This window comes from Galleria mellonella, unplaced genomic scaffold, assembly GCF_026898425.1.
Source record: "Galleria mellonella isolate WM207_F2 unplaced genomic scaffold, CSIRO_AGI_GalMel_v1 utg312, whole genome shotgun sequence".
Taxonomy (NCBI): domain Eukaryota; kingdom Metazoa; phylum Arthropoda; class Insecta; order Lepidoptera; family Pyralidae; genus Galleria; species Galleria mellonella.
In genome coordinates, this window is record NW_026442074.1 from 6,337,484 (window position 1) to 7,385,787 (window position 1,048,304).

The 1,048,304-nt window shown below is 30.8% G+C and overlaps 20 protein-coding genes across 37 annotated transcripts; 12 read left to right on the forward strand and 8 right to left on the reverse strand.

Annotated features, from left to right (window-relative positions):
* Positions 1 to 3,312: 3,312 nt before the first annotated feature.
* LOC113514985 (uncharacterized) lies at positions 3,313 to 44,967 on the forward strand. Of its 2 annotated transcripts, XM_026899091.3 has the most exons (3): positions 3,318 to 4,683; positions 40,233 to 40,366; positions 41,578 to 44,967. In XM_026899091.3, the coding sequence occupies exons 1-3, from the start codon at positions 3,490 to 3,492 to the stop codon at positions 41,579 to 41,581; spliced, it is 1,332 nt and encodes a 443-aa protein (XP_026754892.1). In that variant the 5' UTR covers positions 3,318 to 3,489; the 3' UTR covers positions 41,582 to 44,967. The 2 variants fall into 2 exon arrangements, with proteins under 2 accessions (XP_026754893.1, XP_026754892.1); XM_026899092.3 differs by lacking the exon at positions 41,578 to 44,967 and having other exon boundaries at positions 3,313 to 4,683; positions 40,233 to 40,370.
* Positions 44,968 to 52,917: 7,950 nt separating this feature from the next.
* LOC113515198 (uncharacterized) lies at positions 52,918 to 108,206 on the forward strand. Its single transcript, XM_052896081.1, has 8 exons — positions 52,918 to 53,278; positions 95,036 to 95,111; positions 99,633 to 99,848; positions 100,455 to 101,872; positions 102,292 to 103,119; positions 103,920 to 104,129; positions 104,591 to 104,751; positions 105,657 to 108,206. The coding sequence occupies exons 3-8, from the start codon at positions 99,633 to 99,635 to the stop codon at positions 105,890 to 105,892; spliced, it is 3,069 nt and encodes a 1,022-aa protein (XP_052752041.1). The 5' UTR covers positions 52,918 to 53,278; positions 95,036 to 95,111; the 3' UTR covers positions 105,893 to 108,206.
* Positions 108,207 to 111,175: 2,969 nt separating this feature from the next.
* On the reverse strand, positions 111,176 to 214,671 carry LOC113515099 (nuclear speckle splicing regulatory protein 1). Of its 3 annotated transcripts, none has more exons than XM_026899246.3 (9): positions 214,367 to 214,671; positions 192,241 to 192,269; positions 171,476 to 171,520; positions 153,055 to 153,097; positions 138,225 to 138,421; positions 136,525 to 136,706; positions 125,931 to 126,190; positions 124,531 to 124,758; positions 111,176 to 113,859 (listed from the first exon to the last, which is right to left on the reverse strand). In XM_026899246.3, the coding sequence occupies exons 5-9, from the start codon at positions 138,387 to 138,389 to the stop codon at positions 112,715 to 112,717; spliced, it is 1,980 nt and encodes a 659-aa protein (XP_026755047.2). In that variant the 5' UTR covers positions 138,390 to 138,421; positions 153,055 to 153,097; positions 171,476 to 171,520; positions 192,241 to 192,269; positions 214,367 to 214,671; the 3' UTR covers positions 111,176 to 112,714. The 3 variants fall into 3 exon arrangements, with proteins under 3 accessions (XP_026755047.2, XP_031764321.2, XP_031764322.2); XM_031908461.2 differs by having other exon boundaries at positions 125,916 to 126,190; XM_031908462.2 differs by lacking the exon at positions 171,476 to 171,520 and having other exon boundaries at positions 125,916 to 126,190.
* A 13,402-nt stretch (positions 214,672 to 228,073) lies between these two features.
* LOC113515138 (RILP-like protein homolog) lies at positions 228,074 to 259,930 on the reverse strand. Of its 5 annotated transcripts, none has more exons than XM_031908565.2 (9): positions 259,524 to 259,930; positions 247,652 to 247,769; positions 245,412 to 245,551; positions 235,314 to 235,388; positions 234,318 to 234,416; positions 232,109 to 232,290; positions 231,660 to 231,782; positions 229,293 to 229,386; positions 228,074 to 228,211 (listed from the first exon to the last, which is right to left on the reverse strand). In XM_031908565.2, the coding sequence occupies exons 1-8, from the start codon at positions 259,821 to 259,823 to the stop codon at positions 229,320 to 229,322; spliced, it is 1,104 nt and encodes a 367-aa protein (XP_031764425.1). In that variant the 5' UTR covers positions 259,824 to 259,930; the 3' UTR covers positions 228,074 to 228,211; positions 229,293 to 229,319. The 5 variants fall into 5 exon arrangements, with proteins under 5 accessions (XP_031764425.1, XP_026755094.1, XP_026755093.1 ...); XM_026899293.3 differs by having other exon boundaries at positions 231,660 to 231,785; XM_026899292.3 differs by lacking the exon at positions 229,293 to 229,386.
* A 3,494-nt stretch (positions 259,931 to 263,424) lies between these two features.
* Positions 263,425 to 311,537, forward strand: LOC113515197 (rabphilin-3A). Its single transcript, XM_052896052.1, is given in 10 exon segments — positions 263,425 to 263,605; positions 278,476 to 278,621; positions 282,132 to 282,276; positions 288,616 to 288,784; positions 291,224 to 291,352; positions 307,434 to 307,788; positions 308,181 to 308,325; positions 308,850 to 308,995; positions 308,998 to 309,082; positions 309,860 to 311,537. Coding segments are annotated over 10 exon segments (1,686 nt in total). The 5' UTR covers positions 263,425 to 263,537; the 3' UTR covers positions 310,158 to 311,537.
* A 2,251-nt stretch (positions 311,538 to 313,788) lies between these two features.
* Positions 313,789 to 319,616, forward strand: LOC113515039 (SH3 domain-containing protein Dlish). The gene is made up of 7 exons (XM_026899167.3): positions 313,789 to 313,975; positions 314,553 to 314,746; positions 315,252 to 315,439; positions 315,866 to 316,032; positions 316,364 to 316,462; positions 317,087 to 317,244; positions 317,429 to 319,616. Exons 1-7 carry the CDS (start codon positions 313,927 to 313,929, stop codon positions 317,591 to 317,593), a joined length of 1,020 nt encoding a protein of 339 aa, XP_026754968.1. The 5' UTR covers positions 313,789 to 313,926; the 3' UTR covers positions 317,594 to 319,616.
* A 220-nt stretch (positions 319,617 to 319,836) lies between these two features.
* Positions 319,837 to 322,769, reverse strand: LOC113515082 (28S ribosomal protein S15, mitochondrial). Its single transcript, XM_026899221.3, has 5 exons — positions 322,474 to 322,769; positions 321,788 to 321,921; positions 320,801 to 320,874; positions 320,453 to 320,574; positions 319,837 to 320,197 (listed from the first exon to the last, which is right to left on the reverse strand). Exons 1-5 carry the CDS (start codon positions 322,659 to 322,661, stop codon positions 319,888 to 319,890), a joined length of 828 nt encoding a protein of 275 aa, XP_026755022.1. The 5' UTR covers positions 322,662 to 322,769; the 3' UTR covers positions 319,837 to 319,887.
* A 1,031-nt stretch (positions 322,770 to 323,800) lies between these two features.
* On the reverse strand, positions 323,801 to 347,430 carry LOC113514981 (vacuole membrane protein 1). Its single transcript, XM_052895804.1, has 10 exons — positions 347,291 to 347,430; positions 346,409 to 346,719; positions 337,819 to 337,919; positions 336,564 to 336,677; positions 335,359 to 335,458; positions 333,119 to 333,300; positions 332,527 to 332,727; positions 331,702 to 331,926; positions 330,867 to 331,171; positions 323,801 to 330,250 (listed from the first exon to the last, which is right to left on the reverse strand). The coding sequence occupies exons 2-9, from the start codon at positions 346,595 to 346,597 to the stop codon at positions 330,904 to 330,906; spliced, it is 1,380 nt and encodes a 459-aa protein (XP_052751764.1). The 5' UTR covers positions 346,598 to 346,719; positions 347,291 to 347,430; the 3' UTR covers positions 323,801 to 330,250; positions 330,867 to 330,903.
* Positions 347,431 to 348,424: 994 nt separating this feature from the next.
* Positions 348,425 to 358,804, forward strand: LOC113515092 (DNA cross-link repair 1A protein). Of its 7 annotated transcripts, XM_052896003.1 has the most exons (14): positions 348,427 to 348,506; positions 348,617 to 348,731; positions 349,453 to 349,624; positions 350,346 to 350,426; positions 350,827 to 352,060; positions 352,473 to 352,613; positions 353,473 to 353,584; positions 354,132 to 354,275; positions 355,550 to 355,695; positions 356,096 to 356,262; positions 356,715 to 356,835; positions 357,481 to 357,596; positions 357,679 to 357,793; positions 358,694 to 358,804. In XM_052896003.1, exons 3-13 carry the CDS (start codon positions 349,535 to 349,537, stop codon positions 357,784 to 357,786), a joined length of 2,460 nt encoding a protein of 819 aa, XP_052751963.1. In that variant the 5' UTR covers positions 348,427 to 348,506; positions 348,617 to 348,731; positions 349,453 to 349,534; the 3' UTR covers positions 357,787 to 357,793; positions 358,694 to 358,804. The 7 variants fall into 7 exon arrangements, with proteins under 7 accessions (XP_052751964.1, XP_026755034.2, XP_052751963.1 ...); XM_026899233.3 differs by having other exon boundaries at positions 348,426 to 348,731; positions 349,527 to 349,624; XM_031908569.2 differs by having other exon boundaries at positions 348,427 to 348,783.
* Positions 358,805 to 360,041: 1,237 nt separating this feature from the next.
* LOC113515196 (N-acetylglucosamine-6-sulfatase-like) lies at positions 360,042 to 369,844 on the reverse strand. Of its 2 annotated transcripts, none has more exons than XM_026899356.3 (10): positions 369,651 to 369,844; positions 367,534 to 367,788; positions 367,379 to 367,438; positions 365,957 to 366,157; positions 365,127 to 365,279; positions 364,545 to 364,712; positions 363,700 to 363,901; positions 362,705 to 363,012; positions 361,474 to 361,590; positions 360,042 to 360,253 (listed from the first exon to the last, which is right to left on the reverse strand). In XM_026899356.3, the coding sequence occupies exons 2-10, from the start codon at positions 367,642 to 367,644 to the stop codon at positions 360,074 to 360,076; spliced, it is 1,500 nt and encodes a 499-aa protein (XP_026755157.2). In that variant the 5' UTR covers positions 367,645 to 367,788; positions 369,651 to 369,844; the 3' UTR covers positions 360,042 to 360,073. The 2 variants fall into 2 exon arrangements, with proteins under 2 accessions (XP_026755157.2, XP_052751968.1); XM_052896008.1 differs by having other exon boundaries at positions 361,462 to 361,590.
* Positions 369,845 to 370,413: 569 nt separating this feature from the next.
* On the reverse strand, positions 370,414 to 373,886 carry LOC113515195 (trypsin, alkaline C-like). Its single transcript, XM_026899355.3, has 4 exons — positions 372,875 to 373,886; positions 372,356 to 372,557; positions 371,212 to 371,467; positions 370,414 to 370,736 (listed from the first exon to the last, which is right to left on the reverse strand). The coding sequence occupies exons 1-4, from the start codon at positions 372,927 to 372,929 to the stop codon at positions 370,428 to 370,430; spliced, it is 822 nt and encodes a 273-aa protein (XP_026755156.3). The 5' UTR covers positions 372,930 to 373,886; the 3' UTR covers positions 370,414 to 370,427.
* A 1,681-nt stretch (positions 373,887 to 375,567) lies between these two features.
* LOC113514960 (iron-sulfur cluster co-chaperone protein HscB) lies at positions 375,568 to 378,295 on the reverse strand. The gene is made up of 3 exons (XM_026899057.3): positions 377,884 to 378,295; positions 377,471 to 377,556; positions 375,568 to 377,137 (listed from the first exon to the last, which is right to left on the reverse strand). Exons 1-3 carry the CDS (start codon positions 378,156 to 378,158, stop codon positions 376,836 to 376,838), a joined length of 663 nt encoding a protein of 220 aa, XP_026754858.1. The 5' UTR covers positions 378,159 to 378,295; the 3' UTR covers positions 375,568 to 376,835.
* An 803-nt stretch (positions 378,296 to 379,098) lies between these two features.
* LOC113514959 (transcription initiation protein SPT3 homolog) lies at positions 379,099 to 380,314 on the forward strand. The gene has a single exon (XM_026899056.3). The coding sequence runs from the start codon at positions 379,319 to 379,321 to the stop codon at positions 380,261 to 380,263; it is 945 nt and encodes a 314-aa protein (XP_026754857.1). The 5' UTR covers positions 379,099 to 379,318; the 3' UTR covers positions 380,264 to 380,314.
* Positions 380,315 to 396,900: 16,586 nt separating this feature from the next.
* LOC113510927 (TWiK family of potassium channels protein 9-like) lies at positions 396,901 to 799,912 on the forward strand. Of its 3 annotated transcripts, XM_052895843.1 has the most exons (9): positions 396,901 to 397,195; positions 456,851 to 456,889; positions 486,198 to 486,228; positions 581,507 to 581,560; positions 655,797 to 655,838; positions 735,633 to 735,658; positions 788,113 to 788,152; positions 797,426 to 798,223; positions 798,573 to 799,912. In XM_052895843.1, exons 8-9 carry the CDS (start codon positions 797,494 to 797,496, stop codon positions 799,379 to 799,381), a joined length of 1,539 nt encoding a protein of 512 aa, XP_052751803.1. In that variant the 5' UTR covers positions 396,901 to 397,195; positions 456,851 to 456,889; positions 486,198 to 486,228; positions 581,507 to 581,560; positions 655,797 to 655,838; positions 735,633 to 735,658; positions 788,113 to 788,152; positions 797,426 to 797,493; the 3' UTR covers positions 799,382 to 799,912. The 3 variants fall into 3 exon arrangements, with proteins under 3 accessions (XP_052751803.1, XP_052751802.1, XP_052751804.1); XM_052895842.1 differs by lacking the exon at positions 486,198 to 486,228; XM_052895844.1 differs by lacking the exons at positions 486,198 to 486,228; positions 655,797 to 655,838.
* Positions 403,653 to 408,611, forward strand: LOC128200925 (uncharacterized). Its single transcript, XM_052895891.1, has one exon. It carries the CDS (start codon positions 403,653 to 403,655, stop codon positions 408,609 to 408,611), a length of 4,959 nt encoding a protein of 1,652 aa, XP_052751851.1.
* Positions 778,177 to 783,376, forward strand: LOC113522552 (uncharacterized). Its single transcript, XM_052895892.1, has 3 exons — positions 778,177 to 780,235; positions 780,365 to 781,426; positions 781,518 to 783,376. Exons 1-3 carry the CDS (start codon positions 778,177 to 778,179, stop codon positions 783,374 to 783,376), a joined length of 4,980 nt encoding a protein of 1,659 aa, XP_052751852.1.
* A 4,028-nt stretch (positions 799,913 to 803,940) lies between the features above and the next one.
* On the forward strand, positions 803,941 to 811,003 carry LOC113510565 (alpha-tocopherol transfer protein-like). Its single transcript, XM_026894018.3, has 6 exons — positions 803,941 to 804,694; positions 806,815 to 806,968; positions 807,957 to 808,068; positions 808,720 to 808,854; positions 809,692 to 809,905; positions 810,442 to 811,003. The coding sequence occupies exons 1-6, from the start codon at positions 804,481 to 804,483 to the stop codon at positions 810,594 to 810,596; spliced, it is 984 nt and encodes a 327-aa protein (XP_026749819.2). The 5' UTR covers positions 803,941 to 804,480; the 3' UTR covers positions 810,597 to 811,003.
* A 6,543-nt stretch (positions 811,004 to 817,546) lies between these two features.
* On the reverse strand, positions 817,547 to 826,690 carry LOC113513888 (uncharacterized). The gene is made up of 7 exons (XM_052895966.1): positions 826,573 to 826,690; positions 822,636 to 822,811; positions 820,721 to 820,874; positions 819,908 to 820,028; positions 819,374 to 819,505; positions 818,400 to 818,613; positions 817,547 to 817,918 (listed from the first exon to the last, which is right to left on the reverse strand). The coding sequence occupies exons 2-7, from the start codon at positions 822,805 to 822,807 to the stop codon at positions 817,764 to 817,766; spliced, it is 948 nt and encodes a 315-aa protein (XP_052751926.1). The 5' UTR covers positions 822,808 to 822,811; positions 826,573 to 826,690; the 3' UTR covers positions 817,547 to 817,763.
* A 50,985-nt stretch (positions 826,691 to 877,675) lies between these two features.
* Positions 877,676 to 902,126, forward strand: LOC113513782 (alpha-tocopherol transfer protein-like). Of its 2 annotated transcripts, none has more exons than XM_031908517.2 (7): positions 877,676 to 878,038; positions 891,540 to 891,702; positions 893,586 to 893,748; positions 894,694 to 894,808; positions 898,877 to 899,008; positions 899,919 to 900,132; positions 901,510 to 902,126. In XM_031908517.2, the coding sequence occupies exons 2-7, from the start codon at positions 891,540 to 891,542 to the stop codon at positions 901,656 to 901,658; spliced, it is 936 nt and encodes a 311-aa protein (XP_031764377.1). In that variant the 5' UTR covers positions 877,676 to 878,038; the 3' UTR covers positions 901,659 to 902,126. The 2 variants fall into 2 exon arrangements, with proteins under 2 accessions (XP_031764377.1, XP_031764376.1); XM_031908516.2 differs by lacking the exon at positions 877,676 to 878,038 and adding an exon at positions 882,910 to 883,002.
* Positions 902,127 to 966,930: 64,804 nt separating this feature from the next.
* Positions 966,931 to 988,018, forward strand: LOC113513252 (very-long-chain 3-oxoacyl-CoA reductase-A). Its single transcript, XM_052895965.1, has 6 exons — positions 966,931 to 967,296; positions 978,551 to 978,597; positions 979,936 to 980,011; positions 980,959 to 981,127; positions 986,111 to 986,279; positions 986,859 to 988,018. The coding sequence occupies exons 1-6, from the start codon at positions 967,143 to 967,145 to the stop codon at positions 987,186 to 987,188; spliced, it is 945 nt and encodes a 314-aa protein (XP_052751925.1). The 5' UTR covers positions 966,931 to 967,142; the 3' UTR covers positions 987,189 to 988,018.
* Positions 988,019 to 1,048,304: the final 60,286 nt, after the last annotated feature.

Sequence of the window (1,048,304 nt, forward strand, 5' to 3'; positions counted from 1 at the left end):
ACATTTGACCAATTTTATAATTATATACCATAACCCGGTACGATTCCGTACGATTTTATCGTCACGATATAACAGGAAAGCTAAATGTATTATTTCTTTTAATTTTCTGAAAGTATAATATATATGTATATAGGGGGAAGGGATTGTTAGTAATGGAGACTGAGAATCCCATTGCTAGCAATATACCCAACCAGGTCGATCCCCTCGCGGTTCCCCCTGGAAACTCATGGTTAATTCCTGATGAATTCATCATGATGGGCTAACTGGCCTGTTTTCATTCTCATCTATCACCCTTCACTGGTGCTCCGCCAGCGTATCCCGTTAGCGCAGGCGGGGTTACCATACCGTTTTTACCCATCAAAAAAAAAATGTACATATATAGAAATTGAAATTAGTTTCTGTACAATTGCATACATTTTGGTCTTCAATAATATCGTGACAGGAAAATAGTGCTTTATCGTGACATGCTAAGGTAAGTTATCATAGCGACATCATCAGGCATATTTGAATCTAATTTGATGGTTGGTCAGCCTATTGCCCTCTTTTGGGTTTAGGTAGTTGTTCACCTAAGATTATGTTGATAATTAAGAAATAACAAAATTTTTATTTTTTCTGTTAAATGCAAATTTCACACGATTGACTAGTTATCGATTAAGATACGTGGGATATGGTAATAACTTTGTCTTTGGTCGTGCTAGCAATGTCCTGGTTGTCAGAATTTGTCTGTGAGTCCTTATGTATTCAGATAGTTATATTACACGTATTTCTAAGTATCTTTTATTATTCTTACGTAACAATATATAGGTCGATTGTAATGTGAACTTGTTTTGCATTATAAATTATCGTTAATTGTTACCTTAGTTACTATATAATGAAATTTGAAACCAAACATTACATAGTAGGCTGTTGGTGTAATTGATATGTGTCAATTGTATTTTAAAGGTATCAAGTAATAACGATATCTCTAGATGGCATCTATTATTAAAGCATAAATACGTTTGATGTAGTTAGCTAATCTAGAGGATATTTTTTTATTTATTTTATTTTAGTATGTATGTATGTATATCCGCTGCGGTGACATCATAACTGGGGACTGAAGCGTGCTAATTCTGACAAGATTAGCACGGATTGGCTTCCCTCGAGACTGCGGACCCTTTCCGTGGGTGTCGTAAGAGGCGACTAAGGGAGGGCGAGGAATGGGTAGCAGCGTTCCTCGTAAAACATCTCCAAAGTCTAACTGCGGTTGCCAATCCGCCTGCCAAGCATGGCAACTACTAGTAAAACATTCCTAGGGAAGGCTTATGTTCAGCAATGGACAGCTGATATGATGATGTTTGATCAATTATTCCTAGTACATTCGCATTCTGACACTGCTCAGAGATTGACTGGGAGAGAATGCTTTCAGCATAAAGTCCGCGTCGTATATACATGTACTAATGAATAAATAAATAAAAAAAAAATATACCATTTGGAACTTGAAACTAATTCTAAATACAATGAGGCCTATAAATTCACTAAATTTATCTCTTAATATTTTTATATGATAGTTGCATTTAACTACTGTTTTATGGACTATCACAAACTAAATTTATAATAATTTTGACTATTAGAAATTTAATTTATCTTAGTCCTTAGAATAAAGATTTCGCTGTGGTATAAAATAGAAATTTTAATTTTAGTGAATAAAGATTTCGCTAATGTATATATATCATTCGATCGGTCCGTTAGGACAAATTGAAATGGTTAATTTTATGTACAGAATATATTGTTATGCCAGATATTACCAGACGGAGACTTTGTACAAATGTTGAATGTCCCATTCGTGTTTCTACCGTGAAGCAGTTGTGTTTGCATCGATCTCAATGATATATATATACAAACTGGTGGTCAACCTGATGGAAAGTGGTAACTGTCGCTTACAGATATTAATACATTGTTATGCACATAATTTCTCTCATGCGCTGCAAATTCTGAGTACTAAGATGTTTTGTCTAAGTACCTTTTAATTTTACTGCCATATCTCACTCTTCATCGAACAAACAGCCATGAAAGCATAGATCCTTGGCTGTAAAAACACGAGAGATACCCAAACAGATTTGTCTGAAGTATCCCACAGTTTAGTTTTATGTTTTGTTTGTCGTGACTGTAAAATATTTTGTATAGTACCGTTTCTGTATATGTGTAATGTTAAATTTTCTTTAGATTTGTACCAATTTTAAAATTCTTATCAGAATATAATACGAAGGATTTCGTTCCGTTTCTGAGGTAATTGCAGAAATCCTTTCTGAATGAAACGTATTGTTGTGGAATTTTTATATATATAAGGCTTGATATGATTCAATGGATTTCGTTATTATTTTACAAAAGGAGAATTATATAATTTATGACTTTTTGTGTTACTGTAAAATACGAGTAGGTACGCGATTACGTAGAAACATGAATTTGCATATTTAAGAATGCAAAAACTACAATAAAAAGTGTCTGGACGAATTCCGAATGTCACAATTTGTAAATAGTTTTGTTTAATTTAAACACGTTGTTTTTTCTTTGTATTCGTATACTATACAGCAAATATATTTTAATGACACATGCATTTTTACATTGATAATAAGTAAAAAATTAGATAGGTTTTATGTAAATATTAAGCATAAATAAATACACTTTATTACATTACTGAAGTTTTTAATTTATTATCGACCTCTGGCAGACAGTGGTAGCCACGTTGTTAGTAAGGTCTTGGATTTGATTTCAGTTCGCGCAAATTTAGAAAATGACTTTTAGAAATTGGTTTATGTTGTTTTTTTTTGGTTGTTACCCCCCAGATGTGCGTTGGCTGAGTTTTCATAACACAGGTTCTAGTTTATAGTACAGGCGTCTGGAGTGATGGTGTGCAATATTATATATACCTACTTTTTATATTTTTATATTACTGAAAATCCTTATCACAGATGGATTCTAGATACTTGGAAATGGTCTGATTTGTACAATGTTAACTTAGTATGAAAACCAATATAGTGTACGATATCGATTAACGCCGTCACGGTAATTAAGTATGCTTAGGCACGTAATGAATTTCTAATGAAAATAATTATTTCCCATCGGTCAATCGACCTTCAGATTTCACTGCAGGACCTACACTGACATTCCGTCACGTTGGTGACGCGTCGGCTAAGAGAAATGCGGCCGAATTCGCGACGACTCATTTGACACAATGCCGGTTCATCGGCACTATCCATCTACCTACCCATACTCGCCGTAAAGGTGTCTTCACAGGTGCGTAAGCGCAGGTATAGCAACCGCACCCCGCGTCCGCTCTGTTCGCTGCCCCCCTTCCCCGCTTTGGCTCTCATCCGCCATCTTGAATTCCGCTCACTCAGACCCGCGCCTGTCTCGCGGCCACCGCACGTACCTTACGAGTGAATTAACGCCAACTAACTAAATAGTGTATTAATGTGATTTAGTGACATGTTGTGATAGTGTAGTGACGAAATGGAGTCGACTCCGATTTGTAGGTGCCGTGTCCTATATTTAGGCTCCGCAGTGCCTCAGCAGAGTAAGGACGGCCTGCAAGGCATTCAGGAACCTTTGCGTGAGTTGTATCCGGAAAAGGGAGCGACCACCGGCGGGATAGATTCGTGGCTGTCCGTCTGGTCGAACGGCATCTTGTTGGAGAATGTCGATGAGAGTGGGTCTAGAGTGGCGAGGTTTTTTCCGATATCGAGTTTACATTATTGTGCGGCTGTTCGACGGGTGACCGTAGAGGGTGCACCGAGGTTTTTACCCCTGGATTCACCGTTCGCTCGAGCGCCTGCTCCGCGACGTCCTCCTTTATTTGCGGCGGTTTTACGTCGTACGCAAGGCATAAAGGTATTGGAATGTCACGCCTTCATCTGTCGTCGTGAGGCAGCCGCCAACGCACTAGTCCGATGTTGTTTTCATGCGTATGCTGATAGTTCGTATGCCAAACGTTTGGAGGCGGAGCGAGCACCGCCGCAATTACCTCCTGAACATGAAGAAGAGCTCGAAGTTTTTGATGGAGATGAAAATCATAAAGTGTGGGTTGGAGAGGTCGAACGTGACGATACGAGTGACGACATTCCGCACCCGACGCGAGCACCGCGACCTCGACAGATCACACGACCTGCGTCTGTGCCTCCGCCCCCTCCTCCGCCTGAGGAACCTAAAAAGAAGTCGACTACAAAGAAAACAAAGAAAAAATCGTCTGCATCGGCGGATGAATTATATGCCACAATGCCTGGGCCGGCGCCAGTAATGAATGGAAGGTCATTAGGACGCGCGCCTCCAGCGTGGGCGGCTGCACATCCCATGGTATTGGTGGCACATCCAGCAGCCACACTGCCGCATGCACGACCGGCTACGTTAGGACATAGAGGACGTGTGCCGGCGGCTTTAGCACCGGGTCCTTATATGGCCGGTCCTCCTCCTCCAGGGAGAGGACGTTTACAATATGCTACTGTCGATCCTCGGCGTTCAAAACCACCACAACCGGCTATGAAAGCTGCCCAGAGCATGACAGGACTAGAGGCAGTAGATGATGCAGGCGGTATATATAGAAAAAAAGGACATTTGAATGAGCGAGCATTTTCATACAGCATAAGACAAGAACATAGGAGTCGGTCTCACGGATCTCTCGCCAACTTGAAGTTTGCTGCTCCACCTGAGGTGAGAATATCTACTTAATAGTTTAATTTATGTATATAAACAGGGTGCCAATGACCACTACAGGAATTTTGGATTGCAGAATGATTTCCTACTTATTAGGTAATTGTTATTTCATCACTCATAAACTGGTTATGAATGAAAGTTTTGGATACGGTTAGATTGATCATATCTTTGTTAGGATATTTTTTCTACCATTAATGAGTGTTAAACTCCGATATTTTATAATTTTATAATAAGGACGAGCAAATAGAAATTTTATTAAAGCTAGTATTTTTTTATGAGATGAAAATGCAATGTTAACTCCGTGTTTGCTATGCTATATTCTGATTGGTTACCAATGAAGGATAGGTGAGAATGAAGACAGGTAAATTAGCCTATTGTGACGAATTTTCTAGGTATTAACAACGATGGTGTTTTTGACTTATATTGCTTGCATATGGCGTTAAATCCCATTATTAATAATCCTCCCTTGAACTAAGGTGAGTGAACTTTGTATCTAATGTGGCCTTAATTATACTTACATATTTTAAATAATGATGTTAGTTAGTAGGCGGGTGAAAGAGAAATAAATTTCTTAATTGTCACCCTAGAACTATGTACTCGTACATTATAGATTAAGCTAACGTGACAAAGTGAACGTAGTAGAAAAGTTATCACTATTATCGAGAGTTATTCTGTCATATAATATATGAAAGCTTGTATAATGTAAGAACTATGTATTTAACTGTATTTTACTTCGTTGATATCTCTCGTGTTACAAATTTTATAATTTTTCTACGAGTATATTTCTATATAATATGCATATCAGTAGGTACACGTGGTCAAAAAAAATTTGCATCGTTAAAAGGAAGTTTTCTATGAATGAAACTAAATAATTGTCCAAAGAAATATGGGTCAAAAATATAAAAAAAAAAACATTCAGTCTCCTAATGTGCATTCAACTGTTATGAGGCTCAAAATTTATTGACGTTTATGTCAAGATTAACATTTTGGGAAAATCGTCTCTAAGAGTAGTATTCAATACATAATTTAAGATTGTGTTCCACAAAGAAAAATCGACTTCAATTGTGGCAAAACTAGTTATTTTGTTTTAAAAACTAAACTATTTTGATAACCTTTTTATGAGACCAATCTGTAAGTATATATTTTCAGATAAAAAATGTTCTGAATCGGTTTACAACTGACGGAATTTGAGGTAACAAAACGATTTTATCAGTTACTCCTGAAGGCACTGCAAATGATTATAAATAATATAAATTTAAAGATATTTAATAGGTTTATCCATTAGAATACACGGTCACATTTATGTTAACCGGTTTCGATTCTGGATTATAACACCAGAGTATTTTTGCTATATTGTTTTAAACATATATTTTTTATAAAGTTTATATAAAACGTTTAACGTAGATAATATTCGTTTTTTGATTTGGAAATGTTATTTACTCCGTTTTGAATTCAAGCATATTTTGTTACTAAGCATTTGATATTTAATACCGAAAATTACTTGCATTTCTTTTTTAAGTTTATTATAAATTTGCAATTAAAATTATTGGGCTACCTATATCTTAGAAATATATATTTAAAAAAAATATGTACATTACTTTCCTAAATAAATATTTTAAAATACATACACTGTACGTATACGTCTACATAGAGTGTCAAGTTTTTCCATAATATTCCACGATAGCGATACCTAAGTCGTACAAAGTATGTGTTTTTTGTACATACTCATTATTATTTAGTAACTAATTCTTTAGATAAACAGTGTTTGGAGTGTTTGGCGTCACAAGTTGAATACCAGTTATAGCATGGCATGATACAAATATTATTGATAATTTAAAATGCTATGCTATTTATAAATATTTAATGCTGTGTCTAGTTTTAAAATTAAAACTTGTTTTAACAAGTATTTACCTGTATAAATTAGGTGAACCACATTATAGGCATGTTATGATGTAGAATTGTTAAGAACAAAAGGCGGGGTTAGATCAAGTGAGCGAATACTCCAGTAGGACGAGATATAATTGAAAACACTCTAAGATAGTGCATGTTCCTTAGAATCTGAAACTATTATAATCTAGGCTAATTAATTGTTTATTTGAAATAGGTATATTGTCAAGTGGCCCCGGCGTAGAATGGGCCACTCTTTTCCTTCCCGTAGATATTGTAAGAGGTAACTAAGCGAACTTAACAGTCGAGAGGTGGGTAGCAACGTCTCTCCTTAAATATAACCAAAATTTTACTGCGGTTGCCAACTCGCCTGCCAAGCGTGGCAACTACTGGCAACCCCAAAATAGGGGGAGGTCTATGTTCAGCAGTGGTCAGTTAACGGTTGTTATGATGATGATATAGCATAAAGAAAAAAACCTAATTGATGGATATTGCCAGAAAGGTCATTAAACTGAAGTGATAATAGGCCAGCCACTTAGTCAGTCTAAGTAGTCTAAGTCTAATCTATAATTAATGGTGAAGATAGGTTGTCAAAAGACGACCTCGTAGTAAACCAACAAGTACAGTATAGTAGTTCACAGTTAGTTGGTTGTCACTAATTTAAACGACAATCTCAGTTATGTTTCAAGGGGTCGATTGATTTAGGAGGCTTGGAATGTGCAGCCTATAAAGGAGGACTTTGTTCAGCAGTGAAAAATTAAATGCTAAAATGATAACATTGATAACAGACTGAAAACATTCTACTCGACTACAATGTTCTAAATTATATTAAAAACTAATAAGTGTTAACTACAGAATGGTTAACGACTTATTTGATGGAAAGTAGTAACTGTCACCTACGGGCATAAATAGTACCATAAATATACCCATACTATATACCTCATGCGTTATTATTCCTGTAAACTAAGATATAATATCTTTGTACCCCGTAATTTAATTGTCATATCCTATCCTTCAAACTGCACATACGAGTATGCATTACAGCTGTTTCATGGTAAAAAAACGAGTGGGACAGACATACACATTAATTATACCCACAGGAAAAAATACTTCTTTTATGTATTTTGCTTTCTTTTTGTATATGCATTCTTTTATCTCCTTTTACTGTGTATGCCTATCAATGTCTGTTGTTAGTTGTGTGCTGTAAGTCATGCAAATAAGTTATATATCTATCTATTTACCCATGCATACGACTTTAAACGTATGTCCTATTTGGTATAATTTTAGTTTCAAAATAATCGATTTTTTCTCCAAGACATGGGATAATTTCGCGTTATTTCCTTTTCTAACAAGGCTGTTAATTTTCATAATCATCCTTTCTATATTCGTCGTCGCGGTTCGAGTGAGAGCAGATATTATAAGTGTTACGCTGTTTTATATGGAAATATGTTATACAACTGTTAGCTAGTTTATTATAATATATACGTGTGTTTTATCTCTGATTTATGCCATTTATGTCGGATAATATCAGAGTTTTTGTATTTTAAAGTCTATAATATAGATTGATATTGTATATTGTACATCCTATTTAATATTTTATTACTGGATCCCAAAATCTTTGAATATTTGAAAACGAGTGTTACCTATCATTAAATTACAGGAATCTAACTGACGATATTTTGTTAAGGTTTATATTCCTGAGAAATGAGAATGTCAAAAAGGTGGCGTCCATTTATGAAGGAAAATGAATGGATGTCACAGAATACACTGTGCCGCTATATATATTACGCTATATATATACGCTATATATCAGTGCAGTAAAATTTTAATAAATTAGTCTATACCTATATTACTATAGATTTATTTAGCTCTGTATATCATTATTATTTTAAATATTTTACAAGAACAAATAGGGCCTATTCACCCGAAATATTTTAAGTAGGTACGTAACCTTATTAAATGAATGATTGTTATGAACACCTTAACCTCATCTCGAGTCGTTATGGCCAGTAAGTAATTTTAAAAACATTAAATAATTATGCATGAGCTCATCATGATTACGTGATCGTTAAGCAAAAAATGCTAAACCAACAGGTACTGCGCTTTACTCGGGTATAAGGAGATGGATAATAAACAAAGATTATGTTCACTACATAGTTACGAGTATAACGTAATTTATTAATTGTATATAAATAAAAATGAATTGCTAAATATTTTTGCTAAGTGCAAAACTCAACAGTGGCAGGACCAATACGGTTTAAGCTTTTTTTTTCAATTATTCGTCGAAGCTCGAATAAAATTGTTATTAAGAGAAAAATTGGAAAAAGTGCCCGGAAAAATGTAAAAATCCCAATTTTCTTTTTTACATACAAATTGGTCCCATATCTGTTGCGTCATAGTATAAAAAAAGATTAATATAAAACATATGTTTTATTATACACAATTTTTTGCATATCCCACTGATCGATTCCTTAAAAAAATACTCAAACACATTCTTGACTAAAAGAACGTAATTGGATTTCTCGGAATATCTAGTAAAAAAAAAATACTAGTAATAACTCCTTTTTTTGACATCTAATAATAACATAGCCCTTTTGAGTCTGGTAAAAAGATAGCTTTAATAATTGTATTGTTATATGCTGGCTAATTATGGTTTTAAATAATATATCGTCGCTTTTTGAACAATTAGGGATTTTTAAACTTTAAAAATAGAAGGCTTTTTTTATAACGAAGCGATTATTTTCTCATTGAACTGTGGGATTACTTCTGAAATAAATTCCAATAAATCTATATTAAAATTGAGACGTTTCGCACCCTCTAATTGCAATATTACTAACATAATGGTTTCATATTGTTCTGATAGATGCATATTAGTGTAACTTGTTAATGCAAACTATTGCAAACCGATTCCAATTATAACCTAATTTCTAGTTTCATAAGTACAATATAAAAATGTCATTGATGATAGATTGGATTGATATTAGATTCAAGAGTCGACCTGCAGGTCTACAGTCAAGTTGATACAACGTAATAATAAATTTATTATATGAATTCGAGTCCTATAATTGTGTATACTTTAGATCCTTAAATAAGCTACTCTTTAATCAATTATTGAGTCTACGTTTATACATTAATTAATGACATATCAAATTTATTTCATGTTACACTTCTTTATTGTGTTATTGTTGTAATTAAGCTAAATTGATATCTATCTTTTGTCGGCACAATATTGTAGCACGAGACACACGTTGATCTCTTTTACATTGCATGCAAAAGAGATCAACGCGTTCACCCTTCTTTTTAGACAAACTTACTTTGATCACGTATCTTGCAATTTTATATTTGTATTTCGTGGGTTTTTTTTTAATGGATGATAATATGATGATTGGTAAATGATGAGTGGTAAGCCCGCCTGCGTATGTATTTTGTGGTAACCATGTGGTCACAACATCAGCCACCCCTTCCTTTTCCGTTAGTGTCATAAGAGACAACTGAGAGAATTTAAAGAGATGCACAGCAATGCCCCTCTTAGAACATTACCAAAAGTCTAATTGTGTTTGCCAACCCGCCTGTCAAGCATGGCAACTATTGGCAAAACCTCTCTTATGTTCAGCAGCGAACCATAAATAGCTGATATGAAAAACTATCTACTGGTAATTGATAGGCACTGGCGTTGTTTAAAGCAATCGTACAACGTAATACAATTATTATTGGCAACTAAAAATTGATCGAGAAGTGATCGCACTGTGGTTACGAATTTTTTATTTATAGGTTTAGCATGTGGATCTGTTTATTAAAGAAGTGAAAGAGAGAGTTCAAAACATTAAACATCGCTGTCTTGTTCTGTCCACTGTACATAGTAACGAGAATTATTTATCTATATTTAGATTCAACCGCTAACTACATCCTTTATCACTTATATTTGGTTGATTGGAAGTAACCTCTTTTATAATTCAGAAGTAAACCGACCCTTGTTTACAACATTATTGCTTTATTGTATTTAGTGCAAAAGAGAGTATAATAAATATGTCAGCCTGTTGTCTGGTAGGTCGGAATAGGTGAGTTTTAATGTAAGAAAGGTACAGACGATTTAAGGGATTTATTGAATGAATGCGCTTTGCGAATATAAATTGATTCATTGAGAATCCTTACTAATATCATAAATGTGAAAGTGAGTTTGAATGAATGTGTGAGTACACTTTATTTGTATTATACAATATAAGGAATAAGCGAGATAATAAATGTTATGATGCAAGTTTGTTTGTTACCTTATAGCGATTTAACGACTTAATCAATTACTATGAAATTTGGTATACAAGGACTATATGGGAAAGAAAAGGATACGGGTTACTTTTTACTCCGGTTAATAAACATATTCCGGTCGCGCCAATGAAAAGTCGCCGGTAAAAGCTTGTATTATATAATTGACAAAACGAAAAAACTGAGTAGAGGTTTACGGCATTTAATATTTTTATATATTATGTCATATCTATGGTACATATTACTATAATATTTTTGAATAACACTAACTATTGACTATGGCTTTCAATATGAAAATTTCGGATGTAAATTTGTCCACTGAAACACAATATATATAACTTATGTATAATTTAGTCTTAAATTTTAAACAAAGAGATATTGTATTAAATTTTCCCTATTGTCTGGTTCTATGGTAAATTGTGCATGAATACACAATTTTTAAGATTTCAAATGCTTAAAATGTTTAAATCACCGCGGTTCTATTTTTAAATTAACATAGCAATTAGTTTACGGCAGTAAGCTTCTACTAGTAAACAATGAATAATTATAAGTTTTATTATTTTGCTAAAAAGTGAAAAGATCTTTTTGATAAAACATGAAAATATGAGAAAAGTATCATAGAATTATTATATGGTAAGATCTTAGGATGTAATTCATTCATCTGTTAAATTCAAACACGTACTACCGTTTATGGGCGACCAAATATTTTTAAAACCTTTCATAATTATTTCATCTGTATTAATGCCTTTACAATTATAATTGTTTGTTAATCGACTGAATTGTTATGAAAATACATATACATACTATTTGAGATAGAGATAATCTTTTATATTTTATATATCTAGTTATATGTAATATATGTTAAATTCGCTTTTTATACCTTATTTTATTTGATCAATAAAGTTATTTAAATAAATAAAACAAGTTGGTATATTATATTTAATTATTATTGCGAACACAAGAGTCACTAGGCCTGCTTTTTGTAACTCCCAAGTCACAGTTACACTGCACTAGTTTACTTAGAATGATTCAACCTCGTGTGACCGACGCATTGTCATCTACACTATTCAATTTAATCCATTTTGCTATTGCGAAATCATCTCTATCACCTTGAATTAAGGAACTAAATCACAGTAAAGAGTAATATGGTGTAAGTTCCCTCCCACGGTAAGTGGCCGCTTGCCGACAACGGTCAATGGTTCTTTAAGTTGCTACATAGCAAAGAAGATTTAATTCAATAAAAAGCATGTGTTTTTTATTTTATTTTTGTTATACAGCGCCTAATATAAGCAGAGCTATGGAAGTGTATATTATTTTTTGTCTTAAGGAATACGGTTTCCTTAAATGTCAGGATCATAGCGTTTCGCTAATGGAACAAGAAGCGCTTTGGTGATATTATAGTTTCTTTCGTAAGAGAGGTTTTGCCAGGAGTTGCCATGTTACCGAGTGTGGCAACTACTAAAGGCGGGTTGGCAATCGCACTTAGACTTTGGTGGTGTTTTAAGAAGAACGCTGCTGGCAATCCTTCGACCAATGAGTTCCCTTATTAGTCTCTTACGAGATTTCTCTTATGAATAACAATATAGACTACTATTTATGTTGGTCAATTAGTTTAAGTATAGTTTTTAAATATATTTTTCTTTATATACTACCTCAATTTATTTTTTGTCTCTATGTAAACCCGTGAGTTGAATAAGTAAATTTTTAGTAGTAATAGTTAAAGAGCCTCCCATGCTAACACGGCGCGCCCAGAAACTACGTTAGTATAGAAAGCTAGAATTTTTACACGATTACCACGCAGACAAATTCACAGGCTAGACTAGTGACGTAATAAATTGTTCGTGTATTCACTTGGCACTGTCCCCCGGCAAATATTACTTTCGCTCGACACATCATAATCATCATACGATACGTTAATTAATCACCGCTGTTCACTTCTCACGGCCGGACCAACGGACCGTGAAGTTTCCATCTTATTGACTACTTTCATTCGAAACAACTGTTTGATGTTAATAGCCTAGCTGTATCTGTTAACAGTTGAAGTAGGTATTTCATATTTACCTATTACATATATACATAGGTATCTATGATTTAAAACGAGGTAACATTTTTTTATTGTCTTTAAAAGGAAACATAATACAGTGGATTTGGAATCGAACGCAACGTTCGAATTATAACCTGTACAATCGCAAAATTTAAAATCTCAACCGTAAAGCAGTTGTATTTGCATGGCTGTGTTTCGGTTTGAAGGGTGGGATATGGCGTAAATTTACAGGGTATAGAGGAATAACACCTGAGTCCTCAGGGATGGCAACGCATGGGGGTATCATGGGCGAAACAGTATACTCTGTTATGTTCATGGTACTGCTTATGTCTATAGGCAACGGTTACCATTTTTCATCAGGTGGGCCATCAGCTTGTTTGCCATTCTAAGTTGTATAAAAAATAATTTTATAGGTTTGTGTTTTTTACAAAATGACAAAAATCATGATAAATTATTATTACATCGATTAAAAAAAGTAATAAAACCACTCGCCTATTTAAAAATTTTACTTCTATTATCTTTAATTATAAAATAATCATTAAAAAGCACGACTTTCGATTCTAGCGGCATCTAGTATTTCATGTCTAATTTAGAAATACCTATATATAAAAAAATTTTGGAATGGCAAATAAGCTAGCGGCTTACCTGATGGAAAATGGGAACTGTCGCATACAAATATAAACAGTAAAGTGGATATATGATACTGTTCATATTTATATTATATATACATATCTACGCATCCGTATACGTTACCATTCCTAAGGCTTAGTCCTTATTAAGGTACCTTATAAAGGTAACGATGTCTCCGTACCTTATAATTTCGCTGCAGTAACCTGCCCTTTTAAACGAGACACCGTGATGTAAGCACAGCTGCTTAGCGGCAGATACATAAATTAATTAATAGGTATCTCTTGATCTTAGATAGTTAAATATATTTTATCCAACACAGTCATTGGGTTTTTTGTATAATTAATTTATTCAAGAGCCATTTATATCTCACACTATAAAATACTGGATTTTTAAGCATTTTATTGTCCTATAAATAATAGTGTTATAGTATTTTTAACCGACTTTAAATAAGAATGAGGTCCTCAATTTAGCTGTATTTTTTATGTTTATTATTTCAGACCTCTGTCATTTATGAAGAGATTTGGAAAATTGTTTTTTTTTTATAATAATGGATGTATTTTCAGATTGGTTCTATATAAATGTTCTTAAAATTGGTTTAATAGTTTAGTTTTTTAGATGAAAATAACTGGTTCTGCCGCAATTGAAGTTTATGTTTTATTATTTTATATGATGATGATGATACTATTATATAGTATGTATCAATATTGTGTCCACGACGTTTGACGACGTCGAGTGTAACGAAACACGTCGACTTCACAAGGACGAACATCTTTTGTGCGCAAACGCATACAACATACACAATGGCATCGAGTCGTGCGGTGTTGAAAATTAGTTCACGGTTCATTAATATAAAAATATTCTTGTCTCAGATTGTTGCTTCTGCACTAATTAAATCATTCATTGAGATCGATTCTGTAGCACTATTCTCTAAACTCATATAAAAACTTAATATGGCATCTAGAAATAGTTAACTGATATTCTTACGAAATACGAAGCAGTAGGCAAAAATTGGTTGTAGATATAATGTAATTTTAATAAGTTTAGTAGTAAAACTGTGAAATAATCGTATACTAAACGTAATAACTTGACCTGACCATGAATACGGAACGATTTTAACAACGTGGGTCGTAACACAGATTTAGAGTATAAAGTACTATCTAGTCATAATTAATTTTAATTATTAAATTACTTCATTCAGATGTTTGTTTCATAACTAAATGTAGTAAATAAATAAATTCGACTGAAATAATAAAATGCGCTATATATGTATTCCCAAATTAAATAGAGATAAGTGCATAAAAAAGTTTGTATGGGTTGTAAGGGCAGTAAATAACTGATAGGCACACCTACTTAAATACTTTTTTGTAAATATAATATAGGTATTATATATAGACAACATTTAGACCAATACGAATGGGTATATTTCTGAATACAAATGTTTGTATTGATCGAATTCATAACCATTGGAAGTTGAGGCGGTATATTGAACCTCTGCGCCACAAAATAAATAGTTGATTTTTATTTTGACAAAATTGTATAGAACCAACACGTCAATAAACCTTTTCGAGTCAGAACTGGTGAGATATAATAAAAAATATACATTCTAATTAACAACCTTTTTCTATTTTTAAGTTGGATGAGAAAAACTAATCTTTCACCCTCAACTTGATAATCTTAGCTTCTCGTAACAGCTAACTACAGACTTATTAACTCGCTAACAAGCTATTGTTTTTCTTCTTCGTTTCAGTCGACTTGTTGCATCCAATACGAATAATTTACCGGACAACCCCGCTCACTATTTGCGTCAATTATAAACAAAACACGGTTTGTTATTGTGATACGCTTGTAGTTATCATTAAATTGAGAAATTGTATAAACAAAAATGTTCAGAATTGTAATCTTAGATGGAGTAGTCAGAGGTATTTATTGATTGTCGCATTTTCGTGACTATAACATACAAAATACCTACATCACTCACTCACATTCCACACACAAATTAATTAGATTTTTTTAATGAAGATAATGGAATGGTACAATAAGGGTTAATAATCCCAATAAATAATCTCTTGCGAGGCACCAGTGAGAGATGATAGGTAGTAGTGAGGAATGAAGCCAGGTCAGTTAGCCTAGCGTGACGAGTTCAATAAGAATTAATCACCATGATTTTCAAAGGGAACTACGTGGAGGTTAACATGATATATTGCTATACCTATATTGTTAGCAATGGGATTGCTAGCTCCCTTACTATCAATCCATTTTTTCTCGGTTTAGTTAGGTTTGGTAACATTTAAATAGTTTTGGTAATGGCCAGATATGAACTTCAGATCTTTTGGGGTCTATTGGTAGAGGTCACAAAGGATGGTAAACCATGTTTACTAGTATAGTATTATATTATCTGTGCTTATATGTTAGTCAGACAATCTCTTGCCACAAAATTGTAATTCTTATTTAAACTCGAATTTATATTAAAATATTAATTTATTGGGATAATAAAATTTATTGAACTCGATAGTAAAACTATTATACATTTTGAAATTAGTACATAGTGAAATTTTAGTACCGCGGACAACCTAGGGATGAATAAAATCGAGGGGATTTTACAGTCAATTCTGTTTTACTAATAGAATTAAATCGTATAACTAGAGAGAATAAGGATATTTATTGAAGCCACTTACGTGGTAACTTGACCATGACCGTCTGCTCACGTTTATTTGGTGTTTACGTAAAATGTAATATTTATGCCAATAATATTATAGTGCAAGTACATAAAGTGGCATATTAGACTAATAGTCAAATTTTTGATATTTCAGGTTACATTATTGTATATTACTTATATATAATAAAATATAAAGAAATTCGAGGATTTCTTTGTTTTTCTTTTTAAACAATGTATGTCCTATAATTACTCGTTTATGATGTAACTTTTTATAGATGAAAAATTTTTAAAATTGGTTGAACAGCTTTTGAGTTTATTTATTATGAATAAACAAACATACAAAAAATTATTTTTTTGTTCTCTCTATAATATTATTGTTAGTAATTATAGATAGTAAATAGTAAAATCTATCACTGTATATGCTACATTGATGCACATTAATGAAATATATAATTTTTGAATAGCGTAGAAATTGCCCAGCAAATTTTCTTCGTTTTTAATTCGATACAATTTATACCTACCACAGTGCTGGTCATACAGATTTCAGGATAAACTAGTTTTGAGCAACATTCTAAAATAGACACGCGTGGCGTCGTCCTAAGAATGATCCTGTTTAGTTACAGACCTCGATATATTAAAAAAATATATCCGAAAGAAAGACAGAAAAATAATTTATTTATTTTTCTGAATTTAAATCACAAAATACTATGGTATATTATCGTCTAGATGTATTTAGTTCTTATGGGTTTTTTGAATTATTTGCTACTTGTCTGTTTCCGCACTTTTGCCCGTACGAGTAGTAGTAGTATATTAGTAATTTAGTTATTCTATATGTTAATTTAGAATATAGTTTGTAGACTAAATTTCGTTGGCTGGTGTTTCTTTTCGAAAATAGTCGACACAGTCAAATTAATAACGGGGCTGCGTAGATCCATCTCATCTCAGAATTATCTGGTACCCACCTTAGAATGCAAGTTAGAAATTTTTTACGCCTTTTTTAAGAGTCTAGTCTCATCTTTCCTAAAAATATGATACAATTATGGACTATTGTAATATAACAGGTAATGTATAAAATAATTAGTCAAGAATCTTTAATATATAATACATACAAACGTGCAGAATTAAATCTATAATCTATACATACTTATAAATAAAAATGAATCGTTAAATGAGTTGCGAAGTGTTAAACTGAAGAACGGTTGGTGAGTCAGTGAAGTCCGAGTAAGGTTTCTTAAGATAAGTAAAAAGTGGAAAATAGCTCAGGAACGTAAAAATTTTTCTTTTTTTCTATGGAGTCTGTTTATAATATTTGACAGAACGACGTCTGTCGGGTCAGTTTGTAATCGAATAAAATGGTAGTATGAATCAGGTTTTAAGGTCAGCACGTTATTCTTTAAACAGACGTCGACCCGCCATTTATTGACATGGTCCAGAAAACAAAAGCCGTAACATATATTTTTTGATCAATTAACGATTGCGGCCTGTTGACAACGGTCCCACGCGATCATTCTAGCGGATTTACCGATACGATAGGCGGTTGTTCGATAGACGGTAAGTAGCGAGTAGCCGATATACGGTTATGAATGGCGATGAATAATAACTAAGTAGATGTATAAAAAAAAATTATATAATTTGAAAATAGAATTAATAAACAAGTAATTTTTTTTTCATTTAAAAACTTGAATTGAAAACTATATCACTGAACCAATTTTGATGAAAATTCTATGGGATCAACCTGAAAGTATATAATATCATCCTGTCAGATAATAATTTCCAAATTGGTTTATAAATAACGGAGGTAACGACAAATAAAACAACCTAATTGAAAACTCCCGCTTTTTTTTTAATCAGTTACAAACCAATAAATACAATGCTTCGTAAAAACTAAATAATGCCATTAATCATTACGAAATATTCATGATCGACGAGATATTTCGTAGTCTAACGTTTAGATTGCAGCATTGAGTATTCAAATAAATAGCTCCGTAATATATATATATAAAATATCTTTGTGAACTTGCTTATTAAAAGTAATATTATAAAAAGGAAAGATTTAATTAGTTTGTAATGGACAAATTCAAAACTCTCTCTTATTTAACAGATTTTAAAAATTCTCTCAATTATAGAAATCTATATAATCAGCGAGTATCATGGGCGATATTTTATTTTAAAACAATATTCTAATCTACCCGTGCGAATTGGGGGTAGGTCACTAGTAAGAAATATAAGAGAATTCTGTTCATAACTATGATCTCTGGATAAGTCTTGTGTAGGAATATAAGTTAGACTTGATGGTCAGTACCTGTTACGCCGGTAGTACTAGTTTCATACAAGTGCAGTGTAGATTGCTTAATGTATACAGTGATGATGTTATGCTATTTCATTGTACTATCTGTATATAATAAGTTATTTCAAAATAAATATTACAAAAATATTTAAACATAGGTAAAACCCTGCTCCCTAAATAGGCAAATCCTGTACTTTAGGATAAGCAGTGCTCTTCCATATATATATATATATATATATATATATATATATATATATATATATATATATATATATATATATATATATATATATATATACACACATACACACATAAACAGTAAAAGTTAAGGTACTAAAACAATAATTGTTTTATAATTGTTTCAATTTGTCAAAATAATTTTCTGTAGGTGAATCTTGACTAATTTGTCAGTGTAATGGATGAATTATTGTAAAATGGCAGTCATAATCTAAGATACTATTAATAATAAATTTTCAGTTTCATCATATGTCTTACTTAATAGCCAATAACTAACAATTCTTTTGTATATTTAGTAAGTTGTTTAGTTTATATCATTTAAAGACAGTTTTAGTATACTGCCATCCCTCTCCATCCCTTAGTCGTAAGATGCGACAAAAGGAAGGTAAGGGATGGGCGGCAGCGTTCCTCTTTAAACATCTTCAGTCTAACTGCGATTGCCAATGACTTATGCCGCGACCATATGGCTCAAAAAATAATATAGTTAGTTGTATATCATAAACAAATATATATTTATACATACGTAATATAACATCATTATATTATTATATACAGCTGTTAACGGCAAATATTTTTGCCGTTAACTGTCCACAGCTGAACATAGACCTCCCCCATAAAAGGGGATTTTGCCAGTAGTTGTCACGCTTGGCAAACTAAGTTAATCTTTTAATTTATCATCTCGACCATTATGTTCCCTTAATCGCGTCTTACGACATTCTCAGGATAGGAAGGCGTGGCCAGTTCTAAGCCGGCATCACACGGCAGTAATGTTACATACTACCTTATTATATAATAGGTATATAGGTAATAATATATATAGGTAATAATAATATATAGGTAAAGTCATTTATAATCTTTATGTAACTCATATACCTTATTTATATACTTACCATACCCATACTTTGTTTACGCGATACATTTTGAAGGTTGTTACATTGTGTTTTCATTGAAATTGGTCACCTACTTAACAGATTCGCCACGAGTTTAATGAAATGTATTCAAAGTGTTTTGCCTAGTAAAGTCTTGTAAGTTTTATTGTTCGTTTGTGAATTTCGTACTGCGTGTATTGGCCAACTATGTACCAATGTTACTGTGATGTTTGTGGGTACATCACTAATGTGGAATATAATTGTAAATGTGTATCTATCTCTCAACCAGGATTGTTAGTCTGTTGCCAACATTAAACGTATAGCGTGATAAACTGTGTATATTTAAACAATATCCCTAAACAGTATAGTTACATTCAGTAATTAGTAGGTAAAAATGTAGTACCTACAATTTTGTTTTTATAATTTTGTGGAATAAATCAAACAATACAAACTTATTGACGTTATCGTAAATGTAGTATCATCGTATGAATAAATTTCTATACAACTCAGAGTAATTTAATAAGTTAGGTGTTTTTGAATTTATTTTATTAAAAGTTCCAATGCAACAATATATAGGTGAATACAATATTATAAAAATATTAACTAAGCATACTATAGCTTCACTAATATAATAAATGTGAAAGCGAGTTTGTTTATTGTTACCTTTTAGTGGCTTAATGGCTTAAGCAATCGTTATGAAATTTTGGTACCTCTACCATCACGATAGTATTTGGGATGGAGAAAAACATAGGCTATTTCTTATTTTGATTAATGAACATATCCCATGTCATATGACTAAAATGATGGATAAAAGTTAGTAATATTTTAAGGGTGAAAGTATATTTGTTACGTTTTAGCGCCTTAATGGCTTAACCAATCACTATAAAATTTGGTAAATATATGCGTAGGTACTATATGGGATGGAAAAGAATATAGGTTCCTTTTTATTTAAATCAGTGAACATTTCCCGATCACGCGAAGTCGCCGGTAAAATTATAATTACATACGCATGACTCATTTTACTCAGTTTTTTAACGTACTCAACGAACGTACATTAACTTACAATAGATATGTATATTAAACACTTGTAGTTCACTTGAACTAGTTTTTCACCGAGAATCAATGAAGTTACGTAACGTTTTTATTAATCCTACTGAGAATAGCAAACAAGGTAACGGCCCACCTGATGGAAAGTGGTGTTGTCGCGTACATACTACCTACACATGAGTAACACCATGAAAGAGTGGGAGACCATTGTTATTAACAGGGATTAGCAGGCCCTTTACTTGCAAATTATCCTATTTTTTTAATGGATGAAAATAGAATTGTAATCTTGCTTGCGCTGTCGGTATATGCATCATGGGCACCAGTGAAGGATGATAGGTGAGGATGAAAACAGGTCAGTTAGCACATTGTGACGAATTCCTAAGAATCAATGAGAATGATTTCCACTGGGAAGGGGAGAGCAACGAGGTTCGGTAAACAATGTTAGACCCGATTATTAACAATTCTTTTTTTCTGAATATAATATATAATATATAAGACAGTAATTGTCTTATATGTATTAATTTTGTTAAATTGGACCTAATTTTACAAGTTAAACAAACTCTAAGTTCGTACAAACATATCTGCTACATAATTGTATACACATATTAATCGATCATTGTTTTTTTTTTAAAGATACTACTACTACTACTCTCATAGCCTAAAGCCTAGATGGTCGCGTACAACTCGGTTTCAGAGATGTTTTCTCTCACGAACGCTATGGAGTGAGCTCCCTGCCGTGGTTTTCCCAAGAGACTACAGCATGGGGTTTTTTCAGGGTCGGCAACGCGCGTAATACCCCTGGTATTGCAGGCGTTCCTAGGCTACAGTAACCGTTTACCATTAGGTGGGCCGTACGCTTGTTTGTCACCTCAGTGTTATAAAAAAATAAAATGGCAACTTCCCCCGCGCCAACGGTATACGCCAGCGGGGCACCAGTAAGGGATAATAGATTAAAATAAAATCGATCATTGTTATGATGATTGACAAATGAATTTCGTTACCATCGGAAACAATAAATTTAGACCTTGGGGCGCAGGAATAAAAGCTGATTAATTATTATCATCTTCGCTGGTTTTGCATATTGTAAGTAGACGCGGTACCTACGCAATGCAAATGTCACGCAAGTGGCACGCTCGATTGGAATGCGGGTTACGAACGAACCCGCTGCGTACCGAATACTATAGCTACTTATCGATCCACCATCGACGTAAAGAATATTGTATCTTAATACAACAATCATAAAGATTAATTCGTTATGTCATCAACTTATATTAGTAGGTTGTAGAGCATGGTGTTGCAAAAGAAATCATCGACATTTGGTACTTCACGTTGATGTGTTGTCTAATTAGCTGTAAATTAATGTTTTTAGATAGCAGTTATCAACTAATTGGTATAAAAATATCTAAGTTATTTCCTTACAGTTTATAACCGATAGAGGTAAAATTTGATTGCATATTTTAACGCGGCGTGAGGTTTACGAAACAATAATAAGCAACAATAATCATTCGAGTTAATGATTTGTAAACATGACTGTTAGATTCAAGATATTAAATAGTTAATAGCAGGTATGTTGTATGGCAAAATGTTAAAAAATGGAATATATTAATTATAAATTGGCTTCGTGTGTAACTACGGGGCAAGCAGAAGCAATAGTTCATCACTTGTTTTTATATCTAACTTGTGTTGTGACAACTATAACTGCTTATAGATTCAAGATTCAAGATATATTTATTTGTAAAACATGCGTATAAATACATGCAGATGTTGACAATATAATAACGTTCGACATGTTTAGCCTGTACGGCATACAAAAATATGTGGTTACACAGATAGTTCACATTATACATCAAGTCCATTTTATACCATTAATCGTCATCACATTACAATTTTCAAATACATTTAAATAAATAATAATTGTCAGTCAAAATTAAAAGAACGATGTCACAATGATGTTAATAAATATAAATAAATATTCGTTTTGTCAGATTTTATCATTAAAGAATTCACATACATTGTAATAACACAATAGAACACTCACCAGAGGGAGACTTTGTACAAAAGTCGATTGCTTGGATACCTCTGTCCCATTCGTGGTTCAACCATGAAGCAGCTGTTTGCATGGCTGTGTTTCGGTTTGAAGGGTGGTATATGGCGTGAATTTACTGGGTACAGAGGAAAAACACCTGAGTCGTCAGGAATGGCAACGCATGGGGGGTATCATGGGCGAAACAGTATACTCTGTTATGTCCATGGTACTGCTCATGTCTATAGGCGACGGTTACTACTTTCCATCAGGTGGGCCGTCAACTTGTTTGCCATTCTAATTGTATAAAAAAAACACAAGGCAAAGTAAGATTTTGTTTATATTCGCAATATTAATTCATGAGCTGGCATTAAAATATGTAATTTAATTTTTCTAAAAAAAAAAAGAATAGTCTTGATTTGTTGAAAAAATGCGTATAAGATCAACATGAGTGTAGTAAATACTGTCAAGTGAAAAATAATCGTTCTTAATAGGTAAATTTGGAGTTTTTAGAATATTTTTTTTAAACATTAATAGGTTTTCTTAATTGCTTGTATTTTATTTGTGTGATTTTGTTTAATTTTTTTTTTTTTGCAATTGTAGGAGCAAAATTTTAAATTCGAAATATTAATGATAGGTTCAGAGAATAGAAGAATAGGTTTCATTGCAAACATTTCACTCGTAGATATATCTTCATAGAATATCCACGGAGCTAATAATATTTAGTTATTTTTCCGGAATTCCCTCACATAGTAGTCTCAACCTGAGTAATTGAGTCATTGGGCGTGAATCCATCAACTCTATCTGTGAGGTGATTGCTTTGTTTTGTAGAGTAAATACACATACATATTCATTCTTAGTGTCTTCCAATTGCATTATTAAAGCTGAATATTTTAACCATTGCATAGCCGAACGGTACTTTTAAACAGAATAGGAAACAGGCTTACGGCGCGGCGCACCTAATAAAATTGGTAATCGTTGTCTATGACATTAACAATATCGTAGACAACAGGGAGGTTTTATAGTAGACAGTATTCATAATATGTTATCGCTTATATAATATTTTAATTTATTTTAATAGTATTATATAATTATGTTAGTCAAGTCATACAAAATTTAGTTTCTTTTTGTGTTTATTTTGTTTTCATATTTATGTATAATATCTGTAGAATTATTTTTAATTTTACTATTTGACTAGATATTACGCTATGATAAACATAACATCTGTAATCCTACATATTTATAACGACAACATAATTATAGATAATGATTTTAATGTATTACCTAAAGTTTCATATGGCCTTCTAGAATAGAAATTGAATGGAAATTAATTCAGCCTTCATTTGGACGCGCATAAATGCTTTCGAGAAGCGTTCGTACCTCTTTAGGATTAGTAACTATCAATTTATCATTAAGAAGGAAGTGATGTTAGTATGTGTATTGTTATTGACAAGGTCAATATATTTCGAAACAAATAAGCAGTTAAATATTTTTATTCAATGATAAAAAAACTAAAATTGTAAGTTCAGTCAGAGTTATTTAAATATTCTAGATATAGATTATTAAATTATACAATATACTAGTATTTTTTTAAAACATATTTAACTTAGTGTTTTGTTGCCATATTACTTATTATATAATGTTATTAGCTAAAATTAGGACAAAAACCTAGTAAATATATAAATAAAAATAAAATTAATTATTTTAATGTAAAAAGTACGTCGTATATACGTATATTTATTATAGGATCAAGTGATCTAATGTACAACTGATTGATACTTTGTAGTTTTTATGTCTAATATTTATATAAGTGTAAATTTAGAACAAAGAACAATATCATAATAAGGCACAGGATACTTTTAATTTTATCTACACTCATTATTATCTTTATTGTTTTAAAAATTATGTATTATGTTGGTTTTTTACCGTTTTATTCAATATCTGTTTTTTAAGTAGGTGTATTCCTATATACTCTTGAATTGTTTAAATTTCTATAGTTAGATTACGTTACAAATAATTTCAATTTACTGCTGTAATGTCTTTAGTACATATTTACATTACATATTTTATATTTATGTTTCCTGTTACAATTAGTAAGTACTGAGTACAAATTACAAATATGTAACCATATTAAAAACATATCGGATCATACCAACATACTTTATTAATACTACATTGAAATTTAAAAATATTTATTTTAGACGATCATTGACAACTGGAGAAAAACATTGATACATTAAAATTGTGACAGAACTTCGAAAATTGCCGTCCACTGTGCGATTACTAAAGTATTTTGAACGATTGAGAAATATTTCTTGTTACAAGTGGCGCGGCAACATACTGTGAGAACTATTTATTATATTGAACATTTTAACATTTGACGTGAACATGACGCAGAATTAATAATTGTTAATATATTTGTTACTCCCTACACCTTGAAAGACCAATGAATTGTTATCATTAGTTAAGTGCTATAAAAATATAAATAGTATCTACTATTGATAGATGTAATATTAATATGAAGTCAAGAAGTCTAGTCATAAGATTCATGAAACTTGCTCTGAGAAACATATCGTCGTATAGGCGAATTGTATACGACGATATATTTCTTAGAATTCTATAGACGAAGTCGAATAAACTTTCATTCTAAACCAATCATATGACAGCGTAGTTTGTATGAAAACTTTAAAACATATTTTGAGATATACGGTATGTATATCAGAGCCAATTTATATGTGAATTATTATTTCCAAATTTAAAGTTTTGCATCTTTTTTTTACAATATTTGTCGTATTGTTGTTTATTCAAAATCATAAAAACGCTATTTAGCTTTCTTAGAAATACAATGTTCAGTTTTGATTGCGATGACCTAGCGACCTTTTCGTACTATTGCAGTTTACACTTAGGGGTCACTGATGATATGTGTTGTATGTATCTATCAATCTATCGATAATGCTAGTGTATTTGTGGTTTGCCATATACTTTAAAAATGTATAAATTGTTTCAAATATTATTGTTTGTGTAGTTGTAGTCTACATTCATGTTTAAAATAAAAAAAAAGGTCATAAAAAGACAAAAATTAAATACAGTCTACAAATTCTAATTATATGTAGGTAACAACAACATCAACAAACCAGTTTCACTTCTTTGTTCTTCGTTTATTTTTTAATATTATATACTAGCTATGCCCCTTGGCTTTAATCAGTAAGTACATAAAGTTTCCTATTTGCTAAGTCGGGATATAACTTACCCGTATATCAAATTTCATTAAAATCCCAGTTTTTGCGTGATGAATGTATTTTATTTTTTATTAGGTAAAAAAACAATATTTTTTCGATCAACGATATAATAATGTCAGTAGAGGGGAAATGTCAACGTGGTATTTTTTTTTGTTTATTTCAGTAAATCTTTGTTTACGTTAAATATTTAAATTTAGATTAATATTGTGCCAATGTATTTCCATGGATTGAAATAGAAAAATGGCGTGAAATTTCGTTGCATCGAATAAGTTTAGTGAGGAAACCGATTTGTATTATTACAATAAATGAAACTGTTATTGTAGCTACTTAGAATTGCAGACCGAAACAAAAATATTTACCATGACAATTCTTGATACCTCGCATATTTAGTAAACAATTTTGGTACTTAGTTTTATTGAAATCAAAGTACATAAAACAAATATAAAAGTAAATTTATATTTTAAGATTATTATTTATATATATTATTTTTCTGTTTTATTTTATACCATTTTATATAAAAAAGCCAGCTGTCTTTGCTCACGTGAATGAGGATAAAAAGTATTCTATGTTAATTTTAATCGAAAGAGTCCTGTACTTTCTATTTTCTTTTGTATTTCTGTACTAAACATTCAAGTATATTCTGTCATTTAATCGCTTCAAGTAATAAATATCTAAATACTCAATATGAACTACTACTATTACACATGTGAAGGCATCGCCCTCTAGTGTCAAGTGTTTTTAGGCTGCTTTTATTGTACGTGAAGGCCTCTGACGTGGCTTATTGGACGTCGGATGTACGCGCCTTCCGAAGCACGAAATAAGTAACAATCGTGTTTAAATAAGCCAAACATGAATTTCAATATTTAGAGGTTCATATTACTGAACTGGGTTTTATTTTGCGGAAGTCTATATTCACTGATTATTACATTAGAAATATTTTGTTTAATTAACATTAGTATGAATATGGTTGCCAACACTCGAAAATTGGCCACCATTATTACCACCAGGAGTTCCACAATCCTCTATAACAGCCATCAATCTACTATCGACTACAATTTTATTCAAGCACGTTTAGCAACACGTGTTTCACCTCTAAACGAGGTATCTTCAGGCAAATTATTGTTTATTGAGTGTCGTGGAACTTCGTAATGTGAATTAAAAGAATTCAAATCAAATATTCAATTCAGGGGTTTAGGTTGGTATTTCATCTTGGAATTACGGATTGCAGTCAAGCGATGTAAGTAACATAAAAACAGAATTCTAAATGTTTCCAAGTAATTATACGGAATATTCGTATTGGCGTAAAACTGACATATTAATCACACATTGCGTGGCATTTAATCACACTGCAATATTTTAACCAATTTCGCATTGCAAATTTTGTAGAAGGTTATTCTTGTTTTTACTTTCAAATGGAATTTGCTCGTTGGTATTGCTATATATAATTGATAGTGAAAGTGAGACAAATTATTTATTAGGAGACTAAGAGAGTAGATAAATGACAAAATATTTATTCCATTGGAGAAACTATCATGATTAATTCCTGATGAGAGACTGGCCTGTTTTGATCTTCAGATAAATGTCATGCAGGATTCCATTTTTTTAAGTATTTTATTGGTTGCTAATCTTTACAAGCAATTTTATCCACGTGACCACGGTATATTGATTGATCGTAGTAAAAAATAATAAATTTCTTCCTTTATCTCAAATCTATATTAAATTTCATGACGTTTGCTTATGCCGTTAAGACGTCAAGAGTCAAATTAAATTAAATTATTTTTAAAGAAGTAAGGATGTATTATTATATATTCAAAGTTAATAATTTGTAGTCGTAATTAGGTATATTGTTTTAATTTAAATTTATTTGACAAGTTACATATAAAGAGTTTTGAATAAATTTTGATAAAGTTTTGATAATAGTATTTTAAAAGAACAGAAATAGAGTTTCTTGTCGGTTTTTCAATTAAAAATGCTTACTGAATTGGACAGTAGGATAAAAATCTGTAATTGTGATTATATAAATCATTTTGATGATCCGGTTAAAATTATAAACTGCGCCGACACCAAATAGCGGAACAAATGCAAGGCAATAACGATTTTGTTTTGAAATGATCGGATATATAAAGGTTACGACAGGACAGTTCCATGTTTAAGTAATTATTCTGAAACATGTCTCTATTTTCGTTATAATTCTTCTTGTTTTTATCTAGTGTATTATTTATTTTAAAATATCTCTAAACAGCATAATATTAATTTGTTAGGTAATAATTATGAACACGTTTTATGATCATTAAGTTTTGTGTCAGCGATTAGATAAATTACTTTCCAATGAATGCATAATGCGTCAAATATTATGTTGTATTACATATTGGACGCATTCGAATTTGCGTTGAGGAGGTCATAATCATAATATTTATGTTCCGACAGCTATAAATTACTCTTTCTTCGTTATATTGAATGAATTTATAATACAGCGCAAAGTATTAAACGAAAATATACAGTTAAGCACATTTATTTATTTCTGTGTGATTTTATTTGCTGTAGGTATGTATTTTTTTTATGGTGACAGAATACCTACAATTAAAAATATTTGTGGAGTTTTACAACTTTATTAATATACTAGCTCTCTACCATCTCTTTGTCTGTAGAGGTATTGTGATAATAAGGCTATAATCTTACTTAGGTAATGAGCTATCAAATATAAAAAGAATATTTTAAATCCATTTGGTAGTTCCCAAGATCAGTGCGTTAAGCAAACAACCTACTTCGTTTTATAATATTATTACAGATTAAACTCACATTGTATCTCGCTATCTTGCGAAAACCATTGTGACTATTCGTTAAAAGTTTTCATTAATTTGAAGACTAACAGTATATTAATTAACACTTTTATAAATAATTTGTAAATGAGCTAGATATTTTCTAGTATAATAATATAGGTAGATGTTTATAGTGGGTACATTTACGTTGTATATAATAGGTATCCATACCAGCGCTGATGACTACTAAACGTTACTTCGTCAAGCTAATTTGATTAATGAAGATTGTGTAAGGTATAAACAGTGTTTGTGGTACGGCGTAACTGGTCTTCGCGTGGGAAAGAAATGCTCATACTCGTGACGTGGCCTATAAAATGGTACCTACATTTTATAAAGTGACTTTATAGTGTATATAAATTACTATGTTACAACTAACGTTCGTACTAACTCACAAGTTATTGTTATGATTCTAAGAATTAAAAATACTAAACTGTCCTTAAAATTAAATTACTAAATACATTTGAAATTGAATCCTTTGAACTATAATGTCAAAAACTGTAATAAAAGTTATATAATAAGGAATAAGAATTAATTAAATTTGGTTACATATGGGATACATTGATAATTCTATAATATTAAGGTCGTAGTCGACGGAGCATGCTCTGATTTAAAACCTTTGAATGCTGGTATCCCGCAAAGCTGTGTACTATCTCCGACTCTGTTTCTTCTGCATATCAATGATATGTTACAGATCAGTAATATTCATTGCTATGCAGACGACAGTACAGGAGATGCATTATACACCGGTCATGCAAAGATCTCGCGGGCACATACCGATGAGTGCCGGAATAGACTTGTGTCTGAAATCGAAACTTCACCCCATCAAGTTTCGATCTGGGGTGAACAAAATTTTGTCCAATTTAACCCTAAAAAGACACAAGTCTGCGCGTTTACCGCAAAAAAGACGCCGTTTGTCGTATCTCCTCACTTTCAGGGCACTTCCAATGTGTTGTGGGTGATCATGGGCGGCGGTAGTCATTTACCATCAGGTGAGCTGCATGCTCGTTTGCCCCCTGTGTTGTAAAAAAAATGTTTGTATTATTTTTGATGTAAAACGTATTATCTAATAGTAAAAAAAGTATACTTTGTAAGTAAGGATATCAAGTCGTTTAGGAGCGATTTATTATTTACGAACATACAAACTACTGTACTATATAAATATTGTATGCCCGTAGCGGGTAGACTGTGTTACTATAGTGTGTGATATATAAAATATTCATTCATTCATTCATTACAAATTCTCTTCTGTTTAAAATTTTACATACTTATATACGTTATTCTACTAATTGTATAATATGTAATATTTTAATATATTTGATTTCCTACATAATAAAAATGTAAGTATTTCAAAATTTATATCTTTCGATGTGATTGATGGGCTACTTAGTACATATAATTTTTTTTAATAATATGTTTATTAGAAACACATCAATGGCTTATAAAACTTACATATATGTTGTAAAATAATATAAAATGAATTTTATAATTTGGGCAAATTATAAGGATTAGATTATACTAAGGCCACAAACATTGCCTCGAACGGATTTGCAATTATGCGATATCTATGTGCCACTAATGAGTTTCTTTTATGAGTAAATTAGTTGGTTTATCTATCGGTTAGATATTTCTATGACACAAATATAATAGTTTGTAATGTAGGTAAATTACTTATAAGGGTACTTTAAATTTACAATATGTTGAATCTGAGTATGATAGTAAAGTTGTTGCACTATTTGTAAAATCCATAACTAAATGGGAATTCCTACGTTTAATACAATGGACTAGCATTTAAAAATTTGGGTTATAATAATTCTGATATTTTAATCAGGTTTCGTTTTCATAAGTTTTCATCTATCTATCTATTCATGTAAGTCTAACATTATCTTCTTAGATGATAAACAATTAAATAGCAATAGGTGGAATATGTAATATTCTTAATTTAATGTAATAGTAGATACAAATTAGTTTAATATTAGATACCTAAATATCATGCTCTGCCAATAAATTATCAAGTGAACGAAGTCCAATTTTTAAATAAACTTATCAAGCATTTTTTAAACTAACATTTTTAATTAGTATTTAATTTCAAATTATATATACCTTTACTAACAATTGTTTTAATTTAATCTTAAATCAGAATCTTTAAAAAAATTGGGTACGCCAGTATAGGAATTTGTGCCACAAATAAGTTATTAATTTATTCTATAGATTGCCACACAGGTGGCCAGTTCACAATGAGATAAAAAAATTCGTATGTAGGTATTTTTCATTGCCGTTTCCCAGTATTGAAGCACTGGGTGTCACTATCGAATGTCAATCGGTCAGTGATCTCGGTTTTGGCGGGAGAAACTCGCCTAGCAACTTTTTTGTGTATTTTACTTTCTCGCGCAGACATTTTGGGAGGCAGCAGCCGCTGTGGTCGTTTTGAGAATAAAACCAATGAAATACCTAATTGAAAACAAGAAACGACTTAGAAAAAATTCTAAACAGTTCTTCAAAGTAGCATTGTATTTCGCTTTTGTATTTCTATTGTTTCCTTTTCTTTGTATGGGTAGGTAGTTGTTGCTGGTTTCGAAAAGATTTGCAGTGCTGGGTTTCTTCGTAGTTGAATGGCAGATTTGGACTTGTGATTGGTAACAGTTGAATATATATTAATTTTTGTACTTTTATTTTATCATATGAGTTGTTGTTAATGATATTTCATCTTTTTCTTTCGCTAAAAACTTAATTACGACTATTTATTTTAAAAAATAGTTAAATTGGTTTGTCTATTCTTATCACTATGCTTACCAAGGAAGTAGTATTGAAGGAGCAGTTCAAGAGTTGTAGGGATATTTTCACTTTTCGATTATACTTGTGAACTATGGTGTAAGTAAAGGTTGATTAGATCAACCTCTACTATATTGCTAGCAATATGGTTGCTAGTTCTGATTACCAGCATAGTAGACTCATTTGTTTCTCCAATAATAGAAAAAAACTAATAGAGTTAAATGTTGGATAGGTACTTGCATTTGTCCCTTTTAAACCTTGACAGTTTATCGATTAATTAAAAATATTTAGCGATGGATTGTAGACAATTATTTTTGGCGTGCAACAATCACTCTTATACAGAAGACCTAAGATATAAATAGACTATTAAATAGCTAATCCCAGCTGATAGCGTGAAAGCTGTAACCTTGAACGGTGTGTCGCGTTTCGAGGCGTGAATGGGCAACGACAGCCGACCTACAAACGTCACTATCGAACTGTATTTGATATTTTTGTAGCGGTATCGACTTATTGGTTAGGGTAAGGCTAACACATTTATTTCATTATAATGCTAAAATAATTGTTTTTAACATTCTTTTGCTTAATGCTGTCATATCTTTAAAGAGAAGGTAAATATTAAAAGAAAGAATAAACTGGCTCTCAAATGGAATGCGACCCCGTAGCCTTTATTAATTGAAAGTAGATCAATGGTGTAGTACAGAAGTATATTATAAAGAAACCCTATAGGGGTGGGTTAAAGAATTGTCAGTAGCGGAGATTAGTAGCCCCATTGCTAGCAATATGCCTACCCTAACAGGTCGATTTTCACGTGATTCACCCTGAATGCCCTGGAAATCAAATATGGTTAATTCTTTTCGAATTCATCACTATGGGCTAATTGTTCTTTCATCACTATCTATCATTCTTCAGTTCTACCCCGCCAGCGTACACCGATAGATTAGGCGGGGTTACCATTCCATTTTCATCCATTTAAAAAACCCTATAGGGGTTTCCGTAAAGGAGAGATTCTCGAGTGGCGACACCACTTACGCTAACGCCGTCTTCCTCATTAGTAGCGGACTCATTGTCACTAATGTTTGTTGATTTGTTAAATCAGTTATTTTGGTTCTTCGAGGATTTTTATTACTATTTTAAGATTCTCTTATATATTATTCATTAGAACAATCACTACGGTGTTGTGAAGCCTTATTCTTTGTTTATATACTTATACTAAGTTTGATTGTTATCGTTTGCCGTCTTAATGGCTCAGCTAATTACCGTAGTGTTTTTAATTATAGTTATATGGACGAAGACGCTAGGACAGTTCATTAAGTACTCTTGAATAAACATAGAAGTCCATGAATAACCTTATAGAAGTTCCCATGCCTATATGGAAAGGAAAATCGGAACCCTCATAAATCTTCTGTGACAGACAGACGAAGGTTACGTGTTCTGTTCGTCTGTCTATCACTGGCGATTTTTTTAGTAATATATAGACGTAGAAACTTGAAATATGGCATGTCATGTTGATTTGTACATATCGCAATACTTGGTAACTTGGAAACATGAGCACTTTCTTGTACTTAGGTGTTTAATAATTTAAGATTTATTTTCACAAATAAAACCGACTTCAATTGTAGCAAAACCAGGTATTTGAATTTAAATAACTAGACTACTGAATCGATTTCGATAAAGTTTCTGTGAGATCAAGTAAGTTAAAGTCCTTTCAGATAAAAAATAATTTTCTAAGTCGATGAAAATGACATCTGATGGAGTTATGAAGTAACGGACATAAAAAAAAATACAACCGAATTGACAATCTCTTTTTTGATGTCGGTTTAAAATAAGAGAACGATATACGTTATGGTTGGAAATTCACACAATTTAATTAAATATTCATTTGCTTTAGATAGATAGATAGATAGATAATTTATTTGCATTACTTACAGCACACAAATTACAACATATACTAATATACATAAAAAGCGAGATAACATAAATGATTAAAAAAAAATTACTAGTTTTTATTTGCGACTTCATTAGCGTGACCGGGATATGTTTACTGAACGGGACAAAAAGTAGTCTATATCCTTCTGAATGCTATATATTACATTTATATCATATTTCATAGGAATTGTTTAAGCTGTTAGGGCTATAAGGTAACAAACAAATTCACTTTCATTTGTATTTTATTAGTAAGGATTGTTAAATTTAGGTATTTGTATTGTTAAATATGAAGACATGCTCTGTTAAAATTTTAAGTGTGTTTGTATATTGTTTCCTTAAATTTATTTTGTGTTGTTGTTTGTGTCTAGCTGTGAGATGTGATGGTGTAGTAACTAAAGTGATAGAGGAATCTCGATGAGTACGAACTTAGAACTGAAACTCTAATAATATTATTACAAAATTTAAGACACATTAACATATTACAAATCATAGATATTATGTTTTTTTGTCTAGTAATTATTTGGATGTGGTAACATGTCATTCTAATTAATGATTACATATTTATATACATATCAGTTTATATAATTTACGTAATTAAATATCTCGCTGGTGAAACTATAATCCTGTCACTTCAATATCGGTATTAGATCGATTAACAACAGTATACATAAAGTTTATGATGTAATGTTTGAGTTTTTAAACTTACACGTCGACTACGTAGAACCTAAATTCTACGTTTAATGTATAAAGTTTACTGCTAAAAGGATTAACCCCTTATGTAGTAAAAATAGCAGAAGTATTTTATAGCATAGGGTATAAAAGAACATAGACACTCGTATAAATACAAAGATGCGTCTTATTTCTGAAAGAATTTTTTACCTAAAAGTAACGGATTTAATTTGTAAGTGTAAATCTGTTATTTTTGGATCAATACTTTTTTATAACTATTTGATATTTGTGGATATGGTGTTATGTCGATAAAAATCATTTTGTAACTCTATATAGTGATACAGAGTTACAAATCGTGTGGGTAATATTAGTATTTCATGGTCGTCAGCTTTCGTCACATATTTGCCGCCACCCTTGAGATAGGAATGAGGAATGTGATTTATTAGAATCTATGAATGGTTAATATTATGGATGAGAGTGGCTAAATAAATCTTTTTGGTCCCATGTTCAAGTGCTATATATCAAGTAATTGTGTTAATCTGACATAGAATGGCAAACAAGCTCACGGCTCACCTGATGGAAGGTAGTCGCTTATAGGTATAAATAGGACCACGAACATTACAAAACAGACTGTGATTCATACGAGTATTATATCCTTCAAGCGTTACTATTCTTGAGGAATCCTGAATCTGTATCCTGTAATTTCACTGCTATATCCTACTATGTAAATCAAGACACATCCTTGCAAGCACAATAGTGTAGCAACGGAAACAAAAGTGAGGCAAGAGATATGCAAGTATACGAGGTTTGTCCGGAAAGTACGTATAAAAGTTTTTTAAAAATTTTATTTTACAATTATTCAGGTAAATCAATTTTATCCCCTTCAAAGTACTCCCCCTGTGACATAATGCACTTGTGCCAACGCCGTTTCCACTGTGAGAAGGCTCCTTGAAAGTCCTCTGGTTGTAGGTTTCTCAGCTGCCCCGTCGTAGCTTTTTTTATCTCATTTATGTCCCCCAAATGCCGCCCCCGAAGTACCAATTTGGTTTTTGGGAACAAGAAGAAGTCACACGGGGCCAAATCCGGCGAATAGGGGGGGTGTTCGGTCACCGTAATGGAATTTTTACTCAAAAACTCACGGACAACAAGAGAGGTGTGGGCAGGGGCATTGTCGTGGTGAAGAATCCAACGCCCCTCTCGCGCCAATTCTGGACGAACTCGTGCCACACGAGCTTTGTGAGCACATCGACGTAGAATTTTCCATCAACTGTCTGGCCTGGAGGGACGAATTCTTGATGGACAATCCCCCGAACATCGAAAAAAACAATCAACATTGTCTCGGCCCTCTCTGAATCTTTTTAGCCACTTGTGGACGGTTGGTTCCTTCACAGCATCATCCCCATAAACTGTTCTGAGATCGGCAAAAATTTCACGGCCATTCTTGCCGATATGATTACGACGCGCTGCTCTTCAACGGAAGCGGGCTCCATGCCGACGGGGTTTCGTTAAGAGATAACTTCACAGATGGCGTGACAAGCCATCGCACCGCACGGCGGTCAGACCAGAACTGAAGCATTGTTAGGGACAGAAGGAAGGGGTCATGCGCTTACCTGGCCTCCCCACTCCTCCTTCTCGCATTCCAGAACACTTTTATCCGAACTTTCCGGACAGTCCTCGTATAAAGACTCCCTTTGTTCTTGTTTGACTGACCATATTGTACCGACCCCAAATAATATGCCGTAAGGAGAGAAAGGTGACGATAATGTGATCGACTATTGATCAATTTTTCAGTATGAGCAAACATTTATACAGGCTCGCCTTTGCAGCGGTAGAAAATTATTTTTATTTTTTCCAATAAACCAGTGTAGGAAGTTTTTAATTAACTAGAACTTTTATTTCCTGCGAAACACCCGTATATACCCTATCCAAAAAGTGGCATGTTGACATTTATTATTTTCAAAAGTGAATGTAGTTCCGAAAGTTGGGCAATATTTTAATGGTTTCCCTTTAGCATTCAACAGTTTCATAATTACTGTATTCTTCATTCATGATTTTTTACTTTAAATAAAAAATTGTAAATAAAAAATATTTGGAATTTGAAGCACCTAAATAATAACATTTAATATCCAGTTTATATAATAATTAGTAATACAGTAACATGTAATAACAAAATCAATCTGTCCATTTATTATAGAGTATATACTCGTAATATTTATATAGTTTGAAAATAGAATACGTCAATGCTCGCAGTGATTTCCAAATAAAATCATTTATAAATAGTTTTTTATTTTTAATTTATAAGGGCTTTTACCCTCTTCAGTCCTATCTCAACTGGCCTGTATTTTAGTTTTCTTTTTATGTTTATGTTATATGACAGTTTTATGGATATCCTGGATAAACAGGATTTGTTACTAGCGAATCCTGTTTGTGGAATGAGTTTGTGAAATTCTTTTGAAATTGCGCTGTAAGAAATTAAACGGTTTCTTCATTTTGTTCATAAATTATTATGTTCGCATATAATTTTGCAATATCAGTATTTTATTAGTAGTACTCATTAAAACAAGTTATCTATTAAACCTATTGGTGTTATGCATAATGATAAGTATGTAACTGATGTTCAAACAGACAATGTTTGCATAGCCGGTAGAAAGTATGACATTGGTACAAACACACTAACTCATTGGTGCTTGTCTTGATTCAATTTCACACACATACTCATAAATATATGCTAATAGTTCAAACATACTTTTTAGTTGCTCTATCTGTCTATACCTATAAGATGGTGGAGGGAAAACGGAAAATAAGGACAGCGAATGAGGTTAAGGGAAAGGTCATGATAAATTATGCAATCAATCTTTATTGATATTATAAATATGAATTCTCTTAGTTACCACTTGGTGCCTTGACTACTCAATGGCAGAAACAATTATGTAATATGGAGGTATTTGAAATAAAGAAACACATAAGATAATATTGAAGCGGTAGTTCAATTGGTAAAATGCTGGCCCCAGCATGAGGTCGAAAGTGCGCGTTCAAGTCCTGTCCGTTTCCAAATTTTTCAATCTCTTAGTAATTTTTGAAATTTAATTTTCATATTTTAATAATATTTCCATACTAGCTATCCATTCTGGCTTCGAATGGGTACTAGAGTATACACGCTAACATTTTTGCATAAGCTTGTTGCGTTAAGTATGAATTAGATGGCAATAGTAAGCTGTCCTTAAAATATAGACATATGTCATCGCGGACTTTTTTGTAAACCTATAAAAGAAAAAAATCTGACCTTACATTGTTTTGTTATATTTTAAACGGATTAGGCAGCATTTTCGATAAAAGCTCTCAATCGACTTGATTTCTTCCTACATCTTCCACAATCATCGTAATATACTTCATCAAATTAACATAAAACAATATTAAACTATACGTAAAAAACTTTTCTTTTGAATCACTCTATCTATTAATGAAAAACGCATTAAAATCCGTTGCGTAGTTTAAAAAATCTATGTGTACAGATGGTGGGAAGCGACTTTGTTTTATATTATGTAGAGATAGGCATACATTTTTTTAAATATAAATAAGCTACTTTATATTCCGGTTAATAATATGTATAAATAATTTACTCCGATCACACGGACGAAGCCGCGGGTAAAAACTAGTACTTAAATTAAATACGAGATTTGTTGTGAAATGTCATCGGATCTTCGAGTTGTGTGATCGTGTGGTCATCGCGTGGGAATCTTCACTTGTTTGCTATTCTGTTGCCATCGTCCGTTGTAAATTGAGATTTGATTACGATGGCTGTAATGTTTGATTGTTCATTTAATGTTTGATAATAATACTTTGTCTATAAAAGATACAGACTGCAAGTATATTTGACTCAGGGTTTCATAATAGGGTTCATGACATTTTCAGATTTGAATGCCTCTAGAGTAGATTTACCTTTGTGTGCTTGCTTTGGGCTGTCTGTATTAATTATACCTATTATTAATCATATGGTTCTGTTCTATATCATATCTATTTTATATGTGGGCAAGGTTCTTGTATTATATAGCCAGTTATTGCTATGTAATGGTAATTTGACATAATCATTAGATACGCTTGCTCTACCTCATCTACTTTCTAACAAAATATCTACTATTAGATTTTAATTCTTTAAATGTACCAGTATTAATAAAAAACATTCTGAGAATAATTAAAAAAATGTCTAATATTAATCGATGAGTGTGTATGGAATGACATTGAAATGAGGCCTATTTTGGAGAAGATCAAGGTGACATTCAGATTTGTGTCATAAAAATAACTTCTAATGAGATCGTTCGTATTTGGAAGTACGCTTTTAAATGATTACTATTTGTTTCTCCAGTGTTAAATAATTTCAGACATAATGTACATTGTTTTTTAAATAAATAACTAATAAAAAACGACATACTCATATCATTTAAGCAAAAAAAAAATTCTAATTGAAAGTAATAGTACCAAAATCAAGATATCATTGAGTTTATATCATAATATGTATATCAAGTAAAACGTGATTATTATCTCTAGTTTATAGTTTTAGAGAATGATTTATGAAATGGGTACAGGAAATGCCTTCCCTGACTCACGAAGTAACTTTCATTTCATTAGACATTAGGTAGGTATTAGGTACAGTGTTGCATTACACAGCATGAAGTAAGCATTTCAAAGAATTTTTATGTTTTTTAACATAAGTAAGTATATTTTAACAAGCAAACAAGGATATTTTGTAAGCAAGCCGAAAGTTCCTTTATTATATCACAAAATTGTAGACAAAATAATAAACCTGTTTGTCTCATCTAGGATTACAGATCTCTTTATTTTAGTACTTAATAACTATAAAGTTATTTTTTTAATTTACCCGTTTTTGGACATTCAGTTTTTATTACGTCGAATTTAAATTGTATTTGTGGGTAGGTCATTAGACTATACTGTCATAAGTTAGGACACATAATGAGTACATATTAAAAACGAGTGCAGATACTATGGAGTTTTTTTTTAATGGATAATAATGGAATGGTAACCCCGTTTGCGCTAACGGTATACGCTAGTGGGACACCAATGATGGATGATAGGTCAGAATGAAAAGGCAGGTCAATTAGCCTATCGTGATGAATACACCTGGAATTCAGCATGATAGTTTCCAGGAGAAGCACATGGAGGTCTAAATGATAGGGCATATTGCTAGCAGTGGGATTGGTTGTATTAGTAAGAATCCCTTTCCAGCCTTCCTTATACCATGACCGGTTTGGTTAAATCCACCCATAATTAATTCTTTATCTTTGAACCTACTCTATTATGTACTGTTTACTAACTGGTTACTACGATTATCTACGCTTGAATGTTATCATGCCAATTAGTAAATGTGATGATGGATTTTTTCAAATCAATGAGGAAACGAATTATCACTGCGGTTTATAGTATTCGCGTTACCCTCTTGCGTCGTGGCAAGTTGCGTAAGTATTACGTGCTTAGACTTGTAAAACGTAATCAACGCATTTATGCGTTTAGCGATTGGCAATTTTACGTGCGACTCGTTTCATGATATCTATAACTGAGACAAGTCGACATGCGAGTGGTACGCATGCGTGTACCAAGAAAAATGCATGCCACACAAAATTGGATCACGTAGATTGATAAATATTTCAATCGTTTTGTAGGTATTTACAGTCCTATAAAACGTATATCATATAACCAGTGGGAATATTTTGTAGTTATTGACGATCATAGCTGTTTTTTTAGAATTTTTCCGCTACGTATTTCTGTGATATTTTATGAGACGTAGTAACGTGAGATTTATCCATGATATTTTATTATAAAATCCAAGATAATGAACATACATATTAGTATATGGATTTATATGAAGAAAAATCTGAACTCTGACAGATAGTCTGAGAGTTATATCGACATTTTATATTATAAAAAGGAAAAATAATATTATTTTTTGTAATGAATAAATCAAAAAATATTTAACTGATTTTTTTTATCTATCTATAGGGAGTTGCATTATCAGCGACTAATGTGGGATATATATTTGACGTAAAAAAGGGAAGCCTGCAAAAATTGCAAAGCCGGGGCGGATCGCTCGTTTATAATATCAGTATTGAATTAACAAAACTAATTTTATTAGTTGTTCGAAGTATTCATGTTTATTTATAATATTTTCCAGGTGGAGTCAGGTCGCGAGGAACTGAAGAAAGAGCGAGAGATCATGCAGCTGGTAGCCGGTTTACAGCTAGGTCCCGACGAGGTGGAGCGGCGGGAAGTACCACCGCACTTGCTCAGGGCGAGGCATGCACCCAGGTAATTATTGTATTTTTATACTTCTTGGAATGGCAAATAAGCTGATGGCAAATACGTTATGGAAAGTGGTGATTCGTGATAGACGAAAATTTCACTATGGACACAATCACCATGAGCGTCACAGAATATACGGTGATTTCTATTTTACTTATGCATTGTTATTCCTGAGAATTTTACTGCCAAATCTCACCTTTTCAAACAGAGATTTTTTGCGTGTTCTTCTCAGCAGATAACATTCCGAACTCAGCAGTAGAATTATAAAAATGACGATCTAAAAGAGATCGTAAACGAGTCTTTTTGAATAAAGATGATTTATATATTATTCAGAAATAAAGTAGAATAGAGGAACCCTCTAGAGTCTAGATGACTTATGCACAATGTCCCTGGTGTAATTTTGTAATAACTATATTGTTATTTTGTTTTCTAAATAAATTAAAATAGGTACTTCATTATCACCATTATATATATAAATTATTCTTTAACCATTAAAATAATAAATATTTATTACAATATAGTGAGGGTCAATGACCTATAAGGCCCTTTCCGGGACATCCTTGCCATTAGTTAATTTTAAAGTAACGCGTTTTTTTACGCGTAATTTAAAATTTATTTTCGGAACATGACGCAGTACGGTTACAGGTAAATAGTATCTGTATGTCTTTATTATTATCGTCAATGTAAGTGCAATGTGTAAGGTGCATAAAGATTACAATGAGGGTAGACGAAGGAAGTTGTAGTTTTTGTTGTAAGATTGTGTATAGCACTCGATTAATCTATAATGATATGACAGTTATATCTTTTCTTCCATACATTGATAAACACGTCTAGCCAAAAATGAATTACTTTCTGAAAATTATAGCCGATGTTACTTGGGATACCTCTAAGGATACCCCATACGTCCAACTCAGTTTTGGCAATCATGGTGGAATAAGGAAACCCATATACATACATACATGAATTTTGAATTATTACACTTTTCAATGTGCAGTTGTATAAAAATCTAATAAGCCATTTAGTCTACAAATTGTACCAAAGATACCTACACAAGTACATACTTACATGTATCTGGAAAAAATTACTTAACGATATTTTCTTTTCTTCAGTAATTTGTTAAAAATCCTATGAAATTAGTAAACGGCGTCCATGTAAAATTGTGTTTATAATGTCTATTAAAAATTTATATATTTATAATGTTTTTTTTTAATTTACAGATAACACTACGCCATGGCAGCCGCGGTGCCATCTCTCGGATGAATATAACCACGCTGTGCGCTTGCGCCACTGAAAAGCTCAAATACCCCAATCTGAATAGAAATTACGAATATAATACCAACCAAATATTTTTGTGCTGCTGTTCCAAACTTTACGTCTGGACAATAAGGTTCAAATGCATTGTTATAGATGCATAAATGATCATACATTCGATCGTAAAATCGAATTGTCTTTATCTTAGTAACGATTAGTCACGAACATATTACGGTCTATATATAGTTCTAGGTTTATTCGTTTCAGTGTCCGAATTCTAGTGCGTGTTACAATTGCAAATCGATTTAAACGTGATCGAACTTTGTGCTAATGTAACAAGGTTCGATTTGATAAAATCTTAAAGGAATCCTAATCGCTACGCCTACTAGAATTCGGGCCTAGATATTATATTTTCAAGAGGTGTACATAAGTTTAATTTACGTTTTTCACGCTTATTTCTACATCATTAAGCTAGTTTCTACAACAATCATTAGAAAAAAGATATTTGATATTTATTAGATGCCTTGGTAGAAATTTTGTATTCTTTTATTTTTTGCGCTAAGTTACCCATTTACATCGCCAATTCTGAACCCATTTTGATATTTTTTTTGCAATAGAGAGCAAGTGTTTACTTTTGTATTGATCCCATATTAATTTTGTGACGGTTAAAGTTGCCATTTTTCATTGCTAAGCAACACTTATTTGTAGTCACACATTTTTTTTTCTAATTTTAAATGTCTTCAGAATTACCAAATATGTCAAAAAACAGTGATTTCAATTATGACAAAATACAGTCGAAATATCTGTGTTTTACTACGATTGCAGTAACTGTTTTTTTTTTGTGGAGCAAAAAGCACTCATGTGTGATAATTTCGACAAAGATTACGTGTGTACATCAATTATTATGTTTCGCTGAGATTTATTCGTTGCGAAAGACTCGCTTAAAGTATCTACAATAATTGAGTGATTCTTTAGAAGATAAAAAGTATGCATTTCAGTAATTTGGATTAATATATTTAGTGCCTAATTTGTGATTAAACACTTATATAAATTATTAATGAAAAATAAGCGTATAAAGGTGGAAGATAAATGAGATCATGAATTTAACCGAATTGTCTATATATAATTATAATATTATTAGTGTGATTCAAAGAATCTATGTTCCTGTATATATAATCTGTTTCAACGGAAATTAAAGAAAAAAAATGCCCTCTAAATGAAATTAGTAATATAAAGTAATACTCAATCAATTAGTTGATTCTTTTTATTTATACTACAATTGGACATCAGCATCTTATAATTGGGTTAATTATTCGTTTGTTTATATTAAGTTCTATTAAAAGAGACCACAGGTATTGCGTGTTTTCATTCGAGGTAAAACAATAAGTAAATTGTATTTTTTAAGTTTAAAATATTGTTCTCTAAAGTGTTATTCTACCCATTCATGACCTCTTTGAATTTAATTTCTTAAATCTATACCTACAAATTTATATTTATAAGTACAGAAGCGAAGGGTATTGTAAAATAGATAGATTGAAGTAGAGGTAACGATGAAATCACATTAATTAGAAAATTAGCTGTCCGCCCTTCTTTCGTACGCGTGTCTAAGGAAGAAAATGAGACCAAATCTTTTACAGTTACTTTCTTCTGTCCCACTCATACATTTTTTTATGACTTTTTCACGATCTTTTAAAACATTTTTTTTATTATTTCGTATGATTTTTTTTTATTTACATTCACACAAACCTTGTCTTGACAATTACAAACACAACAAAAAAGGACTAGGTTAATAAGTAAAGTCATTCTAAAGTGCTGCAAATGATTTATATTTATATAGATTAAAACCTCTTATTCATAAAACGTCAAACTTTTTATAAACTTATTTGATCTGTTTTGATTGTCTTTTTCTTTAGCACAAATTTCTTAATTTGAAAGACCTTAATAGCATAAATAGGTTTGTAGGACGTTTTAGTTTTTATAAATAATGAGGTTTAATTTTCATAGAAACCTATCGTAATATTAATTAGTGGTCGCGCTCACTACTATGAATACGACCACTAGGATTTCACTAGGTATTCCTACTCAAAACGAAATATTAGTTCAAAACGAAAGCAAATATTTGTAAGTTTTTCTATTTTTCTGAGAATTTCAGCATTAATAAAGATATAAGCGTAAGTCTATAGTACTGCAATCCTTATATTCTGTATGTAACGCACACACACATACATATAATATGGGATCGATAAGGAAGAGCTATTCTCTATCTCTAAAACTGAAATTTTACTTTGATATTACAACGAACTTATTACTGTGAAGTCTAGTACAAAATAAATTTTCGTTAATCCGTAATATAACAATTTGATTAAACTATTAAATTAAAATTTCAGTTTCAGAGACTAGTTCATAATTATTACTTATTGAAATTACAGAATAACTTTTTTGTTTCGGCTATGGGAATATTTTGTTGTGTTAAGTAGTCATCTAACAACTTCATCCACTTCAAAAAATCCTTTTTTCACTAAATGTCTCCATTTTTTATATTGATAGATTAATACTTTCATTCCTAGTTCGTATAACATATCTACTCGTCCTAGTATTTTTGTATTTGCTTGCTTGTTGATATTTTAACAAGCAACGTAGATAGATAATAAATTTTGTTGTTTAATTGCATTCGTTATGTCGTAACACGTTTTCAACGTTTATTTTATTACTCGTAAGTTGATACAGTAGAATCTCGATTATCCGATTCAAATAAAACCAGGCGTATTCCGTATAATCGAAAAGTCGGATATTCGATTTCAAAGTCAAATCAAACAATAAATTTAAAAAATTTTTATGTAGAAAGTTTTATATACATTATTAGACAATACGATATAATTACGACCTATAAAGATAATGGATTACATAATAACTATTTACTCAATTGATACATAATACCATTTCTAAATTGGTATAAGGTATAAGGTAAAAAATTAGAGCCGTAAAAAAATTCTAGATAATCGAATATTCGAATAATCGATGTTCAAATAATCAAGACTCTTACTGTATTTCAATGAGGACTGTATTTACGATTATTTAACTTTTTAGAACTAATATTATCATGTAAATAGTCTTAATAAAGAGTAATAACTACAGAAGAAGTGTATTTTATCATGAAAATAATGTAGGCTGTACGTGCCATTAATGTTATCTTGTTTTTACTATTATTTAATTATTGAGAGTAATCGCAGTTATGCAAATGTATTATATTAATGTATTACCGTATGTATATAGAGATATAAATTGCGAGGTTTCAACGAGTAGACAACGATGTATCCAATTTTTATATTACTTCAATAAATGTAGTTTTTAATTAATTAACAATGCTTTTTCATTTCTTTCATTTCATATTCCAATTAATCTAATGGTATAACTATAATCATAATTTATTTAGTGATTATTTTATTAGCAAATTTTAATTTATATGTCTTTCAACTTGCAATTCCCAAATCAAATTGTATCAAGATCTTTTAAGTCCAACATTTGTTATTTAAAAGTTCAGTATTTAAATATGAAAACAAAATATTTGCCAGTTCAGTTGCGTAAATATATCAAGAATAGCAATGTAGGTCTCTCAATGTTTATCACAGTGAATCGTTAGTTAAACATTTCAAGTTATACTTATAAATAATTCTGATAAAGCCTCATTAAAGTATTCATTCCTACATTTATTTATATTTTATTATACACACTAATATACATAAAAAGTATGACAAAGGTAAGCAAATATAAAACGGCGTTGGAATACTTTCTTCGTCATTGGAATTATCTAATATTGACTATGTTTCATACATAAGTACTCTCCATGACAGATGTGATACCGAATGTGTCAATCCATAAAGATCCTAAATTTACCATTCATAAAATCAAGAAGTGTTGTAATTTGAACTAGATGTTTCTGGTATATCTATAAGCTGATACATAAATCACCATTCCTTTTTAAAAGTGTTTGGTGTTGTGGGTGGTCATAGGCGGTGGTAGTCACTTACCATCAGGTAAGCTGCATGCTCGTTTGCCCCCTGTGTTGTAAAAAAAAATCACTGCAAAAAATTACACACACAGATTAGACTTAGATATAAAAAAAAGAATAGCATAATGTTATGCACTTGGCTGAAGCTTGTGCATACCTTCAAGACCGGTTTTATAAGATAAACTAAATGTAAAATAATAATAGTAATTATGACGAGGGAAATTGGGAATTTTGTATATAATAAAAATTATCGAAACAAACGTTTTGAGAATATAAAATAAAAATTTGAAAATAAAAATTATCATATTGTATTAGCTATTAACTGTTCACTGCTGAACATAGGCCTCCCTCATAAGGAGGGGTTTGCTAGTACTTGTCACATTTGGTAAGAGGGTTGGCAATCGCGGTTAGACTTTGATGACGTTTTAAGATGGTTACTGCTGCTTTTTTGCTGCATTCCTTGACCATCAAATTCCCTTAGTCGCCTCTTATGATACCCACAGAAAAGGAAGGAGTATGAGGGGTAATAATAATAAAGAAAATATATTTGTAAGTTCCAATTATACACATATAAAACCTTACATAGAAAAACAAAGAAATCATAGTTTCCACAACAAAATAAAAAAAAAAGTTTATATACATATATGAGTGTAAGTTGTATTGGATATTGTATAGAGAACTCAAAAATAGCCTGAAACAGAGTCCTGAGAAATGGAAGAACTTTTGTGTTGCAAATGTCAATCAGAATTTCATATTCTGATTTATTATTATATAACATTATATCTATCTACTATGCACACTTTACCACTGATGTGGCAAATAAGCATACCATAGGCCCATCTGATGGTATGCAGTTACTGTAGCCATATATATTGTGTATTATATTTTTTATTAAGCTATTTTTATTAAATTAGTAACATTGTAAAATTATATAAAAAATATTTTATTACAAAAATATAATTAAGTTAATTCCATGTACAGTTTGGTTTGAAAAATTTAAAAATGGTACAGCGCCATCTTTTGGTATTAGTAGCGTTTAATCAATACAAATGTTCGCGTTAAAAAGCAGTAGATAAGTTGCGAGCTAAAGTTGTATAAAATTCAACTAATATCTTTACAGATGTCTTTAGTTATATTGAAATAACTTATAATCCAAACATAATACAGTAAATTTTATTCATTTGAGCTACCAACGATAATGAACTATAGGTACAACAACATTTAATTCACTAGTAGAGAAGAAATAATTTTGGTTAAGTTTATTTACCGAACCATGTAAAACGTCATTTTCTTTATTTTTCTTACTAAGAAAATGAATTAAAATATATTACAGTTATACTAGTTTTTTTTAATTATTTAACTACAGTTATACTAGTTATGTTTATGACTTAATCCGTGTCGCAATCGACAAATGTCGAAATTAACTTATGTTTTGATTATTATACATATAATTTGAAATTAAAATTAATGCCGTTTAGAGAATATTTATAAATTAGAATTTTGGACCCGCCTTTGCTAATGGTAAATATACAATGGTAAAGAATGAAATATTATGGCGAAAACGAGTGGAAAGCCCAATGTGATTAATTCGTTCGACCAGGAGACCCGCAAGAAGATCCAACTGATAGGGTGTAATTTTTTTTTGTACAAAAGACCACCTATTTGCTATGATGGGATAACAAATAGTAATTAATATTAAAAAATTTTTTTTTCTTATACGGTTTTATTCTCCAATCTATCAATCTACTTTATCTTTTTTATATCTATAAATATATATAATTCAATCTAATTTATACATTATATCAGCAGTTAACTATCCACTGCTGAACATAGGCTTCCTCCATGAGGTTTTGCCAGTAGTTAGGCTTTGGTGAACTTTAAAGAAGAACACTGCTCCCCATATCTCGACCATTAAATTACTTTAGTCGCTTTTTACTATATCCCACAGGAAAGAAAGAGATGACCCATTCTATATCGGGACCACACGGCAACCTACTCTATGCATACTACTTAATCTGTAAAAAGTATAGATTTTTTTTTATGGGTGAAAATGGTAACCCCGCCTGCGCTAACGGGATACGCTGGCGGGGCACCAGTGAAGGGTGATCGATGAGAATGAAAAAAGGCCAGTTAGCCCATCATGATGAATTCATCAGGAATTAACCATGATAGTTTTCAGGGGGAACCGCGAGGAGGTCGACCTGGTTGGTTATATTGCTAGCAATGGGATTCTTAGAGAAAGTTTAGATTAGGTACCGTAGAAGTTATCAATAATAACACTCATGTAATGTAAATAGTTAATTTTAAATTATTAATATATTATTATTATTGTCTTACAAAACAATAATAAAATATTACGCATAAACTAATAATCAAGGAATGTTTAATACATGAATTATAAAACCTATATATAAAGCAATGCTCATAATCAATTAAAATAATATGTATTTAAAAATCTAGTAAATAATTAGAAAAAAGAAATATATCACCTATTGCTTTAAGAATAAAGTATAAATTAATATGTATATTGTACGATTTTACCTGTATCATTATTAATAATAAAATATTCCTGTTCCAAGTTAGAATATAACCTATCCGTGTAACAGATTTCATTCAAATCCTTTCAGTTGTTTTTGTGTGAAAGAATAATAAACATCTATCTATACAAATATCCTCGTAAACCTTTCGCGTTTATAATAGGAACTACTGTGAAAATATAATATATATTTTCACACATATATATATAGGTAAAAGAATATGAATTAAAAATACACTTAGATTGCATATACTGCCCTATACATTATAATTTACGTTCCAGAGGTAATAAATCTTTATAGAAATTCATCCCTGCATCTTATTTCAAGTGAACTCTATAGTTTATGGGAAAGAAATTCTTTATGCAATAACTGTCAGAAAACTATTAATATTAGTAATTTAATATTAAAAAATGAGCATGTGTAGTGCTACATTTCCCGCAATTATGACAGTCGACAAATGCCTCTGATTTCCCTATTAGGGATTAATGGTGAGAGCATATTAATTTATTCATAACTAGCTTTTACATGCGACTTTGTCCGTGTGATTGTGAAATCACAATGTGAACATATGTTCACTGACTGGATTGTAATGTGTGATTAGTATATAAAGTACCCTGTGTCCTTCTCTATTTTATGAAAAAGTTATAAGTTAAAGTGCCAAGAGGTAACAAATAAACAAATAAAGTTTTTTTCTCATTTTTTTTTATAACATTAGTACAGATACTAGTATAATATTATATTATCTGTGGTAAAGATAAAAAGGAAATATTAAATTCAGTTTTAATAAAATTATTACGAAAATACTGAAGTTAATTCTTTTGATTAATCATGAAACTTGGTTACGGTTCCAGTTGGCAAAAACATTGAATACCTATAATATAAATATATAATATAATATATATAATAAAATATATATATAATATAAAGTGAATTCGATAAGTGCTTATTGAATGAACACTACGCACTTAAGCAAGACCTAAAAAATAAATATTAACTGCCATGCAAGAAAGTATGTTGACAGTTACATTGAATACGTACGGTAGTTATGATGTAATTTGGTAATACACCTGAGTTTTTGGCTTAAATTTTGGTGATCATTACATTATTATAAATCCGGTTAGTAGGAGATGGTGAACGGTCGCTTCCTATGTCCTTTCGTGGGTTTGTATTGTTATTTGTACTCGCTCCGTGGTATTTTTTAGAGTTCCGTACTACAACAGTATAAAGGAACCTTTACGGCGCAACTTTGTCTGCCTGTTACAGTGCTTTATCACAGCAACAAATGTTATCATAACTACAAATAAACAACAAAAGATCGAGATTGACTTTCTTGAGTTTGATCTTTTAATTTTCTCATGAATCGATTTTAGATCTTCCGTTTCAAATCGATTTAAATGAGCAACATTTTTGTTCTGTCGATTTTTTTAACCAAAAAATGAGATTAGTGAAGCATAAGCTTCAGGTACGCTTATGTAACCTAAGTCTGAACGTTTGTGAGTATCTACATAGGTAATCTAAGTAGTCTACATAATGATTAACGTCAGGCATAAGCTATAAATCTTAAACATTAAATGAGATACGGTCGATCTAGTTAGAAATTTAATCGACATTGCTATCGGTGGTCGAAGCATATCTGTTATTAGTGAGCAGTGAGTAATGAGTGCATAACGGTTCGTGTACAAATATTGCCTTAATGCGTATAGACCGGTATTATCTTTAATACCTATTTGCGAAGACATCTTATATTTTTATTAGTCACTGAGCTTAGGAGTTAAGCGGTAATCTGATTCTAAGTAGTTACCGTAACTTACTTCATATAACACAATAGAGAAATATGGATTATTTTTCGCTGTCTTGAAGAAACTTTTTCACTTTTTTATTGAAGAAACTCGAGTCTTCTCGAAACTCTACTCGAAGTAGTCATAAATTTTTTCAAATCTGCGCTGTGTGTGATCCTGTTTCTCATTTATTTGTTAATGGGGAGTAGTGATAGATATTCTTTATTGTTTCCTCTAAAAGATTACAATAATAAACTTATTATAAATACAAACAGTTATAAGAAATAATCACAGTGATAGATATGTCGATTGGGTCTATTTTGGTAATTGAATATTTTGGTACTTACTTAAAAAAAGAATTGGATCCTAATTCGAGTCTGAGGACTCGGACAAATACTCAAATAGTCGTATAATATAATGTATTCGAGTACTTTTTCAAATTAGATTAGATTTTCTATTAATTTTTGAACCTTATATATGTAACTACTTATACAAGCATTCGTATTTGCATTAGATATTGAAGTACTTTATTAGACTCGAGTATTTTCAATTGACTTCAAAAAGAAGGAGGTTTTCATATGGTTGTATCTTTTTATGTTTGTTACCACATATCTAACTTCGTCAGTTTTACACCAACTTGGATTTTTTTATCTGATAGGATGTACATAGATTGGTTCCCAAGAAAATTTATTAAAATTGGTTCAGTAGTTTAGTTTTTAAATCAAAATAACTGGTTTTCTCATAATTGTAGTAGGTATTTTATGGGGCACAATATTTAATTATTGAAAGAGAGAGAGAGAGATAGAAGTTAAAAAGTAACAGTTTATCTTGGTTGGACATGTGATATAGAGGGATGAAGATAATGTAACAATGTTTAACAGCAGAGGAAAATCTAAAAACATATTGCGTAAGAAATGATATGACTGAAAAGGGAGTGAATGCTGAAATGACTGTAAATCGAGATGAATAGAACATAAAGAAGTTGCAAGAAGAGCAACAGCGTTGTTGTTTATTTAAAATTACAAATATAGACAAATTTATCAAAATCTTCAAAATATATATTAAAAATGTAATGACGCAATGATTTCTTATTATGTATTTCGAGCTCATTTTGTGTCGACTTATATAAGTAACAATATTTTCACAAGTGAAACTTATAATGAATAAATGAAGTCCACGACTTGCTATGAAAACCAATTAAGTAACTAATTAGACTCGCTAATCCTAGTACATTGTTACAATTGAAATGGTTTAAAGCGAAAGTATGAATCCTTGTCTACTTCTCTAAATTCCCTCCTGGTTTACAGTGTGAAAGTGACTGGACTACAGTGTCTCTAGTGTTAGTTTGATTTATGTTACTGCTACGTTAGCGTTTACGTTGACAATTTTATTGAAAACTTTTGTTCAGTTACTAGTATCAGTGGCCCCATTGCTAGTAATATACCTTGTTAGGTCGACCTCCTTGTGGTTTCCCCTGGAAATCATCGTGATTTATTTATTGTTAGAAACTACCTAGACCTGTTTCATTCTCACTTATCATCTCTCACTGGTGCCCCGCCAGTGTATACCGATAGCGCAGGCGGGGTTACTATTCCATTGTCATCCATTTAAAAAAAAAAACTACTAGTATCAAAACCAAAACTTCTATACAATTTTAATGATATATAAATCTTTGTACGACTCACACTAGCTATTCAGAACATAATCGGTCCTAATTTGACTTAATATTATTATTTTATCTGGCTTATATTTCGGCCAATATATTTCTAGGTATCCTACCAGTGGACTGTGAATTAAGAGAGATTTTTTTAGCTGTTAAAAAGACACCCACTTTTATTATTTTATTCTAGCGTTAATTGTGATAACTATATTATCTTCATAACAGCTTTAAGATTAATTAATTTCCTAGACTTCCAGCATGAAGGTCCCATTTATGAAATGAGCTGTATCGATGTTATAAATATGAAAGTTACAACAATACAGCAAATTTTTTTGAAAGTTGTAGGTAATCACATAATTTCAGATCGCCAATCTAGACGTTTTTAAAAAGGATAAGAAAAACATAGAATTTGGGCAAGACAAAGTTAGAGGATCAGCTAATAGGTAATTTCTAAAATAAGTGGGCATCTAACCAAAAACAAAAAATGTCCAAGCCCAACTAACCTAATCTAAACAATGCAATGGGTTTAGAATGATCAATACTGATTTAGTATTACAACTCTGCATTTTTACTAATCTGATCCGATAATATATGAATTATACTTAATGATTATTTTATTATAGAAAGACCAAGATGCTGAAGTTGAACAAATTTTTAAAAATGAATAAATGTGTTTTTAAATAAGAAATGGAGGATATGTCAAACACATACACCTATATATGTGTTCTAAATAATTCATTTCAAATTAAGTCTCGTAAATTAAGCAACGTAAACCATGAATGTACCATTATTTATTTTTATTTAAATGCAAACATTCACTTAAAATTTAAATATATTTCTAAACAAATATAGATACAAATCGTAGAATATTAAAGAATAGTGAGATTGACGTATGCCTATGTAAACTAATTTGTAATTTATGACTCAACGTTCTGAAGAATAGACATGCACCACTCACACATTCATTAGAAATGGTATTTGGCGCCTAAATTAAGTACAAAATTCAAAAGTGAAAGTCTTTACTCCTATAGTTTAACTTTAGTTCTTATCTTAAATATTTTTAAATACCTAACAATTACTATCTACTACCTGATAATAATTATGATAATTATTAAAGATTTTCCGTACAGGTGAAAGTTTAAGTTGTGTAGGTAATGTATGCACGTATTGCATGAGTATCTAAGTAATTGAAAATAAATTAAAAAAATAGAAATATTTTCTTTTCGTATTGTTTATCAATACTATTGGAAGATATTGAAATTAAAATGTGAAATGAAGTAGATAACTTGCATTATAGTGCGATGCGTATATGCAGCAAGATCAACTTGAAGCAGTTGACCACCGTCCGGCGTGTTCACAGCACGCATCCGACGCGACACACTTCCGAACGAACATTACCGCATGTCACTGGCATGTGAGAACAAACCAATTAAATTTTAAAATTACCAATTAGACGTCTAAAATTTGTCTATGGCTTCTAAGCGCGTAATTCAAATTTGGAAAGGAAGAATTTAAAGTGATGTGTTCTTTAGTTGAGTGATTTTATTGTTCGTGTCCTTTCGAATTGCTTTATTAAAAATTGTTTTAAAACGAGTTTCGGTTTATTGTTCATTAACTGCTGATTTACAAATATATTAATTTTCGGATTTCCAACAACGTGGCCTAATTTCGGATGTTATTATGGTAAGTGTTAAATTTAATGGCTTTATTTTGATGTTGTTATGAAAAATAACTCAATCGCTTATATTTTGAACAACAGATATCTTTTCTACATTTTAAGTTTTTTTTTTTTTTTTTATAAAACAAAACCTTTCCAAAACAATATATTCACTAGTAGTACGATATCTAAGAGACGATCTTCCAGTACATTCTCTATTAAAACTATTAACAGGTTGAATAATTCGATACTTCTCGAGTATCTTTCCGAAATTCAATTTTAATTGAGTCGAAAGGGTAAATATTTCATAATTTTGAATTCAAAGGTTATATTTAACTTTTATATTTAACTTTGACTAAATAGATAATCGAGTAAGTACATATACCCTTTGTTTTTTTTAACCACATTTGTTATTGCCTAGCCTGAAGAAACCTTATTTTCCTCTTTTTAAAATTCCCGTGACGTAATTACTGGAAAAAAAATTGTGGGAAGCTATATTCCATATTTGAATATACGCGTGATGTACTCGTAAGTGTGAAATAGCACAGACAGTATGTAGGTATTTCGGTCCTAGGGTAAGTATAAGGATATTTTTTTGTGGTTGCGATTGGTGAAACTCGCATTTTATATTTATTATTTATATTTATACTAGCTCCGTATCTGTATTTTCAGTGTACATTTATCCAATTCATTTTTAAAAAATCGATAAACAATGTTTAACCGCTAATATTACATAGTAGATTTTGTACCTGTGAAGTTGGTCTGGAAGGCTCAAAATATTTTGTCATTTTCGAATCAAGTTTTTGGATCAGTAGAGCAATCCCTTAAATGGATGCTAATAATTTCGATTTCACTCTGTATTGTAGAGATACGGTAATAAATTTAAAATGAGTAAAGATAGAATTGCGGCCGTATCTTTGCGTGTTATTACGATGATGAGAGATGTAATCTAGTTACTGGTGTGACTGTGGATGTACAGTTATGAGCTTTTTGCTTCGAGCACGCGCACACCGGTACAGCTCATACGATCGTTTCTCTATAACTGATTATAATGTCATGGCCTTAGATTATATAGAGAGAGCATCGAGTTTCAAAAACATGTCAACGGTCAGCTTAATTGACATTTTGCTGACAAAATTAGTCACATTTTTTTAAATCAACACAAATTTTGCCATTTTGTAATTAAATTAAAAAAAATTCAGATAAAATCGATTTTTTAAATTTTTATTCTGCCAGTAGTTGCCACGCTTAACAGGCGAGTTGGCTTTTAGAGATGTTTTAAGAGGGACGCTGCTACCCATACCTCGTCCTCCCTTAGTTGCCTCTTATGATACCCACGGGAAAGGAAGGGGTGGCTCATTCTATGCCGGGGCACACACTATTTCCTATGATATTATATATATAAATAACTACTCGTATTGGTTACAAATAGATATATATGTATTCTTAAAATGGCGGCCATTTTCAATGATTTTAAAACGAAAACATATTATAAGTGTATATTCTTGGATATAAATCTAAGTAATCAGTAAACATAAGCTAAATTCGATATGAACTGATTCGATATGAACATTACAAATGCATTGTTTATCTTGTTCTTTCAAATATATGCATAAGAATTTTGTATCGTTTTCTTCCATACATATAATTTCTCCCATGTACTGAGTAGTAAATGTACATTAAAATAAACTTATTCTCGTACACATGGATAAAAAAGTTGACTTGTTTTTGATGAAGCATTAGTATGGAGATACTCTATCTGTATAATCGAAGGTCGTGGTCGCATACAACTACTGTTATTATATGCTAATACTTTTCATAAATGAAAATATATAGACGGTATAATAATTCTGTTATTTTCATCACAACTACTTAATATTAGTAGTATGCGTTGGCGTAGTTAAAATTTTTTTGTAGAGGGCGTAGGCTCATTAACAAATTCGCATATGTACTCACAGACATGTTTTTATGCATAGCTGAAAACTCTGCTTCAATCCTAGTGTGGGCATAATTAGAAGTGGACACAGCCCACCCTCTTCTTTATACGCCTTTATACGCCTATGGTAGTTACGTAAAATTTACTTATAAATGCATGATTTGACATTCTAAACCCATTTTAATCTAATGTATCTATGAAACATGTCAGCATTCAACGATGCGTGTGTATGTTCATGATTGAGGTTACTTTTTTCGGAGCAAAATGTGGCTGTTAATTCACTGGATGGGAGGTATGTTCTTTAATTTTATCTACTTAACATGTTTCGAAATCATACAATTAGAAATTTTAAAATGATATAATAGGTAATTATATAGGCAGGCTGTGATGAATCAAAATCTAATATATGACCCCTTTTTATATAAAACGTATAAAACCGTGATATAAACCACAAACTAGTTATGGTATTATAATCCGCAGGTCAAAAATATGTAATTTTATATAGATACAGCTCTACCGGTTTTTATTATATATAACAACAGTTGTAACAATTTGTTTAATTGTTATAATGTAAAATTATGTTCCTAGTTTAGGAATATTTTTTTGTCCAAGGTTGTAATGAATAACAATTAGTTAAATTATATTAGGTATAACAAAAAGTTTTTGAAAGCAGCAACACACATTTTCTTGATAATTTTATAGACATTTTACCTGTTTCTGGATTTCACTTTGTTTTTTATCGATTTTTTTTCAAATAGCTAGATCAAAGAAGACAAAAAAAGCTTATTTGTTTCATTATTATTTATGACATATTATTATAAATAAACAAATGAGAAAGTGAGTTTGTTATTTTTTGGTATCTTAACAACTAAACCAATCGTCAGGAAATTTGGTATACTCGTGTTAGTATAAAATATCTCGTTCATACGGACACAGGTGGTACAGATATACATAGCTATAAATATTTCATTATTCAAATAATGAGAGAACATATTCATAATTCTTATATTAATGTAGAATGTAAAATCAATATAGAATATAATATTATAAATGCGAAAGTTTGTATAAATATTTGCTATGTGATGTGATGCAAATATTTTTACACATAGTTTTTGATAGAATTCATACGGACAAAGTTGCGAGTTACAGCTAATAGATGATAAAGATTTGTGAACAATATGTTGCTTCGTTTAAAAAAAATTACTAGATTAATGAAACTTGTCTATTGCAAAATAAATTACGTAGATATCGTATAATATCGATACTAATATTATAAAAAGATTTTTTAGTGTGTTCGATTATAAAAAACAAACTCAGATATATCTGAACCATTTTAAAAATTATTTTACCCATAGGAAGCTCTATTATCAACAAGTAACACAGGCTTATATAGCCTGTGTTACTTGTTTTATTTTCGAAAATTATGTTTACTGGCGCGAAGACGAGCCGGATTTCTAATATACAATAAAGACCGTCGAATAGGAAGGCTTTTGAAATCCTACGAGAAGGTACAAAGCTGTATGTATATAAAGTTTCTTGTGTTCTAAAGGTGTAACCTACCGGTGTACCAGTGCCGCATTTAGCCGCAGGGTCCCTTTTTTACGTATAAAATAGATTATTATATTTCAAAATTTAATCTCAGAATTACAAATTTATTTTCTATTATTTAAAATGTTTAAATAATTTTACCGGGTATACAGTATTTAAAAATTGCCGTATATAATTATCCTTTATTTTGGTTTTAATAATACTTCTAAACCAATCCCTAGTCATGGCGACAGTATTACTAGTAATCAAATTTCAGCACACATTAGTAGAAAATTAAGTTCCCAATTTTATATTTAGGTACCTAATTTCCCCATTCTGCTCATTTGTGGCAAGAGACCATTTGTGGTGGGGATCTTTTTTGTAGTGGCGCATAGGCTATAACCTATGAAGCCTATGTTTAAACGCGGTGCTACGGTGTACTAAATATCATTCAAATCTTTTCAGTACTTTTTACGTGAAAGAGTACCAAACATCCATATATGTATAGATACATATAGCGTCACAAACTTTCGCATTTATAATAGTAGTAGGATATTCATTATATATTTTACTGCATACGTTATTTATATTTTTCCTTATACTTGACATTGATTGCCAAAAGTGATTAAGACGTTAATAAAACGTTGACACGACAACCGTGAGGTCGGCAAAATGATGCTTTCAATGTATACGACCATAGATAATATAATATTATTAATATGACTAACAACATACGTCTATTCGTCAAAAAGCCGTAAAAAGGACACCTAATAACCAATAAATTTTACGACCGTATAATTTATGTTTCTGTCATTGAAACGTCTTAATATTTGCGAAAAGTTTCTAAATTAGTTCATTTAATTATAATGAATTCATCTAATTAATAAGAGATTTATTTGAGGAAAATAAATTAATTTATGTATGAATGTTGATGACTAGCTCATCTCTGTCACGTCGCGCGGCAAATCTCGGCGAAATGTGTGTAATTCCGAAAGTTAACCATTCACCGTACGTAAGGAGAAAATTGTTCACTACATTTTTACGTAGGAAATTAAAACAGATCCGTTTTGTTCAGTTATACCCGCTTATTTACATGGGGTATATTTTGCATAGAATTCCATAGGTGAACTCTGACCGACTGTTTCCTATGGACAAACTCGATTTCTATTTTAGTGAAGTTACACAGTTCTACAGAGATAATAATTTCCTTCTACTTTTTTGCTACTAGGATGCTAGAAACTTTTACTTCTAAAACTTTCAGATTTCATTTAGGATATCCACAAGTTTTTTAATTATTTTGAGAGATGTACTTGAAGATGTTCATGTATCCACTCAAAATAGTTTAAAAGTAATATTTGATAAGTACTTAAAGCAAATTTTTAGAAAATTTTATTTTTGATATCAGTAGGCATCAATATAGATGCAAGGGGGGAAGGGATTGTTAGTAATAGAAACTAGAGGTCCCATTATTACTTTTCTTTCTAGAAAACACCGTGATCAGGATAGATCAACTACTATGATTTCATTCATACCTACATATGTATCTTTGCTTACTGATTCCTCGCCAGTGTATACTGACAACGCGAGCGAGATTTATTTTTAAATTTACATCTTGTAAGAAAAACTATTAGATGCAATCTTTTTCTTTGAATTTGTATTTAATAATAAAAATATAAATAAATATATAATAAAAAATAAATTTTCGTGGAAAATAGCTAGTATTTAATTAGCCATTTCTCGCGGTTTTGCCCGAGTGATTAATGTACAAAATGAGGGTGGGTAAAATATAGCAATATTTGTATATTGTAGTTACAATATTTATACCATTACCAGTTCTATTTTTTTCAAGATAATTTTCGAATCTGGTAGTTATAAATTATGATTTAAAACCCAAAACAATGTCAATATAGGTATTATCATTCGAAAGGCTAAATTTAGTGTGCTAAATTATTCCATAGTATCGTAGTTTTATTATTACCTATCTAATATTTATGTCTATACTTGAACTTGGCATATGACAATGACACCTTAAATCTTTAAAATGTTATACGTATTTCTGTTCATCCGTCGACTTTAAAAAGTAGGAGCTTATGTGTATGCAATATAATTGCCAATTTTGAGTTTGATGATTTTGTAGGTACTTGATTCCATAGTAATCTCAAAATTGAAATAAGTTGCATTATATCCTTTTTTTAAATCTTTTGTTTTTCTATACATAGTGAGAGAGTAGTAAGTAATATTTGTTATAACTATTATAATAAATGTAAAATATTACCTATAGTATTGCACATACTAATATTTTTTTGACTGGTAGTAAAAAAAGAAATTAATTTATGATCATGACATTTAAATTTATCAATTTTGTTGCCTTAGACTGCTCTAAGGTAGACATATATTAGATTCCTGTATTTATAAAGATCATTAAGAACTCTAATACTCTATAATGAGACTTAAAAAACTTATGAGAACAAATATATCGTATATTTGTGAATCACGCCCTAGTCGTACATGAAAGTATTACATACTTTCATGTACGACTGGCCCTGTCTAATAATAACATAAAGGTACCTATTCTCTAACGTAAAATAAAAATCATGGAATAATTACAAATTCTTGGATTTAATAAAATCCATAAAATATAAAAAAGAAAGATGTCACAGAATTATTGGAACGAGCATAGTAAAAAAAATATAATAATTTTTTTAATTTTTAAAAAAATATATTAATTTTTTTAATTTTTAAAAAAATATATTAATTTTTTATTTTTTTTTTATTTTTAAAACTTCTTATAAATAGATAATTATAATTTATAATGGTGATTAGAAATTATATGTTAGTAGTATGTTAGATAGTGTTAAACTTTTAATTAATTAACTTTCTTATCGTTTAAGTATTTTATTTCACTTCGTTAATATATTTTATCATTGCCCAATAATACAATATTGGGTATATATCATATGTACAAAAATATACATGTATTATTCATTCCAATGGTGTACAGATAACTTCTGTCTATGGCAAAATGATGTCTAGTGCTCATTAAATGCGAACACACTTTCCCACTATGACTTGTAGTTTTAACAAACAAATATTTGACACTCATCTTTTCATCAGTGCTGGGTCAATGGATATTAACAGATTAAAAAGTATTATTTGATATTCATTTTTTTTTATAGATAGGTAAGTTTCAGTGAAAGCGTCTGCTGAATAATAACTATACTATTAAAGTAGTATTAGTACCTTGTGGATGATATTAAAGATATTTTTAATACGAATTTTCAGTTGTTTTTTTTTATTATTTTATTAATAACAAAACAAATAGAAATGAGTGAAACAGTAAAATATTTTTTCTATAAACATTAATACAACAAAATAATATGTCACATAAGGATTAAAAATATAAGTAATATAATAGTAGGTAATAGCAAATAATAATTATAATAGACAAATGTATTGAAATTAATTTTGTAATTATAAAATTATATCCCACTACTATTATACATGCGAAAGATTATGAGAATGGATGGATGTTTGTAAATATTTTACGCAATAAATGTTGAACAGATTCGAGTAAAATTTTGTATATGAATAAATTATATTCTGAGAACATAAGATACTTTATTATGTGGGGGAAATCACGGAATGTAACTAGTAACTTATATTTTACTTTTCTAGGTTACCTTTGATCTATTTTCATTCGTATTTTTAGATCATGTAATTAAAAATTTGTTTCACTTTTTAAACATTCAGTTAACGTTGTAAGCATAATCTCTGTTGTAAATCTATCAAGTACTGGTAATTCGAAATGTAACATCCTCAAACACGCGATGACCCACATATATAGGTACATTTTTTAATGATTTCCTAAACGCCTTACCTCCACTAACGTGTACTAGGTTAGTGTGTATCAAATTCTTTATAGCAGGTCCGTAACAATCACCGTTAAATTGATTATTGAAATTCATTTGCTGTGACGAATAAGAAAGATGATCTTATAGTATTAGTGCGAACATATAAGGTAAAAATAAATATGTCCATGACTCTAACCATATTTGTAAGCATTATTTTAAATTTTCGTCCTATATTTATATTAGTATTTTGAATGCTCGTTTGAAACTGTTTTAAATAGAAATTTGCAAATTTCTGCGATATTTATACTTATAACTTATGGTGTCAATTATCTTTATTTCAACGTAATGCCAAGAACTTTAGATATAAAATAATATTTTTAGATTTTTTTGATATTAATGAATTATAATCATAAAAAATGCTCTAATTATGAATGCTATTAATTAAGTATCAAAGTTAATTGGTTTATAGTGGCCATATAGCTAAATGATCGTTGTAATTGTAAGACGCCATGATATTCTTTTTCATGGTGCAAGTCACGTAACTGTCGCTTTTTAGCGGGAGTTCGGTCAAGGTAAGGAGTGTTAGGTTTAACTCGCGTGGTTAAATATGACGAAGCGGAAGTTTTATTGTTATTTTCTTTTGTGTCAGTAATCTAAATAAAAAGTCAGTATCAGCGAAAGTGGAGGTCGGAGGTCGTTTTAATAAGAATGTTGTTTGAAAAATAAGACGCCATTTATATAGGTATTGTTCATTTTTAGATTGCGATACATATTGTTGATCGGTTGCCTTTCGAATGTCTTAAGAATGAGGTCGTTATCAATAAGTTTGTCAGGTTTTTGTGAAGAAGTGAAAAGTTCTACGGAAAAGTCAGTGCTTTTCGCCATTCCAAAATATAACATATATCTCATATAACTCGTATGATCGTCATGCCCAGATACAAATGTATATGTACTATATTAATAAGTTTATAAAAATGATTTCTAATAAAAAGTATTTACTAAAAATTTCATAACAACCCAAAAATAGTAAAAAATTGCAAAACTATGCGGGCAGTGTGCGCACAATAAGAACTGAAAACAGGATGTTTGTTTCTACTAATAAATAATAAATATGCTTATCTATACAAACTAACTTATAAGCTTACATTTAAAATACCCACATATCTGAATACATATTATATATATATATATATATATATATATATATATATATATATATATATATATATATATATATATATATATATATATATATATATATATATATATACATAATACGTACATGTTCATATATATATAAATATAATAATATAAGTTGTATAGAGTTTCATAGTTTAGCTGTGTGAATGAAGATATGAATTTAAATAGATGAGGTCTACCTTCGATATTTTAATGTTGAAGTTTTTAGTTAGTTATTCTTAGTGTATTGTATTGATAACATAATATTGTACTAGCTTTTACTATACTTAGCTGTAATAGACAGAAGTTTGTCATCATGTTTGTAATCTAGATAATATTAGAATCCTATTATTATCTAGATGCCAAAAAAATTATCACGTTTTTGTTAAAAATATATATGTATGAACACTGTAATTATTCTTGCAAAATATATTTTTGTTGGCGTGTTGTTTCTTTACTATTATAGTTTCATCTAATCGGATAAAAAGAAAATAGGCACGTTACGGAGTTTTAGTTCTGAGATTGCTAGAGTGAATGCGCGTTTTAACGAATTTAATTATCCATATTTTGACTCTGTGTTTATATTTTGCCATACTCGTAATGTATTTACTTGTTTTACTGTTCCTTATTGTAGTTGTTACTTAATTAACATATCTATGTAGATACATATTATTAGGCGTATTATCATAGATAAAAATACATCATGTTGTAGGGCCTAATGTGGCTGTTTTGTTATTTTAGGCAAAAATAAATATTTCCATTTTTAGAATGAATGTACGATTTGTTTTTCGAATATCACTCGATCGAATAGCCCTTTGCTCCCCTGGCTCCCCTTAGATCCGATTCTAATGTATATTATGTAGAATGTAGATTATGTAGAATATAATTCTTATTAATATTATAAATGTGAAAGTGAGTTTGTTTCTACCTCTACTGCTACCTGTTGGCCATTTATGGCTTGAGCAATCATCATGAAATGTAGTATATATGTATATTTATAGTAGTACAAAGAAATGGATTTAGGCTGCTTTTTATATTGGTTAATCAATATTTTCCGGTTGTCATAATAAATATATTATGAAGCCGGGGATAAACTACTTAACTGAATGAATTACGGGAAATAACCAATTATACACCTATATAATTTTAATGTCCACTACTACTTATAAGTAGTCATATGTTTTTACTTTTTCATTAAAGACAACAAGCTTGTATATGAACATAGACCTATAGGCCAATAAATGTAGTTGTTATCGTTTTATGATAGTCGAATTTGGAATTAATCTATAATGAGAAGAACTAACACAAATTAGTAAGGCAATAAAAGGTTTATTGTGTAATGAATTAATTATATTATGTTATATAAGACTGAGTGACAGACTGGAACAAATATATATAATACGTATAGTTAGTAGCTAGTACCATTCTCAAATACGTTCAGATCATGCCATTAGATCATGAAGCGTTTAAAATATAATCTGTAATATTCTAATCTATAAATTAAAGCATAAGTAGGCGATAACGTCTCCTTGTGGGCGTTGCAGGCCTAAAGGAGGGCGGTAAGAGATCTAGAAAAAAAATGGGGGCGTTGTGTAGAGGCTTAAGGGGTGATTTGTAATTTGAAATAGTAGTGATTTTTAAGTAGCTAGAAAAATAAGGGCGCTAAAAATAATTTATTCTCGAAGTGGGCAGTAGATAAAATAAGTTTGGGAACCCCTGGCATAAGTGGATTTATCTACATATGAGAAAACTATTTTGAATTTAAAAAAATAGACCTCGCAATATTATTTATGATTGACGCAGAAATAAGCGTCAGCTGTAGTGGTATTTTAACTAGTTCAATTATTATGTAATAGAAACATAGTTGAAGAGAAGCTGGGTTTCATCGGAGTTTCAATGGAAAACGTAGCTATCACTTTCGCTTTTATCCTTCTATATTCACTTTTAGCACTTTATAACCAAATTTATGAAAATTACTTACGGCTTACGAGTGTACACGAAAAGCCTTGGTTATAGTACATTGCATAATACAATAAAACATTCCTTTTTACTGAAACCCTTTTGAAATACACCTTGTTATTACAAAACGTTGGCACTTTGTAGTGTGGTAAACTCATACATATATTAGATTTTATAGAGCTAATGTAAATATAATAATAGTCTAAATAGAGAACTAACATTTGACTATCGTAAAATTAAATATATAGTCCTTATACAAGATAATAAATAATGTTTATATTAGTTGTACTATACCAGTATTATTATTATTATATTACGTCTTCATTTACATTAGCCGTTAACTGTCCACTGTTGAACACAGGCCTCCCCCATAATGGCGGTTTTGCCACTATTATATTTATTATATAGGTATTAAATTTACTCATCCCAAAATAATGCTGTGCATATACATACTATAGATATATTCTTCGTATAATTATCAATGGTTGTCTATAAGGAACAAAACCACTGTTGTCAAAGTAGGCGCCATTTGTTCCGCTGTCTTGGAAAAAATATTCACTATCTATTTGTCATATGTCATATTTTGCTCTCACTTTCTTCTATTATTCTATATTACATATGAGAATGACGAGTGTGCATGGCAATAGTTGTTCATGCACTGAATTTTCATTTAATGTTAGACATAGACACCTATATAAATATACATTGTAAATAAACTGGCTTTAAAAAAAGTAATTCAATTGAGTTTCTTGCCAGTTCTTCTCAATTGGATCTATATACCGAACTGGACGGTAGGGAAAATATAAAATTATAATGTAAAAATTTGACGTTCATAAGCGGCTAAAATGTCCTACATGAATAAATGATTTTTGAATTTGAATTTGAATTTGAGTATATAATCGATATTGCCCTATTCTGACATACTTATGATTTTAAGAGTTAGCTACCTTTACAATAATTTGTAATTAACTTAATTAGAAAACTAACTTTAATTTTATTAAAATTAGTACGAAATCAACATTAAGATGGTTCAATTTTAAAAAATACAATCGACAGAGAATCTTTTTCTTATTAAAGTCGGTTGATAGAGTAACAGCAAAAAATACGTAAAGTAAAGAGTACACGCGACGAATGCAACAGATAGTGGTACGCTATCTTTACTTTATCTGTCTGCTTATATATCATGTCCAGACTTTCTAGAGCGGCTGGAAATTAATACTTTCCGCCAGATCTCCTCAGCCGGAATATTGCACGCCGATATACATTATTGTGAAACTATCTGAACGTAATGCAAGGAAACTAAATGTACATTAGTAATGAAGACCTTGGTAGTAGCGGTATAACATATTACCTTCCAATGATCGCAGATTCGATCCTTGCACGATACAAACATTTGCATTCATGAGCATGTAAATTTGTATTTTTTTTTGATGGGTGAAAATAGTATGGTAACCCCGCCTGGGCTAACGGGATACGCTGGCGGAGCACCAGTGAAGGGTGATAGATGAGAATGAAAACAGGCCAGTTAGCTCATTATGATGAATTCATCAGGAATTAACCTGATAGTTTCCAGGGAGAACCGCGAGGAGGTCGACCTGATTGGGTATATTGCTAGCAATAGGATTCTCAGTCTCCATTACTAATAATCCCTTTCCCCTCTGTATATTTGTATTAATCAAAGTGTTCTCTATATATAACATGTACGAAAAAAATGTAGCCTTATTTAGAATATATAGCTTACAATTGGGTCTAGATGATTTTGTATAAAATATGTCCAGAGATATTAATTTATTTATATATAAATACATGCATAGACTCTGAAGCAGTAAATTTTATTGTAACATGATCACTAGTATAGAATATCTCAAGATTAGCAGTATATACTTACTAATAATACCCAATACATCATATATATATATAGTTAGCGTACCACTATCTACCTACGTATTTTATGGATATAAAATGTGTAATAAATAGTCAGCTGTTGGATTCAAATGTGTTCGGTGAAAACTGTATGGTAACTCTACCTGCGCGATCGATACCTACTCGTATATGCTGTCGGAGCACTAGTGAGAGATGATATGTGAGGATGAAAGCAGGTCAGTTTCCCCATCATTACAAATTCGACAAGAATTAACCACCATGGTTTTCAGAGGAAACCGCGTGGAGGTCGTACCTGATAGGGTATATTACTAACAATGTTAATAGACTCCATTACTAAGAATCCCTTTTCCCCAATTTGGCGATATTAAGAGTACATTCGTTATTAAGAGTCTGTCTGAGATTACGACATGTGGGAAGGGATCTGGAGGCGGATTATTAGGTGGAGATATCAGTCCCCATTATTCGTAGTTACACTATCTTCACGCGGTACATCTTGGACACTCGTTGTTAAGTTCCATTAAATTGATTACAATGACACAACTAATCTGATTTCATCTTCACCAATCATAAGCCACTGGTATATCGTTAGCGCAGGCGGTGTTACCAAATCGATTCAAAATTTAATTTTTTAAAAGGTGAAAATGATTTGGTAACACTTTATGAGTTTTCCATCGACTGAAATTATAGTTATGATTCTATATATAATCTGTAATTAAGTAAAAAAATTGGAAACCAATACAACTTTTAGTATAAACTATATATCAGATAAATAAAATTTAGGATTGTCAAAAAATATTTAACCGATGGTGAAGAAACGTTCTTGGGTGGCGACCCAGTACAAACAAATGTAGAGGTGTATGTTTAGCAGTAGTCAATTAACGACTGAAATGATGATGATGAAATCGTATTTTATATACCTAGTATGCGTATATAAGAGATTTTTTTATAATCGAATATCTATCTACAAAACGAACAATTTTACTTTTCACTATTGCATTATTCATACAAAATCTTGGCGTATGCTTTTTAATATTACAATCATATTCACGCATTAAGTAAGTAACCATGTTTTATGGTTTATAAGAGATGAGAATCTTAAAGTTAATAAAGTAACAATGTTGTAACATACAAATAAAACACGGATAGATTTATATAGATTAGAAGGAGTCTCTCTTTTTTGTATTTTACTCCATATTTGTATGTATGTAAGTAGGACATGCCTAAAACCGATTTCTTTGGTAGTAGGTATGTTTTTAAACTTGTAACAAATGATTTATTAACTTTAAAGAAATCTTTTAATAGGACATTAATAAAAACGTTTATAAATATTTCGATTATTCCGCCCAAGACTTTGGATTGTGTAAATCATCTAGATAAGTGGCATACGAATTTGTTGTTAGATATTTGTTAAGAGGTATATAGGGACAGAATATCCATAAAATCATTAAGCAGCAAGGATCGAGTAGCTGGATAGTAAAATTTATTATTTAATATAGAATTTTCAAATGCAAGGTTACGGATTTACATTATTTTCAAACATCCAGAAAGATGACACAGCAACCTCATTGATTAAAAGGAAGATACCTACAACTGTATATTGGAGGTTGAAAAAGTTTATATTTGAGTTGGGTATATATATTATTTAATCGTTAATGGTCTGAGTAGCAGATGAGTGCGTAGCCATGTCTACGTAACACACATAATCATAAATTATGGATTTTGTTCATATTGGAAATTTTAGTTGGCTGTAAATATATAAGTAATATTTTATGCTAATGGTGACGATCGTTATAGTGGAACTTTAAAGTTTAAAATAGTTCTACTAGTTTATAGATGTAATTACTACTACTATTACGGTTTCACTGCAGTTATTATATTAGTATTTTTTTAATAACGGTACTATATACGAGAACGTCGTTTTTAGTGTAGCAACTATATTTATTAGAAAGCTGCGAGTTTTTAACTTGATCAATTAATAAACAATTTTCTCTAATTTTTATATATCTTCTATTGGAAGGTGTAATAAAAAATCCATAAAAAATTTTGAATCTAAATATCTGTTTGGTTTTACACTATTGAGCTTCCAGATATGGGATTTAGATAATTACTCTAAATATTTTAAACTAATTTTGGAAATTTATTAGCAGTAGCCTGCGGCTTCGTACGCGCGATTATTTTATTTTAGATCTTTCTTAATTACCCTTATATTAGGTACTTATTATAGAAAATTCCGTTTCTGTCTTCGTCTGTCACTGGATTACTTGCAAACTCTAATCTCAGGAATTTGTAATCGGCATCTTAAAAAATAAATTAGTATCATCATTGTTATTCACTTAATTAAATTATCTTGTTATACGTAGTTACATCACACTATTAAAATTGTGTACGAACTTTACATTAATAAACGCTGTATTAAAGTGAACACCAATGTGGATTGGTCAAGTAGATATAGGTTTCAGTGATGAAATTACACAATATATTATATTTTATTTAATATAATATATTATGTAACTACACGTTTTTTTATATCTAACTACAGAAGAATTGGTAATATAAAGGTTATTACGCGGTAGGTACGTAATAAAGGGAAACGTCATACATATTTCATTTATGTTATACAGCAACAAATATATTTTACTCACATCACATCATTGGCATTGTATTTTCAAATTTATACATAGTCAGCTGGGCAAGAATCCAAGTGATTTCATGTGGCTAACACATTTTATATGAGTTAAACGTACTAGTTAAGATATCTTTTTGAAAGTTGGTACATGTTGTTGAATTTACAATAGAATTTTACATTGCATTTTTATAAATAGATACTTAACTGAAATACAATATTTAAACTAAATATTATTATTTTTCAATTTAAATAAATAGTAAATAAACTATTCTATTTATCAAGTTGGAGCGAATAATGCATATTTATAAAATTTCATTAAAAGCAGTTAAGTGATTTCGAACATTAGCATCAATCAATATCAAGACACGGGATATTTATATATTAAGATTATATAATAATGCAGACTTGTAAAAATACCTTGTTTTCTTGGTTACCATCATTGAGATTTACTTAGTACGAGGAAATGATTAGTAAGACATGTTCCTTTAGATATAAAGGTATATAATTATAATTAACAGACAAATTTATAAGCTACAAGAAAGTAGACAACATTATTCAGTAAAATTTATAAAAAAAGGGATTTTTAAGAAAGTAGTAGTAGGCTTTATTTTGCATATTTGAGATTGGAAACTGTGACTCGTTTACGTAAAGTAATGTACATGAATAGATATTAACAAACGTAACATATTAAAATACCAAAATAAATTATTTTTATTGTTTTCAGTTGACTCTGGCTTATTTATTCGGCCACTTAAATACAAGAATTCGATTATATAATCCGATGAAATGGAATTAAAAATTCAAAATCGATTTTTATTACAAAACTGATTTCCACGGAAATTCTTAGAAAGTTATAATCAATAATGTATGCGAGTTCATTTGAGGCTAATGACTAGAATTTGAGAAAAGGTCTCAGGAAGAACTTGTCTTACATTAAATTATAGTTAAATATTATAATGTAGGGTACATTATAAAGTAGTATTATTTAACTATATACTAACAATGCTATCTATAATGAATAGAGTCATCCATTCTTGGATGAATAATTTAGGTTTTTTAAATCGATGAAAATAGAATGATTCGTCTTCTTGTCACAATAGTTTAGATAATAGTAAGTCTACTAATTAACATGTACGGGCCCAATGGAGGATGAAATAGTGAGAAAGAAGTCATGTTAGTTGGCCAATGGTGGCAAACAAAGAAGAATTATGATTTTTAAAATTCGAGAATTTACAGTTTGACTCACAATAGTTAATATTAAAAAAATGCCACGATAATTTCTAGAGAATCGCGTCATGACCGATCTGTCAGTCTCGTTCTTCAATATTAGGTATAGACTAATGATATCTTGATGAAGTTAGCTTTCATAAGCTATTAAAAGCTTATATATGAACTTCCTGGTAATTATGAATATTTTAGTACTTAAATTGACTTCTACAGTTGACTATATACGAGTACGTGCCTAATGTATATCTAAATAGCGTTGGTGTACTGTGACTCTCTCCATGCAGTTTCTCGAAACTCTTGTTTGCTCGTTCGTGCCACTTAGCGTACTTGTTAGAATTAATATATGTATTATATTGAACGAGGAGCAGAATTGTTGGATATACGAGTCTGTTTATTGATATCGTTAACGAGCAATTATAAGTTTAGACGTTTAGTTAATATTATAAATATAATAAGCTTATATGCTCATTTTATTTTTATTATTCTTATTTATATTATAAAATAGATTCAGCTGATGATCGCTAAAAATTTGTAGATTAAATACTAAGTTAAGTTTCATATACACCTATTGATTTTATCAACTATTTACATTGATTGATTAAAGGAACTGTGCAGCGGAATTATGAGGAATAAAGTTTCAATTCGTGATGCACCTATATTCTATATGTAAACATATTTTTTTTTCATAATGGAAAATATGCTTAGTTAATGAAAAGAGGTAATTGCAAAAAATCTAATAGCACAAAAAGTAAAAATACAATGTAATATATAGTAGTAGATATATATAACTGTCGTTAGTAGACATTAATGACAGAATGCATACGTATAATCTAAAAACACACATACTCATAGCAACTATTTCCAAAATAATAATAATATGAAATACAGACATTACATTTCATTATTGCGCGCGGTCGCTAACTGACCTCACGAAACGAAACAACTTGTCAAAGCACGTGTTATGGATAAATGGGAAAATGCATGTATAACTGTAATCATAGATATCCAGTTATTGTATTGTATTAGTACTGTAAATACTAAAGTTATTGTTAAGTGTGTATTATAAAGCGTAATCGTGTTCCTTATGGTAATCTATGGGGGCGGCCTATGTCCAGCAGTGGACGGATAATAGTTGAAATGCTGATGATAATGATTATAAAGCGCAAGTAAACTCTTAGATATGTATAAGTTTGGATTAGAATCGTGAAATCGTCTCCCTATATACAAAGTAAAATGTCGAAAGCATGTTCGCTCACGCTAATTTTCAAGTTCAATCAACTGGCTTTAATGAAATTTTGTAAATATGTACTTTTAACTCTAACTTACTGTCACAATATTGTATTCATGGTTTAATAATACTATATTCCAATAACATAATACAGTACTTACAGTCACAGTAATGTAATATGATTCGACAGTATTGTATTTATCCCGATAAGAAAAATTGGATACGGTATTTGGTGGTAAGGAACAAAAGAACGTTCGAGCAGGTTAGATAACCTTCAAGAAAAGAGCATATTCTTTTTTAAAAGACCGGCAGCACACTTGCAACGTGACTGATCATGGGCGGCAGTGGTCACTTATCATCAGGTAAGTCGCATAGAGCATGCGTTTTGCCCCCTGTGTTATAAAAAAAAAGATAGTATATTTTATAAAATATTTTTTGTTGCTTGTTAATAGAACTCTTACGTCGATAACGTAATGGAGTAAGAATACTATGTATCACCGCTTCTTTTAATGTCTAGAAAGTTGTGTGAGCCTACTAAGGGTTTTTTGTAAAATATTTTAGTTTAAAAGAGAAATGTTTAGCTAAAGATGACTCTTTTATCTACGTTGTTTATTTTTAATTATTACATTTTTTTCACTGTTAACTTAGATTTAATTTAAAAAAAAATAAAGTATAAAATTTATATATATTATAATTATCAATTTCTATAAAGGTTCATTTTGAACATGAAGGAGAATTTGAAACAAAATCCTAAGCCAAGATATTTGGTAAAAGTAGGCTAATGCCCTTTTCTTTTGGACATATTAATGCCGATTAGTGGGGCATTAATGGGTTGTCATGGGAAGATTATTATATAATTGTTTATTAGAGGGAGACTTTATACAAACCTCTGTCTCACTCGTGTTTCTGTTGTGAAGCAGTTGTGCTTGCATGGTTGTCTTTCGGTTTGAAGTATGGGATATGACAGAGAAATTACAGGGTATAAGTGCATAATCTTCAGAAATGGCAACCATGGGTGTATTCTCTGATGCCCATAGTGCTGTTTATATTTAAAGGAGACAGTTATCGTTTTCCATCAGGTGGATCGTTAGTTTATTCGCCATTCTAAGTATTTAAAAAAACTGTATATTAGATGATAAAAATAATAATTTTACAGTATCAAACTTCTAATGTACGTAGCGGTAAACTCACGTCCTGATATTACATACGAAGTGAGTTATTTAAGCTTATGCAAACACGTTAAATTTGTTCTCGAAAGATGAAGTTTCGGTCAATTGTTTTATCTACTAATTATTTTTGGATAAAAAAAATATGATTACGACTATCATATTTAATGGATAGTCAGAGGCATTTGTCTGTTGAAACTGTTGCTGTTATCACAATATCTAAACATATTAATATATTGTTGTGAATATTAGAACACAAATTAAAATTTTCGCTAATTGTGAACCGAGTTTGATAATTATTTTTTTAATCTGAATGATTTATTTTCATGTTATTTCTAGTGGCTTTCTTTTCATCTTTCTAATTTATATCTTATAATTTTTTTTGTTAATCCTGCCCGCAACTTTTTAAATTTCGTTTTAGATTTAGATATTTAAAAAATATCTAATTTCTAACCTACGCAAATTCGATACAATCTTTCAACGGTCGTTTTACTCTCTTAGGTGTTGATTTTTCAATTTTCATAGAACACTATAATATTGTCTCTGTTTTCAAAATCATCTTTGTTTGTAGTGAATAGTGACCCACAAAGTTCAGATCGTTATGAAAAGTCGAGGACAATCGCTGTTTCTGTTCTGTGGCCTGTTTTAAGTATTATAACTTGAAGTGGTTTACCTACATTTTAAAATAAAAATCTTTTGTCATCTTGTGCAATTGTTTGTGAAGCAAAAGCTTAAGTGACTGTCTCGAATAGTGAAAAAGTTGAATAAATATAAAGATAATATATTCATATTCACAAATATTAACCTCGTATTTATCCAGTATCTATGTCAACAAATAATAGCAAAAGATTTTTTTCAGTAGAGACAATAACTCTTTTTGTCTTGCAGATAGATATATGATATATATGGTCATAAAGAAATAAGAAAACTGTTTTAAATGACTTCAAAAGAGAGATTCTTCAATTATAACTTTTTTATGATTAACATGACAGTAAAACCTTTACTAGACTTATACTAATTTGTCACGATTATGGTTTTTGTAGTTTCTACATTAATAAACTAATAAATAGTTTAAGTACAAATTTATTTCACAAAAAAATTATCTCATATTACTATTACTTATGTACATCGTCTTCTGGTGTCAAGAGTTTTTAAAATGCCTTTATTATATGACGTTATACGTTATTTGTTTTGTAATATAATATATGTAATATAATATATGTTCTTCCGTCCCTGCGGGTGTCGTAAGAGGTAACTAAGGAAACTTATGGTCGAGAGATAGGCAGCAGCGACCCTCTTAAAACATCTCTAAGAGCCTAACTGTGGTTGCCAACTCACCTGCCAAACGTGGCAACTACTTGCAAAACTCCCCTTATGGGGAAGACCTGTTCGGCAGTGGAGCGGTAACGACCGAAATAATAATATACAAAGGCTCCTGACGTCGCTTACTGGACGATGACTTTACATACATTTTGAAATATATAGCAAGTAACAATCATTTTTAAATTATCAAATATGAATTTGAAAATTTAGTGGTTTAGATTTGACCAAATATTGTTCAACTGAGCGGTCACCGGTGTATAGACAAATTATGAAGATGTTAATAAAATTGTAAACATTTTTGGATGATTTATCCGAATTTATTAATTATTAGCTATAATCCGCGGCATTATTCGCGTCAATCAGTAAACAAAGTATCCTAAACGTTTAGTTGGGATTATAACCTATCCTTGTATCAAATTTTGAAATCCATTTAGTAGTTTTTACGAGAAAGAGTAATAAAAATTCATTTATCCATCCTTCTTTACCTAGTTTCACATTTACAATATTATAATAGTATGTACAATATACACTTAATGTTTTGTACATAATTAATCCGCTATTAAGTTACTTATTATGTAGAGGCTATGTATTGAGAAAAGCTTAATTAATAGTGAGAAATTAATTATAGCTCATTTAGTACCTATTAATTGGTGATAGAATAAAAAAGTGATTAAAACCTAGACCGAATGAAACCAAATCTAAATTAACCTATATTTAAATAACGATCGAAGGTTAAATTATCAATTAGATGTATGTTAACCTTTGGTGTACAATTACAAGAGGCTGTTTGTTGTTTTCAAGAGAATAGGTTAATACTTATCAAAGTAAAAGTTATATCATTGAAGGCTAATTGCACATATCTGGATTATACAAATAAGCACTATAAACAAGCGATGGTTTAAAGTTTTTTATAAACTTTTCTTTAGAAGAAGAATTAAAAATATATTTAGGTAAAAATTATTAATATTATTACTACTACTACTAAAACCTGCTTTAATGTAATTTAATAAATTTACTAAAATAAAAAAAAAAATATTCAAGTGTAATTATATTATACTTATCAACTATTATTTGCCATGTGGTCTTGGCATAGAATAGGCTCCCCTTCCTTTTCCATGGGTGTCATATCGTGTGTTCAAAATGAATCTTTATAGACATACACATTTTATTTTTTTATAAAAAAAAATTGCAAATAAATGAATAGTAACAAAAATATAAAATATCGCGTCAACAGGTCGTATTTGCAATTAAAATTAATACAATTAATAAATAATAACATAAATAATAAACCAGTATGATTATAGATACCAGGGATGGACAGCAGCGTCCCTCTTAAAACTTCAACAAAAGCTTAACTGCGGTTAGCAAGCCACCAGCTAAGCGTGGCAATGGCAATTATTGGCAAAACTCCCATATAGAAGAGGCCTATGTTCAGCAGTGGACGGTTAAAGACAGATATGATGATCTACCTACATGTAATGTTAGATAAAGTCTCGAGAATTTCGTGGTATGGCATATACATGCTGGAGTATTTTAGGAATTGTTATTGATTACATTATTAGAAAATAATATTGTAACCAGATAAAGCTTTTTATCAAATATCTTATTTCTTTTATTTAATTGTTAAAAAGATAATGAAAAGCAACAATTCCAATCGATATGCGTCACTCTGAGCAGTAGTTAACATATATAAAACATTATAGATAATATATTTCGTTGAATACCGTATAAAATAAGAATTTATAGGGCCGAGAAGATGCGATAAAATTTACATTTGTGGTAATCGATAGTTACGTAGATACTTATTATTTAATATTTTAAAAGCGAGAGTCACAGCCGGTTTCGAAATTTAACATGTTAATTGGACTGTTAAAATATCGGGATTAGACGGAAAAGCTAATTCAAATCACCGTTAATATTTTCTTGACGAAAAACTGATGTATTTAGATGATACCATTAACATTTTTTATTAATTAAATTTCAATAAATTATGACTGTAATAGTTTAATTGAATATATGTGTTTATAATAATTTTGATTATTTTACGCATAATTATTATCTATATATAATTTCACCAAAGGGAAACTTTTTACCTTTGAGATATTTTTATCTTACTCTCGTTTCTGCCTCCAAAGTTATACATGGTATATATGTTTGTATGGTTATGTTTTGATTTTGATTGTCAGCAACTTTTTATCAAGTAGACTGTAGTATTATATTAATTCTCTTTTTGATCATAAATATAATCATTTTTGAACCAAGCAAAATAAATAAGTTTAGCTAACGGCTAATAATTTAACGACAATAGATTCAAGGGATGAAAGAAGGGTGTTGATTGTGATATTTAAAAATAATTTTATTGATTCATAGGCAATAATATATTATTTTATTTGTGTATTTACTAAAGAATCACAGAATAATAAAGTATTTAAATTTATAACAATTATATCTAAAATATAATGTAAACGTTTCTATACATATTTTATATATTTCTATATAAGTGTTTTGTCCTTTTGAGGATAAAGCAATAAACTAAGTTGTAACTATTTTTTACGTTCTTTCTTTTTCCTCCTAACTTTACTAATTTATTTTTGTTGTTTTGTGTGTGCTGGAGAGACAAATTATATTATCTACCTTAAATTACATTTTCTTAAATTTAAATAATTAAATTTTATCATCTTCATAACATATACTACTAACTATCAATTAATTATTTATAATAAAACTATAGTATGTATGTAGTTGTTTTGTATCTATGTAGATAAAACGGTATAATAACACTGTATTTTCGAAATTATTACTCTTGCTTTGAAACACCTGCACGTACATTTTATGTCTCTCAATTTAGAAAATACGTACACAGTATGTTATTACATAGCGATATTTTTGTTAATAGTTATTAATTTTAGTTTCTTTGGTCAGTGGATGCTAATTAGGCGTGGCTGCAGTTGTTTGAAGTTTTATACCAGTGGTAAGTAGATATTTTATTTTCTAATTCTTAACATGTGTCGGTCAGTCAGCCCACCCATAATTATGTAGTCTAGTTCTAGTTTTATTTTGGTACGGTTTCTTTGTACGATTATTTTTTAATCAAATACAACAAGGAGGACAAAACCCTGTGGCTGTGTATATGTGTGCGTATGTGACTTTCTTCTATACTATTTAATATACATATAATTTAAATAATATTATTTAGAGGTATATAATAGGGCTAAGTAATGACAGAAATATCTACAAAGTTTAGTGTTGCATATTTTTTCCTACCCTATCTGTCAGTTACTCTAAAAGCAAATGGTGAAACTACTACTAATTTATGGACACTTCTGTTCATTTATAACTGTATATTGGAAGGCTCGCGTGCGACATGCCAGTAAAATGCAAAATTGTAGAAACAATGTGATCAAGTGAGTGGGTCAATGTTACGCTGTTAATATTACTCTCACTAAGGGATTACTAACTGTAATTAGATAAAATATTTTTTTATACTACAATGATGATAAACAACTATATGGCCCGTCAGATAGGCTGGTTACCATGACTGCTAGTAAGTATAGCGTAATACTATTTGTTGATTGCAATATTAGAGTGCAACATGGGCATTGCCTACTCTTATGGAATCTTGTTACGCCCTTTTTGAAACACACCATGCTGTACTCTTTAGGGTAAACCTTTTTTTATTTTATTTTCTGACTTCTCAATAAAATTATATGTAAATGTTTAAGCAAGTAGACATATGCCAGTATTGTAACTTTCTCTCTGTGATCTTTCTTATCTTGTAATGTATCTTTGAATACAATCGAATACAAAACGGAAAAACAAGATTTATTATACTAATTTGTTTAACGTTACGCAGTGCACTAATTTTGTAGATAAGTACCTTTATATTTATAGCCAAAAGAGAAAATATTTTTAAAAAGAGAAGGCTTTTTTGAAAAATACTATTAAAAAATAGTGACTAAAAATACTATTAAGAAATACGGCCATCAACGTAAATGCAGCGAAATTTATAAGAGAATAATTTAAATAATACAAATTCTTAAAATGTTTTCCTACATTTATTTAATATTAATATAAGATTTTCTCCTATCCTCATCAATAATGTTCTTCATATTATTAATTAGCTTTTAACACATTAATAAAGTAAAATGTTAATTTGTTGCGATTTATTAGCAAAATAAAAGAGATCAATGTCATGATAACCTATAATAATTAGCATATCAATTATTAAAAATACAAATTAGCAATGTTGTAAATTATTTTCTTATTTTGTTTACAAATAAATATCGCCGATATATTATAGGAGTATTTTAAATCTTAATTTTGGGGTAAAATATGTAATCACTTTCACTATATAATTAGTAACGTCGATGATGTATGCATTATCAATAAAACACTTTTTTCGTGATCTATTCGAATATTAGTTACAGGTTTGTGTATAGCAGGTTTTTTAATTAACTGTATTTAATGTTATCTGACGCCATGTTTATGTAATATAAGTTTAGGCCGAGTTTTTTATTTTTTGTTTATGGTTTATTTATAAAGTATTTATTACTGTATACTAAATAGGTATTTATTGATTATCATAAAATAAAAATGATTTCAATAGTTACATTATCTTACTTATAGTATAAATATAAAGTTTTGTAAAAATGTTTGGATGTTTAGACGGTTGTATGTTTGTTACTCAGTAACGCTTAAACGTCTGAATGGATTTAAGTGAAATTTGGTGCACGGGTAGCTCATATCCTACTTGAATACATAGGATACTTGGTGTATTGATTCTTGTTGGCAAAACTATAATAAACCACTAGTATACAATAGGACTGTAATAGAAGTAATACTGAATACTATTGATGGCAACAATAATTATCGAAATAATTCTGATGAACATGAGAATTGTCAAAGGTATCATATAACATATACACAAAAATTCATAATTTATCCTGTACTCTAAAAATAAATAAGCGTAAACATAGGAAAGAGTTTTAGGTTACAACTTTAACTTCAGTACAACATGGGGTTCTTCAAAAGGTAAAGAGGTTTCTTCAGGGTCGGCAACGCGCGCGTAATATCTCTGGTATTGCAGGCTACGGTAACCGCTTACTATACTTATGCTTGTTTGAATTATAAAAAAATTATAAGTACTTTTTCAGTACTTAAGCCTTTATTTCTACCTAGTTTGAGGAATTAAGCATGACATTGAACAGTTTATAAACAAGAGGAAGAATGAAATTCCGGTGATAAGTAGTTACTTTGTCAAGTCGGTTAAAAGTTATAGAAAACATATGAGGTTACCGTTTAGTTTTGGTATATGAGCAATTGAGCATATCATGAGTAAGAATGATTGGCATGTTTTATAGAAAGTTTCAAATATGGGTGCGAACAGATTTAGTTGAGAGGAAGATTAAAGAAAAGACTGATGGATAAGCCATATGGGAGTTCAATATGTTTAGGGTGTAACATCCTAATCTTTAGGAGGAAATAAGATAAAAAGAGGGCAGCTAAAAAGGAAGTCCAGAGGATGAAGACTACCATTGCGCTGGCTTTGACTTTATGGTAACTACCACTGTTTAATACACTGCAATATATGGGTACTCTACTCGTGGTAATCTCCTTATATTATCTATTAGTTTTTATCCGAGACTTCGTCTGCATGTTCGTGATAGTTCATTGACCGCGAAAAAAAATTTCATTGGTACCTTGCAGTTGTAAACTATAATATAATGTTTAAACTAATAGTGGCGTTTACAGTAATGAAGCAGTTGCCCTGACTGAAATAGGTCAAGACTCATCATCATCATGGAAGTTTCAGAATACATGAGCTTTTATTCTTAAAATTATTGTTATATGTATAAAATTTCTTTTTTAGCCAGTATAAATACTTTTTCTTTTTTTTATAAGCACGAGTCATATGATATAATATACTAATATATCCTTTTATTTCAATAATGTTGCGCAAGGTTGATATAACTTGCTGATGAAATAGCTAGCAACCAGTAGTATATGTAGATTTTACTAATAAATCATAAATAATTTGTTTTATTACTGAAAAATTTTTTAATATTAATGTAATATTTTTAATAATTCTTTATTTTTTCCTTGTATACAATAATAAAAAAGTATAATAAATTAAATAATTTATATGATATCAGTGTTGCTAATCAATTTGTATGTTTATAAACTGATTAATTACTATTGAATTGTTAGAAGAATGTGAACACAATATTTTTGTCAAAAGCGAATAGTTTTTGATGATTCCTTCTTAATTTAATTCTAACGGGATTTTGCACAATAATTTTGTCATATTAAAATCGGGTTTGTTTTAAAAAAAAAAAAACATTAAATGTTTTAAATTAAAGAAACTGAGATATTGAGGCCATGGGACTAATAAACCTGAATAACTAACTGGCCATCAATAACGTAGGGGATAAGTAGATAATGATTTGATGCGACTTTCATTGCCAGGTATTAACTATGAAATGCAACCAGTTCTGTGTAATCGTTCTCGATCATCTGTAGCCTTTTACACGCTTGTATGCTCCATTAAATATCAATTGATGATCTATTATTAAAAGTGACTAAATAAACATTTTAAAGCACAACATGTCAACATACTTCGACCTTAATTTTCCTTTAATTCTAAAGGGTAATTGCCATAAGTATACAGCTTACAATTACAAACTCATAAATATGAGTTACCAGTTAAAACTTAATATAAAATATTATTTAGGGTATCATAAATAGATGGTAAAAACTGAGTACCTACAATTTCCTCGTATTATCTATTACTTTCTACCTATTTGTCCGGTTTTACAGGAAGAGGTAGAAGAATTTTTCATTGAGAGATATTTTTTAATTATATCGAAAGTGTTAATTAATCTCTCTTAGACTAAGAGAAATTCATTTTGTACCACGGAAATCTTAAAACAGGTATCGGTTATGACTATATTTCACGAAAATATATGAAGTGTTTTCATTATATGCTTCTAGGTGCAGCTATATTTTTGTATCTTGAATATCAGTACAGTGTACTAAGAAGGTTCTAATATACAATTCAAAATTATGACAAGACATTTTGTAACAATTTATTTATAATAAACAAAGAATTTTTTGTCTGTTTATACTACTGGTATAGATATGTGTTTTGTGAATTTATTAAACCAGCTCGATAACTTAAAGATCCGTTAGGATAATATAGGTTCAGTTATTGAGGCAAATCTGCAGTCAGTAAATCTGGATAAATCTAGGTTTATAGGTTGACCCATACTGGTTTAACCATTAACTAACGTTTTATACCAAGATTGCACACTAGGATGTTAATGCTAATATTGTAAGAATTACATTTTAACCAGTTTGTTGTAATGTAACATACTCTTATGTATTATACTTGCACGTGTTACAATAAAAGACAGATCTAAAAAGTACGTGTTTTGGAGCGATTTCGAAAGGAAGAAGGTATTCGTCCTATATAAATTTTATTACATTTAAAGCTGTAGGTTGTTCTTTGCAAACATAATTCTGCTTGTTACGGAATAAAATCTACACATACGACACGATTTCTTATTCTAAATTCAAATATTATAAATAACTTATTGACCAAATAAGAATATGATACAAAATGTGGACTTAATAGACAGTCATCAAAATTAATATAATAAATAATTGTATTTAATATCTCATCGTTCATCGGTATTTTATTAGTTTTAAATTAGGATAGATAAATGTTTAGACAATAATTATTCTAAGTAGCTACTTGTATTTCACTTATTAATAGCAATGCATAATTTTGATGAAATGATGTTAAGGTTAAAGTGAGTGAACACATTTATTATGTTGTATATGGAATTGCAAAGCTGTAAAACAAATGCATAAAGAAATTAAATGAGTATTTTAAGCTATTTTTTACAATTCTGAAAAAATACATATATATTCGTGAACATACATATATAGCAGTGTAACATATTAATAAATATTTAGAAATGGTAATGCGCATGTAGTGTCAGTAAGTGAGTGAGTATGGGTATTTTATGTATCAGTAATAATTTTATGAACAACAATTTCAATTCTTTCAGATATACCATGTCTAGCCATAGCTATAACAGTGATATGAACATACTTTAATCTTAAATTTATTAAGTGATTTATTCTGAAACTTAGTAAATCGAAGAAGTGTAGTGATTAATGTTTTCAGACGGGTATTCAATGAAGTGGTAGCCTAACTAGATAAGATTACGAGCCCAGTAGCTAATTATAGCGTAAAAGGCATAAGTTTAAATCCTAGAAAATTTTTCAATGACTCAATAATATTGAAATATTATTTTCGTATTTTATAAATATAATATATTCCGATAACAATTTGCGATTAGCCTACTGTCAAATGTCTTATTATAAACTAACTGTAGGCTGTGGCTTTACACGCGTGGTATCGTGCTAACTCTCATTCATCCTCGCACTTAAGATGAAATATAAAAAAAAAATTTGATACTTAAGTTCTAAATTTCAGTTTTCTAGATTTAGTAGTTTTGGCTGTTCATTTATAGTCAGACAGGACAAATTATTTTATAAGTATATACCAATGTAATATACCAAAATAATATTTATCTGTAAAAGTTTGTCTCAGAAACCAGTTTTAGGTATATCTAAAACGGTGAGATCATGGTATAAGTAGACAGCAGAGTGGATGTTTAATTTAATTTCAGAACGGCCTTGTTATGAATTCAAACTGGTTGTTTCCTTTCTAGATTTCCTTAATATGGATTCAAAATGTGACAGATTGATTTACACACAATGGATAAGTGAAATATGAGACCTGTTTATTATTTTTAGTAATCACGATTTGGTTTCTATGTATGAACATTTGTTTAAACCATGTTTCTTGGTATCCATATACAAAATACGCATAAATATGCATCGTTATATATGTTTTAATAAATATACTAAATCTTTATGGAAAGATTTGTATGAATGAAATTTTGATATATACATAGTCGGTTTCGTGAATTAATAATTATTTATAATTTTTTTTCTATTATATTTTATTAGATATAACATCGTCGACATTATTCGATATATAAATTAACGTTTTGATATTATGCTAATAACATGACAATAAATAAAATATTATGTATGAAATTTGGCATATGTATAGGAATTTAAACCAATTTGCATGGTGGAGTATCCGAAACCAGCATAATAAAATGATGTGTGCAGAAAAGTGGTCATGACAGTGAAAGCGCGGGGAACCTCGTCACGATCTTAGCCGAGAAAACTTGTAAATATTAAGTTGATAGTACCTAACTTGTTTATGCCTAGGACAGTTTGTTTTGTACGTACATTGCAAGTTTGATGAAGTAATAAAATCGTAGAGAGTTCATTGGTCATATAAGTGAATATATTATATATCTAGATAAACATGTATTCAAGCTTTTCCTTCACAAACTATGGCATTTTGCCATTTACACGATCTTGATGGAAATTTGTAATGTGAAGAATATAAATTAGAATTTAAATAGCATTTAATTTATACTTTATTATATAGTTGTACCTGTAAGTTATTTTTCTACGAGTCTTTGTAATTTTGGAATTAACTAAATTGATCGACAATAAAATTAGAGTTTATGCCTTTTATATACACAATTGTACATATTTTGATCAAACTTTTGTTCATTTGTTATCTTTTTTAAGTACTAAACTAAAAGTCTATGGTTAATAAATATATCTCAAATTAGTTTTACCAAGAAACTGTAGACCAAAGGAACAATTATTACAAGCATTTATATTAACCATGTAAGTTACTGAATTCATGTTCAGATACATTCAGGTTCATATCGTATCATGAAGTACAGGTAAATAGTAATTATATATCTACTTGAGTTTATTATTGCCAACTTTTCAATAAGTGTAAACAACACGATAATTTAAAATTAACTAACTAAATCAAATTAAAATAAACGAAAACTGTATTGAATTACACCCAACAAATATTAGTAGTATAATGAAAAGATCAATGATATGTTTGCACGCGTTTGACATTTTAAAATAAATTTATGCATTTAGTGCACTTTTGGTGAGATAACGGTAGCTCTAAAACATATCTTGTATGTCTTATTTTAGATATATATAATCTTTACTAAATATTTATTATTGATCTTTGAAAATAAGAAAAAGGCCAGTCTTCTAAATACGAGTTTCACTAACAAAAATAATCTGACTCATGGTTGTAAATATATAAACACCTTAATCTGAGATCTGAGTTCAATTAATTTATATGACAAAGACATTATAATAAAAGTAAAAGTTGATGCTATATGTTGATATGTACAATGACACTGCTAAAGAGTATTTGAATTAATAGATTAAATATTTAATTATCATTCAAGTATTTATATCCTTTTCAAATGGGTGAGAGACTCCTAAGTTGGTGAGACATCAGATATCTATCTATATGAACATATATTTTAATATATAAATATTCCGTGTCTCGATTTTCGTTCATGCTAATTCTGTAAAGCTGCTCAACCAATTTTAATGAAATTTCGTAAATATGCATTATTTGCTTCAACTGGAGAGAGAGCGTAATTTTATTAAAATAATAAAAAAAAAATGATGATCGTAGTAGATTGCGGTAGACGACAAAACAATATTTGCCGGATTAGCTAGTATATTATGTAGAATGGATTATTTTGATGATAATTATGATAATCCAACTTTTATTTTTTGTAATCTGTTTTATTTGAGTTAGTCTATACTGTCATTGTATAAAAATAATTATTATATTTATACCTTAAAACAATAAGTTTTTTAAGTTAAGTTAAAGAGATTGATTTTTCTATTGATTATATAACTTATTATTGTTGTTTTTATTCCATAATGCACCTTTTTCTACATTCTAATAGAAAAGCAGTAGTTATTGGGTAAATTAAAATTTAACTCCCTTTTTCATAAAATGTCAAATGACTTATAAACCTATTTTAGCTATTGAAGTGTCTTGTCTTTTCTTGTACACAAATTTTTCATTTTTAAAGACAGTGAAAAAACATTATAATAGTAAAAATAGATTTATAGGATATATATATAGGATATTTTAGTTTTTATGAATAATGAGTCAAGTTTATTTGGCTATTTTTAAGCATAATTATAAGCGTTAATGCATACTGTAATAATATAAAGAGGAAAGATTTAATTGTTTATGTGTTTGTAATAAATAAACTCATAAACTATTTAACAGATTTCAAAAATTATTTCACCGATAGAAAGCTTCATTCTCAGTGAATAATAAATATATTATTTACCAAAATCTGTCTACCTGGGCTGAATAACTAATATAAAATATTGTACTAATTACAGAAAATATAAATTAATTACGCCTGTCACAGTTTTCCTTTTATTCGTTTGACATTGTACTTAGTGAAGTAGGGTAGACGTAACTGTAAGTGGCGGGCCGTATCAGGGTTGCTGTAGCAAGGTAGCGGTGCTTCTCCGTTATAATGTTACCAATAAATGCAATCTTGTGATTGAATTCCATGCAAAATTGTCCTCTCATTACAATTGAAAAAACTATTGCAATTTGCGAGCTGTAAAATATGTTTTAACGATACGTTTTATATCAGTGAATTGTCTGATTGTTTGTTTACGTAATATTTTTAACGTTTATTGTTCGAGAGATCGTTGTATTACGGTTTTAGCATATATATTTTGTTTGTTTATATTATTTTATTGTTACATTTATAGTCATGTTTTTGTGTAGCTTTGTGTTTTATCATTTACATGCTTGCAAACGATAACGCTATTTATTTAGCGCAATATGTAGATCTTGTTTTTTTTCTTTAAATGCTTAGAAAATGGAATGGCAACACCTGTGCTACTATTGTGCGCTGGCAATGCACTAGTTTTGATTAATAGATAAGGATAGCGTCAAGTTGGTTAGCCCATCGTGACGAATTCACGATGGTTTCCAAGCGGCGTACGTTTACTGTCTGGCAGTCGGCCTGAGTAGCTAAATACTTATCTTTGAGCTCAGATGTTACTGTATCTGTGGAATTATTATTTTATTTCTAGCAATATACACTTGGCAGTAATAAGTTGAGACAGAGGTCTTTGAAATATTTAGATTTCTGTTTTCTGTCGATAAAATATTTTCTACTCTATTTTGTATCTCTTATTTCTTTTTCTACGGATTTATAATATAATACACCTATTCAGACGAGAGAATATTATACTAAGTGATTGAAATATTTGCAGCAATATTTTAACATCTAAAAATTTGATATTTTCTTCATCAATTGTAAATACCATAACTCGCTTGTTGGTCGGTATTATGCTAAACCGTTCTTTTGCGAATCCAACCTCCGAAATAGCTGTATTTATGTAGGTATATCAATTATGAGAAAAATATATGCCTACAATTGTAATGTGGTGCGTTAGTCAGAGGTATTTTGTGGACAGTAAAATTGCCGTTATAGTGAATGTAAAACATGACTTGGTCACGTGCTATGAGCATAATTCCAAATCAACGCGACTGAAGCTTCTTTTCGATTACTATTTGAGATTGTTCGAAAATGTAACAACAGTTTTTTATTTTATGCTGGATAGAACCAACATTAATTATCAGTACCGCTGGATAGTTGGATATAGTCTCAACTAGAAAGAAATTGTATGTTAGCCTAGGAAGAATCATCGGGTTTCGTTATTAACCAGTTGACTGGTAACGAATTTTTGTGAATTAAAGTATAAATAAATAATTAATATATTTTTATTAAATAGGATAGAAAATAAACATGGCGATAGTTACTGCTTTCCGTCAGAAAGGTCGATAGCCTGTTTGCCATTCTAAGTTGCATAAAAATACGTTAATAACTGCAAATTCTTAGTTGAGTAGTGGGACATTCCAGTCCCATTGCTAGCAATATACCCTGTTAGATCGACCTCCATGTGGTTCCCCCTGGAAACCATCGTGCTGGATTCTGTATGTATTCATCACGATGGGCTAACTGACCTGCTTTTCCATTCTCGCCTATCATCCCTCACTGGTGCCACGTCAGCGTATACCGTTAGCGCAGGCAGGGTTACCATTCCATTATCATCTATTAAAAAAAAAGTACTGAAACAGCTCTATCATCTCGAAGAAAAGAGAACCACAATTAAAATATGACGATCTTTAAGCATACTTAATAAAGTATATTCTGAGTGATCGATTGATTATTATTTACATATAAATAGGATCTGTGTGTTATTAACATAAACAGTTGCATGCTTATATCACATGCTGTACAAATTCGAAGTTTCTAAACAAAGTAGTTATATGCTATGTATTTATAGATCAAAATATTTACATATATGATTTAAAAGAGAAGAATCTATACATGCAATTATAGATAATTGCAGAAGAAACAGTAGAACTATTTCTCCTGTACGTCTACATAATAAACATATTTCACAATTAATAAATCATTGGATTACCACATCTACTTCATATTTTATATGTTTTCCCATTTCTCTTTTTAAGCTGTTATCGCTAAGACGAAACTGGTTTCCGATAATTGGAATCAGACGGTGAAAATAAAGTAGATACTATCATAATTTCCCAACTGATGATATATAGCAGTGTTCATAGAGTCAATTAGTCACATTAATATGAGTGCTACCGAAACTGTATTCATTGAATTAATAACGACCATTAGACCTTTTAATTATTTATATCGCTCTTATTACAAAATAACATTTAAAACACCGTTTATCTAAACTGCGTGAATCTAAAATGTCGTATTTAACAAAACTCTAAGTAATTAAATATTGTTTAGTTAGTGTAATAACGTTTATTTGTATTTTGCACTCGTATGCTAAAATCTATAGATTATTTTAATAAGATTTATTAGTTTAAACATCTTTTATTTTTAATAACAGACTTTCTATTGCTTAGACATAAATAAATGTTAGACACGCTTTTGCAGTACGACGTTTAAATATGTATTAAATACCTGTTTATCACAAGTTTAACATTTTTGCGGTAAGAAGTTACATGTTTTCAATTTTACTCACCTTAAGTCTTTATTGAAACAAAGGTCAAGATGTTTTCTTCAAGAAGCGACATAATTTGACATCATTACTAATAGTCATTTTGATCTTTGCCTTTATTAAATATGTACAAATTTATTTGTAATTCTTTTCCTGTAGAGATAAAATATAAATTAGTTATTGACAAAAACTGTGTAATGGTCGGAAGAGAGAAATTAATCATCATGATTTTTATTAATGAATATATTGCGAGAAATTGCATTAAGCAGAATCAAGAATATTAAAATTATTTGTATTTTCTAATTAAAGATTATACACGGAATATTATTTAAGATAACACTAGTATATCATATAATATATAGTCTGACAGGGTAAGTGGCCTATAGAATGTATTGACCTACCTTGCAATAACTAATTTACCTAAAATTACATACGAATTACTCGTATTTAGCAAGTATATGCTTTCGCAAACACCTACTTACAAAATGAAAATATGACCATTCTCTAGTAATGACGATTAAGTGCGGGGTTTTCGGTCATCGAACTTATTACGTAAACAAATGTAGTATAACTAAAGGCAGTACAAATATACGCATACCGCAACGCGTAGGTTTTGAACAAAGATTATATTCCGCTATTCACTTTACTTTGTTTGTGGTCGAACTTCAGTAAGTTTGCTATGGTGTTAACAAAAATTATGTTCAAAATTGTTTGACTTTAATCTATTATTAATTTTTATGTTTGGTAATAATATTTTTTATGTAAATAAACATCTGAATTAGTTCTTAGCCGTAATTGAAAGCGAATGTATCTTTGATGTAATCTTCGATGATAATGCAATATGATCTACTCGTATATTTGTTTGGAAATTTATGTACTAATTAAGAAAAGTTAGTAGGAAAAACAGCTTAGTATTTAGTACTAAAAGTTATTTATAAATATGAAATAACACTAATAATATGGAGACAGTAATTGTTCGCACATACTATATTTTAAATATATTTAGAAGCATGTATTTAAAGAAATTTAAAATAGCATTTATATTTTACTTCTTGTGAAGCGCGGCTATGTACAAGTGAATTAGAGTAAAGCTTGTCCATATATATTAATCCAGGCTATGGTTCGTGTATGTACCAAATTTTGTTTAAGTTTGTCGCGTCTTTTAAGTGTGACTTATAAACATCTATATATTTAGCTAGCTTTTATATTTATAATAATTATACAAGTATTTAATAGAATATAAAATTATTTTTTTATGATCCAATGTAAATTTTTAAACTTCATTTAACTATTTTTTAGATAGATGAATCTTGTTTTATCAAGTTTTTATTAAAATTTTTATAAAAAACATATTTTTATAGCAAATCAGTTAAGTAATAATAGATTGTAGTATTATATTATATGTGACAATCTATATCTATATGACTATTCATTGCATGACTATGGAAATGGATTTATATGGAAAATTTTAAATTGTAATGTTGAGCCCATCTGGGCAGATTGCCTTGGAATGTATTACTGTTGAAAGACTCACATATGTCAAAATAGTATAAATTGTCTCCTTATAAGATAAAATTGTTTAGCAATTCAAGTTTCTAGTGAATATATTAACATTAACGGCTTTTATGTATGGAGAAATGCCATTTCGTTTTATACGCCTATTGCATCAGATTAAGTCACAATTTATTGAAACATACTTAACATAATAATGTCTCGTTTTTTTTATTAAAGATAATTTAAAATTACTTTTAGAACAGTTACAATTAAATTAAGCAAATTTCCAAATTAAGCAAAAAATAAAAAATATGATTTGTTATATAATTATGGGTAAAGATTTATATACGTTGCATGTATACGTATATATGTTGAATGTATATGTTGTATATATGTATTATATGTATAATGGTCGATCCATTAATAAGTGCACCTATCTTGATATTAAATTTATGTTTTATATGAAGATCGGTCTTAATCTGCAAATGTTATAATTCTGTGACTGAATTAATATAATTCCGTTTTACAATATAAAAGCTTAAAAATATTTTTTCTTTTACTTTTAGTTTCCGTAAGTTTAAGCATGACATTTGAAGCAAGAGAATTTACGTGAGGTTTCAGATCTGATTTTTTAGATTAGATCGTGAGAATTTTACGAAATATATTTATATTTACCCTATATTTTCTAGTTGGTTTTCCATACACATTACCTAAACTAAAAACTATTTAATTTGATTAAAAATGAAGATATCATTGAATGTATATTTATTATCATTAAAAACTAGTAATTAACTCAATATTTATTACATTAAATAAAATCGTTATTATTTTTAATTATCTGGCATTTTTCGGCAAATCGCAAGGTTTTGAATTTATTTGTAAAGTGTACAAATTCTTCATCGACTTTTTATTATTAACTTTTAAACGATTTGGAGTATTTTTGTAAACATCATGTATATTTACGATCTAGGTATACAGTCTTAGAACTGTACTTTCAACACTTCACAAGCGCATTTGCATAAACAAAGGGTATTCACCAACGACTATTATATTTGCGTTTAGTGATAACTGGGGAGAGTAACTATTATTTCAGACCATCATATATTTAGTGATATATCAGGGATTTTTTAATAATTTGACATATGAGTGAGATCGTCAATTCAACTGTATTTTTTATATGAATATATAATATATTATCAATATATATATATATATATATATATATATATATATATATATATATATATATATATATATATATATATATATATATATATATATATATATATATATATATATACATATTATTCGTATAGTTATACCATAATTGGCTGGTGTAAAAAACCTGACAATTATAGAAATATATAATAGAAAATTTGACGAGCTTCGAACAGTGGTTAAATCGTCTAGCCAGCATATTACTTCTACATGTAATGTTACGCTTTTGTCTCTCTAGTTCACAATCATCTCTCAGTTCTTCTGTCAACATATGTTCGAGATATTTAAATTTACTATTTTTAAAGTATTCCCATATAAATTAGTTTTCGGCAAGATTTCATATTATTATAGACTTAATATATTTATCAAGAGAGAACAGGAAAGACAAGAGTTGTTAACAATCGCTTTCAGTAACCGAGTTATATTCATACCGTTCATAGATGGTAATAAGACAAAGTTAATTAATAAACTGATCGTATCGTGCTGCCATTATGGAACTGGCTACAACATAATATTTTCCTAATGTAATGTACTTATTTGTTTACTGTATTTTAATGTATTTAGTCGATACAAATAGTAATGTTAGTGTTTTGTAGTTCAGTTAAAGTTTACCACCTCATTATTTTGTGTATAATAACATTGTTACCAAAAATTGCGAAAGAAATACTCAATATGACAATATTTGTGCGTAAAATATGTTGTAAATAGCAGGATGCAGTAATAAAACATATATGCATTTATGATATAAAATAATATGTTTAGTGAAAAAATACAAGATACATTTTATATAAAATCTGACATAGAACATACTTAAAAATAATACATTGTTCTAAAAAACCTCAGTGTCAACAGCCAGTATTAAAACTCCAACAAAATACATATTAATGATATAAACGTAAAAGTGAGTTTCTTCCCTTCTGGTTGCTTAACTGTTCAACCAATCGTCATGAAATGTTATTGTTAATGCTACTATTATTTATTCTAAACAATCAATATATCCTAGATACGCGAACGAAACTAGATAACATGTCGAAGGTGTGAAAAAACTCACATTCCAGTGTGTTGCTGTGGCGGCTTTGGGACGCTGGAATTCCTTGTACTCTCACGCTACGATTTGTCATACCTGTTCATGCTGTCTTGGTAATTGCTAGACTTTCGCAATGCGGAATTGCTTACTTTTTTCTATTTTAATTCACTTCTTCAGTCTGTGTCTCGCGCTAGTGTTATTAGGAATAACAAAACTGTATACTTGTGTGTAGGTGATGTCCAATTAATAAGATTTTTTAAATTGGTAGTCAAGGATTTCTCTAATGAGCAGCAGCTATTTTTCTATTTAAAACATTTTTATGTGTTGTTTTTTACAAAATTTATTTCAATATTTCAACACATTTGACTATTTGACATATTAATGCCTTATTTGGTTGAATGCACATTATTCTCATTAGATAAAGCTTTTTAATTTCTGATCGTGCATCTTTCACTTCTGTATATCAAGGTAGGTGGTTTCGTACGGATGAAAACATAGATATAGCCTAAAGTTTACAAATGTTCTGACTTATTCAGCAGTGTATAGAAAAAATTATATTATGATCTAGAAACAGAAAAAAGTATTCATTACCTTTCTTAATATGAAGACTATCATGGGCGAAACAGTATACTCTGTTATGTCTGTGGCATTATTCATGTCTATAAGTGACGGTTACCACTTACCATCAGGTAGGCCGTCGGCTTGTTTGCCATTTTAAGTTGCACAAAAAATATAGAAGTGATCTAGACTTAGTAAAAAGTATTTTTAAAATACTTGAAAAAATTAAAGAAACTGGTTTTGTATGAACAGAGACAAAGTAGTTTAGTTTACTTCTTAAGATGTCGTGACGTTATAGATACAAGTTTTTGTCTTAAAAAGTTTAAACTAGAATCCACAACGGCGAATGAATAACATTAAGTAACGAATATTACATAATGCCCGGAAAATAGATGATTCGGTAAAATGTTCTGCTCAAATGCCATGAAAATTAATGTACGTTTCTTCTTTTTTCACTACCGGTAGCAAAAATTTTAGATTTTAAACTTTCTACGTAATGAAAATAAATAAAAAAATATTATAATTAAACCAGGATTTTTTCTACATTTTTATTCACTTTTATACAAATAATATTAATTGGTTTTAACTTATCTACCTCGAGAAAAAGCACTTTATATAAATCATAATAGGAATAGCTTAGTGTAAATCGCCTATTTAAATGTACTAGTCTGTAAATATTATGTCCTCTGTGCGCGACGTCTATTAAACGGAAGGGTATACAAAGCAAATTTTATTATTATTAGTGATAAGATGGGCTTTTAATAACTCTAGTGTTTATAAATTTCGTATGTAAAAATGTAATGCTTTCCATAGTAAAGTAGTAGAATTAAATCATGCAGAGCCAACAAAGACTAGCCAATATTTACGAGCTTTGCTTTATGCTTATGTTTTTACACACATACTTGAATCTAAAAGGTCACGTACAGTGCGGTTTCATTGGAATTTTCTCCCGCGAACACTTAGGCTGTGGTATGAGATCCCTGCCGAGGTTGTTCCTAGAGACTACAGTATGGGGTTTTTCAAAAAGGGCATATTAAGGTTTCCTTAGTTTTGGTAACGTGTATAGTGATTGTTTACGATTAGACGGGCTGTATGCTTGTTTGCTAATTTTGTGGTATAAAAAAACCTGCAAATGATATTATTCTCCTCGGTAAATATGTTACTAAGTAGGAAATTATTTGTCTTTTGAAAATGAAACTTTTAAAAAAGCCGCTGTATAACGAAAACATAAAATTAAAACTGACATTTTTCTTATCTGTTACGGTGTCTCTAAGCTGCAATTTTTTTTTACAACACAGGGGGACAAACGAGCATACGGCTCACCTCATGGTAAGTGACTACCGTCATCCAAGATCACCCACAACACTAACGGCATTGCAGGTGTGCTGCTGGCCTCTTAAAAGGGAATATGCTCTTTTCTTGAAGGTTATGTTGTCATATCGGTTCGGAAATACTGCTGCTGGAAGTTGATTCCAATTCATTAATTTTTTTTAAAGTTAACGTTTTAAAGTTGATTTATAATCTATTCTATTTATTGATATATTTGCAAATAGATTAATTTCTTACCTTGTTTTTATAAATTTAACTTTTCCAGTACTTATAGAAGCTTCGACAGTTAATTATTACTTTTAAGTTTTTGTTACTACTATTTTTACTGCATTATCAAATGATATTTTCGCTGTATGTAAACAAATAAAGAAGGAACAATTAAATGTAAATGTCGGATGGTATAATGTTTATTTTTATCTTCTTACAATTTACAATAATTTTAGCTTGGTAAATTGAATTCACCACTTTCGCTTACGTCGTTTATAACCTTCATTTGCATAGTTAAATAAACATTTAATAGTTTTATCGGCGATTAAAAGCAGAATTATCTCAGCGAGCCTCAGTGAACTATGGTTGTGAGACTTGTATTTAGTTTAATCTTTGAATTAACTACGTTTGGGTCGTTGGCTACGTAGCCGTATTGCGCAATAAACGTTTATCTAGTTCATGCCGTTAGTTTCATTTCATATGTACTTCTTAAGAATGAAATTTTTATATAAGATTTAATAGTATATATGTATATAATTGTATCCTAAATTTTATAACTTAAATGGTCTTTAATTTAGAACAAACAACGACGCTGACTTAATTTTCACTGCTACATCAGTGTTAATTCTCATATTGTACAGAAATACTTGTAGATACTCGTATAAAATTTATATTTAATGAAAAGGAAATAAGGTATTTAACCGTAAAATAACTTTGTAATTAGTTACAACACTTTTTACTGGATTTTTAAATAATTTGATTTAGTTAAAAATTAGATCATCATACAGTAAAATAGACGAAAGGAAGTATGTAAGAATTTAACTTTTTTTTACTATATTTTTATCCTAAAAATTATTTGTAATAACTTGCGTTTTATGGAATAACGACATAGTATTACTTTAATAGGTTAGCAATAAACTAGCCGATATCGTTTTCTTATACTTCGATCATTACAGGACATGGGACAACATTTGAAAATCCTGATACTTGACCACAATTGCCATGATCCAGAGATAGCAATATGTTATATCTTGATACTTATACCACTAAGTTTAGACTTTAATATATAAATTATTTACTTTTATTGAACAGAAGTTTGATTTGATATAACATATATTTTCTTGATAGTACTTTATTGGTATGGAAGGCTCAAATTCTTGTTTTTGAATGAAACGTTTAGAAAAGTTTCTTGACAGGGTTCTGATGGTTTCAAACGTATATTTTTATTCACAATCTGTATTTTTCAAACAACAGAATACATTAATACTGTTAAAATAAAATATCAGTGTTATGAAATTTTTTTAAGGACTAGACTACTTAAACCCTTTGTTAAGAACCTACCATTATTTATTACAACATTTTGGAACCGAACGAAACACGAATTAGAGGTTAAAAAAAATAAATGTCAAAATAATAAATAATTATAAATGTTATCGTTTTGGATTTTTATAGTAAGGTTTATGACGAATGAAACGTCAAATTGCCTGCATCTACAAGGCCCATTTCGGTATGAATTTGTTTTATTCTATGTATGAAATTGAAGTAAGAAATTTTGAAATTTCTTTTAATGGTAGATTTGCCGTTTATTGGAATAATTAGATTTGTTAACTTTACCATCACCGCTAAATTTCAACTTACAGTCACGACCGATGGGATCTTTTTGAGCTCATCTCTAAGCCACGACGCTTTTTATATTTATGATAATAAATAACAATAATTATATGTACACGATTTTACCTTCGAAGGTCTAGTCAAAAGTGAAACATACAACTATTATTGTCTAAATTTCGTATAATTATGAGTGGTGCGATAGTGCGGGTTTATAGATGGGAAAAATAATAACACATAATTTTTTTTATCAAATTATCTAAAGCTGAATTTAACTTTTTATATTAATCACGAAGTGATTGAATTAGTAAAATTAAAATGAATTTCGAATATGGTCCTTGGTGAAAGTTGTTAAATTTTTGTTAGTTACATCATTTAATTGTTTCATTAACCAATATTTTAAAATTATCAAATTTTTTTCAGGTGTTCGGGATAACGGGCGAAAGTGTGTCAAAATGCTAATAACTTTTGGGCCTAGGGCCCATAAACACGTGGAGAAGTAAGTTGAAAAATCCTATACTTTTTTACACTTATTTGTACCTATACATAGGTATAACTATTTATAAATTATACATGAATATTTTTACAATTTTTATATAATTTAAAACGGAAAACAGACAGTCTACTCGATTCTGAGACTTAGGATGTGATGTATTCGTACCCTGCTTAATGGCAAAAAGTCATGTCTAATAGAGGTATCTGGATTGTTTTTATTTATTTATCAAACGTATCTTAATATTTATATAAAAATCTCCGTAAATACATATCATCATCATCACTAATTATTTAAATTTTATAAATGTTTGTCTTAATTTGAAAAAGGATAGTTTTTATCATATGGACCCGGCAGGTAGCAGAAATGGAGTAAAAGCTAGTAAACTTGTGAAATAAGATTTATATACTCTAATACAATGATTTGTAGAGGACATTTAAAATTTGTGGCTATATTTATCTAGAAATTTAATTTTGTATATATTATGTAGGTGAAAGTTCAGTTGTATCAAATTGATAAACAACGATTCTAATGACTTCATAATTATTTAATGTAATTATTTAACGCCGCATACTGATGATGCTTATCGAATATTTATAAAATAAGTTACATAATATTTATTAAAAAAAATATTTACATTAAATATATTTTTTAGATCAGTTATATATTTTGTCTTATTATTTTAAGTTTTAATTAGTAAATAGTAGTAAACAGTAGTTTTAAAAAGTTTTAGTTAAATAACATTTACAGATTTCAAGCGATTTTTTTTAATATTATTTCAAAATTGAATTGCCTTTTTCAAGATGTTCTACTAGCTTGTATATATGTATATATTGTATACATATATACCTGATTACGTGAACGAAGTCGCGGGCAAAAGCTAGTAGGTCTATAAACACGAATTTACCTAAGATATCTACACTATGTACCCGTGCGAAGCCCGAACCGGTTGCTAGTAATAATATTATGAAAATACTGTAATAACGCTAGGAAGACATCTCATATATTTCGAATTAACCTGAGCTATTAATTCTCTCTGCTTACTTTATAAGAGATTTGATGTGAAGATAGATAAGTAAATAAGTATTTAAATTAAATTTTTATGTTTCTATTGTCTGTGTTGTTATTAGTTTTTAAAAGGCACGACTGATAATATTTTTTACAATAGATTTGAATAATTCCCAACCTGTGCTCGAGAAACAAGTATATACATATATTACCCACACAATTATTTGTTCCGCCTCAGGAATCGAACCGGAACCTATTCTTCTTGATATGTAAATTACTCCTCAGCTAACATAAATAATTGACTAAGTAACATTGTTTTATGTTTGAGTTAACGAGTATTTTAGTAAATAGGTAGATATGTATTCTTCTTTACATAATTAAGGTCACAAGTACGAGGAAAAATTTAAATACTCGTATTCTCTGTCTTTATGTAATAGGCGACAGAATGTATTGTACTAATTTTTACTTCTTTTAACATTAAAACCTGTGTAATAGAATAAAAGGGGATTATTTTCAATGTAAATTAGATAAATATACTTATTGCAATTTGAAAGTTATTATAGAATAAATAATAATTGAAGAAAAATACATCCAATAAATAAATAAATAACTAAATGTTAAATTTTGTGAAAATATTAGATGTTTATTATTCTATTCCAGTTAAATGGCTAGACGGAATTAAATTTAGTATACAGACAGTGGTCTGTCCATGTACCAAATTTGATTCAAATGGTAGTATATATACTTTTGTCCTAGATCATAGATTTTTAATAAAAGAAAAAAAAAAGAAATAGTTAAACATTGGTCTGAGTAATAACTTCAACTATTCGTAGTTCATTTTCAAGGCACTATACCTAATATATTTTTGCGTATTATCGATGTAACAGCCACTATTGGGATTTCTACACCTTAATTAGCACAATAGAAATCATATAAGTTGGCAAGTAATTGGATTACTGAATATTACACAAACATCAATTGGTACGGATAATTCGATACAGTTGCGTGTTCTATATGCAAGTGATGATTACTTAATTATTAAGCAGCTGAGCTAATATCATTAAAATTACTACACCAATTCAAATTTTATAAAATACCGTCATGAGAATGAACTATTGCTTAATACTTCAATTATATGTAAAAAAATGAATAGAAAAAAAACATTACATTTTCTACGACTGCCTAAATATAAGTATGCATTTGCCCATATTATACAAATTATCTTTTTTTGCGGATTGGTGTATATTATAAATGAAAAAGTTTTTGTAGTTTCTTGGACATCTGATATTTAATCGATTGAACGTAACTGAATGAATTTTTGTACTCATATGAACCATATTTTTGATTAACACATAGGATATTGTTATGGATGCAGACAAATCCGCAGTTTATATGTAGATAATTTTATTATATTTACGATGGTGTATTAAGTTTCCGACATCAGTACACATGAATGTACATATGTATGTACTATTTATAAACGGTCACGGATTTGTGCACAGTGCGGTAATAAGTATACGAGAATCGAGGCATTTGCAAGGATCCGTAGCCACAGCTTTTTTGCTTACTAGCACCGTTGCGTGTTATCGTCATGAATATGACGCGTAACCAATAACCATTGCCTGTTGTTAGTCGTTTATGTGGATGATTTGTTGTCTACCATTAAAAAGAAGTATAATTTAACATTTATTTAATAAGGAGCAGGTACCTCGAGTTTTATAAATTAATGAAAACTGCAAAGTAACAATCTGATGTAAAGTTGCATCGGTCATCTAGAGACATTAAAAACACAAGGGATATCATAAATTGTATTGTATCTAACACTCATATTTAAAGCGTTGAAAATACAGGTTCTGTTCTATTTATGCACTGTTCTGTTTTCGTTTTTCGTTTCGTTAAGCTAAGATAATTGCTGCCTTTTGTTTTAGTGATAGGCTCTATTTTACTATTTTGTCGGATACTTATCATCTATTACTACTTTATGAGAGTATATGTGTTTTAAAAAAATTGTCCTTCAATATATTTGGATAATTCTAATACTTTATGTATTAATTATTTTAAGTAGTCAGCACTAATTATAATAATTACTAATATAATGTACAAGGTGAATACTTCAAACGTAATATAAAATATAATTAAATGTACAAAATATTTTTTGCACAGCGATTTCACTTGAATATAATTATTCCGCTAGCTGCAGCACATTTCAACTACTCATACCTTTTTACTTTTTATAATCAGTTGAGCAAAAAATATAGTGTGTCATCTTTTAGCACCTTTACTTATTTAGATCTATGAGAGTAAACTAATACTTTCTAACGTATATAAGGATTTTTTTTTTAATTTATATATTCTCACAAAAGTTAATAATGTTTATATCAATATATTGAGAATTCATATTAAAATTAACTTGAATACTATTTGTTTTTTTGATATTCAGAATAAATATAGAATTAATATATTTCTCATGTCAAAAGATATTCACGGTTAACCGTGGTTAATGTATGATTTCATTCAAATTTAACTCCCATAATTAATTCACATTTACGAATAATCTACTCGTTTTTATGTATATTTTCATAATATAATAATAAATATGAATTTTGTTGGAATCTTACGGCTATATTCTTAAAAGTTAAGTAACATCATGCGTTAATTAAAGGTTTATTTAATAGATACGTAATATAATTGTGTAATTATAGAAGGTCTATTTGATTGATGGATTAGTAGAGAATTCTATGTTATGAGATGTTTGAAATTCCCTAATCTTTAAAATGATACTCATATAATGCTGTTTAATATATATAACAGGTAGTGGATAAGTATATTAATTTCCACATTTATGAAACGAGTATAGAACGGTTATATTTCGTTGGATTTTTCCCAGTAGTTAATACTCCTGCTTGACTATCTTGGTTAACAGCAATGATTATGTGTACATGTTAACACTATCTAGGTATATATGACGACCTCTATGACGCAGTGGTAAGCATGTTGCATTACGTAAATGAAGTTCCGAGGTCGATTCTCGCTCAGGCAAACTTAGGAAACTTTTTAAAGTTGGTTCGGGTTTGGATGTTCTAGGTGTGTCTTAGTTTGAGAACCAGGCAATTGATGTGATTATGTGGCACTTATTATTACTGTACTGTATTATTACTAGCTTTTATCCGCGACTTTATTCTCGCGACCGGGAATATTCAATGACAGGGATAAAAAATAAACACTTTCTCCTTTCGGGTTTTTAAGGGTGACTGGAAATCCTTTTGGGATAAGTCCGCCTGTGTACATTTTTGCTATAACCTAATATCTATATTAATGAATTTACAAAAGCATATAAATGAAAAAAAAATAGTCTATATTTTTCCCATCCCATATTATATATCAGATTTCATAATAATTAACTAATTATTTTGAAATCTGATATAGCCTAGTAATTAGCCGTTAAAATGCTAAGAGCTGATAAACATATATAATATTAGTAAGGATTATTATCTAATGAGTTTATATTCGTATTTCTAGATGGTGACATGCGATAACGATAGCACGGCGTGTGGCGGGTTCCACCTGGGCGCACGCGACGATGAGCCGCGTCGCTCCCGCGCGCCTAGCGTCTCCTCACTGTCCCTCTATAAGCAGAAGATCGACGCGCTTTTCGACGACAGCCGGTCGGTTGTCAGTCTACCGCATTATGGGCTTCATTTGACAGCGGAAGAGTTGGGAAGGAGAGATAGTAAGGTAATAATTGAACTCGTATTTATTTTGGAGTAGTTTTTATCTGTGACTTCGTCCACATGACTGGTATATGTTAATTGATTGGAAAGAAAAATAGCTTATATCCTTTTATCTTTTGCATGTTTATGTAGTAATTTTCATGTTGATTGGTTGAGCCGTTAAAGCGCTTAGGGTAACAAACAAAGTAATTTTTTTGCGTGCTGAGCTTGCAAGGTACTTTTAAAATTGATTTACATTACATGATTCTAATCATGTAATGGATTAATTTTAAAAGTGTTGGATCAAGCACAAGTTACTATTATTTCCGTAGAAAAAAAAATACGGTTGATAGGATTAGATAGGCAGAATAATTTCAGACATAAATGTCTTGTCTTTTTTTTACAGTATTATAACTGTAGTTATTGAAACATTATATTTTTATATGACAAAAGAGTACCACGGTTAACGAGTACGTATAGTCTATAATATAATCTCTTAATATTTATATTATCGTTTGTTGTATATCAGGTGAATTTTTTAAATACTATATAGATGAATCGCACCATTTACCATTTAGACTTAATTACTTTTATTATTATGATAAACAAAAGTATTTTATGTGTATTACAGGTCAGTTCAACACATGAAAGTAAAGCGACGATTTATGAAGATGATGACGATTACTGTCAGAATAAAATCAACAAAATCAACAACACGGTGCAAGAACGTATAGAGAGGATGTTTGCAGAAATGGCGGGGGAGTCCAGGCAGTCCACTGAGAATATTGGAGTCCATATATTTAGTGTCCATTACCTTGGCTCGACCCCCCTCCAAAGTAAAGTCACCAGCCTGGCGGGACTCCAAACTCCACTGAAAGATTTGTACTTTGCGTACAGAAGAAATTTTCGACAAAAAAGTACTTTAACAGGCCGATTGGAAATATCTAAAAGTGGCCTCAAAGTTAGATACAAAGGTGAAAAGGGCGATTTAGAACAATTGAATCCCTTTCCAACAATAGCCGTTTGGTCAGCCGTAAAATTTGTTGTTCAGCCTTCAGAAACGGATAACTGTGAACTGAGTTACGCATTCTTACCATTAATAACAGATCCTGATAATATTGATAAACCTGCCTTATTTAAAACGTTAGATTTATCTGACAAAAAATACATCCTCTCCCACAACGAAAATTCACATTCACCACTTTTCGCTGTTGTGATGAGGAAAATCGGCGTCGCTAAGCAACTGGAGTGTCATGGGTTTGTATGTCAAACGACGGAAGACGCTATCGTAATAGCGGCTACCCTATACAAGTCCCTGATGTCACACATGAGTCGGCAGGGCCACAATGATAAAAAGAAATTAAAGAATCGAAATGGAGTAAGCTGCATGAGTGTAGCGAGTAGTTTATCACCGAACGACATCCCTGTCAGACCACCTCGCAAAAAACGAAGTACGTCATCGCTAAGTGGAGACAGTGATAGGGCAGACGGGTTCTCTGCTAGTGAATCTTTTAACGAGAAACCTAAATTAGAGAGGATTAAGAAAATATCAACGGAAAGTATGCCCCATCTTCCACCACCTTCATCTGTCCCTCCTATAGAAACGAAACGAATTACGGTTGAAGAAGTAAAAGCTAAATTAGATTCCATAAAACATAACGATACCAGCGGTAGCGATACTCAGGGGTCAAAAAAATCTGTGGGGAAACGGTCTCTGAATCCTAATATCAGTAAAATTCAAAATCTTCATAAAGCTCAAAATAGTAATGGATCTTCAATCCGAAGTAAGGTTTCAGAGAAAATAGAACTTTTTAGAGAATTAGAAAGACGGAAAAATATTCAAAGACCACCGACTGTGCCTCCCCCTGTGCCTTCTAAGCCTCCTTTAGAGACACCGCCAGACCCGCCAAAAGAACCACTGAGAAGAAGTCAGAGCGGAAGAAAATCACTAAATGAATCTGGTGACATATTAACTAAAGTAGCTATACCACGATCTGGGAGTTTTCTCAATGCTGGAGGACTCACCAGGTACAAGTCAATTGGTCATAGGTATGTCTCATTGTCATTTTAAATCGCTATGTATTATACAGTATTATGTAGTGTGTTCCTAGTAATTTCACATATACGCATGAACGACGTTATTTCCTTTCTAACTACAGTCCGGACACTGACATCTCGTTTATAATTTGCTTTGATTACTCCTTTGATCTACTTGCTTTAACAAACTATATATCTTACTAACGGGAGATGAATAAAATGCGCGTTTAGTGGAGTGTTTCGCCAACTTGCATGTTGATAATTGTGTTAATGCAACCGCATCCGCTACATTCTTTTGATCTGGTATTAACACCTATGTTATTTTCTAATCAGTCATTGGCATTATGAATCTAGACAACATAAATATAACTTCGTCAATTAAATATATTACTAAATATTATATAATATCTATACCCTTATATACTTTTCAGGAATAATGGAAAAAAGGGAGGTGGCTCACCTTTAGGGTTCAACGAACTTTTCAATGAATTTAAAGTTCAGGAGAACTTGCATTCGATGGATGAAATTCTTAATGCCATAATAGACGCAGAAGGAATGTCCTTCAACGATTTAAAACCAATATACAAAGAGTTTCTTTTGAAGTTAGCTGTAACACTGACAAAAGATGAAATATTCCAGCATAGTAAAGCTATCATGAAGAAACAAAAGAAAAAAATTTTACGAAGAAATAGTTTATTCCAAAATAAAAGAAGGAAAATGTTTAAAGGAGCCAATGGTTTACGAATGGTATTCCGTATGCCATTTGGGAAAGATATGAGAAAAAAAGAAAAACAGCAGTCACCTCTTGATTCATTAGGTTACGAAATTGCTAATACTAAAGAGCCCATCTCAGAAAGCTCGGTGTCTACTTCTAGTTATGACTTGAGGCAGTTTCGGCCCAAGGAATCGGTTTTGCCGCCACCAAAGAGACAAGCTATAAGACAACGTACGTCTAAGCGATCTGAAAAAATGGTTCATGTATCCAAACGAAATGGAAAAGTTTCAAGGCCAGGAGAGAGAACTTCCACATCTGAGGATTCTGATTTTTTAACATTAAGCAATCGCCTAGGATGCCAAAATCGAAACAGTTCAAGCGGCTATGTGTCATGTTCCGAATGTGAATCGGAAAGTTGTGTAGACCGCTGTTATTGTTCGTTAAAAGGTGATTGTCAAGATAAATGCTACTGCTCAGCTGCAGATATTAAAAGAGAACCTTCAAAATCTAAACTATTAAGTAAAAGTTGTAAGGATTGCTTAAGGTATGTATTTTTAGAGAATTTGTGACAAATTAACATAAAAATCTAAGTAGGTGTTTTCAATTATTTTATTTTATTTATTTATATTTAACTAGAGTGAGATAACATGTAAATTAGAGGAAATTAAATCAGTAAATTAAATAATAAAAGAAAATAAGTACTAATTTTCATGTTTTATATACTACATAAATGCTGCAAAACTACATAATGTTCATTAAATTACCAAAATTTCTATACTTTCGTTCATCTTCTTCTATATTTCATTTAGCTCTATTAGAAGCGCATCTCTGTGAAGTGACTGTTGCTTTAATTACATTACATGCATGGAATTGTCGCCATTACCGTTAAAGGAATTCGTACCTTGTTTGTTGTTATTTATGGTTCATTATAAATAATATGTGTTGGCTGTAGAAATGAAATGTGTACGGTACCAATCAGAGCATGACGCGTCCGCAGCTTGCGACGCCTTATGAGTAACTGAACCGAATTATAATTATTTACTGTTGAATATGAATTTGTAATTTCATAAGGATATCTCCTTGTTTTTTATTTTAAAATTATTACAGTTTCTGAAACTGTAAAATATCACATTATTTTATATATAGATATAAAATAATGTGATATTTTACAGTTTATATTAATTGATTAAAAAATTGCTTAAATGTAGTAAAGTATATTTTTTTTTACTAAAAAACATTATCTTATTAAAAAACATAAAAACTGAAAGTAGTTCAATTTTGAGAAATTAAATATGAAGTCTTATAACAGGAATTATGAATAAGTTATGTTCTCTTCTTTTTCAGGGAGATGTACGATGGAGACCTTAGCTATTGTTCATGCGATTCTGAGAGTTGTGCGGATAGTAACAAGTGCTACTGCGTAGGTCCGAGGCGCACTGTAATGCAGAGTTCACAAAGTCTAGAGTATCTGCGTAGCCCATCGCAGAAGACATACTCTGATAGGTTGAAACGCGCATTTGACGATTATGACGGAACTAAGGGTAGCCGAAATAGGTAATTTTTTTTATTCTGTAGTCCTATATATTAATAATACACATTAATTAAAATACACTGTATCGTTATATTTATTCATCTTGCTTATTTCCTATATTATAAAAGGCAAATAAAGTATACTAATTCATTCGTTCATACACTGTAGTGGTAAAATTTTTGCAAGATGCGTAACAGCATAATGAAATAAATGCTTAGTTCCTATTAAAAATTTCTTTACTTGCATTTCTTCAAAGCTTATCCAGCTAATTAATATTATTTTTTTCCGAACATTCCTTGCTATTGTCATATAATTAATATCACACTTATATATATATAATTGGCCAACTAGTTGATGGCCCATCTAATGGAAAGTGGTAACCGTGACCTATAGACATGAACAGCACTATATATATTCATGTAAGCGAAGCTGTGAGTTACAATTAGTTTTATTCATGAGTCATTAGTTGAATTTGACCTTTCAGATCTAGCGGTGGTATGTCGCGCGCGCGGCGTGAGAGTCGCGAAGGGCGCGAAGAGCGAACTCGGCGCGCGCGCAGCTCCGACAGCCTGGCGCTCGACTACGAGCTGCTGCTGCAGAACAAGGCACGCGACACGCGCAGCCGCAACATGCAGCGGCTCACCGGTACGCTCTATTCACTACGAGCCATTGTCAAGACGCAACACAAGCTCGGAGATCTGAACAGAGACAGTCCTCTGCTTCTTTTTTGAGTTTTGCCTCCAATAGATACAACATCGATGATTTCATCAGTATATACAATTAAATCAAACACTTGGCACTCGAGTTAGTAATGATGCTTATCAACGATCATTTGGAGGCGTAACTCAGTTATCCAGTTATTATTAATGCTAGCTAATTTGAAAAAAAAAAGAACAATGAAGAATCGAACTTGGGACCTCAGTTACATTATCATCATCATTTCAGCCAATATCTGTCCATTGCTGGACATAGGCCTTCCCCACAAGGAATGGTCCTGAATCACCTGCATCTACTGACTCCCTGCATTGTATTTGAGATCGTCACTCCATCTAATAGGGGGGTCGTCCTACACTGTGTTTGCCCGTACAGTTGACCTCAGTTACATGCAGGATGAAATCTTAATCATTAGCTTCCTTTTAAGGAACACTTCTATTAGTGAAACTTAACATATTGCTCAAAGAAACATAGCCACTGGCTACTGTGCGTTACTAAAAACTTTGGGCCCACTGACTTGACATATTCTCATTTATTTACCAGTATCATGTCAACGTAAACTAGCACAGGAGTGAATGGGTTTCTTAAAAAAGGTTACCTATATTAGTTTTTTTTAGAGTTACAACACGCACGTGTTACCACGTACCATCAGACGGATTGTGAGCTCGTTTACTATCTTTGTAGTGTAAAAAAACTTTCATATCACTAATCTTTAATAAATTATTTATTTGTTTAGGTATATCAACAATACACATACAACATTGACACATATTAAATTTACAATAAAATACAATTATAGATACGCGCATAATCTAAATTTATGTTCTTTTGCTTAGTGAGGAGCACAGGCGCCGGCTCCCACGACGCCCTGAGCGTGAAGAAGTCCGCCGAGATGGCAGCCCTGTTCGCGGACGTGCGCCTGTCGCAGCGGACGGACGTGCGCTCGCTGGCGGCGGGCGCGCGCCGCCGGCCGTTGCCCCCGCCGCCGGCGCCGCCGCTCGCCAGGATGTTCGACCACCGCCCGCTCAGCAGGAACGCTAGTCTCGAAGATACCTTGGGGTATCTACCTTGATAACGCATAGGTGAGCTTTTAACTCTCTCACACACTATCTTACCACAAAAAAAGTTAAAATTGTTTTAGACAGGTGTTCAATACCTGTTTACATGTCCTACTCCAAAAGCTTGTTTATGTCTAAACACCAAAACGTATTATTAAAAATAAAATTTAATATATAAAGTAATAAATTTTATTACAATAATTTATAGTGATTTTAACACATACAATTACAAATAAACGTTATTATTATTACATCCACTAAACAATATTTAATACAGAGTTTTGTTAAACTCTGTTCAAATAAACAGTGTTTTAATTTTTTTTGTGGTAAGACCATAAACGGATTTCGTATGATTGAAATAAGAAAAGTGATAGCGATTCATGTGTATAACGCAATGTAGGTAATTTTCATTGTTTTATGTATGTGATTCATTAGAACACGATAAGAGAAAAGTCCGTCGTCTACGCATACCCTTAAGTTTACTATTCTAAAAGCAATAAAAGTTATAACATGTCATCGAAACAAATTTGTATTGGTATGTATCTATGAAATTATGTTGAATATGTTTTGAATTAAAATTTACTCATATGAGTTTAGTCCAGACACCTACTTTTTTATAAAACAGTAAACATTAGGTTTGTGACGAGCTTAAAAACCTAATGTTAATTCGTAACATAATTATGCGCTTTATTCAAAAAAGTGAAGACCACTATTTTCATCTTACCTATTTACTTGTATTTTTATTTGTCATTTTATAGAATTACCCTTCAGTACACTATAAAGATTGCATATGAATTCATTGCAATTAATATTGGATGCATTAAGTTCCATTCAAAATATCTTTTGGATATTTATGTAAATTTATAAGTATAATCTTCAATATTTTTTCATTTTTATTGGAGCTTTACCGCTGTTATCAAATCGAACAAAAAAAATCAATTAAATACCATTAAAGCGTATGGTATATTAGTTCAATAACAATAAATACAATTGGAATACTCATAGAAAATGACCAATAAACAATACATTACATTTTTTTATAACTTCACATACATACATACATTATTAATATCGTAGTATGTTTGGTTATAGACGTATACCACCTTATTAATAAAAAATAAGGATTTTAAGTATATCGATTATTTGTAAGTAGATATAAACTATGTATGTAGTTATTTATTGACGAAAATAACATTTATTATACATAGGTGCAATATATTGAGTCACATACCTATAGTTACTTCTAGTTTATTTTTACTTTACTCAGATTAATACTTGTTAGCGCATTTAATACTATGAAACGATGTTTTATTTAAAATGTGTTATTAATTTATGACCTAAATAATTAATTTTAATAAATTGTTTAATTTTGTAAATTTAATTCTAAAATATTAGGTATTTGTGGCGGCGTTTTATTTTATTGTAGGCTTGTATTTTGCGTATTATTAGTAACAGCAGTACCAAAAGTATTTTACTAATTTTCTGTAATATAGCGAGTCTGAAATGTACGCTTCAATGTAGCGTTAAATTTGGACCGAGCTCTACATGTAAAAAAGTGCTTAAATTATATTAATATATTAAATATATTAGACAATTAGTTTGATAATTATATGTTTATATAATAATTAATTATTTTACCGTTTATTGTTGTTTTTTTGGCGGTATATGTTACGTAGATAAGTATGTACGTACTTTTTATCGTACGCCTTATAAAATTAAATAGCAAAGAATCACTTATGCGTTTTTAAATAAGGTAAGGCACCAATATCACCAACATCTTCAAGTGACTTGTTTAAATTTCTTATTACTAATATTCTTTTATAAATCAATTTATACCCAAGATTTAGTAACAAGAAGAATTCATTGTTTAATTAAATAATAATTGTGACAAAATAGGACTTACATTTGCTACAACTATGTAGCAAATGTTGTACAAAAACTATTTTGTACAACATAATACAATTAAAATAATTGAAGTAACAGAAAGGTGATAAATTTTGTATTATATTTTTTAACAATTATTAATTCAAATATTTTTACAAAAATAGTAATAACTAAAACAAAATGGTATGAATTATATTTCTTAATGCTTGGTATTTGGAAGTGAAATTGGTGCTTTGTTCAAACATCGTTTCATAGTTACAACTATTATTTTAGCTAAGCAACTAATAATAAGCCTAGCGTATACTTTGCATTTCATTGATCTTACACTGAACTGTGCAATTATTGTGTGCAATATTTACATAATTACTAACATCCTAATGTTAGTTGATTAGCCAAGTGCAATATTATATCTGTTGTAAATATACCTCTATTTTTATTTGACAAATAAATCCTTTTAATAAAAGTTGTTTATTGAATTATTTTATGATTAATGTCTATACAAATATACCTAATAAAGCGGAACAGTATTTGTTTGATAGTCAGAATCAGCTTTTAGTTGGCCTTGAAAAATTTTGGTGCGTTTGATAGCTCATTTTTTGAGGAATAGTTATTAGTGAAGATCACAGGTGAAGCCGAGGGGTACAGCTAGTTTAATATAAATGCTAGCTTAATCCAAGAGTGATAGATACTCAGTAGGGAAAAGTCTGACTGCGGTTCGGGGATCTCAAAATTAAATTCCAGTTTAAATCTCATTCATCAATTATAAATAACAGTTACTTGTTTCGTGCTTCAGAGTAAAGCTGTCATCCGGTAAGCTATGCCAGAAACCTTCGAGCATAATGAAATTTTTGAAACCAGAGAGTAAAACTTTTGCATGGTACTTTCCTTTTAAAATAATAAAAAAATTATATAGTTTGATGGATGAATGAAAGAATGGGTATCTTACTTTTCACGAAAAAATTACTGAACGGATGTGAATCAAATTTGATAAACAGGTAGGTTACATTCTAAGCTTTCACGCGGACGAAGTCGCGGGTTACAGCTAGTATAATATATAATCACCTGAAAAATGCCTTTAGCTCTTGTACCTATGTAACTATGACCTATAGACTTGAATAGCACCACGAACATAGCAGAATACTCTGTGATATTTCTGGCATCCCTCATGCGTTCTGCTGCGATTCCTGAGGACTAAGATCTTAGACGTTTATAGATAGCTAATAATAACGTGTTACATTTGACCTTTAAGTATGTAAGAGAGAATTATCCAATTTTTTCGTATAAAAATGATACTTTCCGCGAAGAACGTATGAGAAGAAAATACCTGTCATTTTTGTGAAAGTGGGCTTAAACTTATTTTTATACAAAACTTATAACATATAAGAATTTTATAGCATTGATAAATTTAAAATATTACTCTAGATTTCATTTTTAACTAAGTTTTAATAGCTTATATTTTAATAGTCTATATTTAAATGTCAAAATTGTTCTATCAGTTTATCTCACTATCCGACTATCCCACTATATAGCTCGGTATGCTTTGTTTCAATAGAAATTAATGAAAATGTAAATAAATGAATAATGAACCCAATTATAAAGACAGTCTGCTAAAGTCTAATACTAGTACAAATAAAAATCGGTTATTTCATTGAATGCTTCGAGTTTATAGTAATTTCATTTACAGAATATTTATAGAGAAGATAATTTCAATAAAACTTTGTTTTATTTGTAATTATCTTCTCTTTTATATTTTATTGAAACAAATTCCAAGTCTAATAAATGTTAAGTAGTATATGAAAATAATAGGTCTAGTAGCTCGAATACGATAGTCCCACATATCAAAATGTAAGGAGGAGTTTAGCGATTTATTATGTATTATAATTATTTATATTTGTTTATTATCATTGACGAAACAGTATATTCTGTTATCTCCATGATAATTTTCATCTATAGGCACCGGTTACCACTTTCCATCAGCTTGTTTACCATTCTAAGTTGCATAAAAAATAAAAGGTTTTATTTTTTACCTAAATGTAATTATCAACTTACCTTTTTCAAACAGGACGTTATGGAGTAATTCTAAGCTAATTACAAAACTTATAAACATTTCAAGTCTAAGTTATTCGAATATGTGCACCTAGCACATGTAGGGCGCACAGTCAGGTATGTCAGGACGCAGTATTGCTACATATTTTTACCTAATAAGACTATTTTAGATTCCGTTGGTTCTTTAGCAAAAACTTGGCACGAATGCAGCTATGATTGAAATTGGAAATGATGTAATCCGTTGCTTATGTCCTTTTACTGCGTAACCATATTTAACTATAACTATCTTTAATGCGCTATTAAAATCAAGGAGAAAAATACGTGTGATGTATTTCAATAAAACTTAATGACAAGGTAATAAATTTTTGTCAAAATTATCATAGAAACATTGTTTAAATAAAATTAGTTAGATATATCGAAACATTTAGCAATAGATTTGTTATTGGTATTACTATTTAATTGGACATTAGCAGTCTGTCTTATGGCCGAGTTAAGTATTTGTTTGTTTATATTATCATTAATTAATGTAAAAATTATTATGTATACCTATTTGAAAACATTTACTATTGTAACTTTTTTTTTTGGCGTCTCAAGTTATATTCATTGATATTTTAATGTTCGAAGCAATGAGATTTACGAGCATTGACGTATTTAATGTTATTTTTAGGGGACCTGGCTCCTTATAAAAGGTAAATATACTTTTTGGTATGTTTTTTCTATAACCACCAAGGTAAGCACCAGACAATTCTAGGACGGCCACGGCTACCCCTCCCCCCTTAACACGCCTAATATTACGAGTATCATGTCTGTGTGATAAAAATCCACAAAATAAACAAGATAGAAATTCACATATTTCAGATTTAGAACACCATCAATGTTCGCTAGGCATGGGAAAAAATTGCTTAAGTACATCTTGTATGAGTAAGTATAAACATTCACATAGTTCAGTACCAGGCATGTCCCACGGTGTCATCGTCTTCTTAATTGCTCTGTACATTTGTTGACTTAAAAAAATTGATTTCATTAAGGTTTTATCTAGATTACTACAGACTATGGGTTCATGGACAGACAAAAATCTATTGTATATGCATATAATAAAATAAATTATTAATAATTAATTTAATTATTAATTCATTAATTGTAGAATAGGTCGTATAAAAAATTATAACAAAAACTTTTGTATATATATCGAATTCCAAAGTTTCAATGATATTTATTGACACAAAAAAGAAATATTTTGAAATATAGTTCGATAGCGCATTAAAATCATTGTATTAATTAATAAATACATGTATTTCATATAAAATCCTAAGAGTTTACTTATTTACTTTAATATGAAATTAATATGTTTTGAAATGAAAACAAAATTTCGTAAATATTTAATTATTTTATTTCTATATTACAAATATCGACAGTACATCGTATGAATTCAAATGAATTGATGTCACTGGTGCTACATAATTTAATATCTATTTCTAGTACAATTAGTTATAAAAAAAATAGGTACAACAAATATATTATTATTAGTTATATATTTTATAATCTCGTTGTAATATTTTCTCAAAGTAACATGTAAATAAAGGGAACACAACAGGAAGTTAGAACAGCCACTTTGTACGTGTCATAATACGATTCATTAGTTCAAGTTGCCAAAAAAACTGCAAGTACCTTTCATTTTGCATCTTCAGCGTGGGATGTCTATTAAACTCGGGCGGGTAATTTGAAATGTTTATGGGTCTATACACTGCGACTCTTTTAACTTCTAAGGAGACCGCACCTACGTAAAACAAAGTTAATATTGGTTGTCAAAATCTTTGTACAAATCCAAAGAACATAATTAATAATTAATTTCGTTGTGATAAACATTCATTAAAACATAGACTAGCAACAAGTAGTTACAATGGTTTATTAAATTGAATTGAAATTAGGTAAGTATTGTGTAAAAAAATACACTTGTTTTGTTACAATTTGGATACTTGGAACATTATTCGTTACTTTATTTGAATTAATATGAAATTTTTATTTCTATTTAATAAAGAAAGAAAATATTTTGGTAATTATTTTCAAATAATATTTAGTTTTAGATTTATTTTTATTCGCAATTTATCCAATTATTCACACAATAGAAGTAAGACAAATTTATGATCTTCCCATATAATATATATAGGTACATTTGTTATAATTTATTTAAATGTAAATTTAAGAGCATATTTTTATTTATTATCAACAATCGCATTTCGAAAATATATAAAAATAACAATGAATACGTACATCTAATCAAAATTAATCATATGTTCTACAAATATAACATTTGTGAAGGTACTGTTTGGGATATAATTTATATTTACAATAATAATATTCAGATACTTAATAACGGCTCAATTGAGTATTTATAGTATAAATACATTTAATTGCTATCGGATAGGCACTTACAATGTTATAAATGACTATAATATCTAATACTGAATACACGTTTGTGTATTCTAATGTCGTCACGTCAAATATAATACACGAAGTATAATGTAATAAACTCTGTCATTCTGTGCAGTTTTATATTTTCAGATTTGCGTATAAATCAGTCAGCATGTTTATTTCGATCTTACCTACATAGACTGGTAATTTTAAATAAGTTTTCAATCCTGTCTGTCAAAGAAGAAACAATAAAGAACAAATGTAACGTGTAACACTATAATATACTTTTTTTTCTATATTTTTTACTAAATGTGTAATGTTTTATTATTCAAATTATTAAGTGTTTGATTTAAAAAATAAAACTGAACTGTTTACGCTATATAAGGATCGACTGCATTTTATGATATACTGCAGGTATTACAAACTTATTTCATTTAAGAAATTCGTCTTTAATATCCAGCTAGGTTGGTTAAAACTCTATTATGGCATTTTATTCAATAAGGTCTGACTGTACCGAGGCGACCTCTAGGAATAGGCTCCGCGTAACTGTGTCGGAATTTAGCAGGTTGCCTGTCTGCTAGTTCGCGGAAGTCCCGGTAGTCTCTGTCATAATATCTATCTCTATCCCCTTCCGCGTACGACTGACGCTGGTCATCAAGTAATCGTGAACGACTGAAAGCTCTCTGCCTGTCATTCCAATTCCTCCTCCTGTCCTCTATAACAGGCTCAATAATTTCATCTTCATCTATACGCCGATCTAATTCTTTTCTCTCTCTGTATCTATCGAAATCATCCCTATGAGGTTTAGGCTCAATCCTATTAAGGTAATCCTCCGTGCCGTACTCGTATCGTTTCAAATCATCACGTTTCCTCCCAACCCGTGGAAGCCTCTCTATTTCCCTGTGAGCCAAATCTCTTGTATCTAGGTCACGAATCCTGTCCGAATCCTTGCGTCTTTCTGGCTCCCTATGAGAACGCTCTATATCTCTATGAGAACGTTCAGGTTCTCTCCGGGAGCTCAGTTCTCTGTGACGCTCCTGTCGCTCGTCTCTTCTTTCTTCCTCCGGGGAAGAAGTAGAGCGACTATTCCTTTCTAACATACTTCTTCTAATGGCCATATGTTGTTCAAGTTCTCTGTTAAATCTTTCTCTTTCCAAATTCATGAATTTCTCCTTTGCGACGTTGAATCGATCTTTGGGGGAGGCTTCAGCTAATTTCAAGCTTCCTTCACTAGCTCCTCTTTGAAGTTTTCCAAATCGACGGTCCTCAACTCTATCTATGCTTCTGTTGGACGGTTTAGTGTCTGCAATGTACCTCCTTCTATAACTTGGTGTATCGTCATTAAATTTATCCGTTTTGTCTTTGTTGATACGTTCAAGGGATTCATGGCGATTGTTGACACGTTCAAGGGATTCATGGCGGAATCTACGTTCGAATGTTGCTTGATCACGGAAGGGGGCTAGCTGGTCACGAAATTGTTCATTGTAGTCATCGTTGTAGACAGGCGCCCTATCGTAGCTATGGGGGGATAGGGCTCGGCGTCCTGGAGAAGTACGTCTAGGTGAAACCGCGCGACGAGGTGGAGATGCTTCAAACGCTTCATGCATCATATAGGCTGTGCTCTCAGCCCAGTCTTCCTCTGCAATTAAAAAAAAAACATATTAATACAATGTATGTATTTGAACCATACCGATTTGTTTATTGAGGTTATTGCTTATATGGAAAATATTTTATTATAGCATTTTGTGCTCTGTTAGCCCAGTTTAGCATCGTAATTTTATGCATGGCACTTCGCAAACATTCCTTTCGACTTGACCTATTGTCACTAAAACAACTTTACTCTTTTACACGAATAACGGGATTCTATCTCATCTCTGAAACGCCTTTTGGTAAACTTGTTTCTAAATACAAATTGACACAGTAAAGAACCTGTCTCGCTCCCACGTGCTGCCACTTGATTTTATCTACAGAGATCATGCTAAAAGCGCGCGTTTTTAATTGTATGGGATTTAGGTAAGGCGTACATGAAGTTTCGTTTTATTGTTGTGGCGTGTTGATCTAGTTCCCTTTGAACACTATAGTAGTGATAACAATAAAATTTATTGCGTTTCTGCTTTCTTCTACTCGCATTTTTGTTTCTAGTTTCTAATATCTACTGTGAGTGCATTTTAACTGATAGTATCAAGCGCTAAAACATTTGTATTTGGGAAAGAGAGATTTTACGGCGCTTATTAAATTTATAACTATTTATTAATATTCTTTAGCTTATTAATTTATATTTTAATTATAGAAGTTTACTTTCCAAAAATGCTTAATATTCGTATTACCAATTAGATTGCAGTTTTTAATCGACTTCAATAAGAAGGAGATTTTCAATTCGGTTGTATTTTTTCTGTCTGTTATCTCATAACTCCGTCAGTTCTAAACTGATTTGGAAAATTATTTTTTTAGCTGAAAGAATATACTTACAGATTGGTTCCACATAAATTTTATTAAAATCGGTTTAATATTTAACTTTTAGATCAAAATATCTGGTTTTGTCACAATTGAAGTCGGGTTTTTTTTTGTGGGTATCTTTAATTATTTACGTTAATACATTTTGATAAAACATTTTTTCTTCGAATAAGTGTTGGCCATACAAATTTTGTCAGTACTCTTGTGCAATATAATTTTAAATTATAATTCGTTTCATATATTCTTGGTTTTCTTTATTATATGCATATAAATGCGCACCCCATCTATTTAATCACAAAAGAATAGTGTAGGTATTCCTCACTACCTTCTCAATTATAACAAAAAAAATGGTATCAAGATAAATGCAGACTTTACTAGTTCATGTTAGGTAACGTTCGATTGTGATTGTAATACATAGATAATTTTCTACTTATCATTTCATCACAAATGTTTGCAAATAACCAATACTAATGTATTATCATGGTCATTTTGTCACTATTCGTGTTGCTAAACCAGAATATATTCTCACCAAACTCAACAACACTTCAACATTTGTTATTCTTTACAGGTATTTAACAGATTTATTAAACAATTTAAATGAGGCGAAGTAGATGTATATGAATAATATCTTTTTAGTATGCATAGTAAGTTAATGAAAGGCAGTATCCTAATATTCTTATCTTTATAATGTCAAAAATATAAAAATAGAGTTAGTTTGTTTAGTATGTCAACGACTTTACGAATAATCATAAAAATTGGCGTAGTACTTATTTGGCATAAGACAATGACTAGTCTACTAATACTTAGTTATTTAATAACACTTGAAAACTTTTATTGGCATGCTACAATTAGATGCCATAAACAAACAGAAAATAAATACGTATCTACCTAACCACTTACAAAGTGTATTTAGCAAATTGACAGGTACTTGACAAAATATTTATCATAGTCATTTTGTATTAAACCAGAATATATTACAAAACTCAACAACACTTCAACTATAAAATTATAAAATTTAAATTTTTAAATATCTTTTTAGTATGCATAGTAAGTTAATGAAAGGCTTTTCCTAATATTTTATCTTTATAATGTCAAAAATATAAAAATAGAGTTATATAGTATGTTAAGGACTTTACGAATAATCATAAAAATTGGCGTAGTACTTATTTCATAAGACAATGACGACTAATACTTAGTTATTTAATAACACTTGAAAACTTTTATTGGCATGCTACAATTATGCCATCAAGAAAATAAATCGATGTAACCACTTACAAAGTATTTAATTGGTGACAAAATATTTTGATTAAATTATAAAATGTATTCATTTTTAAATATACTTTTATATATATATATATATGTATTTAAGCACGTCACCTATTCGGTCGACGATTAATGCAATCCCAACTAACACTTTAAATTATTCAAGTTCGATGTATTAGTATAATTGGTGTTTTGAATGTGTTAAAAAGACAGAAAACATGTTGCTGAAGTGGTAATATCATTACACAATAGATCGTTACAATCGTAATGCATTCAATGTTCTGTAACCATTGAGACTCATGGCATGAAGGTGAACTTATGCTCTTGAACTATTTGAGAGCACTAAGGCAAAATAAATACATTTATAAATAAAAAGATTTTGTATCACGTATTTATGGTAACCTTATGTTTTTTAAGTTAAACATAACAAAAACGAATGATTCTGTTATCTAGTGTTGTAAAATACCTAAACAAAACATATTAAACTTACGATTGTTATATTTGAAATTAAATTAAATGTAATGCTTGTAATATTTTTTTGTTCATGAGAACTACGATAATAAGCATCCTATATGATATGGATCTGTGTGTTTTATTACAAAAAATATTAATAATAATGGATTGTATAATAAAATTATTTGTAAAAAATATTCATTTGTTTTCTTCTATTGACAAAAAAATATGTAATAAATTGAATATAAAATCACATCAGTATCAAAAAAGGTTAATTCTAGCATGGTTTAACACTATGCACAAAATTTTATACAGAATTCGTGATTGAGTAACAAATATAGATGTTCATCAACTTTTGTTTGGTATATAATTTTAAAACAATCAGTGTCATTCAATATCTTTTTATCACATCAGGAACGGAGGGTTCGAGTCGTGTTCTCTAAATTGTACTGTACAGTAATAACAACCTAACTTCCTACATGTTTTTTATCATACAAAACACTTCTTCATTCATCTTCATCAATATAGCTTAATTACTAGTTGATACCATGTTTCTCACAAAGTGTTTTATTTTTTTGCTACGAAGTCATTGCCGGGTCTTACGAACGATATTCTGTATAAAAATCTTTTTGAAGTGCCGACACAGTCTTACAACGTGTTATATTAATGCGAGAATGAATGTGTTGGTTACATTTAAATTTAATGTTTAATACCGTATTTCTATTACCAAACACATGTATTAGCATGTTTAAATTTCATTTTTAAGAGATTTTTTTTGATACTTAGAAAAGCAATCGACGGATAGTGATAGATACCACAGATATATATATTATGATGCTCGTTATGCATTGCCATTCTTGAGGATTATGGCTATTATGCCTCCATACCTTATAATTTCACATTTATAATTTCATGCAGACCAAATAAATTACCTTACCTATTAGGAATGGCTGCATAAAGTCGCCATGTGTATCACAGTGACGTTTACAGTACTGATGTGTATATCAATTTTATGTTGTATAAAAATATATCAGAAACTGTTTGTTGCAAACTCCTTAGTTCTTTTATAAATTTTATTTTTATACTTTTTTGTTTTTACAATTATCACATTGCTTTTTGTCGCTGTCGTAGTCTGTCTTCTGTAGTTTTTTTTATTATAGTTATTTCCCATCAATCTCATCGTTTTAATTACACTAAATACATCAACATACAGTCCAAAATATAACCCATACTGTTATTGGGGCATAGAATAAATAAAAATTATAATTAGATTAAGTTCCGAATAGATGAAACACAGTGCACGTTATGTAGTGCGTCATTAGTAAATAATTTGCAACAGATTCTTTGCTAATCGTTAGTTGAATAAAGAGTATTGTTAGTTGATTTGGTTTTAAGATTTTATTTTAGATATAAATTAATTTGAATTTAGTAATAGGGTTTTATGAAGTGTTAATTATATTTGTTGTAACATTTGGACTGGTATCATTTTCTTCAATACGAATTTACAGCACAAAAAAAAAACATAAGTCTATGTGAGATTTTGTCGAGATTGTAATGAGATTGAAAGTATCTTAAATGTAAAATTGAGCATTACTCGACCTGCAATTATTAAACTAATTATATAACATCTTGTTATATGTGTATGTTAATAATAGAAAAAACCATGAAAAATTTAAAATATGCAATCATGCATATATCAAACAATTTCCATAAAAAAAAAATAGTAAAAAATATTAAACGTACGTAGACACGAATGCATTAATTATATGAGTTTAAATTATGGTGTCAATTATATTTTACTTCAAGTTTCTGAGATGATTTTTCCAAGAGATTATCACATGGTATGAGATTATTTTGAATTTTAAAATAAAGTATGTACTGATTTTTTTGTTATGGACGCCATATTGTTTTTTACGTGATATTATTATACATAACACACAAAGCTTGCGATAATACGATTTCAAGACTTTTGTTTTAATTATTTAATAATTAGTAATTAGTTTGTGTCCATTAATTGGAATTAAAAAAGTTTTTATGCAAAATATAATTGTTATGAAAACTTTGATTTATTAAGTTGTTAAATTTTTTTATACTTATAAGGAAAAAGGAATTGTTAGTTATAGAAATTAATGACCCCATTATTAGTAATATATCCTTTTAGTCGATCTTTGCTTGCTGCGACACGGTGCTTTCTGGAATCGTGGTTTATTCTGGGTGTATTCGTCGCAATGTCATTATCACATTATACTGGACTGGTTAACCTACTATCATTTTCACCTATTATTCCTCACTGGTGCTCCGCCAGCTTATACTGATAGTGCAAGTGCGGTTACCATTCCATTATCATGCATTAAAAAATATATTTATTAGCAAATTCCGATAAAAATGTAATAAACATAAATTACAATTTTACGTATTAAATTTATTGTTTCACGTTCGGATCTCTTTTATTTATCTGCATAATAAATATGGAAATTCTTAAATTTCGTGCTTCGACTCAAGGCTGGCAGAGTCGTTAGCGGTCTTCAATTATAAGAAACATGTTTTGTACCACTTACCACATCGGCGTCGTGAGTATCTAATCAATTTAGTATGTTCAGAGTAACATTATATTCGTTTGTACTTGGAATATTTTATTTTACGTACATTTGAATTCCATTTTAGTATTAAGTATAAACCTGATAAGTTGTTATTAAATGAGTAATTTATTTTATTCTTATCTTGTTATTTATTGTAATTAGATAAACTAAACTTGTTATGTAATGTAACATGCGTTCAATAAAAAGGAAAGTTCTCTTCGTATGAGAAACGTGAATGAATTCGATTGGAATACGAAAGTTCACATTATGCGCTATTTCCGCTATTTAGTAAGCAAGATATCGGTGATATTTTGAATAGATTTAGCTTTAAACTATAAACTTTGAACTGTAAATTAACTACTATGTTATTACAGAGTAGTTAAAAGCTTGTTAACTAACTTTAGGACGTACCTGCGTACTACAAGCGTCCTACAAGTATACCTATATATATATATATATATATATATATACATGGATACATATTTTAAATTTTGATTTACTGTTATATTTATAGTACGATAACATAATATGAATATACCGTTTCACTACTCTGGCTCATCTCGTGACTTATGGAATAAAGCACTAGTACAAGAGACGAGAAATTCGAAACGAAATTTGTACTATAATTATATTAATTTTTAAAAACAATTTAAAATTTTTATTATTTTACAATGATTATTTAAAAAAGTATTCTATTATCAAACTAAAACCTTAATTATGCTATACTATTCTTATAATGTGTTTACTATTCTGAAAATTTAGATTTTAATTGAAAAATTTTATTTAAAATATTTGAAATAAAAATTGACTTAATAAAACAAGTTTTTATTCAGGTGATATCTGTCTGTGTAAAAGTCTGCATCTATAAGTAAGTATTTACAGTAGGTATGTAGATATGTACAGACCTACTTAAATATACACTTCAGTATGGTAACCGGTAAGTAACACCTACCTTTTCTGTGTATGCAAATATTTTGTATTAGGTTGTCGGTAGAGATTGTTTAAAGCGATAAGTCCGTCTTTTGTATTGTACATTCTGATACAATGTTCTTTTCTATTTATTTTTTGCACATTAAACTAGTTTTATTAGTAGGTATTTAATAAAGCAATATTATGATGTTTACTAATCAGAGATGCTACGGTAGTAGTTCGGATCCTGGTATTGGATTCTTTTGTAATCAACAACTAAATATATTTGGTAAAATGAGGACAAGTAGAGTTGGAAATGTATTTTACTATATGCAGTTTGGAATTTCAATACTCATATACTGTCAAAGAAGCTTATGTTTTTGATTAAAAAATACACTACTTATTTTTTTAAATAAAAATATCGATAAGTAAACACTAAATTAGTATTTAACAAAATTTTTTTGCAATATTTTGTAGCTTATTTTTAAGAGTGTTTAACATTCGTGTTTGCCTTCTTAGTTGGCACAAGTGCATTATGTCACAGGGGGAGTACTTTGAAGGGGATATAATTGATTTACCTGAATAATTGTAAAATAAAATTTTTAAAAAACTTTTATACGTACTTTCCGGACAAACCTCGTATACTGTCAAAGAAGCTTATGTTTTTGATTAAAAATACACTACTTATTTTTTTAAATAAAAATATCGATGAAGTATTTATTTTTTTCGCTTAAAGTGTTTAACATTCGTGTTTGTTAGCAGGGAAATTTTTATGCAATCATTCTGAAATATCGAAAATTGTTAAATTATTTTTGAAAATTAACAAAAAATTGCGACGTTGCCATAATTCGGTAAGCTAAAATTATGAACGCCCTAAATTAATTTATCTAAATTTATAAATGTAGAAGTAATTAGATAAATAAAAATGTAAAATTAGACATGTTTATGACTATAATCCCTAAGTTTCCAGAGTGGTTAGAAGCATAATGTCGAATGAAGTTGTTTTGGTGAACTTAAAGACTGTCAACGTTTTATGAGCGAACATATTAAAGTCGTAAAAAGTAACTAAGGGAGCTAATGGTGGAGAGATGAGCAGCAGTGCCTCTTTTAAAACATCACCAAAAATCAAACTGCGGTTGCCAACCCGCCTGCCAAGCGTTGCATCTACTGGCAAAACCCGTATGAGGGAGGCCTGTGTTCAGTTGACAGTTAACGGCTGATAGAATTGGGAGTCTAAGATGCGACTCTATAGCTTACAAATATAAAATTAATTATAATAATATTATATACATAAATTAAATTATATTTTAATAATTCAAATTGAAATATATTTTATTTCATAATAACATTTATATTTTTTAACATACAATGACGATAATTATGCCCAACAATGATGTAAACTTGGATCGAATGATCACGAATAGTGACGCAATCTTTAGTAGAAGCCGGATTTTTATTTATTTAAGAAATCTTTTAATTCTTCACTATGAAATAAAATAAATTAATATGCTCATAATGGTAATACCTGATCAGCAGGTCTTCCCTTGAATCCAATATCGATATCGATTCAATCTATTGCCAATGACAACTATACTGCACTCATGAAATAACAGTTAGGAATAAGGTGAAAATTAGAATTGATTTGCATTGAAAATTTGCACTAATATCCATCTGTCAGAACAATATGGAACCATTATGTTGCCAGTATTACAATTCGATAGTCCGAAACGTTTATTAATACGAATATCGATCTATTGGAATTTATTTTAAGAGTAACCCCACAGGTAGTCAGAGCTTTTTACAAACCGTACCGTTGTAGTAAACGTAATATTCGATTTAAGCCCATATTTCAACGTGGCAAGAGGCGATATTACCGCCATTATTGGATAACATTTAAATTGTTAACGATGTTTTCTATTATCAGAGAATTATTGGGAAATTTAAATTGTCACAATTTTTGGTGTCGCCCATATTCGAATTAAAGATTTGAAGTAGAATATCGCTAGTCATGACGCCGTTATCTATTAACAAAGGTAATAGTTAAAGATTTTAATAGATATATATTAATACATTGATCATTTTAATTTATAATAAATAAATAAATGTATAAGATATGTTATGACATAGTTTAGCGAAGCGATAGCGATAAGAGCAAAATGGCTAAATAAAAATAAGAGAATTACTATTGCGATGGTCTATCTGTTTATATCTCGGCATTATACGCACTATTTAATGTCTTATTCTCAGTTTTTAAAGACTAGGCAATCAAATACCAATGGCCTTTGTCCACGTATCTTATTTTGTGCAATTTGATAATTCATCTCATGCACGATCATGGAGACTGAATAAATGTTGAGCACATAAACACAGAAACTTTAGCACAACAGTGAGCATTTCTGAATTTAGATTTTTTGGCAATGCAAATGTTTGTATTTTTTCTAAATTCCAACAATAATTCACTCAATGTTGTTACGTTTTGTGATTTTATTAAACAGTAGAGGTTTATACAACTTAAATACTTTTTATCAATCAATCGATTGCTTTATTTGCTGAATAAAAGTGTTACAAAGATTGTACGAGTGATAAATAGTATTCACTTTATATTCTGCCCTGTATCGGCGTGCAATTTATTTTAACAATAAGTAGGAAGTAACGTAGTAACTATTGGCAAAACTCCCTCATTAAAGGGATGATGATGAACGTAGCACAATAACATTAATCAATATTTATAAATGTACCCACATTATTCTTCTTTCTTTAACAATATATAACTATTTTTCTGTTCAATACAACCTACGTAGATAATAACATACATCTTTAGCATTTTAACGAGAATAACATGGAATCAATTTTTAAAAATACCTATAATTTAAATAACAAGCTATGATGATGGCATCAACATAATGTACAGGAAATATTGTCTTTTTTGTATAGTCACGATTTGATTGGTACGATTATAGCTATTCTGGGATTGTGTTTTAAGAATGTTTTTTGATGATTTAATCATAAAGAATAGTAAAGTAAGACAATTTGATATATCAAATTTTAATTTACTTCTCTGTTTATATTTTTCTTTTTATTTTTATTTTATATAACAGAACAAATATTAAGTACTATAATTTATTTTATCCTTGTGCTTGCTTATACTTTTTTGACGTATTCTAGTGCTTGATTCAAATTTGCAACTTTATATTGTTATAATTTTTTAAATATTTCTGACCATGATTAGTAATTTTAAATTATACCTAATCTATTATTCTGTATTCTACTGTATTTACAGTTACTGTAATAGGCAGTTTAATAAACGAAAAACAATTATACGAATATAGGTCTCAATCGGATAAATACGAGAGAGGAGGTATAGATACCAAAATTTGTCGGGATAAATCTGGCTGGTACAGTAAAAAGCAATAAGCTACTATCATGAGAGTTATTTGCTATTATAAATGAAGTTCATCTTACAAGAATCATAATAGAATTTGCTCTGCATAAAGAGTTTAATAGACCTTTTGCGTTGAACACTCTAGTACATTTATATCGGCGAGATTTTAAATACGATATCTTTGAATGCAATACCTTGAAAGCGAGTTCGGCTCACATTTGCCAGATTTAATTATATGTTATATTAGCTAAGAAAAACACGAACGTTACCTCAGAAGTTCACAACGCCTATTATGTTTATATCTTCCCCCATTAAACAATTTGCCACCAAAACAATAGATCTCAAACTGCGCAAGAGTATATTGTAGCTAGTTGGTTTCACAAACTACTGCAATTTAGCTAATTGAGTAGAGTCACAAAGTCATTACCGCTTTTGAATACTGGCTGATGTTTGAATCACGCTAATGAGATCATTATTTTGTAGTTAATACAAGTTAATAATGTAAAAAAGAACTGTCAGCACTTTTAACATTTCAATACTTCTAAAAGTATAATTATATTTTTTATATAAACGTCTTTGTACCTATAATGGGTATGTGTAGTTAAAGATTAATTAGGAATTTTACGTACACTATTAATTTTTAATTTTTTATAATAATATAAATTGTTATGCGAGTTGGTTAAATATCAATTTGGAGACTTTATTTCCATCTTTCTTTTATAAATATAATTAAAAATTGTGTATTATGTCATACATAATTATGAAAATCGGTTTAAAACTGCAAATTTTTTAACATTTAACAATTATTTATTAGAGATTTTACACTTTTATAAAGAAGAGGGTTTCTTAGCAGTTGTCTTTTAAGTAGGAAGCAAAAAATAAAAAAATAAAACTTGAAAAAAAAATCGTATAGGATCAACATGAGACTTGGGAATAAGAAGCAGGATTTTGTACTGAAAAATGGTGGTTTCAATCGTTACTAAATTTATATGGGTCATAAACATAATCAGTATGTAATCATCGAAATCAAAGAAATCGAAATCGAAAAAAAAAGCGTAATATGTACACAAAACTAATTAGTCGAATTAGCTTTTACCCACAAATTCATCTATGTATATGATATATATTATGACTTTCTTCATTTTTAATTGGTTAAGACTTTAAGGCACTAAGAAGTAACAAACAAACAAAATCACTCTCTCATTAATTATTTTAGTAAGGATTGAAAACCTTTTTCAAATGAGTTGATAAATGTTAATACTACACTTACCGCTTGTACTATGGTTGTCATGCTGCCTCGCGTAGTCATTTCTCTCAGGTGATGGTGCCAAGTCGCTGCCAATACCCGAACTTCCCCCGGATGACTCTAGCTTGCGTCTTGCATTCACCCCCACTATGTTTTGGTTGAGACAACGTCGTGTATCGATATTGCTCAAATTACCCTTCTGTCGATGAACAGTGTCGTAATCTCTGGGTGGCAGTAATATTGGACTTTTGCCTGGAAAATACCAATATTATTAGTTCGATATATGTATATCGACTTCTTATGCTAAATAGCTGAAAGCATATATCAGCACCTATCATAACATTGATATGTAAAGAAATACATATTTGTGAGTAGATTATATTTGCTAATATAATATTTTATTTATGCAATACAAAAGCCACATAAATTGTTTATTTATAAATATATTTTTATAGAAATATGTAAAATACTTCTTTTAAAATGCATACATTTTAATGTTCTCTTTCACTAGGAACATTAAATTTTTTAGCAACTGTCAAATGTAAAATATAGGCATGGACAGAGTATATACTTTTTATGTTACATTAGTAATAGAATTTTTAGAATTAAAAAAAACAGCTTTTTTCTTTTTTTTGGCATTTGTGCGTTGTAACATGGTGTGAATAACAACTGATATTTTGACAATTTTTACTATAAAATATGGTGAGTAAAATATAATATTTATTTATCTATTGAATCTCTGTAATACTATAAAGTTTTAATTACTTAACATCTGCATTATGCTATAACGCATTACTTAAAGCATAGTCAATGACAAATAGAAATTCTATGATTTTTATATTAGGTACAGGAAACAGAAAACAAAGAAACATCTACTTGATGGAAAATAGTAAACTTTGCTATACACATGAATACTGTGGTTATCATAGAATCCTATGGAAACCTAGTTTTAAATATACTATATTCTAAAATTTTGAGTTTTAAGCGATCTACTCTAGTATTTAAAAAGGAATAAATTCAGAGTTAATTTAAGTGTATAGGAAAGTGTTTTTTTTCTTTTGTAGATAAAATGTAGAACAATATGACTCTTTTGTAAAATCTTATTATTAATTTTAAATCTAAGATTAAAATAATTATGCTCACAACTTTGTTGATATTTCTTATATAGTTTTATTTAATAATAGAGAGAGATATTAAATGAGAATTAGTGACACTAAAAATATGCAGGTAGGCCTCTCAAAATATTTTTTTGCAGGTCTAGCAAGATGCGAAGCGCATGTCGCATACTAATAAAGTGTATGTATTTAATATATATTACTTATATACATACCCATAAAGCGGACATTGTGCACATACATACATAATTGCGTGGAAGCGAACACCTAGCTAAATATGAAAAATGGACTGACCTATTCCTTTTTTACCTGTTGACAGTTTTTGCTTAAGTTCTGCAGCGAGACTATCGTATAGGTTGGCCACACATCGTTCTTCATTGCTCCCAGAGTCTGATTCTCTTGACACTTCACTTCCTAGTGATGAATCTGGTGGTTTCTTTGTAGCAGGCAGAGCACCTCTCATCTGTAGTTTGCGTTCGATGTCGGCGAACTTCTTTTGGTTTTCCGGCCGCTCAATAAGGGCTTGGAGATGGGAGTACAGCATTTTTGCTGTGTTGTCGGAGTCACATCTGTGGAGAAGTAGTTTAATATTAGCACAGAGAATATTACTTATGAATACAAACGGAGGCTTTAAGAGAAATTGCTGCAATTTATTGAAATAGTGAGTTATGTCATAGAGTTAATTAATATTACACTCAATCAAAAAATATAAACATTTTGAATAATCCTAGTTCTTTGCGGTATAAAGCACGTATAGCAAGCAATATATATTTAGCAATATATTTTATTATATTAGAACCTACTTTTACATTTTCTTACACGTGAGAGAATATTTATAGTTTGTGTTTTTGGCTCTATGTTAGCTTCAGAGCATTTTTCTTGTAATACTAAAAAAAATCGAATTTAATTCCTTTTTCCTATAATCTAATATGTGTATCTATTTAGCAATATAATTTTACATATACCTATAGCTATAATAATAACATTAAATTACCTATTGACCTACATGTAACGATATACTTATACTTTTATTAATTTTTATTTCTAAATTTATGAAACGCCTCACTCAATGTCACGCTTGTGCTATGAGTAGATATATATAACGTCAATTATGTTTATGCAAGTACTTATTATTATAAAGAGTACATCGCATTCGTGACATGTCACGGCATGCCATAGGTACTGAATGTCAGTGAGTGGTTACAACTAAGTACCTAATGTCAAAAGTGTACAATTAGGTAGTGGTTTTGCTGTTGGCTGGCCTCCCATGTCTAACTTACCATTCGCATTTTATGTTACTAATGGGCACTCTTTATTAGTAAGCTGCCTTCTGTAATTATATAGCGATTTTTAAGAACGAGGACTATCGGTCACATTACTAACAATATATTTTGTCGTATGCACATCTACGCGGTCTCGTAGACACCATTGTAATTTCGTTGTAAAACTAACATATTATTAAACAGACTATTAGTAATGAGACCTAACAGCTCTATAGCAGGGGAAAGCCTATTTTGCCAGGGTGATCTCAACGTAATTGTGGTATTCATTACAATGGACTAACTGACTTGCCTTTTTATTCTCACCTATCATTCCACACTGGTGCCCCGCCAGCGTAAACCGTTGGCGCAGGCGGGATTGCCATTTTATTATCATTCAAAAAGAAATATCGCCCATAGTAGATGGAAAGGATTGTTAGTAATGAGAATCTAACAGTCCTATTGCTAAAAATATACCCTATCAGGTTGACCTTCACGCGGTTCTCCCTAGAAATCACCGTAGTTAATTGTCGTTGAATTCACCATGATGGTTCAATTGACCGGCTTTCGTCCTCACCTCATTGGTGCTCCACCAGAGTATACCGATAGCGCAAGCTGGGGTTTTTTTTATACAACTTAGAATGGCAAACAAGTTGACGGCTCACCTGATGGAAAGTGGTAACCGTCGCCTATAGACATGAGCAGTACCATGGACATAACATGGTATACTGTTTCGCCCATAATACCTCCCATGCGTTGCCATTACTGAGGACTCAGGTGTTATTCCTCTGTACCCTGTAAATTCACGCTATAAACCCACCCTTCAAACCGAAACACAGCCATGCAAACACAACTGCTTTACGGTTAAAACACGAATGGGACAGAGGTACTCAAGCAAACGACTTTTGTACAAAGTCTCCCTCTGGTTATTTCATTAATAATTTTCAGTAATAATTACTCATAATGAAATGTTTGTCCTATTATTTATATAACCTATGATTAGCTACTTAGGCTACTTACAAGACAAACTGTGTGGGCGAGACGGCCGTCACCTCTCTATGACATATGGTACTATGTTATACGAAATACTCTTGTACAAGAGAGTACATGGATATTTTTGCAATACCAGTGAGGTGACAGCATTAACATTATAAAGGTAAATCGTTTTTGACGCGTATGTCGTAAGAGAGACTTCAAGCGATTGAGCATGAACTATTGAGCATGTACGCTCAGCTCAGCTGAGTTAAACGCCCATGGATATATTTGGGCCCTTGCTATTAACATAAAATGCCATTAACGTGACGTTATAACGTTATGTAACAGTTGTGTATCTTAACGTTACTATAAGCACGAGTTACATTGTTATGTTAATAAGTGCTCCACTTATTGTTTGAACTTGTTTTCGTTTCATAAGCCTCTTAATGATATTTGAGTTGCAATGCCATAAGTGCTTTATTTAAATTTGTTGCCGCCCACATTGGAATTTATAATGCAGAGCGTCTGCATTATCAAACGTTATTAGGAATACTAATAATCTTTTTATAAGGATTTAGTTGGATGTGTGCTTTTAAAAAAATACATATTGTTGAATATGCAATGGTGCTCCGTTTTATTTTGCATATATTATAACTTAACTATTCGATTTAAATTACATAATTTAATAAATCAAAGAAACGATTCATTTATATGTATAATTTAAGATTTCCGCAAAAAAAGCTTAAGAGTAATTTATTTGTATTAAAAAAAAGTATTAAAATTGTTACAAAGAGCTTCTTGACATGCACACACAAAAAATACAAGAAAATTATGGCAAGGACCTTCAGAACTAAAATTGTAAAAGCGGGCATACTTATATATCAAACACCACATCAAGATCCTGTAATAATAATATACATTTTCTTGCCTTGAGTTTTAACAATTAGGATATGTATTAATCTCTGGTTATGTTGTTTTTTTTTTAAATACAATATAGTTCACGTTATTCACTGATAATGTAACAATTCTACAAGTAAAAGAATTTTCAAAATCGGTCAAGTATTTTTTGAGAATATATATATACATATATATATATATATATATATATATATATATATATATATATATATATATATATATATATATATATATATATATATATATATATATATATATATATATAAAAACTAAAAAAATCCTCATTATAATATTAATTTAGGATAAATTGAGTAAATACTCTTATTAAAGATAATTATTATACATATATAAATAGAGTGTTACATTTAAATCTAGAGTTAAGATTTTAAAACTTATTCTTCTTAAACGTACACCAAAATTTTTAGTGTTTTAAAATCAAATAAACAGACAGACTCTACGGCGTTTATAATAGATACTAATAAACTTTATTGACTTTTTAAGCAACTGCTAATAGCCAATGACACTTAGCGCGAAGTGCCATTTTACTATTATAGTCAATTATGAACAGTTACTGCGACTCGTAGTGATCAATTGACTTAAATAGCTTTAATGACATGATCGAAATGTCAATTACATACATTTAATACTGTTAAGAGCTGCTGTGAAGGAAATTGCACAGTATTGGAATGGCATTTAGCAAGGAATTATGGCATGTGACTTAATCCTCTATCATTATGTATGTCAAAGTGAACAAGCTTTGTCGCACCATGTAGCAAGAAATTGAGTGGGCTCACTTAAATATGCAAACATGAAGTATTGTTCGAAAATAATATTATCTAAGTAGATATTTCTATACAGGATGAAATCAAAGTAGTAAGCATCCTGAAGGAAGTGTGCTATAGGTAGTATGCAGTAAATATGTAGATAATTCTAAGACTATCGTTCTACTAGTGAAACTGAACATTTTCTTTAACGAAACATAGGTCGAAAAATGACAAAAAATTTTGAGTCTCAGATATTTAAATGACGAGTTTAGCTATTGACTCACTGAGGAAGACTCAAATTTGTTGCTTTTTTTCTTAATTTGTCATTTATAAAGTTTCTGTTTATCTATGTTCTGCATCTGCAATGAGAAAGTAGTCTGTATTGATCTCCATCTCAAACACTATGTATATGAAATATCATGATGAGTAGTTAATTTTACACTCCTAATTGTCGACGTTCTGACGTGGATTGCACTACGTTGTGGTCACGACAGGACCACGACATGGTGCAAATCCATCAATGTTTCATCACGTTAAGTTCCGATAGTGTATTTAAAACATGAGTACTTCAAGCGCTAATAATTAATAACCAAATGAACAAACATACTTTTACATTTATATTATTAGTTAGGATTAGTTAAAAAAGACAGTATAATAGGTATATAGTTGATGCACTTTACTCTTTACGGAACAAACAAGGATCACTACATATCGATAAAGAGTAGAGACGATCACAAGAATGCTGACATTTTAAAGTCAAGGCTGTTTCGACGATACTTGTGCCTGGACGGGCGAACATGACGTGTACTCATATTTATTCACTTCTTATTAATAATACTAACCACTAATCAAACATCGAAAGCCAAAATATGATAATATATTATGTTCACATATATGGTTACTTAAAATACAATATACTGCATGATATACCGAATTAAAATTATATTCGGTAGGTTTCTGATATTATAAAGTAATAGTTACAATTAAATTCATAATTTGTTAATAATTTGGTGAGACACCATCAAGCAACAAATACCATTTTCTTAGAAAAATCTCTTCTAAATACCAATACGTTTCTGAGTACATATTAGTGTATTTTAAAAATGCAATAAGTTAATTAGGCGTGTGGTTCAGACATAGAATGGGCTACCCCATTCTTTCATATGAGTATCGTAAGAGGTATCTAAGAAACTTAATGAGCAAGGGGTGAGCAACAGCGTCTCTCTTGAAACTTCATCAAAGCTTAACAGCGATTGCCAACCCGTCTGCCAAGCGTGGCAGCTACTGGCAAAACTCACAGAAGAGGGCGACCTATATTTATCAGTGGTCAGTTAACGGCTGATTTTTTATCCCGGTAACGAGGATTTTTTATTCATCGTCTTCCTGTCCTTATTTCAATTATTTGAGGTCGGAGTAATATTTATCTTACATTTATTTTAATTTGCAGTCATTTGAACAGTATCTCTTCTCTTTCTGACTAAATCATCTTTCTCACAGTCCAGCCATCTCTTTTTAGATCTTTCTCTACTCTTAAAGCCATCTACATTCATACATACATGTCCATATCAAGTCAAAAGGTTATTATTTTTAATAGTCAATATAAATAAACAAACTTACGTTTAACTTTATTCAGCTAATATAATGTAATTTGTGCTTAATTAGTTGCGGATTCTGTTTATATGTTCCTAAACAAAGAAAGTTTCAACAATATTATTTATTTACCAAATAACAATTTATTTAAAAACGAGCAACAGGCATTAACAAAGGCGGACAACAAACCCGGAAATCTAATCGTAACTTTAGTTTGAAATACGATCCTAAACAAAATAATAAGAAAAGACGTCAAAACTACCAACATTTTTAATTCTCACTTCACGGTTTGTTAACAGCCTATTCAATAGATTTTTTAACACCCAAACGTGTTTCATTGTTACGGACAAAGTATTTTTTTCTTTGACAGGTGACAATATTGGTGAAAGTTGCTGATTTTTTGTCTATGCGTTTATTTCATTGCTATATTTAAATAACTGTCAAAAATACCACGAAACATTTAACATGTAATGAACAAATAATACGTATCGTACGTGGTCAGAGTCGTTGCAGTGAAAGGATTGTAAAAACACTGTTACGTTGTCGGCAAGCGATGAATGATTAATTTAGAGTGTAGTTGAGTAAGTACTAAGTAGAACATGCGTTTTCCCGTTTCTATTATCATCTATCTATAGATTGATCACCTTTGAACTAATAATCTGAGAAAAGATAATATTAAAGTTTAGAAAGTAAACGTCGTCGAAGTACTTGAAACTAAAGAACTTAATTTGTGTGATTTCTAGATAGTCGCGATTTATTATTATTTTTTCTGTCGCAAATATTAATTAGAAAATAATTTCATTAACTTACTGTCATAGAAAAATATCGTCAATAATTTTACTGTCGATAATTTATAAATATGAATAGTATACATATATTAAGAGCGTCCATTACTTTAGTGTAGTAACGTCGCAATTATCTATCAATTTTCAAAATCAATTGAAGAATTTTCAATGTTCTCAATTGATTATTAAAAAAGTACAAATTTAACGTTTAAGTTATCGTTCTGAATCTTAAATCGTTATAATCGATCTTAATAATTAAGATAAAAAGATACAATAATAGTACTCTGATGGTATAATATAAACAACCCAGAAAGCCTACCATGAATAGTTTTTCAAAATTTCGAAACCAAACGAGTCACGAATTTAATGTTAAAATCATGTAATAAATGCAGTTTAAAAAGATTAAAATATTTGTCTTTTAAACTTTTTAGGTAGGATTTAAGACGAATGAAACGTTAAGTTCCATTTACGCATGATTTCCGTATAAAATAAAGTATAACATTAGGTCCGAAACTTCAAAATTTATTTCATGGTAAATAGCATATTCTAAGGATAATTTAAACACAATTACGTTATAATTCAAATAATTTTATGCTTGAATACTACACTAGGCAGGTAAATTGTAATTGTAAATTATATAAACATATTTATGTGTAATTATTATTATATTGGTATGTAGTAATTTCAAATGTACAGTAATAATGTACTTTCAAGTAAATCCTGCATTAAACTACCAGGCTCCATAACGGGTAAGTGCTATCATAAACTTGCTAATGTAGATGGTTACCGGATCTAACTTTAATCCAGGTTATTGCTTCTATTGCGATAAGTCTCATTACATTTTTAAATTGATAAAGTATATTAGATACCTATGATTTTATTTTATAATGTAGAAAATAATATTTTATTTTATATCACGCATATTTTTATGCAACTTCTAAAAGAACGAAGTTCTCAATTTGCCTATTGTTTTTTTTTTTTTGTGAATAAGTTATAATAATATGTCATCTATTCTGGATCGATTTTTAAAATTCTTTTTACAATCGATATGGTTTACTGTCATATTAATTTCATTTTAATTTTATGACGATTGAAGTTGATGATATTTTTTGCTAAGGTAAATCTTGTATACCTAAATTAAAATATTATTATATATTATTTAATCTAATATATCTCGTCGATCATCAATATGTGTTATATGTTCACGATTGATTAAGTTATTTTACCGTGCAAAATGTAGGTACTAGGTACATCCACACATACTGTAGCCCCATACCAGTCCGATCGGCATGGTGTTGAAAACGAGTACTTCTCTATAATAGTCCTTGTCACAAATTCCTCACAAGTTGCACACAGATGTCGCTAACCGTGACCTCGGCGGATGCTGGGTGCATAAACGTGAAATGCCATTGTAGGGTTGCCAACTTTCTTCTATTAATAATGACTAGCTATTACTCGCGGCTTCATTCGTACCATTATTTACAACGTCCGCGTTGATGAATTGGAATTAAGGTAATAGAAATCCTTCTGTACACCAGATAAATAAATACGAGAATACAAAATTTTATGAAAATTTTATTGACTAAGTATTTAGAATTTCAATTTACTATAGCTATTATCTACTATATAATGTTCAGTATAGTCCTTACGTACTCAAAGTAAAATGGCTTTATAAAGATGTACCTAAGGTTTGTAGTTTTTGCCATTTTAAGTATTTTCTTTTGTTTACACAAATTAGTATATACTACCAACACAGACATTTCATAAGTGACAAAAAAGTATAAATTCGTAAAACATAAACAATCAGATGATGTTATTTATATTAACGATTTATATAAATGAGAGGATATCGATTGTAATAGGGAAAGTCTAATATCAGTTGCGACATGCCGTAAAGATGCTTTAGCCTACAGCTGTATAGAAGTTGCGACATGTATTCAAATGCTTTAAATGTCAGGTGAAGATGGTAAACCCTTTGTTTTGTAGTTTTGCAAATATAACTAAAATCTAGTAAATATTTAAAGTATGTGCTGTATTTATATATTTTATCAAAGGATTCCATTTATAAAATCGTCGTGGTAATAAAAATAAATAATGGAAATTAAATTAAATTAAATTTAGAATATTTAAATGCAATTAACAAAGTATCATATTTTATATTTTACGTTATTATTAATTCTGATAAAATTGGCAAGAAATATTGTGTTTTTTTATTCGTATAATTATATTTTTTAATAAATTATATCATATAGTACCTACAGTATATATGTCAATCATCAATAATCTCTAATGTTATATAAAAAAAAATATAATTTCCTTAATTCCTAGTGGAAACGTAAATCCTTATTCTAATTTCAATTTACGAGCGTATCCTAGAATTGGAAAAAATCAATAAAATTTTGAAATATTACGTACGCATCCATTATAGGTAATTGTTAGTCGCCTACTATAGATGTGTTTCGTAAATAATATGCAACAGGTTCGTATACAGTACTAGTAATCTAAGACAATTAAAAAATCTATGTTAACATGTACATATTAATTAAATAAACGCAGAAGTGGATTCACCTTTGCATTTATTTAAATAACAAGAAATAGGATAATCTATTTAACTGAACCTGATTCGAATAAGAATCGACAGACACAAAGGTGGTTTGAAATTTGAAGGATATAATTTTTTACCATTTAATTTTGTAAAAAACGTAGTGGAGACAATTGTTGGTAAACCTGAATAAGTAAATATAATATAAAAAACAAACAATTTTTGTTCTGTAAACAAAAATAACAGTTTCAGCTATCTTAAAATTAATGTGAGATGAATAGTCCCATATTAATTTGGTCACACATGAAAAGGTCATTCTCATTTACATCCCTCACTGGTGCCCTGCCAGTGTATACCGTTAGCGCCAGCAGGGTTACCATTTCATTATCATCCATTAAAAAAAATCCTATTAAATATAAAAAAACCTATCATAATATGGTGAAGAGTAGTTAAGCTAATCGTCGCATATATTGTTTAAGTGCAATAAAGAATATATATATATATATATATATATATATATATATATATATATATATATATATATATATATATATATATATATATATATATATATATATATATATATATACGAACTAAATTCACAATTTGAATAAAACTGATAAAACAGTGTAATGGTTAAAATAGGTTTGTAGGAGGTTTTAGTAATTATAAATAAGGGGTTTAGAATCTCCTTTTTTAAGTAGGTTCTTAAAAACAAGGTAGTATCATCTAGTTTTAAATATTATAATTGTTCAAGTATGATCGTGATGATCAATATTATGTAGTAAGGTCCACAATTAATTTGACATTTACAATGAACAAAGGTCGAAAGAGCAAAATGTCAGATATGTCTCTTTAAATATTTTTCTAGCACTTGGTCTCTAATCAAATGTGATGGACGCTTCTATGATTACAAAATATATCCGTGCTAAATTTTTAGGTGTTATTTTATGATTTTCTCACAATGGGATAACTTAAATGAATGCAAACTTAAAAGTTTAAATAAAATTGTATTTATATTGGGTATCTAGTATATATATTTAAGTAGTTTTATTTAGTTTAACAAATTGTAATAAAATTTTGCATAACGTAACATATAAATATTCGAATGAAGACACGTGCATGCACGCGCACACACACACACACACACACACACACACACACACACACACGCGCACACACACACACACACACACACACACACACACACACACACACGCACACACACACACACACACACACACACACACACACACACACACACACAGCGCACATATGCACGTACTCAGTCTACTATTATTTTACAGTTTACTATAATTTATTCAATAACAATTTATAGACTTAGCATTAAAGTTATCTGTGAAACCGATCTTATATTGTGAACCTACTATTTTGAGTCGTAAAATATTATCTGAAACATCTTCTCCTTGACCCAGTGTGTTAGTAAATAGGTGCATAATCGTGACACTCTGTGGAACCTTGAAAATATGGGAGAACTGATACACAATCAATTAATACTTCAACTTTAGTGTGAAATTGAAGACCTTGTGTTTACAAAGAAACTAGTTTTCTCGTATAAACAATATTAGCAGACATTACAACCTGCATATTATACAGGATGGTTATATAACGATAAGGACACACACACAACAGAGTAGATACAATAATGTAAATAGTAATAAAAAAATGTGATAGTATTATTTAGGACATTTAGAATCTTCTATCAAGTCGGTCATCAGGAGATGTACAAAAGTCTTCTGCTTAGGTACTTTAGTCTCACATGTGTATTTGCCGTGCAATAGCTGCAGAGCTTGCATAGCTCTGTTTCAATTTAAAGAGTGCGGTATGGCAGAGAAATAACAGTATATAGAGGAATAACATCTTAGTTCTTAGGTAATATATAAGGGACATCAAAAGCACCACAATGTATTATGTACATGGTGCTACTCATGTCAAAAGGCGATAATTTCCCCTTTTTGTCTGCCTTTATACAATCCCGTGTTGTATAAAATCGTATTTTTTTAAAAAGTAACTTTAATCCGATATAATACAATACAATTTGCAACTGACCTGTACGCGTGCACATGAACAGGACAGCCTGTTAGCGGATTGTACAGCAATAAGACACAGGCCACCACGTCGTCCTGTACCACCGCGCTGGTAATACTGCCATGGGGTATGAAATGCTTGATCGTTTGCTGCTTGCCTTTTGCTGTCACGTTCTGAATTATCTTCAAACCTTTGTGGGAGAGCTGGTGAGAATAATACACTGTTCTAAACAAATGAACGCTACAAAGTCATAAACACTACTGGATATAAAATATAACACTATCTAATTCTAAGCAGAGCTTGTATTATGGTAACTAGACAACTGATGATGATCATGATGATCTGAAATCATCATCATATGATATTATTATCAACTGCTGACCATTACTGTTCACTGCTGAACATTGGCCTCTTCCTATTGGAGGGAGAGGGCGGTTGTCAGTTGTTGCCACGCTTGGCAGGCGGGTTGGCAACCGGTTAGGCTTAGGTGATATTTTAAGAGGGACGCTGCTGCCCATCCCTGCACCATTAAATTCCTTTAGTCGTATCTTACGATACCTACGAGAAAGGAAGGGATGGCCCATTCTATGCCGAGATCACACGGCGATAACAGATAGACATTCTTAAATACTTGTTTTTGTAGTATACATATATTATACATAGAAAACAGAACAAAATCAATAGATGTGAATACAAATGTTTGTACTACGAGTATGTAGAGATCGACCGACCATCGGAAGATAGTGCTGTATGTTAAAAAATCACCACTGATGTCGTCAAAAAATTCAACTGTAAAATTTAGCAATATACTCGTAGCTAGATTAGGCATTGCTTGTAATAAAAGAGAGATGCGATAGACATATTTATTAAATTATTCTAAACTCAGAAAGTTGTAAGTGTTCCAGTATTATCATTTAAAATTCTTGAACTTTCTATAATTTTTTTTGTATATCGGGTTTTTTTTTAATTCATTTAATAAATACTGTCTTTTGAAAATAACTTGCGTGCAAAAAGCAGTTGCAATTTACTTCAGTGTTATAATTTAATTATGAAATTAACACCGTCTTGCTGCCAGTTTTGTTTGTGTTGTGCAACAATTCTGTTAGTGTAGTATTACATGATGCTACTGTATAAATCATTTAGAACATCATAAATTACTTTCACAAACATTTCCCCATATGTAATTTATGACTGAACAAATTGGCATGCGGTAATCCCAGATGAGATAGTTGGAGACATTTTTGTGGAGTTAAAATTGCTTTATGTCGTAGATAATAATGATAAATGAATCTTGTATAGCACTTTATACTACTGAGGTTTTATATATTTCGAAATATATTTTTGTAGATAAGTTTTTTATATCTTATTTTTTAATGAATAGTTTTTTGTAAAGTTGTCTTTACAAAAAACTATTCATTAAAAAATAATAATATGGCCATATAATTACATAATACGAAGGTAAACCTTTGTGGATGCTATAGTGTATTCTGTAATAAGGGACTAATTAATGCACTTTTAACTTTGTGGATCACATTGTTTGTTATTTCAAATTGCATAAAAAATATCGAATCTAAGCATTAAAATAAGCTGGCAGAGTACGGTTAACCGTTGAGAGTAGGACATTCTCTTTTTAGTTGCTCGCATTCATGGACTTGAATTATAGTCCTTGTGTTTTTTTAGGATAATGTGGTCACATATCGTGTTATAATAAGAAGTCTTACCTGTAAAGTGACTTTGAAAGGTTCCAAATCTCTCGCCCTTTCCTCAAGGATCTTTATTGCAGGTATCGCGAACTCTTCACCTCTGAGTCCACGCGACTCCTGCGCGCCGAGGAACCACACATAGTACGACGCTTTTTTAATATCTTTCTTTAATCGTAACGCCATTTTGTTGAGGGCCTTATGTCATTGTTAAGTACCTGAAACAAGATTGATTATGAATTATTATATTTTCACTTTCCATTATTTTATAGTTAAATATAAATCAATAATAAAAATATACACATTGTAAATAAGGAAAATAGGCACAAATTTTTTACGCTTGAAAAGTGCTTGTGTTTATGCTCCTAATACTGATCTTACGGAAGTCGATGGACCATTTCATGTTTATTTACCACAAAGAAAAATAAAAATTTTCTAAAAAAGTGAACAATCGGAATATTGGACTGTTAATTTTTAATGATCTATAGACCTATCTATTTATTTTATTTATTTATATTCGACAACTATGTAAGATCCAAAAAACCTACGACCAAATTCGTCATTTTGATTAAATCCTAACCTATTATTGAAACCCTAGTTCATGAATTAGACTATTCCTGTGTTTACAGAATATGCCAAGGACATGTCGAATTATTACAAAAAAAAAAGCTATGTCCTAAAACACTAGACAATAATATGCGTCGTCGGTCACAAGAATAGACTATTAAACTGTTAAGTAATCTTTGCGGTTAGCTCACATTGTAATAATAAGGCCAATGACACTAAAGGATAATAAACATGCATCCAAAACGATTTACCTACTAACATTGGCCAAAATAACACAGTTATATAACATGACTGCATGCTAATCATTCTTATCACGTATCTACTTGGTACTATGTAAGGGATACACCTACCATGCAAATAGATATATCCATTATCCTACTTAATATTATATAATGTGGATCTTTCTAAATTTGTGTGGACATTTAGATGTGTATAAGTTAATCAAGTTCGACTGGATAAATTTGAATGAAATTTGGTATACACATGAGCTATTAACTTGCATTACTACAGGTGCATTTTAATCAAATTTACGCATGTAAAATTATACTATAATAAAATCGTGAAGTTAAAACAATATCAGACTTGAGAGGCTTGAAGTAGGTAAGTTCATAAGTAACTTATGAAACCTAAATCAGTAATTTTTAAAACTGATCTCTATTTGTCTATTTGTTACCTCATCACGACAAAATGGTTGAACATATATTTATTAAATTATTTACCAACTTATATTTGATTGTATACACTAATAATACATAAAACATATGACAGAGGTAAACAAATGTACAAAGGCGATCTCAACTCTAAAAGAGTTCTTATCTAGCATACCCGAACTGGAAAGATGCATCAAGTTCAGCGGGTAGCGTGGTATACTCTGTACAATATTGTGTCAATTTTCAAACAAAAAGAACTAGAAAAACATAAGTTTATAGATAACTAAGTAATTAAGTATTATGAAATTTTAAAAACTGCTTTACTGATATTGTACACAGTCAGTACTGAATACAACTCCAGTGGCGCAATAGGTTAGCGCATGGTACCTATAAAACTGAATACTGAGATAGAACCTGTATGATATGGAATTTCTATTAGTAGAGATCTCTGATAATTAGATGGTCATCTTTATGAAAATAATGTAATATATATGATATAGTATTATTAATTAATCTTCATTTCATAAGCACGTGTTAGATATTTTTTTTTAAATTATATTAATTTTCTTAAACATCTTGTGTTAAAATGTGTACCTACATTTATTAATTAATAAAAAATTGCCTTTTTTTAATACACGCGACACACTATTACTGCTCGTGCATCCTCTTCATTTGTACCTCTATTTCTATATCTAGGTTGTGGAGTGAGGTCCTGTCTTTTGTTTTGCTCTTACAATGTAATACAGGACATTAAATGTCCTATAAAAAAACGTACAGACATTTAAAAGGCCGGTAGTGCACATGCAATTTATTTCGTGTTGCAGATGTTCATGTGCTATGGTAGCAGCTTTCTATAAGGTGGATCGTCTGCATGTTTGCCTCCCTAACAATAAAATATTAGAAATTTGAACTATCTAGTTAATTTTATTTAACATATGTAATAATTTGTACCATCATTGTTATAAATATTTAGTATACTTAATAGATATGCACCTACATAATAAAAAGTGTTCGGTAAATTCATGTCACATAAAATGACCAGACTTGAGAATCGCAGACGAGTTTTTGTTGTATACAATATTGCTACTACGCATATGACATGAATATAATACCTACCTGTACTATTATTATATATGTTGTAATAAATGGACGTTAATCTGAATATTTATTATCTATCGATATTATTTTAAATTTTATACAAAAGGAATAAGAGCTATTCTACCCTGTACTCTGTACGAAATTATGTATTCAAAAACGCCCATACTTGATTCCATTGTGACATATTAATTTGATTCATAGTTACAAATTCGTATGTCGTTCAATATTAAAATTCCGCTGTGGGATCTGGTCACTTAACAAATTGCCTTATATTTATAGGCTCACGCAACACATTACGAAATAAGGGCAGTGTACACAACACGGGCATTTGTATATTATGAATTTTCTCACGTGCATACGATTGCGGCACTAAAGAACCTTGAAATATATTTTAATTGTTTAACAAAATTTTGTTAATATTTAGATCACTTTTGATTTCACAAGTCACCTCGACGGTTTATTACAAAGTGTATCTCACGAAGATAATGACGATGATAAGATGATGTCATTAGTTAAATAAATAACCTCTGTTAGAATAGATTATATACTCGCTGTATTAAAATTATAAAAAAAATATAAATATGCATGTAAATACACTAGGTAAGCGTTTAAATTATATCGATTCTATGCCACATTGTTTGAAAATAAAGGATTTATTGCCGACTGTTGAAAATTCTTTCATACGATATTTACGAGCAGTTACTACATCGACAGAATATATTTTTACAGAAAAAAAAATCCATATTGGATCGGTTTATAACTAAAAGAATTATGGTACGGAGGTAACAATCTAAAAAAAATACAGTCGAATTGAGAATTTCCTTGTTTTTGAAATCGATGGAAAAGAATTAACTAAATCTAAGTTACAAAAAATACTGAAAAATAGAAAATTCCTCTTATAAATAAAGATAATAATGTTTATGTTCTATAGTATCAATCGATTTTAATGTAAATACGAAGATTTTAGAGTTCAAAATGAGTGAATAGAACCGAGCTGTGCACTAAAAAAGACTGTTCTAATGACCCCAATAGCGGAACTAATTTGTGCTGGAGGTAGAAACACTGTTTTTAGGTTCACTGTAACTTCAATTTTCGTATTTTCGTAATAAACAACCATCCTCAACGTAAAATGATTTGTGCTGTTGCGGTAAAATGGCTCGTCATTGCCATTACGTCCAGATTACTCGAGGTTTAAAAATATCAAACGCCAAAAATGATTGATGCTGTAAAATTATTATCTAATTTTAGTTGTACCAATAATAATAGTTCTAATATATTTCCATTTTTCTTGACTCGATGATATATGGTCGCAAGTAATCTACCAGCGTTAAATTTGAAATCGTTAAATTTTACTGAAATTATCAATCCTGTTCCAATCCAGTTTAACTAACAATAGCTCGAAGAATCGATAACCGATGAAGAAGAAAGTTTCTTGAGTGACGACTCCGTACAGGCGAACGTAGGATGCCCCTCCCCCCTAAATGAACGACGACCTCAAATGAATAGCAGGGAGTAAGTGGATGCAGGTGGCTCGGGGCCATTTTTTATAGAAGTCTATGGGGGAGGGCTTTGTTCAGAACTGAAAAGTTAACGTCTGATATACCTAATAATGATGAAGATGAAAATAGGCAATCAAACAAATAATCTTTTTAATATGTTTAACGTAAAATATGTACAACAAAGAATTTACAATACATTACAATTCACATTTTGTATATATATATTTAATGACAAATAAATGAAATGAAATATCTGCTCGGAATTCATTTTCCGTTTAGAGCAGAGAGTGGGGGTTGGATCATGAATTAAATTTCTTCCATTTTATTTATGTACAAAGATATAAGAATACCATTGATTGTCTTGTATTGTATGTATAATACAGTAGTTTTATAAAATATTATTTTCACAACATGTAATATGATCATCGTCAAAGAAAATTAATAATTAAAAATAAATATGTTAATATAATGTCGTATTTTCGGATAACAGTTCATTCGGACATATCCAGTTATGGGAGGGAAGGATTATTATTCATAATGAGGTCACCGACCCATTACTAGCAATATACTTCGTCAAGCCTACCTTCATTTTATACCACTAAGGTGGCAAACAAGCATACGGCCCACCTGATTACTATAGCCTATGAACATAGGCTACGGTAACCACTTACCATCAGGTGGACCTGCAATACCAGAGGTATTACGCGTGCGTTGCCGACACTAATGTGATCTTTATACCATCATGTACCATAATGATGATTCTAGTGAATTAATCACCATAGGTTGACTGATCTGATTTCATCCTTATCTACCATCACTTATAGGTACCTCACCAACATATGTTGGGATTAATATTTCGTTTTCATCATAAAAAATGAGCATATATAATTAATTTGGAATCATAACTATTGTTCGAAATTAAGAACTGCAAAGGAAATTAGTTTCCAATTATACTGTGCTTAGTTACTAACATTTTCTAAAGTATTTAAAGTAATTACGTGCTCTTTTTGCGCTTTGACCGAACCGCTACGGTTGCTATTTTAATGTTTTTGTTCGTGTCTGCGATGACCGCTCGCCCCGAGACATGAGGAAGTACCGTTATGAATTTTAGTTTATCAGTTGTGCCGTAGTTATCTGTATATGAGTTTAGAACGGTTCTTAATTCATTATAATATTTAGGACACTGCTATATACAAGCAGCAAGGTGATTAGTTTGTATAATGAATTTATGATGCGTATCTTAATATAATTACTTGTTTACTAATTAATATATCTTCAAAATATCATTATAGCTCTTAATATATTATAGTTATGTAGGTAACGTTATTAAACTAAATTCGAAACATATGGTGGGTTGTTCTCCGAGATATTCGTTGGCAAGTTTCTCTAATATATCTTCTATTGAGGACCACGCAATGGATCTGATTGCGTGACTATTATTATATTGTAATTGAACAAACCTATTGTAGAACCTTTCCACTTGATAGAACAATTACTTTAAATATGTTTCAGAAATCAGTGGATGCAGGAAACTTAGAAATTTTTTATGGCAGGGTGAAATCTATATTCAGCAGCGGGCAATTAATGGTGGAAAAGTTGACAATGATACATGTATGTTGAATTAAAAAAACATAAGAATTCATTTATATTATGTAGGTATGGTGCATAGCTCTAAAAGTGTAACCTTAGTCTCCAAGACATGATATGGATATAAATGAATGTCGTAACTGCATAGGTATTTTGCGTGCCAATTTTTTCACAAAACAGACTACTTGAACTGTAGTCAAAATTTAACAAAGTTTTTGTATGAAATAAATAAATAAATAATAGTATTATTATTATTTGTGTAGACCCGGAATATTTTCTCTTTCTTTCGATGTAAAGTCCGAAAAAGTCTACATATTTTATTCTGGTCATAGTAAAACCATCAAAATTGCATGCAAAATGTTCTTCTGCGCAGGCACAGCTGAAAAGGCAAACACAGATGAAAAAATGGCGAGCAATTTATATACAGATTGAGGTACTTGCATTGCCTTTTTTCATATTATTAATATTTATCCCCTAACATTTTTCTAGTTAATCAAAAGGCATTCCAACATCTACGCACATTATTAAAAACTTATTATATGCAAATATTGTGCATATGACAATGTGTCATTGTGTATGTTCTTGCGTTGCTATTTTGGCTTTGTGTAATGTGGGAACTAGCAATTAGTTTTTGTATGTTGTCATCAAAATGTACGTACGATTGACAATCGCATGTACATACTTCCTATAAAAGGTTTTCTTAATAATTTTAACACCCACTGAATATATCTGTGTAGGTATATAAGTTACGAATATTAACTGATGGCTGTAATTTTCTATTATTATAAATATGAAAGTTGATGCAAATTATGAATTTAAAACAAATCAAAAGTTGATTTAACCCAACGGATTTGTATAACATTTCAGGCGAAGTAATACTAATAATAAATAAATATTGTATCGGGTAAAATTACATAATTATACAGCATCTAGTTTACATCTAGTTTCGAACTAAAAAAGCTTATAAAGGATAATTGATAGAAATGATTAACACATGTTATTAATAAAAAATCTAGACTAATACTATATACTATAATATATAAGTATGACTGTTTATACTTATGAATTACAAATGGTAAGGTAAGACAGTGTAAACCGTTATAATATCAAAGTCACCAATTTATTAATTACAACTCCATTTTAGTTTATTATATTTTACTGAGTACAGTGTTATTTAGAGGAAGTGCACATCACTGATTAATTGAGTTATTGTTATTATTTTTTATGATAGACTAACAAAACAAGCGACGATCTACATTTTTACGGATTACAGATTAAAAGTGGTAACAGTCGCTTATAAACATCAACAGCATTCGTTACCACTTCTGAGTATCATAGGTATATTTATTAATACCAAATTATAAAAGAATTTCTAAAATGACGATAAATATTTAAATCACTTAAAATATTTGCATAGATATTATCTTATAGTCATCGTCATAAACAAATTTCTATTCATTATGGCCTAGTAAATATTTTTGATATTTTTGGGTCTCAACTTGATAAAACCAATATTAGAATTTCGCACTTGAGGCAACTCAACGACTTGACCTAAATTCATTCTCTTGACTTTTTAAGACTTCAAGGTGCCAATCTCCGCGAAAATATTAAATCCATTCTCTACAATACACATACAGTATACATTATTATATTATATTGAAATTGTCAGCATCTGAATTATCTATCAATTTACAAAACAAATTGAAGAATTTTCAATATTCCTGAACGATTATTTAAAAAATAACGAATTAAAACTTTAATCATAAAACATTATACATATTATTATTAAACATTTTACTTCAAAATTTGTTTTCAAAATTTTGATATACTTTATTAACATTAAAATAAAAAAAAATCAGTGATAGATTATTTAGAATCTTACAGAGTTAACATTAAGGTTTTAGTTAAAGATAAAAACTTTTTTTTTAATAAGAATTAGAAATAATTTAAACTTTGCTACATTTAGGTATGATGCTCATAAGATGTCTATTATATCATTTGTACTTTACTTAATTAAACAAAATCGATAAAAGTTTTGTTACGTCAGAGCCCTCTGTCTCTATTATTGTGTAATTATCTGACAATCGCCAAAGTGCCAATTCTGTACTTTCACTATAACGATCAAAACAAAAGGATCGCAGTAAGAATGACGGAACCATGACGGAATGTAATTATTTTCTTTTTAATTTGTTCCTTCCTCATTCTACTCTTTTTTTTTATTTAAACTGTGTCATTCTATAGTTATATTCTAGTTTATTTTTTATATTTTTTAAAATTTTTAATTAATATGCGTAGGACTACAAAAACTATATTACGTAATGTTAAAGTCTATTTTGTAATAGATACTCAAATTAATTAAATTAATCTATTTAAAGTCCATAAATTGACACATAATTTTTAAATATATTGATTTAGTAATGGTCAGAAAATACTTTTTGAGAGCTTCTAAAAGGCAGGAAATAAAAAATATAATCAATACATATAATAAAATCGTAACTGGTCGCTGTCTGCACATGGAAAATATATAAGAAAAACTATTATACTATAAAACACCCCCGTTTTATATTATTGCCACGTATCGCTTATGACACCAACGGGAAAGGAAGGGGTAATAATAATTAATAATAATATATAAAAAAAACTAACAACTCTGTAACTATTTCGATTGGAAGTAATATATACTCATAAAGGTGCCACGAGCGATCCATTTCTCAACTGACAACATAATTATGATTGCATTCATCGTCCCGTAATTTGTGCCAACAATGTGAAGTTCATGAATAGTTCATAATAAATAATAATCTGTGGGTAACGAAATAAATGCTTGTCTGCTATCGAGGGCACCCGGTCGAATCACACACACTGTGATTGCAGGCCTCCGAGTATTCGTTGAGATATTACACATAACCAGCTTCCTTAGAGAAAATTGCTTCATGTCAGGAATATGTTAATATTTATACACATATAGTCCGCAGTAACAATGTTTTAGATATGAGAAAATTATTGTCCTTTTATTTGTAATAAAAAATATGTTACGAAATTATTTCTTACTGATAAATACCTATATACTTGCATACAAGCGTGTTTTATCACCATGCCATAATCTTTATATATAAAAATTCCATGTCACGATGTTCGTTCATGTTATTCTTCGAAACTGCTAAACCGAATTCAATTAAGTTTTGTAAATAAATATTAATGAGTGTTTTCAGATGGTTTTCTAGCATAATACAAAATTATTTTTTTTGTAATAAAAAAAAGGGTTCCTAGTTTATCTGTTTTTTTTTTGTTTTCTGTCTGTATTGATACATTTATTAAATATGAACCGAATAAACCTAATAACATAATTAAATTCATATGTTAAATAATTATATTTGTATATTGCCAAAGGTCTAAATATCATCCACTCTACACTTCATTTAAAACATAATAGTGTGTAGCAACTTAATATAATTTTAATGAATCGGTTTCATTAATGTGACTATAAATTAGAGTATCTACGCAACATACGTAATTATAACACAATATTATTACTTAAAGATGTAACAATAATTGAGTAACAGATATAAATCTATAGAGTCATTTGCAATGAGATGAAGACTATCATAAAATAAATACTATCATAATATAAATAGATATCATTTAAGATATCGGTAAAAAACAATCTATATTCTGCCCTATATTGATATACGAGTTTTTCCAGGGACTTCAGTCATATGCTCGGGATATATTGATTGAAGAGGATAAAAAATAGCCTTATATCCTTCTTTATCTATCCTAAATACTGTCCCGTTTCGTTCATAAAAATTTCAAACCTCTCATATATATTTACCATATATTTTTAAGATTTGTACTAACACGAAATTGATTGTGATTCGATTAAAAAAAAGTATTATTATAAATCCATATTAGCTCTTTTTTTGTGCTAATTAATCAATTTAAAAGACAGTTAGAAAACATTAATAATTAAAATAGGATTGTAGGATATTTTTGTTTTTATGAATCCAAATTTCATGAAGAGTGGTTGAAGTATTACGGTGATGCCTTAATACTATTACTACTATTATAGTTACTAGATGTAACTATAAGATATTTATAATGTACTAACGCCTTGACCAGTCATTGCATGGTTTTTTTAAAATAAAATACAGCTTTTGTTACTCACTGATAATGTAGCTTTCCAACGATAAAAGAATTTCTAATAAAGTATTTTTTGACAAACAATAAATCAAATATTTTCTTTAAATAAATCACTTCTAGTAAGTATTTTCTTCCTTAAGATAAAAGTAATTACAAAAACAATCGTATACTAGATGGTATCTAGATAATTGCATGCCTTGTATTATATATCTAAATTCCATCTTGACGTACCTACGATATAGCGTCACATAGCCGACACCATTATTATTAAAGAAGCAATTACCACGATGCCCTCGACCATGACGACTGTATTACCAGGGCACCATAAATCGTGCGGTGTGTTATTGCACACGGCATTATTAGGTTCACAACACAATTGTGGACTTAGGCGGTAACGCAAAATTATGCAAATTTTTAGTTACGTTATTTTGTATTGCAACATTTTCATAAATTTAGTTTTTTTTTTAAAGTATTATAATAATTATTTTCGTTGGAGTAAAAGTATAATGTACTTGTTATTTATTTTTATATCTAGGATGTCAAAAGTCGCAGTTAAAGGAATAACCCGAATTTAAATAGTGCAGGAGAATTGTCGCCATAAATCTTTGTACTATCATATTCAATTCTTACAGGACAGACTCATGCCTAGTAGTGGAATCATAATAAACTGTTGTTATGGTTTAAGGATTTACTAATAGGTGTCTGTAATACTTATAAAAAAGCTGAACTCTCAAAGTGAAAATCTTCCTTTCAATTCTGTAAATAATATAAAATTTCCATTACCACTACGTACTCGTGATTAATTTAATTTCGTAGAACTCAAGTTGTTTTAGAAAGGGAATAAAAAAACCAAATACTCAATATATTGAAAGTACTAAATCGTGACCCCTATGTGCTTCACTACCACCTACCGTTAAGCCACCTATCACCCGTAAACAGTTGTCCCGATAATATCGTACTGTAACTAACATCGTGGTAATTAAATCAAGGTTGTGCGCTGTTACATAACCGCAAAGTGTGACGGTAACGGTAGGTTCGTCTGAAGCAACATAGCTAACGGTTTTGCTAGCTCAGGTCGCCACAGATTTGACGATTGACCATTACTTCAGAAATTTATCTCGTTGTGAATTGCTTGTGAATTTTACTGTACGCACTAAGTGAACTTCAAGAGTCAGATGTGAACAGCTGATATTTAAACTAAGATTTAAGATTACTGAGTAAATAAACAATAGTTCATACTGTATTACTCAAATATACTGCTCATGTTTATAGGCGACGGTTACCACTTATCATCAGGTGGACCGTTAGCTTGTTTGCTATTATAAGTTGCATAAAAAATGTCTTTGAAGATGTTTAGTCCAGAGATTCGAAAGAGGTAAGAAAAGAGAGAGCATTTCATGTAATTCGTCAATAATAAAACTGCATTGCTCCGTACATTGTTTCGTACCCATCTCACCATTGTGTTACATACGAATTTGATCGTATTAGGATTCACGCAAAGCGGTTCTTTTAACCACTCAGGTCACAAGTTGGTATTATTTAAAAATACCGTAGTAGGCAGGCTTAATGTTTAAAAGATGTTGAAAAAATGCCAATTTATTTCTTATTAACATATGAAGCTCGGATGACACTATCAGTATTACTGCTACGACTTGATTTCACCTGAATTACTATTCTAAGTTTCTTATGGATATGAAATTGAGTGTATATATGTGTAATAAGAAAACGTAAACTTCTGTAATGTTACGACATTTATATATAGATATTTTGCAACACATACGTTTTTATGAGGCAAATGAGTGTATGCAGACAGCATATCTCGGACGTTTAAGATGGTGCATTGTATAGTTTTGATAACAGACGTTTACTTAAAGCACACGTGTTACCCGTCTAATTTCATATACAACAAAATAAATTTAAATATTTCTGAATGTTAATTACAATTTAAGATTACGCTTTACAAGAGAGTTGGTTTTATACATGAAAAAATAATTTTGAACTAATACCAGAATTACAGGTCGGTACAGAATTAGGTATATATCACGTAATACGCACAAAATGTACAGTCGAGTTAAGAATCTCCACCTTGATAAAAACATTAACTCATACTTATAAAGGACGTGAATGGAAGACTCATATTTAAACTGACAATGGCAACATCCTATGATGTATGGTAATGCATTTTTTGTGACACCATTCCTAACCTTGATGCCTTGTTATTGTATGATCCTTTTGTTATTTTTTTAGCTTTATATCCTGTCTGGGCTGTACGTAATCGACATGGCTATTTCAAATAACCTGTACATGTGTGTAGATTTATCTGTGTAATAGTATTTCAGATTAAGGATTGAATAATTGTGTACGACAAGGTGTAAAAACGTTGGGGAGTGCGGTAGAGTGGTAACATCATGTTATTATTCATTATCATCATTTCAGCCGTTAACTGTCCACTGTTGAACATAGGCCTCCCCCTATTGGGGGGTTTTACCAGTATTTACCACGTTTGGGAAGCGGGTTGGCAACCGCAATTTGGTTTGGCTTTGGTGGTGTTTAAAGAGGGACGTTGCTGCCCATCCCTCGACTATTAAGTTTCCTTAGTTACTTTTTACGACACCTACGGGAAAGGAAGGGGTAACCCATTCTATGCTGGGACTACATGGCTATTATTACTAGAATATAAAATATTCATATTTGAATATATCTTACTATGTTTGGGAGAAGTCGAAGTGGTTTAAATTCGCACTATCTGCCGCTTCGTATCTTGTAAAGTAAATAACCCTTACTAACATTAAAAAAGTGGAAGTAGTAATGATGAAAAAGTATGTAATAGATAAACTATTACGTATATCTGTTACAAAAACATTTAGATAATTATAAATCCTTACTAATATTATTTATGTGAAAGTGAGTATCATTGTTTGTTCGATACCTCTTAGCATCTAAACCAATCACTGTGATATTTAATACATGTATGGAATGGAGAAGGCTATAGACTACTTTTTACCCCAAACATGCAGACGAAGTTGTGGCTAAAAATTAGTAAGATTATATTTGAGACAATATATATTGATTCAATATTCATTTTCAATCAACTTTAAAAAGACGCAAGTTCAAAATCGTATGTTATATTTTTTATGTTTGTTACCTCATCACATAGTTAATGAAAATAACTAGTTTTGCCACAATTGAAGAAATTTTTATTTTGTGGGATCAATTTTAATTATTTCATAGTAAATCGCAAAAATTTTATACATAATATCATTTAACTCTATCTATTCTAGATATTTTTAGAATATTCATAAGGTATCAATTTTTTAATTAAATTTGATATTTAACAATTCAATTCTTGATTTCAAGTTTGCAGTGAGTTTATTAGAATTACTTTTTATAATTCCGCTATCATAACAAAATAATTTTAATCAACTAACCAGGGATATTAACTTCCGCATATTACGCCTATTCAGTGAAAAGAACGTCTGACTTAAAGATTACAGATTGGATATGCTTGTGTTAATTTACAAAAAAAGACCTCTCCCTACTTAGTTTTAATATGACCAGTGATTGATGACTTATTTAATTATTAAAATTGACCTTTGCTAATTTAATATTTTCGTCATCAACCGACTTGAAAGGTAGAAGTATCATAATTCTTAATTTTTATACAACTTCAGAATTGGTAATGGTAATTTTATTCAACTTCTCAACGTAATGTAACCTTCACCAATTCCGATATTGATGATTTATTTTTAATACGCGTTAGTGGTAGTGCTAATATTGTCATTTTGTCAAAATCGAACCTGATTTTTTGTTAAATCATAATCTATTCAAACAACTCCTACACATCACATTCAATGATCATTATGAAACATGTACATACTAAGGTGTTAATGTGTAAAACATTAAATTCATCTGAGATAATATATACTTAAAAGGTACTTAACCAAGATGCCATGAATGTTTATGACCAGTGGTTATAATGATGATTACTAGCAAACAGGTGGGCATTAAAAAACTGCGGCATTTTGTGAGTTCAAGGTTCTTAGATTCTCGTTTTGTTTTTAAAAGAAAATTGCTATTATAAATATGTTTTTATTATTTTATCACCATATATGCTATAAAAAGTAGGATATTCTTAGCTATGATCAGATAGATTATTTAAATCCAATTTCCTACAAACCTGTTCTGCCATTCTTAAAAAAATTCTCCTTCTATTAATACTGCAAATGTAAAAATGTGCATGAAAAGATTAACGGGTGTTTACACTGGATTTGAATAGAATTTAATGCACAGACAGATAATCCGATCTAGATTAACACATACATATAAATATTTTTTTTTATATAAGTAAACTTAAAAGTAAAGCATTTATGAATAGTATTTTTTTATAAATCTACTGTACAATTCATAATACAATTTCAGTTGAGAAGAACAGGCATAAATCTCAGCTCATGCAAATAAATAAATAATAATATTTTATTTTCAGGCACGCGCGGGCATGCCCGCATTATATAACTTTGTTTTGCAACTAGAAATGATAAACAAGCTAGCGGTCTACTTGATGAAAAGTGGTTATCGTCGCCTATACTATCGTATTATATTATCTGTGCTTATACACAGGAATAGCACTATGGCACTGCGACGCCTTTACATGGTTAGCATTCTTGGAGAATATGGTGTTATGCCTTCATGCCCTGTAATTTCACTGCCATATCCCATTCTTCAAACCGAAATATACAAATGTGACTACAGTTATGTTACAATTGGCAAAAACACGAGTAGGTTAAAGGTATACAAACAACTTTTATTCATCTTGCATCCACTATAGATAATAACCCTGCTTGCATTACAAACATTTTTATACGTAAATGTTAAATGAAAGTGGGAAATGTTCCGGGAAACGGTAATTATTGTGAAGTGATGTTGCGTTCTAAGTAACCTTATAGTGAAGTTTTTACATCTGTTAATTTCCTTATTAGAAAATGACAATGAACATTTCTAAATATGGTGTCTAGTGATTACAATGTACACATTCTTGTTAAACAAGTGTTATTAAACAAAGAATAAAATATTTGATGATCATTAATTCATTTTATTTGAAGTAGCGATCAACAAATTTATTAGCATATACTGTACACAGTGTAGATACTTAATCTGAATAAAAAAATATACTTAAATAGGCGATTACATACATATTGTTTTTATAATTTAAACAAAGCTTATATAATTTATTATTAAGCTTATTAACTATAAGTTTTATATAAGGATTATACCAAGCAATATTATAATAACTTTTGACTTATTGTTTCTCACCTTTGCAACTGTCTTGTATCTGTTTTCAATAGAACTGTACGATCTGAAAAAAAAAAAAGATAAAATAATATTAGCAATTAATCTTTTAATAGTAATCTAATAAATACGTAGTAAGAATAATGGGGAAATCCAAACATTGATAACTTTACTTTTTACAGAATAAAATCGACAACATCTTGTTATTTTGTATAAGGAGAATTGTTTGTCTTCAAAATAACAGAATACCAGTTAAATATTCACTACGCAATCATGCATACACAATCGGTTAAACAGATTTCAATAAGATTAAGTAAGATTGATCAACAGCTGATAAATAGTCATATAAAATAGATTAACATAATATATCTAAGATACTTTATCCCGGAAATATTTTCCCATGGACAAGAACTGACGACCATGGAATTTTAATCCTTCTTTTATATCGTTATAATAACAATTAGATTTACGTGGATTATGTCTCGGCTCGAATAGTAAATAAAATTTAATCCAGTAGTGAGTGGACCTTGCTGCGTCTGGGTAAACATAATATGTAAATAGATTAGTATACCTTAAGCGACGTCCAACGGTTAGATCATCTAATACGTATTCAGTGTAGTGCATTAACTGACAGTGTGACCATATTAAAATGATATAATCTTATCTTTCTTACCTTGACTAAAAATCTGTCAAGCTTTGGCAAAGTTTTACTTACTTATAATTCCAAAACGTTGCTAACTTATTTTATCATGATAAACAAGAAAAATATGTTTATTTCTATCATATATTTCACAGATTGCTAAAACACAAAAGATAATGTTTTCTGGTGTATAAGTATGTCTGTTTGTGGAGCCTAAACATCTTAATGAATTTTAAAAAATGATTGTTATTATATGAACACGGTAACATTAAAATATAAACCTCAAAATTGTAAAAACTTCAGAAATGAAATAAAAAAATACTATCCTTTTTAACCGTCTTAAAAAAATGGAGATAGAAAAATACTCTAAAGAGTTAAGTCAATAAATTGCTTCCTGTTTATTATTATATGCAAATAATTATAAAAAATAATCACAGTGAGAATATTATGGGCAACCTTTTTGTTAAAAGCAATTTCTTCCAGGTAACCTTTGGATAGAGAAGAGTAATTATAAACAGTTTGATCGGAGGCATAATTATGACGAAATTCTATATAATAATGATCATGAGCATATTTTTTTTAATTATTTTTGTGTCATAAAAATATCGGCATTTTTATAATAAAAGTGGCATATTTCTAGCCTAAGTGGGACATATCACGTAATGTTAAGATGGCCACACTGTCAGTTAGTGAAGTGGACATTGGATGATCTAAAAGGCCCTTAAATTAGAATTCCCTTATCTTCACGCTAAGAGCAGAAACAGGTAACGTTATCGCCGGGTCGTTGATCCCAGATAAGCAAAGCTATTAGCATAAAAAACTACTGTTTAGTTTTTTATGTACGTCGTTATGTGCACTTAACTCTTGATTTTTAATCACGTTAACTATTTTCATTTTAACTTAGATTTGTATTGAGTTTTGGTAATAGGTGTACTTTAAGTTAAATAAGAGAATAGATACTTTATACAATTTTTATCATTTATTTTTCCTCTCAAAATGGCATTATTTTTAAAGATGTTTTCGATTTGAGTAAAAGGAGGTATTTAATTTGATTCTTTTTTATGTATGTTACCTTAGAACTCAGTCGAATTTGCAAAATTCTTTTACTTATTTCAAATAATAAATTTTTTGATTAGTCTTAGTGAAATTCTATCAAAAGTTATTCAGTAGTTTGGTTTTTTAATTCAAAAGAATTGGTTTTGTCATTACTGATGCCTATGTTTTTTTTTTCTTTGTGTAATAAAATCTACTTTTGGTAATATTTTAAGAAAGATGCTGCTGCCTATCTCTTGACCAATAAGTTCCCTTAGTCGCCTCTTACGACACCCATGGGGAAAGAACGGGTGACTCATTCTATGCCACACGTTATAATACCAAATTATAGACAGTAATAATAATAAAGTTAAAAGTAATCGTTAGAAAACATAAGCTTTCTAATTTATATATATATCACTCACTCCCTCCATTCGCTTATACCCTTTACAGGCCCTTTTCTCTTTATGTAGTAACTAAAAAAACTACTAAACCTTTATTACATTTGCAATGAATCATAACAATGAAAAAATCACATAATTCGAAAGAAAAAATCGCGGTCATAGATACGAATCGTGACGTCGCGATATAGCAGAGTCTCTAAACTCCGTTTCATCATTTTTATTTACTTTTTTTATTTATAAAAAGTTATTATTACGACTTAAGGTATTATTGAAAGTTATGTAAGAAAACGTTTCAAATGAAAACGCCTACATCAAATATTACAATAACAATATTTTTAAAACTTTCTAAGATAACGTACGAGCACCGTACTTATTATTTTGTTTATTTTTCAATGGTGTGTAATGGCGTGTTAGATTATGTCCGAAATAAAGTACTATAGGCCGTTATTCTTATTATTTGTTTTATTAAAGTAACGTTACTTTTTACTTGGAATGTAACGTCACCATTACGTGTGATTACACATCATAAATGGATGCTAATAAAAAATTGTAAAGACGACAAAATGAGTTTGGTTTTATACGATTCGTTCATGAAACAATAATTATATTGGGTTCTTTATTTTAAAGACGTGATAGAGCTGCATGATAAAAAGTTATTATGTAAACCAATTGGTATTAGTAACAGAGTTATTGATATACCTTTTTTTCAAGATTGGTGATTTAAAAATGGATACAAAATAATATAAGACAATATTATATATTAAAGAATACATCAGATTACAGTTTTTAAAATAAAATGAAATAACAAAAGCAAGATCAAAACTATAAAAAAAGTTTCTCAAAGTTCAGAAAAGCGCGTGAATATTTCCAACAATGGTAGAATATATAAGTACGAACAACACAAAATAATTCACATTAATAGTGAACGCAATAATTAAGATTATAAGGTCTAATGTAATTATCTGTATGTCGAAATGTTATCTCCACACTGAAGATAATAATGAAATAGGCAGTTAAAACGAATGTACACCATTTTTATTATAGCTGCCCAGACCCACGCGGCTATTAGTGCGATGTTGTGAAATTCACACAAACTAGTCACATTGTAAGGATAGCATACAAATTGAGTGGAACAAAAACAAATTCGTAGTAGGATTGAAGTGCCAGCAGTGGAAATTTGCGGCCCTATTGCTAGCAATATACCCTAATAGGTCCAAAGCCATTGTCTCCACTGGAAACCATTTTATATCAGTAACGTGCATGCATTTAAAAAACCTGCCGAGTATTTTATGAAATTTTATCTTAAGTCTAAGTTCTACAGTTTAGGTTTAATTGTATAATAAATAGAAGTCTGTGATATTTAAAAGTTTTATTTTTAATATTTCGATAACTTCTACAATGTTCTACGCGGTGTTGTAAGTCATTTTTGATTGTATATCTGCTATCATATTAACTATAGCAAAATAGTTCGTTTTAAATTAAAGCTCGTTAAAGTCGTTTTTTTCAACCGACTAGAAGAACCGACAAAGGTTCTCAATTCGATTGTATTTTTTTATGATTGTTTTATTAAACTGATTTGGATTTTTTTTAAAAGGATATACCTATTTACAGATTAATCCCATAGAAATTTTATCAAAATCGGTTCGATAATTTAGTTCCGGCGATTTTGTCACAATTGAAGATGGCTTTTTTTGTAAGACATAATTCTTAATTATTCTTAGTAAAAATATATTATTCAAAAGTCCAAGTAAATTACCTTTAATTTTGTATTACGTAACGTTGTAATATTTTAATAAGGAATTTTATAACGAAATAAAATAACAATAGCATACCTACTGACCGTACACCAAACAATTATTATATGCACGTCGTACACGCAAGAGTGTAGGTATCATGTTTGCAACTGGTCCAAGGTTCGGTTCTCGTGGCACGCACAAATAACTCCGTGCATTCCTTATCATTTCAGTCATTATGATACAATTCGAGGTGCTTACGACTAAAATCATACGTTAGGAGACCCTACAATTGTTGTATTTAAGGGTACTGGTAATTTTAAGTTATTGCCGTCTGTAATAATAGATATAACACAAATGTATTGTGTATATATGCAGTAATAAAACGTACAAAAGTTCTTATTTTAATTTTTTTATTACAATAGAACTCTAGTATGCTCAGAAACGTGGGCATTTTTTTATAATACAGGTTCAAATGAGCATACAGCTCTCCTAATAGTAAGTGACTATCGCCGCCCATGATCACCCGCAACACCAAAGATACTGCAGGTATGCTGCCGGCCTTTTAAAAAGGAATGTGCTCATTTCTTCATGACGTCGTATCCGTTGGAAATTATCTATTATAAATGACAAATCTGCAGTGAAGTTAGTAAATATCTGCAGATTTCCTAAGCTAAAATTTGGCACTTTATAGGAAAGCAAAAAAAAGAACTGAAAAAAAGTCAAATTCTGTTTCTATTGTATTTTTGTAACAATCAGTTTTTATATATAACTGTTTAAATTCGAGATGTCTGATTAGTTCAGCTGATCTGCACTACTCTTATCATTCGAATCGGTCAAAACGTAAATATCGCTGACTATCATATCAGCAATTACAGTCCTAGGTAAATATATTTATTTATTTCTTGCTCTAAAACTTTAAAAATATATGGAATTTTTTGTGACCCCATTTTTTTATTTTTTATATATGTAATGACCTCGGTAGATGTAGTGTTTTTATTACAGTAAACGTTTGTTTGAATTATATATATTTAAATATGTAAAACTGAATACTTAATATTTTTATTTTTGACAAGTTGTTATTTCCTTCGCGACAATTAATTTTTTTCTAGGTAACATGTAATATGTGTGCATGTAATTTTATAAAATAATGCATATAACTTTATTATAATTTTAATAAAATTTTGTACCCAAACCATGTTATTCTAAATTCATGTTTATTAGACAATTTACCTTCATTAATATATACAAATGCCGAAATGCCGTGTGGTCCCGGCATAGAACGTGCCATCCGTGGGTGTCGTAAGAGGCGACTAAGGCAATTTTATGATCAAGGGATCGACAGTAGCCTCCCTCTTAAAACATCACCAAAAGCCTAACTGCGATTTCCAACCTGCCTACCAAGCATGACAACTACTAGCAAAACACTCATTATGAAGATCTATGTTCAACAGTGGACAGTTAACGGCAGATATGACGACGACGAATATATGCAAAGCTGTGATAGATAAATAAATATTACAAATGTGATGGTTGTGTAAAAGTTTGGCTTTTGCACATTAACACACTGAAATCTTTTTACTTTAATGCATGGAAAAAGCTGTGGTGTTCAGCTGATATTATAAATATCTAAGCGGCTTTGTTTGTTATTTCTTGTCACCTTGGCTGCTCAATTAGTCGTTAATACTAGATACACGTAGTATTTGGCATACAGAAGGGCATAATATGTTACACAATCATCAATATGTCCCAGTCACGTACGATCACGGGCAAAAACTACACTATTATGTATAATAACAGTTAAGTGGATACAAGTTTTTTATAAAATTTATATTTCTAATGAAAATGCTGCCAACGTTAACATTTTAACACGTAACAAATTTATTTTTCATGCCTTTTATGGCTGCTATAATTGGACAAAAAGTGCATAATCACTAAACCAGCTTATCTAATTCAAGGTCTAAGTGTGCACTTCCTGCGTATAAATCTAGCTCTAAACGAGTCTAGACCGGTCTAGATCCAGCTATTGGTGTAGGAACGAGGAGCCACTTACATAAGGGAATAGTTTTTCCTATGTAATCGTTATTATAGGGCTTTAACATTTTGAATTTAATCTTTCGCATTGCATGGTTTATGGTTTATGAGAGATGGGTATTAACTATTTGTATTTATATTCTCTATTCTCTCATCTATTGATAACCACAGTGAATACAACCTGGTCAAAACAGCGAAACAACCCAAGTAAATTGTTCGTAAGAAGTAGTGAGAATTATCTCCCTTTTATTAGAGATTTACCCGTAAGATTTTAAATAATTAAATATATTTCATACGTTTTTGCCTCATTTGTTATATTAAAATAAAATATATAAGATGAATTCACCCTGACGTTCGTGCGGCTTTCATAAAAACAAAATATAGTTTCTTACTCGGTGATAATATAGATTTTTATAGGTAAGAATTTAAAAAAGCGATTAAGTATTTTTATAATTGATAAAATTATAAATAAAAAATCTTTCTTTATAAAATATTATAAAGAAAGATTTTTTACTTTAAAACTAATAAGTTTAGCCAAAAATTAACATAAATTTTTTATTGATCTCTTTTTACATTCTATTTCTTTTTCAATTCATTGTATTTATAAATTTTATTTTAAATAGACCCCTCTTTATCTTGATTATATTTAATTAAGTTTATATAAATGAGTATTCATTTTGTAATTTTGTGAGAAGTACATATTCATCCTTTCTGAATTTCACCACTATAAATAAATGAATGATGAAAACGATATTTTTAGATGGTAATGATGCGGTTAGCGCTGTACTGATAATCATCATGTTTAAAGACTATATCCCCCTTTTGCCCGCTTATTAGTAGGTAACCCACTTGATGATCGATTTGATAGGCTAATAAAAACATTACAATTAGGAATGAACTTAATCGTAACCACAAAGGTGACAGTAGTATAGCTAGTCTGCTTGGAAGTGATTGCCGTAGCTTAGAGTTCTGTATTTTCAAATATGATACACTCATACTAATAATAATCAAAAGGAAAACACAACTTTATGAGTAATAGCGGTTGCTAAACTGATTGTTCACGTGGTCAGTTTACAGTTAAAAAATAATTTGTGGACGAGACTCGAAAGAAAGTTTTATAGCTTAAGGCCAAATATTCGAAGTAATTAATCTGAATGTAATGTACGTAAGATTTCACTATAATCAACTAGTTATCAAGTTCGTTGACCCACGATTAAATATTATAGAACTTAATGTACATGCACTTGACAGGTTACAATTTAGTAGAAATTATAATTAGATTTCGTTTACTGAATTTCTTTTGGCACCCGAATATAATAACATATTATTTGCGCCCACTAATAAATATCTAAATTTAAATTGGTAGGTGCAAATTTTATGCTAGAAATCATAAAAAAATTAAGGATAAAACTATTTTTGTCCAAAAGCTTTAGTAATCCGATAGGTATATTTTAAACATTAACCTACCATTATTTTACTAAAAAATAGTAAAAGGGTATTTTATTAAAATAAGACTGGATGTTTGTTACTCAAAAAATTGTTCAAAATAAACCATTCATAGATGTATTAATATGTTAGATGTAAATAATTAAATCTATTAAAGTCATTAAAATTGAATTTAACGGAAATAGTATGAGGCTCAAGATTCTATGGTACTCCACGAACGATGTTATCAGTAATTTTTAGCTTCTAGAATCTTATTTATAGTAATAAGTATATACATTGTTGATCGTCGTTTCCAAAACTATTTTTGTACGGTTATTACAAAATACACACAAAACAATCAAAAGAATTTCAACATCGTAATTGTAATAAAATATAGAAAAAACAGCGTGGCAAACCGCAAAAAGTGATGGCGGAACATGCTCGGGCGCAGGTAACGTGCAAGAGGCGCGCGCAGGACCGCTGTCATCGACCGCGCCCGTTACTTTGCACCGAGGTGTTGACATAGAGTAATGGCTGCAAATGGATGATGCCATAGATGGGTCCATCGACACCTCACATAATATTAATAATTCTAATTACAGAGTCGAAAATTAAAAACTTAGCCGGAGCCGAAATACTTTATTAGGTTTATAATTATTTATTTTCTATAATAGTAATAATTTTATATATAATAATGTAATTACTTGTATTATATTTATAAAAATTTGTAAAAATATTTGTTACTCAACAATACTTAAATCTATGAACAGATTTGAATGAAAATTAGTACACGGATAGGTTATATCTAAGGTTATAGTTATATCCTAATTTGAAACAGGAGGATATTTTACTTATGTACATGATGGAATTCTAATTATTAAGAAATTATTAATATAATTACTAAAATATACTAAAGAAATTGAAGGTTTTGCTGGAAAAGGGATAAGGTCGATATACAAGGGATAACACGGCGCGTTCAACTATCAAGTAAAAGTATTTCGATACCGTCTATAAACCTAATCAATGATTGCAAAATCCTTTTTAATTAGCTATTTGTTTATTTTATGTACCGTTATAAGGATATATTGTGTGTACAAGACTGTTTACTAGTTGTGGGAAAAGAAAAAAAGATTATATATTTATGCGAGAACAACTGACATTCCTGTCCTCAATTGTCCTCATAACATGTTGCCATAATGTCACAAAAAACGGCAATGAAACATTTGCAAACAAGTGTCTAAACCTCTGAGGTCGTCGCTCCATGCAACGAGCTGTTCTATATTGCCTGCACGGTCATTGGCAACCAAACCTTTTATGGAAATGAATGATTTAATAAATCGCTTTTACCCGATTATATAAATATACATTTTACATAATTGTTTATATAATTTATGCGATTTTTCCACGATACCTTTTATAATCTTCGTACACGAAACCATATAAAAGCAAAACACATATTGCCTATTGATGGACCACAACATTTTCAGAAGGAGTAAAACTTTTGTAATTAAAAAAGATTTTAAAAGAATATTGATTCTGAAACTCCATTCTCTATCTCTATCTTTAAAATTAAACAATTTCTATCTGATCTTACAGGAAATTCATTACACTAAGTATTATAGACAAAAATTATAATTCATTTAAGTCAGGTCTATTGTAAATTTAGGTCTTGATGGTAAGCAATACAATGCCTTTGTTAAATAAGCAATTTAAAATATTACGTTTACGTTATCAAATAAGTTTAATTACAGGTTAATGGAACAGCTATACCAATTTGGAATATTTGTTTAATGTTCACACAGAATATATATATAATAATATTTCTGATTACTTGCTATTAGGTAAAGAAAAAAGAAGAAATTTGGAAAAAACATCTGTTACGTAATTTTGTAAGCAATAAAAGTTTTTACGTAGACAACAGGATAATATTAAAATATACATAAAAGCTAACGTTAAATTAGATCTAACAAACAGTAAACATGTTTCAGAGCAAATGCATAACTAAACACGTATCCCGTTAGAGGTCCTTACTTACAGTGGACACTTACAGGTATGTGGGTAGATGTTCCGTTAACTTAGAACCTTCATTACAATATAATTATTGGTTACCATTGGTTAACCACAGGTATCTTATCTAGCAATAGGGACATGGCTTGCAACGATCCATTAATCCTTATTAATATTATAAATGTGAAAGTGGGTTTGTTTGATTTTTACCTCTTGGCACTTTAACGGCATAACCGATCGCTATGAAATTTGTTTTACGCATATTGTGTGAGCTTAAGAAGAATATAGGCTATTATTTATTTCGGTCAGTGAATATAATTCAATCTGGGTGGCGAAATCGTGGGTAAAACTAAGTATGATCTACTTCAATCGTAAATTATACTGCCAATTAGGTTTACATGGTTATTATAGTATTCATATAAAAAAAAATTGTAGTGTCTGTATTAATATAATAAGCAATAATTTCATTCTTTTTAATATATTTACTAAAACTTATATTTTTAAACGACTTCAAAAAGAAGGAGTTTTTTAATTCAGTTGTGTGGTTTTTTTTAATGATTGTTATCTCATAACTGTGCCAGTTATGAACCAATTTGGAAAATTCTATTGTTTTTCTTATATGCTTACAGATTAATTGCATAAATATTTAACAAAATCAGTTCAGTAGTTTAGTTTTTAAACCAAATAACTGGTTTTGATATAATTGAAGTCGCTTTCTTTGTGGAACACAAGTTAATTATTATCCGACTTAAAACAATGTGATTCAATTGATTTCTTTTTTTTTTTTGGTATATTATTTATTTTTAATTACAATGGGAAATTAGACTAATTTTGTTAGAAATCATTTATTGTAAAAAAAAAGGAACGAATATATACAATTTTATATATTTTGTAAACTAAGAGGTAAAACTTTAATATGTCCTAGATTAAAAAGACATCATTTGTGACCAACGTGCATAGTGGAACTCTGAGATGGAACTATTCTACCGTGGAACAGGCACAGCCGTACCTGTAGGTATTATTAAATTCAATAAACAATTAAATATCCATCTACAATTAAACTACTCTTTGACCTAGAATACTCGTGGTGCCAGTCATGTACAGAATACGTGAATCAATTTGAATAGTTTTTATCATCATTAACGCAACAACGCGCCGCTACTCGAACGAGCGGTTTGATCTTTCGATATGCCACTGCGGTTGATTCAGGAATGTAATTTTTTATACAACCGGTGTTGGCAAAAAAGTTGACCGTCTATGCACCTGATGAAAATTATTAATTGTAATCTGCAGACAAGAATAGCATTATGCATGACACAGAATGCACTGTAATGTAATCAATAATAGGGTAATGTACCCTTCATAGACTAACCTTATTTTATAGATAAAAATGGAATGTTTACGCAGAAATATTGTAGTGGCTATTTTAATAATATTAACAATCGTGTAACTTAAAAATTAGTCGAATTTTCTTGACCAAATTATACATAAGTTAAACCGGTAGATATTACACTAAAATATCATGTATATTTACGAAACTTTAAAATTAAACTTTCAAAATTGCAGTGGCCACTTACCATTAGGCGCCAGTTTGTTTAATTGTCATATTTATTGAATAAAAAAAATATAGATAAAAAATAACATAATATAATTTTATAATCTGTAATATGTTTAAGTTTAAATTATTGGCATATTTAAAATTATTCCTCAGAGAGTGCTACTTCCATAAAATTACGTCGCACATCAGTCATGTCTTTGTACATTGCATTCTGGGATGGGCGCCAGATAATTTTGTAATAAGTATGTCTTACTTGGTCCGGGCTAAATATTTATGATTATTGGTACTAATATATATAATATATGCATTAGTTACCACCCCTTCCTTTCCCGTGGATGTCGTAAGAGGCGATTAGGGAATTTAATGGACGAGGGCAGCAGCGTCCCTCTTAAATCTACACCAAAGCCTAACGGTTGCTAATTTGCCTGTTAAGCATGGCAACTGCTGATAAAACTCCTCTTATAGGGTTAGTTTTTTAGTGGTTTGTTTGTTGGAGGAATATTGGAATAAAAAGCATAAAGAAAATGATGGTAAAAGAACGGTGTTTATTGTAGAAGTGAACAGAAAAAAATATTAGAATCGTAACAAAAGAATAAGGTGAAACGTAAAACAGATAACGGTGTCCAATTCAATGGGAAAGTAATTAAATTCATTAGATTCGCCGATGACATAGTAGCAATAGCAGAAACACGTAATTAAATTTTATGGAAAAAATTTTTAAGGAAATGTCACTCAAAATTAACACAAATAAAACCAAAATACTCAGTACTTCTAAAAAGCCAATTGAACTGCAAACCCAAAGTCAAATTAAGATAAATAATATACCTATCCAAAATGTTAGTAACTTTAAGTATTTGGGAAGTATAATCACAGAAGACGCTAGGTGCACATTGGATATTAAAACTAGAATAACGGTCGCAAAACAGGCCTATGACAAGAAAAAACATATATTTACATCAAAAATATCCAAAATAATCCTTAAGAAATTTATAAAAACTTATATTTGGAGCATAGCATTATATGGGTGTGAAACATGGACAATGACGCAGAAGGAAAGAAAGATGCTTGAGGCTTTCGAAATGTGGACATGGAGGAGAATGGAAAGGATAAGCTAGACAGAAAAACTAACGAACGAGGAAGTCCTAAAAAACGTAAACGAGAAGAGAACATTGATTAAAATAATAAAGAATAGAAGAGGCAAAATGCTGGGCCACCTTATACGACATGACGATTTTTTTAAGAGCATAATAGAAGGAAAGAGAGAGGGCAAAAGAGGAAGAGGAAGACCGAGGATTAACTACATGGGACAGATAAAGGAAACACTAGGCGTCATGTCGTATAGGGAGATAAAGGATATGGCCTGGGATAGAGCTGGCTGGAGGAAGATGCATGAATTAGTTGCACCGACAAGAGGAAACTCTTAAATGAAAATGAAAAACAAAAGAATAAAATTTGTTAAATTTGAATAATACAACCTATTAATCTCTTTAGAAAATATAAAAACATATTTTTTCGAACATTTATTTTCGGTTGATTTGCGAACGATCGAAAACATGGCTGATATAATAATATGATGAATACATGCATTAGTTAATGATTTAATATTATATAGTGGTTTAATATTTTTATCCAGATGAGTACAGACAGACAGACATACACATGAATATAAAAGTTACGTGCGAAGATTAAATCCAGGACTAAGATGAATTAGTGTGTTTAACTGCCAAGGTCATCATTATCATTCTTGATCTTGATGTCCAATTATGAACGTAGAACCTTCACGGATTAATTATAATTGTTTAAACATACAAAATGTAGGCGGATGATCCATCAATTAACTTTCAATCAATTTATAAGTCAAATTAGAAAATGATTGAAAGGCGTAACCATTGTGACTTCAAGGCATGTCTTCATTACATCATCCTACAAATCACTTTTCATCTCAACGTTTACAACTCTATTTCGTAGTTGTGAAGGTTGAAAATTGACATAAACAGGTTTACTCGATAATATCTATCTCGTCAAATTACCTTTACTTATTGATTTATGTAACAATATATGTTCTAATTGAAGGTTTTCACATGTCACTCATCCTAATGATAAATACCAATGCGTGTTGACGATACCAAATACGAGTGTTACCAAATATGATTTAATAAAATTTTATTAAAGGTAGTGCTTAATAAAACTTTATTAAAGGTAGTTCTGTCTTTAACTATTACTATTTAAATAAGTGTTATATAAATTACTATTAAGATAACATAATTTATAGTGGAATTTTTATAAGATTCTGTAAAATTACAGATCATAGTTTCGTAGTTTATATAGTTATTAGCCTATCATCATAATTTTATTTACATTTCAAGGTAAAATTCGGTGTAAATGTATCGTGTTCCGGACTTGATTTCTTACTGGGATGGTATTAATTCTAACATTTAATAATATCTTATTTCTTTTTTATAAATTATACATACCTGACATATTAGATATATTAATTGTTATATTAATTTGGTTATTTCACACTAGTTTCATACTGTGCAATCAATTAAAGGATGGTTGTAAATTAATGAAAACATATGAATTTATTGGAAAATATACACCAAAATATCAATTTTTAACTTGCCAACATTGATTAATTATTTTGTTTAGTAAATACTATTTCATCAATGATTACTATTTTTAGTGTTTGTTAAATATAAATAATTTGAATTGTTAAATAATATGTGAAAGAAATATATACAAAAATAGTTATGTCCATGGTACTGCTCATGTCTATAGGCGACGGTTACCACTTTCTATCAGGTGGGCCGTCAGCTTGTTTGCCATTCTAAGTTGTAAAAAAAAAAAAAAGTTATTTCTTTTCATTTTGTTCTACAAAAATACATCAAAATCAATTTTAAAAGTCATTTTATTAGTAAAATAAAGGTGGAATCAGTTTGAAAAGAATATTATTCAATTTAATTTGTTTGATAACTTTAACAATTTTTTTTTTTATTTAAATGTGTAGGATACAAAACAGGTCTAATTGTTTCGAACTATTTGGTTCTTTGTTTCTACCTTTATTCCTCTGTGTAGAACAACAACGACAACTTTCCGCTAACTGTAACAGATTCAAAGTTAACGGAAAGAATATAACAAATTGAAAACCTATCGATAATTTTTATTAATAGTACTTAACAACTTTCTCCAAGGAGTATAAAAGATGAGGAAATAATTTATATACTACTAACGTTCCACACCAGCTTCACACGGGAAGATTGATAGAAAGATAAATTACAATTTTAAATTAGTATTTTTCTTAGAACAATAAAAGATAATAATATTAAGCATAAGGCTATTTACTCACACCGTGGCATTTTTCTTACTTTTAACATTTTTATTTCCGTCGTAACTTCTAAGCAAAAGATCAGATTCGAATAATTTAAAGAGGAATTTACATGTACACAACCAACCTTGATTATGAAATTAAATAGTTTCATTTTAAGAAATATATACCTATCCAACTATATAGTTGCATAAGTATCATGATACGAATGCCATTATCTTTCGATTCTAGCGTTATGATTAACTATTTTGAAAATATTTTCTTATAATTATATTTGTTATGACTTTGTGACTTAAACATATTGTATAACCCCGGGAACTTTTTTGTAATTTTCGCAGCACACGCCATATACCTATAGTTAACGACTTTTATACCTTGGGTTATATTATTGCTATTTTATTAGAGCTAAATTGATTCCAATGAGATGAACCATATATGTATTAGATTTATATGTGGGGTTACAGTTACCCCTTTGTTTATAAAAACGTCAAACCTCTCATTAACGTATTTTAGCTATTAAAGTATTTTGTCTCTTTGTTTTGCACTAAATTCTCAATTTGAAAGTGACAAAGCACTGCAATAGTGAACTGTTTTATTTGCTTGAGGTTTTATTTTTTATGAATAAGGTTGATTGTCTTTAAATATTCGTAGTATAAAACAAGGTCACTGTCTTCATCTATCTATTTCTCTCTTTACTTCTGTGGAACGAATTTTAATAGGAATTACACTGGTATTTAAATGTTTCTTTGGGAGGTTTGTATAGGTTAGGTTACAATTTAGCAAGGCGCTAGCCCTTACTAAGTAATCATAAAATTTAGCTTATATGTAATATTAGAGGTGAAGAAAAATACTTTTTATCCGGGTCAATCAATATATCCTGATGTCATCGATTAAGTCGTTAAAAAATTTGTAATTAATATATTTTAATGTAAACATCAATAAATTAGGTGCATTTTTGTTATAACCTAATATTTATACTATTAGTGATATATTATTATTATTGATTTATTTTATATACAAATATATATAAATAAATAAATTAAAATCACAGTAGGTAATTACGAAATAAAAACACAGTCTATGGACTCTTACAAGAAAATATCTAGTCGCATATTCATATGTGACTGGCATGCAAATCTTGTTGCAATAATTTTGCAAACCAATTAAAAAGTGGAATTTATTTAGCGGAAATCGGTTAATATTGCATTAGACTAGAATTTAAATTTATAGAGCAGGACTTTACTGTCGCATTACCATATTATTATATTGCGGCCTTTTTAATGGCGAACATGAATTAAATAATCATAAAAGCGTTGCCTGAGTAAACAGGTTCTAAAGATTTCTAAACGGGTTTGCTAATTTGTTCATTTGTTTATTGTTTTTCAACTATTTTTTACTTAGAATGAAGGAGACTACCATTATCATGAAATAAATAGGGTATGTATTCCTTACTGACATAATTTATAAAGTAAGTTTATTTGTTTGTCATCTCTTAGTACTTTAACGGCTTAATCATTCATCATAGAATTTTATATAATATTTATCTTTGTCAATAGATTTATCCCGGTCTCGCAGATGAAATCTCATCTAGAAAAATATACCAGATTGAACTGAACATGGCTGCCTGATTGAGATCTTAATATATAAAAACCTTATGTTACGATGTTTGTTCATACTAATCTACGAAACCGCTCAGACGATATTAATGAAAATTTTGTTAATCTGTGGTGTTTGGTCCAACTTGAGAGATATATACCTAATAGTTTTATCTTCATTCGTATTGTCATATCAACGTTAACTGTCCACTACTGAACATACGCCTTCCCCATAAAGGGAGGGTTTTTATTGATTTATTTATTTATTCATTAGTACAAATATGTGTATATGGCGGACTTAATGCTAAAAGCATTCTCTCCCAGTCAACCATAGGGCAGTGTCAGAATACTCGAATGCGGTACTAGTAATTATTGATATACATATATAAACTAATAAATATATATGAATAACAAATATACATACATATGTGTATGATATATACTATATTTACATACTATTATACACGAAGTTTGCCAGTAGTTACCACGCTGCTAAACGTAGTAACGACGGTGGTATTTGGTGATGTTTTAAGAAAGACGCTACTACCCATCTCTCTACCATTAAGTTCCCTTATTCACCTCTTACGACACCAACGGGGAAGGAAGGGGTGGTTTATTCTATGCAAAGACCACACGGCAAATTTTATCCTGATAAAAAAAATGGACCCGGTGAATGGCGATAGGAAACATAACAACGTTTACCAGGTCAGCTAATAAATAAAATATTCTAATCTCATGCATAACACTTCGATACCAGAATAATGTGGGTCGCAAAAAACTGTAAAACTATTTCCATGCGCATATAATTTAATATTTATCAATGGGTTAATGTTAATTTGGTATTAGAATTAACCGTTATAATAATATACTGGTTGAATAGTTTAACGGTTTAACCGTTAAGTTATTTTGTATGCAACTAGTAACTTATTTTACAATCCCTTTAGTTTATATATTACAGTTATTATCAATTGTTTTATATCTATCTAGGTATGTTTATTATTTATTGTAATGCGTAGGTAAGTGATTTAGCAGTCATATAAAATTTCAATAATTCAATTCGTTCAGCCGCTTGATTCAGAAACAAACATTTGACACTAAATGTTACACTAATCATAATGGCGACAATTGACAATTGCCTGCGACTATCATATTTAGATTTAACTAGACATATGCCAATAAAGCATTTACTATACAAGATGATTCTATCGTCGGACACACCCAATTTGCACAAGATTGGGCAACGAGAAATCGGAATTTATGGAACACTTGACGTGTAACTCTGATTTGCTAGCAAGTATGCGTATGAGTCAACTAGGAGCAGCTTATCCAGAGCCAGGGAACTATTTATTTATTTTATTTAACTCTTTATTGCACCATAAATAAAAATATACAATGACAAGTGAATAATTCAAATGAAATACAGTAACATAAATACAGATTGAAATATACACATAAAGGTACAAAAGGCGGTCTTATCGCTAGGGCAATCTCTTACAGACAACCTTTAGTTAAGGGAGAACAGATAGAAAAGGGCAGGTGGCGCAAGAGTGAATCAACAATTTTCGTGCATAAAATACAAAAACATGTAATGCACAAAAATATCAAATACATATAATTTATTAAACTACTTACTATAACAATATATATACATACATACATACACATACACATACATATATATATATACATACATATACACATATAACATACATACAAAATACATAAACATACACATATAAATACATACATAGCACACACAAGGAAATATGACAAATCTAGTCCAAAAATTACATATATACTACTATAAACATCTTAAACCGCAGGATATTGCAAAAGTACACATAGAATCTATAAAATGATGATAAAAAGGAAGGGAAAGCACAAAAGATCTCCATGGGTCGACGTGCAAGGGCTTAGCTGACTCCATATGCGAATAAAAGATAAGATCACATTTAAAATTACGAAGAGTTGTGTGTATCTTTATTTTCTATTTTCTATCTGTCTACTAAATTTTAATCAAATCCATTGAACCTTACCCGTACAGATTGAATAACAAATATTTTTAATTTCTTATGAACTTTTACATTCATTGTACTCATATTAGAAGGATAGTTAATACGAGAGACATAACAAAGTAAGAGCACAAAGAACAAAAAGGGTAAAATCAATTATTCATGAACAAAACGATAATAGAGGGAATATCTTTGTACAAGTAGGCAGGCGTATTGAAGGCAAACTGCCTCTCTTTTCCGATTAATGACATCAGAAGCCGCCTTGAAAACGAATGTTTGCCGAGTTTAGATCAAATGTATATATATCCAAAAATGTGTATTTATATATGACGTGTTTACAAAAATAAAATAAATAATATTATTTATTTTGAATATTTTTTTTGAATAAATTATTATTATACAAAAAACATAAATATGATATATAAATGTTTGTTAACCGTTGGCACTGTTTTGCGATAAATAAGCCTAAGTATTAGATTAATATCAACATCATGAAATATTTTTTTACTATAAAGATATGAAAATTATCAAATCAATAATGAATAATGTTATAAAACGAATATTTTTAAAAGTAAAGAACATTTTTATTGATTTTTTTATATAGATATTTTAATTATTTATCTATTACTTTATTTATTGAGTTGTCAACAATGAATAAATAAATGAGTTGATTTTCTTACCTAAAACTTTTGGTACAGTAAAGATGTCCCAGATCTTTTTAGACTCTGTAACAAAGAAGAAATATACGTTATTATAATTATTATAATATTAAGCATAAGTAAGTGCGAGGTGGAATATTTTTGAATTGAGAACTTGATTATGCTTTGTAACAAGCAATTTTTTGCTTTGCACGCTGACAGGTCGCGAGCAGAAATTAATATTAATTCATACATATATTGACGCCAGCAAGTGCATAAAGTACCACTTTAACCGACATTGAGTTATATACATATATCATTGAATTAAATTTTGTTTCTGCATCGAATGGTTTATTTAATAAATTAACTAAAGCATTAGGTGGCAATTTAGACAATTCACAAAATGACCAACATAATTGTTTGCACTCAACAACTTTTGGTTATTTTCTATTTTTTTAAATTTTCTGAATTCACACAGGTAGATTGATTTTTCAAAAATAATATATAGCATAGATCGATCGCGGATATTGTAATTTTCCATAAGTGAAAGATTTTTAAAATTCGTTCAATAATTCTTGAGTTTGTCCATTACAAACCAACAATCAAATCTTTTTGTTAAAAGTAAAAAGATGTCACATTAATTATTTTAACTTAATAAACATTTACTATTTTAATTTTGCTTTTTTGTTTCCTTTCATTTTTATGCTCTACTGTAAAAGTCACTAAATAGCGCTTAATTCATTCTACCTTTCCAGCGTAAATATATACACAGTATCACTAGTGTTTCTCTAGAGATTCGTCCTTGTTTTAACACAAATACCTCAGATACGCGGTCATAAGCAAATTTGCATTTGTTGGGTTGTTTGACCTCGGGCCGTGTCGAGTTGTAGGAACGCGGAGAGAAAACAGGCGTATACAATATATGTATAGTGGATCCGTTTAATTACATTTACTAGGTTTCACTTACTGTTTGTGCAAATAACAACATTGTGGAAATTTATGTGCGCCCACAATTCACTGGAGAAACCATCATCATATCTCAGGATTACTAGGTGACACGTTGTCTACGACGTTCATTAATTGTGCAAAAAGACCATGTTCTAGTACCTTTACATTAACTGTGTTTAAATTATCTATATTAAAAGATGTTTTAGTATATAGCAAAAATTTATATTGCACTGAGCAAGTTTTTATTTTTTATTTAATCACGAACACACGTATTTTACGAGAAATTTTTTTAAAAAGATTTTCTTTAGAAAATAATAAATTATTGATATATATTATTTTTCAAAATATATAATAATGATTTGTTCTTTTTTTTAAAGAATAGAATAAGTCTTGACCTAACTTAATTTGAAATTTTGACAGTGTGGTCGGTTTCAATAGAGCTCGTGAAGTAGAACAAGGTGCCGCCATTTATTAAATCTGTTATCTATGTTGTTACTGTAAAAGATGTTTTATGACATGTTAATTTTAATTAAAATTAAAATTAATGAATAACTAACCATGTTTTAACGGAATTATTATAGAAAATCTCGCCAAATGAATTTATTAACATATCGAAACATTCAATTAATTAATCAATTTTTTATTTGTACTGCTATTGGAGGACATCAGCGGACTATCTATGATCGTAATCAGTTATGTTTGTTTATGTTTTCATTACATAAGTTATATTTAAATAGACTATAGAAACAACCATTAATGCAAGTAAATGTAGTATACATATTTTATATATCCTTAGTATATGTCACTGTTAAAGCTCGTGTACTAGTAAATCTTTACATTTTATTAAAAAAGATCATTTTCAAAAGATCAGGTTGTTACCAAACTAAACTTAGCCTATCTTTCTTATCACGTGTACTAGCACCACGCACTAAACTGGTACCATATATATGTATAAAGCTATATAGCTTTCTAGAATATTATTAAATTGTAAAATTAAGTTATTGTTGTTACATATTTTTAAATAAATAAATACCAATTCGAGTCATCTATTCACGCATAATACGAGTATATTTGAATTCTAGAATTTACAACTGTCTTTTGATTGATATTGGCGTCAATAAATTACTCGATGTCAACTTATATTACTCACTATTTGATACTAGTTAGCAGAGAGAGAGATTCTAGTCGACTTCGCATGTTTAAGACGTTAATTGGACAGATACACGAATGTACTACAGATCTTTAGATCTGTGATCTGTAGATAACGCTTCTAACTAAGAGATTTCTGTATTTATATACTAGTATATGTATCTGCGACTTCGTCAGAATGCTCTAGACATATGTATTAACAAGAAAAAAGTTATAGTTATGCAATAGTAATAAGTATTTTGCATAAATAGATTTTGCTCAGAAAAAAGAAAGGCACTACAATCGTAACAAAATTATTATTGTATAATAATCTCACTACCTTTATTTTAAAACGGTTACGCGAATAACGTCATGGACACGGTTAATTTAATTATAATCCTTACTAATATTTTAACCTTTTTATTTATAAAAACGTCAAATTTCTCATAAACCTATTTAGCTATTGAATACTTTTTTCTTTCTTTTACAATAAATTCCAACTTGAAAGAAAGTGACAAAACAGTGTAGTGCAGTTAGAGTATATTTGCAGTAGGTTTTAGTTTTAAGGATAAAGGTAAATGCGAAAATGAGTTTGTTTGTTACATTTTGATACTTTATAATAGACTAATTTTTATCCTGGTCAATGAATCTTGGAATCTGGTTCTATGAGCAATGTCTACAGAAAGTCTTAGTCTAAAATTTTAGATAAGGACTAGATTAAAATATAATTAAATACTTTGGCTTTTCAGGTACGCTCATAATTCCCAAAATCCAAAGTCCATGAAGAGAAATTAAATAGTTTTTTAACTCATTAACGCCACTTTTAGTATTTATTTAATAAATTAATGTATCCTGTCCTCTAATGCATTTTAGGAGCAAAGGTTTTTCATCGGCCAACAATGGTAAAAAACGAAGTAGTGTGTGGAATGCGACCGGTCAGTCGGCTGCCTCACCTTGAGTGGAGGGCGACCACTCGCACACTATACCGCAAACCACTGCACCAAACAATGGGCACCACGGACCATAGACTATCTATGCAGTGAAGCTATTAATTTATGTTGCAATTATAATATGTTGATTTAAACCTTTTTATAACATACCGATAATAAAAAGACTCATGGAAATCAGGTCAAAAATCTTGAAAAAATCCGTATTTAATGTACTTACATGTGTACTTAAATTTTATGATTTTACTACATAATAAGAAATAGCATAAAGTCTCAAGCAACTTCAATCATGATAAAATATGGAACCAACATTGGAGTAAATGAAGTCCAATCCGAAGTATCATTCTCTGCCTTTAAAATTGAAATTTCAATTTGATGTTAAAGGAAAATAATTACTCTAAGGACCTATAAACTAACCTCCTTATTTATAAAAACCAAAACCTCATACAAACCTATTTCAACTATTACACTGTTTTCTCACTTTCATTCAAACTAAGAATTTAACACAAAAGAAACAGACAAAACAGTTCCTTAGCTAAAATAGGTATATGAGAGGTTTTTATGAATAAGGGGATTAGTTTTTATGGATAAGGGGGTTTTTAGTAGTAATACGTCTTAACTACATTACGTTTAATTATCCGTTTTAAATTTATTCTCATTACTCAAAATTAATATCTAGTTGCTTATATTATTCATACGTATAGTAAAAAATATAAGCGAATTCAAAAACTCCTTTTTGAAGTCTAAAATAAATAATAAGATTAAAAATTAATTCTTGTGTAGACGAGGACATTTTGTATGCTATTTTTTTTTTGTAAATTTTGCATGCTTGTACTCAAATGTAAGGCTTACACTACACTTACAACAATTAACAACACAACAATTAACTAATAGTTGTCAGAACTCCAAAACTCGTATAGCCTTTCTCGATACAAACAGTGTAATCGAAATTATTAGCATTTTCTGAAGGGAGCGCTTTTCTTATTTTTTTTTTTACTGTTATAGGGTCCCGCGATTGATCACGATCTCGTCTGATGGAAAATGTTCTAACAATGAAATTTAATATATTCTCAAAGGAAAGAGCGACAAAAAAATTTTGAACTTCCCTAACGACATGGCGCGTCAAATTGTTAAATTAGTATAAGAGATTTTTTATTTTTTTTATGGATGTTAATGGAATGGTAAGCCCATCTGCGTTAACGGTATACACTGGCAGGGCACCAGTGAGAAATGAAATGGAAGCTGCAAGTTAGCCCATCGTAATGGATTCACCTGGAATTCAGCACGATGATTTTTCGGGGGGACCACGTGGAGGTAGGCTAACAGGGTATATTGCTAGCAATGAGACTGGTAGACTGCATTACTAACAAACCCGTCTCTCTCCAGTATGGGAGACCAAAACGTTTTACTTATTAGCTGTACGATTTCTATTTTACCCTGTATATACGCAAATACCGTTCCAGTCCTGTAACTTGTCAGTAACCTATAAAAGGAAAGTACGTGCTTGCTATTCAATTTAGTAAGGTGAGAAAATGTATGGGCTATCGACAGTTGGTGGTAAGTATCCAAGTACTAAATGTCGGTACAGGCATTCCGTTCTCGGTGACTATTATTTGCCAACCTTGCTTGCTTTCGCCAAGGTGGAGAGGTCAAGCCTCAAGCAAATGTATGTAGACCTCATTTCACTAGTTAATGCTTACTTTGTATTAGATTTGTTAGTGAACAACTTATTATTAAGAAGTAGAATGGTAGCGTACTTATGAATGAATTGATATTATTTGAGAATATTTTTATTTGATACCAAACATATTTGTGTTTCCAAATCGACTAATTAGTTGCAAAATTTCTGTTTCTATTAATACACCCTACAATTCAACTATTGATTTCAGTAAAGACATCGCGAATTCTGAACCGATTTTGATAATACTTTTTGTAATCAATAGGGTTTACTCTTGTCGTTTATAGGGTTTAATACTGAAGACAGGATTTCGTAACACTAAATAAGAAAATGCATTTATATATATATATATATATATATATATATATATATATATATATATATATATATATATATATATATATATATATATATATATATATGCATGCAATATGAAATATATATCAGAAGCTAAATGTACTTTTTGTAAATTTTACCCAACATCTTCACTTAATCTATGTGTTAGACATAAAGCAAAATAAAATCGCAATATCGTAAGTCGATATTACATTGTTGCGTAACCGCTTACATCGATTTTCCGGAAGAATCGGATCGTAATTGACTCGATACTAATACCGCAAGTCGGCCAAGTGCCTGACAAATCGGACAATGCTTTGGTTCCTTGTAGGTCGCCAACCCAACTCTAGGTTCAGACTGTTGAAATTTAATAACAAAGCATTATTGTGCAAAGAATTCTCAAACAGTCACGTTGCGATCCGAGTGAAAATTTTGATAACGTCACGTTATTTATAGATATTGGCTATAAATGAAAAAATAACACTTGACATATTACATTATACTATCTAGTCCCAAACTAAGCAGACTTTATACTATGGGTATTAGACAACTGATAGAAATATTTAAAAACTTTTATTAGAATTAGAATTATTTACATTCATTTTCATTAAAATGTTCAGTAATTAAGTCACGAAAATTCTAGTAAATTCACTCTCATTTACAAAATTATACCTATCTTACTAATACAATAAAATTATAACTAGATGATGTCTTTATATGGAAGATATTTAAGCAAAATTAATATGAGAGGTCTTAATACATCATATAATATAGCAATAGAAACTATAACAATATTTTTGAGTTTATCCGTCTGTGCTGTCTATATGTTTGTTCAGGTGTAACAGTTGTAGTCCTGAAGGTTTAATTTAAAAAGTGATATATGTTTTATCTTAACACATCATCTATACATTATGCTATGTCTGCAATATTAAATTGTTTACATTTGTTCCAGCAAAACAAAGTGTATAAAATTTACACTAATGTAAGACTAATAAAAAAACTAGTTTTTTTGAATTAAATTGACCAGTAGACTCAGTTCTGCTGCATATGCAATTTTGGCAATTAACAACAGTTGTAGTCATAATGTCTGAAGGTAAAGCAGCCGATTAACTATATTTGTTTTACAAAAGAGAGCCATACGTTCTATTTATGGTATGGGTTCAAGAGAGTCATTACGTCAGTGCTTTAAAGACTCAAATATCCTCACAGTTACTTCACAATACATTTATGAAAATATTATGTGATAGCTTATTTTACCTAAATGCCGTCTGCACAAAATCAGTAATTCATTCTATGGTAATTGCATAAGATTTTATAATATGACAGAGAGCAATTCAAATCTTATATTTCAAATAGACGAAGTTTTATCTATTACAGGATAACACATCATATCAAGTAAATAATTAGTTTATTAGCATACAACGTTATAATTTTATTTTCTCATTCAATTATTTTTCCTGCTACTGAAATCCACGCATACGAAAAATTTACAACAATAAAGATGTTGTTTCATATAAAAAAAAAATGCTATAAAATGTTCAAGACAATTTGACCATAAATTTTTAATTTTTAATTATGAAGCATGACAATAATAGCTAAAGTTAAAAAGTAAAATTCAAACTGTCAGTTCGCACCTTTCAGTTTGTAACCGTCCTATATAATAGTTGTTATTTATCTATAAAAATTACCTATAATAAAATATACAGTTCATCTATATTTCACAGAGTTCATTGTTTAATTTATCCAACATTTATCAAGGGACCTATATGGAAGCAAACCCTATATATTGTGGAAATAATTATAAGTATAGAGACATTATTCTGTGACATTCATGTCTATAGGTGATAGTTGCCATTTTCCTTCACGTGGGTCGTTAACTTGATTGCTACTTTAAAAAATATACGAGAACCATCTCTATTTCTAAATAACACTAAAGATATTTGAGATAAAAATAATATTTTCTTCCATATTTGTTCATACGAAATAGTCATATAAAACGATAAACATCTACCATCTGGTAGAGTGTAAAAGTTTTTATCAAACATTTTATCAACAACAAGAGGTCACAATATTCACGACCGCGCCTTAAACCAAACACTCCATATTTGGATAATATGATCAGTAACCTAGAAAACTTTTGTTAATCTTATTCTACTAATATCTTATTCTATGAATGTGAAAGTTTATAAAGACGTTTAGATATTTTCCCTCTTATTCATAAAAACTAAAACTTTCTACAGGGGGAAAGGGATTGTTAGTAATGGAGACTGAGAATCCCATTGCTAGCAATATACCCAACCAGGTCGACCTCCTCGCGGTTCGCCCTGGATCTATCATGGTTAATTCCTGATGAATTCATCATGATGGTCTAACTGGCCTGCTTTCATTCTCATCTATCTTCACATTACATTCTCGTGTATGAAATGGATTTATGACAAAAATATTCAAATGATTCTACATTCTGACAGTGTAATATGCTCTCATAGATGTAGATGATGTAAATAAATCAATTTAAATTAAAATTAAGTACAACAGTAGTGATATAAAAAAAATCTCAATGTTCCAAAAGATACCTCTTGGCGTAGGTACTATGCTTAATCTATGTTTTTAGCAGCACGTTTCCTCATTTAAATTCTATATCTAAATGCAACATAAATGCCACATCTGTAAATATATAATATTACACAATACACAGTATTAAGTTTATTTATTATAGAAGTAATAAATTTCAAGACCTTCCACAAAGCGAACGCTAATCTGAGAAGAGTCAACGTAGCATGAATCCACATAAAAAGCAACAAAGAACGTATTAAAATACCGAAGGCACGAGGCACGCGATCAGGAATCGAAGCCGTAATATTAAGGTGCCGGACACACCTACCTGTTTCGAAAAAAAAAGGGTATCCCGAAATACATGTAATGAGAAAAGTGTTAATATTTTTTTTTTTAGTGTAATTAAATATTTTATTTTCGATTGACTTTAAAATGAATTAGTGAATTGATTTTGAAATTCCGTTTTTTACAACCGATAATATTTATTTGTTAGTTGATCCATATTAATTTTGTAATAAATAAAGTATTTTTGCGTAGTAGAATCTACAAGTTATATATATAAATTGCTAATTTATATCTCCGGCAAGTCTAATGATTCTTCTTTTTTAGTATTTCAGCCGTTAACTGACCACTGCTGGACATAAGCCTTCCCCATAAGATTCTTGTTTTTAAATTGCAATATTTTATCTTAATATCGTGATAATTCTTTTATGTCAAACTCACGGTATCTTCTACTAATTTTGTCCTGATTCATTTTTTTTGTGGAACAAAATTTTTAATTTTCTCTGTTGTTTATTACATATTTAAAATATCTTTAATTTTTTATATCAACACAACCTTTGCTATCATAATATTGTCTGTTATGATAATTTTATTAATTCCTCATTATAATTTAAAACTTTATAACTATAAAATTTGATCCATATATAATACATTTCCTGTACACATCTGTACCCACCTGTACCAAAACATTATGGGCCAAACGAGTTTGGACTACACGCTTGGGTGGAATATTTTAGATACGAGATAACATATATAAGGTGATTATATATTATAAAAACGTTACATGAAAATCAAATTTATAAGTCTGCAGTCATTTAGGGCTTACTCATGTCGTGTTAGCACTGGTATCTAGATTAAGCACATGTACAAACAAAAATGACCTGTTTTATGCATATATAAAAGTTATTATGGAATGTAGGTATGTTACTAAATGGTCTGACCACCAAGTAGTTATTTCCTAAACAGAAACTGTCTAGCGAACGTATTATGATTATGAAATAGATAATTACACTAATATTACAGTATACAAGCGTTAGGTCATTTAATTCAGTATTTTACATAAGAGATGCACGCTTTTGTACGTAACTAGAACGTAATTTAATAATACTATTGTTTAACTGTCGGTCGTTTATTTTAGAATTACTATATTAGAAACTATTACTATTGTAGTCAGATTTAGGCTTCACAAAGTTTGAAAAGTAGTTATGTACGAGTACTTTGCATTTTTTTAACGTCTCGAAACTATCTTGCAAGATTGGCAAGCGGTGCCATCTCCATTAAGTATTGTCAATATTTAATAGTATTTATTTTTATAATTCGCAACTTTCGTACAAAATTATTCACATAATTAATAACTTATTAACAGATTTTAATTTTATATACTAGTGTCTAAAAACACATTAAGTAGGTTAAAGTGGATATATGTAAAATATAATAACAATAATAATAAAAGACACACTTAAAAAGCAAAATTTATAAAAAGACTAATATTTTATTTGTGTTTTATGATTAATATTGTACGCTGATTAATACTCTGGAGCAATAATCATTAAGAAATATTGAAAACTTTTTTTTCAATTGACAGTTATTGCAAACATTGCCACACTTCGGTAAGAATGTTCTTAATGCACGAAAAAGAGCGAGATGGCAAATCACGAGCCTCATTGTTTTTAACTCAGGCGATAGTTTTAACTGGTTAACGGTTAAAATGTATAGGTCAGTTTACTTGATTGAGTAAATTTATTTATAAATGAAATATTCTCTAATGAAACTAAACCTTATATTAATAATTAGAGGACCCGCTTGGGCTTCGCACGTTTTTTTTAAACATAGTAAAGTTCATGTTACTCTCTAATAATGAAGCTTTCTATTGATGAACGAATTCATTTTTAAAAACAATTAAATGCCCGTATTTTTTTAATTTATCCATTACAAACAAAAATCAAAACTTTCCTCTTTGTTATATTAGTATAGATATTGAGGTATAAATTGCGTACCTACTTAAAAAGCTATATGATACAAATGAAACATTATGTACTGTTTTCTTTCATTTCTTTCTAGCACACACCGTACCAGAATTGGAATAATGGATCAACTACACTATTACCACAATATTTGTCTGTTCGTAGCAGACATTGTTATGGTAAGCAGTTTGGCATATTTTTATTTTTAGTAATCGCCAGTACTGTCCTTTGTTTAACATAATCTTCTATATAAAACCTTACATATTGTTCATCTTTTTACAATTAATAATATTTTGCCCTAGATAATTAGTTTTTAAAAAAGATGCATTTTCCATTTCACATGTCTTATTGTTTTGCTTATACAAGAATATTGAATAATATCTATTGTATAATTAGATTTAAAACATAAATTTAAATGTATCTAATTTTTAATTAAAAATAATAATAAATTTTATTTATATTTTATTCTGCATAAAAACAATAAAATATAATATGACATAATAATATAGCATTAAAACAGATGCAATATTAATATATTTCAAAATTAGTTCAAAATTGACAATAATGGTCATTTAAATTGCTTACAAAACAGATCAGTTAAATTGAGAATCTCCTTAATTTTGCATACAGCTAATTAAACAAGAAAATAACCAACAAAATCGATGATATTATTAACTCAAGAATTTTATGAATAAAATACTGTATATACATGTGAAAGTGTTCAAGTATACATAATACATACAGACAGACAAATCGATTGTTTTCACCGCATCGCGTGAATGTTAATAGTAAAAGTGAATCAAGTAGAGTGTGGTTGCTGCATATCAAATGGACCAAACATCGTACTTTAGAAAATAATACTAAAATGTATTAGTGAAAACATTTGTTACATATAGTAAATGTTAATTAGACGATACCTGTACATAGTAGATATAGAAACACTGATATAAGAGCTCTCAACAAAAGCAATAGAAGCGAAAACTAGAATTTTTTTAGTATTTGTTTGGCTATATGTTTGTTCTGGCATCATAGAAAAACTGCTACGCCGTCTGCCGGATATGATTTTCAGTCACTTCTCTAGCTTGAACATAAAATTTGGTGTATTTTATCTTAATACACCGTTTAGAGCACTTATTAATACGTACTTCTAAAACTCACACTTACGAGTTTGCGGGTAAAAGCCAGTGAATACTAAAAATAATATACGATAAATTTTTCTATAAAAAATATCTAATACATGAAAATAAATATTTAATATTTAATATTGGATTAAAATAATAAATTTGATCCAAAGTAAACAGCAGGGTTCCGTATAAAATGCTATTCTCTGTCTCTTAACTAAAATTTCAATTTCACTTTAATATTATATCGAAATCATTATTTCAAGGACTAATAAATAAGAAGGTAATGCGGGCCACCAGTTCCATTGCCAGTAATATACCCTGTCAGGTCGACCTCCACGTGGTCCTCCCTGGAAAATATCGTGTTAAATTCCTGTATTGGATTGAATGTATTTATCACGATAGGCTATCTGACCTGCCATTTCATTCTCACCTATCATCCCTCAGTGATACTTCGCCAGCGTAAACCGTTAGCACAAGCGTTGTTAACTATTCCATTATAATCCATTAAAAAATCCTACTAAAGTTATAAATGTGGAAGTCTGTAAAGATGTTCAGATGTATGTTACTTAATCAGTTTTTTAGAACTGAATTTGAATTTGAATGAAGTTTGTTGTATTGATAGACCTTTTCCAGAATTAATATATAGAGGCTTTCTATTATTATTTTAATGAGCAAACGCACGGAATAAAGATAATTTTATATAAATAGGCATATAAACAAGTTTAAGGAGTTTTGTAATCTAATTATGTGTTAAGTATAAAATTAACCATTAAAAGTTAAATGTAAGTAAAATGCAATAATAAATAAGTAGGTATTAAATGCTTAAGCATGAGAGTAGCGACTTCTAAAATTTTAACGCCTAATCACGCAACATTGCGAAGTAATCAGTTAATATCATGATGCAAAAGAAATAGAAATTATAGGCATATTGCTCAATTAATGTGTAATAAATTATACAATACGTAAACATTCATTACACAATTTTGCATACGTCAGTTAAAATTTTACAACTGGTTAAACATCACGCTTCTAATGAATATATAACTCATAGATCATAAACATATAGATAGAGTTTAGGCCTTGAAATATTATGACAAATATGGGCTATTTTTTTAAATGATATAGGTATTTTTTATTTTATTTTTTATGCTACTTAGAATGGCATACAAGCTGACGGCCCACCTTACGGAAAGTTGTAACCGTCATCTATAGACATGAGCAGTACCATGGACATAACAGAGTATACTGTTTCGCTATGATACTCTCTATACGTTGCCATTCCTGAGGATTCAGATGTTATTCCTCTGTACCATGTAAATTCACCCTTATTACTATACTTTTAAAAATATTGCTATAACAAGTAAATTCTATTTCATTAATTATGTTAGGCCAGAACCACACAATAATGTAAAGGTAAATAAACACAGTTCGAGATTGATCTAGACTGAAACGGACGGGGAACCAAAATTAAGTGGAAACAAAAAATCTAGACTAAAATCAGACTGAGAACGAACCAATACCGGCATTATAGTAGAAAAAAAACCAGTATACACAGGTTCTTTGTCGAATAAATCCAACTGAAGCAGTTTAAAATATATTATAATTTTGTATTTTATGACTCATCGCATAAATAATTTTGTTTATTTATCCTTTTCGACTTCCAGACAGAGTGGAAAACAACGCATCAGCCAAAAGGTTGGTTTATGTTTTTTCGAGATGTTTTTCACAACTGATACTCCATCTAGAGATAGATAATGTAAAACAAAACTTTATTATTTTATATTCACTATACAAATAATAATGGACGTATTCTTTCTGTCTTTATTCTTCATTGTACACAAACATAGTGATAAGGACATTTAATTTTAAACGTAAAGTGCAAAGGAGAGGTTATCTCTCATAGGAAGTTTCTTTCAGCAAATCTTTTCATGTGAAATAAATTGTTGTAAAATTGTCTTCAAATACAAACTTTCACGTTAATAATCTATGTTTCTGTAACATGAGAAAAATTACTAGTACTCACCTAATTTTTTGTTTTGCCTTGGTTCTAATCATTATGCAAATAAGATTTTAATTTAAACAAACAATCATAAAGGCATACATTTTGTGTGAACTATCAAACACAATTTCAGTTGAGGTAAATAATAGATAGATAGATATAGACTCTTTCTTGTTTCCTCCAAAACATCACAACAGTAAATTTATTCTAGATATAAACAATAATTATCCGCGTTATGCAAATATGTGTATGTAAATGTCTACATTTTGCTAAATCTCCAATCGTATAACAATTTTTTTAGATTTCGTTAAATATTATCTTTTATTAATATTTCTTTTATTAATATTTTTAGTTCTATTTTAATAATATGGCAATTATCATCACCATTTTGGCCTATCATGTAGTAGAACGCACACTAGGATGTAATATCGTCATAGTCGTAGAATACTGACGGATCTGACGAAAATTACATATAAAGATCCGTCAGTATTCTACGACTATGACGATATGGTGTAGTATCTACTTACAATATTTGTTTATTATCATTACATCAATATTCCAGCCATTTATTGTCTTTAAGGAAGGATAATGTTTATAATGGGGAGTGGTAACCCCAATAATAGTAATATAAATCGTTAGATCGACCTCCACGCTGTTTCCCTGGAAATCTTTGTGTAAACTCGTCATGATGGGTCAACTGACCTAATTTGATTTCTCACTGCTATCTATGGCTATTAACGCCATTCATTGTCAATTTAAGATTATTAAAATCCTATTGCCGTACTTACTCTTAAAACAATGGCATTCATTGACTGCCATAAACATTTTATATCATCGATTCATATAGAATTCTATATTAGGACCTCCAATTGTGTAATCCTAACTTTTAAGATAATGGAACACCCAAAAAAATTTCTTTCGTTTTATAATGATTACAAATCAAAGACACTTTAATTTAAATAAGAACAGTATTTTTTTTTAAAGTACTACCTTACTACTTACCTTGAAAATACCACCATCCTACTTACATATTAACATAAGTTCTTCACACCACATATTTTGCGCTACTTCAAAATAATATTTGTACTTAACTGTGATATTATTTAAAATCCAAAAAATCATAATTTCGCGGAATCCTGGTAGCTTTTTTATAAAACTTGTAGAAACTACATTGTAAAAACTACAATGATAGGCAAGTTTCTTTGCTTGAATGAAGTTCTGAGTTCGAATTAAGTCGGACCAATTTCAAAATTAGATCAAATTATCTTATTGTTCAAAATTTCACAAGTATATATTCAAAATTTCATAAGTATATTTCACAATTATATTATTTGGGGCACACAGTCAGTCACATCATGACCAAGAAGGGTCCCGGATGATCCCGAAACTAGACGATTATTCTACTAATACCTGTAGGTAAATTACAACGGGTATTCCTAAGGATTATCTTGACTTAAGAATTAGACAATAGATGTAATTGTGTGACACTTATCACTATAGTTATATTATGTTTTATTATATATATAACAGATATGTCTGCCGTGCACAGAATGGGTCATCCCTTCCTTTCCCGTGGGTGTCATAAGAGGCGACTAAGGGAATTTAATGATCGAGAGATGGGCAGCCGTACCTATTAACACATCCTCAAAATATTACTGCGGTTGTCAACGTGCCTGCCAAGCGTGGTAGCTACTGGTAAAAGCTTCCTTATGGGGGAGGCCTATATTCAGCAAAGGACAGTGAACGGCTGATATAACGATGATGATAATATGGCAGATATAGTGCTTTATGACATTTTTAAACAGTCATATATAATGCTTTTGCGGTACTGTTTTGTAGTTTGTATTACAATGTTTAGTAGATAACGGATTATCCAATAGATTAGTTGACAGATTTAGTATATTTGTTAGTAAAGATTTTTATCTGTTTGGATTGATGTAAGCACAAAATTAGTCATGTCGTGAATACCTCTCTTTCCATCATTGAAGTCATCCTCCTAATACTGGTATCATAAATTTCAAAGCTTGTAAAGATATTGGGTGTCCGTTACTTTTCTTTTAGTATATATATATCCTTAATATATAAAATTATGAACAGTAAGCGGGATCAGATAGCAAAAAAAGGCAATGACTTGCAATACCGTGATACTAAGTAATACTTAAACATCTATACTGTTCAGAAATATCTATAGCGTTCAGTGGGTTTATTTTTTTTAATGGATGATAATGGAATGGTAACCCCGCCTGCGCTAACGGTATACGCTGGCGGGGCACCAGTGATAGATGATAGGTGAGGATGAAAGGGCAGGTCAGTTAGCCCATCGTGATGAATACACTTTGAATTCAGCACGATGGTTTCCAAGGGAGACCACGAGGAGGTCGACCTGTTAGGGTATATTATTAGCAATAGAACTGATAATCCGCATTACTAACAATCCCTTCTCCCCCTACGTTCAGTGGGTTAGACGTAATTATTCGATCAGTTGTCGTTTCTGTGTTCATTTTACAATATATGTATGTCTAGCCTATAGCAATTTAATGTAGATAGATGGATAGATGATATATCTATGTCTATCTAATATCTACTTTGGTATATCATCAATTTAATCTCAGGCAGAGAAAATCGTGTGCCAACGGCCGCTATACCACTTATTTCTTGATTTGTCCACTTTCATAAATTCGTTTCATGTATATATGCCAGATCTATGGCATACAATTTAAATTATAAATAAATATTACAAAAAATATTAATATTGTTTTATTATTTTTACGTATGTTTACTCATCATCATCGTAACTCAACATTATTTAATTTAATTTAACATTATTTGCCTTTCTAAACTGCATAAAAAAATCTATAGAGTATATATTTAAGTTTTTGATGATTGAACCTACACAGTACACGAAATTCATAGAGATAAAACTGTTCAATAAAAATAAAATATTCGAATTAAGATTAAAGCTTATAACCAGTACGAGTTACTTAATACTATGAAGTGATAAAGAAATAAATGTTCTATCTAATTACAGTAAACAACAAGTGTAATACCAGGGGAGCAAAAGAATGTATTGCGGCTGAAGGAAAATAGGCTCAAATTCTGATAAAGGGCAGAGTTGTTGATCAACGGGCTCGATTTCTTGTATCATCGAGATCCGTGTCAGAGGTCTGCGGCAATCCAAGCTATCTTCTGGGGCTGTCTAAGATAACTGAACTATAAAATGTGACATTTTCATAAGAAGAACATAGAGATCGTCAATAATGGGATCTCTAGTCGACATTGATAGCAATATACCACTATACGGCTCGCCATCGACAGGGAGTTCATCCTCATGTCCTACAGCCTCAATGGTCGCGTACTGCGCGGTTTCAGAGGTGTTTCCTCCCACGAATACTCAGGTTGTGGAATGAGCTCCCTGTCCAGGTTTTCCCAAGAGACTACAGCATGGAGCTCTTCAAAGGGGGGGTAAAGAGGTTTCTTCAGGGTCGGCAACGCACGCAGAATACATCTGGTATTGCAGGTGTTCATAGGCTACGGTAACCACTTACCATCGGGTGGGCCGTATGCTTGTTTGCCACCTCAGTGGTATAAAAAAAAACTCAGTTTCTTTTGGAAACCATCGTGATTAATTCTAAATAAATTCGTCGTGATTGCTGGATAGATCTGATAAAATTATCATCATTTCATCGTCTACTGGTATTCAATCATTATACACTATTAGCATAGGTGAGTGTACCACTCCATCTTCATCTTTATTTATAAAAAACGTCATATTTTTACACATATCACTAACCAGCACTAACCTAACCCAACCACAAGGCCAAGTCTTCAGGCATACTAATTAAATAGAAGACCAGTAGGTTCCAAGTAAATACGAGTATGTCTTGACGTTCATCCGTTGGAACGTTGTCCGCCCACGCCAGTGCGTGATTAGTTTTGCAAGTGTCCGCTGATCAATGAACTAATTACACAAGGTCCACTGAGAAATGGTTAACGAGATTTGATAAGGGTCAATAATGAACGGCAACATTCTTGGCCATGGTGACCATGTTTTGCAACGTTTGCATGATTTATGATGGCGAAGCGGTAATTTGAAATATTTTTTATGTAGGATTTTTTTTTTGTATTGTATAGTACAGAGTAATCATTAAAGGTTTTATATGGAAAAATAAAGTATTTAGATTTCTATTGTATACTTAAATGAAAAACTATAAAATTCTTTATGCGATTGTCTTCCGGTCTATACATATGAACACGATTATCTTAAGAATTCTTGCAAAAAACCAGATACATTTCATGGATGAGCAGTTTAAAAGAAAGATTATACATCTTTCTTTTAATACACTTAAATTTGCTTGTAATAAACGATGATAACGACAAAATTAATAATGTGAAATAAATATTAATTTTTTACATTATTGATATCATCGTAAATTCATAAACTATAAAGCTTTTTTATTCGATACCAGCTTTGTACTCGTTATTTCCTTTGTACGCGTGGATTTTAGAAGTAGAAGTAGTAAAAGAGAGCACTTCTACATGACGTAACAAAATCAAATAAGAACCAAATTTTAGGTTAGATATTCATAAACATAATAATAAAAATCATATCTTATTTCGTGCCGTAGTTTTTGCGTGATGTCAGATTAAACATACAGACAGATAGATAAAATTTCTAAAAATTATATTATGGTATATTTTAGGCATCTAGTAATTTTATTAAGGCCCTTCATATTATTTTTTCTTAAATATCTTACATGTACAGACATCGTGTAGTTACAATTTTATTATATAAATAAGATTATATATGACATCTAATAAGCTAAATAGAACGAAATACCAAATTTTATAGAACCAGTTAAATCCAAATCAGTTTCAAATCACCGAATAATAAAAATAGTTTAGTGCCGTACAAGTTTTACGATATACATCTCTCTAATAATTATGGTGTCTGTAATGGTCTCAAAGAGTTTAATTGCCGTATAGGTTATGCTCTTCATAAGATTAAGCCTCACGTAGTCACGGTGTTATACTATGAGAGATATATTCTCAAAGGTGTTATAAAAAGTTATGGCCCCAGATTAACAGACAAGTACAGAAAAACAGCGATAATTTTATGGTTATTGGATTAAAAACACGTTGCTAGGATAATATCAATGCCAAACACATGAATTTGTCCATGAATAAGTCCAATCCATGTCATTAAAGTCTTACGAGCATATAATATATATAATGCGTTGAAAAACTCAATTTTTATTTACAGAAAATAATGATAGATATTATACTAAAGAGATATCGTCTGTTAATTATTAGAGAATAATTAAAAACATAAAAAGACTTTATTTAAATTTAAATAAAGTCCGGTAAAAATAAAATTTTGATAGTTCTACTGAACTTTGCATATATCTAGATGGCGAAATATGAAAAATTTAATATTTGGAAATATAGAAACATGTCTTTTGTCTTATTGTACATAATTTGTTGTTAATATAGAGTAGTAAAAAAACTATGCGCACATTCGCTGGGTAGCATAAGAAAAGAATTTTAAAGACAAAACATGGCCTTGATTGCTACACTTAATTGATAAAATCGTATATTAACACAATTTATGGACATAAACGATAATTACGCAGTAAAATTTACTCTATAGGAGGTAATTAACTTTCTTTGCACGCAAGCTCGTTTGTAACTACCTTCTTCAACATAGGAATGAAAATGATAGTTGAAATTTGCAACTTGATGGTTAATTTAATAAAAGTGATAGTTATTATTTTACTGCCCGGCTATTTTTGATGATTTACGATGATTAAATATTTGAAATTTATTATATTCAGAATATAAAATATTTCATAAGGTTTACGTCAAAGGTAAATAAAAAAAGGCATTTATAAATAAAATGAATCACTAAAAAACTTTCACCAGCAGATTAATATTCATACTCAACAAGTGATACGTTGCCGTGAGTAGCAAGAAGTTTATGGATTACTCGGTCTTTCTATAAGACGGTATAGAAATCAAATAGTTACATAGGTACTATGTACTTTTACGTATCTTCTTAGTAATAGAGTTAAATTAAAAATATATATTTAGAAGTAGGTACTTTCAAGGTGTTTACGATTTTGATAAAAGTAATTTTTAGTATGTATGTATTTTAAGTAATGGCATAATTAAACGGAAATTAATTACTCATTAAGTAGGGATTTACACGTATGCCAAATACCATATAAGAAATTACTAGGTAGTGATTTTCAATTAAATATATACAATGTGATATTGTATCTTGCAATGTTAATGTCTTCCTAACAAGAAAGTAAATAAAAAAAAAACATACATAAATTTTGACATATTATTTTATGTTTAGGCTATATAGACCATGCTCTTTCCCTGTTAAATTTGGAGGAATTTTAAAACAAAAACATCAAAATATATTATTTTATTATGCCAAAACTGGCAGCAAAATTTTACGCGCGCGCGTGCATTGTCCAAATGGAAAGCGCAGGTAGTCACCATGCTAGTGGACAACTATTTCGCATTACGTGCGTCAACAGTGTGAATTTACTGAAGGCAGCTTTCTCGAATGTTTATATTTCACACGTTTTCAAACTATGTAAACGTATACCGTATGAAGCGAAGTGATATAATAAATAATTGCTGTGGGAACTATAGTGTTGTGAACTTACATACTCGTGAAAAAATAATTCTTGTAAAAATATTATTAGGTGGTGTATTTTAATTAAAATAAATATTTATAACATAAATATTTATAAGTAATTACTTAATAAAATATAAGTGTACATATTTTTTCGGTAGTTTTAATTCTTTAAAATATCTTGACCTGAATAGTACTAAATACAGGTCGTTGATGCTATTACAAAAGCATAAAATGTAATCACTATTCCAATGAGAGATTTTACAATAATTATTTTATTTTATATTTCTTTATAGACAAATCTCCACGCAGAGTAGTGTATCAAAAATGTTTAAGTAACAATATTTCATTTTGTGCAGACTTACAGATGCTGTTAAGAAAATGATAAATTACCATATTAATTATTACTATCGTGATCATATTTATTAATATTATATATAGTTAGTATTACTTCAATAGTCTCATTATAAAATTATTAAACTCTCAAACAAAAACATAAGTTAAAATAACAACCTTGCCCTAAAGACACAGTTATAACAAATATAACATACAAATTGAAAACGTAATTATTTTTAATAATGTTTAAACTCATTGCATCATCGAATATTTCAAGAAAATGTTAAGTAATATATAAATGAAGCCCGTGTTAATAAGTTAACTAATGGCAAGAAGAAATTACATGTAAAGATGTTACATAAATTCACAAATATTTTAGCAAGCGAATAGTCCAAAAATAATAAAAATAAATGAAAGGGTGAGTATCTATAAGGTAAATCAGTATACTCGTATTGGATCAAATATAAAAAAAATGCATTTATTGATTTACAAAGAATTATTCAAATAAAATTTTATGTCCATTTATACACGCTACTTTTTGCGGTGAGGGAAAGGTAGTTTATTTACTATATGCCATTCATTAACTAAATATATGCAATAAATATAAATAATTGGCTATGATTGCTCGATTTGTGAAGGGTTTCCATACGATATTGCATATATAAAAGGGCTAGAAATTGCCCATAATTTTATATGTTGTATAAAATCGATTTCAAGCCTATCATATTCTCGCAATACGGTAGCTAACATCTTAGCTATGTTTAAGGTTACGAAGTATCTATTAAGTAAAACTAGTGTTACTTAAATATTGTGTCACACACTTATTCGAGGTTCAGGCTACTTCTTATTTTATCGGTATAACTTACATAAGATTCCGGCAATGATGATGAGAGATCTGAAAAAAATAAAAAAATATATATAATTAAAACAAATAGAAGTACTGAATTAACATGTCATGATTAACATGTTAAAATTACTGCATAATAGCTGTTACCTACTCATGTATACATATATATGTGTCTTATACGTAATAATTACTAATAATATAAAGGCGAAAGTGACTTAGTCTGTTTCACTTTCACAACAAAACAGTTCTAGAAATTTCCATCAAAATTTGCATATGTATGGATTATACGCAGCGTGATAATGCTGAAAACAGTATTCTTTTTTTTTTCAATAAAAGAACAATAAGTAAACCTATTTGCAAATTTTAAGAAAACTAGAATACCAAAGTAATACTTTAAAAAATATTATTCAAATTTACTATTTCCCAATTATGTTACGAACTCGTGACATGACAAATTAACATATTTGTTACCGTATGACGTATACTAGTTATACTATTTTTTATATCATTTGCCGTCATACAAATGAAATGTATGAATATTCTCGTACTCGTAGTTAGTAATAACACAAAATTACATTATTATCATTGATAAAAAAAGATATATAAGGCTGTGTTTCGGTTTGAAGGGTGGAATATGGCGTGAATTTACTGGGTACACAGGAATAACACCTGAGTCCTCAGGAATGGCAGCGCATGGGGGGGTATCATGGGCGAAACAGTATTCTGTTATGTCCATGATACTGCTCATGTCTATAGACGACAGTTACCACTTTACATCAAGTGGGCCGTCAGCTTGTTTGCCATTCTAAGTTGTATAAAAAAAATTCTATTAATTATGTCATTGCAAAATTGTCTTATTTCTTATCACCAATCTTTTTCAATTAATCTTTACTCCCCTAAAAAATACACCCAAAATTTAAAACTCAATATTGAATTATCCATAAACGTTTATACAAATAGTATCATCGCACCCCTTAAGTATACTGACTGAATATCTTTATTTTTACATATATTGAGTAACTATTTATTGCATGGACTATAAGAAATGAAATAACCTATTTCTTACTAATATAATAAAATTGTAACTAGAGCGGTTTTGATATGACTAATAGATGCCAAAACAACCATTTTTAGAAAATTTGTCTGTCTGTAAATTTGTTTCGGGATCACTCAAAAACTACTGCTCTAAAATGAATTCGGATTTCACAATTATATTCCTGAAGTGTAATTTAAAATTTGATGGTTGATGTTGCATCCAGAAGTTGTTTATTTAATTGATTTTCCTACTTCTGAAATGTACGCATACGAAATAGTGAACTAAAAAAAGTTCTCTATATAGTCGTATCGTTGTACTAAACGTCAATTCCTATTTGTTTCACTAGATTTTTTATCTATTGTAAATACTGTTTGTTTAAAAAATAAATTACATTCATTACAAAATTATTATGGAGCCAATATCATAATATTATGTTGGTTATATACTGTTAGAGAATCTTAAATATCGGACGTAAATACCGCGTACTGAAAATGGAAAATTAAATACAGTACCTACAGTTTTGAACCTTTATCCATTTTATTATCGGAAAACAATGGATAATAGGTTACTAAAACCAACAATCATGGGAAAGGGGCACTGTAACCTCAAGCTTGAGTGGAAAAAAGTATGCTTCCACATGAAGTTGCGAGTCAAGCAGACTCATCCCACGGTGAAAGTCGAGCGCCTTTTACGTACACACTCGTAATGCTTGAGGCAATGGATACGCTCGATTAAATAAGCAACTTGAAAATCTTGGCATTAAAATACAATTCCTCATAGAATGCGGTACTTTAGATTTCATTTTCGTAACTTACTGCAATTAATTACAAAAACAAGTGAAATCACTGTAAGAATTATAATACATTACTGTTACGAATACACTGGTGCTCTTCATCCAACTTTAAAAATGCAATTTTCATTCTCAATTTGACTACATATATATATATATACTATTTATATGGAACAAAGTAACTAAATTTTGTTAAAATATTACAGAAACTCCAGATAAATGGTCACTAAAGAGAATACGTGAAAACAACTCCGACTCGATGGATTTATCAGTTTAGAGTTTAGATCTAGGGTTACCTTTCGCCTTTATCGTCAGATTAGCTTAATGGTACTACTATTTGTTACCGATTTTATATAAGTATGCCAAATTTCGACAAAATCGAATGCCAGCAAACGGTTAATAAATAAATTGCAAATTTTGAACGGAAATACTTACGTACTAAAGAAGTTAAATAAACAAAACAGAACAAAAAAACTCACATATAACTGCCTAATTATAAATAAGTACCCATCTTAGAGTGTGAACAAACTTTAAATTTTTGTCTGTACCTATTTGTGGAAACATCCAAATGTTCGTTTAGTAATGTTTGTTCACACAATCTAATCTAATTGTAAGGCTGTTGCCATTTAACCTAAATACTAAGTACTTATGTAAAATTAATCATTGTACTAAATAACTAATTGTTTTGATCAGCGTCTTTATCAACTCAATTCTTATTCTGACAATTTAATTTATAAGCAATACAATAAATCTAAATCACACTCAAAAATTCTGAACGTCTTTATTAAATCAAAATTAATGCCACACTACATTGTTTGATTAAAATAACAAAATAAATGTTATTTTAAATGAAAGTTATCTATTTAATAGAACAACGTAACTTACATCTATTTATCGTTGTTTCTTTTTTTCTTTTAATCGTGTACCCCAATACTTACGGAATCCGTAAAGATCTGATTATAATTTATTTATACGATGCGAAACGTTACGGATTGCAAGATATGGTAGGGTAAATTATATTAATATTAAACAAGAATTACCCAATTATAATATAAATATAATTGCGTAATTTTTGTTTAATAGTTTTTTATAAATATATATAATAATACCACTTTAATGACATATTTTGAAAAAGAGAGTTTCTTTTTCTCTTTAATTCTTTTTGACGTAATTATATGGAATGTAGCCCAGAGGTCTGGAGAGTCTTGTATGATTCTTTTTTAATTGTTAATGTTTACTTTTCGAATAGTCATGTGTTAACTTTGTTATAATTGACGTTACTTATTATTGTAAAAGTTATTATTTTATTATTATGATTTTGTAGGCCATTCGCTACGAGTGTAAACTTTTAAAATAAATTATATTTTTGTCGTTCCAATGGAAATAAGATAGCGAATCGCGTGGTTATGACGTGCGTTTGTAATCAAATTCCAGCAACACAGCAATATTTGCAAATTTATTTGAAATTGCTGCAATGTTAGAACACACATTAATTGGATACCGTTCATGTATCAAGGTCGACGACATTGGGAAATTTATGAACTTGTTTAGAAGTAATACGTACCCCGTGTACCGGTACATTGGGCAACTAAACACCCTAATTTTCGGTTTCCTACTGACGCTATTCTTAGTTTGTTAAGATATTTGAACATGAATTTGATATACAGATGGACCGTGCCATAAATTAACATATTTATGTATTTTTTTTTTAATTCACACTGGTAAAGCTTATTATTATATCAATTAGGGAATTATTATCCCACTAAATTAAATTTGTTTTTAGATCATAGAAAATTGGAGGCGAGACAGCGTCCATTTATTAATTAGTAAAGAATGTAAAAAGAAAACTGACAAGTGAATAAAAACTAGACTGATTTTTTTTTGTATCACTAAGGTGATAAACAAGCTTACAGACTACCTGAGCAGTTACCATAGCCTATGAACGCATGCTGTAATACCAGGGACATTACGCGCGCATTGCCTTCTTTAGCCTTTTTTTTAAGACCTCCATGTTGTAATCTCTAGGCTTTCGGAGAAATTTCGACTTTAAAATAGAACATACAATTTATAACCGCCATATTTATTTTAGACTTAATAACTGTTTACCTATCTCTACCTAGGTGAAATACGTTACTTTTATTCCCGTGGGAATCTAGAGAAATCCTTATATTAAATATCTACGTACCTAAAACCTTATATTTTAAATTCCATGGTTTTAATATCATTAGTTGCTATGCATTGATAGATCACCCAGTGAACTCGTTTCAATAAAATTTCAATTAATTGACATCTCGGGCCATCTATAAAGCATTTAATTTTTTTATAATGTATTTAATATTTGGAAATTTAAGGTCGACAGTAAACATACATATTGGTATTAACAAGAGCTACTTTCTTTCTTTAATCGAATATTAAATGCCAATGGAAAGTTATATTTAGGTTAATTTTACCACTCGAGGTATGCGCAATAATACCTTTTTGGTTATAACTTGTCTCATTTTCCTTTTAAAAGAGCGATGTAAAAATTTTAATGTGATTCAATGAATCTGTCTCTGAATTATTGATTACATATTTTAAGGGACTTCCAAAACTATGATGTTCTCAATTCGTTCATATTTTTTATACCTATGTTACGCGTCTGCCAATTTAGAATTTAATTTCGGCCGACTTTAAAAAGAGGAGATTTGTTTCAATTGTGTTGTATTTTTTTTATGTTTGATACCTCAGAACTCTATCATTTATAAACAGATTTAGAAAGTTAAAAAAATATATATTCCAAATTGTTTCTAAGGAAATTTTATAAATTTTGGTTCAGTGGTTGGGTTTTTAAATCAAAATAACAGATTATGCAAATACTTAACCAAATTTTTTTTAAACAAAATCTATTTTTGATATTTTTTGGGAATCGATAAGATTTAAAAAATGTGTTTTTTTTTAAATGGAATTGCTCTTAAAAAAATCATTTTTACAAAATTACCTACTATATAAGACGACTAGCAATCTAGCCCGGCATCGCAAGGGTAGTTAGAATTTTCAAAAACAATATATGGGCTTTGATCTTCACTGATAATACAGTTTTCTATAGGTGGAAATATTTTTAAATGTATTTAAGTAGTTTTAGAATTTATACATTACAAAGAAACAAACATTAAAATTTTTCCTTTTCATAATATTACTATAGATATAGATAATTACGTACTAAGAAAAGATGTAAAAACATAAAGAATAAATAGACCTTGAACCACTCAAAAGCAGTAGCGTGAAGATAACGCGACAACTGCCACAAACGGTAAACCTGCCAACTGAACCAAAGATAGGATCTAGCGTTCTAGACACACATTTGTACAAATTGTCTAGTTATTCTTGTTTTGTAGTATGTGGAGCGAGACTCACAATGCTGATCTTTGACATTAGTGGTCTGTAAAGAATAAAAATCTATTTGCTGTAACTTGTACGAACAGCAATATGAAGCAGCAGGAAAATATAAAAATTGCCGAAACTACAAAATAACATTCAGTAATGTACAAACCTAGAAGCAATTTTACATGAACAACATATAATAGCGAGTCGATCATGCTTACTTTATTTGCATTACTAATACACTATGTTATCAGAGCGATAAAGAGGTATTTCCGTATTTTCACGACAATAAATCCTTGAAGAAGGTTAAATATTGTCTTTGTAGTAAGTAATTTTAAAACTTTACTAAGTATGTGCGTATAATATAAAAAAAATTGTAACATTAGCGCCAAAGATGGAAATGAGGATCTTGTGTTGGATAGCTTATTTGGATATATGGATGAAGGATTCCGGATGAAATATATGGACATATGTCTACCGAATAGGTGCTAAAAATGACAAAGTTTAAAGTACTTATCATCAATAGGTTTTTATGAATAAACGAGAGGAAAGAATTCTGTTTCAATTCATTTATTTACCGTTGCATTGTTTCTGTCTGTTCCAATAAGAGATATATGTGATATGTATTTATGTCTTAAGAATAAAGATATCTTTCAATCAGAGAAATTTGTGCGCTCTTTGTCTACATTACTGCCTTTAATTTTACTGAAATAACTAATAAAGTAGAATAAAGTGCAGTAAATAACTAAATAAGACTTTCAATTATATTTTTTTCTAGACAAAATAAAGGAAATTCTAATAATTCAACTATTTAAATGTGTGTTAAAGGAGTAAATATATAATATGTCATCATTATTTATCATCCTTTTTATTCAGGATGTCGAAAGAGAAAATTAAGAAAACAAAGCACACGCCTGCACAATATTTCATTACTATTATAAATGTGAATATTTGTTAATCTAAATGTTTGTCACAAAAACTAATAAACCAATTTTAATAAAGTTTGGTACTTGGATTAATTATATATAATAGCGTATAACATAGAATGCTTTATGTACTTCTTTATGCGGGCTAATGTCCTTTTCATATACGATGATACACGTGACAAACAGGAGAACGGTAATGAACTGTATAAAAAAAACGTGATAAATATAGATCAAAATCCTTATTAATTTATTTCTTCAATTTATTACTTCTTAACACCTTAATAGCTCAATCAATTACTATGAAATTTGGTACACACGTAGATAATAAATAAGACGAAGAAAGACATAGGCTTCTTTTGACATATCGCGGTCACGCGGAGGAAATTGCATGTAAAAGTGAATAAGATAATAAAAATCAATATGGATCAAAAGTCATGCAATAACATGACTTGCGATCCATGTTTATTTTAATAAATACAAACAAATTTTTGACATCTCATACATTGGACTGTCAAAGTCTTTTAGAACACCATCAATTTCTGCAGACCTACTATTCATTAAAAAGGTAGAGTGACATCATCTTTTCCAATTTTATTCAGCACCTTATGGTGTTGGTCATACACAAACTGACCACTGACTAAGCAAAGGTGTTCTAATTGCGAGCTATGGGTCATTGGACCCGATAGAACACCATAAATGGTTACCAGGACGGCGGAAATCACTGTCAATCGACACGAATTCAGTTAGAAACAGTTAGCTTTAGCTGTTTATAATTTACCCGATTACAAGGTTATGTGTATGGTGTGATACTCGTATATTTAGATATGTGTTAATTATACATATTACCCCAAAAACTGAATAGGTTTAAATTTAGGTACTGTTGGATTTTTTGTGACCCAAATGACAAAATTATATCAAATTTTGTCATTGTCGACCATGGTGATATAGCAGTTTAACATATTACTTCATGTTCACGAGTTTGATAAAAATATTTGTGTTAATAAGTAGATATTATCTAGAAAAAAATTGTATAGGAAAGAGAAAAATGGAATATTTTACATTTTTTTTTGACAATCTTTTTGTTTTCTTTATAAGAACCTCGTAACGAATATTTGTAAATAACAGCGGAATTGTTTCACCTGTCTTCGAAATTTGCACTTAATAACACATGTAACGATTTTTATTTTTATTTATATAGATAAATTTGTTGAAATGAACTTACGCTCACTATTATGGGTCTATAGGTTTCCATTTGCGCCCCGGATGTAGTACATCGTTCAATATTCCATGTGCGTGCACGCATCCGGCGTCGTGAAGCGAAAACTGTTACACACAGAGATGACACTTCTCATACTAATACTTAACGCTATCTTATTGATTTTAATTTATCCAATAAAAGCAGCAAGCAATATGAAAAATTTGTTTATAATTGCCTTAGTCGCTATCCTGAGATAAAAAAATAGGTTTACATTATTTTTTTTAATATTATTACTATTTGTTGTAAAAAGCTGACATTACATCTTGCTGGTTACTCTGTTTGAGTTATAGATTATTTCATTTACTCTTCTAATATAGTTAATTGTTTGTTATAGTAATATTTATGTATTTATTTATGTATGTATATTTTTATTTATTTAAAATATTTTATGTATATTTATATTAGTCTAACTATATTTTTATAATATTATATATTAAGTAATAATATATATTAAGTATTAATTTTTATATTCCTATTAATTATTAAAGTATTAATTTATTATTCCAAAAATGCACCATCTACTTATTTCTCGGTTTGCCCAATGATTGATTGGTAGAGAACACCGTCCGGTGTTAAGTCCGCCATATGTACACAGTTTCACTGTGCATTAAAGTTTAAATAAATAAAAAAATATTCTATAAAATATATTTTTTTATCTTAGAAAGTATTACACAATATTTTTTATCTCAATGTTATGACATTCCACAAAATACCTACAACCAACCATTTTTTTAATTAAATACATATTAAGCTCCAAAAATAGCCACGTTATGTACATGAACTTTATATTATGGCATACTTTTAACAATTATCTAATTGTAAAGGGCTTTTTCAAATGATATTACATCATAGTTAATCAACTGATTGAACGATACGTCAGTCACCATACAGTCGGTAACTTTCCAACGCAACGGTGCGGTGTATCAATATAGTAATAAATACTTATGCTTAATCAACGAGAAAGCTCGTGATAGATCGACTTCGGATAACATAGAATAAATTATGTAATAAGCTATATTATGAACTTGTTGTATTCCGAGCTTTATTTTCAATGTGATAAATGTCGTGTACTTCCGAGTTGGAAGTGGTGAATAATCACACGAATAGACTTGTAAATTAAAATGATTTATCGCGTTAACAGTTGAAGTGACGAACGAGTACGTTATATGTAATATTATTTTGTTTGCAGTTAATATATTATTATTTGTTTATAACATTTTATTGTACAGTAAAGTCTTACTTATCCCATAAAAGGGATTTCTTCCAGTCAACCTTTGTTTATCTGATAGAAATATAACATTATTTGTAGCTTGTCGTACTGATGGATGTAAACGGTTGATCGTAAATAAATGTTAGTAATATTCTACTCTGCATATCTTCTCGTGTATAGGGTTCCGTATTTGAGAAAGGAAAAACAAAGTCTTCAAAAGAGTGTTTGTGTCCATCAAATTGTATAACTACAAATCGATATTAGCCAATTCAACTAACTTTATTTATTTATTTACTTCAGATCCATGTCGTGTTAGTACAAGATTTAGAAAACTGTGCTAGTAAAAGGCAATGTTGATTAATTCGTATATCTCAAGCCACTTCCAGCCTGCATGGATCTGTAACAGTGCATAGCGTTCCAATACTTCTGGAGTGGACAGTCTCGTATCTCTGTACTTGACCTTTGGGATACTTTTAGCGCGCTTCCTCGAATTATTCGCTACAATAATGCTATTATTTTTCACATTATGGGTTGAGCTAAGCCTAATGACAATAAGCCTAATGAAATAAAAACATTTACTTTCAGAACGTCTATATTTAAAATTTAGATTTTGATCAAATCATTTTGATCAATTTATGACCATAAAGACTTGAAAAATTCAACTTTCTAGTTAAAGTTAACAAAGAGTTATAACCCTTCCAACACGTATTCATGTCTCGACTACTGTATGACTCATAATCAAATAACTATGGTACTTCCGGTTACACATTGTCTTATATGGTGTAAAGAAAGGAAAACATAGATAAGCCAATAATTTTAATTTAAATACGTTTAAAAAAACTTACAACGATTCAATTGAGTCATTTCTATTATTTTTAACTAATATTAGATTTATTTTGGCTACTAAGAAGATATTGAATATAAACAGAATACCTATAGCGTAAGTACTCTAAAAAAATATTTATTTATTTATATTTTATTGTACACAAAAATTACATTGTTATAATTTAATTAAGTAATATTATTTATTTAGCTTAACTTTGTAAGAGTTCTCTTCTAGGAAACTCTGAGTGGAAAGAAGCATTAATTACTAGCGAAAAGTAAGCATACAATAAGAAGAAAAAACAATTGTTCCTACTAAGAAATTTTATTCATACATGTAATGAACATACATGTGCGTTCAAATATTTCGGAAAATATTTTTCATCGTTTCCTTCTTCTAAACAACGCAATACATGTTGATAAGGGTTTTATTGTTATTTAAATATTCTTACGTAAACCTTGTATCCTAATTAAACTAATCAAGGAAATCAATAGTAAACTGCACTCGTGCGAAGCCAGGGCGGTTTACTAGTTTACAGTAAATTACTCTGTAACAAATGTCGGTAACAAACTTGTTAATTTAATTTACTAACCTCATTACGTTATAATTTCACAGGCATATTTATCGGCGTCCAACAAGGCATTGTCGTTCGTTAATATAATTTGTTACGATGCAGTTGCGTAACTGTGGACCAGTGGCAGGCCCACTCACGGAAATGAGTAGTGAATTCGAGTCGTGATCTTGTAAAATGATCTATGAAACAGATTATAGATCATTCGCATTGCTAATCATAAAGAATGCTTTAGCAATCATATAACGTGTAATGGAAAATCGAAATTCAATGCGAGTTTTTGCAAAACAGAACAAATTTCTTCAAATTTCGTCTTTCTCTCTTTTTTCATACTGTTGTATGACCTATTTAGTGAGAAAGGTTTAAAATATATAAGATATTTATTTTAGGTAAAATGATACAAAAGATACTTATAAAATATGTGTAAAATTTTAAATTTAATAATATGTAATAATTCTATTCCATTGAGACAATATGGGTCAAAGATCTTCGAATTTTTATTAATTTAATCATTTTACGCGTTACCTTTGTTTTATCATTCTCGAATATTCGTAAAATCTAGAAATGTACTATGAGTTCACATGTAAATTATAACGTTATATAGTATGACAATGTCCGATCTGCGATAAATGTAACGAGATAGATAGATACTATCTGTGAATTACTTCCTTTAGATGGAAGAGGTGATAGCAACTTTCTACTACATTATCGAACATTTCTGTACAAATATATTTTTGATTCTTCTTAAAGTGGTAAACACAGCTTTGTCGATGCTGATGTATCCATATAAATAGACAGCTTTGGAAAATTTACACATAACGAAACATAACAAAAAGAAGACAAATTCGATTGTTACAACATATCATATATCAATGAACGACGAGATGTTTTGTAGACGCTTTAAATTGGAAATGTTTTAATTCAGAATCCTAATTAGTGTGCGCAAATAAATTTAGTTTCAAGCAATTATGTGCTTCATATAGAAAAACAATTTTGGTTTCACAAAATTGATATAAAACTAACATGGGAGTAAACCATAACGATTGAAAAAAACCTAAATGTATTCAAAATTGGCGATACGAAAAAATAAATGAATTGAGAACCTCCATCTGGAAATCGCTAAAATATGTCTCTCTCTCTTTCTTTCTTTATTTAATCAACACAAATGCCAGATTTATATGTTTGATTCCAGCGGTTGAACTAGACATAGCTACAAGAACCAACCCTATTAAAATGTCCTGCAAATAAAAAAAATAAATCAATCTATCCGTTTGCGTGCTTATACATAGTAGCCGCAAACACACAAAGGCTTCTGTTACACCCCTCTTTTTTGCCTTGTGAAGTTGCCAAGTAATAAAAATAATTTTACAAATGAAGTAGGTGTCAATGACCTATGAAATATGCCTTTATCTGCAATAGAGTATAAATGGCTGAGACACAAAAATGTGCCTCTCTTATTTCGCGGAGTTTTCAAATACTTTAAATTTATTACATTTACACTTTAAATTTACAAAGTATTTCTAAAGTGCTATACGTAAAGCAATTTTTGAGTTTTGACATCTTTGGAACGAGAAAGTTTGTAATAATAGATGGACGTTTAGATTAAAGATGGATGTTTATTTTTCTTTCCCCTAAAAACTACTAACAACTTTATATACTGAGTCATGTAAACAAAGTCGCGGTATCCAGCTAGTAAAATATAACTCTTAAATAAAACAAAGAAAGTAAAGTTTTAAAATAATCCTTGCATGATTGCGTGTGGTTTACCTATTTTATGTCCCTACTTATAAACAAAATCGAAGGCGACAACGCAAAACGACCAGTTTTTATTTATGTCTATGATAATATCCAGTTTCCCAGTATAAGAAAGAGAAAGGTATAGACTGTGTGAGGGAACGAATAAAGTGAGATATGTTCATGTCGGATAGAAACACAACATTGAATTTAAAAATATTTTATGGTTGGGTATTGACCCGTACGACTATCAGTAAGCGTTGATTGTATTTTATTTGAGTATTAAATACGTAAAACGTATTTTAAGTGCATTCATTTTAAACTGATTTAATCAAGAATTCGACTTTTTTATGTGTTTGTATGTGTCATGCAATATTCTCACCAAATCACGGGATAAAAACGCGCCTTGGTGTTACAAGCACCCATATGATACATTAACCGTTTACTATCAGACAGGCCGTATGCTTGTTGGTTAGCAAAAATAGTATGATAAAATCTGAATAAATTTTAAAAGTAATCTTAAAAGATAGCTGACATTTTAGTTTAATCAGATTAGACTTAATTGAGATTAAATTTAGAAACATTATTGCATATTAATATTGCCTTTTATTCGAATGCAATAAATTTTCAAGGTAAAAATTTTAAATTCAAACACCCCTAATATCCATAAATAGCACCAATAATAAAAGTAATCGTGCGCTGTAAAAAGGTCACGATACGGTTTAGTAATTTCTAAAATTAGGTTTTAAATTCATCTATTTTTTTTGTCACGATAACGGCACGAAATCAGGAGTGATTTTCGCATTCCTTTTTTCAATAAAAGTATTTATTTCGATCCGAAACATAGACGTAATTCTTTTATATTATTAAAGTAGTGGTAATCGCCTATAGACATGAGCAGTACTATGGACATAACACAGTATACTGTTTCGCTCATGATACACTCCATGCACTGCCATGCGTTCTTGAGGACTCAGGTGTTATTCCTTTGTACCCTGTAAATTTGCTAACACAACTGCTTCACGGTAGAAATACGAATAGGACAGAGGTGCCTAAGTAAACGATTTTTGTACAAAGTCTTCCTCTGGTAAAATTATAAATTATATTTATGTCTATACATATATATAGATACTTTCAATTTCTATTGTTTATTAAAAGATCAATGTCAGTAATTTTCGAAAGTCAATTCTAAGAATTCGTCGCACTTATATATCGATGAGTCGGTTCATCAAACATAAATATAAGTAGGTACACACTGCTTAGTAAACAATTCTAAGTATTATTATTTATTATAATACTAGTTTTATCCGCGACTTCGCCGGCGTGACCGACATATGTTTACTAGCCGAGATAAAAAATAGCCTATATCCTTCCCCCATACATGTAGTACGTGTATACCAAACTTCATAGTGATTGATTAATCCGTTGAAGCGCTATAAGGTAACGAACAAACAAACTTTCACATTTATAATATTAGTAAGAATTTATAACTGGATTTAAATAGGTAAGTACACTAAACATTTTAAAACTATGATCCGTTCATAGAAATAAAAATTTACGTATAAATCAATGATGTACTTATATTATGTTGTCGCCATTGAAAAATGTTCCATTTCGAATGGTGTTGTGAGATCACAAACTGCACTAATTAATTAAATATTTTTAATAATTTTATAGTACATTAATCCTCAATCTATTTCAAGACCATATGACCAATTCAAAAGGGAGGTAAAGAGGTTTCTTCAGGGCTGGCAACGTACGCGTAATACCTCTGGTATTGCAGGTGTTCATGGGCTACGGTAACCACTTACCATCAGATGGGCCGTATGCTTGTTTGCCACCTCAGTGGTATATAAAAAAAACAGTCAACGTCAATCAGTTCAGTCAAGTCACTCACGATTTTCTTTAGCATAAGATATCAACATATCCTAATGGTGGGTGGTAAAAATATTATATGTATTTTATGTAGAAATTTATAAAAAACCAGTTTATTCTGAAAGTATCAATGACATGACCGTTTATAGTTACGTGTAAATATATAAAAGAAAAAAAATATGCACATTTGAAACAGATAACGTCGAAAAACGTCGCATTATCGTCGAGATTATCGTAAGTTATATTTTCGGCGAAACTCGAAAGTGTATTTTGTACAGCCATTTCGCGTACAAACAATTTAACTTTCCGACTTTCTTTCTCACGTTAGCGGTTGCTTATACGAGAATCTTCATTGCTTGAAATATTATCAAAGGATGACAGTCCTAATCTTTTATTAAACTACTTTAATAAATAGATTTAAATAAGTACTTTTTTTATACTACTATGGTTGCAAATAAGTATACTAATCAGGACGGGAAACGGGGTTACCGTAACCTATGGATGCTTGTAACACCAGGGGGCCTACGATGAAATGAAATTCCGAAGTTTCTGACTCGATTTCGTGTTTTTGTTCACACCTAAATGGGGCCAGTAAATGGAGCTTAACATTTTGTTCGTCATAAATCTTACCATAAAAGTTCCAAGGAATAATATTTTCATATTTTTAATGTTTTTAAACGGTAAGTATTATGTAATTTTAACATTAAATTTGTGTTTCGTTCGGCTACGAAATTTCGGAAGACATTTCATGCTAGGCCCTCAGGGATATCAAGCGCGCGTTACCGACCCCTAAGAAACTTTATTACGCCTTTTTTAAGTAGATTTAGCTCTGTAAAATAATAGTACCACCATAAAGGTTCTTTGTAAATACTAGATATTTAATAATACTAAATAAGTCACATAAATCAGAGGGCCTACCATGAAGTGTTTTCCGAAATTTCGGAGCCGAACGAAATACAAATTTAATGTTAAAATTACATAATATATGCCGTTTGGAAATATTAAAAATGTTAAAATATCGTTCCTTTGAAATTTTATGATAGGATGTATGACGAATGAAATGTTAAATTCTATTTATTGATCCGATTTTGGTATAAACAAAAACACGAAATTGAGTCCGAAATTTCGGAATTTCGTTTCATGGTAGACCCGTTGTATTTAGTGCGAAGTTCCTTTCTAATTTCAAAAGGATAAATTCTTTTGTGAACGTTTCTTTTGTGTGTGTGTGTGTGAAGATTGTGGAACTTCTGATAGTAAAGGTGGTGGCCAATCTTCAAGTGTTGGCAGTCACACACATACTAATGGCAGTGGAATTAAACAAAATAATTCTATACAAATAACCAGTACTATTGTGATGTTTACAAATGTGGTGTTTTACACGTCTATAGGTGAGTGTTATCACCTTTGACGGTCAGCGCCTTTCCATAAGGTGAGCCTTGAACATGTATAAAAAAAACCATAGTTCATTGACGCTATTGAACTAACCCACTCGGTCGTTAGTTTTGCATGCACTTAATAATTTTAATTCAGTGCTGCCAGTCGTGATTAGTAAAACACGCAGCTAATTGATCTAAAGTGATCAACTAAGTTGTTTGCCAATTCAATATTTTTTGTAGTCGACTGAAAAATGTGAAATCAGGTGAGCGCAGTCAGGTGATCGGCTCACGTCGATTTTTTAATGACAAGGTTTTGTGTGTACTGTATATATATATATATATATATATATATATATATATATATATATATATATATATATATATATATATATATATATATATATATATATATATATTACTTGAGTTTGCGCTTGATCATATCTCACCTGATGGTAAAAAATTTACTCACCTGATGATAAGATCTAGGACATTAAAAAAATATAACTTATGCGAAATATATAAAATTTATGCCAGGTTGTCTGTAAGAGATTGCTTTTAGCGATAAGGCCGCCTTTTGTATATGCACATTCTGTATAAATACTCCTTGTATACATCTCTATTGTGCGCAATAAAGAGTTTATTATTATTATTATTATAACAGGCCTTCTCACAGTCTGGTGACACAAAGTATCCTAACGTGAGGTTCAGGTAATCGGTGTACTCATGTGACATACAAAACATGTAAGTACGTTATAAAAGTCAGTTATATTATGTATAAAAAAAATAAATCAGTTATTAAAAACTTTTAATCATGGCTCCCGATAGTGTTAAAACACTTAGGACCAAAAATTACTTTTCAGGAATATTTGCAATCAAATTAGGATATCTTAATATTTTAATCTATATTCTATAATATATGTATTTAGTTTATGTTTACCCGAGGGAGACTTTGTACAAAAGTCGTTTGCTTGGGCACCTCTATCCCATTCGTGTTTCTACCGTGAAGCAGTTGTTTGCATGGCTGTGTTTCAGTTTGAAGGGTGGGATATGACAGTGAGTTTACAGGGTACAAATAAATAACACCTGAGTTCCCAGGAATGGCAAGGCGTAGGGTGTATCATGGACGAAACAGTATACTGTGTTATGTCCATGGTACTACTCATGTCTATAGGCGACGGTTACCACTTATCATCAGATGGGCCGTCATCAACTTGTTTACCATTCTGTTGCATAAAAAAAGTGTATATCAAACATTCAAATTCACTCAGTCGTTAAAAAGTATATAATCGAGTAACAAATACCCAAACATCTATATTAACTTTCACATCTTTCCCATCACGCTCGCCATCTTTATCAATACAATGCTAAATTATTTATAATTCGCTTTTTGCATAACAATAATAGTGGCATAGGATCACACCTGAGGAGTTTTTAATATCACTAATTTCACGCGTCATACGTATATATATATAATTTATTTAATCATTGTCGGAAATAATACCTTTATCTATTAACTAGTTGTATACCGCGACTTCGCCTGTGGTCGGATCGTGATGTTGAATAGCCTATAACCTTCCTCAAGAAGAAATGAGCAAAAATTCAAACGCAATAAGCCTTTTTTTAAATCTGACTGGTATTTCTGAAGATTAGCACGACCAAACAAGCAATCTCTTCTATTTTATTATTCGAATAAAATTATTACAGATGTAATAAAATATAATATAATATTCGTCGAAGATAGTACTATTTAAGAATAGAAAAAATTGCCAAATTGATCCAGACCTATTTGGCATTTTTTTTTATATTCTTGATAGTCTGAATAGTTTTTAGAGAAAAAATAGAATTTGGATAGAATAACGATTGTCGAATAAATATATATTTATTCAAAAATAGTATATAAATATTAAGTTCCGACTAATCAGTACTATATAATGTGACCTAGATTTTCAATGAGGAAAAGTTTTTAATATCCATGAAAATAGTGTAATGTGGACAAAACCGCAAAATTTGTTTATAGTACGATATATATTTCGTCACGCTGTCGTTGATGTCTTTTGTTTGATGGATGTTTGGTTTCTAGATTGTAGGCATAAAATTAGGATTTTGGATCAAAAATTTGAGATACAAGTAATTTTAATGCACGTACTTATAAATGAATGTATTATGCTCATAGAATTTTGTATATTCCCCCTCGACCAAGTTCTCGACGAAGGAATAACTACATCCTTCGCATCACAAGTTTGTCTGGAAGAGATCGTTTTCGCGATAAGGCCGCCCATTGTTTTCTTTGTGGGATCTTTTATCTGTTAATTTTGTTTCCCTTAAGCATTCTTTGTGTATATGTATAAGTATGTATACTATTATGTATTTTAGAGGAAATAATAAAGAGTATTTATTGTCAGTAATATCTATACATGTTATTTGTTAGTTTTTATCCGTGACTTTATCTCAAATACTACGTATATACCAAAATTCATAACGATTGGTCGAGCCATTAAAGCGTCAAGAGATAACGAACAAATAAAAAATTCACTTTTACGTTTATAATATAAAGGAGTAAGTATATCAAGGTACGAATGTTTTTTTATAACAATGGATAAACGAGCATGGGGCTCGCCTGATGGTAAGTAACTACCGCTGCCCATGAGCACCTGCATCACCGGAGAAATTGCAGATATGCTGCCGGCCTTTTAAAAAGGATGCTATATTCTCGAAGGTTACGATGTCGTATTGATTCGGAAATACTGCTACTGGAAGTTGGTTCCAAAGCGTGGCTGGGCGGGGAAGAAAGTCACCATTCATTCATATCATCCTTTAACTGTCTACTGCTGAACGTAAGCCTCCTCCTTGCGGGGTTTTATCAGTAATTGCCATGTTTGGCAGGCGGATTGCCAATCGCAGTCAGATTTTAGACATGTTTTAAGAGGGACGCTGCTGTCCATCCCTCGCCCTCCCTTAGTCGTCTCTTACGACACCCACGGGAAAGGAAGAGGTGGCCTCTTTTATGCCAAGACCATACAGGAAATGGAAGAACGTACCTTGATTTATTTCTATCAAAGTCAAAAACATATTTGAATTTTTTTAATAGTGAGATCACTAAGATCATAAAAATTTAAATATGTTATAAAATATTTAGTTAGCAAAAGTATTACATTTATAATACTTTTAAATACCAATTGATCGTTATCTTTGATAACATTGAAGTGTCAGATGCAATGTTGCATTGTTTGTCAACACAAACAAAACGAGAACAATTAGCATTTATATATTTTGTTGTGACATTTTTGTAGTTTTGTTATACAACACTGAAGGTTTGTTTACAAACAATATTTACATTTGAGATTGAAGATAACTATGTAATATAGACTTCTTTACAAAGAATATTCTTAGCATTAGTAAAACTTGTTCTTGCGATAAATATAAATGTCAAAATACATATGTATGTTTGTTATGTTTTTAAGTTTAATTTGCGGAACTCATTTCGACTCGGGAATTAACGGTACACGACAAAAGACGAGTTACACTGGCATATTTTATTAATTCATCTCATCTAAACTCATTACCTACGACTATTGGCTAATATATTGCCATTTTGTTTCTTTTCCTTATTTTTGCTAATAGGCTAGTTAATTTTTTAATTTTATTTAATTTTATTTAACCTATTTAATTTTTTTCGAATTATATCAATATGATATTTATGTAAATAGACTGCAGTCTCCACTAAACCACCATAAAAGCACTTTTATTTATATATTACCTACTCGTTTATAAAATTCACCAACTAATTGTCATTAATCGTCAAAATCATAAAACCAAGACACATTAAATTTTGTAGTTGTTAATTACATAAATAAATATTAATGTACTATTGCTACACATGATTATCTCTAACACAGAAAGGGAGGTCATTAGTCTATTCGTATTATCAAAGCTGATGGCAGTTTAGTATGGTTTCATTCATAGTTTTCCTCTCTTTCATTACTTCACGTTTTTTCTCAGTTGCTTTATACAATAGTGTTAATACGCAATATTTTTACTTCTTTACTGATGAAAGAATTCTTGATTTACACCTTAATACTTAATAGAAGAATCCGTGAAAGAATAAATCTTAGAGCAATGGGAATTACTAGCAATATACAGTATATTGCTCGTAATTCTCGTTGCTCTGAGATTTATTTTTATACTTAGATTGCTGCCTAACCTTAACATGGCTCCCTCTGGAAACCATCGTTGTTATTTTTGATGAATTCCTCACGACAGATATACTAAACTGACTTTATTATCTCCTATCATTCTTTACTACTCCAGGCTCTGTTAGCAAATATCTATAGCGCAAGCGTAATGCTATTCCATTATGATTCGCCAACAAACATAAGTCTCTCTAATAAATTGTATACTTTGATTTAAAAATATTGAAAACAGCAGGAAGAATGTTTAAAAAGTCTAAATTATTATACAAGCACTTGTGGCATAATTTAATTTATTTCAAACGATTATAAATAACTTTAACAAAGGAAAAATGTCGAGCTCGTTGCCCAAGAGCGTTGACCAAGCGTCGAGCATGCTCCAACTGTGAAATCGTATTAAGTGAATGTCATTTTAGCAATGTGATTTGCAGGGTTCAATAGAACTTCAATGGCTTGTTGACAATAATGTAGGTAATTGTATGTTTTATTTGGGTAATTTCGAATTTAACCCATACTTAATATTACTAACGTGAAAGTGACATTGCTTGTTACTTCTTGACGCCTTAATAGTTCGACTAATCGCCAGAAATTATATAGTACACATGTACTTCCTTATTCCAACAAAAGTCAAACCCCTCATAAACCTACTTTAGCTATTGAAGTGTTTTTGTCCTTTTGTGCTAATTTCTCAATTTCAAAGACAATGACAAAGCATTCTAATTGTTAAAAAAGGTTTGTAGGATGTTTTAGTTTTTATAAATAAGAGGGTAGTATTTAGTATGGAAAAGGACAGAATATGTTACAGCGAGTTAGCAAATTATACTTGTATATGAGTATACCGTTTTAAAAAAGGAACGTACACCAATCTTGAGCAAATTAGTAACAGTTAATGAAAGCAACACGATAATAAACACTTTCGATTGAAAAATCGTTAAAAAGATAATAAAATCAGTTTATTAAAAATAAACTCATCTATTATTTTGATTGAAAATATTGATTACTTTTAGTGATGTCACAATAAAAAGTTAACTTTACAAAAATTAGAACTGGATTCGATTCTCGGATGTTCAGAATCTAGTTTCTATTAACACAGTACATTGAAACAAACATTAGTACAATCTATCTTTACGCGTAGATCTTGTATCTTGAGACTCCATTATCAGACCTTAATTACTGTCTGCAAACTAGTTATCTAAACCAATTTATGGAATTAAAACACGGTGCATTTGCGTTAATTACAGAAGAAATCCTGTAACCATCTCTTATAAGATCAGCTATTAGACATTATATTACTTTGTGAATCTCAGTCTAATAACAGACTAAACATATACTATGGCAGTAATGAATAATAGAAGAAAAAAACCACAAATACTGAGATAAGGACAAGGTCATCACGATTATTACTGCAAGTGAATAATTAGCTTCATTTAAAGTCGGACACATTATTTGGATTACGTATTACTGATATCATACATAGACTTTATTTTAAAAATAAATAAAAATAACATCCAGTAAAAGTATTTTAATTCGAGAGATTATAACATTTGGAATTTTCAACGCGTATGTTTGGAGTTCATATCTGTTTTATAGTCTCGTTTGTTTTATTTTTATGCAACTTGGATGGCAGATAAGCTGACAGATCTAATAGAAAGTAGTAACCATCCTCTCTAGACGTAAACAACATTATTCATGTCAAAAACCATGTGACCCTCCTTTTCAGTTCATAGAAAATGCATATAATATGTGCAAAATGGCCAAAATAGGTATTGTTTTCTTTCAGTGAATGTTCAAAATGAACTTTGAAGAGAAGTTATGGTATTACAGGAGTTTGGGATCAATGCAAAGTATACAGTGTAAATCCTAAGTATAGACCAAATAATAAGGGCAACCGATGATGATAAGAACCTATTTAGATGACAGTTTTATCTGGCTCTCTTCCCTGTCCTTTTATCTTATCTGTCTCTGCATTACGAGCTTTATGGACATGATTGCATCCTAAAACTATTGATAAGAGAGCTTTGATAAATATTATGGTAATGTTCATATATATTCCTATACAAAATTATTAGGAAATGGTAATCCTGGTAACATACAAGTTGTATGATATTTTTATGAATAAAAAGGGGATAATGGTTGGATTACTTTGGCGGAACCAATAAAGGATGATGATAGACAATGAGGATGAAGTAAGGTCAATTGGCCTATCGTGATGATTTTATCAGGAATTAACGCACATGGAATTGACCTAATAGAGTATATTGCTAACAAATATGACCCACCGAGATTTCAATTAGGTATTATAAAAACCATTTTACTATATTAAAGTCAGTTACAAAATGTTCTAACGTAAAATTACTTATTAAAAAGATAGGTATAACGTACTCATTAAAAAAATAGATACTTGTAGTGGTGACTATTTCTTACAATGGTAAAAAAAATACGGCCAGTTTAAGGGTAGGTAGATGATATCTCACCCCGTCCGATACCTGCAAAATTCTACGAAAATACTACTTCCTGAGAAATTACCTTACACCTGAATGTAGTTGGGTATAGCATTTATATACTGCAGTTTCTTTATAGATTCTTAATGCCTTTTGCATGTTGTTATCTTCGTATATTGAAAACCGGTATTATATTTGTTCCGATGGAATCGAATCTAGGAACGCAACTCTCCTTTGCTAACGCAACTCGCGTTACTTCCGCGAATTCTTGTTTTTGCGGTAATATAATATGCATATTAGCAGTAGGTATATTTTAGTGACTTTCTATTTGACTGTGTCATAACAAAATATTCAAAGGCTCAGTTCATCGGAATGCTGACAGTTATTAACGTTCTTGTTATTGAAGACAAAGTTTTCAATTCATTCGTTTTACAACATTCAATTCACAGACGTTCAACTACGAATGCGGTGGCCGGTGCAACTATTTAGCTAAAATCTTCAATCGTTAATAGAAGATCCCCTAACAAAATAAGAATACAAAATTCACTAACCACTTACCTTATTAATCCGTGTCGTGACTACAACACAAAACAATCCCGGAATTTAACAAATTTTACCAAGAATGATAACCACTTTATTTGACCTGTAATAAAACTTTCATAACACTGTCCTTGTGTTAAAAAACTTCTTGAGCTTTTATAGCTCACGTTCTTAAAAGTATCAATTTAGTTTTTTCGATCTCACACTATGTTCAATGTAACACCAATTAGCAATGATTACTTTTGATTTATTTTTTTAACTACAGCAATATACGTTCGCACAACGTCGCAGTTCGCGGTTCACTGAAGGAAGAGAAGTGAAGAGACACGTCACTCGCTGCGCCCGCGCAGAGCTCACCTTTGGTATGGAGAATGTCGATTGATAGATCTTGATCAGTTTAAGAAAATTACGATCATCTTCTTACTTTATTGTAAAACAACTTGTAAAAAAATCGATATTTCAAATTTGTTTAAAAAAAAAATTTTAATATCGAATATACCTTAACTTTCATTCCAAAAAACTAAAACAGGTGACTTACTTTTATTTACAAAAAAAAAACTAGAATAAAATTTTGTATGTTTCAAGTTTAAAATTTTTTCAAACACTTTCATTCCTCTTTTTGACTTTGAACTAAACTTTTGAAAATTATTTGCTACTCCTTCTCCTCTAAGTAAGAGCTTACTATGTGAATTTAATTTTTATAATTTTACTAGTCTATAAAGTATATATGTCAACCAGTGACGTTAAAGAGATGAGAATAATAAACAATAACCCATCACATTATACAAGTATAATTAAAAAATATGGTCTGAAATCAGTCAATCAAAAACCTCTGTTTAAAACCCCGAACGTTCAATATTTAATTTAACGGAAGTTTTGACGTTACATATTGATTAAATAAATAGATTAGATAGATATTATCCGGAAGTGAAGACGCATTACTACGCGTCAAACCTTGTGCCTTAAATATATGTAATATTTGTTTATTTAATTTTTTATAGTTTACTTATTTATTTTTATAATTTTATAGCACGGACATACATATATCCGTGTTATAAAATTTTACAACATGTTATACTAATATAACATTTATTTAGTCAATTAGTTGATCCGTTCCATCTTTTTTATTAATAATTTTATTAAAAAATACTAATGTTTTTTATTTACATTTCATTGTTTTTTTAATAAAGTTAATCTAGAGAGCCACAGGCGAAGAACTTAGTGTATGCTAATACAAATCCATTACTATAATTGTGGTAATGTTTAATTTCATTAAAAATAAAATAAATACCTACTGTAAGTTTTTAATATTCTACCATCAATTTATTATCATTATATTATAGAAATATAAACATTCTAATTTAATGTTTATTATTTCATTATATACATTATTATAAGACTACTAGCTTAGATAGTTAGCTTAAAATAATTAGATAATTTTTGGTCAAAAAAAAAATATTACACCAACAGTCTTCCAATGTATAAAAAACTTATAATTATTATCATTATAACGATAGAAGGTATCAAGTATCAAGGCAATGCGATCCGCACATAAACCGCCGACATCCCGTGGAGCGGCCTCGATATTCGGCCGGCAGTCACATAGCACCTCTCTACGCTCCATCTAACCAACTCGACACAGCTCACAAGAGCATTGCCAGATTCAATAGTTTATCGTAATTCTGGGTAACATTTTTCTTCTAGAGAGTTGCAGAAATGTTCAAAGAAAAAAATTAACATAGATAATTTTAGGTATTTTAATGTTTGAAATAAATGTTTGCATTTGTAACCTAAAGTGCAATTCCGTTAAAATTCGACTTTTTATGTAAAAAGATGGCAAACGAATAAGCGAGTTGGCCGATGGTAATATCGTAGCCTGTAGATTATAGCAACAATAAAGGAGGAGTTTAAAAAATTTATTAATTCTTTTTTTTAAATATCACCATGTCGAAGTTGTAGATTTTTCCCGTCGTCCATCATCATCATCATTTCAGCCATTATCTGTCCACTGCTGGATATAGGCCTCCCCCATAGACTGCCATAAGGAACGATCCCGTCGGCCATACTAGTAGTTAATTACTTGGTAGTACAAAATCTATTCTAAGGAATCATTTTGGGGAAAAATTATGAAATTGCAATTGGCAGCCCTGGCTTACAAGTAAAATTGTTCACGAGACGGTTATCCACAAAAAATATTATATACGAGTATCAATAATTAAAGGTGCCCTAGAAATTTACAAGTAAGGCATTATTCAAAATTAAATAGCAATTTATCTAACACTGTCCGCTTTAAAGCAATGAAGCACTCTCGTTTTGTACTTACAGATAAATCATTAATTTGTTATGGGCTAGCTTGAAACGCTCGAGGGGATATTTTACATCCTCTAAAGAAGAACAATTAGCTTTTAATGGAACTTTCGTACTTTTGTGTTCTAATTAAACGTAATACTTCTGTCTACAAAGCAAGGGACGTCTGTCTAAACGCACCTTTTAGTGTTTGCAGAAATCTGTCATAAAACACTCGTCGCGCTGGAGGTGTCAGACGCGTATTTTAGGACCCCGTCTGGTTAAAACCCTAATTTGCGTCATAGTCTCTTCCTCATAGAGCCGGAGTCATAGGTTTCCTTCTGCTTTCTACCGCAGCACAAGTGGCAATAGCTAACATAAACAAATCCTATACCTCATTTGCAAATACTTAACTTTTCCTCCACCTCCCAGGAGCATATTGTAAGGTCTACAGCACTCCTGGAGCTTCGACGTTGTGATGTTTGTACTAAAAGATTAATTAACTAATTACAATAAGTTTTTTTTTTAATTGATAAAGACAAGTATGAAGTCACGTCAGTTGCCTCGTTGTAGGAAAATCACCAGCAACAAAATTAACCACTATGGTTTCATAGGGATTAGCATGTAGGTTGACCTGAAAGAATTTTGATGCACAGTTGCAATCCATAAATATATTTCACCAGAGGGAGACTTTGTACAAAAGTCGTTTGCTTGGGTACCTCTGTCCCATTCGTGTTTTAACCGTGTTTCGGTTTGAAGGGATATGGCGTGAATTTACAGGATACAGAGGAATAACACCTGAGTCTTCAGGAATGGCAACGCATGGGGGGTATCATGGGCGAAACAGTATAGTCTGTTATGTGCATGGTACTGCTCATGTCTATAGGCGACGGTTACCACATTCCATCAGGTGGGCCATCAGCTTGTATGCCATTCTAAGTTGTATAAAAAGAAATATACAACTACTGAAACAAATTCCCTCATTCAAATCGTAGCAAATAGTGCAGTTTGAGAGAAGCTTCTTCTTGCGACGAACGATATAGGCTGTTATACTGTTAATCCCATTTATGGTACAAAACAAACACCGTTAGAACGTTATTTCAAAATGTATTCCATAATATATCTTTACGCCGAGTGAAGAAATCTACTCTCTTCTTTATATCTAATCCGTAGTAAAGGATAATTGCAGCCTCTTGTTTAATTTTCTAATGTACGCAGAGACTTGATTTCTCAGAGTATACAATTTATCTAATCATGCTGCCTGTCTAAGTACCTCTGTAAGTAAACGTTAACAATAAAAAAAGAATCATACAAAACAGTCCAGACCTCTGAGCTACATTCCCTATACTTACGCCAAAAATTATAAAAGAACCTTATCTGGGTTCCCTCAAGATACTGTTCAAATCGGAAAACTGACTTGTACAACTGTAACTGCATTGAACAAGTACAGACATACATATGATTTGTTCATTTCGTATAAGTTACATACATACAGAGAATTGCTTAATTGTTGATATTGGAAAACGCTTCTAGAATTTAATGTAAACATTCTTAAGAACATCCGATATTCTTTTAACGATATTGTATCTTAGATATTGATAAATTAACACGATATGTAATTTATATCCAATTGAAAAATAAAACTATGATACTAATTGTTGTGCTGTACACATAATTAATTTACGTAATTAAAAATATATTAAAACAAACATAAAATGTTTTTAGGTCAATATTTTTAAGCTTCCTTCTTCCGTTCTGCATTGTATATATAGATTTCCGTAAAAAGCCTTGATGAAAGTTAAGGTTAACATTAGCTAATTATATATATATGTATATGTGTATATATATATATATATATATATATATATATATATATATATATATATATATATATATATATATATATATATATATATATATATTCGAGGGGAGGGTGGGATTGTTAGTAATAAAGATGCTTTTTTCTGTTGTAACCTTGTTATTGCACCCCATACCTTCCAAACAATTGCAATTAATTCTATGTAACCTTTTTATTAATGGATGAAAATGGAATGGTAACCCCGGTTGCGCTATCGGTAGACGCTGGCAGGGCACCAGTAAAGTGAAGTGTGGATGATCAGTCCACACCAGGCCAGTTGGTTCATAATAAGACCAATTGAACAAGAATTAACCACTATGGTTTCCAGGGGGATTCGTGTGGAGGTCGACTTGATAGGGTGTATTGCTAGCAATGAGGTCGTTAAATCTCATTACTAACAATTCCTTTTCTCCCTCCAAGTGACCTAACAGTTGTTCCGTCATCGTATACCGATAGCATACACGGTGGGTACCATTCATTTTTATTTGCAGCATTAGGTTAGCAATTTCTTAGTTGCAGCATTAGGTTAGCGGTTCAATTTATACAAATACGCTAAACCTTTATTATTAACCGCAAATCGTTAATTTAAAATTAATTTGAACATGAACTCTAAAACAGGGTATATTTGATTTGACAACAGTAATATTAGAAATTTTCAATTTCGCGAAACGAGCCTCTAACAGGAAGGCCTGTTAATACGTATATCAATAATAATACATTAATCAAACTTTTTAAATTTCACGATAAAAGTTGCATATTTTTACGTTATTTCTCACGATCGTAAAAAATCAATTTTCACTGCTTATTGGGTACGATAAATGGAATTTTATCTAGCTATTTAAAACTAATATTTTAGCTATTTAGTGAAAAGCTATCACTTCAGTATTTGTTCGTGTTGCTGGCAATTTGCCCAGCCGGCCTTTTCCATGTATTTGTATGTTTATATCCTTTTCTTTTATACATTCTTTTCCATATATTTCTTTTTCAACCGAGTTAAAAAAGAAGGAGGTTCTCAATTCGGCTGTATTTTTTCATAACTCCATTAGATCTAAACCTATTTGGAAAATTCTTTTTTCATCTGAAAGAATATACTTACGGATTGATCCCATAAAAATTTTATCAAAACCGGTTTAAAAAAAATAACTGGGCGTATCATGGGCGAAACAGTATACTCTGTTATGTTCATGGTACTGCTCATGTCTCTAGGCGACGGTTATCACTTTCCATCAGATGGGCCGTCAGCTTGTTTGCCATTCTAAGTTGTATAAAAAAAAAACTGGGTTTGTCACAATTGAAGTAATTTCTTTTTATGGGACATAATCTTTATTTTTCACTTTTCCTCAATCGACTCAAATATATTTTTTTATTATTATCCAGATATAACTTCATAAAAAAAACAACGTTTTTCGTTCGAACCGACAACAGTAATTCCTATAGATTGCAGAATGAATTGTTAAAATAGGTCCAATACACCCGTATTGTATATGTAGAGAGACTTCTTCTTTTTAAAGTCGCGTATAATGTGCTTGTGAAATTTCCTTTTACAAATAAACTTACCGGTTTTAAATGAACCACCACCCCAGCTATTATTTTTATCTTGACAAAAGAGAATACACATGTGACAATGATAAATAACTGTCCACCGAATCTGTCATGTTGTGTGTGGGACGAATTTTTTACGATCCAAAGAAAGTTCCCATATGTGGGTCGCAACCTGCGATGAACTTGACCAGAACCGGTCCTGTGCACTGATCATTCTTAATACTATAGGCTGGCAATACACAAGTGGTAGTGTTAAAGCTAAACCAAGAACCTGAACATTGTAATACTCGGATCCAGTTTCATGTTCAATAAATAATTATAATTAATGTTTATAATATATAAACATATTAAATATTACTTTATATTTCTTCAATTCAATAATGCATCGCCTACTTATTTTTCTGTTTGCCCAATGATTGACTGGTAGAGACCACTTTCCGAAGATAAGTCCGCCAAATGTACATAGAATTTCACTGTGCATTAAAGTATAAATAAATAATTATTTATATTATTAAATAATTATCCAATTAAAATTGGCAGATAAATGTTAGCCAAAAAATAGACGGTATCGGGTATCTTCATTGTAAAATTTAATGTAGTAATATACAAACATCGTGGTTAATAATTGTTGAATTTGTCACAATAGGCCAATTGATCTGCTTCATCCTATCACCCTTCACTAATGCATCGCCAGTTTCACTCATTAAAAATAATCATAATACCTCTTATGTATTACAGTTTGTGAAGACTAAGGTACCACACCTCCGTATACCCAATAATTTCACTGGCACATATGACCCTTACTTTCAAATCAAATAACAGCCATACAAGCACGCTTCTTGACGAAAGAACATTACGTAATAAATACATAGGCAACTACTATTTTTATTGATGATTGGTCGTGTTTTTAAACGACCATGCCATGTACATACGGTCAAAGTTATACATTTAGGAATTAACTACTTCCAATTTATAAATCGAGATAACATCGAAGCTTAGAATTGAAAACGAAACCGGTTTCGTATTTACAACTTGTTTCTTTTATTATAATTATCATATGTAAATTAACGAACACAAAAATACTTTGAGAATTATATCGATCAATATCAGGTATCTAATTAAAAATAGTTTTTTTTTCATAACACAAGGAACAAACGAGCATTTGGCTCATGGGTTTGCTTAATTGCAAATTTGTCAAATATAGTTAAGAATCTCCGTGCATCTAAGTATATAAGCAGATTTCATTTATTACTTATTAAGTTTAAAAAAGTCCTGGCATTTGCTTACATTATTAACTTGAGCAGACGAGTTTTTTAGTCTGTAGAGGCCAAAATTTCCTATTATAGCACGCGAATTTACATGGGCCTCGGCTATCCCGTTAATCATCTGCCAATACTTTGTACTTATTTTGGCATTATGCACAATAAATCAAGATTGTGTTCCCCGAAAATTCGTCTTCAAATGTGGAAAAACCCGTTATTTTGATTTTAAAAATTGAATTACTGATGCGATTTAGATCTACTTTTATAGATTTAATATTTATATCGTGTGCTATATGGCACAAGCCCCAATAAATAATAAAAAAATATATAATAATAATATTCTATGACCAATCAATTTACAACTGACGGAATTATATATATATATATATATATATATATATATATATATATATATAAAACAAAAATACAACATAAAAGAAAAATACAAGCGAATGGAAACTTTCCTCTTTTTTTGAAGTAGGATGAAGAAATAAGTTTTTAAAAAAATCCCCTTCTTCTCATGAAAATTTTATTTAAGACATGTTTTAGTTGTAACAACGTGTAACAATATGACGGACGATATTAAATCCTATACAAGACAAGATGGAATGATCTTAAATAAAACAAATGTTCTTAATATAAACAGATATATAATTACTTTGACACCGTCAACTTATACAATAGGTAGGTACCAATAATAATTGTCTTTACAACATCCATTAAAACTATGGGAAAAACAAAACCTTCAAGGTAAAATAGTAAAAACATAAATAGTATCCATACAATTATAATCGAATATATCGATCATGAACATTACATAAATTGTGATGTTAGTGTTCCCAAAAACCCAATGAATTTAAATTCGTGTTTGTGGTACATTTTTAATGGTAAGAATAAATTAGTAAAATATATTGAATATTAAAGATATTATAGGAAAATTATATATAATTATAAACTATATTATTATATATTAAATGAGTATATACGGCAGTTGCTTAATTAACTTTTGTTGTTGTTGTAAACATGATAATTATATTTCCATATATTTTTATAAATGTAACATAATTATCTGTTTTATAATATATGTATCAACCAAACGTTTACTAATTTATTCTTCAAATTTCACTAATGGATTAGTAGATCCTAAATCTAGTACCAGTTGTACTGTGACTAGAGATTGAAGATTAAATGACAGTCTAATCGTCAATAACTAAAATTGAAAATGTGAAAACAAAATTAAATTACCACATAAAATATCGAGCAAAATAACAAGTTACTTTTTAGGTTTAATGATTTTATATATTTTAAATTATAAACAACAATATCAAAATTGCATTTCAAAGATACGAATTTTAATTTTATGTAATTAATTTATGTCAATAATGGAATGATTTTCGTGGACACCGAGACATTTTCAATAATCAATTTTAATAAAAACACAAAATGCATTAGTTACTTAAGTAAATACTGAATTGATTTACAGAATGTGACTCATGTTTAGTATTATAAGATATAACAAAAATCATCTTTCATATACAGGTATACATAACTCACTTATTATTCTATTGATTTCGAACAGCCTTACATTATGTCACACGTCGGCTTATTGTTATTAAACCACTGCAATACACATATGGTATTCTGAACTATAAAAAAATCCTCTCATTAAAACTTAACTATATTCAGATATATATAAAAAAAAATACTAAAAAGAACACACAAATGTGGATAAAATATGTACTTCCATTGAAAAAAAAAAAAAAAACAAATATGAAATCATTGACATTAAATCCGTTTTCTTAATTTTCGTCATATTACCGATCTAGAAAACATTTCTAGCCTATGGGTTCTAATATCTTCATGGAAAAAGTTCTATTTCATTTATCTAGTCTACTCTATGCTAGTGTCTAAAAGTCGTAGTATTAAAAAGTATCTATCGATAGTGTAAGGAAGTGTTGTTCATAATTGATTTTGTTGAACTTTATTGTCGAGTGCTAAAACTGAATTTCTAATAAAATAAATACTTTGATTAACATCACCTACACAACATTAGGCTATTTATTTTTTGGTAACTTAAATACTTTTATAATTATTGAAATAAAATAAAAATGTAACTTCATAATGTTAGGCCATAAGGTTCAATCATTTAACATGGTGTGTATATAAATTTTGAATGAGTGTGTACTTAGTTCGAGTACAAAAACACGATTATATTTCGAGAAAAGTTGTAAGAAAATGTGAAAAATTCGATGATAGAAGATATGTTTTTTTTTTATTGGTCCAATTATAAAACAAAACAAAGCGCAAATTAACGAGACATAAATCGCAAATTAAGAGACAAAATTATTAGACGATGGCACTCACGCTTTCGAAATACACAAATCGAATCATAATCGCTGTTGTGTGATCTATTTAAAATTAGCAAATTTTTAAAGGCATACGGTCTTTTCTATTTTAGTAAACCAAATTGCAAATTTACAGATAGGAAAGGAGATATACAGTATACAGTTATACAGAGATCACTCTATAATTAAACACGCTAATATCACCAAAAACGTTATATGTGCGGAATCTGGCAAGATTTTTTTAATTATTAGACACATAAGCTACTAAATAGATCACACAACGCTAGCATACGAATATGCGTTACATTTAAGGAATGTAAAAGCCGATATCACCACTTTGGAGGCATAATAATAAATCCGTCCAATTAAAGTCGCTTTCCTTTGACTCGAAAGTGGCAAAATAGCCCTACGGCCGCATCGCCATCGTATATTGACAACCGGTTTCTGTCAGTTGATTGCTTGATAATGTTATTTTGATTTTGCTATGGTCATGTCGCTCTGCTAAGTGCAGAACAAATTAGATGTTAACTGCTTGTAATTATTTTACGCAATATGTTTATCACTAATATATTGGTTTTTCTTGTTACAAAGTGAACGTAATTATTTAAAGTAACATGATATATATTTATTTACATATCGTAATTTGTAAAAAATATATATATATATAATCAAGCATATATGTAAATATAAAAAAAAACCAACAAGTGTCAAATTAGTACTATCATTGGGTTTCATTTTGGTACTATCCATTATGAATAACACTGTATAATGAATAACATGTATTAAAAATACATTTTTATTTAAATGAACTGGTGACTTGTGGTACGTGTTCTTTAGATTTCCATTCCAGGCACCAATTTCCCACAATTTTGTAGTATCTAGGGTATTATTTTAAGTGTTTCATTGTACTGAAAAAATTGTGAGATAAATAAATAAATATTATTGTTATTATTTACTTCCAAACTCCTCAACTATTACGATTATTATTATGAATGATAGGCTAAATAAGAATCCATTGTATTTTTATTGAAGCAGATACTATTACATTAATAAATGATTCGCATTAAAATAAAAAGTTATAAACTAAGCAGAAACCAGTCGACTAAATTAATAAGTCAATATAATACAACGGAAATGCGGCCAAAAATTATACTCTTACAAAATAACATCTCCATAATGCAACATTATATAACTCACATGTAATGTCACATACACAGCCGTAAAATGTCAGTCGCGTCATACATTCACGATTAGTACATTCAATTTCCGTAAAGATGAATAATTATATAATAATTACATACAATTATAGTTTTAACATTACATAATCCCATAACATAGTCAAATTATTTTTATAATTGCTACATGTACAAAAATCGCGAAGTCAATAGACAAATAAAAATTTACAAAAAATTAAAACTTTCGCATAGGTCTAAATTAGCTAAACATACCCAAGAAACTATGAACCTATGCATACAGATTCTATAATAATGGAGATGAAGTCGGATGTTCTTGACTTTTGATGCTAACTGTACTATTTATTTGTTACATATATACAGTTGCCATATATTTAATATATGCTCCAGTTTTACTTCTAAATAATGCAAATATAAATGTATAATATTATTATGATATTCTTAAATATTTCACAGAAAATGAATGTATTAAATTGGGTCAATATAAATACAGAATAAATACAGGTATTGACATCGTGAATAAAATATCATTCTTACACCCACACTAGAATGAAGTATAGTCATATATAAATTAAACTGCACACAATATAAATAACATCACAATATAAACTAGAATTAAGAGCCAGTTTTGTTCATATCTATCAAGTATAAAACAAATGTGAAACTTTATCAATTAATCCTAAAATTGCGCTTACACGAACAATGTTATTACGCAATTCTTGGCAATGGCAACACTAAGCAATTTAGCTCGATGCTATTATGTAGCAACTTGATAAAAATATCGCCTAACTGAGCTATATGCATCAACTAAATAAACCTCAATAAACAATTATTGCTTAAAAATGTCCGTGTAAATGCTACTTTAATCATACAAAGTATAACAGAAGGGATATAACAAAAAAAAGATATTGGCAATATTTAAGGAACTGAACAATTGTGTCCAAGTTTAATACTAAACTAATAGCATGACCGTGCGTGTCTACGAAATACTTAAAAATTGTAATCGTTCGTTCTGATAAAAGTATCACTAAGTTGCTATACCCTTTCCGACTAACCCTGTATACATATATATATGATTTAATAAAATTGGAAGAGCAGTTAAAAATCTATTTTATTATATTATGTGCAATTTATTTCAGTAACCGTACGAATAGGAAATTGACATGTTTTAGAAATGTACGCACTACTAGATAGACCAAGAAGTTCGAATGGACTACAGTTGTTAAGAGGTTCCATTCTAGGTCTTTCCGCTTTATACTTATCAAAGATTATTGAAGTATGCCACTGTCATACTTAATAACAATTGTTTACAACTGAATAGACACTCGTTAATATTTGCGAGGCATATTCTTATTTATTCATGAAGCAAACACAGCTTAAATCTCCCTTTAAAAACATCAATAGCACCCCCTCTTTGCTAAAGGAAATCGTGTGATGTTTCATTACTGTTAGATAATACATAATTAATAACATTCTTCAATATTCTACAACGCTAAAATTGTATACAAATTATGTGTACTATAATTAAGAAATCTTAGTGTATAATATGAAGGTGGTCATATGAATATGGTCATATGAAGATGATTTAAAAACTAACCTTTGAAGTTAAATTTTCGTTATTAAACTATGATTTCCTACTTACAGCACCACTGCACACAATCTAGCTTAATTATAAAACAGACTTTAAAATAATGTTTTATGTAAAATATTAACAATGAAAAACCATTAAACTCGACGAGAGACAAAGGCGTTACATTCTCAGCATCGTAAAAGGACATCATTATACAAAATACCGAGTGCCTACATCATAACCAAAGATATTTTGTGTGAGAAAAGCGTTTACGAATATTTACTTAACAACATTATTCTATCTAGTATATGATATCATTATAATGATATATTAACTCACATCTCTCTCTCTCTTTCAAATCAGTTGTGATCTAAATGTCTCAGCCAAAGGCCAAGCATCAATTTCAATACGTGGACAAAACAGTCGTACATTTCCCTCTCGTTCATATTGTTATTTTCATCCGAATATGTCAAATTCCTAGACGATACAATCTTTAAAAATAGACTGTTCAGTACCCTACTAACTAAGGACTTCTTAGCTTCACTCTCTTCCTCTAAACAAATTCGACAGTCACACTTTTTACTTAGATCTACCAAAGTGGAAGCATTCGTATCTAAACGTTCATATTTGGCCTCACTGCTATCGCCGACTTGTGTTGTCGATACCATGGACACGACCTGTCGGTTACATTCCACCGCGGCTTGTAAAGATATTGCTCTATCCAATTTTCTATTCCCACTAGTCTTTATATCATTTGAACTGTTTTCTCGATACATGTGTCGAGACATCGATTCAGTTCCACACTCTGTCGACCAGCGACGCGATTTTCTATAATCAAGACGTAAAATATTTTCGCAGCTATCGAAATGACAAGAGTTCCGCTTCATAAAAACCTTCCGTTTCAAACCATCATCTGCTGTATTGCTTCCTTGATGTGACAGTTTGCTAGCTATACTAATTCTCCTTGGACCGTATCTCTTATCGTCTTCCCGGTCACTATCGCTCGTTTTGTTGTTGGCGCTTTCTGATGATTTTCTTCTGTAGAACGGCTTCGTCACTTCAATCTCACCAGTATCCTGCTGCTCACATTCTTCAATTTTATTTAATACCACAAGATCATCAAAAGAATCATTCAAAGAATAGATTTCCCGCAACTTCTTTATTTGCGAGCCCATACTACTGTGTCCCGTATCGATTTCTCTATAACTAGATCTCAGTACTGATAAAGCGAGACTACGGGCGAAGAACGCGCTATCAATATCAGAAAATGCCCTCCTGCTTTTCATTACATACTGAGAAGCTGGGACATTTCCGAATCTCTTATAGTGTTCTATGCGACTCGGGCTATCCGAATATACGGTCCACGAGGACGCTAAACTGCTCCCTGACCAATCTGAGCTAATAGTCTGCAGATAGTCGATTATATCTATACCACCATCGAGGGATAGAGATCTCTTTAATAGTATATCGTGCACGAACCTGTCTCTCCTTGAAGTAATAAGAAGTTCATCATTCTCTTCGTTTTTACCTAGCCATGTATCCCACTCTTTGTTGTCGAGATCAGTATTGAGTAACTCCTGTCTCAGGTCGAGTTTCGACTGCGGATTCCTGGTGTCCCAGTAGCGCATGTATTTCTGTGTGTTGGTGTACGTGCTGTGGATGGTGGATGTGTTGGTGGGTTCCGAGTGTCTACGCGGGGGCGGTGGGGGCGCCACCGGCCGCGGACATCTTGCTGGCAAGCGAGGATAGCGAGCGCCGGGGGAACGATCCCACGGTGATATCAGACTCAGCAAAGAGCTTGCGAAAACTGTAAACAGGCATTACATTTTTATATTGAAAACTATTATACGATAAGGAGCGATTTCTTAGTAACGTAATTTCAAGAATATAAGTACCATTTAGACGTGGGTTGAAACGTCAACAATGAAATTGAATATAGTACTATTTACCTGAAATAGCATCACTTAGGTATCGAAAATAAATGTTATTACTTATAAGGAATTTAAGACATATTTATTGTTATCTATAATTGCAATAAGTGTGATTATTAATCTCTTGTGATAATCTACTGGCATCTAGTCAATGTAAAAATAAATTTAATCTATAAATGGTGAACTACAAGAACAAAAATAATGACCAAAATATAATCAAAATACGAAAAATGTCGAAAATAGATTATACTTAATTAAGAATTGGCAAAAATATTTACATGCAATATTAGAGAACTAAAGGGCCCAAACCTTTTAATCCACATCCTTTATATCCATTTTCGACAAATTTTCGTTAGTTGATGTTAAAATAAAATAAAAGTTGCTTCAACTACTGCAAATAACATACCCGAGAATAAAAATCAAGTAAACATTACCTTTATTATGATTAATAATAAGAATTGTTCCAAAAAATGTTTAAATCCTTGCCCTTTTCTGACAAAAACTATTCGAATTAATATAATTTTCACATTCTTTTTTTGTATACTAAGTTGATAATTACGTCAACGACATTTTTCTCACAGCATATTTGCTATTGAATAATTCAATTGTTAACTGAACATCACCATTACAGAATACTATTGTACTGACTGACGCACATTTTAAGTACTTCTTAAAATCAATTTAGAAGCTGTACCCACCAAAGTTTAAAAACGCCTTTATACGCGAACATAATAGGAATTGTTTTGTACAACCCGCTGCTGTAAATGTACTAGTCCGTTAATATTACGCCTTTAGAGCGAGAGGCGTTTTATATACGGCGGGTTATGCAAAGCAAATTCTATTATGAAATATATAAAGTGCACTTTTGAACCCCTTGGGTATGACAGTTTTTTTTTATATTTTATATTAATAGTAAAGGCGTAGACATTAGGTATGTTATGTGTAGTAGCGACGTACCAGAGGACGAGCCAGCGAAGGGCCGGCTCAGTACCAGGGGCCGAAAGAGATCCGAGACGGCGGACTCCCACGCGACCGCAGCGCCAACTGGAACCTGCACGGGACAGGTGGGAGAGGCGGGACGAGCCGGGCGGGGGGACACAGGGACAGATGCAAAATTAAAAATACAATACATACACCCTATATTCGAGAACAAAAATGTGGAAAAAATATACGATATAAATAATATAGGTGCTCATTCCAAAGTATAATCGAAACAAATTTTTGTTTTTATAAAAAAAATACACCAGTGAAAATAAAAAAAAAGTAATAAAAAATGCACATAACATAGATGATTAAAAATGTTAATTACAGTTGATTTGTGTCAATGATATTATTATCTTGAAATAATATTTTGTCAAAATGATGATTTGTGCTATGAAATAAAAAATAATATGTTTTTTTTTAATAATACATATGAAAGGAATGGGAAAGGGGTATTCAAGTGGTCAAGCGGGTAAGCGACCGTGTATTGTTGGAACTCCATGCAAAATCGTGCTCCTTGGCTAGTATTTAAGATGTTGTGTTTTACATGTGATCTCTTTCGGCCCTGGTCTCATTTTCCGTAATAAAACAAACCTAAAAAGACATAAAAAAATTGAAAGAGTAACTAAATAATTTTTATATTAAAAATAACTTTAAATGTCATGCGTATTTTTATGACCCCAAATCTAAATAAAATAAAATGAGAAAAATGTACCAGAACCAAATAAAGCATAGTGTAATGTGATGACCGGCCACCAAGGAAAAAAATAACAACACCAGTGATATAAAAAAAAAATATAAATAACCGTTCTGAATTAAAATATAATAATAAGTCATATTTTAATTCGATCGGAGAAGCAAGACAAGGCCAGAATGAAGTTACCAAAGATCGATAGTTACCAAAAATTCGAAGCTCCGTATTTATATAATCCTTACCAATACCACAGATAACAAAGAATACCCAGAAGGAAAGCTCTTTTGATGTGCCGACAAAGGTGTAAGGGTTGCCATAAAAGAGTTAAATAAATAAAAAAAATATATATTTTATCATAGTTTAATTTTTTTATATCGAGTCAATCAAAAACTATACTCATATATATAATAATTTTGTCATGTGTTTTCCGCGATCTATGAATAATATTATAATATTGCAGTGAACACACCACTCAACATCGTCAAATTTCGTTGAGCAAATGAACATCATGCAAAATGGTAATAAATTACATGCATATAGAATAATAAAAATAAAAAAGAAACTTAAGATACTAATACTGTGCAATGTGTTAATCTACATACGAACATGCTGTATTTTGAAATTGTTAATATTATTAGTATTAAACTACTTAAATACTATGAAACAGTTATTAACCAATCTACATTAGAACTTATAAGAAGAACAATGATAATTCTACTATCATAGATGCTCGTTTTGATAATAAAATTCAAGAACAATTGATAAATTTCAATTAATGTAACTATAGTGGGTTTCAATATTGAAAATTTAAACAAACTTAATCGACCTGAACGACCGCAAAACAGTTTACTGATGTCCAATAGTGATGAACAAATCAAAGACTGTGTTACTAATATCATTCATAAGGTGTATATTTATTACTTATACTTTATTGTACACACTAATAACACATACAGAAGTGGAACGGAGCATTAATATCAGCAGGTAAAGATATTTATACGACAATCAGAACAAAACTTGATTGCTGTTTCATTAATTCTATTGAAAGAAACTATAGATGAAATCCATCAAATATAATAAACATTCCATTGAAATTATAATGAAATAATTCTGGAATTCGGGTGATGTTTTTTTATTTATAATTGAAATGGATTTGCGTTAGATATCACCTCACCCGATGGTAATGAATAATGTAAATGGAAAGATAAGTAATGATAAGAATTAACATTGAACGCGATTATCTCAAAAGACATACGAACATTGAATCAATGGTTTCAAAATGATACGACGTATTACGGTTCCTTAATGATATTATTGACCACTTGCTCCAATTTTCCCATATTGTGAAATTTAATTTTGTAACACGATCAAAATAAGAACTGACTTGTCGCCATATTGTGGCGATTATTAGTTGCGAAAATAAGTAATTGTACGACTTAATCAACAAATAAATTCTATAATAATATTTAGTTATGATCCGTAAAAAAAAAAAACTAATTTTACTTGCAAATTAATATGAATACAAAGAGTGCTTGTCAAAACAGTTGACATTTCAGGACATTAACATTCTAATTTTGATCGCATTGTATTATGAACTGCGTATGTGTGAGTGAGTTAAGCTAGTGAAGCAAATGTGTGCGTGTACTTACAACTTCCTGATGCCCCCGTTCCTTTTCCAAGGGGCGTCGTCAGGTTCAGCAGGCAGGGGACCCTGTACTGGGGCCTCTTCTTCCTCCGCCGCTATCGTACTCATAGACGGCGATGTGTCTGAACTGCTGTATCAACAATATTATAATATTTTTATATCTTCAAAAACATCAACACTTTACAACTTCTATAGGATTTCATTAAAAAAACTCAATAAATGTGACGTCATGTTTTGTTAATATCTGTCAATTAATTTTATTATCCATTGTAAACAGTAAATATAAAATTGTATTAAAAATGTAAGTCATATATGCATTCTCTCACTCCAGATTTTTTAATCTATTCACTGCACTGCAAGTTTCACAACGATTGCCAACTAATAATTTATTATTAATTAAATAATAATAATAAATCAATTGTAAGAAATAGATTTATTAAACATATTATCTACCTGTCTGGTTGCGGTTCAACTTGTAACGCCTGCAGTTGCTCTTCGGCTCTATTGAGCTTCAATTTCAATTCATTCCTCTCGTGTAGGATGGCACGCAGCTCGCGCACACTGAACGTGGGCTTGGAAGACTGGTCCTCATCATCGTACCCGTCTGGAGTCGCCGCGCCGCATGCGGCACATTTCTATAATATATGTACTTTGTTATATTAAAATATTAAAAAAAATATATAATAAAAAAATACTTGTAGAAACTAGATAAAATGACTATATTCCATGCAAATAATAAGGCAGTATAAAAGTAAGCAAGTAATGTGATCCATCTGAGATCTGAGTGCCGCCAACACAGCATTTTGTACTTCTGTGTTAGATCATCATCTCGATATTTCATTGGCATCAACCTGACTGCAATCCTTTCAGATAAAAAAAAAGAATTTTCCAAATCGGTTTATAACTGACGGAGTTTTATGAGGTAACAAACATAAAAAAGCCACCGAAATGAGAACCTCCTCCTGTTTTGATATCGGTTTGAAAAAAGAATATAGTTTTGAACATTATACTAAAAACTACGCTAGCATACTAAACTGTCATGACATTTCGGCGAGTTCATTGTATGAGATTATTTCCGAACATGTTAATGCTAGTAAACTATGTAAATTATGCATATTACGCTCTCAAATGGTTTCCAACATTGTGTCAGAAACCACATTACTAGTACTACAACTAAGCTGTTTCACTGTATGAAATTATTTTTGATACATTGTGCCGTGTGCAGAAACGCCCGTTCCGCATTTCATTCGCATAGCTGCATGTGACAGCAGGCTTATTAGTATTGTTGGTATGAAATACCATAAAAAAGGCATAATACAACACGATATGTAATTAAACTATTGTTTTCAGAAAAAAAAGTATGTGGCATGCACATTGAAATGTACCTGTTTAATAATACATCTCACCCTTTAGATAAGAAAACGATATCGATTTATAATAGATTTTGTGTACAAAAAAAGCAACAATTTCCATGGTGGCACACCAGTTATTTTGATTTAAAAACCAAACTACTAATGACGGAATTCCAATGTAACACAGATAAAAATAAAATATAAACCTGAACCATGAAAAAACTAAACAAACAGGAAAAAACCTTTTGAAGTCAGTTCAAAATTAGCAAAATAAGTTTTTATAAGAAAATCATTCCTTTTCCTTTAAATATAAAAAAATGTTAATTTCGAATTCACATCATATTAATTCAAAATAGACTTGTTTAAGCACTTTTAAATCGTCAATAAATATTATTTTGAGTTACGTCGATATTTTACTAAGGGTTAGTTTTAAAAAATTAAGGACTTCACTCCTAGCGCCTACGGTCTTTATAAATTTTCTACTATTCGTGATGGTAACGGAATAAAAATACACCGTATGACCACATTTTTTCATCTTCAGGAGAAAAGACTCCCTAAAATACTCGTACTGAGTCAGAACGAGTACACCAATACTAGAGGAGGAAAACTTGAAATCAAATCTCATAACAAGGCGCTTAGCAAGCGTGGCAATATGTTTAATAACCTTCCATTATGGGGGCCATACTCACAAGTAGGACGATAATGGGTTGTTTTGCTCAACAATAATGATGATAATAAAAACGTCGACATTACTTAGACACTGACCCGAATCTACTTCGAATTTTTGCTCAAAGCAAATAAAGATTTAGTTGGCTGAAATTTACAATAAATAGAATGGAGCAACAGCGTCATGTAAAGTATTAATAGTACTAATAGATTTTCCTGCAATATGCCTGCAATGACCTTAACTAGTCACGAACACGTTAAGAGGTAATAAGTCCATTCATTCTGAAAATTGGTCAATGTAAAACATACATTTAAAACTAAAATATATTTATAAGAAATAAAAGTATATTATTATATTGTTTCTGCCTACCCTAATGAGAGACAGACGTGAAAGATTATGTATGTATGTATGTATGTAAAAATATATTTATACATTAGTAACTGACCAGGCAAATGTAGTTTTGCATTTAACCGCCAATTATCCTATTCATATCGGGATACAAACCAATCTCATAAGAGGAAATAATATACATTTACTAAATTTCATTTGAACCAGTTGAACGGTTTAGAAAATTAGCATGAACGAATGTCGTGACACAGAATTTTTATACATTAAGGTTATTATTAGTCTGATAGATACCTACCTTGTTTTGTGCATCAGCCTGCTGGAGCGCGGCGATATCCCGTTGTTGCGATTGAACTATGGCTGTCAGTTCAGAGCGCTCCTCGCAAACTAAACGCATCTGCAAATGATCGAAAATTCATTTCATAATGTTATTTATCAAGCAGAGAATTGTTAGAACAACTACGGCTTAATTGTTCTCTGTTTTAAAAGGTCGTAAACATCGGGTATTTGATGATCCATTATATATTGGTAAGTAAATTATAAAGTTTGTGATAGTCATTTTATCCATTGATACATTATGTTGTATATTTTATATTCGAAAAAAAAACAGCTGTGTTTCTTGCCCGTTCTTTTCAGTTGAAATTGCATTCCGAACTGGGCGGTAAATAAATAAAATTCAATTCAATCATTTATTGCTATTTCATGCTGTAACAATTTAGGTCTTAAGTTATTAAAAGAATCAACATGAACCCTGGAAGGGCACAGCAATCACAATAATAACGATTTAAAACTGCTTACTTAGATTACTTTCATCATCAGCATCATTTTAGCCATTATCTGCCCACTGCTGGACATAGGCCTAAGGTTACTTTAATAAAAAATATTTACTACTATTATTATTTTATATATAGTTTATCTCGGCTTAAAACCGGTTTTACAGGTATGCACGGGCCTAAGCCTAAATGTGTGCTATTCTTTTTGTATAAACATAATCTGTTTATTATTATTATTAATATCATCAACATAAAAGAGGTAACAACTTAAAAATATTTGTAACAAAGTTTTTTTTTTTACGAGTCTTTACGTGTAGACAGATACCAGTAACTTTTGTGCAAAATTTTATATTCTTAAATCCACTCGCAAATTTATGCGTTATCAATAATTTAGTTTAACTTTTATTAACTGAAAGAAGCGGCATTATTTCGTCCATATAAAATTATTATCATCATACTTGTGTATCTATAGGTAATTATTTTTTTGTTATTATTATTTGTTTATATAGTAGAAAAATTACCTGATTCTGTAACTGTTTGTGCTTCCGCCGTAGGTCGCGGCTCACTTGCGCCAACTTTTCCACTTGATTGGACAACTGCAATGTATCCAAAATAGCCATATTAAACACTAAATCAAAGCCACTATTTGATTAAATTCCTTTTTATCGTATTATAAAAAACACTAAAGTACAACAGAACGTTCGTATTGTCCATAACTGAAAGTTATCTGATAAGTTCATAGTGTCATAAATAGGGCATATTTAGCTATTGAGCGTTTAAACATCAAGCGATTCCAGCAGTGATAAATTTCCAGGCGAGTGTTTTTCAACTTGGCTTTAATTATGAAAATAATTATTGTCATTAAACTAAGTTTTAAAAAGCATTTCACGTTTGAATAATTTATTAAAAAAAAAGATATTCAACAAATATTTTTCTAAAACTTTCAAACGATGAGAGTAAAATTTGATACAAAAAAAGTATATATATTTTTCTCTGATGTTTCTATCGCTAAGCAGTAGTGCTTGCATGGCCGTATTTCAGATTAAAAGATGAAATATGGCATAAAATTACTGAATGCTAAGTTATTATTGAAACTTCTTTGCAGCCATAATGTAAATTTAAGTCTCGTCTTGTATCTATACGTATTATATATATTGTTGCTCTTAAGAATATTATTTTTCACTGTGACCCTCTTCTACAGATATAACGCTTCAGTACAGATGTCAAAGCGTATTCTGTAGTATGATACGATTATATTTCAGTTTCAATTAGTTGTGTGGCAGCACGTTTGTCATTTCAGGTCTGAAAAAGTTGTCAAGGGATTTTTGACTAAATTCCCAGCTCAGCTTAAGCTACTGCAGCATATAATGTACTGCAATAACACGGACATTATGCCACTTATATTCAAGTGATAAAATTACACTGTCAATCTATGACATTAACGAATTTAGATACAACAATACTACTGAACAAATAAACCCAGTAGCTAGATCTAGTAGCTGGATCGATGTAAACGGAGCATGTTCGATAATATAATTTACAACGAGTTTATGGATAAGGATATTATCTTCTATCAAGACACCAGATAAGACTTCGTTGGGGTTTGGCAAAGTAAATATTTTTAAAATACTGTTATTTTCGGATTTTTAAGTATTTGTTTTGATGTTGATATTGCTAGAACAAAAGACCGTGCCAGTATAATAAAGATTAAATATTTAATGTGTTTATGTGCAAATGGCAAATAAAGCATATGACTTAAATACATTCAAATGTTAAATCGTCATAATATTACTTCTATGCGTGTTTTAGAAAAAAAAAAAAAAAACAGGTAGCGTATTTATTTATTTACTCTTAAGCAGTTTCTTAGTTATATGTATTTACATAGATATACACGCAGAAGGAGTAAATATTTTAACTATACCATTTATCATTTATATATTGCGCTGTTGGTTGTCCTATCAGTATAAATAAATATATTTTTCATTCATTTCCGTTACGCAATATAATCAATAACATAAATTTGGAATATGAACAAGACAAAATATATTTCCTGGGCCTGACAACCAAAGTATATTTTTAATTGTACAATTTTCCAGATTGCTGGTGAGAAGTAGCAATCTGGAAAATTGCCATATTATATAGGGCAGCACGTCGGAGCCATAAAGCATTCTGAATAGCGAGCCAGCCCGGTCTGCCGCCCCAGGGAACACTATTACCCACACAAATAAGTCTATGTAATATGTAAAGATAGTGGTGCTAAATAGGAATAGCTTAGCCATACAGAGGTGACACAAAAACCTTAATATTCTGTGCCACAAAAGATATAAATATAATAAAATGGCAATAAATATCATATAATATAATCATACAGCGATATGTAGTCTCAAACTAAGCAGTCGATGAGTGATAGAAATAATTAAAAAAAATTAAATACGTTTGTCTCTCTATTGAAAAAATAATAATTTGTGAAGATACAGCATAGAAATAAAAATACGCATAAACATATGTATAAGACATATAAGTAAATTTAGAATTTCCTTTTCAAGTCGCTTCAAAATAATATTTCGCAGATTAGGCAGAAGGCGGCGCAAGACTGAAGGGTTTTATAGGTTCGAGGTCGAATATTCTGATTGAAACTAGGTCAAAGAATAAAATAAACATCTCGATTACTTTAGGGCGAAATATCTTTTCTCATTCACTGATTAACGTAATAAATTTAATTAGTCTTTCAAATTTCAACCAACCATATCCTATGTATAAGTTCAAATAATTTCAAAATAAAGCAAACCTGAGAAATTCGGCTTACTAATAGCTTTATGTACATAAGTGTGAGAGAATAAACTTCAAAGGATTCGTTTTTTTCTGCTAATCTAATTAAATAGAAGGTAGATATTTCAATATTTTCTATGTATGTTTATGTCTTTTTTATATAACTCGAAATAGCGAACAAAGTGACAGCTTACCTAATGTAAAATGTCAAACATTGCCTATAACATGACATCACAAAATATACTGTGATATCTTCCGCACTCTAAATGCATTACCATTACTGACAACTAGATTATTATAACTTTATATACAATTTGTTATTTTAGTCAAGAATTGGAAGTCGATTGTAATTTATTATGATAAATATAATCAAAACATATCGAGTGAATGCACAGAAGCATCCATAAATGCTACAATTCGTTGTACTTGCAGATATATTCAAAACATATCCTCCCTACAAATTCGGTATGCAAACAGCCCCTGGAATAGCAAATTGAACAGTGCCATCTGATCCCAAACTAAGTAATGTTTATGGATAAATGTATTTTACATTGTTTATTATATAGGGTAATGATATAAAATATACTATGTTATTTTTTACGAATAATGAACCATTTGTCTATTTATGGTTGCAAAACTACTAATGGCTAAAATTTTCTTATAAACAACGCGTATAATAAAAAAATTAATAGGTAAAATTAAATGAGTAAAATATATTATTCTATATGTTTGTATGTTAATTTATTTTAAAATGTATTAATGTTGTTATTTATCAAAATATTTATTTCATTTACAAATAGATTTTGCTTCACCAATGCACTGATATTTTCTCTTTTAGTTTAGTGTAACGGTTAACTGGTAGAGAATGCCATCAGATGTTAAGTCAACCCTGTAGACATATTTTAATGTGTGCAAAAGTATAAAAAAATGAATAAAATTAAAGAATTTTATATATTTTTTTAGGAAATTTAGTTTACCAAAGTTAAACTAAACCAATTTTCATATCAAATTAAACTCAACCAATTTGCATGCATTAGAGCTACGACCGAAACTCTGTTAGGTTTTACATAACAGAATAATACAAAGAGATACTACAAATAATTTAATTTATTTTCGGGCGCAATCAGATAGCTGGGGAATTTTCCGAGATATCCGAGACGAAGCCTTATAACATTACATACCTAAGAAACGATGTATATAATAATGGTACATGATGAATGAGATGAATTATATGATCGATGATAAATACAAAGGACAGCTTTAGGTAGGATAGACCTACTAATAATATAAATTTAAAGGTATTTAGGTGAATATTTTTATGTTTGGTACCCAGTCACTTTAATAAAGAATAATATAAGCTGACAAGTAGACTTCCATCGTCACATAATTAACATGAAACCAATAAGGAAGTAAACTTTATCATATGAAAAATAATTATCAAATTCGTTTTAAAATAGGTAACATACAAACATAAAATACAGACGAATAGAAAACGCTTCCCTTTTGGGAGTCGCACTGAAGACTCGACATTTTAACCTCGTATCTATCGTGTATGTTTTTTCATATCTTTTTATAAATTTTCAAACGTATTATTCTGTGTTCGTAATTCCATCAGATCTACTCTATTACTTAACAAAACATAAGAAATTAACGTTATTTATGAAAGATATATTAATTAGACTATATTTTATTATTCAAATAAACTATCTACATATGTAATTTTAAACAACATACCTATCTTATGACGCAATAAGGAATGAGCTAACATCGAAATTGTGACTAAAATTAACGAAACACATCATGAAACCTGTGGTTGTATTGTCTATCTAATTAGTAAAAATTACTTGCTTAATTTTAGACATTAAGAAAATATAGTGTTACTTGCACGAATAATCGTGTAATAATTGTCGTACTCCAACCATACATTTAAAATGTAACACACGCGAAGTCGCGTTATTATCCGGTCACGTAGACAAAGTCACGGGTAAAATTAATGTTATTATAAATATGAAAATAAAATCTATACTAATATTTTATTTTTAAGACACAAGTTACAAGTTTATTTGTTTATTTTAATGCGCTAATATCTAAAATGACGATTTGTATTTTTTTTCTATTTGATAGCTCATTTCTTGAGAAAGGTTATAGGTTATTTAACTTCTCGATAAGACCATGGATAAAGCCGTAGAATACAGCTGGTTTTATGTATACGTAGTATTTGGAATCGAGAAGGACGTATGCCAATTTTTAATCTGGTTATTTATTTATTGGTCACGTGGATAGAGACGTGACCTCGACTATTAATATAATTTGAAGCAAATTGATAATTTTTTTACTGATATTTTGCGGAAGTCTCTATCACTATTTAGTGGATTAGAACTATTTTGTTTAATACACCATTAGCATGCGTGCGACTGTAACCTTCGAGTGTTAACAGAATCTTCTAAACTAATAATTATTAAAAACTGCAAACAAATGTGATGACCTATTGTGGAATCACAATTAGGAGGCAAGGGAGACTCTATAAGTACACTAACTCATTAGAGGCACACAATACTCGGGTACAAGTCCATAATTAGGAGAAATATCTCTAAAATAGGCCTGAACGTTAGTTAAGTATGAAAACATGTGACAGTAGGTACTATATCAAAGATACTAGTACACACATTGATACGATACGTTCATAATCTTCTAATGATATGATAATCGATTCATACGTACAAAACGTTAATCGTAATATTGATAATAATAATCAGACTATTTTTATAAATTTTCTTTACTTATATTTGCTTTAAATTCCACAAAATTTAAAAACTAACGCAATATATGAAGTACTATACTGACAATGACTGCAACATTTAACTAATACCTCTATACCGATTATCAATTTCTACATTACAGTTAGGTCGATTCTGAGGCCCCACTTCTCTAAACCTACGTTTAAAGCTAAAATTTCAATTTGTTATCACTGCGAAATTTTTAACCAATAACAACTAACTTTCTAATAGATTTAAGTTAAAATTATTATAAATTTAGTTTATGATGTGGTCTATAAAATAGTAATTTCACAAAACTATCAAATGAAAATAGTAGACTAAGAGACAGGTTTGGATATTCGAAATCGACCTCAGTGGACGCCATGGAGCCCACGATCTAATTAATTCATGTGTGTAGACAATGATTCCACTTTTCATCATGTGGGCCATCTGTTCATCGTTTAAAGTTGCATAAAAAAAGCATGTACTCTCAAACACTTGACATCGTATAACACTGATTATATAATTACATATAGTAATATAATCATTACATATCTATATTGTTAGTTATTCTGTTAAAATTACATCATTTTTTACAGCTTCTAAACATATTAGTAACCAAATATTTAGGTAATAACATATACAAATACAACTAATTTATTATGCCAATCTGAACCCCAAACAAACTAATCCTTTGGGATTCGAAGTCATCAAACTAGGTCAACTTAATGGCCTAAGGTGTTTTATTGTTTAAGTGCAAAATGGTATACTTTCAACCTAATTGCTCAAGACATAAAGAGGCTATAAACTTAAAGGTCAGCAGTGTTTATCACGTGGGGGACTAGCAAAAAGGTCGTAAAACTATCTCATTGGTGTATCATATAGGTTCTTATATGCAAATAGTTTCTATTAGACAGGTGATTATGACTTTTTAGATGCAGGTGGCTCAGGACTAGTTTATGAGAAAATATATGAGGAGAGCTATTCATAGTGAACTAGTTACCCATCCAGGGTGAGTAAGATGGTTGAATTGCAATGATTATCATGATGACTTTAAGCTTATGAGTAGCTTCCGCATATTTTAAGATAACGAAAAATGATACGTCATGTACAATAACGATCATTAATTGTGCTTCTACACTACGAAATATGGAATGCTTAATGTATAAATCCTTACATAGAAGTATTTTGTTTACATACATTGCCTATAACTGAATAATTCTATTTCCATATTATTTTTAAAATTAAAAAATAAAAACAGTTATATTTAATTATGTATTAAAAAAGTTAAATTGCATTACATATCTATTTCTTGCTTTGAAATTATGAAAATGGATAAGTAATACCTATGGTATAGCAGTAATTTTCTTTATTATAACAAGCCTTAATATTGGACCAATGTAATAATGCAGGTCAAGAGCCAACTTTAGACACAGATCTGTCTGCAAGTAACTGCAAATCAATAGAGTTAGTAAAGCCTCGACTACAATATTTTTATTACACTGCCAAAATAGAAATGTTATTATCGTGTTTTTTTCAACATCTCTATAATTTCAATTTCGCCCTGTAGTAGTAATATCAGATTCTGTATAGCAACGTTATAAAACATGTTTTAAAAGTAAACATAAATTGTAATATTATTATAATTATGGAACTAATATTTTAAGATTTATGTGATTTTAAATCACTTTAATAAATAACGTCTAAAGACAGATACTAGCTATTCCATATATACTTGCACATAAGAAATGAAGATTGTAACCCAGGTGACGTCAGCGACTCTAAAAATACATCATCCTTTAGTCACTTTAGGATCGATTACGTATTTATAGGTATGACATTGCATATGTCAACTTGTCACCTGTGAAATAAGCTAAAAGTAACTAGATTACATACGAGTACATTACATGTAGATAACATGTTTTTAATCTAAGACTTGTCCCAAGTAACTAATCTATCAACGTACTACCTAAACCACTTGAGTTAGAAATTTGATTTTTTATACAGGTTCTGTTTACCAAAATTTCCATGGAAATGAGAAATGACGAGCATATCGCACTTGAAACCATGATTACAAATAATTTGTAGAATTTTTATATAAGTTAATAGACACTAATGTCAATTTACTCGCGTTTAAAGAATGTACTCATATTTATAGTACAAATCTCTGTAGTTTAATACTGTCAATTTATTTTACTTTCGCTGTCATTACTTTACCGAGTTACATGATGTAGGTGGGTACGTATAATCACGGCACTACAAAAGGGGGTCAAATCAGGTGTAGAGTTAGAGAATTGAGTGGTCGTCTAGACGACTCGACTTAATCACATTCTATCAATGTGAATGGATATAAATGGACGTAGTAATTAACATTTTTTTCCACAAAAAAAAAATTACATTCGTGAGAAAATTGAAATGAGACCAATAGGTGTAAATAAATAAAAAAAGACATCAAGTAAGTTGCGTGTGTATCATGTATACACAAAACACAGGCAAATAAAGAATTTTTTGAAGCCTGTTGATACAATATAACAAATAATTACTATATAGATTAAAAAAATCGATAAATCGGTGTCATTCCGTATTTTTTTTTCGATTCCATATTTCAGAAAGTAAAACCGAAACCTTTAAGAACAGACGAACAATAAATTAAAGGATCAGTTAGACATTTCTTTTTTTAAATTGCTTTATACTCGTTCCAAGAATTAACCGCACGGCTTAATTATGAACTTCTCTTTATAAAAAAGTATTCAGTACAAAGTTTTAAGTAGAAATTCATACAAAACACGATAATGAATAAAATAAATTCGATATTCTGTTCTCTATTATTGAATTAAAAAGAAAGTGACTAAATACGTTATTGTTATTGTGTCAACAGGTGAAAAACAAACACCTTACGTCGAGTGACATCGAGTGACCTTAAATACATGTGCTCTTATCTGATTAGTCATCACTTCAACACTATTATTACGTTGTTGATATATTTTTTTTTATTCTATATACATAGATATACATAAGACGCGTGCAATATACATTGTAATAATCTTTATATTGAGCAATCCACCTATTAACGATTATTCGGGTAAATACTAACCCAGATGGAAGTGTTTGTATTAGTTGAGTGTGTTGATTGAACATTAGACTATAATCACGAAGTAACACAAAATTGAATTCAATTGAATTAATGAACTTTTTCTATAAGTAAAATTATAAAGACACTAATAAAGTTGAGATGACAAGTCATTTTCAAATATACTACTGTTCATAACGCACTTGTTTCTAAGCAGTGCCCATCCAAAGTACGTCCGCATTGTATCATATTTTGTAAAATATCTGTACACGCATTCATAATTACTACTACACATAATACTATATTATAATTATCACGTGTTCCCGTAATAGAATGGGTCATTCCTTTTTATCCCGTGGGAGTCGTAAGAGGCGACTAAGAGAACTTAATAGTCGAGGGATACGCAGCAGTGGACAGTTAACGGTTGATATAATAATAATAAGTTCGTAAATATATCTGGGTTTATACATAATCAGATTTAAATGCCTGGCCTAAATAAAATGGAATTAGTAGATCATAATTATTATCTAAATTAAATATTAAATTTAAATAAATGTTTTATCATAATTCACGCGGGTCAAACCAATATTATTAATAGGCTTCTATTGTCACTGCTACAAAGTTACTTAAACATTTAGTACTTATTTTCGTTAGCGTAGTCTAGACTTATATTGCAATAGGTTCATGAAAGCCAAATGTCAGTACTATGTCGAAATTCTAACGTAGTTCGATATTAAAAAAATAAACATTACAGTTACGAACATTTTTTAATACTCTTAATACAATATCGACTATGCACAAATTTTGTTGGAATATAAGTTTAACATTTGCTCAAACAGACAGTGATGAATACATGGAATATAATGAAATACTCATAGCACAATATTGAGTAAAATTTGATGAAATCAAATGAGTATTTAACTAACTTTGAAATTTATACAAACAAAATTCATTCCACGTTATGAATAAAACATTAATCTGATTTATATTCCTTTTAGTTTGTTTTTTGACATCAGAATGATTGATTTGGTCGAAATTTTGTTGAAATATATTCCTGTATAATTTCCAACTTATTAGTAAAATGATGATCTCGCCCGATTCAACAAAGTTTGATACGCCCTTGCAAGTAATCGTGGGGGATGGAAAAAGTTGAGGGACGCGTTTGCCCAACACTGGGACACTAGCTTCTTGTGTCCCAGTGTTGGACAAACGCGTTTAGGTTATGATAATGATGATTGATAAAATGCTAATATTGTACCACCTTAAGCCAATTTAAGCTTCGCCTACGCGAACCTTATCTCCCGTTTTATTGGAAATTTCGGGAAACGTCAAATTTCTTATCGCAAAGGTAAATGCTAGGCGTTCATAAATCAATCAATCAGAGCAAATGTCTTTGTAGAGGGACAATACGACGTAGATTTATTCAGTTAGAACATGTCACAAATAGCTACAACGCATATAAAATTTTCTTCTTCGATGAAGAAAGAAGAAGAATGATGATATATAATAAATAAGAATGATATATATAATACAAATTCACATAGCACTATCTAGTCCTATTCATAGGTACCATGGCACTGTTAGATATCTTCAGCTAAATGATACTAAATATGTTTTAAATACACATACTTAGAAACAATTCAGATAAAATACAAATAAACACACAATCGAGCTGTGTAAGGATAAAGCCACAACCATAGAACGATGTAGCAATGTGTTAAACCACAACACCACCAAGTATCTTTTGTCTAATAAAATATGTATGCCAATTTCATCAGGTTTATACAAAGTTCGTAACGGACTCTATTTCAATAGAATTTAATGAAAATGTAAACAAACAAATGATGGATTCGAGCATAATCGATTGATCGATTGACGTCCGCTAGTAGTACAAATAAAAAATCGATTAAATATTTAAATGTTTCGATTAATTACAAATTTATTTTGAAGTGTGTGACAATCAAGAAAACTTGTTTACCTTTTCATTGAGTACTGTTGAAATAGACAATAAATATAATACTCACACCATCAATTAGCTGCTGCTTCTCTTGAAGTTGCAACTCCTGGTGGCGTAGCGTCGCTCGTTGCTTCTCCGCCGTGCTACTCAGTCGGGACAGGACCTCCTGATCGTGTTCACGTGCTGGTGAAGGTGGGGCGCTTGTACCTGTTAAATTACATGTATCTCTTAATTTACATGATAATGACAGCTAAACAAATTCATATTAAGCTTAAATGGATAGTATCACCTACTACGACAGTTTATTAAAACAGCTTTCAAAAAAGTGTACTTTCAGTCTTTCTTACATGTAAAATGGTTTTAAATCGTCACTCTGCTTTAACGTTATCAATTTCAGTACGAACATATTTCAACATACACACGTTCGTCGGTCTGAACTTTTAAAGCTAAGTTTCAGGGTAGTTAAAGAAGGCCAGTAGCTTAAATCCTCAAACATTAATTTCATTTGTCTATTTCTACAATTTACTTCATAGCAATCCCAATAGTTTCGAAATGCCCTTCAAATAACATTATTATGTAATATCATTTAGGATAATTAATGCACACTGTTGACGATTAATGGGTACTTTTACGTGTAGGCGGCTAACTAGATCCCACTTTGTGTATTATGTAAATATACATACAACGTAATTAGGTTTTTACAAGTAATGATGTAATCCTTTGACAGTGGGCCGATTGAAAACATTCGTAACACTGGTTAAAGTTACTGGGGTCACTTAATAATGGGCACTAGCGTCTCTCTTAAAACATCACCAAGTACTAACTGTGGTTGCCAATCCGCTTGCCAAGCATGGCAACTACTGGCAAAACCACCTAAGAGGAAAGCTTATATTATGATGATTATTATGTTAACGGCTCATATGATGATGATGAATAAATTTAATAAATTTGCAGTCTTTAGAAGCACTTTAAATTAAAAACTTAAAACAATTATTCACTCTTAATAACGAGTGTTCAATACACTAATAAACCAAAAAATAAATGAGCACCGTCCTTAGCGTACAAGATGCAAGTACACAATATGATACATTTATCAGTTTAGGCATAATTAGCTATAACATCACAGAATACATTGAGACGCTCATGTGAAGTCTAATGTGTTGCCATTCATAAAGATTAAAAAGTTTTGCGCGCACTCTAAAATTTATTAACAAACAATACACGTCGTTTATACAATGTGACGTACATACGTATAAACGACAGAGGGAGGAGAGAAAATTTATGAGTATCAATATATCCATTCAAGTCGACCACCACGTGTTCCCCCTAGAAGCTATTGTGGTTAATTTCTGGTGAATTTGTCACGATAGCTAAGTTAATTTTATCCTCGCCCATCATCCTTCATTTTGCCAGCGAAAACCAATATTCCATTTTCGCCCCATAAACAATTTCGCTACAGATTGACAGAGATGGATATATTTATATACTGAAGGACGTCGGACGGTAGCCTATAACTTTTACATAGAGTTATCAATTTAGCCAAACATTTATCTGCAAACAACTTCTATTATTTTCGAACTAGATTATTTTTTTATTATTAGGATTGACCTAATGGAAAGCGGCTACCATCGCCCATGAACAATTTAAACACGAGGGGTGTTAATTGTGCGTTGCCGGCCTTTTAAATGTTTGTAAGCACGTTGTTTGATATGCCCCATATTATATTGTAACGGGAAAATTGAAAAAGGGAATTCATTCCACAAACCAGATGTACGAGGTAAAAACGAACGGTTATTTTTACTTAATATTATAGGGCAAGAACATTAAGTAAATGCATGACGTTGCAATAATTAAAAGAATAATGAAAGCATTCAAATGTCTCTTAGTATGGAACTTAAATAAAAGACATTTGAATATGCTCAGAAATCGAATAAAAAATGAAAGGTCATATTTAATATCAAATGCTAATGAACTAACAACTCTTTCTTAACTAGAGCCGTCGTTAGGTATAATCCAGTGCTGTTAGAAGATAAAACCCAATTCAATCGTTGAAAATTACAAGAGACCAATAAGTACGTTGACGATATATATAATATTATGCAAGACAAAAAATACAAGTAGTACAAACAACTTCAAAAAGAAAAAGCTCAACACGTCTGATTTTTTTTTTGTTGTTTACGTAATCTGAACCGGAGTTACAATAACATTATTATTAGTACTCTCGTGTTTGACTCAAATTGTTTTACGATTGAAATCGCTGTTTTTCTAACAGAATCGAATTATGTTTACTTAAAAGGTACCACTAACCATCTGTAGGCGCATTTATAGTCCGCCTCAAGCGCTTATTCTCATCCTGAAGTCTCGCTACGGCTGTCACCAATTCTGCAGATTCGTTCCGCCATTGCTCCTCGATTGCTTCTATTTCCTACAACGAAAAAGTATACTTATCAAATTAATTCTAACCAATTATTACTATAGGATTTCTTAATTTTCACACTCATATTTACTCACATTACATCGTTTTTAAATTATTAATTAGAGGCCTTTATGTATAACGAAGGATGTTTAAAGTTCTTGACACCAGACGGTAACACCCTTATACTACTAAACTTGCAAATATAGAATAGGTTTGGGCTTAATCGATATCGGTATAGCCTATTTTTTAAATACTACTAATAATATTACAAATATGAAAAAAAAACACTACAGTTGTTTGAGCAATAGGAATTTATCAATAGCATCACAAGAAAATATGGCAAGCAATATGACCTAATCTTATGATAAATTTAGGATTTGTCTAAAAACAACATCGACTTCAATCGTAGCAAAACCAGTCATTTTGATTTAAAAACTAAACGACTAAAGAGATTTTGATATAATCAATCTATGGGACCAGTTTAATAATATATCCTTTTAGAAGAAAAAAAAAAAGAATTTCCAAATCGGTTTGTAAATGACAAAGTTATGAGATAACAAACAAACAAAAATACATAGAACCAAATGTAAAATCTCCTGCTTTATCAAGCCGGATGAAAAAACTACAAGTCGCTCAGCGAGTTATGGAATGGACTGGGCTGAGTTTCACTGCGTGATAGAATCCGCAACGCAGATATCCATAGAATAACTAAAATGATCGCCGTAAATCCAAAGAATTTGCATGCAAAACTGGTTTGATGGACTACTGGAGAAACTTATAGACGTAATAAGTTGTAATAAGTCATGGGACTACATGTCTGATATTCTATTAATACTACTACATAACAATCACTAAAATACCAAGCTCGAGAACGCATTCAAATCGGCTATTCTTGTCTGATGAAAATCTAAAGTCACTTCGACATTATAAACAATTCGATAGCCAAATCATATGTCAAAAATACATGATCAGAGTCTCGCTCGTGATTTCAACTCATTAAATAGCTTCATCTGTTACCACTTAGTAGTAAGACAATTGTTGTTTTCATATCGTTACAGAATTCCAAATGAGAATTCCATCGCACATTTGAGAGTGCTGTTACTGCACTGTACTGTTCATACGATATTAAATAGCGATTACCTCAAACATATCGAATCACCATTTTTATATGCGGCAAAAAACCAAGTTTGTGTAACATTCAATTCACTTAAACATATATTTTATTCTAAATTTAAATGGCATGTCAACAAAAACATAAATACAATTCAGCTATAGAGAAATACCATTGGATATGCATGAAGGATGCCGTTAATTCGTGTCTACATTAACGAAAACGTTATGTAATATTAACACAACATTTTCTCAATCAGTTGTGTCGTGTAATGTAACAAAAGTATTTCGTATCTGCTGTAATACTTGTAACATCATGACCATGGGCCCCTCACTGTAACAATTTGGTATTATAAAACGGACTCTTCGTTTCGCTTGCATGAACACTTATCAAAATAGGTACAACAGCATAATTTGTGTAATGAAATTTTATGGGGATAAAAAAATTGTGACGAATCATTTATTATTATTATTATTTCAACCCTATATTGTCCACCTTTTGAATATAAGCCGTCCCCAGGGGTTTTGCTAGTAGTTGCCACGGTTGGCAACCGCAGTTAGGCTTTTAGAGATGTTTTAAGAGGGACGCTGCTGCCAATCCTTTATCCTCCCTTAGCCGCCTCTTACAACACTCAGAGGAAATGAAGGGGTGGCCAATTCTATGCCGGGACACAGAACACGTGCACAGGCACGACAAATGACAAATTATATATGTACTTAATATATAAAGTGGAAGAATTTCTTTATTTAAACGTACTAATCACTTGAATTACCAGTTTTATTTTAATTTCCTTTTTTTTGCATTTGATACCTTTTTTCTTAAGTAAGAGTATAAGCTATTTAACATCACGATACGACCATGGGCTAAACCGTAAAATAAGTAATATAGAATACTAGTTATATACTAGTATTTTATATTATTTATGTAAATCCTTATGAATACCATACAGAAAGTAAACATCACTTCAGTTACTATTTTTATAGCTGGTAACTTTTATTTTACAAAATTACAATTACTATCAAACATTATTTATTATATTTTTAAAATCCCATCTACTTGGTTTAATACCCATTACCTAACCTATTACCAATTACCTAAAATTAAATTTACTAATGCTCACAATGCGGTTAGACGACACAAATAAAGTGTTACCAAAATACCTATAATAAAGTGATGTCAGGTTTTTGTGTTATGACAAGATATATGTATAGTTGTTTTATGATATACTGCCAGGTAAAGCTGTCATGTGAAGTGACTACTCAAGAGATTTGAATATATATAATATAGTTTAATTAAAATTTAGTAATATATTTTTATACCCTGTAGTATGGCAATCAGACAGTTTAAGTGAAGCAAACAGATGGTCAATTATTTTGTTCCAAATATTTTCTTTAATACTTGATAACGCAACCACCATGACATTACCACAGATAATATACTAGTGACCATGATTAAACATTAAAAACATCTACCCTACTTATGAAAGTGACTGACTTATACCCACACGTTCTCAGCTAGCACTTTTATGTACTTCTGTGTCTTTTTGCATTTATTCATAATAATTTACGGGTTGACAAACATCGTGACGCAATGACCACGTTGCTTTGCATATATAAGAATCCAAGAGGTTTGCCATGAAATTAAATTCCGAAAATCCAGACTCAATTTCGTATTTTCATTCATGCCAAAATTAGTCCAATAAATGAAGCTTACCTTTTGTTCATCATAAATGCTAGCATTAAAATCATTATTCTATATATTAATTATTGTTTTATATTATCATCATTATGTAATTTTAACATTAAATTTGTGTTTCGTTCGACCCTGAAATTTCGGAAAACATTTCATGGTAGACCGTCATATCAGATTATTTATCGGGTCAAATTAAAATATAAACTTTTTCAAATTGACTCGGTTTATTTAACTTGTTGGACAAGCGATTGATGTAATTGTGTGGCACTTATTATTATATCATTAATGCCTTAAATAATTACATTGTTATTTATAATAAACTAACGACTGGGCCCGTCGTTAGTTTCACACGGGTATATATAATTTTCGAAAATGATATAAATTATGTATATATATTTATGTTACTCGCTGATAATGTAGCTTTATGTAGGAGAAAGAATTTTTAAAATTGGTTAAGTCGTTTCTGAATTTATCCATTACAAATAAACATTCGAATGTTTCCTCTTTATAATATTAGTATAGGTGACCTGGTAATATTTGTGATTGTTGACCTATCAATATAGAACATAAATAAAGTACATTTTAAATAAATTAATAATCATAATTGCTAAATAGAGTTCATGGATCGTAATTTTATTCTAATTATATATAAAACATTTCATTTATATATTACTTTTTCCTACTATTATAAACAATAATAAATTTCTTATTACTGTTACATTGCTTAAATAAACTAGTTATTGATGTAACAGTGTACTAATTAATTATTATGATTATTAGTATAAAAATACGTATAAATAAAACTGTTGTTCGTTCACGAAACCCGCTATGGTTATTTAAAATATTTTTAATGAAACACAAGTTTTTTATAAAAAGTAAACGGGTTTATAACTTTGCTCCAATTAAAATATGCAAACGGTATATTTTATGAATATATTCATAGAAAAAGTAAAGGACTTGCGCTTTAAGATCTCTTTATACAACTTTTTCGAGTGTTTTTTTTTATTTACATAACAATTGCCATAGGACTAGTAGCACTACCAAAAAAAAATTTTCCAAATTTTCATATCTTTGATATATAAGAAAAAGTAAAGGACTTGCGCTTTAAGATCTCTTTATACAACTCTTTCGAGTGTTTTTTTTTATTTACATAACAATTGCCATAGGACTAGTAGCACTACCAAAAAAAATTTTTCCAAATTTTCATATCTTTGATATATAGAATAAAGCGACAAATCAAAAAAAGATAAGATCAAAACACGCTCTTAAACATTTTGATGTTAAAACTTATCTTTTGTTTTTACAAACAATTTTGCCAAGTGTATGCCGTGCCTCCAGATAATTAATTGATCAACCACAAAATTATCAATATTAAGTAAATATCTTCACTTTAAATAATAGTTTATTTATTACCTGCAAAATCGTTCGAGTGTATTGATTAACCGGAAAAGAAAATAACCTTGCTTTACCTTACACAGTACTCACGTGTATATATACAAAATTTCATGACGATTGGCTGGGCCAATAATACGCCAAGAAGAAACAATTATTGAAACATTCGCATTTTATTTATAAAAGCGAAAATTTGTAACGATGGATGGATAGATGGATTTTTGTTACTCTTTCACGCACTCAACAAATTTGAATGAAATTTGGTACACGGATAGTTTATATCCTAACTAAGCACATGGTATATTTTATGTACTGATTCTCGCGGGTGAATCCGCGGAATACAGCTAGTTTATAATATTTGAAGGTATGATTTGGATGAATTGTACAAAAAAAAATCAACATCAAGAATAAACACGTTGGCTCTCTTACTGTTTTGTCTTCATTTCCATTTAAATTTTATGTACAGCATTGTATTTTAATATGAATAAATAACTAAACGCCAACTGCGTGATAAATACTTCGACTACACAAGGTATGTAGTTGTAACAGAAATGCATTCAACACTTTTCCATATGGCGTAGTAATATTATAATACCTTTTTTAATGCCATTTAGAATGACAAATATACTGTCGGCCCACCTGATGGAAAGTGGTAACCGTTGTCTATATACATGAAAAACACCATGGACATAACAGAGTATGTATACTCTTAATGCATTGCCATTCCTGAGGACTAAGGTGTTATACCTCCATATCATTTAATTTCATTGCCATATTCCTTGCATCCATTCATCCTTCAAACTGAAAAACAGTCGTGCAAACATAACTACTTCACAGCAGAAACACAAATGGGGCAGGTACCCAAGCAGACAGACGACTTTTATACAAAGTCCTCTTCTTGTAATAATATAGGTATCACTCGTCTGAATAAGGTTAAAAATTATTAATCCAATTCCGACTATTCCAAACCGGTTATCTCGGATTTGATTATGCTTTATATTCTAAAAATATGGCAAAAATCAATTCAGTCTTAGAAGTATCCAAGTTCCTAAACTGACCTATCATCATCAGATAGATCGTGTATCTAAAGATGTCAAGAGTCTCCGGAACTGGAGTGTATGCATAAGACAAGCTATTAAAAGATTGATTAAAGCAGCACATATTGCAAACATGTGGCTTATACATAAGTATTATAAATAAGATAAATGAGAATATAGTGTCATTATTGTATACTTTTAACATGCCATTTAAATATATAGCGGTGATATTCCAAACGCAACCCTTGCTACATTATAAGGATGAAAAAATTACAAATGACGTGTCAAAGCAATTTTTCTATCAATAACTTTCTTATTAATTCATCTTCTCTTAATACAACCTGATCAAAAAATTTCTGTAGTATCTACCCAAAGTAAAGCTTAAACATTACGTTACATTTACCAATTTGTAGCAATATTATAGCAAATCATGCAAGGAAAGTAAAGTCTAATCGACATGCTCTAAATGAAGATTAAACAATTTGCTGAATCATTAACCGAATGTTTATTTTACAACTACTATTACGAGGCAACAAATACAGATAATACAAATGTTCACAAACATTTTGTAATGATAAAGAGCCTGATAAAGTCGGCCAGAATATCCACTAAGGAAATGAAACTGTTTAAATATTAATAATGTTTACTGACAAAATGTAGAGGAAAATGAATATTTTTTGTATTCCCCCGACAGATAGCGCTTCGGTCTTTAGGAAAAATTCGGTCGGTTAAAAAAAATATTCTAAATATCATTTAATGATATGGATCAATAAAGGAAAATTTAACTTCGGACGATGTCGATAGAAAATAAAATATACACAGTGACATTTTCATGATACAGACGAGCTTGTAACCGTAGATAAACACCGTTGGAATGGATTTAGAATGCGATGATTGCCACGTATATGTAAGTTGTGACCTAACAATTTCCAGTGATTTACAAATGATAAACAAACTTTGAAAGTATAAAAAGAGTTCCTCTTGAGGGAGGCTGTATACTCGTATACTAAGAATATTTTTTTATACCATTGACGTGAGAAATTTACGGCCCACATGAGCTTATACGTGTTATTAATATATTACAACGTTGTTTACTCAGTTGCAATTGATTTGTATGACTCATCTAATTATATACACCGCCCGCACTGTCTTTCTAATTTCAGTCGTAAAACAGAATGTGCTTTTTCATATTATTTAGATTGAGATATCTCTGATACTTGAAACATGAGTCTTCAATTCCACATTCTTCATTTACTTTTTTAGCATTCTTAGTAGCATAAAAAAATAAAGATGAATATATTATTGCCCAATAGAATCATCAACCTAATCAATATGCTTGTAATCTAAATAAATATCTAATAATTCTAAAATATGATTTTAATAATCGATTATATTATATTTTATACATCATATGGTATTTAGTCTTATCTCTTTGTTTTAGATCTCATTCTGTAAATCAACCACCAAATATGGTGGTTGCTGAAAAACCAATACAAAAAGACTTGAAGATATTTGTAATAAACTAATATACTTAATTGTTTTAAAATGATCAGTAAATTATTGGGTGAATCCATGCAACAAATAAATAACATAACAAGCGTATTTGATGATCACTAAAAAATATAGTACAAGAGCATAGGTACAAGGGAAAGACTTCTTTAGACTGTGATAGTGTAGTGAAAGGTATACGACATTCGATATCAGACTCGAAGATCGTGCAGAGAAAGAACTTTCTAAGTAACATAGAAAATATTAGCGGAGCTTATTTTTTACAAGTGAATTTATATAAATGTAATAATATTTCACTATTGAATACGGGTCCTCGAGAAAGGATGTTATAATTATAGTGTTTTCTAGTGACATCTTGAGATTGAAAAAGGTGAGAATACGATATGTCATTCATCATATCGTATTCTCACCCTAATCTTAATTTATCTAAGTTTAAATTATGAGGGGGAAGGGAATATAAGTAATGGGAATTTAGTCCCCATTACAAGCAATATACCTTGCAAGGTCTACCTTCTCACAATCCCTCCATCAAACCATTCTAATTAATTTTTAGAAAATTCGCCTTGATGGGCCAACTAACTTGATTGCATCCTCGCCTATTAACCCTGGTGCCCGACTACCGTATACCGATACTGCTAGCGGAATTACCATTTTATTTTTATATATAAAAAAAGTGCAAGCTGTGTAAATAATGTGTCCAATATACATTAACAAGTAAATTTTGTACAGCAAATACATACTCTCAATAATTTTTAACTTAGTTCTGCAGTACTTGTAAGGGACTAAATCCTAAAATACATTGTCAAAGCTGTAGAGAAATGCTAGTCTACGATTTATAGCTAACAAACGCCAATGAAAAAATATATGAGATATTTAATTTGCTAACAATGTCGACTTTGAAGATATTTCGCAAAAGAAAGGTCAGATCTCAACTCGTGTTATTAATTTAGCACACTTTCTCTAGCAATCAAGATCCTCGGTTTATATGGGAGGGACCGCATAATATCTAACAGTTTAGCCTGTGAAATTGGCTTTACTTTGGCTCAACCGTTCGGAATGAGATTGGCCACACTTATACGTCAGACACAGACTTCTAACTATGTAATAAAGAAAATAAAGTGGGTGTAAAGAAATAGAAAAAAAAAGTATTTTTCTATACATAAAATTCACTTTAATCGAGACTAGATTGCAAGTGGGTTGATTATAACATACAATTTAGGTTCTGTAATATTCTTTACAACTACTCACCAATCGATTCATATAGGTATAAACAGTAATAAAGGTACAACGCGAATGAAAATACTCATTTTTTTTTATTTAAATAAAAAACTAATAGAAATTCGTTTTATATTACTTAAAAGCTATAATACAGAAGAATCTGTATTACGCTTTTAAGTACCTAGACTAAAATAAGTATCATTATTGCGGTGTGTACATTTGTCACAAATGACGTAGATTAATTAATAAAATTCCTGCTGACACAAATCAATATAACCACGTAAATATACATAAGGACTATTTACTCATCATTATTATTACAATGTATCCATCTACTGCTGAACATAGGTCTCTCTCATATTACTCCACAAAATACAATACTATACTTTTAAAGTTGTCATACGTAAGGATATCTATATATTAATTTGAATTGACCTTTTTAGTGCATGCCCGATATATTTTGAGATTAAATCAGAAGTATCATTAATAATTTAATTTAATTTTCAACTGACTTTATGGAGAACGCCGATTTATACTAGAAACGACGGTAGGCTCGCTTCTTATAATAGTGCATTTAAATATGCTTAGTGAAATGTTGAATACAACGTTCTATAAAATGGTAATAGTTGACAAATGTTTCTGACTAACCCATCAGGGGTTACAGTCATAAACATATTTATTAATTTGTTATATCTATCGAATTTTGTCCCGTTTGTAATAGCTGCAGATATTACAAGTTAATACATATATACAGATGCAATATTTAAGAAGTTCAGAGGGATTAAGCAGCTTGAATCAGGGAAATAACTTGCAATAACTTCACTAAACCTACTCAAAGTGACAACACACATTTAATTATATTTCGACGCTAAAATGCGTCACGATTTTACTAGGAGACTAACGTAGGCGTATTTTAGGGAGGGCCGTGTGCGTCGTGCTCACCCCAGACTTGTCTGGTACCCACCCTAAAATGCATGCAGAACTTATACCTATGCACATACATGTCTTAGAGTACATATGTTTTTAAAGGAAAAGAGCCTGGAACAGAATCTTCTAATGGACACCAATAAAAAAAGCTGTTATACCTAGCTCAGTTTTGGACAAATTTATTATTAATAAATTTGTCCAAAACTGAGCTAGGTATAACAGCCACATAAGCAACATAAGGGCCAGAAAGTCTTTCTCTTTGATAATAACTATTTGAAATATATAGTTATGTCACAGTTACAATTAAATTACTTAACATATTTTAATGAAAGTTGATAGTCATATTTGAAATCCCCAGATACAATATGTGTATAAAATCTTCCATCAACAATTGTTGAGTTGACCGAGCATAGAATCTGTGAACTTCTCATTATTAAAACATGGTTGAGTACTAAACAGTATTAAAGTCTTATAAATGTAATAGATGATACATTTATAACTTAATTTAGATTAATATTAAGAATATTCATCTTGCTTAATATTAATATAAATTCATCTTGCATTCCCAAAGAGGGTTGACGTCAGGCAGGTGGCTGGTCGTAAAACTAAAAACCAAATCTTTTTGTAATATGGATTAAATTATATTACATGGACCCCAAATGATTGGGATAAGGGTAGGAAGATGATGATGATTCATCTTGCATATCTCATTAAATTTACTGATAAAAGTGAAACTTTCACTAATTTTATAAATCATTATCTAATGTTAACTTTATATATTCAAAGTTTATAGTAATAGTGAAGTGAAAGTACAGGAATAACCTTGTTTATATAGATAAGATTGACATTACAACTTTGTATTATTTAATTATTATTTTGATTTACACTGAAATAAAGTGACACTATGCCATATAAATATGAACTATGGTTTTGGTATAGGAACAGGAATAAACTAACTACATGTCGACATATTTCCTTCTAAATAATAATATATTCTAGGGGATTAAAATAATTTTAAAGAACATTTTTGTCTGCAATAAAGGAGACTAATCATACCTACACCATAATTATCCTCAACTTTGAAGGATGAGACTTCAAAACATTAAAACATATTTTTATATACAGTGCAGCTAGTATGTAAAGTAATAATAGATAACAATAAATCATCATCTTTATCATCATTTTCTATTACTGAACTATCTAAATCAAACAAAAGTATGTGATCTGACTAATAGCTAAAACATATTATATAAATAAATAATAAATTAGTAAATTACATAATTATGATAATTACTCAAGTATATAACTATACATAATTACATTTAATGATAACCATTATCCTCACAATAATGACTTGTCTAATTGTCATATAGATATGTACACATTGTATTTGCCTAAGGGTAATAACTAGACTACTTTTTAACCCCGTTTTAGTCCATAATATGTAAAATAGCTTTACTTTATACTATGCAAATGTACTAAAATTACATTTTCTCAAACATGCATACATGGTGCATTCTATTTTTTTTTTTTAATGTCCTTTAGAGAATTATGAAACAGAGATTCTAATGGCTCCAATTTACCCAGTATAAACAAGGGCTATTCCTAATGTATATACAAGTATAAATATAGATATACAAATATAAATATATATACACAAGTATAAATATAGATATACAAGTATAAATATAGATATAAAAGTCTAAATACAGATATACAAGTATGAAAGTTAAATTAAACAAATTTGAAAAAATAAAGCCCATGCATGTGCTTCTTCACTAAACCTCCTTATATAAACTGTTTTTATCTTTCTTCATTTGATTGTTCAAGGTCTTATAGACATCAACAACTAGCTCCTAATGAATAAAGATATCTACATTGCCAGAGACCCAAATTCATAATTATGATAATATAGAATAAATAATAACTGGCAAGCAAACATATAAATCACTAGGTTTTACCCTTGACTTTGTCTGGACAATCAGAATATGTTCACTAAGAGGAACACAAAAGTAGTGTCATTCTCAATCCTACATAATACCTGTATCTTAAAATTTCATAGTAATTGGTGAAGCCATTAAGGTGCCAAGTGGTAACAAACAAATAACTCACTATCACATTAATAATATTAAGTAGTAAGGATATTTCTCTACTATGTCATATAGACAATATATGACATAGTAGAGAAATATAGTAATTTTAAAACAATTTAGCCTTTGTCTCTTGGGAATTATAATAGTTGATAAATAAAAAACTGAAGCCTAATAACACATATCAAATAAAAGTTAAGCACATATTTTCCTTACAGAGATATAGAATTCATATCAAAAATCCATAAAGATACTTATCCAAGTTGGATTAAAACCATCAATGTAAATAACAGAAACATGAATAAAATAAACAAAATATTCTTTTGGAAATACGGAATAGAAAACCATCTCTTCGAGCAAGTTGCTTGAAAATACTGCATTTATTTCATTTGAAAACATCATGATGCAATTTTATGATGCATGATATAAATTATAGGAGCATTATAAAATAATGAGAATAAGAAAATTCATTAATTGATGAATTTGATATATACACATTTGGAAAAATTATTAGTATAAGTATTCAATTACTAATCTATCATAATACCATATCCAGTATAATAACCAGTGTCAATAGCTATAACCTATGCAACTAACAACCACCTAAAGTTCGTAATTATAATAGTGCAGCGAGGCGTCTGATGTCAATGTCGCGCAATAGTAACGCTGCTTCAGACTTTTGCAACTGCACCCGATACAGGTGTTGAAACGACTAACATTTCGTACGTTCAATTCAGCAGCACGCACAAAACAACCAATTTAATAAACAATGACCTTTAATACATACCTTTTCGAAGCGTTGCCTGTACTCAGCCTTCTCGATCTTGTCGTTTTCCAACTGTGATATCTTCGCCGTCAACTCCTGTAGCGCCTGATTTTCCTTCTCATTTCGCACTGCCAAGTTCTCCAGCAATTCAAGTGCATTTATCACCTTCGGCAATAAAGCTGTTACGGCGTCAGGGCCATATTTCTCGATAATTATTTCACATTCCTTGCCAATGTCCGATGCCAAGTCATACACATCGACAACGGTTACATCGTCATCGTAGTCCGGCATCTTGGCGGAAAAACGCCTCGGGTACGGCATTAAAATCACCTTGTTTTCACTTCACCGCACGACATAAAAATAAAAATTACTGAAAACTATTCACCAGATCCACCTTTCGCAAGTGCGCCATTATTATTACTAACAAAAAAAAGAGCGAAATGTCAAATTTATTAGTGAGGAGCAGAATATAGCTAATACGGTTATATAAAAATAGTTTGTTACAAATAACACGTTATTGGTTATATTAGTTCCATAGATGGTCATTTATAAAAACATTTTCTATGATTCATAACAGAAAACAGACAGAAATACTCAGTATTTTATGGTTTTAAATGAAAAATCTTTTATATTTTCGCAAAATAACTAGTAATTTATTATAATACTTATTCATTTTTTCGGAACTACATTTATTGTAATGTTCACAATTTCGCAAGATGCAAAGACTAAGAATAGTACCTGCTATTATGTGATGATTCAGCTATTATGATATTGAAATACCAGTAGATCTGCCATTTCGAAACCGTAGTAACACAGTAGGAAATTTACACGGTAAATAAAAAAATAAATTTCTAGACATTTTAAATCTACGATCTATGCAAATAATGTATATAAGCCACAAAATTGCCGAAATTATAAAATATTTGCTGTCACGCTTCATTTTTTCTTGTTTTGTATTACGTAAAGATTAACAAGCGACCTCCTCTTTAGAGCGATTGAGAAACTAAAATCACATTATGAATTAGTTTTATCTTTTGGCACGTAATCGTAAATGATTTAAAAATAAATGTGTTCAACAATAAACAATACATTAACTCATCTAGACACTAGGAAACCATCTGTTTACGCAGAAATTACCCTCAGTATAATATCTATGGACAGCCATTGAGGGGAAAACTTTCTCTTTTTTGTTGATTATAAGTATATTAATGCACTATACTGTAGTATTCCTATGTTCGCTTAGGATTTAAGACCGTATGATTATGCACGTATTTTGTAATTAAAAAAAATACTTTATGACGCCTTAAAAACTTGTTTTTATATTTAATTTCTATAATTTTTATCACTTTTTACATTTCATTACTAAAACAAATATTAAATTATGTCACAAATTATTCTCAAAGTTCACTTATTTACATTAATTTCCCTATTGAAAACTTTGATTGAAAATTATATTTCACTAGAATAAGCCTTCGTATCAAAGTATGGCAACTCTTGCATGACCATGTTTAGGTTTGAAGGAAGAAATATCGCAGGATATAGCGGCATAATGCATTGAACCTTAGGGATGGGTGACAACGAGTGAGGGCTACCATAGGTGACACTGTATATACTGTGATGTCTATGATGCTGTTCATGTGTAAAAACAAAAGTTACAATTTACACCTAATGATCTATATGCATATTTCTTATTCTAAATATCATACAATATTGCATATTGTTTTTGTTGAGTAATAAAATTGTTTTGAAGCAAATCTTGTCTTTTTAATATAATAAAATTTTAAGTAGACGATGTCTGAATATAGAAGATATTTAAGAAAAAAATAATATGACGGATCTTAATAAGACTATTACGTCTGTCTGTATCTTTGATCTGACATCATGCAAAAATTTCAGCATCAAATGGGATAAGGTATTCACAACTGTAGTCCTAAAAATTTATATTTTAAGTTGTATAATTTATAATCTGATATTTGTTTTATTTTGATACGCAATCTAGGAGTCTATTTTATTGGTTTTCCTGCTTTTAAAATCGAAACGTATGAAGTAAGAGGCAAAATGCTAGTACGGAATAATCTTAAATTATAGGAATAATTACTTAGTATATTTCTAATAACCATTTAGATCACGGCATATAATATGCCACCCTTCTTTTCCAGTGGGTGTAGTAAGATGTAACTGAGGGGCTTAAGGTCGAAGAATGGGCAGCAGCCTCTTAAAACATCAGCAAAAGCTAAACTACGGTTACCAACCCGCCTGCCAAGCATAGCAACTACTGGCAAAACCCCCTTTATTGGGGAGGCTATGCTATTCAGCACTGGACAGTTAACGGTTGATAAAAACAAACAAACATTTCTAATAGCCTTCTGTAATAAAGGCACCAAATTATTATTTTATCTATAATTAATGATCGTTAATTCATTAAAGTATACGTAAAATTACGAGTAGTGCCTACCAAATATCTCTTTTGTCTCTTGCAACACTGTAACTGATTGTCCGTCTTACTGTGAAGGTGAAAATTTCTGAAGATATTTGGAGGATTGATACTCTATTAGGTTTATTCGGTTAAATATATTTGAATAAAAATTGATGTACAAGAAAGCGGTATCCTAACTTTACACATAAGGTACTTTACAATCTAATTTACGCGAGCAAAGTCATAGGAAGTAGGGTAGTTATACATGTTTCAGCAACGCCAGTATTAACTTACGATAGTTTGACACATGAAATAAACTTTAATTATTAAGATACAATCTACTAATCATAAAGATAATGCACATAGGGCTGAAAGTCTGTAATCTTAAATAAAATTTCGAATGTCAAAAACAGGTTAAACTCGTTGGGTTAACTACATTTTGATACATGTTTTTTTAAATAAAGGAAAACTTTAGAAAACAATTTTTTTCTGATATATATAAGTATACATATGAATGTATTACTTATAAATCAATAATCATGTATTAATTAAAAGGGTGGTCATTTTCAATAATTAAAAAATAAAATAATATGTCTATTAATCTGATATAAACCAAAATAATCAGTAGAGACAAGCATCATTACGTATCATTACGTGCTATTTATCTTATTCTTTCAAATTCATAGGAATTTTGTGCCACTTTTATTTTTCAATTTAACCATAATTATAACCGGTTACAGGCACACATGGATAAATAAGTTACCTGTTTTTGGCGAAGCATTTATATGGAAATACTTAACTATATTGTATATGGTAATATTGAATTCCAAATGTATTTTCAAATTTTTGTATGTAGGTATTCATCACGATTTATTAACTGACCTGCCTTTTCATTCTCACCTATCATACCTTACTGGTGCCGGGGGAAAGGGATTACACTTTCAATCACATAAGTCAATAAAGATACAGTGTAAAAAGAATTAAAAAAAAACAGTTTTAGAATGTACGAACAAAGACTTGAATACTCTACCAAAGAATATAAAAATATTTTTGAATTATTTCTTCATATTTATAAGTGTGAGCCAATTTTGGAACATTTAAAAATATTCCAAATTTTAAATCTTTTCCAAGCATTAGGAGTTGGTGAGATAACTATGATAGACGAACGAACAAAATCGCACTATACGAGTTCGTTTTTAATATTTAGTGCGGAACCCTAAAAATGATTAATGAGTTATCCAAGAATCAGGTTGTATTCATACATACCAACCTACATTGTTTTTAATTGAAGTTTGTAAGTACAGGGTATAGGGAAATATACTTCTTAGTTTTAGAAAACTTGTGCTTATCTAATTTTTTTTTACAAATATTAAGCATTTTGTTTGCCATAGAGAAATATAGATAAACCATCGCACTAAGGGAATAGAACGAGATTCGCTACACACGTTGTTACTATTTCCAAGAGCGCTGTTAAAATATCGATTAATAGCAGCCTCCACTCCACAGTTTACACGAGAAGCAACAGTTGGATGGAATCAACAGGCGGGAACGCGCGGAACGACTTTCCCGCGTATATTCAAAAAAAGAAACAGTTGTTTATATTTTTTGTTTAAAAAATAATGAACTGTCAAAGTAAAGCTAACAAGTTCGTTTGTCCTAACGACCGGCAGCTTTCATTACGAGCCAAGTAAGTAAATTATACTTTTGATAAAAACTCGGAAAAACTTTTATAATATAGGATGCCAAAATAATTAAGAAATTTAAGAATTCTGTTGTGTCTTCTTTTTCTGCTTTAGATAAGTTTATATGAGTACATTTTTTGAAGTTTTATTGGTGTTATCGAAATTTGGTGCTATTAAAAGTATTTGAAATTAGTTTTTTATGATCACTTTTCTTTCTTGTTTTATCTTGCTACCGTAGGATAATAATCCCTGAAATTCAATTGCTGGGCAAAGGTCTCTTACTTACTATATAAACAAATAAAAACAATTTGTAAACATTTACATGCATTATATTACCTGTTTATATACAATACTAGATACTTATTTCTAAATTAAACTTTTCCCGCTACTTATAAGTGCAGTCCAATTTATCTGAAAATAAATTTGCTATTAGCGTCTGTTTTTCTATCTTACTTCTTCTAAACCACGCAACAGATTTGATAAGATTTCACTGCTATTTACGGGAACTTTGGTGTGTAATAACATATCCTAATTAAATTTGCTGTGTGATACCGCCATCAAATAGGCCACCCTTTCCTTTCCCGTGGGTGTCGTGAGAGACTACTAAAGGAACTTAATACTCGAAGAATGGGCAGCAGCATTTCTTTTAAAACATCACCAAAGCCTAGCTACTGTGGCCAACCCGCTTGCCAAGCGTGCAACTACTGGCAAAACTCCTCAAGAGGAAGGCCTGAGTTCAGCAGTGGACATTTAATGGCTGGTATGATGACGATGATGAATCAAATTTGTAGATAAATTTAATGTTTTGTTATAAAATTAAAACCATAAAATGCAAAGCCGGATGTGTAGCTAACAACTAGTAAAAGTTTGAATTAAATTAAATTAAAAATAATTTACGTTACTAATATCTAATTATATGTATGCACTTACTCAGGTTCTATTTATCTTTGAAAAATAGGAACATAAACATGATTTTGTTTCGTCTTGATATGCTAACCTTAACCTCATTCTAACTTTTAATTAAAAATTTTCATTATATTACAATTTAAAAGCGTTATCCCAATTTTTTAAGAATTTAAATCTAAAAAAGAAACAAATATTTGAAATAGCATTTATTTCAGGTTGATGCTTTTAAAGATAAATAATAATAATATTTATTTATTCTGATTCAATACATATAGCACGATTCAAGTGGTACACAGATCTTATACAATGTGATGGCTTAACAACTAGAGCATATTAAAAACTTAAATATTTGAGGTAGATTTTGAAAAGAGCAAATTTTTTAATGTTTTTTAATAAACTTTTTCTATTATTTTACGATTAATTATTTAATCATAAATTAAAAATAGAATTTGCATATCTAATAGTTTTTTTCTCGTGTTGCCTAAAGTCTTATTCTTAATCTATGTCTGAAATATATAAATTTTGCATAGGTGTTGAAGTTGACATTTGCTTTCTATTTTTGTGTAGGTAGTTGGCTTAAAACATTTTTGGACAGGAAAAACAATATGTTTCTATAAATACATCGAGGCTATGGTAACGTGGATTATTCAGCCGGCGTCGACCTTGCACTGTAGTTCACTTATCTCCCTTTGTGCTGTCTCGTATCCGTTTCCTGTTTGTATTACAGTCCATTCACACAGAGCAACACCGTAAAGGTTTTACTACTCGAATTTAAATGATGAAAACTAGGTTTTAGTTAGTCTAGTCTGTGATATACCTGCATCCAGTTACACATGGTACAATCTAATTTCGATTCGATTCAATTATCAGATAGAAATTTTCTTTGACTCTATTCTGGAGATTTTGGATTATCACAGTAATTACCACGTTATGTTCATCACAATGGCAACAGTCGTGAAGTGCCTCTAACTACACAATTACGAATTATATTCATATACACAAAGGGGAAAGGTATGACTATTCCATTATCACCCATTATTGTCTTATCTGGTTTTTTTAACAAAATCATATTTTAAGTATTTTATCGTCCTCATTTATAATACTCCGTGCCTCTTGAAATAGCCTTAATTTTCATTTTTCCCTTATCCGCATTTAAAAGTGTTCTTGATGTAAAAATAATAAAGTATATAAATTGAATTTCTCAAACCCTTCAACATCACTATCGACTTATAGTCAAATGGTATGATGATAGGGTTGCAAAATCAGCAATTTGCGTAACTTTGCCAAAGTTGGACAAGGGTTTACCCCAAATCCCTCAACAAGGCACTTTATTGTGTATTCTTAGAATTCATGATATCAATTACTTACATCTAATCTAAACTATAATAAATACGAAAATGATGTAAGCCTGTCTGTTTGTTATGTCATTACAAGGAAATTGCTAAACGGATTTCAACGAAATTTGCTAATTAAGGTACCTACATTATTATATTAGCACAATTTAAAAACTGATGCATGGTTTGTCAGAATCTACATGATTTTGTTTAATTTTCTCTAATAATGTCGCATGGCCCTATAATCCCGGCATAGAATAGGCCACCCCTTCTTTTCTCGTGGGTATCATAGGAAGCGACTAAGGGAGAGCGAGGGATGGGCATTGTCCCTCTTAGAATTTATTTATTGCTCTTATTAAGCCTCTAATATTATTTTTTCTTAACATGTTATATGTACACAATCGTCTACCAGATAGGGTATTTTTTTCGTAATATTGAATAAAAATTTTGTAGTGGCGAAATTTTAAAGAAATGAATTTCTTAAAGAAATTTGTGAAGTAAAAGAATTTCTTAAAGAAATATTGGAAAAATTAAATTCTTGAAGAAAAGTGAAATGAGCTTGAAGAAATTTGGGTAAAGTTTTTAGCAGTTTTGTTATTAATAAACTATATAACCGTATATAAAATCTATGAATGCTCCATTGAACTCATGACTTGAATGAAATTTTGTAACCCTAGTGTTGCAGATGTCCATAAGCTACAGTGACCGTCTACCATCAGATGGGTATGTTTATATGTTTGTTTACTACCTTCGTGGTATAAAAAAATAGCATATCAAGATGAAATATATATTAATATTTACGTCAGATCTTCAGGAATATTACTGTGAAAACCGCTTCCAAATGTGTGCAGTAGTTTTTGCGTGATACTGGAACAAACGGACAAACAGACGAGAGAAATTATTATTTTAGCTTATATTACTCTTATTAAAATCTCTCATATTAATTTTTCTTAAGTATCTCCCATAGACTAACGTCATCATCATCATCATGTCGGCCTTTAACTGTCCATTTCTGAACATAAGCCCCCTTGGGGGGTTTTGCCAGTAGTTGCCAGTAGTTGCCATGTTGGTAGGCGGATTGGCAACCGCAGTCAGGATTTAGAGATGTTTTAAGAGGAACGCTGCTGCCCATCCCTCGCCCTCCCTTACTCGGTTCTAGGAAAGTTAAGGGTAACTTATTCTATGCCAGGACCACACGGCGGATACTGACATCATTTAGTTACAATTGTATTATGTTAATAAGATATAAAGACGTAAATATATTGTAACTGTATAACTATCTATAATATTATATCTTAGACAGATAGAATTCATATTTGCATCTAATGCTAACAACTATACGACCCCACATAAATCATTTCAAACTTGATATGACTTTTTTCCAATAAATAACACCCGGTCGGCGACGTACCCTACATCAACCGTAACCTAATATCCTATTATCTAAGCAGAATAATGTAGGTATAAACTACTTTTCCTTACCCTATCCTATAGCTACGTGTAAGGCTTTCAGTTAATTGACATCGAGTAACAATTAGTTTTACATTACATGTATTATATGTATATGGCGAAATCGAAATCTTTAACCAAACATAAAACTAACAAATTACATATATTGTAGAAGATGTTATTAGAACAGAAATTTTGTGAATGAAATATTAATTAAAAACCGGTCAAGTGCGCATTTAATTCACACGTTCAGAATTCTGTACATAAATATAGGTAAATAAAAATCCGTATGTAAAAATTGTGAGTAAATTATATTGGATCTTATAATTAAGTTTATATTTGAAAGTTTTTGATAATTCCTTAAAAATAGTAATAATTATGTACAATAAAGATTTTACAACAACAATAGCGCTAGTAAGATACATTTTTTTGTTATTTTTTCTTTAATATTCATATACCTTTACATTTTGTAATTATTTCAGATTTTTCACTTCACCAATTTCGGAAATATCTAAAGTGGAATTGTGAATGGTTTTTATCACAGATTTTTTAATAGAACAGTATGCAGCATAAAAATAAATAAAAATCTATTTTAAAATGTACAAAATCAAGCCCTTTCATATGATACCCCACCTGAACTAGTGGGAAACTTTCAGAGTTTTGAAATTTTGAGCGCTATATTTTAATTACCTTGCAAATAAAAAAAGAAATTAATTATTTCTATTGCTATATGTATGGGACGGCAATATGTAAAACTATACCAAATTCAAATCTACATTATAAGTGCTAAAATATAGTGCTGTGGCGGACTAATCGACGGACGAACAGACGGACAAAGTAGCACCATAACAAATTTCTTGTACCTTTTAGGTATAAAACCCAAATACGATATAAATATTTAAACATAAACTTTTTATCGTTTTCTACCCATGTTTTTCGTGGTGAATATGTTCGAAACTCTTCCTACAAAGGGTGCTAACAAAGTATGTAGTGAGAGAGAAAAATATAATATATCAACCACTCTTTTCATCTCTAGGGTGTCAGAAAAGACAATTATGGGATTTGTTCTCATAGTTTGTATAAGACAATAAAGCTCTAAATAAAACCCTGTACCTACTGGTTCATAGAAAATAGGCCTATATATTCCGTTACAATAAATTAATTTTTTTTTTATTTATCTAGCTCTATCCAGTTATTCATGTTATCATAGACAAAATATTGTAAAATTTTAAAGTACAGACTTGTACTATAATATAATACTTGTAGGTAGTCATACTTATTTACTCGTTTATTCAAATTTAAATATTTACACCCACATTTAGAATTGAAAAGAATGAAGAGAGAAGAAAATCAAATCTTATAAACAGATTTAAAATCCATCAAGGAATTCCCCTTGTTATCTGTCATAAACAGGTTTTACTGAGAACTTGTGTTTTTATTGTGTCTAGTCAGATTGATTTAAATTTCATCTGAATATTTTTATCATTTTTCTGTAACTTGAATTTTAGTTATTTAGTTAAGTTAATTTTTATGATACTTTCAATACATATAAACATGCAAACATCATTCAAAACTATTATGAATAAAAAATATTTATTTGGCCTGCCAAAAAAACCAACGTCAGAATGAAGTACATTTTTATTAGAAATAAATAGATAAAAAATCATTTAGACAAAATCAACCTCAATCCGCCTCTAAATAAATAAGAACTGAATTCAAATTAGGAGCACCCAAATGGACGAATCCATTTGAATGCAACAAATAGATGAAATAATTTTATTAAATTTAAACAAAATTTATATGATATTAACACCGGATTAAGCTTTATCGATTATAAAAAAGAATTATCAAAATCGGATCACAATAGACGAAGACAACGTGTAATATATCCAACAAAATAAAAATACAGACAAATTCAGAATCTCCTGTACTGAATACTACTGAAATAATCATCATTAAACAATAGGAAATATATACCCCCAATCTACTATGAATACCGAAAGCTTCCTTAATTCTTATGAAACTGATTTAGGGGTACATATAGGGATGATACAATCAAATAATAATTAGATTTAAACTAGAAAAACACAGCTGTTTATTTTACAGAGTGTTTTCAGCTGTATATTTATTTTAGCAATATTTTATCATTATAATGTTATTGTTATACCTACTTATATATATATAATTAGTACAAGAACGCAATCTCCTTTATAATATGAGTTTTTAATACCTATATTATCATAAATATGACGTCGTTTCATCTTATTTTCATTTTATAAGTTAAAATTAAAACAAGATCACTGCTTCCTATAAATAAATTTATGAGAGTGCAATATATCTAATACTTAATCTAAAAATTCACTACTCCTAATATTATACATGTAAAAGTGAGTTTATTTGATAATTACTTCTTAACGTCTTAACCAATCACTATGAACTTTATATATATTATTATATTTAAATGGAAAAACATGAACAAGGAGAGACTTCTACTCCTTGGCCGTACACATGATAAAGGAAAACGCCTGGACATGGAAGAAGTCGCGTATAAATGATATTTATTAACAAAAGATTTTTTGGGAGATTACGTATTCTAAATATAGGTACAGAGTCACCGCAGTTAGTAATAAGATTCCGACAATACTCCTTAGGGTCTAAAATATAACAATTCTTTGAAATTAGAACAAATGGACAAAAGGTAACTTAACGAGAAAAAGAAACAATTTAAATTAATTTGTTCCCATCTGTGCCCCTAATACGTATAACGAATCCAATTGCTAAACTGAAAACAATTTACTTAGCAGTATTATGCTAAATGTAAGTAAAAAACATTGATTAAATTCTATATAAAACAATCCTTAAATCACAGTTAGAACGAAAAAAGTTTGGAACCATACTTTTTTTCTCGAGCGAAACTTTTCTGGTATGTACTTCCAAAAAGTTTATGACAGTTAATCGAAAAAATTAAAAACTTAATCAAGTGTAAGTCTAACTGTACTATAAAAAATATATATCAAAAAAATAAAAAACATAGATATAAATAATTAAAAAAAAAAAACAGGTAATCTTAAAAATTTACAAATAAAAATGTTGTTCCGAATTACTTTTAACATATAACGTAATAGGTTATATAAAGTGCATTGGATCATCTAATTGTAAAATACGAGTATAAATGTTTCTTCATTAACAGCGTTTTTTGCACTATACATATGATATTTTTTATTGACCGGTAATATATATATATATATATATATATATATAATTTATTATATTATAATTAATTTTATTTTGATTAACTCTCCAATAATATAAAACATACACAACGAGCCAAATTAATACGGCCCGCGGCGGTAGGTTTCTCCCCTACTACGCTTCTAATAAACTCGACAATGTGTGTGTTAGTCGAGTTTTACATACATCATTACACCAAGAATCGACAAGCGCTTCTAATTACCTAAATTACCTTATTAATTAATATAAACTTGCTAATTTTTTATATTAACTTGCAATGAAGTTAATGTAATAAGAATACACTACAATAATAATGATAATTTCAAACTGTATTAAATTGTTTCTTATTGTTATATAGGTTACTCAAACTTATAAAAGAAAGAACAACTCAATTCGTCTGTATTTTTTATTGGATCGAATTCTAATACTAATCCTCCAATAACGTGTTAACCCTACTGTCTCCAAAGGCGGTGACCTTCAACTATCTCCAATCAATCAACCTCCAATCTCTCAACAATGCTCCCTTGCGATAAAACCACATTGACGCACTTACCCATGTGACCTGCCCGTACTTACTGGTTTCGTATGAACTATGGGATATCAGTGTGCCAACTACTGTGCCCCCCCCCCCCATAGTACACTATTAAGAAGGCCTATGTTCAACAGTGGACAGTTTAAAGTTAATGGCTGATTTGTTCATGATGATAATGGGACACCAGCAGATCTTCAACACGTGACAAGCTATACCGTGTGAAGTATAAAAGCTTCAAACTGTCATCTATATGTATATATTATAATAAAATAGACAATGTCTATACATAAGAGGACTTAATAAGAGTAATAAAGGCTAAAATAATATGTTTTTAAAAATTTTATCTCTCTGTCTGACCGTCTGTATGTCTGTTGTCTCTCTGTCTATCCGTCTGTCTATCTATCTGTAAGTTTATTCCGGCATCATGCAAAAACTATCGCATTAAAATGATGTAAAGTGATAACCGTTATCTACAATATTAACAGTACTATAGATATAACAGTGTCGCCCATGATATCCTCCATTGTCATTCCTGAGGACAAAGGTGTTATGCCTCATCACCCTGTAATTTCATTGCCATATATCACCCACCTTTAAAAAAAACATAGCCTTGCAAACACAACTGCCATACGGCAGAAACAGGAATGGGACAGAAGCACCCAAGCAGATGAATTGTGTACAAAGTTTCCCTCTAGTAACTCAAATCTTCTGCATGTTTTATCACATTTTCGAATTCATTGACCAAAGCATATATCAAAATATATGGTACCCATGTATTTCTTTACGTCAGAAACCATCGAGAATCGAGTATTCGACAACTAGCCTTCCGTAAACATCAATTTCTTGGTTTGACTATATTGTAATCAATGAATGATCCTATTTAATAAATAACGAGTATCAAATCAAAAATTCAATTATATTCAATATCAAATGTGTGAGTAAAAATGTTTACAAGATTTCGACCAAGGAATACTCGTCTGGCCGGATCATTACTAAAGACATATCTTCAAAAAAATAAACAGTGCACAGAGAACCGCATCTGTATATGATAACACACACTGAAGTAAAAAGTTGGAGAGACGTGCCATGTTTACGTGACAATCTACACATAAAAAACTCTTTACCATTACTGAAAGAGCGTCCTTGGTTTAATTTGGATAAAATATTAATCCCATGCATACCTACATCTCAGTATAAAAATCTCTAAATTATAATTATATATTAGATACAAGAAAGCAGAAACTTAATATGGATTATTATAATTTAAAACTAAGAGAGACTATATTGTCGCCACCTATATCAAAATGCGTTTAACGATAAAATTTGTGAATATTTATGTTCGTACAAAGTTATTAGATTGTTGATGATATTTTTTATAATTCGACAACTCGACGAATATTAATCAAAGGAAACAAATCTGTCACCAATTTAATGATAGGATCAAACGAAACCCTTTAGAAATTCTTAACTTTTAACCGACTTGGTAAAATTAGAAGATTGTATAGGTAAGAATGTTTAAAGCGCTATGCTTTACTTTATAGCTAATTTTAAAAACGCGGTTCCCAATTCTTCTGTAAGATTTTTTTATAATTCATATTTATTTGCAGGAAACATAGTAAAATATAAATTTTTAATAATGCTAACAATATATATATATGTATATTATATATATATATATATATATATATATATATATATATATATATATATATATATGTATATTATAGGTGCTTTTATCTTCACATCATCCCGAGTGAGTGGTTATGAGATTTTTTGAAAATAGTTTTTTGGCAGTACAGTTATTTTTAATTTGCGGAGTATGATGTGATTTTTATATTTATTATATTTCAGTGTATACGTTAATCGATATCTTTTCCAATTTAAAACAGTTCCTGTTGCAACTTCTATAGATGACATACTTTTATTTGAGGTATTTTAAATTTCAAGAATGTATGATAATTTCATATCATACATGTGGACACAAACAATCTGTGATGCGGGTGACGTCAAGGCGATCAGTTACAATAATACCATTGCCCTGGGAATACTCGTCACACAAACCTTGAGGTCAAGGGAAATATTCTATATGTATTGCTTTTTAACTCCGTTGACCTCCCTTACTATATTGCTTGGGGAAACGGATTGTTATCGTCAGGGAGTTACAGCCCTAGTACTAATAATATACACTATCAAGTCCACTGAAATCCACCGATCCACTGCTGGATATAGAACTCCCTCAATGCTTTCCGACCAACACGGGTTCTCTGCAATCGAAAAAATGCACAACACGAAAGTAAGTAATAGAAGTTAATGCCGGGGGAGGCTTAGGCTAGTGATTGCATAAACCATGTGTTATGTCCCAGTATGTGAATTATCTAAATAACTTTGCTAATACTTTACCAATTTTGATATTATTATTTTACAATTAATAATATACTCACCACAGTCAGTCAGAGACACAACTATATAAAATACAAGAAACCTGTTACTCTTTAATGTAATATACAGTATTTAAAACACACTATACCTATATGTAAAAACTCTAACTTTGCATAAGAATAGCAATTGACGATATGCAAATCTGCATGTTTTTGTTTGTAGTTCTACGTTGATAAAATGTGTCAGTATATTGACAATATGTTTTGCAAAATAGGTTGTAGATTAGGGATGTGCTTATTCTATATATATTTATAATATTGTTATCTTTGTAAATAATATGTAGGTGTCCTTATTTGCAGATATAGAGAGATCTTTGTTTAAGTAGTCAACCTGTCTAAATAAATAAGGCACAATTTCTATTAGCCAAATCACTAGTAATAGAAAAATACCCTAAAATATAAAGAATATAATATTAACACAATGCTAAGATACTTTGTCTCGATAAGGCTTCGCTAATAACTCGGGCTCAAATAAAAAAAAATTATAAACGTGTTTGCTTCCTTCATACAGAAATATCTGATCTGACCTTAACGAATTTACACAAAGATTTAAAGAGTTCAATATGTTGAAATGAACTATAAAAAATATTTCTATGACGTGGATGTAATCACGTATTATTCGATAAATCATTAAAAACTAGCTGTACCTGCAAACTTCGTTCACTTGTATATGTTACATTAATTTATATGCAACATTTTACACACTTTTTTTTTCAACATGTATTACGAGTACTAAGTATTATGTTAATCTATATTTAATTGAATATACTGTACAAATTATTTACATTACGGTCGGTATAGTCGATTGTACATTAAATAAATAACTTATTATTAATAAATTATTAACTTTATAAATTATTATTATTGTTATTATTATTTACGTAATACATACACTTATAAATCACCACTAAATAAAAGAAAATACAAAAGACAACATTGTTACTTGTTTAAATAGGTATCACATGCACTATATACCCCTAAACTAAGTAAATTTCTCAAAATAATGTACAGTTTTGAATTTAGTACGATTGTAGTATAAATACGTAAAGATGACGTCATATTGAACACGTGTCACACGATTTGACCTATGGAAATGACAATATAAATAAAAATAGAAGGGCATGTGAGCTGAAATACATTTGCAGTTTTATTGATTGGAACCTGCTATCGTAATCCGAAGGGGAGATAAAATATAACAACGTGCCGTGTATTAAATCTGTAATCGATGTTATTACTCAAAGAGATAACTTTTGTTATCTCACCTGATCAACAGCTGCTTAAAAAAATAAGTTACTCATGCAGCTTGATATACAGAGTGTTTCCATAGAAATGCTATGAGAAAAACGGGTCAACTTTTTTATACAATTTCGCGTGATAAATATGAGTGATTCCTCTATAACTTGTATATTTATTTTGTTTTAAAGGAAATCGACTTAATAGGGTATACTGCTGGTGAAAGGGTCGTTAATCCCCATTACTAACAATCCTTCCCCCCCCCCCCGTCACCTAGCGGTACGAAATATGCTTTACAACCTTTTCTCATCATCATCACCGTCATATTAGCCCTTAACCGTCCACTGCTGAACATAAGTCTATCCCTTGGGGGGTTTTGAGAGTAGTTACCATTCTTGGCAGGCAAATTGGCAACCGCAGTTAGGCTTTAGAGATGTTTTAAGAGGGACGTTGCTGCCCATCACTCGTCCTCCCTTAGTCGTCTCTTACGATATCCACGGGAAAGGAAGGGGTGGCCTATTCTATGCCGGGATCACACGGCCACGACATATCTCATATCTATTATTATCGGCGGAGTGCCATCACAAACACTGTGACGCTAAATTACAATAATATATAATTACATATAATATAATATATATTAAATATAATATATAATAAACAATTACATTCGTTTTTTATACTGCTGGGAATAGCAAAGAAGTTATGGCTCACCTAATGGAAAATGGTGTCTATAACCCATAAATATGCGTTAAAGTCATAGTTATCACTAAATGATTATATCTTACCAGTTTAGATTCATCGTGTATGGTACACTATTTCTGTAGAACGGAGAAAATAACACCGAAATATAAACAGTTATCGTCCTATTAGAAGTCTCACTACGACTTCAAATCTAACAGATAGATATTTGTTCTAAAAAATTCGATGAAGACTTGTTTAAAAAATTTCCAAGCCATTTAAGGTCTTATTATTTCTTATTGTTAATATCTGTCTCTTTATTTCAACTCCAACCACCAAAAGACGCAGTTCTTGTTTAAAAACGCGTATTTCCGCCGCTTGAGTCTTATCGTTTCGCGGTAAAGTCCACTGACTACCTCGAACATTGCGACACAACAAATTATAATCTGTCTTTAGAAGGACAAAAACAATAATTTGCAAATCCACTAGAAAACAGCCATCATACCATTGAACATCTTTTAACGTAAGTTTAAATATACAACCGCAATAAATCAATATAATATTTTTTTTTTACTACTCAGGTGGCAAACAAGCATACGGCCTGCTTGATAATAAATGGTTATCGTAGCCTATGAACGCCTGCATTAAGAGGCGTTAAACGCGCATTATCGACCCTTAAGAAACCTCTTTATCCCTTTTTCGAAGAACCCCGTGCTGTAGTCTCTTGCAAAACCTCGACAGGGAACTCATTCCATAACCTGAGCGTTTGTGGGAAAAGAAATATCTCTGAAACCGTGCTGTACGAGACCATTTACGCTCTAAGGTATGGGGGTGAATAAATAGCGATATATATATATATATATATATATATATATATATATATATATATATATATATATATATATATATATATATATATATATATCAGTGTTTTAATATTTAATATAATATAATCAATGACTAGTGTTGTAATGATAATGGTAGGTCGAGCAACTTGGAATAATATTAGTAGAAATTACAGAAAATTCTAATCTACACTCTGTCTCAAATGAAAACTAACCAAGTTTTATTGAAATTATCAATGAAACGTGCTCTATTTAAACGAAATTAGTAACAAATCGAAACATTTGGTCATTATACAAGTATATCAGCAGACTTGTGGTTGGGTTCATTATTCATTTGTTTACATTTTCATTAAGATCTATTGAAGTAGATAATACCACCAGGGGTCACTAGATTATTTGAAATGTTCCATTCCATACTGTTAAACGATCGTTCTCTCTATAAGAGTTTATGGTTCTATTTTCAAAATGTTTAAATTCATAAATAATTTAATATAAATCAATAAAGTCCATGGACGTGAACATATATTGAAGATATGTTCATCTAGAACGAAGTTTAGGTGACATCATTGTCATTATCATATCAGTCGTTAACCGTCCACTGCTGAACATAGGCCTCCCCCATAAGAAGGGTTTTGTCAGTAGTTGTCATGATTGGCAAGCGAGTTGGCAACCGCAGCTAGACTTTGCTGATGTTTTAAGAGGGACGCTGCTGTCTATCCCTCGACCATTAAGTTTCCTTAGTCGCCTCTTACGAGACTCATAGGAAAGAAGGAGAAACCCATTCTATGTCGCGATAACATAAATGGCATGCCTATTGAAAAAGATTTTAATAAAAAGTACCCGTAACTGACAAACTTGTATGAATAGACTGATGAAAATGTAGGAAGCGGAGGTCTGTTGGTATATGACGTCATATTGTTTCTGCTTACGTCACCTCAGTAGGAGACAAGTGATGCGATATACTCTTACCTAGAGGTACGGAAGTCCGGATCGCCCTCAGGGAGAGTACAAATGTAAATTTTGCTTTATAGATAAATTTTACCCAGCAACGGATAAGGAAAAAATTCTTTAAATAATTAAGAACAGAATAGTTTAAATTTCACTGTAATAAGTAATTACAGTGAAATTTAAACATTTCACTGTAATTACTTAATGATTTGTTTATATGCTTATTGTAATCATTTGTCTATTTTCTGACTGGTAGAATCGAACATTGATAACATATCACGACATTCTATCAATACGTCATACTGTATACGTACAGTGTAATACGAAAAATATTATTGTTCTATATCATTCTCTAATCTAAACGCGGAACTAAAATGAGTACAATTATTTATATGCATTCTATAACTAATATATATACAATATATATGCAAAGCCGGCTTAACCTATGGAACAGGGTGGGCAGTGTAATAGACGCAGGGTCATAGGGGGTGGAGTCGGATATCAAATTCGACATTTGTAGTTTTTTTTTTTAATGGATAATAATGTAATGGTAACCCTGCTTGCGATAACGGTATACTTTGACGGAACACCAGTGAGGGATAATATATGAGAATGAAAATGCAGGTCAGTTAGTCCATCGTGATGAATATATGTATCTGGAATTCAGCACGATGGTTTATAGAGGGAACCACGTGGAGGGCAATCTGACAGGCTATATTATTAGCAATAGGATTGGTAGTCCGCATTACTAGCAATCCCTTCCTTCCTGTAGTTTTGGTTGAACATTGCGGAATTGTGCTGCTAGGAGAAACTATCACTTTATACTCCCAGTGACTTTTTATTAGGGTGCACTCAAAAATTTTGCACCAGTTGGGCTAAGATCAGCCCTGGTCTATAAATTTTCAATAACAATTAACTGTAATAGACATATAGATACAAATCGTCCTTATTTTATTTCTATATTAGGTAGTATTATGAATGTGAAAGTAAGTTTGCTTTTTGTTACTTTTAAACGCCTTAACTATAAAATAGAGACGGACATAAGTTTTTTTATTTAGGTCAGTGAATATACCCCGGTCACGCTGATGAAGTTGCGGTTCAAAGGTAGTTTATATATATATATATATATAATTCCATAATAATTGCGAAACGACTGACCATTACCCATATTCGGGTCAACGTCCGCCGTTCTATTCAATCGACAAGCTCGGCATATATGTGTATACTATAACTACTGTAAGTGTATTTAACAATTACTTAATAAGTACATTGTTACAGACTCCGGACGGGGTGGAGCGCCGCACGCAGCGAGCCCCCGCTGACGCTGGGCGAGCGGGAGGCCATCGCCGCGGTTGTCAAGCGAGCAGAGAAGCTGGACGAGGTCGAGGCCAGGCGAGTTGGCCGCTTAGTCGCCAGGCTGGAAGGTAAATGAAACACTAGATACATACGAAGCGCCACCGCCTGCGAAGACTCCGCGATTTTTAAATTGCAAATATAATTTTGCTCACGCTCAACATCCCGAGAACTCCCGTGTGGTTTATTATTATACTTTGCTTTATAATAATCGTGGGGTCTTTGCACAAAGCAGCACAGTACGTATGTAAGTGCACTAAACTTCAATGAGTGGTAACTCATTTTTATCAAATCGAATCATGAGGGGAGGTCAAAAATGTCGCGGAATGAAGGGGAAGGGATTGAAATTAAACATGAAATTATTTTTTCTTTTCAATATATTGTCCCTTAACCTTAATAAATTTTTCGAATCTCTCAAATAATTTGTTTATACCATCATAAGTACTTATGATGGTATAAATATCATATATACTTTATTATATAAGTAATTACCTGAACGAGTAAACCAACCCACACCAATCCCTCCATTCCGCTAACTTTTTGACCTCCCTCGTACTCTATGGAGGAAACCCTCTATTTCACCATTTGCATTTTCTTCTTACTAACCTTTGCTTTTTTCCTGTAATATTTCACCTTTATAACAAAAAAATTAAGATATGTCTCACATACACGTGTCTCGTAATCATAATTATTATCTGATTTTCCTGTCATTTTTCAAATAAAATTATCATACTACATGAATTTATAAAACGATACCAGGTACGTACAGTTGTTAATAATTATTACTTTTTTTACACAGGACAGTTTTAGTTATGAATTATATCAGATTTGAAAAAGGTAGATTAAATAATTAACAAATAAAAATCAACTGAGTAAACGGATTAGATTAGAGGCCATGGATTAAGGAGGATTAAAGGTTTAGTTATTATATAATAGCTGAATAGAGAATGCCAAATCTGTTGTAACTTGCCATTCAACATAGAGATTTACCTCATTAAGGCAAAATTCTATATTAAGCGCTACTCTGATTCATTTGCGTATTTACAAATGTAAATTGTAATTAAATATTGTACCCCTAGCAGCCATCCCTGTGACCAATGATTCTAACGACGCTGAGCAACAAGATATACGAGTATCCTGTATCAAAATTAAGAACATATATAAACATATATATACCGGGTATGAAAGGGTTTCATTAGTGCTAATTTATACTTAATATAAAAATCTTATTTTGTAATAATTTTTATTTATTTATTTATACTTTATCGTACACACTAATAATAGGTATATAATAATAAAACAGAGATAAACAAATTTACAAAGGTGAGCTTAACACTAAAAGAGATCTCTTCCAGCAAACCCAAAAATAATTAATATATAACCTTAATCTACTTAAAATCCAAATAATACCAGCTCCTTGTGTTTTAGTCTTTATTCATCATTATCATATCAGCCTTTAACTGTTCATTGTTGAACATAAGCTTCCTCGGGGGGAAAGGGATTGTTAGTGATGGAGACAGAATCCCATTGCTAGCAATATGCCCAACCAGGTCGACCTCCTCGCGGTTCCCTCTGGAAACTATTATGATTAATTCCTGGGGGTGGCTACCATACCATTTTCACCCATCAAAAAAAAGAAACATAAGCCTCCCCCTCGGGGGGAGTGGGAGGGGGAGTGCCAGTAGTTGCCACGCTTTGCAGGCGGTTCAATATTTCTTATATATTTTTTTATTTCTTAGAATTTCAATATATTTATTTATGGCTAGCAGTGACATGTTTCCATCTCAACATTTATTTAATGTGGTAGAAAATTCCGGTGACAAACCGGTTACGGTCTTGTTAGTTTACTGACGAGGGTTTAACCCTCATCTAACTGCTTAATTCGCCAAGTAACCACAAAACTTACAAGTATTCGAGTTATTTTACACAAGTTCTCGTAAGTGACGTTCATCAAAGACTTGTGCATTTGTACGCTTGTATTTTTAAGCAACTTCAAAAAGCTGGGTCTCAATTTGTTTGTATTTTTTATGAGTATGTTTAGGTACTTATGTTAGACCATATATGTGCGAGATTATTTTATAATCGTGTTGATTTTATCATGATTAAAGCCGATTTTTTGTGTATTATTAATTTATTTTAAATTGTTAATTTTATCTCAAATATATCAATTTCTTTTTTCTGTATCATTTATTTATATCTTCTATATTTTGTCCAAATATATACGTAGTAGGGACCAGAGGGAGACTCCAAAGGGAAACTTTATATAAAAGTCGTTTACTTGGGCACCTCTGCCCTTTCGTGTTTTTACTGTGAAGCAGTTGTGTTTCGGTTTGAAGGGTGAGTATATGGTAGTGAATTTACAGGGTACAGAGGAACAACACCTGAATCGTCAGGAATGGCAACACATGGGTATCATGGGTGAAACAGTATACTCTATTATTTCTCTGTGTTTACTTCTTTCCACCAGGTGGCCCATCAGTTTGTTAACCATTTTAAGTTGCATTAAAAAAATAGTATTAAAAATTTAATTTATCATTTTTCTATGTTATAGATATAATTCTGAAATTTGCCTACAGAACTTCGTTGCCTAGTTCCTTAAAACGCAGGTTATCTTAGTTTGAGGACCACATAATTTGTGTGATTGTGTGACACTTACTCATTATTAAATCGCATTAGATGATCACAGTTTCTTGTAAAATGAATCTGTTACTGTTTACAAAGCTAAGCTTCTCCACAAAGACCTCCATTCGTATTTACTTTAAGATTATTAGATAGTTGATTACTTCTCAAAACTCTGTTATGATGAATGCTTTCAGACTAATTAATGTGCGAATAATGAAATTGTCAGTTCTGAGCCGCAATTTAATAAATTAATGAACTGAAAGCTTCTCCGTTTTACTATTTTATAATCAAAGTACCTAATATGAAGTTATAAATATGCAAAATGTTTACACAAGCATTTAATTTTTCTATGAATCAATGATACCTATAAGTCAATTCTTTTATAATTGTAATACCTTATTAAATTCTTTTTCGGAATCTGAAAGTAAATAAATGCAATTCATATTTTTGTTCACAATGCATGCCTGTAAAATGAAATTCCATAGTCCTTTTAAAATTTCATAATTTGCGAGTATTCTATTACATCTATCTACGCCTACATAATTTTTTATAAAAATATTTATTAAAAGACTTGACTACAAGGCTTATAGGTAAAGTTTTTACTTAAACTTCATATTTATAATTTATTACACCTAGACACTTTATAATTAAATGGTATTTCACAAAAAAGACTTCAATTTAAACAAAATCAGTTATTTTCATTTAAAAACTAACCTACTGAACCAATTTTATTAAAAATTTTATGGGACAAATCTGTAAGGATATCCTTTTAGATAAAAAAAGAATTTCCAAATTAAATAAAATAATATATATATTATATTAAAACTTATAATATTATTGTCTTTTAATATTAAAAAATTAAACCTATATTGCCTGAGAATTTTGTATCTCTTTAGCTCCCTATTTTTTAAAAAATAATAAATATTTTCTATTAATATTCTAAATTATTACTTAAACAGGAATGCGAAGATCGGCACAAGGGCCTGCGCCGAGGTCGTGTTTGGTATGCGGTGAGACAGCGCGGCTTTTAGCCCCTTTAAGGACCTGCGCCATATGCAATCAATCCGCTTGTCCCAAATGTGTCATAGAAACTCCACCACATAGGTAAGAAATATTATGTTATTTTCTATAATAAGAAGATATTTAAATATTACGACTATGAGTACTAAGAGTATAATAATAAAGTTCAAAATAGTAAAGTACATTGTGTCTATTATACAGTTATTATGTTTATGTTTAGAAAGAAAATTGATTTGTAATTATTTAACAAGATTTACTCAAATTCATTAGCAACATTTTAAAGAACTTTTCTACCAGTCGAAATAAACATGTTTCCTAAAAATAAAAAAAATACAGGTTGAATAACATTGAAATATGTTGATCTTTCCATATCAAACGTATTTATTTCTTTATTGAAATTAACATTTACACGTAAATTTTTTAAATGCGAAAAGGATTCTTCTTATAAAAAAATAGTGAAACTGAGTCGTCGAACCATTCGCATGCAAATTAATATAATTTCCCTCTTCGTTCTTTCTTGCTAATAAAACTAGTTTTTAGGCCATTTTGTTCTACTAGTTGATTTTTTAATTCGTTTCGTTCAACTAGTAGAACCGAACGTTCTACTAGTAAAACTAAATCGTAGAATAATACGAATATAATCAGATAGATCTCAAGTAATAATTACAGTAAAAAGAAACAATTTTATTTATTTATTCTTTATTGACCACTTATTCTTTATAGAAAGCGGGCTTAATACTATATAGCATTCTCTCCCAGTCAACCTTTGACAATAATAAATATAAAAAAAATCAATACATATTGCTGGCAATAGGAGCTGCCTTAGCTGCTGCTATATCTTTAGCTTTGTCAACACAGTATAAGTGCAGCTTTTAAGATGCACTTATACTGTGTTGATTTTCAGACGGCCCGTAACTCATACTTATAGCCGATACTTACATTTCGAATGAGACTTAATATATTAAAAAAGAAACTAAAGCTAAAAATAAAAAAGTACAAATATTAACTTGACAGCAGTGCGTCCTGCTATTAACTCAGTATGAAGAACACATATTTTTTTTTTTTTGTTAAATATTTCACGGTATTTTTTACAATTACACTTTTCTTCTTTAATATCAAAACCAGGCAATAGAGTTTCAGAGACGTATTTATTAGGAAGTGTTGCATAACTGTCTTAAGGCTTTGAATGCGTTATTTTCTTTCTGTTTCAAATATAAAACAATGTTGCGTTGTACTTTTGTTACTATGATTAAATGTTAACTTCAGCTTTCTCAAATAGTTGTATAGGTAGTTAAAAGTTAACGACAGGAGAGGCAAACTTTTCGACAATTGGACGATATTTAACTATTGTTTTTGAGAAAAACTATAATATAATCGTTACACCTCATTTGATGGTTTTTTTTTTCCACTTCCGGGAAAGCTTGTAGACTTTGTAACAAAAAGAGTTCTATTAAAAATATCACAAGTTTCAGAGGTAAGGCCTAATTTAATTTATAAAATGAATATTTTAATAAATATACCTTATTAATGTAGTCATTCTATCTAAAAGGCAATTAACCTTATAATGCAGCATACACGGTTCTATTAATATATATCTATCGACTGTCAATTATATGTAACCACCGCACCCACAAGTCAGTTAATTTTATTTAAACAATGTAATCATTTTGAAAATAATTCAATTGAGATTGTGATCTTCGCTATATTTGTACCTTTACGGCAATTTAGATTGCACTGCTGCGTAAACATTAACTGCGTAATAAAATTGCTGTATTTTATTACTTTATATACCTACAGTAAGTTTTTTAATGGGGTGAAAATTGAACAGTAACCCCACCTACGCTATCCCTATAGGTATATAGCGTATAGATGAGAACAAACTTAGATGACTTGGCTGTCGTTATGAATTCAGCAGGAATTAACTTCAACAGTTTCCAGTAGAGACCGCGTAGATGTCGACCTAACAGGTTATATTCCTATTAATACCCAGTAGTGGAACTGTAATGTGTTATAGATTATAAAATATGTTATAACTACACAAATAGGAATTATGTTGTTGTTTTCCAACCTGTTGGTGTAACCAAGACACTTTCATTTATAAGGATAAAAAGTAGCTTATGTCCTTCTCCTATTTTTACTGGTTGGTTAAACCGTTAAGACGTTAAGAGGCAACAAACAAACCCACTTTCACATTTATACTATTAATAAAGATTTAACTAAATATATCCGCGAATCTGTCCGAATGACTGGATTTATTAATAGATCAAGAAAGTAGCCTACATCCTTCTCCATCCTGTAGTATGTAGTATTTAACTACATATACTCCAAATCTCGTGACGATTGGTTAAGCCGTTAAGGCGCCTAAAGATAACAAGCAAACTCACTTTCACATTTAATAAACGTTATAGAAAGTACAATTACTAATATTTCATTATATAAAACGCAAATACTGTTACAGGATAATTTAATTTAATCAAATTTAAGTATATTGTAATTAAAATAAAATCTTTATAAATTGAAAGGAAAATTGAAATCTGGCAATATTTCACGTATATCACGCACAAGTACAAAAATAATTTGACGTTTAATATGAAATCAATACTAAAATGGGTTTGCACATTAATTATCGTTCCAATATGTACGAGTTAAATAATTTTTTTTTCCAATCTACTAAGTTTTCTGTGTCTGTTGGGAAATTTGTTTTTAATAAATCCAATGCTCAAATAAAGTACAAAATATTTAGCAGATCAAAAGATTAAGAAAAAAAAATAAGCAGTAAAGGAATTTAATCCATTCAGACTTATAAATTAATACTTTTGACATTAAAAAACTCACGATGCTAATTAAGATCAACACAGAAACTTCTAATTAGATATTAATGAAAAACAAGTTACTAGGTAAATATAGAAAGAATAGAGTTCCCAAAAGATTCGTTATGAAACTATCCTTTATGTTATAACTGAGAAAATGTCTAATCCAACTATTATTATAAATGTAAATAAATGTTAATGTTTTAAAAATGTTGTAATGTAATAAAAAAGATACTTCATTATTACTAATATACGCCAGCAAAGCCACGGAAAACATTTAGTAATATTATAAATATTTGGATGGTTATTACTCAACTACTAGATTTAAATGAAATTAAGCACATATATGGGTCATGTCCTTCGTTAATTCAACCACTTATAATTAGGTATAATATATCTAGCAACCCGCCCCAGTTTCGCATGGGTGCAATTTATTACAAACCTTCCGTAAAAAAATATCTAATATAATGGTAAAACCCTTATCAAAATCCGTTGCATGGTTTACAAGTAAGCGGAGAAACAATGGACAATAACTTTATTTTATACGGTTTAATTAAAGATAAAAAAAATATTGTTGCAATATAATATTATTCAGAAATATTATTAAAATATCAAAACCATATTCCAAAAATTATTAAGTGATTGAAAAATTTCAAAGTGGGCGAAACTTGAACCCACACCTTCTGCGCCTTTATTAAATTTTAAATATCTTAGTAATTTGGAAAATTATTTTCATATTTTCTATATCAATATGTAATTATGTAGTAAACCAAATGTCTAACCATAAATAAAAATATTTAATTATGTTCCATTAACAAATAGAGTATTTTTATTCTACTACACAAACACGAGAGGCTCTACAGTTAATAATAACGGGAAAAGATATTCTTACATTGTATTACAGGCGAGTAAATACAAAGACTTATTATTTTACTCTATTACCTACCTACATCTTTTTTCAGTACTTGTTATAGGTATAACCTTTATCACAACAAAATTGTACTCGTGATTACAGAAAATTCAATTTTAATTTTTTTGCAAATTTTTATTCTAAATTTTCTTCATATTTTCTTTACGGAACTAATTGCCTGTATACCTACACAAAATAAGTAGAAATAGATGATAACTGTACATCTACATCTTATAAAATTGTTTGTCGTAATTATCAACACACACCCAAAACTACTAAGTTTAGAATGCCATAAAATATACATTATGTTATAAGGTAATCCATTAAGAATGAATGTTTGGAAATTTCAACTTTAAAGGGAAATGACACCATGCGTGTAAAGCCACTTATAACAGCTAGTACTCGTAGAAGATATTTGAGAACAATTGAAGTTGATATATTATTAAGATCAATCAAATTAATTGAAGCGAAAACAATAAATTTTAGATATTTTATACGCCATCTAGACCACTTGTCTATGTCCTTGATTTTTTTATCTTACCCCACAACTACTTTGTGGGTCAAGATAAAAAAGCAATATAAATAATTTGTCAATGTGATTTTTTAAGTAAGAAGAAATAGACCCAATATAGAGTTTTGCATCTATTTTTCTCTTCCACTTTAAAATTTTCATTACTTTTCTTTTACTTTTTATCGTAACGGTCAAGTAAATTTGTTTTCTATCGTGTATGTAAAATTAATCAATTTCAATTTGTTTTTAATTAAATGTTTTATTTTATAAAATATGAAGATAGAATCAGTAAACAAAGTGATGCCATTAAACAGTTTCCAACCATTATTATTGAAACAAAACATAGAAATAAATTGTATTTCTATTTTTAACCACGATTCTAAGTTGTGTTCAAATTAATGCTACTAATAATTTATTTTGCTTAATTAATATTTTGATACTATTTGATAGCTCATTTATCTTCATAAAAAAAATAATGTGAACTTAATAAGCGCAATAGAAGACAAAACAAAATTTTTTTAAATTTTTGCCCGTTTATCTCTATGGTTGTTCGGGCATCATGCAAAAACTTTTACATTAAATTAAATGCGATTTCCACATTTATGTATTAAGTGTAAATCAGGTGTAAGTTTTATCTTGACATACCATCTAGTGATCTATTTCATTTGGTTATTTTTTTTTACGCGATTATATTACTTTTTTGTCGCAAAAAAAATACATTTACATGAGAAATATATAAATATCATTAATTAATTTTTCGAGATGTTTGTATTTATTAAACGGCCGGTGATAGGCATTAGCCGTCTTTATCAATAAATTCTTATGATAATTTTATAAATAAATTTATTAAATTATATCTTAAAATAGTTTGTGTCATATATATTTAAAATAGTCTACGTTATATTTCGTGTACGTAAATAAAATCGCGCTATCAGATAATTTATGCTTGCTTTCCTTTTCTTCTTTAATTTTTCTATTATTATTCTTTACTTTTTTCATATTTAAAATTGCTGGTAATATTAAATAGTCCAGTCTTTAGCATTTTTTGTAATAATTAGCAATAATTTGCAAACTTTTTGCGCAGTATTACCTTTATAGGAAATCACCACCCCACCTACTGAGTAAACTGTGCATTCATTGTCAATATATATTTATATGTTATTATAAGTTAATTAGACGCGGTATATATTATACATGTAAAGATAAAATATACATTTGCACACTTCCAACATACATGCGCACAAAATCTCGGGCAACAGCTACTTTATTATACAAATAAATGTGAGCTGATGTGAATTGTAACAAAATTAATATTAGGCAGATGTTGGCGACTTAATTATATAATGATAATTATCATTTACAACAAATTATTGAATTTGCAAATGATTAGCTTGTTGAGTTCAGCTTGACTATTTTAGTTATAAACCATGTAACTCCGCGTGTGACTGAAATTATGAAATAGTAAACGACATTGTTATTAATTACTACTCATTAACCTCCTATTGGGTACGAAGAGAGCTCTTATAAAATGGATTAATAGCATATTAACAAAGTACTTTATAAATATATAGAGTCTTATTAGACTAAATTAAATTAAATTAGTTTTATTAATCTAATTTATTTTTATTGAATTTTTTATTTTTATAAATTATCATCCTCATCATTTCAGTCGTGCCTACTGTTGAACATATTCCGGGTTTGTACCGAGTAACACATTTGTATTATTGATGATTGTATGTTGACGTATCATCGTTTCTTCTATTTATCTCAATCGTCTAGAAGTATCTGTACGTTATACTGTATTTACTTGGGTCTAGACAACACTATCCAGAATCCAGAGGCTATATTACACATATTTATATCACATACTGAGCCAAAATATATAAATCTGTTCATCTAATATAGATTATTTCAGATGTTAACTATCCACTGCTAAACATAAGCCTTCCCCATAAAGAGAGTTTTGCCAGTAGTCGCCACGCTTGGCAGGCGGGTTGGCAACCCCAGTTAGGCTTTTAGTGATGTTTTAAGGAAGACGCTACTGCCCATCCCTTCAAGTACCTTTAGTCGCTTCTTACCCAAGGGAAAGAAAGGTGTGGCATATTCTGTGCCGGGATCACATGAAAATTTCTAAATAATACGATAATACTTTAGTTAAATATGTACAAAATAATATAAACATTCGGGAGTAGATCTCCCATTCGTTCCAGGGAGCAGTATATGTGCAACCTTTGTGCGGAAACCAGAGAAATGTGGAAGAAGTCGGGAGCGTGGTTTTTCAAGTCACTGCCAAAGTATATACTGCCAGAAAGGAGAGCTACTGGGCGGTACAATGATTTGGAACTCGCGAGATCGCTACAGGTAAGAAATGAAAACGCACTTTGAAATAGGATACTATGAAATGGTAACCCCCGTTTGTATCATTTGGTAAGGTACCATTAAGAAATGATAGAAATCAGATAAAATGAAATCGACAGTGCAGTTTCAAAGGAATTTTCTCTCGCGATCGCTCAGGCTGTGGAATAAGTTCCCGGCTGAAGTTTTCTTTAGAAACCACAGTATGTGCTTCTCAAAAAGGTTATATTAAGGTTTTTTCAGGGCCGGCAACACGTACGTGATATCTCTATTGTTGCAGGCGTCCATAGGCTACAGTAACCGTTTACAATCAGCCTGATCGTAGTAGTCTGATCGTGATACAGGCCTTCTGGCCTGTATGTTTGTTTGCTACGTTCAAGGTATAAAAAAAATCTGGACAGTTGATCCACAGCGATGAATTCATCACAAATTGACAGGGAATTTTCACAGTAAAAGAGAACCTAACAATGTGATAATTATCCATTACTAACAATCCAATCTTTCCATAAAAACACATTACAACAATAATATTAAAAAGTAAAACACGGATAAATAAAGAAACCTGCAGGGTGAATTTATTGTCAATAAAGGAACTTTCTAATTTAGTTTTCAGCGTTTGATAAAACTTAATCAAATTTGGAATTGATCGGAGATCCTTAAAACAACTCAATTATGAATATCTAATTATTTCAATTTGCCATTAAAATCCTATAAGCTTTTGTACTCAGTAAATAAAATATGGCGACAAGGTAAATAAACTGTCTGCTTTATATAATTCATCTAAAAGTCCCCTGTTGCTTTGTTTGTTCTGGACACAATATATCTTCCAGTCATATCGCTACTTAAAGCATTTTATTAATTGAAATAAAATGCACAAGGCATCATGGGAATTAACATAAAAAACATTCTTGCATACAGACGATAAATCATTGCTAATATTAGAAATGAATGCATTTTCTCAATTACAAAGAATTGATTTTATTCTAACAATCACCTATTAAAATGTCAGACCCCAGATAAAATACATAGCGTATATAAAAGAAAATTTTGTTACATTAATAAAACAAAAGTTTTAGACTATCACAAAACTATATTAAAATCTGGAGACAAAGCCTACGCCGTAGCTCTGAATCCTAGACTAATGATGCAAATTTTATGGACTACCTACATAACATGCAATACTGCTACACTACTAATAAATATTCAAGAGTTTCACACTCAATAATTTTGCTATCACTCGACAATGTTAAGGCTGATTATTAATGCAAAAGATCTGGCAACAACGATGCATACATAGCCTGTTACATATCATTTTAGTACTATTGTATCCTAACAATGTAAAGGTATATTATTAGATTTTAAACAAAAATTATTTAAATTTTACATTGTTTTATAATAAATAAATACAACGTAACATAATTAAATAGCTGTTTAGTCCCGAGCTAATAATAATTTGCATTTGTAACAATTTAAGATTTTACGTTACAAAAAAAGTTGCGACATCGATTATGATAAACGATGAACATATCTCATAACTTACACATAAAATACACGTGAATTGAGAACCCTCTTTGATAGACGTGTCTTACTGACCAAAAATATTATCTAATCATAAAATTAACTAAATAAGTTTTTGTGTAATATTAAATTAAAAAGAATGTATTTCATATAAATAAAATTAATTGAGTTAATACAATAACTTAGTTAAAACTGAGATATAATAAAGTTCTCACTCTCACAACTGATTATAAGATTGTTTCCAACCATATATAAAACTATAGTATGGACTAATAAACAATCATCCATTTTCATTATAGCTAAATTGAATTGTTGTATTAGTACTTATGCGTAACGTATGCCTTAAAAATTATATACATATATGTTTGTATAAAACATAATACCCACTTACTCTATTATGATATAATACACACATGAAACAGTCTATGTTACCGTTGTTGACTGTGAAAGCTGAAACTTTGCGCTGATGACAGTGACACGTCAGTAATACTGTAATGGGCTTGTCTTCAAACTTCCACTTAGGTACCTAGATATTATTTAGAAACGTTCAAAAGCGACACTTTGAACTGTTGTATCACATTAAACACCTTATTTAAACATTAGACAAGTGACATACGAAGAAATGTAAAGTTATAGCCTTTACGAATTAATAAATTAAACGTTATAAAATGTAAGTTAGCATGAATGTAGTTGAATTAGAATGAATTGAAATAAAATGATGTGTCAACTAATATTTCCATTACACTGAAATAACCGTCACCTGTAAATATAAACAGCATCATAGATATCACAGAACATACAGTGTAACCCTTAACACCTTTAATGCACTACCATTCCTGAAGCACCTATATTACAATAATATTGTAATTTTAACACAAGTTCAGAACCTAATCAACAAATAAACTAAACTAGTAATTTATTTTACAGGACGGTGGAAACAGCAGCAATGATGGCAAGACAGATTCGGAGCCGGGCTCACCATTAAGCATCCATGCGCCCTCCTTCTCCAGACAGGCCAGCAGTAATGACAATAGAAAATCCATAGGATCACCACATGTAAGTAATTCATTTTAGTACAATATTCTAAATACGAGTAGGATTTATATGGCCGAGTGTATGACGATTAATTGTAGATACAAAAAGCAGACTCACTATTAAATGTTATATTAAAAAATTTCCCATAGTAATCAATGTCTACTTCTGCATATTTCTATCTACGCTGTAAAAGTTTATTGTAATGCCTAATACCTATTGTATGTCTCTAAGGTAAAGTTCAACCAATATGATTTATATTTCATCACCGACCCAAACTTTTGAATGATATTTAAATAGTTTAATTCGCTCTATCATAATATATACCCATAAACGTTTTGCTTCACTTTACTTAAATATAATTAAAACTTTAACCCTTCAGATATATTTTTAACTATATACCACATAACAGTTATATGAGTTGTTAACTAAGTTTGAACTATTGGTTAGCTCGACGCGACCAATTATGATGGTGTATACTTGAAATAACAATTGACGCATAATAAAGTTTTGAATAGATTGTATACTTTCATAACACCACAATCAACATACCAATTATCATATAAATAAAAAAAAACACAGTAAAAGGTAAATTTAGATTGAATTATTGGCTGCCATCATTATACATATACTGTAAACTGTATCGTAAGACTGTTCTATTACATGGAGTCAGTGGATTAACTAAAAAAACAATTAATACATGTCAATAAAATAGTCGCTGTGTTTTTGTAGAGCAAAATCAGTTGTTAAAAACTTACCTCACATAATCTTTTCTCCGTGCCGGAGGTACAGATTTTAATAATATCATCATCATCATCATAGCAGCTTTTAACTGTCCATTGCTGAAAACAAGCCTCTCCCTTGGAGGGTTTGCCAGTAGTTGCCACGCTTGATAGACGGATTGGCAACCGCAGTTAGGCTTTGGAGATGTTTTAAGAGGGACGCTGCTGCCCATCTCTCGCCCTCCCTTAGTCGTTTCTTACGACACCCGCGAAAAAGTAAGGGGTGACCCATTGTACGCTGGGATCTATACGGCATACACCAATAATAATATCATACTAAACTTAAATAATGTTATTTAGGCTGTTTTTTTTTCTCTGGGTATTATAATAGCACAATATACCATAAGTTCTTCAATCTTTTATATTGATCTCAGGTAAATAACTCCGTTCGTTTTATAAAAAGATTCATACACCATTAGTTACTAATAAATGTCTGGAGTTCTGATGGCAATAGACACTATAAACTGTAAGTAGATAGAAATAGAAAACACATGCACTGATAAACAACAAGATGTTTTGTAAACATATTATGTTTCAAATTCTATGGTTACAAAATTATGGGACCAACATAAGGTACGAGAGTAAACTCTATAGATAGCAAAAATCAGAATTGACGACCTAATTTCGTAACACAGAAAAGTAAAATCGAGAACATTCCTTTTTAGAATTTGTTTAAAAATGTTGAAATTAATTTTGCTAATATTATTCTAGAAAGGTAAAAGCTAACATTCTTTCGTATTCATTGCATACAACAAGCCTGTAAAAAAAACTTAAAGAAGTTATTAAAGGGTTACTAGAATTAATAAAACTTGGGTTGATCCCAAGAGAAATCAATAAAACAGTAAATTTTTGCATGAAATCACATCTCAATTATACATTTCTAATATTATCAAACTCAAAGTCGAGGTACTGACGACGAGGCCCATTCATTATTCTCTTTAATCTTCCACATACGCACTCAAACATGGAAAATATTGAGTTTCCATGTTGTATTACATTTTAGACATTTGGCTGACATTTTTTTAGGATTCCAAAGTAAGTAAATTAACTAACCTAACTTCATGAATTAATGTGTTTTTCATTTATTTTTTTAATCAAAAGCTTATTAAGCGACTTCCAAAAGTTCTTCTTTTCGGAAATAAACAACATTATGGAATCAAATAACCAACCATTCTCAGAAAATTACAGGGTGGCGCCCTTTGATGAGATTCTAAGCCGCAGACTTAGCTTACTAGACTGCTCTGACGTAGCCTACTAGAAAATGGCTTTACGCACTCTCCAAAAATGAAGTTCTCCTGGAAAACTATCAATTGTCTAATATTACTTTAATACAGCCGTTAACTGTTCACTGCTGAACTTGAGCCTTTCTCATAAGGGGTGTTTCGCCAGTAGTTGCCACGCTTGGCAAGCGGGTTGACGATCATAGTTAGGCGTTTAATATTTTTTAAGAGGGACACTGCTGCAGCTGCTTCTTCTATTAGGTTCCTTTAGTCGCCTATTACGACACTAATAGGAAAGGAAGGGGAGGCCTTTTCTATGCACGGACGACACGGACAACTACATATATGTAACATCTTTAATTTTACCGTCTTTAAGCAAATAAAATAACTATTAGTTCTTCTATACTTATAAAAGAAAATACTTGATGTTTTGTTTATAATGGAAAAACTCAACCGAAACTTAATCGATTTCAAAAATTCTTTTATCTATTGAAAGATATATTATTAGTAACAAAGGCTTTATTTTAAATTAAAAAAATTTAGAAATCTTTATATTTTCTACCCGTACAAAGCCGGCGGTGGATGAACTGTCCACGATGATTTCCATAGGAGACCACGTAGAGGTCGACCTATTTCTAGTGAGGGGAGAGAGGGAGAAGTTATTACTAATAAGAACTATCAACCTTACTGCAAGCAATGTACCCTATCAGGTCGATGGACCAACTGAACTGCTTACATTCTCAACTATTACACTTCACTAGTACCTTGCCACATTTCATTAAACATTATAAAAATCTATTTACATCAATTGCTAGAAATATGGTTAGTCAATTTTATTAAAAATCCCTTCCTACTGCAATTGTGAATTTAGCAAATCATGACCATCTTACCTAAGGACCCCTCATTGGCAGTCCTACTTACCGTTGTCCATTTTTCTTTAATAAAATGTACTCTCACAAAATTAGGACTCCCTTGATCAATGGTGTAAACAGACGTCAAGATTTAATACTATACCCTGCTTGACTGGCTGCCATTATATAAGTAGGTACGCTCATAAAAGCTTTTCAAGGAAACGAAGCTTAGTTTATTACAAATACACTGAGCTGTCTCTTTAGGGGCAACTCGTTTATTTATAAATAGACAATAATGGATTTCGTCTTCATTTTCCCATCGCAGTTAGATACTGATACCATGAATGAATGTCGATTCTGACATTAATAATTAAATTTATTTGTGTAATCTCCTTGTTATGGATCTTAGCGTTGCGTCATGTAAGTCGATTCCTGTTTTTCGTAGAACAGAATTTAAATAGAACAATCTTTATTCAAATCAACTCTTCTAAACTAAACTAGACTAAAACTTTAACACTCTCTTAAATCCTATTTTTGTTTTTATTCTACTGCTGGGTTCAGAATGTTGTTATCTACTGAAAAAAACTCGCAAGAAACTCAATGTTTACTCTTTTAATTTGTAAGTACAAGATAATTTTATTTTTGTACGGGTACTGTGACTATAAATAGTGAGTTGTATGTATACACAAAATACATTTTTTCATGTTAAGTAACTTTGTTTGAAAACCTACTCTTTTTATGAAACATACAAATAATAAACAAGCTTACGGCCTCAGTATTGAAAAGTGGCTACCATCGCCTATTGATATGCGCAACGCCATGGACAGGGGCAAAGGGATTGTTAGTGATGGGATCTAACAACTCCATTGCTAGCAATATATCCTATTAGCTCGACCTCTACGCATTTCCCCTAAAAACCGGAACTATTGGTAACGGAATTATTGGTACCTGTACTTTTTAGGATAATGTGATCTTGCTGAACATGATTCTGTTTTTCAAACTTTTTGTTTTCAAGAGTTTTCAAGAGTTTTTCAAGCTTTCAACTAGTTTCGAGAGATTGTTAGTTATGTTAAATTAATAATTAGTAATATTCCTCACGCGTCGCCTCTGAAACATCGTGATTTATTCTTGGTGCATTAATCACGATAAGTTGACCTACCTGACTTCATCCTCATCTATCATGTCCCACTGGTATACTGATTACGCGAGCAACGTTAGCATTCTATTTTTATCTCATTATTAAAAAACCTGGAAATGTTTGCAATATTTTTTATGTGAGTATTCTTATCATTTCTATTTTATTTAGGTATTTATTATTAATTACTCAACAGACGTTGCCCTGTTCCATTATTGTTTTCTTCTTCTATGAATATTCTTAATTACTATTACGAACCTATGAAACGAGCTTTTACAATTAAAAAACACGACCACCAAACATTTATTATTATTTTTTTATGAATATTCCAGTAATTATTTTTTTCTTTATAGCCAGTATCACTTCAGACGATGTAAAAATTCAAATGATACTCCAATTATGTCCAAATCTGTTCAGGCATTTGAAAATTATAGCGGAATAAATACACATACACATGAGCCTTGAAATCATTACACTCCTTTTTTAAGCAGTGTACAAAAATATACTAAATTTATTCTTTCTCAAGTAGGTACGAACAGCATTTAATTTGTACAGATTATATTCAAGATATATACAATTAATGATGTCTTTGGTCCCAACAGTATATTTTCGATTAAATTCATTATTTTAATTTAGTTCCTTATAAAGATACTAATATTAATGTAAATAATTATAGATATTTTTTATGTTAAGGAAAAACTCACATTTTACCTTATGAATAGCATAATTAAATTTTTATTTATTTATACTTCATTGAACATATTAATAAACATATTAACTTTACATATTGAATTATTAAGTAAAAGTTTGTTATGGGTTCTAAAGCGTTAGCTTTTTACCTTTGAAATTGTAACTGTTTGACTGATCATTATTAAATTACCTAAATCTTTGTGGATCTTGTTCATATTGTAAACACCATTTTCATAGTAAAATCTTATACTGACTTGTTGTGTTCAACAAACATTGTTTTGACCCCAACCGAAGTTTGTTTTGATCCCTTCAGCCACTTACCGGATTAATTTTGCCTTATATATTATTTTTTTTATAAAAACTAAATTTAATTATAAATTTTAGTCCAGTCATTTCATTCATGAAATTTCATAACTGCCTGCTACAATGCAAATGTTTTCAAACATTTGCATTGCATACACTGTTTACACAAATGGAAATTTTGCTCATTGCCAGTGTGATTTCCATCGTCTTCCTTTAAGGAAAATGGCACATCTCCCTGGTCAAGGCTGCCCATCTAATGAATGTAAATGATGACTCGTGATCCCCGTGATATTTATAGATAGGCAGGACTCAAGAAAACGTCACACGCCTCGCAATCTGGCAAGGTTATTGACTGCTTCGTATTTATCTATACTAATAAATATTTGCCAGTAGCGTAAGTACAACGCATCCATGCAACATAAATAAAACGTTTTTGTTGTGCAACATGTAATGACCCACTTGATGGAAAGCCTATAGACATGCACAACAACTGTGTACAACAATTTCCTGTAACGGCAATTCTAATCCTCATATGATGTCATTCCTTATGTGTTACGACTCCGTACCCTATAATTTCACTATTAATTAATACACTACTCTTCAAACCAAATCATGCATGTATAAAAAATGTCTCTTTACATGCAGAATCACGAGTTGGGTAGAGGTACTTGTGCTGATGACTTTTGAACAAATACCCCTCTAGAATATTAATTTAATATTTTCGCAGTAAATTGACCATAGTTATTGAGAATATTGTTATTTGTATTTATAAGGTGGAGAAAATTTTTTGTTTACTAATAAAAAGACGAAGGTGAATTTCAGTTAGAATTGCAGGCAAAGATTGTATACTAAACAAGACTAATATTATAATAATAATAAGCTAATATTACAGGATACATAAGCATAAAACAATTGTCCTCGGGAATAACAATTCTTAAAGGATACCATGAGCGTCACAGTACATAATTTTTGTGTATTTTAGAATAGAAAACAAGCCGCCGCACTGTCATAGCAGAGTATAGTATGACGCTCATGTTATCCTTTATACGTTGCTCCTCCTAAAGACTAAGACGTTATGCCTCTGTACTCTGTAATTTCATTACCATATCCCACTCCTCAAATCAAAACATAGCCATGTAAACACAACTGCTTCATAGCAGAAACATAAAGGGAACTGAATTACATTTGTGATTTTTCATATAACGGTACCACGTTATGTCATACGTGTTTGTAAATTATAAAAGAGCTTATAAAGTTTTGAACTTGTTATTAATTGTTATTAAAGATACTTATTAGGTATAAATATTTTTTTTATACAACTTAGAATGGCAAACAAGCTGACGGCCCACCTGATGGAAAGTGGTAACCGTCGCCTATAGACATGAACAGTACCATGGATATAACAGAGTATACTGTTTCGCCCATGATACCCCCTATGCGTTGCCATTCCTGAGGATTCAAATGTTATTCCTCTGTATCCTGTAAATTCAGGCCATATCCCATCCTTCAAACCGAAACACAGCCATGCAAACACAACTGCTTCACGGTAGAAACATGAATGGGACAGAGGTACTCAAGCAATCGACTTTTGTACAAAGTCTCCTTTTGGTAAAACAACCAAACATAACTATATATGACTTCCAAGTAACAGTCAATATATCTTAACAACATACCTACTACACACAATCGGTACGTACATATGTTAAACATGTTTTATTTGGTTTCTCTGACCCCAAATCATTGAACCATTCAGTCGATATTGAGGGAAGAAGGGTCCCGTGTCTTATACATATTACACAGTTAGATCTATTTTACATAAGTATCTTTTTAAAATAAGGTTCAATTCGATAAAAAAATTCCTTTTATCGTTATACTAAGAGAGTACAACAATGTGTGTTTACCTTTTCTATAACTATAGATAATATTATTATTAATTGATACCTATTTATATTAACTAGGAATTATCCATTCTATGATGTCAATTCTTTATTATATGCTAGCTTTTAGCCCGCTACTTCACACGCGTGGATTTCAGAAGTAATAGAACCAATGAAATAAAACACTTCCAGATGGTGTATTAAAATAAAACATACACCAGTTTTTAAGTAAGAATTTCAGGAATACAAAAATGTGAAAACTGCATCCAATATAGTGCCGTAGTTTTTGCATAATGCCGGAATAAACATACAGATGGACAAAAATTCTAAAAATTATAGTTTTGTCTTCTATTGCTCTTCTTATCAATTTTTCTTAAATACCGCCCGTGTACAAATATCGTCTAATTACAGTTTTATTATACTTACGTCATTATTTTTAAGACGAAGAGATTTTAATTACAAGATTAATAATATGTATACTAACCAGTTGACGCGGCGCGGCGAACATTGTTTTGCCCCCTACCGCCACCTACCGGATATTTTGTTATTGGAATAAAAACTATCTCACAAATTGGAACAAACAATACACGGTTACATAATTTCATTAAAATCGGTTTCGGAGATTAGCTTGAAAGAACAACGTGACACGAGATTTCATGTTTTTTTAAAGGATGAAAATGAAATGTTAACCTCGCCTGCGCTATCTTTGTACAAATAAAGTCATGTCATTTGGTCCATCATCATTATTTCTCCGGAAATTAACCATAATGGTTCCCAAGGAAGACCGCTTGGAGGTCGACCTGATAAAGTATATAATAACGAAGCTGTTACACCACATTACTAACAATCCTTTCCCCAGGACTTCCTATTTCACAATAAATGATAAATAGATTAAAAACGAGTACGTAATTTGGTTAAATACGCTCTATTTTCAACATAAATATTTAGGCTTTGTTCATTTTTGTAGTAGTCTTTCATATATAAATAAATGTATAATTATATAAATAATATAAATTCATATAGGATATGTCGTTGCTACCTATTAATATCAATTCTTTACTCTATAATTCTAAGACCTTTATAACAAAGACTTTACCCTAATGCTTACGTGGAAATGCCTGTCTACACCAAATAGAATACTTTTTAACAGAACTTCTTATGAATTATTTATTAATTAACCTTTTCCTTTGAATATTCCTTCGAATGTTTTTATACATTTAAATACTTTATTCTGGGATAGCCTTCACTTTTATGTCTACATTAAATGAGTAAAAACCAAATAATTTACAATTTCGATTATATGATATTGTTTAAAATCATTGTATTGTATTTATTAAAAAGGTTCATAATTTACTGTCCTCTAATTTTACCAACCAAGTCTTCGTAATGTTATCACTGCGATGTCTTTATTTTTCTTTCTGTCTTTATTTGTCTATATTATAAATATACACATATATATAGATAGATAGATAAATAGATAAACACTTTATTTGAGCCATATAACACACGTAAATTAATAAATAAAATGAAACAATTTGATTATTTACATTTTTTCAAATATAAAACAACATATACAACAAAAAAAATTAATATTGGAGATATGTTTTCACCAAGTGTGTCGCAGTGACCCAAAAAGGCTACAGCTCAGTGATACTTTTGCTTAAAAGCAAAGCACTGATTTACAGCTGCAACCTGAAGTAAGGCTACACGGACGCGTGCAACAAACCCAGAGTGTAACCTGTGTAACCAATTTAATAGCAAAAGGTAAAATTATATTATATAGATACATACTTATATAGATGATGCATAAATAATATATTTCATTAATTAATTAAACATAATATTTAACATATATAAATAATAATTCACCACAGTAATTATGTTAAAAGCAGTCGCTACCAGGCAACTAATCCAAATTTTTGCTTATTTAATAAATGTTGCTTTATCAACTTTTTAAAAATTGATTTGGATGCAGCTAGTCTCATTGAAGGGGGTATGTTATTCCAGCATTTAGTCGCCTGGTGGCGAAAACATCCGGTAAAAGCGACTGTCCTATGGTTATGAACCGCCAACGGGGGCCGCGTTGATCGAGACACATTACATCCATAATAATTGTTGAAAGTCGGAAATTTGAGTTTTTTATATAGATATTCAGGGGATTTAAATTTCACAAGATCAAACATAAGTACAGCAAGGTGCAATCGTCTACGTGAGTCCATGTTCAACATAGATGCTTCATTCAAATATGGTGTAATGTGACTACGAGGTGAAACAACAAAGCAAAAGCGACAGCACGCATTCTGAATCCTCTGTATCATTCGACGAGATGAAGAAAGGAGACGAGGCCCGTAGACCAGATCACCATAATTTAATCTGGATAATACAAGAGATTCACAGAGTGTAATTCGTGATCTTTCTGACAACAAATTTCGTATCTTGTATAATATTTTAAGTCGATAAAAGCAATTCCGGACCAAACCCAACACATGGTTTTCAAAACGTAAATTACTGTCAAAAAGCACACCAAGGTTCTTTGTCGCAAACATGTTCAATATTTGTATCACCGATCTTTACAACTAGATTATTATTCGATGCCTTCTCAATTTGATTTTTCGAGCCAATTACCATATATTTTGATTTTAAAGGATGGAACAAGATGGAACATTGGAGGAACAAGAGCATTATTATTAGACCATGCAGCGATGCGATCTAAATCTTCATTCATTTTCTGAACGGCATTAGATATGCCAATTTGACTTCTAGATATATACAGTTGTACATCGTCCGCATAACAATGATAGTTACAGTTCTTAATAACATTATCGGCACTGTATATAATAAATAGAAGTGGGCCCAGTATAGATCCTTGAGGAACTCCACGCTTCACCAACCTGGGGGAAGATATCATACAAGTACCATCATCCTTCAGCAATTTAACCGCCTGAAATCGCTCTCCTAAATAACTCTTAAACCATATATTGTTTTATAAAATTTAATGAATTATAATATATAAGCCTTTATTAAAGAAGTAATATAATATATAATTTAACAGTAATTCATGTTCCATCAGTAATCAAGCGAAACAAGATGAATATTTGTCATCCCTTTCTTCTCCTCCAGAGTCTTCTATTCTGTCCTTGGCAACGTATGTGTTTTTCCACATACACATCTCCATTAATTTTTTTTTTGTTGTATAGATGACATATCAGAATTTAGTTTTCTCTTTAAAGTCCACTAACATAAACCCAACCATTATCATTATGTACAAGACATTTCTTTTATGCAATTTTGACATACTTTTAGTTTTCTAAGGTTTCTTTCATTTAATGGTCATGTTTGGAATCTATACTTGTGTTGTAACCACAACTGTGAGAATAGTATCCAACTAGGAGCAGCAGTTTTTACTTGATGCCGAAACAGGCATACAGACATACAGACAAATCTTTAATAAATGTTTTGGTTTGTATTGGTCTTATTATTATTTTTTAACTATCTTCTCTGTACGTACAGACATGGTCTATATACAGTTATATTACATTAAGTAAAATATAATTAATTACTGTAATTAAATTATATTTCTATTGCTACCATATTACACAATTTTAAAATTCTTATATCCATTGTTTATTCAAATGAGCAAAATTTAATTTTGGTAATTAACTATCGTTTAAAATTAGAAACAAGTGCACTGAGTGGAAGGGTCTAATTTAAATTGCCAACACCCACATTCAATTAAGTTTCTATATATGTACATACGTGTAATATCTATTGTGGACAATATTCTAGCAAACGTTTAAAATTGTACAACAAGCGAGATGACTTGGAAAATTTTATTATTATTTTGCAAAAATATCTTTGAAAATATTAATTATACACAATAAATTGTATATAGTAAACTGTTGAGTGTCTTATCTTACTAATATATTTATCATAAATAAAAATGTTCACTATTTTGAAAGTACCTACCTAAATCCATTTAATTAAAAAAATATAGGTTGGTGTACAATCGTAGATGTTGCACAAACGGAATGTTTTATAACGGTAATGACAACCCATTATTAATATGTTTCTGATAGTTTTAAGATTCATTTACGTGTCACCAAAATATAATATTTCAAATAAAAAAAAATAATTTATTTCTGGATATATATTATGCATCTAACTAGGCTGAGCGGTGTAAAGAAAAGTACGCCACTCCTTCTCATCCAGATCTATATATCTAAATATCTCAGAGTTTGAAAACAAAGATCTTTAATCAGTACGTGTAATGATCTATGGAACCGAAACATAGTCCTACAAGGTTAGCCGTATGCAGAAGCATTCAAGTTGTTTAGCGAGCTATGGAGAGATCTATCTATGCTCGGAAATTCTTTATGTGATAGAATCCGAAATGAGGATATCCACAGAAGAACCAAAGTGATCGACATAGTCCGTAGGATAAGCAAGCTTAAGTGACAATGGATTATCACATAGCTCGAAGAACCGACAATCGATGCAGAAGAAAAGTTCTTGAGAGGCTACCCCGTACATATAGGATATAGAGGAGCAAATACAATATAGAACGACCTACTAGATAGAGCTACGACCTCAAACGCAGTACAGGGAGTCAGTGGATGTAGGCGGCCCAGGATCGCACCTTATAGTCTTTGGGGGAGGCCTATGTTCAACATGTTGTGGACAGTTAACAGCTGATATAATCCTGATAACATATTAGGCAATATTTTCACCAACTTTGGTGATTATTTTTGCTATAGTTAAGTTTATTACTTTTAATTTTTTTAGAATGTGGCACAAAATTTATAACAACTCGGTACTACCAAAACAAATAATAGCATTGCATTTACAAATAGGTATGTATTATAAAAATTTTGTATAATGTCACTACTGTAATTAATAAAATAACTGAAAACATTATAGAGACTGGACCTACTTGAAACATACAAATTTTCATATCAAATCCATGAAGCCATCTATAACTTGTGTTGAGTATACGTATTATAACTTGTGTGCCTAGACAAAAGCTATAGAATGTAACGTAAGTGCTATTTCAACGACCACCATTACCTACTCTTGTAAATAAAATCACTGTACCAAACTAAAAGCATTCTTTGATCCTTTAATTTTCATTCTAATAGATTGCTAGTCAAGTGGAAAACCGTGTTTCATGTTTGGCGACAATAACGCCATAATAAAATAGGTACATAAGACTGCAGTAATAAAATATTAATTGATTGGACGGAACATTTTCCAATAAATGGCATACTGACACTGTGTTGTTTTTCTATACAAACCATAAGCCTGCCCGATGTAAAGTGGTAACCATCACAATAATATATTTGAATGTACTGAAAATCAAAGCTACACGGAAAAAATACAAAATAAATATTATTGCTTACAAATTACATCATGAGCCTTCATAAAAAATTCATTTCGATTAAAAAGAGAAATGTTTACATTGTAATATTTCCAGAATGACTACATTTCTAGAATGAATGGTCGGAGATTTATGAGACTTTTTTCCATGTCTTTTTATTTATTTAATTTCTATTGGCCAATTAAATGTGGTACAAAAGGCGGGCTTAATAATAATGGAATTCTCTATCAAACAAACTTTGGGAAGTGCAGAGATACTCGAATGTCGTTTAGTACACAAATAAAATTATACATTAATGAATATACATATACATAAACTAATATATAGCATTTGTTACTTCTAACTGGTATGTTTGTAAGCAGATGTAAAAGCAACTCAAATCAGCATTCAGAGTGCAGCTTGCGGATGTTTAGTCGCGGATACCTATCAGTAGTTATAGGGCAGATATTATAGGCAGTGCCGTCGCGTCACTACGTCACACGTGCGTCATAATATCCAGCAACGGTCTCAAAAGGGGATAGAGGGCCATCCGACACAATTGGGGGTTGGGGGGACACTCATTGAGAGTTTTATTGATTCCGGGTTAATTGAGGTCGCCGTTTATTTTCAGTGGTGACCAAATACTTATGTGGAAGACGCGTCGTCAATTTTTATGAACTAAGAAATATTGAAGATGTATCTCAAATTTAACATACAACTGGTCCATGGATCTTGTAAACACAGAGAATACTACTACAGTACAACTAGTACTATAATCTTAGAAAACTAAATTTACGTTAAATTGTGACGTTTTGCAATAGTTTAGGTACATTAGCACATTTTTTTTTTCAACAGATTACATTAACTATAAAAAAGAGAACAAATATTCTGCAGAAGCGAGCTGTTCGTATCGTGAGAGATACTGAGGTGAGCAGAACTCTGGAACCTCTATATAGTTTCCCTCGTTGTCTTCTACCTGTAATTTATGAGGAGTGCTCAAATAAACTTCATTCCCGTATTCTACTGTCTTTTTTCCGTTATGGCACAACGAATATGGCCTAGCGACTACATCCCTATATGGTAGACTGTCTTCGCTCACGTAGAAATACTCGTAAATTTGCGAACTCCTCCTCGAACTATATAGTAGTAGTATAGTCTTTCCCGTGACGTGTTCCCTGCGTTCCTATATTTTAGAATCCTTCTATGTGTGTTCTTCTATGTAACTTGAAAAAAACAACAAACCGCCAACAAACGAACAATATTTAATATTTTTATTGTTAATGTATTTAAAGGATTATTACGTCTATTGAATCTAGACCCTAACTAGACCTTGTATTAGTCATTCGTATATCGAACATAACGTATTCATTTATTCTAATTTTGTCACTAGGAACATTCACATGGTTTTTTTTTTAATAAAAATAATAATTTATTATTACCTCAAGATTGATAAGAAATTGAAGTAATTTAATATTAGACATGTCGCTTTACTTTTTTTTAATACGAAAGCAATCCAATTTCTCAACTCAACAAAAAAAATCTTTGGTAATAAGTTCGACCTGAACCCACTCCCAAATATTGTGTATTATCTGTCAATTTAGATTTCCATCCAACTCTCCGAAGATGGTAAACAAACAGATTCCTGGAGGAATTGTCGAATACTCAATTTAGAATATTCATATCTAACACGACAGGCTAAACCTATACGACGCTTCATGGATAACATGACCATACGTCTCAATTTGGCCGGGACAGTCCCGTTCTTCAATGCTCTAATTCTGATGTTCCCGAGGAAAGCTTTAAACTGGTCAAAATTTCGTCACAAGCACTACAAAGATGTACTGTACTGTAGAATGAATTTTATATATACCTACCTAAATAATAAATAATGTCTCTAAATAAACTATATAATTATTTTTTATTACATTTGTAATTATAATGATTAATGATCTTGCTATATCATACAAATATTATGTTTCTTAAAAAAATATAACTTTGTCCATTTTTGATTCTTTACTTTTTCATTATATTTATGTAATTATATTTATAAACTTAAATTTTAATTCTAAATAAATATATCTGAGTATAAAGAATGGCGTTTAAGACTATGCGGTCTTAATTAATGCGGGTATCTAATCGTATTTTTTACAATGTCCCGTTTTGAGCGAAATAAAAAATAGACACACTACTCGTCAATTAATTGGATTTATTAATGATGTTTACCTTTACGGAGAGTTAGTTGATTGGAAATTCAAATAGACATACAATACATGTGATAATTTATGGAAGAGTACATGTGTTTTTGTTTTATTATCAATATTAACATAATTTTAGTGTTGGCCAGATTTAATTTGTGAAAATTGCTCATATGCCTTCATCTACTAGAAAAGATCTGATAATCTTCAAATGGATTAAGACATTTTTTAATGCATGGTTGATAAAGTTAACTTTCAAATAAATAAGTTTGACAAATTCCAACCTTATGATTAAAAACCAGCATATGATTAAAAAATAAATTGCAAACGTAATAAGGATACATAAACAAATTAAATAAAAGAACAATATTTTGTTTGTGTATTTAAAACAAAATCGATTCAACGGTTTGAGAGCTACATTGTCACAGACAGTCACACAGACACATACTTTAAACTTATTACGTCCTTCTTTTTGCGTCAACGGCGGTTAAAAACTCAAACCTTTGCAAGTTGAAGTCCACTGCTTCTTGAAACTTATGATGAACTTATCAAGTTAATACCAGGATGACTTTCAAAATCTAGGTTATGCCGTTTCGAGTTCATTGTTGCTAATTGCATGCAACTTTCAAGTTCTAACAACTTAGCTAATGAGTTTTGATATAAACAGTACATAACTACTAGTATGGTTTATACTTGGTAACTAGCTACCCTACAAACAGGTGAAAGGGGCTACGACATTTTAACTAAGTTTAATTAGTTATTACTCAATGTTATAAAAACTAGGTAACTTTGACGTCTAACAAATAATTTTTACCGACTATGGAAGAAGGAGTGTAGTATTTTTAGAGTGCATACCTTTGTATGTAAGGATTGGATCTTTTGTGCAATAGTGCATAATTTAGCAACCCTATTAATCATATATCCTGTCAGGTGAATCTCCACGCGTTTTCTCTTGCAAACCATCGTGTCTAATTCCTGATGAATTCATTACAACGAGCCAACTGACCTGGCTTTATTCTCATTTGATAAATCTTTCATCGGTATCCTACTAGCATAGATAAAACTTAATAAAATTGAAAGTATTTTATTATACAATAAATTTATTGAAACAATCCAATATTTTAGTTTACAACGTAATTTATATTTCCCCGTTATTAAACAACTGTCTAAGACAGATATCTTGTAAACGCAGACGCAAGTTAACTCGTGCTGAATCCTATGACCTATTAAAATATAAATACCACAAGAATAGTAATAATATATTTTATTGTTTAATACTAAACAACAATAATATATTTAAAAAATACATAACAAAAGTATAACGAGTAAAACCTTATTGCTGAAGACTTGACAGACTATTACGAAAATAAAAAAAAATCCAATTTATCCAAATTCGTCCAGCCACCCTTAAGTCTCAAGTAATACCTTTATCAAGAGACAGCATTTTTTTATTATACACATAGATAAATGATGTCGTATATACAGGCATTAAAGTAAACCACTGCGATGCAAAGTGGCCGATATAGCCCGAAACATCGGAAATTAGAGCGACAATGAACAACAGTTAAATAAAGAAGTAGTTAGGTATATTTAAAAATAAAAATACCAAGCCTTAGTCAATTTGCACTCCCGCTCAACCTATCTGGATAACTCATTTTTCTCACATTAAACCGATTCTTAAACCTTGTTATGTTTCTAGGACACTCATTATGACTGGAACGAGACGGACATCCTATCTCATGGAGTTAGCGGTCTTAGTTTGCATCGTACAGACAGCCTAAACCAACGGCCATTAGCGGCTCTAAAACGAACCAGCAGTAAAGGGAGTGCATACAGCCTTCGGAGTGCTAGAAAGGAACTTACTAAACCACCTACCCAGATTGAAAGACCCACTACAATACCTGATGCAGGATTTGGCACTTTGGAAATTAAGTTAGCGTATGACAACGCGACGTCTTCTCTTGCTGTGACCGTTTTGAGGGCGAGAGGACTGATTGGCATGGACATGACAGGACTTTCGGATCCGTTCTGCAGATTAGAAGTTTTGCCCAGAGGTAAGGATGAATAGAAAATTATGTCTCATGAGTTTTAATCTATGGCGTAGATTATCGCAATCGTCATTTGTAAACAATCTGCAAGTTCTTTCTATGCATCCCATCACCGTTATCACTACAGCATAGTGCACTACCTATATTAATTTATGTAATTCTACTGGGCTATCAAAAAGGCAACTAATATTTTTCAGGAGCAAGAATTTACATAATCAGTACGCTCAATACTTACAAAAGGTTTAAAAATGCTTGTATTAATGTATCCAATAGAGAATGTGGCCGTCCAAATTGCATTTTAGCAAGACTAGATCTGCCCAATGAACAATAGATACTAAATAATAAATGAATGAATGAGTAAGTACATAAATCTATTTCTTCTTTCTGTTATGTTACAGAAGGCACCTATTCGAACAGATTGCGAACTAAGACCGTACACAAAACAAAAAACCCTGAATACAACGAAACGCTGCATTTCTTCGGCATCACTGAGTCTGACCTCTCTACTAAGTCACTGGAAATAGTCTTATTTGATGACGACAGGTATAAAATGCATTTATATATTTAATATCTACTTATATGTCTAGCTTCCTAACTTTCCTAAGTTCATAATCTTCAGAAGTTTTCTTATAAAATATTTGGAATAATCTTCAGAAGTTTTCTTATAAAATATTTGGATAAAAAGAAAGCATGCTATTATACATATATGCTTACGTATTTTGCTTCGTCTTTTATAGCGACTTTTTCAAACTATGTATATATTTTAATTAATCTCATATCAGTTTCTTCTTTTATGGCTCTGACTGAACAGTCTCTTGAATTATGGTGTTTTTAATTACTCGAGCATAACACCTATATCTTTAAAAACGACAACTAATTAAGAGAATTATGGGCATACAACTCGCTTAAAAGCAATAGAACAAAAGTAGAACAGCTTAAGAGTAACATACACAATTAACCGCAAATACAATTGATTAGCTAATTAAACGTTTACAGTAAACAGAATTTAAAATAGTATCGAAAGGACAAGGATTTAGTCAATAAAAAATTCAATATCATGTCTACAGATATGGATGCGATGAGATGGGTTCAGCGACAGTAGCCCTCCGGGAGTGTGCCAAAGCTCCCACGCAATTACGCCTGGCACTATCAGGGACGACCGGCACTGAACCTGCAGGTCCTAGGATCCTGCTAGCACTATGTTATAGCACCAAAAGAGGGCATTGGTAGTCACTCTGTGCAGAGCTGCTGACTTGCCTCCTCAAGACAGCAACGGCTATTCAGATCCCTTTGTTAAATTGTAAGTACTTTGTTCCATCTGTACATGCTTTTTTTTTCTATTTAAGAACTGCGCTCTTGTCGGTGGAGCTCTTGCCACTCACTACGATTTTCAGCGAGTCTCTTCACCTCTTGATACGACACGACACCAACTCCTTCCTTGATCTGCTCGGTCTCCCTCTCCCCCTCCTTCCTTCTATCTTACCTTCTATTATAATGTTCATAAGTTCGTCGTGTCGTATCAAGTGTCCCAACATTTTTCCCCTTCTGTCCTGTACATGCTAAGTTCCTTAAAATGTATGCAGAGAATGTGAACAGCCTCTATCCTCATATATTGTGTGCTCTTTCTTAGAACGGTATTTGTATGCATATCGATAATTCCGATCACATTATAAATAACAATACATTCTTACAAAAGGTATAAAAATCAATAATAGAACTATCTACCTAATATCTAATCTAAACCTATGAAAGACAGCCATGCACTATTTCATATCTTTGGTACAAGAAATATAAGGAAAGACTTTAATATTTCATATTACCAATAGTGCTGTTGATGTCTAAAAGCAATGGTTACCACTCTACATTAAGTCAAATTTTTATACAACTTAGAATAGCCATTAACTTGACTTGACCCACATTAGTCTATAAAATACGTTACTAGGTCTTTAGTGCCTTATCGCAATCTTCAAACTGTATTCATCAATTAAGCAGCTACTTTACAGTAGAAGCACTAATGAAATAAAGATATCTATCAAAACATACCTAGTATTACACTCTAATCGTCTTAACATTTCAGACACTTAGATCCGGATCCCTACCACAAGAAGCATAAAACATCTATCAAATGGCGTAACTTGAATCCAGTATGGAACGAAGAGTTCCTCTTTGAAACACGTCCAACCGAGCTTTCCCGCCAAAATCTGACATTAACAGTCTGGGACAAAGACTACGGGAAACCCAACGATTTCCTCGGCAGTTTGATTTTAGGATTTAGTAGTAAGGGCAGAAGGCTAAAGCATTGGATGGACTGTATAAAATTCCCTGATCATCGTCATGAACAATGGCATTCTTTGACTGACACACAACATCTATAAAAACCTTAATGAGAATCTGACAAAATTCACAATCCGCACCGCATAGCTGATGAATGAAATAACCAAAATGTGATAGATTAATATGATATCACCTAATTTGCTACTATATATGTCTTTTTATTAATTTTGTATAATATAAAAACATCTCCCAAAGATATCTGTACGAATTGCTGTATTGTAATCGATACTTCGAAATGTCTTTTTAGCGACATGGAGTCCATTTTTATCTTTACCGTGAACGATAATATTATATACATAAAAACTTAAATAAGGTCATAAAAAAAAATATTTGCTCAGTACTCATTGTTAAGTGTGTTCCTTCACGCTGATATCCAAAATCGTTCAATTGAATTTAATGTAATTCTATGAATATGTATTGTTTACGATAGTTTTTATCCTGATAACATCTAAATGGAACCGGTAGATGGCGGCAGAAGGTAAAAAAATGTTTACTGGGTCAGTTAACATATTATAAAAAAAAAATGAGAATAAGAGTTTCGGAATGAAAATGGTGCTAGTTTTAAGATGTTCACTTATCCGATAATATTTATTAGTATTGTATCTAAATGTTACATCTTCGATTTGACCTTTGTAATTATTTATTCAAACATTACATTTTAGTATATATCACTCTACATCTACCTGTTACTAATCCAACCTTTATAATCATTTATACAAACATTGAAATTTACTACCAGCCTGCTACTGATAGAATATCTCAATATTAGTTTATCCTTTTTTTTTATTTTATTTTCTTTGTGTTGGAAATTGTGTATAAGTTTATTGATACTTTGTCACATTTTCGTAGTTGACAATTCCAAAGGTTTTTGAACCAATTAAACGTAACAATACAACGCCTATTCATAAATGCTTTAAGCACTTAAGTTTTGTAATTTTATAAGCTCTTTATATACTTATTATTTTATTTATATTATTTGACGTAAGTTTTTTACTAATAAGTAACGCAGATACTGTTAATAAAAAATAGTCTGTTAAGAACAAATGCCAACCAAAATTTAATAAACTTTTTTAAATTTAATATATACAAGGTATATTATTAAAGTATACTTAATGTAGGCATATTATATTGATAGGTTTATTAAGTTGATGTTGTAATGTTGTTATAATGTATTTATATTTATATATTAATTTAAATAGAAAATTGTAGAATATCTACTTATGAAAGGAACAATATAAAAGTATTATGAATGTTACCTATATAAATTATTTTTATAAATAATTTAATGGGTGTTTGAAAATGTGCCAAATTTTAAAATTTTGATATTGTAATGTATGTACCATGTTGTAAAATAATGAAGAGAAATGCCTTTGCAATTGAAGGATCCTATTACACTAGAAATAAATATTTTTAAAATGAAATTTGTATTTTATTTACAATCCTGTTATCAAATCAGATATATGATAAATATAAATTAACTAAGTACGTACTTACCAGAGATATAGATATACTACATCACCGTAGCTAGAGGAGTGGGGAGGGGGGACATTGAGGAACAATGCCCTACCTTGAAAGGCCCAATGCCTTATCTTGAAAAGAAAGGCCCCAAGAAAATTAGATTAATTTTTCGAAGTCACTTAATTATTATGGCTTCTATCCTAACAAAAAGTTCTTTTGCCTTACCTTAAACATGAGTCTAGCTACGGCCCTGATATACTAATACCTACTGATTATTAATTTGGAAAGTAATTTTACCCGAAAGAATTTTTTTATAAAAAACTATGCAATGTTGCTACCATATCTGTATATATAAAGTATATAAACATTCCACTTTAATACAGTAGTGCCCCCCACATTTCAATTAATAGTGGACTTTATCTATAGTTGCTGCTATCCGGCTCGAAGGACCAGTCATATGTTACTGTAATCTCATCATGTGAGATTTGTACTAATTACGATTTGAAGATAGGATAAACTGTTAATAATATAAGCTCTTAATTCGATTACTATTTGATATTTAGATTAAAGATATATAGAGATTTGGTATCAGTAAATTAATATGAATGTATATGAACGAATAATTAATAGACTACTTAAAATAAAACTGTCTACGACTGTAAATGATGCTATTAAATATGATTAGTAAAACTCGGTCGGACCGAAAGCTCTTTATATAAAACCGACTAACAAAGTTCCTTCACATTTGACGTGAAAATTAAATCTATATCTACACTAATATTATAAAGAGGAAAGATTTGTATTTTTGTGTATGTATGTTTGTAATAAATAAACTCAAAGACTACTTTGCCGATTACAAAAATTCTTTCACCATATGAAAACTACATACACCCTGAGTAACATAGGCTATATTTATTGCTAGAAAAGATTAGGGATCCTTAATAACATTTTAGTAACGTAACTCAAGGTGTAAAAAAATACTATAAAATATGTTTCGTCACGTGCGCTGCGAAAACTATTGGTGATGGAACAAAAATATGTTCTACAATATTGAAGAAAATATCAATAACTACAAAAAACTTCACGATACTATATGTCCAACTATTATCGTTATGTCACAATAACCACCTTTTACATTTTAAAAGTTGATAGAAATACCGACCAAAATTACACCATGTTATTCATACTTCTGTTTAAATCCTTATCCAAATAAATCATATTGTTTTCAAAACTGTATCAATTTATGTAGATTATTTTTTTAACTGTTCAAATCAGCTATTCCATTCAATAAATATTACGGATTTAATAAGTCATAGAAATAGAAAAAATAACGCTGTCGCGTTGTACATGTTATTCATACCTATTTATTTATCCTTATCCAAATAAATTATTTTGTATTCAAAATTGTTTCAATATCTACAGATTACTTTTTGAGATTTTCAAATCTTAGGTATATTCCATTTGAAAGATATTATGTTAAAAAGTCAGATATAGAAAAGGCGCCACCGGTCGCCTGCGCCGTGTCGGCCGCGTGGCTAGATAGCCAGGCATTGTAGCGGTGCAGGAGAGGCCAGGTGGGGACGGGCACATCTATGAAATAGGTAGAATCAGATAAAAATGTAAAATGTAAAAATGTCCACTCGTGAGAATCTGGGGCGGGCCGCTAGTCGTATAACATAAACAACGATTTGATTCATAATATCATATGTAAAATTATTTATAGGTACGATTAATAATTACTAAGGTAGAGGGGAAAGAAATTGTTAGTAATGGGGTCTTAAAGCCCCACTGCTGGCTATAGACCCTATCAGGTCGACCTTCACGCGAATTCTTCTAGAACCCATTGTAATTATTTTTATAATGTTCGTCGTAATGGGCTAACAAACTTGTTTTGATTTTTACCTATCATCCTTTATTGATGCTTCTCCGCCTGCGCTATCGGTATACGTTAGTGAGGACCAGCGTTTACAAAGTGCGCAGACAGGGTTTCCATTTCATTTTCACCCATTAATAAAAACTACTAAAGTATCTTACCCATATACATATGATAACTTAAGTTGCTATAATATTTTAATTTTAGATATCTATGGATATACAATATTTCCAAGCCATGTATTATATCGACATACAGAAAAGACGAAGACTCAAAATACGGAATCTTTTGTATTATTTAATTAACCTGCAGTAACGAAACGTTCATTTGTATAAAACAATAAAAAAGTTGCTTCGATAACTTTTTGACAGGTAGAAACCGTGTGAAAGAGAACATTTATCGGCCAAAGAATATAAATAATATTATAAAGCTTAAATATATTTCATTGCAGTAATGTGATAATATAAATTGTATTAAATATGGCATTCTTATGTCCGGTGCGAATTAGAAGGGGGAAGAAAAAGAAATGTGAGTAAGATTTATCTTCCAGAACTTAAGTCATTGACCTCATACTTTCTACATAATTAATTATAAATATTATACTTACTTAGTTGATCCTGTTTCACTTGATGAATGTCATACATAATAACGAAACAGTAACTTCAAATACAATAACAATAATAAAGCAGTTGTAGTTTTATTCTATTCAAATGCTATTCAAATAATTTATATTAACTATTAAAAATAATTTTACTTACAAATTTCATCCATTTTCACTTATTGATTTACCAAATACAAAAACTGATTATAATGTGCTATATATTTGTAATTCTTTTCATATGTACTTAATACACATATCTGTCATATCATTATAGCATTCAAAATTTTATTGTGTCTAAAAAGTATCAAAAACTAATAAAGTTATTTATGAAAAATATAAGTTTTCATGCACAAAGCATCTTTTTTAACTAAAACAATTGTATTTCATTTACTATAACAAAAATAGGTAGTCAACAAATGGCTCTGACTACCCCATCTAAGTTTACAACCAACATCCATCTAATTTACAACTAATATTGACAATATTTTTTTTCGTCAATTCTAGCTAATAGTGGTGACTCAGATAAGGATCCGTCTCGGCCAAATTCAGGACTAAGTCCTGGAATGGGGAGGATCACAGGATCAGCCAGTATTGAGACTTTAGTTCGAGTGGGCATTGAAAAGGAACATGGCCTCAGTCCAGACTCTAAAATGGTGGTACTACATGACTTTGCACCTTGTGTGGATGATGAACTTGAGGTAGGTATATCAATTTTCAATTTGTTTAATTTAGTTGCATTTTTTCTTTTTTAATTTTGCTTATATTAATATTTAATTAAATAATGATCTGATATACTATCTGCTTTATTTAGTTTTCAATCTTCATTAATTTGCTACTAGTTCTTAGATAGTATATATATTTCTTGAGTCTCTAAGACTCTGGTATAGTTGAGTAGCAAATTCATTCAATTTATATTGATACTTACTATAGGTTTCTATCTTGAATCAAATTGTATAATTATGTGCAAATAATTATTTCTGTACTGGTCACAACTCATGACTATCCCACTACAGGCCCCAAATATATTCTGTACTGTATGATAACATACTCTTATTAACATTATACATTTTATAGTTTGTAATGATGTTTGTTAGTCAGTTATGCTCAGTGTAATAATAAACATGAATTTCAAATTTCATCAAGTGCCAACAATCTCCAGCATTAACAGAATTATAAACTTTATGGGATAACTATATTTTTCAGGTAAAACGAGGACAAATTGTTAATGTATTATACAGAGAAAATGATTGGGTATATGTCATAGTTGCTGAGTCGAGAAGAGAAGGTTTCATTCCACATTCATATTGTGCTCCATGTGAACATCATGATTTGAAGAAAAAGCTGCCAAGAAGTCGATCTCCCACTGATATGGCACACAGAGATGTTTCTCAGTAAGTAATTAAGTTAAAAAAATTACAATAATAAAATATTAGGACATTATCAATATTGTTTTTAAATTATCACTAAATTAACCAAATGTTATTTGTGCATAATTACTGTTTCAAAATGTATTGCAAATAATATAAACAATATGATTCTGCAGAGGACAAATAAAGCAGGTGTAAGTCACATAAGAACCTTTATATATAAAGATGGTGAACACAATGTCAACACTTGAAAATTTCCTCTGACTAACCCTTTAGGAATTAACAGACAAAATAAATAAATATTGTGATGTATATTTATGATCACACCTTTAAAGTCCTATTACACAATGTGTTATTATATAAAACTGGAATTACTTAATTGTAAATAAGATAATTAAATTATTTTTCAGTCTTTTTTTTTATGATTTTAAGTACTATTATTTCCTATAGATTATCAGTATCAGATGGAGCAACAAATGATGGTCACTCAGAACTAGGGAGTGAAGGTGAAGCATGTCCATTTAGTAAGGATCCATCTGGCCGCTATGTAGTGCTGTACACATTCACAGCAAGAGATGAAAATGATGTAGATGTTGAGAGGGGAGAATTTGTTACAGGTATGTCATTAGTATTTATGTATAAAAATTTTACATTTTATAATAAAATTCTTTGTAGTCCAAACAATATTCCATTTTTTATGTTACTGAAATCAAGATTTATTCAGAAAATTATACAATAGAATTAATAAGAAATTTACAATAATAAGTATCATTAACCATATTATAAAAAGTTTATTCTTGCACATTGAAATAAAGCAATATATTAGCTAAAGTTGAGAAAATGCCATACCGCATTTAGTATTATTAATAAATAACTAGTCTTCAATGCCTGGAGAATATTCTCAAATCACTTAAAAAATTTACAACTAATCATTTTCTTGTTTTTCAGTACTCAACAGAGAAGATCCAGATTGGTACTGGATAGTGAGGAGTGATGGCCAGGAAGGATTCATACCATCTGGTTTTGTTTATCCTGCAGTAGTACAAAGTTAGTATTATATAAAATAAATATAATTTTATGTGAAAATTCGAATTCAAAAGCTGACTCTAGAACTCTTATGATTAGTTCTAGAGCAATATTTAATATCTATTTATCGTTTTTTTTTTATTGGTCCTTTAAAAATAAGACAAAATATATATTCGACATTAATACATATTTAAATTAATTCTACAAACTTCTTTTTATTCTATTCCAGTTATATGTTCATTTTATAGTATTATTTATTTACTGCATAAATATATGTAAATATGGAGAGGGAGACTTTGTACAAAAGTCGATTGCTTCTGTCCTATTCATGTTTCAACCATGAAGCAGTTGTGTTTGCATGGCTGTGTTTCAGTTTGAAGGGTAGGATATGGCGTGAATTTACAGGGTACAGAGGAATAACACCTGAGTCCTCAGGAATAGCAACGCATGGGGGGTATCATAGGCGAAACAGTATACTCTTTTGTCCATGGTACTGCTCATATCTATAGGCGACGGTTACCACTTTCCATCAGGTGGGCAGTTAGCTTGTTTGCCATTCTAACTTGTATAAAAAAAAAAAATTGTATAGTGCTATAATTGGCATAATTATTATTGTTTTATTCACTGTCTACAATCCTATTATAGCAACTCAACAAGACAACACGCAACAAATACATTCTCCGCCGGCATCAAACCCCAATAATACGATGTTGACAACCAATAGCAGTTTGAACACGACAGTGCAGCAAGACAGTGACGGGCGGTATCATGGAACTGAGCTAGTCATGCTTTATGATTATAAGGTATTTATCTACTTTTATACAACTTGAATACTACGACTAGACATAAAATGATTCTCTATTCATCAAATATTAATTACAATAGAGAGCTAAACAATAAACTTCTTTTTTACGTCAATCTTATTTCTTATTCGTAACAACATCGTGCATCGTGCGTGTTTTTATTTACAAGTAAATTGTATTTCAGGCGCAAGCCCCAGATGATCTATCAGTTAAAAGGGGCGAATGGGTGTATGCAGACTTAACACAGCAGACAGTTGAAGGCTGGCTATGGGCCCATGCACCAAAGTCACGGCGCTCTGGTTTCATACCGACAGCTTACGCACGTGCGCCCCACACCACGTCTCTCTGACCTACATTTACTTGAAACTATAGAAAAACATGAAAATTAACCCATTGATAATTTCATTATAGACTAACCTTTTAAACAATAACGAAACATGACAAGCATATGATCCAAATGATGGTAAACGCTCATCACAGCTCATGAACGCTTACTTACGACACTAGAGACATCTCTCTTGTGTTGTCGACCCTTGTGACTAATAAATCTTGACTAATAGACCATGATATCTAATAAAGCCACAAAAAGAAGCAAAAATGCCATAAAAAATTACTGGTCATAAGTATCTTGTATGGACTTATATGATAAATAATTATAAACATTTATTAATAATTAAATATTTTTGTGATTGATCATATTTCAACTTCCTTTTAAACTACAACACAGGATGCAAAATAGCTATTCTGTAACATTCAGATGAGACAGAAGCCTGCATGTTTTTATTTATTCCATCTTTACCCATGTAAACGACTTTATGATGTCTTCCTCTAGTTAATAACTAAACTGTCACAAAAATGAATACATCATGATGGTTTAATTAGTTGCTGTGTTGATTTGTGCTACTGGAAATAGCAAACAGTGAGTGGCAAACGCAATAAAATATAGTGAAATAGTAGTCACGATACATATTTTAAACTTTAATCTTATTTAAATATAAAATAAATTTATTTTGCCATGATGTTGTATGTTAATGCAGAACATTTCCAATTTGTATTAAACTAAGAATTTAAAATGCCTTTCTTAGCCTTTAGATTTAATTATGTACATTGAACAAAATTGTCTTCCGTAAATAATATCATAAGAATAAAAAATCTGCGTAGAAGTGACACTCGTGTACTTTGTGAGTACACCGATGCCGACAAAACATACCCCGCTTCGCCTCACTCAATGGGTTGTCACAGTTTAGACACATTTTATACATTGCTTTGTCATACATAAATAATAAAAATGTATCTGTATCAGATTAAAAAAATTGAAAAAATTATTCATAAATGGCAATCTTATATAAACAAACGTAAAGTAGGACAACCCACTAACGGTAGAAGTCAACAAAGATACTTAACATTTATAAGTTTCAATGGAGTTCTTACGGTCAATGCAATAAATTATTAATAATTAAATTAAAAGAGAGTATATATAAATAGTAACTAATATTATTATTATTTTTTTACTGTCAAAGGATTCCGCAACTAATCACAATGTCATCTAATCGAAAGTGATGATGTGATCAATGATGAATCTTGCGGGCCCACGAATAGCCTATTCAAATTTGCCTTAAATTGACTATTGTTAGATTATATGAAGCAGAAGAAAAAAGCAGGATGAGAATTTCACACCTTAGTGTGTCTTTAAAAGACCAATAAATGTGATGAAGGAAAACAAAATGCTTATAAATGGTATGTCTACGATATAAGGGTAGAGACTCAAACCACATCCGATGCCGAAAGGTTGATGAAGAAACCAGATCATGCAGTTCTTGAGCACATTTCAAAATGTATCCTATATCGCGCAATTCTGCGGCTAAATAGTGTATAAAAAATATTAAATTGAATTTTGTGAAATTATGCACATCTTTTACGGCTACTAAATATATATATATATATATATATTAATCATCAACGTAGATTAATATAAGATGGTAAAATTAAAACAAAGCGCCATCTTGTAGATTACGATTAAACATGTTCTCTGAAGTCTGAGTGACACGACCGCACTTATTAAAGGAAAGGAATTATAGTTTCAAAAATTTCCCTTGTTCTTAGTTTAGTTCTCAAGACAGCCAAGAGGCGAACGCGGTATTAAGACGAATTGCCAAAAGTGTCTCTTCTACCTAGTTCTTATTCATATAGTGCTACAAATTTTTTCATATTTCAATTTGTATTAGATATTATAACAGTATTTATGTAAATTATCCGTCCAAATTTGACTGATTTTGACATTACGCTTTTTATAACTATGACAATGTTTTTTATTAGATTTTAAGATTTGATTTTAAAAAGGTAATTCTTAAAAATAAATGTTATACAATTAATTTGAAGTTTTATATCATTATCATTTAAGGTTCATTCGTATAAAAATTACTTCAATTTGTTATATGAATTTATTCATATACTAAATTTGATTATATATTTATTCATATACCAAAGCTGTTTATTGCAAAATCATTAAAATCAGTGCTGGTGACGAATCAGAGAAGATATCTTGTCTTAATCCATACAAATAATAGAACTTTTCAAATTTTTAAATAAAAGTAATCTTTCCAGTTTATATATATTTACTATATTATAATTACATATATAAAATTAATCCAAATCCATTAGAACATTTCTCTTCTTTTTCATAGCCTGTTTCTTAATTTGATCTTTTATTGTCCATTCTTCTAACTGCTGCTCTACTTTCTTGATATCTTGGTCGGATACAGTTACTGGAAGCTGTAATTCTATCTGCTCATTCTTTATGAACTTCAAGGCTTCTAGCTTTGACTTCAGGAATGGACCCTGTTGACTTTCTAATAAGTTTCTGTAATCTGACAATTTCTTATTACGAATATCCTCACAGTGCATCTCTGTAAGCTTCCTTAGCGACTCCTTTCTTGATAATTTATGGAAAGATCTGAAATCAAAGGATTTATACGTTACAAAAAAAAATTATACAATCTCTGCAATTATGTATGTCAAATTTATTATACTAAAATCTATTTTGAAATTGTGCTTTGTTAGATTTTATCTAATTATCTAATTATATTAATTTGTAAATAATTTGAAATGCTTAAAGGATATTTCTTTCTTTGAGCTTTGAGAACTTTATGAAGTTTGAAATTGCAGTAATTAATGTTAAAAACAAATGTGTATAATTCTGAATACATACTCGGGGTGGCCCTTGTATTCAATGTTGAGTTTTTCTAAGAGCCATTCAAATTTTCTATAATCATATTGGCGTAGATATTTAAGTAATTTTTTCCTTTTATCAATCAGTTCTTGCACTGTTTGCTGAAATGTTAAAAAAACAATTATTGCGTGTAAATTATAATACAAGAAACAATTATTATTATATCCTTTAATCCTGATGATGGTAACTCTAATATCATTATTAAGTCAATGAGATAAGGGCAAATCTTTAGTATATTAAAAAGAAAACATTTTTGTATGTTACATATGCTATATGTAACATACAAATTGTATATTACCTTTATAGTATTATATATATGTATATTACCTTTGCTTTCACATTTTTTGGATATTTTTCCATTGTTTCTTGTAAACATCTGATGTGTCCTGTGAGCCTTGCAACTGAAATAGATATATTTAAAATTTATGCCCTTTATGAAAGATTTATTAGTGTGATTTGACAGGTTATATTAGCTATATGGGTTTCCATATGTGGACAGAGATCTCCACTTAGTGGATGCCTGCTAATACACAGCATCACAAAGGCTGGCCCAGAAAGTGAAGGTGTGATGACCTAGACACATTTAAAAGGGACTGGTTTGAGGTGGTCTTTGCCCAGCAGTAGAAGATCATGGGTTAAAAATAGAATGTGAAAGAATGTCTATTTTATGTTATGAAATAACACAAAATAAATTTTTAACATATAAACACAAAAACAAATACTAATAATATTTTCAACAATTTTATTTAATAAGACTGAGAATTATTAATAAGCAAATAGCTCAACTGATAAAGGTTGTATCTATTTTATATGTATATACTAAACATTAATAAATCAAGATGTATAATATTATAAATGTAAACTTGGGGCCTAAACTACCCGACCATTTTTCATTAAAGTTTGTATAGACAAAATATTTAGGATGCAAAAAGACATAGAATGTGAATGTGAATGGGCCACAGCCTCACATTCCAGGATTACATAAGCAGCTGTTTCTTCGGCATCGAAACAGCCTCAACATAGAGGGCTATCTATGGCTCCTATTGTGTATACATGTTTGTTTAATGGACAATGGCCTGTTATTGTCCCTATCATTATTTTGAGGTTTTTTCTATCTAAATGTAATAAACATTTTGATAGTCGTTGATTCAACATAGGTATGGCCAATTTTGATTGTCTGCAATCAGTAGCCTGTATCCATCTTTGGTTGGATGCAAAAGGACATAGAAAACTATTTATCCCTGGAATCAATATATCTCAGTCATATGGTTTAAAACTAGTTACAAAATATTGAACTATCAGAAAGAATCTTACTTCTAGTCTCAGCTGTGTTCTCATCATAATTGTGTCTTCTGACTCTGTCAATCAATTCTTTTGTTACCAAAGCATTGTATTCTTTTTGGCCTAAATGAGCTACAGAAAATATTTTTTTGACTGCCTCTGGAGCACTGTGAATACAAAAAATATGTATATTATGAACAATACTATAAATCATGTAATAATACATAAAACTACCAACATTAGTAGCAGGAACAAGAATTGTTGATGATAAATCAATACTGATAAAATAACTATAATCTCCATTTTTAAATTATTTATCTGAGCTTATTGAGAAATATTTTATGAGTTTCAAATTCAAATAAATCCATTAGGATTAGTTAAACCAAAATATCGAGATTTATTTTGTACTTTTTATTTAATTAAATCAGAATAATGTAAATGTACAAACTCTAGTCTAAAATTTTCAAAATTAGTGTTCATATCTTGGTCTTGTTGATGTACTCATATCATTATACACAATAATTTAAATAGATTTTAGACACTATAATTTAAATAGATGACTATCCTAAAATCAAGGCCCAATTTTAAATAATAAATCTTCAAAAAGTACTATTATGCTTATTATTGTAATATAGGCAAATGAGTGTATAACCTATTTTCATTTCTATTTTTATGAGATATTCATTTTGGGTTTCGCTTGTACATATTCATGTACTTACTCTTTTATTTCATCGCTTAGAGCGTAGTCCTTTCCTAGAGCAGTCGGGGGAATCTCCGGCATGCTCTCTAGATCGCCAGATCTTTCAGGTTTGTAAGCTGGCACATAAGGAGGTCGAACCCATTTTAATTTAACTTGGTGTTTTATACCCCGATTTTGTATGAAAATAGTTGAAAAACGCCGTAACATGATGATTGAAATATTTTTTTAAATCGGAAAAAATTTAAAATGTTTTACGTAAACACGAGCAAATCTTAGAATTTAATTTGACATTATGATTGACCGCCTGACATTATGTCAATGTGGATTTGTCAGTCAACTTACACCAGTATTGCCAAATGTTTATATTTCACAAAATTTCTCATACGTTATTTTCGTTTTCTTAATTTAGCTCCTAATAAAAACTTTTGAATCGTATTTTGTTCTGTTTACGACCAGTACAATTTGCTACTCACTTTATAAATTACGACCTTAATAGAGGTTTAACACACTACCTTATCTTCCAATGGTTGTAATGGGTTTGATACCGAGTAACACATTTGTATTATTGATGATTGTATGTTGACGTATCATCGTTTCTTCTATTTATCTTAATCGTCTAGAAGTATCTATACGTTATACTGTATTTACTTTTTTTTAATGGATGATAATGGAATGGTAACCCTACCCGCGCTATCGGTATACACCGGCGGGGCACCAATGAAGGATGATAGGTGAGTATGAATCAGGTTAGTTAGCCCATCGTGACGAATTCAACAAGAATTGTGCACGATGATTTCCAGGGGGAACCACGTGGAGGTCGACCTAATAAGGCATATTGCTAATAATGGGGCTGTCAAACTCCATTGCTAACAATCCCTTTCCCCCTACTGTATTTGCTTGGGACTAGAAAACACTATCCTGAATCCAGAGACTATATTACACTTATTAATGTCACATACTGAGCCAAAACACAAATCTGTTCGTATAATATAGATTATTTCAGCCGTTAGCTATCCACTGCTGAACATAAGCCTCCTATAAGGACAGTTGCCAATAGTTACCACGCTTGGCAAGCGGGTTGGCAACCGCAGTTAGGCTTCTAGAGATGTTTTATGAGAAACGCTGCTGCCTATCCCTCGCCTTCCTTTGTCGACTCTTACGACAACTACAGGTAAGGAAGGGGTGGCCTATTCTACGCCGAGACCACGCAGCAAATATAGAGAAAGAAAGCTAATATAGTTATTTGTACATATTTTCTGTGCCTACCTAATTAAAACTCAGATTCAGTAGATCTGCAGTAACCATTCGTGTATAGAACATGTAAGATAAAATGAAATAATTTACACTAAAACCGAACATTCACTTTATTTATTGCTTCCAGAGTACCAAACCTCAAAATTTACAAAATTTTATAAGCAATATTTTGTACTAAATGTACCACTCAACTTAACTATATATACTGTCTAATTAAATACACCATGCAATTTTATATAAACCGAAAAAAAACAACAACAAATAAACAATAAAAATTTTAAAACAATCCTTAGCTTCACACATTTTCTTGCTACAAATAAATTAAAACAAATTACTTGATTGAATAATTGGATTATATTTACTAACTATAAATTTATTTAAATGGTGCACATTTCAAAATGTAATGTGAAACTACAAATGAAATAAATTGTGCAAATTATTATTATTAAATGTAGTCAATAAAATCCACATAGGTTGACATAAGAAAATATTATGACTCAAATGACCTATTTATATTTATAAACCATTAGAAAAAGACATATTCCAGATGTATGTGCATAGGTACTGCTTTATATTTGAAATATTTAATATTTATAACGTTTACACCTACATTTGTAATATATATAGGAATACGAACTTATTATTGCATCCTGATAAAACTCGGCTGACACCTTCCGGTCCGGATAGATTAATACATAATAAGTATTGTTGAGAGAATTCTGGCAAGTCCTGTTGCATGGCTGCAATTCAAACTGTAAATTTTAACTTCTTGACCCAAGAATATATATTAGTTAAACTATGTATATGGAGTAAATTATAATAGTGATCCGTCGAAAAATATCTTATGTGTAGATAAGATACGATCAAAGCGGTCGATAGCTTTGTGTATGATAGGCATGGGCAAACTCATGTACACAGGTAACATAATAGCTCCAATACTGAAAGTTCAGATAATGTTATTACATGTCGTAAGCTAGCCATAATCGGCATATACTATACCTACATTCAATGGCAGAGACAAGGATAAATAACAGTGAAGGCGAATAATTCCGTCGTACGGAACACTGAGATCACTGAGAAACGTTTTCTTACTTTGCTCTCAACAAACTGACTTTCTGAAACTAGTCTAGAGTAGTTATATATAGTAGAGGTGTTAAACTGGTTTCCAATTTTGCCCGGTAAGAATCTAATCGAACCCAAAGATGTACCTTGATAAATAAAGTCCACTCTATTTAGAATTTAATACAATCACTGTAATTTAACAATAGCTACAATATAAAATATCAAAAGCTCGTAGAATCATGGAATGTTCAATCACAAAAAAATTATATAGTTCCGAAATAGAGACATAAAAAATTATATTTAAAGCCTTAGGCATAATGAAATATTTTAAATTCTGAATTCCAAATAGAATGTTATATTGTTAAGCATTATACATACATTCAAATAAACGCACTGAACTATTATGATCAACATTGTGGTCATTGCTTTGAGATAGTCATAAATAATCTAAAAATCGATTATATAATCAGTAGTATCGATTAAGTTAATAATCGTTTATTAGATTACTATTACAGAGCTATTCAGGAATGCATATCATTGATATACTAATGAAACTGAATCACTCCTATTAATAAAAACTTTATTTAATACTGGCTACTTATTTAAAATGTTTACTTTTCCCTAAATATTCTATTATGTCTTTTAGTATCTTACCAACCAAGTTAACATGACACAAATTATAAGTATTGTGTCAAATTACACGATATACCTTAAATATTGTAACAACTACACAATTGTAATCTTTTTTTTTTCTATTTCACATTTTAAATAAAATGCTCAGTATAATTTGTAACAATTTTGAATTTTTTTTTTACCGAAAAAAACAATGTGTATAATAAATAAATTGAAAGAATAAAGAGGTTGTCTAAATTATGTATTACTTTTAGATTTAATTTTAAATGAGTAATTTCGGTAAAAAAGAATTATACCAAAAACGTTACATATTATTCTAGTAAAACAAAAAAGTTTAAATACCAAAACTTTCCAAACAAACAATCAAAACTAGGTTAGATTGAGAAGTCATAATATTGGGGGATGTTAGGAACAGCACCAAAGAAATTAATTTATATAATTATATTTGGAATAAATCACAATTATTAAATATTTAAATAATTCGTATAAATGATCTTACATTACTTAAACAATTTTTTTTACTGATGCACCATAAAAATTGTTTTGGTAAGGACACTATAGAAAAAAACAAATGCCTCTACACTAGACCCAAATCGATGGATGTCTCTTGTGCCTTGTCAAACACATGATAATAGTGCATGCATAATTTAATAAGGATCATAATAAATATTAATGATTAGTTTTAGAGCTTCAATATAGACGAAAATGAATGAACAGAAGTAAATAATAGTAAAAAAAGTGAATAATATATTAAAAAATTAAATACAAAATCCTTTGTATTTTATTGCGATTATAATCTTTATAATGATTTTTTTTTATAATCTAATCATATTTTTAGTAGCATATACCAATAATTGTTAATATTGTACTGACAATTACAAGGAATAATGATAGAAATTTAGAACTAATTTATTATGATCCTTAGAATACTCTATATTATAAATAGGTGCGCACTAAATACAAATGATAATTATTATAGTGTCCGATATTATATGTGCTCAGTATATCCACATTTTTTTTACAGTTCCTTAATTTATAACTAATATTTAATATCACTGTCCCTTCACTCTATGCCCTAATTCTGACAAGTGACAGTTAACTATTGGGGTTTCAAATTATGCCATTGTAACACTAATTACAGATTAATTTGACTTACTAAACATTGATTTAGTTATATTAGAATATATTATTTACAAATTTAGAATTCACATACAAACTTGTACATCCATGATAATTATAAATCATTAATAAGATTATTATTTCATACTATTAATTACGATTCTGATGTGATTTCACTAGGGCAGTAACATTTTCTGTTTCCACTTGGTGACAATATTTTAACTATTTTTAGTTATTAATATAGGAATGTGATATATACTCAGTATAGAAAAAAAATTAAACTAAAATATGACAAATATTATGTTAAGCTGTCACAAAGTTTCAATGGCCTAATTTGAAAACGCTTTAAAGTCTAGTTTTTTTTAATAATTTAGTCTACTTGCGAATAATTTAGTAGCTCAATCACTCACAACTAAATTAACTGATCTGTAAAAAACTTAGTTGAATAATTTTTTTTGTATACGTTATTTGCTACTCATTATTTGCTAAGCAGTTCAAACTAGGTAACAGTGTGTGTATAAAATGAACTGTACATAAATTACTTAATCCTTAATTCTTCTAATTATTTTTCATTCCCTGATATACAAAAATAACTCTAGATATACAATCACTGTGACATTGAAAATGGACTGGGAATTCAACAACATTTTACACTCATTTCTAACTAGTCGGTGATGTTCGCTGTGCAACATTGTTAAAATACCCTTATAAATTAAATAAGAATACGATATCAAGACATTAGGTTTAATTTTTTTTGGTAAGTACTTACTCGACTATAAACATTTTTGTTGAGAGCCAATTCTTTTAAGTAAGTGATTTGAATGTGAATCTTGAATTGTTTTTTGTATATCAATGGTTTCACTACAAAAGTGATATAACTGCAACAGAATTGCATTCTACTAAAACTACAATTTGTATACATATGTTTATTTAACCACTCTCCATTGTCTTTAGTTAATTTCTTAAGTAACTATCTATCTGTCTCTAACGATGGTAGTTATTTGACCAGTATATTGTAAAACTTTGGCCGATATAACTGACTTATTTCCAGAAGTTATGGTTAAGTCATATATCAAAATACTAATGTATCTTGTTGGATTGGTGGTTAACCTATTTCTTAGTTCATCTGAATAAAAAATGTTTGAAACTGCCATAATGTCACTGTGACAAATTACAACAAAGATAAATTTGTAATTAAATACAAGTTGGAATATTAACAGCATCTGCCTCTGGAGGTTTTATTTTGCTATATTAAAAACCAATTTTTTATACTGTATACGGAAAATATTAATGTTTGTCACCTTAAATTCTTATATTACTTTTCCACATAAATTTGTTAAAATGTTTGTAATTTATCCAGCAATAAAATGGCTATCAACGTTTCATTAATTTGGCACGACCATTAAGAGATTATAAAAAAATATACTGTGTTCACTACCGCATGTGCAGTATATTGGTACAAAGTTTGTTAATTCTTAATCCACCCAACAATAATGGGAATATTACAGAGGGTCTTAATTTAAATCCAAGGACCTTCAAATGAACACCCTCAATCAGGGCCTAATTTAACTATTTAGTTGTTCTGGGCAAAAAAATATGTTTACAGCCCTTTATAATAAATGACTATTGCCAACTTGATTGAACTCGTTTTACTACTCTGAGCAATTTATCCATACTGATGCCTATTTTTCGAGCAGTAATGGATTAGCATTAACATGATTAGATTATAACCATCATGACAGACAAACAAAAATGTCTGGTGACCCCTGTTTTAGAGATGATAGAATACTATAAAAAGTAGTCAAGAATTGTGTTGAAGTAATTACTAATTTCCTTTTTTTTTTAATGTATCAAGTATATTAGTTTAATTCGATATATGCAACCTAAGCTATTGTCTACAATAGCGCCAAATGCCAAACCCTATATCCCATTGAATTGTTTAATATTATTTTGTATATAAATACAGCCCTTAATATGAATTACCTGATAACGCCACAGATTGATTATATCCTAATATTGTATCGTGTTTATGATATTTATTTATTTACAATGACAAGACGTCATGAAAATTTAGGTTTGAATCTCAGACAAACAAAAAATATAGAAGCCTCAAAATCATGTTCGCCCATAAGCATACGAGTACACTTGTTCACAAACAAATTAACAATAACATCGTGCTTATTAAAATCTAATATGTTTTAAAATAAGTGTTACCAAAATTAAGCATAGACATTGCATTAAATTAGAAACAATATTAACTGTTATAAGTCCATTTTGTATCTACTTATCATTCTCATTATGAACTATTTTGACATAATTAAATATCCTAAGGTTGCTTTATGCTGTTCACTAGCTTATGAAAATATAACAAATGGCAACACTATCAAAACAATGGTTACGTATTTTAATGAAATTATTACATCTATACTTTTTGTTAGTCTGTGGCTTAAATGAACACTTTATTAGTTCTGATTTCGAATTGGACTAGTGCAAAACGATTGTATCCTGTTATTTAATATTATTTAATAGTATAACCACTAATTCATTCAAAATATACAGCCCTAATTAACATTATTGAGAACACACTTTATAACACCCAATGCAATTATTCTAAGCACTCGTTTTATTCCAATACTTTATTTATGTTAAATATCTACTCTTCACTTCACATTATTTACTAGTTATTTACAGATTATTGTTATAAAGGCAAGAGTTCATTGGTCGGGCGATAGCTGTTTATTTTATATAATCTTGCCGTCCTTTGAAAATTATAATGTGACTCACATTAAAGTTTGAGTATTTTTTGAAAATGTTATTGTACATATGTGACACATATGTATATTTAAATTTCTCATCTTATATTTTTACTGGTAACAAATGACATTAAAAAATCTATAAGGATCTATTAGTGCGATAAAATTAGAATAAGCACATATGTACGCCAACAGTCGCTAGATAACGTTACTTTGTTAGACCAAGATAATATAAGGTGTTAAAAAAACAATAACTTGGCAGAAAACTTATAATAATGACAAAATATTCTCCACTGATTAAGAGTGGAATGATAAACGAGAGTAATAAAATTAAATTGTATAGTCCTATTAATTGTACGTTTCGAAATCGCAAAGTTTGGACTTTGCGACTGATTACAAGCAATTTATTATCAAACATTATTGTTATTAATTTCGAATCTAGGTCACTTATGCGGATATTTATCTATGAATCAGCACTGTTATATTAACTAGTAGTTTGTTGTCTCATATTATTATAGGTATATTATAAAAAAAAAATATTGATATACAAAAAACCCAAGAGCACATTCTCATACAAAAGATACATTTAAAATCGAAGAACATTTCGGTATATTTGTCATTGTATTATGAATCATTAGAGATGAGTGTAAAATCTGATTAAATTTCTCTCTAGTTTCAATTAAATTTTTAGTATATTGTGTTATCTAGGTTCTTTTATATATCAATACGAAAACATTTTCAAGAAAAACTCAAAATTCATTTTGTGAATAGAATATTCGTCTTTTTAATCACTCCGTCGCCCTAAACAAAACATGTTAACCTATGAAATTAAATATCACGTATGGAACATACCAGAGGTATGTGCGAGCAGTGTCGCTGTATGAGTGTAGAGTAGAGACTTAAATTTGTGTGCGAGACTTGCGCTTGTGTACTACCGACGCCGGCGCGCTCGCTCCGTCGCTGCTCGTCGCCGTGCTGCAATTATAAATAATAATAATAATAAATACGTTTAAACCTTAGACTATATAAGATAGAGTGTCTCCATACAAATGCTTCGTGAAAAGCGGGTCAACTTTTTTTATACAATTTTGCGTGATAAAAAGTAATTAGTGATTCCTTTATAACTTCTATATTTATTTTGTTTTATAATTTTTGCATCTTTTTAATGCGTAAAAACTAATTTTATTTATTAAATATAGATACGTTAAGATACATTGAGTGCGTAAGTATATAGAACACATAGAAAAATGAGTCAGCTAATTTGACAATAAGCTGATTAAAAGTTGACCTGTTTTTGAAATTCGACGCTCTATCTATATAATCTAAGGTTTAAACATATTATGCAGTGCAATCTAGTCCCCAACTAAACAAAGCTTGTCCTTTGGGTACAAGAAAATTGGTATAAAGTATTTAAATATTTTTTGTTTGTGACTTCGTCTGCGTACCCAGGATTATGCTGATTGCCCGGGATAAAGCCTTCCAGCCAGCTTATGACCTTCACCCCAAATACTACATATATATCAAATTTTATGACGACTAAGTAAAAAACAAACTCACATTCATTTTTAACACATCCTACAAAAATGCTTACCGAGTCCACCAAAAGCATCGCCCGGCGGTCTCAACCCCTAATCCCTCTTCTTACTCTTCTTTTTACCAGACCTCTTGCTGTAATTCTGCGCAAGCGCATTAACTATTGACACCACGAAGTATACCACCATCGCTAAGACGAATTTCTCTAATAGGCTCGACAATACCGATCCTTGGTTTTCTGGCTGCGGTGAGGATGAATCGTTTTTGTGGAGTCGAGCCTTTTGGTTTCTGAGGAACTCTAAAAGTGGGGCTTCAAGTCTTGGTCCTATATACGGTATCCTCTCAACCCATGATAGAACCTGGCTGAAATTAAAAATAAACATGGTAAAAGAGAGGGACATATTTATTACATAGCTGAATTGTTCATGTTATTCTGCTAAACCTAGAAACCCGACATTCGGTGCAAGTATCTATGAAACAAAAGATTTTCTAAAAATTTCTATTCTATATTATATATCTAGATTTCTAAAAATGAGCGAAATGTGAAAATAAATATGCTCAAGACTATAATCTTAGATGACGATTTTTTTAAAGAATATTCAATTTTATGTAAACAATGTGAATTTGCCATGTGATCTCGGCACAGAATAGGCCACCGCTTTCTGTCCTGTAGATGTCGTAAGAAGCGACTAAGCGATCTTAATGGTCGAGGAATCGGCAGTAGCATCTTTCTTAAAACATCTCCAAAGCCTAACTGCGTGAGACTTTTGTCCAGTAGTGGACAGTTAATGGCTGATATAATAATGTGAATTTGACTCAACGTAAATTCACATAGAACCTAACGAGATTGTCACATTTCTAGTGCTTACAAAAAAAAAAAAAGGTTGACTCACCCAACCAATACTTCATTGAATGCAACAATCACGAACATTTTCTGTATGTGCATCTTTATAACGGCTTTACCCAATACTGTGGCACCAAAGAACGTCCAGAAAGGCACTAAAAAGTGTCCACAAGTGAGTCCAGCCAAGTCGAAGAGTGGGTTAGGTACAGAAGCACACGCTAGAATACCAGCGAATCCCACTCTTTGTACTAGTTTCTGCACCATTATTTTGGCCCTGGAAAGAATTCTATGATTAGAATTTTTTAACAAAGTTACTAGTACTATATCTGTTGCAATAGAACTTAAAGGAAATGTAAACAAACTTAATATGCACCCAATCATAAAATAGTCTGCTGATACCCAATAGACTCAAATTAAAAAACGAATAATTAATTGTTACGACTCGATACTAATTTCATTTAGAGAGTATTTCTGTAATATTTTCAACAAGACTTTGTTACCATTTCATTATCTATTAAATCAGACTATATAAGAAAGAGAGAGAGACCGCGCAATTATTTACTGTTAAATGATCCTACGAGTGATTTTAATAAAACCTGATACACTTCTATCATCGATCCTATCCTCCTTTTCTATCTCCATCTTTGACCGCAACATCATTGTTGCAGGCCCACGAATATCCTATTAACATTTGTCTTAAATACTAGATAATATATTGTTAAAAAACACACACATATTTGTAACAAGAGATGTTAATTTAAAATTTAAAATAGTTATGCAGAAAACAGTCAACTCTTGTGGACATCACAGGTAAGGTGGTTGTTATTGGTACAACTTGCTGCAATTAACGGTGGAGTTCATATCTCAATCATACCTGCCAGTTTTAGAATCATCATTGGCATTGAGTTCAGCGACCCCACCACCCGAAAGCCGCGCCGCTCGCGCCATGAAGTAGGGCGGCAGTTCACCTAAGGCTGTCCCAATGCCCCACATCATGGATTCCACGCGGACCTTTGACATTATATTCCATATTGATACCGCATTGTTGGGATCTATTTCTGCAGGGCAAATTATGCTGAAAACAAATATAACAATAGTTAGCGTTTTTTTTCATCTGAAAATCATAACACAGATTAAAAATAAAAATGAGAAATTGTCTATGTTATTTTTTAAACCTAGATTAAAAGCTACCATTAACAAATTTACATCCATGGCAACATTTATATCATAATTTATTATTCATAGAACTAGTCTATAGCGCTTTATTAACCACTTGTAGTGGAATAACATAAAAAAGGAGTATCATAAATGTAACAATATATTCTGTTATGTTCATGGTGCTTTATATTTGTCGGCGGTTACCACTTTCCTTCAGGTGAGGCATTCCAAATTGTGTAAAAAATATAATATATCAAAAAGCGACTTTGTTTGCTATTCTATATTTTAAAGTAATCTAATATACTGACTCATTAGGATAAGGCGGTTCAGGAAAGTTGAGCGCCCCGCACTCGTACGCCGCAAGTGTGACCCGCGCGATGTGCGGTCCGAGGTACAGCAGGAATGTATGAAGGCCTGTACCGAGGCCCACTGAGCTGCACACACCCAGCACCACCCACCAACCCCACCACGCCAGCGTTGATACCACCAGCTGAAAGTAAAAACAAAGGGAAGAAATTAGAGTTAGTATTACAATAAAATATTAAATAATTATTATAAGACAACATCATATATACAATATATATATATATAAATAATAATGGTACTAGAAGAGTACGCCACACCAAGATAATTGAAGTTTGCTTAGAGGGTATGAAGACATGATTGATTGTTTTATGATTACAAAACAATCGATTTTACGAATTAATTTTACAATTGTCTTGTGTTATTGTCTCAACCAATGTTAAATAAAATTATGTACATGGACTACACATATCTACGTAGTCTATTATAATTAGTAATTATTTTAAAGTACCAGAAAACAAAACAAAAATTTAAGAAAATATATTTTAAATTCTAAATAAACTTTTGGTTTTGCTTTAAAATTAAATGAGAGTCAGGTTTCGAATAATCATGAAACAATTCCTTTTGAGCCTGACACTGGCAGCTTTACTACCGAGAATTGTTTAAATACGAATTGGATGTTAGTATAGCAACACGCGTGTTGAACGCATGAGTAGGTCTACTGTCACAACATACAATTGTTATTGCTGAAGAATGGAACTGTTGCGTGACCGGTAGCAATAAAACCTGGGGTATTGTCGCGTATTCATGCGTATAATTCTATATTTGTGCGAGAGTTGTAATCATAGTGCTTACTGATCGTCAATGATACTAGCTTAAAAAAGAGATATTCACACCAGATTCTTTGTTAGTTAACTCCAAGTCTGTTGCGACCTATATAATTTTTTTTTCAACCACGAATTTGGCTATCAAGCATACAGCCCGTCTGATGGTAAACGGTTGCTGAAGTACATTGTACATAAGTATACCTGAATATTTTTTCCTCTGACGCGATCTCCCCTGTTGATGATATACATCCATCTACCTTACGGGTAATATAGATACCGATCCGATATCTATATATTGGGTTTCTTTAGACATTGATGGTAGAAAAAAAGTTATCACACATATCGCTCATATCGGTTGGATATTTATTTTCGAATATGTTAAATATGTCTGTTATCAATTTTTTTTTTGGATAACAGACTTTTGATATGTCCGCTATTGAACCAGTATTACAGAAATTGTAACTAAAATATATAGATAATGCTATATATATCCCTACTAGGCAAGCACTGCATTTTAAATCAGCAGTTATATCTCAACTTCTCTCTAAATTTAATAGTCATTAAACTCTAAATTTAATGACTATTACTATATTAAAATTACACCAACTGGTAATATAAAATTTACAGTTAATTCTGGAATATGGTCCACCCGAATAAAAAGTCTCATTCAATCCTTACAGACGTTTAAAGAACAACAAATCATTAATTTTACTTTACGTTACATTCAAGCAACATTTATGCGAATTATTGAGTATTACATGCATATAAACAACCATAAAATAAAATTTATTTATGGAAACGACTTGTAACTATTATAACACTTGTGTAACAATAAATATGTAGTACACATTAATTTAGAAGCACTATTTCACATCATCTATTCAAACCAGCAAATTTTAAATATTTCTTATTATAATGTTTAGTGATGTCTAACTGTGAACACTTTCCATAACGTATATGTAATACTTATTATTGGGGAGAATGGGATCATTGTAATGAGACTGAGAATCCCATTGCTAGAAATAACTTGGAAACTATCATGGTTAATTCATTCATCATCTCTGTTTTCATTTTCTATCACCCTTCACTGGTGCTCCACCAGCGTATAACGGTAGCGCAGGTGGAGCTGCCATTCCATTTTCATCCATCAAAAAAAAAAACTTATTACTTCAGCCATTAACTGTCCACTGCTGTACATAAGATTTCTCCATAAGGTAAGTTTTGCCAGTAATTGCCACGCTTGGCAGGCGGGTTGGCAACCGCAGTTAGGTTTTTAGAGATTTTTAATAGGGACGCTGTTGCTCTTTCCTCGCCTTTCCTTTGTCGCCTCTTACGACACCCACGGGAAAGGAAGGAGTGGCCCATTCTATGCCGGGGCACACACGGCGTATAATACTTATTATAATTAAAATACAAACCTGAACATAAAATTGGTGAGGCCCATTAATGTAATATGAAGCAACTGTGGCCACAGTCAACAGTACTATTGTCAATGCGAGTAATTTGTATGCTAATAATCTGGAAAGAAGAAGAGAGAAGTTTTGTACAAAAGTGAGTACTTGACCCAGTTCTGTTTTTGCCGCCAAGTAACTGTACTTGATAGTTATGTTTCGGTTTGAAGGGTCAGATATGGCCGTGAAATAGAATTTCACTTTTTTGTTCTTTCGAGGGCAAAGCAATAAACTGAGTTATGACCATTTTGTGTTGCTATAACTCACGCACGAATAGAAAAATTATATTAATTCTTTTATGTATTTTCCATTTTTATGGATATTTCTCTATGTCTGTTGCCATTTGTGTGGTGTTAGTAATGCAAGTAAATTATATACCTATCTATCTAAGTAGAATAGTGTATGTATATATACACTATTCTACTCAGCCTAACGCCTTAATCTTCAAGTTTTAAATGAATAACATGGTACCATGGTACCATAAACGTCATAAAATATTCTGTAGTAATATAGTGCTCTTTGTGTATACTTAAAGGCGATGGTTACCACTTTCCATCACGTGGGCCGTCAGCTTGTTTGTTATTCTAAGTTGCATAAAAAAAAGTAAAAAAAAAAAAATAGAAAGTTCTCAATTGGATAGTTTTTTTTTTTTTATGTTTGCTACTTCATATCTTCGTCAACTATGAATAGATTTGAATTTTTTTTTTTTTTTGTCTAAAAGGATATACATTCAGATTAGTGCTATAGAAATTTTATCCAAATCGATTAATCGATCGAAAATTAAGTAATTTAGTTTTAAATCAAAATAACTTATTTTTCCACAACTGAAGTCGTTTTTTTTTTGTGGAACACGATCTTAAATTTTCTTAGTAGAAATCTTAGTTACTTTTTTATTCAAAATTTAAGGTAAACAACATGATGGAAAGAAAAGTGATAACCGTGATCTATAGAGATGAACAGTACCATGAATATAAAAGAATACTCTGTGACTCGTTGTTATGCCCCTATACCCAATAATTTCATTACCTATCATATTCTCTTCTTCAAAACAAAACACAATCATACAAGCTGAGCTGCTTTACAGCAATAGCTCAAGTAGAAGAGAGGTACGCAAGCTGACGACTTTTATACAAAGTCTCCTTTCGGTAAAATTTTCTTATTATTCCACTTACCTTTGTACACCAGTAGTAATGAGAATAAAAAGTTCCCTAAAGAAGTATTCAAGTGTGGTAAGCGGCCGCCTCCATAGTACTAAACTATCTGAATCCATTACTATATTTTTGTTCCTGCAACAAAAAAGTATAGTTCTATTTTCTTGATCATGAAAATCAAATAAAAAAAAAATCATTTTTTTTTTATATATTACATTTTAATAGACTAGCAGATACTTTTTACGTATCAGATACTTGTGAATTGATAAAGAGAAAAATACAGATCCAAGGATCATACTATGGATTGAAACATAAAAAAATATATATATAATCTCCACCTATTTATCCCACTGTAGATACTAGTGAATAGAGGCGTTATTTTTAGTCTAAAAATATTAGTATTTAATAGAATTGCTCCACATATATTATGTATATACATATTTATGGAGAAAAAACACATGTGACATAGTTTGAGCAGATCATTAGCCGCCAAAGCCACTGAACTGACTACTTTCACAACATTTATATCTGTCATTATCACAAAAGACATTTATCATAATACTAGATACTGCCCGTGAGTTTATTCGTGTCGAATTTGAAAGACTTACGGTTCTGTACAAAATAGCCTGAGAGGAAAACTTCCCAAAACTTCAAACCAATAAATACTATGAGAGGCAAAATGTTAAATTTTAATTTCACAGATAGCTAGTACATGCATATATGCATTTATTATAACAATGGCTGTTTTGTAGGATTTTGAGTAACACAGTTTATTTTTCTTTGCGGCAACTACATTTATCAAATTTACAGCTACATCAATTATAATCTTGCCCTCCATGTTTCGACGTCATCCAAACAAAGCGCGTGTCACGCGTTTATTTCCCTTTCCGCATTCTATCTTATGCATATATATTATTAGACTGCCCGAAGATAACATAGTAATATTCATAATAACCAGAAGATATGTGATAAGTAATGAAGTTGATATAATAATTGGCACAATGCAGCTTGTCATTATATATAAATTGCCCAGGCATTATATAAAAATTCCTCATTAATCACTTGATTCACAACATAAACATTAAATAAAGAGATGGACGTAATCCTACAGCACTATCTAATCACAAACTAATGGTAAAGATTATTAATTAGTAAAGGAATGTCATTAAGTTCCTATGTTTATTTATTTGCAAGGAAGGTTTGCATTTAATCTTGCCTCACTATTTTAAAAACTTTAAACACTCAAAATTTTAAAATTATTAATATATTTTTTTACCTTGTCTCCTTGGGATGTGGGTGATGGAGCCCGTTGCGCGTGCGCTGGTCAGTGTCAGCTTGCACAGCGGCCGCCAGCTTGTAGTACCCAAGGCGGGCGAGCTATAGGACAATATGAAAACACACTGCATTTAGAAATATTATTAAAATATCAAAATCATATATGTTAATCATGTATGTAATGTTTCATCGCTTTTTTAAGAGTGCATAAATGCAACAATTTCAATTATAGTGCAGAATTGTGCGAAAAAACCAGCGCGATGAAAATTCGCCTTACCACAAAAATAATTTAAAACACTACTTAACTAAACAGTGTTTATCAAATCTCCAAACGGTTACATTTAGTTAGTGTAATAATGTTTTTTTTTTTATAATTTTATGAGCTAAAGACTATAAATTATTATAAAAAAAATATTACTTTAAATACCATTATTTTATTTTGAATGTTGGTAGTAGAAAATCAGTTTTCTATTGTTAAATTTATAAACAGATGTTAGACAGACTTTTTTTAGTAAAACGTGTAAAATGTAAATTATGATGTTCAATATATTGAACACCTGTCTATCGCAAATTTAATTTTTTTGTGGTAAGACGACTATTGTTTACAAAGTAATCAAAAATTGCCCTTACGAGATCAAAGTTAAGACAATAAATTCACAGATAGTCACTAATACATTATTTTTACTTAGTAAAATATTACAAAGTAATTTTTGAAGTCTGTATTCAAATCAGGTTAATCAAGTAGATACCTATTAATCTTGTACAAGTTTTTATATGCACAAAAAAAAAATTTATAGTTTAATTTTAATCTTTCAAAGAAAAATACACGAAACATTTCTTCTTCATATAATTTTATTTCACATTTTGAATAATTACTCGATATCACGATGACTATAAATAATGTCATCCGTGACACTAGAATTAACATATAAATCTATTTCAATTATAAATTGTATTCCATATTAGTATAAGTGATAAATGTTATCATATGTTACACGCATTATGCCAGTAGTCCATTTATCACAACGTTAGAAACTATATACAGTGAAATTGAAGGCTATTTCGTTCGTAGCTATATCAAGCAAACGTTCGATAGAGGTAGTCGATGAAAATCAGACGGTACCTAAATAGGATATTATACTTCCTACAAAAAAGAGCTATTGATCGAAGAGTTAAGTAATAATTAGACGGTACTAATATCTCGTTAGTATTCCAAAGTAATAGATGTTAAATGGGGCATAATCTCTCTTACTCTCTCTCTCTGTTTAGGGTAACAGTTGACTGGTAGAAAATACCATCAGACATTAAGTCCGCCCTGTGGACATATTTTACTGTGTGCAGAACTATAAATAAATAATCCTACAAAAACGAGCTATCGATCGATGAGGTAGCTCGGTGAAAACCGGACGGTACCAACATCGAGCTAATTCGAAAGAGGTAGTCGATGCGATAAATGAATATAAGTGCCTACATAAATGAGCTGTATTGATCGAAGAGGTGAAAACCGGATGGTATAAATAACGAGTTAATATTCTTAGGAAATAACTGATGAAAATATAATAAATTACATCTAAAATTATCAACTCTTGTAACACATTGACCTTGTGACCATGACATTGTAGATCGCAGTAGCTACTAGTGTAAAACTTTACAATATTTCTTATTGTATATTTATCGTGTTTATATTATTTTTTAATACATTGTACGTAATTTTAGTCGTCGATGTTCATACACGATAATCTCCAAAACTACTCTAGCGATATTAAGGATTTTTATCAAATATGTATTATTTGTTCCAGCTTAAGAGATGGAATAGTTTTATCGCCATAATAAAAATGGAACGGTGGGGTACAAAACAGCATTAGCAGTATCAGCTAATTGTAAATAAAGAATTAATCATGTACACACAAGAAGGGTTTAAGCACACAAAATAAATCCTACGACAAAAGACATTTATTTAGATACCTAAATAACGGAAAATAGATAATTTTGATAAGAAGTCTCTTATCAAGTTAACTACAGTTTTCAATTCATACACATGTATTATCCAGAACATATTTTTATAAATATTGCATTGTTATATATTATTAGTTACTAAGATGACACATAAAATTATAATAACCATTTTTTATTTTCCATTTTTTTGTATTATGTTTAGCATATTTCACACAGACAATGTAGTCTCTGTAATGAGTGGATAATTATTTTTTTAGGTTTTATTCGATTTGGTTGTTAAGAACTTAACTTCAGGGACAGATTAAAAACTACAACCGTATCGAACCTAAAACTTCCTTTACGCAAAACAACAATACATTTTACACTACCGATAATATTAAATAATTCACTTGATTATGAAATAGACAATTAAATAAAATATATTTTTTCAATAATACTTATGTTACTCACATAAAACACTGCACATAAATCAAGTACACGACATTTAAAACAGTTATGTTGCAAATATTAATATCGACGATGTGCGCGTGAGTGTGAGTTAAAGTTTATTTTAATACTGAGTGAAATTATTATGCCATCACGCCACCACAAAATTTCACTTTCGAGCTCTCACTCGCTATCAGTTGAGGTCGGTCCGGCGGTGTTGCCGAGGTGAAAATGAAAGTGAGATTGATCTACCTAGTCACTAATGCGAATTATGTAATATTGTGTTTATCCGACAACCAAAGAAAAGAGCGTATTCTTTTGAAGTGTATGTTTCAATCCTAAGTGCACGGTGTAATCTAATAATTATTTTGTGCACATTAATAAGTGAGGTAACGTTAGTAGACAGTGTTTTGTGTATACTTTGTTTCAATGGAACTTAATAGCATAAGATTAATAGTAGTGCAGATAAAAAAAATCAATGAATTAATCGAATTGTTGAATAATAAACTTCATAAGTCATAATATATTGTAATTATTTATGTTCGTTTTGCTACTCGCGACACAATCGTGAATCGCTGTTATGAATAAGGGCTCTTATTGAAATCGAAATTAGTTGGGCATCCTGCAATTTAAAACGCGAATAAAGCCGACCTTTACTGATTACAACAATTAAATAATGAAATATTGACATCAAATTAAATTTGATGACAAAATTTCAACAAAATGTACAAGTTACCTTTCAAACCCCCTTGTAAATAATAATGCAAAATTATTTTGGTCATTTTAATATACATATCAACTTTGATATATATATCAAAGTTGATATGTATATTAATTATATAAGTATATATATATATATATTAAATCATAAAAAAGTCTATATGAACATTAACGTTATATACTAGGTTATACCTATATAAATAACGTTAATATTCAGGTATAAGAAGTCAATATTTAAAAAACAACACCTCGTCAAAGTGCACATATTAAAGGAGCAAAACGTATTCTAAATCTATTCACTAAAGCCCAAATTTTAAATGTCTCTCAAGACAACCTTTAAAACATCATTAAATACTAAGATAGGCCATAATTTCATAGCAAAATATGAACAGTTTCAGTCGCGCGTGTTGCTTCACGTAATGTATTATTTTGGTCTAAGATACAAGAACATTATTAGAAGTTTACTTAAAACCAAAGTTCAGTAACTAAGTTCAGGGTAAACCAAGAGCGTAAACAGTGTTACAATTTCATTTTCAATTACTAAAAGAACTGCTTCCTTTGGAATATCATCAGTTCTTTAAAAGTACATAAACCCAGTATTAGAAAAAATATAATAGGTCCTATTTACGATATAGGTTATCAAAGTTTCACGACAGTTGGTAAATATTCAGAAGACGCTCGAATCGAAAAATTCACGTCAAATTATCTGATCTAAATTTAAATTAAGTAATCATTATGAATGAAATAAGAAAATACATTCTCGATTTTGTTCAAAACAATTAACAAATAGATTTAACAGTAGAATGATTGAAAAAAAAAAAAACCAATTAAACTGCACGTAAAGAAAAATGTACGTAAGTTTTTATTTATTTATGTATTAATGTTATATTATTATTAATGTACTTTTATTATTTATATATGTAGGTATATAGAGCTGTTTTTATTGTATTATATATTCAATTTTTACTGGGTATTATGTAGTTTATCTTTAATTGTACGGTTACTACCCTTATACATTCTACAGTTTTCTTTCAGCTTCTCAAAGGTTGACTGTAAGAGATCTCTTATAGGATAGGATAAGTCCGCCATTGTATATTAAATAATTTAATGTATTCAATGTGAATTATGTACAATAAAGATTTTACAACACAATACAATACAATTATATCGATTTTATTCCAAAAACACCTTAGATCATGATAATGTCCTATTCCTGTCGCGTTCAATTATAGATTTGTAAAGTTTTAAATTCGTAGGTTTATGGTATTCGTAGATAAGGCATAAAATCATAAAATTGCATACCAAAATGCGTGTGATCGACACACGATATTAACAAAGAGTTTTTTTTTCATAAACAAAATCATTGTATGCGCAGCTGTCCTTTATAAATCCAGAGATTTCATGATATTCAAATGACAATATTTGAAAGCGTACAATGTATTTAAATTACATGTATGAAGCATCGCATGAGACTAGGTACATTAGCATAATGCCGATGATAGTAATCTTTATATATGTCACACAATAATTGATTGAATTGCTGATGAAGCGGTTCTGTGTGACACTTTTCATCCTGCTGTGGCTTACGGCCAATAAGTCCATAGAGATAATTTTGTGTCTTTCTGTAACACATTAAGGCGCATTTTCAATTACGATAATATAATAATTCTTTATGACTTGGAGACATTTTTCAAGCACATTGTATTAAATTTATTAGAGAACAAAATCAATGTCGTACTTATACTCTTGGTTTTAGAGTTTATTTTTGTAAAGAAGTTTGTTTATAAAAATAGCGGTAGAGGTGGCGTGATCATCGCATGCGCAGATTGGCCTGTATTCGGTAACTATAATAATTATAATATTTGATGATGGACGATAAACTGTGCCTAAATATAAATGTCTGCGATCATTTTACAATACTGGTCTGAATAATTCGTAATTGTTTCTAATCATACTGTAGGTAATTAGTTTAATAATTGCGATTATCAACGTAAATGCACACGATGCTGTTCTAATTATATAAATCATACTAAACAAAGGTTTGTGTGAATATTAGAAATTTGTATACTTTTAAAATTTAATAGTTACAATTCAGTAAGTTAATGTTATATATATAAAATCATAAAATTATTACAGTAATTGTTTGTATAAGCTAACGCCAGTGAAGTCGACAATTGTGAATTCAATCGAAAGAGACTTGCAAATAATACCTAGACGAAGTTAGGCCAGCTTGTTATAAAGGAATTAAAAGTAAAATATTGATCGTTTTGGGGTCACTTCTTAAAAAATTTTAAAGAAAATAAAAAAAGAGATAATCTGTTCATATACAAGTACTTATAGTAAATAAATAAGAAATATATTACTAGATATGTAAATCTGTTTTCGCTTTGTTTTACGAACGTTAAACTGGGAGCGATTATTTTAAAAGGCAGTTCATTCAACTTACGGGACAAAGAAGTTTCAGAGTTATGTGTACACGATACATTATTTTTGTTCGATATAAATGAGGTATTAGACGTAACGAAAAGTTTTTCACATTACAGAATTATGCAATAGTGCAATTTGCCGTGTGGTCCCGGCAAAGAATAGGCCACCTCTTCCTTTCCCGTGGGTGCCATAAGAAGGGACTATGGGAGGGCGAGGGATGGACAGCAGCGTCCCTCTTAAAACATCTCTAAAGCCTAACTGCGGTTGTCAATCTGCCTGCCGAGCGTAACAACTCTACGTACTAGCAAACTCCCCAAGGGGGAGGCTTATGTTCAACAAAGAACAGTTAAAGGCTGATATGATGATGACGATGACTTGTAAAATTGAACAACATTTCCCAAACCCCGCAGACTGGGTTCTATACAAGTATGAAAAAAAAAAAAACTTTTATAAAGAGAGGGAAATCTGCACATATTTTAAAAAGAGACAATGAGCTGGCTACTTAGTTCTAGAACTAGGAACTCTCCTCTTAAGAGTTATATGGCCTAAGAGGTTGCTGACCCTTCGAAACACATCATTCACAAATTTTGCGGATATTGTAATTTCAGTCTCATGTATCATAGACTGGCAAAGCAACTAGTTAAGAGCTATTATTTATACACTTTGCGGTACTGAAATACGAAATGAAAATTATTAGGTCTGGCTCTTCCTTTATATAGCTTTTTATTGTGTCAAAAACTGCCCAAATCAGTGATTTTTAATGAATGCACCTTATTCATCAAGAAATAACTCTTTTGAATTGGTTTAATCCAGTTCGATAAGTTATCCTTCTAAATATTTTCTAAGGGTTGTATTGCAACAGTGAAAAGTTCTGAGGTTATTCAAAAGAATCCAGTTTTCTACCTTCTAAAGTCACATCAGTGTACTACTTATGCATATACCCAAAAAATTATGAAATTTTCTGTGGTGTCTGTTAACAGAGTACTTAGAGCCAGGGTACTTTTTACTGAGTACATAAAATCACTGAAACAACATCACAAGTGATGCAATTTTTAAAATAAGTTATTCATACATAACCCATGTAAAGAATGTCACATGGAAGAGTGATGAAATTCAGAATAATTAAAAAGACCATGTGCTATCTGACGAAGAAGTATATAAGAATAGACTCTGTTCTCTGCATAACTCTGCCCTGAGGTAAAGATATTTAGAAATATATCACATTCAGAGTTCTATAGAAATAAAGAAAATAATTTATAATTATCATATAATAATGAATTTATGTATATGTAGTTCATTTCAAATAATTTCATACTTTTGTAGCTATTTTCTGTAAGTATCAATTTTTAACCTTAATCATATATTTTATAAACAATGTGCAAAGATGTAAATATCATACAGAGATTTAAAATAATTTCAGCATTATAAAAAAATGTTCACAAGTTGTATTGACAAAGGAGTCTAAAATATAAATTTAGAAGAATTACTGTTAAATTTTATAAATGGAAAAGCCAGTGACAAATATTGGAGTTCAAAGATTATAACTTTCCAACATGTTTCTATTTATTCAGTAGATATTACAATATGAACATGATTATTAACAAGGTTATACATTTTAGACAATATGACTAAAATAATAATAATAAACAGTGAAAATATCAGTAAATAATAAGCCAAATGTTTTATGTGCCAAGACAAGATTTCTGAGCCAGATTGACTAAGTGTCAGATGCCCAGTATTTTACAAGTTACTCCATTTTTTAAACAATAATACAGAAACCTGTAATTGAGAAGATATTATAATTTATTCTGTGAGGGAATAATTAAATCTCAAATAATTATCGAGGACAGGGTTGTCACATAACCAAATGTGCAATTTTTAAACACATGATTTAAAATGGTGCTGAGACTTTAATCAATTCTGTGACACTATTTTCCTACACTTTAAAACTAAAATTTTTATTTGATTAAACAAATTTATTATTTTATAAATCACAGAGAAGTAATTGTAAAGTAGCAGACTCATTTTTATCATTTTATGTACACTAATAATAATCTCATTGTACTATCAATCAGTAATTTTTATTTTAGTGATGGGAAAATTGTACTTCAAAATTTAAGCACTGTAAAATAATACCTTCATAAGAAATCTAAAACAGATTTTTTATTTTGCAAAAAAATTTAAAAATGGATATATAAATGTCAAATCCCAAACATTAAACATTACTTTAACAAATTTATAAATATAATAAAATTTTATTATTATTATTAAAATTCAATACTTATATTTTTTGAGAAGTGAGATGTAAGCATATACCATCCAAAATATAGGTATCAAGAAGTAGTAGATGGCTACCCTAAATTGCTGATATATAACAATAAATAAACTACTTGGTTGTTACTACTTATTAAAAACAGAGAAACTTGAAAAATATAGAGTATCTGGCAATCTAATCCTGTTGTGTTTACAGTTATTCCTTAATAATGTGATATAGTTTTGTCACACATAATAATATATATTATATTAATATGTAATAGATATTATATTAATATGTAATAGATATTACACTATATTGTGAATTCTTTTATATGCATAATCAGACTGTTAATTTACTTGAGAACTTTTTCAAATTGTGACAAAATTAAAATGCTAGAAGCAATTGAACTTTTATGAAAATATTTTATGATTGAAACTTAGAAAATTTAATAATTTATATGCAAAAAAAATATTAATTAAACAAATACTTCATAAAAACATTGTGTTATGCTACATAAAAAACTATAAATACTTGTAAAAATCTACTGTAGATATGGGAATAGTAAAAAAATATACCAATATTTCATAATATAAGCACAAGCAATCTACAAATAAAAAAAAATGCATCAATTATTTCATGTAATAAACATACTATTTACAAATATTAATAACTGATATTATTAACTTGATAAACAATATAAGTATTGCATAACGCAACTTCCTAAAAATAAAAAAAAATAAGCATAACAGTACAGGCGGGCAACAAAGGAAACAAAGCACAGTCACAAACGCAAACAGCTTTATACCAGCTCATTTTTGTTTCCAGTTGAACGCTGGCCCCTTTTCCTGCATTCCGCTCGAAGCTGTTCCTTATTCATTGCTGCCAAAGCTTCTGAGCTCAAATTTTGACGTGTTCTTCCATTTTCACTAACAGAATTCTGTCTTGGTATGGCAACTGATGTTGCCTGACTACGAGTACGTCTTGACCCTGCCATAATTGTATATTCTTCTTTTTCTCTATTGTTAGTGTTATTTTTTCTTTATTTTTCAATAATTTCAAGCTTCATGAAGCTCTTCAGAATTTAAATTTATTTATTTCCCATAGTATCTTCCATGCCTTGTAGATTGTACAAAATCAGTCAAATAAACATTTAAATATATAAAAAATTCATATAATAAATAATTATAGTACAATATAATACAACATAATTTGGCAGATATGTATAGATGATTAAACTTAATATAAATTGTAAGAAAAATAAAAACATTTCTACATGACACAGAGGTAGCTAAATGAAGATGAGAGCAACACAATAAACTTGTTGTTTGACATTTGGAATATACCATTCTTTGAAAGAAATTATTAAGTGTATATTAGGAATAATAACTTAAAATATTTCGTGTCTACTAGGACTAGAATTTAACAGATGTGTAAATTTATCATCACTAACGAAAATATTGATTATTGATGCTCATTGAAGTGTAACGTTAGGTTGTGTCAGTGAGATTATATGATCATATAAAGAATGTATATCAGCATATTCATAAAACAAAAAGCCTTTAACAGCCCCTAGTAAATAAAGCGATAATTATTTTACTGGAAAATTATAGGGGACAATCAGCATATTGATATGCAAGTTCTAACCTAACATAACAAATATGGATATAGCGAAAATATGTTCACTTACATTCGAGCAATATCCAAAACGCACACTGTTAACTTTAAGAGGCTGATATTTCTTCAAAAACTAGTTGGACACCTATTTATAAAATACATTCAACTTCCAACAAAGTAACTATAAAGAAAGATAAGTTGTACTGAAATATATTGCCAGTTGAAAACATTAAATTCTACTCCTTTAATATTTGAAAAATAATATAATAAAAATTACACAATGTAATTATGTTACGTTATTTAAGAATATTAAATTACATCTTGTAAATGTATTTGTAATATTCATGAATTTTAATAATGAATGATATTTAATATTTACATACATTTATCATAATTTCGTTTTAAAGAAATGTTTACATTTATGCAAATATAATTAGTAGAGACAGGAGACAGGCATGACAGATATGTATGTATGTAGGACGAAAGATACATCATCAATTGCAATTTTTTTCATTCATTGCAGGCTAGTGTATGGTAGGTTTTATCTGCATTTGGTAGGGTTATACCCGTAAAACATTTTCTATACGCTAACGATTTTATTTTACCAGACTAACATTCTACCAGAGGGAGATTTTGTATGAAAGTCGTTTGCTTGGGTACCACTGTTCCATTTGTGTTTCAACCGTAAAGCAGTTCTGTTTGCATTGCTGTGTTTCGGTTTAAAGGGTGGGATATGGCGTGAATTTATAGGGTACAAAGGAATAACATCTGAGTCCTCAGGAATGGCAACGCATAGGGGGTATCATGGGCGAAACAGTATACTCTATTATGTCCATGGTACTTCTCAAGTCTATAAGCGACGGTTACCACTTTCCATCAGGTGGGCCGTCAGCTTGTTTGCCATTCTAAGTTGTATAAAAAAAAGTAAGTAGGAATAACAAAATAAAAACTGTAAATCATATGGTTGCCTCCTTTCTTTATATGCAAATATAATTAGTAAAGGGAGGACGAAAAATACTCCAAGCCTGCTATGAATTGAGAAAACTAGCAACTGATGGTGTATCTTTTGGCCTCTTTTTACTAATTACATTTACATAAGAAGAAAGGAGATAACTATATGACTTATAGTTTTTATTTTATCATTCCTTCTATGTAATTCCTTGGTCTTGGTGTACTCTGTGACTAAAAAGATATAGTTTCTCTAATCTGTGAGTGTTCCGTGAAAACCGAATTTGATACTTATATTTACTTAATTGTCAAAAAGCTCTGCAGATTTTTGAAGAATTATAGTTTGTTTTTTTATTTCTTTAAATTAATTTTCATTATATAAGGATTATTATAATTTTTATAATATGTAGTTAGTGTTAGTTTTTATATATAATTGTATTTTTTTTTGTAGTGATAGTGTTTATTGCTGTAAATATACTTAAGTTACCTGTATTGGCTAGCATTTATGAACGCATCTATAGACTCTGGGGAGACAACGGCCAGTGGATACCCTTAAACCCCCTAAGGTATAGGTTGACTCTTCATCTACTGCCTTAAGTAGAACTTTGTTCAATTCTGGTAATATAGCACCTTAAGTTGTTCATGTACAAAAATGAAACATTCTAATGATAACACTACAATACATTCTATTACCATTGGTCTCTTTTTACACACTAGGATAGGATAAATAACATAGTTAACAGTAGCCTCAAAAGTATAAGATATAGATTATCTTTCTTTTTCAAATTTTAAAGATTGAAATTCATTTTTGATTAATTCTAGTTTAGTAAAACTATAATGCATTTATATCTTCTTTCCATATAACCCATATGGGAATTGTGTGGGGTATTCCTAAAGCTTGGACAGATGATGAAATAATTAAAAATATATTAGTAGCTATTGGATGTAGGAAAATTATAAAAACAATAAGAATAAAGTAAAATGCCGTTAATGAAGTACAACCATATTTTATTAATACTGAAAAGTTTGATATAACTTTTTGATGGAAAAATGTTATTGAAAAGTATGTATTAGATTTCATTAATGATAAATCTGTAGGTGATGAACTGCTATACCACTTAATTTGTCAATTAATAAATATTTAATAGGTATATGTAAGTAAATACCTATATAACAATATTTATGTTTACAGGCAATGCTTACTTTTTCCATTAAGCTGGTCATCAGCTTGTTTGCCTTTCTAAGTTGCATAAAAAACTTACATTAACTATAAATAACATTTTTCAGTGCATAATTAACCTACCTATCTTTTGAGACTGGATTCATACCTAATATACTAGACATTGAACATAATTTTTTAGAATGGAAGATGTCAGAAGATGACATAAATGATTATGTACCATCATTTCTAAATCCCAGAGTTGTAAAAAAGGAAGCAGCAAATATCAACCTTACGCAGGTATAGTTAGATAGGTATATTTTTGTATAGTCCATACAATTGTTGTTAATTTTTTTTAAAAGAGAAATAGTCTATGAGAGGAAACAATATGCTGTATTTTGGCATCTCTCTGTGATTATATATGGGCAGTGATAACATACCTATTGGAGGAAGAGGATTGTTAGTAATGGGAACTAACAGCCCCATACTAGCAATATATCCTGTTAGGTCGACCTTTTTGTGGATTCTTTGGAAACTATTATGGTTAATTCTTGATGAATTCGTCACAATAGGCCCGTTCTTTCGCTGATGCTTTGCCAGCATATACGGATACTGCAGGTTGGTTTACCATTAATTATCCATTAAAAATATTTGTGAGTAAATTAATTTGCCGCTTGTCTAAGGGGGCTAAAATTTTTTTAAAGCATCTATATTGGCAGTCGCAGAGTGTGATGTGGTTGTAGGTAGGGGCAAGGAATAGTTACCTGTTTTGAAAATTAAAAAAGAATAGACTTTTTTAAATTTATAAATCTTAACTAAGGTGTTATATAGAAAAAATACACCTCATGAAGGGAAAACAAATTACTTTTAGTTATGGTCTGTTTTGTGGGAATCATTTGTTGAGAATTTTTGCGACTTTATAACATAAATAATAATAACTCATGTTTTCATGTATGTAAAAGGGTGATAAACACTATCTAAGTAAATATGAATTATTTACTACTAATTATTATTTGTTTAGAATTCTGTGATCAGTCGCTGTTCCTTGTCATTGAAAAGGAATAAAGAATTATCAAAATGTATGACAAGATTTCACAACAAGGTAAAGAATTTTCATACTAATACTATAAATGAAAATTGATTTTATTAAATTATAAGCTATATAATTTCTAAGTATACAAGATATACAATGCTAATAAAAATGCATCAAAAGTGCCATAATTATGATTATGATACATTTAATATTGATGCATATAGATAGATACTTCGTAAAAACGGAGTCTTTATCCATATTGGTCATAGATTAAGATGAGAATCTACCCATGTTATAGGATTTTGGCCAAAAAGAACTCTAAATATTGTTATTTTAATGCTTATATATTGGACTTCTTGAAGGTGAAATAAAGAGCTCTGAATATCAACAATAATATAGCTTAATATAAAATTACTGAATTTTACATTTATACTACATATTACAATATTTATTACTTATATAATTGCAGTCTTTACCAAAGAACAAAGAAAATTCACAAAATTTACAAAATTTTATTGGATGTACAGTAGTAAGATCAGCTAAGAATTTGAATAGATGCAATAATGAAGATATTGAGAGTATTGAAGTTTCAGCTATTCAAGATTTGAATACTCTAAAAAATATCAGTGATTCAAGTAACGTAACTCTAGATATTGGCACACTGCTGTCAAATAATATTAATGAAAAAATAAATAATGAATCTCTTATCTCAGTTTCCTCAGCCACTGACTTAAAAGAATCTCAAACAAGGTCAGAAAGCAATACTACTGTACTTTATGAGTATAACAATCCTATTGTTAATGTATCATTTGGTGTAACAAACTGCAAATGTGTTGAAGTCAGTACAAATAATAGTAATATCAAGAGAATTGTGGTAACACATGACAATAATGACACTAAAGTTGATTGTGAAGTTATTGAAAATTCTCAATTATCTCTTGAAACTGATTTGGACGAAAATAAGATTGAAACTCTTTTACCTAGTCCACCGAAAAAGCTTGCCGTAACTGTCAACTTAGACATTAAAAAGAATATAATGTCACGTGACACAGAAGAGAACTCAAAAGTTCTTATTTTAAATACTGATGCCATTGAGAAACTGTCTCATGTCATTGTTCAACCACCAAATTACAAATTAGTGAAACGGAAAATTTTGGATCCCAGGAAATTTCTAAACAGTGTCAAAAAAAAACCTGTCTTAAGATCTACTATAAAGAATGGAAAAACTGTGAGCAAAGGTCATTTGAGATATAAACCAATTGAATCTTATTTCAATAAGGCAGATATTTTGAGAACAAATAAAATATCTGAAAGTAGAACTGCTACAATACCTTTTCATCGCATTGATATTGGTGACAGTTTAATTCGTAATGAAGCGCAAGACATGAGCAAGACTTTAGGTGACATTGACGTCGGTAAATTCGATCGAGGAAAGTCTTGCAAAAGCAAGAAGGATAATGAATCTCCAAGATCAGTTAGAGTAACGTCTTCCAGAAGGGAAAATGAATCTCCTAAAGGACAAGCTATTAAAACATGTAATTCTGATGCACCACGTGTACCATCACCCAAAGAAAGAGACAGTATGAGTTTGCACTCTCCAAGAAAAACTGTAGAATCACTACAGTTCAGTTTACCTTCAAAAACGAAGTCTAATAAAACATCAGTAGTATCTAGAAGTATCCCACATCATAAAATTGTTGCAGGTAATTATTTTTATTTAATTGATACATATGAATCTGTATTTTACATTTTTAGAGCAATATTTAAAATAAAAGACCTTTGGTGAACCTATCTCTTTTCGCAGTTAACCTAACATAGCAGCATAGGAAGTAGAAAGTTGACAATAGTAGTTCAAGAGAGAATTGAATATAAACATTTTAATAATAAGATAAAACTTACACATTTTTTTACTGTTACTATTTAGTTTAGTTTCCCATAGAAAGTTCTAAGAACAAGATTTTAGTTACTTCATGTAATTTATAATTCAAAAAATTGTTTCTAAGATTTTTATTGTTTTTAACAACAATATGATCTTTGCAACATCTACAAATAAGTTATATAAGTAAATATTAGATGGTTAATGTTAATAGTTAATGTCATCAATATTGATTTCAGGAACACATTTTGCTGTAGATGCATTTTCATATGGAGAAATACCTAACGTTAAACATTATTTCTTAACTCATTTCCACTCGGATCATTATTCTGGCCTCAAGAAAAGCTTTAATAAATTATTGTTCTGTTCTAAAATAACTGGTAAGTTGTATTTAAAAATGTTCATTAATTTATGACCACTGTTCCACTATAGGATAAATGTTTATCTCAATTGCTTGCACTTATTATTTTATTAAGATGACTTACGACTAATACTTAATGGAGTAGTTCAAGGTCATCATACATGTATACTTAATATCATTGTGTAAAACATATAAAACGTATTTATTTATAACTTTACTAGCTTTTACTGCATGACTGAGATTTTGTGGTTCCAATAAATAAATGTTATTATGTTAAAGGCATCGCTAAGGCATTAAGAAGTAACAAACAAAAAACTTTTATAATATTAGTAAGGATTGACCACATAATGCTAAATGGCATTCTTTCACAATTCTTGAATTTTAGACATGTTTACCTTTAGCCGAGTATATTATGTTTCTAAACGGGAGTGGGGCACGCTGTCACTCGGATTAATTTGGTTCGCTTACATGTTTTCCATTATTGGAAAATTAGTCGAAACTTTAGATATATACAATGTTTTTGGTGGCACTTAGATTCGAGGTGACGACCTTTGAACTTTGTAAGTTGGAATAGTGTACCAGAAGATTATGACACGCTTCTTATAATGCAGATATTGGATATGAAATGAATATAGTTCATTCATTTATGCGAAGTCTTCGTCTATCTGTGACAGCATAGCTCCCAATAGAATGAATCAATTTTGCTGGGACTTTATTATTTGGATGCTATTTAATTTGACCTAAATAATTTCAATTGTATTTTGATTATGCTTGGAGGTTGCCAAATTTTTTAAAAATAACCTTTTTTTTTCTGTAGTTTGGCTATATGTATGTGCATGTGTACTTATATATATTATTAATAATTGTAACATTTTTAGCGGATTTATGCATATCACGATTGGGTGTTAGTCCAAAATATATTCATGTTATAAATCCTGGTGAGACTATACGCGTGGAAAGTGTTGAAGTGACAGTCTTGGATGCTAACCAGTAAGTACCTAGTGTAATGTATTATATACTAGCGACCCGCCCTGAATTTGTGCTGTTATTTACACGCCCGTATTTTTTTTAAATACGTCCAAGTTAATCGTTGATAATGTTGCTTGCTTTAGGTGAGCGAATTTCGAAATTGGTTAAGTTTTTTTTTTGAGATTTTCCAATAAAAATAATAAAATTATTACTCCTTATAATATTAGTTTCGAAAAAATAAATAAAATTTTTTGGGCGGCATAATTTTTTGTTTGGTCTTCGAACTTATATACAAAAATCTCGTGTCAGTGTCTGTGATCGAACTTCTTCAAAATGGCTCGACCTATTTTTATGAAATTTTTGAAGATTATTGGGAAGGTATGAGAGTAGGTTGTAAAGTATATTTCAGACCGTTAGGTGATAAGGATGTGCCTAACGAGAAAAATATATGGCAGAACAACATTTGGAAAAATATTCAATTTCCACGGTAAAATTATGCTTTAAAACGATAGTAACTTTAAAAGTAATTATTATAAAGCGAGAAATATTGTTTTGTAAAAAATTTCAGTTGTCCTGGAGCTATTATGTTAGTGTTCACATTACCCAATGGGAAGACGCTGTTACACTGTGGAGACTTTAGGGCGTGTCCAGCTATGGAGTCATACCCCATATTTTGGAATAAAGACATTCATACGATATATCTAGACACCACGTACGTAGGTTTCTAATACGTAAGATTTTTTACTGAATTACGTGTTATCTTGCCGAAATTCATATCATTGGTTATTTGATTACGATAATTTCCCATAATTCCGCTACCATTAGTATGTGTGTCACTGCTAACACTCGAAGATTTAGTCATTTGCATTTTGGGTACCGAACGGTTGTTACGGCTCCGAGTTAGATCTGATAATTTGTCTAATATGTTGTTTATATGTGAAACACGTGTTTCAAAACGTGCGTGAACAAGTTGGTAGTCGGAGATTAATGGCTAAGATGCAAGGCTATCGAATTTAGTAGTACATAATGGTTGGTCAGTGTTCGTATTTATACATACACTAATGGTAGCAGAATTAAACAAAATAATTCGAATCAAATAATCAACGCATGATTTTGTTTAGTGGCATGAAAAGTGACTAATTAATAATTAAACAATGTCCCGAAACATGTGCCAATGAAAATATTACAGAGGATGTAGGTCCTTCATCATCTACATCATCATCATCATATCAGCTTTTAACTTTCCACTGCTGAAGATAATCCTTCCCCTTTGGGTTTTGCCAATAGTTGCCATGGTTGGTACGCGGATTGGCAACCGCAGTAAAGCTTTAAAGATATTATAAGAGGGACGCTGCTGCTCATCCTCGCCCTCCCCTTAGTCAGCTTATACGACACCCACGGGAATGGAAGGGGTGGTCTATTATATGCCTAGACCACACGGTAAACACCTTAGTCCTTACAATGGGATGGGCGTACGAGGGAATCATGATCATTTAAGGTTATCTGGAAATGGTTGCTATTTGCTGATCGCTATCGGTAGATCGCCTATTGTCGCTTCTTTGCCTTGCTTCTTGTAGTACTCTACTACTAGTCTACATATTTTATATAATTGTATCTTTGTATGACGGGAGCAATAAGTAGAGTTACTTCCACAAAAAAAAAATCATTTCAGTAGCAAAACCAGTCACTTTGATTTTGAATCAAACTATTGAATCGATATTGATGGTATAACTATGGGGAACTAATCTGAAAGTATGTGTAAAAGTAAAATAATAAAAAATTCCAAATCCGTTTATAAATGAAGGAGTTCTGAAATGTCCACTACCTTTTTTGAACTCGGTTAATAGTTTTCATTCATTCAATGTCATCGCAGTGTATTCATGGTGCTCTTCATGTCTATAGCGACGATTACCATCTTTCCATCAAGTCATCGCCGTCATCATGTCTACCATTCCAAGTTAATAAAAAATAATCCTGTTCATTTAGTTACTGCAATCCTCGGTATAACTTCCCCACACAAGATCAAAGTTTGGAGATGGCTGTAAACTTGTTGCGCCAGAAGAAACTGGCACTCGAGAAGGACGGGAAGTCGTTTTCGTCTGTTCTTATTGTCTGCGGCACTTATACTATAGGTATGTGTGCCTAATTGACTGTAACTTTAGACTATTTCACTTATTAATGGAAATTAAATAGCTGACCAATTAGTAAAGGAAGGGGCAAAGAATGCCCAAATAGGGCCCGAACCTTATTGTGATGTTACTACACACACGATTCGATTGTAATTTTTGTGCACATATTTTGCGATATTTTAGATAGATAGATAAAAATATATATATATATATATTTGCATCATTTACAGCACACAAATACCATCAGATATTAGTACATACTTAAAAAAAAAATAGAATACATATGCAAAAAAATTCACTAATTCGGAATCAGGTTTATGAATTCTTTTATTTTGGATTAAAGAAGATTACTATTGTGATTAAAAAACAGATTAATGTCTTGTATTCCTTTTTATTTATTCAGGCAAAGAAAAGTTTTTCTTGGGCATGGCAAAGCGAGTTGGATGTTCAGTGTGGGCGTTCCCCGAGAAGGACCGGGTGCTGCAAGCTGTAGAAGGACGCAGTTTTAGCCAATCGCCCCCACAATCCTGCCAGTTACATGTTTTAGCTATGCGCGACTTGACACATGAGGTAAAAAATATTTGTTTCTGTTATATTAATGGCAATTTTCCATCAATTATATTGAATGCATTGAATTCTCTTGCACGTGTCCTATATAAGTTATCCAACATTATTGGTTTGTTTATTCTACTGATATTATAAATGTGGAAAATTCTATAGATGTCTGTTACTCAATCATCCTTAAACAGTTGAACAGGTTTGAATGGAATTTGATGCACGATTATATTAAATTCCATTCAAGAATTCATGTCTTAGGTTATAACTGAAAGAATTCTCCTAATCTTGAGGGAGGCACCAGACAGTTCGGGGTTGGGCACGACCCACCTGGCCGCCCTTATTAAAGCTTACTTAAGGACGTAGTTTACTTAAAAGTGATAACCATAGCCTAAACACATAAATAGGATCAAATAAAAAGGTAAATTAGATGTAGCAACTTATAAAAAATTACAATTTCTTTACAGAAACTACGAAGTCACTTAGATAGTCTTCAAGGTGCATTTACTGAAGTGGTGGCATTTAAGCCCAGCGGCTGGGAGAACAGCAAGAACTCTACAGTCGAGAAAGATATGGTCACAATTCATGGTAAACTTTAATAGATATTTTACTAATACGGCATTTGACTCTAATATCATAATGTAGTTGAAACGATCTTGTGATTTGTCCATTAAAAATATGTTGTATATTAAATGTTTTAGAATGTCCCAGATGGGATATAGGTTCTTGCTTGTTACCGTTGTAAGAAATTTATTTAAAGTTAATATAATAGGAGGTCAAAACTACTGCCATCTTTCGCATTTACATTTTTGGATATTGTTTTCTATCACTAGATGGTAAGTAGGCGTTTTAAACCTTGAGCGCTAAACAACTAAATTTATGCGCTATTTTGTGAATAATAAGTCGTTAACATATCCGACATTTGGGGATTATTATAGATTAAAGAAAATACAGCCCATGCTATTCAATGATAATGTAGTTTTTTCTAGGTGAAGGAAAGTTTAAAATCGGTCAATTTTCTTGAGTATTACAAATGAAAAATCGAAACATGCCTCTTTATTAGTTTAGATTTTAATTAGCAAAAAATAGGATTCACTTTTCATAATAAAGTTGTAACATAATGTACGTTATAATTAAATAAATAGATTTCACACGACAAGAAATAAGTTTCTTTTTTATGTAAAATAATGATATATGCTAAATTTTTTATATTGATTAGGATTCTTTTTACAGGTATACCGTACAGTGAACATTCTAGTTTCTCGGAAATGATACGTTTCGTAAAATTCTTAATGCCAAAGCAAGTGGTGCCTACTGTCGATATTTCTGGAGGAATTAAAGCGGTGCAGGTATATATTTTAAATATAATATTATTTACTTTTTATTTTATAATTGAAACATGTGTGATATTGATTATGTTTATTATTTCAGAAATATTTTCCCTGTCCATTGATTTACAAAGATGACCCCCAATCTCAGAGCAAAGTGACAGATTTCTTCAGCATACAGAGCAAACAACGGGTTTCTGCTGTCACTTGAATATACAGTTAGTATGCTTTATAATAATACTTTATAATCGCGAATAATAATTCTTCTAAGGCTATCGCACCGTTAATGCGATTTTAGGTCGCTGATCATCCGCGGTAGAAAGTCAATATAATGTATTATATAGCTGGAAAGTAAATATGGATTTGCTAATAATAACGAGAACGTTGTCACTTCGGAAAATCGATCATTACATCAACGTACAGCCACGGAACTCGCGTCCGATTTACCCGCGCGCTCATCTTCGGTAAACGGAAGATTGGCAACGACGCCTTATACGTTTTCTTATGTGATTCGTCTTACTTTCGACCTAAGAAGCTCCATACTGGCAGTGACAATCATGTCGACCCTTCAATTACGTAATTGAACGACAATAATCTCTAAAATTAACATAGATTAGAAATGAAATTAAAGAGTACTGAGCATTTATATTACGAAAACATATGGGGGGTTACCATGGACATTGTAATGTATTTTTCGATGTCCGTGACCCTGTGTCTATAGGCGAACTATTATAATTTTCCATCAGTTGTATTTGCATGACTGTGTTTTTGTTTGAACGGTGGGATATGGTAGTGAATATACAGGGTGCAGAAGAATAACACCTGAGTCCTCAGAAATGACAACGCAAGGGGGATATCATTGGCGATGTCCATGCTACTGCTCATGTGTATAGGCGACGGTTACCACTTTCTGTCAGATGGGCCGTCGGTTTGTTTGTCATTCTAAGTTGCATAAAAAAAAAGATTCCATCATCTTATTTGCTATTTCAAATTCCACAAAATATCATAAGATCTTAGTAATAAATAACTAAATATTGAAAGAGCATCACTAGCTTAGATGGTGTAATATTAAGCTAAACAATATCCAAATTTTATTTTATTAATATTTTTTGTTTCAGATAAACTGCATACTTTTATTATAAGCTGCTATTGCGTGACTGTGATGTAACTATTTTTTGATAATTTTGAATATTATATTGATCGTTGTATAATAAAAATTGTTGAAACTATTCCCATATCTTTGTTATTTAATTACACACAAATATCTAAACAGATAGGAGATTTTTTATATTTAAAGATACAACTATTCTTGTAGATATTTAGAATAGAATAGAAACATATTTGTTGCCAGAAAATATAATACTATTATATATGTGTCTTATTTTTTTAATGGTTGATAATGAAATGTTAACCCCACCTGCGCTAACGGTATACGCTGGCGGAGCACCAGTGAGGGATAGGTGACGATGAAAACAGGTCCGTTAGTATATCGTGCGGAATTCCACCAGAATTAAGCATGATATAGAGTCCAGGAGTAACCGCGTGGAGGTCGACCTAATAGGGTATATTGCTAGCAATGGGAAAACTAGACCCCCATTACTAACCATCCCTTTCCTCCCATATCTTAGATAAAAGTAGCTGGCTCAGTTGATGTTGTAAGTATTACAATGCAATGTGTTCAGCTACACAGCGCTGGTTCTCAGGCTAACCCTCTTTTAAGAAAATATTTACAAATTTACTTTGTCTTATTTAGGCTTGCTCCTACATTGAGATGCTGTTCACAACCGCTTTTTCTACGGTGCTTATCTCCCCACGAGTTGATCATTCTTGCTATGCAAATGCACGAATGTACTTGTCATTCGTTATACTAACTTATGACCTATAAAATTGAATATAGACTATTCTACAGAAAACCCAGTGGAGGAAGGAATTATTTAATGAGGAGGTTAGTTCTGATTTCTCACAATATACCCTGTAGGGTCGATATTCACGTGGTCTTCTCTAGAAAACGTCCTGGTAATTTTTTTTGTAATTTCGTCGTAATGGGCTAACTGACCTGTTCACATCTTCATCTGTGCATGTCAGCATATACCAATAGAGCAGGCGGGGTTATAATTTCATTATCGTCCATTAAAAAACTTAGTAATAATACTAGGTGTCATAAATTATATCATACGAAAGGTTTTATGAATGGCTTTCTATGACAAAAATTATAATGAAAAGAGACTATTTGTTATTTGCATATTTTTTTTTATTGATGAAATAAATCAAGGTGATATAATTCATCTTCAAAATTAAAGGAAAATTGGTTAAAAAATAAATTAGACAGCTATGTTTTTTTTTCTGCAATAATAAGACACGATCAACGACAAGTGAAATTGTTCTTTTATATAATTTTTGGGCATTCAATGTTATGATGGAAATTTCCACTATTATGCAAAGAAGGGTTAAATAATAAATACAATGTAATTATTTCATCTTTATTGGAATGATATGAGTTAAAATGTATCGATACTGTCTTTTTTAGTATTCACGTGGTCACATTCTTCTCTGCCTTTACACGATAGCAGACGAACTAATGAATTCCTGTACCAAAGTACAATAGATTGAAACTCTTCGTTTACTATATTTTCCAGTTCGTATGGATCTTTTGATAGATCGTACATTTCGGCAAAGTTCTGTAAAAGAAAATCGAGGATTTAGAGAGAATTCGAGATGCAAAAGCATAGAGTTTATAATGATCAGATAGACCAGTCTGATCATTATATCCGCAATCTGATGAAATTGCAGTTATGAAAGTAGGTAAATCTAAAGATATATCGATAGATAGATATATAATTTATTTGCATTACAGCACACAAATAACAACAGACATACACAGTAAAAAGAGATAAAAAATGCATATACAAAAAAAAAAGCAAAATATATAAGTAACATTTTTTTCATAAATATATAAAGATAAAGGTCTTTAGCTTGTTATGTTGTCAAGCAAGAGACTTAACGGTAGTCCCGTGTCTATTATTCAGGGTGACGTTTGAATTTTTGAAATGTGTTGTTAAGAAATTGTCATAATACTAATTGGGGATGTATATTTTTACCAGAGGGATACTTTGTACAACAGTCGATTGCTTGGGTACCTCTGTCCCATTCGTGTTTTTACCGTGAAGCAATTGTGTTTTTTTATGGCTGTGTTTCGGTTTGAAGAGGTGGGATATGGCGTGAATTTACAGGGTACAGAGGAATAACATCTGAGTTCTCAGGAATGGCAACACATGAGGGGTATCATGGGTGAAACAATATACTCTGTTATGTCCATGGTACTGCTCATGTGTATAGGCGACGGTTACCACTTTCCATCAGGTGGGCCGTCAGCTTGTTTGTCATTCTAAGCTGTGTAAAAACAAAAAAACAAAAAAAAAATACTCGTATTTATGTAATGATATACATGGTTCATCTCTCTCTCACTGGTGTCCCGCCAGCTGATACCGATAGCGCAGGTGGAATTATCATTCCATTCTCGCCCATTAAAAAAAGAACCTTTTATTGATGAGGAAGCATTTGACAAAAATTCTGTCTTGCTATGGACTATCAACTGTTTAGACTTAAATAAATAAATTCTATCTATTTTATGTATAAAATATTATTGTTCAAGTAGTGTCGACTCGTTGTCACTTGTTTAATCTTTTTGGATAGCTTCGTGGACTACTTCAGGTGCCTCCAGTGACAATCAGTGCCCTAAACTTATCCCTAAAACTAAATTATTATTTGCTAGTTTAGCGAAATTATTCAGTTATGGACTAACTATTAAAACTTTCAAGTGGTAGTAGTAATGATTTTGCTGTAACGTCAAATTAAAATATTAGTTTTAAGTACTCTGGCAACTTACGTATAATCTCACCTCATTATCTGCAAACAAACAATACTTCATATTGACCCGGTCAGCTATATGTCTTATACATGCAAATGTGTTGTTTTTTGAATCTTGACATTTGCAATCATACAGTGGATGGCATTCCTGAAAAAGACATGAAAATGTTATTTTTTTAAAGCTGTAAATGTGAATAACAATAACCTTGGTATTAAACTACGTTGTTTGCAATCAGGTGGATAATATGCTTATCGCAACAGTTGTGGTATATAAAGCTGTGACTAACTTTCAGACTGGATTTTATTCTATTTTTTTATATGTCTCTTAAATTATTTGTATTAGTTACTCTGCGGTCGGTGAGGCCATCACAAAGTACTAAATAAAAAAAAGTAAGTTTTAATTTGATGATTTTTCTTTTTCGTTTCATATGTTCAGTGTCATATAAGATTTAACTTCTATCTATTGATTTGAGGCAGAGGTGGAGTATCCGAGATTTATATTACTCGTACTTAGGGGCCTCTGTATGTTTTTACCTTACATGTAACTCCTGTAACACTAACCTTCAATTTTATTTTTAAGAACATTAACCCATATAGTTTTTTATTCAGTGTCAAAAAAGCTCCTTACCTATTTTATTCGTATTTCTGTAATGTATTCTGTGTTTATAATTCTTACATACATACATGAAACTATACTAATAAAAAAGATAACCAAAAAAACCGCATTAGGATTTTTTATTACTAGTACGTTTACCTCTTTTTTAATCTGTTATTCTATCATGTCTATCTACATAATTTTGTAATACTGCTGATGTTTTATATTTCACAACGATACCACACAATATGATACTATATAGCAGGGGTGACCAACAGGTCGTACTCGATCGACCGGTCGATCGCGACTATTAGTCCAGTCGATCGTAGTGAGGCAAAAAATATAATATTTTGCTAATCTAGCGAAAGATGCTCAGACGCAATGCTCATACTAATAAGGAGTTACTAAAGAAGTTAAAAAGTTACTAAAGGAGGTATTAATACTAATATAAATAAGGAGTTACTAAGTATAATTTTCAGTTTTATGTTTTCCCTCTTAATGAAATAAAAAGTACTACAATGCTACATAATTGTGTGCTGAACTATGTTATATCATTTGGCATTTCAAGAAGTATGTAATTGGTAGATCACAGAGGGTTTCGTCAGTAAACAGTAGGTTTTGGATCTAGTCAAGTCGGCCACCTGTACAATATACAAGTCATACTTACAGCAAGATGATCACTATCGTATATCCAAGGACATTTCGGGTCTACAGTGCCGTCTCTTCCTTCTCCATAATACTCCACCAGCATTAACCTCTCCATGTTATCCTCTTCTTTTAATAGTTCTAGTGGATGCCCATCCATTTTTTTAGGTTCCAAGCCAGCTAATTGTAGAATTGTAGGAGCCAAATCGATATTTGTCACTGGCTGGGGATTTTGTGTGTTCTTCTTTATGCCTGGCCCTCGAATTAAGAGGGGGACTCTAATGTCTGTTTCATAAGGTTGTCTTTTGTCGTAGACCTGGGAGAACTGACCTGTGAAGTAATTTGTACATAAGTATATAGCATAGGCATATTCATTTTCTTTGTTAATTTAATCTATCAAATGAGCTCAAAACAAATATGTGGATATTTGAGAAGAGAGGTGTATTGACGATTAGTAAAATTATCAAAGTGGTCTTATTAATTAAGTTTTTTAAGTAAGCATTTTTTCATTTGGGAAGAGATATTTGTTGATGTTTAATATTGAAATCCAACATAATAGTGTTAATATCATTATGTTGGTTTTCTTTCGTATGAACGTATTATCATTAAACTAATTAATAAAAATGGCGGTAAATAATTTGTAGAATGTTTCATATTTAGTCCACTCAACATCACAACAACAAACATTTATAAGTATACGAAAGATCCAAATGTTTTTAATTATCGTTGCAATTCACATCGTTTGTGTTACATTTCACTACTATTATAAACGTGAAAGTTTGTGAGGATGTAAATATGTATGAATAGACAATTGTTACCCTTTCATGAACGTACTAAATGGATTTGAATGAAATTTGGTACACTATAAAGTATGTTCTAATATGATAATTTATATACATATGTATATATATACTGATTCGGGCAGGGGAAGCAGTGAGATAGAGTCAGTAGTAGTATCTATAACAGTGTCACATTTTGGAAGTGTTAATGATGAGAAATCAGTACAGGTAAACTTACCAATATGATAACCATTATCTGAAGTGAATATTATATACGTGTCTTCCATTAACGCGTTAATTTCTAATGCCTGCACTACATCTGCTACCATTTCGTCAACGGCTAGCAAAGCCTCCCAGCGGGAACGGTACGCTTTGTCCAGCTCTGACATCATTGACTCGGGCAGGGGAGACGGCGGCATTCGTAATAGCCAATGCTTGTCCTGGTAATGAAAAATGGGTAACAAAATATTAAAAAAGAATGTATTGAAATAAAAATTCAAAATAGGCTAACGTCACTTAAGCTCCATAAATAATATGTATTTGTATGTAGGCAGTCGACTAGCAGTGAGTGGTGAAGAGGGGAAAGCGGGGCTGTTAAATTATAAGAATTTAAGAATATATAATATCTGATAGGGTTATCAGATTGATCACCATGCTGTCCCCCCGCCCCGGTTATTAATTCGTGGTTAATTTTTTAATTTAACTTGTGAATTTATCACGGGTTAACAGATTTGACTCACTGATATGCAGCGCATATTGGCAGGTTAGGCGGGTAACAATTCCATTTGATTTCATTAAAAAATATTCATGCAGCCATAGTGCATGTGGGCTACTACTAAACATAAGCCTTCCCTATAAAGGGAGATTTGCCAATACTTGTCTCGCTTGGCAGGCGGGTTGGCAACCGCCGTTAGACTTTAAGAGAGATGCTGCTACCCATCCCTCTACCAATAAGTCCATTTAGTCACCTCTTACGACACCCACTGGAAAGAAAGGGGCGGTCTATTCTATACCGAAACCACACAGCCAATGCCATGATAATGTCCTATGTTTATATCTATATTATTGCTATCTAGTACTTACCTCTGCAACTACATTAAAATTAGGTTGTCTCAACGCAGTAACGTTGCTGAAGACGCCTTTATGACGTGGCGCTGGGGTGAAAGGTTGATGTGGGGCCGGCGGAGCTAACACCATAAGAAATGGTTGTGATTTTGTCTGATTTTCTATGTAGTTTATGCTGATTTCTCTCTAAAAAGGGAATTAGAAGATAAATTAGAACTTTGTGTAATTTGTACGGTTTATTTAAAGAAAGTTGATATGACTATTGTTTTTTTTTAATTTAGATACAGTGGCATAATGTTAGCTTTATCTCGAGTCGCGAGGTTTATTCTAAGTGGATATGCTGCTGCATATACCCTTAGAATATAGTTGCTTCTTGTATAAACCTATATGCTCATAGGTTTATTCAACATGCGTAAAAAGGCTTCTTCAGGACCGGTAACATCCTTTTTTCATGGAAATTCAACTTTGGTGTTTCCGTTGTTAATAAATTAATCCTAAAGAGGAAATAGGCCTCGCTCTTCTTTATTATTAGGCGGAATGTATTTGTTTGGCATTCCCCATTAATTTTGTAAACGTGTAAAATACTAAAAATAGACTTACAATAACATCCGTGAGGTATAAGTCAGTGGAGTGTGTGGGGACACCATCGTTGGATATAGTATAGTTGTAGTATACAGAGTTGCCGACCAAACCGTGCCACTCCGACCAACCAGGCGGCACGCGACTTGGACCCTCGGCGTGTTTTACACCATACTATCAAAAATTCATGTATATATTAGACAATTTTAAGTTTTATATACAGTACACTGATGGTATAGTCTTGTATGCACTCGCATAAGTTTGTGGGTATCATTGTCTTATTTATTGCTGAAACAGCATTTGTTTTTATGTCGCTATCCGAAATTCAATTTCTAACACAAGCGGCATAATAATTCTGTCCAAAGGAGTGGAAATATATGAGAGATAGAGGTATAAAATAGATAAAGCAATGGCAGATATACAAAGAGATGGTTAAAATTCGACTACCTGCCCCGTAGTGGACCTGCGGGAAGATAATCTAATGACCATTATTGTGTGTATGTGACACGTAACATCACAATATTTTTTTAATTTAGTCTATCTGTTCCGGCATAACTTAAAAACTATTGCATCAAATCGAATGTGCTTTATAAGTTGTGTTCCTGAAGATCTAACTTAAAATCTGGTGTGTTTCATTTTGAAACGCTATCTACAAGTGAACTGTTTTGTTTTCTATTGCTGAAATAAAAAAAAAAAAAAACTAGTATATAATATGTTGTGTAATTTAATTAGGTAACGTATATTTAATTAACTTATGGGATTAGCTAATTATTGCTTTCCATTATAAGCATCCATTTTAAATTATGTAATTTTAAATGTATACCTACAGATGCCTACATCTTAAAACTAACCTCATTTAAATACTTTCCAGCATAAAATGTATTGTATCCAGCATTTTTCAGTGCGTTTGCAAACACTCGATGTTCATTTTGGCGCCAATTTTCTCCATAACAGCCTCCCGCTACGCTGTTGTTTCGCGTTAGGTGATTGTGAACGTACAACCCTGTGAGGAGACTGGCGCGGCTTGGACAGCAGATTGGAGAGGATACGAACTGTATGATTATAGTTTTAATTAGTGTTCAGGTCCATATTTATTAATTCTTTAAAATAAACAGTGTGTGAATCTATGTAGATCATAACTGGAAACATCGATTGCTTAGTCCTGAAGCTAGGAGGCCCGTGGTTATATAATTATTTAGGTTTTTTTTAAAGACATTCAAAATAAGATTTAAATTTCAACTGATTTTTTATGCCTATATTATACAGTCACGATGGCAATAATTCTTTATGTAATCAATGAGGTCGGTCCCATATAAATTTTGTTATTATTGTAAACTCAACTTTTATTTAAAAAAGCAACAGCTGTTTCTTGCTCGTTCTTTTTAGCTGAAACTGCATTTCAAAATGGGCAATAGAATAACAAAAAAAAAAGAATACTGTTTAAAAACGTTTATAAATAAGTTTACTTAAATAAAAGAACATTTGAATTTTTTTAAATCTGCAATCTGAATTAAAATATACGAAGTCATGGGTAATATCATATATTTTTATAGTTATTCAAATGAATGCATATGCAAAATGCATTCATTTGAATAACTGATAATGGTTATAGAGCCTCCAGAAGAAATCTATATATTGGCGAAAATTTAAAAATCGAACCCGGGACCTCGTTCATGCAAAGCAACGTGCCACCCCTGCGCTACTGTCGTTACGACTTATGCACAGTTCAACGAGTTACATTTCTATATACCTGTATTGTAAATTGGGGTCAAGACAATAATGGGAAGTTAAAAGTCATTTCATTCTGCCATTCCATACTATTGTTTTCTCTACCTGAATCTATTTAAGTATTTGACAGATGGTAGTTTGCAGTATAAAGTTTGTAAAATATAGATAAAGTAACAAATTTCATATCTGTCTAACTACTTAAGTAGGGGGGAAAGGAATTGTTAGTAATGGATACTAAACATCCCATTGCTAGCAATATACCCAACCAGGTCGACTCTTCATGGTTCCTCCCAGAAACTATCATGGTTAATTCCTGATGAATTCATTATGATGGGCTAACTGGGCTGTTTTCATTCTCATCGATCACTCTTCACTGGTGCTCCACCAAAGTATCCTGTTAGCGCAGGCGGGGTTACCATTCCATTTTCACTCATCAACTATTTAAGCATCATCAGCAAATATTTTTTCAAATATTAACATTTGTAAGTAGAATGCATTAAAGATTCAATTTAATGACTGTTTGTCAACAAAGTAAGTGTACTTACTGAGTTGGTAAACGTTACACCTTCCTCAGCAATAAATCTCCGAACATTTTTCATTGGATTCTGAAATGAAATAAAACTACAGTTTGTCTCAATAATCTGTTTTATTTTTTATTATCATTATTATCACTCATAGCACACTCTAATCATTTACTAACCATTCCACCCAATACTACATCTTGATCATCTGTTAACACAAGAACAAAATTTGGTTGTTTTTCACACATCACAGTTTGTGTGAGATAAAATAACAATAAATAATATAACATTTTTAACTTTATTTTGCTTATTTAGTTAGAGGTATTGTTTATTTTTAACTTTACTGTGGTGTAGCTGGCATTAGCTCAAGCCCTGTACATTCGCTGGCAATCACAACTCCAACTGTGAAAAATCCAACACTCTTCACCACTGACCTGAAAGATAACATTTAAAAAGGTTAGATCATATGTTTATGTATATTAAGACATCTGATTTTACTGTTGGTATGTAAGTTTTAGATTATATAGAAAGAGTTATGTGTAAAAAAACAGGTTTAGTCAGCTGAATTGACATTTGACTGACTAAATTTGAATACATATTTAAAAAAACATGCCATTTTTCAGTGTTGCATGTAATTAAATTAAACAACTTCTAATCTAAATAGATTTTTAAACATGAATTGGGAACTATTTCATCTGATACTATATAAATATATGTATGTATGTATATATTGGTTACAAATTAATATACATGTAATAATTTAAACGGTGAGCATTTTCAATGATCTTAAAACAAACATTGTAATTTCAGCAATTAACTGTCCATTGCTGAACATAAGCCTACACAGTTATGTTTTTAGAGATATTTTAAGGATGCCACTGCCCATCTCTTCACCATAAGCTCCCTTGATCGCCTTATATGGCATCCACGGGATGGGAAGGGGTGGCCTATTCTGTACCAGGATCACACAGCAAAACCAAAAGCATATTATGTCCATTCATTCATATCAGCTGTTAATCATCCACTGCTGAACATGACTTCCCCCATAAGGAAATGTAGTTTTAACGCTATAATGTATGTTTTGTTCCCTTACTCAAACTATCATACTTTAGCAATAATATTGTCATTAGATATACCTTAAAATTATTTTGTCAAACTGATGATTCATAAGTATATTTGTACTATGTTGAAACAATGTTTTTTTCAAAGTTAATTACTGTAAGTAAATAATGTAAGTACTTCACTAAGTATTAAAATTGAATTTGAATATACAAACGGTCAATACAACTTATTATAATTATTAAGAATATATATAAAAAAGTATGACAAAGATAAGCAGGTTAAATAAATATAGAGATAAGCCTTAAGATAGATTACAAATTCTTCAATAAATACCTATGTTAATTACATGTTGTTTATTGACTAATTAAGAAACTTCCTTTCTATTAAAATACATAATGACTTTAAGGTCATCTATAACAGTGATGGGAGAATATAATTAACTGAGACCTAAAGATCACAGCCTTCATTTATGAAACTACAAATGTAGTAAGAGGAGAGTGATTACATTCTATATACATATAATAAAACTGTAACTAAAAATTATGTCTGTAGATAGGAGACATTTAAGAAAATCTTTAAAATAAAAGATCTTAAAATTGCAATGGATGCCAAAATATTAATTTTTAGAATTTTGTTAATCTCTATGTATATTTATTGTGGATTCATGTAAATACTACTACACCAAAGTGGATCTGGCTTTTACAGCTGTGGTTCTGAATTTAAAATCTAGTGTTTTATTTCAATGTTTATGCATACAAAGTTTTGGGAAAAATTAAACTATGTTTAATTGAGATTGTAGAGAAAAGCTAATTAACATGTAACGTGATATTTTCCAACCTCTAATGGACTGCTGCCTCCCAATTTGTTAATACACTATTCATCATTACAGACAATGTGTTGTGTCAATACCTTTTGTCTATATATGACACAGGGGCAACTGTAGTGTTTTTATAATAATTTCTAAGTCTATTATTTTGTCATAAGGATTTATTACATTTACTATAATTCTATAGTAACTATTGGATATGATCAATTTAGAAAACAGACTTACATCTATATATTTTAAAGGTCTTTTAAAATATATAGAATATAAAATAGATAGATTAGTAAAGTATTGAATAAAGGGTATATAATTAGGCCTTTACTTAAAAAATTTACATCGTGTTCTAAATTAATAAAGATATAAAACAAATTTTATTACCCACATTTATGTAGAGGTTATGTCTACACTTACCATTTGAAGGGATCGTAATAAAAATCTTTGATAAATGCAACAACAGATTTTTTGCCCATTATATATATTTTATATTAGTTTTTAATTCAATGCAAATTACGTTTAATAATTTTCCTAGGAAAATCAATAAATCTTAAAAATTCAAGATATTTTCCAAAAATATTTGACAAATTTCACATTGACAGCAACTGTCAGACGAGAAATGGCATTTAGCAATTTTACTTTTTCTTTTCTTGCAGGCAAAGGAATATATCTGTACATTTATGTCTGAAATTACGTGTTTTGCAAATAGTCTGCGATAGCCGAAAATTGCTCGATATTTTTATAATCTTTATTTTTGATATTGTGTATTTTATGTTTCTGAGATATTTTTTTAGGCAATTAATGAGCAACTATTGATGCCTCTGCTGAGCGGTTTAAGCACTAAAATTATTATTGCTATATTGATATTTAATTGTTAATGGCGCGATTTAGCTTTCATTGTTACATGTTTGTGCATTATAGAAAAGTGTATGTGTTTGATCTATTAGAAAGCAATCGTATTATTAGTAATTATGATCATATATTACAAAGGGCGGCAAATATATATAGATATTTTGCCGGAATGGAGAAATAGTTAAATCGTGCACTATTTAGATTTGTCGTAGTCGAGTTTTTGAAACGTTTCTTTCCATATTAGAATATTCGATCATATACCAATTCCGTATATACTTATTCACAAAACGTAATATTCACCTTCAACAAAAATAATAGAAGCTCCACATGTATATAAATAATTTATTTATTAGTTTTAACAGTCTTAACAATCCAATCTGTATAACGTGATATTTTTGTATAGACCCCAGGATAGTATCGATGCCCGCAGGAATAACCGAATGATACGAGACCAACTACCAGACCTTTATATATTAATGGTCCACCTGAGTCACCGAAACAGGCATCTACCCCACCGATGTTGGGTTGACCAGCACACATCATAGTGTCAGCGATTACCGCTTTTATTGTATTATACCTATTGGCACATACTTTTTGATCTATCACAAACATAGTGGCATGCTGTAATTGTTCTAGTCGAGGTCCATCAACCTGGAATTGAGATAAGAAATCGAATGAGGTTTATTAACAGGGCCTAAACTAGGGAAACCCTAGTCGGGAAATTGTCAGGGCGTCAAAATTAGGTTACTGCAAATTAACATGGTTACTTATAATAAAAGGTAATACATATATAGTTTTATTCGGAGCAGCAAACTGCTAGAATGGAGGTAGTTAAGAGAATTGGATTTTAAAGGGTATCTGTACTAGATATAACAGATAGGTAGATATAATAGTGATATAAGGAATCCTCTTCTTTTTGCTACATATCTTATTGATGCTATAATAATGGTAGTCTTTATACTTCATCGTCACATATCCTATATTTAACCACATAAAATGGTCATGGCCCATCAGTATCTATAGACATTTAGAATTCATCACTTCAGTATGTAGAGGGTTGGCAACATTGCGGGTCTCTTTTAGTTGTATTTAGTTATGAGTTGAAAGTAAAGTATCAAAATTGTACCTGGTTAGCTCCCCATCCAATCAACGTACAGATTGAATTTGATTTCACTTCCACTCCTCGTTTGATTATAGTTCCTTGTCGAACATTTCCTCCTAGCTGAAATGGTTTTGAGACGACAACCATAGCAATATCGTTTGTATAGAAATATTTATCGAAGGCATGATGGGGAATTATAGTTTTAACATTATGTAAGACGCCACCTCGGGTGCGATACGATGATCCGACGCGTACTTTCCAGTACTTGGGTAAGGTATAACTGAAAAGTGAATTGCCTATTTAATGATAGATCACTAGGCACATCAAAGGGTCAATTTTGTACAAAAGTCGTTTGCTTGGGTACATCTACCCCCTACTCGTATTTTTGCCGTGAAGTAATTTTTTTGCCATATTAACCTCTTGGTTCTTAAGAATGACAACATATGGGGAGTATGGGGCGACACAGTGTATTCTATGATATTTATAGCGCTGTTTATGTCTGCAGGCGGCGGTTATTATTATCTATCAAGAAAACCATTAGGCTGTTTGTCCTTTGTCTTTCCAACTTTGATAAAAAAAGAACGTTATGAATAATGATCATCGTCTAGAACCTTGTTATAATAGGTTTGATAAATGCAAAGGATTGTAAAGACGCATGGATATTTGTTACTGGTACTGCTCATGTCTATAGGCGACGGTTACCACTTTCCATCAAATGGGCCGTCAGCTTGTTTGCCATTCTAAGTTGTATAAAAAAACTCTTTCATATAAAAATTTCTGAAAAGATTTGAATGAAATTTGGTACACAGGTAAGTTATTTATGTTATGTACTACTTCATGTGGGTGAATCCACGGGATACAGCTAATTTAACGTATTTACTAAAATAATTAATTTCAATACCACTGGAAAATATTAGACAGCACCATCTAGTTCTAAACTATATCGTTACATTTATTAATCATCTTGTTTATTTCCTATATTGTGTAATGAAATAAAGAATACTAATTTATTCATTATCCACGACCATTACAAGATAAAGCGATGCGTTAACTTCCTAGGTCGAAGAATATAATATTACACTCTGTAGATCTTTATATTCTGATAACATCGTAGTCAAATATTTCTTTTTGAATTCAATGAAAAATATAGATTTTTAAATAAACTCACTTCTTGCTTGTGTGCACGCTGAATTGGAAGCAGTGTGCCGTTGTTATTACATGACGGGAAGTCAATATTGTGCCGGCACAGTATTGCTCAAAGTTCTGGTTTCCCAAGGAGTCTAACAACAACTGGGCTAATATTGGATATTTGTCTATGGTCGTCGGTGCACCACCAACTACACGGGGGTTATTAAATATTTGGGAATTCACTGAAAAATAAAATGATAAAAATGATAATAATGTTAGTAGGTAAATTAAATCAGGATCAATAAGGGTACCAATTTTTATTATAAAGGCATATAATTTTATAAAAGTAGGTAAAATTCACTTGTTATATAGTTAAGAATAAGTGCTCATTAATGTTATAGGCAAGTATTTAAATAATAGCTTTTGGAACACATAGAAATCATATTGCAAGTTATGTACCTAATCTATCAAATTATAATCTAACAAAATGAATGGAATACCTAATTAAATTTTACAGTCTAATTCAACAGGAAGGTAAAGGTTGGTACATCATACTTACCCCTCATATAGGAGGTTATGGCCAAAACAATTAATATAATTCGATTATAATGCATAATTTTCTATTTTCAATTATTTTGCACTAGTAGAGGTACGAGGTTTATCTTTCAACTGACTACTCTGAATGACCGTATATATGCAAAATATATCGATGTTCAACACTGTAAGCACTTTCTTAAGGGAGCGTCCATACTGGCATATGAGCTTCATGTAATAAAATTATGATTTAGTATATTAAGTTATTCATCTTTGTATGTCATTCTTTCACACGTAAAGTGTGTAAACTAATATTATTTGTAACCATCCAAAATTTTTATAACCAATGCCCACTGCATCGGTACACATTCCGTGTTATAAAATATTTTTTTTTTACTCTTCTGTTAGTTGTACTATACTGTAAATGTTAAAATCGTGGCTAAAAGTATGTAAATTTAAATTTGCACAACAGCTGCAGAGAGATCGTAACGCATTCGCCAATGTGGAATGCACCTTATGATATTAATTTATAATTGACACGATTATGGGACTGAGATAGAGTGGATTGATCTTCTATACTATGATTAATTATTGTTGATACTTGAGTTACATTGCTGAAGAGAATTTGAATCAAATCTAACAATGACATAAAGGTGAAAATAATAGTCTTATGACAGATAATGTATATACATATATCTACCTAGTTGTCACACACAATTTTTTTATGGGTGATAATAGAATGGTAATCCTGCCCGCGTTATTGGTATACACTAGCGGGGCACCAGTGAGAGATGATATGTCCTCATCTCCCACTCAAATTATGAAGCAGGTCAGTTAGCCCATCGTGATGAATTCGACAAGAATTGTTCACGATGGTTTCCAGAGGGAATCACGTGGAGGTCGACCTAATAGGGCATATTGCTAGCAATGAGACTGCCAAACTCCATTGCTAATAATCCTTTTCCCCCCATGTCACCTACAATTGATCACACAAATGTTTAATAATTTATTTAAAAAAGAATAATAATCTTATATATTTTGCGATTTTAAAATTGAAAAAAGCTTAAATATTTAATATATTAGGTCTGATTCTGAGCTACCATTTCTCTAAATGTATCCATGAAATTAAAATTTCTATTTAATATTACAACGATATCTTTATTCTAAGAACCGATATCACGATAATTAAATTTCTAATAGATTTTAAATTATAATAATTATAAATTTAATTAGTGATAGAACTAGAACCTTGTTATAATTGGTTTTTATAATATGTACCAAGTACTATTTTTGGTAAGCTAGTGCCTAAAATAGTAATTTCGTGAAACTATTAAATTGAAATATTAGATTATGGGACAGGTCTAGAGAAATGGCGCCTAAGAATCGACTCCATTTGATATGTAACCTAATATATTAAAAATGTTAACTTCCTAGTCAGATCTCACAAGTTTCACGTGAGATGCGTGTCCAGATTTCGCCGAATCGTTAGCTAAATCTTATTTTCCAATCTAGGCAATACATACCTATATATTCTACGAGTATACTTAAGCTATAAAAAATAATATAAATTTGATGTTATTAAATTTGTTATCAACAAGTATCAAAATCGATCAATCGACAAAATGAAAATATTAAGCTTAAGAAATTGATGTGTAATGAACACTACTTAGCATCAATCACATAAAATGATGAGGAGAAAGATGATTTAGAAAACGATCTAGGTAAGTCATTAACATTTTTTGTTGGATAGGTACAAGAACGTGTAGGTACTTACAAGAATGATAGATTATTTTATGCTTAAGACTTTAGATTCTATAAATAGTACTTACTTGTTTTTAACTGTACATTCCATCGAATTCATCGGTTTATCATTATAAAAATGTATACTATGTCTAAGATTTAAGTATATTTAAAATACGCTAAGCGAAAACATAATATTATACTTACTCAGAACTTAATGGTCTTTATAATATCTATGAACATAAAAAATAATTAGAGTTTTACCTTCACAGCAAAGGTGAAGCTTATTGCTTTCTATTCCTAAGAGGTCCATAGGTCTTTTAATGTTGTTACTCTGGGAAAATATTAATTGCTCGTTTTTAAATGACCTTTTTTATATTATATGAGGGATGATTGATGAGGATAAAAAGGCAGGTCAGTTAGCCTATCGTGATGAATTCACCGATAAATTAGTTACGATGGTTTCCAAGGGAAACCGCGTAGAGTTCGACCTGGTAGGATATATTGATATAGAGACTAACCTCCCCATTACTAACTTTCCTTTTCCCTCCAAGGGAAACTAATTTTTTTTTAATGGGAGATAATGTATTGGAAACCCCGCTTGCGCCATCGGTATACGCTGGCTGGGCACCAGTGAAGGATGATAGGTGTCGATGAAAGCAGGTCAGTTAGCCCATCGTGACGAATTCCACTAGAATTAACCAAGATGGTTTCCAGGGGGAACCGCGTGGAGGTCGACCTGACAGGGTATATTGATAGACCCCATTACCAGCAATCTCTTTCCCCCCAGGGAAACTAATTAGGTAATGACACCATGTTTATCTAAAAGTAAATAATGGTGGATATCTTTTAATTTAGTTTTTAAGAAGAAAAACATGTGTTATATATGCATATGTTATAGGTATACAAATAATTGATATAAGAAAATATTTTTTTGGACATTTTACTGGGATTTGGTTTATAAAATAATACGTGCAGTGTTAATAATAGTTGATTGGAATTTGGAGTAATAAAATATGCTGGCTAATAAAATTAACAATCAACTACAATATTTTTACAAAAAGCCATTAATGCCAATACGCAGAAACGGAATATCAGTGTTGCCAATTTATATTTTCACAGTTATCCAAAATTATCTTAGTTGCCATATGTAATTAACACAAATATAAACTAAGAGTAAATCATGCTTGTCTCCCATTAGGTTTTTTTTATGGGTTAAAATAGTATGGTAACCCTGCCTGCGTTAACGGGATACGCTGGCGGAGCACCAGTGAAGGGTGATCGATGAGAATGAAAACAGGCCAGTTAGCCCATCATGATGGATGCATCAGGAATTAACCACGATAGTTTCCAGGGAGAACCTCGAGGAGGTCGACCTGGTTGAGTATATTGCTAGCAATAGGATTCTCAGTCTCCAGGGAAAGGGATTGTTAGTCCCTTTCTCCCCTCTCCCATTAGGTTAGACTGAAATAATGGAACCCCAAATACTTCGATTCAAACAAGTCTCTTCCGCTTATTCCACATTATAATATATATTTTTAAAAAATAACTTCGTTATATTTTATACAAGCCACGGGCTCATGTCATCGATTTGAACTAAAAATTATATATAAGTATTATTAAACTATGAACATTTACCAACTAATGATTATAATTTTTATTGCTTTTTATTTAGTGACTAATAGTTAATAAAGGAAGATTAATCAATTTTTTTATTATGTAAGGTATACTTAATCAATACCCAACCAAAGATGGCGCTAGTCTGGCAATGAAAGAAAAATGACAAATATGGAGGCATTTACAACTGCTTCTTATCAGGTGAGCTGTATGACTGTTAGTAATGGGGATTAACAACTCCATTACTATCAATATTTCTTTCCCAACTATTATTTTTGAATTGAAATAGGCTCAGCGAAACTTGGACATCTTGACTTATATACACCATGATAGCAGTAGTCAACTACTCTATTAGGGTTTGCAGAATAAAAATATTTACTTTGATATTGTTTATATGAAGATTGAATAAATATAGACAATACACAGCAGGCCAATGAATGCCATGTTTTGCTAGTATTTATAAAAGAACATTCGTGTAAAGAAAGTAACACTACTTATATTTCATTTATATAATATCTAAAAATACAGATATTATTACACAATTATTATGGAAATATTAAAATAAAATGATTAATTATTTACACAAAATTTCTACATAACAATTTTTTTAAATATTATTATAACAGTAATTATCGAATTATTCCTTTATTTCTAATTGCACTTTGTATTTGATTATCTATGCTAGTGTAATATTTCATTACACTCAATAATTTCATTACTTTCTTTAGATCACCATCAAAAAAAGCAATGGACAGTTGTTTTTGCAAAGTTTTGATCATATTTTTAATTTCTTCATTGAGTTCCATGATTTCAGCCTCGGTTTCAGCATTTTCAACTTCTTCATTCTTCTCCATGATCTTTATTAGGAATTCCTGATCAACTTCTGTATTTTCAGAAATCTCTTTACCTCTTAAACGCAACATATATATACCTGAAAGTCAATTTACTTGTATAGTCCAAGTCGTTTTTATATTTGTAAAATAAATATTGATTTTTCTCTATTCCTTCAATCATAAACAATTAGAAAATTGCTTATACACTAAAATAAGACTCCAATATAGTCATTAATTAACAATACTATTGAATAAAAAAATTCTTGTTTTTTTTTTTATTTAATAGTATTGTTAATACAAGTTTTATTTAGATATATATCTATATATATCTCAAATCATTCAAAATAAGAACCTATTTTATAACATAAGGTTATCAGTGGTTTTTGCCACTATGGATACAAATAAATAGCCATAAAAATAATGTTTATTACCTCTTGCCATTGGCTCCAAAAGTGTTTTATATGCTTCATTTACCAATGACGAATATTTTTCAGATACTTCTAGTTCTTGTTTATTTCTGTAATGATTTATAAACTATTATAATACATATATTTTTTATTATATATGTTTTAATTTTTTATTCATAATTCAATAGAATTATTTATACTTATACAAGACTATTAATAAGACAGTAGCTTTGTACATATTCAATTTTGTAAGAAAACATATCAAGTCCACTTTTATTTATTTTGTATTGCTTTTGTATATTCACTTATAGTATAGGTATTAGGTTATACCAGTGTACACAAGCGAACTTATCCATTTTAGTATCTAATTATACCATAATCCTCTTAACTTCCTAATGTGAAACATTAACATTTAGAAATGTACAGAAAATACTCACTTATTAGCAAATTTATCTGGATGCAAATATTTTTGTAGATCTTTATATTTTTTTGCTAATTCGTTTTCATCCAAGTCATAGGTCTCTCTTACACCCATTATTTTAAAGTAGTTGCTATTTTTGTCTGGCTCCTGAAGAACTTGGCAATGTGAACAGAATAAATTAGAAACCAAAGTTTTGATATCTTTACCGCAAGACCAACAAGAAATCTGGCGAATTTGGCGAAACATAGACATTTTAAACTTGGAATGACGTGTAAAAACAATCAAATTCATGATTTTCTTCTTGTATAAAAAATTTTCAGACTAGAAATGTTATGATGTATAAACAAAGACAATCAAATGTGGTTTTTTACTGATTTAAAAGAAATCTTCCATTCGAACTGAACAATTTGACAAGTTGTCTTTTATATATATTGGCTGAGCTGCTGATCAGCTGATAACTGTTGTCAGTAGGCATGTGTCAATAAAAAATGTTTGTATATAATCTATGTTAGTTGTTTATTGTATTTAAAGTCAACATTAGAAAAGAGTGTTTTATTTTATGATACATATCGATATTCAAGTTGGTTGCATAAATCTATATTCTAGTTCATAAATATAAGGACAATGTCGATACTTAAATAACACAGTGGTTACTTCTTCTGTGGTTATTTGTTTCAAAAAGATTAGGTAAATTTAAAAAAAAAAATTAGGGTATGTAGATTATTTTCTAAAATAGATAGGTAGAAGTATATAGGTATATATATCTATATACTTTTATCTATTTATTTTAAAAAATAAGAAAAAAGCTTTTAATTTGACGAAGAGGTTTTAGTTGTATGATAAATAATCAAAATTTAAAACTTTAGTACTTTTCTTGTTTTTTGTTGATGCTGAACATGTATTTTCAACATTTCAATACGGTTGTATGGGTACATTTCGTATGATAGTATCAATATCAATAGAATATATAATGAAGAATTTGACTTCTACCTAAGAATAAGGACTTCTACGGACTATTCAAACGGCAGATCCATTTTTATATGACTATCTCTCTCTAATGCATTGACAATGTTATAAATACAACGTGCAAGACATTATATGGATTATGCATTTCATCTATTCTATTCCAAAATCTTTGCTTAAAAATCAATTTAAAAAAATATATTTGTCAATGTCAAATTGTCAATGTCAACCTGTGATATTATTGATAACATTATTCCAGACAAATTACCTTTTTGAAGACTAGGCAGCATGGTCTCCGACCTTAGCCTGTTCCAAACGGAACAAACGTATTAAAAAAAAAAAAAAAAAAATGATAACATTTTTTCTCTAAATTTTAATGAATGGTTTTGTTTTTCTATAATTGCAGTGTTCATATTTACTTACATAAATAGTTAGAACTATCTACTTTTGTGTTTTCTGTTAAAGTACGAGAAAATATATAAAACATAATGGTTTCTTACTTTACAATTGACGCTACTGGTGAAGTAACAAATTTTCAGAAAGAAATTTCAAACATGATGCACGGTTTCGGTGACAATCCTAACCCGAACGCGGCAACAGTTGTGTTAGTAGAAAATATTGTTTTGCAACAATTAAGATCTCTACTCCAGGAGGCAAGTAATTTCTCAAATTTGAGGGGCTCTAAAGTAATATCGAATTATGATATTATTTATTTGATGAGAAAAAATCTTTTGAAACTAAAAAGACTTCATGATTACCAATTAAAATTAGATCATATAGATAAAAGTCGTAGTACTGTTGCTTCTCCTTCAGAAAATTTAATTTCAAGTATTATTTTGGATGATGAGAAAGATCCCACAATAAAGAAGAAGCGTACACATATTGACATAATCAGGGAGTTGGATGAATATGATGAGGTTAGTCAGATTAAGTTTGATGTAATTGATTACATACGAAAAGTTAGAGCTGCCAAAATTACAGAATCAATGTCTTACGAAAAGTATGAAGCATATCACAAGGCGAGGTGTAGTTCGTTCCGATCTGGTTATGGACTCAGCAAAGGTTTTGTGAAATTGGAGCGTTGGATTAATCCCACGAAAGAGTTGAAGATAACACTGCCAGCTTTAGAAGTCCTATGTTTTATTGCTTATGAAACTGTTGCTGATATAGTTGATGCAGTTTTTTTGATTCGGCAAGATGCAAAAAAGAAAAATGGTGACCCATTTAGTAAGTTTGAGGGTGGTCACTTCTGTAACCCAGTTAGTTTGAACAATGCTATATATATCAAGTCTGGGTATGAAGGTGTACCAGCTATAACTGTAGCAGAAGTAAGAGAGGTCCTGAGGAGATACTTCAATCCAAAAACAGGAATGAATGGATTGTTTTATAGGAATATGTGTTTAGATTTACCAGTAAGATTTGTTGCCATATAGTTAAGCAATAAAAGGTATTATTAGTATTTATTAAAGTTGATTAATTATTGATTATCAATTTTTAGTTACCTTACTCATCATGTCTATAATTAACTATAATATGTCTAAACATTACCTATAATATTTTTTGAACTAGGTGTTATTTTGCAGAAGTTCATATCACTGTTTAGTCGATTAGAATTATGTTGTTTAATTTCATTACCATTAGTATGTGTGTAATTTCCAATATTTGAAGATTGACTACTATTATTATTTGTAGATGTTTTATGATCTTATTACTACTACTATTACTATTTTACCATAATTATTGTCCATAATAAGTGATTTGCAATCCAGACTTTAAACAGTTAACACTAGACTCTGAACAGTGACCTATTGATTGGCCTAAAGATGCCTCTTTTAGGGGTGAAACATATGTTGCAACATGTGAATGTACTGAATAATGGTTGGAGATTAATGAGTAATATGAAAGGTCATAGAATTAATATGGAATTAATGATGGTAGCATACTAATAGTAGCACAATTAAACAAAATAATTTGTATGACTAACTACTCATAATATTTTATGAAGTCTGAAAGTTGTATACATTAGACAGATAATACTCAAAATTAGTAATGAAAATATATTATCTCACTAGTTATGTTAGAACTTTTGGATTTGGGATTTTAGGTTGAGGTAGAGTTATATTTATAGTTCAAATTTTCTATTTTCTAACTAGCTATATTCTCTATGAATCATTATATAGAATGTCTATCCTATGTTTCAAGTTAGTCTATTACCTATCCATGTACTAAATTTAATTCAAATCAGGTCGGTAGTTTTTGCATGATAGTGTGACTAACAAACATCCATACATACACACAAACTTTTGCATTTATATAAGTAATAGGATTATTAGAATATTTAGAATTTGAAAATTGCTATTACAGGCACTTTTATAACATATAGTTATATGGATAAACAGACTTTTTATTTTTTTCATTTTTAACCGTCTTCAAAAAAGGAAGTATTATAAATCACCTATTGGATGTGCATAATATGCCGATATTTCCGATATTTCTTTATCTATTTTGATTTTTTTTCTTGTATGAGATAATCCAAAATAGTTTCGATAAAATTAATCTTTTATTTTTGTAACAAATCTAAAATTTAGTATTGGTTATTGTATGAGACTGCTCTCACCACTCCTTTATTCCCAATTCTCGTAGTCATTTCTGGAAATTCCTTTTTTTCGTGTAAAGGATTTATATGATGTGCTCACAATTTAAAATGAAAATTGTAAGCATATCGTATTACGTTCCTTACAAACTTATAAGTTACCTACGTTTATTCGAGCTAGTATATAAAAAATGCCTCCCCTAGATGGAGTAGGGAATCATTGGATGCAAGCAGCGCAGGATCGTACTTTGAAGCGAGATGTAATGACATAATAATTAATTATATTTTACTTTCGTTTTAAATTGTTTTACTTTTTCGTGAGATCGTGTCGGACAGTGATCTCCGCGTTGGCAGATTTGGATGATATAAGGGCATCTAATTTGCAATTCAATGAGTTATATTTCATTAGTGAAGTGCGACTTTAAGAGTAGTATTTAGCTACCTGACTGTTTAAGCTTCAGTACTGAGTAATTTAATTCTTTAATTGTAATAAAGGAATTAGAAAAAGGTTGTTAGTGAGCTCGGGAGCCTCATCTTAAACCATATCTTCGTTTTTCATCAGGTGAGATCGTGGTTAATCGTGGGACCTTTTAACAGTAATAAAAAAAAATCCGAAAGTAAAAATAAATTCGAATTTTTTTATAGCTATTTATATTCTCAGGACGGGAATATAAATAGATATAAAAATTGTTTCTATGTACTTTACTAGAGTAATACTCGTATTAACAGCTCAGGTTAGGATATTATTTGAAAATATACACCGGCGGGGCACCACTGAAGGATGATAGATGAGGATGAAGCAGGTCAGTTAGCCCATCATGACGAATTCAACAAGAATTGTTCATGATGGTTTCCAGGAAACTGTGTGGAGGTCAAGCTGTTAGGGTATATTGCTAACAATGGGGCTGCTAGTAGACCCTATTAATAACAACCCCTTCCCTCCCCCCCCCCCCCCCCCCCCCCTATACATAGACTTAGTATAACGTACTACGTACTATCTAAGCCTGTATATATAAAATAAAACGGTTCTAACTAATATTATAAATATGTGTTAGGGAGTAAAAGAATTATTAGTAACGGTGATCTAAAAGTCACATTACTAGCATATATATCAGGTCGACCTTCATATAAGACACAATATCTTAACCTATCATATCTCACTGATGTTCCGCCAGCATATATCGGTAGCGCAGGCGGGGTTAACATTTCATCTTCATCCACTAAAAAAAATATCTATAGAGCTATGTTAGTTCAGAGGTTTTGATTTATAACGTGTGAATGTGGCCTAGAAATTCTTGATACTAGAGGGCATCATCCTCAAGGTGGAAAAATAAAAAATACGTATTTAAAAACCTAATTTAACCTCTTATTTCGATGAGGTTGTTATCTGATGACAAATCAATACCTCTACAACGAAGTTTTCCAAGATAAGAGAAACTTGAATTAAATGCTTAAAATGAAATGTTAACTTGGTTGCTTAGCGAATGAGGTACCAAAGTACTCCTCATTTCTGAGATAGTAAAGTTTTGTTAGTTTTCAAAAGCATTTAAGGGTAATCTATGGGGCTAATGACTTTGATAAGTGCCGGGTTTCGAGGGATGTGGGAATAATATTTGTCTCTTAGCTTAAATTTGTCTTTTATCAAAATAAAACGTATCTATTTATTGTTAATATCTTTATAATCAAAGCTGAATATAAATTTGGGATTTTTGATAAAAGAAACACCATCATCAAAATCAGTTTACCAAATTAGAATTTCCAAATGAGACTACAATATAAAGTTTTTCAAAAAGGTTATTTTAAGGTTTCTTCAGGGTCGGCAACCCGCACGTGACACATGTAGTGTTGCAGGCGTCCATAAGCTACAGTGACCGATTACTATCAGATGGGCTGTACGCTTGTTTGTAATTTTGGTGGTATAAAAAAATCTGTTTCGAGTTATCTTTTTCTGAATTTGGTTAAAAATTAATCTAGTCGTTTAGTTTACCACTGTTATTTTTGCAATGTATGTTTTAAAAATTATGTTTCGACATGATTGAAAAAAATATGCATTTAAAGTACATTATTATAAAATACGTATGTATTAAGAAAAAATATTAATTATTATCTATCGTCCAGCAAAATGGTACAATTAGCTTATTAGCAACCGATATTTAAGTTGTTGTGTGTTAAAGGATTTTGCAATATTTAATTAATATAAATATTTTTTTTTTAAAAGGTACTGTAATACTACTCACACAATGTATTCGATTTAAATTTTATCTGGAGGTGCAAGCTATTCGAGTATGGATTAATTCTACTAATTAGAATTTATAGTGCTACTAAAACGTAATGGAATTAAAATAACGTAATTTTTCTGGCAACACAAAATAGTTGCTAGATATTAAGCAATTTTTTTTTAACAGACATGCATTTTGATATGTAGCCCCGTTATCTAGAAAGATTTAATAGTGTGTATAGTGCTAGGCATTTTTGGGCTGGCTTACAATTTTGGGGAAGATTTTAATATTATTTTAATATAAAATTACACGTTTCTCATTTGTGACTTTTTATTGTGATTTAGAAAGGCAAACAAGCTGAAGGAATATTTGATCGAAAATAATAACTGTTAAAACAGTAACAGCATCACTCACATCACATAATATACTGAACTCATGATAATAATATTTCGTTGTCAATTATAAAGAAGCATCGCAACTCTATGTCCACTTTCCTTGTCATTTTAAAACAGTTATTTAGATGCAGATCACTAGCGGAATTTTGCAAACCTCGGATTCGACTGTAAAATTATTTTAATTGGATTATATCTGCAAAATCAAATCAAGCAATTGCGTTAAGATAATTAGAGGTATTCCGGTAGAAACCAGAGGGAGACTTTGTACAAAAGTCCTTTGCTTGGGTACCTCTGTCTCATTCGTGTTTCTACCATGAAGCAGTTGTGTTTGCATGACTGTGTTTCGGTTTAAAGGGCGGGATATGGCAGTGAATTTACAGGGTACAGAGGCATAACACCTTAGCCCTTAAGAATGGTAATGCATGGGGGAGGTGGAGTAGCATGGGCGAAAGAATGTACTCTGTTATGCCCATGCTACGGTTCATAACTATACGTGACGGTTACCACTTTCCATCAAGTGGGTCGTCAGCTTGTTCGCCATTCTAAGTTACGTAAAAAAAATTTTAATTTGTAAAATGACTTGGGACAGTAGGTACATGTTATATCTCTTTCGATTTTAACATATAAGTGGCTTGGTGGCTAACGGAGTGCACTCCAGATCTCTAGAGATTCCCTAGCTAGGCATGAAGTACCGCCCCAATCTTTACGATTAATTGAGTGGGCCGAAACGAAAACCTACGTAAATTGGCTATCGACCTCACGGCTACATATTGTTACGTTTACCCTATCGAGGTCAGACCTTTTGACTTTCGAGTACGTTCGGCATCCAGAGTTATTTGATTAGGGTAGATGTGTGTATGCCACAAGGTTTTTCATTTTCTTTAAAAATAAAAAAAAAAGTACATATATACTCATGACTGTAATTTCTTATGGAGTACTCAGAGGTCTTTGGTGAGAAATAACCGTAGTGCAGAACCTCAATCACGAAGGAGAGCCTCATCGACGATCCACTATCATTGTAAAAACCACGACCAACCACCAAGTGTACGACTGAAGAGAGAGAGAGAGAACGCACCCAGAGATTATCTACATATACACAAATATACTAGTAAAAGTTGATAATATTCATTGCATTTGTACTCGTATTGTATTTTGTTTGTTACATTATAGAAATAACAATTAAGACGATTGCTCTGCCACGGACATTATATTATTATATGTATGTAGTGTTACTTGGGAAAATTTTAACAAAACCACATATATTTAAATCTATTTAGGTATTTAGAAGTTATAGTGGAATAAAGAAACTCACATATATACACATATCATCATTATCATTTCAGCTATTATCCGTGTACTGCTGAATACACTTTTCACGCTTTTCCATAGACTGCCATAAGAAATGGTCCTGAGCCACTTGCATCCAATGACATACATACATACGAAACTAAAAAAGATTACACTCTTTTTTTTGGGCTGACATGTAAAAGGGAGTACATATCACATCTATAAGGATAAATGTCGCCTTACTCCGTCTCAGTAGACTGTAGTATACTTATGCTTTATACTTACCTAAATATGAATATTTTCTGTGCAATGACCGGGCGAATGTTTTTCGATGTTGAATTGTAATTTTGTTTGTAATAATAAGCTATAGACATTGTCTACAGTCATAGCCAGTGAAATACCTACTTTGTAACAGTAAAACAAGAAAACTGACGTGAAAATACTCAGCTGGCTTTCTTTATTAGGGACTTAGCAAAAGTTTCGTTGTTACAACTTGTTTTTTTGGGAACAGAAGATGAAGCGAAAGGAAATAATTAGGCAGGTCTTAAAGTTTGGCAAAAAGTTACAAAACTATAAGTAGATACAATTAATTTTGCGTTTTTTTTTTAAGGTTTATTAGTATAATTTGCCTTTATTATAAAGGAAAATTAGTTTTTTTTTAAATGAATAATAATGGAATGATAACTCCATCTGCGCTATCAATATATACTGGTAGAGCACTAGTAATGGGTGTAATGACAAAAGAAGATCAGTTGGCCCATCATAATGAATTCATCAAAAATGAATTATGGTTGATGTTGGTTTCTAAGGGGATCGCATGGAGGCCGATTTAAGAGAGTATTTATAGTTCGAAATGGGGCCGTTAGGCCCTATTTATCTATGGTCGAGTCAATTATGCGTTTATTTACATTTCATTGATTTCTATTGAAACAGATTATATATACATATATATTGCGGTATGGTTCCGGCATAGAATGGGCCACACGTTTTTCCATAGGTGCCGTAAGAGGCGACTAAGGGAGCTTATAGTGGAGGGCTGGGCAGCAGCGTTCCTCTTAAAACATTAAAGTCTAAATGTGATTGTTAATTCTCCTGCCAAGCATAGCATCTACTGGCAAAACCTCTCAAGGGGAGGCCTTCTGCAGCGGACAGTTTTTTTAATCTTTTTTATTTAGAGGCTTTTATCCTATAAGGATATGTCAGCATCATCATACCCTAATTTTAAAAAATACCTCATATACTTAAAATATTAATACATAAATAAATAATACATAATATCTTAGTAGTCTATTTTGATAAAGGGAATTATTGATACAAAAATATAGTAATTAAAGATTTTGTCCATTCCGGAATGTAGTTCTGCGAGTATATTTCAAAATAAACCAATCTCCTGTCTATTAAGACTATATTTTTATATAGTGGACAGTTAACGACTGATTTGATAAATGTTGATGATACAAGTATGTATGCATTATATGTAGTTGGCATGAAATTAGATAATTTCAATGCATAAATTACCATTAAAAATAAAGTTCAAAGCTAAGAATTAATGAATATATGAAGCTAAATCTACATTATTTCACATATTTGCAACAGTGAAATGAGATTACATATTGTTGCGGTCAAGTGAAGTGGAAATTCTCAGCATTGTTTAATGCACGGGGTCGTAGTTTTCATACTATAATAGCTCTTCACCTCTACATACAGTACTCTGTAAGCAATTCTAGTAATGGACTTTTAGGAATTTTGAGCATTTTCATATTATTATAACCAACGGAGAAGAAAGGTTATTTAGTGGCGACCTCATACAAGCAAAAGTAATGTAGGTTTGTTTTCCCACTGATAAATGAAACGACGACTTTAGGTAAATAAAAGCAAAGAACAGGAATTCTCACAATTTATTACCTCTTTATTATTTTGTTCTATTCGAAAAAGTAAAATATCTGATGCTTTTTTTTATACAACTTAGAATGGCAAACAAGCTGACGGCCCACTTGATGGAAAGTGGTAACCGTCGCCTATAGACATGAGCAGTACCATGGACATAACAGAGTATACTGTTTCGCCCATGATACCCCCCATGCGTTGCCATTTCTGAGGACTCAGGTGTTATTCCTCTGTACCCAGTAAATTGATGCCATATCCCACCCTTCAAACCGAAACACAGCCATGCAAACACAGCTGCATCACGGTTGAAATACGAATGGGACAGAGGTAGCCAAGCAACCGACTTTTGTACAAAGTCTCCCTCTGGTAGAACAAGAATATGTTTAATAATAACTCATTATTATTTCCAAGTCACTACATACTTTGATCTCAAGAGTACTCATACAATTTATTTTATAATTTATGCATAATTTATTTATTTACAAGAAATATGAGTACATTGGAGCCCGCACTAAACGAACCTGTAGATATCACACGGAAGTCCATAAATGATTATCAAGACAGTGTTTTACAAATATAGTTCAGTGAGCCATATTTACGGAAACAAATTATAATATAGTATAATTTTTAAATTTATAAAATTAATACGAAATTTGTGATAGTCATTTAATCTATTCACATTTTTGTTGTAAAATTAATTATTTTTTGAAAAATAGCAGCAGCTGTGTTTCTTGTCTGTTCTTTTCAGCTGAAATAACATTCCGAACTAAGCGATAGATTCATAAAAAAAAACTAATAAAAATGCTTCTAATTAACTTGATGTCAGTTATTTATTATTATATTATTAGGACATTCTATATTCTTTGTCGACATCCTTTAAATATCTTGTAGAGAGTCAACGGGTAGAAATGATTCTGGACCGTTCCTTATGGCAGTCTTTGGGAAGTTGGCAAAAGTAACATAATGAGCAAAAATAATAATCATGATTATTAATTGTTCTTGTTGATATTGTAACTACCTATAGTATAATATACATTAATAAATTCAAAGTATGAATATAAAAGTGAGAAATACTCTGCCTAATTTATTATCTTGTAAAAATATAATGTTCCTATGGGATAAGGCAATATAAAACCATACCCCGCGTTTCACGCGAACTATCTCGAAGGAGAACAAAAACTGTGTATTCTATGTAATAACAAAATTGTGGACAAAAAATAGAGAATCTTTTAAAAGTAGGTTTATACGTACATATTTTATATCAGAAAACGGTAGTCAAGTGTGAACTGATTTTTATCAAATCGGATGTTTTTCATGTTATAAAATTACAATCAAAATTTAACTGAAAAAATATGGATTCACTTGAGATAATCACCCTTTTAATTTTTTTTTTTTTTTTTTTTTTTTTACAACACGGGGCAAACGAGCATGCGGCTTACCTGATGGTAAGTGACTACCGCCGCCCAAAAAATAGAGAATATAGAAATACTGCTGCTGGAAGTTGATTCCAAAGAATGGTTGTGCGGAAGAAAGTGCCTTGAAAAACGCACGGTCAGATGATGTGAACTTTTAAAAGTAGGTTTATCGTATCATATTTTATATCAGAAAACGTAGTCAAGTGTGAACTGATTCGTATCAAATCGGATGTTTGTCATGTTATAAAATGACAATCAAAATTTAACTGAAAAAATATGGATTCACTTGAGATACCCTTTTAAGTCTCATAGATTATAACTATGGTGATCAGTTAATTGTATACTACTTGAGACCTATTAGAGAAAGCAATAATCTACGAAATTGACGTGTAGATAATATTAGGAAACCAGTTACGAGTATTAAAGTGGATTAATTTATATAGTATGTAAGGACAGAGGCAAATTATATTTTACGCGTACGTAGAGACTTTGCGTGAAATAAATAGAGAGATTGGGCCACTTTGATGGCTAGGTAGGTAGGTAAGACGGCTAGTTTTTTTTAAATAATTTAATTAATGTCTAATTTTACTGGCCATCTTATACTTTAGACCGAAATTTTATATTTGATGCCCCAGTCCTATGTCCATCCATCACCACTTCGTGGCAAAAAGTGAGACTGTTGTAGATACTTCGTTTTTTTTTTAAAACAAATTATTTAGTACTTATAGAGTATTTTATGAATTTAGAAGGAGGGAATCAGAAGAAAACAGAATTGTTGAATATTTTTGGAAGGAACCTCTGTATTTAAAATTATTTAGTGTACGAGACTTAAGTATCAAATTTATATATAATCCCATATTTATGCTAATTAACTTATCCAACCAATGCTATCGATGTCATTTAATTATTTTTTCCGAGAGCGAGTTTTATATTTTCATTAGTATCGCAATCCCGTGATTACATTTGTACCGACTTTTATAGTGAATAAACATAAATTACATACTTCGAACGTGTATTATCTAGATCGAAAATCCTACATACGAGTATAATATAGTAAATCTAGGACATTGTTTTGTGTGTCATATTTTGCCATTTTTTCAGTTATGAGCAGCACAAGTGCATTATGTCACAGGGGGAGTACTTTGAAGGGGATAAAATTGATTTACCTGAATAATTGTAAAATAAAATTTTTAAAAAATACCTCGTACATAGTAAATCTAGGACATTGTTTTGTGTGTCATATTTTGCCATTTTTTCAGTTATGAGCAGATATCTATTCATTTTTATAAACTTTTTTATAACTTTATTCGACTGGTTAAATTTGATTTATTTAGGATTATTTCTCAGAAAACGAAACGTGGGACGGCATTTGATGATCGTCTAGCAGTTTTACTGTTTCACATTTCAATAATAATGTTTGACAAAACATGTTTCAAATTCTTCTCAATAATCATTCAAACCCTGCAATAAATTTAAAAAAAATGACGATTTTAAAGTGCTTGTAGACAAGTCAATTTCAATAAAAATGATTTGAATTTGAATGGCTATTGGTATTAGATTCTGGAACGCTGGAAACAATTCTGTATTCATGAATATTATTATTTAGTTTAAGACATTAATATATAAGAAAGCATTAGCATAAAAAAAAAACAATATTTTTTTCTGTGATACGTAATCCAAGACCATGAAACTGCACTGAAACCCAGTAACTTATTAATTCAATTTATACTTTTGACAGTTTTATGTTGTTTTGTTTTTTTTTTGTATATCAATTGGTTCGGCTGTTTATTACATGCAATCTCTGTCCACTCTTGAATGTTACGCAATCAAGACTTTTCTGTTATCAACTTTATATTTCTCAGCAACATTACCGATCATTAAAAGTTGCAAGAGTATAATATTATATCTCTCGTGTCGTAGCGCGTGACCCAGTTACGCGATTTTTTAACTTTTTGTAAAAAAAGCTTACGTTTGTAACCAGTTTACTTGAAGCAAATGAAACTCGTCATTAGTGATTTTGGAGAGTCGAAATTATTGACATGCTAATAATAAAATTTTTGTATGCAGAATAGGTATATACCTCTATAGGTGAGGTAGTACAGTTTATTTTGGAATTAATACATGCCGTTGTTTATGTATTTATAGGCAATATTTTCTATATGGGTATTGTTTGTTATTATATATATTAAAAAAGAAGGTACATACTATTTTTTCCATCATTCATTAAAATATTAGTAAAAGGGTACTATTAACTGCTATACCAGGTACCTACCTAATATAAAGGTATATAATATATAAAGGCTAATATAGTGATTCTAAACTAAACCGGTAAGTGACGAGAGACCATTTGACGAAATTTCTGCCATGGATCATCAGCAGTTTGGACTTCAAACAGTTCACAAAACAGTATATTTATTTACATTTGGTAAGGAGATGTTTAAAATTTAAAAATTAACCTACTAGTTCATGTGATCTAGTCCAATATGAAAGGGCTCCGTTTATACATTTTGAAAAAATATGTATTTATTTTTATGAATCATAGTTATCGACTTATTTTTTTATGCAACTTAGAATGGCAAACCAGCTAAGGGCCCATCTGATGGAAAGTGGTAACCGTCGCCTATAGACATGAGTATACTGTTTCACCAATAATACTCTCTATGCGTTGTTTTATCTAATGTAATCTAAAATTGTTAAATCTAATGTAATTACAGTGTATAAAGATATATTTGAATATTACGGGGAAAATAGAACGATGTTTCTAACGAAAATAGTTTTGTGAATTTATCAAAAACATTCTAAAAACAAACTCAGTCACGGTGTTTAAACAATTATTATAGTAATAATTATTAGGTATCTTTTTCATGTAAGACATGATAAGGTCATTTTATCTCATATTCCAATAACACGTGTATATTCACACACTATTATTTTACATACACAAATTCAAATAACCTTTTTATTAATTTTATTTAAAGAAAATAAAAACCTTTTTCAGATTATTTTATGTTATGGAACCCTCATCGTGTAACTTCAACTTGCACTTAACCGATTTTTTTTACGGAACGAAATGTACTTTTAATCTTCATTTTTATTTGATGTTCCTTACAAGTGAATATAGCATAATAGCACGCTTGAAAAATATAACCTTTCCTCTGACTAACAGTTGGATAATCCTACTTATATAAATATCGGACGATAGAAGAGCCATTCAACGGTTCAACCCTTGTCTGTGCCGAGAAGCGTTAGCTTTAATTTGTTTTGAACATAAGCCTCTCTATTGATCCTTATTGCAATCCTTTGGAGTAATGGAGAGTTTTCGGGTTAGAAACGGGAGGGCTCTCGTCTTCTTACGTTGATATGGTAGTGAAAGAAAGCGATATTTTCAAGATATAAGCACACAGCATATCTGCCTTGAAGAGATACGGAATTAATATTTTTGTAAAGTATGTTATGAAACAGAAGTAGTAAAACAGGTATGTTGTAATCCTATTTAATATTAACCTAGAAGACAACGCAATATTAGAACCTGTTACTACTTAATGTCACCTTAAGTTAAGTTAATAAAGTAGGTCTACCTTACTTTATTTGCTTCACTTTAGGTAACAATGAGTTGGTTATAACATAGAAATGAGGTGGGGTGAGGTTTAATAATCTTTGTCTTAAACTATACACGAGTATAATAAATTTCAATATTTTAACTCCTAAGTTTGGTGTTATTTCAAGTAACCTATAATCTTTTTCTTTTTTAATATGTGAATTTAGTTCGTCGATAATTGAAGTTAGTACGTAGGTATCTTGTTTATGTGAAAGTTTGTAAAGATATTTGTTAACTCAGTCACGCACGAAAGTTGTTACACAGATGGACTATATCCCAGATTACAACTTGGGGTGCTTTTGTAAGGTGGGAACACCAATTTAAAATTAAGAAGTAAAGAAATGTGCCAGTAATGGGGGATACTCACTTCTCACTAATCCTAATAGGATTCATTTCGGATAATTCAGCAATGAAATTGTGACAGTCTGTTAAAATTGTGACAGTCTGTTAACATTATGTTACGAGCTCGAGGTGACTATTAACTCTTAGCGCCAGGGGAAGAGGGATTGTTAGTAATGTGAATTAGTAGCCCCAATGGTAGTAATATAGGGTATATTCAGTTAGTCAGTACGACCTTCTCGCGATCCCCCTGGAATGCGCAATTCCAAGTGAATTCATTATGATGGCGAACTTACTTGCCTTTTTATCCTCACCTATTATCCCTCACTGGAGCTCCATCAGTATATATCGTTAGCACAGGCGAGGTACCATTCCATTATCATGCATTAAAAACACTTAGCGGCCACAAGGAGTTAGCATACTTACTTAATATTATAAATATAAAAGTAAGTTTGTATATTTGTTTGTTACTTCTTAGCGTCTCAGTGGCTTATCTAATTGTTATATATATATAAAATTAGGAGACGGAGATGGAGATAGGTTACATTTTATTCCGGTTAATGAATATATCTCGGTTACGCGAACAAAGTCGCGGGTAACAGCTAGTTTAATATAAATATTTAATATTCCAAAAATAAAAGCAATTTTAAGATTATAAATTAACAACAACTACAAGAATTATACATGTACTTATTGCAACATCTACCGATAGTTAAGTATGTAAGAATTTTTTTATGGATGTGAGTTTTTTTATGGTTTGCGGTACAGTATTTATGGAATCCCGTCCTCGCTATTGGATACGGGTGACGGAATGCCTATACAAGAGGGTAATTTGTGGACGCAGTTTAGACCCAATATTTGAGGAGCATTAGGAAGGTAAATGAACGGCCGGATACTGCAACAAATGAGTATGTGGGCGGCCCCCGAACTGGCGACCTCTGCTGTCTAACGGTCCCCAATTCGAGAAATGGCAATCCCGCCAGCGTTATTGACATAAGTTGGTGGGGCACCAGTGAGAGATAATAGATGAAGATGAAAGCAGGTCTGCTAACTGACCTGTATCCATCATCGTGATGAATTCCACAAGAGTTAACTAGTATGGTTTAAAAGGGAACCGTGTGGAGGTAGACCTGATAAGGTATATAGCCAGCAATGGGGCTGTTATACTTTATTATTAACAATTCCTTTCCCTCCAGTATGTGAGTTACTTCCATGAGAAAAGTAAAAAGATATATTATAGAACGCCTATGAATTTTTAAGCTTCGCAGATTGATTTTTTCAATTGGGGTGAAAAAGTATCCCAGTGTGTACGCTGTTACGGGATTGAAATGTGGTCGCTAAGGGTTAAACTCGGTTGGGTATTTAAAGCATTTCATTGTAAAGTGGCTATTTGAATGTCCTATTCTGTCTATTTGTATATATATTTAATAATATTGAAAGCCACTGTGCTAATTATAATATAAACTATAATATATTGTATAGTTTATATTAACATTACCACAGTAGTTTTCAATATTATTAATCTTTTTCATTATGAATTCTAAAGTATGAAAGCTTAATACAATAGTGTCCAGGAATTTCAACGCAGGAGTGATATTACAGTGTAGTTTGTAATATCTATGGCATTGTTTATTCAGTTACCACTTTATTTTAGTTAAGCCGTAAGTTTGTTTGCAATTAAAAGTGACATAAAATATTAATAGTGGCAATTTAGAATGGCGAACAAGCTGACGGCCCACCTGGTAGAAAGTGGTAACCATCGCCTATAGACATGAGCAGTATCATGGACTTAACAGAGTACACTGTTTCGCCCATGATACTCCCCTTGCGTTGCCATTCCTGAGGACTCAGATGTTATTCCTCTGTACCCTGTAAATTCACGCCATGTCCCACCCTTTAAACCGAAACACAGCCATGTAAACACAACTGCTTCACGGTTGAAACACGAATGGGACAGAGGAATGTAAGTTGTAGGTTAAAGTTAGAAGCATAGAAAACGGGACGGTTATTAGTATACATACATATATATATATATATATATATATATATAAACTATAAACTAGTTTGTACGTCTCGTCTCGTTTTCTCTAAAGTCAAATATGTATACAATAATTAAAAAAAGTTAAAAAAATAGTTTATGCGTGAAAAGGTATAAGACAGACGGACAGAGGTATTTTCGTATTTATAATATTACCCCGGACCGGAATAAAAATAATCTTATAGTATATCCTATAGTTATATAGTAGCCTTCTTTATCCTATGTAGTACGTATATACCAAAATTCACAGTGATCGGTTAAGCCGTTAATGCGCTAAGAGGTAACAAACAAACTAACTTTCACATTTATAATATTAGTAAGGATTAGTATGAATTGTGACTTATCATTTTCCAACCTATATTCACCACGCACAGGCATATTACCTCACCAAATACATTGCCCTCTCTTGTAAGTCATAATTTCTCTTTTAATGTATTTATAAGGGATAGCTTCCCAGGCCGCAATCTGTTTCTCAAATTGGAATATTTTTTACTTTATCCCGGGCGTTTTAGACATACAAATGTATCTTTTTTGTTGTTCAACCGCATAATAAGCCTTCTGTCCCTCATATTAAGGCGATAAATATATTTCTAAATTATATATTTAGAGGAAAAGGCGGAATATAGGGCTGTATTTTTTCATGACCTACATTTAGGAATTTAGTTATTTGATTTTGATGTAAAATTATTTTAATAAATATATTATTTTCAAATTATTTCATATTTCTAGTAAGAAAAGTTCTAAAATGGATCTATTATTTTTATAAGTATAAATCTAGTCAAAAATTAACGTTTTGTTTACTTTGAATACTTTATGTAATATAAATACAACATATAATTATGTTATCCGTATTAATTAGTGTCTGACCGAAACAGGTTTTACAGCCGAAACCGAAACCGAACTTTCGGCCTTGGTCTCAGTTTCGGTCGAAACCGAAACCGAAACTTTACTGAAACATATTTAAGATTTCTCTTCTATACTGAAATCTAATGTATTTTTTATACAATTATTTACAAAAACACATAGTTAAACGGTTATAATAAACACTGATTAAAGTATGTAACAAATATGTCATATATGGTATATTTATATATAAAATCGTGTTAAAATTATGACTTACTCTTGGAAGTAAACTTAAATAAAAAAAAACAACTTTCAGTTAGACACAAAGTTTCGGCGCGGCCGAGTTTCGGCAAACTTTTGACCGAAGCCGAAACTAAGGCCGAAAGTAGAATTTCTGGCCGAAACTAGCCGAAACTGAAACTGAAAGTTCGGTCGGACACTAGTATTAATGTAAACTCCAGTAGTCGCCGATAATTTGTACTAATAATATTACCTATATTCTAAATTATACCTTAGAAGGACTATATATATATATATTTAGTTTCAAAGAAGAGGAGATTCACAATTCGACGTATTTTGTATGTGTACGTGTAACATAATATTTTCGAAAAATTTTAAACCGATTTTGTTAACTCTTCTTTTGCTTAATTTGAGATGGCGCTGCGTATGTTTAGTAGTTTTTATTTTTGTTTTTAAATGGTAGAGTTTAATTTATATCTGCATTAAATTAATTAAATATCCTGTAGGTCCCGGCATAGATTGGGCCACCCCTTCCTTTCCTGTAGGTGTCATAAGAAGCGACTAAGGCAGCTTATAGTCGAGGAATGGGCAGCAGAATCCCTCCTAAAACATCATCATAAACCAAACTGTGGTTGCCAACCTGCCTGCTAAGCGTGGCTACTTCTGACAAAACCCTTTTTATGGGGGAGGCTATGTACAGCTGATGCAACAAATGGAGTTTATTAAAATTTTAATCACTCTCTCCTTAGTATATTTCTCCGTTTATATATAGAAATTTCTGTAAGTAAAAGTCGTTGAATATAAATTTTAGTGAAGAAAAATTTATTCAAAGTACAAAATTTTAATTTATTTCAATAATAATCAATCCAATGATATATGAATAGGTACATTTGACATACTAGTAGGTATTATAGAATAACAGAACACAGGCGAGACGCTGTTCCAGGCACGTTTCAAACTATTACCGTAAATAGTCACAATTCCGTGCGTTTTTCTAACGTGTACGTGTTCCTCATATTTCAGCGTTGACACACTAATGCCTATCCGTACGGAATCTAGAATAACGTTGCGTCTTATATTTTAGTGTTTTAAGCTTTATATTCTATAAAAAAACCTGATTTATTACTGAAAATGCTATCTACGTATGAAAGAGACAGTTCAAGCAACCCTCTTTCGTCGACCGTAGCCGCGACCTACCCGATTTCAGTGAGGCAGTGCGAAGGGCAAGCTCTTACCGGGAGGTCGCCTCTTCTAGCGTCGATAAATTCCAATAATCCGTTGTTATCGTAACCGTAGTGTTTTGTGTGTGTAGTGATGTTGTATTATATGTGGTTGTGATTACTAAGATAATGTAAGACAATCCAGACTGGAGATTAATAAGTACTTGTAATTATATGAAATAGACTAAGGGTTTTCTCAAAATTAATATAAAGTTTTCTAATTAAAAAGTTAAGTGATAGACACTCGTGTAATATCTAGATAATAATTGTATTGTCTAACAACAGTTTAAGGTGAGTTATGCCTGTTTTAACCTTGCCTTTCCACAGTTCGCGACATCGTAGGGCGGCGATCGTGAAAGAAAAGGATTTGTTACCTATATTATGTAGCTGTTCTATTGAGATTTGATTTAATGTTTTTAATAATAATCCAATAAATCATTCTTATAGTTAATCACTTATATTAATACCTAGCGATCTGTCAGAGCTTAACACAGATAGATAGAAAGATATATTAGTATTTTATATTGGCTTTAATAAGAAATTTTTTTATGCTTTGGTGTACATTATTGTAATTTTTGTATGGAACTCCAATTATTTAGAAATAATATATAGTCTTTGATTTTTGCCGATAATGTAACTTGTATTATGAGTGAAAAAATATTTAAAATCGGTTAAGTAGTTTTTGACTTTATGTATTACAACCAAATAAACATACATACATCCATTTTATAAGTATAGATATTACAGATATTAATAAATAAAAAATATTTTTTGACTAAATAAAATATGTGGGTATAAATACTTATAACCTCTGTAATTGTAAATAATAAATAATGTAGTTAGCTTTCAATAGCGATTGATTTGATTCTGATTCAAATTAATAGGTATTTATTTTTTTATATTTACCAAAATTCCTTATTGTAATTTCAACTATATTAATAAATAATATGATAAACCTCTCTGCAATCACTTATTTGTTTCTCATTAAAATAACAGGTATTTATTTAGTAACCTACGAGTAAATACTACAATATATTATTGCCATCTTGCTTTTAAATAATTAAATTTATGCAATTAATTATTAATTTTGTTTGTGTTGATATTGTTAATCTTTATAATCTCTATCATTTTTTGGAAGGAACAATAAAGAGTTTTAATTCATGTATATATACCCAGTGTAAATGTAAATTAAATTATATAGTTGCCTCTTTACAATAGTAACTAAATTGTGGTGATTACGTTATTATTGTTAGTGGGGAATATATGTTAAATAATTACATTGCAAAATCCTATTTAATGTCGGTAATGAAATTTGCCTGCGTTACCCACACATCTCTATCTACTTTTACTACCAAAGCAGTTATGCTTGCATAGCCGTATTCCGGTTTGAAGGGTGAGATAATATTGGAAGGAAATTAAGTAAAACTCCGTGGTGTTACAGGCGCCCTTATTTACAAGAGAAATCATCTTTATAAACATGATTACGAACATCATCTTTTTATGATTGATTCACAGGGTTCGGAATGCTATTGCTCTTTTAAAACCTATTAAGTGCAATATATTTTAATTCAATTTTATTTAGTGCTCTGGTTGGGCGCACCATTGCTTGGCAAAAATTTTTTTAAAAAAGGAATGAGGGAAACATGTAAAGACTTGATTTTTTTTAATATAAAAGAAATACAATGCAATATTAAACATATCGCTTAATAACGGGTAAATCTATTTTTAACTATCGAATCTTTTTTTTTTAATTTTCATAACAGTCAAGTAAAGGTTTTTAAGGAAAACCTGTGGGGCCAGTATTAAATATTATGTAACAAAATATAACGTTTCACGCATGAAAAAGTTTCCTACACAAATTAAACTCCCGGAAAATTTCAGAACAAATGTTTTGTAATTAGTAGCCACCAGGTGTATATTAATAAGACATTAACCATTTTTTCGTAATAAATATTAAATACTGTTTATTGGTGGCTATATATATATACTAAATATGTATATTTTATATACATAGAATCAAACTGAAATTACAAGATATCATCTGTAGAACATATTTAAAAAAATGTATATGTGGGATTTAAGTAATCTAAATTTTTGGATATCTGTTTATTTATTCTGGTATTACGCACAACTTACTGTACTAAATTAAAATCGAACATAAAATCGGGTATTAAAATATTCGTCTAGATATACTATATAGAAACGGTCTATTTATATCGGTATTTTTACTCGTATTTTTTAAATCCTCGCATACAAATTTGCGTGCAAAAGCTAGTCCTTATTAATATCATAAATGTGAAAGTGAGCTCGTTTTGTTATTTTTTTTACGCCATAGGCTATTTTTAACCTTAGTCAATCAACATTATGGCAATATGAATAAATATAATAATAAGTTGTAAATATGGCAAATAGATTGCAGGAGGCATAATACCTTAGTCATTAGGAATGACAACATATGAAGGGTATCATGGGCGACACAGTATACTCTGTTATGTTCATGGTAGGCGACGTTTACAATTTTCCATCAGGTGGGCAGTCAGCTTCTTTGCTATTCTAAGTTGCATACAAAAATGGTGTCACACTGCCGAAGTCGCTGGTAAAATCTAGTATTTTTTTAATTACTCTAATTACAAACAATAATTTATGTGGCTATTACGTAAATATTGTGTACTAGTAACCCTTAACACGTCCGTGTCTACTCTATTTTGCTTGTTTAAAATGTCGCATCAAATATCTTTCCTCATTTAGTCTGTGTCACTGTTGGCTCACTGTAATAGTCGTGGTAATTCCTAAATATTTTAGTACTCACTGTGAACACAGCAATTTGTAATGGACTGTCAAAAACTTTTAAATAATTTAAATATGACCTAGCGTGTGATCATAAGAAATTATGATTTATTATTAGAAATTTTGCCAAAATATCTACTAAGAGATGCTGAAATTTCTTCGTCATGGTAATTTGAATTTTAAATGTTACATTTGGATGACAAGAAATTAAAAAAAAATATTATATTATTTAAGATTTTGTCACCTAAAATGATATCGCTCTGTCTAACGTTCCAACGAAATTAAAATGGAGTATTCTGTCAAATAAAAGAATTATCAAAATCAAAAAGATATTATACACAAAACCAGGTTCTGTGCTTGAAAGATATTGTGTTATTATATATTTTCAATATATATTTTTTAAATACTAACATATAACTTAATATTAAGGATATAACTACAGAAGCAACATCATAATAAAGCTAATTAAGAGAAAGAATCAAGCAACGTATTAAATGTATCATGGGGAGTGTTCTAAGGAATTATTTGGATTGATAACTGTCTTTCCATCTTCACGTCGTGTTTCACTTAGTGAACATAAATAGCAGCGTCTCTCTAAAACACACCGAAGACTAATTGTGTTGCGAACCCGCCTGCCAAATGGGGCAACTATTGGCCAATCCCCAATAGGGATCAATATGGTGATGACAGCTACTGCTAGATTTCATCACCATACAACCCGTCATAAATTATAGTTCCATTCCAACCATATGGATGAGTAGCGGTTTTCTACCGTGCGTTTTTTTACAGACAAGACAATTTTTCACTCATAATTCCTTTGCAATCAAACAGACCGGCACGACATCGTAAGCTTCAAGAAAAGAGCATATTTCTTTTTAAAAGTTCAAGAGTACACCTAGTACTTACTATTAGAGTTATTTATTATTATAGAAGACCAATTATTAGAAGAGTCGCGTGCTCGATTAGTCTTTTGTTTAAAATAAAATTTGGCTTATATATATATATATATATATATATATATATATATATATATATATATATATATATATATATATATATATATATATATATATATATATATATATATATATATATATATATAGATATCAGAAGTATGTTCTTACGAAATTTAGAATGGAAAATAAGCTGACGCCTATGAAGATGAAAAACCATTTGATGAATGTTGTTGTTGCTAATTTTCATAATAGATTATAATGTTTGACATAATTTAAATAAGTATATATTAATCTACAGAATTTGTTCTTAGTTATAAAACTTATACATCAAAATCGTGCATTTCTATATCAATAAATAGGAATTGTAGACGTTCCTAGTTTAATTTTACTAAATAAACATTATATATACATAGCAAAATTAAACTCTACGAAGTATATGAGCGTCTAAGTTTATATTGAGATATCAGTTTGGTGTTTCTGTAAACTGTTAAGTTTGGTATTTGGGAATCGCTAAATAAGCAATTAGGTTACCCTAATGAGAGCGAAGGTTGAAGGTATAAAGTTTACATGGAATCTACGCATCATGTATGATGTAGACAATAAATAATTTGACAATATATCAGGGTTGCCTGTTAGGGTATTCTCTTCGCAATTTTGGGTAAAAATTTGTATTGTAGAAATTTTGGGAATGAGTAATATTATTGTGCAGAATTGCGGGTAACCTTTTTGAAAGTTTTGTACCCGAATCATCTAATGTATCCTTCTAAAGTCAACGTACGTTAAAAGATAGGTAATACTCAGCAAAAACGGACATAGTTTGTGAATGTATTAAAATGATGAAAATCATAATAATTTAAAGAAAATGTATTGGAAAGTCGATTAGAAATATAAAATCTCAAAGATATTCTTATCTTTTTAATCCACTTTCAAAACAATAAGGTGCTCAAATCGATAAATGAATTGATTACGTCTTCCATTCTGAATCTATTTTCACGATTCTTTTTGTAATCAATATGGTGTACTCCTGTGTTGTTTTTATTTTGATTTGTGACAATTGAAGCCGCCGTTTTTCTTGACGAAGCAAAAATCTAACTGTAAACACGAGTCTCCATGTTAGAACGTTTTTAATTTCAATATTTATAAGAAGAACCTGGATTCAGTACTACTACCTACTTGAAGTCTGTTTCAATAGAAGTTGATGAAAATATGATGAAGTTTTATTGAAATTATCACAAAAATATACTCCAAATGAAATAAGTAATAAATTGGAATATTAAGTGTGAATGATCGAAACATTCAATTGTTTTTTTATTTGTACTACTATTGGGCATCAATAGATTGTCCTATGGTTGGGTAAATTATTAATTTGTTTACATTTTTATTATTAATAAATTGAAATAGTGGTTATTTAGTAAATAATTAAGTAATTAGTAATTAATTATGGTATAAAAATAATAGACTATAGGGTGTCTACAAAGCATCTTTTTATCAATATGTGTTCAAAATAGAGGTCGCTATTTTGTGGACAAAAAAGTATTAGTTGATAAGCAATAAGTTAAGTTCCAGCAAGTGGCGATAATAGTCACTATGAACATAATAAGCTAAGTTTTTTAAAGTTTTATATACTTTCGATTGTCGTTGTTTACACTTAACAATCTACTAAGCTGTTTGTTTTTTGACTTTACTTTGCTCTCTAGAAAAATGGAACTTGAAACGTTGACGCGCAATAAGTGAATGGAGACATACTCATAGTTTATGATATTAAAGATGTCTGTTACACTAAGTGTCACATGCGCGTTACCGACCCTAAATCCTTGACTTCGAGAGGTTTTTGTAACGTTAGGGACTCGCAGTGAGGACGTAGCGACCTCGCTTCAAGTGATACTCTATATTATGTATCTGGCAGAGAGAGGAAAATTCTTATATATCCTAGCCTTATTAAATCTATTGCCGAATTTGAAAGTTGTTGAGCAAATATTATACAACACCATCATATACAAATAAACTTAATGTAAAATAATGTAATTATATATATTATAAATTTTTAAACAAGTTATATAAATGAATAGTTTGTCGGAAAATTTAAGATTATTAGTATTTCACACTCTTTCAGGGGGTTTCAAATGTCATATTTTTATCACAGTTATAAAAGTAGACGAAGTTAAAAAATTAGAGATAGATTAGATTTAAAGATTTTTGACACTCCGTCTCCTCTGTTCACCCCTTTCATCAATGACATTTAATTCTGAAGTTTTATAATAATATTATTATATAATCCGTGACATTACTTAAGCAGGTTTATTTCATCGTTACAGTTAAGACTTTAGTCTTTTTGGTTGATCAATGGATTTTTTTTCTTTTATTATTAAATACATTATCTCTATAAATTATATGTCATCTACTATTGAACATAAACTCTTATTTTATCAAAAAATATAATTTCTCACCATCTACATTCATCGTCTCCCTGTAACACTTTTAAGATTGTCACTGTTACTGCATAATCTATGGTTGCTGAAAGGAGCGTGAAGTGTGAAGCAAATTGCGACGACCCATTAATCAGCAGCCACATTCACGTCATTCGTTACAATTGAATTGCCTTTCATATACCGTTACCTCTTCATTTTCATATATACGAGTATATATACATTCCAAATATTATAAATTTATATAGTTTCAATATTAAAATCATAATTACAACAACAATTCGTTATTTACTGCCAATCCAGTAAACTTAAATTCGAACTACCCAAGGCAAGGGCAAACCAACACACACATGCCCAAATATATGGTCAACTTCGAGCCTCATCTGCGTATCCTGGATCAGCTGAAATACCTGTCAGGTTGGTCGTTCCTTTTTCTCCCATCTTTATTTTCATTTGTGCTATTATCGTACTGTGCTTTAATACGAGTTTATTAAATTTGTTCATTTTTCGTTCTACCTACATATCTACCTGCTTGTAAAAAACCGTAAGTAATTTTCTAACTTCTAATAATTCGCTAAAATGAGTAACGAGGACTATTTTACTGAAGCTGAATCAGACAATTCGTCTAGTTTAAGTGAGCTTAAAAAACAGCGAGGTACTTTAAAGGGACGATTAACTTTATTTGAGAAGTACCTTAATAAATTAAGTAATGTTACTTTGTCTGAAAAACAACAAGCAGAACTACTATTGCGTATAGAATCAGTGTCAAATTTATTCAATTCTTTTAATGAAATACAAGAGCAAATCGAACAATTGTGTAGCAGTTCAGAATTACCTAAACAATTGGAATACAGAGAATACTTTGAAAATTTATATTTTGATATGATGTCTGCTGCTAAGTGTTTTATTAAAGTGGACACAGACAAAAGTGAGAGTTCTAAATGTTCACACGCGTCCATTAGTAATAATTCAGTCTCAGTTAAGCTGCCTGAGATCAGGCTAGCCGTATTTGACGGTTCTTACGACCATTGGCTCGAGTACAAACATTCTTATTTATCTATGATTCACAAACGTAGTGATTTAGATGCGATTCAAAAATTTCATTATTTGAAATCCTCGCTCAGGGGTTCTGCACTTGAAGTTATTAGTGCATTGGAATTCACCGCTGTTAATTATACCCACGCATGGGAATTATTAGAGAGTAGGTATCATAGTAACCGTTTATTGATCCACAATCACGTTAAATCTTTATTTACTGCACAGTCTATTAATAAAGAGTCACCAATGCAAATTAGAAAGTTAATCGATGTTGTGTTACGTAACCTTCGGGCTCTTAAATCACTAGACGAACCGACAGACTCGTGGGATACATTAATCATTTATATAATGGTGTCTAAATTAGATACCTCCACAGAACGAGAATGGGAAAACCATAAAGGTACCTTATTTTCTAATTCGCAAAAGGGTAAAATAAAATTAGAGGATTTATTAAATTTTTTACGAAATCGTGCCGACATGTTGGACATGGTTCATAACAGCAATTCACGCAAACCACAAAGTCATTTGTCTAATTCTAATAAGTCATTCGATAATAATAATAATATTAGTAGACGGCAGACAAATGTCATACCACAAGTTCAGCAATCGCATAGTTTCGTGTCTACGCGTAAATACAGTACATCCGACAGGCCGATGCGTCAATGTGCGTTGTGCGGTAATATGCATTCGTTATACGCTTGTATTAAATTTCTTAACTTACCAGTTCAAGAGAGAATTAAATTTATTAATGAGAAAAAATTATGTTGTAATTGTTTACGTTCGGGACATTCGGTTTTAGAGTGTAATTTCGGTCCGTGCAAGCAATGTCAGAAAAAACATAATAGTTTATTACATAATGAAAGTGTCTACATTGCGTCTACGCCTGTTTCACCAGTGACCAGTGCGCATAATTCACAGTCAGCTGATAAAGGGCAGGTCTCAGTAGTATCACACGCAATGAACTTTATAAATCATGCTCAGTCATCAAATGACAAGGAACCTTCCATATCACTGTCACAAGTGTTATTGTCCACTGCTCTTGTTGAGGTAATGGATAATAACAACAAATATCACACAGCCCGAGCGTTGTTAGACAGTGGTAGTCAAAATTGTTTTGTATCATCAAAGCTATGCGAATTTTTAAACGTATCGATTATACAGTCCACTATACACATATCTGGCGTGGGACATACAGTCTCACAATCAAATAAATTATGCGATATTAATATGCGATCGAAAACGAACGAATATAATACACGAATAAAATGTTTCATATTGCCATGCATCACGTCTAGCTTGCCGTCCACTCATATTGACAGTGCCACACTAAGTATTCCAGACGATATCTGTCTCGCGGATCCTACTTTTAATTCACCATCAGCGATCGACCTGCTGATAGGTGCAGACGTATTTTGGGACTTGTTGGACGAAGGTCGACTTCGATTACCTAGCGGACCATATCTACAGAAGTCTAAGTTGGGATGGTTACTTTCAGGTCCTTTATTAATTCCTAATAATAACTTGCACAGTAATAAAGTAATTCAGTGTAATTTTGCTCAAATGTCCTCACTCGATATACAACTGCGTAAGTTCTGGGAACTGGAAGAAGTCAGTGGATCGAAGAATCTTCTCACTGAAGACGAACGTCAGTGTGAGGAGTCCTTTATTAACACGACAAAGCGAGACAGCAATGGCAGATTTGCAGTTCGAATCCCATTAAAGGAATCGGCGGACGCGCTTGGTGATTCATATGAAAAAGCCAAGTCACGTTTTCTTTCATTAGAGCGCAAGTTAAACAAGTCACCTAAATATAAAGAGATGTACGTTAATTTTATGCGCGAATACATTAACTTAAATCACATGACTCCAATTAAAGAGTACACTCAACCCTGTTATTTTCTTCCTCATCATGGGGTGTTTAGGGAACATAGCATCACTACAAAATTACGTGTAGTGTTTGATGCTAGTGCCACAACTACGACAAATAAGTCGTTAAACGACATACAGCGAATAGGGCCACCATTACAAAACGACATCTTCTCCATTTTACTTCGTTTTCGTAGTTATAAGTACGTAGCGTGCGCAGACGTGGAAAAAATGTATCGTCAAATTTTGATTCAAAACGATCAGCGTACACTGCAACTTATATTGTGGCGGGAAAATTCTACGGACGAATTAGTTGTATATCAATTAAATACGGTAACGTACGGGACGGCTTCGGCTCCCTACCTGAGCATGCGTTGCCTGCGTCAACTGGCATATGAAACTACTGATGATGTTATTGCTAGGGTCATCATCGAAGACTTTTTTGTCGATGATTTAATCACTGGTGATGATGATCCCGTAATTTTGTCTAATATATGCGAAAATGTTTCGACTGTATTAAAATCAGGTTGCTTTCCGTTACGAAAATGGACATTCAACCATGACGTAAACATAAAAACATCTAAAGAATTAGCAATTGGAGAATATTGTCAAAATAAAACACTAGGACTAGGTTGGCAAGTCGACAAAGATGAACTCCATTTTACTACGAGTTTGGAAAATAAGCCTATCATCACAAAACGCACTATTATGTCAATCATTTCGCAAATATATGATCCTTTAGGACTTTTATCTCCGACTATAATTATTGCAAAGATAATGTTACAAAAATTATGGTTGCTCAAAATCGATTGGGACGATGTGGTTCCCATCGACATAGAATGTCAATGGAATCAATTTTTAAATACGTTATCACATCTGCCCGAATTACGTATACCTCGCTATGTCATGAGTGAAGATAAACAAACTTGTGAACTGCACATTTTTACCGACGCCTCACAAGACGCATATGGCGCTTGTGCGTACATACGTACTTATAATAGTGACAGTGATTTGCCTATAACTATTAAATTGTTATGTGCGAAAAGCAAAATTGCACCGGTAAAAACTGTGTGCACTATCCCGCGACTTGAGTTGTGCGGAGCATTACTAGGTGCGCGGTTGTATCATAAAATAATCAATTCACTTAGATTAACATTCACAAGAATAATTTTCTGGACGGACTCCACTATTGTTATCGGTTGGCTTAGAATGTCACCTTATAATTTGAAGACATTTGTTCAAAACCGTGTATCACAGATTAATGAACTTACGGGTGATGCAGTGTGGTTGCATATAGACGGCAAGAGCAACCCTGCTGATATCGTGTCGAGAGGCCTTACATTAAATAAACTTAAACATAATGAATTATGGTGGCACGGGCCATTATTTTTGCGAGACCGTAATTTAACTTATTCAAATAATATTTTTATAGATCAAACTCAATTACCCGAAGTTAAGACTCAACATATTAGCATGGTATGTAATGAATTAAATTATAACAACGAACTGGTTAATTTTAACAGATTCTCGTCATTCAATCGATTACGACGCGCCGGTGCATATGTATTGCGTTTTGTAAATAATATTCGAGTGAGTAAGCTACATCGTACTGTTGGTCCTTTATCTACCAATGAATTAAATGCGTCAGTTATTATGCTGACACAGCTCGCGCAATCACAATCCTTTTCTGAGGAGTATAGTGATTTAGTTAAGCGATCAGTAGTAAAGGCAAAAAGATTGATTGGTTTAAATATTTTCGTGGACGAAAACAAATTAATCCGCGTTGGAGGAAGGTTACGGAACTCGCCCCACTTCGATAATGATAAAAAACACCCAGTCTTATTGTGTAGTAAACATCGATTAACAATATTATTGTTTAGATATGAACATATACAATTGCTACATGGAGGACCACAACTCTTATTAGCTTGTATACGTGAATCCTGGTGGCCTCTAGGAGGACGAAACCTGGCTAGGAAAACAGTACATGACTGTGTCACGTGCACGCGTATGAAGGGAAGAACTTTTCAGCCGTTAATGGGTGATTTACCTGCGGAACGCCTAGAGCCTGGATTTCCATTTATGCGCAGTGGTGTAGATTATGCTGGGCCGGTGATGATATTGAATCGCCGGACCAGAGGAGCTACTCTTAGTAAGGGATATATTTGTTTATTTACTTGTTTGTGTACACGTTCCATACATTTAGAACTAGTCACTAGTCTTTCCACTAATGATTATATCCTTGCATTAAAGCGATTTATATCTCGCCGGGGTAAACCTGCGGAAATCATGTCTGACAACGGTCGAAATTTTGTTGGGGCTGAAAAAGAATTGTATTCATCCATTTATGATAAGAGTAAGGAAATTAAAGATTTTTCATCAAATAATAATATTAAATTCAGCTTCATTCCTCCATACGCTCCTCACTTCGGCGGTTGTTGGGAATTAGGAGTGAAATTATGTAAACACCACCTTCGTCGAGTAGTCGGAAACTCTAATCTTACGTATGAAGAACTCAGTACGGTATTGGCACAAATTGAAGCCATCCTCAACTCCCGTCCTTTAACTCCTCTCTCGACAGACCCCAATGACCTTCAAGCCCTCACTCCCGCTTCCTCATCGGCCGACCTTTGACAGCGCCGGCCACTAGAGACGTAACTGACAAGCCAACTCACCGCTTGCTGCGCTACGACGTGATTGAGCAGATGAGACAGCACTTTTGGAGACGATGGGCAAAAGAATACGTCTCGGAATTACAATCAAGATCTAAATGGAAGACTAACCAGAGCGAGGTTGAACTCAATAAACTCGTTCTCATTAAAGATGATAACCTGCCTCCACTGCAATGGAAGTTAGGCAGGATAATACGTATTTATCCCGGGACCGATGGTATATCGAGAGTAGCAGATCTTCTTACTTCATCTGGAACTACACGAAGAGCCTTTTCGAAGATCTGTCCATTACCCGTAGAAGCTGATACCGCAGCATCTATTTAATCTTTTGGAACCTGCTGCTTCCAAGGCGGGGCCCATGTTACTGCATAATCTATGGTTGCTGAAAGGAGCGTGAAGTGTGAAGCAAATTGCGACGACCCATTAATCAGCAGCCACATTCACGTCATTCGTTACAATTGAATTGCCTTTCATATACCGTTACCTCTTCATTTTCATATATACGAGTATATATACATTCCAAATATTATAAATTTATATAGTTTCAATATTAAAATCATAATTACAACAACAATTCGTTATTTACTGCCAATCCAGTAAACTTAAATTCGAACTACCCAAGGCAAGGGCAAACCAACACACACATGCCCAAATAGTCACCTCTCACTCTGCCCTTGCTTTTACGAGTAATTGAATACATAATATATTATTATAACTGTTATTTATTTAATGAACAAGATACATCAATCATGTAGCGCAGCATTCCAACTTTGTTAACACTTCCAGCATACAATTTCTGACTTTCCATTTTATTGTTAGTGAATAATGTTCGTTGAAAATGCATTCGTATCTTGTTTAACAAGCGTCGACCGATCGTTTTTTGTTTTAATTGAATTATTATTGAGTCCCATATTGTTGACTATGGCAACTATTGTTTTCATAGGCGTATCGAATGTGTTTTTCATTAATTACATTTAGTATTTAAATTGTTTGCTAAAATATAGATAGTATTTGTTTTAGTTCTCATATGTTTATTTTTGAATCATTAATTAATTCAACAGTTCTAATTGTGTTTCGCATAAAAAAAGACTTCATGACAAAACCAGTTATTTCGATTTAAAAACTAAAATATTGAGCCGATTTTGATAAAATTTCTATGGTTTTTTTGCAAGTTGTAAGTGTATCTTTTCAGATAAAAAAGATGTAAAAGGTGGAAATGGAGATAAGCGAAAATGAATGAAAACTTATTTGTAATTGCGGAGATTCGTCAATTGCTTATTTTTATAGAATTACAGGAGATTAAAAATTGGTTTTCCCCTAAATTTATTGATGTATTTCATCAACGCCTCCTGAGACAAAGATAGCAGACGGTACATTTTTAAAATTTGTGATTATTAGTAATGGGTATTAGTGGCCCCATTGCTAGCAATATACCCTATCAGGTTGACCTTCATGTAGTTCCACTGGAAATCAACGTGGTTAATTAAATTAACCACGAATTGGTGAATTCGTCACAAAAAGCCAGCTGATTTAACTTCATCAACACTACAGACAGGGTAGGTAATGGTATTACATTTTCATTCATTATAAATATAAAACCTTACGCTTATATTATATTCACTATGTAGATATGTGACACGAGGTACAGGTGTCCGTCCCCGAAAATGACATCTTTCGGTCAAAACTTCTCCGCTTTGAAATTTGACAGACGGTCCGGCGGTACTCCGACCACAAATGAATTAAAATTAATATTTTGGCTGCCATATTCATTTTATATTTTAGATATGTTTAAAAATTGAAAAAGAATCTAACTATAATTTGTTTAGCCATGTATCGGAAACACGTTAGCATATTAATAAGGAATGACGATATTCCAGAAAAATGGATATAAATAAAATAATATTTTACTTTACTTATACTTTATTGTATACACTAATAATACATAAAAATATGACAGAGATAAGCAAATGTATAAAAACTTGTAATATATGCATCAACAGACATTACTCTGCTTTTTGGGAGTCTGGTTAAAGATACACATTGAAATCGGCATCCGATCTGTTTATATATATGTTTAGGGCTATAATTCCTAATAGCAATAGGTGGGTAGTCAGAGTATTTTCAACCAACTTCAAAAATTAGGTTCACAATTAGGTTGTTCTTTTTTTCATATTTGTTACCTTATAACTCCGTCAGTTCTAAACCAATTTGGAAAATTCTTTGTTTATCTGAAAGCTATATATATATATATATATATATATATATATATATATATATATATATATATATATATATATATATATATATATATATATATATATATATATATATATATATATATATATATATATATATATATATCTACAGAATGGTCCTTTAGAAGTTTTATCAACATCGGTTTAGTAGTTTAGTTTTTTGACCAAAATCTTAGTTTTGTCACAGTTGAGGCCGGTTTTATTTTATGGGACACAATCTTCACATATTTTAAAATCCAATATGGAAAGGGACTAATTTGCTTTGTTATCAGTATTTTTTTTATCACCGCAAAGTTAATAGGAAATTTTAATAAACACAAAGGCTTTAGTGTCGGTCAGATTCCTAACATTTGCTGTCTGTATGTCAGAAAAGTTTCTTTTTAATGGGCGAAAATAGAATGGTAACCCCGCCTGCACTTTCGGTATACACTGGCGAGGCACTAGTCAGGGATGAAAGTTGAAGATGAAAGTAGTTACAGTTAGCCCATTGTGACGAATTCGTCATTAACTAACTGGAACTGCTGTGGAATTATATAAAAATTAATAGAAATGTTTTCCAGGAGAAACCGCGTGGAGGTAGGTCTACCTGATAGGATATATTGCTGACAATAGGACTGTTAGATCTTCTTTGTTAAAAATCTCTTTCCCCTCTTACTGGTAGTACTCGTATAGAGTCACAATACTGTCATCTTTTTATGGTATGTTGAGATATAATTCTTAAATGTTTTCAGGGTATTTGTTTTATGTGTTAAAGTATATTTTGGAACTTGAATTAACAAGTTTAATCTAAAGTCTGTATTCTTGGGAGTTTTACCTCATCAAACCAAAGTGCCGAACACTGACGTTAACTTCCGCTCGTAAACTTCCGCCTAGGTTGAATAGCAAGGAGACTTGCAATCCTTTTTTATTTTTTTCTACAATAAATAATAAGAATTGAGTCTTTAAAAGTTTTAATTATTTTGTTAATCCACCGTAATTTTTTAGAGATGTGTACGGAAATAAAAAAGCGTACCCTTTAAAAGTTCACGCATCTGTTTAACACAAGTAGTTATCACAATAAAAGTTTCACATAGAAATTTGAAATATATATACTATATATATCTTTTGAGGACACAACTTTTTATTTCCTTTTTTTGTCTCGAACAAGAATCGAATTTGGGATCTTTCCAAAGTAACAACAATTTATCGTTAAAGACAACTTTATCTTTTTTAGATAAAGTTGTCCCACTCACTTTATTTTGTTTGCAATAGAGTTTTTTTGAGATTTAAGGGCTTCAAACTTTTTATCGAATTTTGTGATAAAAAATAACTAAGTGTGGGTGTTACAATGTATTTTGTGATGACCATAGCGTTGATCATTGAGGATGATTATCTTATGTTCGCATATGGGGTCAGCTAAGTCGTTGCACATTGATCCATCCGGATCTTTTATCGTCAACTCGCTTGTCAATTTAAGATGCACAGAAAAAAAAGAACAAAACGAACCTTTAATATATTTGCTTTTTTTATGTAGATACTGTTATTTAAAAAAATACTTGTGTCAAGTCCTTATGGGGGAAATCTATGTTCAGCAGTGGACAGTCAACGACTAATAATAATATAATAGAAAATTGAATAATACATACAATATGTTATCTTTTAATGTAATAATTACTAGTTTAATTTAAGTGTAATTTAATCGAAAAAGCTCGACTAGTTTCGGAATCAATTCGTGATCCTTACTCATGAGCGACTGTGACGCAAGCACGAGCCTGAGGAGTCAAGTTTGTGCTCGCGCTACAGACTACGCTCATAAAACTAGTCGAGTTTTTTTCGATCTAATTACACGTAAGTTAAAACGGTAGTTATTGTATTAAAACATAATGTGTGCTTACGAAAGTTTTACCTACTCTTACCTTACCTTACTTTCATATGTTACCTACTCGTCAATTTGAAAATATCCAGATTTTTCCGTTGTCGGTACTTTAATTGTGAAGTTGAAGTAATTAAGACAATATCATATAACACCCTTGGAATTTCTCCTTCGAGATATAACCGCTAACATCAGACACGTAAGCAATCTTAGCACGAAACCAAGAGTCATTTCTGAAGGGAGCCGAGCCGAGATAAATTAAGATTAATAACTTCGTTTACTTTGCATATTGTGTAAGTATATTGATAATAGGCGATTGTGAAATAAGTGTTTTAGTCGTTTGTATTTTGTGAATAAAACGTTTACCTGTTTCTTTTGAATGTTAAACGAATTACAGATACTACAGGCTGTTATCGAAACCATTAGCGTCACTTTATGACAGTGTTCCGATGAAATTGAACATTTTCAGCATAAAAACGTGGACCGAGAAATATGCAACCAAAAACCAATCAGTCAAAATCAAAGAAATATTTTTTGATATGTATTTTTTATTAGAAATAGTTTTTATCAAACTATTAATATAGTAATAAAATTTTCATGTATTGTTCTGTTTAACATGAAAAAAGAATATACATACATACATGCATCTGCACGATCACCCGGATTTAGTGCTTTTTCCTTATCCTAAAAATTACCCAACGTGTCTAAAGAAGTTTTATCATCAAAAATAATGTCTCCATAGCAATTTAATAAGTGGTGGTGTCGTGTTAGCATATAGAAGTTTTTTTTCCCATCACTTGTCTAACGAACATGTCTAAACAGAACAATGCGTCTCAAGTTATGATAATCATTGCAAAATATAATAATCATTTGGCTTATATTTTAAATACACAATCGGGTAACGCGATGTAAAAGCTTTTACAAATAAATAGTACCTATATAAGTACTTGCTTTTTTATTGCCGACGTTTCGACGTGGATTGTACCACGTCGTGGTCACGACAGGACTGAACTGAGCGATGTCTTCGTCTAGCAGCACGCGCAGCCTTTTCGGGTACCCCCAGAATCTCACCATTAATATCTATAGCCACCGCATTTAGGTAATGTCTAGGCGTTGAACCACTGGTGGTGCTTATTTAAAAATTATACTGTCATTTTTCGAATAATTTTTTTTTTTTTAATTGTTTAGTTTTACTGTTAACGTGAGGGATTTAAATTTGTATTGCCACTTTTTGATCTATTTTTTTTTTGTGAAAAATGATTATTTTTGCAAGCTGAATACTTATAATATCATTACCTATCCTAATAACGAAATACTGGTGTGATTCACTGTTTATCCCAAAAGTTGATTGCTACAGAACCTGATGGTAAGTGAATACCGTCGCCCATGAGCACCTACTTACTACACCAGAGACATAGCTGATGTGCTGCCGGTCTTTTAAAATGAAATATTCTCTTTTCTTGAAGGTTATAAGTTGATTCCAAAGAGTAGTTGTGCGTTGAAGGAAGTGCCTTAATTTTTTTATTAGAGTAAAACAATATTTGACTTTCTATGATCATAGTGAGACGTAATGTTTTTAAACACTGATTTATTGATTGCTATATTTGATAACATTGAAGTGTTAGATGCAATGTTGTATTTTTTGTCAACGCAAATAAAACGGGAACACTAATTGTTTATTTATACATTTTGTTGTAACATTTTTGTAGTTTGTAGTAGGGTCGGCAACGCGCGCGTAATACCTCTGGTATTGCAGGCGTTCATAGGCTACGGTAACCGCTTACCATCAGGTGGGCCGTATGCTTGTTTGCCACCTCAGTGGTATAAAAAAAAATTTGTAGTTTTATTATACAACACTGAAGGTTTGTCTGTAAACAATAATTAATTTTTCTTACCGATCTTAATTTTAGTTAGTGAGAGTCTGAGATTGAAGATAACTATGTAATATAGACTTCTTTACAAATAAATTATGATTTTACTTTGTATTTAGAGTAAACAAATTTATTTCTGGTTATATTTATGCAAATGGGCTTAATAATTAAGCCTATAAGCCTAGGCAATTGTCCATGTTAATCACGGATAAAAAATATCCATTTGACAGCCTTAGAATAGAACAGACGGCTGCGTAACCACAAAGCTTAACAACTGGTTAACGAGACAATAACGAAATATAAATTATCAAATAAATTTTACGCAGTCCATGTAATTGTCCAGCCCTGGGAAGACTGAAAACCTCGTATCATAAGGGATAATAGCATCATTAACAACTTGCTGCGACATTTTAGACAGTACAAAAGGTGGATTACTTTGGTATCATTTAAAAATAATAATGCGGGTGATACAGATACAATATTATGTATGATTAATACATACCTCATTGTAGTTATTAAAATCCTGTAAAAATTGATAAACGTGGAAGAAGCGAAAGAGGTTTGTTTGAATCGAAGCATTTGGCGTTTCATTGTTTCTGCCTACCCTAAAAGGAGACAGGCGTGACAGATATGTATGTATTAATTCACTAAATTTGTAGATTCACTAACCCTGTCACTGTTAAACTACTGAGCACAACTTGGCATGCAGATTGGCAATCGCAGTTAGGCTTGGGTAATGTTTTAAGAAAGACGCTGCTGCCCAACCCTCGCCCATTAAGAGTCCTTTATCACTTCTTACGATATCATGGAAAAAAGGAAGGCCCGTTTTATGCCGAGACCTATATTATGACTACGAGTATAGTCGGTTTATGTTTAAAGGGTAAGACTTGAAATGTTTTATTTTAGCCTGAGTAGTGAAAAGTATATTGAGTATCTAAGCGAAGCAATTAAAACTACTTAAGTTCTATTACTTAGAATGTAAATTAGTTATTGTTAATTGAGATAATTATAAGATTTCGAACTGAAGGGTACAAGAACTGTGAGTGTTGTTGGAAGTGTTAAGTTTTTTGTGGGTTCTTCTCAGCAGATGAAAACATCCCAACATCATCTGTACATTCACATAAAATTAACATTGATAAAGATTATTTCTGTTCTATTTTAATATAATATACTCTTTAGGTTGACTCATGTATTCTTCACTGTATATTTACATTTTGAATGTATAACAAGATTCATCTTAAAAAAAACAGTTATTAATAAAAAGCATAAAAACATTTTGTGAAAATATTAGAATAAAAATACGAATAAATATAAATAGAGAAGAATTGAGAACTTCAATTGTTGAGAAATATTTGAAAAAGAATCTCGACTTTCACTTTTAATAAATAAAAGTGAACAAAGTTTTAATTCAGTGATTGAAACAAATATCAAGAGACAATGAAAGAAAAGTGATTGAACGAACGTGACTCGAATTCTACGAACGCGATCGAGAGGTCTGCACGATGAGAAATAATGAGTTAGAAAAGAAAAAGATAGCTCATGTAAATGAGAAACTATGTTTATTATTGTAGTTTTCTCTATAAGAAGGCAGTCTAGTAATATTAGTACTTTTAAATTGAAATAAAATATAGAAAGTGAACTTAATTTTAATGACAAAGTATAAACTTTATAAAACTCTTTGGGCAATTATAATAGCAGTTTATTCACTTGTTTCTTATTTTACTTTATTAGAATATCAACAACTTGAAAATACAGGTTAAAATGTATTGGTATCCATTTAGAAAATGCTTTTTTTAGAAAAAGTAAAATAAACATTTTTTCCATAGAAATGTGGGTTACAAAATGGTAAAAAAATTTAATCCCATATCTTTGCTATGAAACTTTCATTAAAAGAATTTATAACTTTTATTAAATTAAAAAAGTTTAAGAACTTTATATGCTAGTGTAAACTTGCAGTGGCTTAAAATGCAAACATATACATATATGTTTGGAATACAAGAGTCTATTTTCAAAATGAATTTTAAACATCATTCATATTTACAAATTTTAGAACGAATATTTCACTCAAAACGATTAATGATTTCGCTAGCTTTACGTCGCAAGACTCTTATAAGAGCCATAATGTTTCGATTAATATGGAGACTGGAAAATTCATTAATTATGCCGTGTGTCTGTGTACAATCTGTTTTGGCTCGTTATTAGAAATATTTTGTCGTGTAGAATTAAATATTGTGTCTTTGCCAACACCTGCGTGTGGGGTATAATAGGATTATGTAAATTTCTATCTTTGTTTAGTTTATAATATTTAACGTTAATCTGTGCCAGAATTTTTAAGGTTTCTTAAATAAAAAAATGTGTCTTAATTGATACGCTTGTCTGATTAAAATTTAAAGACTTGACAGAAACAAAATAACGGATGGTAGTTTCGAAAGAGTTTAACGCTGAAAGGGTTGCTACTAATAAATATTTTAGTAATATCAAGGAAAGTTTAGTAATTACACAGTTTACATATGCTTAAGGTTTGCGGCATTTATTTCTATTTATGTTTGCGCCCTCTTAGTTTTCCCTAGAGTCAATCAAAACTCTATTGACAAATATAAAGAGGGCATTTAGGAAAGCTTTCCAATACAAATATCTCTCTACGCGTGAGATTTCTGTTTATATTGATCTGGGTGTTTTTAATGTATAATATGTATATATGTATTTACAAAAAAATACAAAGTTTTTCAATTACGAACGTCACTTAGATACAGGCATGTTTAGTGGTATTTTATTATTATTATTCAACAACGATGCAATAAATTAAGTCTAAATATTATCTGGCAATAAGCCATTATAAAAGTTCAAAAGAATCCATCAGCGAAGACAATTAGAGAAATTATTTTCAAACTTGTATCTAGATATATAAAGACTAGTTATATTTTTTCTCAATACTCTAATGCTTTTAACGTATTAAATTGATCTATAAATCCGAAATCCCTAAGACATGAAATGATTCAGTAAATCTGCGTTACCTTGAAAGAAATTCCGCGGTACCCAATCAGTGAATTTATAGGTTTTCATTTCAACCACCCCCACCACGCAGACTTAACTTAATCCGCAATTTTCTGCTTCTACGTTTATAGAGCTTTATATACTTGTGTTTTTAGGTTATCACTTTCAAACGACCGCATTGGGGCGAGTTGAGTTATTTGTCACTAGAATTTGGCAGTGGTTATGTTAGCTTCATCTACAGCTCATTTGTACACATTGTACGATGTCAGTCGATTTACTTTAAGCGTGTTGAGTGCGGTCGTCATTTGGATGGGTGACCGATAATTTGAGTGCTTATTTATTTTGGTAAGTATAGTAATATAGATTCCAGTTCCAGTATTATTGGAATATAAATAAGGATATAATATATTTATTTATTTATTCTTTATTGACCACATTACTAAAAATGTTTGGTACAAAAGGCAGACTCAATGCTATATAGTATTCTTTCTCAGTCAATTTGTGGCAAAACAGAAACGAAATTATGCAGTGAATAGAATTGAAAATTGTGGTAGATAAACAATTGTAGATATATCTATATTGACTCACAAATTATATAATATATACATACATGATAAAATACTATAATATAAATAAACCAACGACAGACAAAAGGTGATTATGATGATGATGATGACAATGATTATGAACTGCTTCCACAGCTTCTTTATAAGAGATTCGTAGACTTTTTTAAAAGCAAATTTTATATATATATATATATATATATATATATATATATATATATATATATATATATATATATATATAATTTTATTTTTTTTATAGTAATTAGAATAGCAAACAAGCTAACGGCCCGCTTGGAATTGAGAATGGAAAGTGGTAACCGTCGCCTATAGTCATGATTCCTGACCTATTATAAATAATATCAAATAATTTATTCATAAGATATACCTACATAAAACATTGTCTCATTTAAGAAAAATATTTGAAAAGATGCGAGGAATACCAACATCGTGAAGTATTGTAGGTGGAATAATATTTTTTACAAATTTACATTACAAAGGAAAAACCTCAAAGGGAAAATGGTGTGTATATAACAGTAATGATTCAGTGGATTAAATAAAAACTGATATTTAAAAAAAATCTATTAATTGTTTTGTAAGGTCTTTTTAAATATTAAATTGTCGTTTAATTTGAGTATTAATATAGCCTATTATGTAGATAGACTATTAAGGAAAATGCAGTATAACAAAACGCTGTAAATGTTCTTCCATTACCAACCAAAGTTATGAATAAAGATGATAAATATACTTAGAAATACACCGCTGAGTTTGAACCTAATGCGTTCATTCAAATTAAGTTGTAATTTAAAATTCAAATTGTATTAAATGGTTGAGTTGAATTCATTCACCTACACAAAAATAAAACTTGAAGCTTTTGAAATGCTTGTAAGATATTTTTAATATATTTACAAGAAATAAAGATTGTGGGTAAGGATTAGAAATATTCAAATAGGGTTGTTTGCAAGCTCTTTTAAATGGTTATTTTTTTGTGATTTCACTGCTAGGTTCAGAATGTTGTTATTTGTTAAGAAGAAGACATTGCTGTCTATCCCTTTACCGTTAAGTTCCCTTAGTCACTTGTTATGACATCCATAGGAAAGGAAGGGGTGGCCTATTCTATGCTGGAGTTATACGGCATAGATTAATACAGATGGAAATATAATATCATAGTCCCTAGGAATAACAACGCATGAGGGGGGTACCATGAAAATCACAATGTAAAATTCTATGATTTGTCAATGGTTACCTACTACTTTCTATTAGATGGGCCATTAGCTTGTTTGCCATTCTAAGTATCATAAAAAAAGTATTATAAAAATAACGAATTATTCTTCTGCTCTTACCATTATACTTATCATGCTTTGTCAATTTAGTAACATTTCACTGCTAGCATAGATCTCTCCCAATGAAAAGATGATATAGTCTGCAGTTATTATATCATAAATTTAAAACTATTAATCACTTATGTTAATACTTCAATTTTAAATTCTTTTAAAATTCACATAATTAGGGTAATCAAATTTCCTTTATAGATAAACTCAAAGCTCTTTTTAAGTGTTCGAGTAATTGCTTAAACACCGGACAAACTGGAGTTAATAAAACTATTTGTATTAAATTCTGAGGAAAAGCTATTTGTTGCGTCTGTAGTCTGTAGCATTCTTTGTGAGAAGTCTGATAGTAAAATTTTAATTGTTCCTACAGTAAGTAACGCGATCATCTTTATTCTAATATTACTAACTTCTATACTATTTAGGATATTACAAAATATTATCCTCCCGTGTGGTCTCGGCAAAGAATGTCTCCCCCCTCCGAAATTTTTGAAAATTCTATCTAACTATGCGAAACCAGGCCGGATTGCTAGTACCATATTTTATCCATAAAAATATAACCATGAAAATACAATTATTTCACGGTAGAAATATCACGGACCAGAACATCACGGCGCCCAGAGAGAGACTGTACAAAAGTAAACAACTTTTGTACAGTCTCTCTCTGTTGAAACGAAAGTGTTTAAATATAATTACATGTGACAGTACCAATTTTAATTTCAGTTGAGAGTGTAATAGGATTACTATTCATCACAATTTAACTGATTAATTTTGATAGCCAACAAGATATAAGACTTTACAGGTACTGCAGCATTATTCTCATTCTGCTTCAGCTAGAGATTGCAAACTTTAATTAATCCGTAATTAGGTAGCGATATTGCATATTTTGAGAAAAAATATTTTGAAATATTAAAGGAATGAAAGCGTCGTGGAATATTAAAACGGATACCTGCTGACTCGAAGAATGAAGTTCGGGATTTCATTGTCTATAATTATTGTGTGCTTGTATTTGTATTCTGATTAATATTTAATATCTTTTCATTATTTGTTATTTACGTTATACTTGATGACGAGTTTTGTAGTGCCTTGATGAGCATGTTGAATTTGTAAATGAAGTATAGGTTCGATTCTTGGTGGATACGATTTAGAAAATGAACTTTTAAAAATTGGCTTGGTATTCTGGATTTTGCTGCCACAGTTTTGTTGCCCATTTCCTTATAATACAGAATATACTAGTTTGAAAACCAAGCGATGGGTGTGAATGTGAGGTATTTATTATTATTGTTATTACTTATATTAAATCTCTGTTGACTTTAATAATTAATAAATTATTATAAGTACAAATTTTTATAAATTCGTGCCTAATAAACATATCACATTATTATATAATTTCATATTTTGATTACTTCTGCGGCCATTGTGTATAACCTGGATGTGAATGGTCTAAAAATCTTGACGCTAGGATATGCTGCGACCTTCACAAGAATACTTAGTACCTAGTAGCTAATGAAAATAATATATTTTTAAATTCTTAAAGGGATATATTAATAAATAAGTATTAACAGTAGATATCTTTGAATATGGTTTGTTTATTCTTATTTAGAGATATATTATTACAATTTACATTCTGTCTATTTCACCAAATGGGACGGAAGACCGCTCCATTTTGTCAATCCATATATATCACGCCCTAAATCAGCAGAAGTAAAGAAAATGGGCAATCAAGCTCAGGCTATATGGTGGAGATGGGGCGTGAATAATGTATGTAGGCTTCTACTTATGGCGCCAAATATTAAAAAAAAAACAATACAATAGACCTCTAAGTGAAAGTACTTTAGGCACAGGTACCTAATCTATAGAGAAAAATAGTATAAAAAATTTTAGTGGACAAGGATAAACGAATCTATCTAGGACAGCGCGCCAATCGATTCGTCTTTGTCTATGGCCTATAGGTACAATATATAAGTATATTATATCTATGCCTGTGTGATATTTGTGTCTAATATTTTAAATAAAGAAAGCGTCGGTGTGAAAAAAAATGAGAACATATATCTTTTATGAAAGTTGACGAAAATGAGAATGTAAAAATAGTAGACAGAAAATGTCAATGTTTCTGGTTAGTACATAAAGAACTTAGTGTGCAGTTATTTATTTATTTATGTATTTGGAAGATAAACAGCTTTGCCAACAATAACAGTAAATATAAATTATAATAAGACACAGAGAGAGGTCTCCACGCATAGTTAAGGAATATAAAACAAATGCGTGAGATGGGCAACAGTAAAGTAACATATACATATATAAAATAACATAAAAAAAGGAAAGTATATCATATATATATATATATATATATATATATATATATATATATATATATATATATATATATATATAACAAGGATATAGCAACAAAATTATGTCACATATGCTTCACTTTCCATATATCCGTGGTATATCGCAAACCGAAACTGAAAGGGAAATTAATAATTTAAAGTTTGTGGGGATGGTATATATAACGCAGTGCTCCCTAAATTTTTAAAGATGTTGTTGTTTTTAGAGAAAACTAATTTGTATGATCCGTAGTCAAGAACAATTAATATTCTTAGATATGTATACATTAATTTTTACTTTAATTACATAATAAAAACGAAAAAATGTTTTATATAAATAAAAGAGAATCGAATAAATAAAATTTGCCTTTGGTATCGACCTCGCTGAAAATTTGGAAATCTGCAAATTAAGTATTAATGTGTAATATAAAATGTAAAGTTATATACGACGTTCATTGAAATAAAATATTAATACGGGTACTTCTATGCATATATTTACTTTTTGTCTTGTCATTTATCATCTATTTATATCTATGTTAAAGCGGAAGAGTTCGTTTGTTTAAATTTTGAATGTGCTAACATTTGAAACTGCCATACGAATTTGAAATATTATTTTTACATTATGTAGCTAATTTCTTAAGTCACGTTATAGGCTATTAAATATAACGATAAGACCTTTGGTGGGTGAAACTGTTAGTCACTACTAGTCTGCTAGCTAATACGTAACTAGTTTGATAATCTGTACTCATTACTCAGTGTAAATATAGGAAACTGTCATCAGTCACTGCTTGAAATGAGTAGGAGTACTGTTTGTTGATTTTAATTTATGAAACACAAACGTTTAATATTTGGTATTATTTTATTGGGATATACATATAGGCGTATAATAATATATTGCTTTTGTTTGTATTATTATGCAATAAATATATTTATCAAAAATTACAAATTACTAAAAATGATATTTAGATAAAATTTGCATTTGTGTTTATATTGTTTATTTTCGTTAACAAAAGTTCTTTATGGTAAAAAAACTGGTTTATTTTTAGGAAATGATATTATTGCATTCAGGATAATCCACGCGTATTTATTTTATTTAAAATAAATAAAAGTTATATATATTGCTATGTTTGTATAGTAAATTTGCTTACTGAAAATGTTATTAATAATAAACTGCAACAACATAGGTTTTTTTTTATTTATTTATTGAGCAACCGATTTCATAGATATTCATTGTTATTATTTATTTTGCACATACACTCTCTAACTTACTTTACTTGTTTGAAGCTAATAATTTTCATTTATAAAATTAAAATCCATTATGTTATTTTTATTTGTAAGTGAGCTGCGCATTTTTGTATTAAAAAATATAATATAAAATAAATTTCTACTTTATACTTAGACTTTACATTACAATACAAGTTTACAATACAAAATATATTTAATATTTATTTTTTAATTTGTCCAGTAAAGAAACAGTTTACTTGACAATAGATGACTTAAAAAAATATTATAATTTTTTTTTATGAGGAGACACAGGAGGCAAACGTGCATGTGGTTCACGTGATTATAAGTGACTACCGCCGTCCATGATCATCCAAAACACCAGAGGCATAGCATGTGTGCAGCTGGCCTTTTAAAAAGGAACATGCTCTTTTGTTGAAGGTTATGATGTCGTATCAGTTCGAAAATACTGCTGCTGGAAGTTGATTCCAGAGAGTGGTTGTGCATGGAAGAAAGTGCTTTAAAAAACGCACGTTGGCGTACCATCAGTTAGTTCAGTCGTTTTTACGTGAAATTTAATATAACAGATAACCGACAAATAGATAAATTGACAGACATGCAAACACGAGAAAAAAAATTAAAATAGTTATCTTCTGTTAATACGTATCGCATGTTATATATCTGGTAAGGTAAATTATAAAATATATTTAATGTGCAGTTTGTCTTCATTAAAATTTGATTATATGTAAAGAGAATATTAACATACCACTGCTTTTAATACAAATAAATAAAAATAAAAATACAATTAAATGTATATGCTGATTTAGTACTAATATTACGAACGTCCATAACAAGTAGATATATGTGAAATATATGTATATCGTAAGTGTAATGTTACATGTTACAGAGATTTATTAGAGGCCATAACGTAGACCCTCAGTTTGCAATTTAAAAAAAAAAAACAACGTTAGTCAGTTATTGTTATCTGTAGACATAAAATGTTTTTTTTTATTCGCATACAGTAAACATTGCTGGGCAGTTTGGGCTCGTTTCCCAAGCCCATAACCATAAATAAGATTCAAACGTACAAATGGAAAAAATTGACAGCTGTTTAAATAACAAGGCACCGCAATATTTGTTTTTATCATGACGATTCATCTAGGTTTTACTTTTATTTTATAATAAAACTGAAAGGTCATTCCAAAACTATATCAATGTATTCCTTGTTACCTTATTTCTAATTGTTTTTAACAACTAATAATAATTGTTCAATGTACTTAAAGTTTATTTCAATCATCATTACTTCAACCTTTCCGTTATCCAGTTTTAGATTTTCCTAATATTTTGCTTTTTTTTTATTAAAAAGTACTTCATAAGTACTTTTTCGAGTCATTTGTATTTATGTATGCGTCATCTAACGTTAGCCGCACCTAGCACCCTTTACAGTTTTTCCAGTCTACGAAAACCAATAACGCACGCTGAGTTATCATTAATTTTCATCCATAAAAAATAACTATAGATTACAAAAAGATAAAAAAACGTTCCGAAATTGATGGTAGTATATGAAATGAAAAAAAATTGTGAACAGAACCAAAGATAGTAGTAATATAGTAATATAATATGAGAGTGAATATAGCAATCTATGGTTTCACATTGCTTGCCAGAGAAAAATAAAAGAGATAAAGAGATTGCAAGAATATTTTATATGAGGCGTACAATAATAATTCATTTATGTTTGTAGAATTTTAGTGCCAACACTTTGCCGGCGTGTTTTCAGTACACAATTTACGTTTCATGAAAATATTTTAGAGTAGAATTCTTACGAATGTTCAATGTAAAATCTACATTCCTTGTAATACATTAAAAGTGCTACTTTGGAATATTAAAAACTAGCTTTCACCCGCAACTTCGTCCGTATGATCAGGACATGTTTACTGGCCGGGATAGAAAGTAGCTTATAGCCTTCTCCATTCCGTATAGTACAAGTATACCAAATTTCAATTGCAATCAATTTCAATCGCAATCAATTTCAATCGCATTTACTTCTATAATAATGATATTTAAAAGGGTAACAATTAGCAGGTAGTACTTTGATTAAAATTAGACATCTTTTATATGGATATGGCAGTGAATTTACAGGGTATAGAGGAAAAACACCTGATTTCTCAGGAATGACAATACATGAGGTATATCATGGGAGAAATTGTATACTTTGTTATGTCCATGGTATTGCTCATAACTATAGGCGATGGTTACCAGGTCTCCGTCAGGTAGGCCGTCAGCTTGTTTGTCATTCTAAGTAGCATAAAAAAATACCTGTAGGTATATATGTATGGGATTGAATGTTTCATAGGTATATTATATATATTCTACATTAATATATGTTATGATTATTAGGTATATTATATATATTCTACATTGACACACAATATATACCACACATATAAAGTTCACATTTTTATATTCTACACAAATATATACCACAATAACCCATTATTATCTCACTGCTGGACATAGATTTCTTCATATAAGACTATATTAGCCATATTAATATTTTATTGAGTTTCCTATTTTTGTCGTCATGGATAGAGTATGGGTATTTTTTTAATTATCATAAGTACAGCATAATATCTTAGGACTTATTAGATATAAAAGTAAATGTATATGCAGATGCGTGATCCATCCTCTATCGTCACTTCCAATACTATATAGAGGTGCTTATTAACTCTGAATAATTTTTATTATAAATTCCAATAAAAACTTCGGATTATGGCTAGTAGCAACACAACTTTTATAGTGTATTACGGTAAATTATTTAATTTTTAATACAAGTACTGTAATCACGGTGGTATTATCAGTTTCCAAATTTTTAATGACCCTTAATTAATAGTAGGAATGCTAGCCAGATCTTGTCAGATAGATCTTCATGCGATCAGCCTGTAAACTATCGTGGTTAATTCCTAGAGAAATCGCCGGTTAACTGACCTAACTTCTCCTTCCACTGGTGTCCTGCTATTACACATACACCATTAGCATCGGCATTACCCTTCCGTTTCATCTTCATTTATAAGAAAACTAACATTATCGCTAACTAAGTATATATGTAGTATCATTTATCAAGGATAATATTATCGAGAACGGCCGTTACCGCCTTTATCGTCGCGTTATACCTATCAGAAGTATAAAGGCAAAAATATGGGCGCTTGTTTACGTGTTGTAGGTGAAACTTACAGTTTCTTGCCAGTATGAAACAATTTATAGCATATTATATGATATTGTTGGCCAATTTTGTGTGACTATAAATTACGTTAACAATAATAAATAATTAATTATTACATAATTTTAACTTTCGTTTAATAGAAAAATTCTTGTCTGTAAAAAACAGCGATTTAGCGAGATTTTTTGCGAGAAAGAAAAAGTTAGAATTGACTAGTAATTTTTAACTTAATTCTTATTTTAAAATGATGAGCTGTCTTATTTTAGATAAAAAAAAGTATTTGAATTTAGAACGCGAAGTTATTATGCTCCATAAAGAAAAGCAATGATATCAGTTGTAACAAAAATTCAACGTTCATTCAGAAAAGAATTATTGAAGATATCGCTAAACACACATACAAAAAACATCATTCTTTTGAAAGTAGCTTAAAAAAGCAACAGTCGAGTTTCTTGTCAATATCTCTCAGCTGATACAGCTTTCCTAATGGGCGGATTAAAAAATGAAGTATCCTAAGAGTCTGTAAGATCCTCTACGACTAAACATTTTTTGAATCGAATCGAACATTATTGACAGTGACGGAAAGGAGAAAGTGTCCAATGCTTGATGATCGTATTCGAAATTTTCGTTTCGTCAGCTTAGGATAGATAATAGTGTCCTATTTGTTTTATGGGTACGGCAGTAAAATATCGTCATTCAGAGGAAAAGGACATAATGCGGGATCTTAATCTTAATGTTACACATCTATTTTCCGATTTAAGATAGTCATTTTGGTAGTACATTTGATTTTGTGTACTATATTTTATAACTGGAATATCTATGGCATAAATGTACGGAGTAGTTGCTGTTAACCATGGCTTTTCTCGCGTAGAAACGTAATTATTAAAAAAATCTTACAATACAAAAAATCTTTTTATTATCGCTCTAAGCGATAAGGTCGCCCATTGTTTTCTCATTATGATTATTTCTTGTAATTGTTTATATTTATAATAAGTTTACTATTGTAATCTTTTGGAGGAAACAATAAAGAGTATCTATCTATTCATCTTTTTTTATTACTATATCAGTCGTCAACTGTCCATTGCTGAATATAAGCCTTCTCCATAAGGGGAGTTTTGCCTGTAGTTGCCATTTTTCGCAGGTGGGTTGGCAACCACATTTAGGCTTTTAATAATGACGTTGCTGCAGATCCCTCTGCTATTAGGTTCCTTTAATCGCCTATTACGATACTCACAGGAAAGGAAAAGGTATTCTATGCAAGGACCACACAGACAACTGTATGTGTCCTATGGCTTTTAGTGATGTTTTAAGAGGGACGCTGCTGCCCATCCCTCGAATATTAACTTCTATTAGTTGCCTCTTACGACACCCACAAAAATGGAGGGTTGGCCTATAGAATAGGGGGGACTACACGGCGGAATAATATTGTATACTAATCATCATCGTTGTGCATGATGTTAGCTACTCTATGTATCAGAAAAAAAAAACTTTATTCTTTATTGTACACAAAAGGTTATTGAAATGGAAAAACAAACATAAACTTGAAGTAAGACCTTCAACATAGTGCAAAAATAGAGTATTGTATTCAAAATTTTTACAACGTTTAACGTTTAACTGCGATTTCATATCAACCTTACTGTAGGGTAAAAAATGAACACAAAATAATATATAATGGGTATCCTATCAAATACAAAGACAGATTTTTACAAAGCATTTCGAAATAATGAAGAAAACTCACAAAAAGTAACAAAAAAAGAATAGGAAAACTATCGACATTTCGATTTCAGCTAAGAGGGGTGTTCTAGGCATAGTTTTTTCCTAAACAATCAAAAACTTCAAAGATGTACCTACCAACTATATAATACAGAAGACTTGTTTCATGAACAATTTTTTACCACAAATTCCAAGGAATGGATATACTATAATATGAATAAGAATCTTATTACATTCAGCCTAAATACAAATTTTTGTTTCACTTTTATACAAAGAATTTTCGTAAACTCACTCCTTAAAAGTATGAGACATGTTAATATAATATACACATATTAATATAATAATATTATATAATAACTGTGAAAATAGGTTATTTTTTTATTATTTATTACTTTTTGTTCAATTAATCTACGAATTAAGTTGCGTTTGATAAGCAATTATAAAATTGTACATTACTTATTAATATTGACGACTTCGTTCACGTGAGTGATATATAATAATTATTAAGTCCGACACAGTAACACTAATCATCTAACACATCACATCACAAGCTAGATCACATCGATAAACCGAAATTATAAAAAAATTCTATTACCGCTGAACAAATTTCTCAAGAGAAGGCTTTTGAGTAAATTTGTTGAGCGGTTAAATCGCGATTAGACAATAAATTAACAAAGGAACTTACTTTCATTTTTATAATAGTTAATTAATATAATATTTATTTTAATATAAAATCAGTTTATATACATTTTTTGTACTGTTGCGAGCGTAGTAGGATCCAGAAAATGTTACCCTTCATTCGCGGTTGGCTGCAGCATCTCGGTTAAACATAGAATCCATACGGATCATGGCGTTTTAAGCCCTTTTTTATAGAGAGATTTAATCGGATACAGTTCGGCTGCTACCGCGTTTCTATCTCACTTTTATTTCAATCACACTTAAAGCACTTCCTTTTTTATTACCATGAGACCAACCAGCCGAAACATGATCTGAATTGTTGAACGCATGTTAAAAATGATCAAGCGCGAATCGGGCTTGCGTGTTGGGGGACCCATATTAAAGCTGTGGGTTAAAGAAAATTTGTGATTCACTGCTCATACCAAAGGCTGACTGGTAGAGAGTGCTATTAGCGTTAAGTCCGCCTTTTGTACCATATTTTATTTTGGTCATGAAGTTATTTAATTAAATTAAATAAAGGAAACGAAATAGGCAAAATTTTACATATCTATTTCTCTAATATTATAAATGTGAAAGGTGTTTAGATGTTTGTTACTCAGTCATGTTTAAGCCACAGAATATGTAATTGCTTAAACGGCTGGACAGGTTTGAATGTAATCTGATGAAAAGTATTTTATCCTAATTCACGTGTGAAATATCGTAGAATATAACTGTTATATATAGATAATTAATTTTAGTATTGATTTTTATTTAACACGTAATACATATGTAATAACTACTTTATTTAATTAAACATATGTCTTTTTTGATATGTAAATGTTTTTTATTATAAGTACTCGTTGTATTTATGATGAGAAAAGTGTTTTACTAGATATTATATGAACTGAATACCATAAAATTGACATGCATTGAGATATACCAACTCTTAAATTTTTACACACAGACTGATACGTGAATGATTTTATAAAGCCTTTGTTTTTTATCTACGGAACCATAAAAACGAATTTTCGTCTAGCAAAATATCAGTTGAAAATAGGAAAATACACGTACAACGGTCGTCACGTGCCCGCGTATAGGGACCAGAAAAATCTTGCACCAGGTCTGAAATTGGTAGCAGTAAAGGATAAGCCCCTTGTGCGCGATAAGATCTCCTTGTCTGATAAAGGAATTAAATTACTAGGGCGTGCGTGCAATTACAATCTGAGCCACCTTCGTAGGGCTGTCAGTTCGAGATTGAGTTTCGTTAATACACGCTCGCCCATATGCTTGTTGCGTTCCATTTGGCAGATAATCTTTATATTTTCGTATTTGTATTTCTATTTAGAGGTGAATGAACGTATTTAGCGTTCATAATTAGATAAATATGTCTTGATTAATATGTCTTGATTTGAAGTAAAGGAACAAATTAAGGCATGATGATAGATTGTATATTTGTATATGGTGACTGTCTATGGATACCACGTAAAAGTAAATTGGATTTCATTTTCGCATTTAGTCTTACATATCAATATATAACTGTTTATTATTCAGAATAAATAAATATATAAAAATATACTAGCGCTTTTGTATGTGTAAAACCACGTACAAAGGCCTTAATATAGCTAGCCAAGTCTCTTCCAGAAGCGTAGAAGTTTCTTGGTCTATTTACAGACTTTACAGAGCGGCCCTAACTGTTCGGAAGATAAGTGAACATTGAGAGGCCACAGTTACACTTCCAGGAATGTGTGTAGAGCCATTTCTTCGGTATCAAAACAGCCTTGGCATAGAGGGCTGTCTAAGAACCCTATTGTGTGTAACTAATTATGGATACTATAGCTAATTAACCTTTTTAACCCCAATTTAAGACGAGAGACGGAAAAAATGAAAAACTGGTAGTAAATATTTTATCTAACAGTGGCCAGCGATTAGTTTTATAGGTTAATAAATAGTGAACATTTATTACAAAACTATAATATATTTTACCGAAATAGGTGTTATTTTACAGAAGTTCACATCACTGGTTAGAATTATTTAGGGACTGAAATGCAGTTGCAGTTTGTGTGCTGAACGGTTAATATTAGTTTTCGAGCAGCGATCTAATAACTTGTCTGAAGATGCCTCGTTTGGTGATACATGTATCGCAAAACGTCTGTGGACGAAATGGCTGTCGGAGTTTGATGGCTAATATGGAAGGCTATAGAATTTTTGGTAATAATTCAGGTAAGTAGTCAATCTTCGAGTGTTGACAGTCGCACATATACTAATAGTAGCGAAATTATACAAAATAATTGTAATCACAAAGCTATTCAAAACTATAATAATTTCCGTCAAACTGTGAGAACTTTGATCACCTTCTGATGGACGAGGGTTTGATCTCTACACTTACATATAACATCTCATGCTCACAAGGATACTCGTATTATATGTGACTTAATGACTACGTCTATTTGTATGGCTCTGAGCATTTTATACATATGGAATTACACATTCGCAAGCTATTCATGCAACCTCGTCGGTAACGATTACTTCTGACTTAGCTATTTTTCAGTACTTCACCTACTTGGTTTACATACGTCCATTTAGGGCGGTGTCTATCTACGTACTCACACATTCGTCCTCGGTATATTTCATAGATTCTTCTTTTATTTACCTTCTCCAAATGACAAAACCAATAAATTGCTTTTTCAATCTCTATCACTACATCATTTGTTCACAATTTTTTTTTTAAATCTCTCTATTTCTAACTCTTTTATTTTGAGGTGTTATTTTGTGGAAGTTCATATCACTGGTTAGTTATTATAAAATATAATTTGTACAAGAACATAGTAATAAAACTGTGATTAAACGATGTCTGTACATACGAGATATATAGGAAAAATCATTATAAGAGCTCCCTACAAAAGTCAACACAATAATTTTTACAATTTTTGTACGTCATCACGCAAAAAGTATGGCATCATTAATGGCTTGATTTAATACAGTTGTGTTCGTGTTGGTCGGTTTATTTCATTGGTTTTCATTCTTCCAAAAATCTAGCTATTTTCAGCTAAGTTGTAATCAGTAAAACAAGGAGACTGTACTATATACAATATAATAATGAACAAAGGAGTATCCACAGGAAAGAACCACCGATGTACAAATTGAGTTGTTGTATAAATTAGCCATTTTACGATCTCAGGAAGCAAAACAGGTGCATTATACTGTTGTGCCTGTATTCCTAGACCCAATTTATTGCCCCAATTAAATGCTAATATGCGGCTTTTTGTATACCTGCTTTATAATGTAATATGAGGCGAAAATCGTGAAGAAAATATATTTTAATTTATTACACACAAATATCCGAGAGATCAGAAAAGGCTGCTTTCGTATTTGTGAGGATTCTAATTATATTCGCAATTCATCAAATAAAATTTTTATTTTTTAGCGCGTCTCCAGATATATGAAGTCTGATTAACACCTCTTTCACGTAACATTATTTTTTATATTAGTTAATTCCTTCGAAATTTTTGATTGCTATCATCATATTCACCTAGTAATAATTTATGATTAGTTAAAATTTTAAATTATTCTGATAAATATTTGAATTTATTTTTTCATATTAGTTAAATGGCGTATTACTGAAAATGTGATAGAATTTTGTTATAGCATTTTTTACCCAAAAGACGTAATAGAATATTATTTTCCATGATTTTTATATCCGTGATATACAGGTATCACGAAATCCCTACTGCATGTACTCGTATATAAAACTCTATTAACCCACCCCGGCTTTACATGGTTTTTTTTTGTAACTAAAGTACAAAATATAAGCTTTTATAATCGGTTAAATATTTTTTGAATTTATCTATTACAAATAAATAATCAAACCTTTTTCTCTTTATAATACTTATTAATTTAGATGATGATTGATCGAACCGTTAAGGCACCAAAAGATAACTAACTGTCACTCATATTAAAGTATTAGAATTGGTTACACATGAATACTATGAATGCTATTTGATAATATATAATAGGTGTAATACGAATTTAACGTTTATAGTGATAACAAAGTAAATTAATCTATTAAGTATTAAGGTGTCGCTATCCAGTGTTCTATTGAGGCTTAGTACTAGCTAGAGTATAATAGTGTTGTACAAAAATAATAAATAACATAAATGTGCAACAAATTTAACTGTAAACGTGAAAATTAATTAAATAATAAATTAAACCGGCCGTTAGTTCAGCGGGATTAAGGCACAGTTGATTAATGAATTGTTAGTGTCTCTAATTCATTGCCTCATTTCGTTCAAGTTTAGTGAGTTTGTAGGTATTCTACCTATAAACTTACTAAACTTGAATGAAAACCTAGTTTGAAAAAGTTATAAGAATGATAACCTACTGTATAAGAATGATAACCTACTGTAAGAAAAAAAAAATCAACAAGTTCGGCAATATTTAGAATACTAAAAGACGTATGGGATGCATTGAACACTAAAACTGCAGGTGTTGGTTTATTTTTGGATATGTCAAAGGCATTTGATTGTATAAAACATAACATTCTTTTAATACAATTAGAAAACATGGGTGTGCGTGGTATAGCATTAAAACTTGTTGAATCATATTTAACGAATAGAAAACAATACACAGTTATTGACAAATATAATAAAAACAATAATACTGTTGAGGAAATTAAATCTACTCAAGCAGAAACAATTGTAGGAGTCCCTCAAGGAAGTGTTCTGGGTCCACTTCTTTTTCTGGTAAGTGTAAACGACTTACCTAAAATCACAAAACATCTCTGTGTGATGTTTGCAGATGATACGACCATTTTTATAACAGATAATAGCAGTGATAATGACGTGTTTGAAAATGAAATAAATGAAACATTACAAACAATAGTTAAGTGGCTCAGAACTATTAACCTGAAAATAAATTTTAAGAAAACAAAATTTATTCAATTTCGCAACTATAAAAATAATTCTTTAAAATTGAAAATCCATCATTCAAATACAACAGTCGAGGAAGTTAACGAACATAACTTTTTAGGTGTTACCATAGATTGTCATCTAAACTGGAAATCGCATATAGATAAAGTAAATAAAAAGATATCAAGTTATTGTTATGCTCTTTCTATACTCGTGGAAAACTCTTCGCCTACTGTTGCTCGGTCCGCTTATTTTGGTAATGTGTATCCTTTACTAACATACGGAATTATATATTGGGGAAATTCTGTAGATGTTGCATCGACTTTTCTACTTCAAAAGAAATGTCTACGTATTATTTATAATATGTATTCAGATGAGACTTTAAGAAATATATTTAAAAATGAAAAATATCTCAGCCTGACTAACATATATATTATGGAATTGTGTGTTTTTGTTAATAATAATATGACATATTTTGTTAATAAATCTGATATTCGAAATAATTTACGTAATAAATACAAATATGATATTTGTCTACCAACAATAAATAGTTATACATATGGAAGGAGTGCAATTATAATGGGTATTAAAGTATTTAATCATCTTCCCTTAAACATTAAATGTCAGGATAAGCATATGTTTAAAATTAAACTCAAAGCCTGGCTTTTTGATAATGTTTTTTATAATTTAAATGAATACTTCAATCTTAAAACTAATTAAATTAATAATTAATAATAATTGACATGTAAGTGAAATTATGTTTATTTTATTTTAATTTGGTTATGATTATTCTTTGTCTTGTTAATTGTATTGTATAATATTTCATATTTATTTGTAATCAAGTAATGGTAATAGTATTGAATGTTTCGATGTTAATATAATTACCTGTTCTTAAATTGTTGCATGCCCGATAGGGTATAACTGTTGATACTGATGTCAAATTCAAAGCAATAGTTACTGCTATATGTATGTACACAGTTAGCAATAAAATTCTATTCTATTCTATTCTATTCTATTCTATTCTGTAAGTATACTATTAATAGCTATTTTTCTCCGCTTTTCTCGTTTTAATTATGATAAAATATATATTGTGTAGTAATTTAGTGTATGTCTGTATCTAATTTACAATGTAAGTTCAGATCATTTACTGGTGCCCCAATAGCGTATACTGATAGCGCAGGGTTACTATTACATCTCCATCCATAAAAAAGTCCTAATAGAAGATATCCAAATGTCTTCAAAAACTTTGCTATCTTTGCCTATAAACATAAAATAAAAAAAAATTGTAGTTGATAATAGAATAGTAACCCCGTCTGTGTTATCGGTATACGCAGGCGGGGCACCAGTGAGAAATAATAGGTGAGGATGAAAACAGGCCAGTTAGCCCTTGGTGATGAATTTCACAAGAGTTAACCAAGGTAGTTTCCAGGGGGTACCGCGTAGAGATCGATCTGATAGGGTATATTGCTAGCAATGGAGCTGTTGGATCCCACTACTAATAATCTCTTCCCCCCATAAAATATGTTGCCGAATATATGTAAAGCGCATAATTTCACAACGTTTCTACCTACTTTGCTAATTCGTTTTTTGTTAAGTTTCTAATTATCAGGACAAGGTTTGTATGAAGTAAAATGTTTGAATATTCGCATAGAAAAATAAAACTTGGGTTAAAAATCTCTACTTAAAAACTGAGCGACTTGGCAAAAGACAATAACTGTAAAGAAAATTTAGTTTCATTTTGTTTATTTATTTATTACAAATTCAAATCATTTGTATTCAAATATAATTGTTTACGAGCACTTTTGAATCGTCATTTTTTATGAATGCAGGGTTTAATAAGTTGTTATCTGTTGAGAAGAGCCCGCAAGAAACTAAACAGTTACTCTCAGTTAAATCTCTGTAAACATTTGTACATTTATTTAAATATACTATGTCTAAAATTTACATTTCAGTGCATGAGTTAGTAGTCGTTTAGTGTATAGGCTTTGTTCAATAAGTTTTTTACATTTAATACTATTTTTACAGGCTCAAGTTAATACAATAGGTTAGCTAGGGGAGAAAGGGATTGTTAGTAATGAGGTCTAATAGCCCCATTGCTAGCAATATACCCTCTCTGGTCGACATCATCGAAATCATCATGAATAATTCATGTCGAATTTATCATGGCCAACTGACCTGCATCCATTCTCATCTACCATCTTCCACTGGTGCCCCGCTGGCGTATACTAATAGTGTAGGCGGCATAACTATTCCATTTTCACCTATTAAAAAAAATGTGTAGCTACGTACATATGTTTTCTTGTGCAAAGCTTGGACGGTTTGCTATTTTATAATATGAGTAGTACTAGTAAAATATTAAACTTGCGTGCACGTATAAATAATGCGAAAGTTGAGTAATACACGTACATAACTTTGACAATTTAAAACAGTACCGTAACGAGTAAGCGTAATACTGTTTGTTTATTTGCCCGCTGTATCTGTGCAAAACCGAAAACTTTGTTTAATGAGGGTAATGAGAGCTTCCCTTATATTCAGGGTTGGCAATATCGATTTTCTCATATACATTCTTAGATTGTTTTTTAATTTTTTTTATGCAACTTGGGACGGTATAAGACCGTATAGTATGGTGTGGTGGGCCAGGACGTTGGACTCCTTACAGTATGGTTTTTTTTTTGATGGGTGAAATTGGTATGGTAACCCCGCCTGCGCTAACGGGATACGCTGGCAGAGCACTAGTAAAGGGTGATCGATGATAATGAAAACAGGCCAGTTAGCCCATCATGATGAATTCATCAGGAATTAACCATGATAGTTTCCAGGGAGAACCGCGAGGAGGTCGACCTGGTTGGGTATATTGCTAGCAATGGGATTCTCAATCTCCATTACTAACAATCCCTCCCCCCCCCTATAGTATGGTTGAACACAACGATGGCTGGCTCATCCGTCATACTCGTGAACGGGTGCTTCTTTTAATGACTGTTCTGTTTAAGAATACTGTGATTGATTGTAGCTTAATAGCTTTTTATTTTCTTTTTTTTTATCAATATGAAGTTTGTGATAGTTATTTTATCCACTCATATTGTTTTCGTTGTAAACTTAACTTTTATTTAAAAAAAAAAAGCAACAGCTGTATTTCTTGCCCGTTCTTCTCAAATGAAATTGCATTCCGAACTGGGCGGTAGTTTTATAAATAAATGATTATTCAAAAATGCTTATTATTAAATTTATTTAAGTAAAAATTATTGTTATATGAACAGCACTATGGCATCACAAACTACTCTGTCGCTCATGAAACTATATAATTTGCTCCCGTTTCGAGATAGAGTGTTTTTTACTACCATGTCTCATCACCCTTCAAACCGAAACATAACTATGCCAGCACATTAATTAGGTATTATATCATTATTGTTTTAGACTGGTGGAAAAATTAGAAATAGAAATTGAAAATGCAATGATAAAACCAGAGGGAGACTTTGTACAAAAGTCGATTGCTTGGGTACCTCTGTCCCATTCGTGTTTCAACCGTGAAGCAGTTGAAGGGTGAGATATGGCGTGAATTTACTGGGTACAGAGGAATAACACCTGAGTCCTCAGGAATGGCAACGCATGGGGGGTATTATGGGCGGAACAGTATAGTCTGTTATGTCCATGGTACTGCTCATGTCTATAGGCGACGGTTACCACTTTCCGTCAGGTGGGCCATCAGCTTGTTTGCCATTCTAAGTTGTATAAAAAAAAGTGCGAGCAAAAGTAGGTAGTTTTTTTATTGGCATGGTCATAGTGATGTTATGTTATCTATATTCATAGGTTTGCGATTAACAATGATGTATTAAATATATTTGAGATATGCAGAATTATTTTAGGTTATTTTCTAATTGAAATTGAATTCATAGGGCCGTAATGGGGTTTGAGCGCCTTTGTTATCATATCAAACCATAACCCTTCACTTTGATAGTACCTCACATTTTAGTTTATTATTTTAAATTAATTACAGCATTTGAGTTATAGTTTAGAAATTAACTTGTTGGATGTATTAATATGATATGGTAAATTTATTTGTTGCCACTCAATAAATGTTTCTTTTTTAGAGGAAAAATACAAGTATACAGTGTCGTTGGATACACACTTCTTTAAAATATCGCAATGATTTCTCTTATTTCTGCATATATGTCTGTTTAAAAAGTTTATATTAGTTGTATTTGTAACAACATCTGAAATTGGAGGGTCAAACAAAATGACTCGTACATATATGTAGTTCTAGAATTAAGAAACTTAGCTTTTTAAATTGGATTGTCTTAATGTTTTGGGTTATAGCTACAGATAATTGTCTGGTTGTTTACTGGTCATCCCTGTTTATTACTACTCTTTTTAGGATTAGAGAAATTGTGCATTTATATGGCAAATGTTAACCATTATTATGCATGATTATTATTGTATTATCCTATATATTTTCATATAGTATACGTAAATATTGTTATTTTTATATCAGCTGTAACTGTACACTGGTGGACATAGGTTAATATTTGCCATGCTTGGCAAGCGGGCTGGCAACCAAAGTCAGGCTTTAATGATGTTTTAAGAAGGACGCTGCTGCCTATCATACGACTATTGAATTCCCTTAGCGCATTTACATAAGTGACCATATTTATTTTTTATTTTCATAGATATTGTTAGTATTTAATTTTGTGATAGTAACAACCCTATTGTTATCCCGGTATGTTCATAACATATACAGGGAGTGAGGTTTCGAGTGACAAGGCACGTCTTATATTAAACCGTTTTGTTTTGAGTTATAGTGTGGTATTTTAATCTTAGGTAGAATATGTTTTGGGTTACTAATATATTAGATTTCAGTTTCTTTGATACGTTGATATCTTAGAAACAAATATGTATTTCTAAATTTATATAGGTTTATCTAATGTTAATAATTATAAACGTAATCTATAAGGGCTAATTGAATATTAAAATCAACACACTATTTTTTTTTATTTGTGGATAGGGCAAGTAAATATCTCGAGAAAATACTTTAAAATATATTTAACAAAATGTCAGCAATTACACACACACACACACACACAACAAATCACTACATAGTATAAAACAAAGTCGCTGTCGCTGTCTGTCCGTCCCTATGTATGCTTAAAATTTTTAAAACGACGCAACAGATTTTGAAGCGGTTTTTTTTAATAGATAGAGTGATTCAAAAGGAAGGATATGTATAATACATGCATAATATAGTAGAGAAACTCTGATAATTTTAGAGGTTTCTAATGTGATGTGACGTAGTTTCCCCGTGTGAAGCCAGGGCGGGTCGCTAGTACAAGATAAATGTCTCTAACTAACATTAACTAACTCTAACTGCCCCGAAAATTATTACAGTCGTGAGTGTATTTTTTTTATTTTATCCAAATTTATTCTCATAATTACTTATTTTATGACTATATACAGTTGTATTTTAATTTGTAATCAGTTTCATTACATTCATAGTCGAGTGCAATTACATTTACTGAGAACAAATAACGCATTTAGTAAATTAGAAGCTATTCATTGTCCCAGAAAACTTGTCTTCAAAGCGTAGGACATTTATTTCGTACTATCAACGCTTATGTCTTTCTAGATAATTCTGATGTGCCATTCATTTTCTCTAAAACAAAAATATCAGCTTAAAATACCGCAAAATACTAAGGACCAGTATGAAATAGAAACACTAAACACTTTTCATCATATAGGCCATATTATTTTATATTATTGTAGTTTATATATATATATATATATATATATATATATATATATATATATATATATATATATATATATATATATATATATATATATATAGTATATTATTATGTTTTATTTTATTATTAACTTAATTTTGCAAGATTTATTTTTCTATAATAAATTTCATAATTTAATCATCAGCATTATAATTAGTCATTAACTGTCTACTGTTCAACATAGGCCTCCCATATAGACTAAGTTATAAGGGGCGGTCTCGAGCTACTTGTATCGACTGACTTCCTGCAATGCATTTAAGGTCGACGCTCCATTTAGTGGGAGGTTGTTCGCCACTGCGTTTGCCTATACGGGGTTGCCACACAAGAACCTTTCTTTCCTATCAGTTGTCGGTTCATCGAGCTGTGACCAGCCCATATATATAGACAGTTTAATTAATAAAGATTTATTATGTTGTAAGTTTCGATGATTGCAACTCAGTTTGTAAGTACGTGAGTCTGTTATATTTATAATATATCTATGAATGAAAGGATTTCAATGATTTCAGTTTCACCTTGTAGATGTATACATTAATCGTACATTCTCTTTAGGGCTATGTATTATAAAGGGGCTATTGAATTTTAGGAGCATACAGTTTCAAGAAAAGCCGATCGGGTTTCGCTTAAAGTTAAGATCTTAAAGCAGAATCGGCTTTGGCAAAGCGTACTTATCTGTCAATCTTCACTTGAATTGAAGATTTCTTCAACTTTTTTTTTTTTTGTAGTATACGAGTAAATCTGTAAAATGGAAATAATTTAAAACGATTTATTTTTCAAATTGAAAAATTTGTATAATATATTGTTTTTAAACATAACTTTATATTTCTTGTACCTGTTTATTTTATAATATTCTAAAAATTTTGTAAAATAAACTGAGCTGAGCTTGAGCTGAGCTGAGAACTAAAAAAGTTTAAATGGCATAACTTTTTTTCATAGGTTTATTCATAGGCTTATGTTTTTTCTATGTGTTGTTGTGTTTTAATATGTTTTTAAAATATTTATTTATTTACATAATATATATAATATTGTACATAAAGATTACTTTGTTACAATTTATTAATATTGAATAGATGTATAACAGCTTAATTCTATCAGAGTTCTCTTCCAGTGAGTAGTGTTATATATACATATATGTATTATTTATAGTAAAAAAATTTACTTTAACTTTAGTTCTCAGGAATGGCAACGCATGAAAGGTATGATGGGCGACACAGTATACACTTTTATGTCTGTAGTACTGTTTATATCTATAAGCGACGATTACTACTTTCCATTAGGTGGGCCGTCAGCTTAGTTACCAATCTAAGTTGCATAAAAAAACTCCATTAAAATGCGAGCTTCACTATATAATATCTTTTTTTTTCAGCATACTCAAAAAGGTGAGAAAAAAACAAGAGAAATAGATGGAGAGAAGTCATCATCAGCAATGTTCTTGTTTATTTTAATAAATATATATATTCCAAAAGTGACAAGAGAAACGAAGAATCGTGAAAATAAAAAGCGTCCGTAAACTCATTACAAATACTTAGGCCGTAGTATAAACAGTTGGTATATTTGTACTTGGTACGTTCATCATACTTTGAAATGCGTGCGACACGAGCTCACAGACAAAGGCAGCCCGATGGATGAGTCCCTTTGTTCCGCGAGGCACGAAGTAATCAAACACTACAAGACTTGCTATAAACGTATTCTTTTCTATCTGTGCTGCTTCACAAATACAGGTCGTAATTTACAAATGCGATCATTTGTTTTCTTTATAGGAGATTTTTTTATTACATGGAATTATAATATAACTAAATTGATCGCCAAGTGGATGGATAGTGGTAATTGGCATGTGTAATATTACCAATTTGAGTAATTTCTATTTTTTAACCGACTTCAGGAGGTTAGTTTCTCAATTCGGTTGTATTTTTTTTGTGTTTGTTACCTCATATCTCCCATCAGTTTTAAATCAATTTAGATTTTTTTTTATCTGAAAGAATATACTTGCAGATTGATCCCACAGAGATTTTATTAAAATCGTTTAGGTATTTTAGTGTTTAAATCAAATTAACTGGTTTTGTCACAACTGAATTCTGTTTCATTTGAGCAACACAATCTTATTTTGAAGTCGATTGATAAATATACTATAATAGTATAATAGACACAATAATTAATAGCAAAATAATATATACATATAATAATCATACTCTGTTCATTATCAATTGAAAACAGATTTACGTTTCTACTGCACCAGTGTTTATGTTGGTAAATTGTATTGAATACTTAATTGTGCATCTAAAGGATCTTTTCGGAAATTTAGATTTAATTTTTGAACTTCTGTGTTGCATTATTTATAAATTATAAGAGATAGGAACTAATGCGATCATTTTGGTAAACTATAATAATTTACCTGGATTATTTCGACGTTTCGACCAGGTTACCTCGGCCGTGGTTACGAGTAGATTAATGTACCGCTCTTTCCTTCACTAACGAGGCAGAAGTTTTATTTTTACCCACTTATACGATTGAAACGTAAATCTTTGTGTAACTCACCCTGGACACTCAGAATTAGTGATAAATGTAGTGTATGTACACATAAATAATTTAAAGTTGTGCTTTACAGAAAAACCGACTCTCAAAATCAGTTATTGTAATTAAAAAACTGAATTATTAAACCGATTTTGACAAAATTCCTATGAAACCAATATGTCTTTAATAATGTTTCAAATATAAAAAAAGATTTGAGAACTTCCTTCTTTGTGAAGTTGGCTGAATGTACAGGAAAATTTCGAAATCTCCTTTTTGAAGTCGCTTTAAAGATGATAGATAATATAAAGATAAGAAGATCCCTTATGAAGTACGATTATAATGAATTAGGGAGTCAACAATCCAATAAGCGTACAGCCAAGTATTATCTTTGGATTAATTTTAATTTAATATATCCACACTAATGCGATAATGGGATATAATTAATTTAAAAGAAAATTTTATGCTTATATTTTTAATTTAATCCGCACTGTCCAAGGTTCCGGTGGCGTTGACTGATGCCGTGGAACGGGGCCCCATTTATCAATAAAAAACTTCTCGAAACGGATTTAGTCAAAGTTAAAAGGAAGCGCCGTTAACAAGATAAGAGAGTCCTCGATAATGGGCTTTTTGTCGTCAACCGCGCTCTGGATTAAATTGCCGAAAACGGCCGAGACACAAATTCTGTTAGGGCGTCAGAGGACCACGTTATAACTGGTGTCATTCCATCTAACTTGTAATACACAAATATCACTATACGACGTTTATCCGCAAAAAACCCCTAACTACCATGAACACCATAAAGATAACGTTTAAGATAAATTTTAAATATATTGTAGTAAAAATTATTTTTATATAATATAGAAAAGGAAATATGTAAGTTAGAAAAAGTGTCAGTTGTATATAATAAAATACAAACTAAAATAAAATATATTTTTTTTTAGATTTATGTCTTTGCGTTCTTATTTTATTTTTTTATTTATTTGAGAATGTTGTAACTTTTGAAATAAGAGTAAGATAAAATTACAAATAAATAAACAATAATTGTAAGAATCCATCAAATTAACGTATTATGTTCAAAACGTTTACACGTTCACTAAATATAGTTTGCAAAGATGAATCAAAATTATCTTCAGTTATATTTTTATATTTATTTTTAATTCAAGAAATTTGCACATTCTGAGACTTTTTTACTATTACTACTTTATTATTTTTAGTAATACTAATATAATAAATTTTATTTGAAAATGTAAATTGAGCTATTACCTATTTATTTATTCGTAACCCACTGTCAAATGTCTGTAAACGTAAAGTCGACTATCCATCCTTAATTTTGACTTTGTCTAATTAGTTTATACTTTCCTAAACTTTTGTGTACTTGTTTTGAACATTCGTCGTGTCAATTAAGGAGTTATACTTAAATGGCACGGAAAAGTAAATTTAGAGAAGTTTAATACAAATACTTATTCGAATAAGAGGGTTGTTTCGCTTCGAGGAAGCAGCACGATTTGAATGTGATAAATGCTCACTGCACGAAAATCGGAAAATCTGTTTATTCCTTTTTTCAATACCCGTGAGTATTGTATTTATGTACATAACGAATGAAATATCTAACCCCTTTGACGACCTTGGTGCGAGTTCGATCTCTGCACAATAAAAACATTTGTATTCATGAGTTGGTCTGTTCATATAGGTGTTTTCTATTTATAATAAATTTGTATACACAAATATGTATTTATGTATTTCTAATTATTGTGTAGTTTCTAATTATTTTAATTATTGTATAAGCTTTATTTAGTTTGTTTCTAGTGAGCTCTGTATTATGTTTTCTCGTATAATATCATAGCTATACTATTATTAATCCAGTTTGTCCCACTGCTGAGCAAAGGCCTCATTGCGTCATGATCTGAAGGAACTTTTGAAAGGAGATAGGATAAGAGCTATTTTAAGTCGGCCTCGGCGATGCTGTCTATTTACAGACATTTACTGGGTGGAGATCTTTGTCGACCTCTTGAGACTCACGCGACTAATGGGACTCGCCCAATCTTCCTACTTTGGTCGACTTTTGGCCTACATTTAAAATGCCAGTTTGAGAACAAACTGTGCTGTTGGATATATATCATCATCATCATTTCAACCATTGTCTTTCCACTGCTTTAAATAGGCCTCCCCTATAGACTGCAAAAAGGAACGGTTTGAGCCAACTGCATCCACTGACTCCCTGCAAAGTAATTTAAAGATCAAAGATCTTTAAACATTCAGGTAATTTGGATGAGAAGTTCTGGTGTAGTTTTCTAAAAGTTAGATTAAAACGCCTACAAAATAATTGGAGTGATTATGCATCCAACATTCTTCTTTCTATTATTTTCATTGTTCAATATAGAAATATATAAATTGTAAAATATATTTGAATTCCGAACGCGGAATCGTCAGTCTATAAATACTTGTAAATTTGATTCGCAACAAGAGGTCGTTTCAAAAGAACCTGATAAAAACAGCCAGCAAAGTTGAAAATGTCTAAATAACATACCCCACGTGTCAACACGCACTCTATACCTAGGTCACGTAATATACTTAATATTAAGTATATTGACTTTTTAAGCGGTTTCCAGAAGTTTCTTAAGTCTATATTATTTTTGTAGCACTTTATGTGTTTAGTAACTAATTCTGAACGGATTTCGCTAATAGTTTTTTTTTACATTTTACAAAGTTTATTCCTTTGAAGGTCCCATACTAATTTTAAACTAATATTTTAAGAGGAAAGAATGTTGTAATTAATAAATAAAAAAAAATACTTAACAGATTATAATAATTCTTCCACTTATATATATATATATATATATTAGCTATATTATCAAAGAGTAATATAAACTAAAAAAAGCTGTACGAATCTGGGGTGAACTAGTCGCCATTAAAGTAGCATTTTTTTATTGATTTGACAATATTTTTAATCTTAACTTAAGAAGTTTGTTTATATGTTTATATTAATAAAATAAATTATATTATAAATAAGTAATTGGCTAGTCACACAATTCTCTGTTAACACCAATAGAATTTATGAATATTTATTATTATAATGAAGTAAATGAAAATAGCCTATTGGCTATCTCATCTTGTGTTTAGTTTACGTTATTCGCTAGACTGAATTAATCATAAGGCTCGTAATTTCTCTTAAGTCCTTTAACGATTATATTAACGCTAAATATTAAGGAAAATCGAAGCCACTGGTCTCAAATTCACCATGACTGATTACGTTATTTATTCATTTATATGCATTTGTGACTTCACTTTTAACATAGATATAATAGTTATAACAAAGATGTACAGTGGCGGACTTGTCCGTTTCATAATATTCATTTCAGATTTCTTCCAGTCAACTTTGAGAACTCGATAAGAGAAAGGGTTAATTAGATACGCTTAGATCATTACTAAAATTATAAATGTGAAGATGAGTTTGTTAATTCTTTTATTATTATCATCGTATCAAAATTTTCCGTGGGGATTTTGCTAGTAGTTGCCACGCTTGGCAGACGGATTGGCAACCGCAGTCAGGCTTTGGAGATATTTTAAGAGGGACACTGCTGCTCATCCCACGCCCTTTCTTAGTCGCCTCTTAAAACACCCATGGAAAAGGAAGCAATGGTCTATTCTATGTCGGGACCACGCAGCAAAATTCTTTTTGGGATAAAAATGAAATGGTAACCGCACCCGTGAAGAATAAAAAATGATAATGAAGTCAGGGCAGTTGGTTCATCATGATTAATTTATCTGAAAGCAACCATATCGGTTTTTAGGGAGATTGCGTGGAGTCGACTTGATAGGGTATATTGCTAGTAATTGGGTCATTCATTCCCATTATTAATAATCTCTTTACTCCTTTATGTTATTTTTAGGTAAGTTAGAATCTCAACTGAATCATCAGAACAATTGATGTACTAGATGTATATCATATAGATCTATAATTTAGACAGAAAACGCAAACTCGTGGTTAAATTCGCTGCTAAAATTAATATTATAGTTACATTAATGTCACATTATTTATTTGTTATCTCTTGGTACTTTAAGGGCTTTAGGATGGTAAAGGGTAAAAAGAAACCCAAGTACTTTTTTACTTTGTCAATCAATATATTCCGGTCACGTGAATAAAGGGACTGGTATTCCTATAAATAAATCATTAGAGAACTCAGCCACGAACCTTCTTGTTTATTTGTAATTAGCGCATATCATTCCGGAATAATATATAGAATAAAGGTATAATTTTTTGATTGAAACATTTTTAGGAAGCTCCAGCTATAATATGGACTCACACATTACAGTATCAGATATTTAAAATCAATTACCGGCCTTAGCTAATGGGTATGCCTGACAGAGTCAAAACCTTTTAACTGGAATTATCGAACATTTCGGGTACTCAACAAGCGCTTTGAAGTGTCACAATAAGTGATATGTTCATTAACATCATAATGGTTCCTTAACATACTTCGAACCATAGACAAAGTTGAAGACTGGAACAAGATTAAAATTTTAATATATATGAATCGATAAGATAGAAAAGAAAAAATATAGTAATATATATGTTAGAATCATAAATTATACAGATAGAGCGTTTTCATAGAATTGCTTCGAGAGAAACGAGTCAAATTTTTCATTTGTAAATTCTGCATCATTTTCATGCGTAAACACTTATTTTATTTATTAAATAATACATCAAGATACATTTTATGCGTAAGTACATAGAACACTGATAAAAAAAAAACAAGTCGGCCTAGTTTAACAATTAGCTGAATAAAAGTTGACCCGTTTTTCAGCTCGACGTTCTATCTATATAATGTAAGGTTAGCATAGATGATGATGATGATGATGAGATAATTTGATAGATCATACGAGTTCATTAGGGACTTGAAATGTATTTGCGGGATTTATGAACAAAACAAATTATATTTAAATATAAGTTTATTAACCAAATGAAAATATGGTATAAAAAGCGGGCTTAATGCTAGTAGTATTCTTTACTAGTTAATCTTTTGAATCACGAAGGCAGTACTTCATTATTAGGATATTGAGTTTTGAAGTATAATTAAGAATATGCGAACTTAATAGGATATAGTAACGTGTAGAATACCTGAATATATAAATATATAGACGAAAAAAAATACAAAACTGTACATTTTATTTATAAATACGTATTAAAAGTTTTAGTTTTTTCAATGCAATATTTATAAACATTTTATCTTTTACAAGAAATAGCAGTAATTTTTTTTATCAATTTTATCCTAGGTAAACTTTCGAATGTCTGCAAATTGAAAGTAAAATAATAAGAAATACGTATGTGAATATCTACCATTTTTTCAATTTCAGTTCTTTGCAAATTCAGAACTGTCACGTGCACACTTTTATATTACATGTTCACTAGTGTAATTGGTTTTTGCTCTTGCTTCTGTCGTTGCATTTTCTATCTGCCAGTACGCATGTTGTGCAATATATGTGAAGATAGACAACGTGTGTATCTGAATTTACACGAAAACTTAAACTAAGTTTGTAATTAGTATGTAATATGTGTTAAGTTAGGTTATAACATATCAGTATACCAAATTTCATTGAAACTATAGGTGACGGTTACCACTTTCCATCAAGTGGGTTGTCAGCATGTTTTCTATTCTAAGTTGCATACAAAAAAGTGTAACAAACATCGATTTATCTATCCAACTAGGCATCGTTACAAACTGTCGCATTTATTACATAATTAATATTATAGTTTTTGTATAATGGCAGAGGCTATAAATATATATAGCTTTTGTAACATATTATACGTACAAACCTTTTTCGTTCTGTATAAATTTTTTACAAATGTATTTTTTAAAGTATTAAAAAAAATAGGTGACGCTGTCATTTAGATTTTAAACGATTTCCAAAGAGATTTTCAATTCGTTTGAAATTTTTTGCTATTATGTTATGCAATTACCTCGGCTATTCTGAATCGATTTTCATAATTATATTTACGATCAATAGGGTTCGCTCTCGTTTTTGCCTCATTTTAATTCTGAGACTACTAATGTTGCGTTTTTTATGCGTAGTAAAATTTACATTATATTATTTACGAAACATTTCTTTATTTATCGATGCGTTGACGATCCTAGTTGATTTTTTTTACGGAATAATATAATTATATTTATTGTCAATGTTATTTTTAGTACTTATGTGGAAGACTTCTGTTCATCAGTGGACAATTAACAACTGAATTTAGGATTACAATTGATAATTAGTTTATTAATTGTAACTTCTTTATTACGTTATTTTCATAATATATTTGTTTATTGATTTTCCAAGATTATAAAATTGGAGGCTTTATTTGCTCTGTATGCCTATGTACAATAATATACAGTTGTTAAAATATTTTAAGCTGATATTATCTTTGTTATTCATTCTGTGATATACTACAGAGTTATCATTATATTTTGAGATTGTTTCTCGAATTATGTTTAACTAAGGCTTGACCTATTTGAGTTTATCAGAGGTTAAATCTTAAGGGACGCAGTCAATACTGATAAATTAATACGTCCAGTTGAAGTAAATCATTTTGAGGGAGGGATTTGCGATAAAGTCAAGCGAAAGCGTGTTTCCTTTTCAAATAGCCACAAAGTTATATATGACATGGTCCTTCAATGATGTAAAGCTAATTTAGAATAACAAAAGAAGATAAAATGTATCCATTTTTTAAGGTAATGTAATAATATGTACTATGTACATATGTGATATATATAATTCAATGGAAAAAAATTCTTACTATTTATTACTGTTATTATTTATTTATTGCACAAAAAAAAAACTTTGAATAAGTGGCGAACTTAATGCAATTGGTCATTCTTTACTAGCTAACCATTAGGTATAAACAGAAAATATTAGAATAGTATGAAGGGCAGTGGTGGTGAAAAAGTTGTAATATATTTATTGTAATACACTAAAATAATTATACATAAACATTACTTTTAATATATATATTAATATACTAATATATATATTTAAACAACGTAAGTTTTATGAGATGTAGCAACTATTGAGTAATTGGTAGCTAGAGCTTGTTTTGCATTATACATACGAATGTGGTGCTCCAATAAAAGATATCGGCCATGTTGTGCAACACTGTCCATTATATAAGTACGAGGAAAATACAGCAGACTTATTCATACTGGAGAATTTCTTTATTTTCATCCCTTGGATGAAGAAAATAATAATATTGTTACCTTTACAATAATTATAAGGACGACTGATTTGTCATACGATTGAATAAATAAAAATGCGAGTTTGTAAGGAGGGATTGATACTTGTTACGCTTTCATGCAAAAACTACTGAACAGATTTGAATGAAATTTGGTATACGGATAGTTTATATTCTAACTTATAGTATATACTTTATATACAAATTTACTAAATCAAAGCCGCGGAATACACTCGGTACTAAATAGCCCCACTAATGTGTCTAGATGGAGAAATAGTCTATTTTAGTGATTTTTCTACTTCTGAAGTCCACGCGGTACTTCGTATGAGCAAAAGCTACTAAGTATGAAACTCTACCGTGGAGTAAAGGTGCTGAATCCTGTTTTAATTCATATAGGTACCTATGATTTTTCTATATTGTGATTTATTTAAATAAATTCACTGTTAATTTTACATTACGTATAAACGTCTATTGTAATATGTCTTTAAACAAACATATTATACAGATTTTATCAGTTCATCTACGGCTAACGTTGAAACTTCATTATTTACACGGTTCACTGAATTTAGAAATTTAAACCTTACTGCGTAAGGTTTAAAAGCGATATTTTATTAATTACGCTTGATCGCGGTAACCAGGGGTCGCTAATTGAATTCTGTTATTGGCAGGAAACGGCATTCCCTCGGGGTTTCAGATTTTTGCACAAGGATCGGTGATTTTATATATTCATTTAATTCGTTTGAAGTAATGTAAGAGTGTAATTGTTTTGTTTTTATTCATGTTATCAGTTTTTGGGTACAAATATTCGGTGTTGAAGTGTAATGCAATAAATGATGATTGACAGCATTAAAATTGTCCAGAATTTAAATCGAATAAAATACATTTTTTTTTAATTTATTTCCGATTCATACACAAACAAATATCATACGATAAGTTATGGTTGGAGTCTAGTACTTACTACAAAAAACATTTAGATTTAATATTTTTTAATAAAAACAAATTTAACAATTTGTCAGAGTATTTTAACGTGTTTGACTACATACTTTACTGGGCGATTGAAAATGAGCAAAAAAATTAAGTGCTTGATTTTCATTGTTTTTTTTTTTTTAAATTCCTGATTATCACCTGTAATTAGCCTTTTGTCTTTACTGTCTTTTTTATTATGAAATTTTTAAGATGATGAAATAAAATTATGTATCTTGGGAATTTTTAATAAATTAATAGTATAATTATCGCAATGCGAGGCGAGATGGTTTAACGCAAAACGTCTTACGCCTAATTAAAATATTTCTGGGTGATATCAAAACAATGATTGGAAACGACAAATACAGTAAGTTCGTAAAATTGCTGTTATGCTAGTATATAGAGATGGCAAAAAATAATATATATATAAGTTTAATTATTAGTTACTATATTTAGGTATCTATAAATATATAACCCAATTAATATTCGTAAAAACATTTGGGCCTAACCCTAAACCGCTATGTGTAGAAACTTGAAATTTTGAGCAAATAATCTCAATGTACGAGTATAGTTTATTAAGGAACCAGTAAGAAAGGGTTATTAGAAAATCTCACGGGAATAGAAGATAATAGAGGTGCGAAGTTTCCTTTTAGTTTAAGTGAAAATATGTATATGATTAATCCAAATTTGATAACTCGTTGTCTAGAAGAGACTAGTTAGCGATAAGGCCGGCTAATACATTTAATTTTAATGAGAACTACTTAATACAAAAGTATTAAGTAGTTCTCATTAAAATTAAATGTATTTATTACTTTTATAAATGGTGTAATAAAGTGTACATAAATAAATAAATAAATAAAAAAACTTGAATGACTTATTTTTCGAAATATTAATATTGGTAATGGTTGATACTTAATGTAATTTAAAACATTTATTGATATTATTACAAAATACTTGTATTCCGACAAACTGTTAACAATTTGTTTGAAAAAATATCTGACCAATTTCGCCTAACAAGACACTAAGTTTATTTACACTGAATAAGCCTTGAAAGGTAAAATCAATCATTTATTATATATATGCCGGAACTTTGTCCGCGTATAGTATAGTATAAAATATATAGTATAAAAAAATTAAAACAAAAAATAAATTTGATGAACGGATGAGTTATATCCTAACTTAACATATACTTCATATTTTAAGTTAGGATATAATTCATCCGTTCATCAAATTTATTTTTTGTTTTAATTTTTTTTATGCAATTTAGAATGGCAAACAAATTGATGGTCACTTTATGGAAAGTGATAACCGTCCTCTATAGACATGAGCAGTACCATGGACATAAAAGAGTATATTGTTTCGTCCATGATACCCCCTATGCGTTGCCATTTTTGAAGACTCAGTTATTATTCCTCTGTACCCTGTAAATTCACTGCCATATCTCACCTTTCAAACCGAAACACAGGCATGTAAACACTACTGCTTCACGGTAAAAACACAAATGGGACAGAGGTGTTCAAGTAAACGACTTTTGTACAAAGTTTCCCTCTGGTAATTGAAATTCAGTAGTTTTTGTATGAAAGAGCAATAAACATCCATCTACACATCTTAACAAATTTTTGTATTTAAAGTTAATTTATTTTTGTGATAAGTGCTTGGTTTAACATTATTATTTATTTTTTTTATGAAAAATTTCATGAAATCAAAACAGCGTGATGTTAGTGCATGTAACTAATTTTATCTCATAAATGCGATGTGAAAGTAGTATCGCTAAAGTACTCGTACCTATTTGCATGTTGAGTGAGCGTGTTATTAACCATCAGGAATGTATTACAATGTTAGTTTTCTAGATTCTGGGCTATTGATATTAGTTTCGACTACACTGCGAAATTAGTAATGCAATCATGATAGTATGACACAAGTTGCTAAGCTGTCAGATTTTTATGTGCAGCTGAACAATTTTCTCAAAGAAACCTGCCTCGAAAAATGAGAACCAAACATTAGCATGCTATATCCAAACCTGTCTGTCACAGGTACTAAATTTTCTGTTGTTTTTCGGCTTGTTTAATTGAGAAAAATTTAAAGTTTTACAGGTAGAAAATGCTATTACTATTATGAATGCAAAAGTTTGTATAAGAATGGATGGATGTTTGTTAGACTTTCACGCAAAAACTATTAAACGGATTAGAATGAAATTTGGCATATAAATAATTAATATTGTATCTTAAGAATTGGATATTTTATATAATGATTCACGAGATAAAGCTTCTTAAAAATTCCTATAAAAAGGATGCCACTTTTGGTATGGATGGGCGGCGATATTCACTTACCATCAGGCGAGCAGCATGCTCATTTGCCCCTATGTTGTAAAAAAATGCCAATATTTTCGAATTCACCCTATATAAAGAAACAAAATGTGGGCACCTAAACATAAAACCGAACATAATTTTCACCATTGTTTAATTTGTGTCTTTATTATGGCCAATTGGTTCAATAGGTGTCTATAAAATGAGCAATAAAAATACAAGCAAGTTAAGTGAAACGGTCGCATAAATCGACCCAGTCGTTAATCGAACACTCTTTTAGTGCCCTCTGTAGGCCTGTATTATAATCAGTGCAGTGTTGTAGAAAATTAGCTTATTTAACAGTATGAATAGTCTACAGTTCAGGGGTGGATTTAAAGGAGCGCGAAGGGAATCCTTTTGTGTTACCTGTGATTTAGTTTTAGAGTACTTTTTGACTTTTTTATCCGCCTTAATGGAATATAGAATTATAATGCATTCACAAAAATCCGTAGTAAGGTATCGTAGTAGACGTATAAAAAATATAAAAATATTTTTAAATTTTAGTATCATACGTATACGTAGCAAACCAACGGACCAAACGAAACGAAGTGGAAGTTCTTGAGGACGGTCCATGTGATAGTTGTGTTTTTTTTATGAGTGCTCTAAAATGGGGATTATTAGATAGATGATGTAAGCGTAGTGAGGTTGCAGCCTCTGACTTCCTTAGATGTACCGTATGTGCTCTAACAAGGTGTCTCCAAAAAGAAGAAGAATCACGTTTGTTTGACACGCCCTATACCGGTTTCTTTATCCTATCTACGTATTTATTCTCTTTCTTTTCTTCTCTACTACTACTAGTAGTTTGAGTGGATATCATTTTCTGGTATCAAGGGTGGAGTATTATATACAAGTTAGGGTTGCCAAATGCGAAATTGATTTACACTCAAAGCTAAATATTTTTTTCTTTAAATCAATATAATTTACAGGACTTTTGTTAATCTCAAACTTGTATCATTTTTTACTTTTTGTCATGTGACACAAAGTAAACAGTGAAAGAATTAACTTTCGACCCGTTTCTACTTTTAGCTTACTTACTTACTTCTTTAAGTACTGTTACTTTTACTGTGATATGAGATGAGAGTATAAAAACCTAACGTTTATCTTTCGCAGTTTAAAACTAAAAACAATTTCGAGAATTTACTTTGGGAATAAATATTATTATGAAAATTACGTATTCATGTGCACTAAATGTTCCTGTGGGAAGCTTTAAAAAATGTCACATATTTACTGAATCAGGCCCTGTGTATATCTCGTCGATCTACAAAGCAGGTTAGCTGGAAAATTGAGCTTAAAATGAGCTACATCGATCGGTGCAGCTTTTATGGGCCTGGTATCTTGTTATAATTTATAGTAGTGAGAATAGATGCATTATAAATTAATAGCTTGCCAATAATGAATAGGTACGTCTGGATAGCTTGAAGACGTAATTTTTCAAGTGTGGCATATTTGTTACAATTTAAGCAAAAATTAATCAACCTGCTGGATGATAGCTATGAATAAATATTTCTTTTCATAATACTAATAATAATATCTTAATAGCATGATATGTGACCACGACATTGGATGCCAGTTCTCCCTAACCATTATTACTTCAAATAATAGATTCTATTGCATATATATACCGCAAAATTATTCCAAACATAAATAATGTTTATTTTACGAGTACGGTCATTTATTTTATTGAAATGTGTAAGGATTTGTCTGCATTATTTACTTATATATGAAGCTCGTTTGTATTTATTAAGCGACTTTCTAAAGAAGAAGGTTGTCAATTCGTCTGAATTTTTAGTGACTATGTTGTTCATGTCATCAATTCTGAACTGATTTTCACAACTGTTTTTTTAACGTCGTTCTTTGAACTATAGAATAAAGATGCTATTTTTCTTTGTGAAAGAAAAACCATATACCAAACTTATATATGTACTTTTTTTTTGATGGGTGAAATTGGTATAGTAACCCCGCCTGCGCCAACGGTATATGCTTGCGGAGCACCAGTGAAGGGTGATAGATGAGATTGAAAACAGGCCAGTTAGCCCATCATGATGAATTCATCAGGAATTAACCATGATAGTTTCCAGGGACAACCGCGAGGAGGTCGACCTGGTTAGGTATATTGCTAGCAATGGGATTCTCAGTCGCCATTACTAACAATCCCTTTCCCCCCATATGTCCGTATTATCCGTGCTTATATAATATACTCATTCCGATATCTATATATTGGGTTCCTGTGGACACTGATAGTAGAAACAATCCCTTTTCCCCCAACTTATACATGTACTATATGGGATAGAGAAGGTAAAAATATGATATAGGCTACTATATCATGTTCTTCGCGAACAATTTCGCGGCTAAAAGCTAGTTTTACATAATTTATTATTTATTCTGAAGTTTATACTTCTTATGACCTCCTTCATAAGATATGACTTGCAAAAGCGAAAGGTGATGTGTAACAGAATGAGATGACGTTTTTTCGTATTAGAGTCACGTTGTGTGGACGCGCGTCTGAGTTGTATTGTCAACTACATGAATGGACTGTTCCTGTCCTGTTGTAGGTGGATCACATTTTACATTTCTTTTGAGATTTTTTAAAAAATTTATTTATTTTATGATATTTTTTTTATTGTTTAATAATATTATCTAATATACATGTAGAAATCGTAATTGTCGAAAGGATATGCTAAGGATTTAAGTGGTTAAATCATGTAATAATTGGACTTCAGTAATGAATAAACCAGTTTATACGCATCAAGGGAAAGCTTAAAAGTACACATTTTTTTTTTGGTTAAATTCCATTTTTGGTTCATTCTGTTAATATTATAAATGCAAAAGTTTGTAACGATGGATGGATGGATCGATGTTTGTTATTTTTTCATGCAAAAACTACTAAATAAATTGTAATTAAATTTGGTACACGGATAGGTTAAATCCTAACTTAGCACGTAGGATATTTCATATACCTATTGATTTACGTGGGCAAAGCCGCGAGATACAGCTACTAATTTTATGGTTTTATCGTTCTGTTCCTGGAAAAATTGTTTTCTATTTGCGTTGAATACCGCATTTTCCATATAATGTATTCATAACGTTTGTCGTTGGATCTCAAGAACTAATTTCGTTGTATTCCAAATATTTACAAAAATGTGTATCTAATTTTATTTTTTAATTTAGCAAACAGAAGTGTTTATCTATTATTATAGAATGAGGACATTTATTGACTAATTGTAATTGCTTTGTGTCTTCTGTACTTATCGCCAACACATTAATCATATTATTTCTTACAGTTAGCCTTTTGGGTGTCATTAAAAATTGTTAAAAAATTGAGACAATCTTTCTTTTAAATCTGTTCAGGAGAAGTTACCTTTCTTGTAATAGTATATTGTTTAATATGAAATTATAGAAGACTAATATAAAATATTAATGGGATAGATATACATAATAATGGGATATGTTATCCCATTCACGTGGGCAAAGTCTTGGGTAGCTAGCTATTTAACGTATAAAAATAACATCGATGCTCTAAACAGGTAGTAATTTAAACAAACTTTAAAATATGTATATTATTATTATTATACCAGCAGTTAACTGTCCATTGCTGAACATAGTTGCCACGCTTGACGGGCGGGTTGGTAATCGCAGTCAGCCTTTGGTGATATTTTGCGAGGGACGCAGCTGAACATTCCTTGACCATTTAATTCCCTTAGCTGCCTCTTGCGATACCCATGGGAAAGAAAGGTGACTCTTTCATCAAAATATTACTACTTTATATAAGTAAACAGAAGGTGATTGTAAACAAGTATTATTTATTAATATTCCTAAGCTATAAATGAAAAAATAACATGTCTCTGTAAAATCTAATAATGTGGTCACCACGGCTTATCTATTACTCGTCGCTAGGTCAGCTAGCTTTTCAATTCTACAAAATGTTTGCACTTTTTCACGTTCAATCTATTTAATGTAGGGACCAAGGAAAAATGTCGTTAGGCTTTTTGGTGTGCCTACCCGATATTTCAATAACGTTTGTTGTCGTCATGAAAGGACCTTTTGACGTTATTATGTCCTAATACATACAATATACGCATTATAGCAACGCCTTTGTATTCGGGGTACTTCCATGATATACTAATAGAGTGTGTTCTTGTACTTTTTTAGGATTCCGCACTAAAGTGGTGAATAGGAACCCATACAAGGCGACTTCGTTAGTTAATTGAAAAATTACGTTTATTTGATGACTCAAGGTTCCAAAGAAGTGCTCATAATTTAAAAATAGGGCCACGTGTGCTAGCAGGGTATATAAATTAAATTCATCTCATTTTCATCTAAAAAAAAATAAAATTTCACAATCGTCCTTCACAAGAGTCCAATTCGCATTAACTGATTTTATTATTCTATGGTCAGTGATGATTACACACGTACATAATATTACAAAATGTTTGAATATTATATAATTATTATTGTTATTATTCATGTAAGTAACATATTTTTTTCTTTTTCAGATAGTAATCAGAGTTGCAAGCTTTTATGACAAACGAGAGGTAAGTTTGTACTATCAATATTACCTATGATCGTCTGTAGATTTACTCTTTGTTTTTATTTGTTTGTGACAGGCATGTAGCTGCAAAATAAAATAATGTACGAACATAAAATTCTCATTCCACGACTAAGTTCTAAAGTTGGAGAAAGTAACAAAAGTTTATGCATGCTAACGAGGGGATAAAAAATTGTACTCATGATACCTCATAAGGGGTTAAATGTGAAAGTAAGTTTGTGACATTTTAACTGGCGTTCCGATATTTATACATTTTTTTAGGCATTTACAGAATATTTATTTACATATTTTATATATATTAACAAAATTCTTTTAGATTTTATTCCCAAAAATATGCGTGAATTATGATCAAAACTATTTATAATATTAGTAGCATACCACAAAAGTTCCTCTTCTTTTACTATATTAAACTAAATAAATTTAATATTTTTATATACCATTACATAAATCCTATTTATCTTTAGAGTAGGTTAGACAAGACAGAAAGCAATTTTTCCCAACAACGGACAGCAAAAGATTATCCCAGTTATCAAGTCAGACCCAAGGCATTGCATCTTATCAGCTCTAATCGCATAAAAGGAGCCAATTTCGAGTTTTGGGTCGTGTTTGCTTAGGTCGAAAGAACATTGGGAGGCTGAGTTTGACGGAATTTTCAAAGTTCGCGAGTAAATCCTTTAGCGTATGTTGGCTCCAATATATAAGCCAGGAATCTAAGTATAACAGGAAAAATCACTTCAAAGCAGTAATTATTTTGTGTACAATACATACCCATTGTTGGTGAATTCCTGGAAGTTATTACTTTGTGTAGAGTGTAAGTAATACGTCGTATTGTTAATCTCCAGTAAACAGAAAAGTCATATCGAGCTTTGTACAATTCTGAACTGTTTTATGAGTACGTATATAAAGATTAGTACAAAAGAGTGTTATGGTTCAGTGGTGTTTAATTTACATAGACTTAGGCCGCAAAGTGGTGAGTTCGAATTTGGCTGATATCAAACATTTGTTTTTTGTCTTGAGTCTAATGGTCTTGAGAACTAATTTGCTATGCCTCCAATGTTAGTAACGGGAAGTATCAGCTTTATTGTTTACTATATTATATACGTCAGGTTGATCTCTTCGACTACTACTTTAATCACAAATCAAAATTCTTTCCAGCAGTGATTTTTTTTAAGAATGTTAATGGAATGGTAACTCCGGTTGCGCTATACGTTGGGCACCAGTGAGGGATGATATGTGAGAGTAAAAAGGTTAGTTCATTGTAATGAATATACCTGGAATTCAGTACGATGGTCTTCAGGGGGACCATGTGGAGGTTGACCTGACTCCTGAGTATACTCTATGATGTTAGCAATGGGACAGGTAGTTCGTATTACTAACAATCCCTTCTCCCCCTTTACAGGAGGGACTACTACCTAGAATTCAAAGTAGTTAATATCTGGTGATCTTTTAATGGAATCCCGCCTGCATAAACCAATAACGTAAGCGGGGTTACCATATAATTTTCATTTATTAAAAATACTGCTGCAGTATCACGAATATTTACTTCTAAAATACTTATGTATATAACTTTTGTGCAAAATCCATATGTTCAGATGGTATGTTGGTGCCAACATTGGGCCCAATATGCCGAGCGTCGCTTATGCGGGTCACATTTATAAACTGCTATAGGTCACGCAAGTAGAATAATTTTATACACGCATACAAAATGTTCTAATTAGGTTGTTGACTTGTAGCCGAGTTTTCAGCGATTTTTTATAACTTCATAATGTTGGTCCAAAATAATAACGTGAACTTTACTATATTTTGAACTACTCTATTTAGCGATGAGGCCGCTCATTGTTGCTTCTTTATTTTGCTTTTATATAATTCAGTATTCATTTTGTTTGAGAGGGAGACTTTGTACAAAAGTTTGCTTGGGTACCTCTGTCCCATTCGTGTTTCAACCGTAAAGCAGTTGTGTTTGCATGGCTGTGTTTCGATTTGAAGGGTGGGATATGGCATGAATTTACAGGGTACAGAGGAATAACATCTGAGTTCTCAGGTATGGCAACGCATGGGGGTATCATGGGCGAAACAGTATATTTTGTTATAACCATGGTACTGCTCATGTCTATAGGCGACGGTTACCACTTTCCATCAGGTGGGCCGTCAGCTTGTTTGCCATTCTAAGTTGCATAAAAAAAAACATTTTAAAATGTATGTCCTGAATTTGTTATTTAATAATAAATTTCAACAATTACTACTGAGTTGAACAGCTGAGCTGGGCAGCGTTTGGACAACTACACCACATCTTTTCATCCAAAATACCTCAAAGTTTGAAGATTTATATACGCACAATACGTATTGCCAGTGCTGACTGATGGAACCGCAACATTTCAACACATTTCAACAAAGCTTCAAATTACTCATCGAGCTGTGAAGAGGGCTGGTTTGCCATTCTAAGTTGTATAAAAAAAATATATTAATAAGTGTAATTAGACCAGAAAACCTCGACTAGTTTCGGAATCAATTTGTGATTCTTAGACATGAGCGACTGTGACGCGAGCATGAGCCTGACTGCATATACGCTGTGTATATATTGTTAATCTTTATTATCTGTATCATTCTTTGAAGGGAATAATAAAGTTTTCATTTATTCATTCACTCTTGTCCAAAATATGTTTTTTTTTACTAGAACTTGAGTAACATGCAGCTAATTATTATGTTTTATAAAAGACGGCAATTAATACGATTTTTATGTAAACTGATTTTTGCTCTGCAAAGAGAAATTACAGTTTCAATCGTCATAAAACTAATATGGTACTAATGTGGAAAAAACTCTTATAGATTACAAAAGAAATAAGAAAATCAGTTCAGAACTGCTGACGCAATATATTTACAAAGATACAGACGAATTAAGAAACTCCTCCTTTTGAAAGATAGTTAAAATTTAATGGCAGAAATAAGTAAAAATCCAATTTTTATTAAATTTGGTTTACACGTACTATATGGAATGAAGGATATTGATTATTTTTAAACCCGGTCAGTAAACATATCCCGGCTATGCGGACAAAGTCCAGGTAAAAAATAGTCATCCATTATATTATTATATCAGCCGTTAACTGTCTACTGTTGAATATAGGTTTCCCCCTATTGGGGTGTTTTGTCCGTAGTTGCTACGCTTAGCAGGCGGGTTGGCAACCACAGTTAGGTCTTGGTGATGTTTTCAGAGGGATGTTGCTGCCCATCCCTCAACCATTTAGTTGCTTTAGTTGCCTCTTACGACACCCGGGGGAAAGGAAGAATTGCCGTGTGATCTTGGCATAGAATGGGCCACCCATTCATATAATACAATATTCTACATCTAACAACAATATATAAGACTTATTTATAAACATGGGAAGAGGAAGAGTGAAGTCAATTTCAGAACAAAACAAAGTTCTTTGTTTCCAAATAATATTAACATGAATCCTAAGTTAAGATGTTTGATGTTGCCAACATTAACGATATTTCAATGGCTGAAATCAGTGATGACGAGGCATTTTTGTCTATTGCAAAATGGCAAACAAGGTGAAAGACCATTTTAAGGCAAGTGGCAATACTCACTTAACATATAACTCTAAACGATACTACGAACATAGCTATGAACTTTATAAAATACGCCTATGGTACGGTACCTCTAAAAGCGAAACTATTGCTTGTCGTTGAGGGATGATTAGAATAAAAAAGAATTTATAAAGGATTTTCCTAAATAGCTAAACTTTTTTGTCGTCTATTCGTTTTTAGGCATTAATGAGAATCTAGATAAATAACTCTATAGAAATGAGAATTATTTGATGAAAAGGGCTTAGTCGGATCGTCTAAGATTAAGAACTATTCATAATCATGATTTTAGTCGTTTAAAAAGTTAAAACGTTCGTTCTTTTAAAATTCAAAAAGAGAATGAGATTTAATCTTTATTATGTATTTAAATAGATTTATATCGATGTCGCGAAGGCCTTCAAATAATATTTTCCATGAGATTAATGAAGGTCACTTTTGACCATTTATATTTACACACTAATTTATTAAAGCTTCTTGAAAATATTTTGAATGTATTTGTATAGGGGTAAATATATACATACATTCATACATATTTGTCTTGCCTTGTCATTCAACTTGGTCTGAATGAAGTCTAAATTGCCTCTCTATTAATTTGATTCTGTGTTGCAGTATAAAATGTATGTCGAATAAAATTTTCAGAATTGATAAAAACAACATCACAAATAGTGTTTTCATAAGTGTTTAGTGTGAGAGAACATATGCAATCAAAAAATAGCTTGTGCGTCAAAGCAAAGAGTTTGTAGCAATACAGTTTGTATTCATATAAATTGAGATTACATACAGAATAAGTATCTATAATAAGTATCTCTGTCTGCGAATTTAATCCTGTAAAAATGAAGAGGATTATTAAAACTTATCACAGAATATGAATATGATTACGATGTAAATGTAAGAGCATTTTTATGATTCAGGATTCTGAATATTCTAATATACGAGCATTGCTCAAATGTTGAGTGCCGCCTCATTTCAATTTGCAACGTTCGTCTTCAGTAATTTGACTGGCAGACTTACCACGATAAAATTATACATTGCCTTTTAAATACTAGATGTGACTAGACTAGTTGGGGGTAGTTGGGAATTTATCATTATTATATGCATAACATTTGTATCTTTAATTATGATATTTAAGACAAAAAGACAATATGTATTTTTTTTCAAACAGTAGAGCTAATTATCGTGTTGAGATCATATTAATTTTGTAACAATTTGAGATGCTATATTTGTCATCGTATCATTATTATACCAGACTTTAACTGTCCACTGCTAAACATAAACCTCTCCCTTAGGGGGTTTTGCCAGTAGTCGCCACACTTGGCAGGCAGCTTGGCCTATTCTATGCCAGGATCACATGGCAATTTTTCTTTGCGGAGCAAAAAATTTTTTGTAGTAAAGCAATATATACTACTATAGATACCAGAATATACACGATTTCGTGTTCTAAATTCAAATATTCAATCTAATTGGGCTGCAAAACATCTCGTTGTTTAATGGTGTGTTTTTTATTTGTGGAGCAAAATGTTCCCGTTTTATGTCAAATTGAGGTCAAGTTGTAAAAAGAAAACAGCGTTGGAAAACCTATAATCGTTATTTTTATTATGAAAAGGAAGTAAAGAAACATAATAACATGACTGTGACCATAATGTTTCAATGTTGCTTGAAATGTTTCTTATAAACGGGAAACTGACAGCATAAAGGCCTGTAACTATTTTGTGATCTTATTTGGACTTTTTTATACTGTTAATAGGTTGCTTTTGTATTTGCTCCATGTACTCAGATTTTTAATTATAATTCTCATAATATATTTTTGTTCATCGTGATAAAACTTATAGTTGCTTGCTACAACACGCCCACATATATAAGTGTATGGCTTACACAAATGGAAATTTGTCTAAAGACAAAACGTCCATTGTTTGTCCAGGCTGTAATCGACAACTATCGATTTGAGTTACCTTTGTTAAAAAATTAACTGTCACTTTAAACGTAGTTACAATCTAAGTTTAAGATTATTTAAGGAGACAAATTGGCAGACAAAGAAACTGAATACAATTGCGTCATCTATTTAAATTAATATCAGATGCTATAACAGACAGGCTGTGTACGGCGGTGGATAGTTATGATACAACAAGACAAACATAGTACGAATATTATTAAAACATTTATAGTAGTAGTAGTGTTATTAACTTTACTAATATTATAAATGTGAAAGCGAGTTTTTTGTTTATTTGTTACTTTTTGACGCTTTAATGGTTCAATTATTGATTATGAAAATAATTATGAAATTTGATATACATATACTATTTGGAATAGAGAAATACATATACTATTTAGTTCGATCCATCAACTTATTTTAGTCACGCGAACGAAGTCGCGGGTAAAATCTACTCAAGTAATAAACAGCTGTGTATTTAAATACCGTCTGTTTAATTGTTACACATCTGTAACACTCAAAGATTTTGTAATTCCTTGTTCTTAAGTAATACTTACGTATGATTAGTTTAATTTTATTTATTATTTGACGTTTGAATTTGACAGTTAATAATGCCGAGCCAGACGCCAAAAACAGTGTTGTAGCTTAGTGAATAGCTCCATTCATTTCAACTGAGGTAGAAACAGATCGTTTATCATTGCCTTACATCAAAATACTGTGTACTTTTGCTTTCCTTTGTTTACAATTAATTGTATATATATTCAATTAAAATATAAAATATTATTACATTTAATAAACTGAAATTTTTAGTATCTATATAATTAAACAACTATTTCAAGAGAGCATGCATCATAAAGATTCGAAGTTAAAGAAAAAAAAAAAAAAAATATATATATATATATATATATATATATATATATATATATATATATATATATATATATATATATATATATATATATATATTTTTTTTTTTTTTTTTTTTTTTTCTTTAACTTCGAATCTTTAGTTTATTCATTTTTTATGTCTGATCTTTCTAGATCTTTGTTTACATGCTGCTTGTAGCTTGTATTTACTCCACTAAATACGAGTTTATCTTTACAATTTATTGGTTTTCTTAGTATAATATCACAAAGAAATTTATTAAATAATGCTTTTTTAATGTTCCATACTTAATTTATCGTGTTACGTTACACGAATTATATAATATATGATCTTTGTTTCTTATAAGGAAAATTGTTCCTTTTCAAGTATACCATCGCTGCATTTTCTCTTATGCTTGTTTCGTTTTATGCTCTATAAATTATAATAGAGGATTTATTTGGCTGCCTACAAAATCTTGTCTCGGTTTGAATGCTTTCATATGTTGCTTTAATTTGATAAAGGACTGGTATTAACATCATCTTTAGTCTTTTTGTCTTAATATTAGCTTCTTCTCCGTATAATATGAGTATGGTTTATAATTAAATCTATTGAGTGATTCTTAAATATATGTAAAAAATATATATAAAAAATAATAACTAACTAAATAAAAAAACCGAATAACGACATGGTGTACCGTACAATTATAATTAGTTTTACATTTTGAATTTACACCAAAATACGTCTTATTTTAATTTAAAATTGACAAGTTCCGAATCCTATTACTATTTTCCACGAATCTCTGTCATTCGTTAAATTTTAATACAAAATATAGTTGCTTATTGATTAATCCTAAATTGTCAATAAAACTTAAAATTACTAATAAAACACATAAATATTACATTAAAGGTTGTTTGGAAGGAATTGCCTTAGCGATACCACCTTTTGTTTGTAAGCATAATATATATATGTATGTATATATTTTTTGTATTATTCTTTAAGTGATTCAATAAAAAGTGAATAAATAAAGAAAGCTTTTAAGAAGAACTATTCCAGTAAACGATTATATATCTGTATAACACTCGGTTGCCGTGATAAAATTCTTTATGCAGCTACCGAGGTGGAATTGTCTGAGAATTCAGTTTCATTTCGTTAAAGAAATTATTCAATTACACTTCGGTAGCGTTCCGTTGAGCGGCGCGTTGACTAACGTATCAATTTATATTCAACGCTTGTTATTTTCTGTGTTTCAAGTTAGTTATGATTATATTGTTATAATTAGAGCTTGCTTAGACATGGGGCAATTAAGTTGATATGGTATTTTTTTTTATTGTTAAAGAGGCAAACGAGCAGACGATGCACTTGATGGAAAGCGGTTACCGTCGTCCTTGAACACCTGAAACGCGAGAAGAGTTGCTTATACATTTTTTATGTTTTTTTTTAAAGACTTCCAAAAGAAGGAGTTTCTCACTTTGACAGTTTTTGTTGTGGTCATATTAATATATTTGTGGTTAATATATTTTTCTTTACAATAAATAATTACGTTTGTGTTATGCGAAATATTTATTCAATGATTGTCGTGTTTTGCCATATTTGTAAGCTTGTTTTATGTAGAGCAAAATGTTTCTCTTATAAAAAGCTTGTTTCCACTTTTAAATTTTACAAATTCTAATCTTAAAGGTTCCAAGAAATATTTTTTTATTATATTGGCCGTTAACTGTGCATTGCTGAACATAGGCCTTCCTCATAAGGAGAGTTTTGTCAATAGTTGCCCTGCTTGGCTAGCGGGTTGGCAACTGCAGTTAGGCTTTGGTGATGTTTTAAGAGGGACACTGTTGCCCATCCTTGTCTAATAAGATCCCTTAGTCCCCTCTTTCGAAACCCATAGGAAAGGAAGGGTGGCCCATTCTATGCCAGGACCACACAGCACAAGAAATGTAGGTACATTACACTCGTATTCAAAACACACCGACAAATGACGACCTCTTTCATGCTTAGATAAATGAGAATATTGGAATTTAGAACATGAATCGTGTGACTATAATTAAATTTTGCTTATTTATATAAAATGTATTTGAGACGAATTAAATCTTTCATGTAAAACGATGATAATCTAAACTCGGGCGTCAGTCATTTGCCAGCTACTTAGATACTTTGCAAGCTATAATTTTGGGAGTTGAAATGCCGCAAAGAACTTTAGATTTGTATCAACATGATAAGAAGAGTGAATATTATAATCAATAACAAGTCTGATAACGTAGTCTCGTTCCCTGGACTTCTGTTAATTCAAACCCTCCCCATGACCATAATCTTTTACGGTCACTTCCGGGCCTCATAACTTTCGAGTAACTAGTGTTTCGTACTGTGATATCCATAGGTATACTATGGGTAGAGATTATACTAAGTAGGGATTTTGTTTGGTGTATTTTGATATATAGCTTACTAGTTGTATATCGCCGCTTTGCTCGCATTAATCAGTACATAAAGTATCCTATTTTCTAAGTAAAGATATAACTTAATTGTGTACCGAATTTAATTCTAATCTGTTAAGTAGTTTTTGCGTAAAAGAGTAATAAACACCCATCCATGAAAATATCCTCACAAACTTTCGCACTTTTATTAGTAACAAATTTTTACTTGCGACTTTGTTCGCGTGACCGGGTGAATAAATAATGAGGTGAATAAACATATTTCATTGGCCGGAGTTAACAGGACCCTGTGTCCTTTTATATCCATTATGTGTATATCAAATTTCATAGTGATTAAGGTAATAAGAAACAGTAAACAAACTAATATCCTTTCGCATTTATAATATTAATGAGGATGGAATAAACAGAATAGAATTAGAGATATTAAGAATCATTTACTATTAAAAGTTTCGTAAGCACACATTATAATGTATAAATATATTTATAAATATATTTATAAATATATAATTATAAATATATTTTAATATAAAAAAATCTTATTTTCTCGATCTACTTACACAGAAGTTAAACTGGTAGTTATTACATTAAAAATATACATTTAGGTAAGCTGTAATAAATTTAACTTGTGTTTTTTTGTAGAATGAAAGTGGAATAGTAAACATACTTGTGCTATCCGTATATCACAGGCATGCGCTATACAGATGATAGGCGAGAACAAAGTCAGATTCTCTCTTTTGTCTACGTAAGGTTACATCAACGTTTTTACGAGTAAACCAATGTAGCATGTCATGCTTTCGCTCTCAAAGCAGAAATATTTTTTTCTACCCACTTATTGTAATCATCATTATTTGTCCACTGCTGAAAGCAGGTCTTCTCCATCGACGGTCATAGAAAACGGTTCTGAGCCACCTATATACACTGATTTCTTGCAATTCATTTGAAGTCGTCACTCCATCTAGTGAGAAGTTGTTCTACACTGTGTTTGTGTAACCATTCTTCTCTACTTACTTTTTGAATACAACATATAAATTATTTATAATTATTTCAATTTTACTTATAACAGTAGTGTTTTCTGATAATATGATAGTTTGATAATCCCCTATTTTTGGCAATGCCAGCCAAGATTTTTCATTTTATCCCAACGTTTCACGATATTGCTGCTTGACCTAGTTGCAACTTCGGTAAAACTTCGGCCGGATTACGATATGTGTAGGTACCTACTTTACTATTGTGATATTACTTCTTAAGTTTGTTGGTTTCTTGTTGGTTCTCGTTCTATAGTAAAGGTAAGGTTAAGGTACCTTTTATGGCCACGAATATTTGCATTGCGGAGAAAGCAGTATCAGCGGCTGGAGCTTTGTGTTTCTCTGAATATAAAGAGAGCGTGGGGGAATCTCAAAAAATGTCATTTTTACAAAATAAGTTAACTATATATTCTATGATCTCAGTGGATATGTATAGGGGTTATCATCATCATTAAATCAGCCGTTATCTATTTACTATTGAACATAGGCCTCCCCCATAGACTATCGTAAGGAACGATGAAGTTCCTTATGGCAGTTAATCATTAGGGGGATTTTGCAATATTTGTTACGCTTGGCAGGCATAATAATATACAGTTTTTTTTCTATAGTATACGTAATAGTTATCACATTTCATAAAAGCCTGTTTGCAGTTTAAGTCATACAAAAAATACAAAACTTAAGTAATTCGTATTTATTAAATTAAACTTGAATACACAGTAAAATTATATGTACAATTTTGTCAAGGGAATTTAATAGCGTGTACAATATTTCTTTCAAAGAAACAACGACAAAAAGCAAATTACAACATTTTAAGTGAAACAGTAATATTTCTTATTGTTGGCTAAAAATGGACGTTAAAAGAAATAAAAACAATTAAAATCGCTAAACGGTCTAGAAACATTTGAAGCCGGCGTAACTGTTGTACCTACTTGTATACGTACGAGAACAAAAGTGTGTTTAGAACTAGGGAATTCCAGCTGCTCTGTGCTCCGAGCAACTGTTCACGTAGAAAGTTTTACTGCAACTCTTTAATATTGTTTATTTTGAATTACATATTGTATTTTTCTTTCAATGAATATTGATAAGTGACGTAGAAAGGGAATGTCAGGTGCTTAATCTATGTCAAGCGATCTCACGAATCTTATTTTAAACTGAATGAATTAATAAAATAAACAATAATAAATACAGATTCAATATTTGAATTTCGAATGCAGAATCGCGTTCCAACAAATAGCGGACAAGATTTTGTTGAATTTGTAGGAACAAATAGCTTTTACTCCGGAAAGAAAAAAAGATGTGTCAATCGTCATAAAATTAATAAGGGACCAATAGGGGTGTCAAGCCTGCCAAGCGTGGGAACTACTGGCATAACCCCTTTGTGCGGGAGGCCTACGCCCAGAAGGAGACAGTTAATAGCTGATATATATGGCTAATATGAATGATGAAACGGGCGTAAAGTTATCGATTGTAGAAATAATGATCAATATTGGCTCAGAATTAGTAAAGATATCGTGTAACCTATTCACACAATAAATAATGAAAAATTTTGAAATGACTTTTGGACCTCTTCTTATTGGTTCAGAACTATTGGAAGGATAATTATTACAGATATATTCAATTTATGGATAAATACAGATTCAAACAATATTCATATCGTCATCATCACCATATCAGCCTTTATCTGCTTAATGCTGGCTTCCCCATAGACTACCATAGGCAACGGTCCCGAGCTATCCTGACATGCATTTGAGGTTGTCACTTCATCTAGGGTATGCGGGAGGATGGAAGAGAGGGATGGGGATTTGTTCTACACTGCGGTTATCAGTTTTTCGAGTCATGTGACTAGCCTATACTTAATTATATTAAAGGGCTCATTTACTAACTCGCTGCTAACTTATCATAAATTAATCAGTAATTAAGTCTCGAAATCAATTACAGTATTGGAAAGGTTTGATAGCGGTTGAAAGCGTTTTCGGCAAATATTTTCTTACTTCAACAAACTTTAAAGTAACGATTGTGAATTGAGGAACTTACTCTAAAACTCTGGCAAAGCCTTTTCGAGTTCGTGCAGTGAGGTCTTGCGAAACTTTATGCAAATTTACACGTAGAATAAGATTTCTTGTATTTGTTTTGGACATACGACAATTATTCGAAAAGATAATTGAGTTATGGAATTAAATTTGAAGGAATTTTTTTAGAGGGAGACTTTGTACAAAAATTGCTTGGGTACCTCTGTTCCATTCGTGTTTCAACCGTGAAGCAGTTGTGTTTGCATGGCTGTGTTTCGGTTTGAAGGGTGGGATATAGCGTGAATTTACTGGGTACAGAGGAATAACACCTGAGTCCTCAGGAATGGCAACGCATGGGGGGTATCTTGGGCGAAACAGTATAGTCTGTTATGTCCATGGCACTGCTCATATTTATAGGCGACGGTTACCACTTTCCATCAGGTGGGCCGTCAGCTTGTTTGCCATTCTAAGTTGTATAAAAAAAACACATCATCATTCAGAGACTTTCATGCGAATTAAATAACAATTTAATTCACATGAAAAGGTTTGTTGGAAGAAATATCTTATTATAGATAAGCTGGCCTTTGTACATTATGTTTAAAATTAAACGTTCTTATCACTATGTTTGTGTACAATAAAGAAAAAGATGTATGCGTGTTCAAAAATAAATATATGTAAGCATACGAGAAGATAGCTCGGTGCAGCTACGAGTAGTTTAAATGAACACTAGTTGTGCTAATGTCATCTCGGTACCTTGTATTAGGCCACCCCTTCCTCTCCCGTAGATGTCGTAAGAGGTAATTAAGAGAGCTAAGTGATCGAGGAATGGGTAGTAGACTCCTTCTTAAAACATCACCAAAGCTTAACTGCGATTGTCATCGCCTGCCTAGAATGGACACTATTAGAACTCCCCTCTCCTATGGCAAATGCCGGAAAGAAATGACCCCTTCCCTGGTTTTATAGGTGGCTTGGGATTATTTCTTATGGCAGTTTATGGGGTAGACCCATATTCAATAGACAATGTGGTGGCAATAGACAATTAACGGATAATATGATGTCGATGATAACGTACTATTGTCCTAGGATACAACTCATTCTTGGTATTAACATGACGTAATTTTGTAATTATAGTAATTTAAAGGAAGTGAAGGCGTGGAAGGCGTGGTACTCTATAAGAAAGGCCAGGCGCTTTAACATTATTTCGGGATTTTTTATCACACGATGTATATATAATTGTATAACGTAATAGATAGTGTGAAGTAGAATGTGAGTTTAAAGCAGGGGTTCCCAAACTTATATTGTTTACTGCCCACTTTAAGAATAAATTATTTTTTACTTCAAGATCAACAAATCACCCCCCAACAACGCCCCCATTTTATTCTGGATCTTTTACCGCCCCCCTTTAGGCGTGCAGCGCTCACGAGGGGGCGTTATCATCCACTTTGAGAAAGGCTGGTTTAAAGTATCCATACATATTTTATTTAAAATAAAAAAAAAAAAAATTAAAATGAGGTGAAGATTAGCGCTCCGTGCGGTTTATAAATTCATATCGCCTTAAAATTCTTTGAGAGACATTCTTTGTGCATCCAGATGATTGAAACACTGAGATAATTTTGAGCATGTACCTGTCTCTAAGGCTGGTTAAACTTCTTGTGAGACTAGCAGACAAGTAAATCGGTTCCACAAATCCGGTTAAAAACTTATTGTTTTTAAACTATGAGGCATTCTAATTAATTATTAATTATTTGTGTACATATTATTAATTTAGTGTAATTTGTATTATTCTTTGAAAGGAATAAAGAAATAAAGAGTTGAAAACTTTATTGATTAATTTATTTTGGATATTCAAGATACATTTATCTTAAATCTTATATCTCCAATCTTAAATGCTAAAATAACAATTGTAAATGTTACTCACAGACTTGGACATGTTAAATGATTCGTCAATTGAATTTACCCAAAATCCTTTAGTTATTCTAGAACTTATTAATAAATCCTTATTAATACTCGTATTATAAACTCGCTCACCCAACAGATGTAGTCAAATGCGCGAACTGACAAACTCGCAAAGTTAAAATAGTCGTTCTGTTTTCTGAAAATTTCCAATTTTCTGCACAGTTTTCTTAATTATTTTTTTCCATCAAAATCTTCTAGAAAGTATTAGAAAACATAAAAAAGATAAATAAAATCGGTTAAGTCGTTCTTAAGTTATGGCGTGACTAAGGGAAATAGGGATTCATTTATATACATACATAGATGTGATATTAATTTTTTTTACATCTCTTGGCACTTTAACTATTTAATTATCTTTACGAAATTTGGCATACCCATTGTATTTGGGGTAGTAATTTAGCTTGTATTAGTCCACGTCAATTAGTACATTTCGGTTATGCAGACGAAAACGCAGGTAAAGTTAAGTATTACAATTATAGTCAAGTTAATTACAATTATCAGTATTATAAATGGCAGTAATATATTTAAGCTTTTATGAATTTTGCATTTTCTTTTACTGCACTACTCAACGCGAATCTCGTTAAAAGGTGTGAACTTTCTGTGTAAGAAAGTTACTATAATTGTTCTTTTACTACTTACTCGTAAGTACAATTCGCTAAGCACTTTTCGCCTTATATATGTTTTTGTACATTCTATTCGCAAGTAATTAACTGTTGGATATAAAGATATATAAAATGTTTTATTGTTACAATAATTTAATAATAATACTATGTAATAATAATATGTAAGTAAAAAAATGTTACTGGCTTTCTTGCATTATTAAAAATCAACGCTTATATAATTATAGCAGTCTATGTTTTTAGATTCTTTGTTTGTTATAAACGTAATTATTTTATAAAAAAAAATACTTAAATCGGCAGCAAGTTTATCAGGTGTGATATTTAATTATTCTTCAAAATTTAAAAAATAAACCAATTAGGCAACGCTACAAGATGGTATTAGTATGAATAGAGATTTTACGAGAGAAAACTTTATCTATGGAAAGTATTATCAAAATCGGTGAAGAATTGGTAAAGGAATCATGTACTCGTAACACACATATATACATATCGAATTTCTTTACTTTTTAGTCAATTGGAAATAAACGGCGTAGATAATGGATTTTGTTTTGTATGATGTCTACCTTCATTAAATTATGATATAATGTCAACAGGTTTTTTTCAATTCTAAATATAGTCGACAGGTGTCACTCTTTATAGTCGTTACTGGCATTTAGCCGCCGAATTGAATAATTAATACATAATCATTGATATGAATATAAAAAGGAAAGCTATTTTTATTTTTAACCGATTTCGAAATTCTAAATCTTTTTTGATCATTAATTCACATTTTAAAGACATTTTTTAAATGAATTTACTTCGTAGAAAATAAGATGTAGTAATTGTAAGTATTAATGTTTTTGATAGACTTTCTTGCAAATAATATTATAAATCAGAAATAAATCTCAGTGACATCAAAGGAGGTAATATTTCATGATTAACAAATAGGTAATCCTCTTATTTACGTACACTTATAAATTGCCAAAAAGTCAATTAAACTTTTGATTGCTTTTCGTTTCAATCTGAGCATCTCATAAATGGGTCTAAAGTGGGATCAAACACGCCCTCTGTCGGCGACACCTTCAATGAGAAACATTTGTACACTTACTCGGATTATAGCATTAGTTATAAAACTTGTTTAATTAGATTCACTCGAGATTACGGAAGGTATATTGAGGGACTTTCAAAAGGAGTTGGAAGATATTCTCAATTCGTTTGCTTCATTTTGTGGTGTTATTGGGTACGCGATTACGTCGTTAATTCTGGACCGTATTTGATAATTTATTTTGCAATCGATAGGGTTTGTTCCCGTGTTGGGTGCCCGTTTTGCTGCTTGTTGTGAAGAAAAAGTACTGTATTTATTGTCAACAATGTATTAACAATTTTTAAATTGGCAACATTGAATTCTTTTTCCGCTTTTTTTATTGTATCGATTCATTGCATTACATACCGTGTAATGTTTCGTTTAACCTTTAATAAATATAATAAATGCATTATTGACGAGTTTGATGCACACTATTCCGCTCACCTACTAGAAATTATATATACAATCTACTCTAACAACTAACAACTAACAACTCTTGGCCGCAACATTGGGTCCTTACATTTACAACGCACGATTCTGAGTTCAAAACAAATATTTTAAATATAAATTGTCTACAGACATATAACATGTCGTTAGATGACTCTATCTGATTAAAGGTATGTAGTGCCATCGTCTTTAAATACTCGTAAACTTTTAATAAATTGTCTTTTCGCCCTATTCTCCCTAGGTGTAATACAAATGAATCTCTTGAGAGAATCATTTGGGTCAGCATTCATACAGGAAAGAACAAGGCAGTGTATGTTGTCATCTTATTGTTATTGAGTTGCTAGTGGTAACGATTTTATCAAAAGATTCGCTTGTATATTGTCTAGGGGCGAGGAGGAGGCGTTGAAGATATTTATCCTAAACAAAACTAAGAAAAAACCGGATATTCCACAATAATAGCATTATGAGAAATGCATATTAAATTGCAATCGTAAGACTAAGTAATAGGTATTATAACAATATGAATTAATTAAGGCCGATCCAGAAACGAGCGTCAGCAAAAATATCAATTAAGCAAACTGTGTTTATGATGGAAAAAATCTGACACGACAAGTTTGACGAAATTCCTCTAATCATCGGACCCTACCGCATCTTACACAGAATCACTTAATGCCCCTAAAAGGGTTCCCATCCCTTCAACCTCCGGCAATTCCATTCTCTTAACGAAATTATTCAATTAGATACTTGAGCCTGCCTTATTTAAGATTAAGTTGCCCCTTTTTTTCATTTGCATTATCGTCCAGTCAAAATTGATAAGGCTGTTTTGCCTGATTGAGTTTTCCGAACGTAAATTACTTATTTTCGACGTAGTAAAGTTCAGTTTTATCGTTTCGTTTGATCGCTGGTCACGTAATTATTAATTTAATAGTCTTCTACCAGCAGGTTTCCAGTTTTTATAATATTTCGATATTGGACTTATTCTCGTAGAGAGAACAGAACATCATCTGCTTGTCTGTTAATGACAGAAATAACGTTGTAAGTGATATTTCCATATAGCATGATGCGGGATGGCTTTGTTAATTTCCGAGCATTGTTATTGACAATTTTGCTGTAGTTTCCAATAGTATTAGTTCCTTTTTGCGTGTTTCTTTTACCTGTATTATACATTTATGCTAACTTTATTGGCTGATATATTATTATTTAATTTTGTAATTGTTGCATGTGCTATTATAGCCGTATTATAGCCGTCTGTATAATTAAGCTATTAAATAAATAAATAAAAAGCGACATGAAACCTGTTTATATAATAACTACATTTATAAAAGATTTACAAAAAGTTAAATTACATTACATTGATAATTGTTTATTTCCTCATCCTATTTTATAAATAAACAAATAAATATTATTATAAATAAATATACATTCACTATAGAATGATTAAAAAGCAAAAACCAAGGAAGATGTAGGCTGATGCATTGTTCTGTCTCTGGTAAATAGATTGGATCAGAGTCACTTTGAAAAATGAAGGCACAAAGTCCTTTGTTGAGACCAAGCTGTAGATGCAGAGACAATGAGCTCAGTGTGGTCTTAAAGTCGAGAAAAATTTACAGTTTTCTAAAGGATTTCCTTTTGCCTCTTTGATATAATATGTCATGTTGATTTATTGAATTACAAAATAAAGCGATTTGTTTGTTCAAAATATAATTTCTGTCGCTTTAAAAATTCCAGTTATGAAGTATGGTTATATATAAGTACACATATTTCTCTTACATAGTAATTTCACTGTTAGACCACTCTTTAGATAGATGTTAATAACTTCAATTCCAGTTTGTATAGAAGTATACTTGTACAAAGTTTAAAGATTTACCTTGCATACAAATGAGAACAAAATCGGTTCAGCTGAAAACAATTTCAACAGTAATTTTCAGCGTCCTTAAATTGTAAACAGAATTTAAGGCCGTTAACAAGAGGTAATAGGAGGAAACTTCCCAATTTTTTTTTCTGTTGAAAACTGTGATCGTGCCTCTTTACTGGCAAGATACTGTGACCATGTTGTATGTGAAAAATGAAAGAACTGTAGTATAAAAAAACCATACCTTATTTATTACTATAGATTGCTTTTATTTTCGTATAGTTCAGTATTCTATTCAATAACATGAAATAAATATTATTAAGATATAATATATAAATAACATATTATTATTATATATTTTTTTATGAATGGATAAAGAGTTTCTTATATAATGATTTCTTGAAATAACAACAATTAAATCTTTATAGATAATTTATTTGCAATTTTTTTGCAAAATTATTTATTACTTACAAATTTATTACAAAATTATTTCACGGCTTCTATAATCTATGTGTTAAGATAGAATATAATCTATCCGTGTACCGAATTTCGATTAAACCCGTACAGTAGTTTTGTTTAGAATAAGAGTAACATCTATCCGTCTATCCATCCATCCATCTATCTGTCGTTATAAACTTTTGCATTTATAATATTAATAGGATAATTATGATTCTTGTCTTAATCGACTAAAATCTTAATAAAGTAATTAGTAGGTATTAAAGTATTAGCTAATCCTTAATGTGGTCATATTTTGTTAAATGGAATACACCTTCAGTTGTTTAATTGTCTTCTAATAATGCCCAATAGCACCCTTGAGTAGACAGAGGTTCAATTTATGTTATTGGTTACAAGCATTAAGAGTCCGTTACAAAATGTATGTACCTACATTCACTGTACCCAATAGAATGAACAAATATATATTGTTCCTTGAAAATAAAAAAAACCCATCAAGTGTGAGTTGAACTTATTCATCAAGAGTTCCGTATGTAAAAAGTCGTTGGAAAAGCTTATGTTTTCTTTAGATAAAAAATATAAATATGTTGTAAACTCGCCGTTAAAATGCACTGAAACACTTAAGATAAATAAAACCACTAAACTAAAGAAGAACGTGTAAAAAGTTGCAATTATCTTAACATCTATCTATCTATCCTATTTAAGAGCTGCGCTTTTGTCGGTGTAGCTCTTGCCACTCACTACGATTTTCAGCGAGTCTCTTCACCTCTTGATACGACACGACACCAACTCCTTCCTTGATCTGCCTGATGTAACTATGCCTCGGTCTCCCTCTTCTCCTCCTTCCTTTTATCTTACCTTCTATTATAATGTTCATAAGTTCGTCGTGTCGTATCAAGTGTTCCAATATTTTTCCCCTTCTGTCCTGAATAGTTCTAATAATTTGTCTCTTTTCGTTAATCCTAAGCAGGACCTCCTCATTGCTAATTCGAACTCTCCAGCTAATTTTCTCCATCCTTCTCTAGCATCACATTCCAAAGGCTTTAAGTTTATCCATTTCCTTCTGAGTTAATAATATAGACATAACATAGACAATATAAAACAGTCGGTACGGTACATGAACAAATAACTTTTTAATATATTATATCTAGTATTTATATTTTCGTATAAGAACATTATATCACAATTTATATACAAAAAAAGTTTCTAATCCGATTGTAATTTTATATGTTTATTATCTCGCTATTCAGTCAGTTAATTATGAACTGATTTGGATTTTTAATCTAAAATTTTATCAAAATCGATATAGTAGTTTAGTTTTTAAATCAAAACAATTGGTTTGATATAATTGAAATTTTCTTTGTGTAGAAAACAATCTGATGAGACGCAATCATAAATTATTTCACGAATTTTTGTTGAACTATGATCACCTTATTTATTTAACACTGAAACGAATCTAAGGATACTTTGTGTATTAAATTCATTAAATTACTTAAGTTATACGTAAATAGGTCCCACATATATTGAGTCACATTCTTGTTTTTAGCTTTTTTTTTATAAAAAAGTTTTAAATTATTCTTTTTAATTATATTGTTACGTCAAATTTTAAATTACATGTGAGTATGTGGTATAACGGTATACGAAATAACCCGAAAAATGCTGATATTTGATAGAAACGAACGATCAGGACGTCTTACTGAATACAACACACCTGGCAATCCTAAGCAGTGTAATTTTGAAAGGAGCCTAATGGAAGATCCTTGTGCTATACCCTCATTTCGGTACCGGTATCCCATCGGTATATTACGTAACAGTGTGACAAGGACAATTGCTTTCGCTTCTGGGATAAAGTAAAAAAAGACTTATTTAAATTTGAATAAATATAATTCAAATAAAAAGATGCTAAAATTGACATACAATTTTGTTTATTGGGCATTTATACAATATTCGCATTGTTTACAAAGTTAATTTAAATGTCATTAATTTTTGTGTCCTTTATATTATGTGAGTGGGTGTGATAAATAAGCTGATGCTCCACCTGTGGATCGATTCTCGTAAAATGATTCGATTTATATTTCAGTTAAGAAGTCGTTTGATCGAAGTTCTATCAAATTTTGTATTGACGTTTCATTGTATTTGTATTATTATGTTTATATTAATATATATATATATATATATATATATATATATATATATATATATATATATATATATATATATATATATATATATATATGTCGTGTCGTGTCGTGCTATAATAAAAGAAATGTCAAATATTACATTATTACATGTATATTAAATTTCATGTCGATTGATTCACCAAGAGATAAAAGAATGTGAGTTTGTTTATAATAAACTCATTTTCACATTCATAAAATTAATAAGAAAAGACAGCTTATCGAGAAATACGATATGACCAAGGATTTCGGAATAGTATAGATGGAATGCATAATTCCCATGTATTTTGCTCGTTGTATTTATGGCATTGCTAATGCGTTAAAGAGGGATAGACATATAAAATGCATCTGCATAGTCCTTCTTCTTCTTTTCACTTAAGAGTTTCCTCTTGTCGGTGCAATTAATTCATGCATCTTCCAGCCAGCTCTATCCCAGGCCATATCCTTTATCTCCCTATACGACATGACATGACATGACATGACATGACATAGTCCGTAGCAGTCAAATTATGTCACTTGGTTTTATTGGCCGTATAACCTTACCAAATTCAGATACCAACCTGCTTGCATACTTTCTATATAAACTGTTTCGAATATATAATCTAGTAATGTAAAATTTGTTATTGACAAATAATTGACATATCAAAATGAACAAACTTTTTACATACACATTTTCTATACACCAGCAGCCTATATAGCAACCTATGCTATGAATTGCGAAAAATAGCAACTGATGGAGTATTTTTCGTTCTCTTTTTACTAATTATATTTGCATAAGAAGAAAGGAGGTGACCATATGATTTACAGTTTTTATTTTATTATTCCTTCTATGTAATTCCTTGTTCTTAGGATAAGACATGGTAACTTTAAGTAAAGAGCATATTACTTTTTAAAAGGTTGGCAGAACATCTGCAATTCTTTCAGTGTTGTGGGTGTTCATGATCGGCGGTAGTCATTTACCATCAGGTAAGTTGTAAAAAAAATTTCTAATTATATTTTCCTGTTTTGTTTGATTTCGATGTATAAGAAAATTATTAGCCAATTATGCAAAATATTATAAATTAAACATTTAATAGGAAAACAATTCGATGACATTACCATTGAACGATTTTAGAACCAGCTCGGTTCAGGGGTTAGAACATAAATGAGGTCGACGACCGAGTCTACGATACGGGTTTCAGTTGCGGGTTTCAATATGGGAGTAGAGCCATTGATGTAATGTGGTAACCACTGCTTACGACATACGAATAAGGGATCCTATGGCCACAAACAATATTACAGTATTGAATATAAAGAAATTCGTTTAAAGGATTTCGACGAAAGGACTAAGGTTTTTCGTTTAATTTATCAGGTTCCTTACTTGTTAGATTAAAACAGGAACATATTTTAATTTAAACATAAGACTTCGTTTCATTATATAAAGTTTACATTTATTTTGACACAAAGAATAGGATATATACAAGAGTGGCTTACTCTTTGATTAAAAAGATTACAATCGGCTATCTATTTGATGATACGCAGATTATTACCATCATTGCTATGATTTTTCTCATTTATAGATAGATAGATAGATACTCTTTATTGTTTCCTCCAAAAAATTTATTTATTTCAGTACTATTGCAGTATCTGTATTGTACTGTACTGTCTCTCTCTTCCACAGGTCTCTATCATTTGCTGTATTTGGTCTCACTCCTCTCTTACGCATTTCATCTTTCACATAGACCATTTTTCTTTTTTTGGTTGTCTCTACCTTCATACTCATCCACGTTCATATTTAATACCTTCTTCAATACATGGCTTTTATTCCTCCGCATATGTCTTCATCAAGACAATTTATCGTATCAAAAATATATAGAGCACATTAAAGTCGATAAAAATGTAATAAAACTCTTTACTATGTATTTATTCATTAGTTAACAAATTACAAAATGTTTTACCAAATTACTGAATGATTATCTAAACATGATTGTATGACATTTTGTATGAATAATCAATCATTACCATGATGTGAACGAGGGACGACAATTCTATTCATGGTATCGCTTCGATTCGATAACAAACGTTCACCGTTCCTTCAGGGGATAATGAAAAAGGAATACCGCGATATATAGACAAACTGGACATGCTATTTATTTACTTTGACAAATATGCGAAAAAACAAAAATAAATCAAATTCTGTGCGGAATACATACACTATATATACATAGTCAATTTGTAATCTCTTTTCTTGTAAAGGTTTTCCCAAGAGACAACAGCATGGGGTTCTTCAAAAGGGGGGTAAAGATGTTTCTTCAGGACGGCAACGCGCGCGTAACACCTCTGGTATTGCAGGCGTTCATAGGCTACGGTATCCGCTTACCATCAGGCCGTATGCTTGTTTGCCACCTCAGTGGTATAAAAAAATCTCTTCTCAACCTCCGTTTATTCCTATAGTCCGTCTGACAATGACTACAAAATATTGGATGAATTTTATTAAAGATTGTGAATAGGATTTCTGCAAATATATGTTAGTTAATTTGACAACTGAGTAATAAAATCATCATTTAAATAAAAATTTGAGAGATTACATGTCTAATATATATTTAGTCATATGTTATAATGGCCTTATATATATATATATATATATATATATATATATTATTTATTATTACTTATATATTTATTGTCGTTTCTTCAATATTTCTAGATAAAGGAATTCTTTTTCTACTCATAAGTCCAAGCTAGATTACTTCCAGTGAATTTATATCAACGTGCGCAGGCATTGAAGCAAAATGATAAATAAAGATAAGAAGAGAAAAGGCGAAGTCAACAAAAAATTCAGAGACCATCAATTTAATAAAGCAGTCGAATAAGTCGAGCAACCTATTATTTTTCGTAAAATACAGCCTTTCCGTTGCTTTTAAATGAGGACCGAAGATTAACCCTCTGCGTTTTCCCAGTCATTTAGGCGCGTTCGTCGTTCTATAAGGAATGCCTTCGTCGTAACTTCGTCAATTAAACTTTACAATATAATGGAAATATAGCTGTCGTATTACAGAAAGTCGTTGATTAAATAGTATCACTTGCTTTTTGTAGCTACAGTCCAACTTTCAGATTGAATTTTGATCATCCAGCGACGGTTCCAAAATTATGTTTTAATTAACTCAGGCATCCGAATGTAGAATGTAAAGATGTTTTAGAATTATATAGAGACTGAGTCTGGTTAATGCACGTTATATTATTATTATTATATCAACCGTTAAATGTCTACGGCTGGACATAGGCCTCCCCCATAAGTGAGTTTTGCTAATAACTTAGCAGGCAAGTAGGCAACCGCGGTTAAGTTTTGATGATGTTTTAAAAGGGACGCTACTACCCATCCCTCGACCATTAAATTCCCTTAGTTGTCACTTAAGACAAAGGGAAAGGAAGGGGTGGCCTGGTCTATGCCGAGACTCATGGCAATGAAATGAACGCTATATACCGGAATGAAATAAAAATAGAGATAAAGTAGAATCCTATTAACTGCATATTCTACCAGAGCAACTAAGTATTTATCGAAAACTATCTAAAGTATGTGTCGAAAAAAAAACAAAAAAATATTGAATTTACCATAATAACATCCCACTTTTAGCTGTAAATTTAGTATGAGAAGTTTAAAGTTTATTCGTAGTTTTTGAAGTTTTTTTTACGTATTTTCTGTTTTAATATGCTTTATAGCATGGGCAATTGCCCTTATAATAATACCCTTAGTTTTATGTACGGCTCACGACATAGATTTTATTCTTTTTAGTGAGTGAGAATGTATAATGGCATATATCTATAATCTAAGCATATAAAAGATCATGGGACAACGAGAAAATGGTATTTTTCGTATATTTAAGGTCTGCGCAGACAATCATTTTATGACGCAAAGGAAGACTGATTTTAAACAAAACGTCTTGTCTGCTTACGCCTTAAAACATTTTTTGTACCACTTTCTTATTATGCCAAAATCTGTTATTATCCATATATTTGTATCTATCTATATCTGTTATATCCATATTGTCTAGTTACTAAGATACTGGTAAGTAAACAGTAGAATATTTTGAATTAATATTTTTTAAATATAATATTAAGTATTATGTACACGCATATATTAATTTCGATATTAATATTAAATAATCACTATTTATTTATAATACAGATATATTATATTTACATTGATTTTGTTATTCTAGATTTTGCCGATAATCTGTGTATACAGACCTAGTTCAGCTGTTTGATATGTATTAATGATGTTTCTATATTATTATATTTAAATGAAATTTACAACTTTTACTTAGGTATTTACTACTAAATATAATAATGAAATCTATAGATTAATATTCATTAGCTCACATAGTTTCAACGTTCAGACAGAATATCTAAATATACAAATTTTGTTGAAATCAAAATTGTTAAATGGCTAAGTTTATAATTTCGTCATTTTTGATGAGTTCCAGGAGCATTTGCGTGGAGATTGATTTAATAAGATGTATTGCTACCAAATGAAGTTTTTTAAGCCTAATTATTAACAATTCCTTTCCCTTCACAATACTAGCGTTGTCACATAAGCATATTTTTGAAAACCTCACGTTGTATCTCTAGTCCCTATGATGAGCGTGATTTATTAATGAATGTAAGGTTTAAGTTGAAAGGAAGCAAATATTCTCACCGTAGCTTCAGAATACATATACGCAAACATTTTTTATATATGTAGGAATATTTAACTATTTCTTAATAACAGCGATCTTAATAATCCTAACACTAGACACAAATACAAACTTGCTGTTCCAAAGTATCGTTAAAAAAAGTTAATAGATCTTTTATGCGAATGGGCATTAAATGTTATAATAAGATACTGAAGGATATTTTGGATCTATAAATATGAAAGATGTTAGTTGATCATGCACGGGCTTTTAATGTAAAATTATGTAATTTTAGATATAGTACATTTAAAACATGTGTATTTAACACATAATGTTAACAGAGATTTAAAAGAGTAACTGTTGAGTTACTAGCGGCCTTTTCTCAACACACAACCTTCTGATTTTTGCAGTATTAAAAAAAAAATGACGATTTAAAAGTGCTTGTAAACAAGTCTATTTCAATAAAGATGATTTGAATTTGAATGTTGCATAAAAATAATTTATATTATATGCTATCTTTGGATACACACACACTAGAAGCAAATGAAATTATCCGTAAAAATGTATTTATAAAGTTACGACCGCTGCCAGTCCGTCGAACGCAGGTTTCAATCCTATCAAATGATTCGTAAATTCAAAGGGGAAAAATAACCTGGTGGTTGAGCTTGGTGGTAAATAAAAATACATGAAACTGCTCATTTTGCGGGATTGTATTTATTTAATTTGTTTACAATTTTGGTTAAATAAAAATATAATAGTGGTTAATGAAAATGTAAATTTTACTATTATTGTAAATGTGAAAGTTTGTAAAGATGTTTGTATATTTGTAACCTCATCACGCCTAAATGTCTGAACGAAATTGAATGTCTGATTCATGAGTACATAATAATTTAGATTGCATAGCAACAAGTAATTTGTTGATTACCAAAGAAAAACAGCTTTAAATGTCACAAAATTTGTATAGGATTAACACGATATATATGTTATTGATTGCTAAAAGAATTATTAAGATCGATTTAGAATTGGTGACATAATTGTAAAATACTTACAAAAGTATAGACGTATCAATGACATCCTTTTTCAGAAGTCATGTAAAAATTTGTTAAAGCTGGCTAAAAATAAGTAATAGAACGAAAATAAGCCAAAATTTATGTATATCTTTATTTGCTGTAACATCAATAGGACAGCATGAGCTACGAATGAAAATCATGTGTGTTATCATTAATTCATAATTTTTTTACTGACCATATTATAAAAAAATGTGTGGTTCAATATGTGGGCTTAATATGGCATTCTCTCCCAGTAAACTTTTGGCATAACAGATATATAATTATGCTGTGAACAATGAGGAAATTGTTGTAAATAAACAGTTACAGACGTATCTGTATTGACTAACAAATTATATTATAAACTACTTTACATCATGATCATATAAATATTTGAATATATTAAACAAATATTGCTGACATATACAAATATATTATTGGTCGTGAAAAATATTCCATAATAGAATTTACGTAATCTAAAAACTCAGATTTCTACGAACAATATGTAGTGACGAGTGTATGTATTCAATCAGGCCACTAGTTCAGTTTTGTGTTTTTGCATTGTCCCAATATACCAATATTGTTTTTCTTTTATGCTATTTTTTATTAACTTTTTCAATATACATTGTCACTATTGTACTATATGTGAATATGAGTATAGTTATTTTTACTTTGAAAATGATATAAGTTTTATTTTATTCTCGAGTACTCTGAATAACTGTTTTCTATACCATTACTATGTACTTTTAGTACCAAGAAAAATCAATTAACGTAAAAAATGACAAAACATCAGTACAAGAGAAAAAGGAGCTGGAAATAATAAACTTGTACCAAGCCATATGACCAACATGGTGTCAATAGTACACTAAATTAATAATTAATTAATAATTCTCCTCTCATTGAAGATTTATGGCTATCAATGCTATATTAATAGGTTTTTTTATGCAACTTAGAATGGCAAACAAGCTAACCGCCCACCTGATGGAAAGTAGTAACCGTCGCCTATAGACATGAGCAGTACCATGGTCATAACAGAGTATATTGTTTCACCCATGATATCCCTCATGCATTGATATTCCTGAGGACACAAGTGTTATTCCTTTGTTCTTTGTAAATTCACTGCCATATTCCACCATTCAAACTGAAACACAGTCATGCAAACACAACTGCTTCATGATAAAAACACGAATGGAACAGAGGTGTCCAAGTAAACGACTTTTGTATAAAGTCTCCCTCTGGTAAAAAGGTTTTTAAGATATGGCATCTAGAAAAAGAAACTTACCAAAAAACACTTAGTTCAGTAAAAAGAAAAATAAAAAAGAGTCTTCTTTAAAAGTGTTTACCAGAAGAAGATTTTGTCTATAAGCTGTCTGCATGGGTATATCCACCCCACTCGAATTTCTGTTGTGTAGCAGCTGTGTTCACACAGTCGTGTTTTAGTTTGAGTGGTGTGATATGGCAGTGAAATTATAGAGTACGGAGGCATGAGCCCATAGGAGCAACCCACAAGAGGCGCTATGAGCATCATAGTGTATTATATTACGTCTTATCATCATTATTACAGATATTATCCATCCACTGCTGGATATAGGCCTCCCCTATAGACTGCCATAAGGAACGGTCCTGAGCCACCTGCATCCCCTGACTCTCTGCAATGCATTTGAGGTCGTCATTCTATCTATAGGAGTTCGTCCTACATGCCCGTACGGGGTTGCCACTCAAGAAAATTTCTTCTACATTGGTTGTCGGTTCTTCGAGCTATGTGATCAGCGCATTGCCATTTCAGCTTGCTTATCCTTCGGGCTATGTCTATTACTTCTTGTTGGTTCTTTTGCGGATATCCTCGTTTCGGATGGTATCACGCAAAGAAACTCCGAGCATAGCCTTTATCACAGCCGTTTAAAGTGCTATAAATGTCTATAGGCAACGGTTACCCTTCTATCAGGTAGGCTGTCGGCTTATTCGCCATTATAAGTTATATAACAATAGCTATATCTAATTTTGAATTAGATGACCTATATACCTATTATCCGAACTTGATTGTCAACTATTGAATCGCCACGTAGCCCAAAAGCCTAACTAAGACTAATTAACGATTGTTATCTAGTGACGACAACAATGAACCTTACCGTCATAGCCTTTGAAGTATACAAACGCGAATTACGTTATACGGTCAGCTATTCACTGAAGGGATTATTAGTAAATGGGACAAGCGGCCCTATAGTACCTATACTCTCTCGCACAAAGATATGGTTTTACTTTAATTAATAAAAAAATATGACTTTATTAAGTTTTTTCTTATACTTGGCATATTTAGTTAACGATCTGTTTTTTATAGAAATATATTAACTAGCTATATCTTGCGGATTTGTCTGCTTAAATAAGGACATAAAGTATCCCATTTGGTAAGTTAGGATACAATCTACCAGTGTGCCAAAATTTATTCAAATCCATTAGTAGTTTTTGTGTGATAGAGTAACAAACATCCTTACAATTATCTATATTTTGCTTCATGAGAAAAGTTACTTTTACTGTAAACATACACAACACGCATGGATTCATACATACACGTACGCATACAGACACACACACACACATACACGCAACATATACACAAAACACAAATACACGTACGTGAGTTTATATAAAAAATACATTAGGTATGTCTGTAACTATATTGACTACTACAAGTAATGGAAAGAAAACCAGTCAATATCAGCGATAATATTTGTGAAATTGAACAAATTTCTCTCACGTGATTTAGTTTAATAAGTTAAAACAATATTTTTTTTATACTAGCTGTACTAGCAATTTTATTCGTGAGAATTAGGATAAGTATTACTTTGTATAAAAGTCGCAAGCTTAAGTAGCTTCGTTCCACTCGGCTTTTTGTCGCGAAACAGCTGTGTTTGAATGGCTGTGTTTCAGTTTGAAGGGTAGAATACGGCAGTGAAATTGCACGGTATGGAGGTATGACGTCATAGTCCTCCGAAATGGTAACACGCGTGGGGCACAATGGGCATCGCGGTGCATTCTGTGAAGTCTGTGTATAGTGTTTACATATGGAATGGTTACCAGTTTCAGTTATTCCACTGTTATCATTGAATTTAACCCTATTATAGCTTAATGCCGTTTATATAGATTATTTCTATTATATAAATATATTTCAAAAAAATAATAAATAATTGTGATTTGTTTCAGGTAATTTAGGAAATCTGCTGTCGCCATTACGGTATGTCGTTGTATTATAGAATGTTAAAACCTTAAATTTATTTAAATTATATGATATTTTAAAATTGTGCTTGGGACATATGTAGTTTGCGTAAGCAGAATTTAGTTATATTTTACTTAGAGTCATAATATTTATCCCTATGTTTTTATTTTTTATTTATTTATTTACACTTAATTGCACTAAGTAAAAAGAGAAATAACAAATACAGTAAATATTAATGAGAAGTGATACAAAAGGCGGTCTTATCGCTAAGCAATCTCTTCCAGACAACCTTTGGGTAGAGAACATTGAGAAAAAGACAAAGGGTAGGTGGCGCACTATTATATAAATATTATCATATTTAATCAAATCATATCAAAATTTATTCATGGCAAACACCATGTGTATCAATGGCAAATTTTATGAATAATGTCTTGAACTGTTAAACTGCACAAGGTAACAAAAACACACATTTTTACGAGTATTTTTTGTAGCACGTAAAGTAAAAAATGACATATCTAGGCACATAATTTTGAGTCACATTAATACGACGGAATTAGGTGTCAAAATGCTAAAACCCCTTATGGGGGAAGCTTATGTTATGCAGTGTTATGGTTGACGGTTGATATGATTATTCAAGTATAAAGTTAGTATCGAGAAAACAAGAGAGTTTAATTTTAATTTTTAATGTTTTTGCTCAGTTCACATGCAGAATAATCACTTAAAAGGATGCTGTGATTTCAATTTTGCCCTGTAGGTATAATTTATTAAGTGTATACATCAAATAATGGCACAAAACATGCAAAAATATATTTGCAATGGAAAGAAGCGGATTGTGTAGAGCACTTATATAAACTGAAAAGGTATTTCGACACTTCACTACGTAGGTACTCTTTGATGTTAGATGGTATCGAATGAGATGTAGGGCAGTGTATTGGCCGGACATTATCGATTTCTTAGACTAGCGTACTCCAGTTAACCTTTACAGCTAGGTATATATTACAATCACGCGTTTCCTTTGAATGGATTTGATTGACGTTTTGATTTTGTATATTAATTGAAAAAAAACTCTACACTGTATATCATTTATTGATTTATTTATTCTTTAATACACCTAGAAAGTATAAATAGCGAACTTAACACTATATGGTATTATCTACCAGTCAACCGTAGATAGGAATAATAAAAAATGGAATTGGCAGTGCAATGAATGAATAATATTACTACTTTACATACACATACACACGCACCCATATATACATATTCTATAATAATAAATAATATCGGACGAAAAATCATTTAGTTATAAGGAAACACCAGCATCAGACAAAGCAAAGTGATTACAATTTTATGCATTCTAAATAAAAAGAACGTAGCTTATACTAGAATGCCAATTTGGTTGGAGCAGATCTAATGTCAAAGGGTAAAGCATTCCAGTACTTGCTAGCCTGGATAGCGAAAGAATTAGAGAAAAAGTCAGTGGAAAGAATTAGAGGAAAATTAGGGGCAGGGACAGGGAGCAGGAGATTTCTAGAAGACCGAAGACAATATATATAATTTTATTTATAAAGTTACTAGCTATTGCGGCAATCGTCATTTTGCGTCCTACTTTAACATACTAGATTAACTTTTTCATATCAGAATAAAAACTTGGATCTGCCAATATACATTTACAATATATTAAAATCGGTTGAACGGTTTCGGAGATTAGCGTTAATGAAAATCGTGACACGGGAGTTTTATACATTAAGAATTTGAACTCATATTAACACACTGGGTTGTTAAGGGCAGTGCAGACTGTTAAATTATTGCGGCCATAGATTACGTACTGATAGGATACGGCAAGTTCTCTGTCTACGACCCGCAAGTACCGACCGATGGTTCTTCAAGAAGTCCTTTTATTATTATCTGTTATCTGTAATTAGTCATCGCTATTAATTACTTTATAATTATATCCATGTTTCTTCGTTAGTCATGTCATGTAATTATTTTTACATTTCCATTATATCTTTATATCAAACACGCTCTTATTAATTATTATAGTCCATTACCTAATTAATCAGGATACTTTTTAGTATGTGATATCATCAATAGAATATGTATATGAAATTAGTACTAAATAACAAGACGTGTATTTAATATGTTTATCATAAAATGGTTGTTCGTATATTGAATGTTTGTCAGGAAATTTAAGATGTTAAAGAAAATAAGTAAAATTCGTAAATAAAAAGCTTGTATATTTACGAAGAGATCCCTTTGACAATATTAATACGAGGATGTGTTTGTATGTAAGTAGCTATAAGTAGGTATTATACGTGTTAAATTGATTGGAAAGCGAAGAATTAAGTTTATCCAAACCGCCTACCCGTGGTGGGAAATAACCTATTACAATAGCAAAATATTATTATATTTTAATGTGTTACTATATTACCGGTTTAACTTACTTGTAATTTGATAAAAAAAGCTTGATTATTATTTTATTATTTATAACCGTTGCTCCAATAAGATCTCAATGGTATTTTAAAATAAATTAGCGGCCCGTCCCGGCGTCGTACGGGTGGACATTTTTAACATTTCCCTTCACTGCTTTGCTCCTATTGACCGTAGCGTGAAGAAAAGTATACTATAACCTGCCCAGGAGTATGAAGAATAATTGTACCAAGTTTCGTTAAAATCAGTTGAGTAGTTTTTGTTTCTATAACGAACATACAGACAGACAAAATTTTACTGAATGCATTTTTGGCATCAGTATAGATGACTAACACCTCCTGATAGTTATTTTGGTAATATATTTCATGTACAGAATTGACCACTCTACAGATTTATTATAAGTAGAGATAAGTGAGGAAATTTGTGAAGTTTATTTTTAGAACAATTGTTTTATAATTTATGGATATATTTTTGGGTTATTTATAAATGTAATTTCACAATTTTTATTATATAGTCGCATTTTTTTAATTGTCTTTGATAATTATTTATACAATCGACAGGCTCTTCTCCAGGGTGATCAAAACAGGAGCAAACTCTATCGATTACGTATTACTAAAACCATTGATTTTCTTTGTCGAGCAATGTATTGCCTGTTAAGGTACGACATCTGCATATAGATGCAAGAATCTGTGTTCTGAATTGAAATGTTCTTCGGAGCGATTTATTTAATTTTAAAATTAGAATACAGAGATTAATTAATAATTAATTAAAATAAATAAATAAATAAATTTTGACATGAACGAAGTTATTGTTTTTTTGTGTGGAGCAAAATGTATTTTCCTTCAGTATTTATGTGAGATAAAGCCGTAGCTTATAAAATCTTGCTCAGCATCAGTAAATTTATATCACGAACGGATAATGAAATATCCTTTTCTCGATGATTAATCGATTAATATTCCAAATAGTTTCGTGTTCGGAATATTCATCAGGAAATTACTATAATCTTCTTATCCTTATTCTCGGTAATGTATTCATGATTTTGCTTTGTATAATTCCGAAATAGTAAACAATACCGGCATAGGAAACAGATATGAATGTAATTAATCGACGAATTAAGTGATGGTTGTCAGTTTTTAGATGGGCTGTGAGCGTATTTGATATTCTGTGCTATGTATAAAATTGATATTTTATATTTTTTTATCCCTGCACAATTTAAACGTTTATATTCATGGGTATTCTTGTTTGTATTAAATTGCATGTTTTCTTTGTAAATATCATCATCATCGTAATCATCTTATCAGTCATTAATTGTTCACTATTAAAAATAGGCCTTCCCCATAGACAGCCGAAGCATAAGGAAAAATTTTTATATAAATATACATTTATTTGAATTGTTAATTTTTTTTATCTTAGAAACAAAAAAGTTTAAAAAAATACCTGGGTAAATGAATAAGCTATGAAATAAAAGGATTATGTGCTGACTAAACGTAGTGGTAGTTTCAACAAATAGGAACGATGCAGACAGAGTTCTATTTTAATGCGACCTTTGACTTGTTTCGTTGAATGTTTTAATATGCCACGTCGATATATGATACGGAGGACTGAAATGTCAGGTCGGCATTTTTGGATCGTAGGTAAGCTGTGTTTGGATCTGAAATATTATATGTATTTACAATTAGGTCACATATTGTCTAGGGAACACTGGATTTTCAATATTTTTGGCAATGTTGCATAGCAAATAATATTGCTTAAAAGACATATAAAGTAGATTTGCTTTATATATCTACCAGAGGGAAATTTTGTACAAAAGTCGATTGCTTGGGTACCTCTGTCCCATTCGTGTTTCAACCGTGAAGCAGTTGTGTTTGCATGGCTGCGTTTCGGTTTGAAGGGTGGGATATGGCGTGAATTTACTGGGTACAGAGGAATAACACGTGAGTCCTCAGGAATGGCAACGCATGGGGGGTATCATGGGCGAAACAGTATACTCTGTTATGTCCATGCTACTGCTTATGTCTATAGGCGACGGTTACCACTTTCCATCAGGTAGGCCGTCAGCTTGTTTGCCATTCTAAGTTGCATAAAAAAAAAAACTTAGAAAAATAGCCAATTTTATTATGCCAACATTAATATTAACTTAATGTATTTCTTCATTCTTCTTCTTAACGTATATTCTTTCTATATATTTAAAAAAATATAAAACAAGAAGTTTTGTTACCAGTATCTGTTTAAAATATTTGAATTTTGCAATAAAATGATTTTGCTTTGCAAAGAAAAACGGCGGTATTATAAAATTAATATGGGACCCATTTCACATAGAAGTAAATCCTACTAATTGGAGAGTAGACATTATTAATACTAAAGGGCAACACTCATACGAGTAGGTATTTACTAAATAGATAAAAATATCTGCATTATCGTTATTAATACGTATCAGTTAACTGTTCCCTACTGGACATAGGCCTCCTGTCATAAGGAAATTTTTGCCAGTAGTTGCCACGCTTGGCAAGCGGGTTAGCAACTGTAGTTAGGTTTTGGTGATGTTTTAAGAGAGCCGCTGATGTTCATCACTAGTTATTGCAATGGCTTCATCTAATTTACAGTTTTCTATGGGAATCCTTAGAGTGTTGTTGAAGTCTTGAACTGCTGATGTCGAATTGTTAAAAGAAATTCTTTTTTAAACAAAATTCTGTAGAAAAGGACATATATTTATTTCAATTTAATTATTGCCTACAAGATTGAGAAATGTTTTGAATGAAGTGCGTGTTCTTGAGACAATTTTTCCAAGAATGTTTATTATTAGTTACGCTGACAAATACAACTATTTTGGTTGACAGTTTATATTAATTTTACTTATTTAACAAAAGCATATACGTTATTTATAAATACGAGGTACATAGTACTATTGTGACGATAACAAGCAAACTTAGTTTCATATTTATAATATGTAGGGCATACGGAAACTTTTGCGTAACTCATGAATAAAACAAGTTAAAATAAAAACATTTCATTGTTTTTCAAAGTGCTTTCCATTAAATTATAAATATTTTTTTTTATATATTTTTATAAATATTTCATTCAATAAAACTATTTTTCAAAACATCAGGCCACTAGGCTGTGTTTTCTATCTGCTGATTGAAAGCTACCGCCTTTTCGTTCCGTGAAATCTCTCACCATCTTTGATTTTTGGGTAAATAAAAAAATCGTAGTATGCAAGCAGTGGATTACGGTACTTTCTTTCATTGGTTGTGTATGAAGAAGCGTTGCCGTGAAGAAGAGTATACGATTTCCCGGTGGTCTAGTCTAGTGCTTGGATTTTGTCTAGGACAGTGGGTAAACAAATAGTGGTATACTATTGATACTTTTTTGATTATCAATAAATAGGTCTGATAATAAAAAATATTGTTAAGTTTTTTGACGCCAATTTTTTTCTGAATAATTAATAAGGTTTTCTGTTTTAAAAAATATATAATTCGAAATTCAAACAGCATGGATAAATTTTCTATTTCTCTGAGAATTTTGAGAAATTATTTATTATTACTGTATAAAATTAGGATCTATGTTTCCAATTCTACAAGATTTAAGCTACGTATTCAAATTGTCAGTCAGGACATGTTATATTAAAGACATATTAGCACATATAGAACATTTTAAAGATATATTAGCTATATTCCACAGCTATATTTGCGAGAATTAATATATAAATTATCCCCAATTATTAACCCAATATTTTTGGTATCTGCATATATGGTATACCAAACTCATTTACGTCCGATTAATCGTTTAAGTGTGTTTGAACAACATCGAAATGTTAAAACATTTTTAAAACTTATGCATTTAATATAAGAAGGACTGTGTAATATTTTTGAAAATATATTATTTGATTTTCGTATTGGATTGTCAAGGGAGAAAAGTGCCACCGCGCCGCGTAGGTGCAATCGATGTTTGAATCGAATTGACTTTACGGGCTGCATTCGGAACGTAACTCGATATCAAAACGAATGGATATTACACGTTGGGGTACATCGTTCGTAAAGTATATCCAGTGAATCGAGCATTGCGCTTTCAAATATAAGAGGGTTTTTATAGTATAAACATTTTCACAATAACCCGCAGCTTCGCTCGCATGGCTTAAGTTTTCTATGTAGTGAGTAATTTGTATATTTGGTAATCCCAACACATACGTAGTATTTTCTTTTTTATATATATTCTTATTTTAATGCATAAAAAATGTATTTCCTTTTATATTAACATACGAAATGTCGGTACTTTATGAAACTTTATATTAATATTATTGGAAAAACACTTGTATTCATTTATAAATTACTATAAAAAATAGGTATTTGATAGTTTTCGCTATTTTAGTCATTTTGAAGTGACATGAAGTGAAGCTATTACTGTTAATTGCTGATGAATATGTCACGATGGGCTATATATCCTTATTAATATAAAAATAAATGTAAAAGTGAATTTGTTGTGTGATATTTGTGTGATATTTGGTATACATGTACTATATGGGTAATTATATAGGTAATTTTTATTCCAGTTAGTAAACAACCCTGGTTATGTAGACAAAGTCGCGTGTAAAAACTGGTGATACCTTATATGACTATCCTTTTCTATCTTCCATCGCATAGCAAGCATAAATAGTTTTCGTAAACGTAGAGAGACATGTGTGATGTATATATACATCACACATGTATGTAAAACAAATGTTTGTTTTTCAGTCTTTTTATTATATTAGTATCACGAGAACAATAATTACGTACAAATCTTTCTGAACAAAACGCATCGATTTGGATTCGGAAGTTCCCTAATTAGAAGTGATCAATTACAACCTACATATTAATGCCGCACCAACCAGCAGTCACCTGATAGCGGGAATTAGAAACTTGGTCGGTCTGCGGTTAGATTAAACACTGCATATTCGTGTCTTGGAACTTACCTGTGTTTGAGCAGCTTCCAGAACTTTAGCTATTAGTAGCAAGTAGTAGACTGAACTATAGGTAGAATATACGTTATTTGTAATACTTTAATGCATTGAAATGTTGCATCAGAAAGAGACTTGTATAAAAGTCATATGACTTTTATACAAGTCTCTCTCTAGTTATGTTATGCAAATATGTAAAACATCTACATATTTGTATTACTGTGTTTCGGTTTGCAGTGTTTTAAAGAAGCTCATAAGAATAGAAACTAAACTTGTCTGTAAACTTATAAGTGGTACACAGGGCTTGAAAAGCATACGATTTCTATACTATATGATATATATAGGATGATAATGGAATGGTAACCCCGCTTGCGCTAACGGTATACGCTGGCGGGGCACCAGTGAGGGATGATAGGTGACGATGAAAGCAAGTCAGTTAGCCCATCGTGATGAATTGCACTAGAATAAGCCACGATGGTTTCCAGGGGGAACTGCGTGGAGGTCGATCTGACAGGGTATATTGTTAGCAATAGGGCAGTTAGACCCCATTACTAACCTTGAACCTTGGACCCCTTGAACCCTATGGTTTATTTTATTACTTTTTAATGAAAATGTCACACTTACATAATATACCTGTGTGTCTTTCCGTAAGAAGTTTAAGAATAAATAATTTAAAAAATGTAGTAAATTTTTATAGGTTCATAGTAAAAAGCCAGTCAATGCGAGTTGAATTCACATGCATACGGTTCCGTACATCGATATAGACGAATGGACAAACAAAGTATAATCAAGTGAGTTCCTTTACATTATTTTAATACGGAGTCCTTAAAACAATTCTATTGATCGACAAAATTTTGACTACACATTAAAATAATTATGAGCTGCCAAAATATAATATGTCAAAGAAATAAAAAAAAAACAGCTAATCACTTTATTTTTAAACAATTTGACTTTAGAATGTGGCGGAGTGTGACAGGGAGAAGTCGACTTGAATCTAATTAATTTTAATATAATTAGGTACAAATTAATTTAAATAGATAACGAGCTCTGTGCATAATTAGACAATTCACGTGCGGCCATATTGCGTAAGACAAACTACTTATTTATATTTATACAATAGTAGCTAATCATAATTTTTTTTATTTTATTTATATATTTTTTATATTTTATATATCTATTATTCTATATTACATTTATTTATCAAAGAAATTGCCTTCCGCAAGTTTGTTATTTTTTCAAAGTACAGAATTGACTGTACTTGATGCTATACGGTGTAAAAAAACAAAATGGGAAAACAAAATGGGTATAAAATGAGTTGTGAGTTTTTATAGTATGCAAGAAAGAAGTCGCGGGCACAGCTAGCAGGAACATAATGTTTATTTATACTGATAGTATAGTAGGTAAAACAAGTTCAGTACTCTATTAAGTAAGTTTATTACATTACTTGGAATTCTGGTACATTTCCACTGAATGTAGGCTTTGTACGGAGCTACAAACGAAAAAAAAGTCAAAGAGGACGCACATAAACGAATGTTCTTTGACGTAGGGCTGTTCGATACAGGAAACTGCGCTACTGCTTCATATTTCAAACGGTGTTCGACTCACTTTGATAGAGTCATCTTTTATTATGAGGATGCCTCGATTTTGACAGATGACAGTAAATTGGAAAAATACGAATTTCGCGTAGGCTCGTACAAGCAATTTCCCCACCTCATTTGACAATATATTTTAATGTTGATGTCTAAACTTCTGTTATATTTAGTCAAATTAAATTTACTTTAGCAATATATGTTTATGTATTATATGTGCATTTCTTATGTGTATATTATATTTATATTGTGTATTGCCTTAATGTGTTACTATAATTGTCACATATTTTTCACCACATCTGCCCTTCATACGCTTTCTGTTTTTACCCAATGGTTAGCTGGTAGAGAATGCCATATGGCATTAGGCTCGCCATTTGTACAAAATTTTATTGTGCAAATAAGAATAAATAAATAAATAAATAAAATATGTTATATTTTTTAATATTGTATATATAGTATTAAATAATAAAATATTAATTTCACCATCGCGCTCTTTATTTTTCAATTTATTATTTATTTTTCAATTTATTTTTCAATTTCAATAATGAATTATTCAATGAATTCCTTTGAGATTTACGCATTATGTGGAATAAGGGGCCATTTCTGTGTAATAGCAAAAAAAAAACCTTATTAATTATTACATTACAGTGACATGTTAATGTAAATTTCTCCCATGACATTACAGAGCGTGTGTGGGTGTGAAACATAATGAATCGTTGAATAGTAAATGTAACGTCGAGTTTTTTTCTATGATTGTGACGAAGATAAAGGTAGTAGTGATATAGACATTGCATGTTTTGTTTGTTCTTTTTTCAAATTAATAATTTAAAACATTTTTTAAATTTTTCCTTGTTTTGTATTTACTGACATACTGTTACTTTCTTTTACTTTGAAACATAATTATGTGGCACACGGGATATTTGTAAGTATATCAATATACAATATATACCTTAAAGTTAAAATATATACTTGTCTTAATCTTCCAATAAAAATCGATACAAAATTCGTCATATTTGTATCGATTTTTATTATAATATTAAAAATATGTATTTTTTAATACTAAGGATTTTAGTAAAGAAAATGGTATGATTGTATAAGCAGTTATTCATCGTTAGCTTTATGAATATCAGTGGTTTCCAAACTTCGTGATACCTACTGCGAAATTCGCTTGATGCATATTTCATTTCATAACTATGAACGATATTTGATTTATAATGGATACGAACACATTCTATGTATTTTGACGTCTTTCAAATAATTTTATATTATTTTAATACCAAAGAACTACTTCGACGTGTACGAGTACTCGTATTTTCAAAGGGCCCTTAATCTACATTTCCAAAATACTTAGAGAATTTCTAAAAACACATGACAATGACATGAAGAATTATAATTAGTATAATTAGTAGTATATATATATATATATATATATATATATATATATATATATATATATATATATATATATATATATATATATATATATATATATATATATATAAATTAGTGTAATATTTAATTAGTAAAAAATATGTTTATCATTCACTATTTGTTCGTATTTCAAAAGATCGTGTGCCTAGTATATAGATCGTATAGTATATAGATCGTGTGCCTAGGCTTTTCATTATTATGAAAATACCAAAATATAACTTGACGTCAATAAAGCTGATTGATACATTAATATAAAATATTTACCTACGTGAAGCAAATGTCCTTAATGTTCCTTTTGTAGACGGAAATATAAGAATATAATATATTTAATAGGAAAAATGTTTTCAATAAAGTCTACATACAATTTATTGATATATTAATATTTTTATGCCATAATTCTATTAAGTATTTTTTTGATAAAGAATGAAATTTATTTTACTTTGACAAATAATATCTTCACGTCTATATAATCATTAATTTATAGAAGTGTAAACATGTGTTTTTGCTATGAATATTAAATTGAATTGATCAATTTGAAATAGTACAAAATAATGGAAGTTTTAGATGTTTACGCGACCTATTACTCGAAAATGCCGTGTTTACAGGTAAAACATTTGTCGCAAAATGTACGTGTAAGGAATGGCGGTCGGAGATTGATGGCTAATATAAGGAATAATATATGATATATGGAAGGGTGTAGAACTTCTGGTTATAATAATAGTAAATAGGTTAATTGCAAAGTACGGAATGAGATGTACGCTATAATTAAATAATAAGTAACCCTATTATTATCATTATCATATCAGCCCCTAACTGTCCACTGCTGAACATAAGCCTCCTCTTGGAAAGTTTTACCAGTAGTTGTCATGCTTGTCAGATAGATTAGCAACCGCAGTTAGGGGGGAAGAGATTGTTAGTAATGCGGACTACCAATTTCATTTCTAGCAATATATTCTCTCAGGTCGACCTCTTCCTGGAAACCATCGTGCTTAATTCCAGGTGTATTCATCACGATGGGCTAACCTGCCTTTTAATTTTCATCTATCATCCCTCACTTGCGCCACGCCAGCGTATACCGTTAGCGCAGGCGGGGTTACCATTTAATTATCATCCTGTAAAAAAAACCCAGTCAGGCTTTAGAGATGTTTTAAGACGCTGCTGTCTATCCCTCACTCTCCCTTAATCGCCTCTTACAACACCCACGCGACAGGAATGGGTGGCCTATTTTGTACCGGGACCAAACGGCAATGTAACTCTACAATTGTTTATAATAATCATAGTATTTTTATTATTTACTAGTTTATTTCATTAATTATTGTATTTACTGATGATATTATGTTTAGTAGTCCGGAATATTATTTTTTATGTATTATATATTCCTAATTTATATTAATAACGTAACATTTATAATAGTTGTAGTCTATTATTATCTACTAATTACTTAAAACTGTTCAATTTCTTTATAAATGCTGTGAATATCTTGAATAGGCATGTGCCTTATTATTGTATTTTTTTTTATTATTTCAGCCCCTAACTGTCCACTGCCGACCATAAGCCTTCCGCATAAGGGGTGTTTTGCCAGTAGTTGTCACGTTTGACAGGCGGGTTGGCAACCGCTGTTAGGCTTTTAGAGATATTTTAAGAGGGACGCTGCCGCTCATCTCTCGCCCTCCCTTTGTCGTCTCTTCTCGTCCCGTGGGTGTCGTACCCACGGGAAAGTAAGGGGTGGTCCATTCTATGCCGGGGCATATTATTATATTCTATAATATTGTAATATATTTAATGTTAATTTTAAAAATTCGCGTTTTTTAAACATCCTTTAAATACACAATCAGGACTTAATGCGATGAAAAACGTTTGGAGGTAAAAAGCACCTACGTTCTGTCGTGACCACGATGTGGGGCAATCCATGTCGATACGTAGGCAATAAAGAAGTAGGTATGTAGGTACTATTTACCTGCAAAAGCTGTTCATCGCGTTAAGTCCCAATTGTATATTTGAAATATGGAACGTTTGATATATATGTCACAATGTAATATGTTCTTAAATAAATAAATGTAGATATAATATGATATAGCAAACATTATTCTGTTTTATAATAAGCAACTGTGGAAAGTTAATGGAATCTGTTATAGGAAAAATTTTCCTTGTACGCGTGTACAAAAAAGGTAAGTAGATGAAAGTACTACACTATGGGCTTTTTTTTTTAAATTTTTACGTACAACGCAGTTTAACAGGGAAACATGGTGCCGTAGATTCTCCACTATGTCCACTAGATCTAAAGGCCTAACATGAAATGTTTTACGAAATTTCGGAGTTGATTGAAACACAAAATTGATGATAATATTACATAACACATATTTGTTACATAATACATTTTGTTTAAAAATGTTAAAATATCATTCCTGTGTATTTTATGGCACGATTTATTACGAACAAAATACAAAGCTCCATTTGTTGGATCGATTTCGATATATGAAAACACGAACTTGAGTCCGAAAATTTGGAAAATTTTCATGGTAGACCCCCTGGTTACAAGTTAATAGTTTGTTTTCGTGACAATCACTGCATAAACATTCGTGCACAGTTCGCCTACTGAATTCTTGTTGACGTTTTTCATACAATAAAACATATGATCAATTTTAATATGGTTGTTATGCTTGAATAATTTTTTTAATTACTGGAAATATTAAATGAAAAGGCCTTCACGACAACGACGACTTCACATAGGGAACAAGCAAAGTAATAAAAATACTATGATACTGGACGTAGTATGTTTTAAAATATTAAGAGTTTTGTAACAGTTTAATTTTTTTTTGGGTGAAAAATGTAAAGAAAGGTACAATGACGGAATATTGTCCAGTGTATCTTATTCTGTACTGCCATAATACTTTATATGAGAAATATTTTTTTATTAAAAAAGTTGTGGGAGATTCGCTATTTCATGACGTACTGCGACATGTGCAAAGTATAACACGTGACATCAAATCCGGATTAGGAGGAGAACAGTACAGAACAGAAATGGACATTACTATAACATAAACTCGTACGGAGTGACCATATTTGAGGACTCAGACGCTAGCGTCTCAGACATCAAACAGATTGCACTAATATTGTTTCTGCAACATTTTTCTATTTCTGTCAAAACATATGTTCTATATCTATTTTCAGTTTTAAAATATAATTTCTGTATATGTAAAATTTGTCTTTCATTTTGTATGAGGTGTTCTCATAGCTCTTATGAATTAGTATATAAAATATCTTATATGTCAAGTTATTATATAACCTACCAGTGTGCTAAGTTTAATTTAAAACAGTTCAGTCGTTTAACTCTTTTTTGCATGATTTTTTTGTATTGGTGAAATAATTCAATCTGATATATTCATATGATTCATGTTGAAATTTAAAGGAAAATTGTTAAAAAACAAATTTGATAGCTATGTTTTTTTTTTCTACAATGGACATTAAAAAGGTATCCAGACACGATCAATTTAAAGTGAACTTGTTCTTTTATATAATTTTTGGCCATTGAATGTTATGATGGAAATTTCCACCATTATGCAAAGAAGGGCATTAAGCATGATTGAATAAAAATATCCAAATATCTTTAAAAAATTAGAATCATAGTACTAATAGGATTATTTTCTTTTCTAATAATTACTTATTTGGTTGGTTTGTTTAAGAAATAAAACAATTTAAAAGAGACGTATTTTTGTTTTTTTTTTCTATATTTGTGTATATCCAGTAATGTAAATGAAGTCAGTCAATTGACATGTGAAAAAGGCTATAATTTAAAAATAAACTACTTTCGGCCTTCTTAGAAATAGAAAAAAATTATACTAATGTAAAATTTTATTTTTTATATAGTCTGCAAAATATTTAAACACAGTAATAAATATATTTGAGCAAAGTGATAAAATATAACAATCTCACTAACATAATAAAATTGTCACTAAACGATATTTGTACACAGTAAATAATTAAGAAAAAAATATATGAAGGATCTAAATAAAAGCGATAGAAATTAAAACAATAATTTTTTGAATTTTCGTCTATATATCTGTACGGTTGTTCGAACATCACACAAAAACTGCTGCACCAAATTGATTACGATTGTTGTATTCTTGAAGGTATAATTTAAAATTTTGTGTATCTTTTATCTTGATATGCCACCTTGAAGTGATTCTTCCAAAATGAAGCTAAGTATATATAAAACTGGCTTTTATCATATGTTAATCTGTTAATAACTGAGACGTAGCCGTGTAGAGTTCACATAACACGAGCCGGTCAAGTGTATACGTCCGACCATTTGTGTTATTTGTTATTATTATTGTGTCTTCTAGCGTGATACCCTCCAGCTGACATTCTGACCGCGCCATATTCTATATTATATTCGTATTTAGTGAATATTTAGCACTGCCATTACTATGAAATCCCACTACTATTATAAATATAAAAGGTGATTTTATATTTTAAATATACTATTGAGAATTAATGCGATGTGATTGCAAGTAAATAGTACCTGCATATTTGATTCTTATTTTCGACGGTTAAATATTAACCCTAAACATAGGCTTTATACGATGATTCATGCAGACAAAGCTGCGGAATACAGTTAGTATTGAAAGTGAGTTTGTTTTTTGTTACCTCTTAGCGACTTGTATATTAATGTGGTTGTATTTAGGATGGAAGAATTATGTAATTTTCCATCTTTGTATTTTTAATTCCTAGCAATCAAAGTATTATATATTTTTATTATAACCTAATATCTATGTAACCTAAGTAAATGTACAAAAGCATTAATATAAATATTTTAGTTATTCAGACAAAGTTACGCATAAAAACTGGTTATGAATGTGTATTAATATTACTAAGTGTTTTCATATGCGAGGGTAACCCAATAATGTAAATAGCACGACACGAGAATTTGCTAGTAAAAGTTATTGTCAAGATGAAAATATATTATTATCCAATATTCTATTGATATACAATTATTATTATTGTACATGTGGATTATTATATTACTTTGATAATGGAACATTGAATAATTCTGATGTAGGCGTATTCGTGCATTCCTGGAAAAGGTAAGACCTTTTCTATTCGAACCAATATATTCCATATTTTATTAGCACAAGATGTATAATGCCAAAGAGAATTCATATATTTTTGATAAATAAACGCTTAAGAGATAATTTTTATATACATTTAATCTTCATTCGATATATTGGGGTTATTCCTAGATATTTAAGAATAAAAGATTCACATATTAATATTATTTATTAGTGCTCGGATTCTATTGATTAATTAAACGAATTGTGATAAATGACGAATTAATGATAAAGGAACGATAATCTTATATTGGTATTTATATACCTTTGATTGAATTTATTATTATTAGACATTTATAGGCCAGCAGTGGACAGATAATGACTGAAGATGATGATGATGAGACACTTATTATTTTTTCTATTTTCAATTTTAAAAACAGATTTCTTATTTGTAACACATCCAAAATGATAAATTTGCTATAAACGAGTTCACCATTTGACAATTTTAGTTACAAATGTATCGTAACTGAAACCGTTAGTGCGGTACACCGTCAACCGCAAAATTGACAGTTTCAATCTGTTTTATACGAACATTGATAGCAATTGTGTTATATAACTCAGCGGCATGTGTAATAAATAAGACAGATCATGTTACAGTCACACTGTTGTAATATAAAACACCACATTTGGTTCAGTTACGGAGCTAAATTGTTGGTAGAGCACGCATCACCACTTAACTGCTTAGATAGAAGTACCGTCCTATAAATTACTCCACGTAACTTAATTTACTAGTACGTGAGTGTTTAATGGTTGAAAGTTTACATTGAATAGTGGAAAATTTGTGTGCTCTTAAATCTTTATAAGGCAATGGAATCCTTTAGACTTAATTAACATTTATTTTATGGCTCCATGAAGCTGCAATGAGATGTTTTTTGTTTATCAAAAGTTTTAAGTTTTTATATGAAATAAGAAAGGCCTTTAACATATAATATACTGCACCTAAATTAAATCAATGCGTACACAAAACACGGGGAAAATAAATTGTTTTTTATTCATGATAAAATATTAAATTTGTTTTTGTTTAAATCCACAAGGTGTTAATTGAAATGAAATATATTTATTACGTTATTAAAATATTAAATTATATTTGATGAACAATGAAGTGCCAATAAGTAAGAAATTATCATAATTTCAGCCATTTATGGTTCATTACTGAACATAGATTTTCATCATAATCCCGAGATTTTATATCGACTGACTATCTGCAATACATATAAAGAAATTGTTCCTTATAGTGGGAGTTAAACTACACTGCGAGGGATGAAGGGGATTATTGGAAATGGGTTCTAACAGTTTCATTGTCAGCAATATATCCTATAAGGTCGACTTTCACGTAGTTCCTTTTGAAAACCATCGTTGTTAATTATTACTGAATTCGTCATGGTATGGACCAACTGATCTGCTTCATTCTAACCTGTTATCTCTCACTGATGCTCCGCCAGTATATACCTGTATCACAAGCAACAAACAACAATACAATTAATCTAATATAATCTCGAGTGGTTATTCCATACGGGGTAACAATTATGGTTACCTCGTATGGGATAACCAATTGAGCACATTTTTTATCCAAGCTTGCTGTTTCTTCAAAATATGTAGGTCATTTTTATTTACTGTTTTAGTTATAGATATGAGTATATTTATTTTTAATTCAATTATCTAGAAAAGTATTGAGTATCGTAGGTTGAGCGACTTGGAGCTTTCTTTTTTCACCTTTAGATCATGTTTCAGTTCCGTATACACTGGTAACGTGCATTTGTTAAATATCTTTCGTGCATTATTTGCTATGTAGTTCGTAGTTGCTGTATAGCTCGTAAAACATTGCACCTTTTTGAACAAAATCAAATTCAATTTTCGAAATTTAGTACATACATAACACAGATTCTTGTATGACACCACATTTTTTCACTCATTTCGCGCAGCAAATGCCTCGGGGTACAACTGTTATTTTTGTATAAAACAATATTGTTTCATATTTAAAAAAACTTTGATATTTTAGTGAAGCTATTTAAAAAATGCAATACAATCAAGCGCTGGCGGAACGCCACTAGGGATGCCTTCAATCTGAAAAGCTCGCTGCAGACCGGGTGAAATTCCAATCATTGTTGGGCTCTGCCGCAGCCCTACGTTTCATACGAACGGAATGTACAAGTCCATCGAACTCGTTACGTAATTTCTGTGGAATAAAGGCTTAGTTAACATTATTTTGTGGATTACACGGAAGTATGTTTTTAGTTCTTAAATAAAAGGCAATCATATAATACGGCTTATGTGTTGACGGATAGTGACGCCGAATAATCGATGAGTATCGAATTAATCGATAAGCAATTAGGGTCCCAAATAATTTAATAATTGATTGAGTAATTCATATGCTTACAAATATTATAAATGTAAAAGTAAGGTTTTTGTTACCCCTTAGCGCTTTGATAGCTAAATTAATCTCAAAGAAATTTGGTATATCTGAACTACATGGTATAGAGGAGGATATAGGTTAGTTTTTATCCCGATTAGTGACATCTTGGACGAAATCGCGAGTAATATCTGGTTATAGTATAATTGAGTTAATACTGAGAGTAATTACTAAATAGTGAGAATGGCATATTGGAATACACTATAAATTTATTATTAATAATATTGTTTTAAATTCACGATTAATATAAAATAAAATCTTAATAAAATCAAAATTTTATGATAATTGCTAAAGAGTTGAATTTATTGCAAATATCATAAGGAATCCTGGATAGTTAAATAAAATTAATCACACTGCCGGTTGTTGAGAAAACACAGTTTTTCAGCAACCGGTAGTGATTAATTATCACAAAATTTACGATATAATGTATTTTTTATTCTTAAAAGGCTATCTTCATTTATATCCTTTCCGAAACTATTTGGTATTCATTGAGGAAATAGCAAGTAAATAGTATATACATATATTTTAGAGTATACTATTTTAAGTTACCCCTTAGGTATACTATGATTCTTTTATCGACACGGTCATGCTTACTTATATATAATTGGATAACAGAATAATTTGCGAATATACGAGGCGAGGCACTGTGACGGGAATATTGTACATATTCACTATGAAGAGGACTTCGGCATAAAATGAATACAATTGTTAGAAATATATCAAGTTTATTAAATTCTCGTTGTCCAGTTATATATAAATAAATCCCTAGACAATAGTCAATATAAAATTTGAAACTTTCATGTTGTTGATATATATTTTGAATACACTATTGGGACTTAACGCGATGAAAAAAATTTGCAAGTTTCGACGTTAATTGCACCACGTCCTGTCGTAACCACGACATGGTGCAATCCGCATCGAAATGTCGGTAATAAAAAAGCATTTTAACTGCAATTTTTTATTGTATTAAGTGTATTTAAAATAATAGTGAACATATGTTTTGAATGATCATTAATTTTTTAAAACAATAAATGTAAAAGTGAGTTTATTATACTCTTCTTAGCGTGGCTCGACTAACTGACATGAAATTTACTTATTATACCTACTCCTGCTATTACATAGTATTTGACATGAAGAAGGATATATTCTTAGTTCTTTTATTCTGTTTAATTAAAATGTACCGGACGAAGTCGCGGGCAAAAGTAGTGTACGATGTTCCCGGAAGGTTTCATTATCTAAAAGCTCTATACTTTAAATATAATTACAAACAACGCAAATTAATTTAAATTGAAAACAGAAACAAATAATGCTTTGTAGCTGTATAGGTAAGTCAACAGGAAACCCGGAAACAGATTACATGATATTATACCAGGATACCCATATGAGATATACTCTCGTAGGTGTATTTTGTTAGATATTTGTTTTATTTTTCGTATGGTGTGCACACTATATATGTAGATATATATATATATATATATATATATATATATATATATATATATATATATATATATATATATATATATATACATATACACCTTTGTTAATTCTTAATCTATTTCATTATTTTTTTTATTTGAAAGGGTTTACTCTTGCATGCTTCCATTGGTTTTTCATAAATGAAACGTAAATGTGTTATAAATTGTTAAATAATTTAGAAATCATAAATTGTTACGTATATGTATAATAATGTTACGTAACTCTAAATTTATATTATTATTATTAATTTTTTAAAGAAACTTTTTCTGTAAAAAAATATTTCGATTTTACTTTAAGAGTTCATATTTGTTTGGTGAAAAATGGTTGATAATTTAATTAGTTTTAATAACGCAATAGAAGGTTTACAAGTAATAAGTTAAAAGCCATTTTTTGCTGTCTAAAATTTTGCAAACTTAATTTCAAATTAATCAACTTTCAAGAATGAAGCTTCATCACTTTAGCATGTAAGATGATTATATTATATTATAGAATTATACCAGTAGCAACCCTAGATAAAGTTTCACAACGAGGACATGGCTTCCTCCCACAATGAAGAGGGTCCTGTCAGTTGTATTAATACGAAACCACAGAAATCTGTATAATGTTTATTTACTGATATTGTTAGTGACATTAAATATAATAATTATATGCATTTATTTAAAACAATTAAAGAACTAAATAGATACGTAGATGCAGAACTAAATATGTGAACAGATTTTTTGTGCAGTTAATCTTATAGTCTGTATAATTCATTAAAAGGAACAATAAAGAGTTTTTAATCATTCATTAATTCAAACTTTTACTCAATGTTTGTAGTCACGATAAAGGGGTGTTTTACAACTTTTTTCTTTGTTTGTTTTATTATAATTAATAAAAAGTAATTTTGTAATTATACGTTCCAATCGATTAATTGAAGTTGATTTAATAATTTAAAATCCACGACAAAACTTATTAAAAAAAAAATAAAACGGGAATTTCTCGAAATTATATACATTGAGAACATTTCTAAAATTTTTATGCCCCCATACATAATTTTTCCCGACAAAGTTTACTTGACGACTTTAATCGTCCACTTGATATTTTGGTAACGTCAAACGAAATTATACCTAATAAATAATTACAGCATTTTTTAAATTTACTTTTTTTGTAAAATTTGGCGTTGCTATCTACCTGTAGCATTGCATTTAAATGGACCAAAGCAAGAGGGTTAAAATAGCTTTGAGTCTATTTTTTAATTGCCCTTTCTTAACTATTAAATTGCTCCCCTGTGGGGCGTGGGCCCCACGTTAGGAAATACCGTTTTAGATTGTGTTCCTAGACAACCGTATCCTAAAGTGGGTTCTACAGAACTTAGTGGTTCCGTTTAAAAGTCACAGGGTTTTCGAACACATTTATTTTTGGCTGTTAAATACTACAGTTAATATTGTTTGATCTGTAATCATTTGATATGGGGTTTCATAAAATAAAAGGTATTTTGTGGGTGTTCCGTTATCTTAAAAGTGTAGGAACCTCTATTCTAAATGCTTATTGCTTATTTTCTTATAACACAAAGTATCCTAACCTTTGAGAACTAGACAAGTGGTGTGATTTTTTTTTATTTATTTATAATTTTGCACACATTGAAAAATGTGTACAGGGCAGATTGTATAGTAAAAAAGAAAACAAAAATCAGTATTAAAAATACAGGCTTTCAATAAGATTCTTCCAATCTAATGCATAGGACCGTGAATTTCATCCGTTGACAATATACGATTGTCGACTTTTTATTATGGGGCATCAACAGATAACAGTATCGTAGTTGAATATTTTATTTATCGGAAATTGCTTTTCGCATTTCAAGTTTTTTACGAGTTTGGGACTTTATCCATTACCTTTATTGAAGGATCTTGTATATTATTCATTGGTTTTGTTATGTCCTCTTTCATTTAACGTCATGAAGTTTTCAAGTTCTTGCGGCCGAACTATTGGTTAGAATTGAAACGTCAATTTGGGTTTTAGCCTGACCTTTGTTTGTTCGTTGCTATGTCTTTTATTTATTGAATTACCTAATTATAATGTATGTACGTTAAATTTGAATAATAAATGAGTTAAATTTGGAATTAAGTCTAAATATGTTATAGCACTAACAAACAAATAATAAATGTATAAATAAATAAAAAAGAAATGGTATTAGTTTTGTGAGGTAATGTTTTACAAATATTAGTAAAATTAGATACCACCCTATATTTTCCAAGTAATTGCCCAGTTCTTAGAACTCCTCATAAGTTTATCGAGTACTTAAACAATAAAAAAAATGTTTCCAATAAATCAATAATGGATTATTTTAATATTATTGTGATGAATATTTAAAACATGCATTATTTAAAAACAAATACATATTTGAAAATTATATAAAAACCAAAATAAACAAGACCTTGGATGCATTGTCACATCGATATTTTAATAACAAATATCTTAGGTAATATAATTTAAGGTTTTTTTTATTCATATTGTTACTTATATAATTAGTTAAATTTCAACTAAATTGATTTAGTAGTTTATCTGTAAAAAGTCACAACATGAAAGATTATCTGTATTAAACATTACATTGAACGATAAGTCATTTAATTGATGACTTGAAAACTATAATTACATTGGTATATAATAATAACTATAGTAAATATATACAATACTTTGTTATCTATTAAAATACAGATTTATTGAGTCTGTTTCGATTTAATTTTAACAATTACCCGTTGATGTGGCAACATTTAGAAACCGAATCGCTTTTTCAATTTCATTTTAAATGGATATGAAAATAATAATACAATATGAATATAATATGAGTTATTTTATTAACTACATATCAGTTACAATAACGTACTATCGTTCCAATATAAGCCAGCCATACAACAATACAATTTTATATTACATTTTTTTATCGGCCCGCGAGATGAAACGCAAGCATTATCGTCGTAAATCACAAGGAGAATTCTCATAATATTTTTTTTTTCTTATATTTTCATGTGGTTAGATATTACGGATATATGTATCTGTAAGTATATAAAATATGTAGGTTAGCATTTTACGATCAACCGTAGTGATAAAGTTTCCACTCTGTTATAAAACTCAAGGTTTCGCATATAAATCCTTAGCTTGGAACTTTCTTATATAAACTGCTTGATTTCACATGGAATCCTGTGTTTTGTTTTATTTTGATAATAAAACGAAATGAACGGTATTATATATATTACCTATTTCTCTAGAAATAGCAGGAATAAACTTATAGATACTATAAAAATATAATGTGTTCTTTATTCTTGATAATATAAAACACATAAGTGAGTTGAATATATTTTCTTTGAAAAGTGAAAAAAGGTGGTCCTGTTTCATAAAGCTTAAACGCCATCTTATTGTTTTAGTTCTTAAGATTTTTTTTCATATTATTGAATCGATATCAATTCAGATTGTGTTCTACAAAAACCGACTTCAATTATGGCAAAACCTATATATACAAAATATAATATTTTGATTTAAAAACTAATTTACTAAACCAACTTTGATAAAATTTCTATGGGACTAATCTATAAGTGTCCTCTTTCAGATAAAAATATTTTTTACAAATCGAACAAATACAAAACAATACAACCAACTTCAAAAAGAAGAAAGTTCTCACTTTATTTTTGAAGTCGGTTGAAAAAAATATGTTATTTTTTTTATTTATTAATGTGTTTCTTTGAATCTATACAAATATAATAAATACTGTTTTCTGTAACACTCATGTCACTCCTGTCTCCTGTATTTTTCGTCAAGTATGCTATTGCTCGTTTGAGGGTGTCCGCTTTCTAGCGCCAAGAATCTAGGCCGTCTTCTTTATGAAGCCCTTTGACGTCGACTTGACGACGGTTTTACTCACCCTCCGAATCACAAAGCAAATGACAATCACTTTTAAATTATTTATATGAATTTAAAAGTTCAGAAGTTTAGATCCCTTGCTTCTGGATGGATGCCTAACCGATATTAGTTTATTTAAGATTTATCTCCTACGAGGCCTGGCTCGTCTTAAAGCAGACATTCTTTTAAATATGCTTATGACGATAAATCTTTCACCACTCAAATATGATGATAATTATAATGATATGCTTTAAAAATAGACAATATAATTTATTTGGTACAACAAAATCTTAATGTGCATGGAAATTTGAAAGCAACTTTACTCAATTCCATACACATATTGAAGTAGCTTCATAAAACTATGATGCACTTACCTTCACTTGAGAATTGTGTTGTGTTAACAGTGTAATTATGTTTAACTATGCATGTGTGTTTACTTTTGTGATGTTGTTGAACAGAGAACTCGGTTTAGTGTTGTGACATTACAAGCGTGCTGTTTTTCGTACAACTAGCAAAGTGCCACTCATCTGCACGAGCCCTTACGTCCGGCGTACAATAGACAATAAGACCCTTCCACTGATTGGCTCATCTAATCCTTCCACCACGATGGTGATACAAAGCTTTGTCTACTTACCACAAAATTGCTACTATTTATCATGTGACATTATTCAACGATATCCATTAAGGAGCCAAGTTTATTGTCGTCGACTTGAACTGTTTCTTAGGTCTGAAGGTAAAAGATGATTTTACCTATATTTGCATAAACATGTACGATTATATATTATATATATCATGTATTCTGAGATGACAGATAAGAGAATAGATAATATTTAGGTATTTGATTTATGGATAACGTAATGATAAATTTTTGATATTATTTTTATTAGTAGGGAGGTAAATAGGCTTTTTTTAAGCCTTAAGTTACAGTTCATGGGGAAAGCCTTTGAACGGAGCCCATTCTACAACCTAGTGTCCCCGAGCAACGAAGACTTTTAACTACATTTCCACCTTTTGTTACGAAGTAACTGTGTTTGCATATGAAAGATGGGATATGTCAGTGAAATTAAAAGATACAAAAGCACCTCTGTCTATCATGGGATGAAATGTGTATGGACGTCACAGTGGTTTAGCATATTTTCAACCCACTGTAAAAAGAAAAAGTTGCTCAATTCGGTTCTATTTTTTATATTTTTATCTTATAACTACATTAGTTCTAAACCGATTTGAGTTTTTTTTTTTATCTGAAAAGACTTACTTACAGATTGGTTTTACAGAAATATTATCAAAATATCGCTTCAGTAGTTTAGTTTTTAAATCAAAATAACTGGTTTTGTCAGAATTAAAGTCAACTTTTTTGTGGAATACAATCTTTAATTATGTAACAATCATTGTGCTATTCATCATCTATAGGTGAGGATTATCACTTTTTATCAGGTGAGCTATCTTGTTCGCATTTCCTACTTCCATAAAAAAATATTTGTTAAGACTTATGCTATTTTTCTTTATAAGTTTTAATTTCTTTTTTATATGACCCTTGAGATATGTAGTAATTAACACTATGCATACGCTGTTCATTCCCCATACGGTAGTACCAAGAATGTTTCTTTGTTTATAGTTGGGGTCTTAGCATAAGGCGTGTCCTCAAGAGTCTCTGTACAGCGTTTAGAGCGCTCTACTGACACATTTTGCCGAGATTAATTGCCACTTACAAACCTTTCTAAGTAGAATTGCATCATATATTAGAACGTGCTGTTGCCCACAGATTTGTTCGCATTAACTAATTATGTTTATGTGTAATTTGCTAGATGGAAACAGCTCAGAGGATAATTCATGTAAATGTTACTCAGCATATGATATGGGTTGTATTAGTGTTTAATCTGATAATCATTTTATTAATAAATACAGCAATACAACAAAATTATATTATTCCTATTAATATTTTATTATTAATTGTATCGTTTTTTCAGTATGAACATTTCTTGAAATTCTATCATCATCTTCATATCAGCCAATTACTGCTATACATAGGCTTTTCCCATAAGGAGGGTTTTACTGGTAGTTGCCACAATTGGCAGGCATGTTGGTAAACACAGTTAGGCTTTATTTATGTTTTAAGAGGGACGTTGCTGCCAATCCCTCGTTCATTACCTTTCCTTAGTCGCCTTTTATAACACTAATGGGAAAGGAAAGGGTGGCCTTATGTCGGGACTACATGGCTTACTTATAATTTTTATAAATAATACAATAAATGTTAAAGTGAGTTTGTTTGTATGATATCTCTTGGACTTTAACGGATAAACGAATCGTCATAATATTTGGTATACTGTTTAAAATGTAGACGAACATAGATTACTTATTATCAATGAAATCGCGCGAGATTGATAAAACATAAAGTATGTTTGAATTGTAATATACTATAACATAAAGGAATATGTTTTGCAAAATTGTCAAATTTCAATGGTAGTACACTTTGTTTCGTATTTGATACCATTATACGAATCATAGTTTTATATCACTACTAACTTTTACCCACGATTTCGTCTGCGTGATCGAGACATGTATACTTATCGGGATAAAAAGTAGACTACATAAAGATATAGGATACACCTATTACATGGGATGGAGAAACTTACCAGAGGGAGACTTTGTATAAAAGTCGTTTGCTTGGGTACCTTTGTCCCATTTGCGTTTCAACCATAAAGTAGTTGTGTTTGCATGGCTGTGTTTCAGTTTGAAGGGTGGGAATAGCGTGAATTTACAGGGTACAGAGGAATAACACCCGAGTCCTCAGGAAATTATATATAAAATAATTAAATTAAGGGAAACACAACTTAAGCCCGCAGATTTGTTTATTTTTTTTAAGAAATATATAAAAAGGCACTTGTTTGTTCAATGTCAAAAACAAAGACCTGGAGATAATATTATAAAATTTGAGGTATCCACCCCCAATTTAGTTGTACGTGATGTCTCACCTCGGAAACAATTTAGGTCCACGCAAGAGCCCTTGGGGCCCACATAAATCTTCATTATACGACGCTTCGGTACACCGCCCTAACAATTATATCACTCATGCAAGACGTTGATGAGAGGGCCTTTATGAAATAGGAGTGACCTTGCGACACCCTTGTGAGGTTATTCGGTGTCAAACATGAATACTTCGCATTGAACGACATGATAATGAAAGAAAATTTTGTAAGAAAAAATATTTTTCAATCTTGTAAAATAACCGCAGTCACCTGCTATAATATTCGTATATTTTTAATCTATTTATCTCTTTTTCTATATTAGAAAAGTACTATTGATAAGAATATATTAGGATTTTATATTCAAAGTAATAAAAATTTTCATTTATTCATATTGATAATAAATTCAGATTAGGATATACAATAATATTTGTGTTAGTTAAGAGATATTTGTCAATAATCGTTGATAATTATCGATAGCTTTAAAAAAAACGACACATTGTTTTAGAAAAAAAAAAAATTGAAAATTTTATATTAGTAGCTATTGTCTGTAATAATAATCTAAAAATAAAAGATCTAAGAATTAAAAATTTCCCATAAAAATAGAATCGACAAAGCATCTCAGAATTTAACTTTCATGAAATCTTTCTACTTTTCATGGAAATCATCATTGAATCTTTAAAATTGAGCAGTTTTTTGTATAGATTTCTATAAACAGTACATATTTATAATATACGCAGAAATCGCAGGCGTAAACCTCAGTTCATTGATAAAAATAAAAAAAAAAGATAATTTAATATCTTGCTTTTATGTATTAATTAAATTTGTTATTTTTTACATACTATTAAAATAATGGCTAATAACAAATTAAAAAAGTCTAAGATATTCTTTTTTACTGGAATTATTTTTGTTTAATTCACGGATAGTTCTACAGTTGGAAATAATAGAAAAATATTTATTCAATTTCTATAACGTCGATTGTCTTAAAATTTGCTGCTATATCCACGTTATGGTTATTTTTTATGTAATATCTTCCGGTTGTTCGGATACTAGTTACCCGATCACGTTTAAATGGCTAAATAGATTTGAAATTAATTAACTATAAAGATAGACATAATCTAAATTATCACATAGGGTACTTTATGTATTAATTCACGCAATACCGCGGGATACAGCTAGTTGAAAAATAAAAGATCTGAATTATTATTTCTTAGCGAGTACCAAAGACCGCAATCCTGTTCGATTTGCCGGGCGTTTGTCAACGTAACGAATGGACCGATCTATCAACGTTGTGAAATAGAAACGCTTTGCTACTCAATCTATCAAATGTATTTTATTGGACGTCAAAAAAATTATAGGAGAATTTTACGCATACTCGAAATTTTGACGTATCTTAAAATTGGTTAAGATTTAAAATGATTATAGTAGAAACTCGATTAATCAGACCAATTGTTGTCACAATGTATTCAGATAATCGAAAGTCCGTATAATTGAATATACCATATGTTGTTTATTAAAAGATTAAACATACATTTTAGTATTTACGAATTATTTTCTACAAAGTTATTTAGTCGCGTTTTACAATTCGAATAATCTCGAATTCATATAACTGAGGTCCGGATAATCGACTATCTACTGTAATATATTTTTTGTTACCTGTTTACCTTAATTTAATTTTGATTTTACTGAGAAAAAGAGGCAGATTGGTATCTACCCGAACAGCTAGGGTATGTCAGTAGTATTAGAATCTTCCTGTTATGAAGAGATACTGGTTCTCAACAGTTGGTTTGGTAAACTTTCAAGTGACTTCAAAACTAAATTGAGACCCACTTTTCTGTGCAAGTGTACTTGAGTAAATTTTCTTGTCAGATCCAGTAGACTTATACAAAATTATTCGAGGGGTGAGTGAGACGGTCAAGTGTGAAGGGACAAGATTCTGAGGGTCCAGTGGATCTGAGCTTGTCCATTGAAACCCTATTGAATTGGTTAGGTGATTTAAGGCTTATGGTGAGATATCATGGTGTTGTAATAGTTAAATTATATGTTTTTTCTCTATGGTGCTGTCCGGTTTTTAATGCTAAAATGTAATCAATATATGAATGAGAAATAAATAGTTGAATAAATGATAAATTACGATTAACTGTAACTTCTTTTTTGTTTGTACTATACGAGTAGATTCATTATAATGATTTTTTTTATATTAATACTCGTATACCTACTCCATTTTACTATAGAATATCAACAGTAATATAATTCCGTTTTTAATAGGATTACGAAGTCTCATAAAATAAATGTCTGACAGATCTACAGACTTCGTTTCATTGCTGATTCTCGAGAGGATAAAGTTAATCAACAAAGCTTGACATTGTACACCAAGGAGCAAATAGAACATAGACTTCTTTCGATATTGTTTCCCAGAATCCCGACGAAAAAAGATCGTCAATAATATTTAAGAATTTCACGACTGCGTTTTTGGATTTATTAAAAAAAAGTAGATTTAAAAAGCATTGCGCGTCAACACCCACTTCCGTATAATTAAAAATCTCGCCGTCCTAACGAGCCTTCACCTCTATTTGATAGTGTACTTTCAAGTTCCTTTTTTGAAATAAACTTTTTATTATTATTTTTTCTTCTGTTTACGACATTTTGAGATTTCATTTCAACCTTCAGGTTGTATTGAGTTTGAGAAGGCGAATTAAGCCTCGATAAATTTTCTCGCTTGATTTATTACGTTAATTTTAAAAGAGTTTCTCTTAGATCACAAAGTGTTTTCTAATTGAATAATTTGAGAGAGTAATTAAATTAATTCAAAGGGACTACTGTTCTTACTAGTCTTCGATTCCACTGATTTGTTATACAAATTACTGTTCTTTTGCTAATGAAAAGCAGATAATGAGTTTCAATGTCATATCCGATTGATAATCAGACAGATAGGTTGCTACTAATATAGAATGACTCTACCAAAATGAAATTAGACTATACCAACTGTTCCCTGCGGCATTATTCGTGTAAATCTATATAAAATATCTTATTTACTAAGCTAGGATATAACTCACCTGTAGGTTATCAGGCTTTCTTTTGGAAAGAAAAGTAGTTTTTTCGCAATGTGACATTTTAATACACTTTTATACCATAAATCTGGGGGGCAGCGTGCGTCGTGCCCTGCTTGCAAGTAAACGAATCAAATGACTACTCGAAACTCAAACCTCTCGCGGCAAGATTGAGCTACGTCGCACCCCTCTAACATTATTCTTTTGTACAAAATATGTGTACAAGGTGGATTTAATGCTAAGAGAATTGTGTGTGGTTCTGAACTAAAAAAAAATACGTAACAAATTAAATTCTTTCTCTCTTTAGTTACTTACAAAACAATAACAGACATGCATCGGTAACATTCCTCGGGTACCAAATTACATTAAAATCCTTTCAGTAGTTTTTGTGTGAAAGAGTAACAAACATCTATCCTTCCATCCACAAAATTGTGTATGGAATATTTATAGAAATGTATATTATGTGTATATTGTTCATACAATACTGGATGGAACACGATGAATCAAGTTCTTTTTTATTTGTGTCTTGGTTTGTTGATATTTTCTCTATATAATACTCTAACCTGTCTCTCTAATTTGCGTCGATGATTTACTACATGTTATTTACCATGATTTGTTTAGTACATTTATATATTATGTAGTCTTATTAAATGTTATTTTACTTGCGCCACCTATTTTTCTTTCAGTACTTACCTGCTATTTATGCCAGGTTGTTCGTAAGAAATTGCTTTTAGCGATAAGACCGCCTTTTGTATTTGTACATTCTGTATAAATACTTCTTGTATACATATCTTTTGTGCGCAATAAAGAGTTCATTTTCATTATTAAATATGAGTCAACATGTAAGCTGAAATAAGTTTAAAAGATTACCCTCAACAAAGATTAAATTATATTTTTTTTTTTTGCCCTCTATTACCGAGTTAACTTTACAACAGATTACGAAAAAAAGTGTAGAAATTAGTCGCAATGAAAGACACATGAAAGAATTCACAGGCACAAATAGTATTACATATAGGACAGTAGTTTTACCCGCGACTCAATCTTCATGACTGTATTAATGTGTTGATTACCTGAAATAAAAAAATATCCTTTTACGTTCCAAATAGTATATGTATACTAAAATTAATAACGATTAGATGAGTCGTTAAATCCCCAGAGGTGTCAAAAATAACAAACAAACTCACTTTTAGATATTTAATATTAATGAGGATAATACAAATTCTTTTATTTTACAGTTATTGATATACGTATATTATAACTAGCTTATTTAAATTCATTCTCGGAATTATTTAGTATTTTGTATTATTTTGGTGTGTAATACTAAATGTGAGAAAGATGTGACTGGAGCAACCGAACGGAATGACAGTTGATAGGCAGGGACGGAAACGGAAAAATGAACAATAACTGAAACATATTATTTTAGCAGGAAAACACACCAAATAATGGCTTAAAGGTGAGAGTTTACAATTCTAAAAATGTTATTTTAATAAACTTTTTACATTTTCGCATCTTACATTTCTTTACATTTTATATATTTACATATTTGGCGAGTACTTTTTAGGGCTTTTTTTTGTAAGTACTGATGATTCGACTTTGTTTTGGCGCATTCAAAATTAATTTATGTATATCATATTATACAATTTGAAATGACACACAAGCTGATGGCTCCCCACCTGATAGAAAGTAGTGCTGAAAATGCTATTAAAAATACAGGCGAATAAAAATTTTCTCTTTGAAAAAAAAATATAACTATAATACAAAAATTTTAAATCTATTGTAATATTTATCTTTTGTAAATTCTGATTAAAGGTAAAACAATATATTTTGTTAGTGATTAGTAAGTTGTTTTCATAATGATATGCATATCTATAAAGAATACGAACGAAGAATTATAATTTACAAAAGCGAAATAAACGCGTTTCAACTCTTGAGAAAATTACACGAAAATAGAAAAAAAAATCATCATCACCCGCCTATAATGCAAATCAGGACTTCATCTACCACAGAATAATAAAAAAAAAAATCAGCGACAGCGACCTAGCTAATTGAAAATTTACATATTTTTCTCAAGACTCGCTTTATTATGTTCCACATAAAAATAATTCAATTGGTAACATTCTTTGCCTTAAGAAAAATTCATTTAAATGTAAAAAAGTTGGGCGTTCCTAATTTCGGAATCATGTCGTCAACAGATTATCTCGGATTTTCCACTCCTTTGGGGACCATCTGTGCGCAAAGTATTTGTAAGAGGCTTAAGAGTGGCGATCGCACCGTTGCTTTTGCAAGCGCTTGTAAAACTCATGATTTTTCACAGTATTCTCTTATGCTTACCTGATAATGTTTTTCGGGATTCAATCATTATGGCTTAACAACTGGCTTCACTGAGTGATTAATTCGGAGAATATAATTTTAATATGTTTTTCGTTTCATACCGAATTTCAAATATTACTACAATTCGTGTGGAGGTGTTGTCCTCTGGTATGAAGATTCTAGACTGACGAGGTAGATGTATATAGTAAAAAAAAAATACAAGTATGAAACCGAAGTCACTCCCTAGATATTTTTCTATAAAATTAAAGCCAGTCAACAAAGGTATCCTTCCAGAGATCTGGGAATAGTTGCCGCCGGTATTGAAATCGGGCAAAGGGGCTCACTTCGTAGCCCCCACCTGAGTCCTCTTTAGAAAACGTCACTTTTAGTCCTTAATCCTTACAATAATCTTGTAGATGGAAAGAAATAGTTATGTATTATTTTATTACCCTGATACCACAGGGATTTAGTGTATAATAATTATTTCATTTATTTAATTAAGAAACCAATAATATAGAAAAATAATCACAAAGCAATTTAAGCGAAAAGATCCACACAAAAGATGAGCTTAACTTTAAAAGAGGTCTTTATCATTATAAAGCTTTTAGTATAAAGGTAATGGATAAAAGCAGGTAGTCATTGCGCGCAATTTGGTGCCAAATAAAATTAATGATAAAATAAATAGTCATTAACTTAATTAAATGCAAAATGTAAACACATATATTATTCGATATATGTATCTACATATCATAAATAGATATATCTAAGTATGTACAAAAATATATAGTTAGCAACCATTTTGAATAAAATATGGAAAAGACAATCTGATGGTGGGCCTCACAGTATGAAATTCACACTACAGTGGATTCTTAAAATTCTTCTATTTACTGAAATAGTATGGAGTTTTAAGGAGGAGGTTATATAAGATTATATTATAAATAATATATTATATTATACAAGAATAGAAGAAAAAGGTTTATTCAATAAAGGATTAATATAGTCGATTTAAATATTTATATAATGCGATAGATGATTCATTGAACATTCATTGAGTTGAAGCTCCATATATATTCGTACATATGAAAGTGATTTAATTTATGCCATAATTAACTCTTGATATAACAAGACGATTAACAATTTTGAATCTTTTATTAACTCGTAAGGAGGTAAAAAGATCTTTGTTCTACATAAAATCACTGATATAAAAAACATTCTAAATTCATGTGTCTAGATATAACTTACACATAAGGTGTCTAAATTAAAATAATTTTAATAAAAAAGTATCATAGGATAGAACATGAGTGGAGATGATTATTTTTCGATTTTTTTTATAACACAGGAAACAAACGAGCATGCTCACTTGATGGTAAATCACTACCGTCGTCTATGACCATCTGCAACACCAGAGGCGTTCGAAATGTACTGCCGGCCTTTATAAAAGGAATATGTATATATTTTAATCTGTAATTATATTACTGTATTTCGCTTGAAATATTAAATTGTCATTATATATTTTATGTTTCTTGGTTAAATAAATAATAATAAGGAGTTAAATAAATAAAATAAATATACTTTTTTCTTGAAGGTTAAGACTTCGTAAACCTTAAACATAATTTTACAAGATTCATGATAATACTTAAGAACAAACATTAATAGATGTTTAGAATTCGATGCATAATTTTGATGAATATTCTCTATTTTACGTGTCGATTTTTAGTTCTTGATTGTGCTTGTTATTTTTTATATACCGATGAATAAGATCAGTATTGTGTTAATTTTTTTTTATTGCTCTAAACGGATTATGATGTTTATTACTTAAGGACATTATTAGATAAGCTAGTTTTGAAAAATACATTAAGCCAGATGCTAACAATAATAACAATCAAACAACAACAACAACAAAGGATCAGTGTGATTAACAGCATTGTTGAAACTTCAGTCATTTGGGTATTCATTGTTACTCGATAATCTAGTTAACATCACTGATCGCCTATTGAGGATTATTAATATCGCAAATAGTAAATGAATTATCTGGAATGATAGGCAGAAACGTGAGATTAAAGATATAGTGTGAGTATGTGAACATTGTGTGACTGGAGGACAATGAAACAGTATGTCACTTGAAAGTATATATATTTAAATATAATATAAAATAGTTATAAAAATTTACATATATATATATATATATATATATATATATATATATATATATAGGAGACAAGTATGATATCATGATTATACATTGCATTATGCATTATGCATATTTTTTATATTAATTTTAACGTAAATTACAATTCAACTACAATAAGGTAAATAAATTATAACAATTTTGTCGATTTTTTTTAATATAAATTATTGTTAATTGTAAGTGGTAAAGTGTGTCTTGTTGCATAAATGGTTTAAGTAAAACAGATGTGCAGTAGACGTCTGGCAAGAATTCTAATTAATGTACTCAGCGTTTAGATAAAAGCGCTGTTGTATAACAGCATTAATTAATATGAGTGACTTTCGCAGTTTGTATTCTTAGTAGAATCTCGCATTTTTTAACGCGTGCACGCGTCTAAAATGGAATCTTGTTAGGTAGAATTCTCACAAAACATTTTAAGCGAGAAAAACAGCTTAAATGATCGATTTATTCAAATAAAATTTAAAACCAGTAGTCCACCTTGGTTTTTTATGGGCGTAGTAATGAAGATGTATATAGGAGATTAACCCAAAATTTTTACTTCTTCGTACAATTTTTCAAAAAGTTTCCTACATTGTCCTGACAATTACAAACACAATGAAAAAAAAAATGTAGTCAAATAGTGCTTATTTTGCTAATTTATTTTTTTCTGTCGAACCAAATGGATGTGCTTACATTCAGTAATTGATTTTTATTTGTATAAATATCAACAATGCATGAATATGTTAAAAATATATTGTTTTAATTTTAAAAGTTAAAGAGAAACGTTAATAACTTTCATTCGCCCCTTTTTATGGGCTGGTTCTCTATTTAATCTTTAATATTTATATTATCTTATATATATATATATATATAATACACGTGAACGTGAGTTTGTTTGTTACCTTTTATCGCTTTATCCGTTCCACCAGTCATTATGAAATTTGATAGCCACGTAGTGTTTGGGATGGAAAAGGACATATAGGCTTAGATTGTATAGATAGAGGGTCTCCATACAAATGCTTCGAGAAAAGCGAGTCAACTTTTTTATATAATTTTGCGTGATAAATAGTTATGAGTGTTTCCTTTATAACTTCTATATTTATTTGTTTTATAATTTTTGCATCTTTTTAATGCGTAAAAATTCATTTATTACATTAAATAATTAAATATAGATACGTCAAGATACAGTATGTGAATAAGTATATAAAACACTAATAAAAAAATAAGTCAGCTAATTGTCACAAAGTTGATCCGTTTTTGAGGCTCGATGCTCTATTTATATAATCTAAGGACATAAGTTACTACATATCTTGGTAAATGAACATATTCCATTCATGCAGTCGAAATCGCAGGTAAAAGCTAGTTAAATATGATTAATTATTGCTAATCCAACTATAAATAAGACTGTTCGTTTCTTTTACCTTTTCTTTTTCTTTTACTTTTTTTTGGATATAAATATTTATAATTATCCCATAATAATAATATTAAAAGATTTTATTAAATAAAAATGTATACACTATTTACTATACATTGTATATTTGCTTTAAATGTAACTATGATACAAAAAACTGAAATTAGTCTCGGTTGAGAACAGAGATGACAGAGTGGCGGGATGAACTCGGCACCTTTATGAAAGGTTGGAACTTCAAGACAAGAAATGGGTCTCAGTGTAGACATAAAAGGTATGTCTTTGACCTATACTGGGACAAAAACCGACCTATGTACATTAGTAAGAGCTGCTACTGTACTTGCTGTATTTTGTCTTAGTCATATCTTCTATACTGTTAATATATTATAAACAACATCATAAGGGTCTAAATTAATGTCCGTTGTAACAAGACAAATACATTTTACTTCGCAAAAAATTTCAACCACAGCAAACACACCTATGAATGACGGAATGTTTTGGGAATTTAATGAATTTACTACGTGCTCTTGTCAAGGCATTTATTTATATAATAAACTATAACATTATAATTATATTATAAACAAATATTTTCATTATCACCATATCAGTTGTTAACTGCCCACTGTTGAACATAAGCCTACCCCATAAGGGAGGGTTTTGCTAGTAATTGCCATGGTTAGCAGGCGGGTTGGCAAACGTAGTTAGGATTTGGTAATGTTTTAGAGGTAAACTGCTGCCCATCCCTCGAGCATTAAGTTCTCTTAGTCGCTTTCCACGGGAAAGGAAGGGATGGCTCATTCTATGCCAGGACCACACGGCGAAAACTAATATAAAATAATTTAAAATATGTAGTTGTTTATTTTAATCGTTTCGACTTTATCCGGAAATCTTTTCAGGGCAGTTTTCGTCTCTAGTCTCGCTTAGAAACTATGTTATACTTGCCTACAAAATCTTTCGTAACCAATTTTTTATGATCGATATCAAGTGCTTCCAAGTAGAAAGGGTCCGTAATAAAGGGTTAAAAAGTAGCAACAGTGCGACCCAATGGATCTATTGTTTTAAATTGTTGGGAACAAACGATTCGGTGCAACCATTTGGAAATAGAATCTTTGTTTGCTCCGCTTGGGCAAGAGGAGAAACAGAGTAATAAATCGCTAAGTAGTTCTAATACTCTTTCACTATATAGGCGACGGTTACTTATTGAAACTCAAAGGAATCGCACCTAACTGTATTAGAAAATACGAGCAGAAAATTTATTCACTTTGCTTTACTCGCAGATTTTCTGTTAGTAGCTCTAAAAATATTTTGTCTATACTTTGAATTAATCTGTTAGCGGTAATTTGTAATATCAGATTTTAAAGCGTTTTTTAAAAAGAGTAGATTGTTAATTTGGTATAAAGGGTCTCTTATGGTGGGGCTTTATCGTTGTCCGTCTCTCATCTTAGGTTAATATGCTTATGCTATATTTAAAAGTTAGAATACGTAGATATAGTAATATTGTTGACGTAATCTAATTGAAGTAATTTAAAAAAAATATATTTTTATTTTATTTGCTAAAGGAAAAGTCATAGTTGACTTACTAGTCTAAATAGGGTAATAATAAATTTGGGTATCACAAGAAAGTACTTCATTTGCTTATTCTAAAATTTATTTATTATTCTAAAATTTGTTTCACAAAAAGTCGACTTCACTTGTGGCAAAGTCAGTTATTTTGATTTTTAAGACTAAACTACTGAATCGATTTTGATAATATTTTTATGGAACCTGTCTGTAAACATAAAAATTACAACCGAAATGAGAACCTCCTTCTTTTTGAAGTTGGTTGAAAATAATACTAATTCCATCCTCATTGGAATAATAATAAATAAAATGTATTATTTTATATAAGAAATATTTATTTTTCTTAATTTATTTAACACTTTATTGCACCAACATTACAGGTTTTGTTGAACAATTTTCAATAAGTATAGTGTAGTACAAAAGGCGCTCTTATTACTAAGTAATCTACATAATTATGTACAATAATATAATTATGTACATTCAAGTAAAACTTTATTCAAATAAATACTAACATTTTAATGTATCTATAAGTTAGTGTATGTAAAGAATTGAATTTGCAGATGTCTGTTTTCTTAAGTATTCGTTATAAAATTGTACCACCAATACTGAATCGATTTTAATAATTCTTTATACAGTTGTTGAGATTTACTCCCGTATCCCGTAACAATCAAAGCGTATATCTCTGCCATAGTCGAGAAAGAAGGGGTGAGAGCTATTTATTTCATTCGTGACAAATGACAGAACACATTCATTTACCGAGAGAGTCGTTCTTTTTTTTGTGTTATAAACGTGAATAACCTTCTTGTGTGGAATGAAATTCACTCGTCCATTACTTAATATGGGAAGTAGGAAGTGCCATTACACAAAACAACCGATACGATACCTCTATATTATTACTTTGATGAGGTAAAAACAGGATGCTTTTCATTTTATTTGCTAAAAGAAATACTGAATGATTGGAAATGAAATTTATGTGTAACAAAACTGCTATCATATTATTATAAGTGAATGGTCGTAAAGAAATTTGAATATTTCTTATTTAATGAAGCTAAAATGATTGCCTATGCTGAACCTCACAGCTTCGGTTTTGGAAATTAGATTTAGAATACTATAATATATCTGTATGAGAAAATCAATTTCATTTATATCTGTTTAAGTATAATTGACATAATATAGAATTTTATCTATATATTTATATATATATATATATACATACATACATCTAAATATTCTTACTGTTTCAGTTTTGTACTTACACTATTTTACTATGCTCACGTCATTTAAGATAAAAATCTTATGAAAGATACATAGGATTTTTATATGTTAATCTGTGACAATGATTTTGGCGTGATTAGATATCCAAATATTTAAACATATTTCACATGTCTGTGTAATTGTATCTCGCAGCTTTATCTATATGAGTTAGTATAGAAATGTTACTAAGTACATGATTAACCTGCGTACGAGACTTTATTCAAATCTGTTAGGTTAAAGTGATAATGCTTAATAAATTCCGAAATGCCGAAATATAGTGCAAGTTTAAGAGTATTTAATATTTCTATATTTATCGAAACATCTATAGTTATAGACTTTTACATTCGTAATGCTAGTAGGAAGTAGGATTAACAGGATTACCTTTGAAGCATGTATATTTTGTTTATTTAAATCTAAATTGTCTAAATTATCTTACCCTAATTCTCATCATATGGGAACAAGATGTTGTGTAACTTTCAGCGTATCCTTATCTCAATTCAATATTTACAAATTTTATTTGTGACTCAGTCCATTTTTTTTCGTTCTATTCCTTTGATCCATTCATATTTAAATCTAGTACTTTTTTCCCTTCCATATCCCTTATCGATATTCCCTAATTGATTCCTGTTCATCTTTCATATCATTGGCTTTATTTTCAAACTCCTTCCGTATATTGATTCGTCCAATATATTAAAATATATTGAATGTGTATTATTTATTGACTTTACCCATCCATCTCAATGTTCGCATCTCGGATGCATTCAATTTCCTTTCACCCTTGTAGATGGCAAGGGGATAAGTAGCTATCTATGACCGTATGTAAAATGTATTTGATATTACATAAGACTACCTTTTACCAGCGACTTCGTCTGCGTGATCGGGATAGATTTATTGAATGATATAAAAATGGCCTACGTCGTTCTTTATCTTAAATATTATATATATATCAAAATTTATGATAATGATGAATATTTACATAACTATGAAAATAGTTTTAAAATTTTATGGTGTATTTATTAAGAATGAAAAATAGAAAACACAGCTTTTATGTGACTTTTGTAGTTGCAGATAGCTCCACTATATTTTTATTGAATCTTGCGCGCTAAAGATTTATTTGGCGCTCTACAGTGGTCTCTCTAGTGTTGTTGAATTTTTAAAGTTTCCGTATACAAGTTGAGTCGACGACCTGTTTTTGTTTATTTATCTAAGTAACAAGGTTTGCCTTCCTCTAGTCCGTGAAGTAACGAAGTTCTAGTGAGAATACACTACATTTGAAAAAACCACGAAGACTGTCTGAAAGATTCTTCTAAAACCTTTCTTCTATATAGAAAAGTATTTTTCTCTTTTATTCGTATTTCGCCTATTGAAATGTCACAAGCCGATTTCTTCTTTATTTTTTAAGTCAATAGATAAGATAACATTTTGTATAAGTTAACGAAGGGCGGAGCTTCCTGGTACAGGAATTTTTCATATCTAAAAGAAGGCGCTAGCTATTGTCAAACCGTTGTTTTTATATGCAAAAATGTGTTACTAAAATAAATATATATTATATATATATATATATATATATACATCTAAATATTCTTACTGTTTCAGTTTTGTACTTACACTATTTTACTTTGCTCACATAATTTTAAAGAATTGTTGAATGTTACAGTTGATTATTATTATGAATCGTGGAATACGTATATAAATATACCATTTAAAACTTTGCATATCATATTTTGCTTCAGAATTTTTCAAATACATTTTTGCCATCATAATCAAATTATTCAGCGAGAGCTTAATAAGAATATTATTACATGATTAATGTTTTGGTTTACGAAAACTTTTCAAATAATCAGTGAAAATAATTAATTTGTTTTTGAAATGTGACAGATAAAAAGCTAAATATGTATTATAAATTTATTGACTGAGATTATTTCTAATAATTTGATACTAGCTATATCTCGTAACTATGCTGCCGTTAATTTTTTTTATAAAATTAATGTTTTAGGTTATATAATAATAATTTATTTATATAAAAGCTATATCTCGTAACTATGCTGCCGTTAATTTTTTTTATAAAATTAATGTTTTAGGTTATATAATAATAATTTATTTATATACCAACTTTCATTCAAATCCTTTTAGTACTTTTTGCGTGAATCGGTAACAAACATGCATCCATCCTTACAATTTCGCATATATAATAGTAGTAGAATTATTTGTCACCTATTCATTACTAAATAACATGATACCCTAACATAGTTCGCAACAGAATAAATAGTTGAATAGAAAAATAAACTTAAAAATAACAAAACAATAGCGTTTTGCTTAAGAAAAAGATTTTAAAATGTAGCTAGGAAGCTTGGTAGAAGAAGTTAAAGAGACAACGTTGGCCTTTGGCTGTTATTTAGAGTATATCTAATTAAAATCAAGCTCTTGCTCAGAAGGCGAGTATTTAAAAGATTTTAATTAACTTAATTGGGGTGGAACTTCGTAGTACTGTTTTGTTGACGAAATCAGTTTTGCACTTTGCACTATAATTGTTTAAATATTTTTAACTAGTTGTATCCTGTGATTGCATGCATTAGCAAGTACATAAAGTGTCCTATGTACTAAATTAGGATATAAGCTACTTGTAGACCAAATTTTGTTCAAATCCATTCAGTAGTTTTTACGTGAAAAAGTAACAAATATCCATCCTTCCTACCATACATCTATCTTAACAAACTTTCGCATTTATAACATTCTCCCTTCTCAATCCTTCTGTATTTTTTATGTTACACTATCCATTCATTCATTGAATAGCGAAAATACAAAAATGTGACACATCACCTTCTTTCATTCATGTCTTGATTTATGAAAAAGAAGATATATATAAAATATATATTTTTATGCTTTTTGGAATAGTAAACAAACCTATATCTTCAAATATTATATAGATACAAAACGTATAGATGCAAAACGTATAGCAAAGTTCAAGCAGAATAATAAAATCAATTTTATGCTTTCTAGATCCTAGTTTATGTCAAAAACATAACGATTAAATTATGAGGCAACTTTCTTTCACAAAACAAAATTAAATTGTAAAACTGACGAAATAAAAATCTCGTTATGATATGATTCCTTTTTTCTATTATGTATAGAGTCAATAACGTTCACAGGTTTATAGCTCATAAAACGTAAAATATTTTTGATAAAAAATACCGAGTATTATTTTTTGTTATAACGGTAGTGGTGTTATGAACAATATGGGTAAAATGGTACTGCTCTTGTTCATAGGCGACTGTAACCATTTTCTATCAGGCGGGCCGTCAACTTGTTTGCCATTCTAAGTTTCATAGAAAATAAGAAAAAAATGATTTTGGATAATGTTATCTAGTGGCTTCTATTGTTAGTGTCTTTCTGATATTTTTAATGACGTATGTTCGTCCCTAATTCTGAATCGATTTTAATTTGGCTTTTTAAATCGAAAGTATTTGCAGTCTTGTTTATGTCCTATGTTGTTTTTTTTTCTTATAAACAAATTAGCTTAATTGTTTACATCAGTTAAGTGGGAATATGGAGTTCCAACTAAGTAGGTTTAAGAATACAATAAGTGAAAATTTATTTTATTTTAAATGATAATACATTGAGGCGGGAATTTCATACAAATGTAAAAAATACTTGGCGTCGCTTTTTAAAAACTACACAACACCTCTAAAGTAAAGTTTTTTGAAGCAATTCTAAATTTCACAAATATGAAAGTAGGTAGATAATTACTAGTAATTATCTAGAGTAATAGACGTCATCAAAACAATAAATAAATTTACAGAGAGAGAAATTTACTGCTAGTCTGTGGATTTGCAGAAATATGGTATAGTTATAATATTTATTAGAAAAAATAAAATTAAAGACCCATGAAAGTTGTACAAGTGTTTTCATTTATAAAGAAAAAACCTCTGGAAGTAATTAGTTTAGATATTTAAGAGCATTAAGCTTCATATAAAGGAAATATCGTAAACATAAACCTTTATAAGTATGTAATACTCCTAATCCTACCTACATCCTTTTATAAATAAAACTTCGAGTTAGATTGCTTTAGTACATTTCGTCATAATACCATATGTTGCGAATACACACAGTATCTGATACAGACACTTGGTTGATGAAGATTAATGGCAAACAGGCTTTAGCAAACAAACGCAACAAAATCTCACATTTTTGTATTCCTTTTCTTACTACCTACATTCATTTTCTAACTCGATTCAAAGATAAAATACATTACAATGGAAACAATAACTACCTACGAGTACATTGATGGTTTTACACAATGCGTATACTATATATGTTTATTTACATTAGATACAATCCTGCTTACATTTAAAAAAAATAGTTGAATAAATCCTATTTATATTATAAATGTGAATGTTTCTAAGAATAGATGAATAAATAGAGGCTTTACTAAACAAATTTGAATGAAATTTGGTACACGAGTAGCTTGTATCTTAACTTAGCTCATAGGATACTTTATGTATTGATTTACATGAGTAAAGCCGCGAGATATAGCTAGTACTATTATAACATTATAAAGGCAATATTTGTGAAGATGTTTCAATGTTTGTTGCACAGACACATTTAGATGGCTGGTCGCATTTGAAAGAAATTTTGTACAAGCTTAGACCATATAGGATATTTTATGTATTTATTTATATGTTACAATGCCCTTTATTCTAGTTTTATTGTTTTATACATTCTAAAGGTTTGTCTTAATCGATTTCATGAATGAATCCTTATCGAGGGTCTCATCGCGACTGGCGGGGCACCAGTCATAGATGACTGAAATATACAATTGTTGTAATATAGAAAATTTGCAATATATATACAATTGTTATAAATAGAAAATTTGTAATACATTATATAAAAAAACATATTAATATGCTTTACTATACAGATATAATATGCGTGCACGCATGCACTTACGCATACAAGTATGCATGCTAGTACATATTGACAGTTTAATACGGTGCTAATAAACATAATTGGAAACAGAACATTATAGATACGCATATATAATATGTATGAGTATATATTACCAGAACATACATGTACATAATCATATTGTATCACGTAGATGTCGACACTCATGTATGCAGTGTGCGTGGCGTGTTGTACACTTCACAGATGGAGATTAATGACTGTCAGACGGCAGACAAACACTGAAATCTCGATGTTGGGCGCCTGCTCTATTGTTTGTTATTCATGTTGTTTGTCCAAAAGAATCCTGTATTATGCATTTCGGTATTCTGTATTAAACGATAGACTGTTGTCATGACATACTGTTGAATAAAAAAATCTGATATCATACAAAATATATCAAATATAGAGATTTCAAAATCTGTGACTATGACTACTACGTGTCATAGTCACATTTTTTGTACTACATAGAAAAATTAATGACATTCTTAAGGGACTTCAAACGAAAAGGTTCTGAATCCCTCTATATATTCTATTAATATTACAAACGCGAAAGATATAACGATAGAAGTTACTAAATGAATTTAAATGAAATTTGGTACACATACAGTATCCTATCTTAGTACATAGAATTCTTTATATAATGATTCACGCGGGTGATGCCGTTACAGGTAGTTTTAAATAAAGTCTTATTTTTGCTTGATGCATCTCTTTTCAAAGAAAAACAGTTTTGATGCAATATATATATATATATATATATATATATATATATATATATATATATACAGAGCGTGTCAATAATGCTTGATCGTGGGTACACGTCGTAGTAGTAGACGGCTTGGTAATGAAACTGAAAATTACTGAATACACGTTCTGATTTATCTCTTGTAGATACACTACAAGTATTCTAATTGACCAATATTAAATGAATTATATCTTTATAGTTTACTAAATAACTGAAAAGAGAAGGAAGGAAGAGAGAGAATCAACGACAATCCTAGTTACATTTTTTACTAGATCATAGACTAAAAGAAATTAAGATTGTGCACACTAGGAATAAATTATGATTAATTGAAATGAATGTAAAACTGAGATTTAGATATGTTGAAGTATATAATATTGCTTAAATAGACCGAGAACCTTTTTCGTTTGATACTTGTTTAAAAAATGTGCGTTTATAAATAGAAAAAGTATAATATTGATACGATTCAGTGTCCTAGAACGAACACTACTTACTTCAAAGGATTGCAGTGATTTTCCTCATATCCTGAATGGGCGTGTCACTGGAGAGCGCACTCAACATAAGTAAATCAAGCAATTTTCCAAATTGATGATCACGCATGAAAAGTTGCATGAATATAGCCACAGATAATATAATACTTGATATAGCGAAAGTAAGGGATGCCCTAAATAAATTTGATCTGTGGCATTTGTAAGGAAGAAGGCGGCATGATTTGTAAGTTTTATATTAATGGTATAAAAGTAAATAAATATATGCATACGATTATAAACTTTAAGGCTACCCATTAGAGTATATAGTAGTAAGCCGTTGTGATAAATATAACACTCAACATGTTTACATTTCACCAAAAATATAGAATCTAAGATTAGGATCCAACATGGCGGAGTGCTAGATTATCGCTGTTACTCGGATTTGTTAATAATTGACTGTTGCTATAGGCATTTTCCATCATCAGTGATAGAGTTAGTTGTTTATAGAATAACTAGCAGTCAAGCCCGGCTTCGCACGAGTAGATAGAATGTTTCAAAACTATATATAATAAGCCTATATTACTCGCTGATAATGTAGCTTTCTAAAGTTAAAAGGATTTTTAAAATTGGTTGAGTAGTTTTGAGTTTATCTATTACAAACAAACAATAAAATCTTTCCTCTTTATACAATTTGTATGAATTTATTATATTAAAATAAATAGCGTCAATTGGGAGATGGGAGTAAAACCTTTTTATTGAATAAAGAATTAATTTACCTTTATTGAAAATACTATTTGTGTTGTACACGTAAATTATACTATAAAAAAACTGTCGAATTCACAATGTTCTCTTTTTTGAAATCGGTTATATAATATTCTTACCATCTGTCCTTGACATACAAAAAACACTAACACTCCAATATAAGTTGTCGATTCGCTAAAGTTGAACATAATAAATGGTTGACAGGAGGGCAACAATCTGTGTTTTTGCAATAAAATATTGCTGAAATTCCCCGGTTCGTATATACGATATATTGCTATAGCTTTCCTTGAAACCTGTCGACGTAGGTTATGTTAACGACAAAGGTATATTACCTGAGTTTGTTTATTTATTTACAAAGACTTGAGACTTCAAACGCGAGAGAAGTGTGAAGGGAAGAGTACGAGTGATTGTTCGGGCAACTTTTCAGGGCGTTTAGATGGAATTTGTACATTTCTGGGGCTCCATACCTTTATAGAAATATCCAGATGACGTCATTTATAAATTAATGAATGCTTATACTTATTAACTTAAGACTTTCGCATTGTAATGATTTATGGTTCTTCGAGAAACGGTAGTAAACTCGATTGTGTAAGTAAAATGAGAGTATAATCTGTTGATGTCAGAGATTGGTGGAACCTGAAAATAAACTTTATAAGCGACAATACTACAGAGTGCTACTTACCACAGATTTTTATTTAACTATATTTTATGATTAATAACATATTGAAGTACTAAAACCACTTCAATTAAACATAATAAAATCTTTTAGCAATTTACAAAACACTTATGAAAAAAGTACATAACAATCTCATTTCTCTTTACAATTATTATTAAAAATTCAATTTTGTGTTTTCTTTGTTCGCTCTATTTCTAAATATTGTGAACAAATCTCCTTATATTAGCGAAGGTAATTATTATTATTTTCTGCTACGTTCCATCTACGATTTACTGTGATATATATATTTAGGAACAGGGGAAGAGAGTGTTTCTTATTTGGTATATTTTATTAACAGGCAAGATCATTATATTTAATGATGTATTTGTTATCACGTTTTTAAAGGATATATAGACAGAATGTTAAAGCAAGAGATGTATGTAAGGATAGAAATATTCTTACATACTACTCTTGTTTTTATTTATTATGTATATAAATTTTTTATCATCATTTCACGTTTATCAAGAGAATCGTGATATATAAAGTATCACCAAAGCTGAGTAAAATATTGACCTATCTCAAAATTGAAAAGACGTGTTTTAACGATTTCACCATTATCATTATATGACAGTAATTAATGTCCTTTACCACTCAGGGTTTGCTGGAAGAAAACTCTTACAGAGTTAAGTTGTATATGTTTAGTCAAAATGAATTATATTAATATATGATTTTTGTGTATAAAAAAGTATAAATAAACAAAAATAAATAACCGATGCATCGACTACTGCTGAGCATAAGTCTTTCTTATTTTCTCTACGAAGTATGATCCTGCGCCATTTGCATCCATCTTGCGGGGGTTGCCTCTATCGAGAATGTTTCTTCCCAATCGGTTTTAGGTTGCCCAAGCTATATGGCCGGTCCATTGCCATTTCTGCTTGTAGATGTCGGTCGCTTTATAGTTCTATTACAAGTATTCGTTTTGGAGTCTATCACGCAGTAAAACTTGAGCTCGCTGAGTGACTTGGAGCGTCGAAATACCTACCTAAAAATTAGAATTCATACTCGTAATTTAGTTAAAAAAATTCCACAGACAACAAACCAATTTTTTCCTTAGGTAAATTATGTTCTAAAGAAAATTAATGTTATTTCTTAACTAGGTTGTGAAATATTCTTTTAGGTGGGTATTTCAATAAATCTCATTTTACCAATTTTGCTTTAGGTCGATGTTTTAATTAATGTATTATATAACCTCTGAATCTGTTTAAACATAAACGTGTTATTTTATTTAGATTTGGAAACCTAAAAATGTTTTATTAAATGTACCTACCTGCGATCAGTTAAGACCTACCTGTAGCAGTGAAGGCTTACTCTAAAGCCTTCAATTTACCTTGTCTCTAGGTGTTCATGTGCTCAATTTTCCGTTTACCTTTGTTATTTGCTCTTTCGTGTCTTCCTTGATTTCTTTTCCTTTATTTAGGATCAGATATAATTTTAGTTCACGTAATATTCTATGCTCTTTGTTCGTTATTTCATTGGGGTTCCGTATTAATAAGGTACAAAAATCCTTTATATATACTTTTTGTCTGTTTATTCGTCCGTCCGTCTGTTGTAGCTTTATATCTCAGTTACTACTAATGATCGATTTTGAATTTGGAGCAGTTTTTTAAATCAATATATTACATAAAGTGCAATGGAAGAATAAAAAAAGTTTTGTTTTCTCTTATTTTATGACCCTAGTAGGTCCAAAATGGATACTCAAAATTAAAACTGATTTTTTATGTATTTTTATGTTGCGTAGTTTTTTTGATATGATCGAAAATCTGAGAAAAAAATACTTTATCTTTGAAGTTTCTGAGGCAAAAAATTTTAAATAATTATAGTTTATAAAGGTATATATGAATATTACAGGAAAAATAAAACGATGTTCCTATCATCGTTTTCGAAAACTTATCCAAAAATTTCCAAAAACAAATTTATATATAATATATGCAGTCCAGTTTTTAACCACAATTACTGCTCAAAATAAGAAATTATGAATATTATATTATTCTGAATGACAAATGCAATAATGGTAATTTTTATATTGTTATTTTTAATTATATTTACGGAACTCTCGGTGTGTTAATACAATTCACACCAGATCGATTTTTATTTTAGTTCTTATTTTTAGCCCTTAATTGTTTTCAATTATAATTATTTACCTGTATGTATGTTTTTTTAGTATATGTACCGCCGAAGCAAGTACTGTATGTATGTATATGTTTGAATCAATTATCTATCTGTTATAACTTAATAAAATACACCATTTTTCTTGATAATTTCTGCCTACGTATTGTACGTAGGCAATTTTGAATTCAATAAGTAATTCTACTTAACAAATTTGTAATATGACGAAGTTAAATAAATTTAATTAGGAGAAAATTGTATTTAAGCATGAGCCTAATGGCTATTATAAACAGTTAATTTGATAGCCCATTAAAATGTAATAATTTATATATCACTGAAAAGAGAGGAAAAATTAATAACTTGAATATTAGTAATAAGGAATTGTGATTTTATTTTGAATCCATAAAATCTAATATATTTTAGACATTTTGTCTAATAAGTGAAGTGTTTCCTTTTTATCTGAGTAATTTTTCATTCGATATTATTTATTATTATAATAGGCATATAACGTATATGTATGTGCAATATAAAATATATAAGTATTATGTAGGTAATATGAATATTATATGTATTTTTATTACTGTTTTAATTTAATATTGTTTAATCCGTTGTCAATTATATTTTCTGTTAATTCTGTCTTTGGTCGCCTGATAAATAATGCCAGATAGTGTTAAGATCGTCATTAAATAACTTTTAATAAATATGCTAATACTACTTATGTTTAAAAATATATTTGTTAGTTAATTTAAACATTCTATAAAATGGATAAAAATGAACGAATATGTATACTTTTATTTACATTATATATTTACAACATAAGAAAAAGGAATATAAGCAATGGATAATTGTTAAAGTTCAATAAGGCGGTTTTGTCGAAAGCAATTTTTTTAAGAAAACTTGGAGATAACAGGTTTAATCGTTAAATCAATAGCGTACCTATTAAAAGAAGTACGAATAAAGAAACTACCTTAATTATGAAAAAGTCATGCAGAATATAAGTTATGAGAGAAAAGGCGGAGCAACAGATCATAAATATGTCGATTGAAATTACCTAGAACATAAAACACACAGCCGCTTGTCCTGTAGGAATTTAGAAACAAACTCTGTTGCACTTTACAGCTACTTGGAGACTGCAGAGGAATAAGTTCTAGGTATATTCGTAACTACTTTTATTTTAGTTACGTGATTCAGGATACGGATATTCTTTTATTTGAAAATTCTTGAAAGTATTTTGCACAGTGACGCAAAGAATATTGTTAAGGAATGATTTTATTACAACAATATAAAATACTAACTTTGGTTTGATTTTCGGTATTAAAAAACACATGTACTAAGTACATAGCTTTTTTTTTTATGGATGACAATGAAATGGTAACCTCGCTTGCGCTAACGATAGGTATACGTCGGCGGGACACCAGTAAGGGATGATAGGTAAGATGAAAAGACAAGTTTGTTAGCCCATTGTGAAGAATACGCAAGGAATTTAGCATGATGGTTTCCAGAGGGAACTACGTGGAGGTCGACCTGACAGAGTACATTACTAGTAATGAGACTGGTTGGCATTACTAACAATTCCTTCCCCTAGGTTAGGAATTGTAATATCTAATTAGAGATAAGCTGACAATGGAAATCATCGACTACCAGACTACTAATAGAGTAATCAATCAGTCTGGCAATTAATCGACGATGTAAATTATTAGTTTCGCTGAAATTCGTGCTTGTTCGGTAAATGTCGTGTCGCTTCGTTTAGTAGTTATGTGATTTGTTTAATGAATTGTAGCTGCCACCGGAACTCTTATATTTTATCTAGCACTAAGGATAGAAAAATTAAGATAAAACCATTTATCTCGTCTTGATATGGATATGTAACACGTAGGGATGAAGAGAAAGTTTTAAGAAAAATATTAAAACTGAATAAGGATATAAGGGTAGAAGAAGATAATACCTAAAAATAGAGGGCCTATATGAAAGATGATCTGCCTGAAAGGGAGTGACTGCTGAAGTGACTGCAAATAGGAAAACATGTTACGCGGGCCCCAAAAATTAAAATAAGGCCAAAAAGATATGCTTAATCAATGAATTATATGTTGTACTTGTAAGTTTTGTCAACAAATGTACTATGATGTCAAGCAGAACGAACTATTCTCCAATTTGAATGGTTCGAATAAAATTTATAAACGGCTTCCCAGAAATACAGCACTGATGGTGACTGAAGAGTAAGGATATTTTACATTATTATACATCGCGAAAAAACGCAATAATAAAAATTCTAAAAATGACGATCTTTACAAAATAAAAGTTTACTCCATCGCGAACGATTCTGACGAAAGGGAAACATTCAGGATGATATTTGAAAGAGGGTCGGCTGGAATAGGTTCCTGGAAAAAATATCATGAATAGTTAAAACGCGTTTGGGGGACATTTTAGGGCATTTATAAGCTACAGATGACATTCCGTTTTAAATTGTGAAATAAGATTATATTTAACTAGCGGCCCGTCCTGGTTTCGCACGGTTGGACATTTTTACAACATTTTAAAAAGTGGTTATTGTGACATAATGATAATAGTTGGACATATAGTATTGCGAATATTTTTGTAGTTATTGATATTTTCTTCAATATTGTAGAACATACTTATGTCCTATCACCAATAGTTTCCACAGTGCTCGTGACGAATGATATTTTATAGCATTTTTTTATACCTTGAGTTACGTTACTAAAGTTTTAGTAAGGATCCCTAATCTTTTCTAGCAATAAATATAGCATATGTTACTCAGGGTGAATGTAGCTTTCTAATAGTGTCAGAATTTATGAAATCAACTAAGTAGTTTTTGAGTTTATTCATTACAAACATATATACACACAAAAATACAAATCTTTCCTCTTTATAATAAATATTATTCAAATTGGAAAAGAAAAAAAAAAGGACAAGGTATGCGAATGTTCTCTGAATTTATTTAGTCCTACTGAGCTAATAATGATGTCTTTGATATAAGAATATAAAAATATGTTTATAACAATTGATTAAAATTAAATATAATAATATATTATATAGATTAATAGACACATATTCATCTATATATTCATGTATGTACCTGTCTTTATTTGGTGAAATATTGAAAAATAACAAAAAGCAATAAATAAACAAAGATATTTTTGTTTATTTGTTGCCTTTTGAAGCCTGAATGGCTTAACCAATTACAATGAAATTTAGTATACAGGTATATGGGATAAAGAAGGACATACTTTTTCTTTTGATTAGGTCACATATATCGATCACGTGGGTAATGTCGCGGACAAAGACTAATCTATATAAAACATAATTTCGAGGTTTCTTTCCTAGACTAACATAAAAGTATGTTAAAACTTGTTTTATCTCTGTAGAAGCAAACCTCTTGAGAGTGCTCGCACGAAGTCAGTTTTCTTCCTATGAGAATAATTAACTAGGCATTTAGTGAGAAAAACTGTGTTAAATTTAAAATTTGTAGGATTTATGGGTCTAGAGATTACGAAAGTTCGTATGCAGTATTATAATTGTAGGTTGTTTAGGTATATATTTATATTAGTTTTTACCTGCGACTTTGCCTATATAACTGGAATATATACTCGGATGAAAAGTAGCTTATGTCTTGCTCTATCCTAAAGGCTACACATAACATATATCACATTGATTGAGTACCTAGTTATAGTACTAAGAGATAAAAACAAGAAAATATTGCAGTGTGTAGGTGTAGTACATTATTTGCTTCTTATATAATTTTGTTAGTTTAATTTAATTTATTTTTGGGATTGAAAAAGTCATATTATGTCATATTACATTTTTTTCCATTTTTTATTTATTCTTTTTTTCTTTATATATATATAAACACATTATTCTTTTTTGAAATTGTATTAGCTTTCAAAAGTGATGCGTCCTTAGCTTAGAGTTTGAATTGCTGACATACGTTTAGATCCTCAGACATGATCCGCGAGGGATTTAGAAAAGCTGGGATCACGTCAAGAAATCCGAGTGGACATTGTCGTCGAAGTATACTTAGACAATAAAAGTATGCAGATGAATACGGTTCTCTAGAATAAAACAGTAACAATACGCAAATCTACTTTCTTATTTTGTTACTAGCTGTATCCCGCGGCTCTGCGTGAATCATTACATAAAGTATCCTATATGTTAAGTTAGGATATAACACATCCGTACACCAAATTTTATTTAAATCCGTTCTGTAGTTTTTGTGTAAAATAGTAACAAACACCCAACTGTTCAGTCATCGTTACAAACTTCTACATTTTTTTTATATTAATATGCCAGCGAGTACCATATAACTTTATTTTTAAAAGTAGGTACTCAATTCCTCTAAATTATTTTGTTGTATGTTTTGAACCGATTTCACGATTATTTTAATAATCGATAGGGTATATTTCTATGTTGGTTCTATATTAATTTTTCAACAATTTACGCTACTGTTTTTCATTGTGGAGCAAAACACGACTTTTAATGGGGCAAAGTAAGATTTATGTGGAGAAAAACCCATATGAAGTTACATTATTCTGCGTAATAAATTTTCAAAATTTAAAATGCCTGTTAACTAACTGTTAAATTAACGATAGGTACTACTTATTTTTATTTCTTTAATATTATTCTCCATGAATAAACTTAATATTATGACTTTTCGATTTTTATTGAATATGACGTATTAATCTAAATCTCGTTTTTATAATATCGTTTATACTCATAGATGCTTTTAGGGTAAATAGAGTACGGTCTTAAAGTATGGTATATTATGTATTTATTATTCTCGCGGATATGCAAATGAGAATGTTGAAATTTTATTAATCGTAATTACGTTTAGTCGGAAATCTCCTTTGATATTCCAAACCACGTTCCAGTTAACATCATTGTATTTGAGACACGTTTCATTCCACGATTCGTAAATTTCGAGATTGAAAAAAAATCCATTTTACGTTAAAAATACTGGCTCGATTTGCGACATCCGCGGTGGATCTAAGGGACGCCCATAAAACTTATTCCACATTGAAAGCGATACTTCAAAGATATTTTTTATTTATTTTACCGGTAACATTTATTGGATTATACATATATTTAGTTACATAAATTGAGTTATAACTTGTGATCACTAGAATATATTATTTAGCTTTAGTTTATGCAGTTTTAGGTATAATTTTCTCGTCTTCAATTTACTATTAAGTAAGTATAAGGCAAAGTTGTAATTTAATCGTCATAAGTTTCCTTTGCCTTATGATTAGCTGTTTTTTTATGGGTAAAAATGGTATGGTATCTCCGCTTGCGCTAATGGGATACGCTGGCGGAGCACCAGTAAAGGGTGATAGATGAGAATGAAAACAGGTCAGTTAGCCCATCATGATGAATTCATCAGGAATTAACCATGATAGCTTCCAGGGAGAACCGCGAGGAGATCGACCTGGTTGGAAACATTGCTAGCAATGGGATTCTCAGTCTCTAACAACTACTAACAATCTCTTTCCCCCCTATGATTAGCTGTTAGGTATCTATTTATTACATTTGATTATATTTTATTATATAGTTTAAAAATATATTTGATGCACCTTTTAAAAAAGGGATAGTCGGACCTCAAGCGCACTGGATTTTTGAGTACTGAAGTAGTAAGTACGTACCTTCCCAGTAAGGAAGTAACGAGAAATTTGATTAAATCTTAAGATCAAGGAAAATACCATGTTTATTTTAATAAACACACGCACAATGTTAAGATTTCATTTATTTTTAATTTTATTTAGCTGAGAACATTCAATCATAAATAGGGTAATAACCCTTTTGTGCGACTCTTTAGGGAAATTAAATATTTTATCTTTAAAAATAAACTCGACATAGCTTTCATTTAACTTTAGATAATCAGTTGTATATACATAGGACAATGTTTATTATATTTTTTCACGTTTTTTGTTTTTGCGGTGGACAAAAAGATTTCTTATTTTTTCTCTTGCATTTATTTATTTATACTTTATTGCACCATTTATAAAAAGAGTAAATACATTTAATTGTAATGAGAAATGATATAAAAGGCGGTCTTATCGCTAAGCAATCTCTTCCTGACAACCTTTGGGTAGAAGACATTGAGAAAAGAAAAAAGAGACAAAAAGACATTGTATATTTCTTTTAATGGACGACAGACTTTATTCATATCAATTTCAAATACCTACTTTTTCCCGTACAGGATTGGATCAAATAATCAATTTTAGCATTTCAAAAGACTCAAAACGTAACGTAAACTGCGGTTTGTCGACGAAGGTGTACTAAAATGTTGTGTAATCAAGATAAGTGGGATTCAAAGGAGTACTTACCAAGATATTTTAACATGTTAAATTTATATGTATTTTTAAAGGCTTATGAAAAATATAATTTAGATTCGTTAGATATATGAAAGGTAAGTGGGTATTCTATTTTTGTTGTAATATTTGCAATTTGTGTGACCTTTTCGAATGTTAGTTGGAATTTGAAAATCGAATTCAAATAGTCCAGTTAGCTGTCCAGTGATGACAACATTTCAAATGTAGAACTGAGCGTAAACTAAGCGAGAACGTGACATCATAATAGGATAGATGGACCGGCGGGGTATTGGAATTTGTGATGTAATCTGAATTAATGAAAATATTTTTACATAATATTTTAGCAAAATATTTTGTGAATATTTAGAAATTATGATGAATTTATATTAACATAAATGAATACTCGAAGATGTATATAACAAATTGGAATACGAGGAAAATATATTTTATCTAACTTATTCATTTTAACTAATTATTTCATTATTTTAGGACAGAAATTTTAATTATTTTAATTTTTTATGTATAATTTCTGTATTTATAATAATAAGTTTTTTATGGACGAAGAATGTTTTCTTTTTATTTATATTTTAAACGAATACAATAAAACTGATTCGGTATTCTAAATTTAAAATTTAAACATGATGTGTGTAAAAGTACGTTTTTCTCTGTAAAGAATAATAGCGTTTCAACCACAGCTTATTATATATATAAAACAAATTAATATGGGAATGGAACGAACATAGAACAAAAATTTTGTAGATTTGAAAGAATTACTAAAAAGATAGTATAAAAAAAATTAATGAAATGAGAAATCTTCCTTTTGTAAATACTTATGAAAATAAACATTTTCAAAACAAAGGAAAGCAGTGGCACCCCGGTACTTATTATTGGAGCCCCAGATGGACCCAGTACGGTACTGAACCGAGATTGCATTATTTGAATTTCGTTTACGAATCCCCACGTCAATTGGCCGACAAAGAGGGTTTGACATATTCATGACTGCGATCTTTCAACACTGCCGTATCAGTTATATTTTATCTGGGATTTGGAATAAATATTGAAGTCATTGTGAAAATAAATAAAAATAATTACATATATTTAAGTTTATGACTCACAAATATTTTTTAAGAATTTCTATAATTGAATATTTGAATTTAAAGTTCTCAGGTAAGGTAAACTAAAGCTTAAATGCGGTTGCAAATTTGCCTGCCAAGCGTGGCAACTACTAGCAGAGCCCTCCATAGAGGGGTTGATATAATAACATAATAATAATAATTTTCTTGTTTAGTTAAATAGTAATAGAAGAAACTGTAAATAGAAAAAACAAGCGGACGGTAATATAGTCACAGTAATATTATGGATCTCTTCAGATTAGTCAAATATTATATTGTTAGGCTAAAAAAGCTGACTGAAATTAAAACAAGAAAATGCTTTTCAGCTTGAAAACATAATGAATATTCAATAGCTAATCAGTTGATTAAAAATGTATCAACTTAGCATTTTCAGCGATGTAATGGTTTTCATAAACCTTTATAATTTAAAACTTATTTTAAAGATAACGAATATCGTGATCATTAAAAAGTTCTTATTTTTATTACAGCTGCAAATTTTAATATTAAATTGAAGAAAGTACTCAATTTCATTGCTATATTAAGAATAATTGTATGTAAATTTTTACATATTTTGCGTAATTTTTATATACATGTACAACGGGAGTTATTGTGTTTAACCTTATTGTGTTTATCGTTTTCGAAGATTGTTTTTTAATTCATTTGGAAGTATAAGTATAAAACGAAGTTTTAAATATATCATTTTGTATGATTTTATTATTATATAAATCATCAAAAATAAATAAATAAATAAATAAATCAAACCGATTACTAGCATGATTACTATAAAAAATAAAATTATAATTTACACGATTCAATTATAAAACGTTATCAATTATGATTATTATTAATAAGTTAAAAAATATTGTTCAAGGATTCGATCCGATGGGATTCAAACTCACATCCAATTATACTATTTGATACTATTAGTCAGTAAATATTCAACTGCTTTTTTCAAAAGTTATTACGTTATTTTTGCAATTTATTAATAATTTAAATGAAGTTTTTTTTTAGACTAAGAATGCTAAACGTCAGCTGTCACCCGCACGATGTTACAACAGACAGAATGTAGGTTACACATTGCTCTATAGTGTAAATTGTTATTCGATTATTTGATTTACGGGGTATTATTTGACTGACGTAAAAGATATGTATCTTTTACGTCTGGGTATATCTTTTTACTGGGTATACCTGTTTATTATTAGTAATTTCACCACGGGGAGACTTTGTATAAAAGTTGTTTATTTAGATATCTCTATCCTATTCGTGTTTCTGTCATGAAGTAATTGTATTTGCACGAGTGTATTTGGTTTGAAGAGTAAGATGTGTCAGTGAAAATACAAGATATAGAGGTACAACACCTAAGTCCTCAGGAATGGCAACGCATGAGGGATATCATGGGCGATACATAACAAAGCTGAAGTAGTAATGGGTTGGTTACATAGCTTGAAGAACCGGCAACCGATGGGGGAAAAAGATTTTTGAGTGGCGATCACGTACGAGTAAACGCAGTGTAGGACGACCACTCACTAGATTGAGTGACGACCTAAAATGCATTGCAGGGAGTCAGTGGATGCAAGTGGCTCAGGACTGTTCTTTATGGTAGTCTATGGGGGAGACTTATGTCCAGCAATGAACGGATAATGGCTGAAATGATGATGATGATGATAGACGACGTTACCACATACCATCAGGTAGACTGTTAGCTTATTTTGTTATTTTAAGTCGCATAAAAAATATAGGTAATATAGGCAAGTAATAATATATAATACAGGTAAAATAATTCAGTATTTTGCGTCGCAAACAGGAAAGTGTACGGAAAAATCTCTGGGTGTTTTCTGATCTGAAGACCCCAAAATGTCATAATGCTTATGTTTCCTTATCAATTACTTACATATATGTAGGTATTTATATGATATTGGCACCGGTCCAAAGTTGTTTTTGATCATTACTAAGTAATACTGTGGGCCATAATCGTAAAAAAGTCGGAAAAACGTCTCAAATGTTTAGGATTGTAAATCATATAAAGTAGCCAGTGAAAAGATTTATTGGAACATTTTGATGGTCTTATTTCAATTTGTCATTCCACTATTTCGCTGGAGTTGTGCTGAAAGTTGTATTTGAGAAAAAAAAAAGAAATATATTTAACTACTGGCTGGAACAACTGACAAATGATGAGGAAAAAAGATTCTTGAGAGACGACCCTATACAGACAAACTCAATGTAGGATGATCCTCCCACTAGATGGAGTGATGAATTGAAATATATAGCAAGGAGTTAGTGGTTGTAAGTGGCACACGACCGTTTCTAATAGCAATCTTTGGAAGAGGTCTACGTTCAGCAGTAGATGGTTAATGGCTGAAATAATGGTGATGATGACATGTTTTTATGATAAAAATCGTCTGCTTGACTATCTCTATTATATTTGTGTTTGTACCATAAAAAATGAAAACATGAACAAATAATGAAGAAGGTATAATTGTTTTAACTTAGTTCCATTAAGCAGTAGTGGTGGATAATATATAGCAATGGGGGGAAAGGGATTGTTAGTAATGGAGACTGAAAATCCTATTGCTAGCAATATACCCAACCAGGTCGACCTCCTCGCGGTTCTCTCTGGAAACTGTCATGGTTAATTCCTGATGATTTCATCATGATGGGCTAACTGGCCTGTTTTCATTCTCATCGATCCCCCTTCACTGGTGCTCCGCCAGCGTATCCCGTTAGCGCAGGCGGAGTTACCAATCCATTTACATCCAACAAAAAAAAATAGCAATATCTATATATTTTAGTTTATCTACATTTTTTATCTAAAAAATAATATTGGATAAAAGAGATTTTTGACATTTGAAAATAGATATCCGACCGATATGTGTGATATCGAAATGTGTGTTGACCGTTTTTCTACTATCAATGTTCACAGGAACCCAATATATAGATATCGGAATGAGTATTTTATATAAGCACGGATACTATGGATATATAGGGGGAAAGGGATTGTTAGTAATGGCGACTGAGAATCCCATTGCTAGCAATATACCCAACCAGGTCGACCTCCTCGCGGTTCTCTCTGGAAACTGTCATGGTTAATTTCTGATGATTTCATCATGATAGGCTAACTGGCCTGTTTTTATTCTCATCAATCACCCTTTACTATAACTATAGATTTACCCATACTTTTTATTCACAATTACTAATAGATATGTATAGGGGGGAAAGAGATTGTTAGTAATGGAGACTGAGAATCCCATTGCTAGCAATATACACAACCAGGTACCGACCGCCTCGCGGTTCTCCCTGGAAACTATCATGGTTAATTCCTGATGAATTCATCATGATGGGCTAACCGGCCTGTTTTCATTCTCATCTATCATCCTTCACTGGTGCTCCGCCAGCGTATTCCGTTAGCGCAGGCGGGGTTACCATTCCATTTTCACCCATAAAAAAATGGATATATATTAATATATATATCCACATTATCCATACCTACTAAGCAGGTATTTATTTATCTTTGACTTGAATAGTGGAACATATATTTTTGTCTTCAGATATGGGTAGTAAGCATCATAGTCTATTCTGTTGTCTATAACATGTTATTTATGAAATTTTCTACATGAAATAGTTACCCATTACTTACCATTCAGTTAGTCATGAACTTGTTTACCTTTTTTAAGTAAACAAAAACAAAATTATTTCAGTTTGCATATTAATAATGGAATGTTGCCATGAGTGTATATACAGTATTTATGTATGTGTACAAATGCTCATTTCTACAGAAGCAACTGTAGTTGTCAGCGAGCTGATGAGTCTCCAGGGTGCGATCCATCGTCGCGTGTGATTGCAAATATTAATGAATGGCATGAGGGTTGGTGTTGCTAACATTATGTTACATTCTAACTTTATGTTTGCTCATACGAATGAAATATACGTAAATATTAATTTCATTAATTAATTACAAGTAAAAATAAACAAATATTTATTTTATTAATTAATTACACGTAAATATAAATAAATATTTATTTCATTAAAAAATTACACGTAAATATAAATATTAATTTCATTAATAAATGACATTGGAAAATTTTACGCAAATATGCGGTCTTAGTGTTTCTAATTATGCTAAGAAAGAAGTACTATCAGTTTGAATCTTTAGGTGACTATAAAAAGAGAAGTCTTTTAAATCGCCTGTATTTTGTTTTGTAATGCGATTAGCACATTTTTTTTTAGATCGAGTCTATTCACATCATAGTAGAATACGCCTCAATGCGCTTTTTTGATCGAATGATTGCTGTAAAATTTGTACTCTGTAGTTACCGAATCAAATGGTGTCATAGTTTACGATAAACCATATTGAAATTTTTAAATAAACAACATTTTAAATAAAAGGTATAGGAAAAAGCTGTCGTAGTACCAGTATCTCAGTCATGATATAAATGGGATACCGGTTTAAGTAACTGGTATTCTTTATATATTTATATGGGTTATGTGCATTTCGAATTACATAACGGAAATAACATTTCAAATCTTTTTAAATAAGTTCATTAATTAATTTCGGTTAAGCAAATAATGTAAATTTATATGTGAGAAATTGTAAATTTATTCCTTTTAAGCGCATATATGAGTAAATCCTTTATGATCCTATTTATGTACTTAATATTCATAATATGTACATGAATTATGATTGATGACAGGCAATTATTATAACACCGTAGGTATTTAATATATCTATATACTTCCTATATATCTTTGTGTTATGATGCATTTATATTTAGTAGAATATAATGTACTTTTTATTTACAATTTGTTGTAAGTGCTAAGTAAGGGAGTGTAGCACTATATATTAATTGTGCAAGATTTTTTTTTGTAATTAAAATAAATATTGTTACTTTAAGGTCTGCAATTATTTTATATTCACGTAAATAAGACTACATTTTGTATGCTGTTAAAACAATATCGCTAAATATGTGATTTTATAATATTAATTAAGACCTATTTCAAACATTATTTATGCAAATAAATTATTCTTATTATTAAAAGAAAGTGTTATGTCTACGCTTTCGAGGCAGAAGTATTTTCTATCCACTCATTCTTCCATATACATTAATTGTACCTCTATATGTCAATACAATATCAGTTTAGTTGTGACCACGGTTGGCGTGACTACCATGAAATGTTTTCCGAAATTTCAGGGTAGAACGAAATACAAATTTGATTTTTCTTTTTTACGCCACTGAGGTGGCAAACAAGCATACGGCCCACTTGATGGTAAGCGGTTCTCGTAGCCGATGTTAAAATTACGTAATACATACCGTATGAAGTATTAAAAGTATTAAAATATTATATCTTTGAATTTTTATGGTTGGATTTATGAAGTATGAAATATTAAGTTCCATTTAGGTACTGGGCCTATTTCAGTATGAACAAACACACGAAATTGAGTTCGAAAAATCGTAAAATCGGAACGTCGAGGTAATATAGGTAAATTGTCATAGTTTACTTACATGATCGCGTTAATTCCTGACTCTTTTAGACTATAAACCATACAACGCAATACTATCTAAAGTCTAAAATATTATTTATTTATTTCATTTCATTATTTTTATTTATTTATTTATTTACAATACACATGTAAAAAATGCATGTAGTATGTACGTATTTCTCAGTGTAATCTAAAGAACTAATATTATAGACGAAAGATTAGATTTCTTGTTTATTATTGAATGGAAAAATTTAAAAGATATTAAATCAATTTAAAATTTCTTACACCTATGACACACAACACTATACATATTCAACGAGCATGGGCAGTATTTTATTTTTAAAAACAAGTGCATAGTTGGGGCGGGTCGCTTGTTATTTATGTGTGTATTTTACATTTCGTTATATATTTATATATATAGTAGTGTGTTGAATGTATTGTAATGTGAAGTCTATTGCTAGGGTACCTCTGTCCCATTCGTGTTTCTACCGTGAAGCAGTTGTGTTTGCATAGCTGTGTTTCGGTTTGAAGGGTGGAATATGGCGTGAATTTACAGGGTACAGAGGAATAACATCTGAGTCCTCAGGAATGGCAACGCATGGGGGGTATCATGGGCGAAACAGTATCTATTACAGTGTAAAAAGTATTTCTTTAAGCTGATACTACTAGAAAGGTACTCTACTTCTATATTACTTGGTTGAAAGGCGCCACGAGGTAACAAACAAACAAGAGAACAAACTTACTTTCACATTTATAATATTCCTAAAGACGAAGTGTATATTACAAAGTAAAATAAGCTCATGCAACTTTTCACGCGACCTCAATAATTTTCATATAATTTGCCTGGGCTTTTAACGTCACGTGTTAAATAAAGTGAACACTTCTGTCTCTTATCTTTAATGGTAAACACGTGGATGCTATTTATAATCATATTAATTTTATAATTTTGAAACTTCGTGAAGATGTTTGGATGTTTGTTACTCATTTCCTCTTAAAAGGATGAACATTTTTGAATGTTTGGTACACAGATGGATTATTTCCTGAATTAACAGATGGTATATTTTTATTCTACAATACCATGCAGAGATAATTAGGTATATTGATACACTATTATATACATGATAGCTTCGGTAGTAGAAGTAGACACACTTCTTTAACTTCCAATAGTAGCGGATTCGACAACACAAACGTTTGTGTTCACAAGTATGTCTGTTTGTATTGGTTTGGGTGTCTTCTATATATAATATGTATGTACTTACATACAAAAAGTAATTTGAATAAGTGTATCAGTAATTTAAGTAGGCCAATTCATAGTATAAGCTTAGTTCAGTACTAGATGGACACGTAATACATACTGAGGTATATATTTATTTATTTATATTCACTATTATTTTATTTGTTAAGTTTTTTTTTCATTAATTTCATTCGGGAAAAATCACGGTGTATTAATTAAAATTATATTTAGAACTGGCACTCAAACAAAGGGCATAAACAATACAAACATTCCCATTGAATTTAATGAAGCAAATCTACTTTTTAATGAATTTTTACAGCCTAATTGAAATGTTTTACGTAGCTGAAACGAATTTAAAGCAAACGTGGGGGATATAAACTGTTCGTGACATATGAATGGATTTGGAGATAATTAGGCGATGCCTCCGAACGAAATATTACCACAGTTAAAGCGGCAAAATTAAAATATTCAAAAGGATTTAAGCCCGAGTCAAGCGAGGTTACAGCTGCGCACGTATTGATGGAACGGAAGCGTAAAATTAATGGTAGTGTATTAAAAATGATGATTAGTTAGAATGTGGATTTAAAATTTATTATTTCATAATATATAATAATTGTTGTTTGCATATTGTATATGCTAGTGGCAATTGCATAAGGTTAGTAGAAGTAATTTCTCCACGCGAAGTATGTCCTCATGACGGGTGTGTTTATTGACCGGAATAAAAAGTAATTTAACAGTTTTTTTTAACAATAGCCCATTTATGTATAAAAACGCCAAACGACTTATAAACCTATTTTGACCATTAAAGTGTTTTGTCTTTTTCTTTCGCGCAAATTCCTTATTTGCAAGAAAGTGACAAAACAGTCTAATAATTTAAATAGGTTTGGAGCAGGTTTTAATTTTTATGAATGTGAAGATAAGTGTATACGATTTTTGTGCCAGTTGTTTGCACTATTAAGGCGGAATTAAGTATATGAAATAAGTAAGTATATAAAGTAATAATGTTACATTATCTTATTATCATACTAATATTATAAATGTGGAAGGTAAAGATGTTTGTATGTTTGTTACCAAATCATACTTAATAAATTGATTTGATTAAATTTAGTATACAGGGAGCCAATAATAAAGGATACCGTTTATATGAATCCCTACGGGATACTTCTGTTATATCTTTAGATGAGATTAATGTATAAATTGTAAATTACTGTGTTCAATACAGAACATAAAAATTTTATATTAAAATAGATTGTTTATATTTTTTGTTCTAGCAATATTTTTTTCTTTGTTATATTAAGAATTTTTTTTGTAACTGGCAATTATTACAATTTTTGTCATTAACAAGTCTACACATGAAATGTCGTGTGCTATAAAGTGTTGGTTCAATAAATTACTACATTAAAATAAATAATAAGCCTTGTTTTATAACAAATATATTAATGTATAATTTTTTTATAATAATTTTAAAATTATATACACGTGACATTAATGCCTTAGCGACGCGCAAGTGGCGCATGTCCAAGTATGCCGCAGTTGCGTACAGTTTCCAATATGAATTATGTCTTGTTTTTAATTGGCAGTATGCCAGTGTCATTTGCACCAGTCGAGGCGTGAATGGGGTTTTGGGTTCAAAAAGTATAATCTCGCCTAACTCCTCAAATTGCGTAGACGTAGCCAAAAAATAAATAAATTGTTTATAAAACTTAAAAATTTCGTGCAAATGTAAATTTATAATATCAATCGGATAAGGTATATACGTAATACTAATTCTTAGGTCCGACGTAATTAGTTGGACCTAAAAATTAGTACCACTATTTAGTATTAGAGATTGTACTCGATACTAAGGAGTATAACTAGATTGAAGGAAAGGGATTGTTAGTAATAGGAACTAGCAACTCTATTGCTAGCAATATACTCTGTGAGGCCGCTCTTCTCGCAGTTGTCCTTGGAAACCATCATATTTAGTTCTAGGTGAATTAATCACAATGGACTAACTGACTTGCCTTTTCGTCCTCACCTATCATTCTTCACTGGTGCCCTGCCAGCGTTACTGTTATCCTATGTGATATTTAATTTTTTTTTTATAGTGACTAATATAAATGAATTTTTATAAATAGAAATGTTATAATAATGGGCATTAGACCATAATCTTTAGAAATAGCAACGTATGAGAGGGTACAATGGATAAAATATCTATAGATGACGGTTAGCGCTTTCCATCAGGTGTGCCGTCAGCTATTTGATATTCTAAGCATCATAAAAAAAATTTGAATGATTTTATGTTTTGAATCATGATATGAATTAAAAATTAGAATTTTCATAAAAAACACCCACAAAATCAGTAGTAGTAGCGCAGAACCCAATTACAATTCGGCCTTACGCAACTGATATAAAACTTCTTCAAATACGAGGCCATAAAACTAGGCATTTACACGCATTCGTACAATTGGGCAGATTCTATCAGAAACAAGAAATCCTGCTTCACTCAGAGGCTTTAGGGCTGGGACAAAGGTAAGGTTGTACGGCCTGGCGTCTGTATATCCATAAAACGAACCATAAACTAAAATGTTCAATATTTTATATATTCACTAGCTCTCCCTTGTTAGTACTTTTTTGCACGTACACTACTTTCTTATTTAAAAAGTCTATATTGTATTTGCTTACTAACTCTACGATTTGTATCCAGGTTTTAGGTTTTGTATTGTAAATGTACTAATAACATAACATTTTAGAAAGATGTTGGTTTTTTATTGTTTTATTGTTTTATTTTTTCCTCAATAAACACTATAGACACATTTTTAGTGTAAATACATACACGTTATTATACAAAATATTCAAATTAATACAAACAGACATATGAATAAATTGAAATATTTGTATTGTGTGAGTATTGAATCCGTAACTATTAGAAGGTAAAACAAATCAATGTCGTCATATAACGCCAGCTCAACTTGCGTTAAATTATCTATTTCAATAGACCTAAAAAAATATAATTTGATATTGACGCTTTTCTTCATAAGTACCACCTTCTCCCATACTTTAGAGATTAGATGGCCGCGTACAGTGCGATTTCAGAGATGCCTCCTTCGAACGCGAATGCCTTTGGTATTGCAGGCGTTCATAGGCTACGGTAAACGCTTACCATCAAATGAGCCGTATGCTTGTTTACTACCTCAGTGGTATAAAAAAAGTATACTGGAAGAGAATTCTTGCAAAGTTAAGCTCGCCTTTGTACATTTGCTATCCGTTATCATGTTGGAAACATGATTTATTGGCGTGTACAGTAAATTATAAATAATTTAATAAATATAAACAAAAGTATTATTGAGATAACCATAAGGCAGTTTGTTGATGTTCAATAGATCAAAAATTAATTAATTAAATCCAAAATCAATCATCAATAGATTTGATTTTAAGTAGAATAACTAGTTTGAATTAAAATTATTTATTCATTATCCCTTAATTGTTTCTAAATAATCGATAATGATTATATAATAAAATAATTGTAGTTTAATCGAAAATAAATGCTTATTTGCATGGTTCTGTATATTAATTATCGACTTGATTTCACACTTGTGAATTGTTATACTGAAGTAAGAATAGTTTCGAATGGACAATTTTAGGTCAGAGAATTTTTATGTTTGGACATAACATACGAGTAATTCGTAAACTATATCAACAGAGAGAAATAATAATAAAGATAAGAAGACAAAACAAAATGTTATTGTTTATAGACATTTTTAGCTACAGTAATTGTTGTTTATTTGTAAAATTCACAAAACTGATATGATTACTGGTATAGTTTCCTATAAATAAGTATATTTAGTTTAGCTTAGTCATAAGAATCCTCTTAACACATTTTAAGCAGGATATCTAATAGCCCTCACGATACTGCGTAGCGGGCGAAATTCGTGAGGTAAGCGAATTTTTCGCTTACATCGTAAATTTCGCTCGAACTACGAGAATCTTAAAACAAACATCTATTTATATTTCATTAATCAACCAACGAGTACTAGTACTGTGCCCTGCTTTTAACGTAAGTACTTTTCAACCCGTTTGAAAAGTACCCGCTACAACTACCCGCCCCGCTGATAGACAGCAGCCCACAAAACGGGTATTAGTACCCGCCCCGCTTATAATGTGTTAATATAATAAATTATGTTTGCAAGGATGGATCGCAGGAAGTTTGTTACTCTTTTCCGAAAAAAACTACTGAACAGATTTGAATGAAATTTAATACACGAATAGGTTATATCCTAACTTGGTACATGGGATACTTTAAGCATCTACTGATTCATGCAGATGAAACTATAAAGTGTCGTATGCGTTATATCCTAAAACATACACGTGTACTAAATTTCATTTAAATTCGTTTCCTAATTCCAAAGGTACAAAAATCAAACAGAAAAAGTATACAACTTCCAAATTTATAATATTATTTGTATTTCCATTTCACAAAGCTAGAATGATTCCAAATATATAATTTTAATGATCATGTAATAATTTTTCCAAACAAGGAAGTCTGCGCAAAGATCGCAAAGAGCGAAGTCTCACACGAGTACTGAGTAGTGCAAAAAAAATATTAATATGAAGTGAAAGAAAAATATCTATTGATATTTTAAGATTAAAAAAAAACAGCTAAACACGACTCGTGCCAACCCTGAGAATTACTATATAAACGCTCGCTCTTTTAATGAAACCAAGGCCGAAAGCCGCTCCACTTCCCCCTCATACCCAGATTAAAATACAAATTTACTCATTGAAAACGTTTTACAACCAGATTACCTTCGTATTTATACCTACCTGTGTATACGTTTCGTGTCACTTCTAACCATTTTCAAGGGTATTTATTCTGTTTCATTTAGATTAAGTTTGGTAGATAGCAGTTTTATAAACATTTACAAGGTCATGTCTGTAAACAGAAATTAGTGAAGTTAAATACTAGCTTTTTCTCGAATATTTTACTAAGATCTGATAAAGATATACTCGTATGTGGCAAGTAAAAATTTTTATGCAATTAAAAATAGCAAGCCAACAGTTCATCAGATGGAAATTGGTAACTGTCGCCTAAAGATATAAATAGCACCATGGATATCACAGTATATACTGTGAAGCCTATGTTACCCCCTTTTAATACTGTGGACTAAGTTATTACGCCTCCACACCTTGTAATTTCATTGCCATAACTCACCCCTTAAGTCGAAATAGCTATGTTAGCTTTAGAAAGACGAGTGAGACAGAGGTACCTATTTAACGAATTTTGTACAAGCTCCTTCTGTTTGAAGCCTTCAAGAAAAGAGCATATTCCTTCCTAAAAGGAAAGCGATACACCTGCAATTTGTCTGACGTTAAGGGAGGTAATGGGCAGTGGTAGTCACTTACCATCAGTTGAGCTGATACTCGATTACTCCCTATGTTATATATATAAAAAAAAAAAACATAAAACTGTTATTGTGATTTTACCAAATAACGATAGTTAAACCCTATGTCGCAGTTTCTAGACTTGGTGTGTGCTTTATGGGAAGGTGGCGCCTCCTGTCGTCAAAAGTTTTTAGTTTACTTTCATTGTATACAATGACCTCTGACTTACTGGGTAATAAGTTTCACGTATTATAAAATACAAAGACACTTTAAGTGTCTTTGTATTTTATAATACGTGAAGCAAAACAATTATTTCTAATAATCTTAATAATAATAATAATGTCTACTACTAAACATAGACCTCCCCCATAGACTACCATAAGGAACGGTGCTGAGTCACATAACATACTAAGAAACTAAATTTAGTTAAGTCTGCAATAAATAAAATCAACACATAAATATACAGATGTAACATCTGTTTAAATTTGTATTTAACTGTGAATATTCTAGATAAATTTAACATATTTCGAGTAAAACCAAGTTAGGGAAGTGGACCAAATTTAAATTAATGGCCTTTTTGGGGTTTTATGAGTAGGGTAGGGGTAGTAAACTATTAGGATTTACTACTCCGTATCATCCCGAACTTACGATAATAACTCTAATCCGTTTTTGTATACTTTAGAAAATTATTAAACAATATATGTATTTTCATTTAAATAATTTAATAATTTAAAAGAGACAGTCATAGGTAAAAATATTATATGAGTTATGTACTGTCTTTTCATAAAGACATGCCAATATTGTTTAATAAGTGCCGAGTACTAATATAATAAAATTGTAACTTTACCATGTCTATATATGGAAAATATTAAAGAAAATGGATGTAATAGGTTTTAGTAGGAACAATAGAAACAATAATTTTTAGATAGATAGCGATAGGCAATTAGGCAATAGGTATTCGCTGTTAACTGTTCATTGCTGAACATAGTCTCCTCCATAAGCGGGGTTTTATCAACAGTTTCCACGTTTGATAGGCGGGTTGGCAACAAAAGTTTTTTTTTTACAGTACAGGGGGCAAACAAGCATGCGGCTCACCTGAAAGTAAGTGACTACCACTGCCCATGATTACCCACAACACCAGCGGCATTGCAGGTGTGCTGCTGGAAGTTGATTTCAAAGAATGGTTATGCGTGGAAGAAAGTGCCTTGAAAAACGCACGGTGGTTGGTGATGTTTAAGAGGGACGGTGCTGCCTGTCCCTACACCATAAGCTACCTTAGTCGCCTTTTACGACACCCACGGGACAGATGTGGCCTATTCTATACCGGGACCTACACGGCGATATGTTGTATGATATTTATCTATTTCTATTACCGACTATGGACAGGAAAAACAGTAAAAAATCAACTAGTTAATCTTTATGTATGCAAGAGAATAGAACAGCGTAATTATCGTAAAATTTATTGTCATTTCCAAAGGAATATACCTCAAGCTATAAAATCTGAACTAACCACCGTAATGTGGCCACTTGGCCCGCCCCGTATATTGAAAATTTCATCAGGCGAATTGATAAACCACTAAATCCCTATTAAAATTTATGAATATTCCATTTAATATCACCGCGATTGACAACATTGTCAGAATACCGCGGCGAGGCCGAGACGAGATATTTGCATACGTTAATAGATATCGCCAAGTATTTGGTTTCAGATCAGTAAATATTTGTCTTTGCTTATAATGCCGGATAAACAATAGATACATTTTAAGACTGCTCGCATTTTACAAGCCGAGGGCGTGCCGCGCGGTAGAACTGTTGGATTTGTGGGTTGCAAGCAACTAAGTAGCGTGTTGGTCTTGATTCTTAAAATTGTTTAGCCTTTGTATACTGGGTTAGAAAATGGTCTTAAGTTAAATTAAAGGGAGGTAAAAGGATTATATATTACTATCTATTCTCTGTGATTTTACTCTCATAGATTAGTATATAAAGTTCCCTATTGTTAAATTAGGATATAACATGTCCGTGTACCAAATGTCATACAAATCCGTTGATTTGTATGAAAAATAATTACTAACTTTTACATTTATAGTACTAGTAAGATATAATGCTTAAGGAAACCTTTTTAAAATCATTACTCAGCATTTAGGATTCATAAGCATTATCTGCTTTTTATCTCGGTCTATAAAATATATTTTGGTTACGCGAACAAAGTCGCGGGTAAAAGGTATTAGGTATATAAGATACATATATAATATTACTGTAGTTTGAATAATAAATAAAAATCTGAAATCACCACAAAGTACAAAAAATACCTCAAAAAAATGTTAACCCCCGTATTCATTCTACTTAATCTAAATTCTATTTATAAACAAACGGACAATCACATCAGATACATGGTGTGATACCACATATAAACATCTCATTTTAATGCGCCTAAAAGGGTCTGTCCCCAACTTAATTAGTAAAGGCTTAACTACGGGCCTTCCACACATGTGATTTATATTATAATTATACATAAATTTTTTTTTTTTGATGGATAAAAATGGTATGATAACCTCACCTGCGATAACGGAATACGCTGGCGGAGCACCAGTGAAGGATGATAGATGAGAATGAAAACAGGCCGGTTAGCCCATCATGATGAATTCATCAGGAATTAACCATGATAGTTTCCAGGGAGAACCGCGAGGCGGTCGGTACCTGGTTGTGTATATTGCTAGCAATGGGATTCTCAGTCTCCATTACTAACAATCTCTTTCCCCCCTATACATATCTATTAGTAATTGTGAATAAAAAGTATGGGTAAATCTATAGTTATAATTGTGATAAGGTAGAAGGTATGATAGTATTTTTATTATATTAGTATACCATGTGATCCCGGCATAGAATAGGCCACTCCTTCCTTTCCCGTGGGTGTCGTAAGAAGTGACTAAGGGATCTTAATAGTCAGAAGATGGACAGCGGTGCTCCTTTTAATATATCACCAAGAATCTGCAATTGCCAACCCGCCTGCCAAGCTTAGCAACTGCTGGTAACATCCCGTCTTATGGGGGAGGCCTATGCTCAACAGTGGACAGGTAATTGCAGATATGATGATGAAGGTAGTATCTTTATTATTTACCTTATCATGTATTTTTAAACTACTTCAAGTGACAAACAACAAAATAATAGTTTACCTGATGGTAACCGGAAATCGTCGCTCATAGATATAAACAGCATTTATTTATTCTTTATTACACAATAAAAAAAATTACATATGGCATTATCTACCAGCTAACCATTGGGTAAAAACAGAAAGCGTATGAAGAGCAATATTTTGAATATCACAGAATACATTGGACTTCTATAACACCCCTTATGTGTTGGTTTTCTTGAAACTAAGGTGTTTTGTCTTCGTAACTTCATTGTCAGTCCATCTCACCCTAAAACCGAAACAGTTATGCAAGCACAGCCGTTTCACGGTAGATATATGAGTGGCACAGAGGTATCTAAGTAGATGGCTTTTGCAGTCTCTCTCTGGTACTATTCGACACTACCTACTTCGAGAATTCTAAAAGTATTTTAAATTATTTTAAAAAGTAACTAATTAAATTGTGTGATAATTTATTTTATTTGTCATATAAACAGAACAAGCGCACTTGTCTTAAACGTTTCATTAGAGAATTAATGAACAAGACGTCCATGTAGTGGTATACTGAACACAACGCTACATAACCTACTGCAATTTCGTGTTATTACATAGTTATATACAGCAAGTACATGGAGCGTGAATTTATCTGCACGATTTAATTAAAGGTGTGCATAATTAGAAACAATGGTGGTAGCTATGCGAAATTAAACCACCGCTCCAGTGCATGCATGCTGAGCTAAATATATTGTCGATTATGTGGATTAAGTTTTGCTAGTACCTTTTCTAGTTAAGGTTTTATGCGGCTTTCAAAAGAAAATTTAACTTATTTTAATTTTTAGACACGGTTATATCACCAATTTTGAACAGTTTTTTTTTCGAAATTATTATAGTTTATTTCCATGTTGGTATTATATTCAATATTATGTTTTAAAAAAATGTGTCAAAAAATACATATTTATCTTATAATTCATGACATTATCACAAAAAGACAATCATTTTATTTTTGCGTACATTAATTGTAAGTATAATATTTTGAGACTTTCGTACTTCTTAAGTAATGAAACATTTTTAAACATTAAATATCAAAATAGCGGACCATTTTTTGATAGTTAAAGGATAATAACGATTTAAATAAAGGTCACTAAACATAGCATAGCACTGTTTTCAGGTTTATAAGTTCAGACAATGTTTTATCAATCGGTTTCTTTATAAATTAAAAATGAAAATATAATTATTTAAAATTAATTATTATTATTTATCTTAGCGACGTAGATGCCATCGGCAAGCTCTTGTCAGTCACTGAGTTGGTTGAATAACACGACGCGGCAACTTCACCCATTAAAAAGAGAGAGCGAATATTCGAGTGGGTGTACGCCTCTCAGGCGTAGATTAGGCTTCTAGGGTTTTTTTTTTGATGGATGAAAATGGTATGGTATCCCCGCCTGCGCTAACGGGATACGTTGGCGGAGCACCAGTGAAAGATGAAATGAAAATGAAAACAGGCCAGTTAGCCCATCATGACGAATTCATCAGGAATTAACCATGATAGTTTCCAGGGGGAACCGCGAGGAGGTCGACCTGGTTGGGTATATTGCTGGCAATGGGATTCTCAGTCTCCATCATATTTCATATTTCTTTATTAACCAATGTAACAATTTTCGTCACACAATGGCAAGTCAATATTTACATTATAATTTTGAAATTAATAAAATAAATAACAACAATAAGATTTAAATTATAAAATAAAATTACAAATGAATTATAGTTAACATTATAAATTAGTTACTACATGTCAATATAAAGGTAACCATATAACAATAATGATGATTTCAAGTTATGAAATTTTTATTGTCATACTTCTTACAGTTAAACCTAAATAAATAATAATGCTATAATTCAATATTGGCATTTAGGTATTCGGTCACGTTGTAAAAAGGATGTTCTTCAAAATATGTCTTTATTTTATTTTTAAATTCATTTCGCGGCAATTGCGTTGCTGTATTGGGTAATTTATTGTACATTTTTATTTTTAGATATATGCCTTGTTTCATAGTTTTTGTTAGTCGTGTTCTTGGCAATTCCAATTTGTCTTTATTTCTCGTGGCGTAACTATGAATGGCTGAATTTTTGCGAAGAGTACCTCCTTTATCATATATTTCAAGTAAAGAATTATATATGAACAACGATGACACTGTCATTATACGTTGTTGGATAAAGTGAGGTCTAACTGAGGTGCGTTTATGAATTCCGCATAAAATCCTCATAGCTCGCTTTTGTTGCCTTAAAACTTTTAACACGAGAGCTGCATTGCCCCAAATTGTAATACCGTATGATAACAACGACTGAACATATGCAAAGTACACCATTCTCAGAGCTTTTTTTGTTATTAGTTGCTTAAGTTTACTCAAGGCATAATTGGCGGAAGCTAGTTTACTACATAATTTTTCAATATGCGATTCATGGCTAACTGTACTATCTATCGTATATCCTAAAAATGTTGTACTCTGACTATAAACATTGTTTGGAGGTGATTTTTTATTCTTACGGGTACTGTAAGACATAAAAACATTTTTCGCTGCATTTAGTATAATGCCATTGGCTTGAAACCAAACATCTAATAAATTTATGATGTTATCCATCATTCTATTCAATTTATTTCTATATTTATTTCTTAATCCTACATGTGTATCATCAGCAAATAGAGTCACAAATGCTTCCTCTGGTAAATTTGCCGGAAGATCATTAATGTAAATAAGAAAAAGAATTGGTCCAAGTATGGAACCTTGAGGAATGCCTATATTAATTTTATGTATGTGGGATATAGTATTATCATTTAATGTTACTACTTGTGTCCTATTATTTAAGTATGACTGCATCATTTTTAGTGATTTATGTTCAAATCCATAGTATTGTAATTTGCTCAATATTATGTTGTGCCTTAAACAATCAAAAGCTTTGGTAAGATCACAAAATACGCTGACACATTTCATGGACCTATCCAAAGACTCCAATATAAATTCCATAGTTTTTGTAATTGCCATTGTGGTGGACCTTCCTGTTCTAAAGCCATATTGTTTGTCAGTAAAAAGATTGTTTTCCTCAAAGTGTCTTACTATACTTTTCTTTAATATTATCTCCATAATTTTAGATAAGACTGGCAGAATACATATTGGACGATAATTGGAGGGGTCCTCAGCGTCACCTTTTTTAAATATAGGGATAATTTTACCACATTTAAAAACATCTGGAGAAGTTCCGTTGTCAATGCAGGAATTAACAACATCAAGTAATAAGTAAATTAATTTATCATTATTAAATATAAGTTCCAATATCTTGTAATCCATGTCATATATATCTCTAGATTTTTTATTTTTTATAGAACGCATAATTTTTAACAATTCGTCTCGAGTAATTCTTTTAAATATTATCGTTTTATCTGGCTTTTTTGTTCTTGATAAAAGTTCATAGTTTTTATTTTTATCCGTTTTTATTTTATCGCTTAGTTCTTTACCAATATTACAATAATAACTGTTAAAAAAATTTGCAATCAAGTTTGGGTTTGTTATTATTGTTCCAGTTTGTGTTTTAATTTTGTTTATATTACGTGTTAGTCGATTTGTCTTACTTATTAATCTGGATATGGTATTCCAACACTCTTTTACTTTATTTTTAGAATTTTTAATATTGTATGAGATTTGTATTCTTTTTGCAGTAATCATTACTTTTTTTAAACATTTTTTAAATTTATGAATTCTTTGTTTACGTTTTTCAGAAGGAAGAACACATTGTAGAAATTCAAGTTTATTTAGAGTATCCCTAGATTTCAGTATTCCTTTTGTTTCCCATACTGGTTGATTTTTAACTACGTAAGTTTTCTTTTTTGGAAAGGCAATGTCATAGAAATATTTTAGTCCAAGTACAAAAGTTTCAGCCTTTTTATTTGGGTCATTACATTTAGATATATCATAATGGAAAAATTTGTCAGTATTAATTAAGTGATGGAAATAATTACAGTTACTTTTAGAAAAGTGTCGTCTAATAATATAGTTTTGAACATCCTTTTTACTTGCATGCCTAGTTTTATACGCATAACTAAGTCGAATAACATTGTGGTCTGATATCTTATAATCTAATACTAAGCCTCTAACGGATTTGTCCTTAAAATTAGTTATAAAATTGTCTATACAGGATTCAGTACAATCTGTAATACGAGTAGGCTCTTTGATAAGAATATACTTCATATTGAAATTATTTAATACAACTTTAAAATCTTTTAGGTATTTATTGTTATTTTGAAAATCTAAATTGAAGTCACCAGTCAAAATTATGTCTTTATTTTCTTTACAAATTTTATTTAAAAGTTTAGAGATGGTGTCATAAAATATATTCATATCATAATTTGCTCTATATACACAAATTATAATAATGCGTGACAACTTTAACTCGATTGCAGTTATTTCACAATGTAATTCTTCTGACATTCGTCCTATATCATTACGAACACGATATTTTATTCCATTTTTTACATAAATAGCAACACCGCCATGTTTGTTATTCGTTCTACAAAAATAAGATCCTAATTGAAAGTTATTAATATGTATAATATTAATTTGCAATTCTGTTACCCAAGTTTCACTTAAGCACAAGATATCACATTTAAATGTTGATGTCAACAATTCTATGTCTTCTATTTTATTATTCATACATTGTACATTAGAATGCAAAATTGTCATTTCTTCATCTCTCGAGACGTCTGTTTTATAAAATTTTGGTGTGATGTTTTACAATTTTCATTACTATATGTAGGGAAGGTAAATGAAGATGAATTATGAAATTTATTATTAATCATCTGAGAAATTGCTAGGCGTTTCTCTCTTTTGAAGAATAACACCTCTATAAATGTCATTTGATTCGAAATATTTTATTTTATTATAGTTTATAGCTAAACTATGTAACTGCTTGTTGATATCGTATATTTCATAATCATTGCGCTTATCGTATTTTATACTCATTATTAGCAATTCATATTCCCGAGAGCGGTCAGTGTTCAAAATTTTACTTAATAGTTGAGGATATATATTCATAGTTTGTTTCTGACTGTATTCATCAATAAATATAATAACTAGATCATTTTTTCCAAATCTGGAGACATGCGTCGAATAATTTTCTAATATTTTATCGGGACCAGCAAACGGCTTACATATGTTAGTAACGCTATTGTATCTATAACAGATTCGCTTGAAATACTCTCCTAGTCCTTTTCCCGTTTTGCCAGAAAATATTAAAATTTTCCCTTTTTCCTGACATGACTTTTCTATGGTTTTTATTTTATTATTATCATTTTCTGTGGTTTTAGACGGTTTTGTCAGATAATTTCTGTAATTCATTTTCGAATTGTGTATTTCAATTGGTTGACATGTTTCTCGTTGTAATTGTGTATATTCCTTTTGTAGTTTTTTAATTTTTTTATTCTGTTGTCTAATTTTTTTAAACAGTTTTCTATTCTTGTATACACTACTACCTTTAATGTTTACACTTGAGTAGTTTTTCGATTCCAAAATTGTCCTAACATTATTGTATTCGTCCGTAATTTGATTTAATTTTACCTGTAGCAATCTATTTTCCATGTTAATTTCATTTAATTGTTTTTTGTAAGGAGTCATAATGTTGTTATTTAGATTTATGACTTCTTCATAATCTTCATTAACTTTACTGTTCACTGTTTCCATAGTTATTAGATCATTTTGTAAGTCTATAATGAAGGCTTCCTTTTCTGCTAAGTGTTTTTTTAAAAGTTGGTTTTCTTTGCATAATTTTTCAAATTCTAAACTGTTTTGTTCATATTCATCTTCCAATGTTAATATTAATCTTTCTTTGTCTTTCAATTTCCTATCAATATTGCATATTAATTTTTCATATGTTCTAATACTGTCATCCTTTTCCTCTATTTTTTTCTCCAATGCGCTAATTGTTTTGTTTTGTAAACGTTTCTGTGTACGTGTTTCTATACCTGATGTTATATTTTTGTCCATTATAATCGATGCGCTACAAATTTATGAATAATAACTAATACTTATTCTATTTAATGTGCAATTGATATTCGAAGGCACGGCCTCTTAGCGCAAAAATCTTAAGAGTGGCCAGTTATCCAATAAACCAATACCGAACCTACAACAACAGCGCAAAATGTGAATCCCTTTCTGTTGGCTTGCGAGTATAATTAGTATAACATTTATTTTATGTTTACTATTAGAGTCCAAAGGTCCAAAAGTCAGTTTTATTTTAAACACGATCAGCTGTATTTATATGTGAAATATTGACGGTAGTTTAATAATTGTGTGTTATGTTTCTTGTGATATGCTAAATTTAAGTTAAATGACTTTTATCATTGCAATTGCATTGGTATTTGCCCAGTAGGTTATTTATAATAGTTTAATTGTAATATTAATGCTGTCCTTTGTCACTTACTGCGATTCAAATATCACTGTATTCATTCGAACTTAACGGTTCTCTTTTATCTTCATTGTTCACAATTTCTTCTCAAAAACAATAACACGTCACATTTATCAACTTAGTAATACACAGTGAATTAATTGCGTTGGTACAAGCGTATTTGTTTTTTAAAAAATAAATAAATGTTGTGGAGCCAATGTTTACTGTGCGGCGCCCTCTAGCGAACTGTGTATTGATATAATTGATTGAAATTGTACAATTTTATTGATATCAATGGCCGTATGGTCCCAGTATAGACTAGGCCACACCTTTCTTTCCCGTGGGTGTCGTAAGAGGGGACTAAGGGAAATTAAAAATCGAGGGATGGGCTGCAGCGTCCCTCTTAGAACATCACCAAAGCCTAACTGCGTCACTAACAAACCCTTTCCCTCCCAGGCTTCTAGGGTTAAAGCAGATTATATATTTTTGAAACCTATATGTAATTCCAGATTTTGTCGAAAAAAAAGCTGCAATGTTAGTTGAATTAGAATTAGATTTCCACCGTATTAAAGTTGGTTGACAACATATTTTCTCCAAATAACACAGGGTTTGTCACAAAATCTAAAAGGAAAAACGGCGGTTATCTCATTGTTTGTATTTTATTACATCGTGAAAAATACGCGCCTGCAATAATCCCGTTAATACAGCCGCGTATTTCCCACGTTTGTTTACAAAGTATGATGGATCTAGTCATCCGACCGTCTGTGTAATCAGTTCGACTACTCGCTAAAGCTTTCGGATTCTGTAACACGCTTACCGCGGGCAGTTTAGAAATCAGAAAGTAGGTACATGTATGTATTACTTCTTATATGCTCTGTATAAAAGCATATTATAAAATAAATGACTATCTAAATGACAAAACCGCATGGATTCGAATATTGTATTAATGTGAATTGTATTGTAAATGTAATTATTGTAATTTTTTTAAATTAATATTATTTTATATTGTCATTATTATAATTATAAATTGATGTATCATAAGAATCTGTAACAGATGTATATGAATAAGATGACTGATTGATTAATTGATATAAGAAGTGGTCGTAATCGTAAATACATAAATCGATAAACTATGTGTTGTTTTGTGGATGTCCTATATTGTAAATATTGAGTATTTATATAATTATATAGATATTGTAAAACTGATGTTACTTTGTAAAGAAAAACTTCAATAGCTACAAAATTAAAGTGGAGGAATCAACACGGGAGTAAATACTATCGATTGTAATAAAAAAAAATATTGTAAAGGAAAAATTAATACGAATTAAGAATCTCCTTCCTTAGAAGTCATTTAAAATATAAGGTCAAGTTAAATAATTTTGTTCTGACTCACTTTTCGTTAATTACTGTAATTATTATTTTTAATAATACACAAATGTATTATTTATTCTTTATTGTACACAAAATATAATGTTAAGCACATTTAATTTTAAATATATGTACAAAGGCAAGCATATCTCTAATAAGAGATTTCTTCCAGCAAACCTTTTCATGTAAATTGGATGATATTTTAAAAAATAAAAATAGGCAGTCATACGATCTGTGTCTGTATGTATGTTCTTTTGTTCGTGTGTCTGTGTAATAAATTTGTTATTATTTATTTTTTTTATTATTTTAAGGAAGCTTACAGCTGTAATAATATTAGTAATAATGTTTATTAGAAACTATCGCATATAATTAACGAAAATTGAATTACTTACAATTTAAATAATTAATAAATGTGAAATAGGTGACGGTAGTCACTTACCATCAGGTGTGCCGCATGCTCGATTGCCCCCTGTGTTGTAAAAAAGAAAAACATAGGCTAAACGTCATTAAAATCAATTAATAAGTAATTTGCGATTGTTTTTCTTATACAAGTGACTTATTTTGTAACTTATATAACCATTAATGTGAGATAATCATGCTCATATCATAATAATATACTTTTATATAATGAAAAATAAAATAAAATAATCATAAAATATCATAAAATACCTTTATTTGGTATAAATACTTCATATATAACAGGCATTTTTTGTTTACTTTTTTCGTCCAAACGTTTCCAAGTTTAAACAGTGTTAGGGTTGAGCACGCTTGGGAATTCCACATAGTTTCAGTTACATTTGTACTAACATATGTTCACGACGCCCGACATTCTTTAAATTCTATTCATGTCCTACAAGTACTTCAAGCAAGGGCTTGAATTAAAATTTCCCTAATTAACAGGAGGTCCACATTTTTTCCTTACGTGTAGGCATTCGTTTTACACAGTGACCATTCCTCTTGCTCCTATCTGCCAGTTTCATTATTTTATAGTTATACGTATATATTTCAGAGTCAACCACAGGGACGAATAATAGAGTGGTAGTACCATATATTTCATATTACACAATCTACTCTTAAGTAATATTATAAATGTGGAAGTAAGTTTTTTTCATTGTTTGTTTGTTACGCTTTCACGTCTAAACCGCTGAATGAAATATAATTAATTTCGGTATAGAGATAGATGGGACCCTGCAGATTTACTTAGTACATAATAATTTATTTATTTATTTATACATAATTGTATATATTAAATAAAGACGTACAACAGGTGAGCTTAACTCTGTGAGAGTTCTCTTCCAGCTAACCCTAAGTGGAAAGGAGCATAATAGTAGGAGGAAACAATATAGTTGTTCCTCTTAAGAAATAATAAATATGTTGACATATATACAAAGCAACGCATATAATTAAATTAAAATATTAAATATATTAATGTAATGTTAACGTAATGTTAAGAAATAAAAAAATATATTATCCAAAGATACAAAAAAGTATTATTCGAAAAATGCTATTATTTTGTTTTATAAATAAATACTAACCATATCTCGCGCCATTGTTCGTATGAAGCTATATATAAATTAGTTTATATGTTAACTTATAATTTGTATGTATATACTCGTAATATGGTATAACCTATCCGCGTACCAAATTTTATTCCAATTTGTTCAGAAGTTTTTGCTTAAAAGAGTAACAAACATTTATCCATCATACAATTTCGCGTTTATAATAGTAATTAAAATCTGTAAGAAATTACATAACAATTTTTTACGATTATTCTATCTTTATGTACATTATAAATATGGTTTACTGGGTTTGAATGAGAATTAAATAAAGTGTTCAACGGTTAATGTGCTTTGCATTAACGGTGGTTACGAGCAAATTTAAACCATATCGGTAATGTCATTTACGTGCTAAATGCTGAAGCTTGGAAGTTTGTGTACTTTTCTTTTCTGTACCTGTATTATTATTATTCTTTGCTCATAAAACTGTTGCTAGTATTTTTTTTTTGTATCACTGAGTTGGCAAACAAGCATACGGTCCACCTAATGATAAGCGATTACTGAAGCCTAAGAACGTCTGCAATACCGGGGGTATTACGCGCGTATTATCGACCCTGAATAAATCTTTTTACCACTTTTTGAAAAATTCTATGCTGTAGTCTATTGGAAAAACCTCGACATCAAACATATTTGAAAACGCACTGTACGCGACCATCTCGGGTCTAAGTTATAGGGGTGAATTTCTTGTCGATAGCAAGCTTTACGATGGTAGAAAGTGGCCGTTGACATCATAATGAACAATTCCTTTGAGCACCGTCCGTTATACAAGCAGTAGAACATGCAGAGTGAGGCGAAATCTGTTCTAAGACTTAAAGGTTGGGTACCGTTTGTAAGCCTGGAATTATCGACAATTCTCATAGCTCTTTGTTGCACTGTGTCGAAGGCTTGACGCTGGTATCTAGCTGCTTCCGCCTTTAAGTAACAGCAATATTTCATGTGGGCCCGGATTTGCAATTTATAGAGCATTGACCTGTATAATGAATGTAGCTAGTAACTCCAGATGTTACAAGTTGATACCCTCACATAAGTTGTTTGGTACTAGTAGTACAAGATATACATGACCTTTCAGAGAATGCAGTTAGATTAGTGTCATTGTTAATAATTATAATTCATAAAGTGATTATTGTTTTTGATTATCAGTTAACGAAATAGAAAGGAAAACTGTAATTCAATATGGAAGTAAAATTTACTGATTTGTCTTATATAGGTTCAAATTAAAACCATTACCACTACTAGAGAAAATGTATTAAGGTTTCTTTAGGGTTGGCAACGCGTATGTGATACCCTTAGTATTGCAGGCATCAATAGGCTAAAGTGATCGTTTACCATCAGACGTAAAACATACACGTATACCATCAAACATAAGTGTTTGTTATCTTCGTGGTATAAAAAAGTTTCTGTAAGAAAAAAATTTAGTTTACTAATAGAAAGTACCTTTAACAGGATGCTCATAATTTTGATTTCATTTTATATAAGTAGCGTAGCACTTATCCATTCTATTTTACATCTCAGTGGTTCACCACAGGGAGGTCAATGGGGAGGGGCTCGTTAGTAAGGCCCAAGTTCCGGGTCTCGTTAATAGTCCGTACACTTTGAGAAGACTCATGTACATGGAACTCGGGAGTCGATATTTATGTTATTTGGTGCTCCAACTGTTGTGATATTGATAATTAACTAAAAATGTTGCCGCAAAATTTATACTAAAGTGCTCGTTAAAACTTTTTCATATTATTTTACTTTTAATGTTTTAAAGTTTCAATATTTATGGAAATAATTAAAAAAATAATGGTAATTTGAAAAGAAATTAATAGAATAGAATATAATTTCACAGAAATTACAAAAGAGGAAAATCACAGCTTTAAGTCATCAACAGCGGCCATATTACTCATTGTTCGTAGCATCATATTTTGATAGGTATGCACCTAAAAGAAATGGGAAATTTGGATGTTTGTTATTAAATCACACTTATTTGTAACATTTTAATTAAATTTAATATACAGATAGACCACATTCTAAATTAACACACAGGAATTTCATATATTAATTTATGTGGATAAAATTAAAATTTTCTACTTTACCTGTATCCGTTGTTGTAAAGAGAAAATTTTTTGGTAGTCCATACTATAATAAATTATAAAATTTTATTCAATTATTTTAGGAGATCATTAATTTCTTTCATCTTCGTCTATCCCTCACAGATTATATAATAACGCAAACGGGATTACCAATTCATTTTCAGTCATTATAAAAAAATACATATTAGACAGAAAGTTGTATGCATATAGTGAAGACATATTTATTGTCACAGTATTGGTATCAAATAGTCACGTTATGTTTTTACCAACAAAATTTATTTCGACTATTTAAATTGCGGATATAGTCAGTGTTTATAAAATACTTGGCACAAAAAATGTTTTATAAATATAAGTGAGAAATTGATGGATTGAAATTGTATGGATATTTTCTATACAGCTCTGTCCACATATTTATTCTTTTATTTTTATGTACCTTTTCATATTCAGAGTGTGATAGGATTCAATCTCCAGAGCCTTTGTGGAAGTCGAGAACTTCACTCATGCATATAATCGAATTTTGCACATACGTATTTTTCTAGGATCTACGTTGACAACAATAAGCACACAACACATGTAAGAATCAATAGGCATATGAAATGAATGCCTAACGTGTATATATATATATAGGATATATAGATATATATGATATTTGTGTGATTGCGTTAGTGTTAACAATCGTTAAATGTACAAATATTAATATTTTAATATTTTTTATTTTAATAACAGTGTATATAATGAAAAAAAAAAGTAGCTAACATAAAAAATATACACAAACTAATTTTCTCACTTGTTTAGTAACATAACTATATAAAAAGCAGTTTTGATAATCGTAAATGACAAAACCTTTTCACCCCATAAGTATTTTTGTTCACCCCTTAGGTGGTTTTTTTTTGTTTCTATCAACCCCTTTAGCAGTTCGAATCATCCTATTTTTTACAAAATTTTATGTGATATTGACTATAAATTAATTTACTTATTCTAAACAATAGTTACAACCTGCCGTTTATATATTCAGAAGTACAAATACATTATTTATATGCTTTGAAACATATTTACTGCGAAAAATAAACTACAGCTGAAATATAAAGAATGTAAACATTTGAAAATTTTCACACTATAACTTTCAAAGTAGATTTTCAAATAGATTAATATATATTTTGAATTTGAAAGATAAAAATGTTCACTAAAATTTCATTCGTATCATGTTTCCTACATGGAAGTTTTTCCTGATTTTTTTCTATTTACCCCACGAATTCTATTCACCCTGTTCTACAGTACCCACACTTTAGCAAGTGTATTAAAATAATTCATAAGTACATCTTTATAAGACAGCTTCGCACAGTACAATAGTACTAAAATCTAAAACATCGACTCGTTTTCGTATTTTGAATTTTATTACCGCATCTAAATTACCCTCATTTTTATTTAATGCGAAAGGCTAGAGAATATTTTTTGATTAGGTATCAAGTATCACGTTCGAATTGCGTAAATAAAAAATAAAATAAAAAAAGATGACCATGTTCTACTACATTTTATACAGGAAGATTTTTAATATATATATGTATATACATAAAACTTATTATTATTATTGTTCTATTATTGTATTATTATAATGTTCTAATTATGGTTTTTGGTGAGTGCATTGGTAAATCTGTAAAATAACTCAAAAAATATTATAATTAAATAAATAAATATGCCAATTTCTCGTGTGAGAAATTAAAAGTGTGATTGCAAAATAAATACGTTTTGAAATTTCAAATTATAATCGTGAAACCAAAATAGAACCATAGTGTTGCAATTTTGTATTTTACATCTTTCCTGAATTCAATACTACTCGCAAATGTTTGAAATAATTGAAATAAATGTTGCTGCTATGTGAATACTAGTTTTAGGAGTTATCTATTGTTATTGCTGCGTTCAGAGCGCTCATAACTTTAACTTTAGCTTATGGAAGTGTGGCAACACCACAATTATTTGTCAATTTTCAAAAACAATTTAACAGTTTTCAATGTTTCTAATTGGATTCGATTTTGGGGTTTTGGACCGCAGTTAAGCATTGTCCGACTGAGTTATCAAATTGCGCGAGGAAGAATAAGGTTAGTTGTGGGAAAACCTACTAGCATAAAACTCGTCTTTTACGTATTACATTTTATTGATAGGATTCGTTTATTGGATTTAAATATTGTGTTGACGTAATTTGTGACGTTCAACCGTTGGAACGGATTAAATATAGTATATATATCTAATTATAAATTACCATTTGTTATTGTTATTCGTATTAATATTAAATATACCTACTATTGGTTTTCATAACAGTAATTGGTGTTCACAGGAGTTACAATTAATATAAGGATTATTTTTTAAAGTGAGAGAGTAGTAAACGAGGATGCAGTTCACCTTATGGTATGTATTAATTACCGTATCCTATAGACATTAATACCAATAGAATTCAGTTGTTTGCATACTGCTGGTCTTTTAAAAAGGGGAATATATTCCTTTCTTAAAGATACTCAAATCATATTTGATCGAAATTATTGCTATAAATAGTTTGTTCTTCGTGATAAATGTTGACTATAAGAAATGTAAGTTCAATAATAATAGGATGTTAGTATGATGGTGTAATTTAATAATGAAAAAAAAAAATGTTGCATAGTTTCCATCTTTTATTATATCGTGTTTTCGCTGCAAAGTAGCTGTTCTTGCATGACTGTGTTTTCATTAAAATAGTAGTTAAATCTCGGGGTGTGGAGTCTACAGGAATGGCAAAGTATGAGAAATAAATCATGGATATTATAGTGTATTCTGTGATGTATAATATAAAGTAATTTAATTACAATTTCCATTATTTATATTATATTATTAATATCTTGACTCATTTAATGACATTTATTAATTTAATTCTATTTTAATGTTTATCAAACGCAAGGCATGGTGTGGTTGCCTATAAATGTAAGAACAGTTAGATCTAATCTACCAGTATATTGTATTGAAATGTTTAGCTGTATCTTATGTTGGTAATCCTATAAATAAATAAATAACATACTGTTTATATTTACAGGCAACAGTTATAATTTTTTATCACAGCTATTAACTCATTTGGAATTTCATGTGACATAAAAAATATTTCAAAATTCGGAATTCTATACAGAAATATTGTCTATATAAGAGTATTAATTTCTCTGTAATTTGATTCTTTCTTGGTAGGTAGGTATATAAATATCCTACACAACTGGAAATAATGCCATCTCGAACATATTCGTTTGAAACTTAATGTATTCTGCTCACCACCGTAATTCGATTTTCATACTAATACCCTTTGAAGTTTGTGTTTTATACAGTGTCAGGGTTGTCAATGTTTGAAGTAATATTTTAATTAAATTGGTTTAAAAAATATCTAATCTTGTCTACAACATTTTGTTTCTAGCTGTATTCCACTGTTTGGACGTGCGAATCAGTATACGTCTTGAAGATACAACGATACGATTGAAGATATAATTATAGCCTACTCGTGCACTAAATCTTTATATTTATAACATTTTTTACCTATAATTTTATTCGTGAAACTGGATTATATTTATTGATGAGAATAACGCGAACGTGTAAACCTAATTTTATAGTAAACCTTTCAGCCGTTAAGGTACAAGAGATCACAAATAAACAAACAATAAAAAATATTTATAAAATTAGTAAGGAAGTAAGGATACTCAGAAGGATTTATCTACAAGAATAACATTTGTTGTTCAGATAGCTAGTGATAAACAGATTGTTTTATGTAATTTAGGTGTACATGTACATCCTCACTAACTAAACATACTACTCTGTATCTCCATCTATTTTAGTATGTTTGTTATGTTTTCTCAATAAAGCTATTAAACTGAGTAAATAAATATTAGATACTCTCAACATAGCGAATATAAATTAAAGGGAATGCGAGTGATATTTTGATAAAGACGAAGTTGTATATAACTCTATTAAAACTGCTAGTTTGATATAACATGTTATCGCTTTTTGTTAACAACGAATAAAATATGAAACTCATAAAGTACGGAAACTAATTCGACATTTGAAAAGGTAAACTCAATTTATATTTAGTTTAACAAATCGAATTTGAATAGTTGGCAACCCTAATTATTGGAGAGTACACGGACAAAGTGGAACTTCCCGTGGACTATAATTAGAGTCGATTAAAGGTCCATAACACAATATAGACAGCTCGTACTCGGTACAATAATATTAGAACTCCAACAATTTATACTGAACTATCAGAGCCCGGCTCAATAATTGTAATAATGGTTTTAGTTTGTCAATTTTCAGGTTTTAGGTACATTTGCAATTAGACTTTCATTAAAATATTATATAGTATACCTAATACAGTTCGGTGTTACTATGCAATGAAAATTATAAAAAAAACATATTTGTACTTATGAATATAGTTTGTGACTGTTATACAATTACATAATCCTATACTATAATGATGAGAACACATATTTGTATTTCGCCGTGTGGTTCCGGCATAGAATAGGCTACCCCTTCTTTTCTCGTGAGTGTTATAAGAAGCGACTAAGGGGGGGGGGGGGATGGGCAGCAGCGTCTATTAAAACATCTTCTAAGTCTAATTGCGGTTGCCAATCCGCCTGCCAATCATGCCAACTACTGGCAAAACCCCCCAAAAGGGAAGAAGTTCAGAAGTCTAAATGAAATATATAATAGGAAATATATCTTGTAATTATTTTTTTTGTATACCGCCATATTTCTGGCTACAATATGAAAATAATTAGTTTTGAGTTAGCTGTAATATTATTTAAGAGAATATTGGTATTGTTTTGAGAAATAAATATCCTAGAACGTGCATATAAGAGTGTCGCGGTGTACTATCTAATTAACAGTTTTAAATTAATCCGTATGTGGTCGTGAGTTTTATCAAAATTTTTAGTGATGCATATTATTATGTTGAAAGTTTTTTATTACTACTTTATAATATAAGAACGATTCTAGATAATAGTATAGTTATATTTAAATAACTATTTAATTAATGTAGTTATAACTGGAGGCAAGGAAACCTTACGCCACTAAAAATTGTAAATTTGAAGTAATAAAAAAAAAGAGTGTAAACAAAACGTATATCAAAAATCGTAATAAAAAACGTATATAAAAAAAAGTTATAATGTAAACATATCATAGAGGCCGGCTGGCCAAGTTGCCAACATAAACTGTAGTCAATGTAATATTCTAAGAATTTGTTAGACAATTTAGTAACATTCGATGTTGGCTCTGCTTTTTTTATACAACATAAATTGGCAAACAAGCCTGTTAAGAAGTGATAACCATAGCCTATAGACATGAACAACAACATGGATATGATAAAGTACTCTCATACATTGTCATTTCTAGATTGTTTTCATAGCCTGTAATTTCACTGCCATATACCATTATTTAGAGCAAAATGCAGTCATTTATATGACTTTATTTCGTATTTATACACGACTGATTAGTAGCAGGAATACTATTGGGATAGTATAAAATAAAACAGACAACTTTATACAAAATCTCTGTTAATAAACCATGGAATATACGTTAGTAAACAATTAATAATACCATAATTTCACATGTTTAAAAATAATTAATGAAGTTTTGATTATTTATTGTTATTTCCGCCCTTAACTGTCCACTGTTGAACATAAGCCTTCCCCATAAGGTAGTTTTGCCAGTAGTTGCCACGCTTGGCAGGCGAGTTGGCAACCACAGTTAGGCTTTTACAGATGTTTTAAGAGGAACGCTGCTGCCAATCCTTCCACCATAAGCTCCCTTAGTCGCCATTTACGACACCCACGGGAAAGGAATGGGTCGCCCATTCTATGCCGGGGCACACATGGCGTATAGTAGTTTTGAGTATAGCCAGTTCTAATAATTATAAGAATTACATACTATGTAAATATTGATGAAGTTCAGACTCTATGAATAATTACAAACTCTTCGACCGTTAGATTTAAAATATTGGCAACAGTATATCAGTGTACCTTCATAACTTATGATTTATATATTTTTCTTTTGGCATCCAAACATGTATGTAAGTGATAAATTCAGAGTGTCAACCAATACATTCCTAACACCCGCGCCGTACTAGGTATCAATCAATTTTTTGCAAAGGAAATGTATTCGCATCCATCATCCTATGCTGGTGTCATGTGTGCTCGTTAATATGTCTACATTCATAAGAGAAGAGCGATTTGCCCTTTGAAGCCCTCGATCTAGAATATACGAAATATATCTTAGTCGACATTATATTTGCCAATGGTATTATGGATTTATTCCGTATGGATGATTTACAAAAAAAATTTTCGTTAACAATTGTATATTTCGCAATGTTCGCGTAATTTTAGAAATAAGTATGAAGTTTGTATTATAATACACAAAGTACAATCTAGACTAGAATATGTTTAAATTTAAGAATTTAAAATTTTGATCATTGACCTTGCAATGAGTACATAATTAAATTAATTACTATACTCAATCGTTTTTGATATTGTTTCGATTTCATCAAGAAATCTTTAGGGCGAGTGGCTGCAGAATGGAACTTATAATAAGATAAGACGGTTGTGAGTTCAAAAGGATTCCTATTCTTCAATATTGTTTATTTTAACGAGAGACAGAGACATACAAATGTATATACATTCAGAGAGGGAGAGGGAGCGAGAGATTCCCGCACGATAATTTACTGTAACATACTTGTATGTAACTATATACATATTACTGTACGCCTGAGTGTAAATTGTCTTTTAAGTAATTCAGGGCACTTATGTAAATATAATCAATAGAAGATAAATAAAATGTATAAAAAGTGAACTTTGTTCTGTAAGTACTTTATTTTATTATATACATGGTGTTGATGGTCTTGTTTGCAATTCCTAATAAAATAAAATAAATATATATTAAAATAAAAATAACCAATTATTAATTTAATCGCTATCTTATATTATTTGTACCAAACCTGCGAGTGCCCGCCGTAATCTATTTGACACTGTTGTTTTTCCATACAATAAATTTTATTGGGAACATGTGATCATGGTGCGTTCAGTTTAGATAAAGCTTAATGAATCCTTTTCGTTGTTCGTTATCCATGCCTGCTCCCGGTTTATACGGTGTAATACCGAATTGATATCGCAGTAATTGGATACACTTGGGAACAACATCAAATTAATTAAGTGCAAACAAAACAAAATTGCGCTTTGTAATAGATGTTTTGAAACAATATCTTTAGCGATAATTATTAATTTTGATATTTTGTATACAGATTATAATTATAAAATCTTTGATTACTTATCTAATTTAAACGAAATGTATAATTGAAATCGGCTAACAAATGACAAGGATTTTTCGTTAATACTTTTAAAAGAACAAATCTTTAGATGAAATGTTAAAGAAATCTATATGGAAATCAGTCTAAATATAATAAATATATTTTAAATTGTATATTTACGGTGTATTAATTTAAATTTTTTATTGACAGTCCGCTGATGGAAAATATCGATAATAACCCAAGTCAATCCGGCCATGGTGGATTCCAATATGCTAGGTAGAGTGTGGGCACGTCACATATTACGTTCACCATAAAGATATAATATTATAATAATATATATAATAATAATAATAGTCAATAAATACGTCTTATTTCATTAGAGATTAAATTAGTGAGTTGTTATCATTTTATATTCTATTTCAATGAGATTGTCCCCCTTATGAGGGAAGCTATGTTCAGCAGTGCATAGTTAACGGTTGATACAATAACTACTAGATTGTTCTACCATAAATGAGTTATGTTTATTGCTGTATTTCAGTTTTAAGATTTATGTTCGTGAATTCATATGGTTCGATGGCATAAGACTATAGTCTATAGAAATGGCAACCTAAAAAAGTACAATCAGTGGATGCAGGTAGTTCAGGATCGCCATTAAAGTAATATATGGGTGAAGCTTATGTTCAGCAGTGGATAGATAACGGCTGATATAATGATGATGATGAAGGGGTGCAGTAGTCATTACAGTGTTTCATACATCGTTCATTGAAAGAGAGAAAAAAATAAATATTTTTATTCAAGTAAGCATTTTTGAATAGTCATTTTTTCATTATCGCCTATTCGGAACGCAATTTTAGCCAAGAACGGCCGTAGTGTTGTCGATAAATATAGGCGATGGTTACCACTTACCATAAGACGAATCATCAGCTTGTTGGTATGTTTCATAAAAAATATCTGGTAATATGTTACTTGCTTCCCTCTTACAAGTGTAACTCCTGCGTTTATTAGATAAGAGATTTGCATACAAGAATTTGTCTCGAACATAACCACCGTTCAGCATCAATCACAACGTGACAAAGTAGGCCAATCTATCAAACACGGCCCGTGACGTTAACGTAATGACCTCTGAAAAGTCTGATCTACCCTTTTATTTTTCATAGACCACGACTTTTTGTCTAATCATCATGTCTAATCGACTATACATGACTGTGACTTATGATTCTGTTCGAAAGAGAGATGGCGTAGATAGAACACGAACACTTTTTCGTTTGTTGGAAGATGAGTAAGTATGTTTTGTAGTTTCTTAGTAACTGTATTTTTTTTAAGAAGCGGGATCATGTAGTGTATCTTAATAGCACAATAAAATTAATGTTATAAGATAGTATTTAAGTAGATATTTATTCACTCATTTAAAATACGTATGGAATAATTATTTAAAATTTATGTATGTACTCTAATAATAATTTACCTAGAATTGGTAGAGTTAGCAATATTTCTCGTTAGCGTAGACGTATGTATACGTAATGACAAATATTGCTGTCTTGTTCTATCACACACAGTAGTGTTAACGGGAGTATCGATATATTCGTTTGTCACTTATTCACGCCGTAGTCGTGAGCCACTAGTATTTTATTAGTTTTAAGTAAAGTCTCTATATTACTAATACAGTGTTATTTATTGGTGTGTACGCTACTGGCAGTTTCCAGGAATGATATTTGCAATCGATTCGGAAGCACTATTATTTATTTCTGAAACTAGCTCTTACCCGCAACTTTGTCCTTGTGACTGAGATATGTTCAGTGACCGAGATAAAAAGTCTATAACCTAAAAGTAAACAGATAAAGTCTATAACTTTTTCCATCCTATATAATACATGTATGTATACCAAATTTCATAGTAATAGGTTATACTATTAAGATGTCAACAGATAATAAAGGAACAAATTAAATTTTACATTTATAATATTATTTCCATTATATCATATCGGCTTTTAACTGTCTATTGCTGAACACAAGCCCATCTTGGGAGGTTTTTTAATAGTTGCCACGCGTGGTAGGTGGATTGGCAACCGCAGTTAGGTTTTGGAGATGTTTTAAGAGGGACGCTGCTGCCTATACCTCGCTTTCCTTAGTCGCTTCTTATAGCACCTTTGGGAAAGGAAGGGATGGCCTATTCTATGCCTGACCACACGGCATTATAGGCATTATACTCGTAATATTAATAAGGATTAAAATTTCAATTTTATATTATAGTGAAATAATTATTTTAGGGACTAGTTATAGAGAAACATTTTTTAGTAGAATTGTATCATTGCTTTGTAATTCTTCATGGTTCATATAACTATAGTTTAATTATAGTTTTTTTTTTTATATTTTATTTATTTTTATGTTGTTATTACATATAATCTATGTATATGTAAGTGTTATGTTTTGTTAAAATAAATTTTCATTCATTCATTCATTCTATAGTTTTGCTGAAATACAAAATTGATCCTGTAATTTTAGACACAAATTTAGAGACCCCAAAGTGTTTCCATAATATATATAATAATCTAAGAGTCAATTGAATCGTACTGAATTTATGAGTGATTCTAGTGGTAAAACCATGTTTCACTATAGCGTAAAATTTGTACGTACAAAGTGAAAATAATAATTTTACAATTCACAAGTTTTGTGGGCCAATAATCTTTCCCAAATTGATTATGTTCGGTAAGTGATTGGCTTTCTACAACTTAGAAGTTTGAAATATGAGTTCCGAAGATAGGTAATTAATTTATAAAACAACTTTGAGCAACAACAGATTTCTTATTAATTTATGGTTTATTTATGTAATAACAGAGGCAATTAGCACTTGTTAAGAAAGAAGCTGTTAAGATATTGATTGATTATTTTGTATTATTAAAATATTGAATTTTTTTTTATTAAAATTTAAATTGAAAGACCCACCTGATAGAAGGTAAGCGGTTACCATGACATAACATGTCATAAACATGAGCAGTACCATGGACATAACAGAGTATATTGTTTTGCCCATGATACCTCTCATGCGTTGCTATTTCTGAGGACTCAGGTGTTATTCCTCTGTACCCTGTAAATTCACTGCCCTTCAAACCGAAATACAGCTATGTGAACACAACTGCTTCACGGTAGAAACATGAATGGGACAGAGGTGCCCATCAAATGACTTTTGTACAAAGTTTCCCTTTGGTAAAGTTGTATGAGTAGAAATGCACTTTGCGTTTGTGTGCTTGTTTGTCGTGCGTGTGTATGTGTGAGCGCGCGCGCGCGCGCGCGCGTTTGTGTGTGTGTGTATACTGTTGATATTAATTTGACATTTCCTAGTAGATAGAACTAGGATTCGAACTATGTACTGCTAGAAAGTACTCAGAGACCTAATTATCCAATGCACTATACGTAGATTCGTAATCAAAACAGAAAATAAAATGACGTTCACAAAATTTGCTTATCTGTAACGACTTTTTAAAGAAACAAGTCCTCTTCATACGAAGTGTATGCCCCAAATGCGGCAATAAGGCTCGTACGAAGTACTCGGATACAAACAGATAGTAAGACGGAGTTTGGCCGAAATTCAAACTCGAAATTTTGGCACGTGATAATGGACAGAGAGCTCGTTCCACGCTTGGTACTTATTGTAACAGCTCTTTATCTATAAAGTATTATATTCAGTTACGACATGATAGATCTTTGTTTAACATACATACGTTAATGCTACTATCTATATTCCGCGGATTTAAATGCATCACGCATTAATAAAATACGCATAATTGTATGTAATACAATTATGTTATTATAAATAAAGTAATTTTATAATTTAGTTTTGTATCTAATGGGTGATTATTATCTATGAGGGGGGGGGGGGGTTCTTAAAAAAGGCCTATAAGTACTCTTAAAAATATCTTTACGCATAGTTGAAAGCATCGTTCGCATTGTGGACTGGACTTTTGTGATGGACCGGGCCCATTCACCCCTTTCATTAAATACGTTTATGTTTGTACCACAGATTTGATTATTTTCAATTCAAATAATTTATAACAATGTTAATATGGACTGAGGAATAGCTAACTTGATATAAGTTTGAATTTTAATTTTAAATGAAAACGCCCTAACCCAAAATAAGTTAATTATATTATTGTTGTATAATGTTCTATGAAGAAAACGTAACGATTGGTATGTATTTTCTTTGTATCTTTTGTATTATTTACGTATTGTATAGAAAAACCATTTATTTACTATTGTAGAAGCCTACCAAATTAATGGATTACTTCATTACTGAACTATTAATTACTATATGCTTTCTTTTATAATCCACGTTAAAAAGGAGGAGGTTCTAAATTTGAATCAAGTTGTGTTAGTATAATACGAGTAATGCTTTTTGTTACGATTTATGCTGCTGTTTTGAGATTTCGATTGACTGACAAAATTCCATGTTCTAAATTCAAATATATTTTTTAAATCTATTCTATCTATAAAATGTAACGTATGTAGATACATTTCGTAGATTAAATACCTAGGTGTTTTTAATTCATTTAAAAAATAAAGAATTGTAACATTTTATCTTTTTAATATTATATTTCTCAAGTCGTATTTAAGTATTTTTATGAGTCTTGCAGTTGCACTCAATTATAATCTTCCGTTATTATCAGTGAGGGCCTTCTGGAGAATAAATGTCTATTAAAAGAATTAAAATTCAAAGTCAGCTCTTAACGGAATTGAGATGAATTAGTTTTATTTCCTTTATAATGACTTTAATCTCTATTTCTAGCTATATGTTGCGGCGCTTTTCCGTTGAATAATTATATAAAGTATTCTATATTTACCTATGCCGTGTGTGCCCTGGTATAGAATGGACACCTCTTCTTTTTCCGTGGGTCTCGTAAGAGGCGACTAAGGGAGGGCGAGGGATGGGCAACAGCGTCTTTCTTAAAACATCTCTAAAAGTCTAACTGCAGTTGCAAATCCGACTGCCAAGCGTGGCAAGTACTGGCAAAACTCCCTTATGGGGAAGGCTTATGTTCAGCAGTGGACAGTTAACGGTTGAAATAATAAAATCCTATATTTTAAGTTAGGGTATAACCTATCTGCGTACCATATTATATTTAAATGCGTCTATTAGTTTGTGCGTGAAAAAGCAACAAACATCTATCCTTACTTATAAAATTTCGCATTTATATAGTAGTAGTATAAGATAGAAGGAAGGAGGGGGAGAGGGAGACCGAGACATAGTTACATCAGGCAGATCAAGGAAGGAGCTGGTGTCGTGTAGTATCAAGAGGTGAAGAGACTCGCTGAAAATCGTAGTGATTGGCAAGAGCTCCATCGACAAGAGCGCAGCTCTTAAATAGATAGATAGATAGTAGAAGTGTATATATGATGCCTTTATTATATTACTTGCGATCCGCCCCAGCTCTGTATGAGTAGATAGACAGAAAAATAAATTGGGCTTAAAAAATGTTATTGCAATTTCCTAAGGATCTCTAATTTTTTTAAACTAATATATGACCTACGTAACTCGCTGATATATTTTTTATTTTATTTATTAAAATATATAGCTTTCTATAGACGAAATAACGTTTAAAATTGGTCGTATAGTTTTTGTAGTATGAGTAGGTGAAATTTGTAGTAATTTTTTTTTATTCAACTTAGAATGGCAAACAAGCTAACGGCCCACCTGATGGAAAGTGGTAACCATCGTCTGTAGACATGAACAGTACCATGGACATAACAGAGTATACTGATTCGCCCATGATACCCCCCATGCGTTGCCATTCCTGAGGACTCAGATGTTATTCCTCTGTACCCAGTAAATTCACGCCATATCCCACCCTTCAAATATCTATTATACATAAATATTAATGATATAAGAAAATTGTCTGTACATGAGATATGTTTAAGAAAAAAATATATCAGTCAGTCTGTCTGTTTGTCTGTATGTTTATTCCGGTAATACGCAAAAATTACTGCACTAAATTAAACATCATTTTTATATATATATATATATATATATATATAAATTAAATATGGAATATATATATAATACTAGCTATGCATATGTATTGCGTATAAAGTATGGTTGTATGCGATAATTATTAGCACATTTACTTATTTATTATCTTTCTGCACAAGTTGGCGAAGAGCCGTTCATTTCAATTAGTGAAGAATTTCATCCGAAGTGTATTAAAGCGTAATTTCTCCACATTTCACTGAATGTACATTTGCTTCGTTACAGGTAACAACTTTGGCGTCGCTCCAAAAGTCACAAAGTCACCTCCCACTTTAATAAGTAAGTAACTTTATTATTTCGACGAATAGTATTCCTTTGGAAGTGTAAGTTAAGTATGTTCTAGAAAAACTATAAAGAGAATGACTTCTAAGTTCTAAAAGTTGTTGAACAAGAAATTTTACTTAATGCCAATTTATATTTTATTATTTTATATTTGTGCGTTCCACAAATTACTCAGCGGGCTATGGAGAGGGCTATGCTCGGTGTTACTTTGCGTGATAGAATCCGAAATGAGGATATCCGCAAAAGAACCAAAGTAACCGACATAGCCCGAAGGATAAGCAAGCTGAAATGACAATGCGCTGCTCATATATCTTGAAGAACCAACAACCGATAGAAAAGAAAGGTGGCAACCCCATACGGGTAAACGTAGAAAGATTCTTGAATGGCAACCCTGTACAGGCAAACGCAGCGTTGGACGAACCCCACTAGATGGAGTTATGACCTCAAATGCATTGCAGGTGGCTGAGAACAGTTCCTTATGGCAATCTATGGGAGAGGCTATGTACAGTAGTGTAATGTGATGGCTCTGATGTTACTCTTAAAATTATCACCTTTTGAAATATTTATTACGTATTCAATTTATATAATTGTACAAGTACAATACATAGATAATATGACATAATATATACAAAGACATAACACCAAAGTCATGGGGAATTATAACGCACGAAAATTTAATGTACGTTACTATATATTTGTATGGTATTTATCTATATTACTGTATCTGACTATAGGAGACGGTTTTAACAATATTAGTTATCAGCATATTTGCCATTCTACGTATTATAAAAAAAATGTATTAAAAATAATATATTTTCTATATCGAAATATATAATTTTTAGAATATACTATACTAACACAGATATAAAATTACTATTTGGCTCCCAGTATTAAGATTAAAATAACAATTATTGTAATAATTAGATGAAAATATGTATCTATTTATTGGAATGTTTTAAATAAATAACAATATAAAATTATAAAATAATATTTATTTATTTATTAGTACAAATATGTGTACATGGCGGACTTAATGCTAAAAGCATTCTCTCCCAGTCAACCATAGGGAAGTGTCAGAATACCCGAATGCGGTACTACTAATTATTGATATACATACATACTAAAATTACATATATAAACGAATAAATATATATGAATAACAAATATACTTACACATATATGATATATACTATATTATACACGAATTTGAGAATAATATAAAGCACTTACTAATAATACGGGGTAAAATTGGCAGATCGCGAATTATTTTAAAAGGAAATGCCAGTGTTAAAATGAGAAAGGGTCTGCATAGGAAGAAAGAATGTACATGAATTGATACAATACAGATATGGAATGCTAAAGTGGATAGATGTACCAGGAGACTTAGACTAATTTATTAAGATCAATTACATTGAGTTCTATTCAAAGGAAGAGTCGAGTCTCTGGAACCGGCGTGTATGCACGAGACGAGTTATGAAAGTGCAGGAAGCAAGAGATGTATGTATAGCGCTCGAGCGAAACGGGAACGAGTCACTGTAATAAAATCTTTCAGTATAAATACACTAACTTCAGTTTATTACCATAAAACTTTCATTTAGAACTTTAGAAGTTACTACATGTTGCTTCTAATGTAACTATGATATTACTAGATGGATTTCGCGACTATATCGCATGAAAAGTTATCATATGTTTTAATGTAACATATAGCCTATGTGTCTATTATTTTCATTGTCATTATTAAGGTTTCATTATCAGGAGGGGATTTTGTATAAGTCGTTTTCTGGAGTACCTTTATCCCATTCGTGTTTCTACTGTACAGCAATTGTGTTTGCATGGTTGTGATTCAGTTTGAAGGGTGGGATATGGCAATGAATTTACAGGGTAAAGAGGTATAACACCTTAGTTAGTATCGTATCATGGGCGAAACAGTATACTGTGTTATGTCTACGATACTTTTCATGTCTATAGGTAACGGTTCCCGCTTTCCATCAAGTGGGCCGTCTGCTTGTTTGCCATTCTTGTTGAATAAAATAAAAGTAATAAATATTCAAAGTTTAATATTTACAATACTATACTAGCTATATCTTACAGTTTTATTAGCGTGAATCATTATAAAGTGTCTTATGTTTTAGGTGAAAATATAAGATATCTGTATATCTCCAGAAAGTTTCGCATCTGTTATAGCACTAGGATTCATAAGATTTATTAAAGTTCTACTGGTCCTACCTCATCTTATCATCCCGAAGAATGTTATCATATAAAGCGATAATGATAATGCATATAAACAACATATTGCGGCAAGAAACAACAATAGGAGGTATTTACGCAGATAAATAGGCAATTTTATTCACTTGTTGTCTGGATTACTTAGGGTTGGACCCCACTTAACACACTCACAAGTAGCAATACCGCGCTCATAATAAGAACGTCTTTTGTATGTGATATTACCTGCTCTTCATATACTTCCCAGCTATGAATTTTAACCTTTACGCTTTCTATCTTTTCTTTTTTAGCCTCTTTTCGTAACTGGCTCAGGTTGGCAGACAAAATGCTGTTTATTTTTTCAATATGAATTTACCCAACATATTCTCTTCTTAATATAAATTTGGGAAGATGAGCAAAATTATGATTTTTTTAAATTATTTGCACTGAATTATTTTGATTTGATTTTGTGAACACAAGGGGGGTAAACGAGCATGCGGCTCACTTGATGATAAGTGACTATCGCCCCCCCCCCCCCATTATTACTTCATCATTGGGGAAATTGAAGATGTGCTGCTGGAATTTTTAAAAGGATAGAATACATATATTCTCTTTTCAAAGGCAAGATGTCGTATCTATTAGGAAATAACAAAATCTATAAATCTATTGCCATTCATCATCATCATTTCAGCCATTATTCATCCACTGCTGGATATATACAGTAAGTACTATCTTTTATAACGTAGAAAAAGAATGCTGTTATAAGGTAACAATCTTACTCCATGTGTATTAGGAATTATAATGTTACCCCTGATAACAATTAAAGATGATTTTAAAATGTATTATACAACTATACGTTATACTAAGTCTATGTTTTTAAATATAATTATTGTATGAATCAAATCAAATTAAATTATTTATTTGTAAAAAATGCAGGTTATTATTAAAATATAATATAGAAATAATAAATATACATTCTACTTATAAGATATGCAAAATTTAAAAGTAATCCTAATGTATTTTACATTAGGGTTTTATCTAATATCAATATCCAATCATTATTATATAAAAAATACTATTCTTTTCATACATAATTTCGAATAAAATTTATTTATTGCATGACTTATATAGAATTTTACAAATAATAATGATAATATATACTTTTAGGTATGTGTGTCTGCGTGTGGTGATCATGTGGAGGATTCATGTCAGACCTTGCATTCTCAAAGTTACGTAATAAGTTCTGACAAAGATAAGGGTGTTTATTTGATAATAAAGTAATAATTCTAAACCTATTTCACCTGTCGTGGTCTGAATGATTAGGAGATAATGGAGGGCATGTCTGTTTTTTGTTTAAAGTAATACATTATACTCATATATTATAATAACATTAGTATTTAAATAGCATCAGACGATATTATGACTGGGCAATTTCTACGCCATTGTAATAGGACTTAGATAAAGTTAAGCACTGAACCAGAACAGTGCACGTTCACACGAGTTCAGCGTTTCGTTGTAAATTCAATACCATCTCAATATAGATATTAAAAAAAAAAGCGAATAAGTTAAATTCAGCAAGCATCATAACACTCATATATCAGAATTTTTCTTTTTAAAAAATTGATTTTTGATGATCTAAATGCTCATAGTATATTTCATAACTATTATCTATTTAAATGTTTTCAAAATAATAGGTATTTCGGTATACATCTAGTGTTTATTTTTAATTGGATAACTTTAAATGTACACAATTTTTGTGCACTGTATTACCCATTTATCATTCCCTATCTCACTGCATTAGGTTGGCAGGAAGAGGAGAGAAGGCTTATTGCACGCGTCTTTAGAAATTCTTTCTCAGTGGATGTTTACATTATAAAATATACCTATATAATATATTATGTAAATGTACCTATATGTACCAAATTTCAGGCTTAAAAGTCTATATAGATTTAGTACTTTTGACTATGTGTTCATAAGTCAGATAATTTTCTAAGTAAAGATTAACATTTTTTATTTGTATTTTTGTCTCAAATCTTTGCTCAGATATTTAATTAAAATATATAGAAGTATTATAATGTGAAACCTTAAAAATTCCTGCGATAATGAAAAACTTTGTAAAAAGTCAATTACACAGTGAACAATGTAGCTTAAGATAATGTTCGAATAATAATTTAAAGGACTTGAGGAAATTAAGAATCCTCGAGTATCCAATAAGCGTTTTAGCGATTTTAATTATCGACACGTCCCGTCATCAAGAATCAAACTCCCAAACGGAATGTATAAGTTCAATTGGCAAATTAGAAAAGTTGTTCAGCACGCCCCTTATTTCAGGTGCCTCTGAGGTACGGAATGAATGGTATGACCAACTTTCTAGATGAAACGGGTGAATGAATCTCGAGATGTAAAGTTTTATAGAACAAAAATGCAAGTTCTTTATGAGGTTTTGAGTGTCTTTTGATGTCACTTGGGACTTTTATTGGAATTAGGAACATGCACATAGATTATTACCATTCTATTTACTTTGATGTCGATATTATAAAGTTATTTAAATAAATAAATAAATTATATAACTTAAATGAGATTCTCTTAAAAATATGTTGATCTCACCTGTTATTACGAGTATATATAAGTGTGTAAAGATGTTTGAATATTTGTTACTTTATCACCTATCATGGGGGGTATCATGGGCGAAACAGTACACTCTGTTATGTCCATGGTACTGCTCATGTCTATAGGCGACGGTTACCACTTTCCATCAGGTGGGCCGTCAGCTTGTTTGTCATTCTAAGTTGTATAAGTTGTATAAAAAAATATATATAATAAATTTGTAAAGAGAATTACCTAATTAAATAAAACTGAACTTGTATCAAAAGGGGGTAACGACTTTTTTCTTCAGGGTCGGCAACGTGTGTGTAATATTTCTGATATTGCAGACATTCATAGGCTATCGTAACCACTTACCATCAAGTGGGCCGTATGCCTGTTTGCCACCACAGTGGTATAAAAAATTAAATGACCTGTATATTAATTTACGCATGTAAAATCGCGAGAAACAACTAGTGACATAAAAATGTACCTGTTCAGAAAAGTAGGAATTTATTTTAAACTGATAAACTTATAATTATATTCAAGTTTTACTAAATCTTCTATTAGGCATGAGTTATTAGATAGTTGTAACGAAAAAAAAAGCAATTGAAGATGTCTAAAATTCATTTGGCAAAACAATTTTTTTTTAGAAACAATCGTCTTTCTTTTGACATTATTATATAAACTTGATCATATTTCTATTTGTATTCGGTCGCTTTTCAATAAAAATAAATAAATAAGCTAAAATATATGTAGGTACCTACGATTATTGAATTCTCTCTTATCCGATGTCATGTGATGATATTGAATCCGCCTTCCTTCATATGTGATCGTTCACAATTGAATAATGGAAAAAATTACCAGATGATACTCAGGTTTTCTTTCAATTCTCATAATATTTACTTTTAATAATTTTTATTTTCATGGTGATGCATATATTAATAAAATAAATTGTTTTTATATACTTTTTGCTACTTATTTATTGTTACTTGTGAACTTTGGAAAATGATATATTATTTGTTTTAATTTTATTAAACACTAAAAGACTCATGTTGTTAAATTATGTTCTTAAGCATTTTACTTGGTGTTTTTTAATGTAAGTAAAAGTTCGATTAATGTTTTTAGAAAAAGGCAATAAGACTTGGAATTTGGACAGCACGAGTCCGTCTGTCGTGTCAGTTAGTTGTAAATAATTACATACCTAAATGGAGTTTACGTGTCGCGCATTTTATTCGCGTAATTTATTAATCTGTTCTCGACAGAGTACTTCTATGAATTAAAATCAAATTAAATTCTATGTATCGAACCTTCTCTCCTTCTAGGAATAAGTTCGCTATTATTCTTTACTATGTAGATGTAGGGAATGTCCTGCAGTTACATAATTTAGGTATGCTGCGGTATTTATATATTGGGGGAAAGGAATTGTAAGTAATGAGGTCTAATTTCCCTATTAAGCATAAGAATAAGAATAATTTATTTGCTCGAAATGTGGTACAAAGGTCTTAAATGGTTATTACTAGCAATAGGGTTTTTTGTATCAGGTCGACTTCTACGCGGTTCCCTCTAGATAAAATTTTTGGGTTATTCTTGTCGAATTTGTCACGGTGGGCTAACGAACTTGCTTTCATCCTGACCTATCATCCCTATCAGCCTTATATTCCGTCCATCCTTATGTGCCGTCAGCAGCCCCATCAGAGTATACCGATAGCTAATGCGGTGTTACCATTTCATTATCACCCATTAAAAAAAAAGATATATATATATATATATATATATATATATATATATATATATATATATATATATATATATATATATATATATATATATATATATATATATATATATATATTCGATCGGATTCTTTATTTTGACGTTATATACTGGATAATTGACATTTGACAAACAAGCTGACGGCCCACCTGATATATATCTGTACCATTATATAAAGATGCCATTCCTGAGGATTCTGTTATTTCTGTACCCTGTAAATTCACGCCATATCCGTAATATATATCTGTTATATAAAGATATTGCTATATTTTACTTACCGCTGGCATTGTTCTATTTATGTTTGAAGTTATAAAAAAGAAATGGACTGGTTGTCCTTTATACAGAATATTAAATGATCTGATAAGGATAACAGTGAATATATTAAAAGATGAGTATAATATAAAACCTTCCTGTCCTGACCCTTTCATGTTTTTGGTGCTAAGCAGCTATACTTGTGTGGCTGATTCAGTTTAGAAGGGTAGGATATGATGTTGAAATTATTAGGTAAGGGGTATAATATCCTAATCTTCAATAATGCCAACATATTAAAGATACCATGGGCATCAGGACATATTGTGTGATACATAGAGCTTTTTATGTATGTGGGTGATCCTTAGCACTTACCATCAAGTGGGCTTCAGATTCTTTGCCATTCTATATTACTTAAAAAATATACCCTATACTTTTTAAATCAAACCTCATTTAAAAACTCATTGAAGACGAAGCACATTATTTTTATTAATATTTTTATTCCACATAGAGTTGTAATCGAAATTTCTAGATTCATTTCTTTTTGGATTCAAGTTTCTAATACCTTAAGATCAAAAGTGAAATCGGCTCGAAAATACACTTCTCATTTAAACTAATAGAAGAGAATAAAAGATTTTTATCCATCATGAAATTCCCTTAGAACAATTAAACGTCTTCCGAACTAATGAAATCTCGTGAAGACAATGAGATTGCTCCCACTTTAATTTATTTCTGGATATAAAGTTGGATATAAATGACCAAGAGCCTAAAATTCTATAAGTAGATTGAATTTTACAAAACTTGTCGTGAAACTAGAATCAATTTATGATGGAATTAATTTAAATTGGTATAGTCAAATTATTTTACTAATAGTAAAAAAAAACTATCTGAACATATATTTACATTATCTGTTGAAGGAATCTTATTCATTTCTTCCAACAGAAGTGATAAAAATAAATGTCACTTAATCACACCAATTGCCTAATTTCAAGCTAAGATATTATGTATTATGAGAGTTAGGCAACAAACAAACCTAAGGTACACAAACCCCAGTCAATCCGAAAAAGTTCGTTTCCTAAATTAATTCATCTAGGAATCGAACTCTCATTTACTCGGATCAATGTACCCACTACTGCGTCGTGGAGTTTTTCATTATATAAGATTAACACAAAATACTGTTATTTCTGCAGTACTCTGAATTTCTGTTTCTAAAAATTGATAAAAAAAATTATAAAGTTATAGATTTTAGTTAATTTTGATCTTTAATGTTGTTAACATATAGTTAAATTCTGTGATAGGAACTAAAACAATGTGTTTACAGGTTTTTTTTTAATGGTTGAAAATGAAATAGCTGCCTACTACCGATAGGTATATACTTTCGGGGTACCACTGAGGGATGATATGTCCAGACGTACGGCTTTACTAGACCTATTTTATCCAGGTAAAGCAGGTCAGTTAGCCCATCGTGATGAATCCAACAATTAGTAATTACGACAGTTTCCAGGACAAACATCGTGGAGATCGATCCGTTAGAGAGTTAGCAGTGGGGTTGCTTTTCCCTGTTACTGACGATCCTTTTTCTCCCCAAAAATATTGGCAATAAAAATTAGATATGTAGTTACTATTACCTGTTATTGTGTCGCGTTTAGTCACGATCGTGTATTTAAAATGTCTAAAACCTGTAGCAATTCGTCTCTTCTTCTTATTACTCCTTAAAAATGTCATGGGCCTTGTATCAAAAATTTCACTAGCGATTCTTGGATCGAAAAAATAACGATTCACGTATTTTTATATTATAAACTTACTACTCTAATTATTTTTTAAGTTAAAAGTCTGATATTAAAAGTTTCTAGGTTTTTCATTATTATATGAAGTAGTTTATTTATTTAATTAACATTACTTATCACACCTGTAGCAAGTAATATTCGAACATGACTTTAAAAATTCAGATATTTAGACTGGGATTCGAATTTGGAACTAACGGATTGTACCATGGTATAATAAGGAAAAAGTATAGTAAGTATACAAGTGTGTCAGTAATTAATTTTACATAAGATTTAATTGTGAAATTTAAAAATAACTAATTTCGCACTGGCAATATTTTGCTTTTATTACTAATAACAAAAGTAAATCATGATTAAGCACAGCATTCTAGAAATTGGAAAGTATTGCCTAACCAGCAGTTACAGTAAATTCTCGTCCCCAACTGCAACTTAAATCCAGCTTTATCCTTCCTGGCTCCATCTAAAATAGAACACAGCAATTTTCAGTGGTTTCCCCTTCCTTGCAATGTTTATAAGTTAAAAATGTGATATACCTATTTAGTGACCGGTAAGCAGATATATAGATTGTAACTATGAGATAAATGTAAAGTAATAGGTACTAATTAAAATGGCTTTAATTTGAGTGATGATGTGTTTATATGACTAGTTTTATTTTTAGTCGTTTTATGGACATATATTTTTGCAATTTTCTGATTTCTTATTATTATTTTTTTACACAACTTACAGTAGTAAACAAGCTGACGGCCCACCTGATGGAAAGTGGTAACCGTCGCCTATAGACATGAGCAGTGCCATGGACAAAACAGAGTATAATGTTTCACCCATGATACCCCCATGCGTTGCCATTCCTGAGGACTCAGATGTTATTCCTCTGTACCCTGTAAATTCACGCCATATCCCACCCTTCAAACCGAAACACAGCCATGCAAATACAACTACTTCACGGTAGAAACACGAATGGGACAGAGGTACCCAAGCAATCGACATTTATACGGTGAATTTATTAGTTTTGTAATGAGTGTGTAAGTATATATTTTTTTATTAAATTTTAGTTATTATTTTTTATTATTACCCCTTATTGCGAAATAAGAGTTATTTGCTTTTAGGGTTTGCATGAAATTCGAGTTGACTATGTGTAATATAACACATTGTCAATAGACACTTCCTCGAGCGAAATAGTTTTCTCAAATATTACGCTGCTTTAGAACAATTACCCTGGTGTTGGTCGGTAGTCTTTTGTAAAGTTAGTATTCTGACGAGAATTTATATAATGATATTATCTCTTGTTTGCAGTTTGTTACAGTTTAAATTGTTCTTTACCTCAAACTAGTTCTATCAAGTTCATTAAAATTATTTCATATTTAATTTGTCGTTTTTTTGTAGTCAGAGATCCGTGTTTAGTAGTAAGAAGAATATTAATATGAATAAACATGTCTATAAACATATATAACGGGAAACAAATGAGCTCACTATATTTTTTAATAATTCTCAGAAACGACAAAAACACAATGAGTTCATTAATTTCTTATTACATACGTATATAGACATCTAATAAAAAAATAATATAAGTTCTAAAATGAAAAGAATAAACATAATGTATATTTTCTTCAACTTTATTCGTTATTGAAATATGTAAAATATAATATTTTTATAATATTTTTTTTCATTTCCTACATTGTATTATATTGTACATGTATATGTATGTGTATATGTAACATACTATGTATAGGAATTAAAAATGAATTTAATTAAAGATAATTTTTAAGATGAGCCTACTCAAATCTGTTGATAAAATCAATTATCCTATAAAGAATAATATTATTTTAAAAATTGTTCTTACCAGACATAGGTATGTTTAAAGTTAAATAATGAAACAAAGTTTAATATATTTATTGGGGTTACACAGTATTTTACAATGTTAGACACGATACGTAAAATAAAGGCTTTCATTAATTAAAGAAGCATTTTATTAAATACTTCATTTAGCACTTTCAAAAAGTAAAAATAAAAATATATAAAATCTTTTTATACTTATAATTATAGCCGCTTGAGAATATTTGCATCAGTTATTTTTGTTTATTTATTCCTCTCTGATTACTGATATTCAAAGCTGTCGAGACAGTAAAAAGTTCAGTGCACATCTGGTGCAATGTCAGAGTTAGCTAGGTGCACTATAATCCCGCCGCAATTTGCATATTTTAGCACGCTGTCACACCGCCAACGTAAATGCTCGTGTTTCACGTAAAACCAGAGGCTACATACTTTTAGCAATGCTACTTTGGTTCTTATCTAAATTTTTTAGATAACCGCCAACTTGGTTTGTTTTATTTTGTTTCTGCAAGCTTTGCTTGAGCTGACGAATTACGTAGCTACTCAAGTTAATATTTGAAAATATATTTTTTAATATATTTTGGAAATTTTAAAACATGCTGAGTAGTTTGAACTATTCGTCGAATATTGAGTCTGTACGAGCTGTTTGGGGATAAAAGCTTTCAACTAAACAAACCTGTTAGTTAATTTTAAACTTTCGCGTTGTTTACATATATTTTAAATATACTATCGGGACTTAAGGCCATGAAAAATTTTGCAATCCACGTCGAAAACTTGTTAATAAAGAAGCAGGTATGTTAGTACTATTTATCTGCAAAAAAATTTTTATCGTGTTAAGTCCCGATAGTGTATTTAACAAACCTGCTTTAGTTTTTTACCAGTATTTCAATTTATCCAAATACGATACAAAAAACAAAGCAAGATTTAAGTCACGAATTCAACATTTAGGTGTTTACATAATATCTTAAGTCTTATAACTATTAAAATTAAGATAATGTGGTTTAAAAGTTATTACGTATGAATGTGGTTATACGTGTAGAGAAATATACAAAAAGAGATGGATGAATTTTGTAAAAGTTAACATGGTCAGAAGGGGAGTGACTAGTTATATAACTGGAAATAGAGATGAATAGAAGAAGAAATCATATTACACTGATCCCAATTAGATATGGAAAAAGGACAGGAAGAAGAAGAAGAACTATTAAGATTGGCTTGGCATTAAGAAATCAAACCATACTCACTAGTTATAAATGAACAATGGGATAACTTAGTATATAATTATTAAGGTTTCAAAATAAGCCGTGCCAATATAATAATAGAATAGGCAGTGGCCTATAGTGAACTTAGTTTACCTAATTGATCGCATTAAGTCTTGTAAGAGATAAAACATATAAAATGTATTTAATGTTGGCATACAAGTAAGCAGGAAATCTGAAGATTGGTTTTCTGCTAAAGACATAGTCATGTAAATCTTCAAATAAAAAAGTACAAATGAAATTACATACTACACAATATTTATCGTTGTAATTGTACATTGTAATAATACGAATAAGCCACAGCTAACCAGAGCTGCTGAAAAGGACATTTTAATTTAATAATTTAAATCGCGGCGAGTACTTGCCAACACTTGTTTGTGACACAAGTCGAAAGCAAAAAGAAACAGATACGCTTACAATTTTTATTCAACTCTCATACTTTGAGGCGAGTTTGTTGAGTTCGTCGTGTTGTGAAACATTGCAAGTTTAATTTTTATATCACTGCTATCTTGCGTGATAAAAATTCAAAGTGGGTTTAAAGTTTTTTATTCCGGAGTGATTTCAGTTTGAATGTGAATTTGTATAGATATTTAATTATTTGCATGTTAAAATGAAAATATAATGATATAAAAGAGGATTGACTGCCTGATCTTGATATCAAGGATGCCCAGCCGAAATTATTTCACTTTCTCTTTTTCGATATTGCACCACGAGGATGGTCCAGCACCTACATTCATACTCGGTTAACTGCCTGCGTTCGTGTACAAATAAGATTGCCAACTCTTACGTAAAGTGTACCATTTAATGTCGGATGGCCTTTTCGGAGACGTGTTTTATCCTATAATCTCGGATCCTTCAAACGTAGCGTGAAAAAGTACTTAGTGGACTGGCATAGTTCGGTTAACCATTAAGAGTAAATCATTCTATTTTCGGTTAATCGAATTCATGGACCATGTTGTGTCTGTGTTTGCTCAGGATGGGGTGGTCACATATCATGCTATAATAAAGAAAAACTCTGAATCTAGAATCACGAAATTTTGCAAATAGGTTCTTTATAAGAATAAGATTATAATAAGTTATTATTTAATCGTTTAACTTAGTAAACGATAAGAAAGGAATTTTGAAAATTCACTCTTTAAAGGAATAAAACGGGGTTTGAAAGTTTGTATGAAATTTCTTCAGTTTAGAAGTTAGACAAGTGAAATTTCATAGAACAAGAAATTGAATACCATACGCAAACGAGGTGGCAAGCAAAAGTTAGTTTACTATAAAAGTTCATGCAAAATACCAAACTAACTACATAATAGAAACTAATTAAATAACACTGATGAAGTTGTGAATAAAAGCTAATCTTACTAATATAATAAAATTGTAATTATACAATGTCTATAAATGGGAAATATTTAGGAAAAATTAATATGGGAAACTTAATGACACCAACAGAAGCCGATATAATAATTTTTAAAAATATTGTCTGTTTGGTTGTCAATTCAGTTAGATACTTATTATTTTTTATATATGTATCTTCGTGATTCTGTTCTTTATAATTTTTTAACTTCCTATCCTAGCAAATTTTTGCAATAAAATCTTTTTAAATTATCTATTTTTTTAGCCAAAATTTAAATAACTGTGAATAGACAAATGTATTTCCACGAATTAGTCGCGTATTTTTTATTTATAATAATATTTAAAATAAATGTAAATTTTCATTCAGCTATATTTTTCTAATCATACATCACTTTGGTCTTTCGAGCTGGATCATTCTTTTGGCATTATTTTCCTTATTTTCCTATTGCATCGAATTATATGCGATTTTCATAATTGTGTTCTTGAAGATCTAACTTAAAATCTAGTGTGTGTTTTATTGTGATATATCATTTAGCTGTAATCTATTTCATTTACTATCTTTACAAAAACTTGCAATCAACCACGAAAAGTGGAGTGACTGAAAAGATTAAAAAGTTTGAGTTAATATTGAAAGGGATCACGTGGAGGGAGGGATCACATGGAGGTCGACCTGAAAAGAGAGCACTCTTTTAAAAATTTGTTCCCCCACAGTTCTATTTAACAAAAACACAATTTCGAATATAAGATTAGTAATACGAGTACATTAGGCTAACCTTGTATCATTATTTTTAATCTTTTATACATGTACATGAACATAATATGAACACTTAAGAAGATCCCCTATGATTGATATGCCTTTTCAATCATTTTGACATTTATCGCTGTCTCCGGCACAGATGCGGAGCGGGGGATTAAGTTTTCTTTTGAAAAGTCAGCGAATTAAAATTATCTGTGTGGAGTGCGATTAATTTGACAAGATGATGAATTTAAAGATGTTGACTTATTAAAAAAAGTAAAAATACAGTTGAAAAGATTTATACCTTTACTACACACACACACACGCACACACACATACGTACATATACGAGTACCCATACACGTCCTACAGCATGCACAAATATTTATAATTTTAATGGTGAGTTAATAATCTATATTATCGGTACTACTAGAAAGCTTATATTAATTTTTGTAAGCATGTATATGGTTATACGAATCCTGTTTCCCACAGAACAGGAGTAGCCCAGTTTAGGAATCAATGATAAATTTTGTGTTTATATAAACATGTTTTAATAATAAAAGTCGGCACACACGTGATTGCTTGGTATTGTCAGTGTCTTTGAGCTGTAGTAACTACTTAGCTTTTTACTCAGCTGAGCCACATACTTACTCATTTGTCATCTTTTCATAAAAACAATAGGGTACGGTGATATAAGAATATTAATTCCAAACAGGTAATTATAAACATAGTGATAAAAAAATTAAATTTGCAACAGCTGGTTCTATTTCGTTAAATGGTTCCCCAAAAATTTTTTTTTAAATGCTTTTTTTAACAATTAGGTAATTGTTGGAATTTCTTATGAAAGTTCCCTATTTTATTTAATAAACGGTATGTTTCGTACTTAAAAAAATAACAACTATTTTTAAACAACACATACGAAAAGATATTGCAGTATATACGAGGAGGTTGAAATAAAAATCGTTAGTGAAGCATCACTAATAATAATTAGCTAATTATTATTAGTGATGCTGATTAAGGTGTATTCTTCCAAAAGAAACAGTAGTGGAAAAATGCATTTAAAGTCTCAATATTTTTCAGTTTCACTACCAAACGAGCATGTGGCTCACCTGATGGTTAAGTGATTACCGCCGCCCAAAGTAACATCGGAGAAATTGCATAACATACTTTTGAAATATGACAGAAATAATTTTCTCAATTATTTCTATCATACATTGAATAATGATGATGGTATCAGCCATTAACTGTTCACTGTTGAACAAAGCCCTTAGGCAGTTAGGCTTTGGTGATGTTTTAAGAGGGATATTGCTGCCCAACCTCCGATCATTAAGTACCCTTAGTCATCTCTTATGACACCCATGGGAAAGGAAGTAATAATACCAATAAATTGGTACTCTACTTATGTAATGTTAAAAGAGAAAACTATGCTACCTTCTTACCTATGTACACTACAATATTTCATATTCCATTCCATTTAATAAAGACGACGGTAGTAATAAGCCGGCAATATTTCAGCAGGCATAAAATCGCCATGTTAAATCTTTGTCGCTTTTTTACCTTTTACCTCTGCGGCTGACGGGTCGTAGAGATGCCGATATCAATTTAGAGTGTGGACGATGGCAGTTCTGTTTTCTGAATCATAAACGGTTAATATTCCATTAGATGCAGCGGTCATAGATGAATTTGTTTAGCGATGCTTTTTTGGATGAGTGACCATATGTAGCTAATCAATTTAATCGAAACGTAACTTCTGCTACTTGCAAAGCTAAGTCAGGTACGTTTTTTGATGTATGTCACTTAATAATACTTTATCAAGTGACATACATACATGTTTGTAAACAGTCTAGATTAAGGTTTTTAGAGAATGTTAAAGAAATAGGAAATTTGACAGGGCTGTTGAATCGATTAGTCTAAAAGAAGAATTATGATTCTTATGACTTAAGTTTACAGTAATAATATTGATTCTTACCACATCAATCTAAAGGAAGAATTATGATTCTTATCACAATTTTACTGCGGTAAGGAAACTTTTATGGAGGCAAGACGAATAAGTAAATTTAAATATTTTATACTTTGAATTAATGTAACATTATTACGTAGATATTTTATGAAATTTACGCTTTGTGTCTGACCTCAATAACGCTTCTCTTAAAATGTCTTTATTATACAAGAGATTATTTAAGTATCTCGACGTCTGGAGTTCGAACAATAATTTTATTAACATTACACATTTCTGAGGAGGAAATTATACTTCAGTTTAATAAATACTCATTTAATTTACTACCTAGTGGTTCATTGTTGAAGATAGTTTTGTAGAGTATAATAAATAAGCGATAAATACAAGACATCTCTTGAAATCAACAGGTGCTCTAAATTAAGACGGCAATCTATCTACTAGATTTTACGTTATTACAATCTGCTTCAACAGAGTAGAATTTGATGAAAAAGTAAATAAACAAATAATTTACCCGACCATAAGACAATTTGTAATGTATAAATAAAAAAAAATATTAAATGATTCAATGTAGAGCCGTTATTAAATTCGTTTAGGAATTGTTTCTGTAATTATTTATTTATTGATTCGGTTTTATTGAAATAGTAGGCCTATTTTTTTAGATATTTTCTCTTTACAGCAATTATCGGCCTATTTAGTTACATGATAAGCCGATTAATCAGACCAACTGTTAATATTTAAGTAATATAATAACACACACAAACGTTCCATTAAATCAAAATATAGATAAAATGTAGATTTAGGTAACTTTCTTGAAATACTTGAAAAAATTAGCTTGAAACAGAGTTATCTGAAAATACAGTCAAGAAGATAGATCTAAGAGATCGTTGTTTGATGATAAAGGACTTGTTCACTAATTTAAAGTATGCATAAAAAACTTTTTGTATGTTAATACTTGAAACTTAAAGATAGCAAATATATAAAGGACTAATTGTATCCCGTAGCTTCGCCTGCGTGGATCAGTACATAGAATGTTCTATGGGCTAAGTTAGGATATAACTTGTCCATACATCATTTTTATTCAAATCCGTATTTATTGTATGAGAGTATAATCATTTATTCATGCTCATAAACTTTCGCATTTATAATGACAGTAGGATCAGCACAATATCTGATAAACGACACTTAATATATTAGGAGTTATTATATGTAGGTATCGTAAGCTACAAAATGCGTTCAGTGTAGGAACACAGAATGGATCCATAGGAATGGACAATTTTGTATATAACTATAATGTAAACAATACTATTGTTGTTTATATTAGCAAAATTGTAAATGTAAATTTTGAAATTAAGATATATGAGTAGAAGAGATATTATATTTCGAGTGACATTGGAAACATTAGCAATTAGTCACAATATCGTTTGCGTAGATTAGATTGCAATATGTAGGATCATTTTATTAATACCCAACTAATATAATATTTTATTAATATCTAAGTTAGCGACTCGCTTCGAATAAGCACGGTGTTTTTTAAAATAAAATATAGTCCACTTCCTTAAAATGTAACTTTCAATAGGTGAAATATTTTTTTAAATCGGTTATGTATTTTCACTTATTTAAAAAAGAAAAAACTTGGTTGTATTTTTTTTTGTTTTTTTTTTTGTATATTTTTTTATTGGATGAAAATGGAGTGGTAACCCCGCCTGCGCTAATGGGATACGCTGGCGGGGCATCAGTGAAGGGTGATCGATGAGAATGAAAACAGGCCAGTTAGCTCATCATGATGAATTGATCAGGAATTAATCATGATAGTTTCCAGGGGGAACCGCGAGGAGGTCGACCTGGTTGGATATATTGCTAGCAATGGGATTCTCACTCTCCTGCGTTAATTCCAGCGTTTGGAATATAAGCGCAAAAAAATTTGTTTATTTACGACATCACATTAGAAACCTCTAAAATTATCAGTGTTTTTCCACTATATTATGCATGTATTATACATATAAACCTTCCTCTTGAATCACTCTATCTATTAAAAAACACCGTATCAAAATCCGTTCCGTAGTTTTAAAGATTTAAGCATACATAGGGATAGACAGACGGGAAGCGACTTTGTTTTATACTATGTAGTGATGTTTGTCTTCTCAAAATGACATATACGGATCTAATTTATAAATTAATCCTGCTGGTTACTTTGTTTGAGTCATAGATTATTTCATTTGCTCTTTTAGTATAGTTAATTGTTTCTTATAGTGATATTTATGTATATATTTATTTTATTTAATATATTACGTATATATTTATACTAGTTTAATTATATGTTTATAATATATGAATATATTGAGTATTACTTCTTATATTACATATTTCTCGATTTGCCCAATGCTTGACTAGTAGAGAACACCATCTGGTGTTAATTCAGCCGCATGTACATAGTTTAAAAGTGCATTAAAGTTTAAATAAATAAACAAAATTATAAATAAGTAAATAAATAACATGTAGATAGTATAAAAGACAAACTCACGTACTCTTAATAGAATTAAGATTATAATAGGGGTTAATGTGTACCGAAATATTTGTAACTTCACGTATAGTCTTCTAAGTTATTTGAAATTCTTGAGTACAAAACACCCATTGAATCCCAGTTCATTAAATAAAATTGAATTATGGAGAAACTTCACAATTGAAGAACTTCTCGGAATATCGTTGTTATATAATGAAAATCTTGTGTTACGCGTCACAGATGCGGTCGTCGTTATCACAAAACCTTACAAGTTAAATCTTGCTACCAAAACACGTACACAAGTTGCTCTAATTGGAAAACTTGAAAAGGTATATGGAGAACAAGGCTGGGAACAATTGAATCAGTTTGTTAGAGAGTGCGCGGGCGGGTGGTGGTGTTAATATCTTAATTTAGTACTGAGATAAACATACACTATGATATATGGTCGTGACTGGTATTACAATGGAATTTAGACCGATCATTGCACAAAATCTGTATACAATATCAGCTTTAATATAATCTCATGCAAAGATAAATGCGGTCGAATGCAAATAATACATTTACGACCTATTTATTCCGTAAAATTCGAGAATTGATCTTTTCTATAAGGCCATTCTTCTTTTAAAATATAGTATTACATATGTATGAAGATTATACTTTTCATTCATAAAATTACATCTGTGTTTGTGTCATCGACATTGATAACATTATTTATGTTATTGAATTGTCATTCATAATATACGTGTTGTTTCGTTTTTTGTTTATTAATATTTTTAACCAACAGTTAATTTTAATAATTTTTTACAGGTATGTAGATACTATTTACCTGCAATTCCCATAGTGTATTTAATTTTAGAAGAATGTATTTAAACCAAAAGGAGGTTCTAAATTCGATTACAAGCGATGTTTACTTTATTTAAAGAAAAGTAAAGTGTTTTGGACTAAATAACACCTAACTATAATATTAATGTTATAATTTTTTTTTTATTTCTGTAAACCATGCATATAAATGCAATGTCTTATAGATATAAAAATAATATTATAGAGTTCACACAAAATAATGCGACGCTCTTGGAACATTTATTGACCGGCTTATAAATGTTGTGTCAGAGAAATTTCATATCTTACTTATCAAACTAAATCACAGTATTATAGGCATATTGCATAAATTTCTGTTTTATGGCAATAAATTTTTGAAAAAAAGTTATTTTATATGGAGGAGTGACTAATTTGGTTAATCTAGTTTTGGCAACATGAACAAAGTCGCATAAAAAAATTGCATAATATTAATTTATCAATAATTAGACTGTAACAAAAGGTGCATATTTGTGAAATGTGTCATGATGAGTAAAATTAAGATTATAATGACAGATAATACTTTTTAAACATCCTATTTAAAGGAAATATGACACATTGTGATAATCGAATTACAGTATAAATACAACGATATAAAAAATAACAGGTCTATAGAGCGATACAGACGCGAACATTTAAGACTGTAACTGAATTGTAATAAAAATATTTATATGTATAATTCTATATATAAAATATAATTCTTAAGATGTTTATTATTAAGATTATTGTTTTCGTGATACTTGTTGTCAATACGTACTGCAAGAATATATTATTTGACAATAATGGTGCAAATTTTACTTTGTTTACTACATTCAACATAGAAAGAAATGGAACAAATACTGATATATCATTAGATCCAAATGATACAGAAATAATAATATCAAATCAAGATTTCAACACTTCAGATCTAATAATAAGAGCTGAGTATAGAAAAATTGATAGTGTAAACTCTACAACTACAGAAATTTTAAGTACAAGAAATAAAGTAGATATTTTTAATACACAAACAACAAACATGAGTCAAGATAATGGAAGAAAACATGGAATATACAATAGATTTAAACAAATGTTACCAAGAAAACTGAACGCGTTTAAAAGTACATTGACAAAAACATCCAAGTCAATAATTATGGGAAGTGGTTGTCCGAAAGGAGAAAAGAAAATTAATGGAGTTTGTGTGAAGATTGGGGATTATGATTATTAGTGTAAATCACATAAATGTATGCCATATTTTGTTAGGTGTGTAATTATTAAAAGAAGGTAATAATAGAGTCTATTTTAGTTTATATTAAATATATTACATATGTCTAATTTGATATCAGTGTACTATACAAGAATATATAAATATAATATATAAAATCTGGATTAATATATGGAAATGTCAATCAATAAATAAATGCTTTTGCCTTGTCTAGATTTTTCCAATTTTTAACAATAGCTGTTTCCCGCAGCTTTGCGTGCATAAATATTTAAAATAAAACATGCCTGTGTTAAAATCAAACATGCCTGTGTATCTAATTTTCATTCAAATCCATTCGGACGTTTAAAGCAGGGTCGAGCAACAAACATTTAAACATAGTTTGAACAAACTTTCATACGTATAAATAATTCCAGAATTATAATTACAAACATTATTGTAATATCGTTACTATATTATTAGTTATCTAAGTGTTAAGTTAATAATAAATTGCTAATAACGATTCGGTATTTTATCTAGATTTAATTAAAGTTTTAGTAGACTTAAAGGCTTAAAGGGCAAAAACTGATAAATGTGCGCACTGTAATAACAAAAATTAATAAAATAGATTTATTTGAGAACTAAGTAACTTCAAATAAATGGCGCTTGAAATTCGAGCAAACCATTAACAAGTTACGACAATCTTCTATCCCAGTGGAGCTATTGTGTACTGGTAACAATTGGAAATGTGATGTATCAATTACTGGATGGGCAATAACTGGCCCTTGAGGAATTGTCTGTAGGCAAAATCGGTTCCAGCACCAACTTATTAATTAATTGATATTAATTATAAATTGTCTGAAGTGTTCCTTTATTAAAGCGAACTAGCGACTCCCTCTGGCTTCGCAGGGGTATTTGGAGCGATAGAAGATAAAAACAAAGAAGCGTAATGTTCACACCGTTGCATATATCTTTTAACATTTTTATACCCATCGTAACTTCTAAATAAAAAGTTCGATATGAATAATTTAGAGAGTAATTTACATATACATAATCTACCTATATTTTAAAACTATTTATTTGGATTAGGATTAATATTATCATATGCATGTTATCTTTTGATTCTACCCATATTTTAGTCAACTAATTTAAACAAAAAACGGTTGTTGTGCTTAACTATAATAATAGGAGAATAGCCTCGCGGTCTTTTTTGTGGGGAATGATAAATATTACATTATAAACATATAGTACATTATTTTATGGATGATTAATAGTTTTCGCAACGCACCCCAAATGACTTTTATACACTAATTTCGATACTTTGAGTTACATTATTGTAATTCTCATAGGGATCTCTAATTTTTTTAAATAATCTGTAGCATACTAGCTTATACCTGTGACTAGGATAAAAAGTAGTTTATATCCCTATCCATCTCGTATAAGTGTATATCCAATTTCACAGTGATTGGTTAAAGCGCTATAAGGTAATAAATAAACAAACTTACTCGTTACGCACTGATAATACGACTGTCTTTCTTTTTGATTCTGCTTCATCTTATCTCATTCGGTGTCAGCTTTTTTGTCATTATTGCCTAAGACTGTCTGTTTTGGGTCATCATTTTATTTATTTACTGTACACAAATATTATATTTTTATAAATTATTCTAAATAAAAAAGATGTACAAAAGTCAAGCTTAACTCTGTATGAGTTCTCATTCAGCTAATTCAGAGTGGAAAGGAGCAATACTTTCCAGTGAGTAAGTTTACCTTCTTCTTACTCTTCTTAAGAAAAATGTATTCACTTAGTAAAACAATAATTAGTTATTGTGTTTATAATCAGTTATAATCTCTTCATTACAGGATCATTCCACAGCAGTCGTGTTTTGGAGTTTTATTTTATCTCATTAAAGTTATTTGTTTAGACTTATTTTCTTTAATTTTGTTACCATTAGTGTGACTGCCAACACTCGAAGATTTACCACCATCACAAATTCCAGAAGTTCTACAACCTTCTACATTAGCCCTAAACCTCTGACTGCCATTTCGTCCGCGCACGTTTTGCGATACATTTTTCATCTTTAACCGAGGCATCTTCAGGTAAATTATTAGGTCGCTGCTCGGATCCTAGTGGTGTTGGAGAATTATTCTTTAACAGTTTTCTATATTGTATTTTTGTTTATTTATTTTTTGCAAAGAAACTTGCTTTGCAAAACATTTTTGTTTTCCTAAGCCATACTGTCCACATAAGCCTCTCTTAAAGATAAATCGTTTTCCTCCAATCCCTTTAATGAGCTGCGTCTGACGGAAATTAATTAATTGTCAGATAACGGTTCCGGAAATATCATGGTTCTGCTTATAAAAAAAGTACGCGACGACGTTGAATATAACTTTGTCTGGTAAGGATTATACAGAGTGAAATTGTAACTATTAGTATTGTTTATGGAAGTCATAGTTTCAATTTGCGGTTTTGCAAGCGTATATTAGTATATATGTATATATATATATATATATAATATTTCATTCCATTCTGCTCTCTATTTTTTGCATAAAAAAGTAACATCCGGTACGTCTTACACATTCTCGCTTTTATAATGGTACTAGGATTATGCCAGTGAAACTGAAAATTTGATTACTATTCTATAATAATTTATATATGTACGTATACATATGTATGTATGTCTAAGATATAATTTATTTGAACTATTATTATAAAGATAATATTGAAGAAGTTTGTTTATAATGTATACATTTAAAAACTACTTGATTTGAAAAATTCTTTCACGTGTTGGAAACTACATTATCAGGACTGTATTTGATTTTCAAAAAACCGTAAGAAACTGGGGAGGGGTGCTAGTATGTGATTTATTTATTAATATCTAACTATATTACCTTCGAGTACCTTTATACTTCTAAAGATTAGTTGATAGAAAATGTCAATGGCAATAGGTCTATATTTAGTTAAATACCGCGTTTTTTTATCAGTATGAGTAAAGTTTAAATAAAGACAAAAAATGTTAAGCTTCATAGATAGATACTAATGGGTACTATTAGTACCAGAGGGAAGACTTTGTACAAAAGTCTTTTGCTTGGGCACCTCTGTCCCATTCGTGTTTCTACCGTGAAGAAGTTGTGTTTGCATGGCTGTGTTTCAGTTTGAAGGGTAGGATACGACACTGAACATACGGGGTATAGAGGAATAACACCTAAATCCATAGGAATAACAAAGCATGGGGGGTATCATGGGCAAAATAATATACTCTGTTATACATGGTGCTGCTCATGTCTACAGGCGACGGTTAGCACTTTCCATCGCGTGGACTGTCAGGTTGTTTGCTTTCTTAGTTGCATAAAAAAAACCTAGCTATGAACCTAATAGTAATCTATACTAGTAGTAATAGACACCTGAACACCGCCATGTTAGTATAGTTATATATTATTATCTACATATAAACACCATATTATTATATTAATCTGTATACCAATTGTAGATGCTGACAATGCGTTGCATTCAAATAACGGTTAAGATTAACACCACAAATACGTTATTGTATTGGTATGCCCACTATGATCGTCCGTTATATAAGCAAATAAATGCTATAGTATTTAAGGACAATAGATATAGATCTCATCATAGAATTGTAGACCATGAATACTTACATGCGTATATATTGTTTATTGTGCATTCAATGTATGGTATTATGCCTGATTTTTACCGCGGTAATCCGTTTTTTAAAGTTCAAGGTTTATTTTTGTGAAACAACAGCCTGTAAATATAATTTGTTGATTGGTAGAGAACACCATCTGGTGTTAAGTTTTATTTATATTTATAATAAATTTACTATTGTAATGTTATGGAGGAAACAATAAAGAATATCTATCTATCTAAGTCCGCAAAGTGTATATACAATTACACTATGCATTTAAGTTTAAATAGATAAGTAATAGAACCTATAATTAATAAAATAGTTTAATAATTCCTTTAGAATATTCAGAGATTACTGCATCATTAAGTTTTACATATCCAAAAATTAATAAAACAATTGTCTATCTGTTTAGTTGTTTATTGCGCATTTGCCTGCGTTAATCTATCATCATTTCTTTTATAAAAAAAGCAGTTTATAAGGTATAGAATTTCTGATTATTAAAAGAATTTTTGTAGATTAAGTACCTATTTTCAATATTACTTTTAAATACATACATTTGTTCAATATAAAAAATTACAAGAAATTTGGAGTATTTTTATTTCAGGAAAATATCTTATTTCCAAGGGAAAATACAAAACGTCAGTTACATTCGCTAGTAACAATATACTCGTAGATCGGTTGTATACTAATACTGAAAGTAAGGCGGTATTAGACCAGTGAAGTGTTACCAACCGGTCACGTACTATTTGAATTCGTTACAAGCACACACGCGTCGCTGTCACGTTTTGCCGACTCCAAAGATTGTTTGCCCACTAATGACTTTCAGTCGCAAAAGGGACCTTTTATGACGAACGCGGGTTTTCTATTTCGAGGTCACGGCCTCACGCCATGATTGGGGGTACATGACTTGTGTAACGATATTTTATAATCATACTCTTATACTCGCAAATATATTTTTAAAGTATTATAAAAATAACAGGGTTCATTTATGTGTATTTTTATTCGTTACTATTTTATGTTCGCTATTTTGTATACGTGGATTTCAAAAGTAGTAATCTCTATGAAGTAAACCACCACTAGATGGCGTATCAAGTTGAAATGTGCATCAGATTTTAAGATAAACCATCAGAAATATAACTGTGAAAACCGCACCTAATTTTCATGCAGCAATATTTGCGTGATGCTGGTACAAATATAAATTACAACAAACAGACAGACAGACTTTCTAGAACTTATTGTTTTGGCTTCTATTAATATTTAAGAGCTCTCAATTTTTTTTTCTCAAATATCTCCTATGTACTGAGATCGTCTAGTTATACTTTTATTATAGTAGTAAGATGCTCAAATAATACAAAGTGGTAGATGCAAGTGGTTCAGGACAGTTCCTTATGACATATGGGGGACGTAATGTTATTTTATGTATTGGACAGTTAATAGCAGAAATGATGATGAATGATGGGATGGGATATGGCGTGAATTTACTGGGTACAAAGGAATAACACCTGAGTCCTCAGGAATGGCAACGCATGGGGGTATCATGGGCGAGACGGTATACTCTGTTATGTCCATAGTACTGCTCATGTCTATAGGCGACGGTTACCACTTTCCATCAGGTGGGCCGTCAACTTGATTGCCATTTTAAGTTGTATAAAAAAAAAGAAAAAGATACTAGAATATTCTTTACAGATATTAGAATATCATATATATTTATCATATATACTTTAAAGAATAGAATATTATTCGTTTTGTTTCTTAAAGTATATTTACAAAAGATTATGGTGTACATACCCAAATTGTTATCAGGATTTAAGGAATAAATGATCTCATAAATATGATAAAAAATGTAATAGGTATAGTAACTGTTTATAATTACTTTTCTCCATCCAAAGGTTGCCTGGAAGAGATCGCTCTTAGCGATAAGGCCGCCTCATTGTTTTCTCAGTGTAATCGTTTCTTGTAATTGTTTGTATTTATAATAAGTTTTCTAATGTAATCTTTTCCACGAAACAATAAAGAGTATGTACCTATGTACAGTAGTAGGATGTTATAAATTATTTAATTAAAAAAGATTACCTACCTATATTAAATATATATTTTAAACAGGCAGATTATTCTTTTTCTTACCAATACTAATGACTTATTATATGAACGTTGTTTTTTTTCTATTTGTGACACCTTAGCAACTTATCAAGCTCGAATTATGATGACATTCAACATATTATTTGGGACGTTGGGACCGGGAAGGACATATGCTATTTTTTATACCAGTCAATCAATGTCCCGGTCATGCCGACGAATTTGCTGACTCAGCTAGATCAATAATCCGTAACTTAGTGTAGGTAGGAATTTCATTGTTTATATAGATCTTTTGTTTACTTACATTAGAAGTCAATAATAGCTAACAGGTAGGCATGATATATCAATATGCATAGATGGAGTATAGAGTGAAAAAACACTAATAAATCAATTATTAATATTATTAGTTATTTTTTCATAAGTATACAAATGATAATTTCCAATCAAGGTTAATGTGTATAATAACAATATGACAAATAAAATTACGTTTATGCCGAAATTTGGGTTATTGCATTGCTATTGCCATTTTATTTCTTTATCTATACATAATTAAATTAAATTTATTGAAAACATAATTAAATTGATCTTCGCTAGTATGGAAGGTTTAATTTTCTTTTATCATTTGGCGATCCATGCTCCTTTGAGAAAAAGTTCAGTTTTATTGGCAAACACAATAAACAAATATTATTAAAAAACGTTGCTTTTATAAAGGCGTTTAAATTTACATACTCTATCTAGAATGTAATATTTAATCAAAATATATTATTGTATTATTGGAATACTAGTAATTAAAACCAAAATAACATTTACAGAGACAACGTCTAATAACATCGACATTACAGTCGGTTCGTTTTCATCCCTTAAAGGGAACAGATAGTGTTACAATTTGTGGTTGCCAATTACTTTATAACGACTAATTGCTACCGGGATTGTGGATTGTAAATCGGTATCTACGTAATGGATAGCGTTTTGGGGATTTAGTAATTATTATAGTTCGTATTATTATTAATCTTTGAAAATCAATGCGTTTTAATAATAATAACTAATAGGCATCAATAATTATATAATGAGATATGAACATGGCATTTTCAAATTAAGGAGTTTTTGTTGTCGTCGTTTAGTAGTTTAGTATATATATACATACATACATACATACATATATATATATATATATATATATGTATGTATGTATGTATGTATGTATATATATAGTAAGTTTTTCAAGTATTTATACATACAAGTCTCGCTCAGTGTTGGACTATACTGGAATATGTAGGAATACTAAATATGACTGGATATATTACATAGCGCCTCCTGTGTAATATATCTAGTAGTATTTATTTATTTTGCTTTTTTTAAGCAATTTCAACAAGTTACATTATTATTATATATATAATGGGTAAATGATTTCTGTAAGTAATATCCGAGTAAAGACTTTATAATTAATTGTAGCTCTAACTTTATTGGCAGGAAAAGTTTATTTTTTTGCTATATGGTTATCTATTGTTTTTCTGTTACAGTAGATCCTCTATTGTAACTTTAATTCCAAAAAAGTTGGGTTACAAACTCCTTTGTGCACATATTGTAACAGAATCTGTTTTATTTTATTCGCTGATATGAATGTACTAGTTCATTAATACAACGCGTTCAGCGCAAGAGGCCTATTAAATTTGTTTGGTTATTAAAGCAAATCCTTTTAAATATATCCGTGAAAAATAAAATCCGTTCTATGTAAGGTTAGCTTTTTAACCGTATAATTCAGAATTAGCGTAAAAGAGAAATCTGTGTAAAAATATTTTTAAAAACAAGCTTTCATATCCTTTAAGCTTTATCATCAGACCGTATAATGGACACTGGATTAATTTTTGTCAAGGCAACAAGGTCACGATGGATGGATTATACTTTGTTTACAAGTTCTTACAGCCATCTTCTGCTTTCATCGTCAGCTTAATTCGATGGCCCATATCAATGTATTGTCACCGAAGAGGTTAAAAAATAGATTGAAAATTTTGAACGGAAAGACTCATATTATAAAACAACCTAAATAATAGCTTATAAAAACATAGTCGAATCGAAAATATTTATTTCATTTCTTCCTTTAGAAAGTAGTTTAAATATATACATATGTAGAATGTTGTTTATACTGTGGTATTATTCACACAAGTAAGGTACGTGGACACGATCTTCATATAAACTTCTGCTGAAGTTGATTTCATATATGAAATTTGCAAGTATTCGGAATTTTCCAAAGTATCCTCATTCTGAAGCATCAGTTCATTTCGCTTTGGAATTCTCTTCAGTATGTTGATGAAAGGCGAAAATGTGTTAAAGTGGTAATAGACAAGTATGTACTTGTATGTATTCATTGAAATTAATTAATAATATTAGTGAATGATTTTATTTATCTTTACATAATAAAATCGTATTTCATAATAAAATACATTATTTTAAAGATTATTGAAAATATATTTTATAGGTACGTACTGGATATGCGATCACCATCATCATATCAGACATTACCTGTCCACTGTTGAACGTAGGACTCCCTCTATTGGGGGGTAGTATATACGATAATGAACCAAAAATAACGATTTCGTAAATTTTCTTTTGTGTGTTTGTTGACTTATCTGTATATTAATACACTAACGCGTTTGACATAAACACAGTACAGATATTAATCTAATATAATAGAGTAAATATTAAAAGTCTGGAGAGTTATCCCAAATGTAATGAATAATTATGTTTTCCAAAGTTATCTATTATCCTGGGAAGAGAGAAAGAGAGAGCGAGAGAAGTAGTGTACTTTCTTTGACAATAAACAAAGTGAAAAGTGTGTACATAAATGCTGCACGAAATTAAATGTTATAAAAGGTTATTTTAAAACGTTAGATACACGCGAACGAAGACACGGATTATTGCAATGTTGTAGTTAATTCGTGACAATGGGCCCGCTGACTAGATATCATTCACGCCTATCATCATCATTTGCTTAAAAGAAATAATTTAAAATATCTTACCAAAAACAATACAGTAATATAATAGCTAATGCAAGTTAGAATATCAGTTTTCATGCAATTCGAGTCTAGAACTATCGACAACATGCTATTCGCCAGATGCAACCAAAATGGATCTAATCTATTGCCAGCTGGTTTGCGGTCGGTGTTTAATACATAGATGTAGGTATAACTTCGTATAGTGCGTACAATGCTATATATCTATCTTGAATGCATAAACAGTAAAATATCATACAATAATGTAATTATTTATATCAGCTTTACTAACATAATGTGTCTCACGATACCTATTATTCACTAATATACAATAAATATGTAATAGTTACAAATAAAATTATAAAACAGTAATTATGATATTTGAGTATTTTACTTATGTGTGTGTGTACTTATTTTTTATCTTGTGTTAATATTTTTTATACTATAAATTTTTTAGTATTAAACTTATACATGTATAATTTCTTACGCGCAGATTCGACGACTTTCAGCTATCCGAAAATGCTGGTTTCTGAAAAGGCTTTGGTACAGTAGACTACATATATACGCTACGGTAGATTATATAGAAGACCGAAGAGTATATATAATCTACCACTATGGCTGGATTGTTTGTGGACTATGAGAAAGCTTTTGAAAGCAGTCGAGACATGGACGGTACTACTGTCTCTTCAACAGTGCCAGATTGACTATAGGTATACAGAAGTGTAGAAGTGTATGTGCAGTAAGGCCTCGATGTCTATCTGAGTACAGAACCAGAGTACGAAACCCATCCCAGTACAGAAAGGTGTAACACAGGGTAGCGCTATATCCACGAAAAATTTCACACCTGCATTGCAGGGAGTCAGTGGTTGAGGTGGCTCAAGACCACTCCTTATATTAGTCTATGGGGGAGGCCTATGCCCAGCAGTAGACGGATAATGGCTGAAATGATGATGATTTAGAATTTTTTTTATACAACTTAGAATGGTAAAAAAGCTGACGGCCCACCTGATGAAAAGTGGTAACCGTCGCCTATAGACATGAGCAGTACCATGGACATAACAGAGTATACTGTTTCGCCTATGATACCCCCCATGCGTTGCCATTCCTGAGGACTTAGATGTTATTGCTCTGTACCCTGTAAATTCAGGCCATATCCCACCCTTCAAACTGAAACACAACCATGCAAACACAACTGCTTCACGGTTGAAACACCGGTTAATGGGACAGAGGTACCCAAGCAATCGACTTTTGTACAAAGTCTTCATTTGCTATAATTTATGTATTAACTGTGAAAATGCTTTAAGTGAATGACAGTATTGTTCATTTATTATGTTTGTGCTGTAATATGTGACGTGCTAAATATATAAAGAAGATTTTACATGGCTAATAAATAATTATGAAAGCATTGTGCTTAATCTCTTTTCGACAATTTTTGGCCTTTCCCGTTATGTGTTCCCTTCATCTTATAACATAAACGTGAAAAAGCTTTCATTGAACAGGCATAGTGTGGGCAACCATTGAGAGTAGAATATTCTCTTTTCGTTGATTATATTCGTGGGGCATATAGTTCCTGCGTTCCCTCAGAATGGTGTGGTTACATGTCGCGCTATTATATAAAAAATATATTAAAGGTATTATCAAACATTTTGTTTCACTAATAATTTAAGATTTTTCTCATAATAATATCTATTTCATTTGTGACAGAATAATTATAATACTAATACGGGATTAACCTCTATCAATTGCATATAGTATATTATCAAGATTGTTTTAGATTTGGCGAAAATATTACGTAAAAATAGTGTCCAACCAAAATGTTCTTCTTTTAAATATCATCGTAATCTTGATTAAATTAAAATACCGATCAATTCGGAAAGCAATTTCAACTGAGAAAAATAAGCAAGAACCTTGACTAGTTTCAATTTTAAAGATAATTAGAATCATATGTAAAGATTAATGTTTTCATATTTAAATATACTATTGATATCTATTGATGGGTAAAATCAGATTGTTCCGATGTATGTTATGATTGTTCAGATTGTACGATATGTATTTGGTTTCTCTAGACATTGTTAGTGGAATGGTCATTACTAGTTTCGAGCTAATAAGAAAATAAATTAGTCAGTGATTAGATAAAACGTTTCCTACAAGAAATACCTGTATGTCTGACAGAGGAGTTAGTCATCATTAGGGTTGCCAACATGTTTTCGGCTTATTATAGTTATCTTTTTCAAAATAAGCTTTAAAAAATATAGTGTTTCTTGAAAAGATTTATTAATAAACATACAAAAATATTTGTATGTTTGTTATTTATTCATTTTTATAAAACCTATAGGTATATTTTGCACTTTTTGCATCCTTTGGCAAATTTTTTAATCACAAACTATCAAATACTTTGTCGCATTTAACAATTAATATATATATCAGTAGCTCAGTTTTATATTAGCGAAATAGTCGTGGAGGTCCGGGCGTAGTCCTGATGAAGTGAACGGTATTGTGTTTGATATCAGCTTGTTTTATGTGCGCAGGAGAGCAAACGACGGACAGTGTCGTCGTGTTGTCTAACAAACGTTGGTTACGTATGTCTACTAGAAGACCTAGAATTTTTTTTTATATTAGCTATGTTTTTTGCGCTATTTGATTTGAAAATTGAAAATGTTTTTTATAAATCCCTACTATATATGAACTATTGAAATATAGTACTTTTTTGCGTACATATATATTAATTCATACTGGATAGTATATAGTACGCTGTCTGTACGTTGACTTGTCCATATGGTCTTTATATTTTTTACTTTTCCGTCGGAGGTGGTGAAATAATAATGTCCTTCACTTCCTTTGAAAATTGGTGGTCAAGTTGTCCAATAACGTAATTAAACTTCGTTGCATCTGCTGTTATATTTGAGACGGCAAATTGGCCTTCAACCTGAGCAAACCATATCCGGCCAAAATGGCGGAACTCGTATTCCCACTTTAAATATTTCGTCGTTGTTGTTAGACGATGCCATTGTAATAACCAGTATATAGTAAAATATTTAATTCAATGTTCAAACGTCTATATATTTTAAAAAGAATGACAATTTTTAATTTATACTGCGCGCGCAACTTCGCATGCGCTGTTATTTATAATTTATTTTTCTACAGAAATTCAAAAGGTATTTATAAAGGTTTGTTATACAATATATATATACGCCACAATTTTAAAGATAATTAGAATCATATGTAAAGATTAATGTTTTCATATTTAAAACTATATATTATACTACGATTAGCATTCCTAGTTATCATTGCGTTTAATTATATTTTAGAGAAATCTACAATTGGCTACCATGTCGCCACCTATTAGGATTAAAACAATCATCAAAATTTGTTCAAAATTGGCAAAGACATTGCATACGCCGAATGATGAATATACGGTAGAATTTACATGACATCTTCTATCTTTTTAAAATCATGTGATCAATCAGTATCATTACATCAATAATGAATTAGTAGTACCTACTCACTCAATTCTAATTAGAGTGGTATTTAATAGAAGATGTTTATAATTAATAATAATTAATATACGATGCAATTAATTTGGTTAGTTAACAGTATATTCAGTAAGTCTATCAAGTCTCAATCGACGATCGGCAACTCTGAGTTTAGAATTATTCCCTCTATAGCGTACTTCCTAGCCTGTCTACGTAATAACCCCCTCGAGTGCGGAACTTTCAGCGAAATTAACAAAGTTCGGGCCCCTCAGCTCACCGGGATCTCAGGCAACATAAATTGTGATGAAATTTGAAAATAAAAATAGGCCCTTGGAAAATTTTAGGGGTTAACTGGTCTGGATTGTTAAAGCCGAGCAATAAATTTCGCCTCTTCGTCAGCTTTGGCCCTTGTACATTTATGTTTTCCTTATAGCCGTGTAAGGTACACTTAATTGTGCCATGTGCCGCAAATGTATTGCTTTGGAGAGCGTAATTGGTGTACGTTTATCACACGCTTTTCGTGTGCACTTGGTATAAATTGTGAATGGACATTGTATTTATTTTGGTTCGAACCAAACGTAATATTAGTTATTATGAAATATATTCTACTAATCCTAGTAACTTTATTTATGTGACAGTTTGTTACATAATTATGCTCAAATAGATTTATTTGTATGAAATTTGATATAAAAACGGGTTGTTTTCCAGATTAATTTTATTAAATTATAGATATTCAGATGTTTGTTATTGTATGGGCGAAAAACTAACAGTCCAAGGGTCGGCAGAGAGGGCGGTTAACAATGACTTTCCTAGACCGGTATGCCGTTCGCAACAACTTAAATTAATCGTACCTGTTTGATGTGCTGGTTCACCTGCCTCCTGGGTTTGCTGTCTTTCTCCACGGCGCAGCTAAGGATCCTCACGGGCTCCGGAGCACGCACAAATGTATTTGAATAGGGTGGCGTGATGTCGGGTACTTCACATGTCCATGATACAAATATCAGTTTTTATATTAATAGAAACTTAGTCTTATTATGAAATATAACAAAATACACACAAAACCACGTCGTAGCAAACTATGAACTTCACTTATATGTCCTATACAGAGCGTATGCTGCTAACAACCCATCATCACTTTTCGCGCCAACGCCATATTACTTTTTTTTTTTATTAATCTGAACATAGTTGCGCTCAGGTGCGATGCGACAGCACTCTTTTGTATGGTAAAACGACCCTCAAGCCGTGCGATGCAACCGGTATCGGATTATCACCATTAAACTAGCCTAAACAGTTATTAAATTAACTTAAAAATATTGATTATATTAGAACAAAATTAAGTGCATAAATAAAGTATTCCCTTATTTAGCACATAAAATACTTTTTACATAGCTACCGTGAATAAAGCTGCAGAATAGTGGTGGTATGATAAATGTTAAAATTTCTTGGCATTTTTAGTTAATAACACACAAACGAATGGGCATATTTGAACGGAATTTGCACATATAAATATAAACTATATATTAATTTTTTTATCATAATTAAAATGGCTTGTTTGCTGACGACTCCATTTGATGGAGTTAATCGTTACCCATAGACATAAATAGTGCACCATAGACATTACGAAATATACTGTGATACTCATAGTACTCCTTCTGCATCGTAGTTCTTCAGGTTTATGATGTTATGTCTACGTAGTATTTAATTTCAATGCCACAAATACGAGTATTTGTTATTTCATTATCCTGTTAATGTTTTAAAAAGTGAAAGTTTGTAACGATTGATGGATGTTTGTTATTCTTTCGCACAAAAGCTTTTGGAATTGAATGAAATTTGGTAAACGGGTATATTATATACTAATTTAGTACAGGATATTTTGTGTACTGACTTACGTGGGCAAAGCGACGAGAATTGGCTTATCTTATATATATATATATATAAGATAAGCTATTTCTCGTCGCTTTGAACACGATTTCGTATGGGCTGGAAAGATTACTAAGATACGTTACGAGTATATTACTGTAGGATATGTTATGACTCATGTTGCTTGTTGCACCTTAACGATTTGGAATTTATATTGTGAAGATATAGTAATAAGGAAATATATAAATAAAATAAATAAAAAAAGCTTGTATATGTACAATGAAATAAGCCAGTAAATGTTAGGAAAATATCGGTAAAGGAATCAGTATTGTTCGATACTCCATTGTCCGATCAATCACAATTTACCAAACCAATAACTATCAGCTACAGTGTTGGTAATTAATTTCGCATTTAGATACTCGCATTATGTAATAAATAATAATCTGTCTTTAACTTGAATACGAGAATTCAGAATTACAATTTACTCGTTTATGAAGTTTGACTTTTTTTTGTAAAATGTTTACTATTATATAAAATAACATTAAAGCTAGTTTGTATAATACCTCTTAGCTCCTAAATAGTTTAAGCAATTGTAATAAAATTATATTTACACGTATTATAAGGGATGGAACTACGGTTGCCAACCCATATGTCAAGCGTGGTAACTACTGACAAAACTGCTCTTATGTTGGAGTCCTATGTTCAGCAATGGACAGTTAACGGCTGATATGATGATAATGATATGGGATGGAAAAGGATATAAGCTACTTTTTATCCCAGTTAGTAAATATACCTAGTCACGTGGATAAAGTACACGACTAAAAGTTAGTTACTCTATAAATTATTCTATGCGTTAATAATAATATATTCTACCTGTGCACCAAATTTCATTAAAATCTTTCAATTGTTTAAGGGTGATTGAGTAACAAATATTTAAACATCTTTAAAAAACTTTGACAATTGGAGTATTTATATGATGTTTTGAGTTTTGAGATTTAACTTTTTCTTCATTCATCATTCATAGTAATTTCAGTCGTTAATTGTTCACTTCTGAACATAATATTCATCATAAACCGTCATAAGAAACGGTCCTGAGCCATTTGCATTTATCATCGATTCATCCACCATGTTGTGGTTACCTATATCGTAGACGGGTCTGCGATATAGGTATAAGCTGACGGGGTACTAGTGAAAGGTGATAAGTGGGTATGAAATCAACTCAATTAGATCTTCATGAACTGCGAATCTAACGATCCTTTATGAGCAATGACACACTGTTTTATCCTGTAATATATATATATATATATATATATATATATATATATATATATATATATATATATATATATATATATATTCAAATATATTCAAAAATAGTCTATTTTACTGAGTTTGGTGTTATCATGCAGAAGTCCATATTACTGTTTATTTAATTGAAATTACTTTGTTTAATGCCGCTCCTATCCTATTGCTAGCAATATACCCTGTCAGATCGACCAACACGTGGATCTCCCTGGAAACTATCGTGCTGATTTCCAGATGTATTCATCACGATGGACTAACTGACCTGATTTTTCATTCTCATCTATCATCTCTCACTGGTGCCCCACCAGCGTATATTGTTAGCGCAGGCGGGGTTACCATTTAAATATCATCCATTAGAAAAAACTATTAGTGTGTGACTGCAAATCATAGCGGTAAATTTTCGAGTATTGGCAGTTACGCATATATTATTGTAATAGCAACGGAATTAAACAAAATAATTCTAATCAAATAATCAGCTATGAAAAATAGTCCATATTAATTATTAATCTACGACTTCGTCTACACACGTTTTGAGACACGTGTAAAACTTCTTTGTAGAATTTTTGCTAAAAATTATATAATTTTCGAGTGTTGGCAGATGTACATATTAACGGTACTCGTAGCAGAATTAAACAAAATAATTCTAATCAAATAACCAGCTGTAAAATAGTCAACAGTGATAGCCATGGATAAAGTTCTGTAGTTTATTATTATTCAAATTCATAATGTAGAAGTAATTAATAAATATAATAGTATATTGTAGAATATGAATAATTATAAACTAAATAATATATAAAATAACTATATAGTACTCATAACAATTACAATATGAATAAATACACACCAATACTTAAAAAAATCAATAATAATAATACAGAAAATACGCACTTATCGTGATACAATTTCGTTGACTGGATTATGTTGTAACAAATTCTTAAACTATTTCTAAAGTGAAAAAAAAAAGGGCTGTCCTCCTCTCTCCTACTTGCTGTGCCCAACAGGGTCCATAACGAAATATTATCTACTAATCACATTATAGGATGTAATAAAAAAATTAATAAATAAATAAAGTTAAAAAGAAATGAAAATAAAAAGTAGTATAATTAACAATAAAAATTGATAACGTTGTTTGTATATGAAAGTGTCCTTATAGTAATTTACCGGCACTATTAATATAATAACAGGTTTTAATTAATTAACCTTTAGACACAGCTACATGGAAAAGAGACAAGCATTCATGGTACGTACCTAATTTATGTTTTATATTCGTCGACGTTAATATTAATTAGGAATAAGCTATATTAATTAGGAGCTTCTGGAGGAATTCTGTTATGTCCATGGTACTGCTCATGTCTATAGGCGACGGTTACCACTTTCCATCAGGTGGGCCGTCAGCTTGTTTGCCATTCTAAGTCGTATAAAAAAAAAAAAAAAAAAAAAAAAAAAAAAAAAAAAAAAATAAAAAGCTGTTTCAACAATTTAACGAATTTATTGTAGGTACGTATTTTCTTTAATATCGTCAAGCAAATTTATTTAGTATTAGTTATATATATTATTTTTTTATATAGGATTGCTATTTTTTCCATATGTGTTTAAGTTGGCTTGGAACACTTAATACTTGAGGGCGAGATACTCACGCTCTTGGTACAGGATAAAATCTAGAACTGTATATTTATACTTTTCGCGAAGTATGTTAATCTAATTATGTTTAAAAATATTTCATATAAATTTTTATATTTACAAAATACACCAGGATATGGTGTATATTTTATTAGGTTTTTATGAATAATTATATTTATAATAAAAAAATTATGTCGAGACATATTTAAGAATCTTTAAAAGAATATGCATAGTCAATATAATAGTAATAGGAGTCGCATAATTATATCACTCGCCTGGTCTTCAAGCTAGGATACCTTGTGCTATGAAGAACCAAGCGTTATGAGCATTTAGGACCATAATGCAGAATACTACACTCAAGCCAAACAAACCTATTAGAATGATCATTAGTTTTCGTCAGGTAATTTTCTACCATCTGTCGACAATCCTAGTAAAGTTTTTGCTGAATGCCCACCAAGTCATGATCACACTATTAGCAAGGAATTATAATTACTAATAGTGCAATCGTCTTAACCATTAAACAAACAAGTTCTTAAGTACTAAGTGGCAAGTTACATCTATTTACCAAAGGAAGATAGATCTTAGGCGTCCATTATCGTGTGTCCCTCTTAATCAATTTAATGGGTAACGGATCACGAAACTTTGTTGGCCGCAGACAGATTAAACGTGCTCTATTAATATTGCCTACTCTTAAATAGTTGAAATTGTCTTGGATTCTACGTCGTTTAAAAATAGTACCAAATGATTTAATATTATTCTTAAGACGTGATTAGTAAAGTAATAATGTTGCTTTATAATCGATTATCAATTATTCGATAGTGGCCCCCCGGAATAAGCTAAATATCGATCTTAGTTTAACAATAGTATTAATACTACCGATTAAGTTGCAGGTCTATTTGAAGTTTTTATTTGTTATTTATACTACTGTATTCATAAAACTCAGTTATAATCGATATTTTTAATCGATATTATTTACCGATTACATAGTCGATTATCAGATTAGGTGTCACTCCAATTAATTTATTTTTAATTATCCAATGTAAAATTTAATTTTCGACGCTCATTTATTATTTTCGTCAAATATATTCTTATTGTTGTATATAATTTAATATTCGTGTCTTTTTGTATTTGAAAATATTTCCCGTATTGAATTTAAATAATTAATTTCTTTTTATATTATAGAGTTCTTTATATTCATAATTAAAATTTGCTTTTTTTATGCACGTATTACCGTGAATAGCGATTGCTGTTGTCCATTAATTTTGACGATGTTTCAGATGGTTGTAAAAAAATACATGAAACAACGAGAACAATGGTTATGGTATTATTTTTATTGTATAAAGATCATAATTATGAAAATACATGGTTTACAAGGATTTAGCAACATCGGAGTGCTAACTTGATTATAACGACCAATATTTTGATAACATACACAAACTAACACATACACACACACACACACACACACACACACACACACAAACACACGCACACGCACACGCACACGCACACGCACACGCACACGCACACGCACACGCACACGCACACGCACACGCACACGCACACGCACACGCACACGCACACGCACACGCACACGCACACGCACACGCACACGCACACGCACACGCACACGCACACGCACACGCACACGCACACGCACACGCACACGCACACGCACACGCACACGCACACAAACATACGTTTTTTTTTCCCCGAGTTAAATACAATAATAGTTTATAATATATATAGTATTATTATAGATTAATAAATTTTGAGTAATATTAATTAGATCAAATTTATATCATGTTTATTTAAATCTTTGCAATACTATATTAGAAATGACTGTACTCCATAAAATTTACCCTAAAGAAGATACCAAGTAATAGCGCGTTAAAGCACTTAGGTTAAGTTACAGATATTTATCATTTGGGAGAATTTTACGTGACACTGTATCCGGGTAGAGACATCTTTCACACCGTCTCTGCGAGAGGTTAATGCATCAATGACAAAAGATGCGAAGAGCTCAAACTGCGTATTTTGCGTGAGTGTACTTTTAACCTAATGGACGATTGGTATTTATTTTTGTGATATGGGTATTCGTTTTTATCTTAGTTAAAACATGTATAAGGTATTAATTCACGTTAATCTCTGAAACAGCACAAACGATGTTAATAAAATTTTATAAATGAAATCTTTCTATTTGGAGCTAGTACTATAGTGGGGTTGACCCCACTAAATATCTGTACAGAATCGATTATGTGGCGATTGATTGATTTTGAAGTCTCTAAAATTATCTCTTAAACTAAAACTTTAATTTAATAGTTTCGCAAAATTACTGTATTATACTATATATCATAAATTAAATTTATTATAATATATTTTTGACTTAAATCTATTAGAAATTTAGTTAATAATGTTTCTTACAATGAAAATTTCGCTGTGATATCAAATTGAAAATTGAATCATATCTCTGATTAGAGAAACGCCGCTTCAGAATAGGCCCCAATATTGGCTCTAACTTGAGAGATAAGAGACTTTATATCGAAACGAAAAAATTCATCAGGTGGCTGTAGAAAGCTAAATAATGTTTTCTGGATCAGATAATTAAATAAACAAGAGAAGATAGTACTCCAATTTATAGAACTCAAAGGTCCGGATTTCGAATTTTAGTAATTCAAGCAGACACTAAAAATTTTGTGTTCTCTTCACTGGAATTGTGTGGAACCTCCTTCTTCCATTAATAATTCAAATGAATATAAGTGACGGCAGTAGGTTCGCCCATCAAGGTTTCTCATATGCTCGGCAAAATATGGGCATTTGAATGTTACGTTTACTAATATTGCAAATGTAAAAGACTGAACAATGTAATTCAGAATCAAAATAACATTTACGGTATTTACTTTATATATTAATACATGAGCTATAATTATAATATCCTTATTGACTATTAATTAATATGCTATTAAAGGAACCTATTGTTTTCATCTTACGTAATTCTGGACCGTAAACTCTTAAACTGTTTAAAATTATCAAACAAACAAAATATTTGTTAAAACACCTATTATTACAATTTAACTTTCTGTACATTCAACTTTCTTGTTCTATTTCTTTACCTTTGTGTAAGCGAAAACAATAGATGTCCATAATCATTAATCTAAGGAGATTAATGAGGAAACAGGAAAATATAGTATTTCGGAGAATCTGATTTCATGGTTCAATATTGATTAAGAATATTACATAGCTACGTATGCTTTGTAGATATATAATAAATGATATATATGACGATACTGAGAAACGTGGGAAGTCAATAAAGTTACGATTTATATACGTAAAATGCAGAAAGATTGTGTAAATTGGTTTAGAATTGACAATATATCATCATTATCATCATCTCAGCTATAATTTGTTCACTGCTCAACCTAAGCCTTCCACGAAGACTGCCATAAAGAACGGTCCTGAGGCACCTATATTTACTGACTCCGTCGTCACCTCACGTGGTCGTCACGACGATGTAACATAGATGTAAAAATTTTTTTACCTATTTTTGTGACTCACTTAAAAATACTCTTATTCATAACTAAAATAGATGTGTCCATTAAATACCAAAAATTAAGATGCACCTAAAATTTTCTGTATATTTTGGACATTATGTCGCAGGTAGCAATTACTTATAGAATAAACAGCCAAAGAAGAAATAATCCATATAAACAATTTTACAAAAAAAAATCTAAATTCTATTGATGTTAAATACAGAAACAGAAATTAATGAATATAGTGTCTACCATTTCAATATCTAATTAAGAACAAAATAATTGTGACTGTAACATCATTGCAAAGTTAGGCACGTGAAGTGTAAACTGAAAATTGTATAAAGCAACATTTAGAACTTTCTACGGTAAACGAACATTTTTTAAAAAGATACAGATCTACTCTCATTAATATTAGCCCTCTGGAAAGTTAAAAAGAAATTGTTACAAACAAAAAGCAAAATAACATCAAGATAGCAATACACAAATAATACATTTCGCAAAGTTATCCTAAGTATTCGAAGCAATATATTTTTTCTAACAAAGAACTTGAGCGATGAAACTTTATAATGATAAGGAAAGGTTCCAAGTAATTAGCAACAAGAAAGTCTGACTCGTTAAAGCTGTAAAAAGCTTTGATTATGTGAATTTTGAGGGTCAACAAAGGTTGGTGGAAAAAAAATAGAGTTCATCTAATTTATTTGTTAAGATTTTTCACCCTCAACATAAAAATGTTAGACACAATTAGATATTCGCTAGTAAGTTTATAATTAACGATTTTAGAATATTACTATGATAAAATTATAAGTGTCGAGTAACGTGTATTTAATAAGAGGGTAACAATTAAGCAATTTAATTTATAATTCAAAATAATTTTCGCATGACTTATTACAATTTTATTGGTCACAAGAAATTACTAGATTGACATTTTTTTGTATAAAGTTGAACGCAAAACGTAGAGGTCTTTGTTAATACGTAATTTAAGAATCTTTTTTTCTGACCTTATAATCAATGAGTTTGGAAAGTGTCCTAAATTATACTAATATTGTATGTCACGCACATGATAGGCGCGTATGTAAACTACCATAACTATATGTATATGTTTTGCTTCTGAGTATATATGTCTTTATTAGTGCCAATAACAAATAGACTAATATGTTAATCGTTATCATCATATCAACTGTTAACTATCACTGGTGAATATAGAAGATTCCCATAAGAAGGGGAGGGTGGGTCAGTTTGAAAACGATTTGGATTTTTCTTTTTCTCATCTGAAAGGATATACTTATAAAGTGATTCTATAGACATTATATTAAAATCACTTCAGTATTTACCAGAGGGAGACTTTGTACAAAAGTCGTTTGCTTGGGCACGTCCGTCCTATTCTACTGCGACGCAGTTGTGTTTGCATGGCTGTGTTTCGGTTTGAAGAGTGGGATATGGCAGTTAATTTATAGGATATAGAGGAATAACCTGAGTCCTAAGGAATGGCGACGCATGGGGGGTATCATGGCGACGCATGGGGGGTATCATGGCGACGCATGGGGGGTATCATGGCGAAACAGTATAGTCTGTTATGTTTATGGTATTGCTTATGTCTATAGGCGACGGTTACCACTTTCCATCAGGTGGACCGTCAGCTTGTTTGTCATTCTAACTTGCATAAAAAAGTTTAGTTTTTGAATCAAAACAATTGGTTTTGCCACAAATGAAGCCAGTTTTTAAACGGTTTTATTTAGCTCGACCTGTACGGTATTTATTTATTTGGGTCAAAATTAGAAATTGGAATTTAAGCACCTTCCCGTTGTCAGATTGATCTGAAATTTGGTACACACATTTAATTTAGATGACAATACAATATAATAAAATCAATAACATTATAAATCTAAGATGGCCGCCGATACAAAATGGCGGATTACATATTTTTCCTTAACCCCCGCAATATGGGTATCAAATGAAAGGGCTACACTAGTAAAACACGATGATTATGTCAAAATTTAAAATTCAAGATGGACGCCGTTCCCATATGGCGGACTAGGTACATATTTTTCCACAACCACCACAATATGGGTATCAAATAATAGGACTACACTGCAGAATACTGTCATTATGTCAAAATTTCAAATTCAAGATGGACGCTGTTACAAAATGGCGTATTAGGTGGGGGCATGATTAGTCGTATCGAGAACAGTTGCGTCTAAGATTGTGTGACGTTAGAGGGGCAGATAAAAAAAAATAGGTAATTAGATACCTCGTTAGTAAGCGGTAGTTATACCACCCAAGTTAAGGTAATAGGTTAAAACGTGCCGAGGACTGTATGCCATTAGGGTGGATAAAAATGTAATGTCGTAAGCGCTTCCCCCTCAAGATTGGGCGCATCTTGTTGTATATTAAGCATTGCCCCTTTACTGGACTGCGGGGGGGGGGTCGACCGTCAAAATGCCCCTTAATTGTGGGAACAACATGGTAACAATAAACAAAAAATACCAACAAATATAAATAAGACTGGAGGCTTACCATCAGTACTTGAAATATTTGTAGGTGCAAAAGTAATGTTGCGGCCCAACATTGACGTTACAAAAGGATTGGTAAATGACGCTATAGGCCACATTACAGAAATTTTTTGGCCTCAGTTCCGTCGAACCCAAATGTACGAAACAGATATATCATCAGTTTTAATTGACTTTGGCACAGACGGCATGCACGTTATTTACCTTAAAGCCATACAGTTTCCAGCAAAATTCAATTATGGTACGGCTGAAAAAAGGATGTTGCCCTTAGTTTTGTCATGAGCATTCACCGTCCATAAAATGCAGGGCAGCACCGTCGACCATGCAGTAGTATGTTTGGGCTCAAAATGGTTTGAGGAAGGACAAGCGTACGTGGCTCTAAGTCGAGTCAAGTCTCTGGAAGGGCTATGTATTGAGGAATTAGATTGTACTAAATTATCAGGTAAGAAACCATGTAATAATGATGCACTGAATGAATTAAATAGAATGAGGAATATTCGGTAAACAATTTCACTACTAAAAACTAAAAACAAGAAAATAAAAATCGGTAAAAAAACTTTTAAGTTAAACGGTTTTATTTTATGTGCACTGAAAACTACAAAATAAATAAATAGTTACTTACCTATCAACCTACGTAGGTGATCTCGGTCATTAATATCTCTGATGGTAGTGGTTGTCATAGCATGAACCATGTCAGCGGCCGAAAGGCAGTTCATGAGAGAACACTGACACCAGGGTTTGCTTGGTAGGTAAACTAAGCAGCCCACACTATAACAAGTAGGTATTTTGACCTTCTAGTTCAGAAATATTTTAGTACTAGGCAGAATAGCTTTTAGGCATATTAGACTAAAATAAAAACGTGGGGCCCATTAACTATTTCTGTATTACTTTCTACTATACTAAGTGTGGATTGCATTGACTTATTATAATCGTCATCATCATCATCCTAGCGGTTTATCCCGGTCGCATCCGAAACCTCATAGCTCCGGAGTCCAGGGTCCGCTGAATCGACTTACTATAATCGTTACTGGAGGTTTTGACCATCAATAACCAGCCGTTACGGCTTCACCAGCGAACGCTGAGCTCATGATCTACCAAAGTATAAGATATGCTCTGCTATAGGTATGATTTCAGAGGGGCCCCACGTTTTTATTTTAGTCTAATATGCCTAAAAGCTATTCTGCCTAGTACTAAAATATTTCTGAACTAGAAGGTCAAAATACCTACTTGTTATAGTGTGGGCTGCTTAGTTTACCTACCAAGCAAACCCTGGTGTCAGTGTTCTCTCATGAACTGCCTTTCGGCCGCTGACATGGTTCATGCTATGACAACCACTACCATCAGAGATATTAATGACCGAGATCACCTACGTAGGTTGATAGGTAAGTAACTATTTATTTATTTTGTAGTTTTCAGTGCACATAAAATAAAACCGTTTAACTTAAAAGTTTTTTTACCGATTTTTATTATTTATGTAACTTAATGCAACTACGCAACTCTATTATGCAGTTTTGCTATCGGTGAACTATAAAAGGATTATTGTGAATATTGTGTACTAACTCTTCATGTTTCCAGACTTATCTAGCTGTCACATGGTCCCAAAGTTCGCTAGTTCGGTATGTAGGTACAAATTCTGCTGTCTACAAGTGATTGATTGATGAGCCTAGTTTACCGCCGCCCCTTTTGTGTCCCGAAAGTTTTTGTTTACAGGGACAGAGAGGAAAATTCGCAAAGTTTGCCCTGTTAATTTTCGGGGCTGGTAAAAAGTGGGCTCGTTGTTATTCAATGGACGAGGGTGGTAATCGCATGACTAAAATTACAGTACAGTGACAAAATGTTGAGTTCATTATATGATAATTTCTTTTACTTTTTTTTTTCTATCCTGATAAGTAAAAATGGACTTGGCATTTGGCGTTTAGGTAATATACGAATTTTCATTTAAAATAGCACATTAATTGTACGCAGAATCGTGTGCTCCAATGAAGAACAGCGGCTTAAATTGTCGTAACATTAATGGCCGTTCATTATGGGATTACTCCCAATATCTCTTAAAAATAAATAAAAAAAGAATATTAAAAATTGATTTAGAATAAACAATGTAATCATATACAATCATCTATTTTTATGTCAGATGTGGTTAACTTGTATTATATTTGCTGCTAGTAATGTAAAAATCCTTATTAATATTATAAATGTGAGAGTAAGTTTGTTTGTTTTCTCGTAGCGTCTTAACGGTTGAACCAATCACTATGAAATTTGGTATCCCTCATTAAGTACATATTTTTATCCTGATTCGTGAATATATCTCGGTTACGCAGACGAAGTCGCGGAAGATACAAAGTAAATCTTGACCTCTTCTTGAATCCGACAAATAACTGAATAACATTTTACTACTACATTTAGAACAGGAACATTATCAAGTTTATTAATCAATTACATTTGATCCTTTTATAAGTTCAGTTAAAAAAAAACAGTTTCGGATAAATTTATGTTTCCAATCATGTTGTTATGATGCTATAAACTTGGGCGGGGTAAATAAATTTAACATGAGATACGGAAGCCTTCGCTCGTAAGGTATCGGATTCAGTTACAAAATTCATTTATTACCAGATTGTATTTAACTTGATTCATCCGTATGTTTTTATCTTCAAATTGAGATTACTTTTTTCGTAACCTGGGATATCAAACAAGCAGACAGCCCGCCTGATGGAAAGTGATACCCGTTGCCTATACACGTGAACAACACTATGGACATTTAAAAAATACTGGAATGCCCGTAATATTTAGTCCGATTCTGTATTCTGTTATTTCTATACAAAATAAATAAAAATCACCCTGACTTTATCCTCAACTATCATCCATCACGGGTGTGGTTATAATTTCTTTTTTTTTATGGAAATTAGAATGGCAAACAAACTGATGGCCCACCTGATGCAAAGTGCTAACTGTCGCCTATAGACATAAGTAGTACCATGGACATAACAGAGTATACTGTTTCGCCCATCATACTTCTCATGCGTTGCCATTTTTGAGGACTCAGGTGCTATTCTTCTGTATCCTGTAAATTTATTGCCATATCCCACCCTTCAACAACTGCAACACAGCCATGCAAACACACGACTGCTTCACGGTAGAAACACGATTGGGACAGAGGTGTCCAAGCAAAAGACTTTTGTACAATGTTTCCCTCTGGTGTACTTAATTATCAGACTAATTATTTTGAATGGATTTTTTTGATGTATCTACCATCCAGTTTGGAATGCAATTAAGATGAACGGGCAAGAAACTCAGCTATTTACAGGTAATTTATATAACAATAAAATCATGTAGCTTATCTATTGACAAAATTGAAGTATTATTATAGAAACTTTTTATTATGTTACTTTAAAAGTCCACTTTGTAAGATTCTATCCCCAAGAGAAGAGAAACTTTGTAATAAAACAATACAATCCCATTCAATTTGATTCGTTTCGATGAATAGATATCCAATTGGCTGATAGATGTTAGAAAACATTGTGCATCGATTTCGATAAATCTTTTTTTCGGATCCAATTTTGCAACTGATTTTTTTTTATTTATGTATTGATCGTATATTAATTTTGTTACGATCAGAGTCGTTTAAAAAGCCGCATATAAAATGGAATTGTTGGTAAATCAATCACTCTACAATCTGATATACAATGCCAAGAAATCAGGTCTACAATAGAGGCACTACGTCACTCATGAATACGGATGTTAGGAATGCCTTTTTGATTAATACCATCACTAAATCAGCTCTAATGTACTGTGAGCCAGGTACTGGAAATACTGGAAATATATAGCTGCTTTCACATAATAGTCTGGATAAATGGTAAATTAGAAATCGCACATAATTCTTCAGCATCCTTTCTAATATTATAAATGTGTAAGTTTGTTTCTTTGTTACCTCTTAACGCTTTAATGGCTTTACTAATTACTATGAAATTTAGTAGACACGTACTGTTTGGGATGGAGGAAGGACATTTTATTTCGGTCAGTGAATATACCCGGTCACGTTGCCGAAGTCGCGGGTATTATGTTAAGAAAAATATCATTATGTTTAAATCTAAGTTGCAACAAAATAAATATTTTATTTACAATGAAGGCAGAAAAAATAATTGCTTGTTAGATCAAGTATCATAAAAATTAATAAATAACACGACTGTTTTTTTATTCATATACAAATTATAAAATTAGTATTTTTATTATATTAGATGTCATTTTGTAGTAGTTTGTGTCATTGGGTATTTAATTAAAAACATTTTTTGCGACTACCAAAATTTGATGATCAATAATATAAACTAACTACCTAATTAGGGCTATTTTATATTTTTTTTTGCACAATAAGGTTTGTTCACATGGCGAGATTAATATCGGATGGTATTCTCTACCAGCTAACTACGAGACAAAAAGAAACAGAGATAGAGTAAGAGTAAGTAGAGTGAAGAAAGTAGAAAAATCTGTAATTTATAATTATTGTGACAAAATTTTTCTATTGTCGCGTACAGCATAAAGCGATAGATGGCAACATCAGAGGTGCTCTAGGATAGGATAGGTCTACTCACTTATTTTAAGAACCGACTTTTTTATGTTGTATGACTTTTAAAATTGGATTGTATCGAGGTAACGGTTTTTAGCGGCGGATCATTAGTATATATATATATATATACATCTTTGATTTAAAATATGTTTATATTTGTAATCTAAAGTGCAATAAAGAATTATATAAACGAATTGAATTCAATACAAATTGATTATCAATGAATCATATTTTTATCAGTTCGCACCACATGCGTGCCAATTGGGAAATACATTACAGGAAAAGTTATCCCATTTTTCAAAATCTAACAGAGCAATCGAAAGGGAAGTTCGTAATCAAAAAATTTTTCCGTCATGACCTGAGTTGCCCTCGTTTAATTTATCGTTCCAATATTAGACAGAAACTTAATAAAAGCTTGATTCATGTCAGATAAGAACATTAGCTGATCTCGGTATACTTGATACAAGTTTCCTATAATTTTATTACACCGCCAGTTGTCGGCCATCTTGCCACAAGAGATAGAGGATGGGGTTATTTATCTCTCGTCTTATGTTACCTTCATGAGGACTAATGTTCATGAATTATGGAATAACGCTGTACTGTCAGGTGATATGGCATTACCTCGTTATATTTAAGGTATAATTGAAAGTGATAAAGAATTTTATTAAATAATGTAATATTTTCACGTTTATACACGATTGTCCAAACAATGAGTATTATATTTTGAGCGTTTGATGTAAATTACTTGCTTCTTTCGTAACTTCTAAATGCCTAAACAAATTTTGATGGATGTTATCATCATCCCGAATGACACGGGTTGTACCTATCTTTATAAGTAGGTCGTTATTGACAAAGCAATTGTATTTTTAATTTACAAAGTAAAATTTACTTGTTATTTGTGAAATAAGTCAGTAGTCGACATCATCATCATTACAGTCATTATCCGTCCACTGCTGGACATAGGCTTCCCCATAGATTACAATAAGGAATGGTCATGAGCTACCTGCATCCACTGACTTTGCAATGCATTTGAGGTCGTCACTCCATCTAGTGGAGATCGTTCTACACTGCGTTTACCTGTACGGGGTCGCCTCTCGAGAACCTTTCTTTCCCATAGGTTGTTGGTTCTTCGACCAGTCCATTGCCACTTCAGCTTGTTTATCCTTCGGGCTATGTTGGTTATTTTGGTTCTTTTGCGGATATCTTCGTTTCGGATTCTATTAAACTAACATTGGGCATAGCCCTCTCCACAGCTCGATGAGTAATTTGAAGCTTTGTTGAAATGTGTTGAAATGTTGCGGTTCCATCAGTCAGCACTGGCAATACGTATTGTGCGTATATAAATCTTCAAACTTTGAGGTATTTTGGATGAAAAGATGTGGTGTAGTTGTCCAAACGTTGCCCAGCTCAGCTGTTCAGTAGTAATTGTTGAAATTTATTATTAAATTTCAAATTCAGGACCTAAAATTTAAAATGTTTTTGAAGATGTCTACTTGGATATTTTAAAAGCTATTTATTTATGTAATGTAATATAATTGACTTTATATAATCTGGCCAATGAAACTGTACTACGCAGTGAGAATTATGTCCTCAGAGAGAGAAACCTATTAAAATAATTATAATAGGGAGAATAAAAATCCATTTACGCGAACAGAAATACAATTCATATATATTTGTATAATAAAGTGGAAGAGTTTTTTTTTGTTTGAACGTATTATTCTGAGAACACAGTCGGTTTTGAAAACATACTGTATTTTATCCGTTGAAACACTGTTGGGTTAGTATAACGCTTTCAAGCAATGGACTTTTATACAAAGTCTCCATCTGGTAAATGTTTTTGAAGAAATAGTCAGTAGACGATGGATATGTTAAAATCTATTTATTTTTAATGTAATATAATTGTTTATATAAGCCTCCGAACACACTGTAATCGCTTTGAGAATTATGTTTCAGAGAGAGTGTTCTATTAAAATAATTATAATCATGGAGAATAAAAATCAAATTTCTCTCTCTCTCTCTTTAAAAAAGTGTACACAAACTTGGCAGAGTGGTCGTGGTTTTACAATGACGGTGGATCGTCGGTGAGGCTTTCCTCGCGATGAAGGTCCTCGAATAGAAAATCTGAATGTTGTTGACCGCTTCACATCAATCGCATTTAGATGTAAAACTTCAAAGAAAACGTACCCTTGATGTGGTTTTGAAATGGCATTGTGAAAACATCTTTTAAATCATATTTATCAAAGTCACGATTGCTTTCGAATAAAATTTCACTGTCATTATTTTTTTTAATTGCACACTTGACTTATTCTGTAGAATAAACATCTTTTGTTAATAAAAAAAATTGTGTATTTAATTTGTAATTTTATTTAGTTCTTCTAAACGCATTATTTTAAGGTCTATAACTGTGTTTTTGTTATATATTATACAATAAATTGAATGGATAAAATTGGCTAAAGTTAGAAGTAATAGAACTATTATAACGCTTGCAAATAAATATTATTTATCTATATTGGAACCTCAATGCGCTGACGGAACACATGTAATGGATAATGCTTTTATATGGAGTGTTCAGGCCTTGGTGTTCTATATTATTTAAGAGTTATAATGTCATGCCCAGACACAGACAAAGGTTTCAAATTTTTTTTTTGCATCATGGTTTAAAAAATTTCTTTAAACCAAAACACAAACAAAGGTAACAATTTACGACGAACACGCGATTTTTTGTTGAAGATTACTGAATAGTAAAAACTTGTGAATGTTGTTGAATTATTCACATCAATCGCATTTTTATGTAAAACTTCAAAGAAATATCTGAATCGTTGATGTGGATTTGAAATGGCATTGTGAAAACATCTTTTAAATCATATTTATCAAAGTCACGATTGGTTCGATATCAAAATTTTGTCATTATTATTTCCTTTAATGAAAAAAACTTGACTTAGGATTTAGCGAATAAACATCTGTTTAATTAATATAAAAATTGTGTATTTAATTTGTGTCTTTATTTAGTTCTTCTAAGAAGCCATTATTTTAAGGTCAGTAACTGTGTTTTTGTTATATATTATACAATAAATTGAATGGATAAAATTGGCTAAAGTTAGAAGTAATAGAACTATTATAACGCTTGCAAATAAATATTATTTATCTATATTGGAACAGCAAATGAGTTGACGGTCCATGTAATGGATAATGGTTTATATGGCGTGTACAGACAGCATTGTGGACTATATAGACGTAACATTCATAATTCGTCTAATTTTAGACTCGTACTTCTAAGCTAATTTAAAATACTATTTATTTAATTGTTATACTAATTAAATTTCTTTAAAGTAAAATACATACTGATGTAAGTAACAATTTACGAGTTTTAAAGATTTTTGTTGTAGGTACAGTCTATCAGTACCTAATTCTTGTCCAATTCTTTAGGTTTAAAATTATTCACTACAAGTTTTTATCAAAATTATTTCTGTACTCAATATCTGAATCGTAAGATGTGATATGGAATGGTGATAGTCGATAAATCCCTTGAGTACCCCATTACTAATTATAGTTGGAAGTATTATTCTTTTTTCATTTTGATTTGATTGAAAAAAAAACAGATGTAGAGAGAAACTTTATAAATATAGATATAAAAATACATGAATATTGTACTGAAAAGTTTAATCTGCCAATAGCGCGGGGAGTTGTCGAATGGCGAAAACTTTCAATTTTGTATTTTAATATTTCTGAATAAAAGGCAGAATTATTTTTTTTAAAAATACATGAAAACAAGTTTGTATTATTTAAACGTTTACTAACGGCTATTCTATTTTAAATATTTTATTCACTAATATTGTAAAATTGAAAGTGAATTTGTTTGTTTGCCACTTCTAGGTACTGTATTGGCTTAACTAATCGTTTAAAACGAAATTTAACATACGTACTATTCGCCATTTAACGATCCAAATAATTGTTTTGTTCCCAAAAAACATATATGTACTTCGGGGGTTCTATTTGGGGGACATAAATGAGATAAAAAAATACGACGGGGCACTTTTTACAACCAGAGGATTATTTAATATACTTCTCACAGTGGAAACGGCGTTGGCACAAGTGCATTATGTCACAGGGGGAGTAATTTGAAGGGGATAAAATTGATTTACATGAATAATTGTAAAATAAAATTTTTATAAATTATTATGTACTTTAGACAGTGAAGGGGATAAAATTGATTTACCTGAATAATTGTAAAATAAAATTTTTAAAAAAACTTTTATAGTACTTTCCGGACAAACCTCGTATAATATAAATCTACTCCAGATTAAGTCATTGAAAGTTAAGCATATTTATAAATAGCTTTAAAATTAATAACCAAGCAACTAATTGATTATTGACAAATTCATTCGTGACTAATCAAACATCTATTATGTACAATAGGACTAAGAATAATAACAGTTGTTATATTTAGAATGAAGATTTACTTAAAGTAATAGCTAAATATGTATTTAGTAAACATGCAATGTATTCAATTATGTACTTTTAATATTTATAAACATCGTCAAAAATAAAAACGTCGGAATAATTATAATATGTTTAATAGCCGTGTGGTGTACAGAAAGAGCCATCCCTTTTCTCGTGAGTGTTGTAAGAGTTGACTAAGGGAGTTTAATAGTCGATAGATGGGCAATAGCGCCTGCCAAGCATGGTAAATATGGGCAAAAATCGCGCATATCTAATTCCATGACGTTTGGTTGAGCTGTAGAGGCATTAAGAGCTATGAAACTAACACACTTTCACATTTATAATATTGTTATAGTAAATATTATTTCCATTTCAAAACATGTTTACCATATTAAAGACATATTGAATAAGTTAAAATAATGATTTGAAGCAGAACTCCAATCAATGTTTGTTACCGACATAATCGGGATTTGTGCGTCTAACAAATTATGTAACATTCATCTGTATTCGCCGATCGCACGAAGATGTTTACAAATCAGTAAGCTTTCTGTGTTTGCACACAAAGTAACATATTCTTGTATAATCCTTATTAATATTATAAATGTGAAAGTGAGTTTGCTTTATTGTTACCTTATAGCGCTTTAACGGCTTAATCAATCACTATGAAATTTGGTATACACGTACTATATGGGATTCAGAAAGATGTACCATAGATTACTTTTTTACCCGGTCAGTAAATATATCCCGGTCACGTGCACAAAGTCGTAGGTAAAAGCTAGTATATTGGAGTCACACTCATAAGTACAACGACCCAAATGAGGAGAGGCTAAGCGCGGAAAAGAGAGTTCAATTTACATTACATTACATTTACATATTGGATTCACATAATTATACAGAGTTATTTTAAATTAAGTCCAAATATTATGGAAGTGTCATGTGAAAGAAAAATGAGTATAGGATTATCAAATTGAAAAATCATAAATATTTTGGAATTAGAGAAGATATCATATAAGGTATATATTATTATTATTATATGAGCCATTAACTGTTCACTACATAAACCTTCCCAAAATTCTACTTATAAGTACAGTTTTGCCAGCAGTTGCCACGCTTGGCAGGCGGGTTGGCAATCGCAGTTAGGCTTTGATGATGTTTTAAGAGGGACACTACTGCCCATTTCTCGATCATTAAGTTTCCTTAGTCGCCTCTTATGACACCCAGGGGAAATGAAAGTGTGGCCTATTGTATGCTAGGATTATTAGACAGCATAGAATGGGCCATTTCAAGTCAAGACCAAGATATATATACATACTGTTACATTTAAAACCTCGGTTTTGAAGTCATCATGTTTAAAAATATGTCTTTTTTATACCTAAAAATAAACCGTTTTAGACATAATAAATAACCATACTTGAAAGCCTTGTGTCATTGATCAAATCACGAGGCTTGCTAATTGCAATGGCGTCATCATTTTTTTGCCCTTTTATAAGCTTTCATTGCAAAGTTTCCATAGGTCAACCCTTCCACTGATACTGCAACGTCATTATTCGAATGAATGAATCTTGGTTTTCCATTCGGCTTTTATGAAAAGAACATGAGAATGGAAAATTGGTGTGCCCTGTTACCAGTTTGTGTATAAATGGGACTTTAATATACTTCAATTACATGATACGAGTAATATATAAAATTATTTGTATTTAGTTACACTGATTTTGATATTTTGTGGATAAAGTGACTACAATATCAAGATTGAACAGAGTTTTACAATTCTTTTTGTATGTGTTTGTTAGTCCCAAATTAATTTTGTGACTATCAAAGGTGTAAAATTTCTTTAGGGAGCTAAATAGTGTTTGTAGCTAAGTAAATTCTATGTACTACAAATGCTATTTAAATTTAATTCAAATTCAAAATATCTTCGTTCATATAGGTCTATTACAGACTCTTATGATATGTCAAACTTACCGTCAGTTCGGAATGATTTCGAGATGAGAAAAACTGACAAGAAACTCAGCTCGTATTTTTTCAAATAAATTATTATAATATTATAAAGGTACATGTTAAGTCTTAAACATATCTTGATCCATAGATTCTATTTCTGATCCAAGGGTGGGCATCAGACAATTTTGAGGTGAGCACGGCCTACCGGACTTCCTTCTTAAATACACAGACAGATAAAAACAATGAGACTTACTACAAGTCCAAATGTTTACAAGTAAAATGAGTTCAAGTGCAAAATAATATTATATATAGAATACATACAATGATGTTCCATTAAGAAGTTGCAGCACAATTTATGAATTTTATTTTAATACACTTATTGAATAGAATCCTTTATTTATGAATAATCCAATTAGTTCGAGAAATTCACTGTAGAGGAAAATGTTACTTGAAGGAAATTCTCATAAAATTTCTTACAATATCGATGCCCTTGTTCGGTACAGAATATTGTAGTCGGTATCAATATTATATTATGCTGTTAAGGTAAAGTAGTGGCTTAGTGTTACGATAAAGTTTTATTAAAATAATTTTCAATTTTAGTTCCACAAAAATAATTGATTTTAGTTGGAACAAAAATTAATATGAAGTCAAATATGAGAGTAAATTGGGAGAAGTAATTGTTAGTAACAGGGACTAGAGGCCCTGCTAGAAATTTATAGTATATTGTTAGGTCGAACTTAATGCAGTTTGGAAACCATTGTGGTTATTTTTTGATGAATTTGTCACGATGGGCCAACCAACCTGCTTTCATTCTCAAATATCATTCCTCATTTAACATATACTGATTCGTTTGGCGTATGGTCCCGGCATAGAATGGGTCATCCCTACCTTTCTCATCAGTGTCGTAAAAGGTGACTATGGAAACTTAATGGTCGAGAGTTAGGTAGCAGAGTCCCTTTTAAAACATCATCTTCAGCATCATATCAGCCTTTAACTGTCCTCTGCTGAGCATAAGCCTCCCCCTTTGGTGAGTTTTGCCAGTAGTTGCCACGCTTGGCAGGCGGAATGCCAACCGCAGTCAGGCTTTGAAGATGTTTTAAGAGAGATGCTGATGCCCATCCCTCGCCTTCCTTTAGTCGGCTTTTACTACACTCACGGAATAGGTACATGAGTGGGTTTACAGGGTACAGAGGAATAACACCTGAGTCCTCAGGAATGGCAACGCATGGGTGGTATCATGGGCGAAACAGAATACTCTGTTATGTACATGGTACTGCTCATGTCTATAGGCGACGGTTACCACTTTCCATCAGGTGGGCCGTCAGCTTGTTTGCCATTCTAAGTTGTATAAAAAAAAAAAAGGTAGGCGTGGCTTGTCTATGCTGGGACCAAACGGCTAAAAACATCACCAAAGTTTAACTGCGGTTGCCAATCCGACTACCAAGCTTGGCAACTATTAGTAAAACTTTCCAATAGATAGAGGTCTATGTTCAGCAGTGGATAAGTAAAGACTGATATGATAATAAAGTCTATATCGATTACCCATGCAGAGTTCTTTTTTTATGGATGATAATAGAACGGTAACCTCGTTTGTGCTATCATTTTATGATCTATGCTATCAGAGCACTAATGAGGAATAATTAATGAGAATGTGGCAGGTCAGTAGACCCATCGGGACGAATTTACCAAGAAAATTATCCACCATGGCGTGGGTGTTGGTCTCGATTGGGTGCATTGTTAACAATGGGGCTGTTAGTCCCCATTAACAACAATCCTCTGTAATGAATACAGGTTACTATTCCATTTATCATACTTAAAAAAAGGGAGTAAATTCTATCAAATCGAAGCAAATTTGGTAAAGACATCGCGTATAAAATAAACTCTAAGAATATATGCTCACCACTGTAATTTCTCAAGGAGTAGAAAGATTGGTAAAGAATATATTTTCATCTGTACTAATGTATGTTATAAATAGAAAAAATTGGTCCTTTGTTTGTAATGGATAAATTGCAAAATTATTATAAAAACCGATTTTAAAAATTGTTTTAATTGTAGAAAATTACATTATCAGTTAATAACATTAGCTGTATAATATGATCAAGAAATTAAAAAAAAAAAAACATTACGAAAATGACAATAATGTAACCCAAAGTATCAAAAATTTACATATTACAGCTAATATACATACCCGTGCGAAGCCGCGGTGCATAGCTAGTTTGGCCAATAAAGTTATTTAGATAAATAAATCCAAAAAGATAGAGGCTGAGCCTTGCTTAAGCTTTAATAGCAGGTTTATAAACAGGTTAGCAGTATTTTGCGGCTTCGCTTATGTTCGTATCCTGATGGTACCTATAACATTTCTTAAGCGATGAGCTTTCATATGTAAAAAAAAATCCATATCCAACTGATAGTTCTAGCATTCAAATAAGGCCTTCTGTTTTATTACATTACTATAAATATAAAAAATGCAAATACAAGTTGATTCTCGATTCTTTTTAAAAAATCACAGGTAAAGCTATGATTTTAAGCAGAGTATAATAAAAATTTCCTATATAGAAACAGTCTTTATGGAAGAATTTATGAGGAGATTTTTTTTTTTTTTTTTAATAAATTTTTCAATAGACTTCAATAAGGAAGATGTTTTCAATTTGATTTGATTTTTTTTTTATTAATATAAATGATGTAATATCATACTCACAGATACACTGAACATGAAAATGTATGGTATTGTGTAACGTGAAAAATTTCCTGTCACCATATAATAAGTTTAGATTAAAAATAGCTGAAAGTTTTAACGGTAAGGTTAAATTGAAAATTGCTGAGGATCCGCACAGTCAGCTTTCTTGGATCTTGTTGTTATAGTGAAATTTAATGGAATTTTCCGACCATTGCACTTTTCAATTAATTGAAAATCCAATTACGATTTAATGCGAGCAATAACGGTTTATCGCGGTTTAGCACTGAAATTTTACTATCTCATTTTCGAATTAAGAATTTTCTTCGAATTAACACAGTTTTATTGGCAATAATTCGTCAGTTTTTAGATTATTTTTATATTTGAAGTATATATGTAATGCTTGTTACAGGCGATTTGGTCAGCCGGTCTTTTTTATATACATATTTGTATTTTTGAATTAATCCTTTTTTGATATATGTTCTTTGAGAGCTTTTTTTTTTGAAATTAATTCGAATATACAGTTTCAAGTGACATATTGTTTTATTGTTTTCTAGTCAAAGTGTTTTTAAACAATTTCAATAAGTAAGTAAATTTGTTACGAGATATATTTATTCAATTTTGATTTAATATTAATAATCCTTTTTGCAATTAATAGAGTTTAGTTCTGTGATGATTTTACTCAGAAATTAATTTTATTATTATCAAAGCTGTCATTCTTATTTGTGGAGCAATTTGTACGTATTAAACTTAACAAAATAGAAGTGTTAGACGATATATAGTTATTTTCTACTAATTGTTTTAAAATTCTGTGCTTATATCTAAAATCTCTGCCTAGTCAATATTTTTATCCCAATTTGAGATACGTCATATATTATATTACGTTAATGGGCATCTTTATACTTTTCCGTGGAATTTCACGATATCGTTACGATTTAATACGATCACGTTATTATCGTAGATAATGTTTAAATGTATCTCCATTCAAATGCATACATTTACCTCTCCCATTGTATCGTAACAGTAAAATCGTACTCTATCGTGAAGTTCCGTGGAAAAATATACAGACGCTCATTTAGTTAATAAAATAAATATTTGTGGGATATTTTATTATGCGAGCATTTGTTCATTCTCTAATATCAGTGTAAATACGCATTCTTCTATATCATTGATTCTTTTTCAGTGCGGTTAGGTAATACGATATTACATTTAGATGTAAGAAAATCTACACGTCAATAGAAACACAAAAGGTTTTTCATGTAATAATAATAACATATTATATCTTTTCTTGGAAATTATCGTCACCAGCTTCTGATAGGTACAATATATTTCTTAATAATAACTGTATGAAATATTAAAAGAAAATACATTTTCGTACAGAAAATACGCAGAATCAAGAAACTATTCCAGGAGTAGGTACTTAAGTATTCAATCTATAAATATAAAATAACATTTTGTAATATTATAATAATAATAATACATTCTATGAATATGATTGATTGAACCACCATGATTGATCGATTGATTGAATTAAACAATTTTATTATATAAATAATACTTTATTTATATTATATTTCATTGGAATATTTATTATTTAAAATATTAATGGTTAAAATTAATAAATATGTAAATAAAGATTTTAATTCGAGTTTCCTTTTATTTATTGTGGGGATGAAAAAGAATTGTGACAGAATAAAAGTAAGAAGTGGAGTAGAAATACAGTATAGTGTTATGTAGTCCTCATACGGACAATATTTCGGATATTTATGAGTAAGGATTGAATATAAGTATACATAAAACATTTATCATTAACTACATAAGAGCTGCGCTCTCATCGGTGGATCTCTTGACACTCGCCATGATTTTCAGTAAAATTCTTTATCTTGATACGATACCGTCTTTTTTTCTTGGTGTAATTATTACACCTTGGTCCCTTCTTTCCCCTTATTCCTTTCCTCTTACATTCTATCATAATTTTCATGAGTTGTCGTATATTATCAAGTATCCCAACATTTTCTTCCATTACAAACTCTACTTAAAATTATTTCAGAACTCATAATATCTTTGCAGATGAAATCCGCGAAAGTAATTCACATTGAAATATATTTCTACCTCAGCGAGAACACCTCGCATCGGGTCATTGAATTTTCAAATAGCTTCTCTTACACGTTCTTATGAGCTAGAACTACTTACATGCAATATGATAGGACATCAAACAACACTCTCGCGGGAAATTGAAGTTCGAAGGGACAAAGGAGAATAGCAGAACAAATGACGGCTGCGAACAATCTAGAAACGAGCCTATAATATTACTCGAATGTTTCGAGATAGGATATGTAACAAATCGAGTGGACTCGCGACTATTCGATTCTTTCGGAACTTATTCGATTGCAAGTTGATCCTGGATGGTGGGAGTTTGGTTCGAGTGCAATGTAACATATTGATTAATAACGTTCTTATAACTCTGTTATATTACTAGAGAGAAACTACGCAAGTTTGCTTGCGCGGAACATATTATCTGCCATTTTTGTGGGTATTTCTAAAAAGTTATTTCATAGTGAATTTCTACATTATACGTGTGAGTAATATATCGACAGACATTATGGAGACTTTATTACTAAATGTAATATAGATATAGGAAATAAAAAGGAAATACCGTAACATCAATACAAATAGACAAATCGATAATACATAAATAAAGAAAAAAAATTAAAAACTATTTTTAGCACTGTTTTCCTTTAAACTACAACATATTTATAAAAATTTAATTAACACTTTTTACTTCTTTAACGCATAACTTATCCTTTAAATTAATTAAAGTGATAATTTAATTATATATTATATATTTAGTTTATCATTTCAGTCGCTGAGTGATACATTAAGTAACTTGTGCTTTAATAATTATAGCCGTAATTATTGTAATGGACGTATGTCACAGAGTAAGCTTTAAATAATGTATTCATAATGTAATAGACTAATTTGAATGAGGTATGCTGGCTGTACCACAAACGATATTTCTATTGTGCTCTCTTAAATATAGTCGAATCATTTCTGTATAATATTTAAAATGGTATACAAGCTGAAGGCCTACCTAATGGAAAAATGCAACTATCGCTTACGAATAGCATGGTTATCATTGACTATACATATTATAATACTCATTATATCTCTCATGCATTAGCATTCAACGACTACGGTCGAGTGCATATCCGTTTATCCCATCCCATCCTATTGATGTATTTAGTGGAAGATATATTGAAAGCAGTTACTAACTTTTAAACCTTTCGCGCTGCATGTTTATAAGAAACAAGAATTACTACGATCATGTATTTAGATAAACTGTAGATAATTATTTATTTGAATTATCTCAATGTTTCGATCAGTTACACTGTGGCTACGAGTAGACAGATGTAGCGCTGTCATGTCTTCGCTTCCATATAGCATATTCCTTTTTCAAAGGCCTGTAGCACACCTGTAATACTCTGGTGTTGCGGGTGATCATGGGCGGCGGTAATTATTTACTATCAGGTGAAATGCACGCTAGTTTGACTGTGTTATAAAAAAAGTCAGAGTTTAAATAAATAATTGCATTAATCCCCGTTTCTTATAAACTATTTCTTATAAACCATAGCGCTTCCTAAAAACTTGCTAACGCAGCACTGAAAGCGCCAACCTTAAAGTGGAATTGAGCAGTACATGCACAGTTATATGACAAGTAACAGATGAACCACAGAATGCACAATTTTCCTCCCTGCAAATCCAAAAAGAGGTCGCGATGGACCTGCATGTGATGAAGTAACAATCTCGACCGATTCAATAAAAACTGGTATGTTTTGGCTAGCGAACGTTAAAAGTGACGGCAGATAGAAGAGGCCTTTGTCTGGTAGTGGGATATCACAGGCAAAAGATATATACATACCCATGACAACATAGCACTTGTTTAATTCTTACTACATTATTGTTAAAGTTAGATGGTATTTGGGTCATGTTGACCTGAAACTTCAATTATGTACGTTTCTATTCATAATTCGAATTCTCAAGCCTTCTGCTTGATATATTTGAAACGGCTTTAAAACCTATTTAAAACGAGGGGGGGGGTTGATAGTAATACGGACTACGAATCCCATTACTAGCAATATACCCTGACAGGTTGACCTCCACGTGGAAACCCTCGTGCTGAATTGCAGGTATATTTATCATGATCGGCTAACTGACCTGCTCTTTCATTTTCACTTATCATCCCTCACGGGTGCCTCACCGGTGTATACCGATAGTGCAGACGCGGTTACCATTCCATTATCATCCATAAAAAAACCTATTTAATACTAATCAAAACGTATACAAAACAAAAAGTAATTAGAACATATTAAGATAATCGTTTTCATTCGTATTTCGTATATATTTTTTCAGTATTAACAATTCGATTAGTAAAATTTCTTTTTGAAATTGAACAGTCTCCGAGATAATACGGAGGTTTATAATCCCAAATGTTATCTATTTCTGGTTTCAATAAAGATATCAGATCAGAATGTCCTTTTGGTGTCTTGACCTACTCATGATATAAGTTATTTACAAATAGTCAATAATAACTATTTTAATTCTGTCTTGAAATTTTTAATTAAAATTTTATATGTCTTTATTTTCGAAGAACTTACATTACTCTCAATTGAGTATTTGTTTTTATTAATCAATTTATTAATGGAGTGTTATAGGATACATGATATATGATACTTACAAATAGTTTCTCTCTAGGAGCTGTATGTTGTAAGTTTTATCTATTTGTGGTTTCAATATAGGTCTGTTACCCAGAATGGCGTATTTCTGTTTCTTGATCAATTCATAATTGCAGTGGTATACAATACATCAACTTACAATTAGTCGATATAGTTTATTCTATGTCTAGAAAGTTTATAGTCTAAATATTATGAATTTCTCGCTTCAAGGAAGGTTCGTTACCCAGAATAACCTATTTGATATTCTTGATCCATTCCTGTTTAGAATATATATGACACGTCTGCTTAGAAGTGGTTAATGGCTCAGTTAATTTTAACTTAATATTATCCCTTTATTCTCCCTTCTATTTTCGTTACCTTTAATTAGATGTTCCGTTTATTCTCTACTAGGTTTTGCCCGCGACATCGTCCGCGTTATGTTCACTAATCGGGATAAAAGATACCTTAAAAATCCTCCATTATATATAGTATATGTGTACTAAATTTTATAGGAATTGGTTTAGTTGTTAAAGTGCTAAAGGTAACAAACAAACAGGCTTAATTTCATATTTATAATATAAGTAATAATTTTATTTTAATATGTTATGTACAAGTATGGTGACAGTATAAGAATACACGATGAGTTCGATTCTCAAGCGTCATTTTTCTAACCCTATCTCTAAAATTAAAATTTCAATTGGACGTTACAGCAAAATATTTATTGTAAAGGCCAATATGAACTAAAATTCTAATAAATTTAAGTCGAATTGTATCACAAATTTAGTTCATAATGGTCCATAAAACAGTATTTCGTAAAATTGATGTATTAACTTCTTTATAACCTCATGATACATTAATAGACAAATAAATAAACTATCAAATTGAAATATTAGATTAAATAAGTTTCGAGAAATGGTTTCTCAGAATTGGCTTCAAGCTTCATTGTTACAGAAAAAAATGTATTAGGAATGTATAATTATCGATATTTATAACGAAAGTCTAAAAATGATCGTGTGATGCCGGCATAGAATAGTCCACCCCTTCCTTTGCCGTGGGTGTCGTAAGAGGCGACTAAGGAAGGAAGGCAGTAGTGTTACTCTTAAAACATCTCCAAGACCTAATTGCGGTTGCTAATCCACCTGCCAAGAATGACAACTATTGGCAAAACCTCTTAAGGGGGAGACCAACGTTCAGCATTAGACAGTTAAAGGCTGATATAATGATAATGATAACGAAATTCTAATAACCGCAAATACCTGACGTTTGGAAAATAAGCAATCCTATACTTTTTTACAAAAATAAAGAGGACGTTGCGGACTGTAGAAATTAAAGGTGCAATAAGCTTACCTTCCATACTCTTAAGATATGGGAATGTGTTCTTATTAAAAAGCTAGCTAAAGCAACCAAGGATACTCCAAACCATTGAGGACTCACCAGCGGTGCAAGTGCCAGAGACGCGATGCACTCAGTGAAAATACTTGAAATTATATGGAATTAATTTAATTTTTTAATTTATTAAGAGAAAATGCGCTAGTACGTAAATGTAATGCGTCAGATTGTGACTGAAACGGTGATAACAATAGAAGAAGGAAAAAAGGTGCTGTGGTCGATCACCAATGACTTGGTTGCAAAAACTGGACTATATAGGGGGGTGGACCCAGAAAAAGAAGATAGAAGAAGAAGAAAATTCTTGTTAATGTAAGATGAAACAGGTGATTATTAGAACAAAGCACAATACATCAATACAAGATAGAGAATAATCGAAATAAAAGTATATCATACTTCTCACTACTGTGGTAATAGAAGGCAAGAAACAATTTCTTATTAAAATTCATACCCAAAAATAAAATATAATTAGTAGGTTCCTTGTATTCCATTATCAAAATGCTTAAAATAAACTTCTAAAAACATTAGAGTACTAAAAGAGCTTAATTACACATAAGTACCTACTCCTTTCTGAATATGTTTTTCTAAGAATCATTTGTACGGATCCTTTTAAGTATCAAGGGACAAAGGTTTACAAGGGGACAAAGGGGAAAAAGGAAACACGTAATTTTGAGTCTATTAAATAGATAAGATGTTAAAATAATTACATTATTTATTTTTACAGTTTTATATAAATTATATAATTACATATTTAAATATTATTAAGAAATTAATAGTACAAGGTAGAAATAATAGCTGTAATTATTAATAATGTCAAAGTTGGCTAATATTATTTTTAAATCTTACGTTCATTTTTTATTCGTGTTACACATAAGTCATGGAAATTTAATGAACTTACTATGAATTAAAATTATGAATGCATTGTTGTTTCCGACAAATGTTTTGACTTCCGGAAATCTTTTAGACATAGAATTGGGTAATATTGAAATGTATATAAAGTAGTCCATCGTAAAATATACCGGATATTAACTACAGCTATCAATCATCCATAAGCATATAATCGGTACATGCTGACATCGTATCTTCTGTAAACTTCATATTATATTGTGCTTAGTTGTAAATAAATTGAATATATACTTGTACTGACAGCGCGTAATGTGTATTTTAATAAGGTAACATAGTTGAAAAAACCCTGTTGATTGTAAAAAGAGTAGTGAAGAGCGGTCCAGAATTGGCCATGAAATCGCTTGAGATAGCCCCTATGAAATAATCATTTAAATTACATCCTGTAAAGGGCCTGTTTGATCTATATTAAATGGACAATATAATTAAGGTACTTAATTGGTTAAAAATTAATGCTGTATTGCTTAACATCACTTCGAAAATAAGCCATTTTTTCCCGTAAAATGTAAAAGATAAAAAATGGTTATTGTAGGTTATCCTTAAGAGATAGACATATACCATTGCGGACTTTTTTGTTGATCTTAATAAGGTATACAATACTGTAGTACATTATTTTGATTTATCTCGTGGGGTTCAGCCAGCGTTTGCAATGTAAGCGCAAAAATGTGATAATTTACATCACATTAGAAACCTCTAAATTTATCAGTGTTTCACTGCAATATTATGCATGTATTACACATATAAACCTTCCTCTTGAATCACTCTATCTATTAAAAAATAGCTTCAAAATCCATTATGTAGTTTTAAAGATTTAAGCATACATAGGCAGCGACTTTGTTTTATATTATATAGTGATATATATATATATATATATATATATATATATATATATATATATATATATATATATATATATATATATATATATATATGTATATATATGTAAACGTACTTATAATATTTTATTATTTGTAATTGCATATTATATTGTAATGTAAAAACGGCTCTAAAATACATGTAAGTTAATCTAATTGTTCTTACAATAAAATACTTAGTTTATATTTCATTAATTCTACACTAAAATTTAAATATTAACAATAGTCGATTATTATAATCTACATTCAAATTGAAAGCTTGATGGCTAATTAATTGTTTGATACATATACTATAGATAATATAATACTAGTAATATATTAGGTTAATTAATGAAAATGGCCAATTGCTCGAATTATGCTGTGCAAGTTAATTGCGTAATTAAACATTTGATTTCATTAAAGTAATTAGGTATATCTAATTTGTAACATGTTACTCCCTGCTATCTTATTCACAACTAGATATCCATACTATAAAAATTAATACGATTATATTTAATAACAAGCTTCAAAATGAAATAAAGTCTTACTAATAATGTCCTATAGGTGAATTTTTTTTTTTAATTCAGTTAAGTAGTTTTGAGTTTATTTATTACACAACAATAACCAAATTTTTTTTCTTTATAATTTTCAGTATAGATATTTTAGTTTTTTTATAAGTTTATTTTATTAAGATTGAAAGAGGGGCACACAGCAATTACAGATTAAGCAATAATATCTGTAGTAGGTTTATAAGAAATGAAAAAAGGTCTAAATCTGTATTTTATACTTATAATGTTATAATTGTATTTGACAGTCCACATAATGATCCCAAAATTGTTTATTACCTATTAACCATATTTTAAACAAAGAGTCCTAGCACGTAAGAAGCATGGGCCACAAATTTAGTTAAACTATGTTTTACTAATTTTTACTTTTACCATAGCTATAAAATTATTGCAAATAAAAATCTTTAAGTAAACCAATTTAGAAAACTTATTTCCTTAATAGACCTAGTTGAGAATTTTACTCAGTCCCCATTTGCGCAAAGAAATGGACTTAGCCAATACTCCGCAGTGATTGTAACCACGAACTAGAAGCTGAACTATAAAACCTCCCTACTCAAAAGTACTTTAAAGGATTACGTGAACACCAAATTCGGTAGAGCGATTAAGGGTTAGGCTATACAAGATTTTAGCCATGGGAATTAGAACTTTATGCCATCATAAAATACAAGACCTCATACGATGTGTGAGCCATTTTGTATAATCACGGCGCTTCATTAAAATGATTCACCCATAAAACAAGAAGTTTTAAAGTTTAATGTCTTCTCTTATTTGAGTCCATAATGCATACGATTAGGTTGAGGGGACACAGGGATTAATTATCATAAGCTCACGTCTTTTTCCCTTTTAGGTAGGCAAAGACTACGGACTACGGACTACGGACGGGGCTATTCTATTTATTTAAACATTCAAATTTATGTATATGAGTTTTGGTAGTATAAATTTTTCGACGTACAGGTGAAGAATGATGCAAGCTCATAGAGATAGTAAAGAGTGTGAAAGAGCCAGATAACGTTTTTTATATTACGCTGTATTTTTACCAATTCTGCATCGAATATCAACTGGTAAATTCCAAAAGTAGTTTGACTGTATGTTTTGTTTTACGAGATCTACACCGATTTTAATAATTTTTGCTGTGTTATTCTATAGTCAATTTTGTCCTAATGACAGTCGGTTTTTTTTTTGTTATATTTTTATTGCACTTGAAAAAAAAAGATACAGCGATTAGTTTTAGTTTATATTATTAGTTTAACAACTTGCTGGCAAGAGTGGGCTTATCTCTCTAAGAGATCTCTTCCAGACAACCCAGTGCAGTGAGAGAAAAAATGATTAACGGGATTATTGCAGGAAAAGTACAAAAAAAAGATATACACATGATTTTTGTAGAACAGAAGTTGAAATTATGATGATTCCTTGTCGTTAACCTTTTAACTGAGTTTATTACGACTGTAGTCACTGTTTTTTTTTTTTGTGGAAAAAGGTCTGAAATTTAAAAGTTTATTCTTTAGATATTTGCAATTAATTATTTCAGTATAAATGGATAAGTTGCATAACAGAAACATTCTATCGCGTGCATTACTATTTGTAGTCGTACAATAAGTCGATCTGGTTGTAAATGCAAATTTTAATAGGAAGTGTACTTTCTAGTTATTTATTTAGTATTCTTACTATATATATAGTAAGAATACTAAATAAAGAGGGTTGCTCGTGAGTTGTGACATTTAAAAGTACTTTTTGATGCCTGCATTTCGGTACCTTAAGGTCGATCTATCGAAAAACTGGATTTTTTAATGTAGTAAATTATTTAAAAATCTGAAGTTCTTTTATGAATGACATCAATGATGATGATATCAGGTGTTACTATCCAATGGGTTTAACCAATAATTATCATGCTTCGCAGGTATTGGTTGCTTTGGCAACCGCAGTTACGCTTTGGTGATGTTTTAAGAGGAACACTGCTGCCCATCCATTAAATATTAAGTTTCCTTAGTTGCCTCTTACGATACTCATGGGGAAAGAAGGGGTGGCCTATTCTATGTTAGGACTATATTGTATCAATACTCACCATGAACTTACCAAATATATTTTATCTGAGGGTGACTTTGTACAAAAGTCGTATGCTTAGGTACCTCTATCCCATTCGTGTTTCAACCGTAAAGCAGTCATGTTTGCATATCTGTGTTTTAGTTTGAAGGGTGGGATATGGCAATGAATTTACAAGGTACAGAGGAATAACACCTTAGTCCTCAGGAATGGCAACACGTGGGGGTACCATGGTTGAAACAGTATACTCTGTTATGTCCATGGTACTGCTCATGTCTATAGGCGACGGTTATCACTTTCCTTCAGGTAGGCCATCAGCTTGTTAGCCATTCTAAGCTGCATAAAAAAAGTAACTCGAATTTATTTATTGAGTACAATTTATCATAAATTATTGATTGGCATACAACATTCAGGCGTATCGTATTATGATGGTAATCGATTGTCTCCGGGTTATCAGATTGGTAATGGGAAATATGGCGTCACGACACGTATCTAATTTGTTTTTATTGGTGAGACGCATCGAACTTTACTGTTCGTTTTATATAAAAAAAGAAGTCAAGAGAATCAAAGCATTTAAATACATAATATGGCAATTTTTGGAATAGATTTTTGTATATACGAGTATAATATAATTAATATTATATTTTATCTTTATGGATAGGAATAAATAGGGGGTATTACTAATAATTCTACAAATTTTATAAATGTAAAATCTTGTAAAGGTTATTGTAAAGATTATTTGTTTCACACATAGATTTGAATTTAAAATTTGTTTTACCTTTAACTCGGTTATTCTAATTCATGCGAGCAAAACCACGTGTTATAAATAGTTTATATTTACAAACTGTATTTATTTATACATCGAATATTATAGTATAGTAGGTAGGTATTATAGTAGGTAGGTAGTATAGTAGGTAGCATTATATAGTTTACATTTACTATTAGTAAGTGGATATAAACTCTTATTATTACCATTACAAAAGTATTAATGTGGAAAAATAACATACCCGTAGCCATAGTGTTGCCGATAAGCTAGGAAAAATATTGTTTGAAATTCGACCACAAGCGATACTAGTAAAGAGAATTTGTTGTGTATTTACATTGTTGCAGTTTTTTATTTTATCTATCTCTTCGGAATACAGATGTCGGCAAACGTACACAAACATATAAGTATAAAAATATTCTTTACAATAATATTATGTTGAGAATTGAAAATGCTTACATTGTTATTTGCAGGAGCATCTTTTGATAACAATGTATAAAGTCTCCTCAATGTAACACTTTCTTTAGATCTCAGAGTTAACCCGTCGAATGCCGTTAAACATCGAGCTGCATAGAGCTCGAAAGTTGGACAATTAAATTCACAGTTGCGGTCGTTTCGTCCCGAAGACTGGCCAAATGTAATGTAAGCTGGCTCTGATTTAATGGCCTCGAATTATATTGGTATATATAATTTAAGTATTAAGTAAACAAGCACATTTTGTTGTACTAAAGACAACTACAATCTTGAATACATATGTACTTCGATCAACAAGAAAATGTTCCATAGACATATTACATTGAAAATTTTTGAATTAAGAACGCGGAATCGCGTAACTATTAGTAGATATTTTTTAGATTTTTCATCATTCTTTTTCCACTGTCCTTGTCACCACAGAGTTGGAGTTCACCCACATTTTCTGGGTGCGTTGCACACTGCCACTGTCCGTGCATTTTGTGGATTCTTATCTCGAACATCTGGGCTGGAACACTGGAATGGAACGAGCTCTCTTCTTCAATTTTCTTATAATATAATATGGGTTTTTTTAAAAACCTTATAAGACAGGCAATGTAAAAACAACTTCTCTCGTTTTGCAGGTATTCATGAGTAACTGTAGCTGCTTACATTCAGACGGCCTAACTGATCATTTGCCTCTCTAACAATAAAAAACCTTTGACGAATTTTGTGCTTAATAAAATAAAATGCTACCTTTAATTATTAAAAGATTAACGTGGGACCAATACGGGAATAAACATTTTTGATAAACAAGAAAAATTGTGAAAATATGTATATTAAAAACAGCAAGTTTACTGTACTACGTTGGCAAGTGCGCAAAATTGTCATATGCTTATGTATTTAATAGTAGCATATTTTTATTTATAGATTTTTTAATAGTTCTGGGTTGCGTAACTGACAAAGTGAGCCGTCCTCGCTATTAAATACAGGCGTATTAGTAACATGTAGAAAAGATTATCTAAATCTAGAGCACTAAAGATATCTCTCAAGCCATACCATACCATGACTGATCTACAAGGTGATCGAGTAAGGGGATGCACAAAATATCTCAATACAAGTGCACTAGTTCATGTTTTAACCGCTTATGTGAATATTAGGAAAATATAGCTGTTTGTTTTAAACAAACAAGAAAATTTTCAGTCAGTCTAAATAATAAAGGCTTAATTCTTAAAAAATAAAATTTTCATATTATTATTTTTAAATATCTAGACACAACGAGTTTGTATTCGTAGCCTTTAATAACATAGCTGAATATGAATGGCCATTACAATTTGTTCCGGTAATAAGAAGATAAAAAGTAAAGAGTAATGTGCCATTTTTCAATATTTGTCATATAATTTGATTATATTATTAAAGATTGATATAAATAAAGATTATAAAGTACGTACAATATTGTAAATGTTGGTATATATAGGTATATTTTTATAATAATATCACATATAATCATATCATTCTCAATGAATACAGGGACAATGTGGCCTATGAATGCGATCAACCGAAAAGAGAATGTTTTACTCAGAATGATTGTCTGCACTATGCCGGCTCACTGAGTCACAAACTTTTATCTTTACATTTTTACGTATTAAATAACACTAGCGACCCGCCCCGATTCGCACGGGTAGACAGCTAACACATCTTTTATTTTATTTAAAAAATAAAATATAGCTCATGTTTCTCCTTGATATTGAATAATTCTATAGATAAAAAAAACTTTAAAATCGGTTAAGTCTATTTTTTTTTTTCAATATTTTGTTTGTCTATCCATTACAAACAAAAAATTAAATTATTAATTTTTTAGTTTATAAAAATTATTTTTTAATCTGGCATGACTAATGACAGTGATTATTATTACAACATTATTTTTTTTTATACAACTTAGAATGGATGAACCTGATGGAAAGTGGTAACCGTCGCCTATAGACATGAGCAGTACCATGGACGTAACAGAGTATACTGTTTCGCCCATGATACCCCCCATGCGTTGCTATTCCTGAGGACTCAGATGTTATTCCTCTGTACCCAGTAAATTCACGCCATATCTCAACCTTCAAACCGAAACACAGCCATGCAAACACAACTGCTTCACGGTTGGAATACGTAGTTATACTGTAATGATTGTATTAATTTTATTGATATATGGTTTTTACGAGTAAAGTGCTAGAATGTATTCTGAATGTGAGATATCATCGAGAATCTGAATTCTAAGCTTACAAGTAGCTCTCATAACCCAAAATACGTCTATAAATTGAGTTAAACTATTAAGACCTGTGCAAATAATGGACACTTTGTTCTTACACAACATTTCTATTTGTATAAACTATGTGCGACCTGAAATGTTGGCGGTTTTCTCGTTGAATTTAAAATCTCGAGTTGACTGCAATACCATAAAGATGATTTCTTTTGTCAAAATGTGCAAGCCCTTAATATTATGGTAGTGAACAAAGTCACAAACAGATGTTAGTATAAAATATTTATGAATATTTTTCATAGTACAACGACTTTATTGCTTTTTTCTTCGGTGGCTTTATATTTACTTCTACGGAATACGTAATCCAATTCATTCTGTCCAAAACGTATTGTGTATTTCGAGTTTTTCCGTCTTCCCTCCAAGGAATCGGTCGCGAAAAAAATATTTTCTCGCTTGATATTATACAGAATTTCTTTTCTTTACTTTATTCATATTAGAACGTTTATAATTTCGGTAGAGGCGCACCCACGATCTATTTACGAACATAATAAATATTACAAATTTCCCCTAAAGATTTTTTCCTGGAAGGAACTATTTATTGGAATACCTTTATGTCCTTATTTTTTTATAGTATTTTTTCATCTTACGTCAAAAGGCGTGATTGAACAACAATATTGGTTCAAAGTATTTATATATAATATGTAATAGAATTGAGTATTTTGTTCTAAAGAAAACAAAAGTGACTTAAATTGTGACTAACTTAATTTTGATTAGTACTAATTTTTTTTTTATGTGCAAAGCCGATAAATGAGCATGCAGCCCACCCGATGGCAAGTGATTACTGCAGCCCATGGACACTAATGACACCAAGGAAGTTGCCAATGCAATGCCGGCCCTTCTTTTCTCGAAGGTCCCCATGTCTTATTTATTATAAAATTCCACTGCTGGTAATTTCTTCCACATTTTTAGAGAACGTGGCAGGAAACGACGGGTGAAATGTACAAAAATGACATATTTAAAATCTAATCTAGATGAAATTAAATTTAAAAGAAATTATTTTAAATTAAACACTGATGAACGACGAGATATTACATAGACGTATTAGATTTGTATTATTTGATTTAAAAAAGCGAAATCGTGTATTTAGAGAATTGGTTTCTCAAAAAAACACAACAGAAATGAGATTTTTGTTTTTTCAATCGATTTAAAAAATGTAGGAAGTCCTTAAAAAAATATGAAGTTCTCAAACCAGTTGTATTTTTTATGTTTGTTACCTCATAATTCTGTCAGTTGTAATCCGATTTGAAAAAATATTTTTCTGTTTCAAAGGATATACTTACGGATTAGTTCTGTAGGAATATTATCAAAATTGGTTTAGTAGTTTAGTTTTTAAATTAAAATAATTGAGTTATACCGCAACTGAAGTCGGTATTTCCTATGAAACACAATGTTAATTATTTTATTAAAAAAACATAACATTTAAGGTTTTCTATATCTCGATATGTTCATAAAAAAGTAAGCTGTTTGTTTTTCGTAATACGATGAATATTTAACATTATCAGTACATTATAATTCTCGAAATTGTAACAACCCTAGTTGATTTTCAACTTTAAATAAAATAGCATAACCGTTTATACGATTTTGTATAATTATTATAATCAAACTTTATATTTTTCAACTACTTACAATGTCACAAACCATTAACTGAAGGCGTGTTCCAAATAGACCTCTTAAATGAAAAATATAATGACTGTTTTATACGTTTTGTTTACAACAACAGCGAATACAACCACACCGTTAAAAAGCCTATAACACTTAAGGAAAACTCTCTTAATGAAAACATTAAAAAATCTAAGCATGAAATTTTGCAGGGCACAGTGTGTACCGAATAGGGTTGTCATATGCTATTTTTGATTTTTACCCAAATATTAAATATTTTTTCTCCAAAATGACATGATTTCGTTCAATTTTAACCATATACAGATTTTTACTGATTTTCAGTACGTTTTGTCATATAATAAAAAAATAAAAAAAGTGAATAAAGATATCTAATGGTTAACTTCTCTTATCCTCCTTTTTTACCATCACATTATCCACATTCCCATAAGACCATTTCACTTGTCTCCAAAAAAATTTGTACAAAAATTTAATTTTCAATGTTTTTATCCAAAATACCGAAAAAATGCCCAATATAGCAGCGGTAGTATAAATACATATTTTGTACAAAGTAATTTTTGCCAAGAGCGGACTTTCGGCACCGCAGTGAAGGACCGACAAAATTATGAGTCCTAACGCGGCTGCAGTGACATCGGCCTTAATCCCCTGGTTTACGATCTTCTGCGACATGCTGTATTGTATTATACTGAGTTTCTAGTGTTCCGTACATAAAGACGGTAATATAAAGTTATTTGAAATGTTATTATTGTACGTATAAGTGGTTAATAGCGTTAGTTTGATACAAACTGATAGATACGTGAATATGTATAACTTTGTAATCATTATATTAATAAAAATATTTACCTATTTTATATTGAATAAGATTCTGGTTTTTTATATGGCAAATCGTTAGTGAAGCTTTTTGCGTAAGTCAAAATTTGGTACTTTACAGGAGTTCCGGAACTATTCGGGGCCCTTAATCTTAAGTGGCTCATCCGCTCAAGATTAAAAGTCTTGAATGGTCATGAAACTAGTCGAGCTTTTTCAACCAAATTACACAAAAATAAAACGAGTAAATATTATTATACTTTAAAATATAATGAGTACTTACAAAACTTTTAGTAATGACACTTTACAGGAGAGCAAAAAAATGTAGTAAAATGTCTAAGTCTTTTTGTTTCTATTGTATATATATTTTTAAAAATAAGATTCAATGCAAGACAGTTGTTCAAAATAAAAATTTCTAATAAGTTCAGATAGTTTGCGTTTCTCTTAATAATGTAATCGAATCAAAACATAAATATTGCAAAAAAATTACTTACGCACTTTTACAACTTCACTGGCAAAATGTCAACCAAATATGTTCACTACACTGTGTGTATAATATCTATGAGGATATATATGGCCATAAATTATATTTTTTTCATAATTTGTACACGTAGAAAGTAGCGGATTCATTTTCAGTTTTTTCCTTCACATGAAAATTTATTTTACTGGCCTTTAATATGTTTTTAAAGGTACAGTTATCATATCTAATTAATTTTTTTTAATTAAAAAAATCCACATTTTTATTTTATACAGGAACATTAAATTAACGTAGTCAGTGTAAATTCTCTGTTATAAAACCGTGTTCACAGTGAAACTGTGTCATAAACTTCTACCTTATTCCTATCTTCACGTACTTCAAGTCGCGTGCTTTTATTAAAGAACTCGTATAATTTTTTTTGTGAAATGCTGCTTTAAGATATCACAATATGTCTTATGCATATTTTTTGTTGTTGTCAGGAACGCTTGTGTCTGGCTGGATTCCAACGTACGAGTACAAAGGTAAAAAAGAAACAATCTCTTTGATATATAATAGCACAGTATTGTACAGGTCAGTTTTAATGGGATGAAAATGGAATGATAACTCCGCTTGCGCTATCGGTATACGCCAGTGGTGCACCAGTAAGGGGTAACAGGTGATGATGAAAGTTGGTCAGATGGTCCATTGTAACAATTTAGTAAGAATTAACCATAATGGTTTCCAGCGTTGGGGGGGGGGGGAGGGCTGACATGGGTCAGCAGTGAACAGAATAACTCAATACATAGATATCAGATATTACCCATATCTAATTGGTTGATGTCGATTAGTAAGATTTAACACGGTATTTTGACATAACTTATTAAACATAAAAGAGTCGTGTGTCAAAAAAGACCTAATAACGGTCAACTGTCGTGTTTCATAGTGCATGAAAGTCTCAAATATAGGATTAATAATATAATAGATACATAAAATAAATATAATGACGATTTTTTACTATCAGTCACCGATGACGTGTTTATAATATCATACCATAGACATTGGTTTATGTGCGCATGTCTCAAAAAGGGCTATTTATAATTTTATTTAAGTATCATGATAATAAATAATTATAAAATCAATTAAAATATAAATTATTGTTCTCTATACATTACAAGAATAATTTATTACAAAATTCGGTATAATAACAATTTTAATACTTTATTATATTTAAAGTAGTTACTTTGATTTTTATTAATAAATGTAAGTATACATTTTGACACAAAATGTTTAAGAAAATTAATATAATTTAAAATCAGTATCTAACACGTGCGTAATGTGACAGAGTTTGTGAGCTCGATCATAGAGTGTTCTATTTGTATGGTCGTATCTGCGCATCGCCGGATGATGGAATCAATTCCCAGATTAGTTCGTTGGGTGATAATGGCAAATAGCTCGGTAGTCTTATTTATGAGCACGGCTCAGTGCGTGACACATCCCTGAGCCGTGCTCATGAATAAGAGTTCCTATCGAGTTCGAAACTAGTCGGACAACCCACGAGTTAAATATGTAAGTAAATTTGATATAAATAATAATATATAATGCAAAATTTTTTTTATTGGATGATAATGGACTCACTCCATAATGGAAACTTCTTTTTTGGTTCTTATGTTAAAATTATAGGTAATTATAAAAAATCTTCAAAATAGTGTTTTTTTTTTAAAGAATGATAATAGAATGGTAACCCTGTTAACGGTATACAGATCATCAGTAAGGGATGATAGCTGAGAATGAAAAGGCAGGTCAGTTAGCCCACCATGATGAATACGCTTGGAATTCAGCACAATGGTTTCCAGGGGAGATCACGTAGAGGTCGACCTGACGGGGTATATTGCTAGCAATGAGATTAGTAATCCGTATTACTAATAATTCCTTCCTCCTACTATTAAATATTAGCCCGTTGAAGAGTTTTTCAAGAGACATTCTATCTAAATATTAATGGTCTGAGTGTTCGATTTATGAGATTTTAATTGGAGAACTTTACGGATCGCAGGGCACGTAACGAGCGATTCTGATTTTTATCATAAGACAATTTTAGCTTTGAAAAGATTCAAATTTTATTTCCTCTTTTCACCAATGTTTCTACTACCATTCCTTCTGATATTATTTACAGGTAATTTATTTGCCTTTACTACGATGACAGTGGTTAGTCTTTAGAAGGGTAATAAAAAGGACCTTCTCTATTTATACTCGTATTTTTAATTTTCTGTATTTTTAGTTCTTACCAATGTTATAAATTTGAAAGTGAGTTGTTTGTTTGTTACCTCTTGGCGTCTTAACAGCTTAATTATTTAATATAAAATTAAACATTCAGGTAGTATATGGGATGGAAAAGAAATAGGCTACTTTTCATTTCGGTTAGTAAACATATTCTGATCACACAGATAAAGTCGCGGGTAAATACTCGTATTAGTACTAGTACTTATATAATTTTGTTTAAAAAAAAATATGAATTTTTGCAATGACGGGGTATTACTGAGAATGAATTTAAGTTATTGGCTTATATCGACGAATTAACCGGGTATTAAGTACGATTGCTTCAAGGGAAGCTATCCTGAAGGGATATTGCTAGCAATGGGTCTACTATGCCCCCTTGCTAATAATGTATTCTTCTTAGTAATCATCACGATGACTAACCTCTAACGCTAATCAATAAATAGTATTAATTCTTTATAAGTTTTTGACTAAATGGCGCTGTATGGCACACAGCGCAAAGAAAATAAAGTCGGTTTAGATAATTGACTAAACGGGAAATATGTTAACACTGCAATCTCAACTTTCCACTAGCCTGCCAAGTGTGTAGCTTATGGCTATATCCTAACGACATTATAGAAGTGATTTATATAGTGCAGTAAACTTGTATAGATTTTATGTGGCGCCTATACAAATGCAATATATTATTTCAATGTCATGTTATTGCAAAAAATTTGGAGCATTTATACATTTACGAAATGAGGGGAAAAGACTTAACTCTTCAATAGTGTACACTCATAATTACATTATTCTTATTTTAAAATCGATAAAGCGCACCAATAAAAGATGAGATGTTTGTATAGGGGCACTATATTCGAAATACAATATTTGAAATTAAAACGCGGAACTGTAATAAGCGGGGTTCCCTCCGCAAAAAATATGAGTATAAAGAAACAATTGGTTTAAAACCAATTGTTTTTTTATACTCATATTTTTGCCAGCATACCACCAGCTGCAATACATACACATACACACACACACACACACACACACACACACACACACACACACACACATACACACACGTAGACGCACACGCACACGCACAAACAAACACACACACACACACACACACACACACATATATATATATATATATATATATATATATATATATATATATATATATATATATATATATATATATATATAATTAAGAAAGTACTTATTTTGGTAACTGTTTAAAACGAATAATTAATTACCTTATTTGTTAGATATACAAAATGAATTCGAAGCTATAAGCATCCTTCCATGTTCTAATAAATTTGCATATATATATTTGTCAAAGAAACATACATTGAAAAAGGTCAAATTATTTTGAGTGTTCGTAGTAAGACGGTAACAATAAGTACCACACAATCACATGGATTCACAGGAAAGGAAAAGGAAGGTCACAGATTAAGAATAAGGTTTTTCTTTGTTCTAGTGAAACTGAATTACAAGCATTTTTGAATAGTAATATTTTTTATAATTCTCAAGCTAGGATACCCTGTGTTATGTGAAACCAGGCAACCAACATCTGGAAAACAATCCAGGACACTCAGAAAAGTTCATTCTCTAAATTGGTATCATCGGGCTTCGGACCGGAAACCTTATTTACGTAAAGCAGCCTACCTTAATGACTTTTCAAATTATGTAAATTAATTACGATTTGAATGGTTCTATTTTTCTACACATCTGTCCTACTATTACCGTAGCCAATTGCTTGGGTACCTCTGTTCCATTCGTGTTTCAACCGTAAAGCAGTTGTGTTTGCATGGCTGTGTTTCGCTTTGAAGGGTTCCCATCTTTAACCAAAAAAAAACTTTACTATTACTACAATCATTTTTTTTTATACAACTTAGAATGGCAAACAAGCTGACGGCCCACCTGATGGAAAGTGGTAACCGTCGCCTATAGACATAAGCAGTACCATGGACATGACAGAGTATACTGTTTCGCCCATGCGTTGCCATTCCTGAGGACTCAGATGTTATTCCTCTGTACCCTGTAAATTCACGCCATATCCTACCCTTCAAACCGAAACACAGCCATGCAAACACAACTGCTTCACGGTAGAAACACGAATGGGACAGAGGTACCCAAGCAATCGACTTTTGTACAAAGTCTCCCTCTTGTAGAATTTGATATTTACGAGTAGTCTTAACAGTTTATAATTAGTACTACTGGGGTCATATACTGCATTGTTATTCCCGTAGTTAGAATATTTAGTACTAAATTTAAATTATAACTGGTCTAGTAGGTAATAGAGTTCACTTAATTCTGTTAATTATAGTTCATAGCAATAAACGGTTGTTGCATATTATAATAGACATTTCATATTTATCTATTCCGGCTTCTGTTTTAGTTTATGGCCTTTGACTGTCCCATTAGCGGTTTTAGTCGTGAGCTTTTTTATTTATTTTACTCTTATATTAAAATTTATTTTTTTACTCTTGTTTAAATTTATTTCGGATATATAACTATATATATAATATATAACTATCGGAAATTCAATAGAGACCCAGCCCAGATTGGTACGGATAGATAGAAGTTTAGAAAATAATATATATATATTGTAGATTTGTTATAGGTGAAATTTTTTTGAAATTGGTTAAATAGTTTTTGGATTTATCCATTACAAATTATGCCTGTAACTACTAATAAACTGTTAGTTTATCTCATATTGGGTTTGCAGGAAGAAATCTATTTCAGAAATAAGCTTGCCCTTGTGTAATTTTATGTTTGTTTTTTCTGATACTAGTCCATTTTGTGTACAATAAAGATAATATAAGAATATAAACGTTTGATCGTTTGTTTGTTTATGTTCTTATATATAATCAATTTTTTTCTCTTTATAGTACTAGTATAAGTGTAATATATATTACTAAACTTATTTCTATATTTTTTAAAATATAGTATTAGCGTTTGAATTTTAGACTTTCTTCCACATTTATTACAAACTTTATATAGTTAGTAGGTATCCGATTAATACAGGAGTAAACCTTATTAAATAAAAAATAGATTCTTAACTTCTGAGGATATCTCTTTATGGTCATTTGAGAAGTTCAATAAATTATAAATTATAATTCTATCCCGATCAATTCACATATGATGGTCACGCAGACGAAATTGCGGGTAATATAATTAGTCAGATATAAAATTCCTGTTTATATTTTAATTTTTGAGTAGGAATATGATTCACACTTATTTATATAATAGCTTTTACCCGCGACTTTGTTCATGTGACCGAGATATATTTATTGATCGAAATTAAAAATAGCCTACATTCTTTTCCATCCCAATTAGTACGTGTATACTAAATTTCATAGTGATTGGTTATGCTGTTAAGGCGCGATAATATAACAAACTAACTCACTGTCACATTTATTAGTAAGGATTATTTCAAATTTCTTTCAATTATAATGTGATATGAACATTTTGCCATTTAAATTAAGGTTTTATTTTGACTATACGGAGTCAAAATAAATCCACACGATAGACGTAGGTACACGTGTAATGAAATGAATAATGGAAGGACTGGGCCTTATATTGGATTTAGTGAGGTTTCCTGGGTATTGAATTGGTAAAAGGAAAAATACACGGAGTTTATCTCTCAATGCATACAGCATTGATTATGTTTACGGGTCCCGTGAATAACCCCATTGTTTTGCCATTTATTCAAATTTGTCATTAGATAATCAATATTTGATTTGATATTCGTAAGTAAGTGAAGATGACAAAGTAATAAGAACAAATAAACTGGAATATTATTATAGTAAAACTGAAATTAATTGTAAAACATTTTTATGAATAGGGAGGTTACCCCTTTAAAAAATATGTTAAATTTCTAACAAAACTATTTAAGCTATTGAACTGTTGCCATTTTCCTTTGCACTAAAGTCTCAATTTTTCAAATTGGAAAAATGTGTAGCAATTCTTAGATTTTATTCACATTTTTTGTTTCATGCATTTTCAGAACATATGCAGGCACTGTATGCCTGTTTCAGAGATTCTATTTCAGTTAATTCTTTTTTAATAATCATTCAAAATTTCAAAATATTAAGTATCAGGGATTAGATAGATCCTAAAGGACAATTTCCGTCATAAAAATTAGGATATTAAAGTCTAAGTATTTCGGAATAAAATCATAGATACTTACTCGTAGTATAGCCAATTTTCAAGACTTCCGATAAATTTTACCAGCAAGGAATACAATATTACTATAAAATTACTGCAGGGAATTTAGTGTCTTATGAAAACCTAGCATATGTTAGTTTTCGCACGCGACTTTGTTCACGTAACTGTAATGTATTGATTGATCGGGATAAAAAAAATTCCTTTTTCATTTAACATTCTATCATCGTCATTATCGTATCTATCGTTAACTGTCCTTTGATGAATACAGGCCTTGCTCTTGGGAGGATTTTGCCAGTAGTTACCTCACTTGGCAGGATTAATAACCATAGTGCCTTTAAGGTAAGGTTTTAAGGAGGTTGCTGCCGCCCATTTTTCAACAGTTCAATTTCCTTAGTCGCCTATTATGATTGTTACGAGTTAACAAATAAACTTATTTTAAATAAGTATATGAGTATTATTATCTCCTGTAGGAATATTAATTAAGTAAATACGACCCAAAAAATAACGACTATTTGCTGATCCAAATTTTTTTTCATGCAATTTAGAATGGCAAATAAGGTGACAGCCTATCTGATGAATTATGGTGACCGTCGCTTATGACATGAACAGTAACCATTTCTGAGGATTAGGTCGTTATTTATTTATTTACTCTTTATTGCACCACTCAAAGAATAATACAAAACAATTATTCTTTTAAAAATAGAACATATATTACCATTTTTTGGCGTTGCTTGTAATAAATTATTATATTTTTGGTAACTTAAGCACACATTGAGTCACGTAAGTCTACGTATGATTTATGATACAAAATTGACACAAGAATAAGAAAGATAAGCTGTTTTTAGCAAAGCGTTTGTAGGAAGATCCTTTACTTATATTACGTGAATCAATGTAGCGTATAAAAACACTATTATTATACTATAGTATATTTTCCTGACAGTGTGCTTCATCTGTTTATTTTTAAAAACTTTCGAGTCATTCAAAGAATTTTCATAAAGTAAAATGTCTCTGTTACAAATAGGTATTTTATCACTTTAAAGACGAGGCATTCCTATAAAATTTCATCAAAATTCCTTAGTTAAAATGGCATGAAATAATAAATTAATAAATTTTACAAATTGTGACGGTATTTCTCACGGTACAGAGACATTGTATATTGAATCCCTCTTATTTCGGTTGTTGAACTCCTTTTTTGGTTCTTGTGTTAAAATAATAGGTATTTAGGTATAAAAAATTCTTACAATAGTGTTTTTTTTTAAGAATGATAATGGAATGGTAACCCCGCTAACGGTATACGCTGGCAGATTACCCGTTAGGGATGATAGGTGAAAATGAAAAAGCAGGTCAGTTCAGCTCATCGTGATGAATACATCTGGAATTCACCACGAAAATTTCCAGAGGGAACCACGTGGAAGTCTACCTGACAGGGTATATTGCTAGCAATGGGACTGGTAGCCCACATTACTAACAATCCCTTCCTCCTCTAAATAGTGTTAGCATCAAATGATCACTCAACCATAGATGAAGTCATGAATATTTATTTATTTATTTATAACATATTTTTGGTGAGTTTTACAGTTTTTACCAATACACTCACTAAAAATTAAAAAAAACACATTATTATAATACAATATTGAAATAATAATAATAATAAAAATCTAATTATTTTATATAAAATAAATATTAAAAATGCATTTCTGCGTAATTTGTTACCGCTCTGCGAAACTCTGTGGCAGTACAGTGAACAGACGTAGCGCCCTCGTGACTGGCGCTTGATCAGCATGAAATGTCCTGTTGCGTGGTAGGGCAAATATTCCGTGATTACGGTCACGCTTGCTGATGTCTGGGACAGACATGCTTATGAGATTCAATACAAACGCATTGTACTTTATTCCTCTAAGTATACTGTAGAAGTATTCTAGCAGAGAAACAAGTCGCCTTACCTTTAGGGAATTATATCCTACCATACCCAACAAAAAAGTACTAGGATACCCATACTGTTTACGGTACAACAATATAGCTAGTTATATTTAACACAAACACGAATTGTAAGACTCCCATCGCCATAAAATTCAACATTATATTTAAATGGACTTTATGGCTTAGAAAGTACAGTCCTTAGGCTGCCATTAATATTGTGATGTTATTTTCCTGTGTTCTAAAATGTAATATTTTTTTACATCTTTTTTATACTTTTTTATACTAATACTATTATTTATCGAGATTTTTTTCGTGTGATTGGGATATGGTTGACCGAGATAAATAGTCTATATTCATCTTTATTTCAAATACATTAAACTTTATGTTAAATTCCAAACGATTTAAGGTGTCAATAAATAAAGTTACTTTCACATGTATACTATTAATTTTTTGCTTTAAATACTAATGCGCTCAAATATTTGATACATATATGTATAAGTATATGTATATGTATATGCATATGCATATGTATATATATATATGTATATGTATATGTATATGTATATGTATATGTATATGTATATGTATATGTATATGTATATGTATATGTATATGTATATGTATATGTATATGTATATGTATATGTATATGTATATGTATATGTATATGTATATGTATATGTATATGTATATGTATATGTATATATGATACGTTTTAATTTAATTCATGTGAGGAAAGCTGTGGGATAGTTGTAAGTTATAAATTTTTTCATATCTTTTGTATAAGATTCCAATGTTATTGAATTACTATATGAAAGGATTTTAAAAGCTATTAATTATAAAAAGAATCACTAAAATCGGTACACAAAAATAGATATATTTATAAAGACTTTGTAATTTTTGATGTCGTTTGAAAAAGGTACGCTTTCTTACCACGACATATAGAAAAAAACTCACGATACAACAAAATAAATACAACGAACTCAACTTATATCCCATAGAAAATGATGGGAGTTGAACGAATTTCACAAACTCAGTACCGAGGGAGTCGTCCGAACTAGGCATGGGTAATATCAGTACCGCTCTGATATCTAGGGGTATATATTGGATTCCTCTGGATATTGATGGCGGAGAAAGGTGATTATCAAATTCGAATACTGAACTAGCTATTGATCGCGGTTTAGCATGCGGTGTCGTATTCCCTTATAAGGTGAAATTTTCAAAAATACTTTCTCAGCTGATTTTTACATTATAAAGTAAATCTACCACATTTTAGCTTTCCACACTTAGTAGTTTTGTCAGTGTTGATAATCAGTCAAGCTATTTTATAAATATAAATAAATAAGTTCTTACAAAAATTTATATATCAATATATAGATATGGTAACTACAATATATACTAGATATTGCTATATATTATCCACCCCTAATCCGAACGAACCATCTGGAAATTCGGACCCAGCAAGATAAAGTTTCTCCAAGTGGCCTCCCGTTATTTTAATGGGACATCATTGCTTGTTTATGGTGAAAATCGTCAAGTGAATTGCCCCTCTGAGAATGGTCTAGTATGTTATTTAAATTGGATAACATAAATTTGATTTTTAGTTTTTTCATCGTTTGCACATTGTGTGTTATATAAATAACCTGATAACAGTTATTTGGGCAGTTGTAATATATAAATCTTAAGGTTTAGTTAAGTATGTACTCGTTATTTGTTATGGTAATAATCTAAGGTTTGAGATTCATGGTTCACCTAAGATTTTATATTACAACTAGCAAGATTTTTTAAATTAAATTGAAATCGCTACTATTAATAGTTAAATAGTAACAAAATATGTTTGTTATTTAAATATGAGTCAGTTTGTACTAAATTTTAATATAAAAACGACTTGCAATATGAACACATGAGGTGTTTCGTAAATTCCTTACCTTGAAAATATTTGAATTTAAAATACTAAGTCATAAAAAAGTCGAATTGTAAATCTCATTGTCTTAGAAGTTGTTTAAAAGTAATATTTTTAAAAGTTATTTCAAGTCTGAAGAAAAAATATATAAAAAAAAAAATTCTGAGTTATTTTCGGCCTGAATCATTGGAAATTTATATTAAGATTGAAATCGTTACATTCACGAAACTGGTAGAATTATTACCTCAATACCAAAGGTGCGAAGCCAAAGATCTGGAGCGTAATACCTTTGTGGGCTGATGATTGATGGTGAACCCTTGGAGTACCCACAAATGATTTATGTAAAACTGGTGTAGAATTACACGCTTTGGTGCCATAAATTTATTGTTGACCTCTGGTTTAACGACGGATAGTTTATTGGATAAGTAATAGGAGGGGAATCATAAAGATGGAGATTTAGTGTTCATTAAAATTATCTTCCGTTATAATAATGGTTAGTTACTTTCAAGCGATTACACTGGTTTGAAAGTCTACTTTGAATAATGAGTTAAAATATATTATATATACTAGATATTATGTCTTTATTACTCGTCAAAATATAGAAGCGATATTTTTGAACAAAATTAATATGCATTACAATAGAACTCTCACGAACCTAATTCATAAATGTAAAAGATTAATCATTAATAAATCTTTTGCTTAATAATCGCTTGCCCAGCGTGGTAACTTATGGGCATAAACTCTCCAATGAAAAGGATGAATAATGTGTGGCCACCAGTATGGAAAGCGGAGGATTGCAAATGTTGAAAGGCATTAGGGAAGTACTATATCCAGCAGAGAACAAATACAGGTTAAAATGATGATGATGATGGAATCTTTCTGTCATAGCAAACACATTATACAGATTATTTTAGTTTATCAAGAAATGTAAATTAAAACTAATTAATTAGAAGATAATTCATAGAAATGAATTATGAAAGATGAAAACTATCTTATTTGGGCAGTAAGAACTAGAAGAGAGATAAAGATGATGTTACTTTTTTAGAAATAAGATGGAAAAATAATATATACAATGATAGAATTTTACAATTTTTAATCGAAAATGTAGTACGAGTATGTAAGATATCACTTGCCGTATGGTCCCAGTTATAGAATGAATCAGAACCACCCCTTTACTGTATCGTAAGTGATGTCTAAGAGAACTTAATGGTCGAGGAATGGGCAGCAGCGTCCTTATTAAAACATCATCAAAAGGACGACTACGGTTGCCAACCCGCCTGGCAATAATGTAAAAACTACCGGCAAAACTCTCATTATTAGGAAGGTCTATGTTCAGCAGTGGAAAATTAACAGCTTTATTTGATAATAATGAGGAAAAGTTTACTGTTATCTAATCTTGACTTTTTATTTTGTATCCACACACAAATTTTCTAATTTTATTCGGCAATCTAAAAGTAAAATGCAGATGACTGCACACTGCCACCAAGGTAATAGGATTTGGAATTTGGACGATAGTTTTAAAAACGCAGCCGGATTTCAAACTGAATGTTTTCAAAGCATATTTTAAATCGGAGTCACGGTAACTTTGTTGAATTTGTTCCTTTTAATTTAACTATAATATAAAATTGCTCTATTTGACTGTAGTAGGAAGTATGCGGCATTAGTCTTCTTTCTACTTTATGGGGCCCATTACGTAAACTAAAATGTAAATTTCTCGAAATTTGTATAAATGCACGTAGTACGTACGTGTAATATTTCAATATGACAATAACTGTGATTTTCGTTCAACGTATGTCTTTGTATTGCTCTATGGAATTAGCTAAAATTTACTCTAGCAAAGTATAATTGATAATGTAGTAATCTGTTGTTAATTTAAATAAATATTATTTTTTAATACAATTATAATGATCATCACGAATTCCGTTGACTTGACTTTATAAGAACCTTTTAACATTTCTCGGAAGAACCTGCTTTGATTTTATATTAAGTATATAACTTCTTGAAAATCATCTCTTAGCTTTGTTAATTTTTATTGCGTAGATATCTTATGATATTAAGTACTTTAATATTACAGTTCCACGATATGTAAGTAACCGGAAAACGGCTTTGTTTCTATAGTAACAGGCAATAGTTTTCTACAGTATTAACTTATTATACAGTATTAATAGAGGTAATGGGATGGCGAGGGATGGGCAGCAGCATCCCTCTTAAAACATCTCTAAAAACCTAACTGCGGTTACCAACCCGCCTACCAGGCATGGCAACTACTGGCAAAACTCCCCTTATGGCAAAGGCTTATGCTCAGCAGTGGACAGTTAGCTGAAATAATAATAATAAAAATAGAGGTAAAGTGGGGTTTTCAGAGTCTCACTCGTGTTTTTGCAGCTGTGCTTATTCTAGTTTGAAGGGTGGGATATGGCAGTAAAATTATATAATATCGTAGTTCTTAGTCGTGTCAATGTGTGCAGCATACCACGTGTACCACCATGTAATCTGAGGTGATCATAGTGCTGTTCATATCTATAGGCAACTTTTACTACTTTCCATTAGGTGGGCCGTCAGCTTGTTTGTCATTCTAAATATTATAAACAATCCTAATAATTTAGAAATCACTTTAATTTTTCATCTCCATCCTAAGTATTATATTCGTATCATAAGCAAATTCATTTTCACACCTAAAGAAATAAAAATTATTTGCTGAATATGTAAGAGCATCACTTCAGAACGGCTGCACCTACTTGGCTAATTTTACTTTTTTTTTTGGAAAGGGACAAGGTTTGAATGAACGATTCAAAATGAATGTAACAAAATGTTTAAAAATCGTACGTAGAAGTGAAAATTTTGAATTAAAGAAATCGGAAGATTTAATCTCATTTTCTGCACTACTACATACGTGCGAATCAGTGTGTATTTTATAACATTATTCTTAATAATAATATAAATATGACAGTGAGTTTGTTTGTTACCTTAAAGCACCTTAACGGTTTAAACAATCGCTATTAAAATATTGGATGGAAAAAGAAATAGGTTACATTTTATTCTGGTTAGTAAACATATACCGGTCACGCGGACGAAGTCAGGGCTAAAAGCTTAAGGATACAATTATTGGTATCAGATATTTCACTATTTATATGACATTAATAAATTTATTCAATAACAATAATACGGCACAAAAGATATCTCTCAATTCAGTTATAATATGTAATATTAAATGTACATTACTTATTGTTTATTACGCAGTAATAGTCTTGCCTTAATTCTACGGACCCAAACGACCTCAATCTTCTAGTTGTACTGCAAACAATTTGCAGTTCAGTGGCTCCCAACAAAATCCTATTATGCAAATATGTCAAAGCTGCTTGTATTGATCGGGGGCCGATATTGGCTTTTGATTCGCAAACAAATGCCGCCTCCTGTTTTTAAACGAGGATTGAATGAACGGTGCTGAGAATACACACGACTATAGTTGGGTATGTTGTTTTGTCCCTTACATTCTTTCTTGTATTGGAATATATTACACTATCAAATATAGGGTGAAATAAAAACCAAGAGATTTCTATAATATTTATTTCATCATCATAAAATCAGCCTTTAACTGTCTACTGCTGAACATAACCTCTCACCCCCCCCTTGGGGGGTTTTGCCAGTAGTTACCACGTTTGGCAGAAGGATTGGCAACAGCAGTTAGGCTTTGGAGATGTTTAAGAGGGACGCTGCTGCCCATCCCTCGTCCTCCTTTAGTCGCCTCTTACCACGGGAAAGGAAGGGGTGGCCTATTCTATGACGGCACCACACGGCAAAATATTTATACTTTAGTATACACAATAATAATACATAAAAAATGACACATATAAACAAATGTGCAAAGGCTAATTTAACTTTAAAAGAGTTCTCTTCCAGCAAATCCAAAATGGAAAGAAGCATTAGTGTCAGCGGGTAGAGCGGTGTACAATATTGTGACAATTTTTAAACATACAGAAATAAACTTAAGTTTATACATAACTAATTATATCATATTTAATCGTATATACACTCACGTATATACATACATACATAAACATAAATATATATTAACACACAAACACACACATACATACACATAAATAATGACATAATACTAACAAATATATAACCTCCTTCGAACGTAGGATGAAAAAGAAGTTAGTGAGCCGGCATAGTGCGGCCAACCGTTGAGAATAAAACATTCTCTGTTCGGTTTATCGCATTCATGTATCATATTGTCCTTATGCTCGCTCAGAATAGTGCGGTTATGATGAAAAAAAAATTGATTTCTTTTCACTATGAAAGTAAAAAGATTACAAAAAAAAAACCTTGTATTCATGACTCTGCTAAGCGTGGCAACTATTAGCAATATCGCCTTTATGGGGGAGCCCTATGTCCAACAGTGGACAATTAACGGCTAACATAATAAAAAAAATCATGATTAACAAATATGAATATATGTAATCGAAAGTTTAATGTATACTTTAGAGAATTCTGTAAGTTGTAAGATATTTGCAGCAAAACTGATATAGCATACCAACTTTTTTGTCAAGTCAAAGATTTCATTTTGGAAATGTATTGGGTAATCAATAACACGACAAAATGTACTTTCTTTGTTATTGCAGTAATGTCGACGACCTTTATATAGTCTTTGGGTTTCATATAAAAGTATCTACATAGGACAGTGTTCAGTTGTAAATCAAGCTAGAATACGTTGGGATTCTCAAAAGGATTTGATTAACTATTGGAGATCGAATAGTTTGTTTAGTTTTTTACTTTTATCTTATACTAGTTTCACATTCACTTTCACATTTATAATATTAAATAAGGATTAACTTGGCTACAACTTTGTTTATATGAATTAAGACAAAAAGTGTAATACATTTTCAATCGACATCAAACCTCAAATCGTTAGTAATTTTTTTATGTTTGTTACCTTATAACTATGGAAGTTGTAAACCGATTTGGATTTTTTTTTAATTTGAAAGTATATAATTATTCTCATAAAAAAATTGTCAAAATCGGTTCAGTAGTTTAGTTTTTTAATCAAAATAACTAGTTTTCCACAATTGATGTCGATTCTTTTTGTGGAACACAATTTAATCATAATTAATACAAGCTGTGATCTGTTTATACAAATACATATTAATAATACACACAACATATAAGTTGTTGTTGTTGTTTCCATTGTTTCTGCCTACCCTAATGGGAGACAGGCGTGACAGATATGGATGTATGTATGTATGTACAATATATAAGTATAATACACATACATTTATCAAATTAAGTATATATATATCTATTTAACTCTATTTGTCAAACTCCCAATTTTACACATGAACTTAAGTATCCTAAACTAACAAAGACGTATGTCAAATCAGCCCTTGATCCTTTAATCAAGAGTGAATATCAAGTTTCAATACTACTGCTTTTAAAGCTAAATTAAAGATGTGGCCTAAACACAGAAAAGAGCAATTCAGATATTATTAAATAATATGTTAAAACAATATTTTTATAGTTTATACACGTATAACAATATTGTTTTTATTATGGTTATAAGTAAAATTCCAAACTTGTTCCAAGATATCAATATATATTGGCGAGGAATCAGTGACGGATAATTTTTGAGCATGAAATCATGCCAGTCGGCCTATCATGGAGAATTTATCATCAACTATGCCGGCTAAATCAACAGTCAATAATGATGAGTTTCAGGGGTATTTTTTTTTTACAACACAGGGGCAAACGAGCATGCGGCTCACCTGATGGTAAGTGACTACCGCCGCCCATGGTCACCCACAACACCTACGGCATTGCAGGTGTGCTGCCGGCCTTTTAAAAAGGAATATGCTCTTTTCTTGAAGGTTATGTTGTCGTACCGGTTCAGAAATACTGTTGCTGGAAGTCGATTCCAAAGAGTGGATCCGCGTGGATGCTGACTTGAGAGTCTATAAACCCCTCCCCTATATGAGAATTATGGTTGTATTAAGGTTTCTTCAGAGTCGGCAACATGAATGGGACATATTATGTACTAGTATTGTAGGCCTCCGTAGGCTACTGATGTGGCAAACAAGCATACGGCCCACCTGATAGTAAGCGGTTAAGACTGTTTGTTTGTCAATCAAAGGCTTGTTTATCATTTTCGTCATCATTATATCAGCCATTAACTATCAATTGCTGAACATAGGGTTCCTCCCAAGAGTTCTTGTTTCAACCGTGAAGCAGTTGTGTTTGCATGGCTGTGTTTCGGTTTGAAGGGTGGGATATGGCGTGAATTTACAGAATACAGAGGAATAACACCTGAGTCCTCAGGAATGGCAACGCATGGGGGGTATCATGGGCGATACAGTATACTTTGTTATGTCCACGGTACTGCTCATGTCTACAGGCGACGGTTACCACTTTTCATCAGGTGGGCCGTCAGCTTGTTTACCATTCTAAGTTGTATAAAAAAATAAAATAAAAAAAGAGGGATTTTTTTGTAGTTACTACTTTTAACAGGCGGGTTGGCTGGCAGACTTGCCAAAATAAAAAAAAAAATAAAAACAATTAATAAACAAAAAGTAATCAGTCTCAAAACATATATCAGAACCCAAATTTCGCGACAAGTATTTTAGTGGTGTCTGGCGATGAAAACCAAATTCAGTCTAGTCTAACGAAGCAAGATAAATTTATATAATCAATTTGATCAATCTATGCTATGTGTGTTGACCTTTAATCAGTCCATCAAATAGCATGGTACAACCGTAGAGAAACACGTGTACCTAATTGATTCATTACCTAGTTTACATGTGTACATACGACAATCTTGAACGACGTAGATACGGCGTAACCGGAAAATCAAAAGATCACTTGAACCATGAAGTCACAATGGCTTCGCAGAAATTCCTATTTGACGCAATTATATGCGTACACGTCATAAGATCTTTGAGTATTATTACAAATATATACAGTTGACATTGAATACTTCATTAAGCTGTATATTCAATTTCGAAGCTACTTCAAAAGGGAGGAATTTCAAAACTCGTCTTTATTTTTTGTGTGCATGCGATATTTTCATTAATTGTGAACTGATTCGATAATGCTTTTCAAAATTGATAAGATATATTTTCAAAAATAAGCACCTGTAAGTTGAAGTTATATAGTTCGAGCAACTGATAACCGGGGGAAGAAGCGCAGTGCAGTGCAGACTTTCTCCCACGCACAACCACTCTTTGGAATCAACTTCCAGCAGCAGTATTTCCGAACCGATACGACAATATAACCTTCAAGAAAAGAGCATATTCCTTTTTAAAAGGCCGGTAGCACACCTGCAATGCCGTAGGTGTTGTGGGTGACCATGGGCGGCGGTAGTCACTTACCATCAGGTGAGCCGCATGCTCGTTTGCCCTCTGTGTTGTAAAAAAAAAAAAAGACAAATGCAGTGTGGAGTAACCCCCGCGATAGTGGCGATCTCAAATGCGCGGAGATGCTGGTTATAAGTGGCATAGAATTGTACTTTGTGGTGAAGTATGGGGGAGACTTTATTCAATAATGGCCGATGGGTGGGTTATAATGATTATGACGATGAGTTTGTCGCTTTAATGGTTCGATCAATCATTACGATATTGGTATACTTAAATATAGTAAACACGAGGAAGAATATACATACAGGATATATTTCTTTTCTCTTCATTAATTATGTCTTAATTATAGTACTAATGTCATGAGAACAGCTAATAAGAATAATAAAATTGTTTGTGTTGACTTTGACTTATAGACTAGGATGAAAGTAATGTATGTTCGAAATGTCTATAAATGTATAAAATGAATCGTGTTGATAGATCTGTTTATCCGTAATGCTGGCTTTAGGTGTTAAGCATTTAATAATAGTTCTAAGTTGAATTAATTTGTTTTCTCTGTAATAATTGTTATATATGTATCAATATAAGCTGTGTTTACCTATAAAAACATGTTACACTTCGTTCTAAGCTCCATAATTGTATAAATATTTACACTATTTTATGGAAGCAATTGTTGGTGAACCTAAATAAATAAATAAATGTCCTGCTCTTTAGAAAATACTTACGTTTGTAACAAACGCTGACTGAACTGCTATAGAAACGAGATGTAAATTGCTGTCACATTTATATTGTTAATTAAGATATACATTTATAACTTTTACGTGAACCGTACCGTAGCAGTGTGGAATGGCCTTCCCCGTGACGTGTTTCCTTCATCCTATAGCCCCGGATCCTTCAAACGTAGCGTAAAAAAGCACTTAGTGAGCCGGCATAGTGCGGTCAACCGTTGAGAGTGGAACGTTCTCTTTTCGGTTGGTCGTATTCAAGGACCATGTCGTTTCTCTGTTCACTCAGGACGGTGTGGTCGCTTTTATTAGTTATTGTGTGTGAAACATAATATATATATATATATATATATATATATATATATATATATATATATATATATATATATATATATGTTATGTTTTTTTATATATTATTAGCTGACTCGGCAAACGTTGTTTTACCATATAAATTATTTCTAGAACTATAAAGGAAAATTTATCGTACTACAATTTTTATATTCGATTGCCATCTTGCAACCCTACTGCGGCATATATAAATCGCGATTAAAAAATAGGGGTTAATTGTAAAAGGGTGAAAATTTTAAGTTGTATGTATTTTTCAATGCTAAACCATAATAAATTAAAAATAAAAAAAAATATCAAAAGAAAAAGTATTTACGGGTGAGTCAGTATTGAGGAGTATGAAAAATGGATGTCCGATTTTCATACCTACCCGATATTCACACAAAAATTCATAAAAATTGGTAAAGCCGTTTCGGAGGAGTTTCATAACAAACACCGCGACACGAGAATTATATATATTTGATTTATACAATATACACTATTATAAGTACTTAGATGTATGCAATATATACATATGATTATTTGCATATGTTTTATTACGTGAGCGTTTTTTATTACATACACTTTTTGCGCCATTGCTTCATACTCTATACTGTCTTTTTATTTTCTTCTTTAGCTATAGATTGTCTGGAAGAAATTGCTTTAGCGATAAGACCGCCTTTTGTACTTTATAAGTGTAATATATATATATGTAATGCATTATTCTTTAAGTGGCGCAATAAAAAGAGACTAAATAAATAAAGACACTTATACTATTGAATTTATCATAGAAACAAAATAGTACAAATTCCTTCAGGTATTAACATTATATATAATTATGCGAACTATAATTTACGATTTCCTTCAAGACTTAATCACGTAGTAAATATCTATGAACTGAGGTTGAGATATCTGAAAAGGTACTGACCATCGATACATTAATCAAAAATTATTGCTTGCCTGTAAAAGGAACAAATATATTACACGAGTACGGGAGAAAACCTAAAAATGTTTCTTCCGAACCATTGATAGTCACAAGAGCGAAAAAGTGTTAAGATGTTACAATTCAAAGCGTAAAAGAGAGGAAAATTTATCAGACTATAAATCTCGCAAATAATAGAAGATTTTATTACGGGGTTGTTGTACTAAATTTTGTTTACGTATTCCTTAAAATCATATGGTTAGAAAAGAAATATTTTGGTTAGAGTTGAAGAATAAAATAGGAAAAAGGAAGTAGATAGAATGTAATGTGTACTATATACCTATGTTTAATAATAATATTTTAAATACTTTGGTTAAGGAAAATATATCCGATAAAGAATAATTCATTTGGAACAGATTACAATTATTTTCTTATTTTTTTGATTAGTATCTAGTATTAAAATTGACAATTTTCTATGTTTTAAAGTCGCTTAAAAACTCAGTCATGCATTGCTAATGTAGGTACCAATACATAAAGGTGGATTCTTGTTAGTATAAGGATAATGTGTGATTGCAATTTATTTGAAAATTCTTTTATTAGTTTCAATAATAATTCTAATAGCACTATAAATATGAAATGTTATAAAGATATTTAAACCTAAATATATGAAAATTGTTATTCAAAAGGCCTAAGTTATTCTAAATATAGACAGGTTATTTTTTAAATTCAAATTTATACCCTCTAAGTCGGAGATCAGAATAAGCAATATGAATTAATAAACATCTTATTGGCTCCAATTGCGAAAAATTGACAGAGAAATTTGACAAATCCCCGTTCAATAACAAGCAATAAGGAAATCTAGAGCGTTCGAATTACAATGCAAGCTGTTGTACGACCCCTTTCAAGAATTTCCCCCTAATATTGAAGGGAATTTCTCAAGGGTTTCGTTGCTAGAGCGATGATTAATGTAGGCGTTGCGCACCTCGGATTGTGGAGGTGCGGTTTTATCATAGTTTGTGTAATTGGATTTCTCTGAGAATCTGTGCGTTTGTGATAAGGTTTGATGTATTGATGTTAAAGGGCTTTTTGGGCAGAGTAATGGGTGTTTCTTCGTGCCACATACTGATAGTGTTTCTGTCTTCTATACATGTAATATATTAACACTCAGTAAATTTTTATAGACTTTTTTGTTAAGTAATTTCAAAAAGGATTTATCAAAAAAAATATCTTATATTATTATATTTAGATATCTTTAGAAAATAAAAAAGGAGATGATTTTTTGACGGCAAATTACATAAATACTTGTAGTGCATGAACATTGTGAATTAAAAACTTATAAACTTGACTTTGAGATATATTTGAAAAGGACAAAGTTAATTTATAACTGGCAATTAAATTAGGACTTCAAAAAGAAAGGATCACTTTCTTTTTGAAGTCCTAATACTCACACGTTTGAATACCAGCGAATGAATATAAAGTAAGTGTAATTTATAAAGTAATGGGGTAACACATTTGTAACAAACTATTAAGCATTTTCGGTAATCGTAGGTTATTCGACTCACAGATTAGTCTAATTTCTTGTTGTTTATTAGGTAGATAGTATTGTTACCTATAGTATCTAGAACTTTATTTACTTGAAATATTGAATAGCTCGGTTACGTCAGTCTGTGTATTTACGTATTAAGAAAGTGTCATATATCTTATTCAAAGGCAACATATACTCAAGTATACAACATACTAGTGAAAGAGATGGAAAATCCAAAAGAAAACCCCATATTAAGCTTGGTCAGTGTAGTAATGGTATCCATATAAAAGCATATTTTTCTTCGTTGACAAGCTGTAGGTTGTGATGGATTATGGATTAAGTGGCATCATTTTCCGTCAGATTAATATTTTAGTTTCAGATTTGCATTCGATATTTTCCTTTAGTAAAAATAAACAATTTGTATATGTCTTAATTGATGATTTCAAGCAATTAAAATATCTTATTACCTTAATATTATGTTTTGTTCTCTGAACAATATTCTCATTGAGGTGTGTTCTTTTTGTGTCGTTAATCTATATTATGTTCCGATTATTTTAAGATATATTTTGACTTATTTTTCTTGTTTATATTTTTATTATATACAGTTTGTAGTAAATATATATATATATATATATATATATATATATATATATATATATATATATATATATATATATATATATATATATATATATATTTTAATTTAATTTTAATGGTAAAAAAATAATTGTTTGATAATACAACTACCGGTGAACTAAAAAAACAGTGTTAATGAATTATTTCTATTTTGGCACTTTGCCAAAAATACATGTACCAACATAGGTGTGGAAGCGAAAGTTTAATGTAAACTCCAAACTGGTAATTAGAGGAAAATCAACATAAGCTCCATCCGACACGTGCGGTGTTACTTTAAAACGAGATTAAAATTAGCCTTCAACTGTGGACGGGCAGTAACTCGATTAGGGATAAAGCTCACTTGTCAGCAAGTTTAAAGTAATTTTTTCATTGAGAAAAATGTTCAGTACAATAGCTTAAAAAAAGTCTCATTGCGGAAAATGTAGAATTTTTATTTTAACTTCACACACAGAAATGCTTTTAATTTTTTTTTATAATTCTACTGCTGGATTTAAAACGTCGTTATCTGTTGAGAAGAATCCGCAAGAAACTCTTGAACACGTAATTTAGAAATTTTCTCTATTTGTTTGTAAATAATATTTTACACGAAGTAAATGTGGATATATATTTTTATGAAAATCATTATGTATTAGTTATTATAATTATAAACAATATTGTAATAGATATAAAGGTATATTATACATTATAGGTCAGTTAGTCCATCGTGATGAATACACGTGGAATTAAGCACAATGGTTTCTAGGGGGGCCGAGTGGAGGTCGTCCTGACAAGGTATATTGCCAACAATGGAACTGGTCCGTATTACTAGCAATTCCTTATTTTAATTAGTATCTTCAAGACTAGACGGTGGTACCTAATTGTAGGGGGGAAAGGAATTGTTAGTCATGTGGATTTATTAGCTCCATTACTAGCAATATACCTTCTCAGGTCGACCTCTACGCGGTTCCTCCTGGAAATTATTGTGGTAAATTTTTGTGGATTTATCACGATGGGCTAACTTGCTTTCATCCTCACCTATCAATTCTCACTAGTGCAGCGTATACCGATAGCGCAGGTGGAGTAACATTCCATTATCATCTCATAAAAAAAGGTATTTCATTGTATTTGTTTAAACACAAATTCCATATCTAGATAGATATAGTTTTTTATACGATTATACGTAAAGATTTATGATTTTGAATTATATTAGAAACAGAAAGCAATGAAAAATAAGTCCATGGACATATCGAACTAGCCTTATGGCATAATTAAAAAAAATCATCATTTCAGTTTTTTACAATAGTTGTTAAGTGTTCATTGCTGGCTTCCTCAATCGACCGCCATAAGGAATGATCCTGTCCTAAGCTACTTTCATTTCATGCATTAACTCCTTATATCGCATTTGAAAACCTTTCTACTCTATCGATTATCAGTTCTTCGAGATATCTTGAGAAACTGATAAATCTGTTTGTTTGTCCTTCGGGTCATATTGGGTACTAAAACGAAAAACAAACATTTAAAATAATAATTACATTACGAGTTTGCTGTTTATATTTACGAACACAGAGAATATTGGTCTCTAAATACTAAGATATAATTGTGTTGATGAATCTAATTAAACGGTTTGTCTTATTGAGAAGGATGAAAATATCTTAAATGAAATACGATTCATTAATGAAAAACATTCAATATAGTTAATTAATTCTATTAATCAAGTAAATAAACCTTATAATGAATGTAATATCTTAAATGCACGTAAGAGCCAAACAGATAAAGATAAACAAAAGTTTATGATAAACGCTTATATTACTATCGATATATTTGTTTAACCTAAAAATAAACAGGGCAATCCACGGTCACTTAAGACTCTGAAAGGTCAAATTGTCTCGAACCCTAATTAAGGAGCGACAGAAATCCTGATAAGATAATCCAAGGTTATTTTCTAGGACGCCGACGCAAGAGTAATTTGTAATTGTATAGATAGTTTGCATATTAGTTTTAGTTGTTAAAATATTTAACTTCGTAAAAAAAGGTTTCAATTATAATAGAAGAGATTAAGAAACAACTAAATATTTCTTAAACATGTTACACTAAGGATATTTTAATTTAGTCTGCTAATAAATTTTATTTAGCAACATTTTTATTTACTCTGCAAATGCAATGCAGCGTCTTTCTAAATTAAGATGAGAAGGAGACTATATAGACTAGCTATTGCAAAAAATATTAATCAGTTCATAATTGTTTACGTATTTGCATACCCTTTTAGAAATTCTTTAATAATGATTCTCATGTGAAGATAATTTAATTTGCTGTATTGACTTCTTTTATAGCTATAATACTACAAATATTAGCGACATTCAGTTTTTCCTTGTCCAGGGTCTTTACCTCGCCACTTTACTGCTTAAACGATAATTAGAAGAATGTTATAGCGCAAAATTGGTATAATTTATTAATCAGGATAATTCTAATAACTTCCTTATATTAAGGTGGGTTTTTATTCTTGATTTTATCTTCTTAGTAATTCAAAAGCTGTTGGTTTCAATTTCTGTAATTTTTTTTTCAAATGGGCGGTAGAATCATAACAAAAGAACTATTCAAAAATGTTTATAATTAAGTATACTTGAATAAAAATATTCTTATATTTATTCTATCCAATGTATTATATACTACATAAATTTAATACTATATTTTATATCTTTAGTAAATTTTAGTTATAAAATTACAAATTACAAAGGTTATATGGAAGGTTATGCCTTAGTAAGGCATGTTTATTTGTAAAGGGTATGCCAAACTAAAACACAATGACAATGTGAATAAATCTTTCAACCTTTCATAATAAATCAATCACATAATCACGTGGCCTTTATGAAAGTTTCAAAAACTAATACAATATTTCGAATTTATTCCCTGGGCATATTATAATTTGGTTTTGTCCTGATGTGCTATTTATGACCAACCCTGTATAGTACGTGTTTAAACTGAATTTGGGCAATAAAATTCGTATTATAATTTATGGCATATCTTCAGACGATATTAATATTTCACAGGAAATGTCGTAATTGGAATATTGCAAGTTGTAAGCTACGTCAGATTCGTCTTAAGTTGAAATCTCCATAGAATTCGCTATCACGATTAAGAGATTACAGGGGAGATTAATGATTGAACGTAGCTTTAATAATATGCAGGTGCATTATAAATTTTGTTTCCAAGTTCTTAACGAATTAAAAAATAAAATCGGTCAGGTGCGAGTTGTATTCAGGGCGCCGACGGTTTTCACAAACTTCGGAGATAAGAACGGGGAGGGGGTTATTTTATATATATATATATTTACATGTTATAAAAATAATTTTCCATTTTTTTTTATGCCAAAGTGTATGTATGTTAAAACATCACCAAAGTCTAACTGCGGTTGCCAACCCGCCTGCCAAGTGTGACAGCAATTGGCAAAACCTTCAAGGGAGAGGCCTCTATTCAACAGTGGATAGTTAACGGCTGTATCATCATCATCATTGTCAATATAATTAGATGTTGACACGTTTCTTCGCAAGCAACTGACGTTGTTTGTTTGATGTTTGACTGAAGTTGCTTATTTTATGCGGAGTTATGTCTATGTCACGTGACATCTTCGTCAATTCCTCTAAATATGTCTCATTCTATTTAGATGTTTATTTTTGTAGAAAATGCTTTATATTATTATATAGCGTAGATCCAGTTATTATTTTTAGTTGAAAATTTGATTACATATAAACAAACATATAGATTCTTGATAAAAAATAATATTAGTTCAGATATACTTTTATCTAAACTAATATTATACAGGGAAAAGTAATAAGCGATATTTTTTATTTGCATACGTTAACAATATTGTAGAATTTAATTTTCTTCTAATTTCTAATGGCGTCTTCGTCTGCGTGATTGGGATATATTGATTGAGTAATGAGAAATAGCTAAGTTGTAAGTAATAGCAGTAGTACTTTTTTATTCCAAATACTACGTATATGCTTAGGAATGTTATATTATATACATAAGGAATTTCGTGACGACTGGTTTATTTTATTTTATTGTAATAGGGAAACATATAATACCTAAAACATATAAATAGTAAACACAACCAGAATATAAATCAGTAAAGATTCCACATGAAATAATCAAATAAACGTTTTTAATTGAAATAAACAAAATTTCCTCTCTAATCAAACAGATTTTGCCCGAAGTGCCTCTCTAACGTATTTTTTATATGAGTTTAGATCTTTTCTGAATGCGTCTAAAGAAAGGAACTGCTTTAGTGGTTAAAGTCCCATTAGGTAACAAACAAACTGGTCTTCACATTTATAATGTTACTAAGGATATTGTCATACCCAGTATGATTTACAATATTCAAGAAAGTTGGTAGACCAATCATCTGTGTTCGTTATACATACATATGGGTTTAAATTTATATGCTTTATTCAATGTGACAATCTCACAAGTTTGCCACAAACTGAAACTGGGAACTTATATACATAATTAGAAAGTTTTAATTGGAACAATGTTATGAGTCTTCTTACGTTTCAGATTTGTTGATTTTAAGGCTAATATTAATTGTTTATTCAAATTATGAGTGGTAAGTTTTTACCCAGAATGTCGTCTACATGACAGAGATATATTGATTGACCAGGATCATCATCATATCAGCTGTGTCTGTTCTTTGCTGGACATCGGCCTCCCCCATAGACTGCCATACGTATATCGTAAGGTCCTGAGCCACTTGCATTCACTGTAATGCGTTTGATTTGAGATTGACCGGAATAATAATATAAAATTGTGTTCCATAAAAAAAAAACTGACTTCAATCGTGACAAAATCATACATACTAATATATATCTAATAAATATATATCTGTCATGCCTGTCTCCAATTAGAGTAGACAGTAACAATGGTTTAAACAAAATCAATTATTATGATTTAAAAAATAAACTTATTTAGTTATTAGAACTAAATTAAGGAACTGATTTTGATAAAACTTCAATGGGACTAATCTGAAGGCTCTTTTTGATAAAAAAAGAATTTTCCAAAATTGACTCATTTATAAGATAATAAATTTAAAAATATCTCTTCTCTTTTTTGAAGTCGGTTGAAAATATTCTATATCCTTCTTCGTCTCGAATATTACGTGTACAACAAATTGCAAATTTTACTTGCGTGGACTAAGTTTGTGTTATCATTGAAACTACTATATTGGATTCTTCAAGAGGAGTTTTTAGAGTTTGTAACGTGCACACCCCTGGTGTCAAAAGCATCCAGACGCTGTGATAATTACTGTTTATCAACACGACGGCTGTGTACGGTACCAAGCATTGCGGTATAAATATTTATTTCTCAACAAATGTAAATACAATTTATTACGACTTTACCCTTTCTTGTTAGCAGAGACACCTACTTCATTTCAGGAGCCTCAAACAAGACCGAGTCATAAAAATGATGTGGTTTTAATTCCCTGGCAAATTAAAACGAAATACCACTTAAAACGTTATTTACTTGAAGTCACTTGAGACAAAAGCAAGAGGGTTACTAACTGCTGGCTAGAGGGAAGGGTAGGAGAATTTTATTGGCAATTAAATTATTTCAACTCCACTGTTTCATTGAGTTATTCAAAGAAAACAGATAATTTCTAAGGCTTATTTCTACGGTGGCCCTTACGGATTTGTTCTTAATTGTAGATATTAATTTGTAACCAGGACACCCATTTACTTTTCTTTTACTAATGCTTGAAATTTTAATCTTCTTTAGTCGAGATAGTAGTAGTACTTCTTAAAATATAGTTGGTACGAAAAATTATAGGTGAAAGTCCGACCGACTAAAGAAACCTTAATATATGTATTCTTCTTGAGAAACCCCATACTGTAGTCTTTAGGGAAAACTTCGTCAGGGAACTCATTCTACAGTTTGAGCGAAAGTACTGTTTTATGGACTATCATAAACTGAAATTATAATAATTTTGACTTAATTATAAAATTAGTTAATAATTGATCCTTACAATAAAGATTTCACTGTGATATCGAATTTGATTTTTTATTTACAGATATTGAGCCAATTATTTATATTAAATATTAAATGTAAATGTATATTTAAAGAATACAGGTGCTTATTTTTTTAGTATTTGTTATTTAAAATATTTTTTCCTAAATGTTGCTAGGCTTGATACAATTTAAAAGAGTTAATTTGTTAGAAGCGTTGATAACTTTAGCTTGCCGAATTATGGCATTGTCTCTGTCAATGGCAATTATGGCAGTGTTTGATTGATTATTCAAGTATTAATGTGCTCTGTTAATGAACTAAAACATTAATCATAGAATACGTTGCATATAAATTTACCATTAAATACTTTGAACCTACGTCATGTGTTGCTTCAAATCCACTTTTTTGCCCTGATAATCCAAATTTACAATGACTGTTTAAAAATAATATTTTTAACTGATTGTCATTTCAGTTCGCTAACAGAGAACCTTTTAAATAACCAGTTTGAAACACTGAATATTGTTAAATTACTTTGACAAATAATTAGACACACTTTGGTAAGCTAAAGTTAATGGATTCGATTAAGAATCGAATATGAAATTTAAGCAAACCAAACTTGCAATGTAAAGCTATATACTTATTGCTACGCCAATATATGTGCTCACATATTTGAAGTCAATATATCTACGTAATCACATCTATTATTAGTGTTGTTATTGTTTACAAGAAATATCGGTAAACATCTTATTTATTTATGGTCTGTACACTAAATGCTTTTAATCCACACATCTTTGGGCATCCCCATTAATAATGGTTATTTTTATTAATCTACTACACAAAAGGAGACATTATGTCTAAAGCTTTATATGTGTTTATCTGTATCATGATACACACGCACATAATATAATTTTTTTGCTAAGGTGACACCGTGTTCCACTGCTGCTCAAAGACCTCTTAATATCTCTAGTTAAAGCTCGAACAGTATAGTACTAGATATACATTTAAATTATTTCAAAGAATATTGCATGAAATACCAGTATTTGATTTAATTTGATTTATTTTTGGCTATGTTCGATTGAGATTGGTTCAGCTGATTTTTTGAATTGCCATATTTTATGTATGTGTTTAATTTTTGGGACTTAACGCTATATTGGTATGGAAGGGAGTATTGTACCAGTGAAACTAACGAAATTAGATAATTTCAGTAAAGGACTCAAAAAATGATAATGAAATTTCAAGACTCCATTCAACTGTTGAATTAGTACCTATATGAGACTTAAATTTTTTTGTCGTATTTGAAATAGTATTTTACGAAATTTCTGTATTACTATGCTTCATTGGTAGCGCTTTTAATTTTACAATGTATATATTGACCCGTCAGTGTATGTGAATTCATCACCATATCAGCCGTCAACTATCTACTGCTGAACATAGGCCTCCCCCTATTGGGGGGTTTAACAGTAATTGCCACATTTAGCAGGCTGTTGGCAACCGTAGTTAGGCTTTGGTTGTGTTTAAAGAGGAACGCTGCTGCTTATCACACGATTATTATATTATATTATTATTATATTATAATTAAGTTCCCCTAGTCGCCTCTTACAACACCTGCGGGAAAGAAAGGGTAGCCCATTTTATGTCGGGACTTCTCGGCATGTGGATTACTTCTTTTTTTATTATATTCGCATATCTAGCGAGAATGTAACAACTGACAATACATCATGAATAAAATATATTATATGGTTTATAAGATATGAAACTTTACGTGATAAAAAAACAACAGAGAGAACCATAATAATAATGGTGGGGTAGCATGTTTCCCTTATATATTTGTGTTATTCGGTGAACTACTTCCTTGTAGCATAGCACGTTCTAACATAAAGGGTAAGCCATAGCAAGCATAGTAAACATCAAACATTTTAATATTAAACTCTGATATAATGAAAAAGTGGGCAATATTGAAATGGAAAAAAGGTATGAAAGAAAAGAAAGTTTATGATTAAAATATTTAAGGCCATTCTATTTTTGTAATTCGAAGAACCAGAGAGAATTCAGATGGAAATATTAGATGAGATAAGTACTGCTCCTTTAATATCTCTCAGTTTATTTTTTGTTATTTTATAAATCATGTGTTTATGAAATGAACGGTGACGTGTACAAGTAGTAGATAGTAAGTGCTAGAAGGACATCTAGGCTGATAGGTATAATGTTAATAAATCCAAATAGATTATACAGTTGAAAGTGGAAGTTACGAATATTTAGTATTGGCATATGTTTAGACTCTTTGGAAGATATCCAATTGATTCGTTTCTCTTCGCTCTATCTCTAATGACATTTTTTTAAACACAAATTCCAAAATCACAATTCATTAATTTTATATTTATTTATATCGCTGCTGAAAATAATGTTTTTGTGATAAATCAATAACTTTAATTTGAAATAAAATTAATGTGTTTTGGTATGTTTCAGAACTTTGTGAAATTTAATAAAATTAATTTTAACCCTTTAAGTACATAAATGTATATAATTTGACAATAACTTGTTCACGTGTAAAGGGATGGATCAACCGATAACCGTAAACAGCTTGAACTCCGTTCACCGTAGGATTGTAACTTGATTAAACAGGTACCCTTTGTTAGTGGTGTTTGTTACGCCGGCCTTAATTTAGTTTGTACTGGCATCGCTGTCAAAATTGCCACGAGCGGGATAGCAAAATTGCCTCGTCTGACACATAGTCGCAGTCAACGTCAAACAACTTGTCAAGGTGTCATTTCTGTAGTTATTGTTGCTTGTTTCATTTACTGTTTCTTATCGCTGCTGTATTAACAAAATGTGAAGCTGTTTTGAGAGGATATAAATTTTTGAGTTGTAAACTTTTGTTGTGTTCAGACGAGATGTTTTTGAAGTAAATAATTAATCAACTGAAAATACGTAAAATGCAATTTTTGAGTGAACGAAAATCAGAGTATATTTTTTTTTTTGTTTCAAAGCGAACTCTTACATATGATTTTATTACCATATTTGGAAACGTGCTTAATTATTTAAAGCAACTTGAAAAAGGAACGTAAATGGAAAAGAGTAATTCATAGAATAAATAAAAACCAATGTAGGTATGTCATATCACAGTAAAGTGCTGATATTTTAATTTAATATTTAATGACATCATTAATATTATCATTGTAATCAAGTAACATTTTTTTATATTAAATATGAATGTACAATAAAGTAAACACAAATAATCAAACAGATATCTATTTTTAAGATTAATACCTTACGGATGTCAGCTTGAAATAAGTTTATTTGAAGTTTTATTTCTCCTATTAAATTGTAATTATACCTTATTTTATTCATCAATAAACTATTAATTTGTTCGTTAATTGCCAAGTCAGTAACACTCAAACTTCTAAGCAGTCTAAATAAATAGGGCAAAACTAATTTAACTGATTTAGTAGCTCAGATCCTCAAGAGCCCTTTGATTTGTCAGATAAAAGCCTAAAACGTTCGATCTAAGTAATACAGTAGAAACCAATTACTTCACAATAACACGGCTTAAGTTTACTTTGAGAATTCATTTATAACGTCTTCTTTTTAATTTATTAATTTACTAGCTCGCAACTTCGTTCGCGTTCTATAAAAACATTCCATTGTTTGATTTTGTACAGGATTCTTAATACTTTTATTTTACTAATAAATTTTTGTTTTAATTGGATCTTAATCCTATAATATTTTTTTATCGAAATAACAATGCGTAAAATAGATTTAAAGGTGTTTACTTTAATTGTTTATATTATTACTTTCTGTTTTTATCTAAAATTAACGTAAACAAATCTATGATTTTGTAATTAAGTAGGTAAATATAATATTTATTTCCTATAATATTCTTCTAACTTTATAATAGTTACAGATATTGATAGATAGTAATATACTCTATTAGGTTGACCTCCGCATGGTCCCACCCCTGGAAACTATCGTGCTGAATTCCAGGTGTATTAATCTCGTGTGTGCGAGGTGTATTCTCATTGGTGCTCCGCAAGTTTATACTGTTAGTGCAGGCGAGATTACAATTCCATTATCATCTATTAAAAAAAGTATAGATATTTTGGCGAGATAATGTTTAGTTTCAGATTTTGTACTCAGTCTTCAGGAAGACAGCTGTAAAAACTACATCCAATTTGGAATTGCAGTTTTTGCATGATACCAGAATTACTGCACCAAATTGGCTGCGATTGTTTGGTTCATTTCGTTGGTTCAAAAATCGAGCCTACAAAGTTACGGGGAAAATATAATTTAATAATATATTCCTGTTACACAAAGAGAAAGAATTTCAGCAGTGTATCTCCGAGATTCACGTCAAATCGTTTTAATTAGAAAATGCTACAAAATACAGGCATATTGAATTCTGCTGTGGAACGTTTCAATTAAGCTTGGGTTTAGCACTACGAGAGTTTTCAGTTCAGCGGTCTTCTTTATTTAGTAGCTGGCTCCGTTTTTTTTAGTTATTTTTAGTGGAAGCGTAAACTTCTGATACGCTTATTTACAGTTTTTAAACTTTGAATAGGGAAGATTTGATCAATTTGTTTGCATTTTTATCAGATTATTTTAGAACTTTAGAGAAATGGAGATTTAGTCTTTAGTAGTTTGAAGTTAGAAGGGAGAAAATGTTGGATCACTTGATAAGACACGATGAACTTATGAACATTATAATAGAAGGTAAAATAGAAAAAATAGGGGAAGAGGGAGACCAAGGCATAGTTACATAAGGCAGTTCAAGAAAAAAGTTGGTGTCCTGTGTGTCAAGAGATAAAGAGATTCGCTGAAAATCGTAGTGAATGGCAAGAGCTCCATCGACAATAACACAGCTCTTAAATAGGAAATGAAATTGAGATTTAGAGCAAAAGTAATCTGTTTAGGTATCTCTGTCCCATTCGTGTTTCTGTCATCAAGCGGTTGTGGTAAGGGATTTTGTGATGGGCGTTTTTTATGATTTTAGTAATATATCACTCGCCTCATATAACGTTACCTCACTTTTTTTAAATATTTAAATATTCTTTTTTTTTATAATTTTTTACACATCATGGAATGGTAAACGAGATGACGATTTATCTGAAAGTAGTGATCATCGCCTATAGACATGAAAAGCATTATTAACATCATACAATCCATTGTGATGCCAATGGTACCACGTATGCGATGTTTTTTTTTTGATGGGTGAAATGGTATGGTAACCCCGCCTGCGTTAACGGGATACGCTGGCAGAGCACCAGTGAAGGGTGATAGATGAAAATGAAAACAAGTCAGTTAGCCCATCATGATGAATTCATCAGGAATTAACCATGATAGTTTCCAGGGGGAACCGCGAGGAGGTCGATCTGGTTGGGTATATTGCTAGCAATGGGATTCTCAGTCTCCATTACTAAAAATCCCTTTCCCCCCACGTATGTGATGTTATGCCTTCCCTTCTATGTCTCACCCTTCAAACCTTTAAACATCAGCCTTCACCAGTACAATCCTGCAATCATCGTCATCATATCAGCTATTAACTGTCCACTGCTGAATATAGGCCTCTCACATAAGAGGAACTTTGCCAGTAGATTTATTGTTAAAAGTTTCGTAAGCACACATTATATTTTAAAGTAATAACTATTGGTTTAACGTACGTGTAATTAGGTCGAGAAATCTCGACTACTTTCAGGATCAATTCGGGATTAAGTAGTTGGTACGCTTGGCATTGGCAACCGCAGTTAGACCTTTGGTGAGGCGAGGGACGCTGCTGCGTATCCTTCGCCCATTATGTTTACTTAATTGCCTATTACGATATCCACAGATAAGTACACACGGCAATTATAATAATAATTTTATTAATAATCAATACTAATTATATTGAGATTGATAAGAGACATATGATTCGTGAAATAATTGATAAATATAAGTATTAATAGAATGTTATATAATAACTAATTATAATATCTACTTCATATATAATAAAAATACATAAAAGAATCAATTACAATATAATTCAACATTATTAATTCTGCATGGACAAATACATAGTACTAGTTTTTGTATGTTGGAAGGAACAGACTTACAAGATACAGGTTACCCTAATTTGTAAGCCAAGGCAAAAAATATGTAACAGTGCAATCCTGTATTTGTATTAATAAGTTTTTCGCTTAACTTTACATTATCATATCAACCTTTAACGGTCTGCCTTTCCCTTAGGGGTTTTGCCAGTAGTTGCCATGTTTGGCAGGTAGATTGGCAACTGCAGTTAGGCTTTGGAGTATTTTAAGAGGAACGTTGCTGCCCATCCCTCGCCCTTCCTTAGTCGCTTCTTACGACTCCCACGGGATAGGAAGGGATGGCCTATTCTATACTGGGATTGGTATAGCGACTTTTACATACTTTAACAAAAAAACTAGTTATGCACGCGCCTTTGCCTGTGCTACCGGGCTAATGACACCTATGTATTTTTTATGCTTAAATATTACGTATGCTTAAAATTTTATAATAATTGAATGAGTGGTTTAACTCCAAGTAGTAACAAATATACTTTCAAACTTGTAATATTAGTAAAAATTTATTGATCACTAAAATTTAAAAGTTATTAATCAATGTGTTATTGTTGTTTGTTTACTAATAACAAGGTGTAATCGGCTGTCAAGTTTGTTTAAGACAGAAATAATTGATGATCTAAAAATGAGGAAAATATATTGGGCCGTGATATTGAAAGTAATGTTGCCTAATTGTCGTTGGTTATCGATTATTAGTCGTCACTCCTGATTAATTCCTTTGAAGAACCCCATGCTGTAGTCTCTTGAGAAACCTCGGTAGGGAGCTCATTCTATAACCTGAGTGTTCGTGGGAGAAAACATCTCTGAAACCGCGTTGTACGCAACCATTTAGGTTGTAGGATATGAGGGTGAACTTCCTGTCGATGGCAAACCATGCGATATAGTAGATAGTGGTCGTGGGCATCACATTGAACAATAATGTAATCGTTATATTCGATAGTCTCAATAGCAAGTAGTAAAAACAATACTTTCTATATAAATTTGGAGCTCGCTATTGGTACAGTCAAAATGTCGATAGTATTGTTTTCCAGACTCTGTTATAATCGATTACAGGTTTAAAATATATCATTTCAATTTCATAAGTCATCATTTTAAGAATTTAATCTTCGTAGTATCAGTACTATTGATAAGCCACTCCATATTTTTATTATTCGATATGAATACTATCGATTAATTGATAATCGAACAACACTAGTAAAAAGGATAAAAATTTAGATGGGTAAGGGAATGTAACTAACGAGAGAACGATAGTAGAGTAAAACTTTTGTAGGGTTTTAGTGTTAAATTGACAGGCGGTAAACGGAACCACGTGTTGGCGCGATCCCCTGTAATCTTACCTCTTTGTTGGCCCAAGATTAAATCTACAAGCTTTGTAGAAATGCACGTTCTTACTTAGACTATTATTAACAGTTTATCTTTTTAGTATTAAAATTGATTGTATTTACTGGCTGTTAATGCTAAAAAAATGGAGCTACTTGGTACCAAAGCAAATCGTCGTGTATTCTACGAGTATGAAGTTTACTTTCGTGTTGGTGTCGATTTGAAATCTCTACTTTAAAAGTATGCAGAGAAAAACATTACTTTTTCGAATCGAACTAACTTAATATGTTTTTAATTTATTATATTTATGAGGCAGCTCGATTTTTATTAGTGTGATTTGATAACATTAAAATAACTTTTTTTTTTACGGAATAAAATAAAGATCATTTTGATTTTTTTATTCAGTGCTCCGTCTTCAGATGTTTCATACATGAAGGTACTCTTAAAACTATCCATCATACACTGCTGAATATGTCTTTCCCATATCTTACTTCAAAGTATAATTCTAAGCCACCTGTATCTACCGTTTCCATGCAACATTTTTGAGATGTCCTGTAAATAGTATAAGTAGTATATATACAATATATCTGACAGTGAAGAGGGTAGCTAAAGATCTTACAACGCTACTTGTGTCTTGACATACTTTCTTTGAGTTCTGCAAATTTATGCAAAATTGTATGCATTTCAGTTTTGAACATTCGCTTTTTTCGGCGTAAGTACATATCCTCTATTCATATTAACAAAATTGGCTGTGTAATGTTAATTAAGTATATTATATATTTCACTTTATTAATAGAGAATAAAGTAGGATTTAATATAATGTACTTAACATTAAGTTTGTCATGTATATATATATATATATGTGTATATAGCTCATGCATTATATTTGTGTAGACGAAGGTGTAAGCTCTATTGTACATAACACTAGGTTTCAGGTGTCTTGTCAAACGATCATAGACAATTTTATCATTTATAATTCTAAAGTCAGGGGGAAAGGAACTGTTACTAATAAGATCTGACATTCTGAGATCTGATTTTTTTAATATTATTAGATTTGTAAACAATTCTCTATGCCATGATCCGTTTTTATACCATTATATTCTATTTTTTGCATGAATATTAAATCAACGTATATTACGTAGTATTTTATTTGAGAAAACGAGCTTATTTTTCACGATGTGGCAAAGGTGTAATATCATATTTACCTATGGCATTTATATATCTAAAAAAATACAAATAACAAATAACGATAAAGAGTATTTATCTGTCTAACAGTCTATGCTTAAAAGTTTTTGTGACAAAATTGTCAGAAGAGAACGTAGGTGTAAAGTGCAGAGTATGTACATAGATACAATAGAACTAGTTTTTCCTGCCACTTTGTTTACTTAGCCGGAATATGTTGATTGACCGGTACCAGTACAAATGCCTACTTTTTTACTTATTCAAATTATTACCTGTATGACAAATACATAATGATCTGAACTTAGAGTGCTAAACGCCCCATGAAGAAGACTTCGGGATGAAGTCAAAACGATTGTTGGAATGACAAAAACACAATAAGTTCATTAATCTCCCGTAAATACGGGATACATATTAAACTAAAATGAACATAAGCTTTAAAAACAATCTATAAAGTTTTTTTTTTATAATACTTAGAATGGCATGCAATCTGACGGACGCCTAATGAAAAGTGGTAACCATCGAGAATAGACTTATAGAGCATCATGGATGCTATAGAATACACTATTATACCCTTGGTACCACTTATGCGTTGCCAATTCTAAGGACTACGAAATATCGCAATTGAAATTGCAGTGTGCCTAATTTCACTACTATATCGCACCCTTTAAACCGCAACACAGTCATGCAAACTGATTTATGGCAGGAACACGAGTGGGGCAGAAGTACCCACCATGTCATCTGTTAACTGTCCACCACTAAATACAGGCCCCCCCATAAGGAAGCTTTTGCCAGTTGTTGCCACGCACGTTTTAAGAGGGTCGCTGATGCCCATCCTTCGACCATTTAGCTCCCTTAGTCGCCTCTTACGATACTCATAGAAAGGAAATTGAATGGAAAAAGAAGCCCATTCTAAACTGGGACCACACAGCAGATACCCATGCATACGAATTTTGTACAAAATCTTCCTCTAGTAAAGTTGGGTTATACAATTTTAATAAACTTTTAAAATTTTAATAAGAATAAAGACATTTATTACTATAAACAGTTAGGCAAAGCATGATTCTATATTATCAATCTATTGAAAACAGCAAAAACTCTCAAAGATTTTGTTACGATTATACTTGCAATCAAAATTTCTGGCCAAAATCCAACTGATTTATTCAAAGAATTGATATCGGATCAATTTATTAAACCGATTCGTATCTATGCAATTCCGTTTCCACTTCAATGATGGCTTCTATATTTCAACTTCAACTGTAAAATATCCTTTAAGATCTGTTGCACAGAAACTATTTTTGAAATCGAATTTTGTATAAAGTAGAAATGAAAATTGGTTTTACAATGAAAACATTTAAAAAAAAGTATCTTTTTATGTAGAGAAAACTAGTTACTGTCGCCTATAAAGCAGTGCCATTGATATCAAAGAATACAAATATATTGTCTACAGTACTCGTTACGTGTTGCTATTCCTAAGGACTAAGGTTTTTTTTTTAATGGATGATAATGGAATGGTAACCCCGCCTGCGCTATCGATATACACTGGTGGGACTCTAGGGAGTGATGTTAGGTGAGGATGTAGCAGGTCAGTTAGCCCACTGTGATGAATCTAACAATAAATCAAATACGATGGTTTCCAAGAGGAACCACGAAGAGGTCGACCTGACAAGAAATATTGCTAGTAATGGGGCTACTATACCTGATTACTAACACTTCTTTTTCCCTCCTAAAGACTAAGGTATTATATGAACCATATCTTATAATTTTACTACCGCTTTACTTTACAAACAACATAGAATAGTAATTTATATTCAAATAGACTTATTTACAAGCTCTTTAAAATCGTATTTTTTCTAAGAATCCACTGCTGAGTTCGAAATGTTGTTGCTGTCTGCTGTGAAGAACCTGCAAGAAATTCAACAATTACGGTTTCCAATTTACGTATAAGATAAATTTACATTACTGTATGGTTACTGTGACTATATTTAGCAAATCGAAATACAAGCAGCGTTTCTTGGTTATAGAAACTTGATCCTTTTAATTTCACTAGAAGAAATCATCGATTTGATGCTTTATTTTACTTCATTGGCTTATTTCTGTAATAGAACAGAATAAATAGTTTATACGAATTTTTAATTTCCCTCCCCCTTCTTTAAATGATATTCCTTTCTTGTCACTCTCAATTCAATCTCAAATAAGTAACGAACGCTCCTAAAAATACTTCAGGATCTATGTACATTTGTATGCAAAACGTATGTAAGAGAAATAACTTTTGGATGCTGTGGGAAGAGGATGGATGCGATTGCGAATGTGAAAGCGTCCATTAGACGGAATGTTTTACTGTCAGTTTCACCATCTGTCATGAATTACAAATGATTGATAGTAACTGAACGTAGCCGATCGACATCACGCATCTACAGTCACCTTATTTATTACCTACATGCTCCGTTTTCTATCATTCACAGAGCGCTTGTAATTTATCGTACTATACGATACGACATTGTACACAAACAAAAAAATTGTACACAAACAATAAAATACATTCGTTTGTTTGGGTGAAGGTAAGAATTAGGCATGGGTAATGTGGATATCGATCCAATATCAATATATTGGGCTCCTCTGGACATCGATGGCGGAAAAAAGGTCATGAGCCATTTCAATATAGCTCATATCGTTCGGATATTTATTTTAAAATATGTTAAAAGTGTGTTATCCAATATTATTTTTTGGAAAGCAGACTTATATTGTTATATACTGAATATAGATATTGTAACTGAAATATATATTGCATTATATTATCCACACCTAGTAAGAATATTATTATAATTTGTTACCACTTTATTTTCCCTTCATGACAAAGGCTATAATCCCCTTAATCATAAAAACTAAAATCTCCTACAAAATATATAATGTAATAGTTAAAATAAGTTTTTATTTTGTCTGTATTTTGACAGTTTCATTCAAACTGAGAATTTAGTACAAAAGAAAGAGACAAAACAGGTCAATAGCAAAAATAGGTTTATGAGAGGTTGTCATTTTTATGAATAAGGGGGTAAGGGACTAAAGTATAATATAGTACTACAGAATAAGGAAAACTCGAAATAAAACCTTTGTTAACTTTTAGTTAGAATAGTTCTAAACATGAAAGTTTATCTAGAACTCTGACTGGGCTACAACGTATCATAAAGCCGTAAAAATACTGTCGATCAGGACTGTACTAGCGGTCGTCAATCACGAACGTGTCCTTGGATCACACTCTTGGTTGATCGGACGTCCGACGATGATTTGGTACGCTTGATGTTTAATACACGCACATGCACATCCACTAAAGAGAGAGATAGAGAGAGAGAAAGAGAGAGAGAGAGAGAGAGACAGAGAGATAGCCAAACACCGTGTACTCTCTTTTTCGTATCCATCAGTTGCAGCTGACGGTCGTGTCCGATAATATGTTTGTGGCTTGATTCCTAAGTTTGGCGGTAACGGTCCAGGGGGGTTGGAAGGAGGGCTATGGCAGTGGAATTACAGGGTACAGACCCATAATACTTTATATTCCTCACGGAATGTATGTGTGATTGTTCATGTCTATCGGCGAGGGCTCCTGTTTTCGTTAGGTAGGTCGTTAGCTCGTTTGCTATCCCTGATACATAATAAAAATGGTATATTTACGGTTAAGATTTTTATAAGTTTTTTTTATAATTTATGGAATTCCGGAGAAAAATCTTAAATTATTATGTTATTGATATATATTATAATCTAATATTTGTATTAATTGTTTAAGCTTTTCTACTATTCTTATTATGATATTATTATTTATGTTTAACTGAATAATTATTTCAAATTGGCAGAGATTGTCTAATCATGAGACGAATTAAATGGATGAAGTCTTAGTAAAAAATGTATATATAAGTTAAGTATTTGGTATTGTTTGTTTACTTATTACGAAGTTATTCATCATCGTTATTTGTTAATTAGATCTGTAAATGACCATCTGTTCAATTATAAGAATTAAGATTAATATTTGCTCTGATAAATAAAATAGAAAGTTCATCCGCTTGCGTAGGTTGTACTAACATCAGGAAAGCTACACCCCAGTTCCCCCCTTATCAGGATAGTGCCGTAAGATCCGGGTAAACGAGTCATACCATTTTTGCCCGGTCTCCCCGAATCTGACTTGATTAAAATACGACGAAATTAAGACGTTCTTTCCTGTTATGATTGCGAATTTCCACGGATTTTCGTTAAAAAGAAACGAGGCGTTCCAAATTTAATTTTGTAATACTTTAGTTATTTAAATACAACGTAATTTTGGACAATTTTTTTTCACTAATTTTTTTTATAAAATATTCCTAAACGAAATTAGTAGAATAATTCTGTCAACGTTTTTGCCATTCTAAGTATCGTAAAAAATAATTAAAATAATTTGTATTTCAGTTATTTATGGGTTGTATATACTGTATAGTTAAGTATGTACTTATTGCACATAATCATAATAACCAATCTACTAATGAAGAAACTGAAAAGAAAAATAAACTTATATACAACAAGAGTAAGTTTGTTTAGAACATATAATGTAACAAAATTTCTTAAAAATAACAGTAGTAAAAACTTCATTAGCCTCAAAACTGCAGCTCATTCTTAGTCTGCATGAACAATAACTCGTCAGAACTTGTTAAGTAAACTCGTTCTGAAATGGCAATCATTTGGATCGTCTGAAAAGGGTAAAGTTTTGAATTATCAAACATTTGCTTATTTGGATTTACATTATTCGAAATTTTTCCTTTTCACATGCAGGAACTTTTTTAAGTCTTTGCAATAAAACTTTTTAAAATTTCTATTCTTTTTGAACTGTGTGATTTTTTCTTTTTGCCAAACTTCTTACTAATATAATAAAATTGTAACTAGGTGATGTTTGTACATGGGAGATATTCAAGAAAAATCGGTATGAGATCTTAGTAAGAGCAATAGAAGCCGAAATAGTCATTTTTAGAGATTTTTTCTGTCTATTAGTTTGCATGTTTGTTCCAGTATTACACAAAAAGTACTGCACTAAATGAAATACTATTTTCACAGTTGTATTCTCGAAGATATAACTTAAACTGGCATATGTTTAATCTCAATACACCGTGTTAATATGGTTTATTTTATTGGATTTCCTAAAATACTTTTCAAATCCATGCATATTAAGTAGCGGGAGAAAAGCTAGTAATACCATAAAAGTAAAAAAAAGCTATAAAAAATAAATCCATTTTGTAGTCTGTTTCAATACGACTTAATAAAAAGGTTACTAAAATTATCATATAAACACTATAGGCGACTAAGAGAGCTTACGATGGAGGGGTGGCCAGTAGGGTTCCTCTTTAAATATCATCAAAAGCCAAACTGTGGTTGCTAATCCGCTTGCTAAGTGTGGCAGTTACTGGCAAAACCCCCTTATGGGAGAGACTATGTTCAGCGGTGGACAGTTAATGGCCGATACAACAACAACTATTATTGGCCATCAACAGACTGTCATATGGCCGGCTCAATTCTTCATTACTATACACTTTCAATAAGTCCTATTTTTTTTATTGGGTGAAAATGGTATGGTAACCCCGCCTGCGCTAACGGGATATGCTGGCGAAGCACCAGTGAAGTATGATAGATGAGAATAAAAACAGGCCAATTAGCCCATCATGATGAATTCATCAGGAATTAACCATGATAGTGCCCAGGGGGAACCGCGAGGAGGTCGACCTGGTTGGGTATATTGCTAGCAATGGGATTCTCAGACTCCATTACTAACAAACCCTTTCCCTCCCAATAATTCCTATTGAAATAGATCAATAATACTACTATTATAATGGCTATTTTATGAGAGAAATTGAAATAGTGACACCCGCCTGCATTATCGGCATATATTGACGGGGATCAGTGAGGGATGATAAGTAAAAATAAAGCAGATCATTTGGCCCTATGTAACGAATTCAACAAGAATTAACTACAATAGTTTCCAGAAAGAATGTCTGGAGATCGACCTGATAGGATATCTTGCTAGCAATCTTATTAATGACAGAATTTACCGTGTGGATTTACCATTACGTGCCTGTATAGAATGGGTCAGCCCTTCCTATCCTGTCGGTTTCGTAAGAGGCGACTAAGGTAATTTAATAGTCGAGAGATGTGTAGCAACATCACCAAAAGCCAAACTACGGTTGCCAATTTGCCAGCCAAGCATGGTAACTACTAGCAAAATCCCCTAATGTAAACTGCCATAAGGAACCACTCCGTTTTTTATGGCAGTCCATGGAGGAGGCACATTTTCAGCAATGAACAGATAATGGCTGATATGATAATGATAATAATGAGTAACAATCCATTTCTCCTCCTTATATAGTGGTTTAACCATAGTAAAATATGATAATATCATTTCTATTACTCATGATGTTATCCTGAGATTTAGGCCGCTTTCGTTACACGAAGGTCGTTGAGTTGGCTTACCCGACGAAGGCTTTACGTGACCTATGTAGCTCGAAACACGTAATAATAATTTATAAATAATCTAAATATGAAAATTTCTAATTTAAATTCGAATTTTGAGATTTTCTAATCACACAATAAATACTTGGGTATGATTTTCATATTTTTATTGTGGATATTATTTGTTTTAATATGAATTTGAAGAATTTAGTGGTGTACTAGAATTAAAGCTAGTAAATGTCCTTCTTCATCCCAAATAGAACGTGTATGGTAAATTTCATAATGATTAATTAAGCAATTAAGACTCCAAGTGGCAACAAATCATCTCACTTTTATATTTACAATATTCGTAAGTTTATATTAAGCTGTTAATTTTTATTAAGTCTAATGATCCAAATAAGGCCAGAACACTTCAATAGTACAAACTAAAACCTTAATACCACCATTGAAAGGGAAAATAATGATTTTCATCACAACTCCACAACAAAGTTACGCAGCGGCTCGACTATTTTCCCTATTCATATCTCAAAACCATCTTACACACATCGTTCTCAAAGTTTTACACACAATCGCAAACTCCGTGTAATATCTGAAGTTTGAAATTCACAATATTCAAACTTTGAGTAAACCGCTTACAGACTAAATATTTTACCTGCTCAGTCCTTTATAACATTGGACCCTTTAGAATTTGCATTAATTACGCATTAGAATTTAGAATAGCATAATTAAGTAGAGAAATAGACAAGCGTTTTAACGCCATTATGTAGTTATCCTACTAATATTATAAACGTGAAAGTTTTGTAAAGACGTTTGGATGATGTTCTCAATCATGTTTAAACTGCTAGACAGATTCTATTCAGATTTGGTATACAGACAAAGTTTACCCAAATACTAGTATATCAATATAGTATACAAATATCATAATATCTGTGCCTAAATTAAGAGCGTTTATACAGTAGTATGATCGTATTTATCTTTTGAATTTCATAAATAATTTAACATATTTCAATGTTTTTAAATAGTTATTTAAAAAGTGGTTAGCTATCAAAGTATATAATATGGCATGATTAAAGTTTTTAATCATGATAAATCATGATTCTTATTAAAAATTTAGGATTTTAATGACAAAAAGGTATTTGAGAAATTCTAAAGGAAAATATGAAGTAAGTGCAAAGTATAGTAATAGATTGTAACGTTTTAGTTCGCTAGAAGAACACTTTTTAAATAGTTATTTAGTCGATTGATTATAATCAATCAAAAACAATAAAATATGACAGATAATTGCAATGTGCCTTTCTTTGTTACGCTTTCATTATAATATCAGACTTTGTTTAAAAATAAATTGACTTCAAACTTATGAGGTGCTTCAACGGGAGTAACAATCTTATCGGCTAAAAAAATGATTATAAATTATTTTTTATCAATTGGTCAAGAGTCACCTATTGGTATACAAATTATCGCATCTTTTAAGTTGTAGCAAGCAATACACGTTCTCAAAATTTCATTAAAATCGGTTAAGGAGTTTCGGTAATTACTATGAACAGAAGTCGTGACGTGGGATTTTTATATATCAAAATAAAAAAAAAATATGACGGTAAAACAATTGTAAATTTATTAAACATTTTAAAAAGTCCCTTAAACTTAATAAAAGCGCATGACTTCGAAACGCCTGTGTAAGGCTTCATAAATTTTAGCTAAGAATCATGACGTTTACGTCAACTTTAAAAAAAATACTGCATCTTGCCATACACACACTGATATATCAAATTTATAACAGCCTTCTTTTTGCTTCAGGGTTTTAAACTACTATATATAACCTGATACGATATAAAAAAGACAAGTTATTGATTATAGACTATATTTGTGTATAATGAAATTAGTTTTGCAAGTAAAGTATGTATTATATAGCTGTTAAAGTAGGCGTTGTAGGGAAATAAAGTCCCAAAATTAGGAGCACACAAGTTTTACTGCGGAACTGAGCTCTTTGTGTTGTGAAAATCGGCCGCAGTAAAAATAGTTTTTATGTGAAACGTTATGAAGTTTCTACGAACTTACTTATTGTTGGTGGCAAATTATTTATTATAGAACTTGGTACTTCCTCAATATGTTCATGACAGTAATCCCTGATGGGATATTCAGAGATAATGTTGCCGTTGTATTTAACGTAATACTCGACAAGATCATATTTTAACAAGCATATTTATATCCAGGCAGGGCCCAAGCTTACTTTCCGCACTCTGATTAATTTTGGCTTGTTATCGGTGGTTCATATGGTTGAAGAGTTACTTGGTTTTTTTTTTGCAATTTTGATTTGTTAATAAGCTAAGGATCTACAATGGAAAGTAGTAACCGTCGCCTATAGATATAAACAGCACTATGATATCAGTCGTTAACTGCCCAAAGCTGAACATAGGCCTCCTCCTTGGGGTGTTTGCCAATAGTTGCCATTCTTGGCAGGTAGATTGACAACTTCAGTTAGGCTTTATTAGGTATTGCTGCCCATCCCTCTACCGCACTATGGATATTATAAAAAAATATATTGTAACGCACATGGTATTCCTTATACAATATCATTAATATAATTTTATAATAATTTCATTCATTTCTACGATATCAGTATTACTATAATTAAACAGGCACTTATGTATCTTTAAAGGTTAATTACATTTGTTTATGATAATTAAAACAAATTGTAAATATAAGTTAATGTTTCATATAAGATTACATGAAATATATATATATTTTGTAGATATAATTAGGAAATTTGTGTTGAGAGCTGGGACGATTTTATTGTTGTATTTATCATGATTGATGACATTTAATAACTGTGTTTCAACAATTTTATTAATTTAAGTTTCAAAATAAGCAAGCGAGTTTTTAAATGTTTTCGAGGATAGTTTAAATATTAAAACTAAATTATTTTTAAAACATTTTCTTTATTTATACAGATTTTAGCTTAAATATCGAGGGAACCTTTAGTCGCAGATTTTTACTTTTATACAAAAAAAAAAAATCATTATTTGTATGTTGACCTAGTTATTTCAAGAGGTCTCTTAAGTACCATTACTTAATACGTATACTTGTGTTCTCAGCTTTGCAGTTTGTAATCGGAGCCAATGACTTTTATTTCGCTATTTGATTTTTCATCATTACATTATCATCATTTCAGCCATTATCTGACCACTGCTAGACATAGACTTCCATAGACTGTCATAAGGAATGATCCTGAGCCACTTGCATCCACTGACTCCCTGCAATGCATTTGGGGTCGTCACTTCATATAGTTGGAGTAATCTTACACTGCGTTTACCCGTACGGGGTCACCGCTTAAGAACCTTCCTTCCCCATCGGTTGTCCATTCTTCGAGCTACGTAATGTCATAGACCAAAATATAAGCTGAAGTAGCAATGGGCTATTGCCACTTCAGCTTATCGTTTAGTCTATGTCGGATACTTTATACGATTTTTAATCTTATTTTTTTTTATAAAATGCCGAATAAAAATAAATAAAATACATTGCCGAATATATAAATTATTTAAATCTAACATGATACATTGCTATGATCGAGTCACAAACTCTGATGATACGTCTCAGGTTATTTTAAAAAATCATTGCCAAGGGGTAATCTGACCCAAGCAAGAATTTTTACAAACTGTACGGTTCAAAGGAGTTTTCTCCAACGAATGCTCAGGCTGTAGAATGAGCTCCCTGCCGAGGATTTCCCTAGAGTACAGTATGGGGTTCTTTTAAAAAATATATTAAGGTCTCTTCAGGGTCGGCACTGTACACGTGACAACTTTAGTGTTGCAGACGTCCTTAAACTTCAGTGATCGTTTACCATATATGTATGCTTGGTTACCACTTGTAACTTACACCGTGGTATATAAAAAAAAACAATTATGATATACGAGTGTTTATTTATTACTAAGTTAGGATATAAATTGCTCGTGTGACAAATTGCATTGAAATCCGTTTAGTAGTTTTTGTGTGTAAGAGTAACAAACATTCATCACTGTCATTCATCCATCTTTACAATTTTTTGCATTTATTATATTAATGAGATTATGCAAGTAGATTCGAGGAGCTAGAAATGAAGATTTTTTGCAATCTTTAAATAATTAAAATTACTTATTTTAATTATCTAAAGAAAATAACATCATCAACATCATATATATGTAATATATATATCGAACCATATTGAACCACTTGAATCTCATTTTACTTCTACAAGAGTTTTTCTCATTGCTTGTCTTTCAATGCATGCATGTATTCAGTCATGAATGCATTATTCATCAATATCTCTCGTATACATTCTTTATTAGAGTATTTTTTTATCAATAATAACAGTGGGCGGCGTTTTAGTCGCGTTTCGAACGTTAGTCTGTAACACAAAGTTCCGTACTAAGTCTTGAATTTAGACAGTACAACACCCGCCACATCGTCTCGGGGATAAAATCCCACCTGCTTTAAATTTACGACTTATTTTAACTATAACTTGCTAAGTCTCTCGTAAGATTGAGACTTAAAAGATTCTTTTGTGTGTATTTAAAAGTTATCGCGTCCAAAATCTAAATTAAATTGAGATATATTTAGTTGTTTTATTGTTAAATTATTCTACGGAAATACTTAACACCATCTTGTTTCGGCATCACTCAAAAACTATTGTAATCGGTCAACCAATATATCCTGATCACGTGGGGAAAGTCACAGGTAAAAACTAATATGAAAATAATTTTGATTACATAACATCTTTTTTTAAGAGCATAATAGAAGGAAAGATAGAGGGCAAAAGAGGAAGAGGAAGACCGAGGATTAACTACATGGGACAGATAAAGGAAACACTAGGCGTCATGTCGTATAGGGAGATAAAGGATATGGCCTAAGATAGAGCTGGCTGGAGGAAGATGCATGAATTAGTTGCACCGACAAGAGGAAACTCTTAAATGAAAATGAATGAACATCTAGAGCAGGGGTAGCCAACTAGTCGAACGTGGCAAGGCAAAAATTATAATATTTTGCTAATCTAGCGGAAGAAGCCCAGACACAATGCTCAGACTAATATAAATAAGTAGATACTAAGAATAATTTTCAGTTTTATGTCTGCTTTGAATAAAATAAAAAAATATTACAATATTACATAATTGTGTACTGAACTATGTTGTTTCATATGATATTTCAAGAAATATGTCATTGGTAGATCGCACAGTGTTTTGTCAGTAAACATCTTGACAGTAGTCATATCAGACATCAGATCTTGGGTCTAGTCAAGTCGGCCACCCCTGATTTAGAGTATTAAATAGTATCTATAAAATCCTAGTCATGTACTTTTTATGTATGATTGACCTATTTTATGGTATAATGAGGTATGTTATACATTTTATTTTGATCGTATTAAAAAATAAGAGATCCAGTGTAATGGAGATTTAATGGAATTATTATTTAATCAAAGGATAAAGCGGGATAAACTCAAACTTCAGGGAGAAATTTGAATAAATAGGTAGTATAATAAACGCACAAAAGAAAACAGAAAAAGATTATTGTTCGTTGTTAAACGCGGTTTATCTTTGTACTTTTTAACTAAATGTAATGTTTTTTCTTTGAAATGTACCTTCGCTTAATTTTTAAGGGACTTACGAAAGAAAGAGTTTTGCAATTTCTGTGATTTTTTATGTCTATGTTAAACAGTTATGTCACTAATATTGAACTAATTTTCACAATTATTTTTGAAATCATAACCGTTTACTTTTTTATTGATCCTATATTAATTATTGCAATAGCCGAATCGCCATTTTTACAGAAGTCAAAAAACTTCGATCGACTTTTTGAGAAGCAAAATGTACTTGTTAAACAAAGGTGATGTTATAAAGTTGTTATTAATAACGGCCGTGTGGTTCCTGCATAGAATAGGCCACTCCTTCCTGTTCCAGGGGTATCCTAAGAGGCGACTAAGGGAGCTTAATGGCCGAGAGATGGGCAGCAGTGTCCTTCTTTAAACATCAGCAAGCATGGCAACCACTGGCAAAACCCTCCAATAGGCTAGGGGGAGGCTTGTGTTCAAGAGTGGACAGTTAACGGCTGATATCATCATATCGTATCATTGGGTGGTATAGGATTTTCTAATTATTATGCATGGATATTTTTTAACTATCTTTTCATAGAGGGTTTTATAAATTTGTTATGCTACAGTATAATGTCGTCATTGGAATCCAATATGTGACACTATTCTATCTAAACCTATCTTTAAAATTAAAATTTAACTTTCACATTGCAACAAAACCTTTGCTAAGGGCCAATATGAACTAAATTTCTAAAATATTTAAATAAATATTATTAGGAAATTAGTTCATAATTTTAGAGATAAATTTAGAGTATTATGTTCGAGTTTAGTATTATGACACAGAATTGATTCCAATATCTGTAATTGTATAAAATCTTCGCCAATAATAATTATGGACTGATTTGAATGACGTGTAATTCATTTTAAGAATTTATTCTCGTGTTGATTTTATGTTTATTAACTTAAAAGAAATTTAAGTCTTTTTTAAACGTTTTAAAGTATTTTTTTTCTAAGTAAATATAATGTTTGTAAAGATGGTTTTAATTTAAAATCTGTCTGTCATTACACTAGCATGAAGGTGAAACCTTTGAGGTATAATTTAAAAAATCAATTATAAAAATCAGATTTAGATTAGATTTAAAAACTTAATATAATTATTTAGACAGCATTGGAAACATTTTATTAAAAAAAAAGTTTAATTCAATTGATGTTAAAATTTAAACAAAATGTGGTAATATAATTTTAAATTAAATATGTACGTTGGGACGAAAGAAAAAGCTATCAAATTTATAAAATTTTACGTAACAAATTAATGTAAGTTACACAAGGGCGATGCTTATTTAGGAAAGTACGGCAATTAATTTAAATTTATTCTCTACTAGCTTTTTTCGCGACTTCGTCCGTGTGACTGAAAATGTTTGCTGACCCCGGGATAAAAAGTAGCTCATATCTTCTTCAATCTTCAAAAAAATGTATACACACTTTGAACTTCCATAGAAAATTTATTTACCGTTCTACAAAGTTAAATTTCAGGAAAATAGAAAGCTGAAAGTCCAATGTAAATGAAACATAAATAACAAATGTTAATACTGTTCAAATTGGTGATCTGCAGCCAGGGCCGTGCCTGGGTATATGGCCGCCTGCGTGCCAGTCTGTATGGCCGCCCCCAGGATAACATTAAAAAAAACTACTTTAATTTTTAATGTTTATTATTATACACAGGGCATCAAACCGGGAAAAAAATCTGTTTTTGGTTAACCGAAATCGGCCCAGTAAACAACTTGTAACGATTTGGCCGCCTCTTAATTTCGGCCGCCTGCGTGCGGTGCACGCAATGAACGCCCGTCAGGCACGGCCCTGTCTGCAGCATCAATACAATTCTGAGTACGAGTCACCACTGATTCTGTACATGGTATCAAAACGTCCGATGAGATTTCTCTACACACTGCTTGAATCTCATTCCAAAGAATGTCTAGGTTACGTGGTTTACGTTTGTACACCTCATCTTTTACTGTGCCCCACAAGAAGAAATCCAGTGGTGTAAGGTCTGGAGAGCGTGCTGGAAACTCGATTGGCCCCCTGCGTCCTATCCACTGGCCCGACAAATTTTGATCCAGGTAAGCTCGTACGTCCCTGTGATAGTGCGGCGGGGCACCATCTGACTGAAGAAATATAACATTAGCCTTGTAGAGCGGGAAAACTACAATAGTTTAAAGTGTGTATAAATTTTTTTGAAGCACCCTGTATATATCTTACCTGGTACAGGCATACCAAATTTCATAATTTTTTTGTTTAGCCATTAAGATGATATAGTATAACAAATAAACTCATTTTCACATTTATAATATTAGTTTTTATTCCTTTAATTATTGTTTTGTTTATTTGTATTTATTTGCTCAAATAGTCATAGTCCTAAATGGTTGGCAACACACCTGAAATTTCTTTGATATTACGAGAGCCTATAGCAGCTGTAATCACATGCCATTAGATAAGCTGTATGCTCATGCTCGTTTGCCTCCAAAAAAGTGTTAAATACTCTAGGTAATACATTGATATTTTATTTTTGTATTAACTAACATTATTCTTGTGTGGTAACTAAGAACCATATTAATAAATCGATCGCAAATAAATATCAATACTGAACAGCCTTTTAATATACTGTTTTCATTAATAAAAAAAAAACTTAAAAAGAGGCATTTATTTCAAAGTAATTGAGTGAATAATCGAATGATTCTGAAATCGAACTATATGGATGAATAGTGAAAAGGCTTTTACTCAGCAGCGAGTTTTTATATATTAAAATAATTCGCAATTTCCTACTATGATACTAGCTGTATCACAACTATAATCACCCACTTAGAATACTCAACAATTAAGATAGTACTCTATACGAAACAACGACTCAAACCATCACTGAGTTCCATTTATTATTAAGCAAATGTGTTTTCAGCTCTCAAGTGATACGTGAACCGTGAGTTCCACTCAAGTTCTGTTTATTAATCGACATAGCTTCGTAAATGTATATTCAAGACTGCTCTTATACTTATGAGATCAATTTATTAATATGAGCCTATATTTCTTACGAAAATTGCCTTATTAAATTGAAAACATACTAATCGTAGTAGAAGTTTTAATTTTATGTACGTTAAAATTTGGCACTTTACAGAAAAAATTTACAGAAAAATAAAACTTAATAAATCTTTTATTTCTGTTTGCTTTTTTGTTTATTAATAAGCTTAAATATATGGCAATCGTTTAAGACAGATGACCCACAAAACTTGAACTAAAGACAGCAAAAAAAAAAAACTTAAAAAATGTATTTCAACATTAGGATCTCACAACATTTATCCGAAATAGGTATGATATATATGGTAAGATATGATTTAATAATAATAATCTATACTGCCTCGACTTATAAATTCCATAGGTTCTAAGTTCGAATTTAGCCAAACACTGTGGTCAATTGAAAGTTTCGAATAACTTTCCGGTAATATCTATATCATAAAATTTGAGAGATAACAATAGGCTTAAATAAATAGACGATAAATAGGAGTATGAATTAGAGCAAATGGTGATAGTAATGAATTAAATATATGTAAGAAATAGGTATGAAAATAAATATAATAAAAATAAAAGTATTGAGATGAACAAAAGTTAAGCAAATCAGATAATGATAGGAGATGAAAGAGTAGAGCAAGTATTTTTTATAATTTCTACGAGTATTTGGGTTCTATAAAAGGGATAGAAATTGCGAAGGAGACATTAAAAGAAGAATAAAAGCGGGAACTGATTCTAATTAAGCAAGGCTCGTCTTATCATAATTTAGGGAGTCTTGATACTAACACTCTTGTATGGAAGTGAATTTTGGATATGGCAGATGAAACGTGAAAGCAGGATAAATGCTGTAGGGATGAGAGCTCTGAGAAGTATCATCATATCGGTCATTAACTGTCCACTACTGAATATAGGCTTCCCCCAGAAGGATGGTTTTGCCAGTAGTTGCTACGTTTGATAGGCGGTTTGGCAACTGAACTTAGGCTTTTCTGATGTTTTAAGAGGGAAGCTGTTGCCCATTTCCCAACCGATAAGCTCCCTTATTACCTTTTATGACACTCACGAGAAAAAAAGGGGTGGCCTATTCTATGACGGGACTACATGGAGGGTATGTAATTATCTATTCTGACAATTATATGTGGTATTAATTTAAAAGATAGAGTGAGAAATAGTGTGATTAAAGAGGAGTGTGAATTGAAAGACAATATAGTAACAAAAATCGAAAATGGAATGTTGCGTTGTTTTGGCCATTGTATATATTCACTTTAGTTTTCTATCACTTTATTTATCAATGTTATTTTCTTTGTTTTCTATTCCAAACTCAATAACACATTTACAGAAAAAAACTTCTTGATGGATTTGGGTCATAAAAACTATAAATTTCTTAGTCCATTGGTCTGCCACCGTAGACAGCCCTCTGGGGGCCACTTGTAACATCTGTTTATCAAACTTTCCTTCTATGTTGATTTATTGGGCGCGGAATAAAGTTTTCTTAGATAGTTGCACATTGGATGAAAGTTTCCAGTTGTTATAAATATTACAGTTATTTCTACCTCCATGTATCGAAGGCTACGTGTATGTGTAAATAATATTGTTTTTTATTTAAGCCTTTTTTGTTCGACAAAAGTCAATAACAATATTAGTTAGATTATTGATACATAAAGACAGTATGATCATTAAAATTATTTACTGAACTATTTAATAAAAAAGGGTTTTGGAAAATTTCTATAGTAACCTATTATCGTCAGGGAGATTGTTAATAACGGGAAGCATTCTAAGTGAAGTAAATAAAAGATATTACTTATTCCAGTGATCAACGATAAGCTTTTTCCATTCGGTAACATTAAGATCAGATGAATGCCCTAAGAACGTAGCTAATGAAAATATCCTGTAAATCTCAGAACTTACTTGCAATCAAGACAGCATTATTTACTGTGAATCGAACTTAATTTGATCGACTGAAATAAAAAAAAAAAAGAACTGGCATGGAGCTTATTAAATACTTATTCATAAGGGTTTGTTAATACACTATTCTCGTTTCTTTTCACGATCCAATAATAAATTACTTGAATAATGACCATAAAGTATTTCATTTATTTTAGATTCTTTAAATGTAGGTACGTTGAAAGCAAACGAATCATTTTGTGGTAAGAATCTGCTAATTATGAATATTATATATTAATAAGTATTCTCCCTAATGGGAGACAGGCGTGACAGATATGTATGTATATTAATAAGTATAAAGTGATGTGTATATTGTTTAAGAGGTCGGTGGTTATGAAATAAAACTCGTGTCATTATAGGGGAATCCAACTCATGTATTAACAGTTCCACAACTTTGCAATTAAAATACATTTGTATTAAAGTCAAAATTATACGTCTTTACAGGTCAATGCTCAATCAACAACTGTTAACTATTGGTCGTTACTTCTAGTTTTTATGGTAACTATTTTTGGCGGGTAAATAATTATTCCGGAAATGATAAATCACCATTTTGAAGTTAAATCAAATCAGCACGGTGGCACTTGACAACAGTTATGATATAAATATAATAAAATATTGGTATACTAAATGTAAGGATGCTAACAATTGTATTATAGAAAATTTGTCTTTAGTTTGTGAGCATGTCCAGGATGAATCGATTGACCGAAATAAAGTGGCGAATGTCTTTCTTCATCCTAAACACTGAGTTTATGCCAAATTTTATAATGATTAGGTTATTTTGGTCATATTAATATATTATCTGTGGTTTAGTTGAGCTGCTAAAGTGTCAAGAGGTAGCAAATAAAAAAACTTTCATATTTCATACATTCTTACATTTTCATATTTATACGAGAATTATAAATATTCCTAGTGCAAGGAAAATGGTTTGTATGTGCATTCCAATAGATTTTATTTTTACATAAAAATAATACATAATATTAATATGAGGACGGCGTTATGAAACATATTTTGCTTCTTTATGCACGATGTAGGTCTCTGTAGGTATTTGGGTCGTTGTGTTTTCATAAAAATATTATTGGAAAACATGTATTTTAGTACCTAGTTCCTAATAAAGCAAAAGTAACTATTACATTCGCGTTTTAATATATTTTTTGGAGGGGAAAGGGATTGTTAGTAACGGAGACTGAGAATCCCATTGCTAGCAATATATCCAACCAGGTCAACCTCCTCGCGGTCCCCCCTGGCAACAATCATGGTTAATTCCTGATGAATTCATCATGATGGGCTAACTGGCCTGTTTTCATTCTCATCTATCACCCTTCACTGGTGCTCCGCCAGCGTATCCCGTTAGCGCGTTACCATTCCATTTTCACCCATTAAAAAAAATATATATATAATTTTTTTTTCAATGTTAAGGAATTTTCAAATAGTTGAATGTTTGTTTTGTAGCATTTTTTAGCGTCATTGTTTCCAGTAATTTTCCTTTATCCTTTCTTTATAACTAATCTAACATAATATTTTACACTAAATGAACCCAGAATGATACATAGATCTTTGCTTGTTAGTATTTTTGACTAAATCTAAAACTGTGTACTTTTAAAACAACTTAAAACTAAAAAGTTAAAACTAAAGTCAGAGAAAAGGAATCGACTTAAATAGGAAGGCAGTAACGAGGCCATTTTACTATAAATCCAAACCGTTCCATTGTTAATTCCTTATCGATTTCACCTTATTCTATGAGTTTATTTATATTTGCTGATACTGCTGGCCACTTAGTCAACTGGTCTTGTCCAACTAACTTAAAAAAAGAAGGAGGTATATTTCGATTCCATTCGATGGTATATTTTTTTATAATTGTTACCTAATATTTACGTTAATTATAAATCAGTTCAGATTTTTTTTTATTTGTATAAAAATATTATCAAAATTGATCCGGTAGTTTAGTTTTTAAAATAATTGGTTATGCTAAAATTGGAGTCGGTTTTTTTTTGTAGAAGACATTCCTTATTAATATATATGTGTATTTTTGTCTTCTTTTTGATAAATGTTTTTACTTTTTATTCGCAGTCACTTCAAATATACAGTTTTGAATGACGTATGCTTTCTATTGTTCTTCAGTCACCGCTGTTTTGTAGGACTTTTCGAAATGTTTTTCCTTGTATTTATAAGAAATCTGTGAAATTTATATTAAATTTTGATAATAAAAATTGTGAAAAAATGTGAAGAAAAACGTGTTTCCTGTATGTAATGTGCAATTTGAATGTATATATGTATATGGAGGGTGTGTAAAAGTGCTTAAATAATGTAACATTATTTAAGTAATTTAAGAGATGAAATACAATTTAGATATCAATATTATTCTAATCGCATGTACCTATTTTGTAGTTCTATGTTTTATTACATTAAGATTTAAGTATATTTTCCAAGTAATTGTATTTTTTTTTTCTTTTAACCAACCTACAACTCTGTCCTTGTATTCTTTTTTATTTAGAGGATATATATTAACAATTTCATTAAGTTTATTATATAAATGAGGTCCAATAGAAGAAGAGAATCTATTTGTGAAAACATATGTAACTGTTGGATTTGTACATATTTTATTTTTGCGTCTTTTTTAGTATTATTATAATTAAATAGAGTTATAATTTGTTTTGTTACAATACTATTTATAAACATTTTTTTATTAGGAATGCATTCTTGAAACATTAAATTTCATAAAATAACAAGAATTTACTAAAACATCTGACTGTACTATCTTGGATTATACAATATTTATATATCTTGTTGATAAATGAATATATTTTGAAGAAGCATCCAGTTAGGATGATTAGAGGGTAAGGATCTCAGCTGTCATACACCATTCTCAGAATGTGATTTATTGCTAGCTTTTGCCTCTAGCTTTGTACGAGTAGATTTAGAATTAGGGAACCGCTTTTAAATGGCATGTCGAGTTTAAACATATACCGGATTTTAAATTACGTCGTTAGAAATACAACTGTAAAAACGGTGTAGTGGTTTTAGCAAAATTCCGGAACAAATACAGATAAAAAATTTTTTTAAAAGTTTTGTTTTAAATTCTCACAAAGATTGTTTTAAATTGTAACCTATGTAGCTATAAGTTTCATTATGTTGTTATTTTGTGAGAGAAATAAATATATACGTACTTTACTGTTTTGACTTCTGTTACACTTTTCAAGACTCTTATATCAATTTTCGTTAAATATCTCATATGTACAAACATCGTCTAGTTACAATTTTATTATACGTATTAATAAGATTAGTATCAGTTTAAGATAGTTTTAGGGCATTTTTGGGTTTCTTTTATGTAGTGTTAAAAATTTGACATTCGTCGTCCCGTTTGATTATTATATTGAATATATCGTAATATGATTTATCTTCAACTCAATCACATCCTCATAATTGAGGGTCGTGCTACATAAAAAATCCATTTGCCGGTTACCAGTAATCTGGGATTCCCGATCTTGATTCGATATACTCGTATCGAAAGATGGAATTTTTAGACTTCGATTTTAGTTTTTTTTTGGATAAATTCAAAAGTAAATTATTCATTTGTGAGTTTATATGTAAGTCTGCATCTTTTTACAAAATAGTTTTCATTTTCCTGTGTAGTTTTTTTAATTACCAGCATGTATGCACATGTGCGTTTTTGTAACATCAATATATTAAATGTGAATTTCCTCAAAAATTCTTGATTTTAATCGATTTCAAAGACCAACAACTGATGGGATAGGAAGATTCTCGAGTGACCACGCAATACAAGCAAACGCTGTATAGAACCACTAGATGGAGTGACGACCTTAAAAATATTGCAGGAACTTAATGAACAGGTAGCTCAGGACTATTCCTTATACATGTCTACATGGAAGTCTATATTAAGCAGTGGTAAATGATGATGATGATGATGCTGTTTACAATTATTGATGCTAGAGAATTGTTGTTTTACGTATGCTATGGTTATGTTGTAAGTGGAATTGTTGTACCAGTTATTTACTAGCACTATTCTACTGCATCTAATTCATCGCTTATCTTTTCATATATCTTTCCTGTCAGTCCTTTTAATATACAACACTCTAGGGAGAACCGCAATAAATTAGATCGCAACAATCGAATATCAAAAACCATAACTCTCGTTTTCGAACGATGTATCGATTAGGCGAGTCAATTTGTCCATTATTTGTTACTATCAGGAGGTAACCAAACCCTTTTCCATGCCATTTGTTAAGGGAACCTATTTCGACGATCGTAACGATACATTAAACCAAAGATTAACTGCTCTATTTGTTTATAGCACGGAGTAGGAACGAATAGACCCGCCATGTTAAAACTTTACGAATAATGCGTAAAATATTATGTAATAGCAATAGATGTTTAATTTTATTTTTTACTTAAATAAACAATCTTTTTCGTAAATAGTTTGATTTCCATGAGAACTTAATAAGAATATTGTATTTGTTAAGGGAACCTACTTCGATGGCCGTAAGGATACATCAAATCAAAGATTAAATACTCTATTTGTCCATAGCACAAAGGGAGAGTGATCACCTTTTCACACTTGGCATTTTTTTAAATTAATCTGTAAACTATTGCATAATAATATGAGAAATTGAAGAATTTTTAATACAGCTCAAATAATAGAAAAGATAGAATAATGTTATTATTTGCCAGTTGTATTTTATTTTAGTACTTGAATAAATTTATACGTATATTACATTCATTGCTACTTTTTACTTGTGACTCCTTCCGTGTGGTCAGAATAAAATGTTTAATAGGCATAAAAAGTAGCCAGTGTTCTTCTACATCATAAATAGTAAGTAAATGAAAATCTTGATGACGATTTGTTGAGGCATAAAACTATGCCTCACTTTCACATTTATAATGTTATTAAGGATTTGACTTGAATACAAGATATATATGTACAAGTATATAAACAGTACTTTATATTATTTGTTTTAACAACAAAATATTTTAAGGTATAAATTCTATTTTGTTGTCTCAGTGGTCACAGTCATTACAATTGCAACATATGCTGTAATGTACTATATTTGTTCCTATAGTTTATTGCGGAGGAAATTGTTAATAGTGTCTGCCGTAACTGTTAAAAAGTAGTTATATACCTCGTCAGGTTTATCTCCTCGCGATGCCCCTTGGAACTGTTATGTCCATGGTACTGCTCATGTCTGTAGGCGACAGTTACTACTTTCCATCAGGTGGACCGTCAGCTTGTTTGCTATTCTAAGTTGTATAAAAAAAAAACCATCGTGATTTATTCCTAAATAAATAATTAACTACAATATGGAGATTGATCTGACTTCAATCTTATCTATCATCCCTTACTGGGACTCTACCAATATATATAAATAGCACAGGTGAGTTATACAAGCTATTTTCTAAAAATAAATACTACTATAGTAACTATACTAATATTATATACAACGAGTACAACGGTAGTAATTTATATATAAATCTCCTTTACAATAAACATTAATTTGTACCTCTAAATACATAAAGCGTTTACTAATATCGAAAGCTCTCATCTATGTTACTATACCGCAACCTTTATATCCCTTATACAACGTTTAATACTGCATTTAAATAGTAATGAATTCATACATTTGCATGCTCAGTGCTTTTGTTAACGTTCTCATCTAACCAAATGAGCTATTTGAGCCTCATTCCATAGTACTATAAGCTTCCAGTAACAAGAAGACGGTATAAAATTAAAATTAAATTAATTATTAATACTGCAATATAGTTTCTAACGGTCGTGTTTTATTATATTGAATTTCTGAAACGTTAAAAATTTGAAACAAATTTTTCGAACACGAATTTACGGCGTCGCTATATTGGTAGTGTAAATGTTCGTAGTTTTATTACTTTTATAAGAAATTTTAATAAAATGTTTTGTTTCAAATTTTAAGTTATAATCATATTAAGAAATGTATTAAATTATAGTTGCATGGTATCGTAAAATAGTTAAAATTTTCGAATATCCGTAGCAAATAATCAGTGATTAAATATATATATATATATATATATATATATATATATATATATATATATATATATATATATATATATATATATATATATATATATATATATATATATATATATATATATATATATATATATTTTATACGTAACCGATTCAGTGTCTACATAGTCACGTAGTTTCCCCTTAGGATGTTATATAAGATATTATATCCTAAAGGAAAGAAAGTTAAAAAAGAAATGGGATAATATCTTATACGTTTATCACATATTTTTTATACCAATGAAAAATTGTACTATCTATAATTGTAATCAAATACTTGAAACGTCAACAAATTTATGATTCATGACAATTATTGTATACTAGCTGTATCCTTTGAAGTCTTCCGTGTGAATCAGGAGGTATATAATGTATTTTACCCGTTAAGTTTGGATATAATTTCCCTATATACTAAACTTCATTCAATTTCGTTCACTTCGTAACGTGAAATAGTAACAAACGTTCCACCATCCATCATTACAAATTTTTGTATTTATAATATAAATAGGATTAATAGGATTGTTATTTGAAAGACTTTTTATTATCCTATTAAAATTTTTTTTTTTTTTGTGATCGTTTTAAGAACTCGTTATCTACAGCTATCGGAAATGTGTAAACAACAAAAAAAAAGTTTAAAAGCGTATTATATTGAGAATAAATACTAAACTTTTTTAACCATTTTCCTTTAGTTATGAAGTAACTTAGAAACATGAAAAACAATTAACAAAATAACAAATAATTTATTAAATTACGTTAATCCTATAATCAGGTCTAATAGAGAGTGATCATATGAATTAGACTTAATTAAAACTAATTACACTTTATTTATATAAATATGTTTCGCGCTTACCTTTTATGAATAACACATCACATTTTTTAAATGAGATAACTATCATCTCTTTCTCTTATTTCCAACTATCCCATTTTCGCGTTATAATGAAAAGTTAATTTTTAAATATTTTTCAAAATGTCTTTTCTATTTTAAATGTACGCCATTTTAGATTTTAAAAATATTAGGAAAAATGTAATCTTCCATAGCGACGGAATTTAAATTTCGAACAGAGTAGGCGGAGTCTTCATCAGATTTAATGACGTACGAGGAAGTTTGAAACATAGATTAAGGACGGTACCTGCGGGTCTGAAAAATTTGTTACTTGGTAGTATTTCTTCCTTGGTGTCAAAGGAAAAACACTCGAACTGGTTAGCCGAATAAATTTATTCATTGAAGTAAACATGATTAATTTTATTAATAAGACTTAAAACTATTTTAGTACGACATTTTCATTGGCAATACTTATTAATTATTACATTATATTTATAACATTTCTGAACCATATTGTTTAATAAATAAATAAGCCAGTACGCGTATAAAGCTATTCAGTATAATGGCAAATGTAAAATTAAGTACTGTTTATTTATAAATAAATAAAAAATATATATTGCATCAATAATTCACGTATAAGTATTTCTTGTTTCTTGTAATTAAAACTGGAAGTTTTTTTATGCAACTTACAATGGCAAACAAGCTAACGTACCACCCATGGGAAGTGGTAACTGTCGCGTATAGACATGAGCAGTATTATGGACATAATAGAGTACATATACTGTTTCGCCCATGATACCGAGATGCGAGTTCATATCCTATCGAATTGAGCTGTAAGTTTTCAATTAAATTAGCTTCGTATCCTAAATTTAGGAATCTGATTAGATATCATCCCATGATAATACTCCACCAGTATAAATGTATTTAGGACAAAATAAATCCAAATACATTACGCATAATTTATGAAATTTATGTTCACAAACTTTGATGTTTATGTTACTGGAATAACGTTACTCACTTAGTACATATTATGTTTTATACGTTTCTCACAAAGAAATACTTGTCATAAATCATACCATTGTTGATCGTTCTCAAACGTTACTTTTGAAAGAAAAGAGGCCAGAGTTAGGAAAAGTCTAAAAGTCACATATTTAATTATGTTAAGAGGATGCTTTTGCTACTTTTCCTGAAGAGCCGCTGATCTTATTTATTTATGTAGGATTATGTTCGGTCCTTTTCATGGACGACTTATGCTATGTGCTCTATCAACTTCTGCTGAATTTCAGGGATTACATATATTACAAGCTTAACAGCGACTTCTCGTTGTATTATTACTTTAGTAAAAATTTTTTATAGATAAATAAATAAAAATATTTTGTTTATTGAAGTAAACATAATTATAATTATTTTAAACTACCGCCAAGTTCAAAATGCTACGTTAGTAGAGGTAAATGAGCTATAAACTCGAATGTCGTTATTTTCAAACAAAATATGAGTAATAAACTTAAAAACATTGAATCAACGATAACGACTATCATTAACAGCATATTTATAAACTCTCTAGATGTTGAGACTCTGGATTGCTTTTCAATTATATTATACTCTTTTTTTTCTTTTTATTATTAAATTTTACCTTAGTTTGTAATGTAACTTACTAACTGTAACAAAACCAAAAGTATAACACTGGATCATAACACTCTATTTTATATACTAGTTTATAAATTAGGCATATACAAATTTAGTTTCACAATTTTTTTCTGTGAATCTGTTCAGTCATATTACCTAAATATAAGCTTCAAAATTCCTAAAATCAAATTGCGTAACTTGCAAAAAAACCTGTCGCGAATCGAGAATTTTGCATCATATTTAGAAGGAAATTTCTTCGTATGTTTTTTATATTTTACTATACACATAAAATAATGCACCTACGTTTGCCTTATACAATCTTACTGCAAGAGTGGGATGAAATTTTGAAATTTATAAATTTTACAAATGACCCGCCAAACTGTAAACCAGGCGATGTCAACAGACATTTTCCTCAATTTTGCGTACAAAGAAAAACCTTATTTACCTGAAGGAGGGATGTTAAAATAAAGCAGGGTAGTCATTGTTGTTCCAAGACAATGACTCATTTTGAGCAACAATCTTTGTTCATGTTATATTCATCCCGGATTCTATGGGATAAGGCTGTGGTTTGAGATTGCGCAAACAGCGGGTTGAAAGAACATCACTTACGAATAGTGTATTTAAATTGATAAGTTCAAAATGGCAATAAAATAATGTATTTTTAATTAATTAAAAAAAGTAAAGATTCTTACTACTGCCGCGTTTTTCTATGTTCATTCACCGCTTGCTATTATAATAATATTTACAAAAATGTCTTAAATATCATTCCTTATTAGTTTGGTTTTATTTAGAGTAGATGTGTTTTTATATATGAGTTGGACAGGTATAACAGGTACTTAGTTGCAGACATAAACGAGATAGAAATAATTACGCCTCACGCATATGGTTTTATCATAGTATGATGGAATAATCAGACAGACACAAATAGTAAAAATGACTGTTGAGAAACTAGAAATACTCCTAGATAATAAGTTCTATTGATTTATTTATCTCTTCCTTAGATACTTTTTGTCGCTTAAGATTTTATCATAATAATATGTTTTTATTTGTACCAGCCGTTAACTGTCTACTGCTGAACATAGTCTCCCTCAAAAGGGGGGTATTGCTAGTAGTTGCCACACTTTGTTTTAAGAGTGACGCTGTTGCCCATTCATCGACCATTAATCGCCTTTTACGACACTCACGGGAAAGGAAGGGGTAGGGTAGCCTATTTTATGTAGGAACCTACACGACTAAATACATAATGATGATGATGTACATTATACATTATTTATATATAATTTTTAAATTTATAAATTTAAAAATAATATGTTAAATGTGCATCGTCATATTTGTGTTTTCTGTCAATTACATATATTTTCAAAGCGGTTTTTATTTATTTTCCTCTCTATATTTGTTGCTCGCTTTTCGCTCAGTCAGATAACCTCTTGTAGTTTATACAATTGTTTGCAACAGGTTCATTAGGCTAAAACAAGCTGCTTACCTCTGGGAAGTGTTCGTGTAAAATATTCAGTTGAGTATAATAGTTTTGCTTGTGCGCCTCCAGATTGTTTCGGGGCCGCCATTAATTCTATGGTGAACCATAGAGAAAATACTTCTAAGTTATGAGAAGTCGTTACTGTAGTAATCGATGTTATGAATGTTGAATTAGTGTTCTTGTTTCATGATTATTTTGTAAGCCATTATGATGATGGTCTTCCTTTTTTTAAGCAAGTTTAAAAAAGAGAAATTTCTCAATTCTTCCACTTCATTGTTTTTTTGTGTTATATGTGTTTTTTTTACAACGGATACATATATACATTCTGTTATATTTGAAGTCACTGGTTTTTTGCGCAGCATAAGCCTTAAATTATTATCATATAATATATCAGTTGAAGGGAAGAAAACTTAAGATAGATAAGATACTCGTAAGTTGGACATTGATGGTCCTTTCCATTTTGGGTTTGATGGAAGAGAACTCTTTTAGAGTTAAGCTCGCCTTTGTACATTTGATTACCTCTGTCATATTTTATGTATAACTGGTATGTACAATAAAGTATTAAATAAATAAATTGGACTAGCCAGATTTACACAGCACTCAGCACTACAATTTACGATGCCTTCTGTATTTCGCCGCTGACAGGAACGAATTGAGACAAACGATTCGCGTGAATTTATTGCAGAACGTATCCCTAAACATGTTTATTTAATTTTATATATAAACTATTGGAGATGAAAGAAAATTGTGAAAGGCAAACATAATTTTCAATAAATTCTCTATAATATTTAGGACTAACAAGTTATGAAATACGCCCGTCCGAAATGTATGAAAGTTATAATAATACACAAAAAAATATGACTGAGAAAACAAATATACAAAGGCGAACTTGACTATAAAAGTACTTTTCCAGCAAACTCAAAGAAAAGTAGTCTCAATTCTCTCCCAATTTTTTAATTGTGTAATGATGATGAAAATATTATATATTCTTTATTGCACTAGTAAGTTACATATAAAATAATCTATTTATAAATGTTGTGAGCAAGGGTGGACTTATCTCTGACAGACATCTCTTCCAGTCAACCCAGTACAGTAAGAAAGCATTTCGTTAGCGGGCAGCTGAAGTGCTACAACTATTAATACATAAACAAATATTTAACTGTATACAAATATACAGTTAAATAAAATATCAAAATATATAATAAAATATTATATAAATACATACACTATAAATACATATGATACCTACCTACTTATATAATAAATAATAAATGAATACACTACTTACATTAGAAATTTCGTTTAATGATTTTAAGATTTGACAGTTCAATTAGAAAAATACAAAAAAAAAAATATTACTCAAGGGAAAGAAAATGTGATTTCAACCTCTTCTTGAAAGAAGTAATACATTCAAGTAACGAATTAATCTAGATATATTTTAGTACTATTATTTATATTGTGATTGCATCTTCGAGCTGATCCCTACCCTCAACAGACGCCAGTAGCAAAATAGGTATATTTTAACAAAACTAAATTCCAATAGACATTAATATATCACTATTGAACTTAGCCAGGTGGATTTTAAAGTTACAATACAGTTGAAATAAACCGAACCCTGGCTGCACGCCAATCGCACGTCAACTACGAAATAGTTGAATGCAACTCTGTTGCAGTAGGCGGCTGAACTTTTTTCAAAATACACGTAAAATGGATTCAAAATGGTATTATGTAATTTATATTCATGTATACCTAACTAATAGTAGTAAATGTAGCTGTACGTGATATATTATTTGCCTTTACAAGTCTGCTTCAATGAAATATAATGATATAATAATCAAATTTTGTTGAAAATATTACAAAAACACTATTTAAATGATGTTAGTAACAAATTGAAACATTCAACCAATTAATTCTTGATTTAGCAGACTTTCTTATGGTGTAGTAAGATATGGTCCGCTGTAATGTACAGCGTATTTTATAGCGGACCTGCACGCACAATGTAAAGATCCTTATTTGTTTATACTTTATTGACCACGTTTCAAAAAAATTTTTGGTACAGAAGGCGGACTTAATGCTATATAGCATCCTTGTTATTTGAATTTGTTAATGCAAAATCTTTAACCCTCTGACCGCGTATTTTTTTTTCACAACAATAAAACACATCGCTTTGACAACAAATAGCAGTACGAGAATTTAGCCATCTAGCGAAATTCTGAGAAACAATATCAATCTACTAAAACAAAAATTGCGGGATAACAACATCAATAAACATAAAAAATACGAGCACGTTGAAATCGCGGAATGCGGAAAATTAAACAAGTAGATACTGCACGCGGAAATCACGGAATGCCCGGTCAGAGGGTTAACGGAGTTATTTATTTATATTTATTCATTTACATTATTAATGTCTACAATTTATAGAAAATATTAGCATCACATTATTATAATACTGTATGTTAATTTCGAATACTACGCAGATAAGGTTTCATTTACCGCTAGTTTTTTACAAAATATATTTAGGTGCAAAATTCATACAAATTGCATTACAAAATTCACTCAAATAGTCTACTATGTTACATTCACAGTGTGTGTGTGTACGTATAAAAGTTGGCACTGTTATCCAGGGACTGTATTATAATGCGAAACCATGCTGAAAATTTTAAACGTAAAGAAATATTACTCAAATACTAATGTATTTTGGATACACGCCAAATCGACCCCATGACCATCTTATTGCATTTTCTCTTTTTGTTTTGGCAAACTTGCATGATTGAATATTTGATTTGGAAACAATCTAAGCTTTACTTTTCATATTATTAATACTAAGCCCACAATTTCGTTCGCGTGACTGGGATATATTTAACTGAGCTAATATTATAAAGAGAAATTATTTAAAAAAAATAACATTTGTTTGTAAATAAATTCATAAACTACTCAACTGATTTTAGAAGTTCACTCACCTATAGATAGCTACATTATTATTGAGTAATATGAGGTACATTTATCGTATTAAAAAATAATCATGCGAAGTCGCGGCTATAATTTAACTAACGACCTGTTAGTTAAAATATAAAATCAAGTCCTTCTTTAATTCTTTCTAAATAATACGTTAGTAATGTTGTGTTTTAGAGGATTAAAGAAGATACAAATGAGGTCAGAATAGTATTAGTAGGAACGTACTATTGTATACGGATAATGCGTGATATCTTTTGATAATTAAAAACCGATTTTAATGATTATTTTTGTTTTCCATATAATTTCCTTCATATTGGTAACATATAGATAACAAAGAGTAAATCATATGGAAAGGAAAAGTAATCATGATCAAATATACTGTTTTAATTAAATATAAGTTTTTTTTATATAATAAGTTTTATTTAATCCAGTAAAATTATTTAATTTAATGGATGATTTTTCTCATTGAATGAGCCCAAGTGGTTATTAACAATAATCACTAATGATCTCACATATTCATTGTTATGCCGGTAAAATAAAAAGTTTTGTATAGAATAAAAAATGAATTATGGTATTTCACAACTTTTGCTAGTACTTTATTATCGTATAAACCTCGTTAAATATCCGAACCGGCTTTCAGCAGTCGAAAAAGAGAGAAAAACGTGTACGTAATTAGACTAAACCTCACTTAAGAAGTACTCAAGGCTCTTTTTATTTTATTACAAACTTAACTCTCGTTGCGTTTAACGTCGCATGAGTTACGACTTCAAATGACTTGGTAAGTGTTAAGTACAATAGTAATTATCATTATTACTAATTGTGTTTAATAAATGTTTTCACGTTTGTTGTCCTCGACATAGTTTTTAGAAAAAAATATAGCCGCATTATGATGACCCAATTACGAACTTATTTTGAAATATTATTTTTTAATTATATAATATGCTCAATGCTTAATACATTTATTTTTTAAACTCTAATACACCTAGATAGTGTGTAAATGGCCGACTAAACACTATATGGCTTTATCTACCAACCACAGACAGAAATAACAGAAAATATAATTGACGATACCACGTAATGAGTAATATTAAATTAAAATAGTAATTTAAAAATGACATATATATAGTATTTATATAATATTATAAATAACAACAAGTTATTTAAAACTGTAAATTAAATAATAAATTAAATTTATGCAATATTTGTACGATTACTCTATATGTATATACTAGGTACGTGTAAGATAACAATTCAACAATAAAACACACTTTCACATTTATAATGTTAGTAAGGATAGAACTGTAGTCTTTATTTTTTTATAACTCTATAATATTATAAAAAAGGTACAGTGTAAATAAATTAAGGTACTTAAGAAAACTATACATGAATTCATTATACCTACATCTGTACTACTGTATCTACTGTATCTCTTATACCTACATTCCACTGAACTTGGGAGCGCATTCACAGGGGTGAAACTAATATAAAACACCAGAACAGTCTAATAGGCAATAAACACTCTCTTTTATAGTTTTCGCCACACTGCGAGCACTCCTGGATACTGTTCCTATTACCTCTTCAGATAAGTGAAGATAACGATGTCCATCTACTCCCTTATAATTAGGGACTTGAATTTTATTTTCTTTGCAGTGTACGATCGTAGTTTTTGCCATAAATGGCGATCTGGTGCCAATTATATGACTGGTGAATGATCTTATTAGTAAGTACTTCACAAACTACCATCACCATCATCATATCAGCTTTTAACTGTCCACTGCTGAACATAAGCCTGCCCCTTAGGGGGTTTTGCCAATATTTGTATATACACAAATGTAGCACAATCATTATTTGATTATTTTTCATTAGACTTTGTACTAAAAAAAGAGAGGTATAATTTTATATAAAATAAACTATAAGGGCAAGAGATGGACAGCAGCGACTTTCTTAAAACATCTCCAAAGCCTAACTGCGGTTGCTAATCCACCTGCCAAGCGTGGCAACTATTGGCAAAACCTCTCAAAGAAGTGGCTTGTATTTAGCAGTGGATAGTTTAGGGCTGATATGATATTATCAGAATACTAAATAATAACTGATAGATAGAAACCTGATGATATATGAATTATTTTAGTTAATATGACAATAGGTAATGTCACTTATAAAAGCCAATAAACAGTTTAATAATCACCTACTTTCAGTATACCAACTTAATAAATGTCAAGATTCAAGATAATTTATATTACATGTATAAATTTGTAATATAATAATCTTTACTAAGTAAAACACGTGTAATGTGTACTTCAATATAACATGAAGATACAAGTTCTATTCTCTTAATCTCATTAGTTTGACATAATATAATAGCTTTATGTATCAAGTAAACGCGTGTAAGATGCCCCAATTTCATTTATCTACTTTTCATTTGGCTTCATAGAAAAATAATCCGAATTCTCTGGTGAATAAGATTGTTCTTAGAATACATTTTTGTTTTTTTTTTAAGTGAATCAGTTTATTCGTATGTTTTTGGGTGGCCAGGTTTTGCTTTTATATTTGCCAATCCTGCTACAATTGCAGTCAATAGGATTTTTTTTTAAATGGATGATAATGGAATGGTAACTCCGCCTGCGCTAGTCAATAGGTAGTTAGCCCATCGTGACGAATTCAACAAGAATTGTTTGATTGGTTTATATTGGCTATATCCATCTAACAATTTCCCCCCAGTTAATAAGATTTGGTCCTTTGTTGGTTTATATTGGTACATTAAATTTCAGTGCTTTTGATTATTATCCCACCTGATGTTAAGTCAATATGTCTTAAATGTTTCAATTAAATTTAATATCATTCTAGGCTTGTAGACTCCATATATAGTTGATATTATTTACGTAGCTTATAAGTAATCGAAGTTAATTACTTATACTAATATTATACTCAAATCATAATAATCTTCGCCTACCCACAATCTCCCTTAGTAGGTATTACTTATGAGATGAGAAATGTCAGAATTGTTCGCCGCTGCTCAACCCGGATTTGCATAAATTTATAAAGGGATGAGGTATGTTTAGTTATGAAACGATACGATTGTTTTACAAAATAATCTATTATGGTATTTAAAGAGAAACTGAAAATACCACGTTAGCGGTACATAAAACTAACAATCTGTCCATGATATGCCAATTGTATAAATACATATTTATATTATTTTTTTAAATGCTGAACATGAATAGGCCTTTTCTATAAGAGGAGTTTTGCTAGTAGTTGCCACGCTTGACTGGCGGATTGGCAATCGCAGTTAGACCTAGGTCATATTTTAAGAGGGACGCTGCTTTTAAGAAAACCACGTGAAAGAAAGGGAAAGGCCCATTCTATACTGAAACTACATAGCATTTTTTATTACATATTTATATTATTGCATGTATTAAATCTCTACATATATATAAAAATGACAGATTCTTTAACGTGGCTCCGATAACTCCGTAAGTGTTTATAATTTCTCCTCTCTATACAAAGGTTGCCTGGATGAGATCGTTTTTAGCGATAAGGATGGCCATTGTTTGCTCAGTGTGATAATTTCTTGTAATTTTTAGTATGTATAATAAGTTTACTGCTGTAATCTTTTGGAGGAAACAATTAAATGTATTTATATACATTGCCGTGTGGACTCAGTCCATCTATATGTGCTACACCTTCCTTTCCCGTGGGTGTCGTAAGAGGCAACTAAGAAGGCTCAATGGTCGAGGGACGGGTAGCACTTAACTGTTATTAGATTTTTTCATTATGAGATTAAATTTATTTTGATTTTAAAACTAATCTGCTAAACCGATCTTGATATAATTTCTATAACCATATATAGTATATCCTTTCAGATAAAATATAATTATCTTAATAGGTTTATAAATGGAAATAAGAGTTCTAAGGCAACCAACATTAGAAACGAATTGAAAGAATTTTTTGAAGTCAATTGAAAATAGATAATATCTGACAGATAAATAAGGGAATAATATCTTTTTGAAACATAGAAAAGCATTCAATTGCTTATAAAGTGAACATTTAGCTGTCTCGTTTTCAAATTTCATTGCTTTCCAGTTCACGCAATTATTCCCTTGAAATTAGAGAGCGGGCGGGCCTTCAGAGTCTGATGTGTTGACGTAAATAGCATTCAGTACATGCGCTTTATCTATTCTCAAAGGATCTGTGTTAAACCATCCGGTTTACTGCTATCGACACCAGACTCGATATTTGATCATTCTAACCATTTACAAGCGTTTCTATTTTCAACAATGTTAAAATATTATTACTTTACAACAATTTTAATCTATATATTATAAATATGAATGTGAATTTGTTTGTCAATTACCTTTTAACGCTTTGATTTTAACCAATCACTATAATATAAAATTTGGTGTACAAGTACTATATGGGATGGAGAAAGATATTCTTGTTATATATATTTATAGTATTAGCTTTTAAGCATGATATAATATATAAATAATAATAGATATAAAAAGTTAGTTCCAAATATATTTTTGTATTACGCTTATTTTATTAATTACAAATAAAAAATATTCAATTAGATTCCCCGACAAGTAATTACTCTTAATTGGTATACAGTATCTTATATTATGAGTTTTGATTGGATTAAATATTCTGAAGTATTTGACATATGTATATATAGAGTAATTAAACATATTGACATTCTCTTTAAATTTATCTATTTAATAAAAATATTTATTTATTTAGGTATACTACGTATATCAAACGTCTAAATTTAACAGGGCTTAGTCAAATAGCAGCTATCTCTAAATCAGTAGACATTTATAAGAGCTGTCCTAAGGGTGTCATTAGGCTTAGACTCTAGGTCTAGGGTATCATGTTTCTTCTATTAGTTCTATAAGAGCGTTAGTATTTTTATATCAATATATATATATATTTTGTGCGAGTGAATAGGGCCCTGTTTAATAGTTAATTTTTAAAAGCTTATATATTAATAGATGAATATATTAAAAAATAAATAAAAATTATAGTTTTTAAAATTTTTCTCTATTATCTGTATGTGTATTAGCCTTTCACAGCTGGACTGATTGTGATGAAATTTTCTCAATTATATTAAGTTAAATACAAATCAATGTGAAGGACATGACAAGTATAAAAAGACGTTTAATGAGTTATCCAAATATTATTTTTTTCAAAGCCATTAAGATAAGATTTGACTTTACTAAATACTATACTCCTTGGCGCAGTGGTAATAATGTTACTTTGCGTAAATGGGATCCTATGTACGATTCTCGGTTGGACCAATTTAGAAAACGAAATTTATTGATTCGGGTTTGGGTGTTATAAGTTGTGATGTTATTTGCGTAGCTTCTCATAGCACAGTGTATACTAGGTTGAGAACTCGAAAGAGAGAGAGAGAGAGATTGTATGATATTTATTTACTACATGGTGTACAAAATTGTAAATAAATACTTTACAAAATTAATGTCATTAAAAATGTTTTGTCAGTATACGCGAACAACGCCGCGGGCACAGCTAATTGCATATGTGAAATGATAAAATTACCAACAATAACCGCATTGTATAACCACAACCTGTCATTTGACGTAATGTTTAAAGTTGCATAATTACGCGTTTAATATTTAAACATTCATATTTGAATTTGCATTTGCAAAAGCGATACAATTATTATCTAGTTAAACGGTAATCATTAATCTATTTGTGGTTTTTGTTAAATATACCTATAGATGTTTATGACATATCTATTAAAACCAACTGGGTAATAAATACATATTAATACTCGTATTTAAATTTCCTAATTCTATTTTTTTTTTTTTGCGTTCGAACGCCGTATTTATGCATTATTATTAGATAGACGTATTCTATGCCGTGTAGATCCCGGCATAGAATTGGTTTCTTTTCCTGTGGGTGTCGTAAGAGACGACTAAGGGAGCTTATGTTAGAGGGATAGGCAGCAGCGTCCAGGTAGTACCTATACCAGCAATTTCTCTGGAGTTGCAGGCGCTTATGGGCAGCGGTAATCACTTACCATCGAGTAAGCTGCATGTAAGAATTCATTTAATAGGTTTAAGAACTCATTAATTCTAATTAATTATTTCTATTATATTATATTATTATGAACATTTAAATAAATAACTATGCTTATGGCCATAACTCCTAAATGGGTAGTCGAAAGCATTTGTTAACTATTGCTGTTACAATACTCTTATTTGACATAAATACATTTTTAACGAATCTAGCCTGGCAGAGAGCGAGCCTACCACTATTATTTGTGTGTCGTTTAATTGGAGTTATCGGTGTTTTTCATCATTGGAAAGTTAAATGGATAACATGGTTATAAATCAAATATTTGTTTTAAAACATTAGTAAAATATAGATAGAAAGATAATTTATTTGTGTTATTTACTGTACACAAATAACAACGAACACTCATGGGCATGCACAAAAGAGAGAAAAAGAGAAAAAAATACATAAAAACATATACATATAATAAATTTTTAACTCCGTATGCAGTCTACTATTAGGTACATTGACATTTATTCTGTCTTGTACATTATTTCTTTGTTGCCCCAAATGTATGGCTCTGATACATCTGTTCCAAGCCGCTTCTACGATCCTTTGTGCCTGTCTCCTTGATAAGAAACAATGTTTGCTCTGCATTAACGTTCCTCTTCCGGATTTCTATGGGAATTTAACGCTGTGACGGTGCTGTTTTTGTGTATTTGTTTTTCCAGATGCGTAACATTCACACGCATATTTGGTGAGAGAATACAATATTATCTTACAAGTACCTACATATAGTGAATATTAAAAAAGTTTTCTAATAGAGAAACTAAACATTTGTCCCCCTGTTTCTTCGAGGGAAGCCAAAGAAACTTGGATTGAAAATGACAAAAATTGTTATGTCTTAATTGGTATATACTAGTTTTTACCCGCAAATTCGTCCACATGAACGGGTTACATTTATTAACCAGGATAAAAAAATCAATATTCTTCTCCAATTCTTCATCCAAGATATCACATGTAAATTAAATTTCATGACGACTGACAGTTATTAAGGCGTCAAGAAGTTACAAACAAACTCATTATCGCATTTATAATATTAATAAGGATGTCGTGTTATTATCAGTAAAATATTTATTTATTTATTTAAGATTACCAACATTAGTTAAAATGATATTTTGGCAAGGCTGTTACATTGCAATACAGGTATATCACATACATTGCACTGGTAAGTGTAAATAAATAAATAAATAAATAAACACCACATGCATAAAAGAAAGAAAAAATAGATATACAAGAGAAAAAATAAATAAAATTCAACAACACTTAAAGGTAAAATATAAGAAAAATAAAGAAACATTTGACAATCTGAGTTGTAAAAATAACAAACATATAGCATCTAGGTTTGGCACTTAGTTTGGTAATTTGGATAACGAGTACCTACGAAACCCGGCATCGTTTATTATATGATACCTATCGACTACCAACTGACGCCGTTTTATGTCATACTTATTTTATACCTATATTAAGAAAATTTTTTGCTTACACTCAATTCAATACTCAATTTCCGAACACTTTTATATAACAATAATATAATACAACAAAACAACTCTGCATAACTACATACATATGTTATTGTGATAATTGTTAGCGGAAAGAAAAAGATAAAGTTACCTTCATATAGTCTAAGGTCAAGTAGGAATGAAAGACTTTAAAAATGCTAATTTCAAAATAATTTATTTTGATTTTAGCACGTATCATTACTAAAATATATTACAAATGTAAAAGGAAGTTTACTTCTTAGTTTGTTACCTCTTCGGGATTTAACGTCTCAATCAAGCTTCATGAAATTTGGTATGGCCTGTTTGGGATGGACAAATTCAAAGTCTATAAGTGAGAATATTTGGGTTTGTGAGAATTGTTGGATGTTTGTCACTAATTCACGCTTACACAGTTGAACACATTTCAATAAAAGGGGTATAAGTTAAGATGGGGTTGATTTCAACTTTTGCCTTTTGATTTGAGTGACCACTCATGGAAAGGGTATCTTAATAATATTATATAAGTGATAGTTACTTCGGCGCTTCAGTGACTTAATCATTTGTTGTGAATGTTGGTATGCTTGTAATACTTGAAATGAAGAAGGATATGTTTGTTTTTTTATCTCAATTCATCAATATATCCGCGTGGATGGAGTTGCGGGTTAAAACTGTATTATATATAGTCTTTATTGCACTTATAAATTACAAAGATAAGACGGTTATAAATATTGTGAGCAAGCGTAGGCTTATCTTTGAAAGAGATAATTTCCAAACCAACCAAATAGAGTGATAAAGGATGTAATTTGCGAGAAATTGTAGTGTAGGAGTATTGTATAATATTGTAATATATACATATGAAAAATATGAACACATAACTAGTTATATTTTTCAAGATCGGCTTAAAAAGCAATTTGACTATCTAATGTGTTTATTATTTGATTTTAAACATCTGTTTTAGTAAAGTACATATTATAATTAATTACGATTAAATAATTTATATTATATTTATTTATTTATTTATTTATTCATTAGTACAAATATGTGTACATGGCGGACTTTGTATATTCTCTATTGTGTCAGAATATATACTACTAATTATTGATATACATACGTACTAAAATTACAAATATAAACGAATAAATATATATAAATAAAAATATAATATAGACATTATATTATTTACAGAGAATAATATAAAGTACTTACTGCTCGGATAAAAATAAAAAAGCGTTAACGCTTTTTTTGACTTATGGCATCAGGAAGCGCGTTCCAGAGTCGTGCAGAATGTAGGAGAATGTGTTTATATTTGATTTTAAATATCTAGGAGTTCGAAGAAGAGTAAGTACAAAGAGTTCTAACGTTTCTGCGTTGACGAATGGAAAGCCACTTATACCGATTAATATACAATTAAAGCTTATATTATTATTATATATATATTATAGTATATATTACAGTATTATATTAAAACCCAACCCAATATATATCTTTAGGCTAAGTCTCTTGAGAGATCCCTATATATATTTCTTGCTTCATCAAAATTTATAAGTTATTTTATAATAGCTACATCTAATTATAATAAACCCATTATGATTAGTTATAGCTATTCTGTTCTGATATGTACCAAACAGAAGCTAGAATAATTAATTTATCTATTGGTATCTACATCTGTTTACGTTCGACCCGACAAATCATCTTTAGGTAGTATAAAAAAGTCGTCTATTTCTCCGTTTACTTTTAAACTGCACAAAGAATTTTCATATAGGTTTCACTGTTACTTAGATATGTGTGTGTGTTGTGGCTGTGTTTCGGTTTGAATATATTAACACCTAAGTCCTCAGGAATGGCAACGCATGGGGGGTATCATGGGCGAAACAGTATACTCTGTTATGTCCACGGTACTGCTCATGTGTATAGGCGACGGTTACCACTTTCCATCAGGTGGGCCGTCAGCTTGTTTGCCATTCTAAGTTCTATAAAAAAAAAAAAAAAAAAAAAATATATTTTACAATAGCTTATGTTGCTTTTATTTATTTTTTAAATGAATAATTTTTTTTTAACAAAATTAATTTATATGCAATTTTAATTGTTTTTTTTAATAATCTACCGTACAGTATGGACTACAATTTCAGTTGAGGGTACCGCCAAGAAACACAGATATTGCTTATTTCAAATAAAAGTTGAGTTTACAGTAAAAAAGTTAATGGATAAAATGACCATATATATCATACATATATAGTTTTTTTTATCAAAATGTCATATATGTGTATATGACATTCTAATAAAAAAAAAATTACAATTTATCACAGTATTCTCAAACACACCAGTCTCTACTAAAAACACCCGTTTACAAGTATGATTTATAAGCCAGCCATCGTTATGTTCAACTATATTTTTTATACCACTAAGGTGGTAAACAAGCATGCAGCCTACCTGATGGTAAGCAGTTACCGTAGCCTATGAACGCCTGCAATATCAAAGGTATTACGCGTGCATTGCCGACCCTGAAAAAACCTCTTTACCTTCCTTTTGAAGAACCCCATGCTGTAGTCTCTTGGGAAAATCCCAGCAGGGAGCTCATTCCATAACCCGAGGGTTCTTTTTTTTTTTTTTTTTTATGCTACTTAGAATGACAAACAAGCTGACGGCTCACCTGATGGAAAGTGGTAACCGTCGCCTATAGACATGAGCAGTACCATGGACATAACAGACTATACTGTTTCACCCATGATACCCCCCATGCGTTGCCATTCCTGAGGACTCAGGTGTTATTCCTCTGTACCCTGTAAATTCACGCCATATCCCACCCTTCAAACCGAAACACAGTCATGCAAACACAACTGCTTCACGGTTGAAACACGAATGGGACAGAGGTACCCAAGCAATCGACTTTTGTACAAAGTCTCCCTCTGGTCTGGTTCGTGGGAGTTCGTCCATATTCTAGGGAGCCAAATCGAGACATTATTGTAAACATGTTTCAATATATGCGATTACGTAAAAAATTCTAAAACAGTCACAAAAAAACACAACTATAATCTCAGTAGGTAATATGAAGTGTGGACGTACGACTATTATTATACGATATGATTGATTCAACAGGGATCAGCTGCAAACAGAGGGATCCCGTCAACAAACTCTCAGTCCCGCAAATATTTGTTATGTTCGTTTCATTCTACATCCATTCAAGTATCATTTCCTAGTAAAATATTGGATTTAAAAAGCAATTCCTTGTTTTGAAAATCCTTACCAGTATTATAATATAGTGAATGTTTGTTTGGGATATATAAAGATATAGATTATTTTCTGTCTCACTTGAAAATATTCGTTTTGGTAATACTAAGGAGAACGAAGTCACAGACGTTGCTAGTCTTAGTCGTATATAATTTAGAATTTTGTTTGCCAAAAACCAAATTCAAACTTAATAAATTTAAAATAAGTATAATAAATAACTGTCAAAAATAATTTAAAATTTAGTAAAAAGTGAGCATATTTAATTAACTGTTTCTAACTTAAAGTGACTTAAACTTGTGGTTTGACATCGCAGTGTATTAAATGATGTCCACTGTCCAATAAACATATCCATATATAATATTATATTTGGTCATCTGTCAAAGTTGTTTTTAATCCAAGTTATAAAAATAATTTTAGATTGTGTTCCACAAAAACCTACTTTTATTGTAGCAAAACCAATTATTTTGATTTCAAAACTAAACTATTGCAAATATATCCTTTTAGACAAAAAAGATTTTTCCTTATCGATTTCTAACTAACGAAGTTATTAGATAACAAACTTTAAAAAAGATATAACCGAATTAAGAACCTCTTTTTTTACGTCGATTGAAAAATAAAGGCTAAAAAAACTGAACTTCATTGAATTATATTATTTTTTTAATACGAGTATACCTATTCGTAAAAACAATGAAAATATATTATTTTTTTAATATACCTGTTCGTAAAAACAATGAAAATATATTATTTTTTTAATATACCTATTCGTAAAAACAATGAAAATATATTATTTTCATGACTCCAATTTGCAATAGAGTGACACGACTCTATTTATTTATGTCATACTTTATTGTAGAAGGATTTAGTTTGTTAACAGTGTTAGAGAGTCAATTGAAAATTTTACGCATAAATGATTCAGTGTCAGCTAGGTTTGAACTCATGACCTTTGAGGTACACATAGTCTGAAAATGGATGGAACGACGATCTCTAGAAATAAATAATGTGGTATTGAACATTCAATAAAACATGATGAAGTTATTGGGCAATAAATTTGTGAATAAATAAGCAGTAAATATATTTAAATTCGATGATATACAAATATGGCCGTATGGTTCCAGCATAGACTTTTTTTTCATAGATGAAAATTATAATGAAATGGTAACCCCGCCTGTGCTATCAGTATACACTGGTGGGGCATTAGTGAGGGATGATAAGTGAAAATGAAAAAGCAGGTCAGTTAGCCCATCGTACAGAATACATCTGGGATTCAGTACGATAGTTTCCAGGGTGAACCACGTGGAGGTCTACCTGATAGGGTATATTGCTAACAAAGGGACTGGTAGCCCGCATTACTGACAATCCCTTCTCCCCGGCATAGGTTAGGCCACCCTTTTTTTCCCGTGGGTATGGTATTTTATGGGATTATATAAATGTTATAAATAAGATATTGAAGGATATTTTGAATCTATATTAAAATTTAAAACTGTTGTTAAAGACCACTTATTGAATAAAACTTATTTATTACATATTAAATACGATTACTTGAATGACAAACTGACATTGTGTTAATCGAAAGAATAACTTTTGATTTTCTTGTGGGTCTTCTCAGTAAATCAAAATATTTCAAATACAGCAGTAAAATTATTAAAAGATGACAATTTAAAAGAGTTTAGTGTGAACAAGTCTACTTGAATAAAGATGAATTTGAATTCGAATCAATATAAAAAATATATAACGTGTAGTAAAAAAGAATCAGAATGTTTTAATGTTTGTTACTCAATTACACTCTCACGAGTAAAAGGTAAACAAATAAATTTATGCAGGATCACGCTTAATAAATAATATACTTGATTAACACCGGATGCTTTCTGTCACGTAATATACACGAGCAAAGTCATGGGAAACATCTCGTTAGAAATAAATCTAACATGTATAAGTTACAAAAACCATTTTACAATTCAGCCAACATTTATTTGGGGGTAATTTAAAAACGCAGTGTCCGGAACGACACGGCGCCGGTGACAGCCATCTTGTGTACAAGATTTGTTCCGGAAAATATTTAGTCTATTTCAGAGTTAGTGATGTGGCCTTTTTGTAGCGAGTTTCAAATGATATAAATATAGTCGGTGGATCTAGTTTATCCATTAGAGAGTAACATGTAGTTTAAAATTATTTATGATCATTTGGTGGTGTATAATAATAAAATGATGTGATGAAAGCTCGATATTACTTACGTTTTTTGCCTGCTATGTCGTATGTGTGAATCACGCTGCTGCCCATTTTTCACCCTCCCTTAGTTGCCTCTTACGATACCCACAGTAAAGGAAGGGGTGGCCTATTCTATGCCGGGACCACACGGATTGAACAAAATTCAACAAAACTTTTTTACGATTTATAGTCGATTGGGTTTACTCATTCGTATATTCGTTTAATGATTGAAGCTGCTGTTTTCTTTGCACAGTAAAAAATTGCTTGTTGCAAATATCTATTGACTTATACGATTCCGCATTGTAAATTCAAATATTTATATTTTCTGTGTATTTCGTAACTACTAAAATCGCAGTCTTTTTCTGTACATTTTTTGTAAAATAAATTATTAATTGTTATTTGAATGATCGTTAGCATTAAAAAAGAATCGAATTTTGTATATTGAATAGATGAGTATGCGAGTATCCATTATGTATTCTAGTCACTATTCGAGTCAGCTTGACTCAGCACATCACTATTTCAGTGGCATTTCGCTTAGAAAACTAGAGATTTGTCTTGCTATCCGCAAGCGGATATATTTTAAATGTATCCTTTCGTAATTCTCATTTATCTTCCTTATTTTATCGTCAGCACATATTTATGATTGTAATATTCAGGATTGGTTTAAGGAATAGTTTCTTTACCTACACGTTTATATATTTCTTTACCTTCTTATTCATAAAAACGTCAATCTTTGTTATCTCATAATTCTGTCAGTTTTAAATAGATATCGAAAACTCTTTTTTTATCTAAAAGGATGTACTTACAGATCGGTTCCATAGAAATTTAAAAAATTGGTTCACTGGTTTAATTTTTAGACCGTTTTTTTTTTTTGTGGGATTGGTACAATCTTTAATTAACGTGTTTTATCTTTTTCTTTTCCGCTAAATTCTTAAAAACAAGGATAAATTTGCAAGATAGTTACAAAACACTTTGCAGAAGGTTTTAGTTTTTATGTATAAGTCTTTATAAAGTGATTTTTCTACTGAATATTAACTAGAACATGAAATTTTGAGTACAGGTAAAGATTGTATTTTAAAATAAATTTAATTTACTGCATATTTTTATATTATATTATCTTTTTTTTTGTTTCAGTTTACGCCAGATGCCTCAATAAACCGGTAAGTTTAAATATTTTATCGGTAGCTTGTATTGACAGCATTGATTGTAGGGTTTAGTGCGATTATTTCGAGTTTGTATTCGAAATTATTTTTTTTTATATAATGAAATGAAACAAAAATGTTTTATCGCGAACGCGGTTAGATTAATATAAAAATTAAATTGAGGAATAATACAAGTGCTATTGCAAAGATTATTGCATGATAGATCTATACTTATAGGTAATATTATAACGAATATTAATTTTAAAAAACCAAAACGCATTGATAGTCCTATTGCTGAACATAATGCCCAATAAAAGAGGAAAATTATTTCAATTTTGAATTTTTGAGATTATTATTAGATACGTATAATAAAAAGAATAAACTATGTAATAAAGAATGATATCAATTATATAAAAAATAAATAAATTGTCTAAATTGACTTTAAAACTGAACTGCTCGGACCAGATGATAACCTATCATATAACACCGTGGTGAATATTTGTGACAAAAATATATTTATTCGTCCAACTCGAAACGCTAGTCCCATAATGCGAGGCAAATATTGAAAATGCTAAAATAAAAAGTTTCGACTCGTTTACGGTGCAAAAGCCAAGATCTTTCTGAGTACTTCCTTCAAGAAAGTTTGTCACTGATTTGAATAACAAGAGAAACCTTTTTTGTTTCACTCTACCTACTTCCCCCCGATGTTTAGTCTTGTTTTATATAAAATGTGGTAAAATTTGTTAAAGCACCCACCTAAAGTTTGTTTTGGGATGATGTTTACTCGATTTTGACAACAGATGAGCGTCTACGAGCTCTTTTCATCCCATAATACCTATGGGATATAAAGGGTAAAACTTTTCATGGATTCAATATTACTCAGCAATGTACAAAGTTATCTATCTGCTTGGGTACGTCTATCCTACTCGCGTTTCTGCTGCCAAACAACCCCATAGGGTGAATGTCATAAAATACATGTCTCTGCGTAACTGTATATTCTTACCGACGGTTATCATTTCTTTTCAGGTGACTTCTCAGCTTATTTGCCATTTGAAGTTATTTAAAAATCAACTATTAATATACATTTGATTTGAGTTTCCACGCTTGGTAGGCGGGTTGGCTATCGCAGTCAGGTAATATTTTAAGAGAGATGTTACTGCCTATCTCTTAAGTTTTCTTAGACACCCACGGGAAACGTAGGGGTGGCTCATTTTACGTCGGGAACACACGGCATTGTCTTTGAATGATTCATAAGAAATATTTCACGTGATATACCGTTTTCTGGGCATGGTTATGATGGAAGTACTGGGTATGGAAGCATAGTACCTTAGTTCATAGAAGTGCAAAGAGACACTATCAGGAATCAGGTACCGTTGAAGTTAGTTTTTTTTTTAATAAAATGCAACCGATATTATTCGCTGATAATGTAGCTTTTTATAGGGAAATGAACTTTTAAAATAAGTTAAGTAGTTTTCGAGAGTACCCATTACAAACAAATAATCAAATCTTTTCTGTTTATAATATTAATATAGGAGTATAAAATTTCGTTGTACTATTTTAGTATGAAAATATCTGAATTCAAGAACAACTTCTATAAATTGTATGACATCGTACATATACATAATACTGTGTCAAAGTAGGTTTAACTATTATACAAAATCTAATACCAGTTTAAACTACAAGTCGGAGGTCGCAATTTACTTGCTAAAGGACCTTAGCTGCCGACCGCTTGCAAATTGCTGTTCAGATAACAACTAAATATAGATAGACAACTCTAGCAGTGAAAATTTATGTCTGACATCAAAAATAAGGTTATAAATTTAACGGTGTTTTTGTAATTAGCTTTTATTTAACTTTAGATTATAAGTTTTTTCCTTCTAAATTTGTTATGTATTGTTTAACCAATTGCTGGTATTTAATAACGTTTTAATTTAAGCATACTTATATATATATATATATATATATATATATATATATATATATATATATATATATATATATATAGAACTCGTTGTTAAAACTATGCATAATAAATTTGTATGAAATAAATTCTTTTATGATATTTTTGTAAAAATTTAACTAGTCATTCTTGTAATAAACATATTAAATTATATATTATTGAAGTTTATTAACGATAATGATTTACCATATATGCAACTGTTTGATCTTAAATTAAATTACAGGCAACGAAGGAAATATCTCGTTTCTTAGAAATGATAATGCATGAGAGGTATCACAGGCGTCACAGTATATTCTTTGATGTCCACGATGGCGTTTATCGCGAAGTGACAGTTACCACTTGGGGGAGGAAATTAATACTAACTGGGACTAGAGATCCTATTACGTTATGACTTTGCTCGTATATTGTAAGTGTATGCCTTTTCGTATAATAAGATACCGAAAAATATTTTGGACTTACCTTTTAATAAATTTAATATTGTTATTAAATAACACTTATTGAAGTAATCCTATTACATACTAAATACTTGAATGACTAAGGTGCATGGTGTTAGTCGATCATGCACGGCCTTCTTAATGACTATGTTTTACAGAGATTTAAAAGAGTAACTATTGAGTTTCTTGCGGGCTTTTCTCGGCAAATAATGACTGTTTGTACCCTGCAGTTGATTTAAAAAAGTGACGATTTAACACTACTTGTCAACATGTATGTCTATAGGCGACCGTTACCACTTTCCATTAGGTTGGCCGTCAGCTTGTTTGCTATTCTAAGTTGCATAAAAAAATAAGTCTATTTGAATAAAGATTATTCGAATTTGAATTTGAATTCAGTGAAAGTAAGGTCATCATTCCATATTTATCCCATAAAAAAATAATATCCCCATATTAAGCCTTCAGTAAACAAATTAAACTCAGATTTTTCCATGACAACTACCATATTATGAATAAGCACGATTCCTATAACCTGAAAAGCACACACGGACGCATGGAAGCAATTGCAATAAATCAGAACCTTGAAGTTTTCCGGCCTGCTACAGAATTTATTGAACTGCTAACAAGCTCCCGAGAGATGAAATGTTTTCATCAGATATCATTTTTATTGGATTGCACTTTTAAACCACTTCGAAATTGTGAAGGTTCTCATTTTTATTTTATTTTTTTAAGTGATATCTTTGTTTTTTTTTTACATATATAATGCAAAAGACAAACAAGCATGCGGTTTAACGGATGGTAAGCTACTACCACTTTTGATTTGAAATTAAATTACGCCCATAAAGTAGGTTTATTTATACAAACAAGCATACAGCCTGCCTGATAGTAAATAGTCACTAAAGCCTAGGGGCGCCTATAACACTTTTTGAAGAGCTCTATATATCATTTTTCTATAAATATAATGTTAAAGATATTAATTTAAGATAGCATTTTAAACATATAGTCTACTTTGAAATATCGATAAATGAACAACAGCTAAGATATTCAATACCTCTACTTCAAGTATTCTGAATAGCAACACAAATGGTTTGAAATTTCATGCAAGTTTGATCATTAATTGGGGTATCCTGGTACGGCGATACTATATAATATTATCTGTCACTGATATTTGCTGCACAATTATATATATATAAACTTTATGAATTGTTGGTATCCATTTATCATCCATCCAAGAACTATTAGAAATGGTAAATACAGTAAGTTAATTTCCCGTTATATATATATATCCAAGGACTAACAAAGGCGAGCCTGAAATACGCGCAAAAAAAATACAAACAATAGAGTGCCCTCCACGTGGTGCCACCTGGAAATCATTGTTATTATCTCTTGGTGAATTCGTCACGATAACCCAATTGACTCGACTTAATCCCTCCCTTAATGACTCCCCATCATCTCTCGTCGGTACCCTGCCAAGTCGGTGCCCTCTACCTATAACGTATGCAGATGTTGAAAATTGCGACCTTTTCTATTTCTTTTTTTTATTAGCCATATATTTTTATTTTATCTGTCACTGATCTTCTTTTGTTTTTTCATTGTAAATTTTACTTTTAAATATACGGAAGCTTCTCATTCTTATAAGGCGATTACTTATTTATTATTTGCCGTAAAAACTGAGAATTCCATCATACTCCCCAACAACAGGATACCATTCTATTTTAAAAATCTTATTTAATGAAATTTGAATAAACTGATAGTAATTCGGTTATAGGGAAGAAACTGGTAAAGAACGATACGACAATCTGACCAAATGGCAGTATAACTGAATAAAAGGTCAGTTAGTTAGGTCAACAAACGAAAGAAAGAATGCAAAAAAAGTCGAAATTTAATACTTCATACTTCGCTGGAAAAAACTATGGATGACAATAATCGTTCTCGTGTTGACAGCGATTGATAAAAATGTTTTAAAATGTACTTTATTTGTAGTATTAAGAGAAAATCGTCAACAAGCCAAATTAACCCGTGTGATGACGGTAGGCCTATTTTCTGGCATGTTATATTCTAATACTCGTATTGCTTAAGGAAATCTGAGCATATCAATTATTATTTACCAAAATGGCAACAGTTCACAAATGCTGTGTAAAACGAAAAACCAAAAGAAGGATTTTTAACTTTTTAGTATTATTATTGTGTAAACAAAGATTATTATAATTATTTTTTCATTAATAGTTTATTTTTCCATCCAATAAATGAAATAATTTCCATAATAATATACTTCACTAAAACGTCTACAAACTCGTACTATACCCGTTTGAATGTAATAAAATTACGACTCGAAAAAGGAAAAGGGTTGCTATTTGATACGAAACCTAACAAATGGGGAACATTAAAATCGCCCGAGTTTTCCTTGGATCAAATAACTAGACCATTCTGGATACAATCGGACCAATCCACATTGTCTGGATTTGTGGCGTTTTGGGCAGTCATTCATATGGTAAATTCTAAAAGTTTTATATATTTTTTCCACTTATTTTTAGATGTTTTATTGACAATGTGTAAAAATATTTTTCTTTTCCAAATATATTGAACTGAACGTGTGTATTTTTACAATCTCTGAAAAGCATGTTTAGCAATAAGACTAACCATTTTGTTTAATTCTGTTACCGTTAGTATATTTGCGACTGACAATATTAGAAGAGTCCGCCACTTATTGCAAAGGTTAAACACTAGGCACCAAGCAGCGATCTATTAATTTGCTTGAAAATGCCTCGTTTAGAGCTGAAACTTGTGACGCAAATTGTGCGTGCATGGATGAGTTGGTAGTCGGAGATTGAAGGCTAATATGGAAGGTTGTGGAACTACTAGTGATGGTGATTAATCTTCTAGCGATCGTACACATACTAATAGTAGTAGAACCGAGAAAAATAATTTTAATCAATTTTGGATATGGAATTATGCAAATTAACATTCATCAATTAACTATTTATTATATATAATATGATATGTAGTAAATAAATACGATAATAAAAAAAAAAACTTTTCGTTGGAAATGTAATTATTTTAATACTACCCTAATATTTTACATATACTATATTTTACTACGACGATAATATCATACACATTATATTAATACCCTGTCGTCATTTGTTATTAATAAATTGTACAAATAATGTATCAATTATAAAAATTTTGAATTTTATTTCAAAATATCTTTAATTATCGATTGTATCTGAAGATGCGATCATGCACAGTTTTCTTTTATAAAGTAATTATATAAAATAATAAAATTGGTTGGAAAATATCCAAAACAAAACAACGCTGGAAAAAAATGTGAAAAGATAGAAAAAACAAATAATAAGAGAGACAGAAAGGGAGATAAAACAAAGAAGTAAACAAATAAAACGATAAGGAAAATAAATTATTTATTGACCTAATTCCATGTGGAATTTATGTCTACTGCACTGATTTTTACCGATGCCTAATAGAGCAATGACTAAAAGAGCATTAAATTTTTCTAAATTTGATATAATACATTTCATAAAATATTTGAATGGATCATCCATTCAAATATTTAACCATTACCTGTGTTACATCATGTAGCTATAATACGATGGTTTTGGAATCTATATTAATCTTATTCAAGTTTAGTCTATGGAGCTTTCTTTTTAAAACATTTTATTAAGTTAACCAAGTTGCCGAATTATCGAATTGGAAATATTGTCAATGAAGTGGAAATTGAAGCAACTTATCATTTTTGCGAAATTGAAAATATTATAGGTAAATATGGAAATTGAAAAAAATATAAAACACGTTAACATTTTTTTTTATTTACATATTTATAAATTTTCTTTCAATTTCGTGAATACTTTTATCTCATCTAGGTATATAAAAATGGTAAACATGAATTATATGAAAATAATAAACGTAAATTTATAAGCTTATTTTTATTATGAAGTCAATTTATCACTTATCTTCAACAGAACTATTTTGCTTTTCCAATATTTTTCAATTATAAGACGTATAAAAACCATATCTGGATTGACACAGTATAAAATACTGATGCTTGAAACTGTATCCATTCACGTTTAGTTTCTTTCTTTTTTTTTATAGCAGAAGGAAGAAATTGAAGTTGTAAGCAAGTGAAATAAAACTATAGAACATTCTGTTCTTTAAAATATTTTTATTAAGTATATGTTATGCTTAAATGTATATGTATTGTTTCATATTACTCAAATTCTGGACCAAAGAAAAAAAAATATATAATGAACTCATTTTTTCTGAGTGGAGCAAGAAATCGTAAAGTTTCATTAGGCGCCGTGCTGATGAGTTAAAAAATAAAATTATTCGCAAAGTTTTATTTCAGAACTGACAAAAACAGAGAAGCTTCTGAAGCATGAAAGGTATATTTTTATTATGTTTTTGGAATGAAAATAGAATACACTTATTAAAATACTGGAGCTGCTCTTGGCTTCGCCCTCGCGATTTCATTTCTGGTGATGTATCAAGTCGACCTTTTTTGATATTCGAGTATTTTTGTACTCGTTAAAAAAAGAATCGAAGACTGACTCAAGTCTAAGGACTCGGATGAGCGCCTGTATGGGTATTCAAGTACTTCATTAGACTCGAGTATTTTTACAATTGATTTTTAAAGCTTCCTTTTTATAAACATAATAAATATTCAAAAAAGAAAATAATAAAACCATTAAACAGAAACAAAACTTACCATAAATGTACTTGATTTTTATAATTTGATTATCATATGTGTGTTGATGTCTATAGGTGATTGTTAAATTTTTATCAGGTGGGCCGTCAGCTTGTTTAACATTCTAAGTTGCATAAAAAAATCATATATACAAATTCCTAATATAATGGGAATAAATTTTTCCCCTTAATATATATTATATGTTTAAAAAACTGTACAAAGTGGCTCCAGCGGCGCAATTATAACTTAACAGAAAATTTAATCCAACCTATCTCCTAAAGTTTTCCATCATTTATTATTTTTTCTTTCCTCTTGCCTTCATGAAATAGCGCGTGAGTGTGCGTGGTTGCGTGTGAATATACCTGTGTACGTAGGTGCGTGTGAGCACACGTGCTTGCGTGGATGCGTGCCTGCATTTGTGCGTGCGCGTGTGCTTATGTATGCGCGTGCTTGTGTATGTTCATTCATGCGTCCATAAGTGCGAGTGCGTGTATGTGTGTGTTATTTTAAGTGTCTTGTTGTACGAAGTTAGTTTGTCCTCGTGTCACTACTAATTTCGTCATATTATTAATTTTGTCTACTTTTAATGGAATTTGGTGAATTATTTCTAGGTCTTTATATTTTTATGAATTTACCAGTTTAGACTCTATATTATTGGCTGTGAGATAGAATTATGGTTAAGTAGATGGTTTCATATTAGTCTATTAATAATTTGGGCAAATGCTTATAGTTTGGAAGATTTAAAGTTCAGTGATTACTAAACTTGGAGTATTTCACAAGTCAAATAAATTTCTATATATTATGCCAAATCATACGTTACTTCAGTTACATCACATTACAAAGAGTGCTACAAATCATTTTAACGTGAAATCGCAGATAGTCACAGCGTTCACATTTATTCGTGAGTCATAAGTTGGGCTCGATTAATAGTCAAGTGAAATCACAGTAGATAGTCAACTAGGCAGTTACAGAGCGAACGAATAGAGACTTTATAATATATAATTCATATTTCACTATCAATTGCAAATAGTAAGTAAATACTTATTTACTTTCAATTGTAAATAGCTGGAACTTCATCGAGAGCGAAAGTCACTTTTTGTGACTTATAACTGGTGATATCACTGTGAATAAAAATAATAATTTCATTAAATGAACTTGAATTAAATGTAACTATAATATAATTTCTATGCCTAATGCTTACTAGACCGGACCGAAATCCAAATGGGCTTGTGCAATGTAATGTGTAACGATTAATAAAGTTTAACAGGTAAATGGGTCTCCTAAATATGACTATAGTGACTCTTATTTCAGATATAAGGATATAAGGAATATGGCATAGTGGATACTTTGCCAAGATTGATTTTTAGGTACAAAAGTTATAGAAGAATAGTTAGAAGGATATAGGAAGGATAGGAATAGCTAGAAGGAATAATTAGAAATTAAATCGGTTTAGTTATATTTTTTTTAACCAATATACGAGTAATTCCATTTATGGAACCTAACATTAAATTATTTTTGCAATTTGGAACAGTAAATTTCGCCAGATCACAAAATATAATAATAAACATTAATATTGTCATTGGACAATGGACATCGCAGAATACACTGTGATGTTATGATTTACTTTAAATTAAATTCAGTCAATTAATTACACCCACTTTTACCTGATGATAAAAATCTCTTAGCTTTGGGAATTTTACATAAAATGTCTTTAATTAAAAAATAATAAAAAAAAAACGTATTTCTCGATTCTAGCGCCATCTAATATTTCTTATCTCATTTTGTTTAATGACCGACCATCTTAATAGGATTCTAATGATTTAGATTTCAACTTTATAATAATAGCTGCCTCCATACTTTTAACTGACACATATACAGTTACTGTTATCGTGAAATATATAATAGTATAACTTAAATCTTGTTACCAAAACACGTACACAGTTCCTCTAATTGGAAAACTTGAAAAGGTGTAGTAGTGAGACTGAGAACAATTGAATCTGCCCCTTTCAAGAGACTCCACAGGCGTAGAGTTGTCTTAATGAGGAATATGATAGAACTTTAGTATTATTATAAACTTTATTTGGACCGAATAAGGTTTATTATATCTAGAACAATTGACGGAGTACAATAAACCTTTCCCAATGAAATATATTGGTTTGTTGATAACAGGCATTTGTACCTATCCGTATTGTTTCGACAGACGAATACAAAGTGCGTTCAGACGTTGGTTAGTATCTATAATAGTAACTATTATTAAGTCATTCCATACTAACCTAACCTAAATAGGTTTATAGATTTCTACAGTGGAACGTACTAATAAATATTTCGTGTCTAGACCAGAAAAGATCTAAAAAAGAAAAGGACTAACCTAGGTACTAACTACAATCTGCGACCGGCAGGTTTATTGACGCTTTGGTAAAATTATGAAGGGACGCTACTCTACAGAAAATTGGCAATATTGAGGCAAAAAAGTAATATGAATAGGAATTTCTTTCTCAAAAGATCTACAATCTTGTATAGGACATTGCTAACTAATAAATGCTTCGTTCTACCCCTTCCTTTCTCGTGGGTATTGTAAGAGGCGAGTAAGGGAACTTACTGTTCGAGGGATTGGATGCAGCTTCCTTTTTAAGACATCACCAAAACCTTACTGCGGTTGCCAACTTGCCTGCCAAACGTGTCAACTACTGTTAAACATTCCCTTTATCGGAAAGGCTTATGTTCAGCAGTGGACAGATATCGACTGTTACGAATTAAAATGATAGCTCATACGTGTATAGACATGAATATTACTCAAACAGTACTTTTTTTTATGGTTTGCGGTACAGTATTTAAGGCATTCCGTCCTCGCTATTGGATACGGGTGACGGAATGCCTATACAAGAGGGTACATGGTGGATGCAGTTTAGACACAATATTTGAGGAGCATTAGGAAGGTACTACGGCCGGATACCTCAAACAGTACTTGGTACTGTTCACGTACATTACAGATACTATGATGCCCATATATGTGATGCGTAGTTATTTTTTATAATGAAGGTGTTATGCTCGTACCTAGTTATTTCATGCATTGCTCCATTCTCCCTTCACTAGTAGTTACATTTCAGAACTAAAATCTTTTCCTTTTATATTCTACATCTTTTACTTTAATCATTGGTAAAATAAGAGCAAATAATATCTAAAAAAAATTATACATATAATTTTTTGTTATACACATACTCTGATTTCAATTTATTTAATTTATCAATTAATTTTATTTGTTTGAAATGTTTTCCAAATAAAATATTAAGCAATATACCTTCGTGATTTCTTCGTATTTCTCCAGTTAATTTTAATTCTGACAAGGAAATGTAGGCGTCTCGAATAATTGTCAATTAACAACTTTAAATTAAGAGGTAATTACGCTCTGTCGTTTGTTTACTAAATTACCCGTGATATTGAAATGGTTTGTGGCTACTGACAGGAATGAATACTTTAATTAGAAATAGAGGCATCATTATAATAGCATCGTTTGAATAAGTAATGAATTGTCACTTGACTAAGGCATATTTTGCTTTGTCATTCTAATTTACTATAAAATAATTATTTATTATTATCGACCTAAAAACATTCACTAAAATAAGTGGGTGAAATTAAACATAGTTGTTTGCGTAGGTTTCAAACTATCTCTGTTTTGTTGGAGGAATTGGGAACGCTTATTCCCAATAATAGGAATTTACGCTATCAACATCAACGCGGAAACCGCGTATTTAATTTCTAGTTTTACTACTATAGGTTCAATGACTTTTCTCCATCTTTAATATTTTAACTTTCTTTGATATTTCTTTATTGTAAATCATTAACACAGACGAACGGCGCTGTGTGGTCCTAGCGTAGATTGGGTCACTCCTTTTTCCGTAGGTGTCGTAAAAGGCAAATAAGGGGGCCTAATTGTCAAGAGATAGGTAGCAGCGATCTTATTCATACTTTTGTAATATCACCAAAGCGTAAGTATGATTACCAACCCGCCTGCCAAGCGTGGCAACTATTAGTAAAGTTTCCTTATGGGAGGGCATATATATAGCAGTGGATAGTGGATAATGATAATGAACATGAATGGTTAATGTTTACTTTAAAAAAAAAAGACAAGAAAATTTCGCTCTTTTTTGTATATTTGCTACTAATAGAGTCCAATCTCAAAAACGAACAGTATAAAAAAATGGACGATAATTGATTAAAATGTGTGGCAAATATTACTTTCGTTCAGAAAGGCAGAATTGCTGGATAGTTACTCACTAATGTCCAATAAATAGCACAACTGTGTTTGCATGATGTAAAAGATTAACATACTTAAAATACTACATACAGATAATTATAATATAACATAAATGGAATTACAATAAAGGATATCATGGGCCTTATAATGTATTCGTACATTTTTTAACGTCTAATTTCTAAGCCTATGGTATCTATAGGCAGAAATCATTACTTCCCAACAAGTGAGTCGTTCACTTATTAACTATTTAAAGCTGTGTATCAAGCTAAATATATAGTAACCTATTTTTTTTTAAGTCATATGTATAATAATCATTGATTGTCTATGAATAATTAGGTACACAGACTTAAATATCTCGACATTGCTAAAGTAACGATTGATCAGATCTGGACAATAGCAAAGCGTTGCGTGTTGTATTTCAACTACCTCTCCGTTAAACATCGTTAATAAATCCAACTATTACTAGACACGACAGTGTGTCCAAATTTCGAAACTTATGAATGACAAAACAGAAAGACATATACACTACCTTTCAAAATTATTTCATTTACTCACAAGTATCTTATTTCAATTATCTACAGGTACCTATCAATTAAATAAAATTTTATTTCTTGAGAAAAATAAATGATAAAAAGACGTTTTCCAATATTCTACCAGGTACTTTATTGCTATTAGAACTAGAAATTCTCAGGTAGCACCGGAAACTATGATTTATTATCTTTAAGAAAGTAAGATTTCTCATGAAAACTATTGTTTTAAGAGAAATCCTATTATTTTATTAAATCTATCCTGTAATTTTAGAACAAGATATTATTGAGTCGACGACGAGAACACGTAGTTAAAGAAATATAGCACAACTATTTGGGCTCGTAAAGGGCTCGTTACGTGCAAGTAGTTATGATCGTTTCAAAATATTTTTGTTATGGTTGAAAAATACTATAAGTACGTAGAACAAAAACGTCATTGGTCAATGGTTTCGTCATTTAAGGCATTTTTAAAGGTTATTATTATATCAGGCGTTAATTGTCCACTGCTGGACATAAACCTTCCCCATAAGAGTTTTTCCAGTAGTCGCCATGCTTGGCAAACGGGTTGGTAACCGCAGTTAAGCTTTTAGAGATGATTTAAGAGAGACGCTGCTGCCCATTCCTCGCCCTCTCTCGCCTCTTACGATACCCACGAAAAGGAAGGGATGGCCCATTCTATGCCGGGGGTCACACGGCGAAAGGTTTAAAGGTTAATTTGACACTAATTCTTATTCGTGCAATCAGTTGAAAGATAATTGGAATTAATAAAGACTTGTGAGTGGTTAGTAGAAAAGAATATACTAAAATATTAGATAGTGTTAATATTGTACGGTTATACCCTTATACATTCTACAGTTTTTATTCAGCTTCTCAAAGGTTGACTGTAAGAAATCCCTTTATGGGATAAGTCCGCCATTGTATATTAAATCATTTACCAGTTTTAATCTGAGTTATGAACAATAAAGATTTTACAATACAATACAATACAATATTAGATAGGTTTTAAAAATATAATGTTGCCAATATAGATTAATTATTGGGGTGAGTTAAATAATTTATTACGTAATCAACTTAATTACCAAGCGAGGTTTCCTCTAGAGACTATAGTAGGTTTCCTCTAGAGAGTATGCAATTTTTTAAAAAGGGTATATTAAGGTTTCTTCAGGGTCGGCAGTGTGTTATAGGCTATAGTGACCATTTACCATCAGACGGACTGTATGCTTGTCTGCTGCCTTTGTGCAATAATTACTATCTATAGTGTTTTTTTTTTTTGGTGGATGAAAATGGAATGGTAACAAAAAAAAATCCCCGCCTGCGCAAATGGGATACGCTGGCGGAGCACCAGTGAAGGGTGATCGATTAGAATGAAAACAGGCCAGTTAACCCATCATGATGAATTCATCAGGAATTAACCATGATATTTTCCAGGGGGAACCACGAGGAGGTCGACCTAGTTGGGTATATTGCTAGCAATGGGATTTTTAGTCTCATTACTAACAATCCCTTTCCCCCCTATCTATAGTGTTTAGTAAATATTAATAATTTAAATAATTAAATTATGTATCAAAAATATGTATTTTTTTCCAGACTAGCTAACAATGAATGCTTAAAATTTTATTTCTATCAACTTTTTGACATCGTAACCGGAAAATAAATCAGGAACAAAATAGTTTTTATTATGAATTCTATATGACTAATGAGGGCTCTAAACAACAGCAATTATCAAGCAAAGTTGGCCAAGACACTCATAGAAACGGTAGCAAAGATAAAAAATACTCCTGCCATTAAATTCAATGATACTTGTGTTGCGAGGAAAAATAATAAATCCAATGCGAAGAGAATGATTAATATCTGTAGGCGAACTCGGGTGTTCTTATCGGGAGGCGGGGGCGGATAAGGAATACTCTTATAATTTACTGCAGCTGAAGATACAGATAGAAGAATTTGCTAGAGCTGATCCAAACAGACTGTAAATGAATTGTTTACAGCGATAACGTACTTACAATTCTTAGGTATAGATTGTAAGTGACATTTTGTGTACTATTTATATGATTATAGCGATAACAATATTTCTTTTTTAATTCTTATTTTAAAGATAGGGCAATATTATATAATCAAAATACTTAATTGCGATTAATGGTAAAAGAATAGACTATTGGGTATAGAAATATCAATACATCTATAGAAAGTAGGCAGAAAAGAATTTCAACACTCTCTATCTTACAGCCATACTCTCATATTATGAAACCCTAAATTTTGTACTAGATGAAATTTCACTAAATAAAATCAACAAAATGTTATTCTCATTTCTACTCGATACGCTGTGTTGAGCTTCCCTCAATATTTTTGTTGTATTTCGACTTATACTTATTTGAGAAATATGTTTAATTTCACTTTGAATACCTCTTTCAATTTCTTAGTCTATGTGAGCAGTATTTTAGGGATTTTATTTATAATGTACAAACCAACTCTCACACGATTTAGTCAAGTAACGGGGGAAAAAATAAAAAAGTATTTTGTTAGAAACAACCAAGTTGAGGGTCGTTTTTTATCGGCTTATTTGTGTTAAACGCGTTATGCCGTGAAAATAATGCTTCCTTTCTCTTTACTTACATTATATATTAAAAAGTATTAAGGCAATGTATGTATATGGGACTATGTATACACTGTTTGAAGTAGCTTTAATATTTTATGCTGTTGAGTGTTCTCTTTACTAAACATAATTTATCATTATTTAACGATGAAATTGTTAAATGTAGCCATTCATTTTATAATGCTAAATATAGAATATATTTCATGGAAATTAAAAAAAAATATCTGAGTATTGACTGATTTACTTTGAGGTTATCACCCCAGCTAATGTGAAGTAATCCTATATTACATTTGGCTGTACAAAGTCACCATCCGTATCTATCTAACTCAGATAGGCATATTTTTTAATTAATTATGACTATGTAGCATATGAATTTTTTTCTTTTAGGAAACATCCTAAGGCATCTAAGTTATTAAAAATGGCTAGTGTTGTTATAATACCCTAACAGTAGGAATTATTTAGTATAATGGTTTCTATATAGTTCCTGGGTGAGCGTATTGGAAGACTGTAAAGCTCATCCAGTAGATGTAACGTAATAAATAAACAAATAAATAATTCGCCAATGTAACTGTACCGATTCATTAATATTACACCCTTAGTGCGAGATGCTTATTAAACTCAGCGGGGTATTCGAAGCAAATTGTATTTTGATGGATGTAAAGCAGCTATTTTAACCCCTCAGGAAACGATTAACTGTATCCTCTGAAACTTCCCAACATTATTATGATTTGGTTTTTTTTTTTTGAGGATCGGGAATAGCAAATAAGCTAATGGCCTATATAATGGGCATCGATTTGGGCATATTAAAGTGTGATCTTAAATTTCTCGTGTCTCATTTGTTTATATTAGAGGATCAAATATTCGGTACTTTGGTATTTCAATGCATTATTACTTTAACTTTCTTATTTTTCTATTATATTTTTTTATTAAAGTAATTAATAAAGGTACAGCTCTTATATTAATAACATCTAGATATTTTATTATATCACAAAGGTGGCCAATTAGCATACAGCCCATCTTATGATAAACGGTTACTGTAGCCTATGGATGCCCGCAATACTAGAAGTATGTCACGTGTACGTTGTCGACCCTGAAACATAAATACACCCTTTTTGAGGCACTCCATACTGTAGTCTCTAGGGAAAACCTCAGCAGTAAGCTCATTCTATAATAATATATATGAAGTCTTTTTATAAATACTTCGACGAAAGCAGAGTACCTATTTTTTTTTAAATGACGTCTCTCTATTATTGTATTAGTCTTGAAATTTGTGATTTATTGTATAAATCTTCATTCTATTTATTTATTAGCTGTTATCCGCTGCTTTGTACGCGTGTCTTCTCTTTAAGTTGAAATTATCAAAAAATTTTTTTTAGGTTACTTTACAAAAGAACTCTATGTTCCAAATATTGGCTTTCTAGACTTAATAGTTTTGTCTGTGTATTGACAGTCATATAGCCTGTGTATAGATTATTTATAAATATTATATTTCAGACCTTGGCAAGAGATTGAACAATTCAATAGCCTGTGCTCATACGAGTTGTATAGATATATATTTAAATACTCTTTATTTCCTCCAAAACATTACAATATTATACTTATTATAGATATAAACAATTACAAGAAATAATCACATTGAGAAAATAATAGGCGACCTTATCGCTAAAAGTAATCTCTTCCAGGCCACTTTTGGATGAAGAAGAGTAGTTATAAACAATTTGATCAGAAGCACCAATGTAATTCATGCAATAATGTAAATATCTGCTTATTGTTATATATATACATACATAAAACACGAAGTTATACAATTTTTAGCTATCTAAAAAATTATATATAATAAGAAACGCCTCTTTTTAGTGGCGTTTTTGGCGTTTGACACCCCATCTAGATGCATATGATCCAAGTTTTAAAAACGTTGTCCAATTAGTACATTGATTTTTAATTGAAATATCGTGTATTTACGATAACGAGTTTTGTTGAACATTTCGTTTCAATAAACATCTTAAACTTGCACCGAAATTCGTCCCTCAATCGAATCCGTTCCGGAATTACCATAATTAACAATTTACCGAAGACAAACTTGTAGGAAACAATCCATCAATTCTCGGGGAATTTGCAAAACCAATTATGCGACAAATGCCGAAGAAAGAGGGGACACTGCCCGCTTTGTTGACAGTAACAAATTTAATGATACGAAATGCCTACTGGGCACTGTAGGAATTTTGATTGTTTTAATTATCAACCGACTCCAAAAAAGTAGAAATTTCTCACATTATGTTTTTTTACGATCGAAATAAATTGTTTGTGGAACAAAAACTCAAATACAGTTTTTAAATGAAATGATTTATTAGATCTTTTAATGTGAGCAAGACATTACATCAAAATTAAAATTCTTTCTTTTCAATTTTTTTAACTACTGTTATGATATTCTTAATGTAAGTAAATGTACATAAATGTACATATATACTTATTACATAGATACAGATGTAGTTTCTTCAGGGAAAAAAATATATGTTATTCTCTTGGGAATACCCAGAAATAACTTTTTCATGGATTGATGCTCGTATATCAGAGCAAGTCAAAATTCCCATAACGCAAGCTTCGTGATTCGAGAGATCTTTTAAAAAGATTACAGTACGACTAATTATTGACGTACGGCAATTATTGATTATATTTTTATATACGTTACCTATTCTGATTATGGGTAGGCGTATTACAGTACAGACAGATGTGAAATTAATATTTACTTAGCTTAAAGAGAAAGGTTGCTAGTATTTTTGATGGCTGTTTGCTGAAAGACATTGATTTACAAATTACCCACAGCTTTAAGGTGTTTGTTCTGTTAATTAAATAGAAATAATAAATGACACCTTGTGTCAAGAATTTCTAGGTTGTCTACAATATAAGTATACGAAGTAGTTGAACTATGAAGCCAGTGACAATAATTTCATATTTTTGAAAGAAAGAAAAACATTTTGTAATAGTATATATTTTATAGAATATAGTATTGACCACTAATGTGCTCAATACTCCATTTAATTGTCCGTGTAGGTCCTAACATAGAATAGGCCACCTCTTCCTTTCTTGTGTGTGTGTCGTAAGAGGCGACTAAGGGAGCTTATTGTAGAAGAATGGGCAGCAGCGTCCCTCTTAAAACATTACCAAGGGCTATTATGTTTATAAAATAGAGTCTGTTGACTTGAAGTATATTATGTATTTTATTTTTTGTTCTATTTCAATTGTTTTATAAATTTTTCTTTTTTATAAAAAAACTACAAATGTCATCGTATGTAAAAAGGCCAAGCGTGGCAACTAATGACAAAATCTCCTTATGGGGTAAGCTATATTCAGCAATTACCGACTGATACAACAACAACAGTTTATTACAAAAAATCCAAAAAATGCCATGTGCTTTTGGACATGACGCTAATATTCAGGGGTAACAATTTGTTCAAAAGACAGACAACCGCTTAAAATGAAACAAAAATACACATGTTAACAAAAATAGAATAATTAAGATATGTCTAATATATATCTAAATTGGTAATAACAAATAGTCCGCATATAGGCACAAAATTTATTAATTAAAAAAAAAATCATTTTAATAAAAAAACTTTTTTGAAATTTTTTCTTTATAATATTCAATATTTAATTATACTTAAGGTACAGTAAAAGTTTATTTTCCTCCCGTTTCAGTTGTCTGTTTGCGCTTGAGAACTTTAGTTCGTTTGAAATATCAAACAACCAATCATCCTGAAATGCACTTTGAATAAAGTTCATTTCCATTTCATATAACTACATAGTAGGTAAGTTTACAACATCGCGGAAATTAACCGATATTGAACTTAGTATTTTATTTTTAAAATTGTTATGATTTCTTGCTATTTTCGTCTTTGAAAAATTTTGTCTGCTTTATGGTAGCCGTAGTATGTATCTTGGCATAGAATAGGCCACCCCTTCCTTTTTTGTGGGTGTCGTGATAGGCGACCAAGGGAACTTTTGGAGCAGGGATGAACAGCAGCTGTCCCTCTTAAAATAGCGCTAAAAGCCAAACTGCGGTTACCTATCTGCCTGCCAAGCGTGGAAACTACTGACATAACCCCCCTTATGGGGAAAGCTATGTCAGCAATGGGTAGTTAATGGCTGATACAACAATGGTAGTTACATGAAATGCTGTCACACAAAATCTAATATAATTTAATTGCAAATTAGTTTTTTTTAATAATTTCTCTCTGATACAACAATGGTAGTCACATGGAATGCTGTCTCATAAAATCTAACATAATTTAATTGCATAATTAGTTTTTTTATAATAATTTCTCTCTGATACAACAATGGTAGTCACATGGAATGCTGTCTCATAAAATCTAACATAATTTAATTGCATAATTAGTTTTTTTTTAATAATTTCTCTCTGATACAACAATGGTAGTCACATGGAATGCTGTCTCATAAAATCTAACATAATTTAATTGCATAATTAGTTTTTTTAGTGATTTCTATCTATATATATATAGCATTTATATCAAAAATATTCCATAATCTTTCTTTTTTAAGCTGAGATAAACTATTATAACACTATTTATTTCAATTATATTTATTATTTACATAGTTCTTGTAATATTGTTGAGTATTTTTAAATTATTTTGTAGATTTTATCATCTTACTAATATTAGAAAAGTGAAACTTAGTTTGTGTCCTTTTGATACCTTAATCATTCAACCAATCATCATATTAAGAAAATTGGCCGAATTGAACATATTTTATTGCGTTTATAAGAGATGGGAATTGAATCTAAATAGATAAACTATGATAATTTATCTTTTTTTATAAAACATAAAATACACAGCGCAAAATCTAAATCTTAATGTTTTATTACGGTCAATCAGTATATTTAAATTTGTAAACAAAGTAGCAGATACAACTTAGAGAACATCGGATAAAATTATACTATTTATACCTAAATAGTAGATTATAGTTAAATATAATTGTTGATATTTAAAATTCGATTCCAAAAGTCTAAGCGAAATGTAAACATGTTCACCATAACGGAAATAGTGTACAAATGCCTTTGACGACTTCGTTTTCCTGAGTTTTTTTATTTAACTGTTCTATTTGATTAAAAATCCTGAAAATTAAAAAGATACACATAAATAGGTATACGTCGTAGTATATTTCACATAGTTTTAGTTTTTTTTTTTCTAAAGAATGCTCTGAGCAATTGACTAGTTGAGTCATTTATCGAGAAATCGTTCAACTTCTATTCTAATTTTAACGAACTTCCTTTCTGAGTGAGCCATGGCATAGATTTTATTTTAACTCTCGTCTAAGTACAATTTGTTAAAGATAGTTACGTTAGTTATGTTTAGTTACACTATTCTTCTCATAGTATGGTTCAACAGAATGAACTCAACGTGTACTGCTCTAATTTTAAATTTAAATTTAGCAACTGATTTATAATATTATGGAATGCAATTAATAAATAAATAAGCAACAAACATTCAATTTATCAACAACATTCTTCTAAAGCTTATGCAACTTATTAATTTGAATCGAATATTTGTGAAAATTATTAGAGTTCCTTTTTTACAACTTATTTTTGTTATTAACTTATTTTTATCTATAATCAATATAATATGATAATAAGTATTTCATTAAATAATAAAAATGACAAAATAGATCAATTCTGTCAATTTACAAAAGAATTATCAAAATCACATTTGAATTGGTAAAGACATTGTATAAAAAAATATAGGCAACTCGAAACCTCCTTTTGTGTAAAATCGTTTAAAAATATAAAGTAAAATAATAAATAATGCCGTATTGTATTTCTATTCGGTATTTTTGCAGCATTATTTTCTTTTGTTGTTTTTTTATTGATACTTATTATTAGTACCTACATAGATAAAAAGATAAATTAGTACTTTACTCATGCCGTGGCATTTTTCTTACTTTTAGCATTTTTATACCTGTTGTAATTTCTGAACAAAAGGTTACATATGAATACATAATAAATTTTGATTAAACTATTTAGTTACCTTTGATACGTGTTTCAATAGTTGCGTTTGCATGGCTGTAAACTAAATAGTTAAATTAAACTCTGTTTGTATTACTGCTCATGTCTATGTACTTTCCATTAGGTGGGCCATCAGCTTGTTTGCCATTCTAAGTTGTATAAAAAAAAAGATAATAAATAAAAAATAATGATACGAATATACCTTTTGATTCTATCCGTATTTTAATTGGCTAATTTGAACAAAAAACGTTCGTTGTATATATATATATATATATATATATATATATATATATATATATATATATATATATATAAATATATATATATATAACGTGTTAGTAAATATACACAAGTACCTATAAAATGATATAAATCCTAGTACAAACGCAATATTATGTAATGTAATAAGGGTACTATAGCTTGACAATAGATATGAATTGTTCTTCTGAAAAGGACGTGGGTCTTAATTCTATATCCCTCGCCCAGTATTAATCCATTATCTGTGGACAGTAGCCAATCACTCGGTCACAAATATTACGTTGTTTAGAATCCTATATATCTATAAGGATCGTTTTATATCAATAAAACATAGCTCGGAGTGAATTTATGTTTTTATATTTTATACTAGTTGACTAAAATTTTTTTGCCATGTAAGTATTTTTTTCTGGATAGGGGCACTCTAATCACCTATTGGTTTGAACTACACTTTACGACCTTTTCTCATACCTACTCATATATATAAAAAAATTATAAAAATCGGTCAATCCGTTTCGGATAATTTCGACCACAAATATCGTAATATAAGATTTTTATAAAATGATATTGATATCAAATAATAGGATACTTAATAAGTATCATCATTATATTAATGATATTTAAATTATAATATGTTTTGTAGATTCATTAAATAGATATTCGATTGAAAATGTTTGAATTTCGAATTTAGAATATTGCAGTACGCAGATTTTTATACCGCAAAGAAAAACAGCAGATTCTTATTAATATGGGAATAATACATATATATGTAGAAATAACTGTAACTATAGTATGTTAAATGATAAATTACATGCTAATGTTGGCAAAACATGTTAGAATTATATGTTATAGTTGTTATATATAATGATATAGAATATATATAATTAAAGTTCTCAGTATGCACCTATATGCTACCTACACACATGTTTATGCAAACAAATTTATGTTTATTAAACCCTATTGATTGTAAAAAAATAGTACTAAATCGGTTCTAAATTAGGGTCGTAATCACGTAACATCTTCATGCCACCAAAAAATACATACGAATTATTAAATTCGTTTCTTTTAAACGATTTAAGAATAATATTACATTTTTATAATCCTTTCTAATAATATAAATGTGAAAGTGAGCTTGTTTGTTTATATGTTACCTATTAGCGCCTTAATGTAATATAAGGTAATGTAAATTGAGCTCCCATTTTCGCACTAAGCCTCTCTTTGACGGCTTAACCAATTACTGAAATTTGGTATACACGTACATTATGCGATGTAGAAGGACATAAGCTACTTTTTATTCTGGTCAGTAAACATAAGCCGGTCACGTTAGGGGGTTATAAGTATTGGGGACTACCGGGCCCATTACTAGCAATATACTCTGTCATGTTGAACTCTTCGTATCCCCTCCTGGAAACTGTGCTGAATTCCAGATGTATTCAACACAATGGACTAACTGACTTGCCTTTTCATTTTCACCTATCACCCCTCACTGGAGCTCTACCAGAGTATACCGTTAGCACAAGTGGAGTTATCATTTTATTATCATGTATTAAAAAAAACCGGTCACGTAGACGAAAAAGTAAGTAGGTACGTATATTTTTCATTTTAGTACTAGCTACATTTATTAATAAAGTAGCCTGTACATAAAACAGAAAATAACACATACAAACTACCAAACCGAACATTCGTTTCTCATTGAAAATTTAATTTTCAACAAAATATACACTGTCTCTGCTACAACATTATTTAAACATTTCTTCACTATCCGCTTTCGACTATACTCGAGCAAAACCATACTTTAGTACTAACAGGAAAAGGCACAAAATCTGTTGCAGGTACACTAACTCTATTTCCGCAGCCATTACTCTTTTTCACTGCTCTGTTACAAAGAAGCTCGGGGCGAAAGGAACAGCACAAAAGGTAGGGTTGACTGATTGCCCATGAATGCCTGCGAAATGTTTGCAACTACGCTATGTTTGATATGTGAAGCGATATGACATATCGACTTGGGTTCCCCTTTTGTAGGATCACAAGTATTGATTAAAGGTGCCTATTGAATATGACGGAAAATGGATTTTAATACTCTTTTTATTGCTTGGTAACGGGACAATTTGATGCTATTCAACATAGTCACGTCGCTTAAAAATAAAGACAAATTAAAAGCTTTTTTCTTTTTATATAAAGTAATTTTCTTGGTATTTAGTAGTGCTTGTAAATAGGCAATAAACTTATACATACCGACGAGATAATGGAATTTGTAATATCATAATAATTCGTAATTTCATTCGCTTTTGGTAAATGAAAGTGTAATGAAGCCAAAGTTAAAGTAATTTAGGTTTTATTTTTATTAATATTATTAATAAAAACATTATAATTAAAAAAGTCAAATTTCAACAAAATTATCTGTTGTTATTATTATCAATTAATTCAAACTTATGAATATAAAAAAAATTATGTATATTTATTAATTTTACTTCGTGGTATCTTATACTTTAGAGGACATTAAAAACTATTGCCCATAAAGCTACTTTATCAAGCAATACATTAGAAACCTTTGTACAATGAAGACGCCCTAGAAACTCTTAATATCAAAGGGCATTACCCTTACGTGAATAATTAAATATTACACTTACAAATTCGTAAATTTTTTGGATTATGCTTTTTATACCACTTGAAATAGTGTAAAAATTTCATAGTGGATAGAAAATATACTAAGTATATCATACTATATCAGCATTTAATTATCCACTGCTGAACATAGGCCTCTTATGAATATGTATATAACTGGGAGGATTTTGCCAGTAGTTGTCATGCTTGGCAGGCGGGTTGGCAATCACAGTTTGGCTTCTGGTGATGTTTTAAGAGGGACGCTGCTGCTCTTCCCTTTACCATAAGTTCCCTTAGTCGCCTCTTACGACACCCACAGGAAAGGAAGGGGTGGCCTATTCTAAGCCGGGACTTACACTGTAAATACTATGGTGTAATATTCCAGCGTAATCTAAAATTAATATACCTATATGGCGTATACCGGTGCAAGTTGTTTATGTAAAAATAGTATGGAGCACACTCAGCCAGGATAACAGAGAGACGTAGGTTTGAATCCCATAGGAGTGATCTATCGCATGATATTTTTCTTTTAATCCATTTATGATCTACCGAACGCCTTATTACGAATTCTATTTATAGTCTCCCAGATATTTTATATATATCAATATATATTTTTAAAAATATCAATTTAATTTACATGAAAGGGTTTGCTGGAAGAAATCTCTTATTAGAGATAAGCTCGACTTTGTACGTTACATTTAAAGTTTATTATTATTAACATTATGTTTGTGTAAAATAAAGAGTATACAGATACTAGCTTTAACCCGCCGCTTTGCCTACGTAAATCAGTATATAAAGTATTCTATGTACTAACTTAGGATATGACTTTGTACAAAAGTCGTTTGCTTGGGTACCTCTGTTCCATTCGTGTTTCAACCGTAAAGCAGTTGTGTTTGCATGGCTGTGTTTCGGTTTGAAAGGTGGGATATGGCGTGAATTTACAGGGTACTGAGGAATAACATCTGAGTCCTCAGAAATGGCAACGCATGAGGGGTATCACGGGCATAACAGTATACTCTGTTATGTCCATGTTTATATCTATAGGCGATCGTTACCAGTATCCATTCTAAGTTGTATAAAAAAAATACCCACCCATGTACCAATTTTTTTTCAAATCGATTCAGTAGTTTTTGCGTGAAAGATTAACACACATCCATTCATTCATCCAACCATCCATCCATTCTTACGTACTTTCGCGTTTATAGTATTAATAGGATTTTCAATGGTGTTCACCGTTTTCTTTTTGTTTCGAATCCTTTTATACCTATTGATACGTTGAGAAAAAAGTTATTCTGCAAAGAACGGATTGAAGACTATCGCAGACAGTTGTGGTTGAAGTTACACAGTAACGCTTTCATTCGAAGTTTCCACTCAAGCAACAATCAATGGAGTTCGTACCTCAGTTCCGAGTTCTTTCTGACGAAAAACGGCCACGACGCGGGGTAATCTGAGATACGATCTCAACAACTTGGCAAGTTTCGGAGTTTTTGATTTTCATTAAAAACGTTGGCGATTGTGTAATTAAAAACTGTGAACGAATAATTTAATATATATAATAATAACGTAAACAAATAACATGTTATTTATTTATTTTTTAAGTTAAAGGACACTTTTTTTGTTAGGAACCTCGTCTTCTCTATGTGCCAATGAGTGACGAGAAACCTCCCTTGTGATTTTTGTTGATTTGTTGTATTGAGAGTACTAGATATAATTGAAGTTATAGGACGATGAAAGTATTTAAGTTTTTTTTATACAATATATCTTATTTGCGTCTGTAACTTCATATGAATTGACTTAGAAATAATATGTACAATTCCTGTGTATTTAGTATTTTAATTTTACAATAAGTCTATATCATTACTACCGACTAACAATGCGTTGGTCACACAGTGCTGCTCGCGACACAGATGTGGTCCGCGATTGGAAATAAAGGCTCTTATTGATTCGGGCATCCCCAAATTTAAACCACGCGTAAAGCCGAAATAGGTAATCATAATACAGTATGACTCACTACAGTTATTATTCAACAAGTCTATACCAAGTTTTATTTATATCTGTTCAACCATTTAACCGTAAGTGAGTAATAATTATCCAAAATTTTTACAATTTTTTTACATTTATAATATTGGTAGGATTAATAGTAGAAGCTATCATCATTATCTCAGCTATCATCTGTTCATTGCTAAACATAGGCCTCCCCCATAGACTGCCATAAGGAAAGGTTGTGAGCCACCTGCATCCACTGACTCTCTGCAGTGTATTTGAGATCGTCACTCCATTTAGCGGGGGTCGTCATACATTGCGTTTGCCCATACGGGGTCGCCAATCAAGAACCTTTCTTCCCCATCGGTTGTCGATTCAGTCCATTTCAATAAAAGCTATAATTTATGTTAATCTTAGCAGCAACGTTATCTATAGAAATAAATTAAGTACTCATAATACAGGGAAAATATTTTATTTTAGTGCTTCAAAAGTATTCTAAAGCAAAAGCGAGTATGTAAAAAAGACGCAAGTATTTTTCTGCGAGTTTGTCTCTACATTTCGAAAGTTTAGCACTTTTTGTTACGTTGTATTTTAGTTTGGTAATTTTTTTTCTAACAATCTGTCTTTGTAGAAGTTACAAATGAAATAAACTTTCAACGTTTCTCCGTAGATACATTTAAATTTGTGAATATTACGTGTTTACTAGATCTTACGTATTCTTTCTATTAAAAAAATTTAGCATTCATTTGCCATTGCAAACAAGCTGACGGCCCAACCGTCGTCTATAGAAATATGTACCATGGACATAAAAGAGTATACTGTTTTGCCCATGATACTCCCCATACGTAGCCATTTCTGAGGACTCAGGTGGTTTTCCTCTGTACCCTGTAAATTCACTACTATATCCTACCCTTTAAATCGAAACACAGCCGTGCAAACACAACTGCTTCACGGTAGAAACACTAATGGGACAGAGGTGCTCAAGTAAACGACTTTTGTACAAAGTCTCCCTTTAGTAAGATTATAAAAACATGTTTAAATATTAATTATTAATAAACCTTACCTTACTTATATAATTAAAATATAATAGACGATATCTGAAAATGGGAGATATTTAAGAAAAATCGATACTAAGAACAAGATCAATAAATGCCAATGTTTTTAGTATATTTCCGAACCCAGGATTTATATTGTATTAAATACTTATAGTATTACAATTTATTGTTGATATCTATCTCACTAATATCTAGGTTACTGTTATTTGTTTTTTTGCAGTTTATTAGTATGCAGTTACACGGATGAGGACCATTTGGACTCAAAATGACGGCACGGCTGATATTCAATGCTAATAACAAATAATACATAACAGAATTAAATATTCTTAAATTAAATACTAGGATAGTAGCACTATTAGTACGATAGATAATGCACATAATTATGTGTCACTCAAATTATTATTATTATAGCCGTTAGAAAAAAATATTAAATGCACTCTGTCTATATTCCGTGTTTGACTAACTCGAACAATCTCCTGTTTCATATAATTTAAAATATTCTGAAAGCTACACCGGGAACAGCTTTTAAATATGTTTTCTGAGAATCAGTGCTTTCAAATATTAGACGGCTACATTTGCCTATTGCCGTTTGTCATTGAGTGGAAATCGTTATTATTCAGAACATTACATTTTTATGTGTCGACACAGAAAGGGGACAGAAAACGAATTTATATTGTCATAACATTGGACTTTTTATAGAAGATAAACTGTTTAAGCGACATAAACGCAGTAACGTTTTCATTTTACGAGATATCTTTACGGGGTCATGTTGCTGGCCACCCTTTACTAACAATATCGTTGAAGCACTTACGTCTTTATACGTCGGAACTATAACGGGATGTTACAATTTATGTGATGTTTGTGGTTATTCGTTATATGCATTGTTTTATTTTATACTAGTTGTAATTCGGGGTTTTACTCGCGTAAATTATTAAAAAGTTTTTAAAATTATGCTAATCGAGTATATTGTTACCCTATGTTTATGTACAATAATAATAAATTTTATTCAAATATGCTTAGTCGTTTCAAAATAATTGAGAAGATAAACTAAAAACTGTTATAATAAAAGTAATACGAGTATATCATACTTTTTTTTTATACTACTTAGAATGGCAAACAAGCTGACGGCCCACCTGATAGAAAGTGGTAACCGTCGCCTATAGACATGAACAGTATCGTAGACATAACAGAGTATACTGTTTCGCCCATGATATCCCCCATGCGTTGCCATTCCTGAGGACTTAGATGTTATTCCTCTGTACCCAGTAAATTCACGTATACGTAGTAAATACTATACTATACTATAAATTTACTACTCTAATCTTTTGGAGGAAACAATAAAGAGTATCTATCTATCTTATCAGCTGTTAATTGTTCACTGCCAAACATAGGCCTTCCTGTATTGGGGGGCGGGTTGAAAGGGATTGCCAGTAGCTGCCACGCTTGGCAAACGCAGTTAGGCTTTGGAGATTGTAACATAGTTGACGATACTGTAAAATTTAACAGAAATCCATTCATCTAGTTTCTCTTGATAATCTCTCTCTCTCTCTCTCTCTCTCTTCTCTTAATAAAAAAAAAACATACGGATATCGTTTATATAAATTACGAAATCCATTTCATATTTCTAGCTTCCCCCTCCCAACCGCCCTAGATAAATTCCACGAAAAATTCAATATGAAGATTTTTCGACCCTTACTCGTGCGCTTTTATTATGGTATACTAATACATTTGCTTGCAGCGAGATTCAATTACGCCTTTGATGCGTATACAACAGTAAACAGGGTACCTATTGTATACAGGAACCAACGTATAAAAAAATACATAAAAACAAAACACGATCGCGTATATTAACATTATACGAAATACGGAACGCGTATAATAAAAATTGTTTTTATTTTATTCCTAAGTAGAAATGTGAATTTTTAGAGTTCCGTACCAAAATGGTACAAAGGAACCATTAAGCTGGATCTTTATCCGTCCGTCCGTTCGGCTATTACAGTGTTATATCTTACCAACTAATACTATTGATTTGAAATTTGGTATACTTTTACATATTATTGTCTTGCAAATTTTGAAATGTCGAATCGAAGTCAACTTAAAATATCAAAATTGACCTATTAGTCCAAGTTGACTATCATTTAAAAGAGTTTTATTGGTACACTTTAATACTGAATATTCTTAGTAATGAAGACAAAGGAGCTCATTAGAAATGAAAGTGAGTTTGTTTGTTACCACTTAGTGTCTAAACAGCTTAACCAATCGTTGTGAATTTTTCTATATGCGTATTATAGGGGTTGTAAAAGGATATATGTTACTTTTTATCCTAGTTAGTGAACATATCCTGGTCACGAGGATGAAATTGAGGGTAAAAACTAGTATAACATTATATATATATATATTATATACTCGTATAATATAATTTTTTTTTCGTGTAGAAAGACAATTATCGTAATTATTGAGTATTAGGCATGATACAAAAATAAAACAACATAAATAAATGAATGTAACATATTTTTATTTTTCACGTATCCTTCATGTTTACGTCAGCACCCATGATATTATATAATAGAATTATTTTAGGATTTTTTACGAATTATGATGTCCATGAAGATAGACTAGAAAGAATGTCTCATTAAATTGGTTAGGTAATTCTAAAAAAGTAAACAAATTATTAATTATGTTAGCTTTACAGAATATTATTATGACCGATATATATTAAAAATAGTGGTTATTTTGAACATTTTTTTATAATTTATTAGATAATTAAAAACATGTATTCTTAAACAACTGGCCCAATTGATTGCCCTTATCGATGCTATGTCAAATAGATAGTTTAGATATGATATATCATCATAGTCGTAGAATAGTGTCGGATCTTTATGTGTAATCTTCGTCAGATCCGTCAGTATTCTACGACTATGACGATATGTATAATAGACAGTTTTAACTATGTTTTCTATTTTTGAAGATATATTACTTAATACTAATTACCGTAACCATCTGCACTACCGTTTCCGAACAAATTATGTATGGAACTTTCGAGGAGAGAAGTTATAACTTCTGAAAACGCTTGCAAACCATCGGTGACTCCTCTAGCACAAGTGACACCTCTGGCATAAAACCGAAAGAAAAAAATATATATTTTCTATTCTAAATTGCATATATTTGCAGTGATCACTATCATTAGATAAAATTTTTACATAAAATATGATTACCACATCATTGGAAATGGTAATAATAGATAAATATTTCGAATATAGCAACTTTATTCCGTTTTTCTTTTGATGTGTGTTTCTTGTAATACCTGAACATGTATGTCCTAATAAAATTTATAAAAAAAAAGTTAGAAACCATGATTCTTATATTGTAGGGATAATACCCTTTTTTCATAACTTTATTTGCGTTATATAGGGTAGATAACGGTAATCTTATGTTATTAAAAGTTTCGAGCCTATTTATTTATGTATTTACAGAATAGTATGCAAATGCATTTTGGTAGGAACTGATTAATTCATACATTTACAACATACATTCAAGACATACTATACAAGATATTTATCTATCCTTATTAAAAAAATCGTCTACCGAGTAAAGGCTTTTATTAATTAGCCATTTATTGATTTATTTATTTTTTTATTTATTTAACTCTTTATTGCACCATAAATAAAAATATACAATGACAGGTGAATAATTCAAGTGAAATACAGTAACATAAATATAGATTGAAATATACACATAAAGGTACAAAAGGCGGTCTTATCGTTAGGGCAATCTCTTACAAACAACCTTTGGTTAAAGGAGAACAGATGGAAATGGGTAGGTGGCGCAAGAGTGAATTAATAATTTTTCGTGCATAAAATACAAAAACCTGTAATGCACAAAAATATCAAATATATATAATTTATTAAACGACTTACTATAACAATATATATATATATATATATATATATATATATATATATATATATATATATATATATACATATATATATATATATATATATGTTATATATATATATATATAACATACATAAAAAATACATAAACATACACATATAAATACATACATAGCACACACAAGGAAATATGACAAATCTAGTCCAAAAATTACAAAGGAATGGAAAAGAGTAACTACAATGAAAGAAAATGTGATTTGACTTGTCCTTTAAACGAAGCCAAGGATTAAGCACTCCGTATAGACGGTGGCAGCGAGTTCCATAGGCGCACTGCCTGAACGGAAAAGGATTTGGTGTAGTACACGGAGGTATGTGCAGGGGTTTTTAATTGAGACTATTTGAGGTACGCGAAGCGTGACGTAGTTTTATTTTGAATTTATTTATTGAAAGTTTTTTTTTATTATATCCATAAGAATATTATTAATGATTTTTAGACACGTCATATAAGAATTTTTAAATAAGTGACTTGTTTTAGAAATTATATTAGTGACTAATTGTTGAAGGTATCTTGCGGTTCTTTGTATTTGTTGCTTCTGTTTCATACATCATATGTATGTCTTGTTACAATAATATTATGTAAAATTATGTTATTTTAAATGCAAAGTAAATGTATGCGTAAAAGGTTGTTTGTAAACCCGTTATGAATTTGTACCCCTCTATGTTTGTTTATGATCGTAAATATCCCGAACAGTCGTTTCCCTGGGAACGGTTTGGGGGATGGTTGGCGCAGTCATAAATAACGAATCCCACAAAATTTAAAAAGGGTTTATCACTTCATAATTGCCATAAATTTGTTCACAATGAAATTCGGACCAAGACAAACATAATCCATTGTTCTGTTGCTTGCTGAAATTTATTGTTTTTTCTTTCGTTCGTTCTTTTTAATTGCTGAATTTGTACGTTTTCCGTTTTATGGTTTGGCGATTATTGCTAAAATTTTCATTATTTTTTTTTGTTTAAATGTAATTAATAAATAATATATCTTCTTATATATTAAAAATCTTGTGTTATCTTTGTGTTTATGGTCGAACTCCTTCGAAATAACTTGACCGATTTTTATATATTTTTTTAAGTATATTTGGTAGATATGAGAATAGGTTGTAAAGTATAACCGCTATATAATTAGGGTATCTGTATCCAGGAAAAATAATTATATGGGAATACAAAGTTTACCTGAGTCAGCTAGCTTTTTACAGTAAATAAAATATATAATTTAGGTAAATCCTTAACTGGGTATTCTATTACAATCATTAACATTAAAAGGAACTTTGAATTTGTATTGGAATTGTACAAAAAAAATGTGCTAAAGGATAAGAATGAAAGAAGCAAGCTGGTGTAGTAACAGGCTGGTCACTTAGCTCGAAAAACTGACAATCCATTCGGAAGAAATGTTTTTGAATGGCGACCCCGTACGGGTAAGTGTAGGTCGACCTCCCCCCTCTAGATGGAGTGTCGACCTCAAATGCATTGCCAGGGTGTCAGTGGCTCATGACGATTTCTTATGGCAGTCTTTAAGGTCTATGTTCAGCAGTGATGACGAAATATTTCGACGAAACTCAAATATATTAAAATTGTAATAGAAAAAAAAAAGATAAATTTTAGATTTAAAATTTTAGACTTTTAGGTAGGCTCACATTTTATCATAATTTATCAATTTGGTTCTACTTCACAGCGTCGTGACATTAAAGCTTACTAAAAAGATTAAGATTATTACTTTAAGATTCCACCTTTGTGAAACATTATATAACTACGCTAAGTAAGGTTATATACAAACAAAATTTTATTAATAAAAAATATAAATAATAATAAATTTACGCATTACTTTGTTCAAACAAAACGACCTTAAAGAAGTGTATATATATATATATATATATATATATATATATATATATATATATATATATATATATATATATATATATATAATATAAATAAAGCGTCCACCACTACCAATATTTGTACCATATGACAAACTTTCTTTAGACAATAGCTGAAATTGAAGCAATTCTTCAACTTACCAACTTTAGTTACGTTTAGTTCTTTACTTATTTCAAAATTTGACTCACTTGTTTTATATGAGTTTAGCTGTCTCGAGTATCTTTGTTCTAGCCAAATTTCTTTTTTGTTTTATTTAAACATATATAAATTAATATGCTTGCGGACGCTACTCGGCACCATCTAATAACAAACTGAGCAGGTATGGATACAACTATGGATATGATACATATACTATCTTAGGAGAGATTTTGCCTCAATCTGCATGTTCTACTGCTTGTACAACGGATTATATTGCCAGAGGGAGACTTTGTACAAAAGTCGTTTACTTGGGCACCTCTGTTCCTTTCGTGTTTCTGCTATGAAGCAGTTGTGTTTGCATGGCTGTTTTGGTGTTTGGTTTGAAAAGTGGGATATGGTAGTGAATTTACAGGGTACAGAGGAATAACACCTGAGTCCTTAGGAATGGCAACGCATATCATGGGCGAAATAATATACTCTGTTATGTCTATTGGTGACGGATACCATATTATATCAGATGGGCCGTTAACTTGTTTGTCATTCTAAGTTGCATAAAAAAAATTGTGCTTAGAGGAATTGTTTAATATGATGCCCACGGTCACTTTTTACTATCGTATGGCTCGCCATTAATTAGTAGTTCATTCTCATACCCTAAATGATCGCATACAACGCGGTTTCAGGGATGTATTCTCCCACAAACACTAAAGTTATGGAATGACATACTTTTAACATACATATTTGTCTTTGAACCAGTGAACAGGACCAACCAATACGTGTTGTGCCAGTACACAAATATCGTATACACAAATTTTAAAGGTAAACCGATTCATGCAAAGTCAAAAATAATATAAATGCTAAAGCTTAAAAGCCTATATCATTTCTTATTTTTCCACTTTCGTGTTGTAAAGCATTGAATAACAAAACAACGTTTGAAATTAGTATCTGTCTCGAGTCACAATGGGCACATTGTGTGAGAACTAAGAAATGTATTGTGCGCAAACTGTAAAGGCCTCGACTGTGTCTTGTAAATTTTCGTTCTAAGAGAAACAAGACTTTTCTAGGAAATATTAATGTTATTGACTGCTTTCAACAGACAAGAAAGGTTCCAAATTCGGCTGTATTTTTAAATGACATTAATGAGAAGTTTCTTAATTTTCCTTTTGTGTATGTTATGTGATAGGTATGTATCACAAATTCACTCTCTTCCATTAACTTCTTTGTTGGTTTCGTATTATTTATGTATTTACTTATATTCTTTTGCACAATCATTTTTAATATAGACTTTAGGCTATAACGAAAATGTACATAGGCGTACTTATCCCTCAAAGGGATTTCTTCTAGTCAACCTTGAGAACTCGAAAGAAGAAAGTACCTATAGGATTTGTATATAAAATATTACATATGAATGAATTAATGAATGAGTATATTTTATTTGCATTATTCAATATAGGAAATAAGCAAGGCAATTTACAAACACAACGATACAATTGTATAAGTACAGTAAGACGGTCTTATTGACGAGAAAATATATGATAAATAATAAATTATAATTTTGATATGATCGACGATTAATGTTACTGTATTCTTATTTCAAAAAGAAAGAAACGCCGCGAAACGTAAATGTAAGATTCCTCGAAAGAGCGGTAAAAAGGTTTCTTTAGAGTTGACAACGTGCACGCTATTCCCCTAATATTATTGCAGGGTCTACAGGGGTCAGAGGTTAGGACTACTGTAATTGCTTACCATCAGATTGGTATGCCCGTTTGCCATCTCATGCTCGTATAAGGTAAGAACATTAAAGAAAACTGTACAATTTTTAATATGTCCCAATAAACATATGTATTTAAGAGTAGTTAAATATTAAGAGTATTAAGTATTTATTGTAATTAGGTACTTTATTAATACAATAGCATATTACAGGTAAATATTATTCTTGTCATGGCAATAATTAATTATTTACTTATTATTTCTTCATAATGAACTCGCGATAGTAACCCATTCAATTTCGTTTGATAATCGATTTAATTGTATTGCATAATTGTTATATAAGGACGACATCTCTGTTTATTATCGTAAAAGAAAGAGAGAGAGAGATATAGAGTTTATACTGACAATAATGACAATAACTTTATGAAATAAAGTTATTGTCATTGTTTAATTTTTTAATGCAAATAAATCCGTATGACATGCGAATATTGTATTTCATTGATTATTTCTATTTACGTATAAAAAGGACATAGTGAGGAGTTTAATATCAGTCCAATTTTATAGAAGTGATTCTCATTTATTCGTTTCTATCTACGTGTAAACAACCCCGCACGACATAGCGGCAGGCTTAACATCGTTTACACGTTTTGACTGGCTACGCTCACTCATCTTCCAGAGGGATCCTATTGTACAGAATTCCTTTTACAAATGAGCCGACAGTAGGGACAGAAACTTGCCGAGTTTAATATGTTTAGCTGGTGATAACTGGTTTTGTTTGCGACACTTTTGTATGGCCAACAGGACATTTATTTATCGAGTAGAACTTGTAAGAAATATAGTATACATTACTTTCATTTCTTTGTTTAGATTGCCTCGGTGTCGCTATTGTATTTTTTGGATGTTTTATCACCGTTCGTTTGTTGTATATTTTTGATATTTCATAGTTGTTATTTCGTGCAATATAGTTTGACAACAACAGAAAATGTGGACGTTATATGAATAGAAGGAGTAACTGATTGACAGAAAGACAACATATATTACATCTGACACCGCTGGGTTTAAAAACATAAAACTTACCATGAAATATTGACACGACTTTTTACTCCTACATACTTAATAATATGAAAATGAGTTTATTTGTTTGTTTTAGTAAAAAAAAAAAATTAGTAAAAATTTATAAATATAAGCAGTGTATAAAATTGAAAATCGTTTAAACGTCTCTCAAGAATATTTTCCCCCAGCTACAAGGGTTAAGACATCAGGCAAACTTAATAGAAAATTTTGTTTGCAGACAAAAAGTCCCTCGTTTGTGCAACCAGTAATGGAATACTATCTGCACTTAACAAACGAAGAAGAACCTCAGACGTACAAAATGTGATCTTGATAGCTTTATGTTTGTTTTTATTTCTTTCGTTTCATCTAACAATATTATTTTTAAACTAATATTATAATGAAATAAATCTTGTATATGATACACAAAAATAGATAGTGAAGGCACTTCACTATTTATTTATCATCACTACTGTATATTATTAATTATCATATTTATTATCATTTATCACTACGACATATAAAGAACTTTAAAATCATATCCTCATAAAAAAATTACATGCAAGATTGTCCCAAATTTGGTGTACGATGGAGTAAATACTGTTAAACGGGACATATTAGCAGAAAATTAATATCTCGTCTTAATCTCAGACTTTTATTTTTTGACTACAAAATGCCACTGAATAGTTAGATACGTGCGTATAATTACTTTAAATGCGCTTTATTTTCAGTGCAGTTTTCTCTCTTATTGTAAATTTAGTTTTATTTTTGAACATCAATGCTACTATACTAAGTTTAAAAATGTGAGTCTTTTTGACACCTTTAGGTCACGTGACTGGTCAGTTGTCTATGATTTTAGTCTCTTTTTCCAAAGCAGCTTTGTTTAATCTGTAAAAGAGTCAGACTTTGAACGCTCATAATAGGATCTTCTAGGTATTTTATATATTATACATTCGTAATATTGGTAGATATCTACAGATGTATGTTAGTTCAGCTTTATCAATTCTCGTTGCAGCATATTACGTCGTCCCAGGATTACCTCTTATCTCAAAGTGCAGGGTTTCAATAAAGTGCCATCGGTATTCAACTCTATAGGTAGATATCTAATTGGCGTATAATTGTAGACCCAAACCTTACGGATGATGGTTTAAGTCTTTAGACTTACTTATATTATTGATATACGCAATTCTATATTAGTGCTTGCCTTACGGTAGCATATAGTTAATTAAAATGTTAAGCTATATTGAATATCTAAGAATAATGTGAACCCGATCATGTTGATTTAATAGAGTAAAAATAACGACCGACTAATGAATACGAGTATGTAGCTAGTACTTATCAATCTTAATTCTTATTTAAAAAGTATTGCAAAAATTATCGTAATAAATATTATTGAATTGTTTTAGTTCATACTTTAGATTATTATAGAGCCTCAAGCCTTAAAAATGGGTCAACTTTTTGTCAGCTAATTATCAAATTAGCTGACTCGTTTTTTTATCAATGTTCTATATACTTACGTAAACAATGTATCTTGGTGTATTATTTAATAAATAAAATGAATATTTACGAATTAAAAAGGTGCAGAATTTAAAAGACTAAATAGAGAATAAAGAAATCACTCATAACTAATTATCACGCAAAATTGTATGAAAAAGTTGATTCGCTTTTCTCGAAGTATTTGTATGGAGACATTATCCATATAATCTAAGGTTCAAACCAATCCCTACTAATATTATAAATGTGAAAGGGGATTTTTTGTTTGATTGCTACCTTGTAGCATTTCAACGATTGATTTATTTTGAGTTAACAACTCAACCAATTATGTAATCTTTGGTATGAAGAAGGACATACATAGATCACGATCGATCTATATGATCAATTAGGTACGCAGACGACATCTCGAAAATATCAAGTTTTATTATAAATGTATAGTACCAGTATTATAAATGTATTTACCAGTGGGGTTTAATTTTGAAATAAATTCCAATAAATCGATATTGGAAATGAGATGTTTCGCACTCTCGAACTGCAATGTTAGCAACATAATGGTCTCATATTGTTCTGGTACATGCTTATTAGTGAAACTTGTGCCAATGCAAACTATTACAAACCTATCCCAATTTCTAATGTAATTCGTAATTGTTGTTTCATGAATGTTGTTTCAGATATATTTATTCAGTGGAATTAATACATGGCCTTATTTATAAGTTTAATTAAGGTGCTATTTATCCAGGCAAATATTGAAATTACGTTTGTCATGAAATGTCACTAACTGGTAACTAATTCGATATTATGACATTGTGTTGACATTGAGATTTAATGAAAATATTGTAAAGGTGATTTAAACGTTCTTTACAACAGGATTATTAATAGTGAAATAATGTAATTAACGTAATAACTTGTATTTATTGTAAATTAGTCTAAATATAATACTTGAAACATGGGAGCGACACATTACTAATTAATAACATTAGTTTTACTACGAAATTATTGTCGATAAATATTGATTTGATTAATGTTGAATAATATATAAGAGCTGGTATTCGATGTATTCTGGCAATATCATAACAGTCTTGTGTGATCCGTCGAACCATAAGGTAATGTATATTTCTATACTTTAAAGTACTTGTAATCGTTGTTATTATGTGCAATTATCTATTAATATATTAGGCCGGCAACATACATGCAATGCCTTTAGTTATTGCAGGTGATCATGAGTAGCGGTAGCTACTTACTATCAGAATTGCATGCTCGTTTACCCCTGTGTTATAAAAAATAATAATAATAAATATATTATCTTTATTTAATATATTAAATATACTGTTATAAATATAGTATAAATAATAACATAAACACTACGTACATGGATTTTAAAAAATAACTGCTGAGTTTCTTCTCAGCAGATATTTACATTTTGACATTACACTAAAGTCATAACAAGAATTTAAGAGAATATTATCATAGAGAATAAATAAGTATTGACTAATCGGTGCTTATTTATTTATTTTTAATATACATTTAAGTTTGAGTAGTATTTCATTAGACTTAAGTCAATATTGCAGCTGCATATTCTGTAATCTTTATAAAATCCATCCCCTTTATTTATTTAAATATAACAGATGCAATACAAAATTGTCTCTTTTATGGTATTTTTTTTAAAGAATGATAATGGAATGGCAACCCCGACTGCGCTAACGGTATACGCTGGCGAGACACCAGTGAGGGATGATAGATGAGAAGGAGAAGGCGGGTCAGTTACTCCATCGTGATGAATACACCTGGAATTCAGCATGATGGTTTCCAGGGGGGACCACGTGGAGATCAGTCTGACAGGGTATATTGCTAGTAATGGGTCTCGTAGTACGCATTACTAACAATCCCTTTCCCCCTTCTTTTATGTTAGTAGTACGATGCTGTATTATTAACTATTATAAATTTTTAACGTTAAGTTTAAATGTATAAAACGCTAAGTCAAACCAATGCGAGTCTAGATTTCTTTACTGAGTGGTAACCATTTTTAGATAAACACAGTAGTGTCGGCCGCCTTTCTGACGCAGCGACAGCTTGCGAGATATCTCAGATATTGTATTCAAGCCATTTCAGTGCTCAGATCTACCATCTATAAATATACTCTGCGTAAATAAGTCTAAGTCCATAAGGTACTGTCAACTACAAATACCGTACCTACTTAGTTATTTCCAGACGCCTACATTCTACAAACGAATATTTCCTTTCATCGGAGTGCGATATCTTTCGTTATTGGCAGTAAAAGAGAAATGTGTGTTCCCGATTCGCAATATTAACTGCCCTCAATAATTTTAAAATACATGACGCGGCTACATTGCCATCTTCAATAATTGAACAATCGTTACAAATATTACAGATGTGAGAGTTTTTTGTTTTACTTCTTGTTACGTTAAAGGTCGATCGTTGTGGAATTTCCTATACTTATTAATTGTCCTTATTAATATTGTATTGTTAAAATAAGTTTGTTACTTACTTTTGTAAGTAAGTTGCAATCTAATGTCTACACTGGACAATTGTGGATTGGATTGTTAGTAATCAGGTATAATAGCCCCATTGCTAGCAATGTATCCTTACAGGTCCACCTGCAAGCGGTTCCCCCTAAAAACCATAGTGGTTTATTTTCGTGAAATTCTTCACTATGGGATAAGTGACTTGCCTTTTCATTTTTACCTATCATCTATCACTGGTGCCTCGCCAGCGTATACAACGCAGACGGGGTTACTATTTTATTCCACTATAATGGGTGATCATTTAACAATATTATGAACGTTGATGTGTCGACGGTTTAATCAGTCGTCATGAATTTCCTGTAATCAATAATTTTTAATTTATTAATTTGTCTTTACTAATAATATATGTATGTAACAAAGTCCTGCAATTCCTGCAGTGTTACAGATACATATAGGTGGCATTCGTTTTAAAAAAAAAGTAAGTTGGAATTCAATTTCGTAATAGAATAATTTTTAGCCCTAGTCATTTAAAGATTTCTCAGTTTTTATTATTATATATAGTATATATTATGAATGTGAAAATAAGTTCTTTTTTTTCTCTAAACATATTAACGTTTCAATTAATTGCCATAATTTCCTGTTCTTACTAATTCATTTACTAATATTAAAAAAGTAAAATATAAGATAGCTTGTTAAAAAAATAAATAGAAGTTTTTTTTTTATTTAATATTAAATTTCTTACTAAACCTATTTTTAATCATAGTGAGATCGTTACTAAGGGTATACGTAAATAAGTTTTAACCTTTTGTTGCGTTAACGTTTCATGTCATTCACATGGACTGAATGGCAGATTTATCTGGTATTTAATAATAATAACGATAATAATATTAATTATAACATTGCGATCACAATTACAAGGAAATGCATGTTCATATATGGTGAACAAATATAGCGTGACAAAATAACATTAAAGCGCATTGAAAATATTGTCTATTGTTCTATTGTTGTAATCATTTTTAAATTAATATAATTTACTTTAAATTTGTGGTAATTAAACTATACAACTCATCATATCAGCCGTTAACTGTCCACTGCTGAACATAGGCCTCTCCAATAAAAGGGGTTTTGCCCGTAGTTGCTACGTTTGAAAAACGGGTTGGCAATCGCAGTTAGGCTTGGGTGATGTTTAAAAAGAGACGTTGCTGCGCGTCCCTTGATCATTAAGTTGCCTTAGTTACGTCTTACGACACCCACGGGAAAGGAAGGGTTAGCCCAATCTATACTGGGACCATACAGCAATTTAAGATTGTTTTATATAAAAATAAAAACTAACTTTAATCATAACAAAACCAATTACTTTGATTGAAAAATTAAATTACTGAACAGATTTTGATAAAATTTGTATGAAAATGTTCCTGGAAATTCTTGTAATCAGGATGTAATAAACTTTACATGAATACAAATACTATTTTGTTCCTGACATGCGAACAAAGTCGCGGGCTTTAATAGTAGCACCAGAAATATAATATGCATAATGTTATCAAGCGTCACAAAACACGCTACATAAACCAACAGCACTACCAACATTGTAAAGCAAGCAATCCATTTTTCACCGTCCGAGGTTATCACTGAGTTTAGTGGTAATAAAACTTCGAAACATGCACAGTTCCTAGTTTATACAATTTATGGCAGCCCCTTGTTTCTATAATGCTTTTATAAATCAAATAACGCTCGGAGTATGGAATGGTGCTGAAGGGTGCGGTGTGCAGAAGAATTGTATAATTTTATTCAATCACTAGCTTTTACCTGCGTTTTCGTTCGCATAATCGGTATTCCTTTAGCATCAACCAATAGTACAGGATTGCTATTCTACTACCATTAAAAAAAATTCACTTACACGAAAATTAAAAAGAATCAAAACGGTTCAGAATTATAAAATGCAGGAGGGAGAAGGAATTGTTGGAATGGGAATGGAAACTAGAAGCCTCATTGCTAGTAATACACTCTGTCAGGTCGACTTCCAAATGGTTCCCCTGGAAAACATCGTGGTTAATTCTTAATGAACCTTCTCATTCCACTAAATTTTATCACAATTCCTTCACCGTTTCTAGCGTTAAGTTATGGAATTCATTACTTGTTGTCATTAGAAGTACAATATCCCTCGATGCTTTCAAGCGACAAGTGAAAGATTATCTTTTCTCTATCTGATTGGTTCTTCATTTGATAAACTGGCATTCTTTATTTATGTATTTATATATTTTTTTTTATTTTATGTTAATTTATTTTCTTTATGCCTATAATTATCTATATGTTGTAATAGTATCTGGTCTAGGATTATATATTATATATAGTTAATCACTTTTTTATTATTATTATTTAATTTGATTTTTACTTATATATACTTAATACTTATAATTCTTACTTTAAATTCTAAATTATTTGTGGTGAGAAATAATAATAAATAAATAAATAAAATAATTATTTTCCTTAATGTTTTATTCTGTTAATTTTCTTATTTATACAATACCTACTTATACAACAATTAGTCCACTACCCTAAGATTGTCTTGAAAAGATTGCTCTCTGCAATAAGACCGCCTTACTGCACTTATACAACTGTATCGTTATATTTATTAATTGTTTTGTTTATTTCATATATTGTATAATGCAAATAAAGTATACTCATTCATTCATTCATTCGATGAATTCGTCACGATGAACGGACAAACTTTTTTCTATCCTCACCTACGATCACTCACTGGTGTCCCGCCAGCATATACCGATAACGTAGGCGAATAAAAATATTACTTCTGCTTACAGAATTAACGCTGGTCAGTCGCTTACTACAGAAATTAATTGATATCTTTAAAAATCTTTTTAATGATTAATACACAGTTTCGTTTCTTCTGTAATGTTTCATTCATATGCATGTGTATAAGTTTGTATAAAATTGCTTAGTACCTAAGGTTAAAACAGATGGCGCTGCCAAAAAATTAGACTGCGCTATAATTTGATTTGTTACGTAGGCTAAATACATGTATTATTATTGGAATAAAGTAACTTTCTCATGTACAACGATCCAACATCACTGGTTTGTTTTATTTATACACCAGAGGACGCTCGTCCATAGTTCAGTGCTGGATTGTGTGTACATATTTTGGTCCTTCGAGCCGGATGCCAATCTTCCCTAGAGTTGGGTGGTAAGAAAGGCTGAAAATAGAACATAGTAGGGGCAGTGGATCGCTGCTCGGGTTCAAGCATCAGTACTGCTTGGCTCTGCTCAAGGAGTGAACGAGACAGCGTTGGAGCTAGAGGTTGGAGGTACCAGCGACGTCAGAGGAAAAACAGAAACGTCACATGGTGTGACGGACCAGTAGCAGTAAGTGTTGTGGTGTGAGTGCGATAGCAGATATTTTTAAAATTTTATTAATTACAATTTAATAATTACTTAATATGGAGGGGTTATTAAATTGTCAAAAGGATATCTTTAATAGAATATCAAAGGCTCAAATAAACTTTAAAAAATCTCCTAAAGAGCGAATAACAGAGTCTTACGTAGAAACAAAACTTGATAATGTAGAACAGTTATGGCTTGAGTTTATTACTACACATCAGCAAATAATTAAGGAATATAAATGGGAAGATATACAGCGTAGTTTCTATATTAAAGAAGATGTGTATGAGAAAACTGAGGAAATGTTTGTGGATTATAAAAGTTTACTTAAAAAATATTTAAAATCATTTAATCAGAATAAAGTAACAAGTGATGATAAAGGTTCCGGTTCTTCTAAGACCAATAATGGATCCTCTTCTGCAGTCAAATTACCCAAAATTACTATCCCAGCATTTTCCGGACGATATATAGAATGGGCAACATTCAGAGATATGTTTGTATCGTTAATTCATTCCAATGAGTCATTAGATGATGTTCAAAAGTTACATTATTTAAAAGGACATTTGACTGGAGAAGCGGAGCAGTTAATAAGACAAGTTCCAGTAACATCTGCAAATTATAAACAGTGCTGGGAACAGTTAGAGAATAGATACAATAACAAACGATATTTAGCTAATTGTATTTTAAAGAGATTATTTAGCCAAAGGTCTTCAAATAATGAATCGGCATCCGCATTAAAAGATTTATTAGATACCACAACTGATTGTATGCACGCCTTAAAAAATCTTGGAGTAGATGTAAATTCGTGGGACATCATTATAATACATATTGTTAATTATAAATTAGACCAAGAGACACGCAAACAGTGGGAGCTGAAGATATCTGCTGAAATTTCAAACGATCTACCTACTTACAATCAGTTTTCTGAGTTTCTACAAAGTAGATTTAGAGCTCTAGAATGTATAGAACCGAGGCAGAAGTCTTCAATTCCTAATAGCGGATCATTTCCTAAAACAAAAACTTGTATGCATGTGACTACTAATGTAGTTTGTGAATTCTGTTCCGAACCTCATAAATTATGCTTTTGTACGAAGTTTGCAAAATTAGACTACAGTAATCGTTACGAATTTGTGGCAAAAAATCGTCTGTGTTTTAATTGCCTGGGCGGCAACCACTCTGTCAAGTCTTGCCAGAGTACTGTTAGTTGTAAAGTTTGTAAAAGAAAGCATCACTCCCTCTTGCATCCAACTGGTAAAAAACGTCCTGAGATCTCAAGTTCTGTCAATACATCAAGTAATGTTGAATTAGTAACTAACGACGATAAAGTTGAAACGGCTTTAGGTGAATCGTCATCTAGTAATGTAGTGTCATGTTTTTCGACGGGTCAAATGGCAGCTCATAGCCAAGTGTTGCTAGCTACTGCACTTATACAAGTTGATGCTTATAATAATGAGAGAAGATTGATAAGGGCATTGCTTGACCAAGGATCGCAAGCATCCTTCGTTACAGAATCAACTGTTCAGTATTTGGGAGTTAAGAAGATTCCAGTGAGAGGGACTATATCTGGTCTGGATGGAAACAAGAATGTAACTGTCAAATACATGGTTCAACTAAAGGTACGTTCACGTGTTAAACCTGAAATAGTAATTAATGTGCAGGCGTATGTATTAAAAACAATTACCACGTTACTACCAAGCAAAAAGGTAATTGAATTAGACTGGTTAGATTTAAATGGAATTCAGCTAGCAGATCCACAATATCATACTCCTAACAAAATACATATTTTGTTAGGAGCTGAAGTGTATGGGCAAATTATTGAAGATGGGTTAAAACGGGGACCTCGAGGCTTACTAGTAGCTCAAGCTACGTCACTGGGATGGATACTTTCTGGGACTGTCGATGAGATATCTAACTCAGATACTAATATTGTAGCCATGCATTTATGTACAGATGACAATAATCTCCTCAAGAAATTTTGGGAGATCGAGAATGATCCTCATTCATCAAAACGAATTTTGACAGAAGAAGAAACTTTTTGTGAACAAATATATATGGAGACCACACAACGAGATAGTACTGGAAGATACATCGTGAAGCTTCCTTTTAAGTATGAAAATCGTAAACAGATAAAGAGAGATTCTAGAGAAATAGCTGCTAAACGATTAAATAGATTAATGATAAAATTAAATAAAAATAAAAACCTGAAAGAAAAATATATAGAGGTAATGGATGAGTACTTACGGTTAGGTCACATGGAGAAGATACCTGAAACAGAAAAGAGTAATCAATTAAGTTTTTACTTACCTCATCACGCGGTCGTTAACAACAACAAGGATACGACAAAGGTTCGTGTCGTATTTGATGCTTCTGCAAAAAACAAAAATGGCGTTTCATTAAATGACATTTTAATGATAGGGCCAAGACTGCAGCCTGAATTACGCCATTTAATCATGCGATGGAGAAAACCTAAAATAGTCCTAGCTGCTGATATTAACAAAATGTACCGTCAAGTCAAAGTGTATGATCAAGATGCAGACTACCAACGTGTGCTTTGGTATAATAATAAAAATGGACAAATACAAGATTACAGATTAAAAAGACTTACCTTTGGTACGGCGGCTGCTCCCTACTTAGCAGTGAAAACACTGCAACAAGCTGCAGTAGACGAAGGTATAAACTATCCAAATGTAGCTGAAAGGGTAAAAACTGATTTTTATATGGATGATCTTTTGACGGGGTGTGATACAGTAGAAGAAGGTGCTATTATTTATGAAGAAATGAATGAGCTATTACGAAGAGGAGGGTTTGAATTACAGAAGTGGATGACTAATAGTGAGGAGTTGTTAAATAAAATCAAGCAAGGAAAGGAAGAAACACATGAAGGGTTCAAGCTAAAATTAGATGAAGTAGTTAAACTCTTAGGACTTACCTGGAATCGATCAGCAGATGTCTTTCGGTACTCGGTAAATCTTCCTCCGGAATCTGGGCCTGTAACAAAAAGAAAGATTATTTCGGAAATAGCAAAAATATTCGATCCGCTAGGTTGGGCAGCTCCTAGCGTGATCATAGCAAAGGTATTAATTCAAAGGCTTTGGATTTTAGGAGTAGGATGGGATGATGAAATTCCAAATAATATAATTAATGAGTGGTGTACTTACCGCAAAGGCTTGTCTCAATTGAAGAAAATTGATATACCAAGATGGTATGGATCTCAATTCACATCCTCACAAGTCGAATTGCATGGCTTCTCAGACGCGTCGAAGATAGCGTATGCAGCTGTAGTTTATATACGATTAATAGATGAACAGGGTAATATCCACGTTTCTTTGGTTTCTGCTAAGACTAAAGTTGCACCAATCAAACAAATTTCAGTTCCTAGATTAGAGTTAATGTGGTGCAGTGCTTCTGACTCGACTATTAGTCGAAATAGCAGAGATTATAGGTGTATCGAAGACTGATATTAGAGCTTGGACAGACTCTACGGTAGTATTAGCGTGGTTGAATAGCCATCCGAGCAAATGGCAAACTTTTGTTGCTAACAGGGTATCCGAAATTTTGTCAACTTTAGATTCTCAACAATGGGCACATGTAACTTCAAGTCAAAATCCTGCCGATTGTGCGTCACGAGGAGTTAGTCCATTGGATTTATGGCAAAATACGAGATGGTTCAATGGACCGGAGTTTTTATATAAACACGAAGTGCAATACGAAAGGCCGAAGAGCATTGTTACACATTTAGAAGAATGTAAAGTTCACGTAAGTGTCACGGAAACTACAATTTGGGATCGGTATAATTCTTTAACAAAATTAATTCGAGTGGTCGCGTATTGTAAACGTTTTCTGAACCGGCGGAACAATCAGGAGAGATCAAACACTGCTTTTCTTTCAACTAAGGAATTATCTGGTGCTTTAGAAACATGTATCAAGGTTTGTCAAATGCAAAGTTTCAGTGAAGAGATAGCGCATATTAATAGAAATAAAGAGTACAGTACAATTAAAGGCCCACTGAAGTCCTTGAATCCTTATATTGACAATCTTGGAATTTTACGTGTTGGAGGACGACTCGAACAATCCCAACTCAATGTAGACGCCAAACATCCAATATTATTGCCAAAAAGGTCATCCTTGACGCATCTTATTATTGCTGATGCCCATATGAGAACGTTACACGGAGGTCCGCAACTTATGTTAGCCTTTATCGGAACTAAATATTATATTTTGAGCGCGAAATCATTAGTTAAGGCGTATGTTCGCAAGTGTGTCAAATGTATGCGCTACTCTGCCGGTACTTCTACCCAGTTGATGGGACAACTACCCACAGCAAGAGTGTCGCCAGGAAGACCTTTTCAGTGCAGTGGCATTGATTATGCAGGACCTATAAATATTAGAACTACAAAAGGTCGCGGACATCATTCTATGAAGGGGTATATTTGCCTTTTTGTATGTATGACCACAAAAGCCGTTCATCTTGAGGTAGTTAGTGACCTTACCACACAAGGATTCTTAGCTGCTTTCAGACGATTCGTTGCTCGCAGAGGTTTATGTACAGACGTGTGGAGTGACAATGGGACTAATTTTGTCGGTGCCGCCCGCGAATTACGAACATTGTTTGCTGCAGAAAATAAAAACATTGCAAACGAGGTCGCTGAAATTTTAGCCACGCAAGGAACAACGTGGCATTTTATCCCACCGCACTCACCTAATTTCGGAGGGATCTGGGAAGCCGGGATAAAATCCACTAAATTCCATCTAAAGCGATTAGTTGGCAATTTGACTTTGACATACGAGGAGTTATCTACAACTTTGGCTCAAATAGAAGCGTGCTTAAATTCACGTCCTTTGACCAGAATAGATTCAGATCAAGATACAATTGATGTTTTGACGCCGGGGCATTTTCTTGTTGGTGGTCCATTGCTAACCGTTCCAGATCACAATTTTGAAAAGTCCAATATTTCTAGTCTTCAAAGGTGGCAGTTGATACAGAAGGTGACACAAACTTTTTGGAAACGGTGGTCTCAAGAATACCTTACAAGGTTTCTTCATCGGTATAGGTGGTCATATCAAAAGCCAGAACCTGAAATTGGGGACATAGTTTTAATAAAAGAAGACGACTTACCTCCTTGTCGATGGCTACTCGGACGCGTAATTGCCAAACATCCGGGTAAAGATAACATCACGCGAGTAGTGACTATACGAAATCAGAATTCAGTATTCAAACGCCCTGCATCCAAATTATGTGTGTTACCAGTTACTGAATAAAATTGTTATCTATTAGTTATTAAGCTGTATCAACACTTATTAGTTAATAAGATAATAAGCATTAGCCCTTGCCGCCAAATTGTTAGTTTATTTTTGTCATTATAAGCATGGTGGGCGGTTTGGAATGTGAAGGACAAAATTATGTCCTTGGTGGGCGGAATGTATAAGTTTGTATAAAATTGCTTAGTACCTAAGGTTAAAACAGATGGCGCTGCCAAAAAATTAGACTGCGCTATAATTTGATTTGTTACGTAGGCTAAATACATGTATTATTATTGGAATAAAGTAACTTTCTCATGTACAACGATCCAACATCACTGGTTTGTTTTATTTATACACCAGAGGACGCTCGTCCATAGTTCAGTGCTGGATTGTGTGTACAGCATGTATTACATTATATATATTAGTGTAGGACAACCTCAAATGCATGTTTAGCAGTGGACAGATAACGGCTGAAACGATGAAGATGTTGTATTACATATTATTTATTAATATGTAGTTTAGTATATATATAATTTTATTTGTATTTATTGGTCCTGAATTGTATTCTATTTAATTCACTCCTGCGTTACTTCTATCAACTTCTGTTTTCCATTAACCAAAGATTATCTGTAGAGATGGCTCTAGTGATAAGATCGCCTCTTGTACCTACTTTTTTATTTCTTTAATTTAACCTGTAATCTATTCTACTGTATTTTAATTGTTTTTTTTTTAATGTTGTTGTATATTTTTACGTATTAAGTACAATTGTTTTTTTTAACTTTAAGAGGAAGTCAAGAAATTAAATTTTATCTGCGGTCGAAATGACCATCCTGTGTGCATTATGGATAGATTCACCTTGACCTCTGGCGAACGTTAACTGTACTGTAGCTAGATGCGTAAAACCTCATTCTGATTATCTGGTGCGGCAATAAAATGATCGGATATTATCCGGATATTCCGTAACCGGCTGTTATTTTTTCATTTTATTGTCTGGTACGAAGCGGTAATTTGCTTTAGCTATCGAATCAATGGATATACAAGCGGTAAATGTTGATATAAGTTATATAACTTGCGTTTCTATTATGTTTATTACTGTTTCTATAGCTGTATGTCGCGATTTTACCCGTGTCAATAAATCATTTAAAAATGAATGAACGAACTCTTTACTGTTTTTTACAAAGAATGATATAAAGATTAACAATATGTACACAAACAAAATGAATATTTAATTACAAAAAATCAAGATAAAGAGGCAACAATAGGCAGTCTTATCGCTAAATAGCAATCGCTTCTAGTAACCTTAGGATTCAGAGGAATAATTAAAATTGTGTCTGGCCAAGGCGTAACGGAAAAATAATAAGATTATATAAGGAGAAAAAGAGTTAAAAATAAATTTAAACGCAGTATAATCAATATCAATAAAATTAGACATACAGAATAATAATAAAATACATATATAATATATATATATATATATATATATATATATATATATATATATATATATATATATATATATATATATATATATATATATATATATATATATATATATATATATATATATATATATATATATATATATATATATATATATATATATATTTATTGACTACCCAATTTGAAATACAATATCAGTCGAGGAAAACGGATAAGAAATTTAGTAGTTAATCTTTTTAAACGAAAATTGAATTTACAAGTTTCGCAACTAACATTGGAAGTAAGCTAAAGAAGATCAGTTATAGTTAATTAAATTATACTAATCCGTACAAATAGTACCATTTACGAGTATGACAGATGAGCTAGTTAACATAGCGTTTGTCCATATTTTAGGAGCATAACAATCCGACCCATTACGCCGCCAGCAATTCACATTAATTACTCAAACCACCCTGCTATGCCATAACTCCGTTATCTTTAATCAATGTGGACTATGTGATAATTATACAGGGTGGAAAGATAACTACTATCATAAGTGATTTAGAACATTTTTCCTAAAGAAATGTGTCTCTAAAATGGACAAAAAAATTTCAAACGCCCTATTTTCGCACAAGTTGATATAAAATGCTCTAAATTTTTACAGTAACAATATTTTGGTTTCATACTATAGTATTTAAACATTACACCGCAAGTTGTAACAATTTGTTGTGGTAAATGATAATGGGCACAAATGATGAAACGGGATAAAGGATGAGACACAGGATAAGAGACTTTAAGTGAGCACTATACAAAAATACCCGAAATTGCCACGTTAACGGGAGAGAACGGGATCCAAACGAGCAAAGTCGCTTGTAACAGCTAGTGATTAATATCATTTTAAAGTGTCACATGTGTTTATTTCCCAAGCTGTAGCAATAGAATTTAAAATAAACCTGCTTCAATTTTACGATTTTTATATATTGGATGGGCATTATAAGTACAATGTAGGTGTTGTGGACACTTGAATTTATATTTTAATCTTAAAACAAGTGTCGAGAGTCCTGTAAGAAAATCAAGCAATTAGATTTTTTAGAAACAAAAATCCTATTAACATTTTTAGCTACTATAATATTCACATTAAATGTTAAAATAACATATCTTTTAGGGTTCCACAAGATAGTATTTTTTATAATAAGATATTCAACGATCATAAGACGTCATTTGCTCGCTTCTATCCTATTAAACATCATTCGTTAATGACAATGTTTATGAAGATATACACCAAGTGATACTCAGCACAGTGTAGATGTTATTTACAAGGCGATAAATCATCGCTGGCGGAAATGTAAGCACAATATATTATTATACATTCAAGGTTACAACACATTTCTCAAATTATATATCGCAATAATAACATAATCCATGCATCCACCTTCTGTCTCGCTCTCTCGTGTGGCAAAGCAATTTTTTTATCTCCACCTTTATTCTTAAAACATACAAACTTTACGACTTCCTGCTACCTCGCAAGCACAATTTACATGAAGCATATATGTATTACTAGCAATAAAGTGTATCTTGCCGGCATTTACGATGGCGTTACATTTGATGGTGCACTTTACGAGTTGGCAACGTTCTGTTATTGCGCCATGATGCATTTCGACACACCGCCATCCCTTAATTTGGACCTGTTTAAATCTCACTTAAGCTGGGCCCTGCAATCCACTTTTGGAGGCCGTCCGAATTACAGCGCCTTTACTTACTATTCTAGTTTTCTCTTAATTATATTCGCATTTTTATATGTACGTTGAATTTGAATTTTGTTTACAGTATATTGTAATCAAATACTAAATATAATTCATATGAATTGCTTTATTACTAATTAAAAGTTTTTTTTTTGATGGGTGAAAATGGTATGGTAACCCCGCCTGCGCCCACGGGATACGCTGGCGGAGTACCAGTGAATGGTGATAGATTAGAATGAAAACAGGCCACTTAGCCCATCATGATGAATTCATCAGGAATTAACCATGATAGTTTCCAGGGAGAACCGCGAGGAGATCGACCTGGTTGGGTATATTGCTAGCAATAGGATTCTCAGTTTCCATTACTAACAATTCCTTTCCCTCCTAATTAAAAGATTGTCTGAAAGATATATTTATTTATTTATCACATCAGCTGGATGAGCTTTACAGTCTCCAAATACGCTCACTCTCACCCAGGAAAGCATCAGTACGATAACATATACTATAAAAAAGGAATAATACACATAATTAAAGGGAATAATATAAAAAAAAAAAGATTTAACTTAACTAGAAATAACATTAGAACCTAAATCTCTGAACACAAACACTCTGTGGTCATCCAACGAAACTCCAGCAAGTTGGATGCAAATACGTCCAATTGCGGATACCGGCTCAAAATTTTATTGAGCACTTTCAATGCAAGAGACTATATATATATCCTTGTTATATTCTTTAAGTGGTGCAATAAATAAATAAAGTTTTCATTAAGGTATACCTATAATATTATAGATTAGAAGGTCTTTCCTAACAATAAATTATCCAACGGATACTTTCTGAAGAGTCATGTAATCGTTTTGGGCATACTAAAAGCATTAGACTATTGTTTGTTTCTTATACTGTGATATTGTTATTAATTAATTCATAATTTTTCACTTTGAAGAGTATTATAATTTTGTAATAAGTTAATAAACCAATAGTAATATACAAAAACCTAAACTTCTCCATAAAAACTTTACAATAAAACCTGTTCCAAGTTAATATTCAAATAAAGATTAAAAAGATGATTTCAAACATAATAAAATTAATATGGAATAATTAGAGAGTAAATTTTACTATATAAAATCGTTCTAAAAGTGCCAATTATATTACGTAACAACACAAAAAAGTACTGCCTAATTGTGAATCTCCACCTTTTTGAAGTCGTTTAAAATATATTTATTTTTTAAGCGAAAAAGGAGGAGATTTTATCTTAGGACAAGATATGGGTGGAGTCGAATATCTTGAACCCTTAACGTTAAAATCCAACTCGCACTTGACCGGTTTAATTTTTGTATTCGGCTATTCTTATACCGAGCTATTGAAAGCGTCCATTTTGTATTTAAATATTTTTCATATACTGTATTGAATATTTGCTAGAATTTCCGTTTGTATTTTTAATTACTTCTTTTATTTTATAATTAAATGTATTCTATAATAATAAAAGACTCCTGTGTCTTATAATAATTATTATGATAATACGCATAAAAATATATCTACATCTTACCTACTTAAATCCAGTGTATAATAACTAACAATGATTTTGTTTTGTTACAGATTTGATAAGAAAAGACGCTAAAGTACAGACATACTGTAGGTACGTATTTTTAAAATTGGTGTATTAATGTTCTTATCTCATTTATATTATAAATATACCGTGTAGTCTCGGCATAGAATTGGCTACCCCTTCGTGGGACTACCTCTAGCGTGGGGGTGTCGTAAGAGGCGACTAAGGAAACTTAATGATTAAAGGATTTGCAGCAGTGTCCTCGTTAAAATATCACTAAAACCTAACTGCGATTGCCAAGCATGGCAACTACTGACAAAACCCCTATTTATTTTCATTATGGGAAAGAAATATGTTCAGCAGTGGACAGTTAATAGCTGATATGACGATGATGATGTAAACAAAAACTTTTGAAGTACATATGAAAAAAATTGTCCCTATTTTTATTGTTTAAAATTTCAGTGATGTATTCGAAATTCGAAATCAGTGCATTCACGAGAACAAGTACTGCAAATAACGCAGCCCAGCTGAAAACGATATAGGTCTATTGAGTATTGATACAGTATCCAATTACCTGGACAGGTCAAGTGAAAATTGGTTTTACATAATGAAATCCACTATAAACAATTGTATCTCCACTTTGTGATGTATTCGAAGAATAATTATATTGTTATTCTTTGAATATTAATAATATAATATATATTGTTTAACTATATCTACCAGAAAAAGACTGTACAAAAGTCCTTTGCTTGGACACATCTGTCCCATTCGTATTTCAACCATGAAGCAGTTGTGTTTGCACAGCTGTGTTTCGGTGTGAAGGATGGGATATGGCAGTGAATTTACAGGATACAGAGGAATACCTGAGTCCTCAGGTATGGCAACGCATGGGGGGTATCATGGGCGTAATAGTATACTCTGTTATGTCCATGGTATGAGCAGTACTACAGTATGGTATGAGTCTATAGGAGACTATTACCACTTTCCATCAGGTGGGCCGTCAGCTTGTCTGCCATTCTAAGTTGCATAAAAAAAATATTAGCATTTTATAATTTAAGAATTTTTGTGTTCACGCTTGGCAGGGCGGGTTGACAACCGTAGTTAGGCTTTTGGTAATGTTTTAAAAGGGAATGCTGTCCATGCCTCGTCCATGAAGTTCCCTTAGTTTACATAATTTACAGAAATATTGTACAAAAGACATTTTGTATGGGTGAAAACCTCGCCAGCGTTGTCAGTATATGCTGATGGGGCACTAGTGAAATATGATAGTTTAGAATGAAAGCAAGTCACAAATTGACTACGATGGTTTCCAAGGGAAACCGCGTGGTTAATTTGTGGAATTTACAGGTTATACTGCTAGCAATGGGGTCGCTAGTCCCCATTACTAACAATCCTCTCTCCTCTCCCCCATAAAAAACATATGTATGGGTATCTCTATTCCAAACATGTTTCTGCCACAAAATTACTTTCGATTATAATGATGGAGTAAGCGAAATTATAGTTGTTTTTTTAATGGGTGATAATGGAATGGCAACTCCACCCATGCCATCGGCATACACCGGCGGGGCACCAGTGAAGGATTATAAGTGAGGATGAAGCAGGTCAACTGACCTGCTTCATCCTCACTTATAATCCTAACTAGCCCATCGTGACGAATTCAACAAGAATTGTTCATGATGGTTTCCAGGGGGAACCACGTGGAGGTCGACCTAATAGGGCGTATTGCTAGCAATGGGGCTATCAAACTCCATTTCTAACAATCCCTTTCACCCCGAAATTATAGGTTATTGAGACATAGTATGTAAGTAACCGGGAATAGTAATTATTAAGAGGCACCGTAGATATCATAGTATATTCTGTTGGGAGGAAGAGGGATTAGATAGATAGATAGATAGATAGATGACATTTATTACCATTACTAAGAAATTAAAACAACAAAAAGAAAAAAAAAACAATTAATGTTGCTGGTAATAGGAGCCGCCTCAGCTATTGCTATATATGTACAGCTCCAGCGAGATGTACCTATATAGCGCTGATTTTCAGGCGGCCCCTTAACTTCTTTACCTTTAGCATGCGTGCGAGTCGCTAATACCTATTTCTCGGATGGGAGACTCAACACGCTTACCAACAAATACATAATACATTACAACACATACATAAAACACTACAATAAATACATAAAACATTACAACAAATACACAAAAAATTACAACCAAAACCGAAAAGAATAAACTCTGAATAAATTATCGCACTTCACAATGACAGCATCATAAAAAAAAAAATAAAAAAAAGAACGTGAAGCGTCAGTTATTAGTAGTAGAGATGTTAATCCTAATTGCTATATAGCAATATACTCTGTTAGTTTAACCTCTAAGCAGTTATCCCTGGAAATCATCGTGATTAATTTTTGTCACCTATCACCACTCACTGGTGTCCTGCCAACGTATACCGATAGTGCGGCGAGATATAACATTAACGTCTACTAAGGAATATAGTCTATGATATCAATAGTGCTGTTCCAGTCTATATATGTGTCAGTTAGTTAGTTATATTCACTTAAATTCGACAAAATTGTATTTTATTCGCCATTTCAACAGAATGCAAATAGGCGGCTATTTTATACAATTATTTTCTAGTGAATTACACGGTAACAACTTGTATCAATTTCAATTACGCATCAAATGGTTTACCCAGGTGTAAAACTAGTTAAAACCAGCTGTAACTGGTAAATGCACACTGAAACTGGTTTCAGTTCACATACGCGGTTCATTAGTGCCCAACTGAATTGCATTAAATGCACTCATGTGCAATAAGGACAGTGTAAATTTTCATGTGTAAAATTGCCACTGAAATGTTTTAACAAAGTTGGACTTATTTTGGGTATAGTTTTACTAATATTTTTCTATTTTACGTTATTATTTTTCCAATTGATCATATTTACCGTCGATAGTGCGAGGGATGGGCGGCAGCGTCTCTATTGAAACATTTCTAAAGTCTGACTACGGTTGCCAATTCGCCTGACAAGCGTGGCAACTACTGGAAAAGCCCTTATGACTTGGATTTGGAGCATTTTCATACAGCTAGCATTGTGCAATCATATATATATATATATATATATATATATATATATATATATATGATTGCAAACATACAGTAACAACAATAAATTAATAACAATGTTAGCAAAGGCAAACTTATCTCTAAAAGAGTTTTCTTCCAGTCTACCTAACACAGTGGCATAGGAAGTAGTGAATGGGCAATAGTAGTGCAAAACAGAAATTAAAATATATATTTACGTAAATCATGTTTCAGTCAGGGAAAAGAATTATCGATAACTGAGATTAATTGCCTCGTATATCAACGCCTTGGATACCAACGTAGTTGATTTTCATCTATCAACTCACACTGATGCCCCGCCAGTGTATACCGATATCGCAGACGCGATTATGAGTCTTTTATCATCCATTAAAAAAATACTTTTCAGTTCTGTAGGTCCGGATTTACATACAAAAATACACCTGAAATATATCACTGTTCTTTCTTCGACAGTGTAATAAAAATACAAGCATATTTTTTTTATTATTTTTGTCAAAGTGATTTCAAACAGCTGTGGTAACAGCAAGGCAGTAACTTATTATCACAAAATTAAAACTTGTACCAAGCAGTACAAAACATATTTTATAAGAAATCCCTTAGAATTTCTTTTGAATTTCTTTTTTTTTAATGCAGCTTTTACTGCAAATCTAATATGTAATAATTCACTTAAGTTTTTGTGTACAAACATCGTTTTGTTAAGAAAACACTCTCTAAATGAAATTAGTAACAATTAAAAAAATGTATGTTATTTTATTTCTTTATGTATTTAACACTTTATTACACTAATATTACAGGTCTTGTTGAAAAATTTTCAAGAAGAATAGTGTAGTACAAAAGGTGGCCTTATTGCTAAGCAATCTTTTCTACACGATCTTTGAGTAAAAGGAAATAAAGAATAAAAGGGTGCCGCGTTAAAAATAAATCTGAACATGTATATATAAACACAATTATATTCATACATATATATAAATATATACATATAAATATATATACAACATTAACATACGTATAATTATATACGTATATATTAACACACATAATTCTGGCAGAAAACTTTTCATATTATTAAGTATTCCATAAGTTATAAAAAATCATTCATTTAATCAATTTTTGATTAACGATACTATTGGACATCAGCAGAATTTATTTTGATTTATTTGCATGTTCATTAAGTTCAATTGAAACAGACTATATACTAGTATGCTTTCTAGTGATACGTTATATTAGGTTTAGGTTAATTAGGTTTTACCTCGTACCTCCGTCAGTTCTAAATTTATTAGAACAATTTTCATATGAAAGCATATATTACAGATTAGTCCCATAGAAATTTCATCAAAATTAGTTTAATCGTTTAGTTTTTAGATCAACATAACTGTTTTTGTAACAATTGAAATCGACTTTTTTTTGTAGGTCTTTTATTATTATTTTAATAATTCATAGAATTTACCTGTTTTATCGATAGATACATTACAATCAAATATTTATGTTTATACTTTATATACACCGAGTCTTTCACGAATTTGATAGCGTGATTATTAAACAGAAAAAGACTTGTATTGACAGTTCATTTAAATATACTCTTTCTTTTGTAATATAATTATAAAAGGGTCAACCTCGGGCCAACCAACCTTTTATGAAGGTTACACAATGTAATAACAATGCTTTTCTAACTTAAATTAATTTAAAAATATAATAATTTCTTCTAAATATGTAAATTTTAATCAATTTTAAATTTATATATTGAATTGTTTTTACTATGTACCAAAATATTTTATTGAAGGTTTTTATCGGTGTTTTTGACAGATGAAATTATGAGTACTTTTCTGTGCAAGAATTATATTTACATTATTATTTTACAAGTATAATATATGTAAATAAAAATTTGAGAATTATTCCTTGATAAGTATTACATAAAAACATCTGGACTTATGGTTTGAGCTTAAAGCTGCTCGTAATAGTCCCTTTCCTTCCTGTTTAAAGAGGATTGTAGAATTCTCTTTAAAAAGGAAAGAGGATTTGAATTGTAGTAGACACTAGTATGCCACAATTATTTTATCTTATTTCTACTACAATCTGTGCCAATGTAAAGAAACGTGAATGGAAAAGTGAAAAATAAATGAAAGCTATTCATACCTATTTAAAATTTAAACGCGCCATTAGAAGCAACATTTATTAATTTGAAAAAAATCCAAACTTCTGAAGTCGTCGTCCATTGTCCACTACTGAATATGTCTCCTTCAAATTTCGTTAAAAAATAATCCAACGCCACTTTTAGAATCGTTCAATTAGTACTCGCAATTACTAAATTGAAAATATTATTTGGAAATTTTTAGTAACATTATTTATAACACGAAACATTATAATTTCATATACGAAATTTGCAATAACGAAATTGTATCACGTTAACTCGATTTTTAGGGTTCTGAAATAAAACGGTACAAAGAAACCTTTATGGTGTGACTTTGTCCATTCATCCATCCGTCTGTCACAGCGCTGTATCTCAGCGACTACAATCAGGTGGGCCGTATGCTATATTGCCACCTCAGTGGTATAAAAAAAAGCCATCGATTTCAAATTTGAATTATATAGTTTTATATATTATCAGCCCACATATACTGTAACGGTAATAACTGATTAATAAAAATAACTAATAATATTTTTATATTCTTTACTAGGGCGTCCATAATGGTTACTTAAAATTTCAAAATGGACTCATTAAACCAAATGGGATATCACACTATATAAAAGGTTATTTTTTTTTTAATATTTTAGAATAAATTTATTTTTATGCTGTATTTTAATTATTTATTGTATGTTGGCTTTACTCGCGTTTTAAATTAGGAGATGTCCGAATAGTTTCAAGTTCAATAGGAACTCATGGCAGTTCATGGCAAATGCGACTTTTCACTACGTTTGTCTTCGAATTGCAGTGGATGAATTGAATAATTTTGTTTTATTTCTATTTATGTTTTGATATATTTTTGATTAACAGTCGTAGAACATTTCATATATAAAATTCAAATCAAAAATTTAAATATTTTTTTATCTAAAGAAATAAAAAATCGTTTTGGAGACAATTTTATGTACAGAACTTCCGGCGAGTGAGTTCAATTCACACTTAACTGGTTTTTATTTTCATATGTCCGTCACGTTTTTCTTCCTCTGAAAAATAAATGTATTCATATCGCATTCCTCATTGTGACATTGTCACAATCGCAAAGTTATATTTATGAAAAATGCAAAAAAAATAACTACCTTTACGTAACAATGATTCGATAAGGCATGTTTGTTCTGTTGGAAATTTGAAATATATGTTAAAATTGGTAAGGTGGACGTTTAGAATATTAACCGAATCTTACTGGTTGTAATCATAGATTGTTGTTTGCTCTTCTATTACAGTAAATTATTTGATATAGTAATATTTTATACATTTAATTATATATTTTTTATATGTTTATATATTTATATTAGTCTAATTCTATGTTTATAATATATGAATATATCAAGTATTGCTTAATTTTTACTCTATTTAATAATGCACTGCTTACTTATTTCTCGGTTTCCTGATAGAGAACACCGTTCGGTGTAAAGGCTGCCAAATATACATAGAATTTTACTATGCATTAATGTTTAAATAAATAAATAAATAGATGTTTAATATTGTATACTCTACTAAGCATCTGTAGTTATTGACGGCGGTAGGCTCGCCCCCTGTCAGGTTTGATTCCAATAAGCTCGGCAGAATGTGGGTCAGTCGAGTGCTACGTTTATCACAACGGCAGCAGTCAACAAATACATCTGACTCACTATTAGGGATTATAGTCAGGGGCATATTTATTCTTTTATTTTTTTATCTAAACATGCTTTAGTAGAAAAAGAGAAATCTTGCGGTATGAAAAAAGATCGAATATTTGAAAATAAACTAAGCAACTAATTATGATGAGCTAAAGAAACCATGTTCAATATTATTTGCGAATAATTTGATACAATGATTTATTTTTCAAATAAAAAAATGATAAATAACAACAATGACAGTTATGAAATGAAATAAAAAGTTAGTATCAAATTGTCTGTGAACAGAAGTAGATGGAGACGCATTGCGAGGACCTCAATCGCGAAGGAGGGCCTCATCGACGTTCCACTATCATTGTAAAAACCACGACCACTCTGTGTGTGACTGAAGAGAGAGAGAGATTTTTTTTTTTATACATATATGTCAAATTGATACCTGGTCTTTAAATGGTATATTGTGTTATTATTAATAATACTTTTATTTTTTACACTTCTCAAGTAATATAATACCTCATAAAATAAGGCTTAACCAGTAGACATAAATATAAAACTATTTTGTATATTAATGTCAAACTATTAAAATTTATAAATTTATCGAACTTTATTAATTAATATTTTATATTTATATATTTTCTATAATCCGTTTGAATTCTCATCTATTTTATTATACTCGTATTGTTTATATTATTCTGAGAAACATCATTCGTTCTTAAATAAACAATTTTCTAGAATTGCATTGTTTAAATATGAATATTTTTTTTTATTTGATAAATAGCTATCGGCCATATAACAAATAATCCATCAAAATATCAATTTCCCTAACCCTCCGTTAGGTGCGAAGTGAGGTTTCTTATACAAATACATAGCTAATATATTTTTTTTATTCATAGCGCGTTACCTACATTTCCGTCTTTGTGAAAAATCGAACTGAAGAGACGTGGTCGGAAAATAAATCATTATACATAAACATTTTTTTTGGATTGTTCCACCAGTTTGAATTGAGAAATATTCATACTTTTCGTGTAAACCAAGTAGGAATGTATGAAAGTGCTTTCTGATCTTTTTCGAATTCGAGGATCTTCTCAATACTAAATTCTTATTAGGTACTTATTTTTACTGAAGTACCTATGTAATCTTGAGACACTTAGTGATCATGATAAAGAAATAGATGAAAAATAAAATGTGGATTAGATAAATAAATTAATAAAATTGATATAAATAAAAAACGACTGCAACTAAATAGTTTTTGTTTATATTGTGTGTCTGATATTACATTTTTTATGCAACCTTGAATGACAAACAAGCTGACGGCCCATCTGATGAAAAATGGTAACCGTCACCTATAGACATGAGCAATGCCATGGACATAACAGAGTATACTGTTTTGCCCATGATACCCCCCATGCGTTGCCATTCCTGAGGACTCAGGTGTTATTTCTCTGTACTCTGTAAATTCACTGCCATATTCCACCCTTCAAACCGAAACAGCCATACAAACTCAACTGCTTCACGGTATAAACATGAATGGGACAGAGGTGCCTAAGCAAACGACTTTTGTACAAAGTATCCCTTTAGTAGGTAGATAAATAGGCAAATATTACAAGAATTCTGATAGTTTGATCTAAAAATTAATATAAGAATAATAAACCTCATTAATTACAAAAAAAGAAATTAAATTTATTTAGAATCGATTTAGGAAACATTATGTATATAAAAATAGAGGTGATTGATAGCCACTTTTATTTAGAAATAACACATGTTTCTTGTTTCTTCGTTGGTGATTAACAAAATTATAAAAAAAGAATTTTCCATATCGGTTTACAACGAAATTATAAGCTAATAAACATAACAAAATTACAACTAAATTGAGAACCTCTTCCTTTTTTGAAGACGGTTGAAAATATATTATATCTTTACGTTTATTTCTTTATTAAATAAATAAAAGAGAAAATGGAAGTTGGGAAAAAGTTTCTAAAATCAGCAAGAAAAAAACATAATTGTCTGACATTAATGCAATATTAGTTTCGGTCCCAATATTCGTTGGCCAGTTCCACTTATCCCTACTAACGGTTTCTCATTTTAGATATTCCAGTTTCACATTTCCAGGTGTTGGTTTAAATAATCTAAATTTCTTCTTATGTGAAATTATTTACCTATATATATATATATATATATATAAAATATTATTAATATATAAATATTTATTTTTATACACACAAGTGTATACTGATATTCATGATATGACTAGAATGTTATTTAGAGCGATTACTTCGATTATTGATAGTGACTACTAAAATATAATATCTATGAAAACGACAAGATTTTAACCGAACATTAATCATTTTTCTAACATCATACTTCTTCATTTGTCATTTATTCCCCTCCTTCTAAGAGGACTTTGAGAAATGACTATCCACTTAAGTGCAAGAAAAAATTGACGACCTTATATTAACGGAAAAATTTCTTTTGTTTCAGATACTTATAAAGGCTTGGAGAAGATGACGTCACTGAATGAAGGTAGAAGGTAACAATTGTACCCGAAAATGGATATAGATCATGTTATACTGGATAAAGAGGCTATCAACAGATTCGAACAGTATACATTGGCAAAGCCTTCGCTTAATGGGGGAATACCTTTGGATAGATGCCAGGAAACCGAGTCGGTGGCATCTAATAGCAGAAAGAGAACACAAACTTCGCGCCAGAAAGTTGTTTGTTGTTTTTGTTTTAAAACAACCAAGTATAGAAGAAAACAATTTATTATCGGTTCCCTTACAAATATCGTGATATTCTCTATTTTATTGGCATATACGTTTATGGGATCATTCATATTTTTAGCTATTGAAGGTGGGACAGAAATGCCAGTTAGACCTCGTTTATTGCCAGATCGACACAAAATAAATCATAAAGAGCAGAATAATACAAACAGAAAGAATACGGAAGATGATTATGAGTATGGTAATTTAACACTCTCAGCAAACTATTTCTGGGATGCTAGGAGTAAAGCAGTAGAAAATATCTGGGAGATAACCGTATCGTTGAATATTTTGTACCGAGAAAATTGGACTAGATTGGCTGCACAAGAGATTTTAAAGTTTCAAAACGAGCTCGTACAGCGTGTTACAACTGAAATGGCAACACAATATGGAGTAAGCTACAGAGAGATGGCCCTGGGAGAATTTAGCGGAGGTGACGTTAATAATCACTATGAGGAACACGAATGGAATTTGGCGCTTGCATTTTTTTATTCACTGACGGTATTGACAACAATAGGTGAGCTATGTTGTTTAATTTTTTTTTTTATCAGATTAAGAATCTCAAATAAGCTAACGGCTCCTATTGATGGAAAGTGGGGGCCTTTATCCATAGATATCATAGAATACACTGTGATGCCCATGATACCTCTCATGCGTTGCATTTTTGAGAATTACTATGTTATGCTTTCGTGATCTATTATCTTTCTACTATATCTTATTCTTCAAACCAAAAAACAGCTGCTTCACGGTAGAAACACCAGTGGGTATGATACTATGTGTACACATTTCTTAAAAAATAATAGATAAGAATAATTTAACTTCACACATTGCAATAAAAATGTAAATGTAATGTATTTTTCTTACAGGCTATGGAAATATTGCGCCAAGAACAATTCTCGGAAAAGGCATTACTATACTTTATGCTCTCATCGGCATACCCTTAACACTTGTATACTTGTCAAGCGTCGGTTCTTTGTTATCAAAAATGGCTCGGAGTGTCTTCAGTCGTGCATTGTGCTGCTGCCTTTGTTCAAATTGTGGTTACTGCTGCTATGATGAAAGAAGAATGGCTGAAAAGGAAAGACGAATGAAACTTAAAAGACAACAAGAAGAAATGCTTAATAGTCAGAATACAAGCAAGACACCGACAGAAGAATGTTATGTTTTGAAACCTGACAGCCAAAAAGATTTATCGATATCAGAAAGACCAACAACGAGTACTGCTAAAGATGACATTATAAGTTGGCCAGACACAGACTCCAAATTATCCATGCATGGATTAAGTATACTAGCCCCAGTTTTACTTTGTCTGGCTGCAATATTTATTTACATTACTATAGGAGCCATAGTTCTTTATAAGTTAGACAATATGAGTATTATAGATGGATTTTACTTTTGTTTTATGGCATTAAGTACCATTGGATTTGGAAATATAATCCCTGGTATGAGCTACACAACTATAAGTGGTGTTAGATATTATACAATAAATTCTGTAACTTTGTGGTTTTGTTCTGCGTATACATTGACAGGACTAGCATTAACAGCTATGTGTTTCGGTGTTATACATGATGAAATAATTTATAGAATAAAGCATCAACAAAAAGAATGGTCGCAAAAAAGCAATACAGTCAATGACGAAGTAAATTTAAACGATCCATTTTATATGAATTCTTGACAAATGTACAATAAAGGTAAAACGGAAAATTTGTACAGCATTATGGAGGATAACTCTGTAGTAGAACGTAATAGGATAGAAATTGACAATAGGGAGGTAGTACTTAGTGTAGATGATATGTCGACGGCATTGGATTCTAATGCAGAGTTCCCTCCACCCCCTCCTGAAGAAGAAATAGTAGCGATTGTGACTAAGAAAGAGCCGAAGGGTTTTGGTAATATGGTAGCATACAATGCATTACCAGAAATGCTTGAACACGTCAACACATAAACGAGAAGACTCATTGAGTTTTCAGATATTTTTTATCAGTTATAAACTATTTATTTTATGGGCTGTGAATCGTTCATTTTGTATCTATGTAACAATATCATTGGATTTCTCGAATTTAATTTTTAATAATTTTACGTGTGTAATTGTAAATTTTGTAAATATTGTAATTATTACATCTTTATAGGTATCTATTATTAATGAAAATTGAATGATGTCTAACATCTTTTATCTAAATCTTACTGTCAACTGTTAATATCAAAAACGTAATATAACTTTTCATGTGAATAGTTTCTTTGTAAATTAACAGTTTAATAAAAAAATACGTACTTGAACTTGTTGTTTGCTTATTTAAATTATTTAGAATTATATTATATTATTCTGTTTTTTTTTTTCGAATTTTGTATTTTGTTGTATAGTCATAAATTGTTACACTAGATCATAATTATAAATGATTTCTACATATTTCAACATACATACGTATTTGTCATGTCTCTCTCCCATTAGGGTAAGCAATACTAAAATAACTTTTTCGAAAAATGAAGAAAAGTTAATAAGGAATTGCGAATGAAAATAGTAGAACTAAAATACAAGCCTATTTATCCAGGTGTGTTCCAAGTTTAGAGGCATAAATTTAGGCAAAACAAGTTGCAATGCCCACAATATCTTTCGCGGATAGAGATTTCAACTCTTTAGATATTTTTCTGTACAGATACTATTTTATTACAATTTTGTAATATCAAAATATAATTTTATACTAAAGTTATCTGAAACTAGTCAGTAACCTCGAACTAGGTATGTGAGTAAATAAATAGTTGTTTTACTATTTATGTATCAGGAAAAATGAATGATGATGAAAAAACAAATGGTGTTTAAGGAAGATACAATCATTGATTTATATTAATATGAAATGAAATGAAATTAACATACAATAATACATGAACAGGTTACCTTTGTATGTTAATTTATAAGTAGTATCCGTAAATTATATATATCAGAAAATTTTTTTTCCTTCTTGCGTAATAATAAATTATTATATAAATTACTAGAATTTGTAGTGGTTTAACTCAAACCCAATTATGTAAGCGTAGTAGTTATTATTTTTAATTTTGATGATTTTAGAACTAGGACATTAATAAACTCATAGTTTGGTACTTAATCTTCTTATGAATGGCTGTGGACCCTTCTAAAGGAAAATGGTGACTCCCTGAAGATTAAAATGTAATTCTAAACTTAATGTATTCTTTTTTTTTATACAACTAGCATGGCAAACAAGCTGACGACCCACCTGATGGAAAGTGGTAACCATCGCCTATAGACATGAGCAGTATCATGGACATAACAGATTATACCTACTGTTTCGCCCATGATACCCCTCCCCATGTGTTGCCATTCCTGAGGACTCAGATGTTATGCCTCTGCACCTGTATTTTACTTACCATATCCTTCAAATCGAAACATAGCCATGTAAACACAACTGCTTCATGACAGAAACACGAATGGGATAGAGGTACCTACGCAGACGATGTTTGTACAAAGTCTCGTTCTGGTAACTAAAGTATGTACATGTAAACAAAAGATCGTCAAGAAAAATATAAATACAGTTAGAATAAATTAATTCTTGAAAGACGTGTCTTACGCATCCATGATACTATTACGGTTAAAAGATTTCCTTTCGCACGAGATAAAATTAATAAATGCTGGAAACAGCGTCACTAAGGAAATTAAACAGAATTTAATTTTGATGGTTTACCTCTGCGACGAGACGCCACTAGGGTATATTCAGGATACCAAGACGGTCTTCCGATGTCATTACTTTCTATTTTAATTTAATCACTTTGTTGATGGCAGTTGTAGGAAAGTTTGGCCTCGTTTCCTGTAGGTTTCAAGCAATAATTTCCAAGTTGACAAAATATATTAGGTATCTAATAGCAACGAATTTTTTATCATAATCATTGTCTTAGCCAAACTGTCTAATTAAATAAACTGTCTACTGTTAAAAATATGCCTCTCCCATAGACTACCATAAGGAACGGTTTTTTTTATACAATTTAGAATGGCAAACAAGCTGACGGGCCGTCAGTTAGGACCTGATGGAAAGTGGTAACCGTCGCCTATAGACATGAGCAGTATAACAGAGTATACTGTTTCGCCCAGAGTATACTGTTTCGTCCCTCATGCGTTGCCATTTCTGAGAACTCAGATATTATTCCTCTGCGCCATATCCCACTCTTCAAACCGAAACACAGCCATGCAAACACAACTGCTTCACGGTAGAAACACGAATGGGACAGAGGTACCCAAGCAATTGACTTTTGTACAAAGTCTCCCTGAGCAACCTGCATCCATTGATTCCCTGCAATGCATTTGAGGTTATAACTCTATTTAGCAGGGGGTCCACCTACACTGCGTTTGCCCGTACGGGGTAAAGTAATATTAAATTTCATGACGATTAATTGAGAGGTCAGGGCACCAAGAGGCAACGAACAAAATATAGAATAATTATCATGACTTATACCATGTGGTCCCGACATAGAATGGACCACCCTATCCTTTTTAGTGGGGTCGTAAGAGATGACAAAGGGAACTTAATGGTCCAGGGACAAGCAACAGCGTTCCTCTTTAAACATCACCAAAGCCTAACTGCGTTTACCAATCCATCTGCCAAGCATGGCAACTATTAACAAAACCCTAAATGGTTATAAATACACTATCGGGACTTAACGCGATAAAAAATTTTACAGCTAAATAGCAAATAGTTTCGTCACGTTAAGTTCCGATTGTGTATTTAAAATATGTGTAAACAATGGCAAAGTTGAAAATTAACAACTGTTAGTTTGTTTGCTGTTATTGTTGTTTAAAAAAGCATTCAAATCAAATACAGTTGGAAGTTCTGTGAAAAAAAGTAAGCACTAAAATTATGTAAGTATATAATCTTGTGAATAGTGGTGGATTTTGGAAATAAATACCATTTTTATATAAGCATAACTGTGGAAACTGCATTCATCTTGATGCAGTAGTTTAGGATACCGAAACAGAGTGACAATTTTCTAAAAAATATAGTTTTAGTTTCTCATATTAAGACACAGGTATATATAATGTGACATCGTCTAATTCCAATTTTATTATATATTATAGGTATATGTATATTAATAAAATCAAATGATTGATTAACAAAAAAGACTAGTATGAGGGATCTTAATGGATAATAATAGAACAGCGATCGTCTATCGGCATACGCTGGCGGGGCACCAATAAGAGGTAATAGGAACGAGAGCAGGTCAGTTGGTCCATTCTGATGAATTTAAAGATTAATTTATTATTTATTTACAAATAACAAGAAAAAGTAATTAAAAATTTTAAAAATTATTTATTATTATTTATTAGGAATTGACCACAATTGTTTCCAGGGGACATGGCCTGAAGGTCAATACCTTTCTCCCCAAACCAGTATGTTAGTCTATCTAAATGCTTTTTTGTGTGATCTCAGTTTTAAAGTATAGTAAGTACTTATAATAATTTTATTAAAATTTGATATTATATTAGAAAATGGTGCAACTAGTTGATTCTACTAACTAACTCTAGAGTTAATTGTTAATTATTTTTCCCAAAACGAAATTTCTGTTTCGATATAAATAAATACATACCAATTCTATAAGAATTATCTGTAAACCATTAATAAAAGGCGATGAAGTATGTTCAGAATATGTAATTTTATTAAATATTCTTTATTATTTCACTATTGTTATGAACACACGGAGCGATAGAACGTCGCACTATCGTGTTTAAACGTTTGAAAGACTACAAAATACCAAATACCTAGGAGATATACAGTTTTTGTCACTGCTTTTCTTGAAAAATTATCGGTAAATACTAATAAATACAAGATTTATTTATTTATATTTTACTTCAAACAAAGATTAGATTGTTACAAATTATTTTGATCAGAGATATACAAAAGGCGAGCTTAATCCTGTAAGAGTTCTCTTCCAGGAAATCCTGAGTGGAAAGGAGCATTAATTACTTTGATGTATCTAGAGATAACACAGTAAATCGTATTTTATTATTACCTGACCCGACAAACATCGTACTATCGAAAATTATAGAACTGTGGCATACCGTCTACGAAATACTTAAATTGGCAACTAGAGACAGTTTGTAGGGAAAAAATAAAAAAGGGGTTTTCTATTACACAAACATTACAAAAAAAAAAAACAAGTTGATGCAACTGTTCGTCTGTTTTGTGCTTACCAACACATTTAGTAATTTTTTTTATTTACATATATATATATTTTTATTTCTCATCATCATCATAAATGATGACGTGCTGTTGTGAGTAAATAAATACTCGATAGATACTTAGTAGATTCAAAGTTTTTTAAATATGGTACAGTGTAGTATCGCGCGTTGTGATCAAGCATAGTCGAGCGGTTCAAAAAGTTTATAGCTGTTCGTAACGATTTCGTGCATAGCAGTATTGCAGAGTAACAGACGTATAGATATTGTAGGGAAAACTTTCATTCCTCTACATGATCCAATTACATGATCCAATATGATCCATTTCCTCGGGGATTTTTCACCTTGCAGCTACAACCCGCCACTTCACTATGAAATGCCTTATATGAACTATAGATATTCTAAAGCCAGCAAACTATAAATGTACGGTAAAACTTTAATATTATTTATTTGTAATCCAACGAGTTTTTGTACGCGACGATGGGGCATTGCATCGCTCCCTGTGTTAATCGCCTTATTCAATTTATGCGAGAAAAAAACAGCAATGACATTAATAGCACAACTGTGGTTATAATAACAAACAGTTCTGAACTTGTATGTATAGATTTATTCAGTGCGTCATACAACGTAGGAGTGTCTATATAGTAAAAATGCAAAACGAAAATAAATGTTTAATAGAAGTCAATCCTAATGCCAAACAAATTATAAGGGTATTGTTTGGGTTAGACCAACCAGGAAGACTAGAAGAGGCAATCACTGTTTTAGAAGAATGGATTAAGAAACAAGATCATTTTGTTAAAAAGGATTTTAGTAAGTATCTAGTAAGGATATACTGTAATTGCTTAATAATATCAAGTTTAAACGGTGGTAAATTGTTGTGTTTACCGAGAGAATAAGGTTACCAACCAATGAAACGATCACATGTATTGATAGTTACTTTTATTCGAGTAGTTCTCTCACATTAGGTACTAATATCACGTTACTAATATTATGAACGTGAAATAAAGATTTTTATATAGTTTATCTCTTGACGTTTTAATACCTTAATTAATCATCATGAAAATGGTATATAGCATAGAGAAGGACATAAGTTACTTTTTATCTCAGTCAATCAAAGTATCTCGATCACGCGGACAAGGTTTAGGGAAAAAACTTGTTTCAATATACATAACCATTAAGGATGCTGTTTTATTAATAAATAAAGCGTAAATTAAACAGAACGATTCAGTCAAAAGTAATTGAACGATTGAGTGACAGAATAAAAACCATTCGGTTAATCATTCGCTATATCGCTCACAGAACGTGCGTTTAGATTAAACTATGGGATAGAATAAAGAAAAATTTTCTCAACAATGGAAAATTTGTTAGTAGTAATTAGATAGGTACATAGAAAAAATATCAACAGGTTTATAGTTTTTGTTTCCTCGTCAAATTTTACTATAAATAATAGATTAATTTGTAATTTGTGAAAGTAATTTATGAGTCCAGCTCACTGCTAGCGTTTTATTTGGCTTTAAAACCACTTAAATATTTTCACATGATTGTGTAGTAAATATTTTTTAAACATACTTGTACAACAGATAAATATATATATATAATTAGATATATGTTTCATATTTATTATATTAGAAAATAGTATTTAGAATTAAGAAGTAGAAAAGTAATGAATGAAAACTACTTGAAACAGGTAAACATGTGTGTGTTAAATTTCATTAAAATCTATTAAGGCGTGTGGTGTAATCAATATCTATTTTATACATTTAAAGTATATTTACCTTTGCAAATTTTGACATTTAATAGTTAAATGTTCAATTTATTACAGTTGACTAAAATTGAAATCTTTCTTTTTTAGGATAAAAATCCTATTTTAATAAAAAAAAAACTTTATAAATTTACTATAAAAACTGGTCGAATCAGAATATTTTACAGATGATTAAACGTACCTACGTTCTAAAAATATGATACTAATTACAGCTACAGGAAATTATCCAAGTAACTAGTTAAATAGTAGCCTTATTGTGACTTTATAATTATTAGTCATTTTATGAGCTGATTTAATACTCTGAATAATTAACAAATAATGAGTTCAGAAGAATGTTAATCGTCATCGTTCTTGCTCTCGATTATTATTTGTATGGTTTTATATAAAGATGATAAAGAATATAGTGCTTCATTCATATATAAAATATTTCTAAATTTTAATTACAGTTTAAGGACTTTTTTTTTAAATTGGGAATGTAGGATACATTTCCAATTTAAAAAATAGTCCATTAATCATTCATCCAGTCTGCCACGCATCGGGCACGCTCATTATTTTTCTATATTCAACGCCATCTGACGGTATTAATATAGGTACCACTAGATGACGTTGTATGTAAAAATTTAAAATAACAATATTCAATGCTTTCTGAAAATTGTGTTACTGTTGACTTTATGTAAAAAATATTTTATGTTTTCAAAACACTAATAATAGAAAAAATAAATATAAAAATTTAATTATTTTTTCTCTTTTATTTTGACACAAACATTACCGTCTATTAATTTAAAATTTCTGTGATAGCTACTTCAGACTATATTCTAATAGAATTCAAAATTATTGTATGATTAATATTCTAATTTGCTTTTAAAGAAATTTTAAATTATTATTAATAATAAACATAAAAGTTGCCTTTAAAAGCAGAAAAAAAAAATTAAACCTTAGCCTCTAGATAGAGATTGTAGATAGAAAGTACTTAATTTTTTATTTTGAATTTGCCAGTAATACATTATGTCTGTCCGAATTCTAATGCGTTGCATTCCTATTTTAATGTAACACTAGCTTTAGTCCGCAATTTCCTATGTATGGATTTTAGAAGCTATTACCCCTTAGGAGGTGAATTTTTAAAATTTCTTTTGTAGGTGAACATTACCCTATAGATTTTACATTTTAGGCAAAGACTTTTTAGAAAGATTGATAATTATAAACAAGGGTTTGCTCGAACGAACAAAAAAGAAACTTGACAAAATTTGTACTCTACGAACGTTGATGCCTGAGTTTTTTGGAGCTTACAACATAAAGAAAGATTTTAATGACGTGAATTTAATGTAAGTATTAATTTTAATGCTCAAACTATATTCTCAGTTATAGAAAACAATGTCAATAAGTCTATTTAACCCATGAGATGGCGTAAAATCACCTCTTAGCACTCAGTATTATATTCATAAAAACTGTACCATAATAAAATAGTAATAGCCGCCAAGTGTCATTGTCCACCATATTAGGACTTACAGTCGTTAACATGTGTGTTATTATTTATAGAACTATATATTCTATTTTACTCAATATTTTTTTAAAACTATTTACAGGCATAGCATTTAAAATGCAGTGGGACAATATTTATAGTAAAACATCACTTGCATTTCTAACCTTGATGTAACGATGTTTCTATTCATCTTTGAATTTAATGTATCCATTTATCTTAAACAATCCATTAAAGTACCAATAGTGAATATAGGTATCTAAGGGGAAAGGGGTTATTAGTAATGTGGACTACCAGCCCTATTGCTAACAATATACCCTGTTAAGTCAATTTATACACGATCCTGTCTGGAAATAATTATGGTTAATTTATGATAAATTCGTCACGATGGGTCTAGCTGGCCCATATGCTTTTCTTATCACCTATCCTCCTTTACTGGTGATTCACGAAAATATACTGATAGCTCATTTCATTATCAATCATCATTCATTAAAAAACACAGGTTCTTCTCGAATCTCCATGAGAGATTTCAAACAAAAGAAAAAATAGGATTTCGAACTTTTAATGACCGAATGAAAACTTATAATAATATATTATTCTATTCTCTCATTATTCTTTTTTTTTTTTTTGTGGAACACAATGTTGAAATATGTAAATACATAAAATAACATTGACTTAACTTTACTCAGATCTTTTGTCTAATTAACAGTAAATAGAGATGAAGTAATTATTTATAACAGGAAAAAATAATTAATAATCGGATAATAATCCAACAATTAGACACAATCTGTAATAATATAATTACATGATAGTTTTATAACTTTATATTTCAGAGTTGATGCCATTATGCCTAAAACTACATCAGATTTCTACAGAATATATTTTATGAAAAACAATAACTGTACATCGCCCTCTTTTCTGAACTACTACAGAAGACTTGTTTTTGTAATTATTTTATTATTATTATTAGTTTATAGAATTTTTATAATGATTATATATTATTATGATATATTATTATTATTATATATTATATTATAAATTGTTCATTGTACTCAAAAAGTTGTCAGAAATAAATAAACATTATTATTATTATATGTATTCTATTTTTTTATATAGAACGATTTCAAAAACGGTTTTTACTTCAACTGTATTTTTCAGTAGTACATGGTATGTGATTTTCGTTGATTTTGAGCTAAATTTAATAACGTTTTAATATAGCATCGCTATATTAAAATTCAATGTAGAATGACCTCCACTAGACGGAGTGATGACCTCAAATACATTGCAGAGAGTCAGTGGATGCAGATAGCTTAGGACAGTCTATAGGTAAAGCCTATGTTCAGCAATGGATAGATAATGGCTGAAATAATGATGATGATGATAGCACCGCTATGTCATCATAGAAGTAAATAATACTTTTATATTCATATTAGATTAGAATTTATATAATTGACTCCAAAAGTATTTTTATTCTACATGTATTTATTTTTTGTAGGTGTGTAAGTTATATGATATTACTTTTTGTAACTATGAACCGATTTTGATAACTATTTTCACAATCTATTTTCTAATTTGTAATTATTTATATTTTTTTAGTATTTGGAGTATATGCTGCAATATGATTACAGTGTAGGCATTGTAATTATTGTGGATTATATGGATACCAATTTATTAGAACTCATAAAAACTATGAGCATAACAGAGCTACGGCAGGCCACTGTACTATTCATGGTAAAAAATATTTTTTATCTCTATATTATTTTAAATTCTAATATTGAAAACTTTGATCCGGCACAAAGGACCACTTTTTAGGCTCTAATCAATGGTGTATATTTTTTTATTATAAATATATATTACTCAACTGATTTTAAAAATAACGTACCTTTCTACAGATGAAATATCATTGTGGTTAAGTGTTTGTACCGCGGAGGACGATGGCCTGACACCCTGCGGTGTCCACAATCCCCACCGTCATCTTACGCAGTATACTATTAAACCACAAAGCTATAGTAGCTATTTACAGCACATCATTTTATAGTTTACAATCACAGAAAAAAATCTATTATTTTTAATCTGTTGGGACAAGTATTTCTGTACTGTATTTCAGGAATTATCCCTATTGATTTTAAAACAATAAGATGCCATCCGAATTCTTTTATTGACTTACTCAGACGAAAAATATTTTCTACGCAGACAATATTAACCTTTATTGTTAGTTTTATCTGCTTAGGATTTTAAATTTGATTTTAAATCTTCAACATTGTACATATATTTTATTTATATTATTTTAGCTCGACCATGCTAATGCATTATGAATATAATGAAATACCAAAAAAATTATGCATATCTTCTTGTATTTTACAATGTTTTTGTGAAAACTACTATTATTACTACGATTTCTTTGTTTTCTTTGTAAGCTTTTATACGTGTGAGAATGAAGCCAATAAATAAACATTTAGTATTATAATTATTATTATATACAATGTATACCATATTTTACATACGCTATACATGCAAATACAGGATTATACAACTTATTAAAAAAGGCATGTTTTGTATAATTCCCAGGAAGGATATGGCTTGAGAGTAAAAGGAATACATTTCTTAACGCCCTCAAAATTTATCGATGGTTTCGTAGCATTATGGAAACAAATACTAAGTGAAAAGGTAGCCAATCGTTTGCATGTCCACAAGTCTTTGGAGTCACTTCACGACTCTATTCCTAAGGATTTACTTCCAGCTGAATATGGGGGTAAAGAAAAGACTCTTGTGGAAATACATGGTAAGTTCCATAACTGCTTTCAAACATATTAATCCGATTAATTTTTTTTATGTGGCTGTCTTTTATATTATTATCATATACATTTGTCAATTATAAATAAATTTTCAGGAGTTTCTTTATCAAAATGATTTATTCGTATGGTACTATGTAATAATTGTTGGCAGCTTTTTAATATAAACTTCTTAAATTTATAAATTTTCTATAATATTTTTTTAGGTAACTATTAAGATTACTAGTTGTAGCTACTTAATAATTAAAAATTTCGGATACAATATTTTTATTCAAGAAAGATACAGTTGCATAAAGTACAATTTACAATTTAAATTCAACAATTAAATATCTGTATTACCATCAGTCCCCAAACTAGGCCAGACCTGTATCTTGGGGACTAAATATACTATTATTCATTAATAACTTTTTTTTAGATTAAATTATTTTCATAATAAATAACCATTACAGTAATGTCAAATAATATAAATAATTTTATTGAATTGAAGCAAAATTTTTAATAATTGTTCAATCTTATTTTTTCTCAGAAAATATAATTAACACTTTGAGTGAAAAAAAATTTATAAATTACATGGAATCCGTTATGGAAGCAAGAACCGACGAGAGTCGCAGAGCACCTGATAAATTCAACGAACATCATTTGGGAATGCCGGGGTCTTTTCGATCATTGGTTGTAGATTAAAATTTACTTGCATGCATATAACTTAATATAATATAGGTAAAATATGTAATAATATAAAAAAATAATAATAATGAAAATAATAATATTATATTACTATGAATCCATTGTAATGTATAAAACGGAAGTGTTTATTTGAACGCCCTAATCTCTGGAACTACTAGTAGATTTGAAAAGATCATTTTGTATTTGATAACTTATTTTTTAAAGGTTATAAACTATTCAACATTACAATAGGACCACGGGCGAAGTGGAAAGATATAGGTAGTATTATACATTTAGTTAATTATTTCAATCTTCCTTTAAATTCTCTTTCTTTTAAACTTAAACTTTTGACAATCAAATTCCAGAGATATTGATTTTATTTGAGGTCAAATTCGATAGTATTTGAATCTGCATCTCTCAACTATCCGAGCTAAGTGCATTTTCATTTATACAACAGAATTTTTTCTTTGCTTTTTTATATCCGTAAAGATATATTTACAGAAAATTTCTATGGAACCCATAGAAATTTTATCAAATTCGGTTTAGTAGTTTAGTTCTTAAATCATAATAATTGGTTTTGCCATAATTGAAGTCGATTTGTTTTTTTTTTTGGGAACACAATTTTTTTAACCAATTTTTCAAATGTTATATATAAATAACTGATATTTAAAGTGTTATTATTTATTTATTTAAAAAAATCAAATGTTAAACTTTTCAATCTAATCCTCAGAATTTGCATTTTACAATTATTTTATTACAAATATATTGAAATTCTAAAATAATATGTGTATGCAAGTTATCTATTAATTACGTGTAGGTATGGAAAAATCATTGTAAATCTAACAATTTTTCTGTAGCCCATATTTTTCAATATTTGAACATAGTGTAAATGTAATACTTAAAATTTCACTCGTCTTTATCTAAGTTTCAACAAATATTCCTATAGAAATACGTAACTATACGATACTGTAACTGATTTATAACAAGGAAGATGATGTCAACGACAGGGTCAATATTTATTCGAAAGAATTAAAGATTGCCAAAAAAAAACCGAATTCAATTGTGATAAAACCAGTTATTTTGTTCTAAAAACTAAACCACTGAACTGATTTCGAGAAAATTTTACGGAAGTAATCTAGAAATATATTCTTTCAGATAAAAAATCAATTTTCTAAATTGGTTTAGAACTGACGAAGTTATAAGGTTACATACATAAAAAATTTTGAAACAAATTTAAAAACTTTTTCTTTTTGAAGTCGGTAGAAAAAGTATTACCACCTGATAATATCGTTTTCGTTATATAAATCAAGATACAAATTTATAAATTAGAAGTTTAGATTGGCAGCTGAGAGAAGCAGTTTCAAAATATATCGAATCGTGTAGCGACATTTACCTATAATTTTCTTACGACTTCAGAAAATTTTAAATTTCAATATGTTTCTATAATAATGTATGGTTAGCGATTTTATGACTTCAAGTATTCTAATTTTATAGCTAATATTATAATATAAACAAAAACATAGAAAACTTTGAAATAAACTTTTTAACCTTTGGACATGGGTTAGCACACGGGGTTTAGTAAAATTGGAGAGTCAACTCTCAAGGGGTCTAATAGGGTGTTAAGTTATGTATAAAACTCTGATCCAGTTATTTATTTACATTTAAAACTTTTAAACATGTTAAAGAAAGTTTTAATAATGAGCAATTTCTGCGGGAATAACCTCATTTAGTTTATATAAAAGTTGATTTAAAAAATATTATGTAAATCTTCTAATAAATATACAAATATACCTGTAGAAAATGGTATCAAATAGGTTAATATATAGTTTTTGATAAGTTTTCTCAAATATCAAGAGTTTCTAGACCAATTTTGTTCTTTAAATCCTCAGACTACAATTAAGTCTGACTACGCTGTTCAAAGTGTAAGTGGATACTAATTATCATTCATTTTCAATCAAATTTTTTTTAGACTATCTAATTTTCAAGAAAAAAAAATAAACACAAAGTTTGACCTTTATGATTTTATGGGTGTTTGTAGACAAAAATATTACTTTTACCGCTTAATAAATAAAGAAAATAATAATAATATATATGCATTTTCCTGATATCAGTTTAATATCGAACTCAGAAGAAATACAACGATATATTTACCAAAAATATATGTTTGGTGCTATGCGATTGCCAAGTCACGATTTATTTTATGTAAACAAAGATGTGTAATAACGATAGTTACAATAAGCTGGCAATTAATTGGGAAATGTACCCTCCATATCAATACGAAAATTACTGACTTTCTGTAGTACAAAGGCAGTAATTTTCGTATTGATATGGAATTTCGCATTTTTTTATTACGAGTAGAGCATACAATAAGAGGTTTTGTCATAATGTTTTTTATACTTTAATTTTTTTAAGAAATACAAATTTACGAACGTATTTGAGTTAAATACATATTTTTAGTGAAAAATATTTTTTAATAAATAAATAAACTATTAAAAAATGTGTGAATGGGTAGTCGTGTTTGATTTACACCTTAGATAAATAACTTACACGCGTAAAATGATTCCAAGCTAGAAGTCTTACAAATAAGGCCTAAATATTTAGTCGGTAGTTGGTCTTATCAACGCCCCAAGAAAGCTCAAGTGGTTGTCTCGGAGCGATTCTATCATTAAGCGTGTCAAATTAAAATTAAATTATGATAGAATTTAATTTTTGTACATTGAGGCACCACATTTCCACCACGTTTCTTATTATATATATTATATGCATTAATATTTTAATTATTGTGGATCAGATGAACCTACCGCCCTCTCTCGGATTAATTTAAGCTGTAAACAACGTTTTCAATCATTGGAGTGTTAGCTACGAAATTTTGGATTTGACCATCATCAGTCCATAGGCACTAGGCCTGAAAGTTCTCAGTAAATTAATTAATTAAATTATAAAGTTTAATTATTAAATTAAATTTATATAATTATTTTATAATACATTCATTAAATTATGCAACCTAATGAGTTAATTAATATTTAACTTTTATATATAACAGTAACTTATATTTGATGTTTCCGATAATTGTTTTCATTTCTTTCATAAGTCTTCTTCAAGGTTAGTATAATAGTTTCAACGTAACGCCTTGCCATAAAAAAATTAACATTAGTTATTTCAATTAAAAAAAAAATAATAAGCCGATATATTAACCTTTTGAGAGTTTCATCTGATGGGTTTTGCATTCACATCTCTTTCATATCACGGCTAAGAGTATATATTTATTTTACACCTTGTTGCGCTAGTTACAAAAATAAATACAGTAACTATTAATGTAACAACAATATTAATGCAGAGATTACAGACAAATATCTTTGTAAATTATAAACAACATATTTTTTATAGTATTTAAATTGTTAAACTTACAGCTAATTTGATGGAAAGAGATAATCGTCGCCTGCGGACATGAACAGCATCATGGCATTACAGAACGCATTGTAATACCCATTGTACGAGTACACAATTATTACAATTCTTAGGGACCTATAGTCATATTACCGTCCGTATATACTCCAGCATAGAATAGACCATACCTTCCTTTCCCATGGATGTCGTAAAAGACGACTAAGAGAGGGCGAAAGATGGGCAGCAGCGTCCCTCTTAAAACATCTCTAAAGCCTAACTGTAGTTGCCTTGGTTGTGGTTGCTCAATATGCCTGCCAAGCATAGCAACTACTGGCAAAACCCCCCAAGGGGGAGGCTTATGTTCAAAAGTGCAACGTTAAGGCTTGGATGATGCTTATGATGGTATGATATGACCCCGTATCTTGTAATTTCACCGCTGTATTCCAACCCTGCTATGTTTTTTTATTTTTTTATTCTGGTGAAACAAAAAGTATGCAAATAAATATTAACATCGTTTCGCCATGGTAAATCTATGATGGAGGATCCGCTAATTTGGCCTAAATAGCTGTCTTCTGTGAAATGAGAATTTGAAATATTCGCCAATATCCGTGATTCCATGATACGAATCTCCAGAGATATCACTAAAGGCCCAAATTCCTTATTTATCTGGCGTATTTAAATTACTTTATTAAAATATGCAACAAGTGACCTATGATACTTAAAGATTGAGATTACAGCTATGAATTATCCTTATTAATAAATATGTAGCTACAATTATGCTAAGGTAATGTACGATAAGTTTATTAAGTCTGTTGATTTTTAGCACTTTTTAGAATTAGGAATGCATCTTAATGAATTAGGACACTTGTAAAATTCTACAGGTATGGTACTATAGATTTCAACCTTTTGTTTCAAAACTAACAAGGATATGTTATATAATGAAATCACTTAATTGATTTTATTCATTTTTTTTTTAATTGTATTGTTTATTCCAACCTGAGATATAGGATATTTTTATCTCGATATGAAAATATTAAGCTGGCAGAGGTTAAGCAATATTTTGACGAGTCAGCTAGTGTTGAAACTAAATGTAGCCTGCAGTTCCGCCCGCTTGAATCAGTACATGAAGAATCCTGTTGTAAGCTAGGATATAACTTTTTTTATGCTACTTAGAATGGCAAACAAGCTGACGGCCCACCTGATGGAAAGTGGTAACAGGCATAACAGAGTATACTGTTTCGCCCATGATACTCCCCATGCGTTGCCATTCCTGAGGACTCAGGTGTTGCTTCTCTGTATCTTGTAAATTCACCACTATGTCCCACTCTTCAAACCGGAACACAGCCATGCAAACACAACTGCTTCACGGTAGAAACACAAATGGGACAGAGGTGCCCAAGCAAAAGTCGTTTGCTATAAAGTTTGTACAAAGTCTCCTTCTGATGAATTAAATTGGTGGTAAATTAAAAATATCTACAATTATTTAGTAAATATAAAATCGGGGGTCAATGTCTCTCTCCATCCAAAATATTATGCCAGATTCGATATTGATTGACTGACACCATTAAGACGCTGAGGCGTTAATAGACAAACCATGCATATTTATGATATTAATATATTTAGACATTAGTAAAGCTAATATTTCCAAGGTGTAATTTATCTGTATTTTTTAAACATATTAATCACATTTTGAGAAAAAAAATCAAACATTATTTTACTCCACTGTGTTGGCTGAACTAACAAGGTAAAAATTTTTGTATGCAATTTTTCTACGAATTGATACTTCGTTATTTTTTCTCTACACTTCAATTGATTGATTTTTAATAAGTCAGATTTGTATCTTCAGAAAAGTGGATGGGGACATTCACTTTTCTGAAGGCGTTATAAACAAAGTTTCCTTCCAGATTTTGGGGGCATCGGCCTTTCTGGATACTCGAAATTGAAAACATATTTGAAAGGTTCCCCGAACTTGGACAGGTATAACACTTGAAAGGGAAAAGAAATATTTTTTGTAATTTTCTTTTTTTTTTTATAAATAAACACGTGTCAATCTTGTACCTAGTGAGTAGTGAGACAGTATGGTTTTGATAATGATATTACAGTTAAAAAGGTAGATACCTAAATAAGTGTTTCCAATTCTCAATATTATTGGACAACGTTGCGTGTGGCTCTATAAGTCAATAGATTGGAATGGTTTGTGACAATATTATGCATCGTATCTATGGAAACGGCTCTGTTTTGCATTACTAATCCTCCTATTCTAACATCTGTGCAATTGCTGTTAGCGAGGCAATCTTTGAAGATATGGAATTATTTATCTCCAACTCACTAGTGACAATAGAATTAAAGAAGTTTCATTGACCCCAGTGGTATAAAAATAAACAATAATTCACTTTTCAACCGACTTCAAAACGAAGGAGGTATTAAATTTCGTTGTATTTTTTATGTTTGTTACCTCATAACTCTAACAGTTTTAAACCAATTTGATTTTGATTAACATTCTATGGGACTACCATAGAAATTTTATCAAAATCGATTCTGTAGTTTAGATCAAAATAACTACTTTTGTTTCAAGTAAAGTCCGTTTTTTTTGCAGTATATATACAATTTTTATATATATAGCTTTAAAATTCCGTAGTATTAATGCGTAAATGCACTAATTATATAAAAAGAAAAGAAACAAAGTTTATGATACCTCATATAACAAATAAAAAAGCCGACATTATTAGTTTTACTTAATATAATCCATTTCTAACAAAGACATAGCTGTTAATGTCAAAGAAAAGGATGACCGTAGTGCTTTCACTATGTGAAAGATAAGGATCAAAGGTTAAATTATAACAGAAGCGACTTTTGATAACATTATTGAAGAATTAACTACACTCCTATTTTTCATAATGTCTGTAGGTTCGAAGGTCAAAATATTTTATAATTCGTAAACAAAGAACATTATTCGTAGATAACGACGTTATCATTGTTTGAGTTTTTTAATTCATTTTGTACTAGATTTTTTTTGTATTACCAAATATAATTAGAAAGTGAAAAAGTGATCAAACTTAACTAATCTTGATAAAACTTAGATGCAAATTCAATCACTTACTAGATACCAATTTTGATTTTCAACGAAACGTTAAATTTTATTTCTGCAAATCGATATGATTTCCGAGAAATGTACCTCATTACAAATTTGTATAATTTTTTACTGCGTTGCCATATGCCACAAAATGAATGACGGTGAAAACAAAGCCATTTCTTTCGTCTATTTTTTAAATCTGCTTACCTTCTTCTGGGTATTGTTGTTATTATCATAGTTTACTTAATTATATATCTTTATAGACTTTACAAGTACAAAGACATCCAAAAATTTCTAAAAAATATACATTCTTCTACAAGTTTACTAAATTTTTTTCCAAAATTTCGCGGGCAAAAAAAATTTGTAGCCAAAATTGCGAAAAAAATATAAAATATGGCAACGCTGACTGCGCTACAAAGGTTACTAGTACTAGATAAAATGTAATTAATAAGCGAACATGAACTGTAACTGAATATTATGATAAGAAAATAATAATAATAAATCCATCTCCTTAGATAATATTTACGTATATTTTATTCCCTTGTACTAAATAAATATAAATAGTATCGACACTTAATAAAGCTAAAAAATTAAAATACGTACATAATTGACCTAAAAATCTAAACACCATCATTTGAATACTTACGAAACTGGATTTTTCGGTTTAATAAAATTATATAAACCATATAATTTTATATTGTTTTAAAAATAATAAAATATTACGATTAATCTACATTCAGTTTCCTGAAAGATCCAGGCATTCCCAAATATTCCTCGTTAAATTTCGAGACATCCCTCTTCGATTCGTCTGTTATGAGTTTATCCATATTTTCTATTACTCTTGTAGCTTCTTCAGACCTTAAAACTTCTTTCCATTGTTCTACAAAATTAACAATGATTATTAAAATTAGAACAATAAAATTATATAATTGTAATAATAATAATATCTAAAATTAATATATTACACCAATAAATAATTAAAATAATAAACAATAGAATAAATCTTACAATTTATTTAATTGTTAAATAGATTATTATTAACATTATTATACACTGTATATATTTCTATAATTAACTTTCAGATGAGGTTTTAAATTTAAGTTAACGAAAATTTAAGTATTAAAGAATGCTATAAAGTAAATAGCTATTTTATATAAGAATTGAAAGAATATTACTATCTGCACCCTGCGGCTACACCATTATAAATCAACATAAAAAGTATCCTATGTGCTAAATTAGAATATAATCCTTGTACCAAATTTCATTCAAATCTGTTGAGTAGTTTTTTTATGAAAGAATAACAAATCCATCTAACCATGGTTACAAACTTTCACATTTATAATATTAATAGGATTACTTACCAGCTAATTTGGCACAGGACTGCTCATTCCCATTATAATCTTTAGGTAAAATTTCCTTCGGTATATATTTTTGAAGGTCATCATATGTCTTGTGCACATGAACGCGATCCGCTACTTTTGGTTTGAGGGATGACTTCAAAATTAACAGTAGTTTGTCAACGAACGGTGTTGCGTTTACTATGTGTATACCATTGATTTTAGTTCCAAAGCCTTCCTATAAGTGATATTTATTATTATTATTTGTCTCTATCTATATCTATATTATATATAAAGAGGAAAGTTTTGATTGTAAATTTGTAACGGATAATCTCAAAAATAACTCAACCGATTAAAAATTATTTCAGCTATAGAAAGCTACATAATCAGTACGTAACATATACTATATAAATAAAAAAAAATAGAGGTTCATACGAAAATTACAATAATGATATCCAAACTATTAAAAATTTGCCTATTAAAGCTAATATCCGGTCACTCGGGTACATTATATTACATTTATATAAAAATCATATCTGCAGAAATCAGCGGCGGAATTTTAGGCATATAGAGTTATTAATTCTTTTTATTTATTTATAGTTGACATATTATATTGAAAATATTTGAATATGAAATATGAAATCGTTAGTTTTTAAGCAGATTTTGTTTCGCAACAAGAGGTTTTTGTAGTACAAAGAAAAATTATAACTTCAATCGTTACAAAATTAATAGGGGATCAATTTAAGAGTAAATCCTATCGTTTCCAAAAAAGAATTAACAAAATCGGTTCCTTTAGAATTGGGAAAGAAAACATTAATTACAAAAATACAGATAAATTGGAAACTTCCAATTTTTAAAAGTCAATTAAAATTACATACATTGTGTATTCTAAAAGATATTATTTTTTGTATCCACGACTTTGTCTGTTTCAGATTTATATTATAATATTTATATTGTTATTAACAATAAATAGGTATACCTTTATTTGAAATACTTACTGTGCACAATAATTCTGCTTTTTTAATAACTATGGGATTCAATTTAGTGAGATGACCGATGCTCAGATTCTTTAAATCGATAACAAACGTTTCTGATGCACAGTAATCGTAATTTAGTCTAAACTCTCCAACCTGAAATGAAAACCATGCTTATTAGGAATAAAAAATACAAAACAAATGTCCAAATGAAAATCAGTAGAAATAGTTAGATAAAGAGGGGTACATATTTAGTAGAATAATATTATTATATTCAAATGTGTTTACTTTTTGTAAATTGAAGTGGCAAAAAAGCTAAATTCAAAAGAGTACTGTTACATTAAAATTTGCCAAAGTTAATAAATATGTATCCCTCATTGTATGAAGACGCATTGAATGTGTAATTATTACCATGGATCTATAGAAATTTTGTAAAAAGGGATACGATGTAAAGAGGAGATGATAAAGAAATACCAAGAAAACAAAAATTTAAAAAATCCAACCAGACAAATCTGCGGAAAATAGGTAGTTAATAGAGATATCATAATATTAATTTACCAAAAAATTGTATCTAAAATAGGAGAGCAGACTGAAATCATCAAGTTTATCCGTTAAAAACTGTGTTATCATTACTCTTGTTAGATCCTTAGGTGATAATTTTGGAAGAGGTATGTAATTTCTGTAAATATAAAAAAAGAACATATAAATAATACATAATAATGTAACAATAAATATTAGTGATTTATTTACAAATGATTTCAGTAATTAAATAACAAATAGAAACATTATTTAACGATATTATAAGGATAGAAGAAAATATAAGTAAAAGAATATACCTATAATGCTCGTAATAAAAGAGTAAAATTTATGCATTAAAAATAAATCACTAACAAAGCACAATGAAATAACAATAAGTACAAGAAATAAAAAGCTATATAAACGATATATAGACTTAATACGCTTGTAAGCTTAATATAAAAAAGTGCAATTTTATTTTAGAAAAATAAAATAGTTGCATATTATCAGCTCACATCAGACATGAAGTCAAGAAGAAAATCTATTAAAATTAATTGTTGTTTGTTAGTCTCAAAGTCAAAAACGGCTTGGCCGATTTGGATTTTTATTTTATGTTTTGATAGTTATAATACAGAGCTACTTTAAAAGAAATAAAAGTTAAAAATATCCTAAAGTTCAGCTAAAAATCGAAAAATTCTTCTTCAGATTATGTTTCATAGATGGCGTCGTAGGTGATACGAAGTTCACCAGGTCACCTAGTATTCAATAAAAATATATAATAATAATCATACCTATTTATATTAAAACATTTTAATAATAATAAATATCTGAATTTTGGGTAAAAAATAAACTTACACTACTTCCCAAAGTTTTTCGAATTCATTCACAGTTTTGTGCATTGACAGTTCCGGCATCATTCCCCTGGTAGTGAATAGTTTTTCGATTTTTGTTTTAGTTCCTTCAACAGAACCTCTGGCCAGGACGAAAAATCTTTCTAAAATAGTACGACCTTAAACAAATATTAGTATTTTAAATTATTTACCAAATAATTATCCCATAGAGGAATCTCTTACAGTCAACCTTTGAGAAGCTGAAAAATACTATATAATGTTCAAGAATAAAACCGTACTGTGAAGTATAAAACATAAAATTAAAAAAAAAAATGCATATAATACAATAAAAAGTAACGTAAAAGTATTAATATGTTTTAGTGTACTTATAATACTTTACTTTAAAAGTTTATTAATTCGTTTACATCCTCATTTATGCACAATTTTTAGATTTTTTTTATTAAATTAAAAAACAATAGCTATTAAAATTGTAGAATTTAATTTTAAGTATTTGACATCTTAACATTTGAATGACTTAAAATTTATACATGTTATTTATAAATAATAAGGCTTCATGGAAGATATCGTTTTTAGAGATAAGGTCGTCCATTGTTTGACTGTGATACTTGTCATTTTTTGTTTTTACTAAGTTTATCGGATCTTGTGAAAGGAATAAAAAATATCTTTATGTATTCTTATGTTTCACTTTAAAAGTATATGTATTATATATTATTTGAATGCGACAAAAAAGATGAATAATTAACGTAGTAAAGTTATGTATTATAGGAATAAAATGGATCTCTTTATACGCAACTTCAATGACAGGCTAGTGGGCATCAATCAAGCCAAATTATAATTGACACGTCAAAGTGATTGATGATTATCATGAAAACATTTTTTTATCACTTACACTAATAAATGACCACATGTTCCAATGAAGTTTATTTTAATATCGGGATATCTAAAATGAAATCAAGTTGATTGAAAATTTTGCAATTTCTAGAAACGCATATTGTATAGATAGGTACATCTGTTGTACTTATGAATATATTTCTGCCTATAACCAGCTATTTTACATGAACTACGTTTTAGTTTAAAGGATATGGCAGGGAAATTAATGGATCTCCTGAAAACCATCGTTTTTAATTCTTCTTGAATTAGTCTCGATGGATTAACTGATCTAGGGTACCAAGAAATAAAATATCGAATTTTCCAACTCAATTTCACATTTTTGTTTATAACAAAATTGACTCAGTAGATGGCGCTTAATTAATCCCACCATAAATGGACAAACAAACGAACAATATTTTAAGATTTTTAATCCTTTAATATTATATTTATGTTTCGATCGTCCCTGAAATATCGGAAAATATTTCATGAATAAGGTCTTTATCAAGCCTTATTAAGTGTAAACCTTCTGGTTTCAACCTCATCTATCATCGCTCATTGGATCCTTGCCAGCATATGGTCAGGCGTGGTTACCATTTCATTATTATCCAGATAAAGAAATATTAGCCCTTTAAAAAGGTATTGCATTGACATATAATATCTTATATACTGTGATGTCCATAGCGCTGCACATATCTTATAAGAGACAGTTACCTCTTTTGTGGAAGGCCTTCACCTCCTTTACTATTCCAAATTGCATAAAAAAGCTATTTTTATTTTTACCGTGAGCATTATCAGTGCAGCCACATCAGCACTGTTTCGGAATGTAAGGACATACGTAATACATACAGTCTAATATCGTGTTAATCTGTATTAAATTAATGCATAAATTTTTTATATTCGTGTTTTTGGCGTGAAGCAGCTGTGTTAACAGGGCTGTATTTCAATTTGACAGTTTCCAGGGGAGGCCACAGGGAGGTCAACATGATTGTATCATATAAAAAAATCAATACAGTATAATTTTTGGTTGATGAAAATTATTAAAAACTTACTCATATGCTGACTGGCTTCAACCAAATGTGGTTGCTTCTTCAACCACTCTTCCACGTTGTCCAGACTTTCTCTAATCATCTGCACATCATTTATTCCTAAACGTTTCCTTGTGCCTTTCAACTCTTCTGCCGAAACTTGAACGAGGGGTAAAGATGGCGAAATCGTCTCCATTTTACTGTAAACATTAATATTTTTATTTATCTACATATAATGACAATAAATTTATTGGATAATTTTATCTAATAAATTTATTATCATAATTTTTTATATTATATATATTATAATAAATTTTTGACTCCATATATTTATAGGTTTCTATTATTAATTACATTTTATATTTTTTTTATAAAACAATCTAGACCTGCAATTCCCCGAGCTGCTCAAATAAATATGGCATCGTATTCACCGATTCTTTATATATAAATATAGCGTTTTAGTCAATTATATCATGTCAGAAAGCTACAACCTTAACCCAACCTGTTATTGCAACGTAAACATTAATGCATATAACTAAATAATCGTGTGCACGAATGCATTCGTATAAACCAAATGTTTATACTTTGTAGCGAAAGTAATTGTTCATAATGCTCTATTAGATCAGTCTGCTCGCAGTCTCCTTGACGTTCGTCAGTTTGTCGTGAATTTCTCATGATATCATAACTAGCTCATTTGAATTTAGTATCCGGTGTCTCATCAACGTTACCATTTCAATTTTATCTATTAAGAAAATATTTACGTATGTGATACGTTTCTGTATTGTGATGTAACTGATATATGGTGATCACCCTGACGCGGATATACCAATTACTAAAAAAGAAAAATTACGTTTACCTTAATGAGATTATTATAAGAAAATAATATGCCTTATTATCCGTAGTCCTAGATACTTTTCGCACTTAATTCTAAGTAATTGCCACTATTTTTTGTACATTTTGCTAATAATATATTTATTTATTAAAAAAAAAAACAATTATTATAATATAGTTAAGTTATTATTTTAAAATAAATAAAAAAATATATAAATAAAAAATATGATCATGAATATTTAAGCGCAGTCGTGTTAATAGTGAAGTAAAATAAAAAAAATATATAGAAAAATATACAAATATAAATAGATTGTACGATATATTAAAAAAACAACTGCATCAGCTAAGGCATTTCACACTAATGAACTTGTATTACAAGCAATTAAATAATACAATATAAATGCAAGTTGTAAGTAGTCATGTTATTACATTGTTATAACAAATGTATCCTAGTCATCATAGTTAATTATCATTAATAGGGATTCTACACCACATGTGTAGGGACTTACGTTTTTCATCCTATTCGACAGTTTTATTAAATATAATGTAGAATTATAATTTATAATTATAATTATTTTAAATATTGTTATAAATTATTTATTATTATATTTTACAATTTTTTGTACTGATACAATACTATGTCTAGTAACTATATAAGAATTAATTTACTCTAAAATTGTTTATGAGTAAATTTCTTGTTTAAACCAAAGTCTAAATTAATAATTAGACTTTGGCTTAATTGCACCACTCCCACAATTGAGACAAATTTAATGAGATTTCATATTATTATCGGTATATATATTTTGTGTTATTTTTAAAAGACTGCACTCTTCTTTCTTCAGCAGTTGGGTAAAAACTGAAATATTAAATTCCTATTATATCCAACATATATACAATCGAAACGTCAGCGTATGGTCAACACTAGAATCAACATCTTGATGCTATGACGACAATACCATGTTATATTTACATGTAAATTATTCGTTGAGGTCAGCTAAAGTAAACTATGGTCAATATCAGTGTAAACAATTAATCAAACACGCTAAATCAAACATCATATGTAGTAGATTGTAAATAGGCATTTATATCTAACAAGTTTATCTTAATGAATAAAAATTCCGAGCCTCTGTGTTCGTTGACACTAATATCAGAAACCACTGAACCGATTTTAATAAAATTTTGTAAATTTGTACAGTTTGCTCCAACGTGAGAGACTGAATAGTTTTTATATCAATAAAAAATGAACGGTTTTGAGAGGTAGTGGTGAAGAGCAAAACAGTGTTTGCCAAGTTAATTAGTATTTTATAATGTTTTAATTTTAATTAATCTTTTTTTTTTCTTTTTCTAGTCTGCTAATTGTCAATCTGTTCCTTATAGAACAATAATCCAATCTGCTGTTTGGATGTCAGGTTTAAATCTTGTTAATATATGATGAGGCCAATCCATTAACCAGCTCTCAGTCTCTGTCTGTAAATCTTTCTTTTAATTAATCTAAGATTAAAATTATACTACGTAGATTGTCTATTCCAAAATTATTATGTAGATAATTTGTATCTCAACTTAGTTATTAAACTTAATGGATAAATTATTTACTGTATACTTAATAGTATATTTTTTATACATTATAAGTCAGATATTAAATATATATGTTCTTAAGTTACATTCTTCAAACAAGAATCTTAGGAATATTCTTCATCTGTGAAGCATGAGATCTAAGTTTTATATCCTTATTATAGTTTTACTACAATAAACATTTTTATATAACTGCTAAATAATAATATGTAATTATCTGTAATCGTTTCTCAGATTTAATTGCTTATTATCCTGTACTCTACGTTTAATCTAGATCACCATCGCCTTGCACTTTGACATTGACGGAAAATTATGAATGACTTTTAATTATATCTACCAAGGGCCTTTTATATATGACACTCTTAGAAATTTTTTAACTACGCCCCTGAGTACTTTTCAACAACGCTTCCGATGAATAAAAAGGTCACAGGAAGTGCCGAGTCCACAGTCAAGGATAATTCCTCATGGTGACACAGTACCACAGTTCAGTCAAACAAAAAAATATCAATGTCGATGCGACTGCATAAACCTAAAAGTTTAACTCTCCTTTTGCCCTTAGCCAGTACTATATCTGCCTATAGAAAGCGAAATTAAAAGCCTATTAGCCTATTAGCCTTCTATTTAAGAGAGTATTCTACTGATTAAACTTAAGTTCTTTCCGACAAAAGCTTAAGTGGAAAAACGAGAATTTTTTTTAAGTCTTCTCTAAGTGAAGTTTATATGTAAAACCATATTGAATGCAAAGAGATTTTTTATTAAAATTATTAATGAAATCCACCAATAATTTTAATACTAATTGTATTATTAAAGTTTATGATATATTTGTATTAATTTCTATTTACATTTTAATATGTTTAAGTTTACAGGTTGGATCTAAAATAATTATATTTTATATTAAATATTCTTTGTTCCAGAAAAGATGATACGTTTTTATGATAATTGCAATATCTCATATTTTTAGGAAAATAAAGAACTGATTTGTGACAATTTTTTTTCGCATAATATACTCAGAAATAAAACCTTTAGTGAAAGCTATTTTATCAGTCTTTTATATTGTTTAAATAAAATTTGAATAAAGTTAAAGAAACTTGAATTTAATAAATTAGTTATATAGAAATGTTATGTAATCCGAATAAATGTACTAAAATTTTTAATGAAACTTATAATATTTTATGTCTTCTTTTAGAGAATAAAATGTTTAGCACTTAAAATTATTATTGCACGAATTATTTGAACAAGAATATTATCGTAAAAATACATATTAATATTATTCGAAAAAAAAGCAATAAATATCTGTTATAATATTTTAAAACTTTTTACTTAACAGTAGAAATTATACTAAAAAAATAATTAGGCGTATTATGGTCCACAGATCTCAAACATTTATTAATAATAAAACTATGCTAATGTGATTTACAATTTTATTGTTTGGGCGACGGCGAATTGTACATATTTTATATTTAATTATATTTTTTACTGGTTTTACTTTAAATCTTTGAGTTTTTATAAGATCACATAAATGATAGTAGTTTACAATAATAATAAGATTGCACCATACCTGTACACGTGGTGTGAATAACCAACCGGACACTAGTACATCACTTAAAGTAATGTGGAAACGAGACATAGTCGTTGTTTACCTTAAAATATCACGTACATACCTACATATGTGTGGGTATTATAGGTGATTTACTCAGAGACTAGTATAGTTTTTTACCTACAATAGATATTATGTTTAATCTTACTAATATAATAAAATTGTAACTAGACGATATCTGCACATAGAAAGTATTTTAGAAAGAAAATATTTATTAGTTTTTATACATTCATTTATAGTATAGATATTAGGTTATAACAAAAATGTACACAGGCGGACTTATCTCCTAAAAAGAAATTTCTTCCAGACAATCTTAAGAATTAAATGCATAATTTTAGTTCATACGAAACTTTTATCCATAACACTTTTACACGTTGCTTTACTTATATTTTCTTTTAAATAATAATAAACTTATTTGTAATTTTTATGTATGTTTAAAATAATTTTAAGCTATAAATTTAAATTATATTAGGAAAAAGTTAAACTTATATTATAAAATATATAATTAATAAAGATAATTATTATAATGTTTTGCTGATTTAAAAAAGATGTCCTCCAGCAGCTAAAAGAACCACATACAAGTAAATATTCTTTGATAAAGTCTTAAATGATAAGTTGTTGAACAAATAGAGTAGGCAGTCACAGTATATTTGCTTTCGGTTCGCTTCTGTCTATACTTTTCGGATCAGATCCTTTACAAGTTAGTATATATATAAATACCATAGTCATTCCAATAAATTGAAACAACATTTTTATAATTTCCTATAAATTAGGAAAATAGTTCCACTATTTATAAAGGAAAACCTAAGTTAATGATATCTATAGAACAAATTAAAACAAGTTGTTAGTCGTGGCTTTGTCTGCACGAACCCATAACTCTTGCTTACCACCGAAATTTTTGGAAATCTTTTATTTATTATCCATGAGGTTATTTTTTTACATATATTTACTTTACTGAAGGAATTAGGGTAATTAATAAAAAAATAAAATATCAGCTGTTCAATAAGTTGTCCACGGCTACTTTCTACCATCAAACAGCTCGCCATCGACAGAGTTCATCCTCATACCTTGAAGCCTAGATGGACGCATACAACGCCGTTTCAAAGACGTTTCTTCCCACGAACGCTCAGGTTATGGAATAAGTTCTCTGTAGAGGAACTGTAGTCCCTTGGAAAAACTTAAATTCTTCAAAAAACTAATAAAGAACTGTTTTTAAGGTCGGCAACGCGCGCGTGATGCCCCTGGTATTACAAGCGTTCAAAGGCTACGGTGACTGCTTAATATCAGGTGGCCGTATGCTTGTTTGCCATCTCAGTGGTATATAAAAGAAATTAATTCTATTATAAATGTACAAGTATGAATTAGTGAATACACTTGTTTAGATATTTGTTACTTAATCATAATTGTTGACGGATTTAAATAAATTTATGGGCCATTAAATAAATTTATGGCATATGGGATATACCAATACAATTGATACTTTTTATGAGGTGAGACTTATGGCTGGTAATGAGGTGTTAATAAGCTATTTTGTATTATATATGTTATGTATGCTAATTCATGCGGAATGTTCCTAAACGTGAAATATATCTTTTATAATTATCTAATACATCTTAGGGGAATCTCGTTTGTTAATAATGGGGTCAAATAGTCCCATTACTAGCAATATACTTTATCAGGTCGACCTCCATGCGGTTCCCTCTTGAAACTATCGTGGATAATTCTTTTTAAATTCGTCACGATGGGCCAACTGAACTGTTTTCATCCTCACCTGTCATCTATCACTAGTGCCCCACCAGCATATACCGATAATGTAGTTACTACTATCACTAATTAAAAAAAATATCATAAAATACAAAGAGTCTGTTATCTTTTGGCGCCTTGATGACTCAACCAATTGTTATGAAATGAAGAATACGAACATTATTTGGTTAGTCGTGTTTGACTACCTTGATGGTATAACGGTTTAACCCCACCTTACAGGGGGAAAGGGATTGTTATGGGGTCAAATAGCCCCATTACTAGGAATATACCCTGTCAGGTCGATCTCCACGTGGTTCCCCTTGCAAACGTGGCTAATTCTAGTTGAATTCGTTAGGATGGGCTAATTGATCTGCTTTCATCCTCATCAGTTATCTATCACTGGTGCCCTGCCAGTGTATATCGATAGCGCAGACGGGGTTACCATACCATTATCACTCATTAAAAAAAAACCCCACCTTGCATTACAATTGTCGCGAGTTCGATCCCTGTAATACAAATATTTGTATTTTTGAATACGCATGTTTATGTTTCGACGTTTTGTTTGACATATAGGGACTCAATGCATCATGATTTTTCCTGTTAGAGTCAATTCTGTTAAAGAAATACGCGTTTTGTTTTATTTGTTTAGTATTCATAAAACAGAGATTGTTCAGTTTAAAAACAGATTTTTTTATGCAATTTAGAATGGCAAACAAGCTGACGGCCCACCTGTTGGAAAGTGGTAACCGTCGCCTATAGACATGAGCAGTACTGTGGATATAAAAGAGTATACGATTTCGCCCATAATATCTTTATGCGTCGCCATTCTTGAGGACTGAGGTGTTATTCCTCTGTACCTTGTAAGTTCACAGTCATATCACATACACCCTTCAAACCGAAATACAGCCATCCAAACACCACTGCTTCACGGTAGAAAACAGATGGCCTGTGTGATAGGAAATATGAGTATTATATGTATGTTATTTTTTAATTACTGTTTTAATTTAATATTCTTTATTAAGTTGCACCCTCAATTTTATTTTCTGTTATCCCTGTCTACGGTAGACTGGTAGACCGTGAAGTAGTTGTGTTTGCATGGCTGTGTTTCGATTTGAAAGGTGGGATATGGCATAAATTTACTGGGTACAGAGGAATAACACCTGAGTCCTCAGGAATGGCAACGCATGGGGGGATCATGGGCGAAACAGTATACTCTGTTATGTCCATGGTACTGCTCATGTCTATAGGCGACAGTTGCCACTTTCCATCAGGTGGGCCGTCAGCTTGTTTGCCATTCTAAGTTGTATAAAAAAAAAGTACGCCATTTACATTTTCTAGGTGTATTAAAGTTTAATAAATAATTATTGAATATATATCTCGTTTAATTAGTATGTGTTAAATCGATTCATTTTATTTAATTCCGCTACTATTAGTATGCGGGAAACTACAATCATTTAGTTCAAAGGACTGACTACCATTAATGGAGGTACGACGATCTTCCCTATCAAGTTTACATCCATACTATGACGATTAGTAATGACAACAGACTGATAACTGATAAGAAGTCATAGAGCCTCTACTATTAGTGCTTAGGTATCCACATTAAAACTTGGTAGCTTTTTTAATGCCAGTGGTAGCAAAATTAAATAAAATAATAATCATCAAGTGACCCGTAAGATAAACGTACTTAAATTAATACTCAATTCAGTAAAATAACCACTATGGTTTCGTAGACACAGACACAGTTAATAGTGGTGCTTTTATAATTTATTACAATTTTGCTATAATAGAGCACGGTATTCTTTGATTTTACCTTCACAACTCTCAAGATATATAAAATAAAATGTATGCAATTATGTGTAGATGCTTTTAATCTTCCACATCAAATTTAATTATGCCTCCTTAGTGCATTTTGTTCACCAATTATATCGTGACGATAAAATTGTACGATATCATAGATAGATACTTGAAAAGATTACAACAGTAAACTTATTCTAGATATAAACAATTACAAGAAATAATCACAGTGAGAAAACAATGGGCGACCTTATCGCTAAAAGCGATCTCTTCCAGACAACCATTGGATGGAAAGGAGTTTGATTGTAATAATAATCATACTGTATTAAGATAAATTATAAATGCGTCCATTATGAACAAATGTTTTTAAATCACCGTCACGATTTTGTGGATGTGCACAGTATAATGATATCGTTTGTAAGCTTGGAATTTTCAAAGTGCCTCCTTACAAGACTATATACATTTTGTTCTTTAATTATATTGTGATGATACAATCGTACGATATTATGCTGTGCGAAGATAAAATATAAAACCGCTCATTATGTAAAGATGCTTTTAAATTTCCATGAAAATATCATGGATGAACACAGATATTTAAAAGGGTCTTTATACAATTACTGTATGTAATTGTACAATTGGAGAACAAAATGTACTTTTGCTCTCCAATTATATCGTAATGATATAATTCTACAATATCATGCCGTGCTCCGATAAATTGTAAAACTGCCCATTAGCACTGTCTAAAGAACTGTTGGTATGTCAATATAAAAAAGTTTCGCTGTAAATATTTACGATTCCTAAGGATTTGGAAGTTGTTATACAATTAAAATTAATAGAAACAACATGTTTTATTACATAAATTTCAAGGAAGTTCAAATTAAATTTAAATAACAAATTTTCTTTGTAAGTACTAACATTTTGTAATTCCACTTTGGTTATTTACGAGATGAAATAGAGTTTGTTATTTTCTTAACACAATATGTATTTTCAGAGAAATCGTACGAATAGGTAAAGAAAGTTCGTTCACAATTCGCTTGTAATTTTTTAATATACCTATTATCGCGTAACAAAATATATTATGCGATACTTTCTTCAATGATTATTTTTGAATTCGATATTATGGCTTTATTTTATTAATTCTAATTTTATGTCGGGACTTATGTGTTCCTTTTTGCCAATTGCATTGTCTCAACTTATTTTTAAATTATTAAAAGTAAGTTGAGACAAAAGTTGACTTGAGTTGTAAGGTTTGGCAGAGTAGGTACAAAAATATCTTGTATTACTAAATTTCATATTATTTTCATTCGGTTTATCCTTTTTTTACAACTTAGAATGGCAAACAAGCTGACAGCTCATCTAATGGAAAGTGATAACCGAACATATAGACATGAACGGTACCATGGACATAACAGAGTATACTGTTTCGCCCATGATACCCTCCATGCGTTGTCATTCCTGAGGACTTAGGTGTTATTCCTTTGTACCTTGTAAATTCACTGCCATATCCCCTTCAAACCGAAACACAGTCATGCAAACACAACTGCCTCGCGATAGAAATACAAATGGGACAGGGGTGCCCAAGCAAACGACTTTTGCACTCTCCATCTTCGCGAATTCAACACAGTCTTGAAAAAAATTTAAATGAAATAGCAAATAAAATTTAGATATATTGAAAACTTTTTGTATTTCTATTTCAGGTACTACGTTTTTGTTTATATTTGTCTGCGTATTATAATTATTTAGTAACTTTCAGTTAGGCACAGAGTACTTAGTATATCTATCTTAAATGTATTTTTTTATTTTAAGCAAATTCCAAAAAGGAGAAGGTTCTCGGTTTGTCTGTATTTTGTGTACATAATATTGATAAATATTTTTGCAAACTATGACATTTATTTCCATATTGGACCCATTTTTGGGATGATTTAAGAGATTTCCATTTTATGAAAAAAAAAACCTATTTACTGCAACAATCAAATTTCGCAACAATTAAATTCAATATTATAAATACAAAGTATCTATGAAACATCTTTTTTTACAGAATAAAAAGTTTTCAATTCATTTTTTAGTTTTATTTTGTCACAATAACAATCTAAAAACTTAACAACAACGTAACAAACAACAAGTTTCTTATTATTTCTAGATACGCATCAAATGTACGCTAAACCTTATTGTGTAAAGCTTACCTTATTGTGTACGAGCTGAAATCGTCAAAATTTACACCTCTTTACTAATTAAGATAATGCTTCGTAACAAAGATTTGGGCCGAAACATTCTTCTGAAATAAAGGGGTTAAAATTTGTGTATTTCAGAATTATTATTGTTGGGCCTTGAGAGAGGTTCGACGTTATCTTCCTGGCAGATAATGGGGTTATAAAACGTTCTGTTTTATTGTTAGCTACCTCACTGTGACTTTTTGGGTCTAGGTTTTTTTAGGTCACTTACACATCCGTGGAATTAATTTTGTTGATAATGAACCTAATTATAAATGTATTGCGAAACAAAATGATAAGATCTAGTACTCATATTAGTTATCAATTATTGATAATAATTAGTAAGTAAATACACTTTGTTCGTTTTTTTTTTCTTACAAGATGGATTTGCGTTTCGAGTTATCTCTCCTGAATGTAAGTGATGATAAGATCTAGAATAGAAAGCATTTACCCAAAGAATACTTATTATACTATCAAATGAAAAGTCTCTCCGGAAACTCAGCATCAGAAAGGGTATTTTTTTATACAACTAGAAGCTGACGGCCCACCTGATGGAAAATGGTAACCGTCGCCTATAAACATGAGCAATACCATAGACATAACAGACTATACTGTTTCGCCATGATACTCCCCACGCGTCGTCATTCCTGAGGACTCAGATGTTATTCCTCTGTACCCTGTAAATTCACGCCATATCCCACACTTCAAACCGAGACACAGCAATGCAAACACAACTGCTTTACGGTTGAAACATGAATGGAACAGAGGTACCCAAGCAAACGACTGTTGTACAAAGTCTCCCTCTACTTTCTTAGCAGTTCGTGTTATAAATGAAGAAATTGATCTAAACGAGGAATTTCTGATCTGAAGTCATGATGAGCCAACTGATACTAATTTCGTCATAGTCGTAGAATACTGACGGATCTATATATGTAATATTTGTCAGATCCGTCAGTATTCTACAACTATGACGATTTCTTCCTCACTTTTACCGTTGCGGTAACTAGTTAGAGATAAGGATGAAATTAAAATTATTGACGTAGGTATAGTTAACATTCTATTCTTAATATTTAAAAAACAAAACAATAATTGGACAACTCCAATTAACACAGTTATTCAATATAATTACTTACACTGACTTTATTCACGTATTAAGTTCAACTGTAAACTGCGCTCATGAATAAAGGTTACTATCGAGTTTGAAACTAGTGGAGTGCCCTAAATTTAATAGGTACGTAAGTACCTATTAAATTTGTTACGTTCCCTTAGTCACCTCTTACGACACCCACAGGACAGGAAGTGGTGGCCCATTTTATCCCAGGACCACACAGCATAGAATTTTGCTACACATATATATTATATTCTTTATTTGGAACAAAAATAATAATTCTTTATTTGGAACAAAAACATTGGTTACAATATTATTGAAAAACGATGTTATCCGCAGAAGTATAAAACTGTGTCGCGAATATCAACGCCCTCCTCCTCATTGCAGGATTCCAAAACAGACATTTAAAACGTATGGTAGCCAGTCACATCAACGAAGACATTTTGTTATATCTAGCAACCAACTACAATACTAGTAAACTACAATAATTTAAGTGTGTGTGCCCGTGTGTGTGTGTATGTGTGAATGTGTGTATGAGTGTATATATTATACATAGTCTATTAATATAATCGTATAAATTTTTTCTAACAGACAATCTTATTGGAATATATTAAAAACGACATTTCCAATATTGACAAAAGCAATCTAGTAGTCTCACTTAACTTTCTTATAAACTCATTACTGATCTGTAATATCAAACCACGTAGTTACTAAGTACCTAAGTTTGGAGTTCAGCAATAAAATTGACATCTCGTTTTTTTTTTATTAGTAATTATATTAAAATATTCATAAAAACATCGAAATTCTTAGCAAGAGGTAGATATCGCTTCGCAAAAAAAAAACAAAGACTTAAATATTCAATACTAATATCATAGATATGAAAGATTTTTGTAAGTTTGTTACTCAATTATGTTTAAATGTCTAAATAAATTTAAATAAAATTTTATTTAAGGGTAAGTTGTATTAAAACTTGACACATTTGATGTACTTTATATACTGATGCACGCGGAAAAAACCAAGGGAAACTACTATTTAATAATGATCATCGTCATCTGTCATTCTCTGTTGATCCTGCACCACTTGAATCCAGCAACTCCTTGCAATAGTTTTGAAATCGTCACTCTATAAATAATTATTGACCTTTACAGGTGACATAGTCCGCGTGACCGGGATATGTTTACTGACCGGGATAAAAAGCAACCTACATCCTTCTTCATACCATATATTATGTATGTATCAAATTTTATAGTGAGGAGTTAAGCCATTAAAGCGCTATAAGGTAACAAACAAACAACAAACTCACTTCCAAATTTATAACATTAGTAAGGATTATTTTTATTGTTTTCTTTTTTTTTCTCTCAGGATCGTCCCTTATGGCAGTTGGAGTATGGCATGGGGGAGACCTATGTCCATCAGTGGACGGATAATGGCTGAAATAATGATGATGACTTTATTTATTTTTAGTCTATCCTTCGATTATAAATTTACCACAAAGGAAATAAAAACATGAGCGGCAAGATGATTCGTACATTTAAAATGTTTTGTAAAATTTCAGTTCTTGTTCCTATTGTTTTGTAAGAAAATTTTCAAATTATTTGTTTTATTAACATTTCAGGTAACTAGTAATAGTAATAATAATCATCAATAGAAAATAGATACAATAATAATAAGTTTTCCGAAGTCCAATTTGTGGTAAATTAATAGGGTGTTCCATTTGCCTTTCCTTTACAATTTATCTTGACGCCTATGGTATTTCAGTCTCAATTATTAAAAGAAAAAAATAGTACCACAACCACATCATATTTTAAAAAACTTAATAACCAAGTCCGCCACACTACCACTCGTCTAAACTAAAAACACCCAATTATATAGTATATATAGTACTTAAAATACCTACTATAATGCATACACTGTATTTTTTTTTATGTGGAAAAATCTAACTAACTGTCATCTAAAATTTCACATAATGTTATTATGTTTGTGTAGAAAACGCTAAAATTAAATTAAAGCGTTTTGAAAAAAAAAATAATAAATTAAATAAATTAATATACAAAATAACATAGATAGTGAAGCCATAATAATAAGTATAGTAGCAGTAAGCAGTTGGAATGCAAAAGACTGGAATACGAAGTTGATTTTTATAGAAAACTTCCAGTGAAAAGAGGTCTTATCTAAGAAGGGTAACTTAGCGTAATAATGGTAGCGTAATAATTGTATTCGGCAAAAAATAATAAAAAGCCGGTTTATTACCTAATTAAGTAAAGGGTTGGGGTGTTAATTTTTATTACACGATTGCGTATATTTTAATGGAGGAAAGGTATTAACAAATATTCTTTTTTTTCTGTTTTACTTCATTGTTATTTTACCCTTTTTGTTGAACTAACCTTTATTACAGAAGCCAAATAAGGTAAAATTATTATAAATTATATTCAATCATACAGAAAAGACTATTATTAACCTGTTAAGCATAAATGTGAATATAAATGAGTTTTTGTGTGTTATTTTCATGAGTAGAAATAAGAGAATAGAGCTGTAAGAAATTTGACAAGTTATTATTCTGATTAATGTAGGGATACTGAGCTAAAATAAATTGTCATCTAACATACATACAAAAAAAAAACAAAATTGTTTTTTTTTTTTAAGTTGTTAAAGAAATAGATCCGAACCTTGCAGCTGCATAATAATTATATTGTACATATAACTGTAAAATGTTTAGGAATAGTTTTCATATTTAGATATGAACAATATTGGATTTTATTTTAACATTTAATAATTCATAATTATAGTGACAATTTTGACATTTTGGTATTCGATATTAAAACTATTGGAAAAACATGAAAAATAAACTAATTCTTATTAATAAATATTACAAAATAACTATCATTAACATTTTAAAAACAAATAAAGTAATTTTTTTAATAAGTTATTAATCGTTTAGACATATTTTTCTGAAGATGTGTCTCAGGGTTGCCAGATGCAATTTTTATTTTTATCTAAAATTTTTAGTGTAATCGGTACAATATTCTTTGTTTTTGCCCAATTAAAACTTGTGTTGATATTTACTATGTCATGCCCTGTACTTAAAAACCTTTACCTACTTTATTTTGCTACTTAGGTTTTTATCTTGAATTGTATTTATACAGAAATTCTCAATAGAAATTACCCAAATTTCTTAAAACCCACTTTTTTTCAAACATTTGTCTTTTTTTTTCTGTTAACGAAATGGACTTCTTTAATTTTGTGAACAGAATTATTACCCAAAAATGCGAATAAAATAAACAATCTGGTAACGCCGATATCTGTAGAAGTTGTAAATGAATTTATGTCAGCTTAAAAAGACATGTGTTAAATAAAGGACTAATTGTAACTACACGTAATCGACGACCTTGTATGAACAGATTAATGAATCGGCGAAGGGTTAATTCTGGGCAATACTTTTCTGTATTCTATAGTAGACAAACTTTATGTTATATGCATATGACAATTGCATATTAATTCTTTTTTGTTTTTTTTATAAAATGAAGTTGGAACATTTTAATTTAAAAAAAGGTACGTATAGGACTACATACATGTACAGCTTGGTGAAATGAGGTATTTTCTCTCTCTCTCTCTTTCTCTATCCTTTATGATTTTCATTTTGCACGAAGGAGAATCTGAATAGACCAAGATTGCTATAGAAGTCGCTAAGTTCTAGTCCAAATATTATATGTTTAGGTCCAAATAGTTTAGGTTTCAATTCACTCAATAAGAAAATAAGAACTAGAGTTGTCTAATAGCAATGGCTGAGGTAGCTCCTAATACCAGCAAAAATAGATTTTCTTTGTTATTGTAAGTTAGATTATAATAAATATATTGTAGTTATTCTTGTTAATAATAAATATTTATCCACTTTTTTAAAATAAAATCTCTATTTATATTATTATTATACAAATGTCAAGTGAGTTATTCTTTGAAACCCTTGTCTGTACTTCCCTGTACTCGTACCTACGAAGTATTCAGGTGTTTTGACTCGTACCTTTAATAAAGGATGGAGGTTTTTATGCTAATTGCTGTTCTGCAAGCGTTATGAAGGGATAAAAAGTAAATTTATCGTTCAAGTCTTGAGTGTTAAACAGGTAGGCAGGTAAAAACTTTATTTGCTTATCTCTTTTTCTTTAGCGAAAAGAGGGTCGTTAATTATTTCGTTACGCATAAAAGTCCGAATGGAACGCTTTTTTAGGGCCGTGTATTAATCATAAATGTAAAAATAGCCCTAAACCTTAACTCAATTTTTAATGAGAATTTACTAAGACTAAGAAAGGTTTGTTCCGAGCTATTGCAATAAGATATGCTAGGTAACGTAATAAGGTGGAGGCAGAAAATTCCGAACTAAATAGACTAAACTGATTTATTGGGTAAAATAATACGTGCGCAAGTAATTTTTGTACATACATATATATCTGTCACGTCTGTCTTTCATTGGAGTAGGCAGAAACAATGGAACGCCAAATGCTCCGATTCAAACGGACCTCTTTCGCTTCCTTCACATTCATCAATCTATTCATACACGCTCGCCGGTTACACGTACTTTTAATGTAGCCCTTCTTCAGTGCGTCGTCTATTTCGTCGACATACTTCCGCCTATGGGCCCTCAGTAATAATTTATTATACAAGTCTCAGAATACCAGTCTATAAGGATATTCAAGATGCTGGAACGTGCCAAAATATGACCTTAGCGTCTTATTAAAACTATTCGTAAATAGATTAGAGATAGAGATAGAAAAATTAAGTCGTGATGTGTGCACTTTTTACGAAAACAAATCAGAATATCTATTTGTAAGAACGTATACCATTTACCATATTATAACAACCATTAATTTTCCATTACTAAACATACGCTTTTCCATATTAGAGGTGTTTTTTTTTTTATGGGTGAAAATGGAATAGATACGCCGACCGCGCCATCGGTATACACCGGCGGGGTACTAGTGGAAGATGAGAATGAATGCAGGTCAGTTGGCCCATCATGATGAAATTGACAAGAATCAACCGTGATGTTTTCCAAAGGGAACCGCGTGAAGGTCGACTTGAGAGGGTATATTGCTAGTAATGAGGTCTAATAGACTGCATTATTAACAACTCCTTCCCCTCCCCCTATTGGGGTTTTGCCAGTGGTTGCCACGCTTGGCAATAGTTGCAAGTGGGTTGGCAACCGCAGTTAGGCCTTGGTAATGTTTTAACAGAGACGCTGCTCCCATCCTTGAACCATTAAGTTCCCTTAGTCGTCTCTTAGGACACCCACAGAAAAAGAAGGACGTATGGGATGTTTTATTGCAATGCAGTTAATTTATTACAAAGTATCGTGTTATTTAATAAGATATCGAAAGCTCAATTTTCTTATTTATTCTTTTCATTGGTACTAAAGTTAATCTGTGCAAACTTAACACTTCATTGTGTAATTGTGATAGGTACTGTTAAATAATAAAATATATTTAAATAAAGTAAATAATTTCTTAGTTTCTAAATAAGAAAAATTCCTAAAAAATGTTTTACTACGTGCTTCTCGTTTAACTTTAAGTACTCACTATATAGGATTTATTTATTATAATTCCTAAAGATATCAAGTATAACTAATTTAAATTTCTTAGAACTTCCTTTGAATACATAATTTAAGTCAACCAAATATAAACTAAATTAATGCAACCAAATAGCGCTTTATCCTAAAACTAAAATAAACGCTCATGGTATATAAAAGTCTAAGATATACAACTAATCAATACAAAATTTTAAATAATTATCCCAATTAAATAAAAAGACTACTAAAGTCAACTTAAACAATATTAAAGAGATCAAGATATATTATTTTAAAATGAAAATTCACGACACTGTTCTTTGCAATGAGGAAACCCCTTTAATATGTTGCTATCATTTTAAACACTTGAAATCCCCAGTTTATATAACCTACATTCTTGAAAGCTTATGCGTTCCATTTCATATAAGAATTCTCAACAATCTGTTTAAACTGAAATTTAGGCTTTACGTCTTTTGATTTAAAAGTAAATTTCCTCTGTATGCTTGTAACAATTTTTAATATTCATACTGTGAAACACATCTTACGTCGTCGTGCGGGGCTCAAAGTAATTTAGAGTCTATTGTCTTATAATTGTATTACGTGCCTAGAATGTTCCTGGGTGCTGTAAGAAATTATATTTCCTAATAAACATCAGCATTAATTATAGCGGAAGCTCTGTTGAGTTTTAAAAATATGCAAGACGCGTGATCCACTGTTTTGGCTTGGTTGTAGATAAAGGCCTATTGCAATTCTGAGGAGTGACAAATAATGAAAAATCTGTACTCTGTAATAAAAAAAATATTATAAAATATATTTATTTTTGGGATTAAGTATTATGTAAGTAGAATCATTCAACATTGGAATATACCCGAATGTTATATTTTGAAATACGAATATTAATTTTAATAATTTATTCGTAATTAGGGATGGGCAATATATATCATGACGTCTATATTTACAATATGGCCCAATAATGGCTATATTAAATATCAGTTATATATTTAAAATTATTATAATATTATAATAATATATTTAAAATATCGAAATGTAATTAAAATCGAATTCGATCGAAATTAATATAAATAGCATTTCAGTATTGGCAATATCGAAAAGGATAATGACCTTTTTTCTGCCATCAAAGTCCTGAGGAACCCAATATATAGATATCAGAGCAGTACCAGCCTTACTATTTGTAAAATACCACAAGTGAATTAAAATTTAATAATAAACCAGGTCTCCACAGTTTAACCTTTTTACAATTTCTATGTTGCGCAGCCCATTGTACTAAATTTACAAAACCGTTGATTGTTGTACATAATTGGTCTAAAACAAGAAAAATCTTTTTAAGGGTATATAATGTAATGACAAATAGCAGATAAACCTAAATGACGGTATTATTATTAACAAGGGTTTGTGCCCTTATAATTTCGTTATTCCTTTTTGTTAGTCCATCTGATCCTCTCAAATGTCTCTTGTTAGTATCATATCTATTGCTGTTTATATTTAATCGCCATAAAATTTTATAGAGCTTTGTACAATACTGAATGCATCGTTTTTGTTTTCATAATGGCTAACTGGGATATAGCATTTAGTGCTCTATTTTTTCGTAAGTACGTAATCGATGAAATCCTTACTAATATTAATAGCATGATAATTAGTCTATTTTTTTTTTATCTCTTAATACCTTAATAGCTTAATCAGTCCACTTGAAATTTGATATAGCATTTTAAATAAAGAAGAATATAGACTACTTGGTCATTCCGGTCATCGGACGTAATCATAGGGAAAAACTAGTATACTATCTAATAAATAAATATGACGTTAGCAGTGTAGGAAAAAATATGTCCATCTGATGATAGTTTTTCTTTTAAGGATTATGATCAGTTTAATTTAATTTTTCATAAACAAATATGTAATAATTATGCATCTATAATTATTCATGTTTCTATCATTCTTTTTCTTTCGTGGTAGAAACATCATGGAAATAAATTTACCATCTATTAACTTTATTAAAAAACCAACTTCATCTACTAATTCCGGACAAAACGAAATTTTCCCAGAAAACTAGTCTATTACTATGCAACGCTGACTTCGTTTAATTTCCCCACTACCCGTTGAATAGAGACAAGCCAGCAAGTTACCAAGTGTGAAATTAATAAGACCAGCTCAAGTTAGAAGCAAGTTTGTCAGCATAATATTAAATGTTCGTCCAACACCGGCAACAATAAGTTTCCACCGATTCAGAACAGCTTGATCAAAGGAATTTGAAAATGCCATTATGCTTTGAGGAAAATTTGACGGTTCATATTTATTTTTTTGCACAAATTAATATCAATTAGAATAGAATAGAAATGATATTTAAAATCGTAATTTTTTAAATATTCTAATGCTAGTATTGTCTGTCAGTTGTTATCTGTTAAGAAGAACCACTCAACAGTTTTTTTTTTTTCTTTAATAAATATAAAATAATGTTTATATTTGTAAGAGCACTGTGACTATAATTATGACCGAGTTACATTTATCTGTATTATTTAATATGAAATAAACAAACATGAGCATACCAATCCCTACAAGCAGCCTGGTCACGGGGGGGGGGAGGGATTATTAGTAATGGAGTTTGACAGCCCCATTGCTAGCAATATGCCTTATTAGGTCGACCTCCACGTGGTTCCCCCTGGAAACCATCGTGAACAATTCTTGTTGAATTCGTCACGATGGGCTAACTGACCTACTTCATCCTCACTTATCATCCTTCACTGGTGCCCCGCCGGTGTATACCGACCGATAGCGCGGGTGGGTTTTTTTTTAATGGATGATAATGGAATGGTATTCCATTATCATCCATTATAAAAAAAAACCCTGTTTACGAGTATGACAGATAAATAAGCCATCTTCAAATTCAAGAATCCCAAAGAACCGACCAACAATTTAATTCAAATCCGTTCATTAGTTTTTGTGTGAAATAGTAACAAACATCCATTTATATACCTTTATTAACTTTCGCATTTATAATATTAATAGTATTGTTACTATCAAATTATACAATTGAAACGTTATCATTTTAGAAGCTCAAAAGTTCAAGAGCTATAAAATCGGTATAAAGAAGTTGCAAGAACACCTAGAGTACTTATGGACGTTTCATCCAATATACATTGTACTTATCACGCCTTACAAGGTACTAAAATAAATTCTTGTAATTGCTTCACAAGTCCGGAGGACGTAGCAAATCCAGTAGGATGCTATTACATTGTTTGAGATAAACGCAATCTGAACAAGCCATCTTGCAGGTTACAAAGTGTTTATGAAACTACAGTATCGTTGGAACTGTCGATATCGGAAGTTAAACTAAGAACTTAGTGTAACAGAGTGTAGTTTAAAGTATACAGAGTGAAATAGAAACAATAAGAATCGTTTTAAGAAAGTACCTTACCAGAGAAACCAAACGTTTATCTCAAAGATATATATATATATATATATATACACATACATATATATGTACGAGTATATACTGTACATATTGATGTGTATTATATATTCTCATATATTGAACAAAAAGCCTACAATATTACGATTTTTTTTTATTAAACTTACAATAGCAAACAAGCCTACTTGATGAAAAGTGGTAAATGTTGCTTACAAATATGAACAGTATCACAGTTATCACAGAGTATATTGTGACGCCCATGATACTCTGCAAGCATTGCTATTCCCAATATTTCGTAAAAATGAAAATGTTCACATTATATTCAGATTATATTAGTATTATACTATTGAATAGTAATAAAATACATTCTTAAAAGGAAATTAATGATTTTGATTTTGCATCGTGGATAGTCCAAGAAGAAAGTTATAATTCATCTCCGTAGGTAGATAATGTTATTTCAAGAATTTCTATAAAATTAAACCATGTATTATCCGATTCCTTTCTTACCGAGATATTTTTTATTTACTTTTTTTTTAATTTTTTTTTCATTTTTAGGCAAAGGAATTAATTAGAAGAGCAAGTAGTTCAAAAGTTTTTCAGTATAAAGGGTGGAACAAGGCAGTAAAATTAGAAGGTACGGCCACCATGGAAATCACATAATACACCGGCGCTCATAGCACCCCTCATGTATTGCTATCCCTGAGGACTAATGCGTTAAACCTCCGTCGAGTCGATGCAATATATTACGTGGATATTATCTTACTAATGTAACAAAATTGTAACTAGACGGTATCTCTACATGGGAGATATTTAAAAAAAAAATCAATATGAGGGGTCTTAATATACCAATAAGACAAAACAATATATTATAGAAATTTTATCTGTCTGTCTATATGTTTGTCGATATCACGTTTTTCGTGATAAATTGAATGAAATTTAATGCCGTTTTGATAGATGTATTTCAGAAGGTCTAACTTAAAATCTGGTATATGTTTTATCTTGATACATCATCTAAAAGTGATCTATTTAGGTAAATGAGGATCCACGCATAAGAAATAGTGGTCAAGAAACTAATTATTAATATTACCAATAAATTAATCAAAACTGTGGCGAAGGTAAAGCAAACAGTTGGCACATAATACCAGCTAAACGCTAACTTTTTACCCTCATCGTAGACAACTGAAGTTATCTCGTTAAATGCACCAAGAGTTTGTGTCACAAGAATCCAAGTTTGTAACTAACGACCAGTGTAACATGATCTATAAGAGACCTAGTAAGTACAATTTTACATTACATTTTCAATACAATGAAGATCTTGATAAACTGGTTAAGGATAATGCTGAGTCATCTGAAAATTTAAGGTACTTCGTCATATTTGTCTTCCCTTGGACGAAGTGACACGTCTGAATGACAAATTGTTTTTGCATTATACCCAAGTTATTTCTTTTTTGCTTCTAAAGACTGTATAATTGATAAGTTAAATAGAAATTTTAAACAGAAATATTCATACGTAATACACATACAATACAGATACTAAACATGTTATTTTGTACTAGCCGACCAAACAAATATCTTGTTCTCTACCGCCATCTACCGGGCCCACTGTGTCCTATCGAGATAAAAACTATTCTACCTCTTAAGTCAGAGCTAAGACTAATTTTTTTAATAAGCTAAAACTTATTTACAATTTCCAGCAGCAGTGTGTCCGTACCGATACGACATCATAACCTTCAAAAGAGCATATTCCTTTTTAAAAGCCAGCAGCACACCTGAATTGCCTCTGGTGTTGCGGATGATCATGGGTGGCGGTAGTCAATATCAGATGAGCCGCATGCTCGTGTGTTATACAAAAAAACACGAGGGATGTGGGTTGGAGAAGGATATTGGCCACTTTTTATCTCGGTCAGTAAAGATATCCCGGGCACGCGGACAAAGTAACATGTAGGTAGTAGTAGTAGTATGTGTATATTAAATGTAAAAGCTAAAACAACATAAATTTGAAAATGAGTTTATTTGTTTATTATCTGTTGACGCCTTAACGGCTTAACTAATCGCCATGAAATTTGGTATATAGATACTATATAGGATTCAGAAGAACATTAGATACTTCTCAGCCCTGTGAACATATTTCAGTCATGCGGACAAAGCCACTGGTAAAAGCTAGTTGATTGACATTTTATATCAATTACCAAATATTTTTATAAGGAATATATTATTGATACGAGCATATATTTGTATTATTTTGTGCTGTTTTACAAATTGATATTATAGACATCATTCCGAGATTCAACGAATTCGTTCACGCGAAGCTTTTCTCTATGAAATATTATTCATATTTAATCAAAGAATTTTCTATGTTCTTGATTGAAAATAATTTTGAATTCATTGATTTTCGTAGTTGTTTGAATAAAGTTTAATTGTGTGTTTGTCTTCAAATTGCGCCTGACATTTCAGTCATTAGACAATTTGATGCCACCGAAGCGTATTTTGAGTGCCAGGCGTTATAAAGTGATTTCTTGAAGAAATTTCTTAATTGATCTGTATATTTTATAGCTATGTAAATAAACGGTTTATCGTGTCAAGTCCCAATTGTGTATTTAAAATATTTTATATTATTTATTAAAAACCAATAGCAGTGAGAAAAAATAAAATAAATAAATCCTTACCAATATAATAAATGTGAATATTTGCTTGTTTGTTCATTGTTTTTGTCACCTCCTAATAAATCTAAACTGTTTAGCCAATTTTCATAATATTCCACGTAATATATGTAATACTTGGAATTAAGAATCACATGTGCTACTTTTTTATCTCAAACATTTAAAATACTCTTGACACGCAGATGTACATTTGGATAAAAACTAGTAACCTTTACTTATCTGTAGTTTATAACGAAAATCGTAATGCAACATCAATGTTTTCGCTCGATAATTGCTTTTAGGTAATATAAAATATGTCAAAAGGTATTTCCATGTAGTCCCGGCGTAGAATCGGTCATCTCTTCCTTTCTTGTTGGTGTCGTAAGAGGCGATAAAGTGAACTTAAAGGTTGAGAGATGAGCAGTAACGTCCTTCTTAAAACGTCACCAAAGCCTAACTGTGGTTGCCAATCCACCTACCAAGTATGGCAACTACTGGCAAAATCCCACTTACGAGTAAAGTCAATGTATAGCAGTGTACAATTGATGACTGATATGATGACAATAATGAAAATTTTGAACCGAATTTTGTAATTGTTATGGTTTATTCCCTTATAAATAAACTCAATAAACTGGGAGCAACAGCTGTTAGTTTATTTTTAAACAATTAAAACTTACGTTTTTATGGGCAGATCCAAAAATTTCTTAATGCAATGCAAATTATATGTAAACGCGACTCCGGATTCTAAATCCAAATATTATAATGCAACATATTTACGAAACATTCATTTCTCTCTCTCGGTATGTGTGTCTACAATTAAAGTCGCTTTTTCCGTAACACGATTTACTTTTTATATAATATTATATATCTTTTTTTTTTATTTTTTTGAAAGCGAGAGAATTTTTACCGAGGATGCTTATGCTCATAGATAAGGGGTTCTTAAAAAGAATTAAAAAGAGAATTGACGTAATATGCACTGTAAGGAATTTATTGCCATATATTTTTGGTTCATACAACATTAAAAAGGATATTATTAATAAACAGACAGACAGAAATATGAAATTGCACGTCATTAATAAATTTATATATTACTGTCTAGCCAAGCGAATGCTGTTTTAACCCCTACTGCCACCTATTGGGTATAATTTCACTTATTAGGATAAAAATTGTCTTTTAACTGTAACAATAAACATTTTTACAAAATTTTATTAAAATTGGCTGCTTTCATTAAAACAAGGTGAACTTTGACGATGTTTTACTGATGTAAAACATCATTAAAGACGAGCGCTGAGGGCCGCTGCTGCTTATACCTCGACCACTCATCGTCATAATATCAGCCTTTTACTGACCACTGCTGAACATAAGTCTCCCTCTTAGGGGATTTTGCCAGTACTTGCCATACTTGGCAGGCAGATTGGCAACCACAGTAAGGCTTTAGAGATGTTTTAAGAGGGGCGCTTCTGACCATCCCTCCCTTAGTCGCCTCTTACGACACCCACGGAAAAGAAAGGGGTAGCCTATTCTATACCTGGGTCATACAACGATAAATTTACTTAACATCTGAAAAATAAGTTTTTATTTTTAAGTAGTACAACAGGTAAATATATTAGGTACATTTGCATTTAGAACTCATGAATTAATGATTGTCTTTTATTTTCAAAATAAGATTCTTCGAAAGATATTTTTATCTTTCGAATTTTATATTTTTAACGCTGGTAATTTCTGAGTATCTGCTTTTAGCGAAAATAAATTTTCTACATTTGAAACAGCTAAACTTAGACGATAACCTACAAAAACATCTCATTAATATTTAAGTCTCGAATTTTGTACAGTGTTGTCTTTTGGGTCGAATTTAATAAAAAAAAATCCTGCGGAGATCGTGCGTTGATCGAAATTCTTGTATTGTCACTGAGCCCGATGAGTTCGCCATCTTCATTTACATCAAAATCCATGTCCAAAGTAACCTTTATGTCAAAAACAGGAGAGTTGTTTTTTTTTTGATTTTTTGCACCATCAGAATCTAGGGTTGTGCTGACACATTCCAGTGTGCATTATTAGAGTCTGTTTTCAGTATTGTATGTGTTATCAACAGTTTTACGCGTTGACTCAGCTTATGGGGCGGGCCTCGGATGTTTTTATGTTCCAAGTTGCCTTATTGAAACTTTTCCCTTGTCTATTGTGGCTATTTCACAGACAGACACAATTGAACGATACAAGAATTTTGTTGATGAAAATGTTTGATGCAATCCTTGGAGTTAACAACAAGAATAAATCAAACATGTTTTAGTATATGCGCAAAGAAAATATTTTTATTTATATAAAACTAGTGACTCGCTCCGGTTTCATACGTGTAGTAGAGCATTTATGCTTACATTTTTTGCATCAGCTCGTTGTATCGAGTATCAATTAGAAAGGTATAATAAACTATCCTTAAAACGTAGACATATGCCATCGCGGACTTTTTTGTAGACCTATAAAAAAGAAAATCCCATCATACATTATTTTGTTACATCTTAAAAGGATAAGGTAGCGTTTTCGACGAAAGCTCCTAAAGGATTTGATTTTTTCTGATGTTAACAATCATCACCATATTTTATCCAATTTATACAAAACTTTAACAAATTATACATTTACAACTTCCCCAGAAATCACTATATCGAAATATCTTAATGACTCAATAACTTAAGCCATAAGAAAGTTGAAAAAAATACAAACAGACAAACACGGTGGAGGCCTAAGTTTTATAATATGTAGTGATTGTAAATGTAATAAATAATAATAAAAAATATTCATAATAATTAAATATTAAATAATTGTTATAATGAAGTTTCACCAAGAAGTAAAACACAAACTAAATTATTAACAAAATGATTTTATTTACTATTGTTAATTTTCAATAAATAAGCCTTGACCGATCGCATCCATAACTAGTCATAACACTTACAAGAGTACAAATGAAAACCAATCTGGAAGAGATTAAAAATTTAATAATAGTAGTACATTCTAGAAGACTAAAACATGATCATGGAATCATGTCATAGTAAATGTAATTAAAAAAAATACATTCTAAATTTATTCAAAAGATCGTTAATTTAAAGCAGACAGTAATTATATGAATTGCGAATTAATTGACCTTAGAGTAGCTAACAATAAATCAGGAGCAGGAATTAATGGGAACATCAATTCCATGGGCCGTTTTAATAAAGGCCGTCGTACCGCGATACGTCATGGTCGACCAACAACAGAGATTTTTGCTGATTTCTTATAACATTTTGTTTATCTCTTCTTTCATCTCGTCTTAAGACGTGTCCGAATGGGAAAGGAGACGTTTATCCGCATAATGCAATAAAGGGATATAATTTATAATAATAATAATAATAAACTCTTTATTGCACATAAAAAAATATAAAGAAAATTAATATAGATAATGTAAGTACAAAAGGGGGTTTTTATACCTAAAAGCAATCTCTTACATACAACCTTAAATAAAGGAGTAAGTAAATATAGAGCGAAAGGAGATGGCGCAAGTTAGATACAAGCGGAACGTAATAATAATATTTTATAAAAACTAAATAGCATACCCCAAGACTTTATAACGTAAAACGATTGTTGAATATTCCATACTAAACTAATCACGTGATCGCGTGCTTTGTATAAAAAAATATTTTAAAATTTTCATCACGTTTTCTCTAAAGAACTTTGCACAAAAGTTATCTACGTGGGTGTTTCTGTCCTATTCGTGTACCTACCATCAAGTAGGCAGTTATATTTACATGGCAGTTTTTTCGGTTGGATGAGTGAGATATGGCAGTGAAATTATTATTTAGAAACGTACTCATGAAGCATACCATACAAAAGCTTCTCAATGTATTCTGTGATACCTATGACCCTATTTATGGTAATAGGTGACGGTTACCACTTTTCGTCATCTGACAACTTGTTTCCAAGTAACATAAATAAGTTAATTAGATTTTTATATATGATAATTGCGTCAAAAAAAGATACAAATTATAAGAACTATTGAGGTCAGAAAGGAAAAAATGTTGGCACGCTTAACACAACACGACAAACTTATGTACATTATAATAGAAGTTAAAATAGAAGAAAGGAGGGGAAGAGGGAGACTAAGCCATAGTTACTAAAAGGCAGATCAAGGAAAAAGTTGGTCTCATGTCGTAACAAGAATTGAAGAGACGTGCTGCAAATCATAGAGTTACACTGACAAGAGCGCAGATCTTAAATAGAAAATGAAATCACTGGATTTCTGTTTAATATATACACCTATTGTAATTAATTCTATATATCCAGCCATGGATATAAGGTACATACTTACGTATGATTTTGATGGTGATGCAGTCGTTAACTCTTCACTACTGCATATATAGGCCTTCTCTTTGGGGTTTTTGCCAGTAGTTGTCACGTTTAGCAGGCAGATTAGCAATCGCAGTTAGGCTTTGGTGCAGTTTTAAGAGGAACGCTGCTGTACCTAGACCATTAAGTTCCCTTAGTCACCTCTTACAACAACCATGAGAAAGAAAACGTATTTTATACTGGGACCACATGGCCAATACTACTTATATTTACGTTTGGTCACAGATAATATAATACTATACTAGGTTTGGTTTTAAAGTCGTGGATGAAAACTTTGTTGATTTTATAAATAATTATCACAGTTACATGGAATATTATAATAAATATTATGTGATTTTAGAATTATATAACCGAAAGTTCTTACAATAACGAGAGAAAATGAGTTCTGCGAATATTAAGCGGCGTAATTTCCGTCTAGTAATTTATAAACACTCCTGTTAATTGTTACATTAAACATTATTCGTTTAGCAGGTAAAGTAAAAATAGGGTTCTTCATAAAAGGGGTAAGAGGTTTCTTCGGGGTCGTCAACACGCGCGTAATGCTCCTAGTATTGCAGGCATTCATAGGCTATGGTAAGTGCTTACTATTAGGTAGATCCTATAGACATAAATAACATCATTGATAACACAGAATATACTGTGACGTGTCCATGACACCATTCAGCCTATGTTACTCTCTGATAACACAGCTTTCTATAGGTGAAAGAATTTTTGAAATTCGTTGATTACTTTTTTTGTTTATTTATTACAAACGAACAATCAAATGTTTCCTCTTTATAATATTAGTATAGAGTTACTAACATTATTCACTTTGTTATTTCTAGTAATCCTTACTAATATCATAAATGTTAGTGTTTTTTTTTTTGTTATCTTTCGACGTCTTAACGGCTTAACCGTATAAAATATGGCGTACACGTAGTATTTGGCATGAAGAAGGATACGAAGTTACTTTTTATATCTGTCATGTGAACTAAGTCTCGAACACAACTGTTAGAAACTAACATTAAATTTCTATTATGCATCTGGCAATGAAATGCTAATACTAACTTCTTAATTTTATACGTAGCAATACAATCTCAATCACTCTCCTTGTAGCTCCTTGTAGTTCAACCGTGAAGCAGTTGTGTTTGCATGGCTGTGTTTCGGTTTAAAGGGTGGGATATGGCGTGAATTTACAGGATACAGAGGAATAATAGTCCTGAATCTTCAGGAATGGCAACGCATGGGGGGTATCGTGGGCGAAACAGTATACTCTGTTATGTCCATGGTACTACTGCTCATGTCTATAGGCGACGGTTACCACTTAGGTGGGCTGTTAGCCTGTTTTCCATTCTAAATAAAAAAAAAAGTAAACTATGCAATTCTCATATAATAACTAGTAGAAAATAATCTGTAATAGTAATAATAATCTTTAGAAAAAATAACTTAAAAGTTTATAAAGATGGGTCGAATGAACGTTTGTTACTCTTTCGCACAAAAACTTTTAAACGGATTTAAATCAAATTTGGTACAAGAGTAGGTTATACCTTAATTTAGTACATAGAAATGATACATTTAGTACATACATAGAATTATTTTATATGTACTGAACTGGTTCATGCGGGCGAAGTCGAGGGATACAGCCAGTAGATGATAATTTTATCCAGTTTGTGCATCAAACAGTGTAATGAACGTAATCATTATAAATTACGAATATATACAGGCGCTTACTACTTCTTCTTAGATGTTATTTTCTCAACAATCGTACTTCGTATACAATAAAAATAATAATAAAATAAAATTTTATCCTTTATGTAACTGTTGAAGTGTGTAATCAGCATTTGATTTCCTTCAATAAGGCGACAAACAAGAAAGTTTTCCACGCCAAGTTTGTGATTTATTACGACATAGAACTAAAGAAATATTCTAAGACTTTGCAACTCGCTTGTCATATAAGACTCATTTTTCAATTATTGCGTTTAAAAGTTTCATTAATGTATTATAACTAATTATATCATAAAGACAATACTTTGTACGCTCAGAAAACAAATAAAAAAGGTTCTAACACAGCGATAGTACATTCCATTTCACTCCATTGTCAAATATATAGCTTAAACAGCAAATAAGAATAAATTATAACATAGCTAGTAATTGTTACTTGAAGAATATGCAAATGTTGTAGGAGTGCTAGTTAGCATTATATCCAGGTTATGTTTCATATATTTTTTCTTTTATTATAATAATTATTATTATCAACAATAGCTTTATCATTTTGATATATATGGACTTATAACATTAAATAACATTTAAATAGGATGTCTCCAACTAACCAGATATATGGACAAAGGCAGCCTATCATTTTTATAAAATCAACTTCAAAAAGGACGAAGTACTCAATTTAAAATAAACTAAATAAATAGAATAGAACAGAACAGATTTTAACGAAGCAGAACAGAAAAAAATAAAAATCGTAATAGAGTTCTTTAACAAACTTCTTTAAATCGTCACTTTTTATTACCGCTGTATTCGGAACGACGTTAACTACTTAAAAAAATCCGCAACAAACTTAGCAGTAGTTCTTTTTTCAAACAATTTAGTACAAAATAATTTTATAATTGTGTGAGTACAATATTATTTAAATATCACCAAAGCCTAACTGTAATTACACTCTCCTGCCAAGCGTGGCAACTACTGGCAATAGGCCTCTTGTGGGAGAGGCTTATGTTCAGTACTGAACTGTTAAGGGCTGATATGATGATGATGATGATGAATACAATGAATATAATCATATATGTTAAATATATTACACATATAATGCTAGTTATATATTACATTATACATTCATAACTAGTACCTACACAATACAGACCAGTAGTTACTAACAGCATCTGTTCAGGACTATAACCTAGTATAGTATTATATATATATATATATATATATATATATATATATATATATATATAAGTCCTCAGGAATAGCAACGCACGGGGCGTGTCATGGGCAAAACAGTATGCTCTGTTATGTCCATGGTACTGCTCATGTCTGTAAGCAACAGTTACCACTTTCCATCAGGTGGGTCATTAGCTTGTTTGCCATTCTCAGTTGCATAAAAAAGTGCAATAAAGAATATATTATCTGTGCTATAACGGATGGAGCAAACTTCATTCAATAATTATACTCGATTATTCAATTATATTCAATTATTCAATAATTATACTGAATAATTATAATAATTTGTGAAGTGTTGAGAATCACACAAAAACCAAATCTATAAATAATAAATTGCAAATTATTATAAAAAATAGGATTTATTTCATAATATCATCAAAGTACTAGACTTGAATTCTCGTAATTTCCCATGAGACACTTATAAAGACGGCTAAATCCTTTGAGATTGTTTAATCAACGCAATGGTTACGTGTAATAGTGGAGATTATGCTTTGCAACAAAACGACATCCTGTTCCAAGGAGAATATCGCAGAAAAGTAATTTACTTATAAGCCTAACACTTGATCTTGCATAATTAATCTTTAGTGGCTCAAATAAATACATTTATTTATTTACTTCCTTTATTGCACTTTTATCAGACCACATTCAAAATCGAGTGACTCGAATTAGAATCGAGTGAATCGAATTACTGATAATCAGCGCCTTACTATCCGACTCGATCTATTGGAATTGCATGGAGACGTTGCATTTCTATGCATATTTTATCTAATATAGCATGAGGAGTGTTTTCAGAAATTATTCGGATTGTTACTTGCTGCTGATTTTTACTATTGTGCTACCTGCCACAAACTAAATTTCCATCCCAACTATCTAGATGACTAGCACGCCTCTACCGTGTCTTTTTTGGAGCCACTTTCTTCTGATTCATGAACCGATACGACATTGTAACCTTTAAGAGAAGAATACCTACAATGTCTCTGGTGTTTTGGATGCTGTTGGGCGATGATAGTCACTTTTCATCAGGTGAGCCGCATGCTCGTTTGCCCCCGTGTTATAAAAAATAAATACATAATAGAAACAGTAGAGAATGGAGAGGAAGGTGAAAGAGAGAACCAAGGAAAACAGTACATATATTTTCTAGATAAAAGAACAGATGCTTAATCTTGTCCCGGAAAATAAAAGGGTCCATATAAAGTCCCGTAATTTATTAAAGCCGGAAGTGCAGTTTAAAAAAGGTTAAACATGACTTTAACTCGCTAATTGAGTTTTTAATTTATTTCATGTTCAAATTTGATTTTTTTATGTAATAAATATACATTTATGTGTATTTAAGATCGACTTTCGATCAAACATATTTTTTTTTTGTTTATTTGGATTAAAGCACGCTTTTATTAGTCTTATGGTTTTATCAAAATAATCAAGATAAGGATCAAGGTACAAAAATTTCAAATTGTACAAACTACTAAGTGGAAGCAAAATCATTGCATAAGACCATTTTAAAGTATATTCCACTCGCATTATTAGTGAAACTGAACATTTTCTTAAAGAAACGTGGGTCAAAAGACGACAATCTGTCACGTAACAAACAGATCATGGTAATGTAGTAAAATAAACGCTGAACGACTGTAAATTTACTCATATAATATTTGACCTCTTTTGCAAATTTATTACAGACAATGCGTAGAGTATTTTTCCTCTCTTACCCGTAACATTAATATTCCAAGTCCACTTTTCTACTTAGATGATTTTTGCGGTTGCTATCGGCCCACTCGCATATTTGGCGTTATTTTCCCTAAGGCATAAGTAGAATGGAAAAGGGCATCCAACACGATATAGCTGTGGACCTTACTATCAACTAACATCTACTATGTTCGGGACTTATAAAATGTCATTTATACCTATATTTTTCATGATCTATAATTAGCATGATTTGTAACGTTATTATTACAGTCTAATAGTAATTTAAACGGTTATACTAATCCAGTAAATCTCAGGTCAAAGGTTTGGGAAATTATTAATAACACATTACAATTTTCTGTCTTTATAGATTATAAACAGGACAAGTGCAAAATAAAAATATGAGATATTTATAACTACATAAAGTGGCAGGCGCTTTTATAATATAGAAATAGGTAGAAATAGCAACTCTTGTACGGAATAAACAAAGAAATAAAGAGTACTGTAATATATACATAGGATATAAGAATATTGCTTTAAGGTACAAATTCGGAATTCTGAAAATACCGTTTTGTATATTCAATTGTGAATAAAAAGAAATAATAAACTAGGCTCCAGATGTAAAGTTGTAGGTATTAACTCTTTTAACTCCAAAAGCAATAAAGAGATTGTAAGGTTTCAAAAACTGTATCCGAAGGAAAGGATACAACCTTATTTCCATGTATTTCTATTAAATTATGTTTTATTTTTCATGTAAAGATTACTAAAGAGGATTGTTTTACCCATGTTTTATGTAAGTTAATTTTACTGTTATATATGTTTCTATAGTATTTAATTTGTAAATATTATTTCTTTTCGTTAGAAACCAATAGTAATACTACTAGAGGGCACAGTTGGTGTCCGCAAAGACCGGCGGCATGGGCAACCGACCGTAAAGGGATGACCTATTATTAACTTTATGACTATTTCCCACACTAAGTAAATTGTCCAGACATTTTCCTTACATTATACATGAAAGGATTTATCGGGTAAGGAGGAAATTTATTTCTTTTGAATTTTATTGTAGCTAGGTCTCATTGGCTCAATAAGTAAAATACCTATTTTAATGTGAATAACATTAAAATATTTACTAATTCATTTATTTATATGTACAGTCGTTAGCCAGATGGAAAAACAAACTGCGTTTTGTTTCCTTGATCTATCTATTAGTCTATTAAGATATGGATAAAAAATAAATAAATATTCTCATTCTCATATAGTACCTATATACCAACTTCCATAAAGACTTATTAAGCCATTAAGGTTGCAAGATGTAACAAACAAACAAACTCACTTTCAAATTTTATAATATCTGTAAGGATTCTAATTAGCACGAGCGAAGCCACGAGATATTCTGATAGCCAATCATAACAAATAAATGTTTCATAAATTATTCAGAAAATATATGAAACATTTCATAAAAAGAACTACGAAACATTATTTCTCCATTCCAGACGCCATTAGAAAGCATATCTCAAAATTAATCAGGATTCAATACACCTGCAGATTATTCCTATCACCTTATTACGTCTCAGCCCTTGATGTTTAATGTATGAGCCACTTCTTTACTGTGGGAAACTCGGTTTTTCGCCGTTTTCCGAAGAGAGACCCCCATAATTTTCAATCGACATCCTAAATATGTTATATATCCAATAGCGGCTTCATGAATAAAAATAGAGAGGAGTTTCCATACATAATGCTTCCTTTCACGAAGGTTTCATTTTATGATTTTAATAGAAAATAAAGAAGCCAATTGAACCAATTTTTTTTTGTATGGAAATAACTTTCTTTTCGCCTGAATTTTCATTTTAGTATAAAATAAAGTCTGTTTTCGTGTCGACTTCAAATTTTATATATTTTAGTATAAATATCTCTATAAGAATGGTATCTAGTCGAATCAAATTATGTTTATTTGCTATGATGAGTATACTGATAAAATAATGCAAAAAAATATTTATAATATTACATATTTTGGTTTTCTGACTTAATTATCAATTCTTTTGAACAATACTGTATATAAAAATTGCTACGTACTTTATATATAGTACGTAGCAATTTTAGGTACGTACGTGAGAATAACCCATCGTGATATATACGTCTAGAATTCAACACAATGGTTTCCAGGAAGGGTCGACCTCACAGGGTTGCTAGCAATGGGACAAGTAATCCACATTACTAACAATACCTTCCCTCAAAAATTGAAATATTTAAGTTACTATTGTATACTATAAATATTTCACTAAATAACCGATTTGATTATAGATATCAAAAACAAAATAAATCCAATAATTGTGTAGATTATCAAAACTTTATTGATACAATAGAAACCGCAAGTTTCTCCGACTGTTATTTCGGAACTACTAATTTAATTTCCTCAAATTATATCGAGTTAGTTATATTAGTTTTAGTAGTTATAAAAGTGTATATTATTTATTACAGAATGGCTGGTTTAGCCACCCATAGCAACAAGTATTTATATATAAACATTTATACATTTATATGAATAACTCGCGAGATATTACATTGTATATATGAATTTATATAAATATTAAAATATCTAAAACCTAATAATATATATTTCCGTGTGATTCTGGCATAGAATAGACAACCCCTTCCTTTCCCGTAGGTGTCGTAACAGGCGACTAAAGGAAGGCGAGGAATGGGCAGCAGCTTCCCTCTTAAGACATCTCCAAAGCCTAACTGCGGTTGCCAATCCGCCTGCCAAGTGTGGCAAACTACTGGCAAAACTCCCCAAGGAATATGCTTATGTGGACAGTTGAAGGCTGATATGATGATGAAGATGAGATATTAGACAGTGACATCTTATTTCAAACTAAGCCGATATTGAGCTAAAGGTACATACTAGATAATACTTCTTTCTTTTAATACATAGAAATCTAAATTATACAAAGTGAAATACCCACTCATGAACATGTATTGTCCAAGGATTTTCGTTTTAAGTACTGTATTAAATTTCTTTAGAATCAACTTCCAGCAGTAGTATTTTCGAACCGATACGACATCATAATCTTTAAGAAAAGAGCATATTTCTTTTTAAAAGGCCGTCAGCACAGCTGCGATACATCTGGTGTTGCGGGTGACCATGGGCGGTGGTGATCACTTACCATCAGGTGAGCCGCATGCTCGTTTACCCCCTGTGCTATAAAAAAAAAGAAAATTTGTAAGACAACTAAGATATAGATTATAGAGATGTTAGAAAAGAGTCGTTATAGCTAAATTTTATGTGAACGTGGTTAGAGGGCTTATTTTATTTATTGACATCATTTTTTATGGGGCCACTGGATCCTTTGGTTTTTATGAGTATATTGGGATTTTCTTCACATATTCTCATATAATCTTTGTACCTCTTATTTTGTTCAAATTGCGAATATATATATATATATATATATATATATATATATATATATATATATATATATATATATATATATATATATACATATTGTTCCATTTCTACCATTGGGATGAGTACTGGTTCTTCACTGCATTTCCATAAACACTTGCTTCCATACACAATCAATCTATAAACTATGGCATAAACTCCCAGTATTTAATAGAAATTACTGAATAGAAATGATATTGAAACCTTCAAGAAAAGAGCATAATCCTTGTTAAAAGGCCGGCAGCACACCTGCAATTTCTCTGATGTGGCGACATAATCACGATTAGTGATTATGTCGCCCATAAGAGGTAATCTTATGTTTTAAAAATCCCCATATAATACATATAGCTATACTTAATTTAATAGTAATTTGTTAAGCCGTCAAGGAGCTATCATGTAACAAACAAACAAATATTCATATTTATAATATTAGTAGGATAATGACTTAAATTATATGATAAATAAATAAAATAAAATTGAATAACATCATGATATTATTTTTTAATCTACATTTAACTAAAAATATCTAACCTTATTATCTCTAAATCAAATTAGAAACAAAAAACCAATACGGTTCCTTGTCATCGGAAAATGATTTTAAAAACATCACGTCGTAGTAAAGCAGGCAATTAGAAACAAAACCACGTACAATTTTATAACAAGAGTGTACGGCGAATTTATGAAAAAAATATCCATTTTATATTGTGTTCCACTGTTCCCGTTGGCCGTTCTGATCCCATAAACTGTCAGTAGAAATAATAGGGATTCGTTGTACGCTACGTTGAAGACAATTTATACGAGAACTTCGGCAACAAAAGCTATTTGATTTTCATTATTTCCCAGTTTTGGGCGGCATCCCCGGTTAGCTGAGCAGCGCTTTGTTTATCGTCTTCTTCAATGGACTCTATTGTGTAACAGCAATTATCGAATAGTTTGAAATGGACGTTTTCTTCCTCGAAATCTATGGGTTCATCACACAATTGGTCAGGATGAAGGGCGCACTTAAATGTTTAGTGGTAATGCAAATTAAATCCTTTGTATTATAAGTCTGTTTGTTAATACATATAAACTAGCTTTTACCTGGAACTTTGTCTGTTTAACCAGGGTATATTGATTTACTGAAACAAATAATAGCCTAGATTTTTCTCTATAAAAAATAGTATATGTACACCATGTTTCATGACGACCTATTTAGCCCTTAAAACGCCAAACATATATTTACGTTTATAACATTTGTATGGACTCATTATATCGTTTCATTTAGACAGTCATTTCATTTAAATATGATCTATATTTTATTATTTATCTTTCACATTCTATCAGTATTAATATAATAATGTTATCAATCAAATGAAATTAATTAATTACACACATGTAATAGTTGTTTTGTACAAAAGTATATATATATATATATATATATATATATATATATATATATATATATATATATATATATATATATATATATATATATATATATATATATATATATATATATATATATATATATATATATATAATTCATTAAACATATCTTTATTCCTAAACCGCTCGTCGGTTTGTACTCTTGTTTTTATCATGTAGCTAATCTATTAATTCCTTTGATCTGGAACCTTCGTGGAAGCCCCCAGCAAAGAGTGTTACGAGAAATGATGGAAAAAGAAATTGCCTGAATTCCACCGCCTTCCTGATAAATTTTTGTTAAATAACAATATTTTTAACGAAAGTAAAGAAAGCATTCTATGAATTTTTATGATAATATTTATAAATTTATTAAATAGTTATTTCAAAATATAATTCTTGCCATAACTATTTTATTTAAATGAATACATCACTCAAAATATATAATTGATTTTTATATATTATATTTTAAAAATTTTCTTTCTTCTTTCTTTACCGTGGATATCATAAGAGGTTACTAAGGGAGTTTAATGATTGAGGAATGTTTTAAGGAAACATTTGAATTTTATTTATTTATTTATTTATAGGATCACCAATATAAAATACAGCGAAACATTTCAATACAATACACTAATGGATTACGGCTAACTATTCTTACATTTAGAGGCAACCACGGCATGCTTTGTGTTTAAGAAACATTAAAATAGAATTAAATTATTAAATGTTATCAAATAAATAAAAATTTGATTACATTTAATAACATTGATGCCGGAAAAAAGTTTTCACCAATTTGATATCACCTATTTCGGTCGGATATCTATTTTTAAATAACAAACTTTTAACATATTCATTATTGGACCAGTTATAGATATTGTAAATAAAATATAAAGATATTGCTATACATTACCCACCCCTAGCATAAATGTTGCGGCTATGGGTACTTAGTTCCCAGTGTGGTGATAGATACACCTAATTAGAAAATACCTGCAAAAAAAAAGGAATTTTCATTTTGTTTTCTGTATTTTTAATATTATTATTTTGTTTTTTTTTTAGGTGATATTTTTATAAACGAAAAGATGATGAACAAAGCTTCATTACCAGAACTGAGGCTGTGATATATATTATTGATATAATTTATGGTGATGAAAAATACCGTTAACAAACTAAATTGATCTAAGTAATGGCAGAATGCTTCCATCCTATTATGATATTAATAACATCGGCGAAAGGTGGACGTCTGGAGTTTTATGTACACCATAACAGTAATAGTCAACAAATGCTTCTGATTGAAAGCAAAAGGTTGTTAGGGTTTAAGAGACTAATTATTAGTAACATACCTTATTAGGTCGACCTCGTCACGGTTTCACCCTGGAAACCGTTGTGGTTAATTGTTGCTTAATTCAGCAATAGTTAACCACAATATTTTCCTGTCACGATGGACTAACTGACCTGTTTTCATTCTCGTGTATCATCTCTCACTAGTTCTCTGCCGTTGTATACCGATATTATTAAGTGCTAACTGACTTGATGGTTTTTATCTTTGCCTAAATTACAAATTTATTTTTATGTATTATTATTAATGTATTCTAATATAACACTTGGTTGAACCAAATTAAATATTGCACTATTAGAAACATTCAAAGAAGAAACAGTCATACCAGTAATTCAATATTATATAATATAATATAATAATGTGCATTATATAAAGACCTGCTTACAATTAATATCGTTATTTTATCGTGATCGATCTAAGACTACAGATCTTAAAGTAATAAAAATATGTAAACTTTACCTTAAGATCCTATTTTAGAATTCAATTCCGACACATTGCAGAGTGTTCGGAAGTTATACGATCTGGATGGGCCAGGAAGAATGGAAGAGGCGATAAATATATTGGAGGAATGGGTGAAAAAACAGGATCACTTTATTAAGGAAGAATTCAGTAAGTATAGTGCTGCAGTAGTAAATTACATTTACTACTCATACAGTACAGGCAAGTCCCTGCTCCTCTTCCGAACTGTCCTCATACCCCCCTCTAAAGTATGTGTATATTAAAATGTTTACAAACAAAATTTTTGAATGTCATGTGTTATTTATGTTTTAGACATGATTCAGTGTTGTCAAGCCCAGAATCACACTGTTTCTGAATAAAAGTGATTCCAAATTATTCCGACCGAGTTTCGAACCCGGGTCTTAATTTCTTTAAGTAACATTATTGTGTTAGAGAAATTGGCAGGCTTCTAGATTAAGTAAAAAAATAAAAAACTTTTGTATAAGACATAATTATATTTTCAAAGTGACTTCTAAATTTATTTTTATGACATTTTTCTTTGCGGAGCAATATAAGAATTACACGTCATTATCATCATCATATCTGCCATCTACTGTTTGCTGCTATATACATATAAGCCTTCCCCAAAAGGGTAGTTTTACTAGTAGTTGCCACGCTTGGTAGGCAGGATTGAAAAGCGCAGTTAAACTTTGTTGATGTTCTTAGAAGGACGCTGCTGCCTATCCCTCGACCCTTAAATTCCCTTAGTCGCTTCTTACGACCTCCGCGGTAAAGGAAGGAGTGGCCTATTCTATGCCGAAACTGTAACACTACAGTATTACACATATATACAATGGTATCTCGATATACAAGTTGAATTCGTTCCATTACCTTGCTATAATTTATATATTAACTATAATAACTTTCAGGTATGGGATTATATAATGAAGCATGGTTATTATACTGGTTTAATTGTGCTCTTGGATTTCGTGATTCGACAGATGTTTACACTAGTCTTGGTGAGATGTTATTTTAAAAAACATGTAGATTTAAAATGTAAACATTCATATTTTTGCATACGTATTGTACATTAATCAAATAGAATCCCAGAATATACTGTGACACCCATGATTTTCCTCATACGTTGCCATTTATGACGACTAAGTGTTATGCCTCCGCATCACGAAACACAGCTGTGGAAGTACAACAGAAACATAGTAAAGTGGGACAGAGGTATCCATGCAGAAGACTTTTGTATATCTCCGTTAATGCAAAGCTTTCAGCGTTTATATATTATAATAAAAACAGGATCGAGACGTGGATTTTAACACGTTATACAAGTTGTTAAAATTAAAGATGATATAATTTTTGGTTATATAATTGCGTTTGACGTTAAAGTTAAAATCTTCGCGATGATGTGATGAAGGACTCGGAAATAAGAAGGAAGCTATCGGATAAATCTTTTCTAATAGCTTCCTTCAAGAGTAAAATGTAGAAAACGCCTAATTATGCGCGTAAGCAACTAACATATAAGGCATTTTGCTAATGCTTCAACATTTTCTCTAAAACAAAATATTAGAACTATTGATTTTATTAGAAAAGCACTTTTACCATTCCACATTCCCTCCCTTCTACCTCGCTTTTTCCTGTTAGCCGGGGTCAGCTTTCCTAATCATTACTAGACTATTATATTTTCTTCCACAAGGTTCAACCACTTCATATCTCTGTGAACTTTTACTATTCCACAACTAATTATAATAAATACCAAACCAGTTTCGCCGTAAAAAGGAATTTTCAATGTTTAATTATATAATTTTTAACTTTTTTTATTAACTTTCGTATCCTACTTCAAATATAAATGTGATCGCACGAAAAATATAAATGTAAATAAATCTTTGAAAACGCTTTGAAAGCAAAACCAGATGTTTATTATAACGACTTGTGGAAAAGTATAAGTTTATCTAATAATATCAAAAGTTGACTAAACAAGATTTTATTTTGCGGAAGTCCATTTTACTGGTTAGTTTCTAATTATATGATTAGAAATATTTTGTTTAATTTCATTATCATTATTAGTATGTGTTTTAATTAATTATTAATTTTCCTGAAAATGTTTCGTTTAGAGATAAAACACGTGTCGCAAAATGTTAATAGACGAAATGGCAATGGGATTGATTGCTAATATGAAAGATTATAGAACTTCTGGTAGTAATAGTAGTTAGTCTTTGAGTGTTGGCAGTCGCACATACATATACTAACGGTAGCGGAACTAAACAAAATAATTCTAATCAAGTAACTATTAATAATATCAATCAATATTTGTAAAGTATATATATATATATATATATATATATATATATATATATATACGAGGTTTGTCCGGAAAGTACGTATAAAAGTTTTTTAAAAATTTTATTTTACAATTATTCAGGTAAATCAATTTTATCCCCTTCAAAGTACTCCCCCTGTGACATAATGCACTTGTGCCAACGCCGTTTCCACTGTGAGAAGGCTCCTTGAAAGTCCTCTGGTTGTAGGTTTCTCAGCTGCCCCGTCGTAGCTTTTTTTATCTCATTTATGTCCCCCAAATGCCGCCCCCGAAGTACCAATTTGGTTTTTGGGAACAAGAAGAAGTCACACGGGGCCAAATCCGGCGAATAGGGGGGTGTTCGGTCACCGTAATGGAATTTTTACTCAAAAACTCACGGACAACAAGAGAGGTGTGGGCAGGGGCATTGTCGTGGTGAAGAATCCAACGCCCCTCTCGCGCCAATTCTGGACGAACTCGTGCCACACGAGCTTTGAGGCGTCTGAGCACATCGACGTAGAATTTTCCATCAACTGTCTGGCCTGGAGGGACGAATTCTTGATGGACAATCCCCCGAACATCGAAAAAAACAATCAACATTGTCTTGACCTTTTTAGCCACTTGTGGACGGTTGGTTCCTTCACAGCATCATCCCCATAAACTGTTCTGAGATCGGCAAAAATTTCACGGCCATTCTTGCCGAGTTTCGAGAGAAACTTGATTACGACGCGCTGCTCTTCAACGGAAGCGGGCTCCATGCCGACGGGGTTTCGTTAAGAGGTAACTTCACAGATGGCGTGACAAGCCAGTTCGCACCGCACGGCGGTCAGACCAGAACTGAAGCATTGTTAGGGACATAAGGAAGGGGTCCTGCGCTTACCTGGCCTCCCCACTCCTCTTTCTCGCATTCCAGAACACTTTTATACGAACTTTCCGGACAGACCTCGTATATATATATATATACATGTATATATATTTAAAAGGATTCCAAAAAAGAAATATACGTAAGGTTTTGATAAATTAAAATTCTTCTTGGACTATCCAAATACAATTATTTTTTTCATCTCCAGCTTGAAGGTTTAAATATTTTTTTGTTGTTTCTATATAATTTCCTTGATATTCTGAATTCAAAACAAAACATACAACATTTAGGAATAATGCAAGACCTACGTACTGACGAAAGCGTAAGAACAGTAGACAAATTTAACAATCAATAGTTGGGACTACTTGGGACATTTAGGATAATCAATGCAGAGTAGTGATTTATTTGGCATTAAGAAAAAACAACTACCTATGCGAGATAAATAAAACACATATTTTTAATTATAATATAATTAATAGTGATGGTAATAAAAAAAGTCATTTTATAGGTAGTATTAATATTAAATTTGATAATAAAATGAACAAACTGTTTCATATCTTAATACATAAAAGTCCCATGTAAAAGATATCCGTTTATGCTAATCTGTGAAACTGTTCAACCGATTTTAATGAGATTTTGTAAATATGTATTATTTGTTATAACTTAAGAGATATAATAATTTAACCCGATAAGTAGAACTTGAACAAGGCAGGTAGCGGTAAAGGGCAAACGTATATATTATTTTCCAAAAAATTTGAGATCGTTACGAACATTATTATAAGGCAACCCAAGATATTAAAAATTTGCCTCTAGAGGTCATTATTTGTCGAAAACTATTGGTGATACATAAAATAACGTGCTACGTAATTATAGTACTTATTATTATCCACAAAAAAGACTGCGAGGAAAAATTAAGTATCTAAAAATTAAGTAGAATCGAAAGATGATGTTCGTATTATGATATTTATCATTTTCCAACTAAATTAGTTTATTTATTTATTTATTTATAGCAAGGCAACAGATTACAAATTAATACATTAAAATAAATATTACATAAAACAGCATTAAATTTGCACTCCAATAACTGCCCTGCATAACATTCGATATTATATACATTAAATGAATAACGGCTATAAATTTAAAATAACAAATTGGCAGCCTTAATGTAACATTGCAAGGATTGTTGGAAAATATTAAGATCCTTGCATACATTGTTATATTTTCTACACATGCGGATAATTGGATTGTGATACGATACATTATTATTACAAATTGGTATATAAAATAATTTTTGTATATTTTTTTTTACAACACAGGGGGCAAACGGGCATGCGGCTCACCTGATGGTAAGTGACTACCGCCGCCCATGATCACCCATAACACCAGCGGCATTGCAGTTATGCTGCCGGTCTTTTATTACCTGTACGAAATAATAATTTATAATAATGATTGATTATGTATATTATGTATTATGATTAAAGGCCGGCAATGCAAAATCAACTCGTCTCGTGTTGCAAGTGTTCGTAGGTGACAGTCGCCGTTTTCCATCAGGTGGACTGCTCGTTTACCTCTCTAAACAAAAATTCCTTTCTAAATTATTCGAATCAGACTTTCGTTTAGTAATGCTAAAGGCAAGAATAATAACAGAAAAAATAAAAAATAAATCAGCTTTCTATTGATTTAAGTACATATTTAAAATACTAATTAATCTGTCTGTCCATTTACCCTTGTGAATCCGGGACGGGTCGCTAGATGAATTTTTGAATACTTTATTTTGGAAAAAATATATTGAAAATAATACAAATTACTCGTAGTAATGAGAACTTGAAGACACAGTAGGGGGCAATTCGGAACATTTTTTTTTTGCAATTTAGAATGGTAAACATTTAGAACACCAAAATTAGATTAACAGTCTACTCTAGACATTATAATATAGATAAAAGCTACTCCGAGCTTGTAGACAAAGTAACATTCTATTAGCGTGTCGCTAATGGAAAAGTGCATAATGTATGGAAATTGACATTAGCTTATGTTAGGGAACTACATCCCACTTGTGTGTCTGTCGCTAAGTACTCGTAGCTATGCATGCATGATTGTTTCGGTTAGAAGGATGGGATATGGCACGGAAATTACTAGAGGTACAACGAAATTTACGTAATTGTATGCAGTTTTAATTTATAATTTTTTGTGGAAGAAGCGAAAGAGGTTTGTTTGAATTGAAGCATTTGGCGTTCCATTGTTTCTGCCTACCCTAATGGGAGACAGGCGTGACAGATATGTATGTATGTATGTTTTAATTTATTAAGAACAATACTGCATAAAACAAACTATATCATTTAAAACACAAGTCCCTTATATGTAGCTAATTGTAACACATTTGCTCACAATGTAGCTAACCAAGAAATGGTAGGCGCTGTGTTAATATATGATTATTATCATATTAATATAATAAATGCGAAACTTAGTAATGATGGATGGATGGATAGATTAATGGATGGATATTTGTTACTCTTTCATGCAAAAGCTATTGAAAAAAAGTGATATATGCATAGGTTATATCTTAACTTGACACATAGGATACTATATGTTATTCACCCATTTGAACCTGTGGAATACACTTAGACATTTCGACTATCCCAAATATAATCTATTCCTTAATTACAAGAACCGACTTTTGTAACACACTTCTTTATTGCTACCGAACTAATATATAGGTAAGTATAGCCGTGTGGTCCTGGCATAGAATGGGCCATCCCTTCTTTTACCGTGAGTGTCGTAAGAGGCGACTAAGGGAACTCAGTGGTCGAGAGATATACAGCAGCGTCCTTCTTAAAACATCACTAACTAAGTCTAACTGCGATTGCGAAGCAACCTGCCAAGCGAAGCAACTATTGGGAAAACTACCTTTATGGGGAAGTCCATGTTCAACAGTAGACAGTTAACCGCTGATATCATCATCAAGAATATTTCACTGCATGACTTTTATTTCTGGACTGTTTATGGTCTGTTGAGGACATTAAACCCCGGACACTTATATGAAAGACATTGCTTCCTACCGCTAAATAAACCGGGTCATCAGTTACCTAAGTTACGTAATATCATTATAACAGATATCCTTCTGTCCTTCATAACTATATGTCCAGAATACAAATGGTGACTTGTACTGTACGGTCGCAGCAAAAATTGCGTACCTATTACAATACAGTCCGCCTATTGCATAATAATCACACTTTCACTATTTTGGCAAGTCAGGATCTTCATTGATTATATTGAAATGACCGTTCTACATCTATTCGTAGTTAAAAAGTTTTTATTTTAATGCGTGAAATCTTATGGTAGCCCCACCTGCGCTATCTGTATATGATGGCGGGGAACCAGTAAGAGATGATAGGTGAGGATGAGAACAGGTCAGTTAGCCTATCCCGATGAATTTTACAAAAGTAAACCATGATGGTTTTTAGGAGCAACTGCGTGGAGGTTGGTCTAATAGGATATGTTGTTATTAAATCCCGTAACTTACAATCCCTTCCTCCCAGTTAGTAAGAGTGGGCGGAGAATTAAAATAAGGACCACGCGATACCTTCTGGAAACTAATTTTCTAAGAGACTTCATTCTCAACTATTATTATGTTATTGCTACTCTACCAGAGGGTACTGATAGCGTAGACGGACTTCAACTTCATTTTAATGATAGTGTATACGGGTTTCTAATCTATTTTCATTCTTTAAATAAACATCCGGGCAAAATCTTCATAGTAATTACTTAGGTATGGACAAGCGTGGACATTTTCGAGATCCTATCGCAGTAAATTTTATATTTCTGGATCAAACAGCTGTTCGTCAATCACTTTCTAAAATTTTGAAAAAAAGAAAGAGATGCCCAATCAGTTGTATTTTTTTATCTGTGTTACCTCATAACGCAAATTCTCGTAACGCGCGCGCAATGCCTCTGGTTTTACAGGCGTTCATAGGCTACGGTAACCGCTTACCATCAGATGGGTCGTATGTTTATTTGCCACCTTAGTGGTATAAAAAAAAGTAAATTGGGTTCATGTAAATTTTCTTAAAACCGGTTTAGTAATTTAATTTTTAAATCAAAATAAAATTGAAGGCGGTTCTTTATGAAACACAATCTTGAAACTATTTTGAAATACCTTAAATAAAAATATTGCTGTCCTTTTCTAAATTAATGTAGCCATTACGAGATTTTAGGCAACTAGAAATGTGGGGTCTAAAATGTTGTCAAATTATTTATATTCTGAACACATGAGTACTAACTTCATTCTTTTTAAGGTTCCGTACCAGAAAATATATTTCAATTGTTATGATGCGGCTTTGTCCGTCCATCCACCTTATCAACCAACAATGCTATCAATTTAAAATTTAGAATACTTTTACTTATTATCGATCCATATATATTGCGATGGAAATGATTAAAACAATTTTTTTTTAATTTGCTCAAAATTATAACATTGACTACTAGTTGAAGTAGATTATCATATGAAAAGGCATAACTTTATAAATTTTACTTTTATACTGTGCAGTTTTGTATTTATGATCGAAAACATGAGGTAAATACTTATTTAATTTTTTTAGCTAATTATTAAATTTTTTTTTTTAAAAAATTTAAGTAATTAGTTTATAAACATGTATATGAACATTACAGGAAAAATAAAACAAAGTTTCTAACGAGCAAGCATTGATTTAACAAAAAATCCTCCAAAAACAATTTTAGTTACTCACACATAATATATTATCTGTGTTTATGTGGTCTAGTTTAATAATAATTGTGATCTAAAATAAAGAAATTATAAGTTATAGTAACAATAATAATAAATATTAAGTATCTATTTCATATGAGAAATACAATAAAGATTATAATCTCCTATTATTTTATGTATTATTTTTATATACGGAACCCTCAGCGTGTGAGTTTAACTCACACTTGGTCTTTTTTATAAAATTATGATAGTGATCCAGTATACAATTTGTCTAACGATAAGTGGTTGCCGCAGCACATAAACACTTGCAACATCAGCCCGTTACCGACCTTTGAGACATAAAAATCTTGATTCAAGTACCTAGTAATTTCATAAACATAATAATTCACTGTGTTGTTTCACATACATCTTACATTATATTTCATTATATGTTCTATATTTTCCTTCTTAAACAAAATGCAAGAAACATTTGTTCTATTTTTAAAAATAGGAGTTCCATTTAATCTAAGTATTAAACAATAGTAAGACAATGTGTTTCTGGAAGGGCACGATTATTTTATTGTTCTTTGGTCTCCCTAAGTTTCAAAGCGTATTGATTGAAGCTATTTTTAATTAATTCAAAATAAAGGTCTCCTTCAATTAAATCGTCTTAATCTCCTAAATCCTGGAGTTACAAAATGTTTCCGAATTCTACGAAATTTGGTAGATTTCTTAAAAACAGTATTAAAATAATGGAAAACTATCAAGAATATTTTATTCTTAAGTTGCGTTCATAAACTGTATAGTCATGCATATATCCTAACACCAGTGCTCTTAAAAAGAAGTATAACTCTGCCTCTAGGTCCTTCAAAAGAGTTATAGCCACAGCGAAGTCAGAGCATATTAGTAGAATTGGCAAGAGATTGGCTAGTTTGCCCTCTGGGACTCGAGCTTTCTGGTCTCTTGCCAAAGCTGCACAAGGGAATTTCTGTAAGTCATCTTTTCCACCTTTGCGCAGGGAGGATGACTCGTTGGCCCAGAACGCTAAAGAAAAGGCCGATCTTCTTGGATCCATCTTTGCGTCAAACTCGACATTGGATGACGGGGAGAAACCACCACCGACCATCACGTGTTGTAGGAGCTCCATGCCTGACATTAAATTCACGCATAGCTCAGTGCGTAGAGCACTTTTCTCCCTCGAAATCCATAAGTCGAGTGGGCCTAATGGTATTCCTCCAATTGTGCTTAGGACGTGCGCACCAGAGTTGGCTCCGGTTCTTACGCGTCTTTTTCGGCTTAGCTACTCATCGGGCATAGTCCCAAAGTTTTGGAAGACTGCTCTGGTGCATCCGATCCCTAAAAAGGGAGATCGCTCAGATCCTACTATAGGCCTATAGAACTATAGGCCCATAGCTATCACTTCCTTATTCTCGAAGGTTATGGAATCCATCATTAACCGTCAACTGCTCCGGTACCTAGAAGAGCACCGGCTGATCTGTGATCGCCAGTACGGCTTTCGACAGGGACGTTCGGCCGGTGATCTTTTAGCTTACTTAACACACCGATGGGCAGTGGCAATCGAGAGTAAGGGAGAGGCCTTAGCAGTTAGTCTGGATATTGCGAAGGCCTTTGATCGGGTGTGGCATAGAGCGCTGCTTTCAAAGCTACCTTCATTTGGGTTGCCTGCGAGACTGTGCATTTGGGTCGCCAGTTTTCTCAAGGAACGTAGCATTAAGGTCGTAGTCGACGGTGCATGCTCTGATTTAAAACCTTTGAATGCTGGTGTCCCGCAAGGCTGTGTACTATCACCGACTCTGTTTCTTCTGCATATCAATGATATGTTACAGATAAGTAATATTCATTACTATGCGGACGACAGTACAGGAGATACATTATATACCGGTCATGCAAAGATCTCGCGGGCACATACCGATGAGTGCCGGAATAGACTTGTGTCTGAAATCGAAACTTCACTCCATCAAGTTTCGATCTGGGGTGAACAAAATCTTGTCCAATTTAACCCCAAAAAGACACAAGTCTGCGCGTTTACCGCAAAAAAGACGCCGTTTGTCGTATCTCCTCACTTTCAGGGCACTTCCCTTGATAAAAAGTCAAGTCTAGGAATTCTGGGCGTTGATATATCTTGCGACGTCCAGTTTTGCGGTCATCTGGAGGAGAAGGCTAAGATAGCTTCCAAAAAGTTAGGAGTGCTCAATAGGGTGAGACGATATTTCATGCCAGAACACCGCCTGAAATTATATAAAGCCCAAGTCAGGCCGCATATGGAATACTGTTCTCACCTGTGGGCAGGAGCGCCACAGTACCAACTCCTTCCGTTAGACCGCATTCAAAGTCGGGCGGCTCGAATTATCGATAGTCAACGCCTTACTGTCCGACTTGACCCATTGAAACTGCGCAGAGATGTTGCATCTCTGTGCATCTTCTACCGAATTTATCATGGGGAGTGTTCTGAGGAATTGTTCGGATTGATACCTGCTGCTGATTTTCACCACCGTACAACCCGCCACAAACTAAAGTTTCATCCCAATCATCTGGACGAGTGGCGGTCTTCCACCGTGCGTTTTTCAAGGCACTTTCTTCCACGCACAACCATTCATTGGAATCAACTTCCAGCAGCAGTATTTCCGAACCGATACGACAACATAACCTTCAAGAAAAGAGTATATTCCTTTTTAAAAGGCCGGCAGCACACCTGCAATGCCGCTGGTGTTGTGGGTGATCATGGGCGGCGGTAGTCACTTACCATCAGGTGAGCCGCATGCTCGTTTGCCCCCTGTGTTGTAAAAAAAAAAAAAAATATAAATGTATATATAAATAAAAAATGCATATAAAAATGTATATGTATATATTAAAAATATATTAGATTTTATAATTTTGTATAACTATACATATACTAATACTAGCTTTATACCGTGTATCCCGGTATAGAATAGGCTACCCCTTTTTTTTCCGTGGGTGTCATAAGAGGCGACTAAGGGAACTAATGGTCGAGGAAATGGCAGTAGCGTCCCTCTTTAAATATCACCTGCGGCTGCCGATCCGCTTACCAAGTTTGGCAACTACTGTCAACAGTTATGGACAGTAAATGGCTGATATCATGGTATGATATTGGCTTTTACCCGCGACTTCGTCCGCATAACCAGAATTTGTTCATTGTAGAGATAAAAAGCAGCCTATGTCCTTCTCCAGCCCATATATTACGTATAGGTATACCAAGTTTTATAGCAATTGATGCAGTCATGCTCTATGGGCTAACCGACGAACAAACTCACATTTACGTTTGTAATATTAGTAAGAATTACTACGGGGATAGATTTAGAAAATAATAGAAAATTTATCTACAAACTTTCATTTCCACACATGTTACTTCCACAAGAAACTATATTTCAGTTTGAAGGGTAGTATATTTGATTAAAAATTCCTCTATCTATAGGATAATATAATTCCTCTATCTAGATATATATGTCCGTCGTTCACTGTGTAAACATCTGTAATCTGTTTGTCCCAAATTTTTAACCGTTACCCTAGTTTTAATTATCTTTTTCGATTATATTTTTATACCCAAATGTTCACCTGTATATTCTCTAGTTATTGACATAATTTGTTTGTGTAATTTCGCAATATTTATCAAGAAAAAAAGGAAGAAATTAAATTGTGGCTTGGCTTGACAACTTGGAAGAGGGTGAGTCATGCGCCTCGAAGATTGTTAATATTACCATATAAGGTCATTAAGCAAACACTCGCCGACCAAATTGATGAATCATATCTATTAATAACTATGCAAAAGTGAAAACAAGGTATCACAGCGAAGTTTCAGACGGCAACGCATCGAACATTGTTGTGCACAGTACAAGTGGATGAATTGAATCAAAAAATTTTTCATAAAACAAATCCTCATATTTACCCTCATATTTTTATTTTTATTTTTTTTTTTTTTTGCTGGCTACTCAGAAAAATTATACCGCATATTGGATAACGAATCCAGGAAAAACTGGATTTGCAAATCATGTGGAAAAGACCAAAAGACTACACATACTGAACAACCTCATGTCACAACAAGGAAAAAGCAATTATTAGTAGACAAAATCTCGAGCCTTACAAACAATGCTAACAAAAAATTGTATACAGAAGAATCATCTGAAAAAATATGTGCCAGTGGTATCCTAGACTCTCATATACTTACCGAGAATGATACTTTTGACGGATCGATTTTCTCTCCAAATAAACTCTCAAAAAGCTTGGATGGTACCATAACAGAGACAGGTGCACTTCAGGATGAAATGAAAGAAACGATAACGCAATTATCATCCCAGCTAGAAAGCACGCAAAACGAGTTAGATAACATCATAATCGAAAATAACGATCTCCATAGACAAGTTAAAAAACTAACTACTGAAAATAAAGTACTTAAATCACTATGTCATCCATCCTCAGCCGAATTGCAAAATAGCTGTAGTGCAACGAAAGAGAAAAGATATTCGGAGCTCTTTCACTCTACGTTCTCTACACCGTCGTCCCCAATCATTGCGACAAAAGCAGACCGTAATTTGACAAATATGCAGCATAAAATTACAGACTTGCAACAGCAACTACAGGACGCATTAAAGGAGATTACAAGGCTTACAAAACAAATAGATAATCTCACGAATAAATTACATGCATCGAAATCAAACATGAACACCCGTTCCATCACGTCGGATGTACCAAAACCTGAATCCAAGAGAAATATATTTATATATGGAACTCAGCAATGTACTGGATTAGCTTCTACTATCATACGTTCGAGAGAGACGACCACCTATGAAAAATATGAAGTTACCGCGGAAACGAAACCAAATGCACTGAGTCGGGAGGTAGTGAAGAACTGTAGAAATATGAAATTGAATAATAATGACAAACTTATACTATGTGTGGGCGAAAATGACTATAATATGCAGGCCGTTTTAATGCAATTACGTTTCTTATTGAATAAGTTTAATAATAATCAGGTTATTATATTAAGTGTGATAAATAATAATAAATTAGACTTAAAGAAAATTAATGATAATATCAGTATGTTATGTAATCAATACAAAAACTGCAATTTTGTAAACTGTAATTATTCTAAATTATCTGACATTTGTAAATCAATTAATTATATCATTGACTGTAGTGACTATGACAACAAATATTTAAATCTAACAAAACTTAAAAAAAATATTATGAGTAACAAATCAAATAATTTAAAGAAAACTGCTTACATTTGTCACAGACGGGGAACAATTCCATATTATTTTCAAAAGAAAAATGACATTGTAGAGGTAAACAGAGACAAAAGTTGTGAAAACTGTACTATAAAAACAGCAATTGCAAAAATAGGTACAATTCCGTATTATTTCCCCTTAATAAAAGAAAAATGTTTTCGTAAATAAAAATGTAAATGTAAAATTACCAAATAATAGTTTTCGAATTATACACCAAAATATTGCTAGTGCTCTATCAAAACAAGAGTTGTTGGAATTGACATTATTAGAGTTAAAAGAAATAAATAAAATTCCAGATGTAATATGTCTATCAGAAACGTTCTTAAAAAAAGGATATGAAAATTATTTAAAAATAAAAAATTATGAAATAGGAAGCAGTTTTTGTAGGGATAAACAAAGAGGTGGAACATGCATTTTGGTTAAAAAAGGATTAGTTTTTAAGGAATTAATAAACGTAAAAAACCATGCTGCAGAAAATATATTTGAAGTCTGTGGATTGGAACTTCCTTTACTCAAGTTAATAATAATTTGTGTATATAGAACACCTCAATCTGACCCAAGCCTCTTTATTGATAAATTAGATAATCTACTGCATGATTTGAATAAATTACATGACAACTCAAAACTTGTCGTAACAGGCGATTTTAACATAAATACTTTGAAAAAGGGAAAGCTTACAAATGACTTATATGATTTAACGTATAATTATAACCTAAAAATTCATATTGACATCCCGACACGTAAATCGTCTTGTATAGACCATATTCTGAGCAACGTACCAGATGCTACTGCTTCAGTATTGCCACTTTATCTCTCTGATCATGACACTGCACAATTGTTATGTTTTCCGGTAGACTGCAAACCGTTAAATAATGCAACATATTTTATCTACAAGAGAGATTATAACTCAGACAATATTAGAAAATTTAAAGAATGCTTACATAGTCTCTCCTGGTCAGATCTTTATGGTGAAACAGATCTTAATAAAGCATTCAGTATGTTTCATGATCTTTTTTGTTTGATATATTATCTCTGTTTTCCTAAAAATAAAATAAAGGTGAATAATGTTAATAAAAACAAACATAATTGGATAAGTCGAGGTTTAAAAAAAAGTTGCAAATATAAACGGACATTACGGTACAAATTCTATAGATGTAAAAACAATTATAATAAAAATAAGTATACTACATATGCTAATATTTAAAAAAAATGTATCTTTAGCTCAAAGAAAATTGCAAATATAAAATACATTAAGAAAAATGATAATAAATGCAAAGCGACATGGACTGTTATAAAAAATGAAATCACAAATACAAATATAAAAAAAGGTATAGAAACTATTAAAATTGGTGATACAGTAATAACAAATCCTATAAAAATAGCAACTGCATTTAATGACCAGTATATTGATCACATAAGCAGCACAAAAAGCAATAACATAAATAGTAGTTACCCTAAAAATTCAAGAAATAACTCTATGTTTCTTAAACCAATGACAGAAAATGAGGTTAGAGTGGAAATTCTGACATTAAAAAATACTAACTCCGAAGGTTATGATGAAATTAATACAAAAATAATAAAAGCATGCACAGATGAATTGGTTGGGATCTTAACACACCTAATTAACTTATCGTTTTCAAGTGGAACTTTTCCAGATTCTTTAAAATTTTCAATTGTAAAGCCAATATTTAAAAGCGGTAAAATGAATGATATTAACAATTATCGTCCGATTACGTTAATTCCGATTTTATCCAAAATATTTGAAAAATGTATGTATAAGAGGCTAATAGAGTTCAGTAATAAATATGATATTATTAGCAAAGACCAATATGGCTTCCAAAAACGGAAATCAACAACATTAGTCATTTATTCCCTTATAAAAATAATAATGACTAATGTCAATAATAACAATTGGACCACAGGATTATTTTTTGACGTATCAAAGGCATTTGATTCTGTTTCACATGACCTTTTATTAAAAAAATTAGAAAATAATGGAGTTAGGGGGCCAGCTCTTCAGTGGATAAAATCTTACTTATCGCACAGGCAACAACGTGTTGTATGTAATAAAATAGACAAAAATAATAATATGACATCGTACTCATCTGAATATAGATTTAATAAATATGGAGTACCGCAAGGAAGTGTGTTAGGCCCAATATTATTTTTATTTTATATAAATGACATTACAAATATATTTGACCATAAATGTATCTTATTTGCAGATGATATTTCTATCATTGTGATTACTGATAGGAAAAATAATACTATTATGAATCATGAGAATCAAATTAACAATACAATTGACAAAATAATAAAATGGACAAGTCTTAATAATTTACGAATTAATTTTAATAAATCTAAATATATGCAATTCAATAAATCTATTAATAATACGAGTTTGAAATTAAAAGTTGCGAACATCGAAGAAGTGCTGCAAACAAAATTTTTAGGAATCAACATAGACCAAAATTTAGATTGGAAGTCTCATATCGCATACATTTCTAAAAGGATTAATACTTTCGTATACGCTCTTAAACGACTTAAAAACGTAACAAATATTAAAACAGCAATCACAACGTATAATGCATATATACAATCAATACTACGATATGGACTCATAATGTGGGGCAATAGTACGGAAAAAGATAGAGCATTTCTTGCCCAAAAAAAATGTATTAGAGCATTGTATGGTCTTTCACCTCGCGAATCGTGTAAGCCGGTATTTAGGAAGCTTGGTTTGTTACCACTACCGTCTCTATATATTTATGAAATTTGTATGTTTGTACACAGCAATAAATATTTGTTTAAAAAAGCTACTGATATATATCCACGGAATCGACGTAATCCAAATAGACTCGTGCTGGATGACATTCCTCGTCTAGCTAAATATGAAAAAAGTTGTTTAGCTATGTGTGTAAAAGTATATAATAAAATACCGACTGAATTAAAATTGTTAAATGTGAATTTATTTAAAGAGAGATTGTATACTTGGCTGAATATAAATAGTTTTTATGATGTAAAAGACTTTTTAAACAAAAAACAAAATGTTAATCGTTAACCTTAAATGTATTTTTGCATGCTATCACCTTGTTAGCTAAGCACGAATGTTCTTTGACAAATGTAACATCTTTAACTTTACCGTGTTTAAGCAAATAAAGATTATTATTATTATTATTATTATTATCTGGCAGAAAAGATTATTTTTTTCTCGGAAGTTGTCTCGTATTTTCAATTCACAATCAAGTTTTAATGTGACAAGAGATACTACTCGTATTTAATTGTAATCGCGTCGCGTTAAGTCACGATCATTCGTTTAAAATATGTGTAAACAGCGCAAATGTTTAAAATTGACAATAGACATATACATCTGTAGATGTACCAATCAAAAAATGTATATCAATGAAAATGGCGATCGCTTTTAGTAATTCTAACAACGAATAGATAATTTCCAATCAATTCTCCAATATTAATCAAATTAATCAGTCCAAAGAAGCAATATTAACAATTATAATGTTCAGTCTGCCCCTTCATTCAAATATAAATCTAAAATATTGTATTTTACTTATTTTTCAATTTAAACTTTCAGAGTATAAACTATATATTATGGCATGGGAATACCATATCATAATGTATATTTAATACTTTATTTAATTTTAATTTATTTTTTTAACTAAGATTATGGATTTACGTACACAAAAATAATAAAAAATGTATTATTTTTGGTTAAGCGTTTGTAATGAGGTACTCCATCTAGATCTATATTATCTACCTTCCTTATGACATCTTATTACAATATAAGTTTCTATAAAATACGAGTACCCTCTTTTTTCTATAATATATTTCTTTTTCGATATTATAATATTTGGGTTCACGTGGAAATAACAATGTAGTTCATTTTGCGTACTACTTAGATAACTATAACAAGCCTATAAGAATGCTGCCTGTCCGGAATATATTATGAAGTCGGTATTGCTGCTAACATGATGCATCGTTGAACACGCTTAAGAAATCGTTGTCAGTTGAAAGTAATTTGGAACGTAACATAGTGGTGCCTTATGTATTGTTTTAAAGTACATCTTTACGTTTTTAAATATTTACTCATATTTGCAAGTTGATTCGAAATTTATAAAGTTGATGTGAAAATTGTAATAAAGGTTTTTTTATTGAAAAAAAAAAATACAATTTAAATTAGGATTTTTCTATATATTTTTGGAGTGCATTCGTCTAAGGTCAGTACATATTATGTTATTTTTTTATTATTTAAAATTGTATTAAAGTATACACTTATATTACATTCCATACATTTTATGGAAAATAAAATCAAATAGGCACCTAACATAAGCATAATTTGATTATTAGTTTAATTAATCATATAATTAACCATAACAGTAACTCGACATATGGCTCTGATTACTCCACCATGTTTTACAGACGCGAAATAATTTATTTATTTACTCTGTACCACTTTGTTTTCATTAATTAATTTTTGATCTAAATCAAACGAAATTTATTCACATAATAAGGTATACAGTTGTTATTATTATGGACTCAACAAACGTCACATTATAAAGATTTTATCAACTGATAAATAAATTTACTACATAAATATTTATTTTATAAAAATAATGTTAATAATAATATCGTTAATTGTAATCATTACCATTTAATTAAAAGAAGCTAAACTTTACTTTATGTAAATACAATTTTCAAATAACACAACTAATAAAAAAACATAATAACAAAATAAAGCCTGTGAAATTTTTGGGTACGTCATATAATTTTACTGTATATAAAATAAGTATATTGAATAAAAAATAAGAAAAAAAAAATATAGAAAACATCGATGAGTATTATTGGGTTATATCGAAGGATGAACAAAAAAACCCTTAAATATTAGATTTTACTTCCTACCTTCATTGTTATTTGGTTTTTTTTCAAGGTCCCAATCCTTCGTATGCATTGATGTATTGTTTTTTCCTAGTCGCCTCCTGCGTCATCTTGGGGAAACATGGAGGTGATATATTTGTATTCTTACTCTGTCACGATAGTCAGGAAGGACTATTAAAATAGTTTAATGTACTTAAGTCTCTAAGGAAAAGTATTGATCTACGGCACAAAGCAAAGATGTAATTTATTTGAAGGATAAAGAGTACCTGTTAAATCAGGTCACTACTAGTGAGATAAATAATGCGCAATAAAAAAATAAACTACATACTTAAAAAAAAATTTTGATCTGAGATACGAAGTAAAGATATAGTAATGTATATGAAGAACGAAGGGTACCTCTGTTAAATTAGATCACTGGTAATGAGGTAAATAATGTATAATAAAAAATAAACAACATACCTAAGAAAAAAAAATATTTAAGATACGAAGCAAAGATATGGTAATTTATTTGAAGATGAGGGGTATCTGTTAAATCAGTAACTACTAGTCAGACAAATAATGCGAAATAAAAAACAAACCGCCATGTTGTCCTGGTATAGATCGGGCCACCTTCCTATCTCGTGGATATCGTAAGAGACAACTTAGGGATTTTAATGGTCGAGGTATGGGCAGCAGTCTACCTATCTACAGTTGCTAACCCGCCTGCCAAGCATGGCAACTGTTGGCAAAACCCCCTTATAGAAGAGACCTATATTCAGTAGGAGACAGTTAACTGCTAATATTACGATGATAAAGAAACAAACAAAATACCTAATCCATAATTTTATAAATACAGGGTTTTGTAAATCAAAATCATTAGCGGTAAGTAAAACCCGTACTAATCGTAACTAAATCTATCCGTGATAATGAATATTTCAACAGAAATTTTATAAATCAAAAATCAAAAAACAACAAATAGTATGAGTGTTCCATACCTAAGATATAACAACTAAACACGCCATGTCGACATAGAAGGTTAAAAAAAATTTATTCGTTTTTCGACGCAAGTTTATTTGGCGGAAATAGAAAAGTACTCTTTACCGTTTCCTCCAAAATGTTAAATTAGTAAATTATGTTGATTTTCCGAAAGAAAAAGTAGCCTATGTTCCTCTACATCTTACATAGCACTTATATGTATGCCAAATTTCATGACGATTGGTAATTTTTTTAATAAATTAATTAGTTAATTGACTAAAGTCTCTATGAGGTAACAAACAAACAAATTCCCTTTCATATTTATAATAATAATAAAGTTATTAAAGATAAGGTATTCTTGTATATAATCTGATATCTATCTATCTACCTATTTAAGAGCTGCGCTCTTGTCGGTGGAGCTCTTGCCAAGATATATACAGCATATATTTATAAGTGACGGTCATAATAACCTTTCTTTCAGATGGGCCGTCAAATTATTGGTTAAATTACATTAAAATAATTAAATTATAAAACATTAGAAGAAAATTATTTATTAATTACAATAAAAAAAAATCTTCGAAATTTTTTAGATTTTATAAAAATAATAATATGCTTAATAGTATCCATACTAATATTACAATTTTGAAAGTGAGTTTCATTGTTTGTTATCTTTTAGTGGTTTGACGGTTTAATCAACGGCTATGAAATTCGTGTACTATATAAGAAAGAGAAGGACATAGAATACTTTTTATCCCGGTTAATGAACATTTATCAGACACGCAGACGGAGTTGCAGATAAAAGCTAGTATGTAATTAAATCATTATAAACACTAAACGGAGATTTAAGTGTTTCGTGATTATTTCACTGAGCAATTATACTATTAGTACATACATCCTTTATGCCGGTTGTAAGTAAATTTAATATCTGATTCCGAGCCAGTTTCCCGGATATTGCTACAACTTCGTGTCAAAATAAATTGAGTAATATAATGGTACTGGGGGAAGAGACTGTTAGCATCGTCCCCGTTATTAGCAATATATCGTATCAGGTTGACTTCCACGCAGTCCCTTTGGTAAGCATCGTGGTTAATTCTTGTCGAATTCATTACAATGGAATAACTAACCTGTCCAGCGTAACGGTGTGAAGGTATTGTTAGCAATGGGGAATAGTTGCTAACAATATACCCTATCAGGCCGATCTCCATGCGTTTCCTACAGTATAGAAACTACCGTGGTTAATTCTTGATGAATTTGTAACTATGAAATGAGTTGTCCGGGCTTAGTAATTTTAGCTGTACCTTAATTGATAGATTGCTATCAAGACAAACAACTTTATAAATACAGATAAGTACTAGCTATATCCCGTAACTTGATCCACGTAAATCAGTATATATAATATTCTATATGCTAAGTTAGGATATAACCTGCCTGTGTACCAAATTTTATTTAAATCCATATAGTAAATTTTGTGTGAAAGAGTAACAAACATTTATTCATCTATTCATTAATTTATCATTATAAACTTACGCATTTATAATATTAATAGGAAGAAACTAAATAATCAAAGTTCTTTAATTAAATACTATTTTCTTCTTTGTCTTGTATATTTGTTTGTCACGTCGCATCTATAAACAATTATACAATAAATTATCTTAATTCAAATATATTAAAACTCTTCCAAAGTTTATATTTATTACTTATAATTTTTGTTGGACTTTAAACCACTAGCGCAAGCGGGGTTACCATTTCATTTCCATGCATTTTAAAAAACTAAACCGAATAACTTCAATTTAGTTTATTTAATTGTTAACGACCATTTTAATGGAATAGAAAAGGCCTTAACTTTGCAACATCACGGTTAGTTAAAACTTAATAATACCAATTCCAACTAATTAGTAAAATTGACATCTTCTGTTGTCAGTTTAGTGAAACAATGTTACTCTTTTTGTTACAATGACATCATGTTATTTCGTATTTTACATGAAAATAAGCATTAATTTAGGCGTAATATTCATACTCAAATAATAAGTTGAGGAAAATAACGTAAATTAACAATTCATCAATCAGTCCTTAATGTAAATCATGAGTACTTTTGCTTGTACTGATTTAATTAAAAAAAAATTGTCAACAACCACTTTTTTATGCTCCAAAAAGCAATCTGCAATCTTTGACATAAGGTATTTCTTATTTCTTAGAAATGGCAACGTATGAGAAATATCAGAATCACCAATATCATCATTTCGTTGTTCACTACCGACCTTAGATCATTACTGTAGAGAAATGTGGAACAGTTCTGAGCAGTCTGCGTTTATTCACTTGTAAGATTTGAGGACGTCACTCTATCTAGAGGAAGGTGAGCTTACAATTACCTATACTGGCATCATCCTTACCATTGTCATAGTATTATCTGTCCAGTGCTAAACAGAGGCCTCCCCCATTGACTGTCATAAGGAGCAGTCCTGAGTCTCTTACATCCAATGACTCCTATAATATCTGTCTTTTCTGGAGTGCCATTCGACAACCTTCCTTTCCCAATACTTAAATTTTAGTAGAATTTATATGTATTGTATATATACGGTTCCGAATTGTAACAGTTATCACATAACATACACAAAAGTAACTCTGCAAAATCAAAAACTTGTTAAAATCTGATAAATAAATTATTTTTATCAATATCTCTATATGTTTTACTATTTGTATCTCGTGGATTCACTCGTAGTCGTATTTTGATATTGAATCTTTTATAATCTTCTTCTAGGAATATACTTTTAAATGCAAAAAGACTTTTTTTAAATCAAATTGGTAATTTTAGAGATAAGCACGTCCAGACAAACAGACTCTCCCGCTTCATTATATTAGAATAGATGTAACACAAAGTTTTGTCTAATTCGAAACTAATTTTGATTATTTTTTTTTTGTAATCAATGGGGTTTACTCCTATATTAAAAGAAGAAGTTGTTTTGTTTTTGAAGAGGAAAATCATCATTTATCATAACAATTATCTTTTTAAATGTATAGTCTATGATAATTTCGAGCCATGATTACAAAATAGATCATAGATACACTGTCACAACCCATCTGTATACGATAATTGTCACATAATCCTTGGTAAATTCTCATAATATCATAACCGTTAAGGTCAAAAAAAGAACGTAATATTTAAGTAAAATTTCTATAAAGTAACTGAAATTTAGAGGTCTTTACACCTGTCTCATTGGTTTATTTAATAGGTCGAATGATGCAAGGTTTGCTAAAAGTTTGTCGAGTGTCCGATGAAGCGGACGTGCGAGTAGTGTGTAACTTATCTATTTTTGTGGTGGTTTTACTAGTATCAGTGTGTTAGTTTGTAAAGGTAGGTAATACGTCATATTAGAATGAATTTGATGATTCTTTTGTTATAGAATTAAGGAGTTGCTGATCTTATTGAATTGAGTACATTAATATAGACTGATCACAATTTAGTACAGTTTTAATTGATTACTCTGTAAGAGAATTTTCTTTTATTATTATGAACGGATTTTATTTCTTTGCTTAATTAAAAAAGTTCTCTGTCGATTACTTTGTTTGTATTAGGTACTTTTTCTTAATTGGAGTAATTAGTTTTTATTTTATCTGTAAGTTTTCTTCAATTGTTAGTGATTATAATATTTCTTTTTCATTGAAGTTTTATTCCCGAACCGATACGATATTTTAGTCTTTAAATAAAGAGGAAATTAATTTTTAAAAGGCTGACAGTACCTTGCAATTTCTCCCATGTTGCAGGTGATCATGGATAGCTGTAATCAGTTACCAACGGGTGAGCCGTATGCTCATTTGCCCCTTGTATTAAAAAAGTTATTTAATCTAACCAAATTAAATTTATATTTCTCGGAGCATTATAAATCAGATGAACGTAATTGAATTTTTTTTATACAACTTAGAATGGCAAACAAGTTGACGGCCCACCTGATGGAAAGTGGTAACCGTCGCCTATAGACATGAGCAATACCATGGACATAACAGAGTATACTGTTTCGCCCATGATACCCCCCCATGCGTTGCCATTCCTGAGGACTTAGGTGTTATTACTCTGTACCCTGTAAATTCACGCCACATTTCACCCTTCAAACCGAAACACAGCCATGCAAACGTAATTGAAATTGAAGACTTTTGTTTTAATGATTATACTCATACGATTATTAGGTATTTAAATTTTTGTACTTGTTACCGCTTTTTTTGTTTTACTTTGTTTTTATTGTTCACACATGTGACTGGTTTCGAATCGTTATCTTCAGGTACATCTATTACAATTATACAAGTAGTTCTATTATTAATTAGCATAATGATGTGCAGAGCAATGTTCGAAACAAAAACATCACTAATGACCATACATTAACAGTAGATACTTATATATTGTCTACAAATACAGACATAAATTTTTTCTGTTTATTTAAATCTTCATTATCTTATCCAGGCCTCACTTATAGGAGAGAAATAATACCCAATGACCCAAGAGTGGTTGCGCCCAAAGTAGAAGATAGGGTAAAGGGAATGGCCCCGAGGCCCCCAGTAACCCCCCAAAGGGTATAAAAGACTCGTTGACTTAACATCATTATATCAGCCGTTAACTGTCCACTATTTAACATAGGTCTCCCTCATAAGGGAGGTTTTGCCAGTAGTTGTCACGTTTGGCAGGCGGTTTGGCAACTGCAGTTAGGTTTTGGTAATATTTTGAAAAGAACGTTGCTGTCTATCTCTTGACGATTCAGTACCCTTTGCCGCTTCTTACGATACCCATGGGTCGAGAAGGAGAATTTTCTTTTAAAAATTTCTTTTTATTCACAACTAGCGACTCGCCCCAGCTTCGCACGGGTCCACATTATATCACATCACATTAGATACCTTTAAAATTATCAATGTTTCTCTATTATATCATACATATAAACCTTCCTCTTGAATTAATCGATTAACAAAACCACATTAAATTCTGTTACGTAGTTTTAAAGATCTAAACATACATAGAGACGAACAGACAGCGACAGTGACTTTGTTTTACACTATATAGTGATGATTGTTGATATTTGCTTACAACATAAAAGACTGTAGTATTTATCCGGAAGTTTAAATTTCCGACAAGACTGTTTTTTTAAATAACGTAGTGATCACCACCACTGCGAGCTAGACTATTGAAAAATCTGAAAGTTCTAGTACATTTTATTCAAATCTTAAAGATACTTGGGTGGTCTAGTGGTTTAACACGCCATCTCACCTTCCGTTAGTCGCAGGTTCAATCCCCGCACAATACAAACATTTAAAAGATTGACTATTTGTATTGATCTGAATTTTTGTTATGTATAAAATGTATGTATTTACAAAAGGAAGTATTGAAATATATCTATAAATTGTCTAATTATCTATAGTATAAATTCTGCTTGGTTCAGAACTAGATGCCGCTGTGTATGTGTGTCCAGTGGCATTTATTATTATTATTAGTAATTCACAATTCATATCGGGCATTCAATAGTTGTACGGAAGAAATTATTTTTAAAATATAAGCCCGCTATTGTGCTCAGTCATTTCTTAAGGCAAATATAAATAAACTGTTGCTCGCGTCTTTGCAAGCGTAGTGTCGTGTTTCCTATTTAAGTTGAAATTTTCAAAAATAATTTCTTAGAGGATGATTACTTTATAAAATAAACTTATGTTCTAAATATTAGCTTTCTAGACTCAGTTATTTTGGCTATGTATTGGCAGTGAATCAAGATAAGCGATTTTTTAAGAATAGATTTAAGATTTAACTGTACAATAAATAAAGTAAATTCGCTAAATTAATAATTTATGAGAAGAGTTCTCGCTTTATAATGATGCGTCTGTTAAGTTCAAAATTGCTTAACCTTGACATCAATACACAAGAGTAAGTTAAAACATGCGAAATTCTATTAAGAACAATTACCTAAACTAATTTCGTTTCATTATATAATAATTGTTAATGTCGACATCAAAAGGGCTCCTAGTCAAGGCCTCAATTCAATTACGACACAATTGTTATTGATATAAGTAACGTATAAAAGGTTTAAAGATTGCGTTGTTTTATCACTGACTAGTTTTATACGCGTCTTCGTCCCATAGTTAGAGTAATATTTATAGGAATAAACAGTAGTCTATATCTTTCTAAGTCCTAAATACTAAATTTATGACGAAAATGTAGCCGGGAAATAAAGACATCAAGAGGTAAAGATTAAACAAATTCCTTTTTATATTAATTGTAATAACAGGGTATATATTTATCTGTCTATCTACCTAATTAAATTAATTAAATATCAAAATTCTATTATAATATTATAAATGCGAAAGTTTGCAACGATGGATGGATGTTTATTACTCAGTCATATAAAAACTACTAAACGGATTAAAATCAAATTTAGTATACGAATAGAAAAATCCTAACTTAATACATAAGATGAAGAAGACTTATATCCTATATATTTATTCACGCGGGCGAAACCACGGGTTACATTTAGCTCAAATATAATTTTAAGAGCATTTATAACTTTTGCTCACCAAAGTGTTACAACGTCGCAATTAGCTATCAATTTTCAAAAACAATTTAAAAATTTTTAATTTTATATCTGATTATTTAAAAAATGTTTTACTAGGGAACGTATTAATCATAAAGTACATTGGATATAAAGCTATCACTAAAACTTACCTACTTCAGATTTTTTTTTAAAAATTTTCTAATATATTTTTATCATCAAAATCCAAATTTTCAGATACAGATTAATAAAAATATTATTAAATGATCAAAGTTTTATTTGAATGTACTATATTAACTAAATGAACATTCTTAAGACTTTGTACTATAAACAAAAACATATTAACGCTAAAAAGAAACTACAATTGTGATCATATGCTCAATAGAATCAACGAGATATTTCGAGTTAAATAAATTTAATTTAATGTGCCTACAGAATTCACGTTGGCACAAAAAAAAAATATAGACGAATTCAAAACCACTTCTTAGAAGTAGCTAAAAATTATGCCCAATTTTCTTAGTGGTTGCGTGCTATGACATATTACAAGGTGCGTTTACAAACGTATGTTGCAACATTACAATAATAGAAGTGTTAAATAGAGATTGTATTTGAAATGAACACTGTAACAGTATACAATTTAATATAATTACGTATAATAATGTTAAGAAAGGAACATAAAATTGTAACTGTTAATTGGTATTAAGTAACTTACGTCCGTAATTAGCTACGCTTAGTGATAGTACTTAGTAGATGGGTTCAGACAAAGTTGCAACAAAATGTCGGGAACGATATAGTATTATGGTGTCTTACTATATGCTTGACTATTCTACTATTCATCAGATTGTATACTTTTGAGCGACTTTTAAAATAGCAATGCTCCCAATTCGGCTAGATTTTCTGTATGTATGTCATGTTTCACGGATAAACTCAAAAACTACTTAACCGACTTTAAACATTCTTTCACATATACTGCTATACTATCAGCAAGTAAATAAGCTACAAATTATTTAAAAAAATAGAGATACCTACAAAAAACTGCAATAATCCAAAGTATTAAAAAATTACTTATTAAAGTTAATAAAAAATATTAATTTATTCTATTTATCTACCCATGCGAAGACTCACCACTTACCCTGCTATGACGGCTTACCAACTACTTTTTCAGGCATTCTTTGAAAACCTCAAGATTCCAGGTTGGAGTAAAGATGTAGGACAGGAGGTCGTTCCACATTTTTATAGTACGACCTAAAATACGACATAAGAAGAATTTGCCAAACTTAGCTGTACTTAATTTTGAGTTAAATTTAAAAATTATTCTTTCAATTACTCTCGTATTATTCGTACTATATTTTTATTATAATTGACATATTTCTTTGCACAGTAAAAATTTTTACTAACAATTATATCATAATTAAATTAAAATTAACTAAAATTATCATACCAATGTGGTGTCCGAATACAAGATACAGGACATATTGTGCAAGACTGCCCATTATATAGGTACGAGGGTAATCCAATAAACTATTTCACCCCGATCCCTTTGATGAAGAAAATAATAATGCTACGCTTATAATAATTATATATTATGTTTATAACAATTATAAGAACTTTTGATTTACCATACAATTAAAATAAATAATTGAAATTAAAACGCAGAATTACATACACATGTCTACAAAAAAAATTTGGAAATAACACAATACTGCGGTCTAAATTATTTTAAATCCAATATATTTTTTATAACGTCTTGTCGTTTATTACTGCGTTTTATTTATTTAAAATAAGAGTAGTTAAATTTTCATGATTGAAATATACAATTTACTGGAGTGAAGTGTAGTTATGTAATTGTAAATTCTGTAACATTATTTCATTGTTATTCAAAAATATTTTTATTTTGTGCACAGTAAAGAGGTTGTTATGTTATATCATTCGAGCATAAACTTCTACCGTATAGTCGTTGGTATATTGTAAGGTAAGGTACAAAAGGGTATATATAGTACTCAATTTGAACCATTCGTATAATAGTTACTTGTGAATCTGAATAGATTTAATAATGCAACGTATATATATATATATATATATATATATATATATATATATATATATATATATATATATATATATATATATATGTATGTATGTATGAACGTAATATGTATATAAGAATAATTTTTGAAACTTTTGTTACATAGTCACCTATGTAACTTTATTTTAATGAGGGAAGGGTTTTTTAGTAATGCGGACTACCAGTATCATTGCTAACGATATACCCTATTAGGTAGACCTCCCTGTTATCTACCTGGAAACCATCGTGCTAAATTCCAGATATATTCATCACGATGAGCTAACTGACCTACTCTTTTATTTAAACCTATGATTCTTTACTGGTACCCTGCCAGCGTATCCTGTTAGTGCAGGCTAGGTTACCATTGCATTATCACCCCTTAAAAAAAACTCTGTCCTTATTTGCAGTTACAAGAGCGGTTAAATTTAGTATCGGTGGTGCCTCTAGGCAAGATTTCAATTTTTAAGTGTCATACAATTATATCAATTGCTTAGTCCTCAAAACAGGGTAGTCTGTATTATAAGAAATTAGGTATCAAACATTTAAAGAATAAATCCTAGAACATCGAAACCCGAGTCAAATTGTAAAAGTTTATTTCCTTAATTTCCCCAACCTGTATTCGAACTCGTTTACGTATAATGTTGTACTACTATACTGGCGTACAGAGATCATCTAGTCGGTGGGGTGATTTTCAGCAAGTGAATAAATTATATACCGCATTTAAATAAATAAAAAAACTGTCTCATTTTGGTGAAATATTTTGCTGAAATTTGCTGAAAACGAATAATTAAACGTTTAATTCATATGACAAAATGCCATTTGATGTTCCGTTAAGAAGAATAGAATTGGCTAAGCAAGCTCCTCAATCTCTTGTATTGAAACTACTCAATGATATTTTGAGTCGGTATCCACAATTAGTCGTGTTTGCCTTCAGCTTGCTGGAGTTTCGTCTGATGACCACGAAGTGTTTGTGTTCGGAAATTAAAAATCTAATGTTATTTCTATTATTGTTATGTGAGTTAGATCTTATAAATATTATTCCATTTAATTATATATTTGTGTTATTGTACTGATGTTTTTCTGGATGAGCGTATTGGGAGACTGTAAAACTCACCCGGTTGATGAAATAAATAATTAAAAATCGCCACATGAGTAAGATTTTTATAATTACTCGTAAGTCAATTGTATATAATTTTATTCATCCACTCATTATTATGGCATGAATTAAAATAAATTAATATACATAAATTAATATAATAACTTGTACGTATTTATCGTTCACCTCAAATTAAAAATAATTAAACTTGATATGATAATGTTCAATTACATTGATTATTTGCAATTTTTTTCGTCAAAATAATGTGCTTGTGTTATTACGTTCAAACTTAAAGTAATTAAGTTTTTGATGGATGGAACGTGGTAACCGTCGCCTATAGACATGAACAGTACCATGGACATAACAGAGATACTCTTTCGCCCATTTCCACGCATGGGATGTTGCCATTCTTGAGGAATTAGGTGTTATTCCTCTGTATCATGTAAATTCACTGCCATATTCCGCCCTTCAAACCGAAACACAGCCATGCAAACACAACTGCTTCACGGTAGAAACATGAATTTTTTTTTTGATGGGTGAAAATGGTATGGTAACCCTGCCTGCGCTAACGATATACGCTGGCGGAGCACCAGTGAAGGGTGATAGATGAGAATGAAAACAGGCCAGTTAGCCTATCATGATGAATTCATCAGGAATTAACCATGATAGTTTCCAGGGAGAACCGCGAGAAGGTCGACCTGGTTAGGTATATTGCTAGCAATAGGATTCTCAGTCTCCATTACTAACAATCCCTTTCCCCCCAGAAACATGAATTGGACAGAGGTGTCCAAACAAAAGATTTTTATACAAAGTCTCCCTCTGGTAAAAGTTAATCTGAAACACTTATCTTAAAAAGGTTTAAATGATAAATTATTGCGTTTATCAATGTTATTGTTTTTATTGGGTACTAGTATTTAACTGCGACTTCGTTTGAATGATTGGAATTTGTTAATCATTACCGAGACGTATTTGCTGAAAATAACCTAATAACTATTTGTTTATGTAGCCAAATACAGTTAAGACTGTTACAATTAAATCAATTGTATATAATTTTATTCATCCACTTGTTATTATGGCATAAATTAAAATAAATTAACATAACAAACTTGTTCATATTTACTGCTCATTGAAACTCCAAAATCATTAAACCTGATATGATAATATCAAATCAAATTGTTTGTTTGCAATTTTTTTCCATCAAAATTATCTATTTTTATGTCTAATCCAGTTTATATTATTATGGTCAAACTTGTAATAATTAAGTTAATTTTAACGCTATCCTTGAAATGGTTTAATTGATATATTATTGTGTTTATGAATATATTTATTTTATAGGGTAGTAGTATTTAATCGCGACTTCGTCTGCATGACCGAAATATGTTCATAATGATTGAGATAAAAAGTAGCTTGTCCTTTTCTGTTTTACTTAATACGTATATACCAATTTTTACAACGATTTGTTAAACCGTTACCGTTTAAAATAACTTAACTTACTACTTTTTTTATACCACGAAGGTGCCAAATAAACTCACGAAGATTCTTAATAAACATTAAATAAGAATTCATATAATGATTAAATTCAAACTTTTTTTGCTATTTATTAACATTTTATTTGCGAGGAATGGTAATGTATGAAAGGAGTCATGGGCACCCTATTGTATTTTGTACAATATTCATGGTACTATTCATCTTTATAGGCGATAGTTACATTAGGTATATTAGGTAAACCGTCAAAAAAAAATTTTTGTCTGCCACTGGGGTAGCAATGAGCATATGGTCCACCTGATGGTAAGGGGTTACCGTAACCTATAAACGCATATAATACCAGGGACATTACGCGCGTTGCCACCCCGAAAGAAACCGCTCAACACTTTTTTTTGAAGAACAAAATTCTGTAGTCTCTTGAAAAGAACCTCGGCAGAGAGTTTATTTCATAAACTAAACGTTATTGAAAAGAAACATCTTTGAAACCGCGCTGTGCACGACCACCCAGGCTCTATATTATGGGGGTGAACTGTCTGTCAATAGCGAGCTGTACAATGGTAGAAAGTAATTGTGGATATCATATTGAACAATCTCTCTGAGTACAGTACGTTGTACAAGCGAAAGAATACGCAGAGTAAAGCAACATTTCTCCTAAGAATAATAGTCATTGTGTGCGTAATTACCTTTAAAATTATTTATATAAAAATTTATTCTTTTTTTATTCACAGATGGCTTTTAAAGATGCTCAGCATCCTCTGTATCCATATACTGAAGAAGAAAAACAGGAGATAAGAAAAGAGCTAGGACTGAAAGAGAGCACGATACAGGATGATATTGACGCCATTTTGGATTGGTTCAGTAAACAACCGCATCTGATTGACGCTGGAATTAGTGAGTATTAATTATGAACTACTAGCTTTTACACGCGACTTTTATTATAATAATCATCTTTACTAATCGATAGATAGACTAATAGAGAAAAAACGATACCTTATTGAAAGAAAAAATTAAATATTCCTTGTTGAAATCAGAGATATTTTTGGCGACTATATATACTATATTCCGATATTTCACAGAGTACATTAAAATCCGAATCCAGTATAGAAGAGGCATTTTCATGCCTCGTGATAACCTTCATTCTAGTTTTAAAAAATACAATATTTCAAGGTTTCATTATATAAATTTAATAAGTCATTTTACTATTATAATGACAAACAAGCATACGGCTCGTCTGATGGTAAACGGTTACGGTAGCTTCTGAACTTTTTCGTACAATGAACCAGTATAATGAACTTGTTATTATATAGGATAGACCTTCAATTTATAAACTGACGATTTTTGTCAGAAACCACACATTTCATACACCATGAAGTCTACTATAACAATTCAATCGAAAGGACTTCTGACAAATATAATAAAATTGTAACTAAGTGATATTTACACATCGCAGTGTTCCTTATAGCGGTCTATGAGGGTTGGCTATGTTCGGCAGTAGATAAATAATGATTGAGATGATGATGATGATGATCTCTAATCATAGGAGATATTTAAAAAAAATTATGGAAGGGGTCTTAATAAAATCAATAGAAGACAAAACAATAATTTAAAAAAAATCTGTCTATCTGCATATTTATTCTGGCATTATGCAAAAACTACTGCATAAAATTAGATGCAGTTTTCACAGATATATTCTTGAAGGTCTAACGTAAAATCTAATGTACATCTCATCCTGATACGCCATCTAAAAGTAATCTTTTATATTGGTTTTCTTACTCCTGAAATCTACGCGTAGGAAGTAGCGGGCGAAAAGTTAGTTTGACCAATAAATTGTTTTAATGAAATATGACGACATTAATGTTACTACAAATAATATAGTTAACAAATGTAACGATATTAGTAATCTTGTGTGGTTATCTTCTTAGGTATTGTTACTTTGTCTTTACTATATTTTATATGTTTATGATATCATTTATTTATATCATTATTCTAGCTATATTCTGAAGCTTTGCTCGGGTTAATTATCACACAAAGTATCCTATATTCTAAGTTATAATATAACATATGATTTTTGAAAAATAACAAACATACATATATCCATCCATCTATCCCTACAAACTTTACATAATATTAATAGGATGTAATATTAAAAGATTATAATGTGCAACAAAAATTATAAATTCAGATCGTGACAAAATTTCCGTTAACTTAATATACGAGTACACCGAATTTGATATTTTTGTCAATTCAATAGAATTCGTATTTGGCTAAAAAAAAACAAGTATATAAAAACAAGTGATTTGGAAATTTCCTCCTTTTTAAAGTCACAAAAATACTTAAAAGTATTTCTAACTCATTGGTTACTTTAATAGAATTATTTTGTTTAATTTCCCTGCCATTAGTATGTGTGTGTGTCAATAATTTGCCTAATGAGCCCTCGTTTAGAAGTGAAACACGTGTCGCAAAATGTGCGTGAACAAAATAGCGGTCGGAGATTGATCACTAATATGGAAAGTTGTGGATCTTCTGATGGTAACAGTGGTAGTCAATATTCAAGTATTAGTAGTCACACATATATTCGTAGTGGCGGATTAAACAAAATATATATGGTAACTCTATTTAAATAACCAGTGATATGGACTTCAGCAGAAAATACCTAGTTCAGCAAAAAAAGCCAGACATTCTAGGAAATGAATTCCTAAATTCCCACAGTAACTGGATAATAGTTTTAGGAATGTAACCGCAAAAATAGTTTAGTTTAATATTTACATTTGTAGGTCGAGCGATTATCGAGAGGCTGCTCATCATATCTAAAGGGTCATTAGAGAAAACAAAACAGAAAATAGACTGCTTTTACAAATACAGATATTTGGCACCGGAATTGATACAAAACAGAGAACGAGAGCTATGTGATCACCAAAAAGATATCTGGACTTTTATGTGAGTATTTTATATATAGATTTTTGGTATATTGTACAAAAATATGATTTTAAATGTAATAAAAAATATTTAATTACTTTGGATAACTACAGAAAATCATATCTTTTGAGAAGGCAACTAATTTAACTCATTGATTATATCATAATAAAATATATTATAAAATCTTAAAAGGCCAACAACACACTTGCGATACTTCTGGTATTGCGGATGCTCATGGGCAGCGGTACTCACTTACCAGTAGGTGAACTACATGTTCGTATTCGTCCCTGAGTTATGTAAAAAAAACTCTCCAAGTAGAATAAAACGAAGTCTCTCTCAGTGATCTTTTGTTTGCCCTCTTACTTCTTCTAAATTATTCGACGGATTTTCATACGTTACAGTATTATTTTACATATTTTTTTATTGAAGATTGGTATGTACGATAACTTCTTATTTAGTGTTTTGCACTAAATTGCATCTATTTAGAGTGTCTTAGATTTCAATTTTGACTATAAAGTATTTTATAAGATATGATCAACAAAATTAGACAAATAAAAATTAAATACAATTTTTAATTGTATAAAATTATAATTAATTAAACATGTCTAAATTAATTTAAATCTGTAATTATTCCGTGATTAGAAGACATAAAAATTAACAATACGTTTTAAGTGTCTTACAAGCCTTTCGCTTTTCTAACTCTCCATTTTATAGCTATTGTATTTATTCATTTTGATTTTGTAAAATCATTGAACATAATTAATGAAATATATAATAATAATTTAACAAATATTTCATCAATTTTGTAATATATAATAAATATAAATAGATTACTATATATCGTAAATAGGTTAATAGATTATGAAACTTAAAATTAACACAACGAAAGCCTATTAAGCATTGTTCTTGTTTGTTAAATCACTATTTTGTTGATTAAACTATTTCCATACCCTTGTTAATTTTCAGACGTCAAGCGGCAATGCCTAAACTATACAAAGGAAATAGAGTATCAGTATTCAAGTTTATGGAGTCAGATCCATGTAAATTTAACACCGACGCGTTATTCAGAAATACATTTATGGTAAGTTTAATTTATTGTTTTGCAAACGAGGAAGGTGGGTGATTATGATAAAATTAGCTGTATCAGGTAGCTTTGTCTGTGGTTGTGATAGGTCGTGATCGTGATATTGAATAGCCTATAACCTTTCTTAAGAAATAAGCAACCAAATTGCGAGAAGAATTTTTCAAATTTGACTGGTATTTCCAGAGATCAGCGCGTTCACATGAACAAACTCTTCCGCATTATTGTATTGATGATATCAGCCGTACTGCCCACTGTTGACCATAAGCCTCCCTCTAGGGAGTTTCGCCAATAGTTGCCATGCATTACCAGCAGGTTGACAACAGCAGTTAAGCTTTGGTGATATTTTAAGGGGGACGCTGTTGCCCATCCCTTGACCATTTTGTGATCTTAGTCGCCTATTACGATACCCATAGGAAAAGAAGGAGTGTCCTATTCTATGCCGGGACCATACGGCGAATTTTTTATTTTATTTGCCCTAGTATCTTTTGCTATGTACCATAAGTTGACTTTTATGATATTTTCGGAAAGGGACTTGATGATATATTGCATTTTTACTCTATAATTACACGAATGTTATTAGGATGGTAATTAGGGGCTCAGTTTCTCTAAATTCGCTTATTTCACCTTCCCTTTTTCGATATTGCACCACAAGGATAGACTAGCGACTGCATCTCTACACGGCCGACTATCCATGCTCATAAATAAGTTTGCGAACTTTTACACGAACCATACCGTAACATGTGGATTGGGTTTTCCCAGAATATGTTCACTTCATCCTATTTTGGAACCTACAAATGTAAAAAAATATTTAGTGAATTGGCATAGTGCGATCAATTGTTGAGAGGAGAACATTTTCTTTTTAATTGTATTGTATTTATGGACTATATCGTTTCTGTCATTCGCTTCGTTCGCTCAAGATGGTACGGTCACACGTAATTACAAAAAAATTTTTTTTTACCTATTCTATCTATCTTAAGGTTTTACTTATTCTATCATTATTACACAAACAATAAAGAACAATGACCACTGTCAGTATTATAAAGAACCTATATTATATTTACAATTTATCATTATACAGTCTTGTGTTATTCCTTTATTGTTTGTGTAATATGATAGAATAAGTAAAGTCTATTCTCTCCACCTAAACTTGTTATTGCGGTCATAAATATAGATTTATCATTTCTGAGCTGTTCTCAGGTGTACTGTATCTTGTACATTCATCTTTAACCTTACATAGGAACCTAAACTACTACAATGTTATTAGAGCAGAATATTTTCCTCTATAAAATTTTATAAATAAATAGATAAAAGCATAAAATGCGATATTAATACCTGTAATATATATTTTCTTTTGAGTCATTTTATTAGGTTATACGTAAATTATCACATTCTCCTTTAGATAGCTATTTAAATTATAAGGCATGGTCATTGGCAAGTCTTCAAGATTTTTCGTGAGGCTTTCTTATTATTTGACTTAGTTACATTGTACACTTCAGAATTCATATTAATAAGTTGTAAAATTGAAATTAACAGTATTTATCTTCTAATATTATTTCTGAGTTTTAATCCCTTATGAGTACATTAAAAAATCTACTACTATCTAATTAAAAGGCTTGGGAAGAGGAAAAAGTATTGTTACAAATAGGATCTAGCAACCAATTTACTATAAGTTTATGCCGTTTAATCTACCTTCTTAGATCTATTCATTTATTTTTTATTTATGAGTTGGACTATTATCGATGGAGCCCTTACTATACTCGCCGTGATTATCAAAAACTCTCTTTGTACCTTATAATGTTTATAAATTCATTGCGCTATTAGTTTACGCTGTCGGAGTACAAGCGAGGGATAATAGATGAGACAATAGACATAAAAATTGGCCCGTTGCAACGAATTCACCAGGAATGAATCACGACGATTTCCACAGGGAGCGCATGAAGTTCAACTTGTCAGGGTATATTGCTAGTAGTTCTTTCCATTTAAGAGTTTCCTCTTGTCGGTGCAACTAATTCATGCATCTTTTTCTAGCCAGTTCTATCTCAGGCTATATCCTTTACCTCCCTATACGACATGACACCTAGTGTTTCTTTTATTGCTAGTATTACCATTAGTAAATCAGCTAATCATAACATTTGAGCTTAATTAATTTTTAACTACCGTGACTCGTACTGTATTATAATTATTTATGGCGAATTTACTCACTTTTGAAATTTGAGGATGCCCGACTAGTTTATAACTGCGTCGCGAGTAACACTCTGTGATTGATGCGTAAACCGCGCTTATAAATAAGAGCTTATATTAAGTTCGAAAATAGTCTGGCATCAATAAATTTAAAATATAAATGAAATCGATATAAATAATTAGAAATTACGCAGTCAGGCTCGTGCTCGTATCACAATCACTCATGACTATGGATCACGAATTGATTCCAAAACTAGTCAAGTTTTTCGATCTAATTACACGTAAGTTAAACCGGTAGTTATTATATTAAAATAGAAATTACGTCATTCAGACATTTGATTTAGACACATCTGAACAAGTAAAGCAGAATAAAAGCTTGCATAAACTAATTTTATACCACTTTCAGTTGATTACAGCACTCGTTTACCTATAGCTTAATTAGCTAATGAGTATTGACATATTGCGTTAACTATTACAACTGGGTAATTTAGTTGTGGTTAGCGGCCTACCAATAAGTAAATTTCACAGATTAAATCTCATATTCTAATTTGTTTATGGTAAATATAAATGTTATAGACAATTTGAAAATTACTACTGAATTGTATTTAATATTATGTATATTTATATATAAATTATCTTTTATTAAGATTATTAGTTAGCTACTTTAAAATTTTGATATAATAAGACACTGAAACTATAAATATCATTATAAAATTTAATATTGTAATATTTATAAATCAAATAATATGTTTATATTTATACTGTTTACAGTTTTTTAAGCTTTCCAAGATTTAGAATTCTGTAATTAAAATTTTATTTCCAGCTTACAAATTATCATCTGCGTTAATTTACAATATATCTATATTTACCTTATCAATAATTTACTGCTTATTTTATTCTGATTCTTGATATAACGTTTCTTGGAATTAAGATTTCAATTCATTACAGAAAATCTATAAACTTATTACTAAATTGAAATTACTAGATTAAATCAGAATTCATTTACTACGTTTATACTTATTAATTTCATGCTTGTATATTTGGTAAATGTAAATTAGTTAAACCGTTACTGCAGTCTAGTAAACGAGCTATCAGCTTGTTTATTATTCTGATATTTGCAACAAAAATGACAATTCTATAAACTCTAAATATAAATAGAAAGATATAACTTCTAAAATCAATAATACAATAACAAATACATCATTAATATAAAAAAAATACTGTTTATCTATACAGTGTTTAACAACATTCTAAAAGTTATTGTTTTAAACACCTTACATTTTTAATAATACAGACGTTCTTTTGTTTAGACTTAAACAGATGTTTAACATGTTTTTATAGTAAAACGCCTGTTTAGACTGATATTGAATACCTGTTTAGGTATTCAATATCAGTCTATTGTAGTTTAATTTTTATGACAAGACAGCTTAAGTCCTTTGGTTGGGCAAAATATAACTGGAACAATCTTATTAAAATGATTAAACCTTGAAAAGGTTACTTTCAGCAATAAGGCCATCTTGTTACATTACATGTCTATATATACATATAATTATGTTTTTGTCTTTTTTTTCTATAATAATATTTATCAAGCAATAAATTGATAAGCAAAAAGAACCTTGTATGCTGGTGGTTTTTTTTTCTGGGAATCAATCCGTAAGGTTTTTTTTTTCCGCTAAATAAATATTATTACTGAACGAATGTAAATTCTGTGTGCGGGATTACAGCTCCTCTAATCGAATGAATCTTTCCATTGCTTTTATTTCTTACTTTGAATGCAGGTTTAATCGAGATTTATTTTAGCTACGTTTGGAAATCGGTTATCCGTTTCTTTTATATTATGCGTCGGATTTATTTTTAATTTTAAATAAATTTTACTTATTTCAGCTAGGTGATATAAGGCTCACATACGATTACATGCTTGGCGATATTTGGTTATTGGATATAAAAGAAATCGGCGTCGGTCACGTGCTTAGAGCGAACCCAATAACAATGCAAAAAACTGCGCAAATATTTCAGGTTAGTAAAATATAATCAATTATTAATTTATTTATATATATATAATTATTATTAATTTATTTATATATTGTAATATAGATCATCATCATCTTATCAGCCGTTAACTGCCCACTGCTGGACTATGTTCAGTTCCTTTTATTGAAAGTTTTGCCAGTAGTTGCTACGCTTGGTGGACGGATTGGCAACCACAGTTAGGCTTTGGTCATGTTTTATAAAGGACGCTGCTGCCCATCCCTCGATCATTATATTCCTTTAGTCGCCTCGTACTATACCCGCTGGAAAAGGCCCATATTATGCTGGGACCATAGAGGAAATTTAATATAGATATTCGGTTATAACGAAAATGTACAAAAGCAGACTTATCCCTTAAAGGGAGTTCAACATTTAGAACTGGAAAGAAGAAATTATCTAAAGGATTTGTATAAAACATAATAAATACGATAGAAAAATAATAAAATATAGTTATTATCATTCTTTTAGTATTAAATTTGTATTTACTAATAATCATGTATGATATTCATTATACACAATGGCCTTTTACATAATTTACCGGACAACTTTACGTGCCCTCAGAACAATGAACAAATATAGCTATAATACCTACGATCAGATTCAAATATTTAGGCTAAGATCAGATCAAAGAGATTGTCAGCCTCAATAAAATAGTCTTTTGAACTTTTTATGACTATGATTGATGAGTAAAGTCCATATCAACGGTTACCACTTGGCAACCGATATACTGACAAATTTAAAATAAAAAGTTGTTCTTTTTAAGGGCCATTAATTTAAATACTATTACGAGACAGGTGTTATCAAAATATACGTAAACTAATGTAACACGTTCGACCTGTTTAGTAAATATAATTTAAATGGGTACTTCGATATGTAAATTACCGAAGTTTAATTTTAGGATGGCATGGGCCTTCGGGTTGCCGCTATACACGTGTTGAATGCGCCAATATTAGGCCAAACAGTTCTAAACTTCATGAAACAATTCTTCAAACCCAAGATCATGGACCGGGTCATGATTCACAACTCAGTGGAGGAACTACACAAATATCTACCTAAACGGTACTTGCCTAAGGATTATGGAGGTGATTTGCCGTCTTTGGAGGAGTTTAAAGGTAAAAATTGTATACTATAACTCAATGGGGGAGAAAGAGATTTTTAGTAATGGTATTTAACAACCCCATTGCTAGCAATATATTCTGTCAGTTTGACATCTACCCAGTCCAATTGTTGCTCAGTCATGAAAAAATAAATTTTAATATGACGTACACTAGAATTTAGTTCAAATCATGACAAATATAAATGCCTACAAAAAAGGTTTCATTTTGATGTGGAAATTCCATCGAACTGTACCAAATTTCCGCGTAGTAACTAATATCTGTATTTCTAAAAACCCGTTTTGTTTATTTATTTGGTTTACAACTATTTATATTTAAAGGTCATAATACCTATCTATAGATATACATACATTAGCTGATGGGTGGTATTGATCAAACAGATTGGGTTATTGTATTAAAGGATATACAAATTCTCAGACTCAAAACATACTCTTCGTTAGGTTAAAGTGAATAAAGGAACAAATGTAGAGTAGAAATGTAGCATTCATAACGATTTATTAAAAAAGTGTTTTCCAAAAAAAGTTAATTAAGACAATACTTTCGAAATCGTTCAATAAAAATTTTATGGCATAGAAATTTCAACCATCGTCACGAAAAAGAAGGTTTAAATTGGACTGATTTTTTTTATGGCTATGTAACGAGATATTTTCATTAATTTTGACGATTCTTTTTTAATTAAAAGAGTTACAACGAATTTATATAATACGAATTTTGTTAGAATAAAAGTCGATTTTATTGTAACAAAATAAATATAAAAAAGAAATATTTTTAACTAGCATCAAATAATTTTCTTTATCTCAATAATCATCCAGAGTAACAGAATATAATAAAACAAAAAGTCAGTCAGTCAGTCATTACAGAGTCAACACGCCCAAACAACCAGTAATGAGTATTTGATAATTAATTTAAGAATGATTTAATTTTTTTTATATATAATTTTGTCGCTCATAACCCACTTATTACTAAGCACTCGAATTCATATTTATAAAGACAAATAACCCTACGGCGTACTTGATCAAAAGTGATAAATATCTCTTATAGATATAAAAAGCACTACGGATATATTTACATAATTGTTGCTATATTTTAAAAAAGAAATAAATTATTTGTCAGCCTTGCTCTTACTTCCTTATCTACTAAGGTGATAGTAATTGTTCTCCTTCTCTCCTCCTCTCTCATCTCCTACATTCATTTATCATTTTTCATCATTCATTTCCTTTGACTCCTTAACCCAACTAGGCGTAATGAAATTTGGTGTCCCTGTAATATTTGGCATGGAAAAAGGCATACGCTATTTATTATCCGCGGATAAAATTTATATGAAATGCATTTATGATTTGATTTTAACAATATTTTTTATTATTTTATTTCCAGATAATTACGAGAAAGAATTTAGAAGTAGTAAAACAAAGCAATACTTACTAGACTGCAGCAAACTGGTATCAAATGAAAGCAAACGTCCTGGGTCCGATATATATGACAATTACATGTCCGGATCTTTTAAAAAGCTAGAATTAGATTAAAAATGATTAGTGGAGCTGATTATCAAGTGTACCGGGATGATGCTACTACATAAAATATAATACATAACTTTAAAACAGCACTACTTATTTTATAACACATTACGAGTACATTTTTACATGTGTTATAAAATATATAGAAAATACAACTACACAGATTTACAATAACTGCAGTTAGTTATACAGAAAACAGCTCCAGGACTCCAGAAGGTATCTGAAAAGAATCCAATGCGAGCAATGAATGTATTATAATAATTATTGGTATTTTTTGTAACTACGCTAGCATAATTTTATTACTTTGTACCTTGTACCTATCTCTGGGTTTAATATTAAGATTTTTTTTTATATTATGTGTTAAAAGTAGCCTTAATAGACAATGTTATGTAAGTACTTATTATTTATTACTTTCTTATATAATTAATTATATAAAGTAAAATTGAAATCATCAATATCATTTTTAAAAGAATACTTTATCAGTGAAATTAAAGACTGTAAAACAAAAAAGGATTCCCTAAAAATGATATTAATGATTCCCAAAACAAAACATGGATTGAAAAGTGATAAAAAAAAATATTCCCCATACTAACATGGCGCGTACAGCTGTCAAGTTAATATGGGATGTTCGAAACTTTTGATATATTTACACAATGGAATGAAACGGTTTAAATTTAATAATGTTTTTTTTTTAAGTATGGGTTGTTAATAAATGTTACAAAATAAGAGTTACCATTTTGTTCGTTTTAGAATAGAATAAATAATGATTAATGTTTCTTGTTTAATTTTAAATAAAAATAAAATGTAGCAAAGATATAAGAGTTAAAGTAATTAAACAATCAATCAATTATTTATTTTGTGTACGATATCATTATGATGAGGACTAAGGTCTTATAGGTACATAAGGTCGTTTTATGCCTTTCTACCTTGTAGCCTCACTGGCGTATTCTACTTTACAAATCGAATATAGCCATGCAAATAAATGTCTCGCGGCTGTAACACGAGTGGGACGAACATACTCAAGCGAACGAGTTTTGCACGAAATCTCGCTGTGGTAAATTACTTCAATTTATATTTGAAATTTCAATAATTCTTATAATAAATGTCATAATCAGTTAAAAATAAGAGATATCTAGAAGCAGAACACCCAGCCATGTACAAGTTTAGAAAATTTTTAATTAAAAATTACCCCATCCGAGAATCGAATTTTAGGCTTTATTTATGTACATACGGCATTAACAAGGAAGGGCTTTGTGGTCCCAGCATAGAATGATAGCCCCAGTATAGGATAGAATATTCCTATCTCATGACAGTCGTAAGAAACGATTTAGGAAATTAATAGGAAGGAATTCGAGGAACAGGCTGCAGTGTCCTTCTTAAAACATTATCAAAGCCTAACTGCGATTGCCAAACGTGGCAAAATCTTTATGGAGGAAGTCTATATACAGTAGACAGTTAACGGTTGTATGCTGATATAATGATTTTTATTCTCTTTATTTAGGTCAACAAACAGTAGACACAATAATATATATATATATATATATATATATATATATATATATATATATATATATATATATATATATATATATATATATCAATAATTTTATTGCCACCAACGACGTTGACCACCTATTACTGGAAAACAACAAAATATATAAAATGGCTGTGAGCACAACTACTTGTACAAAATCAAACATATACACATACATGAATGACAGAAATGTAAAGAGGTGCGTACCAGTGATCCACTCAAAATCAAAGAACTTCCAAATTTGTATTATAATATTTTAAAATTTAAAATATATTTACCAGCAATAAATAAGTAAATATAACACCAACAACAAAATATCATTCCTCAACCTCAAGTAGACCACCGATAAGTCTCCCGAATGCACCAACACATTCTGAAATAATATCAACGGAGTTGAAATTTGAGATATAAGCGTTAACAATGCGATTAATGGGCGAGCGTTTACCCACGTTTGTGCGACAGAGTGAGGTAGCAAACAATTGATGTAGATTACGCCGAGAAGCTCTGTAACATAACTTGTTGTTGAGCTGAACACAATCATACCTGCAGTGACATAGGTCGTGCAAGAACATTGCCTCACGTTTGAGACGCCTATTCTTCAATGATATCAACAAGGAGCCTCTCAAGGTCGCCAAAGTTGTTTATACATTGAAAATAATCTTATTAAGTTTTATTACCACTAGTTACCTAGTTATTTGTGACAAAAAATATTAAGTAAGGTCAACAGGATACGGTCGATAAGGCGATCATACCCTAACTACGAGTATGATATAAGAGAATATTGATAAAAAAAATACCTAGTTTTAATATGCTGGTAAAAGCATGATACAAATACTAGATGGACATCTCATTTTGTATGTATTATAATGGTATTCGTATGTAAGGTAAGACTCCGCCTGCACTATCGTTTTGCACTCTCGCAGCATCAGCGAGAGATAATAGATGAGAATAAAGTCAGGGCAGTTGGCCCAACGTATCGAATTAACGACGAATTAAACAATATAGTTTCCAAAATCATGTAAATCACCAAGAGGTTGACCTGACAGGGTATATTGCTAACAATGGGGCAATAGTTCCTATTACTAATAATTATTTTTACTCCTCTCATAGTAGGCATATCATATTCTGACAGAAGTAGGACATTAGTAGCAAAATATGAGTATTAGCATGCATTACAAGAGTACCGGTAACTGACGATATGCGAGGATACACTTAGATCAGGTAATCCATCATGACGTATTTGTAATAACATGGTTTCCAGGGCGAGACAGCAATATAGCCAATAGCACCCTGTTTAAGTTATAACATAAGAAAAATGACAATTTCTCCAAAAATTTAGGGAAAAAAGTCGTATTGTTGTAAAAAACAAAACATTAGCTTATTAAATATTGTCCTACAAAAATGAAATGCAATATAAATAAAGGATTCCTCAAAAAGAAAACGAGCCCTGTAAACGTTTCCACTCACTCATATCCGCGAATCTCTTTATCAATGTCTCAGAAAGGAATAAACATATCCATTTTTTTCCTAAACGATTCATCTTTCTCAGACTCTTTGTATCGGCTGTGTAGGAGACATAACAAATAAAATATTATTTTCTAAGTTCAATGATCTAAGCTTGAACGTAACAACACTAACTATAGCCCTTTTACATAAAATTATTATAATACTAATATTAAAAATAAGGTATGTATTGCAGTTTGTATGTATTTGTCACAAACATTAGTCGACTATTATATATAATAGTTAATGTAGTAGGCTCTAGCATTTTACTTTGTATTATTTTTTAAAATATTGTATTATAGGTGGAAGATTTTAGTGCACATGTATATATCAATTATTACTAGTACTGCATTCATGTATTCTGACACTTCCATAAGGTTGACTAGGAGAGAATACTTTTAGTATTAAGTCCGCCTTGTATATATACATGTACTAATAAATAAATAAAATAAATAAATAGATCTTTGCTTTGCCTTACCTTCAATGATTGCTAGTTCAATTACCAGACAATACGTTTGTGTTGATGTGTATTTAAATAAGTACGAACGTAAGTATTTATAAATAAAAATTAATTAAACTATGAACTGTACAATACCATAGTATAAGCCCTGCTTTATTTCAGGCTAAATGGCTCTTAAATATGTCACACGTCTAAGGTCATTTATTATTTTAACATTCTTTTTGTTGTGTCGGTACATTCTCGTTGATTCCTTGTATACTACATTATTTACGAATACAGTATTTAACAATAAATACACGTTCAAGCTTATTAATCTTATTGACGTCATTTAAACTTGACCTAGTAAATTTTGCGACAGTTTATATTATGTATTACCTAAAATGTATTTGTAAATTCACAGTATTTCCTTATAAGGAGTCTTTTAAACGATTTCTGTATTTTAACCTTGTAGTTCATTGTATTGCCTCGCGAATTTTGCCATGAATCCGTACATTGAACTCGTAATTAATCAATAAAAATATTATTAATGTGGACAATTTTTTTTTTTAATAAGATGAAAATGGAATGTTGATTCCGTATACACTATTTGTTGACGGAATACTAATGAGTGATGATAGATGAGAATGAAGTCAGGTTAGTTAGCCCATCGTGGCGGATTAATTAGAAATTAACCTAGATGGTTTCCAGAGGCACAGCGTGCAGGTTGACCTGATAGATTTATTTTAGAAATAGGTTTTACCCGTGATTTCGTCCGCATTCCTGCAATATGTTTATTGAATATAATAAAAAATTGCTTTTACATTTAGAAATATTTAGAAAAGCCGTTTAAATCTTTCTTATATATGAGACATCGCCTCCGATAGATTCGTTTATCGCTTGTCTGGAAGGCTAGCAAGAAAATATTGAAATTAGTCTATCAAGTACCTTATATGGAACTCCTATTAATTTTGCTTAACGGAATATCTGCTCTCCATAGTTCGTTAAGCACAATTCAATGCACGGCCCATTTCCGAACTAATTGAGTGCGCTCCAATGTCGTGCGTCCCGATCAATCAGTGGATATTCTGATTATTGGATATTTGCGTCCATTTATAGATGTACTACACCTTTCCTACATGTTCTTAGATTGTGTTGTATGTTTTCTATGTATAATATGTATTAAATTAAAATATTTAAGTATGTCGATCAGTTAACTGGTATCCATAGGGGGACAAGGGATTATTAGCAATGGATTTGACAGCCCTATTGCTAGCAATATGCCCTATTAGGTCGACCTCCATGTGGTTCTCTCTGGAAACTATCATGAACAATTCTTGTTGAATTCCTCACGATGAGCTAACTGATCTGCTTCATCTACACCTATCATCCTTTACTGGTGCCCCGCCGGTGTATACCAATAGCGCGGGTGGGGTTACCATTCCATTATCACCTATTAAAAAAAACTAGTATCCATTGTATAAACTCTGCTTAGTTTGGGCCTACATAGGGCTGTGTATTTTATCCAATGGCATTTATTTATTTATTATATATTTTCTTTGTTATGATTTTACGTGCTATAGTTATATTGATGCTTATACCAATTTCAAGATGTATCTCAATTCAATTATATTTACATAGTTTTGTCAGTCAGAGATACATAGATGGCTAATATGGAAGGTTGTGAAACTTCTTGTAATAATAGTGGTGATCAATCTTCGAGTGTTGGCAGTCACACGCATATACTATTAGCAGCATTGAAATAATTCTAATCAAATAACCAATAAGGTGTTATGCTTCCGCATCCTGTTCTTACTACTAGCTAGCATCTTACTATTATACCCCTTAGTAACCTTAGACCATTAAAGTAAATTTTATTTTACTCTTAAAAAGAAAGTAGGGCATGCGGTCATTCGACAGTCATATACCCGTTTATTGTATTTAATCGTAACAGTATTGTTGCACTTTTTATCATGCAGTATTGTTCCTACTTTTGTGAGTTGTCAAGGGTCTTAAACTGCCTTTGTTATATATGAAGGCCTTTATGGTTTAGCAGATGACAGCATTAAGTTTTATTTTTTCTATTCTAATAAAATTATATCTAAGTATTATATAATGTGAATCTAAGTATTATAGAAGAATAGAAAGGATAAACTGAACAGAAAAAGTAACGAATGAGGAAGTCTTGAAAGGGGGGACTGAGAAAAGAACTTTAATAAAAACAATAGAGAATAGAAGAGGCAAAATGCTGGGTTATGCATCTTATACGACATGATGTTTTTTAAACAGCATAATAGAAGGAAAAGTAGAGGGCAGAAGAGGAAGAAAAAGACCAAGGAATAAATATATGGGACAGATAAGGGAAAACTAGGTGTCATGTCGTATAGGGAGGTCAAAGATATGGTCTGGAATAAAACTGGCTGAAAGAAAATATATAAATTAGTTGAAATGACAAGAAGAAACTCTTAAATGACAATAAATTATATATTTGAAAGTTATTTACTGACTCACCAGTTGTACTTAAACGTCTGTACGGATTTGAACAAAATATGCAGCCATATCATACAGATTAGCGTAGCGTATAGGTTAATTGTTATACGAATTCGTGGGAATAAAACTGCAGGATACAAGTAATAAATAATATTCAAGGATTATAGTATTGTAATACATCGTAGTGTTTTGTGGATAAATATTCTCTCGTGTATTTCTTTTTAATTACTTTTTGTATGTGACTTTAAACGTTTGTACAAATTTCAATAAAATATGCAGGCGTATAATTTATTAGATTAGCCTAGCATATAGGTTAAATGTTATACGAATTCATAAGAATAAGACTGCAGGATACAACTAATAAATAATAATCAAGGCTCATAGTAATGTAATATACCATAGTGTTTTTAGATAAATATTTTCTCATACATCTATTATATCATATCATTTTTTATTTATTCTTTGTAAGTGACGTAAACAAAACACATTCGGTAGCCATTTAAAGATGCGAACACCGTGGCTATAAACCTATTATACTAGCTAGCGTGATGCTAATGTACATTAATACGTTTGTGGCAATTACAGTAGAAATTTGTATAGGTAAAAGCTGAAATCCTTATAAACATAAAAAGTACCATAGACAACTCAACTATGACTAGTCAACTATGACAACTAGCTTGAGATGAACTATGAAAGTACAGACATAAATGTATTCCGTAAAGCCAATACCTAATGAAATATCTTACAAATTCTATCCAAAACTATGCACAACTGTATGGATCCTATAATAACAATATTGGTTCTAAATAGTCTCGGAGATATACCGACAATGGGGCCGATATTGCAGCGCTATTTCTTTTAATTTATCTTTTAATTTACTTGAATTTGATAATTTCGTGAAATTAGTGTTTTATAGAACATTATAAACAAAAATTTTCAAAGTTTTCACTTAACTCTATTAGAGAATTATTCATGTTGAACCTTACATTAAAGATTTTACTGTGATACAAATTGAAATTTTAATCTTAGAGGTAAGTTTAAAGACATGGAACTTCAGAATTGACCTCAATGTCTTTTAAATAGTGGTTGCCTGAGTTCCATATTTTGTACTAGCTATGAAATTTGCACAAGTCGGTTTGGAAACTACTTTCCGGGTCTAAATGGGTACAGAAAGCACATGAATGTTTCATGCCTTTGCGGTGGCTTTATCTGGGTCGCTGAATCACAAGCACAACAAATTATAGCACCCACAAATTTTCAGATAGGTGTCAATTATTCTGTAAGGTTAGCTACCCGAGTTTTATATAGATTTAGTCGAAAAGATGGTATACTAAATCGACATCTAGCGATAATGTGAATACAGTGAAATTTGAAATAAAAGCCTCCTAGAAGAAAAATTTGATTATTAGTTTATAATAGATAATCTCAAAAACAACTCAACTGATTTTCAAAATTCTTTCACCTATAGAAAGCTACAATATCAGTGAGCAACATAGATTATATATTATTTTCGAAAATTCTATCTACCCGTTCTGAGCCAGATCACTTGTAAATTAAAATTACATCCAAGATTTTTTTTTTATTACTTTGCTCTTTAAATATTAATAATAAATTTAACTCAGCTTATTGAAATTGAACCGAACATTGATTAAACTATTATATATAATATAATAAAGATTATTAAATATTTATTATTAACTTTATTATATGTTTACTATATTATATGAATAGTTATTATTTTCCTTTTAATATATATATCGTGTAATGCCTCTGACTACTCCATTAGAGATTGTCAACATAAAAGTACTTCAATTTCTTTTTTATAAATATAATAACTATGTTAGGTACGTGCTGAATAAAGAATACACGTACTCAGATATTAACTGCATGAATAGCTTTCCCTATAATTTTCCGAGTTTAATATAAATATCATAATGTAAAATCATATTGACTGAAATCTAATATCATGCATAAACATACAAATATTTTTCATAATCACCATTGTAAAAAATCATTAACGGTCCACTGCACATAGATCTCATAAAGGAGGATATTATAGTTTATTGCCTACCTACTACTTGGCTGAAGAGCAAGAAGGGATTGTTAGTAATAAGTAAAAAGAAACTAGCGATCCTATTATTAGTAATATACCTTGTCAGGTCGACTTTCACGCGATTCCTACAGAAACCATTGCGATTAATTTTTATAAATTCACTACGATAGGCCAACTGACCTACTTCCTTTTCAGTTATCATTCCTCACTGGTGTTCTAGCAGTGTATACCAATAGCGCTGGCGGAATTAACATTCCATTATTATCCCATAAAAAACTACCAAGTTGATTGGGTATGGTATTTTATTTTTCTTTTTCTCTTTCATTAAAATTGATTAAAAGTATACTAATAAAAACAATAGATAACAATTCAAAATAAATAATAAATTAAATGTCAATGATATTATAAGGCACAGAGTGTGCCTCTTTGCCCTCAGGAATGACAAAGCATGAGAGGTATAAAAGGCGAAACAGTATACTGTATTATATTCATGCAGTAGTCAACTGTTACCACTTTCTATCAGATGAGTCGTCAGCTTGTTTGCCATTCTAAATTGAATAAAAAATGAAATTTAAAATTTTCTATATTTACATCTGAGACGTGCTAAATGTTAAAAAAAGAAACAAAATTATGACTTGTTTAGTGCATGGTGTTCATACTCGTATCTGTAGTCATAAATTTAAGTTAGTTTGGGTTTAGTTTGTTGATTTGTTCGAGTTAATTTACTTTATTTATTTCTTTAAAATCTGAGATTTATGAATGTATGGGCTTATACAGTGACATATAAACGAATTTTTAACAACACAATCTTTAAATGTTTAGACCAGAGATTCCTAATCGAAACAATAAGATATCAAAACACTCACTAAATAGCTTTTACTTTATATAACTTCATATTCTTTATGCATTTTAGAATAATATAAATAATATCAAGTGATTACAAATCAAAGATACTGTAATTTAAATAAAAACGAAAATTTTTATCAGAAATATTTTAAAAATTACTAACTACATACTGCTAACTACATACATAACAGTAATGAGTTAAGTCGTCACATATTTTCAGCCATGTCAAAATAATATTTATATTTAACTGTGATATTAATTAACGGCCAAAAATAAATAATTTCATGGAACCCTAGTAACTATTTTATGGAACCCGCAGGTTCCGTGGAATCTACTTTAAGAATCATTGGTTTAAATCGTTAGATGTTTGAATGTTTTACGGTTTAATTGCGCAAATCATCTTGCTTAAAATTCTGAACGAGTTTTTGTCACTTAAAATCAGATATTGAGATAGGTTGATAAGACTGGCGGCATCCATATCTGTTCGGGTTCACTGTCAGATTGTTTTTGCTTCCCTACTGACTTTTATAAATCCTCTTAAGGGTTTCTTATGAGGCGGGTAAATGGGACCCTTACTTAACTGACGATTGGTACTTATAAGCTGGAATTAGAGAACAAAAAAACAAGAAAAGAAAAACACACCATATATACGAGTGCAGTAAAAAGCAGAAGAATTAAGAAATTTATTATTGTGTTAATAACTTAGAAATAATAAAACGACCATATTTTCCTTTCCTTTTGTCCCTAGGATGTGGTAAGAAGCGACTACAGAAATAAAGTATAAGATTTATATATTAGGAGTATTATGCATAGAGATATAATCCTCTTAGATGTATTAGGTATCATTTAGATGTGGCATGTTGTCCAGTATCAATGTTGCGTTCGTGTTGTAACTGTAACGCCTATTATTTTTTTTTTTAATAAGCAATTATTTTTCTACCAATTTACAATTTCTATCAGACATTTAAAGATTGACTGGAAGAAATCCATTGTATGGGATAAGACCGCTGTTGTGCTCATTTTTTTCTTAAGATTTCAAATATATTCAATTATAATCAAATATATTATATAAATACATTTTAAAATTTACTGTATGATAAAGTATTATAAATAAACAAACAAACAAGTATAATATGCCAATGTTAGTTTACCAGAGGGTAATTTTTTACAAAAATCATCTGCTTGGATAACTTTGTCTCACTGGTGTTTTTGCTTTAAAGCAGTTCTGCTTGTATAACTGTATTTCGGTTTGAAGGGTATGACGGTATTATTATATATGACGGTAAAATTAAAGAGTATGGAGGCATAACACCGTAGTCTTCAGGAATGACAATCAATGAAGGGTAAAGAGATCTTCAGCTTGATGCGTAAAAGAAATAATTCGAAATAAAATCTTATACAAAATAGCGTAACTGGCGTGGCGATAGTTGCATCTTATCTTTACGAGAGACTCATGCTCAACAGGGTATGTTGATGGAGATTTTATGTAAAATAAGGTATATAAGGTATGGATCTGGAATACAAAAACAGGTTGCAAAAATAAGGTTACAAAAACAACGTACGATCAAATAAAAGTCTGAATTTGTACAGGCGTTTCTGAGGCAATGCAAGCATTCGCTTAAAAAGATAATCCAGAATTCTGGAGAGGAGGGGATTGCTAATATGGAAGACTAACAAGCCTATTGCTAGCAATATACTTTGTCAGGTCGTTCTCCTCGTGATCCTCCCTGAAGCTTTGTAGTTAATTTCAGGTGAATTCATCATGATGGGTACTTTTTTCATCATCACCCATCAACCCTCACCGGTATTTCGATAACGTATCATTAAAATCTATTAAAAAAAAATATAACGAGTAAAACAAGTTACACTTAGACAAAGCTACGAGAGAAAGCGAGCGCTCCATTTATTTCATAAATACACCGACTGCTTTACAATTCGTGCATCATTTACAATTGGGTGTACGGAAATAAAACGGTTATAGTATTTATTAAAATAGCGTCGAAGAACACAAGTACTAACTATGATATGCTGCCTAGAGAAATAAAAATGAAATCCAATTACTTACCTACCCCAAGCGTCTTCTGACTAGGGTTACCATTCGTCAAGGTTTAATCAAATACATTTACCTAAAAAAAGTGAACCGCTGCCTATATTTGGGCGTGGTTTTGTATACACTCCACATTTTGTAGTATCAAAAATGATTCCCATCACTATGACTTATAAATATCCAAATAAGTCATAAAATGTATAGTTGTTAAACTTCGCAACGTGGGTTATTGATTTTACAGTTGACAACCCTATTTCAACCTCCATTTTATTCCAGAATATCTTGTCGTGTCGCTTGTATTTACGGTAGATAAACCATTGTTTAAAATGCCCTCCTTGCTGACTACCGTAACATCGCATTCTCTCATTTATATTTTGTTCTTAAATTATACTATTTGCATGAACATGTCATTTAAAAAGATATATAATTAATCGACTTTATTTTTACTAAAATTAATATAGAACTCCCCTGAAAATGAACTTATGTTACTTAGAAATGATAAAAAATCCGTTAACATAGACATATGCGGCAGTTATTAACTTATCCTAATTTTTCAGAAAAATAAATCATTTTATTATACCGTCATTATATTTATATCCCCGATGCCATTAAGAGACTCCCAACTATAACATATTTAAAAAAAAATTTAAGCTCGCGTTTATGCTTTATCCGAGCAGTAAATATTATCTTTTATTCTCATCTTCGTGTACAATATAATATAGTTTATATACATATGTGAAAGTACATTTGTTATTTATGTAAATATTTATTTGTATATATCTGTACATTTTAGTATATATGTATATCAATTATTACGAGCACCAAATTCGAGTATTCTGACATTTCCCTAAGGTTGACTAAGAGGGAATGATTTTAGCCTTAAGTCCGCCTTGTATGCATACATGTACTAATGAATAAATAAATAAATATATCTTTTACACTAGATTTTAACCTTATACAAAAGTTATTTACACTTTTCTTCGACTCGTTATATGCTGTCAGGCAGCTGTACTTAAATGTTGTATTTTGAAGAATTGGATAAAACAGTAACTTTATAGGATTCGGAAACATTAGATACATCTTCCATCAAGAATGGCAATTCATTATGGATATCATGGGATATATGGTTGTCATTCTGAAATATCCCTAATAATGTCCATATTCCATGAGATTAGCTATTAACCAGTTTGCTATAATACTATACAAGCTATATAAAAAAAAAAAAACTAAGTAACCAAGTCTTCCTAGTTTACTTTCACACGTTAGTCAACACAATCTATTCCTGATTTAGATTAACCTTTTCGTATTCAATTTTCCCGCAATTTTCCGAACACCCAATACGAAATTTAGCGTCATTTTCCCCTATTTATAACCAGGACGTGAGTGTAGTGGTAAATAAATGGATTTTATGAGTTGTATAGTTTGCTGCTGAGTGTTGAAAGCATTGAGAACTATGATCCTAAAATTAATACTTAATATGACTTTAAGCTAGCACTTATATTACTGGAGTTTATTAGTTTTCATTACAATCTATTGACATTTCAATACTGGGCACAAATTATTTCATAAGGAGATAATATTATCATTCTACACATTTATTTTCTACTAACTTCTGCCTGCAACCACGTAAACCTAGATTTTGAAAGAAATTAATTATATGTTTCCTCTACACCTGTAAAATAAACTATTTCTAATTATCTTACAAATATCGTATCAAAATAAAATATACAAATTTTATAATCTATTTTCAGGTACATAACTTTTAAAACCGTATCAAATTTGGTGCTTAATGTCGGACCATTCAAATAATTCAAACAGACAGATAAAAAGTCTGAAACTGTTGTTTTGGCTTCTGTCACTTTTAAGATCTACATAATATTTTCTTTTTAATTCCTATGTATTCTAGCAAGCATGTGACAGTATCTATTTACAATTTTATTATATAATATGTCTGTAATGCTAACCTATTAAGGGAGAAGGGATTGTTAGTAATGGAAACTAAAGGCCCTATTGCTAGCAGTATACCCAAGCAGGTCGACCTCCACGTGGTTCCCCCTGGAAACCATCGTGCTAAATTCCAAGTGTATTCATCACGATGGGCTAACTGACCTGCCTTTTCATTCTCACCTATCATGTCTCACTGGTGCCCCGCCAACGTATACCGTTAGCGTAGGCGGGGTTACCATTCCATTATCATCTATTAAAAAAAAAAAAAAAAATGCTAACCTATTTCCTCTTTTTCTCTCTCTCTCTCTCTTGGTAATATTGTCAATGTATTTACATAGTTAAATAAACATTCCTGTTTGTATCTTAAATAAAATTAAATAAAAAAGAACCTGAATATTCTAAACGACTATAATTGGAATAATAAAAATTTAAGTTCTCAATACATAGCCTACCATTTAGCTATTGGCCTGTCACTGATGTAGTTAATAAAACAAACAAAATTGAAAAAAAAAATATATGCTTCACACCAACGATATCTGAAGAATATAATACATAGATCATTAAAATACACATAGTTCGTTTAACATTTTCCATGACAGATCTTGACAGGTCGTGGCTGCACTGCTAGCAGTTAGCGTGTAAGTCTACTAAATCTAGTAGATATTATGTGTAAATAAGTTTTTCGTTTTTACTTACCACAAGTATCGAATAACTCTTTCAATTAAAAAGATATAATAAACTTTTCTCAGTTTATCAACCAATAATTTTATTTCTTTGAAAATCAATAATATTGTTCAATATCAATTTTGTAACGAATCAAAGAACACTCCACTTATAAAAATCCATTAAGCCATTTAGGCTCCACGTTGCGCCAAAAATTAATAAAAATGTCCACAAATTTTATGTTAATTCATTGTTTATTTGCATTAATACAATTGTCTTGGCTCGACCAAGATTAGAAAAAAGCAATATCTGAAAAAAAAAAGAAAAAAAAAATGAATTTTATCTAAACAAAACAAACAACTCTTTGCGTCCACCCGCACATTTTCACGGAATACAAATAAAGGGACAAAGGACTAACAAGAGGAAAGGGTCGCTTAATCTGCATGCCAAAAAATATTTAATTATTTTATCTGTCTATTTTGCGGTAGTCAAATGTCAGAAGCGTTTTATTTTAATAAGAGTACAATAACGCGCAGAAGAAAAGTCACGCGCCCTGTTTATTGTTTAATTGTTTTAGTCAGTGTCATGGAACGGAAATTTGGTTTGTACTACACGAAGAAACTTTTATTTGGATTCCGTAGAAGTTAATGTTTGTTAAGTTCTTTTCTCTTATTACATTATACATAAGATAAGTGGAACTCATTAGAATCCTTTCACGAGAGTGTTCTGTTAATGAAACTGAATATTTTTCCTTTATTATTTGTTGCACATAAAACGCATTATAACGTAGTTACAATTAACTAATTCACAACAGCGAGTTTATCTCTAGAACAACATTAGATAAATCGGAAGTTTATTTATATTAATCTAAACTTAATTTTAATATTAATCTTAGAAGCAAAACACACCATGTTAGTATGAGAAGGTCAAAACGGTAGGATGTGGTGGCAATTCTTAAGATATCAATGTTTATTTATATTTGTGTTTATCTATATGTAGGCCAGTCAGCTTATAAATGAAATGAGATGAGGACTCGAGATTTGCGCTTATCATGTGGCAGCGGCCCAAAGCCGGAGAAAGTGCCTAACAAAAGCTTAGGAAGGATTTTATTCAAGGCCCTTATATGCAATTGGAGGTCAAAATAATTTTTGTACACATCCGCGTCTGGGGGCTGAAAGATGTTTTTATTTTCAAAATAATTAATTTAAATATATTTGTCACTTAATATGGAATCATTATCATAATCAGCCTACTGGAGTTCGTTACTAGACATAGGCTTCTCCAAAGGCACGCTACAGAGCTGCTTCTTCTTTAGCTCTTCGTTTTCAGTATTTACTTGTCAGTCTACATATGTTATCGCTTCGTCTAGCTATATATTGCCGATATGCGGTCTCCATTTCAGTATATGTCAAGAAATTTTCGATTCTACGGCAAATGTCACTTTAACTTGAAAATCTGCTGAGTTATGTCTTTCATTTTCATTCCTGGCTAATTCCTTATTTTTGGATTCGAGTTTTTGACATAACGACGTGAAATGTTGCTAGATAAATAAAAAAAAATACCTTTCTGAAAAAATCATTAGATAATTTTTCTCCAATGCCAGCATATTTTGGTTCTATAATATTTATTTTAATATTTTTCAATACATTTAAAAGGATACTAATTATTTCGACTTATTTACTTTCTAATTCATTTTTACTTTTAACGGAAAACAAAAGTCACACAAAAGCTTTATAAGGACAATTACAAATCAAGGAAGTTAACAACAGAAATAAATATGCGAAGAGTTGAAGTTTATGCCAATAATAACAGTAACAAGGAGCCTTATACTGTTTTTATAGTATTATATTATCTGTGGGTGCCTGGTAACTGTCATCTGTCCCATTTAGGTACCTACTTGAGCAAATTGCGCATTTACTTTTCAATTTTATACAGGTGGCGTGTTACCAACAATTTTACCGCGTCAGCACTTTTGAATATAGGGTTTTCAAATCTAAAGAAAGAACAAGAATAAAAGAAAAAATTTAATATAGTGTTTCCTTTTATATATTATTATATATTTGTATTTATTTATTAAATTAATTTGCTACTTCAAACACTTACATTTATTTACCAAACTGCATAATTTTATTATATCGTTTATTTTCAAAACAGGAAACATGATGCTTTTTATCTACCATATTGGTAATATATAGAATTTTGTATAATTCTCTTCGGCCTATACTAAATATATATAATATTCAGTATTTTAATTAATTTAATGGTTATGGCATAAAGTAAAAACAGAAATAAGAATAATATATAAAAATATAAGCATTGTATATTCTTTGAAAGGTATTTTTACCTGTACGAGTTATTTGAAATTTAATACTTTTGTTATTTCATTTGAAAACTTTTCAAGCTACTGGATGCGAAATATAAGATGTTAAATCGTATAGAATAAAGGTACTGTACTCATCTTGAAGGCTAAGGTATCGTGCCCATTGTGTTTCTATCTTATTCTTCAGTTCAAAATACATCAATGCATTGCTACTTCATAGCGAATAATGATAATAATATTTAAATACAAACAATTCACAAACCATTTTATAATACAATGAACTCTTGAAAGTTTTCTTGTTAAAATGTTTTATATATTGACAATAGCGTCTTTTTAAATATTTTACGTAAATCAATTGACTAGAAAAAGCCTTAACAGCTCATTTGACGAAATGCTTTGATTCCAAGATTTAATCGCAGTCCAAATTTTCATATTTTAAAGTCGTGTTATTAATCTCCAAGTCTTGATAAAGTCATTTATTTATTTATTGTTACTAACAGTTTACAGACGATTAAACTTCAATAAACTATATGCAATTATTTGTAAACGCCAAATTTTATTTAGAACATTTAAACATCAATATTTTTTTATGCAACTTAAAGTGGCAAAGAAGCTGACGGTCCACCTGGTGGAAAGTGGTAACCGTCGCCTATAGATATGAACAGTACCACAGACATAACAGACTATACTGTTTCGTCCATGATGCCCTCCATGCGTTGCCATTCCTGAGAACTCAGGTGTTATTCCTCTGTACCCTGTAAATTCACTGCCATATCCCACCCTTAAAATCGAAACAAAGCCATACAAACACAACTGCTTCACGGTTGAAACACGAATGGGACAGAGGTACCCAAGCTATCGACTTTTGTACAAAGTCTCCCTCTGGTAAAATAATTGACTTCTGTTAAGTTCCACTATCTCTTCCTGTAAGTACTATTTTGCCGTGTTCACTCTTCATCTTCCACTTTTTTCTCTCCTATTATATGTGTGCTATTAAATATGTGTATGTTTTTGTATATATTTCTTTATATATTTGTATATATTAGTATACCTATATATAATAGTGTGCCGCCTACTCTTTGTCTTTTTCTTAATGTCCTCTACCCAAAAGTCGTCTGAAAGAGATTGCTTAACGATAAGGCCAACTTTTGTATTAGTTCTCATTAAAATTAACTATATTTATTATTTTGTAAATTATGCAATAAAGTGTAAAATAAATAAATATACAAAATTAAAATTGTATTTCGAATTTACATAATACAATGTCAATTCTGTAATTTGAATTATAGTGATAATTAGGAATAAGATAATTATATATAATAATTATATGTTATATACATACAATACATATATATACAATATCCAATTTACATGTTACCAGAGGGAGACATTGTACAAAAGTCGTTTGTTTGGGTACCTACACCTATATAGGTTACTTTTTCTTTATTTATTTCTGTCAACATATTCCGACTACGTGGACGGATTTATGGGTAACAACTATTCACTAGTTGTAACCCGTAACTTCGTCCGCATATAAGGAAAATAATCTTTAGTATCTATATTATGACGAAGTAGGAATACAATATGTTACTATACTTTTTTATATCTAGGATGTCATATGAAGAGGCTACGGAAACAAAATACAAAAAAAAATATAAAAGAAGGAAAGCAGCAATAAAAACCTATGCTGTACCATTTCATAAGCTTGGGTTATAGAAGACTACGTTTTCCACTTATGGGGTCGTCTATAGAAGTAAAATCTTAATGGTTGGTTAAGGTAAGGGTCTGCTAATCTGCGTTGCGGTAACCCTAGTTGATTTAATTTTCGAAATATTCCAAGATGTACTCGTATTCAGCAAATGTATAGTGGAACGATCAAAATTATTTTTTCAAAATTTATTAAAATCTTGAATTATGTTCATAGAAGTATAATAATATTCACGTCATTCATATTATATTTCGCGCAACAAAATTAAATTATTCAATGTAATAAAATATTTACCTGCGTCCATTTTAGCGATAACTTTAATACTGCTTTTATCAAAAATAAAATTTATTAGGTATTACCATAATAAAATACTATTTTAATATTTTATTAATATTTCATTTTAGTTTATTTTATTTGTTCAGAATTCACTATCTGTTTTGTAGGAAAGACAATTATTAAAATGTCCTTTCAATTTATATTTTTATTAAATTCATGCTAGACTTTATAATGGCTAACATTATAATATTTGCGTAGGTACAATAAAAAATAAATTATTTTGTAAATAATTGTACTTGAAATTACATTTTTTTCTGACTACAAAGCACAGAAAATACATACAATATTAATCAAAATTTTATTTTATTTGTATGTATTTAATAACGATGTATTTTTGCTATCATCTCTGCGTACATAACATAGACAGATTAGTTTGGTTTCACAAATATACATATACGTATAAACGTACGTACTTACATATATATTCACTATCCACTACGAAACATAAGCCTCCCCATATTGGGGGGTTTTGCCAGGTATTGCTTGGCAGGCGGGTTGGCAACCGCAGTAAGGCATTGGTTTTAAGAAAGACGCTGCTGCCCATCCCTCGACTAATAAGCTCCCTTAATCGCCTCTTACGACACCCACAAAAAAGGAAGGTATGCTATTCTATGATGATAATAAGAATAAATAATTTATGAAATATTAAAATTAAGCGCTTTCATTTAATATCCAACACTGTTTCGTTTTTATTTTTATTTCATTACTTTATATCCTCTAAAGGGCGCCATATTTAATTTTATATGTCGTTACATATGTTATAACCAATGGACGATCAAAACGCTTCCAAAAATACTTAATATGTCAAATTAATAGTTAGTAAAAGTAAGTAAACAATAAGTAGTTTAGAAGTTATGAGGGAACAGAAGTACATACATACTGTTCAAAATCACTTCAACTTTTTACTTCACTGTAGTCGAGTAAAAAATAATAAACATTTTACTCCGTAAATCCCTACAAACGACACGTGTTAAAACAATACAATTTGATTTTTAACTTGATCAGTATGTTGGGGAAAGGTGTAATTCAATTTTTACATAGGCTGGTAACACTCGTACACAATGTAGGGACATTGCTAACATAAACAGAAATGCCAACCCGGTAAAATATTTACATGTCTTTTGCTCTTGCTATATGTATAATATATTCATGGGGTCTATGCGTCGAAAATGGTGTGTATAAAAATGTTTTAGCATACAGGAAACGCTTTGCGTATTTTGTGATACTGATTGCATTCCGCGGCTTTGCTTTTTAAAGGGTTATACTAGGCTTGATCGTAAAATTAGCTAACATATATACTTTATATACAGAAAAAATATTGATAAAAACTTATGCTTCTTATAAACAATTCTTATTAATGAAACATTGAAAGCATTTCATAATCTGTAACTCAGCGGTATTTTCTTTCTAGTGACGTCCTGATAACTTGTAAATTATGGATCATCAGGGCATTACTAGTAAAAAAGATAGTTTCTGGTCTTCTTGATATTACAGGGTGTATATATTCTTATATCTATCTCAGGCGTTTGTTAGATCTCTCACAAATATACTTTATTAATCTTATTTTAACATTCCATTTTTATCTCACTATTGTACACGTCTCTTTCTATCAAAATCATCATCATTGCCATTTTTCTACAATATGAAATGCTAGCAGTATAAGTACATCCTTTGATTGACCTCCACAAAGTGTTCTTCCTGGAAACCATCGTAGTTAATTCTTATTAAATTCGCCATAATGATCCAGCTGATCTGTTTTCATCGTCACCTGTCATCTTTCACTAGTTCCTCGCCAGCATATGCCAATGATGTAGGCAGAGTTTCCATTCCATTATCATCCACATAAAGCTTCCCAAAAGTGTGCCCCTGAGCGATTTTTGACTATTGACTTCCATTTGGTACCAAACAGCGAACTTACATAGGTTTGCTAGTACCAATTGACCTTACCTTAGGTCATTCCTGATTACGCTTGATGATTTGTGGTCTTCATTATTATAATTTTTCCCAACAGGCTTTATTAATTTATAGTTTACCACTTTATACTCGCGACTTTGGATGCGTGACCGAGATTTATCCCGATACTCGCAGTAGCCTACTATAGGGGGAAAGGAATTATTAGTAATGGGGTCTAATAGTCTCATTGCTAGCAATATACCCTGGGTCGACCCCCACGCGGTTTCCCCTGTAAACCATCATGGTTAATTCTTGTCGAATTCATCATGGTGGGCCATCTCACCAATATCCATTCCCACCTATCATCTTCCACTGGTGCCCCGCTGGTGTGTGCCAATAGCGCGGGCGGGGTAACCATTTCATTTTTACCCATTAAAAAAAGTAACCTACTATATGTCCTTCTCGATCTCAATTATTACTTATAAGTATATCAAATTTCATGGCCATTGATCGAACAGTTAAAACTTCAAGCGATGATAAACAAATGAACAAACTTACTTTTACATTCTCCCACTATCATAAACTCGAAAGTTTGTGTGAATATATGAATAGAGGGGGAAAGGGATTGTTAGTAATGGAGACTAAGAATCCCATTGCTAGCAATATACTCAACCAAGTCGACCGCCTCGCGGTTCCCCCTGGAAACTATCATGGTTAATTCCTGATGAATTCATCATGATGGGCTAACTGGCCTGTTTTCATTCTCATCAATCATCCTTCACTGGTGCTCCGCCAGTGTATCCCGTTAGCGCAGGCGGAGTTACCATTCCATTTTCACCCATAAAAAAAAATATGAATAGATATTTATTACCTACTCTTTCACACAAAGACTATATACTAAATGTAAATAAAATCTAGATTTAAATGTAATTTGGTACACGGGTAGGTTATATCCTAATTTAATATATAGGATATTCTATATATGGATTCACGTGGGTAAAAGGCGGAATACGGTTGGTTTATAGTATTAATAAGGGCTGAACATAAAATGGGTTTATAGAATTTGTTAACAGGAAAAGAACATTAACAAACGACAAGTTTAACTCTATAAGTGTTTGTCTCCAGCCAACCTGCAAGTGACGAAGTGAATTGTTTTTCGAGTTTTCCTCGTCTTATACTGTATATAATAATATGTTCTGCTTCCTTAGTTGCCACTTACTATAACTTAGAAATGAAATGTAATAGTGGCATGTCGTGTTCTTAGTCCGTCATTAAAAGGAATTATTATTATTATTAATTATATAAATGTGAATTTAAGTTTGTTTGTTTGATTATTTGTAACATTTTATTGTACAATAATGTCTTAAAATAAGGTACAGAGTTCTTGAGAAATAAATTTGTACAGTGGTGAACTTACCATTAATTAAAGATTATGTCCCACAAAAAAAAACCGACTCAATTATGATAAAACTTATCACAATATTTTGATCTAAACACTAAACTGAACCGATATTGATAAAATTTCTATGGAGCTAATCTGTAAGTATAAATTTTCAGATAAAAATAATTTTCCAAATCGGTTTAGAGCTGACAGAGTTATCAGGTAAGAAACATTATAAAAATACAACAGCTAATAGAAAATAAAAAAATAATAGGTGTTATAGTTACAACACGAGCACAACATTGTAGTTTTTTTTTTTAATATTTTAATGAATAGATATTTTTTTTAATAATAATGGAATGGTAAGCCTGACTGCGCTATAGGTAGACGCTGACACCTATGAAATGTCATTTGGGCTATCCTAACTAATATTCAACAATAATCAATGCATTTGTTTCCAGGTGATATTGAATAGAGGACGACCTAATAGGATATATTACTAACAATGAGGTTGTTAGACCCCATTACTACCATTACATAACAATCCCTCCCCCTCCCTCTCATATGAAATGGTGCACCCGCCTATGCTAACAGTAAACAATGGCGAGGCACCATGATAAAATCAGGTCAATTGGCCCATTATGACAAATGCAATTGAAATTAATCACGATGGTTTCTAGCGGAGATCGCAGAAAGATGCAGGCATCGAACGTGACGGCTTCACGCGGAGAAATTCGTGAAATATAGCTAGTAAAAAAAATAAATGTAGCCTAAAAAAGGTACAAAACAGTCAAAAAAAGATACTATCACCGTACCGTGACCTTAGAATTGGCAAAACAGTTGGCACACAAATCGTTTATTCATGAACGTAAGAGGGCGCCCCCACTGGGCCGCTTCCACTAGAACCACATACATATTTTTTGTGATATCCCTCGGGATCATCCGTGTGAGGACTCTGAACGAATAGTATACGCTTTGATACCCGATGGCAGGTTTCAGCCCTTTTCTTTAAGAAAATATTTATAAAATCTTTTCTTTCTCGATGAACAGTTGGAAAGTCTAAATATAAAATTTTTATAAGATTTTCCTACATACATATATTTATAAGAAATCTACACGTTAGCATAACCTGCGACTTTGAAATTAAATAGACAGAATGCCATAGATTATTTTATCTACATATCCATTTTTTGGAACTATATATGGCAAACACGCTGATGAGCTGTCATCAAATGGAATGTGGTAACTATCATCTATAAATATGAGTAGCATCATTGATAACAGACATAATTGATAACAGAATACACCATAACGCATGGGTATCCTGTAAATCGATTTTTTTATAAGTGTAAATGAAAAAGTTACTCTGTCAGCGCTATCGGTATATGCTGACGAGACACCAGTGAGAGAGGAAAGGTAAGGGTGAAAATACGTCCATTAGTCCATAGTGATTAATTCTACTAGATTTGGCCACGATGGTTTTCAGAGGGAACTACATGGAGGTCGACCTGGTAATGGAACTATTCGACCTCATTACTAACTGTCCCTTTCTCCACGAATTGAAATATTATTTATTTATTTATTCTTTATTGATCACATTATAAAAAATGTCTGATACAAAAAGTGGATTTAATACTATATAGTATTCTTTCTCAGTCAACCTTTGGCAAAACAGAAATTCATATAATTATGCAGTGAAATAATAGAAATAAATATACCTTAGTAGAAAATATGATACCTTAGTATGTTGTATATTTGCTGCCGTATGGTCTCGGCATATAATAGGCCATCCCTTTCTTTCCCATGGGTGTCGTAAAAATCGACTAAGGGAGGGCGAGGGATGAGCATCAGCGTCCCTCTTAAAACCTTTTTAAAACCTAACTGCGGTTGCCTATCCACTTGCCAAGCATGGCAACTACTGGCAGAACCCCCTAAGGGGGAGGCTTATGTCCAGTAGTGGGCAGTTAAAGGCTGATATGATGATAATGATGCTGTATTTTTAACCCTTTACACCGAAACCACTGCCACTGAAGCATGGGAATGAATATATATTTACTTTTATAAATAGCTAATGACCATCGAATAGTTAATACAAAGTTCAAGTCCTTAAAATACACCAAAGCAAATAAAGGTTTTTTTTTAATGGATGATAATGAAATAGTAACCCCACCCGCGCTATCGGTATACACCGGCGGAGCACCAGTGAAGGATGATAGGTGAGGATGAAGCAGGTCAGTTAGCCCATCGTGACTAATTCAACAAGAATTGTTCACGGTGGTTTCCAGGGGGAACTACGTGGAGATCGACCTAATAGGGCATATTGCTAGCAATGGGGCTGTCAAGCTCCATTGCTAACAATCCCTTTCCCCCTCTATGGATACCAATTAACTGATCGACATACTTAAATGGCAATGGAGTTTGACAGCCCCATTGGCTGTCAAACTCCATTGCTAACAATTCTTTTCCCCCCAGCAAATAAAGGTTGTAAGCGGTTTACTGTCAACGTATAAGTAAATCAGAAACTAACTTATACGAGTTTGTCACATGAAAAATATGATAATTCTTACTAAAGATAATTTAGACTTCATATTATTTTGTATTTTTGTATCTAATCTACAAACAAGATTAATTGATATTATAATAACTATATATATAAAGGATATAGACGATCTCTATCCATATTAAGCATTTTTTATTATTTACTGTTGTTAAGTCACACGAGCTATTTAGTTAGTTAAATACTAGTTTTATCAGTTTCTTAAGTGATTATAACAGAGACCCTCTGAACCTTTGAGAGAATCCCTTAAGGGCTATACATAATATTAATTACGTCAGTCTTATAAACTTATTTATTTAACGGGCTTTTTAACGACCATTTATATAAATAGACATAGTACCTTTGTTTAAATAAATACACATAATGTTAACAAAGATTTAAAAATAACTGTAGAATTTCTTGTAGATTCTTCTCAGCAAATGATAACATTCCGATTTCTGTAGTAGAATCATAAAAAATTACAATTTAAAAGTGCTTGTAAAGATAGACTTGAAATTTCATGTTCCAGCCGAAATTCAAGAAAGTTCTTTTGTATATGTCTATTATATATGGAGACATATAACTAAATGTAGTAGCTCCATACAAATATATAGTGCTGCTATATTGTTATTTTTAATATCAGCAACCGATATAAATATTTTCAATCCAGTTATGAAGAGCCGGTTAAAAGTAGCTGGTTATAATCCGGCACGCTACTAGTTACAGCACGAAACGTCGTTAGCAGTAGAAAATGGATTATATATATATATATATATATATATATATATATATATATATATATATATATATATATATATATATATATATATATATATATATTATGACTTTATTATGACATTAAAACATAAATAAAATGTAGTTTTGATATATTATTATTAGAAATACAGCCGTATTTAGAAATTTAATGATTTAATAATTTGTACCCATGGTTGTAGCTGATTTTCTGAGTTTCACTGACATAGCTACTGAGTGTTGTAAAGCATATCAAATAATATCGATGATAGGGAGGGGGGGGGGAGGAATTTTTAGTAATAAAGGCTAGCAGCCTCAGTAGAGGCTACATTACTTTATTAGATAGGACTATACATTACTCTATTAGGACCTCTGTCGAAATCAGCATGATTGATTACTGGTGATTCAGTTAACTTGACCCAACTGACCTGATTTCATTCTTACATATCATCATTATCATTAACTGGCACCCTGCTAACGTAAACCGATAGCGCTGACGGTGTTACTATTCCATATACATCCTTTTATCTCCTGATTCTGTGAAAATTTCGTATGATTCACAATCTTAGCTTATATAAGCTTAGTTACTTAAAACACATGTGAAAATTTTCATACTTTCCATAGGTCATACTTTGCTCGAACCCAAATGATAAACATTTGGACGAATCATTTGTAGTCGAACTATTACTATGTATATTTCAATTGCCAAATTATTGGCAATGTGGAATTATTATATTGGATGTAATATTCACTAGCATACTTATCTTTTAAAGAACAAATTATTGTTTAATTGTTTTCAGGTGAATTACTTAATTTAAGTCAGAGAATTTAAGGAAAAAAGACAAGTTATTAGAACTATTGAAGACAGAAGGGGAAAAATTTTGGGACACTTGATACGACACGACGAACTTATGAACATTATAATAGAAGGTAAGATAGAAGGAAGGAGGAAAAGAGGGAGACCGAGGCATAGTTACATCAGTCAGATCAAGGAAGGAGTTGGTGTCGTACCGTATCAAGAGGTGAAGAGACTCGCTGAAAATCGTAGTGAGTGGCAAGAGCTCCACCGACAAGAGCACAGCTCTTAAATAGGATAGATAGATAAGTCAGAGAGTCAATCAAGATTATAATTTCAATTTTTTACTTTTTGTTTTTTTTTTTTATTAAAGAAGAAAGAATAACATGTGGTATATATATTAAAGTAGGTACAGGTTATACATTATACAATTAGATATTTGGAATAAAATTATATACAAATATATGGAGAGAGTTAAAAACTTACTAAAATAAATCTCTTCTTTTTTATGTTAGTTAATTATAGTCGTTTAGAATTATTTTGTTTAATTAGTATGCGTACGACTGCCAATATTTCAAGATTGGCTAGTATTATTATTATGTAATTAATGTATATCGTGTAATTGAGTTTATCTTCAGGCAAATTAATAGATCGCTATTCTAAGCCTAATGTTGACCGTTCGGCGCCCAGACAGTGAAAGTCTTGCTGTCTGAACGCCTCATTTATAGGTGAAACACGTGTCGCAACATGTACGTGTACAGAATAACGGTCGGATGTTGATAACTTTAATGAGAGGTCGTAGAAATTTTACAATAATAATGGTAGTCAATCTTCAAATATTAACTCAAATTCCAAAAGCTTCAAATATAATTCTAACCGACTAACCAGTCATTAAATATTAATATTGAATATTAAAAATCAGTCATCAGGGATGCCTTTCTCTAGAAATTTGTCCGATTCTAGAATAAGGTCATACAGGTGTGCGACCCCGGCCTCCTAAACCGATACAGTGTCCCAGTCCTTTTCGCAACTACAGTGTCCCTCCCCCCCCTTCTTTTCTCGCATAAGTCCCTCATTCCTCTTATTTACCAATTTCTTTTACGTATTTCCAACGTTCCTTTCCGTTTTTCCTCAACCCTTTCCTCCATACCGTATGTGGCGGAAACCACCAACAAATGCATTCCCAAAAAGGGTTGACGTCAGGCAGATGGCCAGTCGTAAAACTATAAGCCAAATCTTTTTGTAATATGGATAATAAAAACATATTACGCCGACCACAAATAATAATAATTAGGATAAGCGTAGGATGATGATGTTGATGAATAAATTTAAAAATGATAATTTATTTATTTATAAAAATTTTAAACGCCTAGATGTAAATAGTGGATTTAACACCAAATGGTGTTCTCTATCAGTCGACCGTAGACTGGAACTGTTCCTGTCTACGATCTCATATATTACTATTATTTAAAATCTGTAAACTTTACTAAACAACATTAAAAGTAAGAAATTACAAAACAATGTTCTGCGGCTCTATAACGGCGTAGACAAAGTAATAAAACGCTATAATGATGACGTTCTGTAATTTACTTAGAAATAAAATACTTTCCGTGTATTTCAGAACGTTTTATTGCTGTTTAGAAGTAAAGTTTGTAATGCTTGCAATAAATTAAAGTTTGTAAGAGCGATTTCAGTATATAACTAGGTATATATTTTTTAATTTATTTTATATGTTACAATACAAAGTTATACAAACTTGCCTATCTGCATAACAAAAGATACTTTTATTTAAAATAATTACTAGGGTAATAAGTTGGTATAGAAGATTGAGATTGTGTTCCACAGAAAAAAACCGGCTTCAATTGTGGCAAAACAAGTTATTTTAATTTAAAAACTAAAGTACTGAACCGATTTTGATAAAAATTCTATGGAATCTACCTGTAAATATATCCTTTCAGATAAAAAATTTTTTAAATCGGTTTAGAACTACCGGAGTTATGAGGTAACAGACATATAAAAATACAACCAAATCGAGAAACTCTTTCATTTTGAAGTCGGTTAAAAATTATAGTATACTTGTCGTAATATAAAATAATAATATACAATGACGAGTGTATATGTAAAATTAGAATGAATATGATAGTGAAAGAGTAGATAGTTCCGCGCGTCACTTTCTTGCACTGCCGATGCATCTACTTGGTGCATTAACACAATTTTTTTATGTAAATCAGTAGCTTGAATAGAATGATTGAAATAATTATTTATGATATTTCCTCCCACGAACACTCAGGTTATGGAATGAGCTCCTTGCCGAGGTTTTCCCAAGAGCTTACAGCATGGGGTTCTTCAAAAGGGGGGTAAAGAGGTTTCTTTAGGGTAAGCAACGCACGCGTAATACCTCTGGTATTGCAGGTGTTTATAGGCTACGGTAACCACTTACCATCAGGTGGGCCGTATGCTTGTTTGCTACCTCAGTGGTATAAAAAAAATTAAACAAGTAGTTCTACCGGTTAATTTAAAAATAAATAAATTATAAACTGCGTCAACTTGACAGTACAATCTAAGGAGATAACTTTCGATTCAATCGAATTAAGATAAAAACGAAATCACATCAAATTAACGTAAAATGAGTGTTCCTAAAAAATATACAAAAAAACTTCAACATCAGTTTCGAACAGAAATATATATAATATCGCACATAACAAATAGAAGAAAATTTGTAAAGCTTAGTTGTTACTAGATTTTTCATGCGACATCGGCAGAGAAATTTTTACTGACTGAGATAAATAGTGACAGATAGTACTTCATTCTATGTTGTATGTGTATACTAAATTTTATGGTAATTAGTTAGGCCGTTAGGATGCTATAAAGTAACAAACAAACAAACTCGTTTTCTTCATTTATAAAATTAATAATGATTATCCATAAAAAACCATTGTACTATTCAGTATATCTGAATGTTGCAAAAGAGTGAGCTTATCTTTTGTACTGTAAAAAAAGGTCTTCTAAAGTATCTATCGTAAAAATAACGATCAAAATCAATTTAATATTGTTGAAGTTATCATCTAAAAAAAATTGAATTGAAAACCTTTTTGGAGATAAGTGATAAAATAAATAACTAAAAAAAAATAATGTATTCACAAAGTAAATACTTGTCAGACCCACGTTATCATTAAGATATAATACATTTTTATATTTTGTACCGACTCTCGGCGAGTTTCCGTTAACTCGATTATTACAGCGTTGTTCGGGTAACACAATCACCGTTGTTTGTTGTTTTGGATACTTTAATTAAGACGGCACGGTGTACAGGTAAGTTTGCTTAGGTGAATGGTGTCGACACTGAGTACCTACAAGTCGCTTGGAGTGAGATGTTAGACGGGCCAATGTACTATTCACGGGAATTTGCATTTTCCCAACTAATGGGTGCAATGAGTGTGTGACATAGTTTGTTACTTCAGACTCTCGATATTAATATATAATGACTAGAAATTAGGATATAGTGTCATTGAAATCACAGATAATTGTGCTGCTCTCCTGGTATTGTAGGTAGGTGTAGGAAGTTATAAATGACAATATGACACAATGTGACTGGGGGGAAAGGGATTGTTAGTAATGAAGACTGAGAATCCCATTGCTAGTAATATACTCAACTAAGTCAACCTCCTCGCGGTTCTCCCTGGAAACTATCATGGTTAATTCCTGATGAATTCATCATGATGGACTAATTGGCCTGTTTTCATTCTCATCTATCACCCTTCACTGGTGCTCCGCTAGCGTATCCCGTTAGCGCAGGCGGGGTTACCATACCATTTTCACCCATCAAAAAAAGAAAAAGACAATGGTACTCGCATGCCCACCCGCCCGAACGTCATCCAGAAGAGTGGCCTAGAGCGGGGGTGTTCAGTTTAAGCTATAATGAGTATTACTACGACATAAAATACTGTATAAACATCTGTTTACGGAATATAATGCTTCAACATGTCATAAATCTTGTTTTTATATTCAATTCCATTAATCATAATTTATTCCTAAAGGACGGAATCTCAGTTTTTATAGTCTATGATCTAATAAAAAATATAACTAGGATTGTCTATGATTTACTTTCTTCCATACAAACAAGCGTATCTCCGTGATTATTTTTTTAGTTGTTCAGTAAATTACAATGATAATGAATTTTGATATTGTACTTGTCAGTGTGTTTACAGACTCGGATAAATCAGAAATCGAATTCAGTAATTTTCAGTTTCATTTACCAAGCCATCAAAACTACGTGTGCCCACGATCAAACATCATTTGCGAGCACAACACCATTCCCTGTTCTAAATTTAAATCTAATTCATTTATCAATTTAAGTTTAAAATTAAATCTTTCAATCTAATATTTATTCGAGGCATATCGTCATTTATTGACATTAGATCATGACTAAAGTGTCTACTTTTTAACGAAACAAGATGAAGTTAAAGTCCAAATTTAAATATGAGAAAACACATCAACTACTCAATAAAGACACCAGAAAAGAAGTCGTACTTAAGGAATTTCTTGGTACGCGAACCAATAAATTTTATTCCGTTAATATCTTATTTCTATGTAAAGTCCTGTGAATCTCGAGGGAAAAGTCTCGATGTCCTAGTCAAATAGGAATCAAAAGGCTATAAAAATCAATGAAACGTGGAGAAAAATTTTGAAGAATTTGGTATTCAAATAATTTTTAAATAAAATAAGTAAACATTCATATAACTGTACAACTTGATGAGGTAGTCAGAAGTATTATATTAAATTAATTTATTACTAAAATAGGCAATGACCTAAAATAAAAATAAAAATTGAGCGTTACTAATTTGATTCAAATCCAGGTTTGTTTTTAAATTAATAGTAATCAATCTATAGTTGACTGATTTCCTTTTAAAGTAACATTATATCTAAAATTATGTCATATTTAAATAAGATACTACATTTTACTGCTGTGATTAAAACAAATATTAATTACGTACTGACCGTTAGCAAATGTATTTCTATTGAAAAGAGTATGCATAGCAGAATACTTCATACTGTACAAACATTCTCTCTAGTTTACATTGGTTTATATTAAAGATAAAATCAAGGTTTTTATAAAGGTTCATAATGAAAAATAAACTTTTAAAAGTTGATTGTACTAATCAAACAAACCAGACTATCTCATCTCTGTGTTCTGCGTTTTCATGCTCAGCCGATTTCGTACCGATGATATTTTAAAAAAGAAAGATCTGACTTTTGAGTCTACATTTTGCGTGTATTTTACACAATATCTACTGTTGTAATTAGATACGGATTATAAAAACTATATATTATTATTATTATAAAATAAAAAATGAAAATAAACAAATTATATTGATAATTTATTAAACCATACATAGGTTTTAAAAAAATCTCTTGTATGCCGTGAGATTTTGCAATATTCTTAATGTTCTATACCAGAAGTTATAGACTAATCCTATATCATCATTCGTCATTTCAGACACTGTCCACTGCTGAACATAAGCCTTCCCCATAAGAGGAGTTTTGCGTGTAGTTGTCACGCTAGGCAGGCGGGTTGGCAACAGCAATTAGGCTTTTAGAGATATATTAAGAGGGACGCTACTGCCCATCCCTCTACCTTCAAGTTCCCGTAGTCGTTTCTTACAACACTCACGGGAAAGGAGGGGTTGGCCTATTATATGCCAGGACCGCACGGCGATTTAATCATATATATAAAGCAGAAAATTATTATAGCAACCAAAAACTGTCAAAACTTTCATGATTTTGACACGTCCGGTTGTTTAATTGGCACGATTTCTTATTAAAAAGAATCGAATAAAATAGAAAACTCGATAGCAGTCCTATTAACATCATGAACACGAAACAAAAGAACAATTCGACACTGTCTTTTGATGTTCCATTCATCGTTTATCTTATAGAGCCACAAAGGAATTGTCCCTCTGACAGTTTTATTGTAGAAAAAGGAGTTGTACTAAGTGTATTTTTAGATGTAAATATTAAAGTTATTCGATCCCTAAACTATTGACATACTGTATTTTTCGAATTCTTTCTCGATAAAACGAGTAAAAATTCTTCTAAACATTTATTTATACACGTAATAAAAACACAGCTACGACATTTTAAAAGACAATTATGTACCAAAATTTTTGTAAAAATATACTTTAAAAATATTATCATCATAGAAATAAATACTAGTTTTGTATTGTTCAATTCTATGATACTCTGATTATATTTTTTAATATTATAGATTATCCACATGCTACACTACGCCTGACAAATCCTCATTATTGGTACATACTTTTATTAAACATAACTAGTACATGAAAAAATCACAACGTGGCTTTTCCTATTATTTGAACATAGTTTCTTATGGTCTAGTACTTGAATAACTTGCAACGTTACCTTTTCAAAATTCTCTCATATTTTTTTACTATGGAAGTAAATATACTTCCAAAAATAAACCAATAATAAAAAAAATGTTACTAATAAGTAACATTTTTTTTATTATTGGTTTACTTTTACCATCGTGTACCTAATCGTGAAAAACAAATAACATGCAAGCCACTGACATTATTATTTATTTTACGTCTAATGGTATCTGTGTATTTTATTACGCCATTATTTTTCCTTGCAATAATTCGTTTTAATTATCTAAGAATTATTTCGTTTCACTTTTCTCATTACTCTTCTTTTATTAGTTACTTGGAAAATATAGCTACTTTTCTTCATTTCTTTATCACTGTAACACAGTTAAAAACTGAGCTAAAATGTTGCTGTGTTAATCAAAAAAGCAATCTTACTTTGAATATAAATCGCAAAACAAAGCCTACATGTCGGAGTGTAAGGGCCAGTAATAAAATTTTGTCACATTTTTTTCGGATGGCAAATTTTTGAGTGAGTCTAATGAATGCCCGACTTTGTAATTTAACTTTGTAATAAAACGTTTGGTGTTTCAGTTTGCTATGGAGGTTTTTTTTTTTTTTAATAAATGCCGGTGCGCGTGACAATTGTCACCACTTACTATATATATTTTTAGCTACTTACATCAAAAAAATGTTTTAATAAAATTCTAAAAGGAGTTTTCTAGAAAATCTACTTTACATTATATTATTTAGAAATTAACTCTAGTTTTGGTTTCATGATAATTTTGTGACAATTGAAACTGCAATTCCTCTTTGCAAAGCAAAAAAACTATTTGTAAAGCAAATCTAGTTATGAGCGTGTGTCCTACATTCGAATAAGATCTGTGGGGCCATAAATTAAAATTTCAAACGGATATTATAACGAAATATAAGGACTAATATGAATTAAATTTAAAGTAAATTTAAGTCAATATTATTATGAATTTACTTCATGATGGTCCATAAAATAGTATTTTTGTTTTAATATTAAAATTATGATACATAAAATATTGATTTTAGAGATAGATTTAGAGAATGGAGCCTCAGTACCGATCTCGATCTCTACAAAACGTCTTGTGATTTATCGGTTTGTTGTTCTTCCATGTGTTCACGATGGGAGTCTTTTTTATGAAGTAAAATAAGCTCATTTACAAATATGGATGAATAATTATATTTAATATTTTGATTGATCATAAAACAAACCGGTTTTTCTGACATATGATTACAACCATTCTCCGATCAAGGTGCACGCGAAAAAATGCTAAGTGTCCGCCTTGTAATATATCTTTTAATTACAAACAAAAACATTCGTAAACACATTAACCGTAATAAAAATAATAAGCTCTTTAATTAAAGAACAATTTCTAAGAGATTAAAATTGTGCATTTGAGACGAGCCATGGGCAATATAGAAAAAAATTTAACGCATCTTTTAATAGTTTCATCTCGACTTCATTGTAATTCACAGCGCTTCAACTCTCATTAAATTGTAATGTAACTTAAACCCGTTTACTATGATAGGACGAGCTATTAAAACTGTTTTTATTTTTCACTCTTTGCCCAGCTTCCTCTCAGGTGCAAAATTAAGTGGCCGGATCACTTTAGGCGTTCCCAAAGAAAATGCTTCGTTAAAATTCATGAGAGCCAATTGTTGAGTCTCGCTTGACTTGAGTGATATTAGATTTTTCATTGGAGCCCCTGAGGGCATAGTCTACCCCGGGTTACCCTTTGCGGGTTTGTTACATTCCATTTTAGTCTTTATACATTAGAGGAATTTCGGTACGCATACTTGTACCCGTGCTTTCATATTTTCGTGGGTTGCAAGTAAATATATTTACTTTCCGGTATTGCTTTTATTCGTAAAACGTCACTGTTTAGATAATCACATGTAATATAGTGAAGTTACCGATAATATGGTTGTATTAATAAAGGAAAGTGCTTTATATTTATTTATTTATTTATTAGAAACCAACGGCGTTACAGTTAAGATTTACATACTAGTATTTAAAATATTAAGGCTAATAACAGGTTTTCTTATTATTATAAAAGTACAAAATTGGTTTACGCAAAAAAGGGAAAGTACAATGCAGACATTCAATCACAAGGCACTCAAATAGAAATGTTTATCATTGCATGTATCTTACAGTATATTCAGTACTGCTATATTTATTTTATATTATACATTTATAAATACAACACAGTTTGCATGAATACACTACACTATATATTACTCATATTTATTAATTTATTTAATTTTAAATGTAAATGGCGGACTAACCCAATATGGTGTTACCCACCAGTCGACTGTAAACAGGAATATTATATATATAATAAATATTTATTTTTACATGATATTTACAAGGTATTTATTACAATGTACTTTATAGCAAATAAATATATAAAAATTAGCTTTTACCCCTGACTTTGTACGCGTGATAGGAATATGCTCACTGATCAGGATATCTTCTTCTCTATACCACTTGTTCGACATTTCTTTGACATTCCAACTTATTAGAAATTACCCATGTTATAGAATTTCCGTGTGGTCCCGTCATAGAACGAGCTACTTCTTCCTTTCCAGTGAATGCCGTAAGAGGCGACTAAAAGAATTTAACGGACGAGGGATGGGCAGCAGCGTCCCTTAAAACATCACCAAAATCTAACCGTGAATGTCAACCTGCGTACCAAGTGTGCAACTACTGTAAACCTCCCTAAAAAGGCCTAAGGAAGGCATATGTTAAGCAGTGGAACACGCCCTATTTGTTTTGGAGGCTCAAAATATTTTGTCCTTTTCCGATCCATGTTACTATGGTGAAAATATTCGATTTAGATAATATTATTATATTATATTTTTAGATTTCAAATCATCATCTTCGCACCCATTATCTGTCCACTGTTGAGACTACCAGAGGGAGACTTTGTACAAAAAACGTTTGCTTGAGTACCTCTGTCCCATTCGTGTTTCAATCGTAAAGCAGTTGTTTGTATGACTGTGTTTCGGTTTGAAGGGTGGGATATGGCGTGAATTTACAGGGCACAGAGGAATAACACCTGAGTCCTCAGGAATGGCAATGCATGGGGGTATCATGGCCGAAACAGTATTTTCTGTTATGCCCATGGTACTGCTCATGTCTATAGGCGACAGTTACCACTTTCCATCAGGTGGGTCGCCAGCTTGTTTGCCATTCTAAGTTGTATAAAAAAAATAGACACCCCCATAGATTGCCATAAGAATCTGGCCCTGAGATTTCAAATGTAAAAAATAATAAAATAGTATATAGTAATGAATAATAATATAATAATAAATTATTTGTATTTTATTTTTTGATGGGTGAAAATGGAACGGTAACCCCGCCTGCGCTAACAGGATACGCTGGCGGAGCACCAGTGAAGGGTGATAGATGAGAATGAAAACAGGCCAGTTAGCCCATCATGATGAATTCATCAGGAATTAACCATGATAGTTTTCAGGGCGAACCACGAGGAGGTCGACCTGGTTGGGTATATTGCTAGCAATGGGATTTTTAGTCTCCGTTACTAACAATGCCTTCCCCCCAAATTATTTGTATTAATTATATAGTCGTGGCATAGAATAATCCACCTTTTGCTTCCCCGTGGATGTCGTAAGAGGCGACTAAGAGAGGTCGAGGGATGGGCATCATCGTTTCTCTGAAAACATTTCCAAAGCTTAAGCTTGTGGTTGCCAATCTGCCTGCCAAGCGTGGCAACTACTGGCCAAACTCCCCAAGGCTTTTGTTCAGCAGTAGGCAGTTAAAGACTGATATGATGATGATGATGATGATGATAATAATAATTAATAAATAATAATATAATAATTTTCAATTGATTTCGAAATACGGCTCTAATTTAAAACCACTTTCCATTGTTGGAGCTAAATTGTATTCTATTAGGATTTCGCTGGAAATTATTAAGGATGATGCAATTACCATTGACAATACACGGGATAGGTGCTTGATTTGTTAATAAAATTAAATTAGTGTTCGCCTGAGGGGGTTCATTTTCTAGATATAGCGTTACTAGATATGATTCTTTTGAATTTTTTTGAATAATTATAATCTTTACTATTTAATACAACAGACAAGAGTATTTAGAAAACTAATTTATTAACTAAATAATAATTCTACATGATTAAATCACTGAATTAGAGGATTTAGTCCTTAACTCAGTTATAATTTTACATATCACAATCACTACGATAAGCACAAGTGTTCATTTCCTTGAATATTATTATATTTAAACTACAATTATAAAAGCGAAAGGTTACAAGAATATATGGATGACTAGTTATTCCTCTTACACCCAAAAAAAGACAACAGATTTGAATAAAGTTTGCCATACTGATAGGTTTTATATTAATTTAAAACATAGAATGCTTTATACTGTGATTGTGGTGGTTAAAGCAGTGGGAAATAATTAGTATTATACATGCGAAAATGAGTTTATTTATTACCATTTAGCATCCTAAAGGTAAGGTCCCAATATTAATGAAATTTAGTATATGTTTACAATTGGGGATGAAGAAGAACAAAGGCTAATTTCTATCACGGTCAATGAATATATCTCGATTACACAAAGTCATGGACAGGATTTAATCTACACTAATGAATAAGAAAATTTTAATTTTTTCAAAAAAATACTTACCTGATTTTAATAATTATATTATAAATTGAAAGTTACATTAACAACGAGTATATGGACCACATTTTATTAAAAAAAAACTCTGCAATCCAGTGGATTACCCTTAATATATACAATAGCAGAGAACATGTATTATATTTATTGAAAATGATTTTGTAGTAAAGTAATAATATGTATGTTTCATGATAATTACTTCTACACCTAATATAATTTGCTATCTGGCCAGCAATAATTTAATATACATTTACAAGTAAAAATAAAATAAACAAAAAAATAATGCCAAGATTAGATAAAAATAATACTGAGTTTGTGAGTTACTAAATATAGAAAAGTACAGAAAATTGTATTTATAGTATTATATATTATATATATGAAATAATAAAATGATATGAGGGTTCTTTATAATGATTGTAAAGTTTTATTAACTTCGGATATCTCGAAAATCATAAAACTTGCTGTATTAAATAAGAAAATACTCCACGGAATGCTATGAGTTGATGAATGTCGAATTTAAAATAAGAGTAGATAAAAATATCGTTAGAAATGTATTCTCATAAAATCTTTGATACGTTGGCGTCTCTTGAAAACTAATAAAAACCGTATTTGAAACATAAATAAATGAGTGACTATTCAAGTCAGATTTTGATTGAAGTACTTAACGAATTTTAAAATGAATGAGATTCTCAATTGGATTGCATTTATTGTTATATAGTTGACTTTTTCCGTGAATTATTACCAAATCAGTTGTTCATTGTTCGAGAAAGAAAAAAATGAAAAAAAAAAATACATAAAAAATTCACTATCCCCTGTTTCTTTTTTATTCCAGATGATCACACCTATCGCCGATGTTAGGTAAGATATGCTGAGTTATGAGGAAAGAGGCAATGAAAATCTAAGGGCACAATCCAGAGGGTCTACCATGAAATATTTTTCGAAATTTCGGGCCAAACGAAACACAAATTTGATGTTTAAATAACATAATACTGTAAAAATGTTAAAACATTGTTCCTTTGCAGTATTATAGTAGGATTTATGAGGATTAGGCCAATTTTGATACGAACAAAAATACGAAATTGAACCCGAAAATTTGGAATCTCATTTCATGGTAGACAGAGGAGGCCTATGTTCAACAGAGGACAACCGTGATCATATTATATTTGTTTTGTGACTATTTATGTTTGCAAAGAAAAAACAGAAACTTTATTTATTTTATGCATTTAAAAATTATTAATTCACTCTTGCGTCATCTACCTACTTTTATCTGTTTGCTATTAACCAAAGATTGCCTGTTAGAGATTTCCCTAACTTTAAGACCAGCTTTTGTATCTTTATGTCTATATTTTGATCTATACTTTACGCTGCTGTATTTCACTAGAATTCTCTAATTAGCTTTGTATATTTTAATGTTTTTGGCGCAATAAAGAGTTAAATAGATAAGCAAAATCTGCTCAGTTCTATATTGTAAAATCCATTATTTTCAATCTAATGTGTCTACAACAGACCTTATCGGTCATTGCTATGTTTATATTGACAACTTAAATAGCTATTTTTATTTTTCAACTTTCAAGATATTTTATGTTTTATTTACGCATTTACGTTACACAAATATGGCCGTATATCTTCGGTATATTTGTCATCTATCTAACTTTTAGTACTGTTTTGTTGAGTACCATCGACCGCGCGAAATGTATTGTCGAATGGCATCGCTTGAATTGTATAAAAATCAGTATTTGAAATATAAATCAGGAAGCAACCCAAGGGAAGCTTTCCGGCCGTTGAACCCCGCCGTTAGGGCGAGCCTATCTGCCTAATAAAAATAAAATTTCTGCTTCCTTGACCTTATGCCTTCAATATTGTTAGAAGTACCGACGGTCGGACCCCGAGGGATGTAAATGACCGACACATCATATGGTCATAAATTCTCATGTTTCATATTTACGAAACGAGGTCAAATAGTGTAGAATGATAGTTTTGTGTACTGTCTATGTTATTTTATAATATCTATTTACTGAGCCATTTTAATATCTGTGCTTAAAAGGTATTCATAATCATATCGGCCATTAACTGTCCATTGCTAAACATAGGTCTCCTCCAATTGAGGGGTTTTGCCAATAGTTGCTATGCTTGGCAGGTATGTTGGCCACTGCAGTTAGGCTTTGGTGATGTTTTAAAAGAGACACTGCTGCCCATCCGCCGACTATTAAGTTCCCTTAGTTTTTTCTTACGAAACCCACGAGAAAGAAAGAGGTGGCCCATTCTATGCCGGGACCATACCAGGCGAAGGTATTATTTTTATATAAATACCTACATCGAATTAATATATATGAAGCATATAACAAGATAGTAAGATAGATAGATACAACAAGGAGACTATCATCTGCAAATAAAACCATGGAATTAGAATAAAAAATATCTTGTGTGTTTCCACGTTATTTACGTTGTATTTTTGGCAAAATTTAATTTAAGCCCGTTCAACCGTTTAAGAGTAATTGAGTTAAAGACGGGTAAATATTTTTTCAAAATTTCATAATATTAACCTTATAACCGACCTGATTGAGTTTATCCGACGGACAACCGTTGTATGTTTTACGAGTATTTTCCACTAGCTATATCCCGTGGCTACGCTTGCAGAAATCAGTGTATAAAGTATCCTATCTACTCAGAATATAACCTATCCGTGTACTAACTTTTTTCTTTTTTGCATGAAAGAGTATCAAACATACATCCATCCACCTATCCATCCATCCATACTTATAAATTTTCCTATTTAAAATATTAAAAGGGTTTTGTCAGCTGTTTACTACAACAAAATAAGAGACATAATGTAAAACATAAGTTTGAAATAATTTAAAACCGATGATATGTATAAACATAAATAGTTAGATATATTAAAAAAAGTATTGTTCATGTCTAAAGATGATACATGCGACTTATCATTAGGTAGGCTATCAACTTGATTTTTAGAACTTATTATTTATTTATTATTTTTTGAACAGTCATCATATTATATGATTCTACTATCCATTCGGAACGCAATATAAAGTTACCGATTTAATTCAAACATTCAAAAGGTTTAAAGGATGGTGGCAGTAAAACTCTGCAGTCACATCTAGACACTTTATTCAAATAACAAGAGAATGCAGAATTAATTAATGGTACCTCAGCCACATCTCACAATGAGACCCTCTTCAATCTTGGCTGTGTAAGGCTTGCTTCTACCTTAATTTAGAACGTGAATTCCGCTTAAGTGATTTTTATTGCAAGCTACAAAGATTTTGCCCTCACTCGAGTTTACAAGTAAACAAAAATTTACATTATTCACTTTGGTATTTCGACTTTGTGTGCTTTATCGAGATATTATTTGGAGATAAATTTTGTATACGTATTTTATAATTTATTTATAATATTTCTGTTATATAATTAAAAATTAAAATTGAAACTAGCTTCTACCTCCGATTTCGTTTGATTTCAAGATACGTTCACTGTCAAGAATAAAAAGTAGTTAACGTCCAACCCATAGAGTCCGTTTTACCATTTTTTATTTTTACGATTGGTTAAGGGTAAAACAAAATAAAAGTGCTAAGAGGTGACAAATAAACAAACAAACTCACTTTCTCATTTATAATATCAGCAATATTTATAATTTTATTAAGCAAAAAAGCTACTTAGATAAATAATTTATTTCTAATATTTTCAGTACACAAATAACACCAAACACAGAGAGACACGAACAAAAAGTGAGGGGAAAAAATACAAAAAAAAGTAAAATATATAAAACAGTAACATAAGTATCATAGATTTTTTTCGTGTGTGTGCCACAGTAACACAAAATGGTACCTACTTCAATCGTGATAAAGTTGTCTGTTGAGTGCATAAATAATTTGATATCAGATATCATGTTCAGAATTTATCAAACATTAAACTTTTCAAAGTTTGTAATGTTTAGATATTTGAATGTTTGTTATTCAATTACGCTCACTCTACTTCGTGAGATGGAATTCCATATGTGTCCTATGTAAACCATCACGGTACCATAATTATTCGATCCGAATAGAAGCCATAGACACGTAACTTTGCTTTCTAAATTCAAAATTTTAAAATTCTATCTACTAGCTTATCTCATTGTTTATCGACATATTTTATACGTTTTATGATGCGAAAGTGAGTTTGTTTGTTTCCTTTTGGCGCCATAACAGCTTTAGCAATCATTATGAAATTTGGTATCATCATCATCATCTCAGTCACCATTTGTCTACGGCTGAACATAGATCTCCCCCATTGACTGCCATAAAGATCGCTCCTAAGTCACATGCATCCATGCATGAAATTTGAAGGGCATAGGCTACTTTTAATCCCGGATAGTGAACATATTTTGGTCACGCGTACAAAGACAGAAGTAAAGACTAGTAATAATCAATATAAATAAAAATCAACTGGCGAATGTATGTGACTGCATCATTTTAGAATGATTGTCAATTGTTTAGTTAATTCTTTGTAGTTGTGTTCATTATTGTTAGTCGAAGGCTTGTATGAAAGAAAATGTTTAAAAAAATGTAAGAAAAAGTGAAAAATTTTGTTTAAAAATTTTATCTAATTTTAAATGAAATATTTTTTTTTAATTGAATTAAACAGTCTTAAAATTATTAACAGGGGCCATGTAGTACTAAGTTCGACAGCTATGTAATTACTTTAAGCGTTGTAAGCATGTAATTTTTTTAATTCGTATACCGGACGAATCATCAGCAGTTTATATTAAATAATAATAGTGGGATTGTTTATCAATATTAATTTAGTTACAATTATTGTCTCTACTTCTTTTAGATAGAGTAAAAAATACAATTTTGTTTGTTTAATCTACTTTAAATTTCAATTTCGTGATTTTATATCAAGAAGCCTCGATTTTCCGGGTAAAGAGCATCTTAAGTTTTGACGCGGAATTAACATAGGTTATGTAATAGTTTACGAAGTTAAGTTACTTATAACTTACAGTTACAAAGATTTGAAGTAATTTTATTTACAGTAATTGTCAATTTTAAAACCTTTCTATAATAATAATTTTTATTATGAATATGAAAGTGAATTTGTTTTTTTGTCAAAGTAACAAACGAATAAACATCTCAATGGTTATACTAATTGTCATGAAATCTGTATATATATATATATATATATATATATATATATATATATATATATATATATATATATATATATCTCGATATCAAAAATAATATAGGTTAATCTTCAAATGTTGACAGTCGCGTATTACTTAATATACTCGTACAATAACACTGTTCAGTAATAAATTAGTAATATTATAAATAGGAAAGCGAGTTTGTCTGTTACTCAACCAAATATCATAAGCGAAGAACGTATCGTGAAACTTACACACAAAAAAATACAGGCAATTTGACAACCTTCTTGAAGACGCTTTAAACTTTTTCAAGTTACAAAAAAAAATTAAGGATACTAAGCATTTGCAATTTCAATTTTATTCATTAAAAAATAGTGATGAGAAAAATTACAGCTTCCGACTTCTCGCATAATCTTTCAAATTTCCCAATTCATAACTGTACTGATTGGACCAATAAAGTGACCAAAAATAACCTGGCAGTCTCTGATTTGACAAAGCAAACAGCAATCAGCTCTTACTTCGATTCATGCGGGCATCTGTCGTTAGATCAAAACTACATATTAGCATTAATTTTACGCTAGTGTTGTCTAACATTCGACTCTGTTTACTGATAACATCCTGAATATCGATTAAACTATCATATTATCGATTGGCTCAATAATGTTTTCAATCAATAATATTCGACGATTTCCGTGGTGCAGTGGTGATAATGTAACTTTGCATAAATGAAGTCCCGGCTTAGATTCCTGATCGAGTCAATTTAGTGAATGAACAATTCTGAATTAGCACGTTCTGAGAGTTTTGTTTGCACTTCCAGATATTTATTGGCCGGTTTCTCATAAGACAAAGTATCTGGAAGGGGGAAGGAATTGTTTATAATGAAGGCTACCAGTCCCATTGCTAGCAATATACCCTCTCACGTCGACCTCCACGTGGTATTCCTTGGAAACCATCGTGCTGAATTCCAGGTGTATTCATCACGATGGACTAACCGACCTGCCTTTTCATTCTCACCTCACTGAAACAGTAGTTACCTGTTGTTTCAGTACTTATAATAAATAAAACAAAAGCCTGTCAAGTGATTTCGTACTAAACAAACAAAGACGATACCGTACAAAATCAAGTTCGATTTTTTTTTGTGAAATAACTACTGATTATGGTTTTCAGATTTTATATTTTACTTGTGCTGACATTCCTTTTTTCTAGATTTCATTATACTAGGTCAACAAGAAGTACCCTATAGGTTTTGATTCTCTTTGCGAATGTCAAAATATGCGATATAAATGAAACATAAACGGCCGTATCTTTTGATCGCATCAATTTAGAAGCTTAATTTTTTTACTACTTTAAGAAATTGTAGATCTAAGTATATGATATTAATTTCAACTTAATACCTCCACGTGTTCCTAAGAAAAAGGGTCTTGACAGGCAGACGAACGAAAGGACGGACAACGAAGTGATCATATAAGGGTCCATTTTTTCCTTTGGAGGTACGGAACCTTAAAAATTAACCCAATATATTTCTGTTATGATTCTCTTCATTTATAAAAATAATAAAGATAGTTAATTTTAATGAGAAGTGACATAAATGGCGGCCTTTTCGCTAAGTAATCTCGTTCAGACAACCTTTGAATAGAGGACATTGAAAAAAAAGACAAAGGGCAGGTGGCGCTCTATTATTTAGATACCAATATATACAAACATATATGTATAATATATATAAACAAATATGTTATGTTATATACATATTTTACTTAATAGTACTTAAAGCCAAATATAGTATAAGTTCACAAAGGTAGGATCAAGATTTAACTATACTATTTAATATACTTAACACAAAGATTTAACTATATGAGATAAAGAAAACCAATAATATATTCCGGTCACGTGGATAAAGTTGCGGATAAAATAAGTAAGAACAACATAACAATCAAGAACACACAGCTCGTCTCATGGTAAACGGTCACTGTAGCCTATGGACGCCTGCAACACTAGGGAGTGTTTTGCCGACCTCAGAGAAACCCTTAGGATATCCTTTTTTAAGAACCCCATCTTGTAATCTCTAAGGGTAACCTCGGCAGGATGCTTATTCCACAATTTGAGCGTTCGCGGGGGGAAACTTTTTTAACATGTAAGAATGAATTCCTTGTCGATAGCTAGCAATACGATGAAAGGTGAATTGGGCATCATTTCAAAGACATTCCCTTGTATTAGCAGTAGAACATATTGTGGTGTAAGGCCCTTAGCTGACTTCTAGGTCCTCACCAACACTATATTATTCCAAAACACACACTAAAATCCTCAGAAGCAGGTTAAAGAGTTTAGACGATAGACAAGGAATAAACGATATTATTAAACGAGAACAAGACAAGAAGCACAAGACAATGAGATGAAATGAAAGAACAAACAACATGCTAATGTTGTTTGTTTTTCATTTCATCTCATGCTAGTTAATAAATATTAGGTATATGTTATGTACGCGACATACTATAGTTAAACAATTATCTTTTTGTGTCAATTACATTTTCTGTTATTCCTGCCTCCTCTACTCGACTGGTAGATAACGCCATATGGTGTTAAGTCTGCCATTTACACTATCTTGATGTATTAAAGTTTAATAAATAAATAAATAATATTGTCCGCTACATCAAACAGGAAAAGCCACGCCAAACAAATTACGTCAAGCCACAAAGTCTCGCCTTAGACATAAGGGCTCAATACCGCCTATGAGCTAGGTATCGTCGACAGTTTTTATAGCTCATCTTTGAACCGAGTCAAGGGACCAATTTTATTTATTTATTTATCTATTCAATTTACCTATTTACTTACTTACTTATTTATTAATTAATTACAATTACATCAACTGAATAAGTTTTACTGTCTTCTAATACACTTATTCTAAAAAACATCAATACAATAACATATATAGAAAAAGAATAATGTACATAAATAAAAGAATATAATGTCAAAAAGATTTAACTTAACTAGGAATAAAATTATAGCCTAAATCTCTGAACACAATGACTCTTTGGTTATCCGAAGAAACACCAGCAAGTTGGAGGCAAATACATCCAATTGCAAGACCTTCCTTATTCGTTTATATTTTTTTGTGATTATGTTACGCGATTATGCCGCTAATTGTAAACCGATTTTTATAATTCTTTTTACAATTCTGCATTGCAAATTATCAAAATTAGTCATCAAAAAAATATGTTTTTTTAAGGAGACCGTGTAGAAATATTATCTCTATACATTTGAATACATAGTTTTCTTTCAGTTTCAGAAGAATGGAATATATCAATAAATACAGGTACCATTGACATCACTGAGTAGACTATGATGTTTATGACACCATCCATTGCATTAGATATTGAACCTTCTATTAAATGGAGCACCAGATTCTAAGTATCACAAAAAAAATGTGAAAATATCGCTTAACATAGATTTTAAATGCATTTTGTTATAACACAAGGGGCAAACAAACCGGCGGCTCACCTGATGGCAAGTGTTTACCGCTGCCTATAACCACAAATAATATCAGAAGCTTTACAGATGTGCTAACGGCCTTTTAAAAGGATACATAGAAATGCAGATGATATGAAAACTTATTTTAAGCAGCCTAAAAATTTATATCAGTTACTATAAAATAATTGATCCCATTAAGCAAATCTACAATCTAAAGAATACATAAATCTGTGCCAATATTCGAATAATATAATACCACATGCGAAGCTTTTACCAGTAGCATCAACCCGCGTAGAATCTTTTCTATACTTACTGTTCAATTTATGGAGACTCTTTCACTAGTAAAAACAGATAAATCTTTCTGAAGAAAAATACTCCATTTCCGCGTTTTATTATGAATTAATACTTTACTTTTGTTTAAGATTTTCTTAAGAATATATATTTATTCATGCCATATTTATTTATTGGAAAGGCTTAATTTTATTAAAAAAAAAACTACTAACCTGGGACCCGTCTTTACATAGTTAATAGAATATCGAAACATTCACCACAACTAATCGATTTTTTGTTTATACTACAAATACCGGGTCTTTTTTGCATATATATATATATATACATATACAGTAACATACTATGTGCCTGAATGATAGATTTAGTGGTATAGTTTCACGTATTTTCCTTTTGATGGTTGCGAATTCCATCTCTGAACAATACAAACATTTGTATTCACGAGTAACTCTCTTTATATCGGTCTTGGCGTTTTCGAAGTTTATGTGAGTATTTGCAAACATATAAAATTTTGCTTCACACACATCACTTCACTCACATACAGCTATCTCAATCGTCACAAACCCTATAAAAGATGAGGTAATATGGTACGTAGATACAAAAAAAAAATGAAAATATTTGAATTTAGAATACGCAATCTTGTGTCTATAAGTAGATTTTATTTTGTTACATTTTTCTCATCCTATGCTGAGATCCTATGATCATCAAGGGACTGCATACATACATACATACATACATCTGTCCCACATATTTCCCATTGGAGTAAATATCAAGGGACTAAACCCTGTCAATTGCAAAAAGAAATTCTGAGTCAATTTTAACAATTCTGTTTACCGCTTATAGGATTTACTCCCTTGTTGATTCCTGTTTTTTGACAACCGAAGCTATTTTTAATAGAATTTTCTTTTGCTGAGCAAAAAACTGCTTGTTGCAAAGGAGTCTTCTAGTAAATACGACTCCACTTCCTGATGTAAAATATTTTCGACGTTATGAGTTTTAAAACATCTTGTTATTTGTCATATATCACGGTATGTGTATATGAAAGTACAAGTACGTGCATGTGTGTGTGTGTGCGCGCGTTCGTGCGTGCGTGCGTAGGTTCATGTACATGCATGCATACGTTTTATGCATGTGCGCTTATGTGTAATTTTCGCATAATAAAATGCTCTTACTGTACTTATATTATTAAATTCATTATTTAATAAAAAATATAATTCATGTATTTTAACGATTTTCGTATAAATAATACCTAATTACACACTTTACTGTTTCATGTATTTATTTATCTATGGTATATAGTTTTTGTATTATTAAATTAAATGGTATCGTCATTCAATAGTCTCAGTAGTAAAAAGAATGTCTTTCTATCGTCACTGTAAAATCAAACACAATTAGTAATACCAATGAATTTATAGTTGTTAGCTATTGAAAGCGTAATTATGATTGTACAGTGAAATATTTCAGAGTACAATATCAAATATTAAATAAAAATAATTTCCCATCTCAAATATAAAAATCCAATAAGTGTCGAATCGCTATCCAGTGTCGAATGCGAGAACGCGTAGTAAAGTCGCGCTAAATAATATGAAATCTGTTGACAGGTGCCCGCGCCGCGCCGAAGAGAATTCAATTTGCGCATAATATTCAATTTGCCCACGTCAACTTATCTGACGAGTGCCCCAAGTATTGGACTATCAACAACACTTGTATTATAAACGACAAGTTTCCTATGGACTCGGTAAGTAAATAAGACATAAGTAGGACAAAATTAAAATGTAAAAATAACAGGCCAATAAATTATTGTGTAACTGAAAATAAAATAAATGTAAGCTTAATGTTAAGCACTTTTTAAGTCCAGTGACTTAACATTATATATTATATATATTACATTTATATATTTATGTAGGCAGAGTCCCCCCGGTGTGAGTTCTCGGCGTTGTATGGTTCGAAGAATTAGGGATTTAATGTTTTCAGCATCATATCTTGTGTAGTGCTCTTTTCACCGTTTCCAATAATCCTTCATTAGTTATTATTAGTCTTTCCAAGTAATCTCTATCTAAAATTACATAATTTTTTTATTACTTAGAATAGGAAACAAGCTGAACGCCCACCTAACGAAAAATGATGGGGAGAAAGGGATTATTAGTAACGGGGTCTAACAACTCCATCGCTAGCAATAGGGTCCTATTAGGTCGACCTCCACGCAACTCTCCATGGAAATCAACGTGAATAATTTTTGTAAAATTCGTCATGATGAAATAACTGACCTGCTTTCTACTTCAGCTATTATCTCTTACTGGTGCCACACCTGTTTATATCAGTAGCGTAAGTGGGATAATCATTCCATTTTCCCATAAAAAAAAAATCGAAGTGATGACAACAGTTACGACGTGAACATTACTTTTATAATGTCAATGACCATATATTATAAATTGCCTATGTGTAGACTAAAAATGCATATTGATCTTTTACATTAAAATTAGCAGCATATTGGATATTGTTAGCATACTACTTGCCCCCAAAAGAATAACTTTTAGATTGCGAAGAAGAAATTTTACATGTGGCAAAACTACGCTCGTGATAACTTATATATAAAACTTTTACGAAAATCATACTTTATTTATTTAATCGGCAAAAAGCAGGTATATCTTACTCATATTTTATACTATATTGAACATTTTGGTTTTTCTGCAGATAAACTTTATAAACAATAGAAAATAGAAGAGGAAGTAAAATACTAAGAAAGAACAACATGGCTTAAATAAAGAAACTATATGTCATCATATACGGCCTGAAATAGAGTCAATTGAAAAATTATATAGGTTGTCTCCACAATAAGAAACTCTTAGACTGTGAACAGAAAGAGTAAATAACGCCTGCACATTGATATCATAGAGTACACTTGAAACTACCCTGCATAGTACTGGTGACATGCACTAATTAATGATTTTGGTTTTCAAACTTTCATATATTTTGAAAGCAAATAAGAAAATGATACTCAACCGAATTGGATTCGTTAACTGACCAAACCTTGATTGAAACTCCATAAAAAAGTTCATTTTTGCATCCGTTATTATAATATAATCGTGTACATTTACTGCCTGCGCAGACGAGGAACATGGCGTCCGCGAAAATTTTCTCCTTTTATTTACCTCGTTGTACCACGTTTTTATCCCCGACGACATACAGAAATCCTTGTCGTAAATTTTTATACGATCATCAGAAATCCCCTAAAATATATACACAAAAATGAGTGGTGCAAGTATGCACACGTTTTACGTAAAGGGAAATATTTTCCGCTGAGAAAATGGTCATTGTTTACACATATGTATGTTTAATTTATATGCTAGGTACTTTGCTTGATTCGTGTTCACAATGTGTTCGCTGCCTTAATAAAATAGGGGAAGGTTTATGTTCAGCAGGAAGGGTTTTACCAGTAGTTACCACGCTTGGTAAGCGGATTGGCAACCGCAGGTAGGTTTTTAGTTATGTTTTAAGAAAAATGCTGCTGCCCATCCCTAATACCATTATGTTCCCTTAGTCGCCTCTTACGACACCCACGGGAAAAGAAGGGGTGGCCTATTCTATGTCGGAACCTACAAAGCAAACTTAGTTGTGTCATTTTTCCTACAACATTAATTCTAAATTCAATTATTTGATTGGTTAACGTTACAGCTACATAATTAGAGATTTTCAGAACTTGATTAATGATAACAAAATCAAATACAGTATTGATTAAACATTACAGTACTGAAAATTAATACTCAATTTATAATTTGTAGACGATTTGAAATTTCAAATTAATTGAAATTATATTATCGTACCTAAATAAATGTTATTAGTATTTTTATAAAAAATACTAATAACATTTATTTATTTATTTTATTTATTTACACTTTATTGCACCAAGTAAAAAGAGAAATAACAAATACAGTAAATATTAATGAGAAGTGATACAAAAGGCGGCCTTATCGCTAAGCAATCTCTTCCAGACAACCTTTGGGTAGAGGACATTGAGAAAAAGACAAAGAGTAGGTGGCGCACTATTATATAAATATTATCATATACAAACATATATAGATACATACATACATATATACACATACATATATAATATATACACAATTAAATATATACATAACATACATACATACATACACATACATATATAATATATACACAATTAAATATATACATAACATACACATACTTAACATCACACATACAACAGAAAAAAAAAATGACGAAGGAAAACGAAGAGAGAACACAGGAAAATAGTACTAAAGTGAGAGGTAGTAAGATTTAACAGAGGTTTTGAAGCTAGTAAGAGTTTGAGCGCACCGAATAGAGGTAGGCAGTGAGTTCCATAGACGAACTGCCTGAACAGTAAAGGATTTAGAATAAAAGGAAGAAGAATGAGTGGGAAATTTAAGTCGGAGGTTATTGACACTGCGTAAAGTATGATCATTAGCCTCACTGAGAAACAAGAATCGGTCTTTTAGATAATCAGGAGCAGCAGGATTAAAAAGGATTGTGTAAAGAAGAGACAGGATATGCAGATTACGACGAAAACGGATAGGGAGCCACTTGAGTTGAGTACGAAATTGAGAAATGTGATCATATTTGCGAAGACCAAATATGAAGCGGATACATAAATTTTGGAGACGCTCAAGCTTGTTTAATTGCTCTTCGGTGAGGTGTAAATAACATGAGTCGGCATAATCAAGAATGGGTAGGAGTAAGGTGTGTGCGAGCGCAATTTTGGTGTTAACTGGGAGGAAATTACGTAGTCTATTTAAGGCAAAAGTTGCAGCAAACATTTTTTTACTGACCTCCGAGATTTGTGGAGACCATGACAAAGTGTTATCAAAAATAATGCCAAGATTTTTTACTTTTTTCTGGTAATCTAATAATTCATAATAAAGATTGTCCTATTTGGTTAATTATAAAACTCAGACAGATAGACATCTGTTCCTAAAATAAAATTGCTCAGATCCAGCTAACTAAAGGTCCATAGCTATCACTTCATTATTCTCGAAGGTTTTGGAATTCATCATTAACCATCAACTGCTTCGGTACCTAAAAGAGCACCAGCTGATCTATGATCACCAGTAAAGCTTTTGAAAGTGACGCTCGGCCGGTAATCTTTTAGCTATTTAACACACCGATGAGTAGTGATAATCGATAATATGAGAGAGGCCTTAGCTGTTAGTTTGGATATTGCGAAAGCGTTTGGTCGGGTGTGGTATAAAGCGCTGCTTTCAAAACTACCTTCATTTTTCACCAGAGGGAGACTTTGTACAAAAGTCGATTGCTTGGGTACCTCTGTCCCGTTCGTTTCGTGTTTCAATCGTAAAGCAGTTGTGTTTGCATGGCTATGTTTCGGTTTGAAGGGTGGGATATGGCGTGAATTTACTGGATACGGAGGAATAATACCTGAGTCCTCAGGTATGGCAACGCATGGGAGGTATCATGGGCGAAACAGTATATTCTGTTATGTTCATGGTACTGCTCATGTCTATAGGCGACGGTTACCACTTTCCATCAGGTGGACCGTCAGCTTGTTTGCCATTCTAAGTTGTATAAAAAAAAAAGAAAAATTGAGTTGCCTGCAATAATGTGCAGTTGAGTCGCCAGTTATCTCAAGGAACGTAGCATTGACGTGCTTGTTTACCCCTGTGTTATAAAAAAAATAACTCTTTATTTTACCAAAAACATAAAAATAAACAATGACATATAAACAATTCAAGTGAAATACAGTAGCATGAAGTACAGATTAAAATATACACATAAAGGTTATGTTGTACCTTTATGTGCAGGGCGGTCTTTTCGCTGGGACAATCTCTTACAGACAACCTTTGGTTAAAGAAGAACATATAGACTTTCTCTGACTTCTTTATGGAACTTCGTCATTTATACCGCAATATTTATCCATTTATATACCACTGTTGGACAAAAGTCTCTTTCCCTCAATAAATGGATAGTCTTCTGTTATCACGTTACACTGTGATTGTGTAAACTCATCATGATCACCATATCAGCCGTTATTTATCCAGTACTAAATATAATCCTCCTCGGTTGGGAGATTTTGCTACGCAGATTAGCCGTGTGGTTGCAGTATAGAATGGGCCAGTCTTTTCTTTCTCATGTGAATCATAAGAAGCGACTAAGACAAATTTATAGTCGACGGTTGTGTAGTAGCGATCGTCAAAAAATATACCCAAAGCCTAACTGCGATTGCCAACCCACCTGCCAAGTATGGCAACTACTAGAAAACCCTCTTAATAGGGGGATGTTTATGAGTATAGAAATTATTGAATAAGACTCACTAGAATATTGTAATTTTCTTAAAATTCAATTTTAAAAAGCACCCATAGTAGACAGTAAACGCCTTTAATGGTTCGGAGTACACGGGTAATATCATTGTAGATGCAATATCGACAATTTTGCCTCATGAATTTTAAAAGGAAGTTTATCCGGAACGTCACCTGTTGGGTGTCAGGTCAAGTGGAAAACGTTGGATTACAAATGCTCCCGTATTCGAGAAAACTGTGATTTTCAACGTATAAATACAAATAAACAGCACCTATAGTTGGAGGCAAACCAACTATTTAGTAACTAAGAATTGTATGTTAAAGACTTCCCTGAGACTTATCTGTAAACAACTATTGGTAGAGTTTCAACAACTGCTCTGAACTACCCCATTAGATATTTTAAATTGTGAGCAAATTGTTAAAACATTTTCAAAAGAAGCGACGTCCTTAATTCTTTTGTCATTTTTATGTACATGTACACACATGTATGTTTATAACATATGCTTAATGTTATGAGAGAAAATCGCCTAATTCAATTCGATTTTAAACTATTTTTCTTGTTACGTGTTGTGGAGCTAAATCTTAAAAGTGTATACATAAGCCTGTATAGTTTTTCTTTGAGTTAGATCTATGGACCACATAGATGCGACGAAATATAATAACTGAATATGAAACAAAAAACTAGGAAAGTGTAACATTGCCCTCTTTCTAGCAACACTACTTAAACCCGTCCGAATATGACTCCTTGTGACGTTGGGAAATGTTGAGTGGCGTGGGAGCTCTCAGCATCTCGGCGTTTTTCCTCAAGGATCTCTTTATATTTCATTGCACGAAACATGCAATTTTGGTCTTAATTTGATTTCTAGAGCATATATTTCACATCTCAATCATAAATAAGAAGTCTAAAAAATAACCACAATTTTGTTATGCAAAAAGAAACTTCTTCATTTATTTATTCTTTATTGGTCACATTAAAACAAAAAGTGATTCTTCAATTGTGACATTTTTACTGGCAATTTTTGAATAGGTATACGTTAAGATCATTAAACATAAATAAAAAACAACACAGTGTTTGTTTGTTATTTTATTTATATGCACTTATCTCTGTAACTACCAGTTGCGTGTAAAAAGAAAATCGTTTTGAATTTATAGCTCATTTCTAGAGACAGATTATCCAACATAACAATAACCACGACTAAATAGATAAACACTAAATTAATTAGACGTTGAAAGTTTGTCTGTAAATTTGCCTTATACATTGTACTGTATTATTATAGTTTTACCGTTTACGAGTATAATATTTATTTCTCAGAAGAATATAAATATTCATTTAAATAAGATTACAGCTAATTAAAACTAATTATATTATCATATTGTAGTTAGAAGCATACAAATGGTGGTGTACCAAAAATATTCCTCTTATAATCTGTAGTTTTATACAAATTATCCAGTAAATGTGAACGGTAAGCATTCTGATAAGAAGTGGTCAACGTCGCCTGAGTACAAAAACAGCCCCATGAACATCACAGAATACATTGTAAGGGTCTACATTACCACTCTCAAGGGCTAAGGTATTATGGCCTTTATACCCATTTATGTACTTATCTCATAACCCTCCCTTCAAACCGAAACACAGTTGAAAAACAAATGAGCTAAAGGTAGATACCCTTACAGTTGACTTTTTTAGTGTACCGCTCTAATGTTTCCATATTTAAAATTCTAAAAATGGCGCACTTTTGTCTGCTCCTGTGGACATTAACTACACTTTCCATGACAGAATATTTCCAACGCTTTTACATCAAAAGTTAAAATGTATTTTAAACTAGTTGAAATATATACAGCTTAAAAGAATTGTTGTTTAAGTGGAATATTATGCTCGTCTCCCATCACAAAGAGCTTTGGGAAAATAAAAGTTATATTTATGTTGCAAGCATAAACGAGAAAAAAATTATTACTGGGTTCTTTGAATTTCAAGACACGCGTCTAGATATTATATTATTTTTAATACCATTTCAACTGAATGAGCGAGGTTTTTGATTCGACTTTTTTTCATTTAATTGTGATTGTAGGTTATTGCATTTATACATCGGTTATCCAATTATGTAATATCTAAATTAATACAGATATCTGACTGATATAGGCGATTCCTCCATCAATGTTCAGAGGAACCTAATATATAGATATCAAAGAAATTTTATGTTACTCGTGCCTATTGGGTTACTGGCAAAAATTCTTCAGCATAGACTATTCCATTATATCTTTATATTGATATTGATCTAACGTGCCCTCAATTTTTCGTATAGGGCTAGCTTTACCATCTGAGAAATAGCCTCAAATTTTAATGTTATCTCTCTTATCTTATTTATCTTTTTGTAAATTTCTGCTTTTCTTTTAAAATTTTCCAATATTATTGGAAAACTTCATCACTGATTTACCGACAAATTGCGACACTTCGAATTTTGTCTAGCTTGTCGGTGCTGCTTACAAATGGTACATTAAAATCAATTCTTCAAAATAATTTTACTTCCAATAGATATGTACGAACGGTACTAGATGATACTTTAAGTTGCTTGCCAAATACTTCTTTCTTAATATATTCGGAACCTTTAAATGAATGGGTTTTGCTATCTGAGCAATCATTAACTCTTCTTGAATAGCAGTTTCATATGTTTTGGCCTTTGGCCTTCCTAGATATATCATTAGTAATACAAAATACATTAAAGTGTTTAATTGCATGAAGTATTTTAGATTTAGAGTTTTTTTCAGTGCTCCGCAATTTTTTTATACTACCAATGACTGGTATTAACCAATGATATTATTATTTTCCTGATCTAAGGTACAAAGCTTTGTCTTTTATTTATTGTTATGAAATTAAAGTAATATAAACTAATTTCAACAATTGAAAATTAAAAAATAGTGATGTCTAATTAGGCAAGAATATTTTATATTTCATTTTACTTGAATTAATTTGAATTTAGAACAAAACGAAACTGCGTTGTAAATTATTTGCACAGCGAGGCAGCGCGTATCAAAATAGCCTTTTGTTTAGCCTTTTGTTTATAAGTCATATTATTGAAATAAAAGCAATCATAATTTCTAAAAGGTAAAATAATTTTATTACGAAATGACCAAAAGTTGTTAATGATTATTTATGATAGATTTAAAATAAATTGTTTTTAAGATATCCTACACAGAACTAGTTTATAATTATAATCTAAGTTTATAATATACTACATATTTCATGGTGTAACCGTGAAGTAGATATGTATAATATATAATAAGTAAAATTTGATAAATACTCTCCACTTTTAATGCCGTATTTTAGTATCACGTGGTATATCTAGTTATTTTTATATATTAACTAGCTGCCTGACCTACTAGCTTTTCATGGGTGTACTTTTTCGTTAATTTTTTTTAACAGTTTCTTTCATATGAACCTTGTCCTGATAATAATAAAAACAACAATGTTATGAATTTATATACCAAATGCAATTGATTTTTATTTATATGCCACTGTAAAAATATAAAGACAAATGGTAGTATATAATTGCCTCTTGGTTGTTATTCCTGTCATGTAACAAATCCAGGTACCTACAAAATATTTTTTATGCAACTGAGAATGGCAAATAAGCTGACGGCCTATCTGATGAAAAGTGGTAACCGTCGCCTATAGACATGAATACATCGCCGCCGGACGATCTATATCGTTATGGATATAACAGAGTATACTTTTTCGCCCACAATACCTCTATGCTTTTCTATTCTTGAGGGCTAAGGTGTTATACCTTTGTATCCAGTAAATTCACTACCATATACCACTCTTCACACCAAAGCACAGCTATGCAAACACAATTGTTTCACGGTACCCAAGCAAACGACTTTTGTACAAAGTCTCCCTCATGTGTATGTCAAACAAAAAATAAAATCAAAATGTCATTTTCGGCACATTGGTGTGTAATAAAAAATTCTCTTTTTATTTATCTATTCCATTCAGTTAATCCTGGAGGTGTCTTTTTGACTTTGTTTCCTACTTCACAACCTTTCTATAATACGTCCACACCTGTAAACACTAAAATGCGATAAAGGTTGGTCGTAAACTTAGCCGAATTTAAAGTATTTTATTTCTAAATGTTTTCTTTTTATGTAATATCCATGGTATTTTTCTTGTATATAGATAACAACCACTTTCATCAGGTGGGTCGTCAGCTTGTTTGCCATTCTAAGTTGTATAAAAAAAAAAAGATACTATTACGTAGATACACTAATATAAGATTGCCGTATGGTCCCGACATAGAATGGGCTATCCTTTTCTTTTCCATGAGTGTCGTAAGAAGCGACTAAGGAAACTTAATAGCCGAGGGAATGACAGCAGTGATCCTCCTTAATTACCAATAAAACGGTTTCCAATCCGCCTGCCAAGAGTGGCAGGTACTGCCACCCCCCCCCCCCCCCTACATGAGGCCTATATTCAATTCAAAGTGGATATTTAACGTCTGATATTATGATGATATGGTGGCTAATATAAGATGAAATGGTTTCTAGGTAAGCGTACTACGTCTTACGTCTTAATAAATGTTTATAATAAATTAATTTTCTTTCAATATTCAAGTATTAACACTTTATTTCTACTTTTGATAAAATGTCTAGTTCCAAATAATGAAAAACAGACAGTTGACAGTCTGTTGTAGGTTTTTTTTTATTGCATGAAAATGGAATGGTAACCCCGCCTGCGCTAACGGGATACGCTGGCGGGGCACCAGTGAAGGGTGATCAATGAGAATGAAAACAGGGTAGTTAGCCCATCATGATGAATTCATTTGGAATTAATCATGATAGTTTTCAGGTGGAACCACGAGGAGGTCGACCTGGTTTGGGTATATTGCTAACAATGGGATTCTTAGTCTCCATTACTAATAATCCCTTTCCCCCCGTCTGTTATAGGTTGTCTGTATGAGATTGTCGTAGCGATAAGACCGCCTTTTATACCTTTACTTATATATATATTTCAATCTGTGTTTATGTTGCAGTATTTCACTTGAATTATTCAATTGTATACTTTTATTTTCCCGGAGGAATAAAGAGTTAAATTAATAAATAGTTGAAGTTACTTTTCGACTTTTAGATGAGTATATAAAGATATACTCGTGAATATATATATATATATATTATATTTGAGTCAAGTACGGGCACGTCGATAATCGACAAATCTTTCTTTTTTTTTGATAGTTTAAGCCAACCTTTACAACCAGTATTTTTCAGCCATCGACCGCGCTCGAACTGCTCGTATCTTGAGGGCATCACGTACCACGTTAGCTCCTTTGACAAATCAGTCAACGGCACCCGGATTTCCTGAAGCGATGCCGCCTCGAATATCTGCCGTGTCCCTGTCTCCCCGTGATCCCTGTTTGAGCTCACTTTTGTGTATTTACGACAATATGTGTGTTATGTATCTGTTTGGGATTACCCAACGAGTTTTATTTTCGGATTTAGGGACTAATTCGTTACTAAAGAATGGTTTCATTTTAACCGTTAGTTATAATATGAACACTACTGTATTAATAATTATAATGTCGCCATTTTCTTTTAAAGTTTACTTTATTTATTTATTTATATTTTAATGCACAATGAAATTCTATATACATTTGGTGGACTTAACTCCGATCAGTGTCCTCTACCAGTCAACCATTGGGCAAACCAAGAAATATGTGGATATAGTTTTTGTACCAGTCACTGATTACATTGTCAATATGGAAATAAGTTTATTTGTTTGTTAGTGGCCTCTTAGCGCCTTAATAGCTTAACCAATCTCTACGAAATTTTGGTATACAGGAAATAGAGAAAGACATAGGTTACTTTTATTCCAGTCTGTGAATACATTCTGCTCACGCTGACAAGTTGTAGATAAAAAACTATTTTTTATCTCGTATAATTGCTATCAACAGTGCTGGACTAGCAGCTCCATTGCAAACCTAATATAAGTCTTATTAAGACTCCTCATATTATTTTTTCTTAATCTTCCATAAACAAACAGAACTTAGTTACAATTTTATAATTTCAGGAAGCAAAATTATTTACATAAATATTTGTGAATATTTACAAATATAATGAAATATCTAATTTTTCCCCATTTCCAGACAACCAAGGATATTTGCAAGTACACGTGGCAAAAAAATGTTATGTCAACATTATTTTATTTATATATTTATTTATATGCTACGGTAGGCAGGCGACGATTACTATTTTCCATCAGATGGACCATCAGCTTATTTGTCATTCTAATTTATATGAAATAAAAAGGTTTTTTTCTTTATTATACCATATATTACCATCATATACTCGTATTTTTTTTTATACAACTTAGAATGGCAAACAAGCTGACGGCCCACCTGATGGAAAGTGGTAACAGTCGCCTTTAAACATGAGCAGTACCATGGACATAACAGAGTATACTGTTTCGCCCATAATACCCCCCATGCGTTGCCATTCCTGAGGACTCAGATGTTATTCCTCTGTACCCTGTAAATTCACGCCATATCACTCGTATCAAGGGATCGCTATTTAGAAAATGTAATCAACACTAAATGAATCCCGAACTTGCACTTACATAAAACTTCGTAAAATCACTTAGTATTTAGAGTGATGAGGAAAAATATAACCGCCGTCGCTTGGAGTCAGCCTCATTGAAATTCATGAGATGGAATTGTTACTCCCGAAGGAGGGAGCAAAAACGCTGGCCTAGACTTTTCTGTTACCTATTAAGGAAATGTAATCTTACATACATAGTCACCGCATTTGTGTCTTTTTATATAATTTTTTCATTCAAATTAAACATATCCTATATACCTAAAAATAATTTATCGCTGCTCTTGGTAAAATCTTAAGAAAGGTTCTAGAGTGGTAACTTTGAACAGGTAAATGTAGTGTAGCACGATACCCCATTAAATGGAGCATCGACCTCAAATGCATTGCGGGTAGTCATTGGACGCAGGTGACTCAGGGCTGTTCCTTTTGGTAGTCTATGAGGAAGATCTATGCGTAACAGTGGAGTTCTATTAGGTACTAACAGTTATCCGTGGCTATGCACAAGTAGTATTATATTTCTCCTATAATTTAAAATTTTCAAAAATCCTTTCGTAGCGGATGCTTATGTTATAAAATAAACCTGTGTCCAGCGTTATAGGCTTGATAATTTTCGTCGTGTGGAATAAATTATGCAAAAATACCATCACCTCAATTTCACTGTTTTAATTATTAATTGTTTACTGTTAAACATAGATCTCCTTTATATATTACTCTAGCTTTTTGCCCACTACTTTGTACGCATGGAATTTAGAAGTAAGAAAACCAATTAAACAGATCATTTCTAGATTCAAGTCAAGTAGAGTAGTAATACACATTAAATTAAATCTTTAGAAGCACAATTTCTACAAAATATTCTTTTGGTTTACTTTTTTATTATCATTAATAAAAAATAAATAAAAAATAATTGGATTATATTGCTGCTGCTTAAACCGTTTACATATTATTATTTATTATTTTCTATATATAGACATCGTCCAGTCATAATTTTTTTATATTAATAAAATAATTATTTTGTTGCATATAATTTAATATAAAAAATTATAGGCATTTACATCTACTGTTACGGTATCTATTTGAGATCATGCCTGTGATTTTTGTTCACAAAATTTTGAGTCTAGACTTTGTTGTACACTGAGGAATCGTTTATAATGTAATGATACCATCAATCATTAAATAATTGAAATATTCCTTGTAGTAATTTTATTAAAAAAAAAATAATGAAATATAAATTTAAACAGTGAAAAGATCCATCAGTACTAATAGTAATGGAATTAAACAATTCTAATCAAATAACCAAAAGATCAATTTCCAAATAGTTAAGATTTTTTCTCGATTCTTATTATTTATTGAAAGATGACGAACTATACTTCGAATTATATTATTAAATACTATATTTCTTAACTGTGGTATTACGTAATAATATGCTAAAAATACTGGAAGTACATATGTAACATATAATGTATTATTATATCAGAGTTAATTGTTTTTAATATATTTGATATAAACATTCTCATACTTCCTTCCACCTTTAGTTTTAGAAGATAAACCCGATAAAAATATCTGATAAAATAAAAATCTCATATTGAGATGAATATGAAATGATGAATGAAGAGAATCTTAATACATATTCTTTTTAATTACTTTATTATCTATCTACACCAAGTCGTCTACAAACATTTTTCAGCATCATTTACCTGTAATAAAAAAAATATTTATTAATGACAAACAGGTTATACAATAATCACCAATTACATGTTATGTGAGAGCGTAGAAAATACTCTTCAAATCAATTTTAAGCCTCTTTTTAATAAAAAAAAAGACAAATAAGCTGCATTTTTAGTTTTTAATTAGTATCTTCCATTGTCTCTAGATGTCTTAATGGTCAGACATGTAGACAAATTTTTTTTTTTTTATATCATATAGACATGTTCATAACAAAATTAATATTTATTTTCTTCTTTTATTTACTCTATCAATCTCGTAAGGGACTTTATAATGAAACACGACAAAAATAAAAAATAAAATAATATAAGATTTTATTCTACAAAAAACGTATTTGTTTTGAAAAGTTGGATATGAAAGTCAAATTATTAAGTAAAAAGGAGCATTACGTTTTAAAAATAGGATATGGCAGTAAAATTAGTAAGTTTGGAGGCATAACATATTATATTACTTCTCAAAAATTACAACTCATAAGAAACATGTCAGGGTATATTCTGTAATATTCATGATATTGCTCATGTCTATAAGCGATAGTTACTTCGGTTCTTTTCTTAATTGGTGAAAATGAAATAGTGCGCCAAGATTCTAGGCCGCCTTTATTATCCATAGAGGCTTTTAACATTGCATATTGGACTATCACTTTACGGCTATAGTAGTGTATATAAGTGAGGACCACCATTAGTGCACGTAGAAAATTAAACAGTCAACCACATGAATCCATTTGTCGCAGCCAAAGTTCGGTAACTAATGTAATATGCAACTCGCTGCCAGAGTCATGGCGCATTGTGTGAACTAACATAGTTTCGCTTGAATACAAACCGGATATCTCTAGTTTCGTCGATATTTCGCATAGTTGGATTGTTATAATTTAATTTGACAATGTTTATTAAACATATTAATAAGATAAACAGTAATATTAATTTATAACAACAATAATTTGAACGTTTCAAATTGTAATTACATTAATATATGAACATAATATTTTACTTTAAATAAAAATTATGATAATTTTCATACATGAAGTTCATTAAATTTCCATCATTCAAATACAAAATTATTATCATTCATTAGCATTCTTTTAATGGTTTGTTCTTAGACTAGTTAATTTTTTTTTTGTTTTTCAAAAAAACATGGGTAGAAAATTGTGCCTCCCTTATTGACTTACTACGTCCACATATCGTCATAGTCGTAGAATACTGACGGATCTGACAAAGATTACATATATATATCCGTTAGTATGCTACTACTATGACGATTTTATGTTTTTTTTGTGATGTATTCACGGCTTGGGATGTATCCTTTCAGCTCGTCTTTAATTACAATTACTTTCATTTCAGCAAATATTTTTCTTGAAAAAAGTATATAATTGAATCCATCTTGATATAATTATAGTGTTTTAATAGTGTGGAGGATAAATTCATGTCCATCTACAAATGCTGTGATACGTTACTGTTTTGAGCATTTGTAACTTATTGCTACATTTAAACAATAGGCGTTTTTTTATTTATTGTAATTAAAGGGATATATTACAAAAAATTTAGATTTCAATAATTAAGATTATACTATAACTTATTCAATAAATGTTGTGAAAAAAAAAATCGGTCAGGTGCAATTTAAACTCACACGTCGAAGGTTTTTTTTTTTTTACATTAATACATAATTTTAATTTAATTTTCCCACAAAAAACTAATTCCATTTGTGACAAAATTATTTATTTTGATTAATAACTAAACAAGTAAACCAAAATACATTATTTGTGGGAACAAATAATGCAAACGACTTTTGTACAAAGTCTCCCTCTAGTTGATTGAAAATTACTTTTATTGCATTACTTTTATAAAAGTGGCACTTAACAATTATTGTTATTGGTCGCATCATAAGGGTTCCTTTACGGAACTATTTTTGTACGGAACCTCTTTTGTTCCTATCCCACGATATCTTAGTCTTCCAAAGAAAATTAAATTGAGTGATGTTCAACGATAAATATAATATAATTACTAAAGCTAAACAGTAGAAGAAACGAGTAAAATAATTTAAAAAAATATCAATAATTGATAAATGGTAAATTTCAGTCTTCAAATATATTTTTACTTAAACATAAAACATCATATTGTAATAATTCTGTTTTGTAAGAACGGATATTCTTACAAGGAGAGTTTATCTTATCGACAGGGTATCTTAAATTATAATTAAAAAAAAAAAAAAACAATAACAGCTAATTCAAACGTGATAAATATAATATAGAGACCAATATCGGGTAATTAAAACTCATCGATTACAAAAAGCGATATCATAATTTGTCAACTCTTTTTCGCCTAAAACGAATTTCCACACGAAGAAATCCTCGGCCAGTAACTAGTCTGCTAATGAGCTTTTATTAGAACATAACGGATTTCCAAATTGCCTTCTACCTATTCGGAATCGCATGTTCCCTTTATGTAGAGCTATTACAGGGGTCTATCGGCCTTTATCAGGCCAAACTGACCATTTAAAGCCTGACTAGTTTTCAGGGTTGTCAAAGTTTTTAGTTTTAGGCAAATTCAAAAAGGAGTAAGTTCTCAATTAGTGTCTTTTTAATCACTTGAATCGTGAAGCTCAACCGTCTTTATCATTTACTTATGTAAACGATAAAGCGTATTCCTAATGAGCAATAGATATATATTCATATCACACTTATTGGGGAAAAAACTATATCAACACTAGCTTATACCTGCATTTACCATAATTAATTGGTAGCCTGTATGTCCTTTCCCATCTCCAATGCTATGTGTATACAAAATTTTATAATGATTAATTGAGGCGCCAAGAGGCAGCAAACAAACATAAACTCACTTTCACATTTATAACATCAATAAGAATAAGGAAAATATTGATTGTTAGAAAAACATATACAACAAAAAATACAAAAAAAATATATATATATATATATATATATATATATATATATATATATATATATATATATATATAAGAAGAGTCTCATATTGGGCAAAAGGAACTTGCTTAGCTAATGTTCTGTGTGTCTAAGTGCAATGTACAGCTGCACAGCACTGGTTTTCAGTGAATCCATAATTATACCAGACCATAGTCATTTTTGCATCGACTTTCAATGAATTTTTTGTACAACTTAGAATAGCAAACAAGCTGATGTACTTTTATTAACAATGTAATAGTCGAAAAGTATTCATTTTCAGCATAATATGCATATAAATCTATGTCAATACCACACGGCTCCCTTTCCTGTGGGTGTCGTAAGAGGCGACTAAGGGAACTTGAGAGAAGGGCAGCAGAATCCCTTTTAGAATGAAAACCTAATTGTGGTTGCCAATCCTGCCAAGCAAGACAACTACTGGCAAAACTCCCTTTATGGAAAAGGCCTATATTCAGCAATGATCAGTTTATCCGAGGGAGACTTTGTACAAAAGTCGATTGCTTGGGTACCTCTGTCCCAGTCGTGTTTCTACCGTGAAGCAGTTGTGTTTGCATGGCGTGTATTTACAGGGTACAGAGGAATAACACCTGAGTCCTCAGGAATGGCAACGCATGGGGGGATATCATGGGCGAAACAGTATACTTTGTTATGTCCATGGAACTGCTCATATCTATAGGCGATGGTTACTACTTTCCATCAGGTGGGCCGTCAGCTTGTTTGCCATTCTAAGCTATATATAAAAAAAAAATTATATCTCTCGCGGACAACCCTGCTTGTTTTATACAAAGATTATCTTGACACAGACACAGACAATATGGCAACCGAGTCATTTCTATTCAGTGCTGTTACATTCATTGGACACACTCTTACTTTTTTATTATTATTACTGTTATCACAATATATACAGGCATATGTGCCACCTATCCCCAAACTTGTTAATGAAATCTCAGGTAATCTCAAGACGGACGTATCAAGTGAGAAATTTACTAAGCACGTTAGACACTTTGTATAGAAGTGACGTCGTGTTTACTATCCACTCGTATGTACTATTATATTGCTAATATGATGTGTCAGCTATTATGGTACTATGATATAACAAACAAACTTTTTATTCCTTAAGAATAACAGCAACTTCGTGATAAAAACTATGAAAATCGATACGAAAATAGGAGATATTGTGTGACATATAAACAAACAAAAAAATACAGACGAATTAAGAACCTCCTTTTAAACTTATATCTGTAACAAAACTGGTGTAAAATTAATGTACTGCTTCTTAAAACAAGACTTTAAGGGAAACCAACAAGAGAGTAAATTAAAGCGTGCAGTGTATATATTGTATAAAAACAAAGATCTTTGACACTCGTTTGTCTCTGCTTACCTCGTAACGAATCTACCGTGAATAAAACGTCTACGGAATCCTTCTTATATCTGGCCCATGCGTTCAAGTCTTTTTTCTACATTGTACTTGTAAAATGTACGTATACATTCATAATTATGTAAAATAAGTAAAATGAATAATATTTAAACATTCTAACCTCTGTGTCATAACAAAACATCACCACGTAGGCATAGACTAAGTATTTTACTACATCTACGATGTTTATGGTATTGTGTTGAAAACTATTTGCATTTTTAGGCATATATTTAAATTAATTTAAGATATTTACATGCTTATGTTATGCTAATTTTAATTATTTTAGATTAGAGCTTACGAATCACTAAACTATTGGATAAATTTTGATGAAATTTAGTATGGTGGTAACTTAAGATATGGATCGGAATAAGAAGGTTGGATAATTAGTACTGGTGATTAAGGTCGGCCTAGGAACCTGATTGCCAGTAACATTCTAATTGTGCTTAAAGACCAGGTGAAAACAACGATAAAAAAATACCGATACCAGTTAATAATTTAGAATATTACGTACAATTAACAAGAAGCATAATCTATATTAAAGGAGTTTTTAATTAGTTTTTTTCCATTCGGAATAATCATTGCCACTATCTAAACTCGCCATGTGTACCCCGGCATAGAATAGGCCGCCCCTACCTTTCCCTAGGTGTATTAAGAGGCGACTAAGGGATGGCGAGGGATGGGCAGCAGCATCCCTCTTAAAATATCTCTAAAACCCTAACTGCGGTTGCCAACCCGTTTGCCAAGCGTGGCAACTACTGGCAAAACACCCCTTATGGGGAAGGCTTATGTCCAGTGCAGTGGAAGGCTTATATGCAGTGCTTAAGGCAATGAACAGTTAACGGCTGAAATAATAATAATTAAAAAAAACTGACATTGAACAGAAAAAAAAAATTTAATGGATAAACTTAAAAAAAAAAAGCTATATTATCATCCAGTATTATGAATAGTATTTCATTTAAAAAAAAATCCTATGCGAATAAGAACCTGTCGCTAGTCCTTCACAAAACTAAAAAGACGAAGCCCAGACGTTAGCGGACATGTGAAATATTTACGTACTTCGTTTCTTATCAATTTATCGCCATGCTCCTCTACCTATATCAAAACATTTTTATTCGGGCTCCGTTCGCGTTATCGTTCACTCGATTGTGACCTCGTTTGTAATTCATTCGCCGGCCGATGCGACTTTCTTCGGCCGTCACATTGAAGCGTTGTAGTTTTAGTACTCAGTTCGCAGTACGCATGCGCGATTAATGTCAAACGGTGAAACGCGCTCTCACGTAGCGTATAACCTCTCTTTTTTATTTATTAATTATTAAATAAAAAATGGCTGCATTTACGCCATTAGAAAAATTAGGCATAGCGTTATCTGTATTATTATTGTTATATATTGTGTTGAAGATATGGAAAGTGTTGTATGTTTTTATAATCGGGCCAGCGGTAAATCGAATTGACTTCAAATCGCAGGGGAAATGGGCAAGTGAGTATTTAAATAATTATATAATTTTATATTTTAATACAATTAAATAAACAACATTTTTCTTATATGATACTACAAAAAAAAATATTTATACCGTGAATGCATCGTCTCCATAATTAGGTAAGTATAATGTTAAGATTTTACTTTTACTTTCATTTCGTGGCAAAGTATTTCTAGCAGCGCCATAACCAGTTAAGCTTAACTTTCTCATATTTTTTACACTTTGATTAAATGTCCAGTCTTGTTAATTTAAAAATAATATATATCATAAATATTATAACACAACTATCCGATATAAAATAATAGTAATATGCTCACGACTGTTATGCCTTATGTGGTAGACAGATGCATCCACATATTTTAAAGAAATTATGTAAATAGCTTTTTAAAAGTTTGCGGGTAGGTAGGTATTCAGAATACCCGTACGTAAATACGTGTAAGAAATATAATTATTTTGCTTTGTATTCTTATTAGCCCTTACTAGTATTATAAATATGAAAGTGATTTTGTTACTTTGTTTATTATTTGTTAGCATCTTATTGACTTAACCAATTATTATAATATTTTGTAAGCGTGTACTATATTGGATGGAGAAGGTTATAAGCTTTTTTATACCGGTCATATCCTAGTCACGTGACGAAGTCTTAATAAAAGATAGTATTAAATAAAGATTCCTATAAGAATGTATAATTTTACCAAAACGTAAGAAGATCTATCTGATTTTAGAATTATATTCAATATTCAAATAATATTGACATCTGTAAAAATAGTAATGTGTATTTGTCTAAGCATATCGCGATATATAATGATAAGGAGGTAGGCAAAAAAAGATTAGATACCATAAGTAATATATTGACGACACCTTACTATAAAATATGTGTTATTTATTGACAAATATCGATAATCTGTATATAATGATACAATCAACAAGTAAATAGGTATACTTTGTCTGTTACTTAAATAAAAACGAATCACTAAACTTCTTTCTCAACGCGATATTTGAGAACTTTTGGAAAATTATAATTAGACTAATTTTTTTAAGTCTTAGGAATGTTCCTATGAAGAGGAAATTGTAAAAATTCCCCGGAAAAACGTAATAACTTTTTTTTTTATTTACAAACAATTTTTTTATAGAACAATGTCTGTCGGCTTATTTAAACGATACTGAAACATGTAATAAAGAGGAAAGAGTTGATTTTTTTATATGTTTATTTGTAATAGATAAAATCGAAAACTATACAACCTATTGTAAATATTGTTTCATCTTTAGAAAGCTACATTCTTAGCAAGTAACATCGACTATATATTATTTAAAAAAAATCTAAATTTCTTTTTTTATGTTTGCCGTTCTATTAACTTAGAATGGCAAACAAGCTGACGACTCATCCGATGGCAAGCTGTAACCGTTGCTTTTAGACATAGACAATACCATGGACGTAACAGAGTATACTGTTTCGCCCATGATGGGGGATCTCCATTCGTTGCCATTTCTTAGGACTCAAGTGCTATTCCTTTGTACCTTGTAAATTCACTGTCATACTGAAATACAGACATGCAAACACAACTGCTTCACGGGAGATACACAAATGAGACGGAGGTACACAAGCAAGTGACTTTTGAACAAAGGCTCTCTCTACGAAAATTTCAATAAATTAATCCTAGCTATTAAAAAAATATCTATTAAATCTAATATGTATAAAATAATAATTTGTCTTTCTAATGTATCTTCCCGTACGGAGGATCGCTAGTTATTTATAAAATATAAATGTAACTTTTATGTGATTTTTATAAATATTTATTACGTCAAGTTGTTTATGGTGTAAACAGAGAGAACCGAAAGCATAAGTGAAAATAAAACTGTTCTAATACCCTTGCTTTATTCACTTTCATAACTCATATTCCGTCAGTTCCGGAGACTTTATTCTTTCATCAGTAATCCAACGTCTCTCTGATCGCTTGAGATTAATCCAGCTCTTGTCCATTTGCATTCTTCTACTTTCACATTGTTTATCTGTTTTCTATATTTTTCCATCTGACATTCTTTCCACGGCATATAACTTCGTACTGATAAAATAATTATTTTCGTCCAAAATGCTATATAATTTTCAATGTATTAATATTAATATCAATTCCATTAATTTACTAGACGGAGACTTTGTACAAAAGTCGTGTTTCTGCCATGTAACAGTTATGTCTGCATAGCTGTTTCCGTTTAAAGGGTGGGATATGACAATGTAATTAAAGGGTACAAAAGCATAACACCTTAGTTCCAAGAACACGTGAATGGTAACATAAGCGATACATACTCGTATACTCTTTTATATCCATGGTAATATTCAGGTCTATAGATGATGGTTACCACTTTGCCACTTTCCGTCGGGTGGATCTTTAACTCGTTTGTCTATCTTAGTTGCAAAAAGAACATGATATCTGTCTATGAATCTTCTTGTCAATGCATCTTGCGTCGTCACTTTTTTTTTTATAAAATATGTATATTTATATTATTTTTATAAAACGGTTAGTTGAAAAAATCATGTGTCATCATGTTCGAAAATGTTTGTATAAGTGAGTAGGTACCGAATAATTTCAGTTTTGTGGAACGCTGAATAGGCCATTCGACTGATTGCAACAACAATTAGGTATATAGATAACGAGGCCATTTCCTAATTTGATTTAGCTAATTGCTTTTCAAATAAACCACTAATAAAATTCACATTTCATTGCTATTTTCTTCGCTCCTTCGATTTAATTTTTTTTATTCAACTTAGACTGGCAAACAAGCTGATGACCCACCTGATGGAAAGAGGTAACCGTCGACTATAGACATGTGCAGTACCATGGACATAACAGACTATACTGTTTCGCCTATGATACCTCCCATGCGTTGCCATTCCTGAGGACTCATGTGTTATTCCTCTATATCCTATAAATTCACTGCCATATCCCAACATGAATGGGACAGAGGTACTAAGCAAACGACTTTCGTACAATGTCTCCGTCTTGTGAATCTGGTGAAAAAAGTTCTTAAACATGACTTGATTGCTACATTTGTTGTATGTATGTATGATCTATCAAAAGTTAACTAATTCTTTGGTCATGATAATAAATGACCATGTAGTCCCGGCAAAAATTAGGCCACCCCTTTCTTTCCCGTGGTTGTCCTAAGAGGCCAGTAAAGTAGGTAGAGGGATGGGCATCATCGTCCCTCTTAATACATCTTTAAAGCCTACCTACGGTTACCAATCCGCCTGTCAAGCGTGATATCTACTGGCAAAATCCTCCAAATGGGTGGCTTATATTCAGCAATGGACAGTTAAATGCTGGTATGACGATGATGATGCTAAAAGAATAGTGGCTATTAAGGTTCAAAGACTATTTTCAAGACGACACAATAAAATCGAAATTATGACATAAATAACCATAATATGTTAAATCTTGTGGTGTTTTTATTCTACAACAAAATGAAAGAATAAATTTCTGTTGCTAAGTTTTTTTACGATACATATACTCGTAGTTGTTAGTCTACTAAAAGATAAATATTTCAATTTTAGATATTGAGGTAATGTTTCCTTGTGTATATTGCCCATTTTTCGTATGGCAAATAATTATATTTCGTATCTCTTAATCTATAACTAAATATTCCTAACGTCTTATATAAACATTAATGACTGCAAAATAAAAGAAAAAAATCCTTAACCATATTTCACATCTATAGAAAAACTTTTTAAACAATGACAGAAAACACAAAATTTATTAAAATTTTCATAATTTTGAATATATTTAGGCATGCATCTACGTAAGTGTTCAATTATTTTTATTTTAAAAATTAATATAAAAAATATTTTAGTGAACAGTAGTACAGTTGAGATGAGCAATAATATTTCATCAATCTTAGTAATAATTACTGTATTTTCTCTATAGATCGTTGGTTGTAATCCGACTCGAAGGACCATTAATGATTATTTAAATTGGTCATTTGATATAAAATGCTTTATTTTTTTCCTAATCAGAATTTATATTAATAAAAGCATAAAACTAGGTTAGCATTTAAAAAAAAAATAATAATGGCTTGTACTCTCAACAATAACCTATGAACTAATTACAAAAATCTTGTTTAAAATTTCTATTCAGTTCCTGCATTTCCGGCTTAATTATATAGTTTTTGTTATCAACTGTTACTGTACATGTCACTATACGTGTATGTACCATAGCTACAGTATTTCCTGATGAAAATAAATATTTCGCTTTAATTACAGTAACAGTGTTCTTGATTCTACTTAAGGGAAAGCGGAATCACTTTAGTGATGTATTGTGATGTAAAATCAACTTTGACATTAAAATAATTTCCTTATAATAAATCAATATTAAATATAAAATAGTTCCTTCGTAGTTTCTGCTTTCATAGTTCTTTATTTTTTTTTATACTATAGATATAATGAAATTGTAAATTTGCAAAACAATATATTTTTTGAATATAGTTTTTTCTGTCTGTTTGTATGTTTTTTGCATCATACAGAAACTAGCACACAAACAAAAAAGTCTAACCTAAAATCTAGTGTATATTTTATCTTTATATGCCATTAAAATTATTGAATAGACTACTTCTAGAGTGATCTAGTTAAGTAGGTTTTCTACTTCTGAAACATGCGTACTAAGTAGCTAGCAATAAGCGAGTAACAAATACATGTTTTGGTGACCTGTATTTGTTACTCGCTGGTGGTGATTTTGCATTCTCTACAGGTTTTAACATTCTATAATAGACAACTCTGAGTAATGTTCCAAAGCAGTGCCTAGGATTAACCACATTTAAATATTATTGATCCCTACAGTGGTTATTAGGTTGCTTTTGTAGGTCTATTCTGAATTTCTGGGAGACCAAATGACAGTTTATTCTGCTTATAAAAATTTATTAATTATCATGAAACTATTATATTTATTAGTGAGAACAAAATGTCCCATCTTCAATAATGAAAGAGATCAGTTGACGATTTCAACACGCCACATTTTTTCATTCAATAATGCTTTACAATATTATTAACGACAATTTTTGAGATTAGCACTGCTAGTCATTATTAGGAGGCTCCAACCTCACTCGTCATGCTATGGGTAGAGATAGATATGAAGTATGACTCCTTTATTGAATTCAAAACTTTACTTGGAATATTATATCACTGCATTATTGAATCCAAGATGCTGATATGCGCATAAAAACTAGAGTTAGCAATATATTCTGAACGACCTGTAATCTGTTTTGGAAGCCATTAATTTGAATAATATCGATCACTTTGGTTCTTCTGCGGATATCCTTATTTACATTAAGGCAATTTACCATGATTAAAAAAAATACTACGTGAATATTATTTCAATATTTTATTTGTCTTTCCTTTCAAAGGCATTGGGATCATTATCTGTCGACCGATTATTTTAATATGAGAGGTCAAGCGGTATAAATTAAGATGCACTTTAAAAATTTTAAAATATATTTTTCACAAATTAATAAACTGGTTATCATCATTCAGTATCGTGTAATTGTTGTCCATTATTGTCGTATTATTAATCTTATTACAGTTGAAAAGTCAAGGTCAACTGTATGTCAACCGAAGTTAACATTTTTTAGCAGTTATTTACAGATCATACACATACAAATAATTATTTAATATTTTTTATATATATATCTTCACGTAATTATGTAGATTAAATAAAGTTTCAACGAAATAAATTTGTTACTATAATTCCTTCTAACAGAACTTAGTAAAAAAATTACTACGTTTTGTTGGAATAAACACTCTTTAAATGTAGGTGGTAACAAATCAAAACATTCAGTCAATTACACAGAGGGAGACTTTGTACAAAAGTCGATTGCTTGGGTACCTCTGTCCCATTCGTGTTTCAACCGTGAACCAGTTGTGTTTGCATGACTGTGTTTCGGTTTGAAGGGTGGGATATGGCGTAAATTTACTGGGTACAGAGGAATAACACCTAAGTCCTCAAGAATGGCAACGCATGGGGGGGGGGGTATCATGGGCAAAACAGTATACTCTGTTATTTCCATGATACTGCTCATGTCTATAGGCGACGGTTACCACTTTCCATCAGGTGGGCCGTCAGCTTGTTTGCCATTCTAAGTTGTATAAAAAAAAGTTTTTATTTGTTCTACTATTGGACATTAGCAGACTGTCTTATGATAGGGTCACTTATTCGTTTGTTTATATTTTTATTAATTTCTATAGTATATATACACACACCATACCCACACCATATACACATTAGTATATATGGTGTGGTTACTATGGGTAATTTTCATTGTGAACCCAGATAGTTCAGTTTACATAGCTTTGCTTAGCTTGCAATCTTGCATTGTTGACTATTCGCTAAGCTAAGCGAGCTAAGTTAAATGAAGTTAGATTCACTTAACACAGATCCTAGTGTCTTCTGATTGAAGAGTGTGTTAGGATTTTTTGTACTTCGTGTTAACAAATGGGGTTACAATATGAAGTCGTTTGACAGACTATAGCTTACTGGATGAATTTCTATTTAAGATAAAAAAACATATAGTCTAATACAGTATTATATTATCCGTGATAAAGTATACTATTTATTCTAGTAAATTTTCATTATACTGGCCATACGGAACAAGTGGCAATTAAATACCTTATAATTGAAATAAAAATGCCGTAAGGTATTAATTTCGCCGTATGTACCATTATTATTTATATTATTACATTAAAAATAAAATAAATAAAAACTTGTGAATGTTAGATGTATGTTGATAAACATGCAAGCAAATTGTGATCCTCTTACTTTTTTTTTAATGACGTTTTAACCGCCCCTGTCGGATTTATCCAAGATTGTGGAGCCCGAGCCGGATTTATTCGTCAGAGAACCCGTATTTGATTATTTGTTTTTTTTTTTCTTCGTTTATTTAACTGTACTATATTAATACAGAAATAAAAAGCCAGTCAAGTGCAAGTCGGACTCGTGCAACGGGGGTTCTGTACAAAATTATCAAGTTTTTTTTGTGAAATAACTACAAATTTACGATTTTCGAATTTTTTACTTTACTTGTGGTCCATGACATTGCGTCTTGCTAAATTTAATGATTCTAGGTCAACGGGAAGTACCCTATAGGATTGATTCTCTTTGCGAATGTCAAAATATGCAATATAAATAGAATATAAACGGCCATATCTATTGATTGCGTTGATTTAGAAGCTTGATTTTTTTCACTGCTGTGAGAGGTTACAGATCCCAGTATATGATGTTAATTTTAACTTGATATCTATGGAAAAGGGTCTTGACAGATGTACGGATGGATAACGAAGTAATCCTATAAGGCGAACCCTTAAGAGGTTTTTCCTTAGGAGGTACGTAACCCTAAAAAGACGCATTCATCATGGGTAGTTTATAAGTTTCCATAGCTACCCTACGTCTTCATCGTCAGAACAATTCTATGGTACCATAATATTGCATTTTGATATATTATATACAACATATTATTATTATGCAAGTTTGGTTTTGACCAAACTTGCATAATAATAATACTTTAATAATATTACTTATTTAAAAAGAAATTATATTTTTATAAGTATGCTAAATTTTGGCACAATCAGACGGTCAGCAAGTAATTAATAATAGATTGCAAATTTTGAGCGGAAAACTTAAAATTTTTGTTTATGATATTTATAAAGGCAAAGAAAATGATGGCCCACCTGATTGTAACCGGTTACCGCAGCCTATGAATGCTTGCAATACTAGGAGTATTACACGCCCTTTGCCGTCCCCGAAGAAACCTCTTTACCTCTGCTGGAAAGTGATAGTCGCTTATAGACTTGAACAGCATAGAATATATTTTTTTTAATGGGTGATAATGTAATAGTAACCCCGCCTGCGCTATCGGTATACGCTGGCGGGGCACCAGTGACGAATGATAGATGACCATGAAAGCAGGTCAATTAGCTCATCATGATGAATTCTACTAGAATTAATCATGATGATTTCTAGGGGGAACCACGTGGAGCTCGACCTGATAGGGTGTATTGCTAGCAATGGGTCAATTAGACCCCATTACTAACAATCCCTTTCCTCCCGCATAGAATATACTATAACGTTCATGGTAGCCTTCATATGTTGCCACGTAATATAGCTACTTAATTAAAAGCTTATAAGAGAGACAGACAAATAACTTCTCTTAGTCGAATATAAAAGAAAAAATGCCATGTAAACTCGCGGATTTGAGTTTGACGTTAGGTGCAAGACAATTGCTATAAAGCCAAGAGGTCTATAAGTTAAAAATATACATATATAATATAATCTTCTTTACGAATATCTTTGCCTTTACTAACTCTAACTTTATGTAAGTAATGTTACTAAGTAATTAAAAAAAAAGAGTGAAAATGACAAAATTATTGCTGTAATTATGAGCAAAAATTTAAGTTTTCAAGATAATGAAATTACTGAAATGCCATGCCGTACTTAAGATCTACGTGAATTTTGTTGGAATTTTAATCGATGTCACTATATTTTAACCAGTACTTAGCAGAAAGCGAATTTATTTATCAGAGTACATAAATTGTTTTAAAATATGTAGTGTTTGTATGTTAAAATTTCGGGTTTGTGTCTATACAAATTGGTTTCAGATTTCTGATGTGGGTTACAGCGTTTAATTAATATCTAACCGTAAATTTTAAACTACCATTATTCTGATAATATTTGGTTATTTGAAAATAATGAAAATAAATTAGACACATTCAGTAATACTGTTTGCTACATAAAAAAGTAACTTCAATCGTGAATACGAAATACAGCAATGAATGACGAGATATTTCGTAGACACATTAGATTTATGATATTAAAGTTTAAAACGCAGTATTTTGTACCTGCAGCTGGACTTTGATTCGTAATAATGGACGCCTAAAATGGATAATAATGGAATGGTAATCCCGCTTGCGCTAACGACATATGCTGACAAGGCACCAGTGAGAGATGAAGGTGAGGATAAATACAGGTCAGTTAGCCCATCGTGATAAATATACCTACAATTCAGTACGATGCTTTCCAGAAGCGACCACGTGGAGTTCAACCTGATAGGGTATATTACTTGCAATAGGACTAGTAATCCGCATTACTAACAATTCCTCCCCTCCATACAGGATTTTCATTAGAAATATGAAGATTTTTGCTCTGTAAAAATTTGAAAAAACATCGTCACAAAAGCTATTAAAATCGTAATATTATAACGGTTCAGATTTAATGATGCAGGTAATCAACGCAATTACCTACATAAAAAAATAACATAGCAACAAAAAAAACAAACGAATTGAATATCTTCTTCTAATGAAAGTTGTTCAAAAATTATAAAAGAGAATTAGATACATAAATTATAATAATGAAGTATCATTTTACATGCATTCGTCATCTATTCGCTCATGGTCAAAACTGGTCAGCGACACATATTCACAACAAAGTATCGTATCATATAGAAACAAACGTTATTTCAAAGGCCATAAAGTTTCATTTATTTTGCCATAACCAACGGTAATACAACATTACTCTGTAAATAGCTTTCACCTTCACGTGTGGCAAATTCAAGGGAAAATACGACTTAAGCTATTGTAACAAAGTTGTTTCTGCTATGATTTAATTTATCAGCTACAGAATTTGCTGAGAAAGTCCAACAATCCGCGTAGTCATTACTTATAACTATTTAGTTGCACCCGCGACTTTATCCGCGTGGAGTGTGTACACTAAACTTCTATATGATTGCTATCCTGAATATCTAGGTTAAACCTAAACTGACTTATCTGTCTGAAGAAGAAGCCTCCGAAATCCATGTGTATTTATATGGCGATAGGCTTTAACTCCCATTTCTCATAATAATTCCGTCACTATTATAGCAACCGTATTTCTTGAGAGAATAAATAATTCGACTTTGTGACCAAATTTATTTATTCAAACGATTTCAAATTCGAAATTCAAAAGTTTTACAGCTTGCATGTATTAGGAACATTTCGTTATGAATTTACACTTCATTGATTTTATTTATTTTGTTAATGTTACTATTATATTGTAATAATATTCGTTTTCCTAGGATTATATATATGTAAATATATAAAGTAACAACATTAAGTTAATAACAATGTTAGCAAAGGCGAACTTATCTATTATATAGCGAGCAATGTAAATAAATTATCAATCTATCTAAAGAGATTTCTTCCAGTCAACCTAACAGTTTTTTGTGCATCAACTTATGTATACTTTTCCTTAATATTGCAATTAAGTATCATATTTAATATGCATAAATATATTGACACGCTTTCACACACATAATGCAATATAAGGAACATTTGCATTTGATGGTGCTGACTTGCAGATATCAATGCAAATTATGCTTCAGCATAAATTGTCAATTTAGCTCTATTGGTATATATGTGTATGACTGTCTGGTTGGATTGGCTAAGTGGATGCAGTGCAATGCACAATAATCCTTTGAATATATACACCAAATAGACAGTAGGATCATTTCTACTATTTACAATATTAGGGTTCCGTACCAAAAAGTACGAAGGAACCATTATGGTGTTTTATACATGTTAAGACTAATAATTTTATAAATATATTCTTACTTTTTTTTAGATTTACCCAACTATATTAATAATTAAATAATAGCTGTATTAATAGCTAATGCCGAAATTAAAATAATAGTAGATACAGGGGGGTCCCTGTATCCGCTGACTCCCTGCAATGAATTTCAGGTCGTCACTTCATCTAGTGGGGGGTCGTCTATTATTGTATTATACTATTCTAAATACTACATGTATATAATGATGACTGGTTGAGCCGTTTAGGTGCAAACAGGTAACAAACAAACGAACTCACATTCATATTGTATAATAATTAGTTATTAATTAATTCTTTTCTACCATTAACTGTATACCGTTGAAAATAGACCGTCCCCGTAGACTGCCATAAAGAACGATCCCGAACCACCTGCATCCACAGATTGATACAACCCTGCAATGTGTTTGAGAGCATCACTCCATCTAAACGTTCCAAAGCTAAAATAAACATCGCATAGCCTAATTTCAGTTGCCAACCCGACTGCCAAGTGTGGCGACTATTGGCAACCGCTTCTTTCCCCTCCCCCTCCAATGGCAAATAACAAAAATAAATTTGTAAGGTTTACAATAAGTAAATATTTTATTATAAATGCAAAATGTATAAGTTTTTTTTTTCAATTATTTATATTTTGTTTCAGTGGTGACAGGCAGCACAGATGGAATCGGCAAAGAGTATGCTAGACAGGTATGTTAATCTACTATTACCTAGATCTGTGGCACATTGGAGAACATTAAGTGGTTTATTGGAATATTTAATTATGTATATATAATTAAACATTTCAATAAACTAGCAGATTCTGTTTCATAAAAAAAAAACACCAACTTCATCGTGACAAAACCAGTTAGTTTAATTTGATGAAACTTTATGGGACTAATCTAAAAGTGTATTCTTTGAAATAAAAAAATAATAATTTTCCAAATTTGTTTATAAACGACAATGTTCTGAGGTAACGAAAAAAACAAGTGAATTGAGAACCTTTTTTGAAGTCGATTAAAAATAAAAGTGTTAAATCTGGCAGCGTTTTAAAACTAATTTATTTAATATATTTTTTTTATGAATTAAAATGGAATGGCAATACCACCTGCGCTATTATTTTACACTAGAGAGATAAGAAGTGATAGGCAATGAAACCGGGTCAGTTGACACGCCGTGATGAATTTACCAGGAAAGTAAACGATAGTTTTTACGTAATACCGCGCGCAAGTCGACCTGACAGATTATATTGCTAGCAATGGGACCTAATCCTCGTTATTACCTATTATATTAGTTTAATTTACATAAAGAAAGAAACGGGGTATATATTTTGAATCTTACTTCAAAAGAAGGAGATTCTGAATTCGATTGTACTTTCTTTTTGTTTGTTAGCTCATAAGTAACTCCGTGAATTATAAACCATTTGAGTTTTACCAGACTTTGTACAAAAGTCGTTTGCTTGGGTACCTCTGTCCCATTCGTGTTTCAACCATAAAGCAGTTGTGTTTGCATGGCTGTGTTTCGGTTTGAAGGGTGGGATATGGCGTGAATGTACAGGGTACAGAGGAATTACATCTGAGTCCTCAGGAATGGCAACGCATGGGAGGTATCATGAGCGAAACAGTATACTCTGTTATTTCCAGGGTACTGCTCATATCTATAGGCGACGGTTACCACTTTCCATCAGATGGGCCGTCAGATTGTTTGCCATTCTAAGTTGTATAATTTTTTTTTTATTATTATCTAAAAGGATATATTTAAAAATTTATGTCAAAGGAATATTATCTAAATCAGTTCGGTTTTGCCACAATTGAAATCAGTTTTTTGTGGAACAAAATCTTAATTATATAGTATGAAATTTAATTCAAAGAATTTTTGTAAATTGATACAACGTTGTATTTATTATATGTATGCGTGTGTGTGTGTGTGTGTGTGTCTAATTGTAAAGTAAAATGATATTAATGCTGATTACGCTAATAAACTCTGTCTACGTAGACAGTAACTATTGCTAACCAAATAACATAATAAGAAGTTTTATTTTGTCTCCAGCTGGCGGCGCATGGTTGTGATGTAATTCTAGTCAGTCGATCGTTGGATAAATTGAATGCAACAGCGGAGGAAATAGGTGAATACTTAAAATTTTCAGATACAGTTAATCTATAATAATAAATAATCTAGATAGAAGTGACACTGGTGTACTTTGTGTGTCGATGCTTACAAAATGTACTTTACATTTTGTTGGGGTATAAATTTCTGACAATGATAAAGGGGTAATTCGTCATTTATCAAATATGTATACTTATTTTATAATAGTTCTTTATATACATCGGAAAATCCATCATAAAGAACAAAAAACATACTCGTCCTGAGGAAGACAAGTAGATACTACCGGACTCTTACCAGCTAGAACTCCACGGAGTTCTGACTCTTCGCCATAATGCTGGAGTTACGAGTTACCGTAATTTCGGCAGCGATGGTTCAGTTAAGACTTCTCTTTGGGCAACTCTTCTTCTATTGTTCATTTTTATGGAACGTATTGGAATATCTACATTGAGTACTTTTTAATAGTAGTTTTTATTCTAGTAATTCTTGTCAATTTAAGAGTGCGTGTTGACTTTGTGTCACCAGACGCTTACGATCGTTTGACCTTTAAACCGTGACTGTATTTTTCCGAGTTATTTTTTAATACATGAAAACTAAAATACCCTATTGGTGTATACTGACAAAGTACCAGAAAAATAGGTGAGGATGAAGTGATGAAGCTGGCACCTGTGACGAATTTAGAATAAACACGATGGTTTCCAGAGGGGAATATCAACCTGGCAGGGTATATTGCTGGTAATTATACTAAGTATTCCTACAACTAATAACAATCTACTGTTTCCTTAGATTCAGATTTTCAATTATTTATCTTATAGCCACATTTATTTTTCTTTTTTTTTATACCACGAAGATGTCAAAAAACATATACCCCGTCTGATGGTAAATTGTCACTGTAGCCTATAGACACTAGGGTTGCCATGTACGCGTTGGCGACTCTGAAGAAATATTAATATTTAATTTTTGTTACAGAGAAAGACTTTAAAGTACAAACAAAGATAGTACAAATCGATTTTAGTCAAGGAGTGGAAATTTATGAAACTTTATCCAACCAGATTAAAGACCTCGAAATCGGAGTTCTTGTGAATAATGTTGGCGTGTCTTATATTTATCCAGAATATTTCCTGGAATTGCCTGATTGGTATGAATTTGCTATTTATATCTATATACGTGTAATAAATTAAACCATAGATTATACAGGACTCGATAAGGAACTTCGTTTTGTAATAAGGATTTCTTTCGTATATAATTTCATTTCATTTCATTTCGGTACATGGTTTATACAAGTAATATCTCCGTTATTTTCTTTAGTCTGTGTCTCGTAATAAGATAGCAAGTCACTAGGAAACTTTTCGTTATTTATCCTTGTATGCGTGTGCGTGTGTGTGTTGGTGAAGTCGACTTTTTACGGAGTAAAATATACCTTTTCTTTGTCTTTGTTCTTCGATACAAAGAAATCTTTACAATCTAGAACAAAAATATTATTATTTCATCAAATGTAGTTACATTCATAGAAAAGCCAGATACTATAAAATCACTGCTTGTTATATAAGAGTTCAGAAATATCTGTTCTATAAAAGCACTGGTCCTCAAAGTAGATAATAACGCAACTTGTGAACGCTAGAAACATAGAGGTCTAGAAAAAAATTGAGAAGTGTTGAAGTATCTAAACTAAATAGCATAAAGTAACTAAATAGCATTTATAAAGTTGCACATTATCACTCTCATTAGAACAATTTCATTTAATATGTAAGTTTGAACCCGGAAACAAAGCCCATGTATTGGATGAATTAGAAATCATTAAAAATATTTTTAAAGGAGTATTCTACGAATGAAATGGAACGTATAATGAAATATGAACATTTTTAACCTTTCTAGATGAAAGGTTACACGTTGTTTGTAGCTGTCAAGTTAATATAAAAGTTTTACAACTTTATGTAATTTTTTGAAAACCGTTCTTTTGGAAAATATTCAGTCTCACTATAGCGCAGGGGTTCCCAAACTTATTTTATCTACTGCCCACTTTGAGAATAAATTATTTTTTAGCGTCCTCATTTTATTACCTACTTAAAAACCACTATTACTTCAAGATCAACAAGTCACCCCCACATGCTTCTACACAACGCCCCCATTTTTTTCTGGGTCTCTTGCCACCCACCTTTAGGCCTGCAGTGCCCACAAGGGGGTGTTATCGCCTACTTTGGGAAAGGCTGCTATAGAGAATATTCTGTTTTCAAAATAAACAGAAAATAAAATGGGTTTTAGAACCTCTGCATAAAGGTGTCGATACGGATATTTCAATTCAGCTCATATTTTAAGCAGGAGCCTGTCTATATACACCTGGTGCTGAAAATTTGTATGAACGTGGAATGCAGTCGCTCTCAAATTTGAAAGTGTCTGAATCTTCACTGATATGAGACAGCTTCCATAACTGTTCAATGTCGCATTCATTTATATATTTTATTATTAGGATATTAGTATATATATATATATATATATATATATATATATATATATATATATATATATATATATATATATATATATATATATATATATATATATATATATATATATATATATATATATATACTATTTATTTTTTGATTCATCGTCATCATATCAGCCGTTAACTGTATTCTGCTGACCACGGGCCTCCTATTATTGCGCTTTTTTGTGTTTAGTTGCCACGCTTGGCAGGCGGATTGGCAACTGCAGTTAAGCTTAGGTGATGTTTAAAAAGAGACGCTGTTGACCTTGAAGTTTCCTTAGTTGCCTCTTACGACACCCACGGAAAAGGAAGGAGTGGTCCACTCTATGCTGAGATTACACTACGCACCTACCAAACTTTTTTATTTTAATTCGTTATAACATAATATTATGAGTGACAAGACAAAAACAATGTCATACTAATTGTATTTATACTAATGTAATATGTGAAAATTTCTATCGAGTTAGCATATTTGTTATTCAATTATGCGTAAATGGCTAAACGAATTTAAATTGAACTTGGTATATGGATTTATCGTACTTTGATTAATACAGAATTTAGTCTCATTCAGTAGAATCTTGTATTGTATTGTAAAATCTTTATTATACATAATTTACATTGGACACATTAAAAGATTTAATATTCAATGGCGGACTTGTCCTATAGATAGATCTCTTAGAGTCATTCTTTCAGAAGCCGAAAGAAAATTATACCTAGAATGTTCAAAGGTAAAAACCATACAGAGGTAAATATAAAAACGTAGAAAATATTGAAAATATAAACAAACAATAATCTACTAATTAATGAAAGTCCAAATTACTTATATCCAATAGCAATAGATATAAAATATCGATCAAATGATTGGAAATTTCGAACTCTTATCATTCTCATTTACAGATTACAGTGTTTCTATTATGAATTTAACAAAATTTGCTTACATTTTTATAGAATTCTATAAAAATTGACTATATACTTCTTCTGTTTATGTATTTGTCGTACCAGTCATTAACTGTCCAGTGCTGAACATAGCTTCCCCCATAAAAGGGGTTTTGCCAGTAGTTGCCACACTTAGCAGGTGGTTTGGCAACCGGAGTTTGGCTTTTGGTGACGTTTTAAAAGAGACGCTGCTGCCCATCCCTCCACCATAAGCTCCCTTAGTCGCCTCTTACGATATCCACGGGAAAGGAAGGGGTGACCCATTCTATATTGATACCTACACAGCTAATATAGTATTATGACGGTTTATAGTATTTGATAAATAATTACTAAATATTACATTAGTAATATTAGTCTTTCTTACAAGTTTAATTTAGGCAATCACTATCAGCTACTCTAAATGTAATCATCATAAATATTACGCTAGCTTTGCCGCGATTTCTCATTACTGCTGACGATTATACAGCTTGCTTAACTTTATTCGCGTTTACTTAAAACAGATCTATATATATAAACATTTGTTGAGCCCTACTCAGTTTCGTAATCCGTGAACTTTACTGTGTCCCCAAAATTAATATAATTACCGCTCCTGACATTCCCACTAATGGCTAATCTCGCCTAATGGTGCCCATAGTTGTGAGGAGTCCTCTGTAGCATTACACTTTGAACATAAATAAACTTGTAATTACAATGGACTTGTGTCCGGTAAACAAAATATATTGGTAACATAATTTTAAAATATTTTTGATCCCTAACGATTTAAAATATATATATCATAATTTTAATGCCTTTTTGGTCCATTTTACTACTTAGGATATTTCTTGCAATGATATATAACATCGAATAAAATAGCAACGTTTAATTGAAATGTTTCATTTAACATATCAGTTGATTAGGCATTTTATTTAAAAAAAGACCTTCAATTCATTGGTGTAAAACAATGATAAATCAAATTAACGAAACATGTTACAAATTTTAGAAATAATACAATGTATGCAATAAGTAATTCTTTTTATTGTTGATTTGTCTTGCAATATAACAGTTATATTATTTTATAAAAATATAATTCAATCTTTCTGAAATATTCTCCTAATCCTATTAATATTATAAATTCAAAAATTCGTAACGATGATTGGATGGATGTTTGTTTCTCTTTCACGCAAATATTAATAAATGGATTTGAATTAAATTTGGTGCACGGGTAGATTATATCCTAATTTAAAATATAGGATACATTAGATATTGATTAAAGCGGATAAAGCCACGGGATACAGCTAGTAATGAATAAATTAGTGTCTTCTACAGAGAAAATTATGATTTTTTCTATTTAGGAGAGAATTAGATAATTACGAATTAATAAAGAAAAACTTGGAAACCTTTAAAAGTTGCTAAATGCTGTTAAGGATATTTTAATAATTATAAAAGTATATTACTATGCATAAAATGAATAATAATTATTATAGATAGATGGATACTCTTTATTGTTTTCTCCAAAGGAGTACATTAGTAAATTTATAAAACAAATAATACATACAATTAAGATAAAATATTACATTGAGAAAATAATGGGCCTTATCACTAAGAGCGATCTCTTCCAGGTAACCTTGGATGGAGAATAGTAATTATAAACATTTTGATTGGAGGCACGAAACTCTGTTTGTTTTATTTATTTATTACAGTAATTTTTTATGCACACCATACTTCATGCGTAAATAATATTAGCAAATACACGTATATGTTATGAATATATTATATATAACCAAAATATATTACATACTGGAAGAAAGCGCTGTGGCTTTACGTGGAACTTGTGAGAACTTCCCTAAAACATATACCTACTATTTTATAATTAGACACTTGGTAACGATTTATTAATTGCAACTGTTAACTATATACGTGTATCATTCAAATTCCCAGGAAAAGCAACACAAATGAATAAAATTTTAGTTTTTATTTATAGGATAATATCAGAATCATTAGCGTTACGTAAACCTAAGAATTAACCCATTCTATTGAATATATTTCGCCGTGTAGTTTCGGCATAGAATAGGCCATCCCTTTTTTCCCGTAAGTGTCGTAAGAGGCGACTAAGGCGTTCCTCTTAAAATATCACCAAAGACTAAACTGCGATTGCCAACCCGCCTGCTAAGCGTGGCAACTATTGGCAAAACCCCCTTTATAAGAGAGGCTATATTTAGCAGTAGACAGTTAACGGCTGTTACATGTTTCTTCGGTATAGTCAGTTTTTCTGGTAGAACACTCCCTTCGAAGGATGATAAGAATTCAGTTAAACGAAACATTTTCACTAAATAAAAATGGTTTTTTGATTAAAATAATTAGATGTATGTTGTTTAATTCCGCTACAATCAGTGTGCGTGCGACTCCCAGTATTTATAGATTGATAAAGTCATCAAGTGGTCAGGCTTCACTAAATGATTAGGCTCCTAATAGAACCAATAAGAGATGACAAGTGAATCTGAAAGCAGGTTGGTTGGCCCATCGTATCAAATTGAACAACAATAAAATATAATGGTTTTAAGGGCGAACCGCGTGGTCCTTCTAGGTTCGGTGTAGGGATAACTAGTAATGAAGTGGTTAGAACCTTATTGTTTGGTTATTATTTACATTTCTTTTCCCCCATACTGTATATATCTATAATTATGATATCTATATCTAATATGACTTACATTTTTTCAGGCATAACATTATATCGAATCTGATAAATGTGAACATCGTATCTATGGTCCGTGTGACAGCCCTAGTATTACCTGACATGGTGAAGAGAGGCAAGGGTATTGTTATAAACGTTGGTTCTGGCTCCTTTGAGTTGCCAGCTGCATTACTAACAGTTTACGCTGCTTCTAAGGTAAGGCTGTCAATTGTAATATTATTTTTTACACATTCTATATGGTGTTATATTATGTACAGTAATAGGTATATATTGTAGAAAATAAAGGAATGCATTAAGTTTGGAACCATAGGCCGAATGAGTTTCTCTACACACTGACCGCGTACAGCGCGTGCCAAGGTTTCTGTGCATCTCCTATGCGGCAAGAGTCACCGTATACATTTGTTACTCAATCACGCATAAATGACTAAGCTGATCCAATGAAATTGGCTACATTGATAGTCATATCCTAATTTAACAGGCAAATCCGCGGGTTTGTTTGGTTTGAATTTCAAATACTCAGCGGAATTGCTTTTGATGCAATCGATTTGTAATCAAATCAAGATCATATCGAAAAGACGTCCAAAGGACATTATTTGATTCCAATCCAGTTATTACATTTTACCTTGTAGGTGATGAGTTCTAAACTGAAATCTTATCACACTACTCATGATGAAAAATTAAATGTTCACCATCATAATTACACCATCATTTCTGTGCAAGGAACAGTAAAAAATCTTGTAGGGCTCTTTAATTACAGCTGTTACTTCTTTACAGGCGTTTGTTGCAAAGTTCTCAGAAGGTCTGTCAGCCGAATATAGTAACAAAGGTATCATAGTACAATGCGTCAACCCTGGATTCGTCGCGACCAATATGAGTAAAATCCGCAGAACTTCTTTCTTCGCTCCCAATGCAAAGAATTACGTTAAATCAGCTCTCAGTTTGGTCGGTACCACTAAAATGACTAATGGTTACTTCAGCCATTCGCTCTTGACCTTTGGGAGTGATTGTGTTAAAGCCATATCTGAAGATCTAATGACCTGGTTGAGTAAGAGGAGCCTGGAAAATAGTCGCAGAATTATGATCAGAAAGTACAAGAAACAATAATTTATGCTTTATACACTATATAATTCTCTCTTTCTATATTTTTTCTAATACACAATCTTTCATAGTCTACTGTTTGATGAATAATCGATTATTATAAAGTAATTTCAATAAAAGCAAACTTTTGTATTGTATTATTCATTGAACAATAGACAATATCTTAATCTTTGCTGTTAATAAATGCTACAATAACTTTAAAACTTCTATAATGCATGCCATAAATTTCAATACCAAAGATGTACATAAGGTCTTGCATTAAGATCTCTGTAGACACTATAGGTATTATTGTCTCAAAACTGAGATGTGGCCTAATTATAATATAAAGAGGAATATGTCAGTAGATTTTGATTATGATAATGTTGAGTAATCCTGATGTAATGATATTTTCCAAAATGCTGGAGAAATCTAACAATAAAATAGCATGCTACTTTAAGTACGAGGAATGATTGTGCTGAATTTAAGATTGCTTATCTCTTTTATAGACTTATAGAAATAAAGATGATTGAATGGAAATTATGTCATAAAATTATAATTTTTATCATTACGTATTACAAAGATAGGAAAATAATCTTTTCTATTAAATTGATAGAAAAGACTTTTTTCGGTTGAGGCATTTTTTTTAAATATATTTATATTTTGTTATTTTAGGATACTTGAATAGTACCTAGTTGTTCAAAAACCAAAAATAAATAATGTGTTGTAATTAATAGCATTGTATGCGATTTCTTAGTCAAAAAATGTTACCGTGTCCAAGGATTTAGTTTTTTTAAGTAGATTGCGGGGTTTGTATAATTTTATTTGGTTCCTAAATAAAGTTTTGGCATTTAAATAAATAGTTTGATTATTATGAAACACAATTCATATCACTAACTCAATATTTTTTAAATAATTATATAATAATAAGAAAAGTTAATTGTAAATTAGAAAAAATCATTTTTAAAAAGTTAATGTTTCTTTTATCAAGTGCAAAATTTACCAGCTTTATTGATAAAGTAGTTTAATAAAAGATTTTGCACTGCTGCAGCAACTACTTCAATTACAATAAAATAATATTAGATTATAAGAAGGTAATAAATCCTCGATTGCAAATAATTAACAGAATCAATTTATTTTGCATTAAATCTGCCTTTATGTCACATTTCATTGGTCAATAAAGTTTAAATAAATAAGTAAATAAATTGGCGAAGATAATCTCGTACTATACGTTCAAAAAAACCATCTTTAACGTATACAGTATACAAAAATTAAAAATGTGTCGCATGATCGTTAATAGTATGAATATTAATCTCACTACTTGAATTAAAAACAAATTAATGGTGAGATGTGAAGACATTACTGACGCTTACAGTAAACTCATCACCAATGCAATTTAGCCAAGACGTCGAGTGAGGTAAATACCGGTTGCATTTATTTTCTTGTAATAACAATACCAAAGCCACTATCTTCAGTTAATTTTTTATTATATTCTTCATCAAGAATTCTACTACAATTGGTCACGATAGCTGATAGATCTTTGACTTATGAATTCTCTGATCCCTCCAACGAATTACAAAACAATACCTAGCAGAAACAATCGATTAGAAAAATAGATTACTCACAGAAAACAATTGACGTTACAACACAGAACACTTTACATATTTACTTAATGATTTAAAATGTAAAGTATGTTATGAAGAAATACTGTATCCAAATTTACAGAAGAAAAAATTATGAATTAAGCGTATGAAGTGACGTAGTCAAACTCAATCAATTTCACAAACAACATTGATACGCTTGATTTAAGCCGCTTGTTTATCTAATAATATGTTAAAATTTCTAAATAATAAAATTATCACCGGTGCAAGAGATTTCTCAGCTGCATGATAGCTTATTGGGTTATCAATTTATAATTATTACTATCATGTAAATATGGTATTGGGATGTAAATATGTGGGTTTTGGGTTATAAAGGGTAAGTTAACCAGTGTAAATTACTGTCGCAACCCAGGTAGTATTGTGACGTTTGCGACTTTAAAAGACGTCATTTTAAGGTCACGGTCGCGACTCTAAACTGACTAAACTACATCGTCTTTTCAGAGAAACAAACCTCGCTATGCTACCTTAAATAAGTGTTAAATCCGAACACTCTTACATATAAAAGTTACATTTTAATAAACAATCAGTAAATATTACCTACTTTATTATATGGTTACTTACTAGGAAACCACCCAATAAAAGCTTTAGTTAAACAAACATTTTCAAGGAAAGAATGCTAGTCCATGTAGCTATAAACGATACAACTTATGTACTATGATATTTATGACTTTGTTCATATTTAGAGGAGACGAATTCACTATACACAAAGTGGTGATTTGTTTGGATTTTCGTTACTAAATTAATTTTAAACTGTTAAACGGATTGTACCAAGACACTAGAATAATACGTAGACCATATCTTATTTTAACTTATGTGAGTATATCCGAAGGTTACTACTAGTCTTAATAATATAATAAAATTGTCAATATATAATGTCTGTATATGGATGATATATAAAAAAATAATTCCAAAATGCAATAGCTATCAAAGCAATATTTTTGTTTAGAAATGTTTTATGTCTCTGTACGTTTGTTCCGGCATCATATAAAAACTATTGAATCGAATTTAATGTAATCTCCACAATTTTATTCTTCAAAGTCTAACATAAAATCTGTCATATATTTTATCTTGATACATAATCTAAAACTGGTCTACTTCATTAGTTTTCTAACTTCTAAAATCCACGCGTACGAAGGAGCTGGCTAAAATAGATTAAAAATAAAATTATAGCAGAAAAAATTATTATGTTCACGACTATAATTCCTAGTAGGATAATAGAATATATATACGATATAAATATATGAATTACCATCTGTGTGTAAGACAATAAGTTTATACGTTGGCTAAATGGCCATATTACAATCTTATGGTTTTTATTAAGATAGTTTACAAGGTATTCTGTTACTAACATGTAGTCGTATAGCCTATTATAGTCTGTAAATATTTTTATATATTAAATAATTTACGAAAATAATTACTACTTGTTGATGATGTTATTTGAATATATTTTTCAGATACGGAAAATCAGAAGCCTGAATTTAAAATTTCGTGATAGTGCTAGGTTTAAAAGTGAAAGAAATATTATAGATCAAGACCCATCAAGAACTTCGATCTGATCGTCGACCTTTGTAAGTTAACATCTGGTTGAGTGATTACAGAAGACTACATTGAGGCTTTAATTAATTTAATTCTTCCTGTTAAATGTAGTCAGAATTTTTATTTATTTATTTTTGTTTATTAATAATAATTACATAGATACAGATTTATGTAGATGTCGTAATTGCATATACCTCCTTTTCACGTCAATTTTGTTCCTTACTTAATACAATAGAGCTTAATTTACTCCATATAAATTTAAACTCGAAGTTACTGCAACTCTAACTTCTTTCGACATAAATTTAATTTATGTCGAAAAAAGTTTAGAAAATTGACAAAAAATGGCATTGAAGATGCTATTTCTGTAAAGTTTAAGTACAAAAGAGGATTTGCTGTCAGCAATTACATTTTATAACATTAAGGTAAGTCGTAGGGTACTTATTATCCTTAATCTATGAGTTAAGTAGTTTAATAGAAGCATCATGAAATATTTAAAATTTTACGTGTTGTTAGTTTTAATTTTCATTTAAATGAAGTTTATACTGATTTAATTACTACTTGCGTCATCTATGTTTATCTATATCTATGAGTAATTTATTTAGTATGAAATTGTTATTAATTTTGTTATTATATAAAATGTTAAGTTTATATATTTTATCTCGTCTGTTTATTGAGTATACAGTATATTGAAATATGCAAATTTAATAATAATAAAACAGTGTGGCTTCCAATAAAAAATAATTTTAATTTATGTAATTATTTTTAGTTAAGTAAGTAAGTAGTAAGTTACCTTTTTTTTAAATATGCCAATCGCATCTTATTAATTGCTTTATCTATACATGTAAAATCATTTGTCTTGAGAATAAACGAACACAAAAAACTACTAAATCTAGAAAGCTGAAATTTAAAACATAAATGTATTTTATAATGTAAGAATCCGGTAAGAAAGCCTTTTTGAAAATTTTAACTTAAACAAGAACCAACACAATTACACACGACAGTTATCAAATAAATCAAAATTATTTATTTATATGTAGTTCAAACTTTTAAATCTTAAAGGAGTAGTCCTTCAAAAACCATGCCGAAATTGTATGCCATCTTGTAAGATTTAAAAACTAAATTTAAAAAAAAAAAATCCATTCATACTTTTTTATTACTATAAATTAAATTAAATTCAAACTGTCAAAATAAATGATTAAAACACGTGTTTCTAATTTAAAGATGTCAAAATCGTAAATGTCTAACGAACCAACGATATTTAGAAAATAGCTATGAAAATTAACATACTAAATACTAAATACAAATGTAACAAAACAAAAAATGTTTTAAGAAGGTTTCTAGAGAAATAGCATAAAGGAGCTATGGGTAAAGTAGGAAGTAGTTGCGGCCTGACATTCGATCTCAATCAGTTGCTGATGATAATTGGTTCCATAGTGATACTGGTATTGTTATTCCTCGTCGTTTGCCATATCACAAACGGTCGTTAAAAGCATGGGGAAGAAATATACTATATACTACAACGTTGACGTGTTTCAAGTGCTTGTAATAGCTTTCGCGTTTGTTACTTTAATAATTGTTTTAAGTTGGATATGGACTTTCAAGGCACTTAAAAATAACTGGCGTCGACATAGCAGGAACCTGTGGCTTGAAGTTTAATTTAAATCAAATGTTGACTGTGGTGAGATCTTTGGTCATTCTGGCGTTACTCTTCCTGATGATTTCTAATGTCGTCCAAGGCAAATGTTGACAAGAAGCTATATTGAACATAAAAAATTAATAATTAACAATAATATAGAAATATGTGCAGTAAAACAAAGAGTAATTTGAATTTACCTGAAGTAGATATTTCGCATTCTTTTTTCTTAATCTTGCCCATTGTAATGAGTTGGATGTGCAAAATTGTTTATAACCAGCCAATTATTGAAATTATGGAAATGATGCTGCAGAATAAAAAAAAAGTAAATATTTTTTCACTATACATTAGCTAAATATTGAATTTTAAATTTTACTTTATTTTATACATCATATTATAAACATGTTTTTTGTTCATAGATTTTATTCTAATAGAAATTTGATTTTAAAATCATTTATAACCAACTATCCATTCCTACTTTCGTCCATTCATAGTCTGTGATACCCCGGTACTGAACAAAGACTTCCCTCAACAGTTTCCACCCCTCATCGTCGTAAGCTAGATACTGCTAAATTTAATCAGATATATTTAAACTTATTTTATTGTAGAGACAAAAGGTTTTAAGGAGAAATATTTAAAAAATCTGGATTTAAAAATAAAATTTGTGATACGACAATAATATCTAGTAGGCACATGCACTAGGTACTGTTTTATATTAGTGTGACTAATAAAACAAAACACTGATTTATTCTATATTTCGGAATTTTATTATTTTATTACTACTTTTATCAACATCGTCCTCTCAACCATTATTTATCTAGTGCTCAATATAGGCTTTCCCCATAGACTGCCATAAGTCACTCCATCTAGCGGAAGGTCGCCTGTTCTACGTTTGCCCGTACAGGGTCGCCACTCAAAAATCTTTCTTCCTTGTCGGTTATCGGTTGTTCGAGCTATGCAATTAGCCTATTGTCACTTTAGCTTGCTTATCCTTTTATGGATATCATTGTTTCGACTTCTGTCACGCACTGCTTTAGAACAATATACTCGTAATTACATAGAAAAAAACTTTATTTATATGACTGCTCGTGGTATGAATGCCGTGATCGGAAATTAATAAATGAAGTTATGATTTCAAACTATTTTGATTTTATTTTCTATTTACGTTATTTAAAGCTGAGTATTCATTTAAGAACTCCAGGCAGACAGGCTTCGACTTGAACAAACTATCTGCTCATTCCTGGGTAAGAAAGCATGTCAAGTAATTAATTTTCCTACATAGCCATGAACATAGAATAGAATGGAATAAAGTGGGATAAATTAGAATAAGAATAATCCTTATTCAAATAGACTTATACAAAAACTCTATTAACTTTTTACGATATTGCTGGGTTCGGAATTTTGTTATCTGCTGAGAAAAATCCTCAAGAAACTCAACTAATAATTAGTATAAATTTCTATTCATTCGTATTACTCAGCGTAAAAAAATAAGTAAACATGAGCAGACTAGCTCCCGCAAGCAGCACCCGTTATCGAGTATAACATATATTATATAAAGGTACCCTATTTAAGATTGCTAAAAGACGTTGTTTTAGACGCAATAAAAATCTCATAATCATATTTGATCCGATTCTACGATATTAAATTCAAGACATAGCATGCCTCAGTCTAAGCCATTTGTTATTGTTTTCATAAATTATCGGCTTTAAACTGCAGGAGAAGTTATACGATAGTGACATCCTACAACCCGTTATCCAAACCATTTAGATGAGTGGCGATCTTGCACCTTGTATATTTCAAAACATTTTCTTCCACGCACAACCACACTATGAAATCAACTTTCAGCAGCAGTACATATATTTCTAGACCGATACAACATTGCAGCATTCAAGAAAAGAGCATACTTCTCTTTAAAAGGCAAGCATTATATTATAGGATATATTTTTAAAATTTTGCACAGGTATCAGATGTAATCTTGGATAAACCAACAAAAATTTGAAGAATAATAAACATTCTTCAAAACATTAAACTGAATGACGTCAAAAGTATTTAAAATATTAATTAACTACCCAAACAGTATAATTAGCAACGTATTCGGCATGAATATCCGTTAATATGAAACGAGACTTTTTCCATCTCAACTTTCTAATAGGTCTATACAAAAAATACATCGCTATGAAGAAGAACATGAAAATTCCATTAAAATCAAATATGATGCAATGCAAATGACCTTTTGTTCTTGTGAGCCCATATAAATAATAATTTTTAGTGACGACTTGTAGCTGTTAATGAAAAATAACAATACATACGTGAGAATGAATAAAATCGGTAATACAGATATTTTTTACCACCTAGATCAAGAGAATCAAACATACTCTCATGAGTATATTATAAATATCTGTACTCATGTACAGTTATTTGTACTGTACGAGGATCGAACTGACATCAATTGCGGCAAAACAAGTTATTTTTGATTTTGATTAAAAAACTAACATACTTCACCGATTTTGATAACATTTTTATAAAACCAATAGGTTTATCCTTTAATATACTCTTTCAGACAAAAAAAATATTTTTCCAAATTAGTTTATAACTGATGGAGTTATGAAGTAACAAACATAAAATAAATACAACCGAAATCAAAGACCTTGGTTTGCTTGTTTTCTAAGTACAATATCAAAATAAAAATAAATGCGTCTAGATACCTGATCTACAACTAATAATTATTCAATCAGGTCATCTAACCCTCTTTACAGAAGTATAAAATCACAGCTAAGTCTGGAAATAGATGGCACTATACTACTGTGCCATCTATTCCCAGACTAAGCTGTGATTTTATACTTCTGTAAAGACTGATTATACTACTGTGGTAGTATGCTTATTTACTACCACAGTAGTATAAAAAACTAAAGTCCGCCTTTATTTATTTATTCTTTATTGGTCACATTGCAAAAAAAGATTAGTACGGAAAGCAGATTTAATGCTATATATGCATAGCATTCATATATTCATAATATCATTCTCTCCCAGACAACCTTAGGCATAACAAATGTAATTATGCGGTGAAAAATTGAAAATTTACTTTACAATGTATTTTCAGTTTCATCTGACAATAGTTTGTTAGGTACTACGTGTTTTTCCGGAGATGGATATTTAATACATAATAGTATTTTTTACTATTTAAACAACAATTTTACAAATGTCATTGAAAATTTGGACATTTGACTCATATTTGTGCGTCAAATAACAACCGTTTAATGTATTGTCTCTTCATATTTTAATAATTTTTAATCTTTATCTACATTTATGTATTGTATTGTATTGTATTGTAAAATCTTTATTGTACATAACTCAGATTAAACACTGGTAAATGATTTAATATACAATGGCGGACTTATCCCATAAAGGGATCTCTTACAGTCAACCTTTGAGAAGCTGAAAGAAAACTGTAAAATGTATAAGGGTAATAACCGTACAGTTAAAGATAAACTATTATGTATTTGAGTTTAGAATAATGTAAGTATGTACTCGTATAGTACAGAGATTATTAGTGGCGACATATTTTATATCTTGTCGTTATGATGATAGTATGATTTTCACCCTTCAATGCAAATATCCTTTACCGTTTGGTTCTGGCACAGAATGGGCCAGCCCTACTTTTTACGTGGATGTCGTAAGAGGCGACTATAGAAATTTAATGGTCGAGGAATGAGCAACAGCATCCCTTTTAAAATATTACCAAAAGTCTAACTGCTGTTGCCAACCTGCCTGCCAAGTGTGACAACTACTGATGAAGCCCTCCTTATGGGGGAGACCTATGTTCAGGAATGGACAGTTAATGTTTGATATGGTGATATAGATGATTTTTCAATGAAAGGACTATAATTTTGGATTATTATATAATTAATTTATGTGTAAGCATTTAAGTGCCACACTATCAAACCAATCGTTTAGTCCTTAAGCTAGAACAACCTAAATGATGTATTTTATCTTGATACTGGTGTATGTTTCATTTTGATACGCCATCTAGAAGTAATCTTTCCTACTTCTGAAATTCACGTATACAAAGTAGCGAGCAAAAAGATACATTGATAATTATTTTTTAAATGACCCTGAACATGAATTTGAAATATTCAAAGATTTCAGGATCTGATCTTGGAATCCCTGGACAACATTCAAGTATTATCCAATTAACTGTCATCTATTTAGCTCCTTAAAAAATGTAGTAGTTATAAAACAACGACATTAAAAAAGCGATAGCAAGCAAAAAATGAGAGCAGTTATTGTCTGTACAGGCTTATTGCAATCCAAGCATTTTTAATTTCACTAATAAATCTGGAATCCCAATGGTATCACTCGATTGTCAATCCACTGGCATGTACCGGTTTTAACCGGTATTTTATAAATGAAAAATAGGCCAGCTTTATATGAGCACATCGCACGTCTCGTTATTTAGTGAGAAAAATTATGTATATCATATTTTATTTTACTTGCTATCAATATTGTCAATTCTGTTGACGACTATTTGCGAGACAATATTTAATTTGCAACTCTGTAATTTGTAACCTGTCGTTGTTTTTAATGATTATTTATTAACATTATTTTAATTTTTATATTATTTATACCTAGAATGGTAAATATTTTTGTATCTACTATAATATAATATACACAAAATGGTTATTAAAAAGGGAAAGTGTCAATAAATAATCATCATCATCATCGCGACTTATCAATTTCTAGTTTTATCTAAAATGCAAAAACTGGTTTTTAGTTGTAATATTTACAGTATATATACCATAGGTGTTGGCCGCAAATTTTCAACTAATATTGTGTCCTTGAATTTAGACGTAGATATCAATACTCTATTCATTATTTCTATAAAAGTATTTTTTTATTAGCTTAATATATTCTTTAATGCTCTTGTAAATTAGATAGATAAGACAGTTATAAATATTGTGAGCAAGAGTGGACTTATCTCTGAAAGAAATCTCGTGAAGTCAACACTAGATTAATCCTTAATAATTAAATCTAAGCTTATCTTTTTTATTGAATTTAATTATTTAAAAATAACTAAAAGTAATAGTATGCAGTCCTCACTAATATTTTATTAATATTGTAAAAGTGAATTTGCTTGTGTTTCTTATTTTACTTTTTGTTACATTTTATTGCCATAACAGCTCAACCAATCTCTAAATGTTGGCATACCTGTACATATTATCTATGCCTGTACCTTTTTTATGTTTACCATTGGCGGAGTTTCGCTATTAGTTGCCATTATTGGCAGTTGGATCGGCAACCGCAGTTAGTCATATGAAGAAGTTTAAAGAGGGACACTGCTGCCCATCTCTCGACCATAAGTTCCTTTAGTCGCCTCTTATAACAGCTACGGGAAAGAAAAGGTTGACCTATACCGGGACCTCATTGTAGATCTATGCCTTTGATCTCGATCAATCAATATTATCATTACTCAGACTAAAAGGTGTCTTAAGGCTTATTCTAAATACTAGTAATATATAAATCAATCAATAAAAAAGTATTTATTAATTTATTTACTTGTTCATTTTATTCATTTATATTTCATTTAAAATACATACTAAGATTGTGCAGAATGGTTGTGCTATTTGTGTAGGGTAAAACAAATTCATATAGATTATGATGCATTCTGAATATTTGAGCATTTTGGTGGTTCTCTCCCGTTATCTCAACCGCTTATTCTCGTATCTGAGAGCACTATAACTTAATGGTTTCTGATAAACATCTTCAGGTATCCTCTCCAAGATCTTCGGCTGAGAATGTAGCAAATTACAGCACCTGTCTATGCTAATGGCCGACAACCCGTGAATTTTAATGTGTTAGAAGCTTAAGGTAATTTGAGTTTCACATGCAATTTACCATGGGGAGTATGTGCAAAGTTACCGACATGGGTATTTCATGGGTTTACTCGGTATTTCTACCGCAAAGTAGCTGTGATTGTACGTCCGTTATTTGGTATGAAGTGAGGGATGTAAAATATATTTGTATGAAGACATAACATAAATAGCTATTTTTTATAATTACCAGGAGAGAGTCTGTGAAAGTTGAATTGCCAGCGAATAGAGCATTAATCTCCATATTTTCAAAGTCTAGAATTATTATAAATAATTGACACCAGTGTTTTTATTACATTCAATATTTGTTTAGGATATTTTTTTGTTACTAACTTTTACTTCTGCAATTTTTTCCGCGTAATCGGCATATGTTCACTGACCGAAATATAAAATAGCTATGTTCTTCTCTATCTTGTATATTATGTGTATACCAAATTAAGTAATTGGTTAACCCCTTAATGCACTAGAAGATAACAAACAAACTCACGTTCACATTTATAACATTAAAAAGAATCACGCGAATTACGTTTGACTTTTGATAATAAGATTGAAATTTATTTATTTATTAAACTTTAATACACCTATACAGTGTAAATGGCGGACTTAACACCATATGACGTTATCTATCAGTCGACCGTAGACAGAAATAACAGGAAATATAATTGACGGTGCTACGTAATAAATAATATTAAATTAGTATTTAAAAAATAACGTGCATATAATACTCATGTTACTTAAATTGTACATATATATTTTAGATCGTATATACATACATATATGTATATATTATAATAATAAATAATATCAGACGAAAAACTACTCAGGTATAAGGGAAATACTAGCATCAGACAAAGAAATGTATCTAAACCATTTTCCAATTCTATGGCTTCTAAATAAAAAGAACATATATAAATATAATCGCATCCGTAGTAAATAGTACTAGAAGGAGACTTTGTATAAAAGTCGTTTGGTTGGCCACCTCCGTTCCATTCGTGTTTCTACCTTGAAGCAGATGTGTTTGCATAGCTATGTTTCGGTTTGCAGGGTAGGATATAGCAGTGAATTTACAGGGTACAGAGGAATAACACTTAAGTCCTCAGGAACGGCAATGCATAAGAGGTATTATGGGCGAAACAGTAGACTCCGTTATGTCCATAGTACTGCTCATGTCTATAGGCGACAGTTACCACTTTCCATCAGGTGAGCCATTAGCTTATTTGCCATTCTAAGTTGCATAAAACAAAAGTATATTTTTAAAATGTATCTTTAATACTACTTTCATTCTGCAAAATTATTTAATAATTATTTAACAGCTAAAATGTTTCATGAAAACAAGAGAGTCAATCTCTCTTGTTTTAATCAAACATTTTCGCTGTTAAACGTAGGTACTGGTCAACGTCCCTGCATATTGAATGAAAAAGCTAGACTTTTACAATATCTAACAATAGCGGTTGATTCTAAATAGGCCACATTGTCGCACTGTCGACTTCCAATACCACAGCCCGAATCAATTTTCTCCATATTTACATATATTAATATGCAAAACGTTACTTCTCGGGTCAATGTAATTCATTTTATGTGAATAAAAATATTCAGCGGTTTCTATAGTAGAATATTGCTTCTATTAATTTAGTATTGACACAATATATTAACGTTCTATTATTAAGGTAGTATTTAGTTATGTTTTGTTATTATTTTTAATTGGTTGTAGTTTTATTTTACTAGCTTTTTGTCCACTACTTCGTATACATGACTTTAGAAATTGATCACTTTTAAATGGCGTATTAAGGTAAAACATACACCAAAATTGAATTGGTAACAAAAAAAATTACTTTTTAAAAATGCTTAAATCTTAGTTTACTTAAATAAAAATATTTATCTCTTTCTTTCTTATATTATAAATGTGGAAACCGCAATCAGTTTGGTGCAATAGTTTTTGCGTGATGCTGAAACAAACATTCAAACATAAACAGACAAAATTTCTAAAAATTACTGATTTAACATCACTTTGATGGTATTGTTAAGATGTCTCAATATATTTAAGAGAAATTTATATGTACAAATATCATATAGTTACAATTTTATTATATTAGTAAAATTCTTCTTATTAAAAGATAGCCAACTACGATTATTTCATTGTTTATATTATATTTTAGTCGAGGAAGACTATATAAAAGTTGTCACAAGGAATATTTTACATTGTATGACTATTTAGAATTTTAACTTAAAATTATTATCCTTGTGAGAGTCTGGAGTCTGAACTAGGTCGAAACCTGTACCACCATGAATACCTATGTACCGGGTGGTACATCTGTCTTGAAGTAGTTTGAAGAGTGGGAGAATGTCATTGAAGGTATTCCGATGAATAACACCATAGTCCTTAAAATAGCAACGTATGTACAATATCATGGGTATTCCAGTATACACTGTGATGCTGTTAATGGCATTTTACTTCAGATGGGATTTCAGCTTATTTGTATTTGTGTCATAAAAAGTGAAATAATTAAAATCACTATTTGTGTTATAAGTAATACTTTATAATAAGTAACAGTTAAGTAAAGAACTACGTACCTCCAAAAACAGTATTTTAAATAATATGACATTGCCTCACCTTGTGTTGGTCGTATTTTCGACTTCACAACATACATGGTAATATTTATACGAGTTTAATACAGATGTACGGTTTATTAAAAAAGATTCACCAAAACCAGCTCATTTTTGACATTACAAATAGAAACGGTAGAATTGAGACCCTTGCCCTTTTTCAAAACAAATGAAAAGTAAATTAATTAAAAGATATAAGTAATAAACAATGAATCTGTATTATTTATTACTTTAGGCAAATCCTCGTTGAGAGGTGACCCTAACAATGAATTTGGGTTACCCTGCAAATTACTAAGGTCAGATAATAGCTACTTTATGTAAAATCTAGCCCTTTTGTCGGCCCGGATCTGTTGAATTCGGTATAAATACGTATATATATGAAAGGATTGTTAATTACGGGGACTACTGTCCCCAAAGATAGCATTGTATACTGTGAGGTAGACCTCCACGTGGTCCCCTCAATCCGTGGTAAAGTTATCGTGGTAAGTTCTAGATGGATTCGTTACGATGTACCAACAGACCTGCTTTCATCCTTTACTTATGTCTCGCCATCGTACTGATAGCGTAGACATAGTTACCATTCCATTATCTTATTACTTCGTATTTTAAAACAGAAAGTTTGCGAGGATAAACTTATATTATTACTCTTTAACACAAAAACTACAGGAATATTTAAATGAAATTTAGTACACGGATGAATTACTTTTTATACTTATTCACGTGGGCGAAGCCGCGAAATACAACTAGTCAGAAATATATAAATGTCATCCGTATTAAAAAAATCTGAACATAAGATCAGTTGTCAGTCTGTCTGTCCGGCCTCTCAATATACATACTGATATTACAGGGCACAGAGACACTACACCATGGTCTTTAAGAATGGCAACTTAGGTATGAAAAATTAATATTATAATAGTGAAAGTATATACACAGGATATTGTATTTACTGATTCACGCAGACAAAGCTGCAAGATGTAGATATGGAAAACTAAATATAGTGTTTTAGCCTTTCCCGTTGCATATTTTATGTTTTATATGAGACAATTTAGATTCACGTTTAATCTCGTTTCTTATAAAATATATACTTGTATCATAGATCTCAATGTATTCTTTAATATGCACAATGCTGTACATATATATATATATATATATATATATATATATATATATATATATATATATATATATATATATATATATGAAGAATTGTCGACACATTACTGTTGTGATTAACATAATATTCAATTTGCATCTAGTAATAAAACTAGATTTTTGTGTGGTCCCGGCATAGAATGGGCCACCTCTTTTTTTCCCGTGGTTATTGTAAGGCTACTAAGGGAATGGTCGAGAAATGGGCAGCAGCGTATCTCTTAAAACGTTACCAAATTCTTACTGCGATTGTCAACCCGCCTGCCAACCTATGTTTAGCGATGGACAGTTAATGACTGTTATGATGATGATGATTAAAACTAGTGGTAACATTAACTATATTCATTTAAAACGTGAAAAGCAACAAATAGGTAATTGTAAAGAAAAATTTACATGCAACTGTAGTCTAAACTTTTACATCAGAATATTCTACGCTAGAGTACGGAAACATTACCTTCCAGATGCAACTTACCGCTATAATAACACTTACAGAAAACATTCTTGTTATCTTTCAATTTATTTCAGATGTAATATTTTGTTCCACAAAAAACTAACATACAAAAAACTGTATAATATAAATTTTCAACAAACTTTCCAGTAATAACAAATGCCATTAAAAAATCAATTAAAGCATAAGCCTGAAGTTTCACCCTATTACGTTTAAGTAAAATCATTATTTCGTCGTTATCATCATTACAAGCCATGGATTTAATTGTGCACTGATAAACATTGTGCTTCTCTCATACTTATATACTACCTGCTTCTATTGATTTCATGCATCACCCTATTTCGGGGAAAGTCGTCTCACTCTACGCTTGAGTGTATAGCATCGACATTCCAGAACTTTATTTTGCCATCGGTTACCGATTATTCGAGCTATGTGGTAATGAAGAATTAACTTTATACTTATCTTTTTTAAGCAAAAAATATATTAACAAAGTCAAAACCCAGACAAAAATAAACAGCCTGAAATCAAAATGATTAGCATTATTTTACAAAAGTATTCTACCAATGAAATTGAAAATTTTATCCAAAGAAATATAAGGCGAAAAACGGCAAAAAAAAAAGATGCTAATGATTTTCAAATTACCCTTTATATATCTTTGATCAAGGCTTTTAAGTTAAATAAGCGTGAAAAAGTTGCTTAAATAAGAATAAAGTCGATCCCTTCGATATGCAGCGCGAGTACTAATTACATTACCTCTGAATTAATTACAGTACAGTGAATATATTATATTTTACATGTGTCTAACAATATGACTTTTTGTCTCTATATAAATTTTCTAGAAGTGCTAAGGGAGAATATTATATTTATATTATATATATATATATATATATATATATATATATATATATATATATATATATATATAATTATATATATATATATATATATATAATTATATATGTATATCAATTATATATTTATATAAAGGAGAATATTGGGGGAAAGGGATTGATAGTAATGGGTCAAACAGCCCCATTGCTAGCAATATACCCTATCTGGTCGAGTTTCAACTAGTTCCTCATGGAAACCATTGTGGTTAATTCTTTGCAATTCGTCACGATGGAAGAGCTAACTGACCTGTTTTTATCCTCACCTATCGTCTCCCACTGATGCCCCACCAGCGTATACCAATAGTGCAGACCTCTGTCTGACTTTCAAAGAGGCAGAGATTCCATCCTCACCCAAAAAAAACTTATTGTATTTGATTATTTTTTTATTTGGAAATCCTAAATCTAAGCATTAGTTTGTTTGTTACCTCTTACCACCTTAACAAATATACCACGAATTAACTAAAATGATATCCAGAGAAGACAAAGTATCAATTACTAGAGGGAGATTTTATACAAAAATCGTCTGCATGACTACATCTGTCCCACTGTTTCTGCTGGGAAGCAGCTGTGCTATCGTGGCAGTATTTCGGTTTAAAACGTAGGATATGGCAATGAAATTACAGGGTATGCAGGCATGATATCTTAGTTCCCCGAAATGGCAACGCATTGAGAGATTACTATGATTGATGACTGAATGAGGGTTACCATGGGCGTCACAGTATATTATCCCATTCTGTATACAAAAGGAATACACCATACCATATCAGTCGTTAACTGTCCACTGCTAAACATAGGCCTCTGCCATAAGGAGGGCTTTGCTATTAGTTGCCACGCTTGGCAGGCGGGTTGGAAACCGCAGTTAGACTTTGGTGATATTTTAAGAGGAACACTGTTGCCTATCCTTGACTATTAGGTACCTTTAGTTACCTCTCACGATATCCACGGGGAAGGAAGAGGTGACTCATTTTATAAATGGAATATGTATACATTCAAATCTATGTACAAGTATATACCAAAGTGTGAAGCATTAATTTTTCAATCATATTTGAATTACAAAGAGAAAGTTGGAGAATAGTACAGTAATAATGCTAGTATAGATTGCAAAAATAATTATGAAAATCGTTCAAGAGATAGCAAATAATATAATGTGCATACATAAAAAAAAAATACAGAAAACAAAAACCTTTGTTAAAGTCACGAAATAACGAGTGCAATAAATCTAACATTTATTTATTGTACATTTCCTTCTCACTATCCATTCCAGTTATTTAACTGCACTGAAAAATTTCACCGAGAGGAGGAATAAGCAAAAATATCATTATTTGATATTCTCAGACGAGAAATGTTTTATTGAAATGATATCTCGATGGACTGATACCAGCTGAATCCAGCTATTTTATGTAAGAAGTGACTGGAAATAGTGCAATTGCATTGGTTGTATTTCATACCATCCCTAAAGCAAATACATATATGAAAGGTCATTACAAACATTATTTTTCTAGAATGAATTGAATGAATTCTATAGATAGTTTGCAATCATTTTTACTAACAATTCAGTAAAATTAAAAAAAAATGTTAGTACATTTTTTTGTTACACTTAGAATGGCAAATAAGTTGATGACTCACCTGATGGAAAGTAGTAATTGTCTCTTATAGACATGAACAAGACCATAGGCAACACGGTGTATATTATTTTTTTTTACAACACGGGGGGCATACGAGCATGCGGCTCACCTGATGGTAAGTGACTACCACCGCCCATGATCACCCACAACACCAGCGGCATTGCAGGTGTGCTGCCGGCCTTTTAAAAAGGAATATACTCTTTTCTTGATGGTTTTTATGTTGTCGTATCGGTTCGGAAATACTGCTGCTAGAAGTGCAGTTAATATGTCCATGCTACCCTCCCTGCGTTTCCATTTCTAAGAATTATGATGTTTTTATTTAATGGGAGGTAATGGAATGGTAACCCCGCGTGCGCTATCGAAATACTCTGGCGGGGCACTGGTGGTAGATGACAGGTGAGGATCAAAAAGCAGGTCAGTTAGCCCATCGTGACGAATTTCACTAGGATTAACCACGACGGTTTTCAAGGGGAACCGCATGGAGGTCAACCTGATAGGGTGTATTGCTAGTAATGAGTCAATTAGACCCCATTGCTAACAATCCATTTCCTCCCATAATTATGGTGTTATACCTCCATATCTTATTTGCATGGTTTTAATGGTATAATAAACACACAATAAAATAAAATACTGTTACAGTTAAATATTATACAATGGAAGTACAGTTATCTATTTACTGTTAATTACATTACCAGTTACATTGTTAGAAAACGGTATTATTTATGAAGAATTTACAGCTATGAAAACATTATACTTTCCATTATTATTAATATTTCAGTCATTAACTGTCCACTAGTGGACAGTTAATGACTGAAATATCTAATAATCTCCTATATAAACTGCTATAGGAAACGATCCTGTGCCACTTGCATCAATTGATATTCTACAATTCATTTGAAGTTATGTCTCTACTCATCTGGTGGTCGTCTTATACTGCGTTTGCTCATACATGATCGCCGCGCAAGGACCATTCTTCTCCATTGTTGGTCAATATCTCGATACTTTGTTAAATTGAAATAATTTTACAATGTTCTGAAATGTTTTTTCTAAGGAAACATGAATCGAAAAACGACAAAAAATTTACGAGTACGAATAACTTAATAGTTGGAAATTAAAAAAATTCTTGACGTTCTTCAACTTATATTTCTTTCTAACGATCCACCTCAGATACGGATAGAATTTTCGAAAATAATATATAGACTATGTAAACGAACTTTTAAATGGGGTTCGATAATTTTTGAGATTATTCATTACAAACAAAAAATCTAATTATTCCTCTTTATTATATTATTATGGATTGGAGATATTATAAGAATAGATTAGGAGAAATTTTCAGTTTCATTTGTAATACACTCCACACACAAAAAAACACACAAAAAACTACTTGATTTCAATTTCAACTTATATTTACTAATATATATATATTGAGTTACGCTATTACGAGTTTTGCTTTGATAGATGATTACTTAGAAGGCGCGATGTAATATATCAAAAAAATAACGAAGTGTCAAAATTCATAAAATCGATTAAAATTATAATTAATCCGTTCAAGTAATATCATAATGCCTGTTCAATTAATATTCAACATCTCTGTATAGGTAACTGACTGGGTGGCAAATTTAATTAAAGCCCTTTGCTCGCAGAAGATTGATGGTGTGCTAAGAAGAAGTGAAGAAACACGTTCACGTCGCGGCTATAAATCTAATTTTTATCCAAGTCATGTTGCGGGAAGATAAAATTGTTTGTTCAATGTATAGACAGACGCCATCTTGTGACAATAATTGGAAAGTTAGATCATTAATACACATTATAATGTAAATATGCATATATAATGCATATTATATATGCATATTTAATATACTATATAATGAACGGAATGGTAAATCCGCCCACGTTAACGTTATACCCCAACGAAGCACTAGTGAGGCAGGTCAGTAAGCCCATTGTCATGTATTCGCTTTGAATTAATCGTTGGTTTCCAAGGGGAACCGCAAGAAGGTCGACCTAGTATAGCATATTGTTACCAATGGAGTTATTAATCCCCATTACTAACAATCCCCCTCCCCCTTCCTACTTCATGAATATTGAGCTTAAATACTTTTTTTTTAAATTAAATTATAATAGGAAAAAAAGAAATGTTATAAAAAAAAATTGTAACCGCGCTTGCACTATTGCTGTACACTCACAAGCTTAAGCGTAAGTAATGATAGATAAAGATATAGACAATTAAATTAGCCCACCATAACAAAATTCCTAATAATTAACCACAATGTTTTCAAGAGAGATCGCGTGAAGGTCGTAATAGGAAGTGAATAGATATATTAATATTTCTGTAGCCTAAAAATTCTGGTAAGAAGATAGAGGAGGTTTATGTCTATAGATGATGATTACGACGCTATTCCAAGTTGCATAAGTAAAAAAAATATTCCACTTTTTTCTTTGTAATAAGTATCCTTCTACACGCTCTAGATGTTCTACAGAGACAAGCTGTTATTATCGTGAAAGATACTGACATGTACAAAAGTCTATAACCTGTACAACTACACTTACAAAGAGCCTCCCTCAGTGTCTTCTACTGTTTATTCCATGAGGAGTGCTCAGAAGAACTTCATTTCCTTATTCCACTTTTCCCTTTCCAATATCACACCACGAGGATGGCCCACCGACTGCACTCATACATAGTAGAGCGCCCACACTCATGTACAATAAATTTGCCAATTCTTATTTAAACTGTACCGTACCAATGTGGAATGGCCTTTCCCGTAACGTGTTTCCTTCGTCCTGTAATCTCGAATCCTTCAAACGTAGCGTGAAGGAGCACTTAGCGAGCCGACATAGTGAGGCCAATCATTGAGAGTAAAAGTTCTCTTTTCGCATGGTCGTATTCATGGACCATGTTGTCTCTGTGCTCGCTCAGGATAATGTGGGTGACATGTTGTGCTATAATAAAAAAAAAAATATTTTGTTAAGTTCGTAAAAAACTCAGAGATAGATAGATACTCTATATTGTTTCCTCTACAAGATTACAATAGTAAACTTATTATAAATACAAACAATTACAAGAAAAGATTAATCATCACCATTATTATTTTAGCCATTTTCCGTCCACTGCTGGACACAGGCCTTCCCCATAGACTGCCATAAGGAACGGTCCTGAGCCACCTGCAATGTATTTAAGGTCGTCATTCCCTCTACTGGGGAGTCGTCCTACACTGTGTATGCTCGTATCCATGCAGTGTAGGACGACCCCTCAAGAAAGTGTGGCTACCCCGGTAGCTACTCAAAAATCTTTCTTTCCCAAGAACAAGAAAAGATTACACAGAGATATAACATAGACAGATTACATTGGCAGATACAGATTATATATTTGAATTTGAAACAGGATCGTATGTCTACAGGTAAATAAATATTGGCAAAAAAAAAACTGTTATTTACTCAGCAAAAAAGGCAGCTACGACCTAAATGAGATAATCACATTATAGTAAGTCTATAGGAAGAATAAACTTTAACAAATGACAACAAAAACAAATCGTTCCATAAATGTCGTAATCTGAAAATATAGAAACTAAAACAAACGAATTGAGAATCTCCCTCTGGAATTAAAAAAATAAAATGAAAGTACTCCCATGGTGTAGAATACCTACTCGTCAACAGAGGCCACAATCAAAACTTTCCAGAAAGTATTTATTCAGTACATAAACACAACATAAAGAAAAGACCCAATAAAACCAATAAATGCTAATGTCCTTTAGAGAGACTCATTTTGTTTTATCACAATAGAAAACTTGTTACTTTGCATTCAAATTCCTCGCTTGCTACATTAGACCGGATCGACTTTGGAATACAATGAACCAAGAACTTTATCTTGTCATAGAATCAGAATAGAATGCAATTTTACAAGATTTTATTTGCTATATAATGAGTATTGTCATTCAGCAGCAATATGTGATAGTATAACTACGAATGTTTCTTTTCCAGATACTAGTATAGTAGGTTTTTTTTTTTGTAATATATTTTTTCTTTGCCAATCGATAGCAATACAAAATATAAAGAATATTTCAATGTTTAGCATGGCCATTTATTAAGGCATCTACTATGATTTATAGTAGATTTGTATCCATTTCAAAAATTATTTTAGAAATCTGTTCAGATACGTTATTGTGTAGTATAATGGCAAAAAAAATCGTTTGAATAGAAAACCTCCTTCTTTATATTTCGTACATGGATGTTATTACCCAACTACGGCGCATCTAAAAGGATTATTATTAAAATCAAATATACAACTTATATATACGTATATATATTTTAATCATATTCATAGTGATGTGAGACAAGCTGTAGTCGTATGCTCTCTCATGTGCATGGTCATATAGTACCTTCTAGATGTATAGATATACGTGATGAACTTTGCCCTAAAGCTTATGATCGTTTACTCCTGTTAAAAAGTATTGTTTTGATTGGCATATGACCACGGCTATCTACTGAATCTCTGAGAATATGTATTAAAAACATTAAAATATATTTCCTAAAAGTTGTTTTTATTTTAATAAACAATTAAAACTAAAATATATTTTACTTAAAGAGGTGTTATGTTAAATAGGAGCGTGCGTGCGTGCGTGCCTGCTTGCCCGTGTGTGTGCATTTGTGTATGTGTATACTCTTTTGTTGAGAATGTTCTGACATAAAATAGAAATAAATGATACCCATTCACTTTTTTACCATTCCATAACACATCATACCTGAAATGTTACAATATATTATCAAACAAAGGACTCGTGGTAAATACATGTTTATCTAAAGTATAGAATGGTGTCCGATGGAGATTTTATCTTTATAAAATATTACGAGAGCCATGAAACTGAATGACATCGACAAAAAGCACGGGTCAAAGTTATGGAGCTATTTAGAACCCGGTCGACTTATGCAGGGGTATCTAAATAGACTCGACCGAAAAAAAAAACGATAATGAGAACTGAATTCTACTGTATACGGGTATTATTAAGTCACTTAATATAGTTGCAAGAGATTTCTAAGCGCCAACAAAATACAGGAAGATAATATGGTGGTACTATTATAGTGTTTACTAGCATTTGTCCACAACTTTGTCCGAGATATGTTAATGTACCGAGAAAAAAAAAGTCTATGTTCTTCTCCATCACATACTGTACATGTACATCGAATTTCAGTTTGACATTATTAGTTATGGAGTCTAGCTGGCCCATTGTTAGCAGTACACCCTATCAGGTCGACTTCCACGCGGTTCCCCCTAGAAATCATCGTGATTAATTCTAGTGAAATTCGTCGCGATAGGTTAACTGACCTGCTTTCATCGTCACCCATCATCCCTCGCTGGTGCCCCGCCAACGTATACCGATAACGCAGGCGTTACCACCGTACCATACCATTCCATTTTCATTCGCTAAAAAAGAAATCCTAAAATCAAAATTATCATTAATGGGAAAGTGATTTTTTTTGTTGCGTCTTAATTTTTTTTTTATAGTATTAGTTTTCAGGTGGAACCGCATGGAGGTAGACCTGATAGAGCATATTGCTAGTTGTGGAACTGTTAGACCCTATTACTAACAATCCCTTTACCCCCAATATAGGGTATATTAAGTCAATCTCCATGCGATTCCTTCTTGAAACTATCGTAGTTAATTCTTGTGGAATTAATTACGACGGACTAACTCACCTGCTTTCATTCTCACTTATCATCTCTCACTGGTGCTCTGTCAAAGTGCAATAATAGCGCAGGCAGGTTATTATTCCATCTTTAAAAAAAAGAGAATGACAAATCACAATAACTACGCCTGTACAGAATTAGATAACAATATGCAGTGTAGGGTTTAATAATGTCAATTAATTAAATGGCGCTTACTAGATTTATTTAATTATTAGTCAACTTCGAAAAATGGTGAATTTATTATTTTTTTTAACTAAAATTAAACAACTTAATAATAACTTATTATAACTCATGGGCGGCGGTAGTCACTTACCATCAGGTGAGCCGCATGCTCGTTTGCCCCCTGTGTTGTAAAAAAAATCTTTTATTTTCTAAAAATAAATTAATATCCACTGTTTTGTGATGAATAAGCGATATCTTCACTGTTTCCGTGTCGAAATCGATAATTCCTTTTGTAATCAATATACATTATTCTGATGTTAATTGAATTAATTAAATTGTATAAAACGATAACAATCAACGTTGAAGTCTTTCATAAACAAAATTTTTACATTTTAAATTGACTACAAAAAATAGGAGTTTCTTAAGGAGTGAGAGTATTATCGGTAAATGTGTTTTTTTTATTTATTTTAAGGAAATGTTTTACTCTTTTTGCCAGTTATATAAATACATTATAATATAATTTAATATAAAAATTATTGCAAATTTTGCAATGTTTTACAATAACGTTTATACGAGTATATACCTATATGAAACCAAACTATTTTTACTGACATTTAATACATAGCAACACTTAAACTTTTGGTTAATTTCACGGTTAACAAAACACAATATCAACTTTGTAATATCACGCTAACATTTCGTGAGTCCCAAATTTTGCTAGCTAATTTTTATAACAGAGGATTACGGAACAAGTTGTGGGGTCGCATACCGCATCCCCAGTAAAAAGGGTCAGGCAGTTATAAGCCCACTACTTGTAATTAATTTCTAGTTTCAATTGTTAATTCGCTCTATAGGGATAACAAGTAGCGAATAACGCACGAGTGAGCGGGGACACACGGCTCAATAGAAAAAGTAAAGTATTTTCTATGCATCTTTAGTGCCACGGAAAGTGTGTCCAAAATTCAGCTATAGTATTAATGAAACTAAACAAATGTATCTAAGTCATGGATCAAATTAAAAAATTAAGCCTGAACTGAATGAAAAATAATAAACAATTTAGAGATAAGTTTATCTTTGCTCACGTAATTTTTAAGATAATTGTTATTACTACATTGTAATAAATAATTATGAATGCCTCACTGTACAATAAAGTATTACGATACAATCAAACTTACTTTAATCTCTTAACCTATTTTTGCCATTTTTATATATAAAAAATATCTTTATATTCTTTTTATTTCCCGTCTACGTTTCCAGTCCCGAATAAAACAATTTTTATACAAAAATAACTACATTATAATCATTCCTTCCTTCGTTTGGAAATTCAAACAAATAAATAAGTTTAATTCGATCGTTGTTAGAATGTCACTGGCAAACACATAGGTAGATTAATACACTGGAAATAAAAAAAAATATATTTCCTAAATTTTAATAAAAATCTAAACCATCTTAATAATTGATAGTTGAAAAATCAAAATTCATTACAATTTATTACTAATGTTATGAAAGTTGATTGATATTTTCGTTAGTTTATGAAATATTATGAATTAGTTTATGAACTAGCAGCTTCATTATTTCCACAAGCATTGCTGATAGTCAATTTTTAATCTAACTTTGTTTTTCACTGTGTTAATTTTATTGTCAGTCTAATTACTGGATGCTTGCAAAATAGTTACCCTGTTAATTGGCATACTTAAATTTGAGAGAATTTCACTATGTACTTATACAATTGTATCGTTATATTTATTAATTGTCTTGCTTATTTCTTATATTGTGTAATGCAAATAAAGTATACTCATTCATTCATTATGATTGACTAAGTAACCTAACGTAAATAGTGCCACACCATTTAAAACCGAAATAAACAGGTATTGTAGATCATACCAGCGACATGCATTAAAAAACCATGAGTACACTACAGAACAAGTAATCACTATATTATTAATTAAGTGTCAGCACTGCCTTTTTTATCCACAGGATAAAATTAATCAATATTCATAGTATTGTAGTAGTTACTTTATAAAATATATTTTCTATTTATAAAACCAAAAAAAGCGTTCACGCTCACTTTTTATCTTTATCCGAGCAGTAAGTGCTTTATATTATTCTCAATTTCGTGTATAATATAGTATATATCATATATGTGTAAGTATATTTGTTATTCATATATATTTAATCGTTTATATATGTCATTTTAGTATGTATGTATATCAATAATTAGTAGTACCGCATTCGAGTATTCTGACACTTCCCTATGGTTGACTGGGAGAGAATGCTTTTAGCATTAAGTCCGCCATGTACATATATTTGTACTAATGAATAAATAAATAAATAAATAAATAAATAAACCTGGTTGCTTAGATTACGAATGTTTTCTGTTCTATGCAACTTTAGCGTGGTACACAGTTAAGTGCGTCACCTTTACTATCTAACCAGTCAGTGTGTACAAATTGTACAACGTATAAACAAATGAGGGTAAGTTTATTTGAGTTTAATTTTCACGAGTCGTGTATGTTGTTAACGTATTTGTATTCAAGAGGGCTGAGCCAATGGGTATGTGACTATGCCTGTATCTATTTGTATGGAGCACGTTCCACAGTTAAATTATAACTCGTTTTGGTATTTTACGACGTTTTAAATACTCGTATTATCAAGTCGTTATTAATTTTAGGGCTTCGTAAATATTCAAGGGTTATGTTAATTGTTTTGTTAAAGGCGTTAAAGCCTAGTTTCCGGAAACACCTCTGTGATTTAGTATTTTTTTAATTTTTAATGTTTCATGTTAATTTATATTATTCATTGCGATGTAATAACTATGAAAATGAACAATCTTTTAAAAGAGTGTCTTATTTAAGTAAAAATAAATATATTTTCTAAAGTAACGTGGGTCGATAACGATATAAAAATTTGACTTTTTTTATACTAATACCACGTTTCCAGCTACCAAGTTAGTATAAAACGCTTTACCTTTTTTTTACGTTTTTAAGCCAATGTTTTTGGGAAACAATATTCAATTTAATTTCATTCCTTTAAAGATAATAATTTTACATAATACCTATATACACATAGAATAGTAATAATGTTTATCTAACTATATTTAAAAATTTTCTTAACACATAAAAGCAACCACGACGATGCATCGGCAATGCCGTTGAATTGTAGTTGATTCAGTCACAAATGCAGGTAAATTTTCAACTGTAAATGCATGCACTGAACTTATTAAATTTTCACGGTGAATGGCATCTTACATACTTCACGTCTTTAGATCCATGTATATTAGATTTTGTGAAGTTGATGCTTAAAATTTGTATTCTCTGCTGACGTTATTTCTGTTGTATTTAGAAATATATTGTAGTAAATTCGTTGATTTTTTACGTAAAGAATATTTAGCAAAAAATCATAAAAAAATCTCAAGATTTAGTTTTTAGGACAAACTCCATTACGGGCTATACTTACGTACGCTGTACTTTAATATATTAAATGCTATTTATATTTAGGACAACTTTCTCAATAGTGTAAGCAAAGAAAATCATGTGTGCATATCTTATTTACTTTCCACTTCGTTTCATTTTTATAATTCGTCCTTAAGACTTTGGCCCTTTCTCTCAGATAGTAAGATATGACTTATGTATTCTTAACAATTCAGTATAAGTGTCCTATTCAGATAGCATTATTTACTTAAATGTATACTAAAATTATTATAATTAAATGTATACTAAAATTTATACTATAGCAAGAGCAGCTAATACCTTAAACGAAGTAATTGCATTACTATAATTCTAATAGGCACTAGATTACGCCCGTCCACCAGCTTTTATTCCTCGAGAGGTTCTCGGCCGATCTTGCAGGAGGACAAAACCAAACCAAAATTCGAATTTACCTGCCTAAATAAATTTGGGCGGAGTTTCGATTCGGAACAGGTAGTCTAATTTGTCTACTTAGCCGCCCTTTGTACCATGGGCCACCGACCCTTCCATTTACACTCGAATTGCTGAAATGAAATTTTAAAGAGCCCTGTCCTTTTGAAGTTACCGTGAAGCCTGAAATGGTCGGAGTTTCTCAAGTAAATTGGATAGAAAAGTTCTGCGTTCATTTCTGTGAGGGTGATTCCGGTATCGGCTTTTATTTTATATTCACCTTTTCATGGCTTTTTGATTTTCAACCGACAGAAATTTCATTGGGCCGTTATTATTAAATTATTGACGTTTAAATTATTTTGTACAAAAATGTCTATTGTAAACATAATTTACATTGTACAGATATTTCTAAGTTGTCATAAATGTAACAGTGTGAATTCACATTTTACATCTATTATTTGCGACTTTGTTCTACTCTCTGATTACGATCCCCTGTCTTTCGCTCTTTCTACAATAGAAAGTCATTTATATAAAATTACAGATTGTGTTGAAGTAAAGAACCCATTGATATGAGTAAAGGTTTATTTTATTGAATTTGGTGTAAACTTTTATAACTAATCTGCTTTTTCAATCTTTAAAACACTTTACTAACTTTCCGTTCTATAAAACCATGTAGGCAACTTACCATACTTATCACGTATAGCAGTGGTTTGCCAATCCTTTCGTGCACTACCCACATTTGTCTTGGAGCTAAAGAAACCATTGAAGCTTAACGATAGGCAATGCATCACTTTATAGCTAATGGATAGTTTTACACGCGTAAGTAGCAGCCTCAATACAGCTCACGGTCTGTCGATTTCAGAGGATTTCCTATTGTACTGGCTTTATGAACTAGAAGTGAATCGGACAGAATGGAGTCCGTTTTAAGCACTCTAACCATTTCAACTTTGTATTTTGTTATTCTTAGATACTTTAATATCTTGGCATTGTGATACTGTATAGTTTTTGGCAGCCACTATTACCAGTTATCAACAAATCCTTATTTACCAGAGGGAGACTTTATATAAAAGTCGTTTGCTTGGGTACCTCTGTCCCGTTTTTCAACCATGAAGCAGCTGTGTTTGCATAGCTTTGTTTTGATTTGAAGGGTGAGATATGGCAGTGAGTTTTCAGAGTACAGAGGAATAACATCTGAGTCCTCAGGAATGACAACGCAAGGGGAGTATCATGGGCGACAAAGTATACTCTGTTATGTCCATGGTACTGCTCATGTCTATAGGCGTCGGTTAGCACTTTCTATCAAGTGTGCCGTCATATATATATATATATATATATATATATATATATATATATATATATATATATATATATATATATATATATACTAGCTTTTGCCCCGACATCGTACTCATGGATTTTGGAAGTTTTGAGCTTTTTATTAAAAAATGTTTTTCTTATTATTACCTACGCTATATACAAAACCTATTTGCGAAATTTTAAAACTTGAAATTCAACAATTTCAACTGTGAATTGATATATGAGTTAATCAGTCAGTCATTGAGCATATACTTTGATATAAATACATATTTTTTTACCATTAATGATATGATCTAAGATAGAGTCTAAGATTCTATTTCCACAAATAAATATAATTAAATATGTTCTATTCATTTGTAAAACTATACTAATTATTATGTTATTTATATGTATATTTGAAAAAGAAATATTTTTTTGTTACATTTAATAAAATGTAACAAAAAATTATTTCTTTTTCAAATAAAATAAAATATACTTATTGTATAACTTATAGGAAAATTACAGGATACGGAGACAACACACCCATACATTTATCTCATATTGGGTTTGTTGGAAGAAATCTCTTTTAAAGATAAGCTCGTCCTTGTGAACGAGTTCGTTTAATTATGTTTAAATGTTATTCTAATACAATACTTTTTTGTGTACAATAAAGAATAAAGAACGCACAGTTGTTTTGAGTGGCAACGGATGAGGGTTACCATGAGTATCACAGTATTCTGTGACATCTATGCTCCTGTTCATGTTTATAGGCGAATGTTGATGATGGTAAACTGATGAGGATCAAGTTAGTTTGTCATTTAGAGTTTCATAAAAAAAATCATATACAAAATTGTGTCTATCATATCGATTTTTGAAAGTAAAACTTTTTTAATACCTATCAGGTAAATTTTTATGTCCATTACCTATTCACAGAAAATAATATATCTATTTTAATTTTATTATTGTACTATTGTATTTTAATATAACTATAATAAAATTGTAACTAGACAATGTCTATATATGAGAAATGTTTAAGAAAAATTGATAAGAGCAATAGAAACCATAACAATATTTTTTCGAAATTTTGTCTGTCTGTCTATCTATATGTTTGAATATATATATATATATACATAGATAAATAAAAATAATAAACATACACGTAAATGAATTATATAAATATATATACAAATAAAACATACATAAACACAAATATTTACAATGAAACAGGAGTTTCAGAATAAAATTTTATTATTTAAACGATTTTAATAATTGTACCATCTTCTTACTATATTATTTAGAATACAGCCTCAGATTACTCAGCCACTCTATATACGTATTCTACCAGCGCCTCACAGATATACTGCTATTTCTCAAAGTCCGACTAGATCCCTACGATAGATTTTTCTTACGGTATTAGTTATTTCACAGCCTTATATTGATGATGTTAATAAACTATGATATAATTGTGTAAATAGAAACTAGTTTCATGTGTAAATATATTAAAAGAGTATACTATTGAGAAACGTACAAAATTCATGTATATATTTATTATTATGTGCACAAAATAGGAAATTTAAAATTAAGCGTGAAACATACGTGCGTCACATTAATATTAAGAATGTTTTTTACTAAAATTTACTAAATTGTTTCAATATTTTTGATAGATTATTTATTTCTTTATCAACTGCTCTGATAGTGAAATAAAATGTTAATCATCCAATAAAAATCTTATGAAGCTGTAACTGAAAATTTGGAGGTTGAAAAAAGTACGTAAATACTTCTGAAGTAAATATTTCTATCTAAGTACAATTTATTTAGCTAATTTAGAGCACTTTACCAGAGGGAGACTTTGTACAAAAATCGATTGCTTGGGTACCTCTGTCCCATTCGTGTTTCTACCGTAAAGCAATTCTGTTTGCAGGACTGTGTTTCGGTTTGAATGGTGGGATATGGCGTGAATTTACAGGGTACAAAGGAATAACATCTGAGTCCTCAGGAATGGGAACGCATGGGGGTTATCATGGGCGAAACAGTATACTCTGTTATGTCCATGGTAATGCTCATGTCTATAGGCAACGGTTACCACTTTCCATCAGGTGGGCCGTCAGCTTATTTGCCATTCTAAGTTGTATAAAACAATCAATCTGTACTAATATTATAAAGAGGAAAGATTTGGTGGTTTGTTTATTTGTAACGGATATAGTCAAAAACTACGGAGCCAATTTTGAAAATGCTTTCACCTATAGATACATATAGGCATATAGATGGCTACGATATCAGCAAGTAACATAGACTTTATATTATTGTCGAAAATGTTATTTACCCATGCAAAGTGGGGCCTAATCATTAGTCATAAATATAGAAAAGTGCATATATTTTTTGATAATTGACAATTAATTACGATGTTGCCACACGTTAATTAGCTCATTATATCAGCCAATAAATGTCAAGTGCTGAACATAACTCTCCCCCATAAGGAGCATAATCTATACTTATAATAAATCTGTAGAGAGGTCAATTCTATACATGAAATATATTACCAAAATAACTATCAGGAGGTGATTAGTGATCGATACTAATGCCATAAATGCAATCAGTAATTTTTGTCTGTCTGTCTGTAAGTATGTTCGTTATAGAAACAATAATAGTATACTTTTCATCACGCTACGATCAATAGGAGCAGAGCAGTGAAGGGAAATGTTGGGAAAACGGGATAAGTTACTCCATTTTTAAGCTTCCGTCGCATGTGCAGCCTTAATTGCCACTTTTTAAAATGTAAAAATGTCCACCCGTGCGACGCCGGGACGGGCCGCTAGTAAGTTAATATATGAACACTTTGAATAAAAATATTTCTTCATTGAACTCGATCGTATTAACATCGCATCTATTACAATGTATGGACTAAACATGTATACATTTTCAACTAACATCAAAAAGATAGAGGTCTAAGTTCAGTTGTATTTTTTTATGTTTGTTATCTTATAACGGATTAGTTGTAACCCGATTTAGAAAAACCTATTTTTATTTGAAAGTGCATATTTACAAATTGATTGAAAAGAAATTTTATCAAAATCGGTTCTGTAATTTAGTTTTGAAACCAAAATAACTTGTTTTGCCACAATTGAAGTCGTATACTTCAATTGTGGCAAATACTTGAAGAACTTATGTATACTTATGAGAATACTACATTAAGAAACAATAAACTTGACAACTCCTATCCAATTCCAAGATAATTTTAAAAATTTCAATTCTTAAACGATTCGATCCTAAATCGAACCCATGACCTCATTTGAATAATGAAATGTGCCTACCGCTGCAGAGGATGTCAAATATATCGGTTACATTAATATTAAAAGGGAAACCGTTCTGAAATGGAGATTTTTTTTGTGTATATTATACACGCTACATTATCTTCGCTATTTTTTAACCAATGATGAGATGATGACTCTTTGGAATCGTTAGGTTTTCCATTCATGCTGATGACATATTTATTTATATGATTACTAGCGATTCGAGTAGACTTGGCACAGGTAGATAGAATTTTTAAAAATAATATATAACTTCTGTCACTCCCCGAGTATGTACATAGCTTTTTTAAAATGGGTTGGTTACTTCTTCAGTTTATTTATTACAAACAAACAAATCTTTCCTCTTTATAATATTAGCATCATCATTAACATATCTTTTAACTGTCCACTGCTGAACATAAGCCTCCCCTTAAGGGGTTTTTTTTCAATAGCTACCACGCTTGGCAGGCGGATAGGAAACCGCCGTTAGGCTTTAGACTCTGCTGCCCATTCCTCGCCCTCCCTTAGTCGCCTCTTACGACACTTACGGGAAAGGAAGGGGTGGCCTATTTAATTCCGAGACCGCACGGGAATTAGTATAGTCTATTAAGTTGTAAAAGATAGAAAAAATATAAAATATTGCTCCATATTCAAGATTAAAATTGCTACCAACGCAGATAAATTAAAAACAAGAGTTTAACCAATGAAATAACTATTTAATTGTTCGTTTTAGCCGCAGGTAGTCCAAGTTATAAGAATTTACCGCTCCCTCGAGTACACGGCGGTGTAGGAGTCATGTCGTAAATTATGTATGCACCACCTTTTGCCACGAAATGAACAAGAATTATGGTCTATTTTCTGTATATATAAGTGACAACATAATTAGTTGGCTAGTGGTTAGATAAAATTTATGGCTATATTGCTACAAGGTTTAACTCTACACTATACCTCTTTATAAATGAGAACACTTGTTCTACATCCACCGGTACTTACCTTATATTCGGATAGTGTAGCAAAGTTTAAAAGGAATCAATATAAATTAAAATAATAATTCGTAAATATTTTAAGATAAATGCAAAAAATAAATAAAATAAAAATAAAAATGTAAGTATTGTTCATTTTTAACGAACACTATATGCATGTAACAACAAACACGGTAAGTCTATAAATGGAAAATTTATAAAGTTACTATATTGTCGTTTCCGACAAATATTTCGACTTCATCCGGAACTCTTCTTTAGGGGAAAACGGCAAGTAAATTAAATAAACAGGGGAATAAATTCCAATTGTATATATTTATAAAAAAAGAAAATGTATACCAAAATGATAATACCCTTAAATATGAGGAGGGTTTTTGTTGAAACAATTTGAAGGCATCACTAGCACGTTACACGCCCTTGTGATATGAACGGCATAGTATCTAATGATGTTATAAATATAATAAAATAAATGTGATTACGATCAATATTAATACCAAAATATATCTACCTCCGAAACAGAGGGAGACTTTGTACAAAAGTCGATTGCTTGGGTACCCCTGTCCCATTCGTGTTTCTACCGTGAAGCAATTGTGTTTGCATGGCTGTGTTTCAGTTTGAAGGGTGGGATATGGCGTGAATTTACAGGATACAGAGGAATAACATCTGAGTCCTCAGGAATGGCAACGCATGGGGGTATCATGGGCGAAACAGTATACTCTGTTATGTCCATGGTACTGCTCATGTCTATAGGCGACGGTTACCACTTTCCATCAGGTGGGCCGTCAGCTTGTTTGCCATTCTAAGTTGTATAAAAAAAAACACAGCATACTTTTTACATATGTGTCCAAAAAAAAAGTGTATTTAGGGTTCATATATATACGTATGCGAGTTTTTTTATTCCACCACTACTTCCAAGATGTACTACTCGTATTGTTACTATGTCGATATTGGGTATCATTACGAGTACATGTGCCTGATTGATACTGTCTCTATTTTTTTTATATTTCGTTTTTTAGTACTTCTTAATCTAATTTTATAATCGGATTTACAATCTTCTTCACAAATTTATATATATATATATATATATATATATGTTTTAAAAACTAACTGACTGCACATTTGACGTAAAATCATCATACTTCTTAAAGTTGCTTTATTCATCGTACAATTTTTTTTATAATCTACAATAATATTTACCTATTTGCATCCCATATAAATAAATAAAAATAAATCATTAGCACATAAATATATAAAATCTTTGTAACTTAATATGAAATTTTCTCTACAAACTGTAGTATTTCAACCGACTGGTCTATTTGAAATAAAGTTATGTCATCGGTTAGTTCAGATAAAGCAATTCCAATAGAATATACAGCGTGCTAAGTTTCCTTTAGCGTGATATAAATTCAGGATCTACACGTAAATTTTAAAGATAATTCCATAAGAAAATACCAATGTTTAGTATCGGTTTATCCAATTTCTGTGTCCTGAATAACTCAGAATTGCGAAAACATCAAAGTATTCTTGTATTTGTTATAAATTGTTTACAGGCTACCAGTAATTTGTTAGCTTTAATCACAGATTATATTGGGGCCTATTCTGAAGCACCATTTTTCAAAACCTATTACTAATATTAAAATTTCAAAATCGCAGATTATATTGAAGCCGATGCCTCAGAAGGCACCATTTTTCTAACAATTAAAATTTCAACTTTATAACACGGCGAACGCTTTATAGCAATTTTAGAAGCAATGAGGACTAAATTTAGAAAAACACGAGATGGAGTAACGACAAATACATTGCAGGGAGTTGTGAATGCAGGTGGCTCAGGACTGTTCCTTATAGGAATCTATGGGATAGGTCAATGTTCCGTCCTGGACGGATAACGGCTGATATAATGATGATGGCAATTAAGGCACACATAAGTTCCCGTGTGGTCTCGGCATAGAATAGGCCACCATTTCCTTTCCCGTGGGTGTCATAAGAGGCGACTAAGCGAGGGCGAGGAATGGGCAGCAGCGTCCCTCTTAAAACCTCTTCAAAGCCTAACTTCGATTGCTAATCCGCCTGCCAAACGTGACAACTACTGGCAAAACCACCACTAGGGAGGAGCTTATGTTCAGCAGCGGACAATTAAAGGCTGATATGATGATGATAGTAGATATAATATATTCTCGTAATATGTAATGTAATACTAGGCATAATGATGTTCAGATTTTTGTCCTATCGCACCTCCTTTGTTACCTTTTGGCCTTTCACCGACAAAACACTGAAATATATGACCATTCTTACAACGTTTCATCTAAAAATAAATTGCCACATAAGATGGTATTGTATAAAACAACAAGCTATATGGAACTCCATAAAACATGAAGTTGGCTCAACCACGATAAGCGACGGCGAGCGTTATGCGTCCACGTTTTTATAGGGCTGTTACTACTTCTTAGAAGTTAGGTAGTAATTTTCTTTATAATGCTAGTACGTGTATATAGCCTACTTAGGCCAGTGTTCAGCTTCCATTAAGTATCTTAGTTCATTCATTACAAATTCGTTTAATCTGGCAATAAATTATTTTCGCTGAAATTCCTATTACGTAGTAATCTGTGTAATAGTTTTAATTCCATAGCATCATTCTCTGTGATACCATAAACAATAGAACGCTATATTTTGTTTTTTCGAATAAATGGCAAATACCTTAAACACCTCAACAATGTATGCACAGTAAGAATATATTCAACAGCTTGTTTTTATAATCTTCAGCGTACTATAATCTATAAATATTGATAATTGTTATTTAAAACTTCCTTAATTTGCATATTTTTTTTGTACAACTTAGAATGGCAAACAAGTTGACGGTCCACCTGATGGAAAATGGTAACCGTCGCCTATAGACATGAGCAGTACTATGGACATAACAGAGTATACTGTTTCGCCCATGATACCTCCCATGCGTTGCCATTCCTGAGAACTCAGATTCCTCTGTACCCAGTAAAATCACGCCGCAGTTAAATCTGTTATTCTAAGGATGTTGATTGCTTGTCCAACTTAAGAGATTTCTTTAAGACAGCCTTATATATGCTAATATTGAAAAAAGGATAGATTTTATTCTTTTTTTTTATAATGGATAAATTCAAAAACTACTTTATAATACCAATTTAAAAAATTCTTCACCTGTAAATAGCTACATTATCAGCGCATATCGTAGACTATATATTATGAAGTCGGGTTGGATTGCTAGTCCATTGCTAGTACCAGAGGGAGACTTTGTACAAAAGTCGTTTGCTTGCGCACCTCTGTCCCATTCGTGTTTCTACCGTGAAGCAGTCGTGTATGCATGGCTATGTTTCGGCTTGAAGGCGATGGTTACCAGCTTCCATCAAGTGGGCCGTTAGCTTGTTTGCCATTTTAAGTTGAATAAAATAAAATAAATAAATATTGCCTATGTTCTTTTATTTCCTATGTTGTATGATTCAAATAAAATTATACTCATTTATTTAATTGCCTGGTCCTCAGCGCTAGGATATTTTCATAATACAGAGTTAGTAGAAAGAGGACGATAACTTATTTTTATAAAAAAAAAATCTTTAATAAAAAAATATGTGATACGTGACAACCCTAACGCAAAGGGCAGTTGTCGATACAACGTCCGCGCTAGTTTACTTGAGATTGTGCTCTCCCCTACCTTGTCAGGTATAAATCAGTTAGTAGTGGACAAGCCCAAGTCATCCAAGACGACCGCCGAATTAAATGGAGAGACGAGAATTATCACCCAAACCAGGCTTTCACTATATATTAAAGTCAACTAAATATCCTGATCCTTACTAATATTACAAACTAAGTTCTACCTGTGACTTCGTCCGCATCACCGAGCTAAACAGTAGTCTATGTTCTTACCTGTCTTATATAGTACCTATATACCAAATTTCATAACGATTGGGTAAGCCATTGAGGCTCCAAAAGGCAAACAAACAAACTGACATTCACATTTATAATATTAATAAGGAATTACATTGTGCAATTAGGTGTATACGTAGTATTTACGATAGTGAAGGACAAAAGCTGCTTTTTTATCCTGGACAATCAACATATTCCTATTACACTGATGAAAATTATTATTATACAAAATATTTTTTAATTCACGCAAGCAATACCACGGGATAAAGGTAGTTTGTAATATTACAATATAAAATCATAATTTACGAAACAATTCGATATTTGTTTAGTAAAATATTATTTAATTAATTTGTTTATTTGTATAAGTGTTACGGTATAGGACAGGTAAGGATCAGAGTAGGTGAGTTGGTTCATCGTGATGAAATTCAACATGAATTAACCACGATGGTTTCCAAGAGGATCCGCGTGGAGTGTGATCTGATAAGGTAGATTGCTAGTAATTGAGCTGTTAGACTGTTATTAACATGTAATAATACTGAAATATGACCTAAGTTTGGCAAATTCATGACATAATAATAATACGTGTCTACCTTCACGCCATTTACGTGACAGGCAGAAAGATAATGTTTATGTAGATTAGAAAGCAAATTGTAAGATTATTAGTATTATATCTCCTTATTTTTTGCCTTCACATTATATAAGGCTTATATTTTAGTATCTAAATAGAGGCAAGATATAGTGAAATTTTTCAATTTCTGCGCACCGTGAACCAATCATTATGTAGAAATTGAAAATTTTTACTTTTACCAACCACCTTGACTGTTATGTAGCATGAATCAAAAATGTTGCATTATAAGACCATTTTCCAGAGTATATGTGATTTATACAAAAGTACGGACTGTCAAATGCTAGTTTTGTATTTATTATTACTATTATACCGGCCGTTAACTGTCCATTACTGGACATAAGCTTTCCCCATAAAGGAGGTGATGCCAATAGTTGCTACGCTTAGCACACGGGTTGACAACCGTAGTTAGTACTTGGTGATGTTTTAAGAGAGACGCTTTTGCCCATTTTTCGACCATTAAATTCCCTTAGTCATCTCTTACGACACACACGGGACAGAAAAGGGTGGTTTCCATTCTATGCCAGGACGACACGGCATTATAGGTTTGAATAAATTTATAGATATAACTTTATTAATAAGAAACTGTACAAAAGTCAGCTGTTTAAGTACCTCTGTTCCACCGTATCTACCATAAAACAACTACGCTTGATGTGTGTATTTTGATTTGTAGAGTTAAATCTGTGCCTCTAGTGAGAAAGGGTATAACTCAAGTTATAGCCTTTTTCTTTTTTAGACTACTTTAAATAAGCAAATTTTTCTCTTTCGAATGGTATAAGAATCGTAACGATATCTTTAAAAACAATAGAGATAGTAAACATGTAAAAGGCTACAATTAACAAAATATTTGTGGTAAAAAAGTCATAATTAGAAATAAAACTACAATATTTTACAAAAAGAGTGCCAAAAATGACAAGATACTTAGAACCACCCTTTAAATATGAATTTATTTTTGTGTAAAATGAATCAGTTCGATTTGAACCCTTTTACACCATTTAATAGCGATTATTTTTTTATAGCGTAAAATACACAACATTGTTTTTCTTCAATACTTCAATAAAATAGTTTTAATTCAACTTAAAACTATTTTCACATGATAATTTTAATATTTTTGTTAAGTGTGATTAGGTATAATAGAATTATTTTTAAAACTAGGTTTTACACAAAAACCGACAATTTCATAAGAAACAGGAGAAAAAATTACTATAAATGCAATCATTGACTTGTTCAATTAGCAAATAATAAAAGCACCAGATTTTTTTTTCTTTATTTAAAATAGTTTTTTAGCTCTCCTGAAAAGTGGCCATTTTGAATTGAACCTTTTCTCACTAGAGGCACAGGCAGTGTAATTATAGAGTATAGAAACGTAATATGTTAGTCCTCCAGGAAAGCTAACGTATAACAGTTATCGTGGACATCGTAATGTATTCTGTGTTGTGCCACTATCCAAGTTTTTGTGCGGTGCTTATAACTTACAATCAGATGGGTCGTCAGCTTGTATGCCATTGTATATTGTATAAAAAAAATTTTCCTTTACAAATATTTTCCTTATTAAAATATAATTTCAATTTGATAAATGAAATGGTAGATTATATTATAAAAAAAAATTAGCTTAATTGTCATCGCCGTATATTGTATGACTAGTTTATCTCGAAGAAATTGACGTTACAATAAAAAATATCCTTATCTAATAGACTGGTAATCCCACCTGCGCTATCGGTATATGCTGGCGGAGCACCAGTGAGTGATGATAGATAAGGATGAGAGCAGATCAGTTAGCCCATCGTGATGAATTTCACAAGAATTAACCATGATGGTTTCCAGATAGAACCGCGTGGAGGACGACCTAGTGGGCTATAATGCTAGTATACATACATATAGTGGGTAATAAGGCTGGTAGAGTCTAATACTACTCGTGACAATCCGTTACCCCTCGCATTAGTAAAGTTACCATACCATTGACATTTCTAAAAGAAACTACGTACTTCATTATACTTATATATCAAATTAAATTTATCCCAAAAGTACTATTACGAGTACGTTAATGGATCTCTTCTGCGCGGCATGTTTATTTTGATGTTACAGAATAGAGCAGAGTGGAGTCAGTGACAGATGGTTTGTATCGACCGCAAAGCGATCGTGAATTACTCGACCAGTATTTCGGCGCTACGATATTGGCAGAGTAATCGCCTACCTACTAGGAAATACCTATCCTACTAACATTGCAAATGAGAAGCATTGTGAAGATATTTGTATGTTTGTTACTCAATCACTCTTAAACAGCTGAACAGATCTAATTAAAATTTGGTACATGGATAGCTTATATACTAGCTTAACACATAATATTTACTAATTCACGCGGGGAAAACAGTGGGATACGACTAATATTTTAAATGTGAAAGTTTGTGAATATATATATTCTAACACATATGATATTCAATACAGTAACTAGCTTTTACCCGTGACTTCGTTCGCGTGACTGGGATAAAAAAGAGCCTATTAATATTTACATCCCATATATTACGTGTAAAAAACAAAGTGATTGTTTAAACCTTAACATGCTTTAACGTAACAAATAGACAAATTTACGTTTACAATGTTATATATGTAAGGCTTAACGCAAGCAAAACCGCGGGAAGTACCTAGTAGATAAATAATAGATAATTAATAGTTCTTTTGTTTGAAAATTTTCACAATATTTTAGCAATTATGTTAGCTTCTATAAAATTCTTTAATATAAAATGTAAATTTAAGTTCTACAGAATGGAAATTGAACAATATTATGACTGACAGAAAATAACTAATAAAAATCAGTAACGGAACGCATCAATTTCAGGAACAAAACTAAAAATATTTGATATAGATTATATCACCTAAGATTATTATATTATAACATTATAATGTCACATCATACTTGTGAACGTCAGCTACTTGTAAGTCCAGAGGGCCTACCATAAAATGTTTTCCGAAATTTCAGAGCCAAACGAAACAGAAATTTTATGTTAAAATTACATAATACATGCCGTTAGGAAATATTAAAAATGTTAAAAGATTGTTCCTTTAGACTTTTATGATAGGATGTATGATGAAAGAAATGTTAAACTCCATTTATTGGTCCGATTTTTGTATAAACAAAAACACGAAATTGAGTCCGAAATTTCGGAATTTCACGTCATAGTAGACCTGATAGTCTCTTCAAAAATACTACAATACACTATAAAATGCTGCAATGATATGCAATTTTAGTATTCATTGTATTCAAATAAATTATATATTTTATAAGGATAATTATTACCTTTATGTACGGATACATCTATACAGATAAAAATATTTCAAACTTAGCTCTAGAATTATTTAAAAATATATATATCTATATATACTTTAATGCTTTTGATTAACTTTCTTCCAATAACGATAATTTCTGTTCTATATTTACTACAAATGGCTCGAAATATTTGGCACAAAGCAAAGACTTCGCGTCCATTTCGTAAAGGGCGGTACGACTGCTCTCTAAGAAAGGCTTTGCCGTGTTTTATTGAGTGCTTTATTAATACTTAAATCATAAAATAAAGCGGTGTCGTTTATCAACGTTAATTTATAGAAGTGTACTTTATTCCTCGCATCAAACTGCGCGGGGTCGAACGTTTAGCAAAATTTGATTTATTCGACAAAATCGCCAATGAACTGAATATTGTCATAGATTAAAATAAATGTATACACCAGATGGATAAGTTCATTCGTTGTTTTCACAATCTACCTCCCGATTCGACCAGCTAATATGAAGTTTGGTATCGCGGGCAAAGACATATGTAGGTTAATTTAAGCCCAGTTAGGAAACATGTATCGGTTACGGGGACAAAGACGCGGAAAAAAATTAGTACTAGGATAATTATTAAAACTGAAAATATAAGCAGTAAGTACGATGGACCACGTAATTTATAATTATATTAGCAAATAACTTTAATCAGACAGAATGACAAAAAGCACCTAAAGGAAAGTTAGTTAACTATTGAATAACACATAACAAGACAAAGCGCAGTAATATTTTGGTATTACGATAACATTTCAGTATTCAAATTCACACATACATTAGTAATTTGCGTAAATCTAAATGTGCTCTATGATAGAAATTCACTTATACAAAAATAAAAAAAATTTGAGTCGTTTGTCGCGAAGTATAACTAGAGAATCTGTACTTACTGTGTCTAGATTTAAAAAGTATATATACTTTTAGGGCATAAAATTTTCAACGTGAATCGACTGTCTGTTTCTTTTTTAAATACGAATCTATGTTTAAATCGTAAATCACTTGCGCGACCAACTTTGCCATTCGTTGTTGTGGAAATTGCCTACAGAGATAATGTTCGGGGCATTTCGATTCACTACACAACTATATTTAGATTTATTACAGATTTTACTTATATACTAGCCCTTTATAAATTAGTTATTATAAATCAATAACATATTTTTATACTTTCAGATTTTTAAATTCCGCCGAGTGGACCCGGTATACAATGGAGCAAAGGAAAGGCCTTTCCCGTGGGTGTTATAAGAGGAATTTAATAATCTAGGAATGGGTAGCGGCGCCCCTCTTAAACATCACTAAAGAATAACTGTGGTTGCCAATCCGCCTGCCAAGCATGGCAACTACAGGCAAGATATTCCTTATAGGGAAGGCCTATGTTCAGCAGTGGACAGTCATCAGTTAATAGAATAATAAAAAATTTCAAATTATTATACGTTATCTATTTAGAAATCTTATATATATTTTATGTGAAAACAACTAATGTAATAACTTCCTACCAAAAGCTCTAAAAATGCGAAGCATAAACAAACAAAGCTGAAATATGCATCTTGGAAATAAGAAAACAAATAATAAGTGCAGACAGCCGCACTACGTTCAGGGCTGCCAACGTAGTAATAGTTAGACGATTTGCATACAATTATAAATTCTATTAATATTTTAATTTACATTGTTTAACTTTATTTCTCTACCAGCTTTTACGAGTGACTTCATCCGGGTGACTGAGATATGTTCACTGACAGAGATAAAGTAGCCTAAGTACCTCTTCATGCTGTATAGTAGGTATACATATATCATTTTCATAGTAATTGGTAAATAAAATGTGTGTGTAAATAAAATTCAAATTAAATTGTTTTTCTTTGGTTTTAAAAAAATTGTGTATTTTTTTATTGAAGTACACATTTAAGAAATCGCTTTAATAGAAATTTTAGTTTTTTAGTCAAATTGTTTTTGAAACGAAAATAAAACGATTGATGTCATTGTTATTATTATTATTTTTTCGACAACAAAACCTTAAATTATTACAGCTTTACATGTAATAGTGAAAGACAATAGAGACATTGAATTAATTATAATTTATTCACATCAACTAGTCACTTTCATGTTTATAAGGCTTCCCGATTAATTTTGGACTCTATAGGAGCCCTAATTATGAGGCCGTCACGTGGCTGTATCTGTTCGTGACACAGTCAACCCGTGAATGGAAACGTGAGTAGACCAGTTATAAACTTAAATCCTTGCTAATATTTTAAATGTGAAAGTTAGTTTGTATGTTTGTTACCTCTCAGCATTTTAACGGCTTAATGAATCACTATGAAATTTAGTATATGTTCGTACTATATGAAAAACAGAAGGTTATAGGTTCCTTTTTGTTCCGGTCGGTGAACATATCGCGGTTATTAATATAGTCTTATATTATCTGTGTCGCGGGCATGCAGACAAAGACACGAGTAAAAAATATTAAATAATATCAATATATACATTCCCATCAGCCTTTAACTGTCCAATGCTGAACATAAGCCTCCCCCTTGGGGGGTTTTGACAGTAGTTGCCACGATTGGTAGGCGGATTGGCAACCGCAATCAGGCTTTAGAGAGTGAGAAAGAAAGAGGAAGGACGCTATTGCTCATACCTTCCCCTCCCTTAGTCGGCTCTTACGACACCCATGGGATAGTAAGGGGTGGCCTATTCTATGCCAGGACTATACGGTTTAATCATCATCATTATATCACCCATTAACAGTACACTGTTGAACATAGGCCTCCCCTATAAAAGGAGGGTTTTTTTTAATGGATGATAATGGAATGGTAACCCCACCCGCGCTATCGGTATACACCGGCGGGGCACCAGTGAAGGATGATAGGTGAGACCTGCTTAGGTCAGTTAGCCCATCGTGACGAATTCAACAAGAATTGTTCACCATGGTTTCCAGGGGGAACCACGTGGAGGTCGACCTAATAAGGCATATTGCTAGCAATGGGGCTGTCAAACTCCATTGCTAACAATCCCTTTCCCCCTATAAGAGGAGGGTTTGCCAGTAGTTGCCACGCTTAACAAGCAGGTTGGTAACCGCAGTAAGGCCTTGATAATATTTTAAAAGGGACACCGCTGCCCATCCTTCGACCATTCAGTTCCATTAGTCACCTCTTACGACACTCACGGGTAAAGATTTTTTTTATACAACTTAAAATGGCAAACAAACTGACGGCCCACCTGACGGAAAGTGGTAACCGTCGCCTATAGACATGAGCAGTACCATAGACATAACAGTATACTGTTTCGCCCATGATACCCCCATGCGTTGCCATTCCTGAGGACTCAGGTGTTATTCCTCTGTACCCAGTAAATTCACGCCATATCGCACCCTTCAAACTGAAACTTCAGCCATGCAAACACAACTGCTTCACGGTTTAAACACGAATGGGACAGAGATACCTAAGCAATCGACTTTTCTACAAAGTCTCCCTCTGGCCATTATATGCTAGAACCATATGCTATAGTATACACCAAATGACATATATGCAGCGATTTTGAAACGAAAAAGAGTGTTAATTCAATATTTATTTTTTTATTATATTACACGATTATGTTCATCAATAAGCAATGAGTTTTACAAATGTTTGCAAAAATAAACCTTATCAATTGTAAATTGATAAGGTTCATTTTTGTATTGGTTTTATATTGAAATAGTTTTATAACGATCAAAGATATTAACTGTTTTGTATAAGTGAGTGTATTTACGTTTATTCATGTATGCTTGTGTGCATGTATTCGTGAAGATTCAATTCAAGAAAATCTATCAAAACAATCAAATGCGTTGAAACAAACAAACTTTTATGTTTTATATATTAAAATAGATTATTTGCGACAGCCCTAGTGTAACCAGTTCATTTCAATATCGCTTCAGAAAGATCTACGTAGGTATATCTGGCTCCCATATATAATATGACTAAATCCACATTTGCGATATAAATTCTTTGGAAACTTTGAAGTCTAGTAGATCTTTTATTGGGAAATTTTATTGTATGGAAAATATAATAATAATATCCATTGTAGGATGCACTCGCCTTTGTATCTAGTTAGTTTATAATAATATGGATATTAGTATTTTCAAGCGACTTATTCATGGAGGATACCATGGGGGTCACAGTATACACTGTGATGTCCTTGGTACTATTCATGTCACTTTCCATCAGGTGGTTTGTCAACTTGTTTGCCTTTCAAGTTACATAAAAAAACTTTCTAGAAGTTTTCAATTCTTCTAAGTTTTTAGTTGTGACTGTACCATATCAGCTGTTATTTGTTCAATGCTGAGTATTGGCCTCCTCGTATTGAGTTTTGCCAGCAGTTGCCATGCTTGGCAGGCGGGTTAGCAACTGCAGTTAGGCTTCGGTGATGTTTTGAGAGGGACGCTGCTGCCCATCACTCGACCGTTAAGTTTCCTTAGTCGCCTCTTACGACACCCACGGAAAAGGGGTGAGCCATTCTATGCCGGGACAACACGGCGACTATGTTACGTAATTATGTTGCCAATTTCGATTTTCATAATTCTGTTTGTACCTAATCGACAGGTAAACCCACACCCGTATTATTCTCATATTAATTTTGTAGCGATTAAGTGCTTTTGAACATTCGAAGCAAAAAAATGTTCAGAAGCAAACGAATGAAATTTACTTTATGACACGAATCCCATGTCAACAACTAAATTTCACATTTAAAATCAAATATTTTCAATTTAGGTAATGTTTTAAGCAGCAAAAAAGTTCTTAGTAGATAAAATTAATCATAAATAATAAAAATGCTTAGTAAAAGGAACGGCATATGTGTGTTCTCTGAATCATCCAAAATTCATGCAACATTATGTATTACGATATTGAACGAGACCGCAGAGCGGTGTCCGTGGAAGCTAATAACAGTCCATAGGTACGCTCGTTGCTCTATTTAGATCAAAATTATTCAGTTCAAAGCATACTCTACGTACTACAATTTATACAAGCCTTCACTAGAGGGAAATTTTGAAAATTTCACTATACAAATTCAAGTGAGATCGTCGTATTTTTTTTATGGGTGAAAATGGTATGGTAACCCCGCCTGCGCTAACGGGATACGCTAGCGGAGCACCAGTGAAGGGTGATAGATGAGAATGAAAACAGGCCAGTTAGCCCATCATAATGAATTCATCAGGAATTAACCATAATAGTTTCCAGGAAGAACCACGAGGAGGTCGACCTGGTCCTCCTCGCGGTTCTCCCCGAATCTAGAATTCCATTGTATGCAAAATACCCATTGCTAGCAATGGGATTCTCAGTCTCCATTACTAACAACATTTTCTGCACGAAGTCTCCCTCTGGTAAACACCTGTATTTACCTTTAGGGTTATTTCGATTTACTAATGGGTCAGAGTAATACCAGTGGTCCCGTATGGTTCTGGCATATAATGAGTCACCACTTTATTTCAAGTGGAAATTGTAAGAGGCGACTAAGGGAACTAAACGATTAAGGGATCGGCAGCAGCGTCTCTCTTAAAACATCACCAATATCCTAACTGCGGTTGCCAACTTGCTTGTCAAGCGTGGCAACTACTGGTAAAATCCCCCCAATGGTAAACTGCCATAAGGAACGGTCCCGCTCTATATAACTTCTTCTTCGTCTTTGGAAAAGGCCTGTTCAGCAGTGAATAAAGATCAGATGATAAGATGATGACGACCGTCTTATGAACCATCATATACTAAATTTATATTAATTTTAAGTTATATCTAATAGAAATTTAGTTCATTTTTTTACAACATAGGGAGCAAACAAGCATGCGGTTCACCTGATGGTAAGTGACTACCGCCGCCCATGATCACCTACAACACCAACGGCATTGCAGGTGTGCTGCCGGCCTTTTTTATTATTTATATTATACTATTTAGTTCATATGGGTCCTTACAATAAATATTACGATATGATATAAAATTTTCATTTTAAAGACAGAGTTAGAGAGAGTACGCTTCAGAATCGATACCATTGTCTATATATATAAATAGGACCATGAACGTTACAAATTAATTTGTGACAGCCATAAAATCACTCATAGCTTTTATTTAAATATACAATAATTTGAAAAAATATCTATATATACTAATAAAGACCTTTTCCAGCATTGTTCTAAATCTACCAACTAGCCGTTTCGCCATAGTCGTAAATCGTCGTAATTGGGGGGAACGCGTCGCGTCTGTGGCGCCTCATAGCGGTGAGCAGGTAACATTACTATATAGAACGCTAAAAACACATAGGTAGGTTTATTTCAATATTAGTTATATCCCGCTGCTTCGCTTATGATAGTATTTTGATATTAAATAGCCTATAATCTTCCTAAAGAAATGAGATACCGTATTCAAAAAAGTTTTTCAAATGTAACTGATAGTTTCAGAGATTAGCGCTATCAAACAACCAAACAAACTCTTCCGCTTTATTGTATCACTTTATTTCTTTATTTATTTATATATTAATTATATATCTATATTAATATATAGTGTAGATATACAATTATAGAGTACATTTTAAATTATTTTCACTTTAAAAAGGTTTTCTGTTAGTAAAACTGAACATCAATGAAATTACAAAAAAAAAAATTAAGTAGAAAAATCTTCTACCGACTTAAAAGAAAAAGAGGTTCTCAGTTGTATTTTCTTAAATGTTTATTACCTCATTAATCTATTATTTATAAACCGATTTCAACTTTTTTATCTGAAATATTTCAGATTGGTCCCATAGAAATTTTATTCAGTAATTTAATTTTTAAACTGAAATCTATGATTTTTGTTTGTATAATGAAATCTATACTTATATAATACTTTTATTTATGGTTGGTACCACAGGTAAGTACCTACTTGGATAGTAAAGACTTCTCGTCCTTACTATCCAACGATCCATCTCCATCTATACTTGTATTAAACTGAAAGCAAGATCTGCATATGAGTACAGGAAATTACATTTTATTTAATAACTTTTATAACTCAATCATGTTTATTTTAAATTATTACACTGAAATAGCATTATCCTATACTAGCGACCCGCCTCAGCTTCGCACGGGTGCAATGCTGATACGCTTAATTTATCAATGTTTCTCTACAATATTATGCATGTATTATACATATAAACCTTCCTTTTGAATCACTCTCTCTCTATTTAAAAAACCACTTCAAAATCTGTTGCGTAGTTTTAAAGATTTAAGCATACTTAGAGACGGACAAACAGCGACAGCGACTTTGTTTTATACTGTGTAGTGAAGATACTTTTTATATCAATTCATGTGGACAAAGTCACAGCATATAGTTTGTAAATAAATGAATCATCAAGTCATAAAATAGTATTAAATTTATCAATTAGGTGTTATCTTGTGAAAGATTATATCACTGGTTATTTGATTAGAATTATTTTGTTTAATTCCGTTACTATTAGTATGTGACTGCCAACATCAGAAGTTCTGGTAATAATAGTGGTGGTCAATCTTCGAGTGTTGGCAGTCACACACATACTAATGAAAGCGGAATTAAACAAAATAATTCTAATCAAATAACTAATACCATATAATGTAATTATAAATCCTCTACTCTATGAATTGATTACCAACATCAAGGAACCAATATTATATATTGGCAAATGATAGTGGAACGTCATTATTTTACTTTAACTTCTAAAATATATATATATATATATATATATATATATATATATATATATATATATATATATATATATATATAAATATAACACTTGTAAATTACATTGGTAATTAATTTATAAATGTTGTAAGAAAGGGTGGACTTATTTCTGACGAAGATCTCTTCCAGTCAAATCAATACAGTTAGAAAGTATGTCGTTAGCGGACAGCTAAATTGCTACAATTATTAATATTTAAAATACGAATTACTATTAACACTAATCAATGCATAAACTAATATATAATTAAATGAAATATTAAAATATACAATAAAATATTACATAAATACATATACTTTAAATAAATATAATGCCTACGTACTTATATACTAAATGCTAGAATAAATGAATATACTACCTACATTAGAAATCAACAAATCACGACTTCCTTTCCGCTTTACTAACTACTCTACGCAAAAAATAGCGGACCGCGAGTTGCATCATTATCTATTGTTGTTTAAGTGTATTTTTCCGTGATACTCACCTATAAGGGAGGGTATAAAAGAAATACAGAACCTTCGGGAACAATGATTAACGTGAACGGATTCCTAAATACCTGTTTACCTGTAATTATGTTTTTGTAACGGGAAATAAGGTTAAACATTAGCGGTAAGAGGAGTTAGCTTTTATCTTATTTGATTTATTTCCTTGATGTTTATAGATTATTTTTGGTTACTACCTGTATTCTCTGGTTTCTCCCGCGTAAATTTTTATTAATATTATATATGTGAAAGTATTGTTTGTTTGTTACTTTATAACGCCTTGACGGCTTAATCGATCACTATGGAGAAAGGGATTGTTAGTAATGTGGACTGATAGCCTCATTACTAGCAAATCCTGTCAGGTCGATCTCCACGCGGTTTCCCCTGGTAATCATTATGATCAATACTTCTTATATTCGTCACGATGGGGTTACTGACCTGCTTTTATACTCGTCTATTATTCCTTACCGGTGTCCCTCCAGTATATACCGATAGCGCAGGCGGGGTCAACATTTCATTATCATCCATTAAAAAAAATCTGTCACTATAAAATTTTATATTCACGCACTATATAAGATGGATAAAGATATAAACTTTATCTTCGACTTCATATATATAATATTTACATGGATATAAATAGGTTCTTTTATAAAAGAACCAGTCTTTACCCTCGACTTCGTCCGCGTAACTGGGATATTTAGGTTTATCGAAATAAAAGATATCATATGTCCTTCTCCGTTCCATATACTAAGTGTTAACCAAATTTTATATCGATGGGGGAAAAGGGATTGTTAGTAATGGAGACTGAGAATCCCATTGCTAGCAATATACCCAACCAGGTCGACCTCCTCGCGGTTCTCCCTGGAAACTATCATGGTTAATTCCTAATGAATTCATCATGATGGGCTAACTGGCCTGTTTTCATTCTTATCTATCACCCTTCACTGGTGCTCCGCCAGCGTATCCCGTTAGCGCAGGCGGGGTTACCATACCATTTTCAGCCATCAAAAAAAAAATTATATCGATTGATTAAACTGTCAAAAGATAAAAAAATATTTTTACATTTTTATTCCATTCAAAGGTTGCCTGGAAGATCTCGCTCTTAGCGATAAAACCACCCATTGTTTTCTCAGTGTAATATTTTCTTGTAATTGTTTGTACTTACAATAAATTTACTATGTAGTCTTACGGAGGCAACCATAAATAGTATCTATGCCTCTATCTATCTATAGTATTACTATTTCTTACCTACCATTTTCCATAACCCTCCCACATATGTACGTATACATTCAAATTACACTCTACACACAGGGAGCACATTTTTTCACAACTTTCATTACTACTAATAGTTATAATTAGATGAATTAACTTTATATAAAATCAACATTCTATATGTAGCACTAAAATTTTGTTGAGCTAATAACATACTATCTAATGAGGGTTCAGCGCTATTGTCTGAGATTTAGGTTTTATAACCTAGTGCAGACAAATTTGTTTAAACTGATCCAAATGTACAAATGAATTCGTACCTTCTTTTACTGTAATTTCCACAATTATGATTATGCAATAAAATTATTTTTATATTTCGTTTGCATAATTGGGATAAATAGTAGCAGCCTTTTTCTATCTTACCGTGTGGTCCCGGTATAGAATAAGCCACCCCTTCCTTTCCCGTGAGTGTCGTAAGAAGCGATTAAGGAAACTTAATGGTTGAGAAATGAACAGCAGGATCTTTTAAAACATCATGAATGTCTAACTGCGGTTTCCAATCCGTATGCCAAGCGTGGCTATGACTAACAAAACCCTCCCCTTATAGGGAAAGCCTATCTTCAACAGTGCTCAGTTAATGGGTAATATAATAAGAAAGGAATAATGTAATTTGTCCACCCCCATCTTTTACAGTATGTCTATACCAAGTTGTTTGACATTTGGTTAAGCCATTTAGACGTCAAAAAGTATAAGTAAAGAGACTTAAACATTTATATCATTACTAAGAATTAGCAAACAACAAACGTAACGACTATATGCATAAAACTGCTGATTTAAAAATACATTTTATTTTTCCTTACAACAAAGCAGGAGGGGAGGAAATTTTCTATCGTGCAATCTCCATCGCCCATTGTAGACAATATTCCAGCGATAAAAGCGGTTTAAAAGAAGAACTGTTAAAAGAATCAGCAAAATCCTAACGATAAACAGAAAGGAAACGTCTTAAGAGATATTTATCGGTAAAATATTCCTCGACGAACCACTGGTTCGGTTTATAGGCCTGGAGACAGGTAAAACATATTGTGTTTCATATATTGTATCCTTGGATAATATAGATAGACAGATATATTATATATAAATAGGTCGATTCTCAAAAAACGGGTCAACTTTTTGTCATCTAATTGTCAAATTAGCTGACTCATTTTTTATCAGTTACACATAATTTATCTTGACATATCTATATTTAATTATTTAATAAATTAAATTAATTTTTACGTATTAAAAAGATGCAAAAATTATAAAACACAATAAATGTAAAAGTTATAAAGGAAAGGCTCATGAATATTTATCACGCAAAATTGTATGAAAAAGTTTACCCACTTTTCTCGAATCATTTGTGCGGAGACACTCTAACTATACAATCTAAGATTGTATCATCTTTAATAAATTACGTTAGATTTTCTTTGAAACATTAAAAATTTATATAAGTGTATACACATATTTACATATGCAGGTAGTACAGGACAGGTTCTATAAGGCAGTCTATGTTCGGTAGTGAACAGATGAAGACTGAGATGATGATGATGATGATGATGTTACGCATATTTATTTGCACAACACATCAATAATAGTTCTAATGATGAACATGTAAATTGTGCATTATTTAGATGTCACTTACGACAATGCTTATGCATGGGAGATATTTAAGAAAAATCTGATATGAGGGGTCTTAATAAGAGAAATATGTTTACTGTATCGCCACACAAACTATTGTATAAAATTAGACGCTGTTTTTATCGTTGTATTTCTGAAGATCTAAGTTTAACTTAAAAACTAGTAAATATCATGATAGAACATTTATCTGTTTCAAGTTAGACCTTCAGGAATACAACTATGAAAACCGCATCCAATTCGGTGCAGTATAATTTGCGTGATACCAGAAAAAAAGATACAAATAAATACACAAATAGGCAGACAGACAAAATTAAAAAAAATATTATAATGACTTATATTGCTCTTATTAAGAGCCCTCAGATCAGTTTTTCTTAAATGTCTCCCATGAACAAACATCATGTATTTACAATTTTATTATATTCGATTATATTAAAAGTACCCTTTAACTACAAGACTAACTTTGGAACAAAACAAAGAAAATGTGGCGAGATAAGATACCCATACAAGTGTAGGTACAAATCTTAATAATCCTTGCTATCCCTACTAATCCTTACTAATATTGTAAATGTGAAAGTGAGTTTGTTTGTTACTTACACTTTAACAGCTCAAACAATTGTCGATTGATATACGTAACATTTTTTTTAATGCTACATAGAATGACAAATAAATTGTCAGCCCACCTGATAGAAAGTAGTAACCGTCGCCTATAGACATGAGCAGTACCATCGACATAACAGAATATACTGTTTCGCCTATGATATCCTCCATGCGTTGCCATTCCTGAGGACTCAGGTGTTATTCCTCTATACCCTATAAATTCACTGCCATACCCCACCCTTCAAACCAAAACACAAACATGCAAAGAAGTGATTCACGATTGAAACACAAATGGGACAGAGGTTCCCAAGCAAATAACTTTTGTACAAAGTCTCCCTCTAATAAATTTAGATAAAGGCTTTTTTTAATATCTACGCAGTTGACTAGTATAAAATGCCTATATTTAATTAATTATAGTAAATCTCATTACTTTACAATCAAAGCCAATATTATTTTATTATGTAAATTGTGTATTGCCTATTAAAAATAACAATTTTATCTATCCATCGAAAAATAGAAATAAGATTTTATAAAATAATTTAAATAATTCAATTAACATATTTAAAATAAAGTTTGCTATTGTTTAGATATGGTGATGTGCAGAGTCTGGAATACTAGTTGCATAATTCATTATATTTTTTATGATTTTGTTTTATCTTTTTTATTATTTTTTTTTCAACAAAAGAACTGTCAAATAAATCAATATTTATTATTTTCATTATAAGAAAGCTTCAGAAATCAATTGACAAAATAGTTGAAACGTCAAATATTCGTATTCATTCGAGTACTTGTCCGAGTCCTCAAACTCGAGTCAGGATTCGATTGTTTTTAATGAATACCAAAAAAAGCTTATTCGGGGCATCACTAGTTGAATAATACTCGTATATTCAATCAAAACTATAAATAAATCTATATTTTATAGCCTTTAATATGAATAGATAAACTTTTCATTGGCAATATTTTCATGAGTGCATTTTAAAGAATCGTTATACGGAGAAGTGCATGATCTTTATACCTTACTTGAAATACGTAGTATACTACATATTTTACTAGTAGACACTTACTGTTTTATTGTATGTAAAATAAGGTTGCATGAATATAAATACTCCGAGTTAATAAAAACAAATGTCTGTGTGATCCTGGCATAAAATAGACTACCTCTTTCTTTCCTGTGAGTACCGTAAGAGTCGAGTAAGGGAACTTAATGGTTGAAGGATGGGCAGCAGCGTCCTTCTTAAAACATCTCTATAAGACTAACTGTGCTGTGTGTTGCCAACCCACTTGCCAAGTGTGCCAACTACTGTAAAAACTCCCCTTATGGAGCAGACTTATATTCAGCAGTGGACAGTTTACGGCTGAAATGATGATGATGAATAAAACACAAATTATTATATATATTCTGTTATTATACTTGGATATTTACTCCCATAACTTCGTTTACGTGACTAGGATAAAAAGTAGCTTATAAAAAACTCACTTTTAAATTATTCACGTGATCAAAGCCACGGGAAACGGTAGTTGAATATATTTATAATCTGAATTACTCTCGGTCTTTTAGGCTGTCTATATACGCGTTCAATCGTCCAATAAATTGATATTTCAAAAACCATTTTTATGAATTTCTAACCACGGTCTGTGTACCAATTTATATTCAAACTTTTTCAGCTATTTACATATGACTGAGCAAAAAATCTCTTCACATTTTTAAAAGTAATATTAATAAATGCCATACAGTCACAAACATTGCCTATTTCTTAAGCTGCGATATTTTACTTTTTAAAGATCCAGACAACGATCATTTGAGAACAGGACCCAAAATGTTCATATGCGAGTCCAGTAAAAAAAAATCCTTTCCTAATGTGGCACAACAGAAAATCAAACACGGAACCTCATGTAACCCACAACAGTGCGTAATTTTTAATTTACAATATATAATACACGTAATATAATGTTGGGATAGCAAAAGGTAGGTCATCCCCAAGTCTATAGAGCTCATAAAATTGGAAAGAAGGAATGCGCTTTTGTTTTCCACTGCCGACAATCTAGCGTGTACCAAGAAGCTTTACATAATGAGATATCTCTGTGGACTGTATAGCGTTAGAAATAAGGGGTTCGTTGCGAATTTGTAGGGAGGTTGCGGTTTTTATACGCACATTCTGTACGCACATGTAGTGCTCTGAAGCTCAGCAATTGAGACGTACTGCGTAATATAGTCTCTGGTTTAATTCTCGGTTGAACATAAAAATTAAATAAATCAATTTAATCTGGGTCTTCATTTTTTATGTTAATAGATAAGTACATATTAATATAACATTAACTTTATTAAATCCACATAGACAATTCCACGAAAATAATTCTAAATTTATATTGGAAAATTATAAATTAACATTTTAGACTTTTAACTAGATATGTTATTTTGTGAAAATGTTTCAAGTAAAAATATAATTATATTGTTGCTCTTTAAAAGTGCTTGATAAAATTGATTATAAAATAGTATGAAAAATCTGACTGTTCTATGACTTACTAATATTATTCTGATATTTTGATATTATTTTCTTAATTATATTTAATCGGCTGAACGAATTTTCATTAAATAACAATGGAGAAAGGATAGACTGACTATAATTTATTTATTTATACACTATATTGCATCATTCGTAAAAATAGTAAATACAATAAATGTTAATGCGAAGTGATACAAAATGTAGTCTTGTCAATAAGCAATCTCATCCAATAATATTTTCAATATACTATTGCACATTCACAACACTTACTTGTACTCACATTATTTGAACATTTATTTGCAGTTTTACAACTCTGAAACAATACTAGTGTTTCAAGTAAATACGTGCACCATTTTCCGTAGACGGAAGAATGTAGTTTTCTAAAACAAAACACGCTCAATGCTATTTTAACTTGTATAATGATATACAATTTTTTTAATAACGTACCTGTTTCCGTAAGATATATGAGTGGAAATATGGTGGAAGGTACATTCTTTAATAATGCATAGTTTGTTTTTCATGTTTCTCGTTAACTGGGTGCAGACAATGGCCTTTTTCATTTTATCTTTTCGACGACGCAAAGTTGAATAACGGATTGTTGATGTTACAGTTTAAATTTAAATATATGTTAATATTTAAACACTCCTGTTTTATACGACATTACTGTAAATAAATCACAAATACTACGTAAATATTTAAATCGTGTCTACTCTGTGTCGATCACTGTAATGTAATATGTAAACATTTGATATTGTAAGATTATAATTGTATAGATATGTATAGAATTGTAATTACATGTAATAAATGGCATATGTGTGTATGTATATTTGTGTATAAAATATGGGGATATATTTTTAAACGTGAATCCGGAAGCTGTTTTTTTCTACGGTCAGTTTGTTTATTTTTATGAGGACTTTGGCCCATTTAAGGAATTAATTGTATCTCAGAAAAAAAAAAACAACCTGAAATATCCATTTCCCAAATGTAAATTTTAATTACACATCTCTATCCTAAGGTTGCCTATCTCATTGTCACTATCTGGTTTCTTATAGTCCTATTTTATTTGTACATACTTTATATAATTTTATCATACTTTGAGAATAACAATAAAGATTTTCCACTCGATCATTTATTAATTCATACATCCTAAATATTGAAAATAAAATATAATATTATCATACATACAATGCATGTCTAGACGTCTCTCAATATGAATTGCAAAAAATGCATTTACTCAATACTAAAACTGTTAAGGCTACAATAGCAACAGATTATGACCGCAGCAGATCACAGTTGAAAATATGCCAAAAATACAGAATGACGTCCTGCTTAAAAATTCCATTAACTCGGGTAGCTCAAACGTTATTTAAACTTTGCACTTGAAAAAGTCAGGGATTTAAATCGTTGCTGACATACCTAACAGTTTTGTCTTTATACCAATGTTATTTTAAAATAGATTCTATTCTAATAGAATAAAGCTTAATTTCAATTGCTTTTGATGATAATAAGTCTTATTAAATCATTCTGCTTAAATAAATTTTAAATAGACTCATTAAATCGTAATAAGTATATACTTTTAATGATAAAATTACTGGGTCTTATAAATTATGGTAATAGTAACTGATTATTTTTATATTTTTTATATACATTTATAAAGTTTTTCCAAGAGACTAAGAGTTCTTTAAAAAAGAGGTAAAGAGGTTTCTTCAGATCGTAATGCCCCTGGTATTGCAAACGTTCATAGGTACTACTACGGTACTACGGTAACTACTTACCATCAGGTTAGGCCGTATGACTGTTTAGTCAATAGTATAAACAAAACTCATTTATTTTTTATAATATATATATTATTAGCGGTATCCCCTACTCGAGTCTCCCCACCGCTCGTCGCAACTATAAAAATGGACGAAAACCAACGGATCGGCCATTTTGTTGTCAGACGCGCGCTCGAACACATCTCTGAATATATTAATGTCATACCTTTATCAAATTATTGTTAGACTGAAATCTTGTATAAATTGTTCTATTTACGAATTATTACGAATTAATATTAATATAAAACTATTATTACGAATTATTTTAGTGTTTGTTATATTTTTTTTAATTTAAAATAAGATTTATTGCTAAATATATATATATATATATATATATATATATATATATATATATATATATATATATAATTATTATTCGTCCATTATTTATTATAATTCTCATATTTTTGAATGTATAAAATTAATTACGCCTTTTTTTAGTCTCAAATTATATAATAATTTATAATTTTCCAATGAAAATATTATATGTATGACAAAAAAAATTTTAAAAGTAAAATAAATATATACCAGTATTGTATATATGTATTTGTGTGTACATATATACGAGTATTCTTATTTAGAATATATTCTCTGAGCAACTAATTGAAACATATCTCCGATTAGCTTTATATATTTAGTCCTAAATCACATTCTTTTATTTGACACAAGTATACAATCCTTTTAAACAAAACCGAAACTGTTTACCATTTTTACATCAATTTATCCATAATAACGAGGAGTATGATAACCAAAAATTGCAATAACAACGGCTCAAAAAGCCATTACGGCGGTGGCGTTGCAATTCGGTGCTATTCCGCCGTGAAAATCGCTAGCCAGTTACAATAAATCCACATGGCCCGTACTATTTGATGCCGAATGATACTTGATCGAACGCTGCTGAGTGTTCAATATGAACGTGAACGCTAGAATGCTCTCCAATAAACACAATCGAAATTCAATGTGAAACTATCATTCGTTTATTATTACATTGCGCTGTGTTTCGTGGTTTCCAACCGTGAATACAATCAATTGTTTAAATTTGTTAAACATTGTTTTTTCTAATTTAGGATTAATATTACCATCAAAAAACAACCGTTTTGGTATTCTTAATTTTTTTACATATTTTTAAAATTTAGACATTACATGCTACTATCGAAAGTACCATTGTATTCTATTCTCCCTTTTAATTTGTGCTTACAAAGAAAATCATTTTTCCAACTATTCCACTGTATTGTCTATATATTTTTATTCGTATTGTTACATATATTTTAAAGTAATATGTATTTATAATTATTAAGGAAATTTTCATCATGCTTATAGACAGTGGATAGATCTTGTTGACTCATACTTTTTTTTCTAAAGAAACCATACTACTCATCGTTGTTGCAAGTAATAACTATGATACATATTTCAGTATATCATATGATACATATTCAATAAGAAATTAATAAATCTTAAATAAAGCCTAAGACTAATTCGCTCACATAAAAATAATACAAGAAGAATAAACATGTTAGTAGAACATTCTATTTTCAATTGATCGCATTCATGGCCATATTGTACCTGTCTTTATTCAAGATAGTGTGGTGACATAAAGAAAAAAAAATCTAAAATTAGACGAGTATAATGTGTCTAAAAAGTCTATAGTGCTACAAGTCTGAATAGCATAATTGATATAATAAAAAAATACGTGATAAATCTATTTAATAATGTCAACGCTGAAATAATACAATTGCATAATATGACAGACAAAATTACAATGAAATAGTTTTTTTTTTTTTTTATATAATTAATTTAATTATGCATGATACAGTTACGTGGGAGGTAGATATCAGGCAGGCGCTCGGTCGTAAAGCTAAAAGCGAAAACCTTGGGTAGTATACCCAAGGTTTTCGCTTATAAAAACATATTACGTCGACCCCAAAATTCATATAATTAGAATAAAATAAATAAGTTCGTCTTTGCTAACATTGTTAACTTATTGTTATTGCTATATGTTTTAGTGTAATAAAGAATATATATAAAGGTAGAAAGATGATGATGAAATAATTACACTTTCCAAAAACCCGCCAGCTGATGAGAAATAAGGTATTGAACCTCCATAGTACGTATCCTATAAATTTGCTGTCTTTTTTACTAATGTAATAAAATTGTAACTACACGACATCTGTACACAGAAAGTATTTGAGAAAAAAATATATAAGGATCAATAGAAGCCCAAACAATAATTTTAAAAATTATATCTGTCTGTCTGTTTATCTCATTTTTATTAATATGCATCAAATTGGGTGCGTTTTTCACAATTGTGTAAAAGTATAATTTCATTGATTTTCCTACTTCTAAAATCCATCCAAAGAAGTAGCGGGAGAAAAGCTCGGTACAAATATGATAATGTGTTTGTGTTTTACCTCTTAGCACCTTAACACTGTGAAATTTGGGTTAATAAATATTATATATGATGGAAAAAGATAAAATAATTTCCGAACATGTCCAGATCACACATACGAAGTTGCGGGTAAAGGCTAGTTTATAAATAAAAATATATATATATATATATATAAAAGTTAACAAAATTCATATTTTTTTCACTTGAGATAAATATTTCGTATTTACATAGTAACAACCTCCTGTTAGCATCTACTAGTAGTTTCAGGCTGATTTTCCAAATTGCACTGACGGCGGCAACAATAACCGACGCCTCTATATTTTCAATTTGTACGTGTAGAAAGCCCTCGAACATTTTTCGAATTTATGTGTCGTTTGGTCTTAATTATCAATATCTGGTCCAACACCCGTATATGGCAAGAATATAATATCCTTGCCGTATATTATATCATTGTTGTTGTTGTGTCAGCCGTCCACTGCTGAACATAGCTTCGCCCATAAGGGGGGGTTTGCCAGTAGTTGTCACGATTGAAAGACGGGTAACAACCACAGTTAGCCATCCAACCCATCCTTCCGTCATAAGCTTCGTGTTTCAATCGTGAAGCAGTTGTGTTTGCATGGCTGTGTTTCGGTTTGAAGGGTGGGATATGGCGTGAATTTACTAGGTATAGAGGAATACCGTCTGAGTCCTCAGGAATGGCAACGCATGGGGGGTATCATGGGCGAAACAGTATACTCTGTTATTTCCATAGTACTGCTCATGTCTATAGGCGACGGTTACCACTTTCCATCAGGTGGGCCTTCAGCTTGTTTGCCATTCAAGTTGTATAAAAAAAAAAAAAGCTCCCTTAGTCACTTACGACAGCCACGGAAAAGAAGGGGTGACCTATTCTATGCCGGGACCCACACGGCTATATAAGAACATTATATTATTTGTAGTAAAATAAATAACACCATAGTCTTCAGGAATATACATAAGCATATCATAGGCATCGAATGAGTGATATATATACGAGTATTCATGATGGGATACTGTCTGTAGACGACGATTGCTATATCCCATTATATTATATTCTTTATTCCGCATATGAATTACATTGTAAATGCATTTATAAATATTGTGAGCAAGTGTGGCCTTATCCCTGACAGAGATCTCTTATAGTAGACTCAATACAGTTGGAAAACATGTCGTTAGCGGGCAACTAAAGTGCACGAACTGCTATTATTACTCCAAATACGAATTACTATTAACAGTAATTTATATATAAACAAATATACAAATAAATAGTTAAATGAAATATTAATATATATTAGAATATTACATAATTAAATAGTACTAAAAAATCCAGTTTTTATGCTAATTAAATTAAAAAAAAAACTTATACTATAAATAAATGTAATACCTTCCTACTTATATAATTTATACTGATGATGATAGGTATAAAGTTTCAACAATTACGAATATTAACGTTCATGATGATGTTTGTCTTTACCCTTACTGGAAAATGTCCATCGAGTAGACTGACATTTTAAATTTTACAATGTGCTTTGCGGAGAGGATTTACGCTGTAGTTTAAAAATCTCGTATTTTTACATTACACCTTAATGTTACAATTATGTGAAAGAAATATTTGTAAGTTACATTTATATATGTTTGTCTTGATACAGGATTCGTATCCACAAACTTTATTTTAAAAGGGCTCTATCTTACCATTAGTTCGATTGGGTTTCAGAAGCTTTGTCACATCTACCGAAATAAGCACGTGTCATATCCAACTAAAGTCGTGTAGAAGCTCAAAAGATACTGTTGGATTTTGGGTTTGCTATCTTTTTAAAGGGCCAACATAGACAAAACATAACATGTCAACCAAAATAGGATACAAGGAAACCCCACAAATCCATCGTCCATCGAGTATTTAGTTTACCCAATAACGAACATATCCTCTGAACTAAAATAAAAAAATCCCTCGTCTAAATAAGCCCTATAACATTATAGGTATATTAATATGTAATTTCAATAGATTTCAAAATAATAATGATTATCAATTCCACTGCTTTGTTTATGTATTTTCTTTACGCGATATTTTTCATTAATTTTACGCTCATTTTGGCAATTTCTTCTGCACTCATTCCTGCATTATCTCATACTAATTGTCTCATTTTTTTGCGAAACAAAATCGTAAATTAAGTACAATATACATTTATATGATAGATACCTACTCTTACTGTCTCAATTTGCATACTGTACTGTATTTATGTCGGCGTTACTACTA

Excerpts from the sequence above, each read along its gene's own strand:
- LOC113514985 (XM_026899092.3), top strand. The coding sequence starts at position 3,490 with ATGGAGTCGACTCCGATTTGTAGGTGCCGTGTCCTATATTTAGGCTCC. Across the intron at positions 4,684-40,232 it reads AGTTTGCTGCTCCACCTGAG|GTGGAGTCAGGTCGCGAGGA; the intron begins GTGAGAATATCT and ends AATATTTTCCAG.
- LOC113515198 (XM_052896081.1), top strand. The coding sequence starts at position 99,633 with ATGGTGACATGCGATAACGATAGCACGGCGTGTGGCGGGTTCCACCTG. Across the intron at positions 99,849-100,454 it reads TGGGAAGGAGAGATAGTAAG|GTCAGTTCAACACATGAAAG; the intron begins GTAATAATTGAA and ends TGTGTATTACAG. Across the intron at positions 101,873-102,291 it reads TACAAGTCAATTGGTCATAG|GAATAATGGAAAAAAGGGAG; the intron begins GTATGTCTCATT and ends TATACTTTTCAG.
- LOC113515099 (XM_031908462.2), bottom strand. The coding sequence starts at position 138,389 with ATGGCGTTACGATTAAAGAAAGATATTAAAAAAGCGTCGTACTATGTG. Across the intron at positions 126,191-136,524 it reads GTTCATGTGCACGCGTACAG|ATGTGACTCCGACAACACAG; the intron begins GTCAGTTGCAAA and ends ACTTCTCCACAG. Across the intron at positions 124,759-125,915 it reads AACAGGTAAAAAAGGAATAG|GCAAAAGTCCAATATTACTG; the intron begins GTCAGTCCATTT and ends GGTATTTTCCAG.
- LOC113515138 (XM_026899291.3), bottom strand. The coding sequence starts at position 259,823 with ATGCCGTACCCGAGGCGTTTTTCCGCCAAGATGCCGGACTACGATGAC. Across the intron at positions 231,786-232,108 it reads GTTGAACCGCAACCAGACAG|CAGTTCAGACACATCGCCGT; the intron begins GTAGATAATATG and ends TTGTTGATACAG. Across the intron at positions 228,212-231,659 it reads AACGGGGGCATCAGGAAGTT|TTTTCGCAAGCTCTTTGCTG; the intron begins GTAAGTACACGC and ends GCCTGTTTACAG.
- LOC113515039 (XM_026899167.3), top strand. The coding sequence starts at position 313,927 with ATGGCATTCTTATGTCCGGTGCGAATTAGAAGGGGGAAGAAAAAGAAA. Across the intron at positions 314,747-315,251 it reads GTGTGGATGATGAACTTGAG|GTAAAACGAGGACAAATTGT; the intron begins GTAGGTATATCA and ends TATATTTTTCAG. Across the intron at positions 315,440-315,865 it reads GCACACAGAGATGTTTCTCA|ATTATCAGTATCAGATGGAG; the intron begins GTAAGTAATTAA and ends TATTTCCTATAG.
- LOC113515082 (XM_026899221.3), bottom strand. The coding sequence starts at position 322,661 with ATGTTACGGCGTTTTTCAACTATTTTCATACAAAATCGGGGTATAAAA. Across the intron at positions 320,875-321,787 it reads GAACACAGCTGAGACTAGAA|TTGCAAGGCTCACAGGACAC; the intron begins GTAAGATTCTTT and ends TATCTATTTCAG. Across the intron at positions 320,198-320,452 it reads GAATACAAGGGCCACCCCGA|ATCTTTCCATAAATTATCAA; the intron begins GTATGTATTCAG and ends CTTTGATTTCAG.
- LOC113514981 (XM_052895804.1), bottom strand. The coding sequence starts at position 346,597 with ATGGCAGGGTCAAGACGTACTCGTAGTCAGGCAACATCAGTTGCCATA. Across the intron at positions 337,920-346,408 it reads CTGGAAACAAAAATGAGCTG|CTCGCCCGCCTTGGGTACTA; the intron begins GTATAAAGCTGT and ends ATTGTCCTATAG. Across the intron at positions 331,927-332,526 it reads GATGATTCTAAAACTGGCAG|GGCCAAAATAATGGTGCAGA; the intron begins GTATGATTGAGA and ends AATTCTTTCCAG.
- LOC113515092 (XM_026899233.3), top strand. The coding sequence starts at position 349,535 with ATGTCAGAAGATGACATAAATGATTATGTACCATCATTTCTAAATCCC. Across the intron at positions 349,625-350,345 it reads CAAATATCAACCTTACGCAG|AATTCTGTGATCAGTCGCTG; the intron begins GTATAGTTAGAT and ends TTATTTGTTTAG. Across the intron at positions 355,696-356,095 it reads CTGCGGCACTTATACTATAG|GCAAAGAAAAGTTTTTCTTG; the intron begins GTATGTGTGCCT and ends TTATTTATTCAG.
- LOC113515196 (XM_052896008.1), bottom strand. The coding sequence starts at position 367,644 with ATGTTATATTATTTATTGTTATTTTATCTCACACAAACTGTGATGTGT. Across the intron at positions 366,158-367,378 it reads GTGTAACGTTTACCAACTCA|TTCGTATCCTCTCCAATCTG; the intron begins GTAAGTACACTT and ends ATAATCATACAG. Across the intron at positions 363,013-363,699 it reads AGATAATGGTTATCATATTG|GTCAGTTCTCCCAGGTCTAC; the intron begins GTAAGTTTACCT and ends ATTACTTCACAG.
- LOC113515195 (XM_026899355.3), bottom strand. The coding sequence starts at position 372,929 with ATGCATTATAATCGAATTATATTAATTGTTTTGGCCATAACCTCCTAT. Across the intron at positions 372,558-372,874 it reads CATAACCTCCTATATGAGGG|TGAATTCCCAAATATTTAAT; the intron begins GTAAGTATGATG and ends TTTATTTTTCAG. Across the intron at positions 370,737-371,211 it reads TTGGATGGGGAGCTAACCAG|GTTGATGGACCTCGACTAGA; the intron begins GTACAATTTTGA and ends TCTCAATTCCAG.
- LOC113514960 (XM_026899057.3), bottom strand. The coding sequence starts at position 378,158 with ATGAATTTGATTGTTTTTACACGTCATTCCAAGTTTAAAATGTCTATG. Across the intron at positions 377,557-377,883 it reads CCAGATAAATTTGCTAATAA|AAATAAACAAGAACTAGAAG; the intron begins GTGAGTATTTTC and ends AAATCATTACAG. Across the intron at positions 377,138-377,470 it reads TTTGGAGCCAATGGCAAGAG|GTATATATATGTTGCGTTTA; the intron begins GTAATAAACATT and ends ATTGACTTTCAG.
- LOC113514959 (XM_026899056.3), top strand. The coding sequence starts at position 379,319 with ATGGTTTCTTACTTTACAATTGACGCTACTGGTGAAGTAACAAATTTT.
- LOC128200925 (XM_052895891.1), top strand. The coding sequence starts at position 403,653 with ATGAGTAACGAGGACTATTTTACTGAAGCTGAATCAGACAATTCGTCT.
- LOC113522552 (XM_052895892.1), top strand. The coding sequence starts at position 778,177 with ATGGAGGGGTTATTAAATTGTCAAAAGGATATCTTTAATAGAATATCA. Across the intron at positions 780,236-780,364 it reads TCCTTTTAAGTATGAAAATC|GTCACATGGAGAAGATACCT; the intron begins GTAAACAGATAA and ends ACTTACGGTTAG. Across the intron at positions 781,427-781,517 it reads ACGATTAATAGATGAACAGG|TGCTTCTGACTCGACTATTA; the intron begins GTAATATCCACG and ends AATGTGGTGCAG.
- LOC113510927 (XM_052895843.1), top strand. The coding sequence starts at position 797,494 with ATGGATATAGATCATGTTATACTGGATAAAGAGGCTATCAACAGATTC. Across the intron at positions 798,224-798,572 it reads GACGGTATTGACAACAATAG|GCTATGGAAATATTGCGCCA; the intron begins GTGAGCTATGTT and ends TTTTTCTTACAG.
- LOC113510565 (XM_026894018.3), top strand. The coding sequence starts at position 804,481 with ATGTATAGATTTATTCAGTGCGTCATACAACGTAGGAGTGTCTATATA. Across the intron at positions 806,969-807,956 it reads TTTAATGACGTGAATTTAAT|AGTTGATGCCATTATGCCTA; the intron begins GTAAGTATTAAT and ends TTTATATTTCAG. Across the intron at positions 808,069-808,719 it reads ACTACAGAAGACTTGTTTTT|TATTTGGAGTATATGCTGCA; the intron begins GTAATTATTTTA and ends ATATTTTTTTAG.
- LOC113513888 (XM_052895966.1), bottom strand. The coding sequence starts at position 822,807 with ATGGAGACGATTTCGCCATCTTTACCCCTCGTTCAAGTTTCGGCAGAA. Across the intron at positions 820,029-820,720 it reads GAAAAACTTTGGGAAGTAGT|AAATTACATACCTCTTCCAA; the intron begins GTAAGTTTATTT and ends TTATATTTACAG. Across the intron at positions 818,614-819,373 it reads AAGCAGAATTATTGTGCACA|GAAGGCTTTGGAACTAAAAT; the intron begins GTAAGTATTTCA and ends TATCACTTATAG.
- LOC113513782 (XM_031908517.2), top strand. The coding sequence starts at position 891,540 with ATGGCTTTTAAAGATGCTCAGCATCCTCTGTATCCATATACTGAAGAA. Across the intron at positions 891,703-893,585 it reads TCTGATTGACGCTGGAATTA|GTCGAGCGATTATCGAGAGG; the intron begins GTGAGTATTAAT and ends TTACATTTGTAG. Across the intron at positions 899,009-899,918 it reads AAACTGCGCAAATATTTCAG|GATGGCATGGGCCTTCGGGT; the intron begins GTTAGTAAAATA and ends GTTTAATTTTAG.
- LOC113513252 (XM_052895965.1), top strand. The coding sequence starts at position 967,143 with ATGGCTGCATTTACGCCATTAGAAAAATTAGGCATAGCGTTATCTGTA. Across the intron at positions 978,598-979,935 it reads GCAAAGAGTATGCTAGACAG|CTGGCGGCGCATGGTTGTGA; the intron begins GTATGTTAATCT and ends TTTTGTCTCCAG. Across the intron at positions 986,280-986,858 it reads CAGTTTACGCTGCTTCTAAG|GCGTTTGTTGCAAAGTTCTC; the intron begins GTAAGGCTGTCA and ends ACTTCTTTACAG.